At 44.9% G+C, this 1,076,621-nt stretch overlaps 6 protein-coding genes, 6 long non-coding RNA genes, 4 other non-coding genes and 1 pseudogene across 82 annotated transcripts, besides 56 other annotated features; 10 read left to right on the top strand and 7 right to left on the bottom strand.

The window, feature by feature from the left end:
• Positions 122,072 to 122,795: an enhancer, noted in NCBI's record as "NANOG hESC enhancer chr15:88369377-88370100 (GRCh37/hg19 assembly coordinates)". NCBI's record gives its function as "activates a minimal SCP1, AML or CMV promoter by ChIP-STARR-seq in naive H9 embryonic stem cells {active_cell/tissue: H9 hESC(naive)}" and the evidence as "EXISTENCE:reporter gene assay evidence [ECO:0000049][PMID:30033119]".
• Positions 126,954 to 127,520: an enhancer, noted in NCBI's record as "NANOG hESC enhancer chr15:88374259-88374825 (GRCh37/hg19 assembly coordinates)". NCBI's record gives its function as "activates a minimal SCP1, AML or CMV promoter by ChIP-STARR-seq in naive H9 embryonic stem cells {active_cell/tissue: H9 hESC(naive)}" and the evidence as "EXISTENCE:reporter gene assay evidence [ECO:0000049][PMID:30033119]".
• Positions 155,677 to 552,665, bottom strand: NTRK3 (neurotrophic receptor tyrosine kinase 3). Of its 34 annotated transcripts, NM_001012338.3 has the most exons (20): positions 552,570 to 552,665; positions 552,210 to 552,412; positions 551,832 to 552,094; positions 480,151 to 480,225; positions 479,344 to 479,415; positions 443,261 to 443,329; positions 433,330 to 433,487; positions 432,393 to 432,535; positions 431,825 to 431,966; positions 431,027 to 431,323; positions 424,637 to 424,660; positions 423,088 to 423,152; positions 422,197 to 422,299; positions 328,783 to 328,971; positions 236,549 to 236,679; positions 228,938 to 229,110; positions 225,117 to 225,360; positions 181,620 to 181,661; positions 176,196 to 176,354; positions 155,677 to 173,046 (listed from the first exon to the last, which is right to left on the bottom strand). In NM_001012338.3, the coding sequence occupies exons 3-20, from the start codon at positions 552,077 to 552,079 to the stop codon at positions 172,861 to 172,863; spliced, it is 2,520 nt and encodes an 839-aa protein (NP_001012338.1). In that variant the 5' UTR covers positions 552,080 to 552,094; positions 552,210 to 552,412; positions 552,570 to 552,665; the 3' UTR covers positions 155,677 to 172,860.
• Positions 159,191 to 159,391: a silencer, noted in NCBI's record as "peak2413 fragment used in MPRA reporter construct". NCBI's record gives its function as "represses an SCP1 promoter by STARR-seq MPRAs in K562 erythroleukemia cells {active_cell/tissue: K562}" and the evidence as "EXISTENCE:reporter gene assay evidence [ECO:0000049][PMID:32103011]".
• Positions 170,767 to 171,267: an enhancer, noted in NCBI's record as "H3K4me1 hESC enhancer chr15:88418072-88418572 (GRCh37/hg19 assembly coordinates)". NCBI's record gives its function as "activates a minimal SCP1, AML or CMV promoter by ChIP-STARR-seq in primed H9 embryonic stem cells {active_cell/tissue: H9 hESC(primed)}" and the evidence as "EXISTENCE:reporter gene assay evidence [ECO:0000049][PMID:30033119]".
• Positions 242,132 to 242,194, bottom strand: MIR11181 (microRNA 11181). Its single transcript, NR_162119.1, has one exon. It is a non-coding gene; the product is annotated as a microRNA 11181 (primary transcript).
• Positions 317,264 to 318,463: an enhancer, noted in NCBI's record as "CDK7 strongly-dependent group 2 enhancer chr15:88564569-88565768 (GRCh37/hg19 assembly coordinates)". NCBI's record gives its function as "activates an origin of replication core promoter dependent on BRD2, BRD4, P300/CBP, MED14 and CDK7 cofactors, with strong dependence on CDK7, by STARR-seq in HCT116 cells {active_cell/tissue: HCT116}" and the evidence as "EXISTENCE:reporter gene assay evidence [ECO:0000049][PMID:35650434]".
• Positions 331,858 to 332,669: an enhancer, noted in NCBI's record as "OCT4-NANOG-H3K4me1 hESC enhancer chr15:88579163-88579974 (GRCh37/hg19 assembly coordinates)". NCBI's record gives its function as "activates a minimal SCP1, AML or CMV promoter by ChIP-STARR-seq in naive H9 embryonic stem cells {active_cell/tissue: H9 hESC(naive)}" and the evidence as "EXISTENCE:reporter gene assay evidence [ECO:0000049][PMID:30033119]".
• Positions 332,670 to 333,479: an enhancer, noted in NCBI's record as "NANOG-H3K4me1 hESC enhancer chr15:88579975-88580784 (GRCh37/hg19 assembly coordinates)". NCBI's record gives its function as "activates a minimal SCP1, AML or CMV promoter by ChIP-STARR-seq in primed H9 embryonic stem cells {active_cell/tissue: H9 hESC(primed)}" and the evidence as "EXISTENCE:reporter gene assay evidence [ECO:0000049][PMID:30033119]".
• Positions 368,931 to 369,526: an enhancer, noted in NCBI's record as "OCT4-NANOG hESC enhancer chr15:88616236-88616831 (GRCh37/hg19 assembly coordinates)". NCBI's record gives its function as "activates a minimal SCP1, AML or CMV promoter by ChIP-STARR-seq in naive H9 embryonic stem cells {active_cell/tissue: H9 hESC(naive)}" and the evidence as "EXISTENCE:reporter gene assay evidence [ECO:0000049][PMID:30033119]".
• MED28P6 (mediator complex subunit 28 pseudogene 6) lies at positions 439,861 to 440,091 on the bottom strand (annotated as a pseudogene).
• Positions 537,028 to 537,529: an enhancer, noted in NCBI's record as "H3K4me1 hESC enhancer chr15:88784333-88784834 (GRCh37/hg19 assembly coordinates)". NCBI's record gives its function as "activates a minimal SCP1, AML or CMV promoter by ChIP-STARR-seq in primed H9 embryonic stem cells {active_cell/tissue: H9 hESC(primed)}" and the evidence as "EXISTENCE:reporter gene assay evidence [ECO:0000049][PMID:30033119]".
• On the top strand, positions 548,656 to 566,992 carry NTRK3-AS1 (NTRK3 antisense RNA 1). Its single transcript, NR_038229.1, has 4 exons — positions 548,656 to 549,404; positions 562,707 to 562,798; positions 563,793 to 564,012; positions 565,391 to 566,992. It is a non-coding gene; the product is annotated as an NTRK3 antisense RNA 1 (long non-coding RNA).
• Positions 550,809 to 551,346: an enhancer, noted in NCBI's record as "H3K4me1 hESC enhancer chr15:88798114-88798651 (GRCh37/hg19 assembly coordinates)". NCBI's record gives its function as "activates a minimal SCP1, AML or CMV promoter by ChIP-STARR-seq in primed H9 embryonic stem cells {active_cell/tissue: H9 hESC(primed)}" and the evidence as "EXISTENCE:reporter gene assay evidence [ECO:0000049][PMID:30033119]".
• Positions 551,347 to 551,883: an enhancer, noted in NCBI's record as "H3K4me1 hESC enhancer chr15:88798652-88799188 (GRCh37/hg19 assembly coordinates)". NCBI's record gives its function as "activates a minimal SCP1, AML or CMV promoter by ChIP-STARR-seq in primed H9 embryonic stem cells {active_cell/tissue: H9 hESC(primed)}" and the evidence as "EXISTENCE:reporter gene assay evidence [ECO:0000049][PMID:30033119]".
• Positions 554,224 to 554,518: an enhancer, noted in NCBI's record as "tiled region #8091; HepG2 Activating non-DNase unmatched - State 13:Ctcf, and K562 Activating non-DNase unmatched - State 13:Ctcf". NCBI's record gives its function as "activates a minimal TATA promoter and a strong SV40 promoter by Sharpr-MPRA in HepG2 and K562 cells {active_cell/tissue: HepG2 | K562}" and the evidence as "EXISTENCE:reporter gene assay evidence [ECO:0000049][PMID:27701403]".
• Positions 570,477 to 570,977: an enhancer, noted in NCBI's record as "H3K4me1 hESC enhancer chr15:88817782-88818282 (GRCh37/hg19 assembly coordinates)". NCBI's record gives its function as "activates a minimal SCP1, AML or CMV promoter by ChIP-STARR-seq in naive H9 embryonic stem cells {active_cell/tissue: H9 hESC(naive)}" and the evidence as "EXISTENCE:reporter gene assay evidence [ECO:0000049][PMID:30033119]".
• Positions 570,978 to 571,478: an enhancer, noted in NCBI's record as "H3K4me1 hESC enhancer chr15:88818283-88818783 (GRCh37/hg19 assembly coordinates)". NCBI's record gives its function as "activates a minimal SCP1, AML or CMV promoter by ChIP-STARR-seq in naive H9 embryonic stem cells {active_cell/tissue: H9 hESC(naive)}" and the evidence as "EXISTENCE:reporter gene assay evidence [ECO:0000049][PMID:30033119]".
• LOC105370957 (uncharacterized) lies at positions 573,097 to 575,909 on the top strand. Of its 2 annotated transcripts, XR_932588.2 has the most exons (4): positions 573,097 to 573,177; positions 574,105 to 574,135; positions 574,774 to 574,843; positions 575,450 to 575,909. It is a non-coding gene; the product is annotated as an uncharacterized LOC105370957 (long non-coding RNA). The 2 variants fall into 2 exon arrangements; XR_932587.2 differs by lacking the exon at positions 575,450 to 575,909 and having other exon boundaries at positions 574,774 to 574,857.
• A 10,911-nt stretch (positions 575,910 to 586,820) lies between these two features.
• Positions 586,821 to 618,203, top strand: LOC105370958 (uncharacterized). Its single transcript, XR_932589.2, has 3 exons — positions 586,821 to 587,876; positions 614,730 to 614,842; positions 618,120 to 618,203. It is a non-coding gene; the product is annotated as an uncharacterized LOC105370958 (long non-coding RNA).
• A 22,664-nt stretch (positions 618,204 to 640,867) lies between these two features.
• On the top strand, positions 640,868 to 660,582 carry LOC105370959 (uncharacterized). Its single transcript, XR_932590.1, has 3 exons — positions 640,868 to 641,124; positions 642,066 to 642,176; positions 660,281 to 660,582. It is a non-coding gene; the product is annotated as an uncharacterized LOC105370959 (long non-coding RNA).
• Positions 696,098 to 699,186: an enhancer, noted in NCBI's record as "VISTA enhancer hs2510". NCBI's record gives its function as "enhancer in: eye[3/6]" and the evidence as "EXISTENCE:transgenic organism evidence [ECO:0001131][PMID:17130149]".
• Positions 746,124 to 746,193: an enhancer, noted in NCBI's record as "active region_10026". NCBI's record gives its function as "activates an Ori minimal core promoter by ATAC-STARR-seq in GM12878 lymphoblastoid cells {active_cell/tissue: GM12878}" and the evidence as "EXISTENCE:reporter gene assay evidence [ECO:0000049][PMID:35858748]".
• MRPL46 (mitochondrial ribosomal protein L46) lies at positions 755,404 to 763,314 on the bottom strand. Its single transcript, NM_022163.4, has 4 exons — positions 763,076 to 763,314; positions 761,513 to 761,699; positions 760,629 to 760,802; positions 755,404 to 755,789 (listed from the first exon to the last, which is right to left on the bottom strand). Exons 1-4 carry the CDS (start codon positions 763,301 to 763,303, stop codon positions 755,539 to 755,541), a joined length of 840 nt encoding a protein of 279 aa, NP_071446.2. The 5' UTR covers positions 763,304 to 763,314; the 3' UTR covers positions 755,404 to 755,538.
• Positions 761,649 to 762,848: an enhancer, noted in NCBI's record as "CDK7 strongly-dependent group 2 enhancer chr15:89008954-89010153 (GRCh37/hg19 assembly coordinates)". NCBI's record gives its function as "activates an origin of replication core promoter dependent on BRD2, BRD4, P300/CBP, MED14 and CDK7 cofactors, with strong dependence on CDK7, by STARR-seq in HCT116 cells {active_cell/tissue: HCT116}" and the evidence as "EXISTENCE:reporter gene assay evidence [ECO:0000049][PMID:35650434]".
• Positions 763,315 to 763,484: an enhancer, noted in NCBI's record as "active region_10027". NCBI's record gives its function as "activates an Ori minimal core promoter by ATAC-STARR-seq in GM12878 lymphoblastoid cells {active_cell/tissue: GM12878}" and the evidence as "EXISTENCE:reporter gene assay evidence [ECO:0000049][PMID:35858748]".
• Positions 763,634 to 776,702, top strand: MRPS11 (mitochondrial ribosomal protein S11). 10 transcript variants are annotated; one of them, NR_135918.2, is made up of 6 exons: positions 763,634 to 763,708; positions 763,834 to 763,950; positions 768,553 to 768,651; positions 771,098 to 771,165; positions 772,915 to 772,980; positions 773,798 to 776,702. NR_135918.2 is itself a non-coding variant. In NM_001321972.2 (6 exons), the coding sequence occupies exons 2-6, from the start codon at positions 764,995 to 764,997 to the stop codon at positions 773,903 to 773,905; spliced, it is 480 nt and encodes a 159-aa protein (NP_001308901.1). In that variant the 5' UTR covers positions 763,634 to 763,708; positions 763,834 to 764,994; the 3' UTR covers positions 773,906 to 776,702. The 10 variants fall into 10 exon arrangements, 7 of the variants coding, with proteins under 7 accessions (NP_001308901.1, NP_073750.2, NP_001308899.1 ...); NR_135917.2 differs by having other exon boundaries at positions 768,573 to 768,651; positions 771,036 to 771,165; NM_001321972.2 differs by having other exon boundaries at positions 763,834 to 765,071; positions 771,036 to 771,165.
• Positions 780,428 to 781,217: an enhancer, noted in NCBI's record as "NANOG-H3K27ac-H3K4me1 hESC enhancer chr15:89027733-89028522 (GRCh37/hg19 assembly coordinates)". NCBI's record gives its function as "activates a minimal SCP1, AML or CMV promoter by ChIP-STARR-seq in naive H9 embryonic stem cells {active_cell/tissue: H9 hESC(naive)}" and the evidence as "EXISTENCE:reporter gene assay evidence [ECO:0000049][PMID:30033119]".
• Positions 783,769 to 784,286: an enhancer, noted in NCBI's record as "H3K4me1 hESC enhancer chr15:89031074-89031591 (GRCh37/hg19 assembly coordinates)". NCBI's record gives its function as "activates a minimal SCP1, AML or CMV promoter by ChIP-STARR-seq in primed H9 embryonic stem cells {active_cell/tissue: H9 hESC(primed)}" and the evidence as "EXISTENCE:reporter gene assay evidence [ECO:0000049][PMID:30033119]".
• Positions 784,287 to 784,803: an enhancer, noted in NCBI's record as "H3K4me1 hESC enhancer chr15:89031592-89032108 (GRCh37/hg19 assembly coordinates)". NCBI's record gives its function as "activates a minimal SCP1, AML or CMV promoter by ChIP-STARR-seq in primed H9 embryonic stem cells {active_cell/tissue: H9 hESC(primed)}" and the evidence as "EXISTENCE:reporter gene assay evidence [ECO:0000049][PMID:30033119]".
• Positions 787,126 to 787,625: an enhancer, noted in NCBI's record as "H3K4me1 hESC enhancer chr15:89034431-89034930 (GRCh37/hg19 assembly coordinates)". NCBI's record gives its function as "activates a minimal SCP1, AML or CMV promoter by ChIP-STARR-seq in naive H9 embryonic stem cells {active_cell/tissue: H9 hESC(naive)}" and the evidence as "EXISTENCE:reporter gene assay evidence [ECO:0000049][PMID:30033119]".
• Positions 792,605 to 793,105: an enhancer, noted in NCBI's record as "H3K4me1 hESC enhancer chr15:89039910-89040410 (GRCh37/hg19 assembly coordinates)". NCBI's record gives its function as "activates a minimal SCP1, AML or CMV promoter by ChIP-STARR-seq in primed H9 embryonic stem cells {active_cell/tissue: H9 hESC(primed)}" and the evidence as "EXISTENCE:reporter gene assay evidence [ECO:0000049][PMID:30033119]".
• Positions 797,845 to 842,629, bottom strand: DET1 (DET1 partner of COP1 E3 ubiquitin ligase). 11 transcript variants are annotated; one of them, NR_135743.1, is made up of 8 exons: positions 842,190 to 842,301; positions 840,537 to 840,620; positions 832,238 to 832,307; positions 827,539 to 827,641; positions 826,549 to 827,399; positions 823,525 to 823,712; positions 812,708 to 812,899; positions 808,406 to 809,066 (listed from the first exon to the last, which is right to left on the bottom strand). NR_135743.1 is itself a non-coding variant. In NM_001321594.2 (7 exons), the coding sequence occupies exons 2-7, from the start codon at positions 832,258 to 832,260 to the stop codon at positions 808,877 to 808,879; spliced, it is 1,551 nt and encodes a 516-aa protein (NP_001308523.1). In that variant the 5' UTR covers positions 832,261 to 832,307; positions 842,466 to 842,607; the 3' UTR covers positions 808,406 to 808,876. The 11 variants fall into 11 exon arrangements, 4 of the variants coding, with proteins under 4 accessions (NP_001308523.1, NP_060466.2, NP_001308525.1 ...); NR_135742.2 differs by lacking the exons at positions 832,238 to 832,307; positions 840,537 to 840,620; positions 842,190 to 842,301 and adding exons at positions 797,845 to 798,735; positions 807,358 to 807,512; positions 842,466 to 842,607 and having other exon boundaries at positions 808,277 to 809,066; positions 826,549 to 827,641; NR_135739.2 differs by lacking the exons at positions 832,238 to 832,307; positions 840,537 to 840,620; positions 842,190 to 842,301 and adding exons at positions 807,478 to 807,512; positions 842,466 to 842,607 and having other exon boundaries at positions 808,277 to 809,066.
• Positions 798,357 to 798,887: an enhancer, noted in NCBI's record as "NANOG hESC enhancer chr15:89045662-89046192 (GRCh37/hg19 assembly coordinates)". NCBI's record gives its function as "activates a minimal SCP1, AML or CMV promoter by ChIP-STARR-seq in primed H9 embryonic stem cells {active_cell/tissue: H9 hESC(primed)}" and the evidence as "EXISTENCE:reporter gene assay evidence [ECO:0000049][PMID:30033119]".
• Positions 800,046 to 800,820: an enhancer, noted in NCBI's record as "OCT4-NANOG-H3K27ac hESC enhancer chr15:89047351-89048125 (GRCh37/hg19 assembly coordinates)". NCBI's record gives its function as "activates a minimal SCP1, AML or CMV promoter by ChIP-STARR-seq in primed H9 embryonic stem cells {active_cell/tissue: H9 hESC(primed)}" and the evidence as "EXISTENCE:reporter gene assay evidence [ECO:0000049][PMID:30033119]".
• Positions 834,620 to 835,199: an enhancer, noted in NCBI's record as "H3K27ac-H3K4me1 hESC enhancer chr15:89081925-89082504 (GRCh37/hg19 assembly coordinates)". NCBI's record gives its function as "activates a minimal SCP1, AML or CMV promoter by ChIP-STARR-seq in primed H9 embryonic stem cells {active_cell/tissue: H9 hESC(primed)}" and the evidence as "EXISTENCE:reporter gene assay evidence [ECO:0000049][PMID:30033119]".
• Positions 836,934 to 837,512: an enhancer, noted in NCBI's record as "OCT4-NANOG-H3K27ac-H3K4me1 hESC enhancer chr15:89084239-89084817 (GRCh37/hg19 assembly coordinates)". NCBI's record gives its function as "activates a minimal SCP1, AML or CMV promoter by ChIP-STARR-seq in primed H9 embryonic stem cells {active_cell/tissue: H9 hESC(primed)}" and the evidence as "EXISTENCE:reporter gene assay evidence [ECO:0000049][PMID:30033119]".
• Positions 837,024 to 837,318: a silencer, noted in NCBI's record as "tiled region #9209; HepG2 Repressive non-DNase unmatched - State 23:Low". NCBI's record gives its function as "represses a minimal TATA promoter and a strong SV40 promoter by Sharpr-MPRA in HepG2 cells {active_cell/tissue: HepG2}" and the evidence as "EXISTENCE:reporter gene assay evidence [ECO:0000049][PMID:27701403]".
• Positions 837,513 to 838,090: an enhancer, noted in NCBI's record as "H3K27ac-H3K4me1 hESC enhancer chr15:89084818-89085395 (GRCh37/hg19 assembly coordinates)". NCBI's record gives its function as "activates a minimal SCP1, AML or CMV promoter by ChIP-STARR-seq in primed H9 embryonic stem cells {active_cell/tissue: H9 hESC(primed)}" and the evidence as "EXISTENCE:reporter gene assay evidence [ECO:0000049][PMID:30033119]".
• Positions 838,111 to 838,312: a silencer, noted in NCBI's record as "fragment chr15:89085416-89085617 (GRCh37/hg19 assembly coordinates)". NCBI's record gives its function as "represses an EF-1alpha promoter that drives an FKBP-Casp9 reporter gene in an ReSE screen in K562 erythroleukemia cells {active_cell/tissue: K562}" and the evidence as "EXISTENCE:reporter gene assay evidence [ECO:0000049][PMID:32094911]".
• Positions 842,411 to 842,770: a silencer, noted in NCBI's record as "silent region_6789". NCBI's record gives its function as "represses an Ori minimal core promoter by ATAC-STARR-seq in GM12878 lymphoblastoid cells {active_cell/tissue: GM12878}" and the evidence as "EXISTENCE:reporter gene assay evidence [ECO:0000049][PMID:35858748]".
• LOC124903547 (uncharacterized) lies at positions 842,511 to 843,259 on the top strand. Its single transcript, XR_007064748.1, has 2 exons — positions 842,511 to 842,767; positions 842,886 to 843,259. It is a non-coding gene; the product is annotated as an uncharacterized LOC124903547 (long non-coding RNA).
• Positions 843,337 to 844,211: an enhancer, noted in NCBI's record as "NANOG-H3K27ac hESC enhancer chr15:89090642-89091516 (GRCh37/hg19 assembly coordinates)". NCBI's record gives its function as "activates a minimal SCP1, AML or CMV promoter by ChIP-STARR-seq in naive and primed H9 embryonic stem cells {active_cell/tissue: H9 hESC(naive and primed)}" and the evidence as "EXISTENCE:reporter gene assay evidence [ECO:0000049][PMID:30033119]".
• Positions 857,670 to 858,290: an enhancer, noted in NCBI's record as "OCT4-NANOG hESC enhancer chr15:89104975-89105595 (GRCh37/hg19 assembly coordinates)". NCBI's record gives its function as "activates a minimal SCP1, AML or CMV promoter by ChIP-STARR-seq in naive H9 embryonic stem cells {active_cell/tissue: H9 hESC(naive)}" and the evidence as "EXISTENCE:reporter gene assay evidence [ECO:0000049][PMID:30033119]".
• Positions 864,356 to 864,855: an enhancer, noted in NCBI's record as "H3K4me1 hESC enhancer chr15:89111661-89112160 (GRCh37/hg19 assembly coordinates)". NCBI's record gives its function as "activates a minimal SCP1, AML or CMV promoter by ChIP-STARR-seq in primed H9 embryonic stem cells {active_cell/tissue: H9 hESC(primed)}" and the evidence as "EXISTENCE:reporter gene assay evidence [ECO:0000049][PMID:30033119]".
• Positions 881,497 to 901,036, bottom strand: LINC01586 (long intergenic non-protein coding RNA 1586). 2 transcript variants are annotated; one of them, NR_120370.1, is made up of 3 exons: positions 900,790 to 901,036; positions 899,323 to 899,408; positions 881,497 to 882,988 (listed from the first exon to the last, which is right to left on the bottom strand). It is a non-coding gene; the product is annotated as a long intergenic non-protein coding RNA 1586 (long non-coding RNA). The 2 variants fall into 2 exon arrangements; NR_120369.1 differs by lacking the exon at positions 900,790 to 901,036 and adding an exon at positions 900,273 to 900,529.
• Positions 900,296 to 901,002: an enhancer, noted in NCBI's record as "H3K4me1 hESC enhancer chr15:89147601-89148307 (GRCh37/hg19 assembly coordinates)". NCBI's record gives its function as "activates a minimal SCP1, AML or CMV promoter by ChIP-STARR-seq in primed H9 embryonic stem cells {active_cell/tissue: H9 hESC(primed)}" and the evidence as "EXISTENCE:reporter gene assay evidence [ECO:0000049][PMID:30033119]".
• AEN (apoptosis enhancing nuclease) lies at positions 900,609 to 928,207 on the top strand. Of its 7 annotated transcripts, XM_047432947.1 has the most exons (6): positions 900,609 to 901,082; positions 901,307 to 901,465; positions 904,651 to 904,768; positions 922,072 to 922,675; positions 925,152 to 925,352; positions 925,984 to 928,207. In XM_047432947.1, the coding sequence occupies exons 4-6, from the start codon at positions 922,136 to 922,138 to the stop codon at positions 926,218 to 926,220; spliced, it is 978 nt and encodes a 325-aa protein (XP_047288903.1). In that variant the 5' UTR covers positions 900,609 to 901,082; positions 901,307 to 901,465; positions 904,651 to 904,768; positions 922,072 to 922,135; the 3' UTR covers positions 926,221 to 928,207. The 7 variants fall into 7 exon arrangements, with proteins under 7 accessions (XP_047288903.1, XP_016877978.1, XP_047288902.1 ...); XM_017022489.2 differs by having other exon boundaries at positions 901,387 to 904,768; XM_047432946.1 differs by lacking the exon at positions 901,307 to 901,465.
• Positions 901,716 to 902,153: a silencer, noted in NCBI's record as "fragment chr15:89149021-89149458 (GRCh37/hg19 assembly coordinates)". NCBI's record gives its function as "represses an EF-1alpha promoter that drives an FKBP-Casp9 reporter gene in an ReSE screen in HepG2 liver carcinoma cells {active_cell/tissue: HepG2}" and the evidence as "EXISTENCE:reporter gene assay evidence [ECO:0000049][PMID:32094911]".
• MIR1179 (microRNA 1179) lies at positions 904,033 to 904,123 on the top strand. Its single transcript, NR_031590.1, has one exon. It is a non-coding gene; the product is annotated as a microRNA 1179 (primary transcript).
• Positions 907,751 to 907,860, top strand: MIR7-2 (microRNA 7-2). The gene has a single exon (NR_029606.1). It is a non-coding gene; the product is annotated as a microRNA 7-2 (primary transcript).
• On the bottom strand, positions 907,773 to 907,850 carry MIR3529 (microRNA 3529). Its single transcript, NR_039867.1, has one exon. It is a non-coding gene; the product is annotated as a microRNA 3529 (primary transcript).
• Positions 908,960 to 909,644: an enhancer, noted in NCBI's record as "OCT4-NANOG hESC enhancer chr15:89156265-89156949 (GRCh37/hg19 assembly coordinates)". NCBI's record gives its function as "activates a minimal SCP1, AML or CMV promoter by ChIP-STARR-seq in naive H9 embryonic stem cells {active_cell/tissue: H9 hESC(naive)}" and the evidence as "EXISTENCE:reporter gene assay evidence [ECO:0000049][PMID:30033119]".
• Positions 916,474 to 917,147: an enhancer, noted in NCBI's record as "NANOG-H3K27ac-H3K4me1 hESC enhancer chr15:89163779-89164452 (GRCh37/hg19 assembly coordinates)". NCBI's record gives its function as "activates a minimal SCP1, AML or CMV promoter by ChIP-STARR-seq in primed H9 embryonic stem cells {active_cell/tissue: H9 hESC(primed)}" and the evidence as "EXISTENCE:reporter gene assay evidence [ECO:0000049][PMID:30033119]".
• Positions 917,148 to 917,821: an enhancer, noted in NCBI's record as "NANOG-H3K27ac-H3K4me1 hESC enhancer chr15:89164453-89165126 (GRCh37/hg19 assembly coordinates)". NCBI's record gives its function as "activates a minimal SCP1, AML or CMV promoter by ChIP-STARR-seq in primed H9 embryonic stem cells {active_cell/tissue: H9 hESC(primed)}" and the evidence as "EXISTENCE:reporter gene assay evidence [ECO:0000049][PMID:30033119]".
• Positions 917,151 to 917,310: an enhancer, noted in NCBI's record as "active region_10028". NCBI's record gives its function as "activates an Ori minimal core promoter by ATAC-STARR-seq in GM12878 lymphoblastoid cells {active_cell/tissue: GM12878}" and the evidence as "EXISTENCE:reporter gene assay evidence [ECO:0000049][PMID:35858748]".
• Positions 917,331 to 917,520: a silencer, noted in NCBI's record as "silent region_6790". NCBI's record gives its function as "represses an Ori minimal core promoter by ATAC-STARR-seq in GM12878 lymphoblastoid cells {active_cell/tissue: GM12878}" and the evidence as "EXISTENCE:reporter gene assay evidence [ECO:0000049][PMID:35858748]".
• Positions 918,797 to 919,996: an enhancer, noted in NCBI's record as "CDK7 strongly-dependent group 2 enhancer chr15:89166102-89167301 (GRCh37/hg19 assembly coordinates)". NCBI's record gives its function as "activates an origin of replication core promoter dependent on BRD2, BRD4, P300/CBP, MED14 and CDK7 cofactors, with strong dependence on CDK7, by STARR-seq in HCT116 cells {active_cell/tissue: HCT116}" and the evidence as "EXISTENCE:reporter gene assay evidence [ECO:0000049][PMID:35650434]".
• Positions 922,466 to 923,009: an enhancer, noted in NCBI's record as "H3K4me1 hESC enhancer chr15:89169771-89170314 (GRCh37/hg19 assembly coordinates)". NCBI's record gives its function as "activates a minimal SCP1, AML or CMV promoter by ChIP-STARR-seq in primed H9 embryonic stem cells {active_cell/tissue: H9 hESC(primed)}" and the evidence as "EXISTENCE:reporter gene assay evidence [ECO:0000049][PMID:30033119]".
• Positions 923,403 to 923,462: an enhancer, noted in NCBI's record as "active region_10029". NCBI's record gives its function as "activates an Ori minimal core promoter by ATAC-STARR-seq in GM12878 lymphoblastoid cells {active_cell/tissue: GM12878}" and the evidence as "EXISTENCE:reporter gene assay evidence [ECO:0000049][PMID:35858748]".
• A 3,350-nt stretch (positions 928,208 to 931,557) lies between the features above and the next one.
• On the top strand, positions 931,558 to 952,409 carry ISG20 (interferon stimulated exonuclease gene 20). 7 transcript variants are annotated; one of them, NM_001303234.2, is made up of 5 exons: positions 931,558 to 931,626; positions 932,093 to 932,218; positions 935,269 to 935,520; positions 948,036 to 948,236; positions 951,341 to 952,409. In NM_001303234.2, exons 3-5 carry the CDS (start codon positions 935,293 to 935,295, stop codon positions 951,455 to 951,457), a joined length of 546 nt encoding a protein of 181 aa, NP_001290163.1. In that variant the 5' UTR covers positions 931,558 to 931,626; positions 932,093 to 932,218; positions 935,269 to 935,292; the 3' UTR covers positions 951,458 to 952,409. The 7 variants fall into 7 exon arrangements, 6 of the variants coding, with proteins under 6 accessions (NP_001290163.1, NP_001290162.1, NP_001290164.1 ...); NM_001303233.2 differs by lacking the exon at positions 932,093 to 932,218; NM_001303236.2 differs by lacking the exons at positions 931,558 to 931,626; positions 932,093 to 932,218 and adding an exon at positions 934,942 to 935,104 and having other exon boundaries at positions 946,161 to 948,236.
• Positions 932,044 to 932,338: an enhancer, noted in NCBI's record as "tiled region #1748; HepG2 Activating non-DNase unmatched - State 17:Gen3'". NCBI's record gives its function as "activates a minimal TATA promoter and a strong SV40 promoter by Sharpr-MPRA in HepG2 cells {active_cell/tissue: HepG2}" and the evidence as "EXISTENCE:reporter gene assay evidence [ECO:0000049][PMID:27701403]".
• Positions 933,879 to 934,857: an enhancer, noted in NCBI's record as "H3K27ac-H3K4me1 hESC enhancer chr15:89181184-89182162 (GRCh37/hg19 assembly coordinates)". NCBI's record gives its function as "activates a minimal SCP1, AML or CMV promoter by ChIP-STARR-seq in primed H9 embryonic stem cells {active_cell/tissue: H9 hESC(primed)}" and the evidence as "EXISTENCE:reporter gene assay evidence [ECO:0000049][PMID:30033119]".
• Positions 933,879 to 934,865: a biological region, named in NCBI's record as "H3K27ac-H3K4me1 hESC enhancer GRCh37_chr15:89181184-89182162".
• Positions 934,376 to 934,495: an enhancer, noted in NCBI's record as "active region_10030". NCBI's record gives its function as "activates an Ori minimal core promoter by ATAC-STARR-seq in GM12878 lymphoblastoid cells {active_cell/tissue: GM12878}" and the evidence as "EXISTENCE:reporter gene assay evidence [ECO:0000049][PMID:35858748]".
• Positions 934,526 to 934,865: an enhancer, noted in NCBI's record as "active region_10031". NCBI's record gives its function as "activates an Ori minimal core promoter by ATAC-STARR-seq in GM12878 lymphoblastoid cells {active_cell/tissue: GM12878}" and the evidence as "EXISTENCE:reporter gene assay evidence [ECO:0000049][PMID:35858748]".
• Positions 934,858 to 935,836: an enhancer, noted in NCBI's record as "H3K27ac-H3K4me1 hESC enhancer chr15:89182163-89183141 (GRCh37/hg19 assembly coordinates)". NCBI's record gives its function as "activates a minimal SCP1, AML or CMV promoter by ChIP-STARR-seq in primed H9 embryonic stem cells {active_cell/tissue: H9 hESC(primed)}" and the evidence as "EXISTENCE:reporter gene assay evidence [ECO:0000049][PMID:30033119]".
• Positions 935,076 to 935,165: a silencer, noted in NCBI's record as "silent region_6791". NCBI's record gives its function as "represses an Ori minimal core promoter by ATAC-STARR-seq in GM12878 lymphoblastoid cells {active_cell/tissue: GM12878}" and the evidence as "EXISTENCE:reporter gene assay evidence [ECO:0000049][PMID:35858748]".
• Positions 935,486 to 935,565: an enhancer, noted in NCBI's record as "active region_10032". NCBI's record gives its function as "activates an Ori minimal core promoter by ATAC-STARR-seq in GM12878 lymphoblastoid cells {active_cell/tissue: GM12878}" and the evidence as "EXISTENCE:reporter gene assay evidence [ECO:0000049][PMID:35858748]".
• Positions 935,876 to 936,265: an enhancer, noted in NCBI's record as "active region_10033". NCBI's record gives its function as "activates an Ori minimal core promoter by ATAC-STARR-seq in GM12878 lymphoblastoid cells {active_cell/tissue: GM12878}" and the evidence as "EXISTENCE:reporter gene assay evidence [ECO:0000049][PMID:35858748]".
• Positions 943,920 to 944,681: an enhancer, noted in NCBI's record as "H3K4me1 hESC enhancer chr15:89191225-89191986 (GRCh37/hg19 assembly coordinates)". NCBI's record gives its function as "activates a minimal SCP1, AML or CMV promoter by ChIP-STARR-seq in naive H9 embryonic stem cells {active_cell/tissue: H9 hESC(naive)}" and the evidence as "EXISTENCE:reporter gene assay evidence [ECO:0000049][PMID:30033119]".
• Positions 952,903 to 952,952: an enhancer, noted in NCBI's record as "active region_10034". NCBI's record gives its function as "activates an Ori minimal core promoter by ATAC-STARR-seq in GM12878 lymphoblastoid cells {active_cell/tissue: GM12878}" and the evidence as "EXISTENCE:reporter gene assay evidence [ECO:0000049][PMID:35858748]".
• Positions 979,292 to 979,351: an enhancer, noted in NCBI's record as "active region_10035". NCBI's record gives its function as "activates an Ori minimal core promoter by ATAC-STARR-seq in GM12878 lymphoblastoid cells {active_cell/tissue: GM12878}" and the evidence as "EXISTENCE:reporter gene assay evidence [ECO:0000049][PMID:35858748]".

Here is a 1,076,621-nt window from a genome sequence, read left to right on the forward strand (position 1 = left end):
AGTTCGTTGAGAAATTATTTACATCTGAAAAGGACTCCGAACCAGAGAACACTCTGCAAAAGAAGTAACTGGGCTACCCTGAGCTCTGGACGACCCTCACTTCCTTCTTCACTGATTTCCTCCCATAGCAATTGTATGTCCCACATGCAAATAATCTGCTGTCTCTCACATCTGATCTTACTTAAAAACTCAAGGGGCTCTCATCCTAATTAAAATCCATAATTATTTATGCAGCCTCTTCAATGGTCCTCATTCTCAGCTCAGACCCCATTCACTGCCCACTGTTTGCATTCAGGCAAAGTTAAGAGGTTCCTGAACACTGCAGAGGCACAGAGCCCTCCAACATTGGCCTCCTTCACATTCTTCTCTCTTCAGCCCAGCTCAGACCACGTCATTTCCCTGTGCTGACATGCGCATTGGCTCCCCCTTGCCTGCAGAAAAGTACGCGTGCTTCAGTGTGATCTTCAAAATCCTCTCCTGCCTGGCTCTCCTTTGCAAATTTTTCTCTCATGATGCATTACCTGATCCCCCGCAAAACTAGCATTTTCCACCTTTATGCTGCCTGGAATCCCCAGTACTCCTCTCTTCAATCTTCTTACCTACCCAAATTGGGCCAACCCCCAAAGCAGCTCAAATGCCATGTCTTCCATTAAAATCTTCCTGTATCCTCTGGGTGAAAATTACTTATCCCCGCCTGGTCTGAGTTTGCTCAGCCCTTTGTACCTTCTTTAGGGCTCTCCTCCAATTTGGCCATTTTAATTTAACATTTGAGTGTCCGTGTGTGTTACCTTCTCTAGTAGTTAACAAGCTACTCCAAGATGAGAGCCAGATTTTGGCCATCTTTGTGGAGCCAGGTGTGATGGTGGTGACCAGCAGAAGAATGTGGATAGACTTTGGAATCCAACAGATCAGGATTTGAATCCTACTTCCACCAGTCACTTGTTTTGGGAATTTTGAGAGGTTGTTTACCTCTCTGAGCCTACTCCCTTATCAGCAAAATGACAATATTAATGTCTAATTCCCTGTGTAGTTTTTTGGTTAAAATCCATGCTGGGCATAAAGCATATATTTAATCATTGCCCGTTTCCCCCTTCTTCTCTGATACTTTCCACTTAGTATGTATTCTGTAAGTGTTCTTTTTGTTCTGATGAAATTGCCTGCTGTTTATGCAGACACCCTGCTTCCCTTGACACCAAGAGTAGTGTTCTCTGTCTTCTCCTGAAGACCTCCCCTCTCACCTTGAATCTCTTCGACTTGGTCCAGACAATTAGCTTTTCAGGGGTTTGATGAATGGGCATTAGTAGGAGAATGTCCATCCAGAGGAAATCTTTATTTTTAAAAATTTGCTATACAGAATCAGATGATAATTTTACTTTTAGAGAAAAACAAAAGAGCAAAATTGAGGATAGGACTTGTGATTACACGTCCCTCCTGCAGCCCACATCTTTCCCGGCTCACCTTTGCTGACCTACGTGCAAATTCTTCAGCCTGGCATTTACGGCTGTCCTCCATGGGGCCTCTACACACCTTTCCGCCATGATCTCTATAGTTACCCTACACTTAAGCCAGACTGGTCTAAGTGTTTCCATTACAAATGCCCTGTTAGTTTAAGCTGGTAGCATTTCAATAAGCCAAGAAAAAGAATAAGGTATAAGCTGGGCGCTGTGGCTCACGCCTGTAATCCCAGCACTTTGGGAGCCCGAGGCGGGCAGATCACGAGGTCAGGAGATCGAGACCATCTTGGCTAACATGATGAAACCCTGTTTCTACTAAAAATACAAAAAATTAGCTGGGTGCGGTGGCGGGCGCCTGTAGTCCCAGCTACTCGGGAGGCTAAGGCAGGAGAATGGCATGAACCTGGGAGGCAGAGCTTGCAGTGAGCCGAGATCATGCCACTGCACTCCAGCCTGGGAGACAGAGGGAGCCTTTGTCTCAAAAAAAAAAAAAAAAAAAAAAAAAAAAAGAATAAGGTATATACTAAGGATAACAACATGAACAAAGACATGGGGCTGGGTATTTGCTCTCTGATTTCTTTTCCTCTTTCTGCTAAGCACAACCATCTGCTGGACTCAGAAAGGTCAGCCAGCTACCTGGCAGCAGAATAAACTAGAAAGACTTGCTTGTTCTTGTATTTAGCTGACAGGTCATGAGGATATACTTTGGAGCAGGTGCTACATCCGCACTGGGGATTCAGAGAGAAAGAATGACTTTACCTAGAACTTGGCCCTTATTCCTGAAGGCAACCAGTGTAGCAGAGAAGACCAACATAGACAGCATCCTGAGTAGATGATGGATGAAACACTGGGGTGCTGCAACCAGGCTCTGTAGAGCCAGAAACAGAACTCCCCAGCCTGTGCTCCGTGATCTTCCAGCCAGAAGACGTCCAGGCAGCAGTTTCTCCAACTGCTGCCTGAGAGAGCGCATTTACTATTGCTACTGGGCAGCTGAGAATTTCCTGCTCTGTTCACCTTGTCTGTATCTTCCTATTTAATGGGTGATCAGGGTCCATAAATACTTTCCTTCATTTACCATATTCTAGGGCTGAGTACATCTTCTAGGTCAGTGGTTTGTGGACCAGCAGCATCCGAATCACCTGGGAACTTGTTAAAAATGTAAATACTAAGGCTGACTGCAGACCTACTGAATCAGAAATTCTGAGCCTTCTGGGAAGGCCCTGCAATCTGGGTTTTAACAAGCCCTCCAGGTCAGGTTGATGCATGCTAGAGTTTGAGAATGACAGTTCTAGATAGACAGTAACCTCTCAGAGGGGCACTGGTGTCAGAGATGTAGGTTGGTGGCTTTTGCTGCCTTGTTTCTGTGGGGACTCTCCAAAGAGGTCATAGAGGTCCTGTCATCTTTCAACTCTCCACGTAGATTCCCTAACACCATCTCCTCATCAGTGAATTGCAACATTGGATTAGGCACAATGTCTTACATTTTCTCAAATGTATTTGACAACTTTATTGTTTGTGTGTGTGTATGCCTGTGTGTGGGTGGATTCAGGCAGGGAAAAGGGGTAGGGAGGTTGGTAGAAGTGACAGGAAAAGGATTCTCCTCCCCATGGGAACACTCCAGCAAGTTCTCAGACATGTCACAGGCTGAAGCGCCAGAGGACAACAGCATGGAGCCGTCCATAAGTAAGAATTGCCAAACGTGTGACATCCAGCCATCTGTGAGCCTGTTTATGTGTCTAGAGCCCTCATTATCCTCCTGTGCACAGGAAGGGATAGGGATTAGCGTGCTCTGAGAACAAGGCTAGGATCACTTTATTGCCGTACAGGAGTCAGTTTCAAAAGTGATCTCTGCCAGCCCCCTTGCCATTACCAGAGTCTAGCCTGGCAGCCTTTCCATGGTTCCTACCCAAAGGGCATTTATATAACCATATAGCACATAGGAGCACCAGGTTGGGATGGGGATGGGTTGATAATATCCCCCTGTGGGCAGTGCAGGGGAAACGACATCTGACAAGGCTTAACTGAGAAAGCCTGGCTTAGAATATTGTATGCCAGATTCTGTTTGTGCAGAACACAGCAACTTGACTTTCCTTGGAGGGAGCAGGGAGACTAGAGAGGTGTAAATGAGGCTGTAATGAAACAGCTTCCTCCCTACCTTTTAGCAGCTTACAGAGAGAGAAACAGGAGACGCGTGAATTGAAGGCTGAGTGAGCAGTCTGCTCTGCTCAGGACCCACTTGCTGACAAGAGGCAAATGGAATACTAAGTACTCTGTGCCTGAATGCCTGGGAGCCTCCGGAAGCTGCCTCACTGCGTAGGTGGCAGCGCTAAAGCCCTGGTACAGAAAACATGCACTTGGGAGAGGGGGATAATGATAGCAAAAATGATGATGATGATGATGATGATGATGATGATGATGATGAAGACAATGATGACAATAAAGTTGGATGCCTGCCCTAAGTATTGTATGCTAAAAGCTTCAAAAGCATTCACTCATTTGATATTTGCAAAAGCCCCCAAGAGAAATAGTTACTACTCTTGTTTCTATTTGACAGGCAAGCCTGCTAAGGCTCACAGAGCTTGAGTAACTTGTCCAACATTTGTGTTAGAGCTGGATTTGAACTTACATAGTGCCTAGTATCTCAATAAATAATTACTGAATAAGAAAATGAATGAATGAATAAATAAATACACACATAATCAGCTGTATCTGACAACTATACGCTATCTTAACCCTGACATTGATTTGCGCTGTGGCCTTAGACAAATTACCTGCCTTCTTTATTTTTACCTCCATAGTATTTTTTCACCTTACTCACCTTGAAAGGCTATTCTACCCTGAAAGAAACGAAGAATGCATTGGGCAGCCAGCTGGTCCTATTAAATAGCTGCCTGCAGTGGTTAATTTTATGTGTCAACTTGACTGGCTTAAGGGGTGCCCAGACAGCTGGTAAAACATTATTCCTGAGTGTGTTTGTGTGGGTGTTTCTGGAAGAGATGAGCACTTGTATTGGTAGACTGAGTAAAGAAGACCAACCAATCACCAAGATGGATGGGCCTCATGTAATTCATTAAGAGCACCAATACAACAAAAAAGCAGAGGAAGGGAGAATTTGCTGTCTCTTGTGGAACTAGGATATCCATCTTCTCTTGCCCTGGGACATCAGAGCTTAAGGTTCTCGGACCGTCAGATTCTAGACTTACACAAACCACAAGCACCCCTGCTCCTAACTCTCTGGGTCTCAGGCCTTCAGACTCAGACTAAATGATACCACTGGCTTTCCTGGTTCTCCAGCTCAGTGGTGGTCTATAGTGGAACTTCTCAGCCTCTGTAAGCATGTGAGCCAACTCCATAGTAAATCCCCTTTATGTGTATGTATATATCCTATGGGATCTGTTTCTCTGGAGAAGGCTGATTGCAATACTGCCCTTTCATAGCCCATGCTTTCCTACGGCTGCTTCAGTCTTTTGCCCTATTACACTGGGCCACCACTAAGTATACATTAAGACTCGGCTCAGATTTTGCCTTTTATAGGAAGTACCTCCCGGCTTTCACTCTGACAACAATGCTCCTCCTCTTGCATGTCTACTCTGCCATGTCTCATTGTACAACAATCTTTAGATTACTTGCTGGCTCCCGCACTAGTCTCTTTGGTGGCAGAGACTGTGTTGATCACTTTTGTATACCCAGAGCCTTGTCTTCCTCTTAGTACAGGTAGGTTCTCTCAAAATGTTTGCTGAGTTAATGTATGTATGTACGTATGTATGTATGTGTGTATGTGTGTGTGCCAGGGAAATTCCTTGGTACAATGTAAAGGTCTTAGGGAACAGAGTCCAAAGTGAGCTAAAGGACATCTCAGTGAAGTCTATCAGCACCTGTAGACTTACCATGGACTAATAATGTTCAGTGGAATAAATAGAAAATAAAGTGAGTTGAGCCTGAAGGGGAAAAAATCCTTTCTGTTGAGCGGTGTATCTATTACTTTCACCTGATTTTCCTTTAGGTCAGGGTTTCTCAACCTCAGCACTACTGAGATTACAGACAATTTGTTGTTGTGGGGTCCATCCGGTGCACTATGGGATGGTTATTATTATCTATCTCTGGTCTTTATTTACTAGATGCCACCAGCAATTTTCTCCCCAGTCCCAAAAAACAAAAATGTCCATACTCAGCCAAATGTCTCCTGTGGGGGTTTGGGCAGGTGGGAGGTGTGGCAAAATTATCCTTACTTGATAATTTTTCTTTAGACATTATTGCTGAATTTGCATCATACTTGGGTCATTCCATCTTTGCATTTTGAACTGTGGGGTGGTAGGGACAGGATTAAGAGGTGATATGCAAACCATCATACAGCAGGCCTCTCCCTGAGATCTAGGCTGACCTGGAAGACTGGATAAATGTTACAGACCCTGAACACTAGGTTATTAATGGTTTAATTGAGGGACAACAAATTCAGATTTCACATGAGAAGAGGCCCCACCAGAAATGATCCTAGGCCAAAGGAACAAATATAGACCAAGGATCAAAAATTTGACCTTGCAGTCTTGGGTAAGGTGATGCAGCAGACAGAGAAGCCCAATCTTAAAGATCAGGCTCCAAGGGGTATTGAATGAGATTCAAAGGCAGAAATCAAGCCCAAGAAGACACAGGGGCCTCAGGCAAGGATTCAATTGGCAAAGAGAAGGAAGGACCAGTGTGGCTGAGGAAATGGGACCCAGGGCCTCCACGACTGGCTGCCAACATAACCATTGACCCCTATTCATCAGCCCAAGACACAGAGCTCAGTCCCCAGAGGTGAGAAAGTGGCCCCAGTTTGGAAAAGCTCTTGGACTGTCTCCTATAGATCTCCCATCATGAGACATCATCCCTTCCTTCAATAACTCTTTCTTAAAATTGTAGCACTGACTTTCCCAGAAATTAAGGATGTTTTACTTTTGTCATTTTTATTTGCAACCATGTAAAACAAATCATCCGGCAACTGTCCTACCCTGGAAACAAGGGTTTGTTTCATAACATGGTCTGGGGTTCGTCCAACAACTCTCCACCGAGGCCCATGACGTTCTTTTCAGGCTAACTTCAGTAACACGTCTGAACCACAAGGCTCAGTTTACGAGAGTAACCACAAGGCGATGTCTACACTGATGCCAAGCACAAGGACAAAAACCAGAAGGAAAAAAGGCAGTGTGAGGATCCAGGAGTTCTGTTCACCAATTTCAAACCTCCAGATGTTAGGAACTTTCTGCTTGGATTGGCCAAAATGATTGCTAGTTTCATGCACATGTGGGTAACAGGTAGCATAGGTTTGAGTTACCAGTTAGACACACAAACACACACACACACACACACACACACACACACACACACAGAGTGAAGGCAAACATTTCCAGAAATACCTGATTACCACATGGAGACAATGTCTTAATCTACTACACAATAACCACCTCTGAACAGACAGTGAAGAGGATTTTAAGTGTTCCTGGAACTAAAAAATCAACCCAAATCTAAGAAAGCATTTCTTTACCACCTCCATTTTTGAGATTCTGCTCTGCAAAGTAGAGGAGGATAGAGCTTGAAGGCTCACTTTCAGCAAAACAAAAGAGAAACAAAAAAACCCGTAGGGTTGAAAACAAGGTTATTTGGAAGCTAGGTCCGAAAGTGCCTTACAAGATTTGTGGTGTGTTTGGAATTTAGCTTTCTCTTATCAGCTCTGACCGCTGAACATTAAACTAATGGAGCAAGAGAGGGAAAGGATCTACAAGCAGCTTGTGGGAGAAATATATGAGAGGATGGAAAGTTTTTAAAAATGCGCTTTTCTGTCCTAAACTCTTTAGCAAAAATAAAAGTCTAAAAGGCAGAAACAAGCTTTCTCTGCCTCCAAAAGGAAACGAACGAGTGAATTAGCTCTCCGAGACACCTCAGCTCAGGTAATAAGGAAGGAAGGAACAGAGGATGAAGGGCAGGATTAAAGCTGCTGAAATAGGGAACTCATTCTAAATTAGTCATTAACGAGAGGAAATAAAGAAAAGAAATCGGAGCAATTAGGAAGTAATGAAATCCTTACCCAAATTGCTATTGTCAAAACCTAGATAAGAAAAGGCCTAGGAAATACGAATGTATACAAATCAGTAGATTCTGATGACCTGGCCCCTAGAATATTAAGGAAATTGGCTAACATACTAAATCACTTAGAGTAATCTGAGTTACAAATTGTTAAAAAAAACCATGGAAAATTGGGAAGCTAGCTGGAGGCAGGGGTAGAGGGGTGACAGAGAATAAAAGAGCTAAAAAATCCCACCAAAATGTTAAAGGGGCCACTGCTGAAATCACTTGCCAGGGTTTCTCACAGCCATATTTCAGTTTTATGTCATCATTTTGTGAAAAGAGAATTCAGCCTAAAGTAGCTAGGAAAATGACATGCAAATATATATTATCATAGGAATTTTAACAATTAATCGCAGGAAATTCTATTTTTTTTCCAACTATATTATTTCGGGAACTTTTAAAATAGGCCAGTGAGAATTTTGTTTGGAACTTTACAGGCAATTGCTATAAGTTTACCAAATGGATATGACCTCCAAAGATTTGGAGAAAAATGCATTAGTGGACATGAAATGGCAAAATATATTCTTGAGGACACAGCTTCTCAGAACGTACATCTAGAATCGTGAGCTCTGAATCAGGCCACCTCATTTCTTAAAAGATAGAGGTTTTATCATAGTCACAATTCAAATAAGACAAGTAGAAGGAGATTTGGCCAATATCCAGAGACAGTAAAGTGCTTAAAAAAGGTGCTCAGATTTCATGGGAATCCAAAACGCACTGCAAGGTCAGCCTTACAGTGGTAGTGCAGGCCCCCAGGGCACTTGGCTGACAGCTCACTGACAGCCTGTGTGTGGCACAATTTGTGTGGCTTTAGTGGTGACAGGACCACTGCATTGGTCTGCTCCGGGGCTGTGCATTGCAGCATTTCATCAGGGATATTTTGGAGCACTCAGAGAAACAGAATGGTTACATGCACTTTGGAGCAAAATTCACTTATGATGAAATCCTAGCTCCCCCTCATAAGCTAACTTCTCTGTGCCTCAAACTTTTCACCTATGAAATGGCATTGCTAACTCCTATCCTGCAGGAGAGTTGGAAGAATTGATCATATAGTGAATGCAGTTGATAGGTAACCAATAAAAATGTGGTTTTCTGAATTACCTTGCTGATTTACTAGAAGTTTGATTTGGTGAATTACTCCTTATAGCTGTCAGTAGAGATCTAGGGTGAGGTAACATTGATACTGATTTGTAATATTGATCTGCTTGGGGTAGTACAATGATTCTGGAGAAGCAGATAAATGGAAATAAACCCTTTATAGTCTTCTTGCAGGTAGACATTCAAAAATCTCTCATTTGCCACCAACGGTTCTTAACCAGAGGAGATTCTGTTCCCCTACCACAAGGTGACATTTGGCAATTTCTGGAGACATTTTTTTTGCCACAATTAGGAGGAGGTTGCTACTGGCATCTAGTGCATAGAGGCCAGGAGTGATGGTGAAAGCACATAGACCTTTTTCATTCTAAGGATTCCCTATGCTCAACAGGCAGCCAAATATGAGTCTCAGAACCCGGTAGGAGAAACGAATGGAGGAGTCCCCATCATGGGGAGTCTTAATACTCAAGACTTCTGAAAGTCTAGACCAGGCTCAGGTCCCTCATGTGAAATGAGAGAAAGCAGTTAATTCCAAGACTTTGGGGGCTGAAATCATTCCTAGATAGATCTGTCATGAAGAGGAGAGGGAACATTCTGGGCACTGGTCTGACATTAATTACCTGGCCATCCTCCTTCCTATCCACGATTCTTCCTTCCAAGGCTCAACTAAAAGCACTGAAACTTCTGAGGTGTGATATCCACAAAGGATGCAAACTCAGAAGCCTGCACTCTACTGTCCTTCTGTGCATGTGCTATAGCCAGTGACAGAAATGATGGCTTTAAGTTTCAGCACCACCATGCTTCCCATGGTTAATGTACAGGAGTGATGAGTCATTTGGCCCTAGAGACTAGAATCTATACAGAGCAGAGCTGTACAGGCTATCCTGTCTTTTCTCATTAGAGTAGGAACCTAGAATGTAAGGCTTTCTTTCCTGGGAACCATTTCCAACCACTGCCTTTGGTGTCTGCTTGAGAAGGTCATGTAGACAGATTTTGAGCTTTTGATCCACGCCCAGGTCATATCATCAGTGGGAGCTAATTTCAGCTCTGATACCAGCTCTGGTTTTTGTTTTAGTGTTTCTTTGAAGGGATGATGTCCTCTAGTACCATGATGACTCATGTCAGCAAGCTCAACCTCAACAGAGTTATAAACCTTCCTGCAATGAAATTCTCAGAGAGTTTACTCCACCCTAGGTAATCTATAAACCCTATCATCTACAGAGTGAAGTCCTTGTGCAAAATTTGGATCTATCCAGTGGTCCAGAGGAGGGATCCCCCTAACTAAGGACAGCTCCATTGTTCTCCAGGAATGGAAAGACTTGGAGACAACTTCAGGGAAATTGGAAGTTTGGGTGCTATTAGGAAGTATTTGGTAGGAAAAGACAGTGAATATTTACATTTTATTCTTTTATTCCTGACATGCTAAAATATGTAGAGACATAAAACTAAGTATATATTCTTTATGCTTATAATTCTTATACAGCTATAAAATCAAAACAAAGTCACAAATCAAATACAAACAAAACCAATAACATTTAAATTAACAACATTAATTTAATGTGATGGATATGGTTCTTTTGCTAAAACTAAATTTCAGCTCACAATGTGAATATGATACTGACTGCTGGAATAAATTATTTTGAATTTAGCATGCTAATACTAATGTGGGATCTGTGATGATTCAATTTTTTCATTACTTTTTTTCCTTTGCAAACTACTGCAGAGCTATCCCTGGTGCAGGATGAAGTGACATCACTTAGAAAACATATTTGATGCTTTAGTCTACCTCTATTCTTTCCTCCTTTGCTCAGATAATTAGAATAGTACTAGTTGGCTTTGATGTGATCATAAACTATAAATGTGGTCACTGAAATGGTGGCAGTATTTTCTTAAATAATGGTCATATTAAGGCTTTAGAAAATGCCTGTAAGATTATATAATTGGCATACATATAAAATAAAAAAATTTTTAAATCATCATGGAAAAGTCATAGAACTCTCAGAAATGTGTAATGGACCGCTACTCCACCACATCAACTTTCTTAAATATCTATTTGTAAAACAACAATGCAGGTAATGCAAGAATCAAGAAACCATGGTATATTAATATAAAACCACCTGTTGGTTGTGTATTTCAATGGTTCTCATCTCAGGTTCCTGGTTTAAAGAAGGACTCTTAAAGATTATCACAGCAAAGCATGGGTTATAAGGGACAGAATGGGTCAAGATAGGGAGGTCTAGGATCTAGAAGAGCAGAAGTGCTTAATTAGATGGTCCACTTCTAGATGGAATTAAGATTAGATGATCAGTTCATTTATGCAAAAGCAAAGGAAACAATAGATCCAATGGGAAAGAACGAATCTAGGCTTTCAGCACCTGCCAAAACTGGGGAGTGGTGAGTGGGGAAAAGAAACTCACCTGACCAATATGTTTTAAAATGATAAATACACAAATGATTGATAAGTAATATAACTCATCCATTCACCTGTTCATCTATTCATTTATTTCTGCATATGAATATATTGAATACTTATTAACTCCTATATTAGCTGGGTAGTCAGTAAACAAAACACATTTCTTTTGACTAACAGAAGCACTGACCAAATTTTTACCACCAAGCCAAGGAAAGAGGCAATATGCTTCCTGCCCTATTTGGAGCCTTCTTGTTTGACACCTGTTCTGCAGCCAGATGCTTCCAGGGAGACTGGGCCTTCAGGCAGAGGCTTTGTTCCTGCTCCCCGACCAGGGACCTGACAGGAACACATAATCCCTATCAACTTTTGGTCAGAGACTTCTGCTATGGACTATTGCTTTATTTATAGCCCTGTGATCTCATTAACCCCCAAAAGGTAAAAGTATTCAGGTAGTGTTACAGATGGACATGTTTGTCTTTTCAAGATTCAGAAATATCATTAACAAAATACAGCCATGATTTTATTTAAAGCTATTCATTAGATATAAGTGAAACCAACTTGCTGCAGCAGCCTCTAGCTGCAAGTACAGTGGGGGCTCTCATAGTTCTCCTAGTTCATGTTGGAAGGCATCCTGGAGGCAGGATGGAGGAGAGAGAGGTAGGGGAGAAAGAGAGGCAGACAAGCTGGGCATGAGCCTACCCAGCTATGGGCATCTTCTGAAGACTTTAGACAATAGTCAAAAATGCAATGTAGGCTGCACTGACCTTTAAGAAATCCATTATGATGGGCATGTGCAGAGTTCTGGCATCTCTGGATGCTAGTCCTAAAAGTCCAGGTATCTTCTGAATTGAAACAGGATTGAATCTAATAACTAGAAGATAGAGTCTGGTCGACCAAGGGAGAGGGCTTTTTATTTCCCCAGCACAGAGTCTGGCAATGGTACATGAAGAGGAATGAACAGATGAATCTATGGAATCTAAGACATAGTCATCTGAGGCATAAGTTTCCAGGCTTAGGAAGGCAAGAAGATTCCAGGCTCAACCTACTGGTAAAGTGGGCCCCTGAGAGAAGGTGTTGTCAGGCTTCGGGTTCATAGGCTCAGGGACTGGGAAGAGCTGGTTCTGGGCCCAAGGATCTTCTTTACAGGAGGAAGAAGTGATGGAGCAGGCAGAACAGAACAAGCTCAGCCTCGTTCGGTGAAGCAGCACACTTAGCTCTCATCTCTCATTTCTGTGAATGGAACACACTCTGGTAGGTAGAATTCTAAGATGATCCTCAATTAGTGACACCCTTGTATTATCCTGTTTTCTTGAGGACAAGTGGAATTTGTGACTTGCTTTTAGACAAGAGAAGATGGTAAAGGTGATGGGATAATCACTCCCATGGCTACATTACATTATATAAGACTCCCTTGTAGCAGAGGGGAGGGAGATATTCTCCTGCCGGTCTTGAAGAAGCTGCCATGCTTTGAGATGGACGATAGAGGGGGCCACATGGAAATGACCTGAGGGTGGTCTCTGGGAGCTGAGAGTGGGAACTGACTGATAGCCAGTAAGAAAGTGGGGAACACTGTCATACAGCTACAAGGAGATTAATTCTATCAACAACCTGAATGAATTTGGATTCCTCCTCAGTCAAGCCTCCAGATGAGAATGTGGTCCAGCCAACACCTCGATGACAACCTCTGTGGGACCATGAGCAAAGGATCTGTGAATCCCAACCCATAAGGCTATGAGATAATAAATGTATATTGTTTTACATTTCTGAGTTTCTGGTAATTTATTATGCAGTAATAGATAGCTAATACATGGTTAAGATATGAATCCCAGCTTCTGTCTCTCCAATTGTGTGTTAAAAAGTTACCTAAGCAGTTTGTGCCTCAGTTTCCTCATCTGCAATATGGAAAAAATAATAAAGGTTGTATTAGGTTGGTGCAAAATAATTGCAGCTTTTGCCATGAAAAGTAATGGCAAAAACCGCAATAACTCTTGCACCAACCTAATACCTGCCTCTTAGAATTTTATGAGAATTAAATTGGTAACAGAACACAAATATCTTTATAACTAAAAATATAACGTTCCACCCCTATGCTGAGGACAGAATAACTACTATTATTTTTGATCTCCTATACCAAGACAGGTCCTATCACCGGGGAAGCTTTTGCTTGAGATCCAAAGCCCACATTCAGGTCACGTTACAGATGGACATATTTGTCTTTTCCAGAATCAGAGGCATCATTTCTGATCTCTCTTTCTAGATGTTATTCTCTGTCTGATCCTTTTCGCAATTTCAGCTTTCCTTCCTGTATGCTCAACTGCCTTCACATGCTGCCAGGCCTCTGATTGCAAGCCCCAGCCTAGTAATCAGAGCCCATATAAACATTTCCCCACTGTTCAGTCCAGTTCAGTTTCTGCCATTGGCTCTGCTTCCTTTGCACAGTATCTGCAAACTTTTATGCCTCCTCGTTCTTCTGCCCAGACCTTCCAGATGCAATCTGCTTCCCCAAGACGATAGAGTTAATCAAGTCCTGGACCTTCCTGAATCATCCTGGTACTTATATATATGAATATAAAGTCAAGAACTGGACACTTTGGCTTATTACACCTGCAGACCACTGAGAACACTCCAATAAGCCAAACCCGAGACTCTAGTTCCAATTCTATTCAATTTCCTTGTCCTCATAATTGATCCCCATGAAAAAGAAAGGCAAAAGATGAAATAATGAAAGTGACTGAAAATCCCGTAATCCTGACACTGAGAAACTTCAAAAAGAGTCACATAGTGTCAGGGAAAGAGTAATTTAGAGGGAGGGGAACCTGGGGAACTTAGGTTTCTATCAGATCTGTCATGACTGGTAACTCTTCAGACCTGGGACCCCAAGTGCCTGGAACACCGTAGAGCGTACAGTGGGCGCTCAGTAAATGTTGACTTGAACAAAATAAGTCCATCAGGTAACAAGTCCTCTCATAGTCCAAGTTCTTCATTCATGAAATGAGGCTGGTAATTCCTAGATTGTAGGGCTGCCACAATAATGTACAAGTAGCTAAAATAGGGGCATGCCCATGGTAGGTGCATCATGTTAAGTTACCAGTAAAAAATAGCAGTTATTTTATTAAAGGGAACTGAACACTACCATCAATTGAAATTTAAGTCTATCTAATACAAAGATACTGTAACCCCAAGTGTAAGCCACATATGTAATTTAAAATTTTCCAGTAGCCACATTATAAAGGTAAAAAGAAACAGGTGCCAATTTTAATAATGTATTTAATTTAATACACTATATCCAAAGTATTATCTTTCAATGTATAATCAATATAAAAATTATTAATGAAATATTTTACATTCTTTTTACATATTAAGGCTTTGAAACACAGTGTACATTTTAAACTTATAGTACATCTCAATTCAGAGAAGCCACATTTCAAGGGGCTACCATATTGGTCAGTTCAGGTCTACAAAGTGAATCACCAACAAGCCAGTGAATTGAATGAAGTGGTCTGTTGGCATGTTAACAGCTGTACCAGTCTCTGTTCAACATACGCACTATGAAGTGGAAGTAAAGAATAGATGATTAGGCCCGGCATGGTGGCTCACACCTATACCCCAGTACTTTCAGAGGCCGAGGCGGAAAGATCACCTGAGGTCAAGAGTTCGAGACCAGCCTGAGCAACATAGTGAAACATCATCTCTACTAAAAATACAAAAATTAACCAGGTATGGTGGCAGGCACCTGTAATCCCAGCTACTTGGGAGGCTGAGGCACAAGAATTTCTTGAACCCAGGAGGCAGAATTTGCAGTGAACCGAGATCACGCAATTGCACTCCAGCCTGGGCAACAGAGTAAGACTGTCTCAAAAGAAAAAAGAAAAGAAAAGAAAAGAAAAATAATAGATGGTTGCAAGCCATAAAAGAAAGAGAACTTTGGGGGATGGTCAGACTTGTTGGTAGTGACAGTTCCCAAACATTTGGAGCACCTACCCCTCTTTGTCACCAAAAAGGGAAATGGTGCCCAAGCCAGAATAGCCTATGGTTAAGGAAAAGAACCTTAATTCTGGTTCCTTCCCTCCTTGATAAGATGCAAACATGAAATCATTCTGGGACTCACCCTCTTCTATGCTGAAGAGAGTGGAGAGGCAAGCCTGCTGATTACATCCCTGTATTCACTCTGCAGAAACGTTCCTTCTCCTAAGTTCTTTTCCAGCACTTCTTCATTGTCTTCAACAGAACGGCTTGCAGCAGGCTCTTTTATCACCCTTTTCTGCTCTCCCTTCTCCCTGTACTGGCCAACCAGAGTTCTTTTAAGATGGACAAAGGTGATGGGAAAGCACTTCTGCCTGCAAGGAATAGAGATGCAAGAAGGGACACCTTGGTGGAGTGCCATTTGAACGAATATTAATTAGCTCAGCAGCTAGTTCTGGACAATTGATTTCAAACTCCAGATGTTCTCATTCTAACTAAGAGTCATGTGGAAAAAAAATGAATTGATTAGTATCTTGTTCATTTTTGGTGTCATGTAGTGAAATAATCCAGGACTGCTGAGCTGATGGGATTTTGCTTTGTTCCTCTCTATTTTCAATAACATTTTAATGCACTTGCTCATTCCATCTCTCTTTTGCCTGGGGGGTATATTTTTCCTCTGTGTCCTTCAGATGCAACTGTGCTCTATTTTCTTCAATATAAGGCCCATCCTAACAGAGGAAAAGGTGGAAAATATGGTAGAATGAAAGGACATCATGTGTGTGTTTCCCTTAATGAGGTAAGAAATGGAGGGGGTCTTCATTTGGATCATGAAGGAAGGTCTTCATTTGGACCATTTATGGGATTTTTCTGAAGTTAAGTTTTCTGTAAATAGTGGGGAACAAAGCCCAGGCCTATGCTTAGAGTTTCCCAGGATAGGGTTTATTATATATCCAGTATTTGACATTTTGTAAGGGCTTGGCAATCATTATCAATGATTCAATTATGACAGGTAGCACCAATTATTCACAAAGACGAAAAGAGAAGATATAGAAATGGTGCTCACAGGTCATCCAGAAAACATACCTTCATGCAATTTTGACAATAGCCTCATGATTGGAGTTTCATAACTTTTCCCTGTTTTTAATGAAGTAAGCCTTGGGATGGCCAGGACCTTGACCCAAAGAGCAAAAAGGGTAAGAAGCCAGAAATTTAAGTGTATAATAAACCTTAGATCTTTGACTGTTTTTATATGCACACAGGTTACAGCTTGGGGTCCAGCCACACCTAATGCACAAGCCAAGAGTCACAATGAGCTCAGCACATCCCACGCAAAAGATGCTGGGAGGTCAGGACTATTTATACTCCTGGGAAAAGAACAAAAAAGAGCCAGGAAGGAGTCACAGCTGGATTGCTCAGCACGGGTTGCAGATATTCATTGAGGTGGTACAGAAGGATGTCCAACAGAAAAGGAAAAAGCAAGGAAGCTATCGGTTCTGAGTATAAATGACCATAGGTCTCAACATCAGGAAATTTAGAAGTGTAGGAATTAATGGTATCAGAGACAGTGGGACCCAATACTTTTGCATGAGACCCATCTTATCTTCCCAAGGAAGGACCAGTGAGGACAGTAATAACACACCAGTGAGAACTCTTATTGGTGCAGCCAAGTTAGAAAATTTGGTGTCTGCAGGGAGCAACAGGTGATAACACAACTCAATATGACTTAAACAAAACTCTTCCTCTTACCGCAGTCCTTCCTCCTCCAGAACTTCTCATATCAGTAAAGATCACCTCCATACCCTGAGTTCATTATGGAAATCTTCAGCCAATCAGTCATGGAGTTCTGTCTATTGCTCCTCTCACACTTGTGTTGAATCTTTTCCACCTTCACCACCCTCCTCGAAAATACTGCCAGCTGTACTGAAGTACCCTCCGAACTATCCCCACTGGAAGCTCTCTGTTTCAATCTCTACATGGCAGTCAGAGACATCCTTGAAAAATGAAAATCCAGTCATATCACTCTCTCAAATAAAACTCCTCAATGGCTTCCAATTGCTCTGAGCTTAAACATCATATTTTTTTTTTTTACCTTGGGTGAGGTATTTTACCTCCCTATTCTTCCAGCTCACTCAACTCCAGACCCCTGGCTTCTTTTCAATTCCTAAGTGCAGGATGCTCTTGCCTGTTCTGTTTTCTCCATGAGGTGCATGCTGAGCCTCCAAAAGTTCATCAAAGGTAACAATATAATAATGGTGGGGGTATGGGGAGGGTATGTGACAGTGAATTCTGTACATGCTAAAGGAGTGAAAGAGCTTCTGGTGTAAACCCTCACGTTTTTCTTGAGGAAACTGAGGCTGAGATAAGTAAAGTGGCTTTCTTAGGGCCTCACTCTAGGTCAGTGAACCAGAAAGAGAATGCAGTTTCCCTGACAAGTTTTGTGCCTTTTTTCATGAAAACTTGCTGGATCCAGTCCTCTCTCCATGACCAAATGCTGCCAAAGTGTCAGACTTGTTTTTAACATAGTGCTTGATCTTGCCAAAGGTTTAGATCAGGGGTCAGCAAACTATGGCCCGTGGGTCATGCCCAGCTTGCCACCTGTTTTTGTAAGTTAATTTTTACTGGAACCCAGCTATGCTCATTTGTTTGTTTTGTATTGTGTATGCCTAATTTTGTGCTACAAAGGCAGAGTTGAGTAGCTGCAACAGAGACCTTCTGGCCTACAAAGCTGAAAATATTTACTATCTGAGTCTTTACAGAAAAAGTTTGCTGTCTCCTGGTTTAAATTCTCAGGTAATTATGTTCCTTCCTCATCCCTGTAATTTTTAATGTCATCAAAGGACTTCGGCAGAGAGGGGAACATCAGTACGACTGTGGGTATATGTGTTATCATAAGACAATAATGCTCATTCACTCACTTAACCAGTCCCGATGACGCTCCTGCCATGTTCAGGTTGTCACCCCACAGATGGAGGTGGTTTCGTGCACTGTGAGCACATCAAACATTACTTCATATAATGTAAGCACAAATCTATATTCCAGTGTCACATGTAAATGAAATATACATGAAGCTCAAAACAGTGGTTTTATCATTTTCTTAAATTGTCTTTTTTCTTCCCATCCATTGGCAATCAAAATAGGGTTGTTTGCAATTGTATAAACTGCCCTGGGTTTCGCATGTAAAAATGATGTAAATACCAGATCTTGTTACTTTTTCACTGGCCAAAATCTGTGCATTTTCCCATCCTTAGGTGACTGACAATAGCAATTTGCCAAGTCTATCCCTCCCTCCTTCCCCTGCTCCCCACCCAACACCACACACACATACCCCAGAGTTATGCTCCATGAGTGAAGAAGTTGGCATTAGATTTCACTGACTGTGAGGGAAGAGGAAGCCAGGTAGGAACCAGGTAGGATTTTCATCACTTAGTTACTCAGGAAGCAGGCAGTGGAGTCAGAAGTTAAGAATAAGATCTCATCTCCCACTTGCCACCCACATTCCCTCCTCTCAATACTACCTCTTTGGACAGAAGCTTATCACAACCATTTGCTTTGTCAGATTGTCCCACAAAAAGGGAGGCAAGTCCCCGGCTACTGGGATACTTAGACAGGACAGACACTGGGAGCATTTGGTCTCAATGAGCTTTCTTCTTCCCATACAGTTTTCTCTTTTGACAAATGATGGAATCCAAACTCCAGCGGCAGATTCAAACTGTGGGGAAAGTTAATGAGGTAGGAGGCATCAGGTGAGTTACTCTGAGACAGGGTGAGGAGGATGGAAATTTCTACAGCCTGAAAGAAGCCCAGGGAGCCAGCATGCTTGTGCCTTTTTCCTGAGGAGTACGAACCAGTGCAGTGGCCATGGTGGCTCTGTGCAGGAAAGTGGGGGGATGGTGTTTCTTCTGCTGTGCACAGAAAATTGACCCTTTCTTTGCCCTTGGCAGACCATGTATAATAAGATTACTGTGTAATCCTTGTTGCTTGTCCTAGGAGCAGCCTTATCAGAAGGACAGAGAGGCATTTTACATTTGGATCTACTGTATGTATTATCTCCCAGCTGCTCCTTTTAATTTTATTTTCAGAGACAGGGATTTGCACTGCCTGAAGAGAATAGAAACACAGGGCTAGCCCCTGCCAGCCCCATCAGCCCTCAGGGCTTCTGGGCACCCATATTAATGCACAGGACCTGCCAAACACTGAGACATCCCCCTCCCCCAACCCTCACCTGTTGTCACAGCCTCTGCAGAGCATTGAGGCCCCCAGAGGCAGAGGACAAAGAGGTCACTGCTGCTGCTGCCTGCCAGTCTCCTCTCAGCCTGCTCAGTGGCAGCCCTGGTCTTTCCTGGCACCATTTGATGTGCCCCTGAGGGATGAATGCTGGAAGAACAAGGCCAGGGCTTAGCCACTATCCTGGCTTTGCAGGGCCAGTGTCAGGTTACCTTTTCAGGCCTGATGCCCTCATGAGTAAATGAGGGATGAAAGGCAGTGAGACTGAGTTCTGGGGCTGCCAGGCACCCTGTACCACATGAGCTCACCTCTCTTAACCACAATTTACACAAAACACTGAGACTATGATACCAGCATGTATAACAGAGACAATGGAAAGGGATAAGAGGAGAGATGATAAAGAGAGGGGATCTCTCTCAAAACATGCAACTGGAAGGCAAGGATTGTCTCTGGGCCTGTTTCTCTGGCTCTGGCCATCTGGAGAGAGGCCCAGATGGAACCCTGGAGTCCAGCCCTATACAACAGCTATCACAGCCTGAACCCACAACTCATGAGGGGTGATGGCCAGAGAGGAGGGATGCAGAACCCTACAGTGGGTTCAGTGTCAGTGCCAGTGTGCATGCCATATAGATGGGCTGCCATCCACAGGCTTGGCCTCCATGAAGAGAGCTCTGACCTAGAAATAATGGGTTCAAATCCCACTCTTGGCACTTGTGCTTTTTGGTGTCATTGGCAGAGTCACTTCTTAGATTTCCCATACATATATTAAGGAGTTAATTAGATTAGAAATTGCAAATTCACGGGTGCGGTGGCTCACACCTGTAATCCCAGCACTTTAGGAGGCCAAGGCAGGCAGATCACCTGAGGTCAGGAGTTTGAGACCAGCCTGCCCAACATGGCAAAACCCCATCTCTACTAAAAATACAAAAAAAAAAAAAAAATTAGCCGGGTGTGGTGGCGCTTGCCTATAGTCCTAGCTACTCAGGAGGCTGAGGCATGAGAATAGCTTGAACCCCGGTGGCGGAGGTTGCAGTGAGCTGGGATCACACCACTGCACTCCAACCTGGTCAATTGAGCAAGACTGGTCTCAATTAAAAAAAAAAAAAAAAAAGAAGTTGCAAATTCAAATGTCAGTTGGGGCCACGCACATAAGGAAATGAATGAAAGGGGTTGAGTATAACACAATAGGAAGTTATGAGGACTGTGGTGGGTGGAGGCTCACGCACAGTGCCAAGGGGCAGCCACTTCCCCATCCATCCAATTTTTGACGTGTTGTTGCAAGCAAAGGTTGCCAGATTGATGACTGCAAGGGAAACTGCGCATCCAGAAGGAACTCTCAGGTTTTCAAAGTTGGCATATCCGTCATTTTATTTTATTTTATTTCATTTCATTTCTGAGATAGAGTTTCGTTCTTGTCACCCAGAGTGGAGTGCAGTGGCAAGACCTTAGTTCACTGCAGCCTCCGCCTGCCGAGTTCAAGCGATTCTCCTGCCTCAGCCTCCTAAGTAGCTGGGATTACAGGTGCCCACCACTACACTCAGCTAATTTTTGTATTTTTAGTAGAGACGGGGTTTCACCATGTTGCCCATGCTGGTCTTGAACTCCTGACCTCATGTGATACACCCACCTCAGCCTCCCGAAGTGCTAGGATTACATGCATGAGCCACTGCCTCCAGCCACGTTTTTTAAAAAAGAAACATCTGTATGAACAAAATAAAATGTGCCTGTGGGTCAGATTTGCCATGGGCTGCAATTTTGTAATCTCTGGAAATGATTCCCGAGGTGCCTTTCTGCCCTGACAGTCTGTGATTCTCATTCTGTTCCAAGAAACTCTTGGAAAATAAAAGAATCCTAACACCTTCTGAAATAAAAGATGAGATGGATCTAAGAGGGTGCAAAGTAAGGCACTTTGAGCCTTCGGGAGCCAGGGCGGCTGAGGGCAGTGCCAGGCAGAGCTCCTGGGTCCGTCCTGCCATAGACGCTGGATACCTCCAGGGTTCATTTATTTATTTATTTTGCTACATGAGGTGCAAATTTGTTTGTTGGCTTGAGAAGGCACACAGCATGCCAAGAACGAGTCCAGGGGGGCAGTAGAGAGAATAAATTCCAGCTCCCTGCTTAAGCAGCACCCACAGAAAGAAGGCCTATTGACGGATTCTGCAGATATTCTGCAGAGCCTTCCATCCAATTCAGCTACTTCCCAGCTCTCTCTCCCAGTCCTGGGTCCCCTTCTGGCAGGAGCTGACTTCTGGACCATTCAAACTGTACGTAGAGGGAAACAGATGGACTGGCAACCTCAGATCTTAAAGGGGTCCAACTTTGTTTCTCCAGCCCTCTGCCCACCATGGACCCTCGGTTGGCTACTCTGAAGACCCATCATGCAAGGCTAGACCAGTTATAACCCCTCTACCATTTGCTGAGCCAGTTACTCCACAGGCAACTCTCTGAGGAATGCTCTGTTGTCTTTCCACTTTCACAGTCGAGAAAACTGAAGTTGAGAGATGCTAAATAACTTGGCCAGAGTTCACAGCCAGAAGCAAAAGAACAAGGTTCTGAGCCCAGGTTGGAAGCCACAATTTCTGGACTCTTGAGCACTGAGCTTGTCCCAGGCTGAGAATGAGGCAGAGGTTTGGGTCTTCTCCACTGGAAACCCTGTTCCCACCTGCACCCACCCACACAGACACACATGTTCTCAGTTGCTGCACTCCTTATCTGGAACTTGATTAGGGAGATGGTGGAGGGCTTGCCAAGAACAGAGAAAAATGTATGGGGGTATCCCTGCCATGGAGGGGGGACAGAGTTGAAGGTTGCCAGGTGAAAATTCAGACAACCTCCTCATCCAGAAAACTGTCACAGGTCTGGGGTATGCAGCCTTTTCCAACAGACAGCATAGCTAAAAGTCAATAGTTAACGGCCCAGGGCTGGACTTGAAGCCAAGGATCTGGCTTAGGGTGAGGCCACCCTTCTTTCGAAGTAATTAGATAAAATAATTTTCAAGGGATTAAAGCAACTTTTTTGTTTGAATGTTATTTATTTGTTTCCCTCTGCTAGGCACAAAATTTCCACACCAAGAGCCTGGGTTTATTGAAGGTCTACCCTGTGCCAGTCCCTTACAGATGTTTCATCTCATTCCTTCTCACAGCAATCCTACAGAAAAATGGCATTGTTATCCCCATTACACTGATAAGGAAACTGACCTTAGAGAGGAGAAGTGACTTTGAAAATGGCGCAACAATCAAACAGCAGACCAGGGGGATTCAAACTCAGGCTGTCTGCCCCCAGAGGACATGACCTCACCTACAACCCCGTTCTGTCTCTCCAAAATAACGAAGCTAATATTAAATGCTTATTATATGCAAACACAGTGTTAAGTTCTTTACTTTCAGTGTGTTATTTAACCTGCCCTGTAACCTTTGAGATAGATGCAACTATTAGCCTTAGTTCACAAACCTGCAAAAAGGGGCTTCAAAGGTTAAAGCGGCTTGCCCAGAGGCACATGTTTGGAAAGTGGCAGAGCACAGAATAGAAAGCAGATAATTTGATTTCAAGCATCCCATTCCTCTGGTCTTGTCTACTTCACTGAATGTGGCACTCCCCAAACCAGGTGAGTCAGAGGAGGGAAGATGGAAAGACAGTTGGATGAAAAGGAAGGAAAAGTAGGGAATGGAAGAGAGGGGAGTAGAGGGGATGGGAGGGGAAGGTACCAGTGGAAAAGGGGCATGGGAGGGGAATATTACAGCTGATAACGGATGAGCCAAAGAAATGTGCAGGGTGATTGAGGAACAATTTCCATATGCCTGTATTCTTCCCATGACCCAGATTAAGACCCTTCAATCCCGAAGACAGTACCCCCATCACAGTGGGGAGAGAAATTCAATGAGGACTATGCTGGGAGGGGAAGAGGGATGAGTGCCTGCCTAGAACCTTTTCTGAATCCCTTTGCATTTTTTAATAAGATTCAAAACCATAAATTATGTAAAGCCAGAGAGCTAAAAGGGCAGACCCTTTCTGGAGTTCATTTCAACTCTGAAGTTCAGAACACTTTTAATGGCATAATTGCAAAAGGCAAAAATCTATTTGAGTGAAAACTTCTCTTTGAACAAAGAATGCATTCGCAGACAGTGGTGCAGTGTTCCTCTCTCTGTCACCAGGGCCTGGGGAGCTGGGGGGAGGAGCAGAAAAAGAAACCATGACTTGAGAGGGGACAAGGATTTTGCCGAGAGCCTTCAGGCTCCTTTTGCTGTCCTAGAAATTAGTCAAGCTGATTTTTCTTTTGGATTGGGAGTCAGCCTGTCCTGAAGACTGGAGACATGATGTTAAAATTAAGACAATCTGCTAATATATTTGCTCTTTTAAAAATAATCTATTTATGTTTTGAAATACATGATATCTGCACATGGTTAAAATATAAAATTAGGAAGTCCTAAAGGGCATATGTTGAAATTCAAATCTTCTTCCCAACCTTGTCCTCAACTTTTCAGTTCTCCTGCCCAAAGACACCTATTCCTTCCAGATTCTTGTGTTCCTTCCCACAAAAATTCTCTGCATAAATAAGCATTCCCATTTATGGACTATTGTGAGTTACTAGAAGTGTAAACCCTAAATCCTGAAGCCTGGGTTTGGCAAGTTTCTGTCTGTCCTTTCGATTGGTGATCAAGTGGGGATAATGTTGGGTATACCTTACAGGGCTGTTGTGAAGATTGAGTTAATAATTGTAAATCTTTAAAATACCAAATGGTACATTCACCCAATATATGTTAGCTGCTGTTACATAAGTTTACCCTTTTCACATATGAATGGTCAAATACTATGATACTGTACTGAGTCTTGCATTTGACACCTAACAGTGTACTTTATAGAGCTCCCTCATAATCCCAGAATCATATTTCACCTTATGAGTGTGCTGTAACTAATTGAACCAGCTTACTGCGAGTGGATATTTAGGCAATTTCCCATCTCTTGCTGTCAAAATGCTATGGCAATGATGATCCTTGCATATGCCTCTCTGGTTACAGGTGCAAGTATATCTGAAGGATGCCATTAGTCAGCCTAGGAGAAACTAGACTGCAGCAATAAATAAGTTCTAATTGCACTGTGGCTTAATACAACAGAAGGTTTAGTTCTCACTTACATTCTAGTCTATCGCAAATCATCTCATGGTCCTTGGCGCTCTCCTCCTTAAATGTTGACTCAGGTATCCCAGATCCCAGCTACTTCTAAACTACAACTCTACATTTTGGAGATTTTTGCTGCCAGCCTTGTGAACTGTGGATAGAGAGAGCATGAGCACACATACCTGCTTATACAGCTCAGGTAGGAAGTAGCACATCACATCTGCTCACAGTCCCACTGCTGAGAACTCAATCTCGTGGTTCCACCCTAACCATTAGTGTGACTGGGGAAACATAATCTTCTAGGGTCTCCAGGAAGAGGAGACAGTGTAGTGAGGGCATAGTGTTCTTTGAGTCAGGATGAAATCTAGCAATTAACTCACTTACTCATTTTGTAGATTCCATACCAATTAAAGAATTCATTTAATATAACTGTGAAACACATAATGACAGAAAGTTCTATGAATTAAATAATGCATTTTAAACAGTACATGCATTCTATCAATTATAATTCTATTTATACTGAAAAATAATATAAATAATATTAAAATGAGCCATGTTACTTATTCTATCAATAATGATTGGTACACATATAAACCCCAAGACTTCTTGAAATAATTCTGCTGTCTCCAGGAGTTAGTGGGTCGAAGATCAGATGTTTGTTTCTGTGTCAAGGTGCTCAAAATTTAGCCATAGTCATTGTTGTGGTACTGCATGAACAGGTGTATTCAAGTCTATTCTAATTCTACAGGGCTGAAACTGCTGAGGAGCTCAGAATTATCTTCCTCTTTGCAGTCACACGCCTCTCCACAATCCATTTTCAGTACAGTGGTCAGTGATCTTTTACAAATGTAGACCAGATCATGTCACTCCCTTCAGGGGCTCCCATTACTCTTAGAATACACTAATCTTAACCATGGCCTCCAATGCCTGGAATAATCTGGCCCCTTCCCACTGGCCCCATTTCCTTCATTTCACAGGAATGCCCCCTTTACTCACTTTGATCAGATTGACTTTTTTTCTTTTTTCTTTTACTTGCCATGACCTTTTCCTTTGACTGTTCTATTTCCCCTGCCCAGAACACTTATCACCCCCTGTCCACATACCAAGCTTAGTGTCACTGCCAGTTGAGACTCAGCTCAGAAGGTGTGCTTCCTTCCCTCCTCAAAGGGGCCTCTCCAAGCTACTCTCTGTCATATCACCCCACCTAGTTCCTTTAGATATTTTTTCCAAAGTAAATATCAAATTTATTTGTTATTTGTAGGTTTACTGTGCTGTTTCTGTCACCAGAATACAAGTTCCACGAGGGCAAGGTTAATGTCGGTATCGTTTACTGCCATATGTGCAGCATCCAGAAACGCACAGACTGTATATAGTCTGTATACTCAGCAGGGCCATGGTGACAAGTCACTTAATCACTTCAGAGGGCAGTATGCATCTTACATTCTGTTAAATGGCTTAGTAAAACCAGGTTTTCCCAGTTAGAGGTTTTTTGTTGCTGTTTTTGTTTGTTTGTTTGTTTGTTTGTTTGTTTTGACTTAAGACTTTACTTCTATTACCCAGCTTACCCTGGGAATAGTAGTAATATGAATTATTTTATCTTTCACTTGAAGTGTTTTGGTGAAAGAAAGTGTGGAGAGGAAAAAGAGAGAGGATGTTGTTCGGAAGTGAAGAGCACGTGATAAAATAAACAGGACTGGAGGAAAAGAAAAGCGTAACACTGAGTGACTTGGAGAGTTTATTTTCTGAACTTGCACAAGGCTAGTAGCAGGTGATGAAAGCAAAACATGAGACTTCTCAGGAAGGGGCCTGAGGAGGACAGGGTGGATACTATATTATCTGCACTGGGGCACCACTTGTTCCTAATACAGCAACTAGAAGCAGTGGAAATAAATGGTTTAACATGTCTGGAATGCTGACATTACCATTAACAGTGAATAACTGTTGTCTTAATTGAGGCTGGGGTTGAAGAGACATGGGGTCAAAATTGAATACGATTTGGACTCCAAGGTCCTCTTAGTTCAGTTGGGGAACAAGAGAAGATGACTTTGGTTATAGCTCAGCAAAAACAATCACAGGTACTTTGGGAGAACAGAGGATGAACATCAATTTAAGCTGGAACGTGGGTAATGGGAGGCTTCCTGGAGGAGACAGTACCTAAACTGAGTCTTGAGGAGTCTGAGTTGGGCAAATAAAGAACATTGACAACATCCCACTAGGGAAGGTGACCTCCAACTCCAGGGAGATGGAACCAGGCCTACATTGCGCTACTAGCATTCCCAGGAGTAGAAGTATCTCCCTGCTTCCAAGCCAAGGTGTCTCTCTAGCGCACCATTTGGAGAGATGACTTGACGTGAACTTTTCTAAGGCTTTCATTCACCTGCTTGGTGAAAATGTTACAAAAACCATCATAAAATCAAGGGTAGAGCTGATCAAGAGACTGCCTGAAGGAAATTCCTAAACTACTACTCATAGTCCCTGCTACCATTTTTGAGGGTTTATTCTGTCTTTGGGCATTGTTCTTAGCCTTCACATGCCATTTATCATTCAGAAAAGGGAAGGAAAACAATCAAGATTTACCTATCACCTTGTCTACTAGGTGTTGTTATAGTTGTTTTATTAACATTAATCTATTCAATATTAATCTGGTTTATTTTATCTTATACTATATCTTAACTATAACAACAAGTAGTAGATGAGGTGTTATTATAGTTGTTTAATTGGCATTAGCCTCTTCCATAGGCATCGAAAACTACAAGTGGGTAAGTAATAGTAACTTCTTAAAAATAGTAACCATTTTATAAGTCAAAAACCTGATAGAGAAAACCCACCTATTGCTGAGGGCCCAAGAGGGTGTAGGCTCTGGGTTAGACCCTTTGCATATATGAGTTCATTTAGCTTTTCAGCTACCATGTAGAGGAAGTTTCATCTTCAATCTCAATTTTTACAGGTCAAAATAGTGAAGTTGTGAAAGCAGGTTGCCTAACCTATATCACCCTATAAAATGCTATACACAGTGCCCACTTTTTTCCACCACACTTCTTTTAGGTTTTAGAGCAGCATATCTCAAAGTTAAATGTGCATTTGAGTCACCTGATGACTTGTTAAAATGTAGATTCCCATTCGGTAAGTCTGCAGTGTAGCCTGAGACACTCTTCTGGGTGAGGCCCAGGCTGTTGGCCCAAGGATCACACTTGGAGCAGTGAGGTTCTAATCTAGATAAATGTCTGTTTGCCAGGTAGGAAGTTCTGCCTTAAGGCTAATGTACTTCCTTAGTGAGGAAAACTAGGGCTTAGAGAGTTTGGATTTCTTATCTGTACTAATTGACCTTTGCCAACGACAAATGCCAGACTGTGAGCTAGAGAGCCATGCCGTGTCCTGCTGTGTCATGAACTAACTCCTATGAATGTTCTCCTCTCAAATCTGCAAGAGGGCCTCTTCCAAAAGGCTGCAGTGGTATGAGATAAGGTTTAATGGAGACAGGAGCTTAATCTGTTGACTCGGATACTGGATGGCAGGAGTTAGGTCTGGAGGTTTATAGGACTCAGATCAGATGTTCTACCTTCAGGAAAGAGAAACACAGTGTGTTTTATTACTTTCTCAGAGATAATTTGGTGGCGATCCCCATACTACATAAACTCTATATTAGTGTCTTTTTGAAATACAACTACAAATAGCAAGAACACTGAAAATATTTCACTATGTTTTTTTTCCAGGAGTTGCAAACATTGGAAAATTTAGTAGGAACACAGAGAAGAAAAGCCAAGTCATATTAAGGTTGTCTGCAAGACTTCTACCTTCAAAGATGTTTAAGCACTTGTTCTATGGTTGTTTGGGAGGGTATAGCATGTAGTTTGTTTGGGAGAGTCTAGCATGGAGTTTCCATACTACAGAGAGGAAACAAAATAGACACACCTGTTTCACGTATCCAAGGAATATTCAAGCAAGATGAACAGTCAAGCATAAGACCCAACAGTATTTGCCCATGCTCTAAACCTCCAGCCACGAGATCATTTTCCATGAGAGGAGGTAGGAAGATCATTCTCGCCTGAGAAATGAAATGGAGATGTGGTAGGAAATGTCATGCCTTGGGTGCATGAGCCTTATTTCAATAATCAATCACCCAAATTGAATCGCTTATTTATACATCTGATTGTCTTTGCATTATTTAGAAGGTATTTAATGACAGCCAGCCTGACAGCATGCATCTAACACATGCCAGATAGATTTAGAAGACTTGGAAACATCTCTTTCTAATTGTTTGGACAGGCATATTGATTGCTATTTCCTCTTTCAGGGTTCTGTAAAGCACTTTATGTCATTTGCATGCTGCACACACATACATACACAGACACACATGTAGAGAATAAGCAATGCCCCATGCAAAGTAGGAACCTGCAGGAGGCATCTCTCTTAAATGGGGAATGGTGTATCTAAAGCCAAGAAGTCAGGTGACAAGGGCCTGATTTCTACGTAGCTGGTAGGCCCAGATCCCATGCAGGAGGTGAAGAGAGCTGAACTCTCCAGGGTGGGTAAAAAGCCTGACATTATTTTGTGTGTTCTCCAGGTCTGGAAAGCATGACAGCCTTTGCAGACAGGCTGTGTTCTGCTGTGTTCTGATTATCTGACACTCTCCCCAGGACACTGAAGGAAATGGCCCAGAGTTAGGGCAGGGGGTGAGATTGGTTCTTGCTTTTTTCATTTCTGCAGAACAGCCCACAGGGCCTGAAGAGACGCTGCCCTTTGGAGTGTATCAATGACTGGGAGGCAGAGCTCAGCAGACTGTGTGACTCAGAAGCTCTGCTCCTCCCTGTCCTCACCTCGCACTGGTGTTTCCATAGAGTGGCTTTATTACACTGCCGGGTTTCCTTGGATATTAAATATAAGAAATGAAAAAGTAACGACATTAATATCCTGGTAGATGATGGCTTTTTGAGCTTATGTCTGTCTCTTGGGGGAAAAAGTAACTTTGATGTGCTGTGTATCTTCTGCTTACGGGGGATTCTTTTTTCTTCTTTCTCCCTATCAAAGTTTATTCTGCAGTCCTCTTTTCTCTCCCAGCCTGCCCTTAAGGGGAATTTGTGTGACAAGAGAGTGCCTTAACTGCAGCACTCCCAGAGGCCGAGGCTTCAGGGAGCTGCCTCTGCATCCAGGATTCCAAGCCCCCAACACAGACTCCACTCCCCCAGAATCCCTGCTTGTTTGTGTTTGGCAGAGGGTGACCTCCTGCTCAGAGCAAGGGAACTTGGAGAGACTCGCAGCTAGCAAATAACTTTTGCAGAATGACATCTTGATGAGTAAATTAATCTAAAAGGCACCGAGTTTCTTCTCTTGATGTTTCCAAGGTAAAGCTCAGGATAGGAGGGTGACAGCCATTTTTCAAGCCAGGAAGTCCTTTGTCAATGGTCACTGACACTTTGATGAATTCACAGGGCTCTTTGGTTTCAGGCCACCCATGGCTAAACCAACATGCAAACCCGACTTGACACACATGCTTCCCACCTTCTCCCCTCAGACACTCCATCTGCTGGTTTCTCTGCCTCTGGCTCAGCATTGGAGTTCCACTCAGGACCATGACCCGAGTGCTGAGCAGAGCAAGGTGAGGAGGCGTGCGGCTGAGTAGGGAGGTAAGCAAGAAGGCAAAGCACCCAACAGTGAGAGTGGGGACTGAATTAGCAAAAGACAGATAGATCCACTTTGCCTTGGGAGTGGATGAAGAGGGATGGAGGAAGTGACATGGGTGTAAGGTTTTGAAGGAGGAATAGGAGCCCTGCAGTGGGAGAGCAGCCTGTGCTGTGAAGGGGTGAGATAGCAGAGCACGAACTCTGATTGACAGGAAAGTCCTTCTGTAGGCTCCACATTTCACCTGGATGAGCCTCGCTGAGGGACTCTTCAAAGGCATCCACATGTCTTTTGCCAGTTGACCCTACACAGGGGATATTGCAGCTCCTCAGAGGAGGAGAGTGGGTGTCCTGGTGGTGCAAGGTCTGGAGTGTACTGGGAAAAGTAGGAGCTATAAAGCATTACCCCTGCAGGACCACTGCCTGAGCCTTTGCTCTATGCGTAAGTTTTCTGTTTAGAGATTATTCTGCTCTTAGATAGAGGAAGAGAATGGGGAGTGGGTGCTAGATGAGAGGTTGAAGGAGGAAATTGAAGATCTACACTCCTCACCATGAACAAAGAACTCGTCTTCCTACAGGCTTCTGCAAACCCAAAGAGGGAACAGTCCCCTCACCTCTAAAGTGGGATTGTTTGTTATCATAGAAACCTCCCCAGGCCCCCAGGAGATGTCAGCTGTTCTCTGAGATCTTTCACAATGTAAAAGGTCTTTAAATATCAGCTCGGCATCCAAGGATCCAAAGCCCCAAGTCCCTCTTGGCCCCACCCGCCTCCCCGCTCCCCTCTCTTCCATCCTCTCTTCCCCTGCCCTGTTTATTTTTAGTGACGATAAACCCAGCTCTTGATCTGGAGAGTTGATCTTTTTGAGTAAATTTAATTAACTACATTTTTAACTCCACTCTCCTCGGCCTTGGCAGGAATGAGCCATTGGTCTTACAGATGACTGGCCTGATGGGAAGGGTAAAAGAAGAGAGTAGAGACGATGCCATAGCCAGCAGCCCCCTCTTTCCTCTCTTTTTTGAAAGACGTCAGCTAATGATACCATTCTGGACCATTGAAGTCACTGAAGACGCAGGATTGGAGACAGAGGAAGGTGGGGAGGGAAGGGAGGAGGAGGTTCTAAGCCTGACATTGGCCATGTGATGAATGAAGTGCCACTTCAGGAACAGGTGTGTGTGTATGTGTGTGAATGTGAGTGTATGCGTGCATGTGCACATGTGTGCACATGCCTCTGTGTCCCTGGCATGGAGCTAACCACTCTGCTGTTACTGCTGTTGTTGGCATCGTCTGTGGCCTCCTGCCAGGGTGATAAATGACAAAGGAGAAAAGCAGTCTGTTTTTTCTGCCTGTATTTTCCCCCTTTGTTTTTATTAAACAATGATTATTAATATTAGAAATGGAACACTGCTACAAAAAGCCATTTTCAGTTAATAAGGCTGTCGCTGCTGCCTGGGGAGTTAATAGAAGGCCAAGGAAGCCATGTGAGGACCATTTAATAGCTGCATTATCAAAGCGGGTCAGAAGTGTGAGATGCAGCCGGCACAGGCAAGGCTGGCCAGTTCCAGTTGGGGTGCACTGGCCAGGTCCCCCACTCCTCACAGGGACCGGGGTCATGCCTGGGTGTGCACAGCTGTTGGGTCACAGGCCAACTGTGTGCAAGGAGCTTGGGGAGCAGCCCTCCCAGCCCACAGCTGTGAAAACATTGGCTGGGCCTCCAGGCAGGCCAGGCAGGTCTGTCCCAGAACAGGGAGGCTACGGCCCCCAGACGAGGCCTCGCCACTTTCCTGCAGATGGTGAGGATCAGGGCGTTTTTTCTCTACCTCACCCTGGGTCGTGACCAGCCTTAGGATGGGAAGCTTGGCAAAAGGAAAATTACTGGGGGCGGGTCTTTGAAATTGTGGAGCTGCTTGATATTTAGAGAAAAAGGAAATTAGGAAGCCAATTCCTGGTATGTTTGCGTCCTGACTTCAGAAGGGTGAGAGCTAGGAGGTGAGATGAGTACCTACCTGCTGTGGGTCCTGGTGAAAGTGATTCCCTCCTGCCATAAAGAAAAGAGGGAGGATGACTGAGCCCTGGGTGTCTGTTTGTCTTCTGGGTTGGTACGGCTGAGAAACAATATCTACCATTCACATAGGAATCCTGATGTCTAAATGAGATGCACTTTTTCCTCTAAAATAAGAACAGCAGTCACCCACCACAAAATGTTAATAATAAGCAGCCACCTTCTTACCAACCTTAAGAATATTGGAAGACACAATGAACAAGAGCAATTGGGTGCAGATGACATATTGCAAAAATGTGTTTGTATGTGATTGGCTGTGGGTGTAATGCATATGTATGTCCATGTATGCATCATCCTAGGGGTCTGAGGGTTTATTTGTTTGTCTTTGCTTGTGTTTAGACAGTGTGTGTCCATGCAGGTCTCCAGGCATGTGCATGAACACATCTGGGTATTGGTGTGAGTGTGCTCCGATGGAGAGGAAGGAACATCATCATCACCCCTTTTCCCAGTTCATTCCCCCACTCCCTTGGATGAAAATGCAGCCTGAAACCTTCTGTGGTGGAATCTGTGGGGTGTACTGCATAGCTTAAGAGCTATGCAGGGTGAGGGGGAGAAAAGGGAATCAGATCTGAGGAATGCGAATGAAATAATCATCATCCTGACAAAAATAGCACTTTGAAAGCGCCAGGGAAAGCAAGGTCCAGGATGTTTTTTTCTCTCATTTGAGCCTGGTTTACCCATCCTGGGGCATACAGTTGGTTCACCTTCGCCCCTAAACAGGAATAAGCTCTGCCTGCCCCATGTATCATTAGGAATCCATTAAACACCTATTACTTGCAAATGCTTCAGACATCCCAAGGAAGTGGTTGAGTGTCAAAGATCCTGCCCTTTGAAATGTGGCAGCACTTTGTAGTGTCCATACATATCTATTGAATGACAGGATGAAGAGACTGCATGAACAGACTACTAAGTACATCCTGCCTTCTTTGTCTTTCTGCCCAGTGAGGCAGCACATGCTATTTAACATGCAGAGTTCAGAAACCATCCCTACCATTCTCTAGATCCGAGCCTTTGCACATGGCCATCTGGCCAATCCCCTGTGACACTGTCCATCTGTGAAATGGCAACAGTCATAGAGAATACGGTATTTTAGAAGATGCTTTGAAATATTACATGTTAAAAAAACAAAGGGGATGTGGTTAACTTGGGTTTTCTTTCTTGTTCTGTCACTAGAAAATGAAACCAAGGGCAAATTTTTTTTAATATACTTTAAGTTCTGGGGTACATATGCAGAAAGTGCAGGTTTGTTACGTAGGTATACAGACGCCATGGTGGTTTGCTGCACCCATCAACCTGTCATCTACATTAGGTATTTCTCCTAATGCTATCCTCCCCAGTCCCCCAAACCCCGAAAGGCCCAGGTGTGTGATGTTCCCCTCCGTCTGTCTATGTGTTCTCATTTTTCAACTCCCGCTTATGAGTGAGAACATAGGGTGTTTGGTTTTCTGTTCTTTTGTTAGTTTGCTGAGAATGATGTTTCCAGCTTCATCCATGTCCCTGAAAAGGACATGAACTTATCCTTTGTTATGGCTGCATAGTATTCCACAGCATATATGTGCCACATTTTCTTTATCTGGTCTAAAATTTATGGGCATTTGGGTTGGTTCCAAGTCTTTGCTATTGTGAACAGTGCCACAATAAATATATGTGTGCATGTGTAATGATAGTAGAATGATTTATAATCCTTTGGGATTGCTGGGTCAAATTCCAAGGGCAACTTTTTTTTTTTTTTTTTTGAGACGGAGTCTCGCTCTGTCACCCAGGCCGGACTGCGGACTGCAGTGGCGCAATCTCGGCTCACTGCAAGCTCCGCTTCCCAAGGGCAACTTTTAAAGATAGAGCAAGTTTGTATGGTGGTTCCAAAAATGGGCTCAAGGATCTGAGATTCAAATCTGCCACTGTTAAGCTCTGTGACCTTCGGAAAGTGACTATATCACTCTGTAGCTCAGTCCCTTCATTCATAAAATAGAAATTTCTGATAGCTTGTTATGAGAGTCTCACAAAATAATGCATATTAACAGAGCCTGGCACATATTGAATTCTTGATAAAGAATAGCTATTGTTGTGACTATGTCTGGTAAAGGTGGAAGGTTTCTGGAAAGGAATAACCAAGGTTTCCCTTGAACCTCTTAAGCAAGTGGAATAAGAGTGGATAGAGTTGTTTTCCTACAGAGAATCTATGCCCTTCGTAATGAGCAGAAATAGATCACTCTGCTCTGATGAGAAAGGGTCTGCTATACTCTGTAGTTCAGACTCAGGAGAAAGACTGACCCTGCCAATGTCAGGATGAATGGCTGTAGATCTTCTTTGTGTTATCTCAGCTGTGGAGCCCCCAACACTCTCAGAACCCACTCATGCCAGCATTTGCTGAGAGACACTTAGAATGAGAAAGCTTTGAGTAGGATCTTCTGGAGGGAAAAGGCAGGTGACCACTGACCTTCAGAATTCAAAGATCTTTTCAAATGACCTGTGCTAGAGGCACAATTTGGATACTTGAAAGGGAGTCCTTAGCCACATTAAGTACCATTTGGAAAAGGGCAGCCTGAGGTTTTAAGTGCCGGTGCCAGTAGCTGACTAGCTTAATATCTGCGGTGGCTCATCCACCAATCAAAATGTGTTACCGTGGGCCAAGAAAAAATGAGAAGCATTGTCCGCACTTGTCCAGATAGCTCATTTGACTCACATGTTTTACTTTCCTTCCTGAATTGACATTCTTTGTTCCATGCACAAGTCTTGGACTTCCCAGAAAGACGTTGACCATGTATTGCCTATTGGTAATGTAATTTGGAGAAGGCATGAAAAGGCTTGATGCCAGATAGGTGCTAAATAAAAAAGACTGGGAAACAGAACCAGATTCTCCTCATCTAGGGCGGGCAAACTGTATGCTCAAGTCGCCCAGGTAGAGCATTGTGCCCTGGAAGCCAGCCAAAGTCTATGGGCAAGCTCAACAAGTTATCTTATAAGGAAGAAAAAAACATCGAGATCTCAAGAAATAATGGTTTTCAGCATAAGCATATAAATTTCTTGAACAATCAGAAGAGAAAGCCATGTTCTCCAGTTTTGTAATACCTGTTTCCAGTTAGCATCCAGGGCTTGGGAAGTAAGTCATTGTGGATACTTGGATTAAGAGACCACGAATGACAGGAATATGACAGGAATTAGAAAATTCTCTTAGGGTTTAGGTCTAAATTCCTAGACCATGAATGACAGCTCCGTAGGCTAATTGCTACAATCCTCAATACAGTGGTGGAATATGAGACAGAGTATCTGCACTACCTCAGAGTTGGGCAGGGTTGATCTTGGAGGTGAGTGTCCTCTTTATACACACCTATGACCTGGCTAGGGCTGGCAATCGTCTTCACTCAGGGCCTATCATAACTTCCGTAACCAGAAAAGTCACAGTGACTGAATGTGATCAGTTACCTCTGCTTCTGAAACATGATGGGGACCTTGTCCTCCCAGCCCTAGCCCCAGTCCAAAAAGGCAAGGCTGGACATTGTCCAGTCTCAAGAAGAAGAGAGCACTTGGAGGAATTTCCACACTCACTCTGGTTCAAAGCTCATCTGAGCATGGTCTCTGGTTTCAGAAAGCAAACAGTCTCGGGAAATGATTCTTAAATATATTCAACTGCAAAGCACCTGGAAAGTGCTTTCTGGAACATTTTTAAACACTAATGTATTAAACTTGTAATAACCAAATAGATATTTTTGTGGTAAATTAAATTATAACCTTTTCATACCAGCTACTAGTTTAAACAGATGATAAAGGTAGATATCAAAGCTTTAAGATAAAATGTAGGTACTTAAAATTTAAAAAATGATTTTTCCCAATCAACGCCTTTTTTCTCTCCTAATTGGAAAGCATGCATGATCACTTGGTTTCAGTTGTGGAACTCCTCAGCTTGGCTCCCAGCATGACAACTCACATAGCTGTGGTTTGAGACTACTACCCTAAGATAACTCACATAAATGGCAAGAACTCGATCATTGTCAAGGGCAGGATCAGGGGAAAGCAGAGAGTGAAGAAGACAAGAGCCCTCTGGTCTGTCAGGGAAGCATCTGAAGCCAGAACTCAGAGGGCATCTTCTTGGAGACACTGCAGGAGTCATTCTTCTCCAGTAAGGCTAGAAAAATGGGCCAAAAAAAATCTGTTCTAAGAAATGGGGATTTACAATTATAAATGATAGATCACAGGAAGAAAGTGATAGAAGGGGCCATCAGTGATTCAGGCAAGAGGTGGGAAACTAGTTTCAACTTGTGCCAGGTCTATTGATTGGTAGTGGCTTCCTGGTGTTCTGGGATGTGAAAGATGCTAAGACCATTTGGGGCACAGCAGAAAAGCAAGTAGTGACCCACGACATCTACTCAGGCAAACCTTGATCTAACTTCAGCACCCCATGGAGGAAGTGAACTCCAGAAAGAAATCAGACCATTTAGATGTAGGGCAGCACTACAACTCTGGCTTTTTGAATCCTGATTTACATATTAGAATCCAATTCAAATCAATGCATATCATGTTACTAAGTGTCCTGCTATATGCTAGGCTCTGGGCATACAAAAATCTCATCATATCTAAGTCACTTATATCCTGGGTTAACCATTTTTCTATGGTTAGAATAAGTTCTTCAACTGTTTTTCCATTTCTGGTTATCATTTTAAACCTGGGCAACTAGAAGAAGATATAAGAAAATTCCAACCGTCTTGCCTATGTGTTGCAATCTCTGTCAGGAATCTCGTGTGACCCAGGCTGCTTTCAGAAGATTTCAGTGTTATTCCCTTTATATTGCAGCCTAGAGTTACCACACTCTATGCAACACACTTAACCCCCCAAAATCACATGGGATCCTCATTTATAAACAGAGTTTGCTATCAAATATCTGATGGACATCAAAAGAGTCAAAATACCATTGAATGAATTAGTGGAACATTTTCTGGACCTATAGAGAGATGTTTGGATTTTGATAAACAAGAACATCTGCATTCTCTACCTGACCGCAGACGGTGTGGGGCTGTGCCTAACATCACCCCCAGCTCTGCCACAGAATTCTAGAAATGGCATCATCAAATCTCACAGTGGACCTGAGAAGGCTTAGCTGATTATTTCTCAGCTGACAACGCTGTTTTCCTTCCCTATTTACCCTGGAAAGAGCATGCCTTATTCACAAAGTGGATTATTAATGACAAATATGAATATGGAAATTCTTAACATAAATGAATATGTTATAAAGTCCAAAGGGAGCAGAGGCAAACAAGTGACTTTGGAGAGACTTGAGTCTGAGAAAATGCAGAAGAAAGAATGCCTGTGTGGAATGGGCTTGGATTGGAATAGAAAACTTATCTTGAAGGCCATTAGAGTTCCTGAAAGCCCTATCGGTCTCTTTGAGGCCAGATTGAATGAAGATTAAGCCTTTTTATCTGTAATAGCTTTTCAGTATGTCATGAGTGCAGCTGAGGAGGCTTGCACAGAGCACTGCCTCTGGGAACCGCACTGAGGGTGAGTCAAAGAGGCAGGATCATCCTTAAAGGCAGACAGCTCTCCCAGATCCAACATCGGAACTCTCTCAAACTCATGCATCAGCATCATCAAACCCTGAGTTTGATGCTTGAGCTGCATTAAGGGGCTGGAATAAGCTAGGGCAGAGCCATACTGTGGAATACTACACAGCCATTCAAAATGGATTTTTCAAAAATGTTTCAAGATAGCAAAAATTCTTATGGCATACTGTACTGTTAAATGAAAAAAAATGGAATTACACAAATCAATATGTGCTATGAGATTCTGTAGAAAGAAAGTGTGTGTATTGGCTAAAAAAAAGTCTATTGCAGTAGAATTTCATGCATTCTGTTCAAATTTTCTATATTTTTCCAAATTTCAAGTAAACATGTAAATTTTATAACTGAAAGAAATTTAAACAGATTGTTTTCTACCCTACCCTTGACTCAAACAATCAGAGATCTGAAGTGTTAAGATTCCCATTTACAGATTCCATAAGTTTTTTAAATTTCCAGTTAGAGATCCTAGATGCTACATTCTAGCATTTAATTTAATGATTCAAAAGTTCATTCTTTGGCCTAATTAAACTCACTGTTGCTACAATTTAAATTATGCATTATTCTATCTATGTTTAGGTGAAATACAAGCCTTTCAGGAATCCCTAAATCTGTCCTAAGTCTTTTCTTCTTCAAACTCAGTAAACTCTTTTTGGTTTCCATTTATAAGGGGTCTTATTTTCCATATCAAATTATTTCTGTTGTTCTTCCTGAATCGCTTTTCTTCGCTGTTTTTTTTTTTTTCTCTATTTTCATTTACAGAAAACTGAGGCCAGACTTGAAGGCAGGTTCTTAAAAAGGAGTTTATTTGCAAACACACACACATGCACACCTGCAAAAACCTGCACACTTTCCATTTATGTACAGATAAATCTTTAGGCAGTTTTCTCAACAGGAAGTTCACAGACCTTAGCAATGTTTCTTTATCTACTTAGCATCTACTAATTTCCATTATTATAATACTTACTCTCCTGCAAATTCTCTATATGCAAAATTCTAGTACACGTGATTTTAATTCTATGTACTTTTTACACATTAATGAGAATTGCAGTTTGAGTACATAAAAGTCACAAGTCATTCTGAGTTATCAAATTGAAATGCACTGGAATATATATAGAAAAATCACATCTAATAATATGGGAAGATGTCACAATATATTGTTAAGTTAGGTTAAATAAAAGACTACCAAACAATATATAAAAAAACAAGTTTTGGTAAAACTGTGAATACGCCTACAAGGGAAAAAACAGAAGGGCATGAATCAAAATGAATAACATTAGGTATCTCTGAATGGTGGCAATATAAACCGGTTCCTTATTTTTCCATGTTTGTAGTTTCTATTGATTTCCATGGAATATATATTTTAATATCCACAAGAATAAAGTAAATTTCAAGCAAAAAAAATATTTTGAAAATTTGTGTATAGGTCAAGCACATGAAAAAATATCCCTTACCCTGCATAATATCTAAAAATGGTTTTAAAAAAAGATAGGCACCTCATTACATCTGCAAAGAATGGGGGTGCTATGCTATGATCCGAATGTCTGTGCCTCCCCAAAATTCGTATGTTGAAACCTAATGGCATATGGGATAGTATTAGGAGGTGGGCCTTTGGGAGAGGCGATTGGGTCATGAGGGTGGAACCCTTTTGAGTGGGGTTAATGGTCTTATAAAAGAGCCTCCAGAGAGCTGTCTTGCCACTTCCACCATGTGAGGACACAGCAAGAAGTCACAATCTATAAATCAAAAATCAGGCTCCTACCAGAAACTGAATTTGCCAGCACTTTGATCTTGGACTGCCCAGCCTCCAAACTGTTTCTGTTACAAGTACATTTCTGTTGTTTTTAAGCCAACCGGCTTATGAAATTTCATTTTAGCAGACTGAATGGACTAAGACACGAGACCTTGAAGAGTTTCTGAACAACAAAAGAGAATAAAAGAAAATTGCCTGTTTTCTATTACCTGTTAATAGTATAAACTGTACTGATTATCTGTTTACTTAGTGCATTGACTTTATTGCTTTGTTTTCATGGAATGCAAAAGTATTTGTGTCCTATTAATAGTTCACTCAGGATTATTTCCTTGAAGAGGCTTTAAAGTCCTTAAACACGAATCATCTTACCACAAATTCTCCTTATATATACAAGATTTTGACGTGAATATGGCATTCATGACCAAGTAAACTGTACTATTAAAATTCTAATTCTTTTTGCATTTGTTCTTATTGTCAACAAATTTTAAGTAAAATAAAATTAGATTTACATCCCATATCAACATTAGTTTTAAATAAATTTAAGATTTAATTGTAGTAAAACTATAATAATTCTAGGAAAAATGCATAGGTTATTATTTATATAATATTGAAAATAGGTTGTCAAAAGCTAAAGCCAAAAATGAAATGAGGCTGAGCATGGTGGCTCACGCCTGTAATCCCAGCACTCTGGGAGGCCGAGACAAGTGGACCACCTGAGGTCAGGAGTTTGAGACCAGCCTGGCCAACATAGCGAAACCCCATCTCTACTAAAACTACCAAAAAAAAAAAAAATTACCCAGGCATGCTGGTGGTTGCTTGTAATCCCAGCTACTTGAGAGGCTGAGGCAGGAGAATGGCTTGAACCCAGGAGGCGGAGGTTGCAGTGAGCCAAGATTACGCCACTGCACTCCAACCTGGATAAAAGATAGATCAAGACTCTGTCAAAAAAAAAAAAAAAGAATATTTGCCGGTAATATACATAACTGACCAAATCAGTATGAAGTGCTCTTCCAAATTAATACACACAAAAAAATTTGGGGGGAGCAAGTCTAAAGTAAGAGCATTTCAGTAGATGATCCAAATGTAGAGCCACTTTCCCAAGTGGCCTGTGCTGTGTGAATCCTCAAACTCCTATAGAAACCAGAAGATAAGAGTAACCTCAAGGAAAATGAGTAGAACTATATTTCTTTTCAAACTTGGAATATGGAGAAAGAACCTGTTAGATTTCGTTTTTAAAAGGAATGAGATGTGACATTTCTTACACCTAAATGTCTTTCAACAGTACGTATATTTCCTTGCCTACATTTTCTGAAAAGCAAAGATTGCACCTTAAGGAAAAATGCTATTTTATGCTCTAAGGGAATCTTGCTAAAGCATAGTGCACGTTTTGAAAAATAAACAAAAACAAAATAAAACTAAAGTGGGGAGAGGTTTTAGTGAGATTAAAAGATATATGAAGTGCTTGGGGTGGCTCCAGAATGTCTCACTATGGGGCCTGCACTTGCTCTTCCCTGGTGTGGAACACACTCCTTCCATATCTGCCATGGACTTGCTCCCTCATCTTATTCAAATTTCAGCCTAATCATCACCTCACCAGAGAGGCCTTCCTTGATCCCTTATCTAAGTAGCCATACGTTCTTTCTCATCATTCTCTGAGCTATGTCCTATTTCATCTGTGGCTGAAGTTATAGTAAGCATTTCTTCATTTAACTATTTATTTTCTGTCCTCTACGCTAGTTTCCCCAACCCCACAAGGTCAGGAACTTTGTTTTATCATTATTTATCCTCAGGGCCCAGAGGGGGTTCCTGGTATAGAGTAAGCGCCCAATAAAACATTTGTTGATGGAATATACAGTAAGTATTAAGTGGTGCTCATTATAGCTAGAGGAAGAGCAATCCATCCTTTTACTCGTGGTTCAGATCTTCAGTGTGGACCTTGTGCACCTTAGAGTAGAGGTGAAGAAGTGGAGCTGGGGAGTCATCCAGACAGAGGTATTTGCCACCAACTTCTAAACTTGTGAAAAAAAAATGAATCTACTGAAAGGTTGCAGGAATAGTGCAGAAAACACTTATATACCTTTCAACTAAATTTATCAATTATTAAAATTTCTTTTCTCTCTCTCTGTCACCACACAAATATACATATAGATAGATAGACACATACAGACATACATATATACATGCATATACATACGGATGTGTACACACACATACACACACACACTTTTTAACTAAACTATTGGAGAGGCAGTTATGGGCATCATCACATTCAACTCCTAAATACTTCAGCAGGCTATCTTTAAAGACCAAGGACATTCCCTTATAAAACCACAATACAGCTATTGTACTCAAGGAAATCTAACACTAACACAATACAATTGTCTAAAAAATTATTAGTACTCAAATCTCCCCAACTGCCCTAATACTGTCCTTTGTAGATGATGTATTTTAACACAGATGCAGTACAAAATCCACATCCCAACCAGCTAATGTGTATCTTCAGTTTTTTAATTCCCCATCTTTGTTTGCCTTTCATGACATTGATGCTGTTGAGTACGGTCCAGTCATTTTGCTTAACGCCACTCAGTGAGGACTGGTTTGATTGTCTCCGCATACTTAGATTTCAGTTATGTATTTTTGGCCAGAATGAGAGAGAAATGACAGTGTGGTGTCTTCCATGTACCACATTACGGGGTAACACAGATGCAATTTTGACTCCTGGCTTGTATTTACCATGTGACCTCAGGTAATTTGCATTACATCTCTGAACCTTGATCCCCAAATGTATAAAATGAAGATACAAATACTAACTTTCTGATGAGATATTTGAATAAGAGAATGTATAAAAAGCTTTTACACTGAGTCTGATTCTGGCTCTGTCATTTATCAGCTGTGTAACCTTGGACAAGTTTCTTAACTTCCCTGAACCTCAATTTCTTGACCTATAAAATGGAATTATAGTAACTAACTCTTAGCAATTCTGTGAAGATTAACAGAGACTACATGTCCAAAGTCCTGGAAAGAGTGGCTGGCATAGAATAAGTATCTAATAAATGTCAACAAGTCTCCTTGTTACTAATAAATGACATGTGAAGTCATAAAATGATGTCATCACAGCTTTTGAAGTCTAAAACTGCTTGTTTCTCCTCCATATCCCTGGGGTGCTTTGTAGAAACATGTGTCTTCCTTTTACAGCTTTTCTCTCTTCTCTGTCAAATTAACAGCATGCACTTTTGTTATGATCATAGGACAACCTAGCCTCACTTTTCAAATTTGTGGCTAATAGCCAGCCCTTGGTAGTGGAATCTAAGTGATTATGTTTGATAAAACTCAGTATAAATAGGTAAAAACCTGATCCTATGTTACTTCCTTCTTGCCTCCTTTTATTTTTCTCATTTAATTTAATGTTAAGCAGCTGAGTAAATACTCATTCAAAATGCAGTGAACTGAAGTACCTGTCATCTAGTTTAAATAGCATAATGCCCCATGGAGTGACCCTATAGGGTCAGTACGATTTAATATCTTTATCACGGGCTTGGTGAAGAATTAAGAACATTTCCATCAGTCTGCCCAGGCACCAAGCAGTGTCTTTCTATCCAAAGCCTGACTTTGCATATGGTCATCAAGAGGAAGTTGGGGGCCCTAGGATCAGTCACAGGAGAAGCCCTAGTCCCTTGTGGGTCCCCTGTACCATGCTCCTCAGCCCAACTCCATTCCTGACCTGTGCCCTGGAAGTTGACTGCAGATCTGATTCTCTGGTTTATCCCTCAGTGGTCCTCTGTGGGCATGATTCTGTACTCAGCCTCTGCAGTTCATCTGCATTTGGTCACCTCATGTTACAGCCTTGCTTCATCCATCCCTCATGGCAGTTCACTGAGCCAGCGAGCAACCTCTCCAGCCTCTCTGGCCTTCCAAGAAGGGTAATTAACCAACAACAAGTTCAAGCCAGCTTCCTCTGGTTGAACTCCATAACAGATGTCAGGCTCAATCCAATATTCAGCCCAACTGTTCCTTGGCACTAGATGAAGATGAAAATCATTTTATTTATCTATTTTAAACCAACCTGCATTATCATATTTAGAGACACCTCTAATGCCAATGAACATCTTAAAGTGTAGATATTGCTAAGCCTTTCACTTCCATTTTCCCCAAAGCCTGCAGATGTGATAATGCAGTATTTAAAGTGACTGTGTCAGGAGTAACTGATTAGAAACTTTCCTAATTAAGAAATGCTCAAGAAAATGTCTTTTTCTATGTCGCATGTAGCTCTTCACTTCTGTAACTTGAACAAAGCTGAACTCCTTCACAAAAGCAAAAGTTAAAAACAAACAAACAAAAGTTTTCCTAGGAGAGTATAATCGGTTGCCCTCCCTGCTGCGGGCAGACATTTTATTTGATTTTCCTATCTGGCCTTTCTAATGCATGAATTTTGTCTCCCTCATGCTACAAAAATAATACAAAATTTTCTGGCTCATTCTTCCTTATGGGCTAGAACCAACAGTTCAGAAGCCAACAAGTGAAAAGCAAAGAACAATGCTAAAAACAACATCAATCAGATAAGGGGGCTATAGAAGAATAACAAAACATAGCAAAACATGGTGGGTTTCAATCAGGATAACTAACTCTAGGAAGGAAATACCACGTGCATATAATAGGCAACTGGGGGCCAGGCGTGGTGGCTCATGCCTGTAATTTCAGCACTTTGGGAGGCTGAGGTGCGTGGATCACCTGAGGTCAGGAGTTTGAGACCAGCCTGGCCAACATGGTGAAACCCCATCTCTACTAAAAAATACAAAAATTAGCTAGGCGTGGTGGTTGGCACCTGTAATCCCAGCTCTTGGGAGGCCGAGGCAAGAGAATCACTTGAACCTGGGAGGTGGAGGTTGCAGTGAGCCAAGATCACACCACGGCACTCTAGCCTGGGTGACAAGAGCGAGGCTCCATCTCAAATAATAGTAAAAATAATAATAGGCAACTGGAATATCCTTCTGAATTATAAAAGCTCAAATTCAATTTCAGTCTGCCTTGTATGTGCCAATTGGCTAAATGATGAAAGATAGATAAGAAAGACTCTGTTTTTGCACCCTGGTTAGGACGGGAGACAAATATGTTCATGTCATAGAAAACTGTATTGTCATATACTAATCATTGCTTCCTTTAGCATTGGGGGCCTGGAAAACTATTGAGCAGGACATTGAAGGGTGAGTAGGAGTTTGCAGCATGAATGTGAGCAGGAAAGACAAGGAATAGCACGAGGCACAGTGTGGCCTATTCATAGACGAAATGGCGGGAGATGAGAGCAGAGTGAAGACGGCAGACAACCTAGAGGAAAGCATGCACCATGCAACTGGGATTTGAGTCATACGTCCTACATCCAGCCGTGCCAAACTACTTCCAATCCCCTTACTGTATCTGCCTTTTTCATGCTTTTGTGTTTCTGCGCATGTCTTCTGCCTGAAATGAACTCGGACTGTTCATCTTGGCAATATTTAAACCTTCTTCCAACACTTATTTCTAGCCTTTCCTACTAGGTGAGGGCTTCATCAGAGCCCCCACCCTCCACTACTGTATGGTAGTATAAAAGAGATTCAGATATACAGCTCAGGAGTAATTAATAAAACTATGACAAGCTAAAGGATAGCCAGATTTGAAATCTAATTATATCCCACCAACCACTGGAGAATCAATTTAAAAGCTCTTATAATTTATTCGAGATCAGTAAATGGCTACATGCAATGTAAAAGAATGTGAAAATGTGAAAAAAAATCAGATTTCCTGTATGCCACTTTAAAAGACAAAGTGGAAGTAAAATTAATTTTACAGAAATAAGCAGAAAATATCAACTACCTACAAAAAAAAAAAAAAAAACTAAAACTATATGCAAGGACTCTCTGTAAGGTAAACTACAAAATTGAAGATAAAAATATTTGAGTAAATTATGTTTCCAGATGGGAAGACTAAATTTTTCCAGCAAGTTAGCATTTTATAAAAGTAAAGCATAAGAATAATACAATCTAGATAAAAATTCCATTTAAATATTTTGAATATTAGCCAAAATATTCTAAAGTTCTTCAGGAAATAAACGTTGAAGCAATATAGCTATATTTGGGACGAAAGGTTAATGAAGTATTCACTTACCTTTACAGAGACTAAGTTATCTTATAAAGCTGTGATCATTTAATAAGCATAACATTGGCCAAATAACCAAAAGGCAGCCTAGTGAAACTGAATGGATAGTCCACAAATAAGCAATAAATTACTAATTGTTACAGGGGGCACCACAAGGCAATGTGGAAGAGTTCTCTTTGTGTACAAAAGATGTTGCAAAAATATTAAACCATTTGTAAGACAAATGAAAACATTAGTATACATGCACATTAAAACAAATTCCAATTAAAGAATTAAATGTAAAACCAATTAGAAGAAAATACAGATAAATATTTTAAACCTCTCTGAGTGTGGAAAGTGTTTTCTTAAAAAAAAAAGCAATAGAGGAAACTGCAGTAGAAACACTAATAAAAGTAACTTTATAAAAATGCAAATTTGCATACACCAAAAATAATAATAGATCAAATAAAAACATATGTGAACAACTAGAGAGAAATATTTGCAACAAATTGAATAAGAAAAAGGCTAATGACATTACTATATAAATAACTCATGAAAACCAATAAGAAAATATTAAAGATAAAAAGGAAAGTTAAAAAAATGATAAACAGTTCCTTTGCTGGTGACATTGTCATCATCTACTATATAAAAGACTGTGATAGGCAAGAATAGGAGAATGGATTTTGGCTAGAAAACTTGCAGGTTTGCCTCAGAAGTCATTAAATAATACAGAAAAATGAAGAATCTAAAAAGCAATGCATAAACGTTATTTTTAAATATGGAGGCAGAAACAACCATAGTGTGAAAGGTTTTGTCTTCCGAGAAAGAAACAACAGAAAAAGGAAAGAATCAGAGGGCTGATACTTTCTTTTTGTTATAACTCTTTGAGCACCTGAGCTTTTTGTACTATAGGCATGTACCCAAATTATTTATCTATTTATATATTTATTTATTTATTTATTTTTGAGATGGAGTCTCGCTCTGTTGCCCAGGCTGGAGCACAGTGGTGTCATCTCGGCTCACTGCAACCTCCGCCTCCCAGGTTCAAGCAATTCTCCCATCTCAGCCTCCAGAGTAGCTGGGATTATAGGCGCACACCAGCATGCCAAGCTAATTTTTGTATTTTCAGTAGAGATGGGGTTTCACCACGTTGCCCAGGCTGGTCTTGAACTCCTGGACTCAAGTGATCCACCCACCTCGGCCCCCAAAGTGCTGGGATTACAGGCATGAGCCACCGTGCCCAGCCCTCATTTTATATTATAGGCATGATCAATGAGATCATGGCAAATGCAAAGTTGCTCAATTAGCAACCCAGTTAAAAGGCAAATTAAAAGCGTGAGATATCACTTTCACTCATTAGTTTATAAACTATTAAAATAATATGAATAGCAAACATTGGCTCAGGTGTACGGAAACAGGTTCTTAAATACTGCTGATGAGAGTGTAAACTGGTACATTTTTAGAGATAAGCTTGGCAGTTTCTATTAAAATTTAAAATATGCATATCCTTCAACCCAGAAATTTCACTTCTAGGTACCTACCCTGGAAAACTACTTGTCACAGATGCAAAATGACACATTCAAGGATTTTCATTGTATAATTATACTAGGAAATAGTTTAAAGCATCGTAAGTGTCCATCAATAAGAAAATGACTTGGTACACTATGGTACATTTATACCATGGAACTCAATATAGTGTTTCTCAAAGAGGACATGTTTTATCATGGAACAATTTCTTACAATTATATCATTAAGTGAAAAAAGTAAGTTGTAGAATAGGTACAGGTGAAAAAAACACACATACACACACAACAGGTTTAATATTTATAAGCCTGTTAAAAAATTTGGATGGGTCTGGCACAAAGGCTCAAGTCTGTAGTCCCAGCGCTTTGGGAGACCAAGGCTGGCAGATCAGTTGAGCCCAGGAGTTCAAGACTAGCCCGAGCAACATAGCCAAACCCAGTCTCCACAAAAAATGCAAAAAATAAAAAAAAATAAAAAATTAGCTAGGCATGGTTGCACGTACCTGTAGTACCAGCTACTTGAGAGGCTGAGGTGGGAGGATCACTTGAATCTGGGAGGTCAAGGCTGCAGTGAGCTGTGTTCACACCACTGCACTGCAGCCTGGGTGACTGAGTATGACCCTGTGTCAAGAAAACAAAAAAAAGAAAAAAAAGTTTGGGTGGATAGTCTTTCAATTGATCATGATGGTTACCTTTATTGAAAGGAATCTGATTGGAGAAGAAAGAGGAGGAATAGAAATAAGGCACATTAGAGGCTCCATCTATTAGTACAACTTTATTCTTAAAATATTTTTATTTATGAAAATATTGCAAACTTAAGAGTAACATCAGAGAGACTGTCTCCTAAAAATTAAAATGCCCCTAGTACTGAATCATCTGTGGACCAAAGAGCCACAGATGGAGTGCGACTTGTCTGTGCTTCTTCTGATTCTGGGAAATCTTTTATGATCTGGAAAGAGCAAGTTTGTTTAAAGGAGGTCACCAGCGTTATTCACTCAAACAATCTATCCTAGTAATACAAACAATCTATGTTTTACTTTACCTATTTTTGAAATGCATGTTTTAATTGGGTGATTAGCCAGTTTTGTTAAGCATGTTATTACAGACATAAAATATTTTATGAAAGGACTACTTGAAAAAATATACAAATGTAAACAAAACCAAACAGAAAAAAACAATCCAAATCTAACTGTGCAATTATTTTAAGAACAAGATGCATTCAGCCAAATGCAAGCACAGCTAACCCTTTATTTAGCTGGATTCTACCTCTCTCTTTTTCCAGACCTGTTGGTATTCGACTTTAGAAATTGAGACTGTTATAGCTGGACAAGTTGCACTGTTGACATGTTCATTGGGTCCTGATTCCCAGCCTGTGTTTCAGGCATGCAAGTCTGCTTTTATGTCAACAGGGTTTTGTCAATTTGCTACAATGCAATTTGTTAAGTTCAGAGCACACTTAACATCAGACACAGCAGATGTCCTAAATACTCACACAATACAGAAGACAGACATTGTTAGGGCAGAAAGCAGTCACTTTAGCCAGGGGTAGGTAGACAAAATGAAACATCTCTTTCCATATAGCACAAGGCCCCCAGTCAGAAGGAAACGCATAGCATTATCCATGCAAAGTGCAGGGGTAGGGTAAATTTCATGAGGTCAGAATATAATTATGTGGTCAGGAATTTCCCTTCTCCAAGCCCTGGGGGAATAAAACACCCCACTCATATTATGTCATAACCACATATTTGAAATATCTTGGACACGATCCAGGAGCCAGTTTGGGATTTTCTTTATTCTTTCTTTCTGAGCTGGGAAGGCAATTACATGAGATGAACTTAATGTGTGTAGAATTCTAGAGCACGGTATCTGCAGTGTTTGCACATCGAACTGGAGTTACTTTTTGCTACCTATGCAGAGTTTGCAGATGAGAGAAAAGTCATGGCTTCCTTTTTTTTAATAAAATGTTCATCCATTTTTGTAAGTTGCCCCCAAAACATCACAAGAGGAAAAAAATAACTACCTCCTCATTTGTATTGTCCTTGGCAACAAGTTCAACTGCTCAAAATTAATTTTGCCAATCATTGCACCTTGTAAAGGGCTTCTCTGTAAGTCAAGAGATATAACTTCCAGCATACAGCAAAGAAAACTCCTAAGTGAGCAATAAAGATAACTCTTGGGTACCTTCCTGATAATAACAGAGCCCAGCTTCACTGCTGGTTCTGTTCATTCTATGAGAGTTTCTTACACCCTTGTTTTTGATCCTGTCAATTAAAATAAAAAGACTTTTTTTTCTTTTTATTCCCATAACTCCATTAAAAAATCTACAGAACATGAGAGCAGGAAGTAACGTTCATGCAACATTTTTTAATGTGTGTTTGTGTTTTATCTAATTTAATCATTACAGCAAATGCTGTGACATAATTTGTGGCAGAAAGGGAAACTAAGTCTCAGGATCAGACATCTGCAAAAGGCAGAAACCAGATACAAAACCCGGATCTTGGGGACCCAGTTGGAATCCCATTTACCAGGGTCGGGTCTCCAACGCCCTAGTCGTTTCAAGCTAGTGAGAGTGCCCGTCAGGTGTGAATCCAGGATAGCAGGGACAGGGAGGAGCTGCCACCGATATGAGAGGCAGAGATCCCGGAAATGGTGCTTCCCTTCTTCCAGCAGCCCAGGAAGATGACAAGCTGAAAGTCCTCAGTAGAGATGCACTTTGCCTGCCCCCTGGTTGTGACACCTATACTTCCCACTTCCAGCAATTTTTTTTTAAATGGAGTCTGGCTCTGTCACCCAGGCTGGAGTGCAGTGACGGGATCTCGGCTCACCACAACCTCCGCCTCCCGGGTTCCAGTGATTCTCCTGCCTCAGCCTCTTGAGTAGCTGGGATTACAGGTGTGCACCACTGCACCAAGCTTTTTTTTTTTTTTTTTTTAAATAGAGACAGGGTTCCACTTGAACTCCTGACCTCAGGTGATTCTCCCGCCTCAGCCTCCCAAAGTGCTGGGATTATACCCACTTCCAGCAATTCTTTATAACAACAAGCCCAGTACTTCTCACTCAACTTTCAAAGCTAGTTCAAAGCCAGTTTCAAAGATATCCATCCAGTTTTTTCTCATCCCACTAGTTGGGATTCAGCTCTTTCTGAACTCTCTCATTACTCTTTGTCTATGTCACTATTGTGTCACCCGACCACCGAGGATCATAGTTAGCTGTGACTGTATCTATATCTCTCCCCCTTGCCAACAAATGTTAAGCATCTTACAGGGAGGACCTGGTTTTTCTCAACAAGTATGTTTCACTTAAGTAAACACAATGATCTGCTCGTGTAGTGCCCTTAATAAACGTTGATGCTTCCTACATAAAACTGCATTCTGCAAACTTTCTATTTGAGAAAGGAACTGGAGTCCAAGGGGCACCTCCCACCAAAACAACAGGTGCATTGGTAGCACCTGCCACTGCTGCTGCTGCTGGTGCCTTAGTGGAAGGAAACTTAAATAATGGCAATTTTATATGTTTATAATATTTATAAAATATATAGTAAGCTACGTATGTAGTCCGAGAAAAATGTCGCATATCATATATCATTTAATCCTCACAACTCCCTTATAACATAGGTGTGAATGCTGTATCATGTTGCTGTGTAGATGGAAAAACCAGGACTCAAAGAATTTTAGCTCTGGACTAAGTGCTCAGTGAGTTAGTGATAGAGGCCAGATTCAATCCCAGGTCTGCTAACTCATAATCCAAGGCTGGCTCTTTTTAGCTGCACTTCAGTGTTTTCAAAGAAACAGACAATTGGCTTTCAGCATTCTCTCCACCCTGTCCCCTTCCACCTTCCCTCTGTGCATGGCCTCTCGTGGGCACATCCAGAGCTAGCATGCTGGGGTCTCTCATTCCGCTCCCACCTCCCTGTGCTTCCCTGTATATTTTCCTGGAAATGCCACGAGCCAGATCAACCACTCATTCAGGACCTAGTTCATCTTGTTCATCTTGCCGCTGTTGTTTACTCATTCGGGGGGGCGGGGGGGGGAAATGATAATATATATAAATATAAAATATGTCAGGAATAATATCTTCTTCTCTCCTTCATATCACAGTCTCAATATCTAAATACTGTCTTGTCCTGAGAGTTTCTGGGCTTTCTCATCTTGCCAGTTCCTCTGGAACATGTATGTTACCCCTTCCTCAAACTTTCCTGCCTTTCTCTGTCTCTATTTTTGTCTCTCTCTCCTTCCAGTCAGGCAGGAAAGTGACAATTCTGGAAAATGACTAAAGAAAGCCTGACTCATCACCTAAGTCCCAGGGCCTGCAGGGTGGAGACCTCCTTGCCCATTCTGTCCAGCTGAGGTCCAGCAAAGCCAGCCTGTGCCAAGACGCCAGGCACCTGCAGCAGCAGCAGTGACAGGTGCCGCCAATGCACCTGTTGTTTCGGTGGGAGGTGCCTCTTGTACGCCAGCTCCTTTTTCAAATAGAAAACTTGTTCTTGATATAATTACAGTGATAAGGCTGTGTAGCATGACAGATAACCCAAACCTGCTGCTGTTGCTGCTGCTGAATCCACTACCATTTGTTGCTTCAGTGATCACTCATGGCCAGAGAGCATGTATTGTAACTTTTCCCTTTCTTTCTTTCTTTTTTCTTTTATTTATTTATTTATTTATTTTTGAGATGGAGTCTCCATGTGTCGCCCAGGCTGGAGTGCAGTGGCATGATCTCGGTTCACTGCAACCTCCGCTTCCTGGGTTCAAGTGATTCTCCTGCCTCAGCCTCCCAAGTAGCTAAGACTACAAAGTGCCTACCACCACGCCCGGCTAATTTTTGTATCTTTAGTAGAGACAGAGTTTCACCATATTGGTCAGGCTGGTCTCAAACTCCTGACCTCAAGTGATCTGCATGCCTCGGCCTCCCAAAATGCTGGGATTACAAGCTACAATATGGCCACTGCGTCCAGCCATATTGTAGTTTTCTATCCCTTTGCAGGGTGAAGAAAAGCAGAGCAGATGGTTAGCTGGTCATCTGTATCTTCTTCTCTACCAGACCTCAAATTCTGCTGGGCTCCAGAAATTTTCCATTTACTTGAAACACTTTTCCCGAAGGTTCAGAATGGGACAACAGGTCAGAAAAGAAGGTCCACAGTCTCTCTGATCTGACTGTCTCAATGAGAGCATATCAGCCCCTTCTTCCAACTCCTTAATAACGAACTGGGAGATATCATGTGACACAGGACCAAAGAATGATTCAGCACTGACCCTGCCACCACTCATAATGTGAATTGAGGCAAATCGTTCTGTTTTCCTGGGTCTCAGTGTTCCCATCTATACAATGAGAGGTTTGTAATAACTGAGATCTTCAGATCCTAGCCAGCCCCACTCTGCAAGTTGTAGTAAGTGACCATTTTCTGACTCCTGATTATCCCACTTGCAAAATTGGAATCTATCATGGGACCTCTTCTTAGGCCCCATGTTCCAATGCTGTGGCATTGGGGATTAAGTTTCCAACACATAAACTTTGAGGGACACATTCAAACCATAGCACTAAGTGCTGAATCCTGTTCAAATTCCTGCATGCTTCCTCAGTACCCATGAGTATTCCTTTATTCTCCAGGATATTTGACAGGATGACCTGTGATAAAAGTCATCTGTTGCGGGGAAGTGTTGTCTCGCAGAGCTGGAGAAGCTACCAGCATTTCTCCCAGCAGCCAGGGATGCCGCCATCGTTAGCTTTGCCCCTTGTGAAAGCTCTTAGAGAGAGAATTGGTCCCTCTTTGGGATCCCTGTGCCTTCCTTGCCTGGATCATTTCTTACCATGAAGGTGTATCCTTACTGAGAAGTGAGTCACATTTGAGTAGAGCTAAAAAAATAAATTTGCAGTAAATTTGGCCTACGAGAGGTCTCCCAGACCATCTAGTACAACCCAGTAGTATAAAGTATCTCTTCCAAAATATTCAGCCTCAGTTTGAACACCTCTGATGGCAGAGAACTCACTATTTCACAAAGTAGCCCATCTAATGTTTGGCTAACTGAAATTATTAATAAGTCTTCCTTTCATGCTGAAACATGCCTGAAATATGCCTTTCTGAAATATCTAAACATTGATCCTAATTTTGCCCTGTGTAGCTTCACAGACGAATTAATCCCACCAATCTCTCCACCCTGACCTACATCTACCACACGAGGCCCTTCATGCCCGTGGTCCCTTTGCCCGCAGTTGCTGCTAGTCCTTATACTGCACCGGGGACCGCCCTCCACACATCCTCTCACTTGACCATATCTCTTGTGAAAGAGGTGAAAGCAACAGTTTCAAAGCTGTTGCTTCCGGGAATCAAAACACCATTCTTTATAGAATAGTGAGCTCTGCCTGACTTGGCCTTGCCTCTGTTTGAGAAAGAGCTTGAAAGTCAGAACTCCCTAAGTTCTATCCATTCTGACCAGCATGGGACAGTATGTCACCACCTCCCACACTGAATACCATTAAGAGAAGCAATTTTAGGGCATGGGGTAGACATACCAGAAATAATCTTTGCACGGTTTTTACCAATCAGTAAAGCACTATCATATCAGTTAGCTCACTTAAACTTCACCTCTGCCATATGCTATAAGAAAATATTATTAACATCTTTAATCAATTAAAACAAGAATCTGAGGCTCAGGAAGATGGGTCACCTGTTTATGGGGATCCTACTTGTCTTCATTCATTTTGTGTTGCTATATGAGAATACTACAGACAGAGTAATTTATACAGAAAATAAATTGGCTGGGTATGGTGGTTCATATTTGTAATCCCAGCACGTTGGGATGCCAAGGTAGGTGGATCACTTGAGCTCAGAAGTTCAAGACTAGCCTGGGCAACATTGCAAAACCTCATTTCTATTAAAAGAAATACAAAATAGCCAGATGTGGTGATGTTCACCTGCAATCCCAGTTACCTGGAATGCTGAGGCAGGAGGATGACAACAGCCTAGGAGGTCGAGGCTGCAGTGAGCTGTGATCATGCCGTTGTACTCCAGCCTGGGCAACAGAGTGAGACCCTGTCTTAAAAGATGAAGGAAGGGAGGGAGGAAGGAAGGAAGGAAGGAAGAAAGGAAGAAAGGAGGAAAGGAGGAAAGGAGGACAGGAGGGGAGAAGGAAAGGAGGGAAGGAGGGAAGGAGGGAGGGAGGGAGAGAAAGAGACAGACAGAAAGAAAGAAAGAAAGAGAAAGAAAGAAAGAAAGAAAGAAAGAAAGAAAGAAAGAAAGAAAGAAAGAAAGAGAAAGAGAGAGGAAGGAAGGAAGGAAGGAAGGAAGGAAGGAAGGAAGGAAGGAAGGAAGGAAAGAATTTCTTAGTTCTGGATGCTGGGGAAGTCCAATATCAAGATGTCCACATCTGGCAAGGGCCTTCATGCTGTGTCAACCCATGGTGGAGAATGGAAGGGCAAGAGATAGTGAGAGAGCAAGAGAGAGATGTGGCCAAACTCATTTTCATAACAAGCCCATTCTCCTGATGACTAACCCATTCCTGAGACAACAACATGAATCTGTACCTAAGGGCAGAGCTCTCATGAGCTAACCACCTCTTCTTAGGCCCCAAGTTCTAATGCTGTGGCATTGGGGATTAAGTTTCCAACACACAAACTTTGAGGGACACATTCAAACCATAGCACTAAGTGGTGAATCCTCTTCAAATTCCTGGTACCCATGAGTATTCCTGGATGCTTGTTCCATGTCCATGCTAGTATATAACCCCTAAGTCCTCGTCCCAACAATGTTCTCTTTTAGTGTGAAGGGTACATGGGCAATGTACCCTGGGTTGTCTGGATTCCAGACAGCTGCCCTCTTGCTCCTTGTATTTACTTCCCAGACGATCAGCTGCTTGTCTGCTTGTTTTGTATCAGTCAGCATTTTTCCATTCCCATCCTGTCCTTCCCTGCCTTCACCTTCTGCCGCTTGCGTTCCAGCTCTTCGCTGTCATTGTCACCAGCCTTCCTTCTCTTCAGAGGGGGAAAAACAATCCACTTATCTCCCCACCTTATTTTTACTCTTGGCTCTAATGGCCTTACTCAGAAATTTCTTCCAAATAGCATTTGTATTATCTTATTTTCCCCAAGCACATTTACCAGCCAAGTGTGATTCTGTAAATAAGGAAATCTGGTTATAGGGGCCAAGAAGTGCATGATCCCAACAAGCTGCCAGGAAGAATAAGAAGCCGGAAGCCCCCTGAATGGGAGGGGATGGCAGGGAGGGGTGCTGCTTTCTAGGCGGACGCTTCTCGGAAGGTTTGAGGCCCGGTGGTTACTCCCTCCCCTAGTGTTTGCTGTTGCTGCTGCTTCCTGGCATTTTGAAGTGGTTGCTTCCAGAAATCAAAATGCCATTCCTTATAGAATGCTGAGCTCTAACTGACTTAGCCTTGCTTCTATTTGAGAAAGAGCTTTAAAGTCAAAACTCCCTGAGTTGAGTTGTATCCACTCCCTACAAATCCAGCTGTGACCCTTGGGCACATAGCTCCATCTTACTTACCTTATTTTCTTCATCTTTAAAATACAGGTATTTGTATCTTCCAAGTAGGGTTGCCAAAAGATAGAAGGGGCTATTGCATATAAACTGCTTGGCATATAGCAGGTGCTCAGGAACTATAGTTATTAATTGGAAGTCTCACACATTTGTTACAACTGAGAACCTGGAAGCTGCTTACCACATTAATCCAAATGTTAGGTGATAGTGGGTGAAAAGGTCTAAGAAACATCTTTCCACATCTGAGTCCCCTTTTCAGGCAGCCAGGTCATTGGAAAGCCGTGCTAGGATGGGACTCATAAAGGCTAGAGAGAGTATTTCCCAGCCTGCATGCGCCAGCCAGCTGCTTGCTTGCCCTCAGATCCTTCCCTATCCCGTCCCTTGCCTGCTTCGTATTGCAGCGGGGTGACTGCTGCAAACAGTGGATCCCAGACTCGCTTGCCCTCTGGCTGCCTTTAGTTTCTGAGATCATTTGGAGAAAGAAGGGCAAAAACAAGGCAAGCTATTTCTGCCCTGTGCTCTCTCTCTTTCTGCTCCGAGTGACACTCCTGGAAGTAGCGATGGTCCTAGCTGTCACTAGTCTGTCCCTCCCTTCCTTGTCCGATCTCCCCCTAGGAGTCCTAGATTTGGGATTTTGTGCTTTGACAAAACTATCTCCTTCTTTATCTTTACAACCCAAGGATGATACTGACTATCCGCTACTGCTAATCTCTGAGTTTCTTGTCTGTCCCGTTTGGCTTCATTTTGCTTCCAACATTTTGTAATGGGTACCTTGTATTAAACTATCCCTGCCGAGCTACCCAGCATTGGTTTCCTAACTATACCTTGACTGAGATACAACCCAGACTCAGGAGTATTCTGTTCTTCTGCATGCCATTGTAATTTTATAAAAAGATTCTTTAAGACCAGATTTTGAGTAAAAGCTATCATTAAATAATGACAGTCAAATATCAAAAACTTCTGTATCCTAGGAGTTGGCCTACCCTCAGAGATCACCTGGTCTAAATCCTTTTTTTCTGTTGATAAAATGAGGCTCTGAGAGTTTGAGGGACTCACCCTAGGTCATTTAGTAAGAGTCTCATTTTCCTAGTGGGTATTATTCCGCCATGATTTGAATATGAGCATCTCCTTAGCACAAAGACAAACACCATATATTTTTATTTCCCTTTAAGGGATTGGCCTATATTTACATATATATTTCTTGACAGGCATGATGCAACTTGGCATCTTTGCATTGCAAATAAGTGTCAAAATCTACTAGGTCAAACATACATAATGGACAATGGCATGGCAAAGCTCTACTGGACTACTAAATTCACATGATTGTATCTCTATATATTCAAATATAGATGTAGATATACAGATTTAGATAGAGAAAGGGACACAGGTACAGAGAAAGGAAAAGATACAGATATAGATGTACTGTTCTCCCCCAAGTCATTACTAAGTTTTAAAAGGAATAAAACAGCATGCTTTTCTACTCACCATGCATAAATCATCACTGAAAAGGAGCCCAGAAGCATCTCTGCAAACTCGTCTTAGAGATTTGAAATACACAGAAGGTCCATTTCTTGATGACCCAAGCAAAAAAGTTCAAGAGTGAACTTGGCTTTGGGCAGGGCTAGCAGGCAGTACGGCCTAGCTCACAAAGGTATGTGGGCACCCAGGAGGGGTTAATTAGAAAAAAGCTCTAAGTAAAAGGGTTATAGCTGGACTAGGATAGGACAACTAGCTTTGGTCAAGAACACTCCTTCCCAAAATACAAATTCTGAGGCTGAGGCCATTGTCTGGGGTCAGGAGCTGATGTCCAACAAGAAAATAGGGCCAGAGGATCACAGAAGGCCTCTTGTAATCAGGAGACCAAGTCAACTGTAGGGTAAAGAGAGATTGGTTTGAGAAATCAAACAGAAATCCAAGCAACTGAGGTGAAAATTAAAGCAAAAGTGAAAATGAACTGAGTAGACATCGAGAAGAACTGGCCAGCCATGCTGGAGGCCCCTGAGTCTGAGTGAGGACAGGATTAGCAAATGTGATTTCCACTCAAATCAGAATTATTGGGTCACCTTTTCTTGTCCTTGAAGGAGCCAAGGTCACATTCTGCAGTTAGAGCTGCATTATCTGAGCACAGCCCCAAGGGGGCCAAGACTTGGCATTTTAACTCCACTGGTGCCAGGTGATGCCATCTAACCTGTGATCACAGACAGGCCACCTCTCAAACGTGGAGAGCCTGTACATAATTACACATCTTGGGTATGAGGAAGGCCAGGTAGACTGGGTATGGGAATCACAGCAAACCCATATCAGTTTTCCCACAGACAGTTCCCAGGCAGGATGGCCTGGAGCCCAGGGAACATAGGTCCCGGTACTGAATTGGCCTAGAAAAGCCTTCTGATCTAGCCTTATTTCTGAGTCATGATTGTCAAACTCCCATGCTCCAGGAAGTAACAGTACTTTTTTTCATTTTCCTTGTCCCCTCCCTCTCTTTTAATCTTTGAGGACTACATCTCTGCTTATGGTGTTTACTAAATATTTTTGGGTTTGAATTTTGAATTCTAAGATGCTTATAACACTGGGCTCACCGTATCAGCCTTAAGCACTAAATGGAGTATGGTTCATCATATACAGGCCTCAATTTCGAGTCCTGGCTGTCCCCTATTCAACTGGCTTCCCAGCTGAGACCAGGGAGTTTGGCAAAAAGGGGAAGTAACTGTGGGCCTCATTTGAATTATAGAACAGGAAGGACATTAGGTCAGGGCTAAGGCACAGGAAGTGGAAATATGGTTGTCTCTGTTTATCAAAGACAAGCTAGAGTATCTTGTGCAATATAGTGAACATAGAACAAGACATGCTATGCCCATCACCCTCCTCAAGGGTAAAATCTTCAAGTGATATAAGATGTGAATCAACCAAGTGCATTGCAGGGGAAGGATCTGGGATGGGAGGAAAGAAGAGAGGAGAAAAGAAAACAGCATGACTTGGTGAAGATGAAAGGAGATGGAGCCCAACAGGCCTGAGTATCATTCTGGACCACCTCATGGCAGCTCTGGCTCTTTGGTAAGTTCCTCAACCTTCCTGTGCCTGTATCCACTGCTGTAAAAAAGAGATAATGATAGTACTTCTATCCTGGGATTATATCCAAAATTAAATATTTTTCAAAAAAAAAGTCTGGCTCATTTCTTCCTACTAGCCTCCAGTGAAATATATGATGTCTTATAAATGCCTTATTACTAATTAAAATAAAATGTTATTGCAACCTAAGGAGTGGGAGATCTCTTTTGGCTTCAAGATCAAGGGAGATAACTTAGAGAAAAAGCTAAAGGAGCTTTAAAGTACCAGATGGCTTTGGTAGGCAGAGAAAAGCAGGGACGAAGACAAGACACCAGACCTAGGGACAGATGTGCTCTTGGCATATGCTCTTTCTCTGCATGCTCCGTGATCCCAAACCTTCTCTTTTTCCTGAACACCATTTGTCCTCATTATTTTCCACATTCAGCCATTCAAATAACACCTTTTTTTTTAAACATCCTGCATTAATCAAGCCACTGGACATATAAACCACAAACAAGATAGGCATGATCCCTGCCCTCTGAGGTTGTCCTTCTACTCCCTAACATTATCTTTCTTAAAAGCTACTTGGGAGGCTGAGTCAGGGAGAGTTGCTTGAACCTGGGAGGCAGAGTTTGAAGTGAGCCAAGATCGCGCCACTGCACTCCAGCCTGGACAACAGAGCGAGACTTCGTCTCAGGGAAAAAAATAAATAAAAGCCAATTGGAGGCAGGCACTCTGGTTCATGCACCTTCTATATCCTATATCCCCATGGTGCTGTGCACAAAACAAGTGCTTAATAAAGAGAGTTGATGAATTGACTGACTTTGCTCCTCCTACTCTGCTATTCTCTGGCTTCAGATTCCATTTATAACCTCACTCATTTATCTTAAGAAATATCCACCTTTGATCTTGGGCCATGGTGGGCAAAGCAGAGTGTGGTCCACTCTCAAGACAAGGCAAGAGAAATCCAAAGTGTGGACCAGGTAATAATGAATAAGAAGTATATATATATATGGTCCATACGCAGAAAAAAAAATCATATCTTCAAATAAGCAGATTGGCTTCTGCTAGACATGCAAGGAGCTTGATTGAGGCTAAAAAAATAATTTTTTTTTAAACCAAGCTGATATTCAGAACATTCAAACTGGTGATTAATAAGATAGCCTCTTTGTGCTTCTTTAATTGATGAAACTTTGACAAAATATTGTTTTCATTCACTCATTATGACTCAATGAATACATTTTTGAATTAGCTTTATTGCCTTTAAAGCGCTGACTTCAGGCATTCTGGTGCACTGAGCATGGGTCCTTTTGCAGAATATATTCTTAATTAACAGTTTGCTACTGATCTGACACGGGTCTCACCTGCCTTTGTGAGGATGGAATTTAATTTTTTTCTTCTTGATTGGCCTTGCCATTCACAGAACGTGTCGTCGTTAGAGAAGGAATTCCATTTAAAATTCAGATCAGGTCCTCCTGCGTGTCAGCCAGCATTCCCTCTCCAAACATAAGTAAAGGAGGGAAGGCCTGCTACTCACAGGGCTGCTTTGCACTAGGAAAATACTTTATACAACCCCTTTCCCACATGGCAGCACTTTCCACAGTGAGTACTACAGAGACTCTGTATCGTGAACATCATGACCGGTGTCACGAGACCCAGGAACAGCCCGGGCTCCAGCACGCAGAATCTCTCTTGGAGACTCCCTGGGTCAAGTCTGTAGTCTATTCCCCACTGACTCATGCAATCAAGAACCTGAAATAATGGAGATAGGAGGAGACCTTGGGGGAAGGATGACCTGAAGAAACCAGGCCTTTACTCTACTATCCTTGAGGGATTGTTCAGTTCACTGTATCCTTTCACGAAAGTCTGGAGAGGCGGAAAGACTCAGAACTAGCTGGAGACAATGCTGGAAGAGGATCCCAGATGTCCTCAGTTTGAGCAGCCAAAGATACTGTGAGCTAGAGATATCAGCAGTTAAGGGAGTGCAAAACAACACAGGAAACCTGTCTTCTGTCTCCTCTCTCCCGTGCTTTCTTTAAGCACATATTACAAGGCAGAGGCTAAAAGCTGCCAGTCTCCCTTAGCGCAGCCTGTAATCCTATTAAAACGGATTATTTCATTGTCCTGGGCTATCAGATCTTGCTAAGAACTCATTTAGGTCAACCTTTTAGGATGTTTACACACATGGAAAAAAATAATGTTAAATAAGTCACTTGCCATGTTTCTCAAAAAGAGCTGAGCTGGGCAGGCTTGACTGTGTACAGCCCTGTGTCTTTTTCATGGTCTCCTTAAAGCCTCATGAAAGTTTGGGCTTTGACTCCTCAGCTCTAGCAGCAGACGCAGGGACCTGGCACAAGAGTCAGAGCCTAGTAATTTCCATGGAAATGACTGGAATGTTAAACCCACTTTAATCACCTCTGCTTGCTGGCAACCTCACTCTGAATTCCTTTAGTCAGTGCAAACTCTAAGGCACAGAGAGGAGTAAGAGAGAATAGAGCAGTATGACTGTGGGTGCCCAGTTGGAAGTCAAGAGTTCCTTTCTACTGGGCTTCTGAGTAGCCAGGGGCCCAGAATGATTCATGCTCAGTTTGACATTTAATGTCTCAAGGCTTAACTCACTTCCCCTGTCTCCTCACTTTGCCATGCTCATTTCAAATAATGGCATCAGCAATCATCCTTGCCCAAACTAAAGCTCTGGAAGCACTGTCTACTCCTTCTTTATCCCCATAATCCTCAGTCTTGTTCATGTCAGCTCAGGTTTCTCCACTTCTTCCAGATGCTCCTGTAGTAGGTGACTTCTGATATAGCTCCCAGTGGTCTCCCCTCTGGTGTCTGCACCCTAGTGCAGTCCCCTTGTGTAAGGTCCTGAGCATGGGCTGGACCTCGAGATTTCCAAGCAATAGACCACGGCAAACACAATGGGATGCCACTTCTGTTATCAGGTTACAAAATTCTGAGACTTCCATCTTGCTCCGATTCTCTTTCTGGCTCTGTTTGTTCTGATGGAGAGAGCTACCTGGTAAAGGACAGAGTGACTTCCAGCTAACAGCCAGTAAGAAACTGAGTCCTGCCAACAACCCCTGAGAGTCTTTGCAAAAGGATCCTGACCCAGTTGAACTTCCAGATAACAGGAGCCCTGGTCATCACCTTAACTACAGCTGGGGAGAAACCTCAAATCAGAGGACCCAGCTAAGCCATGCCCAGATTCCTGACCCACAGAAACTGAGATACTAAACATGTTGCTTAAAGCAACTAATTCTGGGGTAACTGTTATGCAGCTACAGAAAACTGATATACCTTCCTATCCCATCTTCTACTCCAGCCCTCATTTTTATTCTTCTTGGTCTAACGAACTCTAAAAAGTCACTCAGCTGGTCTCCTTTCTCCCTTGTACTTCCCTCCCCAAACTATCATCTCCAATGTTATCGTATTATCTTCCTAAAAAAGACAAAATCAAGCTGTCACTAAAGGGTGAAGCTCTAGGTTATCAACTCTCATTGCAACCAAATTAACTTCACTTCTACCTATTTAATATTGTATGCATCTCAATTAGATTTTATTTAGGGAGTAAAAAGAAAATGATCTTTCCACTGTAACACTAAAAATTAAGACAATTTAAGGGTGGGTTAATCATGGGAGCATTTATAAATATTTATTCTGATTGTCCAACTTTTGGACACACAGTAAGGCTGCTCTTTTTTACCTTCTTGAGGTTTAGGTGTGACCATGTGGCTGCTTTTGACCAATAAAATGTGAATGGTACATGTTACTTTAGGTGCAAGTATTTAGTTGCCAGCACTCAATTCCCACTTTCCTATTCCCTGCTATAGCTTCGTGAATCATGCATCATCAAATGGAGCCTGGGACCCTGAGTAGCTATAAGAGCAGTGCCCACCCTGCCCATCTATGTTAAATGTGTAGCATGAGTGAGAAATAAATCCTTGTTACGTGAAATCACTCAGATGTGGAGGGTATTCGTTACTGCAGCACAGACTATCACACTCTGACTAACCCACAGCAGCAGTAAATTAGACCAACCTCCAATTTCATACATTAGAAAACTAAGGAGAAAAGAAGTGCTTACTTAAGGTTACCTAGAAGGGCACCCAGTCCCAAGAACTCTGCAGGACACTAGGCTCACAACCCTGTGATGTCTATAAAAACTGATGATCCTTCTGAGCTTAGGACCAGAAAAGGGCACTCTCTTCCCACTGGGAAAGACCCCTCTCCAGGCCTACAGGCATTCCCCTGCGTGGGGTCACCTGCTAAGATCTAATAAGCAGCACAGGCCACCCTCTTCCTTAGTTCCTTCTCATCATGAGTATCAGCTCTTTCTGAGCCTTTCTGCACCTTCAAGGTAGATTAGGGGTGAGAAACTGGAGGCTAAAAACCTCTTGGCAGTTTACAGTAAGAGACATGTCATTCCCAATGAGTTTGCACAATTTGAGGCTTTTTGCTGTGCTCTCAAGGCATGAAACTGGCAAGAAGCAAGGGTAGACACTTCGCCTGACTTCCTCCAAGTAAGATATCCCTATAGAGAGATGGCTTTTAAAGAGCTCTGAAATAGGCCCTTTGTAGGCCTACATAGGCTTCTAGCAGAGTGGCCATATGCCCCAGCTTGCCCAGAAGAGTCCTAGTTTCACCTACTGCCCTGGAATCATTATTAATAGTGCTCCCTTTCACTCTCAAATGTGTCCCACTTTGGATGATAAATTATACAGTCACTGTAGCTCCAAGACTGGAGTCACCTGCCAAGCTTCATTTCTTAATTCACTCCCCACAGGCCACTGCCACTGGCTGACAGGAAAGAATTTCCACTAACCCAGAGCTACCAGAGAGAGTTAGCTTCAGGCAGCAGCAAGACCATGGGGATCATGGGTTCTGGTCTTCCCTCTAATTCTGTCTGGCTGTGTGATTTTGGAAAAGTTGCTTTCCCTCCTTTGACCTCTGTGCTATATAAAATAATGGAGCTGGATGGAAGGGTGCTTTGATTTCCTTCCAGTCTTTGATTCCATAAAGCTGTCTATAGGAAAGATTTCCCACAATGGAGGAATCCACATGGACACCAAGCTCTGAATGCAGATGGAATCCATCATGCAGCCCACAGATACATTTTTTAAACTTTTCCTTTCAATCTCTGTAGATGCTGTGATTAATAAAATGCCAAATATTTCAGAAGCATTACAAATTTCAGAATAGCTGCGTGTCATTAGGTATTTTCTTAGTCAATAGGATGAGAAGCGCCACTTCTGTAAGGTAGGGGGAGTGGAGTGGAAGGCAAAATATATTGTCTTTAAAAAAGGATATTCGATTGTGCAGGGCCAGGATGGCTGACTAGAAGCAGTGGTGATGGGAGGCTGCCATTGAAGAGAACCATAACAGCATGCCAATCCTGCACTGGCAAATGAGGTATCCAGGTTCTGTCATCAGAACTGACTAGGTGGCTATCGTGACTCACGGAGGGAAAGGAAGAGCAGTGTGGTGCGGCAACCCACCTGAGAGACACACGGGGCAGGGGAGCCCCACACACACACACAGCCAAGGGAGGCGTTCTGGGGAATCCAGGCAGCTCAGATGAGTGGGTTTCCCCCCAGCAAAGCACACCCCCTCCACCAAGGACAGTCAAAGTGCTTCGTTAAAACGGGTCCTGCTCCTTGTGCCACCCAACTGGGTGAGACCCTCCAACAGGGTTTGTCAGACACCCTATACAGGAGCATTCCTACAGGCATCAGGTCAGTGCCCCTCAAGGTCAGAGATCCCAGAGGAAGAAGCAGGCACCCATCTGTGCTGTTCTCCAGCCTCCTTAACTGACATCTCCAGGCGTGGGAGCAAACCAGATGAATAGGGCCTGAAGTGAACCACCAGCAAATCACAGCATCCCTACAGAAGAGAGGCTTGACCCTTGCAAGAAAAATAAACAAACAGAAAGCAATAATAGCATCAACAACAACAAAAAAAAACCCCACAAAAACCCTATCCAAGTGTCAGCAGCCTCAAAGATCACTACTAGACAAACTCAGGAAGATGAGAAAGAATCAACAAAAAAAGTGCTGAAAACCCGAAAGGCCAGAATATCTCTTCTCCTCCAAATGATTGCAACACCTCTCCAGCATGGGCACAGAACTGGATGGAGGATGAAATTAACAAATTGACAGAAGTAGGTTTCAGAAGATGGGTAATAACAAACTCCAGTGAGCTAAAGGAGCTTGTTTTAACCCAATGCAAAGAAGCTAAGAACCTTGATAAAAGGTCATAGGAGCTGCTAACTAGAATAACCAGTTTAGAGAGGAACATAAATGACCTGATGGAGCTGAAAAACACAACACAAGAACTTTGCGAAGCATACACAAGTATCAGTAGCCGAACTGACCAAGCAAAAGAAAGGATATCAGAGTTTGAAGACCATTTTGCTGAAATAAAGTATGCAGGCAAGATTAGAGAAAAAAGAATGAAAAGAAATTAATAAAACCTCCGAGAAATATGGGACTCTGTAAAAAGACTGAACCTACGATTGACTAGAGTACATGAAAGAGATAGAGAGAATGGAACCTAGTTGGAACACACTCTTCAGGATATTATCCAGGAGAACTTCCCCAACCTAGCAAGACAGGCCGACATTCAAATTCAGGAAATACAGAGAACACCACTAAGATACTCCACAAGAAGATCAACCCCAAGACATATAATCTTCAGATTCTTGAAGGTCAAAATGAAGGAAAAAATGTTAATGGCAGCCAGAGAGAAAGGCCAGGTCACCTACAAAGGGAAGCCCATCAGACTAACAGCAGACCTCTCAGCAGAAACCCTACAAGCCAGAAGAGAGTGGGGGCCAGTATTCAACATTTCTAAAGAAAATAATTTTCAACCCAGAATTTCATATCCAGCCAAAGTAAGCCTCATAAGCAAAGGAGGAATAAGATCCTTTCCAGAAAAGCAAATGCTGAGGGATTTCACCTCACCAGGCCTGCCTTACAAGAGCTCCTGAAGGAAGCACTAAATATAGAAAAGAAAAACTGGTACCAGCCACTGCAAAAACACACCAAAATATAAAGACCAATGACACTATGAAGAAACTGCATCAACTAGTGTGCAAAATAACCAGCTAGCATCATGATGACAGGATCAAATTTATACATAACAATATTAACCTTAAATGTAAATGGGCTAAATGCTCCAATTAAAGGTCACGGAACGGCAAATTGGATAAAGAGTCAAGACCCATTGGTGTGCTGTGTTCAGAAGACCCATCTCATGTGCAAAGACACACATAGGCTCAAAATAAAGGGATGGAGGAGTATTCACCAAGCAAATGGAAAGCAAAAAAAAAGTAGGGGTTGCAATCCTACTCTTTGACAAAGCAGACTTTAAACCCACAAAGATCAGAAAAGACAAAGAAGGGCATTACATAATGGTAAAGGGATCAATTCAACAAGAAGAGCTAATTATCTTAAATATATACGCACCCAGTACAAGAGCACCTAGATTCATAAAACAAGTTCTTAGAGACCTACAAAGAGACTTAGGCTCCCACATGATAATAGTCAGAGACTTTAACACCCCACTGTCAATATTAGACAGATCGACAAGACAGAAAATTAACAAGGATATTAAAGACTTGAACTCAGCTCTGGATCAAGTGGACTTAAGAGACATCTACAGAACTCTCCACCACAAATCAACTGAATATATATTCTTCTGAGTGCCACATGGCACGTATTCTAAAATCGACCACATTATTGGAAGTAAAATACTCCAGAGCAAATGCGAAAGAATGAAATCACAACAAACAGTGTCTCAGACCATGGTACAATCAAATTAGAACTCAGGATAAAGAAACTCACTCAAGGGCCGGGCACGGTGGCTCACATCTGTAATCCCAGCACTTTGGGATGCCAAGGCGGGTGGATCATGAGGTCAGGAGATCGAGACCATCTTGGCTAACACGGTGAAACCCTGTCTCAACTAAAAGTACAAAAAATTAGCCAGGCATGGTGGCAGGAGAATGACATGAACCCAGGAGGCGGAGCTTGCAGTGAGCCGAAATAGCGCCACTGCACTCCATCCAGCCTGGATGATAGAGCGAGACTCCTTCTCAACAAAAAAAAAAAAAAAGAAAAAAAAAAAAAAAGAAACTCACTCAAAACCACACAACCACATGGACATTGAAAAACCTGCTCATGCATGACTCCTGGGTAAATAATGAAATTAAGGCAGACATCAAGAAGTTCTTCGAAAAAATAAGAAGAGACAATGAGTCGCTGGGACACAGCTAAAGCAGTGTTAAGAGGGAAATGTATAGTACTAAATGCCCACATCAGAAAGCTAGAAAGATCTCAAATCTACACTGTAACATCACAATTAAAAGAGCTAGAGAAGCAAGAGCAAACAAATCCAAAAGCTAGCAGAAGACAAGAAATAACTAAGATCAGAGCAGAACTAAAGGAGATAGAGACATGAAAAACCCTTCAAAAAAATCAATGAATCCAAGAACTCGTTTTTTGAAAAAATTAACCAAATTTTTTGTTAATTTTTTGTTTATTAGCTAGACTAATAAACAAGAAAAGAGAGAAGAATCAAATAGATTCAATAAAAAATTATAAAGGGGGTATCACCACTGACCCCACAGAAATACAAGCTACCATCAGAGAAGGTGCAAATAAACTAGGAAAAACTAGAAGAGATAGATAAATTCCTGGACACATACACACTCCTGAGACTAAATTAGGTAGAAGCCGAATCCCTGAATAGACCAATAACAAGTTCTGAAATTGAGGCAGTAATTAACAGCCTACCAACTAAAAAAATCCCAGGACCAGACAGATTCCTAGCCAAATTCTACCAGAGACACAAAAAGGAGTTGGTACCCTTCCTTTTGAAACTATTCCAAACAACTAAAAAGGAGGGATTCCTCCCTAACCCATTTTATGAGGCCAGCATTATCGTGACACCAAAACCTGGCAGAGACACAACAAAAACAGAAAACTTCAGGGCAATATCCCTGATGAACATTGATGCAAAAATCCTCAATAAAATACTGCAAACTGGATCCAGCAGAATATCAAAAAGCTTATCCACCATGATCAAGTCAGCTTCATCCCTGGGATGCAAGGCTGATTCAACATACACAAATCAATAAATGTAATTCATCACATAAACAGAGCCAATGACAAAAACCACATGATCATCTCAATAGATTCAGAAAATGCCTTCGATAAAACTCAACATCCTTTCATGTTAAAAACTCTCAATAAACTAGGTACTGATACAACATATCTCAAAATAATAAGAGCTATTTATGGCAAACCCACAGCCAATGTCATACTGAATGCATAAAATCTAGAAGCATTCCCTTTGAAAACTGGCACAAGACAAAGATGCCCTCTCTCATCACTCCTGTTCAACATAGTATTGGAAGTTCTGACCAGGGCAACCAGGCAAGAGAAAGAAATAAAGAGTATTCAAAGAGAAAGAGAGGAATTCCAATTGTCTCAGTTTGCAGACAACATGATTTTATATTTAGAATACCCCATCGTCTCAGCCCAAAACCTCCTTAAGCTGATAAGCAACTTCAGCAAAGTCTCAGGATGCAAAACCAATGTGCAAGAATCATAGGCATTCCTATATACGAACAATAGACAAGCAGAGAGCCAAATCATGAATAAACTCCCACTCACAATCACTAGAAAGAGAACAAAATACCTAGGAATACAGCTAACAAGGCTTGTGAAGGACCTCTTCAAGGAGAACTACAAACCACTGCTCAAGGAAATAAGAGAAGACACAAACAAATAGAAAAACATTCCATTCTCATGATGGGAAGAATCAATATCATGAAAACTGCCAAACTGCCCAAAGAAATTTATAGATTCAATGCTGTTCCCATCAAAATACCATTGACATTCTTCACAGAATTAGAAAAAAAACACTTTAATTTTATGTGGAACCAAAAAGGAGAACACATAGCCAAGACAATCCTAAGCAAAAAAAAAAAAAAAAAAAAATACAAAGCTGTAGGCATCACGCTACCTGACTTCAAACTATACTACAAGAGCACACTAACCGAAACAGCATGGTACTTGTACCAAAACAGACACATAGACCAATGGAACACAACAGAAACCTCAGAAATAACACCACACATCTACAACCATCTGATCTTCAACAAACCTGACAAAAACAATAAATGGGGAAAGGATTCCCTATTTAATTGATGGTGCTGGGAAAACTGGCTAGCCATATGCAGAAAACGGAAACTGGACCCCTTCCTTACACTTTATACAAAAATTAACTCAAGATGGATTAAAGACTTAAATGTAAAACCCAAAACCACAAAAACCCTAGAAGAAAACCTAGGCAATACCATTCAGGACATGGGCACGGGCAAAGACTTCATGACAAAAACACCAAAAGCAATGGCAACAAAAGCCAGAACTAACAAATGGCATCTAATTAAACTAAAGAGCTTGCACACAGCAAAACAAACTATCATCAGAGTGAACAGGCAACCTACAGAATGGGAGAAAATTTTTGCAATCTACCCATCTGACAAAGGCCTAGTATCCAGAATCTACAAGGCACTTAAACAAATTTACAAGAGAAAAAACAAACAACCTCATCAAAAAGTGGGCAAAGGATGTGGACAGACACTTCTCAAAAGAAGATATTTATGCAGCCAATAAACATATGAAAAAAAAGCTCAACATCATTGATCATTAGAGAAATGCAAATCAAAACCACAATGAGATACCATATCATGCCAGTCAGAATGGCGATTATTAAAAAGTCAAAAAACAATAGATGTTAGTGAGGCTGTGGAGAAATAGGAAGGCCTTTACATTGTTGGTGGGAATGTAAATTAGTTCAAAGACTGTGGAAGACAGTGTGGAGATTCCTCAAGGATCTAGAACCAGAAATACCATTTGACCCAGCAATCCCATTACTGGGTATACACCCAAAGGAATATAAATCATTCTACTATAAAGACACATGCACACATTTGTTTATTGCAGCAGTATTTACAATAGCAAAGACATGGAACCAACCCAAATGCCCATCAATGATAGACTGGATAAAGAAAATATGGTACATATACACCATGGAATTCTATGCAGCCATAAAGTGGGATTAGATCATGTCCTTTGCTGGGACTTGGATGAATCTGGAAGCCATCATTCTCAGCAAACTAACACAGGAACAGAAAACCAAACACCGTGTGTTTTCAATCATAAGTGGGAGTTGAACAATGAGAACACATGGACACAGGGAGGGGAACAACATACACCAGGGCCAGTCAAGGGCTAGGGGGCAAGGGGAGGGAGAGTATTAGGACAAATAGCTAATGCATGCGGGGTCCAAAACTTAGATGATGAGTTGATAGGTGCAGCAAATCACCATGACACATGTATACTTATGTAACAAACCTACACGTTCTGCACTTGTATCCCAGAACTTAAAGTAAAATTTTTTAAAAAAAGGATATTCATAGTCCAACCAGTTGAGAAGTACTGAAGTAGAGTAGGCAACATGATAAAAGTATATACAAAATGTTGTGTCACCTGCATAGTTCCTTTTTCTCTGGAAGGGTACCAGGGCATTCCTCAGACTCTTGAATGAGTCTGTGACCCAGATGAGATCCAAAACCATTCTTCTGGAAATATGAGAAAGTCAACAATTTCCAGAGGCTCTGTTAAGCCCATCTCCACCTCTAAACAAAGGTAGAATTATCTTCTATTTTTTGCATTCCTACTATGCAACCCAGATAATGCTAAATGCTTTGCATAGGCATCATAGTCCCTGAAGGAGATGAGAGGAGAAAATGAAGGCATAAAGGAATGAAGTTACTTACCTTAGGCCTATAGTGGACAGAGTCAGGGCTCAAACTTAGGTCCATGTGACTGATGCCTACATTCTTTCCACTATGCCCTGTTGCCCACTAAACTCACCACCAGTGGAAGGCCAAAAGCAAGAGTCTGCTTCAAACTGTGATTTTTTTTTTTTTCAAGAAAAAAAAAAAAAGCAGGCATGAGGAGGCAGCATGGAGTGGAGGGAGACAGGAATGAGGACAATGCCTTTAAAATACCATGTCAAATCCAAGTGCAAGAGGAAGAACACAGTCCTCCTCCTCAGCCAGAGACATGAGTAGCCACGGTGAGACAGAATTCAACTTCTCTCTAAGAGAGAGAGAGAGAGAGAAACCTAGATAAATGGGAGAGATTCTTCATGTGAATTTTTAAAAGCACCCTTAAAAATTTTCAGAAATAAAATCAGCTGCTGAGCTAAATCTTTCTCTCATTTTTCACTTAAACTGGAATTAAAGAGAAATGTTCTTTAGTATTAGGTGAGTGCAAATGTAGTTGCAGTTTGTGCATTGTTGGAATTTGCCGTTTGATGTTGGAATACATTCTTAAATAAATACGGTTATGTTATACATCATTTTAATGGGCATTTCTTGCTTTATGTTTTTTTGCTAATGATATTACTTGCTGTTTATTTTATGTTTGTTTTTAGACTATGGAAATTACGTTAGACCAAAAGCAAATTTGAGTGATTTTCTTATTCGATTTCAAAATGGGTCATAAAACAGCAGAGACAACTCACAACATCAACAACGCATTTGGCCCAGGAACTGCTAAGGAACATACTGTGCAGTGGTGGTTCAAGAAGTTTGGCAAAGGAGACGAGAGCCTTGACGATGAGCTAGTGGCTGGCCATCAGAAATTGACAATGGCCAATTGAGAGCCATCATCAAAGCTGATCCTCTTACAACTGTACCAGAATTTGAAGAACTCATCATCAGCCATCATAGGGTCGTTCAGCATTTGAGGTAAATTGGAGAGGTGAAAAAGCTCAATAAGTGGTTGCCTCATGAGCTGAGAGAAAATTTTTTAAAAATTGTCATTTTGAAGTGTCTTCTCTTATTCTGCACAATTAAGATGAACTATTTCTCCATCGGATTGTGGTGTGCCATGAAAAGTGGATTTTATATGACAATCAGTGATGTCCAGCTCAGTGGTTCAACTGAGAAGAAGCTCCAAAGCACTTCCCAAAGCCAAACTTGCACCAAAAATGGTCATGTTCACTGTCCAGCAGTCTGCTGCTGGTCTCATCCACTATAGCTTTCTGAATCCCAGCGGAAGCATTACATCTGAGAAGTATGCTCAGCAAATAGATGACATGCACTGAAAACTGCAATGCCTGCAGCTGGCATTGGTCAACAGAAGGGGCCCAATTCTTCTCCATGACAACATCTGACCATGCATCTCACAACCAACTCTTCAAAAGTTGAATGATTTGGGCTACAAAGTTTTGCCACATCCGCCATATCACCTGATGTCTTGCCAACCGACTAACACTTCTTCAAGCATCTCAACAACTTTTTTCAGGGAAAACTCTAACACAACCAGCAGGATGAAAAAAAAATAAAAGCTTTCCAAGACTTCATTAAATCCCAAAGCATGGGTTTTACACTACAGGAATAAACTTATTTCTCACTGGCAAAAATGTGGTGTTGATTGTAATAGTTTCTATTTTGATTAATAAAGATGTGCTTGAGCCTAGTTATAATGATTTAAAATTCATGGTCCAAAACCACAATTACTTTTGCCCAAACTTAATAGTTTTCTGCCTTCACATCTTCTGCAGCAAGAACCACAATACTTTAAGGCCCTGTGTAAAGGAAATCTTCAAGAAAGGAAACACAGCGCTTGCCTCTGAATTCCTAAGGCACTGTGCCATGGGCTTTAGAGAGATGACACTGGTTTCATAATGGATGTCTTGCAATTCTAAGGATACTCAGGGGGCTTGCTGGAAAGGGGTTAGGCCGCAGGGGCTGAAGAATCTGATTCTCTAAACCTCCTCCACAATTTCTTTCCTTTCTTAGTCACCAGCTAGGAAATCTTCTCCTAGTGTTTCCATGTATTTCCTGGCCACAGCAGGGTCACAGCAGGTTCCCCCATCCATCCATCCCCAGTCTTTCCAAACTACTCCTCGCCCCAATACTCTCCCTGCATACCTCACCCTCCTGTCCTACAGTTCCTGCCTCCTCTCCCACTTGAAGTTCTGACAGCTACCTGGTGATTCAAGACACTCCCTCCTGGGTCTACAGAAGCAGATAGGCAATTTTTCTTAAAAAACAGCCTGCAACCCGTTTTCACACAGTGCCCCAATCTCAGCTCTATGGATTGGGAAACTGCAGGGGTTCAGTCGACCCATCTTTTGAGTGACCAGAAGGATAAGGAAGGGATACTAGTGGTCACCTTTGCTAAAGCATATTTGAATTCATTCAATATAATATCTTTAACCTTGTCTCTAGCCTCACTCTAAAGATTCTGTTGGCCTTAAAATATTTATGTCAAGAAGCACTCTCATCACATGAAAATTTTGGCATTTTAGAGAACAGCTTCTTTTTCCTTTTTCCTCATCTTCCAAAATATTATATGAGGCGGACAGAAGTCATGCTCACTGAATAGTCATGTATTCCTCTGTGGTTCCCCAGGGGAGGGCGGTTCATGACCTGTCTGGTAAATGAAATGGGAGCTCTAGTGACATGTGACACTTTACTGTGACCTTTCTGAGCCACTGCGGTGAACAGCTGATGCATTTCCTCCCCCATCTTGCCCTGCTGAAGCAATTTTGAACACTCCTTCCAGCTGGCATGTCCACCAATGGAAACCACCAAAATCTGAGTCACTGCCTAGAGGAGATCAGCTCTACAGAGCCACCCAACCATCATGCAATGGATAAGCAACAAATAAACTTCTTGTCTTGTCTGTTTGTTAGTGAAGCATGGTTCACTGTAGTACAGCATCTCCACTGTTTAGTAGAGCTTAGTGAGAGTGCTTTCCCCTCTGCCAGCCCAGCACATGAGCCCACAGCTGCAGCAGCTGCTATGATAGTAGGAATTTACAATGAAACTTCCTTCTCCAGTGCTGTCATTCGGATGCCTCAGCTCCACTCTCAGATTCTCTGTTCCAAGTTTCATGGTCCCAAGGCAGGGATAATCTGATTGGCCCCATCAGAGAAATCAGCTGTGGTATGGAACAGGGTCATGGAATATGGCCATGGCCATGAGGGGCCAGTCCCTAAGTACCAGGGCTTTCCAAGAGAAGAGCAAAAGACTGTGAGATGGACAGCTGCCCCATCCTTGTTAACAGCGGCCCTACATAACCATAACCCACTCTCCTAATGTGCCCTGAAAACCAACTGTGACAACAAACCAAACCCAAACAAAACAGTTTTAGTGCGCCTCGGGGGAAGGAGGAAGGGGTTGTGCAGGAGAGGGAAGAAAAGGAGAAATAAGATGGGGAAGAAAGGGACATTTGAAAAAAGGGAGTTATGGCTGGGATGGAAGAGTAGCCACTTAACAGAGTCAAGAATGACATGCAAAATGTAAGCAATTCAGACCAGAGCACAAAAAAGAAGTGTGTTTTTCTGACCGGGCACGATGGTTCATGCCTGTAATCCCAGCACTTTGGGAGGCTAAGGTGGGCAGATCACCCGAGGTCAGGAGTTCAAGACCAACCTGGCCAACACAGTGAAACCCATCTCTACTAAAAATACAAAAATTAGCCAGGTGTGGTGCCCAGCACCTGTAATCCCAGCTACTGGGAGGCTGAGTCAGGAGAATGAATTACTTGAGCGTGGGAGGCAGACGTTGCAGTGAGCCAAGATCAAGCCACTGCACTCCAGTCTGCATGACAGAGCAAGACTCCATCTTAAAATAAAATAAAATTAAATTAAAAAAGCAGTGTGCTTTTCTGTGAAAACTGTTTTTATTTCCTGTCTTAGGTTTGCGACACTTAAGAATGAAATTATTTTATTATTAAAATTTGCAACACTTAAGAGTAAAATAAAAGAATAATGCTGCCTGTGTGCACGCGCGCGCGCGCACACACACACACACGCACCCACACACACACCCACAGTGACCTCCTTCAGGAAGAAGTGTCCCAGGCCCAGCCCCTCAGCTCTGACCCCTCCTGGCTGCCCCTGAAAGTTGCCCGTGCAGGGTAGACAGCAGCACCTCAGCTGCAGCAGGCACTCCTGCGGGCAAAGCCATCCACAGACCCCACCTCTGCTTCCTCCCTGACCGATGCACTGGTCCTCTTTGGGACTCCAGCTTTTCTGGTTTTGGTCATTACAAGTGGTAGGGATATTCAGTCTCTGGCCAGCTTATCACGTCACTGTGGGAGATACATTTGCATTAGTGCTCAAACTCCAGTGGTTCCAAGTTCTCATTTTCCTGCCCAAACAGGGACATGCCACCCATCAGAGTATCTTCTGTCCCCAAAAGATTCCACATGTGTCCACAAAGGCATCTATAGCTATTGTGATTGCAGACCTACCTTCCTGTTCTTCTCCTTCTTCACCTCCCACTTGTCAATTTCCACTGCCTAAAAACTACATGTGGCACCAGCCTCTCTGCCAAGGAGAACCCCAATGTCCCCGTTCTCCCCAAATTAAGAATCCTCAGGGAGTCAGGACTGCCCTGGCTTACAAGTCCCTGCAGGGAAATTGCAGCCTCAGCCCAAACCAACCCAGCTATTCTGAGGACCCTCAGCTCTAAAGCATCTACTGAGCCTCAGATCCTTGCATGGCTCCTCCAGACCGAGTCCATCAACTTTTGGCTTACACCCCTTCGACACGGGGGTTCAAATCATCCAAAGGGTCAGATAGGAAAGACAATCCCTCAACCCCGATCTCTCTTCCCCATCTTCTTGCCCTTTAACTCTCAATCAAAATGCATTTTGGGAGGCCGAGGCAGGAGTTGGAGGCCGAGGTCAGGAGTTCAAGACCAGCGTGGCCAACATGGTGAAACCCCGTCTCTACTAAAAGTACAAAAATTAGCCGGGTGTCATGGCATGTGCCTGTAATTCCAGCTACTTAGGAGGCTGGAGCAAGAGAATCACTTGAATTCGGGAAGCAGAGGTTGCAGTGAGCTGAGATGGCATCACTGCACTCCAGCCTGGGCAACAGAGGGAGACTCCATCACAAAACAAACAAACAAACAAACAAAACACCACCAGTCTTCTTCCTGCTTTGCTGCCAATTACCTCCTTGTCCATCAGCAGGCCATCAGTAGGCTGGGGTAGAGGGAACACTGTCAGCCTCAGAATCCCAGTTCAGTCAAACCAAAATGCTGGGATTGAAATGCCCAGAGCCCCAGAAAGGACCTAGAAGCTACACTAGGTGAAGATGACCCAAGCTGACGGCAAAAGAGTTAAGGATTCTGCAAAGTTCATTACCACCAATAAGAAGAGGGGATAGAAAAGGCAGGAGTCAGATCCATGAGGTAGAGGCTGAACTCTCCTCATTCAGAAACTCCTTTGACTCCTCATCTCACACTCACACCCACACGTGTACACATATATATACACATGTGTACTCATACATATACACACATGTACATAGCAGCCAAGGGTGCACGGGCAGCCACTAAAGAATAGCCCAATGCACTGGATAATTATGAAGGGGTGATGAGCGCCTCCCTTTCTTAGAGTTGACCACCCTTTCGGGTCCTCAGCCCAACCTGACCTGAAAGGCCCAGAAAAGAGTATGTACCACAGAGCAGGAGGTGAGAGGTTGCAGTGGGTCTGTTTCTTGCTGCCTGTTTTTTTTTTTTTCGAAAGGAAGCAGAGAGAGCAAGAGGTTGTGCAGACTTCATTCAGCCATTACCTTTGAGGTCTCCAGGAGCCCAACTCCCTCTTCGGGGGTATGGATGTGAGAGAGGCTCTGTCATAATCCAGGAGCAGGGGAGGCCCCCAGTTCACCACAAGAAGCCTAGAGCAGAGCCCTGCCCCCATTTCTGCCTCGAGATTTGTCACGCCTCTACAACCAGTTTCAGTTACCTCCATGTTTTTCCAACTTCCCTGCATGGCCCCTCATTTCAGAGCTTCTGAATAGTCCTCACGCTTATTTTTTCCAAGAAAAAAAGAAAAGAACATACCTAATGGGCTCCAAGTGAGTAAAAATCAATGGCTGAGAAAAGAAGCAAAGACGTTGGTGGAGTGTTTGCAACCAGGCTGAAATGAAAGCAAATTATTTTGTATCCCAAGAGCAGCCAATCCTTAATAAGAAGCTGTGGCCTTTTGGGTTGGCCCTCAAGCTGATGCTAAGCACTCTGCCCTTGAACCGCTGGATGGTTCCCCTCCTTTTTCACTGACTGGGTAATGACAGCTTCTCTGCCAAGGGCTGCAATTTTACTTCCAAACTGCTTTGTATATTTTTCTGAAACACAGAAGATGGGTGTCCAGAGTGCTTGCTGAAACAAGGAGCGGTTCACACTCAGCTCAGCAGCACTAAAACACACGAGTAAGGACAGCAGAGCAGCAGAGGCCATGCCTTTTCTGGACCCAGGGTAAGTCTTGAGCCATGGGGCCTTGCGTTGGATGGGAGACACAGAGCCAATTCCCAGTGTCAGGGGTGGAGAACTGAGACACCCCTGCTGTTGATCCCAGATGCACAGCCCCTCTGGCCAGGGCGCTTGACTGAGCATCCTTTCCAGGTGCAGATGAGCCCTGCTCTCTTCTGGAACACCCCTGACAAGTCTCCTGTCCACCTTGGCTAAAGGGAAGCCTACCTGCAAAACATGAAGGTCATCTGTTGAGTTAGATTCAAAGTGAGGGCTAAGCCAGGGCGCTCCAGCCAGGGGAGATGATGTGGCAGTTTATGGTGCTAAAAAGAAAGTTGCTTCCTAGCCCAGCATGAGGCAGGCAAGGTCCCAAAGTGATCCTTGGGACCCTTTATCCACGCCCAAGAGATGAGTATGGAAGGCTACCTCCTGCAAGGCCCAGCAAGGGTCTGTTTCAAAAGTAATTTAAAGGACCAAAGTAATTGACTTTCTATTAGCTTCCTTGAGGGACTGTTTCATTCCATCGACCTTCAGTCATATGCAGACGTAATGTCTAACTCAGCGAGGCAAGAACAATTAGCAAGGTCTCGAATTATGTTTCTCTTGTGCCGTCTATTATAGTGACCCATGTTAGAAGCTAGGACAACCGCTTCACAAGAGCTGTTAACAAGGCCCTGAACGTTAAAACCTTAAATCACCCAAGGGAGACAAGCTCTGCAAACACACTTTTGGGTGCTAACAGCTCTAATTAAGAAGGTGCTGCCTTGTGCAATGGACTTTTAAAAAGGAGGTCACCTGAAAATATAAATCAGGATTCTTAAGCAATTCTAGACAACTTTTCAGCCCCTGTTCTGGGTGCAGTGATGGAATCAAAGATACATTAGACAATATCCATGACTCTAGAGCTCATACTCTGCGAACAAAAGAAGACAGGAGGCAAGTGATTACAATATATGGCAGGTTACAGTAGGCATCATTATAGTAAAAATCAGAGCCCTATAGCCTTGTGGTTCAGATGGTTTCAAGAGGGGGCCACCTGGACTAGGCCTTAGACAAGACAATTCTCAGGTGAATTGATCTGAGGACCACACTTTGAGGATCACTGTATTACAGAATACCCTGCAAGTGAGAGGAACTCACCACAAACTGACTTAAGCAAAGAAACTTGTGAGCAAGTCGTTGGCTTGTAACTGAAAATTTCAGAGTAAGCGTAACTGAAAATTTCAGAGTAAGTGTTGGCTTCAGGCACAGCTGGAACCAGGGGTGTAAACAATGTCATCAGCACTTAGTCACTTTCTCCATTGCCAAGCTTCGTTTTCTTCTCAGTTGTTGTATCCTCAGGAGAGCTGTTTGTGTCTAGTGTCCCTGGGATTTCAAACTGACAATATTAGTATTATTAGTATTTAGTAGAGATGGGGATTCTCTACTTTAATACTAATACTTTAGTATTACCAGTAATCCCCCCCCCAAAAAAAGGGAAATTTGCTGTCTCAGCAGTTTCAAAGGAATTCCAGAACTGTGTTTCTAACGATCTGACATCAACCAAATGCCCCTATCTGGCCCAGCTGAGAAGACTGAATGTTATCACTGGCCAATACATCGATGGCCTGCCACCTACTGAACTCCCTCTAAAAACCAGGGTGTGAGTGGGTTTCCCCACTAAAACAGTAAAAGACAGAATGGATTTGTGGCAGGTAAAAACAACAGAGGTACTCCAGGTGGATAGCAACCTAGTCCCAAAAGATGGCAAACAAAGAAATTTGGATATCTTGGATATCATCAACAGGATCAAGAAACAGTTTTAAGGCCTTCTCTTCTTTTAGGTACTATTCAAAGGCCCAAGGATACAGACATAGAAGGCACTCAGAGAGGTGAGTTTATTACTGATTCATCACGGAGCAGCTACACTCTGCTAGACACTTTTTTAAGGAGGGGAATTTTTGATGAATAAAATGGACAAAGATCCCTGCCCTTAAGAAACTTACATCCTAATGGTTATAAAAACAGCAATCAGCCAGGCACGGTGGCTCAAGCCTGTAATCCCAGCACTTTGGGAGGCCGAGGTGGGTGGATCACCTGAGGTTGGGAGTTCAAGACCGGCCTGACCAACATAGAGAAACCCCATCTCTACTAAAAATAAAAAATTCGCAGGGCGTGGTGGCACATGCCTGTAATCCCAGCTACTCGGGAGGTTGAGGCAGGAGAATCGCTTGAACCTGGGAGTCAGATGTTGCAGTGAGCCGAGATAGTGCCATTGCACTCCAGCCTGGGCAACAAGAGCAAAACTCCATCTAAACAAACAAACAAACAAACAAAAAGCCAAAAAACAAAACCCAGCAATCACTAGTACAACTTCTACCAAGCACTTACTAAGCATTAGGAATTGTTATTATTTCATTATACCCTTTACAGCAATTCTTCCAGGTGTATTTTTTTTCATTAGTTTTACACACAGAGAAACTGAGATTTAGAAGAGGTAAGAGTCCTACTGCAACCTGAGATCAAACTCAGAGCCAGGACTGTCACAGTCTAAAGCCTAGGTACCTAACCAGTACACAATATGGCCTCGCTTCAGAGACCTGGTTGGGTAATTAGAAGAAACTCCAGGGAAAAGACAGAACAACACATTACACATATAGGAAATATAAGATGAAGAAAAGAGGCAATCTTCAGACACTGGGGCCATCTGGGAATTTCTTGCATAGGAGATAGCACTTAAGCTGTCTAGGAAGAAAAAGTATTATTCAGAAAAAAACGGACATAGAAGAAAGCAATTCGCATAGGGGAGTAGCATAACGGGAAGGCGGGAAGATACTGTGCGGTGGTGTTTAGTAGGGAGAGAGAGGAAGAAAGAGACTGGGGTTTTGCATGTGGTCAGAGCCAAGAACCAACTTCAGAATTCCTTTTATGTGTCAATGGTTCTAAACCAGATGTCTATCAAAATCACCTTGGGAGATTTTCTGAATATATAAGTGCTGGGCCCTAATCACCAACTATCTGATGACATAGGTCTGAGGTGGAGCTCAGGCATGGATATTTTAAAATAAAGCTTTCAAGGTAATTTGACATGTGTCCAAATTTGGGAGCCACTACTGCAGAAAACAGGGCTCACTGATGGTCTCAACAGAGAGGTGATGTGATATTTATAATATTGTTTTCCAAAATCCATTCTCAAAAGCAATAAAATTACAAAGTTTTAAGACATTTCTGTAACAAAGATGGGATACATCACTGGTCTCTCTCATTGTTACTGCAGGATACCAGATGAAGGCAAGACTGCTCAAGGGCCTTTTCAATGCTAATGAGCATTGTAAATCCTTAAGAGTGGGATATGATTTGCAGCATTTCCCAACAGAAGCTCCCCCCTCCTTTATTTCAAGAATTCACTGTTGGGATTTATGTTTTACAGAACACACTTTGGAAAATCTGCCATTAGGTTGAGTCATCTGGTGATTAAAAAGGGGCTTGGATTAGAAATAAGAATTGGAAAAGAAAGGACACTGTGCCCTGGTTTTCCTGGACTCTTGCTTTGCAGAATCAGCATGCGCCTCATAAGCTGTTCCCCTCTCTCCAACATACAAACACACACACATTGCCTGAGCCCAAAGGGATCAGGACAGGATCAATACTGACAGCAGCTCCGTGAGTCCCACTTTCCTTCCATGGGCACAGATTAGGTCCAGCATTCCCATTGAGGTGCTGTTTGTGTTTCCCTGCCTGGCACCCCAGGTTCCTGAAGCTGTGTCCTGCACCGCAGCCTGCTGAGCTGGGGCCTTATTTCCAGGTGGGGATGCCGCCAGTCCTACCCCACGGGGATGAGTTCTATAGCTTGTGTTCCTACCCATGAAGAAAAGGGTACACATTTGTTTCTAATCCTAGTCTACCTTGACAGAAAGGAGAAAGTGAGCCAGGATCAGCAGAGACAGAACCTGGGGAAACTGACTCCAAGCCCAGGGGAGTGCGGAATGAGTGGGGAAAATCGCGTGAGCTTTGGAACCAGGCAGACCTGGTGCTTCACATTCCTGAGTGTCTGTGTACCCATATATATCAATATGGCTGGTCATCCAAGGGGACTTATTTTTTTTTAAGAAAATAGTTTTCTAGATCCCACATGAGACCTCCTGAATTAGAACCCCTAGGAGAGGGGCGTGGTTCAGGGGAATGGGCACATGCTGACCTATGTGTTTCAGAAGGGCAAACAGTAGCTTCAGGTTTCTCAAACTTGCCTGACCATAAGGGTATTTTAAGCACTTAATAAAAATTCTAATATTCTGGAGTCTCTCTTAGAGGTTTTGATTTTGTGGATCTGGGATGAGGCCTGGGAAGCTGCATTTTTAATAGCCTCTGGTAATTCTTCTAATCAAGTGGAATTTGGGAAACATATTTATAAGCTATTTCAGGGATTCTTACACCTAGCTGCATATTAAAATTACTGGAGGTGCTTTAAAAACTCCCAATGCCCAGGTTTCACCAGAATAATCTGTAAGAATGGGGTCCAGGTATCAGTCTTTTTTAAGATCTCCAGGTGGTTCGAATGAGCTGCTCGCCTACCTCATAATGTTGGATGAAGGCTTACATGAGATCACATAAATAAAATAATTAGTGCTGTGTCTGCCAAATACTAAACACCCAATAAATATGTGATCACTATTTCAGGTGAAGTAAAATGAAATAAAAGCATCTTAAATTTTTTAAATTTAAAAGCTTTGGGTTTTCTTTAATAATTCAAATATACAGTAAAGTAGGGAGAGTAATATAACCAGTATCCATATGACCAATAGTCAGAATTTTAAAATATGAATGTTGTGTTATATTTTCTTCAGGTATTTTTTAATGAAAAAAATTGAGATGTCTTATATCTCTCTTTCTCATCCCAGAGGCAATCGCTCTATTGAAATTTGTTTTCATTGTTATTGTCCTTTTTACAAATACCTCTATACTTTCCCACAATCCACACACAGTATTGTTTTACATGTTTTGTAAATGTGCATAAATGACATGTCCTTGGTGTCAATTCAGATTTCCTTTTGGGTCAGTACTTTTGTGAAATTCATACATATCGAGGCTTATAGATCAATTTCATATACTATCATTACTGTTAAATCCAGCATCTGCATATACCACCCTTGATTTAGCCATTTTCCGTCTGATGAAAATTGTTTCCAATTGTCACTACTGAAAACACCACAACAATGGAAATCCTGATACACATTCTACTGTGTACCCGAGTAAGAAATTCTATTCAGTATGATTCCAGGAGTAAAAAGTTGGGGTCCTAGGATATGTGTATCTTCATCTTCACGTGTATTAATGAGTTGCTTTAAAAAGTGTCTGTAACAAACGTCCTAGCCCCTCTAGAGTGTATGTGACAGATCCCATTATCCCACATCCTCACCAACATTTGGTGTTAGTGGATGTTACATTCAATAGAAACAAACTCTGGTTGATTCAAGGAGGGAAAAAAATATGTAAAGGACTTTGGAAGATTTATAGAACCATTACACAGGGGGACTGAGGCACTAGATTTAGCGCTACACAGTCAGGTATGACATGCAAAATCCAGTCCAGTGAGGATACCAATACTAGGCTGCCATCAACTCCAGATCACTGCCGCTATACCACCGACACTCTCAACAGTGCATGTCCTGTTCGTGACCTTGCTGTGGGTCCAGCACCATCATTACCCCTTGGAAGAGTTATTCACAGTCAGCAGCCTCTGACTGGTGCAGTCCAGGTCACATGCCCATGCCCTAAGCTTCAAGAGAAGCTGGAACCACTAGCATCTGGCATTTCAGCTTTTTAGAAGAAGGCTGGTTTTATCTCCAAGCGAGGGAATTCCCCAATCATAAGAAGTGGGTTTAGATGCTACGTGGACAAGTTTGACAAATATCCACTATAATGACACTCTGATGAGCATGAAAAAAAATATGCTGCTCTTGGTTTAGTTTGCATTTTCTTATTATTATGGAGGTTAAACATCTTTTTTCAAATTTTTGTTGGCCATTTGGGTTTCCTCTTCTAGATATCATTTCTCATATATTTTGTCCATATTTTTTACTGAATTTTTTGCTATTTCATATTGATTTGTAGTTGCTTGTATATTTTCGGTAATTATCTTTTGTCAGTTATATAGGTAGCAATTATATTCTTTTGTTGTGTGGCTTGTATTCTCACTCTATTTTACAGCATTTTCTGTTGTGCGGAAGATTTGAATTTTAATATTGCTGAATTTATCAATTCTTGCCTTTAAGATTTGCACTTTTTGGTCCTGCTCAAGAAGTTGTTTCATACATCAAAATCTGAAAGGCATTCTCCTATATTGTCTCTAACAATTTTATAAAAGTTTTGATTTTTAAATTTAGGTCTTTATCTGGAATTTATTTGTGCAGATGGGATAAGATGGGGATTTAAATTTGTGCATATATATTTTTCCCCACATACAGTCAATTTCTTTTCCCCTAATGATTTGGAAAACCTCAGTTAACACTGTGCTACTAAATTTCTTTTTGTCAGCTTGTAAAGCCTCTATTGCAGAGCTATGCTACCAAATATGATAGGTAGCCATGAGTCACATGTGGCTATTTAATCTTAAATTAATTAATATTAAATAATATCAAACATTTTATTTTTTAGATACACAAGCCACATTTCAAGTTCTTAGTAGCCCCATGTAGGCAATGGTTTCCATACTGGACATCTTTACATATGAGATTGAGAATTCTTGTCATTGCAAAAAGTTCTACTCAATGATTCTATAGTATTAGCCACTTTGCTCAACTCTGGTCTTATTATAAACTTAAAAATATTGCCATGGCTTTGTAAGTATTGATACTAGATAGGGAAAATCCTTTTTACAAGTCCCTCTTCCTTATTAGACTTCAAAATTGGCTTAGTTACCCCTAAACATATATACTTCAAAATGAATTTTACAATCAATTTGTAATGTTCTGTGAAAAGTACTATATAAATGTTTTAAATAATTTTATTGAATTCATAGATTGTGATCCGATGAAGTCACATATTTATGATATTAGGCCTTCCCATTCATGACCATGGTATATTTCTGGGTTTACTCGGGCTTTTATGCCCTTTTAATAAAGTTTTATAATTTTCTCCATATTTTTCTCTGCATATATTTTATGATGTTTACTCCTTGTTATCTTATAGTTCTTGTGGTTGTTATGAATTTATTTTTTAAATAAAATACATTATCTAATTGGTGTAGAATTCTTTACTGTTTGATCTTATATCCATCACTTTTATACCTACTCTAATTTTTCAGTAGATTCTCATATTTTCATACAATCATTTGAGATATCTGTAAATAATACAATTTTTCTTTCTAACCCTTATATCTCGTTTCTTTATTTTGTCTTTGAGCATTGGCCATGCCCTTCAGTATATATTGCATAGTAACAGTAAGGAAAGAACACCCTGGAATTTATCTCTGAGTTTAATGGGCTCACTTCTAAGTACCATTAGTAAATATATTTTAGACAGACACTCTTTATCATGTTAAAGAAGATTCCTTTCTTTCTTAGTGTGCTATGATATATTTTAGTCATCAATAGATTTTCAAATTTCTTAAAAACTCTATTTCAGCACCCCTTGAGACAACTGTGTGATATTTCAAATTCAAATCTGTAATATGGTTAATTAGATTATTAGTTTCCATTGCTAAGCCAACTTTGGACCCTTAGGAAAAACCTGATTTTTATTTCATTTTTTATATTTTCAAAATTATTTGTGACTGTATTTAAGACTTTTTCATCTGGGTTCTTGAATGAGATTGGGTAATAACTTTCTTATACTATCGTTGTCAGATTTTCGCTCTCTAAAAATGTTAAAAATTATTTGGGAGTTTAAAGTAGATTTTTCCAATTCTGTGAAGAAAGTCATTGGTAGCTTGATGGGGATGGCATTGAATCTATAAATTACCTTGGGCAATATGGCCATTTTCATGATATTGATTCTTCCTACCCATGAGCATGGAATGTTCTTCCATTTGTTTGTATCCTCTTTTATTTCATTCAGCAGTAGTTTGTAGTTCATTGCAGAAGTCAGTGTGGCGATTCCTCAGGGATCTAGAACTAGAAATACCATTTGACCCAGCCATCCCATTACTGGGTATATACCCAAAGGACTATAAATCATGCTGCTATAAAGACACATGCACAAGTATGTTTATTGCGGCACTATTCACAATAGCAAAGACTTGGAACCAACCCAAATGTCCAACAATGATAGACTGGATTAAGAAAATGTGGCACATATACACCATGGAATACTATGCAGCCATAAAAAAGCATGAGTTCATGTCCTTTGTAGGGACATGGATGAAGCTGGAAACCATCATTCTCAGCAAACTATCACAAGGACAAAAAACCAAACACTGCATGTTCTCACTCATAGGTGGGAATTGAACAATGAGAACACATGGACACAGGAAGGGGAACATCACACACTGGGACCTGTTGTGAGTGGGGGGAGGGGGGAGGGATAGCATTAGGAGATATAACTAATGTTAAATGATGAGTTAATGGGTGCAGCACACCAACATGACACATGTATACATAAGTAACTAACCTGCATGTTGTGTACATGTACCCTAAAACTTAAAGTGTAATAAAAAAAATTATTTGGGAGTTTTCCTCCTTTTTTCACCCAAAGATATTTGGATGATATGAGAATTATCTCTTCCTTGATAATCTTTGATGATTATTTGTTCATGTCAGATTTTCTTTTGTCCTCTAGAGAGTACATTTTGAAAACTCAAATCAATTTTTCAAAGATGAGGTAGTTTGTCCATAAGTTTGTAGACCAAGGAGACACAGTTTGTATTACCTATGCCTAAACAGACACAGATGGAAACACTAGAAAGAGGGAACTAAGTAAAGGAGCAAGGTAGGAGTAGAATTTGGGAACGAAACCCACCAGTCAAGAGATTGGCCTTTGCAGAGAGGGTGCCTCTCTGGGCAAAGAGAAGGACATCAGCTGACCCAGCCCTCAGCTAGCTAGGTCAGGTCTTCTTTGGAGTATGGGAAAGAGAATAGGGAATGATCAGAGAAAGAAGGATCTAGGATTTGCAGATATATAAAGGGTTTAAAGTAAATTCTAGCAAGAAAAAGCATCAAGGCCCAATTTAGGTCAAACAGCCACACCTATGAAAGCTCCGAATCGCTCTTTCCTAGATACGGCAGGATTCTGTGATTTCAGAACTAAATGACAGAAGTTTTGAAAAATGTTTTAAAGGCCAAATATTTGAAATCCCCAAATTCCAGTAGCCTTATGTGTCAAAAGTAGAAACTACTCTGATATAGCAGCTTGATGTAGGGCCAAATAAGATATAGAAATGAGTGCAAACCCCAACTTTGTCACTCCCTAGCTGGGCAACCTTGGGCTAATCAATTAACCTCTTTGGATCTTAGTTTCTTCATAAATGAAGTATAGTAACCACTTTATCAGGCTATAGAGAGAACTAAATGAGTGAACATATGCAAGGTATTTAGCTGTTGTCAGGTACAAGGTAAGCACTGAATAAATGGCTCTCATTATTATTATAAGTCAGGGTTTAAGCCACCTGTATTTTCCCTCTGAGCCCTAATTTGTATATGAAACAGGTGTCCTGATAAGGTTCAAGAGGAACAGTGAGTAATTCAATGTTTTTGCAGTTTTGCCCGTTGAGTAAAACTTGGAAAGCTTCATTTCCCCAGGAGACTCACGGGAGCCTGCTGGATCTTGCCAATGGTTAAAGGGCTGTCACAAGAAGGAAGGAGAACATTGATTCTCAGTGGCTGGAATGGATGAATAACAGCTTCAGGGAAGCAGACAGAGCTCCATACATCCTTCTGCTATGTGGGCCTGTTTCCTGGACTCCCATCCCTGCTTTTGCATTGTCCCCAGGGCTTTCATTCTTGTCTTTCTTCTCCAGGGTCACAGTGAACTCTTCTGGAGCTTCTCAGCCTGACCTTGGGGCTGACCACAGAATGGGATGAGGTAGCTTCAGTTCTCTACTTCTTGATTTTCCTCAAAGACATGGCTATGAATCCTTTCTTTTTTAAGAGTTCAATAAATAATTTCAGAAATTTACAGGGGAAGAGAATAAGTTCCTGGAATCGTATAAATTTGGTAGAGACCTGGCCCTTTATCTGTTAAGTCCTGACTTTCTATGAAAGATGGTAACTAGTGGCCATGCTGGCTTCCTATTCACTACTTTTATTCCTGAGAATAGATTTTATGAGATCATCTGCTTCTTCCTCCATGAAAAGCCATCTTCCTAGATAGTAAGCTTTAAAAGGCCATCAGGGAAGAGCAATGTATGTCCTCTTGTGTTTAGGTGGATAATTTGCCTTGCTGAGCCCTCCAAGCTGAATCACCACTTCTCTCTGGCCCTCTGCACTTTTTGAGCATTTTCTCAGACCTCCCTGGCATGTTAAAGAGTCCTCCTTGCCAGTTTTCTTGAGAAATGAAGAAGCAATGAGCCACCCATATGGAGTTAGACTGAAATTTTTTTCAGGGTTGAAATAAAGGGAATTCAAATGAAGAAAGACTGCTGACTGCTCATGTTCCTAAGCCATAGGGCTCTATCCCAGCCCTCTACCCAATAGGGTATAGAGGAGCTAGAGAAAGTCTCCCCTGAAAACACACAGCAGCCATCCAGTTTCATCAAGGGCCCTGCACAGGCATATCATCAAATAATTAGAAACATTGCTTTTCTGCATAAAATTGTATTCTTGACAGGAAAGTGTTGGGGTCTCCAGTGCTAAAGTCTCACCTCCTAGGCTTTGTCACCATGGATCTGACTGCTTTGGTGGGAATGTGGGGTCGCACCAAACTGCTTTCTCAGAGAAGTGTAAATTGGACCCAGTCATGGGCCTTGGGCTCTTGCATCTCAAAGGATAGTTTGAGTTTGCCCTTGAGCTCAGAATGTCTTCTTGGTTTTAAACTAAACTTGTTTTGGATCTTCAATCTCGATTCCTCACTGTCTAGGAATACTGTTTTCTACATTCTTTGGGTCTGACCCCAAAAGTTCAGGAATGCCTGCCTTTTGACATATTCACTTGGACAACTACCTCATGGGCACAGGGTCTGAGGCAAATCTAGTCTTCCTTATAGAAGACAAACATGTCTACGTTACTTCTGGTGAAACGCCAGCCTTGCTCCCTTCAGGGTTACTTTTGAAAGAGGTATAAATCACCCAGATCTATAGAAAATGTCTGTAGTTCTGAACATCCCTAGCTGGTCCTATATTTTAACTACCAAAAACAATCTCAATTGTCCCTTGGGAGATGTAGCTTCTCGACTAATGGGCAATGAATGAAGCAGTCCTTGCATATGGTGTCTGGCAAATGTATCTAGAAAGATATGCCCCCCCATTTGGAAAACACCCATCCACAATGAAGTGAGAAATAAAAATAAAGGGCATCTTATAAAATGATTACCTTGTCATTTAAGTCAGCAGCGGTGATGCCACGATAGAAACCAGCAGTTGTGCCACATTGTTTTATCACTCTAATTACATCAAGAACACACTAACTGTCTGGTAGAGATAAGATTAAGGGAAGCAGAGCCCTTATGAAATTTCCAATAGACAGCACCTGGATTTATGGACTGGTTTTGTGTTTGGACATTAAGTTCAATTACTTTTCTTTAGCTCTGAAGAGTTCTGTCGCCAAAGAAATATCAGCTGGTTGATCCTTCATCACCCAGCCCAGCACCCACCCTCTCATCAGGCCGGTGCTCATCTGCCCAGACAAGGCAGGGTCTCCCTCTAGGGAACAGAGACTGTTTGTTTTCCTTTCCTCTGCCGCCTCCTCCTTTTTTTTTTTTTTTTTTCTCCTATCTTCCTGGAGTCTGAGCAGAAGAGTCACAGCCCTTCTTGCTGACTGAGAGGCTCAGGATCAAAGGATAATGAAATCATGAATGTCAGTGATAAAAGGGCTCTTTGAGATCATCTAATCTGGCCTCTTCACTCTACACTGGTGGAGACTAAGATTCATAGGTGATTGCCCAAATCCCACGGCTGGAGCTGCAACCAGAACTTAGGTTTCTAGGCTCCTGCAGAAATATTAAATTCACTTTTGTCTCTCACACCAAACCTCTGCCCTTCCTTGGCTCATCCCCTGTGTGGGTTCAGCCACCCCTGCCCCAGAATCTGTGCCTGCCTTTAAAAGCTGATAACAACAGGTGAAAAGGGAAGTATAGGTCTTGAACTTCCATTCTCTGCTTCCTTTACCTCCTCCATGTGGCTTTCTCAGTTCCTCTCTTCTCCTCCTTTTACTTCCTCTGAGATGAAGGGAAAGATGGAAAATTTTGGCTGCTGTGGCTCCTTCCTCTCTCCCTCCCTTTCTTCCTTTTTGCTGAAGTTGGAGAGACCAAAAATAATTTGGGAACAGCCCAGGTAGCCAAACACAGATCTTCTCCAATCAGACTGCACAACTGAATCAGCCTGACAACTTTTAAAATCACAGATTCTTGGGTCCCTCCTCGGTCTACTAATAAGAAATCACTGGGAATTAATGTATATGTAGTTTGTTTCCTATGAGCCTCTTGTGTGGCCAGCCCAACACCAGTGAATTGATCACAGTTTGGAAATTGTGGAGACTGGAGTGTATAATATAGAAGTTGGCAATAAAAAAAAATCCCAGCTGCAGCTCATGTGCTTCATTGTGGCCATGAACAAGTAACTTAACCTTCCTGAGACTTAGTTACTCTATGGGAAAAATGGGCTTTTGGGCAAGGATAAATCACAATATGTATACATACTTATGTACACATAATTGTTACATAATATGTATACAATAGTCTTACCTGTGCTATACCACACATAACAATACATGGCCAACAAATGGCAGCTGTTTGTATCCAGGACACTCTAGATCTTCCGGTTACCACCCCATAGCTAAGTCCCTCCCAGGATGTCTCCTTCCTGTCCTCTTTGTGTAGGCCCTGGGTATTGAAGGACCATCTTCCAGTGTCTGTTGTCAGTGAAAATCATAAATCAGTAAGATAACGGTGTTTCTGACCTTGAAAGCAGAATCCTTGTGACTTGCCTGTGAAGTATGTTCAATTTCTTGTTCTAGTCCGTAAACACATGAGCTAATATATACAAACAAGATCCTGGACATTGTGGCTGGATTCTACCCTTACCCGGTCCTGGACTGGGATACCCCCAAAGGGGTTTTATTCATTTGGAAAGCCAGGCAAATAGAAAAGGGATCTAAAAGGAAGAAAAATCCTTAGTTCCAACAGGAGAACCACTATAGGAGCCTCTGCGACCTCTCAGTGATTTAGATCTTCTGCTTTTTCTTTCCTTTCCCTACCAGCCATTCAATGTGTAATATATAAAAGGGGCCTCTATTGTTTATGATTCTTTCCTTCTTAACTCATTGCAATTTGCCTCTGCAATGCATTAAGGTCACCAATGACCTTCTAGTCACAAATTCAATAGCTTTACTATGATTTCATGGATATAAATTTGTTTCCTAAGAGATAGCACATTTTTTTCCCTAAATTAATTTAACAAACACTTATATAGGGCTTACAATGTGTCAGGCAATGTTCTGAGTACTTTTCAAATATGAATTTATTTGTTTTATACCACAACCCTATGAGACAGTCTCTTTTTATGGAGGACACCGAAGTGCAGAGAGATTAGGTAACTTGCCCAAGGTTATATAGCTAGTAAAGTGGCAGAGCTGGAATTTAATCCGATATTAAATGGTGTCGTATTGACTCTCAGAGCAAAGCCAACTCTGAACCCACACTTGATAAGGCTGGAGAGACTAGCCAGCTAACTATAAAGTTGTTGAACTTTTTCTTCCTGAGCTCAGGTATCTCTAAGAAGTGAGAAAGAAGCCCAATTCTTGCTCCATGGTGGTCACTGACATTATATTTGCTTCCTCTGCTGCACAATGCCATTGTCAACACTACTCCTCCCCCATATACGAGGTTGTCAGTCAGTCCTATTTTGAGCAGGCTTCAAAGGTGACCTCCACAAATCTCTTCTCTACTGACCACAAAAGAATCCCTTTGCAGGATTCAAGTCTACAGCATGTGGTGTAGAGTCTGCACAAGCATCTCAGAAGCATACCGCATCTCTAGTGCTGTAGATGAGCGGAGATTGGGTAACTGCCACTCACAGAATCTCCTCCTCCTCTGTCCCTTCAACCATAAGGAATCAAAGTCTCCCAAGTAACCTGGGCTGGTGGCACATGCCTGTAATCCCAACACTTTGGGAGGCTGAGGTGGGTGGATTGCTTGAGGTCAGGAGTTTGGGACCAGCCTGGCAAACATGGCAAAACCCCGCCTCTACTAAAAACACAAAAATTAGTCAGGTGTGGTGGCACATGCCTGTAATCCCAGCTACTCGGGAGGCTGAGGCAGGAGAATCACTTGAAACTGGGATGCGGAGGTTGCAGTGAGCCCAGATCGCACCACTGTACTCCAGCCTGGGTGAAAGAACGAGACTTCATCTCAAAACAAAAACAAAAACAGAAACAGAAACAGAAACAGAAACAAACAAACAAACAAAAAAAAAGTAGAGTGATCAACTCATCCCAGTTTACCCAGTGCTTTTCTGGCTTTAATCCTGAAAGTCCTGCATTTTAGGAACCCCCTCAGTTCTGGGGAAACTGGGATAAGCATTAATTAAAAATGCAAATTCAGAACTCTACCCCAGATCTCCTAAATATAAAGTCTGGTAATTATTACTGTAGTGGACTGTTTTTTTAGGGGTTTAGCCTGACATGTCTGGATTCTCATTCAAACTACCAGTGACCATCTGTATGACTTGGAGCCTATTAATCTCTTTAAGCTTTAGTCTCCTATCTGAAAGATAATAAAATGTCATAGTATTGTCATGAGGAATAATATTATGACATGGATAAAGAGCTTACACATAGTACTTGGAAAATTACAGGGAATCAATAAATATTACTCACATATCCATATAACCCATAGACATATTTCTCCTTCATTTGAGGCAGTATCAAGTTTCCATATAGCTGTGTATTAAATGAAATTTAAACACTCTGGAATCATCAAGGCGCAGGTGGTCTCCATAGATTCTTCCGAAACGCCTCACCAAAAAGCAATTTATTAGAACAGCACGCTATGTGCATTTTTTGTTGGCTTTTCTCAGTATCTGTCCTATGGTGCCATGCACTCTTTAAAGAAAAAAATCTAAGTAGAATTGAAACTCCTGGTCAACAGGAATCACCAAAGAGAAAGAATCTGTACTTCAAATACTAAACAATTGTAGACATAGAGAATGAGAGTACTCAGCTATTAGTATGTCAGTTCTGTCATCAAAAGAATTTTTAAAAGAAGAAGTTAAACACAGAATAGTCTAAGAGATCAATCAATGAGTGAGAAAGAAATAACGGAAAGAAGAAAGAGGAGGATGAATAGTAGGATGAGGAGGATTCAGGTGAGAATCAGAAAACATTATCCTGGGTAAAGGCTTCCTCACTGAGGTAGTAAGAACGATATCTGTAATGAACGCCAGAGCTACATTTGTGTTGTTTTGTTTTGAAACAGAGTCTAGCTCTGTTGCCCAGGCTGGAGTGCAGTGACGTGATCATAGCTCACTGAAGGCTTGAATTTCTAGGCTGAAGCGATCCTCCTGTCTTGCTATGTTGCCCAGGTTGGTCTCAAATTCCTGGCCTCAAGCGATCCTCCCTCCTCAGCCTCCCAAAGCACTGGGATTACTGACGTCAGCCACTGTGCCAGCCCCAGAGATACATTTTAAGTATATTTGTACATTGCACATTGTTTGCTGTCCGTATTTCTTGTATATAACTATAACTGTTAACTGTTAATACATTTTTCTGATTCATACCATATCATAGAGATTTTCTCAATTACTCTTCATGTTGTTATAAAGGCCATAGTTAAAATAATTGCTTTCTAAAAAATCACATTATGTATGTTTCTATTTATTCACTCTTCTCACACTGTTATTTATATACAGAGCTATGACCAACTTGGGAAAATCCTTGAAGGCAAGGTTTCATTTGCTTTTGTGCTTCCTGAGCTCAGCACAGGCTTTGGCATGTAGTAGGTACTTAATAATCCTAATGTATTCGATTTACTTGAGTTGAAAAGGAAGTCTGAATATTCTCTTCTAGTACCCAGAGTTGACAGACGGGTGCAGTGGGGAGGGGGTGATCTCATTTGCAATGGACGATCTGAACAGTCACCCCTTTCAGAAGATGCCAGAAAGACAAGAGAGATCGAAAACATTGACTGAAGGTAAATGTAAGTCCTCTGTGCAATTCTAACTGTGTGATTCAGGCATTCTTAGAACGTACACCCTCACACTGAAAAAAACAAATTAGATGACCTTTACTAAATGTGAGTTTGTAGTGTGCAGCCTTTCTGTCAGTTAATTTCTTGAACACACCATCTTCATTCATTATTTTAAAAGTCACAGAACTGAAATTCCCATGAATCTCAGAGAAAATGTGTGACTCTTACTAGTTTTGCAACTCTAGGCAAGTTTGGTGGTGTTTTCCTCATCTCCTGAAAAGGGATTATACTTATACCTACTCATGGGGTTATTGTGAGAATCAAGCAATATCAAGAATGTAAATATTTTAGCAAATAGCCTGGCCCACAGTGAGTGTTCAAACAATTGAAGAAGATGGAGGAGGAGGCTAGAGTGGGGAGGAGAAGGAGAAACTAGTGTCTAGAAAGATTAAATGAAGCATTTATATCACCCTGTTTGGATCTGGCACATAGTAGGTCCTCAATAAACGTTCGTTTCCTTCCACACCCTGTGGGTGTTCGGTGAGGTATTGCTGAACTGCTGAATAGTGATCCCTCAATCAATCAATAGCTGAATTAATGAATATTTGACTTGGAATTAAGCAGTTCTATTTTAGACAGTTTTCTGAGTAAGCAAGTTCTTTGGTGATTTTTTGACCTTACTATGTGAAACCTCCTCCAGACTGAAGGTTTCCAAATTTCTCTCTTCAAACTTCCCTGCAAGTTTTTCTATATGACACTTTAGGTTATAAATTTAATAAGTGATGCTGATATCTTGCATTGCCAGGTGATTAGAAGATTCTCTGAATAGACAGTACCAGTCCCTTTTCAGTGTTGCAGAGTGGGGCAAATATTCAGGAGCAGGGCCAGTCACTTGATAAAGCTCCAGGTGAGCCAAAGCTGAAAGGAATGGACAATCTTGAGGCTGGATATAATCCATGCAAGTGATGTTCAGAAAGCAAGCCTGAAGATGAAGGTGGCCACGTTCTGCCCACATGCAGCCTAAAAAGGAAGGTCCTTCCCAAATCCCTGCCCACCTTCCTTCTTCCCTGTATTCAATGAATATTTATTCCTGATATGCATGGCCCTCAGGATACAGTAGTGATAAGACATAGCTCCTGTCCTCATGCAGATCTCTAGTCTAGCTGTGCCTGCATCCTCAAGCCAAATGTATCTGTCACTGCCTCTAAACTCAGCTCTGAGCAGATGCTGTTCAGCTCATCTTCATGTCTTTTAAAAACATCTTTATATTTTGAAATAATTTTAGATTGACAGAAGCACTACAAAAACACTGCAAATAATTGACGTATACTTTTCACTCAAATTCCCCCAATTTTAAAATTTTACTACCGTGGCTTTATCATGTACATACAACATATTCTAAAGCCTTTGGGAGTAATTTGCAGACATGAGGCTCCTTTACATTTAAGTACTTCTGTATGTATTTTATCAATGCAAAGGCATTCTCTTATATAACCGTCGTACCATTCTCAAAACCAGCGAACTAATGTTAATGGAGTATTATCTAATTTACAGACCATAGCCAAATTTAGTCAATTATCCCACTAGTGTCCTTTGTAGCAAAAGAAAAAAAAATGGATCCAGAATCCAAACTAGGGACCCACATTGCTTTTAGTTGTTATGTCTTTTTAGTCTTCTTTAACCTGAAAGAGTTCCTCGATCTTTCTTTGTCTTTCATGACCTTCATATCTTTAAGAGCACAGGCCAGTTGTTTGGTAGATAGTCCCTCAATGCAGGGTTGTCTAATGTTTCTTTATGATTTGGTTCAAGTTGTGCATTTTTGGTGAAGTAGCATAGAAATGATGCTGTGTTCTCAGGACATCATATCAGGAGGCATGTAATAGACTATTGTCCCAGGATTGTGATGTTAACTTTGATCACTTGGCTAAGGTGGTATCTCTTAGCTGTCTCTACTACGAAGGTATGATTTTTCTTCTTGTAATTTTTAAATGCTTGGTAAAGAGGTACTCTGAGACTATGTAGACATTCTATTTCTCATCAAAATTTCACTAATTAAATTTAGCACCCATTAATGAGTCTTGCCTGAAAAAATTATTTCTCTAGGTGGTTGCCAAATGGTAATTTTCTAATTTCATCATTCTCTATTTATTACCTGGAATTCTACTGTAAGAAAAGAGCTTTCTGTTCTTCATTATTTATGTATACAGCAGGTCCTCGAATACCATCGTTTTGTTCAACATTGTTTTATTGTAACATTGATGAGAAAAAAACGATCGCTTCCCAGTGGGGCCACTGTGTGTGTGGAGTTTGCATTTTCTCCCCACATCTGCATGGGTTTTCTCTGGGTACTCTGGTTTCCTCCCACATCCTGAAGATGTACACATGAAGTTAGTTTGTCTATCTACACCATCCCAGTCTGAGAGAGTCTGGGTGTGGGTGTGAGTGTACCCTATGATGAGTCAGGAGGCCACCCCATCACAGGGTGCTCAAGGTTCCTTCCTTGCACTCTGAGCTGCTGGGATAGGGTCTGGTCATCCACAACCCTGAACCGGAATAATCAGGTAAATCATTATCTTACTTGTTTTTTATTAGTCTTTCTTAAATGCATGTATGGCTCACATTCACTCCAATGTTTAATATTACTTGTGTTTGGGGTCTTTAGAAGTTTGACAATGTTTCTGTGACTAGAAACATGCCATAAAAAATTAACTCTTGTTTATATCAATTAGCCTATAGTAAAATTGGTTTCATTACATGACGTTTTACCTAAAGTCACAATATCCAAGAATCTGTTGACATTGTTAAATGAGGGCTTAACATCGGTATGTGGGTGTGTCTAATACAATGTATAAATATACTGATACACATAAAAACATGCATATGCACACATACACACACACACACATCAGCACAAATCACCAAAAACATAGTGATTAAAACCACACAAATGGATTATCTTAAAGTTCTAGAAGTCAAAAGTACAGAGTCTTATTGGGCTAAACTCAAGGCATCAGCAGGCCTGCATGCCTTCTGCAGGCTCTAGGGAGAAGCCATTTCTTGCCTTTTTCAGCTCCCAGAGGCTGTCTACAGTCCTTGGCCCATGGCTCCCTTCGGGAAGTCACATCTCTCCAACCTTTGTCTTCATCATCACTTCTCCTTCTCTGACTCTCCTCCCTCCCTCTTTCACTTACAAGGACTCTTGTGAGTACATTGTTCCTGCCTGGATAATCCAGAAAAATCTCTTACTCAAAATCCTTAAATTGATCGTGTCTGCAAAGTCCCTTTTACCAGGTCAACATATTCACAAGTTCTAGGGATTAGGACATGGACAATTTGGGGGACCTTTATTCTGTCTCCTACAATCAGTACAGACTCATGAAGTCTTATTTTATTCAATGAATTTTAATCGGCTGCATTATTTATTTTGCCTCTCAAATTGTCCGAGATGTGGTCACTGGCAACTCTAATTTGGCCCCCTGCTCCTTTGTTCTTTTGACCTGCCCCATCATTCTTTGAGCACTTCCATGCTTTTTGGCACAAGATGTTCTAGATTCCACTTGTACCTTCCCTGCCCAGTCCTGGAATGAGCCATTTCCTGAGAAGCTCTGCTTTCTTTTATTGAAGAATAATACTTAGATGCAAAGATCTAGACATTTGGTATGTTCATTGCTACAGGGGTCTCTCATTGGACAAGGCTAGGAAATGTGTATATATATGTGCATGTTTTGTGAATATATATGTATATATACACACATGTGTATATGTATATGTAGATGTAAATATCCATATCTATTAACACACAGTTATACCCCCTGTGTTTATCTGTGTGTCTGTGTGTAGTTTGCATTTTCTCCCCTTGTCTGCATGGGGTTTCTCTGGGTACTCCGGTTTCCTCTCACATCCTGAAGATGTACACATGAAGTTAGTTGGCGTGTCTACATCATCTACTTATTTCTAAGTATATCTCTGTATATAAAAAGTTGTGAGTTCATGCTGATACTGCCAATTCCAATCCAACACCACAGGATTTATTCTAGCCTTCTCCATTTCCATATTTGTAACTCCCTTCTCTGACATTGAGAACTCTAGCTCTCATTATCCATAATATATTTTACATCTTTGTTCAACCTTAAAAATATTTACAGTAGTTTTTGCAATTGCTAGCCCATACTCCCGTGTAAACAGATCTTTTAAACTACAGTTCAGTATTTGTTTATGGTTCTTTATGTCATTAGCTGGAAGGTGTACAGTCAAAATATGGAATTCAAAGTTTCCTTGGGGTTAATTCTCCATCTCTGCATTCACTGCCATTGGGTCTCCATGCTCCTTTGATCTTGTTTTCCACAACATGAACGACCATTTCACTTCACCAAGCAAATGTTGATCCAAAACTACAAATCAATTGGAAAACCTTCCTGTTGGAGTCAGTCTGTGTGATAGCTTCCTTGCAGCCATTTTTATCTTAAATTGTTTTCTTTTCTCTGGGTCCCTCCAATCAAAATAAATGGAGCATAAGGGTATGACGGTGACCTCTCATCATTCTAAACTTCCATGGAGCCTTCCAGATAAAGCATGTAAAGCTTTGTAAAGTCAATGAAAACAACCCTCTGGTTAGAGAAACGTGGCAGACCATTAAAAGGATGAGCAAAGAGAAGCTGAAGCCGAAGCCATGCAATCACGTTCCTTGCAATTCTACCATTTTGGGTTCTCCCAATAGCAGTAATATTTTGTTTACATATGTATAATGTCTAGGATTTCTGCTTGATCTTTGCAACATCCATTGAGCATAAGGAGGTGGATATTACTTTTCCCTTCTTATCAAAGAGAAAATTGAGGTTCAGGTAGATTAAATAACTTACCGGGGCACCCTGCTTACTCTGTGGTCAGGACCCGAACAGAAATCTCCTGCGGAGAAATTTGTTTTTAATTTAAAAAGTTCTATTACAAAAGCACATTTTTTACTGTAACAAATTAAATAATTCAGAGTTCATAAATAAAAGTTAATAGTCTTTCCCCCCTCTCCCCACATGTCGCCAATGTTCACCGTGTAGGGTGAGTCCTTCTACACATTTAGCTTTCAAGAAATGTGTGAAGTCTTGAGACCCTCACAAACTCCAAGATTCCAAGAGTATCTGGTCCCTGTGAGATGAGGGAACCGAAACAAAAGATGCAATTCACGATGCCAATCTAATGCTCTGATGCATTGACTGTCTTTAGACCTGCTAGGGATGGATGCTCAAATTATAACTGTTGAAGAGAGAGGAGGTTCTACTCCCTGGAGTCCCCGTGGCCCTTGGGGACCATGATGGTTAACTTTATGTGTCAACTAGAGTGGGCTATGGGGGTGCCTCAATTAAACAATGTGTATGGGTGTGTATGTGGGTGAGGTTGTTTTTAGCATTTACATTGGTGGGCTTCCCTCCCCAGTGGGGTGGGCATCATCCAATCTGTTAAAAGCATGAATACAACAAAAGGTAGAGGTGGAAGAAGAAGGAATTGGCCTCTTTTCCTGCCTCACTGCTTGAGCTGGGACATTCTATCTCATCTTCTCTGGCTCTTGGGCTGGAACTTACATGATCAGCTCCTCTGGTTTTCAGACTTTTGGACTCATACTGAATTACAACACCAGGTTTCTTGGGTCTCCAGATCATGTCATGGGACTTCTCAGCCTCCATAATCATGTGCTTGCTCTCTCTCTCTCTCTGTCTTCCTCTGCATAACACTAACTAACATGGAAACATACAAATGTCTTCTCAGTTACTTCTGAGTCTCATTTTTACTGTTTCTAAAGTGGGAATCATGACCCAGTTGCACTCTAAATTCTTGTTAGCCGGATAAACCCATGATAAATAACCCACTAGCTATGTCCTTCTCAGGAAAATTTTACCTTCTTAATATATTCCCATACTGGGGAGGCCATGAATTGTTAGCAGTGTGCAAGAAGATGTGAAAGGCTTCCTCTTCCTCTTGGGGAGTATTCACCTTATTTGGGGAGCTGAACAGCATTGCCAACAACATCTGACTCTCAACTCACCATCCTTCCCCAGGAATCCTCATCTTGTTTTCTATCTGCACCTTCTTCAGCAGCCAGGACTCTCTTGGAGGGCTAGTGATATCCAGTTCTAGCCCTGGGTAACTCTGCTGGACTGTTCTGTCTCCAGGGAAGGTCCAGGCTCTTTCAACCTCTTTTAGGTTCCCATATTTAAAAGAAGCATGAATCAAGCACCATAGCTGCAGAAACTGATGTCTGTAATTCACTGTAGGGAATGAAGAACTGTCCAAGGACTTTTCTTCAGAAATTCATACAAAGCCTAGCAGTGGATATCAAATTCCTGCCCTCATCTCCCTTCAGTGGGTGTTTTCCAAGAATCAAGGAATCCATAGATTTGGGTTCTAGCCATCTCTGGCATGATTCCTTGAACAATTTGCTTCAGTCTCTGAGTCTCACTTTACCCATTTGTGACAGGGATCATTTTGACTGGATGAGATTTTCCTCTCTTCCAGTCCACACATGCCACACTTCCAAACTGAGACTCAGCCACTATTCAGATTTCACACAGCCTTTTCTCTCCCCACATGCCTTGACTAGAACTCAGGTCTTGAGCTCAGCCCCCATGCTCTTACTCATTAATAGTAGGGTTTCTCTTTGCTAATGGCCAGCCAGACCCTGGACCACCCTTCTTTGCTCACAAGAGGTCAGGCAATCTATTCTCCTCCTCTAATTAGAATGAAGCAAGGTTCACAAACCCAGTGTTGTAGTAGAGCCTGGTGAATAAATTCCCATTCACTGTGGAGGCATTAGAATTTACAAGAAAAATCCAGCACAGATTTTTCAGCCAGCCTACCTACCTCCCAGAAGGCTCATAGGTTCTAAAATTAATCACATCCTTTTATTTTTCCCCATTCCTATTCCGATTTTACATTGTTACTCACCCCAGAAGATGGTCAAAGATTTAGTTCAGCAGTTTCCAACCTGGGGTCTCCAGATCTGTGGGGAATCCATGAAGGGAATCGTGGAAGTCTTTGAGCTATTTTCAATATTTCCAAAAGCCTGGCAGAAATTGTATATTATTCTAGATAAGGCTGCATAGGCTAACTAAAATGTCAAGTTGCTTAGCTTTTTGGCCAAATCCTATCCATTTATTGTGTAGCTTTAGTTATTAGGCATTGATCTAAAATTGGAAGTGGATGACGTGTGTCTTTGATGAATAAGAAAGGAGAAACACTATTAGTTATACATGCGGGTGGCTCATTAGACAAAATACTTTAAGGTATGGGGTCTATGTGGAAAAAATAATAAAAGGTGCCCTTGACAATGAAGAAATTGCCTAGCTGCCTACAGGCTTAACCCACAAATTGTCTTCACATTACCATTTCAGTCTTGCTTAGGGAGAGGCTTGAATAAAGTTGTGAACAGCAGTGATTCCTTTTCCTTGGCATATATGGATCTGCTGTGGAGGAAAGCCAGGTGTCTGCCTAGACAAACATTTTCCAAATTGAGAAACCTTTAAAGAAATTCTAAGGGAGTTGTGGAAATAAGAGCTACAGCAGGGGGAAATGATGAGTTCCTAAAATTTGCTGGTGTGCCAGAGCTGGTATGTGTGTTTTGGAGTATATATGAGTGTGTGTTTGTGTGTGTGTGTGTGTGTGTTGGGGGCTGATAGGTTGGAAAGAATCTAGATGTATGTTTGTATGATTGATGGATGGGTGTAGAGTGGAAGTGAGTGACAATTTGTGTGAGTGAGTCTATAGTTGTGTTTGGATGATGGCTGGTAAAAAAATGTGCCTATGAAGTTATATGCAGTGTGTGTATGTGTATGTGTATGTGTGTGTGTGTTCATGGGTGAGGAGCTGGATATGGATAGGTGGGGAGGCAAGCGGACAGTCAGGGCTATGTGCACACTTGTGTGTGGATATGCCGGGAGTGAAGTAGAGCCCTGGAGTCTCCTGATATAAACATTTGAGAGAATCTCTCCCTTAAGCACCTGCAGAGTGCAAATACAATAGACAGAGTTTATGATTTCATAGATTCTAAATAAATGGAGGGTTAAATCAAGTTCACCTGAAACAAAACAGCCTGTAATAAAGTGGCTGGTGAGACAGAATCTGGCAGAGGGCTGCTGATCATATCTTCCCGACCTATCCACAAAGGTTGGCTGCTTTCTCTCCCCAGCTCTTCAGCCCTGTCTGTTAGGGAGCAAGAGAACCTTGGTGGGGATTGCTGGGAAGAAGAAATGAATTCCGTCCTGGCCAGACAAACAAGGGGTCTGGGGATCCTTTCTATGGATATGAGAGGGTAAAACAGTCAAGAGGTAGTGGGATCCCCTCACAGTAGCCTCTGGGGAGTTCAGTTGTGAGGCTCCCAGCTGGCTGGAATCTTGAGAGCTTGTGGTTGTGGAGAGTATGAGAGGAGGAAGGGGAAGAATACCGTGGACTCTGTTTTATGATGGAAGTCTAAATCACCCCTGGCTGCTTTTATCGCAGAGGCCTGGATCTGCTGTTTGCCCTCAGTCATCCCTGCCTGTCTTATCCAGACTTCAGCAGAGTCTCTCAAGAACATGGGTCTCCTGGTCTCAAAGCTGTGGCTTCACAACAGAGCTCCCATTCTCAGCATGGGAAGGTTTTCTGTTGGTGGTTGTTTTGCTCTGCTTTTCGCCTGTAAGATCCGTTCCACAACATACAGGGAATTTCTTTTGATGGTATCTCTACATCCAATCAGTCATATCTCAGTGCATGTTTATAGGCCTCACAATGCCTGGGCTAAAGCCAGAATGTCTAAAGCCAGCCAGTATGTGAGGAATGGGGGCTTTGATGTGCAACCGTTGCATCTTGGGTGAGTCCAACAGGCCAGGCTCAGGTCCCTGGAGACTTGGGTGCCCCATACATCTCTCTTCCCTCTTTGTCACCATCTTAAGGTAGACTGGCCACTTCAGGCCTTGTTCCCTTTAATCAAATGCACTTTCAAAAGCCCAGATCTGATCATCTTACTCTGGCTCAAACTTTTTTCTCTGCAACAAAAACTCTAAAATCCTTTACTTGATATTTCAAGTCTTGATTGGGCCTTTAAAATGATATTCTGTTGCTGTCAACATCATTGTTGTTGTTGTTTTGTTTTTGTTTTTTAAATTTTTTTTTATTTCCTTAAGTTACTGGGGAACAGGTGGTGTTTGGTTACATGAGTAAGTTCTTTGGTGGTGATTTGTGAGATTTTGGTGCACCCATCACCCGAACAGTATACACTGCACCCTATTTGTAGTCTTTTATCCCTCACTCCCTTCCCATCCTTTCCGCCTGAGTCCCCAAAGTCTATTGTGTCATTCTTATACCTTGGCATCCTCATAGCTTAGCTCTCACATATCGGTGAGAACATACGATGTTTGGTTTTCCATTCCTGAATTTCTTCACTTTGAATAGTAGTCTCCAGTCTCACCCAGGTGGCTTTGAATGCCATTATTTCATTCCTTTTTATGGCTTAGTAGTATTCCATCATATATATATATATGCGCCACAGTTTCTCTATCCACTCGTTGATCGATGGGCATTTGGGTTGGTTCCACATTTTTGCAATTGTACATTTTGCTGCTATAAACATGTGTGTGCAAGTATCTTTTCCATATAATGACTTCTTTTTTTCTGGGTAGATACCCAGTAGTGGGATTGCTAGATCAAAAAGTAGTTCCACTTTTAGTTCTTTAAGGAATCTCCACACTGTTTTCCATAGTGGTTGTACTAATTTACATTCCCACCAGCAGAGTAGAAGCGTTCCCTGATTACCACATCCACACCAACATCTACTGTTTTTTGATTTTTTAATTATGGCCATTCTTGTAGAGGTAAGGTGGTTTTGATTTGCATTTCCCTGACCATAAGTGATGTTGAGCATTTTTTTCATGTTTGTTGGCCATTTGCATGTCTTCTTTTGAGAATTGTCTATTCATGTCCTTGGCCCATTTTTTGATGGAATTGTTTTTTTTTTTTTTTCTTGTTGATTTGTTTGAGTTCATTGTAGATTCTGGGTATTAGTCCTTTGTCAGATTCATATATTGTGAAGATTTTTTTCCACTCTGTGAGTTGTCTGTTTACTCTACTGACTGTTCCTTTTTTCATGCAAAAGCTCTTTAGTTAAGTCCCAGAAATAAATCTTTGTTTTTATTGCATTTGCATTTGGGTTCTAGGTCATGAAATCCTTGCCTAAGCCAATGTCTGGAAGGGTTTTTCCAATGTTATCTTCTAGAATTTTTAGAGTTTCAGGTCTTAGATTTAAGTCCTTAATCCATCTTGAGTTGATTTTTGTATAAGGTGAGAGATAAGGATCCAGTTTCATTCTCCTACATGTGACTAGTCAATTATCCCAGCACCATTTGTTGAAAAGGGTGCCCTTTCCCCACTTTATGTTTTTGTTTGCTTTGTTAAAGATCAGTTGTCTATAAGTATTTGGGTTTATTTCTGGGTTCTCTATTCCATTCCATTGGTCTATGTGCCTATTTTTTATACCAGAACCATGCTGTTTTGATGACTATGGCCTTAGAGTATAGCTTGAAATCAGGTAATGTGATGCCTCCAGATTTGTTCCTTTTGCTTAGTCTTGCTTTGGCTATGCAGGCTCCTTTTGGTTCCATGTGAATTTTAGAATTGTTTTTTCTAATTCTGTGAAGAATGATAGTGGTATTTTGATGGGAATTGCAGTGAAATTGTAGATTGCTCTTGACAGTACAGTCATTTTCACAATATTGATTCTACCCATCCATGAGCATGGGATGTGTTTCCATTTGTTTGTGTCATCTATGATTTCTTTCATTAGTGTTTTGTAGTTTTCCTCGTAGAAGTCTTTTACCTCCTTGGTTAGGTATATTCCTAAGCATTTTATTTATTTTTGCAGCTATTTTAAAAGGGGTTGAGTTCTTGGTTAGATTCTAAGCTTGGTCACTGTTGGTGTATAGAAGATCATTATTGTTTTTAACTACATTTACAGCCTCTCCTTTTGCACTGTTCAAACAAGTTTTTGCCTAAGGCTGTCGAGCACAGGCTAAGGAAAGAGAAAACAGAAAATTACACAGTAGAGGGAAGAACCTGTCCGTCTACATTTCCTTCTAATATTTTTAAAACTGTGTTGTTAAATTTTCAATCAATCTGTAATTTACCTTTATGAAGGATTTTTGTTTCAACATGGATAGCCAAATCTCTCTACCCTATTACAGTATTCATCCTTTTCCCATTGATTGAAAACTCTTAATCTATAATTCAAAAAAAATCCATATAGTCTTTTACAAGAATTACTATTTTATTCTTCTGATACCTTTATCTGTTCAAGTGGTGAGCAAATTAAAATCCACTGGTCAAATTTGGCCCACCATCCATTTTTTATACAGCCCATGAGCTAAGAATGATTTTACATTTTTTAATTGTTTAAATAAATCAAAAGAAGAATATTTCCTGAAACATAAAAATATATGAAATCAAAATTTCAGTGTCCATAAATAAAGTTTTACTGGAACACAGAACCTTCATTTGTTACATACTGTGTTTGGCAGTGTTTACACACCTGAGCTTAGCAGTTGTAACAGAAACCGCGTGACCCACAAAGTTGAAAATATCTACTCTCCTTACAGAAAAAGTTGGATCATCCCTGATTTATTCCAAAACCAATATAGCATTGCTCGAATACTCTAATTGATAAATGGTTCAATACCTACTAGGCCACAGAGGACTCAAGTTTCATGGGACCTAGAGCTGATATAATTTGCAGGTCATCTTAAAAAAGAATACCGAATTACAGTAACACAATTAAGTATAAAAGTAAATACTTATTTAGAATAAGAAAAAGATCACAATAAATTACACATTCTTAAAGGTTTTTATGAAACACTTTTTTAATTTTTTTGAAGTTTTAAAAAACTTTTTAAACATTTTTTGTTTAAAATACTACAAACATCATACAATTCAGAAAAAATAATATACTATCCATATTAACTAACTGCCGGACACACTTCTGCTATACTTTTTTGTCCTTCCATTTTTAGGCTAAACAGAACTTGTCACTTCCCTCAACATGATAATGATTTTGTAATATCGTCTACAGGGAGAATAAAAAGTTGGTCTAACTTTCCTTTAACATAGTTAATTAAAATGTACGTTTTTGTTTTACTATAGATAGCTTTATAAAGTTTCTTTTAGCATCATACATAGCTATTGGTATTGCCATGTAATGTTTTAAGATTTTTGCCAAATTTGGAAAAGCCTCTAGCCAATTTCACTTATACCTGAACTGTAAGGTTTTGGAGCCTTCCAAGTTTTCTCGTGCTGTAATTAATCTGATACACTCTGAACTGACAACACTCGTTAAGCATTTTCATGTCAATACTCTTGTTCTAGTGGTAAATTATAAGTGTAAGTTATTTTTGTTGACAGTGACATCTTGTGTCAAATGGGCAATAAATGTCAATATTTTCCCAGTGTGTTTCTGTGATCCACTCATCTTCATTATTTGGCTTATCAAACGATCTATGTGCTTATTCATAACTTCTATTTAAAACATCTCTCTCTCTCATAGATAATTACCACTTTTGATGTAACCAGTGTTTTTTTTTTTACTATTTTCTCCTCCATGTCTGCATAATTTATGTTAATTTTATAACTCATCTTTATCATTTTGGTTTCCCATTTCATTTATTCTTTGACTTATTTCTCTACTCTTTAATAATAAATTTTAAAATGACAAAAGAAGCTACTCTTTGCATCCATCTAAATCAGGAGTCTATTATTTATGTCTTATTGAACTGTTCCAACACTCCTTCCAAATTACAGTTAAAAGAGTGTATTTGAGCTTTATCAACTTTACAAATAAATTTTTCATCCACTTGCTTTCTGGTTTCTCTCTTTAAAATGAATTTTGAGTTCTGGAAATATCATTGTAAGCCTATAGCACGGCTTTAGCAATGTGTTTAGGTCCTGGCCAAGGGGAAGTTGAGTTTGGGATAGATGTATGGAGTTTCCATCATTTCTGTGTATGACTTGGTTAATACTAAGCCATCCAACGTAGCCAAAGCCCCCAGCAACCGCCATGGTGCCACCACCCATCCTGAACCCATTCTGCCACTACTCCAGCATGGGACCAAGTTCAAGTGTGATTGCATGGAAGGCTGAGCCAAAAAATAAATGTGCTTGGGAAATCTTATTTTGGCAACTTTTACAAAAACATAAGACCATAACATGTCAGCACATAGCCACATGCCTCCCTGGTCCTAGAGAGGGGCCAAGCAAGTGAAGAGTCCTGATATTCAAGTTTGTTAGTTCCATGAGAAATCCAGCTCTGCTAGTGGGGCATGTTTCCCTTCATTGTCTATTCTCAAAGTTGCCTTGGGTCTACATTTTCCCTCTTTTCTATATACTTGATTGTCAATGTGTCAAGTTCCATGAAAAACCTTTAGGATTTTATTGGGATTGCATTGACATTATGGATAAATTTGGGTTCTGTTCTCATCCTTCCAACACCACATCTCATCAAGAATGAGTTATATTTGTTCACTCCTTCAGGCCTTTTTTACATCTTTCAATAAAGTTTTGCATTTCTCACAATATATGATTTTCACTTACTTGCTCTCTAACTATCTATTTTTGTTTGTGGATCTTAAATCATATTACTAAATTTCTTGTTAGTTCTAATATTTGCCAGTAGCCTAGGCAGAGGATTATATTGTCTGCTCATAAAAAGGATATTTTTGTCTCTGCTTCCCTGATATTTATAACCTTTCTTCTTTCCTGTCTTCATCATATAGGGCTTGAAGTACAGTGCTAATGTTTCCAGCAGATTCCTTAATCTTGTGAAGGGAGTTGCTCTCTATTTCTGGTTTCCTAAGAGGCTTCTTTTGATTAGTGAGTTTTTTATTTGTTTGAAATGGATGTTGAATGAAAACACATATTTGTTTTTTATGTGCATTGGCTTAAGCAAATAACTTTTCCTTTGTCTATTAGTGCAGTTATTTACGTGAGTAATTTTTCTAATACTTCTTTGACTTTTAATTTTTTCTTAGTAAAGGTAGATTTTCCTTTTAACATTTCAGTGGAATAAATTTGATAATATATCATTTAATATATTTGTGTTTATTTTTACAAATAAGACTGAATTACTATTTCTTTCCCACATGCTATCATTATCAAGTTTTGGTATTGGAATGAAGTGAGCCTCTTAAATGAGCTATCTGCCTTTCTATATCTTTATATTCTCTAGAAAAATTTGTGTAATACAGGAATTACCTTTCTTTTAAATGTTTTCTAGGACTAATTTACAAAGTTGCCTAGGCCTAGTGTGATTTTTAGAGATAAATCTCTGACTACCTTTAAACTTTCTTCTATATTTATTCTATACTTGGATTTCTTATTTCATAAGCCAATGTGGTAAGGAATATTTTCTTGAAAAATCATATGTATTGTATCTATATTTGCAACACAATTAGTATTTGCTTATAATTTTCAATTCATCTGCAGCTTTGTCTCCTTTTTAAATGCAATTGTTTATTTATGTCATAACTCATCTTTCATTAAGTAAATGCCAAAATTTGTGTATTTCATCGGTCCTTTTAAGAAACAACTTTAGGTTTTTTGACCAAATTTACTTATTGTGTTGCTTGACTTTCTTTTAATTAATTTATTACTCCATGGAGGAGGTAGAGTCGTTAGTATTCTTTTCTTAGCTTCTTGAGGGAGAAACTTTGTTTACTAAGATTTGATTTCTTGCTAACTAATAAATGCACTTAAGCTACAGATTTTCCTCTGGAACTTATCTGGCCACATCTCACAGGTTTTCTACTTAATGTTCCTGTTGTGGCTTTATTCTAGTCTTGGAAATGCAAAAATATTTTCTAAACATGATACAAATCATTTAAGCATTAAGAGGAAAAATTGATAAATTTTACTACATCAGGCACAGTGGCTCACACCCTCAAACCCAGCACTTTGGGAGGCCAAGGCAGGTGGATCACCTGAGTTCAGGAGTTCAAGATCAGCCTGGGCAATATGGGGAAACCCCGTCTCTACTAAAAAGGCAAAAAATTAGCCAGGCATGGTGGTGTGCCCCTGTAATCCCAGCTACTTGGAAGGGTGAGGTGGGAGAATCGCTTGAACCTGGCAGGTGGAGGCTGCAGTGAGCCGAGATCACATGACTGCACTCCAGCCTGGGCAACAGAGCGAGACTGTGTCTCAAAAAAAGAAAATTAATTAACTAAAAAACAGTTTTACTACATCAATATTAAAATATTCTACAGTTTAAAAGACAAAAACAGACTTGAAAATAATATTTTCTTTATATAGAATAATTAAATATCTATATTAATTTAAATAAAAATAAATAGTAATTTCAATACGTCAGTAAAAAACAAACCAATATAATACTGGACAGAATTTTACAGAAAAGGAGATAAAATAAGTATTCAGTAAATACCCCAAGTAACCAGCTAAATGAAAACAAAAGCAACAGAATGAAACTGTTTCTCATTCAATAGATTTGCAAAGGGGGAATCCCAGGAAGGAGAGAATAAGAGAGGTAGAGCCTGAAAGTTTGTGTGTAAAGAAAATTCAACAGCCATTCAGTATAAAAACTCTCAGCAATCTTGGACTAGAAGTGAGCTTTTTCATCTGATAAGGGGCATTACGAAACAACCAAAAATTAACATCATCTTAACAATGAAATAGTGAATGCTTCCACCTTAAGATCAGGAAAAAAGGCCCATTCAGATTACCTCTAGTCAACACTATACTAGGTGTCTTAGCCTTTGGACTAAAGTAAGAAAATAAACTAAAAGCATAAAAGCAAAAAATAAGTAAAAGTGCCTCTATTTCTATATGGCAATACATATAAAGCCTCAAGCGATCCATAAACTAACTAGTTAAACTGAATGAATTCAGTAAGATCACAAAATAAAGGTAATATACAAAAGTCAATTGTAGATTTATATTCCAGCTGCAAACACTTAGAATACAAAATCCAAACTTTAAATTACAAGTACAGCAAACTGTGTAAAACACTTAATAATAGATTTTAAGAAGATGTGCAAGATTGTACATTAAAAACTAAAAAATAGAAAAATTAAAGATTTAAATAAATGAAAAGGTATAATATGTTTATGTATTAGAAGACTCAATATTATTAAGATGTCAGTTCTTCACAAATTAATCTATAAATATAATTCTCAATCAAAAATCCCAGCAGGCTATTTTTGTAAGAATTAACCAGCTGTCTTTAAAATTTAAATGGAAATGCAAAAGACATAGAACATCCAAAGCAATCTTGAAAAACACAAACTTTGAAATTCTTATACTACTGATTTCAAGACTTATTATAAAGCTTCAGTAATGAAGAGAGTGTGGAATTAGTGAAAGATGGACATATAGACCACTGATCAGAATAGGAAGTCCAGAAATGGACCCAAATGTATATGGTCAATTGATTTTTGACAGATTTACTACGGGAATTCAATGGAGAAAGAATGGTCTTTTTCCCAAATGGTGCTAGAGCATTTGGATACATATATTCAAAACAAAAATGAACCTCAATCTTAATCAATAGAACAAAACAGAGAGCCCAGAAATAAATTCACATTTTATAGTCACTTAATTTTTGACAAGGGAGACAAAGAAATTAAATAGTAAGAGAAATGTCTTTTTAACAAATGATACCAGAATAACTAGATGTCCATATAGGAAAAAATGGATCTCAACCCCTGCCTCACAACAAACGCAAAAATTAATTCAAGATTTATCATAGACACAAATGTAAAAGATAAAATCATAAATATTTTAGAGGAAAACATAAAAGATTTGAGAATAGGCTAAAGTTCCTTAATTCACAAAAAACAATTGCCATTAAAAATTGATTTCATCGAAATTAACAACTGCTTATCATAAGACACTATTAAGGAAATGCTTTGACAAGCTTCAGATTGGAAGTAAATATTTCTAAATCATTTATCTGACAAAGAACAGGTATCCTGAATATAAATATACTCTACAACCAATAATAAGAAGACAAGTCATTAAAAATGGAGGAAATATTTTAATACTTCACAAAATAAGATGTATGTATGACCAAAAAGCAGATAAAAAAGTGCTTAACATCATTAGTCATCAGAAAAATGTGAATTAAAATCATAATTAGACACCTGTACATACTTGTCAGAATGATTACTGTTAAAAATGACTGACAACACCAAATATTGGCAAGACTGTGGAACAATGGAAACTCTTATACAATGTTAGTGAGAATATAAAATGGTACAATAACTTTGGTAAAGGTCTTTCAGTTTCTTATAAACATGCACCTACTTTATGACCCAGTAATTCCACTACTAGGTATTTACATAACAGATGTTAAAATAATATACAGAACAAGACTTGTACAATGACAGTCACAGCAGCTTTATTCATAATAACCCCAAACTGGAAGGAGCCCAGGTGTCCATCAATGGGAGAATGGATAAATACACAAGGATATATTCATACATCGGTGCAATACCCCACAATAAGAAGGAGTGGATTACTGATGCCCACAACATCCTGGATAAATCTCCAAGACATTATTCTGAGTGGCAGAAGTCTCTAACAAAAGAGACCATACTCTGAGATTCCATTGATGTAAAGTTCAAGAACAGGCAAAATTAAGCCATGGTGGAAAGTAACTAAAACAGTCATTAACTCTGGAGGACAGTAAAAATGGTGGACTGAGAAGGGAAATTTCTGAGATGACAGCGAAGTTCAGAACCTTTATAGAAATCTGGGCATCATAAAATAGATACAGGTTTATAAAAAACTGACAGACTTTGTTCCAAAGATGTTGTACCATTTTTACTTCCACTAGCATTGTACGAGAATTTCAGTTGTTCCAAAATCTTGCCAAGTTTGTTGTTTTCAGTCATCTTAAATTATAACCATTCTGGCCAGTATGGGCAAGTAACTAATTTTGGTTTTGTATATGCATTAGTCAAAATTCATGTGCCCTCAAGATTCGTGCATTTCATTGTATGTAAATTTTATTTCAAAGGAAGACTATACCGTAAAGAAATGTTGAACTGGAATTGACAATATAAATGCTGAAATATTGATGCGAGAGTATACTGATACTGTACTTGACTTTGCAATGCACCAGAAATGAGATGAATTAATAGATGGATAGAGAGATGGACAACTAGGCAGAGATCTGATAAAGTGAATATACAGATTGTAATAGTAGAAGCTGAATGGTGGGTATAAGGGTATTCTTTCAATTTTGAGATTCTTTCAGCTTTGCTAAGTGTTTGAAATTCTTTCACAGTAAAATACTAGAAAAAATGAAGAAGCTTCCAACTCTTTAAATGTCTTAAGCTTGAATCTTACAGGAGCCCTCACTGCACCAACCCAGTCAGGAGTCCCCCTACAAATGAGGGAGTAGAGCCCCACGTGTCTCCCAAAGCTGTTATAAATTCAGGCAAAATGGTTTCTTCCTTTCCGTGGCCCTATTCCTTTTTAAAATGAGTCAGAATACAATGCTTTCCTTTAATGCTTAAGTGTTCACTTATGCCTTCCAAGTCATAAGAATAGTAAAGCTGAGACACAAACAAATTTGGAACTTGACAAATGCCTTTCTGTCAACAAAAAGGGAGAAGCTAGAGCCTGAGATATTATGTGCTTTGACAGAACTAGTCAATTATAGTTTTCAGAAGTAATAACCTGTAGTCGTCAAAAAAATATATCGGATGTACATGGAGAGCCAGAGTTTACCTCCAATCCATCTATTAATGCTGTCAGGCTGAACAATCTGCTTCTGGGAGTTAAAAGTCTTTGTAAAGGGATTGTCTGTAGCATGGGATCTGGAGATGGCTGACAGGAGAGCTGCAGGTAGGAGCTTGAGTTAGAGAGAAACATAGTACTGAGAGAGGAGTTGAGAGCCAGTGTGATTAAGGTCACCACAAAATTGGCTTCAAAGCCTCTCTAACATGATCTTTGGTTGGCTTGCTTTGGAGTCCACAAGCCCCAGATTTTTCTGTTCAGTGTCAATGTCAGGCACTTGTCTTGTTTGGTTAAAGGCAGCACAAAAATGCATAACTAAACATGAGTTCCTCTGGATGTGTTTGCTAAAAGTCTGTCACAGTGAGAAATTACTACATCAGAAAAAAAAGTTGTTGAACAAGCATCACACTAATTTTCTTGTTTGAAAAGCAATCATCGGAGTAGCAATAATGGTATTAGGAACTCCTATGTATTGGGTCCCATGGGACCCAGTGGGATGTGCTGCATCATGCACTTTGCCTACACTACCTCCAAACCTCAAAACTTACCATGGATGTCAGCTTCACACATTGGAAAACCAAAGCTCAAAGTGGGTTAGCACTCCACATCACCCAGCAGGTAAGCAGTGGGGCCAGTTTGAATCAAATCTGCCTGTCTCCAAAATCCATATTCTTTCTATTTCGCACCCTTCGTGCATCCTTTGACCATTCTACTTCCATACTATATTTGTGTCCACCCCACTGAAGACCGGGGATTCGGGTGGTCTCATTATTTAAATAGTACCACCAGCCATGTCATTCACCATTGTCTTGAAGGCAACCTCAGGCCCCAATATACCAGGCTTGTACCCAGAAAGCCAAATTGAGACAGGGCCTCCCTGGACTGCAGGGCAGAACTCAGCCCTCCTATCTCTAGAAAATGCAAGATGTGTCTTTTACCTTGAAGGCTTGGGGTGAGAGCTGGCGCAAGAGCTTCCTGGGTATAATGGGCATGTTCCAGGAGTTTCATACCAGTGAAGTGAATCGCTCTGTGAAGCATCCCACTCTTACACTACCCACAGTCCCATGAATTAAACACACAGCGATATGCAGGTCAAGGTCGTGGTCATCTACGATGGCTGGATATGACTCCCAAGTGAGTCAGTCATTAGCTCAGGAAATTCCCCAAGTCCTGTAACCTAACTTGACTTAACCAACTACATTTTCTTGGAGTTTTGCTCCATTATTAAGACTCCATGAGATTAGCAGTCTTCAGTTTCACTTTGAAGTAATGATCTTCAGCAATCAGTTTTTCCTAATTATATTAGCAAATTTCTAGAAATATGCACTCTTTAAATAAGCTTCAGCCAGCACAATATTGAGGACAAGGATGGTGACATGCAACACATCGAGTGGGATGAATCCAGTTCTGAATTCAGTTTTCACTGGGTGCCTGCTCTGTGCCAGGCATAGTGCTAGATGCTTTACCTCTAGTATTTTATTTAACCTTCATAACAGCTATGCAAGGCGAATGTTATTACCCACATTTTACAGTAGAGATGGAAACTGAGAGGATGTCACTTACCTAGCTAATATATGGCAGAATCTAGATTCAAGTCCAGGTTTTACTTCCTCCAAGTGCAATGCTCTTTCCAACACATGCTTTGTTTTTAGATCGGCTAACCCTGGAAATTAAAAACTCTTATTTAAAGGGTTTAGTTTTTATGGCTTACATCAAGCAAGTGGTTATAGAAGGCCAATCCACTATGGCAGTGGTTCCTAACTGGGGGGAGTTTTGCTTTCCAGGGGACATTTCACAAGGTCTTGAAACATTTTTGGTTGTCACTACTGGGAAGGTGCTACTGGCATCTAGTGGGAGAGCCCAGGGATGCTGTTAAACATCCTATAATGCACAGGACAGCACCCAGCACCCCAACAACAAAGAACTATATGACTTAAATGTTAAGAGAATCAGTATGGAGAAACCCAGACTATGGTATAAAGAGATAGGCCATGAGGGAGGGAAGAGTTGGAGAGAATTAGGAATGTATCTGAATTAATACTTACAAATATTCACTATAGCATGAGAGAAGATGTTATCTGTATCTATTCGTCTAACACTGTTTCTTTTCTAGATTCAGAAGTATTATGAAGAATCAAAGTTTGAGAACAATGATATATCATTAATGTTACAAAGCATAAACAACACAACCAGTCACTTAACTTTTTAGGTCCCACAACCCACTTACTGTTTGGGGATTTTCAGAGCTGAACCCCACCATGGAGTTCTCAACCTGCAGGCTATGAGACCTGAGGGTGAACAATGAAGCGAGACAGTCACACAGAGGACTTACTGCCAAAAATCTGCAAACCTGTACCTGTGTATACACGTGCTGCAGTTTTCCAAATGTTTTTGGTTGATGTCGTGATCAATAAAAGACAGACTCATTTGAAAACACTACTGAATAGGTTCACATTACTTATCTTTTATGATAAATGTATTAAAGAATAAAAGTACTGGCCTGGCGTAGTGGCTCACGCCTGTAATCCTAGCACTCTGGGAGGCCGAGGCGGGTGGAGCACTAGGTCAGGAGATCGAGACCATGCTGGCTAACACAGTGAAACCCCGTCTCTACTAAAAATATAGAAAATTAGCTGGGTGTGGTGGCGGGTGCCTGTAGTCCCAGCTACTTGGGAGTCTGAGGCAGGAGAATGGCATGAATCTGGGAGGCGGAGCTTGCAGTGAGCGAAGATTGCACCACTGTACTCCAGCCTGGGCAACAGAGCAAGACTCCGTCTCAAAAAAAAAAAAAAAAGAGTTTAATTACTATTCTAGTGAATGGACAGCATTGTGACTATGGAACTAAAAGCCCTTTGTAGAAGTCTATAAACCAAAGTAGAGCATGAGATTTCACTGGACCCAATATGGAAACTACCACTGGTGCTGGATAGCTGGATAGCTGTCAGCCTTGCGGGAGAGCATGCAGAGTTGATATAAGTTGGTGAAGCAATTTTTCTGATTAATTCTGATGTCAATCAGACTTTAACATGATAACCAGATCTGGACATTCCAAGCAGTTGCCCTTCCAAATTCCCAAAAGGACTCCATGCCTGGTCTGTAGGACAGAGGGTGGGGCTGCACTACACCTCCATTAATGGGCTCAGCCCTGGACCCCAGTCAACACAAGTCACATCATTCCCCCATAGAAAAAGGGTCCTCCTAACCATTTCCTGGTGGGAGCTTTATTTCCTGAGAATAAATTTGCCTGCCCCCCAATTGTATGAAGGTGAGAATGTAATTTAGAGATAGAAGAAAAGAAAGAAACTAGACTTGGAGATAATATCCTCACATAAACTTCACAGTAAAAACCAATCTGGTGGTTTCATAAGACACGTGAAACTTTAATCCTACCTAACATGTTCCTACAAAATTTTGCTAATTATCTGCCAAACGTGCAAGTGGTTTGGAAACTTACCACTGACATACAGAACGCTGCTCAAAGCCAGTGTCTGTGTGAAGCCCTATGTGAAAACACATGTACACATCCCCCAGTGCCACTGGGGCCATATTGGGATAATGGACAGCTCAGGCTCTGCAGTTAGATAGACCTGGATCAACTTCCAGCTCTAACTTGGGCTGGCTGTGTGATCACCAACCTACTACTCCACCCTACTACTACTCCAAGCCTCAGTCTTTCTCCACTCTAAAATAGGGCTGATAAACCTATGCACAGGGCTTTTGTGAAGGTAAGAAAAAGACAATGTGTATTAAAGCCAGTGTCCTCAACCTTTAAAAGTTGTTCAGGAGTCAAACTTTCCATACAGAAAAAATACAAGGAGCTCACCCATGCTACAAGAAGGATGAAGTCCAGCTCGATATCCTTGGTTCCCAGGGTTCTTGGAGCCAAGGGAGGGGCCACTTAGGTTGCACTGTCATTTATTTTCTTTTCTTTCTTTTTTTTTTTCTTTTTTGAGGTGGAGTTTCACTCTTGTTGCCCAGGCTGGAGTACAATGGCGCGATCTCAGCTCACTGTAACCTCTGCTCCCCGGGCTCAAGTGATTCTCCTGCCTCAACCTCCAGAATAGCTGGGATTACAGGTGCCCGCTTTTTTTTTTTTTTTGTATTTTCAGTAGAGATGGGGTTTCACCATGTTGGCCAGGCAGGTCTCGAACTCCTGACCCCAGGTGATCCACCCACCTTGGCCTCCCGGAGTGCTGGGATTACAGGCATGAGCCACCGCGCCTAGCTCACACTGTCACTTCTTACACCATATTCATATTTCTGCTTCTTCTATGCTCTCCTTTGTGGTGGATTCCCAGTCATCCTGCCAGATGGCTCAAACTTATAGCTGTCCTCCTCTCACTGCCCAACTCTGCCTCAGTCTGAAACAGCCTTTTCTCCTTATTCCTTAAGGGGTTCTCAACATTGGCACTGCTGATATTTGGGGCTGCATAATTGTTTGTTGTGAGGCTGTCCTGTGCAATGTAGGATGTTTGGAAACATCTCTGGTCTCCATCCATTAGATGGGAGTAGCATCCCTCACCCAAATCATGACAACCAAAAATGTCTTCAGACATTACCTAATGGAGGACACAATTGTGGAACTCCTTCCCCCACCCCTTCCACTGATAACCATCAAGGTAACATTGCAAACGTGTTAGACTATGGCATAAAGGCAACCACAGGTACATATCACAAGGCCTTCTGTCTCCTGTGTCCGTGACTACTTCTACTGAGCCATTCTCCATCTTTCCTCTTAGGCAGACACTATCCCCCATTCACTCCTCTTAGGCCTGTTGCTTTATTCAGCAGTAATTTCACTCTTTCTTAATCTCAGCCCACACTTACCTACCCAAGCCCATAATTCCTGACCATCAACCCCAACGAAGTGCTTTCCTCAAAAAAAAAAAAATAAGGCTCCTTTTTTCTCTTTAACAGAATGTTTGCACAGTTGGGAGCAGCAAACTCATGTTGCCTCCAGCTTAAAAATAGCCACCTCCCTCAACAAGTGTAAACCACCTAGCACACTGCTTGGTACAGAGTAGATGATGGCTGTATGTATGAGGGCTGTTAACGTCGTGACTGCTGTCACTGTTCCTAATAGCGGGAATGCATGTCCCTTAGGATTCTCAGTTATCCCACTATATGTCCTTAGACGAGGAACTTACTCAGTTCTTCTTGACTCTGGAATTAGCTTGTGGCCGTTAATTAAAAGCAGGCCTCTTTCTATCCCTGTATCATTGAGAATCACAGGGAATGATAGCGTCCAATAATAAAAACGTCTTCTGCTCAATACCTAAAGTCATATACTCCGTAATTCCTACTGAGGGTCAAGGAAGTATGGTGGGGGAGTCGTAGGGGGAAGAGAGTGATGGATTAGAGTGCAGGGAGGTCACCTCGTGGGACCATATCCTGGCAATTGAATGAGGAAGGGGTTTAGCACCCCTTGCACCTCCAAAGTCCCATTTCCCTCTTTTGTCGAAGCTCGCTGAAGCCAGCCAAGTGCAGACTGCTGATGCTATTGCTTGATTTTAAGGCCTCATTGTCCTTGCCTTATAGTTTCCAGTTGCACGAGTTTAAGTGTCTCCCTTTGCCAATAACATTTCCCCTGATGCTTATGTCCTTTTCCATCTGACTTGTATTGATCGTTTCCTCCCAGTCTCAAGTTGAAAAAGCCACAGTAGCTTGTGTCCCCATCCTGGCCAGCAGCCTCAATATCAGCCCTATCTAAGCCTTGCCAAGACAGATCCAGATTCAGCCTCCAACCAGGCTGTTCTGTGTGAAGATCTTTGACCTCACACCTGCCTGGTCACTGATCAAAAAATATCAGAGCTGGGAGGGGTAAGAAGAAGCATCTAATTCTATCTGCTCATTTAACAGGTGAGAGAAGAAAGATCAAGAAAGGTATAAGGGCTTGCCCAGTGCCATTCAGATAGCACAGAGCAAGGACTTGAACTTGGGGCTTTTTTTTATTCCTGATTCACATCAGAATAGTTTCTTCTACTCTTTATTTCACTTTAGAAGCAAAGAACCATCCTTACTCTAGAATAATCCTATTTGAGGCTTCCCCAGTGCATACTGCCTTCTTGAGGTAATTTGGTTGTCTGTTCCAAAGGCCTCACATGTGTTTGGGGTCCTTAGGGTTTTGACCATACTGGTGGCAAGCCCAACATGCCACCAGTTCCAACCAAGGCCCCTTTTTGGCTAACACAACCGCCAGAGCCAAGGCACCTCTGTATGATGCCAGAGGCTTGTGGATGGTTGCTGTTTGTGAATGGCTGGGATGCTCTGCCTCACTTTGCACCAAAGGCGTGTTTCTGAATAATTGTATCTATTCAACTGTTGCACATTTTACATACTTTGGATCCAAATTTCCTTTAAACAAGTTCACACTAAGGGGTAGCCCTGGTGGCACCCAGGGTGGAGGAGGCCTCCACAGTTAACATAGATGTTTTTTAATGAAATCACATTTTCTGGCTGAGTGCGGTGGCTAATGCCTGTAATCTCAGCACTTCAGGAGGCCGAGGCGGGTGGATCACTTGAGGTCAGGAGTTTGAGCCCAGCGTGGCCAACATAGTGAAACCCCATCTCTACTAAAAATACAAAAATTAGCTGGGCATGGTGGCCACTGTCTGTAATCCCAGCTACTCAGGAGATCGAGGCAGGAGAATTGCTTGAAGCTGGGAAGCGGAGGTTGCAGTGAGCCAAGATCATGCCACTGAACTCCAGCCTCAGCAACAGAGCAAGACTCCATCTCAAAAAAAAAAAAAAAAAGGAAAAGAAATCACATTTTCTTGTTGACTTTGGTCATAATTCCCTTGAAGCACTAATACTGCTTCAATTCTAGTTAGCCTTTCATTGGTGGTGGGTTTTAACACTTTGTTGATAGTTTTCTATTACTCTCTTTTCCTAAAATAAGCAAGTTGTGATCTATCAGGGCACATTTAAATACCTGAGAAGGAACGTTGTTGAAGGGCAGACTGTTATTAGGGGGCTGCTAGTCAAACATAACACGGTGGCAAATCCCCAGGTAAGGCAGAGACTCATGGTGTAATAAAAATAATTGCCTTTTAATTGGCTTGTTTGATAACTGTGGGTTCTTTTTTTTCCATATCAGTCTTCCTTGCAACGCAGTGTAGAACACTGGGAACAATCCATAGAGGAAATTCAGTCATTGAGGTTTGACCCTCTGCCATTTATTTGCTTGTCATTTAGGGAAAACCATTTAACCTCTCTGTACCTCAGTATTCCAATCTGTAAAATGAGAGTGTCATGACAACAAAATGACCACACAGCTTCCCTCCCTCTTTTCTTCTTGTCTTGTCTTTTCTTTTTCAGGGTCAACTGGCCAGGCAAATGGTGCCAAAAGCAACCAGTTTGAGGACGGCTAGCCCCAACTGCTGCCCTGTCTCCTGTTAAGGCTTATTGGTGCCACTGTATGACCCATTGCTGGGCTTCAGGGCAATCACACCTCCCATAGCGTGTCTTTTTCTCCCTGTGAGAGGGTCCTATATCCCTGCTGTAACTAGCATCAGCCTCAAAGCACCTGCAGAACTCCCAAACATAAGAGGCAGCTTCAAGGTCCCCAGCCTTTGCACACACTGTGCCCGCCACCTAGAGCACCTTCCCCTTTGTCCCTCCTGCAAACCCCTTTGATGATTTCAAGAAAATTCAACACAAGCACCATCTGTTCTATGAAGCCTACCCTGACCAGTGGTCTTTCGTGTCAGACTTGACTCCTTCCCCACCTAGGCCTTAGGAACAGGGTCCAGTCATTGGTTCTATAAACCTGTATTAAACTTTCCCGTCAACACATCTGTTTCTTTAATTAGTTAGTGAGATCCTTATGGAGAAGGACCTTGCATTATTCAACATGTATCTCCAGCATCTAACACAATGCCTGAAAGAGAGTAGATGTTCAGAAAATTTTGTTAAATAAATTAATGAATGAATAAATTAGTATTACACAGACATTAATGACTAGGAGGGTGTACTGAGTGGAATAGCATCCCCTTAAAATTCATGTCCACCCAGAACCTATAAATGTTTCTTTATTTAGAAATAGAATCTTTACAGATGTAATTTTTTAAAATTTAATTTAATTTAATTTTAAGCTCCAGGATACATGTGCAGGATGTGCAGGTTTGTTACATAAGTAAACGTGTGCCATGGTGGTTTGCTTCACCTATCAACCCATCACCTAGGTATTAAGCCCAGCATGCATTAGCTATTTATTCTGATGCTCTCCCTCCTACAGATGTAATTAAGTTAAAATGAAATCATACTGGATTGGGGCGAGCTCTAATCCAGTGACAGGAGTCCTTGTAAGAGAAGGCAAATCTGAACACAGACAGGGAGGAGAGCCACATGAGGGCAGAGGCTGAGATTGGAGTTATGTCATCACAAGCTAAGAAGTGCCAATGGTTGCTGGCAGTCACCAGAAGCTAGGAGAGGCAAGGAAGGAGTCTGCACTAGAGCTTTTAGAGGGAGCGTGGCCCTGCCGACAACTTGATTTTGGAATTGTGGCTCCAAAACTATGAAAGAATAAATTCCTCTTTTTTTTTAATGTTTTGTTTTGTTTTGTTTAAATGGAGTCTATTCTGTAATCCAGGCTGGAATGCATTGGTGCAATCTCTGCTGACTGCAACCTCTGCCTCCTGGGTTCAAGCAATTCTCTTGCCTCAGCCTCCCAAGTAGCCGGGATTACAGGCGCACGACACCACACCTGACTAATTTTTGTATTTTTAGTAGAGCCAGGGTTTCACCACATTGGTCAGGCTGGTCTTGAACTCCTGACCTCAAGTGATCTGCCCGCCTCAGCCTCCCAAAGTGCTGGGATTACAAGCATGAGCCACTGAGCCTGGCCCAATTCCTGTTGTTTGTAGCTACCCAGTTCGTGATAATATGTTACTCCAGCCGCAGGAAACTAACACATAGGGAAAGGGCATGTGGATGTGTGGAAAGAAATTCTCCTCCAATATAGTTCCCCCTGATTGGATGGACTCCTGACCACATCTTTTCTCTGAGTTCCACTCTCACTCACTTCCTCTCATTTGCTTTTCCATTTTTCCTCTTCATTAATAACTCGCAACACCTTTCCACATTCCCCACACCATACATATCTTCCCAATCTCTCCTTAATACCCAGTCATTCAATAAAGACTTATACAGCCCAGATAGCTACTGGGCCCTTAACAATGGGTCACACAGACATGAATAAGATTGACCTTTCCTGGAGAGTTTCTAGTTTAGGAAGATTTTATTTCATGGATGTCTCCCAACATCCCCATAAAGTATTTATATTTATGTTTATGTTTACATTTATAAATAGCCCCATTTTAAAGCTGAGAAACTTGAAACTTACATTAGTCCGTTTGATTTTCTCAGATCACAGGAGTAATAAAAAATAAAAAACAGAGCTGGTATTCAAACCCACGTCTATCTCACATCTAAAGGCCACTCTTTCCCTCTTTCCACTGCAGCACTCAACCTGGACTGTCCCACCAGCCCAGCAGGGAAACGTCCAGGGAGAAGACGAGATGTTCAAGAATACCTCTCTGTTATTCAAAGTTCCTCCTTCTATGTTAAAGCTTAGGAGACAGCACAGACTTCAGGACGCATCTGCCTGGACCAAATTCTGGCATCCTTGTAGGTGATCTTGGACATCTAACTTAATCTTCTTGGACTTTTAATTCTCCCTTTGGACAGTAACTACCTCCTGTAGATATTGTGAGAATTCAATGAGTTATGACATGCAAAACTTGTATTATGGAATGTAGTAAGAACTCAATAAATGTTAGCTCTATTACTATGACTAGCTAGCTCTCTAATATCATCATTATTATTTTTCTCAACTTCCAATTCCAGTTCCTCTTCTCCACCCTCATGTTGCTCTAGCCAGTGCATTGTACACACCATCCTGAGAAAACCCAGCATTCTGAGTTCCAGTCCATCCAATGCCCAGCTCCAGGCAGTTATATTATTCGGAACTATGTGATATCACATATATAAAATTGTTTCTGACCTACAAAAATGGGACTTTCATATAGTTTGATCTAATAGACTCCAACTCCTTTTGTCCTTAAAATGGAAAGACATAAACAAAGGTATCTTGCTAGCCTCATAGAAGAGAAAGTTTAAAGTGATTTTTTTAAAACTTTAAATCCAGCTGGAAAAAGCTATGGAAGTGTATGCCTTTTGTAGTTTCTCTGACAAGTAAGAAGCAGGAGCCCAGGAAATGGATTCCCTCTGGGAGGCAATAGGCCCCGGAGCCCACCTCTGTGATGTGAGGCAAGATGGGGAGTGACGAGTGAGCCCGCCTTCCACCTCTGTGTGCAGACAAAGAGTCTCTGATGGAATTTGGCCCTGAACACAATAGTGAGCACTTTGGCTTCTAAAGAACAAGGAGGAGGATTCTTGAAAGATCGTGAGACAGAGAACAAGAGGAACTGTTCTCAGAACATCCAGACTGTCCTCTTCAGCTCCCTTAAAGAGAGCCTTCAGATTGACTTAGGGCAGGTGGGCAGGGCGGCTGTCTCAGGCTCCTAACTCACCTCCTTTGAAGCCTTGCTTAGATCTGCTCCTTCTTCCAGAAAGCCCCGCCTGCCTCCCTCCCCTGTGTTAACACCTCATTAGCACCCTGCCAGCAAGGAAATCTATTTAAACAGCTCTTGCTGACACAGCATGCCTCCCCTTCGCATGGAGGATTCTCTTTCAATCCCCTTCTGATGGCACAGTTGAGCATGGGCCCTGCCCAGCTCGGCTCCAAGATGCCTGCTCTCTGATCTCACTCTGCCCAAGCCCTGTCAGTGCCACTGTCTCTCATGCCTTCCAGCTCTTGTTGGGGGTAGGATCCTCCTAGGATCAGGCTGCATGTGATTCTAGCAATCTTAGTCTCCTTCTTGGATTTTTGTCTGTACACATAGATGCAGAAGGACCACCTTCTCAACATGCTACTAAAGGACTTCAGGGATGTCCATTCCATCAGCAAAACCCATTCTCCTCGATTTGGGTAACTATATTTCTAAGAGTTGCTGAAATACAGTACATATGGTAAATATGGTCACAGGAGCATTAGCAGCCATTGACTCTTTGCCTTTCTTTGGTCTGTTCGTCCAAATGACTTCCATAAATGTGACTCTATTTTGGGTTTGCTCCAGTCTCAGTTTCTTTTGCTGTGGGAGGTATTAGGACAGTGGGGTTGGATGGGAATTGGCAACCATTGATCCGGACAGGGAATATCTGCAATGGTGACTCTCAGAAGCATGTGACTTTAAGAGAACAACCCTGTAATCTTAGAGTAGCTGAAAAGTATGAAGTATTTGTGCGTATACTGGAGGATGGCAAAAAAAGGTATACAACCAGTACTACTGGAGCTTGCTGAAATATTTCCAATCTTTGGTCCTGTGAGTCATCCCTCAGCAATGTTAGAGTTTAGACCATGTAGTAGACTTTTGGAGCCTGCATAGCCATGGTGCCTTCTAAGTGAAATGCCAGCACCCACTCAAAGGTCAGGCTTAGGCAGCCATATTCTGTGGCACATGTCCCTTTTCCTTAACCCAGCTGACAGTACCAGAGTGAGCACCTAACCAGGGTGGTCCTTCCATAGACGTGTCATGAAAAGATAACATGAGACTATTATTAGGTGAATGCAAAACTAATTACGGTTTTTACATTGTTGGACTTTGCCATTTGATATTGGATACACCATATTAATGGGCATTTCTTGCTTTATGGTTTTTTGCTGACTTACTACCTACCATTTATTTTATGTATATTTTAGACTATGGAAATGATGTTAGACAAAAAGCAAATTCAAGCGATTTTCTTATTAGAGTTCAAAATGGGTCGTTCAAAATCAAAGCAGCTGAGACAACTCACAACATCAGCAACGCATTTGGCTCAGGTACTGCTAACAAATGTACAGTGCAATAGTGGTTCAAGAAGTTTTGCAAAGGAGATGAGAGCCTTGAAGATGAGGAGCTAGTGGCCAGCCATCAGAAATTGACAATGACCAATGGAGAGCAATCATCAAAGATGATGCTCTTACAACTACACAAGAAGTTTCCGAAGAACTCAAGTCAACCATTCTACAATTGTTCCACATTTGAAGCAAATTGGACAAGTAAAAAGCTCAATAAGTGGATACCTCATGAGCTGAGTGAAAATTAAAAAAAAATTGTCATTTTGAAGTGTCATCTTCTCTTATTCTACACAACAATCAACCATTTCTTGATCAGATTGTGATGTGTGACAAAAAGCAGATTTTATAGATAACCAATGATGACCAGCTCAGTGGTTGGACTGAGAAGATGCTCCAAAGCACTTCCCAAAGCCAAACTTGCATCAAAAAAAGGTCATGCTCCCTGTTTGGTGGCCCTGCTGCCTGTCTCATCCACCACAGCTTTTTGAATCCCAAAGAAACCATTACATCTGAGAAGTATGCTCAGCAAATTGACGAGATGCACCAAAAACTGCAATGCCTGCAGCTGGCATTGGACAACAGACAGGGCCCAATTCTTCTCCCTGACAACGCCCAACCACAGGTTATTCAACCAATGCTTCAAAAGTTGAACGAATTGGACTACGACGTTTTGCCTCCTCTATCATATTCACCTGACCTCTCGCCAACCTAGTACCACTTCTTCAAGCATCTCGACAACTTTTTGCAGGGGAAATGCTTCCACAACCAGCAGGATGCAGAAAATGCTTTCCAACAGTTTTTCAAATCCCAAAGCACGAATTTTTACGCTACAGAAATAAACAAACTTATTTCTCATTGGCAAAAATGTGTTGATTGTAGTGGTTTCTATTTTGGTTAATAAAGATGTGTTTGAGCCTAGTTATAATGATTTAAAAATCATGATCCAAAACCGCAATTACTTTTGCACCAATCATTTTCTTTGTCCAATTGAGACACACAGAAACATGGAGTGAACAGTGGCAAAAAGTATGAGTAAGTAAGCCATGGAAATACAGCTGGATACAGACAAGCTGTGTATAAGCCAAATTTATGAGCAACTGGAATGATGAGTACACAGGGGAGGTTGTGCAGAGAATGAAGCAGATGCCCAGAGAGGAGGAGAGGTACTATGAGAAGAGGAGAAGCGAGAAGGAGAGAAAGAAGGCAATGAGGGAAGGGACACCATGCAACAATCTTATGGGAGAGAAAGATGAAAGAAAAGAGCAAGAGTGAGACTGAAAGACAGAGAGAGAGAGAGAGAGAGAGAGAGAGAGAGAATGTAAAGCTGCTCCCAACAATGGCAACTCCTTAACTCCTTTAGTTCTCACTAATATGAGAAGTTTGACAGCAAGAGGGGCTTTGACAGCAAAGTCCCTTTTCCGAAGTTACCTGAACATCTTCTGTCCTTGCCACCAGAAGACATCAGCTAAAGCAGACTGCTAGAAGATGAACATGCCACTCCTCAATACAGATGTATAAATGGAAAATTACGGGAAGTATTCAGTCCTGTCACACAGCCCCTCCTTTGACACCCTAGGGGCCAGCGATGTTTGAGGATGCAGACCTTTCCAGGCTTTAGGAAGGGCAAGCATCCTTATATATATTGCACATTCCACAGCACCCCCGTAGGGTCTAGGGCAGCACCCGTAATCAAACACATAAATATTCCTACAGTGCAATGTGTGAATATTCACACTAAACAGATAACCTCACATCAGATAAGGTCAAGTTTTGCAGCCAAATGCATTCAGCTCAGGTCAGGTTTTTCTGCCAATTAAGTTATAAGAAAAGTTTCCATTTTCTGAGCTCTTTGGATTTCAGAATTGTAGATAAGGTATTCTGGGCCTGTTCTGTCTGCCAGGAAAGTATCAAACTCACTGTCTGTGGCCTTCTTTCAAACAAAAACAAGGAAGCTCTGTTGATGCCTTCTTGGGCAGTTGAAATGATGTCCACACAGGAAGCAGCCAGAGGGCCTTGGGGTGTGGCCAACACCCCTGCTGGCAGCACAGTTCCTGCTTGGAGAGCTCTGGGTTCTGACAACTGGCTGCCTATCCATGTGTACTCATTCACCTTGACCTTCCTGCAGAAAATTGATTCCTTTCACAAGACTCAAAAAATCTGCTCCTGATCCCCAAGAGGGAACTGGCCAGAGTTGTAGGTCCTGTGCCAAAGGACCTCATTAGCCCGGCCCACTGTGGGAACTTAAGCTCTCCTGGGGCTGCCTCAGCCTCCGTGGCCCCCACTGCAATTGCTTTATTAGGTGTACTCACCTGCATGCATTTGCTAAGAGTGAAGGGCCTCATGGGGTAAAGAGCCCTTCCCCAGGGGCTCTGTCTTTCTGAACCTCTTTAGGGGAGAAGACTGACATCCACTTGGTTTGTTCTGATGGGGGAGGGGTGCTTCAGCCAGTGGGGTCTGTGGATTCACCTTAATTCACCACACCTTTAGTGAGCACTTCTATGTGCTCACTAAAGAGAGACCCTGGTCTAGACACTTTAGGGAGCCCACAGACAAATAAGAAATAAGACACAGCCACTGTCCCGAAGGGAGGGGAAGGGAAGTAATACAACTCCTTGTGGCATGCTGTTTGCATACATTCACACACATGGCACTCTTGGAGCTCTGGAGAGCTTGGTGGGTGAATCTGACATCATAGGGGCTACTTGGGCAATGGAAGATCTCCCTTCCTTGAGACCAGATCTGTGGAGCTAGAAGCACAACCTCAAAACCAAGAGCCCCACCATGCACAGGTAGAATTCTCCTATGGTTTTCTCTTTTTTAAAATGTCCCCATACCTCAGACCTGAAACCATGAAACTCTTAGAAGAAAACATACAGAAAATCTCCTTCACACGGACCTTGGCAATGATTTGTTTTTTGGATGAGACAACCAAAAGCACAGGTAACAAAGCAAAACTAAACAAGTGGGACCACATCAAACTAAAATGCTTCTATACAGCAAAGGAAACAATCAACAGAGTGAAAAGGCAGCCAAAGAATGGGAGGGTATATTTGTGGGCCATGTATCTGATAAGAGGTTAATATCCAAAATATATAAGGAACTCACAGAACTCAATAGTAAACACACGGGGGAGAAGACAAGATGGCCGAATAGGAACAGCTCCAGTCTACAGCTCCCAGCGTGAGCAACGCAGAAGACGGGTGATTTCTGCATTTCCATCTAGGTACTGGGTTTATCTCACTAGGGAGTGCCAGACAGTGGGCGCTGTCAGGCCTCTGAGCCCAAGCCAAGCCATCGCATCCCCTGTGACTTGCACGTATACGCCCAGATGGCCTGAAGTAACTGAAGAATCACAAAGGAAGTGAATATGCCCTGCCCTACCTTAACTGATGACGTTCCACCACAAAAGAAGTGTAAATGGCCAGTCCTTGCCTTAAGTGATGACATTACCTTGTGAAAGTCCTTTTCCTGGCTCATCCTGGCTCAAAAAGCACTCCCACTGAGCACCTTGCGACCCCCACTCCTGCCAGCCAGAGAACAAACCCCCTTTGACTGTAATTTTCCTTTACCTACCCAAATCCTATAAAACGGCCCCACCCTTATCTCCCTTCGCTGACTCTTTTCGGACTCAGCCCGCCTGCACCCATGTGAAATAAACAGCCATGTTGCTCACACAAAGCCTGTTTGGTGGTCTCTTCACACAGACGCGCATGAAATTTGGTGCTGTGACTCGGATCGGGGGACCTCCCTTGGGAGATCAATCCCCTGTCCTCCTGTTCTTTGCTCCATGAGAAAGATCCACCTATGACCTCAGGTCCTCAGACCGACCAGCCCCAGGAACATCTCACCAATTTTAAATCAGGTAAGCGGCCTCTTCTTACTCTCTTCTCCAACCTCTCTCACTGTCCCTCAACCACTTTCTCCTTTCCACTCTTCAATCTCTCCCTTCTCTTAATTTCAATTCCTTTCATTTTCTGGGAGAGACAAAGGAGACACGTTTTATCCGTGGACCCAAAACTTCAGCACCGGTCAAGGACTGGGAAGGCAGACTTCTCTTGGTGTTTAATCATTGCAGGGACGCCTCTCTGATTATACACCCATGTTTCAAGGGTGTCAGACCACACAGGGATGCCTGCCTTGGTCCTTCACCCTTAGTGGCAAGTCCCACTTTTCTGGGGAAGGGGCAAGTACCTCAACCCCTTCTCTCCTTGTCTCTACCCCTTCTCTGCTTTTCCGGCAACAGGGCAAGTACCTCAACCCCTTCTCTCCTTGCCTCTACCCCTTCTCTGCTTTTCTGGGAGAGGGACAAGTACCCCTCAACCCCTTCTCCCTCACTCTTAGCGGCAAGTCCTGCTTTTCTAGAGGAGGGGCAAGTACCCCAACCTCATATCTCTGCACCCCAATCCCTTATTTCCACACCCTGACCTCTTATCTCTGTGCCCCAATCCCTTATTTCCATGCCCCGACCCCTTATTTCCGTGCCCTGACCCCTTATTTCCATGCCCCGACCCCTTATTTCCATTCCCTGACCCCTTATTTCTGTGCCCCATCCCTTATTTCCATGCCCCGACCTCTTATCTCTGTGCCCCAACCCCTTTTCCCACTTTTCTGGAAGGTAAGAACCCCCAAACCCCTTCCCTCCATTTCTCTACTCTCTCTTTTCCCTAGGCTTGCTTCCTTCACTATGGGCAACCTTCCACCCTCCATTCCTCCTTCTACTCCCTTGGCCTATGTTCTCAAAAACTTAAAACCTCTTCAACTCACACCTGACCTAAAACCTAAATGCCTTATTTTCTTCTGCAATGCCGCTTGACCCCAATACAAACTCAACAGTACTTCCAAATAGCCAGAAAATGGCACTTTGAATTTTTCCATCCTGCAAGATCTAAATAATTCTTGTTGTAAAATAGGCAAACGGTCTGAGGTGCCTGATGTCCAGGCATTCTTTTACACATCATTCCCTTCCTAGTCTCTGTGCCCAGTGCAACTCGTCCCAAATCTTCCTTCTTTCCCTCCCACCTGTCCCCTCAGTACCAAGCCCAAGCATCGCTGAGTCTTTCTAATCTTCCTTTTCTACAGACCCATCTGACCTCTCCCTTCCTTCCCAGGCTGCTCCTCGCCAGGCTGAGCTAGGTCCCAATTCTTCCTCAGCCTCTGCTCCTCCAACCTATAATCTTTTTATCACCTCCCCTCCTCACACCTGGTCCGGCTTAAGGTTTCCTTCCGTGACTAGCCCTCCCCGTCCTGCCCTGCAATTTACTCTTAAAAAGGTGGCTGGAGCTAAAGGCATAGTCAAGGTTAATGCTCCTTTTTATCCCAAATCAGATAGTGTTTAGGCTCTTTTTCATCAAATATAAAAATCCTGCCCAGTTCATGGCTTTTTGGCAGCAACCCTGAGACACTTTACAGCCCTAGACCCTAAAAGGTCAAAAGGCCGCCTTATTCTCAATATACATTTTATTATCCAATCTGCTCCTGACATTAAATAAAACTCCAAAAATTAAATTCCAGCCCTCAAACCCCACAACAGGATTTAATTAAACTTGCCTTCAAGGTGTACAATAATAGAAAAAAGTTGCAATTCCTTCCCTCCACTGTGAGACAAACCCCAGCCACATCTCCAGCACACAAGAACTTCCAAAGCCTGAACCGCAGCGGCCAGGCATTCCTCCAGAACCTCCTCCCACAGGAGCTTGCTACACGTGCAGGAAATCTGGTCACTGGGCCAAAGAATGCCCACAGCCCAGGATTCCTCCTAAGCCGCGTCCCATTTGTGTGGGACCCCACTGAAAATCAGACTGTTCAACTCACCTGGCAGCCACTCCCAGAGCCCTTGGAACTCTGGCCCAAGGCTCTCTGACTGACTCCTTCCCAGATCTTCTTGGCTTAGCGGCTGAAGACTGACACTGCCCGATCGCCTCAGAAGCCCCCTAGACCATCATGGACAGCAAGCTTCGGGTAACTCTCACAGTGGAAGTTAAGCCCGTCCCCTTCTTAATCAATACGGAGGCTACCCACTCCACATTACCTTCTTTTCAAGGGCCTGTTTCCCTGGCCTCTATAACTGTTGTGGGTATTGATGGCCAGGCTTCTAAACCTCTTAAAACTCCAACTCTGGTGCCAACTTAGACAATACTCTTTTAAGCACTCCTTTTTAGTTATCCTCACCTGCCCAGTTCCCTTATTAGGCTGAGATACTTTAACTAAATTATCTGCTTCCCTGACTATTCCTGGCCTACAGCTATATCTCATTGCCTCCCTTCTTCCCAATCCAAAGCCTCCTTTGCGTCCTCCTCTTGTATCCCCCAATGTTAACCCACAAGTATAAGATACCTCTACTCCCTCCTTGGCAACCGATCATGCACCACTTACCATCTCATTAAAACCTAATCACCCTTACCCCACTCAACGCCAATATCCCATCCCGCAGCATGCTTTAAAAAGATTAAAGCCTGTTATCACTCGCCTGCTACAGCATGGCCTTTTAAAGCCTATAAACTCTCCTTACAATTCCCCCATTTTACCTTTCCTAAAACCAGACAAGCCTTACAAGTTAGTTCAGGATCTGCACCTTATCAACCAAATTGTTTTGCCTATCCACCCCATGGTGCCAAACCCATATACTCTCCTATCCTCAATACCTGCCTCTACAACCCATTATTCTGTTCTAGATCTCAAACATGCTTTCTTTACTATCCCTTTGCACCCTTCATCCCAGCCTCTCTTCGCTTTCACTTGGACTGACCCTGACACCCATCAGGCTCAGCAAATTACCTAGGCTGTACTGCCGCAAAACTTCACAGACAGCCCCCATTACTTCAATCAAGCCCAAATTTCTTCCTCATCTGTCACCTATCTCGGCATAATTCTCATAAAAACACACGTGCTCTCCCTGTCAATCATGTCCGACTGATCTCTCAAACCCCAGCATCTTCTACAAAACAACAACTCCTTTCCTTCCTAGGCATGGTTAGCACGGTCAGAATTCTTACACAAGAGCCAGGACCGCACCCTGTAGCCTTTCTGTCCAAAGAACTTGACCTTACTGTTTTAGCCTAGCCCTCATGTCTGCGTGCAGTGGCTGCCACTGCTTTAATACTTTTAGAGGCCCTCAAAATCACAAACTATGCTCAACTCACTCTCTACAGTTCTCATAACTTCCAAAATCTATTTTATTCCTCATACCTGACGCATATACTTTCTGCTCCCCTGCTCCTTCAGCTGTACTCACTCTTTAAGTCCCACAATTACCATTGTTCCTGGCCGGGACTTCAATCTGGCCTCCCACATTATTCCTGATACCACACCTGACCCCCATGACTGTATCTCTCTGATCCACCTGATATTCACCCCATTTCCCCATATTTCCTTCTTTCCTGTTCCTCACCCTGATCACGCTTGATTTATTGATGGCGGTTCCACCAGGCCTAATCGACACACACCAGCAAAGGCAGGTTATGCTATAGTACAAGCCACTAGCCCACCTCTTAGAACCTCTCATTTCCTTTCCATCCTGGAAATCTATCCTCAAGGAAATAACTTCTCAGTGTTCCATCTGCTATTCTACTACTCCTCAGGGATTATTCAGGCCCCCTCCCTTCCCTACACATCAAGCTCGAGGATTTGCCCCACCCAGGACTGGCAAATTAGCTTTACTCAACATGCCCTGAGTCAGATAACTAAAATAACTCTTAGTCTAGGTAAATACTTTCTCTGGATAGGTAGAGGCCTTTCCTACAGGGTCTGAGAAGGCCACTGCAGTCATTTCTTCTGTTCTGTCAGACATAATTCCTCAGTTTAGCCTTCCCACCTCAATACAGTCTGATAACTGATGAGCCTTTATTAGTCAAATCAGCCAAGCAGTTTTTCAGGCTCTTAGTATTCAGTGAAACCTTTATATCCCTTACAGTCCTCCGTCTTCAAGAAAAGTAGAATGGACTAAAGGTCTTTTAAAAACACACCTCACCAAGCTCAGCCACCAAAAAGGACTGGACAATACTTTTACCACTTTCCCTTCTCAGAATTCAGGCCTGTCCTCAGAATGCTACAGGGTACAGCCCATTTAAGCTCCTATATAGACGCTCCTTTTTATTAGGCCCCAGTCTCATTCCAGACAACAGACCAACTTAGACTGTGCCCCCCCCCTCCACAAAAAAAAACTTGTCATCCCTACTATTTTCTGTCTAGTCATACTCCTATTCACTGTTCTCAACTACTCATACATGTCCTGCTCTTGTTTACACTGCCGGTTTACACTGTTTTTCCAAGCCATCACAGCTGATATCTCCTGGTGCTATCCCCAAACTGCCACTCTTAACTCTTGAAGTAAATAAGTAATTTTTGCTGGCAGGACTATGCTGAATCTCCTTAGGCACACTCTAATGAGATATCCTGAGTCGTCCCAATTCTTAGACCTTTTATACCCGTTTTTCTCCTTCTGTTATTCCATTTAGTTTCTCAATTCATCCAAAACCGTATCCAGGCCATCACCAATCATTCTATATGACAAATGTTTCTTCTAACATCCCCACAATATCACCCCTTATCACAAGACCTCCCTTCAGCTTAATCTCTCCCACTCTAGGTTCCCACGCCACCCCTAATCCCGCTTGAAGCAGCCCTGAGAAACATCGCCCATTCTCTCTCCATACCACCCCCCAAAAATTTTCGCCGCCCCAACATTTCAACACTATTTTGTTTTATTTTTCTTATTAATATAAGAAAGCAGGAATGTCAGGCATCTGAGCCCAAGCCAAGCCATCGCATCCCCTGTGACTTGCACGTATATGCCCAGATGGCCTGAAGTAACTGAAGAATCACAAAAGTAGTGAATATGCCCTACCCCACCTTAAATGATGACATTCCACCACAAAAGAAGCGTAAATGGCCGGTCCTTGCCTTAAGTGATGACATTACTTTGTGAAAGTCCTTTTCCTGGCTCATCCTGGCTCAAAAACACCCCCACTGAGCACCTTGCGACCCCCCACACCAGCCTACGAGAGAACAAACCCCCTTTGACTGTAATTTTCCTTTACCTACCCAAATCCTATAAAACGGCCCCACCTTATCTCCCTTCACTGACTCTCTTTTCGGACTCAGCCCACCTGCACCCATGTGAAATAAACAGCCATGTTGCTCACACAAAGCCTGTTTGGTGGTCTCTTCACACGGATGCACATGAAAGGCGCAGGATAGTGGGTACAGGGCACCGTGCACAAGCCAAAGCAGGGCGAGGCATTGCCTCACTTGGGAAGTGCAAGGGGTCAGGGAGTTCCCTTTCCTAGTCAAAAAAAGGGGTGACAGACGGCACCGGAAAATCAAGTCACTCCCACCCGAACACTGCGATTTTCCAACGGGCTTTAAAAACGGCGCGCCAGGAGATTATATCCCGCACATGGCTTGGAGGGTCCTACGTCCACAGAGTCTTGCTGATTGCTAGCACAGCAGTCTGAGATCAAACTGCAAGGCAGCAGCGAGGCTGGGGGAGGGGCGCCCACCTGATGAACATCGATGCAAAAATCCTCAATAAAATACTGGCAAACCGAATCCAGCAGCACATCAAAAAGCTTATCCACCATGATCAAGTGGGCTTCATCCCTGGGATGCAAGGCTGGTTCAACATATGCAAATCAATAAATGTAATCCAGCATATAAACAGAACCAATGACAAAAACCACATGATTATCTCAATAGATGCAGAAAAGGCCTTTGACAAAATTCAACAACCCTTCATGCTAAAAACTCTCAATAAATTAGGTATTGATGGGACGTATCTCAAAATAATAAGAGCTATCTATGACAAACCCACAGCCAATATCATACTGAATGGGCAAAAACTGGGAGCATTCCCTTTGAAAACTGGCACAAGACAGGGATGCCCTCTCTCACCACTCTTATTCAACATAGTGTTGGAAGTTCTGGCCAGGGCAATTAGGCAGGAGAAGGAAATAAAGGGTATTCAATTAGGAAAAGAGGAAGTCAAATTGTCCCTGTTTGCAGATGACATGATTGTATATCTAGAAAACCCCATTGTCTCAGCCCAAAATCTCCTTAAGCTGATAAGCAACTTCAGCAAACTCTCAGTATACAAAATCAACGTACAAAAATCACAAGCATTCCTATACACCAATAACAGACAAACAGAGAGCCAAATCATGAGTGAACTCCCATTCACAATTGCTTCAAAGAGAATAAAATGCCTAGGAATCCAACTTACAAGGGATGTGAAGGACCTCTTCAAGGAGAACTACAAACCACTGCTCAATGAAATAAAAGAGGATACAAAGAAATGGAAGAATATTCCATGCTCATAGGTAGGAAGAATCAATATTATGAAAATGGCTATACTGCCCAAGGTAATTTATAGATTCAATGCCATCCCCATCAAGCTACCAATGACTTTCTTCACAGAATTGGAAAAAACTACTTTAAAGTTCATATGGAACCAAAAAAGAGCCCGCATCGCCAAGTCAATCCTAAGCCAAAAGAACAAAGCTGGAGGCATCACACTACCTAACTTCAAACTATACTACAAGGCTACAGTAACCAAAACAGCATGGTACTGGTACCACAACAGAGATATAGATCAATGGAACAGAACAGAGCCCTCAGAAATAACGCCGCATATCTACAACCATCTGATCTTTGACAAACCTGAGAAAAACAAGCAATAGGGAAAGGATTCCCTATTTAATAAATGGTGCTGGGAAAATTGGCTAGCCATATGCAGAAAGCTGAAACTGGATCCCTTCCTTACACCTTATACAAAAATTAATTCAAGATGGATTAAAGACTTAAACGTTAGACCTAAAACCATAAAAACCCTAGAAGAAAACCTAGGCATTACCATTCAGGACATAGGCATGGGTAAGGACTTCATGTCTAAAACACCAAAAGCAATGGCAACAAAAGCCAAAATTGACAAATGGGATCTAATTAAACTAAAGAGCTTCTGCACAGCAAAAGAAACTACCATCAGAGTGAACAGGCAACCTACAAAATGGGAGAAAATTTTCGCAACCTACTCATCAGACAAAGGGCTAATATCCAGAATCTACAATGAACTCACACAAATTTACAAGAAAAAAACAAACAACCCCATCAAAAAGTAGGTGAAGGACATGAACAGACACTTCTCAAAAGAATACATTTATGCAGCCAAAAAACACATGAAAAAATGCTCATCATCACTAGCCACCAGAGAAATGCAAATCAAAACCACAATGAGATACCATCTCACACCAGTTAAAATGGCAATCATTAAAAAGTCAGGAAACAACAGGTGCTGGAGAGGATGTGGAGAAATAGGAACACTTTTACACTGTTGGTGGGACTGTAAACTAGTTCAACCATTGTGGAAGTCAGTGTGGCGATTCCTCAGGGATCTAGAACTAGAAATACCATTTGACCCAGCCATCCCATTACTGGGTATATACCCAAAGGACTATAAATCATGCTGCTATGAAGACACATGCACTCGTATGTTTATCGCGGCACTATTCACAATAGCAAAGACTTAGAACCAATCCAAATGTCCAACAACGATAGACTGGATTAAGAAAATGTGGCATATATACACCATGGAATACTATGCAGCCATAAAAAATGATGAGATCATGTCCTTTGTAGGGACATGGATGAAATTGGAAATCATCATTCTCAATAAACTATTGCAAGAACAAAAAACCAAACACCGCATGTTCTCACTCATAGGTGGGAACTGAACAATGAGAGCACATGGACACAGGAAGGGGAACATCACACTCTGGGGACTGTTGTGGGGTGGGGGGAGGGGGGAGGGATAGCATTAGGAGATATACCTAATGCTAAATGACGAGTTAATGGGTGCAGCACACCAGCATGGCACATGTATACATATGTAACTAACCTGCACATTGTGCACATGTACCCTAAAACTTAAAGTATAATAATAATAATAATAAAAAGCAAACATACACACAATGCATAACATGATTAAAAATAGGCAAAGAACCTGAATAGACATCTATCCAAAGAAGATACATGAATGGCCAATACATATATGAAAAGGTGCTTAACGTCATTAATCATCAGGGACATGGAAACCACAACTACAATGAGATATGACCTCACACCTGTTAGGATGGCTACTTTCAAAAAGACAAGACATAACAAGCATTGACAAGGGTATAGAGCGAATCCTTGTACACCGTTGGTGGGAATGTAGTTTGGTGCAGCCACTGGGGAAAACCAAACGGAGGTTCCTAAAGAAATTAAAGATAGTACTACCATATGCTCCAGCAATTTCTCCACAGAATAGAAAATTCAAAGGAAATTGAAAATTCAAACACCCAAAGGAAATAAAACCACCACCTCTTAAAGATACCTATACTTCCTTGTCCATTGTAGCATTAGTGACAATAACCAAAATATAGAAACAACTGAAGTGTCAGTTGATGGATAAATGTATGAAGAATTTGCAGTGTGTGTGTGTGTGTGTGTGTGTAAATACACACATGTATATATAATAAAGTATTATTCAGCCTTTAAAAAGAAGTAAACCCTGCTATTTGCAACAACGTGGATGAACCTAGAGGACATTATGCTGAGTGAAATAAGCCAGACACAGAAAGAAAAATAGTGCATTATTTTACTTACATGCAGAATCACAAAAAAAAAAAAAACCCTAATAGAGAAGTGTGGTTACCAGGGGTGGGTGGGGGTTGGTGGATGAAGAAAATTGAAAGATGTAGGTCGAAGGTTACAAAGCTGCAGTTATATAGGACAAGTAGGTTTAGAGATCTAATGTACAGCACAAGGACAATTGTTAATAATATTGTATACTGGAAGTTTGCTATGAGCCTAGATGTTAGGGGAAAGGCAAGGCAAGGCAAGGAAGGAGGGAGGGAGGGAGGGGAGGAAGAAAGGAAGGAGGGAAGGAAGGAAGGAAGGAAAGAAGGAAGGATGGAAGGAAGGAAGGAAAGAAGGAAGGAAGGAAGGGAGGGAGGGAGGAAAAGAGAAATAGAGAAAGTGAGGGAGGAAGGAAGGAAAGAAGGAAGGAAGGAAGGGAGGGGGAGAGGGAGGAGGGAGGAGGAGAGGGAGGGGAGCAGGAAGAAAACTATTTGAGATGATGAACACTTTAGTTTGCTTGACGGTAGTAATCACTTCCCTATGTATATGTTTTAAGGGATCTTTGGGATGTTGCTTTTTCTGGTTGGAAACCTCTGTGGCTGAGGGCACCTTTGCCCAAGTTCTTGTCCTGCATCCAGGAAGAATGAGGTATGCAGACAAGTGGAGGGTGAGCAAGACAAAGAGGAGCTTTATTAAGTGTTAGAACAGCTCAGAGGAGACCCACAGTGGGTAGCTCCTCTCTGTAGGCAGGTTGTCCCTTTGAGTGTTACAGCTCTCAGCAGAGAGGCCCTGGATGGGTACCTCCTCTCTGCAGGTGGGTTATCCTGGCAAGTGTTCAGCATTCAGTAGAGAGCTGAATTCAGTAAGGAGAGATTCTCTTTGCAGCTGGTCATCCCATCATCTTCCCAACAGAGAGGATATCTTCTTTCTGCAGCTGGTTGTCCAGTTGACTCTCTGTCCTCTCCATCCTCTGGCTGAGCCCAGGGCTTTTATGGACCTCAGAGGAGAGGAAGTGCATGCCAATTGGTCCATAGGCAGCCATGGATGGGCCCAGAAGAGGCACCACAAGTTCCCACTCCAGTCCACGGGACTGGCAGCCCAGCCCCCAGCCTTCAGGCCCTCCCTGGCCTCAAGATGGGGCCTTACCAGGGACCTGCCCCCTCCACCCAGGAACCTGTCCACCTCCTGTGGCAATCCATGGCACCCAGGCTGCTGGCACCAAAGGGCACCCACAGTCTGGTGCCCAGCTGCCCTCAGCCCTTGCCCTCAGCTTCCCCTCCCATGTTCCTTTTGGAGGTGGCCAAGGTGGCAGGAAGCTGGCATGGTCAGCACTGCCCTGAGCATGTGCACACCTGATCAGCCTGTGACAGTGCCAAGACCAGAGCAGGTGCCAGGAGCAGAAAGAAGCCAGGCAGCAGGAACAGGCACCAGAATTATTCTAGTGACCCAGTTTTCAGGGTGTGTATTGTATGTGAGTATGTGTTAGATAAGGCTGGGGGACAGGATGGGATAATGCATTAAACCTTGATTGGAAATTAGAATAAGATTGATCAAGGTGGGGCTATGAAGTAAAGGGCTTCAACTAAATAAACTGTTTATATTTTAGTAAACATTCACTAACATTTTTGTGTGCCTGGTTGTCAGAAATATAATTATTATTAAGACCCCAATGATGGCCTCAAGGAGCTTGAAATACAGCAGTTAGGAGGACTCATATCTGAGACCCTGTAGAATAGAATAGTTTGATCCTGTCATACTATAAACCCCTGTGGCTGCATCAAGCCACAAGAAAGGTTAGCACAAACCCAGCACAGAGGAAAGGTGATCGGTAAGTCTTGGGGGAATGAATGAATGAATGAACAGAAGTGTAGCCGGATCCTCTCAGTCCCTGGTCAAGCCCCACAGGATGCCCAGCTTCTGACTTCATGTCTCCTCCAGTTGGTGACACCTGAGCTCTATTAAAAGGCTCAGTGCCATCTGAGCCTTAGTTCCAACTTGACTTCAGATAGGAAGGGTCTAAACATCTCCAAGGAAGCCCATTCTAATAACCTGACCTTTCCTGAAATACCACATTTCTACCTCATCTTTTATAGTTTAGGTATGAACATTTCATTTCTGCCTGGCAGCCTTACCTCCTAGGCCTACACTTACCCTGTTCTTACCAGCTGACCACCAGGACCAGAATTTTGCCATTAACCTCAGTCTGGGTGATGGAGTCAAGCTCCTAGATTTCGGTGTTTCTGAGGTGCTGGCTTCCTGAACAGCTTTGAATTGGTTGGGTCAGGGCCCTTCAGAGAAATAAAACCAATAGGAGATTACATAGGTAGATAGATAGATGATTTGTTGATAGATAGATAGATGATAGATAGATGATTGATGGAGAGATAGATGATAGATAGATAGATAATAGATAGATAGACAGACAGGATCTATTAGGGGAATTGGCTCACATGATTATGAAGGCTGAGAAGTCCAGTGACAGGCTGCTGTCTGCAAGCTTGAGAACAAGGTGAGCCAGGAGTATGCTCAGTGCATGTCCAAAAGCCTCAGAACCATGGAAGCAGACATGTCTAATACTGAAGGCCTGAGGACCTTGGAAGGGAGGTGGGGGCATACATCTCAGTGTCCACAGGCTGGGGAATCTGGGATTCTGATGTCAAAAGGCAGGAGAAGAGGAATATCCCAGTTATGGGAGGGAGTGAATTTGCCTTTCCTTTGCCTTTTTTGTTCTATCAGGACCTTCAGCCAATTGGCTAGTGCCCACCCACATTGGATGTGGGCAGATCTTCCTTGTTTAATCCACCGGTTCAAATGCCAGCCTCTTCTAGAAACATCCCCACAGACATATCCAGAAATCTTGCTTTATCAGCTGTCTGGGCATCCTTTAATCCAGTCAAGTAGACACCTGAAATTAACCATCACGATGAGTTTCCTCACAGTGCATGCTGCCCTTCTTCTGGGCTGCTCTCACCCTCCGCTGGCCAGCCATTTGCCCTGTACCACCTGTTTCCCATCACTGGGCCTTTGAGGGAGCTCTGCTGGTGGGCTGGCCTTCCCCCAGTACCTGCATCTGTGCCTGCCCTGCTTGGTGGCTTGGCCTGCGTTCAGGTCTCAGTCCATCCCAAGGCACCTATCCCATTGCACCTGGCCTGGCCATGCCTGGCCTCCTTACTAGATACAGCAGCCAGCATGGCCCAGGCCTCCAAACTGGGGAGTTACTAAGCACTGAGAAGGCTTTAAGGGAAGCATCACCAGGAAGGGATGGGATTACAGGCGTGAGCCACCGCGCCTGGCCGGTGACAGTCTCTTAACACTGGATTCCTTTTGCGTTTCTTCTAGCAATTCTTTTCCAGTCCATCCATCCATCCATCCATCCATCCATCCATCCATCCACCCATCCATCCATCCATCCATGCATCCAAGACGCTTTTATTAAACAGGTGTTTGCTAACTGCCGGTGACCCCTCCGGGTGAAAAGATACAGCCTCTGCTTGGCAAAGAGAACTACCAGGCAGGATGAGAGGAAGGAGGCGGCAGAACTTCAGGGTCAGAAGATGCAGGAGCTTTTGCAAAGAAGCCCGGGCCACCTTTTGTTAACTGTTTAACAATCCCTTGGTTGCTGGCCGGCTCCCATGCTCTTGCTTGGTCTGTCAAAGCAGCGGTATTGTTCTGAGCTCTTAGGAGCCACTTGGAGAATGTGTCATTTTACTTTCCCTTCCTCCCACCTCTTCTGCCTCTGTTTTGCCTACCATCATTAAATGCTCTGGCTCTTTATCATGGCTTTGAAATCGAGAAGGACACTTTGGAATTCAATTAGCCACATCGTTGCCACAGCAACAAAAATATAAACTTAAATGATTTATACGCACAGACAACACTTCAGAAACGAGTAAATTTAATCCCACAGCTGAAAATGAAATGGATGGGGCAATGAGAAAATTGTATTATTCTCTCCCCAATGAGAAGCCTCCAGGTCTTCTTGTGATGTGGGTGTACATCGAGATGGGAGAAAGTTAGGTGGCCTGAGAGCAGCTCTTGCACACACCAGAGGTCAGGGTTCTTGTTGGGGTTCATGGCTAATACTCAGCCTGCTCTGCAACTGCTGAGGCAATGCAGGCCAACAAAGCCAAATAAAAGGGCGAACATCATTCCATGAACCATAAGCATGTCTGCTCGTAAGGGGTCATGCTCCTCTCTTTGTAATACTATGTATGCATATCCATACCCATAAATCCAGAGAATGTCTTTCCATTAAAGTGAGATCTTTCACAGAGCCACAGAATGGGAGGGGTTGTGCTTAAAAAACAAAAACAAAGCCAAACCTACAAATCAGGTATTTCCCAACAGTTGCTACCTGATTCCTGCACTCTCCGCTTGTAGACTGCTGAATTAATGCAGCCGTCAGTGGTCTTGGACTCAGGATACTTTCTAGGGTGGCTTAATAACTAATCAGATGTGTCAGGAGTTATAGTACTTTATTTCTGCTATAAAATATTGTTGTCTTCATGGGACATAAGTATAAAAATAAATGAAATCAGACATTATTTTGAAATATTTATCTTTTATTCTTCATTTCTTTTCCACATTTTACATATATTGACCTTTTGCAATCACTAAGAATAGGAATTTCTGGTTTTCTTATACTGCACATTCCTATTAGTGTCACAGATATATGTGTAGTACATTACTGCCAATCCATATATATTCAAAACCAATAAAGTATAATTTTTTAATTTTTGAAAGAAATATATTGAAGTTTTAATTTTTTCTGTCATACCCAAATGAATCATCTTGCGTCCCACTTTGGAAACCACTGTGAGTTGGAGGTACCCTCACTGTTTCAAGAAGAATTGGGGTGGTTAAAACGGGAGTTATAGAGAAAAATCACTTCACTTAAATTTCTAATACAAGATCTGGAGGATCAAAATGGAAGGTCATGAGAGGACTGGGCACAGTGTGTTTAATAACAATAGGCTGGAAAAGGACAGAATGAGGGTAGAGAAGATACTAATCCTGATGTCCTCCTGGAGGACTTCAGAAGGGGTGGGGAGAGGAGAGACGTGGAAAAGAGCCCTGTGGGTGGCTGGGTCTAGGGAGTGAGTTGGACACAAAGGCAATGTCCCATCCACTCTCCATTAATTGGGTGCTCACTGTGACACAGAGACTGAGAAGCTGCTCTTCAGTGGGTCCAGTGAAGGCTGTCCATTGACAGTGACTGCAGGTGGCCACTGAGTCCTCCAACTGATGGACACTACCCAATGCTTCTCTCAATATATCCAAATTGCTGAGCCCATCAATCACCTATGCCATGTAAAGTTACCCCTCTTCACACATGTGAAAAACAGCACAGGGGCTTCCTGGCACTCATGGGATGAGATTAGCTGCATGTAAGGATAAGATGAGCACCACTCCTTGATGGGACTGCTCAGTGATGAAACCTTCCCACGGTTTCATGGGAAACCACTCACATCACTCAAACCTCACCAAATGACCTCCACTAATTTTGCATTGTTGACTTTCCATACAGTGGTGAATCCTGAAGTCATTTTTTCCTATGAAAATGATTTTTCTTTTTCAGCAGTGAACATTTATACCACAAATCAGCACATAGGAGCTCAAATTCCAAATAAAATCTTATCAATTTATATGTAATGTTTCATATTTAGGAGCTCCTATTAAGAAATAGCCTGCTCACCAGGTTTAGTTAATGTATCAGGGAAAAAGAATAAAACTGCAATAATTTATTTATATTCTGCAAGCTAGGATTTTCTTTATTTCAGACACTTCTTGTCTGGATATGCATGAACTTGGAAGTTGGAAATGGTTTGGATTCCTGCTCTACTACATGTCATCTCTGTAGTTTCAGGCAAATCACAACTTCTGAAGGTCTCCATTTCCTAATCAGGGCATGATAATATCACCCCTGCTGAAATGTCATTAGATATTTATCATCAGATCACCTTGCATCATGCCCAGCACACAGTGACCACTCAAATTGTATTTGCTCTTATTATGGTAATTAGTGTGAATGAATGAAGTTTCCCTCCACATCACCTATACCTTCATTCATGTTTTCGTGTATTCATATAGGAAACATGGAAACCATACATCTGCATGTGTGTGTGAAGGGTGGTTGGGTTTTAAAAAGACAATTGTCACCACTTTCCATTCATTAGTGTTGGGTTATTCTAGGCCTGAAGGAGAATTTTGAGCAGAGCTAGTGATTGAGGGGTGCAGAGTTGAGGAGGGGCTATGGATGCCCGGAAGTGCTGTCCCCCTGCCCCAGCAAGGCAACAGTGGATTATATTTTTTACCTTTTCACTGTGGTAAAATACACATAACATTTACCATTTTAACCACTTTAAAGTGTACAGTTTGGTGGCATTAAGTACATTCACAATGTTGTGCAAACATCACCACTGTCTAGTTCCAGAACTCTTTGAATCACCCCAAACAGAAACCGCATGCCCATTAGCAGTCATTCCTCACTTCTCCCTCCTCCAGGCCCTGGCTGCGACTACTCTTTCTGTCTCTGTGGATTTGCCTATTCTGGACACTTCATATAAATGGAATCGTGCAATATGTAGTCTTTTGTGTTTGGCTTCCTTCACTTAGCATAATGTTTCCAAGGTTTAATCATTTTGTAGCATGTGCCAGTTCTTCCATTTTTTTATGTCTAATACTATTCCACTGTATGGATATACTACATTTTCTTTATACTGTATTTGGTTTTTAATCCCATCATCACAGGTAGGAATGATGACACAGTGAAGAGGACGCTGAGTTAGGCAGGCCTCAGTTCAGCAAAAAGGTGTCAGGCACTCACCACTTTTGAGACATTATACAAGTGTCTTAACTTCTTTGGGCTGTGGCTGTTTCATGTGTGAAATAAAGGTAATAGTTATTGTTAAATGACTATTATCATTAATGTCAATTAAATGAGATGCACAGAATATAAACATACCTGGCACACGAAAGATGATTTAATCCATTTTTGTTTTTCTTTAAATTCCTTAACTTCATAAATATTATTGATAAAACAACTGTCACGGAAACCAAGTGCACCTAGGGTCAGGTGGGATGGACCCTTGCTCAGCACTGGCTCTGCACCTCACACCAGCTGCTGGGGCGGAACTGGGCCCCTTGCCCAGCCCCTGAAAGCTGCCCCTGTCTCCATCAGTCTAACAGGCTATGCTTGTTTTTGTTCTGCATGCTGCTTCTGGAAGCTCTCACCAAGCGGAAATACCTGGGACCAGCACTTTGGGTGGATCACGAGGTCAGGAGATCGAGACCATCCTGGCTAACACGGTGAAATCTTGTCTCTACTAAAAAATTCAAAAAAATTAGCCGGCTGTGGTGGCGGGCACCTGTAGTCCCAGCTACTCGGAGGCTGAGGCAGGAGAATGGCGTGAACCCAGGAGGTGGAGCTTGCAGTGAGCCGAGATCTTGCCACTGCACTCCAGCCTGGGTGACAGAGCGAGACTCCGTCTCAAAAAAAAAAAACAAAAAAAACTCTGACCAATGCTAGGCACGGTGTTGGACATGACATCACAAACTCAAAGCAACCCTGCTAAGTAGGTGTGGTTATTCCCTTGTTACAGATAAGGAAACTTTAGACTTAGATTTTGGGACCTTGTCTAATGAACCTCTAGTCAAGTGTCAGATGCAAGGTGCATCCAGATCTGTAAAACTCCAAAGGCCACACACATTTTATGTTTCAGTTGCATCTCTCTATGTCTCCAAATCAGAGACATAAAAAGTATTGCACAATAATGCCTAAAAGTTAATACATTGTTGATATAAAAGATTATGTAAAACATGAAAATGTCAGAGTCAGTTTTATATGTCTCCTGTGTCTTTTTAAAATTTATTAAATTTTAATTGCCAAATAATAATTACGTACATTTATAGGGTTTATTGTGATATTTTGCCATATGTATACATTGTGGGATGATTACATCAAGCTAATTAACATATTCATCACCTCAAATGCTTATTTTTTGTAATGAAAACATTTAAACCCTTTTTTAGCAATTTTGAAATATTTAACACAGTATTATTAACTAGGGTCACCTTGCTGTGCAATAGATCTTGAAAACTTATTCCTTTGTCTAAATGGAACTCTGTGCCCTTTGGTCAACTTCTCTCCATTGCCCACCCCATCCCCTACCTCAGCTTCTGGTCACCGTCATTCTACTCTCTACTCCTACGAGTCTGACATTTTTAGATTTCAAATATAAGTGAGATCATGGGATATCTCTCTTTCTGTGCCTAGCTTAGGCACAGAAATAAACCAATAGGTTTATTTTTTAAATGCTCAACATCACTAATTATCGGGGAAAGCAAATTGAAATCACAATGAGACATCATCTCACACCTGTGAAAATGGCTATTATCACAGAGGCAACAGAAAATAAGCATTGGTGAGGATGTGGAGGAAGTGGAATCCTTCTACACTATTGGTGGGAAGGTAAATTAGTGCAGACATTGTAGAGAAAGTATGCAGTCCCTCAAAAGGCAAATATAATTATCATATGATCCAGCAAATCCATTTCTGGATATATCTACAAATGAATTGAAATCAGCATGTGGAAAAGATATCTGCACTATAATTACAACACTTTTCACATTAGCCAAGACATCAATGGATGAATAGATAAAGAAAATATGGAGTCACTTTCAAATTACTTGTTTCGCCTTAGATACTATTAACTAACACCCTGCTAGGAGAAATGAAGAAATGTTTATGTTGTCTCTTACCGATTTTTGTTAATTACAGTATAATTTTATATTGTCAATTTTCATATTCTTTTGATTTTAAACCATTATTTCTAAAATAATCTAAATAACCATGACTTGGATTGTATTCAATATTTAAAAGTATTTATGACTAATCCCCACATGTTCTCCTATCTTGGAGCTGTTTTCATGGTTTTGGTGGGGGCAGTGGGAAGAGGCGGAGAGAGAAGGGGTCACACAGTGACCCTGTCTGTCCTTTAACTTTGTATCCAATTTGCCTGGACTTATAAAATTCTCAAGGCATGCATTTTTTGTTTGTTTGCTTGTAAATCCAGTAGCAATTGTTTAACAGTCTTCTAACACAGGGGTTTAAGTGGCAAGTCCTTTTTTTTTTTTTTTTTTAGATGGAGTTTCACTCTTTTTGCCCATGCTAGAGTGCAATGGCCTGCTCACTGCAACCTCCACCTCCTGGGCTCAAGTGATTCTCCTGCCTCAGCCTCCTGAGAAGCTGGGATTGGGTCATCATGCCCTGCTAATTTTTATACTTTTAGTAGAGACAGGGTTTTGCCATGTTGGCCGAGCTAGTCTCAAACTCCTGACCTCGGGCGATCCACCCTCCTCAACCTCCCAAAGTGCTGGGATTACAGGTATGAGCCACCACGGCCAGCCTCGCATGTCCATTTTTAATGATAGTTATAGGTTTAACTTTGGGATTAACAGATCTCATTTCAAAGAGTTTCTAAGTAGAGTCTATTAGGCAACTTGATGGTGACATGAATTTGAATTTCAGCAAAGCTGCTTATGATATCCTTGTGGCATATTTTCTTTCCCATTGATCACTGTAGACAGTCTCATTGTCCCTATCCATTGATTTTGCTGTGAAAAAATACAAAACCAGACTAATTTTTACCCTGGGAGGGAGACCGGCTGCCTCAAATTCTTTCTTTATTATACACAATTTAATAACTTAGGCAGAAAATGTCTTTGTGTTCCTCTGGAATACACTTTAATCTTTGCATATGTAAATTCAGTTCTTCTGAAATTTGAGGATAATTTTCTTCTATTGCATTTTCAAATACTACCTCCATTCCATTTGTTGGATTATCTTCTTAAAGGACATCAATTAACCTGGGTTGAATTACCTGTGGCACCTATATCCATTCTCCTATCTGTAGCTGATTTAAACTCCTTTTCTTTGTGTGCATGGTAAGCTCTTCAAGCTCCTTCTCTGAGTCAGTAATTTCATTTTTGACCATGTCTCTTATTTTTTTTGCTGTTTTTTATTTATTTGTTAGTCAGGAAAGGATACTGTCATTGGTCTTTAATTTGCTTTCTTAATTTCTTGTGATTTTTTTCTTTCTCAGTCGGCTGGTTATAACCTGATTATAAAGCTCATTTTATTAAATTTCTATCGTTATTTTGTTCTATACCTTCAAGGACTCAGGAGGATTTCCTTCTTGTTTTCTATTCCAGATTCTGTTCTGTAAATATGTTTTGAATGCTCTATTCCTTCCTTCCACCCAACTATCTATTTATCCATCATTTCTCCATTTCTCTTTATTGTATAATCTATATTATATATAACAAAATTATATATAATATGATATATATATTCATTATTACATTTCTTTTACTAGCTCTTTCTTAACATGAGCAATTGGATCCATATTTTCTATTTATCCTGATCCATAGTGGGTGAATTCTCTTTGACATTCTTCCCACCTTAACTGAAACATTTATGTCTCAGCAGAAGTTTGAGGGTTGAGTATTGTGTGCTATCAGTTTTTCTGTGGTCTGAGAAAATCTGGGAAGGAAAGAGGGACAGCCCAGTGGGGGCCGGAATTCTGGAGGACTTGGCTTGATGCAAATGTCCTTTGACGGACTGTTTGGCTGATATCCCAGCCATGAACTGGATATGCTAGAGGTGTGCTTGGATCTGTCCCCAGACAGATTGGAGCCATGAGACCGAGGGGAGCTCTAACCAACATTGCTGCCTTTGATGAGAGCCTCACAAAGTCAGCAGGGCCCTCTGCACTAGAGGATTTGCCCACAGCTTTCCTGAGCTCCCTCAAGCCACTTCTCTGCGAATCTCAGCATTTTTTTTCCAATTGACATTCTTTCTCCAGCATTACTTCTAAGGGCTGAGGGGAGGGACAGAGACCATAGCAACTCCGCCAGAATTTATAGTTTTATAACCACCACTCTGAGAGTTTATAACATAAAGTTATACCCCAGCCCTTACTTTTTTCCTGCTAGTAAGTTGTTTTCAGATTCTTTCTCTTTTTAGAGGGAGATTCCTTACCTGTGCTTAATCGCACTATTTTTGTGCATAAATTCTGTCTTAGTTTATGACTCCTTTAAGCAGCATAATGACCTTGGATTAGAAAGTCTGTAGACCTGGGCATGAAACCCAACTCCATCTCTTAACAGCAGTGGTTCTCAACTCAACTGGGGCCAATTTTGACAATGTCCAGTGACATTTTAATCATCATGACTGGCAGGTGCTACTGACATCTAGGGGGTACAGGCCAGGGATGCTGTGCCATTTTACAATGGCACAGTCTGGTGCCAAACCACGTACTCACAGGACAGCTTCCCAGAACAAAGAATTATCTTATGCTAAGTGTCAATAATGCCAAGATTGAGAGACTCCACCTTAGTAGCTGAGTAGATTTGGGCAATTCTTTTAATCTCCTTAAGCTTTAGTGACTTTGTCTTTAAAATGAGCATAATAATGTCTGTCTTAGTCAATAGACGGTAGAGTTTTAATGTTAATATAGTCATAATAACATAATGATAATACTTCTATTATTATCCCTGGAACTATTATTAGTAGTAAAATGGTAATTTTTTGAACCGCTGTGTGAATGCAAGCAATTTCCTCATCTATTCTAACCTCAAATTATTGCAAAGTTAAATTTATTTGGGGGGCAACCTTGTCTTTCACTGACTCTTACTGTTTCATCTGTTTTCGTTTGTTTGTTGTTGACATTGCCCTGTTCACCTTTTTTTTTAAACGAATCCTTGACACTTCCTGGGAAAAGCAGCATCCTGTCATTTTTTTTAATTGCAAGTATGTATTTTGCTTGCCTTCTTTTATGCCTCATATTAACATGTCCTCCAAACACAGTGCCAAGATAAAAGTGTGAGAGAAGGCCAACTTCCACCTCCAGGGCCAGAGAATTTGATGTGGGCATTGGATTAGAGCATCCCCTGGTAATGAGTATGCCCTTCATGGTGTGAAATGAAAGGCTTTGCTATTTTGTCTTGTTTTATTGGTAAAGAGTGGCCATAGTTCAAATACACCCAATGTGGGTTGTCTGCTGTCCATTCGTCCATTCAGGTTAGTAGTACAGAATATCATCTTGCTATGCTCTTATCTTAAGATCAGTAAAGTGAATGGTGTAAGACATTTGCCAAGGGATAGGAATAAGATGGAAATCATACTTTCCAGACTCTTTATCCTTGCTCTCAAGGTCTCAGGGCATAATGACCATGACTCCAGGCTTGGGGAAAAGTTTCTGTTTCTGGCCTATAAAGACACCACACGGGAGGGGAATGGTGGCCCTGGCCTTGGAGTCTCTTGCTTTGCAAGTTCATCTAACTAACCCTGACCCGACTGCCCTGAGAAGTCTTCGGAGAAACTATAATGTGTATATGAACATGTGTCGTTGTATATGTATCTGTAAGTCCTTGTGAGTTTACAAAAGCAGCAGAACATTGTCAAAATAGCATGGGCTTCGGAGTCAGATGAACCTAGGTTCATATTTCACCTCTGCCATTTATGAGCTGGTGTCATTAGACGAGTCAATTAACCTCTTTGAAGTTCAGTTTTCTCAATTGGAAAATGGGATTAATAAAGTCCACCTAAGCAACGAGCAGATGACCCTAAAATGGCAGATGCCACTCTTCAATGTCTCTTTCTATTGCTCAAATATTAACAGCAGGACAAATTTTTACTTTTGTGAAATGTATTCTAGTTTTAAAGCTCAGTGGGCTGCTATTATTCCTGGATCTATTTAGTGGCTGTTAATGACCTTCTCCTTGTGTGACAGTTAGAGACAAATAACCATGACCAGGCTGGGGGAAGCTGGGGAGAGATGGATTGAATTTGATCCATGATTGGAAAAGTGTGGAAGCTGGGATTTTTATTGTTTGATTTAACGAATCTTAATAGGGCTTGGCCTTGGGAGACACAAATCAATAATGTAATCTTAGTGCTCTCATTGGCTCACCAGTTCTGTTTCATTCAGAAAAAGCCTCCCAGAACCCCATCAGGGACACATTTAATTCTCAGTAAAAGGATAGGCCACTCTCAAGAAGATAAAAGAATCATGATGATTATAATATTGATGATGACATGATGATGACGAGGAGGAGGATGAAGACAACTGGTAATGATAATAATGATGGTGATGGTGATGATGATGGCAAATGATTATTACCATTTACTCAGGGACTATCAAGTGCAAGACCCTGCACTAAACACTTAGTGCATGTCTTCACATGACCTGGTACTATAACAACAGGCTGTAGGTATGACAATCTTTTTTATAAATGAGAAAACTGAGACGCACAGAAGCTAACTGACTTGCCCAAGGTCCCCAGTGGATGAGGAGGATGTTGGGATAATGAGAGTTATATTTTTTCCTAGTGGTTTGGGGAATAAGGTGATGCTGTAGAAGTCATCACCTTCTTTAAACACCTTTCCTTTAAACATTCTCACAGGGAATACCAAGTAGAAACAAAATTTGCTTGTGGTCAGAGAGACATAAGGTTAAATTTTGTCCCTGACTCAAACTTGCTTTGTGTCCTTTGGGAAGGAAGTTAATCTTTCTAAGACTTAGGTTCTCCAAACCCCAGTTTTCTCACCTGGCAAAGTAAAGACAAAAATATGTAACTCATGAGGAGTGGTTATGATGAAGGTTTATTGACCTGCCCAACTGGTGCATGGGAGGTGCTTAATGAATGTCATTTTCTTCCTCTAGGACTGATAAGGGGCCAGAGCAGGTAAAGCCAGAGGCTGGGCCATATCAGTCCTGCAGTACTGGACTATAGGAGTTGGTGCAGACAAAGCTGACTCAGAGTGAGACAGAGGGGGGTCTTAACAGTGGTTGATGGCACTGGAAAAAAAAAATCACAAACAATATTATCACCTCATTTCTCTAGAGAAAATGTAAAATTCCTGTGAGCAATATACATCCAGTGTTTTTAAAAATCACCGTTTTTCTCAAAACATTTTATGATCAATCCAATCATTCCTGGATGAAAGGCCCTACATTTATAGGGTGAGAAAAAACACCTTCAGAACTCTCCTGGGGTCTTTTGTCCAACCTTTGACTAAGTGGTCATTTTGCTTCACCTACGGACTAGAACAGAAGTAATAAGGAAAAGGACATGGTAGCCATCATCTATCTAGGCAAAAACTGGTGTGCCATACTCTCCCCTCCAGCCCTCTTCTAAATAGTCACACACCACTTTGACTCTGAGTTGCTCTTTGCCGATTACTTCTGCTGGTTCTGAATCACAAGTTATCCATCATAGGTGACCATCATATCTCTAATATATAGAGGACTGTCTATCAAAAGGCACAAGAGGATTTTTACAACAGTAAAATATCCCTCTCTAGGGGTGACAGGGCCCTAGCCTCACCCTCACAGGCACAACCAAGAGCTCAGAGTCCAGCTCATCCCAAAAAAAAGACTGAGTCCCTGATTAGCATGCCATCACTAAATACTGGAGCAGATGGCGTGAAATTCCAATCAGAAGAATTTATAATGTGAAGTCAGATATTATATAGTGAGAAATAAATAAACAGAAATTGTCAGTCAAACTCGTGGCAGCTGGGGCCAGCATCAGAGGCAGTAAATGAACTAACTCCATAAACCATATTTATGATCGGCCCTATTGAGCATAACTCTGCCAGTGGGGCTTTCTGCTATGTATCAGGACACACTGGCTTGTTGCATCTCACAGAGGTAGAAAATGAGCAGGGCCAGTATGTCTCTGGAGCAGTGACTTAAGGGTGTCAGACCATGATTGAGACATTTCCCTGCTCTCTAAGTCAATGTGTGCATACGGCTTGGGAGAAGAGTCTGGCTTCCCACCTAGCATGAAATTCAGCAGAAGGCAAAGACTCCTACTGAACTCTGATTAGGTGTTATCTCAAAACCCTAGCACTTGCTATGCATAGCCCAAGGTCACAGTGGGTGAGAACTTGGCTCTGTTCTGGGAGAAGCCCAGGGGATTCTCTTTACCCAACACTCTTCCCTTAGCCAACATCCAAGTCATGGACAGAAATACTGCCCCTCCATTTGATCTTATACTCTTGCTCTTAGCACCCTACTCCTTCTTCTGTTCACTGTGGGATTCCCAGTACGAGGCAGGGAAGATGGTGTGGAGACAGGGGATCTTAAATGCTTTTACATCTTCAGGCTTCAGCACATTGTGCCACATCTACCTTAAAAGCACTCCTAAACTGATTGATTACACAAATGAATTAATGGATAAATGAGTGAATGAATAAGTAGATAAATGAATAATTATCCCAAAAAAGATATGTCTTCCAAACTGCATCTCTGCTCTGTTTTCCTCAGCCTAAAACCCTCCACTGTTGTTTTAGACAGGAGCTTCTATCCATGTAAGAGAGCTATAGAGTGGTAATTAAGACCATGTGTACTAAACCCAATTGCAGGGTTTAAGCCCTGGCTCTGCCTCAAGAAACTGGGTGGCCTTGGGCAAATTATATAAACCTCTAAGGCATGATTAGCACATTTATACAACAGTAATATTGTTAGTACCTGACCCCATTAAGAGTATTAACTCATGTTGAGCCCTTAGCAGAGAGCTTGGCAAATAGTGATGTTTGATTTGAATATGGATGCTCGTGATCATGTTCTGCACCTTCTTCCTTCCACTGCCTCTTTCCATTATATCTTAGCATTTGTCAGCTAAGACTGCTTGAGCTTGAGTGACAAGAGGGGTGGTGAATGTTCTCAAGATTCTGATGAGGAAAGGACTGTGACTAGGACATTCATAAAGATCGCCTTATTTAATTCAAAGCAGGGCTTTCTCCTGAGCCTTGAGTATCTGGCAATGATGTGTAGTTAGAAGACGGCCTTATCCAGCAAACTCTCTCAGACTATACCATCCAGCTTCCCTTAGTAAGACTGAGACTCCTGTAGAATTTTTAAAGAAGCTGCCTCTTGATATTTAACTGTTTTAAAGTCATTCCCTGGCTCTTGAAGCTAATCAGCAAGTGGCAAGCAGGGCAGTAATTAGATCCTCTGCTGAGCCCTGCATCGGAGATTTGAACAATTCAGAACATGGGGGAAAAGAGAGGTTAAAATAGAACATCTCCCTAGTTAATAGCTAAGTAATTTTGAGCATCCCAATAGGAGCAAAGAATAGGTCATGGCCCAGCACAAGAAGCCCACCATGCCTTGAAATACTAAGGAAATGTGTCCTGAGAAGATTAAGCAAGGCAGTATTTTTGGGAGCTCACTCCTATATCTATCTAAAGTCCATAACAAGATTTACCACAGACAGGAAGATAGCTTGAGGCCAGGAGTTTGAGGCCAACCTGGGTAACATAGTGAGACTTCATCTCTACAAAAAGTACAAATAAAATGAAATAAAACAAAAATTAGCCCAGGTGTGATGACATGCACCTGTGATACTAGCTGCTCAGGAGGCTGAAGCAGGCAGGAGGATCACTTGAGCCCAGGAGTTGGAGGCTGCAGTGAACTATCACTGTGCCACTGCACTCCAGCCTGGGCAATACAGTGGAGACCCTGTTTCTTAAAAAGTAAATTTTAGGCCAGGCGTGGTGGCTCATGCCTGTAATCCCAGCACTTTGGGAGGCTGAGGTGGGTGGATCACGAGGTCAGGAGATCGAGACCATCCTGTGAATGGTGAAACCCCGTCTCTACTAAAAACACAAAAAATTAGCCGGGCATGGTGGCGAGTACCTGTAGTCCCAGCTACTCCGGAGGCTGAGGCGGGAGAATGGCATGAAACCGGGAGATGGAGCTTGCAGTGAGCCGAGATCGCACCACCGCACTCCAGCCTGGGTGACAGAGTGAGATTCTGTCTCAAAAAAAAAAAAAAAAAAAGTAAATTTTAATTTAACTTAATTACTTATTTTTTTTTTAAAGAGCGACCCCTACCTTGGACATCAACTTTCAGATTAATTTCCACCTCTGCCCTGTGTCAAATGAGCACCTTCTTGGCATTTCTGCTCTCAGTGTCATTATGAACAGCCTCCAGGTTCACTCTCAGCAATGGCTAGTTGCTATTTCTAAAGTATCTTCCTTAAACCCCAGCTTTTTTGTGTCACCACTGAGATGCTGATATTTTAGGACCAAGTGATCTTTATAAGACTATTTTACCAGCCATGCCCTCCAGCACTGGAAGATGCCTTTATTTGGGAGATTCTCCCAGTTCTTATGCACCTGAGAACCCTGGCCACAGGCAGGTAGTTGAATGAGATTATCAATCAAGGACCTTCCAGACCTAGGAGGCCATAATTTATTCCAGTCCTTGGATTGTCATCTCAAATTAAATGTCAAATCATGAGTCACAAGGGCATGAGGACAGTCTAAAGTGAAGCTGCACACCTCCACAGCCTCCTTGGCCTTTGTGTGGCATTGGAAGGACTTCCTGAAGAAAGATGGGTTTGAGGCTATGTAGGATGGAACCAGAAGTCTCTCACAGTGCTTTGGTCTCAAGCCATCACTGGAGTAGACTATACAAAGGTCAAGACTTAGGCCTAGATTTCAGGGGACATCCAAAATCCTACCTTGAGAAACACCTATTTTTGCCTTCAAGCAGCCTAATTCTGCTCTCGCTGGCTGTCATAGGAAGCCACTGATGCAAAGGTAGCCACATTCTGGGGAGAAGAGATATTTCCTTCATAATGAACATGCTGTCAGGTTTTTCAGAATTTTGGATCCTGAGTGTTTCCATGAGTGAGTTGAAGAGGTGGCATAATGATGGTACTTTGAGTGTTGTACAAATAATCTGGGGCTTGGAGAATGAGAAATCCAGTGCAATGCAGCAAACGTCCATTAAATGTGTACTGTGTTCATAGCATTGTACAGAGAACATTGACTTTTGCCTGGACCAAGTTAATGCAAGTTCTACTTACTCATCGAAAGGAGTTTCTATACTGGAGACTTATATCCCAGGCCTACACAAGGTCTACTTATGACCCTATAATTTATGTAACTTTCTGCGGCAGGTGGAAAATACGTTGGAACCATTGAAAACCAAAGGTTTCTCTCTCTTAGGTCTGCCAGCATCTTTCACAGGGACATCATCTTTAAAAAGAGTGTTTGAGTTTCTTCTCACACAGACCCAAAGGACTTAACCACACAAAAATTACACATTTTTAAGTGATATGAACAAATATTCTAGGGATGAAGACATTTTTGATCCATGTAGATGAAGAAGTTATTTCTATCACTGTCTAAACCCCAAATGTAGTATTGTAACTTGATTCTCAGCAATGGGCTTTGAAGAGAAGTGTGCTTAAAGAAAAGCAGCAGCAAGTTTACCATATGGCACAGCCAAGCGGCTGGTCTGGAAAGGGCTGGAGCATGACCAGGGGCTCTTATATTTCCTGAATTTGATTCGTCTTTTAATACTGTGTGGCAAGATGTAAAAGCTTAAGCAAGTGTTTCTCAAGTGCAGCAATTTTTCCCCCCAGGAAGCACCTGGCAATGTCTGGAGGCATTTTTGGTCTTCACACCCTAGTAGGGTGGGGGTGGAGGAGGCAGAGAAGGACTGCTAATGCACTAATAAAAATGCTGATGAACATCATAGAATGCACAGAAAAGCCCCCTACAACAAAGAATTATTTAGTCTAAAATGTCAACAGTGCCATAATGGAAAAACTCTGTTTAAACCTTTCTACATCTCTGTTGAACTCCTGTTAGTGGAATTGCAATCTGTGCTTCCTGTCTCTCTTCCACATTTTATCCTAGAACCCATCGATCTTTTTGAAATAAATTAACGAAAATAAGCAGTGAAATGTTATTAAGGAAAACACATTATATGACATAAAGCAGAAAATATGTAGACAAAGAGAGAGAAATTGGAATGAAAAGAGAAGAGAGGGAAAGAGTTTTAAATTAATTATGCTAAAGGATAATAAAATCTTTGGGGTAAATGGATATTCAAAAGAACATATTTTATCCTACTTTGAGAGCTTACTCAAATGATTATAACTGGGAAGTTGAATATCAACATATCAGGAGTAACAGGATATCACAAAGACACAGAGCTGGAGATATTCAATCTTTTCCTTGGGACTCAGTCTCAAATAATAATTGCATGTATGTTCCCCTTACAACACTCATTTCCATCCAATGTTTAACTTATAGGCTACCTTAAAAATTGTGCAATCTCCTTTTCCTCTCAGAAAAGCAAGGTTCAGTCTCTCGAGTTGATACTGGATCTCATGATCTTTGCACACATTCGAACTTTCCCAAACTTTCAAACTACATTTAAATTCAACATACTTCCCTATTACATAATGAATCCAAATAAAACAAGGACATTGTTGTTTTATACTTTATTTGAGAAGAGACCCTACATAAACTATGTCAGGAGGATACAGGTCTACACACGATTTCATCAATCAATAAATGGAGTTGTTAACATAACATTGAAGATATGATACTATGAGAAAGACAGACATATGACCAAGGAGTATTTACAACTCTCACTTATGATATATTTATATTGAAGATGGATATATACATATATACATGTACATGTGCATATACATACCTATGTCCATACATACACACACATATATACATATATATGTATAAAATGTTTTTAAACAAAAACCAAGAAAAGAGTTCGCCTTCCTGTAGTGATTAACCATTTGAAAGTGAAGAATGGTTGATTTGTATTAGTGTCATGGTGTTAAATCTCTGCCCCCACATTTAACTTCAACACCCATAGATTCCGATGAAGACACATGTTTGCCTTGGGATGGAAGCATGAGGGTGAAGAATGGGGTGATGGGTATGGGGCCGAGACTGAAGGACATGCACAATGGGAGAAACAACCTTTGGTGATACCATTAAATCATCCTTTTGTATTAAACATAAATTACTAATACAATTTAAAAAAATAATTTTTTGTTTTCTTTTGAGGTTGGGGAGAAAGGAAGGGTGAGATGAAGAATAGAGGGTGGGCACTTGCCTTTTCAACATATCCCTTAATATCAACTGAGAACACACCCCTCTAACCTGTGGCCATCTTATCAAGTTAGAATTTTTTTTTTTTTTTACATAAATGACACCTTCACATAAGAGTTTTACTTAGACAATAAACCTCTTCTCCAAAGGCAAATGCAGTCATCATTTTAACGAGATTGATTCTCCAAGACTCGCCAGGATGCAAATAAAATCAGCATAGCCAATGCATTCACCTGTCATAAAGGAAAGGAATGAAGGGAACAGCACCTCAAGGAGGAGATACGATTAGTAAAACCCAGTTCTACTAAAACCTCAGTCACTTATGTTAAGTTATCAACTTTGGGATCCAAATGATAGGAAGCAATCATGATCAGCACTTTCCAGAAGCCTGGGAGAAAAACAAACGAGCATCACGTAGGAGTATTTCTAAGTCATAAAATACAAATGAGGAACTATCAATTGGGATTAAAATAAAGGGCATAAGATCCAGTTGAAAGCACCTCAACTGCTGTGGTCAACGTCTCCACCCATAAATGATGACTTGGCAATACTGTATTCATTGTTAAACTTTCCTTAATTCAAGCCACACTGTTGTTGTTGCTGCTGTTTTTTCTTTTCCAAAATCTGTAAAATTAGCTTGGCCTCAGAACAGGTGTGCCCAGGTATCAGGTGTCCCACATGCCAAACATACCATTGTTCAGCAGTTGCCATAAGCCAGCTAACCCTTCAGATTGCCAATATATTTATGCAAACATTGGGAAACACACATGAACACATGGGATCAGACAAGATATAATAGCTTTACATATACTTAGTACAGAAGCTTAGGGAGGGGGGATGGAAATCAGTTACAACAGTACCTAAACTTCATTGGCAAAATTCCTCTCAGGGAACGTAATATCCTAATAATGCACTGAAGTAGGTACCAGCTGATTTTCCAGATATTGAAAGTTTGCTGCACAACATCAGCCTAGAGATAAAGGGACATGTAATGTCCAGTAGGAAACAAATCAGTGTATATCATTTACACGACAATAAATCCTTCATTTCCCTTGAAATAAGATATGTAAAGTAGCACTTAGTTTAATACAAGTTTTGTTCTGCTGTAGACCTAGCTGTAAAAAGCCATTCATGCAAAAAATTACTTCCAGTTTTAGCTGGATGTTTAAAGGACACTTCTCCTGAAAACAAGTCCCTTTCACTTAGGGAAGGGAAAAAAAAAATCCCACTTAGCCAGTGCCGGCTGAGAGTGGAAAATACAAGACTTTGGTGTTTGTAGGGCATTTGCCTTAAGAACCCAGAAGTAGCACTGAGCTCACCTCTAAAGAGGCAGAGGGCTAGACGCGCCCTTGAAAATTTTAGGAATTTTTTCAGAAAAAGTACTGAGAATCTTTATAAAATTGTATTCGCTGGCCAGTTCCCTCCTGGGGCTTCTATTGGCATCATCTCTCCTTCTAGAGATGCCTGCTCTGCATCTCTAGTCTCAGGCCACATTTCCCCCAGCCAGCAGATCGTTCCTCCATTAGCAGTCACTTTGCAGCTCCTTCCCCTCTGTTCTAAGGGAAAATAACTTGTATTATTAAGCTTTCCTATCCCCATAGGTCCTTTCTGTACATATTATTTCTAAACTTTTTAAATATGGGAAGGTTCCTGGATTAAAATATAAGACAAAACTCCTCTATTCTAAAGAACTCTAACAGAGGTGTTGGATGCTGCTCACCTCCAGTCTTCATACAAATAATCTAGAGAATCTTGTGCCATGGCCTTTTTTGCAGGGCAAGTGTGAGCACTGGAATGAGATTCACTCAAGAGGACAAGGAATGGAAGGAATGGATGGCTACATCTTAGACCCACTCCCAAGTTAGAAATCATCGTTCCACTGAACTTGCTCCTCTGAGATCTGGCTCTGTCCTACTTTTTCCACCTCATTTATTCCTAAAAGAAACCCCTTATTTTCTTACACCACTAAATGTTATGGATGTTATGATAAGCAACATGGAAAGGGAATGGAAAGAAAGGGATAAGATATAGGGGAAATTCAGAGCCTTGGATGGTACAGAGGCATTCAAAATGGAGGTTTTCTAACATCTGTCAGATAGAAGGCAATATTTATGATGAAACCTGCAGTGACTGACTTGCCTTCCCAACACAGGATTCATCCTGACATGAGTGGAGAAGATGCTGACAATTAGTTAAGAGTAGACAATGATGACTCTAAGATGATATCTGTGTGTCATTGTGCTATATAAAAACTGGCCAATCACAAAGCAATGTGACAACATGTGCTTCTGCTACCCTTGTTTTCTCAGTACACCCTTCAGTCTGGCCTGAAGAATGCCACAAGGAGTCATTTGCATTCTTATTGTGATTGTTTAAGGCAAAAACAGCTGTTAAAGAGCACTCAGGGTTGAAGGGTGGATGCTGAGAATCAGAGAAGTGCCCCCAATGAGTCTCCAAAATGAATAACAGCAGCATCACTGGGACCTTTTCTGTCCCCAAACTTCATAGCTTCTGCTCAACTGCTGTGAAACATTGCCTCCAGATGCACACTGAGTCAAACATAGACTTGTACATTGTGAGAAATGTGCAGAAATGTTAAAAGGAAAATGATTGTGTATAAGCAGTCCTTCATTTAGGGGTTTACAAGTCAGTGGTATGTTATAAAGACTTGTGTAGGGGGAGCCTACTCTAAAGCATGCCCTTCAAATGAAGTCTAGTGTGTTTCTTTCTACTTCTCTGAGCCAGGAGAGCTGGGAGTGTTACTCCAAACCCATTTGTTAGGAGGTCAAGAATGTGACAGAGACAGCTAAGCTAGGCTTGGTAATAAATGAAAGATGTAAGAACCTTAAGAATAAAGTCTTCCAAGTTGAGGCTCCGGTAGATAGGAAATAAAGGAAAACAAAACAACTGCCCTTCCTAGTCTGGGAGGTCAATCAGGATAGCGGGCCCCTTCAATTCAGGGGGTTGTTTGCTGTCCCTGGTGCTGAAAACATACACCCAGGCTTCGCTGCAGAATTTACACTCTGGGATGCGAGAAGCAAGAAATCCCGCTTATCAAACTAAATACTCTTTCAGCAAAGGCTGATTTCAGGTGACAGGCCTCAAAACATGTTCCAAAAGTCTTTTTTTTTTTTTGTATGTGTGTCATTTCAAACAAAAATAGCCCTGAAGCAACCCTAGTTTTCCTGTGGAACAGTTAATGCGTGCCAAAGTACTGATGTGGTAGCTCTCCCAAAATTCCCTCATGTTATTCATGAACCTTAAAACCTTGGAAAAGAAAGATTGTAAACAGATGCACCATTGGGGTCTACAGTCCCCACCTACTGATTTCTTTTTCTGATACCAGTTGCAGACAATAATTTATATGGCTTGCTATGACTAAATGTTTCTGAAGGAAATATTTGGGTAAAACTTTGCCATGAACTGCAACATGGGCCTCTGAATTCCTCTCCTTTCCTAATTTTATTGTCACATTCTGAGAAAATAAACAGGGCATCTATTATGCTAAAGAGAAAGTATAAACTCATAAACAACTACATTCTATCTGCCTTTAACCCCCCACCAGGCAAAATACACACACACACACACACATACACACACACACACACACACACACACAGAATCTCAAAAAGTAAAGTCTACCTGAGAAATAACATGAATCTTCCCCCAACAGTACACAAATCTTTGCCAGAGAGAAGAACACTGCTATTTTCTTTCACATTCAGAGTGAGAATTTTCTTGCCCCAACTTGCTTTCCTTTCATTTTAATTTGACAGTTCCTCAAGCTAATCCACCATGGCCCCCACATAAACAAGAAGAGTTCTTGATGCTGTGAAGTGAGAGAAAAATAACATGAGTCATTTTCTGTTGCCTCCACATCTGATAGAATTGGAGGAGCCTTTACTTTGGGATATGAATACAATCAATCTTTTCTAGCCTGGAAAAGGAAGTATCCTAAGAAAGGCTAAACTCTCAGAGAAGGGGCAGATGGTGAGAAAGCATTGAAATAAGTTCTTGTTGTGCCTGTTAACATATCAGGTCAAACTTTCTCTACCTGGTGAGTTATTCCCCAAATGATATCTCTGAAATCCTTAAATAATCAGCCTTGTCTTTAGGAAGTTATATAGTGAAATGAGCTTGTTCAAGGAAGGCTTTAACAGTACTGTGAAGGAGGTCATCCCCTCCAGATTATCAGAATAAATTATGAAACTTCACCCTGAACCAGTGACTAAGCCAAATAGATAAAGCATCCCCCTGTCTCCTTGTATTTTTTAGAGCATTCTCCATGGCTAGATACTCAAAGTGAAAAATGCTAATGGCAAAACTTCTAAAAAACAGACACCAGCAAAAATTTAAGGAAGATATGCCTCAAAACACGTCTCAAAAGCGGCTCTCAGTCTCTCAGCTCAGCACCCAGCAAGACTGCATGCAACTGCCCAGAGAGTGGGCTCTATTATTTGTCTGGCCCTGTACAGTTCACCTTCTCCAATTTCACATCATAATTTAAAATCTCAGTGGTAACCCAATTTGGACTCTCATTTCGAAAGCTGGGATGCTTTTTGTCTACTGAACAGTAGTCCGAAACAGAGGTGTTGCTTTTCTACACAAGAAAAACAAAAATTGAGCCCAATCTTTTGTCATCAAGATTGCCTCTGTATGAGGCAAAAGTTAAAGAGAAAAGAGAAGCTGAGAGAGCCTGAACTTGAGCAAAATATTTGTGAATTTTCTAGGATTTGGGGTATGCAGCTTTATTCTGATTTCTTTCTGGAGTGATCAAAATACTTTTAGAAAATCATGTATAGCATTTTGTCAGATACACTGCAAGTGATTGTTGCTTGGAGATCTATGAAAAATAACATTTGAGAAAATTTTACTTGCCAAGTAGTCACTAATACAGAGTACTTATAATAGTGGCTTGTCATCACAAACACCTGGGATTTTTTAGGGGCTGTAAATGACAGAATACTGTGACTTTGGCATTCTGGCCTCAGGATTCATTATCAAGGGTTTCATTTTCATTCAGAAACATTTCTCCGTGGGAATCCCACTCACACGTATTTTTGTTGGCACTTGGGCCTATTAAAGGTGTGGTCTAGCATTTGCTCTTCACTCATCTTAAGATTATTTTCCCATGTACAAATGCTGGTCCTGGCATGAACAGGGTACCACTTAAAAATCATTATCCCTTCAGATGCTCCCTGAAAAATTAGTTATACCACCAAATTTATAGAGAAAGTTTCACAGAGTCCTATTTTTACAAAGCATTATGTTGAAATTGACAGAACCTTATGAAAGCAAGAGTTGATGGCAAGGAATTAAATGCAGCAGAAGATGCCATTTTGCTACAAAATGTCAGAGTTCCAAGCCTGAAAACAAACTCTAATTGTCCCTTTCCAGTGACTAAGCCAAATAGATAAAGAATCCCCCTGTCTCCTTGTATTTTTTAGAGCATTCTCCATCACTAGATACTCAAAGCAAAAAATGCTAATGGCAAAACTTCTAAAAAACAGACACCAGCAAAAATTTAGGGAAGATATGCCTCAAAATGTGTCTCAAAAGCGGCTCTCAGTCACTCAGCTCAGCACCCAGCAAGACTGTATGCAACTGCCCAGAGAGTGGGCTCTATTTGTCTGGCCCTGTACAGTTCACAGAGTATGTTAACAGTTATGATCTCATTTAGGGCTCAAATAACCCTCTGTGGCATGCAGGGGGTTGATAGTAGTTCTATTTTGTATGTTAAGAAACTGAGGTAAAGGGCAGACAATGTTTTTCCAAGATCTCTCAGCAGGAAATAGAAATGTGCAAGTTCTCTGCCTCCTATTCCCATTATCCTCCCTCTACCACACTTTCCATCTGTTTTGCCATTTTATCCTAGAAAGCATTCATAATAGACCCCAACTCTTTCCTAAAGAAATAAAAGTGAAAAAAATTATAAATCTCATTGAATATATTAGAAGGAATCAAGAAAAGAAACAATATGGAACTATCCCCAGCATTAAAAAGTATACATTTACATATATATGTAAATATATATATATATATACACACACACCCCTATATATATGTAAACTATATATATCCCATATAATAATAATCATATATACATGGGATTATTTTAATATGTATATATATTAAAATAAGGGATTGGGTTAGACATTATGAATTTGTTTTTAATAGTAAATATGGTTATTTGTGTTTTTCAGAGCCATTTAAGGAACAGAGTTGAAGTATCTATTGATACATAATGATTTGGGGAATAGATGGTTTGGTCTTCCAGCTCCTTCAGCAATTTCTTCTATCTCTTTGTTTCTAGAAAGGAAGCATATTATCAGGTTCAGTTCTGTGCTTAAGATATAAACCTCTCTGGTGCCATCACAGAAAAGGTTTCATTTGATTGAAAAAGGCTTTTTTTTCCCCCTCAAGATTTGGATGCTGCTGCAAATCTGTGTGTCAATATTATAGTCACTTCACTAAATAAATAAATGCTTTGCTGACATGTGGAACTCCTCATCTATAGAAATATAGCATATCCACTCTCATAGGGGCCTAGAAAAAATGAAAATTATGTTTTACCATTTATCCATATAGTTAACAGCCAGAAAACAACAGAGGAAATTAAAAGAAAACGTGTTTGGAGAAAGGCTCCCCTTTCCTAACCAAGCCAGAAGGATGGTTTGACTTCAAAAAGACAGACTGAGGCATTATAATAGGCTTGTTGTCCCAGAGTCTCTTGTGCAAAAGCAACTGATGAGGCGCTAATGAGGCACTAATCACTTGGTCCAGGGGGCTGGAAAGATACTGATGGCTGGGAGAACGCACTTGTTTTCCTCTCTGAAAACCTAGGCTAAATCCCAAGCTTGGTTGATGTGCAGGCTAGGAAAGAGGGAGATGAGCCAATAGGGCTTTCCCTGGCTTTTCCCTGGCCTTAAAGGGTGGGGTGGGGAGCAGGGAATGGACAGCAAGTGTTCAGAGTTTGGACAGCTTCCAAAGGAGGGTCACAAGAGATAAACTGCCATAAAACAAAAATGGGACTGACTCCTCAGTGTGGGGGGGATGTTTGCAAACTTGTTCAGGGCAGGATCTTGAGATGGTATATAATATTTCAGTGATAACCAACTTGAGCAATGGATGAGAAACAGATTGGCTTGCCCCATCTCTGGAATTAGAGGGGCACAGGACTGCAACTAGTTGTCAGATGCCCACATTAAGCTAAGGACACTCAAGTGACAATCTAGCAGGCTTGCTCCTAGCCCAGTGCTCTTCTCCTGCCCCATGCTAACCGTTTTGGTTCACGTTCTAATTCAATTTGAGTGTCTGAGCTTCATATCTGACTACTTGTTTCAGCCACAAGATAGGTTCAATAACCTGCTTAAACTACTTCACATTTATATTTGCACTTACTACTATTTGTTACTCAGGAACAAATTCAGTACCATTTCCCCCAGAAAATTAATTAATTAAATAAAATCTGAATCAAGTTTTTGTTTCTCGAAGAAAACCAGTCCTATCTTTAAATATGAAGGTTTAAAGAAACTCAAGATGTAGTCTCCCTTGAAAAAGCCTTAATTTCATGAGCTCCAAAGTGCAGAAAGTCAAAGGGTATGTGTCGATAATAAGAGGAAAGATGAGCTATAGATGACTTTAAGAAATCACACATGTGATGCACACTTCATTGCAAATGCATGCACACAAAGATCAACGGAAGCGACACAAATGGGGCATATGGATTTGTATACCAGTAGGATTGTGGAGGCTTTTGTGTGTGTGTGTGCGCATATATGTACACACGAATAAGTATCATAACATAAATAATTAAAAACGTGAATGTAGTTTGCACTATGAGCACGAGCACCTAGAATAAAACACAATGCTGATAATTGCTTTTAAATAAAGTCATCAAGATTGCCTCCGTATGATTTTTACCTTTTTCAGCCCAGAAAGATATCTTTCCAATTCATAAACACAGTGTCCTTGGCTGGAAACTTCCAATTCTCCTAAAGAAATACCTAAGAATATGCAAGGAGATTCTTATTATTTAAATGAAAGACAAGAGGCAAGTAGGAAAAACAATTTCAAAGGGAATTAGAATCAGTAAAATCTCAGAGAAAATTGTTATCCAGACTTCAGGGTAACGTATTCTAAAACCCTGAGGTAAGTTTCCAAAGACGCCTGCAACCATGCTGAGCAACTCTGTGGAGTCTGAAGGTGACTGAATCTAACCTGAAGGCCTTTTCTCAAAACTTTGGATGTAATCAATGGCCCTATTTTGCAGAAAAGTTGCAATTTCAGCTTTGAGGTTCTATGTGGCTGTTGTGCCACAATGTGGAATTATAGAGTGAGTCTGGCTCATTCTGGAGCCAACCACTCCTTAAAGAGATGACAAACCAGTGCTTAGAAAACAGCTACATCTTTTGTCCCAGTTGGGAGAAACAGGAGCTGTGGCTGCCTCTCTTGTAAGGACCATAGGAAAGACCTGCACAAAAGACAAACACCTTGTCCTTCAGAATCCGTCTGTCCGGCCTAGACGCAGTCATGACCTTGTTGCAATGGGATCTTGAATCCCTAGAGGATTGCAGAGCCCAGAGCAGGGCTCAATGACTTAGGACACACTAATTCCTTTTAAACCATTTCACTTTGTGCAGCATTAAGATATGCTGTGAAACTGTCATCAGCAGAGTGTTTTTCATGCCTTAATTTGCAGTTCCCTCAGGGGAAACCCAATACAATGACAATCTCTGTCACTCTAAGCAGAAAGCCTGGCTCAGCATCATGGTCAGAGAAGGCCCAAACTCCCTCTCCTAGGGTCAGATCTCAGCCACGGCTCCTCTGCTCCTGGAGGCTAAAAGTTTATGGACAGAGAAAGCAGAGTCAGTGGGGAGAGGAGGGTTGCTGAGGGTGGGCCACCACGGGTTCCAGATGGGATTTGTGGAGACACATCACATGCATCTCAATGAGCTTTGCAGTAAAATTCACTGCACAGAGGTTAATCTAGATGTCAACATCGTCTGACAGCACTGAAATTACTCCAGGGCAGGGCTTCTTCAGAAGTCTTAATATAACAGTCAATTCCATCCTGCCTACAGGAAATGAAAGTTTTCTGCTTTGTGTGCCGAATCATTCGGTCCAATTTTCTCACTGTTTGAAGTCCAAACTGTTTGTGGCTCTGGGATTCACCTTGTATTAAGACTTTCGTGGAGTTTGAGAAGCTGGATTGTCAGTCCCATGGAAGCAGGAGGATAGAAGCCAAAAGAAAAAGAAAAAAGAAGAAATATGAAAAAAAATCTTCTTCACTGAGATTTACTTCTCCACTACAAATGGCAGAAATCAAATCACCTGGACCACGTTTATTTATTCACTCCAGAGGTAGGCTCAGAGGCATCAGTTACATGCCAGGTAGCTATTAAATTGAGACAGAACATGGACAGATCTCCAATGAGGAAAAAAAATTGAATGTGTCCTACCATTTAACATATTACAAAATTAGTTTTTAAAAATAATATGTGAAACTCCCATGTGTTCTTCTTAAATGAAAGAATAATTATCAGACTTGGACTTCAGTGTTTACACGTCTTGTTGGGTTTTAGGGATGTTGCATGTAAAAGAATGTCAGTAATCCCGCAGCCCTATTACTGGGTATCTGCCCAGAGGAAAAGAAGTCATTATACATAAGAGATAGAGATACTTGCACACATATGTTTATAGCAGCACAATTTGCAATTGCAAAAAGTGGAATCAACCCAAATGCCCATCAATCAATGAGCAGATAAAGAAACTGTGGTACACACACACACACACACACACACACACACACACACAAACATATATATGTATGATGGAATACTACTCATCCATAAAAAGGAATGAATTAATGGCATTCGAAGCGGCCTGGGTGAGATTGGAGACCACTATTCTAAGTGAAGCAATTCAGGAATAGAAAACCAAACATCGTACGTTCTCACTGATATGTGGGAGCTAAGCTGTGAGGATGTCAAGGTATAAGAATGACACAATGGACTCTGCGGACTCAGGGGGAAAGTGTGGGAAGGGAGTGAGGGATAAAAGACTACAAATATGGTGCATACTGCCTGGGTGATGGGTGTGCCAAAATCTCACAAATCACCACCAAAGAACTTACTCATGTAACCAAACACTACCTGTTCCCCAATAACCTATGGAAATAAAAAATATGTATATATAAAATAAGTCTTGAAAAATAGAATAAAAGACTGTCAGAGTACACCGTAAGTATTTGAGCTCTCAATCTACCTTTGGCCTTTCAAAAAAGATGTCTAAATTTATCATTGCTAAAATGAGAAGAAACCAACTCCTTTTGTAAGATACTAAACTGAAAAGCAAGACCTGAGTGCCTCAATGATTCTCAGAAGTAGATGTTCAACAGGCCTTTCCTCACCTCTGTTATCTTGATACATCTTCTATTAGAAACTTCCAGCTTTGTCAGCTAGAAGTATCCCCTGCAAGCTATGAATGTGGGTCACGACACTGAACAAAAAGCAATATTTGCCTGGGTGATTAGGAAAAATTAATACAACTTACTGCCCTGCCTCCCTATGATGAAAGAAAGATAGCCAAGCTCACTGGTTCAAGACATTATCTCCTACTGCAAATGTCAAACTGGGTCTTGTTTTAAATTTGGAACTTAGAAGTAAACTAGAAAGAAGAGAATCTGAGTTTTATTTCTTTGATAAAGAATTCCAAGTACTTTGAAGGAACACCCCCCACCCCAATCCAACCTCCACAGGTCTCACAGAAAAGCATCTATTCTAGTACACTGACACTTGAACCAAAGACAGTTCTTGTTGCAAACTATAGATACTTTCATAGGAAAATAAGGAAAATATGCTTGAGGAGAATGAGTCATGCAGAGCTTCTGTCAGAAGCCAAGATTCAGCTCTTCAGGGTAGGGCAGCCCATGCTCAGAGCAAAAGTTCTAATACCCAATGCAGTGACACAAACATTCACCACACCTACTATGGTCAGCAGTGCCTTTCAGAAAGAGCAATCAATGATCAAAATCTCACATTCTCTCTGTCTCACCCCTCCTAGGGGGTGGTTTTCCCTGCAGTGCTGGTGGCGTCTATACCAACCCCCAAATAAGATGTGATAGAAATGACTCCTGTGTGGTCATCTATCAGGCAACCAGGAAGAATGATTTTCAGATGCTCAGAATGTTAGTCAGCATAATTTAGTTCAGAGAGCACCAAATGATCCAACTTTACAAGATGACAGATTTCCCATCGTAATCTTCCTGAATGTTTCTGAGGCCAGTTCATCTCCAGATTTCTTATCCCCAAGAACGGTAAGGCTAAAAGAGAATCCCAAATTGAAATCAATTTGCTGACTTCAAACAGGCCTTCTTTGAAGCCATTCCAATCCAATATATAGAAATAAACACACAACGTACATATATGTATACTTTCTTTAGAAGACACTCCCAGTATTATTAAGCAACACCAAAACATTTTCCCAAGCCCATATTGATGTCTTAATAATGATGCATAAACTTGGAATTTTCCTTCAAAACCTTAAATATTTAAATCCTTAAATATTGGCCAAAACAATTTATTTGGTATGAAAAAAGAAAGTGGAGCTTCAGGAGCCAAAAACACAGTGACTTCAGCACCCAAGCCCGGAACTAAATGTGCCATTTTTTTTTCTCTCTAAGGCAAATGCCCTTGAGTCTTCTAGCAGGTTGGCTCCCTACCAAAGCAGACAATAGACATCTCAGGGGCCTTTGGGACAGCTCTCTGGACTGCTGGCAGGTGGGTTCATTCAACAAACATCCCTAGACATTTCCTTGCTCCAGATTCCGAGCAAAGCACTAAAAAGACCCTTAATCTCAAGACTGTCCATTGCAATCACTGTACTTTGGAGTCAAGGTAATACTGCTGCTGTTTGGTTTGGAAAAGGGGAACAAAGAAAGTCATTAGTCATTCCTGAATAGAAAAGGACTTTGGTGAATAGTCTGCAACTTAAGACGCTGCCCTCTTTCAAACATCCCGGCCTCTTACAATAAGCATTAAAAGATAAAAATCTTGTCGGTTTTGACCCAGAGTTGATTTCCAGTGGCCTGCATGAGAGATGGGCAGGCCTCTCTCCATATCTTGGAATAGTTTCTGCCAAGTGTTAGCATGTTGGTTTTGAACAGGGAAGGTTGACTAGCTGAGGGGAACAGCCTGGTGAAACGCAGGCAAGTGGCTAGGCCAGTGACCTCCTGTGAAGAGCATAAAAATGAAGTCTCTGGCTTGTCTGCCTGGCTCCCTGTACAATATTCCTCAAATCTACCAGTCACCAGGCCTTCTTTCATTGTCTTCTATAATCAATCCTTTGCCATTGGTAACTTTTCTTCGTCTCCTTCCTTATCTTTCACTTCATCTCTTATTTTTAACAAGCAAGTACATATATATCAGGTGGGACCAGAACCTAGCTTTAAAAAAATGAAAAGGACTCTAAAAATATCTATACAAACCTCTTAAACGTCTCAAATGAGAAATAAGCTGATTTGGCCAAGGCCACGTGGATAACTAATAGCAAAATCAGAAATTTTGCTGGTCTTTTCACCCTGCCACTTTTCTACTTAACTTCCAATGCACCCTGTACTCTCCCGGCATGGCTGACTCACTTCTACTTCTGAGTTGAGTCTCGTGCAGCCCCAGAAGCTGGCTGACAGCTCTCCCGTTGGTGTTGGTTTCTGCAGTATTTAGCACCAAAATGACTTGCACTAGTGTATTCCGCAAAGTAGGCATCACTAGAGAAGAACATTAATGTTCAACCTGAACCCAGAAGGACCAAAGATCCTTTGCCTCAAGTGGGAAGCCTCTGTCTAGGAGTAATTTGTGCATGATCTGCTGAATGGAGGAAGCAGCACCTCCTTTTTCTTGTCTCTTGACTAGAGGAGGTTCAGTGATGCCCAAGGTCCCCTCAGAGTTCAGGGATATCATTAGAGGGCAGAGTTAGGTTCACATCCAAAGAAAGAAGAATTGGGAGGTCCCATGGCCACAACACCCTACTCCAAGGTGGACACCCAACAGCAGGTCACTCTCACTCAGTCCAGGAGAGGATCCGGTGAGGTTGGCATGGCAGAGAGACCAGCCTGGGTGCCCTGGAGCGTTCATCAAAAGACACAAAAGAGCTCACTTCAAAGCTAAGCTCTCAGAGGCGATGTGACATGGTCTTCTAAAAGGTGGACTTTGGTATGGGAAAATGAGGGTGAAATGAACTGGAGTGGCCATATTGGCTAATAGGATGTCATTTCACAACACATTTCATCACATTAGGCTCTTCATAAATAAATAAATAAATGGACCGTCGACAGTGCTTTTCTGGTATGTAGGAATGCCAGGATGGGAAGCCGACCAAATGCTCCCCTCCTGGCTTACAGTCGTCTCAGACACTTCAGACTCCGAAATGTTGAGACAAGGGGCAAAGAAGGAGAGGAGTGTCTTATTGGAACTCAGCCTTGCCCAGGCCCAGTGAGCCTTCAGCGGCAACTGCCCCCCACCTATGCAAGGCTGTCCTGCCATTCCAGAATGGTATTGAGAAAAATGGCACAGTGACACAACGTTGTCAGAATCTAAGAACTCAGAGCTAGAAGGGGCCAGAGATTAGCAGGTGTACCCCTTATTCTGCAGATGGGGAAATTAAGATACAGTGTACTAAGCCTTATCAGTCCTGTCCCAATATAGGAGGGACAGGTGTGTCCCAGTACATGCCACACTCCCCAGAGCCATAGTGTACCCTGCAATTTCCATGGCCCTATTTTCTGCCTCCTTTACTCTCCAAAATAAATCTTTTTTTTTTAATCTGCCAAGGCTAATATATCAAAGTAATATATCTTCCCTCGCTACCCTTCCCTGCTCTGCCCCTCTCTCTCTGGCACTCTTCCACAGCCAGCTGCTTACAATGGACACAGTAAGAACATGACCCCAAGATCAGCGTGAAAGCCCGTGGGCCTAAGGTGGCAGCAATCTGACAACTGCGGTCTCCTTCAGTGCTTCTTGTTCCCCCAAGGAATCACCTTCTTTCATTAGGCCATGATGAATCAGTGCCCTGAAGATAAAACCATAGCATGGTCCTTATTCCCAGTTTTCCACCCATCTCCAACCCAGTTCTTCTCCTGCTTCTTCCCAGCCCATCAGTGACTATCAGTTTTGAAACACACAGCCAAGAAGACAGAAGCCACACAGTGTTTGTTCAGGAGAGGATATGGGAGAAGGGAAGCAACAGGAGCATTGGTGCTTCACTTCTAACCAGAAGATACTTTTCCCTCAGGCGCCTCCAGACCATGCCCTCCCTGAACACCTGTTCTTAGCTACCCAGATCAAAGCCAGATTGTGCAGCTTCAGCCAGAACTCACAGCCCCGGCATAACGGTCCTCTAGGTGGAAAGACAAGAGGAGTAATTGTCATAGGACAGCAAAGGAGTTCCTTGAGGTGGTCAATCCAAACAGCTTTCCTGCAAAGTCCTCAGGGGCTAGGAGCACAGCACAGTGAGAAAACCAACACCAAATTCCCATCTCACCTGCCTCCCCTCCCAGTCCAGCTAACCAGCCTCGTTGATCCCAAATCCCAACCATGGCTACAATCTGAGCACAGCTCTTTACTATTCAAATAAAAATATTTGTGGGTCTACAAAAAGAAGCAAAACCACAAACACATAATTCAGTACTAAACCCCACATAGGGAGGCCCACATTTCAGCTGCCTTCAGCTAACCAGGACGTCCAGGCTGCCGGCAGTCTCTTCAGCTGGCAGGGAAAAGGGTAGGCCAGAGGCCCCCGGGAGGTGAGCTCCAGTGTGGCAAAGGTCAGTCCCTTAGGTAGCTCTGTGCTTGGGGCAAGGCAGAGGGGCCCCGTGGCCTGGGAGGAACACATCCTCTCCTCTCCAGCAGAGGAGATCTGTGGGGCCAGGCTGTTGGCTTCCATGTTTCATGTGACAGGGAGGCCCAGAGGTCGGCCCCACTGTGGTATGTGGCAGCAGCCAGGAAGGCAGTGATTCCCCAGTGCTGGGGCAGAGGGAGCAGGCCCCAGCACAGATGTTTCCTTCCCTCTCTCCGGTCAGGGCTCAGGCCTCATTAAGATTCCAAGCCTGCAGCACTGGCCGCTCATTGGACATCTCCCAGAGAAGCCTCAGCCCTTCCCCCTACCCCAGCCCACAAAAGTGATTTCTCAGCCCCTGCGTTTTCACAACAGCTCAAAGGCAGATGCATCAATCCTCCCAGGGGCTGGAAACGTGAGGAGAATGCCAAGGGGCCTGGCACAGGTGCCAAGTAGATTCTCCCCTGCTGGCTCTCACCCACTCCACTGCTTGCTTTCCTGAAACACTCACTGCTGCAGCCTCTCACTAGACCTGGCTCCCTTCCTTGGCAGTGGGGTTTACCTGGGACTCAGTAGAGACCCAGGAAGTGGGGTCTAGGATCTAGGGAAGCAGGATGAGAAACTGAGAGGACCAGGGGGCATTCGTTATAATGACCTACAAGCAACCAAGTCTCTTGCTATTGCAACCCTAAAGCGTGCTGTGTCTACATTCAAAGATAACATGGGGACCTGTTTCCTAACCCCCTAAGCTTCCCAGGGGCCTGAAAGTGGGAGGTGAGGCCAAGGAATCTTTGCAATGATGGAAAAGACAGGTGGCAGTGTCTTGGCAGGGTTCAGGTTTCAGCTATTTTTTCTTCTGTGGTTCTTTTACTCCAGAAAGTCCAGTTCTTTAAGTTCTGAGAATAGAAAGACACATCCTTTGCAACTCCAGCAAGAAGCTTACACCCAGGATGGATGCTGTCAGCTCTTGTCATGGTTTTGTGTTGTGGGGTTGTCTGTTCTGTGTTTACCCGTAGGTGCCATCATTGATTCCCAAAAGCATCAAGATTACACTTTTTAGAATGGACAAATTAGAACATTGTCCTGAAGTGGAGGAAATGGGGAAGAAGTGGAGGCAAGGACCCTGCTCAGGCATCATTTCTTTGCTGAGCACAGCCATGCAGTCCCCACATGTGCCTGTGGTGAGCTTCCGGGGTAACAGACACACACAGCAGCGACTGAGCACCACCTTAACTCCTCCCGTCCCAGAGCTCTCATCCCAAAGATTGTCTCTCTGCATGGTCCAGGTCTTCTGCTCCAAAGAGCCGTAGCATTAGAAGCATGGGCCACAGCTTAAGTCAAAGGGAATTTTCCTTTGTATTATTAATATTTTAGAGTTTCTGAGTTGTTAAAGTCTTGTGGTTTTCTGTATCAGCAGCTTCTCTGTGTACTAGAGAAGGTAACTCTCTGTAGATATAGATTGATAGATAGTTAGATATATAAATATATATATATATATATATATTTGCCAAACTGCCTTACAGGGTTTTTTTTTCTTTCTTTTTTTTTCCTTTTTTCAGTGTTGTATGTGTAGCAGGCACTTGAGTTTATATGAAGATGTTCGCTTCAGTCAAGGATGGAAGGAGTTGTGAGGTGGAAGGGAGATGTGAGGCAGGGAGAGAGGAGGCAACAGAGTATGAATTCATGACCACCAGCCACCACTAGCCAAGAATGTCCAGGTAGATTGGGGTGGCCTTCCCCAAAGCATGGAGGATTTTGTAGATCTCCTTGATGTTCAACCGCTGCTGTGGTTCCCTCTGCCAGCACCCCAGCATGACATCGTACACCTCTTTGGGGCAGACTCGGGGCCGCTCCAAAACACGACCTTGGGTAATGCACTCAATGACCTGAAAGAGTGAGAAGAACAAGGAAGTTACACCCAAAGCTCAGCCTTGGTCCTGTGGCTCAGACTCGGCAAAAAGCAACAACTTCCCGGATTAGTTTCTATGCAGAGCCGAGGCTCTCACAAGCACAAGCTAAAGGCTAGGCTGTATACAGCACTGGTATATTTGTCTGTCTGGTGCACAGTGCAGTGAGCAGCAGTGGCTGGTGGAGTCCTCTGCTGCCCTTCATACTCCACTTCTTGGGCCAGGCCCACATTGACCATTGACTCCCCATACTCTCTTCTCTTTTACCTCACTTTTCTTCTCTAGTCCTGAATCTCATCAGGATGACTGAGCTGCATTCATTTTTCACTTGATAGTGGACATGGGCTTCTGACCTGTCCCTCCCCCTTTCATGAGCCTGCCTCACTTTGAAACTGCCATGAAGGAGCTCTGCACCCTCTGGCCCCTGCATGCCTATCTCCTCTTATCTCTCATTCCTGGCAGGCTCCCAGTTGCAGACTCTGTGCACGTCACCACACTTGCCTCTGAGTCATTACATAGGACCCTTTTGCAGCAAGACCCATCCTTCCCTGCTGCTTGCACTAAACCATGCTTCCAGTTTCTCTTAAAGTCCTTAACAATAGGACTAACTGCTTGATTCACCACTGCCTTCTGGGTGGCCAGTTCAAGTCTGTTAACCTCAGGATCTCAGCATGTCCATCTGTAAGATGGAATCAAATGTCTGCCTTAACCACCCCCAGGAGTGTTGTAAGGATGAAATGAGACCACGAAAAGGGACTGTATGGCCCAACATACTGAAGGAGAAGCCATAAGGAGGAGTAGGAAGAAAACAAGTAATGCATGCCTGGCCAACCCCAGCAGGCCACTTGAGACCCAAGTGTATAATTTGCAATGCATTTCCAATTCCTCAAAGATAATTCTTTACTGACACTGAATATATGCATTTTCAAGGCTTCATTGTCTAGTTTTTAGGTTGGTTTTCACTTCTCCCTAACTCTACCACTGCATAACTTTGGTCAAGTCACTGACCCCGAACTTCAGTTTCTGCATTTAAAGATTGGTCATAATGATAAAAATACAAAGAATAATCTCTAGCTCAGCAGCTGAACAAATATTATTTCCCTTCTCTGCCACCATTAGTCTGTATCTAATTAGGTAAAAGCACTGTCTTTTTTCTCCTTTGCATGTCCCTACACTGCTCAACAGTGCCTTGTTTCCAGTATTGTCTCATGTCACGCTGACTTTGGGAGGGCTGGTCAAACCATCACTGTGTCAGCATCCGCCTGGTTATATTCACCCTGGAGTTTACGATGGCCCCTTGGCTCATTTCTTTACCAGCCTGATAAGTCTCCAGCTGCTTATATTCCCCATTCATATTAGAGACCCATTTCCACCCTCCATTACCTTCACCTCCAGGAAAAGGGATTCAGTTCGAACTACAGTAGCAGCTGCTAATGCCAAGATCAAAGGCACCTGGGAGTGTCTCTTCTAATGTTGGACTATCCAGGTTTGTTGATTTCCATGGAGAAACCGATGATCAGAGACTGTCAGTATGTGGCTGCTATGGTGGGTGGAGTGGGGGAAGTGGCTGAGGGCAGAAAGCCTGCCTTTAAGGCCAATGCCTCTGTGAGTCTTAGAAGAAACTGCAAACACCCTGTTAGCTGCTATGAGCCAGCTCAAGAACAGATGCTGAGTCTTCTGTTAAGACCAATAGCAACCTCAGCCCAGAACCTCTGTTTACTGGGGCCACCAAACTACAAGGAGGCAGTGTTCAGGTGCATGCATGGTGTGTGTGTGTGTGTGTGTGTGTGTGTGTGTGTGTGTGTGTGTGTGTTCCTAACCCTTCCTCCCCTGCGAAAACAGTAACAATTTCTTAAACACCATAACAAATGGGTTCTAGTATATATACTTTCATTATTTTAAAAGATTGTTAAAATATTTTGTTCTACTTTGGGAAATGTGGTCAGGCCCCACTGAGCTTGTGAATCATGAGATAGTACACGTTTTAAAAAATAATTTCTTTTCAGTCTTTGTAATTCACTTAATCAAGTGGTCAAGACATAGGAGAGCAGAGACAAACATAGCTTCCAAGAAGAAAGACACTCTGTTGAATATTCAAATAAGATTTCAATACCAAAAGGGTCTTGTGTTTACATTTTCCCAGCAAACAGAAGACCATAAAAAGAATTGCGATGTTTCATAGGGATGTTTCATAGGTCGACTGGGTTGAAAGACTGAGCTCCTTACTGCCTACAAACTGCACTGAATTCCCTGGGGCAACATGGCATGGTCCATGCATCACTGAGAAGCATCTTGATGGGCTTTGGAGGCAGAGGAGTCCTAGGATTACAGCCCAGGCTTTGTCCCTGCTTTGGAGGCTCTTACCTGTGAGACCCTGGCCAGCCCATTTCAGTACCTCAAGCAGACCCCCTTCCTTTAACCTGAATCTCAACAGGTGTTTTTGCAAAAATTACTGAATTAATAGAGCTAACATGCTTAGAAAAGTGCCTACCACTAAATGTCAGCTACTATTAATTTATGTTTACTAGCATTTTTTATTATTGCAAATTACAATTATAAAAAATATAATGGCTATTTATTACTAAGTTTAACAGTAAACATACTAATAAACATAGTAAAAACATAGTAATAAAATAAACACGGTTTATTTTATTCCTAGACGTTCACACATGACTCTACCAGTTATAAAACTGGTCTTCCCAAATTGACCATCTGGTACATCCCTGGGCTTGGCATACCTAAAACCTTTGTGCACCCAGATTATGTGGGCATACTAAGTAGTGGGTGTTTCCACAAGATGGCACAATTGAAAAACTCATAGCTGTTCTGTTTTCCTTTTTTGTCATAGTGAAACATTTGTGATTTTTAAGGGTAGCAGATTTAACAGAGGCATGACTTGAGTCTCAATTTAGACCTCTGATTTCATGCTCTTTTGACAATTACACCACATTTCCTACAGTTCCATTTTTTTTTTCCTACTAAGAAGCTCTCTGCTCCCACTAATGCCTGCATTCACTCTGCTGGCTCTAAATCCCACCTAATGTCTTGTTCAGTAGGTCCAAGTTCTGGGCTGAGATAGCTCTTATGAGCCCTCCCCCAATCAAGATTCCTACGCACCCCCTTTTTACCTCCGTGTTTGAGAGTTGGAACCATGGCTGCTTTCCATAGGTGAAGATCTCCCAGAGGATCACCCCGAAGCTCCATACATCACTCTCTGTAGTGAACTTCCGGTACATGATGCTTTCAGGAGGCATCCAGCGAATGGGGAGCATGGTGTGTCCTCCCACCTAAAAGGGGTTGAGATAGAGGCACACAGAGTGACCAGATGGCCAGAATGAGTGTTATCTGTCTGCACTCTTCACACATAGATGCACTCTTGATGCATCCTATTCTAAGATAGTCACAGCTTTATGCAACTTCTATCAGAGGTGTGTGAAGATGCTGACTTTGGAGACCTACGATAAAGGAGACAGCTAGACTAGCAACTAGAGGTAACACCTGAGGGAAGGTAGGTTCCTTGGCACTCAGTGTGTAGAAAGATCAAGGTAATCTGAAGTGAGAGAGAAGGTTTCAGAATCTAGCACTACAGAAAAATCTAACCTTAAGAGCAAGTCCAGCAAGAAGTCAGCAGAATGACTAAGCCAGTCACCAAGGATCAGTATCTGCAAACATCAGGTTAGATTCTTGGCTGCAGTGGCACAGTATATTCCATGTGCATCTGATCTGCAGAACTTTAGCTTCTAACTGACAATCTCGAATCTCTCACCACAATTTAGGACTCAGTGTTTCAAGTGAAGGAGACAGAGACATTCCAAAAGCGTGGAAGACCACGTGCTAATAAGGTAGGAGATGGACAGAAAGAGAATTCACCACAGTTCTTAGTAAGATCTCAAAGGACAGTAGGGAGAGTCTTTAAAAATAGCCTAAGGAGGATATCAACCACCTGTGAATCTGCCAAACTGAAAGCCAAGGGGAAAAGGAAGTGACTGACAAGGATAAACACCCAGGGTACCCTTTACTGAGAAAAACATTAGGGAACTCCTCTTTGCCCAGCAGGCTAGAGATGTTAGCATAAGTGGGAGAAAATTCACAGCATGTGTGAAAACTCAGGAACTAACTGCATCATTAGTAAATAGATTTTCAGGAACTGAAACTTTTGCCTAATACATGGAACTCATTGTTAAAAAAACTACTTAATATTGAAAAAAGAGTTGTCTATTTATGTCCGGATGAGGTATTACTTAAAGTTCTCATTTCCTTCTTTCTTATTTATTTATTTATTTATTTATTTATTTTGAGACGGAGTCTCGCTTTGTCACCCAAGCTGGAGTGCAGTGGCGCGATCTCGGCTTACTGCCAGCTCCACCTCCCGGGTTCACGCCATTCTCCTGCCTCAGCCTCCCGAGTAGCTGGGACTACAGGTGCCCGCTGCCACACCCGGCTAATTTTTTGTATTTTTAGTAGAGACGGGGTTTCACTGTGTTAGTCAGGATGGTCTCGATCTTCTGACCTCGTGATCCGCCTGCCTCGGCCTCCCAAAGTGCTGGGATTACAGGCTTGAGCCACCGCGCCCGGCCTAAAGTTCTTATTTCTATGGGGGGTCAGTTAGAGAAATAATAACAATGAATAATTAAGAACGAATAAGTTGGGAGATGGGCAATCTTGTTTCCAAAAAGGGAAATCATGTTTGCCTTAACCACTTGAAGAATTTTAGGAGGTAAATTATAATACAAGTTTGCAGAGCAGTTCTTTTCTTTTCTTTCTTTTTTCTGAGACAGAGTTTCACTCCTGCTGCCCAGGCTGGAGTGCAGTGGCGCGATCTCCGCTCACTGCAACCTCCGCTTCCTGGGTTCAAGCGATTCCCCTGCCTTAGCCTCCTGAGTAGCTGGGATTATAGGCATGAAACACCATGCCTGGCTAATTTTTGTATTTTCAGTAGAGACGGGGTTTCACCGCATTGGTCAGGCTGGTCTCAAACTCCTGACCACAAGTTATACACCCACCTTGGCCTCCCAAAGTGCTGGGATTACAGGCGTGAGCCACTTTGCCTAGCCAGAAAAGTTATTTTCAACCTGGGACTTTCTAATCAGGATAGTTTTGTATCCAGTGTAAAGAAAACTGAAGATACTTCTTTCAGACAAGCAAAGACTCAGAAAGCTTACCACTCACATCCTTTCAGAAAATATAGGAGCCAAGCTAATTGAATACATATTCTAGAAAAACAGTAAAAATAACCCAAGCTATGCAATTATTGGAACATAACAAAAAATGCAGAGCAAATAAGCCACAAAAATGCAATTTAAATTTGAATAATGGTTGTTAATTTGGTAGTAAAAGTAATACAATTACTAATAAAGGCTTCCTGTAAAATAGAGACATAAAGTAAATAATAATACTAATAATGCTATTAGTACTACCACTGATACAACTAACATACTTATCTGGAATGAAACTTTCCAATAATTTCAACCATAAATGCATAGAAGAGTAGATATAGAAATAATTAAAAGCCTGATAAAGGCTGTATGTTATAGAAAGGAAAAAAGAAGCTTACAGTGATTAATTGTTGAGATTAACACTTTAAATTTAAATATGCTTACTAAAATTTTAAAGTAGCTTCTAGAATAGAAATAGTACATATAGCTTTCAAACCGTTTTTTAAATAAAGCCAAAATCTTTAACTAATACCAAAAAGACTACAGAAAGGCGGAGTAGGATAATGATGACTAAAAAGCACAAAATGAAAATGAAGCTTAGAAAACACCACTAGAGACAATAAGTACAAATGAGTTATATCACCTCTTAAATGAGAGAGAAATTTAGGTTAGAAAAATCAAGTTGCATGTTATTTAAAATAGACATGTCTAAAACAAAATGGCAGAAAACATTGAAAATGGAAGAGTGCTAAAAATACAACTATACATAAAAGAAAAATATAATTGGCTACATATATGCATATATGTGCATATACATGTATATATATATATGCATATACAGATATATATAGCCAATTACATTTCTTTTATTGTGATTTACACGTTGTCTGTTGTTTCATATATATGTGAAAAAAAGGATTCAAAATGTCAAAAACTAAAGTAAGACTAAATAATTTATATTAAATTTATATCATAATTAATATTATATTTAAAGCTGGTAAAATTCACCATTACGATGATGAAGTTTATGCTCCAATTAATATAGCAACAATATATAAAAATTTATAAAAATATATAGAAATAATACATATATATGTATATGTGTGTGTATATATATATATAAAGAGTAAAAACAAGTTATAAATAAAAGAAAACTGACAAAGCTATCATTATAATGGAAAACTAAAATGCTTCACAAATTGAAAGATCAAGAAGACAACATAAATGAAGATACACTTTAAAAATACAAATAATGGGTTTCAATAAGTAGATATGAGTGTTGTGATTGTGTGCATCTTTCAGCTTCCTTAAAAAATTGCACATTATTTTCAATTACCTAAAAAAAGTATCAAAACCAATCACATATTAAATCTCAAAGGAAAACTGGAATTCCAAGATAAAAAATAAATATGAAGTAAAAATAAGAAACATTTTCTGTATCAAATATAATAAAATAAAAGTTAACAAGAAAGAATAATTTTTTAAAAGTTGTCTTTGGGCAATTAAATTATTTGGTAAAGAAAAAACTGAAAATAAAATGTAAAAGTATTTATTGTAACAATAACTAAAGTCCTATTTCTTGAAATCTATGAAATATAACTGAAGTAATTTTTGAAAAAAAAATTACAGCATTTAAGCATTTATTTTTAAAATAGTGAAAATATAATTAAATTAATAAGGATTCAGCAAGAAAAAAAAAAAGGCAGTAAAGATCCACTAAACAAATGCAAGAAAAGTAAGAAGAAATAAACAATAAAATAAAATAAATACTGATTAATCAGTGTAAAACAAACAAAGCAAAACAGCCAGCCAAAAGGAAAATAAAAATCAGAATTGATCTACACAATCAATTGTTAGTTCTCTCAAAAGTTACATAAACTTTTGGCAAGATTAATAAGGGATGTAGAGGAGACAAATGTAAAATGTTAAGACTATTACATCCATAAATTTGAAAGTATACATGCATTATTGGTTTACTAAAAATATTAATTTTTTAAAAGTTAAATAGAAAAGTTGAATACAAAAACCATAATTGTAAAAAAAATCTATACATTAAAAAACTAGAAGGTTCAGATAGTTTTCTGGTTGAGTTCTATTAAAGTTTTCTGTCTTATTTATACTTTTTCAAAGCAAAAAAAGATAGAAACTTTCCCAAACCATTCTATGTGGTTTAAACGTCCCTGAAGACAAAATCAGTCAAATTTAACATACAGCCTTACATGTATATTTACATAATAAATATCAACATACATAGTTATCTATATGTGTGTAAAACTATGTTATGAATATACTCTCCAAATACAAATAAAATATTTATCAAATCAGCACTATATTACAAGAATTCCATATTATATATAGCTCAATAAGGTTTACCCTAGAAATGTAAGAATGTCTCAACCTTGGGGAACCTACTGTTAAATTTACTAAATTAAAAGATAAAAGAAGAAAAACCATATTTTCAAAAATGCCAAAAATTTCCAACATCTTTTTCTGATTAAAAGTCTAATTCATAGAAGGTAACTTCCTTTATTAAATATACTAAATATCATATTTACTGACAAAACGTTAGGAAAATACAAAGTATCTTCTATCACGAATTTTATGTGACATTTTTCAAGAGGTCCTAACCAATGCAATAAAGCAAGAATTTTTTAAATGAGGTAGAAATATTGAAAACAAAACGTCAAACTGCCTGTTGTATGGATATGATATGACTATTCAAGACAATTAACGAAAAAGCAGTTAGAACCATTATATGATTTAGCAGCCTACCCAGAAATAAGAGAAACACACAAAAATCAAACTATTCTCACATGCCGGTGGCAATGACTTCAAAATACAATGGAAAATAAGATTATTTGTACAATAACAACAGAAGTGTTTAAAACACCTCAGCATAAACCTTAGCAGAAAATGTCCAAGGTTATTTAAATAAATGCATTGAAAAACATAAAAGAGGATCTGAACAAATGAAAAGTTGTGTCATTTCCTTGAATAGGAAGACTCAATGTTATACATATTTCATTTCTTCTTTAGATTAATCTGAAAAGTTAACACAATATATATGAAAACCCAAATGAAATGGTGTATGGAAATTGACAAGATGAACCCAAAATTGATCTAAAGTAGTAATTATTTGATAAAAACTAAGATATACTTGAAATAGAACAATACGGGAGAGTTACTCTATCAGATAGCAAAGCATTTTATCAAACTATGTAATGAACACATTGCATTTTGGCATAGGGTAGACAAATTTATTAATGGAACAAACTAGAGAGTCCAGAGGCAGACCCATGTATAAATATTGGAATTTAATATATGAAACAATGGCTTAGTAATTAAAGTGTTGGGACAATGAACTATTCATTAAAAAAAATACGCTTAGATACCTACCTCACACCATATACAAAAATCATTTCCAGATGGATTAAAGAGCTAAACATAAAAAACAAAACAATAATAATATTAGAAGAAAACTTAGAAAAGTATTCTTTATCCTCAGAAAAGGAAGGCCTTCCTAAATAAGACACATGTTCAAGAAGCCATCAAGAATAAGATTTAGAGATACAACTTACAAAAATTAAATTCTTTTGCATGGCAAAAGACAACATAAGCATAGCTAAAAGACAAATGGCCAAAAAAGTACAATATATGTAACAGACAAAGAATTAAAATCCATATAATACAAAGTGCTCCTTCAAATTAGTTAGGAAAAGCAACCCAGCAGAAAAATGAATACAGGGTAAGAACAGATGATCCACAAAAGGACTAGAAATGGCCACAAACATATGAAAAGATGCCAATTAAAACAACAGAAACACATTTCTGAATGTCAATTGGGAAAGACTGAAAAAAATTGTTGCTATCTTGTGTTTGAGAGGGGTGAGGAAAGAGTTATTCTCAAATGCCACTGGTGAGAAATGTTTCTGCTTTTTCTGAGGGCAGCTTGGTAGAATCTGTCAACATTAAAGGTGCAAGTGACTTTGAACCCAGCAATTTCACCTCTAGGAGTCTTAGAAAGATAATTCACTCAGGTAAGCAAAAATACTGAGTTAAAGGTGTTTATTTCATTCATTCTAAAGGCAAAAATTTGTTCACCATTAAAGTTATAGGCAGCAGTTAAAAAGAATATAGTAGAGCTATGTGTACTGATATGTAAATATATCTAAGATATATTAAGTGACAACACAAGGCATTGAAAAATATATTGTAGTATTCTTATTCATGTAAAAATGTATATGTGGATACAGATGCAAATATATAGTGATACCATGTAACCTTGAAAATGCATAGAAAAATGTTCGGAAAACCAACAAACCAGTGGCTTCCTCTATAGTATGTGAGTAATGACCAAAGAGAAAAATCCCACTTTTTGCTATATATATATATATATATATATACATATATACACACACACACATACACACACACACATAAACACACACACACACATATATATATATATTTCTATGCTGTTTGAAATTTTGTGATAATCATGTATCACACTTGAAAATTTAAAAATAGTAAAAAAAAAAGTGCGAATATAAGGAAACCAGTGGACCTAATTTAAGTTCTATTTATCAAAAAATTAATATTTTTAAAAGAAAAATTATGTTTGTGATAGAATATCATAGACTGGTTTATTGCACTTGGTTTGTTGATGTAAAAAAAATAGAAGTCAGGAATATAGGAACATTTCTCTTGATGAAAATTTTTCAATAACAGAGTCCTAAAAATTGATGCTGGTGTGTATCTCATTTCATAATTTTAAACACAACCCAGAAGAGGTATTCCAGTTTGAAAGCCTCAATTTTACAGACAGAAATTCAAGTGTCCTGGGTGTAAACTGTAATGCACTTAAGTATTTGAGCAAAAAAGTGTCAGAAGGATATTAATTGGTCATGGAGACTCCCCTGAGAAGAATCTTCAAAATTCTAACCAAGCAGCACAACCAATGTGGATGAAGTTTATACTGCATTCTTCCAGGAATGGACTATTAATAAAATATTTCAAGAAGCCTGTGATACAACAAAGAGCATGATGTTGGAAGTCAGAAGCCCTGGGTTCTAAATGTCACTTTTGACAAGCACTTAACACCCTGTGCACTTCAGTTTCCTTATCTTCAAAATAAGAGTGAAGCAACAGCCTGCCTAAAATGAGATTATGTATGTAAAAACCCATTGAGCATCGTTAAGTGCAAAAGTATATACACAAAGTACAGTAACTGTTCATTGTGTGTGTCTTTATATGCTACTGTGCAGCATAACAAACCTAATTTCCTCAAATTTCCTTATTTCCCATAAAAATCCATGCTGATCTTCCTCCAAGGTGACCAATACCATTCTCTGGAGAGACCCTGTCTGGGAAAGGTAGTGGTCAAAGCCTTCCCCGGTAAAAAATTATTGACAAATACGTCCCATGGTAAAACTTAGCCAGACATAAACTAGCCAGAAACAGTAATATGAACAATAAGAATAGTGCTAATTAATTAATAATGAGTGCTGGCCACAGCATGTTACATACATCCCTTATTTAAGCTCTCTCCATTCCTGTGTGATAGAAGCCTCTATCATCCCCAAGTCACAGATGAAGATAGGGTACCTTGCCCAAGCACTGCATAAGAAATATTAGCTACTGACCCAAGCTCTCAATGAGATAATTAAGGATTTTAAGGCTGAACCCTGAAAAAAGAGATGTAAGTAATAAGGCACAGGAAATATTCCAAGGAATGATTCTAGAAATAAAAATAAGTACTTGGAGGGAAACAGATCTTTGGATTGCACTGGGGAAGAGCCCACGGCTACCTTGGTACCTTCCACCGATCATTGCCTTTCCCTGACCTATCACACATGCTCACAAAGAGGATGAGAGTTTGAAAAATTTGGGAGGCTGAAAGTGCTCACGGGGAATGAGCACTAATTAAAGAATGCAATCCTGGTTGCATTATTAAGACCGTTTCTCAGAAAAATGACCACTCCTGGTACACTACGGATCAAGCTGGAGCAGAACGAGAATGTCACTATCTCCATAAAATTCCTTTTATACCCAGAGACCAGATGGGTTCTGAATGATTCCAGATTTTGTGTAGAGAGACAAGAGGTACCTGATCAACTCAGGCTTTAGGATATCCATGTCAAGGTCAACTACAAACCAAGAACTTACAGGAGAGCATCAAGTGCCTATTCCCAAATCTGGCCAAGCCAGAGAAGCTCAGTCTCTGTGAACTCTGAACCTTCCCTGTAAGCAGCTTCCTGATGATTCCCATAGTCCCTTGGCAGGGGGTGACCTTGACCCCTTTCCCACCAATATTTTGTTAAATGCTTTTACTAATTTGCTTCACACGTTAGCAGGGCTGCCAGATTAAACACAGGATGCCCAGTTAAATTTGACTTTCAGTTGAACAACATTTTAAAAAATTATACTTATGTCCCAGATATTGCATAGAACATACTCATACTAAAAATATGTTGGCTTTTTTTTTTGTCTAAAATTCAAATTTAGCAAGGTGTCCTGTATTTTTATTTGCAAAGTCTGGCAACTCTGGATTGCAGACCTGGTGAGGAAGTTGACATTATGCTCCAGAACATCCTCCTTTTATCCGCTGGGCTTTCTGCACGTGTGCAGGCTCTATCTCACTCCTTTTGGCTCTGCCTCATCCTAAAGAAGACTGATGAGTTAGGGATACAATGCACAGAAAAACTTTCTTCTCTCTCCTCCTGTGCTCTTCCCAGCCTTCTCCCCCTGTTTCTCCTTAGCATCCTCCAGTGGGGTGAATGTGGCAGAGAGGGGACATGGCAGCCAGGATTTTCCCCTATAAACACAGCTCTGCTACCTTCTAGCTGTGGATCCCTGGGCAAGTCATTTTTCCTACTTAAGCCTGTTTTCTGGTGTGAAAATGGAAGGGATAACTATATTCACCTCCCAGGGCTGTTTGCCTGATCATAAGCACCTGGCATGCTTGTTAAAAATATAGATTCCTAGGCTTGACAGCAAACCCAATGAATTAGACCAGAGGTCAACAAATTATAGCTTGTCATTTGTTACTGGAAACAGAGTTTTACTGGCATAAAACCATGCTCGTTAGTTTATTAGTTCCTTTTTTTTTTTTTTTTTTTTTTTTTGAGACGAAGTCTCACTCTTGTTGCCCAGGCTGGAGTGCAGTGGCAGGATCTCAGCTCACTGCAACCTCCACCTCCCGGGTTCAAGCAATTCTCCTCCTTCTGCCTCCTGAGTTGCTGGGATTACAGGCACATGGCACCATGACTGGCTCATTAGTTTCCATATTGTCTATGATTGCTTTCATAATGCATGGGCTGAGTTGAATAGTTACAGAAGAGATCACCTTAAAGTTGCAACAGGGGCCACCTGCAAAGCCTAAAATATTTACTATGTGATCTTTTACAGAGTTGGGTGGCCCCTGACTTAGACTCAAAGGGTAGGAGAACCAGAGACATATGGTTTTGTTGTAGTGTTATCAAAATACTAATAATGCCTTAACACCAAATACCATTCAGTGTCAAAAGTTCCCAAATGTTTTCAAGTGATTTTTGAAAGTTGGATCCAGAAAAGATCCACACATCACATTTAGTAATGTCTCCTATGGTCTTAATCTATAGGATTCCCCTACCTTCTGCCCCAACTTTCCATTTATTTATTTATTTATTTATTTATTTATTTATTTATTTATTGTTGATGATCCCGGGTCACTTGTCCCAAAAATTTCTCAAAGTCTGTTTATTTCACTGTATCCCCATGGGTTATTTCACCTGTTCCTCTACCTGCCGCATTTCCTATAATCAGGAACACTTGATGATACCTGACCAGGTATCCAGAGCCCTGATTAGATCTAGGTTCATAAATGGTGCTGTTTGCTTCCTTCTGTAACACAACACCAGGCAAACTTCTTTGTGATGTTAAGACTGATCAGTGGATTCAATCTGATATTATAAAGTTCCCTTTCACCTAGCAATTTTAGCAGTCACTGATGATCACTGCCCAGGTCCATTATTTCTTTAGTGGCTGCAAAAGGGAGACATTGTAATTATAGTATTCCTTCTGCATATATTAGCTGGAAATCTTTTATAAATAAAAAGTTCCTTTCATCAGCTATTTGGCTACACTGGAAACTGTTTATACAGGACCGGTAAGATAAATTCATTCTCTTTATTTGCTAGTTATTAGAATAATGAATTCATCCCATAGCATCCTCCAGAGGTGACCAATGAGAGGTTTGTTTTGGTTTTGGAAAGCATTACCAATGCTTGTTCTTTACACACACACACACACACACACACACACACACACACACTTGAAGTGTTTCATTCTATTGTAGTTAGTAGTTATTATTTCTGATGCCTGGTGTTTCATCTTTGGGAAATGAAATCCTATGCCTGTGTCTTCTCACATAACGCCAATAAATAGTCTTCATAGCATCCTTGCTTTCTGACATAAAATAATACTCTAGGCTCATCTTGTATATTTCCCACTCCAGCCTTTGAATCAGCCATATCTCCAGGGATTCCTGGATCCTTTTGGAGGGCAATGGAATTTAAAGACCACAACATGGATCGTTGGAGTGCTCATCTCTACTGGGGTGGTTATTATTTCTAGGTCTTTGTTATAAAAATAGCTAGGAAAAAAATTTCTTAAGAGAAAAAATATCATGACTTCTTATTGATTTTTCTCATATCAAATTTACAGAGCTTTTACTTCTTTAATTTTATGTTTGTGTTCTTTCTCATGCAGAAAATCTTGATTCCTATTAACACTCATAATATTATCTGCTTTATCCTAATTTGTTTAAATAATATACAGTATATTAGAGAGAGTTTCAAAATAACAGTTCAAATATTATTACTAATAATATGATTACTGAAAACAACCTTCAACCTACAATCTTTGCAGCTCTTTCTGTCCTTAGAATCTACCTACTAGGGGCATGTAGAAAACATAGCTATGTTTTAAAGTCATTTGTAGTAGCTCCTTTCTGTGTGGTGAAGCCACCAGTGTAATACACAATTAGGCTTATTTGTTTCATGTTTGCTTTTAATTTTTAGGACTTGCTTTGTTTTTTATTTTGCATTTGATTTAATGTTGCTTTATAATGATGTAAAAACTGAGACACTGTTTCAAAGTCAAAACCACAAAACAAGGTACATTCAAGCAAAATTTTGTCCCATCTCTGCTCAGTCTCCTCACCCTGTTCTCTTCCTCCTACAGATAACCATTTCTGTTTGGTTTTAGTTTATCTTTCCATTGTTTCTTACATAAGCAAATATGGATTTACATTCACTTCATCCCTATCTTAGATAAAATGTAACATACCATATCTGTTCTGTTCTTGGGTTTTTTCACTGAAGTTCACTCATTCTTTTTATAGCTGTAGAGGATTCCACTGTGCTTAAAGATGCCACAGTTTCTCCCACTAACCTCCTATTAATAGGCACTTTGATTGTTTCCAGTCTTTTGTTATTGTCCATGGGGAAGTGCACTTTTTATATATACCTCATGTTATCCATACACACCCTGAAGAGCAACAGCCACTGTCCCATGGGATGAGGTCTAGAATTTCCGTGCCATGTAATAGGCAGAGATACAGTACAGTGTCCATGCAAGAGGTTTCAAACCAGAATATGCAGAACATGAAGTCTATCCAGCGTGTACTCAGGCAAGGATAGTTTTGAGGGACTTTGCAGATGCACAACTCTCACATGGATTTTTTCTAAAATTAAATGCAGAGCCCCTGTGAGCCATCAATCCCTTGTCCAGTTGCCCCCATCCCCAACACACACACACACACACACACACACACACGCACGCACACACCACTCTCCAAAAGGAAGGACAAACTTCTCACCCATTCTAAATCTCAGGAGTGAAACCCTACAGAGTACAATGGAAGGAACTGTATAAAATACTGGTACAGGTGTTGAAAATGAATCTCTAATGATTGGGGAAATATCTGTTTGCAAGTTGGATAGTTTTCAATTATTTTCAAACGACTGGAGAGGGACAAACTTAAAAGAATTATCAGCTGAGAGAAGATTGAAAGTAATTTTTGATAAGAGTCCAATATGTGATTTTAGGAGTATAACTAGATAATAGTTCAAAGAATTGAGTTACATTTCAATAACAAAATGTCTTTCTTTTCCATCAATTTATCTTTCTTAGTTTAAAACAATATTCATTAATGAATACATGAACTAATTGAAAATATGAGATGCATTTCCATTAATATTTTACATTTTATCTTTTATATTCCTCAAAAATTGATATGTATATTATTTTGTCGACGACTTTTTTGTGCATCACTAATAATTATACCTTAATTTCCAATTTCTGTGTATTACTAGTAATCATAATGATAACTCAAACCAAAAACACTTAACATCTAGAAATGTATGATCATTGGCCATTAAAAGTTAAATTTAAATCTTCATACATATTTTTGTCACAGTAAATTATGATAGAGTGGCCAATAAAAGGATTTCATGCATAAAAATATATAAAGATAAAATTCAGTGGGGTAACTGCAATGAAAATATAAATTCAAGGAACAGGAGCCATGTAAAACTGACTGTTTAAGAACTTGTTCATGTGTTTAATAGATGATGTACCAAATTGCTCTGGTACTTAAAGTTCATCAGATGTGTTAAAGGAATGATGTATTTTTAATGTCAATATTTACAATATTCTGGAAATGACATTGAATGCAACTATTCAAAATTACTTTGAAGATTTTTGATGGCAACTTAAGATGTGCAACGGACATATATATTTTTTCAACATTCTTATAGGAGCATAAACATTTCAAGACCACAGGTACAGAGACTGAGCATTTAATGGTGCAAAGTTCAGAGTCCTGCTCCTCTTGTCTTTCCCCAAGGCTGTATCGTACCCCTCCTCAAGCCATCAGCTCTATATACTGGGAGAATGGGACAGGAGGGGAGCAAGAGCAGCAGTTCCACCTCCAGCCCTGGGATGCCTAGCTGAAACCCCCAAACCCCATCTTTTTCATTCAAGTCCTTAGGGCTCACACTTTGCCCCACTCCTCAGGGCCAGAAATAAGTGGTGCAGAAGGTGTTCGAAGTCTAGTGGCTACAAATTCTCAGGCTCCAGGTTCTACTTGGGGCAGAATGCCCCGCATGGCAGTGTTCCACTCTGGGGAATCTCCTACCTCCCAACTCACCCAACCACAGCTGTCCCTCCTCTTCTAAGCCAGCCTTTCCTGAAAAGAGAATTGTCTTGCTCATTTCCATTGAGTGACTGCAACTTTTCTTCAGTTAGAGGGAACCCACCGCTTTGGGTTAAATAGAAACTCAGCTAAGTTCTACAAGGTTCTCAGGCTTCCGCATCTAATTACAGAAGGAGCCAGCTGGTGGATTCCAAAAATCACAGAGAAGCCTGCTTCTCACTGAGAGGTTCAAAACATCTATACTCACACAACTCCGATGAGGCATACAGGACACGAAGTAACCCATATTCCAGATAAAGAAACCGAGACCCAGCAAAGATGAGCAAGCGTGGATTCACAGGGCATAATATTTCTGGAACCAATGGAGGGATTCAAGCTTCCTCTGTATTCCCTAATCTGCATGGGCTGAGTCATGAAGTACATGAGAAAGCAACTCATCTACTTTGGAGGAGACAACTCTGAAGAGTGGTAAAACCTTGGCAACATATGTTAATGATAAATGGTCTATCAGGAGATTGTCATAAAGGGTGTCATTTATGGTAAGTGCCATTTTTTTATTTATTAAAATTTAATCTTTCTTGATTCCATGTCTATTCACATAGAAAAGTGGTTATGTGCATTAAGAAAACATGAAAAACTAAATCTATGCCTTCGTCATTCCCTGGGAAGTCTGGTTTCCCACATGCCCCAGTGGCCTTGGCCTGTTCCACCTTGCTTGGCTGTCTGAGGACGGCATCAGCTATGGCTAGCAGTCACCTTGAACATGATCCCACTAGCAGTCCCAGCAGCCACCATAACAGTCTTTAAAATCATCGGCACTCTTGGTCCAGAGGGTTTGGGAATTCACTTGCATGGCTGCACATAATGGGTTAGCTACATGTAATATACATACACACATCCATACACTGTGGGGAGGTGGTTTAGATGGACATGTGTGTGTGACAATGCATGTGCATCGTGTGTACAGTCATAGATACAGACCTGGGCCTGTCGGTCCTGCCCTGATCATTCCCTGATGGTATGGGGTTGGTGAAACTTCCCTTGGACATTTCCAGAAATAAATGGCCTAAATGGAGGAGGAAAGACCCAAAGTCTTCCTCTAATGTGTTCTGTCTCCAAGCAGTGAAGAGAATGCTTTGGTTTTAAACTAGTTAATCAGAATGATATAGCCCTCCTTCCTGGAATGAACCTTTCTCACTGCCCCCCTTCTCCAACTGTTGGTATGTCTCAATAGTTCCTTCCCCACATATGCAAGAGGCTGCCAGAATCTTAGAAATAGCAGCCTGGTCTTCAGAAACTCTCCCCTAGTTCCTACCTTTCCTCCTCCTCCCCTGCTCTACTCTCTCCTCACTGTCTAAGACTATTCTGAGTTGTGGATACTGGACACTGTATTTTGAACCAGTTCTTTGGCTCTCTTCTCAGCCACCTGATCATTTATTAGGCATATCTCTTTGGTGGTTCATCCTACTTTCTCTCCAGATATCATCTGGATTCCTGGTATATCTTTGTGGGGGTGGGGAGCAGCCCTACCCTGTAACTGTACCTTGTCCAGCTCCTCAAATCCAAGTTTCTCAGAACCCAGGGCTTGAAAGGAAAGATTCAACACTAAAGCTGTAGCTAATAAACACACAGGGTTGGAAGTTACCCAGCCTACTTGTAGACATAGAAACCTTGGCCAGAAAAGCAATGACTTGTCCAAGTCACTAAGAATAGTAAATGAAACAGAACTGAAGTCCCACAGTGTCTGGTTATTGTTTTTAATGTAAATGTACTACTGTACTATAGCATACATACACAAAGGCAAACAAATCAGAAATATACAGATTGAGTCTCTGAATGAAGTTTACATTTTGGTTCTGAGGATGAAGCTCGGAATTTTTTATCTTGCCCAAATTCCTATCTAAGGGGTCTGGGGAGTATGCCCTAGAAACCACAAATTCTCATCACATGGGTTTTATTTAACCTTGTATATCATGACTTATTTTCCAATCTGACTTTGGCATAACAAGGAAAAAAATCAAAATGTTTTACCCCAAAATATATTTCCTTGCCATACCTTGAAATTGCCCTGCAAAGTCTCTCGTGGGAAAAATCCACATTATATGGAGAATCTCCTTCCCCCTTTGTTTTCCTTCCTCTCTTTCCAGATCTGGGAGATAATCAGCTAAGAGCCAGGCACCCTTTTAGGTCTGATAAGAAACATTTTACAACCTGCTCGCTCTCTGAAGTCTGCTTTCTGAGAGATTCCTCTGCACAATACAACTTGGTCTCCACAATCCTTTATCTTTTTTTTTTCATTTTATTTTATTTTATTTATTTATTTATTTATTTTTATTATACTTTAAGTTTTAGGGTACATGTGCACAATCCTTTATCTTAACCTGAACATTCCTTCCCATTGATCCAGATCTTCAGATAAATTCAACCAATTGTCAACCAGAAAATGTTTAAATATACCTATAGCCTGGAACCCACCCTCACCTCCCCACGTTGACTTGTCCTGCCTTTCTGAACCAAACAAATATATTTCCTAAATGTATTTGATTGATGTCTCATGCCTCCCTAAAAGTATATAAAACCAAGAGGTACCCCGACCACATTGGGCACATGTTCTCAGGACCTCATGAGGGCTGTGTCTGGCCATGGCCATGGTCACTCATATTTGGCTCAGAATAAATCTCTTAAAATATTTTACAGGCCAGGTGCAGTGGCTCACGCCTGTAATCCCAGCACTTTGGGAGGCCGAGGCACGCAAATCATGAGGTCAAGACATAGAGATCATCCCGGCCAATATGGTGAAACCCTGTCTCTACTAAAAATACAAAAATTAGCTGGGCGTGGTGGCGCACACCTGTAGTCCCAACTACTCAGGAGGCTGAGGCAGGAGAATTGCTTGAACCTGAGAGGCAGAGGTTGCAGTGAGCCAAGATCGCACCACTGCACTCCAGCCTGGTGACAGGGTGAGATTCTGTCTCAAAGAAAAAAAAAAAAAAGAAAGAAAGGAAAGAAAAAAATATATACATGTATATATATTACAGAGTTTGACTCCATTCATCGACAGTTCTATAGTTTTCCTTCTTTTTATCCTGGTGTATATAGACTTTGAGTCACCTGGTAGAACTCTGTGTTCTCCCCAGTTTGTGTGGGTGCATGCCTTAGGGATATATTAGTTTGGATATCCTTTTGATTTCTGATCTACAATACATGAGTGTGCACTCACAGATACATGTCCATCTGTGGCCTCGCCCCAGTTATGGAAACCCCACAGATGAAAGCTTTATACAAGAGGTTATGACTTTTCTACAGTGACATCAGACTTCTGACTTATTAAGTCAGAATTGCTTGCCTTCTTTTTGCCTCTCCTCTTCCCAGTAAAGCAGGACAGACTATTATCTAGCTTCTTAGAGACAAACTGAATATCTCAGCCCCGGGTCTAGTAGGTGCTTGAGATTCTTTGGAGGGAAAATGCAGCGAAAACTCACAAAGACATCATTATAGTATTGCTCCCTCAGAGCAGGGCTTTCTGACAGTTTACGCAAACAGCATCCATTTAGCAGAATCTCAGTGGAACGGCTGTCTCAGTCTGAGCCTCTAGCCCCAGGATTAGGAAAAACCCTTGGAGTCTTCCAAAAATACAAGGAGTTGAGAGCCAAGCCGTTTAGCAGTGTGAGCCTAGAGGATAAATAGGCCCATTGTGATTCTCCCCAGTTCTCTTACCTAGAGCTGCATCTGCCAGGAGCAAAGTTCTGAGGGAAGCCCCAGGAACACATGCCTTTTATAACTTATTTTGTTTTCCTCTTTCTTAATCCTGCCTAAATTCTAGCACTCTTTCTGACACCTCATTGTCCTTTACTGCCCCCAAGCAATGTATTTTTTAATAGAGCAGACATTTCAACTCCAAAGATGTGAGTTGAAAAATAATTTGGCCCTTATTTCCTTTTGCAAATGGCTCCACTGAGGCCTCCTGGCTGCACTAATATCTTCTAGTGGAAACAAATTTTAAGATGATGTTAAAAGAGCTCAAGTCACTCAACAAAGCTGGAGGTCTCAACCAAGCTCAGATCCATGGATCACACTAGATTCAAAGGGATCCACTCAGCCCCCAAATGCAGGTTATAATACCATATTCGTAAGTAAACAATGGTAGAATACATCCTTTTAATGATCCTAGATTTTGAAAAATCTGACCCTGCATAGCTCAGGTACTGAGAGTTAGGTTCTAGTTTAGATTCAGACTTATTTAGCCAAAATAAGATAATTTCTTTCAAATAAGATTGACTTTACTAAATAGTTAGAGGCCAAAAAATATAAAAATTATAACATATCAGAATTATATACATATCCTGTGTATACAGGATAAGGAAATAGAGGATCCAAAAGAACGAAGGAAATAATGTATAACTCAGCCAATGCTCTTTGCTAGCTAAGCAACCATAGAGAATTTATTTAACCTCTGGAAGACTTGACTTCCTTGTGCATAAAAATGGGAATAATAACACACTCAGAACATGTGCAGAAATTAAATGAGATAGTAAGTGAAACAGAGGCATGGCAAGGCTTCAAGACACCTGCACATACATAATACTTTGAATCTAAATCTTCCTTGAAAGATGCTAATTTCTCAATGATTATGATCATGTGTGTTACACAGCACTTCCTATTTTTTCTAAGGACTTAGACATTCTGCCCAATTACCCTTACAATGAGACAATAATCCCAAATGTATGGATGAGAAACCACTTCAGGGATGATATGCCAGCCAGTCAGCATGGTAAAGCCAGAGATAGAAGTTAATCTATTGCCGCACTCCAAGTCTTTCTTTTTGTGGGTTTTGTAGGTTCAAGGCAGTTCCACCTAAGTTCTGGAAGCAGTTTAAAGGAGCTGCCAGATCTGTGTGACTGCCAGTCTGGATCCTTGGATTCAGGCTGTTTACAAAAGCGGGGCTTAGACACTCAGGAGGAGCAGCTAAAGTGAATTTTGAAGACAAGGGTGGGCTGGTTAGAATGTGCAGTTTTCTACGGTGGACTAGGCTCAGAGACTGCATATTCTGTGTGTGAAGCTTCTTTTTACTTTTTTCCACAAAAGGCAAACTTAGCTAGGAATGGGCTCACTGAGTCATCCTTTAAGCGACATTAATAATATCTCTTATTGATTGAATATCCCACCAGCTTTAAGATGATGGCATTGGATCCTTGAATCAGGGATTCTAGGCTGGGTGCTGTGGCTCACGCCTGTAATCCCAGCACTTCAGGAGGCCAAGGCAGGTGAATCACCTGAGGTCTGGAGTTCAAGACCAGCCTGGCCAACACAGTGAAACTCTGTCTCTACTAAAAAAAAAAAAAAAAAAAAAATACAAAAATTAGCCAGGTGTGGTGGCACGCACCTGTAGTCCCAGCTACTTGGGAGGCTGACACACATAGACATTTTCAATCCAGTCCCTCATCTTATTTAAATCCTGGACCCAGAGCACGCTTCTTGCAAATATTTATAAGCGAACAATACTACTAACACCATAACAACTCTAATTGCAACTGTTACTTACTAACATATCTTGGGGCTTACCAAGTGCCAGCCCAGTCATTGGGATGAATAAGAGTTGTAATGGTGTCAGTAGTGTTGTATAAATATCTTATAAATATTTGCAAGAGGTATTCTCTGGGTCCAGGATTTAAATAAGGTAAGGGATTGGATTTGGAACTTCTATGAGTGCAGGTAGATGGGCATAATTAGTGGTAAGGGATGGTAAAGATTTAGGCTGGATTAGGGAGTAATTTTCAAGTGTCTTGGACTGTAGCTCTTTCAACGTAAGGCTGTCTTGAGGAAAGATAAGTCTTTGCTGGTTTGTGCTGCTATAATAAGCAAAAGGAGACCCACCCCTCCTTTCTCCTTCCCCCACCCCCTCAATTTCTGTGCCCTTAATCCCCTGCCCCTTTCATGAAGCATTCGAACTCCATCAGTCAGGACACACATTGCAGGTTGGACAGATCAGCCAGAAAGGCACAACTGTAGCTAGAGGTAATATCTACTACTTCCAAACCACTCCAAATTAACCATTCTAGCTGGAGGGAGACCCGAGCCTTTGGGCCCCCCTTTTGTTTTATTAACTGCCAACAGAAAATGCCAGAAGGAGCTGGAGAGGGAGCCCAAAAAGGGGGACCAGGAACACTTTGCATATTTTAATTTCTTCAGTAAACAATACATAGCACAGCAGAAACCTACTACTGATGGCCACATCCCCAGGCAAAGGGTAGTCGGATGCACATCATGGGAGAGGACATAAAGAATATACAAGTCCTTCGCAGGCTACAGGCTGCCTTATCTAGCTTCTCTGAGCTGGAGCTGAATTTCCCATCTGTTCACTGACTGGCTGCTGGAGGAGCTTTGATAAGGGCAAGGAGAAGGTGGAAACAATTAGCCTTCTCACACACCTAAAGCTTTCTTGGGAGTTGAATGTACTCTTCATCCAATGGAAAATGGGATTTGTCTTTGAGTCATGAAAAAAGACCCTTTAATTCTAAAGGAAGGATGCTTGCTGCTGAGAGGAGAGAGCTCATAGATCACTTGCAGGACCACAGACATGAAACAGTTGATAAAGTCCTTTATCTTCATTTAAAAGTGGGGATTCAACTTGGAAAAAATAACAGCGTTAAATTCTCAAGGAAGTCTGAGGTTGGGTGGTAACAGCAGTCAAAGCACTCTGGGAACTGCAAGGTGATTCATCAAAAAAAGAAGTACCACCACTCTTTTTAAGCACCATAGGTTTCTAGTTGGGCCTTTCCCTGGGAAATGCCAGGAAAGGGGCATCTATTAACCCAGCCACACAGCCCTGGCAAGGCCTAGAGGCATCTTTAGCATCCTGGAATGGGGACAGGCAGAGGGAAGGTCTGGCACCAAGATAAACCAGGAACCTTAGTGAAAAGAGCACTGGATTCAGACTCAGGTCATCTGGGTTCTTGTCCCAGTTCTACTAGTGTGCCATCCTGTGGTCTTGGCAGCCCATGTTTTCTTTTGGTCTCAATGTTCATACTTGGAATAATGACATAGTTGGACCAGAGTTTTGCTAAGATTCCTCTCTGCTCAAAAATTGCATGAGCATAATTTTCTCATCTGAATCAGGACATCAAGAACACTGAACGAAAGCTCAACTCAAGGCCCTTCCTAACACCTGCAGCATCAGCAGCCTGACTTTACAGAGGGTGTGTGTGTGTGTGTGTGTGTGTGTGTGTGTGTGTGTGTGCTGTAGGCAGTGAAGGAGAGCATGGGCCAGAATTCAGGAGCTCCACGGCCCTGCCTTAGTTTGCATCATACCTCCTGGCTCACCCCTGGCCTTCTGTGTTCTCATCTGCATAATTGGTAGGGTGAGGGAAAGACTTCGACTAGTTGACCTTTAGGGATCATCCAGTTCCAAAAGGGGATGATTTGGTCAAGTAGAGACTGGATAATCTTTGGATGCCCCTCCTGGCCCTGTGAGAAGGTTAGAGCTCTGAGGTCCACTTCGTTCCACACAGCCTGCTACTCTACAACTGGGTCCTGGGGTGCCTCTTGGCAGTGAAGGGTGTAGGCCAAGGGCAGGTTCAGATGAAAGAGATGGAGGAGCTGTACCTCCATGCAGCATCTGGGATTCCAGGCCATAATCTGAGGCCTGCAGCTGTGGGCTGCTCCATCTCTCTTTATAAACAAGCCCTGCCTCTTGGCTTCTCCTTCAAGGTCAAAAGGCAGGAGAGGACTGCTCTGAGGATGAACCTACAAGAAAGTCTTAAATGTGAAGCCAGAAATCACAGTTGGAGAGTTGTTATTCAAAGGCATTCCTCCTCTGTTAACACACATTCCTGTTTCCAAAAAATATAGAAGGGGAATTTGAGCAGGTGGACTTCTTGTTTGTAGGCTAACGAAACTGGGATGAAGTATCTTTCTCAGGGTCACCTAGTGGGTCCCCAAAAGGTCAAGCCAGGCTGAGTGCTGGGGTAGGTAATCCCCAAGGGTAGAGCCCTCATCTTAATTTATCTGAAGCTCTGGCCTCCACCATAACAGAGGTAGAAAGAGATGCTTTCAGCATTCCAAGTTTGGGAGTTGAGTTGGGCTAAGTTCTTGTCCCAGTGAACATGGATATAGAACAACTTATTGCATGTTTATACTGTGCTAGGATATATGCTAAATGAATTAAAATGCACTGCTTCGCTCAATCCTCCTAAAACGCATTGGCTATGAAAACTACTATTATCGACAGCATTGTATTGAGAAAGGAAGAAAGGAAGGAGGAAAGTTGGGGAGGGGGGGAGAGGGGGAGAAAGGGAGAGAGGAAGGGAAAAAGGAGAGGAAGAGGTTAAGCATCTTATTCAAAAATGCTTGAGATAGAAAAATCCAAGTCTTGTACCCAAATTATTCTGATTCCAAAACCAAAGTTCTTATTCACCACCAAGTTAAAGTTCTTATACATTCTAAATTAAAAAAAGACTCATTAGTAAAAATGTTTTAAGGCATGTAAATTGATAGGTTAGGGTGGCACATTTTGGACAATGTGATAGAAATCCTATAAATGTGATTTATATAAAACACTCAGAAAAGCTGAAGGGGAATTTTCATTCAGAAATATCTAAATCAGCAGATTCAATGAAGTAAGATGGGAACCTACACCAGCCCAGAGAGCACTCATAAAGATGACATCAGAAAATATCTATGTTCCTCCATAGACAGATTGGAAAAAAGAAGCCAGTCATGGACTTTGCTTCCTGTGTCTTTCTCTTGGAGCTTTTCTCTGCATAATGTCCCGTCCCACTCTTGTAGAAATGGCACTGATAATTTCTCACCTCATCAGCTAGGCTCCTGATGGCAAGGCCTCCCTGACGAGGACAAGCCTTCACTACTGAACATCTAGGTCCCAGATAATGTGTTCAACTGTGGCAGCATTTGTCATCATAATTTTCAAAATACATTAGCCTTGATTGTTTGGAAATCTATTTCCCGTTAACATCTCTTTCTCTAAGATCATGGTCTTGGGCAGACAAAGAGAGAGGCAGAGAATGATGATGAAATTATGGAAAGAAGTCAGAGTAGAGATGAGAAGGAAGAAGGGAGAGAGGAAGCAACAGGCTCTACATGGTGACATTATTTAGGTCTTAGAATGAAGCCAACACTAGAAATAATTCCTAAACCTGGAAAACAAAAATTTTATTATAAAGACAGTACATTGCCTTTTTGCTTAAGGTAGAGAGTTTTCTGTCACAGCTGAAAAAATCCTGAGAAAACACTAGAAAATTCGACTCTCAAGTTAGTTTCTATTTCTAGAAATACAATGTCTATTTCTAGAAATGAACCAAAGAAAAAAGATTCAGAGAGATCCCAGAGGCCCATGTAAAAACCGACATGCCCAGCTAGGATGAAACTACGATAAGCCTCCTCTCACCCCGACTCCCCCTTGCTCCTTCCCCACCCTACATGTCTGCACCCAAATGCCAGAGCTTCACTGGCCATAAAGCCTCACAGGACACAGTTCACATTGTGGGCTCTGAGACCGGTGTCTGAACTAAAAGCTTTCCTTGGAGGGCTGCATTTGCCCCGGTGCCAGGATTCTTCAGCCGGATGCATCTGCCTGGAGATCTACTTTCCATTAGGGCTAGCCACAAGTGGCAGGAAGAGAGGAGGCAGCACTAATCAGAGGAACCAGCTAAGGCTCAAGAGAGGTGGGCACCAGTCTAGAAATAGCAGAACCCACATCATCGCCAGACAGGAGGCGGTGTCACAATTCTTGTAGTCATATGAATTTCTCATGAGTCATTTGTCCCAAAAGAATTGCGGAAGCAAAGGGACTTGACCAGCTTTGAAGATAAGATGCAGACCAAGAAGTCCCATCACGAGACTAGGGCAACATTCTCAGTGAGTGGTCCTGGATGGCACAACCAGAAAGATTCCCTCCCCTCCTCCATCATCTTCCCTGTAGCTCCTACAACCCCTTCCCTTGAAGACCTGAGCCCCACTGCATTCCAGGCCCCTTTTATCATCCTGTTCTAGGGGCTTGCTCTGCTCTGAGACACTATATTTCTTCAGATCATCAGAAAGCAAAATGCTAAGGCAACTGAGAGTTCAAAGATTAATTACTATTTAATGGGCAGATTTCTTATCTCTGGATAAATCTCCAGTTAAGAACTCAGAGGACTGGGACTAAGAACAGACAACCAAACTCCCTAAACTAATGAGGACATGCGATACCCTGTACATTCACAGGCATCTTACACAGGGGACTGTATTGGTTTTCCCCAGAAGGCCAGTCTTAATGATCTTGGATCACAAGACTTGGGATAGCAATGAAAAGGGGGGAAACCACATTCCACAATTTCAAAACCATTAAACTACATTGGTGTTTGACTTTGGGAAAGTCCTAGTGGGTTTTAGAATAATCTCTAGCTTATAGACATCTTCACTGCAACCAGACCCTCTCCACAACCTCAGTGATGGCTGGAAAACACTCGCATGCCAAGAGGGGTGAACAAAGCTTGTCTTATGCTCTCCTTGTGTACCCTGGACATGGAAATAAACAGGTGTGTGTCCTTAGGTTCCTTAGAAATACTAAGTTTGTTTGGGTGGGGAGATATCCCAGCATGCTACTTTAAAGGACCTGTCTATGACCAAGACATGCCCTGCTAGAATGAAACTACAATAAGCATTTTTTTTTTTTTTTGAGACGGAGTCTTGCCCTGTTGCCAGGCTGGAGTGCAGTGGCGCAATCTCAGCTCGCTGCAACCTCAGTTTCCGGGGTTCAAGTGCTTCTCCTGCCTCAGCCTCCCAAGTAGCTGGGATTACAGGCACATGCCACCACGCCCGGCTAATTTTTTTTTTATTTTATTTTAGTAGAGACGGGGTTTCACCATGTTGGACAAGATGGTCTTGATCTCCTGACCTCATGATCCATCCGCCTCGGCCTCCCAAAGTGCTGGGATTACAGGCGTGAGCCACCACGCCCAGCCACAATAAGCCTTTTAATATGGGCCTTTGGGATCTCTCTGAATCTTTTTTCTTAGGTTCATCTCACCCCTGAAATCCCGGCGTACTGCTGTAAAGGATGCATCTATGACCAAGTCTCTAAGCAGATTCCCAGACCGAGGCACACTCATGACCAGGTGCCCTTGCAGACTTGTGTCTAAGGCATGGGTATTATTCTTTTAAGCTTCAGCTAAGCCCTTCTGGAATTAAGACATATCTTGTATGTGTGAGTGGCAGGGCGGCCCATATGTAACCAGAAAAAGAATGACTATCCTTGTCAGTTTGAAATATAACCAGACACTTCTCATCTTTACCCTGATTCCCAGCTGGGACTCCACAGAGCACACATATGCAGAAGAGAGAAGCCAACTGTGTTGAGATGCGTTAATATTTTAGAAGAAAAGCTAATTTGCTTGCTTATTTGTTTCTACCAGAGGGAGAACTCAGATAAGTGAAAGTGGAGTATCCTATGGAGGAAGATGAATGATGCTTTCCTCCTCAGCCCTCAAGTATCAAAATGACGGGGGAAACTAGACAAGGGTCCCTAAAAGCAGTAAAGAACCAAAACTTGATGAGGTAACCCTACCCAATAGTTAGAAGACCACAGCGAGGGACATCCCAGTGCTTGGAGTATATTTCTGTGATGGTAACAATGTAATGAAAAAGAAAATCCTTGCCAAATGACAAGAGTATGGCTTCTCTCTACCCCTATGACACATGTTGTGAAACTAAGAAACATTGTCTTGACATGCATAGAGACCCTGGGATAAATATGCTCTAAAACTCCAAGGAAAGTATAGCATCACAGGTAGAAAATCTTCTACTTTATCACAAAAAGAAAACTGGAGAGGGTTATTGGCATCCCAAAGTAATTCTTTACTTTGTTGTAGCAGGTCTCTCTTCCGCATCTAAATGGTGATTTGCTTGAAACATAACCTTATCAGGAGGTTACCATATTATGCGTAAAACAACAGGTTACCTATTTGTTTTCTGGGAAATATATGAAAGTATACCACAAATAAATGCAACATTACACAGTGATATTTAGGTTAAATATAACCATCATATCTGAGATGTGGTCCAGAGACATCCTGTTTCTTGCTAATAGCATCCTAAGACTGGATGAGGTCAGTCTGTGGATTCCATTCACAAAAGACAGACAGGAAATTTAGGATTATCTTCAAACTCAACTCTTCGCTCAAACCCCTGTCGAAAAACCTTTGTTCAGTCTCAGCACTCTGCATGCATTCTCCCCACCTCTATTATCTATACATAGACACCATGCATGGTCCCTCCTTCCAACGTGCGTGAGCCCCAGGAACACTGACTCACTGAAGTTAAGCCTCCACCTCAGCCGAGGATGGAAGCCACACAGGAAGATTTACTCTCATGCCCCCAAAATTTCCCATGCCCATCCCCATTTCCAGTGACAACACTCAAAAAACAAAGCAGCAGAAGTTGCTGTGCCTTCATGCGCAATCAGCAAAGACATGGACAACCACCCCAACACATCTACTGCTCCTGATCCAGCCATGCAAATCAGCCCACACATGGGACATTCGGGTCACCCAGTGAGTCCTTTTCTTACTTCCACTTCCTGCCAACTGGTATCTGTGGAAAGATGCTGAGGCTAACTGATAAAGGCAGAATTTCAGACATAATTCAACCTGGATTTAAATCCTGGCTCCACTATTTTCTATTTCTGAGCTTAAACATCAGTGTTCTCATCCTCAAAGTGGAACTATAATAATGTCTTCATGAGAACAGAATAAATTAAACAAATTAATTTACTCAAAGCCCCTATCAAGGTGCCTGGCTAGAGCAGGTGTTCAGCAGCTGTAAGCTGCCCTTCCGTTACCCCACAGAAAGGCAGATGGGAGAAGGAAGGGCCTTAAGATGCTCTGAATGGCCAGCACAAGTCAGAGATTAAGGGACTTTCTACAAAGATGCTCCCCAAATAGATGAATCCACAGCCATGTTCACTTTCTGATGCCGTCTCAGTGGTGTCAGAGGGAGATGAAACCCGTGCTGACCATCAAGCAGACAAGGTATCCTTCCAGTGCCACAGCCACCTGGTTTTCTCTCTTTGCTTTCTGTCATTATGAAGTTTGTGAGTATTTCTTTATTTGGACTCAGAATTTTCAGATACGATTTCATCCATACAGTAAGTTTTAGCTGAGTCATGAAAGCCCTCCTTGGAGAAACTAAATAAACTAAAATATTTCGTATTCTTTAAGCAATGCGATTGCTTTGACGTCCCTACCTAAACTACACACACACACAACACTAACTACCACCACCAACACCACCACTATTACTACCACCAAGTACTTCTTTTTCTCCTCTCTGCTTTCCTTCTCTCTTAAGAACCTATCACTCTTAATTTGCTATATACTTTACTTTATCTTTATTTTTTTATCTCCCTCAGTAAGGGCAGCGATTTTTGTCTGTTTTACTCACAGTTGTATCACTGGCACCAACAATAACTCAGGATACATGGATAAAATGACTGTATGCCCCAATTTACCAAGAAAGGTCTAAATTTATGCCTGTAGCTCCTATTTAATTATTAATAACTTCCCTTTTCATTCTCAGAAGGGTCCAACTTTAGACAATCAAACATACACAGTTGATTAATATTAAATGTTTGTTGAAATTAATTAATAAATTTGACCAATTTGATATTTTAATGCAACCTGTCAGTTCCTAAAACCAAGAGTTTGAACCCGATGCGACTGAAATACATACAATATTTTAAAAGCATGAGAAGAGATTGATTAATCTTCTATAATGGTTCTGCTTGCAAAATTCTCATAAGGCTGCCAAGCATGTTTGTTCTGAAATACCCTAGCTATACACACTTGTTAGTACTGAAAATCTTAAACTTTCATGCTGTTATTAGGAGCAGTGTCAAGAAGAGAAACCTATAAAACTGATCCTGAGAGAACCTGGGAGGTTATGCTTAATTTACCTCCCTAACCAAATTATGAGAGAAATGAATGAAACTGTAAAAGCCTTCCTTCCCATGCACCTGCCCATAAGACTGCAGTATCAGGATAATACTGTATATTAGAAACCAGAAGCTTCTCACTTCAAAACTGACTTAACTACCGCACGCCCTGTCAGTGTTAGGAAGCAGCCTCTGGCCTGTGGAAAGCCTCTCAAGATGGCAAGCAGAACTTGTGTCTTCTTAGTCTGGGATGGATCTTTAAGGCTGAGTAGGTGAATTCTGTGGTTCTGTTTTCCCAAGTGAACTGTTTCCCAAATAGAAGAAAAAAGCCCCCAAGCAAAAAGTGGAAGGAAGTCATCCAATACAGTCTGATGATCAAGGTAAGACAGATGGAACTTCGACTGACTCTGCAGTATGTCCATCTCCCTGCCAGAAATTACCATAGAAATTAAAATGGGGAGGGCAAAAGCCTCCCTGCAAGCACTGGGGGATCTGACTCAGTCACAGAGGATCTGTAGTGACCATCCTGAGCATCAGGTCTGTTAGACCACGCTTCATCTGAGGTCAATGGGGAGACCTCCAGTTCTTAGACCCTCTACTCTGTGCAATTAGGGCATTCTTATTTCCTTACAGGGAGTCTCCTATGGAGTGTAAGCACCCAAAGTGTACTCAAAACTCAAGGTCACACCTCCTGAAATGCAAGAAAGCAGCCAAACCACTCGTCCATGCAGAGCCTTCAGCCTCCACCACACGCACAGGTCTGGACAGAAGCCCTGGCAGCCATGTGAACTCCAGCGGCTCTCCCGGCTGTGCACCTAATTTTAGCAGATTATGGCCCGCCACCCCCCACCATGCTGTCTCCCCATGAGACATCCCAAGCACATCAATGGCTTTGGCAGGAAACTTCCATGGAAGTTAAATGATGCTCCACGGTGGGAGGCAAGGAAAAAGAGGTTGGAAGCAGGCCCCAGCCCATGGAAGTGCCTCTCCAAAGCCTGCAAGCTGTCTGTCTGTGTGTGGACTGCCCTGCCCAGCCCCCTGGCCCCAGAAATCAAATCCAGACTCACTGTGGAAGCTGCCGTTGCTGCTAGCCTCTGCCGCTGCCACACCACACTGAACGGGCCCTTCTGGCATGGCCCTTCCTGACAGTGAATGAGGGGAGAGAGTGGGAAGGGGGAGAGAGAAGAAAAGGGATGAAGGGAGAGGAAGGAAGCATGGAAGGATGAAAGGAGGAGCATGAGGAAAGCAGGGGGATCTTTAACTGAATGGCGTGTCTCTCCTGGGCAGGGCCTCAAACATTTGTCCTGCATCATTAGGGAGGACAGCGGAAGACCGCAGCAACCCACCTTCAAGGCCCTTACTCTGGAGTCCGCCCAGAAACACAAGGCACTCGGGGCTCCACCAGCACATCATGACACCACTCCCAGCACATGACACCCAGCTGTCTTCCTCTGTGGGACATGAAGACGCAATGGGCTTCCCTCCACGAGCTTGGTTCTACTCCCAGCAGGAGCCTCCCAGCCAACCTACTGCTTGGAGAGGAAGTGGGTTCTATCTAGAATTTTCAGCCCCTTAGGTCAAAGAAACAGCGCTTTCTCCAAAGCTTCTGAGAGAATTATTGCTCTTAGTGTGTCCCGCAGAAAATCCCTGAATTCACCACTGCTTTTAGGGCTACCCAGATTCCCTCTCCTTTCCTTCCTGATTTAGAAAGGTTAACTCACTGAATGTCACCACCATGGAGCCTCAGCCCTCCTCCTCCTTGCTGTCCATGGAGTTAACATTTGTGTTCCCCCTCACCACTCAGGAAAAAAGCTCCTAAGCAAGGCCTTTCCCTTGAAAGGGCTCCTGAGAAGTGAGAGGAGGGGGGTGCATGAGGAGGGACTCACAGTAACTTAGCAATGGCATTTCTCAAGTGCTTCCAAGTCAAGGGCTGTGTGCAAGAGACAAGAGACACAGTCTCTGCTCTCAATTGAGTCAGAGGCAGAGAAGCAGCACTGGAATGACCTGGAGGAGAGGCAGATTCATGAAGTAACATGTCCCTGTGCACAAACTCATAGGGTGAGGCTGAAAAGACCATCCAGTGAAGACAATGAAATGGGGATTGCTGAGTGCTGATGGCAGGGAGGGACGAACAGAAAGAAAGAAGACGGAGATGAAAGAAAGGACAGATGGGCAGTTGGGAAGAGAAGGTGTGATGGACTGAACTGTGTGCCCCCCAACACATGCTCATTATGGGGAAGTCCTAACCCCAAGTTCTTCAGAATATGACTGTATTTGGAGAGAGAGCCTTAAATGAGGTAACTAAGGTTCAATGGGGTCTGTAGGGTGGGCCCTAATCCAATAGGACTGGGGTCCTTATAAGAAGAGATTAGGACACAAACCACACAGACGGATGACCATGTGGGGACACAGTGAGCAGGCAGCCATGTGCAAGACAAAGAGCGAGGCCTCTGAATGAATGAACCCTGTTGGCACCTTGGTCTTGAACTTCCAGCCTCCAGAGCAGTGAGAAAATCAGATTCTGTTGTTGAAGCCCCCAGTCTGTGGAGCACTGCTATGGCAGCCCGAACAAATGAACACAGAGGGCCTCATGCAAAGGTGGAAATAAGCAACTGGCGCTGGGCCACCGGGGACAGACTGGCTGGGATGGAGCCAAGGGGGCTTCTTGTGGAAGGTCAGGAAGGAGACTGGCAGGGGCTTCAGGACCCAGTAGGCCAGGGCAAGAAATTTATATTTTGGTGAAATGAAGATTTACTCACACAAGGCTCCAAAAACACAGGAGGGATGAGGAAGTTCGAGGAGCCCTGGGGGAAGAGCTCCAAGCCTGAAGGTGTGTGCGTGGATTCAGGTTTTGGACTGACCAGGCATGGACCCGGGCAGCTCCTGCCAACGTGCAAAGAAAAAGTGGCACTGAGGTGCTATAAGGAAAGACATAGCAGGCTGGTGATAAAGAGACAGGTTCAGAAATGGCTCCCCTTTGGGAAGCTCCCAAGAGAGTTTTCACGGATGCTAACGGTTGCTGAGGTGCTAGCACTCAGAGAAGCAGGAGGAGGCCATGGTGAGTTTTATTTAAAACATGCCGTGTTTCAGTCTCCAGTGAACTCTCCAGGGGAGGCTTACAGATTAAGCAATCAAAGAGAGAAGAAGTGGAGGCTGCAAATGTAAATTTCAAACAGATTCTGTGTAAAAGTAAAAAGGGGTTATAACCATGTGAGTGCATGAGGTTTGCAAAGCAGATGTCTAAAATAGCAGCACCCAAACTTAAAATGAGAGGAAGGAGAGAAACCAATGGAGCAGGGAAAGAATGACCAGGAATGGTTATAACTTGTGGAACAAAGCATAACTGAGGCATTCAACAAGAATACTATGCATCACTGGCAGTTGCAGGGGGTGCAGGGGAAAGGGTAAATTATTAATAATGTCATTCAACAATAGTTCAGGAAGGGTTAGACTTGAAGTAAGAAATTTAAATTTGGTCGTGAGAGATAATTAGTGACCCCAAAACTGCAGATTCAATTCAGTGGTAAGATCAGAAGCCCAAAAAATTAAGACAGAAGATGAAAAGTACTTATTTCAATATTCAGGCAAAGTTAGAAGGGATAGAAAGGTCAAATGAAGATTTTTCTTTAATGTAGGATAGATTGTGGATTTTTAGAGTTGAAAGGAGGGAGAAATGCCTCAAGAAAGCCTTCAGAGCAAGATAAACACAGTCACAGGGAGAGACAAGAGACAGGGCAAGTGACAGGTATTGAGGTATGAGCGAAGTGGGAAAGGATTCAGGCTGTGAATGTGTAGATATGCAGAGGGTGAATTTGGCTTAATATTTGATAGCATCATGAAAATATATACTTGACACAGTTCCTTGCACGTACATAATTATGAGTCCTTAAATTGCTCTACCACTTTGCACTTATCTAAGCAATCTCTGTTGTAGAGTTGGCTTTTAGGATCTCAGAATTAGAGAAAAGCAAAACTTTGAGATCATCTTCTGAAACCTCATGTCCAGCACAGGCATCTGTATAATGTGGTTCTAAGGATTTTCTAGAAACCCAATGGGGATGGAGAACCCACTATCTTGTAGGACGGTCTGTTCCATTTTCACACAATAAGGGTAACTTCCTGCAGCACTGTGCTTCACCACCCTCAGGTGTCAACTATCTCTAGCGTTTTCCAATCTTGCCACCCCTGTGGGTGAGGAACACATTGCAGAGCCCACTCATTGCACCAAAATAATGGAGGACAACCCTTGCATACATCTCTGTACTGAAACCTGGCTTTGTGATCTCTGATTGTTCCAAATTAGGGTCCTTAAGCATCATCCCAGATCAGTCATTCGCTGAGAAGAACACCTGTCTCCTGGTTTATGTCATTTAATGAACATTTATGAAATGTCTACCATATATCATGTATAGTCCTAGGTACAAGGGTTATATAATCAGTGAAATAAGGCATGAATACTGCCCTTAAAGAACTTCTAAGCTACTGTGAATGATTATGTGTCAATCAAAGTTCTTGAGAATACATTTTCACAATAAACATTAAAACAATTACTTCTTGCAACACATTTCAAGGCAATAGGACAATACTCCTCAACTCTGAGCACCACCTCCCTTGCTTCTAATATTCCTTCCTCGCCCTTCAGTTTCACTGAATCTGTGTTACATTTTACAGACTACAATCACCTCAAATCACGTTGCTGCTGGTTGCTTTAAGATTACATTGGAGAGCCGAAAATCTCTAAATTAAATCATCTTTGCTTGCTGCGTTGACTAGGCTTGGGTCATCCTGTTTTCCTCCTTTGCCTTGAATGGCCTTGCCACAAAGCCTTATTAGAAAAATAGATCATGGAACTCAATTATTACAAGCTCACACTTCTACTTAACCTCATGGAGACTGTGCTGTATTGGTGTGCTCTTTAAACATTCTATTCACAAGTAAACTCTCATCCCTTGAAAAACCTAACTTAACCAGAACACCAAACCCAATTCCACCCCTCATTTATTGTACAGTCTGGGGATTGATCACTAATCTCTCTGAGCTTTAATTTACTTGTCTGTAAATAGGGAGAATCATGCCAGCCCATTGACCTCATAGCACTTTGATGGTGGTTAGAGAGGAGCACTGAATTCACAGGAAGGGAGAAGAATGTCCTTGTCTTCACTCTACCACTAACTAGGTGTGTGATCTTGAGGGACATCTGCTCTCTCTCTCTCTCTCTGGCTGGCATTCAATGTATTCACCTGTCAAATAAGTGGGTTTGAAAGATGACCTCCAACTTCATTTCTAGTCAGGATTTCACAAGATTGCCAGTGTAGATGCTTACCCAAATTTCATCCAGACGTTTATCAAGGTCTCTCATAGAATACTTACAAAACAGTTGGGTGGAGTAATAAAAATGCATAGACCATATCCAGAGAATGTTGATAATTGAATCAATGTCTGCTTGGGAGCAGAACTCTAGCGGCAAACCCTGATCTTGGGCTGTTCAACTTTTCAAAAAGTAAAAAAAAATATATATATATATATATATATATATATATATATATATATATGCTTCAAGATCCTGCTGCTACATTGATAAAAGTTGGCTCAGAGATGATGGCATAGAGCTGGCAGGGAAAGCTGTATCTAGACTACTAAACACCTTGGCAGTGTGTAAAGGGGAATCAAATCTACCCAGAAACAAGGCACTTTTGCTATATACAAGTTGTAAGAAAAGAAGAAAAAATCCAACTATTTAGTTGAAATGTGAGGGAAAGGCCAGTAGAAGAGAATTCAGAATTTGGGGATGCTAGTCTCATTTATGTGATGGGGAAATTAGCCCCAGTAAAGCAGATCCGCCTGGCAAACCCCTTTCTCTGAATATGATCCTTCAACACAGGTGCACTCAATAAACTCAATATCTATGTCACATTAGAATCCCTCCACTTGTGTGAATCCAAGGTTAGAGCATGCCTAACAGGGTCCAGCAGAATCCCTGAATTGAGAGCACTGCTCAGGATGACATGTGTCAGAACAGGACACAAGTGCCACCAATCCTCTTTTCTACTTTCATGGCAGATGTCACCAGCTGATCACCACTTTTTCACTGATCCTAGATGCAACCACCAAATTCTTCTCATCACTCCACTCTGGGCAATCACCAGTCAATCAGAACAGGCACTTGAAATCTATTAATATGTACCCTCCCTGGGGCATGTAATACTAGGTATCAAGGCAATAAGATTTGCAAGCAACAAAAGGACTCATTTTTAGGTGTGAAAGCAATTCAGTGACATGGGAAGCATTAGGGGCTGTAATAAAGTGGCTCCCAAACATTTGAAAATGAAGAAAATACAATTGGCCTCTTTACGATCAGCAGAAAATGAATGAAAACATGGATGTATATCCAAGGTTGTCTGAAAAATCTTGAGTGGCTCTTAGGCTATCATGGCTGCATTGTGCCCTGATTGATACAGATGAAGAAATAATGTATCTCTCAGATGGGGCACTGGCTGATCCTGGAGGCCTGGGAAAGAATGAGCCTTGGAACTGGATGGTGGAGATGTTCATCCCTTCCTGGCTCTGGACAAGGGAGAGAGGAGGATTTAGGCAAAAGACATGGAGTATTTCTGAACCTGCTGAGAAGCCAGGAACCCTGTTGTTAGGCTTTCTTAGCTGGATGTCGTTGATTATTTGACTCTTCTAACATCCTTGCCCTGATTTCTTCCTCTTTAAGCAACTTTCACATTATGATCCAGCTTCCCACATGGACTAGCTCACTGAGAACAAATGCTTTGATGCTATGGCCTTTGAATAATGTGATTCTCTGTGTGCAATAATAAATTTCCTTTTGGTGCTAACTCCATTCTTATGGGTATTTTAATTATTGTGAGACCTTCTCCAGTCCTCTGCACTGATAAGCAGATGTCAGATGTCAGGGCCATTGGCAGGGAATCAGATCCAGCTGGCTTTCCCTTGGTGATACCAGTGCATCTTTCAAATACGCATACTCAGAGTCCCCACATACTGACCACTGGTGCCCAGTGAGTGGGAACCAATGAGGATTCATGTAAGAAGATTTAGGCAAGTGGGGACATTACTCTTTTCCCATTACAAACATCTAATATAGTATTATGTATTTTTTAATTAAGTAACTTTTATTAAGCATTTTTAATGTAGAAATCACTGTGCTAAACGTGGGTGAGCTCCTTTGCCTTCAAGGGAACTTATGCTTTATTGAGGTATGGAACAAACATGTACCCAAGTGTCTCAGGATGTGAAAAAATAAATACAAAGATCAGGAAGTTGGGGATTGACCCACTGGGTAAGGAAATGACCAACTACAAGAACAAACCGGGCTGCAAATCAAAGTTCCAAGCTGGCTGAAGAGGCTGGAAAGCATGACTCAATGGAGGAAGGCAACCAAGATTGTCGTGATGATTGGCAGAGTTGGAGAGCTGGAGTACAGACCACCACCTACCAGTCAACTTTGGAACATTGATGGATTCAATTTATTTTTCCAGGGTGTACATGGTTATTTACTAAGCACAGACTATAATGGTGATAACAGCGGTGGCTATGGTGTTGGTGATGGTGTTGGTGGTGTTGGTAATGATGTTGGTGATGGTGGCGTTGGTGATGGTGATGATGGTGATGGTGGTGGTGGTGATGGTGTTGGTGATGATGCTGGTGATGGGGGTGGTGATGGTGGTGGTGGTGGTGACAAAACCACCAGCACTCAAACCAACAGTTTACAAAGAACTTGCACATCCATTATGCATATGCATATACACTTGCATATTTCATGCTATGCATAATAATAAGCAGTAACCATCATATAGCCAATGAAAGGAGAAAGGAGGTAGAGCTGGACTTAAGCCAGTCTTTTCTCTATCCCCAAGGCTCCAGGACAGGTGCATCACCCTAAGCTCTCCCTCTGGGATGATGAGGGACAGCACACACTAAGGACATCTGGAGAAGGAGGTTTTAATTCTGAAGACCTTTGTCTACTGCAGAATTCATGGTCCACAGTTACAAAAATTAGCTCCTGGTTGTAGCTACTAACTCCACAATAGAAAAGCTCTTCCTGCAGATGCCTAAAAGTGTTTTCTCTTTCCTCCTGGGCTTCCAACAGATCAACTCAAATGTCTAAACCAGTCCTGGAGGAGTGGGTGGCTTTTTTTATTTTAAATTTCCCTAAATTCTCTTGAGTAGGTTCTTCTCCTCTCTAAATTTAGTATCCAGCAATAAAGATCCATCATAGGGAAAACCTTGGCTTGTAACTTAAAATGGTTTAAAATTTCTGATATATAATTTCTACCTTATTCTTTTACATAGAATAATAGCCATCTATTGGGTGCCTAATGGGTACTGGCAATTTGAATACTTATCTTATTTAATGTGCACAAAAGAAGAAATTGTTTTTTTTTCAGATGAGGAATCTAAGTCTTAGTGAATTTAAGTAAATTTCCTAAGGCCAAATAGCTCTCAGCAGAAGCTCAGTGATTCAATTGAATATCTGCCTGACTGCAATGTCAGTGGGTGCTCGGCCCATCTGCTCTTGGGCTATCAACTTTCCTACCTCCAACTTTGCTCTTTGGGATTAGCAAAGCCTAGAAAAAAACAACCGAGAGTAAAAACTGTGTTTGAAGTTCTGAATTTCAGATGCTTTGTATTGACCCAGTCTTCTGATTCCTCCTCCTCCTCCTCCTTCCGTTTAGACACTGACAGATCACAAAATCTTGGGCTATGAGGATTATGAGAGAAATACAATTCCCTACCAGGAGGAAGTCAAGGGAACACAACATTCTCTTTACTTGCAAATATCTTAATTACAGCTAGTAAAGAAGATATCTGTATGGAAATTTATGTATCTTTTTATGTTATATATTCAGTTTGTCTCAGGAAAAAAAAAAAAAAGGCCTTTTGCACTTGAGGAAGGAAAAGGAGATCCTGTTATGACACATCCGTAAGGGCCCTCCACAGGAGTAGAGAGACGTGAATGACTCAACACCAGATTCAATGGTCTCCTTCAGCCTTTTCCTCTCCTTTCCCGAGGACAGAATCCAATATAAGCATGCTTCAACGTCTCAGAATTTTCTTATGGGGCATCTTCCCCGTCTTTTTTCCCCAGTATCAGTCCTCATGCCTGCACAACCTTCAATGAGAGAAGAAAACAACTGGATTTCTAAACTGCAGAGAGAAGAGACTAAGTTTAGGAGATAACTAGAAACCACCCTCAGAAATAGGTTATTATTTTTTGGCAGGATTAGGGGGCTAAATATTTTTATTCCACTGGTTTCCCACCAGTCAAGATACAAACAATGCATAAAATATAACCAATTACCTATGAAAAGCACAAGGCTTTTTTTTTTTTTAGACAGAGTCTCACTCTATCACTCAGGGTGGAGTGCGGTGGTGTGATCTCGGCTCACTGCAACCTCTGCCTTCTGGGTTCAAGTGATTCTCCTGCCTCAGCCTCCCCAAGCATGTGGGACTACAGGTATGCACCACCATGCCCAGCTAATTTTTCATATTTTCAGTAGAGACAAGGTTTTGCCATGTTGGCCAAGCTGGTCTCGAGCTCCTAACCTCAAGTGATCCCCCCGCCTGGGCCACCCAAAGTGCTGGGATTACAGATACAAACCACCGCACCTGGCCACAGGGCCATTTTGGTCACATTGAGGTTCTTCTTAGTTTTTCTGAGTCTTATAATGTCTGTTTTATAACATAAACCACATTTATCTCCACTAAGGACATAGGATGAAACATACTTACCTTGTAGCAGGTAGGATTCTCGCTAGACACAACTGAGAACTTCCCACTTCTAAAGAATGTTAATAATTAGAAAGAAAAAGACAAATCTCTCACTGAAAATAGCTTCCCTCTCCCACAGCTGAAAGGAATAAGGAAGGAAACCTGTGGAATCCCAGAAGATGCACTGGAATAGAGTGAGCAAACCATCTGTCTGGGATGATTTTGATGCTATTCTGCCTGGTCCCTCAAGGGTGAAATAGATGACATTTAAGGCTCCTTCCAGCTATATATTTCTTTAAAATTGAATGATTTGGCATCTGCTCCGTTGTTTCTAACACTTTAAGGATGCAGAATGGACTTGGTGGCCTAAAAGATGCAATTTAAAAATCCATCCTGGTTTATTTAGGTATTTGTCACCTCCAAATCTCATGTGGAAATCTGATCCCCAGTGTTGGAGGTGGGGCCTGGTGAGAGGCGTTTGAATCATGGGGGTGGATCCCTGAGGGAATGGCCTGGTGCCATTCTCCAGGTAGTAAGTGAGTTATTCATCTTAGTTCCCATGAGATCTAGTCATTAAAGAGTCTGGCACCACTCCTTCCTCTCTCTCTTGCTCCCTCCCTCACCATGTGACACTCCTGCTCCTCCTTTGCCATGATTGGAAGCTTCCTGAGGTCCTTACCAGAAGCAGATGCTGGCACCATGCTTCTTGCACAGTCTTCAGAGATATGAGCCAATCAAATCTCTTTTCTTTATAAATTACATAGCCACAAGTGTTTTTTATAGCACCTCAAAATGGATGAAGACACATCCTGACCCTCCATTTCACTGTTTTTTTGTGTTTTTTTTTTGTTTTGTATTTGTTTGTTTGTTTTCATAGTTGCCCCTTACAAACTGCAAGTGGCTTTGAGCCTGTGGGACCAGCCAGTCTCCAGTTCGTAGTCCTGAGCCCATGGATTCTAATGGCTTCTCTTCCATACTCTATGGCTACCACTGTGGCACAGGATCTCACTGCCTCTTTCCTGGGCCAGTGCAATGGCCTGCCTTTATGGTCTTAGTTTCCAGCAATCTATCCCACATGCCACTGCCTTATGAATTGTCCTTACACATGACCTGATTCACACCTCAACAGATGACAAATCCTCTGTGACTGTCCATTGACTACCTAAGCCAAAATAGTTGGCCTTTCAAAAGCTGCCATGGTGGTCTTTCCTTTACCAACATTTCTTTCCATGCATCTTCCATAGATCCTTAGTTTCGGCCAGTTGAATCACACACCGTTCTAGATCATTCTTCTGGTTTCCTTACCTCCAAGCTTCCTCCATGACTTTGCTCATGCTAACCTCTCTGATGGAGATATCTTCCTAAAATTTAATCCAGACTGCCAACCAACCCCTCAAGACCCATGCCATTCCTCTACTTAGATAAGCTTTAGACATTCTTAACTGCCTTTTATACAATTTGCCTCCCTTTGGCTTATGATAGAGCAACACATTTTTATCTGTTCTTATATTCCCTATGAGATTTTTATTTCCTTGTGTTCTATTCATCTTAGCACATGGACAAGGAATTGAATTGAATCCCATCCCTCACACATGGATCTTGCGAATGGCTAGGGAATGTGGTATGAGGGTAGGAAATAAACCAACATGGACAGGGTTAGCAAATGTGCAAATGTGTTTGGAAACTAAGCATCTAATTTAACCTCATGAGAGGGAAGTGTTAACTAGAGTTGAGGTTAAGAACACTGATCTAAAGACAATGTCATCAAAGAAACCGAGTGACTGAACTGGGACTCAGTTCTTTCAGTCCCAGTCCAGGAAAAAAAGCAGTAAAGCCATGGATGTATCTAAAAAGGAAACTTGAGTACATCCCACAAACTCTCAACCTAGTTTCCATGCAGTGGCAGACAATAATGCTATTGGTGTGGCCAGTACTTGTGAAAAGATGAAAAGCCTCACACAGTGTAGAAGAAAGATGAGAAATGTCCACTTTACAAATGAGAAACTCAGGTCCTGGGCAAGAAAGGGATCTGTTCCATGTCAGGAGTCATGGCAGAGAGACTGAATCTAGGCTTCTTGGCTTCTACTCCTGCATTCTAGTTCCCACATTTGTCACTGGCTGCCAAGAGCCCAAAAACAAAAATGGGAGGGCACTTCCCAGGACTAATATCCTCAGGCCACTGCAGGGAGAATTCACAAAATAACTTCATCACTTCATTGTTAGAGCCCGGTTCTTTGCACCTCAACCTCCTGGTCATCATGCCCTCTCCACGTCATCTTCTCTCCAGATTGCCGGAGTGTCCCAGGGTGGAAAATACCAGATTCTTTTCTGTATTCAGTTCTATACTTTTCAGAATACCTGAGTTGCAGGTAGATGTCCCCAACATTACCACCATATTGAAATAAAGTATAAAATGCTCTAGAAAGGGTGGAGGTATAGGAGTGCAAAGATGATAGCAATAATTAGATAATCCTCATCCTTGGAAAAATACAAAGAAATTCTGTTCAGGTAATTCTTCTACCCACCAGGGTGAATCTTGGACAATTATCCTCAATATCTCAAAGAAGAAGAAGAGGGTGGAGCAGAAATTAAACTTCAGTCACTAAACTAGATCCAGGTAATGTAGAAGAGTCTGCTTCAAAACTGGAGTTTGTTTTTTTATTTTATCAGGAAGGAAAAAACGGGGCTGAGATGTGGAAGAGCTATGGTCTAGGGTCAAAGCAACAGTACAGACTGGTTAAGACAACTTTGACGTTATTATTCTACCTTTGGCCATGTCCCCCTCCTATCCTAAAAAAATCAAGTCTTCTTCTCACTTATTATTACACACAGAACTTAGTTCAACAGAAGGCAAAACCCCAAAGAGATCATATGGCTGGAATCCAAACTCCAGATTTTAGAGATGAAAGTGAAATCTCTGATTTGGAACCTGGACACAGAACTGACACTGAGACCAAGATGTCCTAAATCTCAGCCCTGTCCCTCAACAGACTTTTGTATTCCAAAGTGACTGATATTTTGTAGATAATTAGTGTGCAGATCCACTGGCTTTAATCAAGGAAATAAGGTTGTAATACTTATAATTAGCATAAATGTATCCCACACACCTCCTTCTGTGTTCATTCCCTCAGCAGCTCTGTACAACTTAATAGGTCTTAGCATTTAAGTTGTTTTTCAAAATTCACCTGAGATGTGCATATCACGACACCCAGTCCTACAGCAGATGCTCAGGTAACTAAAGCTCTGAGCCCCACTTGGAAGTCTCTCCAGTCTGTGGCCACGTCTCCTGATTAGCACAAAGCACCCTCTCCCAAAGCTGAAGAAGAGAACAAACGCATGGTTTAGGGCTGGGAATTTAAGAAGATCCCATACCTTCCTCTAGACTCCTAAACTCCAGCAGAGAACAGTAACTCCAGCCCTGTCCACTTGCTATATGAAGATGGCTGCCCCAGACTGCACAGTTCTAAAAGATTCTTGTAAGAATCTGGAGTTATAATTTGCTCACAAAATAGGGTTTCTCAGCACCTCTGGGACTGGTTTTGCAGGAGGGGGTCTTATAGCCCACCTATCTCTGTTGCAGAAAATTGAACCATGGAATCCTGGAGGCTCCTAAGGGTGCATCGAGGGCATAGGGTATCAAAGGAGAGACTGTGGGCAATGGGGGATCCATCCCCTCACCCCTGCTTTGACCACGGTAGTTCCACTGCCCTTAAGTAAGACTGGTTTGGTATCGCAGAGTGAATCCTGAGACAGTAAAATGTGCATTAGTGGAAAAGCTGGTAAAATCCAAACAAAGTCTGTAGTTTAGTTAATAATTTGTGTCACTGTTAATTTCTTATTTTTTGCCAAGGTACCCTGGTTCCATACGATGCCAACAGGAGGAAAAACTGAGTGAAGGATATATGGGAATTCTCTACACTATTTTTGCAACTTTTCTGTACATCTAAAATTACTCTCAAATAAAATTTTATTATAAAAATTTGGGAAAACCACTTCCTCGGGAATGGAATACAACGCTCCTCCATTGTTCTCCTCTATATAAATAGGACGATGGTTAAAGAATGATTACGATATTTCAAAAACAGCAAAGGAAGAATCAAACACAATAAACAGAGTCTGGTCACTGGACAACCAGTACAAGAACCTCATCTCCTGACAGCCAGCATCACTTCTTCATTGGTGCCTGGGTCTACTTAGGAGTACCTAATGGCTAAAACCAAAGGGACAAATCTGGATAAGCCCTCTCCAAACAGGGTCAGCATCCCTCAAGAACCAGTATGCCTAGCTGCTAATCCTTTATCACCAGTTAAGCTAGGGGTCAAGCCTCCCTACTCCTGGTCTCAGAGGAAGGAACTATATGATTCTGAGTGTAGCTGGCAACTGCTTGCCTATGTGGACATGAATAGACTTGTGATGGACCCCTTCCTCTTTGCACTGTTTCAGGCTTCCAACTACAGGGACACCTTATTGGAGTAACAGGTCTAATGCAGAGAGCTCTCCAGTCTTAATCTCACCTCTTGGGAGAAAAAGCTTGTCTGATTTTGGGGACTGCGCATGGGGCCACAACCCCTTCCCTTTTCTGATGAGTATCTTCTCCCTACAAAGAGGAGCAATGAGCAGCAAAACTTCTGCCTCTGCAGAGCAAAGTCTGCAATATTTCCAGGCTGCTATGACTGAGCTGGAATGCCTAATCTTGCTATAAAGATTAGGGGACTTGGTATTAAAAAAAAAAAAAACTATTGTTGCTGCACACTGAAATCACCATCAGTAAGAATTCTATCATTATTCAAGTGTACTTTATAATCTTCATCTGCCTGGCTTCTCAGCCTCAGTGGGCTCAAACACATCATCTGGGCAGAGAAGAGAGGTACCACTTATTAAATGAGATTCCCAAAGTTCCAACGAAGAGCAGAAAGCATGGTGGAACCCTGTGATCCTAAAAGTCAATTGCCTCAAATTACCATCATTAGCTTTTGTTTTTACCTTTAAAATTACCTAAAACCAAGTTATCTCACAGACCACTGGCTCTCTTCAGTACACTGCCAACCACTTGACTTTCATCTGAGAGTTTCTCCCGACTTGAAGGCAAGAACTCACTGGTCAAAAAGACTTAGAGGAGCCTCAGGCTCTCAGCTCTGGTGACTGAGTAATCAGTCAATGTTCTTGTTGATCATAAAACTGGAAGGCACCTTAGAGAGCATCTGATAAAGCCTCAGCTTTGCTGCACCTCAGGTCCTCCCATTAAACTAATGAGGGGGCTGCCCTCCAGAGCTCTCATATTGTTACAGTCCCTGGATCTCTGTCTTGTTCTCTCAGGACTGACATGCTGGGAAATTCATTTCAGTAAAGTCAATGGGCCATAAATATCTTTAGGATCCTCTTAAAAGCCCTGAACCTTCAAAAAACAAAAAATGAAATACAACACCCCACTCAATATTACTCATATAATTTTAGGAAGTCTTAGAGTTTCTGAAGCCCATCCTTTGACCTGCTGATGGAAAACAATACAGGCTTTTAGTCAAGGATGTAACCCTTCTTTAGAAAATACTGGACGGCTTCAGTTAGAATTTCGACATATTCTGGATTCCTCCTTTACTACCATGGATTTGGAATAGAAGTTGCTCTAATTTGTATTTCTTCCCTGTTTTTCTTCTAGATGTGTTTTCTTATCTATTAACTTACATTCCCTTTGATTTGGAACATTGTTTCTTTCCTCCACCCAATTCATAGGATGTAGTTTCTTGAATTTACTCTTCTGCTTTCCTGGAGGATGAATCAAAGCACCAAGATGGCAGGTGGGACCAAGCTCTTCCATTGCTTACAAAAGCATGGGACACCAAGAGTTTGCAAGGAGAATAGAAAAGGGGATCTTGCAAAATAACTCTCTCCACATTCAGAGTAGCAATACAAAGTAAGAATGGCTTGGCCTATCTTTCCTGATAAATCAGTGGATATGGGATGATTTCCTGCTGGGATGGAATGTGGAAAAACAATGTAGTTTTTCTTCATCCTTAACTCTGGCAGAGATTGCCAGCTATGAAGTACAATTCATGTTTTTTCTCTTCTATGTGGGACACAGCTATGTTCCATTTCTCAGCCACCTTTTTAAATAGGAAGGTCATATAACTGGGTTCTTGCCATGAAAGAAAGTGATTAGTCCCCACTTTCAGGCCAGGTCTATTAACAACATCCCACACACATTCCTTCATGCCAGTTTCTCCTTTTAGCTGGTTGGGACATAGATAGATGCCTAGCATGACCAAGGAAGGACCCCACACAAGGAAAAGGGTAGAGCTCCATGAGCCTGAATGATGGTGTAGCAGAGGACTACTCCTCCAGTGAATTCACCTACTCATACTGTTAGATGACCTAGAAATGAGCTTCTATTTGTGTTGGAACCATTATATATCTGAGTATCTATTTGATACAGCAGTTGGCCTACCTTAACTAATATATCTAGGTAAGCCTTGTCCATTTTGGAATTGGAGAAAGCATTCATATTTTAGCTCCAATAATTGCTAGGGTTTGAAAGTGTCCTCCAAAGATCCTCTGTTGAAAACTTAACCCCAATGCAACAGTGTTGAGAGGTGAGACCTCTAACAGGTGATTAATCATGAGAGCTCTGCTCTCATGAATGGATTAATGTTGTTATCATGAGAGTGGGTTTGTTATCACAAGAGCGGGTTTACTATAAAAGCAAGTTTGGCCCATTCTTGGTCTTTTGCCATGTGATGTCTTCTGCCATGTTATGACACAGCAAGAAGGCCCTCACCAGATGAGGCCCCTCGATCTTGAACTGCCTAGCCTCCAGAACCATAAGAAATAAATCTCTTTCTTTAATAAATTACCCATTCTGTGGTATTCTGTTGTAGCAACACAGAACAGACTAAGACAATAATTAATATTTATTATTTATCATCCTAAGAGCTTTATATTTCTTAACTCTTAGTCCTTACAGAAAATGCGTGTGATAGGGGATGTTGGCTCCATTTTACAGTTGAAGACACAGAAAGGGCAAGTAACTTGCCGAAGGTCATACAGTCAGGAATTATAGGAGCAGAGATCAAACCAAGGCAGTGTGGGTCCAAGAGCTTACAACTTTTCATCTGCTATGGGGACACCAAGACATCCATAAAATCAAATATTCTTCCAGTAAGGTTGGCTTGTTCTAAATGATTCCCACTTCCTAAGGATTACTGTTACTGTCTTTCTAGGAGTTTCTGGGAACCCTGACCCAGAATCTCCAGCTTAGAATCCAGTGCCTTACTACCTGCTGCCAGACCTGTTTATGACCCACACCTGTGTGTCATAAACACACAGGATTTTAGCATACTTACCCCATCATGTCCTAGACACTCTGTTCTGTCTCCTACCAGAACCTGAAGTGGGTCATCCTTGACTCAGACTATCACTCGTTTGCCTCTTCTGAACATTCTCCCAGGATAATGCACTGCTTGATTAGATAAGACTTGCTCCTGCTGCCTGCAGCTGCATTCCACATCATCTCCAAAGGCTCACCTCCCCTAAGTGAGCATCTGGTTATCTGTCTAGGTTTCTCTTGGTCTGGAATGACCTATTTCCTAATTCTAAATTCCCTTTCTGACTTCACTCATTCATACTTTTATTAGGTGCCTAACAAGTGCCAGGTACTGTCACACAGGACAGCACACAGGCACACAGGACAGCAGGATGAACAGAAAGGAACACTCCTGGAGCTCTACATTAGTAGGATCCCATTCCCCCCTCATTCCATTCCTCCCTGATCTCAGTGTATTGACTCCTCTCCCCAAATCAAAACATCTGAAAACATCTGTATTCTGAAATCTCAACCTTCTCCCCTTCAGGACATTCAAAACTTTAATACTAGATTTGACTATCAATCTCTTAGTGTTCTCTGATGTTCTTAGAAAGATATAATGGTACCCAAAGCCTACCCTTGTCAAAGCCAGTGTAAAGGTAATCTTGGAAGCATTGAGTCAGTGATTCACAGAAGGAAAAGGTGTTTGTCATTGTGAATGTCTTAAGAAGAGAGAACAAATCGCTCTGGTGTTCTGGTGTGGGAACATTTGTTTTCTCTCTCTAAATGTGTAACAGGAAATTAGGCAGTTCACCTTTGTAAATCGTCTGTATACCACTTATGTATGAGCCAGATGGTGCCTCTTCGTTTTAACAAATTAAAAATGAAAAAGAAAGACTATAAGGAGGAGTTTATCTCCATCTCTCCCCATGCCCTTATATGCACATTCTGGAATCTGCACTGGGCAGGCAAGCACACGTGTATGCACACACACACACACACACACACACACAGGCCTGGATTATCTGCACTTAGTGGTGTTAGGCATAAGAAGCCAACAAACTCTTAGGCCCAAATGAGTTCAGTAATCAGTGATAGCAGAGAGGTACAAACCTGTCCGGGGGTATCAGCTCATAGAGAGAATCCTTCACAGTATTCTCGCGATCTGACAAATCAGAGCATTCCTCCAAGGCCTTAGCCGATGTATACTGAACAAAAAAGTTTTACACAAATCACCCAAATGTGGACTTAGCTCTAGGATTCATGAGCAGTATTTCCATACATGTTGAAACCTTAAGAAAGACATTTTCCTGAGGTGGTCAATGTAAAGATTCTACTCCTTTGGAGCAGCTGCATGATCCAGTTTATCTTCTAGTGGTCACGGAGTCCCTCTCTCTGTCCCAGGAATTGCATATGGAAATAAAATTATCCACAGAGTTGTCTTGGCTTGGATGTGAGGGGGACTAGTAAGATAATATAAACAGGAGTTTATCCAGTAAGTATTGTACTACAAGCTCTTTATACAAATTAACTTGCTTAACATCAACACAACTCTGTTGAGTGAATATTTTTGTTCTCACTTTAACAATAGAAAAATTGAACAGAGGTTAGAGGAAAATGCATTCAGGTTACATGGTTGCTAATGGTGGTTGCACATTAGGATGTGAACACAGGTAAGATTAGGCCTAAATCCAAGAATTCCATTGTCATTCCAATGTCTTCCAATATGGATAATAAGACTTCAGGGTTCATTTTGATGTGACTTCAGGCAAATCTACTTCTGCCTTTCATTTTACAGAAAAGTAGGGAATGAGGAGTGGTGTATACATTAGGACACTGTGAGTAAGTGAACATGAAGATATGCCACAAGCTGGTCTTTAAATGTCTCATCAGTAGAATACACAGATTTCCAATGGTGTGCTGTGTATTTACTGTAAGAGTTATCCTTTTTTGTTCAAACTTCCTTGGGACCAAAAACATACATTTCGAGCTAGCTGGCCTTGGCTAACATCGCCCTTAGAACTCATGAAGAAGGAATTGAGGTTACCTGTAGTGTGTACATTTTCCCACCTCACTCTCCCTTCCTTAAATTCTAATCTACCCTGGCACCTACAGAAATTAGATAGATGTATTCCTTGTAGCCCTTTTAGGCATAAAGAGCAACAGTTCACAGTTATTAAGGCAAGGACAAAGAAATATCAATTGGGGATGTGATCTTTTTATTTTTTGTTTTTCCTCTTTTAAACTAGTTTCAATAAATATTAACAGCACATCTAGAAGCAAGTTTGAAGGGCCAGTTAGCACATTCTGGTCAGACATAGTTTCCTGAGACTCCAGTGAAGTCAGTAGTTATCAGCTTGGCATAATCAAACATCTGCCTTTCACAGAGAAAAACAATGAGCCATCCCTTGTTTTCATCAACACCTACATAGATCTGAGCACAGTCAGACAGACCAGCAAACCCCATTAAACAAAGTGGAAAGGCAATTAAATGATGCCAGCTCCAGCCCCACTCTAAGAAATCTATGACCCATCCCCCTCTTAGTAACCACACCAATGCCTCTCTTGGAAATGAATAAAAAATATGGTCTAGACACTAAAGAAAGACTCCTCTTTGATATTTTCTGGCAGGTCTGCCCTGGCCATCGGTCTATGACTACTGCCACATCATGTCTCCTTTTCCATACCTGGGAATACTGGATAGGACAGGTGGCTAGTGAGGCTACCCAGCTTGCTGTGGACACTGTATGCTTTGTCTTATATTCTCTCACAACGGTACATCATCTGCCATTCTTTGGTTGCACAACAAACAAGTCATTTTCTAACAACCAAGGTCATTTCTCAAACATTCCATTTTTCTCCAACCTATTGCTAAAATGAAGTATCTTGACTGATCTGTTTTAACGTCTGAGTGATCTCATTTAGGCCATCAGGAACATCAAGATAGAACTGACCTGCACACACCTCAAATTCCCAGCCTCTGGTCCACTATGCTCAGGTCAACAGGACAATCATATCTATTTGACTCACGGTATGATCACTCATTTCTCCAAAGATGAGACAATTGGCTGCCATGATCCTGGCAATACACTGAATGTTTGTGTACCCCCCAAATTCATATGTTGAAACAGCCCCAAGGTAATGGTGTTAGGACGTGAGGCCTTTGGGAAGTTACTAGGTTATGAGGGCAATGCATTCATATGGAAGAGATGCCAGAGAGATCTGTTAACCCTTCTGCCATATGGAGAAGACACAGCAAGCAGATGGCCATCTATAAATGAGGAAGCAGACCTTTACCAGACAATTAATTTGTTTGCACCTTGATCTTGGAATTCCCATCCTCCAGAACCATGAGAAATAAACTTCAGTTTTTTGTAACCTATCCCATCTGCGGTATTTGTTATAACAGCTGAAAAGGAATATGACATCCCTTGACCTCCAAAACATTGTCCCACACTCTCCTTATAATGTCTATCCAAACTCCTCTTTCCTTTGATGTCCCAAAAATAGATTTTTTGTTTTTTTGTTTTTTTGGTTTTTTTTGACAGAGTCTCGCTCTGTCGCCCAGGCTGGAGTGCAGTGGTGTGATCTTGGCTCACTGCAATCTCCACCTCCCAGGTTCAAGAAATTCTCCTGCTTCAACCTCCCGAGTAGCTGGGACTACAGGCACATGCCACCACACCCAGCTAATTTTTGTATTTTTTAGTACAGACAGGGTTTCAGCATGTTGGCTAGGCTGATCTTGAACTCCTGACCTCGTGATCCATCCACCTCAGCCTCCCAAAGTGCTGGGATTACAGGCATGAGCCACCACTCCCAGCCTTGGATCTTCTGTATTTTTTAGCAATCTGCCCTCACTCAGTTTGCAGAAGTTATCTCTGTGTCTCAGGTTGCACTCATACTTCCCCTTGCTGAGATAAGTGACACTCATGGCCATTCATCCTTTCCCTGGAAATAATAACACTATCAGAATCAGTCAATAATCCATGGAAAAAAAGATTCCCAAAGACTTAGGGAAAAAAAAAGATTCTAGGAGCAAAATAAGACTCTTGTTAATGTAAAGCAGATGACTATATGAAGGTAAAACTGAGCAGGATGGATCTTCTCACAATCAGAAAGCTTTTCTAAGATCTAACCTGTCCTCTCTCCAAAGTTGGCAACAGATAACATGCTTCCTTTCCTCATCTGTTCCAGCCCATTTGGATAATGCTCAGCAATATATTAGCCATCTTTGTTACTTTACTTAGGTTTCCTCTTCTCATCAAGATCTACTTTTGGAAACAAGATAATTCTTACATAATCACAAGATAATTTCAGAGAATAAAATGTGTCATGGGTGAGGCTAGATCTGGGACTGGGTAGGGAGACATTAAATGTAGTATCAAGTTGGGTGTGTCTGTGTGTGTGTTTGGGCACATACATATACATGTATGAGTATGTTTACATGAAGAATGAGTATTGAAGCACGTAAGAACACAATGCATATGTTATTGCAATGTACAGATTACAGTTCAGTTAAATGTCCAAGAAGAAAGAAGGAGTGGGCAATTGAGAACATAATAAACAGGTATGTCAAGATGCAAGAGAGGCCAAAAGATAACTGTTGAGTGCATGTCTGGGCATGGGTGTGTATATGTGTGTGCCAGAGTGACAGGGTTAATGGACAATGAAAAAGACATGTAAGCAAGGCGCTAGCTCTGTGGCTGAGTCCTGCAGCTGGGAAAGTCACTTTACCCTGTAATAATCCGTGCTGTAGACATCTCTGGACATGCCGAAGTCCCCAATCTTCACTAGCAGATTCGCTCCAACCAGGCAGTTCCTGGTGGCCAGGTCTCGGTGCACAAAGTGCTGGGAGGCCAGGTACACCATACCCGAGGCGATCTGACTGGCAATGTGGAGCATTTGGGAGAGCCCCAGCTCACCCTTGGCCTGGCGTGGCTGTCCATCCACAAGGATCATTGCATCTGGCCCATGGGCCCTGCAAGAGCATGGGGAGAAGAGAGGGGGCAGAGAGAAATCAGGAGATCAAGGAGAAAGGCCTTCCTGGGTCCCTGCCCTCTGGAATGCCCCACAGAAATAAATAAAATTTCCCTTTCCATCCTGCCTATGGCTTATTTTTATCTGCCCCAAATTAGATTATGTACGTGTGGGTAAGGGTGAAACTCCACAACCAGATTCTGGCTAAGATGAGAGCAGACATACTCAAATGGAAGAGGGAATAAACCTACTCTTTTTAATATTTCACTGCTTCCTAGGATTTTCACAGGTGCTAGATGTCTATTATAGAATAATTAGCAAAACAACAAATAACTCTGCCATAGCCCTTACTATATGCTCTGATTGTTTTAAATATTGTAATTCACTCAATTTTCCCACCCCAATTTTGAAATAAAGAAATTGAGGCACAAAATGATGAGATTGCTCAGCCAAAGTCCCAGAGGTCCAGAATGGCCATATGGGAAATCAGGAAGTAGGATCTGAAACCAGACATGTGACTGTAAAAAGTGAGCTTCTAAAAGGAACATTGGGAGTGCTTGTTCCAAGATTCCCTGGCCCTGCCCCCTAGGATTCTGATTGGCTAGGTGAGCTTGCTCATTTGCATCTCCCACTAGCTCCCAGGGCTGATGCTGGCAGTCCACGCTCAGTGGCCCTGGGACACTCCTAACCACTCCACCACACCGCTTAGCACTGGGTAACTTATGGCCATAGCAGTGCACAGTGGAGAGAGCCTCTGACCTTGAAGCATGGGTCTGGGGTACCCCCAGAACCCATTCCATCCCAAATCAAGCCCGGATTTGTTATTCTAACACCTTGCCTGATCATATCAGTCACTTTTAGCATTCACTCTTTTCTCTAGAAAGCCCAGTGAGCCGTAACCACACCCAGGGCCCTTATTTATGAAGTTGTGGACCAAGGAGCCCTGGTGTACAGCAAGGCCTCTGCCTGCTTTACTGCTTCTCTGATTTCCTCTGAAAAGCACCATTAAGTAGGAGCACATCCCTTTTACTATCTCCGGTGGGCTCTGCCTACCTCACTCCTCAGAAGGAGGAAGGCTGCATCAGCTCACAAGGAAGAGGGGTCAGCAGAGAAGCCCTCCCTTCTGTCTGCCTGGAGAGTGCACTCCAGCCTGCCTCTCAACACCACCAATATGGAGATGTGAGAGCAGGCAGGGTTGGCCTGCGGGTTATGGAGGCTGTGTTTGTGAGAACAGCCGACAGGATGCCTCCCAGGAAGGGTTGGTGCGGCCTGTTGCTAAGAGCTTCTGGTCTCAGAGAATTCTTTAGAAGGTCACCCTCGACTGATAGAGCCTAGGAAGACAGATTAATGGAACCTACTGGGAATCTGGTCAGTAGTGGAGGCTAAAGTTCAGATTTTGCTGCAAAATTGCCCCAGGAAGACTGTCGAGCCTTGATTTAGAGAGACTCCCCCATGCTGTCTTCAGGAAGGGATCCCATAGAGACACAGAGGTCTTCAGAGTGTCAGCAAGTCCTTGTAGAACTGTACTCACAGGCATGCATTCCCCATGCTGTCTGCCATGGAGAAGGCAAGGCACTGGCACTGCCCCTCACCTTATACACTTCTTTCTGTTTCTTCTGTACTCCTTTTTCTTTTCTTCTTACTTTCTGCTTCTTCCACTCCTTATCTTTACTCTAGGCTCTCACTCTTTATTTCCCTCCTACTATCTTCTTTCTCTTCCCTTTTATCATGTATGACAGTAGTGCAGAGGCACCTAGGAGCTTTCTTTAACCCTGCTGGTGGCTCTTGGGGCTGGAGATACTGCTGAATGTAAGGATAGGATGTGGTGAAAAGTAGGGCATGCCCTTTGGGCCCCAGGGGAACAAAAGGACAAAGTGAGGGCTATCCCGAATATTGAGAAAGAGTGTTGCCTAGATTAGAAGCTACCATGGTTCACAATTCTCACAAAATAGTAATAGTAATAACTTCAATAGCAGCTACCATTGGCTGATCACTGAACTACTTGCAAAACTTGTCTAAGCATTATACATATAGTCATTTAATACTCATAGCAACAACCCCGTGAAGCAGTTATTAATAGTCGTGTTTTCTAGGAGAGAAAATTAAGATTTAATAACTTGCTCCAATTTGCAACTAAGATGTGACAAATCCAAGATATGAACCCAAATCTGTCTTATGCTAAAGACAAAGTTCTCCAGGAAAGGAATCCATTTCATTGTGAATCCAGGTTTAGAAGGCTTAGAACATCCCACAGATGCTTTCATTTCCTTTAGGGCCATCTTTATAGAAACCTGACTCATAAGCAGAGCTCCAGAGAGTCCTCCATTCCATTGCCTGGTACTAACTCATTTCTTTGCCCCTCAAAACCACGACACCCTATTGAATGTCCCACTTCAAGAGGATGCTTAGCAGTTTTTGGTGAGTGGGCTAGAGCCTTCTATAATTTACATTTGAACTTTGGAAATCTTATCCTCAGCCACAGAGTTCAATGAGATTCAAATTGTGGTGGTCGCAGAGGCCACACCCTAAGTATACAGGGCCTGTGTGTTTAACCTGCTTCCTGGGGCCTTGGGTTCCAAAGACCTTCACATGGCTGTCCCTTCCACATCTGGGCACTGTTTGGAAGTGGCATCTGCAGAAGGCAGAGGAGTCCTAACTCTGCAATAGATGCTGTCTTCTCTTGGGAAGGGAAAGCCACCCTTGAAACTTCATCCAGAACTTCTGGCTGGCGTTCCAGTCTCTTACCAGTTACATTAAGAGCCCTCGAAGTCCAGATGGTCTTGTTCTAGGCTCGGAGAAACCCTTCTTACAACAAATCCTTTCTTTTTAGAATAGTACTATCCAATAGAACTTTCTATTGATGGAAACATTTATACTGTGCTTCCCTGTATGGTAAAAACTAGCCACATGTGACTAACAAGTAGTTGAAATATGGCTACTGCAACCAAGGAACTAGTGCGACTGAATTTTTAAACCTTATTGAACTTTAATTAATGTAAATCTAAATTTAAGTGGCCATAGGTGGACACTGTACTGTACAGTTCTAGAATTAGCCTGAAGAAAATCGGTCCCCTTTTTGTTTCAACCATCTCTGCCACCTGATGAATTGTAACCTTGGACCTTCTTACTCATCATCAAAAAGTCTCTAGCAGGAAGGTTTCCAGGAGGGGTGTAAGATACTAGCCTCACTTTGCAAGTGAGAAACTTAAGGCACAAAGGGAGAAAGCTATTTGCAACATCAGAGAAGGGTGGCCCTAGAATCTTGGAGTTGTAAGCCACAGGCTGTGGGGCTTCCAGACTCCTTCTGGACCTATTCCAGACCCTGTCCATTTTGGAATGAGGAAGAATAGTATAGGATACTTATCATAGTATCCTCAACTTGTTTTCCCTACAAACCGGGGACAAAGGCCTGAATCTGGCTGCTAAGGAGATCATGTATAAGAATGAATGTGTTCATCTAATTTCTCATCCTGAGAGGAAAGTGTTTAGAGGGGGTAGTATAATTTCTGGCTCCAGGGAAAACCCCAAGGGTTCGGTGGGACTGGGGTCAGGTGCAGGGGAAGACAATCCTTGCTTACCTGAGGAACTTATTCAGGTCTCCATGCTTCATGTATTCAAAGACCATGATGAGGGGGTCCCCATCGCCGCACACTCCATAGAACTTGACAATGTGCTCATGCTGCAGGTTGGTGAGCAGCTCGGCCTCCCTCTGGAAATCCTTCCGGGCAGCCAGGGTGGGATCCTTCAGGGCCTAGGAACAATGCAGGACACAGGTGTTTAACAACTACAGGGCAGGGGGCTGTCTTTTCTACTCCTGGAAAGAAACTGGCCCCACACACCACTGGGTTACCAATAAATATGAATCTAAATGGAATTTAAAGACAATGAAGCTCAATCTCAACTATAAGGCCTGACTCCTTCCTTCTCCAGCATTTTCATCCCTGCAGAAATAGAAACCCACTTTCTGACATCCACATCCCGTGCACTCTCCAGTGATTTCAAGCTCTGTTCTTCACAGAGCCCTGGGCTTCCGCAGGTGAGTGTACATGGCAGCTGGAGGGGCTGTGAGGAGGAAAGCCTGGCAAAAGCCCCTGCTCCTAAGGTTTTCTTTGAGGAAACTGTCCCACAGCTGGAATAAACAGTGTGAAAACCACTGCCCCAATACTTTAGCTTTGTGAATTAGTCACATGCTCATAGCCTATTGGAAACTGGGCAGGCAACACAATAAAATATCCTTGTCTTTTGGAGTCCTTGCTTTTAGATTGTGAAGGTATCTACATTTGCAGAGGAGAGTGAGCACTTTGACCTCTGGAAGACACCTGTGTTCTCCCAATAGGGGTTTGGAGGAAGCAATAGGGTGGGAAGAGTGGGGCGGCAGCTACGGGAATGGCAGTTAGTGGACAGAAATCTCAGATACACTCAGGGCCAGGCAGAGTCCTTCAAAGTCCTAGTGCAGGATGGAAAGGAGCATCTGGGGGCCACCAGAATGCCACCATTCAGCCTCTGTCAGGGTGAAAACTCAAGTGTGAGAAAGAGGTGCAAACCAGGCCACTTCCTGTAGGGCCCAGGAAGATGAATATACCCAGGTAGAGTGTAAGTTGTGCATGTGGATTTCCCAGCACCAGAAGGGGACTACAAGGCCAAAGATGAAGCCTTTGAGCACATCTGAAGGACCTTGGTTAGGGCACTGCCATGGGCCCAGCAATGCTGGCCAGATGGAAAATGGTCTGTGAAGAGGAGAGGCCCTTTCTGCATGAGGAGCAGCTTATGCAGGTGGGCGCCCCGATTTCTCCAGCCTCTCCACCCTCCCTATGAGGCCAGAAGGCAAATGGGGCCCAACATTGAGTTGTTTCAACTGACACACTTTAGCAATCTCAATAGACACAACACAAGGTAATGAGGAAGTGAGTGTAATATTGGCTCACCATTTTCAGGGGAGTGACAATCTAGACAGACTAGAGATTGGTTTGCATTCTCTCTGCTAGGCATCTGGCTTTTTCAGGATGACTGACCTCTCCTATAGATCATGCAAGTGCCAAAATGTCTCCCTCACCAGAGATCTTTCTCCTGTCCCTGCAGCCCCATTATCTGAAATCTGTAGGGCTTCCTTGGTTCTAGAACTGCAGTAGTGTGAATATGCCAAAAGAGGTGTATCTGGGGGGGTCCATCAAACCTCTCAGCCCTTAGCACACACCAGAAATGATGGACTTTTAGTATGAAAAGGGCCCTAGACATCATCTACTCCTACCTGCTCATTTCTGGAGTTGGAGAAACTGAGGCTGAGCCTGTCCAGGAATCAGCTCACATTCACACTAATTAAATGACAGACACTTAGAGTTTGACTGGACCTCAGTACTCTCCTGGTGGGCCTCACAGTGCCCCAAAGTTCAGTAGCAATGCCTCTAAGGTCATCAAGTGGAGGTGTGGTCTTCCAGCCAGAGATCAAGCCCCCTTCAACTTCAACCAGCACCACCTTCTATTCTTTTTAAAATTTGGAGGCTTCATAAAAATACTGCTTGATTAAATTAATCTACGGCTGACAAAAAAGTCGAAAGTTATCTAGTGTAACTTTCCCATTTTACAGATGAGATAACTGGGGTTCAGGATGGGGAAGTAACTTGCCAAAGATCACGTAACAAGTAACAGCTTGAGTCTGGAGCCCAGGACACTTTCCTGCCCAGCACACCTGCCTGAATTAATTTATGGGATAAATTAGTCACTAGGCAGGTCCCCAAGACAATGGTGGGCAGAGGAATAAAAGGACATGGAAGTATAGAAGAGAGGGTCAGGAAAGGGGTGGGATGTTGGCTGCCAACAGAGTGGCTGAGCCCAGCAAAGGTGCCAGGCTTGAGGATAGGGCAAGGACATGTGATCAGCCCAATGTTGATTTTTACCAGACCTCATTCTATGTGTTCTCCACTTCAAATCTGGCTGCTTGCTCTGGGAAGCTACCTAACAATAAACGAATAGGATGTAATGTCTACCTATAGCCAGAACAAAGACATTTGAGAAGTCAGAGAGTCATGGTGAAAGACAGTCTCTTCTGGGGACCCAGCTCCCAGCAGCAGCCTTGAGCTGTATGGGCTGGGTCATGGGTATTGAATGATGCAGAGTGGTTTATTTATTTTCATGCAGAAGAAGAAGAAGAAGGGGAAAAAACTGAACCCAGCATGGGTGGGATGGGAGAATACAAAGATTTATGTGAATGCTGGATTTATGAGAGGGAAAAGTAGGTCAAATTTGGGGCCAGCCAAATGGCCTCTCTCCATCTCTTTAAATCATTCTCTCCCACAGTCTGGACGTCAATGACAGCCCTGGGATATTTCTGTTCTCAGCTCTTGAGCAGCACCAGCAAGCATCCCCCAGGCTGGCACCCTGCACTGTGAGGCAGAGATGGGTTCTTCATTTGGGAGATGGGCACAAAGCAACCACCATTACTTTCAGTCTTCTACATCCCTTCTCTGTGCTTTCAAAGTGGGCTTTCCAGCTCTTGAGTCAAACCTGAAGTTCTTACCTAATTGGCCAAACGTAGGGTATGGCAACTAGGGTTGGGAGCTGCCAGTGGCCCTGTCCCCAGGGACTGATGCAATTAGAACAGAGGTGACAGGAGGAGAATAATGAGGAGGAAAATAGGGCCGGTGACTCTCTGGCCCCTCTCCGTGGGGTCCACATTTAACATCTTCATGTCTGGGAAACCTCAAAATGGGTCACCAGTCAGTGGCATGGGAAAGAACCGATTTATCATAGTTACCAACTATCAGTGTAGAGACATGCATCTTGCCAAGAGGTCTCTGAAGCTGGGGAGGCTCCTGGCTCAGGCGTTTGTATAGTATCTTTAGTACAAAAAGGAGAGCTAGAATTTGCCCTTCTTCTCTCCCTCTCTTTCTTCCAAAGTTTGGGGACATTTCCCTTTCTTATCTTCCCCTCTACGTGCATCAGCTGTCATGTCCACTCTGCCTTGGGGAGAGGGTTCAGTAAGGCTGTTTATTTGGATGGAAGGAAAATAGGCTAGATGGCAAGAACACAACTTCTCGACAGCTCCCAACTCTTCCTGGGTCATTCAGCATCTTCATGTCATCCAAACCCTGCTGCCCTCCATCTTACTTTCTTTTTTTTTTTTTTTAGGGGGAGATATTTCAAAGAATGTTCAGTTTCAGATTTCATTAATATCCTGAAATTCATTTTTATGATATACACATGATATACACACATTCCTAAATGTTCAAAGTCCTAAGTGGTAAAACACACACACGCACGCACACATGCACACCTATCAACCTCCTTTCATTATAAAATCATCTTTCTTTTAGTGACTCAAAATCCACTGCCACTTCCTCTGGGTGAGAGTCTCACACAACTTTACCAGGAAAGAAGATGGGTAGTTATTACATACAGGGGTGCCCCTCTCTTATCTGTCTTCCTGGCTTAAAACTGGCCATTGGCTTCCCAGTGTTTGTAGTATAAAATCCAAACTCCTTAACATAGTCATGGACTCTATAAGGTCTGGTCTCCCCATCTCTCTTTGCGTCCTGTCCTCGCACACACTCCTCCTGCCTCATTTATTACACTTCAGTCTCATGGCCTTTCCGTACTCTCCAAGATTTTCTCTGCCCCAGGGCCTTTGCTCCTCCTTTTGCCAGAAAACTCTCCACTGAGCTGTGTCTACATGACAGCCCAGATTAGCTGGCACTCCTTATGACCTCTACAGAACATGAGATCCTGAACACTCCCTGCAAGTTGGATACCCAGGGAGATACTACTTTCCCACAGAGGGGCTTACCAAGAGTCATCAGTGATTGTTCCCAAACTCATTCATGACAACTAAACCTGCTAATGTAATTACTTAATGTAATGAAATGTTCTAGAAACCAATGAAATATGAATGTAGATTGGAGAGTTTTTATGGAAGCTAGGATGAATGCTTTTAAAAAACCTGCTAAAGGTCAGTGGTTAAAAATACTGTTAAGAGTGGAAGGAAAAAGCATAAAAACATTGGGAAAATAGTAAAAATCCGAGATTCTGCACTCAGATTGTTTCACAAATGTTTTAAGCTCCTGCTTCAATTTAAAGTAATTGAAACTAGAAATTGTGACTACTCAAAACAAAAACCAAAACACCCTTCAAGCCAAAAGGAACCCAAAAGCTGCCCAGGGGTGCTGGGCAGGAAGAAATATAATGCTAAATCCAAATGACTAATATTATCAAAAATCAGGACATAAATTTCCTGAAGATAAATCAATTTTATTAGAATGGCTCAAAAAGATTTTTAAATAAGTAAATGCTCAAAAGGAGTGAAGAAATACATTTTCTAAAGAAAACAAGAAGGCATGCCACAAGAAGGGGGAGAAATAAAATTAAGGTAACAAAATTAAGAACCGATTAGATATCTTGGAAATAAAAGATATGGTCTTTGAAGTGAAAGCAAAAACCTCCACAGACAGGAAAAGCTTTAGACCAGATAAAACCACATGAAGAATTCATGAATCAGAAGACCACTGAGGTTCACCCGGGACAGAGTATGAAATGACAGAGACGAAAAAAAAAAAGGAAAAATGGGGAGAAGGATCTCATTCCCTCCTCTGCAAAGGAAGGGGGTTGACTGGGTTTGAATGCTGTGTAAATGTTCTATTTGTCTAATGATGATTTCAGAGTGGCACCACTTATTTAAGAGTCGCACACATGAGGTTATTTTAATGTCACACTTATACTACACATATGTGCAGATTATGTCCTGTGCAATCCTGCTCCCTCTCCCCAGCAGGCTGTAAGCACCTTAAAAATAGGCTGTGGTTTCTGCTTCTTTGTTTGTACCATAGCAACTGCTGGGCAAAACATTTTTGCCAATTGATTTGGGAAAACTTTATTGTGGGTTATACTTGTATGTGTTCTTTAGAGGTATAAAATTACTCTGCATCAACATGAGAACTAACTCAAAAGGAAGGGTCTTGCAAAAAGAAGTGGAATCTAAGGAGGGGAGGAAGCAGGAAACACCACTTCCAAGACGTTGTCTGGAGGAGATAGGCATCTTTTCCAGGCTGACCACTAGGCAGATCCACTGAGTGACACGTGTAAAATCCCAGACGGTTCATCTCCTCCAGATCCAAGGAAAGAAGGAAATCCTTTTAAAAGGATGGAAACAGAAACACATTTTCTGCATTACTCGGTCTGGGTACTGCCCCTTAATGCCAGACCACTCGGGGAAACATTTCCTAGGGTTTTCAGCCATCATTTCATTCTCTGCTGAAAGTGCAAAAATGTTCAGTTCATTCTCCAGTCCCCAGATGGATGCCGGAACACCCCGTGGATTAGTGTCATCCTATATATTAAAAATGCCAGGGCAGTGCAGATCCTAAGTTTAGGGTCAACATTAGAAACCTTTCTACATCCCTGCTCCAAGCTGTTTAAAGACACCCTTGTCCATCTGACCATCTCATGTCTATGCAGGCACACTGAGCAAGTTTATTTACAGGATGTACAGCAATAATAATCATTAGCCTTTTAGGATGCAGGACTCTTGTTTATTTTCTAGAGCAGAGGTCAGCAAACTATGCTTATTTTGGTAATAAAAAAAGTTATTGGAAAATACCCGCCCTCATTAGTGAATGTATTGTTATGCTGCTTTCCAACAACACAGGAAGAGTTGCAATGGAGAGTTATAAGGCCCTCAAAGTCTAAAATATTTACCTTTAGAGAAAAAGTTTGGTGACTCCTATTCTAGATAGTCATTGCAAGCTTGGCAGATCATATGTCATGTATCTAAGCACATTCAGTAATATCAACATCAATGACAATGATAATGATAGAAACAAATGCCAACTACTTTTTATTGAGTCTTTACTCAATAAAAAGCCCTAAGAAGTGCATTAAGAATTTTAGACACATTATGTAATTTAATCCCCAACATTCTAAGGAGAGGATATTATTATTGCTATTATACAGATAAGGAAATTGAGGCCCAAAGAAGTTGAGTGTTTTGTGAAATGTCCCAAAGCTTATCAGTGGTAGAACTGGGATTTGCACCCAGGCTCTTTGATGCCCATGCTATGCCTGCACTGTATTGCCTTCATTCTTCGAGGCTATTTGCCCTCTGTGGACAGAAACAATCTGTAGATACACAAGACTATGAATACAGAGACCCAAAAGTTGAAGAAACAGGAACTGCATTTGTGATCCCTCAATGCTAAGGATGGGACCATTGTGAGGTCTGGGTGAATGTCTTCACGGGGAGCCATATCTCTGGCATCGGTCAGCCCACATCTCAGGACATTGCAGGCTCTACACTGGCCTCAGAAGCCTGCTCACTGCACCCAATGAAGCCACTCCAGACTCCAGAGAAGGGCTCCAGAGATCTGTGCGTGCCTCCATGAGGCTACTTGACTCTTTTTATGTTAACCATGTTCAAAAATTTGTCCAATATTGGTTTACAAAGAGAAGCTGTTGACTGCTGGGTGGAAGAGTCTGGAAGGACAACTAGTAGTAGCAAAGTCCCTTCTCTCCTACCCCAAGCAATTCAGCTCCTGCTGCAAATCTGCCACGTGTCTTGGCAATACAGAAGCCCTGTGGTTAAGGGAGCCCTTCAGCAGCTGCCAGGAGGAAGTTTCTCCCAGGCATGCTGCCCCTTGGGGTCTGAACCTGAAACCCATGGGAAGTACCTAAGAATTTCTCCAACCTCACTCACTATTCTCCCAGTGCTAACCCCCTACCTCCCTGCTGCACCCCCCTCCCTCAACATCTATTCTCAGTGACTTCTGTGCCCTTGGGAAGTGGTTACCCAGTCCTCCTTAATCAGCCTGCTCTACAACAGCTCAGCTACTGAGAAATGGCCATGTGACTTTCCAGGCACAGACAGCACGTCCTGTAAAGCCACTACATGGTGAAGGGTGGAGTGTGGAGGGCCAGGCCTGGGACAGAGGTAACCACAGGGCCACTAAAAAAGGACCAGGGTCATTTACAAGAATAAACTTGCTCCCCTGGCATAGCCCCCTTAAGTGCTGCAGCCCTTGACCTTGGAAGCCAAAGGAAGTTGTTTTGGTCCCTAGGAAACTTCATTGACCTCGGAGCAAAGTCCTTTGATTGCATCTGAGAAAGCCAATTGAGCACTATCTTCTCAAATGGAGGGAGCCTCTTCCTTCCCTCCCTGGGCCCTCAGCCAGCCCTCCTCCTGGTGCCGGCATGCCTCTGGGGTTTACCTTCACAGCCACAAGCATCTTGTCCTTGGTCGGGCTGAGGTTGTAGCACTCGGCCAGGAAGACCTTTCCAAAGGCTCCCTCACCCAGTTCTCGCTTCAGCACGATGTCTCTCCTCTTAATGTGCTGCACATCTGTAGGATGGGGACAAAGAGGAGGGCAGCAAATCAGTCCTCGTTTGGTGACACAGGGAGACAGAAGAGTACAGAGGTCTAGCGTGGAGAACTTGGTTCTGAGCCTACAGCAGGCAAAGGCAAACTCTAGCACACCAGCTTTAGCATAAAAACTGACATCCCTCTGTGGTTTGAGAGTATGGGCCAGAATCAAATCTCAATGCTGTCCCTGAACAACTCCTAACCCCTCTAAACCACAACATCCTCTGCTGGCAAATGGAGTTAGTAGTTAATGCACAGGATTCTGGTATTCATTAGCCAGAGTTGTTGGAGATAGCACAAAGCAGTCTCCACAGTTTTGTGCACATGAATCCCCTGGGAATCTTGTCAAAATGAAGATTCTAATCCAGTGGGTCTGAGAATCTACATTTCTAACAAACTCCCAGGTCATGTCCCTCTGCTGTTGGTCATACTTTGAAAAGCAAATTTTCCAGGGTACGATTGAGAATCAGGTTGGAATCCTGGGTCCACGCCATTACTAGTTTTTTGAGCTTGGGAAAGTTATTTAGCTCCAGAGCCTCAACTTCCTCATCTGTAAAATGGGATTAACAAGAACAACTTCCTTGCTGAATTCTTGTGAAGATTAAATGAGATAATCCATATAAAGAGCTTGGCCCAGTGATGAGGACAAAGTAAAGACGTAGAAGACAAGACACACGCATGCACACACACATACACATACACACACACACACACACACACACAAAGACACATTGGTTTTTGTGGTAACATAAAGGCTGTAGTGACCCCATCACAGTGCCTGGTTCATGACAGAGACTACTAACGGGTAGCTAAGATTATCTGGGGGAAACCCCTACTTGGCCAACCCTTCTCTGAAAGAGAGAAAGACCAATGAGATCACAAAAGGAAAGTTCACTGTCCATCCAAGAACGAGGGTGTGTGCAGAGAGAAGGGTTGCCCCTGCCTCTGCTAATTTAGCAACCTAATTAAGGTCTGTGTGCCTGGAGAAAGCAGAGCTGTGACCTCAGCCCTCCCACCTATTTGGAAAGAATGCTACGAAGGAGTTGTACAAGCAGTGGGCTGGCGATGAAAAGAGCAAACAGGAGATTACTCACTGACCTTTACATTAATTGTTCAACAGGCAGAAGCCCATTAAATACCTGTATTCACATTTTGAAGAGCATTGCTGAGCCAAAAAGTGGATTATCCCAAGCGACTTTGTCGAGAAATGAAAGCTGCAGATCCTGGGCCATGGCAGACCATCCCCATAAATGAGGAGACGTAATAGGGACAGAGGGGCATGGCTGGAAGCCTTGGGGTAGTGTTTTTTTGGTTTGGGGATTCCTTTAAGAATAAACTACAGGAATCTTTTTCCTCCCTTCAGAGTCCTTGGTATCCCCACAGTGTCGCAGATGATCTGCCTAGTAAGGATTTGCGAGAGGAAGCATTTACAGACTATTATTTTCTCCTCCCCCTAGGACAGACCTGCACGTTAACAGCTGCTGACGACCGCTCCTCCCAAGCCACAGGCTGCAATGCGGCTGCTACACACTGCAGGGCTATGCCCCAGTCTTTACAGGGAGGGGATTAAAACTGGTTCCCTTCTTCACACTTTCTGTCTCTGTTTCTCAGCCTCTGAGGAATGGTATTTGTTGACCTTGGAGGGCAAGGCTAAAGAGTCTCCCACTGCGAGAAAATAGGAAGTCAGGCCCTCTCTCGGGAGGCCACCTGCTCCTGCTACCTAATCATTCCCAGGTGACTAGGGATGACACATAGGTTCTGCAAGGTGAGTGTCCTGGCACGGCCTGGGAGTGAAGACAGGGCTCACGATGGCAGCTGTACAATGTCAAGCCCACATCTCTGAACACGCCGGGATTGGGAAGGCCTGGGAAGCCACAGGTGCTTGCTTCAAGACCTGGATCCTCCAAGAGCTTATGCACCTCACAGAAAAACAACAACCATGAAATCTTGGGTCTCAGATTTCTCACCTGTAAAATGGGTATGGGGAGAATAGTACGAGTTTAACTTACCTATTACCTGAGCATGGAAGTTTGTAAACCTTTAAGTCCTCCAAAATGTAGGCTGTGTTTTGGCATTTTCATTATTATTGATATTATTTTACAAAAAGGAGAAATGAGGGCCAAATCAGGCATCCGCACCTGGTGACTGAGCTGGGCATGGGATTCAGAGCATCAGGACATGGCAGGGTTGCCAAGTTACTTGGGGAAGAGCACCGTTTGGCCCCAGACTCCACCCCAATCCCACCTTTCCTCTGCATTGTAATAGGAGAACTTGAGAATGCGTCAAAATCACCTAGACGGCTTGTTACAACAGATTGCTGGGCTCCTCCACCAGGGATTCCAATCTAGTAGGTCCAGGTTGAGGCCTGAAAATATGCATTTCTAAGTTCCCAGGTGCTGCTGGTGCAGGAACCACACTTTGAGAATCACCAGAACACGGCTTCTTTGGTGGGGTGGGAAATTAGCCAGCTGAAGAAGTTTACCTTTACAACTTGGCCTAAACAAGTACCATGCTCACAAACAGTTTAGCCATGCCTCACTTCCAGAAGCCCAGGAGAAGGTGAGACGTCCTGGGCTTAGCTCAAAGGTCCTCCTTCCCTCCTTAGCTGTGTGGCCTAGATTGAGTCAAGTCCCTTCTCAGAGGCCCAACTACCCATCCATGCAGTGCAGATCATGCCTCTCTTGCCTTCTTATGTTCTAGAAACATCTCTACAAAAGGCAAAACAATATAGATTTTCCTGGGTCCCTAAGTACAACTCTGGGCTGGGAGACCTCACCAGCTCCACTCAGAACACTCACTCCCAGCTACAATTAGTGCAAAATGGGAATGGAGGAACTTTAAAGAGAACCAGACTCTGTTTTTCAGCTGCTGTGCCTCGGTCACATCTTGGAATCCATCCTTCTCCTCTCCTTCCCTCGGCAGCAAGAATCACAACCCCTGAGAGATTCAGACAAGCCAAGTGGGAGCAGCATCCAGGGAGTGGTTTCTCAGCCCTCCCTCAACATCCCAGAAGAGCCTGGCAGCAGCTGCAAACCCCTGGTTGCAGGAGTGGGGAAGCTGTGACAGCTGTGAGCCTTGAAGGTAGCAGAGGGCAAGTGACCATATTACTGGAAGCTCATCTGCTCTCTGTGAGCACATGAAAAAGCCCAAGCAGAAGCCTCCGTGGGCCAAAGTGTCTTCCCCAAATGTGCAAATGGAACTTTTTCCAGAATGTGGAAATACTCAGGTGCTCAGAAGAAAATAGCCTTGGCTCATTCTTGTTGTCTTCAGGGTGAAAGAATTCTGACACCAATACCTGTCCTTAGCCCTGGGTAGGGTGGTGAGTGCTGGGAAGGAGCTGAAGGAGGAATGGGAAATAAGCACAGATTTTATTCGACCATAAATTCTCCTCCAGGAAAGGACTGGTTCCTCATCATGAGGATAAGAAGCTCCACAAGGTAACCAGGGAGCTTTGGCAGAGACTGGCTGGATTTGGGCCAAACACATAAGGCAAATCACTTCCATGTGGACAACCCCATGCATCAACAAGACTGGAGACTCCAGAATACCATATGAGCAGCTTCTTTCACTGAACTTACCGAGGAAACAGTAGGGCAAAGGGAATTAACTTGCACGCTATGTATTCAACACCTACTGTGTGTTCAACACTTGATTCTCATCATAATCCTGAGAGACTGAGAGATAAGTGTTATTACACCCCTTTCACAGGTGAGAAAACAGAGGCAGGGGGTAACTTGCCAAATTCACAGAGGTAAAATGAGGCCAAAGAAGGACTCTCTTGTTTATGACTCCGAAACCCGTGTTCTTTCCTTTACCTTAGGCTGCCTTCGCTCTGTCTTCCCAGCTTTACGGCCACTAAAATGATCCAGTTCACAGAGGCTTAACCCTCCATCTTCCACTACTCAACTTTCCCTCACTCTGCTCATCCTGGAATTCTATGACAGCATCTTCCCAAGGGCGAGGGCAGGAGCCCCCGCTGGAAGCCTTACAGAACAGACAAAGCCCTGGGGAGAAGAGTGTATCTGGGGACAGAGTGCGGGAGGAAGAGCCTCTGCTCAGGCCCTGGGGAATGACTGGAGTGAGCCGTTTCACTTCTGACGTCCACGCGTCTATTTGGGTCCCTGCTTCTGCATGCTTTTAGCTCACACAGTGCTGTTCAGAGCTGCCTCTGGTGAAGCTATCTGAACTACAGGCCAAAAAGTGATGGATTTTCCTAAGAGGAGAGGGCATCAATCTCCTTTTACTGCCTGGCTGGCTGGCCCAGCAGAGTCTGGGTCACAAGGCTCAGACATGGAGACACTGGAAGGGGAGGCAGGGAGGGGGATGAATACCCCAGGCCGTGGGAAGACCTCCCAATCTCCAACAAAAAAGGGGCTGCTGGAGAAAGCAGGAGGCTGCTATGTAATGGGAAGGGTTCTTTGGAAAATTAAAAGAGTTCCTGGGACCTTCTGGCCTGGCTTTTCCCTAATTCCTTTTTGTGAGACAGCCACCAACTGGGTTCCACCAGAGGAAGCCACCTGTAGATCTTCTTGTTCCCACAGGACAACCGGTTCATCTGACACAAGAACAGAAACAAGATTTCTGTGTTTTAGTGGCTGCTCCAAGAATTCTTTCTCTGTAGTGGGGACCAAGATAACTATTCCATATGTGTGGGATTCACTTCTGGGAGGTCTTCCAGCCTGCAGCAAGCGTGACCTAGAGCAGAATCTCTAATCCATTGAGGTAACTGGTCACCTCTGGACAGAAAATCTCAGAGCCCTGAGAGGTCAGTGGGCAGGCAGGGGTTATCCCTCATCCTACCTCTGTTCCCCTTGGCTGCCCTGTGGGGCAGGAGGGGAGGTATACACAGAGCCGCTGGATACACTGACATCGCTGGACACAGAGGTGACCACTGTCAGCTTCACCTCCCTGTTCTGGGAGAATGAGGGCAGGGAGGTGGCAGGCATAAACTGCTCAGCCCTGCGACCAGGGAGGAAGAGGGAACAAAAAATCTGCCCCAAATGGCACTGCTGAAAGAGTGAAGACTGGGAAAAAAAAAAAAAAAAAAAAAAAAAACAGATCTCTATTGAAATCCTGACCCTCTTACTTACTAATTGAATCCTATCCTCTCCACACCTCTAGTTCCTTATCTGTAGAATGGGAACATGGATGTTGACTTGGCAGAACTGTTCAGAGGATGATTTAAAATTTTTAGATAATAAAGATGATATAAAATATCTAAAATATATTAGACATTTAACAGATGTTTTTCTTTCCTTTCCAATTTTCATTTCAACTAGGAGCTCAATACCTATCTTGCAAATAAAATCGTGGCTTGAAAAGAAATGTGGAGAAGGATGATGATTTTCTCCTAAAATAAAATGGCACGAGCTTGCCCAGGAGTAAGCTGGCCCTGGCTCAGAGGTCACCAGCTCTGTCTACGGCTGCCACCACCATGCCTGACCTCCTCCTCCTTCAGAGGCCAAAACAGTTTGCGGGAGGAGGTTGGTCAGACAGTGGAATAAAGACATCAAAAGGCAGAGACAGCCACCAACTCAAGATTGGCATTGATCAGTAGAGAGAAACCCGATTTCCCAGGGTCGGTGGTTATAAATAACAGTTATCCTGCTGTATGCCAAGCAGCAAATTCGGTCCCCAAAGGTGAGTGTGTGCACTCAGTCACACTCAGATTGCCTTAAAAGAAACTTGTTTGCTACCTCGGTGCTTTGGCTAATTATTGTCTTGGGGACCACGTGTGTGGACAGGACTGAGACAGTCCTTCTCTGAAGGTGTTGACTTAAGAGGCTCAGAAGCAGTCCCCTGCCACCACCAGCAGCCCTGAGGGCTGGCCCCTGGTGGCAGCTCCTAACCATCCTGCCCTCCCCTCTTCCCTGGCTCATGTTGATACTCAGTTCCTAACTAGTTCCTGTCCTCATCACTGAGACCTCACAGATCTTTCCCTTGTGGATTCCATCTCGCTCTGCACTGCTCCTTTAGCTCGTTGTTATCCCTCTGTGCCCTTATTAATAATAAAAATAACTGCCATCAATTGAGCACTTATCCTGAGCCAGATACCAGGCTGAGCACATGATACCTTTACAGCTCTGTCTTTCGTGGGTTCTTTTTTTTTTTTTTTTTTTTTTTTTGAGATGGAATCTCGCTCTATCGCCCAGGCTGGAGTGCAATGGCGCAATCTGGGCTCACTGCAACCTCCGCCACACAAGTTCAAGCAATTCTGCCTCAGACTCCCGAGTATCTGGGATTTCAGGTGCGTGCCACCACACCTGGTGAATTTTTGTACTTTTAGTAGAGATGGCATTTCACCATGTTGGCCAGGCTGGTCTCAAACTCCCGACCTCAGGTAATTCACCTGCCTCAGCCTCCCAAAGTGCTAGGATTACAGGCATCAGCCACCGTGCCCGGCCCTACAAGTCTCTTAAACACAATATGTTGCTGTCCCCGTGCTACAGATGAGGGGGCTGAAGCTCCAGGTGGTTACGTAACTTGCCCAAGATCCCCTAGCTGTTAGAGGTGTCCTGTGGGACTCTAAAGGCTGGGCTGAGCAGACTGTGCCACCTTGACATCCTTTAATCATGACAGCCCCCTTCAACCCCTGCAACCCCTACTTCAGAGAGAGGCTCTGCTTTCTGCACTGGCATCAGTACTTGGTAGAAACCAATAACATCTGTAAAGAGAGAGTGTGTCACTTTATCCTGGAACCTATTCTTCCTACCCTTGATTGCCACCACCTAAGCTCAATGTGAGCCACCAGGATGACATTTGAAGATAAAGCCAGCACCAGAATGCAGAAACCCAAGACCTTGCTGCCCCACCCAGAAACAGAGTTTCCAGGACCTCAGGCTCACCCATTACAAGGTGAGTCCTGAGCGTGACTACACGCAGGAGGGAGGAGGGAGGAGGGAGATTCTTGGCAGGAGAGAAGGGGGAAGAGAAAACAGGGAGAGGAAGGGAGGATCTGTGAGAAGCGTGTGTTTTCTCTGCACTAACCAGACCCTAGGGTCTCTGGCTGCCAAAAAGGCTCAGAAGAAAACATTAATTCAATACCACATATTTAATTACACATGAAATGGAATGTCTTTAAATGGAAAAGAATAACATTCTGGGAGCTCCAACTCTGGGTGTTTGAAGTGGCAGGAGGGAGAAAGAGGGCCAGCTTTGAACCTTTGAGGGGGAAGGAGACCACCAAGAGGGCAGGGCCCTGCCTGGGCTCAAGATATAAATTTCTGCCAGCCCTCAAAGAACTGCCCTCACACTTTCTCCTGGCCTCCTGGCTGGGTCTCACCTCACGCCTTCTATGAATGGCAAGCAAGAGGAGCTAATTGCATAAGGTATTGCATAAGAGCATAGCCAGACAAACATGTGCCCTGGCCAGCTACAGGCCCTTTGTAGGGGTCTCCAGCCAACCCAGTCAGTTCTCCACCTGGACAGAAGAGTAGAGCATGGCTAAACTATTCAAACCACCACTCCTGCAGAGCCATCCCTGGATGATTTATAGACTAGGAGAAAAAAGAGGATCTCCTGGTTTCCTGTAAAGGACCTTTCTAAGAGAAGACATTTTGAAGGCTGGAGATCTAAGACAAAAACTCTGCAGAATTTTTTTAGAGGTCTAGAATTTAAAAATTAGTAATCAAGGCCAGGTGCGGTGGCTCACGCCTGTAATCCCAGCACTTTGGGAGGCCGAGGTGGGTGGATCACTTGAGGTCAGGAGTTCAAGACCAGCCTGGCCAACATGGCGAAACCCCATCTCTGCTAAAAATACAAAAATTATCCGCACTCAGTGCCATGTGCTTATAATCCCAGCTACTTGGGAAGCTGAAGCAGGAGAATCGCTTGAACCTGGGAGGCGGAGATTGTGGTGAGCTGATATTGCGCCACTGCACTCCAGCCTGGGCGACAGAGCAAGACTCTGTCTCAAAAATAAATAAATAAAATAAAAAATAAAAATGATTAGTCAAATGGGGTAACAATGACTTGGGAATGGATTCCAGGTTGAATGACCACCAGCCCTGATTGTTCCTGTTGCTGCCCTGGGACCAGGTTGGCTCAGGATTTTTTACCTAAGAATAAGAACCTGGATCTTTCTGCTGGCCAGTCCATGCCTCGTCCCTAGGCCTTCTCTGGATTAGGGCTTCCCTCACACATTCTTTTCAGAGTTTGACATTTTTACAAAGAGGCTTTGAAGGGTGCTGGCAGTTGCACAAGTCAAAAGGCCAAAAGTCAAAAGGCATGTGTTGCTCAAGTTCGTAGGCTGGGCCTAGCACAGGGCCTGAGACCAAGTAGGTACCCACTAACTATATGATGAATGGGCAAATAAATTAAAACTCCCCCTGAAGCACTGCTAGAGACTTTAGCAGGGAAAACACTGCAAAGAGGGAGGAAGAAGGGAATCTGGGGGAGTGGCAAAAAGAAAGGAAAGATGAGTGAGAATGGGAAAAGAGCCAGGAAGTTCCTAAGAACAGACTTATTTATGTCCTGGCTCCGAGAATGGCCCGAGGAACCAAGATCGTATTGAACCAGGAAAGTACTGAGACCCACATCCTAACCCTCAGTCTCCGGCTCCCCAGACTTCTAAACAAAGTGCCTCCGTGGTCAGCTCTGAAGAAGCTCAGCAAACAGCAGGTCCCACTCTGGGGCACGTGTGCACCCTTAGGCTAGAGGTAGCAGTCTAGGACACCGAGACACTGTGTTCCCACCAAGATGAACATATAAATAAGACACCCTGCTGTTTCTGGAAGCAGTGAAGAGAGAGGATCAGCAGAGGACTGTCTGTTCTGGGGCAATTTCCAGTTCACATTTCCTGACACAAGAAGTTCAGAAGCTGAGGCTGAAGTTCAGAAGTGTCCCTGCTCCCCAGTGCTACCCCACCATGCTCCACCGCCATGAGCTCAGACACCAACCAACACCCAGGCTCCCAACATCAGCCTCCCTACCACAGTACGCCTGCCCTTTCATACCCACTTCCTGGTCTCTATATTCTGTTGGCCTTTCCCGTGGCAAGAGTGCCTCTGGCTCTCATTAAGCAGTGACTGCTTGAGCCAAGAATAAAGAGAAAAAGAACTCCCCAAGGAGAGCCATCTGGAATTGTGAAGTTAGGTGCTGAAAGATGAATCTCAGGCTCCGACTGAGAATGTGTCCCTCTGACAACTTGCTGGGCCCCCTCCTTCCTCTGCCTCTTCTGGCCTGACAGTGACAAACCCTCTTCAAAGTGCCCATATGAGGGTCACATCCCACCTCTCAATCTCCCCAGAGGCCCTTCCTTTCCAGCTACTACCCAGGAATGCTGCCTTGGCCTCTCATTCCTGGCATCTGGCTCTGTCCCCCAAGCCGTCCCTGTGATGTCATGTTCTCACCAGAACACGCAGAGCACAATGTGCTAAAGGCTGTCCCTTCCAGCACCAGAATTCTGGGCCAAGACATAGGTTGCAGGGCACTGGAGCCATGAGATGCAGCTCCATGATGAAAGTCTTGAGGTCAGGAAGAGAAACACCTGTGAGGACCACAGGGTGAACCGTAGAAGGGGAGACCAGAGGATCCCAGTCACCCATTTGCAGGACACACCATTGACCTTGACAGCTACCTACAACCATGGGTCCAAGATAAAACTGAGCTGCTTCAGGCAGAATAAGGAGAAAGAGCATCATTTGGTCTATAAAAGAGAGGCAGCAGCACCCCCCAAAATACAACAGACACGAAGAAAAGAAGAAAGGACAGGAAGGGGACCTTGGGAGCAAACACCAGGATCAGAGTAAGGGGACTGAGAAAGAACATGGCTTTGGAATGAGACAGAACTGGGTATAAATTCACACTCAAGGACACATCCTCAGAGGCCGCATTTGGCAATTTACTAAACCAGTCTCAAATGTTGTTTTCATGAGCGAAATTAAGAAAATATCCACCTCATTGACTTGCCATGAGGATTCAGTGAAATCATGTGTACAGTCGTACATTTGGAGCGTGTCGAAGGAGCTAATGCCCATAAAAGTTCGGGAAGGAATATGCCAATTTCTTCCTCTCACCTGCTCTCTGCTCAAACCTGCAAGGATTCTCCCTTATTATTGTTACGGTTATTATTAAAGTGCTTACTGCATGGAGTTTTGATATCTTTAAATGAAGAGATTAAGTGTTTAAAACAGTTGGGAGGCACACAGTAGGTGCTCAATAGGCCTTAACATAGAGTATCCATGTCTTCAGGACAGTTTTTAGTCTGATATTTGAGAATTCTGATAACCTGGCCCAAATCCCCAGGCTTTATCCTCATAAATGCATTAAATAGATCCAACAGATGGACAGGCTGGCCATCCACTGTCCTCTGAGCAACCATGTGAGCTCGTGCTGTGCATCTGTGTCCTAGCTTTCCTCCATCTGGGGTACCCGTCCCCACTTCCACTAGTAGAAATCAACCCAATCCCCAACACGGGAAATAATCCTGTGTTATCCGTAAGATCATTTCCTGATCTTCTCTTTCTCTCCTCAGAATGTCTATTCCTTATGCAAAAATAGGTGTCCTAGGACCATCTCTGCTTATTTTGTTGCCCCCTACATAAGCTCACCTCCTGGGCAGCTCAGAGGAAACCAGTTCAAAACAACCTTGCTGCCTGACTAGAGAGAGTAAGTGGTGTTGGCAAAGACCAGCATTCAATTTTTATGTGATAGGATTTAGTTATACTAAGGCATAAAATTCCAGTTCATTTGTGGACATGGGCCGAGCCCTTAGACTTCCTACATTCACCAGGTTCCAGAAGAAAAGCTTGCTGGCCTGAAGAAGTCTGCTTACCCTCATTCTTTCCCCCAGCAATGAACTTACTGATGGAAAGGATTTTAGTTAATGCACAAAGGACCCTAGGAAATGAACAGGTCACCCAGTGAGTCCTTCCACAGAGACTTGGGAGGCCTTTCTGTGGAAAAGCCTAACTTTACTCTTGCTTAAAGCAGAAGGCTCAGACACCAGAGAGAAGGTGATGCCCTGCTTCTGAAGGAAATGGAAGGCAGGCCCGAAGTCCACGGAAATGTAGAAACTAGAATCCCCATGTGGGGTCCTTAACCCTAAGGGTCTTTCTTCAAGAAAGACTTGGCCGGGTGTGGTGGCTCACACCTGTAATCCCAGCACTTTGGGAGGCTGAGGCAGATAGATCACCTGAGGTCAGGAGTTTGAGACCAGCCTGGCCAATATAGTGAAAGCAAGTTTCCACTAAAAAAACAAAAATTAGCCAGGCGTGATGGCACGCACCTGTAATCCTAGCTACTCGGGAAGCTGAGGTGGGAGAATCGCTTGAACTTGGGAGGCAGAGGTTGCAGTCAGCCGAGATGGCGCCACCGCACTCCAGGCTGGGCAACAGAGCAAGATTCCATTTCAAAAGAAAGAAAAGAAAAGAAAAGAAGGAGAAAGAAAGAAGAAAGAAAAGAAGGAGAAAGAAAGAAGAAAGGAAAGAAAGAAAGAAGAAAAGAAAAGAGAAAGAAAAGAAAAGAAAAAGAAAGAAAGAGAAAGAAAAGAAGGAAGGAAAGAAAGAAAGAAAAGAAAGACTCCTCTTTCCTCTTCTTCCTAACGTGCTTAAAATCCAGTCTAGTCGTGAGCTCCTAGGACACACACGTGCCCCCCATGAAAGGGCTCTTGCCCTTGCACAGCAGGGAAGCTCTGTTGGGCTGCTCTGGTTGCCCCATTGGGGCTTCCTGTCTTCCCTCAGGTGTGCAGTGGAGCGCTGGTGATCAGCCTCTCTGCGAACCCCCACCTCCTCTCCCTGCCCCGGGGACAGACAGCTCCCCGTCCCTCCGTAACTCAGCCCAGCTCCCACAGGCTTCCTCTGGAGCCCTTGGTGACACAAAGTTATCTTGGCCGCCGGCTCACCCTGTGCGCACTCCATTATTCCCGGCACCATCTCCTTCCGCGTGACCTCTGCATTTGGACACCGTTTCCATCAGACTCTTTTGGAAGTCTCTGAAGCCCACCCTCCGCAGACTGAGGAGACTGTCCGGGAGTCCCGAGAGGTCACGCTGGGCCCCTTTCAAGGTATATGTTCCCATTCCCCACTCCCACTCCCGGAGCCAGGGCTTCTGCCAGGCACCCCCGCCTTTCCTGCCCTACCCCCGCCGCCCCCTCTAAGCCTCTCGCTCTGGCCCTCACCCTGTATCTGATGGGGAACAAGGTCGGAGGCCAGGGCCTGCGAGTCCCAGCCACGCCGGCCCTCCGCGTGGGCAGCCACAGCTCAGCGCAGCCAGCAGATTCGTTCCGCAAGGCCTCCGCGATCCTGGATCCATGCTTCCCCCTGTCGAAGCCCACTCACTCTGCCAGGTGTTTTCCCACCACATCCTCTGAGCTGACTTCCAAGAGTTTCCCCCACACCAGATGTTAAACGCACTGGCCGGTGGTTTTCTGGCCTGTCTCCTGAACCTCTCCCACCCTACAATTCTATAGAAAACAACAAAAGAAAACCAAAGAAAAAGAACTGGTGGAATTACAAGCGCCCCTATCTGACCCCTGGAATCCCTCCCCTGGCTTGGGGGTCTTGGATCAGGTCCATGTGTGTTCACCAAGCTCCGAGTTTGCTGCCTCTCGGGCACTAGCTAAAGTCATCAGCAAACACTTACATGGATGGTGCTTTGGACCAGAAGACGATTCTTTATCGTTTTCCTGGTACTGACAGAAACTGAGTCACATAGAGAAGTGTGAGGTTTCAATGATGTCAATGTTATTTGTTCTTACTAGTCTCTGGGAAGATCCCAGACATTGGAGGTCAAGTGGTTTCTGGGACTGACGGTCAGTGGAAAATAGAGAAGGGAGAAATCTTCACTGAATATCACTAGACCTGTGCAGCTAATGAATGGCCACCTCTTATTGATAGGCCTGGACCTCTTTGGGTGGCCCCAGAAGAACCAAGGTGAGGTCTCTGGGGCATCAGCCTCAGGAACCCACATCAAACACACTCAGGAGCCCCAAAAGGAGCCATCCTTCTATGCTCTGCAGAAGGACCCCAACTCCCCTTTCTTATCAGCCTGGCGGACATTTCCTCTCTGCTTTTTCAGAAGAGATTGCTGCTTCATATGGTGACATCTACACATTGTCTGCAGGCTGTGGCCTCCTTGGGAATAGACCACTCCACTTTCTCTGCTTTCCCTGGGAACGAGTTCTTTCTAGCCCCCTTGCCCATCTGCCCCTCCTCCGTGCGGGTTATCGACCTCCATTGCCAGCCTGTTCTTTGCTGCCTTCTGCAGCTGCTCTGCTCCTGCCAGACCTTTTCAGTGTGTGTGTGTGTGTGTGTGTGTGTGTGTGTGTGTGTGTGTGTGTGTGTGTATGCTTTTTTTCTCTGAAATAGATCTTTATTGTAGGCTCTGTGGGCAGATGTGAATGACTCCTTGAGCCTCCACTGTGCAGGGTTCAGGCAAGGCCCACGGCCTGGGTTGCCATCCCTCTCCTGCCAGCTCTCCGAGAGGCCAGCCCTTGGGCTCTCTTTGTACAGTCCTACAAATTCCAACTAGGGGATATATGTGAGATGAGATGTTTCCCACACCAGCTCTTTACCCTAGAAACTAGCCCTTTCCCTCTATGTCTCCTCTCTAAGTACTTACTCATTTTCCCACTTTCAGTACAAAAAGTATGGAGGCTGAATGACCAGACAGCTATACCTCCTGCCTCCTGCAGATGTGTTTTGTGTCAATTACACATGGATATTCTCCTGTATAATTTCCCCTTATCTGTGAGATTTTGGAGCAAACATATATGAATCTCCGATTACTCCAGGTCATGACTTAGGCAGAATGAGTTAGGAAATCCAAGTTATAAAATCAGGAAGGAATTAAATATTTGGATGGAAGACCAGTCATAGGAAAAAAAAATATTATCTGCAACAGAGCAAAACCACTTGATAAATGTTTCATTGAAGAGACTTCCCCCAGAAAAGTTTCTAGCTGGCCAGGGTTTGGGAAATGGAATTTGCTGTTCAGTGCCCATGGTTACTAATTTAACATGTGTGAAAAACCATGTCATCTTTTCACCTGCTGTGCTGTCTACACTGTTTTCATCTAGTGGATGCTAAAAATAAACAGATCAATAAATAAAATCATCTATAAGTGCACCCATAAATTCCCTGACAGCCACAGCGTCTGTCTTTTTTAGTAAGTCCTTTCATTTCTCATGCACAAGTAGCACAATTCTTTGGCCATAGATTTCCCAGGAGTGTGGTAAGGAGGAGTGTGAACTATGAGACTGGGCATTCCCAGCTCTGCTACTAACTAGCTATGTGACACCAGACATCTTACTCAACCTCTCTGACATGACATTGCATTTGGGAAGTGTGATCTACTGCTAACATTTGTAAGCAAATGAGTTAATATTCATCTGTAAATCCCTTAGCATAGTATCAGGCATGGAGTGCATGCTAAAAATAAGATTCATTTCTGCTCTGTTACCCGAGGCTGCTCAGTTTGAGCTGCCTTGTGCCCGTGGACACAGAGACGAGTATAAATTCAAAGGTCCTCCCTCCTTTAATAACACACCTACTCCACCTGCCCACCTGAAGCAGGAATTTGTCTGCAGAAGTTCTGCCTGCCACTTTGAGCTATAGAGAACTCTGACTGCCCTAGGCCATAGGTGTTTAACTGGGGCCTTTGCTCAGCTTACAGAGGCTGTTTGTTATCTGCTGCACGCTACAGAGGGTCAGGAGATTTGGGGACACGGCATGGCTCAGGGAACCTGGAGGGCAGCCGACAACAAATGATAAACTCACAGCAGGTGGAAGGCACACAGAGTGACCTTGCTGAGTGCCGTTCACATTGGCATAGAGAACCCTACGAGGGGTTGAATGGGACTGCAGCGAGTTAGTAGCTCTGTGCTTGGGTCTTAACTGAGAAGAGGATGAAGAGAGCTGGAAATGTTCACCTACACCAACGCCTCTGAGTAACCCTTGCTCCAAACTTGCCAACAGGCACGACCATTGGCCCCATTCCAGCCCCCTGCCTAGTGGTACTGGGCAGAAAAGAGGCCAGTTCAACAAAGGAGATCGTTGTTGACGGTGATGGAAACCAAGGTGCCAACCAGGGCTCTCCCACTTATTTGCTGAGGGGTCACATGTTGGTTCAATCCTTTTCATATTCAACAAATATGCATTAAACTTTATAGTGTGTGTCAGGAACTGGGCTAGGGTCTCCAGCAGGGAATAAGAGACTCTTCTCGTCCTCCTGGAGCTCATCGGTATAGAGAAGAGGATAGATGAGTCACCCAGGAAATTTGAATACATTGTAATAAGCCCCGTGGTGGGACAAGGAGAGGACCCTGGGGTACTGGGAAGGTGTGTGTATCTAGATCTGGAGGGGTCAGGATAGACTACCTACTCTCCCTGGGCCTCCATTTCTTTGTGTATAAATGGGAGAATATATGGAAAAATGACTTGCAAGCAACAGTCAGATGGAAACTGATTTTTCATCTTCCAACAATAGCCATAAAAATTTAAAAGTGCCCAAATAACATACTGCAAGTTACTCCAGGTACGTACAAAGTGGGCTGTTCTGGTTTTTGTTGTTGTTGTTGTTTGAGACAGAGTCACTCTGTCACCCAGGCTGGAATGCAATGGCACAATCTCGGCTCACTGAACCTTTGCCTCCCAGGTTCAAGCGTTTCTCCTGCCTCAGCCTCCTGAGTAGCTGAGATTACAGGCACGTGCCACCACGCTCAGCTAATGTTTGTATTTTTAGTAGAGACGGGGTTTTGCCATGTTGGCCAGGCTGGTCTCAAACTCCTGACCTCAGGTGATCCACCCGCCTAAGCCTCCCGAAGTGCTAGGATTACAGGCGTGAGCCACAATGCCCGGCCTTTTTTCTTTTTTTGAGATGGAGTCTTGCTGTGCTGCCCAGGCTGGAGTGCAGTGGTGCAATCTTGGCTCACAACAACCCCCGCCTCCTGGGTTCAAGCAATTCTCCCCGCTTCAGCCTCCAGAATAGTTGGGACTACAGGCGCCCACCAACATGCCTGGCTAATTTTTGTATTTTTTAGTAGAGATGGGGTTTCGCCATGTTGGCCAGGCTGGTCTGGAACTCCTGACCTCAGGTGATCCACCCGCCTCAGCCTCCCAAAGTGCTGGGATTACAGGTGTGAGCCACGCTGCTCTGTTTTTTAGGGCAGGGGTGGGGTAGTCATTTAGGGAAACACTGTCCAGAAAAGCCCACCTTGTTCTGGTTATCGTTTATCAATTCTCAGGGCCGTGACTAAGACATCTCTGCACTGGGGGCGGAGCAGTGGGTTGTATTGCCTCCTCACCCAATCCTCTTAGCTCCAGCCAACCCCACTCAACGTGACCCATGGAGCCAGACTGTCTGGGATCAAATCCAGCCTACACCAATCATTTCACTCTGAGATCTTAGAAAAGTTACCTAACATTTCTGGTCCTCAGTTTCCTTAGCTGTAAAATGGTATAATAATACTAGAGCGAGCCTGCCTCATACAATTGTTTTGCATACAAATGTGTTAGCATGTGTAAAACACTTAGAAAAAATACCTATTAGGTAAGCATCAAGTCTCAGCTATCATCACCATGGCAATTGTCTTCATATAATTATCACCAAGAAGTACATTATTATGACGCCTACAGTCCCACAGCGGGAGCATCTACACACTACATCCCTGTGGGACATTGTGTGGCTTCATTAAGAGATTGGGCTGGACTCCCACCCAGGTTCCACTGCCCCTGGCTGTATAACCTCTTTGAGCCTCAATCTCCTCATCTGCAAAATGGACTCATAAGATGTCCTATAGCACAGTGTTGTGGTAGGATTGCATAAGATCCTATATGGAAATCATTTGGCACAGTGCATAGGGAAAAAAAGGAGCTCTTGGAAAATAGAGTGGCTACACTATAATTACGTTAACACAGAGGAAACAAATGTGCACTGTGAATCCAACTGTAGTCACTTCTGTAAGGTGGGGTGACAGACTTCACAGAAGTGAGAAATAAGTCTTTTTACTGCTGCCTCTGCTTCTCAGAGACTATGAAAGAGGACTGAATCATTTTAAGCTTCTACCAGTTCTTTGTGCTGCTGGAAGTTACACCTGAAGTCGGTGGCCCATTGTTTAGCAGAGCACATTAATTAGTCTGTGTAAATTCAAAAGTAGGCTCAACCTGGGAAAGGAAAGAACTAAATTGCTCTGGACCTTAGAGTGTAGTGGCTGAATTCCTCCGAGGAGAGGAACTCAGGTGACTTAGGAGAGAACAAAAGGGAGCCTATAAGCTTGGGGGTGGCCTGTTGGTGGGGTGGCTGGAGGTCTTTTAGAGCAGAAATGTCTACCATGTATTATATGGGAGTTCGTGTTGATTCATCATAAACTTCCCACGTAATGCTAAAATTACAGCAAAAGCCGCTCCACACACAATTCCACAAATTAGTGATTTCAGGGGCATAAAATACTGCATAAAAGGCGTGTTTCACATACAGGATGAAGATTCAGAAGGGCAGTGGCATATATAGGATGCTTAGTCTGTCTGTATTGACCCACCTCAACAAAAGCGAGAACTCTGATGATTTCAGGAGAAGAGTAAGATAACTTCAGCCCACCTCAACTCTGAGCATCCTTAGGACGGAATGTCTATTCAGGGTGGAGCTCCAGTGATTTCATCTGAAGGATGCTCAGATATCATCTGACTTGTGAAATCCAGCATCGTTGTCCAAACCCCTACTTGGCATCTCTGCTTGTGTGTCTAGTGGTCTTTCACGTGTAACACAGCCGAAAAGAACTCTTGCTTCTTCTCCTTGAATCTGACCTTCCCCAGGGCGTCCCTATGTGGTAAGCAGCATTCCCATTCACTCAACGGCTCAAGCCCCTAGCCCAGGAGTTTTCCTTGATGACTCTTTCCTGCAGTGCTCCCAAGCCCATCAATAAATCGTGTCCACTCAACACCCAAGCAATTCTCAAATCTGTCCACATCTGCAATAGACCCTCTGCCCCTTATCCTGCTGGCACCATCCTAGCTCAAGCCACGAGGCTCTCTCACCTGGGCAGGGGTCTCCCAAACTGAGCTTCCATTCTTCTCCCACCCCTCTCTTCCATCCCTCACCCCAACTCTGGGACATGGTCGGCTAACCCAAGTCATCTTTAAAAAACTGTAAAGTAGGAACCTTGATGTTCCTCCCCTGCTTCAAACCCAAGTTAAGAGTAACAGCCCAATGCACTCTATCATTGCTTACGGAAATTGATTCTGCCTAGCCCTCTGAGCACATCTTCACTGCCCCCACCCCCGCTCCCCGCCCCCCGCATTCCCTCTCCACTCTACCCAATGCCCTTCCTTCTCTTCTGAAACATTCCAAGCTCAGGGCCACCTTAGAGCCATGACAGCAGCCACTACCTGTCTGTGAACGCTTGCTCTCCAACCACTCAGTGGAAAGGAGTCACTTCTAGCCTAGCACACTGTTTCAGTTCTCATGGCTCGAACTGCCGCCGTCGGATAATTATCTTCCTGACTTATTTGTTTGTTTATCATCTGGTCCCCTAGTGGGCAGAGCTCTGGCTCCTTGCGTCTCCATCAGTGCTGTACCCAGCACCTCCGCCACCACCTGGTAGACAGTGGTGCTCAATAAGTATTCGTTAAATAGATGAGCGGCTGCCTTTCTGGGTTTTATTGTCATTACTCCACAGGCTCCTGTGACTCTCTGGAAACATCAAGCGAGAGCTGGAGATCCAGCACCAACTGAGATGGCTGCAGCTTCAGCAGATCCGAATTCTGAAACCAAGGCAGGCGTGCTAGTTATTAAATCAGGGCAGTGCCCAACAGGACATCAATCACAGCTCTGAGTTCATATCGAGCTTAAGACGACAGCCATCTAAGCATAGATTCTACCAGCAAATACCTAAACGTTTAAAGTTATTGAAAATCAGAAGCTCGGGTCTCGATCTTCATGGAACATCCCAGCTGCTCCTCAATCTGAGGCCCTACGCTCAAGCTAGAGCTCCATCACAGCATTAACTCATTAAAGGATTGACACCAACACAAAAGGGCCACGGAATCTACTGGAAAGCCCTCAAATATGTGGCAGTTTTGTAGGCTCTGTGACTCTCTTCATGGGAACGGCTAAGAGGGAGCCAAATGTGGAAGCTCCGTCAGTCTCTGGGACACTGTCCCAAGGCATCCTTGCATGGAGCCAGCATATCTTGGCATGGCCACCAAGTTGAATTCTCAGACATGTGGGAAACTGGAGATGAAGGAGGTTGCCTGCTGCCTTTCCCCAGCTGCATCCTACTAAAAAAGAAGTGGGGAGCAGACCCCAAATTTAGCTATGACAGCCAAAATTAAGTGTGTAGAGCAGTTGAGTTCAGCCAAAACTCATAATGGTGAAAATAGGAAGTGCTCTGCCTCCTTCATGAAAGACTATCTGTTCATCAGTACCTTGTTTGGGTCCCTCCTCGAACAAGACTAATCCAGGACCTCCTGTCAAAGGGACCAGAGCACAAATCTCCCAGTATAAATGGACTAACTCTCAGATGAGCTAGGGAAATAGGAAGAAATTCCCTTATTTCCCTCTGTCTTCAATTCTACTTACCTCATGTTTATTTTTCATCTTACATGAATTAATAACTCTTCTCTTTCTTCTAAGGTTGTAAAGCTTCCACTCAAGCTTTTATCTCCTTTTTTTTCCATCTACTTTTTGGATGTGGACCCATCTAGCACCCGTCTCTCTTCACTACTATAAACCCCTCTTGCCCACTGACTTCTCACCTACAGAATAAAGCTTCCCCCCATCCTTTTTTTTTTTGAGGCAGAGTTTCGCTCTCTCACCCAGGCTGGAGTGCAGTGGTGCCATCTCGGCTCACAGCAACCTCTGCCTCCCAGGTTCAAGGGATTCTCCTGCCTCAGCCTCCCTAGTAGCTGAGATCATGGGTGTGTGCCACTACACCTGGCTAATTTTTATATTTTTAGTGGAGATGGTGTTTTGCCATGTTGGCCAGGCTGGTCTTGAACTCCCGGCCTCAAAGAATCTGCCTGCCTTGGCCTCCAAAAGTGCTGGGATTTCAGGTGTGAGACACTATGCCTGGCCTCCCCCATCCTAATCAAAGTATTTCCTTGACCCGTCCTCCCCTAGAAATTACTCCTTTGTCTGCCTTCATCACCAGACTCTGATGGGTAGTCTAAGCGGCGTGCCATATCATTCTTCTGCTTCCCAATCATTTCTCAAGCCTCATTTCACTCTCACTTCTACCACTTCACCCCCCTGACTTTACCTGTTATAAAGTCACAGTGATCTCTGATGCCCAGGCCCAACTGCTTTTTCCTAGTCCTCATTCAACACAGGTGAAGTTTAAATCCTTCACAGTCTGACTAATGCCTACCTGGCCTCTCTGATCATTAGCAGCCTTGCATCTGATGAGATGGGGTACTCACTTATCTCGACAGACATAGGTATGATCAGGATTCTGAAATTCCAGGAAGCCCAGGGCATATGGGTACTTATCACAATGTGGTATATGACTTCCCTGTGCACAGCCATCTCCCTCTGAATCACAGACCAGGTTTGAATCCACCATGTAAACCTGATGCATAGCCTACACTTGGCATTAAGTTTAGAGACTATCATTAAACTGTTGACTGTCATTAAAAGAAGAACATATGCCACCGATCCCTAAAAAACTCAAGCTAGCTATGTGGGTAGATTTCCAAAGAATCTGGAGACACTCCTTCTAGGGAGATTTTTTAAAGTCGCATTTAATTGATGCCTTAGCTAATAACTTTCTTAAATGAACAAATATTTTTTGAGCACCCACTTTTCTGGGCACTGTAGTATTAGCAGGTTTGCCGATTGGCATACCAGCTACAGCAGGAGCTGGGGTGGGAGATGGGAAAGTTAATCAGGCAGGAAGTAAGTCAGGTCTGAAGTGGGCTGCAGTGGCAAGGCCAATTCCTGAGGGTGCAGTCTGTCCCCTAAAAGCTCCTGCTTTCTGAGCTGCAGCAGGTCCTGCCCAGGGCATGCCCAGATGGGCTAAGCAACAGATGGACATTGGTGTGTTGGTGAGAGCACCAGGCTTCCCTTTGGCCTAGCCATTAACCCCTGATTCAATCCACCTATAACTGCTTCTTCTCAACCCCATTGCAAGGAAAGCAATGAGCAGGTGCTCAGACTTCTTTCTGATGCTGTATTTCCTTGATTCCAACTACCCCTGCTTCCAGGAGCATACCAGAGAGGTGGGCCACACATGGCTGAGTGGACTTCCAGAGCTGGCATCCATTGTCCCTCTCTCGGCCTGGCAGATAGGAAGGGCCAGCACCCAGGGATCTTGGAATGCACATGGCATCTTGGCAGCCACCTCTAACAGATGACCAACAAACAGCTTGCTTGGGCTGTAGGAAGTGACACAAACCTAATTGCACTTATTGGTTTCAACTACAATGCTCCTCCCACACCCAGCTTTTTTCTCCCTTCCCTGTTGCCATTGGATCTTGATCCCTAATATCATCACTTTATGCTTGTCTTGCCCGTGCATATGTTTGGGCTCTTTCTGCATCATCTGCTCTGCTGTCTAAAGACCTTTCCTTCCCCCAGGACTTATCTTCAGCAGACAAGAGCTCAGGAACCCAGAAGAGGAGAGGAAGAGGATATATTTCTCCTGCCTGACCATCTTTGGCCCCATCCATGCTCACCCCTAGAAAGACACTAAAGACCCTGTTTGTTAGAAAAAGAGGAGGAGAGGTGTTGAAGCCACAGCATGGGCTTTGCTGTCACCGCTGAGGGCTGCTAGAGAGAAAACATGGCTATCACTTGGCCTCAAAAGCTGCAGATTTAGATAATCTCACTAGCAATCTCTCCACCCCTTCAGATTTCCTGTTGCTATTTCCTTGAATTCCTTCCAGCTGGTTGACTTCTCTCCAGTTTGTGCCCCTCCCTTGCCTGGAGCCCAGATCAGTGGGTTGGCTGGAAATGCCTCTCTCTGAATTGTCTGTGGCCTTTTACAGCCAGCTTCAATCTCTACTGCCATGCCCCACCCGATGTGTTCCAAGGACGCCGCCTGCTTAAAGGTCAGAGCAAGAGGTCAGGATACATGGGTACTACCTCCCAACCCTCACTCTGACCTTGAGAAAGTCATGGCATCACGCTTGGTTAACCCTCTGCAGGACATAGAGATTAGAGGCTTCATTCAGAATTCCATTAACATTTCTGGACTGTGCAGCTCAGAATCCCCAGCCCTAAAATGTGGCAAGGCTCTGGCCAGAAGAGCCCTTTGGGGAACAACATTATGTGAATGTTGGCAACATCTTGATGTTACCTGAAAAAAGATAATGACCTCTGCATTCAACGTGTTGCATCTTTGGGTCTGAAGCAATAATGTTTCAGAAGGAGATAGCTTTCCACAGTCAGCTCTCTGTTACAAGATAGCTGTCCCTCAGGAGAATCCACTGGATACCTGCTTGGGGGAATCCACTGGATACCTGCAGTCCTCATCAGAGGTAGCAATGCAGTGACAGACATACTATCTCTGATGAGGGCTGCCACTGAGCCATCTCCCTTGTTCAGCTTAACCACCAAGAGTACCTAAATACTTGTGCTGTTTTTCGTAAGAATGGAAAAATAAAACAATCCAAGTTTTCAAACACAGGGGACTAGACAAATAAATCTGGTATGTCCACACAGTGGAGCATGACACAGTCATTAAAAGTCAAGCCATGACCCTCTGTTTATTAAGACTGTGGGGAATCTCATTCTCATATATGGACAGTCCCCCACTGAACGATGGTTCGACTTGGGACTTTTCAATTTCACTATGGTGTGAAATTATTCTGCTTTTCACTTTCAGTATGGTATTCCATAAATTACATGAGATATTCAGTACTTTATTATAAAGTAAGCTTTGTGTTACATGATTTTGCCCAACTGTAGGCTAATGTCAGTGTTCTGAGCACATTTAAGGTAGGCTAGTCTAAGCGATGATGGTTGGTAAGTTAGGTGTTATTAAGTGCATTTTCAACCTGTGATATTTTCAACTTATCATGGGTTTATCAGGACATAGCCTCATGGTAAATTGAGGAGCATCTGTATTACTCTTGGGGTACACATTGGTATCACCCCATATGGCCAATATATACAAAACAGATATACCAAATAGCTTATAGGGGTCATACGGCTTTATGTTAATATTATATTTAGGTTCAACCACATTTATTTAGTTTCAATATATTTAGGATCAATCCATTTCCGTGTTTTATAAGAGCAAACTGTTGTGAAGAAATTAAATAAATTTGAGTACATCAATATAACAGGATAGTATGGATCTCTAAAACAACAATGAGGGAGTTCTCTAAGAGCTCCAAGAAACTGGGGTGGGGAAGGGATTATCCTAAAAAGTGCACAATAGTATGTATGACACAGCTGCAGTTGTACAAAATAGAGAAAAAATAAACAACATACATTTATATCTGTTTGTATATAATTGGCTTAGATATAATTCATAAGGACACTCAATAACAGAGGTTACTTATCTGGTAATGGTAGCGGTGCTAGGAACAACTTGCCAATGAGGAACAGGTGTAAAAAAGGGGAGTGCTCTCATTTTATAGACAGATAGATCAATCTGTAGCAGTAATTTGGATAAATAATGATAATACTTCAATAAAGTTTACATATATTATATATGTTTAGTTTATATATTATATATTTACTATGTATTATATACAAGCATCATTGAGTTCATACATGCAAACTTTATTTTACATATTTATTATATAACTTATTTTGTATATATATACAAACTTTATTGAGACATTATTTTACATACCATAAAATTCACCTATTTTAATGTAAAATTCAACAACTTTTAGTAAATCTACTGAATGGTATAATCACCAGCATAAACCAGTTTTCAAACATTCATCACCCCAACAAGAACCCTGGGTCCATTTATAGTTAATCCCTGCTTCCAACCCCAGCCTTAGGCAGCCACTAATATAATTTCTGTCTCTCCGTATTTGCCTCTTCTTGACATTGCACACAAATGGCATCATAGAAAATGGGATGTTTTGTGTCCAGCTACTTAGCATGTTTCTCTGAGATTCATTCATGTTGTAGCATGTGTAAGTGCTTCATTCCTTTTTATTGCTGAGTAGTAATCCATTCTATGGTTACACCACATTTTCTTTCTCCATTCACCAGTCAATAAACATTGCGTTTTTCTGCTCTTGACCATTATGAAAAATGCTGCTATGAACATTTCTGTGCAAGTTTGTGTGTGTGTATATGTGTGTATTTTTTTAACCATGTGGTGAATATATCACTTCCACAAAAATTTTTAACATTGCAAAAGATCAGTTAAATTGCAAATGCAATCTTATTTTTAAAAAAAGGTAGCAAAGTAATGTGTATGTGCATGTGCACGTGGAATGATTTGATTCTGACAAATAAGTACATAAAAAAGATTAGAAGGCAGAAAGCTGAAATGTTAACAGTGTTGTCTCTGGGTGATGGGATGGTGGATAATTTATGTGTTTGTGTGCTTTTCTGTATTTCACTGAATTTTCTACTGTGAATATAAATTACCTTTGTAATCAGAAAAAAGCACAATGTTATTAAAAGAAAAAAACTATCCTTCCTATTCAATTTCTCCAGGGTCTTTACCTTTCTGTGACAGAGAGATATTCTCACAATAGTCCACAGATGGGGAGCCGGGAAGGGGCAGCCCCTCTCTTTCCTTTATGATGCTGGTCACGGCATCCAGAAAGCTGCAGATCCCCAGTAAATACCAGTCAATTGTGGAGACCTCGAGATCAGTCTCTATGGCAACTGGGTGGGCCTGTAAGAGCATTGCCCCAGTGTGGAGACTGTCCAGCAGGAAGAACCTCCACAATTGTGTACCTCAGGCAGCCCGAGGTCACCAAAGGACCGTGGTGTTTATTCACCAGGCAGTGGAGTCAGGATTTCCAAGGCTTGAAGGCAGCTCTCTCTAAACAATGGAAACTTTAAAGTCTTAACTGATCATTTTGATTATGCCATTCTTTGAACTGCCATTTTTATTTAAACATCTGCAGATCAATATCATGATTCAGTATTTTTAAGAACTCCATTAGGCTGAGCAAGGTGGCTCATGTGTGTAATCCCAGCACTTTGGGAGGCCGAGGCAGGTGGATCACTTGAGATCAGGAGTTTGAGACCAGCCTGGCCAACGTGGTGAAACCCCATCTCTACTAAAAATACAAAAATCTGCCAGGTGTGGTGGCGGGCACCTGTAATCCCAGCTACTCGGGAGGCTGAGGCTTGAGAATCACTTAAGCCCAGGAGGTGGAAGTTGCAGTGAGCCGAGATCACACCACTGCATTCCAGCCTGGATGATAGAGCAAAACTGTCTCAAACAAACAAACAAACAAACAAACAAACAAACAAAAAACTCCACTTGGGAACTAGGTGTCTTTCCTCTATGTTTACCTCTCCCATAATTTCATCATATTGCTTCATAATTACTCACTTATCTATACCAGGCCTATTCCTTACATTTGAAGGACTTGGGACAAGGGAATAATTAGAAGCACACACACATGTCTAAAATTTGGAAGTTATAAATCAAGCTAACACACTAATAAATAAGGCATGTCTTATCCTCCTGCCCTGCGAAATTGATCTTCAGGATGACCTGAAGGACCAGGTGACTTCCGGTGTCTCTGGTTCCTCAGATTTGCGAGTGGAGACACATGGTGCTAAGGAGTTGGCCCCTGGCCTGTTCCCTTCTCTTCCACCCCCATCTTCCATCCCACAGTGAAAGGGGTCTCGCGTACATATGTGTGCACACTGAGCCTGCAACTCCATCTTCCTCTAACCGTCCCACCCTGACACTCTCGATGTTCCCACTGCCCCCACACAGTAATCCTTTGGCCAACTCTTGGGCTTAGCAGTACACGTACCTGCAGCGTAGCCCACCCTTAGAACAGATGAATGAAGAGACCCGCATGTGTCCTGGAGGCAAGCTGAGAGCTGTTTGGGTAAGGAATTCTGGTTTAGGAAATGAAACATTGTCTAGAAGGGAGGTGGGGTGCAGGCTCCAGATGGTCCCTTCTCATGGCCCTAGGACTTTTGGCAGCTAAAGGAGGGCCCTAAAAAGTGGGGAGGTCCCCTCTTACCCAAGACTAGTGAATACTGGACTGTATTGTCTCTAGACTGGGGTTTCTCAACGTTAATACTGTTAGCATTTGGGGCTGGATCATTCTTTCTTGTGGGGAGCTGTCAGAAGCACCCACCCTCAGTTGTCACAACCAAAAATGTCTCCACACATGTCCCTTAGGGGACAAGATCACCCCCAATTGAAAACCAGTGCAGGAGACAATAAAGCTCTTGATGACAGGAAATACAACTGACTCACTTAGTAGCAGAGTGTGTGGCACAGAGTGGATGCCCCAAATATGTTTGAAGAATGAGTCAATTAAGCAACATTTGCTCATGATCTCAGAGGTATTCCTTGAAAGACCCTATTCCGGTGGGTTTGTGAAATAATCCCACAGAAGGGCAGTTCTTGCTCCCCGGGGTATAAATGATGAACAGGAAGAGGCATGAACACTGTCACCCACTTAGGACCTCATGATGAGACAGGTCCCTCTGCTGGGTGGTGTGCTGGGTGCTATACAGAGTTAACCTAAGGAAGCTCCCTAGACATTAAAGCATTTCATAGTCCAATCTTCCTATACCGAAGCTGCCCAGCTTAGGAGAAAGAGGAAGGAGGTGCCAGAGTGTCTAAACTTAAATAGGCACTCCCATAGGTCCTGGCTAGAGCACTGCGAGCCTCACATGTTCCTTAAACAAGTCCAAATGTGATGCACAATGAGAGCTACAGTGCAATGAAGGGATGCCCAACCAGCAAGGTGCTGCTTATAAATTCTCTCATCCCATGCCATTCATGCCTCCTGCTCTCACCAATGGGATTTTGTAAATCCTGTTCGTGCTGAGTCTCTTCAATCAACCAATAATGTTTACTGTGACATCAAGCCCATGTTCTTCTCCAGAGCAAGCAAACAGCCCCCACTCTGTTTTCTTATAATAGGTGAAGTCTTTCTTGTATATTTTCCACATTCCTAGCAACTGAACATGCATGGTTGTAGCCAGTTTGCTTTAAGTCAACACCCATGGGGCAGTCAGTGATGTCTGAGTAAAGAAATGGAATTCTGATGGACTTCTACACTTGGATCAAAGTGCATGACTGGTAGATTTCCCTGGCTCCAAAGGGACTCAGGTTTGATTTCAGAATCTGCTTGTGCCTGTTTTCCTAGAACAGCAGGTCTCAAAATGGTCCAAAGGTCCCTGGTGGGCTCAAGACCCTTTCAGGAGATTCATGTGTCAAAACTATTTTCCCAGCAATAGTAAGATAGTGTATGCCTTTTTTACTCTCGTGTCTCGCAGGTATTATTCATGAAGTTGTCCAGTGGTTTCCAGACATGTGATGATGTCATCATCCTGACAGCTACATGGAATGTGTGTGTATACTTGAGCTTTTAAATTATACTCAGTTTTAATTTCAAATGCAGTGAATATGATGGATATAACCCACAGAAACAAACATCATTTGGGGTTTCTATGACTTTTAAGTGAAAAGAAGTCCCAAGACCAAAAACTTTGAGAACCACTGCCCTAGAGCAATGGTGCTAGCCTAACTTCTACATCACAGCAAGTAGGGAGTGGAGGCAAAACACTTCAAAGACTTCTGGGAGGTAGAGTAAGTTAGTGAGGGTAAAAATATGTACACGTTCAGAGTTTTATAACAGGAGTGTCACTGTGACATTTTAACTGCAAAATGTTCTCCAGGTTCTTCAAGGTAGAAAAAAAAACAGGTCTAGGAAAGAAACGAAAGTATTGATATCTTCAACAAAAGCAACACCTCCTAAATACAATATTGCTTGTTTGGAGCTCTACTGATGATCTAATTTGCAGTTTGACTAACCTCACCTCACCACCCCTAAACTGACCAAAAGTTGACTCCATGTGTTTGCATCTCCCAGAGTATTGTCAAGGGTATGCAAAAACAATTAGGAGAGTGACTAAGAGCGTGTTTGTACCATGTGTAGAGATGGAAGAGAGAGCATGTGAAGCTTGTGATTCTAACTGCAATTTGGGGATTATTGGTGAATTTCAATTACCCATGCTATAGAATCAGGATATGATTATCAACATGAAGCATTCATTTTATCACTGACCAAAATAAACAGATGAAAGAACTCATTCCCCCCAGCTTTACCACCAATCCTTCAATCAGTTTTTATTTAACCTTTTAACATTTCTTTACTTCTTTTATCTCCTCACATAACATAGATGCTATCCCCCCACCCCCTGCCAGGTACCAAGGTATTTTGAACACAATGGAATTATCCTTCCTATGCCCAGCATACTCAGAAGAGGCATAGGACAATTGCCTTCATCTTTCAGAGGGAACGAATGAGAGATGAAATTCACCTTCCCAGATTGACATGGCCAATTGGTGCCCAGGCCCAAACGGAGATGCTTCCCACTCATATCAGAGCAGGGGCCTTCCGAATCCCTGCTTGAAGAGGCACAGGCTGGAAACACCCACAGGGGTGGAAAGAGTTACTGACGCGTGTGCCAGAGTCCCTTTAAGGGAAAGAGGTAACTCCTGCTTTGTGCAAATATCATTTCCAGAAATTGCGTCCCCCAACTCATATATTGAAGGACATGAATTTTCTTGATTAAAATAATGATAATAGCAATAATAAGAAGAATAGATAGATAGATAGCTCAAGTAGAGCTCAACAGCATGTGACTAATGAGAAAAGTTTTACCAGTTCAAGGCTGGGGCAGCTAAATAATGGCCATAAACTATCATGTGAAGCCAGGCTACTTCTCTACAGCCTGCTTACATCTTCTGTGCTATAAATAATTCAGAGTTTTCTTTTTTCTTAAATATCACAAAACCAAGTCAGAATCTTTATGTGAAGGATTCTGCTGTGTCCCTCTCTCCCTCCTCCTCTCCCTCCCTAGCCAGCCCAGGCAACTCCCTGGAGAATGACCCCTCAAGCTTTAACATTTATACTTTGACATTTCAGACTATTTGTTAGGCAGAGCTGCCTTCTTGAGATCAATTTCAGAAAATCTTGCCGAGAACTCCCGCTTGGCCTTGTCCAGCTGTGACAGAGAGGGTCTATTAACCCCCAAGCATCTGCTTCCACCCTCATCCAGAGAAATCCACTGATCCTCACCCAAAGGGGCAGCCATCTCTCTCACTCAGTTTGCCTTATACACAACATATTCAGAGAGAGAGAAGGACCAGGAACCAAGAGATGTCCTCCACTAAGAGACAACAGTGACTCATGGGGACATGGTATTTGGGGCATCTGTCCAGGCAGGGTCTTTTACATGAGGATCAGCAAACTCTACTAGCTACTCAGAGACAAATATGGAACAAGGAAAGGTAACTTACCCCATGTCATTTTGCTAGTGGTAGAGTTGAGACTGGGATCCGGGTCTTCATTGCTGTATGCTACCACTAGATGATGTCACCTCCACCAGCCTGGGCGGATGGCCAGGTTTAATGCTGAGGTCTCAAGCTCTTATGTGAAATGACTTACCATTTTCTTCTGAGATATCACAGCGAAGGTTTCCTGATCTTCACAAGAGTGTCTATCCATCAGCAACCAGAATTTTTTCTGACTCTACGTAGAAGGCAGAAGTGAGGGCTGAGCCTAGAGCTGGGTAGCGTGCTGGGTGTGGTGGTTTCTTGATATAAGAAGTGGGTGGTTGACGAACACATCCTGCTTGATTCTTCTTTAAAAGCTTCTGATCACACTATAACCCAGTGTTTTCTAACATGTGTGTGCTGAGTCTATTAATAGATATTAAATGAAGAATGTTTTGTGTTTAATTAGAATTGGAAAGAGGTAGAATAAGGTTTGTTTACAGCAGGACTTCTTGGAGCCTTTGATATCCTAATGCAAACTGTGAAACTCTAAGAGCTGGCCATATTGTGCAACATTCTCCAAAGTTCTCTGATGGATCCTTGGCATATCATGAGACTAAGGAGAAACATTGCTGCAATCAATAAAAAGGGGAGCACTTGATCCTTACAACATCATTTGTCTAGTAACTGGAGGAAGAGAAAAAGATTTTTCTGCAAGTTGGGGATTTCAAATTAAGGGAGAACCATATTGCAGGCCCTGAAGCTCTGCCCAGAAAACAGACCAATTTATGCAGGATAACAGTTGGTCAAGTGATTGACCCAATAAAATTATTAAGATGGCCAAAGACACCATCCTGAAAATGCACAGTGGGGTTATTCTGGTCTTCTTAACGACTAGGTTGGCCATTTGGTATCAGAGGTACTGTGTAGCAATCTCCTGTTATGGTAGCAAGAAATGCCAAATTGACAGCCATAAAGATTGAACGATTCTGTGAGTCATTTAAACATGAACTTAGAATTTAAATTCTCCCAAGAAGGACATTCTCAGAATATGTTCTATATTGGTGGTGCCTCCCCTGCTGCCCACTGACAGTGGGAGGAAACAGACTCAAGTTCTCCCTGGCCAGCTCTATATCTGGCTCCCTCTGAAGCAAAAGGCCTCAGTGAGGAGCTATGGTCGCCGGTTGGGGGCAACCAGAGAGCATCACAGATCCTGGCTGTGCCCTCCTGGCCAGGGTGAGCTGTCAGGAACTAGCAGTCTTGACAGAAGTTGTTTGAGATTTACTCTCATGTTCTCTGCCATGTGAATTTTCTTTCAGAATTAATAGCAAGAGCATCCAGAGATTCTGACAGAATATAATTAATAGGCTAGATTTAGTTAGTATCTAGCCAGTACTCTGGAATGTTCCTTCTGTCACCCTTGCCTTGACTTTGGCAGCAAGAGGGCAGAGCTTGGAGACTGCTTGTCTGACCCAGTGCTGAGAAAGACTGGAAATTAGCCTTTGTAGGTGCAGGGGTCCCCTGCGTCACAGAGGCTAAACCCTTTCAGCTTAAAACTAGAGGACCCTCCATGTCATGAGCTCCCGACACGCTCAAGAACCTAGCTGTGAGAGGTAAATATTTCCCTAGGCCTGTGCAGCTGCCAAGGACCATGTCACAGGCTCTGTAGACCTGCCCCATCCCTAGAAGAGCACATGTGCTCCCCACAGCTCCACACCCTCTCTTTTTAAGAGAAGTGCGTTTTTGAAGGTCAGGATTTCATGACTTTTGACCAAAGGCTATTGCAAGCCTTGCAGAGCAAAGAATACCACAATGTGATTTTTAAACGACATTACGAGGTCCCAAACAGACTGAAGGTAGTGTGAGCTTTGGAGTGAGAAAGTAAGTGGTCTATCAGAACTCTGTAACAGAGGTATCACCAGGCCATATTAGACAGCAGTGAAGTCACTTTCCCCTTTGCCAAGGCTAAGTCCTTGTCCTTCTCACTGCAGAATGAACTTGAGGGCAAGGGAGGGGAGAATGTGTCTTTTTCAGGGAAATAGGCCACTTGCTCCAGTGAGGTCTCCAAAGGCAGAGCTAGGCTTCATTGAGCTGCCATGATAACAGCACACAGGTGGCAGAAACTGAGGCAAAGACAGCCATGAAGACAAGCTGGTCATCACTGCAATCCACAAAGGCTTCCAGCATTACTTACCAAAGCCAGGTTTGGTAGTGTTTTCTGAGGTGACATGATGTTCTGTCCCTCAAACTTGGAAGAAGACAAAAGTCAGGGACTGCCATACTGGAACGATGCCTTTGGGCAGCCTCACTCCTTGCTCTGCAAACCCTCTCCATAGCTGAGCAGGGGATTTTGACCACCCCTCCAAACTCAGACATTACTTGACATTACTCTTAGGGTGTGAAGTGAGAACTGCTCGAGGGTTTTGGCTCTCAGAAAAGCCAAGCTCCATTCTTCTTGACTTACGCCAAAGGCCCCAGTCCCCACCCATAGGTAAATCAAAGCCTTAAATCATCTATTTAAGAGAAGCTTTGAGAGGATCCTTTTGGTAGAGGGTCATGAGAAAATACCATGATCCTGAGAAAGCCAGGTGCCCATCTGGTCCCATATGGAAGGCTCATGTATCTTGGTTTGAAAGTCCCACCAGAGCCCTCAGCTAAGATTTCTCTACAGCTCAGTTCTCTGGGTAATTTGCAACCCTGCCGTTTTCCTCTACCTCAGAGTTCCAAGTTCCTTCCCAGATACAACCCACACAGACCTGGGCTGGAGGCCTTTGATACCAAATCTGAGCCATCAGTACCTTCTACGTCCCTGTGGGATCTGTGCTCCTCAGAAGTGCTCCTGTCTTTCTTGTTCCCTTCTCTCAAAGCAGAGCATGCCCCAGTCAAAGGTTTGCCTCTGATATCTTCCTTGTCCCCCTCGTTTTTGTCATTCCTCGCCATCCTGGCCCAGGAGCATACAGAACCTTTGAGCAATGCATTCACACCCACCCAGAAGTCAAGCATAATGAGGAGAGAAGATCTAGCTCTCTCAGGCACAAACACCCAGATATTTTGTGATAGAAGGAAAATGTGCCAAAATGAAAAGGGGCAAAAACACAGAGGGGTGTTAGACCTTATCACCCGTGCAGAAATCTCTTCCCTTATCAAGATTTAATTTCAAGGGAAACTGGGGTCACTCTATGCAAGTTTTATCCACTGAGTAGGAGAAACTGGAACAAAAGTCCTACCCAAGAGGGCCTCAGAATCCTGATGGAATTTCAGAACCACCCAAAAAAGCAGACAAGGGACTTATCTCTTGCCAGCATATCTCCTTCAACTCACTTTTGGGTTCAAGTAGGGTTGAAGAAGGAGTCTTATTTAGCTCTGGAAATATACTGTCAGATCTAGGCTGAGGTTTTCTTGGGAGGTGGGAAGTATAGGGGGTGGTAACAGTAGGATTTCTAAAGGCAAAATGCAGAACCAGAGCTATCCAAGGAATCTGGAGGCTGCAAGCAGTTTCGCCCACATCAGCCAGCATTAAAGATTGGCAATGTGGTGGGTGGGGGAGAGCTGGGAGAGAGGAGGAGGAGAGCTCCAGGCCCGTGCTGGACAGTCTAGATGGAAGCCAGACTCCCCATTGTTCTCCACCTTCCTCCCGTCTCTGCTGTCATGCTTAAGAGTTTTCCCTGGGCCCTTCACAGAGAAGACTCCAAGCAGCCAGCATCGCCCCTCTCCCCCTCCCTGTCTCTCCCTCCCTGCCACCTTCATTTTGCTCTTGCTTTCAGAGTCATGCTGGCAGCAATGTGCGAGTCTAGCCAGAGCACAGGAGTCAGTAAACCCTGAAGGAACAAAGGCTCCGGCTCTTTGCCTAATCCATGTCTGGCTCCGTGCAGAAAGCTACACAACAATGAAGTCGTCCTGCATTGATCTGCCCGCTCCTGAGCTTTCCCGCGGCATCCAACCCTCCCTTGCTGCCTCACCATTGTATCTGAGATGCTTGATCCTTTGCTCATGCCTGGTCTTGACCTGAGGGAACTGGGACGAGCCAGGGGATGTGTCACAGCCCAGTGCTGTGCTGCGGTCACACCTGTGGCTGGGGAGGTGGAGGTGAGGATGTGGCTGCTGGGAGCTTGGCTGCAGAAAGGGATTCCCGCACAAAAGAAGAGACAGAGGTGGCTAGAGGTCAGATTCTTGACTTCCAAATTGAGCCTGATTTGTGTTTGGTCTTTTTAGGGTGAGCATTGCATGGCTGAGCTTGGACATATCAGGAGGTCTTTGAGGTGCGTTGAAGAAAGGTTAAGTGACAGTGGGTAGTCAGACAAGGCCCTTTCTTCTACTACCTTCCTGTCTGAAGCTGCTCACCCTTGCCCAGACCTGGGCAGCCTAACCTGATATCCTAAGGATCAGGTTGGTCTCATCCTTTCTTCTACCACCTTCCTATCTGAAGCTTCTCACCCTTGCCCAGACCTGGGCAGCCTAACTGCTATCCTAAGGATCAGGTTGGTCTCATCCAACTGTATGATGAGTCCTCCCCAATATCAAAAAGGCCATCATTGCTTGGGAATCTCACCAACTGTAAGACATGTGATTAATCTCAGATCTAAGCCCAACCATGCTTTCATACACCCCCAAGTCACTAAATGCTACAATGAGAGGAAAGAACGTTGCAGATGTTCTTTTCCAGTCTTTAAAATCACCCTGTCCCAAAAGTTCCAGAAGGAAGTCAGGGATGGTGCTCATCCCTGAAGACCCCTGAAAGACTTCTCTGTCTTAGGAGTGGAGTGGGGTTGGAGGGGGGAGCACCTAGGTGGTGTTTCACAATCATAGCCTTCCAGGAGCAGAAGATGTGCTACTTTAGGGGGCTGCAGAGTGGCCAAAAGCATTTTGAGGTGTCAGGCAGTCCCCCTGTCAGTCCTGGTTCTGCCAGTTTCAAGCTGTGGAAACCTGAGCTAGTTATTCAATCTTTCTGAGCTTCAGCTTCCTTGTGGGTAAAATCTGACTGGTTCTGAGTAAGTGCTTCATAAGTTACATAGAATTATTACTATTAATGCCCCACAGTAAACCCATTCTTGGGAGGTTGGCAACCAGTTCCAGGACCTCATCATGTAATGCTAGTAAAAAAGTCCAGCCTCTCCAGGGCATGTCCCTGGAATGTGTTAGATCGAATTTCACCTTGTTTCTACAAGATCTTATTGGTACAGTTGAGTTTCTCATTCTCTGAGCTTCAGAACCAGCACCTGTCAACCAAGTCTCTAGAATGAAGATCCAGGGAGCGCCTGGCAAGCACCCTGGGTTCGTGAACTGAGTCAGCTGTCAATCTGTGCAGCAAAATCCCGCAGGATCAAAATGTAAGCTTAAGGTCTGACAAAGCTACTGTGAAATCCTGTTGGTGACATTCGAATGCAGGAGGTCAGGGAGCTGCAGGACTGGCTGGTTCCCTGAGCCACCCTAAGCTGAGGCCAGTCCAAACTGGCATCTTTCTGGGCTGAGTTCAGCTCTCCGCATCTGCCCTATACCAGCTCTGACTTCCCTAGAGGCACCAACCCTGGGGTAAATGCCATGAGACTTCAACACCTAGCAGTAAAACATGGAAAACGGAGGCCTAGACTCCAATCGCAGCTGGTTCCTCATTCTGCCCAGCAACCTTTCCATAGATCCCCATAGTCGTCCATAGTCTCTTCCCCGTCAATTCAGATGTTCCAACTCTCCTTGGGTCTTCTCACTAGCAGCACAAGGCCTTGCCTCATTCTTTATAGGAAAAATGGAAGCCACCAGACAAGAACTCCCTCACTTCCTTGCCCTATCACCTTGAAAAGACATTCCACATCCTTTCCTCTTTTTGCCTCCTGCTCTATGGGAAGAGCACTCCCTCCATGAGGCCAATGCTATCCCTTCCTCCTGAGCTGTGGATACTTTTCCTTCCCATATTCTCAGGGGCCATCTTTATCTATTATCTCTTCTCCCATACACTGATAGGCTCCAAGCATCAGAAAAAAAGAAAGCTCAAATCTCTCCTATATTAAAAATGAAAGTTCTCCCTCGAACCAGTGCATGTCCTCATGGTCCCCAGGACAGCCTCAACCCTTCAGGCATCCCTGTTCCAACTCTTTCTCCTTGGAACCCTCAAGAAGAGATAAATGCCGAGCTTGGTCTACCCCTCACCCAGGCCACTCTAGAGAGCAGGAGCTTCCATTTGGCATAAGGGGGTCTCAAACCAAACTAGACTTAAATAGAAGATAAAGCAACTGAGGGTATATAGAAAAGCACCAACCTAGCCTGATCAACTTCCTGTCAGACTGGAACGTGAGCTCTTCCACATTACTTTACTTGTCTCATCTCTACTGCCTCAATGACTGAGCTCCATCAGGGATTACTGGGGCCCAGTGAAGCATTCAGATCCACCCAGGAGCCTTTTCCCGGCCCGCATTCTCCACTCTTGCTCCATCTCTCCTGCATACAGGGCCTCACGGTGTCCTCTCCTCCTGAAAGGAAGAGGGCAAGTTACAGGGAGCATTTCAACTCTTCTAGCTGTGTCACTGCCAGGGTCCAAGGGTGCACAGATGTGCCAGTTCATCTAAGCATTTTACTCTTTGGCCTCTCCCTCCTGGCAGCCCACATGAAACTTGCCATGAGAGTGTGGCTCACCTGAGTGTGTGCATGAAAGGGAGTGTGTCTCTGAATGACAAGTGTGTTGACCTGTACGCCCAAAGCCCCGTCTTTCCTTGGGCAAGGTCACTTTCCCAACATCCACAGGGAACATACAAAACCACTCCATCCTAGGGACAGCCCCACTGGCTTTGCTGGTGCACCAAAGATAAAGGATCCCCAACCCCACTCTCAGACCCCCATATATCAGCTCTCAAGAGAAGATTTCTGTGAGCCTTGGCTGCTCAGACAACAGAACATTCCCCAGCTACCAAAGGAGTGAGGGTCTCAGTGGCCTGAGTAGTGTCTGTAGAAGTCAGATTTGAATCTTGCTTTCACCTCTCACACTGTGTGACCCTGGATGAACCATTCAACCTCTCTGAGCCTCTAATTCTTTCTCAATACGATGAAAAAGCACTTTACTGTATGAGCCTAAGCTATCTGGAAGACTCTCAATGAAAGCAACCAATGGAACAGATTGTGAACACCTTTGTAAACAAAGAACTTAACTAAGAAACTTCTTTAAAAGAGTAACAGGAAAACAGGAAAAAATGCAGGTAACCTGGAATTTCTGTATTTTGAATGTTTTTGCAAAATTTCCAAATAAGAGGTCTGATTCAGTCATTTCATTAGAAAATAAAGTGTTTATTAAGAAACTATACACTGAACACTCCTATAAGTCTCTGTGGAAACACAACGCCCCATTGTCATAGCACAAGGTGAGGAAAATGGCAGAATAAAAGATGCTGGGATGGATGGAGCCTGGGAGGCTGGAAATGAGGTAATGATTTACAATAATTAAAAAACATCATCCTCAAGCTTACTCCTTAAAGCCACACTTGGGAGGAGGCCCTGGACCCAAAGCATCAGCAGGGCACAATGGGGAACAGCCTGACATGGAGCAATGGGGAGCAGGATGAGGAGAGCTGGAGGGGGCGAGATAAACACACACCTGGAGCCCTGGAGAGAACCTGAACTCCCAGGTGATACTCTGGAGGCTGCCCCAGATACTGGGCAAGAACTTGGAAAGCCTCATGTTTTTAAACCCCATGGAGGCATTTGCAGAATCGGGCTGGGATCCTGACACGAAGAACCACCATCCACAGGACCCAAGAAGTAAAACCCTTAAGTGGGAATCCAAACTCCCAGTTAAATTTGCCAAAGGCATAGACTCTATTCTCTACTAGTGTGCAACACCACCCCAAAACAACGGTGGGTTAAAACAACCACCTTTTTCCCCCACAAGCCCCCCACAGGATGCTCCCAGTTTCATGCTCTCCACCATTAGGTGGGCAGCCTATGCTGACTTCATACAATGGAGGCCCCATGGGCCAGTGGAGCTGGGAGCCAGAAGTCTACTCCACCAATGAGTCAGCAAATACGGGAGAGTTTCAGGCCCTACAAATGTGCCTTTCCTACTGAAGAAGGGAAAGTCACCCCCTTCCCTCTCCTCAGTGGATCAAGTTGAAAATGGGGGAAGCGAGCCCCCTCTTTGGGAGAGGGTGGCCATGGAGTAAGGCATGAGTCAAAGCAAGCAAAGTAAACACACATATTGACCAGAGAACAGGAGGACACTTCCATTGGTGCCATGAGAGGGGCTGGAGGAGGCCAAGTTTTACTTCTCTTCCCCTTCAGTTCATCTTGACCTTGAAATGCTGATTCCATTGGGTTCCAAAAGTTCTCAGAGTCAAGAATAAGTGGAAGTAGGGGAAGAGAGCCAATCCCGGGATCATGGGCTGGCAGGAAGGGCCTTTGTCCCTGATTCCCTTGGTCCCTTGTGGTCCTAGTAGGATGGCCAGTTCATGGGTAAAACCTCCTGCAGCCAAAGCTTGTCGGAACTGCAGATCTAAGGGCCCAGGAAGAGCCTGGAGAAACTCTCCTCTGCAAGGAGTTTTCTAATGTCACACTCATTGTGAGCCGTTCCAGAGAGAAGAGGAAGTAGGGGGCAAGTATGTCCCAAAAAAGGATGATTTTTCCACCGAAAATAAAAATAAAAATGTAAAGTGATTGGTTTCCATTCTTTCCTCTGAGACCTAACTTGGTGCCAATACTTGAGCCTGGCTCCCCCTCCTCTTACCGCGCCGTCTCCACCTCTGCTTAGGTGCTCTCTGTGACTCTTCCCCACTGGAGGTTGCAGGGCGACGAGGTCACTAAGAGGACAGCATGGTATCCTGGGAGAGCCAGGGAGACCCCACGCTTCCAAGCAGGGAAAGTGAGGCTGGAGCACGGCTGGACTTCATCAGGCTTTCTTGTGATGGTTAGGTTGTTTTTGTAAAGCAAGAGAATGGCTAGTGTATTTAAAAGATGCTCCTGGTGCACAGGTTTTTAATTCTCTTTATTGGCTCTAAAGATAGTGGCAGGAGCTGCCTCGTAGGCCGGGAAAAAAGGAGCACAGTGATGATTGGAGGGAAGGGGCAACCCTGCCAGTGGTGGATGGGGGAAAACACCCATCTGGTGGTGTTAAAGGGTGCCGGGGCACTGGTGGCTCATGCAGTTTCTACTTAGCATCCCTGGATCCAAAGAGAACAATGCCTAGAGCTTCCAACCTCTCAGAGGGCCCAGCCTACCAAGGTGACATCAAAACAAGGAGGCTTAAAAGGAGTTTTTAAAAGCCATGACGTCCTTTGCTGAAATAAACATTGACATCCTCAACATAGATGCCATGGTTAAGAGGCTTGGAATGTCCGGGAAGGCTTATTGGATTCAACATAATTTCTCTGAAACCTATAAAAAACAAAAAGAAAAAAAAACAGAAAAAAGCAAAATAAAGTAAAAACCAAAACCCCCAAAGAAGATCAAAACTAGGAGGGGAAATAGAGAGGGAGCTTGAAAGGGGAAGAACTGTCAGCAAAAGGGAAGGATAGGAGGAGGGGATTAACTTAAAACCCTGCATGGTCAGAGAAACTGGAAACACTCCATTTTGCTGCAGCCTCCACTGAACTGAGGAAGGGAAGGGAGCAAAACCTTTGGGGGCTTGGCCTTGGATTGTCATGGAAGAGGAGGAGAGGTCTCATCTAAGTGGGTCTCAGTCTATAAGCATCTTTCTGAAAGGAGGAGACCCTGACGATGAGCTGAGGGGTGTGTCGGAGAAGGGGTATGCACTGTAGGGTCACTTAGGGGCTAAGGGATGGGAGGAGAAGGCTATGCTTTCCCAGAACTGACACTCTTTAAGGATACCAGAGGGGCATTTCTAATTCTAGGAGCTAAAATTACACAGACCACTTCTGACCACACCAGGAGGTGGGGGTGCTATACTCCCAAGCCTACAAGCTCTTTCTCATTGACCTTTTCGCCTCACACCACAGGTCTGTGGAAGGTTTAGAGAGTAACGGCTGATCTCTGAGCCTTGCCATCTTTCCAAATCTTACAGGGGAGGAAAATACCCTGGAGGAGTAACACTGGTGGCCCCGAGGCCACGTGCTGCCTCGAGCAAGGAGGACTTCCATGACAGCTCATTTCCTTTCTGGCCATACAGCCATGGACTGAGTTAGGATATCCTGAAAAGTGGGAGTTCCTAATAAAATTTCCAGAAAGATGTTGTTCAATCAACTACAGATTTTAAAAGTGTGTGTAAAGAGTGTGTGTGTGCATTTGCATGTGTGTGTGTTTGCATGTGTACATGTGTTTCCATGTGTGTATCTGTTTGCATGTGTGTTTGCATGTGTATTTGTGTGTTTGTGTGCATCTGTATGTTTGTGTTTGCATGTGTACACCTGTGTGTTTTCATGTGGATGTGTGTATGTGTTTCCATGTGTGTTTGCATGTATGTGCGAATATATGTGTGTGTACACATATGTGTGTGTTTGAATGTGTATGTGTGTGTGAATATGTGCACAGAGTAAGCCTATCTTTTTATGGAAGCTATGCTCAGGAATGTAGAGGTCATAAGGGGCCTCTGGACATTGGGAATATGATGGGAAAAACTTGAAACAAAATTTGATTGCATTGAGACTTTCCTGTCCTCCTGCCCAGGACATGCTATGGACAAAACAGTATTGAGTCATTTGGGGTGCTGGGACCCCTTCCTCTGAAGGAGGTGGGGTCAGATTTGTGAAGATAGAGGAAACCTTCCTTGCCTATGACATCATGTTTGGAGGGAGGCTGTTTCAAGGTGAGACATTTCTGAGACAGCATCCCTGCCCTGACCCCAGATAAAGGTTATCTGGGGTATGAAGGAAAAGGGAAGGAAGGCCATTGGTCTGGGTAGCCTGCTGAGAAAGTTTGTGACACCACTGTCTCTTTCCAGGCCATGGTCCTCTCCTGCTTCTCCCATAGCCCTTACCTAGGCCCTATGAAGCTTCCTCCCCTGGAAGACACTCCTTTAATTTAAGGGATTTTTTTAGTACCAAATCCCGTGCTGGGCACCTAGTCGTACCTCAGTCCACGAAATATATGGAGGCTTGATGAGTCTTAAGGTCTTAAGAACCAAAATTGGTTAGGGGAGGGATCTTTACTGCATACAAAGACGTCAAAGGAGGTAACTCACCATGTGACCTTGGGTAAGACACTTCCCCACTCTGGACCTCAGGTTCCTCATATATATAGTGAGTTGATGGGACTAGATGATCTCTATTGTCCTTCAAGTTTAATATCCCATGATTGTCTATGTTTGAAAAGACCCCTGGCAGAAGAGGCAGACATGGGGGAATTAATGGTCAGTATTAAACCCCAAGTGCAAAAAACATGGGAAAGTATTTTTCTTAAGTGCACAATGCCAGAAACAGAAATCCAGGTTTCTCAGCTCCTGTACCCACTCTGCTGTGCCTGTAGTGGCAGCTGGTTTATTTTACGCATAAAATCTAGATCCTAAGAATCTCACCCTGGCATTATAGAAATGGCACAAGTTAGAGTCAGAGAAGAAAGATTCACCATCACCATGAACTCTGTCCTGCACTTTTCCTAACATATTTGCCCCCCATTTTCCTTCTTGGACCAGAATGTCTCAAAATGGTGCCCATCATTGCCATTCAGAGTGTCATTCCTGGGCCTGGATGGATGTTTCTTCTGACTTGGGAGATAATCCTGGACCCAAGACCCTCTTTCTGGCTTCTAATATCCCATCAAAAAAATTCAGCTAATTTTCAAGAGGAAAGCAATGTGACAAGGCGGGGATGATGAGGAGATGAGAGGAGGTGGTGGTGTTTGGTTCCTTAAAATCTTCCTTGCCATTGTTAGGGCATAAACCATTGGAAAAACAAAAGCTGTTAGCTCACTGAAGACCTGAAGACTACAACTTCTATAAAGAGATATCATTGTAGCTTCTGAGGATGAAATCTCCTTTGGAGACCATGCAGCATTTGTGGGCCCTGGAAAGATCCGTGTCGGATCCATTAAAGACCAGGGCCAAGCCCGCCTAAGTCTCTGCCAATGTCCCCGAAGCTGCCTTCGTGAACATGAGCCCTTTCCCATATGAGCCGGGATCTGAAGTTTGTTTTCTCTGGAACTCTTTCCCAGGTGGAGTCTTTCCAAGATTCTAAAAGCTGAAGCCTGATAGCATAAGAGGCACTGCTCCAAAATCCTCCATTCCTCTCCCTCTGTCTCAGAACAACCCCTGAGCAGAAAGCAAAAGGCATTTACTGGGGGAAGAGCAGGGGAGCCCAGAACCACAGTGGACACTGGTAAAGGGGTAAATGGTGAAGAAAAGGCTGAAGAGGGGCAAATCAAAGGCATTTCCAAAGAAGGCCTTACCCACCAGGGGCCCACAGACCCCGCTACATCTGACCTTTTCCTCTGTCTGTCAACAGCTTTCCCCAAAACATTCAGCACAAAGGTACCTGTAGGCTCTCTGTAATTCAGAACAGAGCTGGGTCTTCAGGGATCTTCTAAGAATACTTTCCCTGAGAAGCAAGCCAGAGGCTCTGGGATCTTTTTGGGAAAGGGAGGGACACTGTAAATGGAGCTTAGGGGAGAAGGGGCATTGAGCACCCATACGATTGGATGAGAGGTTCTGGAGCCAATCCTATTGAGTCAAGAGCTGGTTGAATCTCTAAAGGCAAGTCCTTTATATTGACTGCAGCAAGGAAAGGTCAGTTCCCATGGTTTTGCCACATAAAAAGACATTCAAATCTGTTTTTCTGAGATTCTTGCAGATTCTAATTCTCTCTCCCTTGCTGGGGTTTCACCCCTGTGCTCTGGCCTTGGGATTCTGGAGCTACCAGCCCAGCACCTTCCAGGGAGAAGGTATTCCCTGCATCTTCTGCCTACACTCTTTCCACCTGACTGTGGATTCTCACAGACCTCTCCTTCTCCTTCTGTCTCTGCTTCTTCCTTTTGTTATCTGAGATGAGACTATTACCTAACTGCATAAAGTAGTTTAGGTTATGGTTTAGACAACAGTCCCAATACCAAATGCAGTTCTATAGAATTATTTTCAAACATCCCCTCTTCAAATGTATTCATTCATCATCTTCAAGTTGCTACATCACAGTAACCCTTAGCACTGACATAGCACTGGCTGTGGAAAAAAGCATTTTGTACCCTAGCATGGGCTGAAATACACAGGAGTGCTGGCGCTGGGGCCCTGGGTGGTAGACTAACAGGGAGCCAGAAGGCAATGCAGTGGGAAGGGCATCCCACCCCAGTCAGGGTGCCACACTTTCCACAACTTTCCCACCTTTCCCCCAAGAGGTAAGAAGAGGTGAGATGTTTTTCAACCCCATTGCAGGTAGGCATGGAATGGAGCAGGGAGCCCCGAGCAATACCCAACTATGCCAATCGTACCATCAGACATGTTGCTGATAGCCCTGGAATCCATAGATCTATATAAGGGAGTGCCAGTGACAGGTATCACCTACAGTTAGTTCTTTATACCTCAACATCCCCAAAAGGTGGATAGTATTAACTCCACTTTACAAGGGAGAAAACTGTGCCTTTATAATATGGAAAAACAGCCCCAAGTTCACTTTGTGGCAAAGTCTAAATTTGAATCCAGCTCTTCATACCTCCAAAGTCCTTGCAACTAACCACTTTGCAATACGGATCTCATTTGTGGAAAACCAATATCCAGGAAGGGGGTGAAATGGAGGTCAAGATAGTGATGGTAAGGACGTTCTCTTGGGGGAACAGGGCTCTCACTCTGGCCACTTCAACAAGTTCTAAACAGAGGGCAGGGCTTTCTTACCTTATTAACAGCTTCCTTAGTTAGGAAGGTAAGCAGCACCATACCCTGTCATTCCCTCCCCTGGCCAACCCTGGTTTAATTCTATCCCTGGTGGCTTCACCCCCACCCTCACAATGACACTTCGCATGCACTGGGACCTTCCAGATAAGGAAACCCAAACTCTGTCTGGTCACGGACCCCTTCATTTTGATGATGTTTCAGGGAGTTCAGCCTAGAGAGGATGAAAAATGACCACATGAACGTGAGGTAGTAATGAGTATGGAGAGATGGATAATTAAAATATAGTCATACCCTAACCAAGGGTTGTGGAATATCTGAGAATACCCTTGGTAAGCCAAGCATGGTACCCAGTGGAACTCTTTCCTGAGCACCCACCCCAGGCCACTGTGTAAACAAGCATGGACAGAAACGAGTGAATCTTGGTGAAGAAAGGATTCCTCATAGACACATGTCTCTTGCTTCTTTTCTTGCCTGTATGGTGGCCCTTCTAAGGTTGTGGGAAGGTGATCATCAAAGCATTCTAATGGTGCCTGGGCTATGGTTATGATTGATTTGTTCTGTATCTTTTCCTTGGGTGTAGTTATCGCTTTTTTGAGTCTAAGTTCTTTCTTCTCATGCCATCGGATTCAATAAAAGGATGGCGGCACTGGCCGAGGTGAGTGAGCCCCAAACGCCTAGGCTTGCTGGCCACAGTCTATGCTGCTTTAAACTTTCAGGTTATTTCTTTTATTACTCTGAGATTGCAAACCTAACCCACAGGCCGTATATGGCCTTATGATGTGCCTTTTATTTTATTTTTTAACACAAATGGTCTTTTTAAAAATTTGTTGCTTAGTTGCCAGCATTTAAAACTTGGGAGATCTCACATTTAAAATATCCCCATTTCTAGCTTCCCTTGAAAGTCCGAGAGTTCTGGCAACCCTGGGCCAGAATTACTGCACAGTGATAACCCACTGCGGTAGCCACTCAGTTTATACGAGGTGTGTGAGTGTGTGTTCTCCAGCTTGCCATATTCTCCACCAATTCCTATTATCCTTCACCCCTGCACTTATTTACAGTACCTACATGGCTTGTCTTTGCATTTGAGATTCAAACTGTACAATAAACATTATGTTTATTGTACTAGGTTATAGGCTGTGCATTAAGACCAGGAAATCCCATCTCTGCAAGCCTTGTTGAATGCCCCTAAAATACCAAACTTATGCTCCCTCTGGTCATGGCTAACAATGATAAAGAAGTGGCTGGAAACCTACAGCAGAGGGACAAACCTATCTCAGAAGGGGGAGACAGCTCAGAAACTGAACTATGTGAGTAAGGGAAGCAAGCATGGTCAGAAATCAGGTTCCCAACAGGACACCATGCTGAAGCATAATGCTGGAAAAAGCTACTGCTGGGAGAGAAGGTGGCACTCATGTCATCCACTGGCTGTGTCTTCCGCATTGCCTGACATGTATAAGGCACACGACAAAAGGTTGTTGAATGCCAACAAGCAGGACTTTTTAATATAGCTGTACATTTCATGGGGGAATAACTGGACCCAAAGTGTTCCTACATCCCTATAATAACAAACACATTTCAAAGGGTTCTATACAATATTGAAAGGTACTTAGAACCAAAATGTCCCTGTTGTATACTGTGTAGCTAAGAGTACTGAACTGAGACCCCCAACTTCAGTATGGGCCGCCTCTTCCTATAAAGTCACCTCAATGCTGCTGGGAAAATGAGTGACGAGATTGTCCTGGCCCGCATGCCACGGTTGCCAAGTCTGGTTCCAGCTGTGTGCAGATGCTCAGAGGGAGGGGGCTGAGGCTGAATGTACCCCGACTACAATTTAGCTCATGGCGTCATGCCCACAGGAAGTCACAGGGGGAGGACATCCATGCCTGGCTGAGATAAAGGGGCATGGACCACTGAGATTCTCAGACAAAAGCAAAAGACTCGCTCCTGAAGGGATCTTGAAGGCTCTCACAGCTTGTCCCTGATGAGTATTTCAAGGCTCTAACTCAAAAAAAGGGGGGAGGTGTGCTGGGGGGCCACCCACCACTTGGAATCACTAAGACTATTCCAATGATAAGCTGATCTTGGCTTAAAGGAGTGAAATGTTAGTCCCCAGAGAAAGTGAAAATCCTTCCACTCCATAACATGGGTGAAGTGACCTCTTAGAATCATAATACTTCATAAGCCATGGAGCAATACTAGTCATATGGAAAAAAAATTTCTTTACCATTCTCAGAATTCACTAAATAAGGAACAATTTGTAATAGCTGAGCATCTTCTTTTCTTGCTTAACTGAGAGTAGAGAGAATCTCGGGTATTAATAATCTATCTTCATTGCCTTCCTTGTACTTCAAAATATCTGTCTTTGTATTCAGTATATTTTTTCCTGAGTCTTTTGACTCTTTTCAAATGTTTGAAATATCTAAAATATCAGAAAAGTGTAGAAACTCTGTGCCTACCTCCAGCATTAACAATTTATAATATTTTGATATCTTCTTCTCAAATTTCTAAACAAATAATCCATTACTGCAATGGCTGAGAACCCATGTGAGTTCACATATAACCCTGTTTCTCCTCTACCCCATCACCAGAAGTAACCACTGCTCTGAAATAGCTGATTATCCTTTTCAGGAATCTTGAAATAATTTTGCTGCATATGCATATATCCATAACCAAATTATAGTTTTGTTCTGTGTAAGTTTAAGCTTTTAAAAAGTGGGTATTTTCTAGATTTATCCATGTTGATACATGTAGCTCCCGTTCATTAATTTTAGCTAACGAAGTCCATGATGTGAATATGCTACAAATTATCTGCCTATTCTGCCAACTGACACTTGTTTCTATCTTTTGATTATTCCAAAAAAAGTTGCGATCAATATTATTACACACATATCTGTATGCACATGTGGGAGAATTTCTCCAGAGCAGTAGTTGGCAAACTTATCCTATAAAGGACCAGATAGAAAATATTTTAGGCTTTGCAAACCATGCAGTCTCTGCTGCTACCACTAAACTCTGCCAGTATAGTCTGAAGGCAGCCACAGACAACACATAAACAAATGAGAGTGTTCCAGTAAAATTTCATTTGTAAAAATAGGCAAGAGCCAGATTTGGCCCTTGGCCAATGAGTGATAGTTTGCTGACCTCTACTCTAGAGCTTTTTTACTCAAAGTGCAGGCAAGTGGACAAGCAGCATCAGCATCAGCTGGTAGTTGGGTAAAAATGAAGATGCTCAGACCCCGCTGAATCAACATCTGTGGTTTAATAAGCTCCTCAGGTGATTTCTACGCACAAAAACATTTGAGAAGCACATCTTTGGAAGAGATCCCTAAATTTAGTGTAATTGAATCCTTAACATAATTCTATTGCTAAATGTTTACCCAAAGTATTACCAACTCATATTTCTATAATCACTAAATGGATGAACTTCCTACCCCATCTTCCCATATCAGATATTTTTTCTAACAAACTGATGGGTGGAAGATGTTATCTCCTTGTAGTTTTAAGATTCATTTCCCTAATTACTACTGAGGTTGTACATCATCTCAATAAGGGTTTCCCCAATTAAGGAACTGTGAACTGCCTATTTGTATCCTTTCCTCATTTTCTTGTGTGTGTCTTTCTCTCTCTATCTATATATCTAGACATAGATATATATAGATAGATAGATGTGTGTGTGTGTGTGTGTGTGTAGTTACTCTTTTCTTGATTTGTGGGAGTTTGTTATTTATTCTCTATGCAAATTCTTTGTTATATATATATGCATTGAAATGATGTCATCTCAAGATACTGTTTGTCTTTTAACTTTGTATACAGTACTCATAGATTTTTTTTTAAATTAATGTATTCAAATGTATTCACCTTTCCCTTTATGTTACTTAAATCTGTATGTTAAGAGATATTTTCCTCCTCAATGTCAGGATATTACCTTTTCCTTTAAAAGTACTACGTTTAGGGCTGGACGTGGCCGAGATCGTGACACTGCACTCCAGCCTGGGTGACACAGTGAGAATCTGTCTCAAAATAATAATAATAATAATAATAAATATAAGATAAAAGTACTACGTTTAATAAATCTCCCTTACAGAAGAATTACGAATACTTTACGCAGAGACTCCTCACTCAAGGACGTAGAGTTTCACTTCCCCCCACCCCTTGAGTGTACACTGTTATTGGCTTACTTCCAAAGTATACGGAAAGAGGGAGAATGTAGTTTTGCAGTGGAGAAAACTGACAAACACCATCTCAGCCAGGTAATGAGGGTTAGCATCATCAGTGTTAAGTCATGTGATAAGCATGCACTCTTTAAGTGAAGTGATGAGAATGGCCTTTCACCTCTGTGGTCTTCCTTCCCAATATCCCAACTGACAGCCAAAATTGAGAGATATTCTACATGAAACCTGACCATCAAGGTAATCAAGGACAAGGAAAGTCTAAGAAACTGTCAGAGATCATAGAAGGCTAAGAAGACATGATAACTAAATGTAAAGTGGTGTTCTGGATGTGGTCCAGGAATGGAGAAAGGACATTTGGGGGAAACTGATGAAATCAGAGTATAGTATTGAACTTAATTAAGAATAATGTACCTACACTCATTTCTTACTTGTGACAAATGTATCATGGTGATATAGAATGATTACAATAGGAGAAACTGGATGAGAGATATAAGGGAATGCTCGGTACCACTGTTATAACTTCTATATGTCTAAAGCTATTTTAAAATAAAAAGCTGATTTAAAATAGAAAGTTATACTTTAAATTTTCATTCAGAATTTATAATTTAATGGTGTTTAGGGAAGACGTTGATTTTTGTTTATTGATCCTATATTAGCAAATTTGCTGGACTCCCTAATTAGTTCTAATGATTATTTTATGAATACCCTTTGATGTTCTATGTAGGGTGATCAGAATCTTCACAATAAGGATAATCTGTCTTTCCAATTCTTTTATTTCTTTTATCTTATTGAAGTGGCTAGCATTACAAGAATATTACTGAATAAAAGTCATACATAATAACAAACATGCTTATCATTATATTTTTTTCATGTGTTTCATACTTTTTTTTATTTTTATTTTTTTTAGAGAGGGTCTGGCTCTGTCACCCAGGCTGGGGTGCAGTGGTGCAATCTTGGCTCACTGCAACTTTCACCTCCTGGGTCCAACAGTGGAGAAATAGGAATACTTTTACACTGTTGGTGGGACTATAAACTAGTTCAACCATTGTGGAAGACAGTGTGGCAATTCCTCAAGGATCTAGAACTAGAGATACCATTTGATCCAGCCATCCCATTACTGGGTATATACCCAAAGGATTATAAATCATGCTGCTATAAAGACACATGCACACGTATGTTTATTGTGTTACTATTCACAATAGTGAAGACTTGGAACCAACCCAAATGTCCATCAATGATAGACTGGATTAAGAAAATGCAGCACATATACACCATGGAATACTAAGCAGCCATAAAAAATGATGTGTTCATTTCCTTTGCAGGGACATGGATGAAGCTGGAAACCATCATTCTCAGCAAACTATCGCAAGGACAAAAAACCAAACACCACATGTTCTCACTCATAGGTGGGAATCGAACAATGAGAACACTTGGACACAGGAAGGGGAACATCACACACTGGGGCCTGTTGTGGAGTTGGGGGAGGGGGAGGAATAGCATTAGGAGATATACCTAATGTAAATGACGAGTTAATGGGTGCAGCACACCAACATGGCACATGTATACATATGTAACAAACCTGCACGTTGTGCACATGTACCCTAGAACTTAAAGTATAAAAAAAAAGTCCAAGAAAATAAATCATATAGATCTAGTGCTGACACGAAAAAAAAAAAGAGATTCTCATGCCTCAGCCACTTAAGTAGCTGGGATTACAGGTGCACACTACCACACTTGGCTAATTTTTGTATTTTTAGTAGAGATGTGGTTTCACCATGTTGGCCAGACTGGTCTATAACTCCTGACCTCAAGGGATGCGCCCACCTCAGCCTCCCAAAGCGCTGGGATTACAGGTGTGAGCCATCATGCCTGGGCTTGTTTCAAGATTTTTCACTTTAATTCATTTTGAGTGAAAATAATTTTTTCTGGTTTTCTTTGTTTTTTCCCTTTTCCTTTTCTTCTCACTCATATTGTCTAATTTGTTGCTGCTGTTGTTGTTACCTCCATCTAGCTTCCTGGGACTTCAATTATAAACCAAATCCTATAATAATGACTTGGAGTCCTCCTACAAGGGTAATACTGAGGGTAGAGTACAACAGTCTTCAGCTAGTTGAGCGGCTTAAGTCAGTTCATGGTCTCAAAGCTACAACTTTATCGTCTCTCTCCCACTTCCTCAGGCTCACAGGTTCCTATTAGGAACCCAGATAGGGGTCAGCCACATTATCTTTTCAGACTCTTTTCTTCACTATCCCCACCCCAAGACTTGAAGCAGTGAGTCTAGCTCTGATCCTCTGACAATGTGGAGCACATACCGTTCTGCAGATACCCTCCAGAGCTAAATTCCTGCCCTGACTTTTTGATTCTAGACTTGGAACCCAGCGTAACAATGAATGTAACTCTGCACATCACTTTTTATTTCTGTACCATTTCTTGTTCACAGATTATTTATCTTGTTTTGGGGCCCAGCCATGTCTTTTTATAATTTTTGTCATTGTTACATATTTGGAGCAGAGGAGGAAACTAAAGCACAAACTTATGGTACCATCCTGACCAGAGCCCAATTATTTGCCTTTCTATATTGGAGAAAAATTTATTTTGTTTCCAAAACTAACCCTTTAACTGATACCTTCAATATTATCTCCAACTTCCTTCTTCAATTATTTCCTGTCTCTTCAACATCTTCTGCCTTTGCTGTTATATTCCCTTTTGTACAGAAATCTATATATGTTTATCTCTATCTTTGGGTATGTGCACACATACCAAACAAATGTATGCCCACACTCTCAGTCTCTTACCTAGTAAATGATGGAGCAATGTCCCCCACTTTACCATACCATTTGTTTTCATCCCATTTTCTTAGTTCCTTTGGATACCAACAATTTGCATAACTTAATTCCAACCCTAACCTCCACTGTTTTGCAGATCATTCATGATTACATTCCCATAATCCAAGTTCTAATCCTTTTACAAAACTGACCTCTTGAAGGTCACCAATGGTTACCCCATGACTAGATTTTCTCCACTCTTTGATCATTTTACCTTGTTCATTCCACAGAATGTGGCACCTTGACCATCCCACACCCCCCATGACACCTAGAGTACTGTACCATCCTCATCATTTTCCTACCTTTCTGCTCCCTTTCTTTCTGTTGGCTTCTCTTCCTTCACTGGTCCCTATGCTAGTTTCTCAAGCATCAGTCTTTTCACCCCTGGCTACATAAGGTTTGGATCTCAGACTGACAGCAACAGGATCACCAGGAGTTTGTCAGAAATGCAGCATCTCAGGCTCCATCCAAAACCTACCGGATTGGGATCTGCATTTTAACAGAATCCTCAGATGATTTCTATGCAGAGTAAAATGTGGGAAATGCTGCTCTAGCCGTCTGCTCCTCTCTCCATCTCCCTGTACCCTCCATCATTAATGTCCATCTCCTGTGCGGTGACTTCTAGCCCTTTATCTCCAGCACAAACTTTCTTCTGAATTTTATTCTCACAATGGCAGCTGGCTTCTTGGCATTCCCATTATTGTGCATCATAACAACAAACTCAACATTTCTACAATCCCCATCCCAAACAATTTCCCTTTCTGACAGGCCAATTCTCTAAAGTCATATCATGCTTATAATTACCTAAGTTCAAACTCTTGGAGTCATCTTCATTTCTTGCCAGTGCCTTTCTAATTCCCCATATCAAACACCTGATTTCAATGATTTGTTTTGGAATATCTCATGAACACATTCTTTAATTTAGATCCCCACTTTAGCAAAGCATGGCAGAAAAGTTGAGAGATAGTAACTTTAAGTAAATTACTTAACTTCCCTAAGCCTCAGTTTCCCCTTCTGAGGATATCTGAGGATATCTTTGTCTATCTCCCAGATGCTGTTGTGATTTTTTTTTTTAATTTTAAAGGCACCCAGGTCAGTATCTGGCACATGGCACACACTAGATGATGAACAAATCTTGGCTTATGCTTCCTCATCACTCAACCCTATTTTAGGGCCACTGTTTGGGGGCTTCTTAACATGTTTCCCAGCTTCCAGTCCTTAAGTTAATCCATTTTATGTATTATTGTCCAATCATATCAATAAAAATTCCATTCACCAATCACTCAGAAGCCACCAGTGACTTGAAAGTGCCACTGTGTGATGCCCAAACAGCTTAGGCTGCCATCCTGATATTGACATACTCTATCTCCAGCCAACCATTTGGTCTCATCATCTACTCCTTCCCTACTCACACTCTCTTGTTCACATAAACTCTGACCACACTGTATGCCTTTCAGCTTCTGTCCTCACTTCCACAGTATTCCACTGTCCTGAATGCTTATCTTCTAATTTATTTTTCTCATCCAATTGCCGTTCAATCCTTTCACCCCCAGCTCAGACTCCACTCTCTGTATAAGCCACTTGGCAGTTAATTGTTCATTTCTGTTTGATAATTCTTCTCCTCTTACCTGGAACTGTTTCAGACGCATACACTACAATGAAATGGTTCATGGATTTATTTTTCATTTCTTAATAAGACTATTTGGAAAAAAAAACCAACAACCAATATCTATAAGCACTTTCACTTGCCCAGGCAATGAGCAAAGTGCTGTGCATGGATTTTCTAATCTGACCTTCTCAGCATCCCTATGAGGGGAGAACTGGTATGGACCCTGGTTTGTGGATGCAGAAATGAAGGGGCAGAGATGCTCAGTAATTCATGCCAAGTTGCCCTGTTAATGGGAGGCAGAGCCAGGACTTGAATCCAGGTTTTGCCATCTCAGCTCCCATGTTCTTAACCCCCTCTATATGTAGATGCCAAGGGCAGGAAACAAATCCAACAGCTCTCTCTATTTCCCATGTGATAGATACGGATTTCAGACAATTGAAGTCTTGTTTTTTCAGAACCATGTAATCTGACTTGTGTGTGTGTGATCTGTACAACAATATGCCACATTATCTTCAGGCTGCACTACAGTATCTTGGCACTTGCAAAGCATTTCTCCTTCTAAGGACTTTAAAAATGATTATGTTACTTTCAAAATAACTCTGAGGTAAGGAAAGAAAAAAAATATCTTAACATCAATGCCTCCTACCCTGACTTGGCCATATGGCTCCTGGAACCAACATCTTCAAGTCCCAACTGCTACCCCAGGGTGCTCAACTTCCCTTGGAGTCATGGCCGTACCATTTAGGATATGATGAGCAAAAGACAAAAGTCAGAATCTGGCAGGAAATGCAATCAGTAAAGTCCACATTCCAGGGTGGTATCAATTTTAAGCAGATTATCTAAGATCAAGATGTGGCTAATAGGATCAGATAGCTGGCTCATTCTAAATTTATGGCCCTAAAAAATCAAATAATATAAACCTCTGAGTTGGGATTTTTTGGCTCTGAATTCCAAGATTTGTGATGATGAAGAAGTTACTGAAGGTGATGAAGGGGAAAAGAAGACGGAGGAAAGGTGTCCCATTGTACATCAGTAGAGAAGAATAGTTCTTCACCTTTCTTTGGGTCCTTTTTAATTTGATGGAAGCATACTCATACACAGAGACACACACACAAAATACTCAGTTTAGGCAGTGCAGGTGTCATCACCTCCCCCAAAGGCCTAGAAAAAGAGTGGAAGATATATACTACACAGCTCCCAAGCATCAGCATTTTGCAGTGCCAGGCACTATAGCAGATACCAGCAAATGTATATCAAATCCCTGCTTGCACTGTCCTCCAAATCTCCAAATAACCAACACACATTGAGGGCCTCCTATGCTCATGGCCACTATGTTCAGAGCTGGATAAAGGGAGAGGCAATATCAAGATGAGTAAGAAGAGTAAAAAACAATGACTGCAAAGAGGAGCTAAAAACCCAGTGCCAAGAATGGGAGTCTATACCTCTGTAAGCTTACCTAAAAATAATTTTGCAAATACCTAAATATCAATCTTCCAGGAGCTGAGAAAGTAAAAAGGAAAAGAGAGCATGGGAAGTTTAGTCATGGGGTCCTAAAACAGATTATATTATGGTATTTCACTGGTGAGTGGCAAGAGAGAGGCATACACCCACAGCTGAGGGATTGTAGTGAGGGAGTGGTCATAAGATCACATGCGGGTGGGAAAGAGGCAGTGAGAAAAATGGTCACCAGGCAGAAATGCATGGGCTGGGGAGCGGGAGACATTCCATGTGGCGGGAGCAACAGACAAAGCATAGCAAATAGGGAACTGTTAGGGATTGAATTGTGCCCCTCAAACACCATCACCACAGTACCTCATATTGTCACCTTATTTGAAAACGGGATCTTTGCAGATGTTCAAGTTAAGATGAAGTCACTAGGATGGGCCCTAATCCAATATTACTACGTCCTTATACAAAGGAAAAATGTGAACACAGATAGATACACACGCACAGAACACCATGTGAACATGAAGGCAGAGATCTGCATAATGTGTCTACAAGCCAACAAATGTCCAAAATTGCCAGCAAACTACCAAAGCTAGAAGAGGGGCCTGGAACAGATCCTTCCCTAGTGCCTTCAGGGGGCTCACAGCCCTCCAGACACCTTGATCTTGGATTTCGGGCCTCCAGAACCGAGAAAATAAATTTCTGTTGTTCTAGGCCATCCAGTTTGTGGCACTTTGTTACAGCAGCCCTAGCAAACTAAAACAGGAATTGTTTCTTCCCTGAGAAGGAAAGTACATAATTTGGCAGGAACATAAGGCAGGAATATGGGAAAAATGGGAAGCAGCTCAGTAAGGGAGATTAGGAACACGATGTTGCAGGACTATCTGTGAGTAACTCCATAAAAATGGGACATCACCAATCAAGTGACAGTGCTAGAACTGCAGCTGTGGAATTTAGATGTGGGCACTGGTATGGATCAATAGATAGAGATGAAGACTGACAGATGGATAGATGGATAAATGAAGATGACAGATGTTGGGTCAATAGATATAGACATGGATAGATACTTAGATAAGAGATTTAGATTAAGTGATGTACCTTCAACTAATGATAATGGCTTTTCACATTAATGTTAAAAATCAATTTCCAAATGTTGAATTCTGTTTCCCACTTTCAAAACAATGTCACATAGGTTTAGGAGAACAAAAGTCCTGGAAATTCATAGGAATTACACACCTGGGAAAGCAGAGTGTCCCATGGAGCCCAGAGAGCACCTGCTCAGGTAGACACACCCAGCCTGCACTCACCAAATCTGTGCCTTAGCCCTCACAGATCTCACCCCTAGTAGAAACTGCACAACCTAGGCTGAAACAGTCAGACTGTGACAGAAAGAACCTCAAGGAATAAAAGCAGTACAGGGAGAGTGCTAGGGCATTCCTAAGAGGTAGCAATAGTAGGAGACTTAGCTTTCTTGGAGGAGACAGCTGTTGCCATGAGGCCTAAAGGAGACATAAGATTTTCTCCTAAGAAGATAGGAAGAGAAGTTATTCCTGGAATAAAGCACCACACTGACAGCCATAGTGGGGAAGTACAAGACACACTTGGGGAAGTGCAAGGAGTTCCTATTAATAAATGGAAATGATTAGCTTGGGGGCAGATCATGAAGGAACTTGAGAGTTTTGGGCAATGGGTGAGTCTTGAAGGATTTCAAAGAGGGGATGACCAGAGAAAAGATTAAAAGGAATGAAAGATGAGACAGAGAAAGGTCAGCAGTGGCTGGTCTAGCTAGGGCAGGGGCCAGCAAGCTTTCTCTGTCAAGAGACAGACAGTAAATATTATAGGCTTTTCAGGCCATACGGTCTCTGTTGCAGCTACTCAACTCTGCCGTTGCAGCACGAAGGCAGCCATAGACAATGTGCAATGAATGAACATGGCTGAGTCCCAATAAATTTATTTAGAGACATTGAAATTTGAATTTCATATAATTTTCACGTGTTACAAAAGATGATTCTTCTTTGAATTTTTCCAACCATTTAAAAACATAAAAACCGGCTGGGTGTGATGGTTCATGCTTGTAATCCCAGCACTTTGGAAGGCTGAGGCAGGTGGATCACCTGAGGTCAGGAGTTCAAGACCAGCCTGGCCAGCATGACGAAACCCCATCTCTACTAAAAATACAAAAATTAGCCGGGCATGGTGGCACGCACCTGTAATCCCAGCTACTTGGGAGGCTGAGGCAGAAGAATCACTTGAACCCGGGAGGCGGAGGTTGCAGTGAGGTGAGATCGCACCACTGCACTCCAGCCTGGGCGACAGAGAGAGACTCCGTCTCTAAAAATAAAATAAAATAAAATAAAATAAAACCATTCTTAGCTTAAGAGTTGTACAGAAACAGGCTGGATTGGGCTTGCAGGCTATAGTTTGTGGCCCCCTGGGTTAAACGGTGACAGTACCATCCTGGACACGTGATACATTAGGGCTGGGATCGCTGAAGGAGAACCAAGAGGATGGATGCCAGAGGGATGCAAAGGTAGAGCTTATGCAAATCAGAAACTTGGCATCAGATTAAACATAGGGGGTGGGAGAGGAGGCAGTGTCTGGGCTGCTCCAGGGTTCTCCAGTGTGATTATGACAAGACCATTAGCAACACAGGAGAGCAACGGAAAAGAAGTTGGTGATGTGTTCAGCACAAACTCAGGACAGCATGCCTGCAATGCTTAAAGAAGTGTGGCAATGCTTGAACTATGAATTAGAAACCTCATGCCCTTGACTTTATTTCATCAGACCTGAGGCAAGCCACTTGCTATTAAATAAGGCTCTTCCAGCCAGGCATGGCAGCACACAGAGGAGCTCTGAGTTCCAAGAACTGCGGTATACTCTACTCAGTTTAGAGCCACTTTAGACTTGCTAAGATCAGTGGAAGAACTGAGGTTAATGTTAGGTCAATTTATTTTATAAACTTTTAGTGTGTAGATGAATTCTTTTGGGACCTCACTGTGCCTATTATCCCCCAAATGCACTCACTGCCTTAAGAGGCAGGAGATACAACAACACATTCAATGCCTAGCAGCCCTGTTTCCTCTTCCTAAATGAGGAGCAAAGAGTAAGATGTAATTGCTGTGACTAACATGGCAGTGTAGTCAAGGGGAATGTAAGCAAATTCTAAGTTTCACTTCCAGTTCTGCCATTAGGCAGATGTGGATCAGGCACCAGTAACCTCCTGAGCTCAGTCTTCCCACCTGCATAATGGGGATAACTATACTTCCCTTGGAGACCCAAGGGATTATAGATATTTGGGTGAAGCATACAGTGCTTCATACAATTGTCTGGCAACAATTGGCATGAATTACATTCCAATTCCAAATGCGAGCTGTAAACAATATTCAACAAGACAGCCGTGAGTGTCCTAAGAAGAGAGAGAAGGCGATGAAGCATCAATGAGACATTTGCTATGCATTCTCTGTGGTAGAGTCTCCTCCTTCTATATATCCTTCAAAATTCTCAGGCAACGAGGATGTGAATACAACTGCATTCTTACCACCCTGCATGACCCTTCTCCCGCTTGTTATTCCACTAAATTGGCAGGGCCTGGAGGGAAATCTTACCTGCAAATATATCACAAACAGACACACAGATTTTGAGCAGTAAATATTTTTTTTATATGAGTTCTCTTTGGCAGATCATATACTCTTATTCTAAAAATCTCAAGTATCAAGTGTCAAATGTGATCAAGTGTTATCATTATACAATACTTTTGATGGATATGTGTTCTTTGATTCCTAGGGAAAAAATATGAAATTGAGGTACGTTTCTTACGTAAGAAACCTGGGGTCATAGTTTCTCCAGAGATGTGCCATAGGCACTTAGATAACACTTGTGCCCCTTTTGGACACTTGTAGAGACCCCAAAGCTCACACCATCCCACACAACGTGTGCAAATAGCTGTAGAATGAGAACCAGATGATGGTCTAGCCCTGTGGGACAGGGGAGAGTCACTGTCTTTCCAAGTTTCAGTTTTCCAATCTGTAAAAGGGAGATAAAACTTTTGTACCTTCTCCGTCACAAAAACATCATGAGCTCTAAAGAAGGTAATGTAGGAATTATCTTTGAATGTTAGTGCAATGACATTTTGGACCAGATAATTCTTGGTTTTGGGGGGCTGTCCTGAGCATTGTGGGATATTTAGCAGTATCCCTGGTCTCTCCTCACTGGATGTGAATAGCATCCTCCACCCCATTGTGATCATCGAAAGTGTCTCTAGACATTGTCAAAAATCCCCTAGGGACAGAATCACCCTGGTTGAGAACCACTGCTACAAGTAGGAAATTTTCACTGCAGCTTATGATTCAGGAACTGGGAGAATCAGGACCACTAATGCTAGCTGAGTTCCATGTTTAACCATAACATATACTGATGCTGCTCCTAAAAGCCCATAGACCATTAACAAGAGCTGAGAATGTCATAGCTGCCTGCTGTAGTTGTGTGCATCATGGCCACATGGCCAAGGACATGGTGGCTGTATGTGTTATGGGGCAGTGGCGATGCCAGCTTCAGATGTCTATACAGTGGCTGTTGTAGAGCTCTGGAAGTCCTGGGAGCTCTCGTGCAAACAAGTCACATTGGACTTTAAGCAGTGATGCTTTTATAACTATATGAATCCATATTCTGATGCATTTTTAATCCATGTAAACTCACAGCCAACCACCCCTTATTATACCACATTAGGGAGTTTAATTACTTATTTAATCAGAATCTTTCCTGGATGGCCAGAAACAGCAAATAGAGAAACTTCAATAGCCATTATGCCAACCAAGAGCAACACAGACTCCATTGAAACAATTGCCTGCACTGCAATCATGCTAATTAAAGGCCCCCAGAAGAGTCAAGATAAAAATGTCAAGTGAGATTTGTTCTGGACTGCAATGACTTACTGCCTCACATGATGAAGTTCCAATAACCCTGGAAAGAAATGCCTTGCTGGTAGGGAGTGTGGGGGGAGGAGGATTGCTGGCTGCAAAAGCCAACCAGTAAGGCCCCAGAGGTGATGTACTGCAATGGAGGAAGGCAATTCAATCAATCCTCAAAAATGGGGCTTCCCAAAGGATCCCCATTTCCAAGCAGTGCCTTAGTCTGCCCAGGGTATGAAAGGCTCCTGTGGGTGCTTCTCAAAGCTTCTCTCCCCCATGCCAACCCACCTACTTTATGAAGTGGGTTTGGACATGAAGCCACTGACTTGCATCACAGGATATTTTAACAAACACCCCTAAGAGGTGCACTGTTAGATCTACTGTCAGGAAGCTGGAAAGTATAATACTGCATCCCCACACTATTCCTCTGAACAATGGAAAAGATATTCTTCCTCTGAATGACAGCCTGTAACCTTTGATGCTTACCTTTGTTCCTTGGCCACTAGGATGCCCAGAGCCAGATCTCTAAGGTCCCTCTAGCAGCAGGTACTTAGTAGTCTAAACTTGCCACTAATTTTATTTTCTTACATGTATCCCCCACTATTACCAGATACTGTCACTCCCATTATTCATCTTTGTTGCATTACATTTGCATTTTTGCAAAGCACCTCAAACATTTTTTGCAATGAAATGGGATGTCACTGAATAAATAACATGTAGATGTCTTTTCTTCCTTCATGCAAATTTTATTTCCCATGCATCGAGCCATGTAGATATTTCCCTGGGAGGAATATGGCAGGCCCTATCACAAAAAGCTGCTGTGGATAGGGGCATGATAAGGAGCTGAGGACATGACTAAATTGGAAAAGTTTATCTTTAAGACTACATCTTTCAGACTTAGGATAGGCTCATGGAATTCTGAATTCAGATGAGGAAGATGGCACTGGGACAGACAATAGAGGCTTACTAAAGAATACAAATGATTCTTATCAAAGAGGGAGGGAGGAGGTATTTCTATTACATTGCAATATGATTCCATAGAACCAGACAAATTTCCACCATCCTCTATAAGGACCTACTCCAAAATATTAATTGAAATGCTGATTTAATCAGCTCCTGACCCACAGACTTAGGGATCTGAGAGTACAGGGCTTGGACTTCTTAGTGCTATGATAGTGATACTTATCAGACTTCTTAATGCTATGATGGTGATATTCAAGTATCAGACTTCTTAGTGCTATGATGGTGATATTCAAGAAATGTGTAGGGGTGTATATACACTTTCTGTTGCCCCCAGTGGGGTAATCCAGGAGTGGAAGTCTGAGGATTTAGACACAGGTAGGGACTAATAGTGGACAGGTAGCTGTATATTCACACTCTTTGTTAAAATGTCGACATATGTCCATACTAGTTAGTAAATAGCCCCTGCCTTGAGTACTCAGACCCTCAACACTGTCATGCTGGCCCCAGCCCCCTCCTCTGAGAATTCTCACAATCGAACAAGGAGCTCATGCAAGGTCAGGTGCAAGAATCTCTTCCAATAGGGCAGTGTATACCAGGCAGGGTTTTTTTCTCTTAGAATCATTTATGGAAATATAATTCACAAAACATAAAATTCACCCTTTAAAACTATACCACACACACATACACACATACACATGAATAAACCATATCCATTAGCAGTTATTCATCACCCTGTGTGCCTCTGACCCCTGGAAACAACCACTAATCTACTTGCTGGTATTATGGATTTGCTTATTCTGGACAAATCATAGAAATTGAATCATTAAATATGTAGTTACTTTGAATCTAGCTTCTTTCACTTGACATACTGTTTGCAAGCTTTAACCATGTTGTAGCAAGTACCAATACTCTATTCCTTTTTATGGTTCAATAATATTCCATGGATATATTATATTCTTAGTCCATTTTTAAGTTGGTGAACATTTACACTGTTTCTGCTTTTTAGCTATTATGAATAATCTTGCTGTGAATATTCATGTACAAGTTTTTGCATGAACACGTTTTCAATTCTCTATTATGCACCTAGAAGTGGAATTGGTAGGTCATATGGTAATTCAATGTTTAACTTTTTGAATATATGTCAAACTATTTCCCAAAGCAGCTGCATCATTTTATATTACCAACATTAAGGTGTAAAGGTTCTACTTTCTTCACATCCTCACCAATACTTTTTACTGTCCAACATTTTTTATTGTAACCATTCCAGTGGGTATAAAATGATATTACAATGTGGATTTGCATTTCCCTAATGACTAATTATAATGAGCAACTTTTCCTGTGCTTATTGGCTATTTGTATATCTTCTTTGAGAAATGTCTATTCAAACCATTTGCCCATTTTTTATTGGGTTGTCTTTTTATTGAGTTGTAAGTGTTCTTTATATATTCTGGATACTACTCCCTTATCAGATATGATTTACAAATATTTTCTACCATTCAGTGGGTTGCCTCTTCATTTTCTTGTTGGTGTCCACTGAAGCAAAAAAGTTTTCAATTTTGATGAAGTCTGATATATATATTTTTTCTTTTGTTACTTGTGTTTTTGGTGTCATATATAAGAAATCATTACCTAATCCAAGTCTACAGAAACTTGCACCTAAGTTTTCTTCTAAGAGTTTTATTGTTTCAATGCTTACATTTAGGTCTTAGATCCATTTTGAGTTAATTTTTGTATATGGTATGTGGTAGGGGTTCCAAGTTCACAATGAGCACGTGAATAGCTCATTGTCCCAGGACTATTTGTTTAAAAGACTATTATATCCTTTTTGAATTGTTTTGGCAACATTGTTGAAAAATCAGTTGACCGCAAAAGTACAAGTCTATTTCTGGACTCTCAATTCTACTCCATTGATCTATGTCTATCCTCATGGCAGTACCATATCGTCTCTATTACTGTAGCTTTGTAATAAGTTTTGGGATTGAGGAGTTAGAACCTCCAAATTTGTTCTTCTTTTTCAGGTTTGTTAGGCTATTTTGAATCTTCTGGATTTTCCTATAGGTTTTAGGATCAGCATGTCAATTTCTGCAAAAAAGAGGCCTGAATTTTGACAGACTGTGGTTAAATCTGCAGGTCAATTTAAGGAGTACTGGTATATTAATAATATTAATTCTTCCAATCAATATACATACATACATGCCAGTTGTTGAATGAAAATGATATTTGATTTAAAAATAGAGTAAAAATGAGTATAGATATCTATGCATTGATATAATAAAGTCCATGGGAGATTGTGAACTCTTCATCATTGGAATTATTCCCAGAGAAGGATGATAATGTTGGCCAGGTGTATTGTAAAGGGATTTTCTCTCTCTGAAGGATAGTGGTTGTTTTTTTTTTTTTTTTTTTTTTTTTTTCCAAACTGAAAATCTAAGAGTTGGACTATTTCGAGTTTTCTCAACTCCTCAAGCTATAAAGCATTCAGGCTCACACAGGAGAACTGTACCATCATAAAATCTCAAAAGAAAGACATAAGTTCAGCCAAGGATGGATAATGGAAGGCCTTGTTCAAAAAATTTCCACCAGCAAAGTGACCCTGCCCTCAAGGAAATGGTGAATCTGTGATAGTGTTTATGTGCCCCAGCCCTCATCCCTGATGACTAAGATTGCTAGGAACTACAGAGGGTAGGGAAGCCCTTCCCCAATTAATATATCTAACTAACACCAAACTAGAAGCTGACATTCAGAGAATCTGAGATCTCTGCTTTAATTCTTAGGATAGATTTTTGATCCTGGAATGGCAAACAAAGCAACAAACAAAGGTATACAATTTCACTGTAACTCTCACCTTGAAATAAAAAGAGACAGTTTTTTAAAAACTAAGACTCAACAGAAAACATGAGAAGCTATGCAAAAAAAAAAAAAAAACCTTGCTAGAAGCCCGGAGAAAACAAGATTCTTATGAATCAAAATATCCATCCTTTAAACCAACAGAAAATTAAAACAAGCATGACTAACCAGGTGAATCTCAGCCTATCACAACTACGGCCTATTGAAGGAAAAAAAACAAAAAGCAGACTCCCCAAGCCAGAGAAAGAGGAAGGAAGCCTGGGGAGTGGGGACCTTTGCCAGCAAGCTCAAATCAGATATTCAATGAGTCCCAGACCTCAAGTACCACTTTTCAAAAATCCGCCAAGATCAGAGAGAAGACTTTAAATCTATCAAAGGCAGCGTGCCAGCACATGAATCTTTGGTTCCACCCAATAATCACAGAGCAAAGGGCATGCTTAAGGTTGAGAAGAAGCAAGAAAGATTTAGAAAAAAAATCATTAAGTTATTTGACTAATTCTTTACAAGGCAATCAAATGCTAGCCACTCACTTGTCTTTTGAAGCACACAAGTGTGGCACACACACAGAATGGTCTAGATCTAACTGACAATTATATAGGAGATAAACTGGGAGGCGTAGAAGCAGCCAACTATGAGCTTTGAACAATACTATGAACCTGTAGACCTGCTGACCAAAATGTTAAGGTCCTTTCCAGCAGAGCCAAGGTCTCACAGGTAAACTGTATGCCAGTGTGCGTCAGAGCTCCCTAGAGAAAATTCTTGACTGGCATGATCTGAGAGCTAACTTTGCACCAGGCACTGTTTTGAGTCCTTGGCAGGTTTTATTTCCTTTAAACCTTAGAATCCCATGAAGTAGGTAACATATTGGTCTAATTTTACTGGTGAAAGAACTATGGCATAGAGAGAGGTTAAGTAACTTGCCAATGTTACATGGTTACCAGGATGCAGAGCTGAGATTTGAGCCCAGGTAGGATGCCTCCAACAATCACACAGCTAACTACTACAATGCACTGCTCCGCTGAGAAGAAAGAGGACTGTGGAACAAAGTTTCAACCAGGGAATCACTCATTGCTAAGCCAATATAACATATGGAGGAACAAACACTTTCTCCATAAGGAAAAGTCAAACCTCATGAAAATCTTCAAAAGAGTAAATAGGCACAAGGGTGTAAGGAACCAACTGTTATGATATATTTGGATTTTTTTTTTTTTTTTTTGCACTAAGATTCCACTCAATGGCTATTTTTAAGATGGAAGTCTCCATGGTAATTGAGATGTATTCTCATGGATGGAGAACTGGTCAAAGAGTCTCTTGAAAACCCTTTCCCATTCAAGAGCAGAATCTCCTGCTTCAGGGCCACGCACCCATAAGAAAGAAAAGACAGGACAATGAGCCTCTCTCTTGGTCTAACTGGCTTGCTTGGGGTACTTCTGTTTGCTGTGCCTCTGACTTGATTCTAGGCTTTCCCTTACCTCTCTTGTCTTTCAGCACCTGTGCCCTCCTCCACCTGGTGGAGCTTTAGAGCTTTACAATTTGTCCAGTATCACTCCTTCACTATTCACCTGATCTCTCCATCCTTAATGCCCCTCCTGGCATCCCTGATCTCCAAGAGGGACTATGCCAGAGTCCCTCTGAGATGATCCTAAGCTATTCCAGGTAATATAAAACTAAAACAAAAGTTATAAACTATAGGAAGAGCCCAAGAGACTTTTGCATGTGCTGTAAACAAGAGGAGAGAGATGATCAGAAAAACGGGCAGATAAACTCTCATGTGGGCAAGAAAAGGGGAATGTTTTTCATCAATGGAAAATCCAAACCATTCAGTCTAGAAAAGAGACTTGGGAGAGATCAAAAAGTATTCCTTGAGGATGTGGTCTCAATATGTGCTACTCGGGCCAAAAATACCAACATGTTGCCAAGCATCATCAAAACAGCTGTTGGAAAAAAGAACACATTGTCCTGCCCTTGTGCAAATTCAAGGCATATTTACACTAAGAAGAATGTGTACCCTACTGCCTTCCACAGGGCAAGAAACAAATAAGACAGTGAGGGAAGTTTGAGGGAAGAGAAGAAACATTTATAAGGATTTAGCAGGTGTGGGAGAGTGTGAGAGGCCAAACTTAAAAGCTCTGTGAGACTCACCCTTGAAAAAGTGGGGTAAAAGTGAACAGGATCAGAATCGTAGCACTAGGGGAAGGATTGGCTCAAGTGAATGATGGTCTCACTATCATTCAACTCCTCTTGATCTGTGGCAGCAGAATGAATGGATGGAATTTATCACAGTGCTGGAGTATTCCATGTGTGAAATCATTTCATCCTCCCAATGCCTAGCAAAGTGGTATTTATTATTCTCATCTTACAGATGAGAAAAATGAGGCCTAGAGAGCTTAAGTAATTTGTGCAAAGGTATGAAAGTAGAGCTGGGTTTTAACCCTATATTCGTGTTACTCCAAAGGTTTTCACCTGCATTTGTTTTCCCTCTATTGATTTGGGTCTCTTTGCTCACTGGGATCCATCCTCATTAGGCACTCACACTGTTCTTCCCTGATTGATGCTTTCTGGACACACCCTGGTGCTGCCAGAGAAGCCTAAGTACAGGCTGCCATGCTTTCCTGAGTAGGAGCCAGATGCTTCATGAGCTTGACCCCCAGTTCATTCAGGACTTCTGATGGCCCCAGAGAAGTCCATGGAGTAACAATATCACCACCTAGGATGCCTGTGTTAAGACAAGAGTCTTGTGGGGACAGGCTTTCCTAGGCAATTGTTCCAAACAGCTGTCAGTGACTTTGTCAATGGGTCCAGCAAAGGGCCTGCCCTTAAAGCCTAAAGTCTGTCCGCCCTAAAACACACTGTTCTGCATGGATTCCTTTACAAAGCCACCTGATCTTACCCTCTGCATGGCTCTCCCACTGCACTCTGTGTGATAACTGCCTTGACTTGTCTCAACTTTAGACTCCATGCATGGAACAGACCACCTCAAATCTCTCCAAAGGAGAGATTTCAACAAATCCTGGAATACCTGACATCTGTATATCCCACTGCCTAAGGGCCAGAGCACAGAAAAAGGTGCTAGGAGGCAGTCTCCCTCTCTTACCAAAATAAGCCTGAGACCCTCCCCCATCTACCCCAACAACTACACAGTCTACACTTCAATTTCCATAACATTCCATTCCCCTTCAACAAAGTTTTTACCCTTGAACATTATTAGCAACCTATCAGAGATAGGGCAATACATTTGAGGAAATCTATCTTCACATCAATATGGTAAATCCAAGGATAACCAGAGCATAAGAGGTTTCTGTAGGAAGGATCTCTCATCCCCTCAAATGCCGATGTGCACTGGGGCTCACTAGGAGGCAGATGGTATTTACAGCCCTTCCCAAACTTATTTAGTGGAACACTTTTTCAAGAGCTTCTCACAGGACCATATCAGAACACTTGTAATTTACAGCATCTGTAGCTGTCAAAATAGCCTCTGACTTTAAGGAGAAAGTAAAAATGTTCATTACCAAATCCAGCAAGCACCAGGGTGGATGATTAAACTAGAATATTTCAGTCATCCCCAAAAAAATTTTTCCCACAACCTCTCATAATTATTCTAGGCTTTTCTCTCCTTCTCTTCCACCCCCACCGTAAGAGTGTTCCTCGGGAAAGGGATTTAAATTACACAGGGATGAAACTTCTGCAGCTATTAATATCTTACACGTCTCAGGTGTCTTTCCAGGCAAAGTGCTTTTCAGATTAGCAGTGGAGGCAGCTTTTCTCCTGAAGCACCTGGTGCAATGCTATGCACTACCAGGAGCCTGGGGAAAAAGGATTGATAGAGATCATCATGCACAACTGCAGGTCACATGAAAAGGGATTGCTGGTGGCTGGTGGCAGCCTCAGCAGAGAGGCAGCTCTATCTGGGGGCAGCAGCCCTCCACAGGCACAGGACACATGTGGCTTCAGGTGGAAATAAGAGATGAACCAAAAAGCCCTGCCCCATGGGATGGCATGATTCTGGGATTTGAAGAAGCAGTGAGCATCTCCTTGATGTAAAAGAAAACGGGCTAGTACATCCGTAGCTTGAACACTGAGGTTTGTGGGAAAGCACACAGGAGCACAACACATGCACACAGGGAGAGAAGTACGCAGAGGCACACAGCTGGGCTTCCAAATGCACACATGACATACAGACTCACACATGCACAGCCCATGACGGCTAGTTTCCAAACTGTGGATTTCAGAACACAGCACCATCAGAGAGCCACTAAGATAACCCCACGAGTAATTTTAACGTTGCCTTCCTCATGCGTGAAAAAGCAACTGAGACCCATCTCAGGAGAGTCTGCTCAGCTGGGAGAGGCACAGGGAGCACTTGTGCCCACCTGTGTCAACTGACACCACATGAGGACAAATGGAGGCCATGGCAAGGTTTAGTACAAAAATGAAAAAACCTAGCGTGAGGAGAGACATGACCCCCGGCCTCCAAAATGTGGACAAGCCTGAACCAAGGGGTTGATGTGCTGGGATGTGCTCTAGGTATGATACAATGATAGCTTGAGTTATATTCATAATAACTATCCTATATGGGCATTCTGTTATCCTTATTTACAGACAAGGAAGCAAGGCTTAAAGAACTGAAGTGACTAGTCCAAGACACATAACCAGTAGTCGGCAGGGTGGAACCAAAACCCAGTTGTGCCCAGCATCAAATCCTGCTCACAATACCATACTGTTGGCTAAGTGGTTTCAGGCAGAACAATCAGGACCAGGGAATGGGTCCCCAAAAAGATGATTCTTGGGCCAGGATAGGACAACCTTTTTCACAATTAGAGCTGCCTGAAAGGAGACTGGACACTCTGGAAAGAGTGACTTTTGGTCACTAGAAAAACGATCTGAAATTGGATGGCCACCTATAAGGGATGGACAGGAGACTCACACCCACAAGGATCTGTTGTATCTTTTTCAATCCTAAGATTTTCTAACTTGGACTTGTTGAGAAACAAGAGAAGGTTTGTGCCTGGGAAGCCTGTTTTATCTTTTGTCTTAAGCCTGTTTCCAGGCATGTGAAATTCTACCACCAGAGATGTGCTCATTGAAATCAAGGCAATCACTGGGCAGAGGAATCTGAAGACCTGAGTTCTAATTCTTCCTGTCTTCTGCACACAAACCAGCTGTGTTTCTTGGGCAATCCACTTGATCTCTCTATGCCTCAGTAATCTCGTCTGTAAAATGGGTGGATGAATAGGACCCCTAACGTGCCTTATACCCTATGATGCTGCATTTCTAGACCTTTGTTACCAAGAAAATGCTCCTTTATGACTGTAGCTTCCTAGAATCATGGGCACAGAAGATTTGCCAAGGAATTATCTACTGGGATGACTTGGCCACATATCTCTAGAGATACAGAGATCTAAGGGAACAAAACTATTCCCATACACTAGAGAGAGGTTCCTATTCAGAAGAGAAGTGTCCCCTGAAGCAAAGTAACTAAAATTAATTTGGGTTGGATCTCTCCAGAAGAAGAAAAAGAGCAGAATCCTAAAACTCACAGAGAGCAAATACACTCCCAGAACCTTAGAGCATAACAGGGTTGGCTCTTGGAGAAGTTCCATGTGTTCAATGTTAGCTGGTAAATTTAAGGTGAAAAAGGAAAGTGGGGCACACCTGGTTCTATTTCTACCAATGCCACCAACTCACTAGGTCTCTTGGGGCAAGTATCTTAACCACTCAGGGCTTCAGTTTCCTCATCTGTAAAGCAACAAGAGTAGATGCAAGTGCCAAATTCACTTGTACATGTGAGCCCCGAGAGAAGCTGGCAGACCCCACACAAAGACCAAGAACCAGGATCTCCGAGGTTCTTGGACACAGTGGTCCAAGAACCCTAGGCCCTAGGACACAGTGGTTTCTAAAAGCTCCCGGTTGATTCCAATGCAGATTCCTGAGGACACATATTTACTATCCATGGAACTATATGACCTTTAAGTGCTTCACATTTTAAATTCTACTAAGTTCCCAGTTCTGAGTCCCAGTCTCCTGACACTCAAGGCTCTTGGTGGCAGTGCAGTTCTGATGAGGAGCAACCAGGGCTCGGCCCCCAGCGATTCTTCATATTAAACAGACGCTACAATTCTTTTGATCCACACTCCATTATTCATAAAGGCATATCAATTACTGAAATATTATCTTGACCACTAACGGAAATGGAATATATAAGATCCACCTCCATGTTTAGCACCTCCCTTCACTCTCCCTGCTGGAAGATTCCCTTTCCATTAGCAGTAGCTCAGATGTCCCAGACTTCACAGACCAGCCCCCCTCGGGCCTAGAGAAGAAAAAAATTAGGACTGAAGAAGGATTTCTACTCTCAGGTTAAAGAAGAACAGATTCCTGATTTTGTTTTCTTTCTGCCTCCAGGGGACCTCTAGTTGAGAAGGAAGAGATCCCCAGTTGAGTGGGAAGAGACTTGTCATTGTCTGCATGTTTTTGAGGCTTATAGCTAAAGAGGCAATGGAGAAACCCCTACCTCAGTGACATATCAGGGACATTAATTTCATATTGCTTAAAACTATGAAGATAATTTTGATGATGATGATATTAGCTAACATTGAATGTATGAAGCTATTACTATATGCAGAACACTTTGCATTTATTTCCTTTATTCCTTATTTTTTTAAAATGGAGAGAGAGAATCACAAACTAAAATGGCCACAAAAGCCAGGTGAGCAGTGTAGATGAGCAGAAAGAGTTGGGTGTAAGACAATAAGGAGAAAAGGAGACTCTGGCAAAAAGGGGAACACAAGCTCTGGAAAAAGGTCCACTGCTTCTACGTTCCACCTAATGGTTGCCATGCAGAAATGCAAGCCAATTTTGACAGATCCTTCTATCTTTCAAGAGAAACTGGAAATGCAGAGATTTTTTTGTGTGAACCTTGTCAAGTTTTACTTGCTAGCAACCAATTCAAAAAGAATGATACGCTCTGCATAGGCCACAGGACACACCCCTATAGGGTGCACATGACCCTCCTGCTGCTGTTTTGCAACCTGTCTATCTTCCAGGAGCCCTACAAGATGCTGCTTTGCAGATATGATGTTAAATGACCTGTGAAAGGATTTGCAGCTTGTAAGCACTGGAGCTGGAGTTGAAACTCAAATCCAGACTTTTCTACTAGGACAGGTAGCCTCTACCCTTCTCTCCACTGCAGTGTTACAGGAGGCACCTCTGCTCCTGTTCTCAGAATCTCCTCAGATCCAGTGAGAAAAAAGCACACTACAGACTGCTTTTCCTTCCAAACAATATAGTGGATTCCTTTGTCCTCAGATCCACCAAACTTATCCAAGCCAAAAAACATCATGGAGAAAGTAAAGTAGAATAAATCTTCTTCCAAATGATTAGATGTCGAGCTTGCCCCCAAATCTCTTTCAAATCTACAAAGCAAAAGCTCAGTGGCCATGTTGTCCATTTATTCTGTTCTCTGGCCTGTTTTGGCATGACCAGCCCCCTCTAGATCCCAGCAATCTAGGGATCTCCCTCACCCCTGTAGTCCAGGCTTCCAGGCCTCAGCTCCTAACCCAACTTGAGGGTCCAGTCTCTGTCTACTCCTTCAGCCTCCAACATCACCTCTCTTGTGAAAACTCTTTCCACCTTTGCCCGTTCTAATAGCCCTGCCATCTGCTTTTCTTTTCTTTCTCTAAAACACGGCTCCAGTCCAGGGTCCTGGCTTGGAACTTCGGGTCTTCTCTACAATTTCTCATTCTGGGTGAATTCATTCTCAAGGCTCCAACCACCGCCTCTATAATGATTTAAGATATGAGTATCCTGGGGAAAGGAGAACAATTTATGTAAAATAAACTGGTAGTTCTTTTTCCAAGCTTTTTAGTAATTTTTCCGGAAGAAAAGGAAAAGGATGGGAAGAATGAAACTATGCTTTTTTTTTGGCAAATGATGAATAACATGGTGAAGATATTTATATATTACTAACAGATTTTATTCCTAAAAGCAATGTAATAAACCTATTGAATAAGGAGAATTTTATTTTTAAAATATGCATTATATTTTTGTCCACTTAAGAGCCAATAACAGAACTTGCTAAATGTATTTTTACCTCTAGCACTGCTGGAATTTACACACACACCCACACACACACACACACACAAAATCAAAGTATTATCACACTAGAAGCAACCTGGGAAACAGCCGGGCTAATTGTACCACTCACAGACACATCTCCGTGTGCCTAACTCATTCACCTGCCACCACATCATGCATTCACAGCAGTTACCTGGATCTGGCTTGCATTCTAATTCACTCCCTACATGAATGACTTCCCAAAATGCAAATTTTCAGTTCAGGGTTTTGCCGTCACACCACACTACCCATGAAGGGATAAAAAAAAATCCATCCTTTTGGACATGTTTTTCTTTTCGTTCCTTCCTGGTCCATGGGTTGTTGAGGGATATTTTCTTATCCAGTATTATCTTCAAATGGCTTGGAATGAACAAGCATGCCACACAGGCCATCATGACTGGATCCCACCCACACACCTTCCACCCCACTCATCCAGAGCTCCTGAGTGTCCCCAGAAAACACCTCCACACCTTTGTATCTGTTGTTCCCTCCACCAGGTCAGCCTCTCGCTTCTTGCTGTCTAGAATTCCTATTCATCACCAACAGAAAGCTCAGTCTCCAGCTTGCTTTAAGAAATCAAAATAGACAGGATTTAAGAAAGTTTATCTGGGAATGAATGAGAATGTGACTCTACTAGTAAGTCTGTAAGGACTTACAAAATATGCACATTTCCATATTAAACAGGAAGAGGTTAGATGTCTCAACTCAACACACTATGGGGCATTTGCTACCTTCCTATAATTTCAGAACATTTGGAAATCATAATTAAAATCTCAGTAATCTGATATTTTCTGGCAAAATCTTCTCCTTGACTTTGGCAATGAGGTGAAGTTTGGGGTTGGGTCATGGTGAGTTGGGTCTATCCCTGAAAAGAAGCCGCAGCTGAAGATATACACATCCTGGCAGTGTATGCATGAGCAGGCCACTGAATTACGTCAGCACAATAGGACACCAGCTTCTACATGGGGAGACACTTCCCACCGCACATTACTCTATGGGAAAGTTGATTTATCAGTAATGTCAGGGAAAGTCTGCACAGCCAGATACTGCCCCTCCCTTCGCCTGCCACTGGGGTGACCCAGTAGTGCAGAAGTGAATTTCTTCTGTAGTATAACTAAGGCAGACTATGGTAATAGTGCTGACAGCCAGAAGTGAGCCATTTCTTCCTAAACACAGGCAGCTATTCCAAATCCCTTACGTACATTACCTCATTTAACACACACGAAGACCCAGTGAGGCAGATCCTCCCATTAGTCCCACCTTATGACAGACACACAGAAACATGGGGAGAGAGCACAGCAGCAAGTCTAGGCTCCAATGTTCAAGCCAACAGAGCTCACCCACCCTGTACCCTACGGCCTTGTGCAGCATGAAGGAGAGAGCATGCATTGTTCTTCACAGAATCCCACCTTCAGCTCTTTGGCTGCCATCCTGCCATCTCTACATCCTCCACGAACCTATAAGACAATGAGATCCTCGACGAACTGTGATATTTCAGTGCAGCCATTTTGACAGGGTGCTAGGAGTTGGTGGTTTTGACATAAGGGAAACGTATTAACACAACCTAAAACACAAACCTTCTCACTTCCTTCCTTATTATTCACAAATAAAATGCAGAGCTGGCAACATTCCCCCAGCCATGGCTCATTCTTGCGCCTTGCTTACATCCTCCTTCTCACTCAGGACACTCTGACCCCGAGCTTTGGCAAACTTGCCCATTTGGAGAGGCCCAGAAATAGCACGGAAATCACAGGCAGGGTGAGAATGAGGCTGAGAACCTCTTGTTTATATCACTGTCACAAAAAAGTATTTCTATATGTTCATACCAAAACAACCACAGCAGAATGAGCCATTTGCTGGTTTATTTGTGCTCCTAACACCCAATACAGAACCTAGAACTTAATGGATGCTCAATAAATGTTTACTAAATAAATAAATGTTTTATAATGCACTATTAGTAACTATATTGAAGCACTTCTCAGCTTCTTCAGATATTTTTGATCGGGGGAAAAAGGAAACTACACCAATATCTTATACTGTGCTTCTCATACTTTGATGTGCATCGGAATCACCCAGAGGGCTTATTGAAATGCAGACTGCTGAATCCCATGCCCAGAGTTTCGGATTCAGTGGGTCTGAAGTGAATCCTGAGAATTTGCATTTCTAACAAGTTTCCAGTTAATGCTGATGCTGCTGGTCTGCACACCACACTTGGATAACCCCTGACTTCGAAGAACAACGGTCTTCTGAAATTCCACTACCAGCAGCTGAAACCGTGCACTGGTAAAGACCCACTACCAGCAGCTGAAACCGTGCACTGGTAAAGACCCACTACCAGCAGCTGAAACCGTGCACTGGTAAAGACCCACTACCAGCAGCTGAAACCGTGCACTGGTAAAGACCCACTACCAGCAGCTGAAACCGTGCACTGGTAAAGACCCACTACCAGCAGCTGAAACCGTGCACTGGTAAAGACCCACTACCAGCAGGTGAAACCGTGCACTGGTAAAGACTGTTTAAAATCATACCCGCATCTTCCTCTAGGTCAGAGCGTAACCAGATAACAGAACTGTGGAAAAAAGGAACAGGGTTCCTTCTCTAACCCAGAGCTCTGTGCACAGTGGACCATCGCCAGTGTTGGTGGAAGAAATGCCTGAGGATAAGAAGCCATACACTTGGTGATGCTCTATCAACCAATTTTCCACAGAAACAATGAAATGCAAGAAGAGTCCCAGTGTGCTGTTTGTCAACTGTAAATCGTGTGAAGTTATTTAGAAGTTGAGGAATAGAAATGAATTCCCTTTATGATCTGACAGCATTAAGTAACATGAAAGCAGCCTGGGAATCAAACAGATGCCTAGCTTCAAGTTTCCTTCCTTTTCAATGCCAGTAGGAACTCAGACACCCTTCTAAGAGATCCTTCAAGTGCAGACAACATTTCAGATCATGTACAAAAAATCCTGTAGCAGGGCCTGACTTGGCCAGGCACTGTGGCTCATGCCTATAAATCTAGCACTTTGGGGGACTGAGGTAGGTGGATTGACTGAGCCCAGGTAGCAGGCGTGGTGGTGCGCCTGTAGTCTCAGCTAGTTGGGAGGCTGAGGTGGGAGGACAGATTGAGCCCAGGAGATTGAGGCTGCAGTGAGCCAATATCACACCACTGCACTCCATCCAACTTAGGCGATACAGTGAGACCCTGTCTCAATTTTTTTAAAAAAAGACTTAAGATAGTAACACTGTATCTCACTAGGAAGCCAGTGCAGCAAAGTGGCAGTGCCCCTTGAAAGTTTACTAAAATAACAAAATATCGCTCCAAAGGAAAACAGTGATATCTGAGGCTCTTAGAATTTGTAAAAGTGTTGGAACACGCTACTTGATAAGGATGCCTTCTGGGTTCAACTGCAGAATTCCCCAAAGACACCAAAACCAATTTCTGTGGCAATTACTGCACCTGAGTCAGACAGTTCACTTTTGTCAGACATTCCTTATTAAATGGCCCAAACAAAAAACATCAACTTTGGGGAAAATGAAAAGATTGCATTTCCACTTACAGTTTCAGGAGTGAGAAACATGAGACAACAGCCATTGGTCCTAGACCTGTTCCTTCTTCCAAATCCTTATGCAGTTTAATATCATTGAACTATGTGTTTGGCCCTCAGTTTCCTCATCTACTAAACGAAAAGATAAGTCTCACTGGATCTCTGAGATATTTTTCAGATTAAAAAAACTTCTATGTTCTACAAGGAAGTTAAGTGAATGAGAATTAAAGAGCAGGAAAGGAAAAACTTAGCTTTCAGCCAACTCCTATTGCTGGAATAATTTTGGGTCCAAGATTTGAAGGCAAAAATATAAGCGAGGATCATATTGCAACTGCAACTAACTGGTGATAAAACCAAGACCAGCTAGGACTTGATCTTGGGCTGCCACTTTTCCACCTGCCAAAAAAACAGGCTCTCTCAGGTGCTCAAGGAATAAATGCTTCTTGGATGCTTCCCCGCCTACCTCTCCGGCAACACCGGAGCAGGTTCTTTGCAGGAACACGGTCTCTGATTCCTCTTCTCACCAGCTCCGAGATTTTCTTTTTTATTTTTCCAAAAGCAAAAGTCATTGGTCGATCTATGTTTAGAAATATGCACAACAAATCAAGAAATAAATTCATATGTGAAAGGATAGAAATGTTAGTCTCCAAATCTAGGCAAACTTCCATTTTTATAAGCCTATGAAGACAATATAAATAAATCAGAGGGAGTGGAGCCTGCTGGCAGCAACTGCTAGATCGCTCTCATTTTCTACATAACGTTCCCTGTGCTGAAAGGTATATTCAGTGAGTGTTTCATTTCTCTTCTTTCTGGAACAGGGGTCTCTCTATGTCTGCCTGGAACTGTCCCTAAATTCAGAGAGAATAACTTGCTACTTTGTTTTACCTTTTTTATTACAGTGTTGATAGTTTCTTCACTCCTCTAGTCATCACCTACTTCTGAGAAACAGTGACAAGCGTGATAAACAAAGGCCTGGACTATGTAAGTGCAAATTCTACGAATAAATTCGTAATTATTGTGTCAATAAGCTATGCTATTTAATACATCAACAAGACCTGCTCCCTCCACCCCGGGAGGGAGTCCTTCTCTGGTCACTCACCTCCAGCCCTGCCCCCACCAAACCCTGCCCCCTGTCTGCCTCCTGCTACTGCTACGGTGGCCTGGAAGGCCCTTCCTGTCCATCTCTGCCAGTCCAAGTTTCCCCGCAGCGTCCTAGCTCAAACACTCTCCCCTCTGTGGAGCCTTTACCCAAGCCTCTGCTCCCCTAATTTAAACAAGCCACTGCTCTCTAAGCACACTGGGCCCTTTAGTTGCAGGGTCTCTGTGGCAGGCATCTCATTATGCTCATATCTCCAGAACTGTTTCCTGGCCTGTCTCCCCAGCTGGAGTGTGGACTCCCTCATGCGGGGATGATGCCACTCTGTTCATCTCTCAGCCTCACTGCATTGACTCTGCAGCATAGTAGTTGCTCCAAGATTAGGAGCTCTGTGCAAAAATCATCTTTGTACTCAGTTTTTCTCCTGCACTATGTTTATTCTGGAGTTGGCACTGTAATGAAGAACGAAGGAATGCATCTTGATTGACTGATCGCCAGCTCTACAGCGGCTCCAATGTGAATATAGCCTGGCCACGTATTATGTAGCCATTAAAAATAGTGGCATTGTGAAATAAAGGTCTATGATAGGCTACTAGATGACAAATTCAGATTATGAAACCGTATGCAGAATATGATCTCATTTGTGTGTGCTATACATGTCCATGTTGATGTGTACATGTCTGCGTATGTTATTAGCCTGTGCATATAAGGCAAAATGTCATGCATTCATCACTTGGGGTGGCATTAGGGATGATTCTTATTTTCTTCTTTTCACTTTTCTGGATTTTCCTCAAAATATTTTCAGTGATTGTATATTACTTTGAAACCAGAAACAAATGTTAGGTGTTCTGTCTGTTTTCTAAAGAGACATAGAGAGGCTAACCAGAGCTGTGACCACCATCAAAGGATGAACTACTGAACACATAATCCCAGAGATGCATGGGAAGCCAATGAGGAAGCCCTGAGGATATGTAAGGAGAAGCCATGGACAGTTTTGCTTAAACACCAGGAATTTAAATTTACATCATGAATTGTTCCTAAATGGCCCATCACCTTTTCTTATGAACTTTCTCCTGGACCGTAAGAGTTGCAGCTATTTGGATCACTTTGCTGAAAACAAGATGAAGGAATGGGCTAAGCTGTGTCAGAACTAAGCAGAATGCTATGGCAGGCTCTTCTCCAGCTGGGCACAGCAGGGCACACCCCCTCCCAGGGGCCTCTCATTCAATGCCTCTCACCATTTACATTCCAACACTGTAAGATGATGGATACTTTTAATACAAGAGACCTGTCATTTATTTATTAGCTGGGGACAGGCTTTGCAGCCGGGAAGGATGCATTATAAATCAACTCCTTTCTCAGCCATTAAAAATTAATACAGTTCATAATGTAGAACGTCAGTAATTTCTTTATTAGAGGAGAGTGTCATTTTTTTTTCTTTTCTTCCAGGTTTTGTTTTTACTTCCTCCCTTCTCTGGGGATATTTTTTTTTCTTTCATAAAGACTGGCTGAGTATAAATTATCCCAGGGAAGGGGAATATACCCTTTCAGACAGAGGTTAAAATGGAAGAGACGAAGCTTAAAAAAAAAAAAAAAAAAAAAAAAGCCCCTGACCAAATTCCCCATGGAAATATGGTCTAACTGCATCTTTCAAATTTGCCTCATTAAGCCTCACTTACAACATCCCTTGTTTCTTTCTGATCTACCTTGCACCAAAAATGGGAGGCATTTTAGGTTTCTGATAGACCAGAGGGAAAGAAATATAAGGTGAGTGATTTGGGGTGTGCTGGGAGGTCTCTGATTATTATTTTCTAATGATTGCTCCCTCACAGAGGGGCCTTCATTAGCTTTTCTATTGTCTCCAAGTTAACTTGGCATTCACCAAAAGAAGCATGGATGTTAGAAGCTCAGCCCAAGACCAGGAACCCTTCATACAGCTCCCCCTTTAGACCTAGGATACAAGGATGCAGAAGGAAAAGACGGCACCAGAATATGCCAAAAGGCTGATTAGCTAAGCATCCATGAAGGCTTCCCCTTTGGTTCTTCCCCAGAGTGGCAGCTCCAGGAAAAGTGAAAGCTTGGAGTTAGAAAGAAGACAACTTCTGCTCTTAACTTCAGAGGAAATAAAAGGGAGAATCCAGAACCTGTGATGTCTCCATCTCACCTTAGCAATATTGAGGGGTTTGCAGTGGTTGGTTCAACCAAGCTGACCTTCTCAAGACCTGAACAAAGGAATATATGTGAAGGGAGGGGGGACCATCCCACCCCTAGCCACCCCACCCAGCACATTTTCCTGACTTTGGGGAATAGGGGGAGAGGGGTCACCCAGAGATGAACATCACATCCCAGGCACAGGCTCCCTGTGTTGATGTCTCTGTCAAACCAGCCATGATTTAGTTAAAGCTCCTAAGTAACAAATCCCCACAAATCCCCAAGCACATATTTAAAATCTATTTTCAGAATTACACTGAGCATAATTCAACCAATCAATGAGCCATTAGGAGTTTAATCCCAACACTTCTTCATTACCAGTGGCATGAGGGCTGCTCGACTCAGCAGAATCCAATGCGAAGAGTTGCTATATCACCAGCAATTCTAGGTCTGGGGACAGAAGCTTATACATTGCCTGCTGAGAGGCCCAGCCACAATCTGGGTGACAAATCAAGCTACAGATCCACCAGCGACAGGATAAAAGGAGACTCGGCCAAAAATAGGTCAACTTGGATCCAAGGACTTCTGCTCTTCTCCTTCAAGGGTAGCTCTTGCATCACCACCAATGCCCATCTCTAGCTGGACCCTGCTTCTGGGAGGCCTGCCTCATGGGGATCTGAAGCTCCAAAGAGCCTCCTGGGGTGGACACACGGAGGGGGATGACTACATAGGAGCTAAAGTGCTAGAGAGGAATTGCCTTCTGCTGCCTCACTGGTGAGCACCATGGGTCACCCAAACTGGTATCTGTCTGAAAGTCTCCAAGATCTCCCAAAAGGTGGGGGTGTGGGTGAATTGGAAGTCAGCTGACGGTGGGAGGGGGTATCCCAGGTTAGTAGAAGTGGCATGCTCCTAAACTCTAGAGTTTGAATCCTGGCTCTACCTTTGACCAGTAAATGACCTTGGGCAAGTCCCTTAACTTCCTTGCTTCCCTAGGAAATGCCTAATCTGTAAAGTGGGGAACACTACACTTACATTAAAGCTTGATTTAATGTAGAAAGAATGACTTCATGAAAAGAAGAGGGGGTGGTGGGCTCTGTCATATCACAGTTTTGTCATTTTCTAGCTGCAAGACTTTAGCAAACATTTTAACCATTCCCTGTGCCTCAGTTTCCTCACCTACAAAATGGGGAAAGTAATAGAAGCTACCTCATAGGATTTTTATGAGGATTAAACAATTTATTATTATATTTAAACTGATTTTGGTGCCTAAGATATAAAAAGCACTACGCAGTGTATGATTTTATTATTATTTGAATGTACTTCAAGTTCAGAGCCTGGCCCTTGGTAAGTATTCAGTAAATGTTAATGCATTTCTTTATTTTTTTACTACTCCCCCTTTTCCCCTCTCTTCACCACCTACCTGCTCCCACCTACTCTCCAAAAGCTATGCTCCCAAAGGATCACATAGCAGCTCTGAGGAATTCACACAGCTTGCTCAACCAAGATAGTTGGATCCAGCTAAAACCACAAGCAGAAATGTTTCATCACCCAGGCATACAAGTCTAGCCTTGAACATTAGCAGGACAGTTTACCAGACCAGAACAGTGATGATGACAACAACAAATTACTAGGTTGCTCTCCCTAAGAGGAGAGATACAAGGAGTAAAATGTACACGGTATCAATGTTCTCATCTTCATTCTACCCCCTGTACCCCAAGAGGCACCTGCTTACTCCTAGAGGAGCAGGATGACAGTATTTGCAAGGCTGAAAGCCTAGGTGAGCATTTGCTTTACTCCTGGAGGAGACCTGGGTGGCAGGTACTGTCATTTCTAACAGCCACTTCCTGTTTCTTGCTAACAGAGCCCTGTGATTCTATGGAGACATATGCCCTCCAGGCAACCATATGCCTCAGGGAAAATGAGTTCCATTCCCAGCCCCAGGGGAGAATCTGGAGGAGCTTAAAGTGCTTGGGGGTAATTCCATTCCCCTTAAGAATGACTGGCTTGGGAATAAACATATGACATAATTCTGGCCAATGAAACAGGAAAGACTACTTAGGGGCTTTGGGAAAAGCTTTCTCAGTTTCAACCCACCCACAAGAAAAGACAACCCTGTGGGGCCCCTAGTCCATGTGTTTGGTTGTGATGCCTGGATCTGCTGCAACCATTTTGTAGCCATGAGAGAAGTTAACCTGGTGATATAGCAAAATACAGAAAGGCAGAGGCAGGAGAATCACAAAAAGTAGAGCTAGAGTCCTAATACACTTCATCAGGATCCTTCCCTAGCTGTTTAGCTGAGTTATGTGATGATCAACGTCTTAAGCCAAGTGAGTCAGGATTATCTTGTACTTTCAGTCAAAAGGATCTCAACTGATACAATCAGTGTCTAAAACATGAGAATATGAACAAGACTCAGACATATGTACATTTGTGTCTGAAGATCCTATGTGTAAGTTTGCTAAGAAAAAACAAAAGGGCTGTGCACTCATGTCTAAGGACAAGCAAAAACGAAGTCAAATAAGCAGACAGACATTGAAGCCCTAACTTCGGAGGGGACCGTGCAGGCACAAACATATGAGAACTCAGCGTAAAGCACATGGGCAGGCATACAGGGGAGAAGGGGAATTTGTTTCAACAAAATTAAGTTTGATGACAAAGGGAAGGGTGAAACAAAGAATCAATCAAACAAAAACACAAACAAAAGAATCTCGCCATGAATCTCTCTGCCACCTTCTAGTTGAGCCCACAGAGTTTCGGTCTCATTAACCCAAAAGGAAATTGGCCTGAGCCCTCTGCTCATCTACATCCATCATTTCCTGACAACCAACATATTACAGTTCCGACTCCTAAGAGCATCTTCATAGCTGTGGAGCCGGGTGATAAAATGCTGCTTCTTAGAGTTGGGGGAAAGAAGTCGCTGGAGGGGATTCTTTTTTCAGAAATAAATCCAAGCTTGGAAAATATATTTTTCAGTACCATCAAGCTGGTTTCCCCCAACAGCATATTTATATCAGAAATTGTAATGATAGTTGTAAAAATATTGCTGTCAAGGCAAGGATGATCACATATTGTCACTTATACAAGTTTACAGAGTATTTTCAAATTCTCCTACCGCTTCATCTCAAAAGATACCTGCCAAGGTGGTCACCTTTTCTTATCTCAAATTTAGAGAAGGCAGGTGTCTTGCCCACAGTCATGCAGTGGCTGAGTGGTAGGCTGGGACCTGGGTCTAAGGCCACCCACTCTCATGTCACTTTTGTTTCTAATGAAAAAGGATCCTCTGTAACCCCCTAGTTCAGCTCATTCTCTCAGCCGCTAGACCCTGCCTACTCCATGCCAAGACCATTATATTCTCTTCTTTAAATAAGATGTTTTGACCTTCCCAACAATTGTTTGGAAACAGTGACTTTGAGAAAGCTGCCTGCATCTTGATTTAAGCATTTCTCCTTGGAGCAGCTCCCTAAGATTCCATTCCTAAGAGGCAGCAGATCTGCCTGGAAACGAGGAATGCAGTGAAAATTTGGCCATGACCAGCATCTCCGGATCTGGGGTTTAGGAAGTGTTAGAAGCACCTGCAACAGCTTCTAGGAAGAGAACAACAGGCAAAGATCCCCTGATCCATTTAAGTGGAGGGCACTTAGTGCTCTGCCAGAAATCCTGAAGAATGTTACCACCCCAATTCGGGCTATTCCCACGGAATGCAGCTACGTCCTGTCCCTCCGAGGGGCTTGAGAGGAAATGTGACAGTGCCTGTGCCAAATGGGTTCAGGCCCATCTGGGCACTGTCACAGTGAGTGACCACACCTGCTGGGGAGGCAACAATGGAGCCCCCAAACCCCAGAACAGCCCTGAATGGGATCCATTGAAACATCTGTGTCTACAGAGATGCTAACAGGTATACCTCAAAATCAGGTTCAGTAGCTCAAGAAATTTGAGAAGTGCTGCAGACCAAAGGTCCTTCTTGGTAAGTCTCAGGGATCTCTAGAATTAAAGGCTCTCAGAATCCTACAGTACGAAAGTTACTTAATCCAGGTTTTCCCAAAATTATTTTACCATGAAACTTTTTTTTTTTAAGCAATGCCTATTCGTATCCTTCAGAGAACAATTTGCAAAACAATGAATTAAAGGCAGCTGGAGAGAAGATGGAAGAGCAGTTGTACTCTTGGCTTCTTGGCTAAGATGTAGGTAGAGCTTTGGTTTTTAGTTATTGACCATCAACAATATAGTGCAAGGGGAATGAGAACCGACAAATTCTTTGGGACATCTGTCATAAGGTATGACTCACGTGTTCACTCACAGCAAGATGGAGATGATGACTGCTTTCTCCTGGAAAAGGGCTTTTGGAAAGAGAACACTAATAGAGACCACCATCAACTACCGAGATTCCTGCTTGTAGGTGGGAGAAGGAGATCTTTTTCCCTTTCCCTGATTTTTAACTTCTGCCCTTAAAATAAGAATGTCTGACTCCTTGGAGACATGGGAAGTAACCCTAAGCCCTTCCCTTACCCTGCATTCCTGGCTTCTCCCTGTGAAAAGCAAGTGACTTATTTGATGGGTGATGAGGGCGGAGTCCATCATCCACCATCACATTTCTCTTCTGGGCAAAGTTCATGAAGGAAAGGGAGTCTCTCCCTGTGCATATGAGCTTCCTGGGGTGTTCTTAAGCTCTCTGGCTTCCAAAAGGTAAGGTAAACCATGACCTTCCATGCAACTGAATGAATAATATCTGCTCAGCAAACCCAAGTTCTATCTGTACATCCAAGTTCAAGACAGGAGAAGCACCAAAAAACCCATTTTGGCTTTACGCCCAAGCTGCCTTCTTGGGCGCAACAATAATGCTCATCTTTTGATTCCTATCTGACCCCTATGTATATGTTTTACCTGGTTCAGAATTATGACCCTTTAAAACTCCAATACAGACTGGATGCCTGAATCCAGTTGACGAAGAAAAAACATAAATTACTTATCTCTGGGAAATCTTGAGCTAGAAAGGATCTCTGGAGAAAAGTTAATCCTCTTACTCCTTGAAGACAAGACTGAAGCCAAAACATGCCAGGAAGACAAGTAGTCCTTCTGTTTCTAGGCCACTGAGCGAAACAGAAAGGACCCACTCCATATTCTGCCCACCTTCAGCTTTTGGGTGCAGCTTCCCCTGGGCTCCCATCCCACCGGGAAATGACATTACTCCAAGCTGGCTGGGGGTCTCATCATTCTTCCCCTCCTCGACCATGAAGTGAATGCTTATCCCTCAAGTACTTTTTTAAAGCCAATTACCTTGTATTTACAGTGAGCATAATTAGACCTAATTACTTAATTAGCATGACTGCATGCAGCTACTAACTTTGAGTATGTGATTATGGCAGTGAGGCACAGAGCAGATGAGGTCATGATAACCACAAGGATGGCAGGTGGTCTCGGCCCAGGGAGATGAATGCTAATCTGTCACTTTGAACTAGTTGGTTTTAGCTCCAAAGTGCATGCTAGGAAAGTCTAGTGTTTTCAATTAATTTCAGGGAAATGGCTTCATATGATTTTTTTCTTCCAGGAATGGGGGAAAAATGTCAAAGTGCTATGCTTGGATTGTACCAACATTTAGGGAACTCAGACATCAGCACCCAGCAGAGATTAATATCTTGAGGCTGAGACTCTGTGGACAAGCTTGTATGTATACTAAAGTTCAAGCCCATGGGCCCAGGACTTATTTGCTTGGCTCCCAAGATATCTCATTCTGGCAACATCCAGCTCTTTCTACAAAGAAAGAATACTAGTAATGTCTTCAGACTCATCCCTCCCTCCAGAGACCTTGGGCTTACCAAACCTAGCATCACAGAATTCCTGGGGGTCTCCTAGTTATTCTAACTGAATCTGAAGATAAGATTGAAGAAAAATCAGAGGGAGACAATACTAATTTATGTCCATTTAAAATGTTTTATGAAACACTGCCTACCAAGCAGGGCCTGGAGATACTGAACTGGTGAAAAAGGTTAAAGCTAAATGTTTCCATTATTAACCAAGAGTCACCAAGATTCATCTTATGGTTCCCCTAGAGTGGACTGTCAAGATCCAACCAGGAGAATAAAAGAGGGGACCCATCAGAATCCCCCACCCACCTTGGTCCTATTTCTCTCCCATGTCACATCTAGCAGAGCCTGCCTCCTAAAACAACCGCAGGAAGCTAACAGCAGCCCCTGGTATGCCAACCTACCCTCTTCAGCCGCACACCCCATGCTCCCAGCCCAGCCCTGTAACCAGATCTCCTTCTTTGCATCAGGCAAGTCCATCCCGGACTTCTTCTAGAGAAAGAACTAGAAAGACTTTTTCTGCAGGAGTAGCAGCTGCTGCTGTTGCCTCTGTTACTGGTTCCAGGAAGGGCCCCAGCCTCCTAGACAAAGGAGCCCATTTTCCGTATTTCATCTGCAAGTCCATTATGCTGAGTTAAGTGGCTGGGAATAAACACCCATCATTACCCTACGCTAAGCGATGTTTGTTAGCATAGAAGGTGACAGAAATCTATATCACGCTGATGCACTGTTAATACTGCATTATGCACACAGGCTCTGTGCTCCCCACCACAGCTGGAAACTGGCCTGGGCAATTCCTCTTCCAGAAAAAGCAAGCTTCATGGTTAATTGACCCAGAAGAAAAGGAGGAGATAAGCCGCTTGCACACTCTGATGTCCCAGCTAAAGAGACAGTGCACAGATCTAGCAGTTCCAGCTTTGGTTATCTGTGCAGATGTTCTTTGCCTTGTGGGCTGATATGTTAGAGGGGAATGCATCAAGCAGTTTTCCTAGGGAAAGAGAGTGAGGCCAGGAACTCCACACTACTGCTCTGTAGCTAAAGAGGGGTAAGAAAGGGTAGGTTGTCTGCTCTATCCCCAGGGCCTAACAGAGAGTGCCTGGTACTTAAGAAGGGATCAGTGGATGTTTGTTGACTGACTGAAGGAGTAAAAGAGAAAAGGAAGTTGAAGAGAACCAACAGAGATGGAGTTTTGGCAATGTCATGAGAGTGAGGGGCCAAGACGACGCCAAGACAGAGCTACCAGGTCAGCCAGGGAGGATGTAGGACAGATCTAGGAAAGAAATGGGAAGGGGTGACCAGCCAGGAGCAGCTGAATGCACATCTATAGTTTAAAATCTAGAAACTCATGTGGAAAAATGGATTCAGCATGGAAACCAGCTTGAAAGTGACATGTAGGGAAAGAGAAAGTGTCAACAAGACTTCTGGGAAAGTGAAAAGAATTAGGATGCCTGGAAAGGTGGGGTTCAGGGCTGACATCATGGAGAATCACCCTGACAAGCTGCCTTTGAAATGCTGTGAAGGCATGGACACATTGGTTGGTACCAAGAGGTGCCAGTCTTTTAGTAAACATGGCAATTGGTCTTTGACCGATGACAGCTTAGAAGTGAAGTATGCTCACTATTAGTCAATGTGAATATCCAATAAGAATTACACAGTCATCAGTTACCGGTATACTTTAGAGCAGAAGAGAGAAAGGTTGGTACAATCACACGTGTGTGGCCACACACACACACACACAACACATACACTTCACCAGGCACACCAAGAAGGACAGTGTGCATCCACAAGTGCCAGGAGACCCTCGGGCAGGAGCTGATTGGTGAAAGCCAGTCTAATGTGAAATGCAATGAACCTCACTTGGTATAACCATTCACTTTTGCTATTTCTTATGAAGCTAAACATATTCTTACCACATGACCAGGCAATCACGTGTCTAGATATTTATGCAAATGAGTTAAAAACTTATTTCCACACAAAACCTGCACATGAATGTTTATGCAGCTTTATTTATAATTGCCCAAAAGAGGAAGCAATGAAGTTGTCTGTTACAGGTTATGTCCCCCTCAAAAAAGCTAGGTCAAAGCCCTAACTCCCAGTGCCTTACAATGTAAACTTTATTTAGAAATGGAGTCACCGTGGATGTGATTACTTAAGTGAGGATAAGGATGGGCCCCTAAAACTATATGTCTGGTGTTCTTACAAAAAGGCAGTCTTATGAAGACAGAGGGTTGGAGTGATGCAGCTGCAAGCCAAGGGATGCCAAAGATTCCCAGCAACACCACCAGAAACTAGGAAGAGGAAAGGAAGGATTGATTCCCTTATAGGTTTCAGAGGGAGGATGGCCCTGTCAACACCTTGATTTCAGACTTTGGGCCTCCAGAGCTGTGAGATAAAAAATTTCTGTTGTTTGGGGCCACCCAACTTATGGTACTGTATTCCGGCATCCCTAAGAAACTAACACAATGCTTTTCACTAAGTGAGGAAATAAAAACTGTAATACAGCCATACAATGAAGTACTGCTCAGTGATAAAAATAAATGAGAATCGCTTGAACCCGAGAGGTGGAGGCTGCAGTGAGCTGGGATTGAGCCATCGCACTCCAGCATGGGGACAAGAAAGACTTTGTCTCAAAAAGAAATAAAATAAAATAACTGAGCTATCAGGCCAGGCACGGTGGCTCACGCCTGTAATCCCAGCACTTTGGAAGGCCGGGACGGGTAGATCACTAGGTCCAGAGATTGAGACCATCCTTGCTAACACGGTGAAACCCCTTCTCTACTAAAAATACAAAAAATTAGCCAGGCGTGGTGGCGGGTGCCTGTAGTCCCAGCTACTCAGGAGGCTGAGGCAGGAGAACGGTGTGAACCCAGGAGGTGGAGCTTGCAGTGAGCCAAGAATGCGCCACTGCACTCCAGCCTGGGCGACAGAGTGAAACTCCGTTTCAAAATAAATAAATAAGTAAATAAAATAAAAAATAAAAAAATAAATGAGCGATCAAGCCAGGAAAAGACATGGAGGACCTTAAACATATATTGCTAAGTGAAAGAAGCCAATCTGAAAAGGCTACACACTATGATTCCAACAATATGACATGTGGAAAAGACAACACTATAGAGACAGTAGAAAGATCAGTGGTCGCCAGGGATTGAAGGGTGTGAGGGGATAAACAGATGGAGGACAGCGGACATTTTGGACAGTGAAATTATTCTGTCTGACATTGTCATGGTGGATACATGACACTATGCTTTTGTCAAAACCCACAGAACTTGTCCAACACAAGCAGTGAACCCTTCTTAAATTGCGGCTTTAATTAATAAAAATGTATCAATAGTGGTTCACCAATTGCAACTAATATACCATAATTATGCAAAATGTTAATAATAGAGAAAACTGTAGTGACAGGTGGGGACTTAAAGGAAATATGTGGGTGCTCTCTGTACTTTCTGAAATTGTTGTGTAAATCTAAACCTATTCTAAAACTGTTCTTTAAAATAAATAAAAATTAACCCCAGGGCCAGGTATCACCTTATCTGAAGGCAGTCATGGCCCCTCAAGAACTTGATTCTATGGAGAATTCAGAGAGGGGTAATAAGTGCCAACAGCCAGACCCAGGTTGGCCCAGCCTCATGACTTCAGAGGCCTTCAGCCAACCCTGAACACCCTATACAGGGCTGTCCTTATCCTAGAAACAGAAGAATGAGCCTCTACAAAACAAAAGAACTGTCCTTAATAGGTTGCTTCCCTTACCTCCAGCCTTGCTGAGTATATGTCAATCACTAGAAGTCTAGGCAACGAGATTTGATAGGGGAGGGATGGATGCTGGAGGTAGCGGGTCTGAGTTTAAATCTCAGGCTCTCTCTTGTATGATCTGGAACAAGTAGCTTAAGCTCTCTGAGTCTCAGTTTCTTTAGCTATAAAATGGGAGTAGTAGCTCCCCCTCAGAGAGCTAGTTAAAGATCGCATAAGAAAAAAAACATAAAACACCAGCCCAGTGCTTGCTCTAAAGAGGCTGTTGATACAAATCAATAGTATTTTCCTTTTCCTCTCTGTGAGTTTCTTTTTCTTTTTCTTTTGAGACAGAGTCTCGCTCTGTCGCCCAGGCTGCAGTGCAGTGGCGCAACCTCGGCTCACTGCAAGCTCCGCCTCTCGGGTTCATGACATTCTCCTGCCTCAGCCTCCCGAGTAGCTGGGACTACAGGCACCTGCCACCATGCCCGGCTAATTTTTTGTATTTTTAGTAGAGACGGGGTTTCACCGTGTTAGCCAGGATGGTCTCGATCTCTGGACCTCGTGATCCCCCCGCCTCGGCCTCCCAAAGTGCTGGGATTACAGGCGTGAGCCACCGTGCCTGGCCCCTCTCTGAGTTTCTAGAGAGCCTGGGCGTGGAGTCATCTGACACATCTTAGTTAGCACCTTCTTTGACCCTAGTTCCATGCTGTGGTTTCTGTTGAAAATAAAGAATTATGACACTAGGAATAAACTCAAAGTCGGGTTTGGGAAACAGGACATGTATATTTGAGAAACGGCAGGCTGACCTATGATTTGGCTCAAAGTCATTCAAGACTGGGGCATGGCACTGACTAAGCTATGGGTTAGAAGGAAGGAAGGAAAGGTCCCATTGCGATAGCATGGGGCTAGGAAGAATTCACAAGAAGCGAGAAATGAAAGAGGTGTTAAAAGACGAACAGGGTGTGGAAGGAAAGGAGAGGGAGTGAGGGTGAGGAGGGAAAATGGGCATTTCAAGGTAGTGGCTGGAGGTGTGGGAATGATGATCTGGAAAGAAGGAATAAAGGCTGGTGAGTCATCAGCAGAAAGCTGAAGAAGAGAGCAAGACAGGAAGGGAGGGAGGGAGGGCACAAGGTGCTCTCAGTGGTCCTGCAGCAGGGGGCGCCATCCCATGTCTTGGTGTTCAGCTATGGTTGGACGTGAGCCCATGAGGGTGGAGACCATGTGTCTCTTGTTCCCCAGTGTTTCCAGTGCCTAAAAGAAAGGCTGACACAAACCCTCAATAAACATGGATTAAATAGACAAAAGGGGAAAAATCAGCACAGTGGAAAGTGACTCGGATGCTAAGGAGGAAAGGAAGCTCAAAGGAACATGGTCAGGTTTTGCAAAGTGATCTTGGATGGAGAGTGGAGGGGCTCCTGGGGAAAAGAAACAGATGGACCTTCAGGACAGAGACCTACAAGAGGTGTGGCGATGGGCAGAGGAGCAGACAGACACTACCTCAAGGGGGAGAAGAGAGGAAAGGGCGGGCCAACCAGGATGGAGACAGGCCATCTTTGCAGACCCAGACTGGGAAGGCTGGGAGGGGATGACTCTGGGAAGATGGAGACGCTGCTTCCTCTGAGACAGGGACAACATGGGAGCAAAGGCTGACAAGGACACCCAAGGACAGAAGGACGGGGCAGAGGCAGTTGCCTCTCCCCAGATGGTCTCTGTTTTCTCAACCAAGAGTATGGGTGTGGGGAGAAAAGGATGAACAGAGAACCCTGTTCATCCTTAAGATTAACCAAGAAGCCTTTCAACTGGCTTATGGGAAAAGGCCAATGTGTGACTCCTGAGAAAGCAGCAAGCAGTCCAGCCCTCATCCATGAACAACTTACTGCAGTCCAGAGCTGCCACATGGGTGACAAAGGTAACTGAGGGTCCAATGTTGCTACAAATAACTTTTAGCTTCTCCCAAGTGACCCATCTGGACTGGTCCCTTGACTTCTCATTCTATCGGACCTGGCCCAAAGTCTAGGGTCCTCAGCTGTGTGACCAGGAGGGCTGTATCCATTTCCTGATGCTCTCAAGAACCAGAGGGCTATACAAAAATAATGAGGGGGGCTTTATTAGGCTTTGGGTTCTGTATACATTGCAAACTAGGAGCATCTTTATTCCGCTCTTTCGGAATCCCTGGAAAGGCTAAATAAATGCAGAATAAAGACAATGTCAAATGCAGAGCCCTTGCTGGGAACATAGGTGTGGGGATGCAAGCATCTGATAAGGGATTGTACCAGGTGATCTCTAAATATCCTTGCAGCCTGACATGCTAGGAAAAATGCTATGGACCAGATTGAAAGCAGATAGAAAGTGAGAAGCAAGGAGAGGACCAGCATCCTAATCATTTCCATCAGAAAGATCCCACTGTTTATAATAAATACATAAGTACAGAAAGAAAAGCACATTTGTGCTTAATCCATCACTGGGGGGATGGGGAAATAAGGGGTGAAGTCAGGTAGCATTATGTTCATGCAATTCCACCCCACATTACACATTTTTAAATGGGACAAAGAAGGGAATCAGAATGAGGAGACCCCCTGGGGGATTCACAATGTGAGCATTTTTATTCTCTTAACCTTCCTGGTTCTTGCCATCCCCCTAAAGGAGTGACCCTGGCCTTATCTGCCACACCATAAATACTCTCCACTTATTTATATGCCAAGATGCATGTGGCTTTAATTATTTATGATAGTGGCTCATCGCACACAGGGATGTGTCTTGGAGTCTGTTCCCTCGACTGATGAAGGCTTGGTTAATCAGAGACCTGCTGCTGGCTCAGCCAGTAAATCTCTGCTGAGGACTGGCCTGGGTCCCCTTTCACCCTGTCTGTGTGAGTCACCAAAGGATTAGCAGAGGGAGGATTAGACAAATGCAGCTACAATGCTCCTGCTCATTGTCTGTCATGCCACTCATGTTTTCTGAAAACAATTAGGAGCCATTTGCTGTCTACTGATGGAACAGAAAGTCCCACTTCTTTAAAAGGGCTACTTTCCCCAGCATCAGAGGGTTCTGATGATCTGGAGTCATCTCATGATTTTCCTCTGATAAGGCATTGTTTGTTTTCCCCTGCTCCTTCAAGTCTCATCAGTAAACCTGCTGCCTTCCCATTTTCACCAACCTTTTCTTGTTTACACTGAAGAACCGTCTGGATCCTGAGAATAGCCACTTTGAATCACAAATCTAGAGGGCTCTAGAAGGAAGACTTCCTCCACATGGTTTGCCTAGTGGGATGAGTCCTTGGCTATGCTTTGTTTTGACACCAAAGGATGTTCACCAGGCCCCATAGCTCTCTCCATGGCTCCCAGGCTTCCATGGGGACACTTATTCTGAAGGCCCAGAGGAAACTTGCCTCCAACACACCAGAGAGTCATCCCATCTGGCAACTGTGCGGATAACCTGGTATCAGGAGCTTCTGTGAGCAGATATGATCACGAGATCATATTCTGCACCAGGAATCCAGAGCTTCCACTAAAGAGGACAGAGGGATCCTCATTATTCACAGATTCTGTATTTGGGAATTCACTTACTTTCTAAAATTTATGTGCAGTGCCAAAACCAAGACTCAAGGCACTTTCCTGGTCATTTAGGGCCATGTGTAGAGTGACAAAATGTGACCTTAGAGGCACGTTTCCAGCTGAGACTCAACAAGGAGATATCTGCCTTCTTCCTTTTTAAAAAAAAATCATTTATTTTAATTGGAAAAAAAAAACCTGTCATCTGTCATATTTATCATGTACATTGTTCTAAAATTCTTGTTTCAACTCTCATACTATAAACAACTACCTTTTTTGTGGTCTATTCCAGACCACATTTTTTTACACTTTTGTGCTTGTTGCTAGTGACTATGCAGTTTGGTAGGGCCCCCAAGCATCGTTCTGAAGTATTGGCTAGTGTTCCTTAGCTTAGGACAGCTGTGATGTGCCTCACAGAAAAAACACATGTGTTAGATAAGCTTTGCTCAGGAAGAGTGACAGTGGCCATGGCCATGAGTTCAATGTTAATGAATCAACAACATGTATTAAATAAGGTGTCTTTAAACAGAAACATATGACAAGGTTATGTATTGACTGGTTGATAAAATGTGACCCGAGGCTCACAGGAACCTAACCTCGTGTCTTCCCTAGGAGCAATGGTTCAGTGTTCACTAATTCAGTGTTCACGGCGACTTCACAGAACACAACTGATACAGATAATGAGAACCAACTGTATATTGAACATAGCAATGTCTAGGTCTCTGCTCAAATATCAACAGCACCCTAGGAAACTCAGTATCAACCCTAGACTGAGCTTGGACCCAGCTATCACCATAGAAGGTCCTTCCTCCCAGTCCTACCCAGGCCAGTCCTGGGGTGAGCCTGATCTGAGACAGGAAATTTAGCCAGAAGTGAACTAATCTTTGTTCTGTGCTTCCCATGGTTTATCTGAAAAACAGGTATCTCTCTTCCTTGCCCAGCCGTGGTTCAGAACCCAGATGTCCTTTTTCTGATACTGACAGGGAGCATCTGATACACACTGAGACAGATTCTGGAGAACACCCAAGGTTAGGAGGCAAACGATGACCTTATGCTGACTCAAGCCCACTCCCTCCCACTGTGGCAATGCTCTCCTAAAACTCAGAGCCAGGGAAATGAAGCAAAGGCTGATGGGGGTAGCCCAGTGCCCACTCTGCTGTAGGATGAACCAGCAGGAGCAGCAAGAGTTCTGTGAGCTACAAAGACTGTACTCCAAGTACAGAGAGCTCTGCCCAGGGGCTGAGCAAGACCAAAAAGCGCCTCTTCCTAGGCCCACCCTGCAACCCACTGAGACATGAAAAGAACCCACTGTCAGGAAGCCTGGGGCAGCCACCCAGAGCCTCGGTATTCCTGTCTGTAAGGTGAGGCCTCAACCTAGCCGATCACTTCTGTCCTTCCAGCTCTCAGGCAGGCATGGGTGTCCCTGTTCTCCAGGAGCTGCTGTGCTCTCTCTTGATGCAGTGGATCATTTCCTGGGGACAGGAAGAGTAGGAGGAGCGGGGGTCTGCTTGGGTGTTGCTGGGCCCAGATTGAACCTGGGCACACAGCAGGAGGAACCCTGCTGGATGGACAGACAAGTCATTGAGGCTCCAGGAGCTCAGAGGGGGCCTAGCAGGGCTCAGCAGAAGGACAAGGAGAGGGGTTGGAACCAACAGGAGAGGGGAGATGAGAGGGAAACAGGTGCCCTGAGCCCTCTGGTCTGAGTGAGACATCTGCAGTGGGGAGGTGAGAGTTCCTAGCGCTGGGGCTGTGATCTGATTCTCAGAAAGTGCACACTTCGGGGCACTGGAGGGGCAGCTAGAGAGATGTTTCCATTCAAAGGTACTCACTGCCCTTTATTCCCTTCCCCCTCATGGAGGCTTGGGTGGAGGTTCTGGTGAGCTCAGGGGCTGCTGTCTAAACAGAGTCAGGTTATGTTTCCTAGTTACATAGGCCAGGTCTAGAGAGAAGAACAGCCTCTCTGTGTCTCCTGCCTTATTGGGAGCACCCAGGGTCCTGCTGAGCCCAGGTGAAGAAAAAAGGGAAGCAGATTCAGACCCACAGGACCCCCTTCGCAGAGGACTCTGGTCCCGGGGACTCCTGGCTCAGGCTATTCTTCAAGTTTTGAAACAAACAGGGAGGGTCTCTTAGAAAGTGGGAGGTTGGCAGGTAGCAGGTCACCCTAGAAGGTTCCAGAACCCCAGGTACATGGTCTATCACCAACCACCCTCCCCTCCCCAGGAGGGAGAGCATTCCATCCCAGTACTTACACGTGTCCGGCTTGTGGCAGTTGTGTCCCTGACGGAAGTACTGGGGGTTCTCAATGACAGGGATGCGAGTCATGCCAATGACCACAGTGTCGGGCCCGGCATCCAGTGACGAGGGCGTGGTGATGCCGTGGTTGATGTGGTGCAGTGGGCTGGCTGAGTCCTCCTCACCACTGATGACAGCCACGGGACCTGCACACACCAAGAGAGACGCAGGACCTGGTGACGTCACATCCGGCCAGTTTCCAGCCCTGTCCACAGACAACCCCCAACTACTGTTCCCATCACAAACATTTTCTTTTTTTTACTTTTGGGGGGTGTGTTATATATATATATATATATATATATATATATATATATATAAATTCAGTTGTTTGGGTTTCTGGTGTATTTTAGATATTAACCCCTTATCAGATATACATGGCTTACAATTTTTTTTCCATTCTATAGGTTGCCTTTTTTTTTTCTTTTAAATGAAATAGAGTCTCTCTCCATCACCCAGGCTGGAGGGCAGTGGCGCCATCTTGGCTCACTGCAACCTCTACCTCCTGGACTCAAGCGATTCTCATGCCTCAGCCTCTCGAGTAGCTGGGATTACAGGTGCCTGCCACCATGCCTGGCTAATTTTTGTATTTTTCGTGGAGACAGGATTTTACCATGTTGGCCAGGATGGTCTCAAACTCCTGACCTCAAGTGATCCACCCACCTCAGCCTCCCAAAGTGCTAGGATTACAGGTGTGAGTCATCATGCCCGGCCCACATTTTCTTTATTAGCAAAATCCACTGGAAGCGTATTCCTCGAATGCTCTGTATTCTGAATTCAGAGAACCACCCTAAATTCTCTTTCTTGAGAATTACTCACCTATCAAACCATGGAAACAGCTGGAAAATCAAGGTAAATTTAAATGACCCTGGCATAAACTATTTTCACTTTCTCCCAAGTCCAAATTAGTTCAAAATAAGAGTTTTAAATACGTTTATTTTCTTATGTAGCAACAATAGGATTTTAAAAATGACCTAGCAGTAGTGTGCACCCTGTACCTCCTCTTCTAGGGAGCTTTAACAATGTCTGATGCTGGATTTCATCCCCAGAGGTTCTGATTCCATTGGTCTGGGGGTGCAAGCTGGACATCAGATTGTGAGAGCTCCCCAGGTGAGTCCCATTTACAATCAGGATCAAGAAACTCTGATGAGTGGCTCAAAGACCTAGAGCCTCTCCAGCTGGCCACCAGACTCCCAGGGGAGTATCCTCTATCTTTTACTGCACTCAGCCATCAACCCTCCCTTGTTCACAGGGAGGTAAGTCCACTGTGGGCCTGGACCTAAGCTGAGCCAAGTTTTACAAATGACAGTAACGAAGCTGCATCATGATCTCCATACCAGCAGCTGGGCCAGCTGCCCCACTCTTGAAATATCACATTGACCCAATGGCTTCAAAGAACATCATTTGTGTCTTCATCAACCCCAGTTCCACTCCCACTTCTTTCTAACCCAAAGAAGAAATCCAGTAAGGACATACAGTTACTCAAAAAGCCCAAGATGGCAAAGATAATTAACGCTGCAGTCTTGGTAGAAGAATGCTTCTGTTTGGTGCCGTGGTTCTCCCATACATACAAATAAAACTCCTGTAAAGTGAATTAGCTGTGACTGTTTGTGGCTTCATACAACTGGCGTTTTGAATGGCTGCTTTGCTAGACACACAGGCCCCAGACAAAGTGCCTGCTGTGATTTGGTTTTGCAGCTTGAACAATATTTCCACTGCAGAAATCCATTACATCTTACTGAAGTTTATGGAGAGAATATTTCCCATCAAATAGCGAGGTGAAGCACCAATGAGGCAGAACTAAATGGGAGACTGGTAAATGCAAATGGAGGACCCTGAATTCCACTCCATCAGCACAGACAGGCTTATTCCAATCCATGACAAATATCTGACTGTGTTTGGAGACCGTATGGAAAAGTAGCTGTAAGTGGTTGCCCAAATACTCACAATAATCACTTGCCTTGCAAAAAAGAAGCCAGTTCCTGAAAACACCTTGTAAACTTTTTGAAAAACTTTATAGCAAATTCCAGTTAAACAGGGAAAACTAAGCACTGGTTTTTATCCTCTTTCCCTCCTCAAACATACACTAACCATTCCCTCTACTAAAATACAAAAAAGGAAATTCAAAAAATATCTGTGCACAAAGAGAAAGAGGAAAAGTGGTGATAAGAGAAAATAAGATAGTTCAATAATATTTTGGAATTTAAAAAGTCAAAAGAAGAAAGAGGCAAGAGGAGGAAAGAGGAAAGAGTTGAAGAAGAGATGACCAACAGGACTGCAGGGGGAATATTTGCAGGCAGCCAGTTCTGCTGGAAAGGATCACTATGTGAAAGGACAAGAGAGCCAGGAAGGCTGAGGTGGAGTGAGGCTCCAGGCGGGAACAAGGTGCCCCGCCCCCACTATCACCTTGCTCCCTTCCCACAGGACTCTAGTGGTTTACCCAGAGACATTGAACTCAGAAGGCTCAGGAGAGGGCTGGGATGAAGCATGAAGCTCAGCCCCTTCTTCCTGCAACCCTGCCTCCCCATCACACCAATCTCATCTCATACCAGCACCCTGCAGGAGATTAGAGAATACATCTCTGGATGAATTCTCTCAAAAAATACCTCTCGGTATGGACATTTGGAGATCTACCAGTGGAAAGTCAAGCTCATTCTGTGATCATGCCACAGTGAAACCTGCCAGTTGGCAAGCCCTACCCACGCACACAAGGCAGAATCGCACTAGCTTTCTAGGGCTCAATTCCTAAATATGAAGAAGCAGTCAAGATCACCAGGCACTTCAGCAAAGCTCCGGCATGGGAGAGCACAAGACAAGTAGACAATCAGCGACCTGCAGGAAACAGAGGCAATGCAGGAAGCAGAAGAAGACTTTCTAAACAAAAAAAACTACTAATATCCTCAGAGATGTCAGTGAAAACACTGCATCTATACAAGCAAGGCAATATTTAAAACGTGAACAATTCAAGGGTAGTGAAGAGTCCTTGGAAATTACGATCGTCAAAATTTTAAAGTTAAAGGAGAGTGGAAGATAAAGCCAAGAAATCTTCCAGAAAATTAAACAAAGAGGAAAGAGGTGGTAAATAAAAAAGGAAAGATAAGAAAATCAAAGGTTTGATAAAGAGATCCACCATCTAATTAAAAGAAATCCCAGAGAGAGAGAGACAGGGAAAATGAATATGAACAGAAGAGATGAATGGAAAACTGAAAAACTTTTGGAAATTTCACCCAAATTACTTACCCAGTTTCCAGCACAATTAACACAAGTGCACAACTATGAATGTATGTGCACATACACGCACATACACACACACACGTATATCAAGGCACACAATTACAAAATGCCAGAGCCCTAGAGATAAAGAGAAGATGCTAAGAGCTTCCAGGCAAGAGGGATACATTTATAAAGGAACAGCAATCAGAAAGACAATGGAATCATTCTCTATAACAATACCACTATTGTTATTCTACAGAGCAATTCCTTCAACATTTGGATGGGGAACTTTTTAACCTGGAAATCTACACCTAAAAAAAAAAAAAATCAATCCACTCTAAGAACAAAATAAAAGTATTTGCAAATGTGTAAAAATTTGCCTTGCTTGTCCCCGTCTTAGCATGCATCAGGAAGAGGGATGTCAGCAAAACAAGGGGGCAAGCAAGGAAAAGAGGAAGCTGGGGATTTAGTATCATAGAGAGGCAGTCTCAAGCCGCAGGGCTGCGGGAAGGAGGTGTCTGGAGCGAGAGATTACAGAATACAATGATGAAGACAGGATCCATGCCCAGGCTGTCTTGTTTACTCCAAAGCTCACAAGCCTTCCTGCAACTACAGACTACTTGCTTTATTAGAATTGTAGACCACGGAATGCAGGAAGACACAAAGACCACACGCAACAGAAGTTCACCTCCAACCCCGCCCCTTTCTGTTCTCAGCATTATAGGATGTGGATGGTTAAAGTGACATGGAGGAAGGACACGGAAGAGGGAGAAGTTTGAGAAGATACCACATCGAGACTTAAACCTTTTGTGAAAGGCTGTTTCTTTGAATCTGCTCACATAAAGTCCATAGATAGCAAGTAGTCAATGAAATGTTCCAAGAGCCTGGGATCTAAAACAGTCTCCACCTTCTCTACCTTATTTGAGGATTTGAAAAAGCTGTGTTAAGGTGCATAGATGGAAGTGTTCTGCCACAGACTCCCAAGCCACAGGAAGGAATAAGATCACCCAGGAAGACCTGAGAGAGATAAAAGAATAAAGCCAGACATCAGAGCCCTGGGGACCCCAATACTTAAAATGTGGGCATTAGAAGGGGAGCAAGGAAAAAGAGAACTGCCAGAGATGTGAAAGGAAACCAGAAAAGGATACTGTCTTAGAATTCAAAGGAGGAGGCCAGGCGCAGTGGTTTATGCTTGTAATCCCAGCACTTTGGGAGGCCGAGGTGAGCAGATCATGTGAGGTCAGGCATTCGAGACCAGCCTGGCCAACAAGGTGAAACCCAGTCAATACTAAAAATACAAAAATTAGCTGGGTGTGTTGGTGCATGCCTGTGATCCCAGCTACTAGAGAGGCTGAGGCAGGAGAATCACTTGAACCTGGTAGTCGGAGATTGCAGTGAGCTGAGATGGCACCCACTGCACTCTAGCCTGGCAACAGAGCAAGACTCCCTCTCAAAAGAAAGAAAGAAAGAAAGCATTCAAAGAAGGAGAGTGTCTAGAAGTTCAAGAGACAAATACACTGAGGACAAACAGGATTAAGCTTGAAAATGAGCCAACGTGTTGGAAAATGTGTAGGCGACCTTAATGAGAGAAGTTTCCATGGAATGTTAAGGAAAAGTCAAATTATAGTGAGTTGAGGAGTTAGTTGGAGAAATGCTGATGATTGTAATAATTTTTATTATTGAATACTTCCTACACATCAGGCTCTGTAAAGGAGTTAATCTTATAATGCCTCTGTGACATTGGTACCATTATTTTCCCCATTTTAAAGACGGGGGCATTACAGCACAGAGCAGTGACCTGCCCAAGGACAGATGCCTAGCAAAGAAGTGGTGATGCTGGAATTTAAACTCACAGTCTGGCTCCGGAGCCTGTGCTCATAACCCTCCACCAGCACTGCCTCCCTGAAAGTGCAGACTGTGGGGGAAAGAATTTATGCAAAGGGATACTTGATCAATTCTGGTACATTATCTTCCTCATAAGCAGCTGCCTTCAATTGCAGCTCCCCAAGACCCTTTTTAAAGATGTTCCTCTTGACCCTTGAGAATTGGGATGGGAGTGAGTCACCTCATTAGACTCACCCAGATAGATTACAGATAATTCATCATGTCTTCTGATGTATGTCACTGCTGAATGTTCCTATTAAGCTATATCCACAGCGGAAAAGAGCATCGCACCATCAGACTCTTGCCCCATTCCCAAGGCCCTCTTACTCACCTTTGCTCTTCCATAAACTACATTCCTTAAAAGAAAACCCAATAAAAAGCACATAGGCCCATCACTTCAAAGGATGTAAGAGGAAGCCTCTGCAACTGGCCCCTGCCTGCTTGTGTCTGAGTCCAGCAGGGCTCCTTATAGGGCTACGGCTGGCACTGGGTCAAGACAAGTCTTCCTTGGACAGGGCTGTTCTAGGCATGTAGCAGCCCTAGACCTGGGCATGAAAAGCCAGTCTCAGCTTCATCAGCCATAACAAATGCACCACTCTGCGGAGGATGCTGATCATGAGGGAGGCTGTGCATGGGTAGGGGCATGGGGTAGATGGGAAATCTCTGTACCTTTTACTTGATTTTGCTGTGAACCTAAAATCACTCTAAAAATAAAGTCTAAAAGACAAAAATTTTAAAATGTAAAAAAAAAGTCCAGTCTCCCCACAAAACACACACACACATTTCCAAACATCCCCTGTGGTGACGGAGCTGTGCCAGGTTGAGAACCACTGAGAGAGACACCAACATGTTACTCCATGAAACTCTGGCCAGTTCTCACATCACTTGCCTCAGGGGAAAACTCAAAGACCTGTAGCCCCTCTAGGGGAGGAAGCATTTGTTCTCACTGAGATTGTTCTCACCTTAATAACCACAGTGAAGAATTTGTTAAGATAGTGAAGGAGGGAAAAGTAATAGGGGGAAAAATATCTCAACTGTCTGGGCAGCTTTCTTCTATTTTCTTGAAGCTGCTGAGGTGGATGGCAGGTCAAGAGGAGTCAAGCTTTGATGTCTATTGAGCCCTCAACACACACACACACACACACACACACACACACACACACACACACACGCACAGAAACACACAGCCCGCCTATTACCTGTTATCGGCCTCTCTGCTGTCACTAATCCATTCCAAATTACACAATTACTTTGTTATGCAACACTAATAATCAAAAAGAAGAGAAACATTCTCATAGCCTTTCTAGTAAATGCAAGCTTTGGAGAGAGACCCTCAAGGGAACAGAGGTCTGCACAGACTCTCAATATCATATTATTCTCTTCTAAAATTGGTGCCTTGTTTTTTTCTTCAGATCCACGGTGGATTTTATTCTTCCAACCATATCATAACAGAACCATTGGATAACTGGAGAAACTCGATGGCCCTGACAGGTGTCTTTCCCCACAGAATGGTCCATATTCTCTGTCCAGAGGCTTTTCCTCCCCTCCCTGTTCTTCCACAGGGGAAAAATGAGGGTGTAGAGCAAGGAATGGCTCCAATTCCATAAATGGTTTATTCCAAGTTGGGATTCAGGTTCCCAGATGTTTGAAATGCTTGTTCCCCAGTGCCGTAAAGAAATAGCACTTGAACATAAATTTAATTTCCTCAGCAAGGCCGTTTTTATACTTTCTGCAGAAAAGATACACCCACCAGCAGTTTTGCCACGACAATACATTGAACAAAGGAGACAGGGTCATTTATAACCTGACACGTCCACCCTACTGCTGTGTCCGGTTTCCATTGGCTGGAATGGGACCTCACATTCTATATTTGTCATGATTGGCTAGCAACTTAGAACTTTTTAAAAGAGGAAAAGCAGAGGAGAACCAAGGAAGGAGGAAGTAAATTGTGAAATGCTGAGAAAGGTAACAACACCTTCAAATAAGGAAGATGAACAGGCTATGACCTAATGCTTGCTTGGACCAGTATAAGCATGCCAGGGCAAATATTTAGGCTAAATTGTGGGAGCTAAGAACATAAAGTACATTGATTTCTTTATTATGGCTAGCAGATATTTAAGAATGTTAGCACAGGTCTTTGAATAAATTTTGCTTCTAAGAGAAGTTACTATTTATTCCTAATTAGATGGGGAGGAAAGTCTTTGAAGAGGAATCTCTATTTTACTTTTTACACAGAGAAAGCAAAACTTTCTGATGGCAACAGTGGAGAGGGAACTTCACTGCAGTAGCATGAACTTCCACCCAGGTGGGCTGAGCCCCAGTCCCAAGAGAGGAGCCTGGGACAACAAGTCACCATGAGGACCTGTGGGTACACCACCATTCTGCAGAAGCCTTTGGTGACTCCAGGGAAAGTTCTTCTCAGGGTTCATAATGCAGAAAGAGAGGGGGAAAGAGGTGGGTCACAAAAAATGAAGGAGGAAAAAGGAGCGGCCTCCCAGGGAATACACTGATACATCAATACTCACTCCCTCTTTCAGATCAGGGGAAAGACTGCCTTGGAATTATTTTCTCTAATGCCCTACTGTTGGCTCTAAAACTCCTTTCTCTTCCAGCAACTCTATGACTTACAGATCATTGACAATCCTCAGAAATGTGGCACCAAGAAAATCCAGCCACTGGCCCAACCCTAGGGCATTTGCCCAGCCAACGTGTAGAAGTGGTTCTTCTCCAAATTCCAAAGGAGTGACAGAACCCCAAGGATGCTGGGATCCCTGTGGTTTACAAGAAAAGGAAAGATGGAGGGAAAATAAAACTGACATTAATTAAATACCAACTACATGCCAGATATGTTGCTGGGCACTTTCTTCTCATCTCATTTGATCCTCAACAACTACCATTATTCTCATTTAATCAACAACAAAACCTATCCTCAAATAAGTTTAAGTCATTTTCAAAAATCACCTAGTCAGGAAGTGGTGGAACCTGTATTTCAAGCCATTTTGTTTGACTCCAAAGTTCTGCGTCTTCACACCAAACTACCCATTTTCTCAACAGTATGGCTGACACCAAGTATTTTTCACAAACAAAGAGTGCTTGGTGTGAATACATGAGCCTATATACAGAAGGCGATATGCCAGCTCCCCTGTGATTGGGGCTAAATCAGTGCATCTAGGGATGGACTGCCAAATATTTTCAGGGTTGGACCAGCCCACATAAAATAGCTCTGGGCTGACAAGTCCAACAGATAGACTTAAATTGTACAATTCCAACTCCAGAATCGATTCCTGTACTCCTTCCTTTACACTTGTACTTCCTTCCAAAGTAGGGTTGGGGGGCAGCAATCTCACTTCCCAACTCAGAAGCCCTCTTGGGAGCTGTGGTAAGCATGACTGCTATTTATTGAGTATATCTAGGCACTCACTAGGACTGCAGTTTTGTGGACCACCTTGAAGTTAAACAGTACCCCCATCACTTTCTTTGGAATGAAAAGTAAGCAGAAGTGAGGATGCATCACTCCCACGTGGAAGCTTGAAGATCCAGTGTGACTTGTCACATTCCCTTTTTCCTGGGTTGGCATTTGTGGAAGCATGAAACAGAACCCCACTCAGCCCCAGTCCCTCAGTGAGGCCAACTTAGACGCAAGGGCTCCCGCCAACACCTGGCGCAGCCATGGTGACGTGCAAAATGCAGCACCATTGTTTTAAGCAGTTGTGATTGGTGGGGGTGCTGTCTATCACATCTCCACATTTACCAATGGTACTTTAATTTCTTCATTCAGACACTTCGCGTGCATCACACCATCTTCAGCAAGTCTCCGCAGAAGTCCCTCATAAAAAAAAAAAAAAAAAAAAAAAAGGGCTTGTCGTCCTCAATGATATAATCCATTTTTAAAATGCCTCCTCCCCACTCTCTGTCCCAAAGTTGAGCTCAAATCTTCAATCTTCTGTTCCACAGAGTCAGATCATGACCACTTAGATCTGACTTGGGTAGCAGAAGCAAATAAGCCTGCATGGGTCTCATGCTTTTTTTAATGTGTCAGAATGAAGCAAACAAGCCAACCTTTGGATTAAGAAAATGATTTTTTTAAAACCTCAACCTTTTCCTACTGATAGAAATCAAACACTGACATGTCCCTGGTGGGCGAGAGCTTCGCATCAACAAATCTGGGAGCAGGAACTCATAAAACGGAATAAGTGGAAGCACAACAAACACAATTAAAAATCCAGCCATGCTCAGAGAGGGATTCCATTTACTGTCTCATAAAAAGAGGCTGGTCCTCAGAGGCAAACAAAAGAAAATCAATTTCTTAATTTTTATTGGCAGATGTGGGACAGAGGCCAAGTGAACACGGGCTGTGCTCAAGAACAGACCTGGGGACTAGTCATGGCCTTCTGTTCCTAGACTTGTTCCTCTGGGCCCTCCCCTCTCTGCCTCCTCCGGCTTCCAGACAGACTCTGCCCTCTGTGGTCTCCGGGGCACATGGGGTCCTGCAGGCAGCACAGCAAGGCCTGCCCTCCGCACTTCTCCGCTCCTCTCCCTGAATCATTTCCCAAAAGATAAGCTTTATTCTCTGGCTCGAATTCCCTCCCAGCCTCTTACAGGAACCAAAGGCGTTGTTCATGCCTCGCAGCATTCATAGCTTGGAGGTATCACTTGGTGATTGAAAATGATGTTGCTCATCAACCAGCCCAAGAACACGCACTTAAGGAAGGGGAAGGCAGGATGGGTATTTGGACTCAGCTTCCCTTACCTCCCTTAATCATCACCACAACCCTGGGGGTAGATCCTCTTATCCCCAGTGATGTAGTTGAGGAAATTCAAGCTCAAGGCTTCATAATTTGCCCAAGATCACACAGTTAATAAATGGTAAACAGATCCACGTCTATCTGACTTCAAAGTCTGGGCTCATTTCACTGCAGCACCTTGCTGCCCCACCCTCCAGTATTGTTTTTCTAACAACAGGACAAGTCAGCCACATTCTCCTTCCCACTCCCAACCTTTACTCTCTTGAAATTCATTTGTAAGAGAACTGGCTTTGTTTAGGAAAGAAGCCCATGACATTTCCAGTAAACTCCAAACCCACAACTGTGGCATAAGGATGTAGCTGTCAGGGGCAACCAGAAATTCATAGCACAGGAATGGCCGGCAGCAAGGGGTCTGAGAATGTCAAAACAAGCATCCTGGAGGGAAGGCAGATGCCATCAGACTTCTCCAAAGACTCTTTGTACAGACAGTATTTCAGACCATCCCAGGCATCAACAGGAAGTGAGTAGTTACCTTCTGATTGCACGTATAAGGTGACTGGAATACAAAATGCTGGGTTTTTGGCCCGAGGCCCCATGAAGAGATCATAGTTCAAATTTCAACATGTCTAAATTCAGTTCTAGCCACTATGGCTTGCTAGTGTTACCTCAAAATAGAGACATTTATTTTCCCTAAAGATTTATCTGTAACTTTCCCCCAACTTCCTGGGGACTTTTGAAGACTGGGAGGAAACATCACTTGAGGTCATGCAGTGCCAGGGGCTGCCATGTTGAACTGCTACAGTCCTCATGCCTCCACCCACTCACATCATGTCCCTTTTGGCACTTGCATGATCTGATTTCAACACCAAAGCCAAGAGAATGAGAACCCAAATTCCTGAGGGCTAAGCCCAAATGCCTCTGACTTTACGGAGGTCACAAGAGGGAAATCTAATATCTAAAACCCCACTAGGTGATCCTGGATGGCTTCAATATGAAGTTCTTTCAAATTAAAGTGAGGCACAATGAGTTAGAAGAGAAAGAGAGAGAGAACTGATGCAGAGAAGAAGAAAATCCTTTTCTGGAGGAACTTGGGGTCTTATAGGCACTGGCTGATATAAGACTTCCTAACTAGATATGTCACCCACAGTTGTATGGGTCTCATACACTGCAATAGGGTATCCAGGGTATGTCTCAAGAAAACCCTTTTCCCAGTATTTCTAAGTACACATGGAGTCATACCATGGCATATTGTCACCCCCAGAAAAGTCAGAGTGATGATCTGAAATACCTGTGTAGTAAAACAGATAATAATAGCTAAGGTCTGCTATCACTTGTTGACCAACACTGGTCACTTGTTGGCACTGTACTGGGCTCTGTGTGATCCTGTCCAACGCTCACAGTGGCTCAGTGAAGTGGGTCCTATAATTAGAGTCAGAGCAGTTAAGCAGTCTGCCTAAGGTCACACAGCTAGTAGGTAGCAGTGTCCTGGAGCTGTGGGATTCCCAAGTCTATGTTCTTTTTTTTTTTTTTTTTTTTTTTTGAGATGGAGTCTTGCTCTGTTGCCCAAGCTGGAGTGCAGTGACACGATCTCGGCTCACTGCAAGCTCTGCCTCCCGGGTTCACTCCATTCTCCTGCCTCAGCTTCCCGAGTAGCTGGGACTAAAGGCACCTGCCACCATACCCGGCTAATTTTTTTGTATTTTTAGTAGAGACAGGGTTTCACTGTGTTGGCCAGGATGGTCTTGATCTCCTGACCTCGTGATCTGCCCGCCTTGGCCTTCCAAAGTGCTGGGATTACAGGAGTGAGCCACCACGCCTGGCCCACCACACCCGCCCCCCCACCCCACCACCACCTCAACCTACATAATCATACGGCCAAAAGCACTAGGTCTAGAATGAACACACTTCTGAACTATAATGCACCTAAATCAAAGATGCTGAAATGAGGCCTGAATTTACAGTTAGCTAGAAACCATGAAAGTCCAATGTCTTCTTCCAGGCCATTCTGAGATTATGAACTCAATCCCATGCCCTAAGAATCCTGTGTGCTCACACTCAGCTCACCCTGGGCTTGACACAGACCCTATCATCTTATATCAGACAAAGAGGTACTTTCCCTTTTATTAGAAAATATTTGCTGTAGCACCATGCTGAGTTCCACAAGCCCTGAAGGTACTTCTGCTGGGGGCTGTGCATGCCCTGCGGGACCACAGGCCCTACCTTTGCATAGGGGATGGACTATTGCAGGTGCTTCTGGCCTCCTGTAGCCTCTTGCCTAGTGCTCACTGGACCAGGTGTTGGCACCTGCCCATCTTAGGTAGCACATCTCCCAGGCCCAGCTCTCTGTTGAGTCACAGTGTTGCCTCCAACTAGAATAGTACATCCAAGTCTCAGGACCTATAACAGGAGCCCACCACCCTGTGTCTGTGGCAAGGATATCTTGTGGACAAGTCACAGAGCAGTCCTATGGCATTTTACTTCTGGAAGTTGTGCCATTACCCAGTGTTATAATTTTCATCAGAAACATACACCCATAAAAAGCAGTAAGGAACCTGTCTGCATTTGAACCCATCCTGCTGTTGATTGTCCTGGGGTCAACACTGGCCCATTTCCTTACTTATCCCAATTCAAGCTTCTCAGCTGGTCCTAAAATTCTCTAGATCATAAATCCCTACAAGGCAAGGACTCTATCCTGGATATCTCTGAATTTCACTGCGTCCCTATTAAAGTCCCTTTAAGAGAACAGGCAATTACAAAATATACGTTGCCCCAAGTGCTACCCCAGACACTGGTAGGCATTGCCTCTCCAAAGCTGTGAACTTCCTAGAGCTGCCATAACAACCACAACAAAACACAAACTAGGTGACTTAAAACAACAGAGTTATGCACTACAGTTCTGGAGGCTAGCAGTTGGAAATCAAGGTACCAGCCAGGCCATGGTCCCTGAGACTCTGGATAGAATCCCTCCTTGCCTCCACCAAGCTTCTGTTGGTGGCTGCCAATCCTTGTCATTCCTTGGCATGTTAATGCATCACTCTGACCTCTGTCATCATGTAGCCTTCTCCGCTCATCGCATGGCATCTTCCTCTTTGTGTGTGTCCATTTCTGTGTCTCTTCTCCTCTTTTTATAAGGCCCTCAGTCAAATTAGATCAAGGGCGCACTCTATTCCTGTATCACTTCATCTTAACTTAAATCTTAATTCCATCTGCAAAGAGGCTATTTCCGAATAAGTTCACATTAACAGGTACTAGTGATTAAGACTTCAACATATCTTTTTGCAGGACACAATTCAACCCACAGCACCATGTCTCCCATATGCCTAATCTTCAGCACCCAGGCTGGAGCATCAGTGGCAGGCACAAGGGATAAACCAGCATTATAAGGATGGTGATAGATGTGGAGGAATCTCAGGCTCTGGGTGAACTGGGAGTTCAATCTATGGGCATTTAATCTCCCAAGAGCAGCTCCCCAGGAACTGTAGCAATATGTACCCTCTAGAATCCTTGAAAGTGACCTACAGACTATAGTTCATGATTCATGCCACACCTTCCAGACTGGCCTTTCCTGCCCATGTGCTCACCAAATACCTTCTCCTGTGCTGGGCTCTGAGCTAGGGACTAGAAAAGGGGAGAAAAAAGACACAACCTCAGCCTGAACAGGTCCCCAGGTCTACAGGTGGGACACACAAATAAACCAACAGAGATGACACATAGGAAGAGCACCATGTTACAGGTGCGCTCAGGACATGAGGCAGCACCTGAGACAGTCAACCAGGGGAGGACAGAGAGGAAGGCAGTGCAAGGAAGGACACCTCACCCAGCAAACACATTAGCCTGTAGCTCCATCTGCCCACATACTTCATCCTTGTCCCACCCCAGAGGACTTGTCTAGCCTCCTGTTCCACAGATCCTCTCCGTTTTCTCAGGGGGGGTCACCTTCATGGCACCTTGAACCTTGGCTGCTGTCTCTTCTCCCCACACACCTGGACAGCAGCCGGGCAAGGGCCCCAGCAGCCTCTATTAATCTCTTGGCTCACTCATCCCTTTCACAGACATGCCATAAAAATGATATAAGCATTTCATTCGAACAGCGCTGCAGCAGGAATGGCGAGGGTACAGAGGGTCGATTGATTTTCAGCATGTGCAGGTATAAATGCAACACCAAAATCAATTGAAATAACACCGCATCAGTTCTGTGATCTCTTCCCTTGTACGGCACGCTTTATATACTGTAGTACCTGCTCCTGTCTACGTGCCTGCCCTGACCGCCCTGCAGAGGCTCCATGGGCGAGGCTGACAGCTGACACCCACAGGGCCATGTACTCTAAGCCCCTTCAGTCACACAGGGAAAAGCAATGAGGTTCCACGCATGCCCACCAGCAGACCCTCATAAACATACCGGAAATCCCATGTGCACTCCCTGAACAAGAATGTGTATGAACACACATGAACTAGTAGCACGTGGCTGCTCATTGAACAGGTGTGTAAGGAGAATTACTGGTCTGCATTTCTTCACAATTTTACACCTTCTTCCATCTCACCAGATAAAATATTTCCATGAGTGATGTATATAATATACTTATGTGTAATATACCCAGGAATATTGAACACCCAAACAGAATACCCCAAAAAGGTGCGGTGAGGTAGATGGTGGGGAGATTCTATAGTAGTGAGTTAGCCCTGGTACCAAGGGAAAAAAAAAGTCCAGAGATCTCATCTGAAAATGTATAAATGCATATTATTTTGAAATTTTGTGACTTCTCACAATCAGTTTATAGTATTATTCTTGTACTGATGTCTAGATCAGGTTATATTATTAAACTAGCCAATTCATTAAAACTCCTCACCTTCACGGTACCTCCTCATCAAAAGTCTGTTTCTTCATGCATCCATTAACCTAACAATGGTTCAGGTAAGAAATTGAAGCCTGCCAAAAAGGGAGTATCTCCTCATTCAGTTCAGAGATGTCTGGTTCTATTAAAAGGAGGGCGACCACACATCCTGATCTGCCCTGGACAGTCTGTTTATCTGTTGTTCCAGCATCATCATTAATAGAGCCCCCTTTGGTCTGGATGAAAAATGGTGTAGTAAGCCTGATAAAAAGTAACTTAGGCCTCCTGTGTGTGGGAGTGGAAGGTGGAGAAAAGATAGTCATGGGTAGAATCAACTGCTGTTTTGAACTCCAGACACTAGTGATGCAATATCACAAGTAAAGCAGTGAACCACCCTAGCCAACATGTCTCCATCCTATCTCCTAAACTCCCTTTGAGGCAGTCTATAGAGGGGCCTAGCAAGTATCCTCAGAATATCCATATAGGACATTGTCCTTCTTAGGCAGTCAATAAATATCATTTGATGACAACGACGCAGCCATTGATTTTCCACTCCCTCTTCTCCCTCTGTTCACTTCTCCCTGCCTCCTTCCTCAGGGTATAGGTCAATCAATCTTAGGCCATCTTGATCTACTTGGAAAGCTTAACTGCCATGAAGCTAAACCACTTGTCCTCTGGCTCCAATCTCTTAGAGAAATTAGTGCCAATGGAAGTGTCAGTATCAATTTCATAACGTTATTGGATGAAGGCAAGGCTGGGCAAAGTCCCATATTCCTGACGGGCTATCAAAGTGATGAGGATTATGGGTAAGGAGACAGACAGCTCTGACAGGAGAGGCAATGACTCAAGAGCAATTAGACTGACAAGACTATCTTTGAGCCCCATCACTTAATGCTGACACAGGTACATTCCCCACAGAGATGTAGAATGTGGGATGCAGGTTTTTCCTGGTGTCTGCAGGGGTAACTGGAGAGCCTGGAGGCTTGCAAAGAAGCCTTTGGCCCCACACCTCTCTTAACAAAGGGTTCCAACACAATAGTAGGATTTTGCTCTCATGATGGGAAGACTGAATATCTGGCCCCTCCTTTTCCTGCATTCTAAAGAAAATGTCAAGATAAAATGTAGGCTATGTATTTAAATTTAACTCCTTTGCAGAGTCAGGGGAAGACTTGGGATTATTAAAATGAAAATCAAGATCTTGTAAAAGTCAAACCATCTTACCAGGAAAGGAGATTTATCCTGGAAGGCAAGAGCAACAGATGGATGCCACAAGGGTCCTGAGTTCTAATCCAAGCTCTTACCCCAGCACTGCTGTAAATACAACTGTGTGCAATCGGGAAGGTGTCACCTTATCTCTGTGAGGCTTCAAGTTCCTCCTGTAAGGTCAACCGTAACCTCCCACTACCCTACAACACTGACGAAATGAAATGCCAGCAGTGTCAAGGGCAAATGAGGAATCAGAGAAGGATATATTTTAAGATCTGGTGAGGTGTGTAGAAATTGCTTTTCCTCTGTGCCTGATAGAAGATGCACAGAAGCAACCCTGGAGCTGAGAATGCAGTGCAAGGTGGTGCTGAAGAGACAGAAAAGCAAGTCTTGTCTCCTGCTCAAATGGACCGCATGCAAGAGGCATGGAAGTGATGCTTCGAATACTTACATAGTATGCCTAGTCTATTTTAAGTCCTTAACAGTTTATTTCCCCTAGTTTTCAAGAGTTTATGTTCCCAGGGCAGCAGGCATAATTTTGACCCTGTGAGGTTACAGCTATTTAAGCAGGTTTGCTTTATTATTTTTTAATTGCTTAACAATATTGTTTGTTGGTGATCTATTAAAAACCCCACAGTGTTTTATAATGGAATTTAAAATTCATGTAATTTTAAAGTGTCCACTTCAGAATGGTGTGTGTGTTTATGGGGTTCACTAACAGCTAATATTAATTAGCTGATCCTGACACTGACCTAAGCATTTAAGCTAAGCAAAATGATATATGTAAAAGGTCAGTATGTAGCAAGCCTTATCTGAATAATGTCAACCCTGGCCAAGAGGCTGTTGTCAATATTATCTGAAACTGCTGAGTTCCCAAACACACTCAGAACATTGGCCTAATATGCAAATGTGTGAATCAGGGGATTCCTCCCAAGGTGCCTTTAAATAGCAGGCCCTTTAAAGACACTGTGGTGCAGCTGAGGGTATTTTAAGATCATTAACCAATTGAAAGAGAGGTTGGGAGCAGAGAAACTTGAAGTGTTAGAAGTTTCTGCTAATCGAAGATGGTTCAGAATCAATGATTATGCATCTCTGCATCTGCCAGAGAAAGCTATAGGAAAGCATTAGACAGTGAAGAAGTTTTGCTAGGCACACACTTGGCATTGTGCTCCTGACGCTCATAGATGCAAAACTTCACACTCAACAATTTTAGAAACATATCTGTTGGGAAACTCTGAATGGGCTATTGACTATTTTCACATAATAGTATCTTTGTTGAAGGCACAGGCATTCATTAAACCAACAATTTGCCCCTGAATTTTTTTTAATGCAGTTAAGCACCAAGAATATAAACAGGAGAACTTCCAAAGAGAAGTAAAGAAAGTGTCAATATAATATCAGGGTTTTCTTCACTGTCCTTCCCTATTGTTGGCATGAATTCAAAGGCACGTGTGTCCCAGGCTATAGGGGAAAACTAGACTTTTACAGGTGGGATTCCAACAAGATGCTTCTCAAAATCACCACATTACAATCCTTAAGCTAATAAATGACATCTATTTTAAAAATGGATGACTTCTAATGGGCCTAGGTACCATTCCCATCTTGGCCTGGGCTCACAGCATATTTATATATGGAATGTTTTCTACTTCAGATATTAGACATGTATCTTTTTAAAGTTTAGCTAGGTAGATTGAGTAATCAATATATACCGTGTGTGTGTGTGTGTGTGTGTGTGTGTGTATGTGTGTGTGTGTTTGTATAGAAAGCATAGCTGAGTAGTATACACACACTCACACACACAAATAAATCAGATAGTATTTGTGGAAAATCCACTCAGGGATCAGGCTATGCTTTCCTGTGCTTTCTAATTTAATAGAACTACTATTTGATGAGTATATACCATAGCCAAAATTGCCCCCAAGCAATTTATAAATAATTAGCTCATTTAATCTTTGCAAACTTGCAATGATCACTTCCATTTTACAGACAAAGAAATTGAGGCTCAGAACTATTTTATTAACCTGCCAACTGTCCCTCAGCTAATAAATGGTGAAATTGGAATTCCAATCCAAGACCATGTAATCCATCCCAAGGCCTGTACTCATCCTACAATATACTCCCTGCCACAAACTATAATTTTAAGAAAACTTAGGAAACAATATGATAAGAGAGCATATATAATATTTTCCATGGGTCTGTTGCAGAATTTTCATCAAATTTACTCTCTAATACCATTTAGGTGTGTCTTCATTCATAAACATGTACAAATTGGGTTTGACATTCAAAGACCGTGGTCATCTAATTATTTCACTAACCACATCTCCTACCAGCAATTGAGTAAAAGTACACGTCTGCTGTTCCCCAAATACACAATCTACATTTCCACCTCTGCCACACCTGTGCTCCAGCCCAAGACATTTGCTTTGATGCCGACAACCCACCTGCCCAACCCTACACCTCCCAGGAACCAGCTCAATCCCCACCACTCCCTTGAAGCATTTCTTGAACCTAACTCTCCCTCCTCTTTCTCCCCACTCCACCCACTCACAGTTATTTCTTCCTGTAGATTCGTGCAGCTCTTCTGAAGATCAAGGTTTGCCTATTGCCTCTCTGTCTCTCGCTAGTGATTCTCTGCAACCCAAGAATAAGGCTTAACAGGGAAGGAAGTTGTTGTGACTCCATGCTTTTATTCCTCTTGACTAAGAAAAGGCAACAGTGTTTATCACAATGAGGAGCATGTCTCAGTCAAAAGCATCATTTCTGCTGCTCTGTTAACTAATGCCATCTTGGTCATGCCTCTTAAACTAAGTATTTGTTTCCTTATCTATAAATAGGGTTAATAACAGTAACTCCCTCATCAGACTATTGTTGGGGTTAAATAAAATACTTACGTAAAGCCCTTGGCATGGTATAAGTTCTCAGTAAATGTTAACTAAAAATAATTCTAGTAAAGTAAAAAAGAAAAAAAACAGTGGTTAGCTAACTCAAGAACTTTGCTGTTAATACTTTTAACCCCCATGATAATTACTGATTTAAGTGACAGGTTCTTCTTTTAATATAGCCACTAATGACAGCATCTATATGCCCTAAAGTCTTCCATTCCATGCTAGGGGATCACAGTTAGCCAATGCTTCCCACTTCTCATCAAAGCAAGAGGACTTAATAATGCAAATAAGGAATGAGCTTTATTAGATGTAGAGAAGAGCACCATAATTGAAAGACTGGCTAACTCTTCTTGGTTACCATGGACTTTAGCCTGATTCTTCACCTATCCAGGCATTTAGTAAGGACCCAATAAATGTTAAAGGACAACCCTGTTAACTATGCTGGATGAACATAGTTCCCTAATTTCCATACATAAAGGGGAAATGTATTATAGAATAAGTGATGTCATAAATATTTCCAGGTGTACATCTAAAATAGCTCCAAGAATAGGACAGGAGGTAGCCTGCACTCAACACAGGGATCCATCACCCCCTATCACGTCCTGGAGAGAGGCTGGGTGAGACATCAGCATGGCTGCCATTTCTTAATTTCCCAGTAACATGGTGAAAATAGGAAGCTATGGCTCCAAGAGATGAGGTGACTTGCCTGAGCACACATGGCTAGAAAGGGGAAAAATTAGTTGGAACCCTGGTCAGTCAGACCGAAAAGCCAATTCTCTAGTTTGGAGTAAGCACGCTATGACTCTAACTCCAACATGCTAAAGCCCATGGGCGTCTTTCAAAGAGGTATCCAGACATCTGCTGTCAGAGGTGTCAGGGGCTGCCACATCCAAGAGTGGAGTCTTCCCTACAGCCATGCATTGTATGATACTTTAAAGTTAGATGTAATTAATGCTGATTGTAATCACTGGGAGTTAATAGATTTATTATAATAGTGAGCTAAAAATGGCTTATGCTAATAAATCAATGAGAAATGAGATGGAAAGTGAAAAATCTTTGGGTAATGGAGGTGGAGGGTGTCAGGGAGGGGAGTATAGGTGCAGAAGTTTGCTAGCACATATGACAGGCCAAGGAGGTGCAGCAACGGAAGCACTCACCCATCGAACAGGTTGTCACATTCCAGGTATTTTAGGAACAAGGAGCTGAAAATATTAAGAGAATTTGGGCCCAAGGGGTTATCTATCAGCTGATCAGTATGGAAGCCTTATTAGCTGTGTAACTTTAAATAAGTGGCTTAACTTCTTTGAGCCTTGGTTTCCTATCTGGAAAACTGGGAAAATGAGCCTCCCCTCAACAGTGTCCATTTATCAGATTCTCAAAACATTTATTAGGAACCTACTATGTGCCAGACACTGTTCTAGGAACTGGGGATACAAAACAAAGCCCTTGTTTGATGGCAATAACATTCTAAGGGGAGGGCAACAGAATGTGGATAACTAAACCAATAAATATATGTCATTTGTCTAGTGGTACTGGCAGCCACAAAGGAAGGTGCAGCAGGGTAAGGGGGCAGAGAGTAATGAGGCTAATTTTATATAGGTCACAAGGGTTATAGGAGTTCAGAGATTCAAAGGGCCTGTCCCACAGTCAGTGTGTGGAGGCTCCACTTAATAGCCAAGGCCGGAGACCTCATACCTACTAAATAGAAGGGTTTGGCTACAGTGGACTTAAGAGGGTTCCTGGGACTGACAGCCGGACCATGCAAAGGGTATTTGTCAAGAACAGTCCTTGAAACCAGCAACCCAACATGCCTGTACTTCACTCTGAATTTGACAAGAGCAATCTGACCATGGATCTGATGCCCAACATACAGTGAGGCCATAGGTACGTTGGTCAGGGGTATGGGCTATGGTGGGAGACCTCCCAAGTTCTTTGGGACCTCAGCTGGGCAAGTTATTTGCCCTCGCTCTGCCTCAGTATTCCCATATCAATAATAGGGAAAATAATAGCACCTACTTGACAAAGATTCTAAGGTTGTTATGAGATTTAAATGAAGAAATATGTGTAAAATACTTAGCACAGTGCCTGGCACATAGCCAGGGCTAGATAAATATTAGTAATTAATAGAGTTGTTAAGTTCAGACATGGGTACAAATACCTTATCAAAATGAAAGGCTATACTTAATGGAACTGGTAAAAATCAGAATTTCATGTCCTTTGGCAATTTGCCTCAAGTTCTCTTCCCTGAGACCAGGCTCTGAAAAAAGGTACTGATTAATATGACACTACAGGAAGCTGATAGAAAGGTTTGCTCTCTTCTGTGCCAAGGTAGATAGAATGTGCTGGGCTGCAAATCTAAGGGGAAAATAAAGCCGATAATTCAACAAGTGGTGTTATGACTGGTTCCATCACCATGAGCATTGAGCCCAGTTCAATATAAACCAGAGGCCGTTCTGGGCAAAAAGAAATGGGAATAATAAAACCTGCCTCATTTGTTTGTACTGCCAGTTTTAGGCAATCAGTCAATCCAAAAAATATATTGAATGCCTATTGCGAGCAAACCATTAAATAATAACATTAGTAACTACCATTTGTTGGAAAGTTAATATAAGGTAGACATAGTGTTCTATATATCTACTGACCCAGTTCACAGCCACTTCCTCTACAAATTCTGATCTAAGTGTCCTCTGCTTCTGCCCACCCCGGTCCCAGCCAGAACTCCTCATTCCTGGCATTCAGCCCCACACATGAGCAATCCACATTGACCTGCAGCTGGTTATAAGCTCTTGGGTGCCCTACCAGATGAGATGCAGGCTCCTTTATAGTAGAGACATCCTAGAGTTCATGTCTTGCAAAATGAGCAACTCAACAGGCATCCCATACAATTAGACAGTTAGAATTAATTAAAGAACAGAAATAGCAAAATATGACAGCATGGCACCTCCTATTTCAGTTCTGGAGTTTCTGCAAAGCACTTGGTAGCTAACATTATGAGGGCAACCCCAGAGATGAGGCCAAAATACTCCTGGATCTCAATTTCCCCCTGGGTCAGTGGGTTATATAGAAATGCTCCTAGCTTCTGAAAATATTGATGATGATGATGATGATGATAACAATAATAATAATAGCAGCAAACATTCAACAAGTGCTTACTATGTTTCAGGCATTGTGCTCTTTGCATGTATTTTTTTTTCCAAAGTGCAAGTGATTTTTGCACTTCCATGAGAAAGGTACTCTTAATATCACCATTTTGCAGATGAGAAAACTGAGGCTGAGAGAGATGTAGATCTTTGCCCACACCAAGCAGGTAGAAATTAACAGAGCTGGGATTTCAACTCCTATGTAGCTAACCTCAGAGCCCAAACACTTCCCTGTGCTTTACAAAGCCATGAACTGGCAGAGGGAAGGGGGAGGTGTTTTGTGTGAGGGTGTGGTGCATCCAGTGAGCTTAGATTCTGGTAATGAATGCCAATCCCAGGCCCTGTGGTAGACCCCCATGGCCTCAGCCTTCTGCAGAGGAACTCGAAGCTCTTTGCCAACAGTCTCTCTTCACCCTCCCCACCTCTCTATTGGAAAGAGATTAAAGAAGATCTGTGCCACTTAAAAAATTAAACTGGGAGGAGTAGACAGATGGGGACATGTGGCATCTTAATGACCACATCCAAACAGTGCCACTGGTGAATCATTGGCAGTTCTAGGAGAAAAAGCACTTCCCAATTTTTGGACTGGACTCAAACTCAGATTCTAATAATGCAATTTCATATGAACAATCAAATAACATATTTCCTGGAAATATGAAATATATTCATTCAATGACCCTTGAAAACATCATCATCATTATAATCTTCATCATCACAGCATCTCCTTAGATTTGCATAGCGCTTCATGGAACCAAGCACTTTCACATTCACTGGCTCATTGCTTCCCTCTCCCAATCACTCTCTGACATAGATAAGGTAGGTGACAAGCCGCCCTTTCAATCGGTGATGAAACTAAGACCCAGTGAATTGCCCAAGTTCACTCAATCAACCAAACAACATGAGAACCCAGGATTTCCAGTGTATTCACCCAATACTGAGGCACCAGCCCTCTCTGGTTCCATGCTGCAAAATACCTAGACTGGGAAAGGAGGCATTTAAACGGGGCAGCCTCAAGGTTTTTAAAATCCAAAGTCAACGTTTTCCTCCCCTAGCAGCTGGAACAGACTTAGAGTTCAGGTTGTTGCCTTGATAAAGGAGAATCAGACTGAAAGGGACTTCTATCTTATCGTTCCCATTGTCACTAAGATGAGCCAACCGAAGCCACTGGCAAAGAAAAGTGCCCCGGCAGCAGGATAGTACTGCATGTAGGTTAAGGCATGACTTGTGGGCAAACTGGAGAGAAAGCAGGCAGTAGAAAGAAACAAAGGAGCATGGCAGGCCCCTGGGTTCTGCTGGTTAAGCCTCCTGGAGCTCTCAACTGAACAAATCAGTTAGGACAACGTGGGTGAAGCATTACAAGCACAGACTGTTTTCATATATATATATATATATATATATATATTTTTTTTTTAATGTAGAACCTTGATCATATGGAAGAGTTAAAGAAATATGTGTATAAAATGGAAATAGAGCAAAATTTATGTCTTTTTATAGCCAATGATTCATGCAGAGTGATGGGCTTTAAATATTAATAATAAGAAAATTTTCAGGGCATAGGTTGGAGATGAAGGGAGATGATAAAATTTCTCTATTTTTTTGTTCATGGTCCAAATGTAGAAAATTAAGTACAGTAAATATTCTACCTATGGTTAACAGTACTTATGTAGTTTATTATCTGCCTCGGGGCCTTCGTTTCACTTGGGAACAAAGACACTGCTTCAATTTGATGCTGAGATCATAATTTAGAGCTGAGAAGAAACCTGTTTCAAGAATTAAAATAATCTCACATGAATTTCAAATATGACAAAAAGACTGCATTTTCACAGAAATGTGCTGCTCACTCGTTCCCTCCTTCCACAAAGCCTTAGCATGGTTCCGCATGGTCTGAGAATCTCTGAGGCAAGATAGCCTGTCCGGAAAACCCTTTGGCACTTTCTCAGTATCTCCCCATTGGGGTGACTCCACAGAGAGTCGACAACATGTTCTTCCTGGTTGGCTTAGGGTTGTGACAAAGTCCCTTCTGATGATCAGCCTCACTTAAGCAATAATCTCATTCATATGGTATCAAGAACACAAAGAAATGTGTCGGCCGGGCGCGGTGGCTCACGCCTGTAATCCCAGCACTTTGGGAGGCCGAGACGGGCGGATCACGAGGTCAGGAGATCGAGACCATCCTCGCTAACACGGTGAAACCCCGTCTCTACTAAAAATACAAAAATTAGCCGGGCATGGTGGCGCGCGCCTGTAGTCCCAGCTACACGGGAGGCTGAGGCAGGAGAATGGCGTGAACCCGGGAGGCGGAGCTTGCAGTGAGTCGAGATCGCGCCACTGCACTCCAGCCTGGGCGACAGAGCGAAACTCCGTCTCAAAAAAAAAAAAAAAGAAAAAAAGAAAAAAAGAAATGTGTCCTGAGGGCTGGGTGCAGTGGCTCACACCTGTAATCCTGGTGCTTTGGGAGGCCGAGGTGTGCGGATCACTTGAGGTCAGGAGTTTGAGACCAGCCTGGCCAACATGGCGAAACCCCGTTTCCACTAAAAATACAAAAAATTAGCCGGGCGTGGTGGCAGGTGCCTGTAATCCCAGCTACTCAGGAGGCTGAGGTGGGAGAAACGCTGGAATCTGGGAGGTGGAGGTTGCAGTGAGCTGAGATTGTGCCACTGCACTCCAGCCTGGGAGACAGAGCGAGACTCCCTCTAAAAAGAAAAAAAAAAAAGAAAGAAATGTGTCCTGAGCAAGGGCTGTTCTTTGAGTGTCTTGGCCAATTCCAGAAGGTGGAGCAACGGGAAGCTCCTGGTGACCTTCAAGGAGAGCAAAGGTCCTTCTACATTGCTATTGACTACAACCTCAGGGGAGCATCAGGGAAATATGATCAGTGCCTTCCAGTGCCCTGCTCTGCCCCTGGGGGCTGTGAGCTGCCGGGAAAACCCTGACTCCCACTTCCAGCCACCCAGGGCTGCACCCATAGCCTCTTGCAGAACACCTTTTGAGCTGTTCCTAGTCCTTTGTCAAGCCCATTCAAAATGACTCCCAATATCTTTCTGAGGGAGGCGGATTGCCCTCATTGCTCTCTTCTGTCTTTCTCTTCCTCTGTCTCTGATGATACGCTGGGAGATGCCTGCTGCCAGTATGGGGCTGACACACCACTGACACAGTGAATCACTTGCAAAGGAAAAGGGCGGGCCAGGGACGGAGAGCCGAGCAGATGCTCAGACCCCAGAAGCCACGGGGTGACAAAGCTCGCTCTCTCTGGGTGAGATCTCACTGGCTCTGCAAGCCAATCATTCTGCCTGGCAAGGGGAAGGCAAGAGCAGATGGCAGGAAGCACAGCTTGGGGCCTTGGACTTTGACAGGGTCAGGAGCAAGTGTGTAGGAACTTGGATCGCTTTGGCCAAAGGGGAAAGAGTCCAGAGTGGCAGGTAAGCACCAGGACTACGACGTCAGACAGTTCTTGAGTTCAAATCCCACTTTCTCCATTGACTAGATGAGAGGCCTTGGGGAGGTTACTTAACGTCTCTCAGTTTTTTCACCAATCAAATGGTAATGATATGATAGCCAACCTCATAGGATTGTTTTGAGGGTTAAATGAATATGTGAAAAGTGTTTGGTATTTATTAGGTTGTTATCATAAGTGGGACTGAACATCTTTCCTCCAAAGGTCAAAGGTTAGTGCAAGTCCTAGGTCAAACAGGGGAAGTTCTGTCTGTGGGTCTCTCTCCTTTCCAGAAAGACCCCTAGTATTGGCATTTTTTAACTTCTTTTCCCAAAATTCTGGCCCAAAGCACACCTAGCACCACTACCCTCCACCATGCCCCAATGCCCGTTCCTGAGAACAGAACTATCCGGCTAACCCAGCAGAAGGACTCTTGAATGCACAGATATATCCATCCCCATCTGTTGCATCCTCCCCTAACCTGCCCACAAGCCACATGGCTGGAAGAGTCTGAAGCAGGGTCATGTTCAGGAAAGCAATTTAAGAGCTACATGTCAGATTCCAGAAATCTCAATGTCATTGCACATGGGATGATGATGATGATAATTATCATGATGATGGAGGCAGTAAAGGGAGGACCTAGTTGTCAGCCAAGTGTCCACCTTCATTCTCCTCTGAGCCAGCAGAGAAAAATGTGGTACTCTAGCTTCTTCCAGAGATTTAGATGTTCACCATCAGCAGCAAGCTAATTGCAAAGCTGCAAGAAACATGGAAAGCCCACAGAAGGTGCATGGCCCCTTTATTTCACTCACACACAAACACACACACACACACACACACACACACACAGCCCTCTGGCTACAGCCATTTAGAGCTCTCCTGGAAAAGAGAAAATCTTCCAGCAGCAATGGCAAGCAGAGGGCAGGAAAGGGGCTTGTGCCACTCCAAGAATTTGATGAGCACCCGATATCAACAGCATAAATAAGCCCTTTAATAAATTAGAGAGCTATCCATTTAAATGGATTCTGCAGTCCCTTCGGTGCCAGCTAATCTGTAATTCAGATAGATCAGCGATGGCTCTGCTGGGAGACAAGAGTCCAGAACATACAATGATTTTGTACCCCAAGCCAGGAGTTCACTTGGTAAGCAGTACACACATCCTACATGTTCATTTCATTGTTGCTCCTCTATCACCTATAAACCCCTAGTTATAGGCACACACCTGAAACAAAATGCACATTATTCCAGGCCCATATAAATATTCTCCATGCATGCTTCACTCTGCACATGCTCCACTCATATTCCACTCTGTGCACAGCTCCAAACTCTCTGGCAAGCACCCCCAGGCACCTCAATCAACACAGGACAAGGAACATGCTGCCGGGAAGTTTGCACCATTTTCCATAACACCCATCGTGTGTGCAGTGAGACCTGCTTCTACCCAGAGCTATGGTCGGGGGATAAAGAGGACACTAGGTGTTACAAGCTAAATTGTGACCCCCCCTAAAATTTATATGTTAATGTTATAACACCCAGGGCCTCAAAATGTAACTGGATTTGGAGAAAAGGTCTTTAAGGGGATAACTAGGTTAAAATGAGGTCATTAGGGCAAGCCCTAACCCAATGTCACTGGTGTCCTTCTTAGAAGAACAGGAGTTTAGGACTAGACAGACACAAAGGGAAGGCCATGTGAAGATACAATGAGAAGAGCCCAGAAGAGAGGCATTCGAAGAAACCAACCCTACCACTACCTTGAGCTTGAACTCCAGAATAGATTTCTGTTGTTAAAGCCACCGAGTCTGGAAGGTCATGGAAGCCTCCTCACGGAGGTGACATCTTAGCAGAGGCCTGGTTGCCGTGAAGGAGGGCACCCTGTGGCTGGGTGAGGTGGCTCACGCCTGTAATTTGGGTGGCCAAGGCAGGAAGATTACTTGAGGTCAGGAGTTTGAGACCAGCCTGGCCAACATGGTGAAACTCCATCTCTACTAAAAAAAATACAAAAATTAGCCAGGCATGGTGGCAGTTGCCTGTAATCCCAGCTACTTGGGAGGCTGAGGCAGGAAACTCGCTTAAACCCAGGAGGTGGAGGTCGCAGTGATCCAAGATTGCACTATTGCACTCCAGCCTGGGTGACAGAATGAGACTCCATCTCAAAAAAAAAAAAAAAAAAAAGTAGGGGGCCCTGAGACCATCTCAGGGAAGCCTGTTCTCCATGGTGGGAAGCACACGTGCAAAGTCCCCAGGGAAACAGGAGGCTGCATGGTCAAGGAACAGTGAGGGGGCTAGCGTGACTGAGGGGAAGTGACCAGTGGCAAGATAAGGGGGAGACAGGGTAGAGAGGCAGCCCCAAGCCAGGCCGTGCATGACCATGGGGACCATCCAGAAGAGCAGGCACTTTGATGGGAAGCCCTTGGAACTGAGCACGGGGGAACAGCAGGAGCTAATTGTCCCTTACATCACATGGCTCAGGCTGCTGTGTGCAGAACAGACCATGGGTTGGGGTAGAAGTGGAAGCAAGAAGCCCCAGTCACAGGCTATTTTCATCACCCAGGAAAGAAAAGAAGGAGGCATAATCCAAGTGTAAGAAGTTATTTTTGCTCAAAAAATATTTACTTTTAGCCATTGGTATCATCTTAAATTTACTATCAATATATCCCCAAATTTCAAAGTGGGTTATTTTTGCACCTTGATATCAGACAAGGGTTGTCTGATGTTTCTCTCCTCTTTCCTCTTTCCCTTTTTTTTTCAACTATTAAAATAGTCTTCACTAAGAAAAAAAAGTTGTTTTTAATTTGTTCATCTACTTCCATTTTTTCAGGTACTTCATTGATTTTTATGTTGAAATATTTAATACTTCAAAAAGAGACCCCCTTGTTGAGCGGCTTTCAAATCTGGCATCAGGTAATAACTTGTTTGCCAAGAAAGTCAGCTTACCCCCAACCAACTAAAAGAAAAAAAACAATAATTCATTAGAGATGCTTTTAATAAAGGTAAAATAAATGAATAAATTTAACTTTCACCTGACCATGAAATCTGGACTTGCAACAGGAAAAGAGTACGGTCAAGTTTGAATGCTTATCCATCAAATGGAGCTCCGAGGAGGGAGCCCTGCCACGGCCTCACTCCCGCCACTAAATGAATTGTCTACTTGACCCCCAGTGGTCAGAAGGGACACGGAATGCTTGTGCTGCCCTCCACAAGGTGTGGGGTGGGTCAGCCCGTGGCTGCTAAGAGCATCTTGAATGCAGGCCCACAACAGGTTAGAATAGGCTGATAATACAGAGAAGCGGCACAGAGCAGGAGCAGGAGCAGAGTGGCAGCCGGAACCCATGTGGCATGCCTGGCTGGAGAGGATGGGCCCACGGACACTCACGCCCCCGCAGGGCGAGGGCTCACTAAGCCAGTCCTTCCCACTTCCTGCTTCTTCATCTGGTGCCTGGCAGGGTGGCGAACTCAGGCCAGAGCAGACGTCAGAGAGGCTGGGCTGGTTCCAGGGCCCGGAGGCTCCGTTCTGGAACCCTTTCTTAGAGTCCCCTGTGAGGCAGGAGAGCTTCATGGAGAAAATGCCAGTCTGTGGAGGCACTCAGAGCTGGGCTTGGGACTCAGCTCTGCCTCTTCCTCATGCTGTGGCCTCAGTTTCCTTTCTGAGCCTCAGGCCCCTTATCCATCAAACGGGGGTAATAATAGGACAATCGACCTTCGGTATCTGTGGGTTCCACATCTGCAGATTCAGCCAACCGCAGATCAAAAATATTTGGAAAAAAATAAAAATTAACAAAATAAAAAATCATACAAATTTTTTAAAAATACAAGATAACAACTATTTACGTAGCGCTTACATTGTATTAAGTTTTATACATAATCTAGAGATGATTTAAAGTCTCCGGGAGGATGTGTGTAGGTTATATGCAAATACTGTACCATTTTACATCAGGGACTTGAGCATCCATCATCCGCAGAACGGGGAGGTGGGTTCTGGAACCATTCCCTCATGAATACTGAGGGACAACTGTAGTATATCCCACAGAGGTGTGTTACAAGGATGAAAGTGTTTTGCGCAAGAAGTACTCCATAAATGATAACAGTTTCTGGCATTGACTAGCAGGTGCCTCCTACCCCTTTCCCATTGTTATTAGCTGAGCACATGTCTTCCCAACATAAAGACTACATTTCCCACCTCCCCTTGCAGCCAATGGGATATAAACAGAAGTCTTGGCTAGTAATTCCTAGGAAGTCTCCCTAAATAGGATGAAGTAGGCCTATCTCTGCCCTCCTTCCCTCCTGCACATGAAATGCTGATGCAATGGCTGGAGCCCTAGCTGCCAATTTAGCCAATGAAGCTACAAGGTAAAGATGGCAGAGCCCCTAGATAAAAGGACCCCGATGATCACCAAACCAAAATAAAAACCTTGGACTGCCTATTTCCAAACCTCTTTTTCACAAAACAGAAGTAAATGTCCATTTTCAAAAAGCCATTGTTATTTGGAGCTTCTCTGCTACTCACAGCCAAATGAATTCTATCTTTATTATCATTTCTGTCATTGCTTCCATTACTATTTTTGTTAGAAGGGTGAGAACATTGCTTTCCTTGGGCTACTGAGGGTCAGCCCTGGGTTTCTCTCTTCATATGCCCACTCTATCAGCTTCCCCTGTGCCAAAGGCCAAAGGCCCCCCATTCTAGAATCCTAGGCATTTGAACTTCTGATTATCTTGTTTCCTTCATGTAAAGATGTGTGGTGAGTAGGGGGGCTTCCCCATCCCCCTCACCCACACACACACTTTCAGTGCTTTGGGGATGGGGGTAACAGCCAAGTTCCTTATGCTGTGGTTCAACACTGGGCTCCATCCCTTGGACAGATTACTGAACTCAGCTCATCTATAAACCTGGGGTGCAACTCCCTTATTTGTTTGCTGTGAAGATTAATTCAGGTGAAGTGTTAAGAGTGCTTGGTGCTTCATAGGAGCACATAGTGAGTGCTCCATACCTGCCAGTGATGTCAACAATGACGATGACAAGGATGAAGATAAGCCCTGCCCGACATCATTTCTTGCTTTCCAGTCACCAACTCATGCAAGCATCAAGGCCAGACAGAGCTGTTGGTGGCTCTCTAAACTGTCCTGTTCTCTCAAGTCTCCCATTTTTACAAATTTCCAATCTGTCTGAAGACAGCTTCTCTCACTAATGGATTCTGTATGTCCCTGAACACTCAGCCCAGAAGCCACTTTTCTCAGGAGGCCTTTGTGGACAACCCGTGTTCCCCACTGGGTGTCTCTCTGCTGTGATCGCAGAGCCCTGGCTGGTGGCTGTCAGAACTCTTAGCACTGTAGCTGGTCCTCACCTCATGACCCGCCTGCCTTCTCCTGGAGACTGAGCTATCCTGGGACAGTGAGTGTGTCCATCACATCTGTAGCTAGAACTGAGCACTGAACCAGGCCTCTAGCAGGCACATATCTATTTTATCTTATGGCTCCAATGCCTGGCACCGTTTCCATCTCGCATGTGGTGGTGTTCAATGGATACGTGTTGAATAGGTGGAAGAATGAATGAACCACTCCCCACAACTTCTTTTCTCCTGTCATGAAAGGCCAAATAACCTGGAGCTCAGAAGAAACAGATGAATTGGATGAAAATAGAACTACTTTTGCTTCTGTCTTGGTCACTGTAGTGACTTGTACAGTGTCTTCTGCTCCCAAAAGACATATGTCCACCTCAAACCTCAGAATGTGACCTTATCTGGAAATAGAGTCTTTGTAGATATAATTAAAATAAGGATTGGGATGAGATCGTACAGGGTTAGATCAGGCCCTAAAGCCAACAACAGATGTCCTTATAAAAGACAGAAAAGGACACAGAGACACAGAGAAGAAGGTCAGGTGAGACAGAGGCAGAGAGTGGGGTGATACAGATATAAGCTAAGAAATGTCTGGGCCACTGGAAGCTGAAAGAGACAAAGACAGATTTCTCTTAAAAAGCCTTTGGCAGGAGCATGGCTCTGCTGATATCTTACTTTAAACTCCTAGCCTTCAAAACAGTAAGAGAATACATTTCCATTGTTTTAAGCCATGCTGTTTGCAGTAATTTGTTATGGCTGCCTTAAAAATCTAATACCATCACCTAGAGATGGACCAACTGATTTTATAGCTCGTCCTTCAAGGCCACACCCTTCCTTACTCCAGCTGCAAACTTCACATCGACAACCTCCACATTCTCTACTGTTGGTTCTTTTTTTTTCTCTAATGCACTGTCCCATTTTACACTCCCACAGCCTCATCAAGTAGGTTCTACAATTATCCCTTTTCACAGATCATGACACTAAGTCTCATGGAGGTTGGTGAATTTGCTCCATCATGCATGGCTAGGACTCTGGTCTAGGTCTGTCTGGTTTCTATGCCCATAGCTACCACATTGTAACTTCCAGTGCCCCCTCCACTGCAGTCCAGAGCGAGAGGGTGGACATGACAGAACCAAGGAGCTTTCAAGAAGAGCCTAAACTTAGCTCAAAAGAGGTTATGGGGGTCTCTGCTGCTGAGGTCCCAGTCCCATTCTAGACTCAGTGTCTGTTCTTCACTTTAGGGCTCCCTGCCTCCTTCACCCTTACCCACATGCAATGGGCTAAATGAACCTCAACACATAGTTTCCTGACAGTTGAGAGGGAGGAAGGAATTGTAAGTAAGAATAATACTTTCAGACTGAGGGCTTTCTAAGCACAGAGATCTCATCTTGCTTTTCTTCGTATCTCCAAAGCCTGGCTCATTTGCAGGTACATAACATATGCTTGATAACAAGTTTTTGTACTGAATCAAGATCTATGACAACTATGTGACGATAACTAACCCCAGTATGGCTCAGTAGTGTTCCCTGAATTTTACAGGCACCAATTCAAGCTCCAGGATTGTATTTCCTCTACCCATGATAGAAAGAGGGTAGAGGTCACCTTAGCACCTCACTGATAGGAGGCCAACCAAGCACTGAAAGTTCTGGCCCTATCCTCTGTCCACAGGATCATGGTCCTACCCACCACCAGGAGCATCCAACACCAGGGGAAGAAATCCATATAATCATAGCTTCTAGCTCTCTAGCAGAAAACGTTCTTCTTAGTCCTGTTTCCAGTTCAGAGCACTTTAAGACTAAAGTCAAAAGTAAGCAAGGTAGAACCTTGAAAAGCCCATATGGTCCCTGTCCCCAAATCAGGTGGTTTGAGGCTCTGCTTGGTGACCAGATGGTTGCTTAGGGCTACCCATTCTCTGGGACACCCTCCCTCCTGCCTGGAGTGGAGGGAGGGGTGTTCCACACAGCCAGGACTGGGCAGATACCCCAGAATATTGCTGGAGAAGAACCTATACCCCTACCAGATGCCATCTGGATGACTGTCCCCATGATTTTTGTTCTCATAAATCCTCTGGGTACAAGTCCAGCTAGAAACTTGATTAGCCAAGTTCCTATTAGAAAAGTTCTTTGGAACTGTTTCCGTCTTATTTATGGGAACCTCTCTTATGTACAAACAGGTAAGGAATTTTAACTCCACAGGAGATGTGTACCTAAAGTTCTCTGTTGAACTGGCTGATCTGAAACTCTCTAATAAGGTAGTGTTAGTACCTGTTGAGTTTCTCCAGTATACCCCTTGTCTGATCCTCTTCATGCCTCATGAATCACATCATCATAAGCCTTGTCAAACAAAGAAAGAGAGACCTTGATTTACAGAGGAAGTTGACTTTGCCAAAATGGCCTACTGTCAGGGCTAAGCCCTGAAAAGCACATCTGGGCCTTATGACATTTTAGAGAACGCCATAGTAACTAAATCATGTGTAGAAGGCAAAACTCCTGATACAAAAGCAGCAACTATCTGGGTTTTTTCTCCCCTATGGAGAGATAACTGTAGCTTGGCTTTTTAGCATAAACTATTTTAATGTCAATTCTCTGATGATAAAGACCTTGCTTTTTCTATTCTCCATAGTCCCTAACTCACCCCAGAACAAGGCTAGATATTCAATGGGCACGTCAGACATGTAGGGAGAATGATGGGTAGTTGGCCATTAAAGACAAGTTCCTCCTCCATGACAGTAGATATCTCTCCCTTTCATCTGGGAAAGGAGAGTAAGATACTGAGATGGGATCACCATCTGGATGTGAAGGTCACACTTAATGATTGCAGATCCCCTTCCTACTCAGTTGTTTCAATAAAGAGCTGAAAGCCCATAGAGAAATGGACACACAGCCCTGCCTTTCTGAATCACACCCACAGCTCTCTTCTGCCCATTTCGTAGGCCCTTGAATGAAAAATTCCACAGCCAAACAGTATAGGAACATTTGTCCAACAGAACTGCAAAGTCCTCCCAGCAGCCTCCTGGATGGACAGGGAAGAGAAGAACAGAGACAAGGGAGGGGAGAAGCACATATGAGTGAGTGCCTCTCCCAAGCTTATCCCAGCTGTCCATCACCCGCCCTGAGGACCTGCAGGCAGAGCCTTGGCCAATCCCATGTTCAATCACAGTAGAGCCATGATCGTCAAAGACAGGAACAGTGCCAGCCTGGGATGGACTTTCTTCTCTGTGGTTCTTACATTGGGCAGCAACCTCCTGACATATGCCCCCATTCCCCACTCTTGTACAGGCAGCCTGCCAAAATAATGATTCACCTACACAGGTCAGTTAGTAGGGTGGCTGGAAAGGCCTGATCCTTACTCCTCTTTCCAAGTAGTTCCTTTCTCCCAGGCTCCACTGGCCCTTCCACATTCCTGCATCAACTTAAAAGGCTCAACCTTGCCACATTCTCCCAGGTCTGCCTTCATCATCCCCCATCCCACTCCAGCCCTACTGACACAGTCCTCAATTAATCCCACTCACTCCTTCTACCCAGTGTACAGCATGGCTTCTGGAAGTATGCAAGCTGCCTGTGTATTTCAGACCTTCCCTTGGATCAGTTCCATGCAACACGTGGTGCTGAGGGCTCAGTCCCATTCAGCACAGCCCCTCAGAGTTGTACAGACTCCCACACGCCATTTTTTTTCACTTCCTCAATATTATTCTACTATCTGTGAAGTCTATATATTTATCCACAGAGTCTCCTATTGAGCATAACTCCCTACAATAATTATCTATGGTTTCCATGTATTTATCTCTGGTATCTATTTAGATAGAATATCTACCATCCCTCCTGGATCTATTTTCATGTCTCTCTCTGTCTATAGTATTTATCTCTATTTTAACATGACTGCCTATTTTTTTTAACCCTCAAACTGGGACAGTTCCCAGGGGGATGGGTTTTGCCTGCAGTTAAAAGCACGATGTGATTCTACACGTGCTCAGCAGCTAAATTTGTGGTGGGTCAGAGCAGCAGTGCTTGTTCAGCAGAAACATATGAACTTGGGAAAACCAAGAGGTCAGAGAGGACGTGGGAGGGGGCTGAAGGCTCTCTAGACCTGCCCTGGATGAGTCCACCCATTTGAAGGAAGGTGGGGAGAAAAGAGGCCAAAGTTGGTAGAATCTAAATGCACATTCTGGGTTCAAATCCCAGCTCTACCTCTTATTTGAGCTCTCAGTCTCAATTTTCTATAAAATGAGAATCCTGTAAGTCCCTAAGTCACAAGATTGAGGTCAAGATTAAGTGTAATATACATGAAAAGTCCTTGACACAGGACTTGATGGAGAGCAAGTGCTCATTAATGAAGACTACTGCTCTTCACATGTTGTTATTATCCTCATTATGTTGTTATACCTTTTACAGCAGTTTTTTACAGGATCCACATCTTACGGGCTGTGACTATCTTAGGAAAGAGAATTACCTACATGTATATTCCTACCTCAGGAATAGAGTGGATACTGGGCAAATGTTTAATGACTAAACATAACTACCTAGACTCTTTCTTTAAGTGATACAAGAAAGAAAAGGTGAGGATACAGAACACTATTAAGGTTTATGGCCAGGTGCAGTGGCTCACGTCTGTTACCCCAGCACTTTGGGAGGCTGAGGAGAGGGGATCACTTGAGGCCAGGAGTTCGAGACCAGCCTGGACAACATGGTGAAACCACATCTCTACTAAAAACATAAATATTAGCCAGGTGTGGTGGTGCTCACCTGTAATCCCAGCTACTCAGGAGGCTGAGGAAGAGAATTGCTTGAACCCGGGAGGTGGAGGCTGCAGTGAGCCAAGATTGTGCCATTGCACTCCAGCCTGGGCGAGAGAGGGAAACTCCATCTCAAAAAAACAAAACAAAACAAAACAAAACAAAAAAACACTATTAAGGTTTAGAAAAAGGAATACTTTGACTACCAGCACTGGGCAGCTTCATGTTCAACAAAGCATGCAAGATATTAACTGAGACTTTAAAAGCCAAGATATAGGGCTCAGAAAGGATAGACAAGGCAAGCAGCTGCTGTGAGGTCAACAAAAGCTGAATCAAAGGCCTGCCAAAAAGCAGCAAGGGGTCTTGCTGGGGTTTGCATGGCAGATCTGCACTGAACCCACTTAGCATGGGCCCGTGGCTATCCTGCTCAGCAACTCAGGACAGTAGGGTAGGGGTCGTCAAAGCAGGCAGAGCAAGAAGGGCAAGGAGGGAGCAGATTTTGGGGCTCCAGGGAGATGCCATTTACTGGCTAACAATGGGGTTTGTCTCGATGGGGAAGCAAATGGAGCCAAGAGGACCCAGGTATCAGAGGAGACCAAGAGATTAGAGGTCAAGGTAGGGTACAAAAAGGAAAGTAGAGCAGGAAGAAGGAAGAAAGAGAGGTAGGTACGTCTGGATTGAAGAGAAATTCCAAGCCACAAAGCAAGCCAAGAACTGGCTATTATGGGGCTGTAATGGAGTGTACATGAAGGTCACCGGCAAGGAAGGCTTAATCATGGGGAGATGAAGACTGCCAAAAGTTATCAACATTGCAGCCTCAGATCTTGAAACTTCAGTCCCACTCTCAAGTCCTACAGTAGAAGCATGAAACTTTAGGACAACCTTGCAGAAAGAGATCAATCATAACCACCTCTGGGCAAGTTCCTCTTGCCTTCTCAATCCAAAGTGGCATCACCATATAAAAGGTTGTCAGAAAGGAGGCTGTATGAGCTCATGGTAGAGCACCCCAAAGACCTATGATTATTATTTCAAGTCCTGGTTTGCTACCATCTTGATGAGTCACATTCAACAAGTTTTTCCAGAGTAGGGAAAGAATTAAAGGTATTAATTAAGACTACCAGAACTACACAGAAAACTGAGGTGGCATGCTAACACCTGGGATTCCAAGGATGATGCAGCGGTGTCAGGGGGAGCAATGGAAGTGTGGAGCCTGGGTGTAGGCAGAGCTACACCGGAACCTCCCGTGAAGAAGCATGCTTCTTGGAGAGGAATGCCAATGGAAGATGCTAAGGAGCAAGAAGCAGAACACTATCACTCAGGATCCAGAGATGCCCAGGCCTGTGTTAACAGGGCTGGAGGCAGATGGGGCCACGATATGAAGGAAATTGGCACAGAACACGTAGGATTTTGCTTCCAAACTGCCAGATGCCAGCTCCAGCTTTCCATCTGCCTCTTCTCATTCTCTCCTTTAGTGTTTCACTGTTTACATGGTACACGTCCAAATACATTTGCTGAACTCACAGAGGGAAGCTGGCTTGGTGAAAAGGCCAGGGATCTCAGGCCCCGAACAGCCCAGAAATACAAGGTGCCTCCTCTCTGGCACTTGGAAAGTCAGAACTCACAGGTCGCTGTTGAGAGTCTAGGGCGATCTCAGAAAGATCCAGGACACCACAGGAAGGGATACACTTGTTACTGCAGAACATGTTGCAACCTCAGCTGCCCCAAATCCATCTCACAGCTGTTTCTTTTTGCTCCCTTCTTCCTTCCTGCCAGCATCCTTCAGTGCTACCATGTGATTCAGGGTTATCAATAGAGAAATATGAGACGTCCTCTATGAATTTAACAGAAAACTGGCCTCTATGGGCAATGCTATTCTAAAAACGAATGAGAAGAGGAGAAAAGGTAAAGACTAGAAGGAGATCTAGGAAGTACCAAATGCCCTGAGATCTAGCAGCCTTGGGCAGTTTCCTTAGAGTTACCTCTGCCAGGTCTACCAGAGACAGCAAGAGCCCTCCTCTTTCCCTTCAAGCTCCTGCCTTGATCGTCCCCCAACTTGAGCCAGAAGGAAGGCAAGCAGGGGCGGGCTACCCACAGAGAGGGGCGCTGGGGTCTCTGTGGGCATTCTGGCCATTCACATACAGAGTCATCACAGGTCTGGATGTGGTGAAAGGAGCAGAGAAACATGACAAGGGATACAGAGGCAGAAATCAGCTTTGCTTCCTTCAATTAGAGAAGGTCATGTCAGGAGGACTCCTTAAATTCAAGTGGCCAAAAATCAGCCCTAGTCCAAACTCCCATTCCCAGATCCACTCCCCTCCTTCCTTCCTGATCTCCAGTAGCCTCTCCTCACTCCCCTCCACCCACTCCCCCAGCCCAGTGAAACTCAAGCCCAACCACCTGTCCACTCAACATCCACCTAGGTCTGCAGGGAAGCCTGGTAGTAAAAGCCTGAGCCAGCACCACAGCAAAATGTTTCTTCTTGTCTTGAACTAGAAATCAGTGAATGATGTTCTTGACAACAAGGGGCCTCAGGACCACATTTAACCAGCACCCAAAAAGAAAAGCCATAACCAAAACCCAAGGAGAGAGAAAAGGAAGGCAAGATAAAAAGGAGGAGGAGAAGGAAGATTCCTAGCCCTCTAGCAGAAAAACAGATAAATAAAGGCTATTAGGAAATAAATAAAAGATACAGAAAGAGACATCAGCCTGGGCCTGGAATGATTTTTTTCTCTTGCTGTAGTAATGATCTGATTAGGGTTCAATCCTACTGCATTCTTCATGTCCTAACTCATCTTCACTGAGTCTAAACTGCCCAGGGAAGAAGGATGGCAGTCATGCAGGAGGCAGCTCCGATTAAGTCCCAGGCCCGATGAACTGAGGATTGCACATACCTCCTTGCACCTGAGGCCCGAGGACTCACTGCATCCCAGCGATGAGGGCAGAAGCGGGTGCTACTTTCCTCCTGACTGACTCTGCAGGGAGCAGCCTGGCTGGGAGGCCTCTCTTCACCTTGCCTGCTTCCTTCCTGAGCACAAGCTGCAGGTGGAGGGAGCCACAGTGCCTGCTGCCGAGATTTCAACCTGTCACTTCTGTTTGGGTTTCTCTTCCAGTGTGTCAGTCTCACTTGGCCAAGGCCAGAATACCAGGGAAGTTATATGGGCTGGCACAAGCTAATGCATCCAAGAGCAGCACCTTTATCTCTGAACAGCTACATCAGTGCTTCTGATACAGCTGAGATAAGGAAAAAGGAACAGATATTTATTGTGCACCTATTATGGTTAGGCAGCATACTGCTTGATTTTATGAACATAATTTCAATCTGAGCAGTGGGCCTAAGAGGTAAGACGTTATTATTCCCATTTTATAGCTAGGATCGCTGAGGGAGACTAAATAACATACTCCAAGTTACATAGCTTGAAAGCGCTGATGCTCCTTATGGGAGAATACTAGAGAAAATGGATTGACTACCTATGCTATAAAGGACCACAACTGTGCCAGAAGTAGGAATTAGCAGGCAGAGAATTTTTGTTTTTGTGTTTGCTCTTCTGAGGCCCCATACTCCTTGCCTCTGTCCAGCTTTTGAGTCCTCTTTTGGTGCCTTGGCTCTTAGTAGTTCCTGCCCTGGCAGAGTAACACAGTCCATGGAGAATCCTGGAAAGATTTCCAGGGTTCCAGGGTTCTCACAGACCCCAGGCAAAATCAAACATCTTTTTTTTTTTTTTTTTTTGAGATGGAGTCTTGCACTGTTGCCCTGACTGGAGTGCAGTGGTGTGATCTCGGCTCCCTGTAACCTCCGCCTCCCGGGTTCAAGGAATTCTCCTGCCTCAGCCTCCTGAGTAGCTGGGATTACAGGCACCGCCACCATGCCTGGCTAATTTTTTGTATTTTCAGTAGAGATGGGGTTTCACTATGTTGGTCAGACTGGTCTCGAACTCCTGACCTCATGATCCGACTGCCTCAGCCTCCCAAAGTGCTGGGATTACAGGCATAAGCTACCGCGCCTGGCCCCAAACATCCTTTTCATACTCCCCTCAGGGGCTCTCGGGAGTCCCAGAGCAGAGTGACGCAGACCAGCTCAGCTCAGGGCTGATTTTGGTTTTCTTTGAATCAATTACAGTGCAAGACACTGAAAGGCAACTAGCAATTTATTCCGGAGAGGGAGAGGTCTCACTCTTCCAAGTCTTTCATCAGGCTGAGGTTGCCCTTTTCTTCTTTCCGTTGTTGTTTTTCATTTTATTTCCTTCTTTATTTTTTAACTGCTTTGAGTCACATTTAAGCAAGACAGCCAAAAGCTCCAGGCCATCTAGAAATAAACACAGTTTATTCTTATTGTAACACAGTTAATGCACAATTTGATGAGACACCCTTGGTTTGAAGAATTCAGGGAAGTTGTACCAAGAGGGCAGAGGTATGATGGGCACTTGAAGGCTGAGAGGTTTGGCAACCTGGCTTTTGGGGGAGAGGCTAATAAGGACTGCCAGGCTGAGGAGCAAGAGAGGGAAAGCGGGCAGTGCTGGCTGGGCCACAGCAGGAAGCCATCATGGGCCAATCCGGAGTTATGCGTGTTCTTTTTCCTGGCAGCCCAGCATCAGCCCAGTCAAGACAGCTCACCTTCAGAGGAGAGAAAAACCAAGCATTTATTAAGCATCAACCATTAGTTTATTCAATCCTCACAACAATCTTAGAAGCCCATAGTTCCCATTTGACAGATGGGAAAAATGGGGCTCAGGTAGCTTGAGGGTCACGGAGTGGTGAGACAGGCTTTGCTCTCATGCCTGACAGATCCCAGAGCTATTAATAACATTGGTGTAAAGACACCTGCGGTTCTCAAAGCCTGGTTCTCAGACCAGCAGCATCAGCCTCACCTGGGATCTTGTTAAAAATGCACATTCTTGGGTTCCATCCTTCTCCCACAATTGGAAGAGAAACTCTGGGGCAGGGGCCCAGCGATCTGCCTGTTAACAAGCCCTCTGTGTAATGCTAATGTAGATTGTTCAAGAGCATTCAGCTGACTGGGAAGCATGGCCTAAAACAGTGATTCCCATAGTGTGAGCCCCAGGTCAGCAGCAGCAGCATCACCTGGAAACTGGTGAGAAAGTCAAGCTCCCAGCTTGTTACTGATATACTGAATCCAAGAGTCAGGGGTGGGGCCCAGAGGCGGGTGTTGTCACAAGCCTTTCAGGTGGCTCATAAGCATGCTCAAGCTGGACAACCATGGGCCAGTTTACATCCTGCCGCCCCTTCTTCCAGGAAGGGAGGGCAGTATAAGCAAAGAAAACCCAGAGTGCTTTCCTGTGGGCCATTAACAGCCACCCTTAGGCTGCCCAGGTACAAAATAATGGAGATTCTATAACTCATTAACAAGCTCCAGGAGTTAAATAGTTGAACTTGTTATCTTTGCCTGAAGGACAAAGAGAGAAGAAGGCAAGAGAGAAAATCTAAGGATGCAAGCCCTGGGGGAGGGTCCAGAGTGCTGCAACACCCCCCCGCCCCACCCCGCAGGGAAGAGGAAATAGAGAGGCTTGGTAGGATGGCAAGACAGGGGTGTTCATGGGGGAAGACTGAGAAAAAAGCATGTGTCTCCAATGGTTTGTTTTCTGTTTTTATTTCTTTGTTTGTTTCTTTGTTTCTGGTATTATGTATTCCAGAAGCAACCAGGCAGGAAGATGTGTGGCCTCAGGTAACTCACCAAATGGAAACTGATCTGTAGAAGAAATATACCAGACCAAGGGGGCTTGTCTCTGTCTCTCCGGAATATGCAGGTGCTACCAGCCCCTGATGAACACCGACCATGTGCCAAGCGCCATGGAGCAAGCTTAATGTACACCATTGGGTTTAGTTCTCACTGTAGCCCCCACTTCCCACTTCACAGAAGAGGAGACAGAGACTCAGAGGACTAAGTATTATACTCAAAGTCATACAGCTTGGAAATAAAAGCAGTGTCCTCTCTTGTCTTGCTGCCGGAAAGAACCAGGTGGCCTCTGGTCCAGCTCCATCCATTAGAATGATGAAGTGCATGGCACTGCCCAAAATGGTGGCCACTGGCCACATGTGGTTACTGAGCTCTTGAAATGTGGCTACTTCTTCTGAGAAGCTGGTTTTTAAGTTTTATTTCATTTTAGTTAATTTAAATTGCCCACACACGGCTAGCAGCCATCGTATTGGAGAGTGCAGCTCTAGACCACTGGTGAGTCCCTGTCTCTGACATCAGGCTGATCCTGTCCCCTGGATGACTCAAGCTCCGAGAGAAGTGGAGACAGGATTCTCACCCAGGCCCTAATCATGGAAAGAGCAACAAACACCCTTTGGCTTGGGTCACTCCCACCCAGCATCCTCTTGCTAGTAAATGATGACATCAATAGCCGTATATGATGTGGTTTTCCTGTGGCTCTGCCAAAGAAAATCTCTCTTTTCCTGGACCATCCCATTTCTACCATCAAACTAGAGAAATTCATCTTGATATACAGGTTCCTTGGGATTCGAATTGACAGACCTAGTCAGAAAGCAACGCCGGTCCTTAAATCGTGCTATCTTTAAGGCACAGTGCCAGAGCTCTCAGAACCTCCATTTTCCCATCTGTAAAATGGGAATAAAATAATCACCTATGATAGTTATTGGAATCAAGTGAGCTGATGTATGATGTAAGGGACTTTCTACATCTCCCGGCACCCTTTTCCCCTTACACCCAATTCCACTCCACGATTCCTGTCTGACCTGTAAGCTCCAGGGGGTTGTTCTAACTATTAATGGACTATAAGGCACCTCACATTTCCACCTTAAACAATATCTCCCCAAACTCCTTCTAGAATTAGTGTTGGAACCTACATGTAAACTGTACAGTGACCCTGCAGTGTGCATCCCTCAGCTGCCTGGATCAGCTGGGCCTCCCTGCCATGAACTTGACCACCCTGGCTCCTGCATGCTGGGCCTGAGCCAAGCCCACCCGAGGGCCTGAGCCACCATCCACAGGGTCAACAACTCTATCTGCATGACGTCAGCCCCTGTCTAGCCGGGAACTCAGCGAGGATGTCAAAAATCAAATTAATTTTGCCTTCACCAGTATGACTGTCAATAAAAAGTTATTATTCAGTCAGTAGATGTTTTAATTACCCAAATGTCAAGCACTGTCACCCTCCATTAGCAGCTTAACGGTCCTAATAGACAACGCCCTGAAAGGAACCTCAGGAGAATCCTGAGCCCCACTGTGTCCCTAAAGAGGACCCCAGCAGAGCCACTTCACCCTAACCATTCACATTCCCTTCTTATAAGTCTCCAAAGGAGAAGTCTCCCTTTTTTCTTTATGTTTGTTGTTGTTGTTGTTGTTGTTGCTGTATTTCTAAAAGTCTCTCTCTCGAAGAGCATCCATGTACCTCAAAATTCCCTCCACCCAGCTGCAATTTCTCTTGCTTCGGTTCCATGATGGTTATTTGCAACAACAGTAGATACTGTTTTGTAGGCCACAAAGTAGAGGGACCCTGAGCACCACTTGGTGGGGGCAGGGGGTGTCACATGAGAGTCCCAATTCTACTACTTGCTGACCATGTGCCTGGGGACAAATTATTCAGCTTCCTTGGGCTTCAGTTTCCTCACCTGCGAAATAAGGATAGTCATACGTACTTTCTATGAGATCATGTATGTGAAGCACTAAACTCAGAGCCTGGCACACACTCAGCTTTCAGCTTAGGCTAGACACTGGTTTTGATGGTGGTGGTGCTATTGTTGTAGATTTAGGAAGCATCACAGAGCATGTATTAGTCTGTTCTCATGCTGCTAATAAAGACATACCTGAGACTGCGTAATTTATAAAGAAAAAGAGGTTTAATGGACTCATAGTTCCACTTTGCTGGGGAGGCCTCACAATTATGGCAGAAGGCTAAGGTGGAAGCAAGATATGTTTTACATGGTGGCAGGTAAGAGGATGTGTGCAGGGGAACTGCCCTTTATAAAACCATCAGATCTCATGAGACTTATTCACTATCATAAGACCAGCACTGGAAAACCCACTCCCATGATTCAGTTACCTCCCACTGAGTCCCTCCCACAACATATGGGAATTATAGGAGCCACAATTCAAGATGAGATTTGGGTGGGGAGACAGCCAAACCATATCAGAGCAGATTAAGTGGGATTTCCTCTTTCAAGTCCTCTCCTGACCCCTCACTACATCATCCTCTAATCCCCTAGTGCACCAGATGAGGCTTCTTTCACTGCCTTCATTGATGGTTTCATTTATTCAAATAATATTTCAATGTAAACACCTACCACATGCCAAAAACTGCTCTCAGACAGGGGATACAAGAAGAAAATAGACAGGGAACTTGTCTTCACAGAGCATTAGGAGGGAGCTGATGACTTATCAAGTAAGTATACATATGTAAAAAAAAAAAAAAAAAAAGCACTTAAAGCTGTGACGAATGCAATGAAGGAAAAGTACAGTGTACTATGAGAGAAAGCACAAAGGGGGCCTAACATTATCCAGCAAGCAGGGAACCACAGGTTTTAAAACACTTTTGAGGCTGGGTGCAGTGGCTCATGCCTGCAATCTCAACACTTTGGGAATCCGAGGTGGGTGGATCACCTGAGGTCAGGAGTTTGAGACCAGCCTGGTGAACATGGTGAAACCCCCACCTCTACCAAAAATACAAAAAATTAGCCGGGTGCAGTGCCATGTGCCTGTAGTCCCAGTACTCGGGAGGCTGAGGCATGAGAATCGCTTGAACCTAGGAGGCGGAGGTTGCAACGAGCCGAGATCATGCCACTGCACTCCAGCCAGGGTGACAGAGCTAGACTCCATCAAATAAATAAATAAATAAAACATTTTTGAGGATGAAACTGCATTTCTCCAAGCAGATAAATGAAGGAATGGACAGTTGGATGGATATAAATATTTCTGCTCTACCTTCAGTTGCTAAACTTTCCCCTGGCTTCTGGCCCCTTCCTCCCATTCCTGCTCCCTTCACTGGGTTTTTGCCTTCACTTTCTCTGTTCTCAGCAACATCTTGACCCCAGACCAATGTTTTATCTTGAGTCACGAACTGCATGGCTCAGAAATGCTGCCTGGAATGCCATTTCTTCTCAAAAACCCTTACGTAGCCAACATTTTCCAGTCTGCCTTCCCAGCCCTGCCTCCCCCACCCTCGCCCTCACCCCAGAGTTGTCTCCACGCCTCCCCATGGGAGTTTAAAAATGGAAAGCCACGTGCAAATCAAAACCTTGAGAAACCCGGCACTTTGGAGAAGTAAGCACCTTCCTGGGAAGGTGGTTTATGCCTGAGTCATTTGTCTGGCTACATTAGACTCCAAGGCCTCAGGCAGGGGAACAACGACGACGTTATATCTCCTAGCCTGCTGAACACAGTAGGGGTACTCAACAAATCATAAATAATGACAAGGATGAGGCAGCAAGTGGGAAGACTGAGTGAAACACTCTAAAAACCTCCCTCCTGTACTTGGAGCTGTCACGGAGTTGGGATGTGGCCCCGTTTCCTGCCTGAGCCTCTAGGCAAGGAACTTTACCCTGTTTGTAAAATAACAGGTGGGTCTCCTTCCCAGACACACAACTTAGAAACACTGGCACCAATAACCACACAACACAGCCAACTGAGGACAGAGCAGTGTGGGCTGCAAAGACAGAATCTCACAGGAAATCTCGGATCATGTCCTAACAGGCCCCACAGGCCTCCTGGGCTACAGGGATCCAGCCAGCAGCTCCCATTGGTTTGAGAATGGCAGCAAAGACAGCAACCCCCTGCCCAGGGGCCATGCCTCTAAGAATAGAGGACAAACACATTCAGAGTTGGACAGAAGCTTGAATCTATAAGGTGTATACATCATGTCCTTGAACAGATGGGTCTCTTGACATCTCGGCACCTCCTCAGCTCTGTCCTCTTAGCATGGGCTCAGGGTCTGTTGCAATGTACACCCTATTGTATGTTCTGGGGGTAGAGGTACAGCAATACAGAAAGTCCCTGCTCTCAGGGAGCTTTGTCCTTATTGGCGAAGAAGCACATACCTCACATGGCACGTCCCAACAGGTGCTTCGATAATAGTAAAGTGGGGTTAAAGAAAAGTGGGGTCAGGCCTGGTGCGGTGGCTCACGCCTGTAATCCCGGCACTTCGGGAGGCCTAGGATCACTTGAAGTCAGGAGTTCAAAGACCAGCCTGGCCAACATGGCGAAACCCTGTCTCTACTAAAAATACAAAAATTAGCTGGACATGGTGGTGCACGCCTGTAATCTCAGCTACTCAGGAGGCTGACGCAGGAGAATCACTTGAACCCGGGAGGTGGAGGTTGCAGTGAGCCAAGATCGCACCATTGCACTCCAGCCTGGGCAACAGAGTGAGACTCCATCTCAAAGTTAAAAACAACAACAACAACAAAAGAAAAGTGAGGTAAGTGAAGGCCTCTGCCACCTTGTGACCTCAGAACTGGGACCTAAGCTCAGCAGGGGATGAACCATAAGGAGTCCTGGGGAAGCGACACTCCAGGCAGAGGGAGACACAGGGCAAAGGTCCTAAGGGAAGATGTTCTTCTATATCTGGGCAACAGCAAAAAGGCTGATGTGGCCAGAGTGGACGAGCACGGGGGAAAGTGGCAGGGGCTTAGGTCAGGAGGTGTGGGGCCTTTGGCTTTCCGCTGCATGCGATGGGGCACCCCAGTGGGTCTGAAGGACTGGAGGGAGCCTCACAGTGTGTTCTCAAAGGACCCCTCTGGCTGCTGGGTAGAGATGGGAGTGCAGGGAGCACAGGTGAACAGGTGAACATGGGGAGCCCAGTCGGTGGATGTGGTGTTGGCGGAGGGGTGGCGTTTGCGGGCAGCCTTCACAGCTGTGGAGCAAGAAGGGATGGTGGCAGGAACTAGGTGGTACTTGTGGAGGTGCTGGGAAATGGTTAGACTCGTGACACAGTTTGAAGTCAGAACAAAGAGACTGGGATTAGATGTGAAGTAAGAGAGTCATCAAAGACGATCAGCGTTTTGACAAGAGCTAGGCCAGCAGCTAGCACAGAGCAGGTCCTCACACACATTAGAGCTTTTCTCCCTTCCCCAGCGCACCTGCCATCAGTCACAGGTGCCAAGAAAGCGGACGGATATACCAGGATGCCCCTGCTTCCAGAAGTTTAGGAGGCAGACAAGTACAGAGAGGAATTGGGAAAAATGGTGGCAGAGCCTACCTCCCTGACAAATTCTGTCTCCAGGGCACTGGCAGGCACGTGCTCTCAGCTCATAGCTTAAAGGGAGAGCAGACTTGAGCATACAGCCAGCTGATAGGGGTTGATTAGTGGCAAGAGAATTCTAGAACAAAACCCTAAAGGGATTTAATTTTGTTTTTAATTACAAAAGCAACATGGATTTAGTGGACATGCCATTTGACTCCAAAATTCCACTTACATGAACTGACAAAAGTCTATGCAATAATTTAAGTAAAGGACAGTCATCAATACATTATGAATAAAAAATGGGAAACAATTTAAAATTCAAAGAAGTTTGCATTAAATCCCTAACTTGAAGATGGCGAAAGAAAAGCACGAAGAAAATAAAAATAAAAATCACCCATCATCTCCAAACCTAGAAATAACCCCAATTAAATGGCTGGCATATATCTTTCCAACTCTTTTTTTTCTATGCACCAATATGGATTTTTTGTTGTCAATATAAAATTAGGATTATATTAAATACAATCTGACTTTTTCTATGTAACAAATACCGTAAATATTTTTCATGTCTTTACATATTGTTCTACAACATATTTTAATGGTTTCATGGTGTTTCATTATTTGAATGAACCATGATTTACATAACAGATTTTGTATTGTTGGACATTTCAATCATTTCCAATTTTCCATCATTACAAATAGCACTTCAATACACAACCTTGTATGTGAACTTTTGTGGCCATCTCTGATTATTTCCTTAAGGTAAGTAACATGCCAAAACATGGAATTGCTCAGTCAAAGAGAATATCTTTTTTAAGGTTTTTGAAAAATACTGTCAAACAAGCCCTCTGGTAAAGTTGTACCAATTTAATTCCCTATAGCAGGGGAATGAGAGCCCCCTTTTCTCTATATCTAAACCATCATGTATTATTTTTGCCAATTTAATGGGGGAGAACAGAATCTTGTAACTGATTTAATTAATGTTTCTTTGATCCCTACTTAAGCTGAACAAATTTCCATATGTTTATTAGCCATTTTACTTTCTAATTCTGGGAATTGCCTGTTCCTGCTTTTTGTTTATCTTCTTCATGCTGATTTTTGAGAGCCCAAAGGCAACTGGCAATTTACAAGGAAAAGTTACTCCAAAAGCCACCCTGGGCCTGAGGACCAAACATCACTTACAGGAAGTCCCAGTAGGTTTGGCTAAACCCCACAGTGACGTGGCTCTTCCAATCTCATGGCCAAAGAGCCCCAGATTGGAAGGCAGGAGCAAAGACCCAGAGTCCAAACAACTGAGGCTGGTTAGTCCCTGGCCTGGTTTCATCAGAGGTGGAGAGCAGCAGGCAGGGGAAGCAAGCATGGTGCCAATGACCTCCATATGGAAGCAGTTTGCCATCTCCATTGGGAAGGAAGGAAAGTGGGCACACAGGTGCAACTGGCAGTGTTGGTCCAACCAGTCAAGGCCAAAAAAAATGACTTATGCCTCGAGAATGAAAGTGCCACTACATGGCAGCTTAAGTCTCTGAGAGTCACCATGCTCAGTTCCCCTGTCCTTGCACTAAGCGGAGAGAGGCTGGGATGAATTAGCTGGAAGGGGAATTCTTAAACAGAGCTGTGTATAGTTCACTTCTAGCACAGATTGGCAAAGGGCAGCTGCTTGGGTTGGAAAGAAAACTGTTTCCCAAAGCTTGTTGAAATCTCCCTCCTGCGTGAGTGTGCCTGGCCAGGCTGAGATTGAGGCCTCCATATATGGACCCTAGAAATGAGACAGAAAGCCTTAGGGCCTGGATCCAATGACCAGTACCTAGGCTCAGAAGGTGACAGAAGGATGGGGTGGAGTGGGACAGGTGGGATGTGTCCCACACCTGCTGGACAACCAGGACACCCCAAGTGCGCCCCTGCCACCACTCCCATCCAGGCCTCAGAACTATGCAAACTGCCGTCACATTTTGTCCAGGCCACATTCCTCAATCCCACTGACCGACCATGTTTCCCAACCAGAGCCCAGACATGCTAGCCCAACAAGTCTCATTCCATCTCTTCAAGCAAACTTCCAACTGCCTATGACAGGCATGGGCCCTTTCTGGAATCCTAGTGGGCTGGTCGTGGACACTCCATCCTCTGTGTGCCTCCAACACGCCCAGTCCCTCTGAATCGGAAAGGGTAGGAGGCAAGGGCTGTGTGGGCAGTGCCCCCTTCCTTCTGAGCCCCCAGAATCCTCTTCATGTCAAAATGGCGCAGAGAGGGGCAAAAGTGGTCTCTCCATAAATGGGGCTGAAGTACCTGAGACAGGGCTGGTTCCCATGCCCGCTTGTTCCTCCATATGGTAACAGCCCCCAACCTCCAGGGCCCTGCCAAACCCTCCCCAACCACCTTACTGTGCATTTCTCATGAGGCTGAGGCCATTCGATCAGAGCCCATTCAGGTGCACTCAACTCTGCTGTGGCCCTCTGTGTCACCAAAACCCTGCTTTGCTTTTTCTTTCCAAGGGCAACCCTTCTTATGCCTTGCTCCCCCTGGGCTCTGCCCTCATTCCTACAACAATCTCCAAGCTCAGACTCTAAAAGGTTCACCTCCAGCACTTTGGGAGGCTGAGGCAGGCAGATCACGAGGCCAGGAGATGGAGACCATCCTGACTAACACGGTGAAACCCCGTCCCTACTGAAAATACAAAAAAAATTAGCCAGGCGTGGTGGCGCACACCTGTAGTCCCAGCTACTTGGGAGGCTGAGGCAGGAGAATGGAGTGAACCCGGGAGGTGGAGCTTGCAGTGAGCCGAGATCGTGCCACTGCACTCCAGCCTGGGTGACAAAGTGAGACTCTGTCTCAAAAAAAAAAAAAAAAAAGAGGTTCACCTGACCATGGTGCCCCCAGACTTCAGCAGCGGGGAAGAAGAGAGAATGAATTTTTTACTTTTTAATGAACAGATCACATACATGCAATGAGTGCTGATCTGAAGTGTACAGCTCAGGAAGTTTTTGCATGTGTGTACACCTGTATCACCACCACCCAGATGAAAATGCAGAACGTTTCCAGTGTCCCAAGAAAGTTCTCTCATGCTCTCACCCAATCATTATCAGAAACAACTGCTATCTGACTTCCATCCACATTGATTAGTTTTGCTTATTTCTGAACTTCATATAAATGGAATCACATTGCATGTTCTCTCTTATGTCTGGCTTCTTTCACTCAACATAATGTCCATGAGACACTTATTAATTTTGCTGCTGGAGCTAAGAGCCAAAGAATGTAGTGATTCCTACTCTAGAATACTAATAGGCTTGCAGAGTGTGTTCCCAAGAGACCTACAGGTCCCACTAAGCCGGGAAGGAAACGGAATCGGGGTCTAACTGGGGCCGGGAGATGTTTACCCCTGATTTATCTGATTCAGCTCTTTATCTCTTTTACACAGGGGCTTCCACAAAGACTTCTCTTGCCCAAAAGGCTCTCAGGCAAAACAACAACACAGAGAAGCTTACTCAGGGTTTCTCCAAATATACAGTGTTTCTCTGCTCCTTGGTCAAAAATTAAGAGGGAAGGATAAAAACTTCAAGGCCAACATACTTTGGAATGTCTGGATGACTGCGGGTGGGAAAAACCAATCATCCCTTTGGTGTCCTTATTCCTACCAGGAGACTAAAAGACTTTGCAGCTCCCACCTTCTCCTGATTTCAAGAATAGTATCACAGAGATCTGCAACAGAAGTTACCAACCCTCCTCTCCACCCCTGCACGGTCCTCTGTTCCTGGCCACAGGAGAGAGGGGAGTGGTATTTCTTTTTTGGGAGGGAGACAGAGTCTCCCTCTTGTCACCCAGGCTGGAGTGCAACGGCCCAATCTCGGCTCACTGCAACCTCTGCCTCCCAGGTTCAAGCAATTCTCCTGCCTCAGCCTCTCTGGAGTAGCTGGGATTATAGGCACCCACCACCATGCCCAGCTAATTTTTCTATTTTTAGTAGGGACAAGGTTTTACCATTTGGCCAGGTTGTTCTCAAACTCCTGACCTCAAGTGATCCACCTGCCTCAGTCTCCCAAAGTGCTGGGATTATAGGCATGAGCCACCGCGCCCGGCCAGGAGTTTTCTAATAGCGTGTCTGAACCACACCAGATTATTTGTGTTGCCTGGAAGGGTTAAGACAGTATGGGCCAAGATGGGACAGTTCATAGTCAAGAAGGAGTGGGCAGTAATATCTCACATGTCATTGTGGCTCACATCAATTGCCTTCACCCCGCTGGCTCAAAGTCACTGCAAGAGTTAGATGTTGGCCTGTTCCCCCATTTGAAGGCACAGGGGAGATATATGAGGAACAATTCAATTAAAAGCAATTAAAAGGGCTTTAGGCTTGAGGAGTAAACAAGAAGGAACCTAAGACTTGTAGTAACTTCCTTGGCTCCAAGCCCTATTATCACGGTAGGGAAAGTTGGGGAGGGGAGGGGTGTAAGGCTTCTCCAGCAATCCCACAGCCTCCAATTCTGTCCCAGACCCTGGCAGAGACACACACGTTTTAACAAACACTCTTCCCCTAATTTTAAAGCCCCTGTGGATTGCAAGGAAAATTTAATCCATATGTCTCTGATTCATTTATACTTAACTCATCAACATGCTGTTTTGTAAGAGCCATTTCATGTCCAAGTGCCTTTTTTTTTTTTTTTAAGGTCTTAAAACTCTGGGGTTTTTTTCTTCGAAACAGGAAATCATACTGTGCCAAGAGAAAAGGAACTTGAGCGCTCAGGGGTTCAAACTGCGTTCAAAGCTCCTGCTTCCCCAGAGACCCCAACCAACTAAAAGGATGTCCCACTGCCCCCTCACTCCCCTGCACCCCAATGGGAGACACAGATGCTAAAAGCAGCCAAATCTGACCAGGAGAAGACTGGAGAAAGAAGCAGGGTTAGGCTAGTTCAGGGTAAAATTGTTCTCCTGTTCACAGCCAAGACTGAGCTCCTCAGAGCCCACTTAGGCCTGCAGGCTGCAGGAGGGAGAGGAGGCAAGCCAGGAGTTCCATTCTGCTTCATTGGAAGCAGCGTCTTCACTCAAAACAGAATGCTGCAAGCAGGTTCCTCTGGAAATGGCCCGAAGTCCCTGGTCTGAGCTCAACTGTGGACTCTGGCAAGGTCTCTGGAATGGCAGTGAACTTGGAAGGTCCAAGCCAGAGAGCTGGAAGAATGACCACTGCTCCAGCCTCACGTCTCCTTTCCCCCAACCCTCTCACCTTGTGAGTCTCCTCTGCAGCTGCACTGCACAAAGACGTCCCCCTGCCCTCCAGCCCAGTAGAGCTGAAGGTTACCAAGGGGACAGTAAATGAGTGCTCCATTTTCTTAAACCTCAGGGAAGGCTTCTCATGCAGGCAACTCTACAATGGGTGCACAGCTGAGCAGGACACACTGAGAGCCACTGTAAGCTCTGGTCAGCCTCTGGACAGCCACATCCTCCCTTTGACAAGGGGCATGTAGAACCATAGTATGTACATGCGCCCGCATGGGTGTTCACACAATCTGCATGTGCTGCACAGCTGGGATAACCTATATATCAGGGACTGATTTGACTGGTCCCTCAAGAGCAAGAAGAGAGTTTAGCATGAATTCTTAGGTTAACCAATTCCCAGGGTCAAAAGAGTAGAAAACAAGATAGCCAATGTCAAATAAAACAGAAACAGCCTGGGTGCAGCCAAGCAACCATGGTTAATAAAATCCCTGACCCACCTTTCTTCCTACGTTGAGAAACAGGCTGAAGTCAATAACCACTTAGATAAGGGATGGGTTTTCAGAGGCAGGAACACCATCACCCTTAGCCAGGAAACCATATTTTAGAGTAATAGATGGGATGATTGTTCAACTCATATTCATGCCCCTCCATGTCTCTGCCCCACTGACTCTGGGCTTGGCCCAGTGACTTGCTTTGGGCAATGAAATGCAAGGGAGGTGACAGTGACTGTTCCAAGCCAAGGTTTTAAGAGGTACAGACTGTTTCTGCTCATCAGCTTGCATGCCTACCATCTGCCATGAGAAGAATATGCTCTGCCCCTTCAGCCGGCACCCCAGAATGAGAAACATGGGGCACACCAGCACCTTACCGACTGCCTGGAGCCAAACTCAGCCAAGCACATCAGGAATCAGCCAAACCCAGCCAACCCACAGGCCTGGGCACAAGAAATAAATGCTTGTCAGAAAAGACTGAGTGGGGGGTGGTTTGTTACCCAGCAGTATGCAGTAATCGCTAACTAAGATACATTGCTTACAATTTCTAATAACCAGACTACAAATATGCATTGAGCCAGCCCTGCCTTCCACCTAAGACCTGCGCTGGCCAGTCTTGCCCTATAAAACTGGGCTTGATGACAGTCAAATCTCCTCGCCATGTGATTGTTCGTTTATTACTTCATTCCACAAACATCTATTAAATGCTGGCCAATAGGGATACAGAGATTAATGAGGACATGGCTAGGGCCTTGAGGAGCTAATAGGATATATGAGAAGCAGACACATAAAGAGAAAATGATAGTATGTGATACAGATGATGACAATGACAGAATGAGCCTAGGGCATCGAGGCATCACAGTCTAAGAGGCATATGTCACCAATGCATGGAGCAGAGTGCAGGAGCAGGACAAAGCTGATGAAGACTTCATAGGTAGGAGAGGTGTCCGATGCCTGGATCCTAAGACATAACCAGAACCGTTCTCTAGAGAGGACTCTGCCAAGAAACCACACCTTCCTACCTTTGGAACAGTTACCCAGTCTCACGACTGCAGATATTGCACATGACGCCTCCATTATTTGTTCAAGTGTTCAAAAATTTTTCATTGAGCACTTACTATATGCCCGATCTGCAATGTCCAACTCAGTAGCCACTAGCTACATGCAATTACTGTGTATTTGAAAAGTGGCTGGTCTAAGCTGAGATGTGCTGTAATTATAAAAACATGCTGGATTTCAAGGACCTACCATGAGCAAAAAAAAGATTTAAAACATCTCATTAATTTTTAAAATAACATGGTCAAATGATAGTATTTTAGATATATTGGGCTAAAATACATAATTAGAATTAATTTCACCTGTTTATTTTATTTTTTAAAAACATGGCTACTAGAAAACATCAAAGTATGTATGGGGCTCTCTCGTATTCTGATTAGACAGCACTGTGCCAGACTCTAGACCTAAATTTGGTTGCACATTAGAATCCCCTGGGGATCTTTTAAAAATTCTAAAGCCCAGGCTGCATCCCAGACCAATAAAATCAGAATGTCTAGCGACGGGCCCCATGCTTCAGTGCAGTTTGGAGTACGCAGGTGGTTTCAATGGGCAGACAAGTTCAGGAACGATTATTGTAGCAAGAGGGATCCTCTCCTAGCCTGGGGCAGTTGTGTGGTGGATGACCCTAGTTTTTCTCTTCACCTGGAAGTATGCAGCTCTCCACCCTCCATGCCTGAAGGAGGGAGCTTTTCAGTGGGCCAAGCCTAATTGAATAAAAGTCATGGCCTCCTTCTAGGCTCTGCCCTTCCAGGCTCTGTGATTTGACATCAGTTACTTAACCTCTCCATACCCAAGGGGACCCAGCTCAAAAACGGGTGCATCACTGCATTGGGTCACAGAGAGGTTTCCAGCAGTGGAACACACACACAACCTAAAATCATTTTGCTCACACAGTTTATCTAAATATTAACTAAGCGTGATGTGAGGCGAATATAACAATTAACGGTACACAGCAAGCTCCCCAGAAGCAAAGTGGGTACCCCAGGGAGTCATGAAACGCATGCGTGTGTGAAAGTGAGAACAGTACTGCAGAGTAAATAAGGTTCACAAGCTAAAGAGTGGAAGGTGGAGGGGCTCCATGGAGGACAATCTCCACTAGGTCTTTCTCCCTGCCCTGTCTTCTGCAAGCGGCCCTGGGGGAGTGTCCGGCAGGTCTCTCGGGAGGGGCTGCTGTCTAGGTCCCATCTCCCTTGCATTTTGCCCCCACTGTGCCCCTCTTGCTAGAGGAACCATCCCAGTAATAAATTTCCACTGTCACTCAGCCTCATGAATTCCGGTCCTTAGCCACAGAAAGCACTGTTGCAAGTGGGGACAGGAGGAAGAGAGTGTAGGCAGGAACATTACCTGTGAGAAAGCTCAGCAGATGCTGAGACCTTCCTCTTGGGATCAATGGGATGGGTGAGAGAGCTGAAGGAGGCACCATACATGGACTTATGAGGGCTTCCCACAAAGGGTCATACCTGCATCAGCACCAGAGCCCCAGAGATGTCACCATCTCGACAGTGGTGGCGATTTCACTGGCATATGCAACGTCACAACCTCAAATCATACTTTAAATACTTCCAGCTGGCTGGGTGTGGTGGCTCATGCCTGTAATCCCAGCACTTTGGGAGGTCGAGGTGGGTGGATCACCTGAGGTCAGAAGTTCAAGACCAGCCTGGCCAACATGGTGAAACCTCATCTCTACTAAAAAGTGCAAAAAATAAGTCAGGCATGGTGGCATGCCCTATTAATCCCAGCTACTAGGGAGGCTGACGTGGAAGAATTGCTTGAACCCAGGAGGTAGAGGCTGCAGTGAGCCAAGATCACGCCACTCCACTCCAGCCTGGGAAACACAGCAAGTTCCCACCTTAAATAAATAAGTAAATGAATACTTCCAGCTGATTGTGTGTAAATCAAGCCTCAATAAAGCTGTTAAAAAATATGTCAGTGCCAAGCTGTGAGATCTTGAATAAGTCATGAAACCTTCTGGGCCTCAGTTTCCCCACCTGTAAAATGGGTGCAATAAAAGTATCTACCCCAAGGAGTTGTTGAGAGAAAAGCCAGCAAGACTGAGTGGAGCTGGCGTGGAACTATCAGCTCCTATGTTTAACATAGTAATCATAATAGTTGTTGTTGCTATGAGTATTAGAATAATGTCATGAGGCAATAACTTCAGAGGCATGAGATGTTTTTGCTCATCCTTTTGCCCCTGCACTCTGCTATGAGGAAAACGTGGTCTTGTCCCTTCCACCTGGACACCAGAATGAGCAACAAGGAGCATGGGAATGGTAATAATATAGTATTCATAGTAATGATGTACAGCAATAATAGTAGTAATTGTAATAACATGTTGTAACAGTAATGTAATATATATAAGGTTAGTGTATATAATACTATGCATATACCAGCATATATATTACCATTATCATATAATACATAGTCATAGAAGTAATATGGTAATAATAATGGTAACAATTATTTTTAAAGCTGCAAGAGTGCAGAAGCTGTCAGACCAAATGTGGACTGTGAAGTGAATCAGCAGCCTATATGAGCTAGTATTTATAATTCAAGGGACTAGTGGGCATAGTTCCTATCTTGGAAGGCCCTATAGCTGGGAATGGTTAAGAATGAAGGTATTACACAGGGCTCATTCCTGGCTTCCCCGTTCTCCAGCTGTGTGACCCTGGGTAGGCTGCTTAACCTCTCTGACCTTCAGTGTCCCCAGGTATAAAATGGAACTAAAAATATTACTGCTCTTAGGTTCCTCTGAGGGTCCAGTGGGAATATGCACAATCTGTACTGAATATAGTTCCTGACACAGAGCTGATTAAAGAAAGCTGACTAGTTTCAACTCCTCAGCCATCATCATCATCTTCATCAAGGCCACCAAATCTGAGGCTACCTGGCCTTTGGCTGAGTGTGAGTTGAGTGACATCTAAGCTGTCCTTAGTGTGGTATGACGGGGGCGGTGGGGGAGAAGATAGATCTCCAAATCTCAAAACCGACATGCCTGCATTCAAATCCTGCCCTACCACTTCCTGGCTTTGTGCCTGGAGGCCAGTTACTCACCCTTCTTAAGCCTCGGCTCAGTTATCTGCAAAGTAATTTAATAACCAAGAGGCTTAAAAATGCATCTTATTTAACCCAACCATTCCATTTCTAGAAATATTACCCAGGGAAATAATCAGAGATGTACGTGGAGATTTATGCACAATGACATCCATCAGCACATTTAAAAAATAGTGAATAACTGGGAATAAGTAAAATGTCTAACATGGCAGATTAATTACAGTATAGTACGTCCAAGTGATGTAATACTGCACAACTATTAAAAAGCATGTTGTCAAAGACTATTTGAAGACATGGGGGAAATGTCTATGACATATTAATAAGTAGCAAAAGTAGTTTACAAACTAGCTGAGTCCCATTAGCCTTAGGGCACCTTGGATGAATTCCAGAAAGATGCTCCCCTTGCATGGACACAGCCTCCTGACCCTCCTTCCAGCCTTGACTCTGTACTCTTGAGCAGGGCACAACCTGTGCTACTGGACCCAGCAGTCCTTCCTGCTTCCACCCTGGCCCCCTGTGGCTCATTTCCCATGAAGCAGCCAGAGTGGCCCCTTCTAAAATACAGGTCTGCTCATGCCCTCCCCTGCGTTACACCCTCCACAGTCTCCCCACCTGCTTAAATGGCTGCCAGGGTCTTTGCCATAGCCTAGAAGACCCTATGTGGCCTGGCCCTGCATAAACTCACTGGCTTAATCTGCTATTACCCCTGCACCACCGGTCCAGCCACACTGTCCTCCAGGCTGCTCTTTGAACATGCCAGCACAGTTCCATCTCAGGGCCTTTGCACTAGCAGCTCCCTCTGCCAGGAACTCTCTTCCCCGAGATGTCTGTGAAGCCCTCCCCTCTCTGCTCGGCTTGCACTCATTCAAGTAGATTTCCCATCCCAAAGACCTCCCAGCCCTCTCCACCAGCCTGTGCCCTCTTATCTTCAGTCTTCTCCATCTTAGCACTTATCACTACCTGCCATGTTATAGGTTCATTTGTTTGTTTATTGTTTGTCTCTCCTGCTCCCCACCTCGGTCCCCACCAGAATGTAAGCTTCACAAAAGCAGGGACTGTTTTATTTATTGCCAAATCCCGGTATGTAAGCCAGTACTTGGTGCCCAGTGCACGCTCAAAAATGCTGAAGAAAGGAAGGAAGGAGAAAAGGAATGAAGGAAGGGAGGAAGGGAGAAAGGACAGCGTGCCCTAGGCAACGTAGATAAGCATTCTCCTATAAATATATACAAAAAGGAGAAAGAGTGAGATCTCAGAATCTCCCTATGGGATAATCACTTGGCAACCCTGGTAGGAAATCCTTAATGCAAATTCAGCCAGAGTCATTCCTCCTCCAGAAATGACCGTGACAGCTGCTGTCTCTCCAGCCACTCCCTGGGGTGTCATGTCAAACAGATAACAAGTTCACAATGCCAACCTGCCAGTAACTTCTAAGACACAACTTTGCATTTCATCTTCACCTCCTCCTCCCTCAATCCTCCTTACCCCACAACCCCTGACCCACTCTTAATCTCACCATATCCTTCTGCCCAGGGGCCGAACCCTGGCTGCTCCTTCCTATTTCCCCCACCCAGGCAGCAAGCAACTGGCCTTCAGCCCTAAATGTGAAAAAAAAAGCACGGTTTCCAGGACAACTTGGATGCAGCCCTCTTGCCTGCGCCTCTGGGAACCTGGTGCACGGCCATGCGTGCTCAAGCCATCTGACCAAGACTCTCACCTTCAAAAAAAAGAACAGCCAATACTCATCTTAGGAGAGTTGCTGATTTCTAAATCTAATCCCTGTAACTCCTGTGTGAACCCTGGGCCCCAGAGGAAAGTCAGGGGCTAGGGGAGTGGAGCGGCTGACCTCTCCTTAGATGTCTGCCCTCTGAAAGAGGAGCCATGCTAAATTGGGAACCCGTTTTACTACCTGCAGCTTATCTTTACTGATGAAAGGGGAAAAAGGTTAGACCTTTTGTTAACGGATGCCAAAAGAAACTTGGGAAAGACCAGCAAAAATGCTGGGAATTAGGGCAGATTCTCTTAAAGCTGGGGAAGGAATTAGCAGGAATGGCAAATGTATGTCATGTCAAAGGTCAACCCTGATCAACTGGTAGTGGTAATACTGTTTCCCATATCCAATAACATAAAAATTAAATGACAGTTCAAAAATACAAAACTCATACTACTTTTACCTTCACTTATCGTTTCCTCTGCTCTCCTCTTACCCATTGATCAAATGGCAGTGGACAACCAAATGACTGTGTTGAGAAGTATTCTGTGCCTGATTTCAAGCCTAACAGTGCCATGATCAATTAGTGATGTCTGCTGTACGCACAAGGGTAGGGAGATCACACACATGAATTAGTGATATCTGCCATGGGCACAAGGGTAGGGAGATCACTCACATCAATTAGTGATGTCTGTCATGGGCACAAGAGTAGGGAGATCACACACATCAATTAGTGATGTCTGCCATGGACACAAGGGTGGGAGATGACACACATCTGACCCATATTTGTCGACCTGAGGGAAGCGGTAAATGTTCCTTGGTCATGGCTCTCAGACACTTTTTATCTCCATGACTCACCTGCCAGCCTAGTGTCCCCAAGATTATGAGCAATTCCTGTGTGCTATCTAAAACTCCACCCCTTTCTGCCCTACTCAAGAACACATATCAGAATGCAAGTTAGCAAAACCACCATGAATCTGCCCCAATCTATTAAAAGAAGTAAATCTTCTGCAAAAGGCAGCATTTTAATATTGGTAACAAATTACTTGCAACCCATCTCACAGTAGATCACACATCACAACAAGGCAAATGAGAACCATGGCTCTGAAGCCCACTTCTGCCTTACATAGGTGCAGCAGCACCAAAGCACAGGTTCTTGAGCAGCTTGTTTCTACTTTGCCTGCAGCTTAGTCTCAGCCTCAAGCTTCTCAACAACCTGGCAACTCCCCCAGCAATCAGAGCTGGCACATCAGATGAAATATGATGGCTATCTCAGCCGCTCAGTGTCATTCTTGGAGGGCTGGGCCACGTCTCTAGTCACTGAAGCTCCTTAACTTATATCATCATCAAGGCTCCGACTGCATGGCCACAAAAGTCAGGCCCTATTATCAGACCTGCTGCCTTTGATCATTAATCCTGAAACATACAAGCAACTGCTGCACCTTTGGCAGGTGAGAGCCCATACACAGGACCAGAGCTTGGTTAAATCTCTGGTAGGTTGCATTCCCACCCCCTGGCATCTATAGGTACCCATGGTGTTGACTCTCTCAGAAAAATGTGGCCACAAGCCAGACTGGCCAGAGGTTTGTCCCAATAGTATGAAGGTGTGTCCATTTCTTATGGCTGCTGTAACAAATTCCCACAAACTCAGTGGCTTATTCTCTCACAGTTCTGCAGGCACAAGGTTGGCAATCAGTATTGCTGTTCTGAAATCAAGGCATCAGTAGGGCTGCACTCCCTCTGGAGGCTCTGGGTAGAGTCTGCTCCTTGTCTGTTTCAGCTTCTTTCTAGCAGCTGATGGCATTCCTTGGCTTGTGGCTACATCACTCCAATCTTCAAGGCCAGCACCTTCAAATCCCTGCATCTCTGTCTCACTGCCTTCTCTGTGCATGTTCAAATCACCCTCTGCCTCTCCCTTACAAAAATGCACATTCTTGCCTTCAGGACCTACCTGGATAATCCAGGATAATCTCCCCAAATCAAGATCCTTAACTTAATCACATCTACAAAGACCCTTTCCCTGTACAAGATGACATATACAGGTTCAGGGATTAGGACCTGATTTTTTGTTTCTGGTTTTTTTTTTTTTGGCTTTGGGGTTTTTTTTGTTTTTTTTGTTTTTTTTTTTTTGTTGGGGAGACAACCTTATTCTGCCTACCACAGAAGGTAAAACCAAGTGTCATTTTTACCTCAACGTAAACATGAATTTTTTTCCCTTAATAAGGAATCTCAAACATATGGAGAAGTGTTTTCTGGCAAAGAGGAACTTCAATTTGGATCACAAAATCAAACATCTATTCTTCCTCTGGAAAATGCCAATTCTGTCTGCAGGGAGTGGGAAAAAAAGGGAGGGGGGAAGGAAGAAAGGAAGGGATGATATTCTCCTATAACCACCAGTTTCAATCTTAGGGTAGCATGATTAGAAAGCAGGAAGGGGAGGATTTGAAAGGAACATTTACAGTAGACCTGCTATGTGCCAGGCAGCCTTGCTCACTTACTCTTCTTCTCATGCTTATGGATGGGTGTCAGTTTCTCTCCTTAACAGATGAGGAAACCCATTCCAGACCACACAGCTCATAAATGGCAGTCAGGATTTAAATAGACAGGCTCTGTCTTCATCTCAAAGTCATGTTATTTCTGCCATAGCATACCTGTCTCCAATGATGCACCTGATCATTGTTATGAAGAACATGTGGTCTGATCCCTGAATCAGCAGTGCAAACCCAACAGCATGGGCATAATCTGCCATGAGCACTATGGACCAGAAGACAGGGTTCTTTCTTTGGACTCAGTAAGGATTCCTTTAACACTCTCTGTGGGCCTCAAGCAGGGGTTGTAACACTCTCTGTGGGCCTCAAGCGGGGGGGTTGCTATAAAGTTAATATTAATCATATTAGCTTTCTACTTATCTTGTACATGTTGTTATCAATTATTGACTGTCTCAACAGCACGAGGTGGTATTGCCTTCCCCAATCCTATGGGAAACTGAGGCTTGGGGAGGGCAAACAGCCTCAGCAAGGTCACCTGTGTGGTGGTGCCAGGATTTGACCTAAACCCTCCCTAATTCCAAATCCCATAATACAAACAGGGGATGCACTCTCACTCCTCCCCAAGCACACTGTGTGGCTCCTTGGCAAGTCTTTAAAAAGCCAGTGGAAGGGGCTCTTCTTGCTGCAGCCTTTGGAAGAAGTGGGCTGCAGGAAGGGGCTTAAGAATAAAAAGAAGTCGGCCGGGCGCGGTGGCTCACGCCTGTAATCCCAGCACTTTGGGAGGCTGAGGCGGGTGGATCATGAGGTCAGGAGATCGAGACCATCCTGGCTAACAAGGTGAAACCCCATCTCTACTAAAAATACAAAAAAAAATTAGCCGGGCGCGGTGGCGGGCGCCTGTAGTCCCAGCTACTCAGGAGGCTGAGGCAGGAGAATGGCGTGAACCCGGGAAGCGGAGCTTGCAGTGAGCCGAGATTGCGCCACTGCAGTCCGCAGTCCCGACTGGGCGACAGAGCGAGACTCCGTCTCAAAAAAAAAAAAAAAAAAAAAAAAAAAGAATAAAAAGAAGTCTGCCAGCAGCGTCCCCAAAGCAGACCCCTCCCACCCTCCAGAGACAGCTGAGAAGGAAGAATGAGATCATACTCATGAAACTCATGAAATACTCAGCCTTCTTGGGAAGAAGGATGACATGTAGAATGTGAGCCTGGGCTTTCTCCTAGGGCTGGGCCATGCACAGATTTGCAAGCCATGGCCTGGGGACCATCTGATGTCTACAGCCCTAGCTGACTGAGCAAGGCCCCAGTGCCCTGCAGACGTGAATGTCCCTCCTTAAACACTTGATTTACTCCCAGGGAATGACTTAGACAGTGGGAAGAATATGGCTCAGTGTTTCCTGTTGCTGTCAATTATTATTATTGCTTAAATTAAGCTGTTTTAACTCCATCGTAACAGACTGAATCTGATTGGCCAAATGTTTATTAGAGAATTATTAGTAGAAATTGAACAGCTAACTGAGGATGGAAGTCTCACAGATCTTGTTTAGACAAGCAATGGCTTCCAATACCCATTACCTGGGAGCTGTGGCTATGGCCAAATTGATGGCACTCTGGCGGACACCACAACACCTGTGATCGTGAGCCCAGACTCTGCCTTGGCAGCAATGACATTCAATCACTGCAAGAAGGAAGAGTGAGAACAGCTTGTGTTCTCTAGGGGTTGACTGCCTTCAAGTCAATGGTCCCATGTGAGAATTTAATAGTCTTCTCAGAATATGCCCTGGTTGGAAAGCCACATAAAGAAATGGCTGCTATTTGGAGAAAATGTCTCAACAAAGATGGCTTTAGCCCACTCTATTCTCACCAAGAGATATATCTGACCAAGTACATTGCAGAAATCAAAGGACTGAGCCAAAGCTTTCTGAACTGGATGACCCAACCCTTCCTAGAGTTTCTGGGGCTGATCAGCGATGAGTGGTCTCCATTGAACCATGGCTCACTTACAGGGTGTCAATGTTGTCAATGGCATTTTTGGGAAACCTGCTTGGAGTCAGAAGGAGGAAAGCAGGGTTTGTATAACTCTCAGTCCACTTTCAGACCTGCTTGCTATCCTCCACAATTAACTGCAGGTCAACATCAAATCTGCAAATATAAACTCCAAAAAATATAATAAATTAACCAGAGCAAGAAAACCAGTTGAATCCAAATAAATAGGTGCATAACCCTCCCCAGGTTTAGAAGGTTTGAGGAGTACCTTTAGGTCTAAAGATTGAGCACCAGTAATTTGGAGGATGAGGTAGGGCGTAAAGGTGAAGCTTGGATACTCCAATTGAAATGATTATACAGCCACAAGAAGTTGCAAAAATAGTACAGAAAGGTCCCATGTACCTATGCCCCAGCTTATCTGAGTGGTAACATCTTACATAACCATAACACATTATCAAAACCAGGAAATCAGCCCAATTTTACTCAGATTTCACCAGAAAGCCCAATCTCCTTCTGCAGTGGTCATTTGTCCATTTTTAGCAGCCCAGCATTCATTCCCTAACAGCGATTTGATTTTCTATCAAGGAATTATCTTTCTTCTATTGTGTGTAGTATAAATGGGAAAATAATTTTAGGTGGTGACCTCTAAAAGGAAGCCAAAGTGACTTTGCTCCCCATTTCCTTCCCCAGAACAAACAGAGGGAGGGAACACAGGGCATCCTAATCATGCTGTTCTCCGAGATGCTAACTGTCCTGCCAGTTTATTCCAGCATGGGACAAAATCTTATTCTCTCCCATCCCCAATCCTGACCAGCCCTCTCCTCCAGGCCTTATTACATCCAGAGAGCCCCCAGCATCCCTCCATCATTTACATTTTGCCTGGTTAGCCAGAATCAGTTTCTGTGGCTTATATAAAAGAATATGGACTGAATCACCCACGATGACTATCAACCAAGGATGACCTGGTTGGGAAAAGCCCCACTGGAGAAGACCCTACTTCACCATGACACAGGCCCAGAGGCAGGTGCTGCTGAGGCCCCACTCATATCCCTGGCCCACCTGAGTCTCCTGGCAAAGACAGCAGGCAGTTCAGCCCCCAAACTACACCCACCTCAAGAGCCTGCATCCTTTTTCTTTGCCTAAGGACTTTCTCCAGCACAGTAAGAGCAAGCTTGGCCTTAAGCAGGTACAACCCAGAAGTGTGGGGTAATTAATACCACTGGAACAACCCATAACTAATTAATGGAGGACAGGAGTCACTAAATACATGTTCCAGTCCCTGCATCTGCAGTGGAGAGCAACTTTGAGGCAGGTGCCACCCAGTTTCTCAGACGGTCCCCAGCAGGACTAAGCTCCAGTTACCCACTGCAGCAATCCACTCACTGTCACGCTCTTTCTTGACTTTATCATCTCCCTTTCATATTGCCCGCTTGCTCCCTAATGCATCCTGGAATCACCTCCCAAATAAATTACCTGCACATCAAGTCCTTATCTCAGAGTTGACTTTTGGAGAACCAAAACTAAGATTGAAAAGCAAAGAAGGATTTGACAGCCTTTCTAAACAAAAGAAGAGAGTCTGGTAGTGCTTTAGGCTTATGGCTCAAAGCTGTGCTATCCACAACAGTGGTCACTAACCACATGTGGCCACTGAGCACCTGAGACTTGGCTAGTGACACAGGCTGACATGATAGCATCTCTGATATATTGGGCTAAATAAAATATAGTATTACAATCAATTTCACCTATGTCTTTTTATTATTAACATGTCTACTAGAAAATTTAACGTTACATCCTTGGCTGGAATATATTTCTATTGAACAGTGCTGGTTAAAGAGGTGTGTCAGAGAACAGTTGGGATATTATTGCTACTATCATTAATGCTGTTAGCATGACAAATGTACCAGAGGACTATGAAGAGTGTGATTATGTATATGTCTACCTGAGTAACTCCTAGAGTGACAGGAACGCACTGATAAGAACTATTTTTACACAGTACAAGAAGAGGAATGGGAAGAGATAGTCTCATACACTGATAGAGGCTTTGTTGATTGGTCAAACTCTTCTCTAACACACTTTAGCAACATGTTTATCCTCACGCTTAATATAGTAATTCCACCACCAGGAATCTAAGGTATAGGATAATCCTAACTAAGGAAAACATACATACAAAGATGTTCACCTCATTGTTACTGATAATAGTATTTGTAACTTAAGTGACCAATAAACGGGGAATGATTAAATTTAAAAAGACAGATTTACTTGGATTGAAAAGCACGCAATCTTTAAAAACGATGGTTATAATGATTACATAATAATATGGAGACTATTTATGATATACTATGTGAAAGTAAAGACACAAAATTGCATCTACAGCATGATAAATATGTAACAAGGACTAGAAGGAAAGGTGCCAAGATGTAAACAGTGTTTATTTTGGGGTGCTAGCACAAGGGTGATTTACTGTTTTTCTCTATTTCCCAAGTTAGTTTCATGGACATTTGCTACTTCGGTAACAGAGAACCAAGAAAACGACTATCTTCTTTAAAAAATGTGAACTGCTAAAAGTGTGTACTTTTTGCAAAGGATGTTTTATTCTACAGTGTCCTTCCATTTTGCCAAATTTATGTTATAAAAATCTATCTTTTCCTCTGACAAAAAGAAACAAAGGTAAATCTAGTTCAAGCTGCTACTGAAAGGATAAGGCCAATAGGAAAAGCACTGTTTATAAGCAGCAAGTGGACTTTGAGCACGGAAGAGCAACCGGGGTTTATAAAGAGTAAATCACACCCCACCACGGAAGTGATATCTTTTCTTAATTGGCAAAAACGAGCGAGTGGCCAAGGAAAAGGGAGGCAAGGTGAGAGAGTGGGATTTCAGAGAATCTGTTGACGTAGCATCTACCAAAATCTCCCTTGGAAAATTAATCCAAATTGGCTGGACTACGCATGCCATCAGCTCCCAACATTAACAAGGATCATAAGCTTTATTTACAAGGGCTTATCTTTCAAGCCACTCGTGGAGCTTCAGCAAGCCTCGCGCATGAGACATTAAGGCGCTTGGACAAGGATAACAGCAACCTGGGTGGGATGGAAATACTCACCAGGAGACGGTAAACAACAGAACTTATGATAAAATGCAGTTTCTTTTCTTGAGCAGAGGGCCCCAGATAGCGGGCCAGCTATGGCGAGGTTGGAGTGAGGCCTAGAGAACGTGTTAACATCTTTATTAACAATCTGGAAGAAGATGTAAACAGAACATTAATTCACAAGGAATAAATCCGCAGGGGCCAGAAGACTAGAGGAATTACAGAAAAGGATGGGGAGGAGCAAAACCAAGAGGAAAGGAACATGGGAGAGATGGAGTGTGAAAGACAGGCATTCATCTTGGGCCCAAAATCAAGGGAGCTGCTCAGAAACTCAGTAATCAAGAGAGATAATACTGTAATGTGATATGCTATGAAAACAAAATTAATGCAAAAAATCTGTAGGTTTAAAAAAGTCTTGATTACTGGGGTTTTTAATTTGTGGCACCCTCTTAAATTTTTTGCCCAAAGCGAAGGGCTCATATACCTCACCTTAATCTTGCAAAGGTGGTAGGGGTGATGAACGACAAGATGTAACAGCCAAGGCCACCTGGAGAGCACAGGGCTGAAAGAGCATTGTAGTGGGTGGTGTGTAAGCCTTGGTTTTTCCAGAATAGAGGCTGAAGATCATCCAGGAGGCTGTGAGAGGCTCCAGGGAGGTGACCGGTACAGTGTATTGGGCAGCTTATTAGTAGAAAGATGGCAGCAACTTGGAAGGAATTCACAGAACCAGGGAAAGCCGTCAAAATGTGGAGCACGACTGACTTTGGAAGGGAAAAGGAAAACATGGTCCAGCTGATGAAAAGAAAAAAGATGATTTGGAGAAGGAACATGGAAGAGAGAAGGTGCTTTGGCTACAGTACCTGCTAAAAGCTAAAAAAGTCTCTCATCAAGAGAGGCTGGACAAGGGGAAATGACTGCAAAGACGTGTATTATGAACAGGAACATGGATTCAAAATTTAGATCCTTCATTTTACTGACTGATCTCATCCCTTAGTTGGCCAGGTATTCCCTGAAACTCTTAATGATTCATGAAACAAAGAGGCTAGAACTTAAGTCCATAAAAGTGCAAAATGCCACAGCAGTAGGAACATGGCATCGGGAGCTAAGAGCCTGGGTGCTAGCCGGGTCTGCCACAATCAAAACTGTCCTCAGAGAAGTCACTTGATCTCTCTGAGTCTCCAATTCTGCATCCAAAAGCAGGGGTGGGGGAAACTTAAAAGCAACTGTCTTTTATTCTATGACCACATTGACTTAATAGTTACTAAGTGCTCACATGAACAAAAAACAAACATTAAAACTGGAAATTGAACGCTATGGTGGGGCGGTTCACATAGTTAGAGATAACCGACAGCATGGACTAGCCCCACACACATCTACTGAAAAGGCTTCAGGATTTGGGGAGGGGGACATGGAGTTGACAAGGATACTTTGCACCTTCTCTGGCCTTTTGAGGACTCTACGGTTAAAAGTTAACTCCAAGGGCAGCAATGGACAGACAAAGCTTAAACTACAGATTGTTTAAGCTTGTTTAATTAAGCTTGAATTACTCTTCCAGTGATGAGGATAAAGGTTTCCCCATCAAATTCCTTGAAGCTCACTCCTCACTCCTGTGTTCCCTAAAACCCCCATGTGCTGGCCCCAGTGCTGGCCACCTTTCAGATATAAGCTTTCCTAAGATTCTGTTGTGAAAGGGAGACACACACAGCAAAGAAGCAAAATGAGAATCAAGCTCTGCTCCAAAGAACAATGCAAGAGGCTTCGGTGCTATTACAAGTGTGTTATAACCAAACAGCCAAAAGGACTGATCCTCCCAACACCCCTGTTCTCCACAGGGCTCCCATCTGGAGAGCCATATGCAGAAAATACTGGCTGGGGGGAACCAAGTATTACATAGTTAACAACTGAGCTGGCAGCCAGCAACTCCCAGTAGTGAGCTGGTAAACCTCAGATGGCGGAAACAGAGTTTACCATTCCATCTTCTGTGAATTCAAGCAAGCCTCAGCTAATTTACCCACCTGATAGCAGACAGCAGTGCAGAGAACAAAAAGAGACATGCAGCCAGGATGTCACAGAAGAAGGGCATAAGAAAAAGTATACTGCATGGGTACTGACCTTTCAGGCAAAGGAAACCTGCCCACTTGAAAACATGACCCTCTGAGTGAATGCCTGGGGCTCTGTCCCATCAAATTATAAACTCCTCCTACCTTAAAAATCTGATCTTTGACAAACCTGACAAAAACAAGAAATGGGGAAACGATTCCCTATTTAATAAATGGTGCTGGGAAAACTGGCTAGCCATATGTAGAAAGCTGAAACTGGATCCCTTCCTTACACCTTATACAAAAATTAATTCAAGTTGGATTAAAGACTTAAATGTTAGACCTAAAACCATTAAAACCCTAGAAAAAAACCTAGGCAATACCAGTCAGGACATAGGCACGGGCAAGGACTTCATGTCTAAAACACCAAAAGCAATTGCAACAAAAGCCAAAATTGACAAATGGGATCTAATTAAACTAAAGAGCTGCTGCACAGCAAAAGAAACTACCATCAGAGTGAACAGGCAACTTACAGAATGGGAGAAAATTTTTGCAATCTACTCATCTGACAAAGGGCTAATATCCAGAATCTATAATGAACTCAAACAAATTTACAAGAAAAAAACAAACAACCCCATCAAAAAGTGGGCGAAGGATATGAATAGACACTTCTCAAAAGAAGACATTTATGCAACCAAAAGACACATGAAAAAATGCTCATCATCACTGGCCATCAGAGAAATGCAAATCAAAACCACAATGAGATGCCATCTCACACCAGTTAGAATGGTGATCATTAAAAAGTCAGGAAACAACAGGTGCTGGAAAGGATGTGGAGAAATAGGAACACTTTTACACTGTTGGTGGGACTGTAAACTAGTTCAACCATTGTGGAAGTCAGTGTGGCGATTCCTCAGGAATCTAGAACTAGAAATACCATTTGACCCAGCCATCCCATTACTGGGTATATACCCAAAGGATTATAAATCATGCTGCTATAAAGACACATGCACTCGTATGTTTATCGCGGCACTATTCACAATAGCAAAGACTTGCAACCAACCCAAATGTCCAACAATGATAGACTGGATTAAGAAAATGTGGCACATATACATCATGGAATACTATGCAGCCATAAAAAATGATGAGTTCGTGTCCTTTGTAGGAACATGGATGAAACTGGAAACCATCATTCTCAGCAAACTATCACAAGGACAAAAAACCAAACACCACATGTTCTCACTCATAGGTGGGAATTGAACAATGAGAACACATGGACACAGGAAGGGAACATCACACACCAGGGACTGTTGTGGGGTGGGGGGAGTGGGGAAGGATAGCATTAGAAGATTTACCTAATGCTAAATGACGAGTTAATGGGTGCAGCACACCAAATGGCACATGTATACATATGTAACAAACCTGCACGTTGTACACATGTACCCTAAAACTTAAAGTATAATAATAATAAAATAAAATAAAAAAATAAAATAGGCTGAAAAGAGGAAGCGGAAATGGGGTATCCCCAACCACCAGAACCACAAGGACCTGCCCAGAACCACAGTGACCTCTGCCCCTGCTTCAGGCCAGCATCTCCCCTGGTCCTATGCAACAGCATTATAGATGGTACAGGAAGAAGATGCTGACAGAAGAAGCAAGAGATGGTTCTTGATGATGTCCCCAGCATAAGAGGCATTCTAGAAGGTGCTTCTAATTCTTCATGAATTGCTAGATTTGAATTAAGCATATTTTTGGTATATTTAGTTATACCAAAAAAACACAATCTTTCTATACTTAGGCCACCTGGAAAGGACAAAAGAAAAAGAAACTTGCAGGAATGGTTAATGTGTGCAAAAACATAGAAGGAATAAGACCTAGTGTTCAGTAGACACAATAGGATGTCTACAGTTAACAATAATTTATTACCTGTTTCAAAATCACTAAAAGAGTGGAACTGGAATGTTCCTAACACAAAGAAATGATAAATGGTTGAGTCGATGGATATCCCAGTTACCCTGATTTGATTATTACATATTACGTGCTTGTATCAAAATTTCACATGTACCCCATAAGTATGTACAACTATTATATATCCATGATAATTAAAAAAAGACACAGGGAAGGAAGAATTGGCTTGAAGATTCCCAAAAGAATGTGCCATCCCCCTCCGAAATCTCCCCAAGAAGATTCTACCATAGCTGAATTTCAATTAGCATCCTCTAATCAACTAAGAAATGCTCCAACTCTACCAAGAGGATCACCTTCCAGAATCCGACCACCCTTCAAGGCCTGTCTCTATTAGCTCAAAAGGCCTGTTGCACAAAGGTATAACCACCCTCCAGTCAGAGTTGATGAAGGCGTTTTGATGGTCCCTGCCATATGACTCACAGCCTTTGGTAGTAATACGAAAAACAGCCTAATAGAAAGTACCTACTGGGCACAGAATAAGAACTACATGGATGTCAATACATTAATCCTTACAATAACCTGTGTTACAGATATTATAACTCCATTTTATGCATGACGAACGTAGGCTCAAGGAGGTTAGGCAAGGATGGTTAGTTTTATGTGTCAACTTGGCTAGATGGTAGGACTTATTTCCTAAACCCTAATCTAGGTGTCCTTGTGAAGGTATTTTATACATGTGATTAGTACCCACAATCAGTTGGTTTTAAGTAAAGATTACCTTGATAATATAAATGGGCCTCATCCAATCACTTGAAGGTCTTAAGAACAAAAACTGAGGCATCCCAGAGAAGAAATCCTGCCTCAAGACCACAATATCAACTCCTGCCTGAGTTCCCAGAATGCCAGCCTGTCCTACAGATTTCAAACTTGCCAGGCTTCACTACTGCTTGAGCCAATTCCTTAAAATAAATCACACACACACAACGACGGACAGATATCTGATTGGTATGAGAGAGGCAGAGAAGAACATGATTTTTTCTGATTCACCAGAGTGGCGAAAGATGGGGCAGCTTCAATACTGCCCATAGGTTTAACAGTCAAAAAAGACCTTAGATTGTTCAAACATATAAACTTCTTTCCTTCTTTGGATCAAAATCCCATCTACCCGTGGTAGTCATCCACTCTCAGTAAGACTCTGGGAGGGGATTCATAGAAGACAGTGACCTTGAAAGGGCACAGTTCTTCAGTGCCATGCTATAAGCCATCCCCACATGAAAGCGAGGGGTTAAGGCATATGGAAACCCCTCCAATAGCCTCCCATTCCCCCACAGAGTCCCCACCTGAACCAGAGATAACAAGCTCCTTACATTTTGAGAGCCAAAGGGCAATAGGAGACTCTAGATATATCCTAGAGGTTGTGGCTGGAGCAGCACAACCAGGAATCCATTCCATGGGATGCCAATGGACAATTCTACACTAGAGACATTCTTCTGTATAACTGGCCACTGACTTAGGTTTTCTGTGCTACTAAACTTCCTTTTGAGTCTAGCATTCTTGCTATAAGGGACCTCCTCTTCCCCCAAATAGCCAGGCATCTGGAAGAAGACATCTGCTTTGCCTCCAAAAGCAGAGCTGATCCTGGGTCAGAGAATACCACTTTATAGAATATTTTACTACAAATAACACTAAGTTACTGGTTTCAATATGACAAGGTGGATGAGACGTCAGGGACACATCCACCTTTGACGTTGAAAGATGACGACTTTTCACTGCATGCAGGTATGTCTAGAACTGTTGCATGAGATTCCTTCCAGTTTGGACACGGGTAGATTATAGTTTTAAAGTAAAATACATTTATCAGCTTCCTTTTGAAATCCATTCTACTGTCTCTAATGAAGATGCACATTTCCTTAGAACAACGTTTATCTTTCCGACTGTAACCTGAGCTCATGTCTTGAAAATGTTTGGCCACTTTTTCCTTGCTGTGTGGGCTTCCTTAACAGTCTTTCACGAGGCTAAAGATTACAGCTGCTGGCTTCTCACTCTGTCATCAGCACAATGTTTTGACTTTCAGTGAGTTGCCCTTGACAGCCTCATGATGGTGGCACTTCCCAGCTATCAGCACTGAAGTTCAGTTACTTCAAATTGTGTGTGTGTCTGCCCCTTCCTGGCTGTCTGCCCTCTCCCAGTCCTTTCTGCAGCCTGAGCCATCACATCTTCATGCTCTCTTGTCTCTTCCTACTGCCAATCCTGTGTGCTGAGCTCAAGGAAACTATGACTTCAGGGGCAGTGAGGAGAAGGCATTCCTAAACATCTCATTGGCATCAGCAGGGAGATGGAAAGGAGAACAGAGGGGACAAGTTATACACCTGCAAGGGCTAAGAGGCCAGAGTCAAGGAGTTAATTCTCTACTGCCCTGTCCTTTTATGTTTAGAAGACAGAGCACCCTTACTCTGCTTCTGCGAGTTGGGCTGTCCCTTTGCTTGATGAGACTCTGCTGGCTGTGGCTCATCCTGGGGGCAAGCCCTGAAATTCTCTAGTCCTGACCCTCTTCATGGATTGATGTCTCAATTCACTTTAGTTAAGAGAGGCTGTGCATGGGCTCTGATTACTGAGACTTCATTCATCTTCCCAAATGACTAGAAAGTATCATCATAAATAATTCAAACTAAACTACACCTAGAGAGAGAAAGCACAACCCAGTGAGGCCATGGACCTGATTGTCAACCACGGCTCCTCGTCCCCAGCTTATTCTTAACGTTGCCAATTCCAGGCACCATCTGCAGCTCTCCTAGGTGCTGGAGAGTATTGGCCTGACTGTCTACATTTAACGTGTCAGAGATGACTCTCCAGATTTAGGGGAACATTCAAGGAAGGCCCAAGGACCTAGCCACTGCTACCTTAAAGAGTCATGGATGGTTGGGGTTAGAAGAGACCTTAGCAATGAGGTGTTCCAATCAGCTGGCTTATTCCAAGTAATGAGAAGAGAGGATCAGAAAGAACAAGTGACTAGCTAAGGCCACACAGCCATGCAGTCCCAGAGGCAGGAGAAGAACTGCATCTCCCTACTATTGGTGTAGTACACGCTCCACTAGTTCCACATACGCTGCTTCTCTGGGTCTGGATTTACCAGCAGGGCTATATCTTTTCCTTGTGCTTCACACAGACATTAAATAAAAACAACTCCATAAAGTATTATATGTTCATCAAAGGAAAGGTACCTCATGAGTGGAAATACACACACACACACACCCCCACACCAGAAGCACTGCCTTTCCCCCACCTCTGAGATCCCTAAAACTAAGCCAGTGGTGGCCACTTCCTGAGCATGGACCACGTGGAGTCCCTGTGCCAAATGCTTTCCATATGTAATCCCAGTCAAATCTCTCAATACCTTCTCACGTGAGCACCATTCACGTTTACAGATGAGGACAGCAGAAGTTCAGAAAGTTTAAGTGACTCACCCAAATCAAAAAGAAAGTCTCAAGTCTAGGACTCCAATTCCAGTCTTAGCCCAGAGTGTTCACCCGTAGTCACTGCTTTCCGCTGCCTCCATTGCACTCTGTGAGCATTTGTAGGTGTGTATGTGTGCGTATGTTCAAGGATTCTGTTGTCAAGATTACATATTTTCATTGGTCCATTCCGGCTTACCCAGTGGTTTCTGCTCATGGCAAAGCTGTGTCCCTCAGGCCTCTGAAATGCCCCACAGTGGATGACCCATAATTGCTAATGGATGCAGCGGCTGCTACAGCGGCCGGCAGGACAAGGTTGGCTTGGCTTCTGCCAAGTTCCCCTACCAGAGGCTCCCTGAACAAAGCCGAGCTGAAAACATGCACAGAGGGAGCTTTACTGGGCCAAGGAGCTGAGCAACCCTGGCCTGTGTCTTCCTTATGCTCATTCACATTTTATAAATGCATACTTTGCCCTTTTGCCATGCAGCCTTGGGGCAAATGGATTAGATTCTGAATTAACCAAGTGAAATGGTATAATACACAAGCAACGTGAAAAGAAAGAATGTAAGAAAGGAAAATGAGCTTTGCAGAGTAATGGAAAAGCTAGAGACAGGGTTACTGAATGACACGGAAGGATGCTTAAGAAAGAGTGTTGTGTGAAAAAAATAGGTCAAACACTGTTTGAATTGCTCAAGACCATTTTCACTTAAGTGTACATTTAAAATATGTATGAGAATGGGCCAGGCATGTGGCTCATGCCTGTAATCCCAGCACTTTGGGAGGCCAAGGGGGAACGGATCATGAGGTCAGGAGTTCGAGACCAGCCTGACCAACATGGTGAAACCCTGTCTCTACTAAAAATACAAAACAATTAGCTGGGCATGGTGGTGGGTGCCTGTAATCCCAGCTATTCAGGAGGCTGAGGCAGGAGAATCGCTTGAACCTGGGAGGTGGAGGTTGCAGTGAGCTGAGATCGCACCACTGCACTCCAACCTGGGAGACAGAGCAAGACTCTGTCTCAAAAAGTAAAAAAAAAAAAAAGTATGGGAATATAGATACTCAGGTACAGATCTACAGTTACATAGATATATGTGCATATGTACATATATACATTTACATATATGTATTCACACATATGATGCTAACAGTGGTCATTTCTGAATAATAAGATTACCACTAATTTTTTATACAATATTTTCTAGATTTTTATATAATGAATATATATTCCTTTTATAAAAATAAGTCCACAGGCCAGGTGCAGTGCTCACATGTGTAATCCCAGCTCTTTGGGAGGCTGAGGTGAGCAGATCGTTTGAGCTCAGGAGTTCAGGACCAGGCTGGGCAACATGGCAAAACCCTGTCTCTACAAAAACTACAAAAATTAGCCAGGCAGGGCAGCATGTGCCTGTAGTCCCAGCTACTCAGGAGACTAAAGTGAGAGGATCACTTGAGCCCAGGAGTTGGAGGCTACAAAGAGCTGTGATCACATTACTGCACTCCAGCCTGGGTGACAGAGTGAAACCACGTCTCAAAAAGAAAATCTATGAAGTGCAAAATAAAGGCATGTCCCTTCCTAGGCTCAATGCACAGTTTCAAGAGCTTCTGTTGGTCTAGAAGAACTGAAGAGGTCATGGTAGCACCCCCATCCACACCAGGACTCTGTCTCCAAACTTCACAGGCTCCCTGTTCTGAAAGCCCTCCCTGGCCCAATTGTGGCCCATTCCTGGTCTCTCAAGAGCAGTGAGAGACAGGAGCCCAAGGCCTATCCATTTGCACACAGATGTGTCTAATTGGGAAGAATGGATAAAGCCTGCCTGTGTGTGAAATCCTCTGCAGGGAATAGCAACATAAAAATATCACACGATCTCAGACCTGAACCCACCAAATAGAATGTACTATCATCACTAAGTCCCAGTCAGCAGTGGGAGAGCCAAACTGGAAGTGGTCACTACCTGGGCATCCAAGAGACCAACAAGCGGGAGAGGGGCAGAAAGCAGAGATATCCCAATGGCAGGCAAGTAGAGGACCCCAAGGTGGAGAGCAAGCGACATCCTAGAGATACACTGTTGGGCAGGTAGGGGCAGACCCAGAACCAACAGTCAGGACATCAGGAGACGCTGACAGTAGCCCATAGGCAAAGACCCCAGTTGCTGGACACACAGTATCAGGAAGAGCAATTCCAATCTGAAAGTAACAGCAAGACTCCAGGTTCTGAAAGATATGCCATTCTCTTAAGAAAACACTGTGCTCACCAAGGATGAAAAGTGTGCCTTGCTTGTATCTGTATCCCACAGTGCCTACCCTCCATGAAACCCACAGAATGGCTAACATCCCCAAATACACTCCTGCCATTTGGAGAAGCCAAGTATGTGAGTCAGGAAGTAAGAGTCACTGTCACTACCTGCCCGGAGTTCATAGTCTACGCTGGGATCTTGGACACACAGCACAAAAGGAAGTTCATTGCCTATTTTCCTCACTTCTGGCCTCTCAGGATTCAAACCTGGTGATCCTAAAAAGAATAGCCCATATATGCAATGGGTGCTCCTGACAACTCCCACCTCCCACTAGTTCCCATCCTCCTCACTCCATGCTCCCTGTGATCTACCCTCTCCAACTGACAGAATCATAGAATGTTACAACTGAAAGGGACCTTGGAAGCCCTTAATCCAAATCCCTCCAATTATAGAGGATAAAAGTAAAGCTCAAAAGATATCCAAAGATAAATCAGAGTGTAGCCTGGGCTAGAATCCAGATTTCTATAACATTCCATGACACTTTCCAAAATAAAAATTGCAGGGGCCAAAAAACAGACTTGAGTCTCCCTCACTTGGAAGCTATAGCTTTGCTAAGCCAAGTGTGGCTAGCAGACCAATAGGACCAGCCTCATATAAGGAGCTTGGCAGAAATGCAGAACCTCAGGCCCTACCCCAGACCTATCAAACCAGAATCTGCATCATAACAAGATCCCCAGGGCTCCACGTGCACCATAAAGTTCGAGGAGCTATGAAGGAGAGAATTCTCTCTCTAATCCACTTGCACAGTCAGACAAGAAAGAATCCCTCCCTCTCTCTGCCCATCCACCCCTCACTATTTTCCAACCCAACAGAGTGCCTGGAAATTTATGGCAATAACAAAACAACAACAATGCTCCCATTTCTAGTCAGCGGATGCTTCTCCCCCAATCCATGGGGAGTCTTTGCAAGGCACTTAAATTTCCCCGTTAAGCAAACAGCACCACCGCGCAAGGTAGAACAGGTGGCAGATCACTGGCGAGGGCCCGGTGAGCCGCAAGCAGGCTGGGTCATTAAATACTGCAGTGGACAGGTGCAGTAGCCAGGCCTCACGCAGAGGGTGGGGAAAATTGGGGCGTTCAGTCACCTCACCAAAGGAGCACTCTGCAGGAGGGAGAGAAGAGGGGACAGCGTCCTCACCCCAACCTCACCAACCTCGAATCGTGGTCCTTCATCCTTAAGCCACCTAATACCTGACATTAAGCAAGGAGCTCGTCCTTCCTGAAGCTCCTAAAAGAAGCAGGGACAATAATTTTTGTATCACAAGTCACAGTGAAAATCAAATGGAAACATGAAAGTGAAGCACCAAGCACAGTGCCAGAGACGTCGTGGGAGCCCAATAAAGAGAGCTTTTCCCGCCATGTTTTCAGCCCGCATCCCTCCTATTCCTTTAAAGTTCCAAGATATGTGCTCTGGCAGAAAGAGGTGGGGGGCTGGGCGGGGGGCGTTGGGAAAGCCCAGGCTGACAGCCTTAGCTTCCCACTGAAAATCACCTGAGCAGCTATAGAAACAACCAACACCAAGAGCCCATCCACTGAGATTCTGACCCACTGGCTGGGGGAGTAGCCTAGCTGTTGAAATTTTTTAAAGATCCCCATGCGATTCTACCATAAAACCAAGTGTATGAACCACAGCCATAATGGGACCTGCAGATTACTCACAGCTTTTCTGAGTGCAGCAAAAATCATGATTTCTCCCCTCAACACATTAACTGAGTGATTACTACACAGCTGGGGACTAAGCTAATTGCTTTATATACACAATTTCATTTAATTCTCATAAAACCCTGTATGATAAGAATTATCCCTCTCATTTGTCAGCTGAGGGTGTGGAGGCCCAGAATGGTCCATAAGTCACCTGAAGTCCCACAGCTCCCAAGCAGCAGAACTGAGATTCGACCTCAGCCTGTATAGCTCTAAATTTTAATGAGCCCCAGTAGGATGACTGGGGAAGAAATCTTAGTGTCATGGCATGGAAAAGAAGCCATAGCATTGGCCAGATACTGCACAAAGTGGTGGGTAAAGAAAGAGACAATAAGGAAGAAAGAAGATCAGGTAAACATGGAGGTGGGATCTTAGGAAAAGGCAGGTCAGACCTAGCGTCTTCCTGTCTGCAGGCACCGTGGGGTAGGCAGAAGGAAGAAATGCAAGGCAAGAGCTGTTGGATGGAGGAGAACATTCTCCCCCAGAATATCCCTGCCTCCATCTTACAGGCAATCCACAGGTACCAAAAGGAAAGATCCCAGATTATATCTTCACCACAGTAGTAACAAAACTAGGGGTGGTCAGAGGAGGAGCTCCAGGTCCAGCCCTTTGGGTGCAATGCCCAAGGGGCCCAGAGGACATTTATGCACCCTATGCCTTAAGTGGTCTGCTGACATGAGTGGTACTGCAGTGAGCAAACACAACAGTCTACTTGGAGAGGCAAAGCACTAATCAAATGTTCCTGTCAATAACTGTGCAAAGTGCTACAGAGGGAAGGTGCATGAGGAACCTCAGTCTTAGGGAGCATGGAACAAGGCTGGCAAGAGTGGAAACCCTATAGCTCGGTGAGACTGGGGACATGGCAGGAGCTAGACTCCTGGGCCCAATTTTCATTTCAGAACCAGGAGTCTACTACAGAACCCAATTTTCATTTCAAAGTCCTGAGTCTGCTACTGTGATTACAGAGCAGGGCACACACTGAAGGGGCCAGGTCCAGAGCCATGTGGGAGGAGCCCAGATGGAATGGTGGGGTGGCAGTGTGCAAAGAGAGAAGGGACAACTTCAGGAGATATTTAGGTCACAAAGACAAGACTGGGCTGTGCAAGAGCATGGAGGGGTAAAGAGATGGGGACTGGGCAAGAAGACATGTCAAGAATGACTCCTATGTCTCTAGTTTACAGGAAATTCACTGAGATACAGATGATGAGCGATGGGGTGGGGGTTCACCCCGGGCATGGTTTGGGGCTCAATGGCTGAGGCATCTATCCAGGCTGCTGCTTCACACCTGCCTAAGCTGCCTCCTTGAACCTGGATAGGGTCCTTCCAAGGCAAGTGGCTAGTCACGACCTCAGGTGCAATATGGAATTGAGGTTTCTACCAGGAGGTGTTATGTTGTTTCCCGAAGTACTAATACTTGCATCCTTGGAGAGAGAGAAAGACAGCAGAAAGGGGTGGGAGAGTGGATTAAAGGGCCAGGACCAGGGCCAAAAAAGGCCCCATTAACCCGCAGCCAAATGTCCACCTGAGGCTGGGTAAGCAGCTTATTAACTGATAAGAGGACAGTATGAAGCTGTTAGCTTAGGGAGTTTGACACTCACTGGTTTGTGGGAAGGCAGGAGGCTCTCAGGTGATTGAGGGAACTGAAGAATAATCTGTCAAGGGCTTTCTGCAGGTCCCTGGGATGGGGACTCCCTAAGGTTCCCAGCAGCCCTAGGTCTCCTTATATTCTGACTTTAAAATGTATGATAGTGACTAAGAGCATGTGGCTTGGAAGCCAGACAAACCTGTGACCCTCCTTAGAACTCTAGCAGGGTCTGTGAATCTCAGTTTTCTCATGTGTGAAAAACAGAATGATAATATCGATTTAAAGGGGCTGCTGTGTGGACTACTGATTGTCATAATATGGATGGTAACAATGATACAATTTGCTACTATTTGGTTGAGCAGTGTGTTCTGGGTTCTGGATTCCAAGTTCTGGTTTCTGGTTTTTTTTTTGTTTTTGTTTTTTTTTTTTGAGACAGACAGAGTCTCACTCTGTCACCCAGGCTGGAGTGCAGTGGCACGATCTCGGCTCACTGCAAGCTCCGCCTCCAAGGTACACGCCATTCTCCTGCCTCAGCCTCCTGAGTAGCTGGGACTACAGGCACCCGCCACCACGCCCAGCTAATTTTTTGTATTTTTAGTAGAGACAGGGTTTCACAATGTTAGCCAGGATGGTCTTGATCTCCTGACCTCGTGATCCGCCCGCCTTGGCCTCCCAAAGTGCTAGGATTACAGGCGTGAGCCACCATGCTCAGCCTCTGGTTTCTGTTTTATGTCCATTATTTCAGTTAATCCAATGAGCAGCCCAAGCCTTCAAGATTTTATGTAATAAACCAACATGTCAAGGCAAACTGGGCTGTCTATAAATGTAAAACACTAGTATCTTTATAACAGTTACCTCACAGGGGACTAGCATCACCCATGTTGCTACCTGGCAAAGCCATCAAGCTGAACCATGAGCCCCAGAGGCTGAATTCAGCCCAGAGGGTTTTTCTTTGCCCTAGAGTCGGGATGTGGTTGAAGGTCAGGAAGGCTGGGGTGGGGAGAAGACAGAAGGAAGCGAGGGACTGCCTTCTGCCTGCCACTGCCAGTCTCTCTTGGCCAGCCCTGTCTGCAGACAAGTAGGGCACTAACCTATCTCCATGGGCTTTAAGCAGGGTGAATGTTTAACACTGGCCATGTGGAAACTTGCATGGTCACTGGAGCAGGGACACAAAAAAGTCTCCTGTCAGGAGCCTGGCTCTAAGGGCTCTTGGTCCCAGTGATGGGAGACTCTGAGCAGCAGGGTTCAGAAAGGTCCAGCACAGTGACCTGAGCTATTTCTATAGCAACAGCACTCTCCCCCGCTTCAAGAAAGTGAACGGAGCCACATCAACCTGAGCATTGTCCAATGCACCTGGAAGACCCCACACCACTCACAACCCCAATTATTCGAGGCATCCGGGAGGTACAGAGTTACCCCAGGATCTGCACCACCACCAAGTGCGTGGCTGTGGCTATTCCTCCTTAGGCTGGGGGCTTAGAGGGACCTGTGTGTGCCCGATGCCCTGGGAAGAGATTTTGAAATCATTCTTTCCCAAAGACCAGAAAGTAACAGAACTGTGGCATTACCGCTTTCTTCCCCAAGTCTGCATTCAGACCAACCCAGTCATTACTGATCATGTAAGCTTGGGCTAATCACTTTGTTCTTTCAATGGCCTTGTTGGTATAGCTACTATGCAGGGCTGTATTAAGGTGTAGGTTTTGTCTGGAAACTGCCAGGCTTATAATAATCACTTAATTAATTGTAGCTATTAATATTATGACCTGCTTCTTCAAATAGAAGGAGCTCTTGGTAGACTCCCCCACCTGCTGATCAATTTCTTTTTTTTTTTTTTTTTTTTTTGAGACAGAGTCTCACTCCATTGCCCAGGCTGGAGTGCAGTGGCGTGATCTTGGCTCACTGCAACCTCTGCCTCCTGGGTTCAAGTGATTCTCCTGCCTCAGCCTCCTGAGTAGCTGGGATTAAAGGTGCACACGACCACGCCCGGCTAATTTTTATATTTTTAGTAGAGATGGAGTTTCGCCATGTTGGCCAGGCTGGTCTCAAACTCTTGACCTCAGGTGATCCAGCCGCCTCAGCCTCCCAAAGTGCTGGGATTATAGGCATGAGCCACCACAGCTGGTCTAACTTTTTTTTTAAGGGTAACATGAAACTATGGGGTCTGAAACTATGGCCTGCAGGCCAAATCTGGCCTGGCACCTGTTTTTTATAAATAAAGTTTTATTGGAACACAGCCATGCTCATTCATTTACATATTGGCTATGATTGTTTTCATGCTACAACAGCAGCCTTGAGTGATTGCAACAGAAACCATATGGCCAGCAAAGTCTAAAATATTTACTCTCTGCTCTTTTATGAAAAAGTTGGCAAATTCCTGATCTACACAATAGTTTCTCAAACTTTAATGGCAGTATGACCACCCAGCCTGTTTTTTAAGAATGCAAATTCCCAGGGCCTACTATCAAGGTATGAGATTCAGTAGATGTGACCCAGGAATCTGCACTTTAATCAGTACCCCCCCCACCACCAACAACAACCACACACACACACCACCATCAATGACTGTCAAGCATGTGGCATGAGGCAACATTATGGGAATCCTGCTCTGTGCAGTCAGCAATCCTAAGTGACACCAGAGCCGTGGCTTTCACCACAAAGGGGCAGATGGATCCTGGGTGGGGGAATGAGTCAGCCTCTGGATCCACTGAGGGAGGAACAGCTCCCCTGTCCTCATGGGTCTCACATCTGCTTTGCTTTGTTTTTAAGGTTCAATACAGAAACCTCAGAAGACATCAAAAAAGATGAAATTAAAAAAATCCCAAATCCCACCACCCAAAGATAACTACTGTTTACATTCTGACTTATAATTCCATATGATCCTAGTATTTTTCCTAGGTATGTGTATAAAAATATTTTCTCTTTATTTTACAACAACAAAAAAAAATGGCATTAGAGAAACTGCTTGGAGTCTTTTCTCACTTGGAAATATATTGTAAACATGTTCACATGTCAATACATATTGCTAAAATATCATTCTTGGTATGCAACTATAAAAATAGAATGCAGTAGATCTCTATGAACTGATACTAACTCATCTCAAAGACAGGCTGTTAGCAGAAATAATGTGGCACAGAACAATGTGAATACAAGCTTGCATTTGTGCAAAGGCAACAGGGAAACATATCCTTGCATAAGCCTTGACTATCTCTGAAAGGATATGCAAGAACCTCTAAGTAATGGTTATCCCAGTGGCAGGAAATTAGGAAGGGACTGAAACTAACATTTTTACTCCATTATCTTTTATACTATTAGGTTTTCTTACCATTTGCATATGTATCCTTTCAGAAACATTAAATACCTACTTTTAAAAGTTGTCATTTTTAAGGTCTGCATTGTATTTATCATATATATGGACCATAATGTATTAATATTTAACTAGTCATTTATTGTTAGATCTGTAAGTAATTATTTATTTATCAAGTTTACTCTGTAAGTCACACTGGGATAAATACCCATATCCACAAATACAGATAGCCATTTGTGAGTATTACCTTAGGTTAAATTCTCAGAAGTGGAGTCAGTAGGCATGGGCTTTTGTGATTTTAGGTTTTTAATAAATATTGTCAAGCCACTTTCCAGAAAGGCTACCCCATTCTACACACTGGGCAACAGCAAACAGTGTCCATTTTCCCAAGCTCTTGGATGGCCCCTGATTTCTGATAGCGCTTCTCCTCAGAAGGCAGCAAGCAGCACACACAGCTCCCTCAGGTTGGCATGCCCCTTGCAAAGCAGGCACAAAGCAGCGGGCTGGTGCTATGGCAGCCATTTTCACACATAATGGCTCATAACAGTACTCAAATCCTGCCTGCTTCCCCTAGAGCCCAGGCCAACAACAGGGTGCCCCTCTGCACCTCCTTCAACTGGTCCAAGGCTAACCCACTGAACTCCATTTATTTGGAAGGATTCACTTTTGAAAGGCAGTTCCTGGAACCACCCGGACGCCCTCCTTGGGGCTTCATGTCAAGGCCTGCTGGCAGATAGACAGATGCTGGCATTCTTCTGCCCCTGCCTGGGAACAGGTTTGCAGGGCTGCTCCAGCACAGAGGCCCCTTTGAATTCAAGATGCCTGTCAGGTAGAGAGGCTCGGCATTTCCAGGACTTATCAGTCCTGGAAACTGCTCTGGTCTTCTGCCAACTATGCAACTCTTATTCTGCAGTAAATTGGAGGGCAGGGCAGGCTTTCAGTGTGAATACCAACCGCCAGAGCAGCAAGACTGGGAAGAATGGGATTCCAGCCACCACCTAGGGCAGTGTCTCTGAGGCCGGCGGGCAGCCCGGGCAGCCCACCAACTTAACCCATGGGGCTTCCTCCGCCCACCGACAGACCCACTCCGAGCCACTCCGGGGCCTGCCAGCACAAGCTTTTCCGGTTTTTTATAGCCCTCAACATTTCATTCCAGATCAGGGGTGGGAGGGAGAGCAAACAGGATAAAGAAGTTTCTAAGGAAAGAGAGGAATGACTGTCACAGCAGCTCAAGGAGCTCTGAGCTGGGAATGCTGGCTACCCACTGCCTGCTAGCCTCTCTGAGCTTCTGCCCAGACTCCTTCAGTGGGGGCAACAGTGTTGATTGACCTGACAGTTTACTGAAATCAACTGGGGCAGCAGACCTTACAAGTCCCGTCATGTGGAAAGAGGTGGCAGTTTGGTTTCGAACCAAGGAAGCCACTATAGAAACAGTTTTAGGAAAGAAGAGAGGCATATTTACCCAAAGAGGATAGAACTGAAATGCCTTACAAGTAGTGGTTATAGAGGCCCGGTGTGGTGGCTCATGCCTATAATCCCAGCACTTTGGGAGGCCCAGATGGGTGCATCACCTCAGGTCAGGAGTTCGAGATCAGCCTGGCCAACATGGTGAAACCCCGTATCTACTAAAAGTACAAAAATTTAAAAAAAAAAAAATGGTGGTTATAGTTTGTAATCTTATAGTCACAAAATCCCAGCCTATAGACCTTTGAGGTAGGTTCATTTTGCAACTGGCACTCAGGAAAAAACAAAAAGCAGAGAGGTGATCTAAGTTCCCAGGTCGCAGGCCTGAAGTATTTACCAGTAACTTTACCCCTTATTACTTAAAGCATGGTCCACAGAGCAGCATTGTCTGGGACCTTGTAACAAATGTTGACTCGCAGCCTTCCCCAGACCTATTGAACCAGAATCCACATTTTTAACAAGATCCCCAGAATCTTCCAATATTCACTTGCATGTTCAAGTTTGAGAAGTACCGTTCATGTTATCAGCCATTGTCTCTCTACAGATATAGGATGGTGGTTCCTAAACCCCAGCAATCATTCAGGATCACTCAGAGAAATTGCTTGTACCCCAATCACCCCAAGTTTGATTCAGTGGGTATGGGGTAAACCCTAGGCAACTGCACATCGAACAAGCTCCCAGCATTATCAGATGAGCTGGTCTGCAGACTACATAAATGACTTGGAGAGCCAGTGAAATATGCGGACGTCTATTGGATTGAGACCATTGTTCCTCAACCTTAGCTGCACATAGAAATCACCAGAGGAAGTAAAAAAGAACACCCACCCCTGAATTAAGTGACCTGGAGTGTGGCCTAGGTTTGGGAAGTTATATAATCTTATCAGATGTTTAGAATGTGCAGCTAAGATTGAGAACCAACAATTTAGAATAAACTCATTTAAAATCTAGTTTTGATACTTACCAGGTACATGACCTTGAGTGATTTAACCATTCTGAGCAGTTTTCTCATCTTTAAAGTGGGAATAATAGCCACCTATGAAGTCTCTATATTTGAAGATATATTAGATGTCTGGCACACAGTAGGTACTCAATGAATGTTTGATGCCTGTCACTCTCTTCCCCTACTATGATTAGAAGTGAAAAACCAACTGATATTCTTGTCTTTCGCCCAAATCCCAGCTTCTCTCTAAAAGGAAGTACAGAAATACCTGTTTCATCACCATTCAGGATAGACAAAGGAGCTAGGATCTTAAGCCATGATGGATTTTGTATTCAGGAAGCAGAGCTAGCTTCGTGGACCTGTGACCTGACTCTGTGCTCAAAAGAACCTTAGCTTGGAATTTAATGCTGTGCTGTAGCTGTCTGGAAATTCTAATCTTTTTTGAACATTTTTCACTGGGCCACACAAATTAGGTAGCCGATCCCATTAGGGAGGAAGCCAGCAGCATGTTTCCCTCTGGCTTGTGGTAACAGAGTTCATCCAAGAGAAAACAATAAAGAAGCAGGCACCAGAGTTACTTGGTTGGTCTCTCTCTAAGTATGCTGGGATAGTGAGGAAGAGAGACAGGGAGTGTTATTAACCCTTCTGAGTGCAAGGGCCAGAGATAGACCAGCCTCAGGCTTCTGCTTCCTTCCCTGGAACAGGTGGCAGACACACCTGCTTGCTGGAAGCACAGCTGGCTGAAGGATGCTATTCCTCCACCTGCAGTGCACTCCTCTCTACTCCCCTGCCCAGCTTATCCTCCATGAGGAACCACAGCACAAAGGGCAGTGGGTGTCAAGGAGCTGGGGCCGGGGATTTGCAGCCGTTGGCTTGGTGGCTGCTGTTTTCAGCATGTGGTTTTTCTTCCCTAGTCCAAAAACATGTTTTCTGGTTAGCAGTTGTTTTGATCTCTCTGTTTTGCTGTCTTTGGTTTCCAGGGCTGCTCTTTGGCCATCCTAAAGCCCTCTGCAGAGTTCACAGGAGAATGAGCTGCATAAACGCGGGTCTTGGGTACTGCAGCCACATGACAGCTTCTCATTAGCCAAAGCCTATCATCATGCCTCTTCCGCGCAAGTGAAAGCTTCCAAGACCCAGAGGAGAATATGCAGAGAGAGAAAGAATGTTCCATGAGAAGAGAGGAGGGGGTCTGTTGGAGCAGTTTCCACAACTTGACTTTACAGGGGGTAAAAAACATTTGGAACAAAGAAGGATGCTAGAAAGTCAAAGCTGGCAACCCCAGCCCCTCTTGGTTTTCCATCCTGTACCATGATACTGTAGGATAACTGGATCAGTGAGGAAGTATGTCACCATGATTTTTGGTGAAAAATAAATTACTAAAGTTTGTGACTTTTTAAAAGCCAAAAATCAGTTTGAATTTACTATTATTCTTAGCTTTTAAAATCTCATTTACTAACTCATCTTCTGTTATAGTTTCCTAAGGTGTAAAATTACTGTGAGAGCCAGCACTTTTGGGAAAGCCCGGTGACATCCACAGTAGGGCATAAGGCATGTGATCTCACCTGTCACATGAGTAGCAAGGGACAAGAGGTGCAGAATGTCTAAACTGGGTAAGGTATCGCGGGGCTGTTAACCCTGTGGGAGCCATTTGCAACAACACGAGTCAGTAAGCACTGTGCTCTGCTGCCAACACTCAATGAATCTGAGATGCCATCACTTCGGCTATAGAGCCAAGCATAGTGGTCATCCTTGGCCCTGCTGAACAGGATAGAGAGGCCTGCCAAGAAGAGCCAGCTAGCAGGTAGCCACAGAGGAAAAATATTTTGCATCAGCCTCTATTTCAAGGGAATTCCCTTTGAATAGGAGAGTCGATGCAAGGGAACAGTTGGTTCCCTGGAGTCTTCAGAGCAAGTTCAGCCTCCACACGACCAATGGTGACCGTGTAGGGACTTCTATGATGATTCACTGCACCCCTGCAAAGCTCCCACAAAGGACAGGGCAGCAAAAGCATGCCAGAAAAACACACATGGCTTTACAGCCTTCTCAAAGCTCCAAGCACCACATTCTAGAACTCAGTCATCAAGTGGGGTGGGCCTTTGTCTGCAGTCAGAGCCTCCCATTGAAGTTCAAAGCAGAGAAGGAGACGCAGAAGACCCCTGGCTTCTATAAATTTATGTCCTGCCTGTGGATCTGCTACAAACCTAACCTCTTTAATTTAGAATTTGTCAAATACTAGGCATTTTTGAGGAAGCGGGGTGGTTGGAAGGTCTGTCAAATGTCAGAAAAGAGAGGGAGGGCATGCAAACATTTGTTAGGAGAATACGAGGACCCTGGGATCACAACACAGGAAAGAAGCCAGAAACCACTCTCAACATTATGTTCAAAGAGTCATCTTACACCAGGAATCCCAAGTACAGGATCATGGCAAGGGCCAAAGGTACCCTCCTCCCTTGCACATGTCAATTCAGAGGAGGAAATAGAAAAAGAAGTCAAGAAGGAAGAAAACGAGGAGGAGCAAAGAATGGACACATCTTGGGAAGCCAGGAAACCCAATTCCTTTACCCAGTTTCATTTCCGCCTTGCACTGCTCTTGGTTCCCGACCCCCTGCTAAATGTAGTCAAATAAGTGTATTGTGCAGGGTGAAAGAAACTATTTTACTCAACAATACCAATAGTGCTTTCATCCATGGTCCCAGCCCCCTTTCAGTCACCTCGGATATCTCCTATCACACACCACACTTCCAGTACCAATTCCCCTGCTCTGCACACATGGCTAAGACATAGGGACACTCTGTTCCAGCTGAGAAAGAAATGCCAACCTACAGCATCAAAACTCAGGAGTCCTAGATCCCTCCCACCCCTACCTCCCTCCACCTGGAAGAAACCCTTCTCAGTCCAATGCCCCAAGGTTAGGAGAGAAGGCAGAAATGACTCCTTCCCAACTCTAATCATTCCCTTAGACAACCGGTGAAACCAGAAGGATAACAAGAATGTTCAATGTGGCAGCAGCCCCTGAGATCTTTTGGCAGGAGCCAGTCCCTCCAAATCAAGACTCTGGCAGGATTCTACAATCCACTCAGAGGACAGTTACCATCTGTTTATGGAAAAAAATGTTAATAACCCCCAATCATAATCAAATAGGCAACCACTTTACTTTAAGTACCTATTAACTAACGCTAATTTACAATGGAACAGTCCTGCAAGTGCTCATCCGCAGGCCCATCAGAGGCACCAGCACACATCCAGCCATTAGGAAGAAAGGCAAGTGGTTGCTGATGAGGCACTTAAGGCATTGCCGGAAGCCCAAGCAGCAGTTCTTGATGCCCTTCCTTCCCGGCCTTCCCACTTCCGCTGTCCTGCCACGCGTGCAGTCTCTAGCATGTCTGAAAATAAATGAAGGAAGTTCTTGGAGCCTACTCCTCCATCAGCTCCTATCTTTCCCCAAGGCCAGGAGTGCCCCAGGTTGGAAAAAGTGGATTAATAAGAGAATTTTCGAAAGCCCCATTTAAGTGGCACAGCATTCAAAGTTAATTAATCAGAGCCTTGGAGGGATTGAGCTGATGTATTCATAATCCAGCTTCATTTCCCTGACCCTCCCAGGTTCTCTGCACAAGTCAAGTATGTGGAAAAGCAGGGCCAGAAGGCTCTCGCTAGCTGTGTGCTCTGGCACATCACTGCATCTCTCTGGGTCTCAGTTTCCTTAGCTGTACAATGGGCACATTAGCCTAATAAGCCTAAGGTCTGTTTCAGCTCTGATAAACTATTATTCTGTTTTCTTCATGGGAGTAAGAGGAAGCCAAGAAGTATGAAGTAATTCTCACAGTATCTCTGATCTAGAAGTATTTAAAGATACTTATGAGGTGGTCAAGAGGAAAAGAGGCCAAATAATGTATGTATTTTTTTTACAGACTGCAAAAGATCCACACACTTGCTTCTTTTTCTATTAAATAATTATGATGCTCACCTTATACTTTCTATTAAATAATTTTGATGCTCACCTTATATGAAAACTACAGAGCAAGTTTTATTATTGTTCAGACACACTAACACCTATTGCCTGGTTATTGTTCTAATGACGACGTGAAATGATGATGGTGCACTATGGATGTGGACAGTGTGCAGCCAAGACAAAGGAGTCAGGGCATTTGTGTTGCTGTGGAAAGAGGTTGGAGCTAAAACTCAGCCAAACCAAAGCAAGTCACTTCCTTGTCTGGGCCTCGGTTTCTTCACCTGGAAATACGGATACAGGAGAGCCCAGCCAGATCACTGTCATGATCTTTTAATGCCTAATTTAACAATATTTTATGAGAATGAATTTGTCCTAAATTCTGAACCATCTCACTTCCAGGCCCAGGATGCAAGGGTACACTCTAGTTAGTTGTTAAAATGCTGAAATATTTTTATATGTTTCTGTAGCTGCAGTAAATAGCCCATGCCCTGAACCCCACAAGTACACACCTCCCAACCACCCTGGCCACCCCATGATCTGACAATCAAAGAGTTAATGTCTAGCACAGTGGGGACCTCCAGGGCCCTGCTCCAGCAGGAGGGCTGGCTGATAGGGCAGTGCCCAGGACATGCCAAATACTTCACAAATCACCCCTGCCACTCTGAAGCATTAGACTTCATCAATAGCAAAAAGAAACCCCCACTGTACACTTAGCACCATCTTAAAACCTTTGTGATTCCAAAAGAAGATGAGCTTGTGTCCCAAGGTGACCCCTTCCCCAAGCCAAAATTTTGATCAACATGGCAGTTGGAGGGCTCTGAGACAAAGCATGTTCGGTTTGTTTCTAGGAGATCTGGTTAATATATTCATCTCCCATAAAATGGGCACCCATTGGAATTCCTACACATACCGACAGAGAGAGATCTCCAACATATGACAAGGAAATAAAGCAAGATGCAAGTTACTCAGAGTATAAGCATGAATATAAATTAAAACACTCACAGAGTAATGCATTTTGTAAGTATACTGATATATATGCATGTCTGTGTGTCTACATATGGATATACAGAGACATATGCATATATGTGTACATATACATATAGGTAGAAGTATGAAAATGAACTGTTTACCAGCCTTAGCCACTCATCTTTCATGTAGTAGAGGTGGTTGCTAATTTGGCAGTCTGGGAGGTGTGAGTTTATCTGGGAGACAGCCATGAGGGGAGAGACAGCTGACAGAGACACACAGAGACAGAGATACAGGGAAAGAAGCTTCAGTCAGTGAACTGGAGGATGCTGAACTTAGGCTAGTGGCTGCCTATGGAGATGGGGATGGGAATAGGACCAGGGGGATGACTAAAGGGGTTTTAGTTTTAGTCATATTTTATATCTTCCCAAACTAAAGCAGTAAATGCAAATATAAGACAAAACAGTAAGTCATTTATTCTAGGTGGAGGGAATATGGGTGTTTGTTATATTAATCTTTGTCTTTTTCTGTATTTTTTTTATTTCTCAGAAGGAAGTAAAGCTCCTATTAGTAGGCCCTCCCTATCGATACACCTGGCCCTCAGATGTGGATGGGGAATTGTTTATGAGTTTTCCCTATCATCATCTCTCTACTTCCCACTGCCCAGACATCTCAGATCTCCCAATTAACTCTAACTAGCCCATTGTTAATTTATAAGCTGTACTTTTTTTATTATTAAAATTAAAGTCATTCATTTCTAAATTCAACAAGCAATTGTCAAATGTTGCGTGGTGTTTTCAGGCATACTAGGCTGAGTGATCTGTGATTTCTGCCATAGGTCGCTCCTGGTCAAGTAGGACAGACATATGGTCTACCAGCAAAGAAATGACAATGTACTGGGATTAGCGTATAATAAAGGCATTTTACTAAATATTGTGCAGGACAAAAGAGGGCATGATTGCGTCTTGGATGGGCAGCCCTTTTTGGAAGGCAATAAAAGGAACCTATGAAGGTTTATACATAAAGAAAAGAAGGGAGAAATGTTCCCATGGAGCCTTTTTATATGCCAGTTACACATAGATCTTGACACTCACAGCAACCCAGTGAGGGAGGTAGTATTATTACCATTCTGGAGTTGAGGAAACAGAGGCACTGAGAAGGTAGTAACTTTGCTGAAGCCAATGAGCAATTAAGTGGTATCGTACATTCTCACCCAGACTTGAAAATTCAAAACTGAGACTGGGGTGGATGTGAAGAGACAAGGCTTTCCCTAAGTAAAAGGTAGGGAACTTCTGGTACCGGTGTCATCACTCTTTATCCAAGACTGTGATGCTCGCTGGCAATAAAAGATCAAAGGTTAATGCAGCTTGAGGCATTTGCTTATGTCAAAGAAAAGAGTCAAACTCGGTAAAATAATTGAAGAGATTTATTCCGAGCCAAATATGAGTGACCAATGGCCTGTGACACAGCCCTCAGGAGATCCTTAGAACATGTGCCTAAGGTGGCTGGGCCACAACTTGGTTTTATGCAGTTTAGGGAGACATAAGGCATCAATCAATACATGTAAGATGTACATTAGTTCCGACCAGAAAGGCAGGACAACTGGAAGCAGGGGCTTCCAAGTCATAGGCATATTCAAAGATTTTCTGATTGGCAATTGGTTGAAAGAGTTATTTTCAATAGGAAGGTTCAATAAGAGGTTATGGAGACCAAGGTTTTATGATGCAGATGAAGCCTCCAGGTAGCAGGCATCAGACAGAATAGATTGCAAATGTTTCTCATCAGACTTAACGAGTCTATTCTATCAGTAATTCCAAAAAGAAGGAGGGTTTAATGAGGCATGTATGGCTCCCTGCTTCCCATCATGGTCTGAACTAGTTTTTCAGGTTAACTTTGGGATGCCCTTGTTGAGAAGAGGGATGCATTCGGATGGTTGGGGGGCTTAGAATTTTATTTTTGTTTTGCACTTATTTATCCTAAAGTGAGACCCAAACATAATCTGGCTTCATAAAGATGAAAGAGATTCAGGCTTAATTCTAAACAAGGTGAGTCTTAGATACACCATCTCATCTTGCCTATAACTCCAGTATAACTTACTTTAAGTTGCCCGACTTTACAATAGAGGATATTTCACTTCCACCTACGTGGACATGTTCTCCTGACCCAACCAGGGCCAAGAAAGGAAGGTCTGCCTGGGAGAGGGGAGCAGGGGCTGGGAGAAGCTCTGAGGACAGCTGAGGGGAGGAACCACCCTGGGTGCTGCCTAATCCATCCGACATGGGGACATGCTGTTCCAGAAACAGGATGACAATTAATAGGAAAAATCTGCTCTTACAGCACTGCCAAGCATGTCGCAGGGTCTCAGCTGGTGGTGCGCCTCCTCAGGGGAAGAGCAACAATGCCCCATTCTTCCCTTTGGTCAAGGCCCTGATGTTTTCTCAGGTGGAAGGAGGAAGAGCTATAAAAGCTCCCTGCATGGTAGGAAAACTTTGCACAGGCAATAATAGTGCCAGTCCTCAAAACCAGGAGCCCAAGAATTATCCAAAGATTGAAAGCTGTGCGCTCACTCAGTGGTCGTCTCATCTTCTAGATCTAGAAAGCCTTGTTTGGCATGTTGTGTTTGCAGATAAGACATCTCCAATCTAGGTGCCTAAAAGTGGTCTGATTTTGTTTAAGTCATCTGGATTCCAGCCAAACTTCCATCCACCTTTATAATTTGCCTGCACATGTCTTTCTCTTGGTCAAAATATCTCAGATGACTTAAGAAAAACTAGCTTGCTTTGCTGTGAGTTGATCAGGTTCATCAAGAGCAGAGAGTGCAAAGGCAGAAATCTTCTGGAAACAGGGCACCCTGTACCCATTTTTTGTTTGTTGTTTGTTTTTGAGACAGGGTCTTTCTTTGTTGCCCAGACCGGAATGCAGTGGTGTGATGACAGCTCACTGCAGCCTTGACCTCCTGTGCTCAATCAATCTTCCCACCTCAGCCTCCTGAGTAGCTGGGTTTACAGGGTTTTCTACCCTTCTAATCCTCTCTGGGTATTTCCCTATATATCAGTGTTCTGAATTTTCAAGGAGTTACAGAGGTTTCTGAGAATATAGCGAAAGCTATGGACTAGTTCGGTTCCATGCGCAAACACTCCAACATTTGCATACAACTCAGAGGATCACCGTCCCTGTGAATGCCATTCATGTACTCTTCTTCAGTCCCTAAGCCCCAAGGTCCCCAACCACAGACACAAGCTCATGCAGAGAATCCATAGAAATTCATCTCTCTACACATCCCATAGTCTCACCAGATAACACCAACCTGAGTCCTGGCTCAGCAAACTGATAACTTATCAAACCTCGTATCATGCCTCCCTACCCACCCCCACCCAACATCGCCAAACATGGAAACCCCAGCTGGGAGTATATCTTGAAATTCAAGTTTCTGTTTTGGAACTGGTACCCAGCCTCTCTTGAACCATTTGGTCACATCCATCTCTGAGACCAGGCAGGTGGATGCTAATTCACCATGTTAACCCCTTTCATGCCAGTCCCCTTACCCGAGCCTTGGCAAAGAGCCATATCCCACCACCCCACCCTGCCACAGTGGAGTGGAGCACTGTATGTCATGGAAGCCAGCCAGCAGATTTAGAAATCATGTTGCTCTTGGCATCCACTCTGGGACTCTGTGTAGAGCTACGTGCTGAGATCCCATTGCATGGGCAGCTTTTCAATGCCGGAGTCTACCCTACATCTTGCTGTGCTGACGCCTTCCCAACACAACTTCAAAAACAAGAGGAAAACCGTGTCCTCAAACTAGGAGTCCCTTTACTCACCCGTAATGAAAATAAACCAAAGTCCGTCTTCATTTGCCCTGAAATCCAACTTCCTTTCCAAATTATCCTCATTGCATAAGCCCTTCTAAGCAATGTTTATCAGCAGTCAAAGCAAAACCATGTGGATCTACAGTTTGGTTCCCACAGATCCCAACACTGCCTTCAATCCATAATTACCAAGAACAAGCGGCAAACAGGAGTTTCCATCAGTACCAGTTAGACCCCATGACCGGAGGCCCTCTCAGAGAGCAATGGGAGATTAAAACAGTATCTTTTGATCAAAAGCAGTAATGTTTCCCCCCATGACGCCCTTGAAAATGAAACTCCCACCTTACCCTTCATTCCAAATTTGGACCGTCGACCATATTTGTTGATCATGACGAAGAGAACCACCAACAGGACACAGGCAAAAGCAGCAAGTCCAACTGCTATGGATACCTGTGAGGAACCAGAAACAGAGAGTCAGCAACAATCACAGAAAACCCAATTTCCTTGAAAATAATGTGTGTGCCCAGATAAGAACAGTCCTACTGCCATAGTAATTGTAGCCTTCTCAGAACTGCAATACTGAGTAAGGTCTTTAGAAGAAGAAATATATGAGACCCTTAGAACATTTAAAAGTATATAAATTACCCAATTTGATTAGAGAAAGTTCCACGATTCAATGTTCTGAGCCCCTTCTCACCTGGGGCCATTCTAACAGATGCAAAAACAAGCCTAGAGAGGCGTCTGATTTTGTTTTAATTAGCAAGTGAATTCTGCATCTTCATGTTAAAATTCCTTATATAACATTCTTATCCAGGAAAGTCGAAAAGATCTGGATTCTAAAAAGAATCCTTTCTCCTCCTCCCCAGAGTAATCTTAGGCTCTGAAATAGTAGGAGTGGGCGCTTGAAAACACACCCAAGGAGATGCCTTGAGCAACTTGGCCTTTTGTAGGAAACTTGTACAGTTAGCAGCCCCTGCAAATCAGGCCCAGCTGGGCTCCTAACAGACTGGGGATTTTCTGAACCCTAGGGCTTGGAGCAGATCGTCAAACATTTCCTCAAACAATGAACTATTTCCATCCAACAAGGAAGGTTTAAACTGCCTGAACGTAGTTCAATTCATTACTTTTTTTTTTCAAAGTTTCAAGTAAGATAATATTTGGAAAAGTTAGCAACACAAATGAAGTCTGAAAATGACTATGCCAGTCAACACACTCCTCTTGACCAAGAAGTGACTCACCCCAAAAGTGTCTTCTTCTGGTTTGTGGGTCACAGTGATAGGAGGTGTGGGACTCACTTCGTCAACTGAAAACCAAACACAAAAAGGAGGAGGACAGTTAGCTTCCCGGCTGGGGAGGCTCAGCCACAGTCCCTGCCCAACTCCCAAGCTCCCTTGAGACTTCCCCCTGCAGAACATCCTCTGAAAGCCAGGCTCTTGCAGTCTGCCTTCCCCAGGCTTTGCAGGACCCCCCACCCCCACAGACCAGGTTCCTATCTGACCATCTGGCTGGTGTTACAGTTCAAGCACAGGCTCCATAGGAATAAAGGACATTCAGTCCCATTCCCTGCCCCAACCCCAGAGAAAATAACATAACCTGGGCAACTTGGGCCATGAGCTATAGAACAGAAAAAAAGAAACATGGTTTGGGATCCTGGCCAGGGTCTGGATTAGGCAAATGTTACTGGTGGTGGCAGCTGTTGCTGACATTCTGCTACTCCTTGCCACAGGCATTCCTTTTCCTCTCCCTGCCTTTCCTGTGCCCTCCCTCTTTCCTTCTTTACTCCTCAGTGAGATCCAGGAGGCCTGGGGATCCATCAATCAGCCCACTATCCATTCCCCTAACACTGATTTCAGAACACAAGGGCAGCTTAAGTTAAAAAAATAGAACCATCTGACCGGGAAACACCACCTTTACCCAGCAAGGCCAGGATGGGAAGCTAAGTATCAATTTTCCCCTCACTCCACCATCTAGAATCACCTCCTTGACAAGAAATGGCCCCAATTCAGAATTCTCTGAAGGAATATTCTGCAAGATTACAAGTCCTCTAAGGCTGAAGACAACTAAAGAAATCACAGATATTGACATCAGTGCCAGAAAGCCGAGGGTGTTTCTAAACAGCACCTATTATCTCAAGCCAGACACGAGGCAAAAATGGCAGCAGTTGCTGCTATTATTCCCACCTCCCATGGAGAAAAAAAAGAAAAAGGAATAAACACAGGTTTCCCTACAGTCCATAAACAAAACCCCAAATTCTTTTAGGATTGTCTAGCCCTAGCCCCAAATCACTTATAAACTGAGCCTCAATAATTCCTTCTGAGGACACATGAGCCTATCAGGAAACCTTGTAAGTCAAGCTCTCATGAGGCGAGTCCTGGCCAAGTGCTCAGGCTCCTGAAGCAGGTGAGAAACACTAGCAGGTTTATAGGTTCCATATTCTCTCTGCAAGAACAACTAAGATGATCAATAGGGGTCTATTGAGGCACATGAAACCCATGTCCATCCTCACACAGCCCCTCTTTATCCAGGTAAAGAGATCCACAACATCATCAGACATTAGAAAACTCCCTGGGGGATAGTGAACCACAGAGTGATTACCCAAGAAAAGTGGGCTTGGAACTGCCTAAAAAGCATTGCTACCCTTCATTTCCCTTTCACAGTTCACTCAGATGCCCTCAGCTGCCATGGGCCAGGGATGATGTGGAATAGGAGAGAGGGCTATTTGAATTCAATAGTTACCGATAGTATCAGAATAAATCAGTTTCAAAGCAACAGGTAAAGCAGACTTACACAAGATAAAGTTATCCGTGCTCTCTGCAAAAAAAGGACAAAGAGATAATTAACAAATTTAATAAAAACCAGAACAGACACACTACTTGGTCCTAATAGCTATGATCTCTCCCATTCACCATGATTCCCTGTTCTCATGGCAACTGACAAACTAAAATGCATGGCACATCACCCGTCTCCCCATGCTACACTACCAGTTTAGGGGGTGGTCCTCCAAATGGAGAAGGAATGAGAGATAAAGTTCCTGGTTTCAAGGGAGGTGGCCCATCTAGGAACGAGAAACCAAACCAGGTTCATTATGAGATGATAGGGAATTAAAACTAGACCCTCTGTCTCATTCACAGCTCTGCTTTCTTAAGGACCCAAAGTGCTGGGAATGGGGCGACAGGGTGGGCTCCCCTAGACATTCTTTGAAAATGCCAGGTATGATCTCAAGATAAACTTATTCAAAGTAATATGCAGAGTTGATTCTAGCAGGTCACTGAGAAGTTCTTGAGAATCCCTCTAGAATCTGCCCGTCCTGCAGATGGTAACATGTTATTTGATCTTTGGTCTCTAGAAATAGCTCAACTAATAATGAAAGCTAATCCTTATTGCACATTGATTATAAGCGAGGGATGGTGTTAAATGCTTCATGTAGCACATCACTCAATCCTTATTACCATTCTAAGAGGTGGTAGCATTATCCCCACTTAACAGATAAGGAAACAGGCTTATACAGATTAAGTAACTAATTGGATGTCACTCATTTAAGAAGAAATTAGAGCTGAATTCAAATCTCCGTCCAGGCTCTTGCCCACTCTACCAGAAATGCTCAAACTTTAGCACACAACAGAAGCACCCAGATGGTGATTGCTACCAACATCCAATAAAAGGAGTGAGGATTCCTTGGAGAAATGGATGATTTCAGGGCCGGACCAGGGAAAGTACAACATGTGCCTGGAATGGCTTGTAATACTAAAAAGTAAGAAAGTGCTCAAAGATTAATGGAGGCCTGGAGACAGGGCACAGGAGCCAATGTACAGGGGATCTCAATAGCCAAATGTAGGATCATTTAAGCAACAAAACAATGATAGTCCTGGATTGTTATGGATTAGGATTATGTAGTCCCAAAATCCATATACAGAAACTGTAACCCCTAGTACTTCAGAATGTGACTATCTGGAGAAAAGGTCTTTAAAGATGTATTAAAGTTAAAATAAGGCCATTAGGGTGAGTCCTAATCAAATATGGTTGATGTCCTTATAAGAGGAAATTTGAACGTCAACACACACGCACAGAGGGAAAATCACATGACAACACAAAGAGAACACTGCCATCTGCAAGCCAAGCAGACAGGCCTCAGGAGAAACCATCCCTGCCAACACCTTTATCTCAGGCTTCCAGCCTCCAGAATTGTGAGGAAATAAATTTCTGTTGTTTAAGCCACCCAGTCTATGGTATTTCACTGCTGTGACATTCCTAGCAAACGAATACATGAATTACCAGCCATAGAACAAAATAAATATCCATGAGTCCATATTGATACAAATAAACAATTCAATAAATAAAAGGTGGAAGAATGAAATGCTCTTCCTTACAAGAGAATTCTGATTTTTAAATGTAGAAGGAATGATAAAAATAGAAAAATCACCATTTCACAAATATTACAGTAATAATTGTTTCAGGCAAGAATCATCAATGAATGTTAGAGTGTGAAAGAAGGATGAGAAACAAGCTATTTATGTAGTTTAAAAATATTATACTGATTTCTTACAAAGGGGAAAATCATCTGTTTGCAGCAGAGAAACCTGGCAGACACCACCTTGACCAAGTAATAAAGTCAACACCCCCAGTACCAAAACCTATCGACATCACGCGCCCCCGAAACGATGCACTGAGAGGGCAGAGCATCACTTCTGCAGAGTTCCTGCCAAAAATGCATAGCTAGAAATTAATCATTAAGAAAAAAATCAGAAAATTCCAAATGGAAAGACAGTCTACAAAAAAACTAGTATTCTTGCAAAGTTCCAAGATCATGAAAGACAAAGACTAGGGAACTGTCCCAGATTTAAAGAGAGTGAGATGACACAGGAACTCAACGCAGTGTGTAATTCTGAATTGGATCCTAGACAAGGAAAAAGCATCAATGGGACAAGTGATGAAATGTAATTCACATCTGTACACTAGATAATAGTGATGGACCAATGTTAACAACCTGGTTTCGATCATTGCATCGTGGTTAGGTAAGATGTTAACATCTGGGGAAGCTGGACAAAGGGTGGAAGGAAGTGCCTTGTATGATTTTGTAACTTTTTAAAATATGAATTCCAAACTATTTCAAAATGAAAAGTTAAAAATCTTTAAAAATTAAAAAGAAACACAGATTACTAGTCCTCACCTTAGAGTTTCTAATTCAGTAGACCTGGGGTGGGTATCAAGATTTTGCATTTCTAACAAGTTTTCAGCAGACGCTGATGCTGCTGTTCCCTTTGGAATGCACTATATCAATACTACACAGCCTCCTGCCTCAGCCCACCATGCCCTGAAAAGTAAAAGTGTATTCATTCATTCATTCACCCATTCATTCACTCATTGCGGGCCCTCACAGTCTTAGCTCTATTAAGTATGAACCAGCAGATATTCTCTAACTACTTGTGGGGAATCGGATACTTTCTGTGATGGAGTCCTTCAAAGAAAGCCTTACTTATGGTACACGCAGTTCGGTTGCTTGTTTGTTGTCTGTTCTGTATTGTTTTGGGGGATGGTCACAGAACTATCTTCACATTCCTGGGCATACCCTTCGTGCCAACACCCTCTTCTCAACAGCAGGTGACCAGAAGCCTGACTGGGGCAGGGGGAGGATGGAGGAAATGGAAGCTCTAGCCTGGGTTTCAGAGCCTGAGAGAAGAGAGGTGCCAGATCAATTCGCAGTTTACATTCATTTGCATATGTCTCATAAGGCTCCCATTTATTAGAGAATATTCTCACGTTAGCCAAATGTTTTGGTCAAGTCTGTGAACCCTGTTATCTCCAAATCAGCCTATGAGTGTTTAAGGCCTTTGCCAGGGCCTGGAAGCATTTATACATCCAGAAAGCACATAAGCTTTGGAAGAAGGAGACATCCTGACTCCTCTCTAACCTGTGGGAGGGTTCAGGCATTCAGCCTGGAAGAGGATGGTACCCAGGACTGGTCCTCACCTCTGACTGCACCAGCAGGCTGGGAGGAGCGCTTGTCCAGCACACCAAGGAACAATCTGGACATGAACTGGGGCTGTGCCATGAAGGGAATACACATGTCTCCTACAGTCCCAGACCATAACTCTTCAAGAAGCGCCCCTTCTGTAAATTAATCTTCACCACAACCTTTAAGGTAAAAGCAGGAAGGTGAAGCAATTTGCCTGACGTCACAGAGCTGACAAGTGATTGAGTCAGAGTCAGAGCCCTGGCAACGTGGTTCCATGACAACTAGCCTAGACTACCTTAACATTATCTGTTAGAACTTACTAGGTTGACCAGAAAATGACTACTGGTTCTAGAACTCTTGAATTCATCTCAGCTCTACATCCTAAGAATCTTAACAATGGCCCACAGCTAGTAAGCCTTTTCTCTGTCCAGACGCACTGCTATGCACTTGGCAGGCATAACTTCCTTTAAGTCTCATGGTAGCTTAGATGGGAGATATTATCATTCCCATTTCATGGATACAGAAATAGAGGCACAGAGAAGTGATTGTCCTCCATCTAGTACTGGCCTTGCACTAAGCCCCATGCTAGGAGCCCAGGCCACCAGATGGGAGGGCTATCTGGGAGGGGCCACAGATGGGACCTGCACCTAAGTCTGTCTGATTTCAGACTGCCTGCTCTTAGCCTCCATGCTTAGCTGCCTGGAAGCAAAAGAGAAACACACATGATAATCACGATGTCTCCACACTTTCACATCAAAAGAGAAGAGCAAGAATCACAGACCAGCTTTGCATCTAGGCTTAGCTGGGGTGAGTTCGGTTTAGAGGGCTATGACTCATCTCTTCCTGCACCCCCAGATAATTGACTCTCTTGAGCGTTTAAGCATCTTGTCACTTGGCATCGTTTCCCTGTCACTGCCTTTTCATCACCCATTGATCCCTTTAACCTAGACTCACAAAACAAGCAAATCTTCCCACAGGGTGACCCTAGCAGGATGGAGATGGGTCTGAGGAAATGACCTCAGGTGAGGTGCTTTCTCTTTGAGTTTCTCTGTGACTCTATCCTCCCTCCATCCTCCTGGGGCCAGATTCCCACTCAATTCCAGGGTAGTAGATTGCAAAGGAGGGAGTACTGGAGTCACCTGGGGGCTTGTTAAAACATAGCTGCTAGACCCCACCCTGGAATCTCTGATTCCGTAGATGTGAGTGGCGCTTGAGAACTTAAGTTTTAACACATTCTCAGGTGAGGTGGATGGGGCTGGTCCATGGACCAAAGGTCACTTTTGAGAACCACTGGCCTGAGGAGCACTGATAACTGACTATGGTGACAAGGGTATCCAGAGACTAACAGAAGGGGCTGCTGCATCTCGTGGGGGCAGAGGAGGTATCTCTGAGATAGCTCTGAGGGCTGAGAAGACGCAAAGTATTGCTTCCTCCTGAGACAAAGGAGAGAACGGAGAAGCTGTATCCACCACATCATCCAACTGCTGCTGCTACCCCACACCTCTCAGGATACCCCTGGCAGAAGGAGCCAGAGTGTCTTCTCCTCCCTCCTGAGCATTCTAGGGTTCCCCCCTCCCTAGGCCCCAGAAGCTTCTCTTTGGAAACAGAAACATTGCTTCAGGGTGCTTCATTTCCTCACCAATCAAGACTTTCCCTCAACAATGTATAGACTTTCCTCTTTAAAAACAGAATTTATTCTCTAATCAGGCCACAGGCAGGGCAACGTTTCAGTCTTTTATGTCAACAAGACCTAGCCTGCCCTTGTAGACCATAAGAGCAAAATATCTCTGCTCTAAAAGCCTCTTCTTCCACTGTGCAGGCCAGGACTCATCTACCTGCTGAAAGAGAGCACAGTGTGACCCAGGAGGGGAAGTGTCATGGGGGCTTTTACTGAGCATTCTGGGGATGATGGAAGTTTCAGACTACATGGGATTTCCAGGGCCTCAAACATCTGCACATTCTCAACTGCCTCCGAAAAGACGGCTCCATCATCCCTGGGACCTCAACGGCAAGAATTTAGCTTAATGCAGCCACATTTCTCCGACTTTACTCTCAGGGCCTCCAGTACGAGTTCCCTTGCACTGACATAAATAAAGCTTCCTGGAGCTGCCACACCCTGGTAATTTGTAGACTGTGAAGTTGACTTCATAAAAACAGATGCTACATACTGCTAGCTCTTTCTGCCTTTTCCCTTTGTGCACGTGTGTGAGCATGCATGTGCATGTGTGTATGTGTCTTATCAGTTTTTACACTGTATCCCATTAGAACTCCTGATTCCTAGGGATTGAAGACCAAAGGTCTCCTAGTCACTTCCCAAAATGAAGCACCAAGCTCAGCAAAGACACATGGCTTTATGGGCAAAACTTATCAATTGCGGAACCCACAAAAAGATGCTACAATCACTTTCACTAAACTCTTTTGGTGTTTTTTTCTCCTCCAACTTCAGGGAGATATTTAAAGCATCTTAGCCCAGACAGAGAAAGACAGAATCAACTCCCAAAATCAAATCAAGCAAAGTTCTTCAGTAATTTCAATAATTTTTCCTGGTCCACTTGACATTAGCACTATCATAAGCTGAGGGCATCAGGTATGACCCACAGTAGCTCACCATGGAACAAGAGAGGAATGAAGCCACAGACCTGGGGGCCTAGATCCAAGTCAAACCTTGTCACAGATCAGCAAGTAGAATGAGGATCAGGTCATTCATCCGTTAAATGGAGGGTTAAACTGGACACACTCTCAAGTCCTTTGCAATGGGAAATCCCGGAACCATCATCAGGTGTCAAACCCTGTGACGTGCTTTATATACCTTGACTCATTTAAAAGTCACAGGAGCAGTGTAATCATGACTATTTCATAGAAAAGGAAATTGATGCTTAGAAAAGCAAACTATCAGGCCCAGAGTCTCCCCACAAGTAAAGGGCTGGGTCAGAATTCTCTACCATTACTGTCTCTGCTTTCTCTACTATCATACAGTGTGCCCTAACATGCACAACTGTTATTTCTAAGAAGTCTTGGTTACCATGACTGCTATTGGAAAATGGAGACTCTATCCTTGTTTATACCAGATGCGGCTGGTGGTTGCACATGTTCCAGTGTGTGTTTTGTTGCCCATGATAACAGTATGAGTACTGATGCTGCTTCTCCTCTCAAGCTACCATGCCCCATCTCCCAAGCTTGTAGAAAGAATCCATACACCTCCGATCCAGCTACGCTGCCCTCACCTGGAAAGGGCTCCTTGAGGAAGTGGCCATTGATGGTCTGGTTGGCTGTGCCCAGTGGGTTTTTGGCAATGAGGGTATAGTTGCCATTGTTGTAGTGGGTGGGCTTGTTGAAGAGCAGGCAGCCCTCGGAAATCTCTCCCTCTTGGTAGTATTCCACATGGATGATCTTGGACTCCCGCAGAGGCTGCCCATTGTGCAGCCAGTGCAGCGTTGGTGGGGGGTTGCCACGCACCACAAACTCGATGCAGTGCTCCAGGCGCAGCTCAGGCTCCTCCAGGCTCACCACACGTGGGGGATCTGTCAAGGGAGAAGCCTGCTGAAATCCAGGACACAGAGTCTACCACCTCCTGCAGTAGCCTTCCAGCAACTAAAATGGGAATCCCGGTTCTTCCCCACCCACTCTGAAAAGGCTGAGGGAAGCAGAAGTCCCACCACAATCCCAGCAGAGGGGAAGAGATGTCTGTCTTTATGCAAGCTTCCTAGATCCACCTTAGCTGGAGGGCTCCCTCTTGGGACCTCTTAGGGGTTTCATAAAAGGCAGAATAGGCCAACTTAGAAGTGTCCTGAAGATGTAGTTGACTTGGAGCCACACCATCTTCTGAGGGACAAAGGTGCTCTTTCTGGGGTTTTTAGTCCAAGGACTTACTTCTCAGTCCTGCCCTACAAGAGTCCTTCTGTCCCTACTGGTAGATCAGCTCACTGCTCTAGCTCACCCCTGACAACACCTTGGCCCCTCTCCAGCCTCCTATGCCAGTTGCCCCTCACACACAGCCATCCCCCACAATAACATGCACTTACAGTAGACAGTGAGGGCAACACTGGCATTGCTCATGCCCACCACGTTCTCTGCAATGCACGTCAGGGTGAAGCCATTGTCCTCACTCGTCACATTCACCAGCGTCAAGTTGATGGCATGAACATTGGTCCAGTTCAGATTGGTCTGAAAACCCCAATAAAAAGATAACAATCAGATAGCTTCTACAAGGATGGCTCTGCTACCTAATCCCCAAATACCTTTAGGAATCAAAAGGAAAGCTGAGCGGAAGGCGAAGGAGATCTTTGTGTGAAAGCACACTGGCCAAATGCCAGGCTCCTCATAGGCAATAGTTCAGGCCATCCTCCTATTAACCCTATGAGGTGAACGGTAGTTCAGTACTATGGCCATTTTACAGAAGCAAAACCTAAGTTACAGAAAAGTTGAGTAGCATGTATAGAGCGAAATGGCTAGAAAATATTGCAGCTGCATGTAACCCAAGTCTATGTGTTTTTTCCTATAGTAACAAGACCGCAAATTTTCCCTCTTCTTCAAGACTACAGTGTGATCACTCCCTAGCCTCCTGATGGGGCTGAAGCCCAGGATGCCTACCTGGTGAGTGTTGATGGACTGCAGCCCAGTGACTATCCAGTCCACATCAGGAAGGGGTGATCCAGAGCCATTGCAAGTGATAACAGCGTTGTCACCCTCTCGTACGGTCAGGTTGACGTGGCTCACGCTGATCTCAGGAAGGTCTGGGAGCCAGACAAAGTGGGTGAAAAGACAGGCAAACACTTACTACCCAAAGGAAGCTCTGTCCATGGGGCTGATGGTGGCACTTCTTGCCTTGCCCAGTAATGACTCTAACACCACCTGCTTGAGTTCTTGGAAGACCCGCAAATCCAAGACGCTTTACATCACCTCCCCAGTAGACATCAGAACTCAGAATTGAAGCCCATGCAGTTGCAGTCTCCCACATTGCAGCGGCAGGTTGCGGGGTGGGGGCAGTGCTTAGGGAATGCATTTCTGGCAATTAAGCTCAATGGCATCATTACACTTTGGGCTCTGGTTATCTGAATAGTAGTGTTTCAGTCTCCCAATGGGGAGCTTGCTTAAAATTCAGATTTCTGGGACCCATCCCCAGACATTCTCAAAGTCTGTGTTTGGGCCCAGAAATCTGCTTTTTTAGAAACTCCTTAGAAGCTGCTGCCATAGGGAATCCAGAGACCACATTTTGAGATACACTCCTTCAGGTTTGGTTGACAGGTAACTCACAGGGAGAAAGGGAATCTGGTGTGATGAGAAGGAGCACATTTAACTCCTGTGTGAATTCCTGAAACCAGTCTTCCTATGGCTCGTGCACAAAGGGACAGGAATGACCAAGAAGGGGAATGATGAGTCAGGAGGTCTGCACACAACTGCAGAGTTCAAGGCTGGGAGGGCGTTTCGAAAGGAAGGCTCTGGCATCCCAAGGTAACGTCCAGCACCATCTCTGGTGTCTGAGGGATGCCTCCCTGGAGCCAGCTGGGCCAGGCGGCCACTCACTCACCACACTGACTGATGTTCATGCGGAAGAGAGGAAGCTGGGAGCCATCAGCGTTGATGCAGTAGAGGTTCTGGCTGTTGAGCTTGGCCTCCCCCTGCTCCTGCCAGAGCTGCATCCAGCGGATGTCACAGCTGCAGTTGAAAAAGTTCTGCTCCAACTGCCTGTCGGCAAAGAGAGAGGGGAAGGGAACCTCTGAACCGAAGATGGCCCAGGACCCTCCCAGGGCTATGAGGACAAGGGGGACCCGACCTGTTCAGGGATTAAGGGGAGAAGGGATTTAACAAGGTTACAAAAGAAGTGGAAAAATCCTTGTAAGTCCATAAATTGCAGTTTTAAAACAATAAACTCATTTTTTTAAAAAAAGAAATCCAGCCAGGTGCGGTGGCTCATGCCTGTAATCCCAGCACTTTGGGAGGTCAAGACAGGTAGATCATGAGGTCAAGAGATTGAGACCATCCTGACCAACATGGTGAAACCCCGTCTCTACTAAAAATACAAAAATTAGCCGTGCGTGGTGGCGCACGCCTGTAGTCCCAGCTACTCGGGAGGCTGAGGCAGGAGAATCGCTTGAACCCAGGAGATGGAGGTTGCAGTGAACTGAGATCACACCACTGCACTCCAGCCTGGCAACAGAGCGAGATTCCGTCTCAAAAATAAAAAATAAAGAAATCCACCTCACTTCATGCAACTGTCTAAGAGATCCTTTTAAAGAGATATCAGCGGCCGGGCGTGGTGGCTCACACCTGTAATCCCAGAACTTTGGGAGGCCGAGGTGGGAGGATCACAAGGTCAGGAGATCGAGACCATCCGGATTAACACTGTGAAACCCCCATCTCTACTAAAAATACAAAAACAAAAAATTAGCCGGGCGTGGTGGTGGGCACCTGCAGTCCCAGCTACTCAGGAGGCTGAGGCGGGAGAATGGCGTGAACCCAGGAGGCAGAGCTTGCAGTGAGCCGAGATTGCACCACTGCACTCCAGCCTGGGCGACAGAGCAAGACTCTGTCTCAAGAAAAAAGAAAAAAGAGAGAGATATCAGCTCGAGATGCTCCTCTTCTTAAAACCCTCCAATGGCCTTCCATCTCATTGAAAATCAAAGTCAAAGCCCTAAATAATCTGCACCATTCTCCATCATCTCTGACCTCATCTTCCCTCACTCCCTCCTCCTCTTCAGCCACACTGACCTTGGTGTCTGCAAGGTCACCTGTTGACTGGTTTGTTCCTACCCCAGGACCTTTGCACTTGCTGTTTCCACTGCCTGCCAAGCTCTTACCCAACATCTCTACAAGGCTGGCTCTCTCAGTCTAACACTGCCCAGTCCCTTGCCATGCTATATTTGTCTTTCTAGAATTTATCACTACTGGCATCACTTTAAATATTTATTTTTAATTAGTTTGTTTATCTGTCTCCCTGAATAAAAATTAAACTCCATTGAGGTCAGCAACATTGCCTGTTTTGTTCATTCCCTAACCTAGAACTGAGCCTGGCATATAAATTCTTGTTAAAGGAAAGAGAGAAAAAGAGAGAACGAGACTGACTGACTGTCCCTGGGGGAGTAGGTGGTTATCTATTTCCAAGATATGCTCAAAGCCCATCCTGGGACCAGCTTTATTCTTTCATAAATTCAATAAATTCTTAATAAGCACCTGCTCCATAATTGGCCATGGGCTGAGTGCTGCTGACACAGAGATGAAGAAGACAGTCCCTGTCCTCCAGGAGCACTCAGCCTGGTGAAGAAGAATGTTTGATAGGGGAAGAGTCACCTTCAAGGACTTCCTTCTCTACTGATTTTCCTTATGACTTGAAGCAAGTCACCTCCCCTCTCAATGGGATTATTAAGGAGACAATGAACAGCATTAATCAATCCAAAACTCAGAGTAAAGGGCACCGGATAAATCTGAATGCCTGGATCATTAGAGGAAACATGATTCTCTTTCTGGACCATCAAGGAGATGAATCTGTTGGAAACCAGAGGGAGGGGCACTTGGGCACACCGCACTAAGACCTAGGATATTTTTGACAACTGGAAAACTCCAAAATAGTTAAGCATGCATCAAAATTAATCAGCTTTCAGGAAAACGTGAGGCTCCTGGGGAAAAGAATCAGTGCTTTCTAGTTACTAGGACACCGGAGGCAGAATGTGCAAATACCCCTATGTGGTATCATCCTCTTAGCCTAAAAGTACTCTCTGCACATGGTACTCTGTCAGAAAGGTGAAGGGAAAGAACTAACCCTTACTGAGCATTTGCTTCTTACGACAACCCTGGGAGATGGTCAGAACTGCAAGGAGGGAGGGGCCCTCTCTGATGTTTGGAGGGGTTAAGTCACATGTGCAAGGTCTTTGGCTGGTGTGCAAGACAGCACAGTTTCAAACCTCAGTGTGCTGGACTTCAAAACTCATGCACTCTCCACCCCATCTGTCATGTGCAAGGCATTGCTGGGTGCAAGAGAGAAGCAGAGAGGAGCAAGCTAGGAGCCCTGACTTCAGGAGCTCATATAGGCAAAGACCATGTTGGGGTGGGAGGGGGGGAGTGTGGGGGGTGGGGGTAAGTAGAAGGAAGTAACAAAGGCAAAGGGAAGTTGTAGGTGAGGTGTGAAAACAGAAAAGAAAGGCTTAGCAGGACAGAAAATGTGTCAAGGAGTGCTGGGAAACAAAGCTGGAAGGGCGAGTGGAAGCCAGATAAGAGAGGACTTTTACTGCCACATCAGGAAATTTGGAATTCATCCAGGAGGCAGGGAAAACCATTGAGGCCTCTAGAACTGGAGAACAATGTGAACAAAGAGGTCTGTAAAAAGAGAAATCCAACAATAGTGTATAGGATAAGCTGGAGAGGAGGAAAACTAGAGATTGAGAAGCTGGTTAAGATTGCTTATAAACACAGGGTCAACACGTACAGTTGTGTAGTTTGAGCATTTCTCAAAGTACTCAACCAAAGGGATAGACAGAGGATAAAATCCACTCTGTACACTCTTGGCCAGACCCAGCTGTAACCCTGGCACGTGGCTACATGCACCCAGATGGGGCATCTTTTCTAACTCACACATAGGCACCATATAGACTGGCAGGGTCCAGGTCAATTCTCAAACTTTTGGTTTCAGAACTCCATTCACTCTCAAACAAAACTACTGACGGCCTCAAAGAGCTGTTGTTTATGTGAGTCATATCTATCAGTATCTACCAATTAGAAATTAACACTGAGAAAGATGTAAAACTCCAGAATACATTAGCACAAACTCCATGCATCATCAGAGCAATGATGTTATCACGTCCTGTGGCCTCTGGAAAACTCCACGGTATGCTCATGAGAGGATGAGAGTGAAAAAGGCAAATAATGGCTCAGTGTTACTATGAAAACAGATTCTATTTCATTGTCTCCTGAAAAGGTCTTAGGGCCCCCCCAGGACACCCTGGACCACCACTTGAGAACTGCTGCCTAGTTAATATGGGCCTAGAGTGGAGTGGGAAAAACTGGAGAGAGGGAAGAGAAGATCCAGTTAACATCACAAGGAAGGCAAAATGGTACGTGGTGCTTTGTAGGGGATAAAAGAAGAGGAAAAAGCAAAAGATGACCCCAAGATTTTAAGCTCCAAGAGACAGGAAATCAACGGCAGGGAGAACTGTCTTTGGTTGAAAACAGAAGAGAAAGAAAAGAACCAGCAGAAAGGAAGAGAGGACACATTACGAATGAGGTTGGGATGGGGGTGAGGCTGGGGAGGGACAGACCAAGGTCCTAGAAGGGGAAAGGGAAGGATCAAGTCAAGAAGCCTTGGAGGTGTTGCCTTGGGGTTATGTCAAGATGTCTGTGTAGCTGGACATGAGACACAGAAAAGAGAAAAGGTAGACAGGAAAAAATGAGACGAACATAATAGACATTATAGGATCATAATATTAGCATCGCACTTGCCGTAGTGCCAACACTAGACTAAATGTCTTCCACGCATTTCTTCACGTAACCCTCATGACAAGAAGAGCAGAAGGCCAGATGAGCTGCCCAGTGTATGCAGGAAAGATAGGCCAGAGGAGGTGGAGCAGTGTGGGCTCACACTGCAGGGGCTGCAAGGAGAGGCCTGGCCACCCTGCTAGAATGACAAGGAGGGTCCAGATGCTTGAATATATGTGAACTGAACCAGGTCAGCCTGGTTTTCCCAGCTGCTCACTTGACAAGATGCAGTCATTCATTATTAAGTAGGTGTAAAAATACAAATTATCCACCTGGGTGGAAAAGACTAGACAGGCGAGGGGCTTGGCTGCATTGCCGCAAGCCACACAGCACTTGATGCTGTGCTGCCTCCTGTCTGGTCCCTGCACTGCTGCACATCCCAGCATCTCATGGCCCCCCAAAGGCAGACAGCATGAGAATGTCCTGAGGCTGGCCAGAGAATTAGGTGAGATGTTTGGGATGTGCCAAGGATGCTGCCAGGCAAAGGCTTTGTACAAATTTTCTGCTTCCTTCCATCCTTTCCCCCCAGGGTCCTGCTTACAGGACCTGATCCAGCAGATGGGATGCACCTTGAAACCTGGTCCTTTGTTCCAACTGAGTTTATGGGAAACTGCAAAAGAACTGTGGGGTATTCCCCCCATCCTTCTGGACTTTCCTCCAAGAGAACAAGACACACACACAGCAGAAAACATTTTGAGTCTTAAAACAATGACACCCTAGACAGCCCACTGAGCAAATCCACAATCGTCTTTATATCCGGACAAGAGAGGATTCAAATGGTGAGGTGGGCAAGAAGCAAAGACCGGCACATCCTAAATCTAAATGATGCTGTCCATCCTGTGTCCCTCCTCCCATTGAACCAGATCTCAAGCAGGGGAGCCTTTAGCCAGGACTTTGGGGGCAGTCCTGCGGAACCTAAAGCATGGCTTTCCATGCTTCATGAATAATGCAGGCAGTCGCATTAATAATACAGCAGCAGCTGCTGCAAGGCAAAGCTTACCAACACCCGGCACTTGCCCCAAGATGGCCTGGGGCCTAATCGCAGGGCTCTGATGGCTCCCCACATATTAACTCAGCCCCATCTGAGTTTGTAAGGACAGGCACTTTGCAGCACAGCCAAGGCCACCACTGGATATTTAGAAAACACTGATTCCCTCCGGTCATCACTCTAGTGGTTTTCTTCTTCCCTGCACAGCATCAACACTTCCAGTGACAGTCCTGGGGCCAGGCAGTGGAAAATGAGGAGGGGACCCAGATCAGCCAGGACAGCCCTGCTGTCACCCAGAAAAGGATCCCCAAAGGATGGAGCCATCAGCACAGGCCTCCTTGAGATAACAACAGTCAGATGGTAGGAAAAGCACACAAACCAAAGATCTGAGTTGGGACAGCTGTATCATTTCAAGTGAATACACTGGGTTTAGTTGAGTCCTCCCAAAAGATATATCCAAGTCCAAACCCTAGTATCTGTGAATGTGACCTAATTTGGAAATAGAGTCTTGGCAGATGTAATCAAGTTAAGGATCAAGGGATAAGATCACTCTCGATTTCAGGTGGGCCTTAAATCCAATAACTGGTACCCTTAAAAAAGAAATACTAGGCGCAGTGGCTCATGTCTGTAATCTCAACATTTTGGGGGGCCAAGGCGGGCAGATCACTTGAGGCCAGGAGTTCGAGACCAGCTTAGCTAGCATGGTGAAACCCCATCTCTACTAAAAATACAAAAAAAAAAAAATTAACTGGGCATGGTGGTGCTCGCCTGTAATTCCAGCTACTTGGGAGGCTGAGGCAGGAGAATCACTTGGACCTGGGAGGCGGAGGTTGCAGTGAGCCAAGATCATGCCTCTGCACTCTAGCCTGGGCTACAGAGTGAGACTGTCTCAAAAATATAAAATGAAATAGAAAAAGAAAGAAGGTGGAGATTAAAGACAAAGAGACAGGGATGGCAGGCACGTGAGATGGAGTCAGAGGTTGAAGTGATGCTGCCACAAGCCAAGAAACACCAGGAGCCACCAGAAGCTGGAGGAGGCAAGGACGGGTTCTCCCGCAGAGCCTTTGAAGGGAGTGTGGCCCTGCCAACTCCCTTATTTCAAACTTCTGGCCTCCAGAATGGTGAAACAATAATGTTCTATTGTTTTAAGCCACCAAGTGTGTGGTAATTTGTTAACGCAGCCTAGGAAATGAATACAGCTAATAACTTAACTCTCTAAGGTTCTCTTTTAACACCAGCAAAATGGAGATCATTGTGCTTGACCTTCCTTCTTCACAAATTTATTAGGAGGATTCATGATAATATATGTTAGCATGATTTGGGAACAAAAAGAAGCTATTAAGAGGCCAGAAATGATCACTATAGTAATACTATTAGTAACATTATTGTTTAGTGACGTCTCCAAGAACGGTAGAAAGTCATCACGGCCAAGACTGGGAAGAGAAATGCACCAGGACCAGCCCAAACCCATCCCCGCTACTGAGTTAATATTTTACCAAGCTGATTAAATCTTCAAATGATACTAGAGGTAATTATCACTTTCCTTTAAAAGAAAATGAAATACTCCAATCTATTTTAATCATGTCTGCTCCATGCATGCAGGGTATTCAGAGAAGCCTGTTCAAGATACATTAAGGATCCTTAGGGCACTGCTGGAGTGTTTCTGTGCTGTAGGTCTACATCCTCTGAGACCTCTTCCCATTGCCTAAATTGTATCTTGAGATTCAGAATCTAAGCTTCTTTTCTTCCTACTTCATTCTTTATCTCTAAGACAATCTCTCTGATTCCTGCTCTGATTTTTGGACAGACAGGTCTCATCTTCTCTGCAAGGAAAAAAAAAATAATCTTGCCATAACCAGAAACTTCTGAGAGCACTGCACAATGCCACGTCAAATTTTTCCAACCTGTGCCATTGAAACTGTGCTGGTTACTCCAATGCAAGTCATGGAAGATGCGAAGATGCTTCAAATTCACTCAATAAGAGGTACGCCCCCCTGGACAGAGGGGAAGCTGTGAGTCAGGGGCTTGGCCAAGACCATCTCCCTCATCCCACAAAAATAAATGAGAGAAAGTAGAGGAAGGGTCTTGGTGCACTGCAGGAACTCTGAGATGGTAACTTGTTTGTTTTTTTTTCCTTTGATTCCACTCAAGGGACCCGACATCTTGAGAGGGGCTTCTGGAAGGAGAGGCCGAGCATGTAGGGTGTGTTGCTTGAGTCAGGTAAGAGAAACAGCCTGGTCTTTGGAAACAGCAGATCGGGGTAGTGATAATATTAAACATCATAACACTCATTCCCAGATATACCACTTACTAGCCATGTGATCTTGAACTACCTGTTTAACTTAGCCGAGCCTCAAATCCCTCATTTGTAACACTGGTCACACTGCTACCTCCCTGTAGGATTGTTCCAAGGATAAGACAGAACCTCACACACATTAGATGCTCAAGATGTGCCTCTTCCTTCTCCTTCTGCCCTACTGGAAAAGTCATGGACACTCAGCCCTTCCATTCTTACAGCAAGGATCCTCTACTGGGCGAGGGGCTGGTTGGGGTACAGCAGAGGTCCTTAGTGACAGAAAGAAACATGTTAAGGAATTGCTGCACACCCTCTGCCCCTTCTGTCCCTGCAGAGGGTCACTTAAACCTCACACTTCTGGCCTGTGGCTTTCCTGGCTCCACAACACACTGAGCCCTTTCTCCTCCAGGGCCAAAATTCTTTCTTCCTGGAAATACACAACCCATCCCCACGCCCCAGCCCACAGGCTCCATCGAGCAGACCCTGGCAGTCTAGATGGCTCATGGCAGATGGCGCCATGTGGACTAATAAGGAAGTCAGACAAGAAAATACTACCCCCTCTTCCATTTGCCAGGAACTGGGATTGTTTGGATTTTAATCATAACCACAGCTAAGAGCCAACACGCGGCCCCTCCAGCCAAAAGATGAATTTTCCTCTCCCAAGATTCAATTCTTCTTCAAAAAATAGACCCCTACCAGGGTGATTGCTCCTTAGAGGGGGGCTTCTTTATTCTCCAATATGATTTTTTTCTTAGTTAACAATATGACAGAAATAAAACACACCATGGACATGGTGGTACTCACACACTGACTCACACTGGAGGGAATGTCTTCATTCCTCCATAAGTCACATCTAACTCACTGGTGTATTGATCCCAGGCAAAGATGAATGCAGAATCCCATGATCCTCTGGGAGAAATCTGACATTTTCTTTAAATATATATCCACGGAACAACTGTTTCTAAAACTCCACGTAACAGGTCACCAGGGCAGCAGCACACCATTGATTTCACATCCAATAATTTTTTAGAAAGAGCACTGAACATTTTCTCAATAATTCAGCCAACAGCAGACCCCCTATGTCCCCTGGAGAGATGCCATCCCTGGCCTCCTGAGATGAAGGGACTACGGGTTCCAGAATAATTACATGCAAGACACCCAAGAAAGAGATCCCCCAAGGCCCTCAGTCAGTTCTAGGGTAACTTAAGAAAGACCACAATCATGTGTTTTTTTTAAAATTATGGTAGAATAGATCCTTGTGTTGGAAACAGACTGAAAACACTGGGAGATAGTTGAGCACAGTGGTCAAAGCTTTGGGTCCACACACTGCCACTATTCAGTGAGTGACCTTAAACAGTATACTTAACCTTGCTAAGCATCTCAGTGTCCTCCAAAGTGAAGTGATAGTAATAATTCCTACCTTAAGGAATTGCCATAAGGATTAAATTAAATTAAGTATACAACTTAAGAGATTGCTTGGCACAATGCCTGGCACAGAGGAAGAACTCAGAAATCAGTGTTAGTAGTAAATCGTAGTAGTCATGTTAATTTACCTTTTCCACCTACAGTACACAAGGTCATCATGGGGTGATAGGCTACTGGGATGCTTGATGTAAAGCATCAAGAGCTGGGTCTGAAAAGGTAAGGTTTTGATGCATCCATGAAGTCAGGTCTTGCTAGGTGAAGGGAAAACAAGTTGAAAGGCCAACAGCATAGGCAGAGGTCCAAGGTCATTGCCTCTTGGTAAAGAGAGTAAAGCAATCAGCATTCAGTGAATTTGGATCTGCGTCACCAAGTAAGAGGGAACACATGAGCGGTGTCTCTGGAACCCTGACTCCCTAACTTGATCCATGCCTCAATTCCTTTTCAATTTATTCCTTGATTTATACCCTCAACATAATATGATGTCCTTCATGCACAGAGATGACCCCGATGAATCACTCATCAACATGAGTTATTTTTTCCAGCAGTGGTCACGAATGTTCACTCATTTGGCCTTCCTTTGTTTGTGCAGAATGGCTGGCTGGGATAGGGGTGCCCTGATCAGCCTTGGACCACAGCAAAGCTAAGCAGTCCACATGCAGATTGAAAAAATATATGGCCTCCCCAAACCCCTTGACATGCCAGTACTCAAGTCAAATAAGCTGAAGAAGATTATGAGTGGTGAAAAGACATGTAACTTGAAGTCAAAAGGTGTGGGTTCAAGTCCCAGCTTGGCTAGGCCCTAGAAATGTGATCTTAGTTGAGTCTCACGTGTCTTTCTAAGCCTCAGAATCCTCACCCATAAAATGCAGAGAATAATAATATCTACCTCTTATGACTCTTATGATGATAAATCTAAAGTTATATAAATGAAAGCATGCCTAATAGTCTATAAAGTTATATATTATGAATGTGATTTATTATAAATTCTTTATTATAAGTATTTATACTATTATAACTAATTATCTACAGATCACAAAACTAAGTCATAATAAAAGAAGAGACTCCTGTCTTCTGAAATAGATTGTGCCCAGAAAGAGCATCCGAAGTCAAGCAAAAGGGTTAATTGCTCTCACTGAACATGGTACACTCTGTGTCAACCAACCCAAGTAGGCTCTTCGAGTAGATGTATGCTCAGCCTTCAGGTGGTTCCACTGCTTGACACTCCTCCCCATCCACCCATTACCAGCACTTCAGTACCTGGACAGTCTTCAAAACCAAACTTACAATTCCCGAAGACTCAGCGTCTGGAAGAGCTGCCACGAGAGTGTGGTGAGCCGGTTACTTGACAGGTTTCTGCAAGATTGACAAATAAAGGGAAATTTTAAAACAAGTCTGGCACAAATAATGCTCTAGGTAGTAAGCTTAATCATTTCACTGGAGCCTGGCTTTGTTTTCCTTCTTCTTCTTCTTCTTCTTCTTCTTCTTCTTCTTCTTCTTCTTCTTCATGCTGTTAGGCTAGCGATACATCTGCTAATAGCTGAGGGCATAGATCAGGTTTGGATAGGCTTTTGAGGCCTTTTAAAGGGCAAGATTTTACAAATCAAAGAAACCATGAAATTCTCATGGTCATTCTTCCATATCCCCTCCCCACAATAAAAGTTTACAGAGCCTTTATGAAGCCATCCTTCTCTAAGAGGACAGGGAGTTCTCAGAGTAGATAAGCCCACTAGCATTCTTAACACGCACACAGGTCAAAAAACTCTGCAGGTCACCTACAATTCCTTTTAGCCAGTGTCTCTCCCAGCAAACATGCCCACCAATGATCAAGACATCAGCCTTTTGTTCACACGTCTGTTCTCCTCCTAATGGCTATTTAATTGTTCTCATTAGGATGTACAGGGGAAAGGAGCAGCCATTAGTCTTCTGGATAAAAGAAGAAACACGCCCACGGTTATTACTTTGCCAGGCTCAACAAACAACTTTTGATGTGATAACAGCCCTTAAAGGCAGCAGTTAGACACTGCTAGAATTGAAGTGGCATCCCAGGAACAATGTACTCATCTACTGATGGGAACAAATGGCAGTGCTGATTCCATTTAGGTAAATATCTATCCACACAAACACGATGTGTGTATACTTGTGTCTATTAAACATGTAGGTACTAAAGGCAAACACAGACTCTTGTTTATACACACACATATGCTTACACACGCACCTATATTTGGATGACTTCTACAACAAATATTTATTGAGGCTACACTGACGAATGAGGGAGTTGACCATTGAGGGGGAAGGGAAGTTCCCTCTGGAATCTTATATTCAAGTTACAGATGAATAAGCAGAAGGAAGAGTATCAACACCGTGATGTAAGTAACTGATACAGGAGTGCGGAGGGCTCAGAGAGAGGTGCCTTCTGAGAAGGTAGCATCAGGCCTGAGCCAAGAAGAAGAAAGAGCTGAGTACCAAGGGAGGAGTGTTTCAGGCAGTGAAAGTAGCAAGTGTCAAGGCCTGAGAGATCCAGAGGACCAGGAAGGAAGCCAGTCAGGAAGTAGTGAGGAGTGCTTTGGGATAAGGGGGAGAGGCATTCACGCCACACTTGCTGGCCATGGGGAGGAGTTTGGATTTGATATTAAAGAGTGGTGGGAAGGCACTGGATGGTTCTCAGCAGAGAAGTGACCTAGTCTAATTACCATTTTAAAAAATAGAAGACCAAGACTGGAAGTTGGCAGGCCAGCTAGGAAGCTGCTACAGTCTTCCAACCAAGAGAAGGGAGTGGAGATAATCAAGTGGATGGATTCAAGATAGGTGTTAGAGGTAGAGCTGCCAGGATTTCTATTGGATTGGATTTTGGAGAGGAGAGAAAGAGAAGTGAGTGGCCAGGTAAATGGTGACATCATTGAGTAGAACGAGAAAGCCTGCCAAAGGATCACATGGAGGCGATGGGATAGAGACCTTCCCCTTGCAAATATGAAGTTTGACACACTGTTAGCTATCCAAAGAGATAAGTCAAATTGCCTGCTGGATTCCTGGGTCTAGAGCTCATGGGAGAGGTTGGGGCTGGGTAAGATCACATAGGGAGGGAGTCCACCCAGTTCATAACAGTACCAGACACTAAAATACAAGAACAACCAAAGGGACATGGCTTTCCCTTCTCATTGGACGCAGCCCTCTTTGGTGCAGTGGCTTGGTTCCACCCCAGCCTGAACTGGCTAGGTCCCTGAGATGGCCCATGACTGTGCAGAGGAGGCAGCCTCATGCTGGGGGTGCAGGGTACTGGAGGAGAAGGGAAAGAAACATAGGTAGATGTCTCCCAAGTTTACTGTTCTGCTGTCTTCCCTGTACCCAGTACCCTCTCTGTTCAGAGTTTTTAAGCCTCTAGGATAGTCCCCATGGCCCTACACTGTCACCAACCGCCTCTCTGCAAGGCTGAGACCTCTGGTATGACAGCACATGCTCACTAAAAGCCTATACACCTAAGCCATCCATCATGCTCAGCTCCACAAAACCCCTAATGACTATACAGCTTATTCCTACAAACTTCCACTGTTCCCCCACCGATCAGAAAGGTGTGATAAAAGAAGAACTGCAGTGATGACCACCTGAGGACACCACCTGGGGCAAAGCCCCATGCAGCAGCCCAGCTCCTGCTCAGAAGGGTGGAGCTGGAGACCAGACACACACTCCCACTGAGTCACTAACCACACCCTATTAGACCAGGAGTTCGAACTTGGGGTTCAGGACAACAGGATTTGGTACTGCTCTGAGTCTCCATTGCCACTGGCCTTTATGAGGTTTTATTAAATCTAAGTGTTTGATTCATCTAGGTAGAAATCTTCTGTTTTGCTCTATTTTGCCTGGTTTACTCTATGCACAACAGCATCACGGCAGCAAAAGCTGGACAAGCCCCCAGCTTCCAAATCCATGAGGTAATCCCTGCGGCACTTTGGGAAGATGTCCGTCCCCTGCCTTTAGCTCCCTACCCCTCTCCAGTGCCTCCCTGAACAAAACCCATGGTTCTGAAGCTGAGCAGCTGCATCCAATGGGCAGTTGGTAGCCAGAAAGCTCAGACTTATTGAGCCCTGAAGAACATGCCCCTGGTAAGGTACAAAAGCAACTGGTGGGAACTAGCAGGCCAGGAGACAGGAGCAGTCCAGGTGAAATGGGCAGCCCTGCCCATCTCAGAGGGAGGAGCAGGCAGGGAGCCTGCCAGGAGTCCTGGGGAACCCGAGGCAGAGAGCAGGCTGCCAGCGATGTCCTCTCACAAAGGTCATGCTTTGCTACATTAGGCAGAAATGTCAAAAGAAAATTGGATTCTGAAAGAAAGAAAATAACAGACATTCTGGGCAAATAAAGACTAAGAAATAGCATTATTGCCTTATTACAAGTCAGAGGAAGGAGGGGTCCTGGGACCCCTGTTAAGGGGGAAGTGGGCTCCTACTCTCCCAGGGCTGCCTTGGCTTCATCTCCCCCTTGCCCCTCCCCCACCCATCAAGCCCCACCTGGATTCCTCCCGCTCTTTGGGTGGATGGAATGGCTGAAGCACTCATGTGATCTGCCCACAGACACAGACAACCCAGTGCCTGTTTGCAGAGCCTGGAAACTGTATTGCACAAGTTCAGGGAGGGTTGCAGTGTGCACAACCCTTGCAACTGTACACAATGCCCTGCCAGACACACAGTAGAAGCACCAAGCCCCAGAAAAAAACTTATACAAAAAGACAAGAGATAAGGCAAACATATACACACCACAAAACAAGCAGAGCATGCCTCTGGCCACCCTGCCCTCACCGGCATTGATAAATTCTCATAGCGCAGGGTAAATAAACAAGCTTCTGTATGAGTTGCCACCCACTCGGAACTCATTGCCCCTGATTTTTCCTTCTAGCTGGGGCCTCACCTATATGCACCTGTCATCAATTATTGATGAGCTGGTTACCCTGCTCATCAGACAAGAGTTTAATTAAGAACACCCTGCCTCTGAGCCCCACGGCAGCCTTTTCTGTGGGCCTCCTCCCTAATAGATCCATTATCACCCGTCTCTGACTTTTGCTTGGGTCAATGGCCAGTTTCCAAGCCATCTGACCATTGAATTAATTTGGTGAGCAAGATTTTACGAGATGATGCATCAAACTCTTCCGCAAAATCAAGTTCCGTGACACTGCCCCTTCTATCTCTCGCCTGAGACTACCAAACAAAGCCATTAATTTTGTGCTGCAAAACTGGCCCTCTCACAGACCAGACTCTGGGGTCCAGAGGTAGTAAACAATGATGATGTGGCTACTGGGTGCTCCGGGAACAAGGAGCCAGACACACAGATGGCTGAACCCTGGGCCCTGAGGAACGACAGAGCTGAGATGTCACCTCTGGCATTAACCCCATAATGAACAGGGGTCCTCCCAGGCAACCTCTCCTCTGACCAGTAGAAACCTAAGCACAGTAAGCAGTCCTATGACCTTCCTAATGGTGGCACCCAAGTATGGCAGGAATAGAGCCCACAAATGGGGAGGATTTCATCTTCTACCCTGGGAAACCTACTGTTACAAAAGGGTCAATAAGACGGACCCTGTTGCCAAGAGAAACCAACCAGATGAGTCCCTCTGTTGCCCCTTTGGGGGTTGAGAGTTGAGGAGACATTAAGCCCCATCCAAAAAGTGGTCCTGAAGATGGAAGGATTTGTGGATTTCCTGGATTAAGAGTTGGGCTGACATTTGGAAGCACCTCCTCTTCTACTGGTAGAGGCAGGCTAATGGGCAGGTATGTCTTAGGATTTGCATGTGTAAGGGATTGCTGGTGGCAGGTCCTCTGCGTCTCTGAGCTATTAAACCAGACTGCCTCACCTGTGTACTCCCACTCCAGCTCCTGGATGCTCACTCCACCTCCACACCTCCTTGGTCCCTCTCACTTGAGTGTTTTCTGTTGTAATGTACTGAATTTCATTCCTTCAAAATTCGTTTTTAAAATCCTTACCCAGCCGGGCGCCGTGGCTCACACCTGTAATCCCAGCACTTTGGGAGGCTGAGGCAGGTGGATCACCTGATGTCAGCAGTTTGAGACCAGCCTGGCCAACATGGTGAAACCTCATCTCTACTAAAAATCCAAAAATTAGCTGGGTGTGGTGGTGGGCGCCTGTAATCCCAGCTACTTGGGAGACTGAGACAGGAGAATCGCTTGAACCCAGGAGGTGGAAGTTGCAGTGAGCTGAGATTGCGCCATTGCACTCCAGCCTGGGCAACAAGAGTGAAACTCCATCTCAAAACAAAACAAAACAAAACAAACAAACAAAATCCTAACCCCCATTGTGTCTGTATTTGGAGATGGGATTTTTAAAGACCTAATTAAAGTTAAGTAAGGACATATGGGTGGTCCTTAATCCAATATGACTAGTGTCCTTATAAGAAGAGAATTAGGACACAGACATAAAGAAAAGATGTAAAGTCACAGGGAGGAGAAAATGGCCATCTACAAGTCAAGGAGAGAAGCCTCAGAAGAAATGAGCCCTGCCAATGACACTTTGATCTTAGGCTTCTAGCCTCCAGAACTGTGAGGAAATAAATTTATGTTGTTTAACCCACCCAGACTGTGGCATTGAGTTCTAGCAGCAATTGCAAATTAATACACCTGTTCTCGGCCCCTCATTTGCCCTGAGGCCTTAACGGCCAAGTTGGCTGCCTCACTGTGATCCCTGAAAGCCTCCAAGTCATGGTTTTCTGTCACCCCCTTGCTCTGTCTATGCTTGGTGGCTCCAGGGAACCAGCCTCCCAATCAGGTTCCAGCCACTAAGATCTAATCTGGTATCTGCCCACTTGCCCACCCCCTGGGTGTACTCCAGCCTCCTCCTGCAAAAAGATTATTAAAAGAGATAACAGACAACCAGGGGCATACTCAGTTTGCATCCCAGACATAAATGCCACAGTCACTGACTCTTCCTGGAGGATTCATTCTGCTGCTTGCAGAAAGGCACTCTTTTGAGCACCGTTTGGTCTTGGTGCATCCAGCACAGCTAACCAGAAAACAATGAATGTCCAACCCCTCCCAATCCTGCAAGCTCCCAGGGTCTGTGACTTGCTGGCTGCAATCATTATGGTGCAAATCTTATTTCTTTCATCCACAAAGACAGCATTTTGAAAGGTGCAATTCCCTCTTTCTTAAGATCTAACATCATCAAGTATCTATCCCTTTTCTTCTTTATTTTTTGTTTTTTATTTTTTTTGAGATGGAGTTTCACTCTTGTTGCCCAGGCTGGAGTGCAATGGCATGATCTCGACTCACTGCAACCTCCGCCTCCCGGGTTGAAGCGATTCTTCTGCCTACGCCTCCCGAGTAGCTGGGATTAAAGGCATGTGCCACCACTCCCAGCTAATTTTTTGTATTTTTAGTAGACACTAAAAATACATGCGGTTTCTCCATGTTGGTCAGGCTGGTCTCAAACTCCTGACCTCAGGTGATCCACCTGCCTCGGCCTCCCAAAGTGCTGGGATTACAGGTGTAAGCCACTGTGCCCAGCCTCTTTTTTTTCACTATGAAAGAGATATCTCCTTGGTTTTTGCTGTAATCCATTCATGGTGCTATAACAAAATACCATATACTGGGTGGCTTATAAACAATAGGAATTTATTTCTTAGTTCTAGAGGTTAAGAGGTCCAAGATCAATGGGGCAGCAGATTCAAGGATCCACCTCCTCAGAGACAGATGTCTTCTCATTTAAATCTCACATGGTAGAAGGGGCTAGCTAGCTCTCGGGGGCCTCTTTTATAGAGCACTAATCTCATTCATGAGGGCTCTGCCCCCATGATCTAATCACCTCCCAAAGGCCCTGCCTCCTAATACCATCATCTGGAAGGGGAGGACTTCGATATACGAATTTTGGGGGCACATAAATATTCAGATCATAGCAATCATCTTGGAGACCATCAGGCCCTTCTCATGACACACCATACCAGGATTCTTTTGATTTTGCTGAAGAATCTGCAAGAAAAGAGTGCTGTTCTAGACCAGAACTAATTAAGAATCTGCAAGAAAAGAGAATTCCCTGATGCAGCACCAAGCCCACATAGACTTTGCAAAAAAAAAAAAAAAAAAGAACAAACCACAGAAGGATGAAACTAGCAGCCTACTGCCCACTTCTCCAAGAGCCAGGGAACCTACACCTCCTCAGTCTTGACCCTGTGACTACTTCTGTGCACCATCAGCTCCACACCAGAGGTATCTGCAGCCTACCACCAAAGGAGCTGTTAGGGGGCTGCCGCCAGCCTCCTTGGGTTGAAGCAGTGGGAAGGAAGGAGGCACCATATAATCTTGTCACCAAGGCCTGCTGCCAGCACCAAGGAGGGCCCATGAGCCAACCCCTTAAAATCTAATGCCTATGACAAGGAAGCAACTGCTGCCGCCCAACATTCTTCTTGAAGGCCAAGAAATATTTTCCTACATCATTGATATATTTGCTTTTCCCTCAATTAAATTGCTGTAAAATGGGGTGGGGTTTAAAGCCATCTGAGCCATTTTTATTCAGTTAAATTACACTGGATGGCTCATTTAATGAACTTTAATGAAGTCAAAATGCTTTCTCTAATCAAATCTCAACTGACGTGACTGGTGTCTTGACCTTAGCTCAGGAGACTGGAGGCAACTTTTTCTGTGCAGCCTGTTATGGGCTCTACCAGGGTTTCCCAGAGCGTGTTCCTGGAATCTGAGGTCTGCAATATGTTCATGGGTATTTCAAGGGGAAAAAGATCATATTGCTTGAAAATTGTATTAAAATTAAGCATGCTTATTTACTGCAGAACTTCTCAGAGCTTTTACTGTAAGAGAAGGACCTGGCAAACTGTGTCTCTCAAACTTACTGGAGCATAGAATCTTCTCCATGGAGTGTCTAGCCAAAAAATACCCACATAACATCCTTAGAGAAATGTTCTCTAAGCCAGGGGTCAGCAAGCTAGAGCCTGTAGGTCGGCAGTCTGTTTTTATAGTTCTACCAAAACACAGCCATGTCCATTTGATTATGTGTTGTCTACGGTCATGTTCCAGGCAGAATAATGGTATCCACATCCAAATCTCGAGAATCTGTGAATAGGTTAACTTACACCGCAGAGGTGATTAAGCATATAGACCTTGAGATCAGGAAGTTATCATGAATTATCCCATGGTCCCAAGGTAATCATAAGGGGCATTAAAGGTAGAAGAGGAAGGCAGAGAGAAAGTAGGGACCCATGTGACTAATGAAGGAAAGCACAAAGACATTCAATGTTGCTGGCTTTGAAGATGGAAGAGGGGGCCACAAGCCAAGAATGTGAGTGACCTCTAGAAGCTGGAAGAGGCAAGAAAACCCATTCATCCATTCTCCCTTAGAGCCTCCAGAAAGAAATGCTGACCTCCCTACACTTTGACTGTAGCCTGATGAGACCCATGTTGAATTTCTGGGTGTAAGGCAATAAATTTGTGTTGTATTACGTCACAAACTTTGTGTTAATTTGTTACAACAGCAATGAGCAACTAATAGGGCCACTTTCACATTACAAAAGCAGAGGTGAGCAATTGCAACAGAGACCAAAATATTTACTATGTGACCCTTTTCAGAAAAAGTGTGACAACCCCTTGTCTAGAACAGTACTCTCCAGTATAGATATAATAAAAGACACAAATACCACGTGAAATTTTCTGTTAGTCACATGTTAAAGAGTGAAAAGAGGTGAAAGTAATTGCAACAATATGTTACTTAACCCAATATATCCAAAACATCAATTCAACTTGTAATCTATCATCTATCTATCTATCTATCTATCTATCTATCTATCTATCTATATAAATGAGGTATTTCACATTCTTTTTTGTACTAAGTCTTTAAATCCATATGTGCTTCACTCTCAGAGCTCATCTCAATTTGAATTGGCCACATTGCAAGTGCTTGATAGCCATGAGTGGCCAAAGGCTACCATATTAGAAGACACGGCTCTGGACCATCTGAAAAATCCAGACATTGCCTGAAGTCCCCAGTAGAGAGAAGCAGTCAACAGGTAGAAAACTGTCATTATAAGTTCTCCAAAGGAATGTCAGGTTTTCTTTCCCCAGATGTCAATCCATCCCAGAATCCAGCAGTCACATAGTTTGTTTTATGAGAAGGAAATCACTCCAGTTGTCCCAGAGCACAGTGCAACATCACTGAGTAGCTGCCAGCATCCTCTCAGGCTGGAGCTCAGAGCAGGAAGGAAAAGAGAGGTGAGCACTTGCCATGTGCTGAGGAGGTGGAGAAGGACCGTGGCACATGGGAGACCAGATATGGACACAGAGAACTGGACTCTTCCAGAATGCTTGGCCCACCTAATCAAGTCCAAACTCCACCTCAGAATTCAAGTACTTCCACAAAATGACATCAGCCTCCTGTTTCCATATATTCTCTCACTACCCACCTCCTTCCCCCATCCTTCAGCCCCTCCCCCTAGCTAACCCTAAAAACCTACCTGGGACAAAATGGCATCGCCCTGTTGGCTGCACCCTTAGAGCTAGCTCCCTGGCACTTCTCCTGCTCCACACCACCGCACCTTTCATGCCCTTCTCCCCACCCTGCAAGCACAGTGTGAGTGGTTCTCTCTGCAGACGGCTAGCACCACCCACTCTAAAATCTTCTTTCCCTCCGCTTTCTCCCACTGCATTTTTCTTGGGCCTCGACTGTCACAGCCTGCGTCTCAGACTGCTGGCCTGGAGTGACAGCTGTGCCTGTGTTGGCCTCCCACCAGGTTGCTTTTCTTGAAGACAACCTTTTCTTTTTCAGTTTTATTTTCTTTATAGCACCTGGAACCCAGTAAGTGCTCAAAGAACGTATGGAAAGTTCAACGGAAGACCCACAAAACTCTTTCATCTGAAGGGACCTAAAACCAACCTGAGTTTCTAGGGACACTGGAAGGAAGCATTTCTTTCTACACAGCAACCACAGTGCACAAAGAGACTCTGCAGAGACCTCAGCAGAAAAAGGCCTAGGGACAAAGACAATCCTGTACCCTGCAGGGTGCGGCTTCTGCTCCTCCCACTGCCCTCCTCCACCCACCTGTCCTGGGACCTCTTTCTGTCCCTGTGAAGCCAACTTCTACACTGCTATGAACTCACACAGCCATTGCGCAGCCAAGCCAGACTCTCCCAGTGGGTGTCAAGAGGATGAAGGCGCTCTCGCTCCCTCTTCTTCCCTCTCTCACACACACACACCACACTACACACCATACCACGCACACATATTCAAACATACACACTTATCCCCACAGCTGTCTCCGTCTGGCTCCACCAAGAAACACACTGAGAACTCTTCTTAGGGGGTCTGAGGAGCTCTGCCTCTTTGACCCCTCCCTGCCTCTCAAGGACATTTGGGTTTCTGCCCTTCAGGATCCCCGTCCCTTCTGGTCTGTGCTGCCTCGGCAGGGCCCATCCTGCCCTGGCCTCTTGATGGGAACACGTGTGGAGCCGAGCAGGACCAGGAGCTGACTCTGTGAGCCCAGGTCCCAGAGCCAGCAGCCCTTCCCTGTTCCCTCCAGTAGGCATGCTTTTCTCGGTGTCAGCACAAACCTTCACGTCTCTGCGCTGAGGAGCACACTCAGAACCTCGCAGAACATGGGGGAACAGTGGGGAGCCCTCAGCCCACCTCCCTTGGCCTACACGAGGGACGCCGAGACTGTGAGATCCAGGAGGACTTGGGAGAGGAGATAACTTGTTTGTGTCACCAGGCAAGTCACTGTTGGAGCCAGGACCCGGAGTCCTGGATTCTGACTACGGGAGAGGAAAATGGGGATCCCAGAGGTTAAGCCAGTTCCCAAGATGACCCAGCTGGATGGTAGCAGAGGCTGGTAGCTGGCACCAGGGTTCCTGATACTCAAACCAGGGCAGCTGAGGGATCCTCCCCTCTTGGCCAATCTTGGCTACAGGAGTGACTTCTGATCCTTAGTGTTGCAGGATGGGTAAGGTCATGGCCTTTGGCACCTCACGGGCCCGGGTGCCGGTCCTACCACTGCTGCCTCCATGCCCTGTGACTCTGCGTGAGTTACTTCACCTCTCTGTACCTCAGTTTGCTCATCTGGAAGTTGGGAATAATAATAGGGCATGTCCACTTGAGCTGTGGTGAGGATTAAATGGGGTATGGACGGCAGCTGACACAGTGCCTCATCCTCAGTGGGCACTCAGTGAACATGCTCTGTCACTGTTTCTGCCCATTGCCAGTCACCACCGAAGCCACAACGCGCCCACGCCATTAAAACAAATACAGGAGGTCCAGGTGGTGACCCCTTGAATTCAGGCATCATTGTATTCAGTAAAGTCTGAGTTCACAAGGCAATATAGAGACCTGCTGTAACAAGACAGCAGGCAGCACCTGCTCCCCTAGGGTTGGGCTGGTGCTGGTGTGCTGCCTCCTGCAGCCCACCTAGCAGATGCCTGGGCAGGGCCTGAGGTCCAGGGAAAATGCGGTCCTCACCCTGAGGTCTATTGGCCACCTGCATCTGGGTCTCCGCTGCAGCACAAGGCCACCAAAGGCCTTAAAATCTGCTGTGTTTCTTCATGTTGTCTGCTTTGCACCAGACCTTGAGTGTTATTGAAACTATTCTGCGGGGTGGGTGGGCATTGCTCCTTGGGAGTTTCTTTTCAGATAAATTAACCTAAGGCTAATTACCCTGAAGCATGTGAGCTCTCTCTGGAGTCCCAGGTGGGCGCTGCCAGGCAGATGCTGGGCCTTTTCACCCGGGATCCACCACCCGGGGAGGTGGAGGCCAGGCCTGGCGTGGGAGCTGACTACCCCAGAGAGGCGCCAGCACATGATGTGCTGATGTGCCCAAGACATCACACTCATTTTTACTCAAGAGCTGTCATGACAAGAGAAAAAAAAAGACGCAGAAAGCATCTGTGGGAAAAATCAAGAACCCCTTGCAGCTACTGACTAAAAGCAAAGCAAGGGATAGAGAGGGAGAAGGGAACAGAGGTACAGCTGCAGGCCAAGCCCCCGGGCTGAGAGAGAGCTGCCCAGGGCGGGCACTGTCAGGGCTGGAGAAGCCAGGGTCCCCAAAGGCTGGTGGGAGCCTGCAGGGGCAAGAGTGCTAAGCTGCTCTGAGGAAGCACATTCCTGTTCATTACTTTTTAGCCAGGCCAGACAACAGTCCCCTTTCTAAGAGCTACTATTCAGATTAAAGGAAAATCTATGACTCTCTTAAAAACAACAAAACTGTGAACAGAAAGCTGCTCTGGGCCTTTTCATAAAGAAATCTGATTAGGCCAACGCTGCATCCAATCCCTCCTCCAAGATAAGAGGTTAGAGGGAACACAAGCCAAGTGTGGATTTGAGAAAGCATTGAGGGGAGAGGTTCTCCCATTCCGGGTATCAGAATCACCTGGAGGCTTGGAAAAACCAAATTACCAGGCCTCCTGAGTTTCTGATTCAGCAGGCCTGGAGAATTTGCTTTTCTAAGAGGTTCCCTGGGTGACATTGATGTTGCTGGTTTGGGAACCACACTTTAAGAACCACTGATCTGGTGAAATTTTGTTTTCCCCATGGGCAAGTTGACTTTGGCTCCAATCAAATCCCTCTGCCCTAAAGAAGTAGACAATCGTATATGCACATATAAGGAAATGAAAGAGTCATGTGAGCAGATGAAAAGAGATGCCCTGTCAGGGAGCCGAGGGATGCCTGTGCAGGCTCCTGGGAACAAATGCCATTGTTAATAACCACATAGGGGAATTCACAATCCCCTCCTGGAACTTGATGGAGAATCTCCAATGGGGACGTGCCCCTGGCTGGTCCAGGGCAGGGCCATCACAGCACTGCACATTGACTAAAGGGAGGTCCCTGCTGCCCAAAGTGCCTCCTACACCTGCTTCCTGCACTCAATTACAAGATGAATCTGTGCCTCCCCACCCCACCCAGCCTCCTACACACACACACACACACACACACACACACACACACACACACACACACACATTGCTTGAACTTCATGCCTGGTGAGCCTAGAGGACGACAGAGGCTAGAAACCAGAGAAAGTGAGAGGGGCAGTGAGGGTCCCGGGATGAGTGGAGATGGTCCCAAAAGAGAGCAGAGGAGAAAACAGGACTCGGACGAGAGCATCCAAACCAATGAGTGAGACCCAAAGCTGGAGCTGGGGAACCCAGAGGAAGGAGGGGCGCCCCAGCCATGGTCAAGGGGGTGCTGCTGAGCAGAGAGAGGGAAGAGACGAGCACGTAGCAACAGGCCAGCCAGAGCCACACTCAAGGAGTCACAGCTGTGCCTAGGCCCACTGAGGGACCCATACCCCTGGTTGCCTGAGGATGGGGAGCCCTTGAGGCTACAGGATGAGCTAAGAAGCAGAGACCTTAGCTTAGTGCCTGAGGTAGTGTCCTAGAGGCTTGGGGCAGAGTCAGCGGCTAGCGTCAAAGGGTTCACTAAGGCTGCTCTCTGGAGTGGCCAGCGCAGAAGAGTGGGGGCTTTGCTGACAGCTCAGACCTCCTGCCCTGCCCCTTTTCCAGAGTAGATCCTGCGCATGTAAAAAGCCATAGCTGGACTTCCTCTGCCCCACTTCTAGCAGGGTCCAGGAGGACATGTGAGCACACCATTGGCCTTTAGGGGCCTTCTCCCCTAGGGGTGTCCAGAAGACTCAACCCTGGGGATCACGTGAGGAACAAGGTAGCAGACCCACTTTTAGGACCAAGTCAATGGGCAACTGACAGTGGAGAAAGCCCCATCCAAGTGTATGATGGAGAAGCTCATTCTTTCCTTAGCACACTACTCTGGAAGGGAACAGTGGCTGTGTGGGTTTGGAAAAGCATTTAGGGGAGAGGTAGGCAATGGTTTTCGAAGATGGGCTAAGCTGTCAGCTCTGACCCTCCTGAGTTGTGGGACCTGCCCTGAGAAAGTTATTTAATCTCTCTGGACCTCAGATTCTTCATCTTGACCATGCAAGTCCTAATAATATCAGCCTTATGGGGCAATTCTAAAGATCAAGATAAATTAATGCATGTCAAATGCCCAACACAGTGCTTAGCACATAGCAGGTACTCAATGCATGGCTGCTGGGGTCACAGAGGTATTTGAGGTGGTAATAGTAATAGCAGCTAACAAACATGGTGATTGCTCTTGGCCAGCTATCTTTAAGGGTTTTGCATATAAGAGTTCACTTAAATATTGCAACAACCCTATGAGAGATATGCTACTATCATCATTATCATCATCTCTGTTTTACAGAGAGGAGATTACAGAGCAAGTGAGTTAGACAACTTGCCCTGGGTCAGTAGCTGCTGTGTGGGGGAAGCCAGGGATTGAACCCCAGCAGTCTGGATGCAGAGTCTGTGCCCTTTACTACCTGCTAGCATTAGCAGGAGGGGCTACGTTACTAGGGCCCTGTCTCCTGTGCTCCTAGCGATCACTGCCTGTCACCACCACTAGGACAGGATCCTACGATTCTTAGGTAAAATTTGGAAAGCCTTCCTCACCCCCAGGTCTGGAAAGACTTGAAGTTCTGGTCACTGAGAGGGGAATTGGAGTCCAATTTTTCACTGTGTTCCCTGGACTAACTGGGACCATGTGTGACAGCCATAAAAAATGGAGACCCATCCACTAGCATGGAGGAGAGCATAGGGAAAGGCATGGAGAGAGGTCAACCAGAAATGAGCTACATACTCCAGGCAGGGAGAGGTCTTGTAGAGTGATCACACAGTGACAAATCAGGGCTGGAGCATCCTAGAGCCCCTCTCCAGGAGGGATTTGGGCAGGAGATCCCAGCTGAACAAACATGCTGAGCTGCTCATGAGTCCCACAGAGGTCGGCCTTTTGGTGGGACTGCATCGTCCTGGGGGGCTGGGCATATTCAGGAGCTGGCAGGGATTTTTTACCACAAGCAATGCATTCCTGCTTCTAATCTGCCCTCCAGCTGCTGAGGAATCCCCTCTGTGTACATCAGAGCAAAATGGAAGAGCAAAATGGAAGCACAATAAAGAAAGATGGGGAAGACAGAGCTCCAGCTTCATATTTCAAGTGCTCACTCCTGTAATAAACCAGCAATGCCTGGGACTAAGAATTCTAAATAAAACCCTATCACAAGACCCAAGTCTCCTCTCCCAGATACTCTGAAGCACCAGCGCCACAGCAAATCAGGATATAAGGCTTCCAGAAGGTTCTGTTCTTACTCAGCCACACATTTTAGCTAGACAACTCATGAACAGCTCATTTCTCTAGGCTGAGTCTCACTCCTTTCTCTTCTGAAATGGGAGCAAAATCTCTACCACATGAGGTGGTGAGAATCAAGTGAAATAACACATACGGATGCCCCACACAGTGCCCACCACATGGTAGGCACTCAATGGAAATGAATTAATATTGCCAGTAAGGACTCACAAAGGAAAAAGCTAAAGAGAACACCTCCAAAGCCAACTGTGAATGAACGGGGGATCAGCCAGCAGAAGGAGAGGGGAGAAGGGGGCCCACTCTCAAGTTTCCAAATCCTTGAAAGAAAACAGGAGCATGGAGGGAACCATCACTGCAGGAGCAACAAAACAAGAAAACTCGCACCAGACAACGCACTCAGCATACGCGCTAAATGGTTTCCAATTAATTAACTGATTACATGATAGAACAGAAGGGGATTCGAAAGAGCGCTGTTGACCTTTAAGAATAATTAATATCATCAGGATAGCAAACTCATCCAAGGAAAATAATGAGGAACATTTTGCTTTGGATGGGGAGGCAGATGGGCTTTATCTATGCAACGCCCCAGCTTCCTCCTCTTTCTCCAGCTTCCTGTCTCTTTTTTCCAGTACCTCCCACCCAGCCTTTCCCTCCTCATTCTCAGACTTCCAGGAGGATCAGGGAGACCTCTAGACCTTCTAGGTCTGTACATGAGCAGTTGCTGCCTTGGTCCAGCACTGTGGCCACTCTGTTTGCCCAGGTAACATTAGCTGCAAAAGAGTGAGAGGCACCCCATACACTTGGTATAAGAAGGGCACACAAAACCTTCTCTTCCCAGTCCACCTGAGTATCTGGATGTCTCTCTCCCTACCTCCTATCTCTCCCTAGGGGCCAATGTCAGCACCTAGAAATGACACCACTCCATGTCGGGTAGGTGCCCCTCCTCCAGGCTCCCAACTCATACAGAAATTCCCCCAACACAGCCCCAATGGACTATATAATATCTGGTAGCAAGCAATTCATATTATCTATGAGGTCAACGGCTCATTTGTCTTAGTCACAACAATATTTCCCAGCATCCAGCAACCTGGTGTTGTTGAGCTGATCTATAATGAGCCCTGTGCCCTGGGCAGTTGTCCTTGACATTCAGTCTTCTCCCAGAATGCCTGGCAAATTCTTAATCATCTTCCATGACTTACTGATATATCCCTCCTCTGAGAAGCCTTCCCTGACCACCACCTCCAGACCACTGGTTTTCCCCACTCACATGCTCCCAGAGCATTTCATCCATCCATCAAGCTCAGCAATGTCAAATCATGTATCTCTCAAAAGTCTAGCTGCCTCTTGAATGGAGGGAATCCTGGAGTAAAACGACAGCTTTTCCCTCTAGTTGTCTTCTTGATGCCTAGCAAGATACCTAGTACAGAGTAGGTGCTTAGTAGATGTTTATTGAATGAGCCCAAGCATAAATGGAGGTAATGTGGCCAGAAGGAGGCAGGACCTTCATTCTTTTTGAGATAGTTCCAAGGATACAAGACTAATTCATTGTATTAATTACTAGTGACAGGTGACCACACATTCTGGTCTGCCCAAACAGTCCCAGCTCACATCTATTATCCTGGAATTTCATCAGGTCAGTTTCCCTTCCATTCTCCAAAGTGTCCCACTTTGGACAATGTGTTATTTACTGAGATCCTACTATATGCCGTGCATCTAGGTGTCACTTTACAGCAGTGAACAAAAGAGAGGAGCAAATGCTATAAACAGAGTCAGCTTTAGCATCATTTTGTTTTCTCTATCTTAAAAGTCATCTCTGCTCATGCAATCATTCAACACTAATTAGGTACCTATACTGTGCTGGGAAATGTGGGTGTACTGGGTGTATGGGGTGAACAAGGCAGCTCCCCATAGAAATTTGTTCATTTACTCCATTTCCAGAGGAATCCAGGGAAGAACTCTTGTCCAAAAAGGATTACTTCTGGCTTAGAATTTGAATTTTCCCCACGGTCTTGGCCCCTTGCTGGACCCACACGGTGGTGGGCTGCAGCCGGGCTGGCCACAGCCTTACCCATGCCACCTGGTCCAAGACAGGCACTCTTGCCCCAGATGTCTTGGTTTACTTCTCATTCCTACAAAGGATAAGTCAAAGAGTATTTGCAAGAAAGGCCAGCTGCAGATACAAGTGACACTGGAGAACAATCTTCAGAATGCTGTGACTCCAGGGAGATCCAGTTAACCCCTGATTTTACTCCTTATTCTCCAGGATCTCATCTGTCTTCATCAGAACTCTTCCATTCATCTTATTCTGTGTCTGCAGAGTACATCTGACAGCTATCTTTACTGCCAAAGCCCATGTTGTTTTGTTCCCACTAAGATTACCCCCATTGTCCCTCTCTCCTCCTTAGTTTCATAAGTACTGGCCTCATTTCTTACCTTCCTTGACTGCCAGCAATACCCATGTCCTCTCTTCTGAGCTGCCCTCTCTCCCCACCCTGCCCCCATCTCTGTCTTACTTCCAGTGTCAGCTAAAAACATCTCTTTTCTCCTTTTAATTACACTTCTCTGCCCCCTCTCTGTTACTGGCCTTATGATTCAGGGCTTTAATTTATTCACCAACAGTGTCATTACACCACCATTTTCTGTAATTTATACCATGCAGTCTTTTGGCCTCTCTTGTCCAATTCTGCAAAATGTTTGGGAAATGCAGTGTTCATGCCTACACCCCATGGCCTCTCTCCTGAAGAGATCTGGTAGTGTTCACATAGACTCACTCAAGGAAGAGACAAGATAAGAATTCTTACCTCATATTGAGTATATGGACCCTAGAGTCAACCCCCATCCCACTTGGTTCCATGTAGATTCTCAAGGAGCTGAGGATTGAATATGAACTGAGTTGAGGAGGCCATAGAGACAATGCAATCTGCATTGAGACTTAGAGAAACAAGCGGGAACAGAACAGAGTAAAAGGGCATGTGGATGCATGGGCCTGGCCAAAGGCTGGCACTCTCAGGAATAATCACTAACATTAGGACTTGTGAACTGTGTTTCTGCTTGTAGTTCTTTGTGCAAAGTGGAAGGAATGATTTACACCTTGATCACAATCATTGTTAAATAAAAGCATGCAGGTAAATTTCACTGAATGGCTCAATTTTCCTAAGTCTTGCATTGAACAGGGTGCCAAACTCAACTCATTATTTCTTAGACCTGCACTACTGCTATGGCTGACCTCAACTTAATTTAAAATCTTGAGATCTGAACATAAGTGCAAATAATTAATTAACTTGCTAATCATTTTTCCTTGCTATAAGGACTTTTCCATAGTCATTACCAATAATCATGAGAGTAAACTAAAGAAAATTGGGATACAGAAATCATTTCCTGAGAAATCAAAATAATAAGTAACGTTTACTCTGTGTTTGTTAGGAGCTAATCACTATACGCTTTAAAGATATTTGTCCACTGAATCTTCCCAACAACATTTTATGGTCTGTATTATTATAATGATTTGCTCTCATTGACAGATAAGCAATTCAATAATCCATGGCTCAGAGGTGAGATAGCTAGTTCAAGGTCACGAAGCTGGTAGTGTTATCACAGGGCCTGAGTCCACGTGTCTAATTCCAAAATCCACACCCTTGTCATGACACTTGGCATGTGTTCACCTGAGTGTGTGTGTGTGTGTGTATGTGCACATGCGCATGAGCAAGAAGTTGTCTTGATCTCCAGCTGGGGACTTGGTTCTATACTATGCAGGTGAAAACCTTCTAAGAATGAAAAAATCACATCATCCTAGGGGACAAACCCACCCACATCATAACTCAGCCAGCTCTGCTGTGCTTTTCTCACCATTTGGCCCACTTTATCTATTCCTGTGAGAAAGCACATGACAAATCTACTTGCTCCAGGCCCCATTCAACAGTAACAGAACAGACCTGACCCTGGGAGCTCTGGTCTGGAAGAAAGAATCCTGTTCCTGCTCAGGATCCTTTGGAATCCTACAGCCCTAGATAATTCCTCAATGCAGGGTAATCAAAGTCATAAATCACAATCCTCGTCCACTCTAGACTGGGCCTCTGGAAGGCAGAAGTGGAAGGGGCACTCCCTCTACTGTTTACATCTGGGTCTAGATCCCAGCAGGAGGGCTGGCAAACAGAGCGCAGGCCACCTGTCCACCACATGCACCTAACTCTTTGCTTGTGCCAAGGCAGTGGCATTCGCTTAAGGACATAGGTCAGCCCACTAGCAGCTGTGGCAATGCTAGGGGAAGGTGAGCCGGGGACTAGGGCCTGGGCGCTTCTCTCTGGGGAGCTGTTCATAGTTCACTGCCCAGGAGGAAAGGGAGGGCTCCCTGGGCTCTGGCCATGGTGCTGAACCCCCAGGGACGGAACCATGGAGGCTGGGAGTTGAGTAAGCAAAAATGGTAGTATCAGTTTCCCTCCCAAGAAGAAACAATTTTTAAATATTCATTTGGGAACGTTGGACTCCTGACCACCCTCAGAGAGGTGACCTGGTCTTTATATCAGTTACAACAGAAAGAACATGAGCTCTGGACCAGACATTTATAGATATGAATAAATCTCTTCAGTAGCTGTGTGACCTTGAGCACGTTACATAACCTCTCTGAGCCCCAGAGTCCTCATGTATAAAACAAGAAGATGGATTACTGTTGGAAGAACACCTAACACAGAGCTTAACACAATAAATATTTCGTCTCTTTTTCTCTTCACTTTGTTTCCTGCTTGCTTGTATGTGCACACATGTACATTCCATGAATTTTCTCCCCTCTTCCTATATAATACTGCAAAAATTCCTCCAAGGACAAACTTAAGACCCATGTCCTTCCTGAATCCTGTGGCCAGCATTTCCAAAGCACCTGTTACCTGCATTGAACAAGGCCCTTTATGGTATTATCCATATAATCACCTAATAGAGATTTTGAACCTAACCATCTTTCAGTGTTTCCAAACTACTTTCAAGTTAGTTTCTGGCAAAGACCCAACTACCATCATATCACATATCATATCACAAGTAAAGCCAGTGCTGCTGTGCATTTTCCATGTCACAGGAAAGGAAACTAAAAGAGACAGTAAGGTGGTGACTGACTGATTCACACTAAGTCTTGAAGCAGCATCACGACTCTGAGGTCCAGAAACCAGATGAGTCTCCTCCCAGGTGTTGGCAGCAGCATAGGAAACAGCCCAGTATAGCAAAAAAAGAGCTAGAACTTGAAAAAGTCTGAGACCTGGGTCCCGGCTCCTACTCTACTACTTCTAGCTGTGTGGTCTTGGACAATGCATTCTCTCAGATTCCTCACTAGTAAAACAGGGATGATGGTAATTGCTAGCTACTTCATCTTATTATAGCATATTAAATAAGATGGTATTTTGAGATGTGGTATGTAAAGCACTATAGCCACAATGGTTAAGATAGCATATTGCTCAGAGAACTGGTCATTAGTCGTGAGGGGAGGCATGTCAGTGGACCCTCAGAACAACACATCACATGGTATTACTGACCACCCCGACTCCATGTCCTCCTGCCAGGCCCCAAGCAGATGCATCCATTTCACTTCACAGACGCTTTGGGAGACCTAATACGTACCTGCAGGCTCTGGGCACATCAATAAATGTTTGAGTCCAGAAAAATGAAAGTAAGAAACTCCATAAAATTCTGATATGAGGTATGATCTAGAGCTATAGTAACTGAAAGGCCTAATATTTGTAAGAAACTTGCTGTGTGCCAAAACTTCAAATGCATTATGTCATCCAAGTCTTAAAACAAGCTTATGAGGGAGATGATTTTCTTACCAGAGGGAAGAGTCAGCTCAAAAAGATTAGATGACTTGACCAAGATCTCGCAGCTGGTCAGCAAACAAGGTAGGAACAGAGCCCAGTTCTGACTGATACAAAACTTGTGTCTTCAATCATAATATTATGCAACTTCTCATGGATTAACCAAAATAAGGGAGGTGGGGGCAGGACAAGAATATTCTAGCACAACCCCATGACTGTGAAATCACTTAATAAATGCCACTAGTGATATGTGAAAAGTCCAACAGGGACTAGTCACTGCTAAGGGGTCTTCCTAGTCACTGCTAGGGGGTCTTCCAGAGATTTCTGAGGGCCAAGCAGAGGTCTGCACCAATGAGGGAGCCGGGGGAGAAGAAGAGTGGAGATGGGTGGGAAGGGAAGGGAGGAGTACAAAGAAAGAAAGCTGCTGGGGATCAGGGCTGGGAAAGGCAATTATTAATATTCTAAGTGGAGTTTGACTGCTTAAGCTTTATTTAAGGCCATGTCTGACTGTATAATTACAAGAGCTTAATTTGTTTTCTTTTCCACACAATAAATAAGGAGCACACGGTTGCTCTTTGCAAACACCACCCTTGCTGGCATCAGCGAAGGTTTCTGAGCTGCAAATGGACAGCTGGCACAGGGAGGGGAGCCCCACTGCCTCCTGCAGGGAGTGAGCTGCCCACCTCAGGGACACAGCTGGACTTGCCAGATGTAGTAAGGACAAAAGAACCAAGGTGCCCTTTTACTCCTGGGGGAAGACTTGGGGGTCATCTCCCTTAATTCCTCTATGAAGCAGGTACCTGCTCCTGAGAGGCACCAGCACAGTATGGACTCAGTTTCGACAAGCATCAGGAGAGGCTGTTGTCACTCAAAGGCAGCAGCCTACTTTCTATTGTCATGTAGTTCAGGCCAACTCACTGGATGTCTTTGGCCTATGGATCTGTGCACATGACACTTGTGCTGAAACCTGAAAGAGGAATAGACATTAACTAAAGCGAGTCAGAGGCTGCATGAAAATATTCCAAGTCGAGGGAACGGCACAGGCAAAGGCCATGAGCTAGAGGTGGCATGGCACATGGGGGTATCGAGGGAAGCGCAATGTGGCTTGAGCGGAGAGCCCTGGAGGACATGCAGGGAGATGCTGGAACTGGTCTTGAGGCTGGTCCCACACCATACCACGCTGCCTCACCTAGGTTTCTGCATGGGCCTCACACTCACCCAGCAGACTAAGGCAGGGAGTTTGGTTCATATCCTAAGAACATCAGAGGCACATTTAAGAGGATGAGATTTCAATGTTTAATCAGCCTCCTTGCAGAGTGCATGGAACACATGTAGAATGGTTCAGAGTATGGCAGGTAGTTCAAGGGAGACCTCTTAGGATTCTGTGATCCTTAGGACACTTGTATGTAACAGAGGTTAGGGCCCTTGTGGAGGAAGCACCAAGATGCCCCTCTGGAAGGAGCCACAGAGGCATCAGATACCTGTAGTTGGCAGCAAATGAGGCACACAGGGAGGGGATCTTGTCTTTCTGCAGCCCTGATCCCCTCTTCTGCTCTAATATGAATCACTCTGCTGCCTCAGTGAGAGAGATCTCAGGTCACAGGGCCATACTGGGAGACAGGGTACCTGGAATCAAAGATTCCAACCCTTTAGTACACTGACTTTGGGGCCACAGGGAAGCATGGTGGGGAGTCACCTTGTCAGTCTGGTTCCAGGTCTAGTGGGTCCCACAGGCCTAGGCCCTGCAAATATACCAGGCTTTCTCTCTCACTGCCAGGCATCTGGACATGCAGCACATGGTTCCCTTTACCTGGCACAATCATCACCCATGTCCCCAGAAAGCCTCTTTCAGCTGCTGACTTGCACCCATCCTTAGGTTTCAGGTGGCCTGGAAGCCTTCCTTGCTAGAATCCTCCCTATCCCCAAAGATGCATCCCCCACCTGTGCTAAATGCTCCCAGGGAGCCCCAAGTCCTCATCACACTGTATAGTAAGCATCTCTACACGCTGTCTCCCTCTTCCACCCCTAGACTATCCCACTGAAGCCAAAGACCTAAACTTAATTCACCTTTGCACGAATTAAGAGAATTTGCATGAATTCTCCTGAGGCAGAGAAGGCCCTCAACAGATGTTCCTGGAGGGTATTAATGTATTAATGTCTCAGAAAAGCCCCACAGGACCCCAAGGGCCATTGTGAGTGGACTTTGTAGGACTCTAAAGCACAAAAAATCAATGATTACATGCCAGCTTCAAGGGCAGGGGGAATGCTTGTTTCAGGCAATGAGGTTGACATAATTTGCATCAGCAACATTTTTCACAAGATCTTCATAACTTGATCTTCAAACTGAGACCAGGTTGCATTTTTTTCCTGGTCTCTATTTTTAGTAAAACCCAAGAGGATAAAGTCCTTTCATCAAGTTTTCCTGCAGTCCAGTGCTTTGGTGAGGTTCCCTCACTACATCCCACAGCACCCTGTTGGGTACTCAGGTTCTATGTTTGTCAAAGTCCTTTCTCAACATTGTTCACTCTGTCCTCACAATAACCCTGTAGGGGGATGTACAGGCAACAGTTTTGTACCCATTTTATAGATGAGGAACAGAGAAAGAAGGAAGTCACCTGTGCACCATCTAAAGAGAACAGGTCTGCACTCTTTCTATGTTCCATAACAACATGTTGACCACGACCAGGGCAGCAGAAGAACCAGACCGCCACACCCTCAGGACGTAGGCTATGGATCAGGGTCCCAACAGGCCCACTGTAGGGTCCCTGAGGATTCCCTGGCCCTCATCACTCTGGAAAGTCAGTTCTAAAATGAACTGAACGACTCCCCTAAGCCCAACCCCAGGCAACTCTGATGATCAGCAAAGCCTCAGCTCTAGCAAGACAGATGCAGTCCCATCTAGCCAGGTCACCCTATCACAGAGACAGACAGGTAGCCCTCAGTGGTGCCTTCCACCCCAGGCCCTCTAGAGAATTCAACCCCTCTGTGTGTATAAACCAGCCCTCCAGATGCAAATGGGATGGGAGTTATCCTGGGTGGAGACTTCACAATCACGGAAAAAGCCAAAGGCAACCACATTAAAGAAATGCAGTTGTAAAACCTGAGGTGGACAGTTGACCAGATCCAAAGAGAAACAGCTGTCGGAGGAAGGGAGAGGGACTCAGGGCTGAAGTGGGCTGCAATGGAGGCTTAAGAACCAGCAAGCCATGCTCTAAATCCAGCTCTTAAATCTCCCCACAGGACTGGCTCCAGGTCACCACACCCCTTTTTTCTATCTCAATTTCCTCGTTGAGAATAACAGTAATACACTGACAAAGCTCCCTCTTGGTAATGGCAATACACTGATGAGCTGGCAAGGGTGCATGTGTGTTGAGGCTGCCATAGAAGACATGGAGGGTCTCTGCTGGGGGGCTCCAGCCAGATCCCCACCCCGGCTCTGTAACTCCCTTTCCCCTTTAGCTTCTGCTCTCCCCACATACAGGGGGCAGAATCCCAAAGACGCCTCAAACCCAGGGGCTTCGAGCTTGGGCTTCTGAGCACCCTTAATAAGGATCAAGGTTCTAAAATAGCTTCCAAGGTGTGGGACATGCCATTTACTGAGTACCTACCATGTGCAGCCACTGAGAAAGGTGCTTTATGTTCACTCCTTTAATCCTCACCCAAAGCCCTGCAGGGTAGGAATTATTTCCTTGTGTCCTAGGAAGGACACAGAAGCTCAGCTCCTTGGCCAAGAATGCAAAGTGAAAGAGTTGGCAAAGTCAAACTTGGGTTCACAGCCTAGTCTGCCCACCTTCAAAGTGTGTGGTGTTTTCCCTTCTTCTTTCTCCCCCTCCCTCAGTCATTCGTTCAGTCAGCCATTTGTTCTCCAAATACAAATTTTACATTGAGAAAACAGGATTTAGGGAGACTAGTCTTTGCCCCCATGGGGCGTACACATCATTGAGAGGGTCATACCTTTCCACAGGCATATTTCAGGCCTCGCCTGGACCCCTCAGATGGGTTTCAAGGTGCATCTTGGGAGACCCTGTCTGCAGTTTGCATGAAGTCGGCCAGAGGCAGTGCATGACTTACTCCATCTGGGAGACCCAGTACCCTTTAAACCCAGAACAATCGCAGTGGCTGCATCACCTAGAATACCACCCAGAAAGGGCAGAGGCCTCTTGGACCCAAGGCAAGCCCCAACAGGCAAAGGGGTTAACCCAGCAAGAAAAGAGACTTTCAAAGACCCATTAAGAGGAAACAAGGGAGAAAGAGACACAAACCTGTTAGCCTGCTAAGGAATGAAGAGGAACAGAAATTAATGATGACTCCAAAATAGCCAAGAGACTAAACTCATTTTCTAAATCTGTCTTTAACAAGAAAAATGGAGAAAAGAGATGTGAACAAATGGGAGGTAATGAAGCCTTAGGGAAGAGGGGGAAAAAAGAGAAGAAAATCTACTGAGAATAATCAAGGATGGAAAACATGAGCACAGTGTCTAATCCCCAAGACTAGGAGATGCACAGCCCAGAGGCCAGAATGTTTACTCAGCATTACACTGAGTTTTTGAAAGGCAACAGCTGACAGGGTTATAAGAAAATTCTTAAGGTTCAGTCCAGGGGATTCTAGAGAACTGAGATACCTGAAATCAGAAAGAACAGTCTCCAAGAAGAGGTTAGGGTTTTCGACTAAGAATTTCAAAGTACATATCACAAACATGCAGTGGGCCAGCAGGTGAGGCACGTGGCCATGTTATCTGGCCCTGGGTGAATCAGAATGTGGTCCACAAACAAAGTGAACAGAAAGAAATGATCGGGGGTTGGGGGGCATGAGTAATCTCAGGACCACAGGGCGTCTGGAGGACAGACACAAGCAGACAAGAAAAAGGAAATTCAATTTGGGAAGTTTGCCACCTGCCTCACAAGGGTACCAGGAGCAGTACCTTTACAGGGCCTCAGAAGAGGCAGGCACCCAGGAGACTAATGGTATGAGGGGACTGGGAATTTACTTTCTTTGGAGGCAGCAGATATGAGAGTAGAAACTAAGAAATATCCATTGAAAATCTGAAGCTTGGTGAATTCTGCGGTGCAAAACACATTTGGGGTTCAATAACACATTTGGAGTTCAATAAAAGCAGGAAGGATCCATTTAAAAGAGGACAATAAAGGCGCCACTCAGTGTTATCATGTGCCATAGGGGCTGGGATATGGAAAGAATGCGGGGACCCAGGCACACCTACAGAAATAGCATGGCTGGATTGTACTAGGAGGTGTCAGATGTTGAAGTTGCGCACATAGGCACAAAATTTTGGGATGTTAGAGCAGACAGAGCCTTGGAGCTTATCTACTCTGGCCCATATCCCCTTCTTTCCCATTCTATAACAGGGTGTGCCACCTACAGTCATAATCCTGCCCGAAATGGGCCAAAGACATCCAGGGCTGGTGTAGCCCCATGCTCCCTGGAAATGGGGAAAATAGAAATCTGCCACTCCTGCATCGACATATCACAGCATGATTCATCTCCACCTGCTCGATCATCAGGCTCCATTCTCTATGCTAAATACCCACTCTGTGTAATCATCTGTTAATGGCCCTCCCCAGTGCCAGCCAGTAGGCTAAGGGGCATTGCCCATTCACCCAGACCCTGCTAGCAACCAGGTGCAAAGCAGGACATGGTTTCAGGCACTCCCTTCGTGGTCTCCCATGGGCCTTCCCCTCCATCTGCCCTTCATTTTGAGGAGTGCTGCTCTGAAGCCTACTGCCTCCCTCTCTTCTCCAGCTGGGTTCCTGAATTGAAAACAGCCAAGGCTGACCAGAGTTGGCCTTGGCCAAGAGATGGTAGAGTGGAGGCTCTGGAGCTCTAGAGGCAAGCAACCTGGAGTTGGTTTCTGGCTCTGCCACTTAGCAGTTATGAAACCTTAGGCAAGTCACTCAACCTCTCTGTGCCTCAAATTCCCCATCTGTAAAATGGGGACAACAATGATGTCCACTTGCTATTATGAGCATGAAATGACATATAAAGTGCATAGAGGAATGCTTGGTCTATAGTCAGTGCTTCACTGATATTATGTCCCTGGAACTCACTGCATTGGAATGCCTGCCCCTCCAGGGAGGTGAGATGGGGGAGTAGAATAAAGTGGGTAAAACTAAAACAAATAGACAACAGATTTCCTCTGGTCCTGCCCCTCAGTGGCCCCAGCTGTGTCTCAGATGCAACCTTTCTTCCAGGAAGAATTTCCCAAAATGCTATGAGGTCAGGATTGGGCCACTTATAACACTGTCTCATGTTTGAGATGTGAAAACAGACCAAATGGGTTAAATAGCTTATCCAACGTCACAGCATAAGGCCAAGAAAGAGCCAAAGGGATGTGCAAGATGTGGCCACCTATCCCTGCTGCAGCCAAAAAATACCTCTAATGATTGACAGCCATCCCCACCAGCCCCTCCCATATACTCATATGGACCCAAAGCCCAGCATCTTCCCTCCTGGCCTCCACCCAGACACACCACTGCATATAGTCCTGACTCAAGCCTCCCACATCATTCACTCTGTGAAAATCCTATTCCGTGGACAAATGGCTCCATTTCCAAATGCTGTTCCCTTGGCAATTTTTTCAGTATACCTGATAAACAGGCTCAGTGGCCTGTACCCATCAGCACATGTCCAAACAGCTCTAGCAGAAAGTCCAGGGGGAAACAGCTGTGCACACCCCATGGTAAGCTGCAGCCCTGTGCCATAAGCAGGCTGTCTGCCAACCCAAGCCCACTCTCCTCCAAAGCCAGGCCAGCTGTCACCTGCTCCATAAGGCTGCCCAGCCATTCCCGCCCATCTCGGGTCAGCAGCCCTGCTCAGAGCCCTCCAGCGGCACCTCCACTGCCTTGTGCTGGAAGTCCCTGGAGAATGTCAGCCGTTTCTGCAATCTGTCAAAGGTGTGAGCTGTGTCACCAACAACCCATAGCCACTGATGAAGAACCACCACTCACCATTTACTTCCTTATACTTAAATTAGAGGAGGTTCAAAACTTTCCCTGTAATAACATCTCTCTCATTTGTGTTCTGAGACCCTGTCTTGAGTAGGACAGAAAAGAATTGGGTAATAGATTAGACACCAAGTTTCATGCACCCCCAGTAGCCTATCTACTGCATACACTGATTACAGCCTCTGTCATTCCTGGTTTATCTTTTCTTTCTTTTTCTTAGCCACAGTAAAAGTGTATTTCTCTCTCCCACTACATGTCAACAGAGGTCAGCTGTGGCTTTGCTCCCATCATCTTCCCAACAAGACGCCAGCTAATGGAGCAGCCTCCATCTGGAACAGTAACATCCTTTGCCCCACGGCAGAGGAAAAGAGACATAGTAGGCCCCACACAGGCTCTGAAAGCATCTTCTAAGAAGGAACACAGGATAGACACAGAGAGATAGAGAGAGAGAGAGAGAGACATAAAGAGATAGAGCAATAGATATACACAATTCACTTAAAATGTACAATTCAAAAGTTTTTCATATATTCACAGAGTTGTGAATCAATTTTAGAATACTGACGATCAATTTTAGAATATTTTCATCATGATAATGATCAATTTTAGAATCAAATTGATCCATTTTAGAATATCAATTTTAGATGATATTGATATTGATCATCTGCTATATGTACTATTTATATTTGTACGTTCCAATTTTCTAAAGAATAATAACAGCAATCTCCACTAACATATATTGGGTCATTGTTATGGGCCAGACATTCTCCTCAATTCTTCATATACATTAATTCATTTAATCTTGCTAACAACCATATTATTCCCATTTTCCAAATGAGGAGATTAAGGCATAGATATGTTAAGTAACTTGCCCAAGATATACAGATATATGTGATAAAGCCAGAATCGAATGTCAGGCCATGTGGTTCAAGAGCACATATTCTCAACTACTTATCGAAATAACCAAATTAGTGATGAGGGTGGGTTAGAGGCAATAGCTTAAGCAGGATGTTTGATGGAAGCTCTGAGCAAGAAGAACTGAATGAGAAGAAATCTCAAAGAGGCGACCTACCTTCACTGTACATTTTTGTATCACACCTCAGCAGGGTGATACTGCGATATGATTCTGTACTATTTATATTTGTACGTTCCAATAATATAAGTGATATGCATGTAATATTTGCCTATATGCCCCTTCTTTTTTTTTTTTTTTTTTTGAGACAGAGTCTCACTCTGTCACCAGGCTGGAGCCCAGTGGCATGATTTCAGCTCACTGCAACCTCCGCCTCCCAGGTTCAAGTGATTCTCCTGCCTCAACCTCCTGAGTAGTTGGGACTACAGGCAAGCGCCACCATGCCCAGCTAATTTTTGTATTTTTAGTAGAGACGGGGTTTCACCATGTTGGTCAGAATGGTCTCGATCTCTTGACCTCATCATCCACCTGTCTCGGCCTCCCAAAGTGCTAGAAGTATAGGCGTGAGCCACTGTGCCCGGCCCATATGTCCCTTCTTTTAAACAGGGCTGCAATAGTTTCTACCATACATAGAAGTGTGAGGATCCCTGGCTAGGTAAGACCCAAAGAAAGTAGACAGGATAAATATGATGGGAGGAATGTCACACAGAGCGTACCAAGGCCCACATTCTAGTCCTGGCTCAGCTCTTACCCATGGAGATCTTGGTCAGAATTCTTCCACTCAAGATATCCTTCTTGTCATCCAGAAAATGATCAAGTCAGACTAGAGTCACTTGTACATGCAACAAATCACTACCAATCACTTGGCATATAACAGGCATTGTTCTGAGTGCTGGAGATATAGCAGGGAAAATTTCTGCTCCACGGAAGTTTACATTCCAGTGCGGGAGATAGAGTATCAACTCTTAAATAGCTGAATGAGATACTTGCAGATGATCAATAGTAATAAAGGCGAAGGAAATTATTCAGCCACATGACGGAATAAAATGTGATCTATTTGTAAGGAGAAGGAAGGCCACAAAGTTTGAGTAGTCAAGGGAGGCCTTGCTAAGAAAGTAGCATTTGGGTGAATGATGAGAAGGGGCCAGCCATGCCAAGATCCAGGGCAGGGTATCTGTTTGGGTCAGATGGGCCAACAGGGACAAAAACTCCAATGTGGGAATGAGCTTGGCACATTTAAGGGACTGAAAAGGCTTGTAAGGCTGCGGCAGAGAGAACAAGGGGAAAAGTACAAGACAATTAGAGAGGGAGACAGAAACTATATCCATGTGAGTCCTGTGGCCATGGAAAGGGGCTTAGCTTTTATTGTAAGTAACGCAAGAAGTAATTGGAGGGCTTTAAGCAGCTAAGTGGCATGATCGGATTTATATGTTTAAAATATCACTCTGGCAGCTGTGTGGACAATGAAATGTAGCAGACAAAAGTGAAGGTGTGGAAAACCTAAGTTAGAAGGCTACTGTCACAGTGTCAGAGGAGGGGATGATGACTTGGACCAAGACAATAGATATGAGGATGGAAAGGGTAAACAAGCAGATGGATACAAAATATTTTATGAATTTATTAAACTGAATGTCAGAAGAAGGGAGTAGGCAGGTAAAGGAAAGAGAGGCATCAAGAATGTCTCCCAAGGTTTTGGCCTGAGCAATTTGATGGATGGTACCACTTACAAGAACAAGAAGCATTGAGGAAGAAGAGGTTAGGAGGAAGGGCTTGGTATGAAATCAAGAATCCTGTCTTGGCCAGCTTAAGGTTGACTCATGACTGGGGCATGCAAGTAGGCAGTTTGATATAGGAAACTAAAGGGCACGATAGGAATACAAATTTGGGAGTTGGTTCTAAGGACTCTTCCAGCTTTAACTATCTATGATTCTAAACAATTGGAGACCAACATGTGTTGGGAGGAAATCTTTAATAGCAAAAACATATATATTGAGTCTTTCATAGTACATTGTCTTAAGCACTTTCCAGACGTTGTCTTATTTAAGGCTAAGACCAATCCTATGAAGTAGGAACTCTTATTTTCCTTTCAAAGCTCAGAGAAGTTCAATAATTTGCCTAAGGTCAACAGCAGGAAGTGAAAGATCTAGGATTTGAACCCTGATCTTTCTATCTTCAAAGCCCATGCTCCTTACTGTCAGCTATCCAGCATTTCATGGCTAAGTCCTCCACAAAGAACAGAAGAAGGAGGATACTTGTGGAGAAGCAGTGAGGGAGACCAGTGTGCCAGTTGCCAATCCTTTTGGGACTTGGAGAAAAGTCTCAGTGCAGAGGTAAGGGGGAAGGCAGAAAAGCAAAAATTTACTGAGATACTGTCTACATGTCATCTTGAAACTCAGAATCTGGGGTTATTCCAAGGAGAAAGAACATTGAGTAATTTATAATACATAATAAATCCATGTCACCATTTTTTCACCTCAATAATCTCAAGAGAAATTTATTACCTATGCAGTCAGTGTCCTGAAAGGGTAGGGATCCTAGCCACCTCTTCTTTTCCTATCCGCACAGCATCACTGACTTCCTCTCTTTGCAAACATAACACAGTTGATACAATCATGCTCAAATCAGGACATTCTCCATCTTTTACCCCACTCTGATGGCTGACTCTCCCAGCTAAAGATTGAGTGCACGTTTGCTTCCAAAAGGAGAAATAACTTAGTCCGGCATCCAGAGCTTTTTGGAAAAGAGCAAGAAATGGAGCCCAAGAGAGATCCCACCACAATCAACTCTAGGGATTAAATAAATTCTCTTGGCTTGCTGGAATCTTACATTAAATATTCTTGGAAATAAGTAGGCCATAGGCTAATGCTAAGAAATCTTTCATAATAAAGATATTCAGGTTGTAATGTAACTGTCATTATAGGATTTGACCTGAATAGAAAGAGGAACTAAACAGAGCTTTCTCAACAGAGCTCTTTGAGGATGGAGCGTGCTGAATCCCCAGGGGGAAAGAGCAGCTCTTTCACGGAACTTTAAAGATGCCCACCTCTCCTATAAGAAGTTCTTGCTGTGAAAACCAGAGAGAAAAAACGCTCCTGGGACGTAAAAAAGTACACGGACTTCAGATTCAAAGGATTTAGAGTCCACATCCTGATTCTTCCACTAACTTACTGTATAACCTTAGGAGAACTCAGTTATAACTTCTGAGCTTCAATGTTTGCATCTATGAAATGGGAAGAGAGGACTCCTAACTTAGAGTTACTGTGGGGAGTAAGTGAGTTCATATTTGCAAATGCACCAGGCACAGTTCTTGGCACACAGGAAGTTCTCAACCAGATTAGCCTTTCCCTCTTCTTTTCTGATACCAGCAGTTTTATGTGGTTTTCTAAACATAGTAATGACTAGCAAAACATAGTAACTTTTTAAATTGCTTCTGTGAAAAAACATTGCCTCTTCTGGCCCATGAGCTATAGTGGAAAGATTCCTGGAAAGAGAATCAGAGGATTTAGGTACAGTTCTACTTCTGCTACTTAAAAGTCAGAGCCTCTCTGGGCCTATCTTCCGTGCTGTAAAACAAAGCCACCTACCATACCCCTGCCCCAAGGATGGTTATGAGAATTCAATGAGATAATGTATGGAAAAGCACTTTGAAAACCACGAAGAGCTCTACAGGTGAAAGGAAGTACCATTGTTTGAGTGCAGCTCAGACAGACGTCTACATTCTTCATGTATGGGGATCCCAGACTGTGGCGATCCAGTCTGTGTGAGCCATGCCAGAGAAAACACACCCCATAAAGGGAAAGAGGGGCCAGCTGCAGAAGCTGGGCTCAGAGGACTCTGAGAACAACCCAAGTTCAATAATGCTGGTGGAGGAGATCTCAACTCAGGTGGAAATAAAGAAAGTTGTCAGCTCATCAGTTTCAGTTCCTTAACTCCTTTCTGAAACTGACAGCATCTACAGAGAGGCCTACATACAGTCTAGAGCAAGGGGATAAAAGAGGAGAATAGAGAACTTATCCGAATTTATTCATCAGTGTACAATGAAGAAAGACGCTGGAGAATATGAGTATTCCAGTCACCAGAGAGGTGGGCTCCACTGTGAGACAGAAATTCAGCTTTTTCAGGACAAAGAAGTGGTCAGAATACCCATCAAGGTCACCTAACCCCTTCTCTTTGATTCTATCATCACCACCAGGAATAATAACAATAATTACTATCATTACTAGCAACTGTTCTCTCTGAACGCTCACTATTTCCTGGTCACTGGGCTGAGAGCTGTATGTGCCTCTTATCGTTTAATCTTGACCACATCCCATCCCTAGAATAGCCACTATTATTATGCCCACTTTTCAGATTGGCATACAGCTATTGCAATTATCAATCTCAGAAATCCTTATCCTTAAAAATCCTTAATCCAGAATTCTTAGGATCAGAGAAGGGATACAAGGGTGGAAAATATTCCCATCTCTCAAAAAAGGGTTTCCCTTGATATGTATTCATCCATATCTCATTTTCCGCAATCTACAAAAGGTAGAGAAAACTAAAGCAGTCAAGAGGAGATGGTCAGTCACTCATAAACCATGACGTAAGGCCCAAGAGTCCTAATCTCCAGCCTACTGTACAGCAGACAACTTGGCCAAAACTTTGTCAATTCATTTTCTGGCATGAGGAAGAATTACACTGATTAACGCAACAGTAGCTTAGGGGTGGGAGACAGTTCAACCAATCAGAACAACTTGACCAATCTGACATCAGTACTAGGGGCAATGATATCACTTCCTACTTCTTATTTTATACAGAGGAAAGAAGAAAAGACTTCTCAGCCATTACCCTAAAAAAAAAAAAAAAAAAAGCCACCAAGCCAGGGCTCGGCAATTAGTGTTGGAGTAAGTGATCATCTTGTGATTGCTCAGCTGGGGCCAGAAGACTTGTAAATGCATTTAGAGGACAGAAATAGAAGATGTTGTGAGACAGCAAAGAAACCTGGCCCATTTGCCAGGAGAAAATGTCCCAAAGCTGCCGGGAAATTTACTCAATTGGGAATTTGGTGTGTGTCTTCATAAATAAGAAAAGTTAATAAATAAAACCCGTGGATAAAGCCAGTGCTTCTGCCTCATCCTATTGACTCGTCTCTCTGCGACCCCCAGGCTCCTCTGGGCATCCCACTGTGCCTATGAGAGCCACTTGACTGGGTGCTGACTTTCTTGAACTAGGTTGAGCACCCTGACTTGCCCCTAATGCACAGACAGACTCAAATTGGGGGTAAACTAATGGTCATCCATCCTTCTCGGTAATCACCCTGTAGCCAATAACAAGTACTTTGGCAAGAGCTGGCCAATGTGTCCAGGAGAAAACAGGGCCCAAAGTCATGGGCAGGTTCAATGGTATCCTTGGGTCCTCCTCCAACTAGGTCCTCCTACCCACAAAGCCTTGGGAATCTTGCAAACCTCCACCAGCCTCTATCGCTGCCACCACTCAGCAGACCCCATATCATTCCAAAAGAGACAGTGGGTCACAGCCCTCTTCCAGGATCCTCAAGGGCAAGCCAAAGACATGCTCTGGTACAACCCACTTCAGAGCCACCTGCAGCCCAAGATGTAACCCTGCTCCCACTCCTGAGCCTGGGTCCTGAAGCCTCTCCATCTCCCTAAGAGCTGCAGGGACACCGTGCCCTAGAAGGTTCTGAGGCCTGAGCACCCAGCCCCTGTCCTCAAAGAGAACAGGGTTTGTCTCGCATCAACAGCATCCCTCCCCCAAATACGACCTCGCACCACAAGCTGGCACTCTGTGTGCCACATTCTGCTCATAGAAGTAGTTTCATTTGGCCCATGGAGTTGAAAGGTCTTGTTTTTAGTCGGCAGCATTTAAAACTTGAGTTGTTTCACGGAATCTCCAAGTCTTCTGGAAACAAGTCTGACCACACCAGGCCCCACCTCCACGTGGCATCACTCAGCTGGAACTGATGACTGGTTGCCTCTTTGGAGGGGACACGTGACCCCACCTGGTCCACCATGGGCATTTGGCTTTGTGACCCTTGTATGAATTACTATGAAAACGGAGACTTCTCAGATGTCAAAAGCTTTTTCCCTTAGGATGTTTTACAGTGAAACTCAAACCCCCAATAAAATAAACACCTGGAACATCTGGTCCAAGACCCTCCTCTGGTCCCAGCTATGCCTCCAGCTGCAAAGAACACACATCAGGAGACTCTCACCACAGAGGCTACCCTGGGGCAAGGGGCAACAGTTAATTAGGCAGCTGAAAGGGAGGTCTCAGTCCCCTGGGGCTGATACACCTGGCCCTGAACAGTGACCACAGAGCCTGTTCTTTCCAGAGAGAGAAAAGAAAGCTCCGCAGAAAGCAGAGGTGGCCATACTGATAAACAAATATTTATCAAGCACTCACTATGTGCTTGGGAAAACACAAAGAGCCTGGGGGTAAGGTCAGGATCCCCCAAAAAAGAAAAAACAACTCCTCCACCAGGATTCACTGTGATCTCTTCCCTTTCCCCACCTTCCCTACCCTCCACTTCCCACAGCTCCCCTGGATGTTCTGCCCCGGTGCATGCAATTTCTCTCCAGCCCAGCTGCCCTCCGTTACCAAATGCAAAGTGCTCAGTCAGTGAAACTTTTAAGTGGCCACAGGAAAGACTAGCCCATAGCACACCACTTCTCCACTTTCTCCCCAAAGGCAATAGACCCCTCCCCACCTGGTTCCTGCAGAGCCTCTGCTCTTTGGGAACATGCCCAAAGGGTGTCCGAGATGGCCACTATCCTTGGAGTTGACCCAGACAACAAATACCCCTCTACAGGTGCAGCAGGTTGGCACTTCCCCTAATCACTCACCCCAGGCTTCCTTTCATGCCCACTTTCTCCCCAGGAAATGGCAGTCCTCATTAAATCCCAAAGTTTATCAGCCCAGAACTCGGCTTAGAGAGGAAGCATCAACTCTTGTGATTCTATCCCCACTAGGGAAAGGGGAGAGACAGGATGAAGGAGGCACAGACAGGAACCCCCACCCATAACCACCTGACCTCTAGCTTGTCCCAAACAAAGCTGTGTGACATTACACAGGTGTTTCCACTTCTCTGAGCTTTTCCCCACTGAACCCAGATCTATTTAGACATAACACTGGCTATTAGCCATACTTTCTTTCTTCTTGCAACCCCCCCCCGCCCCCCGCCAGTCCTAACACACATACACACTCTTATGGGCCTACTTATGGTCTCAGAAGTATAGTATTCACATTACATATGAGTGGAATTCCCTATCATTTACGTTCCCATAAAATTGCAAGTTTCATCATGAAAGTGAACACACTTGGGTGTCAGGAGACTGACTCTCCCTCTCAGCCCCTGGTCCTAGATTTTTCCTTCTGACAGGAAACTTAGAGATCATCAAACCCAAAATAATCCTTTTAAGAGGCAAAATTGGAAGCCCAATAAAGTTCAAAACCTTGCCCAAGAGCCCCTGGAGGCAAAAAGCCAGGTCTAGACCTCAGGTCTCCGGTTTCACTGCCCCAAGAGTACCTGCCATGTGCCCCCAATCCCTGCAGCCCAGCTCTACTCACATATAACGCAAATGGGGGTTCTTGGCAAAGGCTCTGGGCTGAATGCTCCGAAGTCCTGAGTTCTTGATGGTCCTAGACAGAGAGAAAAAGAGGATCAGCAGAGCTCAAGTGGCAGAGGGATATCTGCTCTGGGCTGAGGCTGGCAGGGGGTGAGGCTAAGGCTGGCCCTGCAGCCGCCCTGTGGATTATCTACACCTCTTCATTGCCAGTTATCACAGGTGGCCTGCTGGGGTTGCTCAGTGGAGGCACCTGGGCTCACACGCCCCAGGGCCCCGTGAGGCTGGGAGGTCAGGGGTCATACTGGCAGCTGCCCTCCACCCATCCTGGCCAGTAGGTAAGGACCAGGGCTTCTGCTGGTCCAGTAATGGCAGGGCTGCAGCCCTCTTTGTTCCTTGTCCCTCTCCCCACTCCAGGTCCCCACAGTCACTAGTACCGACATCCAAGGGTGGAGGTAGCTGGGAAATCTCATACTCCATGGGGCTCATCAGTCAAGCATAAGGGTAGGGAAAGGACACTCACCCAGCATGCCTGGGTTCTAGGCCTGCCTTGAAACCCTACCTTCAAGATGGGAATTCACACAACCCCCTTGCCTCTCTAGACTAGGGTGAGACAAAGGGGTGTGAAGAGATGGCCTTTGAAGCCTCTGGTGTCCCCTAAGTGCATATTGCCAACTCTACCAAAAGAAGACCTGGGGGAGAAAGCACGGATGGCAGTCTTGCTGTGCCCCTCACGCCACCCCAGAAGGCAGACCAGGTGGCATCCACCCCTTCCACAGGGAAAGGCCTCTCTGTGGCCGGGTGTACTCACAGCTTTTGAAGTCCGGTGTAGAGCTCCATGTCCACGGCGTTGAGCGTGTGAAGACTGCGCCAGTTCTCTATGTGTCTGCAGGGGAGGAGGAAAGGTAACGGTCAGCCAGAAGCAACAGAAATGGGGCTGGCTTTGGAGCCACAGAGACCTGGCTTTGATCCCCGATGAGCTAATTGATTGCCAGGCCTTTTGCCAAGTCACCAAATAAATCTGAGCCTCAGTTTCTTCCTCTGCGTGGTGGGGTTCACACCGTCTGCCTGATTGGGTTGTTGCAAGAATTAACTGGATTCATTGGATCCAAGTTCCTGGCCCATGGATTGCATTGAATGTCTCCCCATCAGCTAGAAAAAGATGCTAAAGACGTGAAGTTCAATCTCCCTGCTTGTCTTCCTAACTCAGTTTTCCTCTGTTCCCCTTCTTTCTTTTTCCTATTCAGAATTTCCTAAGGACTGGCCTTTTTTTTCCCTTAGTTATTGCCCATAAAGACAATACAAATGACATGGCTTTAAAAAAGGACGGGGTGGCCGGCTGGCCAGTGGGCATAGCCAAGGAGGGACACACTCCTACTTCCAGCATCACCAGGGTCTAGACTCTGGAAGCCCCCTTTGGGTGACCCACAGCCCAATCCCTCCTGGAGCTCAAAAAACCAATGGCTTGATTTGGTGGAGCTGACTCCAGAGAGTGGGGGCCACCTAAGGATCCTGGAGCCACTAGAGTGTCATGGAAAGAATGGGAACCTGGCAGTGGAGGACACAAACCCTAGCTTCATCTGAGACTTCAGGACCCAGTGACTTTGAGCCAGTGCTTCCACCTCTCTGAGTCTCTCATGTCTTCATTTGTAAAAGAGGAGAGTTGCACTGGATCAGCAGTTTCTCCCCTTTTCATCATGAAGGTCTCCTTTTAGAACTTTGCCCCAAGAGATCCCATGTTTAAGGAGGTTTATATCTAGCAAGCACACTACATCTATTAACTACTAATTAATTCATCTTCTTGGATTTATTAATCAGCAATATAAATCACTATTAACCAGAGCTTTTTATCAACAGACACAAACCCGTGCTAACTCATCCACTGCATAAATTCCAGCCCAAAGCAAAGAAACTCAACATTCTGTCAGCATGAGAAGGCTTGTCATGGGTATGGATCTGATTTCTGGGTTTATTGTTTTTGTATTGACCAAATGCCAGAAACAAACACCCCTCATTACTGCTTTTGGGATCCCCAGGTTGAGAACCATTACACTATTAATTATCAAAGCCCTTTGCAGCTCTAAAGGTGTATGAATGTGCCCATTCATACACACCTGTGATCCCAAGAGGCACCAAAGGATCTCGGGAAAAGGCCTTCCACTGCCCACCCCATCCTCCCAGGATTTTACTCTGATCAGTGGCCATGAATTCTAAGTACTTCAATCTTAGTGAAGAGTGCAGAGAGGTGACAGCTCATCCTGGGACAGAACTAACCCAGGCACACTCTGTCCAGAAAAGTGACAGCCACCTTCCCCAGACATCTCCTCCCCAGCACCACCACACCCGTAGCTCTGCCATCTGCCACCAACTCGAGTCAGAGCCAGCAAGGCAGCAGGACTATGACTGCCAGGGCCTCTGGAAGCATTTCAGAGCCACACGGTGACAAGGTATGCTGAGAACCTGTTTTGTACCACATTCTCCCAAAGTCCCTGCTGAGCAGCCAGAGACACTGGCATCTGCTGGGGACATGGACCAGGTGGCCAGGTTGGTGTTGGATTCCAATGCCAAAGTTCTCCCTGGAAGCCTTACAGCCCCAGGGCAGTTTGGGTGGTCTGGTCTCACCATGGCAGAGAACCTGGCAACATTTCAGATGAAAAGAAAGCGCCAGAGGAGTAGAACTATCTGTGCCACCAGGTCCCCCAGTGTATTCCCCGGGTTTTGTAAATTACCAAGTAGATCACCATGATTGTACAGAATACTTCTCATTCACAGGACTCCAGCTTCCTACAAGGATCTGCTCCCAACAAGCAACTTTTATCCAATTGTTTAAATCACTGAAATCATTTTTCACAGCCCACATTAGAATTCCATAAATGTGTTGTTACGGTTGAGTTGTCAATCATTACCATGTTCTCAAGCCTTACCCTTCTCAGCCCTCATGTCCTTATGCCCACAAACGGACCCTTCCCTGACTTAGGCAAGCACTGAGATATGGCAGAGAAATGAATGAACTCCTTGCTGCAAAGAGTCCTCCGGTAAGTAGAATAATAGTCCCCACCTCCTCCGTTGAGTAGGTCTGAGTTTTCCTAAATCAGGGAATGGCATTTTTGTAGCCACAGTGCAACAGTGTGGGTAGGAGTCAGGGCTCTAAGGCAGTGGTCGTCAAGCTACAGCCCGCTGCCTGCTTTCCTGCAGCCCCAGAGCTAAAAATAGCATTTACATTTTTAAAAATCAAAAGAAGAATTATATTTTGTAACACATGAAAACTACATGAAATTCAAATTTCCATGTTCATACCTGTTCATTTACTGTCATCTATAGCTCTCTTCAAGCTACAATAACAGAGCTGAATAGTTGCTACAGAGGCCATATGGCCTGCAAAACCTGAAATATTTACTCTCTGGCCCTTTACAGAAAACAGTTGTCGACTCCTGCCCTAGGAGCTGATGGTCAAAATGCATATCCTGGCCCCACCAGTACCCCTATCTATATGACCCTGTCCAGGTTACTTCTCTGTCTGTGCCTCAGTTTTCTCATCTATTAAATGGGGATAATAAAATAACTGCCTCGTAAGAATGATGTGAAGATCAAAAGACTATGATAAAAAAGAAAACCCCTTTGCAGTGTGGGGCACATGTAAGTTCTCAGGCAGAGCTGGCTGTGCTGATTATTTTCCTCCTGTGCCTTACGGAAACTGAGCAGTCTTGTTCTCAGTTTTCAAGCTAAAAATGGTATCAGGCTTCTGCTGGAAGTTGTCATGTCTCAGCAATCATTGATAAAAACCCCATGTGGCAGAGTGTGGAGGGGAAGGAAACCTGTCATTCATGGCCTCCAGGAAAACTGTTCCAGCAGGAGTTTATACACAGGTTCAAGGAGTGCATAGATGCCACATCAGAGCAGGTTCCGAGGAAGAGCAAGAGGATGAAGATGAGGCCCTGACATTTCCGGATGGCATCAGCTGGGCACCTGCCAAGTTCTCCTATGACTCACCACTTGGTACCCAACCAGGAGGTCAGTGTTGTGACTCTGCCGGCTGGTGTGTGTGTGCTACTAGGGAGACCACCACTTTCAGTGAAAAAGGCAGGCTCTAGAAAATATTATATATATATAGTAAAAGAGCAGGTTTGGTTTGCCTTTGTCAATGGTGAGTATCTCAACCCAGAACGATTACACGTGGCTTCTCCTTTTTTGTGATTTTCTGGGCTGTACAGGTTGTTTTCATTGAGCATTTGTTTTGTCATTTGAAAATCAATCAATACTGCCTGCAAAACAGACTTTGCGAGGCTGAGGCGGGTGGATCATTCATGGTCAGGAGTTCGAGACCAGCCTGGCCAACATGGGGAAACCCTGTCTCTACTAAAAATACAAAAATTAGCCAGGTATGGTGGTGGGCGCCTGTAATCCCAACTACTCAGGAGGCTGAGGCAGGAGAATCGCTTGAATCTGGGAGGCCGAGGCTGCAGTGAGCCGAGATCACACCACTGCACTCCAGTGTGGACAACACAATGAGACACTGTCTCAAAAAAAAAAAAAAGAAAAAATCAATACCTATTAACTTCTAGAGGCAGGCCAGGCACCTAAACCCTGTGGGGGCGGTGACTGGTTTCCCTGTTCCAGGACCACAGGCTGGACCAGCTCATCCCTGCCCGGACATCTTACAAACCCACTCCCGCTGTGGAGGAAAAGAATTTATAGCAATGCCCAAGGGACTGTGCAATTCTGCAGAGTGCATGGTGATGGCCCCCACAGGAACCTGCAGCTCTGCTCTCAATCTGGGTGTCCTGGTTCAATCAGAAACAGAGAGTGGAGGGAGGAGAAAGAGGGCAAAGGGGTGGCACATCAGGTGCCCACTCCTACTTTAAATAAATTACCTCCACTTTAGTCTCATAATACATTGGTTCTCAAAGGGAGGCGATTTTGCCCCCCAGCAGACATTTGACAATATCTGGACACATTTTTGATTGTCACAGCTGGGGAAAGAGAGTAACAATGGCCTACAGTGGGTAGAGATTAGAGATGTTGCTAAACATCCTGCAATGCACAGGACAGCCCCCACCGCTAAGAATCATCAGCCCCAAATGTCCACAGCACCAGGATTGAGAAATCCTGCTTTATTATATAAAGCTTCTGCCTAAGAGGGCTATTAAAGCAAGAGTCTCATGGCTTAAAACAACATCAATTTTGAAAATGACTGCTTTGCAGCAAACACTACCAGGCTTCAGGCCAATACAAAAAAGTCTACCTCTAGGTCACTGAGTCCAGGTGAGAGGAAAAAATGGGCAAGCCACAGCTCCCAGGACCCTCTCAAGTCACAGGCATTTCTTGAGAGGAAATGAGGGGTGTGTTGGCCTGCTGGACCGTGGCCCAAGCCAGGCTACACATTCCAGATGCAACAGTGGTCTCTTCTCACCATCTCTGGCTGGAACCCACTGGCCAAGAGCCTTTTCTCTCCACTGAAAGTTCCTCTCCTGGATTTCTCATGCCTCTTCATTCCATAGAAATGTGAAATGCTCCATTCAGAAAATCAGCTCAATGCCCTGCTCCTACCCTCTCACCACTGCCCTTCCATTCCACAGAGCCACTACTCTGCCAAGAGCTAGTTGGGCACCACTTTTCCAGACGGAGGGAGACAGTGGGGCATAATACATGATGACATTGACCTCCAGAGTCAGAGTCGGGCTTAGGGCAGGAACTCAAAAACCTCAGTGATGTCAAGGTAGACCCCTGGGATCAAGATCTCATGATGCTGCCAGGTGGGCTTAGAAGGGAAATGGAGTCAGGGAATGGCCATGCAGAGTCTCTTTGGCAATTCTAAAAAATCAGTCTGAAACATACCCACTCTTAGTGACTCATAACAGCAACACCAGGTCCCAGAGACCTAGGACCACAGATAGCTGCTTCATAGCCATTTTTATAATGGGACATGGCATAAATTAAATATTAATTGATACATTCATGGGGACTACAAACATTCTTTGTGCTAGAATAAATTAGATTGCAATTCCTTTTTTTTTTTTCTTTTTTTTTGAGATGGAGTTTCACTCTTGCCACCCAGGCTGGAGTGCAATGGCTCACTGCAACCTCTGCAGTGGGGTGCAATGGCTCACTGCAACCTCTGCCTCCCAGGTTCAAGCAATTCTCCTGCCTTAGCCTCCCGAGTAGCTGGGATTACAGACATGTGCCACCACACCCAGCTAATTTTGTATTTTTAGTAGAGACAGGTTTTCACCATGTTGGCCAGGCTGGTCTCAAACTCCTTACCTCAGGTGATCCACCTGCCTCGGCCTCCCAAAGTGCTGGGATTACAGGCGTGAGCCACCATTGCCAACCAGATGGTACTTTTGTACCCCAGTTTTCTCTTCTTCCTTCTGTTTTGCTTGGGCCAGTATGATAAACGAATTGGCAATCTCCAAGCATTCCAAAATTGGATGGTACAGAATGTGTGGTCCATATTTTAATTAAAAATATGTCATGTGGATATGTTTAAGAGTTGTTTCTACCTTCAATATTTAATGTTTCATGTTTACTCCTCTCCTATGCAGAAAATTGTAGAACACAAAGACGCCCACCACCATCTAACCCCAGAGGACTAAGGTGATTGAGGAAGTCAACAGGGACAAGGCACCCTTTACCTGGCAGAACTTCCCTGGGCACTTGGCAAGACAGGAACTCGGTCGGTGGGACTTAGGAACATCCTTCCTTTCTCGACAGGTAGCAGGCCCAGTATTGCCTCATTTTTCTAAGCTTTTCCCGCTCCTCTCTGGCTGTCAGATTGCTGTTATCTTCACTGTGACTTCTCACTGCTATTAATGAGCTCTTCTTCATAACCAAATTTTCCAGACAACTAAATTTAAATGCAAAACCCTTTGCATTTTCAACTTCCCTGCTGGATGTTTCTTTTTTCCACCTAAAATGCATTACACACATCCTTGCCTTTTTAAACAGAGTAGACAGATCATGATTTACATTTTCTTGATGACCTTACATCAATACGACCAGCCTAATGAGCCTGCCAGGCTGTAGCACAGCAAAACCCTCAGAAGCTCTTGATGGATGCAGAATTTGTAGCCCTACTACAAATGGCCCTACCCTGATATGACTTCCTATTCCAACGGTTATCGCATCCATTTTAACTATTTTCTGGCTCTTTTTTTGATATTAGGCTGCAGGCCATCACCTCTTAAGCTGTCCCCAGGGCCCCTCCTCCCTCCCAAATGTGCTGTGCCCAGTATCCTCTGCAGCCTCTTGGAGCCCAATAGGTAAGAGCTGGCACCTGGAATTAGGCTGACCTGGAGATGACACGCTAGCACCGGAAGCCAGATGCCTTCAGGCCAGTTACTAGAGCTTCTCCAGCCATCAGATTTTCCATAGCAAAACTAGTTGTGGTGAGGGTTAGAGAAGGTAATGCCTAAGTCCTCAATTCACTGTGGATGCATGGCACTAGTGGAATAAATAGCTGATTCCATTTGTATTGTTAGAAATGCATGTAAAGTAAGCGTAAATAGGATCTAAGGGAATATGAAAACATTCACACACACATACATGCACATGCATACAGATAGGCAGATATTTGCCCTTGTTTTCATATGACTTTGTTTTGCTCCCCCTTTTGGATAACTGAAGTTGCCAGTTAAGTGAAGCTTTCCTGGAGGTGCAGTCACAATTCACATTTACATGGCGGTACCTAAGCGTACGACACTATCATTATGTTCAGAATACTGGCAGGAGGCAGCTGAAGCTGATGTTTCCCGTGTGTGTGTGTGTGTGTGTGTGTGTGTGTGTGTGTGTGTGTGTGTCTTAACACAGAGCCTCACTGTCACCCAGGCTGGAGTGCAGTGATCTCAGCTCACTGCAAACTCTGCCTCCCAGGTTCAAGCAATTCTCGTGCCTCAGCCTACCGAGTAGCTGGGACTATAGGCATGTGTCACCACGCCTGGCTGATTTTTGTATTTTTAGTAGAGACAGGGTTATACCATGTTGGCCAGGCTGGTTGCGAAATCCTGGCCTCAAGCAATCAGCCTGCCTAGGCCTCCGGATGTTTTTTATATGTGAGTACTCTACTCCTCCAACACAAAATTCAAAAGCTTCAAAAACAAGATTGCATACAGGTGTCCCTTCTCTCCAGCTAGTGCCTGCAGAAGCTAGTCTGGAATTCCATTTCCTAACAAGTCAGCATTGGAGCACACACACGCATGAATGCACGTGTGCACACACACGCACAATGTGCCGCGCTTTTGACTCCGAAGCCTTGTAGGGCAATGAGGAAATTGATTTGTTATCCAGGCGTATTATGTCTAGTGATCCAGACAGCAACATTAGCTTTCAATTATCTGATATGTTTAGCATCATAAACAAACCGTCTGGAGCAACAGCTCCATGGTGCTAAGGCATCAAGGGGGCTGGGAAGGAGCGCATGGGATCACGCTAGCCAAGTCACCTGGCTCTCCCTCCCTTGACAGCTGTTGTGGGGGACAGTGTGCTAGATGCCTGGGGAGCCAGACCTGAGAGCCCCAGGCAGCCAGGGGTTGGGACGGCTTGTGCCGGTGACCCCAGCATGCCAGCACGTTAGCACACAAGCCTACAAGCAGCTGTGCGCCAAGGACCACGGTGAACCAGCCCCGCATCTGGGGCCACCCCTGGGACCACAGAAAGGAACATTCAGATCATGCAGCAAACAGATGGAAGACGACAGCATCTGTGCTGGCTTCCTGATCAATTCCAAAGTATTGTGCCAGGAATGAAGAACGTTTGTGCACACACCTGTGTTCTGCAGGTGCAAAGATGCTGTGTCTCCTAACAGGAAAAGATCAAGGGCACATCTTCACTGCTACCCCACTAAGAAAAGGGCTAACTCCCAGGAGCGAGATTTCACCTGGGAGCCAGCCAGTTCACTGGGGAGTCCAGGCCATTGTGGCTGAACCCCAGCCTGTGGCCTCCTATCCTACCCCTCCCCAGCCTATCTGCTTCTATTTTTACTGCTGCTGCCTGGGCTGGCACAGGATGGCAACCCCAGCTTGCCTACACATCAATGCTCCCGGTAACCACCACCTATTCTAACCCGGAGAACAAGCATCCCCTCCTACCTGGCCTCCCTGCTTTCCCTCTTCAACAATCTACATTATTGCAACCACTCTCTCCTGCCTAAAACCCTCCAATGGCTTCCTTTGGCTATGACAATAAAATCCAGTGATGTCCAGACATCACTGGAAGCCACCCTCAAGGTCCTGCACAAGCTGGCCACCAGATGCCTCTAGGGCTCCTTCTCTGAACACACTCCCCTTGTTTTGTGGGCTCCAGTCACACTGTCCTGCTTCTGGTCTTTAAATATGCCAAGCTTATTCCCAACTGGACCTCCTACGTGAAACACTCATCCCTGGCTTCTTTCAATCCCTCAGATCTCCACTCAAAAATCACCTTCTCGGAGAAGCCTGCCCTGACCCCACTGTGTTAGCAGCCCCTGCATTTCCCCTCCAGTTGCTCTCTGGCACAAACGCCTGTTTATGTCCTTCACAGCCCTTAATAACCATCTGTAATTGTCTTATTAGATTATTTGATTATGTGTTTGTCATCAGTGTCTCTACATTAGAACCATAATGCATGAGAACAGAGATCATATCTGTCTTACTCACCATTTACTCACCCCCAGAATCTTAAATTGGGGCACCACCCCTGAGTAAGTATACACCTGGAAAGCCATCCAGGGCGGTACTATGTAGCCACCCAGCTGCCCCACCTCACTGCCAGAGGATCTCCACCCTCAGTACCTGCACGGCCCTCACCCTGGCCCCCTGAGCAGCCCAGGGCCCTGGTCTGACCCTACAGGCACCCTGAACTTGATCTCTGGGGAGAGCTGTGGCCCCGAGCACACCACTGAACATCCCACCCAGGGACAGGCATGCTGGAGGCATAACTGCAGGGCACAGCAGCAAGGGGAAGGTGATCTCAGAGGTCTCAAGGGCCCCATATCCAGAGCTCCCTCCCAGGCCCAGGTCTCAGCTTGATGTCCACTGTCAGGGTCAGCAGTGGGGAAGTAGGAGGGCCCTACACACCAAACGAAGAGGAAGCAGAAATGTCCTTGGCACCCAGGCACATCTTTTCCACCTTTCCTGTCCCTACATGACTATGGCCTTCACCAAAGCATGAGTTTTCTAAGGGCAAGGCCAGGAGGCTGTGGTTCCAGTGTTATGCAAATAGTGACCACTAGGCGAATAAATGAACGAATCCCCAAAGGGATCAATGTCAGACCTTAACCATTTAGCTATCAGCTTCCCATGTGGACTTTCTACCCGGCCTCAACCTTTCCCACCTTCTCAGGAACATATTCATTTTTTCTCTTCCTCTTCTCTACCCTCAACTGTCTCTCTGCTATGTTTTTCCATCAACATATAAACATGTTTTAGGAAAGCTCATCTACAAAAAGAAAAAAAACCTCCTTGACTCCATGTCCTCCTCCAGCTACCAACTCATGTGTCTACGCCTCTTTATGGCAAATGGTTTAAAAGAATCGTCTACACCTGCAGGCCCTTCTTCCTCGCCTCCCTTTGATTCTCCATCCTAGTTTGTCTTCGATCCTACTACTCTACTGAAACTGCACTGTCAAGGTCACCAGTGATTTTTATGTTTGCAAATCCAATCGACTCTTCTCTGTCACCCATTATTCAATCTCTGGGTAGCATTTTACCCTGTTAACCACTCTTTCTTCCTTGAAACATTCTTTCCTCTCTGGCTTCCTTGACTACACTCTCTCCTGGGTTTCTTTCTACTCTCTGGATATTCTTTCTTAGGCTCCTTCGCTGATGTCGTATTCTTTGCCTGATCCTTAAATGTTGGAGTCTCCCAGGGAGCCTGGGGCTCCTCTATTCACTTCCTCTCTCATGTGCCAAGGTGATCTCCCCCAAGTGCTCTGCTCTGAGCGCCGTCCTTGTGCTGATAGCACTCAAATGTGCATCTCTGGCAGAACTTTCCCTGAGCTCCAGATGTTTAGCTGACATCTTAGCAGATCCAATACCAGCCCCTGCTTTCCTCCCAGTGAGCTGTCTCCATATCAATAAATGACACTGGTATCATGGAGTTGTCCCAGACAAACCCTGTCATTGATTCTACCCTTCAACTCTATCTACTTCTTGCCACATCCACTATTATCACCTGCGTCCAGGCCACCATCACCTTTCATAAAGACCCCTGCCTCCAAAACATGACTACTGTTTCCACTGCGGCCCAATTAAAATCTGTCCTCCACACAGAAACCCCAATGAATTAGTTGGAATATAAATTTAATCATGCCCTCCACCAAAACAAACAAAAAACCTCTAGTGGCTTCTCCTGCACTTGGACTTGGGGGAAAATTCTGACTCCACCATGACCAGCAGGATCCTTCCTCATGTAACATATGCCATTCCCTCCTCAGCTGAAACCTCCCTCTCTCTTTATTCACTTGACTTCAGCCTCACTGGTCTCCTCTCAGGACCTTCGCATTTATTTTTCCCTCGGCCAAGACAGCAGCTTCAGGATTCTTTTGAAATGTCACTTCTCCAGAGAAGCCTTCCCTGACCAACCTAGCTAGGGTCATTCTCTGAACCTTCCTCTAGATCAATAGTGCTCATGCTCAAGTCAGGGGCGGACTGTGCCCCCCAGGCTTGGGTTGTCTGAAGACATCAGTTTTGATTGTCACTATTGGGGCGGTGCCACTGGTGTCTAGCGGGGTGAGGCCAGAGATGTTATTAATCTCCTACAATGCACAAGACAGCCCCCACCCCCAACAGAGAATTATCCATTCCAAAATATCAGTAGCGCTAAGGTTGAGAAATGATGCTCTAGATAACTCATTTATTATCACTTACCAAAACCTCTGATTATGTCACCTATGTGTTCACTTGTTTATTGTGTCTCTCTCCTAATGCATTGCAGGCTCCCTGAAGGCAGGCAACCTGTCTTATTCACTATTGTATCTGCAGCACTCATCCAAGTTCCCGGTACATAGTAGAAATTTTAAATAAACAAATTAATAAATGACTGTCCCTCCTCAGAACCCTGTGACCTCTCAACAAGTCATGAAAAATCTGTGGTTACCAAGGTCTTGATTGGGACAGCACTTTTTCCAACCACTTGAAGAGTCTAAAGCATAAAGGAGCAAGCTGTGCCCATGGGATTGGGGTCAGAGGGGTGGAACCCTTGTAGCCCCTTGGAGAAAGTCTCCTCCTGTCTACAAATGAGAATCAAATCATGTTGATTATAAAACCTCTGATCCTTACTAGGCATCTTAGCTTTGAACCAGGGGAGAAAATGGAGGCCTTTGATCAAGAGTAAAAACAGCCTCGGGCAGGGAGACAGACATTGATTTTGACCCTTACTCCCCAAGGGGTCTTGGGGGGAAAAGCCTGAGTGAGAAGGAGTTTGGTCCAGGCCTGAGCAGCTGGCTTGAAAGTAATCCAATAGTGCGAGCTCTGTGCCTAAAATCAGCTGGCCCCAGGGGTTCTGAGAATGCTGCCCTTTGGGTGGCCAATTTCCTTAGGAAAATATGAAATGGCCAGGCCACCCTTTACTGAATTATAAAGCACTTATCACTTCTTTAATAACTACCCGCATGGAGGACTTAATTCACTCAATATGGAAGTTATAAAGGCGAATTGGTGAGTGAGCATTAAGCTCAAGTGCATTGCATAAAGACTTATGAGGGCAATATTTTCGCCCATTAAAAGGGTAGATTTTCTCACTGCAACTCTGCCTCAGAGTTAATGCAGAAAAGTCGCTCCAAAGCTTGGGGCATTTTCATTGTTAGAGGGTAAGTTCAGGTCACTAGGAGGAAAGGGAGTCCTTGACTTTGCAGGAATAATTATCCCAGAACCTGAGGGTGTCAGTGTGATTAGTCAAGGTAAGCATCAGAAAGACAAGATCACATTTGTGATGCCTGGCCCTCTCTTTCGTGCACAGCAAGCCGGGATGCGACCGAGGCACAGTGAAGAAGAGAGAAGTCACAGGATGAAGAAGGAAGGGTGGGCTGGGATGGGGGCTGCAGAAGAATGTGGAGCAGGGGCTGCAGGAGGGAGGCAGGCCCCAGGGCCAGCTCCTGTAAGACCTGAGCACTGAGAGGAACACCTACTTACATCTGGGGCCTGAAAGGGAGGAAATGATATTCACCCTTGTTATCTGTAAGGAAACCAGCTCTGGAATTTCTGAAGGTTCCAGAGGGCTCCATTTAAGGAGCTGGAGCAGTAGCCTTCCTCACCCAAGTGAAGGAAATGCAGGTTTCTCTCTTGTTCGCTTTTCTCTCCCTTACTTCATCATTGCCACCCAATTCCTTTCCTCCAGCAATAAACCATCTGTTCTCTTCCTCATATACTCACCCTCTGGGAAGGCATCTCTCCATTCACATGACTTCAATTACTGCCTAATTAGAGATTGATTCTAGTTCTACAGCTCTACCCTTGATGCCTAACCTGTCTCCTGTCCTGAAGTTCTTGTTATCACAATATGCATTCCCCTGAACTCTAAAGAGCAAATATGGACAGAATGGCTCACTCTTCCCACCTGAACTTTCCCAAACTACCTTCAATGAGTACTCCTGACTTGAAACATGGCAGCAGAGATGGTCAGTCAATTTTAACTTATGTACAATACTAGTGGGTTGGCAAGAGCTAACACAGAGTGCTGTGATTAGAAGAGGTCTATGGTTGAGCAGGACAAAAAAAAAAAAAAAAAAAAAAAAAAAAAAAAACCTCTGTGATTGATTAGTGATGTCTGCCCTGGGCACAGTACATGGAAGGACCATGAAAGTATCATCCATTGACCACATCTACTCAAAAGGCTCTGTGAGGTCTTTTCTTTCTCAGATTCAAGTCCCATCAGTCCCTCCTTCCTGATATTGCAAGTAACTTCCCTTGTCTTTTTATTTCTACAGCTTCTATCTTAGACAGCCTCATGCCCAGAAGGATAGGAGGACCTCTTAGCAACCCTTTCAGCTTTCATTCTTTGAGTGCTAACTTGTTCTAGGCTCCATTTTTTACAAAGATGACATCGATCATGTCCCCTACAGGCCCAAGACATCCCAATGGCTATCAAACGCCTCACACCAAACCAAACTTCTATTAGGAAGCCTTAAGCCTGCAGGAAATCTGAAACTGAGGAGAAGGGACTATAAACAGAGCTACAGACCCTTTGAGGACAGAAGCAACTTTTTCTCTGTTTCCCGTGTCCAAACCATTGCACTACTGAGATGCTTTCCTGAGGCTTGAATCCAGCTGGAAGCTGAGAGGAAAGGGGGTTGCTAATGGGACCTGTGTAAATGGCTTTTGTGACTCTCATTCTTCCTGTCCCCATGTGTCCTCATCTTTTTCTCAAAGAAAATAAAACATCAAGCTACTCCAGGGAGGTGTGCTTACTTCTACAGAGAAATCCACCTGCCAGGCATCATCATGCCGTCTCCCCTCTGGTTCTTCCCTGTACTATTTTTGGAAGCGGTTTGTTATAATGAAAAAAAATAACAGCTTTGGGGTCAGCACTGAGCTTCACTTTCCAGTCTGTCACTGACAAGCTAGGTGATCTCCCATGGCCTCAGTTTCCTTATCTGTAAAATAGAGATAATGATGCTGAACTCATGGAGGCATCATAACAATGAACTAAAATAGTGTTTGTAAAAAGCCCTAGCACATTCCCTGAAATATGCTAGGGCTCAAAGAATGTTTATTTTCCTCTTCAAAAAGAAAAGCAATCCTCGGGTTGGGCAGGAATTGAGGTCAGGACTGGGGCCACCATGGCAGGGAGGGTAACCCTACTTGTAGCTTCAGTGGCTGAGGCTGTGACAGACGTGTAGTGTGAGACTCTTCCCAGCCACCCCCTTCCCATCCTTACCCACTGCTTCCTCCTCCTCTCATAACCCAGCCTGCACTTTACAAGTCAGCCAAACAAAGCCCTGGCTGCCCAGATATGGTTCCCTCCAGTGTCCTCTGAGCCATGGTGCCTCTCCCTGCCCACCTCTGGGTACTCAGAATGTCAGTGGAGCTGAATGTCTCCTCCTGGGGTTCCAAAGTGCCACATCTTCCTCTCCCCTAAGCTTTTAACAAACCATCGCCACCCAGTCACAGTCACTCAGTGATCCCAGCCTCACCCTCTAATTCCTGAGAAATTTTTCTAGGTGGCTGCTGATGTATGTATGTAATCCTGTCACCTGTGTGTCTAGGCATTATCTGCCTGGCTTCCCTTGTGAGAGCATAAATTCCTTGACAACAAAGTCTGCTGCATTCTATTTATTTTGTTCACCCTCCTCGTGCCCCATGCTCAGTTCTGCGCTCAGTAAGCATTCAGACCTTGCAGAAATTCCCAGAAGCTTCTCCTTGAAGCTGGGACCAGGTGGGCTCCAACCTGCAGTGGGAAAGAGCTGTCTAAGTAGCCTGGGACAGGGCTGAGGTCCAATGCCAAGGGCCCAAGAAGCACAAAACAGAGAGCTGAGGAGAGATGCTGACTGACACACACTCCTCAGAGTCTCATCCTGCACAACTCAGCCAGGATGTCCTCGCCTTTGGAAAGCCTTCCTTGGCCCCCTGTTTCTCAGTCACAAATTTCTCTGCTGTGCTGTCCATCATGGAACTAGGGCTGATATTTGAGACAAGTAACACTTCATAGAGCACAAACTCAGGACCAAATGGACATCACATCCTAAGCCAGGCACTGATCCTTAGTTCCTGGATCCAGGGACAGGGTGGGGTGGGGAGAAGGAGGTATCAGGCTGGAATGGCTGGTAGACTGGAATATTGGGCATCATCACTTGGGGGGCTCAGGGAGCAAATATTTACCCTTTATTATGGAAGTAGTTCACTACTTTCACAACTTCCAGGCTTTAACTGATGTGAGCTGGTGAGAGTCCACTCCAAACAGAGCCTGCACCTCTCCCAGGACACTCATCATGTCGTCCGGTACTCTTTGACAAGCCTATCTCCTCCACAAGACTCCATGATCCTTGGGGCAGGGACTATGTCTTTTATCTCTGCATCCCTGGTGCCAAATGGGGCTCCTGGCTCCTAAAAAGCCCTAGTAAATGTTGCATGGATGCAGCAGGAGTTCTCCTTCCCAGAGCTGTCAGCTTCACCCTTGGGCAAGAACATTTAATATCCTGAAAGGAATTGTCCAAATTAGTGAAGGGAGGCCCAAGGCACCATCCCAGGAGTCCCATAGTGGGGCAGGACAGGGGAATGCAACAAAGACTCTAACCGCCCCTCTTCTAGGGAGACTGGTGGAGCACATCTCCTGGGACTGACCTTCTGCGCTGCACAAAGTGGAAACCTCAAGGTCAAAGTGGTGTCTGTGCCCTTAACTCCAGCACCGGGGAAAGTGTCTGGGGAGACCCAGTCTTTGGCCCTCACCCCTGCAAGCATTCCTCCTCTCTAGGCCAGTAGCAGCAGAGTTTACTCAAAGATCCCAGGGGCTTGGGAATGTAGAACCTCACAGCTGGCTCCTGAAATGGAGTTCAGCAGGACAGCCTGGGCCACCACTTCCAAGAAAGGAAGTGGTGCTGGTGCCCACTGAGTAAAGAGAAGGAAAAACCTACAGGTGGGAGTCAGGGGAGTCAGAGCCAGAACACACCAGGATTCTCACGTCCAACCCCAATCAGCTCTCTTCTCACACTATGCACAAGGAAGAGGCACAGCCCATGGCAGTCCAGATAGTGGGTGACCGTGAATAAATTGGGAGCATGATTGAGCCCAGGCTCTGAGCCTCTGGTTACAGAGCTCACTCATGTCCCCCTGCATTCACCACAAAGAAGGACTCAATGGCCAGAAGCCACTCATCAGTTCCCACCTGCCCGGACTGGCCGCCAACCTAGAGCATCTTTACTCAGTGGGTTCAACTTCTCCCAAGCCTAGGTCAGGCTGATTTATCCAGGCCTAATCCCAACAGCAGGTATGGCCTGGAACTCCACTTCATTTATTTATAAGCACCTACTATGTGCCAGCTCCCTCTGCCTGGCATCTGGTGTTCCTGGAGAGATTTCCCCTCCTGCACCACTGATATGGTTTGGCTGTGCCCCCACCCAAATCTCATCTTGAGTTGTAGTTCCCATAATCCCCACGTGTCATGGAAGGGACCCTGTGGGAGGTAATTGAATCATGGGGCAATTACCTTCATGCTGTTCTCGTGATAATGGGTGAGTTCTCACAAGATCTGATGGTTTTATAAGGGGCTCTTCCCTCTTTGCTCAGCACTTCTCCTTCCTGCCACCATGTGAAGAAGGATGTTTTTGCTTCCCCTTCTGCCATGACTGTAAGTTTCCTGAAGCCTCCCCAGCCATGTGGAACTGTGGGTCAATTAAACCTCTTTCCTTTATAAATTACCCAGTCTCAGGCAGTTCTTTATAGCAGTGGGAGAACAGACTAATACAACCACCAAGCTGCAGCCCTCCCTCCAAGCCTACTGGAAGCGCCTTAGCAATATGACAGGGTCTCTATCACAGGCTCTGATTGCCACTTCAATGAGATGCTGAAAATCTGGGACAAGAGCTCTGCCCAAATCCCAGCTGCTCAGCTAGGCTCTAACAATGCAGCGAGCACACCATCATCTTTCCTTTTCCTGGCAGAGGGACTCAAGTCCTGCTCACACTTTCTCATCAGCATCTTGCTAATGGCTCATGGACCAATCTCAAACCATGTAGATCCCTGTCTACGCCGCATTATTAATTTTCGGTTAACAACAGGAGTGCTTCCCAGATCCACCACATTAGGCACCACGGTCAGCCAGACCAGTCCCAATCAGATTCAAGCCCTGATATCTTACCCACCATGATATGTTGGAATGGGAGTGCTGGCTAGACTCTGGGGACCAGCCCAGCAGCTGGTTAGTTTCCCTTTGACCTGAGCCCACCTATTGATAGTTTTATTCCTTTTCCTCACCAGCATGCCATTGGTAATTCAAAATGACTAAAAGCTGCATTTACAAGTGTGCAGACACCTACCACCCACGGGTCTCATGGGTGTTGTCCCTCGGTTCTAAGGGTGTGTGAAGCCACCATATCATGTGCAATTCAAGAATTCAAAACCTAGGCCAGCACAGGACTTGCATCTGAATTCTATAATGGTAATAAACTTCACAGTAGTCTTCAGCTCAGACTCTCAAGGAACCTGTGTGACAACAAACCCTCTCCTCCTGCACACCTCGTACATGCTACAGGAGTGCAGAGAGGTTAAGGTGCAAATGATCCCTGAGGAAAACACTCCCAATTCACGCCATCTGGACACAAAGGCCATTCCTCCCAGCAGAGAAGGTTGAGTCTCTGCTGTTCCCTGTACTTAAAACTGTGAGGTGCTAGCCCTGCCTGCAGATGTCTTGGGGTCCGAATACTTCAGAACACAGGGCCAGGCCACCATGATGTTGGGCTTTTTCTTAATGGAAACTGCCTGTTTGCCAAGGAGCCCCTGTCCACTGGGTCTGCTCATAAGGGGTTCTTTTCACACCCCTGGAATAAATGCTTGCATAGGGCATACAGAGCTCTTCTTACTGATAACAACTTTATAAAATACATTTGAATGATGTTCCAAGTCACTCTCTCTTCTATTTCCTCCCTCATTTCTTTGTCATAGATGGTGCCCTTCCAACAGGTCTGGATTCCTAAAAAAAAAAGACTACATCAAGGCCTAAATGTGAAGATCTATTTTCCTCTGAAGAAGGTCAGGGTTCCACAGATTAGGACCCCCAAACAGCTGTTAATAGCCATTCTCCAGCTGACTACTGCTGGCCAAAACCTGCAGGAGCCTTCCTCCTGGTCTTCGTTTCTTGCCTTCCAGGTCTTCTCCTAGCTAATCCAATCCTAAGCGGGGAGGCACGAGGGGCTTTTTTCTCCACCAGCCTGTATCTCAGCAGCCTTGCTCAGGCTCTTTCAACTTCACTTCCGTTCGACATCTCCCCCACTTCACTGACTTTCTCTCCTGGCCTTTCCCTTCAATCATTCATCTCCACATTTGGGAGACAGGGCTCCTCTCCCAGCCAGCTGCTCTGTGCAGTGTGAAGTCATAGTTGGCAGCAACAGGCAGAATGCCCCATTCTCTAAAGCAGAAACCTCAAAGAACCCAAAAAGTGAGTCAGTGTTTCTGAAAGCTGTCCCGTGCTCAGCTGTGTGCTCCAGACAGTCATTTGGGGGAGTTATGGAGATACAGATGCCCTTTTGACTAAGCGACCCATTCATGTCCATCTTCAGGGTGTGGCCAGTTGGGCCCCAGACCTGTTCCTGTCCTAGGATTCCTCAGAGGCTGCCTGCAAGTTTCCATTCAAGCCCATCTCCTCACCATGACCTGTGCAGCTGCACAGAGTGCTGTCCTGGAGAGAAGGATGTTGCCAAGGAGAGCATCCACACCTGTGTGTCCAAAGGCTGAGTGTGACCCATGAGTCTTGTTTCCCACAAACGTGAGATCCCAGAACTAACAAGACCAAAGACCAGAAGATAAAGAAGGAAAACTAGCATTGCTGATTCCCTAGGAAGTAAAATGCCACTGGCCAGCAGGAGAATCTGGTTGGGCAGGGGCTGGATGAGACACTGCAAATCTTGCCAAGCAAACACTCTGTGTGTCCCACTGATGTCCCTCAGACCTTCCCACTTTTTGATGCTAGCTGGCTCCCAGTGGCCAGCACCTGCTTCTCTCTTCCTGAGAGCTTTCTCTGGAGTGGGCCAAGTGTCTGCAGGGCTTAATACCCCAGGAGCAGCCCTCCTAGCAATGATGGCGGACAAATATCCCAGATCCAGTTTCCCACAGTGATTGCTAGCTCGGTACACACTCTTCCTGACTTCCCATCTCAGTTCCCCATTCCCCTACCTAGAAGTCCTGAGATTACTTCCCACATAAATCACTTGCCCTTGAATATTTCTCTCAGGATCTGCTTCTAGGGATTCCCAAACTAAGACACCTTTTTGTCTACCAGCTGCTACACATGGGAACCCATGTGTGTCTTTCCAGCTCTGTCTCCTACCGCATGACTCAGACCCCAATAATCCACTTAAAAGAATAAAGAGTTGCACTGTTTGAGCTTTTACTGTGTGTCAGTCTCTGCATTTACCCCCCTAATCTCATTTCAATCCCATAACCACCCTAACGAACAGGTTTTATCATTCTTGTTTATAAATGAAAGGCACCAAGAGGTTGAGCGACCTTCTCAAACCTCACACGGCTAAAAGAGGTTGATTATTGGGTATGGATATACAGTTAGATGGAAGAAATAAGACCTAATGTTCAATAGATCAGTAGGGTGACTATAGTTCACATTAATCTATTGTACATTTCCAAATAGCGAGAAGAAAGTAATTCAAATGTTCCTAGAATAAAGAAAAGATAAATATTTAAGGTGATGGCTATCCCAATAACCCTGATTTGATCTTTACACATTATACGAATGTATTAGATTATCACATGTACCCCAAAATATGTATGTCTATTATGTATCAATAAAAATAATTTTTTTAAAAAAAAGCAAAGATAATTTTTTTAAATGTTACTTTAAGTTCAGGGATACATGTGCAGAATGTGCAGGTTTGTTACACGGGTATACATATGCCATGGTGGTTTGCTGCACCTATCAACCCATCATCTACATTTTAAGCCTCACATGCATTAGGTATTTGTCCTAACGCTCTCCCTCCCCTTTCTCCCCACCTGCCAACAGGCCCCAGTGTGTGATGTTCCTCTCCTTGTGTCCGTGTGTTCTCATTGTTCAACTCCCACTTATGAGTGAGAACATGTGGTGTCTGGTTTTCTGTTCTTGTGTTAGTCAAGCAAAGGTAATTTTTTAAGTGAAGTCCAGATACAAACTCTCTCCTCCATTGGATTCCGCAGCAGTTGCTCTTAATCCCAACAATCTAATGCCTTTCAGACACCTGCTCTCGCCAGTCTTGGGATTTCTCTCCTTCTGGCATACTCTCTCCCCTATTACCTTCTAACTTGAAAAATTAAAAAAAAGTCTTGCCTATTTCACAGAGTTCTTGAGATGATTCAACAAGCCACTGTCTATAAAAAAATCACAATTAACGATAACACATTATAGAAATGTAGGGAAGCCAGATTTTGATCACTTCTACTCCTACAATCAGCCATTTCTAATGCTGCTCACTCTACAAACTCTTCCTTTGATGCCCTGATCCTTGGCCAGGTTCTCCTTCCAGCCTTATCACAGTCTGTTTTGGGATCAGAGTTTTTGTGGGTGTATCTTTTCTCCCCTCAGAAAGGCCCTTTCCTTTGCACCCTGCTTGCACCCTAGGAGGTGTTAAAAATTCTTTCTGGATGAACTAATCAGTTACATAAAGGTGTGAGAATGGGAGCCCGCCCAAGCCACAGACTCTCATTCCATACATCCAGACCTGCTGGTGAAGGGAAGCGAGGCTGCAGTCACTGGACAAATATTCACTGGGGGCGTGCCACCTGCTGGGCACAGTCTCTGGCTCAGGCACATTCATCAGGTGTCACCTCTCAGCAGAGCAGGGCTACCTGAGTGGTGAGGTACAAGCCCCTCTCCCATTGGATCAAACTCAGTTGGATCAAACCACTTTGACAGGAGGTGAGGGAAAAGGAAAGGAATATGATGGGAAAGATGATGCGTTTCTGAGATTCTTGTTACAGTCTGGGCAATATCCCACATCAGTCCTGCCCTTCCTACCAGGAAAATCAGCATTCTCAGGAGTGCTGAGAAATTGGAGAGAAAGAAGAAAACAATCCAGGGCTGACAGTGACGTTCATAAAAAGTGATTTTCTCCCCCTGCTGCTAAGCTTAGCATGTGGTTCTGTATATGGTGGGAAGACGAGGGATCTGGATTCAGGGTTTAAAATGCATTTCAGCTGGAGCCTTGATGCCTTAGTGTCCGTGTGGGGTGAGAAACACAAGGGATGACAGACTTCCCTGGTTCAAGAGAGCATGGGGAAACCGCAAGCCAGAATGTGTCCACCGCCCAGACTGGCCTACGTGGGCCTCGGCTCTCAGACCCTCCCATCTCACCAGCCAGGCCTTTGAGGCCTCTCCTGCAAGCATCTCCCCAAGGTCCCACAGAGGTCCAAGAGCCCAGCATGGCAGCGATGCTTACGTGAAATCACACTTATTACATGATCTGCCACAGATCTCTTCCTAGGAGGCTACAAACTTCTACAGACATGAGCTCTGGTATATCATCCTAGGGATACAGGAAGCCAGCCAGCCACAGCCCTCTATTTCCTGAGCACTGAAAGGTAACCCAACTGCACACAGCCCGCTTCTGAACAAGGGCTATCCTAAGCCCCCAAAACGGTGACTCCAGGGTCAGCCCTCTCACCCCGGTTTGGCCCCTACTCGTTCTCCAGGCCCTGAATAAATAAAATGGCGGGCCTGACTACAAGAGAAGGCTCCTAAGGACTTTGGGGATGGGAAGGCACACAGGCTGAACAGAGTCTCCCATAACCCTGACCTACCTACTGTAGTCGAACCGGCCCCTAGGTGTGTACAGGGGACAAGGGCGTCCCCTGAATCCCTCATGCTCCCTCCTGCAGACCTGGAGTGTGCCTTATGAATGTGGACAGCTTAATGAAGAGGGGTCCAGTTGCAACAGCTGCCGACCTCATCTTCCGGGATCTGCTCAGCCGCCTTTTCTAATCCATTCCCCACAGCAGCTAGAGATGCCTTGGAAGACACTTATTAAAACTCTCCAGAGGCCGGGCGCGGTGGCTCACGCCTGTCATCCCAGCACTTTGGGAGGCCGAGGCGGGCGGATCACGAGGTCAGGAGATGGAGACCATCCTGGCTAACACGGTGAAACCCCGTCTCTACTAAAAATACAAAAAAAAAAAATTAGCCGGGCGAGGTGGCGGGCACCTGTAGTCCCAGCTACTCAAGAGGCTGAGGCAGGAGAATAGCGCGAACCCCGGGGGGCGGAGCCTGCAGTGAGCCGAGATCGCGCCACTGCACTCCAGCCTGGGCGACAGCGAGACTCCATCTCAAAAAAAAAAACCAAAAAACAAACAAAAAAACAGGCCGGGCGCGGTGGCTCACGCCTGTAATCCCAGCACTTTGGAAGGCCGAGGCGGGCGGATCACGAGGTCAGGAGATGGAGACCATCCTGGCTAACACGGTGAAACCCCGTCTCTACTAAAAATACAAAAAATTAGCCGGGCGCGGTGGCGGGCGCCTGTAGTCCCAGCTACTCAGGAGGCTGAGGCAGGAGAATGGCGCGAACCCGGGAGGCGGAGCTTGCAGTGAGCCGAGATTGCGCCACTGCACTCCGGCCTGGGCGACAGAGCAAGACTCCGTCTCGAAAAAAAAAAAAAAAAAAACAAACCTCTCCAGAAACCTCAAAGAGTCCTGGTTCTGAGGAGAAACCCACACTCCTTACAGTGGCCAGGCGGGCGGGGCCGGGTCTTTCCTGGCTCACAGCTCCTTTCCCTGCTCCCACCTCGGCCATAGCCCTGCAGCCACAGCCATCTGTCTCTGCATCGGAGGCCCCACGCAGGGCCTTTGTTAGTGTCTGCTGGTGCTTCTCCCTGAGACTGTCCCCAGACACACCATTGCCCCTGGTCAACTCCTTCAAGTCTCAGGGGAAATGTGCTTCCTCAGGGACCCCCAGGCCCAGGCTTGGTCAGCGCCCCAGGTCTACATTACCCAGAACCTTCTGTTCCTCCTTCAGGGAATTCACAGTCAAACTCGGAGTCACTGGCTTAGCGTCTAGCTCCGCCCCGACATTGTGGGTCCATCAGGGCCTGTTTTATTCCTGGCTGCATCCCCAGCCCTCGGGCCAGGAGCTCAATGGTATTTGTCAGGTTGCTTGACCCTAACAGGCTGGTTTCATGAGAAGGTGATTGCTGGGACTATTATATTACCTGCCTCCAGCGAGTCCCCAGGCACCTGCCTCCAGGATGGCACTGCGGGGATAGTTGTCCCATGAGCTGGGTGGTGGAACTGTCTTCAGTGCTGAGGCAGTCAGGACAACTGAGCTACCCACAGATGTCACTCTTTCCCCCCAACACCTTCTGACTTCCTGCCCAGAGCCCAAACACACCCTTACTACATCGTTTCTCAAACACAATCCCAATTCCTCCAAAAGCTTCTGTTAAATCTATCTGAAGAGTTCAAGATGAAATACACACAGCTGTCCTGTTGAAGCAGGTTATGTGCTATCACTGTGGCCTCATCCAGTCACAGAGACTCAGGTGGCAAAGCAGTATATTAGGGGGACAAGAGCTTTTTTCTCTGGAGAAGGATATCCTGCCTCTTCTTTGTCTTCTCAAAGGTTTAGTACCAACCATGCGACAGTACATGGCAGAGGCCTCTGCTGCAGGCAAAAGAAGCAGGTCCCCAGATAAGGCTATTTTCCCCAGATAAGCCAAGGCCCCTCCTGGCTTCCCGGAGCTATCATCAGCATCACCCTCAAACACAGCCTCAACAGACCAGGGCCAGATGTGCTCAGCTCATGGGAGATGGCAGAGATGCAATCAGATGTGCAAAGATTCTCAGCCCCTTCCTGGCTGCCTTTAAAAGCCACTGCTCCTGTGGACACAAGTCATCATATTCCATTTTAACTTGAACAACAGGTAACCTTGTGGATTCTGGGAGGCCAGCCTGCAGAAACTTCCTACGGTGTGTGGATCCCAAAGGCATGAGGCAAGTAAGGCTACTTGGTTTGCATCGATGTCACCCCACTCCCTGCAATGGGATCTGTTGCAGTCCTCTAGCCACTATGGCCACAACATCCCTCCAGCATGCCTGGATCATAACCAAGGAAGTGGCAATGTCAGAAACAGGAGACATCCCTTCCAAACAGCCCATCCCCAAGGCCTCCCAAACACTGGCACTCTGTGTGCCCAGGAAGGCTTCCATCTCTCAAAGTCCATTTCTTCCCTCCCACATCCCTCCCACACTCAAGGGGATCCTTCATCTCATCTGACTCCTGCTTGGTCTCCACCCCCTTTGGATGTCCCATTTTAGCTGGAGAAAGGGATATAAAATGATACCCCTCTAAAGGGAATCAAAATAGAGTGGACACAAAGGAAATAAGATTCACAGTGAGAAAGCAATTTGACATTTGCATGATGCTACATCACTGTGTCTCAGGCTATAAAGTGCATGCAAACCACCTGGGCATGTTGTTAAAATGCAAATTCTGACTCATAGGTCAGAATGAGGCGGGGTCTGAGATTCTGCATTTTTAACAAGCTCCCAGGATGGCTGAGGCTGCTAGTCCATAGAACACACTTTGAGTAGCAAGAGTGTGCCTGCACAATGCCTGGCCACAGAGTAGGCACTCACAGTGATTTGCTACGTTGAATTAAACTGCAGGAAGAGCTGGGTTTGATGGCAGGACTCATTAATAAACAGCAAGTGGTAAGCTGAAGCAGTCAAATAAACCAATGGTTCCCAGTGCTGGCTGCACATCAAAATCACCTAGGGAACCTTTTGAAAATGCCAATGCCTGGAGCCCACCCTCAGAGATTGCAATTTCATTGGTCTGCAGTAGAGTCTGAGTATTTTTTAAAGGTTCCTTAGGGGATCAAGTTAGAGGGCCAACGAATTCAACAAAACGATGTCATTGCCTGCAATGTGCCAAGCATCGTGCCCTGAGTGAGGCATTGGACATACAGAGTTGAGTGGGACCAGGTACTGCCCACAGCAAACTTGAAGACTAATAAGGGAAATAAATCTATGTGTAATTATAATGGAAAAACTACTATTAGGCATAAGTTCTATAAACTGGTTTGGGAATACAGATGAAGAAACAACTGATCCAAGATAGAGGAAATGAGAGGAAAAAGAAGACAGTGACGAAGAGGTAGTGATATATGCACCTTAATGGATGCATAGGAGTTTTCTAGACAGACAAGAGAAGCAGCTGCCCCAAACCTCTGTTCTTCCCCATTATTGGTCATGGGGAGATGATGTTTGGCCAGCTGTCGGGGTCCTAAATTCTAGGCAGCTGCCTACTGCCGCCATGGGTTGATAAGGAAGGTGTATGCACAAAGAACAAGGTTAATCCAATGTGTGTTCTGTTACCAGCTGGTGCTATTTGGAAGACCACATGGGAGTGGCTAGGATGCCCTATCAGTCAGAGACCAGTCAGGAAAACGGAATTCACATCCTATACTTGAGAGAGGAAATTTAATGGGGAAACGGGTGACATCTTGGAGTTGCTAAAAAGCCAAACAGGTAGCCACAAGGCAACACAGAGATAAGCAACAGCAGAAAGACCCCAGGCTGAAGGGATAAAAGGAGGAAGTGGTGCTGTGAAGCCCAGGGTCAGAGCCGTCTGGCAGGAGCCAGGAACAGCAGGGACTGCCCAGCAGAAGCTGCAAATACTAAGAAACACAACCATTGCTAAAGATGCAAAGACCACTACCCAGAGAGTGAGGCAGGGAGCTTGCCCTCTCTGTTCCTGACCACAGACTCAAACAGTGCCTTCCATTGGCCAAACCCAGCCCCCAGCCAGTTGGCAAAGGGTCCTGGGAGATGTAATTTCCAGGGGTCAGGCCTGAAGGGCAGGGAATGGATCTGGGCACTGACAGGTAAATGACAGACTCATTCTGGGCTTCTGGCAAAAGCAGGCTAAACATATCCCTCATCCCCTTCCCTACCTTCAAACTCTATCTTGCCAGCCAATGCAGTACAGACACTGTCCACATAGGATCTGGGGAGGCCACCCGGCAGGTCACATCCAGCTGTAAATACCCTCTTCTATGTGTCCTCATGGTGCTACACAAATAACAAATATTATCAATTTCTCTGTGTGCAATGATGTACAAGTGTTTATGAAGCACTGCCCCAAGAAAAAGCTAAGAAAGAGGGAATGAAGGGAGCCCACACCTAGGAAGAAATGTTTTTCTTGAATAGGGAGGGCCTCTCAAAGGGAGGCAGCCTCAGACCCCTCTAACTGTGCTGGCCTCCTGGAAGCACCAGGAGAGAAGCAATTCGAAGAGCAGCCCGATTCCAAAACAGAGAGCAATGACCTGATCTATCTTCCTCGCGGAAGCCTGAAGATGGAAGAAATTCTTAAAATGAAACCCAAAAAAGCCCTAGCCTCAGGTTTTCAAAGAAATAAAGGAATGCTACAGAATGTCCTGTATCTCAAGCAGTTGTTCCTCTGCAATTCCTCAATTGGTTTCTTGCCTTTGCACCATGATGGTTTGGAACTGAACAAACTGGCCAGAGGGAAAGCTCAGATGCAGGAACAACTCTCCCAGGTGGTGCCTGTGAAGATGATGCTGCTGGGTCTTCCCCAAGGGCAGGAGAGAGCGAACACCTGGAGCAACTTGCCCCTGGTTTTATTTAGAAATTCCTCTAAGTTTACAGAGTCTTTAGAGAAAGCAGAAGCCTTCTCTCATACAGCTCATATCACTGAGTTCTTCTGATTTATTTGTAAATGGATCATGAAAACTCGTCCTAAAAAGCTAACCAAAGAGCATAACTTCTGCGTCAACTTCCATCAGAGAGCGGGCTCCTGGGACAGCTGCCACCTTGGATGGAAGGCAGCTTTGGGAGAGACAAACAGAGCAGTGAGCAGGGAGGGAAACACCCTGCCTGTGACCCAGAGCAGTGAGATGTTCCACTGAGAGCCCAGCACACCATTTTCATTCAAGTGGCATTTATATACTCCACTCATTAAAAAAATTAATGCACTATTGTTTTAATTGAGGGCAAATTTACATAACATAAAATTAGCCATCTTAACATGTATAATTTAGTGGCATTTAATACACTCACAATGTCATGCAAACATCACTTCTATTTAGTGCCAAAGCATTGTCATCACCCCCCAAAAAATATCCTGTATCTATTGAGCAGTCACACTCCCCTTTCTTCCCTTTCCCCAGTCCCTGGCAACTATGGATTTATCAATTCTGGACATTTGATATAAATGGAATCATAAAATATGCACATGCATTTGTATCTGGCTTATTTCACTTAACACATTTTTGAGGTTAGGTTCATCCATGTTGTAGCATGTATCAAAATGTCACTCTTTTATGGCTGAATAATAGGCCGTTATAGAGATAGACCACATGTTTATTCATTCATCAGATGATGGACATTTTGGAGTGTTTCCACCTTTTGGCTATTTTAAATAGTGCCACTACAGCCATTCATGTTTATGTTTTTTGTTGAAATATCTACTTTCAATTATTTTGGGTATACACCCAGAAGAATTGTCCATTTTTAAAGGATTTGAGAGAAGATGTAATATAAAATAGCATAATTAGGAATGTAAGCAAAATAGACTTATTAAAAGGGAACAAAGGAGTATGTGTTAACAGGAGTCCAAGGTGAACTAGTTCTCACAATCAGGCACTGAATGTGGCCACAGGTTTCCTGGCAGCTAAGGTGAAAAGGGAAACAAATCAAGTCACTACAAGTCAGCTGTAGAGATAAACATGTTTTCCCTGACACTAGATCCAGAAAAGAACCTGTAGCATAGATCCTTCTATAAAAGATTGTGTGTGACATTGCAGAGGACATGTTCTTATATTTCTACAAGAGACAGAAATGTTCTTCAAATGAGTGGTTTTGTTTTTTCTTTTCTAATCAACTCTATATGGCTCATGAACACATTTAAACTGTAATTCAATAAACCCAATTTTGTAGAATAAAGCAAATACAGCCCAGATACATTGCTTTCTAAATACCCAATTTATTACATGAATCAAATGTGAAGAATCCAAAGAAATAAAGGTGGAAGCATCCATTTAAAGTCTCTAACAGGCCGGGCACGGTGGCTCACACCTGTAATCCCAGCACTTTGGGAGGCCGAGGTGGGCACATCACGAGGTCAGGAGATCGAGACCATCCTGGCTAACACGGTGAAACCCCGTCTCTATTAAAAATACAAAAAAAATTAGCTGGGCATGGTGGCAGGCGCCTGTAGTCCCAGCTACTTGGGAGGCTGAGGCAGGAGAATGGAGTGAACCTGGGAGGCGGAGCTTGCAGTGAGCCGAGATCGCGCCACTGCACTCCAGCCTGGGTGACAGAGTGAGACTCCATCTCAAAAAATAAAAATAAAATAAAAAGTCTCTAACAGTTCATTTCTTCAGCATGTCTCTGAATTCTTTAACACGTGCCCATAGTGCAGACATTTTATGCTGGTGGTCAAAGTGATGGCCCTTAGCTTACATATGAGGCAAGGTGTGTAAAGGGTAAAGCTGCCATTTAGCTGTGGATGTTCACAAGACACTTCTCTGTTGATGGACCTCGTTCCTACCCAAAAATACAGTAACTGAGACTTGCACTTGGCTGACCTCTGACCCTCCCTTCTCCCAGCTCCTCCTACCTCTCCAACCTGGTAGATACTTCATGGAAGCTGTTTTGGCTGCTGCATCACACACACACACACACACACACACACACACACACACACACACACACACACACACACACATCCCAGGCCCCCATGGCCAGCAGTATGTCCCACTCTGTGGCTGCCATTGGCAGAGCAAAAATCCATCAGACATCCAAAGAAGACCCATGCCTGAAGGGGAAATGTCAGGGCCCCCACACTGAGTGGAGTCCAACTCCATCCTCACCCTATACTGAGTCAGAAACAGCCCCAGGAAAGCTGGTCACTGCACCGATGCCCACGCTGAGACATTGCAGGGCTGTGGGGTCCCATCGCCTGGGCACCTGACGCCAACAGCCCATGCAGAATGGCCCCGTATGTGTGAGGTTTAAGCCATAGTAAAAATGTGCTTCTTTCTATGCCTGACTGAGACTAGCACAAATGTCTTTCTGGTGTGGATTTTCTTGCATGGAACATTTATTGACAGCTGCTCCCTGGAGTCATGGTCTCACTTCCTGTCATCCTTAGGCAGCCGTCTGATGTTGGGGTGAGCCATCATTCCCGTTTCACACATGAGGAAACAGAGGCCCACCAGGATTGAGTAACTTGCTCAAAGCCCCCCAGCTGTTAGGTTCACAGCTCTTCTCCACTGGAGGAAACTCTACTTTTAAAGGTGTCTGGGTTCTCCCACTTTCTATCCTTGCAGCCTGAATAAAATAAAGGCGGGACAAGGACAATGAAAGAGGAACAGGGGGACAAGCTGCCCACACGTGTCCACTTGAGATGCTGTGAGGGTGTGCCCACAGCCCCTCTCTAGGAACAGTGGAGACTAAGGCCCAGACAGACAGACAGACAGACAGACAAGGCAGCTCGGCCTCACTCTGGGGTACGAGGAGAGCTCTGTGGTTCAGAAGCGGGAGTGTAGATGGACTTCAAATAATAATCACAAACACGCAGTGTTTTCTATGTGCTGGGCACTATTTTACATGCTCTGCCTTCATTAACTTATTACGGCCCTCACACAGTCCTGCGAGGTAAATGCTAATACTATCACCATTTTACAAAGAAGAAACCGAGGCACAGAGGAGTCAAGTCACTTACCTAAGGTCACACAGCTTAAGTAAGATTTGAAACGAGGCGGCCAAGTGCAGTGGCTCACACCTGTAATCCCAGCACTTTGGGAGGATAAGGCGGGTGGATCACCTGAGGTCAGGAGTTCGAGACCAGCCTGACAAACATTGTGAAACCCCGTCTCTACTAAAAATACAAAATTAGCCAGGCGTGGTGGCACATGTCTGTAGTCCCAGCTACTCAGGAGGCTGAGGCAGGATAACTGCTTGAACCTGGGAGGTGGAGGTTGCAGCAAGCCAAGATCATGCCACTGCACTCCAACCTGGGAGACAGAATGAGACTCTGTCTCAAAAAAGAAAAAAAAAACAAAAGAAATGAGGCCGTATGCCAGGATCTACGTGCTTAGCCACTGTAGAGTTTCCCGGGGCTCCCATAACAAAGTATCACAAACTGTGTGGCTTAAAACAAATGAAATTGTCTCACAGTCCTGGAGGCTGGAAGTCAGAAATCAAGGTGTCAGCAGGGCCATGCTCCCTCGAATGGCTGTAGAAGAGAATCCTCTCTTGCCTCTTCCTAGTTTCCAGGGGTTACTATCAATCCTTAACATTCCTTGGCTCATAGCTGCATCACTCCAATCTCTACTCCATCTTCACAAGGCCTTCCTCCCTCTGCGTGTGGCTGGGTCCACATGTCGAATTCTTATAAGAACACCAGTCACTGGGTTTAGGGCCCCTCTTAATGCTATATAACCTCATCTTAAGGAATTATGTCTGCAAAGACCCTATTTCCAACACAGCCACATTCTGAGCTGCAGAGTAGACATGAGCTTTACAAGGACACTACTGAACCTGGAACAGCCACTGGGCTGTACTGCTTCTTGAAGGGGAGGTCACTAGGGCTAGGACCATTTGAGCCAGGAAAAAATAAAGCAGAAAAAAAAAAAAAAACAGAGAGAATAAGGACAAAAAAAATGTGCCCCCAAATGAACACTCTTCCTATTTCCCAAGCAAGATGCAACCTCTCTGGAACGCCTTCCCATACGAGCCCAGCTTTGTCTGAATTTACCATTTTGTCCCATAACCGGCTGGGCACACATCTGCCCCTCCACTAGGAGGTGAGCCCCTGAAGTGCAGGGCTGTCGGGGCTCATCTTCATGCCCCAGTGCCTAGAGCAGTGGCTGGCAGGTGACAGGTGTTCAGCAAAGGGATGGGGAACTCATGACTTTCTGGGCCTTGCCCTGCTCCCCACTCCTCTGCCCGGTTTCCTCCCACATGAGGAAGTTGACAGCCCCAGGAAGATTCAGTGATTTGCTCAAAGCCCCTATAGGCCCATAGCCCTTCTTGGTCAGAGAAAGGTATCTGGGTTCCCTCACCTCCTACCCTATGTGTCTGGCACACCATAAGCACTGTGGGTTTGCCGTCTAGCATTTAGGCCCAGGAAGTAACTCCAAAATTTGGCAATGGCAATTCATCAGAGGAAAAACATCCCGGTTTGTTCACGGCTTCCTTGACAAATCCCAGTTCAAACGGAGCATCACGCTTGGGGGTTGGAGAAGGAAAGCAGCTGTCACCCGGGATGGACCTAAGCAGCATGCCCAGCTCCAGGGCAAACACGGCCCCCCACTGCCCCACCTGGCCCCAATAACTGTCTCCCTCGTGCAGATATTCACTCTGCGTGTAGGCATTCATTCCAGCGTTACATCTCCGTTGACGCAGAGCTCCCCGTGGCTCCCCTGAAACGTTCCGTGCTAGACACTGTGTCCTGCGATGCCAGGAGGGAGCCACTGAGAGAGAAATCAAAAGCATCAACAGGCAGCTCAGGGGAGCCAGGCTGGGGCTGGGAGGAAAGCTGGGGGAAGAGGCCCAAAGAATTCTAGAATGAGAGATCCAGAAATAGAGGGTCTAATGCTAGCAACACAATTGCATAACAAAGAGGGGCAAACTGCAAATTAAATGCAAAATTGGTCACCTCTGGTGAGAGAATTGCAAGTCCATTCTCTTGAGGGAGAGAATTGACACTGGGCAAAGCAGTACCAGGGTAACATCTATATATACTTTTAAAATATGGAACCACAGGAAGTTTCATATGCAAAGAATATGAAATTGAAAAATGCAAACATGAATGCAAAGATTTATAACTCTCTGTGCTGTTCTTTCCCTGGATCTAGGCTCCCCAGGTTCTCCCTGGAAAAAAACAATTCTGAAATTTGAACCCAGGCAGCTTGATTTGAGAGGGTCTCTGCTTTTAAACTCTATCCTATGCTGTCCCATTATAATTGGAGAAAGCAATTCTCACATTCATTAGGTTGTCATAAGACTTGAACAAAAAGATGTTCACAAAGCACCCAGTACAGTGTCTGGCCCAAGGTCATGGCTAGGGGATCTTAGTGCCCCCACTCAATAGTGCTCCCATTTAAGCCAGGATTAAATAAGGGGTGAGAGCGAGTTGTTATGTTGTAGCTCACTGGGGCAGGGAGGACAGGAGCAGTTGATCACTGACCTCAGAGGGACAGCCACTAGGATATCAAGTTTGGTCTGCATTAGGAAGGACTGTCTCCCGAAATCAGATGGAATATCTTGCCCCGGAGGCTCAGCATCCTGGCCATCCTGGGTACTGAAAAACTACACAGCAGCCCTAGGTACTTCTCCTGGCTCAGAAAGAGCTCACCCCTGTGGGCCTGGAGCTTGAGAAGGAGGGAAACTTAGCTACAGAATAAAATGTACTCAAATAGCTCTCCCTGGGGCTGACCAGCCCAGCCACGTGCTGGTCATGGCAGGGAGGCGATTCTGCACGACCCCAAATTAGCAGTGAGACCATCCCTTTTGGCAAAGGGCACACAGGAATGGCCAGTGGGAGAGCTGTCTCTGGATCCAAGTGGAGCAGCTGGAACTTCCTCCTGCCACCCAGCCATCCTTCCTAGAACAGGCCTCCATGAGGCACATCCCCTGTGGTGGGTCAAGATGGTGATGGTGACTGCCTGGGGAATGGTTATCACTCCTCTTAGGGGAGCCCAGCATCATCACAAATGCATGTCCTCCTCCCATGGCAAGAGCTCCAGAACTTATTATCCACCCTTCTCTTGAGGAACTGATCTCACCCTTCCTTGCTACAGTTGACTGTGGAATAGCCTCAGGCCCTACTTGTCTTAATCTGCAAGTCCCATTAGGATAAGAACTATATTTGGTGGTGACCCCAAAGTACCAGGGACTGAACTGAACTCAGTGGTTTGAAGTTTGACATTAACAGAGCTTCAAAAAAATGACTCTTATGGCCGATAAGCACATGAAGACATACTTGACATCACTAATCATTACGGAAATGCACATCAAAACCATGAGATGCCACCTCATAACCACTAGGGTGGACACTAAAAAAAACAAAAAATAACAAGAGTTGGTGAGGATGTGGAGACATTAGGCTGCTGGTGGTAATGTAAAATGGTACAACCACTAAGGAAAACAGTGTGGTAGTTCCCCAGTTAAACAAAGAATTGCCATGTAGTCCAACAACTCTACTTCTGGGTAAATGCCCAAAAAGATTAAAGGTCTCAAAGAGATAACTAACGGTATACCCGTGTTCTCAGCAGCCCTGTTCACAATAATCAAAGGGTTAAAGTAACCCGTGTATCCATCGCAGATGAATGGATAACAAAATGTGGTAAATACACACCATGGACTACTATCCAGCCTTAGAAAGGAAGAAAATTCTGACAAACTCTACAGTAGAGATGAACCTTGAGGACATTATGCTAAGTGAAACAAGCCAGTCACAAAAATACAAACGCTGTCCGATTCCACTTACATGAGGTACCTAGAACAGCCAGATTTCTAGAGACAGAAAGTGGTGGTTGCCAGGGGAGGGGGGAATGGGGAAATGAGGAAGAGTTGTTGTTTAATCGCATAGAGTTTCAGTTTTGCAAGATGAAAAGAGTTTGGGAGACCAGTTACACAGCAATGTGGATGTGCTTAACGTTGCTGAGCTGTACACTTAAAAATGGTTAGAATGGTAAATTTTATTATGTGTTTTGTAGCACAATTTTTTTTTTTTGAGGCGGAGTCTCACTCTGTCGCCCAGGCTGGAATGCAATGACACTATCTTGGCTCACTGCAAGCTCCGCCTCCCGGGTTCCCGCCATTCTCCTGCCTCAGCCTCCCGAGTAGCTGGGACTACAGGCGCCCGCCACCGCGTCCGGTTAATTTTTTTTGTATTTTTAATAGAGACGGGGTTTCACCGTTTTAGCACAATTTTTTAAGGCTCTTGTGCCCATTCTCCAGGCCGCCTCTGGGGGTCGCTGTCTTGGACGAACACCTGGACAACAGCAATCTCAACCCTCCCTAAAGACCCACTGTGGGGGCCCAGAACATCTCTGTTCCCCCGAGTTGAATGCAGGTGTGCTTCAAGAAACCATTTCTAGTCTAGCCTGACTACGTCCCTGGGCAAGTCACAGATTCTCTCGTCTGTGAAATGGGAGCATCTGCCTTTGCTATAAACAAGACCACTATGTTGAGGCCTCTGATGGACATTTCTATGCAGCCTCCATAGAAAACCTCCTAAAGAGAAATAAACAAGACTTCTCCATGCAGCTACGGTTGCTGGTGAAGACCCAGGCTATGGGGCCAGGCAGCCTGGGATGTCAACCTTGCCTCTACCACTTATCAGCTCTGTGATCCAGCACAGCTTACTGTGACCCAGCACAGCTTACTGGATCTCTCTGAGCTTACATTTCCTCCTCTGTAAAATGGGATAATAATGCTCATCAACTAGCCCTGTCCTGGGGATTCAAGACAATGCTTGCTAAGGGCTGGGGCACAGAAGGCACTCAATGTTCAATCATAGGACGTGATGATTCTGAGTTTTAACCACCATGCTGTCAGCTGGAGCCCTGTGCACCACTCTTGGGCTCACAGTCTGACTGCAGGGCCTGGGGACCTTGGGAAGCATTATCCCTAGGCACAAGTGACTCTGTTGCTTCTGTGCCCTGCACCATTTCCTGAGCTGCCCGAAAGCTCAATGATGTCATCACCAGGATCAGCACCTGCATCTGCTCCGGTCACAGGAGGCCCTGATGCCGCATTAACCCCTGTGAGAGGTGGAGCTTTAGAGTGCTCAGGAATCCCTTGCCCTAAGAGTTCTCTATTCTCATCCAAATCCACCTGTTTGTAAACCCAGCCAGTATTCCCTTTAAGGCCTTCCTCCATTCCAGTGCCAAGGACCGTCTGTACTGGAGGGGGCATGGCATCACCCACGTGGTCTCTCACAACACAGCCTGGATGACAGATGCCATAGCAACAGCCCTAGCAACAATGACAGGAGACGACCTCTTGGCCACAGACTGGTGGGAAATATGTAAACAACAATCTGCACGCATGAAGGAAAGGCTGTGGAAGGCCTGAGGCAGACCTACATGTGCAGGATGGCACCCGCCTGGGCAGAGAGAGAAGCCCATTAGCAGAGTCCAACTTCCCCCTTCAATATCAAAGCAAAATAATCAATGAAAAAAGACAGGAGGGGCCTAAAATCCTTTTGACCTGCAGCAAATTAAGTTTAATCCTCTCCAGCCAGCTGTGTGGCTGTTTGGGTACAACTGGGCTGTCTACTAGGAAACTGACAGCCCCCTGAAACCCACAGACGGGGGCCAAGAGGAGAAGTCCCAGCCAGCAGCTGGAATGCTGCAACTGATGAGGCATCCCAGAGTCCCTCACTGTGCAGGGCTGGACCCTTGGGGCAGAAGGCTGGCCTCCTGGCCTCAATGCCTATTGGCAATGGAACCAAGCAAAACCTTAGGAGACAGAACCAATCCTGTTTCCCTCACACTGAGCTAAATTCTGGAAGAAACAGTCATTCTCCCTGGATGAAGTCGACTAAACCCAAACTTCTACTAGCCCAGCTGTGAACCAGCACTTCCATTTCCAAAACAGTACATTCTGGTGGGAACTGAAGCTCCTGAAGTGGGTGACTTGTCCAGGCTTCCAGGGGTGGTGGAGGTCAAAATCAAGACTGGAAGAATCTTGATGGTGATGCCTAACACGCACTGAGCACTTCTGAGTGCCAGGCCCTGCACTGAGTGCATTACATCATCTCTCAGCCCATGCTCTCTGCACCCCTCTGAGATGGGCAGCATTATCCCCACTGCACACATGGTGAAGCAAAGGTCTGCAAAATGGCTTGCCCAAGGTCACACAGCTCTCACTGAAGAACTTGCATCCAAACCCAGAAATGCCCGCACCCCCTCCTCTCTTGCTTCTGCTAGCCCAGCCAAAGATGCAGCTATCGACTGCCAGGAGAGAGAGCTTCAAATGCCCAGAGAAAATCCCCAAGTAAATCAGACTACAATTTAATAAGCTTGGGTTTAAAAGAAGGCATAATCAGCAGACTAAAATATAATAAGATAAAATAAAATAAATGAAATAAAGAAATGAAAAAGAATGCCAGTAGCAGGGATGACAATGACCACCATGGCTTTGAGCCACATGTAGGAACCCTGAAAAAGCTCCCCCAAGCAAATCAACCGCTCATGCATTTCTTGGGGTTGTGGAGTCCCATGGCAGGGGTCCTACTGTAGGCACGGAGAGGGGTGATGGCCCACAGGAAAATCCTAGCCTCTCCTACTCAGAAGAATGACCGAAACCTCAAAGGCCACCAAGACAGAGACCTGTGGGTCAGCCCCCAATGGGGCCTGCTGGAGAGAAAACGCCATGGGCTTGCAGGTACAGATGGGAGTTCAAATCTAGGCTCTGCCACTCAGTAGCTGTGTGACGCCAGCAAGTCACTTAAATTTGGAAGCCTCGGATCTGAAAAATAGTGAGAGCAAGGTCCACTGTGTGAGTTGGTGAGAATGAAATGGGTCAGAGATGAGAAGAGGCCCAGCCCTGGAAGGCTCTTGGGAAATGTTGGCAAGAGGAAGGCCCCTTTCCAGGCAGTCACAGGAGCCCACACAGCTTTCAAGCCAGCCATTTCCTGCACATGGCCACAAACACCTGCAGCCAGCTTCTTCCCAGCGAGAGCGGGAACGTCCAAAAGATCTGTCCCTCAAGCCAGAGGAATGCTGGCCACAGGACTCCCCATTCCCACCCCACAGTCAAGCCACTTGAAATAGGACACATCCATAGGAAGTGATCATGGCAGAAAGGTCCCAAGAGATCAACCCGTCCAGAGATCTAAACCCTGGATGCCTCTGAACCTCCAGGGGATACGTCTCAAAAATGCTGATTCTTGGGCTTAACCCCAGAGTACAGGCTCAGAATTCCTGGAATGGGGCTCAGTTCTCTGCATTTTTAACAAACTCTCCTGGGGATTCTGAAACACAGCCAGGGTTGGGAATCTAGTCCAATGCTTTCATTTTAGAAAGAAAGAAACTCTATTGCTGGTGGACTTCATGCGGATTAATTTCAATTACTCTTTTCCTGGTTATAAAGTAATACAGACGTATTGTGGAAAGTCTGGAAAAACTGAAAACATATAAAGAAAAGTAAAGTCACTGGCAATTACGGCTCCCAGAGGTAACCATCTTCAGCCTGAAAGCATTTCCTCCCGTCTTCATTCTTAGAGGATGAGATGATGATGGATGGACAACTTGAATCCTAGCTTTTCTTCACTTAATATTTCACCTTAGGTATTTGCTGATGTCATTACAAATTCATAAGAAAAAAACATCAATAAAGATGAGAAAAATAACAGCAATTTTAACCATGTTACCAAAGTAAATAGCTAGTGAATACCAAGGGCAGAGCCACATAACCTGATCCTGATGCAATGCTTACTTTTTCAACAAGGAGTTTACCGTCAGGTGCGGTGGCTCACGCCTGTAATCCCAACACCTGGGAGGCTGAGGCAGGTGGATCCCTTGAGCCCAGGAGTTTGAGACCAGCCTGGGCAACATGGTGGAACCTCATCTCTATTTAAAAAAATAAAATGTTGAAAATTAAATAATAAAAATGAAATAAAATAAAACAAAGAATTTGCCACCCCTTAACAGAGAGTGCAGGCCAGGGAAAAGAGCACTGAGGCCAGTCCCGTAGTGACGGGTGAATGGGGAGGTGGGAGGGGGGCTTGTTCAATGGCTCACAAGGGCCTGACTAGATTACAACAAACATAAACTAATGACACAGCTGTTGAGACCGATTAGGCTGCACAATAGAAAAATTACAGGATTGTTTGGTCCCAACAATATAAGATTAATTTATCAATACAGCTTACGCGGCACTGCAGAGATAACTGCCAGAACCAGGGCTTCTTGCACACCTTACATGCAACTGGAATCTCTTGGCCACGTACCTGTCATACCTCAAAGCATACCTCAAAGCATGAGCTAGAAAGGCCTGTCATACCTCAAAGCATGAGCTAGAAAGCAGACTTTGCAGCCCATGTTGGGTGAGGCAGTACAGAGGGACTGTTTGCCAACTAACTGGAATGCACGTGGGTCAGAACTCAGAGATTCTCTGTGACACGGGCATAGGAACAGATCCCAGTGCCCAGCTGTAACACATACATGCAACTATATATGACTCTTATGCCAGCTTAGTTCTGAATCTGACACATCACCCACACTAAAACCTCACAACAAGGCTATGCAGCAGGTACTGTTATTATTCCCATTTTACAGAACAGGAAACTGAGACAGGTTCAATGGCTTAGCCAAGGTCACACGGCTGGCAAGAAAAGCAGCTCTAGTGTTCAAATTCAGGCAGGATCCACAGTTTACGTTCCTAACCCTGAAGCTGCCTTTCAATAATACAACAATCATATTTTTTAAAGATATATCATCCCTCATTTTAATCATCCATTTCAGTTTATGGAGCACATTTCTAGAACATTTCACACAGAACGCAGAACATTAATCTTGTGAAACAGCCTGTGATTTCCATTCATAGGTGGGGAAACTGAGGCACATAGAGCTCAAAGACTTGCCCAAGAAGTTTAGGTTGCCCAGTTGTGAGGTGAAAGTAGACAAAACTGCCACTTTCCTGGCACTTTGAGGTGATTGACTGCTTCCTGGAGGTCATGGCCATAATCTGTGACCAGAGTGCCCACTTCTGAAGTGTGGGGTGCCAGGCACTTGGAATTCTCACAATCACCCTAGGAGGCAAGTACCATTATTAACAGCAGATTAAGAAACCGAGGCCCAGGGAGGCTCAATGACTCACTGAACATCCCGCAGTCAGGCAGCGGCGAAGTGAGACCAAGGGGTCCCTGAGGAACCCGCAGGATTCTTTTGGGGTTCTGGACTGCCTCACACTGGGCTGAGAGCCCTCCAAGCTCAAACCAAGAAGTGGGGAGAGGAGGGAGAGGAAGGAGATGGGGCGATGGGGCTGGCAGGAGGGTGGGCGGCAGGGGAGAAAAGGTGCTTGCCTCCCTGCTCCCTCCAGCCAGAGCTGCGGGCTCGGGAGGCGGGTGGGATTGGGCAGAAGGCAGATGTCAGCCACTCCAGCTGGAACACCCCCAGCACACGGCCCCCAGGGCGGACAGTGACTGCTTCCAAATCAGCCGAGTGGAATGTCCTTGACCAGCCGGCCAGGGCAAAGCATCACACCAGGTCACCCGGGAGGACGCAGTGGCCTGTGTCACCAGGCGTGAGTGCTGGAGGAGGGGGCTGGCCGCTGGTCACAGCTGTGCCCCCTGCTGCCTCATTGCTCCCTTCCTCCCCAGAGCCCCTCTCTGCCCACACGCTCAGAGGCAGAAGGAGCAGCTGGCAGGCGAAGACTGCACCAGGGACAAGAAGGCAAAGGCCGTGGGCAACAAGGGTGGGCTTGTGGGGAGTTTTGCAAGGGCCAGAGACTGCGGAGCAGGGCCTGGGTATGCCCAGGGGCCAGAAGCAGGCCTGGGGCAGCCCTAGGTAAGGAGGCAGCATTCACATGTCAGAGAGCCCTGTCCAATGCAACGCCACCACTTCATCGCTCCATGGTCTTGGACAAAGTACTCAACCTTTTGGGGTCTTCCTCTGTGTTTCCTTATATATGTAATGGGCATAATAATACCGTCTACCTCCTTGGGCCACAGGAGGATTCAGTGGGCTACTGCACATTAAAAACCCTTCGCACAGTGCTGGCTGGCCAGGATTGTTATTCACAAGGTAGTAGCAGAAGACTTAGAAAGTTCGGCCCAGGGTAGAGGCTAGAAACCGAGGCAGTGCTCCAAAGGCAGAAGAACAAAGTGACAAGGGACAACCAGGCATGGGAGGTGTTATTAGGAGCAAGATGAGGGCAGTGAGATGGCATTCATTCTGTTGACCAGAGGGAGTTGCAGAGTTAACAGGACACAGAGTTGGCCTCCAGGCAACACTCAAGGTAGCACCCACATAGCTAGGAAGGCCCGGGGCCGGAGACCTATTGTCTGATCTGGTGTGATCTCAGATTCTGCATCTCAGAGCTGGTGCAGATAATGTAAGACAAGAGGCCTGGGCCTCTCGTCCTAAGGATGATACAGTGTCAGAAGGCCCCTTTGTGAGCATGGGGCTGAGAAAGATGAGGCCCCAAGTTCAGATCAGGATGCTCCCTGCAAGGTGAGGGGCCAGCCCTGCACCAGGCACCAGAACTCAGAACCTAGATCTGAAAGGCAGAGACTAGGACAGGCTGAACAGTTGGCCTGCAGAGTCTGAGGCCTGGAGAGCAAGTCGTGAGAACGCTATTTCCCAGCATGAGAAGAACATGCCCAGCAGGTGCAGACAAGTCCCACACAGTCTGCATTCCGGGGCCTCAACAAGCTGGGTCTAAATACTCTCTCCTTCACCTCCCAGCTGAGGGGACCTTGGGTACATTATGAACCGCTAAGCCTCAGTTTCCTCTTCTGTCCAATGAAGCTAATGACAGTATTAATTTGAATTTCAGATAAGCATTGTTATTCCTGAGATCATCTCTATAAAGTCCATAGCAGGGCCTGGAACCTATTAAGACTTCAGTCATCAGGTTCTATCACGACTGTCATTATTCTCACCCATGCTGTTATCTGGCCTGTGACACTGCTTCTACAGCAGAAACGCACTGCCCAGGTACCTACCAGGAGTGCTGCGACTCTGGGAAGGTAGGGTTGATAAGGCACAGCCTGCTGCTGACCTTGAGGTGTCCCTGTCTTGTTAGGGAGGCAGCTACATAAATTATCCTGGCACATGGAGGCAGGCAGAGTGGCAGAGGTGTGCACAAGGCCCTCACTCTTGGCACTGGAGCTGGAGAATCAAACCAACCCCTGGGGAGCAGGGTGTCACTAGTGCAGGACTGCAGTCCCTTGCCTTGCAAAGTGGGCTATTTTGATCCTGTTTGCCTTTTTATTTTCCTATAATGATCTCCACTTTATTTTCCCTTAGTAGTTAGTGAAGTTCTCTTCTTTTAAATGCCAGCCACTACCAAGAGGTTGCGGGAAAGATGATGTTTCTCACAGCGTGGTGGGTAGCGGAGTGTACCCCTGGGCCAGAGGGTGATGGCAGGAATAATGAAAGGGGAAGAAGCCCAAGATGAAACTAAAAGGGACGTGTCAAGGCACCCCAGTGGATCTCTACCCCTGTGCTGCTGGGTTTGCTTTCCAATGCAGGTCGGGGTTTTGCTTGAGTGAGAGAAGACATTTCTGCACAAATACTGGGCTTAAGCAGGTATGGGTTCTCTGCTGGGTGGAGGTGAGCAGGGGCTATACCCTCTGTACTACCCTGATCCTAAAAGAGACCAGCCAGTCAGAGCTGCAGAAGCCACCCATCCCACCTCCTTTCTGCAAACCCCAAAAACCCTCTGTTTTCTGTAGGAGGGACCCCTGGATGCTGTTCAGAGTGGAGAAGGCTCCCAAAGCAAGCTGCAGATGAATGAAGTGGGAGGATGAAGAGTCCAGGAGATGAAGAAGAGAGACAAGATGGGGGACAGGGCAGGGCTGCAGGGCGTGGGAAGCTTCTCTCTTGATATCTCTGTTTTAAGTCATCCACAGTTCCGATTCACAAAGCAGGGTCACAATTATCAGTACAAGCCAGGCACAGCCCACTTCCCCTCTTCTGACAGTGCTGATGTTTCCCAACCAGATCCATGCAGACCAGATCCAAAACCCTCTCCAGAAACTCAGGGAGCCGACAGCCCCGTACACCACACCTCACGGCAGGCAGGAGGAGGGATGGGAGGAGATTGAAGGAAGGGCCAGAACAACAAGGCACAGATCCCTTCCTGGGGGTCCGATAGGCTGCAGTCAGCAGTCACCCGCTACCTAGACATGCACAGCCTGCTGCTGCCTCTGGCCCTGATCTGCTCAGACCCCAGACCCTGGAGAGATGGCCCTTCTAAAGGGCCGAGGTGACAAGACAAGGGCGATCCCAGGAAGCAGTCTGGAAGTCGAGAGAACACTGGATGTGAAGTCAAAGGCATGGTAGGAGTCTTCACTCTGTGATGTCCCCACTGTGCAACACCAGGCAAGTCCTCTTCCTTTCAGGCCTCAGTTTCCTCATCTGTAGAATGCAGGGAGTGAGCCAGACCGTCTCTAAGTCCTTAGCTCTGGGACCAAGAGTCCTAAGCCCAGGGCAGCACCTGCCGGTTGCCCCCTGCAGACCCCTTCCATGGGTTCCTCTCCCTTCATCCCTGCCCTCCAATGCCCTCAGCACATGCTCTCTCCTCCACCCCAGAGGTTGCAGCCACCAGAGCATCCCTCAGGGTAGATCCCAGGAAGTGCCGACTGGATGGTGTGAGTGGATAAGAAACAGGCCACGAGCAGTCCACAAGGTGGCCCTGAGATGCCGGGGAAGGCCAGGCACTGAAGGGCAGTGAGATGACCCACAATGGGGGTGGGTCTCCAGTTCCAACACTCACTTCCTAGAGAACAGTCTGGCTTCTGAAATTTCAGACACAAATTATTCCAGAGGCCAGGGAAGTCCAGCCTCAAAAGTCCCTCCTCCTTGTCCTCAGGCCCCCACTGCCCTCCATCCTGACATACCAGGGGGAGCACTGAGCCATCTCTGGGCCGCACGGCCCCTATGGCTGATGCAAATCTCCATCAAACCCCCACCCCTGCCCCTGGGCCCACACTCACATGGTCTTGTGTCCCGTTCCATTATTAATAAAAGTAACAACAATAATCACACTCAACTTGTAGAGAGCCCTTAGCATTGTACCAGGCCAAGTGTTTTGCAGAAATTATCTTACTTAATCCTCTCAGTCACCCAGTGAAGGAGGGGTGATAGCCCCATTTTACAGAGCAGCAAACTGAGGCTCAGAGAGGTTAAGTATCACTGAGAAGATTTAGAACATCTGACCTGAGCTCTCATCTTCTTTCCACTTTATGTATGCATCTGCACATTCACCTTTTCCACTTTCCCTCCTTTTACAGAGATAGAGGATGCTCTTCTTTTATTTATCCAAAACCCAGCATAAAGTGAGGCTCTGTGGACAGAGATGAACGATGGTGCCCCAGCCTTCCAGGAAATCTCAGCTTCAGTTTGCACCTCTTATTCTCTCTCTCCCAAATCCTCCATGCCCTGCATCCTCCCCGTCGGGTCTCTCCTGCTCCTTCAGGCTCTCCCATCCACTGGCTCTTCCTTTGTGCCCACATTTCCCTTAAAAAGCTGCATTTCCCACCAACCTATCACCAGCTTTCCCTTGGTGTTAGGAGCTGACTGCTGTCCACTCCTCACCCCCAACATAAAATTCATTTGTTGAAGTCCTAGCCCCTACCTAGAGCCTCGGTGTGTGACTGTATTTGGAGATAGAACCTTTAAAGAGGTAATTAAGATACAATGAGGTCATTAGGATGGGCCTTAATCCAATGTGACTGGGTCCTTATAAGAGGAAATGTGGGCAGGTGAAAAGAGAGACACCGGGGACATGTGCACACAGAAGGATGACCAGGTGAAGGGGCAGCAAGAAGGCCGCCATCTGCAAGCCAAGGAGAGAGGCCCTAGAGGAACCCAGTCCTGCTGGCTCCTTGATGTTGGACTTCCAGCCTCTAGAACGGTGAGGAATCCACTTCTTCTGTTTAAGACACCCAGTCTGTGGGACTTCGTTATGGCAGCAGCAGCAGATTAACACACCTGGTAACCAAACCCTCAGGGGAACACTCACTGCCCGTTCCTCCCTCCCCCTTTACCCACCTCAGTTCTGGGCCACTGAGGTCGCTGACCACTACCCTCCCCCTAGAAGCTGCATGCCCCTCGCAGCAGTACCAAGCATTCCCCTTGCTAGCTCACTCCCGTGGGTCCTTTCTCCTTACTCCTGTATCCAGATGGAAACAGGGTTCTCACCTTGGCCCTCCTCCCTTCTTCATGTTCACTGGCATCCTTGGCTTCAGCCCTCACCTCTAGACACATAATTCACTAACCTGCAGGCCTGGTTTTTATGCCCAAGCCAGCCCAGAAACTCCAACTGCTGGCAGACATCTGCCTCTGGATTTCCAGGCCAAACCTAAACCCAATGTGTGAAACCAGAATCATGCTTTTCCTTCTCATATCCACTCCCTGCTGATCTTCCTCTATCTCTGGGCACGTCACTCCCCTCTCTCCTGGGCTCCCCACTGGAAATCCCAGCACTGAGAATCCATGCATGCCCCCTCAGCTCAAATCCTGCCACTCTGACCTCCATGCCATTTCTCTCTCCCACCCCCTCTTCCTATATCTGATTTTCATCCCTCCATCTGGAGAGATTCCACACCTCCCGCTGGATCTCCCCATCCTGGCTGTCTGCTACTTCCAATCCATGGCTGGCTGTTATGGCTCAATCTTCCTGAAACATGAGTCTCATCCTATCAGTCCCCTTGCCCCCATACTACCCTGTAGTGCATAAAGGATCTGTCTACACCTGCACTCAGAGCCTCTGGGAGCTGTGGTAATTGCTGCCCCTTCCAACTCCCTTCCTCTTGGTCAGTTGTGACCCACCACTCAGATCCCACCACAGCCTTCCTGATTCCCCTGGGCAGAAACAGACCCTCCTCCAGGAAAACCCACAGCACATGACCCCAGTACTCTTCACCTCTTCCCTTGTATTATAGTTGTCTATTGGGGTCATCACTGTGATCCTCAAAATAACTTCCACAAAGCCTCACACGCAGTAACAGAGGGGAACTGGAGGTCTGCAAGCCAACAAGCTCTCTAGATATGGCAGCACCCCCAGAAGCCCCTCCAGCTTCTGCCCCCTTCACCTCACCTTGCCATAGAGATTGAAAGCCACATGTTCATCTGCTCAGCCTCCCTGGCAACAAGGGATGGCCAGGTTTGAAGCCTGAGCCATATGCAGAAGTCTAAGGGTGGGAGTGTTGTGGGGGGACCTCTGGGGAGCTCCCTCCTTTGCTGGTGTGCTCACTCCTTACCCCTCCCTGACCCTATCTGCCCCTCACCAGGACATATTGGCTGCAGCCACCATGCAACCATGAGAGAAAGGCTAAGAGAATGGCAGAGACTCCACCCTTGACATAGCTGAGTGCTGGACCAACACCAGCCAATCTCCCATTGTCTAATTTTCATCAGAAAAATAAACCCCTATATGTTTAAGCCACCAAGCCAGTTTTCAGTTACTTGCAGCCAAACGCAAGCCTGTCTGATTACATACATAATGGTATTCAACTCTAACAACCACCCTGGGGGATGAGGTTCCAGGAGGAACTAAAGCTTGAAGAGGTTACATGACTTATCCAACATCCTAGAGCCCATGAGCAGGAGAACTAGGATCAAATCTGCCTGATCTTTACACTCAGGATCTTTCCAATCTGCTTCTCCATGTTACATCCCAAAGCTTGTTGAGTGACTCAATGACTGGAAAGACCATCCACTTTACTAAATCTTCCATATGAACCTTCAAAGATGTGAGGAGGGACTACATCCTCCTCAAGATGGATGCCTTCGTCACTCCCATCCAAAAGAAGATACCCTGGTCTGCAACTAACACAGTCTGTCACCAGAAGGGATCCTGAGAAGAGCCTGCCAGTTAACTCTTGTCAGAGTTAGATCTGGATGCAACAGGCAATGTCCCCAGGGGTACCAGCATCCCTGAGGTCCTGCCCTGGTCACTCTCTGCACACAGGTGGGTGCAGCCTCCCTCACCTGCTCATGGGCACTTGCTCACTCCCACCTTCCATCCACATGAGATAAAGCAATCAATGGTACAAATATTTTATCTACTTCCCCACATGGTTGTCTTATACAAGATGAATGGATCAGTGTAGCCCAGGGAACATGGAGCAGAATTTCTCACTGGACTGACATCAGGAACATTTGTTCCGGCTTGGAAAATCTAACCAAGTCACAATGCGGCCATTGTACAGAACTGGGTAGCACAGGGTGGTCCCACCACCTCCAGATGTAGGTTGGACAAAGAGTCCAGAGAGACCATAGACTGTCATCTGTAACTTGTAGGGGTGTGAGCGTGTGCTCTGGACTCCAATCTAGTTAGTGTTGCTAGCTGGATGACCTTGGCCATGTGACCTCAGTTCCATTGTCTCAGTTTCTTCATCTAAAAAGTGGGAATCATAACACCTACCTTGTTCAGCTGTGATTAAATTAAATTAAAGTCACTGAATGAAAAGTGCTCAGCACATAGCACCCAATTTGGGTGACGCTCTTCTTCCTATTGTTGTCAGTCATCATCATCACCATTATAAGTACTTCATCCACCAGGATAAGAGGATGCCTGAATTTTCTAGGATGGCTCAAAGTTCATATATGGAAACCTGTTGTTCCCACAAGTATCCTCACCTCTGCAGAGCACATGTTCTCATTTTGGATTCAGAGATCATGATCGCGGAAAGCTGACTATTGCAAGAAGGGCCCTGTTTGCCCCCTAACAGGCAGGTAGATCTTGGAAAAGTCATTGCCTTCTCTGTAAAATGGAACAAAAAAATCTGGCCAGCTTTCCTCAAAGAAGAGTAAAAAGTTATTTTGAAAAGCCATCAATTTTAATTTTAATCATTTTAATTTTTCTCATTATTATTAATAATCATGTACCAACCAATCTTCTTGCCTTCTCCTATTAGCTTGCAGTATACCTGTTCTGGGATACAGAGGCCCGATTCTACCTACAGACCTGGTGAGAAGAGTGGGGATGGGGAGAGGAAACATAAAAGACAAAACCACCCTGTAAATAAAGACAAAGGTAAAATGTCTTTTAAGCCAATATTAACAAAGCTCAGACAAAACCACCCTGTAAATAAAGACAAAGGTAAAATGTCTTTTAAGCCAATATTAATAAAGCTCTCACAAGAGAAAGCCCATTTCCTGAAGACATGCCAGTTGGTTGACGCCCATGGAGAAAACTGGCTGGTAGCCATGGCAGAATGGGCTCTCAGAACATGGCCAAGTCTTGACCCCCCTTCTTTAACAAGCTATTCTTGCTGGTTTCTTGTGTTGATAAACTTAACCAACATGGGTCTGCTGATTAGAGGGAGGATGTCTTGCTCCAGACCATTTCTAACCTGCATGCTATTCATCTCTCATAACCACCATCAACTCAACGTGTTCCAAACAGATGTCACAGACCTCTCCCCCTAACCATTTCCTGCTAAAGGCAGCATTGTTCCCCTTCTCACCCAAGTTCTGGGCATTTTATTCCACCTTAACACCTCCAACTCTCACACTCAACACATGAAAATCAGCATTGTTTAACATTTTTGTATAGGCTTTGAAATATATTTCCTCTCCGCTCCCCTTGCCCCCCACCCACATCACCCATCCAGAGCTATTGTAGTTGCCTCCTGTCTTCTTTCTCCACTATTTGCTTCTCCTCTTCCTCAATCTGTGTCACTTTCAGATTCTCTTTCTTGAAACGCAGATTAAAAATAATTGCCCAAGTATATGTAAATACACACACACACACACACACACAAATGCAATGGTCTTCTTTAGTCTACACACTGAGTCTATGCAAATTTAGCTTTATGCACCCAGGAAAAATGAGAAGAGAAATAACCAGGTTTCAAAGGCTGGTGTTTCTGCCTCGATTTCACTCAATGCGAGCATCCATCAACACCAGTGTAAGAGAGGTGCTGAACCCGCTGTACCCTAGCTGATCTCACTCCTGTGTTCTTCATAGTGAACACACTTGTGTCCACTCATGAGCGGTTTAAAGAGTTTTCAGAGATCACTTTTTGCCTTGTGACTCTAGTATCCACCTTACTATAGAATCAACCTACTGTAAGATTGAAAGGAAATCCATCAGAGTAGGGGGGATTTTTTCCTGGTTGCTGGAACTGAGTGATTTCTTATTCTATCTCCTACTTTTCACTATTTCAATTTTCCATTAACAAAGATACTTAAATTTTTTTTGAGCCATTTGAACTTTCTTTAAGATTGTCTTCCTAGATTTTCAGTGACTCCAGTCACTAACCGGATAAGGTACAGATGCCTCAGCCCAACATTCAAGACCCTCCCCGAGTGAATCCCACAGCTCATCTGTGGCCGCTCATGGCCCCTCCATGCTCCCTACCTCCAGGTGATGGGGGATCTTGCACTTCACCCACCCCACTGGGCACTCTGGCTGTGTGCTGCACCTTCCGCCTGAAATGTCCTGCCTCACCTCCCTCTCTATCCAGGTCCTACCTGTACAGCCAGGGACCCCCCTATATAGGCACCATCCTCAAAGTTTTCCTAAAACCCACCCCACCCCACCCCACTGCATCCTCTTCTATCGCCACCTCACTTGTCACATCCATCTTCCTTTACAGAACAGATGCACTTGTCTAATCTGCTCCCAGACCTAGTTTATTCCTCTGCTGTACCCTCTGCAATATCTGGCTATGCACAGCACAGATGCTCAAATAATGGAGGAAGTGAAGTGGATTGAATTGGATTGCACTGAATTGGACAGCCCTGGATTAGACTGGCTTAACTTGGCTTGATTCAATAATTATATTCCTTAAATCAAAGTTTTGGTAAATGTGGCTGTTTTTCTTTTGGCCATTTGCTCATTGGTCATTTGGGCAATTGGCCCTCTAGACACTTGGCTGGAAAGGAACCGGCTTCTGACAAGTTAATACCTCCATGAAGCAACCTCTGAGGAGCTGATTTGCAGTAAACTGAACCAAAGCAGGCAGTGAGCAGCCAGGAGTTGGGCAGTGGGATGTACCAAGAAAAGGCCCCAGAGGCCTACTGAGGACCCCAGAAAACTCAGCCTCCAGGCCTTCAGTGACAACATAACATTCTTGCCTTGTGAGAGCTGGGAGAAGCTGGGATCATTCAACCCTAAAGAGTTTTGTGGAGTGATGTCACTACCCCCACACACCCAGGAACCCATCCCCCAGCCTACAGCTTCCGTCTTGAGGGTCTTGGGCCCACTCATGGGCTGTATCCACAGCAGCAGGGCTGAGGGGGCACCTCCACCCAGACCCTCCCCCCAGCCCAGAGCGAAAGTTTGACTAAAGCTCAGTGTCTTCGCTTTTATAAATCTCTGCCTCTTAATGATGGCTTCAAGGCTGAGGGGAGAAGGGACCATTAAACTCACTGAATAAGTTAATGGGGCAGAGAGAATCTATTTCGGAGCCACCCCAGGCTATTTTCCTCTGGAGCTAAAGCCTGAATAAGCAAAAAGAAAAAATTAAAACCGTAGAGCACATTGCCAATAAATAACCCCCCCGCCCCCAGTGTAATCTCTCAGTATCCAGGACTTCATTTGCAGAGATATTATAATGCAGATCACTTGTGAAACACCTCTGGCTTCACACAGTTCCACCTGCAGTGGTGGCTGGGGGTCTTATTATCTGTCCATATCCTTCCCTCCCTGTGAAGGCAAGGGAATGGGCTGCTGCCATACAGCCTGCAGGCTCTTTAAGCATCCTGGGGAGAAGTGGCACCCCACGAAAGTTAGCACACTGAAACCACAGTTAGCATCCTCGAAAGAGCAAATCCCAAGACCCTCTAATCCCCCAGCTGCAGAGACTCCCCCAAGGACTTCCTAGTTGCCACAGGCCTCCTTAATTTGCAGGCTAGCCCTACTGTCCTGAAACTCCAAAACTCTCTTCCTTCCACAAAAACCAAATGCAGGGTCTTGGTTTCTTTTGCCTGGAGAGGTCCACCTCTTCAGAAAACTGCTCTCCTCTCCTCCCTCTCCTCCTGGTCCTCCTTACTCTCCCTTCCTTCCCTGCCCCCTTCCTCCCTACACCTTGCTCCTCCTCCCCTGACATCCAGTGCTCCCCCTCCCTGCCTTGTCCAAGAGAATCTCTACTCCCTCTGGCCTCCCTAGAACAAAGCCAGAAACATGGCTCTCAGGGCTGTGAAAACAAATCATTAAATAAGTGAGAACTGTTGGTAAATGTTGAGTCCCACTAGACATGCGTTGTTTCCTCTTTAATATTTAAACATGTTAATTAAATCTCCGAATAAACAAATATATTTTAGCAAGTGCCATTCCTGAGCTGGAGTCCCTTTCTGCCACCATGCACCTCGATGCCTCTCGGGTGGGACCAAGCCTTCTTCTCATGGCAAAGGAGGTCCACAGTCACCGTCCTGTGCCAGGCCAGCCTGCCAGGCAGCCTGGACCTTCAGTCAGGAGACGATGGACAGCACCCTAGTCCAATCACATCTGCCCCTCTCAGGATCCAAGGTTGTCTCTCATCGCCCCCCGCTCGACCTTCAAAAAGCTCCCATAGCCTACACATCTCCAGACTGCACTCTCTTCCTTCATTCATTCATTCTCCTTCATTGATTGATGCATGCATCAGCCCTGCATTTATATAGCAAGGCATATGCTAAACACTGGAAAGACAAAGATAAGCTGGACCAAACACCAGCCATCATTATAAGAAGCCCATATTCCTTGGGCCTGCACAGTCTCTCCCCTCTCGACTTCCCCAGCCAGAATGAACTTTCTTCAGCTTCTTAAAGACACCATTGCTTCAGGGGCCCTCCTCACGCTGCTCCCTCCTCTAGACTAGCTCTCCATCGCCTCTGCCCTCGCCATGTTGCTAGTGCCTGCTCATCCCTCCAGTTCCAGCTCAGTTGCCCCTTCCTCTGGGGAGCTTCTCTGCATGCCCAGCCTGGATTAAGCACCCCCTCACAGAAATCTGTACAACCTTGTGCTTCTTTCTCCAACACATTTATTACACCCATCACTTCAGCTGTAAGTCGAATCATCTCTTGTTTAAAAGGAAAACCCTCTGGGACTTCCTATTTTGCTAGGACTAAAATCTAACCCCTTCCCACAGCCTGCATGACCCTGCTTGATCTAGTCCCTGCAGACCTCTCCAACCTCCCACTCCCACCAGCGCACCCTACTCAGCCCTGCTCCCAGGGCCTCCTATCCAGCCCCCGACACACTTCCAGCCCCTTCCAACCTGAGAGGCGTTGCACTGGCTACGCCCTGGGCCTGGAAACTTCTGGCTCCAGTTCTCATGAAGCTCTGACTGTCTGTCACTGACAGATCGAAGCTGGACAATCCATTCTCCGAGAGCCCAGACGCCCTACCCTTACACAAAGGCAGCCTCCTCACCTCCCCATCATGCCTCATAACAGAGCACTCTGTTGAGTACCTTCACGGAACTTCTTACTCCTGATATGATTGTACTGATTTCTTTGCTTGCATATCAACGGATGGCCTCTATCCACTGAATTGTAAGGTCCCAGGCCAGAAACGTTGTGTCTTGCACATCACAGAATCACCAACATGAATGAGTAAGGCCTGTGTCGCTGTCTACCCTACCCACAATAGCCTCCAGGCTCTGAGCTGGCAGGCTGGGCTGGTCGCTGGACCCACGCAGTCAGTACCCTGCCGCAGACAGTGGACACTCACTGGTCTCGGCCTTCCCGGAACCCACATCTGAGCACTCAGCAAGCAGGACTCGCAGCTAAACCATTGTGGGAGAGAGACACAAGCCCAGGGGAGTTGCCTTTCTGGTGGGACCAGGCCCTCTTCGAGTGGCATTCATCTATCCCTTGCACATGAGACTCAGCCTGGGCCCCTGGGAGGAGCAGCACAACTGGGGTGGATGGAGAACCCCAAGGAAACGACCCAGCCCTGCTAAAGAGCACCAAATGCCCACCAGGCCCTGGCTTCCACAGTGTCACAGAGAAGAAGGGAGCTCTGAGAGGACCCTAGGGGGATGTCCTTGGGCTGAGGACCCCAGAAGGTGCCCTTGAGAAGTCAGTCATCTGTTTTCTGCCTGCTTCACTCCTCTGCAAAAAGCAGCAAGAAGCTGTGCACCACAACAGGAACCCCCCTGGGGCTTTGAGTCAAACAGGATCCCAGCTCTGCCACCTACCAGTTGGATGACCTTGAACAAGTGACGCCACCCTTCTTCCCCTCAATTTCTTCCTCTGCAAGGCAAAGATACAAGGTCCTGTTTCGATGAGTCACATAAATGTGTCTCTCCTAACCCAGATTAATCAAAAACAGTCCTAGAGTGTAAACTGTTACAACCACTTCGGAAAAAGGTCAGGCAGTATCTTATAAAGTTAAACATAAATTTATCAGACATCCCAGAAATTTCACTCCTGGGGAATGACCCAAGAGAAATGAAAGCCTACGTTCACAAAAAGGCTTGTACAAGAATGTTCATAGCAGATTTATCCATAATACTCCAAAACTAGAAACAACCAAAAACAAGAGAACAGATAAATTCAGGTTACCCATACAATGTAATATCACTTAGCAATAAAAAGGAACCAAACACTGATATCTGTAACAATGTGGATGAATCTCACAAACATTTTTGACAAACAGATATTATATGATTCCATTTCTATGAAGCTGTAGAAGAAGGAAAAGTCATCTATTGTGAAAAAGCCCAAAACAGGCTGGGCACTGTGGCTCATGCCTGTAATCCCAGCACTTTGGGAGACTGAGTCAGGAGGATCACTTAGGGCCAGGAGTTCAAGACCAGCCTGAGCAACAAAGTGAGACTCCAGCCTCTATTATTAAAAAAAAAAAAAAAAAAAAAAAAATTGTAAAAAAGAAAAGAGAAGAAAAATACCAACACGGGAGCTAAGCTATGAAGTTGCAAAGACATACAGAGGGATATAATGGACTTTGGAGACTCAGAAGGGGAAGGACGGAAGGGAGGAAGGGATTAAAAAAAAAAAACTACATATTGGGTACAAATCTCTACAAGTTCACACTATAAATTCGCCCATGAAACCAAAAACAACTTGTACTCCAAAAGCTACCAAAATTAAAAAAAAAAAAAAAAAAAAACACTACTCTCAAAAGTAGATAACAAAAAGAAAAGAAAAGAAAAATCTCCCAAACAGTGGCTCCCCCTGGGGAGGCAATGGCAGATGCTGACTGGGAAGAATGTGGGGAACTTTCTGGGGGATGGTAATGTTCTGTCTCTCACTGGGTTTGGGTCCCACAGGCGTGCGCATCTGTCAAAACTCAGAGAATGCACACTTAAGAGTAACGCATTTCATTAAATATAAATATTAGCTCAAAAAGTGAAAAAGAATCGAAGTCTAATTTTATGACATACATGCTGAAGTATGTAGAGGGAGCATGCCAACATCTAAAATTTACTCTGAAATGCATCAGAAAAATAGGATGGGTTAAGGAGTGGATAGAGGGCTGGACAGATGGATAGAGGATGTGATAAAGAAGTAGAGTGCCATATTAATTGCAGAGTCTAGGGCGTAGTTTTATGGATGTTCACAGCAAAATTTTCAACTTCTCTGTATGTTTGAGGATTTGCATAATAAAATGATGGGATGGGAGGGATCCTATGTATTTACATGTCCCAAAGAAAACAATTCCATAGCCCTATTTTGTGACCCATTGTTTTGGGAAGTTCTTTCTTACTGCTAAACCACATCCCCAGAGCTGAAGGTCCCAGCCCGTTGTCATTGTGTGGGGGTGGAGGGATGCCTAACATGGTTACTGACACAAGTGTGGTGCTCACTGGTAGCTGTTGAAATAATTAGTTAATTAATTCATAAGAGAGCTAGAAATCATGCACTTTATATATGAGTTGTTTTGCTTATTTACACCTGAGATCTAAATTTAAAACACAGAACTGTCCTGTGGACCCTTCTCAGATGTTGCACTTGCTTGCGTGTGTCCTTCCCTTTATCCACCTCTATTCCACCTAAGACCGTGCAACTTCTTCCACAGGGCTCTCTTGCTTACATGACCGACTAAGCAGACACTTTGGGCATTCGCAACAAGACACACCAAAATAAAATGAGAAAAAAAAAATCAGCCTTGATGAACTTCCACAGAATTCTGCACTCAGAAAATCTAAAAATGGTGCTTTAAATTTCATCAGGTATGCATTTTTTTGTTTTATGATTGTTATAATATTTTTGTGTTCCCCTCAAAATTCCTTTGTTGAAGTCCTAACCCCCAGTACCTCGGAATGTAACTGTATTTGGAGATAGGGTCTTTAAAGAAGTAATTAAGTTTAAATGAGGTGATTGGGGTAGCCCTAATTCAAAATGACTGGTGTCCTTATAAGAAGAGGAGATTAGGACACAGGCACACACACACAGAGAGAAGACCATGTAAAGATACAGTGAGAAGGCGACCGTCTGCAAGCCATGGAGGGAGGCCTCAGAAGAAACCAACCCTGCCAACACCTTCATCTTGGACTTCCAGCCTCCGGAACCATAAAAAACAAACATATGCTTTTTAAGCCACCCAGTCTGTGAGACCTTCTTATGGCAGCCCCAGCCAAGAAATATGAGGATTTTAATATTGTTTTTATTTTAAATCATAAATCTAGTGGGTATAATAATCTTTTTATCGCTTAGGGCTTCTAAAGTTTCATTATAATAAAGAAAAAACAAAGGATCTTGTATTGAATATTTTATCTACTCATCACCTGGAATTAATACACATTACCATTGGGTCAAATGCCAAGATCTTTAAAAAAAGACAGAATATAAACATTACAGGTAAAGTTAAGAGCCCTGTACATACCCTTCTTTTCCTCTCTCCCTCTCTCCCTAGAGGCCAAGACTGTCACGAAATTGGTTTGTATTCAGCCCACGATTTTATCTTTCTGTCTATAAACAACGTATTATATCGGTCATTGTGATGTTTAACGTGTATATATGGTATGTCACTCTGCAACTTATTATATTTTTCACCAGCATTATGTTTTCAAAATATAGCCATGTTACCACACAGAGAACAAGGTTTTCACTGAAACTGCTGTACAGGATTTCATCATCTCACTATGCCGTGATTCAGCTCTTGATTCAAATGCCTCCTGATAACATTTCAGCTTGTTTCCAGTTGTTTTGCTCTTGCACACACTTCTGCAATAAACATGGGAACATGGGCTCTGGAGTCAGCCTGGGCTGGAATCCTCACTGTTATTTACCGCTGTGGCCTTAGACAAGCTCTTGCATCTTTTGGTCTCCATTTCCTCATCTGTCAGACGAGAGCAGTTCTCCACTCAGACAGTGGCTGTGCGGATTAAATGAGTGACTATATACACTGCCAGGCCTGAATACAGTGCTTAACACACAGCAGCTGCTAGCACTATGAGCTCCAGGAAGTGGAAAGATAAAATAATCCACAAACATGGGTCTGGGCAACAAAGAACCTCTCAAAGGTGGGACTGGAGTGACAGGGAGGGCCCAGATAAGCAAACTGGAGGCCAGAAGCCCTCCAGGCAGGGGAAGTGGCCGGATCACGAGACTGAGAGTGAACAATGCTGAGAATGTTTGAGGAATGAACAGCAGATCAGCTCACTGGGGCAGAGGATTCCCATGGGGAATAACGAGAGGCAGGACTCCAAAGAGGAGCTGCAGCCTGAACATGAACAGCTCTGAGTGCCACAGAGAGAAGTCTCAACTACACCTTGGGGGCAAGTGGGAGCCAAGTAAGGTTCTTGAGGCGCAGTCACACAATGACTTACTCTACCTCCCAGATCATTTTTACAAATCCACTTGAGTCTGGAATGGCATTCTGTAACAAGTGTGTTTTCATCTCTCAACTACAGGTTGGATCACGCAGGTCAAGGCAGGTTCAGGTCAAGTCCAGCCCTTAGGGAAAGGTCAGCATGGGGCCAAAGTCAGGAGAGAACCAGGCACCACATCAGGGGTGCAGAGAGAAGAGGGGAGAGAGAAACAGACAGAGAACCAAGCACCAGGACAAGGCCTGGCAGAATGTGCTTGGGAGTGGGCTGGTATTCTTCAAGAATGGAAGGATGCAGGCTTTTTGCAGTCTAGGAAATCTTATTCATAAAAATGTTATGCAGAATACCACCCCGCCTCTGATCTCACTCCAGGGAGTACAGTGTGAAAGCCATCAATATCAACAGTCACTCTCAAAGTGTGGTCCTGGACTCGATGCGAATTCTCAGGCCTGACAGCCAAACTTCGGAATCAGAAACTCTGGGGTGGGGCCCAGCGGTCGGTGTTTTAACAGCCCTCGGTGATGCGCATGCACGCCAAAGCTTAATAACTCACAGGGTCTGGTCTCCAGAACACACATATACACACACAGCGACACACACAGACACACACACACACACACACAGGAACAAGGTTCCCACGCACCTGTGTGCAGGAGCACAGCCCCCCTCCCCTCCCCCACAGGATTGCCCCCAGAGAAACCCAGGGCTGCTGCATCTGTATGGCTCCCCTACTTTCCCATCCCGTCCCCAGCCACCGCCATAGAAACATCACAAGTCAGAGCTGGAAGGGATCTCAAAGATCACCTAGTCCAGCCCCCTGATTTTAAATATAAGAAAACTGAGACCTTAGAGACAACAATGCCCGATCCCGACACACCCGATAAACTGTGGCAGTGATGGGACACAGGCCAGCCCCATCCTGCCCTGACGCAGGGGACATTCTGTGAGGATGTGGCCAAAAACACCTGTGTCCATGAAACTCAAGGATCTCAAACTCCACTGAGTCCCAAGGGCCCCTTCTACCCCACCCTCCTTACCACCAAAACAGCACGTCATGTGTCCTGTCGGCCCAAGGGTGCCTGCTTACTGTGGAGGAGGCTGGGGCTGGCAGGAAATGGAAAGGGGTCTGTAATACAGGGCTGCCCCCCTGGCTCTGGAGACAAACCTCAGCTCTGCCACTTCCTAGCAGAACCACCTAGGGCAAGCTACTTAGCCACCCTGTGCCTCAGTTTTCTCCCCTGTAAAATGAGGATGATCGTGGGACCTGCCATGTCACTGTGCTGAGAATGGAAGCGGGTTAAAATAAAAGTCCCCTTAAAGGAGCCCCCAGAGCAGTCATCACACAGCATTTGCTGTCACTGTGATGAGCTCAGTTTTCTCTAGAAGATTCCTCCAACGGGCTGCCCTGCTAAGGGCAAAGCCCGAGGCCCACAAAGGTGTGGAGAGCAATGAGAATGGTGTGCCCAGCATTCTGCATGGAGGCATGTGTGCCCTCAGCAAGCTGGGAGGGTTGCTGTGGGCCTGGGGGACATTCTGGTGCAGGAAATGAGCCTGTTACAGTCCACAGGTCTTTACTGAACACCTACTAGGTGGGGGCTCTTGGGGACAGAGCTGAATAAGCCTCAATGCCAGCCTTCAGGAGCTCACCACACAGTGAGGAAACAGGAACATTAACAAGCTAATGCCATATAGGACACATCGTGGGGCTCCCGAGGGTGTCAGCTGGACTGAGACACTAGCTGTGCCGCCCTCTTCTGTTCAGTGACCTCCTGGGCAGGTAAGAACATAGAGGGCAGTAGAGGGCAGCAGGGTGGGGCCTCAAGGTCAGAGCATGCCTGCCCAGACAGCAGGCAACAGCAGTCCTGAGTGAGTGACAGAAGGAGGGCAGGGGGATGTCAGTCACCTGGATGGGAGACACAGCCTGCAGCTCAGGGATGGGGGTGATGGGCGCAGGGAAGAGCAACCAATCATTTCCAGGGAGACAGAACATGACCCCGGAAAATGAACCCTAGATGCAAATCAGGGAGTCATGAGGTCACTCTCCTGCCACTTCTGCTTCCCCAGGGCCCAGGGAGCTGCTCTGGGCTGGAAAGGAGGAGGGAGGGTGTGCCCTGGTCAGTCTCACCTAGGAGCAGGGGGCATGGGGCAGGTCAGCCGCTGGTTGGGCAGAATGCCAGCTGGGTGCTGGGAGCAGGAAGCGGGGCTACCCTTCAATACCACGTGGAGCTACTCTCTTCATCTGACCTGCACCTCGCCTCACCCAGGCTCACCTCCACCCAGCGCACTGGGGAGAAGGGCTGCCCTATATCCACAGCCCTCTGACTTTTCTGCCGAGAACATGGCCCCGGGAATGGACGGAATCTGCCGTGCACTCTCAGCAAAGCTTGGCCCACCTCCCCTCTCCAGAGGTCGATTTCCAGGTGCAGGGAGAGGCCAGGAGAGTTGCTGCTCGGCTGCACACATCCTAGAACGACAATGGAGACCTAGGGACAATGGAGACCTCAGGGGTCCTGCTCTCCACGGCTTTCCCAGCTCTCCCAAGTGGCTGGCCCATCAGAGACTCTCCAATAAACCCACGTTGGATAAATGCACAAATAGAGAAACGAATGAACGGTTGCCTGGGAAGAGCACGTAGCCACCTGCGCATGGACACACTGATGCGTGGCTTTCCTCCCTCCCTGTCTCACTTCCGCTCTCCCTCCCAGGCTTCCTGGGGTCACCTTCCAAATAAACTACCCACAGCCCAAATCTTCATCTCACACAGGCAGAGTGACAGGGAAAGAAATGAAACTCGCTTCTCTTGCCTTTCCGCGTGGGGCCTCTGTGAGCAACAGCAAGGCCAATGAATCAACTTCCCAGCCAGGGGGCACAGTCTTGACAACTCACTCTACTGTTATCACATTCAGTACACCTGGGAGCAGGTAAATCTAGAATTTTCAAAACTCCATTTAGGAAAATTGCACCCTCTCCACCTTAGGGAAGCCACATTTTCATATATATAAATTTTTCTTTAAACTTTACATTAGATCCGTTTTCTAAAATTCTGCCCCCGCTTCTCTTGAGATAACCCTTTGAGCTGTAGATCATTTGTCTAATACCTGCCTCCCTCCATTCACCTGTAGCTCCAAGAAGGAAGTATCACGGTCTTTTATTTTGTCAAGGCTGTGCCCCAGGGCTCAGCATGGGTCTGGCCCACAGCTGGTGCTAGGCGCTAGGATGAAAGGGGGTAGACTCTCCTCCTCTTTGGGTCCCACAGAAGGAAGAGCCAGGCTGGCCCTGCTAGCGCATCTGCTCATTCTTCCCCAACAGTCCAGATGCTAGGATGGGCTTTGGCAAACAGCAAGGCAGGCGGCCAGACACCTGGGCACCCCACAGCCTAGGTACAGATGCAGCTCAGCATTCACTGTGGGCTGCACACACCGCCAATGCCAGGCCCCCATTAGCTGTCTGTTATGCACTTGGAAGACAGTCCTTTGGAAAACAGAATATGAGGCCGCCCCTCCAACACCTGCCCTAGGGATGGGAGCCAGAAGTCCCCATAGGCCATAGGGCCCTCCCACGGAGGAGGAGGAGCTGCAGCTGCAGGCCCTAAAAATTAGGCCCTTCTTTCCACCCTCTTCCTTCAACACCAGGGACTTTGAGGAGCCCTGAGCTGAACTCCTCTTCCATTTCTTTCTTGCTCCTGAGTGCCTCAAAGACAAGGTTTCTGCCAAGAGAATAAAATTGCACCCCTCCTCCACGCCCTTGCCCCCTCCCCACTTCTTATGTTATTTCCCTCTCTGTGTCTTATCGCCACATTTGTTCAAATGACTGCCACTTAAGAGGTGGCAGGGAGTCAGAAACACAATCTGGAGCAAAGCTGATATTAAATAACTTCCTGAGCCTGGCCCGTCTGCCAACGCTCCCTCCTGGATCTCAGGTGGAGAAATGAAGAGGCTGCAAGGATGAGAGCCAGGGTCACCCCAAACCAGCCTCAGAGCTACTCCTCTGCTGAGAGGAGGCTGGAGTTTCTTCACCAGTAAAGCCCAAAGCTTAGCAGTGACCCCTACCCCTGCTTCTCACTTGATCCCATCCCCCATAGCATGCACACACACACACACACACACACACACACACACACACACACTGAGCAAAAGGTATTCAATCATGTCTGACACTCAAATTTAAGCTAAAAGAGGCTTTTTTGTCAACCAGACCAACCCCTACATTTCCCAGGTAAACAAACTGAGGTTCAGAGATCTGGAGTCTCTTGGCTAAGGCCAACCAGATAGACTGTATGAAAGCATGTCAAAAAGAGTGGTGCCCCAGGAAAACACCAGAAAGGCTCTGGTTTTTAGGTGCCAGGATTGTTTCATCACAATCAACTTAGTCAGTTGCCCATGTGGTTTCTCCAGTTGTGACTTCGTACTGTGGGCCCCAGCAAGAAACATCCCTAATAGCCATCATCACATGAATGCCCTCAGAAAAAAAATATCTTTAGCACCTAGCAGTTGAAGGGGAGAAATTCTGCTAATGAAACCTCTGAAGCCAATATCCACTAACCCTGACTCAGTCTGACCTGGCCTGGACAATCCCCACCACACCACCTGCAAGATCAGAATACACTTGCTGTTCTCCATGCCAGCCACTGGGTGTCACTGCTGCCCCCCCATGAATTGGAACCATAGAGCGTTCAGTAGGGGGTAAAATGACCCCAGCAGGCCAAGGGGATCTCATACATATCTCCTGGGTGTGACCTAACTTCATATTTCTCCCAGAAAGAGATAGATGGCCAACCATGTTCCAGATGCTGCTCCAGATGCTGTTCTATCATGTTCCAGATGCTGTCCCCACATCATGTATTTTAATCCTCACAACACCATCTCATAGCAACTCTCCCAATAACATCTTACTTTGCAGGGGAAGAAAATGAGGCAGAGAAAAATTAAATAACGTGCTCACAGTTTAAAAAAGCAAGCAAGGAGGAGGGCAAGGATTGGAACCTGAGACAGATGCCAAATTCCATGACCTTTTTACTACACAATTTAGCCTCCCTTGAGCTATCAGTCTCAGTGCTATGGGCTCTGGCTGAATCAAGCTGGTTTGCCATGACCCCAGAGAAGATGGCACCTGGGAAAAAACCAAGTGGGGCTCAGACTTTCATCAAAGGTACAAATCACATCAGGACAGGCTCAACAGCCCTTCCCTCCCTGCAGAAATCATGGTCTAGTGCCCTCTTGTGGCTTTATATGGAACTGGGATGAATGTCCATGGGAGGCTCTCATGAGTGGATTGAAAGGATTTTAGGTCATCCTATCCCATTGGATTCCTAAATTCTTTCTACCAGGGATGGTCCTGAAGCCCCCTCTTCAGACAGACTTATTGGATTACAATAGCCAAGAGGGAATCAGCTAGTGAATGGGAAGCTATGTAAGGCAAGAATAGCAATAAAACCACTTGGGACAACATCTGCAAGAAGCTAGATGCTACTAAATTACCCTAGATAGAGATTTCTGGCATCCAGATTTCTGGGGCTGCAGAGTGGGGAAGGCAGGTAGTTAAAGGCTTTGCCTGGGACACTCTGACACTTGGTATTCCAAAGGAGTCCCTTAGCAGGAGCCATAACAATCTCCCTGTCCCTGTGGAAGGCATGTACCTCAGCCACTGTGTCCCTTTTTCCAAATACATGCCATCTTAGTCCTTCTCTTGCCTCCGTCAGCTTTGTCCACATGCTAGTTCCCTCATGCAACTTCCTCTAATCCCATTCTTCAAGGACCTGGAAATGTCACTGCCCATCACCTCTTACAGACTCCTGTGGACTGCTCACCAGCTTGGCTTCTGTGGAGCCATCACATGCCAGGCACCTACCATAATCTCATTCAACCCTCACAACCTCTCTATTAGATGGGTATAGCTAACCAGATTTTTCAGATGAGGAAACTGAGGCTCAGAAAAGTTAAGTAATGTGCCTAAGCCTATACCAGGGCAGAGCCAGGATTTAAACTGAGTTTTTTGACCAAAGAAGCCTCTACTCTTCCCACTACACCATGCCACCTCTCAGACAAAGGGACCATGAAAAGTTCGGGATGCAGGAATTGGTCTAACCAAATACCCTGGATTAGAAGATTAATCTGTTAGGGTGTGGAAAATGAGCTAGAGGCGGAGAGACTGGAAGCAAGAAGAACAGATGAGGGCTATAAAAAGTATCTATGCTTGTGGGGATGAGGTTCTGGGGTGTAGTAATAGGAAGACAGAGAAAATAGTTTTACACACACACACACACACGTGCTCATTGAAATCTTATAATAGTCCTGCCTTATGTTTATTATTTTCATATGAGAAAACTGAGGATCAACAAGGTCAAGTAGCCAGCCCAGGGTCTCAGGATGTAAGAGGCAGAGTCATGATCTAAAGCTTCATTTAGTCGTTGCCATAAATAATTAGGGTTGTATATGTAAATGATCTCTGGCCCAGTAGAAGGGATAATGTCAGCTTCTTTCCTTCTCTTCAGTGGACCAGATTTGAAAAGCTATCAGAAATAAGGAAGTGGGGAAAGATGGACCACAACAGAGAGAACACTGCCTGCAGCCCCAGGTCAGGAAGCTGGGAGCAGACCCTCAAGAAAGAGTCACAGGCCCCAGACCAGAGAGCTCCACACCCACCCCAAAAGCAGCAGACCCTGTCTCTAAAGCTGATAACCTTGTTAGTAGGAGGACACTCATTTGTGCATGGAACAAGACAGCACCTGCTCAAATACAAGACTGCCTGGAACAGACAGACGAGCCAACGATACTCTCAGAAGCACTGTCAAAACCAGCCAGTCCAGGCAGGGCCCATGGCCCTGGTTTGCAAGGCACTTTCGTAGCCACCTCTGTGTATGGTTATCTCCTAAAGCAGACACGGGATCTGCAGAGGTTAAGAGAAGGCGCCAAGCTCTCATCTCTAGTCAATGCCAGGACCTGCTATTTTCTGAGCACTACTTGTCGTCCGGTAATTTCCAAGCTTGGGTTGGTGGGGGCAGGGAGAGGGGAGAGATTCCCCCACACTTCAGCCAGGGCATCAGACAGCCTGAGAGCCTGTATAAAGCTCGCTTCCTCCATGATACTAGCCCCACAGTGAAACTATCTGTCAACTTCTCTATTAAGCCTGTGGGTCTTCCTGGGCTACCTTCCATGCATTCACCCCATTACCCTCTGTGCAAATGTGCTGATCTCTCCTGCTGCTGCTGAGAGAAGGCTGGAAGGAGAGCACACCAGGTGGCTTTCCTCCATCCAATGCACTCGCCCAGCCACCTCCTTCCCAGGAAGCCAAAGGCTCATGAGTCAGAAAGTCCGGGTCCTGGAGTCTCACATCCCTGGACTGCAGAGATACAATGGAAGCAGGGTCATCTCGGCGGAGAGATGCCCCTCATAGAGGAGAGCTGACCTCTCTGCTCAGCCCTGGCTCAGGAAATGCTCTGAAAGCCAGGGCTGACAGTGCACTTCTCACCAGGCTAGCGCCACACGCCCGGCTCCCGCCCTGGGAAGCCATCAGCCCAGGACCGTCTCGTGCGCCACACTGCCCTCTGGTGGCCACCAGGAGTGTAGCCGCAGAGGGAAGCCAAAATCTTTTAAGGTCTGTTTACAGAGACCTCAGACACGATGTGCACAGAACACAGAAGAGACGCACTTGTGCCTGTGCCAAGACTCCCCCAGATACACGCACGCAGCCCTGTTTCCCGCGGCAGGTAGCCGGGTTTAGGACTTCGAAGCTACTATTGCTCCCTTCGTGTTCTCCTCTTCTCTGCAGCACTCTAAGAGCTCCTTTCCCCGCCTGCCTGTAAAAGCCCGAACCCCTCAGTCCCAGAGCAGACACCAACAGGCGGATGGAGACCCACACCAGCTAGCGAGGCAGGGCCCTTCGTTCTGGGCTGCCTTGTGCCAGGAACTCACTGGGCGATTGGGCCAAATCAATTCACCTCTCTTGATTCCTAAGTTCTTTCTCTGTAAAACAGTGTTTGGCCCCAACATTTTCTGAGGCCCTTTCCAGATCTAGTAATTTATGGTTCAAAGTCTTGATCTTCTCTCTAACTCAGAAATCTTCCCAGTAGTCTAGAAAAGGAAATAACCAACGTGGTGCCCAATTATTTACAGAGCCTAGCGAATACATCATTGCATAGGTCTGAACATGACAGTGACCCTACGGGGGTGCCGGGCTGGAGAGTTCCATGACCTCAGCTCTCAGAAGTGCGAGGCCAGTGGCTGAGCGATCATGAAGCAAGCTCACACAGCCAAGAAGCAGCAAACGTGGAAAATGCACCAAACCCTGCCCCACAGTTTCGGCTGTTTCACAGAAGAAAGTTGTATCTGTCTCCCACACTAAGAGCTCATCCCTATGGAGAGAGAGATGGAGCTTCCATGAGCAATGAAGGTAGAGAGGCGGGGTAAGGTCGCGGGGGGATAAAGGCTGCTTATTGTGGAGAGGACCAGGGAAGGACGCAGAAAGAAGCTCTAAACATCAGCTTCCAGCTCCAGCTGCCCAGCGCTTTAGACACCCCCCTTTTGCTCTGCACCCAGAAATGCTCCTGGCACCCCAAAGCTCTACCTGGGAGAAGCCACTCAGCCCTCTGCTCTCCCATCCAGGCTCTCGCTGGCCATGAGCACCAGGGGCATAGTCCTGCTGACCACGGCTCAGCCCAGAGAGGAGCTGGCTGGGACCCAGCCACCAGCTTTCTGAATCTCAGCCAGCCTCAGCTGGCACCTGTTCTGCTGCGGGCTGACCTGACCTCAGAGGCCAGGACATCATGGGGTGGATGAGGAGGCCTGGGAAGAGGGTGTGGCTGAGACACAACTTCAGGAGAAACTCCCTGTTGGGAACAGGTCAGAAGGAGAGACCAAAAGCCTCCCCCACTACTAAGAGGCCTGCCTGGGACAGTGTTGGCCACACTGTTTGGCCAATACTACACCCATAATTATCCTATGTGCCTTCCCCTTATATCCCAGCCAGGGTAACTCCCACCCAAGTAACTGAAATGTTGTAAACTAAATGATTCTCCTAGACTTTTACATCAACTCTTTTATTTATTTTTAACTTAATAGTAATATATTTGTGTGTGTGTGTGTGTGTGTGCATGTGTGCATATATATGTGTATGCTAGTATGCATAAGAGTATTGCAAAAGAGCATAGGCAGTATAGCTTAATATTTAAATGCCAGACTGCTTTCCCATTTACTGGCTGCATGAAATTAAGTGAGTTAAGTTCCTTCTCTGCACTCAGTTTCCCCATCTGGAAAATGAGGCTAATAATAGTACTTATCTTATTGGGGTTGATGTGAGGCTGCAATGAGGTATTAGCCTTAGAGTGCTTGGCACAGTGTCTAGAACATAGTAAGTGTTTCAGAAACGCTAACGATTGTTATCATGTACTCAGTAGATGCTAGCTGTCACTAGTTATGTATAGACAGATTTCTCTTAGCCAGACATGACCCAGGGCACTGAACTTCAACAGGGTGCTTACATAATGTAGTTGTTATTATTATCCATTTCTTATAGATAAGGAAATTGAGACCCAGAGGAGGAAAGGGATTTGTTCAAAGCTAGGGAGAGGCCATGCCTGGAGGAGCTGCTGGGAAAACTGGGCTTAGGAAAAGAGCAGCTGCCAGAGTCCTCCATGCTTGATGATGCGTGTCTGGGGAAGGAATCCTGAATCTCCCACCACCCAGACTCTGGGACACTTATGATGGGACAAGCCAGGCAGGAGGACTGGGGGCAGAGGTGAGGCCAGGGGAAAAGGACAGGCTCCCAAGTCTGCTGAGCCCCAGGTTCCCCAGCCCTGTATGTGAACAGAGCTCAGCAGAAGGCCTCATCGAGTTGATTTCTAATTGGTGTGGGCTGCAAGCTGCAAAGAGCTCTGGGGCTGCCAGTCTCACATAGTTGCTGCCTCTGGGGACCCTGAATTTGGAAACATTGCCTCAGAGGGAGACACAGTCATGGGGGAGGCTCTGGCTTTGACAAAGTGCCCAGAACAAGAGCCAGCACTGAGTAGAAGGCGGCCCCAGCACCTGGGAGTGTGCCCGGGAAGAGAAGTCTTCGAGCGACCCAGGGACCCCGGCTGAGTCCCTGCCCACTCTGGGCCCTTGGACCCTCATGGGTGACATGAGGGAGAAGATGACTGCAGTGGTCCTTTCCAGCTTTGAATTCTGGTAAGCCCTGCACTTAGAGGCGGCGGAAATGGGAAGAGCCTCCTTGGGGGTTCTCAGGACTCCACTGGGCCCTGAGCTTTGGTGTTAGCCTCACTGGAGTCTTCACTCCTTATGACCCAACCCATCAACGAGCAGCTTCCAACACACCGGGCCACCAGGAGGATTTGTGTTCCTCAAAGTTGAGGTCAACGAGGTTCATAGAATGACAAATGACATGAGCTGATCACTCAGTTCATCACCAGCATCTGAGTGACTGAGTCCAGCCTCTATCTGGGCCACTCTTTGACCAGTTGCTGAACACTCAGCCGCCCTTTGCAAGTCCCTCAAAGATGGGTCATTCCCGCAATGCTGCCCTTTGGGTGGAAAAAAACTTCCTAGATGAAAATGCTCTGCACCTTCCTTCCCAACAAGCCAAACCCCAGGGCCTCAGGAGACCAAGGTCCCCAGGTTTGATCCTGGAAGTATCTTTCTCTGGGGCCGTAAGTATTCCCGCTTCCAAATCTCATGTCAATAGCCCCTCACATTTCTGTCTTCCTCTCTCAGGCGTAGTCCTAATGTCTGGCTGAAAGGGCCACGCCCAAGAAAGAACAGAGCCAAGGGGACCCACAAGCTGGTAAGAGAAGCCCCAGAAGAACCACAGACTCCTGAGAGCCTCTGGACTTTTCCATTTGTGAGCTATGACAACATGACCACCTGGGACACTAGATTTGTTCTTTATTTTGTTTTCTTGATCTGTAAAATGGGACTGTTAAGCTCTGCTTTTATATGCCAAGCAACTGTCACAAAAATAAACTCAACAATTGTAAACTAAAAATAATGATATGACTGATGGGGGCATTCGTGGAGATGAAGAATTTGCTACACAAGGATAAGAAGGTAGGATCCCAGTAGGCACTAGACCATCGTTTCATAAGAGCTGGCCTGGCCCCTGCGAGGGGGCTTTTGGGCCTTGGGAACTCTGATCCGGAACTGAGATCCTCCACCCCACCCAGCTTATTCCCTCCTCACATTAACCATACCCCCCTATTAATCAACCGTTCCTTGGCCCAGCACCAAGAGAGAGCCAGGGGCTTCAGGACCACCTCTTCTGTCACCACCCTGTCTCCTTCTCAAGTGCCAACCCTCCCAATCACAAGAGCAGTGGGTACCAAGCTGTATTGATCATGCATGATTTAGCAATCAAAAAGTTTATTTTATAAACCCCAAACACTCATATTTATTACTTTATATGTTTATATATCTATTATCTATACATTAAATATGAAATATCCTCTTTTCTAGGCAAAAATAATTTGCAATAGAAGTTCCAGTGTTTTCTTCTCACACCCAGTGGAGAGCTGTGCTCCAGCAATGGGCTGAAAGCTTTGCAAAAGAACATCTTTTCCTGGCCCTGAGCCCAGGGTGCAGATGGGGAGTCACGAAGCTGGGTGTCCAGGCCCTAATGAGAGGCTGCAGGCCCCAGCACATTCTTGTTAAATATGCCATTTGGTCTGGGCAGTTGACTCTAAATAGTGTCATGTGTCACAAATGGTGTCAAATTCTGGGTGGCCTGAGTTTGCTAGAGGTGGGAAGGGAAGGAAGAGGAGAATAACCACTGTCCCAAGGTCAGTGAGGGAGTGCACCTCCTCCTGGCACCATCACAAGGATCACTGCCATCCCCAGGAGATGCCCTTAAAAGTGGCGTGGCCGAGCCTCCTGGGGGAAGTTCTCTGGGCCCTGAGATGACATATGTCCAAGTTGGAAGAAACACTCTGCCCTGCGGCCTCAATTCATAGTTGAATTTACAGGCTCTGAAAGTCTAGAGTGCCCTGATGGAGCTCACAGGGAGTTAGGGGCAGAGCCAAGGTGGGATTCACATGATCCATCCCTTTCTCTGCCACCAGCCAACTGGAGGCCCCGAGGGGAGGCTGGAGACCATGCCTATGACTTCTGTGCAAGCCACCCATGGGAGCACATGGGATGGGGACCCAGGCCACAGTGGAAATGCCGTGATATTGGCAAGGGCCATACCAAAGGAGGGCCTCAGGCTACCCACACCCACCCAAGAGCCAGCTGAGTTGGGGCCCTGGTCCTTCTACAGAGTTGGACAGAAGCAGCAGCTGGCAGGGACTGGCAAGGCAAGGACAGGCCCTCCCTTTCTCACAGCAGCACCTCCTGTTCAGCCAGGCAGGAGGGTAGTAGGAGCCTTCTAGGACCCTAAGGAACCTTCCAGGTTGCAGGCTTAGCCTTCCTGGGGCCAGTAGATGAGGACTTTCAAAGCAGTGGCCAGGTTGGGCTGGTTTTTGCCCAAAGCTGTCATGGCCTCAGGTCCCATGGAGGTGCAGAGCAGATGCCCTTGGCCCCAGGGTGTATGACAGAAGCTTGACCTGCTGGGCTTCCTGGGGCAGGGGGTCTTGGCTCTGGAGCCACCAATAGCCTTTCCTTGGTGGAAAACCCCAGGGCCTCAGGAGACCAAGGTCTCCAGGTTTGATCCTGGAAGTACCTTTCTCTGGGGCTGTAACTACTCCTGCTTCCAAATCTCATGTCAACAGCCCCTCACATTTCTGCCCACCTCTCTCAGACCTAGTCCTAATCCTGGGGTTCTGAGCACCAAACTGTGCCTACCGAGAGTGAGCCCCATGATGCCTTTGGGGCCTGGCTCATACCCTGCTGGGTCATTGTCAAGGCTGGGTCTCCCCTTGATCCTTAGAAAGAATGAGACTCAGGAGCCAACATGACGGCCAAAGCCCCGAATGATCCTTCAGCCAGCCAGAAGAGGGCCTTCAGGGAGGGCCATGGAAATGAAGGGACCAGAGAGCTGCCAAATGCCAGGGACCCTGTGGCGGCTCAGAGTGAGACCCAGCTGGCGACTCAGAGTCCCAGCTAAGAGCCCGTGGTCTTTGCAAGCCGAGGTAGCCAGCCCCAAGCATACCTGGTCCAGCCATGCCATCCTCTCCCACTTCATCTTCTTTCTAACAGCTAAAGACCATACCACTCCAACCCAGCCCCAGGTAGGCCTGGCCTAGCAAAGCGGCCCAGACAGTCCACCATGGCCACCACCCTCCTGCCTTTGTGACGTCACAGCCTGGTTGGGTGTGGCTGCGCATGGACCCTTCCAGGCTCCATGAGGTTCCTGTGTATCAACAGCTGCAAAGGCAAAGGGATTGGCCTCCTGGGCAGAAAGGGGCCAAAAGGGAGGGCCCTTTGGAGGAGCGTGGCTCTGGTGAGGGGTGGAGGTGAGACCCACACTTATGCTCTGATGCCTTGCAACTGATTTCCTCCAGATACAAACAGGGCAGCTGAATGGGGAGATGGCCTCCCCCATCAGAGGCAGTTCCCAGCCAGCTTCCTTGGATGGCCACACAGGAATCACTCCACACACCATCCCTGAGAAGCAGAACCACAGGGAAACCTCTTGTCCCTCTGGAAACTCAGTTACAATCAGTTCAGCACTTGAAGGAAGGATCTCGAAACATTACAGCCCGAAGAACAAGAGGGTGAAACTGTGGAGGCCTCAGCATCTTCTACCCAGAGTGTGCCCAAGCTATACCCTGGGGCAGCCACCAGCATCAAGAGCTTCAGGCCAGTAGGGAGCTAGGGGACCTCTTGGTCCCATTTCCTTGATAACATCAGAAATCTGAAGAACAACTCTCCAGCAAGGCACGGGCTTCAACTGAAGCCCTCTTCCCAAGTCATACTAAAACAAGAACTGACCCCAGCTGCGGGTGCTTCTCTCTGCCCGCACATCCCTCTTCCAGCCTGCTCCATATGCAGCCCCACACAGTGGGGGTTCCTGTTGGGATTGTGTGTCTGGGGCAAGTGACCTTACCACCCCAAGCCTCCATTTCCTCAGAAGTCAAACAGGGATGGGGATGCTGACTTTCCGGGGTAAGCGTGACTCTCCGCCCTCTCTCCAGCCCCCTGGCTCTGGAGTGGAAATCTGGGCTCTTCTCGAGCTCAGTCAATACCAGCCATAGATATAACAGGGCACTGGGGAAAAGATGGGGCAAGGAGAGGTCATTTGACCCATGACCTCTGACCCTCCCCCACCTGCCACTGGCACAGCTCCTGTGGGAATCCATTTCCCTTGTTCTTTGGTGTTGGGTGGATTTAGAGAAAGGAGTCCTGATGGCCTCTCAGAATCCAAGTCCTGAAACAAGAATGGGGACACACACAGAGGGGCTCCAGATCCACTCCCTGCTCACTATCCTCCCAGACGCCCTCCTGAGGCCCTCCAGTACCAAAGAGGGCAAGAGGCCACCCCAGTCCCCTCCCATCACAGACCTTTCTGGCAGCCTAGAAAGGCTAACCCAACTCTGCCCTATGAAACTGCTTCCCTGAGCATCATTTTCAGAGGAGCAACACCTCTGTGTGGCTATAAAGAGCCTACGTGATTGTGACCATCCCTGCCTCCCACTGGCTTTCTACAGACAGACACATCCTTGGAGCAGCACACTGGATGCAGCTCACCCATTCCCAGAGACCCAGGCTGGGTACCAGGGGCCCCTTCTTCCAACCCTTGGCCCACCCCTGGCAATCTCTAGGTCAGGCTTCTGAGCACCAAGACTGGCTGCTCAGCTCCCACCTTCACCAGCACCCTACTACCCACATCCACCCCCTACACACATACACATACAGCCCCAGCAATGCACTTCCAAGTCTGAGTTTCCCTAACAGTCTCACTCTGAACCCTTCTCCCTGCATCCTTGGGAATGCTGGAAGCCTGTGGCCTGCAGTGGGGGAGAGGCACAGTTGGGTCTGTCCTGTTCCTCCTGCCCTCCCTGCTGACCCCCGCCCCTTGGCTGTTTATCTTGTCATCTCTGGCCGGGTTGAAGAGGGTAAGGGGGTGAACAGCAGAGCTGAGATATGGGTCAAGCTTGTCTCCTGGGCCAGGAGTCAGAGACATCTCCTGGGCTATCCATTTCCCTCAAACTGTCAGCTGCGAGAGCGCAAGCAGAAGCTCCATTAAGCCGAGAGGGCTGGTGGGCTTTCCAAAGAGCAGGACTGCAATTCCTCCAGGCTTTGCAGCCCCATGGCCCTGGGCTGAAGCAAGGGGAGGTGCTCCCAGAGCAGCACCAAAGGCAGGTCCGGCCCCCTTAAGTCCGTCGAAGGGGTAAAGAGCCACCCAAAATGCCTTCCTCCAGACCTTGGCCAGGACCTCAGCACAAACCCTTCTCAGCTGCCTACCCATTGCTGAGGGTCCCCAAGGGCTGGAAGCCTTGGGGGAAAAGAGGTGAGAATTATCCTCTGAGCAATTCCAGTATGGTCCACACCCTTCTCCAGGGTGGTAGGTTAGGAAGGGGTCACCTGGCCGAGGTCAACGAAAGAAAAGAGGAGCAGACTCTCCAGTCCCCAGCCCTCGATCTGTCCTCTCCTTTGCGTCTGCTGCCATCCCCACCAAAGAAAAATAGCAAGGAGAAAAGAGCAGGCCACCACTGGTCTCCCTCGGAGGGGGCAGAACCAAGCAAAAGCCAGCCAGAGTTGAATGTTCCAAATGAACCGATCCGCACGATCACACAAGAAACCCCTCTCCTCAAAACACACGCCCTCTCCTCTCCCTGCGCCATCCTGACTCGGAATAGTTCCGAGCAGTTATCAAAGCCCAAACTGGGAAGGGATCTGTAGGCGCCCAGATGCAGATGAGGGTGGCAAAGGGGTGTCTCGGAAATGCCCAAAATGGGGCTGGAGAGGGCGGGCTGCAGGAGGGGAAGGGAAGAGGTAGGCGTCCATGACGGCCTCCACACGTCCAAAGTCTCCCCGCGAGCAGCCAGCTCGCAACTTGTTTACTTGTCAGCATGTTTTGCTGTTTCCAAATGGAAATAGTTAAACACCTCGGCTGGATCGCGAGCAGTCCCTATCTGTCACCTTCCCTGCCGGCTAAGCGCTGCCGCCGCTGCCACCGCCGCTGCCGCCTCTGCCAAAGAATCGAACCTCGTCTACTTTATTCCACTTGAGCGTGGCCAAACTGTTGCTATTTAGTGGGGAGCAAAAAAAAACAATTTGCACCATCGAAACGAGCCAGCAACTGGTTGGGAGGCGGGCGGTAGCTGGGCCCCGCGTGCCCTCGGCGGCCGGGGTCCTCTCCGGGGAGAGGCACACACACGCATAGCCGGATCGCGCCTCGCCAGGGCCGGAGTCACCTGGAATGCGCAGCCGGAGAGCATCTCCCGAGCCAGAGCGAGCCTGACGCGCGCCCAGCGGGCGGCGGGCAGCGGCGAGCTGGGGCGGGCGGAGGGCCGGCTCCCGGCCGCGGGTGGGCAGGAGGGAGACGCAGAGCGCGGGGGAGGCAGGCTGGGGAGCGGCCGCCTGACTTACATGGAAGTGATATTCCTTGAGATGTCCGTGATGTTGATACTGGCGTTCCCATTGCTGTTCCCTGAATCCTGCCCTTCCAGGAGGGGGAAGAGGTTCCCATCGTCCGGCCGCCGGCAATTGATCTCAGTCTTGCTGCAGACACAATTTGCAGGGCAAGCCAGCACGGAGCCCACATAGTCCAGCCAGACGCTTCCCAGCAAGAAAATCCGCCAGAAACTACACTTGGCTGGGCAAAGAGAGACATCCATCTCCGATCGCTGCTTCTAAAAAAGAGGAGGAGGAGAGGAGAGGGGGGTGGGGTGGGGGGAGTGGGGAGAGCAGGGGGGGAAGGAAACAAAGACGGCGAGGGAGGGGGGAAGGGGGAGGGGGGGCCTCTGCCTTTGAAACGCCGAGCGATCAGATGCAAAATCCTTCAGCGTCTGAAACCATCGCGGACGCCGCCGCCGCCGCCGCCGCCGCCGGGTGGGAGCCGCGAGGAGCGCCTAGTGGCGCGGTCTGCCGGGCATGGTGGCCGGCTCGGCGATCGCTGACTCGCCGGGTCCGGGGGCTCTGGAAGCGAGGCGCGCTCTCCGACTCCGAGACTTTGCAGGGTTGCAACAGACGGTGGGGAGGCAAAAAAAAAAAAGGAAAAGGAAAAAATGGTGCTAAAGTCACCAAGTCCCACCTACTGGGCAGAATTAAAACGGACACACCACGCACCTGCAAAACACACACACTCACTCTCACACATACACACACCCGGAGCCCGAGGAAAGGAAGAGAAGGAAGATGCAGTAGGAGCTGCAGCAGCCGCCGCGAATGGCTCGCCGCGCGGCTGCAGAAATGTACAAGTGCTCCGAGCCTTACGAAACGCACGGGTTATCGGAGCGTCTTCCTCGGCTCCCTCCCTCCCTTCCTCCCTCCCTCCTCCCCTCCCTCGTCGCGGCCTCCTCCCCCCGCCCCCCGCCCGGGCTGGGAGCGGCAGGAGAGCGGAATCTCCCCCTCCCTCCCCTCCCCACACCCGTCTCTCTCCCCGCCTGTCCTCTCCCTCCTCCCCACCCACCCACCCACCCACTCGCCGGCTCGCGGCTGTAGCCGGCACCGCCACCCGCAGCCTCGCGGCAGCCCGCCCGCTCCACGCCTCGCAGCGCGGCGCCCGCTAGCCGCAGCCCGGGGGAAACCGAGACCGAAGGGAAAAAGTTGCATTTGAGATTGCGAGGGTCGGGGCTGGGGAGGGAGAGTTGGCGAGCTGGCTGCACGACACGGAAAGGCGCTCTCCTTTCCACTTTTTGGCCCTCGCGCTACCCGGTTTTGCTGCAATCCGGACCGCGGTAGGAAGTGAAATGAACGTGGCGGAGGTGATTGGGGAGTGCTCCCAAGCCTTGGGTGGGGGGCGCTCCCAAGCCTGGGTGGGTGGGGGGCGCAGGCTCACGGACGGCGACGGGGGGTGCCGGAGCGCACAGACACCCCAGAGAAGCACCCAGAGCCGGGGACCGGGACCGCAGACGCGCAGTCCTTGGTCTGAATGACACTCATTTCCGTAATCTAGAGTCTGGGGCTCTGGTCTTGGCTGGGAGGGGACTGCGGGACATGGCACGCTAGGTGCCCCCCGTGCCCGCTGCGCTTTCTTGGAGGTGGGTTTTGCATTCGGCCTTGAGCAGGCATGGATCGGGGAAGGAAGAAACAGGGGTCGAAAGGGCTGCGCTGGAGAGCCGAGGTGGCCCCGGGCGAGCTGTGCGTGCAAGAGAAATGGCCGGGGGAAATTGAGATGCAAGGGGCATATTTTGGCAAGCGCCACGCCAGCACCGTCAGAGGCCGGCTTCTCGGGCTCAGCTCTCGGGTGAGCTGAGCTGGCTGCCGGGTGAGGGGGCGGGCGGGCTGCTTTCTCCGGATTCGGGGGCGCAGAACCTCCTCCTTCCCTCCCACACAAGCACCCCTTCCTGGTAGGGACGCAAAGCAGGTGCAGCTTTCGACGAGAGCTCAGATCTCATCCGGGAAAGAAGTGTGTGTGGGGGGGGCCCCGCTTTTGCGCTGGTAGGGATTTTTTTCTTAATAAAACATAAAGATGCCAAGTGTGAGCTGTTTGCTGAAAAAAAAAAAAACGAGCATTCGCTGTGGGAAAGGAGAAGAAAGGGTTAGGGGAGTCCGAGCAGGCAGACACACTACAGCATTCACACGCAGAAGAAAGCAGGGTTCTCCTTCCCGAGCTTGGAGGAGGGCAGGCGAGGAAGCAAAATACATTGAATTCAATTCAACTGCATCCAGTATCTGAAAGGAGTCTCCCCCGCCCCCCTGTGGATTCCGATGCAGGTCATGCAACTTGCAGGCAAGATGGGGGAAGGGGTATGCCGGTGTCACCGCCTGCCCCAGGCGCAACCACAAACAGGCCGGTCGCCTTCGGGTGGCACTGTCGCTTGGAGTAAAAACTTGGACGAAAAAAATGGAAGAAAAGAACATGCCTATACAAGGCAGTTTTCCCGACTTCCCGTCACGTTCCACCTTCCCTTGGCCCCAGGGAGATTTTTACCCCCGTCGCCATTATGGCCTTGTCTCCAGACTGGCATTTTGCCCTCCCACCAGCAGGCGGGGACAGAGTGTGAAGACCTCCTTGGACTCTCAAACCACTTGCTACTGGCCCTAGGCCAATCCTGGCTGTCCTTAGGCCACTGGGAATTTCCCTGTCACTTCAAGTGCCATTCTGGGATTGGCTTTAGAATATCTGAGAGTCAGGAAACTGAGGTGTAGTCAGATCCTAACACTTGGCCTCTCTTGGGAGGTGGCAGGTGGCAGCAGAGAAACACAGCCTCTCTCAGACCACTCCTGGGCAGGGAACGCCAAGTGGATTCAGCCCAGCATCAGTGCTCCAGCCTGGAACTGAAATGGTTGTGTCCAAAAGATGCCCAGCCCACTTTTTTGAGAGAGAGAGAGAGAGAGAAAGAAAGAGAGAGAGAGAGGATTTTTAACATGTCAAGCAGAGAAGAAGAGACATCCATAAGTTAGAACAACAAAAACAACAACAACAAAAAACCTTTAAAAACCCCTCTGGATTTGGTAAAAATGCAGATTGTGGAGCAAGGGGCCCTGATGGGCAAGAAGTCTTTCATCCTGACAGTAAAATGGGATTAAGATGGGGTGCTACGTTTATGCTCACACTCTGGGCCTGAGCAGGAAGCGACAGCTGAAAAAGAGGGAAGCCCTTTCAAAAGCAGGTGACGCATGGACACATAGAGGGGACAATGCACATGAGGGTCTACCAGAGGGTAGAAGGTGGGAGGAGGGAGAGGATCAGGAAAAATAACTCATGGATACCAGGCTTAATACCTGGGTGATGAAATAATCTGTACGACAAACCCCATGACACATGTCTACCTGTATAACAAAGCTGCACATCCTACACACGTACCCCTGAACTTAAAGGTTTAAAAAAAAAAAGCAGGTGATAGACTAGAGTGGGGAAGAGCAGAATTTCATTTCTAACCACAGGGAAATGACAAGCTTTCTGGGACTCCGCTTTCCCATCTGTAAAATGACCACGTTAAGACCAGATCCTCAAAACCCAAAGTGTGGCCCTCTGTCCAGTAGCATCCATATCACCTGGAAGCTTGCAAGAAGTGCAGCATCTGAGGCCCCATCACAGACCTCCCAAACCAGAATGTCCATCAGAACAAGCTCCCAGGTGATTCATAAGCACATCGCAGCCCCATAGTCATCCCTCCCAGCTTGAAGATTCTCTGATTCTACATGGATCTGGGCCAAAGGGACTGTTGAGGGAGAAAAAAAAAAAAAAGGTGGGGAATGATGGGGATGGGTCCTCATAATGTTATTCAGTTACAGTGAAGTTAGGGTGAAATAAACTGGGTATCTCAGAGGCAGGGGCCTTGTCAGAAAAAGACATTTGAAGTTTCATTCTAAGCTTAAGAAGATGAGAATGACCTGCTCATGCACTGCTCACAGAAATCATAGTGCAGGGTCAATAATAGTGCACACTCAGAGTTTGCTAGTTCTTAACCTCTGCAGTAGGCCAAATTTAAATGTGGGAGCAGAAGAAAGTCTCCAGCGTAGACACCCTCCCCTCAGTAAGAGTCCAGAGCATTTACAGTGTCTCACCTCTTGATAAGAATGTCCTGGTTGAAAAGGAAAAATGCCTGTCGCTTCATGGAGTCCTGGAGATATCATGACCAAGCTCAGCATCCAGCCAACCAGGGGTCACCCCCCAACCTCCTCATCTCCTTTGCTACCAGCTGGAGTCTTAGAAAGGAGGAAACTCACCCGTGTGCCCCTTGCTGATCAATAAGAGGCAGGAATAGGCAAAGTTTTTTGTTTTGTTTTGTTTTTTGAACAGAAAGTAAAGCTTTAGAAACCCTTTACAGGCGAGCAGACACCTTCCAGTACCAAGGGTTTGGAGAAGACAGAAATGTTCCCAAGATTCGAATGCAATCTTTCACCAGACAGGTCAGAGTGGGGACCACTTGCTGGAGCACAGTGGCCCAACTCCCCTGACACCTAGAGAAATTGAACACGTGTCTTTCTTAAAAGGCATGTTCCAGGCGTGCAAGCACCTGAGATTAATATCAACTGTTTATGGGAGATTTCCAGCAGCCCACATTCCCCTCCACCTAGCAAGGGAGAAAGGGAGTGGAAACTCAGAGCAGAGCCCTGCCAGTCTATTGGTCACCTGTCTGCCTTTCTAACCCAGCCACATCCCTTTTTCCAAAGGACCCATACTCCTGAGTCAGTGGCCACATTACCGGGATGTAGGCCACACACCAGGCAGGTCCATGGATTCACCCACCATGCCCTGCTCCTATGGTGTCATTCTGAATCCAAGAGCTGTGCTTCACAACTTTCAAGTTTGAGCAGAAATAGGATCTACTTCTGCAAGTCTCAGCTGGTCAAGAAACTGTGATACTGGGAGGTGACTGGGGAGCACAGCGGGCTACAAAGGGAATACTAGGTCCTGAAGGACTTGCTGTTCTAAAAGAGCTATCTGGAGCTGGCAGATCTGGGCTTGGGCTAGAGGAGGAGTTCTGTTTCTTGGGTGGCCCAAGCATAAGTTACAAGGGAAAGAGACAGGTCTGGGCCTGGTTGGAGGCTGGGGATGTATAATGCTATCCAGAAGCTCTGGGTCCAAGGAAAGAATTTTGACCATACATGGAAGATGAAAGCCCACCCACAAAAGGGGACAGTCAAGCACCAAAGTGGTCCAGGAAAGCAGAAGAATTCAACCATGGAAGAGCCAGCTCAGGGCTCCCACTCAAGTCCCAATATCTTGGACAAACACCTGCCAGGAGGTTGGGACTACCTGCTGGTGGTGTCCTGCTTGAACACCTTCAGTGGCAGGAAGCTCATTACCAGCCACTCCAGAGCCTTCGACTCTGTTCTCAGACAGCTCCATTCCTTGGGTATCCTTGACTTTGACATAGCGAAGCCAGCACCCTAAAGCTGCCACCCTCGTGCTAGTGCTGCCACCTAGACCCTCAGGGAAAAGTCTCACCTCTTTTCTGCAAGCCACCCAGGAGGCTACTCACTGCCCCTCTCTTCTCTGAGCAAAGCCTCAGTTCCTTCCCTATACTCCAAAAGCACAGCTTTCTGATCTTTCCCCACTACAGCTATTGGAAATGCATTCGGTTTGTCAAAGTGATCGGTTTAAATAAAGCATGGCTCCAGATCACACCGGCTTGAGGTGCTCTGACCTTGGGGAGCCAGGCGGTAAGCAGCTGTAATGGGACTAAAATGGTGTCATGTAGGGTTTACTACCCGCTAGTATCGAACCCTAGCAATGTACTTAAGGCTCTCCGCCTCAGTTTCCCCTTCTGCAAAATAGGATCTAACTCACAAGGTTGTCATGAGATAACACAGTAAGGCACTTTGAATAGTGCCTGGTGCACATAAGCATGGTATGTCAACTTTATTATGCCACTTTTGAGGTTCCCAGAGGGCTTTACCACCCAGCAGGGAGGCCCCAGCAGCCTTTATCCACTAACAGCCAAACACAATGCCGCCATGAAGCTCTTCCCACACACATTGCAGCACCCCCTGGCAAGTTGGTGCAATGGGTCGGGTGCAGCCACCGCCCACAGATACTCTCTGGCTCTGGTCCTAGACCCCAAAGTGGTGTGCTGCCAGAGAGGGTTCAGTGAATCTCGGGTCCCTGGGGAAGAAAGTACAGAGCGCAGGCCCAGGTACATCTCCCCTGAGATGCAACTCCTCAGCCCCGGAGCCCCTCGCTGCTGGTTCTCATGCCTTTGAGTTGCTCCTTCTGGGCTTTGGTCCCTTCCATAGGAAGGTAGACCCTGCTGAGTCACCACCGGCTCTGAGCAGTTGAGTTGGGCTGGGAATTTAATGCCGCACGTCCTAGGTCCTGCAGAGGCAGTGACTCACAAGGCCTCCCTGGCCTCTGAGTGTCCTGGTGGGGGCCCTGCAGGAGCAGATGCTAGAGCCCTTCCTTAGACAGCAGGATCCAGGGCAGGCAGCTGACTTCCTGCCAGCAGGTGAGCACTGCAGGCAGGTTAGGGGAGCCAGGGAAGAGGGATTCCCACTCCATGAGCCAACTTCCCCCAAGGTATGAAATCAGGAGTCAAGAGTCAGGACTCACACTTTTAGGAAGCCAGAAACCTGCAGGTGGTTGGCAGAGGCTAGTGCAGCACCACTGACAGGGACTGAGGGGAATGGAGAGGCTGGAGAATTGCACCTCCACACCCACCCTCCATTATAGACATAGCCCTCACGTGCCTTCCTAGATGAGCTCTCTCGGAGTAACTTACATTGTGCCTTCCTCTGCACAATACCCAGCCATTTGCCTATTTACTGATGAGAGAGCAGCCAGGGATCATCTCAGAGGGCAGCCGGGGATAATGGCCTTCATTTGGCAGATGAAGCAACTAAGATTGACAGGGTGGGGCAGAGAAGTCTGGGCACCTTCCTGACTTGCAAGGAGATATTCCTGTTACCAGGTTTTAAAATGTAACTTCCTTGAGGGCACAGACCTTGCTTATTTTATCTACTGATTTGCCAGCCCCGTAAACGGCATTGAGAACACAGAGGGGCTCTCTAGGTGGTTGTTGAATGAATGGCTGCCCCCAGCACACCTTGCCCTTTTGTACCACTCCACACACATGGAAGTAAGGGTTCAGTGTCTGCCTCCCCCTGGGCTGCAGGGACCAAGAGGGCCAGGAGCTGTCAGTGTTGTTCACTACATACCCCCCAGGGCCTACTTTGGTGCTAGCCCAAAAATGGACACCACATATTTTGGGGGAAGATTAAATGAATTATTTTGCTGCCTGAAACCCCATGTGTGTCCACAAGAGAAGTTTGGGACTTAACAGAAGTGAGGTGCTTTGAGCTGACCACTTCCTCTGTATCCCCAGAGTTATATGTGCCGCCACACACTTCTCCCCAACAAGGCAAATATCAAGGGGTTTCTAGAAGCAGAAAGATTAGCAGCTCCTGTTTTCAAGAGAAGGTTGGGAACAGCAATGTCCTACCACCTGGGCCTTTGGCAGCCTCCTCCCACTGAGTCTAGGGAAGAGCCCAGGTCCAGCAGCCCCATTACTGTGGCCTCTGCCCTGCAGAAAGCCAAAGAAAGACTTCTTCTGGGTTAGACATTCCCCCTTCGTTCCTCCCCATCTCCTAGGGCCCCCACTGTATCCTATTGCCCTTCTTGGTCAACCCAGCCCACTCCTGCTCGGCTCCCAGGCTCCCGCCTCTGCCTCACCACCTCCCACGGTTGCCCTTCTCTCCACCTGCTCCTCACCAAAGCAGCCCATGCCACACCTTCCAGCTGCCCTGGCCCTGAGCCTCTGGCTCAGATTATAGGACTATGGCTTTCAGACCCATCTTTGTACTAATGCATTCATTTAGCATCAAAGCATATTGGGCTGCATCACCTTGGGCATGCTACTGTCCTTCTCTTATCCTCCACTTCCTTCTCTGTCACGTGGGGATCCAATGATGCCAAGGACCAAGCAAGATAATGCACCTGAAAACACCTTGTGGACATTAACACTCACAAATGACAGCCACTGGTTTCCACTAAGAGTAGCGGACACCAGTACCTTTGCACACTTGATTAGCACTTCACCTCTGACCTGCCTGCATTTATCAACAACCAGATGATCTCAGAGTTGAGGAAAGCCAAGACAACAGCTTCCATTTACACCATGCATTACACTCTCGCCTCCAAGGGGCAGCTTTATGAAGTGTGAGTTTTAGCCCCAGGCAAATCTGGTTTGAACCCCAGCTCCAGCACTTTCTAGCTGGTGACCTGGGCTTATCATTTCACCTAGCAGAGCCTCATCCTCCTCTCCTGAAGGGCACTGCTCATGGATATTTCCCTTGCAATGCAGTTTGGAGAAGGCAATCATAAAACGTGCATAATGTGCCTAGCCCAGGATTTGATACATAGGAGTTCTCCCTTCCCTTATTTTTTCTTTCTACTATTCTTCCTTAGGGGGCCCGCTCCATACCAGATGGTTCGGCCTCCCTATTAGGGTGCTCACAACTCCACCCTCCTTGCTTGCTAGAAACTATCCTGGCTTCTGTTTCTTTAAACAGAACAGAACTCCAGGAGCATAGAGGGCCAAAGAGGTGATGCCCCAAACTCCTCAGGCCCAGAGAGGAGGAGACCAGATATTTGCCAGATACCTGGGACTCAAAACAAGAAATCACCAGATCAGCTCCAATTTCTTCTGGCACTGATTACTGAGAACAGCACACACACAACACACATTTAAGTAGGTATCAAGAGCAAATGGAAAACCAAAATTTAAAAAAAAAAGTGTTGTCTTATTTGCTGAGACACCAGTGTGGGAATTTGGGGGAAGCGATGCGTTGTGGGGAAGGGCATGGGAAGCCATGCTTGCCTTTGGAACTAAGAGATAGTTCCCTCCCACAGACTTTCTGCTGCGTCCTCCACCCCCTCCCCAGCCCACAGCACCAGCTGCACTGCCTGGGAACTGAGGGAACAGAAAGCCCAGCCCAGGGAGTTCTGGGATGGGGGTGGGAAAGGGAATGAAGGTGGCAGTGGGGGAAGGTGCAAACCAGCCCTGACAAAAGCTCAGGTCGGATGCTCAAAGCTGTGGGGTGAATGTGAGGCATGGGGAAGGGGTCCTAGAAACTCAGCCTGGAAGCACACCTGGAAGGCACCATGAGTTCATCCAACTGCTGGAAGCCAGATGACCCTCAAAGCACTGCGGACACTTGGAGTTCCCCTTGAACACCCTCTTCCTAGTGTCAAGTTCTAGAACTTCCCTCCAAGAAAGAGAGCCCAGGAGTCCAACCCCATGGATGGATGGCAGTGACATTTTCCCACTGTGCATGTGCCCTATGACAGACCTCTCCCCAGTGTTTCCCAGTGACAAGCCCCACACTCCCCTTGCCCAGCCTCATGCTGGAACGAACAAGGAGATGTCCATAGAACTGTGGTGTGAAGGATCTAACCTCTTTCCAGAAGAGTTTATGGTTGCCCCAGGGCTCAGTGTCCCTGACAGATTTAAATGTAGCAGAAGCCATCCAGAGGCCACACCCACATACCAAAAGGGAAGCATCCCCTGGACCAAAGAAAGCCATCTCTTACGATCGTGGGGCCCCAGAGATGAAGATGGGCAGAATGATGGTGATGATGATGATAATAACTTCAACCGCAACGTATTGACTGTTTTCTGTGTGTGACATTTTTCTATAGCCTTCACGTGTGTCATTTCATTGAATCCTCACAAATACTTGGTTTTACAGTTGAGAAATAGAATCAGAGAGGTTAAATCACATGTCCAAGGTCACCCAACTGGTACGTGGAATAAGCCAGGTTTTAAACCCTGGTCTCCTAAACACAGCATGGAACCAGGTGCCACTTTTTACACTAAATTGTCCCTAGTGAGGCAATGAGGAAAGGGGAGACTGCCACCTCTGCAGGGGACTTGGTGAGGTGCACTTCTGCCCCTCTGCATCCCCACACCCCTTTGCCAGGGTTTCCCTGGTTTTGAGACCGAAGGAAGGAGGGAGGACCCCAGCGGTGACCATCCAAGCCCTCATTAGCCATAGCCCTAGACCATCCTGGGCTAGGGCTAATGAGGGCTTCAGCAGGGAGCACAATATTTAGTCTATGACCTGTCCTGTGGCAGGACAGGTTTTATCTAACACTCAAATAGCTCCTTCCCAAAAGATCAATGGGCCAACTTTCTCCCAAAAAGGACAGGGATTCTAGAGTTAGGCCCTTGGCACAGTGGACACAATGAATGTCCTACCCAAGCATCTGTAATCAACAAATCAATAATTAAGGGAGGATGCACATTAACCTTTGAACAGGTTCCAGAGAGTTTATTTTTGATCTTAAACAGGGTGAACAAGTGTGTGCTCCAAGCCTGGGGAAGGCTGTGGGCAGCGACAGAGAGATGGGGAGTGGGCTCGGGGATGGGTGTGTGAACTCACCACATGTGGTCCCCAGGGGCATGTGCTGAGGGTGGCAGGAACCTCCAGCCTGCGAGGGGGTCTTCAGGGGCTGGACAGTGCAGGTGAGCACGGGGAGCAGGTGGCGGGGGGCGGGTGGGCTTTACTCGTGGGTGGGGTGCGGTGGGGTGTGGGTGAGGGGCACTCCCAATGGGCTGGGTATGCACATGTGGATGCAGGTCGGAGAGAGAGGTGGGAGCCAGAGGGGTGTGTGGGGAGGTTGCGTGTGTGGTGAGGGCAACTGCAGAGGCTGGGGGCAAAAGAAGGTGCTTAATGAAGGATGCTGATGGCAGGATCCTCATTCCCTTGTGCCAGATTGAATTAGAAGCCATACTTTTAATCTGTAAACTCTCTGATGCAAAGATGACAGAATAGAACTTTGTAAATATCACCGCACTTCCTGACCCCCACTCTTCTCTTCTGTCCCTCCCTGCCCTCATGGGCTGACCACAGAAGCCAGCTCACTTTGCTTTCAACTTCCAAGTCCACTGAAAGTTTCCAGTCCCGGGATTTTAGGAAGAAGAAAGAAGATACTAGACATTTCTGTGAGTTCAGTTTATCATTAACCCCAACTCCCTCACACATACCAAAAATAATAGCAATAATAATATCACTGATTTTATAATTATAAAATCATAATCTTTGAAAAGGCCTTAGAGATTAACCATTCCTGTGTTCCTCACATTTTCCCAACTAGAATTCCCAAACTTGGAGGAGAGAGAGCAGGGAGGGAGGGGATGAGGGGGAAGGGGGTGGAAGATTTGTGCCATGTTTGTTATTCCTGTGCCTTTGAAGACCCTGGGGTATTGCCACAGTCACAAAAGCCTCATGGAAACTTACCAATTTGGGAAACACCACATTTAGTACAATCCCCTGTCCCTGCTATTTTATAGGTAGACAAATTAGGCCCAAGATAACTAAGTTATGTCCCCAAAGCTGCATAGTTAGTTAGGACTACAGCCAAAGGCTTCTACTCCGAGGCATCCATTCTGCCCATTCAAAAAAATGAAAGAAAGAAAGAAAGAAAGAAAGAAAGAAAGAAAGAAAGAAAGAAAGAAAGAAGGAAGGAAGGAAGGAAGGAAGGAAGGAAGGAAGGAAGGGAAGGAAAGGAAGAAAGAAAGAAAGAAAGAAAAAGAAAGAAAGAAAGAAAGAAAGAAAGAAAGAAAGAAAGAAAGAAAGAAAGACAGACAGACAGAAAGAAAGAAAGAAAGAAAGACGGAAGGAAGGAAGGAAGGAAGGAAGGAAGGAAGGAAGGAAGGAAGGAAAGAAGGAAGGAAGGGAAGGAAAGGAAGAAAGAAAGAAAGAAAGAGAAAGAGAAAGAAAGAAAGAAAGAAAGAAAGAAAGAAAGAAAGACAGACAGACAGACAGAAAGAAAGAAAGAAAGAAAGAAAGAAAGAAAGAAAGAAAGAAAGAAAGAAAGACAAGTAACAGATTCTGGCTAGAGGTCTGAGAACCTCATGTCCCAAATGCTGCTGGCCCCTCCTGGACCACACACCTCTCTCTCAAGTGGAAAGCTACCCTTTTTTTTTCTTTTTTCAGCACAACAGCATTTTATGACACATTTTTATGACATCAGCTCTTTAAGCATCTCTCTCCAAGGAACACAAAATTCTCCAACATAACCTCACCCAGGCCTTACAACAGTCCCCCAGAATCCAGCAGAGTACAGCAATTTTTGGTGTTTATTGGATACCTATTTTTCCTGCCTCGTTTCCGAAATGGATTTACAGGCAAATATAATGACCTCTCCATCGTACAGGTAGGAGTAACATAGGAACGCGACTTTCTCATGGTCACATGATACATTTTGGCCAGTGAAGTAGATGAGACCGCCTATTGTATCATCTAAAGGAGATCAGGGTTTAGCCATGTGGCCTCGCTGAATGACTCTATCAGCTTCTGCTCAGTTACCTTCCCTTGCCTGAAGTAGGAGACAGTGAAGTGGGGTTAAACTGGGGTGATCAGGGGCTGGATGGGTGAAGGCTCTGAGTGCCTCCTGCTGAGCTCAGGCCCACAGGCTTGAAGAGCTTCTAAAAATACCAGGCACGTTTCTTGCAGGGGGGCTGATTTAGCTGACCTTTCCTAAAGAGGACCGATTTGCCTGCTTCTGCCGCCTGCTTCTCTCCAGCTGACTCTTGGGCTGAACTGAGGCAGGATAGGAATATCCTCTCAGTCCCTGCATCCCTTACCCCAGATGGATCCAGTGGAAATGAAAAAAAAAAAAAAAAGGTCTAGAGCATCCCAGAGCATTTAACAAGGGCAAGCCATGGGCGAGGCAAGAGACATCGAATTGGTCATTAGATTGGTCTCTGGTCTCAAGTAGCTCATGGTCTGTCGGCTCTGTTAGGGAAAACAGCAGAATATCATCTGTGACACGTGGCAAATGGCAGGGGCCAGGTGTCGGTGGGCAGTGAGCGCATAGAGAAGTTCATTTTCTTTTTCTTTCTTTCTTTTTTTTTTTTTTTTTTTTGAGATGGAATCTCTCTCTGTCACCTAGGCTGGAGTACAGTGGCACCATCTCAGCTCAATGCAACTTCTGTCTCCCGGGTTCAAGCGATTCTCCTGCCTTAGCCTGCCGAGTAGCTGGGATTACAGGTGTGTGGCACCACGCCCAGCTAATTTTTGTATTTTTAGTACAGACGGGGTTTCACCATGTTGGCCAGGCCAGTCTCGAACTCCTGACCTCAAGTGATTCACCCACCTCAGCCTCCCAAAGTGCTGGGATTACAGGCGTGAGCCACTGTGCCCAGCCGAGAGGTTCATTTTCATTGGGGAGAGTCAGAGGGGCTACAGCTCTCTTCTTTCATTCATTTTCATTCATACATCTGTTTACTTTCATTGATTCATTTGTTTGTTTGTTGGGTGCCTGTTCTGTGTTTATGAGATCCTGTGGCAGCTGCCTTGGGATTAAGACCCAGATAACCAAGTCTGGTCCTGCTGGGCCTCATTTTCCTCATCTGTAAAATGGCTGTGTTTAAATTGGAGCCCTTCAAAAACTCCTCCCAGCTGAGACACCCAAGCTTTCTAGGTCCTGGCTGCAGTTAAGGGCTCTATTGCTCAAGTCCTGAGGTTCTCTGCTACCTCTCATTCTCTTCACTGATTTTCTGAGAGCTGCTTTTGCTTCTGGCACCCTCCAGTCCCCTAGAAGCAGAAGGACAAGGAGCAACCACCCTTGTTGAAGTCTCTGCCCGAGGCTCCTGGCAGAAGGTTTTCCCTCTTCCATTCCTGGCACACACAGCCCCTGGCAACTGTTGGTCTCATCCTGGCAGCCTGACATTTCAGAGAGAAGATTCTAGGCCCCACTTGTCTGACAGCTTGTGGTTTCTGACCCAGGACTGATGTGGACCAGGAAGGACAGACCCACATGGGAGTGGCAGCGCATGCCGGCCCTTCCTCCTGCAGCTCTGGGGTTGGAACTGACCCCCTCAGCCCCAGCCCATCACCCTCCCTGGCTTTTAGGGAGCTGATCTTCTGCAGACATGCCTGGAGCCTGGTGAGGGCAGGACAACTGTCCACCCAAGGATGGAAATGAATGCTGACAGCTCCTGATTTATGCCCTTGTTATCCTGTAAGGAAGACAGCAAGGCAATTTAAAAGGCCAGCAGCTTTGGGAAGCCCAACAAGGAGCCCCACAGCACCTGGAGCTGCCCACTGTCTCCCCAGCCAACGCTAGCTAGCTGCTTCCTGGAAAGGCCAAGATACCCTCCTCCCATCCCCAGCCTGAAAGGGAGAAGAGGGAAAAGGAAGCACGTCCCTGAGTGCCCACGAGGGTCAGATGCCAGTGGACTCCTCCCCACCCAGTGGCGTCTCTCTCATCATCCATCTTTTGCAGGTGAAGAATCAGACACTTAAAGAGGTTAAGTCGCGTACCTGAAGTTACACTGGGGAGACCAGGAGCAAACTTGCATCTGTCTGACCTCAAAGCCCTGCTTCTAAGCAGCCAGGGAGCAGTGGGATCCAGTGCAGAGATGGGGAGGAGGGGCTCTGCCACTCCCAGCCTGGGAATGAAGTGGAGCCAATGGCAAGAGCTTCCCTAGGGCTGGGTCAAACCTCCCTGCTCCAGGCATGAAGAGAAAGGAAAAGGCTGCTCCAGGTGGGGGAAGTCTGGTCCAGCTCCTTGTTAAAGAAGAAACAGGAAAATACAGCAACAGGGGGAAGTCACAGGGGAACTGACATTTTGTCAAAAGATGATGGGTTTCTGGCTCTCTCCTGCTTTCCAACTTTCCCTGGATCCCCACTGCCTACAGGTCTCCACTTTAAGCTCCACCACCCAGCATCCAGCACTGTCCAGGACCCAGCCTCTCCTCCCACTTCAGCTGCTCTGCCACCAGACTGCCCCTTGTGCCCAGCACCTGGGCTCCAGCCCACTTCCAATCTCACCTTTTCCCACTGTTACCCATCTCTATATTTTGGCTCTTCAGCTCCAGCCTGTCAAAACTCTGTCTAGCTTTCAAAGCCCAGGCATCTCACCTCCCTAACAAGCCCCCCAATTTCTCCAAGCAATTTTGCCTCCTGTATGTTCAGAACGGGGCAGCTCAGCAACTATTACAGCATCATTGAGAGCCTTCCATTGGTCTTCCATCCGTCAGAGATGGCCATGCATACTTCTGCCTCTATCCTGAACTCTAGGTTCCTTGAAGCCAGGGCCATATATTTACACAGAGTCCAGTACCTAACAGGCATTCCATCAATGTGTGTTTATCTAGTACACATTGAATTAAACTAGAAAACCAAACCAGAAAATAATGCTTGCTATTCTTTCCCATCCCCTACTTTCCATCCCAGCAGGATATTTCTCTGGGTCCCAGGAAGAAATGTGCCAACGGAGCAGTGTGGTCTTTGGACAGGGTTTTAAATTGAAGGCAGGCAAGGCTAAGTCCACTGTCAGACTGTGTGGCCTTGGGGTTTGTGCTTCTATGGAAGGCCCTTCTTTAAATGGGCTGGAAGAGGTTGCAGCAATGTGGGATCCCATCCATGGTCATTGGGAAACTGGCCTTATGTCCCTGCAGGGCCTTTTCTCAACTTGAAAGGAAGTGAAAATATCTGAGAACAGCACCAGTCAATACGATGACTTTCTTGCCCTAGGAAAAGTCATGCACTGAGCCCAAATACATTTGTTTATCCTGGGAGACTGAAAAGAACCAGACCCAGGCACCTAGAGGCCTCATGAGCACCAGGGTCCTCAGCGATGAGGGGAATGAGAGCTGCTGTCCCTCTGCAGGCTGAGCCTGGGCACACAGCTGCTCCTCCTGTTCCTCCTCTGTCCAGCAATGGACAGCCCAAAGCACCAGGCTCCCCATGTGAGATAAGCAGGGAGAAAATGCCAGGTTAACTTCAAGATTCATTAGAAATTCCAGGGGGAAATGAACAGTTGCCAAGTGAGAAAGGAAAGGGCAAGCCCATTCTAAGTGAGAGGAGATGTTTCCTTTGCTGTGGCGCTCCAAGGGGTGACAAAGAGTGCTGAGATGAAGGGACAGAGCGTCAGTCCTCAATAGCTGCCCCGAGCCATCCTTCAGTGAATCTTTAACTGAGGGCTGACAGGAGGACAGCCACGTCGCAGAGGAAGATAAATGGATGGGGAGTCCAGCTAAGTTAACCAACTGGTCTTGGCTTGCCCAGATCATTCTAGGTTTTAGCATTCAAAGTCCCACATCCCAGGAATCCCCTCCACCCAGGGCAAAGGGGGAAGGTCATCCCCCTAATTCCAGCAAGTGGCTGTTGAAGGTGCTTCATGCTACAGTGTTCAAGGTGAGGCGGGTGGCTCCGAGAGATGGTCCACAGAAAGGATACCTGCCGTACCTGCCATAGGATACCTGGTTAATGTCAGGTTAATTTCAAGATTCATTAGAAGTTCCAGGGGGAAATGAACAGTTGCCAAGTGAGAAAGGAAAGGGCAAACCCATTCCAACTGAGATGAGATGTGCCCTTCGCTGTGGAGCTCCAGGGCAGATGACAAACAGTGCTGAGATGAAGGAATGGAGCATCCTGGGCTTGCAAATCCCGAGGGGAACTCACCCTCTTCAAACATGTCAAGTCTGCTCACCGGGTCATCTGAACACAAGTAGAGTCATTTCAAGATTAATGAATCTTGAAATTAACCCAGCAAGTGCCCATGCTGAGGCTCTGGGAGGTCATCTGACTTACCCAAGATCACACAGCTAGGATTTGAACCCCAAGTCTTTGCAGAGGAGGGAGCAAGAGGAGAGCAGCAGAAGCCTTCGAGCCTGAGCTGCCCCATCTCTGAGAGCCATAAGCACATCAGCTCTGCTACTCCTGGTTCTCTCCCAGAGACTCAAGAGGAGCCAGCTCAATCCACAGCCCCAGGCTCAGCAAGAGGCTTGAGTGCGGCACCACAGGGCCAACAGGAGAGGCAGAGCTGTGAGGCCACAGACCCTTACAGCTACTTGACATTATGGCTAAGCAGTCCCTGAGGAAGCTTAGAGGTGCAGAGAGATAGAGAGAGACTTGCTCTTGGTCTCAGAGGCCCAAAAGGAAACACAGGGGCTTCAAACTCGACCCCCATCCTGGGCTTGCAAATTCCCAGGGGAACTCATCTGCCGCAGACATGTCAAGTCTGCTCACCGAGTCATCTCAACACAAGTAGAATCACTCCTTTGAGTCTCACGTGCCCCATGCCTTGTTTTCTCCAGGGTAATGAGCTCTGGTTCCTTCAATGGTTTCTCTTATGAGCTGGTTTTGAGTCTTCGCCTTGCTGGGCTTGTTCCCTCAGTGTTTGCTTCAGTACATCATATGTATTAAAAGACAGCTCTTCTGGCTCTTCTTAGTTGGGAGATAGCAATAAGGATTGGAAAGAGACAAAGGGGGAAGGAACAGGCATCAGGGTTTCAACACAAACTGATGTTCATTGAATCCTTATAAAGTTCCCTAGAACTGAATGGAACCTTCCAAGAGTGGTTAACCAGAGCCGACTGCAGCTCAGACCCTTATTCTAAACACTCTTGCAACACTAATTTATTGTTGTGGCCCTCCCATTCCATGGCTAACTCGTATCATTAAGAAGCCCTAGAGTCTTCATAACTCTAAAGCCATGCCTCCTAAATCCAGTTGGCTTTTGGGGCAGAACTTTACTTTTATCCCTGTTACACGGTGCCTTGTTGACTCATCCCTCCATCCTTGTCTGTACAGATCTTTAGGGATCCTCAGAATTACCTAACCCTTCCCAATTCCATGTCAGCTGCACATCTGATTAGCCTGCTTATTCTCAATAAAACTGCACATTCTTTAGAGTTTGAGTCTTAGGCAGGGAAAAATAGTTTTAGAGGAACAAACGCCCCCCCCCACCCCCCGCCCCCGCCAACCAGGTTACTTCAATGCTTGTTCATTTCCCTGCCTAGATAACATCCCCTCTCTCTGCACACTGAGCCCAGCAGCCCAGGTCCTGCCCAACAGAGCTCCTTTTTTATTTTCTGACTGGTCAACCCCAAAAGTCCAACCATTTTCCCGAGCTCTGCATGCCTGGAAGCTAAGTCCAAAGTCCCTGAGCTCCAGTGTCCAGGCTATATGTCATTCCTCTTCTTTGTAGATATGGGAAGATTTCTTTGCAGACATGAGGAAGTTTCTTGACTTAGAAAGATGTACCTGGTCCACTGTGGGCATGCAGTGAATGTTCATCAAATGAAAGGAAAATAAGCACCTTCCATATATATGTGTGAAGTTCTGAATTCGGCATTGGCCTCAAGAAGGCTTCAATGTTCATCCTTTCCACTGGGCCATCCCTAAAATCCTTAAGCAGAGGGACTACCTCTGTACTTAAAGATCTCCAAACAGAAAGATAGCACATTCTCTTTACAGCCAGTAGAAACTATTGAGCTCATCTCTCCATTGACTCATTCACTTGCTAACTCATTTATTGAGCACATGCTATGCGCCAGGCCTTGAGTAGGCACTGGGGATACAGAAGTGATTATAAAATGACCTCCAGGAGCTGACAGTCTACTGAGGAAGGCAGCCATGGAAACAGTGCTTCTGTCACGTATAATGTGCCCCCAGTGTGGTGAAGCATTAATAAAACTTGTCATGAGCGCCCACAGGCAAGGGTCAACCCCTGCTTGGAAGAGATGATATTTGGGCAAAGGTGGAAACAAGTGCCTGTAATCCAGTTCCTCCAATCTCCTTGGGGAGGAAAAGGTAAGGTAGGTTCTCTTTTCAACCTGTTTCCAATTCCTAGTGGGGAACAAACCTATAAGGGCCACAAGCCTGAGTGAAGAGAAACTACTGAGTTCTCCCATCCCCTCCAGTGTCCTGAATCAGCGTGCAAGTCTGTGTTTCCTTACATCTCTCCCAAAAGAGCTGGGTGGCAAGCTGAGCCCTTTGCTGCAAGTGAGGGCTGCAGTTTGCACATCCAAGGCCCCAGATGGGCCTTGGCTGGCATCTAGCACCACCTACTGGCCACGGAAGGAAAAGCAAAGGTCCAGCTGCCACCTCTCCCCCAGGGCTCCTGCAGTCACGCCTTGCCTGGATGCTGCATCCCTTCACACCCTGATTATCACCCTGGAGCCCCATCTCGCCACCCAAGGGCAGAGGGCAAACTTCAAAGGTGACACAGACACTCTGAAGGAAACAAGAGGCCACAAAGCCAGCTGGAGCAGGCAGACACAGGGACAGAATCTGTGCCCTGGAGCCTGAGGGGCAGGCTGAGAGGGCGGAGCAGGATGGGGCCTGAGAAAGAGGTCAAAAAGGGACAGCAGCACAGTGAATGACAGTCAGAACCAAGCAGTGGAGACACGGAAGATGCTGGAGGGTTCTATGGAATCTTCCTGGAGAAGGACCTGAGGTCCCAGAAAGGAGTCACATTCCGGCCCCAGCAGGTCAGGTGCTGAGGCTGCCCTCATCCTAGACAATGTCACCCTTCTTGTACCCAGGTGCTTCCAGGCAGCTCCTCCCAGCCCTCTGACCTCCACGAGCGGCACTTGCCCAGGGCTGCTCCCAGCACTGCAGCTGGAGCCAGGACACACCCTTCTTGGTGCCCAGCTCAGCTCCAGCTCGTCTTAGTCGGGAGACAGCCATGAAGACTGGAAAGAGACAAAGGGAGAAGGAACAGAGGTGAGGGTTTCAGCATAAGCTGATATTACATGAATCACATATAGAGTTCCTGATGTAAGATTAAATTGCAATTAAGCATCCTTCAATTTTGAATCACTGGCTCAGGGATTTCTGCTTAAAAGATAGCTTCCTGGGCACTGGCAGAAGCTGACATCCCTGATAGTCCACGCTCCCTCCTTTTTCAGGGGCTACAAACAGGGGCCCATGGAGAAGCACATGGAGCTTCAGGTAAAATTTTGGGCTTTGGAATCAGACACACCAGCTGTTGACTTGGGCGAGTCACTTAACATCTCTGAGCCTTGCGCTCCTCTGAAAAATAAGGATGGCGAAACCACCTCATCGAACTGTTGTAAAGAGTAAGCACACAAACCACTTAGCCCAGTACCTGGAAGATAAGCTCAATAAATATTGGCTAGGAAAAAACAAAAACCAAGACCTTGACGGCTTCGTCGCTGAGCACGCTGCATCCCCTTGCTTGGAATAAATTCTAAGGCATGGCTCAGCAGCCTCCCCCAGCCAGCTCCCAGCCTCCGTGGGTGAGGGAGGAAAGGCGGGGGCAGGGGCCTGTTCTCACCCGGAGAAGATTGCTCTTGGGGTGGGTGATGACTGTGCACCCCACCCACTAGGGAAGGCGCTCAGTGAGTGAACGGAAAAAGCCAGCACCCCTCTCTGCAGCATTCATTATTCAGAACTTCCCACAGCCTGATGCCTGCTATGGGGGTGTGCGAGGAACACCAGCCAAGGCCAGTTTTGCCTTCTCTGCCTGAGAGGTGGACAGCAAGACTAGTGCAGAGACCCAGAAGGAAGTTGGGTCCATCTTCCAAAACCCTGGCTCTCCAAAGCTCCAGGTGATGGGGTTGGCAGGTATTAGAAAGGGAGCTGGGGCTTTCCAAGCATTCAGCCCTAAATTAGTGCTTCTCAAACTTCACTATGCATGAAAACCACCTGGAGGGCTTGTTAAAACACAGATTGCTGGGCCCCATCCCTAGACATGCTGATCCAGAAGGTCTGAAGGGAGGCCCCAGATTCTGCATTTCCAACAGTTCCCAGGTGCTATTGCTGCTGCTGTTGCTGCTGTGGGATTATGTAAATTTAAGTCGATTAAAATTATATTAAATTAGAATTTAAGTACAGTTGCTTGGTTGCACTGGCCACATTTCACAGACTCAGTAGACACATATGGCTAGTGGGTCCACATTGGACAGTGCAAATAGAGAACATTTCTATAGTTGTGGGAAGTTCTATCAAACAGCACTGCTCTAGAAAGTCTACCAGAATGATGGGTTTATCAAGGGCGATGGGCTAGGAGTGAAAGAGAGACTAATGGAAAGCCCCTGGGCTGTTGAAGCTTTGTGGGAGCTTGAAGAACCGGCAGGGGGGTAGGACAGGCCCCTTGAAGACTCTCTGGAAGGATCAGGGTGTGGCAGCCCCAGCTCCTTGCTGACCATGAGAGAGAAACACGAGGCACCATGGGAACACAGAGGAGGGGTATTTTTAAAAACCAGCCCGGGGGAGTCAGTGGAGTTGAGACATAAGCTGGAATCTGAGGGAAGGATGAGTAGGGAACCAGGCCTCCAGTATTTTTTGCTCAACTGCGATCCACTCGCCCACAGGCCTGCAAGTATCCTTGTCACTCAGGACGTGAGCAAGCGGTTGGGTTTTGTTGTGTGAGGCAGGGGCAGCCGTGAAGGACAGAGCCTGTGCCAGGGAAGGAGCCTGAATAATGTGATGTCTGCTCCGAGGAGAAGCATACATCCGAGTTCTGAACAGATGGCCCAGCAAAAGGGGTTAAGTAAAGAGATCGCTGCGAGGAGTCTTGTCACTTGCATTTGAGCGGAGACCTAGGAGGAACAGACTTTTGGTGGGTCCGAAATAGCAAGTGCCAGGGAGGAGAGCAAGCCGCCTTCCCTCCCCCCAACTCCTCCTCCCGCTGCACACACTCCCTCCCCCTGCCCATCTTCTCCCAGAGACAGATAGGGGCTTCTGACAACAGCTTTCCAAGGGAGGGAAGGGAAGCGCCTGTGGGTTCTGCCATGTGTGTCTTTGTCACACAGAAAAACAGTTCCATCCTTGAACACAAAGAAAGCCTCCTGGCGGGGCAAGAAGCTCCCAGTTCACACCCTCCCTACGCTCAGATTTCCAAGGGCTCAAACCTTCCTTCCAAGTATTCAGATCCTGACCCCACACCTTTGCTCTTTCCACCTTTACTTCCATTTGTGCCCTTTCTGTTAGGGGGCCTGCCAAGCAGACTACCCCCTGCCAGTCAGTCTGGGGCACAATGCTAATAGCTACTTGTAGAAAGACCTGGAGGACAGGAGATGCTGGAGCACCTAAGGAGCTCGGGTTTCCTCCGGCAGCCTCCATTCCTCCCTTCCATCCCCTTTGCTTCCTCTCCATTCCCAGGTGCTATTGCCCTTTCTATCTCTTCTTCCCCTCACATCCTTCCCTCTCATTCCTCTTTCTTTGCCTTTCTTTCTTCTTCTCAGATCCCCTGATTCCCAAGAAAGCCAAGTCCATTCCCAAGTTCTAGGTCTAAACTGAGTTTCACACCCCTTCCTCACCCACCTCTCCTCCCAATAAATCCAATAAATTTTAGGACCAATCTTCCCTCTTGTCTCCCCTTCTGGACACAGCCCAAGAACCACTCTGCCTGCCTTTCCCAGTCAACCAGTCTCCTTTCTGAAAGCCTCTGTCTTCCTAAACTTAACTTTCAGCCTCTTCTGACTGCTCATTTCTGACAATCCTTGTAACCAAAATCAATGACTCATTCCAGACTTTTTCTTTTCAGTTTCTCCAGACTCATCATCCCCGATCCCAAGGTGAGTAACCTGGACCCTGGTCTCACCATTCTTCTCCCTGTCGAGAAATCATACCTTTCTCATATATAAAGCTCACTTTTATATCGGATAACTTTTTTGGTCTATAAGGAAGGCAGATTTTATGATGCCTTAAAAACAAAAAAAAATTGTATGTAGCATATGCATGATTGCGAAAGGCAAAAAGAAATCACCCACAGACTCAAATTTAGTACTTTCAACCAACTTCGCCTGGCTGGACTTCCTTCTGGAATATGGTGAAAAAATAGTCACCACCTTGGAACACGAGTAGGGGATGCCATTCGGACAGCGGGAGTAAAAGGGGGCAAGTGTTTCTAAAATCTCCCTGAAAGATCTATTTCTTGTTGAGAACACCTAGACCAAGGTTTCATAACCCAGGCGCTATTGACACTTGGGGCTGGAGAGTTCCATGTTGTAGGGTTGTCCCATGCATTGTGGGATGTTTAGAAGCATTCCTGGCCTCTATTCTCTAAATGCCAAAGTAGCACCCTCCTTCCTTCCCAGTTGTGACATGAAAAATGTCACCAGATGTTGCTAAAAGTCCTCTGGGGTGAGGGGGAAAATCACCTCTCATTGAGAACCAATGACCTGGACATAATCAGGTTGCTTTCACATGACAGGGAAGAGATGAGTGATTCTGCACGACCTTCAGAGGCCCTGGGGGAAGGAATAGGAGTCTCTCTATCTCAGGTGAGGCCACTCTCCAGCTTGGGACTGACGCCTTAGTGCTTGGCCTAAAGAACAGTAACAATGGCTCGTGTGCATTGAGTTTCAGCATGTTTCGGGCACGGAGCTGTAGCGTGCATCCCATGAGGGCATCCCATGCGGGCATCCCATGCGTCATGTACCCTACATCATACAATCTCACCATGCCCGGGGAGTAACCTGAGACTTGGGGAGGCCTGAAGCCTGACTTAGAACTTCATCCTGCCTCCATGTTTACACATTTGTTCCTTATCTCCTTGGTTCCATCTTTGTAGAGATGAATGAATGCAGAACAAGTGCAAAGTTCACACCATAAGCTCCAAGTGTGCAAGATATTTTCAAACGTGCATTCCAAAACTCTACCTAATTTCTAATCTTGAGCCTCCTTTTGCCTGGTTGGCAGAAATGTGATCTTAGTCCTTCTTGAGGCTTTCCTGCCCTCCATACTCCCTGGGATTAGGTCAGGGTTCCTGGGTTCTAAGTTGTGCCAACACATGGTGGGGAGATAGACGGTGTGAGGAATGCTGCTGGCCATCTGTCCACTCAGATTACACTTGAAGCATTCACTGTTTCTCTGTATGGCTCATTCAGGCAGGTCTGATGGTTCACTACTTCTTCTGCACAGTACTTGAGACTAAGGACCGTTTTTCAAGGCTATCTATAATCCCATGTGGCATGCTGTATTTTCCAAAGAGGCCAGAATATCTTTCATCCCACATGCTCTTCTCACAATATAACTTTGAAACTTCATCCATCAAGAGATAGAGTCTTGTGCCTATAGCAGAAGTGACACTATGGGACTCTAAAGGGAGATACAGCTGTGCCTGGCTCTTTTGGGATGCTTGCTCTTGGAAATTAAGCCTCCATGCTATGAGGAAGCCCAAGCAGCCACATAAAGAATATGCATGCAGGGTTCCAGGTGACAGTCCCAACTGAGACCCCAGCTGACAGCCAGCAGCAACTGCCAGACATATGGGTGAATAAGCCTATGGGTGATTCCAGCCCCAGGCCAGCCAGCAAATCACTCCCTGCCTTTGACCCTTCCGAGAACTCAAGGAGTAGGGACAAGCCATTCCTAATGGCCTCTTTCTGCATTCCTGACCCACCAAGTCTGTAAGCATAATAAAATGATTGCTTTACAAAATTTGAAGTGGTTTGTTATGCATCAATTGTACGTGGAACATCCTGTCTGCCCAATGCATCAATATGCAGACACACCTGTCTGAGGTCTTGCCTCCTCCCTGGCATAAGTCCACACTGATTTGGAGGTTGCACGCATCTCTCCTCATCTCTCCTGCCTGGGGATCCTCTCTCCAGTCCACTGTGGAGAGTCGTTTTCCTTTTTGTTTTTCCATGACACTATATTTATACCCAAGCATCTCTTTCTTCTTCCTTTCACCTCCTCCATAATGCATCTAACTTTGCCTAATGGTTTAGGCTTTTGAGGCACAAAAGCCTATGAGATAGGCAGACTTTTCACAATTTCTACCATCTCTCCCCTAGGGCAAGGAGCAGAGTCAGGTAACCTACTTCAGTGGGAGAAGGAAAAGGGAAAAACACCCGCTGGGGGAAAAAGATGTGTAGCTTATTTTTGACAGTTTTATTGAAACATACTTCGCATACCATACAATTCACCCATTTAAAGTGTATAATTCAGCAACTTCTAGTATAATCACAGAGCTGTGCAACCATCACTAGAGTCAAGTTTAGAATATTTACATCACCCCCCCCAAAAAACTCCATATCTCTTAGCCATCATTCCCCAGTACTCCCATACCCCCAGTGCCTGGCAACCACTTTCTGTCTCTATGGATTTGCTTATTCTGACATTTCATCTAAATGGATTCATTCTACACGTGGTCCTTTGTGGCTGGCTTCTTTCACTGAGCATAATGTTCAAGGTTCACCCATGCCACAGCAGATGCACAGATTAATATAATATCTCAAGGCACCACCAAACAAAAAGACATCGTTTCCTTTTCCCCTGCCTCCATGCCAAGTTGTGAAGAATATGTTTTTGCTTTTAAATGGGGGTTCCTGTTCTCCACCCACACAGTCATTTCACATCCAGCCTTTGAAGTAGAATCAGCAACTGGACCCCAAACTGGGGGGGCCACAAATCCCAAGTAAAATGATAATGGAGCTCCAAACAACTCCTCTCCATGGCCCCTTTCTCTGTGTGATTAAGCTCCTGGTGGATGTCTTGAATAAACCATTTATTCTGTTGGACTATACCAGCTGCTATATGGACCCACCACCCAGTTTCTATGAGCTCAGACAGAAAGCCAGGAGCAGAGGAGAAGGCCAGCAAGGCCCTGGCCTTGCCAAGGGTCTTCAAAATACGGGACCTGGAGCAAGGGCACCCACCCTCAGGATTGCTGGCAGGCAGAGGGCCGTGAGCAGGCAGGATTTAGGACCCAGCGCCAAGTGAGGGCAGTGGTAGGGGCTGCCAGTGGAGAGTTTGCGGCTCGCCCAAGAAATGGATGAAGAATGGGATGGAGAGGAGCATGACCATCAATGAACCACAAAGCCTTTTAGCATCCATTTGCGACTGCTGCTGAACAAACAATTGCAAACACACCAGTCACTAGCTGGGGCTTGGCTCTCCTGGGACAGCCTTGAACTCCAGCCCAGAGCCCCATCCCCAAACAAAGGATAGAGGAGGTGCTCTCAGCAACCCCATCTCCATCTCTGCCGCTAAATCCAGACCTCGAACGTTGCAGCCCTCCAACTGTGTTCTGGTCCTTGGCAAGGAGGAGTCCTCAATATCTTTAGCTCAGTGAGCAGTGGTCCTGCTAAGGCGGTTCCATGAGAAATAGAGATGAGTTGCTGGGATCTGGTATTTTCATAACAACTGTTTAGATATCAGCTTTCAGAATCAGACTCTGTGGAATCCACCCATCCTTGGAGGAAGACACAGTTCCTCTGCGTTAAGGTTTATGCAACAGGTTCCATTCCCCTGAAACAAAGGACAGGAGGCTTGTAGAGCCCTTGATTTGGATAAGCAGAAGCAGGCTGTCCCTCTGGTGTTCCCCTTCTGTCCCCATTCATTCCATAGCATGACAGACCCAAACGTCTGATCAACTAGGCTTGGTGTGAGGGCTAAGAGCTATATGGAGTGCAAAAAGCCCCATGGGTCTCCCAAAGGGGATGTGAATTCCTTGGGAGGAACAAAAGATCACACCCACCCACCCAATGTGCCCTCTTTGATCCATAAATCAGCCTGATCCTCTGGCACATCTCCCAGATACAGGGGCCAGGCATGGATGGGAGCTCTCTTCTATGAGGTAGATAGGAACACTGGAGCACTGGGGAACCAGGTGTCAAGGCAGCCACCCCTTCCGCTAGCTGACTACTTTATCAACGGGAGGCAGAAAGAAGTTTTATTAAAATGGAAAACTCCTACTTAGAAACCAAAACACAGTGGACACTCATTGAGGTCTTATTCACTCTAAATTTGTCAACTCTACAGGACTTTAAGACCCAGTGGCAAAAGAGGGCAAAAAGGACAACCATGGAAGGTATATAAAAGGGCATAACACAAAAAAATCAACTAAGCCGGGCTCAGGGAGCACCCTCTCCCCAGACTTGGGTCCCAATGCCATCAGCTGGTAGGCAGAAGTGCCAACATTGCTACAAAGTTCTGCCCCCTCACCCACCTCCTCGCTGCCCTGCTGTCCTCCCCTCCCCTCCCCCTCCCCAGTGGCGTCTGCCTGTTTATTTGCTGAGCCCTGGTTTAACAATGCCCTGTTTTTATGAGTTGTGCCGTAGTTCTTGGTAAAGCACTTTAATCCACTTTAATGCCCCCACTCTGCTCCTCCGTGACAGCCTGGTGGTTACTCTAATGCATCCCTCTCACCTCAGGGTTACTAATGAGGTCAGAGGGAACGCAATATCCCAACTGAATAATTCACTAATCAGATGCTACAGACTCCAGTGGTAAAATTTATTTCTGACACCTAAACGGCAAATGGGTTTGTGGACACACTCCCTCCCTCTCTTTGCTCCAGAGCTATTTCTGCTAAATGGAGGGCTGCTGTGTTTGCTTAACAAAAGGGCTCTGGTCTGGCCACAAACACATCTCCTCATCTGGGGTCTTGCATGCCTTCAGGAAAGTGAAGTCAGGGTGGGGGGCACAGCAGGTGGAGGCCTGTTTAGAGGGGGCTCACAGCGGATGATGGTGCTGTCAGAGCCTCCTTTCCCTTCCCTTTTGAGGCTGGTAGCAGCTCACCTAACCCCCAGCCCCCCAAACCTCATTCCATCCTCGTGCCAGTGAACACACCTCCGTCCCGTGCTCCACTGTTAGGTGAGTCATTCTAACCAGCTCTGGTGTTGGGCACCTTGCAGATGTGTAGACACTCCCCAGAACCATTCTCCAGGAAAATGCACACGTTTGTGATAATTTTGCACTCTGTTTTAGGGGGCTCCCAGCTTCTCTCAGGACCTCAGTCTCAGGATAAGGTTCTTCTCTGCATTTAGCTTTCCTAGATTACCATCAGGTTATTTTCCATACTAGGCATCCATGTTCCCAGTTTATAAAATGGAGAGGAAGAGCCAGGTGTCTCCAAGCTCTCTGCCCACTCTGAGATTCTCTGCACCTCAAACAGAGACCACAAGGCCCAGTTCTTTATGCATCAGCCCAGCCACTAGAGCCAGGACCCTTACGCAGGCAGCTGCCTCAGAGGGAGGAATTGGCACTCAGCCTCGCACACCCACTCCCTCAGGGGCTGCACAGATACACAGAGCCATCTTCATATTCCAGGCAGATTCCATCCATCCATCCAGAGTCCAGAGAGTGTCCCCCATCTTCCAACAGATGGGGAGCTTCAAGTTTAGGCTGCAGCCAAAGTTTCCACAGGAACCTAGCAACCACCCCTGTTCTGGAAACTTCCAGGCTTCCTTGGATCGTGCCAGATTTCTTTTTACCCTCTTCAAGTGAGCAGTGGCCAGCATTTGCAAAGTCAACCAGTGTGCCTGTGCTCTAGGACTCAAGGGCACCCTGCCCAGCTTCACCTGCCTTCCAGGGTGCAGCCTGTCAGGGCACCAGCACCCCAGGCATAGGGCTCTATTAATATCATTTGTACTTAATTGACTAAACCATGATATATGCAGAGGGGTACAAGAGAACCTGAATATCCCTCAAAAATATGAGCTGTTTTTCAAAATTATCTTCAATTCTCCAACACGCCCTACCAATCAGATATGCATTGTCACGGAATTCAAACTGGAACCTCTGGGGCTTCCCTCCTTTCCTAATGTCCCTCCCACCATGCCTCAGGTTCTGGCCAAAGGGCTGGAGTCCACAAGCCTGTTTCTGACCCTAGGCAAGGAAACCGTTTCAAGAAAAGGGGCTGGAAGAGCCTTGGATATCTGAGATAGCTGGCTGAGTGGAAGTGGGCACAGCCTTCATCTTTGTGTGTTTTTATTAATCAGCTCCCATGCCACCTGAGGCTGGTTGCCCATCCCTGCCTCTCCAGGCCACACCGAGGTGCTAGAGATGGGGAGCAGCTTAGCAGCTAATGAAGGAAGGGGCCCTCTCTGCAGCGCAAGGGGGAGGGCGTGCATCAGCTCTGCTGGCAGCTCAGGCAGCCTTAATTGCCTGTCCCCCAGCCCAGCCCCTTGCAGCTCTCCTCCTTCACCCTGCCCCCCACCCCCTCTCTCTGCAAGAAGCTAAATGGGCCTCTGCTCCATGCCCCGAGGGCCCCACGGGAGTGAGGTTCCCCCACTGAGCCATGTGTCCGGGTCACAGGTCTCCAGTCTGCCTTCTGTAAACAGAGGCAAAGGTGGCGGCTCCTCACCAGCCTGTCAGAGCCGCCCCGGCGCGCCGACTGCAGCAGCTCCCCACTTGACCCTTGCTCTGAGGTGTGACCCCAGCTTTGCACTCCGATTCTAATTTAGGAACCCTCCTCCTTGCCTGGGTCCAGGGAGCCTTGCGCCTGGCATACGGGTCTGAGTCCTGCATTGCTGACTCAGGCAGATTAAGCCTGAAGCTCTGGCTACTGAGCCTGGTGGTGCTGGCAGAGTCTGTCACCAGCAGTTCTAGTCCCTGGCATCCAGCTCAGGCTCCCTGGTTCCAGCTCTGGGCAGTGTTCTTTGTGGCTGACCTTTCCAGAATCTGTCTCCGCACCCTTCCATCTCTTGGTGATCAGCCTTGAGCCCTGAGGCTTCTGTCTCCTTTTAATCCAGAATGAGACTGTCCTTGGCCTGACACCCCATGGCTCTGCGGCCCCAGTCTCTCAGTGGAATTGACATTCATTGAGTGGCTTCCACGTGCCAGACATTGTGTTGAGGAATTTAACCCTCAAGGCAACTCTAAGACTTTGCCAGTCCCTGGCCAGCCTGTCTTGAGCTTCAGTGGCAGAGGTAGGGCATGCTTTCCCAAGGAATAGCAGACTGGGAGTTAGAAAGCTGAGTTCCACACCTAATGACTTTGACTTGCACATTGTTCAATTTCCATTTTTAAAATGGGACCCCCAAAACCCCCTCCTAAAAAAGCCTGTCGGAACCCAATGTAAGAGCGATTTTTAAAGGAAGGAAACTTTTGGGTTCCCTCAGAATTCCAGACCCCTGGGATGTCCCCACCCCTCTAACTCAGTTTCTCCCTCCAGGTTGTCTAAATGAAGAGATAAGCACAGGAAAATGTGCCCTATTCTTCACTGACTTGTTCATATATTGTTCCATTTATCTTCATTCCAACCATGCATGCACCCATTCAAAAACTCCTTTCATCTTTTGAAAGGGTTAATTCACTCAGAAATTCACCCATTCACACACCTATACATCCATTTATCCCACCCACCCACTCGTCTACCCACCAACCTATTTATCTGTCTACTCATCCATCTATCCATTCACCCATTCATCTATTCTCCCATCCATTCATCAAACCACACACCTATCCATTCATGCATTCATTGACTCCGTCATAAATTTCACCCATCCTTCCATCCATCCCACCTATATTCATTCACTCACACACCCATCCACCACCTACTCACTCATCCATCTATTTATCCACTTACTCACCCATCTATCTACTCACCCACCCATTTATTTATCTACCCAGTCATTTCTCTATTGACCCATTCATCTGCCTATCCTCTCATTCATCCATCAAATCACACATCTATTCATTCCTCTACTTATTAATTTATTTGTAAATTCCATCCATCCTTCTACCCACCTTTCCATGCGATTGCTCTCCCATTTACCTTCCTACAAATTTATCTATCAACTCACCCATCCATCCACCCATTCATCAATCTATCTACCATTCATTAATCTTTCTAGCCTTCTACCCATCTTTCTCTTCATTATTTTGACCACCCACTGTATTCTACACCCTAGATTATGTATTAAAGATAAAGAGATGAGTAAATCACAAATTCTGCCTTTCAAGAGGTCAAATTATAATGCATAAGACAGTGACACAAAAATAGGCAATGGCAATGTGATTTGATGAAGAATGGCTGAGTGGGAAGCATGAAAACATGTGGGATTTAGAAGGGCCTCTGTGGGGATTAGAGAAGACTTCTCCCACTAACTGATATCTGGCCTGGGCTTCAACAGGTGATTAAGAGTTCACTAGGTGAGCAGGTGAAGTCAGTGCTCAGCAGAGGCAACTGCATGCAGAAAAGCATAAAATTCTAAGAGAAAAGCTCTGCAAAGCTCTACAATGGTGGCTCTCAACATGGTGTGATCTTGCCCTTCAGGAGACATTTGACAATATCTGGAGACATTTTTGGTTGTCACAACTTGGGGGTGCCACCGGCTAAACAGCCTACAATTCACAGGACAGCCTCCACTCCAAAATGTCAATAGTACCAATGTTGAGAAACTGTGAAACCTTCTCTAGAAAGATGACAGGCAGTTTCAGGATTGTTGGAGTAAAGAAAAGAGGAAGCAATGAGAGAAAGTCCCAGAGAGGTAGACAGGAGCTAGATCAGAGACTGCAAACCACATTTATCAAATGCTTAAGCATTGGGAACTCAGAGATACAATCGGATTCAGTCACTGTTCTCCAGAGCTTTGAACTCTCATTGAAGAAATGGCCCATGTCCACAAAGGGAGTGGAACCTCTAGTAATTGAGATCCTACTATGTGCCAGTCACAGTATTAGAATGTTTTTTTTTTTTTGAGACAGGATCTCACTCCATCGCCCAGACTGGAGTGCAGTGGCGCAATCTCTGCTCACTGCAGCCTTGACCTTCTGGGTTCAAGAAATCCTCCTGCCTCCGCCTCCCAAGTAGCTGGGACTACAGTCACATGCCACCACCAAAATTTAGATTGAGTAAGCTTGTGTATGTTTTGTAGAGACAGGGTTTTGTCATGTCTCTCAGGATGGTCTCAAACTCCTGAGCGCAAGCGATCCACCCACTTTGATCTCCCAAAGTGCTGGGATTACAAGTTCGAGCCACTAGAATTTGTATATATATTATATCATGGATTTTTTTTACAATAATTCTATGAGGTAGGTTCCATTTTCCCGATGAGAAAGCTGAGGCTCAGAAAAGTTTTCAAAAGCCTGGTTCTATATCACACAGTGAGTAAGTGGTAATGCATCGCAGTCCACACTGCCCAGCCTGACTGATCGAGGTGGCAGACTTGGCAAATTAATAGCAGAGACCTTGATAGAGGGGGCAGTCCACAGAGACCTCATGGGAAGAGCAGAATGTGGCCTGGAATAAAGAAAAGGGATGAGATAGGCGAGAGGGACAGGGTGGCAGGAGGATTGTCAGTAAAGGCACAGGTGAGAAAGAGTGGGGCAGGTTCTGGAAACCCTAGGCAGTCAGGGGATTGAAGGATGCACGAGAAGAGAAAAGGGTCCTATTGGAAGCTTACTGCAGGGCCCTGCAGGTCTAGGTATTCACTCAAGGCCATGGGAACAGAACGAAGGCCAAGGCAGAGGCATTAGAAAGACTTCAGCAGCAACCTCTGAGGAATGAACAGAGAGAGAGAGGAGGAGTTGGGGAAAATGTTATGTTTCGAACATGAGTTTTACCGAGAAATCTCTGTTCCTGGCCCTTCTACATGTAGAAGCTGCCTCTCCCTTCCCCCATCAGTTTCCAGGGGGAAGGGGCAGCTCACTCAGATGCCAAAGGAGAGCCTGCTGCTGTAGCCTGCTCTGGCCAGTCTTGGAAGGACAGAGCTGTTGTCTTTTGGGGCATCACATTCACCTCTGTTAAAAAAGCTGCATCCTCTCCCTGGATTCCTTCTCATTCACCACATTCATCTCACACACATGCACACACATGCATAGACATGCACACACATGCAAACACATACACAGGCATGCACACACATGCACAGACATGTATGCATGTGCACCCACACGGACATATACGCGCGCGCACACATGCACATACATGCAGACATGCACAAACATGCACATACATACACAAACATGCACCCACACATAGACAGGCATGCACACACATGAACGCACATGCACACGCATGCACATACACACATACAACATGCACATGCATGCACATACACGCACGTGGATGCACATGCACACACATGCACATACATGCATGCACAAACACCAGATCTGAGGGTTTCATGGGCACTGCTCATCAGACGAGAGAGATAGCCTGCTGGAGAAAAAAAATATTTGCTGACCCTTCTGCTCTGAGCTGCATTTGGGGTGAGAGTCTCAGAGAGAATCAATTTCATCCAAGAAATCTGAAAACAGAGAGAAAAGAGGAGGAGCCAGCTTCAGCAGCAGCCAGAGAGACAAGGTAAGGGAGCCATAGTTCAGGCCAGGGAAAATCTTTACAAATTAAATTTCTGGCTGTAGTGGAGAAGACCTAGGGCTGCAGGAGAGGCCTTACCTCTCTGGAGAAGTCCAGTGCTCCAGGGTCAAATAGCCACCCGTGGTGTCCTAGGGAGTCGTGTAGAAAGAACAAGAAAAACCTGCCCCGGGAGAGCAGTGGCTCCCTGCCAGCCTGCCCCACCCACTGGTATCTTGAGCCCCATTTCTCCTTTATTCTTTAGCATCTCAACTCTCCTCCTAGGAGGAAGAGGGTATGGGGAGGTCCAGAGACTGTGCCTCCAGGGTGAGGTCTTAGAGTTGGGGACAATCCAGGCAAGCTGAGGGGTCGTGTAGGGCTGAAACAAGGGTGTTACCTTCCACCTATAGAGACCCCAAGGAAGAGGCAGCTAAGGCCCTGGATCCAAAAGGAACCTTCAAAAGCTAGTCAACGGGGTTCTCTTTCTCTCTGGATCTGGCTGGCCCCTCTCTTTCACTCCTTGCTTGAAGGGCACCTGAGTGGGTCACATATGGCTGTGTTGTGAGGTCATGGTCAGTGCTACATCCACGGAAGAGCATCCTGGGGAAGGGAGGGCCTCACAGCAGATGGTGTGGGAAACAGTGTGTGTGTGTGTGTGTGTGTGTGTGTGTGTGTGTGTGTGTGTGTGTGTGTGTGTGTGCGTGCATGCAAGTGCATGTACCCAGGATGTTGGGCAGCAAGAGTCAACCTCAGCCCACCTCTTGGGGCAAAGACAGGCCGCCTAGCTATCAGCCTTCTCTGACTCTGGGCTGATGAATCACACACCATCATCTTCACCTGGACTGAGTTTGAAGAACGAGACTGCAAAGGCTTGTGGGAAGAGTCCTGAGGACAAAAGCTCAGGGAGTTCCAGGAAACCAGCCCCTCTAGTCAGCAAAGCAAAGACTCACCCTGAAGTGAGGGGGCAGGACTGCTCACCCTGCCCCACACCAGCTGGCAAGGCTTGTCCAGTCCAGACTCTGGGGCAGGTCTGCATCAGAGTCTCCAACAGCATTGGCAGCAATAGAAATCCTTCCAAAAGCCACGGCCCACTGTGTGGTACCATCAGGGCACCCCCCCCCCCTTCTCTTTGCCAAGGATTTTTATATGCATTGCTTGCATCCCATCCACTGGAACTGTTTCATGAGTGCAACGGAGTGCCTAGAACAGCACTTTGCAGGTATTAGGCATGCAGTAAATACTTAGTGAAGGAATCAATGTTTGCTTGATTTCATCCTCACAACAGTCCTGAAAAGAGGGCAATTCTATCAACCCACTTTGTCAGTGAGAAAGCTAAGGCTTACAGAAGCTGAGTGACTCACACCAGTCATTTAACTTGTGAGAGGTGCAGCCAGAACATGAATCCACGTCCACCTCACTCCAGAGCTCACGGCTGTCCTCTTTCCAACACGACTGGATCTTGCCTCATCATCAAAGAAGCATCACCTGACACTTGGGAGTGGTAACAGTTAAACGGGATACCATTGAATTCAAACAGTGAATTACTGTGGCCAGAACCAGCAAAGGAGGGAGGCCTTGTGGGAACTGGAAAAGAGGAGGAAGAACTGGAGTGGGTGGCTTCAAAGAGCCCCAAGGCCTTCTCTGTCCAGGGATGGTAGGCATGTGCCCCACCATGGAGGAATACCCTTCTCCAACAGCCACAGAAGGTGGCGTAAGGACACAGGACCCCACAGGGCAAGAAATCTCCTTCCAGCTGGATCTTGGAAGCACATGCCACCAGCACGGACATGGAACCACCTTCAAATGATGGAAGGATCCCTTGTACCTTGACACTGGCAAGGCAGGGGCTCACCTGTGTGCATTCTGATCTGGAGCCCCCTCATCCGGCCCCACCCCACCCTGCCCAGATCCTTCACGGCAAATCAGCCACCACCACTCTGGGGCTCCTGGAGAGTTTAGCCATCATGAGCAGGTTTCTTCAGGGCCTGATGCACTCAATGACCTCTAGTCTGCCTGGGTGGGACCTGGTGCTGCCACCCAGAGCAGCACCTCTGAGGCCCAGCCACCTACACCTGTGATATTCACCTCCACCCAGACACCTTCCAGCTCTGGCCCTCTGCACCCCCACAGGACATTCTCTTCTATCCCAGTGGGCTCATCCCAGCCCCTCCAGCACTGGGCCCCAAGCAAAACTCCTGGTCCCCTCCTGGAGACCAGAGCTGCTGAAACCACTGCAGAGGGGTCAGGCTCTCTTGGCCATGGGGAGCTCATTATTTTAGAATATGCCTGCACCTCTGGGAAGTGTCAGGGCACAAAACAGGGTGAAAATAACAAACCGACACCACTCAGCAGCAAATGCCACACATCACAACAGGGACCTGACAAACGAAGAAAATAACTTGGAAGGGGGAGAAAGAGTTTGAGGCTCTGAATCTTGGCAGGGTGAGGAAGGTGAAATTGAAGCCTCCCAAATGTGAGTTCCTCTAAACTAGGGCACCGTCCCTGTGGTCCTGCACTTCACCCCCATCCTTGTGTCGGGTGGTGGTGGGCTGGGGCAGGCCAGTGCAGTCACAGGGCAGACAATGGAAGTCCTATCATGAGGGAGGGTCAGTTACCAGCCACACCGAATCATCTGAACTGAGGTCACCAACCCCAGGGTTGGAGAGAGAGAGTAGAAGTCAAGGAGAAAAGCCAAAATGGGCCCAGACACCAGGGGAGACACTGAAGGCAGTGGGTCAGGGCAGGAGAAGCAGAGAGACAGGAGCTTAGAGAGTTCCTAAGCCCTGGGCAGCTTCTCATGCCCTTCTCACACCTGTCACAATGGGCTTGGAAAGGTGTGTCTCTCATCACTGCCTGACTGGTCTCTGCTTCCTGTTCTGGTCACTGTACCCACTTCCTCTCCAGGGACCAATTCCTCCCTCATGCTCCACCCATGGTTGGGGGTGGCACTGGCCTCACACCCTGGCTTCGGGTGGCAAGTGTCCCAGGCCTGGCCAATCAGAGTATTCCACTCGTGACCCCTGGCCATGCCAATAGCTAATGCATGAGCTGGAAAGTAAATCCTGTTGAGAAAAAGAAAACTTGGGACGGACTGCCAGGCAGAGGCATGACATGAGCCTCTTGCTGCCAACAGTCATCATGTGGAGAGGGTCTGCCAGAGAGAGAGGAAGATAAATGGAAAACAAACTGTGGAGTAAGCAAGCAAGATAAAGAAAGAAAGCGGACGGCATTATTTGAGCCCCTGGAGCCAGCTGTACCTGACATTTCAGTTACACACTGAACTGGTAAGTTTCAGTTACACACTGAATTGATAAGTTTTATTCGAGTTTAAGCCACTTTGGGTTTGGTTTCTGTCACTTGCAACCAAAAGAGTTCTTGATCCATCCAGATGCTTTAGGTCCATGAAAGGGGCCAATATAGGATGTCATCTCTGGCCAAGGCCAACTAGGTTCCTTATTTAGGAAGCAGAGATGATGCTGGCCTAGCAGAAGCTTTCCCAGATTATCCTTGGGGGTGATGCTACAGGGCATCCTGCAGGAGGGAATCCTGCAAAAGGGGCCGTGGACCAGGCTGCTGGGAGAGGGGGTAGGTTCCGCTGCATCATGGCCTTGCCTCCTTGTGGCCAGAGAGACACACTTGATGGAAGCCCGTACCTCACACCAAGGATAGAGACACGAAGCTCACACAGCTCTCTGGTGTCAAGCATCACATGGTGCCAGTGGCCTCTCCTTTTGCTACACCCACCTGCGACCCTAGGGTGGGACACGCATGCTGACCTCATCCCACTTTGTGCCACTGTGGCTTTTGTGCCTGGCTTCTCGCTCCACGAAGTTGTGATCTCTTCATTGTCTGCTTCATATAATGGAATTTGTGACAAAGTTTTGTTTTGTTTTGTTTTTCTTGGAGAGAAGAAGTCCACTGCTGTTTTTCACATTTAAGAACAGGTGGCCTAAAAGTCCATTGATGGCCATGGTGAGCCTGTCTAGAACAGGGGGCTGACCTGTGCACCTGTTCGAGGGCATGCCTCAGTCTTATAAACTGGGCTTCTTGACCTTATGGCCCTCTTGTAGACAATATAGCTTTTTTCTTTAGTTATGGTAGAATACACTTAATGTAAAATTTACCATTTTAATCATTTTTAAGTGTACGCATCAGTGGTACATTCACATGGTAGTGCAACCATCACCAGCATCCATCTCTAGAACTTTTTTCTAGAACTTTTAAGTGTACGCATCTCTAGAACTTTTAAGTGTATGCATCAGTGGTCCATTCACATGGTTGTGCAACCATCACCAGCATCCATCTCTAGAACTTTTTTCCTCTTCCCAAAAAACTCTGTCTCCATTCAGCAATAACTTCCCATCCCCCACTCTCTCCAGCCCCTGGAAGCCATCATTCTACTTTCTGTCTCTGTGATTCTGACTACTCTAGGTACCTCATATAAATAGAAACATAAGTATCTGGCCTTTTGTGATTGTTTTATTTCACTCAGTACAATGTCTTCAAGGTTCACCTATGCAACACAGCTTTTGAGACATTTTGTTGTCATAACTAATAACCAGTGCTTCAGCTCTTTACTGAGATGGCCAACTCGTCTGCTTCATTTCACACCTAGGGAAGGTGAAGTTCAGAGAAGGGAATCTGTGTTTTTAAATATAGGCCTCGCACCCTATCGCCAGACTTACATTAATACTGCAAGCACTGAGCTACTCATTCCTCGTACATCTGGTACACCTACCTCTTGAACTCCTTTTCTGACAAGTAACAGGAAAACTTTCCAAGAAAGAGGAGATGGATGCAGGACCCAAAGAATAACTTGGTTATCTATTGATTTGCTTCTCTCTCCTCACATTTCCAACCAATCTCATAAATTTGGAGAATAGTGATTTTAGAAGAAGGTTTCATCAGGGTAAGTTTGTGATGTCTTGCCCAGGCTCAAAAGATACAACCTTATTTGAGTGAATTCATGTGACCCTAAAAGGAATTGAGCTTTCATTTCAAAGACTCCCACCAAAAAAAAAAGAGTGATCCTGGTGTACCCATAGCCACACTCACACATAAACTCCATTACAGGGCACTGGATCTTGCTTCTAAAACTTTTCCAGCTCACCTGTTCTGACTGATGACTTCTTGCTCTGGTTGCTCCTGGCTTCTACCTGAGCTATCACTGCCATGTGGATCCCACTCTTTGTCCCAGGCCCCCAGCACTTTGTAGATGCTCCTCCAGCCGTCCAGTCTTGGCACCTGAGATGCACCTTCTGGCCCCATGCATGGCCCCCATCCAGTTTGCATCCCAGATGCTTCTATTCCCAGCCTTGAAAACAAATAAGCCAGAAAAGGGCAGTGGATACCACCCAAGAGAGCCAGTTCTTCTACCATAGGGGACAAAAGGAAACCTTGGCACAGTATTTGGATACAAATGAGCTGAGAGTCTCCATTCCTTTCTACTGAAATCTCTCGCCTACCACAAACCGGAGAATCTCTATACCCTATCTCTTGTCCCTACAGGAATACCCCTTGGCTTTGCCAGGAAGTTAAGGCCAACTGACATAGTATGCCTACACTTATCTGTTATGTAATAAACGCAATAGCTGGGTTCCCCCCGACAACTTTTTTTCTTTTTCTTTTTTTTTTTTTTTTTGAGATGGAGTCTTATTCTATCACCCAGGCTGGAGTGCAGTGGCGCAATCTCGGCTCACTGCAACCCCTGCCTCATGGATTCAAGCAATTTTCCTGCCTCGGCCTCCTGAGTAGCTGAGATTACATGCACACACTACCATGCCCAGCGAATTTTTGTATTTTTAGTAAAGATGGAGTTTCACCATGTTGGCCAGGCCAGCCTCTAACTCCTTGACCTCCCAAAGTGCTGAGATTACAGGTGTGAGCCACAGTGCCCAGACAGGCTTTCCCTTCTAACTTAGGTGAAGTCACCAGAGCCTCATATAGGCAGAGGCTAGGCTTGATACAACTAGAGACGCTATGAAACCTTTGAGACTCCCCTGATTGAATCGACAGGGAAATTTTACCCCATTGATGTAAAGAACAAGGGTCTGGATTAGAAGTACATTAAGAGCCTTGTGGTCGCATTATTCAACAAGCAAACACTTCTCACTTAAGGGGATACCTGAAAAATGGTAGGTGGAAAGAGATCTGGATGGGCCTGGGTCCAAATGCTGATTTTTAAAAAGATTCTATGTTAATTCCACTTCCATAAAATGAAGGTGATACATTTTGCCTCAAAGGGTTGAAGAATTAAGTGAAATAACGGGTATAAAAGTATTTGACATACTGCCTGACATATACTAGATTCTGAATGTCGCTTCTTTCTTTCCTCCTACCCTCCCTCCCTTCCTTCCTCCCTTCCCCCCTTTCATCAAATAAGCAATTACTTTTATTAAGAATTAGATTCCCTTGGCATCTTCCTTCCTGCTTACCTCACAACTACCCCATTCCACCGCAGGAAGAAATAGCCATCGAATCCATCCGGGTACAGAGCATTCACTAGGGTGCCTGAGGTTACTGTGTGTCTACACTCAGCTGTCTCTTCCCTCCAGTCTATACAGAGGATCCTCTTGGGACCTGGCTGTTTTTCTTTCAATGCCTTCTGTTCAGCTGGCCACAGTTAGTGAACACCTAAGATGTGCTTTCAGGCTTTAAGGCACTCTTTATCATAGAGTCCAGCAAAAGTGATTCTTTATTCCTATTTGGTTCTCTACTCCCACTCAATGTCTTAAAACCCTGCCAAAGCATCGTTGTTGGGTCAAGACATGAGCATTCCAAGGTCTCTGGCAGATATCCCTTTAAACTAACCTAATATGTGCCACCTACCACCAATGGGACAATTTCTGCCTTGACTGGCAGAGTTCCCTGAATGCTGGGAGGAATTCCTTCAGCTTGACCTTTGCCCAAGCCCCAGCAGACCTGTTCACCTTCCTCAGACAATCTCCCTTGGCCAAGACACCTGCCAGTCTCACTGGGGCTACCTTCATTCATTCCCTGCAGTGAGGAACTGAGGGAGGTGAAGAAGAGGCTGATGCCCACCCACCAGGAGACAGCTGGCTTGCAACACACAGTGCACTAGACAACCCTTCACTTGGAAATACTCACTGGAAGGAAAAGGCCTAACAGGATAATAGGTTGTTTTGTTTTTGTTTTTGTTTTTTTTTAAAAAAAAAGCTCTTGCTAAAGAGATGAAGAGTCTCCATCTCCAGCCCTAGATCGGCAGTCCAGTTCTCTCACCATCTGTTTTAGGGAGGTCAGGTTTTGTGGCTAAAAAAATTGATGCTGTCCCCATAAATATAGTTCATATTGCATTGCACATATTTATAAATATAAGTGCTGTAGCACTACCACATTGCCTGTGAAGAATGCAGGCAGGTTGTGATTAGAGGTGAGCCAGTTCCTGATTGTGGGTTAATAAGCTCTGCTAATAAACTGCCTGTAGCTTTACTTAAGAAAAATAATATATTTCATCTTAGATAGAACAATTACAGTGCATGTAAAATAGATATTTTTGCCTAATGAGCATTTGAAACGCTTTCTTTGGGGGGAAACACACACACACACACACACACACACACACACAGAGCACTCTTTTCTTTAAAAGAAAAAAAAATCAACCCTTACGTTCCCTCTGATTGGACTTTGCTGAGGACCAACTTCAAAAGGTTTGAGTGGTTTTCCAGTTTAAAAGCGGATCTTCCACTGATGGCCACTGGCAACAGAACAAATCTTAATGAAATCAGAGTTGGATCCCAAAGGGGGCCTGGGGGATGTGGGCTGAAGGGCAATGTGAGTCATTAAACAATAGGGCTCCGAAGAAATGCCTTAATTAGCAGTGAGAGGAAAGCTTGGAATGGGTACCCCAAGACTTCGTGTGCCAGCAAGGAGAGAGAGCAAATGAAAGGGAAGCAGCAGGAGACTGCAAGAGTGTGGGTGGTCCAAGGCAGCAGGGTAGAAATATTACTCCAGACAAGATACCAGGCAACATTTGGATCCTGGGTCTGCATGAACCTCTGATCAGCAAGGGTCTTAAAAACTTTGAGCTGGAAGAGACCTTAATTTAAGACTCTGATTCTGAGATGGCAGATACGTGATATATATGCTACCTTTCTCTCCTCCTGCATCCCTTTGCAGACATGGCTAATTGGTGGTAGCATTCTTTCCTGCTAGTCCCAGGCAACCACTCTGAATTAATTGGAACTGGCAAACCTCTTTGCCATCCCTGATCTAATCTTGCGTCTTTGTTTCAAGGTAAGACAAGTGAGATCCAAGATGAAATCATGTTGTTTTAAGTATTCTAAGTGACCCTCACAAAGGTCTTCAGACTCTCTCCACTACAAACCATATCCAGGAGACTTCCAGTTGTGGGTCGTTCTTGGTTTCATCAAGGACACCCTCAAATGAATCACAATAAACCTTCAAGAACTCAGAAAATAACCCACAAGAATTCAGACAAAGAAAGTGATGTTTGTTCCAAAGACTCACCTTTGAATGAAAGAAGATCCCAGAAAATAGATGGGAGGGAGGGGAAGGATCAACGGAGCCATTAGGTCACACGCCAGCAGTAAACTTTCTCCACGGGCACTGAGCCAGGTGAGATGGCAATGTTGCCTGAGATGAACACTGATCCTGTCTTCCAGCCTGGCTATCTTACTTGCTAGGGCTGCCATAACAAAATACCATACACTCAGTGGCTTCAACAACAGAAATTTATTTTTGCACGGTCTGAAGGTTAGAAGTCTAAGACTGAGGTGTCAATGGGGTTGGTTTCCTTGACTTGCAGATGGCCACCTCCTTGCTGTAGCCTCATGTGGCCTCTTCTCTGTGCACACTCATCCCTGGTGTCTCGTCGTCTTCTTACAAGGACATCGGTCATACTGGATTAGGGCCCACCCTTATGACCTCATGTAACCTAATGACCTCTTTTTTTTTTTTTGAGACGGAGTCTCACTCTGTCACCCAGGCTGGAGTGCAGTGGTGCGATCTCGGCTCACTGCAAGCTCCGCCTCCCGGGTTCACGCCATTCTCCTGCCTCAGCCTCCCGAGTAGCTGGGACTACAGGCGCCCGCCACCATGCCCGGCTAATTTTTTGTATTTTTAATACAGATGGGGTTTCACCGTGTTAGCCAGGATGGTCTCGATCTCCTGGCCTCGTGATCCGCCCACCTCGGCCTCCCAACTAATGACCTCTTTTAAAGACACTCTCTCCACGTATAATCACATTGGGAGTTAGGGCTTGAGTGTATGAATTTTGAGGAGGGCACAATTCAGTCCATAACACAGAGTCATCAAATCACAACCCTTGGAGTGGGAGGGATCTCAGAAGGCACCACCTCCCACCCAATACTCAGCACAGGGCTCCTTCTCCAGGACATGAAGGTGCTTTTCCATCCTCTGTCCAACCGTGCCAGGAGCCCTGCATCCCCACAAACACAGGTGCAGGAGGAACAGCTAGCAATGCTACCAAACAATAGTGAAGAACCCACTAAGCAGAATAACGGCAATATGGCTGTGGAAGAAAGGCCTGGAGCCATGCAACATTGCTGGCTTTGAAGATAGATGAAGAAATCACAAGCCAAGGAAAGCGTGTACCTCTAGAAGCTGAAAAAAGCAGGGGACAGATTCTCCCATGGAGCCTCCAGAAAGGAACACAGCCACGCAGACACCTTCATTCCAGTCCAGTGAGACCCATGTCAGACTTCTAACCTACAGAACTGTAATCAATGTGTGTTGTTTGAAGCCGCCAAGTTTATGGTTTTGCTATAACAGCCATAGGAAACTAATTCAACCACCTAGAAACTGATGAAGTTCTCCCAAATGCCGGCAAAGAGGAAAAGGACAAAAGCCCCAGAAGGAAAGCTGGCAGAAGTATGGGGAAAGGAGAGATAACAGGGTGCCTACCACTTGGAAGACAGGACCCCACTGCTGTCTGCTGATGGAGACTTCCACGCACAACCAGTGTGCTCAGCGTGATGAATTCCCAGGCCCAGCTCAGTGCTGGCACAGAGTAAATGCTCAATGAAATTCTTCAAGGATTCATGGAACCCCCATATCCACCTCCTCATGGGGCCTCTAGCCTTAGAGGACAATATTGGCTAACAGGAGTGTCTCCAGCAAGAGCCACCAGCTTCTCGTAAGGATTACAAAATCAATTTTAGAGGCAACCTTGGGTTTTCAATAACTATTTGAAAGGAAGGGCGATCCAGAATTCCTTTTTCTTCTATAGAAGTTAGTATCTATAAAAGTCCTGCTGTAAAGGCTTTTCTTTTCTTTTTTCTTTTCTTTCTTTCTTTCTTTTTTTGATGGAGTTTTGCTCTTGTTGCCCAGGCTGAAGTGCAGTGGCACAATCTTGGCTCACTGCAACCTCCACCTCCCAGGTTCAAGCGATTCTCCTGCCTCAGCCTCCCGAGTAGCTGAAATTACAGGTGCCCGCCACCATACCGAGATAATTTTTTGTATTTTTAGTGCAGACGGGGTTTCACTATGTTAGCCAGGCTGGTCTCGAACTCCTAACCTCAGGCAATCCACCCGCCTTGGCATCCCAAAGTGCTGGGATTGCAGGCGTGAGCCACCGCACCTGGCCAAAGGCTTTCCTTTTGATACATCACTCTTCTAGGTAGCAGTTTAACCCTTGAATGGCAGCCTTTTCTGTGACATCATTTATCTTCCGTCTGGACTGCTCCCTTCATCCCTGAGGCCCTTGGCCAACAGGTCAACAAGCCACAGGAAGAAAACCAGAAAGGAAGGAGGGTGAGGGGCTCCTTGGAAGCTATGGTTTCTGCCAGGCCATGGAGCCAAGCCAAAGGTCCACTGTCCAATCCTGGAGAGGCTGGCAGATGACAAGTGCAACCAGTTTTCCCTTCTCCCCCAGAGCCCAGAATCCAGGGACATGTGCAAGGCACGTCTGGTCTTCAGTGTAAAAATAAACCCAGGGCTGTTAAGCCCCAGCATATTAATGACAATTAATGATTCGCTCTAATCCTCCCCAGCTCTCCGTGGGCATCTGTGACATGCTTTGGGCTGGACACCCCTCCCCACTCCCCCGGCCTCCTGCAGATTCTGTCCATATGCTGAGCTGCTTGGGAATGCAGGTCTGGGAGGGGAGTTTCACAGGAAGAGATACTTGCTACAAAATGCCTGCTCAAGGGTAGCTGGAGAGCCCATCAGCCCTGGCTTAGGGGTCCCTTTCACCTGCTCTTCCCTGAAATCTGCAGGATGAGAGCAGCCAGTATCTCCCTACAAGACTCCCCCGGGCTGGGAGCTTTGGCCAAGGAAACGGCAGCTTCAAATATGTGCACCTGGAGGGTTACACCTTGGTGTTTCACATGCTCCAGCTCCTCAGCTTAGACCCTGCTCAAAGAGCAGCCCCATTTCACCCCTGCTGACCAGCCTCCCTGCTCAGAGTTCCAGATCCTAAAGGTGAATGGCAGCCACTGCCAGCCGTAGAAAGACTCCAACCTCTTTAACCTCTCTGCTGAGCTAGGAGTTTCTCAGAGGCAATAAGTCTCCTTCATGCGAACCCCATCCCCCACTGCAGCATGCATCCCTTCTCACGGCATGTGCCTGGTCACCCCATCTCCTCCCCTGCCCCATAACGTGGGCGGGCAGAGACCACATCTGCCGTGTGCCTCATTCAGTCCCAGTTGCCTGGCATGGGGCTAGGTGTCACAGGTGCAGAATAAATGTTGGATGCCCGCCTGGCCAACTGGCCCCACATGGAAAGTGCTTACAGCCATGCTTCCCACGTGCTGAGTGCCCTGTGAGTGTGAGCTCTTGTTCTTGCACATCCACTGTCACATTCAGTCCTCCCACCACCCTATGCCCTAGGTGCTATTATTACTCCCATTATTTAGAGGAAGAAAATAAAGTTTCCGCAGCTGAAATAACTTGCTCCAGGTCTCACAGCTCACAGATGCTAAAGCAAAGGTCACACCCAGCTTGTATCTGCCCCATTCCCTCACAGTCATTCAGAGCAGAGGGATGTCCAGCCTTGTCAGACCGCAGCTCCTGAAGTCATTTGGCCCAAATGGACCAATCTGGCCTTCACAGCAGCCCCAGGAACCGGATTTTTATTACAGACCCCCATTTTACAGATGAGGAAACTGAGGCTTAGAAGAGCTAAGCAAATTGTCAAAGTCACAGAGCAGAGCTGGGGTTTGAGTAAACCGTTTGTGGGTAAAGATGATTGGCACATTTCTGACTGGTCAATATGCTGAGGACTGGATGTAGGAAAGTGAAGAAAGGCCTTGCAAGAGGCGCTCTGTGGATGTTGGTGAGAATTTGCTCTGAGGTCTGGATTCCTCACTGTGAGCTCAGAAGCAGGATGGATGTTGCTAAAGCAGGCGGTAAATTTGCTTTGTTGATCATCAGGCCATGATTTCTCTACCAAACTAGGGGTAGGTGCCTGGCTGGCTCCAGCCCAGCCCATGCATTTGTAGCCCACTCACTCAGGAGAAGGGAGGGATTGATTGCTGGAGGCTCTGCCAGCTTCTCCCTGAGCGGAATGAGCAGGAGATAAACTTTGCTGAGATAACACGCTGCCTTTTCTTGCCAGTTTCATTTGGGATTAAAACCACAATGAAAAATGAAAACAGAATCAAAAAAGGCCCGAAAACCAAGTACCTTGAAGACTTTCTCCCTCTTTGAAACCTCTGTAATTGGGCACTTATGTAGGGCAAGAATGACAGACTCTTGTAGCTATTACGGAAATACACACAATGAGGAAATTGTTGCCTTCATAGTCCTATATGGAATGCCTATTACTCTGCTGCATTGGGTTTCCACACTGAATGTCTTCGGTAGAAAAGGAAATCTCCCTTTCCAAACCCCCAGCTGGCATTGGCAAAAAAGAATCAGGTTGCTGCCATAGACTCAAATTGACTCACCAAATTCCCCCTTAAAAAGCACAACCCCCTGCATAGGCAGGCCTGTAATGTAATGCAAAACATCCAATTCTATAATGTTTATGCTTCCATTTCAGGCATCCAGACAGCCAGGGGGAATTAACCTGCTCACCACTGTGCTTTCATCTGGCTCAGTGCCGTTGCCACCACTGCTGCTGTTTTGTTTTCCATCAGCCTCTATATTCACCTGTGTTCTCTTCTCCTTTAGCCTGGGTGTGGCTCCCATGGAGACCCAAGCTGAAAAGCACCTTCCATTCTTGCCCTTTCTTGATCTTCCAAGACACAGACTCACGGGACTTCCATCTGAGCTGCAGCCTCTCTCTCAGATTGAAGTTGCTGTTTCAGAAGAAATCAGCAGTATCCACCTCTTTACCTAAGCAAGCAGCACAGTCCTTGAGTTTTTCTTCTAGAAAAGGATGGTGATGTGTGAAATGCCCCCACTCTCTTGACCTGTCCACACAACCAAAAGCCAGGCATGTCCAAGCAAGCAGAGTAGACACAAAGACATATTTGTTGAGCTGTGAAACCAAATCCTGCATTAGAGTTTTTAATACCTAACCCCTTTCCCCACTTCCCCTGCACATGCACATGCATGCACACACAAATACACACAGACACACAACACACACAGCCCTCTCGATGGCCTCTGCCTGCACATGGGTCCAAGCTGTCCAGGACCCTCTCCAGTGCATTGCAAAAGCCTCCTACCATGTCTGTCACTATTTGGCCCTCTCTCCGATCCAGCCCTGCACATTTCCAGAGCTTGGTTATGCCACTGCCTTGCTCAGAATCCTTCAGCAGCCTCCACTAGTCCTAGAATAAAAGCTATCCCCTTCGCCTGGCATTCACCACCTTTCCTAACCTGGCCCCAGCAAATTTCTCCAGCTGTATCTTTCACTGCACCCACTCACCCTCTGCCCAACTGGTCTACTCTGGTCTCCTGTGCACACACCCACGCTTCTCCTCCCTGTGAGCTTGCTCATTCTACATCCTCTGCCTAGACTGCTCTCCCCTCCATCTCTACCTGTCAAATCCCACCTCTCCTTCAAAGCCCAGCTCAGGTGTCACCTCCTCCACAAAACTGCCCACACTTAGCACGGTGCCTGGCAAAAGCAGGACATGTTCACATGCAGTTTTGCAATGCAACTGATTCAGCTCAGCCATATCAGCATTTAAAATCCCTGTGTCCTACCTCACCCAACTCCCATCCCACCCCTGGTTCTCACCCTAGGGGTGAGAGTTGACCAGGGGATGCAGTTTGGGGATGGAGTGAAGATGTCTGGCTTGTACGTTTCTAATTTTAAAATAGCTGAGAGTATATGGTTTGGTTTTTAAGTGCATCCAAATGTCTCACTGTGGAAAAGACTGCACCAGAATCTCCTGTTCTCTACCTGTCCCGCAGTAGGTGCTCCACATGCTTGTTGAATCAGTGATTGAATCAATGAATGAATGACTCTCCCACAGCTCCTTGCAGCTTCTTCCCTCCTTAGTTCACTCTGCGATAACCAGCCTGACTCCCTGCAACACCTCCCACTACGCTTCTCCCCACTGCTAGACCCACCAAGCCCCTTCTGTTCTCTCAGCCCCTCCCCACCTTGGAGCTACAGCAAAGGGAAGGGAAATATCAGGAGCCCATGGCAGCCCTCCTATGCGCAGTGACTCAGTGACAGACATCTTGCCAAATAGCCTACTCTGTTCCTTGCCTCTCTGGGTGGCTTTTGCCTTGCTCCTGAGACCATGGCCTATCCTTCCTCCAGGTCTCAGAAGGAACTATACTTCCAGTTCTCCACTTTCTCCATGGTATAGCTTCCTTCTACTCAGAGGCTAATTCCCTCTCTGAACCTCAGCCACAGGACAACTCTGCCACTAGCAGCCCAGCCTCTCTGATGCCATCTGCCTATGCTATCACCCAGTGCCCACCCCAGACTGCTTATCACCAGATATTGCCACTCTCTTCTGCCAGATTTGTGGTGGCAGAGATTGGCTAGATTCTCACCAAACCCATCCCCCCTCTTCCTGGCACATACCTGGACTTCACTCTGTGGAATACAGTGCAGCCATATGACATTGTTCTGATGTGAGTACAATGGAATGCAAGAAAGTGAAGAACCTGTGTACTTCACCTCTAGGCCCAGCCCATAGACTTGTTCAGTCTTCCTCTCTCCTCCCTTTCTCCTTCCTCCCCCCAGCCTCTCTCTCTCTTTCTCTCATGTCCCCCTTTTCTCTATCGATCTCTATATCTATCTCAATGGATGATTGCAAATGAGACTGCACTAATACGGTAGCCACTAGCCACATGCAGTTATTTCAATTTAAACTACTTTAAATGAAAGAAAATTAAAAATTGGTCAAGCATGGTGGCTCATGCCTGTAATCCCAGCACTTTGGGAGGCTGAGGCGGGCGGGGGGGATCACCTAAGGTTGGGAGTTCGAGACCAGCCTGACCAACATGAAGAAACCCCACCCCTATTAAAAATACAAAATTAGCTGGGCGTGGTGGCGCATGCCTATAATCCCAGCTACTCAGGAGGCTGAGGCAGGAGAATCACTTGAACATGGAGGTGGAGGTTGCAGTGAGCCAATATCGTGCCATTGCACTCCAGCCTGGGCAACAAGAGCGAAACTCCATCTCAAAAAAGAAATAGGAAAGAAAATTAAAAATTCAGCTCCTCAGTTGCACCAACCACATTTCAAATGCTTGCTCACCACAGCACAGGTAGAGAACAAGTTCACAATTGCAGAAAGTGCTATGGGATGTGCTGTTCTGTGGAGCCCACACTAAGGGAAGTCTGGCCCTCAAATAATGCCATGGGGCAGAGTCATCCCCTCCCCTACTAACCTTTGAATAAACATAATGTGAGTGAATGGGAAATGACCTTTGATTGGGTGCAATTGCTGAGGTTTTGAGATTGTTTGTGACAGCAGTCAGTACACCCCAACACCAGCCACTCAGCTGCCTTAAACACTCCAGACACAGTACCCTGGCTTGTCATCTTTGCCTCCTTCACTGGGCCCCAGAGAGAAGCACAAGGGGTCAGGATTTCAGCCACTGCCTTTCTGACCCTTCCTTCTTCCTACGAAGCTCTGCAGCTCTTTGTATTCCTCTCCCAACCTCTGTATTTCCCAAACTCTTTTCAGCTTGATTGCCAAATCTATTACAACCTCTATTATCATTTACTTAATATCTTTTCAAAAACAAGCTCTCTTTTTAATTTGAATAAATATATTGACTAGAGACACTTTATGCAACTCTTTAAATGGAGGCAGACAAGTCCCAAGATCTTTAATCAGCCAGCTGGAGACCCAGGAGAATTGATGCTATAGTTTCAGTCTAAAGGGGAGGAAAAAAAACCCACTATGTCCCAGCTCAAGGCAGTCCCAAAGGAAATAATTCCCTCTTATTCTTGGGAGGGTCAACCTTTTTATTCTCTTAAGGTCTTCAACTGATTGGATGGGGCCCACACAACCTAGGCAGGGCCATCTGCTTTACTTAGTCTTCCGATGTAAATGTTAATCTCATCCAGAAACACTCTCACAGATACACCCAGAATAATGTGTGACCAAATATCTGGGCACTCTATAGCACAGTCAAGACAATGCATTAAATTGACCATATATTTACCACAATTAGAAGATACAATACAATGAAAACCTAACACTATGATTAAGTCCAGCTAGAATCTGTCGCCTATCAAAGGCTCTGGGTCTGAGGTCTGCTATTTTTTTGTCTATTTAAAAGGGAGATGAACAAGTACTGGGGAGGTGTTAAAGATGAACTAATACCATGATGAGACTTTCACCTTAAAACGATCAGCAGGATTGTTAAAGAATCTAAAAAAGAACACCTTTCCCACAGCGTGATCAGCCGTCCAATGTATATCCATATCTCATATCAGATGAGCCCCATTGCCCTCCGGAGGGATCCATGCCCACTTAGGGGCCACTATCCTAGACTATGGTCCCCTGAAGGCCAAGATCACATTTAAATGGCAGTTGTATATCTCTTGGTGCCTCACACGTAGGAGCCACTTAATAAACAGTAAATGAGTGAAGATATGGCCAGGAACAGTCTCTGACCTAGTTGGCAGTTTCTGTCAGAAGCAGAACATCATGACAAAGGAAATGGGACTAAAATGTTAAACCACACTAAAGGTTCCATCTACCAAATCGCTCCTGTGGCACACTGGGGCAGGGCTACGTCTAAAGGAATTAAGACATTCAATAGATCCAGGGCCAGATTAAGACATTCTGAGGCCCTAACACCAGAATGTATTTTTACAGACAGAACATTGAACATTCATATCTAAATACAAATTAAAGCGGCATATATACAAAATATAGTGTATTAAGAGAGAAGAAAGGGAGGGAGGGAGAGAGAGGAGAAGGAGAGAAGGCAAAGAAATGGAAAATGAAAGAGGAAGAAGTGAGGAGAAAGGGAAAAGGAAAATGCCCTATCTGATATTTGACCATAGCGTCTCCCCTGTGTGAAACTCTTCAGTAATTTTTTTCCCTTTATAATAGGGACAAGGCCACTCTCCTTTTTAGGTACACAAGGTTTTGGATCACTTATATCTAAATCTAGCCCCCCTAAGACCACCCAGTGTCTGCAGGTCCCCACAGGAAGAGTCATGCACACTTATGGACTACCCAGGGGCATCTTCAGCTGATGGGGCCTTAATGTCACCCAGGACTCCCTGTTCTGGGGGAATTCTCAAAGGTAGATGCAGGGCTCCAGGAGCTGTTTTCAAATTTTCTAAAAAACATAATAGGTATTAAAACCTAATAGGTATTATATATTTTCCTTCAACAAAGCCTAGTAGTAAAGCTCACAGCAGGGTCCTGTACTTATCTCTAATGTATCACGTCATTTTCTTGCTTGTCTCCCGCAAAGGGGTGTGAGCTCCTTGCAGTTGGAAACCATGCATTTGACTGATTTCACTTTTTAAAAAAATATCCTCAATGCCTGGCACATAATGATCCTTAAATGATGTCTGATGAATAAGTGGCCACTGGATGAATGAAACAAATAAATGTGATACTACACTGTTTCCATTGCATACGTCGCTGTATATATATATATACGTATATATATACATATATATGTATATATATATACGTATATATATGTGTGTATATATGTGTATATATATACACGTATATATGTGTGTATATATGTGTATATATATACACGTATATATGTGTGTATATATGTGTATATATACAAGTATATATGTGTATATATACACGTATATATGTGTGTATATATGTGTATATATATACACGTATATATGTGTGTATATATATATCTTAGATTAATCAAAATGTGAAGGCAAATTCATTGGTAGTAAACATAAATTATTTTGAAGGAAATATCACTCCAAACAAATGAAAAAAATAACGAAAATGGTGCTAGGGAAGAAAGAGGCTGGGATCCTTAGATAATGCACAGATATGTGTGTCCCCACACGTGGCCTAAGAAGCTCTAATCTCCCCCAGAGGAAGCTGGACCCTGGGGACACAGCCTGCTTCTAAGCCACCAGCTCCTAAGGCAGTATTTCTCAAAGTGAGGTTTGGAAGCCACCAGCATAAGAACTGTTGGGAGATCTGTCAAAACACTGATTCCTAAAACATGCCCCAGACCCAGAAAGTTGGAATATCTGACACCAGGATTTGAAACCCTACATTTGTAAGTTCTTTGGGTTACTCTTAAGCATCTTCAAGTTTGAGATATTGCCCCGAGAGTTCCTGGGCAAATCCCATTCAGGCCACCTGCCACCCAGGGCTGGGGGTAGGCTCAGAGCAGCTGTGTCATCCCCACATCCCAGCTGTGAGTGCTCATCCCTCACCTGGGACCCATAAATGTTGTGTTGGAGAGGAGATGTAGTGAGAACCAGGCATAAATCATGCTCCTCTGCCCCTCTTTCCACCCTCTGCCTTCCCTTAAGGAAGGCCCTGACCCCAGGGACTGCTCACCGGGTATTTCAATAAGCTCCAACTGGCCCTTTATCAGATGGTCCAGTCAATTAGAACTTCATCAGGAATCAATTTGTGAGGCCCAGCTGAGATGTAACTATAGATCAGGGCAGTGGCAACTGATTATCCCACTAATGGAATATTCCATTGATTAATTGAGTATTTAAATCTTTCCGAGGGTGGCTGTGCTTGCTGCCATTGTCGCTGGATGAAAGGGATAGGAGAGTGTCGTGCAGTCAAAGAGGAAGCTGATGGTTCTTCCTTCATTTAGCAGCTCTCAGCAAAATAACGGGTCAGCCTCACGTTCTCAGAAAGCAAGAACACTGCAAGGTCTTTGGCACAACGTAGAAACCTCCCACCAGCTGATTGAACCAATCAGGGGATGGTGGGTTTTAATTCGCTATTTTTCTGCAAAGCTGTGTGCTGAGGACCTCAAAGAAACATCCATTCCAGTGCTTCTTATAAGTTAGAATCCCCTGGAGATTTGCTAAAACACAGATCCCTGAGCCTGCCCCCCAAGTCTGATTCAGCAAATTTGGGGCGGGGCCTGAGAATCTGCATTCCTAGCAGGCTCCCTGGTGAAGCTGGGGCCACATTTTGAGTAGCACTTACCTACATTTTATAAACATATATTTTAGCAAACAGAAAGGACAGACATTATCTGATACCTACTTGGGTCGTGCTGGAGTCTGAAATTTTAAAATGCACATTATCCATGACAATGCAGTATTGACGACAATTATAAGATAGTCATAACGTGCTACATTCACACAAAGGCAGATGTATACCGTACATCTTGCTGGGGCCCTTGATCAAGAGTGAGGTTTGGTTTGGGATTTCTATCCTGAGTCCAGTTCTTCCTAGCTATGTGACCCTGCATAAGCAACTTAGCTTCTCCCTACCTGGGTTTCCTCAGTCTGAGGATGCTCATTCCTGCCACGTGGTAAGAACGCACATAAAGCGCTTAACGCGATGCTTGGCACATAGTAAAAACTCAATAAACGGAAGCTGTTACTATTATTACCCTGATACCCAATGCCTAAAAAGGTCTCAGAAGTCAGGTTCCCTTTGGGGAAGAGAGGGATGTGATTGCTTTCTGCCGAGAAGCAGATGCATCTGCTTAAGGGATGTGGAGAGCAGCAGGAAAGACCGTTGCTCCCAGCATCTTCACTGTGCTGGGTCTTTCCCACAGCGTGGCTGTGAAGTTTATGATGTACAGACTGCCAGGGGCCGGAACCAAATTTCCCAGAACAGCTGGCAGATGGTGAGGGAAAAGGAAAGAAGAAAGGGAACTGGCATTCATTGAGGCCCTACTGTATGCCATGCTCTTTTTAAATAAGGGATCTCACTTAATCTTTACTGAAACCTGAAGGGGTCAATATAATTATCCCTATTTTTCAGATTTGGAAACTGAGATACAGTGAGGGAAAGAGAATACTTCCAGACAATTGGCTGGTGGGCTGGAATTGGATCCCAAATTTGCTTCACTTTGAGATTTGCGGTTGTTTTTTTTTTTTTTTTTTTTCCGAGGCGGAGTCTCGCTCTGTCGCCCAGGCTGGAGTGCAGTGGCGCAATCTCTGCTCACTGCAAACTCCGCCTCCCAGGTTCACACCATCCTCCCGCCTCACCCTCCCGAGTAGCTGGGACTAGAGGCGTCTGCCACCAGGCCCGGCTAATTTTGTTTTTGTATTTTTAGTAGAGACGGGGTTTCACCGTGTTAGCCAGGATGGTCTCTATTCCCTGACTTCGTGATCCGCCCACCTCGGCCTCCCAAAGTGCTGGGATTACAGGCGTGAGAAACCGCAATCGGCCAGATTTGTGTACTTTCCACCACACCACACCATGGGTGTCGTTGCAGGTGGAGGGGTGACTTTGTGGGTGATGCTATGCCATCACACATGACTGAGTGAAGGTGTATATATACACATCATACAGGCAGATGCAAGCCATCTGTATTCAAAACACAACGGAGTAAGTTATTCTAGTCACTCAGAATTCAACCTGTTCCCCTGAGGACTTTCTTACCACTAGGGGCCACCTTCTGGAGTACGCTCCTTCCCTGACAAATACAGATTGCTTCACTAGTCCTTAAATTTTCATTTGAGTGACCTACAAAACACAAAGAATGACAGTGGTTCTTGAATTATTTTAGCCTGTAAACTACTTCAATGGGGGGGAAGATCTCATAAGCTACCTATCATACAGCTCCTCAGAAATAATGGTGTCACTGACACTGCTATTGATGAATCACCCTTGAGTGATGTCTAGTTTTCAAAAAATACAAGAGTTAAATTATTTATCCATGCCACACCAAATTGGGCCCACCGTCGTCTGATAAAAATTAGTCCTAAAAAAGATGTACCCATCAAAACCTGAGGGCCTCTCACACCTATGGCTGAGAATCCCAATGCTCTGATATCATCTTTTCCCCAATGACTTGAGTACAAGTCTTGGAAGGTAATAAAAAGTCAGAGGGTAAGAAGGATGAATTGGTCTGTCCTCAGCCCCAATTTTCAAGAACACGTTTGCCCATGTCATTATGGCCGTGTGGGGGCACCCATGAAATGAACCAGTGAATTATTTTTAGTGTCATATAGGATGCATCAAACTCAGCATCCAGAGTGTTGATTCTAAGCAGGCTCTTCCAGTAACCAGCTGGTGACCTTAGCAAATCGTCTGTCACTATCTGGGTCACAGTGTCTTCAGTCCTAATGTCCTGTGATTTTAAAAGATATTCCCCATCTGACAGATGGGATTTTAGGGGCCCTGCCTTGCAGTAAGGAGCAGCACCTGCCCTAGACAAGGATGTTTCCTCAAAGGGTAATTTGAGCCTAAGCAGTAAGTATGGCATAGGCCACTTTTTCATAGCCAAGGGGAGGGAAGACAGGAACAGCATGAAAAATTCAAAAAGCAAAGATCAAAATTTAGCCAAGGGTGTCAGGCCACACCTCAGCTAAGCCTTTTGCAGACTTCGCCCCATGTCCTGTGTGGGTTGTGAACCCTGCCAACTGCAAGCTCATCCTGGCCAGTCCCTGAGCCAACAAGAGCCAGCCAGCCATAGAGCTTGTTCAGACCTCCCCCTACTCATATGAGACAGGCTTTTAGAGGTGGTCTAAGACTGGAATACCATGTTCTAGGTGGGCACGGGGCTAGAATAACTCCCTGAATGCTTTTAAGAGGGTAATGCTGTAACCTCTTTGCCTAGCACACTTGGGGTGACCTTGTGTCCTGGCACCTGATTCCTTGAACCTACTCCAGTTCTCATCAAGAACTGAGCTCTAGCCTGACCTTCAAGGCTATTTCCTACCAGTCCCTGACTCACCACAAGAAGGTGGTAGACGAGCTGGACATAATAGCCAGGACTCCTTTTCCACCACTACAGAGTTCCACACACTGATGGTGGTAGTCGGGTTCTGAAGCCCAGTGATGAGGCTTTTGGCCGCATGTAACAAAATGTCCCATAAAAATTAATCAAGAAGGGCATTTAATTACCAAACCTAACAAGAAGTCACAGAACCAGCAGCATTCAAAGGTCTATCCAGTGGTTCAACAATGTCATCAAGGAACCAGGTTCTTTCTTTCCTTCTGCTGTCAGCATCAATTTTCTTAAGGTGTGTATCCTCATGGTGTCAAGATGACTGCTGCGGCTCCAGGTATCATATCCTCACACCCCATATTCTTAAGAATTAAAAATGGCATTTTATCCTCACATGTCTCTTTTTACCAGGGAGGAAAATCTTTCTTGGAGATCTCCCTGCACATTGCCCCATTGGTAAAGATTAGATCCCATTGTCCATGCTCTGGATGCAAAGGAGCCTAGTGAGGTGAGTAAGTGACTTTCTAACACTTAGAGTAGAAGGCCAACCCTAACAACAAGACGGGATTTGGGATACAGAGAGATCTATTATGTAGGCAACCAGCAGTGTCTACCCTACCTGGTAAGATGGGTGTTTGCCTGGATAAGGTCGAGCCATAGATATCTCTTAGACATGTGAAATTGCTTCTTGAATGAGTTTGGAGTTCTAGGATGGTATAAGTATTAGAGAGCCAGTTTTGATGCAGGATATGAAGGACCATTCCAGACATAAAGCATATGACAGGCAGGAGTGACAGACCCACAAAGCAATGCCTATTGCAGCTAGGGCTTGAACAGTGATGGGAATCAGGGCTGCCATGCTGCCCAACTCCAGGTGATGCTATGCACATAGGACACAATTGATACTGCACTGAGAAGGTACACATGGACCTCTGTGCTCATTGGTGAAGACAGTGTAAGAAGAAGGGCTTGATCTCTAGGACAATAAAAAGCCACCGTGGAACCTTTGACACTGCCCCAGGTCTCTGAGATCTCCCTGCAGATCCTCACACCTTAAGCATCTGCTCCCTAACCCCAAGTCTGCCGCCATGCTCAGCTCATTTACTTCAGGCAGGGAATGAAAATAATCCCAAATCTGGTGGATCAAACCTCATGAATAATCTCTGGTGAGCAAGAAGAAACAGTTACTTTTTGCATCCCTCCTCCCTCGCTCCACCTTCCTACTTTTAGTCCCATTAGGACATAGGTGGCAAATAAGTGAGTCCTAGAGAACAGCAGAAAAGAGATCAATGCGGATCACTGGGATTAAAGTGAGGGTATGGCCTCTCCAGTAAGATGTCTTTGCCAGCACTAAGGCCCAGGCTGGAAAATAACCATCCCTACTTGTGTCAAGATCTGTAGGAGTGCCAAAATGAGCTAAGGGCTCGCTCAGGGAAAAGCTCCCTGGCCTCTTGGAGGGCCTGCTCTGTTTCTTACACCAGGTGGCTGTTAGATTATGCATAGTAATGTAACTAGCAAAAATGAGCACGCCCTAGTACAGTCTAATGTGGCCCATGCTCTTCATGGTTTTCCCCTGCAAGTGATAAAAAGAGCTTCCCTGCTTTCTCCTATAAGAAGTGAAGTAGATTTGGAAAAGGAGTATGAGGTTCTGAGTGGTGAGATGGGGCTGAGGGCAAATGGTGTGGTGTGCGTGGTGTGTGTGTGTGTGCGTGTATGATTTGTGTATGTATGTTGTGGCTTTAACAGAGCCAAGCATGGACACTATGTGGCCATGCATGGGGTTTCCACTGCTCCAAGTGCTGTCACCAGAATGCCCAAGGCAGCTGCAGAATCGACTGGGCTGAGATGACAGCCCCTCTTATACCCACTGAGCTTGACTTTGTTCTCTCAAGTTACCAGCCCCTCCACTCCTGCAACCCACACTTCCACATGCTACTTTGGGGCTGAGCCTTGGGCTTCTAAACAAGCCATTGGTTACTCTGGTCCAGGGTGTATGCTGTTTCAGGGGCCCTCTGACCTCCAAGAAATAGGTGTTGTCGCCTGCATTCTGCAGAAGAGGCATCATGTAACCCTCCCAAGGCCACACAGCTAACGAGTGGCTGAAGCTGAATTTGATGTCTGATATTTTTCTCTTAAAAGCTCTTCCTTAGGGCCAGAGCCCCATTTTCCTTGGGATAAGAATGGAGGTTCTCTGGGCGCCTGAGGGTAATAGAAGACAGATGCTTTGCCCACATATGTCTGGTACATTTTTGCAGCGTGAGAAGCTCTCTTCTCCCATAGCAACCACTTGGGGTTTTCAGCTGCTAACCCTGTCCTCCAGGACAACAGCAGTCTAGGCTAGGCAGGACCACATTCCCACACCCCACTCCAAACTCTTTGTCTTAATAAACCCTGGATCCCACTTCTTTCTTCCCAGCTTCTCGTTTATGTTTCCAAAGAACACAATAAGCACAATTGATTTTAAAATAAAAATCTCTGGGTTATGCACAGAGGCATTATTCAGAAAGGTTAAAAATGATGAAGCAGCATTATTTCCCATTATCTTTACTTTGTAACCTTGCAGTTGAAACACCGCAAGACCAGGGTGGCCTTCCTTAATGGCGTCACGTGTGGGCAGCTGTTTCAGGTGGGCAATGCATAGGGCAGTGCCTAGTTGTCCTTGGCTCAGGACAAACCACAAAGGACAAAGGCTCATAAGTCAGCAGAGCTGGAGGAGGCCTTCAGCACTATTGGGTACAACTTCTCCCTTTGCTAGCCGGGAAATGTGAGGGTAGTTCCATCCAAGAGGAAAGGAGACCTCGGGAATTTGTGAGTCAGTGTGAGCAGAAAGCTACAAGGACCCAGAGAATTGCGCCAGAAGAGAAAAGTCGGCCTTCCCTTTGGGGCAAAGCAAATCTTTTCTGTATCAAAACGATCCACCCTGAATGAAGCTTGTGTTTTCCCCTCTTTCAAGTCAATGAGGTGGTGGAAAGCCTTGCTGGGAGGACTTAGAAAGTCAACCCTGGGAGGGTAAAATAGCTGTACAACAGGCAGAAAGAAAGCATCTTTGAGAGGGTGGGCAAAGTGGACCTTTGTGCTGTGTGTGTCTGAAGACAGTCTAAGGGAAGGGAATGTGATTAGGTTCTAAGCTCCAGGACCAGCAGGTGCCTGAACTAATCCCAATCCCATGCAGCTGTGCAGATGGAAAGCACCTCCAGAGGTACCATTTGAGGATACTATTAATACTTCCTTGGGCATGGAGTGTGAATGAGGGAACATGTAGTGAAAGGGAGATGATATGCAGGGTTGGCAAGAAGAATACCAAGTTGCACTGCAGAATTAATTACCTCCCCAACAGAGCCTGTTGCACCCTGCTGTGGGCTCCCATCATACTGTTTATACTTATGATGGTACATGTTGCAGTCCACCTTATATTATTCTAACTTGGTTTAACACTGCCTTGTCTCTCCACCTACAAGATGAGGGCAGGGTTCACAACTTATCAATGCTCAATGACCCACACACTTGGTGATCTCAAGGATCTGCTAGGAGTAACTGTGGCTTGCACTAGAAATTGGGAGGTGGTCCTGACTGGCCTAGATTGGGATGGTTAGAAGATTTAACAGATCTCTAGCAGGGAGATTAAGATGATGCCAGGCAGGGTTAGCAGAAGGCCAATGGGTCTCTGTATTAGTCCGTTTTTACACTGCTGATAAAGACATACCTGAGACTGAGTAATTTACAAAAGAAAGAGGTTTAATTGGACTCACAGTTCCACGTGGCTGGGGAAGCCTCACAATCGTGGTGGAAGGCAAGGAGGAGCAAGTCATGTCTTACATGGATGGCAGCAGGCAGGCAAAGAGAGAGAACTTGTGCAGGGGAGCTCCTCTTTTTAAAACCATCAGATCTCGTGAGACTTATTCACTATCACGAGAACAGCACGGGAAAGACTTGTCCCCATGATTTAATTACCTCCCATTGGGTCCCTCCCACAACATGTGGGAATTCAAGATGAGATTTGGGTGGGGACACAGCCAAACCATATCAGTCTCCCAAGGTAGCATATGCATCAGTGAATTCATTAGAGTCCAGGATCTGGTCCTCAAACTGAGAGGCTCAGAAACTTGAGGTGTTAACACAGAGAACTGATCTGTCAATTAGGGACAACTCAAATCAACTGAGTTCTTTAGATAGATATATAAACTGGACTCTAACTTATTAATTTACATTGAAAAATACTGTAAGCATAACGGTCATGCATACTAGAGTGCCTGGGTCTTGCCGACTAGGGCAATTTCTCTTGGTCAAAATCCTTCCATCAGCATTTAGACACACTGAAGTCTCTCACCTAAAAAAGAACAATGAACACAATCTAACGCCCCTGGGCCTCACATCCAGTTTCTATCCCCTCTCTCTCTCTCCTCCCTTTCAAAACAAAAGTTCTATAAAGAATTGTTCATTGTCATTGTCTCAGTTTCTCCACTTCCCATTGATTTCTCAATCCACTTCAATATGACATCCATCCAGCAGTGACATAAGTATCTAAGTAACCAAGATACTTAGTTACCAAGATGGCTTGGAAAGCAATCATCCAGCCATAGAGCTTGGCAAGGTCCTACATCCCCCTGCTGGTTGGGAGGTTGACTTTTGCTACTGAATCATGTTGAGGTCTGTAGGTGAGCCAGGGAGAGAGACAATGAACTGGGGCTATGGGGGATCATTCAGGGGGATTGGGGTGGTAGCTATTTACCAACCAATATATAAGTATTTCCACGTGTTCACACAGCATGGCTGTATCATTTGGTATGGTGTGAATACCAGCCTTGCTCCATCACTCCACATAAATAGCTCTTGCTAAGCTCATCAAAGACTTCCATGTTGCTAAATGTAGTAAGGATATTTTTCAGTCCTCATCTTACTTAATTTCTCAACTGCATCTGACTCTCTTAACCATTTCTTTCTTCTTGAAACACTCCTTTCTCTTGTCTTCTCTGGCCTCACACTTTCCTGGGTTTTCTCCTACAATGTGGGCAGCTCTTTTTTAATCTCCTTTTCTAGCACATCCCATTCGCCTGGCTATTGAATGTTGTAATTCCTAAATGCTTGGTCTGAAGCCACCTCTTCTTTCAAGGCTGTTCTTTCTCCCTGGACAATTGTACCCATGCCCATGTCTTCAATTCTAATTTACACACTAATTAAGTTGTATTTTATATTATCAGCCTAGAACTTTCCTCTGAGCGTCAGCTCTAACCACTTCAAAAGCACTTCAGGAGGAGATATTTATGAAACACATATTTGATACAGAACTTGTATCCAGAATACATATTTTAAAACACTCATAACTTGATAATAAGAAAACAAGCCTAGTTTTCTTCGTTTCTTTGTTTGTTTGTTTTTCTTGTTGTTATTGTTTTGAGACAGAGTCTTGCTCTGTCACCCAGACTGGAGTGCAGTGGCATGATTTTGACTCACTGCAACCTCTGCCTCCCGGGTTCAAGCAATTCTCCTGCTTCAGCCTCCCAACTAGCTGGGACTACAGGCATGCGCCACCACGCCTGGCTATAAACCTAGTTTTTAAATAGGCAAAAGATTTGAATAGACACTTTATGTAAGAAGATCTACAGATGGCAAACATGAAAAGATGCCCAACATCATTATTCTTTAGGGAAATGCAAAATAAAATCACAACGAGATACCACTTCACACCTATTGATACAGCTAAAATAAAAAAATATTGACAACACGCGGTGCTGGCAAGGACTTGGAGCAGCTGGAACCCTCATGAATTGCTTGCGGGAATGCAAAATGATACAGCCATTCTGTAAGGCAATTTGGCAGTTCCTTCTAAAGTTAAACATATACTTTCCATTTGACCCAGCAATCCCACTCTATTTGTTACTGCTATTTATCCAAGAGAAATAAGAACACGTGTTTACACAAAACTGTATGTATATGTTTATTGTGCCAAATATTGGAAACAATTCAAATGTGCTTCAACTGGTGAATAAACAAACAAACTGTGATACATCCATGCAGTGAAATAATATTTACCAATAGAAAGGAACAAACTACTAATACATAAAACAACAAGGATGAATTTCAGATGCGTTACCCTAAGTGAAGGGGAAATCTATCTTGAAAGGCTACATACGAGATGATTCCATTTATATGAAACCAGGAAAAAACAAAACTCAGGGATAGGAAACAGATAGTCAAAGAAAAGGGCACCAGGAAACTTTTTAGTGTGATGGGAAACGGGACTGGTTACATAATTCACAAGGTCCAGTGCAAAATGAAAATGTGGAGTCCCTTGTTTAAAAATTATTAAGAACTGAAAGACAGTGACAGGATACCAATACCATTCAACCAAGCGTGAGTTCTTCTATGTGTGGAGCGTGCACAGGTCCCATGCCCAGGAAAAATGCCCTGGATGAAAATGCTGTATATCTTGATGGTGGTATGACTACCTGGTGCTATGCATTTGTCAAAACCCATAAAAACACACTAGAAAGGATGAATGCTGCCATGTGTAAATTAAACCTCAATAAACCTGACATGTTTTTAAAAGACTCTTGTCACGAGGAAACCCCACATTAAAGTGGGCTGAGCTTCATCACACAGATATCACACACATCATCACACAGAAAGACAGGCCTGTACCCTTCAAACTGCACATGAAAGCCAGGGAAACAGTGAGAGAGTGTTTCAGACGCAAGGAGACCAAAATGACTTGGCAACCAAATGCAACGTGTGTTCTTGGACGGGATCTTGGGCCATAAGGAGAAAGGTTGTTGAGATGGTTGATGACATTTGAATGGGATTTGTGGCTTCTTTCCTGATTTGGGGCTTGTGTGGTGGTAATGAAGGACGGTGTCTTTAGGGGAGCATTTAAGGGCGTTGGAACAAATGTGATTAAATGCTAACTACCGGGGAAGCTGAGAAAAGGGAAGTCAAGAGATTTTTGTACAGTTCTTGCAGCTCTTAAGTTTGAAATTATTTCGAGATAAATTATTTCAAAATAAATTATTTTTTAAGTACTTCAAGATCGGCAGGTCAAATTCATGACTAGGAGGCCAAATTCATGACCTCCCTGAAATCTCCACCCCTAGAAGTGATTCTCTTCCAGTTTCCTTATCTCAGGAAGGCCCCACCTTCAAGGGGCTCTGGGAGCCAGAAACTCCCCTGATGCTTCCCTCTTCTTTCCTGACCCCTGCTTACCTTCCAGCCTCATCTGGCCTCCTCTCCCCATCCATTTCTTACCCCTAAGCAGACTGGCCTTCCATCCATCCCGGGGACCACACACAAGCTGTCCCATCCCCAAATGTCACATCCTCAGGAAAGCACCTACCACTACCATCCCAGGTCAGGTCCTGTGCTGGGCACCTTGGAGCCCTCGGACCTTCCCCACTATGGGTGCCTCGCAAGCATTGGTTTACCTGCACCATTCTACGATTCTTCAATCCACATGTGTCTCTCATCACCAGGTTGCATTTCCATGAGGCAGAGCCAGATCTGGTTCTGCTCACTGCCATCCTTGGCACTGTGTTTTACATGAGAGGTGCTCCATAAATATTCGCTGATGGAGCCATGAAGGAGTGAATGAATCCTGGCACATCTATTTGGAGGAAATTGTTCCAGTCAGGTTCAAGCCAGGGCCAAAGGAAGTGAGCTAGTTGTGAGATCAGAAGGCTAAGATACATTTCTGTTAGTTTGCTTTCTCTCTATCCTGGCCCCCGAAATTCTTCTAGGCAGTGCAGCCCCTTTCTGAGGGCTTCTCTTGCCACAGTTGTGCTCGTTTACCCAGCCCTCTAATGATCAAGCTTGACCTGTCCTGTGACCTATCATTTTTGCCTGTCTATTATCCACATTCATATATATATGTACATATATTCTCATGCATATGTGTCTTTTGTGGGGAGTTTAACTGTTACCAGGCCATTGAATTTTCCTTTATTAAATTCTAGGGCACCACATGGCAGGGCGTGAGTTCCAGTGGGAGGCCCCATGCCAGTGTTCCCCTTCTGTTCCCACTCCCAGCTCATTCTCACACCACAAGGAACCTGATGCACTCCAGCCTGTAAGTCCTGCAAAGCCCAACTCTGTCCACAGCCCCAGCACTTGCCCCCGGACACCACATGGGGCTGGACATGCACACACCAGTGAATCCATCAGGGAGAGGTGGGCCAGGAGTAGGAGGCCTACACAGGCCCTGGAAGTAGGCTTGGGAAGTGTGGTCAAGAGGAGAGTGTGGCAGGCAGATCACCTGAGCCCAGGAGTTCAAGACCAGCCTGGGCAACTGGGGTGGGAGGATTGATGGAGCCAGGAGGTCAAGGCTGCAGTGAGCCATGATTGTGCCACTGCACTCCAGCCTGGGAGAAAGAGCAAGACCCTGTCTCAGAATATAAGAGAGTGGGGGTTCTAGTAGGTGTGTCCAACCAGGTCTAAGGGCAGTACCACCATATGCCACTGTCTGTACTTCCTACTGTGGCAGTTTATGTGCTGGTATCTGGTACACTTATTTAGAGGGGAGCCAGGGATCCTGCACAGAAGGTAAGACTGACAGGGCTGGAACATCCATGCCTAATTGATACGGAATGTCGAGGCCCACCTTCATTAGCAGTGAGGTCTGACTATAAGGCATTTTTAAAGATATAAAAGAATTTTAAAAGCATAGGGGCCCAGTCCAACTCCTTTATTTTAAAGAAGAGTTGTAAACTGAGCCTTAAGAAGGCTTAGCTTAGCCTTAGAAGCCTTAAGTGACAAAGCCCCCAAGTTGAGCCTCTAAGTGACAACAATGTGACTGGAACCCAGGGTCCAGATTATCGCTGAGTCAAAACCAAAGTGCTCCTCCTACACCTTTGAATATTCCAAACATGCTCACCCGGGGGGAAGGTATACTGAGGGAGAGGCATCAGTTAAACTGTATGGGCACAGAAGGCCAGGAGTCATGTTGTCCCAGCGCAAATGCTGCCTCTCGAGAGAGGTGGGCGCATGGGGCAAATGAATCTGTCATGCTAAATTTGATGTTTCTCATCTGTAAAATGATGTCATACTTGGCCCGAATTCACCTGGTTCAATTTTGGGAGGATTAAAATAAAGTCTATGCATAGTAGTTAGCATAGCGTCTGACATATAGAAGAAAAGCTGGATAAATGTGAGTCGCTGTATTTTGTATGACGGAAAGGAGAATGATATTAACAAAATATTGCTGGTATCCTCAGGCTCCAGGGAACAGAAGGTTAAGCATGAACTGGAGTTGCCAGGTCCATTATCGGTATAGGAAGAGGCTCTTGAATCTCAAGTACTGTGTTTACAGTTTCCTCCCAAGCATCTTGCTGAGGCAATTAATTTATATCAGCTCTGTTTTCTCTCTTTAATATCTCCCCTCCCCTTAATCAGGCACTCAAGGCACGTTCATCTATTTTGCTAGTCTTCTGGTTTTATTTCTTTCTAACATACATTGTTTTATGTCTTATTAACCATCACTTTCATCTTTATTAATATTCTTTCCCCATTTTCTTTGGGTTTATTTAGTCATTCCTATTTTAATTTCTTCAGATGAGTGCTAAACACCACCCCTTTCTTCGAGGGAAGGTCTTTCTTCATTAGAAGTGAAGGCATTAGTAATGAAGGCGTTTAAGGCTATTAATTTTCCTCTGTAAACAGCTTTCACTGTCTCATAGATTTGGGGACTTGCACCCTGTCTGAAGAATTATTTCTGAACACAAGTAAACTTTTTAAAAAACTGATCACAAATTCAAAATTAATAATTCAAAATTAACAGCTGACATGTTAATGTGTGGCCTCTTGTCCTCAACACTTTCCTTCCTCTCCCCTTAACCTGCCTGCCAGTGTCCATGCCTACACTGTCTCTCCTTGGACTTGGACACTAACCCCTAATGATCTCTGCTTCCAGCTCCTGCTTCACGCAGTTGCTCCTGTGATCTTTCTAATTCAAAAATGCAGCCTCATGATTCCTCTACCTAAAACCCCTCAGCAGCTTTCTCATTACAGGATAATTGTTAGTGCCACACACACCATCCTGTGTCTGAACTCCTGCCCACCTCTAACCTCAATTGCCCTTCCTCCCAGACTCCACGTACCCTTATCCTTCATCCTCCAACAGAACCAAGCAATGCGTGGTGCCCTGTACTCCCAGCTTGGTGCATAGCTCCATCCCTTTGCCATCACAGGCTGCCTTTGCCCACTGTGCCCACTCATGTCTCCCCTGCCAGCCCCTGTGCTGCAACCATCTCATCTGAACTTAGGAGACCCCTGCTTCAGAAGCCTCCCCAGGCACCCTCCCTGCCCCCTGCCTGCTCCATGGCAAAGCGCCCCTCAGCTCCCACAGCCACGTGGACATGGCCCTTGCCTTTTCCTCACCACAGTGCATTGAGATAATCTATCTGCTTGCTTATCTGTTTAACTGTCACTTTACTAATGACCAAACACAATGTTTCCTTTTACCTGGGTCCCTAGTCCTTCACTCTGATGCTGACTCTGAACTCAACTGATAAACATCTCTGAGCCGTGGGCCTCGAGGGTTTTGCAGCTTGGGCTTTGGAAAGAAAACACTCACACGTGCCCAGAGCAGATGCAGATCCCTTTCAGACCTCACACTCTGCCTCTACAGCTGGGAAGGACAACAGGTGGCACTCTCTGGTCTCCAAACAACATCAGGTCCTCCATGACACTCAGACAAATCACTTTTTCATTGAGGCAGATGAGGTTGGTTAAGGCATCTAGATTTTATTGAGCACTCACTATTGGGCAAGAAGTTTTTAGGGGGTACCTTCTTTAATCCTACAAGGTATGATTCCCACTTTCTATAACAGGAAGATTGAGGTTTAGAGCAGTATTTCCCAAACGTTGGTATGCACAGGAATCACCTGGGATCCTATTAAAATGCAGATTCTGGGCAAGTGGCTCACACCTGTAATCCCAGCACTTTGGGAGCCTGAGGCAGGCTGATCACTTGAGGCCAAGAGTTCGAGACCAGCCTGGCCAACACGGTGGAACCCCATCTCTACTAAAAATACAAAAAAAAAAATTAGCCAAGCATGGTGATGGATGCCTGTAATCCCAGCTACTCGGGAGGCTGAGGCAGGAGAATTGCTTGAACCTGGGAGGCAGAGATTGCAGTGAGCCCAGATTGTGCCACTGCACTCCATCCTGGGTGACAGAGTGAGACTCTGTCTTAAAAAAAAAATGCAGATTCTGACTCAGTCAGTCTGGGTCAGGGCCTGAGAGTGTGCATTTCTAAGAGGCTCCCAGGTGATATGGATGCAAAGCCCATAGACCTCCCTTTGAGTAGCAAGGGGTTTTAAAACTGTGTGCCTCCCTCCTTGCCATAGACCTCTAGAGCAGCACTACAGAACTTTCTGCAGAGATGGAAATGTTCTATCTGGGGGTGATGGCTCACACCTACAATCCCAGCATTTTGGGAGGCTGAGGAAGAAGGATCGCTTGAAGCCAGGAGTTCAAGATCAGCCTGGGCAACAAAGTGAGACTCTGTCTTTACAAAAAAATAAAAAATTTAAAAAAGAATTAGGGTGTGGTGGCATACACCTATAGTACCAACTGCTCAGGAGGCTGAGGCAGGAGGGTCACTTGAGCCCAGGAATTTGAGGCTGCAGTGAGCTATGATCACACCACTGCATTCCAGCCCAGGTGACAGAGCAAGACCCTGTCTCTAGGGAAATAAAAAAAGAAAAAAGAAATGTTCTATAGTCTGCAGTGTCCAATGTGGTAGCCACATGTAGCTAGTGTGACTAAGGAATTGAATTTTTAGTTTTACTTTAATTTACTGAAATGTACTTAGTCACATGTGACTCGTGGTCGCCACCATATTGGGTCAGTGCAGCTCTAGACAAAGCCGAGAGGAGGAGGGATTACAGCAAAGAGCTGTGGGAGCTGAAGGACTAGCCTTCTCCCACAGCAGTCCAAAGCTCAGGCCTGGGAGGGCTCAGGGTGGCTAGATTTCAGCCTAGGTGCAGAAGCCACTCTGAGTTTCCAGCTAGCAACTGGGCCAGGGCTCAGGCTGAAGCTGCCCATCTGGACACTGAGAAAAGATGAAACGTGTTTTGCAGCGTGTTGTACTTCCATGAAGCCACCTCCTGCTCCTGAGTGGTACCTGAGAATACATGAGGGACAGAGAGATAAGGATGCAGTGCGGGTCCGTGGCCATCACAGCAGGATGGGGCTGGGAGCACTGTTACTGAACATGTAATAAGTGCCAGGCACTGTTGCAAGCACAGCACATATTGGGTTCATTTTACTCTCTACACCAACAATTTTACCTTTTGTATAGATAAGGCCCAGAGAGGTTAAGAAACTTGCCTGAAATCACATAGCTTGTGAGTGATAGAGCTGTGATTTAAATTCTAGAACTCTGGCTACAGAGCCTTCGCTCTTGACTAAATGCTAAAATTATCAAGGGGGTGGTCTGTCTGGCTTGGAAGTGGTTACAGAAGAAATGTCTAGGCCCTCTGGCATCCCAAGGGGCCAGCAGCTGCCTGAGCATTGTTAAGGGAAATCTCAAAAAGGTTAGGCGAGAGAACTTCTCTCTGCCCTGAGTCCTATGGTGTGTTGTTGGAGTGAAATGGAATCTCTCATCCCATGGTTATCTCCCTCCCCAACTCTCCACTGTTCTCCTCCGGGACCCTTTTCACAACTTGGAGATAGATGGTCAGGTGAGGCTGGAGTGGACTCGTGCCTAACAAGGGCTGGGGCCAGCGTACTGGAGAAGCACTCCACCACTAGTGGAGTGGACCCTTCAGCATGATTTTCAGAGTGCTTACGCCACTTGCTCTAATGAGATAGCAGATCCTGGTAGAGACTGGTTCAGGACCAAGGCCGTCATCACATCATTAGGGTAAGAGGCCTGAGAGGCTGAGCCAAGAGCTAGTGTAGCCTCTTCTCCTGCTCCTCCACTACAGTGGCTCCAGCCCTTGTTAGATACGAGTCCACGGCAGCCTCAGCCGACTCTCTCCAAGCTGCAAAAAGGATCAAGGAGGAGGAAGGTGGGTCAGACAGGGTGATAACTATGGGGCAGGAGATTCCATTTCTCCCCAACAGCACACCATAGGACACAGGGAAGAGAGAGGTTATCTTGCCTGGCCTCTTTGGACCTCCCTTAAGAGTGCTCAGGCAGCTGCTGGCCCTTTAAATGGAGCCAGCTCCCACTGGGCACTCTTAAAGCTCACTTCATTCATGAATTAAGTCCCTGACATCTCGTATCGGTATGATCAATATGTTTGTTTATTAGCAGCAGCTGCTGTGTTTTAGCGAAGGCGGTGAGCCCCCGTGAGAGGGCCGTCGGGTAACCACAGAGCAGGGCCTGGGACAAGGAGGAGAAAGTCCTCCTGCCGGCAAATGGGAGCTGGGGCTGGATAGGGTTTCATGGTAATGGTCCTTTAATCGAAATAACCGGTTCAGTAGGACTGTTTGGTAGGGAGCTGTGCTGATGGCTCCTGGCTGGGTCCCCACTTTAAGAGATCCATTAACTGGTGGCTGTGCTCCCAGCTGCTGGCCTATGCAACCACCAGCAGCGTGGGGGAAGCCGAGCTGCGAGGGTGGCCGCTGCAGGCCATGCTGAAGGGAGGGGGCCTTGAGTTGGCCGCTGTCAGGATGTTAAGACCACGTAGCCTTCTGGCCTGGTCCCAAACCCAAGCTCGGCCCTCCTGTCCCCATTCTGGGTTCATTTTGCCTCAGTGACTCAGGAACCTCATTCCTAGGCTGACTTATGTTTTCCAGAAGAGGAAAGGACTCATCACTTTCCAGTTCTGATATCTCCTCTGCATTGATGATTCAGGGTCTTGCCTCTCGTCCATTTGTCATGCTGGAGGTCCAGGGAATGATCCACAAAATCACTACTTCATTCATCCATGCATGCATGCATGCATTTGGGAAACATTTAATGAGTAACTTCTATATGCCAGGCTCCATGCTGGCTACTGGAAACACAAAGATAAAGGAATGCAGGCATGCCCTGGGGGGATTTCAAGTCTTGTGGGGATAAAACCATGCAAACATTGACAATACCAGAAAATAGTAGCTGGATTGGGAAAATGTGTGATGTACTACGGCAGGTGAAACTCCTAAGTTGGGATGATGGAATGCAGGGAGCTGGCACTGGACCTGAGAGACTCTCCAGTAAATCTACAGGGCCATAAGGCTATTCCATTTCTCCCAGGTCCCCCATTACAGGCTAGACTGGCAGATCTCTTCTGTATTCCATAACATGTGCTGTGTGCTGCAGCCGGGCAGACTATGCAGTGGTCTTCAGCCGGGGGTGATTTGCCCCCCAGGGACATTTAGTAATGTCTAGAGACATTTTTTTATTGTAACATTTTTATGGTGGAGCAGATACCACTGGCATCTAGTAGTAAGAGGCTAGACATCCAACAATGCACAGGACAGCCCCCAACAACAAAGAATGATCTGGACCAATATATCAACAATGCCAAAATTGAGGAACCTAGGCTACGGTTTTGTATTTTATCCTAAGTGAGATGCAAACACAAGCACCTTCACCACTTCCTGCCTTGCTTTAGAACTGCCCTCCTTAGTCCATCCATCACACTAATTTCATTATGCAACCAACCCACCCAATGGTTGGTCTTTCTATCTGGTCTGCCACTTACATTGTTACCTTGGCCTTTGGTGTTTGATGTCGGGTAACATTTTCTAGGACAGGACCCTGGCTATTTCCACATTAACCCCCAAATCCTCAAATCTTGGGGCTTCCCTCCTGGAAGATGTTCCAAATGGGCTCACCCTGTCTCCACAAACACATTCACCACTGATCCTGCCCTTGTTCTCCTGCCTCCATTCCATATTTAGCTTGAAGTGTGGACACATGGCTAAGTCCATCACTCCCACACTCTCACCAGAATCCCATTCTCCTCTCATCACTCAGCTCTGCTACTCATGAGGCATGAACACAGGTGCTTCTAGTGCACAGAAAAAGGTCAGATAAATGTCACCAATTTATGACTTCACATTTTCTAGCACCTGGCTTAGGGTATGCCTGAATCCAAAAGTTTTGAATAACTTCCAGTTGCTATCTGATTAAGATGTCATGATATCAAAGATGCTGAGATCCTGATTCTTTCTGCACAGGATGCTCAGTAGAGAATCCCAGGCTATCCACAGTCTTCATACTGTCCCCCAGCCAACTTCTAGGTAGTTCTAGAAAATGTCTGTTGTTGCCCTTGGACTTCCCAAACCAAAGATGACAAACAGCCGCCTTCAATAAGTTGATAGTTGATGCCTGAAGCAAGATATTGTGAATAATTCCTGGGTAGTGGGGCCATGGAAGTCCTAGAGAAGAAGGTCTTTGGGGGTTCTCACTCATCTCCGCTCTATTCTTTGACATACTTCAGCTTTGAGCCTACACCCTCACCCCTATTCCAACGAGACAGCTGGCCCCGGTCCCTCCTATTATAAAAATTCTAGAATCTGAACTATTTGAGGCCAAGGTTCAGGAAGAAAGACAGTCAAGATCAATTAGCAATTTTTTTCAAATACATAGAGGTGAGAGGAGTGGAGGCTTCTGTGGCAGATGTTTGCCATTCTTGGATACAAATGGAAGATGAATTATCATGCATTCCTCATGCTATGTTAGTAGGACAGTGACTATGGCTGACAGTCAGTGTCTGGGTCTTCATGAGAGACCCAGATGAGTACTGAGATGGATTGCATCTTAAGTGAAGTTGACAATGCATTCTCGCTGGTTTTCACCTGTGGATATGTGCACAAAATCTGTCTGGTGATATAATTAGAAAGTAGGACTGTCTTCAATCTGCATATTTCAATGACCCATTCATTGGAAAGGTGCCCAATCTGCGACTTTGTTTTCCTGAATGGCAACATGCACACGCTTTAGAACATCCCGATAAGCAGAGATTTTGAAAGCCCCTGAGGAATGAATCAACGACTTACCCAGTGTTGGAATACACTCTCCTGTATTTCTGCCAAGCTGCCCTAGCTTTTTCCTGAACAATCCACAGATAAGGATTCATAGCCTTTTGCCCCAGGCAGCCCATTCTGACTAGGCACAGCCAGAAGCTCTGGCCAATTAAACATCACCCTTAAAGGTAAGAAAATTTACGGATCTATAAATTCCAACCTTCAGCCTCACTTCTTCCCTTGAGGACCCTCAGAACAGCCCAGCCCTCCTTCAAACATTCTTTCAACCATCTCAAGGTAGGATCCTAAAGACCAAGGTTAAGCAACCCCAGGTCTTGGAACCAAATATGGCCTTCCACTTGTTTTTGTAAATAAAGTTTTATTGAAACACAGCCACATTCATTTGCCTATGGATGCTCTTACACTTCAACAGTAAAGCTGAGTAGTTGTGACAGAGACCATATGGCCTGCGAAGCCTAAAATATTTACTATCTAACCTTTTACAAAAATATTTGCCAACCCCTGCTGTAGACCAGCAGTCCCCAACCTTTTTGGCACCAGGGACCGGTTTCATGGAAGACAATTTTTCCATGGATGGGTTGAGGGGGTGGTTTCTGGATGAAACTTTTCCATTCAGATCATCAGGCATTAGTCAGATTCTCATAAGGATCACGCAACCTGGAGCGCGCAACCTAGATCCCTTGCAATGAGCAGTTCACAATAGCAGTTCACATTTCTCGCTCTCCTATGAGAATCTAATGCCACGGCTGATATGACAGAAGGTGGAGCTCAGGCAGTAATGGAGCTACCCCACTGCTGACCTCCTGCTGTGTGCCCCAGTTCCCAACAGGCCACGGACTGGTACTGGTCCACGGCCCAGGAGTTGGGGACTCCTGCTGTGGACTATAACTTCTTCGGTAGGTGCAGAACAAGCCAGATCTTGCTAGTGATCATCATGGGGCATGATTTTGAGTCTTTTCACCTTCACCATCCTGATCACTCTCCTCTTAACACCTCCTATTAATTTATGTTCATTTTTTAAAGAGCGATCCCAGAACCATGCTCTTGCAGGAACTGGACAAGACTCATCTCCTTCCTTTTTCTTAATACCAAGCCCTTCTTTCTGCAGAGAAAGATGACATTCACTTCCTCATGGTCAACAGTCACTGCTGATTTACAAGGTGTTCCCTGTTAACAACAAAATAGCACCAACATTCCTAGCTAGCATTCACTGAGCACTTGCTATGCACCAGGCCAGGGATAAGTACTACATATCACTGCTTTGATTGTTTCCACCAACTCTCCTATAAGGTAGAGCCTATCATTATCCCCATAAATGAAGAAATTGGAGGTTCAGAATGGTTAAGTATGATCCGAAGTCATACAGTTCACAAGTGACAAGGTTAGATTTCAAACCCAGGTCCTACTGATTCCCGAGCCCCATCTTACAGTAGCTTTCCCCTTCCCAGGTACTAGAACCCAGCTGCGTTACATTTGGTTATGGTTCCCACATCAAGAAATCGTGACTTTAACTTGATAATTTAGCTCACCTGCATTTATCCAACAAGCAGCTCACTGACTAAATGCATGAGCCAGGCCTTGTTCTAGGGTGCTGGAATAATGGCAGTGAGCAAAACAGACAAAAATATCTACCCTCCTGGACCCTGCCTTTTAGCAGGATAGAGGAAAGGGAGAGAGGCATAAATAAAACAAATAAGGAAAAGAATTAGGGCCAGGTGCCGTGGCTCACTCTTGTAATCCTAGCACTCTGGGAGGCTGAGGCGGGCAGATCACCTGAGGTCAGGGCTTTGAGACCAGCCTGGCCAACATCGCAAAACGTCAGCTAATACAAAAATTAGCTGGGTGTGGTGGCTCACACCTGCAATCCCAGCTACTCCAGAGGCTAAGGCAGGAGAATCACTTGAACCCAGGAGGCAGAGTTGTGGTGAGCTGAGCTCGCACCACTGCACTCTAGCTTGAACATGAGACTCTGTCTCAAAGAAAAAAAAAGAAAGAAAAAAGAAAAAGAAAATAAAATAAAAAATATTAAAAGTGGCAAGTGCTATGAAAAAAATAACCAGGCAGGGAAGAAATCACGTGCTGGAGGGGGCAGGGTTGCAGTTTTAAGTAGGGTGGTCAGAGTGGCCTTGCTGGGAAAGCAGCCTCTCGGAGGTGCAGGATTGAGCCATGTGGGCACCTGGAGGAAGAGGCTTTCAAGCAGAGGAAGAAAGACCCTGAGGCAGGGCTATGGCTGGCACAGTCAAGGAGTAGCAGAGAGACCAACTGGCTGGAGCAGAAGGACCAAGGGGAGAGTAGCAGGAGGTGAGGTCGAGGTTTAAAAGGGCCAGGCCCTGCAGTGCTTGAGGCCTCCGCAAGGCTTTGGGGTTCCACTCTGAGCAAGAAGGGAAGTCAGTGGAGGCATCGGAGCAGAGGAGGGAGGTCATCTCACTAAGGCGGTAAGTGGACCCCCTGGCTGCTGGGTTTAGAATGGACTTTAGTGGACAAGAGTGGAAGCAGGCAGAACAGTTTGAAAGCTTCTGAAATCAAACACAAGAGAGACAATGGGGATTCCGACCACAGTCCCAGCAGCAGAGGTGCAGAGAATCCCGCTGGACTCTGGATATATTTTCAAGGTCGAGCCAACAGGAATGCTGCATGGATGAGGGATGCAGCATGTGAGAGAAAGAGTAGAGTCAGGGATGTTATAACCAAGAGAGGAAGGAATCACTTGATGGATTTCTTGTCTGAGCAACTGCAAGTTCTGAGCAACATGACCTTGGACCACGCCTATGACCTTGGACACCTTAAGTCTGAGATGCCTCATCATTCAGTTCCCACTTGTAAGTGAGAACATGTGGTATTTGATTTTCTGTTCCTGCATTAGTTTTCTAAGGATTCAACCTCCAAGAGGAGGTGCTAAGTAAGCGGGTGGCTATAAGAGACTGAAAGTTCAGGGTGGACCCTTTTGTTCACTCGCTCCTTCATTTATTCATAGCCATTTACTGAGTGCCTACTTCAGTTCAGCAAGGAATCAAAATGTTCCTGGTGAAAAAAAATAAACTTGTATTTAGATCAATACTAAGTGGCACGTCCTACTATCTTAGACTGTTAATAGCCTTCACTTCTCTGTCAGCAGCACGAGCACCCCGTCTACACACACACACACAAACACAGAGGCTCACACACCAAAGAATCAGGCAGTCTTCACTGAGAAAATTCTGGGTGAAGAGAAAAGGCAAAGACGAGGCAGACGCCCTGCAGATGATGCAGAGAAGGCTCTCCCTTAAGGCTCCCCGCTTCTACTAGGAGCTCCTGCGCTCCAAAAACGCTTAGCTCCTGCAACTCCAAAAACACTCCCCAGCCACTGAACATCTGCCTCATTGCACACCCAGGCTGGCCACCCCCTCTACGAGGAATAGCCCAGAAGCACCTCTGTCCAAGGAAGGCATATGGCCTCATTTTAGGACTGCAGCAAGAGAAGATCCCTATGGTCTTAGATGACATCCTTTTTTTTTTCCAGCTTAATTATGGCTTCTGACAGACAGGGCTCAGCTAGTACAGAAATCTGCACCCCGAACTCACTGTCACAAAGATTCCAGCCAGACAGACCTGGGGACACATTTCCCTTGGACTGAGGCTGGAAGACAGAGACTTTTTAATTAGAATTTGTTATTAATGGGAAGTGCTGCAAATTAAAACTAGGCCTCCTCCCTCTCCCTCCTGCGTTCCCCACTATATTTATCTCTGATCTCAATTAGAAAGTTCAGGGACTCGCTGCTGAATAGAATGTGTGGATATGAAAGCTTCTGGAGACACCAGAAAGAGGGTGAAGGCGTGGAAGGAGAGAATGGAAAGTGGAGGCTGGGGAGGGGGCGATGGGTGTCGCTGAGACAGGGTGGGAAGGACCGGGATCACACCCCGTGCCTGAGCTGTGAAACGTGCCCTGGAACTGCCCCAGGAAAAGCCTCCTAGGGCTTTTCTCTAACACTGGTGACAAATGTCTCCACTCCTTGAAGAGGGAATAACTAGTCACTAACACAGATGAGACATCAGAGGTGGCTACACTCTGAAAGAGACTTTTTTCAGGGAGAGTTAGAGAGACATTCAGTTTGGTTTGGTTTATACATTTTCAAATGGAAACCAATCTGATTTTTCCCTATTGTAAAGATAAGACATGCTTTTTTATTTTTAAAACCCCCACATTACAGATAAGGTTAAAGTAAAAATCATTTGAAATCTCACCAACCTAAAGATCTACGCTGTTCATAGTTTTGGTGAACATCCGGCTTGCTATCTGTCTCTGTCTCTGTCTCACACAATTTAATATCTTTGGGATAATGCTATATATATGAAATGTCCCGAGGCATGCTTTTCCCTCGACAAAATACATTGTGAGATATCTTTCTATATCAACCAACATAAATCTATGTCAAAATTTTTAATGGCTACATGGCATTCCAATATATGGACGTATCATAATTTATTTAACCAGGCCCATCTTGGTGGTCATTTAGGCTGCTTCCAAGGTGCATTCTTACAAACAGATCTGTGCCTTCCCTTTAACAGAGCAGAGCTGGGACTGCACCACAACGCTACCTCCATCCCTCCGCAACTGGGCCGTGGGACTTCCCAGGGTCCAACAGCGCCATCTATGGGCCGGAAGACCCCCGAGCGATAGCATTTTCTCAGCGACCTCTTTGTCTACCCAAGAAACTAAATGTGGGCCCTCCCACCCCAATCCATTGGCCTAGAGCTGTGGAAAGCTGCATGATCAGCAGAATTAGAACAATAAACAAACTTCCCCTTGTGCCATAAATCCTTTTGGGGACCTTCAGATGGACAATAACCCTAGTTTAGCACACTCAATATGGTTTGCTATTATTATTCTTCCAGTCATGAGATGATATTTGGAAACATGATTATGATCATCCAATTCCACCTAAAAAAGAGAGAGAGGGAGAGAGCTTCAGAGCTGCCCAGCCTGGGAGAAAGTCGTGATGCCTCCCCTTCTAGCTGCAGCACAGAGGACAAGTGACTTGGCCTGAGTCTCACTTTACTCATTTGAAAATGGTAGTAATGATACCTCCCTTGCAGGTTTGCTTGAGATTACAAATAATGTATTGAAATACTCAGATCATAGTAAGTGTAATGGTAATTTTAACAATAATTACTAGCATTAGTAATAATAGCAAAATACTATGTTTGTATTAATAATAAATTTCTCTCTATCATGCCTCCTGCTAGTCTTACAGGGCATATGTACAAGACACATGCCCTGCCTTCAAGGTAGGCTCAGATCTCTCTACAGGCAACTCTCCTAGGAAGCAGATCCTTCAGGAGGCACAAGGTGGCTGTGAAAGAGGCGGCACAGAGCATAGAATGAAAGGAACCCACAGCACAATGAGGGAAATTTAGGAATCAGCATGGAAAGCAACTTAAAGCTCATGAGGTCCAACCGCCTGTTCCCACACTTGAATCAAAGCCAGCTCCAACAGGTCTGGTCTATTCACCTTACTCCAGGGATGAGTCCCAACCACACTAGTGAGGCCAACTTCCCCTCTGCCAATAGCTCAGTTAGAAAATGCTCCTGCTCAAACTTGAGGAAGTGCTTAGGGCAGGCTTTCTAGACTGTCAGGATGATTGAAGGCAGACCTCCCAGAGAAGAGAGATTGGGGGGTTATAATGCAGGGTAAGTGAACATGGTCTTGGGTGGTTTGGGTTGTCATCTGCCAAGGGCAAGGACTGGTCTTGATGACCAGATGACCTCCTGGCCACACCAGCTTTGTGTCCCACATTTTATGCACATGTAGTACATGACCTGTGTTTCCAACCCAGGCTGAGGTCCAACTACTGCTGAGGACCTCAGAGCACACTCATGACAGCCATCATGGTGCTGAGGGCAGAGTGAAGGATGGAGATGGACGGAGAGAGAAGGTTGTCTTCTGTCCATCTCACAGCCATTGCCCCATCCAGACACTTACTGCCTTTTCGGTAGGGTACTATGATAACTTCCAACTGGTTCCAGCAGTCATCCTATTTCTACTCCAGCCCTTTCTCCACACCACTGCCAAATTAATCATCTACTGCAGCTACTCCCCAGCTCAAAAACCATCCATAGATCCCCACTGCCTGCACAATGAGATTCAAACTCAATCTATCAGCAAAACTCTCTATTATCTGACCCCAACTCTTTCCCTAGTTCTTCCTACTCTCCAGACATATAGAAACATGTGATGTCTCCCAATACTTGTCTCATGCTTTCCCACCTCCCTGTCTTTGTTCAAATAATGCCCTCTGTTACCGTCTCTCTCTTCCAGATCCCCACATGCCCCAATTTTACCCATATTCAAGGTGACGCCTCTGCTGGCCACCCATTCAGAAGTAACCCTTCTCTCCTCTGGCTTTCACTTGTATCTTTCATGTGGAAGTTAGCATTTTAATCTTTTATAATTATTTGTGATTCTAGGGTATGAGCCTTGTAGACTCATCCTGGAAGACAAGAAGACATTGTCCTTCACATTTATCTGAACATCACCATAACAAGCAATGACTACTAGTTGATGTGTGTTCAGGACACACCTTGGGTCTTAGGTCACCTTCTGTCACTCATCAACTATGTTTCCTCAACTAAGTCCCAATTGAAGGTCTTAGTTTTCTCATCTGCAAACTGGAGCTAATAATACCTTCCCAGGGTTATATGTGCATCAAAAAGCTAAGGAACAGGATCCTACACTCCCTGCCAAAAGTGATGATTAAAGGTGAAATGAGGCCAGGCACGGTGGCTCACACCTGTAATCCCAGCACTTTGGGAGGCCGAGGTGGGTGGATCACTTGAGGCCAGGAATTTGTGACCAGCCTGGTCAACATGGTGAAACCTCATCTCTACTAAAAATACAAAAATTAGCTGGGTGTGGTTGCGCATGCTTGTAATTCCAGCTTCTCTGGAGGCTGAGGCATAAGAATTGCTTGAACTTGGGAGCCAGAGGTTGCAGTAAGCCAAGATCACACCACTGCACTCTAGCCTGGGCGACAGAGCGAGACTCCATCTCAAAAAAAAAAAAAAAAAAAGAAAGAAAAAGAAAAAAAAAGTGAAACGAACAGCGGGATCTCCAGGTTCAGTGAGTGGAACGGAATAGAAAAAACTGAAATGGGTAAAGTGGGGGTCTCTGCTCTCTCACTTGGGCTTTAGGTAAAGTTTTCTGCCTGTCCAAAGTTTGCATTCTGGATGGTGGGGTTAGAACAAATGCAAGGCTAGAAGCTTCATCTTATGTTCCTCCTGGGAATGCTGATCCTTCGGAAGGATGCTATGCCCTGCCTCCACTCCTGGAAGCCCAGGTCGGGTCTCCCCTGCCACTCTCACCTCACCTCATCTCACCCCCACAGTTTCCCCTCCCTGTGGGGCCCAAGCCTTGCCTGTCTCCTGCTGGGGGTCTTGGACTCCCCAGATGGCTGCACCAAGGTGCTCAGTCTCATAGCCAAGTGGGCCAGACCCTGAAACTACCCCTCTGTCTACCAATTGGTCGCTGCTATCTCTCCCTCTCTGTACGAATATTATTGCCAGCAATTAGCACAAAGATCCTTTCCCACTCTAGTTAAGATCCCAAGCTGCAGTTAAATGCTCCCAGATCCCATTTAAAGGATTTTCAATGCAATTCATTCTGACTCATTAAATAATCCCATGGACGACTTTCTTTGCTTTTACCACCTTAGAAGCCTCTTTCCAGAAAAGAAAACAATAAATGAGGGTGGGTTGGAAGTGAGGAGAACAGCCTGGTCTGGAAGAGGAAAGGAGAAGGCTTCTGTCCTGGCCTCACCAGCTCCTGGTTTTGCATTTTGCTCTCTCCCTCTGGCTCCCACCCATGCCCTCCTCCTGCTCTCTCCCTCCATCCTTTTCTCTCGGAAATGACTTCACCTGGCAGCTATGGATTTAGAGATTTTTTGCCAATTACTTATGCCCAGTGAGAAAATAGGTTTTTAATGTCTGCCCTTGTTCCGCCCAGCCTGGCTACCTCACTGTGAAGCGAGCCCACAGCTCTCACTCCCTGAGCAGCCGGTGCCCACTGCCCAGGCTGGGGAGGATGGGGTGAGGACAGCTGGAAGGGGCAGGAGAGGGGCAGAGGCTTCGGTCTCAAGGATAGCACCCTTGTTACAGAGTTGGTATAACAGCCTGTGAGATCTGTGTTCCCTCATCACCCAGCTCAACATACCCATTCATTCATTCTCCATTAATTATCAAGATTTACCAAGCATTTACTGTGTACCAGGCACCTGGCAACCATTTTCTATGTATTAATATACTAAATCCTTGAAATAATCCAGTAAAGTAGATGCTATTACAATGTCATTTTTACAGAGAGGGAAATTAAACCTCCAGAGTTTAATGTATCACCCAAAAATCACACAACTAGTAAATGCTTCTGAGAGTTGAGCAGAGGGATGAGCATGAACCCAGGCACTGTTGTTCCAGAACTTCTAGATATGCATAACCACTCCTGTGCACTGCCTTTTGCTTTATCATCTTATACCAATAGGAGGTGGTACAGGGCCCTGCCGCACCTGGAGAGGCCTCAGCCAGACAAGGTCCTTGCCACACCACAACTCACATTCTACCTGGGGACACAATTATTTCAACTGTTTTTGTATAACATGGCACATGGTCTGGTGAGGGCTGTGACTGAGGTTTGTGCAAAGTGCTGTGGGAACTCAGGGAGCAGGGCCATCCATTCTGCCTGGGGAAGAGAAGGCAGATTGGGAAAGGTGACAAGAGGAGATGGCATATCATCCAGGCCTTGAAGGCTACGGAGGAAATCATCAGATGAAGGAGGGAGGGGAAGGGCATTCCTGGGAGAGGGAACAGCATGAACAGAGGCTTGGAGGCTTAAAAGGGCCTGGTGCTTAGGTAGCATCCTCCTAAGCAAGATGCAAACCCCGAGTGTGGCAGGGGATTTATTGCATAATTTTTACTCTAGACCAGTTTTTGAGAGGAGGCAGTTCTGCCTCCCAGCACACTTAGGCCAATGTCTGCAGACATTGTTGGTTGTCACAACTGGGTGGAGGGGGTGCTACTGGCCTCTAGTAGGTAGAGGCCAGTGATGGTGCTAAACATCCTAAACAGTGCAGGACAGCTCCCCACAACCAGGAATTACCCAGCCCACAAATCTCAATAGAGCTGAGCTGGAGAAACCCTGATCCAAAGAAAGGATTGCAGTAAGGCATGCAGAGGAAAGCATGGTTAATTCCAGTTAAAGAAATCAGAAGAGGGTTCATGGAGAAGAGGTATTTAAGAAGATCACACAAATGGGGAGGATGTGGACGCATGAGGATGAGGGAGAAGAATTACCAGCACAGGAGAGAACTTAAGCAAGACCTAGAAGGTGCAAAGTAAGGGGTGTGTTCAAGGAACTGTGCGCTTCGTGTGTACAGCATTCATGAGGAGGAGTAAGAGAAAATGGCTGAAAAAGTCGTTTCAGGTTAGATGTTTATGAGCCTTAAAGCAAGTTAGAAAGAGTCAGTAAAGGCCAGGTGCAGTGGCTCACACCTGTAATCCTAGCACTTTGGGAGGCCAAGGCAGGTGGATCACGAGGTCAGGAGATTGAGACCATCCTGGCCAACATGGTGAAACCCCCCTCTCTATTAAAAATACAAAAATTAGCTGGATGTGGTGGCCCACGCCTGTAGTCCCAGCTACTTGGGAGGCTGAGGCAGGAGAAACACTTGAACCTGGGAGGCGGAGGTTGCAGTGAGCTGAGATTGTGCCACTGTGCTCCAGCCTGGTGACAGAGCAAGACTCTGTCTCAAAAAAAAAAAAAAAAGGAAAAGAAAAGAAAGAAAGAGTCAGTAAGGCAATGGGGAGCCACAGAAGGGCTTGGAGCATCAAGAGACAGGATCAGAAATGCACTTTAATTAATCAGGCTTGAATTAATTAATCAGCCAGTGCACGGAGAGGCTGGAGGAGGGGAGACCAGTTAGGAGGCCATTTCAGTGTTCCTGGCAGGAGTTCCAGCCAACCTGGACTTGCACAGTGGCAGCCTCGCTCCACTCGCTAAATTGAGAGTTTACCCTGTGCCAGGCCCAGTGCTAAGCATATAATACAAAACTGAGCCTCATTTTACCCAATAGACAGTTCCCTGGGAGATATGAAAAACAAGCTCCTGTCAATTAATTTAAAATTTAAATGTAATTTGATATTTTAGTATGTTAAAACATGCATTACTTTTATCATTAAAAATACAAGAAGTTTTTAAAAATGGAAACCAAGATTTATGCAAAAAGATTTTATTACACTATTTTCTAAAATAACAATGTGTTTGCCATCAGGGGATCACCAATGACATATCAGGCACTGCACGGGGTGATTTACATGAAAACAACCAAGTATTTTCTTTTCTTTTTTTTTTTTAAAAAAAAGGAGAGTTCGCTTTTAAAAGACTGGCATATAGTAGCTGTCCAATAAAATATGTTGAGTAGGCCAGGCATGGTGGCTCACACTGTAATCCCAGAACTTTGGGAGGTCGAGCTGGGCAGATCACCTGAGGTCAGGAGTTCAAGACCAGCCTGGTCTACATGGTGAAACCCCATCTGTACTAAAAATAGAAAAATTAGCTAGGCGTGGTGGTGCACACCTGTAATCCCAGCTACTCAGGAGGCTGAGACAGGAGAATCGCTTGAACCCAGGAGACAGAGGTTGCAGTGAGCTGAGATCACACCACCGCACTCCAGCCTGGGTGACAGAGCGAGACTCCATCTCAAAAAAAAAAAAAAAAAAAAAAAAAAAAAATATATATATATATATATATATAACAAATTATTTAATTCATGTGAATTAGAATGTTAGAATGGAAGGGCACCTGATTGATACTGGGCTCAGGTATAAGTAAGAAACACCACATTCATACTTGAGTGCTGATCATGCTGGACTGGCCTCCCAAGTGAATGGAGTTAGGCAATGGGAGGAGGGGCTGGAGCTGTTTCAATCCGTCCTGCCCCAGATCAGGCCCCGGGATCTAGGAGAGCTGTGACTGCAAGAGATGAACCACGTCCCAGCAGGGAGTCAGGAAAGGGGACACCAAGGTGAGAATCAAGAAAGGTAGGACAGATTAAAGCTTTTGTGAAGCCACCAGAGCTTTATTAAATGAATAGTGGAAAACTCAAATGCTTGCTCTGAAACAAAGAACCTCAAAGTCTCAGTGGCATACGGTAACAAGCATGTCAAATTCTCCCTCATGAGTTTGCAGGTGGCTAGGGATGGCTCTGCTCCATACAGCCCTCATCCACCAGGGACCAGTGAGCCAGCAGGCAGGTTTTTTTCAGGGCAATGACAGACGTTCAAGAGAGCAAGACCAACTGCACAAGGCCACCCAAGCTCCTGCTTGCATCACATCTACTAATATCTAGCCAGCTAAAGCAAGTCAGGTGGCTTAGCCAAAAGACAAGGAGCAGGGAAATACACTTGCCCTCTTGTGGAAGGAATTACAGAGATGCCCAGCAAAGGGCATGGATACAGGCAGGGGTAGAGGATTAAGGGCAATCATCAATCATGCAGTCTCAGCCCAGCAACTATTAACACTTGCAGTTTCCTATTTTCATATTACAAATTTGCTTAAAATGGGCCCTGTGGCAAACAAACAGGGGCTCTTTGCAATGGATGAATCCTCTCTCCCCTGAGATTCTGAATGGGATCACAGGAGAGAAGCAGAGGATAGGGAGAGAACATTGGCCTATAAGCTGGAAGCCTTGGATCTTATCAATGTTGTTGATGCTCAGCCTGCTGTGCTTCACCTTTATTTAACACTGACCTAACCCTAACCTAAACCTCAACCCTTTGACACTGTCAGCCTCCTCTTTCTCCTTAAAACTGTCTTCGCTCTTTCCAGAGCATCTTTCTCTTGCTGTTTTTATCCTGAGCCTGCCCCTCGAGCAGTTCCTTCTCTGTTCCCTTTGAAGGTTTCTTTTCTGCCACCTGCCCCTGAAATACCAGTGGTCTTCAGGTTTCTGTCTGGAGGCTACTATGTTAAGTGAAATAAACTGAACACAGAAAGACAAATATTGCATGTTCTCACTCATATGTGGGAATTAAAAAGTGAATCTCATTTAGATGAAGAGTAGATTGGTCGTTACCAGAAGCCAGGAATGTTAGGTGGGAGAGGGGTGAAGAGAAGCTGATTAATGGGTACAAATATATGGTTTGAGAGAAGGAATAAGACCTGGCGTTAGATCAGTTGGCTGACTATAATTTATAATAATCTATTGTACATTTCAAAATAGGTAGAAGAGAATAATTTGAACAGTTCCAGCATAAAGAAAAGATAAAAATATTTAAGGTGATGAATATCTCAAGTACAATTATTTGATCGTTACAAGTTATATCAATGTACTAAATTATCACATGTACCTGAAACTATGTACATCTATTATGCATCAATAAAGAAAACTTAATTTGGATAAAATGGAAAACTTCTATTTCAAAAAAAGAAAAGAAAAGGGGCAGACCCAAAGAGCTGATTCCTGGAGGCTGTTCTCACACAATAAGGTTTCAAGAAAGATATTTGTCTGCCCTGTGCTGACCCCACTGGCCCAGAGGAACTGAGCCTGCATTGCATTTTCCCACCACACTGCACAGAGTTCATTCCAGGCTTCCTGTTCATAGGTGTTCTCACTGCATGCACCTGGCTGCCTGACACTGCTTGAGCACAGTGGGAGGGATGGGGTGGGGTGGACTTGCTTCTGTAAAGGACTAAGAAGAGCCTGGAGGGACGCAATGAGCAATCCCTGAGGGCTGGGAGGCATTAGACACACTGCCAGTGAGAAGGACGCTGGGTTCTTCCCTTCTTTTTCCCTTTAAATAGCCTCCAGTTCCATTCACCTTGCTGAAAGTGACAGGAATTGATTCCCCTTTATTGCTGAATAGTATTCCATTGTGTATATGTACCACATTCCCTTTATGCATTCATCCTTTGATGAGCACTTAAGCTGACTCCATATTTTGGCAATTGTAAATAGTGGTGCAATAAACATGGACGTGCAGAGGTCATTTTGATACATTGATTCACTTTTAAAAATATATATACACAGAAGTGGAATTGCTGGATCATATGGAAGTTCTAGTTTTAGTTTTTTGAGGAACCTCCATACTGTTCTCCACAGTGGCTGTACTAATTTACATTCCCACTGACAGTGTACGAGGATTTCCTTTTCTCCACATTTTCATCAGCCTGGGACTGCCTATTTTCAAGGTCTCAACCCCTGTCCTTGCCTCACAAACCTCATTTAGAGTTGAAGAATCGCTAAATCAGAGATATTGTTCTGACCCTCGCTGCCTAGCTGGAGGGTCTTCCAAGAAACCTGCATTCTCATCCACTGCTGATGGAAGTAGAAAATGATACAATCTTGCCGTTGAGCCATTTGGCAAGAAGTGTTTGACCTTCATGTCCACCTCTAAGAATTCATTCAGGAATGTGGTTTGATGGTTAATTTTTTGCTTTTATTATTATTATTATTTTGACACAGGGTCCCACTCTATTGCCCAGGCTGGAGTGCAGTGGCATGATCTCAGCTCCCTGCAACCTCTGCCTCCTGGGCTCAGGTGATCCTCAGCCTCCCAAGTAGCTGAGAGTACAGGAGTTCATCACCACGCCCAGCTAATTTTTGTATTTTTTGTAGAGATGGATTTTTGCCATGTTGCCCAGACTGGTCTCGAACTCCTGGACTCAAGCGGTCTGCCCACCTCAGCCTCCCAAAGTGCTGGGATTATAGGCGTGAGCTACCTCGACCAGGCTTTTACTATTATTTTTAATTAATATAATAATTGTACATATTTATGGGGTACAGTGTGATATTTTGATACATGTATACAATGTGTAATGATCATCCTAGGGTAATTAGCATATCCATCACCTCACTTATCATATCTTTGTATCGGGAACATCCAAAATCCACCCTTAGAGCTATTTAAAAAGATACAGTAAATTATTGTCAATTATATTCACCCTATAGTGCTATCATGATGGTTAATATTATACATCAACTTGACTAGGCTAAGGGATGCCCAGATAGTGTATGAAACGTGATTTCTGGTTCTGTCTGTGAGAGCGTTTCTGGAAGAGATTAGCACTGGAATCAGCAGACTGAGTAAGAAGATCCACCCTCACACAATGTGGGAGGGCCTCAGCAGAACAAAAAGGCAGAGGAAGGGTGAATTTGCTCCCTCCTATGGAACTGGGACATCTTCTACTGCCTTGGGACATCACAGCCCCTGATTCTCAGGCCATCAGACTCCAGACATCAAAACCCCTCCCATGTAAACTGTTCTCAGGCCTTGGGACTCAGATTGAACTGCACCACTGGCTTTCCTGGTTCTCTAGCTTGCAGACGGCATGCCGTGGGACTTCTCAGCCTCCATAATCACGTGAGCCAACTCCTATAATAAATCTTTTCTTATCTATCTATCTATATATATCCTACTGGTTATGTTTCTCTGGAGAACCCCGACTAATACATGTGGTAAGAGATGAAACTCAAAGAATGTTCATCGAACACTATTCATAAAAATAAAAAATGAAAACAATGTAAATTCCAAAATAAGGATGAATTACATAAATTCTTACAGTATTATTAAATGGGTTACCATGCAACTGTTAAAATAACAAGGTTGGGGAATAGCTAATTACATGGAAAATATTTATGGAATGTTATTAAGTTTAAAAGCAGATCAAAAAAGTCTATACATACAATCCATTTTGCAGTATATATAAATGTATCCTAAATGTATCTATAAGCATAGAAAAGAGACTGATAGGATAAACAGAAAACTGTGAGTGGTTATTTCTGAGTAGTAAAATTTCAAGTGACTCTTTTCCTCTTTTGGCTCATTTCTATTTTCTACATTTTTTGCAATTAGTTTGGATCACTTTCGTAACAAGAAAAATTATTTTAAGAGTTATATTTTTGACAATCTTCCAGTTCCCTTGAGCCATGTTATTTCATAAGTTTCATGCTATGACTTGGACACCTTTTTTTAAAGTTCTACTAAGATCTACCTTCTTAAGGGTTGGGAAGCATGTCTGATTATGCCCAGCCTTATCCACCCTAAGATAGCATGGGAGTTTCCCAAAAACTCTAGTCATTTGTATGTTACCAAGCAATTTCTCCTTATCAGTATAAGGACTAGAGTAGTAAGAGCATATTTGCATCTCTCTCTCTCCCCCAGCAGATGAATTTAACAGTAAGGAAAGTCAAGGTATTAGACACTCATCTTCTAGGTGCATGGAATTTCTAGTTGGCTGGACGTCCTTACCCTAGACTGACATAATGCTTCTGCAGGTTGTCCACTACACGAAAAACTATCCAAGGGGGCAGGTGGAGACCAAAATCCAGTCCTCGTTCTGCTCACTGGCATGTGCCTGGTGCAGGGCCGAATGCTTCAAGGTGGAGGAGGTTCTGTTCATGCATTCGTTTATTCATTCATTTTTAGAGACAGGGTCCCATTCTGTCACCCAGGCTGGAGTGCAGTGGCCAGAAATCAAAGCTCACTGTAGCCTCGAACTCCTGGGCTTCCATAATCCTCCTGCCTCAGCTTCCTGAGCAGCTAGGACTATAGATATGTGCCATCACGTCTGGCTAATTTTTTTTAAATTTTTTGTAGAGACAGAGTCTCACTGTGTTGCCCAGGCAGATCTCAACCTCCTGACCTCAAGCGATTCTCCTGCCTTAGCCTCCCAAAGCATGGGTTCTTTTTTACATTCACAGCACAGTGACCATCCTCTTGCCAACCTTGGAAACTGCAGGGCTGAGTCTCCCTAGAGGAGATTTTTTTTTCTTTTTTTCTTTTTTTTTTTTTTGCACGAAAGCACTATGGGTTAGCAGTGGCCTTTTTCCCATCACGGTCTGCATTTAGAAACCAATATCCATTTCCTTCATTGGCCCAGTTGGCTTCCATAAAGATATCAGATCTATTCCTTTCTTCTGTAATCTCCTATAATCCTATAATCTTCTCCTATAATCCAGTTTGCTTCTAGTCCAGGTTCCTCTAACCTCACTTGGAGCTACCCATAGCCTTTCGTTTTACCTCATGGGTGGCTGTGGTTTTCAACAGTGACTGCACACCACAATACTTGAGGAGATTCTGAAAATCCAGATGCCTCAGCTATGCCTCAAACCAATTAAATCAGAACCCCTGGCATGGGACCCAGCCATGGTTGGGAAACACTGGCTTACTAGAAACAACTTGAACTTTAAGCCAATAAATAAAATTAAATGTCTGGGTTTAAGGGTCAGTTCCTCTGCTTATCACCATACAATCTTGGAGACGTTACTTTACTTTTTTCCTAGCCCAGTTCTTCAAATGCAAAACCCCCAGATCAATGCGTTCCCATCAAAATTGTTCTGCAAAACTGGTCAACCCTATAATCGTTCTACAACTGACCCCAGAATAAGAAAAAGAGACACAGCCACTGGGACCAAGGAGGATGGGGAATGGGGAGGAGAATAGGCATGAGGTGCTAAAAATCTGGCTTGCCAGCTAGGAAACACTGGTTGAGAATAATGTAGGACCAGTTGCTCCATGAGGTTCCTTTCATCTCTAAAAATTGGTATTCTATCCATGTGTGCAAAGCTGGCAAGAAGATAAATTTCTATGCTTCCACATGGATCAGAGGAGATTGTGAGTTGCCTAGATATGATGCCTTTTTTTTTTTTTTTTTTTTTTTTTTTTTTTTTTCAGATTCAGGTCATCAGGCTCAGAGAATTTGCTGTTATTGCCAGTCCGTCCTCACAATGTAGTAAGTCCTCACTTTCCACATGCTAGGCTAAACCTTTTAGTTATTACCACTCATGTCCAACCGGTTGGCTCCACTGAGAGACCAACAGGTGAAGCAAAGTCAACCACCCAAAGAATTTTAAAACCTTCAAGGATTTTTATCAAATCTCTTGCCTTGTCCCATTTTTTCAGCTACTTCTGCAAAGACAAGCCAGAGAGAGGAAGCAAACCTTCTCACATATCTTCTAATAAGGGCAATAATCTTGTTGTGAAGCCTCCACCTGATAACCTGATTATCTCCCTAAGGCCCCATCTCCAAATACCATCACATTGAGGTTTAGGGGTGTATTAGTCCATTCTCACACACTATAAATAAATAACTGAGACTGAGTAATTTATAAGGAAAAGAGGTTTGATTGGCTCATGATTCTGCAGGTTGTACAGAAGATACAGTGGCTTCTGCTTCTGGGGAGGCCTCCAGCAACTTACAATTATGAGGGAAGGGGAAGCAGGCACATCTTACATGGCCAGAGCAAGAGGAAGGTGGGGAGGAGGAGCCACCCACTTTTAAACAACCAGATCTCATGAGAACAGCAGCAGGAGATGGTGCTAAACCATTCATGGAGGACCACCCCCATGATCCAATCACTTCCTACCAGGCCCCACCTTTAACATTGGGGATTACTTCTTGACATGAGATTTGATAGGGACACAGATCCAAACCCTATCAAAGGGTTTGATGTACAGATCTTAGGGGCACATAAACATTAAACCCATAGCAGACACCCCTTGACATCAATCACAGACCTCAGTCAGCCATTGACCCAGGGACGGTCATGGTATTATTAACCCACCTGAGGAGGCATGCTTCAGGGAGGACTTCCATGTTGACACCTCCAACGGAAGGGGCCAATGAAGGCAGCCTACTCGATCCCTCAGAGCTTGTGCCTCCTCCCACTTGTCAGGAGTATACTTTAAAACCCCATGCGGAGACACTGGCATTGCCTACCCAGAGATGAAGGCAGCATGGGCTCTTCCTCCAAGGAACCCCGAAAGCACGTAGTTTTCAGTCTTATTATAAAGGCGAGGGATTATAAAAGAAAAAAACAGTGATGCTTCTTAACTGTAGTAATAATAAATACGTTTGCATCAGTGTGGCATAAGGCCTCTCTGTAGATAACCTGGCTCTTGAGTGGAAAGCAGACGGCCCTGTGTGATTTTGTGGCTGAGTGCGGCTGAGCATCTCGGGGGCAGTGGCACACTGAGCGAGGCCGAGTGATAAGGAAGAAAAGGTGCTATGCAGACCTGTCCCTTCTTGTGACTCTCTGGCAATTCCCTACTGGGTTGGCCTTCTGGCCCCGTCAGCAGACCTCGGCCTGGCTTTCTCACACTCTTCACCTCTAGTCTCCAGTCATGCTGGCATTCCTGTGGATCTCCAAACATATTGGTGCCAGCCAGCCTCAGAAACTTGAGCCTTGCTTAGTCCATTTTCTGGAATGTTCTTTTCCAGATCCTTATGTGGCTGTCTTCTGCTTATTCTCTCAGGAGATCTTATCTTGAAGCATTAAGAGCAAGAACACTGGAGCCAGCCTGCCTGGGCTCAAACCCCAGCTCTGTGTGCCTGAGTGGATGGACAGTTATGAAAATCAAATAAGCCAGTGCATGTAAAATCTTAGAATAATGCCTATTGCATGGTAAGTGTAAATAAGAGTTAACTATTATCATTCATCAATAATAACATGTCACCTCCTGTTAGAATAGTTTCCCCACCCATCCCAGTCATTCTCTCCCCTTACTCACTAACTGAAATTATGTTCTGAATTTGTTCGCTTGTTCATTCTTTCCCTCCCCACCACTAGAATACTTGCACCATGAGGACTTTGACTGTCTTGTTCTCTGCTGTATGCCCAGTGCCTAGCATCAGGCATATAGTAGGTGCTCAAGAAATAGATATTAAATAAAGTAATTCAGTGAATGATATTCTGCATGCCAATTATTATTTTTTGGAGGTCCATCTAAGTTTATTCAGGCTGCTATAACAAAACACCTTAGAGTGGGTAAGTTATAAACAACAGAGATGTAATGCTCACAGTTCTAGAGGCTGGGAAATCCAAGATCAAGGCACCAGCAGATTCTGTGCCTGTTGAGTCCCTGTTCCTCATCTTGGTGCATTCTGTGTGTCCTCACATGGTAAAGGAGGAAGGCAGCTCTCTCAAGCTTCTTTTAAAAGGTTACTAATCCCACTGAAGAGGGTGGAACCCTCATGACTTAATCACCCCCAAAAGGCTCCAGCTCTTAATACTGTCATATTAGGTATTGGATTTCAACATACAAACTCTAGGGGACAGCAGCATAGCAGGGTCATAAGTGAGTAAAGTGCTTCCAAGCTCATATATGTCATAATATGGCTCTTTCATAAAAATTAACCCTTTTCTTGCTCCCTTGCTCAAACTCTCTAAAAATATTAACACTTCAATCTGCAAGATAGTGAACATGAAGACGTTAAATGGTAACTGTATAAGCTGCTGCAATTTAGACAAATTCTAGTAGTACATAGGATGTCTTCCAGTGTCTGGGTTTTTGCCCAATGGGCAATTTTCAGCTCTGACAAAATCAAAATGTGTTTTCCCTCCAGAGGTGATAGAGATCTGGCTTCTCACAGACAGCAGAACTTCAAAAGGAATTGAGTTATGGATAATGATGATGAAGAGCTCAGCAGAGCCATGAAGACCGGAAGATAAAACCGGTAACAGATAACCTGTGGAGCTTGTTGGCTGAGGCAGCACTTCTTTCCACTTTTTTGTTTGTTTGTTTGTTTCAAACAGAGTCTCACTCGGTCACCCAGGCTGAAGTGCAGTAGCGTGATCTCAGCTCACTGCAACCTCTGCCTCCCAGGCTCAAGCAATCTGCCTACCTCAGCATCCCAAGTAGCTGGGACTACAAGCATGTGCCACCATGCTGGACTAATTTTTTGTAGTTTTTGTAGAAACGGGGTTTCAACATGTTGCCCAGGCTGATTTCGACCTCCTGGTCTCAAATGATCCTCCCACCTCAGCCTCCCAAAGTGCTAGGATTACAGGCGTGAGCCATTGCACCTGGCCCGTCTTTTTATTTTTGATAGAAAACAAATTCCCAACCTTCCTTGCAGCTGTGTGTAGGTAAGTGACTAGTCCTGGCCCAAAGGATGTAAGTGGAAGTGGTGAGTGCAGCTTCCAGGAAGTTTCCTTGAAAGGATTTTTCTCCCTTATCTTTTTCCTGCTGTCTGTGAATGCAGAACTGATGACTGGAGTTCAAGCAAGCCTGCTGGCTCATGAGGTAAACAGGAGTCATGCTTGGTGGAACCACAAGGGAGAAAGCTCCTGACTTCTTGAATATTTTGTGGAGCAGAGCTGCTGTACTTTCCCTGGACGACACATCTTCTAATTTTTATTTGAGAGAAAAATAACCTTCTATCTTTTAAAGCCATTGTTAATTTTGGATTCTTCTATTACTCATATCCCAACCCAATCTGAGTAAACACAGCCTTACAATGAGTAAATGCTGAATACATTTTGATCTATTAAATTATTAAATAAAGACAGGGTTGTCTGCAAAAGAAGGTTGTGACACAGAAAATGTAGACCAGTGTGGGCCAAGATCAGTGTAGGAAGAAGAGGCTCAGGAGACTCTTAGGTGCACAATATAAGGGAAAAAAAATCCAGATCAAGCCTGAGCAGACAATTCTCTTAGCTAAATCCAATTAAACATTTTCTCTGTTCTTTAATGATAAGAAATTAAAAACTAACACCAGACTCTTGCTAGGTAGCACGGAAGTTCCTCTACTTAAGAACAGTTATGTTCTTTGTAAGTCTATTTGTTTGTGAGTCTGGAGGGAACAAGGAGTATTTCCACTTAATCTGAGTGTAAGTCCCTTGAAACTTTAAAACCAGCAGATGCTGCTTCTTTATGCTAATAAATATTTTATGGGTCTTCTTTTCTCCAAAGTAGATCAGATCAGTGTAGCGGGGAAATCTGTGGAGCCAGGTAATTCCCTCCTGCCCCCACCCTCAGCCCATGGAGGGCCTCAGCTGCCACGATAGCTGCAATGTGCCATGCCCCCACCCACTCTGGCCTGTGCAGATTTGAAAGACCTGAAACCAAGAACCATCCTGACACCACCACCTACCAAACCTCTGCTTCAGTTGCTTCTATCACTGCCCTTGTCTCGTTTCTTTCATGGCACTTACCAGCGTTTACACTTCTATATTTCTGTTTGTTTGTTGTCTGCTCCCTCCATCCCCCATTCTTCCATAGACTATCAGTTCCTTACAGGCAGGGACTAGCTATATCTGTTTTAGTCACTAATGTGTTCCCCGTAGCCAGCACAATGTTTGGCTCATAGTGGACACTCAGTAAAATAGGTGGCTGAGCATGGTGGCTCCTGCCTGTAATCCCAGCACTGAGAGGCCGAGGCAGGTGCATAACCTGAGGTCAGGAGTTCAAGACCAGCCTGGCCACATGGCAAAACCCCATCGCTACTAAAAAAATACAAAAATTAGCTGGGTGAGGTGGTGGGTACCTGTAATCCCAGCTACTTGGGAGGTTGAGGCAGGGAGAACTGCTTGAACCCAGGAGGTGGAGGCTGCAGTGAGCTGAGATTGCGCCACTGCACTCCAGCCTGAACGACAGAGTGAGACTCTGTCCCAAAAAATAAAATAAAATAGGTGCTGAGTGAACGAATGAATGAACAGTTCAGCAACAGCACCTTCAGCATATTCTGCCGTTTAGGTCACTGAGCTATGTCCCAGATCTCTCCTGAATGAGTATCTGGCTGATAGGTAGCCCATCTGGATGCGGATCTTGCAGTGCTCTGCTCTAGTTTTTGTGTTTGTCCTTTTTCCTCCTCTCTTGCTGAGTATCATGGACGGTGTATGCACAGCGCATTGCAAGTTAAGTGCTTTGTCCTTCTGAACCACACCTCCTTTTGGAAAACTCACAGCACATAGAGCAACAGGCATTATTTTTCTCAGCACTTTCAATCTTTCAATTCCATACAATTCTCTTCTTTCAATTCCATAACAATTGCACACCTTTTATTTCAGCAATTTAAAACGTTCACTGCGTTTGTATTCACTGGATACAATGAAATTAATGTTTGCAAAATACCTTGGAACTAAATAGAACCCCAGCAAGATTGCCACTAAGAGTTATGTGTCACTTAACCACGGGGATACATTCTGAGAAATGTGTCATTGGGTGATTTTGTCATTGTGTGAACATCACAGAGTGCACTTACACAAACCTAAATGGTCTAGCCTATTACACACCTAGCCTACTACACACACAAGAGGCTGTATGGTATAGCCTGTTGCTCCTAGGCAACAAGCCTGCACCGCATGCTCCTATGCCAAATACTGTAGGCAACTGTCACACAGTGGTAGGTATTTGTGTACCTAAACATAGAAAAGGTACAGTAAAAATACAGTCTTATATCTTATGGGACACACCTGTTTCCTGTTGTTACATGAAACTCTGTTATCTGGTGCATGACTGTACAACAAAGGACTCTATGGTCCAGACTAAAAGAACCTCACACTGCAACTACCACCACCTTTGGTGGGAGGCTGAGTTAATGTGATCTTGTTTTGTAGCTTTGTGTTGTTTCTATCTATAAAAGTTTGCAACTTGGAAATTCATAAGCAGAGAAGCTGTTTGTTTTAAAAATGTGTAGTTTGTTAGGTTTAATTATACTTATAAATTCAGAGTATTATCTCTTTTAATCTCTTTCCATTGTGTGTGTTCGAACAGTCTCATTTATTCATTTGTATTGAATTCTCAAGGTCTGGGGATAAAAAATTCTACTGAATATTGCTATAATTTGATTTGTCCCACACTGTGCTCTGTAGAGTGTTAATAGATGTTCCCACCTAAAAAAAAAATCTGTGATAAAATAAATTTAGGAACCCTGTCATACCTTGCTCTGATATACTTACAATGTGCATTATCATTTATAAGGTTCTGCTTAACCAATGTGTATTATCGCCTAAACTTTTTTTTTAACCTAGTGTTTCTTAAACTTGCCTGACCATAGAACTCTTTCTTAAATGTAACATTCAGTGTTCCAGTATTTTTAGGGAAATGCTGAACTATACATTTATCTGGCAGATTATAAATGTTTCTTGGAATCAAGATACTGGTGCAAAAATAAGCCAAAACCATGATTATAGCACTCCTGACAGAATATTGTCTTTGCAAAGCTCATTTCAGTCCTGGTGTGCAACACTTCAAACCAGCACAGTGACAGAAGACAACACCTGCTTGACATTCTGGAAAGGGTCCTCATTCTGTCTTGTTCAGGGATAACGAACACCTTTTCCCAGCAGGTGAAGCAGCATCTCAGCAATTGTTGCATTTTGTGGAAGGGAAACATGAGAAAATTCCAGCAGGTACAGGAAGGCTGGAAGCACTTGTTTTATTTTTTGAGTAGGTTCATCTTGGCTTGTGCACGTCTTAATCTGAGTAAGACAAATATTATTCACAGTGTAGGCGTGGCAGCTCAGGAGGACAATAATGGAAGCTCCAGTTTCACATTTTTTTTTATTTGGTGTACATTCTATGCATCAAAACTATATAGGATGTTTCAATGTTCTTTTGAGAGTTCAAGCTGAGAAAACTCCCGTGGTTGGTGCATCCCTGAAATACTAATCACCACACCAAAATTTTACAGAAGAGAGAGGAAAAGAAAGAGGGTGGTGGTGGGAGGGTAGGGGTGAGTGGTTATAAAGTTACAAAGCATTAGAATATTTCCTGAGTGTCAGGAATTTAAAATTAAAGGACTCAAACTTAGAAAACCTCTGTGGAAATGATGATATGAATGGACATTTGCATGCTCAACCTTGATGACTGGCTATCAATAACCCTGAGCAACATCAGGGTTTGAAACTATTAGCCTCTAACTACCCTATAAGAACTGCAGAAAGTCAACTGACTGTGACTAGTGGCTGTGAATGTTCTTTAACTTCATCATTTCTAATGCTTTTACAGTGTCCCCTAACTCCACATAAGCGATAGGTGTCAGTCCTGTTAATATCACTAGAGCCAGGTGGCCACAGATGACCAGCTGAATGCTTTGATTGACTTGATGCTCAGTGTCTTCAACTTTCAAAATGCATTTTTAAGTTGAATTTCTGGCTTTCAAGTGAATTGATACAACTGATGAATCCAGAGGAATGACCCTTGTATGCACTTAATTCTATGAGGAATATTTTTGGGAATCGTTTGATAATTTCCTATCCTTGGGTTGTTTCACTGGCATAAATATCTTAGACATGGATTCCCAGGAGGAATGATCCAATTCATTCTCAAGAGGCTTTTGTGCTGCTATTATAATTATAATCATCATCAGCATCATTACCAATCCTTACATTTGTAAAGCTGTATTCATCAGGACTGTTGGTGGTGACTGATAGCACCACAATTCAATGAGGTTTTATTGGCTCATGAAGTTTAAAAAATCCAGAGGTAGAGGTGGATTCAGCCATTCCATCTAAATAACACCTCACCTCGGTCTTCCCCTATTCTGCTGTAAATTTTCTTCTTAGAATCTATTACTACCTGGCATTATATCATGCATTTATTTAGTGTTTGTGTATTGCCAGGGCTGCCCACTGGAATGCAAGCACCATGAGAGTAGGGTCTTTCTTTCATTTATCACCAAATGCCAAGAATCCAGAAATTGTTATGGACTATAAGAGGAACTTAATAACTAGTTGTGGAATGAAAAAATGAATTATTTGATGCAGATGCTGAAACGACATCATCAGAAATTTGTCTTTAAACATCTCTCTGCTTTTCTCTGTGTTGTTCTCATTCTCAAGACTGCCTATTCCCTGGAGACAAGATGGCTTCCAGGAGAAAGAGCACTTTTTTTCCCCCTCAATATAACCAGCAAAAGGCTTATTGGCCAGCTTAGGTCATATGACCATCCTTCAGCCAATGAGCATGGCCAAGGGGAAGGTGTTGGCCCCAGTGAACCAAAAAGTTTAAGGGCGGGAGGATGCAGGCCGAACAGACCTAACAAGAAACTGTGGCTAAAATAATAGAGTTTATTAATTGCTTTCAGTTGCATTATCTCAGCCGATCCTCACAAAAGCTTGTGAGGAGAGTAGAACAGATATTATTATCCCCATTTTAGAAATAACGAAATGGAGGCTCAAAAAAGGTATGCCTCTTCAAGCAATCAGGAAGTGGTGGAGCTCTGTCTCAATCTTAAAACCAGTAAGAGAACCCTTACCAGGAACCAGACCTGCTGAGCCTTGATCTTGGACTTCCCAGCCTCCAGAACTGTGAGAAGTAAATTTCTGTTGTTGAAGCCACCCATTCTATGCTAATTTGTTGTAGCAATCCAAGCTGATTAAGATAGGGTCTTTAGAGGGTCTGCCCGAAGAATTGAAGCCAGTAACACAGCCTGTCTGTCCATCTTGTATTGAAATGGACATCTTGTATTGAGAAATCACCCATCTGTTTATACCATGAGAGAAACATCACCTTCTGTCTCACTCTGCCACTTGAAAACCTTCAAAGGCTCCCATTCCTATAAAACAGAGCAAACTCCCATTGAGTGAATGGCTTTTTAGTGACCTGATTTCGGCCCCACTATTCAGCTTCATCTCTCACCATTTTCCATTATGCTTTGATGGGGACAAATAAACCATACCCAATCCACAGCAAGTATTCACCTCAGTAGCTCTAAATGCCATGCATATACTACTATTTCTTGATATTTTGTGTGTAGGAAATATGTATTAACTTCCCACTCAGGAAGATGAAGTGTTGACTCTTTCATCTCCCTTTCCCTGCCTCCCACCAACACACACGTACTTCCCACCTGTGTTAGGTTTGTAGGGATGCCATAACAAAGTGCCACAAACTAGGTGACAAACAACAGAAATGTATTGTCTCACAGTCCTGGGGACTAGAACTCTGAAGTCAGGGTGTCAGCAAGGTTGGTTCCTTCTGAAACTGTGAGGAAAAAACTGTCCTATGCCTCTCTCTTAGTTTCTGGTGGTTTGCTAGGAATCTTTGGCATTTCTTGGCCTATGGCAGCATAACTCCAATCTTCACAACAATGTTTTCACTGTGTCTCTGTCTCTATATATTCAGATTTCTCCTTTTTATAATGCACCAGTCATATTGAACTGGAGCTTACTCCAAAGGCCGCATCTTAACTTGATCATCTGCAGAGAACTTATTTTCAAATGAAGTCACATTCACAGGTATTGAGGATTAGGACGTCAACATATTTTATGGGAACACAATTCAACCTGTAATAACATCCTTTCAAAACTGTATAATTATGTCATCAATTTGGTTAGATTAATGTTCAGTATTTACACTGTAATAAACCCACAGTTATGCAGAGCTCAGCTATGTAGTAAACTATGGTTTTATTTTTTTCCTGAATAATTTTTTGTTGTATCTGAAGTTAATAATAGTTTTTCAATCACTTTAATTTTTATGTTCTTACCATCAGTTTAAACAAATCCTTCTGCCAGTTGTCTAAATCTTTTCTCATCCCATTCACTCATCTCAACTGTCTGTCAATTTCATCTTGATCCCCAGGGCTTCTAACCTGCTCTAATCTGTTCAGGTTGATCTTTGGAGGATGTACCTTCCCTGCTATGCTGAAGATTCTCTATTTCCTGTTTCTTGAATCAGATGTCTTCCTTTCATTAGTTACTACTTTGATTTATGGAACATAGTCTCCAGTAGCTTCTTGAGAAAGAATGTGTAGAAAGTAAATATTTGAGACGCTTTTTTTCAACAATATTCATATCCTGTTGTCATGCTCAATAGATAGTTTGGCTGGGTATAGAACTGTAGGTAGGAAATCCTTTCTCTTTGGAATTTTGATAGCACCACTCCATTGTCTTCTAGCTTCCAACACTGCTGTTGAGAAATCTGAACCATTCAACTGCCTGATCATTTATATTAACCTATTTATTTCCCTCTGAAAGCTTACAAGAGCTTCATTTGTCCCAATTATAGTAGGAAGAATTCTAAGATGACCCTCAATGGGTTACACTCATGTGTAATCTGAGGACAGAAACTGAGACTTACTTCTAGTGAATAGAATATACCAAAGGTGATGGGAAAGTCATTCCCTTGGTTAGGTTACATTCTATAACAAAGGTGATGGGATAGTCACTCATGTGATTATTTTATGTTATATAAAACTCCATCTTAGACTGGAGTGAGAGATTTTTCTGCAGACTTTGAAAAACTAAAACTAAGTTATCATGTTGCGAGATGGTCTATGAAAGCACAATATGGCAAGGGTACCTCTGAGAGATGAGAGTAGCTCCCAGCTGACAGCCAGCAAGGAAGCAAGGACCTCAGTCCTACAACCACAAGGAACTGAGTTTTGCCAACATTATCACATGAGATTGGAAGAGAACCCCAAACTCCAGATAGGAACAAAGCCTGGATTGCAGCCTCATGAGACCCTGAGTAGAGGACTCAGTTACACTATGTCTAAACCCCTGACCCATAGAAACCATGCTATGCTAAATGTATGTCCATTTGAACTACTTAAGTTTATGGTAATTTATTACACAGCAGTATAAAACTCATACTAATACAACAGCATTCTAAAATTTCAGAATATAAATGTTAGTGTTGGGTTTTCATGTTCTTAAGTTATAAACTTTTTAAAATTACTTCGTTGATGATTTTCTCTTGTTCACTGTCTTTGTTTTATCCTTCTGACACTCTTATTATTCAGATGTTGAGCATTTTAGATTGAAACTCTATATTTTTTTTCCTCTTCTACTTTGTGTTTTTCTTGTCTTCCTGGTATACTATCTGAGAAATTTGCCTAGCTTTATCTTCTAACCCTTCTATTGAGTTTTCCACTTCCACTACCATGATTTTAGTTTCTAAAAGTTTATTTTGTTCTCTAAATGTCCATTCTCTTTGGATAGCATCATGTTCTTGTTTCACAGATGCTATCCTACCTATTTCCTTTTTCCTGTCCTATTCTTGTTTCCTACCTGTTGCCTTTTTCTGTCTGCCTACTAGCTTGTTTGGTATTCAATCATTCACATTAGAGTCATTCTCACATTCTCAAATCTCTGATAATTATATTTAAGAGTGGGGACCTAAAGCATTGATTGAAAGTCCTGAGCTCATTGTGGCACTTGTTGATTGTGAACTACACTGTTAAGTGATACAGCTGGGCCATTTGCTAGGGAACCTCAATGTAAGTCTCTTCAGTCTTTCTTATTGAGCTACTCAGATTCCCCAGAAACATTTATTCTAATCTCCTGCTAGGAAGTTAAAGGGCTGTGTTCTGGGATTCAAAGAGGGCACAGAGTAGAGGAGAAAGCCTCGGAGTCTAAGCATCCAGTTTGCATTCAGTCATTTTGTCTCCCTATTTTCAGTATGGTACCCATAACATTGACTATGCCTGGTGTCCTCTATCTATGGACACTCTCTTTTACCTCTCCAGAAAATAAACCCCTTGTATCTTGGCCAGGATGTTAGGGCTTCCTAACCCATCAGCAAGGAATGAGGGAGAAAATGTAGGAGTCTAACTGCTTCTTTTTTATTGTGGTAAAACATATATGACATAACATTTGCTACTTTAATCGTAGTGTGAATTATATTCACAGTGTTGTGCAACCATCACTACTATTTACTTCCAGAATTTTTCATCACCCCAAACACAAACTCTGTACTCATTAGGCAATAATTCCCCATTCCTGTTTCTGAAACAGATTTCCACCAATCCTCTTTATTCCCACCTCTATCTCCAGTTCTGAGAGTTTCTGATGCCAGTAATCCCTGAGCCTTTGAGGATTCTGCAGTGTAAATTTGGTTGGTTGGTGGGTTTTTTCACTGCTGCTTTCAGAGTCTTCTTTCTCAGGTCAGCTACATATGTTATCACTTGTCCATCTCCTTTCTAGCTTCCAAAATGATACCATTGTCTCCACTCTCATTTTACCCAAACTTGTGGATTTGTAGCAAAAAAAGGAACCCTTTACTGGTGGTTTTAGTGGAGTTACAGGACAGTATGAATTTAGATGAGTGTACTCAGCTCTGCTCTCTGATCAACTTGCCAAACACTCTAACTTCCAACTGCTTTTTAGCTGATTTTCTTAAGTAGATGATCATATTATGTACAGATAGAGTTTTCAGACTTCTTGCAACATGTTCTGTTAAGTTGATGCAGCTCTTCCCTTCAGTTACAAACACATAGAAACACTTGATATTGTTTTTAAAATATGGCTGCACTTGAAAGAAAGAAAGGGAAATGTCATAGTGCCAGAAATCAAGAGATAAGACAGAGCCAAAAAGGTACAGGAAGGTCATGACCATCTGCAGAGGGTTTAGGGTCTATAAACCAGGGTTCTAAAACCCACACAAGTACAGGAGATGCTTCCTTGGCCCTTGAGATGGGGAAGCTGAAACCGAGCTGTAATAGGTGATTTTTGTGTCCAACATCATTTGCCCCTGGTCAGTCTCTGATTTCCCTAGAGATGAGTGTTTCACTTCTAGCATGCACCTGAGAAGAGGGACCAGAACACATGAGTCTAGTAGACCAAGGTAAGACGTTTGAAAGAATTTCACATGACAGAGTGATGTTATCTGATTCACATTTCCAAGAGATTCCTCTGGCTGCTGTGTGGAGAATAGATATTAGTGGAAGGAGGGAAATAAGTTGGGAGAGCATGCCAATAGTCAAGAGGAGCATTCTGGTTATCTATCACCATGTAACAAACTACCCCAAATTCAGAAGCATTAAAACTATAACTTTCTGGCATATAGAGAAAACTGTAAAAATTTTTAAATAAAAAAACAAAATATTATTTTATTATGGTCATTATCTATGAGTCAAGAATTCAGAAAGAGTGCAATCGACATGGTTTATCTATGCTCATGATGTCTGAAGCCTCAGGTTGGAAGTCTCAAATGGCTGAGATGATTTAAATGGGTGGGAACTGCACTAGCGGAGTTAAGCTGGAACTGTTAATTGGAATACCAACATGCCTGCCTCTTGGGCTTCCTCATAGCATGGCAGCTTAGTTACAATAGGGAGCATCCAAAGTGAGTGTTCCAAGAGAAGCAAAAAGAAGCTTTTTATGATCTATTCAGAGAAGTCACATAGCTTCACTTCCACCATATGCAATTAGTTAAAGTAGTCTTGGGCCCACCCAGGTTCAAGGGGGAAGGAACATCAACTCCACCTCTTGATGCCAAAAGTGTTAAAGAATTTGGGGACCATGTTTTAAAACTGCTAAGGGAGAGATTATTATGGCTACAAACAGAGTGATTAGCAGTGAAGATGGAGAGTGAAGACAGATTCAAGAGGCATTTAGGAGTCAAGTCAAGAAACTTGCTGTTGAATTATATGCTGGAGAAAGGGGATGATGGTGATGTAAAAAGAAGAATCATGAATGACTTCTAGGTTTTGGGGCCAAGCACTTGGGTAGATGGTAGTGCCATTTCTGGGCTGGGGAAGGAGTTACCCCAGGAGGTCCTATTTCATTCTAAATGAAGGGTTTAAAAATTATGTTTTTGCGGGGGGAGGAGCCAAGATGGCCGAATAGGAACAGCTCCAGTCTACAGCTCCCAGCGTGAGCGACACAGAAGACGGGTGATTTCTGCATTTCCAACTGAGGTACCGGGTTCATCTCACTGGGGAGTGCCAGACAGTAGGTGCAGAACAGTGGGTGCAGCGCACCGTGCACAAGCCGAAGCAGGGCGAGGCATCGCCTCACCCGGGAAGCACAAGGGGTCAGGGAATTCCCTTTCCTAGTCAAAGAAAGCGGTGACAGACGGCATCTGGAAAATTGGGTCACTCCCACCCTAATACTGAGCTTTTCCAACGGGCTTAAAAAATGGCACACCAGGAGATTATATCCTGCACATGGCTCAGAGGGTCCTACGCCCAGAGTCTCGCTCATTGCTAGCACAGCAGTCCGAGATCAAACTGCAAGGCGGCAGTGAGGCTAGGGGAGGGGTGCCCGCCATTGCCGAGCTAGTTGTTTGATTAGGTAAAAAAAGCGGCCAGGAAGCTCAAACTGGGTGGAGCCCACCACACCTCAAGGAGGCCTGCCTGCCTCTGTAGGCTCCACCTCTGGGGGCAGGGCACAGACAAACAAAAAGACAGCAGTAACCTCTGCAAACTTAAATGTCCCTCTCTGACAGCTTTGAAGAGAGTAGTGGTTCTCCCAGCACACAGCTTGAGATCTGAGAATGGGCAGACTGCCTCCTCAAGTGGGTCCCTGACTCCTGAGTAGCCTAACTGAGAGGCACCCCCCAGTAGGGGCAGACTGACACCTCACACAGCCAGGTACTCCTCTGAGACAAAACTTCCAGAGGAATGATCAGACAGCAGCATCTGCAGTTCACCAATATCCGCTGTTCTGCAGCCACCACTGCTGATACCCAGGCAAACAGGGTCTGGAGTGGACCTCTAGCAAACTCCAACAGACCTGCAGCTGAGGGTCCTGTCTGTTAGAAGGAAAGCTAACAAACAGAAAGGACATCCACACCAAAAACCCATCTGTACGTCACCATCATCAAAGACCAAAGGTAAATAAAACCACAAAGATGGGAAAAAAACAGAGCAGAAAAACTGGAAACTCTAAAAATCAGAGTGCCTCTCCTCCTCCAAAGGAACGCAGCTCCTCACCAGCAACGGAACAAAGCTGGACGGAGAATGACTTTGACGAGTTGAGAGAAGAAGGCTTCAGATAATCAAACTACTCCGAGCTACAGAAGGAAATTTGAACCAATGGCAAAGAAGTTAAAAGCTTTGAAAAAAAATTAGACGAATGGATAACTATAATAACCAAGGCAGAGAAGTCCTTAAAGGACCTGATGGAGCTGAAAACCAAGGCACGAGAGCTATGTGACAAACGCACAAGCCTCAGTAGCCAATGCGATCAACTGGAAGAAAGGGTATCAGTGATGGAAGACAAAATGAATGAAATGAAGCAAGAAGAGAAGTTTAGAGAAAAAAGAATAAAAAGAAATGAACAAAGCCTCCAAGAAATATGGGACTATGTGAAAAGACAAATCTACGTCTGATTGATGTACCTGAAGGTGACGGGGAGAATGGAACCAAGCTGGAAAACACTCTGCAGGATATTATCCAGGAGAACTTCTCCAATCTAGCAAGGAAGGCCAACATTCAAATTCAGGAAATACAGAGAATGCCACAAAGATACTCCTCGAGAAGAGCAACTCCAAGACACATAATTGTCAGATTCACCAAAGTTGAAGTGACGGAAAAAATGTCAAGGGCAGCCAGAGAGAAAGGTCGGGTTACCCTCAAAGGGAAGCCCATCAGACTAACAGCTGATCTCTCTGCAGAAACTCTACAAGCCAGAAAAGAGTGGGGACCAATATTCAACATTCTTAAAGAAAACAATTTTCAACCCAGAATCTCATATCCAGCCAAACTAAGCTTCATAAGTGAAGGAGAAATAAAATACTTTACAGACAAGCAAATGCTGAGAGATTTTGTCACCACCGGGCCTGCCCTAAAAGAGCTCCTGAAGGAAGCACTAAACATGGAAAGGAACAACCGGTACCAGCCACTGCAAAAACATGCCAAAATGTAAAGACCATCAAGGCTAGGAAGAAACTGCATGAACTAATGAGCAAAATAACCAGCTAACATCATAATGACAGGATCAAATTCACACATAACAATATTAACTTTAAATGTAAATGGGCTAAATGCTCCAATTAAAAGACACAGACTGGCAAATTGCATAAAGAGTCAAGACCCATCAGTGTGCTATATTCAGGAAACCCATCTCACATGCAGAGACACACATAGGCTCAAAATACAGGGATGGAAGAAGATCTACTAAGCAAATGGAAAACCAAAAAAGGCAGAGGTTGCAATCCTAGTCTCTGATAAAACAGACTTTAAACCAACAAAGATCAAAGGAGACAAAGAAGGCCATTACATAATGGTAAAGGGATCAATTCAACAAGAAGAGCTGACTATCCTAAATATATATGCACCCAATACAGGAGCACCCAGATTCATAAAGCAAGTCCTTAGAGACCTACAGAGAGACTTAGACTCCCACACAATAATAATGGGAGACTTTAACACCCCACTGTCAACATTAGACAGATCAACAAGACAGAAAGTTAACAAGGACACCCAGGAATTGAACTCAGCTCTGCACCAAGCGGACCTAATAGACATCTACAGAACTCTCCACCCCAAATCAACAGAATATACATTCTTTTCAGCACCACACCACACCTACTCCAAAACTGACCACATAATTGGAAGTAAAGCACTCCACAGCAAATGTAAAAGAACAGAAATTATAACCAACTGCCTCTCAGACCACAGTGCAATCAAACTAGAACTCAAGATTAAGAAGCTCACTCAAAACCGCTCAACTACATGGAAACTGAACAACCTGCTCCTGAATGACTACTGGGTACATAACGAAATGAAGGCAGAAATAAAGATGTTCTTTGAAACCAACGAGAACAAAGACACAACATACCAGAATCTCTGGGACACATTCAAAGCAGTGTGTAGAGGGAAATTTATAGCACTAAATACCCACAAGAGAAAGCAGGAAATATCTAAAATTGACACCCTAACATCACAATTAAAAGAGCTAGAAAAGCAAGAGCAAACACATTCAAAAGCTAGCAGAAGGCAAGAAATAACTAAGATCAGAGCAGAACTGAAGGCAATAGAGACACAAAAACCCTTCAAAAAATTAATGAATCCAGGAGCTGGTTTTTTGAAAAGATCAACAAAATTGATAGACTGCTAGCAAGACTAATAAAGAAGAAAAGAGAGAAGAATCAAATAGACACACTAAAAAATGATAAAGGGGATATCACCACCAATCCCATAGAAATACAAACTACCACCAGAGAATACTATAAACACCTCTATGCAAATAAACTAGAAAATCTAGAAAAAATTGATAAATTCCTCAACACATACATCCTCCCAAGACTAAACCAGGAAGAAGTTGAATCTCTGAATAGACCAATAACAGGCTCTGAAATTGAGGCCATAATCAATAGCTTACCAACCAAAAAAAGTCCAGGACCAGATGGATTCACAGCCGAATTCTACCAGAGGTACAAAGAGGAACTGGTACCATTCCTTCTGAAACTATTCCAATCAATAGAAAAAGAGGTAATCCTCCCTAACTCATTTTATGAGGCCAGCATCATCCTGATACCAAAGCTAGGCAGAGACACAACCAAGAAAGAGAATTTTAGACCAATATCCTTGATGAACATCGATGCAAAAATCCTCAATAAAATACTGGCAAACCGAATCCAGCAGCACATCAAAAAGCTTATCCACCATGATCAAGTGGGCTTCATCCCTGGGATCCAAGGCTGGTTCAACATACGCAAATCAATAAATGTAATCCAGCATATAAACAGAACCGAAGACAAAAACCACATGATTATCTCAATAGATATAGAAAAGGCCTTTGAAAAATTCAACAACCCTTCATGCTAAAAACTCTCAATAAATTAGGTATTGATGGGACGTATCTCAAAATAATAAGAGCTATCTATGACAAACCCACAGCCAATATCATACTGAATGGGCAAAAACTGGAAGCATTCCCTTTGAAAACGGGCACAAGACAGGGATGCCCTCTCTCACCACTCCTATTCAACATAGTGTTGGAAGTTCTGGCCAGGGCAATCAGGCAGGAGAAGGAAATAAAGGGTATTCAATTAGGAAAAGAGGAAGTCAAATTGTCCCTGTTTGCAGATGACATGATTGTATATCTAGAAAACCCCATTGTCTCAGCCCAAAATCTTCTCAAGCTGATAAGCAACTTCAGCAAGGTCTCAGGATACAAAATCAAAGTACAAAAATCACAAGCATTCTTATACACCAACAACAGACAAACAGCCAAATCATAAGTGAACTCCCATTCACAATTGCTTCAAAGAGAATAAAATACCTAGAAATCCAACTTACAAGGGATGTGAAGGACCTCTTCAAGGAGAACTACAAACCACTGCTCAATGAAATAAAAGAGGATACAAACAAATGGAAGAACATTCCATGCTCATGGGTAGGAAGAATCAATATCATGAAAATGGCCATACTGCCCAAGGTAATTTATAGATTCAATGCCATCCCCATCAAGCTACCAATGACTTTCTTCACAGAATTGGAAAAAACTACTTTAAAGTTCATATGGAACTTGGCATCGCCAAGTCAATCCTAAGCCAAAAGAACAAAGCTGGAGACATCACACTACCTGACTTCAAACTATACTACAAGGCTACAGTAACCAAAACAGCATGGTACTGACACCAAAACAGAGATATAGAAAAATGGAACAGAATAGAGCCCTCAGAAATAATGCCACGTATCTACAACCATCTGATCTTTGACAAACCTGAGAAAAACAAGCAATGGGGAAAGGATTCCCTATTTAATAAATGGTGCTGGGAAAACTGGCTAGCCATCTGTAGAAAGCTGAAACTGGATCCCTTCCTTACACCTTATACAAAAATTAATTCAAGATGGATTAAAGACTTAAACGTTAGACCTAAAACCATAAAAACCCTAGAAGAAAACCTAGGCAATACCATTCAGGACATAGGCATGGGCAAGGACTTCATGTCTAAAACACCAAAAGCAATGGCAACAAAAGCCAAAATTGACAAATGGGATCTAATTAAACTAAAGAGCTTCTGCACAGCAAAAGAAACTACCATCAGAGTGAACAGGCAACCTACAGAATGGAAGAAAATTTTTGCAACCTACTCATCTGACAAAGGGCTAATATCCAGAATCTACAATGAACTCAAACAAATTTACAAGAAAAAAACAAACAACCCCGTCAAAAAGTGGGCAAAGGATATGAACAGACACTTCTCAAAATAAGACATTTATGCAGCAAAAAAACACATAAAAAATGCTCCTCATCACTGGTCATCAGAGAAATGCAAATAAAAACCACAATGAGATACCATCTCACACCAGTTAGAATGGCGATCATTAAAAAGTCAGGAAACAACAGGTGCTGGAGAGGATGTGGAGAAATAGGAACACTTTTACACTGTTGGTGGGACTGTAAACTAGTTCAACCATTGTGGAAGTCAGTGTGGCGATTCCTCAGGGATCTAGAACTAGAAACATTTGACCCAGCCATCCCATTACTGGGTATATACCGGAAGGATTATAAATCATGCTGCTATAATGACACACACACACATATGTTTATTGCGGCACTATTCACAATAGCAAAGACTTGGAACTAACCTAAATGTCCAACAAGGATAGACTGGATTAAGAAAATGTGGCACATATACACCATGGAATACTGTGCAGCCATAAAAAATTATGAGTTCATGTCTTTTGTAGGGACATGGATGAAACTGGAAACCATCATTCTCAGCAAACTATCGCAAGGACAAAAAACCAAACACCGCATGTTCTCACTCATAGGTGGGAATTGAACAATGAGAACACACGGACACAGGAAGGGGAACATCACACACCGGGGACTGTTGTGGGGTGGGGGCAGGGGGGAGGGATAGCATTAGGAGATATACCTAATGCTAAATGACGAGTTAACGGGTGCAGCACACCAGCATGTCACATGTATACATATGTAACAAACCTGCACGTTGTGCACATGTACCCTAAAACTTAAAGTATAATAATAATAAAACTAAAAAAAAAAATTATGTTTTTGACCACGTAATATATACAGACTCTGTGATTGAAATGTATGATTTTTTATTTAATCTTTAAAACAATCCTGTGAAGCTGGTATTTATTTTTATGCTTATTTTTATTTTTTGTTTGTTTATTTTTTATTTCATTTTTTAGATGTAAAAACCAAGATCCCAAAAGTAAGCTATTTGCCTAAGGTTACACAACAAGTAAGTGGCAGAGCAAAAATTCAAACTTCAAAGACTCTGTGTTTTCTATTTAACTATTCTGTTTCCCAAAGAGTCACTGAAACTCATGAAGATTAAGTAATTTAGCTAAGATTGCACAGGAAATAACAGAACTAGATTTTAAAATAAGTTCTGGCCCTAAAGCCACTGTTTTATCCAGTACAGGTGATGATTGACAGCAACAGGTGTATTGCCGGCAGGTGTATCCCTGGGGCCCCCACAATTGGAAGAATATGAGCTCTCTGAGTGAGGATGCCAAGATACTCATGGCCTTTGAGGCTCTCTGGATGTCCCATGAACATGACGGTGCTCTTTGAATGGTAGATAGTTCTCAATTTAAAAAAAAAGAAAAGAAAAGAAATGCCCTGCCATTAGATGACTTGACCTAGAAGTTACTCCCTAAAAATTATCCACAGGTCATCCCATCTACCTGGGGCATGGTGTTATGGATGTTCCTTGAACACGTAGAGCTGTCTGAGTGTTTGCCCAAAGAGAACATTGGCATCACTCACCTTTGAAATACAAAAGAGAAGCCGTTTGCTTTACTTAAATCCTGAATCTTTGATCATCCACATCAGGTGTCTTTGATGTTGGCTGCAATCTGTAATTGCTACAAATTAACACAAAGGTAGGAAACAGGTTAAAGAGGCACGGAGAAATGAAATAAAAGTCTTACATCTGAACACAGGCACCTTTTTTTCTACCCCCTTTCTCCTCCAAAATGAGGCTTGTTCACTGTCTCTTCCTTCTGCTAGAAGTTTCTTGAACCTATGACTTATCTGCCACATACATTTAATCATTTTAGGGTCCATTTAGACTCTTAAAAGGAGTCTCGAGTATAGTAGGCCTTCAATAAGTATTTGTTGAATAGATGAGTTAGAGACCTAATTATTAAGTTGATAACCATTGGTTAAATTTCAGGTGCCAAGTCAGTTACAGACTTCCCATCCTGACTGCTCACCATGTGGACCAGGGTAACTTCAGCCGGAGAGCAGCATAGGGTGTCCTGATGTCTGGCATGCTGCCTGGTGGGCAATCCTCCATCCATTACCCTGTTGGTTCTTCCATTTGGCCATCGGTCCCCAGTCTAGGGAGTGCCAGAGGCCAAGGCAACCAGGAGCAGCTGGGGCACCTCCCAGGCCAGCCTGTCCCCTTCCTGCCCACACCAACCAGGCAGCCTCTTCCTCCTGCCCACTGCTTGCACCAGCTTCTCTACCCAGAGAGATGACTGCGTGGGCCCTTGGATTCCACAAGCAACTCAACTCAGGACATTTGATAACCTTAGCCACAGAAGTGAAAAGAGAAAGCAAGGAGAGAGGTGGCGAAGGAGAAAGAGAAAGAGGAAATGAAAAACAGACATCAGTTTATAAAGAAAAAGAGTTTCTGAAGAAGAAAAATCAAGGACAAAGTGAGAAACTCTTCCTTCTTACAATGGATACAATGGATTTTTCCCAAACATGTTAAATTCTTCTCCAGAAACTTGACTGAACTGTGACAAAGAGGTTTTCATGAACTTTGGAGGCAGACAGACCTGGTTTGGACTCCTGGTTCCAGCCTCTGCTTGCCCTGTGGCCTTCACAGCCTCTCTGAAGCCATTTCTTCCCGCCTGTAAAAGAGGAAAATAACCTGTAGAGCAGCTGTGAGAATTCAGTGAGAGATTGGGGCTGAAGAGTCACTCAATGAAATATTTTTTCCTCTCCTTGCTCTCCCACTAGCCCTTTCCCCTTCCTTTGGTTGGACTTGGTTGTTTCCATTGTGGATTTGTCTGTTTCCGCTACCTCTCGGAAGCACCTGACCCTGGACTGCAAGCTCAGGAAAGAAATCTACTGATGAGGCCCCCGGTGATTATAAGTGATCACAGCCTGAGCGAGCAGTCAGCTGAAGATGTTCCGGGCATACATCTGCCTTCAGTGCTGCAGCTCATCCCAGGAGTCTCGTGAGAGATAAATCAGAGGGAGGGCAGAGGGGTGGGGGGCCAGGGTCGGGCAAGCAACAGAGGTATGTGCAGCTTCAGAATACACAGCTCGTAAAGGAGGAAGACGGTGGGAATCCCTGCATCTTGCATGTGCTCATGACAAACGTCAAGGAGGAGGAAAGGGGAAGAATGAGATGGCACAGGCACACACATGTGTGTGAATGCAAGCCTCCAGGACACACTGGCCGAGGGTGTGGGCCCAAGGGATTTTCCCTGCAGTCCAAAGACTGGGCTCCATCCCACTTCCACTATCCTGAGGCTCTTTTCCCTCAGTGGACTTGGTCTCCTCATCTGTAAAGGAGGAAGTCAGAAAAAGGGGCTCTCGTGCCTCTTTGCGCTCTGAGAGTCTGCCACATAGAGACCCCTTCTGTCCAGGACCCCAGATCATGGTGCCGAGGTGACCTTGATAATGTGCTGGGTCTGACCCAGGAAAGCTGGAAGGGTAGGGGGCCAGAGTGCCCATAACACAAAGCATCAGTGAGCGATGGGCAAGACTGACCCAGTGCTGACAGCAGCAGATGTGAGGCTGCTGAAAACTTCGGTGCTTACACATCTGGTGCCAAATATCCTGAACTCCTTGCTTCCTTGTGCCAGAACCCATATTTTACTGAGAAGCCGAAGCATTCAAGGAAGTCAACCTCAGGCCTTCTGTGCCCATGCCTCAGAGATGGGAAAAGGCCCTGGATTAGACTCCAGAGCCCAGCAGGGAAAGCCAGCATCCTAGCAAGAGCAGAACAATAAAGTTAATCATAGCCACCTCCAGTCATTTGTGGGGAGCACAGGAGAGAGGCTTGCATTTCATTCTCCCCACAGCCCCGTGAGGGAGGTGCTATTGAGAGGTGAAGCCAGCTGGACTTCTGGGTCAGGTGCGGACTTGGAGAACTTTTCTGTCTTACAATCCTCTTACAAGAGGATTGTAAAATGCACCAATCAGCACTCTGTAGCTAGGATTATAAAACGCACCAGTCAGTGCTCTGTGGCTTGCTAGAGGTTTGTAAAATGTGCCAATCAGCACTCTGTAAAAACACACCAATCAGCTCTCTGTGGCTAGCTAGAGGTTTGTAAAATGGGCCAATCAGCACACTGTAAAATGGACCAATCAGTGCTCTGTAAAATGGACCAATCAGCACTCTGTAAAATGGACAGATCAGCAGGACATGGGCGGGGATAAATAAGGGAATAAAAGGTGCCCCCCCCACCCCCACCCAGACTCCTGCCGCCAGCCAGCCCCTGTGGAAGCTTCGTTCTTTTGTTCTCCACAATAAATTTTGCTGCTGCTCACTGTTTGGGTCCGCACCACCTCTAAGAGCTGTAACACTCCCCACAAAAGTCTGCAGCTTCATTCCTGAAGTCAGCAAGATCACGAACCCGCTGGAAGGAACCAACTCCGGACACACTATTACTATCCTTACTGTGCAGATGAAGAAACTGAGGCCCCTGCAGATGAAGAACCTCCGAGGCCCCAGATGAGGGCTGTGTGTGTGTTGTGGGGGCAGCAGTGATAGGCGTGGATTCCAGGAGAGGAAGTTAAGTGTCACCTTTTGCTTCTCCTGGTGCGAAGTGGGCTTCTGCCTCTCACCAAGATGCTCCAAGTGCATGAATCCTCCCAGGTAAAAAGAATGTCTGGATGCAGGGTTGCCAAACCAGGGCAAGACCCACATCAGGGCCCAGCCATTTGTTTGTCCCAGTTTGTCATGGCCACAGAGCTCACAAAGGGCTTGCTCAGATGGTCACGTCTTCAAGGTAGTCAGGGCAGGTGGCCACTACTTGGAGGTAGTCAGATAGGATTTCTGGCTCTGGATGGGGAAACTGAGGCTCAGGGGGTGGGGTGGCTTGCCCACAGTCACCTGGCTGGCAGGCTGGCTGGCGTGAAGCAGGGATGAGGACCCCTGGGTCCCAGCGCCAAGAGCAGCACCGTGGCCTCTGTTCTGCACCATGCCTCTCTTACAGCAGGTGCTGCCACACCACCTTTAATCCTGCGTCCCCCAGAACTCCCTGACACCGCCACAGAATGCCCCCTGGGCAACCTAACAACTCCCAGTCTTGGCAGACAGACAAACCAAAATGCAGCAAAGGTCAGAAAAAACTTTCTGCTCCCCTGTCTCTCTCTTCTCACAAGCTCAGCCTCCTTCCCTGACACCCTCTTTTTCACCGTCCCTAAATGTTGGGAAATGACATTGAGGTCATAAAGGGAAGTCACCTGCCACGTGACTTCACCCACTGAGATCTGTGGCTCATGCAGGCATTCTGTGCCAGACCGCCCAGAGATCAAATGTCCACTCCTCAGGAGCTGGGTGACCTTGGTGTGCCATTTAAGCCTCAGCCTCCGTTATGTTGAATGTGAAGCAGTAGAGTAAGTGTCCTCCTCACAGTGCTGTGGTGAGACTTCCGTGAGGTGAGGATGCCTCTTTAAGTATCACCTTGATATGGATGATAATTATTGAAGCCAGCTCATCAGATAAATCTCACTTGGTTTACAAACACGAACACCTTTGCTTTTTTTAAAATTCTCAACACTGATCTCCTCTCTGCCCATGATATAATATATATAGATACAATTATTTTCTTTGGTTACTTTTAGATATTAACAGTTTTTGTGTGTAGTAAAAATCTGGAAAAGTCAGGTAGAAAATGTTCAGTCTAGGTCAGGATCAGTGGCTCATGCCTGCAATCCCAGCACTTAGGGAGGCCGAGGCAGGTGGACCACCTGAGGTCAGAAGTTCAAGACCAGCCTGGCCAACATGGTGAAACTCCATCTCTACTAAAAATACCAAAAATTAGCCAAGCATGGTGGCGGGCTCCTGTAATCCCAGCTGCTCAGGAGGCTGAAGCAGGAGAATCTCTTGAACCTGGGAGGCGGAGACTGCAATGAGCGAAGATTGTGCCATTGCACTCCAGCCTGGGCAACAAGAGCAAAACTCCATCTTAAAATAAATAAATAAATAAATAAATAAATAAATAAATAAATAAATAAATAAATAAATAAAGTTCAGTCTCTTATTTGAGCTGAAGCTCCTCCCTTCCCTATTCCTGGAAACTGCACTGGAGAAGGAAGATGTGGTGGCTTTCCTCATTCTCCTTGTATCACCTTCTGCCCTGTTCACTCCTGCTGCACCTGGTTTGTCTAGGAATGGGACAGAGGATGGGAGAGAAGGAAAATAAGGGTCAAAGAAGTTATCAGCCGGGCGCAGTGGCTCACGCCTGTAATCCCAGCACTCTGGGAGGCCCAGGTGGGTGGATCACACAGTCACGAGACCGACACCATCCTGGTGATGGTGAAACCCCTTCTCTACTGAAAATACAAAAATTACCCGGGCATGGTGACACGTACCTGTAGTCCCAGCTACTCAGGAGGCTGAGGCAGGAGAATCGCTTGAACACGGGAGGCGGAGGTTGCAGTGAGCCGAGATCACACCACTACACTCCAGCCTGGGCAATAGAGAAAGACTCCATCTCAAAAAAAAAAAAAGTTATCATGAGTGGTATGGTTGCAGTCTGCCACTGGTGCCCTCTGTAGGGGTTTTGGACGCCCTGCCCTCTGGCTTTGGGGACCTCTCCGCATGATGTCCTTGTGCAGGGAAGTACTTTCAGGCAACTGCCTCACCCCTCCTTCCAGAGCTCACATCCAGTGGCACAATGCATGCAACTTCATTTTGTTGGGGTCCTTCTTGCATGGGCCCCTTTCCAAATGGCTTCAATCCCACCACCCTCTTAAGGCACGGAAAAATTCAACTGGAATCTGGAAGGTCCCCTCCCCCCGCCCTCCCTATTCTTACCAGACAGGCAGCTCTATTTACTTCCAGCCTTTAGATGCTTTTAGGCAAGGGTCGGTCCCTGCCCCTATGCCACGCAAATTCTGGAGGACACAGTGATCTCTCAGCACAGCTCTGTCACCTCATTCTATCCCGTGTCCTGGAGTCCACAGGTTCCTTTCCCTCAGCTGGAAGAGAGTGGTGAGCACCCCCTCCCCTCTCCTGATTAACATCCTGTTGCATTACTAATAGGCACATTGTCTAAGAAGCCATTTTATTAGCCCATCTTTCAACGGAGTCGGGCTGAGCTTACAGTCTCACGAACTCAGGAAGAACATTAGGAAGCTGCAAGCCTCTCAGAAACGTGTCCTCATAACTGCTCTGACACGTCCAGGAGCGTCTCTCCAGCCAGGATCCGTGGAATGAGTACAGCAGGCTGGGGGAGATAGATGAAGCTGGTCTCCTCCTCCTGACAGGTTGTGCTCCGTGTCTACAAGCAGAGACGGTCCTGGGCTCTGGCATGTGAGGATAGAGAGCCCAATGTCAGCAGCAAGACATGCTGGAAACTCTGTGAGGCTTCATCTGCCACAGCACACCTGGTGGTCCTCACAGAGGGACGAGGCCTATGCTTTCCTCCTGTGAAGCAAAGGAGAGAATGGGGACTAAAATGGCAAAATGATGATGATGATGATGATGATTGCAGCCACAGTTTGCTATACTCTTACCTTACATCAGCAGGGGTTACGTGTACTGCCTTATTTAATCTTTGCAGCAACACCCTGAAGTGGTGTGGCAGACAGAATAATGGCCCCCAAAGATGTTCACATCCTAATCTCCAGAACCTGTGAATATGTTATATTACATGGGATGGGGGAATGGTGGATGCAGGGAGGCGGTGGTTAAGGCTGCAGAGGGAATTAAGTTTGCTAATTAGCTGACTTTAAAATAGAAAAATTATCCTGGATTATCTGGATGGGTCCAATGTAATCATAAGGATCACTAAAAAGGAAAGAGAGAGAAGAATATCAGCATGAAGCAATGTGAGAAAAACCAGACCAGCCATTGCTCACCTTGAAGATGGAGGAGGCCATAAGGCAGGACACAAGGAAAGATGGAGAAGCCAAGGAAACGGCTTCTCTTCTGGAGTCTTCATAAAGGAAATCAGCCCTGCCAACACCTCGATTTTAGCCTGGTGAGACCCGTTGAGGACTTCTGACCTCTAGAACTGTAAGATAATTTGTTTTGTTTTGTTAGCCACTACATTTGTGATAATTTGTTGCAACAGCAATAGGAAACTGATACAAATGGGCACTGTTTTATCCAGTTTCAGATGAGAAAGCTGAGGCTCAGAGAGATTAAGTAACTTCCCTAAGGTCACACAGCTAGGAAGGGCAGTGCAAGAATGGGACCTAAGGCTGTCTGACTCCAAATCCGGGGCTTTCAGCACTAGACTGTACTACACTTTGATGAGGGCTGCAGTGTGCCCCCGCTGCACACCTGTCATCTCACTGAGTCCTCACAGCAAGCCCACAAAATCAATATCATGAACCGCTTTGCAGATGTCGAAGCTGGAGCCTCAGAGAAGTGAAGAGACTCAGTGACCTCTCACAGCCAGAACATGGGAAGAAGGGAAGCCCCTGTGATTTGGTTTGAATTTGTGTCGCCTCCCAAATCTCATGTTGAATTGTAATCCCAGTATTGAGGGAGGGGCCTGGTGGGAGATGATTGGATCAAGGGGGCTGACTTCACACTTGCTGTCCTCGTGATAGTGAGTTCTCATGAGATCCGGTTGTTTAAAAGTGTGTGGTACCTTCCGCCTCTCACTTCCTCCTGCTCCAGCCATGTAAAATGTGCCTCCTTCCTCTTTGCCTTTTGAAACGATTGTAAGTTTCCTGAGGCCTCCCTAACCACACGTCCTGTACAACCTACAGAACCGTGAGCCAATTAAACCCCTTTTCTTTATAAATTACGCAGTCTTAGGTAGTTCCTTATAGCAATGCAAGAACAAACTAATCCACCCTGCCTGTTGGGTTTGGGGGTACCCGTATCAGCCCCCCTCTGGCATTCTCCTCAAGCCAAGCCACTTGTTTCATCTGGGCAACATATACTAAATGGCCTACTATGTGCTGGCACCATGAGGGGTCCGAGACCACAGGCCCCGGGTTCTCCACAATCTAGGCTTTCCTACATTGCAAAGGAAATGTCTGCAGCCTTTTTCCATTCTCAGCCTCTGCATCTTGGCCCTAGTATCTGAATCACGGTATCCCACAACAGGTCATGGAGCAGGGCCTCTTATCCTTCTAGTTCAGTTTACATTAGCCCAAAATTCTGGCCCAGAAGGTAAGCTTCTCAGCTGCTGCCATGAGCCTGGTGGTCTCCGGACAGTGGGATCTGATTTTGTTGCATCTGTGTGTTTTTAGGTTCCCTCCCCACACCCTCATATGCAACTCCTTAAGACTTTCCAAGGAAAAAGGATCTGTGCTATTAGCCTCCATGCCCTTCACTGATGGAAAATCTGTCCCTGCGCTCTACCCCAAGGATAAGAGATGCCGGCAGCAGAGGCAGCAGTGCCAGAGAATAATGTCCCTGTAGTGGCTGGACATGAGATCACTACGACAGATGTAAGGTGGTCCTGGGTGGTTTTGGCTTTCCCAGTTGATGCACCCTGTGCAGGCTGTTTGTATTTGTACTCCTGAAAAGTGATAAGGAGGGTCATTCGTTGGCGGGAAGCCCACCTGGCAGATGCCTAACGGGTGGACACTCCTCCTGTTCATCATGGATCTTCAGACCCTCAAAGCTCCAGTGTCTGTGATCAACTGGAAAGAGGCTGTTACAATGACCAGGCCCTCTTGGTCTTCATATCTGGAAAATCTGACCCGGGAAAAGGATTGTTGACTTCCACTCAAAGATGTGGAATCTCCGGACCAAGGAGAGGTCAGAGAGAGGAACCTTACTTGTTCATGAAAAGAAATCCATTGTCATTTATCTGTCTACTGCTTGACGTGCCCCAAAGACCTAGTTTTTCCAGATAAGATAATGTGGTGGCCAGGACTCAGCATTCCATGCCTCTCCTTTTACCTACTTAATCTTAACATTTTGGTTCTAGATTTGGGTCCTAATTCTGGCAAAGAAAAGTAGGGAAGGGGTGGAGGTGCCCCATCTTTTTTTTTTTTTTTTTTTTTTTTGAGATGGAGGCTTGCTCTGTTGCCAGGCTGGAGTGCAGTGGCGCAATCTCGGCTCACTACAACCTCCACCTCCCAGGTTCGAGTGATTCTCCTGCCTCAGCCTCCCAAGTAGCTGGGATTACAGGCACCTGCCTGTAATTAGACACCGAGCTAATTTTTGTATTTTTAGTAGAGACGGGGTTTCACCATGTTGGCCTGGATGGTCTCAATCTCTTGACCTCGTGATCTCCCCGCCTCAGCCTCCCAAAGTGCTGGGATTACAGGCGGGAGCCACTGCGCCTGGCTGGTGCCCATCTTATATAACAGGAAAACTTAAAGAAATGCTGAAATAGGAGACACTAGAAATGGACCAACATTAGGAACAGCCTGGAGGGAGAATGAGAGGAGAGGGCAAGGTTGACAATCTCTTGCAGATGATGGACAGGTCAAAAAAGTGAAGATGGGAAAAGATTTTGACATCCACCCATCCATCCATCCACAGAAGTTTAACAAGATCCTCCACGGTCAATTCAAACAAACTTATGAAGGGTAAGGCGCCCTCCTTGGTGAAATACAAGTGCTCCTGCCATTTGAAGAGAAGAGCCTAATTACAAGCTTATTCTGGGGTGCACAGGAGAAAGTGCTATGATTTGCCTTCATTTTTACCTGAAAGCTTAAATAACATCAGTCTAATCCATAGTTTGGTAAACAGGTAAAATAGGCGCAAGTCTGAAAAGAATAAGAGTCCACCACTGAGGCAGTTCTCATGGTCTGGCCAGGGTCAGGGGATGATCTTCCTTCCAGCAAGGGGTTTGCTGTGCAGGCTGCTGGAGGTGAAGGCAAGAAGGAAATGGTTAGAGCTCATAGAAGAAGGCAGCATCTAAGGATTGAGGGATCCAAAAGAAGAAAGAAAAGAATTTGCTGAATGAGCAAAGGTCTTTGGAAGAAAAACAATAATAAAAGAGGACAAGCAAGAGAAAGGAAGAGTGATAAGGAATTTATTCAGTGGGGTGAAGCATCCACCCAAGAACCAAGTCACTAAAAAAGCCAGAGAAGCTTCCCAAATGGAGAGAACGCTGATGTAGGGAGAGCAGACCACATGCTTCAGCCTAAAGGAGTAGGTACTTGTCAAGGCCGTGGTTGCAGTAGCCCCTTTGGGAGTGGGTAAGCAGCCCAGCTCCTAAGGCAGTGGGATAAGGGAAATTACCTTTTTTTTTATTTTTTAGAGACAGGGTCTTTCTGTGTCTCTCAGGCTGGAGTGCAGTGGCATGAACATGGCTCACTGTAGCCTCAACCTCCTGGACTAAAGCAATCCTCCTGCCTCAGCCTCCTGAGTGACTGGGATTACAGGTGCTCATCACCATGCCCGGCCAATTTCTTTTTTAGTTTTTGTAGAGATGTGGGCCTCGCTATGTTGCCCAGGCTAGTCTCGAACTTCTGGCCTCAAGTGATCCTCCTTCCTTGGCTTCCCAGAGTGTTGGGATTACAGGCATGAGCCACTGCCCCAGGCTGAAACTACCATTTTACCAAATGGCACCAGAGAGGCTCTTAGGGAAGGAACCATCTTTATTTGTAAAAATACCATCAGAGTTTCTTAGGTGGTACAATGTGGGATTGTGATGGACTGGATTGGAAGGAGACAACAAAGAGAGAGGTAAGCTCCTTAGCTAATAAATGCATGGAAATGGAAATGTAGAGAAGAGGAAAAGGCAGGAAGGAGAGAGGAAGCCTAGAAACATCACCGGGGGCTTCAGTTGTTAGAAATGACTGAGGGACAGGAAAGGGGAATATTACATTTTAAATTATCGGTTTGCAGTTCTGTGACATTCCTCCCCTCAATGTGCCCTCAAATCACAAGGAAAAATCTATGATGTACCTCATGTGAGCTGCATCTGGGAGGCATGAAAGTGCAAAATGGTGGGTCAAGAAGAGCCTATGTTCCTTATCTGGGTTGTAACCAAGGTGCTATTAAAGGCCCAGGGTACTAAATAGATAAGAATTATCAGGTCCCACAAAAATCAAGGTGCTGAGCTAGACTGGCCTCAGCCTTACCCCAGGACAAGCCAGGATTTGTGACTATTTCACCCAGGCCTTAAGACAGTGCATCTCAAACTCTCATGACCCAGGAAATTATCTGGAATTCTTTTGAAAACCCAAATAGGAACCCACTCCCTGGGCATCTGATTCAGAAGGTCTAGGTGGAGCCCATGAACTCTCATTTCTAACAAGTTCCCAGAGGATGCAGTTGCTGCTGGTCTGGGGACTACTCTGTGAATGGCCATGCTTAAGAGACAGAATGACCCAGACTCTCCCAGTAAGCTCAGGATCCTTCTTTCCTGTATCTACCTCTCTTGCCACGTAGCCCACTGCCCTGTGAAGGTTCAGTACCTAGACTTTCTCATCGTGATTGATGGCTGCCCTACCCAGGAAAGGAAGGAGGGCCTGATGAGGGATGGTCATTGGGTCCACCCCTCAGTTCCATGGAAAGCAGCCACACTAGATCTTGAACAGATAAAAATGAGAAGTCACCAGCACTTTCCCCACCACTCAGCATCCTATTTGCCAATTGATTTCTCCATCCTTTTGACCTAAGCTGTGAGCTCCATGAGGGCAAGGTCTGGCACATAATAGGCGCTTAATAAATGCTTGGCAGGTGGGGTGGGGTGAGTGAATTACCCCCTCAAACTCCTGAACAGGTCAAACATTCCACCTGGGCCAAGGTGGGCAGGAAGATTGGGAGCTGGGGATGGAAGCAACAGGGCGGCCCCACGATCAAGGTCGTCCGCCCTTTAGACTTCAGATCCCCTGGTCTCCGGCTGCCTCCCTCCCACTGCAGAGCCTCCAGAGTCTCTGGGCTCCTCTCTCCAACTCTAGGCCTAAGAATGTGATTGTGTTGGCAAAGGTGGAAGGTGCCATCTCGTGGGAGAGAAAGAGGAGGAGTAAGATGGGGCCCTGACCCGCACAGGGAGATGAAAGGAAAGAAACAGCATCTCCCCAAGGAGACGGAGGCTGTCTTGGAGCAGATGAAGCAGAGTTTGTGAGGGAGGCTGCCCCCTAGCCCTTCACCATTCTCCCATTCTGCCTCCTCCCCCACTATCCACCTCCTACTCAGAACCAGTGACTAATTGCATCGCATTTCTCTTTGACTTGCGTCACCCAGCAGAGAGCGTGTGGTTGTTTTTACAGCTTATTCTTTCAGGGATTCTAAGTGACATTTTTTAAGTGCTCTTCCCCTGCCTTGGAGCAGCACACCCTTCTCTCCTCTCTCCCCCTCACTCTCTTTTCTCTCCCCCTCACTCATTTCCCTCTTCCAGCGGCTGCTGGCAAAAAGAACAGCTCAGGGGGCAGAGGGCAGGCCTCCCAAAAGCAGCTGAGAGATTTTCCTGCTCCCTGGCCCTTGGGAGACCTGATGGGGGAGAACCCCACAGGAGATACCCGTTCACCCTGCAAGAGAGGGCCCACGCTGAAAGCCATACTGGAAAGCTGTTCTTTCTTCCTTCCTTCTTTCCCTCCTTCCTCTAACCTTTCTTCATTTCTTCTTTCCCCCCTTCCTCCCTTTCTACAATCCTTCTTCCCCTCCTTCCTTCCTCCCTTCCTTCTGTTCCTCTTTATATCTCCTCCTTCTCTCCATCCCTCCTTCCTTCTCTTCCTCATTCCTTTTTATGATCATAGCACTGAGTACCTGCTAAGTGCCAGCCCCAAGTATGGAGTCACAGGCAAAACAAACCCAATTTCTCCTCTCCAAGTGATGAATGGAGTAGGAGGTGCATTGTTATCAATGAGTAAACTGTTACAATGCAATGAGTATATCCTATACTCTGGAAGGTTATAGGGGTCTCACATTGCATAAAGCAGGCACCAAACCTAACCTGGGGGAGAAAAGATGACCGGGGGGACTTCTTGGAGGTGATGTTATGAAATGAGGATGGAATTTTGTAGAAAAAGGGGTAGAGAATAGAGAGAAATAAAGCAACAAGTGCATCATCATGGTTCAAATACAGTAGGAAAAGCGTGAAGTGAGACCTCCGACAGCTCACTGTGAGCTGTGCCATCAGGCAAATCGCTCCCATCCATGGTTCTCAGGTTTCCTCCTTGGTAAAATGATGGATTTGGACCAGTTCACCTCTAAAATCCCCTCCAGCTTTAAAACTGATAGTCAGATCTTTCATCATCAAAGAAAGGTAAGCATCACACTATGAAGGACAGCTGTTAGTGAAAGGGTCAGTGGGCTTGAAATCTGAGGACGTACGTTTAAATCCAGGCCACTTGCTGCTTGTGTGACTTGGGCAAGTAGCCTCAATCTCCTTATCTGTAAAATGGGGATAAGAATGTTGCCTGTCATGCTGGATTATTCGTAGAATGGTATGAGATAATGCATTTGCAAGAGTATATTGCACACAGAGTGACTAAGTTCTGAGCTACTGTTGCCAGGGGTGTGTCTCTTGGCCCACGCAGATGTTAAGGACCTAGGCATCTCTTTTTGTTTGAATTTCAAGCAGGAATTCTTCCCATGAAAAGAGGAGAGATGCTTAAAACCCCAAATCCCAATAGTCAGAGAGCATGGGAAAAGAGCCACCAACAAAACATTGCTGATCCCAAAGGGCTTTTTTTTTTCCTGCCAGAAGAACCTCTGACAGGGACAGGAAATAGTAACATCACAAGACCCTCTCCAGATCAGAAAGACTTCCCACTCCAAATGCCTCAAAGAAAGAAGCAGACATCTCAGCGCAGAGCAGACTATGATGGACAAGAATGCAGAGGGGCATTTGGAATAAAATCCAAATCAGACCACAACTGTCTCAAATCCACTGAACTAAAAGACTTACCTGCCCCTTAGTAAGGAGGTGCAGAGACAGACGGACATCAGGACCACTGATGCTCTCTCTGCTTGTGGAGATCAGTAGTCAACAGTCACAAGGGTGAGCCCTTCCCAAGAAATACTTTGGGCAGCATCAAAAGTCTCCAATAGAAGAACTCTTGGTACCTGCACATACCTGGGCTAGTGGACCCTACCTGACAATTACAGTCAAGGTTCCAGTGCCAAGAGGGAGCAAAACTAGGCAAGCTATGCCCTTCCTGAACTCTGTCTGGGGATGCACTGCTGTTATGAATATCTGGCGTAGTGATTGGCACATGACTGCCCCCCAAATGTCACGTGTGCAATATCTTACTGTGAGCAATATCTATTATTTGCAAAGTGATTCTTCATCCATTATCTCCTTTAATCCTTACAATAACCCCACAAGGAAGTTGATATAACAGTGCTCATTGTGGTAGCCAGGAGTGCTATCCACCAAATATTTCCAGTTCTCCCCGCTTTCTGGGCACATGGTAAAACTGCACTTCCCTGCATCCTTAGAGGTGACCACATGACCTGCTCTGACCAGTGAAATGTGAGCAGGATCATGTGGTTACCTCCAGGTGGAAACTCTAAGAGCCCATGTACCTTCATTTTCCCCCACTCCCCCTGTCCCACTGCCACAGAAATTGGCAACATTTCTGATGGCAACTATTTTGTCAGTCTGAGTCCTTAGAATAAAGACAACATGTAGTGCAGCTTTTCGTGGCCCCAGGATGGACATGAAAAATAAATTAGAAATAAAACTTTGATGTGATAAGCAACTGAGATTTGGGGCTTGTTTGTTACCGCAGCATCAGCCCATGCTGATTGATACACTTACGTTACAAATAAGAAAACGAAGGCTGAGATAGGTTAAGTGAACTAACTTGTCTTAAGTAACACAGCAGGACAGTGGCAAACCAAGGATATAAAGGGTGTTCTTTCTGACTGTAAGTTCAATGTTGCAAACCCATCTTGAACTCAGCCCCTTTGGAACTAGAACTACAGAACGTCTTTTGTCTTCATCATTAATCCCTATTCGCAGCTTCAGGCTGAAAAAAAAAATCATACAAGATGAGTCAGTTCATGAGTATCCTCACTGGGTTGAAGCTTCTAAGAACCTTGAAACTTCTCAATTACAGTCAAAGCTCTTGCCATCAGCAAACAGGCAAGGCCCTATGCTATGCCTCCGTTTCTCTACTAAGGGCAGAATAGAGAAGATGGCTTGGGTCATCAGCCCTTTCTACTTTCCTATTTGAGGCTATGAGAGGAGAAAAGTACAGGCATACCAGAGCAATTAGGTGATGGCTTAAGCAGGGGAGGCCAAAAGTCCTGCCCACACAAAGAATTACACCCACATTAGCTGCAGGCCATGCTGCCAGGTGGTGGTAGAGAAGCCTCAGAGGTCTGGGAATTCTGGAAATAATTGTCAGTGGAGCTCAGTCATCGGTGAAAAGAAGTGAATGGGGCCTTAGAGGTACAGCCATGTCCAGCATAGAATTTCCTCTAAGAAAAAGAATAGATCCAGCTCCATCACCTGGAGGTAAAAATAGCTCAGAGTCACTGCTCCTGGCTCAGGCTGCTAGCCTAAGCCTTTTAATGGAGGTTTTGGGTGCACCACACAGCCAACCTCACCCTAGCCCAGGCTTGCATAATGGTCTCCTGGGCAGCCCGTCAGGCCTGTGGTCACTACACAATGTCCTTCATAGGTGCCTCTGAGTTGGCCCAGCCTTGTCCAGCAGTTTCAATGTGCTGGGCCTCAGGGCAGGTGTGGTTTCTTGTTTCATGGTGTCTCAGCTCCCCAAAAGGAGATCTAGGACGCCCAGGACAAGAAAGGGTTCCTGTAAATTGAGCATTTACCAGGTCACATGCGTTGCCCTGGACATTTTACTTAATCATTTAGACTTAAGTCATTTAGACTTCATAGTCCTTCTGTTGGACTGATCCTGTTCCATTCATTTTGCATCGAGGAAACTGAGACTCTGGAGAAAAGCACCATAGCACAGTGCCTGGCAAGTATTAAATACTCACATAAACAATAATTCTTATTATTACCAAGGTCATCAACAGTCATCATCATCATTGAGAAGATCCAGACTTTGAGATCATCTCAAAGATCCATCATTGAGAAGATCCAGACTTCAAATCATTCCATAGTGTCTCCAAACCCCTTCTCTTAGACATCAGAAAACTCTTTAGAGCAAAGTTTATCAAACTTTGATGCAAATCAGAATCACTTCAGAAGTTCTGAAAAAGAAAAAAACACAGATGCATGGGTTCTATCCTAGTCCAGATAAATAAGAGTAAACAGATTTGGGGCCCAAGTTTTGGTATGTTATTGTGGTTTCCCAATAATTCTAATATACCTCCTAAGTTTGAGAGCCCTTAACTTAAATAGAAGAAAGTTTCACTGTCACCCACATACCTACCCTCAGTCCCAATACCTCACTCACTCTCCTATGTACTGGGATGGAGTCTCTAAAGTCTGAGATCTCCTGCCTTAAATCCTGGATAACTAATCTTTGACCATTAGTTCCCTAAGAAAAGTGGTGTGGGTGGCGGCTCACACCTGTAATCCCAGCACTTTGGGAGGCCGAGGTGGGTGGATCACAAAGTCAGGAGATCGAGACCATCCTAGCTAACACAGTGAAACCCCAACTCTACTAAAAATACAAAAAATTAGCCGGGTGTGGTGGCGGGCACCTGTAGTCCCAGCTACTCGGGAGGCTGAGGCAGGAGAATGGCGTGAACCCTGGAGGCGGAGGTTGCAGTGAACTGAGATCAGGTCACTGCACTCCAGCCTGGGCGACACAGCAAGAGTCCATCTCAAAAAAAAAAAGAAAAAAGAAAAAAAAAGTGGTATGGGTGGTTGGTGTAAGCAGCCTCTAAGATGGCCCACAGATTTCATTGCCATATCTTGGTGTTCACACAGTGTAATCCCTTCTCCTCGAATGTAGGCTAGATTTACTGGCTTACTTCCAACAAATAGAATGTGGCAGAAGTCACGGAATGCCACTCCTAACACCGGGTTATGAAAAGACTGTGGCTCCCATCCTGAGTGCCCTCTCTTGCTCTCACACTTGCTCCTTCTGAAGGAAGCCTGCTGACACCACATGAGCTGCCCTGTGGAGAGGCCCTCGCAGTGAGGAATTGACATCTCCAGCCGACCTCCAACAGTGACCCCACGGCTGCCAACAGCCATGGGAGTGAGCTTCGAAGCGAATCCTCCTGCATCAAGCCTTGGGGTGGCCATAGCTCCTGTCGGCCTTGATGACAGCCTGTTAGCCTGAGCTAGAGAGACCTGGATTCCTCACCAACAGAAACTGTGAGATAGTAAGTGCTTGTTAGATATGTCACAGATTTTGGAGGAGATTTGTTAAAAAGGAATACATAACTAATACGATTATGCTTGTAGGTAAAGAATTAAGGTAGGTACAGCTGTTGCCCTCAAGGATGCCCATATCTGAATCCCTGGACCTCTAAATATGTTACAACGTGGCAAAGTGGACTTTGAAGATGTGATTGTGTTAAGGATTTTGAAATGAGATTTTCCCAGATTATCCTGGTAGGCTCAATGTCATTATAAGGATCCTTAAATAGGAAAGACAGGGACAGAAGAGTTTGAATCAGAGACACAGCAGCATGAGAAAGACTTGGCCCACCATTACTGACTTTGTAGTTGGAAGAAGAGACCATGACCAAGGAATGCAGTCTCTAGAAGCTGTTCTTCCCAGGGGCCTCCAGAAGGAACATGGGCTGTAATGAAATTTTGATTTTAGCTGAGTGAGATCTATCTCTATCTTCTGACCTCTAGATATGTAAGATAATTTGTTTTAAGCCACCAAGTCGGTAGCGATTAGTTATAGCAGCAATAGGAAACTAACACAGGCATGAACAGGACACTACTAGGAAGAGTTTTTTCTGCACAAATACAGTAGTGTTGACATCCCTGTAGGAAGCTAGGCTTTGACGAGGCAAGTACAGTTATTGGGATAAAGCAATGGGGTTCATGAGAATAAGGATGTCACTAGTTTGCCCCCTTAGGAGAACCCAATTGGAATAGTACAGTGTCTTAGCCCCGGAGCATTTCCCTAACATACCCACCAGCTGTCCCACAAAAGCATGCCACAGACTAACCCCTTTGGAGGGTTACTGAGAGGGTGAGATAATGCAGGACAGAGGCAATCCTGCTTGACATGTCTATAGCGTCATCTCCAGGGACTAGCGAGGCAGAGAGCTGCCTACACAATCCCCAGCTGGCCTTCCTACTGGTATCACACACTCCCATCTCCTTCCCACTCCTCAACTTCCAGAAGATAGAGGTTGAGTCAGGAGTGATGAGACAGCATTGGAGAGCCACTCTCCACAACCACCCCTGGACCTCAAAGCCACTAAAATGTCCATGGCCAAATCTGACTTTACTCAAACAAGTAACCTCCCCACCCTGACCCCAGACTACCCAAGAGTCTACCTACTGAATTTCTATTATAATTAAGACTTCTCACTCTACATAGTTCATCTAATTTTGTCCCTGGTGAATCAGTGTAGTAGCAACTGAGAAACCAAGGCTCAGAGAAGTTAACTGGTTGCAAAGCCAAGGCTGGAATCTAGATTTCCTGATTCCAGTCCTACATCCTGTCCACCAAACCACACTTTTCCCCACTTTTAGCAAAAGAACTCAAAATAAAATCTAATCGCCAGGGCTGTGAGACAGACAGAACTAAGTTCCAAGGCTGGCTCTGTCACAGAATTCCTGTCATTTCCCCGAGCCTCATTTACTCCATCCCTGAAATGAAGATCTAGTGGGAAAACATGAGACTGAGTCTGTGATAGTGTCAGAGAGCTGAGGAGAAACACAGAAATACCCAGAAAGTCAGTAGCCACCCCCACTCAAATTTCCAGACCCAAAGCAGGACACCGTGAGAAGAAGAAAAAAAAATTCTCCAAATTTTTTTTTTTCCACAACAAACTTCGAAAACTAGAATGTGGGTGTGAGCATTACTTTAAGGATTTTTTAAGTGACACGTGGATCACCTGTCAGGGAGCCAGGACCGGAATGCTGGTTTTAATTACACCGAATATTTCACTTTCTTATGCAGAGGCATAATCAATTATCTTATTTAAAGGCATTACGATAATGTGTGTGTAAAATGGAGCCATTCCCTGTATTGCATTAGATTCTGCTAATTATAGGAGAATGTTTGGAGCTAAAATGTCAACTTGTCATCCGGATGGCTTGTAATTCAGGATTTGCATTCATAGACGGGAAGGGAACTCTAACAAAAATTGCATTCAGCTCGAGCTCGTCTAGCCTCTACCTCACAGGCTCCAGCAGCAAGGAGGGAATTGATCTCTGCTCTGCCCCTGCTCCTATCCGCAGGATAGTGGGCTCTCCATCCTCAAGAGGGCAAGGGAGGGCTGTAGGAGTAGCGGCAGCAAACCACACCAGCTACAAAAATGGAAACACAAGATCCCTGCTGAAAACCTACCCACTCACCTCATTAGTTTTCTTCCTAGTAACAGAGATTCCAAACGCGGTTTGTAAAGAGATTAGGTTCCTAAGAACTGACGGTCTTTGGCTTTCTTGGGAATGTCAGTTGGATTTAATTCAATTCAACAAATATTTCACTGCCAAGTGAGTGCCTACTGTGGGCACCATGCCAGGTGTTTAGTGTAGAGGGCACTGGTTCATAGTGTGAGGTCTGGAGCAGACAGCCTGCATCAGCCTCTGGAACTTACTAGATGTGTGCACTGTGAGTCAAGCTAACTCTCTGTGCCTCTGATTCCTTGTTTGTAAAATGGGGACAGCAGGGTCATTATAAGGATGAGACAGATGATGTCTGTGAAGTGCTTAGAAGGAGACTGATGTCAGTTAAGCAGTCAACAGACCTACCTGACATTGTAGTCATGACCACGACATATGCCAGCTCCAGGGGAAACAGACATTGAACAAGTAGGAGGGATCCCCTACCCTTCCAGGGGTATTCACCCTAATACCCCACTTTCGCACAGCCACTGGCTTCATAATAAGCTATTTCACGTCCTGTATGTCACTGTATCCTCCCCAAACTCATATGATTATCCTCCCAAAACAACAAAAAGGACCTTTCAGAGCAATGAGGTGAGTGATTTCCCTCTTTCAAGATAACCCTTCTGCCAAGGGGAAGCAAGAATAACAGCCCCTCTGGACAGAGGAGGGAATCCATCCCCCGGTTGAATTCTCTTCTCTCCAGCCCATCTGCCCAACTCTTCCCAGCTACTGCACACTCAGCCCTGAGTACAGAGGACCAGGGCTGGGATACATCAGGGGCCCTTTTGCTGATAGCAACTACAGGATGAAAACAACCTGAATAAGCCAGCCAGTGTCAGCAGGACAGGGTCAGCTGGGGCCAGGGTGAGCTGAGGCCAGGGTGCCTATGGGAGAGGTTTTAAGATCCAGCCTCCCTCTCCACCACCTAGGCACCATTCCCAGGGCCACTCTAGGTCAGCTGGCTGATTCCTAGGCCACCTCACTTTGTCCTTTTCCTCTCCCCAACCCTTCCCAGGACCCCAGCCAGCTTTCTTCCAACTACATGCATCTCAGAACTCCCTGAGCAAAGCTTTGGACTTTTCTCCAACTGCCCAGTGCTTCCAGAAATCCTCCTTCCAGATCAGATTTCACACCTCCATGCCTGGCCTCAGGGCTCAGTGACTTGGACTGTGTCATTCTTCCTGGTTGGAGAGCCCAGCCATATGGCCTTGCCCACCTGAACTTGCTCTGCTACCCTCATGAGTGACCAACTCAAAACAAAGTACCCAAGACACCAGCTTTCCCAAACGCCTGTCAAGACCAGGTTACTTCACCCTCCCCACCACCATCTTTCTTCAACTGCCCTTAGATTTCCAGGAAACTTGTGAGGTTGGATCAGTCTCTGCAGCTCCCAAGGAGAGTGACCATATACCACGCCCCCATTCTATCTTCCTTGGACTTTGCTTTTTAGTGGGATCCTGGTGTCTAAGAGCAGAACCATATCTGGAGCACCCCTTTTTCCTGGGAGTTAGGCTCTTACTCTCCAGCTTTAAAGCTTCTTGTTTTCATTTGTTTTAATAAATGTTTCTCCTTTAAAAATCTTGCATGCCAAAAAAAGGATTGGATGTTTATTATAGAAAACTGGAATGTGCAAAAAAGTAGAAGGAAGGGGGAAAAATCATTCATTAATCCTCTGCCAGGAGGGCACTGCAGTTAGCATCTCCTTGTTGAGTTTCATAGATGGGCTTTTTGAAGTTGAACCAAATCATAGACTGAGAGTTGAAAGTAGTTGCAGCTCACAACACTGTGGAAGTGTGGGATCCAGTAATCTATGAGACCCACCGATGTTTCATATTTCCTTCCCAAATAGAGGATTTCTTGAAGGTCTAACCCCCTATACACTGAATAATAATTATTATTATTATTTATTATTATTATTATTATTATTTTTGAGATGGAGTCTCACTCTGTTGCCAGGCTGGAGTGCAGTGGCGTGATCTGGGCTCACTACAACCTCCGCCTCTAGGGTTCAAGCGATTCTCCTGCTTCAGCCTCCCGAGTAGCTGGTATTACAGGCGCATGCCACCATGCTCAGCTAATTTTTGTATTTTTAATAGAGACAAGGTTTCACCATGTTGGCCAGGATGGTCTCTATCTCTTGACCTCGTGATCCACCTGCCTTGGCCTCCCAGAGTGCTGGGATTACAGGCGTGAGCCACCTAGTGCCTGGCCTAGACTGAATCTTTATGAGGCCATGCAGGGTGGCCACTTGGACGTTATTTCAACTGTACTTCACTTTGGTCCCTGGAAAAACCCCTAATATCTATAGCCCTGTGTCCCTAACCTCTGGGTTTCAATGGTTCCCTGCTCCAGTGAGCTCCACATCTCCAGCTCCAGCCCTGGCCCCTATCCTAAGCTCAGAGCCACATACCCAACTACATCCCAGTGTCTCCTGCTCACACCAAGTGGCTCAAAACTGAACTCACTCATCTTTACCCTTCAGACTTGCTCTGCCACCCACCTCCTCAGCAGCATTATTTACTCACTCATCGAAGCTGGCAACCTCCAAGTCATCTCTGACTCATCTCTCTTGCTTGTACCAGTAATTCATCAAGTCCCTTTGTTTCATCTCTGAAATGTCTTGCACATCATTCCTCTCTCATCTCCACCACCACTGCTGAATAATTTCATGTCTTCTTACTGTGGCAACTGACCTTCCTAACCGACCTCACCCTCCTTTCTCAGCCTCATTGACAGTGCTTATCTTCCCAGGCACTTACTATGTCCCAGGCACTTTTCATTGATCACCTCCCAAGGACAAAGTACTTATTGTTGGCCCTGTGCTACATTTGAGAATCCAACACTAAGCATCTCAGTTATCTATTAACAAGTAGCAAAGAATCCCAAGACTCAAGGCCTTGAAACAAGGGTGATTTTTTATGTCTCACAGTCTGTAGGTTTACAATCTGGGTGGTTCTTCTGCAGGTCTTACCTGGGATCACTCATATGGCTGCAGTCATCTGACAGCTTGACTGGGGCTGGATGTTGAAGATGTCCTCATTCCATGTCTGGCAGTTGATGCTGGCTGTGAACAAGGCACCTTGGTCCTCCTCCATTTAGGTTCTCACCTTCCAGTAGGCTACACAGGCTTCCTTTCATGGTGGCCTCGGGGCAGCATTCCAAGAGAGTGGAAAGCAAAAGCTAAAAGGCCTCTTAAAGCCCAAGCTCCAGAACTCTCCTAATGACAATTCTGCTCTATTTTATTAGTCAGAGAAGCCATAGGCCAGCCCAGTACCAAGGAGATAGAGAGATGTACCTATTAATGGGAGAAGTGGCAACATCCTGTTGCAAAAGGGTGAGGACACAGGGAGGCCTGATTCACTGGGAACCATTGTAATAATGAGCTACCACACTACAGAACTTGTCCACAGTCATCCACTCAACTTGAAAATCCCAGGATATAAACCTGAGTCTTCTGATTCCAATGTTCTCCCATGTTCACTTTTGTTGCCAGACCTGATTCCCACCAAGAAGCAGTCAGCAGTGGATGGGTCACTGTGAGTAGTCACTTGATCTGTGCTGCCCACCGTCCTGGATGAAAGTTGCTGTCAACTGGATCAGCACCACCTTATCTTCCAGTAGTTCTGGCTTTGATAACAGCTGCTCATCCCACCTTCCCACTCACCATGTCCAGCTTGGCTCCGGCAAGCAGCATAATGCAGGACTCGAGAACTCCCCCAGGTCCCCAGACTCCATTAAGAAGCTGATTAAAATTTGATGCTCCCATTTAACACCTATTAGCAAACACAGTGCCCTCCTGCTAGGAGAGAGAAGTTGGGAGAGGGGCCCTCCCCAGGTCCCAGCAGCACCCTTTGTGCCAGGGTAGCAACCATTAGCTGGAAGAAAGATAAAGAAGAGGTGGACTGGGTGTGGAGGGAGGAAGAGTTGGGGGCTGTGTGTTATTTACAAAAGATCACCACTTCCTGAGCCCCAAATTGGGACTGTGAGCTTGAGTCCTCAGTGCAATTGTCCCACAGTGGACAGTGGAACCAGGCCAGACATGAGAAATTGGCATCCAAGAAACTGCAGCCCAAAGGGATCATGAGGGGCCACTGTCTCTCCCACCACCTTCCTACCAGGCAAAGTCTAAACTGTCCAAGACCATGAGAAGATGCATCACGGGAATGAATGTAATCAGGATATCAATGCTGTATTTGAAAGACTGAATCTCTGTTCCCAAGGTCAGCTGTGGGAATATGCCTCAAAAATCCCCAAGAGGAAGGAGATCCAAGGGAATCGATGGCAGTTTTCCATCCCTTCATTCCTAGGCAGAATGATTTAGAGGCTGAGCACATCCAATTTGGGGTAGGAGGGAAGAGATAATCAGACATATGTTGACTGAGCACTTACTATGTACCAGTCCCTGGCATGAAGGGGGTCTTACACAGAGCAGGAAACAGAGTCTCTACCCTCAAGGAGTGTATGATTTCACTAAGACCACAGGTGCACAGACACCTGCAGTTAAGTAACAATACAAGGTGTTCTTTATATATATTTTAGAGACAAGGTCTTGCTATATTGCCCAGGCTGGTCTCAAACTCCTGGGCTCAAGTGATCTTCCCACCTCAGCCTCCGAGTAGCTGGGATTACAGTCAGGAGCCACCAAGCCTGGCCAAGATGTTATTAGAAGGAGCACAGAACTAGAGTCTGAATCCCAGGATTGTCACTTACTAGCTCCATGAGAAACTTCGTAAAAAACAAATACAAATTTTACGCTCCTGGTGAATGCTTAGCAAACACAATGCCTTCCTGCTAGGACAGAGAACTCAAAAGAGGGCTTCCCTGGTAACTTTGAAGGTCAGGGTGGTGATCATTAGGAGGAGCCTAGCAAGTCATGTTTAATCTTAAGCCTCAGCATCCTTATCTGTAAAATGGGGATGGTGACACCCACCACACAGGGCTGTTAGGAAGACTGGGTGATACAATGCCCATGAAAGTACAGTGTCCAGTAGCTATTCAAAGTCAAGCCTTGTGATGACCATGACAAGTGTTAGGAGATGAAGCCACCCTTCCAGGTTATAGAGCTTCCTGAGGTCAGTGAAGTAACATGGAAATCAAGGCATCTTACCGTTTATCAGATTAGCTTTATTCCCCACAGGCCCCCTCCCTGAGATACAAAGCCCTTCTGGTCCCACCCTCTAACTATGGCCCTCAGCACATCCCATAACAGGCGTTTTCACAGCAGAGCCATGACAGCCCCCAGGGGAGCCAGGATGACCAGGGGCCCCCTAGGACCCTTGCCAGTCCTGCGGACATTCCCTCCACACACTCACCCCAGCCCCTCAGAGTCTTATGTTAATAAATGGCTCCCCTTATCTCTGGCTCCTCTGTGTCCTTTCCTCCATCCAGCAGTCTTTTGCTTTAGGACTCAATGCCCTTGGCTTCCCTTTGAAGCCCTGACTTTCCCCATTTACCTAGAACCAGCCCTCAGCACTAAGCTCCAGAGGGTACTGTGGACTTCACACTATCACAGGATGGTAGGGGAGGGGACAGGACAGCCAAGGAAGACTGGAGGGGGCAGGGCCCAACGGCACCTTGAAGACTGCACCTCCCCGGGGTTATAGAAAGGGTGGATGGTGGGGGGCTTCTCAGCAACTGTACCTCACTGAGGGCTAGGGCAGCAAAAGAGTTTTGAGGATGATATGAAGTAAACTTGAGAAAGAAGACTGGAAGCCAGGGTGGCTGGGCCCGCCCTGCCTGCTGGGACCCAGGTTGTGGTTGTGATCTGGAGACTCTGTTGACTCACAAAAAGTTGGGCACTTTTAAGCAGTAGAGGGATGGAATCGAATTAATGGTTTTGGGAAGGTGCCTTGGCAGGGGTCAAGGAGGTTCCTTTTGTGGGAGGACAGCTCTGTATGCAGGGTGACTGGAATCACTCCCAAGGCCCTGCTGCAACTTCCCAACTAGGCAGGGGTTTCAGAAAGAAAGACCACACAAAAGGCGGTGACATTGTTTGCTAGAGTCTCTGAGCCACACCCTTGATTCCTTGCTCTGGAGTCAAATCCAATTCCCACCCCTTTCCCTCCACCTCCCATGGCTTGCTGTGCCGTCCTCTGCAGCCTCCAGGTGGCCACAAGAATGTCCTTTCTGGCTTAGGGCCCCCCACACACACTGAAAAACTACCCCCAGCAGGGCATCAGGTTGAAAGAGATTAGAGTTGAGAATAATTAACCCAAGATCAGAGCTCCTCTTTGTCACTTACTAACGGTGCAGCCTGGGCAAATTGCTCAATCTTTCTGGGCCTTGGCTTTCTCATCTGTAAACTGAGAATCATAAACTCCCTTTGTAGGATAGTGGTGGGATTAAATGAGATAACGTATCTAAATGTATTCCCATTGAAGTCAAATAAAGTCTAGAGACAAATCTCTAAAGTATAAATGTTTTGTTTTGGGAAGCAAGAATTGCAATTTAGGGCTTACACACAGACCGGGTGGTCTCCAGTATGTCCAGAGAACAAAGAGAAGGTTGAGAGTTTTATTAGAAAGAGAAATGTTATGCATTGTTTTGAAAGAAAGCTCATTGGCTCTAGAGAAGCCTTTTGGGAGCTGGCAAGCTCTGATTGGTGGGTGATTGTGGTAAGTAAAACCAGTCTTAGAGTCACGGCAGGTTGTTTCAGCAGTTACTAGGTAAAACTGGCCTTGGGGTCTCAGCAGGCCATTTCAGCAGTGGCAATTGTGGAAAATTTAATTCTTGGAGCCGGTGTTCCGTGCCCCGAGTACTTTTTTCCCCTGGCTCCTGACTCTGATTTAGTAGAGTATGGCAAGAATGACCCAGTTTGTGTCATCAACTTTCACACTCCTAGCCCAGTGCCTGGAACACAGTGGGCCCTCTCCCCTCATTCAGATGCATCATTAGATACCCATTGGTCATCACAGAGAGAGCACATAATGGGGTGCCTAGTCCATAAACAGCACTCCATTGGGAATCTGTGGCCTTAGAGATGGCCTCTCCTCCTCTCTGCTGCCTGTATCTTCTGTCTCCTGTCCCCACTGCACTGCCTGCATCAGGCTCTCACATGTCATCCTTTCAATCTGTGGGGACAACCTCTCCCTGGTCCTCTTTGCCATGACCAGGTGAAGCCTCCTGAAAAGTCAAGAAACTGCCATTCCAGCCCCCAGAATGTGCTCAACTCCATCTCATGGCTTATAAAGGCTTCTCATTCCCACCCTAACCTGCTCTCCAGCCCAAACACCTTCCCACTTTGCACCTATAATCCAATCACTCCAAACTCCCCACCATCCCCCAGATACCCTGCTTATGCCTCCATGCCCAAGCAACTGCAATTCTATCTGCCTAGAAGACACATCCCTCCTTTCACCAGCACTGGCTCCAAGTGAAACCCTTGAATACTCGAGACCCAGATCCATGCCACCTCCTCAGCAAAGCCTTCCCTGGCACCCCTAGTAGATGCCATTGGTTTTTCTCTATGCCAGGGGCCTGCAATCTATGGCCCACAGGCCAAATCCAACCCACCATCTGTTTTTCTACAGACCGTGAGTCAAGAATGGTTTTGACATTTTCAGGTATTTGAAAAGAATCAAAATAATAATATGCCATGTCATGTGAAGATTATGTGAAATTCACGTTTTAGTGTCCATAAATAGTTTCATCAGAATACAGCCATGCATAATCCCTTAGGCATTGTCCACAGCTGCTTTTGCACTACTACAGAGTTGAATAGTTGCAACAGAGACTGCATGACCCACAAAGTTTAAAACATTTACTCTCTGGTCCTTGACATAAAAGAAAAGCTTGCTGATCTTGGCTCTAGGATGCTACAATTTTTATTTCAAATGCTCTTGTACCAGGATCTGTCTTTTCTGTGGATGATGAACAACTCAAGGGGAAGACTTGTTCAACACTGATCTTTGGGCCTATTCCAGCTCCTAGCAGTAGTAGACATTCAATATTCTGCTCCCAATGGTCCCAGCTCCCACAGGCAAGCCCCAGCGCCTGGGATCTGGTAACACCCACTTCTCTTTGTCCCTGCAGCCCTATTGGTAGGGCCTGCTGGAGACACTTCCTGAAGCATCATTCCCCCTCCAGAAATAGAAACTACAGCCTAACAGAGTAAGTTGACTTGCCTAAGGTCATGCAGTTAGAGATTCAAACCCAGATCGTTCCCTGCAAACTTAACACTACCCTCTCATCCTTCCCAAACAGCCTGCCACGCAGAGGCACCAGGATTGCCCCTGGGCTCTGAGGAGCTGAAATTATTTCAGTAGCAGAATCCCAGGACCAGAGGCAACTCCCCAGGAATGTTTGTTGCGTGGGGTTTATAAGCAGCATTGGTCTAATAAAATAACTTCTGAACATCTCACATCCCCTAATTACTTGTCACAATAATGTGAGGCATCTCCCCGTGTGCTTGTTTTTCCCTTTGCTGTCACAGCGCGGGAGCTCCTGGGCCCGGGAGGCGGAGATAAATATAGCCGCTCATTTACTCACCAGTTGGGTTGCCTGAATGCACAACAATACACGTCACCACCCCGACACGTGCAGAGCCCATGCACACGCACATGGAGAGTATTGCCGTTTGGACCACATGGCGTCACTGACACTTCCTGGATCAACCCTGAGAAAGGGGCATGAACTGGTCCAACATGATGCCAACTGGCCAGAACTGGGACCATTCTTTACTTTAGGAGTTACTGGGAGGCAAATTTGGGTGTGATAGAAGGAGGAGTTTTTCTAAGGATGAAGCACTATCAAGGGTACTTTTTCACTAGGATAGGACAAGTTGGCTTTTCAGGTCCCCACGGGTCTTTTTGTTGTTGTTGTTGAGACCCAGTCTTGCTTTGTTGCCCAGGCTGGAGTGCAGTGTCACGATCTAGGCTCACTGCAACCTCCGCCTTCCGGGTTCAAGCAATTCTCCTGCCTCAGCTTCCTGAGTAGCTGGGACTACAGGCGCATGCCATCATACCCAGCTATTTTTTGTATTTTTATTAGAGACGGGGATTCACCATGTTGGCCAGGATGGTCTCGAACTCCTGCCCTCGTGATCTGCCCACCTCATTCTCCAAAGTGCTGGGATTACAGGCATGAGCCACTGTGCTTGGCCAGTCCCCACAGGTTCTAAGTCTAAGACATTCTGTACTTAGGAATGTTCAACTCATTTCTCCTCAGCCTCCAGGAGCTCAGGTTGGAAGCACAGAAGAGCTGGGTGGGGCTGGGGTGTGGGAGGAAAGCAGAGCTCTTACACAACATTTCTGCAGTGTCCTCAAAGTCAACCTGCCACTTCCTCTTTAGGGTCTGATGCTGAGTTCAGTCCCCATCTCTGCCTCTCAGGAGGATCAGTAGCAGAACCATGAGGTGGTCTCAAATCTTTCCTTTTTGGGTCTACATTCTTATCCCTCCTCAGCTGCCCCTCCTGGTGCCCTGTGTCTGCCATGACTCTCTAACACCAGCACCCCCTACTAAGCCTTTTCCAGGGCATTTATTTCTCCATATTATGGTCTGGAGACCTCAGATAAAATGCTCAAAAATGTGTGTGTGTGTGTGTGTGTGTGTGTGTGTGTGTGTGTTCCCTCCCACCGTATGAGTATACTGACAGAGCTATTCCCAAATTTTCCAGAAAACAGTTCCACCCCAGTATCTTCTAGACCAGCAGAAAACTGCTTCCTGCAGGCAAATTCTCCTAATCCTCGTGGTCTTGTTCAGAGGGTCCCTCTCCTTTGCAAGGTTGCAGGTGGATACAGAACTGAAATATCTGGTCAGGTGGCTTTTGGCCAGCTCATCCCAATATGGGGGTTCATCCCTGGGGTCACAGGACTCCTCTGCTTTCTGAAGTCATTCTGGGAAGCACCAGGGCTTGTGTGTGTTCACAGCACTGACCTCAGAACCCCATTGTCTCAGGTGTGCTACAATGCCTTTGCCAGACATGAAGATTGATTGGAATAAGCCTTGGACAGGATAACAGTAAGTGTCCCTTGGAGCAGACAGAGAGGCCAGGTCTCTGCAGTGTAGATGTCTACCTTGGAGATTCTTTGATTCCCAGCACCTCTGCTCAGCCACTGGGGACCATTTGAGGTTCACTCACTCATTGGCTTTTCTCTCATTGGCTCTTTCTGAAAACTACTTTCTTTCTTGCCATTCCCTTTTCTGTCCCCTTCTATCCACTGACCAAGTTGAAGCTTGCTGCAGTGCCTTGGCAAGCCTGGAAACCAAATAGAATACAAAATGAGCCTAACATGGCTCATGCCTGTAATCTCAGCATTTTGGAAGGCTGAGGTAGGCAGATTACTTGAGGCCAGGAGTTTGAGACCAGCCTGGCCAACATAGCGAAACCCCGTCTCTACTAAAAATACAAAAAATAGCTGGGCGTGGTGGCGGGTTCCTGTAATCCCAGCTACTCGGGAGCTGTGGCAGGAGAATCATGTGAACCCAGGAGGCAGAGGTTGCAGTGAACCAAGATTGGGCCATTGCACTCCAGCCTGGGCAACAGAACAAGACTGTCTAAAACAAATAAAAAAAAATACAATGAGCCCAACTTGGGTAGAAATTGCATCTCTACTGAGTGTTATCTATGGAACCTGGTATGCACCAAACCTCTTCTAGGTTCAACTTCTTTATCTGTAATATGAGGATGGTAAGATCTATCTCTAATAGACAGCTGTCATTCTTGCCTACCCAGCAACGATGCTGCCATCATCTGGTGTCAACACCATGATTTTCCTTTGAGGAGCCCATGTCATTCTCCCACCCAGTCCATGTGATTTTCTAGGGCTGATGCCCTCATTGCCAAAAGTGGGCAGCTAGCCCTGGATTGGCCAGTGACAGTACTACAACCTTCTGGCCACAGTATTTGGTTCAGGAAAGGTCATTTGACCCAGGCCAAGCCAATGAGAGTCAGCTCTGGATTTTTGCTAAACCTCTGTTAGCTTGGGAATTTCTACAAAGGCAGAATATTAGTCTAGAGCTGCTGATGGCCACCTTTGTCCCCACATGAGTTATGCCCATCTGAGAATGAAGCCAATACAAAAGAAGACAGAAGTGAGAAACAGAGAAATTCCTCAGGACATTCTTTAAGGACCTGGATCTAGCCATGTCTGATGTTCATCCTTGAATGACTGAGCCAATAAACTTCCTCTTTAGTTTACGCTAGTTTGAGTCGGGTTTCTTTCAGTGGCAACTGAAACTCCTGACTAATACACTACCTCAAGGCTCTTGTCAGAATCAAATGAAACAGCATATACAATCACCTAGCAGACTGCTGGTACATAATAGGAGCTCATTAAATATTAGTCACCTTCCCAACAAGAGGAGGCAGGGAAAAGTGCCAGTGGACACAAGACTGAGAACACAAGAAAGATGTATAACCAACAGAGCAAGAGCCTGGAGGAGCCAAGAAGGGATGAGATCAAAGCACGGTGGCAAGTTTGGACTGAGCAGAGAAAGAGACACTTCTTCCTTGCAGGCAGCGAGAGGAAACCCTGGGAAATGAAGAAAGGCTGAGGAGGGGAGGAGGGATGTTGGGGGACTTCACAGCAGGCTGCTTATTCCCCTCGAGTTTGGAATTAGGGTGTCCTCTGCAGAGTCAGGTCCATGAGTAAACCCAGAGCCTTGAGGTTAGTAGAGAAGGGCTGAATCAGCAGCTGTCACTGTTTAGCAGGAGAAAATGGGAGGTTGCTGCATAGCAGACAGCCTGCTGCCACTTCTGGGGACCTAATCCAGACAGACTCATGCCTGTTTTCCTGTCATGTTTCTTTGGCCCTATTTCTATCTACTATTTGGGTCTTGAAAAGAGGATATTGTCGTGCTTCCCAGGAAACTAGCTCAGGGACCCAAACCCAGGAAGCTTCCACCCCCAAAACATACAACCCTTATTTTGGGGGGAGTCCTGTAGAGAGTCCAGCATCCCACCTGTCCTGATTCTGCTAGAGAAAGAGATTTCTTCACAATGGAAGCCATTCTTTCCCTTAAGTTCTTTGCTTCTGGGGCTCACTTTGCCTTCAGTAATCTCTCTCCACTCCATCCTACACACCAAAGACCTACACTAGTCCCAGCCTCTCCCTCTGAGGTGACTCATGGTAATCCTACCCAGCACCCAAGGCCAGACTCAAGGCAAATTGTACTCAATGCCCAGTTCAATCTCTCCTTTCTGCCTCTAAACCAAGCTTGGCAAACTTTTTCTGTAAAGGTCCACACAGTACATAATTTAGGCCTTCTGGGCCATATGGTCTCTGTCACAACTAACTTCTCAACTCTGCAGTTGTGGAACAAAATAAGCCATAGACCACATGTAAACAAATGAGCATGGTGTGTTCCAATAAAACTTTTATTTATGGACATGGAAATTTGAATTTCATACAATGCTCATGTGTCATGAAATAGTATTCTTCTTTTGTTTCTTTCTAAAACATTTTAAAATGCAGCAATCATTTTTAGCTCACAGGCTGTACAAAAACAAGCGGTGGAACAGATTTGGCCCAAGGGTCATATTTTGCCAACCCCTGCTCTAAATAACAACAGCAATGGCTGCTGTTGTTAAATTCCTACTCCACACAGGATCTTGTACTTCTGTTTCCTGATTTAGTCACCACTTGAGCTTTATTAGGTCAGTTGTGAAACGGGAAAAGTTTCCTTATCCCCCTCACAGGGCATGCCATCAGGGTTTGGCTCACTTCAGTGCCCCACTGCTCATATCTCCAGGGGGAGCAGGCAACCGGGCTGGTTGTGGGGAGCGTGGGCTTTGACCCCATAGCAGCATCTAGGGGTGAATATTTAAAGGTCCTGAGGCCGCAGTGGGCATGTGTTACAGTGTGCTCTTTCAGTTTAGCCATCCGCAGGCAGCTCGTGTTAATCAGCTCAATTAGATCCTCTGCCTTATTGCAAGGACAGAGGGCTTTCTGTATCCCAGGTTCTTGCCTTAGTGTAACGGAAAAATCAGATCACACATGGGCTTGGAGAATGAGTGCAAGGTTTTATTGAATGGAAGTAGCTCTCAGCAGACAGATAGGGAGTTAGAAGGGGGATGGAGTGGGAAGGTGGTTTTCCCCTTGAGTCAGGCTGCACAGCAGCCGGACTCTTTTATGACCGCCCCAGCCAAACTCCGCGTTGTTCCACCAGTCGATGGCCTACCTACATCTGCCAGTGCCTGTGGGTGTGCTTTTCCTCCGGAGTGTTCCTCTTGATGTCCAGCCAGTTGTGCCTCTGCCCACTAGGGTCTCAGGGTTTTTATAGGCACAGGATGGGGGTGTGGCAGGCCAGGGTGTTCTTGGAAAATGCAACATTTGACCACGAAAGCAGAAATGCCTGTCCTCACCTAGGTCCGTAGGCCCTGGCCCGGGAGTGGAGCCCTAGCCAGGGACCACACCCTTCTCCTCCCAGCACTTCCCTGCCTTCCTCCCATATCGGTAGGATTATCTCCATTTTCTAATGTAGAAAATTTAAGTTTCAGAGAGCTTCTGTGACTTGCCTCAGAATATCACACCCACTGGTAGGAATGCTGGGGTTCAGAGTCCATCTGCCCCTGAAGTCTATCTACTTCCCCACATACTTTCCAAAGCCTCTCACATCTCTCTAAGCCCTCCTCCCTGCCTTGCCTCCTACTGTTCTGATTTGTAGGCATTTGTAATCTTCACTTAATTCCCCTACAGAGGTATAAGGCACCCAAGGGCAGGAATATGTCTAATTTGTTCCCCCTTTTGCTGCCTAGCCCTGTGGCCAGCCCATGTTAGCTGTTCCTCCTCTCCCTCCTCCTTCTCCCCTTCCTTTTCCTGCTCCTCCTCCTCCCTCTGCTGCCCTAGCCTGCTTCTACAGAGCCTGCTGGCACCTGAGCTATTTCCGGGGCCTTGTAAACTTTCTTTAACTTGGGAAGCCCAGAGTGGTGCTAGAAACCAGCAGTGCAATTACAGTGCTTTTAAACTGCCAGGCTCCTTTGTGTTCATTCCCCCAAGGGGCCCCTCAAAGGCTGGGATTGTGTTAGGTTAAGGAGGGAGGAGGTGCGGTTGCTCATCTTCATCAGGGCAGAGGAGTTTCCAGCTAATGCAGCAGCTGCTCACTAGGGGCCTGAGAGGAGGGGCAGCCCAGGAGGACAGCTCTATCCTCCCACGATAAAGTATCCAGGATTCTATACCTCTAAAGTTGGAACCTGGAAGTGGCCAATTGGAGGTCTTCAAAGGACCAGGAACAGCTGGGTGTGGGGTGGGGAGGCACAGACCTCAAAGTTAAGTTCATCTCCTTGGCAGAGGAGCCTGGAATTGGTCCTGCCTCAGTCCCCAGCTGCATCTCCAGAAAGGTACCTGGAGCCCCAGGCGCGTATTTGTTCATTAGATAGCCTGTGATATTGCAAAGCTGCTCTTGACTCCTGTGTCTGTCTTCTTCCCCTCCAGCCTGTAGCTTCTTGAGGCTCATAGACTGTGACTTTTATGTCTCCAGAGTGGGTGCTTAACTAATGTTTGCTGAATGAAGAAATGGCGGCTGGGCTTGGTGGCTCACGCCTGTAATCCCAGCACTTTGGGAGGCCGAGGCGGGCGGATCACCTGAGGTCAAAAGTTGGAGACCAGCCTGGCCAACATGGCGAAACCCCGTCTCTACTAAAAGTACAAAAATTAGCCAGCATGGTGGTGGTGGGTGCCTGTAATCCCAGCTGCTCGGGAGGCTGAGGCAGGAGAATTCCTTGAACCCAGGAGGCGGAGGTTGCAGTGAGCCAAGATTGCACCACTACACTCCAGCCTGGGCGACATGAGCAAGACTCCGTCTCAATAAATAAATAAATAAATAAATAAGAAAAGAGAAGAAATGGCACAGGAGAAGCAGGTGCAGTCTGCAATGCATGGGGTAGAAAAGGGGTTCTTGACACGTCTACCTCACTTATGGCCTGGTATACCTTACTTAGGCTCAAAACTGCTCAGCAGCTCACCACGGTTTTCGGGGGTAGGCAGGGCAATGTATGGTGAGGAATAGGGAATTTGGCAAGGAGGTAGCTGAGCTCACATCTTGGCTCAAGCCCACCAGGCACATCCTGGAACTTTAGGGCTGCATGTGGCCACAGGGACGACCACTCTGCAGCTCTACCGTGCCCTCTAGGATTGGCAAATCTCCACCACCAAGAGCTCGGCCACCCCCAGGGCAGAGAGAAGAGGCTGCTCCTCCAGTTTCTGGAGCTCCTTTCCTGAAAGCACAGTATGTTAGAGCTGGAGGGGACTTCAGAGCCATTCTAGACCAACCTTCCCATCTAAATAAAAAGTGCAGGAAATGGATACCCAGAGCTCTGACGCATGGCCTCCTGCTATCCTGGCAAGATTGCCAAAAGTGGAGCAAGAAGACCTCCCAGGCCCTGTGTCATTGTGGAGGAAGGTGCGCTTTGTCCCTCAGGACTTGGCCTTCATCCTTCAAAGGGAGCAGGCCCTGCTTCCCCACAGAACTAACAAGATTGACAGCCAAACAGGCTTTTTAACCCTGTGGGGTCCACACAGAATAGGTGTGGGTAGGCAGATGCCCAGACAGCCTTTCCCAGGCCTGTCTGTGCATCAGAAGCAGCTAGGGATCTTTTTATAAGCCAATTTCTGGGCCTTTCCCCTGACAGTTCTGCTCCCATGGGTCTGGGGTAGGCCCCCACAATCAGTATTTTTACAAGCCACTCAGGAGATGCTGTGGCAGCCACTTTAGACCATTGTTTAGGAAGAGGAAGCTCTGGATTCACATCTTTACTGATAAGTGATTAACAGCCTAGAAATGCCAAGAGACGCAATGCTAAGAACCTGTCCTTCCTCAGCCCCTCTCCCAGCTTCGGGTACATCTGAATGCATCCAAGGTGTGAAGGGACAGGTAAGGAGATCCCTCCTTAAGCTCCCCCTAGCTGGGGAGGTGATGTCCTTCAGAAGGATAAAGCAGGAGCCCTCTGAAGTTGCACCCTCTGGGGTGACTGTGTGGCCCAGCTTCCACCCTTGAGGGCTCTGCCCCCATGGCAATTCATGCCCTCCATACAATGAGGGGGGCCTAATCCAGTGCAAGGCCAGGTGCTGGGCCAGGGAGAAAGGACAGAGGAAGCCCCTACTAAGCCTCTCTGAGTAAGTCTCAGTGAATACTCACAACCATCCTATTAGGGTTCTATTATTATCCCATTTTACAGGTGAAGAAACTGAGGTCCTGAGAGGCACAGTGGCTCTCTCGGGTCATCCAGTTGGTAGGCAGCAATGCCCATAGTCCATAGCTTCTGACCCAAGACCAGTATTCTCAGCATCCCACCATGGCCTGAGACGGTGGTCACCATTCTGACTGCAGGAGATGACAACAAACTAGATGCTCCCCTCCAAGGAAGACAGCCCAGTAGGCTCAGAGATAGCCAAGAGAGGAGAAAGGAGGCCTATGGGTTCTAATCCCAGTGGAGCTTAGAAGGATAGCATCTACATCACCCCACTCTGCCAAGTCCCAGCCACCAAGCCAAGAGGAAAATTTTGCTGATGTGGTGTACCTCCCCACATCCGGCCACGGACCAGGGGAACAGATCGAGCTCGCAGACCTAAAGTGCTAGATGAAAGCCCATTAATAAACCTTCTGGCAAGGCCCAACCTTATGTTCAAGGGTGCGCCATTCATAAATCTCTGCAGCGTGGTGCTCAAGCCTCTGCATCACAGCCTGCGGGAAGGGGAGGACCTGAGCAGCCTGCAGAGGAGGCCTAGAGAGGAGCCCCAGGACAGTGTTGAACCCTCCGAGGGTCCTTAGAGCCTGTCCACACCTAAGTGCTTCTCTCCAGACTCAGCAGCAGCAGGAACTGTGGAGGACACCTGGGCTATTCTTATCCAGGGCCCCCAGGTATTTTACACCTGGGAAGTTTCACAGCTCGGGGTTGAGAAATATCCCTGCCTGGAGCTCTGGAACCTCTGGCAGGTGCCAGGCTGGTCTTTTCATCTAGAAAATGGACCAGGTGACAGCCAAGATCCTTGCAACTCCACTATTTTAGGATGCCCATGAAATCCTAATTGTGAGACTCAGTTTCTCTTTTGGAAGGCTAAGGAACAAACATATATGGAATAACCACTGTGATTCAGGTACCCTACACACTCCACCTCAGTGAATCCCTCAATAACCAGCAAGATAAGTCTTGTCATGACTCCCATTTTGCAGAGGTGAAAACTGAGGTTCACAAAAGTAGAATTAACTTCCCCGTGGAGCTATTAAATAACAGACTTAACGGCTCACATCCTTTTGGAACGTGGCAGGATGGAAGTAAACAAAAGTAACACAGAGGTATGATTCAAACTCAGGCTGCCGGGCCAGTAAAGCCCTTTGTTGTCTCCTAACTTCTTCTACACTCATAGTTCTCAACAGGAGCAATGTTGTCCCCCAGGTGACATTTGACATTTTACGTTGTCCCAGCTCGGGAGGAAGAGATGCTACTGGCATCTAGTGCATAGGGGCCAGGAATGCTGGTAAGCATCCTACAGTGCACAGGACAGCCCCACCACAAAGAATTAATTGACCCAAAATGTCGATAGGGCCAAAGTGGACAAACCCTGCCCTAGAGCCCCTGTAGACCGAGCAGACTCGGCCCTGGGCTTCCTGCTGCGCAGCACCTCTCAGGAAGGGCCAGACAGCTGGGGCAGCAATCTCCAAGGTACCCTGTAGAATACTGGGTGGAAACAGCTGTTGTGGGGGATAGGGAATGGGGGTGGGGACTTGTTCAAACAACTTTGGGAAACAACAGATTCTGCGAAACCAAGATGTCTTTAGTGGAGGACTTCTCAGTGTGTTTATTTGTGTGACAGTCAGTTCTAGATGTCAACTTTATTTGTTTGTTTGTTTATTTTAGAGACAGGGTCTCGCCCTGTCACCCAGACTGGAGGCCTCAAACTCCTGGCCTCAAGCAATCCTCCTGCCTCTGCCTCCCAAAGTGCTCAGATTACAGCTGTGACCACCTCACCCAGCTAGATGTCAACTATAAACACAAATCTAGGTGTTGTCATGAAGGTATTTTGTACATGTGATTAAAATTCATAATCAGTTGACTTTACATAAGGGAGATTATCCTAGATAATCTGTCCCCCAGAGGGACTAAGAAGCCTTATCTTATTAGACACAGCTAATAAGCCCCAGTCCCCTGGGAAGGGTGACTTTACATAAGCGAGATTATCCTGGATCATCTGGGTTGGTTTGATTTAATCAGTCTGAAGGCCTTAGGAGCAGAGCTGAGGTTTCCCTGAAGAAGAAATTCTGCCTTCAGACAGCAGCTTCACCCCATGGTCTAGAATTCCAGCCTGACCTTGGGACTTCAGACTTGCCTGGCCAGCCCCCACAATTACATAAACCAATTCCTTGCAATAAATCTCTTAATATGTATTTCCTACTGTTTCTGTGGCTCTAGCTGATCTCTGCCTGATACAGTCTGAATCGTGACCTCCAAGAGTGGAGTATAGATAAGTTTATGACAATTCCCGAACTGATTTGGCCAGTGGGACTTTGAATTTGAGGAGCATCTCACAGGATTCACGTTCAGCAGATGCTTGCTTTCTCTCTCTCTCCAGCAAATACCGATGTAGGCAGACTGAGCAAGTCAATCGTAAAGGAACTTTAGCCCAGCTTTGGAGCCTCATGTCAGGAGTGCAACCATGTGCTCCCACTGTGGGCAGAGGGCCCTCAGTACTACCGTGTTGTCTGACAGTTACACAGTCTTGGATACTCACAAAACACACTCCTCGTATCAGTGCTGGGGTCATGCAGGACTCACTATGGTTGACACCTCTTGTGCCCAGACCTCTGCTCTTGGCCGCTGTCCTAGTCTGTAAAGCAGAGCTAATAAGCCCCAGCCCCTGGAGAAGGGTGTAACGACAAAACAAGATTTATGCAAAGTACCTGGCACACAATGGGTGTTCACCCAGTGCCAACGCCCTCCTCTCTCCTCCCCTTTGACGACAAGCTGTGCTAAAACAGGCCTCCTACTATATAAGGAATAAGCAATGTTTTAAAACCACTCAAAATGTTCAACTGTTGCCAAAAGATGCTACGGAGCTCTCCCTAAGCCCGTGGCCCACCCTAAATGTAACAGGCCCATGTTTACAAACCCAAATCCATGCATCTCAGAGGCTCCCACACATATCCTAGCTGTCCCTCCTCAGAACTCCGTTTGGACAGTCTCTGGCAGCATCACCGGCAGCTGCTGCCTCTCTGGGTGTTCCTGCCACTCAGCCTGGGCCCCCGGCAGCTACTCATGTGTGGGAGAGCAAGACGGAATCAGAAGACCCTTCTGCCACCTGAAGACCGCCAGGGCTCCTGGCTGGAGAGTTCAGGCCAGGGCTCTGGAACCAAGATGTAAGAAACTCCAGCAGCTAAGAGCTGGGGAGCTGAGCATAAGCCATAGCTCTGGCCCCGTCTTTATCTTTCTGTCCTTCACTCTTGTTCTGTGTGCACTCAGACTCACACAGCCGGCCTCTCATCTTCCTACAACTCAGATATCCTGAAACAATCCAATCACACTGAACACAGCCCAGAACCAGGAAGGAACACAGGCTCCTTGACTGGACAGAACATAGGCAGGGCTGATGCTCTAAAGCTCACGCAGCTTGCACAAAGGAGAGCAACACAGCCCTCGCTTGGACCCTATTTATCCTTCCTTACAGCACTGGTTCTCAAACTTTAGGGACATCTGAATCACCAGGACAGCTTGTTAAATACATGGTCCCACCCCCAGAGTTTCTGATTCAGCAGGTCCGGGACGGGGCCCAAGAACTGGCATTTCTGACAAGTTCCCAGGTGGAGCTGCTGCTGCTGGGGTAGGGGCTGCACTTTACAGAGCGCTGCTTTACAGCTTGGATAAGCCAAGCCAACTGAGTCAGTACCTGATTAGAATGGAATCGCTGAGCCTGTGAGTGTTGGGGGCGGGGCAGATGCTGATAGTGGTGAGGCCTGCCAATGCCAGGCTTACTGACAGCTGCAGGAAGTGACAGTTGACAGCCCGAGAGCACAGAAAGAGACAGCAAACTATAAAAAGCAGACATAAGAACTCAAAAAGCAAAGCAGTCTGAAGCCATCTCAGTGCAATAAAATTATTACATACCCCCAAATAAATCCTGAGGAAGCCCTCTCTCTAAGCATCCTACTGGCATGTCAGTCATAGCGAAAGACCCTGAAATATGACGAAAGCGATACTTACGCTGCTTAGGAGGGCAGGGAAATATATAATTAATTTTCTAAAAATCAACATCTAATTTGTTGGCAATAAAATCTTCTGGGTGTTTAATGGATGATAAACTTGGCAATATGGAAGTTTTTTCTCTGTGGACTAATTTATTTACTCAGTTACCTAGAATTTTACTTCGTGTGTACATCTGTCGCGTGCACCTGTGTGTACATGTGCACCCACATGTACACACAAGTATATATTTTGTATAAATGCATTCACTACCACTAATTATTGCTACCCATTCTCAGGTCTCATCTTAAGCACTCTTTAATCCTTAATCATTCTGGCCAAGTTAGGTCCCCAACTGAAGCTCTTTTAGATGGACTATTGCATCTTTAATTGCTCCAACTCTGTCTTCCTCGCCACACTGTGAGGAAATAGGGTCATGACTGCCTGTTTTCCAGCCATTTCCCTAATAGAGTAGAACATAGTAGGTGCTCAGTACATAGATGTGACTGCAGGATTATTCACATACTTGCTGATTTCATGCACTCACCCCCCCCACCCCGCCCCCAACACACACACACGATCTCCATTACAAAGACAAAGAAAATGTAGGTCGAGGAGCATAAGTGCATGCTTGGAGGCAGCCCCACTCTGCAAGCTAGTGTAAGTTGTGCTTATTCCTGTTAGCAAAGGATCTCAGCAGTCCTCTGGAGACAACACGGTCTCTCTCAGCTCCTGGTTTTCATCAGGATTTGCATATTCTGGGCAAGGCGGGGACATGAAGGAGGGTGCACACTCAATTAGATCCTTCCTCTCCAAGTCTCCACCCCTTGACTGTTCCTAATGAAGCCATCTTGTATCCCTCCGTCCCTCACACCCACCACCAATACACACACCCTCTTCATTTTCTCACCAGACTCATCACCCTGAGAAGGTCGGGGCGCTGCACTCTGCCCAGAACACCAGCAGATCGAAAATGAAGCACAAAACCGACTTAAGAAGAGAAAACCGTATTTTCCATAATTGATTCATCTGCCTGTAAATAAAGAGCATTAATGAGAATCAGCCTGAGCTAATCATTAGCAGGAACCCCCTGTGGGCTAGTGGGGGAAGGTGGGGAGAATCGGCTCCTGCCTCACATAGCTGATTGCATTAGTCAAGCAGGATTCAAGGACATTGGAAGACTCCCTGCCACACTCCCCTACCTGATGACCCCATCTTCCTCCCTCTCTGCTCCACTGCAGCCGGTAAGTATATGAATCCACTCCTTGAGAACTCAGCAGAACTTCCTAAGCCCGTGAAGAGCCCCACTAATATAGATGTGCAAGTGTGGAATAATTGAATAGCTGTTGTCACCCATGAAGGTAGCTTTCCTCATTTCTCTTTGGTCCAGATTAAAATGGACTATGATTCTCCCCAAAACTTCCATCCAGAGGTTTTTTTCAAAGGAGAATACAACTTTCTGAGGCAGTCATTTTTCTCATTTATCACTAATATTCCAAAGGCACATTTCCCAGACAGACTTCTTCTCCCTTATCTAAATCAGGATACACTAGATTATGCTGTGGTAACAAACTTCCCAAAATCTCTTGGACTTTCAGTGAAAAAGGATTATTCCCACTCAAGCTGAATATCTGTCATGGGTCAATTATGGTTCTGCCCCAAGAACAGAGCTGAAGGAGCAGCCTCCACAAGAGATGGCTGCCATCACAGCAGAAGAAAAGTGAATATGGCCAAAGCACACGCTGCTTTTACAGCTTTACTGGCTAAAGCAAGTCACATGGTCATGCTTCAGTTCAAAAGGATGGGGACATATAATCCTCCCCTAGGAAAGAGAACTACAGAGAAAAACACCAAATTTGAGTGAATATAATTGACCATAATCCTGGACTTCTCAGACTTTCACTGTCCTTATAAAACATTTATAAAGTCATTACCAACACCCTTCGTCTCGTTGTCACCTCAGTACCGTCATTCTCCATCACCACCACCACTTTCACCAACCTCATCACAACTCCATCGGCATCCTCATCAACGACACGATGTCATCCTTACCACCTGTCTTTACCCGGGTTTCCTGGAGGAGAGAGCCTGCCCAGGGGAGAGGCTCACAGGCTAACGCTTTATTGGAAAACGTTTATCAAGGGAAAAAGAGACTGAGGCAGGGAAAGAGGAAGAGAAAATAAAAGTGAGATGTTTAACAAAAAGGGGCTGTTTCAGAGCAAGTGCAACTGATTGTTCAGTCCTTCAGATCATCTTCTGATCTCAACAGTTCATCTGTTCCCTCTCTTAATAGTTCATTCATGAAGAGAAATGGAAAAATTATTATTTGCTGCCTCTTTACTGGTCCCAGCTCCCACTGATCAAAGTCGACTCTATAAAGTATGTACTCCACTGCTCTTCTATGACATGTCATTTGGTCTCTTCAAGCAACCTCAAGAGAAGCCCAAATTTCTGGGAGTCCAGGGCTCTGGCATAGCTTCCAATCTGGCCTGGTTATACAATACTACCTGCTAGGATCCTCCATCTGTAGCAGTGCTAACAGCAGTGACAACAGTCTGGCTTTAGTGCTGTGGGAACAATAGTGTGAGCTCTTGCTAAGGCTGCTCAACTGGAAAGCAAGGCAAGTGACCAAGACTGAGATAGAAGAATATGTGGCCACATGGACTTGGGGTGGCACACAAATTGAATCCAGTACAGTCCACCCCTTGGGCCTTTCACATCTACCCATAGCCATCTGTAATATATGGATCTCATATCAGAGAAAGACACCTTCCATTCCTCTCCAAGAGGGGAGATGCAAATCCAAGTATTCAAGGTGTTGTCATATGCATTCTCCTAAAAAGACTTAAAGAAGGTGGCTTTGTTCATTTTCTGTTGTTAGGACACTATAGACCAGATAATTTATAAAGAAAAGAAGTTATTTAACTCACAGTTCTGGAGGCTGGAAAGTCCAAGATCAAGGCATCAGCATCTGGTGAGGACCTTCTAGGTATGTCATAACATGGTGGAGGACATCACATGGTGAGAGGGCAAGAGCATGTCCACTCTTTCTCAGGTCTCTCTTTCTCTTCTTATAAAGCTGCCAGTCCTATCATGGGGGCCCCACCCTTATGGCCTTATCTAATCCTAATTACCTCCTAGAGGTCCCACCTCCAAATACCATCAACATATGAATTTGGAGATTGTTTCTGACATGAAATTTGGGAGACATATTCAAACCATAGCAGAGGGCTAGCAAGCCAAACTTGTTACATCTGTACCACTGCAACTGGTTCTGGGGTTGTTTTAGCTGCCATTCATCCATGCCCTCATCCGGCATCCATTTTGACTGGTCTGTGTTGCTTCTCTAGTGGGAAGACCTAGATTTTCATTCCCAAGGGGTCTAAATCCTTGGTTTCCTTGACCTTGTAGAATCATCATTGTTAGAACAGCCCACCAGTAAAGCAGCAGCAAAATGTGCCCCCAGTGAATCTTCTCAGTTCCTAACATACACTTTCCTGTTCCCGTTATGTACCAGCAAACCAAGTTTCTCATAGTAATGAGTCAGTTATCCCCTACCCAGTAGTTCCTTTCTTTTCCTCTTGGCTTCACTGGCGTTAAGAGCCCAACATTGCCAAATGGTAGCTGCAATTTCTAGCTAATTGGGAACCTTACTGTGCTCCCTGAAAATCACAATTCCCTTCAATCAGTGAGCTCTGGAACTATGAACTGATATAAATCTGGAAATTAAGTGAAGGGCCATGATTTTCCACTCTTGTGGATGACATCAACTGCCCAAGTTGGCAGCTCTGACTTTTTCTGCATCTATTGAGTTGTTCCTATGGTTTTTCTCCTTTTTTCTGTTCATGTGATGAATTAATTGACTGACTTTCAAGACAATCTTGCTTCCTCGAAATAAGCCTCTTTTGGTCTTGATATATTATTCTTTGTATATATTGCTGGGCTGAATTTGCTAATATTTTCCTCAGGATTTGATATTTTTAATATTTGATTCTATATTCATGACAGATATTGGTAATTTATTTCTTTTTAATGTCTTTGTTCATGTTGATATAAACAAGCTGGGAAGTGTTCCTTCCTCTTCTGTTGTCTGAAAGTGTTTTTGTTAGACTGCTATATTTCTTTCTTAAATACCTGTTAGAGTTCACCAGTGAAGCCATCTGGACCTGGAGTTTTCTTTGTGGGAAGGTTTGTACATTTACACAGACAGTTACCATTTCTAGTGCTTTTCATTTCTTCCTAAAGATTTGAATTTCCATCTGATGTCAATTCCCTTCACCCTAAAAGGGTGCCCTGAGCATTTCAAGGTTTACTGACAGTGAATTCCATTTTCTTTTATTTGAGAATGTTTTTATTTCACCTTCATTCTTGAAGAATGTTTTCACTGGAGAAAGAATTCTGAATTGACCTTTTTTCTCAATCAGGTTATTACAGATGTTTTCCCACTATCTTCTGGCCTCTATGGTTACTGATGAGAAGTCAGTAGGAATCTGAATCATTGTCACTATGCATGTAGTGGATCATTTCTCTGTGCCTGCTATCAAGATTTTCTCCTTATCTTTGGTTTTTAGAATTTTGACTGTAATTTTCCTAAATGTGATTTCTTTGTATTTATCCTTGGGATTCACTGATCTTGAATCTGTGCATTTACTCCTCTGCCATTATATTTTCAAACTTTTTTTTTCTGCTCTCTTTTCTCTCCTTGTGGGATGCCAATTCCACCAATGTTAGACCTTTTGATGTTGTCCCACAGGTCCCTGATCTCTATTCTCCTTTTCATTCAATCATTTTTGTATCTCTACTTCAGATTACAGAATTTCTATTCATTTGTATTCAGGTTCACTAACTCTTTCTTTTGTCATCTGCATTTTCTTTGACTATTTTCTAATTCATTGATTTCTGCTGTTATCTTTAATATTTCCTTTTCTTTTTTATTTAATACATATATTTTTTGAGACAGGGTCTCTCTCTGTCACTCGAGCTGGAGTACAGTGGCATGCATGATCACAGCTCACTGCAGCCTCAACTTCCTGGGCTCAAGTGCTCCTCCAGCCTCAGCCTCCTGAGTAGCTGGGATTACAGGCATGTGCCATCGCACCTAGCTCTATTTCATTTTCACTTCTAAGTTTAGGTCTAGTTTATGCCTTTTCTAGTTTCTTAAGGTGGAAGCCAGAGCATTGATTTTAAATCTTTTTTTATTAGTATGATCATTTCAAGTGATGATGCTTTATCTTCATCCCAGAAATTTTATATGCTATGTTTTCAATATCATTTAGTTTAAAGTACTTTCTAATTTCCTTTATGATTTCTTTCATGACCTATGGGTTACTTAGAAGTATATTGTTTAATTTCCAAATATTTGGGAATTTTCCAAATATCCTACCATTATTTATTTCTAATTTAATTTCATCATGCTCAGAGAACATACTCTGTATTATTTCATTCTCTTAAAATTAATCTAGATTAGTTTTATGGCCAAGTATATGTTTTAGCATAGTGAACATTCCATATCCATTGGACAAGAATGTGAATGTATAATTCTACAGATGGTGGGTCTTTTCTATAATTGTCAGCTAGGTCAATTTAGTTCATAGCATTGTTCAGGTTTTCTTTATACTTACTGATATTTTATTTACTGGTTCTAAGAATTACTGTTGAAATAATATTAAAATCTCCAACTATAACTGTAGATTTTTCATTTTCTCCCTTTAGTTCCTGTCTTAGTCTGTTTTCTGTTGCTATAACTGAATACCTGGGACTGGTATTTGTAAAGAAAAGGAATTTATTTCTTACAGTTCTGAAGGCTGAGATGTCCAAGGTCAAGGTGGGGCACATCTGGTGAGGGCCTTCTTGCTGGTGGGGACTCTCTGCAGAGTCTAGGCTGGCACAGGGCATCACATGGCAATGGGGCTAAGCCATGCTAGCTCAGGTCTCTCCTTCTGCTCCTATAAAGCCACTAATGGCCCACCATCTTGACCTTATCTAATCCTAATTGCCTCCCAAAGTTCTCACTTCTCAAATACCATAGTCAGATTTCCCACCTTCTTAGTATTGTTACAGTGGGGATAAAGTTTCAACCTGAGTTTTGGAGGAGACAAGCATTCAGACCATAGCAGTTCCATCAATTTTTGCTTCATGTATTTTTGCAGATTGTTATTAGATGCATAAGCATTTAGAATTGCTATATCTTCTTGTTAAATTGGTCCTTTTATTGTTACAAAATGACTCTCTTTTTCTCTGTAGTACCCTTTAATTTGTCTAATGTTAATTTATTCATATCAGTCTTGTTATACTAAATGTTTACAATTTATATATTTTTCCATCCTTTTACCTTCAATCTGTCTATGTCTTCAGATTTAAGGGGGTTTCCTGTAGATGGCATATAGTTGGGTCTTGTTTTTTTTTTTTTTGTTCCTCTGGTGATCTCTATCTTTTAATTGGAGTATTAATCCATGTACATTTAACAAATTTATTGATATGGTAGATTTAATTTTATCTTCTTGTTAGTTTTTGCTATTTGTGGCCTCTGCTTTTGCTTCTCTTTTCTTCCTTTCCGTACTCTCTTTTGAGTTAGTCAGATTTTTATAATATTCCATTCTATCTCCTCCATTGGCATTTAAGCCATTTATCTTGTTGCATTACTTTTCAGTGGTTTCCTTAGGACTACAATGCACTTCCTTAACATATCACAGTCTACCTTGAATTATGCTCTTTCATATATTAAAAACTTTTTAAGAGCAAAATTCCATTTACCCCTCCCAAACTTGGTACTATTGTTGTCATATATTTTTCTACACACTTATTCTTTCCTGTCTATATATTTCCTTTCCTCTACAATTTATGTTGTTATTATTTTCACTTTAAAGAATTGTTTTTAGGGTGAGTGCAGTGCCTCACACCTGTAATCCCAATACTTTGGGACGCCAAGGGGGCCAGATCACTTGAGGTCAGGAGTTTGAGACCAGCTTGGCCAACATGGTGAAACCCTGTCTCTACTAAAAGTACAAAAATTAGCCAGGCATGGTGGCATGCACCTGTAATCCCAGCTACTCGGGAAGCTGAGGCAGGAGAATCGCTTGAACTCAGGAGATGGAGGTTGCAGTGAGCCAAGATCGCGCCACTGCACTCCAGCCTGGGCGACAAGAGCGAGACTACTCCATCTCAAAATAATAATAATAATAATTGTCTTTTAAACACTTCTTAAAATAATTTTATATTTTCCAACATTTTAACCACTTCCAGCACTCTTCATTCCCTCTTATAAATCCAAATTTCCACCTGGTATCATTTCCCCTTAACTTCAAGAACTTCCTTTAGCGTTTCATACAGTGCAGGTCTCTTAGCCTTCGTCTATCTGCTATCTTTATTTTTGCCTCCATTTTTTTTCATTTATTTTGTCTTCATTTTTGAAAAATTTTCCCACAGGATATGGAATTCTCAATTGACAGATTTTTTTTTTCTTTCTGATTTTAAATATGTCATCTCATTCTCTTCTGGAATGTTTTCACAAGAAGTCTGCTGTTATTCCTACCCTTATGCCCTGGATGCTGCCTTTGCAGACTTTTTATCTGACTGCCTTTAATATGTTTTCTCTAATCTATTGATTTTATTAGATTGACCATGTATGACTTTCTTAGTATTTATCTTCCTTGAGGTTTGCTCTACTTTTTCGATCTGTAAATTGTTGTTTTTGATAAAATTTGGAAAATTGTGGTCAGTATTTGTTCAACTATTTTCCCTACCCCATGCTCCTTGTATTTCCATCATCCTTGTATTTCTGGGACACCAGTTACATATATTCTATATTCCTTAGTATTCCTTTCAAAGGTTATTGGAACCCTATTCTTTTTTTCCCCATTTTTTTTCCTCTCTCTCTGTTTAAATAATTTACATCAACCGGTCTTCAAGTTCACTCATCTTCTTTTCTATTCTGTCCAATCTGCAGTTAACTTGATGCAATAAAACTTCTATTTTGTATATTCCATTTTTTAGTATTGGGATTTCCATTTGGTTCTGATTCATAGTTTTTATGTCTCTCCTGAAATTTGCCTTCTCCTCATCCATCATGTCCATCTTTTCCTGCAGACTTTTCAATGTATTCATCACAATTATTTTAAAGTCCTCACCTTCTAAAACTGCCACCTGGACCAGCTGTGAGTATGCTTCCATTGACTGGTTTATCTCTTGTCTATAGGTCCCATTTTCCTGTGTCGTCTCATGTCATACTATATCTTGTACAGTGTGGATGACAGGTTGTAGAGACTCTGGATGCTGTTGTCTTCCTTAGAAGAGTATTGATTTTTATTCTAGCAAGAAGCTAAATTATAGGCAGATAACCACAATCTTGTGGAGTCTTGATTTTAAGTTTTGTTGGGGTAGGTCTTTTTGTTTTTCCCCTCATCCTAAGGAGTAGTCCTTAGTCCTTGCATATGATCCTTACTCCTAGGGTTTGGCCCTTCTGGCATTTTAACAGAAAGCTTTGCCGAGCCTCCCTAACTTGCCAAAACTTGAACTCTAAATTTTGTGTCCACAACCCTGGGGAGTTGCTATAACATCTGATTAGTAAGATCCCTGGGACTTTCTTCTGGGGTTCCTTGGAGTCTTGCCCCATGTCTTCACAGTGTAGGAGTCAGCTAAGGATTTGAGGGAAGGTCCATGTGGATTCTTGAGTGCCAGGTGAACCCCATTCTGTCTCAGATGACTCCCTCTTTTCCTGGACACCCACCCTCTCAATTTACAGCCATTCTAGTCACTCTGTCTACTCAGTCTATTAGGAATTCTGGATTCTCTTTTTTTTTTTTTTTTTGAGATGGAGTCTGACTCTGTCACCCAGACTGGAGTGCAGTGGCACGATCTTGGCTCACTGCAACCTCCGCCTCCTGGGTTCAAGTGATTCTCCTGCCTCAGCTGCCCAAGTAGCTAGGACTACAGGCATGTGCCACCACGCCCAGCTAATTTTCCTATTTTTTTTAGCAGAGATGGAATTTCACTATATGTTGGCCAGGCTGGTCTCGAACTCCTGACCTCAGGTGATCAGCCCGCCTTGGCCTCCTAAAGTGCTGGGATTACAGGCGTGAGCCACCGCACCTGACCAGGAATTCTGTATTCTGATTTAGCTCTACTCCCATACATTGCTTCGACGGGGAATGCCTTCAAGAAAACGTCAGACAAATGTGGGTTTTGCCTAGGGTATTTGCCTTATTTCATGGGTGGTAGCCCCTGGTTTTTCTCACTCTACTGTGCCTTCAAATAATTATTTTCAGTATTTTGCCAAGAATTTAATATTGTCGTCAGTGGGAAAGTTTATCTGGCATAAAGTCGTCTGCCATTACCTGAAGACAGAATTCTCTTGAAATATTTTTATTATATAAATCGAGCATCATCCTACTCAGTGGTCCATATATCTCACCACTCGAAACCCAGCTCTCCAGATTTCTGTCATTTATTTGCTGTACAAAGTGAAGTTAAATCCTTCCAGGTGAATCTATTTTGGTTCAAATTAGCCAGAGCAAGTCCTGTTGTTTACAGTCAAGGGCTATGACTAATATGTAGGGCTTATGTTGACCTAGATGCTGCTTAAGTCCTGACTACATGAATAGCTTCCAAGACCTCTCCACAACCACTGGCCATCCATGGCTCTCTGGGAAAATATCCCAGGTCACTGCCACCTTTAATATATATTTTTTAAATTAGCATCTTGGCTTTAAATATTTTACTTTCATGATGATTATATTTCTGAGCATGGCTAACTATATTCCTTCTTGATACCATTAGTCATTTTACCCCTGGTTTAGATACAGCTTCACTAGCCCCTTTACTCTGCACCCTTATTGGACAGAATTCCTCTCCTTTGCATCAGTTCTGAGGGTCTATAACATCATCACCAAACCATCTGCCTCACTCTCCACCCCCATACACACCATGCACATGCCCATGCCCACACACAGACACACACGTCTTCCATAGCCAATAAAGGCAGAAGTTCCAAACTTTCACACCCTTTCCTCCCAATGACAGGCAGAGAAGAATTCCAGACAATTGATAGAGGAGAAAAAGAGATGTATATTTGGAAAATGGTATATGACACCAGAGGCAGAAGTCAGGAAAGAGGGACTCTTATGAAAGCAAGGAAACTGATCTGGGGAATTTCAACAAGTCCTCATGAGTTCATGTGGTTGTGCATAGTCCGAGCATTTTCAAAATTCCAAACAAAATGCCACACTTATTAATGAGTATGTTATTGACCCTTTAGTTTACTCAGTGAGGACCAAATTCATAAAACATTCATGCTCCATTATGCAGGATTTCCTCTGCCTCTTTGAGGTGGATCTTTCTCTCCTGGGAGAGACTAAGAATGGAAAATTGGCACAGTTTCTTTCAAACTGAGTTTCTGGATCACTCTTTCTGCTAAAGTCAAGAAGGGATAAAAAGAAGAAGGGGGCCTGGCACAGTGGCTAATGCCTGTAATCCCAGCACTTTGGGAGGTCAAGGTGGGTGGACCACCTGAGGTCAGAAGTTCAAGACCAGCCTGACCAACACAGAGAAACCCTGTCTCTACTAAAAATACAAAATTAGCCAGGTGTGGTGGCGGGTGCCTATAATCCCAGCTACTCAGGAGGCTGTGGCAGAAGAATCACTTGAACCTGGGAGGCGGAGGTTGCAGTGAGCCGAGATCACGCCATTGCACTCCAACCTGGACAACAAGAGCGAAACTCTGTCTCAAAAAAAAAAAAAAGAAGAAGAATAGGTTTTGATAGTAGAAAGATGCAAAGTTAAGTCTCCACTGAGCTACCTACTAGTTTCATGGCCTTGGGAAAGTCCATCTTTAGTAATAATAACTAATACATACAGAACATCAAGAGCTGTATACTACTCGAATGCTTTACAAAGCTTTATTTTATTTCATCCTTATAACTACTTATTTATAATAATTATTTAGGTAAACACTATGGTTATTTTTCTTTCACAGATGAGAAAACAACATTGCGACATGTCCTCTGAGCCCTATTGAAATAGACAGCTCTTAGTCATGGTGTTTGATCCCTGGTTTGATGAATGGTGTGCTTCAGATGGAAGCAGCAACAGGGTTTCAGCTATAAGTCTCATTGTATGGTTGGACATATCTCCTACCTGTGTCAATTCCGGCTTTGTGGCTTTCGAACTTGGGTCCTGGAACTTCTAGAAATTCTGTAAGCTTGTTAGCATACTGTATTCATTTCTATTGCTGTGTAAAACATTGCCACAAACTTAGCAGCTTAAAACAACACACAGTTATGATCTCACACATTCCATGGATCAAGAGTTCAGCACACTTTAGCTACTTCCTCTGATCAGGGTCTCATTGAAATTAACATGTCACCTACCTGTATCCTCATCAGGGACTTGGCTAGGGAAAGACCCACTTCCAAGCTCTCTCAGGGTGTTGGCAGAATTAGTTTCCTTGTGGCCTTGTGACTAAGATCCCCATTTTCTTAACTATCAACCAGGGACCCCTACCAGTTCCTAGAGACCACCTTTAGGTGTTTGCCACATGGCCCTCTCTACAATATGACAGGTTGCTCCTTTACGGACCACAGAAGAGCATCTGCTATTTCTTCTTGTATCTTTTAAGGTATAGTGTGATTAGGTCAGACCCACCTGGAATAATCTCACTTTCGATTAATCAAAGTAAATTGATTAGGGATCTTAATTACTACAAAATTCCTATTTCCATATCATGTAACATAACCAAAGGATATTCGGTCATATTCAAAGTTCTGCCCACACTCCAAGAGAGGGATTAGACAACACATATATACTATGGGGGAAGAATCTTGGGAGCCATTTTAGAATTCTGACTTCCACATATACTATTTTAACTCCGTTTCTGCTTAAATTTGGCAAAATGGCTTCTGTTGTCTGCAATTGAACCCTGAGCAAAAACAGATGATACAAGGAGCAATAGACCTTTGAGGAAATGAGACTCCAGGACAGATAGGCTGTCTAACCTGAGAGGGCGAGGATCTAGTTCTCAATAAAGAACGTGATATTGCTACTCTAAAACACCTAGTGACAAATTTGTTTCTTATATAACCTGTGTCTACCAGAAATGAAGAACATAGAATGAAGACTTTGGTAGTCAGAGCGGCAGCTATGGTAGAACATTATCAAAGGCCTGAGGAATATAAGGACTGGGGAGTAAACTACTGATTTATAACTGCACTAGTAAGCTTAGAAGATAAAAATGAAAGGCTGGGGTTTTAAGTTTTCAGCTCAAAGTATGGTTAGAAAACCAAGGAGTTTCTACAACTACTGAGAAAGAATGAATCTCTTATCTCCAGCAGGGCTGATATAACTAAAATCAGACTCAGAATCTGGTGGTTTGTCAAATGGCATTAGTGTTTGAACCCAAAGCCCTATTGTGTCTTTTGAAAGGACAGTTGTTAGGAAAAAGAAGACCCCAAGAACTGGAATAATGATATTTTGGAAAATCCACATGGCCCTTACGACCCTAATCTCCAAAAGCCACTGAGCTTCCTCTTTCCCTGTGTCATGAAGCTGGTTCTACCCTGTGTAAGTACCCTGTAATTACCTTACCTGAGATAGTTACATTTTAAGGATTCTCTTTAGGACCTATGTCTATCCTCTCATTGCCTCCAGACCTATCATGAGGGTGAAATCACAGTATTCTCTAGGAGGCCAATTACAAAGTTATGCTTGGCAGAAGGTGGCCAATACATCAAAAGAAATGCAGGACTTTGCCATGTACATTGTCAAAAATATGCGGAGGGAATTTTGTTTCCAGGTAAGATGATGTAAGCACACTGTATTCTGTATCTCCCAGTGAATATACATATAAAACCTGGATCAAGTGCAGGGAGGTATCTGAGGTCTCCGAGAAGTAAATACTAGGCTGGGTGCAGTGGCCCATGCTTTGTAATCCCAGCACTTGGGGAGGCTGAGGCAGGAGGATCACGTGAGGTCAAGAGTTCAAGACCAGCCTGGGCAAAAAAGTGAGACCCCCATCTCTACAAAAAAATTTTAAAACAATAATTAGCTGGGCATGGTGGCCCATGACTGGAGCTCTAGCTACTTAGGAAGCTGAGGCTGGAGGATTGCTTGAGCCCAGGAGTTCAAGGCTGCAGTGAGCTATGATCACACTACTGCACTTCAGCCTGGGCAACAGAGCCAGGACCCTGTCTCTGAAAAAAAAAAAAACCATAAAAATAAAAAGTTGAAGGTGAGGAATTAGACTAGAACTCAAAGAACCACTGAACTGATGGTGAATATTCTCATTTTTCTCTGATATCCCCCAGCCTAGACTCAAGAGACTCAGAATCCTAAAAGTAGATACCAGGCGTGGACAGAGAGCTCTCAAGGAGGAGCCCTCTGGCTCTGGCTCAAGGAGCAAGAGAGAGAACTTCTAATGCTCAGAGAAAGTAGAAAAATTCTCCAGTTTTTTCTTCCTGTTTTTCCCTCTTCTGACCATTCTCTCAGGCTTCAACTTCCAGGCAATCTCATAGGGATAGAACAGGAAGTGATAGCAGGGTTTCTTCAGACTCTTAAACTTTGAGGAAGGGAATCTTCATCTCCAATTTGAGGAATCATAAACCCAAGAGAATGAGGCAAGCCCTGAAGGTTGTTTGTCTCTCTTTTTCCTTCCATGGCTTGGTTCCAGATGTAAGTATAGTTGCAGGAAGTACAAGACAGAGTGAGGGTGTCTATGGCCTCAGTTTTCTGGATAGAGGACCAAAAGGAGAAATACCCGGGACATGGAAAATCTCATAAAAATTACAGAGAGGGAAGAGCTCAGAAAAGTAATCCTATAAAGTTGTTTATAAACTATGGGCTCACCCTTGAGCCCCACATGTGTAGATCTGACGCTAAACAGCGTACCAAAAACTGAGTCACAAGACAGACCACCGCCCAGACCCCAGGCTGACCATGGGTGACACACAAAAACAGAATCAATGAGCACTACAAAGACTTTGAAAACCCAACTGGCATTGAAACTACAACTCACAGAAGGTTAACTGGAAGTTGCAGCCTGAACCCAACTAGGTCAGTTTACTGCTAAAAGTATCAACATTCTCCATAGGATTTAAATAAGACCCAGAGTCTCCCAACATCATATTTAAAATATTCAGAATAAAATTAAAAATTACTCGGCATAAGAAGAAGCAAAAAAAAATCCCAGTTCACATGGGAAAAGACAATCAACAGATGCCAATGTGGAGATGTCTCACGGATGTTGGAAATATCAAAGACTTTACAGCAGTTATTACAAAAATGTTTAAGAAGTAAGGATTTGCCAAAATAAAAAAGATAGAAAGCCTCAGCCAAGAAATAGAAACATAAAAAGGAGCCAGATAAAAAAATTTTAAAACTGAAAAACACAATTACACAAATTAAAACCTCACTGGATGGCTCAATTGAAAATAGGCAATTGAAAAGCAGAATTGAAAATAGGCAAGTTTATCTATAAACTTACCTATATGGATGTTTGGAGATCCAACAAGATAAAGCTATTGACTTATACTTTAATTTACTTCTGATCAAAATCTTATCAGGAACTTTTATAGATTTAGACAAACTAATTCTAAAATTGATATGGAAGGCAAAAGAATTAGAACAATCAAAACAATTTTATAAAGAATAAAGTTGTGGGAATTACAATAACCAATTTGAAGACTTGCTATAAAGCTACAGTAATCAAGACAGTACAGTATTGGTGAAGGGACAGGCTGATAGGTCAATGGAACAAAATAAAGAGACTAGAAGAATCAGCATGCATATAGGGAAAGCTGATTTTTGACAAAGGTGCAAAGCCAACTTACATGCGAAAAGATTTCTTTCAACAAATTGTGTTAGAACAACTGGATATCCAAGTGCAAAATAAAATGAATGTCATTCTAAACCTCACAGCTTATTTTTTTAACTTAAAATGGATCAGAGATTTAAATGTAAAACTTAACACTATAAAACTTTTAGAAGAAAATATAAGAAAAAATCTTTGTGATTTTTAGCAAAAAGTTTTTAGACATGACACCAAAAGCATAATCCTTAAAAAATAAAATAAAATAAAAAGTTGAGTTTATCTACATTACAACTTTTTGCTCTGTGAGAGGTATTGTTAAGAAAATGAAAAAACAAGATACAGATTGGGAAAAAATACATTCAAGTCACATATCTGACAAAGAACTTCTATCTAGAATGTATTTTTCTTAACTCTAAAAAACTCAACAGTAAGAAAGCAGACAACCCAACTTCAAAAATCACAAAATACTTAGATAAAGAGGATACGTAAGTGGCAAATTCACACCTGAAAAGATGTACATCATTAGCTATTAAGAAAACACAAATTAAAATCAGGACATGATACCACTACACACTTATTAGAATGGCTAACATAATTTAGAAAACTGACAGTACCAAATGCTGGCAAGAATGGCAAGCAACTGAAACTCTCATACGTCGTTAATGGGAATGCACAGTAATAAATTCACTTTGGGAAACAGTTTGACGGTTTCTTATAAAGCTAAACATACACCTACCGTATGACCCAGTAATCCCACTGCAAGTATTGAAATAAATCCCACTCTCTAAAGAAACGAAAACTTACATTCACACAAAAACCTGTACATGAATGTTTATATAGGAGTTCTATTCATAATCACCTAAAGTGAGAAACAACCAAATGTCCTTCAAAGAGGAACTGGATAAACAAATTGTTGTATAACCATTCAATGGAATATTCAGCAATAAAAAGGAAAGGATTACTGATACACACCAATAATATGCATGAATCTCAAATGCACTGTGCTGAACGAAAGAAGCCAGTCTCAAAAGGCTGCATACTATATGATTCCATTAATATGATATTCTCAAAATGGAAAAGCTATAGTGATAGGGGACAGGTCAATGGTTTCTGAAGGTTAGGAGTAGGACATGGGTGTAAATACAAAGAGACAGGTCAAGGGTGTTATTTGGGGTGATGGAATTATTCTGTATACTGATTGTGGTGGTAATTACACAAATCTATATGTGTGTTAAAACTCAGAATTATACACCCCAAAAAAGTCCGTTTTTCTGGTATGTTAACTTAAAAATTAAAACAATATTTATAATGAACTTGTGTGGGAATGAAGTCTCATAGGCCTGGAACAGGGAGAAAAGAATATAATTTTAAATCAGGTTGCATTTTCAATGTGTGAACACCTACCAGAGATTCTAGGTTCAAACTACTGACTCAAGCAACTGTGAAGTGTTCTATTTATTTACTTAGTTGGTGGATTGAAAACTAGAGTCAACAGTAACCTATATGAAGTTAAAATGTCAGAAAGAAGTTGATATAATATAGAGGAAAGAATTAAGCTGAAGAGAGAAGAATTTAAGAGCAGATTTATCATGTGTTCACAACCCCTACCCCAAAAATAACCTCCGAGAAGTTCAGATGACAGTCTCTTCACCATAAGATTGAGAAATATATAGATAACAGAAGCACCAGCATCCTTTAAAATCACATTCATAGCTAAATACTATAAGTAGAGTACAAGCATAGAAGGTGCTGCCATTATAATGAGCTCCTAGATTTAAGTGACTGATGGAAACTCAGAATGACAAAGGTCTAATGGATGTACTCAACTACCAGAGAAAATGTAGATGTGGTTACCAAAACAGGTAGCAGGGCCAGAATAACAAACAGAATGATCTTACCTCTATGGATCTTTGGAGATAATGAAGCTTCTATGATTGAAATAAATGTGCTACCCTCTAAGGTTCTACATGATGTGCCTATCAAAAAAAAAAAAAGTGCTGGACTTGGTAAGCAGAAGGTTGATCTGAACCACCATTATAGAGACTCACTACCTGTCACTCAATTCCCAGACATGAATCAGTTTAAAAAGTCAGAGCCTTTTCATTGGAGATTGGGTACTCTCGAAAAAGGATTATGTAACAACATCACAAGCATGTACTATAAATCTTTCATTGACTGTTACCAAAGGCACATGCAAATACTTTTCAGAATAATTGTACCCTGGGGAAAAAAAGGAATACCTAGAATTTGGGGGGATTACTTGACCCTGACTCTGAGCTAACACTAATTCCTGGCAACATAGAACATCACTATGCTCTACTGCTAAGATAGAGGCATTCTGAAGCAAGGGTTAAATGAAGTTGGCTATGAGTCCCACCATGTTTATTTCACCAGTTCATGACTGTGTAGTTGAAATGAGTAACACACGACCACAAAATCCCCATGCTTACTCACTCTATGACCCACTGAGTAAAAGCTAGTTTGGAATAAAGATCAAGTGAAAGTCCTTAGAACTCTCTTTACTTAAAAGGAAATGGCAAACATTCATTACTGCATTCGTGACGGCATTGCAAGGATTAATGCCATTATCAAATATTTGAAAGGTGGAAGTCCCATTTAATTCTCTTATTTGGCCTTTGTAGAAAACAGACAAATCTTAAACAGTAGGTTGTTGTAAGTTTAATGACCCCAAATGAAGTTGCCATTCCAGATGTATTATATTTACTGGGTAGCAATTAAGCATGGACCCTGGCAAATAGTATTTGAGCCATTGATCTCAAATACATATTTTTCTCTATCTCGACAAATAAAGAATTCCAGAAGTGCTTTGCTTTCACCTGGCAGAGCAATGTATCTTTACCTTCACTTTCTTATATCAGTGTTCTGCTGTGGACAGACCTATACAAACCCTCAAAGTCCAAGGAAGCTGAAAGGCTGAAGAAAGAGGCTGACAAATCTAGTTTCTTAGAAAGAAACATTTAACAGGGACTTATTAACAGAAGCCATGTCTGTGTCTCAGGCAGTAGGAAGATGGTGGATCCCTGCACCATTATTCCCCAGACCCAGGGCTTATATACCACAGGGAAAGTGTGACTCTGAAGGGATGTGTAAGACAATTGAAGTATCAAGGTTGTTTCGACCTGAGGGCAGGATTTATGGTAAGTAGGTGCTCTTGCACAAGGAACAATAGATAAACCAGAAATCTTAGAGGCTTTCCTGGAACTGGGGTTAATCAGATGTCAACATGGCAGATTAGTATCCAAGATGGAGTTGCTTTGGCCTCCACAATCAGGGATACAACAACTTCAGACTCTGTGCAACATTTAGTCCACAGGGACTTTGATAATCACATCTTTCCATAGAATATCATGCGGGACCACTACATTAATGACATCATACTGATAGCAGCTGGTGAACAAGACGTACCAAGTCGTCTGGTTGGATGGGAGAAACACATGCTTACCAGGTTATAAGAGATAAATTTCATAAAAATTCAGGAATGTGCTACTTCATGAAGTGTCTGGGGTCCAAAGTTTGGGTTATATCATGCCAAAATGAAAGTCACATTGTTGCACCTTGCTTGACAGTTCTTTTTTTTTTTTTTTTTTTTTTTTTTTTTTTGAGACAGAGTTTCACTCTTGTTGCCCAGGCTGGAGTGCAATGGCACGATCTCAGCTCACCGCAACCTTCACCTCCTGGGTTCAAGCGAGTCTCCTGCCTCAGCCTCTCGAGTAGCTGGGATTACAGGCATGCACCACCATGCCCAACTAATTTTGTATTTTTAGTAGAGACGGGGTTTCTCCATGTTGGTCAGGCTGGTCTCGAACTCCCGACCTCGGGAGATCTGCCCACTTTGGGCTCCCAAATTGCTGGGATTACAGGCATGAGCCACAACGCCCGGCCAACAGTTCTCTTTAGATTTGGAAGCAACATGACACATTTGACTGAACTTCCATGCTCATTTACCAAGTAACCCATAAGGCTGCCAGCTTTGTGTGAGACATAGAGCAAGAAAAGGCTCTGTCTGCAGTAGGCTGAGGATGCTGAGACTAGGCCTTCATGACTTCGTAGATCTGTGACTGACTGAAAGCCATGTAGAGCCTATGGCCAGCCCCAATACAAGAACGATAGTTAGGGCCTCTGGGGCTTCAAAACAAATCAGTGCCCTGTAGGTAGGCAAACGTACTCTTGAGAAACAGCTCCTGGCTTGTTATTGGCCCTGGAAGAAATGGAATGTCCAACCACAGTAAAACTAGTAGCCTTGCAATTGGCCTGCCCTTAGTAAATAGGGGATTGTCAACCACCATTAAGGTGTATCCAAGAGCACTTCATCATCACGTGAAAGTGATATGTAATGAATAAACTTAGCAGATCCAATAGATTGTAAAAATTGCATGGCTCACCTCCCAGGGTGTCTATTCTTTCCACATTTCTATCTATCTCTTCTTCAATTCATGCCTATATCCTTAAGAGGAATTCCACATGACCAGTTGACTAAAAAGGTAAAAACTAGCGTCTGATTTAAAAAAAAAAAAAAAAAAATTTACAGAGACAGGATCTCACTATGTTGCCCAGGCTGGTCTTGAACTCCACAGTTCAAGCAATCCTCCTGCCTTGGCCTCCCAAAGTGCTACAGTTACAGGTGTAAGCCACCATGCCCTGCCAAGCACCTGATTTTTAGATGGCTTTGCACAATATGGAAGCATCAGATTCAAATGGACTATAAGTCCACATAGAAGTAGTCCAAAAGAACAGGGAATAAAATAAATATCTCCCAGTGGGAAGACTTTTCAGGGGATATCTCATGCTCCAATTTGTTTGGAAAGATAAATTCCCTGCAGTGTGAATCCTCCAGGACTCATAAGCAATGGCTAATGGTTTGATCAGACTTGGAGGTACCAAGATTGGCAGACTGGTGACAAGGAGTATTGGAGAGAAGGAAATATGATGAACCTCTCAGAATAAACAGTAAGAGAATAATTTGTGTTTCCTGCAGAAAATGAAGTTCACAATATTTGGGCGAATAAAATAAGCTGTCCTATAAGTGTCAGGGAGTCTTTCCTCAACCATCTCTATGTTTGCTCTAAGGGCTCATGAAAAACATGGCCATAGTGACAAAGCTGGACCTTATGCATGGCCTCAACAACATGGACTTCCCATGACCAGGATACTGCCACTGCTGAGCACATAACTTGCCAGTAGCAATGACCACTTGGGATGCCTGGATAAGAGATATATCTCTGAGAAAACAGCCTACCACCATTGAGTAGACTGATCGCATTGGAGTCAGTCCTTCCCCAACAGACACTTAATCTAGATACGGATTTTTCTTCTGTTATGGGCTGAATTGTGTCTCCCCAAAATTTATCTGTTGAAGCCCTAAACCCCAGTACCTTAGGATGTCAGTAAAGTTGGAGATACAGACTTTATTTTTTAATTTTATTTTAATTATTTTATTTTATTTTTTTAGATGGAGTTTCACTCTTGTGGCCCAGGCTGGAGTGCAATGGCGCGATCTTGGCTTACTGCAATCTCTGCCTCCCAGGTTCAAGCAATTCTCCTGCCTCAGCCTCCCGAGTAGCTGGGATTACAGGCGCCTGCCACCATGCCCAGCTAATTTTTGTATTTTTAGTAGAGATGGGTTTTCGTCATGTTAGCCAGGCTGGTCTCAAACTCCTGACCTCAGGTGATCTGCCTGCCTCAGCCTCCCAAAGTGCTGAGATTGCAGGCGTGAGCCACTGCACCTGGCCAGACATAGACTTTAAACAGGTCTATATCTCCAAAGTAAGTTAAAACGAGGCCATCAGGGTGGGTCCTAATCCAATCTGACTGGTGGTCTTAGAAGAAGAGGAAACTTGGACATATGGAGACATCAGAGATACACAAGCACAGAGGACAGGCCACGTGAGGACACGGTGAGAAAGCAAGTGTCTGCAAGCCAAGCAGAGGCCTCAGAAGAAACGCATGTGCCAACACTGTCGTCTCGGACTTCCAGTCTCCACAGCTGTGAGAAAATAAATGTCCGTTGTTTAAGCCACCCAGTCTGTAGGATTTTATTATGGCAATCCAAGGCAAACTAATACATCTTCCTCTCCCACCATATTTCTGAAAGCCACAGAATTCATGGACTTACTGAATGCCTTATTCAAAATGTTGACATCTCTCACAACATTGCTTGTGACCAGGGAACAAATGTACAGGAAAAGAAGTATGGGGGTGGGCTGATGTGCATAACATGCACTGGTCTTCCCATGTATTCCATCATCCAAAAGCCACTGGCCTGAGAGAATGGAGTGACCCCTTGTCCAGCATGAAGACAGGACCTGATGAGGTTGAAGTGTTGCCCTACAAAATGTAGCATATGTCTTAAGTGAATGACTGCTGTTTCACCCCCTAAAAATAAGAGGTAAAAATGGGAGTATCCGGTGGCTCACGCCTGTAATCCTACCACTTTGGGAAGCTGAGGCAGGCGGATCACCTGAGGTCAGGAGTTCAAGACCAGCCTGGCCAACATGGTGAAACCCTGTCTCTATTAAAAATACAAAAATTATCCATGCATGGTGGCGTGTGCTTGTAATCCCAGCTACCAGGGAGGCTGAGGCAGGAGAATCTCTGGAATCCAGGAGGCAGACGCTGTAGTGAACCGAGATGGTGCTACTGGCACTTCAGCCTGGGCAACAGAGCAAGATTCTGGCTCAAAAAAAAAAAAAAAAAAAAAAGAGTATCTTCTCTCATAATGATACCTAATGAACAACTTGCTAAATTTTTGCTTTTTGTGACTTTTGGGCTCTGCTGGTTCAAAGACTTTGAACCCATGGGAGGGACACTTTTACCAGAGGACACAATAATGAGGCCACTGAATTGGAACCTGAGACTCCCGCCCGGACAGTTGAGATTTATCATCCCCTGTTGGACAAAATGACTGATCCAGATTATCCAAGTAGACTACTGTCACACATGTGGGCAGAAAGGACTATTTCTGTAAACCAAGAGATTCTCTGGGGCACCTCTAAAACTGCCATGTCTGGTGATAAAAGTTAATAGAAGGGGCCAGGTAGGGTGGCTCACACCTGTAATCCCAGCACTTTGGGAGGCCAAGGCGGGCAGATCACTTGAGGTCAGGAGTTTGAGACCAGCCTGGCCAACATAGTGAAACCCTGTCTCTACTAAAACTCCAAAAATTAGCCAGGTGTGGTGGTGGATGCCTGTAATCCCAGCTACTCAGGAGGTTGAGGCACAAGAGTAACTTGAACCCGGGAGGTGGAGGTTGCAGTAAGCTGGAGGTTGCAGTGAGCTGAGATCGCACCACTGCACTCCAGCCTGGGTGACAGAGCAAGACTCAGTCTCAAAAAAAAAAAAAAAAAAAGTTAATAGAAGGTAACTTTCAATCCCATAACGGCAGAGCAATTAAGTATTCAGATCCCCCAGGAATGAAGTTTGGGTCATCCCTCTAGATAAAGAATCATGCCCAGCTGGCTCACTTGCTGAGGACAAAGGGAACACGAATGGGTAGAAGAAGGACATTATAAATAACAACTGCAGCCTCGTGACCAGTTGCAGAAAAATAAGTTCTGCAGCATAGACATTGACTATCCACATTTTCTTCTTCGTTTGCTGTGTCATGTATGTATTTATGTCTATTTAATACATTTTACTATTTTATTTCTTTCTGCTTTTCTGCACTATTTTATGTAGTCTGTGTGGGTAGTACTTAATCTTACAACCTAGTCCATAGACTACAGAATACCAATGACAGTATGACTGAGATAGAGGAGAAATGAATATCACCCAGAAAACCTGAACTTGGATCTGGATGCCGCAGAAAAACAATGAAACTTGGAGTCCTTCCTTTGGGGTAGTGCATTTTCTTTTGTACGAGTGATCATTGTATTCTCTCAGGCTAGCACAGGTTACTGTTACTATTACAGCTGGTAATATAAGCATTAAAATGGGGCACATAAATGTTGACATTATGCAGCAAAGGGGTGGATTGTAGTGACATCTCAAATTTTTGAATACTTCCACATTGTAAGTCCTACCTTTGCAAGATATCATCTAAAAAAAAAAACTACATTTCTCAGCCTCCCTTTTCAGTAAGGTACAGACATAAAACTAGCTTCTTTCAATCAGAGGCATCAGCATAAAACTTAGAAAGCAGATGGGAGAATAGTGAGGTGAACGGTGAGACTAGTGGAATCATGCAAGTATGCAGTCTTAGGCAGTTCTGCAGGAGCTGTAACAGAAGTTCAGTGCAGTGAAGGTCCAGTTTGTGTTTTCACAGGAGTTGAGCAGTATGTCACAGCCTCTGCAGAATTTCCAGATGACAAAATAATGTCATCAGAATTTTGCTATATCCATTTCCATTTCTAGACCTAGCTTTTATCTGCACTGGATTCCTTCTCAAGTAGGTTCTTTCCCTTGTAGTGGCCCCTGGGAGCCCCAAACCCAGGGAAAGAGAGTTTCTCTTTCCAATCATCAAGAAAAAAAAAGTCCCTGGACTGAATCTCATTCACGCAGTTTGGGTCACATATCCATCACTGAATCGATTGCTGTGGCCAATGAGATTGAATATGCCAGGCCCAGGTAATACGCATCCCCTGAACAGTCAGATCAGGATGAGGTCTGAAAGGGAGACTAGATCCGTTTCAAGTAGTTCATCACCCAAAAGCAACTAGCCTTACAGTATGGAGGAACGAACTGGTGAGACTGAGGTACTGCCCTACAAAATGTAGCATATGCTTCAAGCTAGTGACCACTTACCAAGGGTAGTCCTCAAGCTAAAATCAGGATGTTACCAAAGAAAAGGAGGAGGAATGATGGGCAGGCAGAAGCAACAGTGGTCCACTACATGGCAAGTTCCGGCTCCTCCCCTGGGCTCTGGTAGGATGGTGACTAAGAGAGCCTGCAGCTGAGTCCCTGACTCTTCTTGCCTTGTGACCCTAGTGGCACTTTCAGTTTGCTGAACTAAAATTCTGAAGGTCTGGTTTTCAGGTGTGATGTCTGCGAACTGGACAATCTCCCTTAACTTTTTTGAACCTCCTTTGGGCCATTTTTTGCCAAATGAAGAACTAATAAAGCCTGCCTTGTGAAAATTCAACAAGATAAAACTCATAAAAACCACTTTGAAATCTGTAAAGTACTCCACAAATGTAATGGATCATCTTTATTGCTTCAAGGAAACCAGAGATGAACTGAGCCTAGCTCATCCTGGTTAGGAGGGGGAAACTATCCCATAGATAAAGGGCAAATATGGGAAACTGAGGTTGATGGACGGCCATAAGGCAAGTGGAGTGAGAACTAGGGCCACTGTCAAATGCTCTTCACCACACAGATAAGACCAATCCACCTCTTTCTGGGCTACTGAGCTCGTCTCCCCGCTTCCCTAGGTAAGAGTAAAAATATCTGCTGAGCTGTGACCAAAGGCTTAAACTGTAAATATGTTTGACATAGGATTCCTCACTGAGAAAATTTCTTCTAGGAAAATAAATAGTTAGGAAAGCAAAGATTCCTGTGAAAGAAAATGTATTGCAGCAATTACTGGGATAACAAAAGTTTGAAAGTAGCTGCCCTGCAATAAGAAATTGATTATATAATTACACAAATTATGGTATTATCTCTTCAGTGGCATGCTAAGAGTAAAATGATGATACAGATAGTACACAGAGGAAGAGCCAGGATATAATAAATGAAAAGAGCATGGACATTATGATCCCGTTTTTGTCAATCAAACCTATAGATGCATTCATGTGCATAAGGAAAGATTGAAAAGATACATAATAGTTACATCATGCATTCCTTTAACTTCTCTGAGTTAAACTGTGCAGTCCCCAAGATGTGTGGGGTGGTGGGGGGCAGCGGCAGGGAGACAGAGAAAGAGAGAATAATTTAAAGCGTGCAGGAGATCTGACCTGACACTCACTGAACACGTGAGTGAGATGAGGACACAAGAATGCTGAAATTTCAGTCCCTCTCAGTTCTCATTTGCCTTTCAGAATGTGAGCATCCTCCCATGCTGAGTATGATGCTAATGTTTCAAGATGTGTATTTTTTTATACAACCTGTCCCCTAAATGCAAGCCAGCTACGTTTTCTAGGGCTCAACCAATGAAGCAGTGATCAAGTTCAAGCCCAGAGGAAAATGGCTGACTTGTACGGATGGAAAGATGCCGCGTCCTCTCCTAATGCGGCCCCTTCCTGAGAAATTGTCCACTGTGGTTTTCCTCCTGACTTTAGATCCTGACCCCCACCTGTGGTTCCCAAGAAGCTCCTTCCCAGCAAAACGTATACAGTGGTGACCTCTGGGTGAAGCTGTTTCTTTTCTCTTTATGACAAGCTATATCTTCTAATTACCTAAAATGAACATGTATTAGGTAATGTATTTTTAAGGATAGCTAAGACCTCCTGCTCTAGTGGAGACTTAACAGAGTACCCTCTAGAATGTTCCATTTAGTTATCCCAGCTTTGCCAGCACACAAGAGCAGATTCCTGTGAAGACTGTGCAGAGGCCACTGTCCTTCCTCTGTGGCTGGCAAGGCTGCTCTCTCCTCTTCTCTCAACCCTTATCACAGAGAATCTCCGTGGCTGATAGCATTAGGCCGGGGCCGGGCAGCCCTGGATGGCTGCAGGCCCCAGGGTGCCAGGCAGCTCGGGGCCATCTCCGCCCATCGCTCCCAGGCTCCATCAACCCTTGTTAGTCCTCATTACCAGCCTGAGCCCAGACAGGCTGCCTCCACGCTGGGTCCTTGATTTTTCTATTTGGAGAGGGTTATTCGGGCCAAATCTCCAAATCAAGTTATGCCCCTGACATCTTAGATTTGCAGTGCTCTGACAGCGCCTCCTCCCCTGCAGCCCACCCTCAGTCCCCACAAGCTACAGATGGTCACCGGCAGTGTATAAACCTATCTTGATCCCCCTGCAGAATATAAACTCTCTCTCTTTCTCCCTCTTTCTCTCTCTCACACACAAACACAGAGACACACACACACATAAACACACACAAATCCTCATATACACACAAACACTTCCCCACAGCCCCACAAATGCACTCTATCACCCATACTCACTCAAATAAGCGTCCATGAACACCCACACCCTGGGGTCCTCAAAAGTCACGAGAGACCCAGATCACTTACAGTTTTGAGGTTTCCAGCATGTTCAAGCATGACAAATTGCTACAACCGCGTTTCAAAATTTGTAGCTCTTTTAAATGTTTACATTTAACAAATTACCATTGTGTGTTTTAAACGCGAGATAATTGTGTTATCCACAAAATAATTAAAGGATTTATGAACAATTAATTCTTAGGACATGGCAAGCAGCAGCAGGCTTCAGGAATGCATTGTGCTTAGGGCTGGATGATGAATGTCCTCCCCTCGCCATCTTGTCAGCTTATCTCTCGGACTGCATATGTAACCTCATTTGGGGACAATATCAAGAGCCCACATCTGAAGCCTTCTGTGAGTGTGAGGCCCAGCCAGTGGCTCCTGTCAACCCCTGAATGCACACTCACCATGCACGCTCACCAACAAGGCCCTGAGCCCCCACACACTACCACCACATACCCACCCTACCTGCAGGGGGAAAGCCAGAGTCCTGGGACTCACTGGTAACCTCAGTCATCCCTTGACAGTCATTGGAATGTCTCAGAGCTGGGAGGGACCCTCTGTGCCATCTGATCCAGCCCTTTCAAGGCAGAGGCTTCTCCTACAATGCCCCCGCGATGGTTGACCACCTGGCCCAGGCTCGAGCCCTTTCAGATCCTTCCTGACTCAGCAGCGTGGACTGGTCCTAATAGGAAGGAATGTGAAGTCGGCCATCCTAGAACTTCCACTCATTAGCATCCTCCTCCTCTTCTATAGAGTAACCCTAGGATTCAGGAAAAGCGCCATTCAGCCTGCTCTTCTCTGGGACAAAGGGCTTCTGTTCTGTCCACCTGCATCTGGAAAAGTATTGCCTATGTATGTGCATGCGCACACACACACATGCACATGATTACTAGCTCACATACACATATACACTCACATGCTCATACCCATACATGTACACACACACTTTCAAAGACTGCCTTTTAGGGCAAGACCCTGACCTTGAGAGGCAAACCACAGTCTGAAGCCCTCTTTCATTCCCTATTAGTGGTGGCTTGAAAAAGTCATCTGTCTTCTGTAAGCCTCAGTTTTCCCTGTATTTAAAGTGGATCCAAAAGACATCTGCCTCACAAGTCACTGGTCGGATCTACTTGAGATCTTTGTAAGAGCACCCAGCAAACCACCCGGCACATAGTTTCTTTCCTATCTTCCTGTGCTTTGGGGAAATCCTTACACTGACCACGCCCAGTCCACTCCCACCATCATGACCACCAACTCAAACATCCAAGCAGAACACGAGGGCTCTATCATCCTAAGTCGGACTAGATGCTAGAAAACACATTGCCACATTGAGCAAAGTGGGGTCCTGGATCCTGCCCACCTCACCTGCTTTCCATTTACCTCCACTTCTTCCTTATGGCCTACTTTCATGTCTCACTGAAACCCCTGCAGCTCTCAGTCCCCTGCTGCCTCCCTAGGCTTCACTTTTGCTCTCTCTCATTGGAATATCTTCCCTGTCATCTCCCAATTCCTCCCACCACCAGATCAGGGAAAGCTTCCTGGAGGAGGTGAGTCCAGGACTCAGTCTGGAAGAATGAGCTGCATCACTAAATATCTGCCTAACTCCTATTCATCCCTCCAAACTAGTGCCTGACCCCTCCCCCAGAAAACCTTCCCTGATCACCTCACCTCCAGCTAGTTTAGACCATGCATCAATTAGCACTTTTGTTTTCTGATTGCAATGAGTGTTTTTGTTTGGGGGTTGAGATACGTATCAGAAAATGAGTGGAACACTCAAACTAGATAGTTGACAAGAGTTTAACAAAGTGATTATTTTCAAAGGCAGGGTTTAGGGAACCCAAAAAGAGATCGCATCGTACATAGGACTAGAAACAGAGGGCAACCTTAACCCCCGATAGGCCTAACTGGGACAATGGGAGGAGCTGCTAGCAGAACCAGAAGATAATGACATGAAACGGCAGGGCTGGTGGTGGTGAATGTCAGTCAATGTCAGAATGATGTTAGGATCATAATGTTTGTTCAATGTTAACATTTTAATTAAAACTTTTAGTTGATTTTTCCACATTTGTACATATTTTGTATTTGAAAGGTATTAAGGTTTTAGTTTCACTGATTATTTTAAAATGAATTTTAAATACTTCATTTTTAAAAACCAGTATTGCCAGGCGTGGTGGCTCATGCCTGTAATCCCAGCACTTTGGGAGGCCGAGGCGGGTGCATCATGAGGTCACGAGTTCGAGACCAGCCTGACCAACATGGTGAAACCCCATCTCTACTAAAAATACAAAAATTAGCCGGGCATGGTAGCGTGCGCCTGTAATCCCACCTACTCAGGAGGCTGAGGCAGGAGAATTGCTTGAACCCAGGAGGCAGAGGTTGCAGTGAGCCGAGATCATACCACTGCACTCCAGCCTGGGCAACAGAGTGAGACTCCATCTCAAAAAACCAAAACAAAACAAAACAATAAAAACAGGATTAATGCTCGCATTTCAGCAACATATGAATAAATATTCCAACATAGTATTATCATTCTGTTCTGATGTTGAAACTCAGTACTCTTTTGGTTGTAAGGGATAGGAAACCCAGCCCCAAACTGGCTTGAGCAAAAAGGGAATCTGTTACTTCACATGTATGAAGATTCCAGTGTGTCAGCTAGCCTCAGGCCTAGCTCGGCGCAAGGGCAAGAACAATATCACCAGGACCTGGGTTGCTCAGTCTTTCAGTCAGACTCAGTTCTCCTCCATGGGTCCCCTTTATGCTTGGATAGGCCATCCCTCAGGGTCACCCAGAGACTGCAGCAGCTCCAGACCTCACGCCCATTCAACCACACATCGAGCTGGGAGGAGCTGCTTTCCCAGAAATCCGCAGGAGTCCTGCTGCCTCCCATCGGCTCCAGTGGGCTGTTGTGGCCATCGCTACAGCAACCCCTGAGTCCCGCATTATAAGCCGCATCACTGCAGAGCCTGGGGTAAGCTCAGCTTTCTGTGAAACATAGACTGAGGTGGGAAAGGGGCAGTTTCCCCAAAGCATAAGAAACTACCCCAAGAAGAGAGAGCTGATGCTGTGTGACGAAACAACACGTACTCACCTCAGATGCGCCCCTCTGTGCTTCCATAGAATTCCAGACTTCTCTCTTAAATGACTCCCTTCACACTATTAAAAAAAAAAAATCTGGTTGGCTCACACCTGTAATCCCAGCACTTTGGCAGGCCGAGGCAAGCAGATCACTTAGGGTCAGGAGTTCAAGACCAGGCTGGCCAACATGGTGAAACCCCATCTCTACTAAAAATACAAAAACTATCTGGGTGTAGTGGTGCATGCCTGTAATCCCAGCTACTCAGGAGGCTGAGGCAGGAGAATCGCTTGAGCCCGGGAAGCGGAGGTTGCAGTGAGCTGAGATCATGCCACTGCACTCTAGCCTGGGTGACAGAATGAGAGTCTGTCTCAAAAAAAAAAAAAGAAAAAAAAAGTTATTTGGCTAAACTCCTAGAGGACAGGGACTATCAGGTATTCCCAGTCCCAGGAAATGCCTGGCGTTCCATAGTTGCTCCATAACTGTTTGTAGAGTGAACGTCTGATTGGCAGTTCCAGATGATGGTGGCTTGCCTGGGGACCCTCTATCTGACAGGCTGATGGGACAAAGCATTGTAGATATCCTCTGGGTTCTGAATGCAGACCTTAGTGTGTCTAGGATTGCCTGGAGAGCTTAAAACATAGATTTTAAAACATAGATATCCTGGCCCCACCCCTAGAGATTCTGATTCAAAAGGCCTGGGATGGGGCCTGAGACTCTGCATTTCCAGCAAGCTCCTAACCACTGCTGATGTTACAGGCTCTGGACCACGCTTTGTGTAGCAGTGCTTGAGAGAACCCACAAAGGAAGCCCAGAGATTCGGGGAAGAGCCTTTTGCTGGCCAAGACTCAGGCTACCCTGCATGATCAAACAACCCTATTCAAAACCATGCTCTCGTGACTGCTCTATTAACCGAGCATGTTCAAACAGCCTTGCTGGATGGGGCTCGTAATGAAAGAAGTAGACTTTTCAGAACTATCTAGTAAAAGATTTATTCAATTAAAGTGATTCCATTTTTAAAGATATTTGTCCTTTTGTGAAGGCAAAGCCATGCTTTTCTAATTAAAGGCTAATTGTGGGCTAATATGCAGATCTCACTGCTTTCAGCACAGTGAGGCAGAGGGAGAGGGAGAGTCTGATGGCTGTGCTGGAAATCTCAAGAGTGAAGAAAAGATGCGCACTTCATCCCCATCCTTCAGAGGGCCTGCAGGATGAAGCTTACACCTAGTGTCTTCATTCATTCAACAAGCATCTTAAGCACTTTAAAAGAGGGGTATAAAAACACATATGTAAACCTGATCATGTCATTTCCCTGCCTAAGACCCTTCAAAGTCTCCTGCTTGCATAGGATGAAGAACACAATCTTTAATTAGCATGGCGCATAAGTCCTGACAGGCCCCCTCTTCACCTCTTCACCCTCATCTCCTATGACCTGCTCCCTGACTTGGAGGCCAGCCACACTGGACTTGTCCCTGTCAGTTCCTGTGATGCACCTAGTCTGACACAGACTGAACTGTGCCCGCCCCCCACCAAATTCCTAACTGTCAATATGACTGTATCTGGAGAAACAGTCTTTAGGAAGTACTAAGGTTAAATGAAGGGCCTTAAGCCAGTAGGACTGGTGCCCTTAGAAGAAGAGAAAAAGGAACCAGGCGTACCCACTTAAGAGAAAACACCACATGAGGACACAGGGAGAAGGTGGCCGTCTGCAAGCCCAGGAGAGAGGGCTTCACAAGAAAGCAACGCTAGCATTTCAGCACTGCATGAATAAATGCTCAGAGTGTTACCATTTTGTTCTGATACTGAAAATTAGTACTCTTTTGCTTGTAAGCGATAGGAAACCCAGCCCAAAACTGGCTTAGGATGCCATCCTATGGCACCTCGATCTTGGACTCCCAGCCTCAAGAACTGTGAAAAATCAAGTTCTGTTGCTTAAGCCACCTTGGCTGTGGTATTTGGTTATGTCAGCTCTTACAAAGCCCTCACACATGCTGTTCCCTCCTCCTGAAAGACCCTGCTACCCTGCTGCGCTCAGCCAGATTAATTCCTCTACTCAACCTTCAGACCTCAGCTGAAATGTCACCTCCTCACAGAGACCTTCTCTGATCACTCCCTGCTCTGTCTGTTCATCTCCTTTACAGAACCCACCAATTAAACAGATTTTAGATTCCAGAAACATACTCAAATACAAATGAAAAATAAAGCTCATGATCAACACAACCTTCCAAATCAGTAGAACAAAGGATGCAGGATTCAGTAAATGATGTTGGGATAAACTGAGTCTCTAGTTAGGAAAAAAAGAAAAGTTTCGTCACAACCTTATTCTTTACCCAAAAATAAATTCCTGATGGAAGCAAGGTTAATGAACCTTGGAAGTTCAGGAACTGAAGGAAGGTTTTACATTCTTGGAGTTGAAATAGGAAACCACACACCCACCCCCCGCCGCCTTTTTTTCTTTTCTTTTTTTTTTTTTTTAGATAAGGTCTCACTCTGTCACCCAGGCTGGAGTACAGTGGCACGATCTTGGCTCACTGTAGCCTCAACTGTCTATGCTCAAGTGATTCTCCCACCTCAGCCTCCTGAGTAGCTGGGACCACAGGCATGCGCCTCCATGCCCGGCTAATTTTTCTTTTTTTTTTTTTTTTTGTAGAGACAAGGTCTCACTATGTTGCCCAGGCTGGTCTTGAAACTCTTGGACTCAAGCAATCCTCCCATGTAAGCCTCCCAAAGTGCTGGGATTACAGGCATGAGCCACTGAGCCCAGTCAGAAAGGCCTTTTAAAAAATACAAAACAAACCCCGAAACTCTAATAGAAAAGATTGATTACACTACTAACTTCACAAAAATAAAAATGATAATTATAAGAACAGTAACAAATTAAGGGAAATATTTGCAACATATATTAAAGACAAAAGGCTAATTTCTATTATATATAAAGAGTGTCTACAAATCAATAAGATCAAGAGTCCAGTAGGAAAATGTGGATAAGATAAAATAGTTAACGGTAACTAAGATAAAAATGAATTTTTAAACACATAAAAAGATTTACAAATTAAAATGAGATACCTCTCATTTTTACCTATTATGTTAGCCAAGTTGACAAAGCTTAATAACAGATTATTAGCAAGAATATGAAGGAACTGACACTCTCACTCATATGCACTCTCAATGCATATGACCTTTATGGAGACAATAAAACATAATATTTAAAACGTGCAGAGTCTTTAATTTAGAAATTGCAATTCCAGAAAATTATCCTATGGATAGGCTTACACATACATGAAATGATATATGTATAAGAATATTCATTGTGGCATCGTTAAAAATCTAAAAGACTGGAAACAAACTATCCTTCAATATCAGGCTGGTTAAATATATTGTGATACAGTCCATACAACTGAATATCATACAGCCTTTAAAATGAATGAGGCAGTTCCCCTGAACTGATAAGAGTGTGTTCTAAGATATATTGTTATGTGGAAAGGCAAGTTATTGAAGAAGGTGTATATCATGCTAGAACATGTTTAAAAATTTAAAAATATGCGTGCATATACTTATATGTGCATTGATTAACTTTGGAAAGGAACGTAAGGGACTGGTAACCAAGGCCACCTTCCAGGAAGGGAGCTGCAAGGGGAGGCAGACTTCTTTTTCACTGCATAATCCTCTGTAACTTTTGAATTTTGTATACTATGTATCAAAATGAATTTCTGATTAAGAACAAATGAATTAAAAGCCATTTCACAGGAGGAAAATACCAAAAGGGGAAAAAAGCAAAAACAAAATGTTACCAATGATTGTGCGGTGGTTCTAGGAACGCCTTTACTTTTTCTTTGTATTTTTCTATATTTAACTCTATTTCTTTAGTGAACATGTACTGATTTCAAATGGGGAAAAGAATCATTTTTTAAAAGCACTGTCGGAGTCACTAATCAGCATCTTTCCTGTTGAGCCGCATGTGTTCCCAGCTGGAGATGGCATGAAATCCCCCGACCACATCTGTTAATCCTGAGCCATCCCTGTAAAGACCCTCCCAGCCCCTGCATGTGGCTTTAGGGAATCAAGTCATCGCAGCTGCTTCATTGGTCCTACTCCAAGCGTGCTGGAGGCGGGACCTGTGCCTGAATGACAGCAGAGCTCCAACTCCAAGAGGAAGGGAAGAAGCACAGCGACCCCTGGAAACTTGGAAAAACCACACACACACATACACACACACACACACACACACACACACACACACACCAGTTAACATTTGAGCAGCACTCTAGAGTTTGCCAGGAGCATCTTATACATTTTATTTGACTCTCACAACTGCCATGAGATGTAGCTCTGAGGATTCTCCCCCTTTTGAAAGCTAATGAAACTGATGTGCTGAGAGGGAAAGTGACTCATCCAGGCCTCCACAGCTACATGTTCTTGGGTCAGGAGTTCCATACAGATATTCTAGCTCCAAATGTTCAGCTCTCTCTTCTTCATTAAGTTGTTGTTGTGGACACTAAATAAGCTCACCAGAACTGAGTGTCTCTTTTTTTCCTGGGCACACAACTAGATAATATTTCCCTCCCCCTCTTGCAATTCAGTGTGGTCATTCAATTAGTCATGGTTTTTTTGTTTGTTGGTTTTGTTTTGTTTTTGCTTTTTTTTTTTTTTTTTTTTTTGAGATGGAGGCTTGCTCTGTTGCCCAGGCTGGAGTGCAGTGGTGCGATCTTGGCTCACTGCAAGCTCCGCCTCCCGGGTTCACGACATTCTCCTGCCTCAACCTCCCAAGTAGTCGGGACTAAAGGCGCCCACCACCATGCCCGGCTAATTTTTTGTATTTTTAGTAGAGACGGGGTTTTACCGTGTTAGCCAGGATGGTCTTGATCTCCTGACCTCATGATCCACCCGCCTCGGCCTCCCAAAGCGCTGAGATTACAGGCGTGAGCAACCGCACCCGGCCGGAATTAGTCATGATTTTTTAGTATGATGTTCTGACATCCAAGACCTGGGGAAACTGCCCCTCCCAGAGTTGGCACATTTCTAGAGATAGTGACCCTCCCAAGAGTACACCTTTCAAATGCAAATTACCCAATCCAAAGCCCACACCCACAACACCTGCCCTCATACTGTGGGACACTATTTCCCTGCCCTACTTACCCCAGGGTCAGCCATCAGACAACTAGGGGCAGCCCCTACCCCCCTGAGTCTCAAACTAACCAATTCTAAACCTGCTTACCCTGCCTTCCCCAGACAACCTCAGTGAAGGTTTCCCCACAGTTCCCCTCACTCCCTCTGCCTCCTCCCACATGTGGCCCTGCGTGGCATGGCATGCCCCCTTCTTATCGGGAACTGTCAGTAACAGATTCTCTTTTCAGTGGTAATTGCCTCCTGATCTGTTGGCCTCACTGTACATGAGCAATCATAAAACTTACATTTTAAAATAGTTATGAGGCTAAATTTCTAGCCAATGGAAGGTGAGCAGAATTTCAAGATGTCACCTCCAGGGCTGGCCCATGAAAGCCTCCCATGCAGGTTTCTCTCTCTCTCTCTCTCATACACACACACACACACACACACGTGTGCATGCACGCACACACACACACGTGTGCACACACAACTGGCTGGATGTACAGCATCCAGCGAAACGTTTGCAGGTCCTAGGGATGATGGAACTACAAAGGGAAAGGAACCTGAGTGCCCGAATTACCACATGGAAACCACCTGCCAAACACCCAAATCACACTCATACCTGAACAAAAAGTAAACTTCTATTGTTTTAAGATACTGCAATCTTGAGTTTCTCTGCTACACCAATGGCACTACCCTGACTAATTCAGTTGCCAAAACATGCCTTTGGTGACTTCCCCCTCTTCCCATAGCCCTCCTTGTCTCTCAGACTCCTTTTCTTCATTCTCCATTTCCCCAAGGCCTTGGGGCTCTACAGTTCCCCTAGACTGTCGAAGGCCCTCTAGAAGAGCATCCTATTCTATCAAGTATATTCCTCCAAATTCAAGGAATTCCACAAATGTCTCCGAAGTGCCTACCTTGTTGCAGGGCACCGAACAGGATATGAGATGAAAGTACCAGGCCTGTGGGTGGGCTGGGTACCAGCTACTGGAGGTGAGGAGCTAGGCTGGCTCCGGGGACACAGGGATGAATCCGAGTATTTGCCACTTGTATTACAGACTCTCCCCATTGCTAGGTATGCAGATTTCAACATCAAAGAAAAGAAGGGGAAGGAGGAGAGACAGAATGAGATTGCAGTTAACTGAGACTCAAAGAACCAGGACAAGACCGATTAGGGGCCCCAAGGGGAACCACGGAGTATCTTGAGAACCTGGGGTCAAAGGGGAGGCATAGGGACTCAAAAAGCGTAGGTAAGAATGCTGAAGACAGGGAGCACTCATGTTCCACAGGGTTTTGAAGAAGACCCTAGAGCTATTAGCCTTCTGTTTCTGAAACTAAGCCTCCACTGTAAACACCCCAGAAACACCCACCAGTGGCTCACCTCTTCCCATTGTCCCTCATCAGGTGAGAGAGCATTTGTGTCTACAGCTCTGGGCCTGGGCCCTGGGCTCACTGGACTGCTGAATGCACCTCCATCAGTCACGCAGCCCCGAGGGGCACACGTACACATTCAGCAAATGTGCAGAGCTTGCTGCAAGGACCTGGGGAGGCAGCATGTGTGAGACACTGCCTTAGTCAAGCATCACTTGGCTGCAAGAAACAGGGACCCCCCCCCCCACCACACCTCTTCAAATTAGCTCAACTAATAAAGAGTTTTATTGAAGGGCTACCAGAAAAACTCGAGAAGATAGCACGAAGTGAAAGTAATTCTCACAGCAGCTGGAAAGTCATCTGTGCTTCCCTCTCCCTCCCTCCCGCCTCTTTCTGGGAAGCGCCATCATGTTTCCAGTTCTCTCTGTAGAAGGGCGTCATCTAGGTGCTGTCATTCTGGTTCATCCATAACTTAGGCTTTCCATGGCTTCCATGAGCCAGGCTCACTTGGCCTCAACTCCACAGGGCGCCATAGCGCAGCCTCCCAGCTCACCAACTCATTCTCTCTCATAGTCTTAATTTCAAATTCTTAAAAGAATTGATCTGATTAAGGAACTTATCAAACCAGATCATATGTCCACTCCCGGTATCATCAGCATGGAAGAGAGAGCTGCCCTTCCAGCTGCTGGGAGCCCTGTCAGATGAATAAGCAGAGTGTGTAGGCAGAGATACAAACTCCCTCACAGAGCCACTGCAGACCAGCTCTGGCTCTCTGAAACCTCACGGTCCAAGCTCTGGGAGAGAGTGTCTTCCAGCAAACTCCAACAGGGAATGAAAATGAGACATCAATCCTATTTCCCAGGGAGGAACCATGAATCCAAGGCAGAATGACCTATGGCAGGTCAGGAACTCAACTGGGTCACCATGGGAGCAATTGTCCTGGCTTCACACAGATCCATCCCATCCTGTGTCTCCCACTGACCCAGACCATATAGCAGCATCCTTGCTCCCTAGGCACTTATACGCCAACATACACCATGCTGGTCTAAGAGGATCTCACGTATTGCAATGCAGAAATACAGAATGTAAACAAACCTTGTCCCATGGTGGCAAAAGAAACGCAGAGACCTGGTTGCTTATCCTGATCCTGAAACTAGCTTGCCAAGTGAAGGCAGACAAGCCACTTCCTCCTCCTGCACTAGATGACCTCGATTGTCTACCCTTCCAGCTCTGACCTTCCTTGGCTGAGGGACATCTCAGGCAGGGCTAGTGGCGTAGTATGTGAAAAGGAAGATGGTTCGTGCTTTTTTCTGCTTAGTTAGAAAAGATTCTCTGGATGAGGCCAGTTCCCAGAATTGCTTAAAAGAGGGAAGGGAGAGGGCAGTAGACTACAATGGAAAGAGTTTTCAGGCCTGGTGCCACTTGGGAGAAAGGGCTGGGTCATTGTCATAAGACAGGTACATCTGACTGGGCAGAAGATTGGTTTCCTGTTGAAAGATGTTGGTCCTCATGGTCTTCAGCAGGTGTGAGTATGCATATGGAGGAGCTGGAGCAGTGTGGGGGCAGCCAGAAGGTAAAATACTTGCTTTCCGTGGTCTTCTCTACAGGGTCTCCAAGGAGGCTCTTGGGGGATTCTTCAGGGCATCCTGGGGTGAGTTATAAGCATTTCTGTCATAAGGCACAGAAACCCCACCGAAATTATCATAGTCAAATGATAATTCAGTGCCACATGTAGCTGAAAAGTTCAGAGGTAGGTCTGGCTTCAGGCATGGCTGGATACAGGTGCTCAAAGAGAATCACCAAAACCTGGTTCTTTATCTCTAAGGCCCATTTTCTCTGGATAGCATTCATTCTCAGAAAGACTCTCCTGGTATAACCACAAGATGACTGCAGCAGCTCCACCACATACCTCCAGGTTTAAGTCCTATGAGGAAGTGTGAGTCAGCTTTCCTAGCAATCCAACAAACAAAAAACCCAGAACTGAATTTCACTGGCTCTGACTGGTCTCCCTTGAATTATGTGCTAGTTCCTGAACCAATCACTGTCAGCAGGGGAATGGAACGCTCTGGTTTTGTAAGTCTGAGCCTTACTGTATAACCCATGGGCCAGGGGTGGATCCTGCTCAACCACATGGGCTGAGAGAGAGAGAGAGATGGATTCTCAGATGCTATTACCAGGAAAATCAGGAATGGGTGTTTGGAAAGCAAATTACCCATGATCACTATAGCAGGTTATCCTAAACTGGGACTATTGCTAACAGTACATTTTCATTGCAGATGTAAATTCAGGTGGAAAAGACCTCCATTTCAGCTATATACTGACATATCTTATCCTCCTAGCAGGGGAGGATTTTTTTTTTAAGTTCTGGGATACATGTACAGAATGTGCAGGTTCATTACATAGGTAAATGTGTGCTATGGTGGTTTGCTGCACCAATCAACCCATCACCTAGGGATTAAGCCCAGCATGCATTAGCTATTTTTCCTGATCCCCTCTCTCCTCTGCCACCCCTCGGCAGGCCCCAATGTGTGCTGTTCCCCTCCCTATGTCCATCTGTTCTCATTGTTCATCATTCTACCCCATGAAATGCTAATACAGGGCCTGTCTGGTACACAGTAAGTGCTTAGTACCTGCTTCTTGAATTGAATATCTGCAATGGAAAAAATCAAAATGAGCACTGCATGCAGCATCTTATATAATTTGCCAAGAACTTTTGTATCCATTTTCTAATTTCATCTTCCCAAAGCCCTATCAGAAAGGCATTATTAGCCTTACTTTACAGGTTTGAAGATGGAAGATCAGTCAGCTGGTAAGTGACTTGTCCAGCTGGTGAGTGTTGGAGCAGGGTCTCAAACCCAGGACTTTTCAACCTAAAGTATGGGTTCTTTCCTCTCCACTGTACAACCAACCAGTCAAGAAAGGAGAGGACACCAGCACCAGGGTTTGGGTCCCTGCTACCCTAGCCCAGAGAGATTCAGCCACAAGAAACTACTTCCCATCCACTAAGATGGCCAACGGGGTCTCTTTTCCTATGGATCTGGAGATAGTCCTGTTCCCATATCATGTGTCCTGGGGACACAGAGCCTTAGGGGCAGGAATAAATGCTGAGATGAGCACTGTGGTGCCAGGCAACCTGATTGATCCTCTGCCAGAGCCCCCAGCCCCTGACACCCTCCAGTCCTCTACTAAGGCTGGGGCCAGGGCTGAGCTGAGTTCTGAACATCATTTATTGACACATAAAATCCAAAGGTTTGTTTCTCCAAGGTTCCGCTGAGCCTGCATTTTTTAAATAACTACTCCAACCACTGAAAACATGCCTGTCCTTTTGGTTACTGCCTTTGAAAGACTTGATATATTTTGGAGCATTTGTATACTTAATATTTTTAAATTGAATTTAGAATTTTTACAGCATTGCTATTAAATATGTGTCACCTATTTTGAACTGTATATAAAAGTGTTTATAAGAGTGGTGTGCATGTCCCAACATTTATTTAATCCTCTAAATTAACCTTTGAATGTCTTGCAAAGTGCCTTGTTAAGCATGTCACTTTTTTCTCTTAACACAGTGCATAAAAATATTCATAAAATTGCATTGTTTTTGAGCATTAATCCACTTATCAAAAATAGGTATGTGGTTGTGTTCATTTATTTAATTAATTGAGGACTTTAAATTTTCAAAAAGGGTAAAAATGGCCAACCAAATGTAAGATATCTGAGAAGCCACAAAGGAACTGCTTATCCAACCTTAGAGAAACAATCAAACTCTAACGCTGACATGAAACAGACACACTAAACATGGACAGAGGCTGAAGGGTGGAGAAAAAAGACTAGGAGTTGGAGTAAAGAAAATGCTGCAACTAACTGGACAAAGAGAAGTTCCAGATATGCAGCACCAATGAGCTATAATGAGCATGATCTGGCTCAATGCAGGAAATATGTAACCAATACAATCATCACAGTGAACTGGAATACTATTCACCTCTCACTCCCCACGTTGCCCTCCGTACTCAGAGGAACACGTTCTTGTTTTTTTAGTGATCAGCTACAAGCCCCAGGGGAAATCTTTTGACAGAACTTCAAATCCTAGAGAATGATATGCTCTGTCAAGAGTTTGATTATTGGGCTCATTACAGGTTTTATGTGAGAAGAATAAGATTAACTGTTCACAACAAAATGGATGAGAAAATCCAATTTTATTAATAGCAGGTAAGATCTGTTGAAATGAAGTGTGTTGCACTACGTATACCTCATTTCCCATCAGGTCCTGCTGATTTGCTGCCTTTTAGGTACTTTTTCGAGCTGTTTAGTACCTATTGGGTTATGTGACATCATGATTGACGCCTCAGGCTCTCACTAGACTTGGAGAAAGGGCAGCTTGGCATAACACCCAGAGCACTGGGGTTATGTACTACATTGACCTTGGTAATTTGGACTCCTGGAATGATTAGTTTCTTTAAGTTCATGTACACACACACACACACACACACACACACACACACCTGGCAACCTCAGGATTCTTTCTCTTCTGTCCACCAGGAGATCCCATTCTCTTTGTACTCAAGGTAAGACTTGCTAAGATCCAAAGACTGGACTTAAGTAGTTAGAGGGCTGTCAACTATGAGCACCAATGGCCTTATCAAGCAGCTTGTTTGTTTGATTGTTTGGTTGTTTGTAGAGATGGAGTCTCACTATGTTGCCCAGGCTGCCTTGAACTCCTGGGCTCAAGCAATCCGCCTGCCTCAGCCTTCCAAGTAGCTGGGACTCGCACCCGACTTATCCAGCAGATTCTTAACATTTTCCCCTATCACAACACTTGTGAAAGATGTGAAAAACTCAAGCATGGCATACTCTCTTCATACAAACAGATCTTAACAAAAACTACTAATCATTTTCCAAGGAAGAAAAATATTACAATAATTATCAATAATACTAAGGGCCACAAACTTATGGCCAATGGGCTAAAAGCAGCCTATCCCACAGAAGCATTTCCTTTGGTCTGCATAATATTTCTTAAATATTTGACTTTTTTTGCTATCTTGAAAATGGGATGGTTTTACACTAAAAGAACAGTGATCTGGGCTTCTAGTTAGTATACACAAGGTCATGAAAGACAGTTACTCCCACCATAACACTGAGAAAACATCAGATAAACTGTAAAATCATGTTTTGTAAACCCACCAGAGAGCTGAGGATGCAGAGAAATCTAAATAAACTAAATCTTAGAGAAAGAGAACCCTTTCATAATGGAACAGAGACCTATGGCTGCTTTTATTCTTGGGGATATGGGCAGACAGAGACACACACCTGCAACAGACTGGGGTGCTCTGCTGAATTAAAGAGAGCTGAGAATGACAGACTGGAGTTTGATTGAGCCCTCAAAGTAGATGGTGCTCACTAGCCACCAGTTCTCCCCCATGGGACTTCAATTGAGTATGCAGTAACTTATGGACCTGGGCTGGAAACCAGAGCAAGAGTTCTCCCACAGAATGGAAATCTGGGGGCAGGCAGGAAGTCAAAGAGGGAGAGAGAGAGGTCGTATAATCAGTTTAGATCCCAAGGGTGAGACCTGATCCCATCCACAAGACATTTTTGAAAACAATGAAACCACTGAATGAAACCATTGTTTTTGCTGCTAAAAGAAGAAAAGACATCACTTTTCTGGGGGTAAATATTACCTACTTCAGCTTCTACCCTGCTTTTGTATACAATGTCTAGCTTGTGATCCAAAGTTCTAATAAATGCAAAGAATTACAACTGTAATCAAGAGAAAAATAGTCAATAGAAGCATACCTACAGATGACCCAGATAATGAAATTAACAGGCAAGAAATTTAAAAGAGCAGTTACAAATATTTTAAGTTACTGGGAAGTATGAATATAATGAGTAAAAAGATAATATCATCAGAGAAGCAGAAACTTTGAAGAAGAATCAAATGGAAATTTCAGACCTAAAAAGGTAAATATCTGAAATGAAGAAGTAACTTAATAATGAGCTGGACAAAGCAAGGATCAGTAAGCTCAAAACCAGACCAATTAAAAAAATAGCAAAACTGAAGCACAAAGAGAAAAAAAAAATTCTTAAAAACCCAGAACATGCCATCAGAGTACTGTGGGGAAAAAAATCAAATGGTATAATATAAACACAACTGAAGTCCAAAAAGAAGAGAAAGATAATTGAAGCAAGATAAATATTTAAAAGGATAATGACCCAGAATTTTCTAAATTTTATGAAACATATCAACCCACAGATTCAAGAAGCTCAGTGAATCTCAAGTCAGATAAATACATCTAAGCATATTTTAGCTAAACCACTAAAAACCAAAGATGATGAAAAAAAATCTTCAAAGCAGAGGAAAAAGAAACATTAAATCTAGAGGAATAACCATGAGATTTACAGATTTATAGCAAACTTCTCAACAGAATCAATGGAATTCAGAAAATAATAGAGTTATATTGTTGAGATCCTAAAAGGGAAAAAACTGTCACTCTATAATTCTATATAGTGTGAAAACATAATTCAAAAATAAAGCAAAATAAAGACATTTTCAGAAAAACAAAAGAAGAGAATAATCATCACCAGTAGACTAAACTAAAATAAATACTGAAAGAAGCTCCTCAGGCTGATGAACATTATGGAGGCCAAAACTTTCAGGAAGGAATAAAGAGCACAGGAAAGGGGTATTTGCAAATATATATACATAAACCTACTATTTAAAGCAAAAATTAACATTGAAGTGTTAAGCTAATATCATGTCTAGAAGTAAAATATATGAAAAGTAGCACAAATGGTAGGAGAGGAAATAAAAGGAATCATATTTTGTCAGATTCATACATTGTTAAATTGTATTATGGTAATTAATACTAATTACATGATTTATTAAATGTGAAAAGTTAAGATGAATATTATAATTTCTAGAATACACATTTAAAATAATATACAAAAGTACAGCTTCAAAGCCAACAAAGGAATAAAGTATAATAATAAAAAATGCCTGGTTAATTCAAAAGAAGGCCAGAAACGAGGAACAAATATATAAAAAGAGATGGGACACATAGTAAGAGGGCAAACTTAAACCCAACCATATCCTTAATTATACTCACCAGACACTTAAATTTTTTTAAAAAGAGGTTGCCTGTTTGGATAAAGAAACAAGCTCAAATTATGCTGCTTGCAAGAGACATACTTGAAATATAAGGACACAGTTTGAAAGTAAACAGATTGAGAAAAGATGTCCCGTATAAATGCTAATCAGAAGAAAGCTGATGTGGCTATATTCATTTATATAAGAGACAAATAGACTTCGAGATAAGGAGTGTTAGCAGAAACAACAGGGACATGTTATAATGATAAAAGGATCAATTCATCAGGAAGACCTAACACTCATAAATGCGTACGCACATAACAACAGAGCTTCAAAGTACATGAAGCAAAAACTAACATAAGGGAGAACTAAACAAATCCACAATCACCGCTGAGGATTTTAACACAGCAATGAATAGAACAAGTAATCAAAAAACAAGTATACAGAAGATTTGAACACTATCAACTACCTTGAGCTAATTGATATTCATAGAAAACAATATTCAACAACTTCAAAGCATACTTGTTGTTAAATTCACATGGAACAGTCACCAACATAGTCTATATGCTAGGACATAAAGCAAGTCTTCATAAATCTCAAAAGAGTATGTTCTCTGACTACAATGGATTAAAACAGAAATCATCAACAAAACATAACCCAAATAAAACATATATATAATACATAGATAAAAAATACAAAATAATAAAAGACACTTCAATTAAAAAGGAAAAAGAAAGGCAAGGAATTTAAAAGGAACTTTATAAAAGAAGATACTGAATGGCCAATAAATATCAGGAAAGATGCTCAATCTTAGTATTCATCAGTGATATGCAAATTAAAACCACAGTGAGGTACCACTACATACACACTAGAATGGCCAAAAGTGCTCATGAGGATGTGGAGGCACTAGAACTCTCATATATTGCTAGTGAGAGTATAAACTGATACAACCTTTATGAAAAATTGTCAGTTTCTAATCAAGTTTCATATACGTATCCTATAGCCCAGCAATACTAGTCATATATATGTATCCAAGAGGAGTGAGTGCACATATCCACAAAAAAGGATCATATATGATGGTTCGTAACAGCTTTATTTCCAATAGCCCAAAAGTGAAAACAATCCAAATATTCTTCAATAAGAGCATAGATCAACAAACTGTGATATTTGCTATTACTCAGCAATAAAAGGGAATAAACTGCGAATACATGCAACATGGAAAACTCTCAAAAGTATACTGAACAAGGGAAACGAGACACAAAAGAACACAGACTGTAAGATTTTATTAATAGGAATCTGAAGATCAGACAAAGCTTATTTATGGCTATAGAAATCAGTGGTTACATGGCCAGGCACGGAGGCTCATGCCTGTAATCCCAGCACTTTGGAAGGCCAAGATGGCCAGGTCACTTGAGGTCAGGAGTTCAAGACCAGCTTGGCCAACATGGTGAAACACTGTCTCTACCAAAAATACAAAAAAATAGCCAGGAATCATGATGCATGCCTGTAATCCCAGTGACTCCGGAGGCTGAGGCAGGAGAATTGCTTGAACCCAGCAGGCAGAAGCTGCAGTGAGCTGAGATCACACCACTGCACTCCAGCCTGGGTGACAGAGCGAGACTCCATCTCAAAAAAAGAAAAAAAAATCAGTGGTTACCTTTGGGGGAGGGGGCTAGCTGTTGACTGGGAAAGAAGCACAAAGGAACTTTGTGGGTGGTGGAAATGTTCCATCTCTTTATGACGGATGGTGGTTACACATGTAAAATGTATACATGTGTAAAGACGCATTAAGATTTGTATGCTTTATTGTATACAAATTATGCCTCAAAAATAATACCCTATACATATCTGGTTTCTTTGGAAAACATGAGAAAATCAGCCAACACAGGGCTCACACTCTCACATGGTGACAGTTGGCTGGAGGAAGGTACATATCACTTCAACACAGACCCCACCACTCTCTATTGCCCACTCCCAGCCCATCACACTCATTTCTACCCCCTGCCTGGCTCCATACTGCCCAGGTCCAACCACCCTGGCACATTGGTCAGGCTGGGAGTCCTGAATGAGAGTACCACAGCAGCCACCCAGCTCAGACTGCCAGCTAGTGGACTAATCAGACTCTTGTTTTCTGGCTCACATTTGGAAATTGTTCTTCCTTTATTCTAAGCCAACGATAATTCAGTGGGGCAGAAGCCTCAAAAGAGAGAGCTTGAACTTCTGAATCATAAAGACTACTCAAGCAATTAATTGGAAAAACTAAAAGAAACGAGATGGTATTTGCATTCCAAGCTGGTGAAGTAGGTCATATTGATTACATTTTTTTAATCATTTGAGTAAATCATGTGCAAACTCTATTTTAAAAGTGATAGACACCTTTTTGCCTCAGTTCAGAGTACAGTTACAGGGCTTTACCTTTGTCTAGTGGCTGAGCTGGGTGACAATACAGGGAGGGAATCTCACAGAGTAGCTGACAGTAGTATGCCAGGCATCACACCCACAAACAAGGGCCACTCAGCTTCCTGACCTGGAACCTTTGGGGCTGCAGACTTGTGATACTCACACAACTTATCTGCTGGTCTGGCACAGCCTTGACCTATCAGAACTGATACTGGCCAAATTATGGAGCAGAGTCCTCATAACTCTCTCAGTTAATGGACCAGTGGGAAGTCTGGGAAGATCACAAGGGGAGAAACCATGACTAACAGAGTAGTAGGAGGACTCTTAAGGCATTGACCAGCCAGAATGAACATTTTTAATATTGATTATACGGCCTCATCACACCAGTGGGTGCTGGGCCAGAGCTCTGTTGGAATCAGCTCACCCCAACTCTCGAGAGTCAATTGTGCACACCTCTTCCCAATTCTGCATTTAGTGACACCATAATGATGGCTCAAAAATCAGCCATGGTGGGAATATTTGCAACATGGAGATGGACAAGTAAGTGCCACAAAACAACACATCATTCCCACCCCCACACTTCCAAAAGCCTGTTTACCTGTACACAGCTAGTAAAGACTCAATATCAGCTGCAACCCCACTCACACTCAGGACAGTCTCTGCACTCAGGAACCCTGGTGACAGGCAATCCTCTAAGGGCTTTAAATATAAACACTCATTTAACCTTTACAGCAACCCCACAAGGTACATCCTATTAGTATTCTCATTTTACTGATGAGGAATTGAGGTACAGAAAGATCAACTGACTTGCCCAAAGTCACACAGCTACTAAGTGGAAGAGCTGAATCCAAACCTGACAGCCTGGAGCCCGAATCCACGTGCTTCACCCTACACAGCACTGCCTTTCTTTCTTCTTCCCTTTTCAAAAGCTTCAGTGGGTCATGAATACAGAACCCAAATCACCAGCTACAGAAAACCTGATTTCCCTTTTCTCAGAACCAGGGAAGGCCCATTGCTCAGGCCTCACTTCTTCAAGAGAATGGGAGACGTGTGCATCTAATCTTGAGAAAAATTCCCCTCCCAACACCCCCACCCCAGAAATGTGCCTAATGATGTCTTTTAAAACGCAAGGTGGTTTTCATTAACAAAACAGGTGGACCGTCCACACGCAGTATTATTGGTAACGGATGGTTTTCTGCCTCCTGGCTCTAGCTGCCTGGCCCTGCCCTGCCGTCTGCTCCCGGATACTGGGGGTATAAACCCTCCTGGCCTTCTAGGCCTGTTGGAAAATGCTGGCCTGGCTCCAGGCATCAAAAGCACATCCGGCCCTTGCCCAAGCCCTGCACGGGGGCCTGAGCAGGCCTCTGGGAGATCCTGGCTAGAGGCATCAAGACCAGATGGCCAGGGAGATTACTACAATTTGATTTCCACATAATCCATGAACTTGGATAAGCAAATGTCTCTTCATATGCATTATCTTGTAATCCCAGGGAGGGCTGTGCAAAGCAAAGAGCCTGGTTCTTCCGCCTCCACAGGCCCAGCATGCTGGGTAATCCCTGCTCTACTGGACAGGGCTTCTGAAAGCCAAGCAGCTCTGCCAGGAGGCTAAGGAGATGCTGCCTCCAGGGCAGCGCTGGCTCCTCGGAAGCCTGGTATTTGAGCACAGGGAGGAGACCCTGGGCTCCCAGTGGCTCCCAGAAAGCATCAGGGATTTGAAATGCTGCAGCCAGGCAAACCCCACATGGCATGTGGGCAAAAGCCCAGGCTGGGATTCAGGACTCCTGGAATCTCCTGCCTTTGCCTCCACTCTTTGTGAGGTCTAAGACAGGTGACTTCTTGTCTCTAAGCCTGGTTATCCCCAAATGTAAAGCAAGAAGGTGGAGGCAGGTTATTTAAAGAGTCCACCTTGCTTTGCATTGCATGTAGCCATGCGTGAGCACAGGCCTGGATTGCCTCCCTGTCACATGTCAGGAGCTGCTAACCCAAGACCATCCTGAGGCAGGCGCCCCACCCTACTGGCTGTCTCCAGAACCCCAAAGTGCCCTTCATGAACCTGGTCCCTGGATCACGAGGACTAGATTTAAGTCCCAGCTCTGCCACTCACGAGACTGAGGCGGGGCCACGCACATCACTTCCACAGCTCCACGCTGCCCTTACTCCTAGTGAGGTTTATACAACCCTGCTTTCCTCCGGCATCTTGTGAGGGTCACAAAAATTAGGATGCCAGACTACAGAGAGAATCTAGCCTCTCAGTCTACTCAAAGCAAAAGTACGTTAAACTGAATCAAATACATGGGAAAACAATAGGATGTTGCTGTTATTACCTTTTTTCCTGGCTCTGTCTACCCTTTCACATTTCACCTGTCTTGAATTCCCACACCCTCTTCATGACTCTGCTTAATCCCATCAACTCACCCTAATGTGTTAATGACTTGGTTGGTGACTTCTGCCTCCCAATACAGCTGCATGTTTGCAGTGGCCTTCAATGCCTTCACTCAATTTGTAATAGGCAGATGGTCACTCCGTGATGCTCACATGCCAGGAGGTGTGAGGGAAGAGGGAACGTGGGCTTCCGGACCGGCAGCACAGCTTTCGACTTGGAGCGTCTGGGACGTGTATACGTTTGTGTGTGGCGCCTCCCTGTGGACACCACAGGTATTGCCTGGGACCGACCCTGATTGCCAACATCTATCTCAGCCTCTGGCAGTCCCCACCAGGATTGTGGAGGCAACTTTCTTATGTTGTCAGTGAAAAACCCGAAGCCCACATGGGGGTGGATAACTTGTTCAAGATCAAACAGTTCCTTAGGCATTCTGCAAAAAGGAAGAAGTGATCTGTAATAGCACCTCATAATTCTATAAGCATGAATGCTGAGGCAGAGAGCAGCTTGCCCAAGTCAGTTTCAAAGCTAGAAATTTAGATTTGAGGACCAATCCTCATACAATACATGCACCTAAATCTTTGGGGAGAGAGACGACCTCATTCTTTCCTGTTTATCTCAGGTAGTGATAGTCCCCCTGCTTCTGAAGCCACATCTGGTCTACTATTGCAAAATCTGCTTATGCCTGATGCCCCTTGAAGTTTCCACAAGGGCCTGACTCGACTGAGGGTTCACCCTCCACTCTCCAAATGGGCTCTGCCCAAGACGACCAGTGTCGTCACTGTTGTCATTTGTAATCCATCTGGAGAGGGATGAAGACGTCCCGGAGCCACTCAGTTCATGGGCTCAGGGATGCAACAAGCTCTATCCAGAAAAATTCTAGAACAGTGGGGACTGGTGGTAGGGGGGACAGGGGTTGTCACTGTACTCATTCATTCAACAAATACTGAAAACTCTGTACCAGGATTTGGTCCAACAGCAATCTGATCACAGTCGGAGGAAAGGTTGTAGGTCAGAGTTGAGACAATTATTAAGGTGAGCTGTGGGCGTTGGCTGAGCATCAGTCAGGGTCCAATCAGGAAAAACTCAGCCATGCCAGGTAGTTCAGAAGAATGAGTTTAATATAAGGAACTAGTTACAAACGTGTTGGAAAGACTGAAAAATGAAAACAGAGGATGGTGGAACACCCCAGAGATTAGCAAGTTAGAAGTCACTGCCACTCCCAGGGCTGGGGGGACAGAGGAAGGACGTGGTGCTCCCAGGAGCCTCGACTACCTGCAGAAATTTGAATCATGAAGGCAGCTGCCAGCAGAGCTGGGCCCAGAGTAGATGCTGGATTGCCACACACAAAAAGAATGAGGAGAAGTACCTGGCTGCTCCTCCTTTCAGTCTCTTGTTGGTACCTCTTATGGCCAAATCCAGCTGGAATCCAGTTGGCAAAAAAGTTTAAGAAATGTAATTTGCAGGCCGGGCGCGGTAGCTCACGCCTGTAATCCCAGCACTTTGGGAGGCCAACGCGGGCAGATCACGAGGTCAGGAGATTGAGACCATCCTGGCGAACACGGTGAAACCCCGTCTCTACTAAAAATACAAAAAAATTAGCCAGGCGTGGCAGTGGGCGCCTGTAATCCCAGCTACTCGGGAGGCTGAGGCAGGAGAATGGCATGAACCTGGGAGGCAGAGATTGCAGTGAGCCGAGATCCCACCACTGCACTCCAGCCTGGGCGACAGAGTGAGACTCTGTCTCAAAAAAAAAAAAAAAAGAAAGAAATGTAATTTGCAGTGGTTAACACCCTCCCCAACATGCACACACATACATATGCATTACAAAACACAGCAGGGAAAGACTAGGGAATGGGTCTGAGAGCAACAGGCAAATGCCCCAGTGTGTGAGGTGCATGTTCAAGCCTACACGTGACGTGAACGTTCAAGAATACGCGTGTGTATTATATCAGCTTCAAAGGTGTGTCGGCAGAGTGTGCATGTGTGTGTTTTAGTGTGACCGTTCAAGGGTATGCATGTATCAGACGGAGAACAAGCTTTATACCTGTGTGTGATAGGAACAAACACCCAAGTGTTTGTGTGTGATGCGAACATTCAAGACTATGTGTATGTGTGATGAGAATATTTAAAGCTCTTGGGGGACATGTGTGTGTGTGCTGTGAATGTTCAGGAGGTGTATATGTGATGTGAATGTTCACAGCTGTGTGATGTGATGTTCATCCAAGGTGTGTGTGTGTGTGACAGAGAGTGTGTGACAGAGTGTGTGACAGAGAGAGAGAGAGTGTGTGTGTGTATGTGTGTGTGTGAGAGAGAAACTGGTGCGAAGACATAGGGATGGAAGAACAGAGTGTACAGAAATGTTCCCTATATCCATAGAAGGAAATGTGGCCATTTGTCTTCGCTGGGGACAGAAATGCATACTAAACTTTTCAGGCTCACACGTGCATAAAGAATGGCTAAGAGAATGGTGTTCAAAGACAGCTGTGCGTGAGGTGGGACGATAAGACACATAAAGTTTGCCCTAATAAACAGACTTTTTCATCCAAATGAGTTTCAAAGTAGCCACCTTAAAAAGTTAAATTTTTACTGTATGGATGCAGCCATGGCCCAGTAAAATTCTGGGGTCTGCTTTCACAGTCCATCTTGCGCCCAACAAATAGTCTACAATCATTACTCATCATCACATATTCTTATTGGCTGAGGCTAGAATGACCCAACTTAATCACTTAATCATTCATCATTCCCATTGTTGGCTTAAGAACTTCTCCAAAACCCAAATCTCTCTCTTTAAAAAAAAAAAAAAAAAAAAAAGGGAATTTGTCCCCCTTGAGGCTAAGCTTCCCTTGCATGTACGCATTAAAATACAAGCTTCATTGCTTGATAATTAGCTGTTGTGGATGGCAGTGTGCAGGGAGCTACAGAAACTACTGGGAACCAAAGGAATACTGTGGAGTCTACAGAATTCCATCATACACACATTTGACTTTTATAAATTCGAACTATTACAGCAAGAATTTTAAAGGTGAGACAAATAATACTGTAAACAGTGCAGGCATTTTCATCCACTATTTTCTTCCATGGGCTCCTGCTCTGGAGTTAGCCTCGGATGGATGAGGTGACTCCATCTAGGACCTCGAATGTCTGTCTTTGTGCAAACATCTCATATTTGGTGTAATTCAGAATCCTCTTCATATTCTCCCAGCCCGCTCCATTCAAGCCTCTAAGGGATGGGGCACAGACCTGCAGTCAACAGCCCTTCAAGGACAGGGATAGGAATCTTAGTATTTTATACATCATGGCCCCGAAACACAAGCCAACTGGTTAATCTTGTGCTCCTCCAAATAAATCATGATTGGTTCCACCTCTAGAAGAAACACTGGCCATGTTAGATTCCCGGAGAGACCTGGCCAGTCACCAATGTGTTACCTTTCTAAAGGATATTTCCATGGTAACTTTAGTCATAGATTATTTGTGACCTATACAGTGACTTTAGAATCCAGCCCTCAGGTTAGATGTGATTCTGCACAAGGCATCATGGAACTCATTCTCTTGCCTTCAGACAAAACTACTCTTAAGCTGTCTTGGACAGTTAAGAACCTAAAACACTGTAAAATAATTCCCATATGCACTGCCCTCCAGCCCCACAGAGCTTCTTCCAGGCCTCTCTGGGCTTTGTGCACGTGATTCCTACTCTCTTCTATTCCCTGGCTCTCTCCCCTCTATTCTGAGGCCTGCTCTGAGGCCCTCACAGGGTTGGTGCACAGCACAGCTCCCTTTGGCTTGTTGACAGGCAGGGTTCCCCCACCACCCTCAGCACTAAACTGAGGATGTTGGCCAAGAGTATTTTGGTCTCCATTTTATTCCCAGTGCTTGGCTGTAAAGCAACCTCCTCCACAAATATTTGTTGAAGGGTTAACTGGGATGTTTCAAGAATTCTCTTTATTTGAGGTTTTTCCTTGTCATCAAGATTTACCGTCTTGTAGAAAATGTGGTGAGGTGATTGACAAACTGAAAAAGACTAATCTATTGGACTACTCAGAACTGACCTTATTTTTAATGGCATTTGTTCTTGTTTTATTTTTAATACTCATGGAGATTCTTACCCACTGTTACCAATTAGCTTTCCCAAATTGTGCTTTAACTGTTGATTTTTGTACTAAGAAGTAGCATCTTCAAATAAAAACTCACTTTAATATTTAATAATCCTAAATGTCAAGGAACTCTTCCCATGTGTAACTTCTCAAAATTCCTACTGTTGCATTTTAACGCTTGCTTACTTCCTCTAATTCAGACCAAGATGACTAATGGACATCCTCTGTGTAAGTAATATACACACTCAAAAACCATGACTCTCACCATTCCCTTCTCCAAGTTCAAATAATTCCAATCCCTTCAGCCTCACTGTTCTCCATGTCAATCCTCTTCATATTCTCACAAATCACCCCAGTTCAGGCTTTCCAAGGGGTCCATGAGCCTGCAGTAGATTGCTCCTCCATGACCAGTTCAGGAATTCCATGATACAAAGGCAGGGGTCCAGGCAGCATGGGACAATGGATGGCTTTAGAATCACATAGCTCTGGGTTCAAATCCTGGCTCTACCAAGCATTGACTGAGACCTTCACAGGGTCTCCTCCCCTCTCCAAGCTTGTCTATGGATCTAAAAATGCCACACAAGACCAACGTAATTCTTAGGTGAGTCAGATTATGTTGTGGACATGCAGGCCTAGCACAAGGCTACATGAAGTGGTCCTAACACATGGCAGTCTGGGTGCCCTCCCCTCCCAAGGGCATGGCGTCCATCTGTGACACTCCCTGGAGCTGATGCATGGGGGTGGATGGCCATGAGTGCCCCACATCTGTCCTGGTTGGCTGCCAGCAAGCTTCTGGCTGCTGCTTAACCCCAGGAGACTGGGTGCTGGGGACTCTGCTCAGCCTGAGATACGAAGCTTCTCCAAGGGCAGCAGCCTAAGGCCAGGCAGGTTTCCAGAAGGTTTCCAGGTTTCGTGAAGGTTTCCAGAGACAGCCTACTTCTGGAAGAGCAGATGCCAGGCAAACCCTGCCACCTTGTGGTGCTCATGCGTATGAGCCCGCTCCAGCTGTCATAAAGCCCCGCCTTCCACTCTGGGCTGCCATCTGGTTTCTCGGTCTGGGGATATCCTCTCTCTCCTTTTCTCAGCCTGATCTACCCCAAGGCTTTCTGACCTGGAGGTGTGTCCCAATCCCCTTAGGCCCAGGGTGTTCTCAACTTTGTCTATTAGCCCTGTCATTCCCAAAAGCCCTAGCCTCAGTGCCCTCATCTGACTACATTAGGACAGTTTTCCCCTACTGGGCCAAAGGAGAACCTGGGAGTCTCTCTCCCCCACCCACCTTAGCCACTCAGCAGCTACTTGGGGCCTGGTATCTGACACTTGGGCAATCAATGCTCTGTTTGTACTGCCAAAGCCTCTGAATAAAACCTGGGGCCGGCTTCTCAGGCCCACTTCAGAGTGGCTTAGTAGGGTAGCTGGGATGTATGCGTGCACATGTGCACCTATGTCTTGCTCTAGGCTAGTAAGACCCTCCCTGGCAGTGCCTATCTCCTGACTTGCAGGGGACCTTCCAGCCCCAGCCCCTCAGCTACAGCAGTGATTCAGCTATCTGGACCTATTCCTGAGCCTTTAACAGCACCTATTCTGACCACAGAGAGAACACTTTCCTCCTTCGCTTCCTGTTTTAAGCACCAAAATGCCAAGACAGGTGAAAGGCGACTGATAGCCTAAAGTAACTGGCCATAATCCAGGCTCGATGTGCTTCTAGAAAATAAAGCGGAGAAGGGTAGGGGCTGAGGCTACCCTGAGATTTCAGGCAAACAGGCTTTATCTTGCTATGTGTGTTTGAAGCTTAGCGATCTGTGAGCTTTCAATAATTGGGTTGCTGACCTTTCAGCGGCACTCCTTTTCCCCTGTTGGGGTAATAGAACGGGTCAGCAAATCCTTTCTGTTTTTAGTGCCCATAAGCCTGTGCCTAACAGTGGCTCTGGATTTCCTGGCCCAGGGTGGGACAGAGCTAACATGCCCAACCAGCTGGATGAGGCTGGCTATGGGACTTACCTGCCATACATCCATTGTGTGTGGCATTAATGGATGGAAACCATTAATGTCCAAGTTACTCACATCCCTTTCCAAATAGGTCAGAAATGCTTGGTTGCCACAATGTATAACTTAGAAAAGGTGAGAATGGGAGTTGTAAAAGCTAAAGATGTTACAGCTAAATGAAGGAGCAGAATTCAGGAGCCTAAGTATGTTGGAAGGAGGGAAACATTTGCTGAGTGTTTATAACAAGCCACACATGGTGCTAAGTACTCTCGCATAACTTACCACATTACCTGAGAAGAAGTATCATCTTCATTTTATAGATGAGAAAGGTAAAGTTAAGAAAAGTTAAGAACTACCTTTGTATACAGGTCTAGGTTCGAATTCTGGCCCCACTTCTTACTAGGAAGTAACTCTAAGTAAGCTAACTAACTTGAGTTTATTTCTCATGTATAAAATAGGGATAAAGATGCCTGCCCTGCTGGTTTAAATAACAACGTAGCTTGTAAGTAAGGGCACTCACAAGGCTCTTGGCACTCAGGAGTCACTACGCTGTCATCAACAGTAACAGTAACTTAACTGAGGTCATAAAAACTCAAATCCAGGTTTTCTGACCCCAAGTCCAGTGCTCATGGGGAAAGGAGCTAATCTGCACACAGTTTCTGAAGCCCAGTAGGTACGGATGAACATTCCTAACCCCAAAATCCAAAAGGCTCCAAACTCCAAAACTTTTTGAGGGCCTCAATGACACCACAGGTGGAAAACTCCACACATCAAGTACTTAACACAAATTTTGTTTCATGCACAAAATTATTTAAAATATTGTATAAAATTACCTTCGGGTAATCTGTGTATAAGATGTATATAAAACATAAATGAATTTCATGTTTAGATTTGGGTCCCATTCCCAAGATATCTCATTATGTATAATGCAAATATCCCAAAATCCAAAAAAACCTGAAATCTGAAAACACTTCTGCTCCCAAGCATTTCAGATAAGGGATATTTGACCTGTATAGGAGCCAGATTAACAACTAATTATCCTATAAAGTGTTAAGTGTAGAAGCACATACAAGGCATAGAAATGGCCCAGCAGGAAGTAACCCTTGAAAATAAGTTACCAGGAAAACAAGTTTGTAAGCAGGGCAGTATTTTCTCTGTAGAACCAGCAAAGGTGAAAACAAGGAGACCAGAAATCATTTGGGAAAACAATGACCAAGAGGCGAAGGCTAAACCTTAACAACTGAAGGATCCTTTCAGTGAACTGGGTGGTCTGTTGTACATGTTACACACACACACACACACACACACACACACACACACACAGAGGCATTTCTCTTCTTAGGTTGTACAAACACACTTCAAACTGGAACTCCTAATCCCCACAGCACCACACACATTACGCTGTCCTCCCACACTGAGAACATAGCATCTTATTTTGTTCCCTGGCAATCTTCCCCCAAAGGATACACTAGAAACAATTTTTTGGTCATGTTTGCCAGCCGGTAGAAGATTCAAGCTGGCACTCAGCAAATATAGTTATTTATACTATAATGCTAAAAATCTTGCATTCTGCAATATCACACTCCAAAAATAACAGAAAAGGGGGTTGGGGCAGACCACTCAAAACCTATGGAATTCTGTAACCAGAGCAATAACAAAAGAGAATGAAGCCTAATGATGATGCTAATGCAGTACCCCCACCACCTGTACACCAGTCCCCAGCAGCCTTAAATCCTGGGGCTTATACTGCTTCCTGAGATGTAGGTTCTTTGATATGTAATCTTAGCAGAGATGCATTCCATCAAAATTAAAACTGTGATCCAGGACAGGGCCTTCTTCATCAATTTTTTAAAACAAGGTGGGTGAGGTGTCTTCACAGCTTCTTCCATTCCACTCACAGTTTCCCCTGAGAGCTGAACATCATGGAAAGGCTAGCAGTGCTTCTAGAAGTTACTAAACCAGCCCCTACTTGCAATAAAGGAAGGTGCTTCTAGAAAATTTTCAGCTTTTTTCTTAAGCTATTCAATCTTGTCCCTGATCATTTAAAAACATTAATGTTCTGCAGAAAAATCTAACTTAACTTTGGGTCATTCTGACACCATTTCTCTATTTCCCAATTGCACATATGCTATTTCTCACCAAAAAAACAATGTTGTTACAGACATGCACGGTCACGAAAATAGTCACTTCACTCTGGTGATTCCTTCCCTTCTAGGTCAGAGGTGCCCGTGGCCCTAAGAATATGCAATACAGTTCACACACAAGTCACTCCAAAACCCAGAAAGTGCATCCTGGCCCTGTGGCTGTGCCCAGGCTTCACTACAAAGGCGCCACTACAGCTCACCATCAGCAAGCCTATGCCAGGAGACATCTCCCCTCAGTCATGCAGGGGAGAGCACACATGCAGGAGGAAAAAGGTTAGCAGAGGAGTATCAGGCCTAGGCCCCTCAATTTTGATTAAGAAAGCAATTTCCCTGACCCTGGGCAAGAACACAAGGCTGCAGCTGATGCAGAAACAGAAATCCCATCTCATGTGCTCACAGCCTGTTTAACCCAGGCCGTCTGAGACGAAACCAGGAAGCATCTGATGGGAATCCAGGACTGCAGACTAAAACCACTATTCTGGGCAGACAAAGGTATGCCTGAGTTCCCCATGCTCTGCCACTCACTTAACAAATGTTTACTGAGTGCCTCGTATGTGCCAGGCACTGGGGACCAGTGAGGACCCAAACAACACACTGAAGAGCCAAGAGCCCCAGAGGTGAGGGGCATTGGGGTCAGCATTCTCCTCTAGCACCAACAGGCACATGCAGTATGACTCTGGGCTAAGTCACAACCTGGCCGTGATTCCTCCATCTGTAGAATGGAGATAAACTAACTGCACATTTCACATGACTGTTTCAAAAAAGGTTAAGACATAACTCAATTCTTTTTAAAATAAAATGCTTTTAGGAAGGGGGGGAAAGAAGGAAGGATTATTTCCCAGGCTAGATTAAAACACCTTCATATCAAGTGCAGAGGGAAGGAAAAACAAACTGGAAATGGCTAAGAAACTATATAGAACTAGTTTTTTCCCAAGGGCCTAGAGAAGCTTTCACAGAATTCAAGGCTTTCGGGAAGTCAATTCATTTCCTTCTGTCCTTTCTTCCTGGGCCCAGTAACTCAGTGACGCACTGTAATATAATCCAGTACTCAGTGATCACCTTGGGAAAAAAATGGAAAGACACCCTAAGAGATGGCTCTCTTCACTGGGCCATCAAAGGGCAAATCAGCTGAGACCAACACAGTAATAGACTCGTTTATTTCTCAGAATTTAGTTTGCTGCTTGATATTACCTGCAAATGTGAGGCAATCACACAATGTCCTTGAGGCTCTAATCCCAGACTTGTCTGAGCACCGTCCACAGGCAGCTCGGCCCATCAGAGGTCTGAAACAAACCTCCTAACTTGGGCCAGGTATTTTGGTTTCAAATAGTCACCCAGCTCATCCTTAGTGACCCACACATGATGGCCCTTATTCCCAGCCTGGGAAAAGTCTCCAGTTAATAGCAGTGCTTTGAAGAAGAACACCTTGGCTCCGAGGTTACTCTCTGTCCGCATTGCCTGGGGGAACTTGAATGTGTAGTGCCCACAGGGTGCATTTCCTAGGAACTTGGCTTCCATGTTGTTTTCTGAAGAGGGAGGAAAGAAAAATCACAATTGGAAGGTAAGGATACAGCCATCTGTTTACTCTGGCTCCCAAAATTATAGGGGGTCCCTGCAAGATCTGGCCCTGAGGTAAAATCAATCCCTAGGAATAGGACTAGAGCCATTCCTGAAAAGAGGCTCCTCCCCTCTCAATCCAAATGCCTCCTGGCCCATGGAGTCCAGATTCACCAGGCTCACTCCCATGTGCCAAGCTACTGTTTTTAGACTGAAAGTCAGCAACACAGTTACAATCACACCTGGGAGTCAGAGCACCTAGTTCCTACATTCAGCCCAGTCGCTATCTGCTGGCGAATCAGCCCAGTCGCTATGCTGGCGAATCAGCCCAGTCGCTATCTGCTGGCGAATCAGCCCAGTCGCTATCTGTTGGCGAATCAGCCCAGTCGCTAACTGTTGGTGAATCAGCCCAGTCGCTATCTGCTGGTGAAGGACGAGGACATTTGGTCTGTAAAACAAAGTTCATCCACCTTTAAAATGGGTGTCACCTGGAAAGCATTAAAAAGGACCCCAGTTTTAACTCCTACCTAGTGAAAAAAGGCATAAACCAAGTTAAAGACAAAAACAGATGAGTAGACAGTATCTGTAATCTATAACTAAGGGTTAACAACCCCAATTCAGCATTTCAAATGATGGGGAAATGATGGACTAATTACTAAACGGCATCTGAAGAACTGATTAGCCAGATGGGAAAAACCAAGCTGGATTCCATACTCAGTCCTCACAATAAAATTGATACCATATAGATCAAAGATTTAACAATAGACATTTTAACTTTTCATAAAAAATTTATTCATTCTGGATGGTTGTTTCATGGACATTTAATATTTTCCAATCTTCTCTGTATTTTTTTTTTCCCAAGACAGAGTCTCGCTTTGTCACCCAGGCTGGAGTGCAGTCGTGCAATCTTGGTTCACTACCACCTCAGGCTCCTGGGTTCAAAGGATTCTCATGCCTCAGCCTCCTGAGTAGCTGGGATTACAGGCATGTGCCACCACACTCAGCTAATTTTTTTTCTGTATTTTTAGTACAGACGGGGTTTTGCCATGTTGGTCAGGCTGGTCTTGAACTTGTGGCCTCAAGTGATCCGCCTACCTCGGCCTCCCAAAGTGCAGGGCATATTTTCTAATTACAATAAAAACACATGAGCATTAGAAGAAAATGCAGGATGCTTTCTTAAACCTTAAGATATTATTTGAGAGGGCAAGGCCTTTCTAAGCAAGAAACAAAATTTTTAAGCCCAAAAAACAAAAGATTTATATTTGTCTACATAAAAATTAAATCTTTCTGCAAGGAAAAATGAAGCACAAAAAAAGTCAAAGACAAAATGACAAACTAGGAAAAATATTTTCAACACGTTCAACAAAGGAATATCTTAAGGTATAAGAAGCACTTAAAAATCAATGCAGATACTCAGGAAGCTGAGGCAGGAGTACTGCTTGAGAATAGGAGTTTAAGGCCAGCCTGGGCAACATAGCAAGATTCCATCTCTAAAGGAAAAAAAATCAATGAGGAAAAAAAACAACAAATTAAAAAGAAAAATGAACCAAGCACATGAACAGTTAAGCTCACATGAAAATAAATATCACTGGCCCATAAATACATTAAAAGGTGTTCAAACTTATTAATAATTTAAAGAAATAAAGTTAAACAACAACATATATCATTATTGAAGTTCAAAAACTTAACTGTACTCTGCTTATGAAGGATAAGGAAAAAACCTGTACTTTCACACATATTTTGGAGGGGTTATAAATTAGTATAAGTGCTATTAATTGGCAAGAGGTGTCAACTTAATTGCACATGCCCTTTGACCTAGCAACTCCAGTTCTAGACTTTTATCCTACCAGATATACTAATTTGCCCATGTGAGCAAAGATGAGCATACAAGGATATTCACTGCAGCTTTGTTTGTAAAAACAGACTGGCTAAACAAACTGCAGTACATACATATTATAAAATAGTATGCTGGTGTTAAAAAAAGCTTAAGATAGGTCTTAATAGGCTGACCTGAAAAGATGTTTAAAAGCGTATATGAGAAAAAAGGAAGGCACACAACAGTGTATAAACATGTTCCCGTTATATGCAAAAAAAGAAAACAAAACATTTATGCATCTGTATATGCATAGAGAATTTCTGAAGAGATACAGAAAAACACTATTAATAGAGGTTGCTTCTGAAAAAGGAAAATTACATCTTACACTACATTTACGAGACACCGATAATTTTTTTACCACATACGTGAATGGCTTTTCTCATACTAAAAAAAAAAAACACTACCTAGCATTAGATGAAAAATTTATAGATAGTGTGAGCTCACATAAAGTAAAAAACGTTAGCAGTGGGTATCTGTGAGTGGTGGAATTGTATTGGCATATTTCTTTACACTTTCCTGAATTTTCTAAACTTAATCCCATAAATGCATGTTACTTTTCTATAATCTGGAAAAGATGGATTAAAAATATAAACAAATTAAAAAGAAAAAACAGCTTATTACAAAGATGAGCGAACGATCTAAATAGGCAGTTCACAAAAGAAGAAGTACAAACAGCCAATAAACACATGAAGATACTGAATCTCACTAGCAAACAGGAAAATGCTAATCTGAAAGAGATCATCTGACTCACTAGACGAGCAAAATTTTAAAAGCAACTATTTCATGTGTCAGTGAGGTTTAGACAAAGAGGCACTCTCAGACACCACTCCTGGAAAACGTCAATTGTTATATACATTCTGGAGGGCAACTGGGCTGCACTTACCAAAAACTGAAGTGTGCACATCTTTGACCCATTAATTCTACCGCTAGAAATTCCATCTTGCAGAAATACTGGCAGTGTGGAGCCAGAGGGGAGGAAAGGAGCGCACTTTCACTTTTTAAATATACAGTATATACTCTTACATTGCTTGAGTTTTTCTTTGCCATTTTATATTATTTGTCAGTTTAGTAAATTTGTAATAAGTCAATACACTATTTTATATGCATCTATTAAACATAAATATGTGTTTTAATATATTTGATATATTTCCTTTTACATTTACTTATTACAATGGCAATGTTTAAAGGAAAGCATAGTGCTTGGGTAGAACCCCTTTCCTCACTGCAAACAGAAAGGGGAGCTGAGCAAGGATCAGTTGTGAATGTTTGACGTTAAGAGACGTTGAGCATCTGGACACAATGATCCTCGCAAGAAACTCAGCTGCTGACTCCTATGTGATGGCTGAGGAGACTGAGAAAGCAGCAACCTCCTCTCCTACCATATTCCATTCTGTCTTGATGTCTCTCCTGCAGGCCACACAGGCCCCTTGGGAGAGTCAAGGGAACACACACTGGCTACCGACATTTCGTTAGCAGGTACTTGTGCTGATGGGAGGGCAGGTAAAGTGGCTGTGCACCACCAAATCCATTTAGTCAACATTCAACAAATGCCTATGTGCCAGGTACTTTGCTGAAAGCTAGGATCAGAGAGAGGAACAGATACTGCCCACATGTTTAAGGAAGTCAAAATTCTGACTAGGGAGAAAAATGTGTTAGTAAACAATTATAGTGCAATGGCATAAGTGAAAGAATGTATTCTCCACTAGAACACAAGCTCCTAGGGAGTAGGGTAGTGTCCTGTTCATCACTGAGACCCTATATGTCTGTTGCATAAATGGAATAAGGACACACACCAGTGCTACGGGAGCCTAGAGAGAGGAGTAGCTCTGTCTTCCTGAAGGCTCAGGAAAGGTTTCACCACATACGGTATAATGTATAAACTGTCTTAAAAACTGAGCAGTCAGGCCAGGAAGGAGTAAAGTATTTCATCAGGGACCAGCAGGCCCCAAAGCAGAGACACATGAAAGACCATACTATTCAAGGAATGCAAAAGGTTTGTTAAGTTAGAACTTGAATTTTACATTAATGAACAGCAAGACGGCAGACTGATGAGACTGGGATCAGGGCAAATAAGATTTGCAGGCCATGCTTGACAGTTAGAATTTTTATTGGAAACCTTTTAAGAATTCCATGCAGAGAAGTGACAAGGGATGTGTGTTTCAGAAAGCTCATTTTGGCAGCACTGAAGGGCACTCCACAAAACCAAGGTTAAACTTACTGGGCATCTAATTCAATAGCTCAGTATAGTACTTCTCAACCACTGTAATTTGCTCCCTGGGAAATATCTGGCCATGTCTAGAGATATTTTTGGTTACTGCACTGGGGGTGGGGTCAGGGGATGAGGTAGTGCTACTGGCATCTAGTAGGTACAGGCCAGAGATACTGCTAAACATCCTATAACACAAAGAATAGCTCCCCACACTTATCCGACCCCAAACACCAATAATGCCAGAGATGGGAAACCCTAGTCTAGTGAGAAGTGAAGAGGGTCACAGCTAAAGCTGTTAGAACAAAGAGGGGACTATTTAGAACAGATCACGAGGGACTCAAGGACTTATGGATGTGGGAATGAGGTCAAGGACAATTCTGAGGTTTCAAGTTGAGTGAACAGATAAGCAGTGATGGCAATAAGCAGTGCTGCAAAGATAAGAAGACAAGCAGGCTGAGAAAATGGTAGAAATATCAATTTTGAATGTACTAAATTTTAAAATCTCAGTGGAACAAAGGATTCTCACCTGGTCTAAAAATAAAAATAAAAAAAAAATAAAAAAAATCCTTACCTGGGTTTTTCTGGCTGAAATTTTTATAAACTTCAAAATTTCCATTAACCTTCCCACCCCCACCCTTAATCCAATTCCCCAGTCAGCCTAAAAATCCTCTGGCTGAGTCTGAAGTGAATTTTGTGGAATTTAGAGGAAGGCAGAAAACCCACCTGAGAGTGTGGCCAGGGTTCGTTCAGCTGTTCCTCGAAGGGTCTCCCCAGGCTGCCACTCTGCCTGGGGCAGTATCCAAACATCCTGGTCTCCAAACTTCTCTCTGACTAACAGGACAAGGTTCCTGTCTAGCTTCCTGTTCAGGGATGTTCGGTCATTCTTTTCATCAGCTTCTACAGCAAAGGGGGTCAGAGGAGGTAAGAAGACTGTGATCTGCCAGAACCAAGAAACCTGGAGTTTTACAATCTTCCTTTAAGATCCACAATCCTTGCCCTCAAAGAGCTTAGAACCAAATTACACCTCGACCCATCTCTCTAACTCTGACCTCTTCCAGGGAAGAGTCTCACAATCTTGAGGAAACTAAAAGGTAAGAAATCAAGAGGTAAGCTTCTTTGAACAGCAAACCATATTTTGAGTCTTCAAAAAAGAAACAATGATCATACTAATTCAAACACAACTACTTCATTGGTTTTGATACTATTACTGACTTAACTAGCCCCTACTTTCTCTGTTCTTCAGTCTTCATCTGTGAAACAAGGAAAACAGAACTCAATCTCCCGCTTTAAGAGGGATTTCACATAAAACACAGGAATTAGTGGAAAAAGGCTTCATTTGCCCCACTCTCAGTCTCAAACTTGGAGTTAAACACAGATAACATTCACAAAGTTTAACTGAGAGAAAAGGCTATTCCAATACCCTTACCTCTCACCCGAAAATAAGACAGACTTTTTAAGTCGTATTATGGTAGATGTGAGCAACAAAGAAAAGAATATGAAATTATTTGTTACTTAAAACACAAAGCAGGGGCCAAGCAACTGTCTTTTATTTGGGAATCCAAATACCCCTTTTCCCTTCCTTCTGGCTGGCCTAAAAGGATCACAACCTGTTATGCGAGCTCCAAGTTTGAACTGTAGAAATTTCTGCTCCCACATATCTTCCAAATCTTGCGCCAGCAATATATCCTGTTCATCTTCTTCATCATGAAGGTCAGCTTTCTTCTTTGCCAGTCGCTGGTTTTCATCCAGAGCACGAAGCTCGTGGTCTGAATACAGGCTTCTCTCTATCTCAATCTGGGAAAATTCAAAGGGCAAAAAACTACCTTAATCTGGCAAAATTAAAAGGAAAAAAAAAACAGGAAGAATAAAACAGAGACATGGCACACTTGGCAAGCTCAGAAGTTTATCACCCAACATAACCAGATACACAGTCAAAACACCATGCAGAAAGGAAATGGAGGGAAAAAAAGGTCCTCTGAACTTTGGGCTTGAGTTACATTTGCCAAAAATGTTACAATGTCACTGGGGGTCAAGAGTGCTACAAAAACAGAGAGCTGGGTTGGGCAATGCCTGCTGACTCACCACAATCCAGTCATGTCAGTCTTTGATCAGAATCTCACTCACCAAGGACTTTCCTGTTCAGGGACTTTCAAGAGGTTGTTCCTTCTTCCTAGAATGTTTTTCCTCACATTCTTTCTTCTGGGAGAGTCCTACTCATCTTTCTGATTTCAATTTAAATATGACTGTCTCAGAGAGACATTTCTCATAAAGAGAAAAACCTGTATTCAGAAAGTCTGAGGCATTCCTTGACACTCACCATAAAATCAAAATGTGATGTATTTGTTAAACACTCTTATAGTGCCTTGTGTTTTCCTTAACAACACTTATCAGGGTCTGCATTTAGTTGTATGATTATTTGGTTACTGACTGATCCCCTCACTCAACTAGACTGAAGTACTCTGAGAACCAGAGCTACTTCTGCCTTATTCATTACAGCATCTCTATCACTTAACATACTCTCTGATGCATAGTATGGGCACAATGAACATCTGTAGGTTGAGTAACAAATATTTGTCAAGCGAGCGAGTAAATGAATAAATCAAGCAAAAAGCACAGAAGAGAAGTTTATAGTTCTCAACAGACCAAGACAAAAACATCTCGGATTCTGAGGAAACATATCACCCTTCAAACACTTTCTGTAGCGACCTCACACCTTCACAGCCACTACACTGTTTTTGCCCATGCTTCCTCACTTGCCCCTCACACAGATAGCCCCATGAGATAAAACAGAGTAGGCTTATCATAGGCATCTGACAGATGTGCCCACCGCCTCTTGTATTTCCTTCTTAACATTCATCACATCACAAAGACTTTCTCCCTCCAGACTTGTAAGCTCCTAGTGACACGGACCGATTCTTGTTCACCACAGGATCCCTATTGTGTTGCATGAACAAGAAGTAGAGTATCTCCAAAGAGTTGTCTAAGGTGACAATAAACACGGCCAATGAAAAGAAACCACTTTTTGTTGAACATCTATGTACCAAACCAAGTCAGTAAGGTAGGTACCATTCTGCGGATAAGTACCGTATACTTAAGTTCAGAGAGGTGAAATTACTCGCTCAAAGTCACGCAGAATAAACGTCACTCTGAACCCTGCATCTCAGTCCCACCTGCTGCAGTAGAGACGCCATCTCTTCCTGCAATGGGGTCAACGGCTTGGAGACTACAGGTGGCCGCTGCAGGCACAACGCGCCCAACAAGCGCCATGGGGATCCGTTGCTTGAGGGTGCGGCTGCAAGAGCCAGGCTGCGAGAGCTTAGACTGCCGGCCCAGAGCCTCTCGAACCGCCGCCAACCCCCCGCCACCCCTAACAGCGTCCGCCTTACGGGCGCCGCCATCTTTCGTTCTCCCACAATGCACCGCGGCTCCCAGGGATCCCTCAGCCGCGGGAGCGGCAAACTAGGGGAAAGCTCAGTCCCGGAACTGCTAGAACGAACCATTCGCATATGGAGGGGGTGACCCACCATCTCAGAACATTAAAAAAGGGAAAGAATCCCCTGGTGAACTACAGTGAAAGTCTTATTGAGCATTTAAATGGAAATAAAAATATTCAGTGGACCTAATGAAGAGTAGATGACTTTCCCTTCTGTCCCCTCCCCGACAGGCACTCATGGTACCGGCGCCGGCGCAGCTGTGACTGTCGCTGCAGACGGAAACTGACTGGGGTCAATTCAAGTCATGCAGGCTGTGAGAAACGCGGGGTCGCGGTTCCTGCGGTCCTGGACTTGGCCCCAGACAGCCGGGTAACAAATGACTGCCCCCTCGAGCCCACCGCCACCTCCAGGACTATGCTCCTACTCGTGTCCCTTGAGCCACCCGGGCCCCAGTGACCGTTAGGCCGTGGCCCTCACCGAGCTTTTCTTCCCAGCAGGGTCGTGGCCAGAACGCCGGCCGGGACCATCTGCACAGGCGCTCGACAGCTCCAAGACGCTGCGGCCAAGCAGAAAGTTGAACAGAACGCGGCTCCCAGCCACACCAAGTTCAGGTGAGCCCCACTTGGACCAGCCCTCTGGAGACCCGCAACCCCTGACTCTTGCCCGACACCCTCCAGAGTCAGAACCAGTGAATTTTCAGCTATGTCACTTGCTATCCGTGGGACCTTATGCAAATAAATCTGAGCCTCAGCCTTCTCATCTAAAAATGCGGATAATGCTGAGAGAGGTTGTGAGAATCAGATGAGCCGTGGTACAGAGTAAATGTTCAGTGAACATTCGTTAAATCAATGAGTGAATGTGAGATATCCATAACATGTATCAGCGTTCTTTTCTTCTGAGATGGAGATCTTTTCAGACCAATAACCTTCCCTGCCTCCAAAACAAAATGGGGAGGTAGAGGGCGCTAGCGATGGAACAGATGTTCCTGCACGTCTTACGGATGGTCCAGGGTGGGTTTTGTGCTCAGCCCTAGGAACTGGCATCTTGCTTCCCACCAGTGCCACCACCTCTGTATGCTGTATACACATCCACTTAACTTCACATCCATTTAACAAACATTTACCAAGAATCTACTATGAGTGAGACACCATGCTAGGTGCCGTGAATACAGATACAAAAGATCATTCCTCCCCACAAGTAGTTCACAGTCTTTGAGGGAAGACAAACATGCAAACATTTTAACCATAATCTGCTCAATAATATAATGGAGGTAAGCATTGGTTGGAAGTATGAAATCATAAGTGTCTAACTCCTGGCCGGGTGCAGTAGCTCATGCCTTTAATCCCAGCACTTTAGGCGGCCAAGGTGGGCGAATTACTTGAGGTCAGGAGATCGAGACCAGCCTGGCCAACATGGCGAAACCCCGTCTCCACTAAAAGCACAAAAACTAGCCAGGCGTGATGTCTGGCACCTGTAATCCCAGCCACTCAGGAGGCTGAAGTAGAAGAATCGCATGAACCCAGGGAGCGGAGGTTGCAGTGAGCCAAGATCACGCCACTGTACTCCAGCCTGGGTGACAGATTGAGACTCTGTCTCAAAGAAAAAAAAAAAAAAAAAGAATAAGTGTCTCATTCCTGAGGAAATCAGGCAAGACCATGGAGAAAAGAACATGGAGCTCAGAAGTGAATGGGAGTTCATCTGGACAAGTTGAAGTGGGTCATTGGAGACAAAGGTAACCATCTGTGTAAAGGCATGTGGTATGAAAAAACATGGTGTGTTCAGGTGTGTATGTGATGGCAGATGAGGCCAACAAGACAAGAAGGCATCAGAATGCCAGGGGTCTTGTCTGTCACACTGGAGCTTTTACGCTGTCCCCACTGAAGGCAGTGAGGAGCTGCTGAAAGCATCTAAACCAAGATTCTGTTGTAGTCATTTCTTCAACAATGCCAGGCACTGTTCAGAGTGTTGGGGATATATCCCTGACCAAACAGACAAAAAGCCCTGCCCTCATAGAACTTAAATTCCAGTGGGTAGAAGACAGTAAATAGAAAACAAGTAAAATGTAGGAGTATAACGGTTGGAAAGGGGAAGTGGGGGTCAAGCAGGCCTGCATAGCCACATTCTGTAGGACTTTGTAGGCCGTTGTGAGGACTTCAGCTTTTACTGTGAATGAAATGGGAGGCCAATGGAAATTGCTGAATAAAGGGTTGACATGATCTTGCTGACAAGATCTTGTAAGCTCTTTGGCTGCTGTGTTGATATTAAACCATTGGAGAGCAAGAATGGAAGCTGGGAAAAGTCCTCTAAGCAGTTAGAAGACTATTGAAATAATCCAGACAAGAAACAATGGTGGCTTGGACCATGGTTATTGCCATGGAGGTATTATGAATGGTCTGACATATTTTGAAGGTAGAACAAGCAGGATTTGTTAATATACAGTGTGAGAAAAAGGAGCGAAGGAAGACCCCAAATTTTGTTGGCCTAAACAACTGGAAAGACGGAGTTGTCATTGATTAAGATGGGGAAGACTGCAGGAGTTTGGATGGGAGTTGTTAAGGTTGAGATTCTTAATAAACATTCAAGTGGAGACACAATGTAGACCATTAGAAATGGAGCTCAAGGGCCGGGCGCGGTGGCTCACACCTGTAATCCCAGCACTTTGGGAGGCCGAGGCAGGCGGATCACCGGGTCAGGCATTTTAGACCAACCTGACCAACATGGTGAAACCCCGTCTCTACTAAAAATACAAAAATTAGCCAGGTGTGGTGGCGTGGGTCTATAATCCCAGCTACCCAGGACGCTGAGGCAGGAGAATCACTTGAACCCCGGAGACGGAGGTTGCAGTGAGCCAAGATCGTGCCACTGCAGTCCAGCCTGGACGAGACTCCATCTCAAAAAAACAAACAAGCAAAAAAAGAAATGGAGTTCAAGAGTCAGACTTCAGACTTTAGCTAGAGATATACAGTTGGGAGACATCATAGAGATGATATTTAAAACCATGAGATGACAAAATCATTAATACCATAAATGTAGATGAAGAGAAGAGGTCCAAGGACTGAACCCTGGGGCGCTTTCACATTTAGAGATTTGGGAGACTAGGAAGAACCATCAGAAGAGACAAGGAACTTCCAGAGAGGTAATAGGAAAACCAGGAGAGAACATTTGTTTTTTAATTTGGCTCAAGGTGGGGAGATCAGCTGTGTCAAATGCTGCTGATGTGATAGGTTGCTAGATCAATAACAGAATTGCCTATTATATTTAGTAATGTGGAGTTAGTTGGATTAAAGCATTTTTGGTGGAGTGGTAGAGGCTAATATCTGATTGAAATGGGTTCAAGGAGAATAGAAGCAGAGGATAGGAAGAAACAGCAAGTATAGTCAGTACCTTAAAGTTCCTTAAGAGGGCTCTGCTATAAGGGAATAGAGAAATGGACAATAGCTCCCAGGAGGTGGGTTCAAGAGGTTTTCGAGGGTTGTTCTGTTATTTTTTCAGTTTGGAACATAACAATATGTTTTGCCATTGGGAGCAGTGCAGTATAGAGGGGAAAAAACAAGTGATACTGGAGTGGGAACATTGCGGGAACAGTGTCCTTCAGGGGCTAATACACAAGTGGAGCACTGTAACAGGAGAGAGCGCAAAGGCTGTGGGCACAGATGTTCAGTAGTGGGAGCTGGGAGAAAGTCTGATTGCTTCTATTCCCCTGTGGAGGTCATCCGCTCAGCAATGAGGAAGCAGGGAGTTGGAGGTTAGAGGAGACAAAAGAAGCTATAAAAGAGTCATCTAGGAGAATGGAAGGATAATTGAACAGGGTATGTGCTGTATGATTGCGAGGCAGTTCTAATCACTTCTAAGGTCAAACCCACAGGAAAGAATATAGTTGTAAACTTTGAATACCAATGTGTTTTTGATTTGCCTTTTAAAATACCTCTAGAAAAGCAGGTAGGGCTGGGGCGAGAGTAGTCCTTAGATTATAATATAATTTCTAAAATGGAGTCTATTGTATTTCAAGTGGCTGTGGTGGGTACAAACATGAATCTGATATATGTGTGTAGGCCTAGAGGAACAGCAAGTTTATTTCCAGCTCCATTGCTGAAGGATGATTGTGTGTGTTCAAATTTTAAAAAGCACAGCTTGGTGAGCAAAGCTCTAGACTGAGACAGATCTACTAGGTCCAAGGCTTGGCTTCTCTTGCTAACCCTATTTCCCTATTGGTACCTAATTTTCACCATCTGAAAATAAAAATCCTTATTTTCCTTAAGGATTTCTTAAGGCATTCTTAATTGTATTAATAAGTTAACTTATTAGAGATGATAAGTTAGATGATAACTTAGCTAGAAATAGCCAGAAGACAGCTTGGACTAAGACAGTGGAAGATCTTGAACGCAACACAATGTGTTCACATCTGATTCTATTGGGACATTTGCAACATTGATTTCCATACCCCATCCAGAAGTCCAGGGTGAAGCTTAAACATCTGTATGCTTCACAGCTGACTGATGTTCAGCCTGCATTGAAAACCACTGGTCTAGGGTAGAGGTTGGCAAACTATGGTCGACTGGGCAAATCTGGCCAATTGCCTGTTTTTGTAAGTAAAGTTTTATTGGAACACAGCCTATTAATTTACTGTTGTCTGTACCTGTTGTTGGGATATAGTGGAAGAGTTTAGTAATTGGGACAGAGACCTGTTGGCCCGCAAAGCCCAGTATATTTACTATCTGGCCCTTTACAGAAAAAGTTTGCTGTCCTTTATTCTAGGGGATTCTGGGTTTTTTTTAATGGTAATGATATGAGTATTATTTTTGTCTCATTTTTTGCAATGTAGAGTCCAGATATTGTCTATGGTTGATGAAATAAGAAACAGAGGTTTGACTGTATTTTTTAAATTGTGGGAAGAGGAACCTACAAAGGATCTGAAAATAATGAACACGGGTATACCTGCAGGGACAAGGAAGATGGGGAGTATGCATGAAAATCCCTTCTCATAGCGGAAAGTCCCCAGATGTGTCTGAAGTCAGCAAGTCAAGAAACAGCATCATAAGCACAGCAGTCACACATGCGGTGGTGGCACCAGAAGGACTGAAAAGGAATGGTGGGGGCAGCCACTTAAGAAGCAGCAGGGGGCACAGAGCTGTTATTTTTTAACCATGTGTTGTATTTCTTTGATTTTTAAAAAGTCGAGACAATTTTAAATAAAATCTTTCTTCTAATTGCAGCATTTACCCTCCCATTCCAGGAGAGGAGAGCTCTCTGAGGTGGGCAGGAAAGAAATTTGAGGAGATCCCAATTGCACACATTAAAGCATCCCACAACAAGTAAGTGGGAAGGGAAACACTGGGCAGGTCTAGCGTGAGATTCTTTCCACTTCACAGGGAAAGTCAGGCTTGGCCCTGAATACCCCGGGGTAGAAGTGAGGGTGCTAAGTGCTGCATGATGGCGCTAATGTAGGGCACCGTCTTCCTCCTCACTTGAGGAACCACCTGCCATCTTACACAAGTTTCATAAAAATGTGAAATAGGGTGGGCATATCCTAGTTATAAGAATTCTTTGCTTTCCTTGAGAATAGTGTTTCCTGGTTTTGCTCAAGAGTTGGAAGGAGTGTATGAGGGGCATATGGTCCCACCATGAAGGTGTTTATTAAGTGTTGCTGGTAGGGAATGGATGATATATAAATTAAAAGATATGATTCAAGATATTAATATGATTTATTAATACACTAACCAGAATCTAGACCTCTAAATAGATATTGTCCCTTTAAAGTACTCACCACTCTGGGCCACTGTGCACTGGCCTCCACCTTGTAGAGCTAAATGTGGATGGTGAGTTTAAAGTGACAAGACTAGTGTTCTTGTGTGGCTTACAGACGGGGACAGTGCCAAGGGAATTCCCAAACATATGCTGCCAACAGAAGCATTGCTGGTATTAGTGACAACTTTACAGGTTGGCCCCCACTTGGAAATGAGATCAGTATTTGGTCACAGCCAACCCACCCAGCAATTTAGAGACCAGCACAAGAGACTACAGTCATGGGCTAAAGTGTGTGGCACAGATGAAATGCTATAGGATTCATTTCAGCATTTGTCAGATAAATGTAAAGTGACAGCAATTGGATTTCTTTTTCTTCCCCTCAGACTAATAAGGACATAGGCTAACTGCATTTAAGTGTCTATGGTCTACTCTATACAGCACTGTTTAGGCTGTCACAGAGACAAGCAATTACGCATCTATTCAATATGGAAAACCCTAGAAGCTCTGGTAGGGGGAATGTCAGAGCCATAGCCAGGATAACAAGTGGATGGCCCAAGCCCGGGGCTGACTCCAGCAGGCCTCCCCTTCAGTCACTTCTCCTGCCTCCTTCTGTGAGCTCTCAGAGCTCTCCAGACCAGAAATAGGATGATGATGACTAAAGGGGAAATCAAAGCATATCTGAGGATTTCTTAAGGCATTCTTAATTGTATTAATAAGTAACTTATTAGAGATGATTAAGAAAAAGTTGTGGGTGGATGCAGTGGCTCACACCTATAATCCCAGCACTTTGGGAGGATCACTTGAGGCCAGGAATTTAAGACCAGCCTGGGCAACATAGTGAGACCCAGTCTCTAAAGAAATACAAAAATTAGCCAGGCGTGGTGGCATGCACCTGTAGTCCCAGCTACTTGGGAGGCTGAGGTGGGAGGATGGCTTGAGCCCAGGAGTTGGAGGCTGCAGTGAGCTATGATTGTGCCACTGCACTTCCAGCCTGGGCAACAGAGTGAGACCCTGTCTCACAAAAAAATAAAAAAGAAAAAAAGAGAAAAGTTTTACTTGTTTAAAATAATTTTTGATCATGGAATATAGTGTCATAAGCATCAAAAGTATCCAATATGAGGCCGGGCGAGGTGGCTCATGCCTGTAATCCCAACACTTTGGGAGGCCAAGGCGGGCAGATCACCTGAGGTCGGGAGTTCAAGACCGGCCTGCCCAACATGGAGAAACCCCGTCTTTACTAAAAATACAAAATTAGCCAGGCATGGTGGTGCACGCCTGTAATCCCAGCTACTCTGAAGGCTGAGGCAGAAGAATCACTTGAACCCGGGAGGCGGAGGTTACTGTGAGCCAAGATCGTGCCATTGCACTCCAGCCTGGGCAACAAGAGCAAAACTCCATCTCAAAAAAAAAAAAGTAGCCAATATGGTAATATTGCTAATATTTTTTTAAGAGTCCTTCTTTTAGAGCTATGTACTGAAATATTTACAGACAAAATGATAGGTCTGGGATTTGCTTCAAAATAATCCATTGGTGAGGGGAGTGGGGTGGGAACAAGGTTTATAGATGAAACTGAATTGGATATGAGTTGATAATTGTTGAAGCTGGTTGATGAGTCCATCAGATTTCTTATGTTATTCTCTTCACTTTTGTGTATATTTAAAACTTTCCCCAATACAGTCATTTTCTGGGTGATACTTAACTAACTACTCTCAGATTATGGAGCGCTCTTTAAATTATGTGACTTACCAGTTTTCAGTCAGGTTTAGGGGAGAATTCTGACCTTTCCTGATACTTCCTGTAGGAGTTCAAAACATGTTCATCTGAGAAGCTCAAAGTAGAAGCAACTGAATTCCTTTTTCTTTCTCACCCAGGCTTCTAGGGGCATAGATTAGCTCTCTCTTATTTCCCTGAAGAAGAGTTGTATCCTATGTGCTTCTTCTACTTTTCTCAGCACACAGATCCAGGTAGTCTCTGCTAGTAATGAGCCCCTTGCCTTTGCTTCCTGTGGCACAGAGGGATTTCGGAATGCCAAGAAGGGCACAGGCATCGCAGCACAGACAGCAGGCATAGCCGCAGCGGCGGTAAGTGTGTGTTCCTTCTGCTTCCTTCTAGTGTGTGTTTGCTTTCTGCATGGCTCATCACTGAGTGGAGAATCCTCATTATACTACCCATTCAGAAGCAAGGGTTTGTCATGGCAGCTTTGATGCCCTGATTGGAGCATTGGTTTGAAAAGGTTTAGTGAAAGGCTCCTCTTTTTTCTTTCTCTCAGCTTCATTAGAGGTGAAGCCCTTGTTGGTTCATTCTAGGATGTAAGAGCCAAGATACCAAAGGCTTGAGAACCAAAGACCCCTCAATTTAAAAACCGTTAGCCAGGTCTGGTGGCACCTGCCTGTAGTTCCAGCTACTTGGGAGGCTGAGGCTGGATGGCTTGAGCCCAAGAGTTTGAGGCTGCAGTGAACTATGATCTCACCACTGCACTAAAGCCTGGGCAACAGAGAGAGACCCTGTCTCCAAAATAAATTAAAAATAGGCCAGGCGCGATGGCTCACAGTTGTAATCCCAGCACTTTGGGAGGCCAAGGCAGGCGTAAGAGATCGAGACCATCCTGGCCAACATGGTGAAACCCCATCTCTACTAAAAATAGAAAAATTAGCTGGGCGTGGTGGTGCGCGCCTGTAGTCCCAGGTACTCGGGAGGCTGAGGCAGGAGAATCACTTGAACCCAGGAGGTGGAGGTTGCAGTGACTCGAGATCACACCACTGCACTCCAGCCTGGTGACAGAGCGAGACTCCATCTCAAGAAAAAAAATAAAAATAAAGACCAGTGGTTTGGGGTTGGGAGAGATATGATAGTCTATTTGGAGAGGACATAGTATCGTGGGGACTCATGCAATAGCAATACCAGTTCCAGTGTGAACTGTCGTAGACCTTTTTTAGAAGCAAATTGGCAAGGTGCTGCTATTGGTATAGTTATTGAGCATCTACATGTGCCAGACACTTTACATTCATTATCTTGAATCTTCAGAGACCCTCAGTATTATCCACATTTTCATAAGCCAATTGAGATTCAGAGTGTGTGACTTGCCCAGAGCCATGCACCGATTCAGTTCACTGATCGGAACCCAGATTGGTCTGGGACCAAAGCCTGCACAATTTCTACTATAGTACAGGCCTTACAAATGTTCAGACTCTGCCAAACCAGATGTATTTCCTGAAGGAAAACCTTGACCTTCAAACAAGGGAAGGCACCCCAAAATATTGATTGCATGTACTATCATCAGAAATCAAAATGCTGTAAATGCCCAACCATGGACAGATCATATACTATGAAAAGAAGTATGTCACTGTTCACAGTGGCTTCTGCATGGTGAGTCATGAATGATTTCTGTATATTTTCCCATTTTTATAATGAACTGCCTTTATTATCAAGAAAGTAAATTTTAACTCTAACTGCTTAGAGATTTTAAATGATAATACTTTTAAAGTGGGTATTTAGGTTCAGCCTTGAAGCCTAGGGTGGCGCCTCATGGTCTGAAATTCTGCATTTGCCCCCCTGAGAAAAACCTGAGCAATATTTAGAAATTTCCATTAGGTGGCGGTGCTGTCCTAGGCTAAACAGATCACAGTCACGTGAATTCTGCAACCTGCCAAATTCTGTGGTCTCTGCTGGCGCCTGTCCTCCACTATAGCCATCTGCCCTTTGCCTCCCTGTTTACTTCTCTGGATGCCCTTTCCCTGAGCTCACACACCCCTTGCTCTAGGAGGCAGTAGCAAGAGATTTGGATGCAGTAGTTCTCTCTCCGGGGCACTAACCACTCTGCTTCTCTCCAGAGAGCTAAACAAAAGGGCGTGATCCACATCCGAGTTGTGGTGAAAGGCCTGGGGCCAGGACGCTTGGTAAGTTACAGTGATTTCCATAGTGTACTTGCCTCCTAGTAAGTGTGAGAATTTGGGGCTTGAGAGCAGAGTACAGGGAGAGTAGAAAACACCTTTTAGTGGATTTCCATGTTTGCTTGAAGTTCCCGTCTGTTGTTTCTATAATTGACCAAGCCCCTCAGAGCAAGCCTAGATCACTTAGTATAATTCATCAGACACTGAGTGCCTGCTGCGTGCCACGCACTGGGAATGGGAAGGTGGTTCCTGGGGGAACTGTCACAAACAAATCCCTTAGGACAGACTGGTGAGCGCTGTGGTAAAGCATGTGCCCAGATCGCTGGGAGCCCATCAGGGGATCCCGAACCTAGCAGGGATAATCTTTCCTGATGATCATTAGCACAGATAATCTTTAGCTTCTTCAAAGAGGTGACATCTCTCTGACTTTGCAGGAATAATGAGGTATCAGGGAGGTGGAGGCACAGCAGGTACGGGGGGACATTGCAGGCAGAGAAAACTGCCTGAGTAAGCTACAGAAGTATGATACCCAAGGTGTGCCAAGGTCTACAAGAAGTCTTTGTTCGCAGATCGTAAAGTGCAAAGTGGAAAGTGGTGGGTACAGTTTGAGAGGGGAACAGTGTGAAAACCTGGTTAAAGGGTTTGGGTGGAGACCTTTGTGAGAGTAGAATAGGATTGGGATTATAGGTATCAAAGCCAGTGAGCATCTCACCCCTCCGTTCCCTTCTCTACGCCACCCTGTCCCTCTCCGAACCCTGCCTGGAGACACTGGATCATCATTTCTGGGACCATGTCATTCTACTTTTCCTTCTGTTCCTTCCAGTCTGCCATGCACGGACTGATCATGGGCGGCCTGGAAGTGATCTCAATCACAGACAACACCCCAATCCCACACAACGGCTGCCGCCCCAGGAAGGCTCGGAAGCTGTGATGGGAAGGAGGCCTGCACTTGGACCTGACCTCAAGCCTCAGCTCCAGTGGGACCTTGTAAAATGCTCCCTGTCAGAGCTCTCCAGAATATGCTTGTTGGAGATCCTTCAGGCAGTAAGGGAGAGTTTTGCCTCCTTACACAGTGGCCTTTGCTTGCACCTCCAGCTGGAGATGGGTGTGCCCCAGAAGTAAGCTTTGCATCTCTTACAAGAGGGGAGCTACAGGGGCAGCCGTGGCCTAGGCCCAAACTCTGCTCTGAGAAAATAAATATCTGTACCACCTGTCATAATTTTGAGATTTTTTGCTTTCAGAGTTACGTAATTCCTAATTCCTCTTGAAAAAGAGAGTGTGAAATGAGGTGAGGCCTCAGATGAAAGTAAAATATAAATGTGAGTTGCTATTTACCAGACACTTCTGGTTTCAGATATTTCTTTTCTAGCCCCTTACCCAAGATTTCTAGAGCTAATCCTAGTAACTTTTCTTATTAATGACTTATAATTTGGCCCCAAATTGGAGCTTTTTGCCACCTACCTCTGGATTCTGATGGATTTCGCCATTATGGGCATGTTTAAAGTTAGCCCTAAACACAGGATTTTCTACAAGTGGACAGTCAAACTCCCCACACTAAAGTGGCAGTCATCGTTTACACTCCATGGGCTTCAGCAGTCCCAGCACTAACGAGAGAGTGCCCTAAAAGCGGGGAGGGTAGAGTTGTACAAAACATGATTCTTGGCCAGGCACGGTGGCTCACACCTGTAACCCTGGCACTTTGGGAGGCCAAGGCGGGTGGATCACTTGAGTCCAGTTAGAGACCAGCCTGGGCAACATGGTGAAACCCCCTCTCTACTAAAAATACAAAAATTAACCAGGCATGGTGGTGTGCGCCTGTAATCCCAGCTACTCTGGAGGCTGAGGCATGAAAATCGCTTGAACCCAGGAGGTGGAGGCTGCAGTGAGCTGAGATCATCCTACTGCACTCCAGCCCAGGTGACAGCGAGACTGTCTCAAAAAAATAAATAAATATAAATAAAAATTTAAAAAAATTAAAAAAAAAAACCTGATGATTCTCTAGAAAATAGGGTGGATGGCAGGATGGGCTTGAGTAGAGTCCAAATCTAGAAGTGCAGAAAGCAAGTTGATAAGGAACCTGGGTAGTGCTGGCAGTGGGGCACAACTCAGGACCCCCAGGCAGGACTGACTGCTCCTCTGTTGGGGCTCTAGGGTTCCTGGATACGGCACAGAGGCCAAAGGTGGGGGCTCTAGAGACACGACCAGAGAGTCCCCTCTTCCACAGGCAAAGACTAAGGGTGAGAGTATCACCAGAAGCTGAGAAGGAGTGGTCAAGTACACAAAAGCACTGTTCCTCCCAGATGAGTGCAGGAAGGGCTGCTGACCAGAAGGGGAAGGCACTGTGGAGTTTTACTTCTGTGTCCAGCCAGCTAAGTACTGTGATCTGCCTGAACTCAGTATAGGAAAAGACACAGATGCCCCCTTAAATAGGCAAGAGGCTGTGTTAGGACAAAGAAAGGAGGAAGATCACGAACCAAGACATGAATTTAGAGGAAAAATGCCTCCCTACTGCCTTCTCTTTAGTCCTTAGCAGGTCCTATGAAGGCCATCTTGTGACAGTGACCAAAGAAGCCCAACCGGAGGCTTCTTGGATCAAAGCCACTGTCGGAAGGAATTAGACTGTTTCACCGCAAAACTACATATAAACACAATGCATTAAAACATGGTGCACTTGAAAATTGCACTTCGCGATTTGATATGGTTTGGTGGACAGAGGGCCCGTAGCCATCAGACAGTTCAATCAGGGTCTGAGCAGGAAACAGCTCACAAGGTTTAAGAGAAAAGCTCAATGAAAGCTCTTTGCAGAGGCATGGGTAAGATTAAGGAAATAAAGAAGGTGGACTACAAAGCAGCTGCCACCCTAGGCTAGAAGAGGCAGGGAAGAACAGTTCCTAGAACCTGGCAGGAGCTGCCACAGCAGCAGAGTGCACCTCTGCCAAAACCATGGCCTGAGGGAGAGGGAAGAAATGCCTGGCTGTTCCCGGCCTGTAGTCCCTTGCTGGGGTCCCCCTTGGCTGATCCCAAAAGGAAGCAAAAAGGAAGGGAACTCAGTGTTGTGGTACTTGGAGGCTCAGCCTCCCAGGCTGCAGAGTGGATCTGGAGGGGCACGTAGAGGATAGTAAACACAGGAGGCTTCTGTGGCTTCTGTAAGTCCTCCATACACCATAGGTTTTTATTTTGGTTTTGGTTTTTGAGTCTCGTTGTCACCCAGGCTGGATTGCAGTGGTACGACCATGGTTCACTGCAGCCTCAAACTCCTGGGCTCAAGTGATCCTCCAGCTTCAGCCTCCTGTGAGCATCTGGGACTACAGGCGCATGCCACCACACATGGATAATTTTTGTATTTTTTGTATTGAGACCAGGTCTTGAACTCCTGGTCTCAAGCAGTCCCCCCACCTCGGCCTCCCAAAGTGCTGGGATAACAGGCGTGAGCCACTGCGCCTGATCCACACACCATAGTTTTTAAAATGTTATTTTACTCACAAGAGGGCTTTGGAAAGGAAGATCCTGCCCAGCAGAGCCTACATGCGCAGACAGGACAGAGGACCCTTAAGGATCAATGGTCTTGTTGCCGGAAATGGATGTCTGGCGCAACCCCCGGAGCTAGTTTTGGGGAGGCCGCCTTGTTGACTGTGCACTGGAAAATGCACATTGCTTTATCGTGAGCTCTCGGTGCACAGTGTGGTTTCCAGGCTCTGAGTGGCCAATAAAGCTGGTGCTGTCTTAAACTGTACTGTCTCTTAATCATTTGTCTTGGCCTCTCAGAGACTGACCTTCCCACCCCCATGAGAGACCAAGGTACCTTCACTGAAGGCTGACCAATCTAGGCGGTGATTATTTACCTAAAATGCTGGACTGCCCTGTCCCTGCTGCCACAGCCCATCTCAAACAGCAGGTCTCTCCTTCCTGAGAAAACAGGTGGAATGTGTGCTTGCACTTCCCACAGGCGGAAAGATGCAAGCCCAGCATGTGGGTCCCAAGTATTTGCACAAGCAGGGTGTTGGCATCAGCTTGTGTGACACACTTTGTTGTCTTCTGGCAGCAGAGCCTCAGATTATTTCTACGGATGCATCTGCAGCTTTGCTTCTAAGGCTGGCTGCACAGGACTGGCTACATAAGGAAAGCCTGTCCTCCTACACTAGCAAAAAAACAGATGCAATTTCTTTCCTTTCAGCATAGACGCGACGTTTTCACATCTTTCTGCCAAGGCTATCACCTGACACCGAGATGTACGGTCACTGCCAAAATAAGCCTGTTTACCACTAGAGTCCCTGAATGCTAGCAGAATTTCACGGGCACCTTGGGAGAAAGCATTTACCAACTCTATTTGCCTGTAACCAGGCTCTGACATGTCTCTTTAAAAAAAAAAAAAATGCATATATACCTTCCTGCTGGACTTTATTCTTTTTCTCTACTCATTTTTCTCCTATTCTGGAAAGACACATTGCTTTTGAAACCTGGGTACTATCAGCCTAAGGTGATGAAGCTGTCACTTGCCAAAGCAGAAATTATCCATTCACCAAATTAAGCCAACATGGGCTAGTCCACAAACATGGAGGCCAGGCACTGGGGGAACAGGGCTGGAGCTGTCCCTACTCTGGAGTTCACGCTCTGAGGAGGCAGGACAGGTATGTGGCTGAGTTAGAATGGAATTCCATAAAAGAGGCACAAGTGATATTGGCGTTGGAGTGAAAGACCCGTCCCCTCAGCTTCAGGGCCGGAAGGGAAGTCTTTGTGGAGGAGAAGGCATGCAAGAGGAACCATGGGTGAATGAGCATCCTCAGGAGCTCAAAACAGCATGCAAGGCTGAGGGGTGAGAGGTCATCAGGTTCCTGGTTCCCACTGAGTTGACATGGTGGGTCACACGGTTCGGACTGGATAGGGAGACTGGATGGAGAGAATAGCTTACCAGAGGATTCAAGAGAAAGGAAGGGGTCATAAAACTTGCAATCAGGCCAGGTGCAGTGGCTCACACCTGTAATCCCAACACTTTGGGAGGCCGAGGCAGGCGGATCACCTGAGGTCAGGAGTTCGAGACCAGCCTGACCAACATGGAGAAACCCCGTCTCTACTAAAAATACAAAAAATTAGCCCATCGTGGTTGGCGCATGCCTGTAATCCCAGCTACTTGGGAGGCTGAGGCAGGAGAATCGCTTGAACCCAGGAGGTGGAGGTTGCGGTAAGCCGAGATCACGCCATTGTACTCCAGCCTGGGCAACAAGAGTGAAACTCCTTCTCAAAAAAAAAAACAACAAAAACAAAAACAAAAAAAAACTTGCAGTCACACCAAGGTTAAAGAGCAGTCTCCACAAATGGGATGGACAAAAGGAGGTGGGTGTGTAGACAGCTGCAGTCAACAGGAACTTCAGAGTTAGAGATTCAAGAGAGAGCTCATTCACAGGAGAGGAAGTGAGGCACATGGGTGTCTAAAATACAGTCGAAATACAAGTCACTGAGGTTTAAGTCAAGTAATTATGTGGACAAAGAAACTTACCTTGATGCTGAAGCCTGGAAGTAGATGTCAGGGAAAAGGATAGAGAAGTCTATGAGGTTCAAAGTCCCTAAACAAAGTGGAGTGGCCCATAGTGTAGGAAGCAGACCAAGAATTCAGGAAGGCAGAAGTAATAGATCGTATGCACTTCAAAAGAGAACGGCTGTCAAGTAGGGGTGGTGGAACAATATCCCTGGAAGGGCTGAGGAGAGGGGAGCATGCTGACGCCTATCCCTGTCCACTGGGTGGGAGGTGGGGGTGGCGTGCACAGTGCTGGGGAAATGATGGTGATGAGGCTGTCTCTCCTCAGTAGACTGAAGGTGTAGGGACCGTGGTGGGAAGGCAGCGGCTGTGGACGCAGATGCCCAGAGCATGGAGAATCAGAAGAGCCTCTGGGGGCCTGGAGGTGTGGGGCCAGAGCCCCTCAGGAGCCAGGAACTGGATTGGAATCTATATCTAATACCCAACATCTACTCTGCTTCCACCCTGACTTTATAACAGAAGAATTTCAAAAGCTCAAAAGCTGTGAAATGATGTTTAATCTTACTAGTAATCAAGGACATAGAAGCTAAATGCCTAAGCATCATTCCCCAAATGTAGAGATGCCAATCAACGCCATAGTGGGATGAGACAGACCAGGAAAACTACAGAGTAGGGAAAAGAAGATGGCCAAGATTGTAAATGCAAGGAAGAGAGACTGTGAAGGAGGTGGGACAGAGGGCTTAGTCGGAGTGCAGGTTGCTGTCCAGAAGTCTGATAGGAACTCTACAAGATGAGGTGCCCCTTAGGTTTAGCCATGTGGAGGTCATGATTCACCAAAGGGAGAGAGGGTCAGAGACAGTGGGAGGTGAAGAAATAGAGGTTGGGCCAAGAGTGCTGAGTTTTCTAGTAAAGTCTGTCTCGTGGTGATGGAGAATAAATGGGATCAGCAGTTTCCCCTGCACCATGATGGACCAAGAGTCGGGGTGTGCAGAGGAGACGAGAAGAGGCTTAGAGCTGTGGAGAAGCAGACCTCAGCCAGGTGGCTGTCTCCCCTCTGAGGGAGATAGCGGTGTGGGACCCCAGGGACAGGCATGCCCATTGTAAATTGGGAACAGCAGTGTCTGATGTGAGCAACGTGGGCACCAACAATGGAAACAAAATGTCCTTGGAATCAGTACACACAGGGAATGTTTCGTGTTCTTTCCGACATTCTACACCGATTGTTCTGAAACAAAAAGTGTGTGCTCTCTCTCAGCTCTTACTGGGGGAAGGTAAATACCTAGAGCCTCTTCAGAGGGAAATTTGGCAATATCTGTCAACACAAGATGCAAAGACCTGTGGCTTCATAATTCCCTTCTAGGAATGTATCACATAGAGACAGCATCGCTGTCCACTAGAACTCCTTGCACAACAGAAATGCCCTATATCTTCCCTGCCAGAATGGAAGCCACTAGCCCCACATGGCTCTTAAAATGTGACTAGGAACTGCGTTTTAAATTCTATTTAATATGAATTAATTAACTTTGAAATAGCCACAGGTGACCAGCGAGTGTGGGACCACAAAGCTATAGATATTCTTTCCCATGTGTACCAAGTATGCAAAGATATTTTTGAAGGTACTGTAAAAGATTGGAACCTAAATGTCCATCAATAGGGGGCTAGTTAAATTACAATACAGTACATCCAGATAATGGAATGTTGGCCCTGAAACACACCAAGATGCTTTGCTAAGTGAAAAATAAACGAGTGGGGGCAGAACGTTGTGCACAGTGTAGTTGCTAATTTTTGTAGAAAAGGAGAAAAGGTGTGTACATACATGTTTGTGTATGCATTCAGTATCTGGAAAGACATATCCCAAACTGGCAGTGTGCTCAGCTCCAGGGAGGGAAACTGGGTGACAGAGTAGCAGGTGGAAAGCAGACTCAACTCTTTACCTTCTTCACCTTTAGAAGTAGGTGCTATATTGATGTTACTTATTCATATTAATTAATGAACCAATTAAAATAAAAATAAAGAACTTTTTAAAAAAATGTATAGATGCTGCAGTCAGGCATTACATAAATCATCTGCTGAAATGTGCACATAACATTTTTTTAGTATATATTTGGACACACACGGACCCTGTAACACTCCCCATCTCCACTGTTGGTCCAGTATTTGGGGGAAGACATCTGATTTGGCTCTGAAATTTGTTCTCGTAATTAATCTGGCTTCTCTCTGCTGCCCACCCAGGTTCAAATAAAACTATGCACATGCTCCCAAATTAGCATAACAAGTCTTGCCAGAAAAGTCAGCCTCGGTGTCATTATTGCTTGGCTGGGAGGAGGAGGCAGAGAGAGCAGGGCGATCTGTTTCCATAGTGCCCTGCGGCAGCTTAACCGCCTAGGATTTGCGTAATCCCCTTGAACTAAAAAGAAATGTCAACTGAGGGGCAGCATGGTGTCACAGGGGGCCCTGGCTGGGAGGACACCTGTTGTCTAGACCCAGCTTGAGCCCAGACTCAGCATGCAGGCTGTCAGGCCACACTCCCTCCCCAACACAAGACTTCAGTTTCTCAGGACCATGAGGGGGTTGAGTGGGACGCAGCTCCAGCATCTAAGGAGCCTACAGGTCCTTCGTGGCTGGGAAGAAAGCCTGGATCCTGACTCACTAAGCTGCTCTGAGGGAGAGCCTCAGGGATGTTACACAAGCCAGATTCTATGCCCCAGGGAATCCAATTAGTTCTCCCCTAGACTCTAGGCCAGGCCCGCTCCCTGCCGATGCCCCCCACCTGCCACCCTGCTCAGTTGCCCATTCCTTCTAGCCTGCTGGGCTGAGAAGAGCTTAGGCTTTGGAGTCACAAAGACCAGGGTTTGAATCTCAGCTCTACTGTGTGACCTTGGAGGAATGGCTGCATCTCTCTGAGCCTCAGCTACTCCCACTTTCACAGGACTGGCAGGGGGATTTGTAAGGCAACTGTGTACTCTGCTCAGGCACAGCGAGTGTCATCCAGGCTGGCCCTGCCTTTCCTGCCCTGCCCTCCCAATCCTCACACTGCTAAGGTGGCAGCTTCCATCCTCGCAGGGCCTTGGCTGATTCTGTGGGGCCCTGGCGGGGAGCACAGTGGTGAATGCAGATGCATGCCCATCTTGTTGCTGCTGTTACAATTATTAATTATTTTCAAATATTTTTCCTGTAATTTTAATCAGAAAAGTCCTGTGGGAGCCAATCACCCATCTTCCTAATTCCTTAAATTCATCCAACTGTAGATAAAGCCAGATCGTTTAAAAAAAAAAATTGCAGCCAAAAATGAAATGAAATGAAAACGCCAAATGATTGGAAAGTCTATCCCTCAAGAGTCTTTCTTCCCTCCCTCATTCCTCAAGCATCTATCAACACTCAGATTCAGGATGTCTAAGCCCTAGTAACTGGCCTGAGCAGCCTAGGAGGCTAGCTGGGGAGACAAATTCAGAAAAAGTCCATTGTGACACCACTGAGTGCTACCACAGAATGGGGACACCTGTGAGTGAGACAGCGCGTGCCCTAGAGTCTGTGTGTGTTATGGTGGGGATGAGAAGATGAATCAAGGAACACTTCCTAGAGGAGGTGACACAAGCTCAAAATCAGAGTAAGAGTTAGGAGGCAACTATGGGTGATGAGGGGTGATGGGGGGAGTTTGCAGCAAAGAAGATGGCATGAACAAAGGGTAGAATGCAAGGGATCCTCCTTCCTCGACCTCCAAAAGTACTGGGATTACAGGTGTGAGTCACCATGCCCAGCCTTAAATTAAAGATCTTGAAAGCCAGGCACAGTGGTGCATGCTTGTAGTCCCAGCTGCTCAGGAGGCCAAGACAGGAGAATCACTTGCACCCAGAACTTCGAGTCCAGCCTGGGCAACATAGCAAGACCCCCATCTCTTAAAAAAAAGAAAAAGAAATATGAGTGCTCTTGAGATGGGGAGATTATCCTGGATGATCTAGTGGATCCTAAATGGAGTCACAGGTATTCTTATAAAATGGAGCCAGAAGATTTGACTACATAAACAGAAGAGGAAAGGCCATGTGACCACAGAGGCAGAGACTGGAGAGATTCAGCCATAGGCCAAGAAATGCCAAAATCCACCAGAAGCTGGAAGGGGCAAGAACAGATTGTTCCTGAAACTGTGATGTTTCATTGCCCGGTGTGCACAGCAAGTCAATATGCCGAAACACCAGGCTGCAGTAGAGAAAGGAGTTTAATCACAGGGTCACCGAATGAGGAGATAAGAGGAAACCTTAAATCCATCTCCCCAGTGAGTTTGGGGCTAGGGTTTTTAAGAGTTTTGGAGTGGGCCGAAGTGTGGAGATCACTGATGGGTGGAAGAGTGCAGGGTGAAGTCACGGGACAAGGAGATGAAACAGCTGAATTCTCATGCCGATCCCATTCCTGTGTGGGGGTCTTCAAACTCATTCCTGGAATTCATGGCCTGGAAAATATCTTAAGCCATCCTTCCACAAAAGCTCTATGATTCTAATGTCAGAGATCCTGTCTATAGGAACAACGTGGATGAAATCAATTCTTAGTCTCAGAATCCTAATGTCAGAAATCCTATCTGTAGAAACGATGGGGATGCAAATGGTCAGTAACCAGCGCTACATGACTTTTAGCAACAAAGAAGAGGGCCAAAGAGCAGCCTGATCAATGCTTAATTCTAACTATATTTCTATCCAGAGCTGGGCAGGCAATTCTTATCAACCCTGTAGAGATGGTTTCATTCCCTAGAGCCTCTGAAGGAAGCATAGCCCTGCTGCCAACTTGATTTTGGCCCAATGATACTGATTTGGGACTTCTGGCCTCCAGAACTGTGACAGAACAAATGTCTGTGGTTTTAGGCACCCAGGGTGTGGTCATTTGTCACAGCAGCCACAGGAATCTAATAGAGGCAGGAGAGAATGCTGGAGAAGTCAGTGGGGATGGAGAGAAGTTGGGGGTGGTGGATATAGAAGAGGAAAATGGGCAAGGCTGGGGTGGACTGCAGGTGGGATAAGAGAGGGAGGGACAGCCAGGCATCTGGTGGCCTCATAACATCAGAAGGGCCCTATGCTACTGGGGCACCAGCAGGGCCCTCTGCAGGCTGTAAGCAGCATGAGCCTCTGAAAGGTTTTAACAGGGCTGTGCCATGGTCAGAGATGTGTTTTAGAAAGAGCAGACTGGGGTCTGGGGCGCTGGATGGACGAACTAAAGGCACCTGGAGTCAGGGAGACCCACAGGAGGTCATGGCTGGGATCCAGGTGAGAGATGAGTCTGGCAGAAAACAGCCACAAGCAGGATTGCAGGCAGGGCAGATTCTAGGGAGGTTTAGGAGGCTGTCTTAGTCCCTTTTGTGCTGCTATAATGGAATACCACAGACTGGGTAACTTATTTCTTACAGTTCTAAAGGCTGTGAATTCAAGGTTGAGGGACCAAATCTCATGAGGGCCTTTGTGCTGTGTCATCCCATGGAGGAAGGCAGAAGGGCAAGAAAGGGGATATGAGAGAGAGAGAGAGAGAAAGAGATCATGAGAAAGAGAAAGGGCATGTGAGAGAGAGAGAGAGAGAGAGAGAGAGAGCATAAGAAAAAAAGAGAGAAAGAATGCAAAGGCCAAACTGGATTTTCTAACAATCCGCTCCATGACCTAATCACCTCTTACTGCCCCCCCCCCGTTAATACTGTCACAATGGCAATTAAATCTCAACATGGGTTTTGGAGGGGACATCCAATCCATGGCAGAGGCAAAGGTGCCATTTCCGGGTGGAGGAGAGGGGAGATGTACAGAAGCGGCTGCAGGGGCGCCACCAGCAGAGCCTGTGTGGGCCCCGGCTCAGGGATGGGACTCGCCTGGGCCTGATCCTGAGCCCTCTGAAAGGGCGGGGGAGCTTCCGTGCATTGTAAGGACCCCTCTCCAGCCCCCTCAGCTGTGCCAGCCGGGCTGCATCTGGGAGAGGACACACAGGGGATCCTGGTGGTCTCGTCCCTGGGAGCAGGCAAAAGCACATTTTTTGTCCTGTTGGGATTGGGATAATTGGGGCATTAACGGAAATGCATTTCTCACCTATTTTCTGTCTGATTGAAAACTTTGCAGTCATTTAGAGCTCTCACACCTCCTCTAATCAGAGCTCACTTCGCTCAGAGGCAGAAAACTGGGTCACATGTGGACTCCAAAGCCTCCCAGGATGCGACAAGCCAAAAGTGCAGCATCCCCCACCTCCTCTGCTCCCTGCCACCCCAGGACAGAACCACCCTACCCCAGCCCCTCAGTGAGCACACACTCTGTAGCGGGCTGAACTTGGAGTACCGACAGGATACCCTTTATTTTTCTCCCATCACTGCCTCCAATCAGCTTCCTCACATCTCCCTTTCTAGACTCCTAAAGCTCCATCTCAGGGAGACTCTGTGGCTTTCTGGTTACTTTTTCTTCTTTTAATAGAGACGGGGTTTTTCCATGTTGGCCAGGCTGGTCTCGAACTCCTGACCTCAAGTGATCCACCTGCCTTGGCCTCCCAAAGTGCTGGGATTACAGGGGTGAGCCACCACTGCACCTGGCCTGGTTACTTTTAATTCCAAGAATAAATCCCATTTGATAGTTATGACTCTTCTTCAGAGACCTAAAAGTCCAGTCAAGTCTATAATAAAACCTCAATCTCACAACCCACGTGCAGCTTCCCCTCCTCATCTTCAGGCTTTTCCAGGTCTGGGATCGCAGAAGATGGAACTCGGGGAGAGTCAGGTTGTTTTGCTCAGCAGGTGCTATATGTGAGGCTCTCTTGGCCAACCCTGGCAGTTACACCTCCTTTACTCCGGGGGGATTCTTTCATGGGCCCTAGAGTGAGCTCTCTGGAGACTTGCCCCACCCATCCATCCATGCAGAGACCTCTGCCCCAGGCCTTTCTGAGGGGGATATGGAGTTGTACTGCCCAGACCTCCTCATGGAAGCACCTATCGCCCAGCTACTGGGAGCACTGTCAGCACCAGGGACAGCCCAGGCCACACCCTTCCAATGGCATGACCACCAACAGGGGGCATCCCTGACAGGCAGTTTCAGCTCCAACTGAACCCCCCAGGGGCCTGCAGCACAACTCACCTTCTTCCTCCGCCTGATCCCGCTTCCTCCTCTTCCTCCCACAGGCATTGATCCTGGGGTACTCCCCTAATCTCCAACACAGAGCTGTCTCCAGGTCGCCTCCAAACACAGCCCCTTCCCTGACAAGCCTGAGCACTCTGCGCTGCCTCTCCTCACCTGCCTCAGCTCCTGCCCTGTGGCCCACCCCATCCAGCCTCCTACTGGGGGGACCCCTGAGCCCCATTAGGTGAGAGGGGTACCAGCAATGTTGGCTCAAGCCCAGCTCCCTTCACAGTGCCCACTGAGCCGCAGGAGCCTTGGGGGCCACCAGTTGCTAGCAGCATAACTTACCCAGCCATTGCCGCTCTCTCTTTGCCCTACCATACAGGCTGCTCCTCCAGCCTTCCACTTCCAGGCTTCTCCTGGAAGAAGCATGCTCCATTATCTACCTGCATGGTGATGCCCCAACCAAGTCACATGAGGCACCATCAGTGCTTTGCTCCCAAGAACTCTCTTGTTAAAGTCTGCTTTAGAGGTGGCACGGAGTAGGCTCACAGGTTTTCTGCAGCTCAGCAAGCCTTCAGCCAGATCATGAGACATCACCCTGCACCTGTGATAGGCTCCACACTCTACAAGCCAGCTGCCCTTCGCTTGACTTCCAAGCAGGGGAAAGCAGCTGTGGCTGTATATGATGTCTCACGAGTTGTGCCTGCACAAGAATTGGAAGAAGAGTGGCAGAGACCAGCCTCATGCCCCACCCCCACCCCCTGCCCTTGGTCATCTTGGGTTTTTTTACTTTTTAGTAAAGCATTTGCTTACTCCCCACTCTTTTGTTGGGGAGATGGTGGATTTTTCCATAGCAGCTTTGTGGGTGTTGAGAGGTGGCTGTGACAGTGGCCATGAGAGCCCCTCCATTGGGGTCAAGAAGCTGAAGGTCGCCCGCCCCCACAATCCCCCCGGAAGCCCTGTCTTCCTGATGGGGACCAAGGTAGCAGCAACCTAGGGCATCTGCAGGGACACTCTGGACCCTTCCAAGGATATGTAAACACCTAATATCCAGTAACAAATCCTTTTCCACCTAAAATAGCCAGAGTGGTTTCTGTTTCCTGCAACCAAGAGTCTGACTGGTGCAATACACCTTTTCAAAGTCTCTTACTTGGCCTGGAATGGGTGGCCACTGTTGGATTCATTTTGCTGTCCTTTATTAAGTCCTGTCTGGAGGTGACTAGCCCTTCTCTTACCAGCCCTTCTCATCCTCGGCTGTTCACATGCATTCCTAGGGACCCTTGTGAAAATGCAGGTGCTGATTCAGTAGACCCTGGGTGCGGCCTGAAAGTCTGCACCTCTAGCAAGTTCCAGGAAAGGCCTTTGCAGTAACCCTACCCTGGACCTGCCGAAAAGCACAGCATTAGACTGTGGACCCTGTCTCAGCCTCCAGGAGCTCACAGTGAGTTGGCTCCCTAACTGCACGCAGAGCTGGCTGGGCAGCGAGAACACGGGCCACCTGCCTTCTCTGCACCTTGTGACTGAAGGAGAAGTCCAGCCTCCCAGGCACAGGGCAGCAGTGCTTCCTGGGTGGGCTTGTGATTTCTCGAAGGACCAGCACCTCAGGAGCACCGAGGAGCATGGCAGTCACTGTGCTGGGGGCAGAGATGGGCAGGGACCAGGGAAGGAAGTCCTCTGAGGGTGGCAGCTGCTGGGCTAGGCCTTCTGTGGCAACAAGTGGGCGGAAGGCATGGCATGAATGATGCGCAGAAGGCCAAGAAACGCATTGGCTGTGTTCCAGGAGCCAGGAAACAGCCCTCCTGAGTGATCCGGGCAGGATGGGGCGGAGTCAGTGCAGGTGCGGGCTGAGGGGAAGGACTGGAAACAGGGCTGAGGCCAGGCAGTGAAGGGCCTGCAGAGGAGGCTGGGGCGTGCCTAAGGGTCCCGAGCAGGGCTGTGATCAGAGGCATGGCAACACTTGGAGAATGGAGAGTGGACAGCAGTGAGGAGTTGGTGGCCTGCAGAGAGTGGCCTGAGGGACAGAGGCACAGAATAAAAGGGCTCTGAGTTCATGTGTCCTCCCACCAGCCTAGCAATGGCAGCCAGGACTCATGGGCCTTATTAACTATATTTTATAAACTGATCCATTCACTCAGCCAGCTTTTGTGTTTTTTCAAAAGTTAGGGCACTAAATATGACAACAGAAAAGAATATGTTATCCATCCATTTAGATTATACCATAAACTTGTGCCTTTGCAGGGCACATTGAAAATATCCAGCGTGGCACTCAATATATGTGTTGAATGTGTCAAATGAATGAGTGAATTTATAAAACTAGAGCAAGTTGCCATGGGTGGGGGTCTTCCGGGTTGCCCTGGTCATAGGCTGTGGGGCTGGCTGGCAGCCTGTTCCTGTGGGACCACCCTCTCTACTCCAACACACCCAGCCCAGGTTTAGCAGAGTGGTCACTGATCACTAGAAATATATAGATCTTCTTACTGAATGTCTAATAAACAGCTCAACCCAACATGGCTAAATTGCAACTCTTGGTTTTCATCCCATCCCCAGAAAATCCTTCCTCTAACCCAGTCTGACCTAAGGTAACCACTTACTGTCAGGCCAACAGACTTTGCAGTCATTGACTCCTTTTCCTTACCCCTGTGCTGAGCTCATTGACTTGTCCAGTTGGCCCAACCTCCAATATATATCCCAATCTGACTGCTTCTCACCGTTTCTCCTTGTACCACCCTACTCTTGCCTGGCCCTTTGCCTTGGCCTCCTAACCACCTTATCCTCCAAGCACAGCTCCATTTTGCCCCCAACATCCAGAGTAATTTTTTTTTTTTTTTTTTTTGAGACAGAGTCTCCCTCCGTCACCCAGGCTGGAGTGCAGTGGCGTGATCTCGGCTCACTGCAACCTCTGCCTCCCAGGTTCAAGACATTCTCATGCCTCAGCCTGCCGAGTAGCTGGGATTACAGGCGCATGCCACCACGCCTGGCTAGGCTTTTTTGTATTTTTAGTAGAGACGAGGTTTTACCATGTTGGCCAGGCTGGTATCAAACTCCTGACTCAAGTGATCCGCCCACCTCACAGTATTATTTTTAAAGCACAAGTCAGATCATGTCACTCGTTAGTTTTCTTGTTTATGTTCTGTGTCTTTGGCTAGAATGTAACTCTATGAAGGCAGGATTTGTGGCTTTGTTGTAGCTGGAGCCTAGGAAAGTGCTGGGTAGGTGCTAAATGTGTGTTGATGGCCTCACTGAACAGGAGAGCCTATGGCGGTGGCTGGAGTGGGGGCCTCACCTCTAACCATGTCAGCTGCCCAGAGCTGTCCTGACCTGCCCCACAATGCAGAGGAGCAAAAGCCCAGCTCCAGATTCAGCCGTGTTCCAGAAAACGGCATGGCAACACTGGCATGCATTACAAAATGTGACTTTTAAGATGGTTTTCTAGACTGTTTCTGGAGAAACATCCCAAAACAGTAAGTGAACTCTGGATTAACAACAAGATGAATGACTAAAATGATACATGGGGTGGATTCTACAGTGTTATCTAGAACCCAAAACATTAACCGGGGTCTGATTGTGAAAGGACCATAGTTATATCTCCAAAATGTGACAAAATAATTTAGAAAAGTAGAGATATTTTTTCTTTTCAAAACATAGGTGCTTTAATAAACATGCATTGAATAAATTGCTTATATAACATAAAAAAAAAGATAATATGTCCCACATGTCATTCTGAGACACACTAGAATGGTTCCAGAAGCAGTATTCTGAAAAGGGGTCACTAAGAAATCCCGGCATTTCATCCACCTCAGGGTGTTACCATATATTCCTCTGGCTCCAAATTACTCAAATATTTACTTTATGGTTGTATTATTTTGAATGTATTGTTGAGAGCAGCATCTAATTCTTTGTGAAATGAGGCAGGAAACAGAAGGCAGACATAACAAATGAAATCAGCAGACTCAAATCACGGGGGATGTAGAAAACACGGAAGAAGGAGAATTTAGAGGAGGGGAGGAGAGAGATCACTGACTTCAGGTGCCAGCTACAGGCCCATTGTCCTGGTTTACATCTTCCTTTCTAGAAGGGAGGTTACAGGGGGTTCTCTGATAACTTATAAAATCTTTCGCTCTCCCAGCTCTTCAGATTAGGAGACACTTGCTGGGTGAACCGCCTGGCCATCGAGAGGTGGGAGATTCCATGGCCTTAGTAATGGTTGTGTCGCATCCCGCTGCCGTGGGGATGGAGATTAGCAAGCCCCAAGCATCCAGGACTCAGAGTTGCGGGAAGGGCCAGGCAGAAGGGCCCGCCGTGCGTCTCCTCCACCCAGTGGTCCCTGAGGTTGCTGGGTACACTTAATCCCACTGTCACCACGCACTCACCACAGGGGCACACAGGCAGCTCTCCCCTGCAAACAGCAGCTGGTCAGGGCTGGGCTCCACGGCTGCCCATCTGCCGCCCCCTCTCCTAGATGCGAGGATGTCTCTAAGACAGGCCTTATCCCTCGGAGCATCTCATTCAGTTCCTTCTGGTTTGGATCTGTGGCTCAGATGGGGATTTTCCCTCCTTCCCACATGGCTGGCCACCTGCATGCAGTGTGAGTTCCAGATAAACCGTCTGTCCTTCCCTACCCCATACCCTTCCCCAGTGCCTCATGTAGCAGGGTAAAGATGACTGAGCTGCAGACCTAAGTCTTTTTTTTTTTTTTTTTTTTTTGAGACGGAGTCTCGCTCTGTTGCCCAGGCAGGAGTGCAGTGGCGGGATCTCCACTCACTGTAAGCTCCACCTCCCGGGTTCATGCCATTCTCCTGCCTCAGCCTCCTGAGTAGCTGGGACTACAGGCACCTGCCACCACACCCGGCTAATTTTTTTTTTTTTTTTTTTGTATTTTTAGTAGAGACGAGGTTTCACCATGTTTGCCAGGATGGTCTCGATCTCCTGACCTCATGATCCGCCCACCTCAGCCTCCCAAAGTGCTGGGATTACAGGCATGAGCCACCACGCCTGGCCTGAAGTCTAAGTTTGAATTCTGGCTCCAGCTTTGTGACTTTCAGAAGATTACTTACTTTCTCTGTGCCTGAATTCCTTATCTGTAAGATGAAGACAGTAACAATAGGCATTTCAGAGAGTTGAGTGGATCATAATTGACACACACAAAGAATTTTAGCACAGTGTCTGGTTCAAGTGCCCAAGAAGTGCTCACTGTTTTTAGCTCCCCTGCACTCCCCCTGGATGGGGCTTATAGATGCCTGCTTTAACTCAGGGCCTTCAGCTCCTCTGTTTGCACTCTAAGGAGGCCCAAAGGAATAGCTTTAGAACCCTCTTCAGAAAGTGTCCTGAAAACTATGAACGGACCTTAAGGATCTAGCGGCAAGACTATAAAATGAAAGGCCTGCACGCTAACTGTGACCCTGTCAGTGACTCCCTTGTCCTTGTTCTCTTACTGGTTTCCCAGTCTATGCAGTGGGAATCCTTTTGCCTAACCCTCATCACTCCAGCAGTAGAATAATTTTTTATGCTGTTTCCAGATGTGATCTGGAAAACTCAACCTTGGTACTAAAATACTAGTATCTGGGGGCTGCTGCCCTACAAAGGGAGCTCCCCCAGGATATCTGTGTTGCACAGCTGGCTCCAGAAGTCTGGCACAGGTGGGCTGATTGGCAGAGCCTCAGCAGCAATGCCCCTGTGAGGGAGGCTGGCCTTTGCTTCCAGTTAGAACTCAGAAAGTGTAGGACCACACAAACCCAGAAAGAGGTTCAAATGCTATGGGAACCAATCAAATGACAACGTCACTCAAAGGGTCTGAAAAATAGAACCATGGGGGTGAGCCCACTGAAGTCACTGTATGGGTGAACCAAGGCCCTGGACTGGAAACTGCTGGGAGCCTGTGAATTAGGTGGCCTCGGAGACCTTGCAAGCACTACTTCAGTGTGAGGTTGCAGTGTAAGTCTGCCTGCAGTTCTGTGCTACCTGCAGCACTGAGTGGCCACAGCCCAGCCACTCTTTTGTATTTTCTGAGGAAGGTGTGGAGAGAACACAGCCCTCCACCGTCTTCCTCTGCACTTCCACCCCCAAGCCAGAATCCTGTTGTCCTGTGGCTCACACAATATAAAAAACACACACCTAGAAGGTGTCTGCAGGCTGAGACAGGCCGATGTTGCCAGCACAGCAGGAGAATTGAGAGGTGGTAGCTTCCTATTTTCACTTCATCAATAAGCAGCAGCTGGAATGGAAGCCAGACCAAAGGCTGTCATCTCCTATAGTCTCTCCAGAAATGGAAAAAGCTAGTACTTTCTCACCATGGGTAGAATGACTTGAAAATGCCAAATTAACCCTTCAAACATGCACTTGTGCCCAGCCTGACTGAAGGAGAGGCTCTCTGGAGAGGGCAGCCTAGCCTGGCACTTGACAAGTGCTTTCTGTTGTGGATGGCTCACTACATATTAGACCCTGGCCAGACATGAAGTCTCTCATTTCATCCTCAAAACCACACTCAGCAGTCAGTATTATTATGCCTGTTTACAGATGAAGAAACTGAGGCTGAGACAATACAGCAGGGTCAGAGAGCTGAGGAAGCATGGAGTCAGAATTCTAGAGACCAAATCTTAGGCAACTCACCAGCCTCCCTCCCTTGGTGAGTGTGATGAATTCTGTCCCTCCGGCACTCTCCCTCTCTCGCTCCTACTCCCCTCCCCTCTGCTTCATCTGGGCATTGGGTCACAGAACTCCTCTGCCTCAGGTTTGCAGGGGTCCTCGCCTCCTTCACTATCCAACCTGGCCCCAAAGACAGCATGTGCTCATGACAACAGCTCAGGCTTCAGAATCAGACTCGATTCAAATCCTGATTTTACATCCACCATGTGTGTTATTTAGGGCAAGTCTCTGAGCCTCAATGTTCTCATCTGAAAACAGGAATATTATTGTCTCCTTCACAGAGCTGTCGTTTAGATTGACGGAAATGTCTGACGACTCCCTAGGACAGGTGCCCAGAGAGGGCAGCAATGCAGGCACGTGACAGTTCTCAACAGAAGCTTCGGAAGCAGAGACCACGCAAGCTCAAATCCTAACTCTTCCACTCAGTAACTGAGGGCTGGTAACTGAGCGGTCCGGAAACACCTCTTGATTTACTTCATGGGGTTGCTGTGAGGATTTCAGCAGTTAATACAGTGAGAACACCATGCTTGGCACACAGTTACTGCTCAAAACACTCCCCTGGGTGACTCGGTGGCTCTCATGATACCAGTTGCATGCTCTGCCTCTGGCTCCTCAAGCTTGATCTCCAGTCTCAAGGTCTGGCTCTCCAGGTTCATTACCTGCCTCTCCCATGCATGTTCCCACTGGCTATCTTCTCATGAGCACCACAAACCGTGTCCGGCATCTCTCCTTCCCAACTGGCCTCTTCGTGGCTCCCCAGTCTTGGCTGGGCACCATCTTCCCCCACCTGCTGACTCATCCCTGACTTTGTCCTTCCCTTGGTCGCCCGTGTACAACTGCTCACTCTCTATATCATGCCCATCCATCGCATCCTCCCCATCCCTTGACCACTGCCAACCCACCAGCACTCCTGACCATCCACCCTGGGGCACAGGGCACTGAGGCCTGGTCAGGTGTAGAGGGGACGGTACCCTAGGCTGGGACAGGCCACGTGCGATAGTGCCCAGCACACTGAGAGCTCCGTCTGAGAGGCAGCAGCTTGGACGGAAGCTGAGATCTCTGCCAGCCAGGTTGTCCAACAATAGCTGTCCCTGATTGAGCACTGACTGTGCCAGCACTGTGCCAAGCCTCCGCTGATATTATCAAGTCCAGCTGCCAGTTATAAGAAGCTAGTGAGGGTGGGAGAAGCAGGAACAAAGTGGGCAGAGGAAGCAGTAAGAACGCAGGCTGAATGCAAACAGCAGAGGCCGAACTTAGGGCAGTTTCTGCACCTCTGAAAGTCTGTTCCTCCCTTTCATCAGGTCTCCCTTGCCTACAGGGTGGGAGGGAGGAGTTCAGGAGTCTCCTACGCATAGATGATTTACTTCCTATGTGACTGTAAAGGCCTCTTTTCTAGACCTCCCTGCTTCCTGCATCAAATCCATTCTGTAGCCAGGGTAATCTGAAAACACAAATCTGACAAATGGCTTCACCAATTAAACTCTTCAAGGACTCTCTAAACGCAAAAGCTCAGAAGGCTGACAAGGCTCTTCACGATCTGCTCCCCACTGCCTCCCTGGCCACCCCAATGGGGGCACTTAGCTTTAAGCAAGGTTTTGTTTGCTGGTCCCCAAGCATGCCAAACTCTGTCGTGCCTCCATGCGTCTGTACCTCACTGCCTCTGGCTGGAACACCCTTCTCTTCCCATTCCTCCACCTCTCCCCTGTTGTCATCAGGCTAACTCCTCTCATCCTTCAGAATTTTCACCTCAGGTGATATCTTTGCCAGAAGCCTTCCTCAACCCCCCAGTCTAGGTCAGATACCCAAGGTCTCTGTGCTCCCCCAAACCTTGTGCAACTGTCACCTAATTTCAGTGAATCCCCCCAGCCCATTTACTTGTCTGTCTCTGAACCTGGTCCATAAGCTCAGGGAGTCCAAAGACCACACTGTATTGATCTTTTTAGCCTAGTGCCTAGCTCAGGGCCAGATACTCAAAAGAAACTCAATAAATGTTTGTGGAATGAATGAATAAATACGAGGTGGCCCCTGCAGACACAGCCATGCTCACCATTGTGGCTAGAGAAGGACACAGGAATCTCACACTCAAACAGGGTTGAAGGAGTGAGGAGGGGACTGTGTAAGCTGGAGAGCACACATGCTCAGTCTAAAGGGGGCCCCGATTATTGGCATGTGGGACTGTTAGGCTTCCTGACAGCAACATGAAAAAGCAGGATATTCTTTAAAACTTCAAAACTGCAAACATACCAAATAAAGCATGTCAGTGTGCAGCACCTCATCTCAAGGCCTCCAGTTTGCAACCTCTGCAGAAGCACTTGGGAGGAACCAGCCTGGTCTGAAGTCTAGTCTCTGAGCAGCCATCTCTCAAACCTGGTGAGGAAGGCAAGTTCAGACTCACAGTGGTGGCTGCTTTGGATATCTGCCATCACACTCTCTCTTTCCAAGGGCCCTAGTTAGCCAGTTAGCCAGTCACCTAGGATGAGGCTGAAGCTCCCCTTGCTCCTCTTGCACAAGGTGGTGTGGTGTCAGGGCCTCCGATACCCGCCCTCCCTAGTCCATCCTGAAAGGCAGGCCTCCCAACTGGGGCTGAGGTCATTCCCTCTTCCTCAAAGTCTCTCAGCTGTACCTTAAAATCCCAGTGGACTTTTCCAGGCCATGTTGCTCTGTCTGTGTTATAGCTGGTCACATTCTGTCTGCTCTAATCATGAACCTGAAGGAGAGGAGTGGTGGAGCTCCTGAACCGCTAGTAGGCAGTTCAAGGATCAAGAGGTTCAGTACCACAGCTGGCAGGAATAACAAGTTCAGACCACCCTCTTCTGAAGAATTAGCCCCAGACCCAAGGACACCCCTGCCTCCACCCCAGGCTATGACAGCAGGTGAACTGGCCACCCCCTCGTCTGGAGAGAAAGGGCCCTAGAGCAATCATGTGAGTACTTCATGTTGCTAGGGAGCAACAGGCAGCAGCTGGCTGAGAAATAAGTCGTGTCCTTGGGAAAGCATGTTCCTGGCCACTAATTAAATGCTGCTGCACCATCTCCTCCTTCAGGGAGCTATAGAAATGTGCTGAATTAATGCAGATGGGAGCAGCTGGTTCACAAGCCTGCTAAGCCTCCTCCTGTCTCTGCGCAAAGGAAAGGCTCAGGGGGCAGGAATGAAATTGCTAAACCCCTGGGAGGCTGGTAAAGAAAATCTGGCCTCAGACTACTCAGTTCAACTAGCCCACAGAGTGTCTACCTAATACCACCTCTACTGCTGCAGGTGAATTCATCTGTTAAATACTTTTAAGAAAATCTCATTAAATGCCACTTCTGGGTATATGCCCAAAATAATTGAAAGCAGGCTCTCCAAGAGATAGTTACACATCTATTGTTCATCACAGCACTATTCACAAGAGCCAAGAGGTGGAAGCAACCCAAGTGTCTATTGATGGGTGAATGGATAAACAAAAGGTGGTATCTACCCACAATGGAGTATTATTCAGCCTTAAAAAGGAAGGAAATTCTGACACACGCTACAACATGCATGAACTTTGAAGACATGATGCTAAGTGAAATAAGCCAGTCACAAAAGGACAGATACTAGTGTTCCACTTATATGATTACTAGAGTAATCAAATTCATAGAGACAGAAAGTAGAATGGCGGCTGCCAGGGTCTGTGGGGAGGGAGAACAGGGAGTTGTTGTTTAATGCGTATGGAGTTTCAGCTTCGCAAGATGAAAGTTCTGGAGACTGGTTGCATAACCACCTGAATGTACTTAGCACTACTGAACTCGCAGTGGTATTACACTTGGAAATAGTTACAATGATAAATTTTATGTTTTTTTACTGCAATGAAAAAGATTTTCTTAATTCATGTTCACAGTGAAAAAAAATTACAAAGATAAAGGGAAATGTCTATCTTCCCTCACTTCCATGCCCACTTCCCAGAGAAAACCATTAATAGTCTTCTGCATCCTTTCAAAAGCATTCTATGACTCTACAAGCATGTATGTATTTATATGCAGACTGACTTTAAGTTCAGCACGGTTTAGTTTTTTCTTTACACGAAAAATAGCATCATGCTAAACACAGTTCAACTAATGTCTCAGAGAGCTTTCCAAATCAGTATGTACAAATTTGCCTCATTACTTCTAACAGCTCTATCAGATCCCATTGTATGGCTGTCTGACGATGTATGTAGTCTGTTTTCTACCGATGCACATTTAACAGTTCCCACTTTTTCATAAAAAGTTGCAATGAACATATGTCTTGTTCACATACACAAATGTTTTGCCCTGACACATTTATCATTTTTTTCTTCTGATACCTTTGGTATTGACACATAGAGTTAGAATTTAACTGGGTTAAAAGTTATATGCATTTTTTAACATATTGCTTTTTTGTCTTTCAAGAAATCTGAACCAACTTACTCTCCCACCAACAGTGGGTGAGCACCCTACATCCTTGTCAATACTAGGTCATCAAACATCTTTAACCCTTGCTAATCTGATGGGTGAAAAATAAATATTATAAACAATTGTCATGTGGTTGTTGACCATGTTTATTTATTTTTTTCTGGGAACACTCTGCTAATAACATAGTCCATTTTTTCTTTTGTAGTGTTCATATTTTTATTAGATATTTATAGGATGTTTTGTAGTAAGGAAATCAATCCTTTGCTAAAGGTGTTGTCGTTTGACTTTGTTTTGTTTTTGCTTTTTTGCCACGCATAAATTTTCATTTGTGGGATTTTTATGGGACTTTTCCCCCCTAGAAGGGGCTTTCTCACTGCAAAATTATAAACAGAAACCCAGAAGACAATGGCACCCCGGCTATCACAAGTCCATTTTGCATACTTGTTTTTCTCTGACCTTGGTCCCTGTTGCTTGCCTCTCCCTGAGTCCTTCCAGCATGAGAGACACAGAAATGTTCCTGCATCTGGCTCCAGATTTCTCCATTCTGCCTTTTTAGGAAACTCAATATTTTTCTAACATGTTTCTTAACCTTCTAAAATGTATCCCCTCATTTGATAACTAGGTAAACCTCATGTTCTTCTAAGATTTTGAGGGGATGTACCCCAGTTATGAATCACTGCCTTCTGCATAACCTCATCAGACAAGATTGCTTTTCAAACTCTCTGAGGTTTGTAATATGAAAATGTATGCATTTTGCATTTTCCCAATAAAATTCCCAATAAAAAATGTACTGAGGTTTTTTTGTTTGTTTGTTTGTTTGTTTTTTTGAGACAGAGTTTCACTTTTGTTGCCCAAGCTGGAGTGCAATGGCGCGATCTCAGCTCACTGCAACCTCTGCCTCCCAGGTTCAAGCAATTCTCCTGCCTTAGCCTCCCAAGTAGCTGGGATTATAGGCGTGTGCCACCACGCCCAGCTAATTTTTTGTACTTTTAGTACAAACGGGATTTCACCATGTTAGCCAGACTGGTCTTGAACTCCTGACCTCAGGTGATCTGCCCACCATGGCCTCCTAAAGTGCTAGGATTACAGGCATGAGCCACCACACCTGGCCTATTTTTTTTTTTTTTTCCCGAAGTATATCCCTTTCAGGATTCTGACATGGCTACTATATCAATCTCATGCTGAACCTACCCTGAGGGTTGACAATCACTTTTCAGATAAACATTTTTAAAAAATTGTTTTAGCCAGAATGACATTTAAAAGAGAAGATCTGAAAGGAAAACAAGCTAGAGTCCATTTGTTTTTGTTGTTGTTGCTTTTTATTTCAGCAGCTTTTGGGGTAGCAGTGGTTTTGGTTACATGCATGAACTGTGGTGAAGGCTGAGATTTTAGTGCATCTATCACTGGAGTAGTATACACTGTACACAATATGTAGATTTTTATCCCTCACCTCCTCTAATCCTGCCCCTTCCAAGTCCATCATATCACACTGAATGATAGAGGCAATTTATTTTGAGTAATACATCCCTCCTTAAGACAGATTTCAAACTTTGTAACCCCCAACAGAAACTTTTAAAGACTAGGGCAAATAACCCCCAACAGAAACTTTTAAAGACTAGGGCAAAGAGACTGAATCTAAAGATTACCTTTCATTCACTTTTTCATTCCGGTTCAGAATATTCCCATTCCCCAACTTCTCCTTTCTTTCAGTAGAAATATGGCCCCTCTCTATTCTTTCAACAATTAATTAAAACTAAGAGACAGTCTGTCTCTCTTTTTTTTTAGTCTCTTCTTCTCACTCTGGGAAGTTAATGACTACACTTAGAAGAGAAACAGTACTTGGAGACCAGATCTGGGGTCCCAGGAAGCAGAACAGGCTGGGCCAGGAAGAGCAGCTCAAGGTGCAGCAGTGTGGGGAGCCTTCGAGCTCCACTTCTGCTCACTAGAGTTAATGTGTGCTACTGCCAGGCAGCAACTGCTGACAACTCGCCTGGGGTGCTGCAAATGCTCCCTGCAGGAGGTGAAACTTCAGCATCAAAGAATTAATGAAACATTACATGGATAAGCAGTGAGCTTCCACAAAAAAGCCGCCCAACACTCAGCTTTCTTGTTAACTCCATACTCAAAGACTGGTTTCCTGGTTCCCTTACTGATGGTGGGACAGTTGAGAGAGAGGACAAGGCACCTCTTTCTAAGAGAGAGAGAGATCGGCATTCAGAGACATTACCAGACTAGAAAGGCAAAGGTTAGAGCTGTGATTTACACATTCTTCTATTCCTAGTCCCTGGCCCTTAGCAGGTCCTCAATAAATGTATAACATATGAATAAACACACAAGTCAACTAACACACTAGTGTTAAGAAGGAGAAAGAGGCCAGGGTCACACCTGTAATCCCAGCACTTTGGGAGGCCAAGGCAGGTGGATCACTTGAGGCTAGGAGTTGGAGACCAGCCTGGCCAGCATGGCAAAACCCAGTATCTACTAAAAATATAAAAATTAGCTGGGAGTGGTGGCACATGCCTGTAATCCCAGCTACTTGGGAGACTGGGGCATGAGAATCGCTTAAGTCTGGGAGGCGGCGGTTGCAAGAGCTGAGATCTCACCACTACACTCCAGCCTGGGCAACAAACTGAGACTCTGTCTCAAAAAAATAAAAAATAAAATAAAATAAATTTAAAGAAAAAAACAGGAGAAAGAGAAATTATGTGGGATATATTGTCAACCTTTAATAAAAAATACTTTGCTAAGCCATCCACCTACAAGGAAGAAGATGGATACAAAGACACAAAAATATCAAATTTCCCTATTAATATTTTTAGAAATCAGTAAAATAACCAGTTTAGACCTAAATAAATTCAGAGATTTAAATGAATTCTGACATAGGCCAGGTTAAAGTTTACTTGACATTAACCAGTAATGTTACTTTTAGCAAATTGCTTGATCTCTCTAAGGTCAGTTTCCTTATCTACAAAATAGGAATACTGCATTTTTCAGAGGATGCCATATTGCAAAAAGACACCTTTATTTATGTATGTGTTGGCTATATATTGCTACACAACAAATTACCTCCAAAATTCAGCAGCTTAAAGCATTTATTGGCCAGGCGCAGTGGCTCATGCTTGTAATCTCAGCACTTTGGAAGGCCAAGGTAGGAGAATCGCTTGAACCTAGGAGTTTGAGACCAGCCTGGACAACATAGGAAGGCCCTGTTTCTACAAAAAATTAAAAACAATTAGCCAGGCATGGTGACATGTACCTGTGGTCCCAACCACTCAGGAGGCTGAGACGGGAGGATCGTTTGAGCCCAGGAGGTCTACAGTGAGCCATGATCATGCCACCACACTCCAGCCTGGGCAACAGAAGGAGACCCTGTCTTAAAAAAAAAAAAATCATTTATTATCTTACACAATTTCTGAGAATCAATAATCTGGGAGTGGCTTAGCTGGGCAGTTCTGGCTCAGAGTTTCTCATGAGGTTGCTGTCATCTATAGGCTTGAATGAAGCGGGAGGACTGGATTCCAGGATATTTCATTCACATGGCTATCAGCAGGAAGCCTCAGTTCCTCAGCAAGGAGATCTCTCCAGGAGCTTGCCTGTGTGTTCTTGTGATATGGCGGCTGAATGATTCCAGGGGTGCGGGCGGGGTGCAAAAGCCTAGCCTTGAAATGTCTTTTATAAATAAGCCTTGAAAGTGGCACATCATCACTTCTACTGTGTTTTATTGGTCATGCCAATCAACCATGATACGATGTGGGAGGGCATGAATATAGAAGGTAGGGTCACTGTAGGCCATCTTAGAGGCTGACTACCACAATCTGTCACTCTAAGAACAAATTAAACCATGACAATGCTTATTGCTTGGAATCATTTTTATATTATATTAACCATGCCTTTTGTTTTCTGATGACTTGACATCTTGGGGCTGTACTGACCCTGGACTGCCCCTCCCAGAGTTTGCTAATTCCTGGAGATAGCAAACAACTTGCCTGAGAACACGTCTTTCATATGCAAACCAACCAATCCAGAGCCCACACCTCAAGCACCTTTTTATAGGGCTCTCACACTCAGCCCTAATCACCCCAGGGCCAGGTACCAGACAACCAGGGATAGCACCTAGACCCCAGGGCCCATCAAAATTCAAATTAGTCAATCCCAAACCTGCTTACCTGCTGTCTGGCACATTAATTTCTGCAGAAACCACAACACAGGCTCTTATCCATGTTTTCGCCTGTTCCCTCTGCCTCCTGACCAATCCAGGTGCTTACCCATGGCCCTGCATGCATACCACGCCTTCAATTTCTAGGGACCTATGCGTATAACAAATTTCTTTCTTCATGACAGTCATTTCGCGTGTGCCTTCCCATAGTTGATTAAGACAAATGCCAGTACCTTTAAGATATACGTATTCAAAAAGCGCTTTTGGCCTTTTTCAGATTTTGTTTCTTATTCGACTTAACCTCTAGTTTCACTTCTTTCTATATTGAATCACATGTCCCTGGAAATTAATCAGCTCCTGTTCAAAGTCAGCAGGAAGCATCTAACAAATCGATTCACATCTCAATGATTAGTCCTGTGCTCTGCATGAATTGGTGTCTCTCACTACATTAAAACTTCTTCCATTTATTCCAAAGGATGGGTCAACTTCTCCTTTAGTTGCGCCTTGTTTGCTGTTTGATAGGCAATCCTTTCGCATGAATCTCAGCATGTCAGTAAAACTTCATTTACTAGTGGGTATCTTTCTTTCTTAGTTCCAAAAAAACACCTCCTGCTTTGTAAAAAATCATGTTCATTCCTCCAATGGCAAATCTGTGCTTTACTAATATCAAATTAACCCCACTGCTCTGCCTTTCTGAGTATAAAACCACCTTTTATTATAATACCAAATCACAGTATAATGTTTTTGAAGGCATCTTAAAAAGCGCTTACACTGAACACATGTGGTTATCAACAATGCACATTACTCAACAAAAATGATGACAATGGGAAGAGCACACCCAGTTTGCACATCCACAGGCGACGAGAACAGCAATGTTGCAACTGCTGCCTTGCTGACACTGAGAAGACACCAACTTTAAGATACACTCCAGTTTCAAAAACTGCATCTCAAAATTCATGAAATGCAAATACTTTCCTATATAAGGTGCTTGGCATAGCATCTGGCCCATAGTAAGTAAGCTTTTAATAAATGTTAGCCATCAACAACACACCAATAACAAACCTTCAGCAAACAAAGCTCCCTTTAACCAATGTGTTTGGTGGCAAAGCAGGTTAGAGGTGTTCTGGTCTCCTCAGCCTTAGGTATGCATAGGTGATGCATGGCAAAAGAATGGCACCACCTCAACTGACATGGGTGGGCAGGGGTTGGGCCTAGAGAAGCGGCAAGCTTATGTCAGGTGGTCACTAGGAAATGAAGAGGTACAACCTGGGCTGGGAGCAGACTGTGACACTAAAGAGGCGGGAGACCCTCCCACACAGGCCAAGAGATTTACAGAGAGGGGAGAAGGCAGGGTGCATTTACTGGGCACTTATTGTATCAAGAGCTTTAATTAGTACTCACTTAGTGCTCACATCGACCCTGAAAAGTAGAAATTACCCCCGTTTTACAGAGGAGAAACAGACGTGCTAAAATTCTTATCATCATGCCCAGGGGTACATCATAGGTGACACAGCCAGGGTTTGCACCAGGCTTCACATGAAACTTATTCCCATAATTCTATCAGGCACCATGGATAAAGAATCCAAGTCCTACTAAGTATCTCCCTGCCTCCTACACTAGTAATCAAACATTGCCTGATAGGCAAAGACTTCAGAATTTTTTTTTTTTCAAGCAGAGGGTTATAGCTATAAAGGGTATATACTGAGCAGATAAATGCTGTAAACAAAATTGCCCTGTGGAACATCAAAATCACTTAATATGCTCAATTGCTTTCAAAGCATGCATTGCAGAGAACCGTTTATGCTGATTACCAATAATTATAATCTACTCATTAAGGAAAGTCCCTAAGGGCTTCTACAAAGGAACACTTCATGACTGAGTTTAAGTTACTCTGTGTACTTGAAAATAATGAAGCTACCATTCTTTTAAAAATTATCTAATTTAGGTTTTTCACTCATTTATACTGTGCTTCTCTGCAAGGGCTCCAAATGAAAGAGGTTTTGCTATCCTTAAATGGAGCCCTTCTCTCAAGGTCCAGAGCAGCTTGGCACTGATAGCTGACATGTCAGCTCCCTGCCAAGCAGGGATGGGAGGAGAGAGGTTCAGGGAAGAATCTGGATCTGAAAGTCTGTCCCTGCTTTTCTTATAATTTTGGTTCCAAAGAACTTGTTTCTCCAGATTCTTGAGATCCATCAGACATTTGTGGAGAGAAGACACTAGAATTGACTAAGAACTGCCTTAAATCCTTTAGGAATAAAACTAATATACAAAAAAACAAAGGCATTGATAACTTAATATAAGCCAAAGTACTCAATGAAGTGAGTGCTTCCCCTCTGCTCTCCTTCAGCTGTTGGAGTGCCCCAGTGCCTTGGATCCTCACCTCTTTTACTCTATATAGTCCATTCCCATGGCTTTAAATTCTAGCTATATGCTAATGTCTTTTAACATTATAAATCCAGACCTGACTCCTTTCTTGAGCTCTAAATTCATGCATCCCATGACTTAAAACATCCTCATCTGGATATCTAATAGGCATTTCAAAACTAGCATGTCTAAAACTACACTGATTTACACCCACCACCCACCCCACTAACGGGTCTTTCCTCCAAGACTTCTCATATAGCTTCAATATCTATCCATTTATTTGACTCCAAAACTTAGGAATTATTCTCAATTTCTCTTTTTTCCATCCCCCTCTGTTCTGTCCATCTCCCACACATCCGACTTCACTCTAGGGATGTCCCCTGAGCAGTCTAAACCAATCACGATAGTCCCATACTCTTTGCTAGTGATCAGAATCCTTGGCCAAAACTAGTCTGCATGGAATGTCATGTGTCTTAATTCAGGTCAATGGTACAATGAGGTAAAGATTTCTGGGAACATTTCTTTTTTGAGGATGTCAGTGAAGTAACATGTATCCCACATTTCCACTATCCAGTGCCCTATGAGCGTACTCAAAAAGAATCCACCTTAGGATGAAGCTGATTTTCTGGATGCAGGGAAGAGGAGGAAAGAACTTGGCTCATAGATGACATGGCTGATTACCTAGAACAGGGGTCCCTGATCCCTGGGCCATGGACCAATACCTGTCCACGGACTGTTAGGAACCAGGCCGCACAGCAGGAGGTGAGTGGTGGGCAAGTGAGCGAAGCTTCATCTCTATTTACAGCTGCTTGCATTACTACCTGAGCTCCACCTCCCGTCAGATTAGCGGCGGCATTAGATTCTCATAAGAGCGCAAACCGTATTGTGAACTGTGTATGCAAGGGATCTAGGTTGTGCGCTCCTTATGAGAATCTAATGCCTGATGATCTGTCACTGTTTCCCAACACCCCCAGATGGGAATGTCTAGTTGCAGGAAAACAAGCTCAGGGCTCCCACTGATTCTACATTATGGTGAGCTGTATAATTATTTCATTATATATTACAGTGTAATAATAATAGAAATATGGTGCAGAATAAATGTAATGCACTTGAATCAGCCCAAGCCATTCCCCTGTGCCCAACCTGTGGAAAAATTGTCTTCCATAAAACCAGTTCCTTGTGCCAAAAATGTTGGGGACTGCTGACCTAGAGCATATAACCCTGAAATTCACTCTACATCTGGATTTCCAATTCTGTGAGACAATAAATTTCCTTATTGTTTAAGCCAGAAATTTTGGGTCTTCTGTTTTTGCAGCTGAAAGCAACTTAATAGATGCAAACAAGGGGAAGCCAACAAAGAGGACCAAGAAGCAACAATCATTAAGGCAGGAAAAAAAACATATACTGTCCTAGAAACAAGAGAACCAAGTATTTCTTGGTATAGAGACAAATCAGCTATGTCCAATATTGGGAGGTTGAGGAAAAGAAGGACTAGAGGTGACCACTGTATTGGCAACATGAAATCACTGGTGACCTGGACAACTGCAGTTTCAGAGGAGGGGTGGAGACAGAGACTTCTTTGGAGTGGGTTGAGGAAATGGGCCACAGGGAAGTGAAATCATTTAATTTAGACAACTCTTTTGAGAAGTTTTGCTATGAAGGGTAGCAGAGAAATGAGCAGTAATAAAAGAGAATAAGGGGTCAAAGCAGGACTTTTTAAAGACCAAAGATCTTCTAGCAACAAAAATGATTTATCAAGAGAAATATGATGCAAGATAGATAAAATAATTGCAGGAACAAAGACCAGGGTCTTTTGAAAAGCCACAAGGAGACAGGATCCAGTGGACAGGTAGAGGGGCTTGCCTTTTAGAGAAGCAGGGATTATTCCATTTGCTGCAATAGGAGGTAAGGCAGGGAACAAGTACAGATGCAAGTCATAGCTAACATGGTAAAGAAAGGCGAGTTCCCACCTGATTCTATTTCTGCCAAGTGGCAAGATGACCAGCTGAGATACTGGAGGAGTTTTTTAATGTGTTTTTAATAAAAAGGGTGTCGCTCTGTTGCCCAGGCTGGAGTAGTGAGGCTCACTGGAACCTTGAATTCCTGGGTTCAAGCAATCCTCCCACCTTGGCCTCCCAAAGCACTGAGATTATAGGTCTGAGCCACCAAGCCTGGCCTACTGAAGGAGGGGTTTTGAAGTGAGAGGCAAAGGTGCAAAACAGCAATTTCAGAGAGTTGGAAAGTAAACAAATAAGGAAAGTCTTACAATGTTGAAAGGATTGCTCAGCGATCTTGAGTGCCCATTTTAAGTCTGTGGTCATGAATTTAAGAATAGACATGGTTTTTCTGCAGCTATTTTCAGCTGTTCAGAGACAGACATGTACAGAGTTGAGAGTTTTCCAAATTTGCATGAAGGAGGCAGAACAGCAAGGAAGTTAAGGGAGTGATTATCGTGTTAGATCATGCAACCTAGGCTGAATAACGAAAGACGAGAGGATCTGAGGGTAGGTGACAGCTATGAAGATGCTGGTATCCCAGCAAAGGCTAGTGGTCCACCAAAACTCATTCTCTTTTCTTCTGAATGCAAGAGTACACAGGACACAGCTGGCCAGGCACACTACATTTCCCAAGCTCCCTTGCTTGTTAAGTGGCCATATGGTGAGGACCTCTCCAACGGAACATGAAGGGGAGTGATGTGTGATCCTAATGGAGAGTCTCCTCCACACTCATCCTCTCCCTATCTCAATCCAAGACAATACCACAGTGAATGGCAAAGAAACAAGATGGAAGACACTTGGGTCCTTCAGGCTGTGTGTGGCAGAACCACTCACTGATGCTGAACATCTGCCTTGCACTGTGACCTGAGAGAGAAAAAAACTCCTCTCTTGTTTAATCACTGCATGTGGGGTCTTTTAGCTATAGCAGTTTATCCTTATCCTAACCTGAGTCAGGGATTGGAGGCTTCAGTGGGGTCTAAGATCCTCTGTAGTGGAGGTAGTAAAGAGAGTGAGGTGAAAGGCTAAAAGGTAGTGGTCAGAGTGGGGTGTATGGATTATGAAATTGAAACTTCAGAGGTGGGCAGTTTGAGGTGATAAAAAGATCTAAGATAGGATCAATGGAATGTATGACTAAGGTGGAGGAAAGTGCAAATTAAGTTTCAGAAAAGATAGAAGATTGGCCTAGGATCACACATGAATGAGCAGAAGGGCCCAGATTCCCATTGGGACCTGAGTGACTTCACACTCCATGCTCTTTCCACTCTGCCAGGTCCTCAGGTTCAATCAAACCACCTGGTTCAAAGAAAAAGCTGCAGATAAAGTGTTTCTATGAAGAAAGGTTAGTTCAGCCCCACGAACATGTAACACAACTTCTCCTGGGTAATGGGTAGTACACTACAAGAACACAATTATACCCAGTATCTGACTTAATAATGGCTCAACTCAGGATTTACTGACTTACAAGACTGCAAAAGCAATACATATTGAGTAAAGTCCTTAAGATGGGATTATGCCCAGGTAAACCCGTCATCAGATATCTTCAACTTACAATGGGTTTATCTGGCCGTAACTCCCTCGTAAGTTGAGAAGCAACTGTATTGTTTGTTTGGTTGTTGTTGTTTTGTTTTTTTTTTTGTTTTTTTTTTTTTGAGACAGAGTCTGGCTCTGTCCCCCAGGCTGGCTGGAGTGCAGTGGCGCAATCTCGGCTCACTCACTCAAGCCCCACCTCCCGGGTTCACGCCATTCTCCTGCCTCAGCCTCCAAAGTAGCTGGGACTACTGGCGCCCGCCACCACGTCCCGCTAATTTTTTTATTTATAGTAGAGACAGGGTTTCACCGTGTTAGCCAGGAAGGTCTTGATCTCCTGATCTCGTGATCCGCCCGCCTCAGCCTCCCAAAGTGCTGGGATTACAGGCATGAGCCACCACGCCTGGCTGAGCATTTGTATTGTTAATACATAATTAGAATCATCATGCTTTGCAACCCTACATTTTTCATGATCTACTAAGTATTTCATCCATCCAGGGGCCCAGTGGCAGCATTCACACCCTCCTGTTCTCCTTTGGATGACCACCACGGACTCACCTGGCCTCTCCCTCTACTCTCTATTCCCTCCAAGCCATCTTCTAGACTGCTGAAAGTTACCTTGTGAAATTCGTATTATGTCTTCTACTACATAAAACCCTAGCAACCTGCACAAGACCTCTCTTCCCAATATCCCCTCAGTCTACCTGTTCAGTCACATTTCCCATCTCCCTCACCCCAGTGTATGCTGCAGCTGTATTTGCTTATTTACCATTTTCATACTTCCATGCCTTTGTATATGCTGGGCCTCTCCTTGAAACATCTTCAACTCTTGGTCATACAACACATTCCCATTGATCCAACTCCAGTGCTCTTCCACAGTATATTTTTCTTTTTCTGCCCTTCCTTCATCTGTCTCCACTGTCCCTAGAGAGACACAATGAGAGCTGTTATTGTACTGTATTATAATAATCTGTCTATTTCTCTCCTCATCCTTGGCATCCTGACATAGTTTCCACTTGACTCATAGCAGGTGCTCAAATCCTGCACTGAATGCTGAAGGAGACTGAATTTAGCTACTCCATTTTGATCACACTGAAATTAGATGAACTGTTTTTGGTGGGACTCAGGATTTCATATCACATTTCTTATTTTCCCAAAGAAAGTCAGTCTGGATGGCAGAGGAAATACAGGGTCCAGCTGTTTGCATCCATGGCCCCTTTCACAGTCTGCTCTGGAACCCAACATTTCAAAGCTACCTTCAAAGTCAGATGTTACTAAACAAGCCTACTACACTACTGGCGGATACATTATGCAGATGAAACATAAACAGGCTGGCAAGAGTTGAGAATGTGACAGAGGATGTGGCTGGGGCCACCAGGTATTTGCGGGATGGCTGTGATGGCTCAGCCATCCAGGAACAGCCAGTCTGGTCTCTGTAGGGACACCTGCGGCTTGCCAGCTCCCACTACCCAAATTACAGTACGTGCTACACAGTATTTGTTTCTGCTGTGGCCAAGGAGAGCTGCTCACTCTTCCACCTGCATGACACAGATGGTACAGATGGGAGCATGCTTCCACATGAGGATGTGCAATTACACCCAGTTCCTCCAGCTGTGACAATTACCAAGCAAAAACCCGAGGGAAGGAAACAATCCTGGCAGATAACTGTCTTCCCTGTTGGCACTTACCACTTAGTTCTCCCAGGAACAGCTGCTGCATCCATGGCCTCTCATCTCTTTCACAGTCCTTCCTGGAACCCAAGTACTTGAAAGCATTGAGTATGATAGGAACATAAAGCAGTCATCCAACCACATATATTTAAGTATGAAAATACCATGGCTTTATTTTTCTCTTAAAAAGATAGCCGTGCTTATGAGCTAAATGGAAAGGATGTATGTCATTCTCATCAGTAAACAAGATTTAACTGCTTTCAGATGCAAACCATAATGCCGAAGAAGTGACATGAAGGGGATAAAAGTCTAATGCTTTCATCTTCACAGCAATCAAATGCAAAGTAAAGCAAAAATGAAATGGACTTAATTAATGCTGGGCATTCCCACAGGGAAAACGCAAGAGGATATTATAACAATCAGTAGCAGTATTGTATACAATTTAAAAATTCCATTAGGTTGAGCCACCCTCACTCCTCTCTCTGGCTCTCTCCCATCTGAGGTATAGCAGGCTGGAACTAACAGAGCTAGTAGTCGGGAGCTTTTGCTTTGGAGTCCACTGAGATAAGTGAGTGGCAAAGTCTTGGAAGACCAGATAATCTGGCTCTGGTGAGGCACCTACGTGCAGCAGTGTCGCATATGGAAGTTGACAACATACTCAGCATTAGTCCTCTGCACAGAAATAGCGAAAGGCTCAAAAGGGTGAAAGGTGAAGGCAACAAGGCGTCGCACTGTGTGGTTGATGGGGCGGCCCAATAACCCCGCCTGGATCTCAAACTTGAGCAGGCCCGAGTCCCGGGCATAGAACCTAAAAAGAACAAGGACAGAGACAGAGAAAGAGGGGACAGGATTGATATTCACCATCGAACTGAAATCTAGACAGCAGGGGAATGTGGCAACTCATTATTTTACCTTATTAATGAAATCGCCTCTTATATCAGCCCCAGGTTATCAGAAGTATAAAATCACCCTGGAATGACCAGCTCATTTAGTGAAGAGTGATTATAAATTTTACTATGTTGCACTGAGTCACTGGTCATTTCTCTTTCCTGAGATGACTCAGTTTTACAGCCTTAATTATAGCCTCTCCGCTTCCAGACGTTCCTGCCTCAAGGTTGTCTAGGCCAGGGCTAAAAATGAAATGCAAGCCACGTGTGTAATTTTAAATTTTCAGGTAGCCATATTAAAAAAATAAAAATAAAAAGGGGAAATTTTAATAATACATTTCATTTACTCCAATATATCTAAAATATTATTTCAACCTATAATCAATATCAAACTATTAGTGAGTTTTTTTTTTTTTTTTTTTGGAAATCTGTTATGTATTTGACACTTGAGCACATCTCAACTTGAACTAGCCACATTTTAAGTACCCAATTGCCACATGTGGCTAGTGTCTACCATATTGGACAGTGTGGATCTAGGCTCACCTTTGAGTTTTTCATATTTAAGAATAAATTCTTTTTTTTTTTTTTTTTTTTTTTTGAGACGGAGTCTCGCTCTGTCGCCCAGGCTGGAGTGCAGTGGCGCGATCTCGGCTCACTGCAAGCTCCGCCTCCCGGGTTCACGCCATTCTCCTGCCTCAGCCTCCCGAGTAGCTGGGACTACAGGCGCCCGCTACCACGCCCGGCTAATTTTTTGTATTTTTAGTAGAGACGGGGTTTCACCGTGTTAGCCAGGATGGTCTCGATCTCCTGACCTCGTGATCCGCCCGCCTCGGCCTCCCAAAGTGCTGGGATTACAGGCGTGAGCCACCGCGCCCGGCCAGAATAAATTCTTTTAAAAGGTTCTTTTTCATGCACAGAAACAAAATACTAAGTAGTGTTTAATTTTTCTTCTAATATGTGAGACTAAAGATGCTTCCATCCCTCCTAGTATTTAAATGCCTTTGCCATATGCAAAATAAATGTCCTGTGGTTTGGGGAACTACAGATGATTAGTGAGTGGAGGCTGAATGGCTGAGGCAGGTCGGGGTGGGGTGGCAGGGAGGATTCCAGAAAATAAAAAGCCCTGAATTAAAAAGTCCTATAATCTCCTTTTGGAAATTCAATATATAAGCAGACCTAAAGATATTTATACCTTTTGACTCAATAATCTCATATCCAAGAATTTATATCCTCAGAATTTGATTTAAGTGAAATAACTAGTACATGAATAAAGATGACTACTATGGCATTTGTTTTAATGTAAAAATGTAGAAAGAGAATAAATGCTCAGTGATGGGGGAATAGTTAAATAAATCATGGTACATCTATTTGATAGAATAATACGCCTTCATTAGGACTGTAATTGTGAGGACTATGTATAATAACATGAAATAACGTTTATAAAATAAAAACAGACTACAAAAAATGATGCTAACCGTGATTACAACTGTGTAAATGTAAATATGCATATTGACAAAGACTAGACTGGATTATACAATACAGATATTGCAGGAATGGCATTCTCTCTTCAAATGCTGTTAATATCCTTATATTTCTCATTTTAAATTAAAAATATAAAGAAGAATTATAAGAGAAACCCCTTTATTCAGGAGCAATACCATTTCCAAATTTTAGATTCATCTTCTCCAATTAGAAAGGTAGGAAAGTCAGAAAGGAGAGAGAAATGTATCTCATGGTACTTGACTCATATCAGATAAGGCCCATCTTTTTTATGTATAAAAAACACATAGCCTTACTCCCACAATCCCCAAACACAAAGGGATTATAATTTAAAATGGGTTGTTTGACCTTCTAAATCTCATTCCCGCTTTACAGGACATATGGGTAAATAAGAAATACAGTAAATACTATCCCAGGGATGTAACAAGCAAAGTCTAGAATTTGGAGAATGCTAGAGGAAAAACAACCTGGTTTCCTCAATAATTTCATTGCAAAGAAAATAAAAGGGGAAAGAAGAACCTACAGAATAAAAATGACTGGCCAGGCACGGTGGCTCAAGCCTGTAATCCCAGCACTTTGGGAGGCTGAGGTGGGTGGATCACCTGAGGTCAAGATTTCGAGGCCAGCCTGGCCAACATGGTGAAACCCCGTCTCTACAAAAATACAAAAATTAGCCAGGTGTGGTGGTGGGCGCCTGTAATCCCAGCTACTTGGGAAGCTGAGGCAGGAGAATTGCTTGATCCTGGGAGGCAGAGGTTGCAGTGAGTCGAGATCGTGCCATTGCACTCGAGCCTGGGCAACAGACAGAGACTCCGTCTTATAAAAAAAAAAAAAAAAAAAAAAAAAAAAGACCGAAGGGACCAAATGCAATGCATGAACCTTGTTTGAATCTGATGCAAACAAATTAACTATAAAAAGAATATTTATAAGACAACAGGGATACATAAAAACTGACTAGATATTTGAAGATATTAAAGATTTTTTGTTAATTTTTTAAAGATGGGGTAATGGTGTTACTTGTTTTGCTAGGATAGCTTGGATTTCCTTTAAAATAACCCAGGACAGTGGTGGGAAGGGGAGGGAGTAGGGGTCGTGATGGAAATAGCTGAAACAGGAGTGGCCACGAGCTGGTAACTGTTGAAGTGGGTGATGGGTACATGAAGGTTTATTATGCTCTTCTACTTTTTGTATACGTTTAAAACTTTCCATAATAAAAAAAATATTAACTAGTTTTTGGAACTTGACTCTAATTTCCCAAAGGAAATATTATAAATGGTGATTAATTATACAGACTATGTCACACAGGCACATTTAATACACAATGAGACTGGATGATGAAATATATCTATCATAAAGATCTAACTACCACTGTTTCTGTGTGAAAAAGACCTTCCAAGCTCCAGCCTATAGCCTCAGGAACACACCCCCCTTGAGATAACTCCACTAGTGACAATAATTCCAGCTCCTCCCCCTAATATTATTACAGCACACAGAACAGGCTCCATATATGTAGTGACAGTTGGGTCTGTGAACTAGACTTCTGTGAGGAAAGAATTTCTTGTAAGACGTCAGTTTCAAACTTCTAACAATAACACAGTAGTCTACATTCCAAAATTCCTCCAAGTGAGGAAGCATGAGTTTCTTCTAAATCTGTCAGCAGGTCCCCAAATTGTCTCTGCTATTTTTTCTATGAGGTAACATGGCGGGATAAAATAATTTGTGTTAGATACATAATTATAAAGTCTCAATGTCAAAAACTATTATGGAATGGTATTAGATTATTAAATGGGAAAGTACAGCTTCCTCCCCTGGATACCTTTAAAAGAGGACAACACTTATCTGAATTAGATGTTCTGATGAGAAGCAAAGAGTAGGAATAATTTAGGAGACTAGCACCTAAATGATCACAGCTCTCACTGCATTATAGAAATAGCCTGCCTTTTCAACCTTACCCATGAGTACGAGTCACAGTCACAATCAAATGATGTCCAGAAAAAGAGAAAAAGAAAGCAGGCCATCTTCAGCCCTTGAGCAGTTTGTAGCTATAGCAGTGACACTGTACCTGATTGGGTGATCTCCACAAGTCTTGGGCCGCTCCATGACAGATACCCACTTGTCATCATAACTGAAGAGAGACAAATCCAGATAGGGGCTACCGCTGTAAGACTGAGCACTGATGGGGAGCTGACCCAGCAGCCGGCGTACTGCCTCTGTGTGCCCTCCATACTTGGCATTTATAATAGTGTCTTTGAACCTAAATGAAAGGACCGGTGAGGAAGGCTTTGTTAGTGAGTACACAAAGCTGTCTTGAATTTTAAATTGACAAATATATGTCTAAGAACAACTCATTCTTTAAATACAAATTAAAACCTAGGTAATGAATTAAGATAGAACTGTCTCTCACACATTACAAGTCTGGCCAGCTACAAATACTTTTAAAAAGCAAAACATATAACTAAAAATGGAAAACAACAAATTACTTTAGAAATGTGTTTGGGTTTTGGGTTTTTTTTTTTTTTTTTTTGAGACAGGGTCTCGCTTTGTTGCCCAGGCTGGAGTACAGTGGTGTGATCTCAGCTCACTGCAGCCTTGACCTCCCAGGCTCAAGTGTTCCTCCCACCTCAGCCCCCAGAGTAGGTGGGACTACAGGCACGTGCCACCACACCCAGCTAATTTTTGTATTTTTTATAGAGATGGGATTTTGCCATGTTGCTCAGGCTGGTCTTGAACTCCTGGGTTCAACTGATCTGCCCGCCTTGGCCTCCCAAAATGCTAGGATTACAGATATGAGCCACCACACCCGGCCCTACTTTAGAAAAGTTAACAAAGACTCTACAAACAAGTTTAAAATGAGTATAACTAGTTTATGGCAACTATTTCTACTCTTTTCTAATAACAGCTCAACTGGGGAAAAAGGTCAAGAACTTATTTTCCCCAAATAATTGCCTTAGACTGAATTAGGAAGGAGTTACAGAGAACCCTGAACAGAAGCAGCCTCTGACTCTTCTTGGGATCACCAACTTCTAGCAAGCCTTTCACAAATAAATTACGCATTCTTTGTTTGTTTAAATAAAATTTGGAAACTAGCTACCTATATTCCTGCAGAGACACCAGTATCTAGAAGAATAGTAACATACATAGAGTCATATATCTGACTTATCTTTGAAAATAATAACAGAACAGTTATTTCTCATCACTGTCACAAATGCTAAATTTTATTTTATTTTTATTTTTTGAGACAGGGTCTCACTGTGTTGCCCAGGCTGGAGGGCAGTGGCACAACCCCAGCTTACTGCAACCTCCACCTCTCCTGGGCTCAAGCAATCCTCCTACCTCAGCTTCCCAAGTAGCCAGGACGACAGGTGCGTGCCACCACACCCAGCTAATTTTTTTTTTTTTTTTTGTAGAGACAGGGTCTCGCCATGTTGCCCAGACTGGTCTTCAACTCCTGGCCTCAAGCGATCCACCCACCTCAGCCTTCCAAAGTGCTGGGATTACAGGCATGAGACACAGTGCCTGGCCACAAAACTAAATTTAATACTCTTTGACAAGTACTTCTATTCTTCTGGAAATTTACCCTAAGGAATCACTCCTACATGCAGAAAAATCTCTGTGTACATTCATACAGCATTGTTTATAGAGGAAGAAAAAATTAAAAAGCTAATGGAAAACTACCATTTTCAAAGATTATATGGTAACAGGGGAAATGTTTATCACATTTACAAATAAAAGAAGTAGGATACAATACTGTCTATATAATATGGCTAAAAACACAAAGAAAACAAAAACTCACACTTAAAGCAAAGACTGGCAGAAACACATTAAAATGTTAATAGTTGTATAATGACATTTTGAATTTTTTCCTTATTTTTCACTATCCTACAGCTTCTTAGAAAGAATGTCAACTGTCTATCAGTATATATTTTTTAAACCTCTATATTCAAGCATATCATATGGTTCAACAATCAAGGGGATATCAATTTTTTTTAGTCTGGGAGAAAAGTATAATATCTCATCCCTGAAACAAATGGAATAAAAAACTTCAGTGTTCCTAACTTTCATGAGACCACAAAGATTAATTAGTTGGGGGTAATTTTTATTTTCACTATTAACCTATGGTATTAGATGGACATGAACACTTTTCTGCTCCCCCTAAAGAAAGCCTAGCAAGCAACACTGCTTTTCCATTACTCCTACTGACAGTAATTTTCACAGCCTCAGTATAAATCATAAAAATAAATCTTGGGCCAAATAGAGCTTATTTTTTCCCTTTCATTTGAGCTGAAATAAAAGATCCTGGGCACTTCGGTTTTCAGCAAGACCTGGCACCATCTCATCTACACCTTAGCCCTGCCTGACTCACCGACTCCCTGGCTTTCAAAGGTAAAATGATGGGGGCTGGCTCACAGCTTTGTGATGACCACAAATCAAAGCATCTGTGATAATCTACAAGTTGAAACAGTTCCTCTTCCTCCACAGCACCTACCACCTCCACTCTCCATGCTCCCCACTGATTAAAAGCAGTCACTCTCTTCGATGTCTTCACACTTTAGTTCCTGCCCCAGTGTCACTCTGTCCAGCTATACCTCTCTTAGTTCTCGGTAATTTCAAAATCCTCAGAAAGGTTCTTTACAGCACCATAGCCTCCTGCTAGTTCCTTGACCTCCTCTCAACCTCAACTGCTTATTCCACAGTCACACCCTCAACCTCACCATTACCAACGACTGCAAACCCTCTCTAGTCACAGGGTAGACCGTCACGCTCTCCAACCATCTTCTCTCCCATCTTTCCAGCTCACTCCCTCTATTCATCCCAACTTCAGCAATCCTTTAACCCCCACAGGACCTATAATCCACTGATTCTACCAACTTCTTCCCATCCTACACTCATCATATCCTCTCTTCCTTCCTTCCACATAGATGAAATTACTAAATCACTCCGTTGCACACATCCTCAACAATCTTAAATTCTCTTGCTTTGTGGTACTTGCTTAGAAAAACTACAGCCTCCAGTTAAGCTCAACTCTTCCTATTCCGTGCCTGTACTACTTGGTTTTCTCCATGGCTGTAGAAAAAACATACAATGCTCACTTTAAACTTATGGCCATGAACTTTATGTGGGCCCTTAATGCTGCAGGGCACTCATGCTGCATTTCCATAGTCCTTCCAGACTCCCATGCTCTTTCATGACTATTTCATCTCCCCTCCTCCATGCTCACTCTTAGCCAATGGCATCGCTTACTTTGTTACTAACAAATGGAAGTTAGCAGAAGATAACTTTTTTAAAGCCCCCATCAGCACATCTACCCAACATTTGTACATATATAACTTTCTGCGCTCCCATGCAAGGCAAATCCCTCTGCCAGTGCACTAGCACCCAACCCCTCTCATACACTTAAGCAGTTCTTCCACTTTCCTAAACTGTTTCCCCTTCTCTACAGGATCAGTCCCATCTGTATGCAAACATGCCATTTTTTCCCTCTCATCTAAAAAATAACAAAAACAAAATCTAACACTACCTACCCCTCCAGCTAATGCACCACTTTTCAGCTCCCATTGTAATAAAACTCCTCAAAACTCTTTTCCATACTGTCCAACTTTTCTCCTCCCATTCTTTCTTAAACCCACCCTAAAGAGGCTTTCACCCCTACTATCTCACTCAAACTACTCTTGTCAAGGTCACCAATGACCTGCACATTGCTAACTCCAATAAGTTAATTTTCAGTCCCTATTGTACTTGACTCGTCAGGTGGCTGTGACACAGCTAACACTCCTTTGAGAAACTATGAGATATCTCTACTTACAGAACTTTTGATCTTCTCCCCTAAACCTGCTCTACCCACAGGTTTACAGTTTAATGGCAACTCTCTCTTGCAAGCTGTTCAATCCAGAAACATTAGAATTATCTTTGACTTTGTTCTTTCATGGCCCATAGACCATCCTCCATTAATCAATTGGGCTCTAACCTGCAAAATACATTGAAAATATAATTACTTACTATTCCCAATGCTACCACTCTGATCCAAGCCACCACTGTTAAACAACAAATAATCAATCACAGAGGACTTGGTATGTGCCAGACACTCTTCTAGGTGCTTAGGATACATCAGTTGACAGTAAAGAACTTAAATCCTAGTGGCAGGAAACAGAATGCCATAGCTATTACTTACTGGATCACTGCAATAGTCTCTTAACTGGTATCCCTGCTGCCACCCTACCTGCCTACATTCTACTCTTAACAGAACAGCCAGAGTGACTCTGTTAAAACATAAGTGAGACTACATCACTCCTCTGCTCAAACATGACACAATCTACCTCATCTATAGTTAAAGCCAAAGCCATAGAATGGCCTTATGTATCTGCCTACCTCCCCACCCCAAATCAGGTCTCTGACCCTATTTCCAAGTACTCTGCCCCTCGCTCACTCCAGTCCAGCCACCCTGGCCTTCTTGTTGTCCCTCAAATGCATCAGATCTACCTCAGGGCCTTTAGATATGCTATTCCTTTTGCTGGGTATATTCTTCTTCCTGCTATCCACATGGCTTGCTCCCTGACTTCCTTCAAAAGCTTTCTCAACCACCACCTCCTCAGTGAAGCCTATGCTGACAACTCTACTAGGAAAACTGGCAATCTCTTCTTAATATACTCAAACCTACCAGTATTCTAACAATTTTGTTTTTTCCTTGGACACACTTTTCTTGGACTCCTCCACTTTCGTGCTTCCAAATGGTCTGACAGGTGGACAGTCATTCTGCAAATTCCCTTTATCATTATCCTCAAGACTCTCTTTGCCTCTCTCCAGTGTCAGACTATTTCCTACATACCATTCTTTTGTGGTCTATTGAAGTACATCTCCATAGGCTTCCTTAGAAAAGGTACATGAGAGGTAATCTTTTCAGACTTCACAGGTTTGAAAATGTCTCCATTCCACCCTATTATTTGGATATAGAATTCTAAATTGCAAATCACCCTTTTCATAGAATTCTGAGGGCATGATTTTAATGACTTCAAGCTTTCAGTATTATTGATGTCTGATGTCATTATGATGACTTATTGTTTTTACATGTGAAATGTATGTTCTTTCTCAAAGTTTTCACAATGTTCTCTTTATCACCAATGTTCCAAAATTTCATGATGATATGCCTCTGTGTGTGGGTCTTTTTCATTGACTGTACTGGATACTAGATGAATCCAGTGGTGCGCTGATAAAGGTTTAATTTTTCTTGGGGGAAAAAAGCCATGATTTGTAGTGCTTCCTGCTTTCTGTGGTGTAAATCTTCCTGCCAAGGTACCAATGTGACATTACTCAATGTGCAGTTGCCAAGAGAAGAGCTGTAGCACCTTATTATATAGTATTTACACCATATAGATAAAATAGATGCAAAAACCACAAGAGCCTAAGTAACAGTAAAATCGGAAATAATTTGGAAATAAGTTTTAATAACGACTTTGTTTAACAATCAGCTTGCAAAAATTCCTGAAAGTTTAACAGTCAGATCTCATGAGCCAGGACAAGCCAGCTCCAGAACTGGATGGTCCTGCCAATCTAAAAATTCATGTTCTTCAGTCCTGGGAATCTATCCCATTATTTCTCCACTTTGTGTTCTCCACTGCTTCTTCAGGAATTAGACAGATATTTGGCCTCCTAGGCAGGTACTCTATTTTTTTTTTAAATGTTTCTCTTCTAGGTCCCTTCTCTTATCTATTTACTCTACTTTTTTGGAGAGTTCCTCCACTACATCTAACACATTTTAAATTTCCAAAAGTTTCTCATTGTTCTAGGAATGTTCCTGGTTTTTTTTTTTTTTTGAGTTGGAGTCTCGTTCTGTACCCAGGCTGCAGTGCAGTGGCGCAAATTCGGCTCACTGCAAGCTCCGCCTCCTGGGTTCACGCCATTCTCCTGTCTCAGCCTCCCGAGTAGCTGGGACTACAGGCGCCCGCCATCACACACGGCTAATTTTTTTTGTATTTTTTTTTATTTAGAAGAGACGGGGTTTCACCATGGTAGCCAGGATGGTCTCCATCTCCTGACCTCATGATCCGCCTGCCTCAGCTTCCCAAAGTGCTGGGATTACAGGCATGAGCCACCGCGCACCCGGCTGGAATGTTCCTGTTTTTATACTTTCAATTGATTCAGCGAATGTAACATTGTTTTTTTTTTCTTCTTCTTTTTTTTTTTTTGAGATAGGGTCTTACTTTGTCACCTACTCTGGAATGCAGTAGCTTGATCTCGGTTCACTGCAACCTCCGCCTTCCAGGCTCAAGCAATCTTCCTGCCTCAGCCCCTCCAAGTAGCTGAGCCGACAGGCGCATGCCACCACACCCAGCTAATTTTTTTGTTTTTTCGGAGACCAGCCATGTTACCCAGGCTGGTCTTGAACTCCTGAGCTCAAGCGATCAGTCCACGCCAACCTCCCAAAGTGCTGGGATAAAAGGCATAAGCCACCATGCCAGACCTGTTTCCTTACTCTTTATTCTTTATTCTGTTTGTTTTGTGTTGGTCACTTTTAGGATAAAGGCTTTCCTGAAATGACTCATGATCCTTGGTGACCATTTTTATTCTTGAACATTTATTTTGACCTATAAGGGTCCCAATTTCATTGATTTTTACCAAAAGATTGCTGGGAAAAGATTACTATAAAATTTAGCATTTAGAACCATGTGTTCACAAGAATTAAAAAAAAATTTCAGCTCCCTCTCACTCTTGTCTCCCCTTTCCACGGTCTCCCTCTCCCTCTTCTCCCCTTTACACAGTCTCCCTCTGATGCCAAGCCGAGGCTGAACTGTACTGCCGCCATCTCGGCTCACTGCAACCTCCCTGCCTGATTCTCCTGCCTCAGTCTACCGAGTGCCTGGGATTGCAGGCGCGCACCGCCACGCCTGACTGGTTTTTGTATTTTTTGGCAGAGACGGGGTTTTGCTGTGTTGGCCGGGCTGGTCTCCAGCTCCTGACCGCGAGTGATCTGCCCGCCTCGGCCTCCCGAGGTGCTGGGATTGCAGACAGAGTCTCGCTCACTCAGTGCTCAATCTTGCCCAGGCTGGAGTGCAGTGGCGTGATCTCCGCTCGCTACAACCTCCACCTCCCAGCCGCCTGCCTTGGCCTCCCAAAGTGCCGAGATTGCAGCCTCTGCCCGGCCGCCACCCCGTCTGGGAAGTGAGGAGCGTCTCTGCCTGGCCGCCCATCGTCTGGGATGTGAGGAGCCCCTCTGCCCGGCTGCCCAGTCTGGAAAGTGAGGAGCGTCTCCACCCGGCCGCCATCCCATCTAGGAAGTGAGGAGCGCCTCTTCCCAGCCGCCATCACATCTAGGAAGTGAGGAGCGTCTCTGCCCGGCCGCCCATCGTCTGAGATGTGGGGAGCGCTTCTGCCCCGCCGCCCCATCTGGGATGTGAGGAGTGCCTCTGCCCGGCCGCCCCGTCGGGGATGTAAGGAGCGCCTCTGTCCGGCCGCGACCCCGTCTGGGAACTGAGGAGTGTCTCTGCCCCACCGCCAGCCCGTCTGGGAGGTGAGGAGCATCTCTGCCTGGCCGCCCCATCTGAGAAGTGAGGAGCCCCTCCGCCTGGCAGCCGCCCCATCTGGGAAGTGAGGAGCGTCTCCGCCCAGCAGCTGCCCAGTCCAAGAGGTGGGGGGCAGCCCCTGCCTGGCCACCGCCCCGTCCGGGAGGTGGGGGGCGCCTCTGCCCGGCTGCCCCGTCTGGGAAGTGAGGAGCCCCTCTGCCCAGCCGCCACCCCATCTGGGAGGAGTACCCAACAGCTCATTGAGAATGGGCCATGATGACGATGGCGGTTTTGTCGAATAGAAAAGGGGGAAATGTGGGGAAAAGAAAGAGAGATCAGATTGTTACTGTGTCTGTGTGGAAAGAGGTAGACATGGGAGACTCCATTTTGTTCTGTACTAAGAAAAATTCTTATCCTGTTGATCTGTGACCTTACCCCCAACCCTGTGCTCTCTGAATCATGTGCTGTGTCCACTCAGGGTTAAATGGATTAAGGGCGGTGCAAGATGTGCTTTGTTAAACAGATGCTTGAAGGCAGCATGCTCCTTAAGAGTCATCACCACTCCCTAATCTCAAGTACCCAGGGACACAAACACTGCGGAAGGCCACAGGGTCCTCTGCCTAGGAAAACCAGAGACCCTTGTTCACATGTTTATCTGCTGACCTTCCCTCCACTATTGTCCTATGACCCTGCCAAATCCCCCTCTCCAAGAAACACCCAAGAATGATCAATAAATACTATTAAAAAAAAATTTTTCAATGTATATATACATTATATTTTCAATGTAGCAAAGTATGATTAGTGGTCAACAAAATATGTTAGCATACAATTCTGTTGGGGAGACAGAAGAGACATATAAATTTGAGAATCAGAAGAAACAATGTAAAATTCCCAATTATGGGTATAATTTGCTGTGAATTTTTCATATAAAATACTTGAATACCAAATTACTACGGTAATTAGCATCCTTTTGTTATATTTTAAAGTGTTGGAATAACTTTAAGTATCAATGTTTAATATCCACTGAAAATAGCATCCTCTGCAACTGCTTAAATTTAGTAGTAACAGGAAAAAAAAATTTAAAAATCGACTTAAAAATATGTGAGGGTACCCCCAATTTTTCAAAATCTTTTGGTGGTACAGTAAAATTCTGAAGATCACTGAGCTGGAATATACAACCTTTCTCCTCAGTTTTTTCTGGAGCTTTCTGTAATTTTGTTTAATTCCAGATGTATTCTGAAATAATTTTTGGAAAACAGAGTTCCTTCTAATTCCTGGATAACTTCATTCATTCAGCAAATACCTACAGAGCTCCTCCCACAGGGCAGACACTGGCCTTGGTGTTGTGGATATGGCAGTAGACATAACAGACAAAATCCCTGCCCTCATGGAGCTTATCATCTAGTGACTTCTTTGATGTTTTGAGTGAGTGTACCCATCTTTTGTTCTTTTTGTTTTTTGTTTTTGAGGCAGGGTCTTGCTCTGTCACCCAGGCTGGAGTGCAGTGGCATGCTCATGGCTCATTACAACCTTTGCCTCCCAGGCTCAAGTGATCCTCCCACCTCAGCCTCCCTAGTAGCTGGGACTACAGGCATGCACCACCACACTCGGCTATTTTTTTTTTTTTTTTTTTTTGCATTTTTTGTAAAGATAGGGTTTTGTCATGTTTCCTAGGCTGGTCTTGAAACTTGGACTCAAGCAATCCACCTGGCTTGGACTTCCAAAGTGTTGGGATTACAGGCATGAGCCACCACACTCAGACTGTTACTTGTTAATTATCTGCTTAATTTTGAAGCAAATTTTAAAAGAAAATTCATCCCAAAATGAAAAAAAGCAAAATCTGACCCATGTTCTGCATCTAAAAATTCTTCTATACTGAAGAGATACTAAGGCAGAAGATTTGTGTGAACCAAAGAAAAAGGAAAACGCAAGACAGTTGTCTGAATTCAATAGCCATCTATCTGTAATTGAGTACTATCTTTTTATATAAACATGATGCCACTGCATTAAGAGATATGTTTTTCCCAGTGGCAGTAATGCTTATTCTGATTCATCCACTCACTGTGGTCTGATCTATCTTTGGACCTAAAACAGGTATTTTCCATTACTGTCTAAAGTAAGGGAAACAATTTAAGGATGTGAAATATGATGAGGCACTGTCTAACTAAAGTAGGATTTAATTTAGGCCCTTGGCCCAAAGGAACCATTTGTTTCATAATAATGCACTATGGCAATTATCAGAAGCTCTGGCTCATAGGAGGGCCTTGCTGACTGTGGGGTATATATTTAGGGTGACCTAAGTGATTTGTAAAGGGACTCCAGGTGTCAATATATGTAAATCTCCTCTTTGTGTTGGTCAGTTTTCCTAGGGAAGAATCTCTAACCTCCTGCCTGGAGAGTACAAGCCTGGATGCCATATCTGGGAAGGGGGATAGGACTCCTACCCTTCAGTATGTCAACTTTCACCTAATTCCTGTTTTTAGCATAACATGTCTCATCCCTACTTTTAGATATACCTCATGAACTTGAGACCAGAGCCCATCTGGTTCAATCTGTTCAGAGAATAAACTTCCAGCCTTTTGCAGAGGTAAAAGAAGAGATAGTCACTTGGCTATGTAGACCTAGAAAAGGGATCTAGAGGGTCTGACTGCTCCTTTTAAGAACTTTACCAATCCTCCTCATTTCAGCCTACCTCACAGATACCTTCAGAAGTATTTTCAGAGGCACCTGGGACCTCCAACTTCCTGACCCTTTCCCAAGTTATCTGGTGTAAGGCAGCTTGTTTCTTGATGACTTAGCTCTGCAGCCTTGAGTTTCTGCTCTCTGAGGTATGCTAAGTCAGTTCTCATTCATTCACTGGCTTTTCAGCTTTTAAAACTTTGTTAATATGTCCTATCTCCCATCATCTCCTCTCCTATTCTCTTTGTTCTTACAGAACAAAGAGTTCTATACTTTGTTTATACCTCTAATGTTTATACCTCTTATTCCTTTATTGTCATTTGAGTGGGACTTAGGGATGGAGCAAAGATAAATACATGTGTTCAACATATCATGTTTAACCAAAAGTTTCTAAAATGATTTTCTTATTCATTCAATAAACATAAGTGCTTGACAGTGTACCACTGAAGATATAGCAATACATGAAGACACAGCCTCTGTCTTTCTGCAGCTCACATGCAGTCTAGAAAGAATCACAGACAATGCACAAATAATTCTACAGGTGCTGAGACAGAAAGAAGTTCAGGAAGAAACAAGGGGTTATAATAAGCAGAATAACCAAAGCTATGTGGACAGACAGAATAAGAGGTTTCCTAGAGACAACAGCTATTGGCCTAACACCAATTTTTCTAAAGAAAAGACTGTTGAGTCTGGTGGAACAGCTTACCGGCGCTGGATCTGCCTTGCAAAATTGTTGCTAGAAGCTGAGCAGGGAAACTGAACTTCACTGTGCAGGGTAGCATTACGAAAAAGGTCACAGAAGTTCTCAAAGAGCTCCAAAAGCTCATCTGATGTATTCTCAAACACAGCAATCACCTCTGTCGTCACCATATTGTACACCACAAAGAAAGATGCCTGCAGAAGAAAAGAGAGAGAGGTATGGGACAGCTGAGTATAATGCCATGCGTAGGAAACTTAGCACTTATTACTTGGCTGAAAATTCAAGGCATGAATTTTCCAAAAACAACAACAACAACAACAACAACAACAAGCAAACACCTCGGCTTTACCACTAAGGTGGAAACATGGCTCCAAGTGGTTCTGGGAAAATAGGAAGCAACAGTGGGATTTATCAACTGAGAGCCTCAATGTTGCCAGATTTTCCACTGTATCTGTGCTGCTAGAATTACTGAGATGGCCAGCATATAAGTATAAAAAGGTTTTAAATTTTCATTTCAAACTGTGCAAATTCAATATTTTTCCTTCCAAGTGTTTATTCCCTACTCGCTCCCCAACCCACCCTGAAATAAAAAGCACTTCTTAAAATGCCAGATTTAATTTTCTTTCCTGCTGAAAAAGTGATTTGCAGCCTGGAGCTGCCTGTTGGCAAATTATTTTCTCTTGTAAGTGTACAGTTGAAAGTTCAATTTAGGGGTATTTATTTTTCCCTCTTAATATTTCTAACATGCAGAGAGACACCTTAAGTACATCGAGTTCTAAACTGCCCTGGCAAGTTGTATACAAGCAGGGTACTGCTGAACAAATGAAAAATCAGATAGGCGTTTTCCACTTTTTTCCTCATAAATGTTCTTTCAGCCAAGAGCATTTGTAAAACACATTTGAGATTTGTAGCAATTAAGATCAGAGGGTGAACCTGAAAAGCATTCAAATGCCATAGGTGGCAGAGTTACTGCTTTTTCTAAATGGGCCCCTTGGTGGCTAGCCCTCTTCCTTTAAACCTCCAGTGATCTGCTCTGCCTAACAAGGAAGCTCCAAGAACCCCTAATTTTTGTTACAGTGAATGTAGCAGTGTGAATCAACTACTTCTGACAGGACTCTAGAAGTTCTCAGACCACTAGGATTAGTACTCCAGCCTCCTATGATTGAGTTTAAATCTCCATTACCAATTTCTGGAGCCATTCGACCCACCTGTTTTACTAGTAATTAGTCCTTCTCAGAGCTTATATTACATGGCTTTTGCAGTCACCTGCAAATTAAATTTGGCTGTAAATTAAAGAGGCTAGAGGGTAACCTGAGAATAGTACTCATAATATTACCGAGGCCTTGTGTTTGGATGTACTTTTTACTTATTAATCTTATTGGAACCTATCAAATTAAACTGGAGGAGGAGAGCAAAGGACAACTGGGGCAGAAAGATTGGGTTTAGAGTTACAAACTGTGTAAGCAAAGCATAGAACCCAGTTATGTCATTAGCTACAACTTATTGTACCTACCAGAAAAAACTAGGCCACCTTTTAGCAAAGAAGAAAAGGATAATCTCAAAGGCAGCAGTCACAGACAACTTATTCCCTCCAAAATAAAAAGGTAATTATAGCTCAAACCTAAACAAAAGATTGATTCATGTCCTTTCTATGGCCCTGGACAACACTTTGATCCTATCAGGGTTTCACCAGAATCTCTCATAATTACATGGATATAGAATTACTCAAACATTTACTAGCCTTCCCTCCAAGGCAGACTGGGAAATAAAGAACAGGAGAGTAGAGAAGTCAAGGACTTGACTGCAGGATCCCATGATGCATAAGATGAACCAGATGCTCACCCATGATTGCTCAATGGGTGACTTCATCATTGATAGGGAAGAAAAAAAATCCACAACAAATGATCTCTAACCATATTACTCCCCTACTTCTTTTTAGAACACATAAACTACAATTCAGAAGGAAAATGTTAGAAGATATTTTACCACAGGTAGCTGGTGAGGTTTTAGGACACGATACCCTGTACAGAATCTGTTAATGGTAGAATCAGCTACAGGTCAATAAGAGATACCAAACTCAGTTGACTTCGTGGTTTACTGATTTGCTGGTTGTTCTGAATTTCCAAACTAGTGTCTAAGGAGACAATCTGCAAACAGGAGAATGGGGAGACATAGGTGTAGAAAGGTAGTTGTCTAACTTGGTCAACACTGAAGTGGAGAGGTTTTCAAAGACAAATGCCCAAATTACCCTTAATTTCAACATAGTTTTTCAATCCCCAAATCTTAGCAGTTCTGTGCTCTTTATATCACCTTATTCCCTTTTGGGAAATGCTTCTTCCCCCTACTGAAAGAAAGGCATTCTTCCCCCAAACTGAAAAACCTTTAAGATTTGCTGTCCTGATGACTCTCCTCACGGATCATAAATTTCAGCTTCCTTTTGACCTCTTCACTGCTCTACAACCTATGTCCCAGCATGTGGGCAAGGTCAGGGTAAAGTCACAAAACTTAATTCTGCCAAATGAATGCACTTATTAGTTACCTTATAAATAGGACTTTATAGTACTTTACAGAGAAGTAAATTGACATTAACCATTTAAGGATGAAAGTGGGGTTACTTAGAGAATTTTCTTTTTGGTATGGTGTACTCATTCTCATTGCCAGAACTAAAACAGCCAGACCAATAATACAGTCTTACAAAATCAAGGGAGGTTATCCATAAGTAGTCCAAACCTTGACCTTGTAGCATTTGGGCTTCCATCTCATGAGTACTGAAAATACTCTGCAGAAGAGTTAGGGTAGTAATCAGAGGTGACTATCTTCCTGTCAATGACTTGAACTTTAGCTTCCATTTGTCCAGATAAATACATATGACCAGAGAAAAATGGAGCTGATTTTAAGTTTGGGCCCTAGGATATCAATTCAGACTACGTGAAATGTCTATTTCTGAGGGGTGGGCTATAAACAAACAGAGAAACCTTCCCATTTTGCCAAGGAGATTAGACAAGTAAAAGGCAGGAGTGTACCTCATACCTGTGATGGATCTGTGACTCGCAGTGTTACTACATCCTCACTAGTGTACTTGATAAACAGGTGGTTTTCATCCAGAAGCTGCATTTTCCACATTCGCAGCTGCCGCAGTTGGTCAAAATACTGGAAGAAGCGCCTCTTGGCCATTGCACTACCATCCTGTTCTGCCCGGCGCCACAAATATACCAGCAACCGGTGTTTGAGGGAATTGATGAAAGGATCCCTAAAGGGATTGGCCATGCCTGTCTGACTGTCCCGCTGTACCTCAGGGAAAACAGCTGACACAGTGAGCAGGTCATCCTCATAGCAAAAGCGGCCAATGGTCCGCACATCAATGAAAGTGCCTTCAGGAGTCACCTGGAAGACATGGATGGTCTGTTGTTGCACAGACAAGATGGCCAGGATGTTTTTGTACAAGTACAGCCCTTGGTTGTGTGACAAGACCACCTTGTCACACTTGAACGTGCGTGTATCACATAAGCGGCCGGTGTGAAGGTCAATGATATGGAGGGAATAGTCTTCTAGAGGGGACCGTGGGTTGGGGGTCACTGATTCACTGTTCCGATATACCTCAAAAAATGGAGGGTGAGGCTCATCTGGGAGGTAGGCAGCTGAGCCCACGATGACACAGCGGCAGTCATCAGTGAAGAGACTACACTCCCGGTTCAGGTGCTCACCATTGGCCGCAACATTGGTAATGTGCAGCAGGACAAAAAAGCGTTCAAAGAGCCGGCCCCGGATATTCACTGACCGCTGGTCATTGCCATTGGACAGGATTTCTCCTTCGTATCCCTGCAGTAGGTCCTCTGCTGCCTGGCAGCCCTGGTACTCATAGATTTCAAGAGATGTCTGGTCTGAAGAAAAAGCAATAAAGTAGCGTCCATCAGGTGAGAATTTACGCAAGAAACAAGGAGGCTTTTCAACGTTGACAACTGTGAAGTTGGGGAAGACATTCTGATGGAACACTCGGACTTGGTGCCAGTGGGTACCTGCCTTGCCTGAACTGATCCGCCGGCGTTCCAAGCGGTGAATGACATTTTGGTTTTGGATTCTTCGAGGCTTGATGGTAGAAACATGATGATCCATTATCACATCTCTAAACAGAAAAGTAAAGCAGAAGTCAAGAAAGTGAAACAGAATTTACCAAAATATAAATATATACAAGTGAAACAGATTTCTCTTCTTATATCCTGAACCTAGGAGCTCCCAAGATGACAGTGACTGGCATTACTACTTCCCAGATTATACTGAGTAAGTGGTCCTAACATTTCTAAGTCTAGAAACAGGTCTAAGGGAAGGATCTAGTTCACTAGGAATACCTTCCAAGTATGCTCAGCTGTTGGGAAAGTTCAACAGAAAAAAACCTACAACTACAAATTTGAACAGTATAAGACACATTCGGCTGGGCGCAGTGGCTCACACCTGTAATCCCAACACTTTGGGAGGCCGAAGCAAGTGGATCACCTGAGCTCACTAGTTCAAGCCCAGCCTGGAAAACATGGCAAAACCCTGTCTCTACAAAAAAATATAAAAATTAGCTAGGCATGGTGGCACATGACTGTAGTTCCAGCTACTTGAGAGGCTGAAGTGGAAGGATTGTTTAAGCTTGGATCATCGAAGCTGCAATAAGCCGTGGTCACAACACTGCACTCCAGCCTGGGCAACAGAGTGAGACTCTATCTCAAACAAACAAACAAAAAAATCATATTCAATGTGCATTCATTCCAGCAAAAAATATTTATTGGGCTGTTAAGATATCCATATTACCCAAAATAATCTACAGATTCAATACAAACCCTATCAAAATCCTAATAGCACTTTTCACAAAGATAAAAAATTCATCCTAAAATTCATATGGTATCTCAAGGGCCTCCAAATACACAAAATAATTTTGAAAAAGAACAAAGAGGATTCAAGCCTCTTGATTTCAAAATATATTACAAACCACAGTAATCAAAAAATTGTGGTACTGGATAAAGACAGACACAGACCAATGAAATGGCCCACAGATAAACTCTGGCATATATGGTTAAACAATCTTTGATAAGGTCCTACTACTACTCAATAGAAAAAGGACAGTCACTTCAACAAATGGTGTTGGGAAAACTGAATAGCCACATGCAAAAGAATGAAGTCAGACCCTATCTTACACCCTATACAAAAATTAACCCAAAATAGGAAAAGAATCTAAATATAAGACCCATAACTATAAAACTACTAGAAGAAAATACAGGAGGAAAGCTTCATGACATCAGATCTGGCAGTGATTTCTTGGATAAGACACAAAAGGCATAGGCGACCAAGACAAAAATAGACAAATGGGAATACATCAAACTTAAAACTTCTGTGATCAAAGGACACAATCAACCGAGTGAAAGGGCTTTCTACAGAATGGAAGAAAATATTTGCAAATCATATATTGGATAAAGGGTTAATATCTAGAACATATAAAGAACTCCTATAACTCAATAACAAAAAATCATATACCCAATTTTAAAATGGTCAAAGTACTGGAACAGACATTTCTCCTATACAAATGGCCACAAAGCATATGAAAAGATAGATGCTCAACATCACTAATCATCAGAGAAATGTAAATCAAAACTACAATGGGATATCACCTCACACCCATTAGAACGACTGCTTTTTTTAAAAAAAGAAAATGACAAGTTTCATTGAGGACATAGAGGAAGTTGAACCCTTGTGCATTGTTGGTGGAACTGAAAAATAGTACAGCTACTAAGGAAAACAGTATGAAGGTTCCTTGAAGAAAATTAGAACTACCATAAGATCCAACAATTCTACTTCTGGGTATAAATCCAAAATAACTGAAAGCAGGATTTCTAAGAGATATTTGCACACCCATGTTCATATCAGCGCTATTCATAGTAGTCAAGAGATGGAAGCAACCCAAAAGTTCACTGATGGATGAGTGGATAAACAAAATATGGTATATACACACAAAGGAATATTACTCGGCCTTCAAAAGGAAGAAAATTCTGACATATGCTACATCACTGAAACTTGAGGACATTATGTGAAGTCAAATAAGCCAATCACAAACAGACAAATACTGTATGATTCCACTTAAATGAAGTATCAAACGTAATCAAATTTAACAGCCAGGTGCCATAGCACACACCTGTAATCCCAGCTACTTGGGAGGCTGAGGTGGACCACTTGAGCCCAGGAGTTTGAGTCTAGCTTGGGCAACAGAGCAAGACCCAATCTCTAAAAAAAAAAAAAAAAAAAAAAAATTAATGTAAAATACTTATCATTAAAAAAAGAAAAAGGAATCAAATTCACAGAAACAAAGAAGAATGGTGGTCACCAGGGACTAGCAGGAGGGGAAAGAGAAGGTGCTGTTGAATGGGTTAGACTTTTCAGATTTTCAAGATGAAAAACTTCTCGAGATCAATTTCACAATGTGAATATACTTAATACTACTGAACTGTACACTTACAATCAGTTAAGACGGTAAATGTTAGGCTATTTTAAAATCACAATAAAAATATGTTTTAATATTTATGGGGCATCTATTATATGGCAAAGTCTTCTAATTGTTTTATTATACCTTGATTCAAATCAAAGTTAAATCACAGGCCATAAAAGTCAACGGCATTTAGTGAAAAACTTAAGTTATAAAGCTGTTGCCAGATAAGATGGAATAATCAAACACCACCTTCTCTCTCCCACTAAAAATGCAGCTATAAAACCTAGACAGAATGCATAAGACAGGCATATGAGAAAAACCAATTGGCTAACAATAAAGTACCACTGAATGGGCAGTGAGGTTAACATTGTCTCCCCTGGTTCTCCTGCTGCTTGAAGAGCAAGTGTGTTGCAAGGAAGGATAATTAAAGCCCCAATTTTGTCATCAGAGGATCAAAAGGGAGACCCCAGTGGAACCAGAAGGTACTGGGGAGATATCAGATGGGGAGGAGCTCAGAAAAGTAACATCATGAAGTTGTTCATGAACTCCCAAGCTGCACACGTGTGGATCTGGTCCAAATCATACTAAAGGCTTTGAGAACTGAAATAATCAACACCCAGATTGCAGACTGGCCACTGAATGTCACATACATGGGACAGATCCAAATAGCACTGCAAAGACTTTCTGAAAATTCATCTGCCATTAGAACCATAGCCTAAAGAGAGTTACAAATTGCAAATTCCCTGAAGCTAATTAGGTAGATTGCCTACCAAGCCAAAAATCACCAACATCCTCTTAGGATTTAAACAAGCCCTATCATCTTATAATATTCAAAATGTCTAGGAAACAATCCAAAATCATTCAGCATATGAAGTACTAGGAAAAAACTCAATCTAGAAAAGACAATTGACAGACACCAATGTTGAGATGCTACAAAAGTTGGAATTCTCTGAGACAGATTTTGAAGTACCTATTATAAAAATGTTCCAATAAGTAATCACAAACACTCTTGAAATGATGGAAAAACAAAGTCTCAGCTAAGAAACAGAAGATATTTCTTAAAGATCCAGATAAGAAGTTTAGAGCTGAAAAAGCAATAACCAGCATACAAAACTCTTCTAGCTTCCATAGACTCTAGTAAAATATCTTTTAAAAATTTAAAAACAATTCTGAAAAAGAATAAAAAACTCACTGATGGGCTCAAGGGCAGAATGAAGTCATCAGAGAAATGAGTCAGTCACCCTGAAGATAGATTAGTATACATTACCCAATGTGAACAAAAGAGGGAAAAAATAAAAAGACTGAAAAAAAGTCAGTAAAGCCTCAGGGCCCTAGGGAAAATATCAAAAGTTGTAACACCCTGATCTTGAGGAGTAGAATGCTAAGAAAAAAAAAAAAAATTAAGAAATAATGGCTGTAATAGTTGGTGGTGGTGGCACACATCCATAATCCCAGAACTTTGGGAGGCTGAGATGGGCAAATTGCTTGAGCCCAGGAGTTCAAGACCAGCCTGGGCATCATGGCAAAACCCCATCTCTACTAAAAATACAAAAAGTAGCCGGGCACAGTGGTGTGCACTTGTAGTCACAGCTACTCAGGAGGCTGAGGTGGGAGGATCACTTGAGCCTGGGAAGCAGAGGCTGAAGTGAGCTGAGATCATGCCACTGCACTCCAGCCTGGGCAATGCAGTGAGACTCTGTCAAAAGAAAGAAAAAAAGAAAGAAAGAAAGGAAGGAAGGGGAAAAAAAGAAAGATGAAAGAAAGGAAGGAAAGAAGAAAGGAAGGGAGAGAGGAAGGAAGCAAGGGAAGGAGGAAGGAAATTTCCCAAATTTGGCTAAAGATATAAACTCCAATTCAAAAGGTTCAGAGACCCCCCAAATTCAGGAAGTTCAGAGACCCTCAAATATGATAAATCCAAAGAAATCCATGCCCAGGCACATCATAGCTAAAATGGAAAAAACTAAAAGATATACAGTAAAAACCTCTAAAGTAACCAGATAGAAACCACGTATCACCTATAGAGGTGCAACAATTCAAATGTCTGTAGATTTCTCATCAGAAACCATGGAAGTTAGAAAGAAGTGGAACAACATTATTTAAGTGCTGAAAGATCTGCCTCTGTTTCATCATTCAAGTCTCAGCTAAAATAGTACCTCCTCAGAAATCTTCCCCAGGCACCTTACGTCTGCCCACATGAATTTACTGATACACCCTATATTATTAATGGTCTTTATCTCTTCCTGAAATTAAGTTGTTTACCTTTTTAGTATCTGTCCCACCATACCAGAGAGCAGGGAACTGGTCTAATTCCTTGCTGTATTCCCAGCACCTAGGAGAAGGGACAGTTAAGCGCTCATAAATATGTTAAAATAATTAATGGAGCAACAATTGGTATGAGCCTTGAAGAATAAGAATACACTAAACAAAGTAAAAGAGGAACAAACTGGCCGGGTGCAGTGGCTCACGCCTGTAATACCAGCACTTTGGGAGGCTGAGGCAGGGAGGTCACAAGGTCAGGAGTTCGAGACCAGCCTGGCCAACATAGTGAAACTCCATCTCTACTAAAAATACAAAAATTAGCTGGGCATGGTGGCGGGGACTCCAGCTACACAGGAGGCTGAGGCAGGAGAACTGCTTGAACCCGGGAGGCAGAGGTTGCAGTGAGTCAAGATTGTACCACTGCACTCCAGCCTGGGCAACAGAGCAAGACTCCATCTCAAAAAAAAAAAAAAAAAAAGGAACAAACTAGATAAAAAGGTACCTAAAAGGCTAAAAGACACATTTTTAAAAAGCATGACATGGCACATTTGGGAAACAGAGCAATTTCAAGTGGTTAGAGCACAGGAAGCACAGAGTGAGTGATAAGAGAGGCCTAGAAAAAGACTGGAAAGCAGGGGAGCGATTGGATCCAATCTGTATTTTAAAACGTACACACAATGAGGTATTTATTCATATTCTGTCTCCTTCTGAAAAGGTTCCAAATGCCTTATATAAGTATATATAATACCCAGTCAAGTTAAAAATGTACATACCTCCATGACTGAGCAAGTTTCTCAAACTGCTAGTCACACCTCATGAATAGAGCCTTGGATCAATTTAGTGAATAGTATTACGGACATTTTAAAAAATGAAATAGAAAGTATCAAGCTATCATATATTGCAATGGTAAGCACTGTTTTGTAAAACGTTTATTTCAATTATATTGGAGTTACATGCACTGAGTAAAGACATAAAATGTATACTGATCTAGACTAGAGCAAGAGTCTGCAAACTACCGCCCTCAGCCCAAATCTAGCCCATCTCTCACCTCCTGGATTTTTTGGGGTCTCACTCTGTCGCCCAGGCTGGAGTACAGTGGTACCACCATGGACCTCCCTGGCTCAAGTGATCTTTCTGCCTTGATCTCCCAAAGTGCTAGGATTACAGGCATGAGCTACCACACCTGACCCCTACCTCCCAGTTTTTGTAAATGAAATTTCACTGGAACCCTCCCATACCCAGTCATTTACATATTGCTTTTGCCCTACATAGGCAGAGTTGAGCAGCTGAGATGAAGATCTTACTTATGTTTATGGCCCTCATTAGATGGTGATGTCCCACCGACCAGTACGCAAACACTATATTCTGTATGCTCATCACAGTGTTTGACACATGGTAAGCCTCCCTTCTTGAACACTGGACCTGTCTAACGGGAAGTTCTGTGTCAACTCAGGCATCCACAGGGACTATTCCCTCTGCCTGGAATGCATTTCCCCTGCCCCTTGCTGTAACTTCTCAAGTTGCAGCTTAAGTGCAGTCTCCTTTAGGAAGTGTTCCCTGACCATCCTATCTAAAACAGGACTCCCGTTATTATTACATTTTGTCTTCTCCATAGTAATCACTGCAAGTTGTATTTACACTTTCACTTGCATGCTTGTGTTTAATGTCTGATTCCCTTGCTACCCTGTACTCTCCAGACAGGAAGTAACCAGGTCTACCTCGGTCATGCGGTATTTTCAGAGCCTAGCACTGGGACTGGCACATGGTAGGCATTTGGTACTTTATGGAACGAAAGAAGAAAGCCTGACTGAATTGGGACACTTGTAATGCCCAAACTGGTTTTTACTAACTCTGTTTTTAGACTCTCCCTTAGCTAAGAGAGCCAGACAGACTCCATCTTGGCTCTTTCACTGGCAGCCCCTTCCTCAAGGACTTAACTTGTGCAAGCTGACTCCCAGCACATCCAAGAATGCAATTAACTGATAAGATACTGTGGCAAGCTATATCCACAGTCCCCAAGAATTCATCTGATTGATAACACCCAAAGCCCCACGTCTATCACCTTGTAATAGTCATAAAGCCCCTGCACCTGGAACTGTTTACTTTCCTGTAACCATTTATCCTTTTAACTTTTTGACTACCTAACTTCTGTAAAATTGTTTTAACTAGACCCCCCCTCCCCTTCCTAAACCAAGGTATAAAAGTTAATCAAGCCCCTTCCTCAGGGCTGAGAGAATTTTGAGCATTAGCCGTCTCTCGGTCACCGGCTAGTAAAGGACTCTTAATTAGTCTCAAAGTGTGGCGTTTTCTCTAACACCCCGGGTACAACATAATGGAGGCCCCAGCGAGAAATTAATGCCACTGGGTGAGAGTTGGTCTTGCTCCGGGCTCCCCCGGAAGGACGGCCGGCTCAGAGGGGGTTACCACCTGAGGAAAGAATTTTCAGGTCCCCAAACAGTGACCACCTTCCGGAGGAGAGTGGATCGACTACCATGTCAGTGCCTTAAAATTCAACATCTGAGTCCTCAGCTTCTCACCCCGGGGTCAGGTAGGTCAGATTTGACTTTGTTCTGGTTCTGGTAAGAGGGAAGTGGCCCTGACGAGGGCATCCCTCTTTTGACTCAGCCCGTTACTCTAGGACGCTACTGGGTTGAGCCTTGGTTTTCTGGTAGGCGCCTCTGTGTCTTGGTTTAGGTGGGAAGTGGTCCTGATCAGGCCCCTCCCTTGGACTTAGCTGAAGACCCAGGATGCTGGGGAGCTGAGCCTTGGTTTCTGGCAGACCGCTCTCTCTCTCTCTCTCTCTCTTTCTCTTATTCAAGTTTCTTGGAGAATCTCCAGGAAAGAAAAAAAAAACTGTTATAAACTCTGTGAATGGTGAGTGACTGTGGGAGGACAAAGGCTTGCATTTGTCTTCCAGTTTGTAGCTCCACGGCGAAAGCTACACAGTTTGAGTGGGCCCTCACCTGCAGTTCTGGGGCGACCTCACAAGGCTTAAGGCAGCATCGGACATAGCTCGATCCAAGCCGGGGGTTTATACCGGCCTGCCAATGCTAAGAGGAGCCCAAGTCCCCTCAGGGGAAGTGACCAGGTGGGCATCTGACTGATCCCATCACGGGAGGGCCCCCCCTTGTCTGTCTAAAAAAAAAAAAAAAAAAAAAAAGGAAAAAACTGTCAAAACTGTTTACCTGCCCTAGGGTCAAATTGTTTGTTTTATGTTTATTTTTCTGCTTAGTGTTTATTGTCTTGTTTAGTGGTTGTCAAGGTTTTGCATGTCAGGACGTCGGTATTGCCCAAGACGTCTGGGTAAAAACTTCTTCAAGGTCCTTAGTGCTGATTTTTTTGTCACAAGAGGTTAAATTTCTCATCGGTTGTTCAGGCTGGCCACCACAGTCCTGTCTTTTCTGCCAGAGGCAAGTAAGGTGTTGTTACAGGAATGAGTGTGAAGAACATTCATCTGATTGAAATCTCTGGCACCATGGAAGTTGTGGGCATTTAGATTGCCATACCCCACATCCAAGTGATTGGACCTCCTCTAGATTAAACCGGTGGTGGGTTCAAAACAGCCACCCTGCAGATTTCCTTGCTCACCTTTTTTGTCATTCTGTAACTTTTCCTGTGCCCTTAAACAGAACACTGTGTAGGGAAACCTACACCTGTCATGCTTTACTTCGTTTAGACTCCTACTCTGTTCCCCTGTGGCTACTCTCTCATCTTAAAAATGACCTGAGTGGTCCCTTTCCCCCTCGTCCCTGCCCCCTACTCTGCACATTTCGGTTTCCACTGCGACAGCAAGTTCAGTGTCTCCAGGACTTGGCTCTGCTCTCGCTCCTTGAACCCTTGAAAGAAAGAGCTAAATTTAAGCTATTTGCCTTTGAGTCATGGAGACACCAAAGGTATTTAGGGTACAGATCTAGAAGAAGAGGGAGAACGCCTAGATCCAACTGACCCAGGAGACCTCAGGCTGGCCTCTAGTCCCCCTCCCTCAATCTTAAAGCTACAGCAATGTGGCAAGTGGTATTAGCTGTTGTGATTTTTCTGTTCTTTCTGGTTATGTTAATTCTGTTTTTCTGATACTCCAGCCCCCCAGGGAGTGAGTTTCTCTGTCCATGTTGGATCTGATACCTCTGCTCAAATTCTGTTAAATTGCCTTCTAAAAAAAAAAAAAAATGGGAAACACTTCCTCCCAGCCTTGCAAGTGTTGGAGCCCCCTCCAATGTATGCTGGAAAATTTTTCTCTTGGTGTGGGGAAAAGCAAGAGAGATCAGATTGTTACTGTGTCTGTGTAGAAAGAAGTAGACATAGGAGACTCCATTTTGTTATGTACTAAGAAAAATTCTTCTGCCTTGAGATTCTGTTAATCTATGACCTTAGCCCCAACCCCGTGCTCTCTGAAACATGTGCTGTGTCAACTCAGAGTTGAATGGATTAAGGGCGGTGCAAGATGTGCTTTGTTAAACAGATGCTTGAGGGCAGCATGCTCCTTAAGAGTCATCACCACTCCCTAATCTCAAGTACCCAGGGACACAAAAACTGTGGAAGGCCGCAGGGACCTCTGCCTAGGAAAGCCAGGTATTGTCCAAGGTTTCTCCCCATGTGATAGTCTGAAATATGGCCTCGTGGGAAGGGAAAGACCTGACCGTCCCCCAGCCCGACACCCATAAAGGGTCTGTGCTGAGGAGGATTAGTAAAAGGGGAAGGAATGCCTCTTGCAGTTGAGACAAGAGGAAGGCATCTGTCTCCTGCCTGTCCCTGGGCAATGGAATGTCTCGGTATAAAACCCGATTGTATGCTCCATCTACTGAGATAGGGAAAAACCGCCTTAGGGCTGGAGGTGGGACCTGCGGGCAGCAATACTGCTTTGTAAAGCATTGAGATGTTTATGTGTATGCATATCTAAAAGCACAGCACTTAATCCTTTACATTGTCTATGATGCAAAGACCTTTGTTCACGTGTTTGTCTGCTGACCCTCTCCGCACAATTGTCTTGTGACCCTGACACATCCTCCTCTTTGAGAAACACCCACAGATGATCAATAAATACTAAGGGAACTCAGAGGCTGGCGGGATCCTCCATATGCTGAACGCTGGTTCCCCGGGTCCCCTTATTTCTTTCTCTATACTTTGTCTCTGTGTCTTTTTCTTTTCCAAATCTCTCGTCCCACCTTACGAGAAACACCCACAGGTGTGTAGGGGCAACCCACCCCTACATCTTGGTTTTTCAGAGAATTACGGAGTCTGCCTTTAAAAAGGCAAGCTCCGGACACTCTGTGAAGTAGAATGGCCAAGGTTTGGAGTTGGGTGGCCCTCTAAAGGATCATTGAATCCTACAATTGTTCAAGCCGTGTGGCGGGTTGTTACTGGAACTCCTGGCCACCCTGATCAGTTTCCCTATATCAATCAATGGTTAAGTTTGATTAGAAATCCTCCTCCATGGCTCCGTTCATGTGCCATTCACAATTCCACCTCCAAAGTCCTCCTGAACCAGGCCGTGTTTTCACCTCGACCCTCAGCCAGTTCGGCTCCCCCTGTTTTGCCTCCCTCTGAAGAAGGGAGGACATGTCTCTTCGAGGAGACGTCCCCTGTGGGCTCACCGCCCAATTGCCTCCCGGCTGTGACCGCGCTGGGAGGAAGCAGCCCCTCTACTACCACTGAGAGAGGCACAAGTTCCTCCAGGTGATGAGCGCTCAGCCCCCTTCCTGTTTTATGTCCCTTTTTCTACTTCTGACTTGTATAACTGGAAAACCCATAATCCTCCCTTCTCTGAAAAGCCTCAGGCTTTGACCTCACTGATGGAGTCCATGCTCCAGACCCATCGACCCACCTAGGATGACAGCCAACAGCTCCTTTTAACTCTCTTTACCTCTGAGGAGAGGGAGCGCATCTGAAGAGAGGCCAGAAAACACTTCCTTGCATTAACCGGTAGGCCTGAGGAGGAAGCTAGAGACCTCCTGGAGGAGGTCATTCCCTCCACCCGGCCTAATTGGGACCCAAATTCCTCAGGTGGAAGGAGAGCCTTGGACGATTTTCACTGGTATCTCCTCACGGATATTAAAGGAGCCACTCAGAAGCCCATAAACTTGTCTAAGACAACTGAAGTTGTCCAGGGGCCTGATGAGTCACCAGGAGCGTTTTTAGAATGTCTCCAGGAGGCTTATCGCATTTATACTCCTTTTGACCCGGTGGCTCCCGAAAATAGCCACGCTCTTAATTTGGCATTTGAGGCTCAGGCAGCCCTGGACATTAAGAGAAAGCTCCAGAAACTGAAAGGATTTACTGGGATAAATAACAGTCAGCTTTTAGAAATAGCCCAGAAGGTTTTTGACAATCGAGAGTATGAAAACAGAAACAAGCAACACAGGCAGCTGAAAAGGCCGCTGATAAAGCCTATAAAAGACAAGCAAAAATCTTACTAATGGCTATCCAAGAGGGCAGAAAGGAAAGGCCCCCATTCCAGAAAAAATGGCCAAGGAACCTTGGGTTCCCACCAGAAAAGTAAAAGAGGTGAACAGGCCTCTCTAGGAAAAGACCAATGTGCCTATTGCAAGCAGACTAGGCACTGGAAAAAGGAATGCCCACTACTGCCACAAGAAAAGTCAGAAAACAAAAAGTTCTCACCCTGCCTGCAACAGAAGAGCCTGAATGACAGGGCCGTGAGATACTGTCATCTCTGGATATTGGGGTTTGCGGAGATTGCAAAGCCCTTGTATACTGCTATAAGAGGTAATGGCCCATTGATTTGGACAGACACCGAAGAACAGGCTTTTCAAAATCTGAAAAAGACTTTAACTGAAGCCCCTGCTTTAGGCCTCCCAGATACCTCAAAGCCTTTTCATCTGTTTGTCCATGAGAGCCAGGGAATTGCTAAGGGGGTGCTTACTCAGACTTTAAGACCTTGGAGACACCCAATGGCTTATTTATCTAAGAGGCTGGATCCTGTGGCCTCTGGATGGCCAAGTAGCAGCTAGAGCAAGCCTAGTCCAAGAAACTGATAAGTTAATTCTGGGCCAGGATTTAACCCTTACAGCTCCTCATGCTGTAGAGACTTTACTACAAAGTGCTTCAGGTAAATGGATGTCAGATGCTTGCATTTTACAATATCAGAGTTGTTGAATCAGCCTCGTTTGACTTTCTCTCCCACATGGTGTTTAAATCCAGCTACTATCCAAGACTGTAAGGAACTGTTAGAAACTACCGAAACTGGCCGACCTGATCTTCAAGATGTGGCCCTAGAGAAGGCGGACGCCGCTGTGTTCACAGATGGTAGCAGCTTTCTCAAGCAGCGAGTATGAAAGGCCGGTGCAGCTGTTACCACGGAGACAGATGTGTTGTGGGCTCAGGCTTTACCAGCAAACACCTCAGTGCAAAAAGCTAAATTGATCGCCCTCACTCAGGCTCTCCGATGGGGTAAGGATAAACGTATTAACATTTACACTGACAGCAGGTACGCCTTTGCTACTGTGCATGTACATGGAGCCATCTACCAGAAGCGTGGGCTACTCACCTCAGCAGGAAAGGCTATCAAAAACAGATCAAGCAGCTCTCCAGTGCACAACCTGCGCCCAGGTAAATGCCAAGCAAGGTTCTAAACCCAGCCTAGGCCACCGTCTCTGAGAAAACTCGCCAGAAGAAAAGTGGGAAATTGACTTTACAGAAGTAAAACCACACCGGGCTAGGTACAAATAGCTTCTAGTACTAGTAGACACCTTCTCCAGATAGACTGAAGCATTTGCTACCAAAAATGAAACTGCCAATACGGTAGTTAAGTTCCTACTCAATAAAATCATCCCTCAATATGGGCTGCCTGCTGCCGCAGGGTGATAATACACCTGCCTTCACCTCGTCCATAGCTCAGTGGGTCAGTTAGGCGTTAAACATTCAGTGGAAGCTCCATTGTGCCTATCGACCCCAGAGCTCTGGGCAGGTAGAACACATGAACCGCACCCTAAAAAGACACTCTTACAAAATTAATTTTAAAAACCGGTAAAAATTGGGTAAGTCTCCTTCCTTTAGCCCTACTTAGAGTAAGGTGCACCCTTTATCAGGCTAGGTTCTCACCTTTTAAAATCATGTATGGGAGGGCGCCGCCTATCTTGCTTAAGCTAAGAGATGCCCAACTGGCAGAAATATCACAAGCTAATTTATTACAGTACCTACAATCTCCCCAACAGGTACAAGATATCACCCTGCCACTTGTTCAAGGAAACCATCCCAATCCAATTCCTAACCAGACGGGGTCCTGCCATTCGTTCCAGCCAGGAGAACTAGTGTTTGTTAAAAAGTTTCAGAAACAAGGACTCACTCCTGCTTTGAAAAGACTTCACACCGTCATCCTCACGCCAATGGCTCTGAAGGTGGATGGCATTCCTGCTTAGATTCATCACTCCTGCATCAAAAAGGCCAACAGAGCCCTACTAAAAACAGGGGTCCCCAGGCCTCGGTCAGGCCCCTTCTAAAACTGTGCCTAAGTCAGGACGTGTATTTGCAAACACCACTTGGAGGGCCGGTACCTCTAAGGAAGTCTCCTTTGCAGTTGATTTTATGTATACTGTTCCCAAAGCCAGCCTGTACCCACGAAGAGCAACACAATCTGCTTGTCCCAAAAGCAGGAAGTGTCGACCTTGTAGCAGGATTTGGGTGCTCTGGGAGCCAAACTGGATGTGTGGAAGTGCCAAAGGTGCAGAAAAAGAACTCCAAAATGTTGACTTTTACCTCTGTCCTGGGAATCACCCTGACGCTAGCTGTCGAGATACTTATCAGTTTTTCTGCCCTGATTGGACATGTGTAAACTTAGCCACCTACTCTGGGGGATCAACCAGATCTTCATTCGGTAACTCGTGCTTCTCATCCTAAATTATGTACTAAAAAAAAAATTGTAATCCTCTTACAATAATATTACGGCATGTCATGGAAATTAACATTTTATATTCCAGGATTTGATGTTGGGACTATGTTCACCATCCAAAATAAATAAATAAATAATAGAAATAAAAATCCTGGTCTCATGGAGCCCACCCAAGCCAATCGGGCCTTTAACTGCTCTAGGTGACCCTATGTTCCAGAAACCCCCTGACAAAGTTGATTTAACTGTTCCTCCACCATTCTTAGTCATAAAAGATACCCTCCAAAAAGTTCGAGAATATCTAGATAGGCAACAACAGGAACGAGAAAATAACATCCCCTGGTATCAAAACATGTTCCACTGGAACCCCTGGCTAACTACTTTAATCACTGGGTTAGCTGGACCTCTCCTCATCATACTATTAAGTTTAATTTTTAGGCCTTGTATATTAAATTGGTTTCTTAATTTTGTAAAACAATGCATAGCTTCTGTCAAACTTATGTATCTTAAGACTCCCCTTGTTAAAACTGAGGAATCAATGATTTGATTCCCCAAAAACACAAGTGGGGAATGTAATGCCCAACCTGGTTTTTACTAACTCTGTTTTTAGACTCTCCCTTAGCTAAGAGAGCCAGACAGACTCCATCTTGGCTCTTTCACTGGCAGCCCCTTCCTCAAGGACTTAACTTGTGCAAGCTGACTCCCAGCACATCCAAGAATGCAATTAACTGATAAGATACTGTGGCAAGCTATATCCACAGTCCCCAAGAATTCATCTGATTGATAACACCCAAAGCCCCACGTCTATCACCTTGTAATAGTCATAAAGCCCCTGCACCTGGAACTGTTTACTTTCCTGTAACCATTTATCCTTTTAACTTTTTGACTACCTAACTTCTGTAAAATTGTTTTAACTAGACCCCCCCTCCCCTTCCTAAACCAAGGTATAAAAGTTAATCAAGCCCCTTCCTCAGGGCCGAGAGAATTTTGAGCGTTAGCGGTCTCTCGGTCACCGGCTAATAAAGGACTCTTAATTCGTCTCAAAGTGTGGCGTTTTCTCTAACACCCCTGGGTACAACACACTAACTCACTGTGTGGTACTAAGTCCTTTACCCTTGCTGGGTCTCAGTTTCCCTATGGGAGAAGGTGCACATGTCCCTCAATTCCTTGCGACGGCCTCTAAACCAGAAGGGGATGCCAAGGGGCGGGCACACATACCCAAAAGGGCGCCCCCGGAAAGAAAAGCCTGGGGCGGGGCCTCAAAGGGAAGAGAATGCTGAGGGAGGGCGGGGGCCGCGGGGCCTCTGGGCATCAGCGTCATGCAGGGAGGAGCCTGCCGGGGAGGGTCTGACGGGCTTGGAGGCTGGGCCAAAAATGGTAAGTCCTCACCTGTCTGGTCCGGGCTCAAAGAGCCAGGGCGAGGGATGCCCCAGCCTGTTCTGTGCGCGCCTCCCCCTGCCCCGCCCCCGCCATGCCCCAGGACTCCTGCACCCGCGGCTGCACGTTCCCGTTTCCGCCAGCCACCGGAACTGCGGCCCAGCAAAAAGGGAAGTAGGGGAGAGCACGGCACTGTTCAGCCAACACTAAGAGACAGGTACAGCGCACCCTTGTGCCCGGAGGAAGGATCGAAGCCGTAGAGGCTCCATGGCTCCGAAGGAAAAATTAAAATGGCACCTAACCTGGCAATCTCTGTGAGTCCCAATGGCAGTGTCTCTGCACCTGCTGGGCACATTTGAAAAAATATGAATAGAATTAATTTTTCACCTATTGATTAGATGCTGAGAAACTTCCTACTCTGTTATCTTCTAGATGGCGAGCACCTTGAAGACTGAGATTGTATTGATCATCTCTGACTAACAGGGAATTTGCCTTGCTAGTTTTAAGATGGAGTTGATTTTAAAATGATGTCACTCTGGCTCTCGTAGGCTCCTGCTTCCCTAACAAAAAGACCTTCAACATCATTAATTATCAGAGAAATGCAAATCAAAACAATGAGATACTACTTCATACCCCTTAGGATGGCTATAATATCTTTAAAAGGAAGATATCACATACTGGTGAGGAGGTGGAGAAATCAAAAGCCTCATACACTGCTGCTGGGATGGGTGCAGTCACTTTCATGGGCGTCCGTGTGAAGAGACCACCAAACAGGCTTTGTGTGAGCAATAAAGCTGTTTATTTCACCTGGGTGCAGGTGGGCTGAGTCCGAAAAGAGAGTCAGCGAAGGGAGATAAGGGTGGGGCTGTTTTATAGGATTTGGGTAGGTAAAGGAAAATTACAGTCAAAGGGGGCTTGTTCTCTCACGGGCAGGAGTGGGGGTCGCAAGGTGCTCAGTGGGGGTGCTTTTTGAGCCAGAATGAGCTAGGAAAAGGACTTTTACAAGGTAATGTCATCACTTAAGGCAAGGACCGGTCATTTACACTTCTTTTGTGGTGGAATGTCATCAGTTAAGGTGGGGCAGGGCATACTCACTTCTTTTGTGATTCTTCACTTATTTCAGGCCATCTGGGCTTATATGTGCAAGTCACAAGGGATGCGATGGCTTGGCTTGGGCTCAAAGGCCTGACATTCCTGCCTTCTTATATTAATAAGAAAAATAAAAATAGTGTTGAAGTGTTGGGGCGGCAAAAATTTTTGGGGGGTGGTATGGAGAGAGAATGAGCGATGTTTCTCAGGGCTGCCTCAAGCGGGATTAGGGGTGGCGTGGGAACCTAGAGTGGGAGAGATTAAGCTGAAGGGAGGTCTTGTGGTAAGGGGTGATATTGTGGGGATGTTAGAAGAAACATTTGTCATATAGAATGATTGGTGATGGCCTGGATATGGTTTTGGATGAATTGAGAAACCAAATGGAATAACAAAAGGAGAAAAACAGGTATAAAAGGTCTAAGAATTGGGATGACTCAGGATATCTGATTAGAGAGTGCCTAAGGAGATTCAGCATAGTCCTGCCAGCAAAGATTATTTATTTACTTCAAGAGTTAAGAGTGGCAGTTTGTGGATAGCACCTGGAGATATCAGCTGTGATGGCTTAGAAAAACAATGTAAACAAGAGCAGGGCAGTGTAAACAAGAGCAGGGCATGTATGAGTAGTTGAGAACGGTGAATAGGAGTATGACTAGACAGAAGATAGCAGGGATGACAAGTTTTTTTGGGGCACAGTCTAAGTTGGTCTGGTGTCTGGAATAAGACTGGGGCCTAATAAAAAGGAGCATCTATACAGGAGCTTAAATGGGCTGTACCCTGTAGCATTCTGAGGACAGGCCTGAATTCTGAGAAGGGAAAGTGGTAAAAGTATTGTCCAGTCCTTTTTAAGTTGGTGGCTGAGCTTGGAGAGGTGTGTTTTTAAAAGACCTTTAGTCCATTCTACTTTTCTTGAAGACGGAGGACTGTAAGGGATATAAAGGTTTCACTGAATACTAAGAGCCTGAAAAACTGCTTGGCTGATTTGACTAATAAAGGCTCGTCTGTTATCAGACTGTATTGAGGTGGGAAGGCTAAACTGAGGAATTATGTCTGACAGAAGGGAAGAAATGACTGCGGTGGCCTTCTCGGACCCTGTAGGAAATGCCTCTACCTATCCAGTGAAAGTGTCTACCTGAACTAAGAGGTATTTTAGTTATCTGACTCAGGGCATGTTGAGTAAAGCTAAGTTGCCAGTCCTGGGTGGGGCAAATCCTCGAGCTTGATGTGTAGGGAAGGGAGGGGGCCTGAATAATCACTGAGGAGTAGTAGAAAAGCAGATGGAACACTGAGAAATTATTTCCTTGAGGATAGATTTCCACGATGGAAATGAAATGAGAGGTTCTAAGAGGTGGGCTAGTGGCTTGTACTATAGCATAACCTGCCTTTGCTGGTGTGTGGCGATTAGGCCTGGTGGAACCACCTTCAATAAATCAAGCGTGATCAGGGTGAGGAACAGGAAAGAAGGAAATTTGGGGAAATGGGGTGAATGTCAGGTGGATCAGAGAGATACAGTCATGGGGGTCAGGTGTGGTATCAGGAATAATGTGGGAGGCCGGATTGAAGTCTGGGCCAGGAACAATGGTAATTGTGGGAGACTCAACAAAGAGTGAGTACAGCTGAAGGAGCCAGGAAGCAGAAAGCATATGCGTCAGGTATGAGGAAGAAAATAGATTTTGGAAGTTACGAGAACTGTAGAGAGTGAGTTGAGCATAGTTTTTGATTTTGAGGGCTTCTAAAAGTATTAGGGCAGCAGCAGTGGCTGCATGGAGACATCATGGCCAGCCTAAAACAGTAAGGTCAAGTTGTTTGGACAAAAAGGCTACAGGATGCGATCCTGGTCCTTATGTAAGAATTCCAACTGCACAGCCCTGCACTTCAGCTGTGTGGAATGAAAAGGGTTGGGATGAGTCAGGGAGAGCTAGAGTGGGGCAGTTTCTAAAGCTGTCTTCAAGGAACGGAAAGAGGAGTGGGGAAAGGATTTAGGATCTATGGGGTCAGCTAGGTTTCCTTTTGTGAGCTTATATAATGGTTTTGTTAGGATGGCAAAACCAGGTATCCAAAGGTGAAAGTATCCAACCATGCCCAGGAAGGAAAGGAGTTGTTGTTTTGTAGAAGGGGTTGGGGTTTGAGAGATCAGTCGGACATGATTGGCAGGGAGAGCACGTGTGTTTTTATGAGAATTATGCCAAGATAGGTAACAGATGAGGAAGAAATTTGGGCTTGATTGAAGTAATGGGGGCTGTCTGTGAAGCTTTGCGGCAGTACAGCCTAGGTAATTTGCTGAGCTTGATGGGTGTCAGGGTCAGTCCAAGTGAAAGCGAAGAGAGGCTGGGATTAAGGATGCAAAGGAATAGTAAAGAAAGCATGTTTGAGATCTAGAACAGAATAATGGGTTGTAGAGGCAGGTACTGAGGATAGGAGAGTATATGGGTTTGGCACCATGGGGTGGATAGGCAAAACAATTTTGTTGATAAGGTGCAGATCCTGAACTAACTTGTAAGGCTTGTCTGGTTTTAGGACAGGTAAAATGGGGGAATTGTAAGGAGAGTTTATAGGTTCTAAAAGGCTATGTTGTAGCAGGCGAGTGATAACAGGCTTTAATCTTTTTAAAGCATGCTTCGGGGTGGAATATTGGCACTGAGTGGGGTAAGGGTGATTAGGTTTTAATGAGATGGTAAGGGGTGCATGATCGGTTGCCAAGGAGGGAGTAGTCGTATCTTATACTTGTGGGTTAAGGTGGGGGATACAAGAGGAGGATGCAAAGGAGGCTTTGGATTGGGAAGAAGGGAGGCAATGAGATATAGCTGTAGTCCAGGAATAGTCAGGGAAGCAGATAATTTAGTTAAAGTGTCTCAGCCTAATAAGGGAACTGGGCAGGTGGGGATAACTAAAAAGGAGTGCTTAAAAGAGTATTGTCTAAGTTGGCACCAGAGTTGGGGAGTTTTAAGAGGTTTAGAAGCCTGGCCGTCAATACCCACAACAGTTATGGAGGCAAAGGAAACAGGCCCTTGAAAAGAAGGTAATGTGTAGTGGGTAGCCTCCATATTGATTAAGAAGGGGACGGGCTTACCTTCCACTGTGAGAGTTACCCAAAGCTCGGCATCCATGATGGTCTAGGGGGCTTCTGAGGCGATCGGACACTGTCAGTCTTCAGCCGCTAAGCCGAGAAGATCTGGGAAGGAGTCAGTCAGAGAGCCTTGGGCCAGAGTTCCAGGGGCTCTGGGAGTGGCTGCCAGGTAAGTTGAACAGTCCGATTTTCAGTGGGGTCCCACACAGGTGGGACGCAGCTTAGGAGGAATCCCAGGCTGCGGGCATTCCTTGGCCCAGTGGCCAGATTTCCAGCACGTGTAGCAAGCTCCTGTGGGAGGAGGTTCTGGAGGAATGCCTGGCCGCTGCACTTCAGGTGTTTGGAAGTTCTTATGTGCTGGAGATGTGGCTGGGGTTTGTCTCGCAGTGGAGGCAAGGAATTGCAACTTTTTTCTATTATTGTACACCTTGAAGGCGAGGTTAATTAAATCCTCTTGTGGGGTTTCAGGGCCGGAATTTAATTTTTGGAGCTTTATTTAATGACGGGAGCAGATTGGGTAATAAAATGTATTTTGAGAATAAGACGGCCTTTTGACCTTTTAGGGTCTAGGGCTGTAAAGTGTCTCAGGATTGCTGCCAAACAAGTCATGAACTGTACTGGATTTTTTTTTTTTTATTTTATTATTATACTTTAAGTTTTAGGGTACATGTGCACAATGTGCAGGTTAGTTACATATGTATACATGTGCCATGCTGGTGCGCTGCACCCACTAACTCGTCATCTAGCATTAGGTATATCTCCCAATGCTATCTCTCCCCCCTCCCCTCACCCCACAACAGTCCCCAGAGTGTGATGTTCCCCTTCCTGTGTCCATGTGATCTCATTGTTCAATTCACACCTATGAGTGAGAATATGCGGAGTTTGGTTTTTTGTTCTTGCGATAGTTTACTGAGAATGATGATTTCCAATTTCATCCATGTCCCTACAAAGGACATGAACTCATCATTTTTTATGGCTGCATAGTATTCCATGGTGTATATGTGCCACATTTTCTTTTATTTATTTATTTATTTATTTATTTATTTATTTTTTTTTTTTTTAATTGATAATTCTTGGGTGTTTCTCACAGAGGGGGATTTGGCAGGGTCATGGGACAATAGTGGAGGGAAGGTCAGCAGATAAACAAGTGAACAAAGGTCTCTGGTTTTCCTAGGCAGAGGACCCTGCGGCCTTCCGCAGTGTTTGTGTCCCTGGTTACTTGAGATTAGGGATTGGTGATGACTCTTAACGAGCATGCTGCCTTCAAGCATCTGTTTAACAAAGCACATCTTGCACCGCCCTTAATCCATTTAACTCTGAGTGGACGCAGCACATGTTTCAGAGAGCACAGGGTTGGGGGTAAGGTCACAGATCAACAGGATCCCAAGGCAGAGGAATTTTTCTTAGTGCAGAACAAAATGAAAAGTCTCCCATGTCTACTTCCTTCCACACAGACACAGCAACCATCCGATCTCTCAATCTTTTCCCCACCTTTCCCGCCTTTCTATTCCACAAAGCCGCCATTGTCATCCTGGCCCGTTCTCAATGAGCTATTGGGCACACCTCCCAGACGGGGTGGTGGCCGGGCAGAGGGGCTCCTCACTTCCCAGTAGGGGCGGCCGGGCAGAGGCGCCCCTCACCTCCTGGACGGGGCGGCTGGCCGGGCAGGGGGGCTGACCCCCCCCACCTCCCTCCCGGACGGGGCGGCTGGCCGGGCGGGGGGCTGAACCCCCCACCTCCCTCCCGGACGGGGCGGCTGGCCGGGCAGAGGGGCTCCTCACTTCCCAGTAGGGGCGGCTGGGCAGAGGCGCCCCTCACCTCCCGGACGGGGCGGCTGGCCGGGCGGGGGGCTGACCCCCCCACCTCCCTCCCGGACGGGGCGGCTGGCCGGGCGGGGGGCTGACCCCCCCCACCTCCCTCCCGGACGGGGCGGCTGGCGGGCAGAGGGGCTCCTCACTTCCCAGTAGGGGCGGCCGGGCAGAGGCGCCCCTCACCTCCCGGACGGGGTGGCTGGCCGGGCAGGGGGGCTGACCCCCCCCACCTCCCTCCCGGACGGGGCGGCTGGCCGGGTGGGGCGCTGACCCCCCCACCTCCCTCCCGGACGGGGCGGCTGGCCGGGCGGGGGGCCGACCCCCCCACCTCCCTCCCGGACGGGGCGGCTGGCCGGGCAGAGGGGCTCCTCACTTCCCAGTAGGGGCGGCCGGGCAGAGGCGCCCCTCACCTCCCAGACAGGGCGGCTGGCGGGCGGAGGGCTGACCCCCCCACCTCCCTCCCGGACGGGGCGGCTGGCAGGCGGGGGGCTGACTCCCCCACCTCCCTCCCGGACGGGGTGGCTGGCTGGGTGGGGGGGCTGACCCCCCCATCTCCCTCCCGGACGGGGTGGCTGGCCGGGCTGAGGGGCTCCTCACTTCCCAGTAGGGGCGGCCAGGCAGAGGCGCCCCTCACCTCCTGGACGGGGCAGCTGGCCGGGCAGGGGGGCTGACCCCCCAACCTCCCTCCCGGACGGGGCGGCTGGCCGGGCGGGGGCCGACCCCCCACCTCCCTCCAGATGGGGCGGCTGGCCGGGCGGGGGGCCGACCCCCCCACCTCCCTCCCGGACGGGGTGGCTGGCCAGGCGGGGCTGACCCCCCCACCTCCCTCCCGGACGGGGCGGCTGGCCGGGTGGGGGGGCTGACCCCCCCATCTCCCTCCCGGACGGGGTGGCTGGCCAGGCTGAGGGGCTCCTCACTTCCCAGTAGGGGCGGCCGGGCAGAGGCGCCCCTCACCTCCCGGACGGGGCGGCTGGCCGGGCGGGGGGCTGACCCCCCCACCTCCCTCCCGGACGGGGCGGCTGGCCGGGCGGGGGGCCGACCCCCCACCTCCCTCCCGGATGGGGCGGCTGGCCGGGCGGGGGGCTGACCCCCCCCCCACCTCCCTCCCGGACGGGGTGGCTGCCGGGCGGAGACGCTCCTCACTTCCCAGATGGGGTGGCTGCCGGGCGGAGAGGCTCCTCACTTCTCAGACGGGGCAGCTGCCGGGCGGAGGGGCTCCTCACTTCTCAGACGGGGTGGTTGCCAGGCAGAGGGTCTCCTCACTTCTCAGACGGGGCAGCCGGGCAGAGACGCTCCTCACCTCCCACACGGGGTCTCGCCGGGCAGAGGCGCTCCTCACATCCCAGATGGGGCGGCGGGGCAGAGGCGCTCCCCACATCTCAGACGATGGGCGGCCGGGCAGAGACGCTCCTCACTTCCTAGATGTGATGGCGGCTGGGAAGAGGCGCTCCTCACTTCCTAGATGGGATGGCGGCTGGGCGGAGACGCTCCTCACTTTCCAGACTGGGCAGCCAGGCAGAGGGGCTCCTCACATCCCAGACGATGGGTGGCCAGGCAGAGACACTCCTCACTTCCCAGACGGGGTGGTGGCCGGGCAGAGGCTGCAATCTCGGCACTTTGGGAGGCCAAGGCAGGCGGCTGGGAGGTGTAGGTTGTAGTGAGCCGAGATCACGCCACTGCACTCCAGCCTGGGCACCATTGAGCACTGAGTGAACGAGACTCCGTCTGCAATCCCGGCACCTCGGGAGGCCGAGGTTGGCGGATCACTCGCGGTTAGGGGCTGGAGAACGGCCCGGCCAACACAGCGAAACCCCGTCTCCACCAAAACCAGTCAGGCGTGGCGGCGCATGCCTGCAATCGCAGGCATTCGGCAGACTGAGGCAGGAGAATCAGGCAGGGAGGTTGCAGTGAGCCGAGATGGCAGCAGTACAGTCCAGCTTCGGCTCCGCATGAGAGGGAGACCATGGGGAGACGGAGAGGGAGACGGAGAGGGAGACGGAGAGGGAGACGGAGAGGGAGACGGAGAGGGAGAGGGAGAGGGAGAGGGAGAGGGAGAGGGAGAGGGAGAGGGAGAGAATGAATACTCTTCCTTTATAAACACACAGTCGTGCCACATTTTCTTAATCCAGTCTATCATTGTTGGACATTTGGCAACCCAAATGTCCAAGTCTTTACTATTGTGAATAATGCCACAATAAACATACGTGTGCATGTGTCTTTATAGCAGCATGATTTATAGTCCTTTGGGTATATACCCAGTAATGGGATGGCTCGGTCAAATGGTATTTCTAGTTCTAGAGCCCTGAGGAATCGCCACACTGACTTCCACAATGGTTGAACTAGTTTACAGTCCCACCAACAGTGTAAAAGTGTTCCTATTTCTCCACATCCTCTCCAGCACCTGTTGTTTCCTGACTTTTTAATGAATGCCATTCTAACTGGTGTGAGATGGTATCTCATAGTGGTTTTGATTTGCATTTCTCTGATGGCCAGTGATGGTGAGCATTTTTTCATGTGTTTTTTGGCTGCATAAATGTCTTCTTTTGAGAAGTGTCTGTTCATGTCCTTTGCCCACTTTTTGATGGGGTTGTTTGTTTTTTTCTTGTAAATTTGTTTGAGTTCATTGTAGATTCTGGATATTAGCCCCTTGTCAGATGAGTAGGTTGTGAAAATTTTCTCCCATTTTGTAGGTTGCCTGTTCACTCTGATGGTAGTTTATTTTGCTGTGTAGAAGGTCTTTAGTTTAATTAGATCCCATTTGTCAATTTTGCCTTTTGTTGCCATTGCTTTTGGTGTTTTAGACATGAAGTCCTTGCCCATGCCTATGTCCTGAATGGTAATGCCTAGGTTTTCTTCTAGGGTTTTTATGGTTTTAGGTCTAACGTTTAAGTCTTTAATCCATCTTGAATTGATTTTTGTATAAGGTGTAAGGAAGGGATCCAGTTTCAGCTTTCTACGTATGGCTAGCCAATTTTCCCAGCACCATTTATTAAATAGGGAATCCTTTCCCCATTGCTTGTTTTTCTCAGGTTTGTCAAAGATCAGATGGTTGTAGATATGCGGCGTTATTTCTGAGGGCTCTGTTCTGTTCCATTGATCTATATCTCTGTTTTGGTACCAGTACCATGCTGTTTTGGTTACTGTAGCCTTGTAGTATAGTTTGAAGTCAGGTAGTGTGATGCCTCCAGCTTTGTTGTTTTGGCTTAGGACTGACTTGGTGATGTGGGCTCTTTTTTGGTTCCATATGAATTTTAAAGTAGTTTTTTCCAATTTTGTGAAGAAAGTCATTGGTAGCTTGATGGGGATGGCATTGAATCTGTAAATTACCTTGGGCAGTATGGCCATTTTCACGATATTGATTCTTCCTACCCATGAGCATGGAATGTTCTTCCATTTGTTTGTATCCTCTTTTATTTCATTGAGCAGTGGTTTGTAGTTCTCCTTGAAGAGGTCCTTCATATCCCTTGTAAGTTGGATTCCTAGGTATTTTATTCTCTTTGAAGCAATTGTGAATGGGAGTTCACTCATGATTTGGCTCTCTGTTTGTCTGTTGTTGGTGTATAAGAATGCTTGTGATTTTTGCACATTGATTTTGTATCCTGAGACTTTGCTGAAGTTGCTTATCAGCTTAAGGAGATTTTGGGCTGAGACAATGGGGTTTTCTAGATATACAATCATGTCATCTGCAAACAGGGACAATTTGACTTCCTCTTTTCCTAATTGAATACCCTTTATTTCCTTCTCCTGCCTGATTGCCCTGGCCAGAACTTCCAACACTATGTTGAATAGGAGTGGTGAGAGAGGGCATCCCTCTCTTGTGCCAGTTTTCAAAGGGAATGAATGTTTCCAGTTTTTGCCCATTCAGTATGATATTGGCTGTGGGTTTGTCATAGATAGCTCTTATTATTTTGAGATATGTCCCATCAATACCTAATTTATTGAGAGTTTTTAGCATGAAGGGTTGTTGAATTTTGTCAAAGGTCTTTTCTGCAGCTATTGAGATAATCATGTGGTTTTTGTCTTTGGTTCTGTTTATATGCTGGATTACGTTTATTGATTTGCGTATATTGAACCAGCCTTGCATCCCAGGGATGAAGTCCACTTGATCATGGTGGATAAGCTTTTCGATGTGCTGCTGGATTCGGTTTGCCAGTATTTTATTGAGGATTTTTGCATCCATGTTCATCAAGGATATTGGTCTAAAATTCTCTTTTTTGGTTGTGTCTCTGCCAGGCTTTGATATCAGGATGATGCTGGCCTCATAAAATGAGTTAGGGAGGATTCCCTCTTTTTCTATTGATTGGAATAGTTTCAGAAGGAATGGTACCAGTTCCTCCTTGTACCTCTGGTAGAATTCAGCTGTGAATCCATCTGGTCCTGGACTCTTTTTGGTTGGTAAGCTATTGATTATTGCCACAATTTCAGCTCCTGTTATTGGTCTATTCAGAGATTCAACTTCTTCCTGGTTTAGTCTTGGGAGAGTGTATGTGTTGAGGAATTTATCCATTTCTTCTAGATTTTCTAGTTTATTTGCATAGAGGTGTTTGTAGTATTCTCTTATGGTAGTTTGTATTTCTGTGGGATCGGTGGTGATATCCCCTTTATCATTTTTTATTGCATCTATTTGATTCTTCTCTTTTTTTCTCTTTATTAGTCTTGCTAGTGGTCTATCAATTTTGTTGATCCTTTCAAAAAACCAGCTCCTGGATTCATTAATTTTTTGAAGGGTTTTTTGTGTCTCTATTTCCTTCAGTTCAGCTCTGATTTTAGTTATTTCTTGCCTTCTGCTAGCTTTTGAATGTGTTTGCTCTTGCCTTTCTAGCTCTTTTAATTGTGATGTTAGGGTGTCAATTTTGGATCTTTCCTGCTTTCTCTTGTGGGCATTTGTTGCTATAAATTTACCTCTACACACTGCTTTGAATGCATCCCGGAGATTCTGGTATGTTGTGTCTTTGTTCTCATTGGTTTCAAAGAACATCTTTATTTCTGCCTTCATTTTGTTATGTACCCAGTAGTCATTCAGGAGCAGGTTGTTCAGTTTCCATGTAGTTGAGTGGTTTTGAGTGAGATTCTTAATCCTGAGTTCTAGTTTGATTGCACTGTGGTCTGAGAGATAGTTTATTATAATTTCTGTTCTTTTACATTTGCTGAGGAGAGCTTTACTTCCAAGTATGTGGTCAATTTTGGAATAGGTGTGGGGTGGTGCTGAAAAAAATGTATATTCTGTTGATTTGGGGTGGAGAGTTCTGTAGATGTCTATTAGGTCCACTTGGTGCAGAGCTGAGTTCAATTCCTGGGTGTCCTTGTTGACTTTCTGTCTCATTGATCTGTCTAATGTTGACAGTGGGGTGTTAAAGTCTCCCATTATTAATGTGTGGGAGTCTAAGTCTCTTTGTAGGTCACTGAGGACTTGCTTTATGAATCTGGGTGCTCCTGTATTGGGTGCATATATATTTAGGATAGTCAGCTCTTCTTGTTGAATTGATCCCTTTACCATTATGTAATGGCCTTCTTTGTCTCTTTTGATCTTTGTTGGTTTAAAGTCTGTTTTATCAGAGCCTAGGATTGCAACCCCTGCCTTTTTTTGTTTTCCATTTGCTTGGTAGATCTTCCTCCATCCTTTTATTTTGAGCCTATGTGTGTCTCTGCCCAGGAGTTGGGTTTCCTGAATACAGCACACTGATGGGTCTTGACTCATTATCCAATTTGCCAGTCTGTGCCTTTTAATTGGAGCATTTAGTCCATTTACATTTAAAGTTAACATTGTTATGTGTGAATTTGATCCTGTCATTATGATGTTAGCTGGTGATTTTGCTCATTAGTTCATGCAGTTTCTTCCTAGCCTTGATGGTCTTTACATTTTGGCATGATTTTGAAGCAGCTGGTATCGGTTTTTCCTTTCCATGTTTAGCACTTCCTTCAGGAGCTCTTTTAGGGCAGGCCTGGTGGTGACAAAATCTCTCAGCATTTGCTTGTCTGTAAAGTATTTTATTTCTCCTTCATTTATGAAGCTTAGTTTGGCTGGATATGAAATTCTGGGTTGCAAATTCTTTTCTTTAAGAATGTTGAATATTGTCCCCCACTCTCTTCTGGCTTGTAGAGTTTCTGCCGAGAGATCCACTCTTAGTCTGATGGGCTTCCCTTTGTGGGTAACCCGACCTTTCTCTCTGGCTGCCCTTAACATTTTTTCCTTCATTTCAACTTTGGTGAATCTGACAATTATGTGTCTTGGAGTTGCTCTTCTCAAGGAGTATCTTTGTGGCGTTCTCTGTATTTCCTGAATCTGAATGTTGGCCTGCCTTGCTAGATTTGGGAAGTTCTCCTGGATAATATCCTGCAGAGTGTTTTCCAACTTGGTTGCATTCTCCCCATCACTTTCAGATACACCAATCAGACGTAGATTTGGTTTTTTCACATAGTCATATATTTCTTGGAGGCTTTGCTCGTTTCTTTTTATTCTTTTTTCTCTAAACTTCCCTTCTTACTTCATTTCATTCACTTCATCTTCCATCGCTGATACCCTTTCTTCCAGTTGATTGCATCGGCTCCTGAGGCTTCTGCATTCTTCAGGTAGTTCTCGAGGCTTGGTTTTCAGCTCCATCAGCTCCTTTAAGCACTTCTCTGTATTGGTTATTCTAGTTATACATTCTTCTAAACTTTTTTCAAAGTTTTCAACTTCTTTGCCTTTGATTTGAATTTCCTCCCATAGCTCAGAGTAATTTGATCGTCTGAAGCCTTCTTCTCTCAGCTCGTCAAAGTCATTCTCTGTCCAGCTTTGTTCCATTGCTGGTGAGGAACTGCGTTCCTTTGGAGGAGGAGAGGCGCTCTGCTTTTTAGAGTTTCCAGTTTTTCTGCTCTGTTTTTTCCCCATCTTTGTGGTTTTATCTACTTTTGGTCTTCGATGATGGTGATGTACAGATGGGTTTTTGGTGTGGATGTCCTTTCTGTTTGTTAGTTTTCCTTCTAACAGACAGGACCCTCAGCTGCGTCTGTTGGAGTACCCGGCCATGTGAGGTGTCAGTCTGCCCCTGCTGGGGGGTGCCTCCCAGTTAAGCTGCTTGGGGGTCAGGGGTCAGGGACCCACTTGAGGAGGCAGTCTGCCCGTTCTCAGATCTCCAGCTGCATGCTGGGAGAACCACTGCTCTCTTCAAAGCTGTCAGACTGGGACATTTAAGTCTGCAGAGGTTACTGCTGTCTTTTTGTTTGTCTGCGCCCTGCCACCAGAGGTGGAGCCTACAGAAGCAGGCAGGCCTCCTTGAGCTGTGGTGAGCTCCACCCAGTTCAAGCTTGTGGGCTGCTTTGTTTACCTAAGCAAGCCTGGGCAATGGTGGGCACCCCTCCCCCAGTCTCGCTGCCGCCTTGCAGTTTGATCTCAGACTGCTGTGCTAGCAATCAGTGAGACTCCGTGGGCGTAGGACCCTCCGAGCCAGGTGCAGGATATAATCTCCTGGTGCGCCATTTTTTAAGCCCGTGGGAAAAGCGCAGTATTCGGGTGGAAGTGACCCGATTTTCCAGGTGCCGTCTGTCACCCCTTTCTTTGACTAGGAAAGGGAACTCCCCGACCCCTTGTGCTTCCCGAGTGAGGCAATGCCTCGCCCTGCTTCGGCTCGCGCATGGTGCGTGCACCCACTGACTTGCACCCACTGTCTGGCACTCCCTAGTGAGATGAACCCGGTACCTCAGTTGGAAATGCAGAAATCACCCATCTTCTGCATTGCTCACGCTGGGAGCTGTAGACCAGAGCTGTTCCTATTCAGCCATCTTGGCTCCTCTAAAATCTGGATTTTTATATTTGATGAGAAAGAGCCTAAATGCTATCTGATTTGGGATAAAGAAAAAGGAGCATTAACCTTGACTATGCATTTAGCTCCAGCCACCTTTTTAAGAGTAAATTGCTGGGCAGGACAGGGAGGGCTAGTCATGGAAGGAAACCTTAAGCCGGACCAGGTGTGAGGAGGGGAGGTGATAAAAAGATTATAGGGTGGAGGAGCAGAGGCTGAGGAAGAATTGGGACCTAGCTTGGCCTGGCGAGGAGCAGCCTGGGGAGGAAGGGAGAGGGTCAGATGGGTCTGTAGAAAAGGAATATTAGAAAGACTCAGTGATGCTTGGGGTTGGTACTGAGAGGACAGGCAGGAGGGAAAGAAGGAAGATTTGGGACGAGTTGCACTGGGCACAGAGACTAGGAAGGGACTGATGTGTAAAAGAATGCCTGGACATCAGGCACCTCAGACCGTTTGCCTATTTTACGACAAGAATTATTTAGATCTTGCGGGATGGAAAAATTCAAAGTGCCGTTTTCTGGCTATTTGTAACTACTGTCGAGTTTGTATTGGGGTCAAGCGGCATTGCAGAAGAAAATAAGGCATTTAGGTTTTAGGCCAGGTGTGAGTTGAAGAGGTTTTAAGTTTTTGAGAACACAGGCCAAGGGAGTAGAAGGAGGAATGGAGGGTGGAAGGTTGCCCATAGTGAAGGAAGCAAGCCTAGAGAAAAGAGAGAGTAGAGAAACAGAGGGAAGGGGTTCGGGGGTTCTTACCTTCCAGAAAAGTGGGAAAAGGGGTTGGGGTGCAGACATAAGAGGTCAGGGCATGGAAATAAGGGATGGGGTGCGGAAATAAGGGATTGGGGCGCAGAGATATAAGAGGTTGGGGCGCAGAAATAAGGGATTGGGGCACAGAGATAAGAGGTTCGGGCGTGGAAATAAGGGATTGGGGGTTCTTGCCCCATAGAAAAGCAGGACTTGCCGCTAGGGGTGAAGGAGAAGGGGTTGAGGGGTACTTGCCCCTCCCTCAGAAAAGCAGAGAAGGGGTAGAGACAAGGAGAGAAGGGGTTGGGGTACTTGCCCCTTCCCCAGAAAAGCGAGACTTGCCGCTAAGAGTGAAGGACCAAAGCAGGCATCCCTCTGTGGTCTGACACCTTTGAAACGTGGGTGAATAATCAGAGAGGTGTCCCTGCAATGATTAAACACCAAGGGAAGGCTGCCTTCCCAGTCCGTGACCAGCGCCGGAGTTTTGGGTCCACGGATAAAACGTGTCTCCTTTGTCTCTACCAGAAAATGAAAGGAATTGAAATTAAGAGAAGGGAGAGATTGAAGTGTGGCACCAAGATTGAAAGGAGAAAGAGGTTGAGGGATAGTGAGGGAGGTTGGAGAAGAGAGTAAAAAGAGGCCGCTTACCAGATTTGAAATTGGTGAGATGTTTCTTGGGCTGGTCAGTCTGAGTACCTGAGGTTGTAAGTGGATCTTTCTCATGGAGCAAAGAACAGGAGGACAAGGGATTGATCTCCCAAGGGAGGTCCCCTGATCCGAGTCACGGCACCAAATTTCATGCGCGTCCGTGTGAAGAGACCACCAAACAGGCTTTGTGTGAGCAATAAAGCTGTTTATTTCACCTGGGTGCAGGTGGGCTGAGTCTGAAAAGAGAGTCAGTGAAGGGAGATAAGGGTGGGGCCATTTTATAGGATTTGGGTAGGTAAAGGAAAATTACAGTCAAAGGGGGTTTGTTCTCTGGCGGGCAGGAGTGGGGGGTCACAAGGTGCTCAGTGGGGGTGCTTTTTGAGCCAGGATGAGCTAGGAAAAGGACTTTTACAAGGTAATGTCATCACTTAAGGCAAGGACTGGCCATTTACACTTCTTTTGTGTTGGAATGTCATCAGTTAAGGTGGGGCAGGGCATATTCACTTCTTTTGTGATTCTTCAGTTACTTCAGGCCATCTGGGCTTATACGTGCAGGTCACAGGGGATGCAATGGCTTGGCTTGGCCTCAGAGGCCTGACAGTCACTGTGGAAAACAGTTTAGCCATTCCTCAAAAAGTTAAACATGAAGTTACCATTTGACCCAGAAGTACCTCTCAGTATATAACCAAGAGAAATTAAAACGTGTCCACACAAAAACTTGGACACAAATGTTCATAGCAGTATTATTTATAATAGATAACGTATGGAAAAAACCTAAGTGTCTACCAGTAGATGAATGGATAAACAAAAGGTGGTATATCCATACAATAGAATATTATTCAGTATTAAAAAAGGATGAAGTACTGATACTTGCCACAACAAGATGGACCTTGAAAACCTTCTGCTGAGTGAAAGAAGCCAGTCACAAGAGGTCACATATTGTATTACTCCATTTATATGAAACATCCAGAATAGACAAATCTGTAGAGACAGAAAGTAGATGAGTGGTTTCTGGGGGTAAGGGAAAAGGGGAATAAGGAGTTACTGCTAGTGGGTATGACGTTTCTTTTTGGGATGATGAAAAATGTACTGAATTAGATAATGGTAATGGTTACACACCTGTTAATATATTAAAACCTTCTGAATTGTACATTTTTAAATGGTGAATTGTGTAGAGTATGTCTCAATTTAAAAAAAAAAAAAAAAAAGGAACAGTTCTAATTTTCGGATTGTCCCCAGCTTTGTGGCTCCGATGGTCTGTAGAGCCAGCCCTGAGTGGGCTGCAATCCTCCCATTTCTCCATTCAGCCTGTCAGATGCTGCTCCTCTTCAAGGTTCATCCCAACACCCTGTCACCCCTCCACAGCCCACCCTTCCCCACCTCTGCCCACCATGGGGAAGCCTTCTGATTTCTTGCAGGGGAGCCTTCCCTTGAGGAGTGTAGTGGTTTAAGCCAAAAGCATTCTGGGACACTGAGTTCATCGTACTTTTCTCTCTACTTTTGTATACATTTGAAACTTTCCATAATAACAGCAAAAAGGACTCTCCCCTCCAGCCTGCCCGGCACTCAAGCAGCTTGTGTATATCTTCGTAGATAAATGTACATTAATGATTGACCTACATGAAGATAAAACAATAAGAAGAATTCCCTCTGCTGGAGTGTAGACCCACACTGCCCTTTTCCCAGCATGGTGGTATCAGGAGAATAGAACAGGGCCTATGCCTTCTCTTCTCTAATGATCCTTGGTTTGTAAGTTTTTTCCCCAAGAGACCGTTCCTTTTATATTTTTATTTTTTTAAAGGTAGGTGAGTTGCCTTTGCAAATCCTTTGCCCATTTTTCCACTGGGATTATTTTTCTTAAAGATTTACAGGAGCTATTTATATATTCTGGATATTGATCTTTTGTTGGGACTGCAAATATATTTTTCCCTGTGTGAGGCTTATCTTTAATTTTTAACCATATTTCTAGTGATGTCTTTAAAATGCTCTGACCTTCCGTTACTGTTCTTGTTATCTGTCAGTTTAAGGCAGGGTCCCATGTAAGAGTCCATCACTGCGCTTCCTGGAAAATCTGCTAGTGATAAAGGAGGCCGAAGTTTGTCTTCCCTCTTTGCCTTTTCCAGGAAGTGGATTTCATTTCATTCTTCCAGCTCTTATTGCTACCATAGTACAACGGAGTTAAAGGGGCAATCAGAGGCAAGATGACGACTGCATTGTGAGTCACTGCAAGGACTTTCCCTTCAATTCAGAGTAAGATAAGGAGCCAGGGAGGGCATTGAGCAGAGGAGTAGCTACAGCAGTGGTCTAGGCAAGAGATGGCAGTGGCTTGGATTGGGGTGATAGAGGTGGAGGTGGTGAGAAATGGTCAGATTTGGGGTGCATATTGAGGATACAGCCAATAGGCCTTGCCAGTGGATTAGATCAGCAGTGTGAGAGAAAGAAAAGAGACAAGGATATCCCAAGGTTTTTGGCCTAAGTAACTGTGTCTACTTTTGCTCAAAAAGTAATCAAGTATTTGGGCTTAAAGTTAAGTCAGCTCCACAAATACAGAGACCATCTCTGTTTTGTGACTACTGATCTCCAAGCTACCACAGTGACAGGTACATACGCACTCAGTAAATATTCGTGGAATACTAAATAACAATCTTTTTACAAATGGGCGGCATCGGTGGTATAGGCTTCAAGCACACCAGAGGACCCATTTTATTTCCACAGCCCTTTGGCATCCATCTCAACTGTCCCAACTTCTCATTCCTGGCCCTCCCTTCCATTGTCATCTCACCCTAGGAAGAGCGCTAAGTCCCCCACTGTATCCCCATGCTTCTGCCTCCTCCATCCTTCTCATGCAGGGTGCCCCAGGGAGTGGGAAGATGGAGTGACAGGCAGCAGGGCCTGAAGGACTGGAGAGCTTTCTCTCCACTCATTTCAGTCCTCCTGTGGTTCTTCTGCCAAGGCTTTTAGCAACTCTGCTCACTATCTGCATTAGCCGCAAGAGGAGTGGATGGGAACAAAAGCAGGATGAGAGGCTCTTGTTCTTTCTCTCTTTCTAGAAGAGGCTAGCAGAGCTCTTCTCACCTTGACATTTAGTGGCAGATATTCATTACCCTAAATATTACACCACCAGCAACAACACCCCCATCATCATCATCATCATCACCAACCTGTTAATCAAAATAATTGCAATCACCATTTAGTAAATGTTTACCATATGCCAGATGCTACTCATTTCACCTATATTATTGAATTTCATCTGTGAGGACTCCGTGAGGTGGGTAGTATCATCCCCATTTTACAGATACACAAACTGAGACAGTTTCACTTGACCCTTTTTTGGATCCCCTACCCTATTCTTGCTTTGCAAGGCTCACTTCCTCATGCTAAATCCTTTATTGCTGTTTGCAAAACATGCTCAGTTTCTGCTTGCATTTCCGCAGCCTTCGGATTTCAAATCCAAATTTTTTAGAGTCAGGCATGTTCTCACTATATTGCCCGGGCTGGAGTGCTGTAGCTATTCACAGGCATGATCATAGTGCACTGCTGTCTTGAACTCCAGCGTTTGAAGACATACCTTCCCCTCATGCCCTCGACTAAATGCTTACTGCCCAGGAGGGGCTTTTCTTTATCTTTGGTGACCCTGCAGCCTTCAGTCTTTCCCAGATACTCTCTTCCCACTGCCTCTGGCACCTATTTGTGCTCAGGCAAAGGGATGAGTATTGTTCTGCTTGATTTGGGGGAAAAGAATAACTTGTGGATTGAGCTCATAGGAACATGGCACCGGCTGTTTGGGGCTTTTGCTGTTTTACCAAAAATAGCAAAATCTCTTGCCAAAAATCAATCTCTCTCTCTCTCTCTCTCTCTCTCACACACACACACACACACACACACACACACACACACACACACACACAGCTTTCTCTTGGCTTGAAAATATTTTGAGGGCACATTGCTCTTGTTCACATGGCAAAGAAAAGTGTGGGTTTCAGTATCAGGCTGACTTGGGTTCAAACAGGCTATACCTGAGCTGGGTCATCATGCCCAAGAAGCATGAGTCAGGGCTGAAATCTACTCGCTGGCTCAGCCAAGCCCCAAGACCTGGCCCAGGGCTGCATCAGCCAAGGAAGGAGTGCCTTTTCCCAGCTGGTCTTCCCAGAAGACTTGCCTTTTTGCAGTGCACCCACTCAGAGGGGGAGTCTTTTCCTAATGCACACAAAGGTGCCTTATGTGAGGGGCAACCATGGTTCAAAGCCTATTTTGCCTCATGCTAGCTGTGCTGCTTAAGACAGGTGACTGTACATATTTATTGTCTTCAGCCAATAATTTGAGAACCCTGACTCTGCAGCAGGCACTGGGCCAAGTGTGGCAGGACCAGTGTGACAAAGTCACGATTCCTGCCTCAGAGAAGCCTGCAGTCTAGTTGAGAGATCCTCACCAACAGTTGGATGGGCACTTAACCTAGCACTCCCAGAATAGATGCTATAGAAGATGCTGAAGGAATGGTGTTCCAGGCAATAGGAACTGCACAGGAAAAGGTAGTGAGATGTAAAACAGCATAGTATCTGCAGAGAACAAAGCACAGTTTGGCATTCCTGAAGCACAGAGAGTCAGGTGGGCTACAGCAGGAGAAAGGGAGAGAGCCTCTGAGGCCCATTTCTCTTATCTCTAAAGCAAGGATGACTATTACCTCCATCAGTGCGGGACCTGATTAGGTATTCAATGCATGATTGCTTCTATGCCCAGGTAGTTTTGAAACTCTGTTGCCCAGATTGGAGTGCAATGGCATGATCTCAGGTCACTGCAATCTCTGCCTCCTAGGCTCAAGCGATTCCCCTGCCTCAGCCTCCCGAGTAGCTGGGACCACAGGCACGCACCACCACGCCTGGCTAATTTTTTGATTTTTTCAGTAGAGATAGGGTTTTGCCATGTTGCCCAGGCTGGTCTCAAACTCCTGAGCTCAGGCGATCTGCCTGCCTCGGCCTCCCAAAGTGCCAGGATTACAGGAGGGAGCCACTGTGCCCAGCCCTAGTTTTGAAACTTCTCAAAGGCAGGTACCGTGTCTGCAGCTATACCCTATCATAGCACACTGCAGCTTTGAGCACCACTGTTTGAAGACATACCTTCCCCTCATGCCCTCGACTAAATGCTCACTAACCAGGAGGGTCTTTTCTTTATCTTTGGTGACCCTGCAGCCTTCAGTCTTTCTCAGATACTCTCTTCCCACTGCCTCTGGTACCTATTCATTCTCAGGGAAGGGGATGAGTATCAGACACTGTGCTGAGAATAAAATCTGTGTTAAATAAGTAGTTTTTGATTGTCTAGTGCTAGCACATATTAAAGACCTAACAAGTATTTGTTGGATGAATGAAATAAGCCAGTCCTGAAACCTGGTCCTTACCTCCTAGATCTGCCTGAGATATGGGGTTGGAGGAGGGTCTTTGGAGAGGAACGAGAAGGAGGAAGCACATCAAAACCTTCTTTCCAGAGGGAGTAGCTGCTTGGACCATAGAGCAAAGCCCTGTGAAGCATTTTCCTTAAACTGGAGGCCCCTGGGTTGCCATAGGGCCTCCACTCTCTGGTTTCTGCTCTCAGGGGCAGGACAGGGGAGCACGGCTGAGGTGTGAGTGGCCAGGGCAGGGGTGCAGGCAGAGCTCCAGTCCCAGAAAATGACTGCTCATGTCGTTCGCTGGGAGTGTAAAGAAGAGGCTGGGGGCTGAAGAGGCAAAGCCCAGGGAATATAAGAAAATCTTAGCTGCAGGGAAAAGCGCTCTTCTTCGCAATGAAGGCAATGAAATTAGAGGTAATTGCAAGACACGGAGATTCGATAAAACCTAGGGAGGCGATCAGGTAAGGGGGGCTGGAACTAGCTTGGGAGATGGAACAGCTGTTCCTCCCCTCCAGCGCCACTGGTAATAGCCCCTGTGTTGTTAGAATTGAACAAACAGTCCTTCCTGGCCCCAACCAGCGATGCCCTGTAATGGGGGCAGCTGGAGCAGCCAGAGGAGTGGGGGTAGCTTGCCCACCTATGAGACACAAGCTTTCCCCCGAGACACCACACTGTGCTGGGGTCTGGAAGCCCAAGAATGGTAGAGCTTGGACCTGCTGTAAGGGCAGAAGGCTAATGGGGATGACTACCATAGGACTGACCTCCCTTTCACCTGCAGGCCACAGGCCACCAGAGGCCCTAGGAGGAGCTAGGGCATGCCCTCCTTCCCTGTCCCCCTGTGTCCTTCCTTTCACTTGCTGAGGATACAGTGGTGAGTAATTCACACCATGAAACAGAATGAAATGTGGAAAGTGCTGGTTAGGAAGCACAAGGCCACGTGGACGCATACAGCAGGTGACAGCCCAGCCCAGGTGCTCCTCAGTTTGGGAAAGTCTTTAAGAAGAAGGGGTCTTTAGTGGGGCCTGATGCATGGCTCTGGGGAGAGGAGTCAGTAGGAGGGGATGGTAGCTGAGAAAGCACAAGCACCTTCTGGAAGATGCATTGCACTTCAGAGGCAAGATTTTCTTTCTTTTCTATTTTTTTAAAATTTCTTACTCTAATCTCATGACAGATTAGGGAGGCAGGTTTTGAAGAAGGTTGCTGATGAGATAGAAAAGCAACCTGAGGAGATGCGGTGCGAAGAGTGACCATGATGAAATTAGCACAATGGCTTTGGGAACTGGTGATCCTGGGCTCTACCTGGTTGGCCCTGACCATGGGAGCCCTGGGCCTGGAGCTGCCCTTGTCCTGCTGGGAGGTCCTGTGGTGACTGCCCGCCTACTTGCTGGTATCCTCCAGGTGCTATGCCCTGGGCACTGTGGGTTATGGAGCGGCCACGTTGCCTGATAGCAAGGACACCATACATGAGCTGCATAATCAGAACCAGGAGCCCAAAGCTGACTCAGCCCACAGACACCCTACCCTCATTCCTGCGCAGACAGCCCTCTCTCCCATTCCCCATTAAAGAGCAAGTTTATTTTCTAATAAAAGAGAGAAACGAAAAGAAGAAAAGAAAAGAAAAGCAACTTTGGGGGGAAGGACTATTACACTGAAAGGAATTACAGTGTCAATGCTTAGGACTATTACACTATTACGCTTAGGGGAAGGACTATTACACTGAAAGGAATTACAGTGTCATGCCATCGCAATTAACATGTCCCACAGCGAGGAATAGCTCAGAAACTCCACGAAGGCCCTCAGGGGACATTAAGCAGCAGCCAAAGCCAATGGTGATGAAAACCAAGGCATAATATTTTATAAGTTTATGATGAAATAAGTGCCAGAGTAGAACCCAAACTGGACAGATACCAAAAGAACAAGACTGTGTCCTTTGCAAGAACGTGGATGGAGTTGGAGGCCACGATCCTCAGCAAACTAACGCAGGAACAGAAAACCAACCGCATGTTCTCACTTATAAGTGGGAGCTAAATAATGAGAACCGATGGGCACAAAGAGGGGAACAGCAGACACTTGGGCCTACTTGGAGGTGCAGGGTGAGAGGAGGGAGAGGATCAGGAAAAATAACAATCAGGTACTATGCTTAGTGCCTGGGAGAGGGAATAATCTGTACAATACAGCCCTGTGACACAAGTTTACCTACATAACGAACCTGCACATGTATCCCTGAACCTAAAATAAAAATTGAAAACAATAAATAAATAAATACAATATGTCAACAAGAACATATGGGAAGAACCATGCCCAAAATGAAATAGTACAAAATGGTCATGCTTGGGTAAGGGATTGTGGCTGATGTTTCTTTTGTTGCTTGTTTAAACAAATTGTTTTTCTTTGTTTGTTTGTTTGTTTTTCTTTGAGACGGTCTCACTCCGTTGCCTAGGCTGGAGTGCAGTGGCGCAATCTTGGCTCACTGCAACCTCTGCCTCCTGGGTTCAAGCAATTCTCCTGCCCCAGCCTACTGAGTAGCTAGGACTATGGGTACCCACCACCATGCCTGGCTAATTTTTGTATTTTTTAGTAGAGACGAGTTATGATCTCACCACTGTACTCTAGCCTGGGTAACAGAGCAAGACCCTGTCTTTAAAAAATAAATTTAAAAATTAAAAAAAATGTAAAATTTAAAACATGAATAACAGCAAAAAATGGTAGGTTTAGAAAAATGTTGTTTTCAAGCTGCTTGTTATTTCCCTTCTCCCTCAAAACAAGGTCATTCATGGCCGTTGTCAGTGAAAACAAATTATGTTTCCTTCATTCTGCAGCCCAGAGACATTGTGTTCTGCTCAACTCAATCCAGCTCAGTAAGGTCTTTATGTGAACATCTTCCCTGCGAAGGTCACCTGCCTAAATGCTAGGGCTGTGGGGTGAGGGAAGGAGACACAAGCAAAAACAAGGGGAGCCCTTGTCTTCAGATTGACTGGAATATAAGGATGAGGAAGGGAATTAGGTTAGAAAGAAAGATGTAGGAATCTTTAGAAGAGTCTCTATGCTAGGACTTGCTCTGCAGGTAGTGAAAAGTGAGGGTGTGATAGGATTAGAGTTGGTTCTTAGGAAGATCATTCCAGGAGCAGTGGGAGGACAGGCAAGAAGAGTGGAGTCAGGAAGGTGAGAGAGCCCACAGACTGGCCCATGCTTCCAGGGGAGGAGAGCAAGGCTGGGGAAGGACAGCAGTAAGTGCAGCCAAGGAGCCCCCTCTTATTGGCCAGCAGGCTTCTCTTAAGTGTGGCAGGCAGGGAACAGGCTAACTCACCCTGTCTTCATGCCTGAAAGAAGAATGCACCCTAGGGCAGTGGTTCCCAACCTTGGCTGCCCAGTGGGCTCAACTGAGGAGCTTTAAAAATACTAGGTCCTGGGTCCCATCCCCAGATAGTCTAATTTAATAGATTTGGGGTATTTTGGAGCTTTCAGAGGATTCTAATGTGTGATCAAGTTTGAGAGCCACTGCTTTAGAGCACCATCAAACACACGAGGAGTCCACGCTCCTGGTCCCCAGGCAAGATCTCATGCTTCTGCCTAGAAGAGATGCTGAGCAGCTGGTCACTCTTTTTATTGGGCTCTGAATTTGAAGCTTTTCTGGGGATGTGACAACTATGTCCTCTGCAGCATTGAGAGCACTCAGCTACTTTGGCTCAGTACTACTGATGGCGTTCTGCCTTCTGATCTCTCCTCCTGTGTTCCTCATCACTATGTGTCCACTTCCTTCTGTATGTCCATGCCTTTACCATGCAATTTTGGGAGGGGCAGGAAGAAACCACATGTGTTCAGGGTAACATCTTGACCTGGAAACTCCTTTCTGTCTTTTATGGGAACAGGGGTGCCGGGGAGATTCTGGGCCTTGGGGACATCCAGTCTTCCTAGTCCTCAATGGCTGAATACAGGAAAAAGACATCATTTTAGGTATATTTATAAAGCAGCTGAGCTCTGTCTCAAGATGGCTAGGATGAGCATTTGGAATAAAAAGTTGATATTTGCGATATGTAACCAATACCCGCAGTAATTAGGCATGAAGTTTGGCCACCTCTTCTATGGGTGAGGCCACCCAGAGTTATTCTTGTCTTTCCTCCACCCCATTGAGCATCTCCGATGTGACAAAACTAAAATGCTAGAGGCCTGGGTCCAGCACATGAGGCCAGAAAAGAGTGTAGGTACCTGGGAATGTCAGTGCCATTCAGTGTGACCACAGTAAGGGCAATCACCCGGGCAGCTCTCCCAGGAATCTGTCCTTGTGGCCAGCCAGTGGGGTGACTTTCCAGAGTCCATTCCCCTGCCAGTCTATAAGTGGCAAGCTTGGGAGACAGACAGCCAAGGTCCTTTTAGGGATGTGGCTAGCAACCTCTGCCAGAAACCTAGCATGGGTCAGAGGGATAGTCAGCTGCTGTGAACCACTAGATGCCCTGTCACCAACATGGGGCAAGTTGAAGAGGTAGGAAGAGGGAAGGGAGCAGTGGGGACGCCTTCCCCTGCCACTTTCACAAATCATTACTATCTGCTGGGGGCTGGGCCCCACAGTGCATCTGATAAGGTTGTTAAGTCAGCCGGAACACCTGCCCGGCCATCTGGCACTTTTATCCTCTAGACCGGGCCACACAGGCCTCTTTGCCCACCTCCTCAAAGGCAGTGGGCTGCAGGGGTCCCAGGACACCTGCTGGGGAGAATGAGTGTCCCCCAGCCACCCCACCGCCAAGCCCCAGGTGCTGCAAGGCAGCATTCTGGGTCCTCAGGTAACACTTCAGAAATCCTTCTTTATTTTTTTGAGAGATGGCTCCCTAGCAGCAATGTAGCAGGGGTGGGGGCCCCCGCTAAGGCTGCCTGGAGTTTAAACACAGGTTGATTCTGACCTCACTGAGATAACAGAGCAATGTAGTAGTGAGGCTGGAACAGGGAGAATTTAACCACGGCTTTTTCTTCTCTTCATATCAGACTAAATTGGAGCAGCAGCCCAGGGATCATTAATCATCTCAAATGCTGGGCTTCAGAATCTTATCTCCAGTATAATCACCTCATCCCCTCTTCTGGGCTCTGGAAACCATAGCATTTGAGGAGAAAGCACAGTACCTATGTTAGCAGATCTTGTTAGGCGCTATCTAGCAGCACGTGACCCGTTAATGTATATGTTTAGCTGTTCCAATTGAGTTCTGATTTGTGTTAAGAAAAACACAACTGGGGTTGCTGGAAATGTTCTGTATCCTGGCCCAGATGATGGTTATACATTTATAAAACACCATCAAGCTCTACACTTAAGTGTCCTTTATCCATGTTCTCTCTGTCTCTCTCGCTATCTCTTCCTTATCCTTCTATTAATAAGTTTTTTGAAGAAAAATAGGCCGTGTGCAGTGGCTCACGCCTGTAATCACAGCACTTTGGGAGGCCGAGGCAGGTGGATCTCCTGATGTCAGGAGTTTGAGACTAGGCTGGCCAACATGGTGAAACCCCGTCTCTACTAAAAATACAAAAAATTAGCCAAGTGTGGTGGAGCATGCCTGTAATCTCAGCTACTTCGGAGGCTGAGGCAGGAGAATTGCTTGAACCCGGCAGGTAGAGGTTGCAGTTAGCCGAGATCGTGCCATTGCACTCCAGCCTGGGCAACAGAGCGAGACTCTGTCTCAAAAATAAATAAATAAATCTATTTTTTAAAAACAAAAGGCACAATTGAGTGATACTAAACTCTCAAAAGTAGCAACACCACCCTTGCAACCAAGGGGCCTAGGCTGTGTGTGCGTCACTGTAACCTTAGTGGCTGGATCTCTGGCTGCTCAGGGCAAGGCAGTAGAAGGGGGAAAAGAGGTGGAATTTGGAGGAAAGCACATCTGTATTTGCATCTTGACCCTGCCATTTTCTATGTCACTGTGGACGAGTCATTTGGCCTCTCTGCTCCCCAGTTTCCTCACCTGCAAAGTGGGGATGATATTGCCTGTCTTACTGGTTGTTGCGATTAAGATGATTAAATGGCAACATCTGGCACATTGAAGGCACACACCAAATGGCAGTGCTCATTACCATGTAATAGCTGGCTTCTCCTGCTTCCCCTGTCCTCACCTTACCCTGTCACACCTAGCACCTGAAATAAACTTTGATGTTGCCTGGCACCCTGTCCTCTCCCTTCACCTCCCCTCACCCACCCCAGGATTTCCGCTCCTCATTTCTTTTTATTTTTTTTGAGACAGAGTCTTGCTCTGTCACCCAGGCTGGGGTGCGGTGGTGCAACCTCAGCTCACTGCAACCTCCGCCTCCTGGGTTCAAGCGATTCTCCTGCCTCAGCCTCCCGAGTAGCTGGGATTACAGGTGCCCACCACCATGCCTGGCTAATTTTTTGTATTTTTAGTAGAGATGGGGTTTCACCATGTTGGCCAGGCTGACCTCAAACTCCTGACCTCAGGTGATCCGCCCGCCTTGGCCTCCCAAAGTGCTGGGATTACAGGCGTGAGATACCACACCCGGCCAGCCTTGGCTCCTCATTTCAACTGCAGAAGTCCTGCTTATATGACTTGGCCTGACCCATGCAGGTGCTGCCACCCACTGCAGCAAGAGTAGGTCACTCCTTTCTAACATCCATCCTTTGAGATCATCCCAACCCTGACTCTGTGGTCAGTGCCCTCAGCAGCAGCATGGCCCCAACTGTACCTGTGGGCTCAGGAGACACTGGGTTGGAATTCCCATGGTGCATGCAAAGGACATCAACAGCTACTCAACACTTGCCACTGGGGACCAGGGAGTGGTGGTTCCTTAGAGCAGAGGGTATGGGTGGGTGCTATGGTCTGAATGTTTGTGTCCCCTCCAAAATGTATGTGTTGAAATCTAATCCCCAATGTGAAGGTAGGAGGTGAAGCCTTTGGGAGGTGATTAGGTCATGGAGGTGGAGCCCTCATGAATGAGATTAGTGCCCTTATAACGGAGGCCTCAGAGAGCTGCTATGCCTCTTCCACCATGTGAGGACACAGCTAGAAGGCTCCATTTATGAACCAGAAATTGAGCCCTCACCAGACACTGGATCTGCCAACACCTTGACTTTGGACTTCCAGCCTCCAGAACTGTGAGAAATCAGTTTCTATTATGTATAAGCTACCCAGCTTATGGTGTTTTGTTATAGCAGCCTGAACTATGACAGTGGGGCAGACCCAGTGCTATTTGTGTCCACTCAGGAATGCAGACCAGTCCAAGGTGAGGTGTTCCAGAGCCTGTCTGTGCTGGGTGGACACATCAGAGGCATGAGACTCACCCATGCACACCCTTTTCCAGCATGCATGCCTGTACTGCAGTGAATTTACTTTCCTTTATGAACCACCTACATTTGCAAAATCACTCCTTCCTAATGAGCCCACGTTTGCTTCCCTCTCATGCCAACCAGAAGCAGTCTAATCCCTTTTCTACACTCTCAGCATCCAAATATTTGAAGATATTCGTGTCCCTTGTCCTCGAAGGGAGCCTCGTGCAGGTTAAAGATCCCCTGTTCCTTCAATGGTAGCTCAGACATCAGCCTGAAAAGCAGCTCCTTGCTGTGGGCCCTGCACCATTTTCATCACGGAGGTGGCAAGAGATGAAATGACGATTTTGTCAGTGGGCGATTTTCAGACACAGACCCTTAGGAAAGCATGGCTATTATCACAGCAGCTCCCAAGTGCCCACAACAGGCCCTCCTCTGTGCACTTCACACCCTTTTACCATCCTGCACCAGCCCCCACTCCCCTCTCCGATTGATTCCCGGTTCACACTAATTAGGCTTTGCTTGGACTGTAACAGGAACGAGAGCTTTGCCATTTTCTTTAAGGAAGCCATGTGAAAGGCTGACCTGCTGGTGGTTGCCAGGCAACCCTGATGATCCTACAGGAGAGACAAACTCGAGAGCGACAGGGCAAGAAAGCCTAGTTAGCAGCTATTGAATATGATCTCTGCTGCACCAAGAGGTGTGAGAAAGTTCTAGTCAGATGTCTTTTTAAAGGGAGTGCGCATGTGTGTGCATTCGTGTGTGTGTGTCTGTGTGTTGGAGAGGCATAGTCAAAGGGAGCTGGGAAAGAATAAAGTAGTGTTATTATTTCAGGTAGAATAATAATAACATACTGTGGCAGGAAAATATATTGAAATATTATACTTTATCTGTTTGCCTTTAGTTTTCCCTCCTGCCCCCTCAATTCTAGTTGCTGGGCAGAAGTTGCCCTTCCTCACTTTGGAACAAGACAGAAAGCAGAAGCAGACAGTAGGCAAGGCCCTTCCCCTCTTTTGTAAAATGTTAAGCCACAGAACAAGGAATTGTGTGAGGAGTCTTGGAAGGTGGAGCAAGAGAAGTGTGAAGTTGGAGAAGCAGGATTTTCTGGGGACAATAAGGAGACAGAGGTCTCTGAGTCTCCATTGCTCAAAGACCTGGACATGGCCAGGCACAGTGGCTCACACCTGTAATCCCAGCACTTTGGGAGGCCAAGGCGGGTGGATCACCTGAGGTCGGGAGTTTGAGACCAGCCTGACCAACATGGAGAAACCCCATCTCTACCAAAAATACAAAATTAGCCAGGCGTGGTGGTGCATGCATGTAATCCCAGCTACTCGGGAGGCTGAGGCAGGAGAATTGCTTGAACCCGGGAGGCAGGGATTGCGATGAGTCGAGATCATGCCATTGCACTCCAGCCTGGGCAACAGGAGCGAAACTCTGTCACAAAAGAAAAAAGACCTGAACTGCCCAGCAGTGCTCCTAAGGGGATGGTGACATGTCAGATGGGTCTAAGCACCTAGGCTCCCAACCTCACCAAGTGTTCCTTAACCCACACACGACACAGTCCCCTGGTGAGAAGGAACTATGCAGAGGGCACAGTGCATAGTCCAGGGAAGTCTGTGGAGCTGGGGAGCTACAGAGGGGCCAGCCTGGTAGGTTGGCATCTGAAACAACCCAGAACATTTGCACAGCCCTGATGGCTGGGAGAGGAAACAATGACTTAGATTGCACTTCCTTCACATGGAGGCAAAACAGGGACACAGAATGGATTTCATGTAGAGCAACTCAAGCTTTTTAGGTGAACACTTTGCTAGTCTCTACCAAACTTTCAATGTCACCTCCCAATAATTTCATTTGTGTTAAGAGGTAACATTTATTGCACTTTTACCATATGCCAGCAGTGTTCTAAGAACTCCACTCTAACAACACAGGAGAGTATCTACTTCTCCTGCACGCTTACCATCACAGACTATTTTCAATCTTTAAAAATGTTGCCAATCCAACCGTTGTGAAAAATGGCATCTTATTGTTCTTTTAATGTACATAGCACTGAGTAATAAGTTTTCACTTGCATTTCTGTATCATTTGCATTTTAACAATGAGAATAAGTTCATGTATTAACTTGTATATAAAATTAAAGTATATCAAAATAATGGATCCATATGCACTTAAGAATACGGTCTTGAAATATGCGAAGCAAAAATCCATAGAAAAACAAAGTGAAATTAATAAATCCACAGTGGAAGATTTTTACCATATACATAAGATATCAATCAAGTAAGCAAAAATAAGTAAAGATTTGATAACACAATTAAACTTAATCATGTACAAAATATATTGCAATTGCATTATATATGTACTTATACATATATGTATATGTATACACACACAACGTATACATATAGACACATACATATATACATATATATTGCTATAGTCTGAATGTTTGCATCATCCCCAAATTTACATGTTGAAACTCCAACCCCCAATGTGACGATATTAGGAGGTGAAGTCTTTTGGAAGGCAAAACACTTATTACTGGGACTGGTGTTCTTAAAAAGAGGCCCCAAAAAGCCCCCAAAAAGCCCCCTTGCCCCTTCCACCATATGAGGACACAGTGAGAAGGCACCATCTATTCACTAGGAAGAGGGCCTTCACCAGACTCTGAATTTGTCAGCACCTTGATGTTGGACTTCCAGGCTCCAGAACTATGAGAAATAGATTTCTGTTGTTTTTAAGCTACCTAGTTTATGGTATTTTTAATAATAGCAGCCTGAATGGGCCATGACATAGACACAAAAAACCACGCATAAATCCAATAAAACTACGTGTATACACACAAACAGTATACAGAGAACACTCTCAAAAAGTTGATTGTACCATCTGCTACAAAGAAAAACTGGATAAATTATAAAAATCAAAAGTCATAAAGAGCTACAATCTCTGAACACCGTGAAATTTTTTTTTTTTTTTGAGACAGAGTCTCTTCCGTCACCCAGGCTGGAGTGCAGTGGCACCATCTGGGCTCACCGCAACCTCCGCCTCCTGGGTCCAAGCGATTCTGCTGCCTCGGCCTCCCAAGTAGCTGGGACTACAGGCACCCGCCACCATGCCCGGCTAATTTTTTGTAGTTTTAGTAGAGACAGGATTTCACCATGTTAGCCAGGATGGTCTTGATCTCCTGACCTCATGATCTAACCGCCTTGGCCTCCCAAAGTGCTGGGATTACAGGTGTGAGCCACCGCACCCACCAGAAATAATATTTAAGATTAGTAATTGTTTTAAAAGGATAACCAAATTATCACCTGCTTAGAAAAATAAAATATTTTCCTAAATAACTATTAGGTTAAAAGAAAATTTAAAAATAAAATTACACTTTACTTAGAAATGAAAGACAGTCATCTTTTCTGGTTTTCTTAGAGGGTAAAAGAAAGAAATGAAAGACAACCAATTTGTTTGAAGATGTAAGTGTAAACCAAACTAGGTAAATTATAGGTAGTTAAAAAAATAATCTTGGCACAGGAAAAGCCTTATTAAATATGACACAAACCTCAAAAATCCCAAACAACTGATACATTCAACCACCTAGGAATTTTTTCTTAATGTGGCAAAAACCACCATGGGTAAAGGCAAATGATAAACTAGGAAAAAATATTTACAACTTATATGACAGACAAAAGACTAATTTCCTAATATATAAAGATCTCCTATAAATCAATAAGAATATAGACTACCAGCCCAAGAGAAAACATGGCCAAAGGATATGAATAGAGAGTTCACAGAAAAGAGAATTTAGGGAAATGGCTCTTGGCTGAGTGTGGTGGCTCATGCCTATAATCCCAGCACAGTGGGAGGCCAAAACGAGAGGATCCCTTGAGCTCAGGAGTTTGAGAACAACCTGGGCAATATGATGAGACCCCATCTCTGTAAAAAAACAACAAAAACCATAGTGGCACATGCCTGGAGTCCCAACTACCCGGGAGGCTGAGGCAGGAGAATGTCTTGAACTCAGGAGTTTGAGGCTGCAGTGAGCTGTGATCTCACCACTGTACTCCAGCTTGGGAGACAAAGCGAGACCCTGTCTCTCAAAAAAGAAATGGCTCTTAAAACATATGACATGATATTCTATTGCACTCATAATAAAATTAATTGTAAAATAAAACTCACTGAGATATTGAGTGAAAGAAGAGGACACATGGATGATTATATTCATATAAAGTTTGGAATTTTAGCCAAACTAATTGAAGGTGTTAAAGGTTAGATGAGTGGTTATCTTGAGGGCCAGGGAGTGGGAGGATAAGGGAAAACTTCTGGGTGCTGGTAAATTCTATTTCTTTCTTTTTTTTTTTTTTTTGAGACAGAGCTTCACTCTTGTTGCCCAGGCTGGAATGCAATGGCACAATCTCCGCTCACTGCAACCTCCGCCTCCCAGGTTCAAGTGATTCTCCTGCCTCAGCCTCCTGAGCAGCTGGGATTACAGGCGCCTGCCACCACACCGGGCTAGGTAAATTCTATTTCTTGATTTGGGTGCTGTTATAGATTAATTTACTTTGTGAAAATGAATGGAGCTGTACACTTATTGGTCCATATTTCTTTCTTTCTTTTCTTTTTTTTTTTTTTTTTTTGAGATGGAGTCTCGCTCTGTCACCCAGGCTGGAGTGCAGTGGCATGATTTTGGCTCATGGCTGCAAGCTCCACCTCCCCAGGTTCATGCCATTCTCCCGCCTTAGCCTCCCGAGTAGCTGGGACTACAGGTGCCCGCCACCATGCCCAGCTAATTTTTTGTGTTTTTAGTAGAGATGGGGTTTCACTGTGTTAGCCAGGATGGTCTTGATCTCCTGACCTCGTGATCCGCCCGCCTCAGCCTCCCAAAGTACTGGGATTATAGGCATGAGCCCTGTGCCCGGCTGGTCCATATTTCTTTATGCTACATGTCAATAAAAATTACTTTAATATACTGCATTGAGATATTATTTTTCACTGATTAGGTTGGCAAGGAGCAAATCATCTGGTGGTGAATTTTGTTAATAAGGGGAAAAGGCTTTCCTCATGTATTACTGATGAGAGTGCAGATTAATAAAGCTTCAATAAGGAGATGACATTAACATCTGTAGAAATTACTAATGCACATACCCTCTGGCTGCATTTTCATCTCCAGGAACTTACCCTACAATAATACTTGCACCTTTACAATGACATAATGCATGCCCACGTCATTGAGAGACAAAACAATGGAAAGCTAATTAAACATCCATCAACAGGGAACTAATTAAATAGTGAGAGCAGTGGCTCATGCCTGTAATTAATCCCAGCAATTTAGGAGGCCAAGGTGGGAAGATCGCTTGAGCCCAGGAGTTCAAGACCAGACTCAGCAATATAGTGAGACCCCGTGTCTATTTCTGAAAAAAAAAAAAATTGACCTATGGTTTTGTATAGAGTTGGCATTAGAGGAAACTGAAAAACACACACATCAATTATCTCTACTATTCTTGCAACTTTCCATAACTCTAAAATTATTTAAGAATAAAAAGTGAAAGAGATTCGAAGCGGTGGCTCATGCCTGTAATCTCAGCACTTTGGCATGCCGAGGCGGGCAGATCACCTAAGGTCAGGAGTTCGAGACCAGCCTGGCCAACATGGTTAAACCCCGTTTATACTACAAATACAAAACATAGCCCAGCGCGGTGCCATGTGCCTGTAATCCCAGCGACTCGGGAGACTGAGACAGGAGAATCACTTGAACCCAGGAGGCGGAGGTTGCAGTGAGCCAAGATCATGCCACTGCACTCCAGCCTGGGCAACAGAGCGAGACTTCATCTAAAAAAATTAAAATAAAATAAAGCAAAAGAAGAGTTAACAGAAGGAAGGTTGGTGACACATTTAAAAAAGAGAGAGAGAGGAAAAGAGTCAGAAAAGCAAAATTAAACAATGCCTTAGGTACCTGTGTCTGGTGAACAATGTCCTACCTCCAGGAAATGACAGCCTACTAGGAGTTTTATCCAATTGTGGAGATGAGTGTTCAGGCTTCTTAATGTTGACTTCTTTATGGAAAGCTCCATGTCTTACACAAAATTTGCCAACCAACTATATAAACCATATACAGAGAGAAAATGTATTGAACTAAAAGATCTCTGTGCCTGGTCTCCTTGGAAGTTATATTTCTCATAAATCCATACATTTTCATCAGCTTCTAGGAGTTCAGCTAATGCGTGATCAAATCTGAGGTATGATCTGCTTGCCACCTGCCAAGAAATCAGGATTCTGAACCTACAATCACTGCAGTAATGACTATGAGGCTCGGGAAGCCTTTGGAGAGTCCCTTGCCCCATTCTTTCGGTATCCAACAAACATTTATCAGTGCATCCTGTGTGCCAGGCACAACTATGTGCTGAGAATATGACATTGAAAAAACATAAAATCCCTGACGTCATGCTGGCTTCAGGCCAGCTAGGAACACAGACAAGTAAACAGGGAAATTAAGCACCATATGACCCATTTTGAGGAAAATCCCACAGTGCTGTAGAAATATATGACAGGAAAACTGAACTCAGACCTAGAGGTGAGGGAGGGCAAAACCATCCCCCACCAAAGGCCTTTCCATTTGAGCCGCAACAGTTCTCCATTCCAAGAGTGGGAAAAAGGAATGGAGCTTGGAACAGGAATAAAAAATCCCAGCCTTTGTGAGATGTAAGGCCCAAAGCACTTTCCTCTAGAGAGCTAGATCCAACAACATTTCTGGGGGAGACACGATGTCAGGGCAGACTGGTTGTCTACAGGCAGGTCCAATAGAGACTGTAATGGTGGGAGGCTTTAGGAGTAGAGAATATACAATTCACCTCTACCAAGAAGAAATTGAAGGGGACGGTGGATAACAGAGCATGTCCTGTGGCTTCCAGATTGATTACCATTTTCCTCCACTACACCTCTAAGCACCGTCCTCCACCACTTAACTGACCTGCTTTGGTCTTTCCAACCCTCGACAGCACCTACATATTAGTCCCAAAGCTTTTGGATGTAGCACTGCTCTCCATGAATATTCCACAGGCAGAAGTTCCCCTGAGCTTTTGCAGGCACAATCTTCAGCATGTTGCCTTGGCCTGGGTATGGGCTTAAAACTCAGAAAATTCTTTTTGTTGTTGTTGTTGAGACGGAGTCTCGCTCTGTCGCCCAGGCTGGAGTGCAGTGGCGCGATCTGGGCTCACTGCAAGCTCTGCCTCCCGGGTTCATGCCATTCTCCTGCCTCAGCCTCCGGAGTAGCTGGGACTACAGGCGCCCGCCACCACGCCCGACTAATTTTTTGTGTTTTTAGTAGAGGCGGGGTTTCACCGTGTTAGCCAGGATGGTCTCGATCTCCTGACCTCGGGATCCTCCCGCCTCAGCCTCCCAAAGTGCTGGGATTACAGGCGTGAGCCACCACGCCTGGCCAAGACTCAGAAAATTCTGATTTGAATTGTCACTCTGCTGGTACCTAGCCTTGTGCTTTAGGCACACTTTCTTACCTCTCCAAGCCTCAGATGCTGGATCAGTAAAATTGGGGAAATAGTATGCACCTCATAGAGTGGTTGTGAGAATTCACTGGGATTTATTTAATAAACACTCATTAAACACCTATTATGACAATGTGCCAGGCACAGTAAATGCTCAATAAATGCTAGTTCCTTCCTAAGTTCAAAAGGACTTCCCATCCCTGTTAGGCTTCACTTTCTGGGCCCTACAGTCAGGGTTGGCTTCAAGGCATTTGACTTTTATAGACATACAGGGCCCATGCTTAGAAGGGCCCTACATTTGATTTAATTCTCTATTATTGCCATCTTGAAATTCTTAATATTTTTTAAACAAAGGGCCCCATTTTCATTTTGCTCCAGGTCTCACAAATCATGTAGCCTGTTTTTCCCATAACCACTCTGATAGTGGGTTATAAAGTACTATTACTTTATACAGTTATAAGGGACTATTACTATTAAACAAAGCTGGTAGCAATGATATTAGTCAAAATGAATTAAAAATAAATTAATAAAAAATTAATAGCCAAGAGGGGGTCACTGAAGTGTCTACCAGACACTTAAGGAAGAAATTATATAAATTCTCTAAAATCTCTCTCAGAAAATACAATCAGCAGGAGTACTTCCTAACTCATCTTTTGAGGCCAACATTACTCTGATACCAAAACCAGACATTATAAGAAAGAAAACTACATACCAATATCTCTTATGAACATAGATGCAAAAATCTTCAACAAATTGTTAACAAACTGAATCCAGCAATATATAATAAGAATTATACACCAAGACCAAATGGGATTTATCTCAGTTATGTAAGGCTAGTTCAACATTCAAAAATCAATTAATATAATCCACTTAATCAACAGGCTAAAGAAGGAAAACCACACAACCTTATCAACAGATGTAGAAAACACATTTGGCAAAATCCAACACCTATTTACATTAGCACCCCCGAAATGAAATATTTTGGTAAAATACTTTGATAAAATCTTTGGTAAAAACTCTCAGAAAAGTAGGAATAGAGGAGAAACTACCTCTACTGGTAAAGAACATCTACCAAAAAAACCTACAGCTGACATTCTACTTAATGAGAAGCAGAAACTTTCCCACTAACATTAGGAACAAGACAAGGATGTCAAGGATATGTAATCTATGTAAAGAAAACTGCAAAATGCTGAAAACATTAATTTTTAAAAAACTAAATTAATGGAGGCCAGGCACAGTGGTTCATGACTCTAATCCCATCACTTTGGTAGACCGAGATGGGCAGGCTTGAGCTCAGGAGTTCAAGAGCAGCCTGGGCAACATGTCGAAACCCCATCTCTACAAAAAATACAAAAATTAGCTGGGCGTGGTGGCATATGCCTATAGCCTCAGCTACTCGGGAGGCTGAGGTGGGAGGTTGGCTTGAGCCTGGGAGGCAGAGGTTACAGCGAGCCAAGATTGCAGTAGTGCACTGCAGCCTGGGTGACAGAGCCAGACCCTGGCTCAAAACAAACAAACAAAGCAAAACAAAACAACTAAATTGATGGAAAGATATTCCATGTTCATGGATAGGAAGACTCAATATTGCCAAGATTTTAATTCTTTCCAAGTAGATCTATAAATTCAATGCAATACCAATCAAAATCCCAGCAAGTTATTTTGTGCATATCAACAAACTAATTCTAAAATTTATATGAGGCCAGGTGCAGTGGCTCACACCTGTAATCCCAGCACTTTGGGAGGCCAAGGCAGGTGGATCATCTGAGGTCAGGAGTTCGAGACCAGCCTGGCCAACATGGCAAAACCTTGTCTCTACTGAAAATACAGAAATTAGCTGGGCTTGGTGGCAGGCACCTGTAATCCCAGCTACTCAAGAGGCTGAGGCAGGAGAATCGCTTCAACCCAGGAGGTGGAGGTTGCAGTGAGCTGAGATTATGCCATTGCACTCCAGCCTGGGCGACAAGAGCAAAACTCCATCTCAAAAAAATATTAAGTATTAAGTATTATAAGAAAAACCCCAAATCATATTTTTAAAAACCTTCCCCTGAACTGGTAGACAGCCAGGAGACCAAAGAATGGGTTGGAAAAGTCCAGCTTGGTGAGTAGAATGAGTTTATTAGGACTTACATGTGAGACATTCCTGGATGGCAGCAGGGCAGCTTCAGAGATTCATGCTGAATTCCCATCCCTAAGCTGCTTTTAAGCTAATTTTCTGGCTCTTTTCCTACTATGTGTGTGGGATGGGACTATTTTCCTTGGTAGGCTCTCAAACACTCTCCAAGATGTTTGGGTTCTCAGGCATACCTGCTCCTCAGCTGGGCACCATGGCCTTGGCTTATCACCTGGTCTTCAGGATTCAGGCAGCAGACATACACCCTTAAGTAACCTGGCCATAGTGGGGAAACTGTCACACTACATGGAGAAGCCAAAAACCCAGAATAACCAACAGAATCTCAAAGAATAAAGTTGGAGGACTGATACTGCCCAACTTCAAGACTTACTCTAACCCTGCAATAGTCGAGACAGTGTGGTGTGAGAGAAAGAATAAACAAATAGAACAATGGAACAGCATAGAGAGCCCCAAAATAGACCCACATATATTTAGTCAGCCGACCTTTGACAAAGGGGCAAAGGCAATACAGTGGAACAAAGATAGGCTTTTTGACAAATGGTGATGGAAAAAATGGGCATCCACTGCAAGAAAAAAAAAAAAGTGAATTTAGACACAGATCTTATACCCTTCACAAAAATTAACTCAAAATATATCACAGACCTAAATATAAAATGCAAAACTATAAAACTCCTAGAAGATAACATAGTAGAAAACCTTTATGACCTTGGACATGGTGAGGTCGTGGTGATGACTTTTTAGATACAACACCAAAGGCACAATTCATAAAATAATTCACTGTGGCCGGGCACAGTGGCTCACACCTGTAATCCCAGAACTTTGGGAGGCCAGGGCAGGTGGATCACGAGGTCAGGGATTTGAGGCCAGCCCAGCCAACATGGTGAAACTCCGTCTCCACCAAAGATATAAAAAATTAGCTGAGCATGGTGGCATGTGCCTATAATCCTGGCTACTCAGGAGGCTGAGGCAGAAGAATTGCTTGAACCCGGGAGCCAGAGGTTGCAGTGAGGTGAGATCGCACCATTGCACTCCAGCCTGGGCAACAGGGCGAGACTCCGTCTCAACAAAAAAAAAAAAGAAAAAGGAAAAGAAATAATTGATAAGCCAGGCTTCATTAAAATCAGACATTTCTCCTCTGTCTAAAACACTGTTAGAAAATGGGAAGACAAGCCACAGGCTGGGAGAAAATATTTTTAAAAGACACATCTGATAATGGACTGTTACTCAAAATAGACAAAGAACTCTTAAAACTCAACAACAAGAAAGCAAACTGATTAAAAAATGGGCCGAAGATCTGAACAGACAATTCACCAAAGCAGACATACAGATGCCCAATACGCACATGAAAAGATTCTCCATATCCTATGTCATTGGGAAAGTACCAGTTAACACAGCGAGATACCACTGCATGTCTACGAGAATGACCAAAATCCATAACATGGAAAAAACAAATGCTGGTGAGGACATGGAGCAACATGAACTCTCATTCATTACTGGTGGTAATACAAAATGGTACAGGCACTTTGGAAGATGGTTTGGCAGTTTCTTACAAAACTAAACATATTCTTACCATATATCCAGCAATCATTTTCCTTACTATTTACCCAAAGGAGTTGAAAACTGATGAACAGACAAAAACCGGCACTCAGATGTTTATAGCAGCTTTATTCATAATTGACAAAACTTGGAAGCAACCAAGATGTCCTTCAGTAGGTGAAAGGATAAATAAACTGTGGTAGATCCAGACAAGGGAATATTATTTTGTACCAAATAATCAGGTGCTAAGAGGTGAGATATCAAGCTATGAAAAGACACAGAGAAACTTTAAATGTGTTTTACTAAGTGAAAGAAGCCAATCTGGAAAGGCTGTAGCCTTTGTATGTAGCCTATTGTAAGATTCCAACTGTATGACATTCTAGAAAAAGCAAAAATAGGAAGACAGCAAAAAGATCAGTGGTTGCCAGGAGTTAGGAAGGGAGGGGGGATGAATAGGTGGAGTACAGATTTTTAAGGCCAAGAAACTACTCTGTAGGGTACTATGATGGTGGATATATGCCACTATACATTTGTCCAAATCCATAAAATGTATAACATCGAGAGTGAACCCTAATGCAAACTGTGGACTTTGGGTGATAATGATGTGTCCATGTAGGTTCATCAATGTAACAAATGTATCACTCTGGTGTACGATGTTGACAATGGGGGAAGGCTGTGCATGTGTTGGAGTAGGGAGTGTAATGGAAACTCTACTTTCTGCTCAAGTTTGCTGTGAACCTAAAACTGTTCTAAGAAAAAAATAAAGTCTATTTAAAAGGAAAAAAACAAATTTACTGTACATCTACTGCTAATTCTGAATTGTTGAATGGGGGTACTGTCAGGATAGTCACAGCAGGAGTCATCATCTCATCTTCTAAAAAAGAGGAAGCAGAAGGGACAGATCCAACTGTGTGTCCCTGTGTGCATATTTGACATAAATTGCAAACCTCCATTTCACCCCTTGGCCTCCTGCAGTCAAAAACTCATGAGGGTCACTCAGCCCCAGAGCCTGGAGCAACAAGACATTTTTTACAGAGAGGAAATGTTATTTTAGAATGAAATCCTAGCCAAGGCTGCTGGGGGCTGTAAAAACAAACCCATAAAACCAAGGGTCCTTGGAGCACTTAACAAGATTTCCACCTGATGATAGGAAAACAATTTTATTGAGACTTCCCCCAGGAAATTGGTTTCTCCCAGTCAAGTTGAAAGGCTGAGATCATCTTAGTAATGACAGTGAGGACTAGAAGCAGTCCATCTTCTTTTGACAGTGCTGCATCTCCTGTGCATATTAACTAACTCATCAATTACCTTACCCAGGGTAGGAGAAGCTGAGCCGCTCACAGGCGAGCCTCACAGGGCAGGTCTTCTTGTCCCAGGAATGTCAAGAGCTCGTCTTTATCTTCTCTCAAATGATTTGCTTCAGTGACTAACTGATGACTCCTACAAGCTGTTTTCAGTTGCTGCCTCTGGCATTTTCCTCTGAAAGGCTAGTCTGATGGATAGTATGGTAGACTGCCAAAACAGTGATTTATGTTCACGGTGAAACCAGGACCTTCTTGCTCCCCCTTCCTGGGCAAGTGGCCTTTATCTACATGGTTTAGAACACCCTGGGGAAATATGAAGAGGAAATTGAGTACCTTTTCTTTATCTATAACCTAATTCAAAATTAGTGTGAGCTGTAGTTGTAAATCTCAGAATGATCTGTTCTTAGCTCATTATTTCTTTTTTTTTGCCATTTCATTTTACATGATAACAAAAGTATCATGCATTAAGAAGAATTTATAGTTTGCAAAGTGCTCTCTTGTGTATGAGTATATTTGATTCTCACCAAAACCCTATCAGATAGAAAAAGAAGGGTCACCATTCCCCTTTGAGTAAGGAGAACCTACGCGACAGAGGTTAAAGGACTCCCCAGTATCAAACATCAATTTCTACTGTCAAACAAAACAAAGATTGTATTTACTTTTTAGAATAAATTATTAAATATTTCAAAGATATATAAAATACAGAAAATATGAAAAGAGAGCCACATGTCTACTTCTCAGTTTTAACAACTATTAATGTATTTGCTTCAGATGCTTTTTAGCAAGAGATAAAACAATACAAATACAGTTGTCAGTCCAGGCGCAGTAGTTCACATCTGTAATCCCAGCCCTTTGGAGGCTGAGGTGGGCGGATCACTTGAAGTCAGGAATTCGAGACCAGCCTGGCCAACATGAGGAAACCCTGTCTCTACTAAAAATACAAAAATTAGCCGGGTGTTGTGGTGCATGCCTGTAATCCCAGCTACTCAGGAGGCTGAAGCAGGAGAATCGCTTGAATCCAGGAGGCAGAGATTGCAGTGACCTGAGATCGTGCCACTGCACTCCAGCCTGGGTGACAGAGTGAGACTCCATCTCAAAATAAATAAATAAATATAAAAAAATAAAACAATACAAATACAGTTGTCACCATCCCATTTCTTCCCTTCCCTGCCAGAGGTGATTACTTTCCTGAAGTTGATACATATCCTTCAATCCATGTTATTAAACATTTATTTCAGGCTGGGTGAAGTGGCTCACGTCTATAATCCTACGACTTTGGGAGGCTGAGGGAGGAGGATTGCTTGAGCCCCGCAGTTCCAGACCAGCCTGGGTAACATAGCAAGACCTTGTCTCTACAAAAAAATAAAAAAATTGAGGTGGAGGATCGCTTGATTCTAGGAGGTTGAGGCTGCAATGAGCCATTATCGAGTCACTGCACTCCCTCCTGGATGACAGAGAGACTCTGCCTCAAAACAACAACCACAACAACAAAAAGCCAAACAAAAATAACAACAAATTTACTTCATCTGTATTTACCTATAACAATCTGTATTAGTATCATGCTTTACTTTGTTTTACTTTTGTGTATTCACATGATAGTTTGTGAATCTTTTTATAACTTTTTTTTTCTCACCGAACATAAGTTTCTAGATGTCCAACTGGATACATGTAGAGCTGCAAGTTAATTGATCAATATATTTTTTCACTGAATTATAGTATTTTATTACATAAATAGACCACAGTTTATTTATCCATTTTCTTATCAATGGATATTTAAGCTGTTTCTACATCTTACTATTTCCAAGTAGTGCTGCAGTGAACATTCTTGTTCATGGCAAATTATTCGTGGTGACAATGTCTAAAAACTTCTTTAGGGTATGTACCTAGAAAAAGAGTTGTTGGGTCGGTTGAAGGGTATGCACACCTTGAAATTTATTAGATATTACCAAATTATTCTCCAAAGTGATGGTAGCAATTTATACTTCCAATAGGGATGTCTAAGAATTCCTGTTTCCTCACGTTTTTACTAACAACTGGTGAAAATTCAACACTTGGTGAATTATTAGTCCTGTTAATTTTCCCAACTTGATGGGTGTGATTGGTTGTTATAATTGTTATAATTTGCATTGCTCAGAATGGCCATAATTAAAAAATAAAAAAACAGAAGATGTTGGTGTGGATGTACTGATCAGGGAATACTTCTACACTGCTGGTGGGAATGTAAATTAGTACAGTCACTATGGAAACCGTGTGGAGATTCCTTAAAGAACTAAAAGTAGAACTACCATTTGATCCAGCAATCCCACTGCTGGGTATCTACCCAGAGGAAAAGAAGTCATTATACAAAAAAGATACTTGCACACGCATGTTTATAGCAGCACAATTCACAATTGCATAATCATGGAACCAACCCAAATGCCCATCAATCAACAAATGGATAAAGAAACTGTGAGATTTATATATATATATATATATATATATATATATATATATATAAATGGAATACTACTCAGCCATAAAAAGGAATGAATTAACAGCATTTGCAGTGACCTGGATGAGATTGGAAACTATTATTCTAAGTGAAGTCACTCAGGAATGGAAAACCAAACATCGTATATTCTCACTGATATGTGAGAGCTTAGCTATGAGGATGCAAAGGCATAAGGATACAATGGACTATGGGGACTTGTGGGGGAAGGGTGGGAGGGGGCAAGGGATAAAAGACTACAAATAGGGGGCCAGGTGTGGTGGCTCACGCTTGTAATCCCAACACTTTGGGAGGCCAAGGCAGGAGGATCACCTGAGGATGGGAGTTCAAGACCAGCCTGACCAACATGGAGAAACCCCATCCCTACTAAAAATACAAAATTAGCCAGGTGTGTTAGAATATGCCTGTAATCCCAGCTACTCAGGAGGCTGAGGCAGGAGAATCGCTTGAACCCGGGAGGCAGATGTTGCGGTGAGCCGAGAAGGCGCCGTTGCACTCCAGCCTGGGCAACGAGCAAAACTCTGTCTCAAAAAAAAAAAAAAAATAGGGTGCAGTGTATACTGATTGGGTGATGGGTGCACCAAAATCTCACAAATCACCACTAAAGAACTTACTCATGTAACCAAACACCACCTATACTCCAATAACCTATGAAAAAAAGGTTAAAAATAATAATAATTTGCATTGTCCTCATGATTAGTCAAATTGCGCTTCAATCACTAGTTTATTGGCCGCTTGAGTGTCCTTTTCTGTGGATTTCTTGGTCACAACCTTTCAATTTTCAATATTTTTTGTCTTTTTCTTATTAATTTATATAAGTGCTTTAAGTATTCTAGATATTAATTCTTCATTGATCGTATGCTTGTAAATATCTTTTCCATCCTAAACTTGATTTTACTTAATTTATGTCTTTTGCCTCTGCTTAAATTTTTAAGTTTAATGTTAATTAAATTTATCTTTTTATTTGTACTTTTTGTGTCGTGTTTAAGAAATAATTCATTGTCCTGAGGTCATAAAAATATTCTCCTATATATTTTCCTGTTCTAAAAGTTTTTTACATTTTGTCTTTACTCCAAAATGTGAATTTATTTTTGAGTATGGTATGAGGTTAGAAACTTACTTTATTTTCCATGTAAATGTTTCAATTGCCAAACGTCCATAGACCAGTTTTCCACCAGACATGGGTCTGTTTCTGGGCTTTTCATTGTACTGTGTTAGTCTATTTTACTATCTCTATGGCTATTCTACACAGTATTAATTGCTATAGTTTTATGATAAACCTTGTTATTTGGTAGGGAGATCTCTCTACTTCCTTCTCATGATTCTCTTGGCTATTCTTAGCTCTTTGTCCTCATATAATGTTTAAAATCAATTTGTCAAGTTCACATACACAATAAAAGCCCTGGCTTTCTATTAGAATTGCAATAAATTTATAAATTCATTTAGGACAATTAACATTGTAATGTAATTGCCATCATCCACAAATATGCAATTCCTCTCCATTTATGTAGATCTTCTTTTACGGCCTTCAATAAAATTTTAGAATCTCCTCAATCAGTAGCAAATCATTGTTAGATTTATTCCTAGTTACCTAAGAGTTCTTTTCTTTTCTTTTTTTCTTTTTTTTTTTTTTTTTTTGACAGAGCCTCACTCTGTCGCCCAGGCTGGAGTGCAGCTGTGCCACCTCAACCTCCCAAGTAACTGGAACCAAAGGCATTCATCACCATGCCCAGCTAATTTTTTTGTTTGTTTGTTCGTGGTTTTTTTCTTTTTTTTTTTTTCCATGGAAACGGGGTCCCACCATGTTGCCCAGGCTAATCATAAACTCCTGAGCTCAAGCAATCTTCCTGCCTCGGCCTCCCAAACAGCTGGGATTATAGGCATGAGCCACTACCCTCGGCCTTTTTCTTGATATTTTAAGTTAATTTATTAAGTTATCTTTTTAATTAGGTGTTGCTCAGGAACGCTATTGATTTTTTCAAATTGAGAAATAATTCACATAGTATAAAATTCACCCTTTTAAATTATACAATTTAGTGGTTTTTAATATATTCACAAGGTTGGCCAACCACCACTGCTAATTCTAGTACATTTTTATCATCCCGAAAAGAAATCCTGTAACCCGGAGCTGTCACTGCCCATGTGCTCTTCATCCTGGTCCCTGAAAACCACTTGTCTTCTTCCTATAGATTTGACTATTCTGATAAATAATTTCACATAAATGAAACCATACAGTATGTGGCCTTTTGCATCTGGCTTCTTTCTCTTAGTATAATACTTTCAGGTTTCATCCATGTTGCAGCATGTATCAGAACTTCATTCCTTTTCATGGCTGAGTAATATTTCATTATCAGGATAAATATTTGCTTGTCCATGTATTAGCTGAGGGACATTTGAATTGTTTCCACTTTGGGCTATTATAAATAATGTTGCTATGAACATTTGTGTACAAATTTTTGTATAATATATATTTTCAGTTATCTTGGGTGTGTACCTAAGGTGGAATAGTTGGGTCATATGGCAACTCTAGTTAACATTTCCAAAGTGGCTACACCATTTTACATTCTCACCAGTAATAACTGAGGGTTCCAGTTTCTCCACAACTTCACCCACACTTGTTATTGTCCTTTTTAAAAAACTATAGCCATTCCAGTGGGTTTATCTCACTGTGGATTTGATTTGCATTCCCTAATTAATAGTGATGTTGACCATCTTTTCATGTACTTGTTGGCCATTTGTGTATCTTATTTGGAGAACTGTATATTCAAATCCTTTGCCCATTTTAATTGGATTGTCTTTGTGTTATTGAGTTGTAAGAGTTCTTTTTTAGTCCTGGATCCTAGGCCCTCATCAGATATATGATTTTCAAATATTTTTTCCCATTCTGTAAGTTATCTATTCATTTTTCTTGGTAGTGTCCTCAAAACACGAAAGTTTTTAATTTTTATTAATTCCAATATTTTCTTCGGTTGCTTGAGCTTTGAAAGTTATGTTTAAGAAACCATTGCATAACCCAAGTTTACAAGGACTTACACCTATGTTTTATTCTAAGAGTTCTGTGATTTTAGCTCTTATATTTAGGTCTTTGATCCATTTTGAGTAAATTTGTGTATATGTGTGAACTACGGGTCCAAGTTTATTCTTTTGCATATGAATGTCCAGTTGTCCAGCACTATTTGTTGAAGAGACTCGTCTTCTCCCACCAGATTGAATTGGTATCCTTGTTGAAAATCAATTAACTATAGATGTATGAGTTTATCTCAGGGCCCTCAATTTTATTCTATTGATCTATATGTTTACCCTCCTGCCAGTACCACACAGTCTTGATTACTCTAGTTTTGCGTTAAGTTTTGAAATTATGAAGTTTGAGTCCTTCAACTTTATTTTTCATTTTAGATAGTGTTTTGGCTACTCTGGGTCTCTTGCATTTCTATATGAATTTTAGGACCAGCATGTCAATTTGTGCAACAACAAAACAAGAAGCAGCAGGAATTTTGATATTGTGTTGGGATTTAGGATTGTATCCACTCTACATGTCAATCTAGGGAGTATTGTCATCTTAACAATAAGTTTGCCAATACATGAACATGGGATATGTTTCCATTTATTTAGATCTTTTGCTGAGACACTAACGACATCTAAAAGGAAGAAAGAATTTATTTCAGCAATGCTTTGTAGTTTTCAATGTACAAGTCTTGCATGCGCTGCTTTCATTAAATTTGTTCCTAAGTATTTTATTCTTTTGATGCTATTACAAATGGAATTGTTTTCTTGATTTCACTTTCAGATTATCCATTGCTAGTGTATAGAACTAGAACTGATTTGTATATTTTGTATGTCCTGCAAACATGCTGAATTTATTAGCTCTAATAGTTTCTTTTGTGGATTCCTTAGTATTTTCTATATACAAAACCATGTCATCTGCAAACAGAAATTTTACTTTTTCCTTTCAAATCCTTTTCTTTCTTTTCCTTGACTAACAACCCTGGACAGAACCTCCACTACAATATTGAATAGAAGTGATGAGAATGTACATTCTCTTCTTGTTCCTGATCTAAGGGGAAACTTTTCCTTTCACCATTGGAAATATGTTGTTAGTTATGGATTTTTTATAGATGCCTTATATCAGGTTTAGGAAGTGCCTTTCTATTCCTACATTGTTGAGGGTTTTTTATTTTTCTTTTTCTTTTCTTTCTTTTTTCTCGAGACAAAGTCTGACTCTGTCACCCAGGCTGGAGTGCAGTGGTGTAAGCATGGTTCATTGCAGCCTGGACCTCCTGGGCTCAAAAAATCCTCCTGCCTCAGCTTCCAGAGTTGCTGGAACTACAGGCATGTGCCACCACACATGGCTAATTTTTTAAATTTTTTACAGAGGCAGGATCTCGTCATGTTGCCCAGGCTGGTCTTTAACTCCTGGGCTCAAGCAATACTCCCACCTCACCCTCCCAAAGTGCTAGGATTACAGGTGTGAGTCACCACTTCCTGCCTATTGAGTGTTTTTATCATGAAAAGGTGTTAGATTTTGTCAAAAGCTGTTTCTTGTCTGGATTGAGTTGATTGTCTGGATTTTGTCATTTATTCTATTAATATGAAGTGTTATTTTGATTGATTTCCAGATTTTAAAACAACCTTTCATTCCTGGGATAAATCGCTTTTGATCATGATGTATAATCCTTTTGATATATTTATGGATTTAGTTTTCTAATGTTTCAGTAAGGACTTTTTCATTTATATTCATAAAGGCTGTTGGTCTGTAGTATTCTCCTCTTGTGATATCTTTGTCTGGTTTTGATATCAGGGTAATACTCAACTCAGAGAAAGAGTTTGGAAATGTTTCCTACTGTTTTATTTTTTGGAAGAGTTCATGAAAGATTGGTGTTAATTCTTTTTGAAATGTTTGGTACAATGCAACAGCGAAAACATCTGGCCTTGTGCGTTTCTTTGTGGGAAGTTTTTTGATTACTGATTCAATCTCTTTACTTGTTATGATCTGTTCAGATTTTCTATTTCTTCTTGAGTCAGTTTCAGTAATTTTTGTGTTTCTAGGAATCTGCCAATTGTATGTAAGTTATCTGTCAGTGTTCGATTATTCATATTCATATTCTCCTATAATGTTATTTACTTTGTAAGATTGGTAGTAATGTTTCCTCTTTCACTCCTGATTCTTAAGTCATTTGAATCTTCTGTTTTTTTCTTCATCAATCTAACTAGAAGGCTTAATTTCAGTGTCATTGATTTTCTCAATTGTGCTATTGATTTTTGAACACTGATACTGTCAAAAAACTTATTACCTTATAGCATTTATCTGTAGGTTTTCTTACATTTTCTAGTAAAAGCACATTATCTGAAATGACAACTTGGTATCTTCATAGTCACATCCAGTAGCATGTTGATTACAGTTACATTCCTGACTTCAAAGAGAATGTTTCTCATATTCCAATGTTAAGTGTGATACTAACTGTGAATAGATATCTTTTATTAAGGAGAGGCAATTTCCTTTCATTCCAGATTGGCCAAAGGTTTTATCTTAAATCAATATTGAATCTTAGCAAATGCTTTCTAGATTTATTTAGTGCTTTTATTTTTTCTTTTAATCTATTAAAGTCAAGCTAATTTACATGAATAGATTTCTTTTTTCTCTTTTTCTTTTTCTTTTTTTGAGATGGAGTTTCGCTCTTGTTGACCAGGCTGGAGTGCAATGGCATGATCTCAGCTCACCGCAACCTCCCCCTCCCGGGTTCAAGCAATTCTCCTGCCTCAGCCTCCGAGTAACTGGGATTACAGGTGCCTGCCACCATGCCTGGCTAGTTTTTGGTTTTTAGTAGAGATGGGGTTTCTCCATGTTGGTCAGGCTGGTCTCGAACTCCTGACCTCAGGTGATCCACCTGCCTCGACCTCCCAAAGCTGGGATTACAGGCGTGAGCCACCATGCCCGGCCGAATAGATTTCTAAATGTTAAAAAGTCTTAGAATCCTGGCCGGGCGCGGTGGCTCACCCCTATAATCCCAGCACTTTTGGAGGCTGAGGCAGGTGGATCACGAGGTCAGGAGATGGAGACCATCCTGGCTAACGCGGTGAAACCCCGTTTCTACTAAAAATACAAAAAAATTAGCCGGGCGTGGTGGCTGGCGCCTGTAGTCCCAGCTACTCTGGAGGCTGAGGCAGGAGAATGGCGTGAACCCAGGAGGCGGAGCTTACAGTGAGCCGAGATCGCGCCACTGCAGTCCAGCCTGGGCGACAGAGCAAGACTCCATCCCCAAAAAAAAAAAAAAAAATTCTTAGAATCCTAGGATAAGGCTTATTTGCTTATCATGTGAATTTAGCTTACTAAAAACTTATTTAGGATGATTTACATTTATATTTATAAATAGATTGGCCTATACATTTCTCTCCAGTATTTGTTGTGGTTTGTTGTTACCGTTTCTTTTTTCTTCTTCGTTTTCTTTTTTCTTTTCTTTTTTTTTTTTTTTTTTTGCATTGTAACATAAAGATAATCTGTTCCTCAAAGTTATGGTAGAATTTGTGTATAAAACAATCTGAAACGACGATTTGTGTATTTTAGGACAGAGGGTGCTACATTTTTATTAAGATTTACCAATTTAATTGTTATAGGTCTATTAAGCTTGTCTATATCTGCCAGGTGCAGTGGCTCACGCTTATAATTCCAACACTTTGGGAAGTCGAGGCGGGCAGATTGCTTGAGCCCAGCAGTTCAAGACAAGCCTTGACAACATGGGGAAACTCCATCTCTACTAAACATTAGCCTGGTGTGGTGGCCTGCACCTGCAGTCCCAGCTACTCGGAAGGCTAAGGTGGAAAGATTGCTTGAACCCGGGAGGCAGAGGTTGCAGTCAGCTGAGATAGTGCAACTCTTTCTTTCTTTCTCCCTTCCCTTCCTTTCCCTTCCTTTCCCTTCCCTTTCCTTCCGTTCCCTCCCCTCCCCTCTCCTCCCCTCCCCTCCTTTCCCCTCCCCCCTCCCTCCCCTCCTCTTCCCTTCCCTCCTTCCCTCCCTCCTCCCTTCCTTCCTTCTTTCAGAGATTGGGTGGGGCGGGGGGGGTGGTTCTCACTATGTTCCCCAGGCTGGTCTTGAACTCCTGGCCTCAAGCAGTCCTCCCTTCTAGGCCTCCCAAAGTGCTGGGATTACAGGTGTGAGCCACTGTGCCTCTGGCCTTTGTTGGCTCTTTGTTTTCTATTTTGTTAATCTTTATTGCTAACATTATTATATCTTCTTTTCTACTTTCTTGGAGTTTATGTTGTCTTTTTAGAAATTAACTGAATGATTAGCTTTGTCCTTACTTAAAGTCTTTCTTTTCTAATATATACATTTAACACTACAAATTTATCTCAAAGTACTATTTTTGCTGTATTCTGCAAGTTTGGGTAAATAGTGTTTTCATTGTTTTTTAGTTTGAACTATTTTTACATTTCCATTTTCAATTTTGTTTTATTCTTAAGTATTTAGAAAGGTGGGGTTTTATTTTGTTTGTTAGTTTTTCCTTAGTCATTTCTTTGTTTTATTTGTGGTTTGTATTTTAGCTTTCAAATATATGGGTTCCTTTGGTTATTTTTTTAATTTAATTTTTATTTTTTTTGTTTCCCACACAACACTGATGTACCTTTGGTTATATTTTCAGTCTTGAGTTCTGCTTTTAATATTGATTTCTGATTTTATCTAAATGATATTGATTCTTCGGTATTTTTTGAGATTTTCTTTATGAGGTAGTATTTAACAATTTTTATAAATATTCCACATGTGCCTGAAAAGGATATGCATTCTTTATTTGTTGAGTGCAGATGCACACACATACACACACAGATAGAGGGATGGGGAATCAATTTACTGATTGTATAGTTAAAATTGTCTGTATTCATACAGATACTCAAAATATCTTAATGCTTCATCCGTCAGTTTCTGATACAGGTGTACTAAAATATCTCAATATAATTAATTGTAGGTAGTTTTGGTTTATTTCTCTATACAAACCTGCCTTTTTTTCTTTTTCTTTCTTTCTGTCTTTCTTTTTTTTTCTTTTTTTTTTTTTTTTGGTAGAGATGGGGTCTCACTATGTTGCCCAGGCTGGTTTTGAACTCCTGGTCTCAAGCAATCCTCCCACCTAAACCTTCCAAAGTGTAGGAATTACAGGTACAAGGCATTGCACCCAGCCTTGTTTTTTATATTTTGATGCTGTGTTGTTCAATGTATTCAGGCTCAGAATTGTTATACCTTCCTGGCCAATTACTCTCTTTATCATTAATATCATTATAACATGTTCCTATTTAATGCTTTTCACTTTAAATTCTACATTAACTATTATACAAGGTTGGTTTGGGGTAGTATTGTCTAGAATATTTTTTCTTAACTCTTGACGTTCAAGGTCTGTGTCCATTTGATTATGTATATCTTTCACAATTGGGGTATAGCTGAATTTTTAAATGTCCAAAAATCTCTGTCTTTTGACTGAAACATAGTACATTTAAATTTATTATGATTAGTAATATTAAAATTATTTCTGCCATTGCATTTGTTTTCTATTTACCTTGGGCTTTTTCTTCTTCTTTTCTTTTTCCTTTCCAAACTTCTACTTGATTAATCTCATTTTCTTCATTCTTTTTCTCTACTAATTTGGAAGTTAAACTTATAATTTTTATCATTTTAGCTGTTTTCTTAGCATATTAACATGTACACCTGATTAAGCACAATATAGTTAATATTTGTAAAACATACTGGAATAAAACAAACAAAATTTAGAACTGAAGCTCTACAAGCTATTTTTAATGTGGTCTATACAATATTGGTTCACCAAAATGTATTGATATTTATTGTCTCATTTTTGACTCCACCTTCCAAATTAGACATCAGTATTATTGTATTTTATAGTCGGTGCTCTTGGGATTTATCAACATATTTTCCCATTTCTATTCTCACTGTTGCTCCTTTTATCTCATTATTTCCTTTCGAGTTCAATTTCATTGCTATCAAAGCCCATCCTTTTGTGTCTTACAATGAAAAAGAGTGTTGAACTTCCTATAGTTTTAGGTCATTTAAAATAGTCTATATTTCAAATTCACTCTGAATAGTAGTTCAATTAGGTACGGAGTTCTGTGTTGACATTTCACAGCAGCATTTTGAAGATGTCATCTTGATCTTAATTTTAGCTAGTGAAAACCAGTAACAATTCATCTATTGTTTCTTATTAGGAAATATTAAATGAGATAGTCGATATCTCATAAGACTGGAATCATACAGCATTTGTCTTTTTGTGACTGGCTTATTTCAGTTAGCATAATGTCCACAATGTTCATTCTTATTTTTACCTGTGTCAGAATTTCCTTCCTTTATAAGGCTGAGTAATATTCCATTATATATGCATACCACATTTTGCTTATTCATTCAGCCATCAGTAGACACTTGAGCTGCTGCCCTCTTTTTTCTTTCTCTCTTTCTTTCCTTCCTTTCTTTCTTTCTTCCTTCCTTTCTTTCTTCCCTTCTTTCTATTTATTTATTTATTTATATATTTTATTTATTTATATTTTGTCAGGGTCTCACTCTGTTGCCCAGGCTGGAGCACAGTGACATCATCTTGGCTCACTGCAACCTCTGCCTCCTAGATTCAAGTGATCCTCCCACCTCAGCCTCCTAAGTAGCTGGGACTACAGGCACATCCCACCACACCCAGCTAATTTTTATATTTTTTTGGTAGAGGCAGGGTTCCTCCATGTTGCCCAGGCTGGTCTCAAACTCCTGGGCTCAAGCAATCTGCCTGCCTGGGCCTCCCAAAGTGCTGAGATTAGAGGTGTGAGCTGTCGTACCTGGCCTCCATCTTTTGGCTATTGTGAATGGTGGTATATAAACCTGGGTCTACAAACATAGAATCACCTCCTTTCTAACTTTAAAGGCCGGGCGCGGTGGCTCACGCCTGTAATACCAGCACTGTGGGAGGCCGAGGCAGGTGGATCACAAGGGCAGGAGATCAAGACCATCCTGGCTAACATGGTGAAACCCCGTCTCTACTAAAAATACAAAAAAAAATTAGCCGGGCATGGTGGCGGGCGCCTGTAGTCCCAGCTATTCGGGAGGCTGAGGCAGGAGAATGGCATGAACCCGGGAGGCGGAGCTGGCAGTGAGCCGAGATCGTGCCACTGCACTCCAGCCTGGAGGACAGAGCGAGACTCTGTCTCAAAAAAAAAAAAAAAAGAATAGCTCTGTGTCACTTATAGAATTGCCCGGGTTACTTTGGCCATTAAAAGTATCACAGTAACCAAGATATTTATAATTCTCTATTATTGGATTTTAATTTCCTAGAGGTAAGCAGAGTCAAAATTCTAAAAGAACTTCTTTCTGAACTGGTGTCACTATATATTCACTATTGCCAAAATTATGTTTTCTTTTTCAAGAACAGCCTTCTCTGGTCTTCAGATATGACAAAATCCATCAGGTACTTGGTTGGTCCTTGAAATTAAATTTTAAAACTCTCTTGGTAATCTGGCAAAGGTTTAGAAATATTTGCTACACAATTGGGATGAAAGATGAGAGATCCAAGGTTTCTTAGAATGCCCGACGTGTGTGGGAGGTGAGTGTGATGACTTCATTCACTACACTGTTCTCTAATTCCACATTTGAGGTGTGTGGTTGTTGGCACAAGACAGGTGCCTCCTTAGCCATCCATAGCAAGCAAGTCTTTTAGCACCTGTAATCCAGTCTCCTTTCCAGAAAAGCTTCATTCTAAAATGTCAACCCATCTAGAAACTCAGTAATGTCTCCAAGATGCCTGACCCTCACAGAATCTTTTGACCTCTGGTCCATGGTTTGTCAATTCCAAGAAATGAATGCATGAGAATATTGAGGAAACTGGCAGTGTCAAGGTTTATCTTTATTTGGCTAATGGCGATGACAGTAAGGTCGGCTGAGCTGCCAATCTGTCCTCCAATTAAGTTCTAATCTGAAGAAGAATTGTTGTCCATGATTAAACTCCCACTGTCCTATGAAAAGGGAGTGTCTAGAAGTCAAATTCAAGATGGATCCACCACTTATCAGCTGTGTGGCTTCTGGCACGGCACCTAAAGAATAAACAAACCTGGAGAAAATAACACCTATCTCACAGAGCTGTGATAATTAAATTTAAGGGGGGTTTTTTGGTAGTAGTTGCTATAAAGTTATGTAAAACATTGTGTTGGAGAGCATTGAAAAATGTGAAGTACTATTAAAAATGTAAAAGAAATATTATTATTGTTTTGATTATTATTTGAGGTGTGGAAGGAAGTGGCCAGAAAGTAGATACCAGGAACAGAAGCAAGCTTATTGAGGAGGAGGACAAGGGCAGCTGGGCTGATGATGTATCTGAGTTGAGTAAAAACCAAATGCCTCTTATCAGCTCTTTACAGATAAGGTCAAACTCTCTCATGGTCACCTAATACCCCAGGCAAGATCTGCAGCAACCTGCACAGGTCTGAGACCCAGGCTCCACACCTGCTCTGATTATGCCCATCTGGAACAGTGCCAGATAAGGAATAGATGCCTAATAAATACCATCTACTCCCATATTTGTATCATACTATATTTTAATTATAGAAACTACCTAATCATGTTTCAGAAAATTTGGAAAACATGATAAAAAGAAAACATTTAAAAGCCACCTGTGATCTCTTTAACAGAAACTTTATCATACTTTGATGTACTTCTGTTCTATTTTTTCTATATATGTGCTTTCTAAAGACCTTACTTTAATGATATCTGTAAAGACAGTTCTATGTTCTGCTAATTTCCTTCCTTAACATTATGAGTATTTTCTTGGCTCATGTTTCAGCAAAAACATTAATTTTAGAGTTGGTAGAATATTCTATCCATTCAACAGATGATGTGCCAGTCTCCTATTGTTGGATATTATGTTGCTTCCATTTTAAAAAATATTAAACAATGTGACAATGGACACCTTTATGTATCTAACATTTTCTGTATTGAATATTATTTTATTTATTTGAGACAGAGTTTCCCTCTTGTTGCCCAGGCTGGAGTACAATGGTGCCATCTTGGCTCACTGCAACCTCTGCCTCTCGGGTTCAAGTGATTCTCCTGCCTCAGCCTCCCAAGTAGCTGGGATTACAGGCATGTGCCACCACGCCCTGCTAATTTTGTATTTTTAGTAGAGACGGGGTTTCTCCATGTTGGTCAGGCTGGTCTTGAACTCCCGACCTCAGGTGATCCATCTGTCTCGGCCTTCCAAAGTGCTGTGATTACAGGCGTGAGCCACTGCAGCAGCCCAAGATTATTTTATTAAGATATCCCAAAGAAAAACTGGTCCAAAGGGTGTGAACGTATTTGTGTTTATGACTTTTTTTTTTTTTTTTTTTTTTTGTAGAGACAGGGTCCTGCTGTATTGCCCAGGCTGGTCACTATGACCCTTGATACAACTTGCAAAATTGCTTTCCAGTGAATTTAACCAACTTGCAACCTCCACAGGGTATGAGTACTTATTTCACCATACCCTCTCCAACACTGGGAAGTAGGTTTTTAAATTTTTTGTTAATTCAGTATGTGGAAAATGGTACTCCACATTTTATAATTTACATTTCTATTTTAAATAAAGCAGAAAAATTCCAATTGTTTGTTTAACTTTGTTAAATTTTCTGTTTAACTGTTCATTTATTTTTTGTTTTCGGGGTGCGTGTGTGTGTGTGTGTGTGTGTGTGTGTGTGTGTGTGTAAAAATAAGTTCTTTGTTGCCCAGGCTGGAGTGTAGTGGCACAATCATAGCTCACTACAGCCTTGAACTCCTTGGCCCAAGTGATCCTCCCACCTCAGCCTTCTGAGTAGCTGGGACTACAGGTGCATACCACCATACCCAGCTAACTCTCTTAACTATTTACTAAATAATTTTGATGACTCATATAAGGGAGACAGTGGGTCTTTCCAGCAGAAGGAGCACTGGGAACTCAAGGTGAATTAAACAGTCTGAGCTCTGCTTCTTTATCTATAAAATGGTCAGCTTCTAGAATCAAATGAGATACATCATGTAAAATACTCAGTGAAAAATTAGAAGTGCTTTATAAAGATAACGAATAGAGCATTAATAGTATTACTTACACTCCCTCTAGGGCCTAGAGCGCTAAGATTCACAAATGGAACGGTTGCAAGAAAAATGTCCTGTGTTAAGGAGCCAGTCAGGCCAAAGACCAAACAGATTTTCACCAAGAGATAAATGCAGAATCTTTTCTCTGCCCTAATTTTTCTGAACAGGCTAAAACAATCCATGTTGGCCAAGATTTGGAGTTGATCTAGTACAAAGTTACCCTGGCTTTCAACCAAAATTTTTCAGACACTTGGCTAAGAGAGCAAGTGCATATAAATAAGAACCTGTTTTTCCTTAGGGGGAAATCTACTGCTAATGGAAAAAGAAGATACCCCACTTCTGGCCGTGCGCAGTGGCTCATGCCTGTAATCCCAGCACTTTTGGGAGGCCGAAGCAGGCGGATCACAAAGTCAGGAGATCAAGACCATCCTGGGTAACACAGTGAAGCCCTATCTATACTAAAAATACAAAAAATTAGCCGGGCGTGGTGGCGGGCGCCTGTAGTCCCAGCTACTCTGGAGGCTGAGGCAGGAGAATCTCGTGAACCCGGGAGGCGGAGCTTGCAATGAGCCGAGATCGCACCACTGCACTCCAGCCTGGGCGACAGAGTGAGACTCCGTCTCAAAAAAAAAAAAAAAAAAAAGGATAACCCCGCCTTCCATATTTTTGCATGTACAGTATTCAAAATGCACATTTAATGAATGAACTCGTAAATGTGACTGTGTGACAGAGTATGCATAAGACTCAACTATATGTCCCTGTTGGTGGTGCTTTTTACTTGTATGTTGGTTGGCTCGTTGCATTCACAAGAATGTATTTTACAGCTGTATTCAGACTGCCAACCAGAAAATGCAAAACAGTGTTATGTTTACATAATAATGGGTGAGTCTGAGAGTAATTAAAATGTTTTCTTCTGTTATTTTTCCACATATTTATGAATAAGATATTATTCCTTACATTTAAAAATGTAAAGAAAGTTCCATGTGATCCAATATCTGAGTGATAAATGAAAAATATGATTTTTAAAATGTTTCTCAAATACCTGCATATTTTGAAATATGAAAATGAAAAATAAAAACTCACCAGTCTGACTAGGAGGAAATATCCTGCTGCCTGTGTTGGCTGGATGTGGGCAGCACAGATATTTGTGTGTCCGTCCAGGGTTGGGCCTGCAGGGAACCAACCGGAGACAAAAAACAATTTTACTTTCCTTTTTTTTTTTTTTTTTTTTGAGATGGGGGTCTCACTGTGTTGCCTAGGCTGGTCTTGAACTCCTGGGCTCAAATGATCTTCCCACCTCCACCTCTTAAAATGCCTGGATTACAGGCGTGAGACACTGCTCTTGGCCACACTTTCCTCTTTACTATAGGAAAACAACGTAAAAGGATAAGATTGATGATAAATGGGCTTGGTGATATTGACAAAAAGGGGAAGAGGGGCTACTTTTGCCTGGACCCCAGCCCTGTGTACACTGGTCAGGGCTTCTCCCTGCATGCAGAATGCCAGCCCCTATTCAAGAGACATGGAAAGGCCATGACATGGATATTGTTTTAGAGAGAGGGAGAGAGAGATGGAAAACCCAGATTTCTCTGTGAACTCTTCCAATCTTTTTGACAAGTACTTCAAATTTTTAAAATACTGTGGGAGCCTCACAAACATTTTTGTGTCCTGTCTGGTTCGTTGGTCACCAGTTTGCGCCCCCTAGATGCGCACTGGATCAGTAGTGGGTTTGTCATGTTCTGAAGCTCTCAAGGCTGCTTTGAAGCCTCAGTTTGTCGTGTGTGCAGGCGAGGACCCGGGCAGGTGGGTGAGTCCCGCTTGGGCGCTGCCTGGGTGTGCTCTGCTCCAGCATGCGTCGGTCGAGAGTGAGTGAGAATACGTCTGTGAGCGGTCAGGTGAACCGGGTCTGACCTGCCCAGGTAAGGTGGTGGAAGAATAGGAAATGGCCCTGTGAAAAAAAAATTTCTGCTAATTGGTCTCCAGACGCCTGCAGTCTCCCCCAGCCTCTTCTCTGGGACCAGGCAGCCACCCACCTGCTATGACCAGCCCGGGGAGGGGACGGGACTGGCTCTGGTGTCTCTTCTGGTCCGGGCACAACTGGATTCAGCACTAATGACGGACTCTACCCCAGCGGAGCGCTGGACCCTGGCAGGAGTCGCAGGCTGCCCGCTGCTGGCCCGCGGACCGGCACCCCCTCCCCCAAAGCTGTTGCCATGGCCACAGGGGACATTTGATGTGAAGCGCGGCTCCCCCCTCTCCACTCGCTTTCTCCGCTCGCCTTCAGGATGACGTCATGAACATCCGTGGCCCTGACAGGCCACCCGTGGGTTGGTCTCAGCTTTAAAGCAGCTGTTCTCCTCTGGCCCGGCAGCCGCGGCGACTGTGTTTGCACCCGGCGGACCATGCCAGGACTACGGACCCGGACAGGACTGATGGCCTCAGAGAGGCAAGTATTCAAGGGGCACTTCACAAACAGCTTCCTCAAACCCCACCCCCTCCCCCGCACTGCGCTGCTACTTGCACTGCGGCTCCTGGGGGGAAGCAAAGTACCGGCAGCTGGGTGGTGAGGGGCTTTCTTCCAGAAAGAAACGGAGAGCAAGTGGTCTTCCTCCCTAGCCGCGGCGACCCATGCCAGGTAAAAATCCCAGCCGAGGTCCCCGGTCCCGTCCCCTCCTCCAGGTCAAGGGCTCGGGACTGGAGAAGCAGCCAACTGGAGCTGATATTCGGGAAGCTAAGCCTGAGGCTGCTCTGGAGGGCCGGAGAAGCGAGCGGCCAGGCTTGGCACCCGCCAAATGTGCCTTGCCAAAATGAAGAGGAAGGAAGGCGACTCCGGAGCCCAGCAGGTGAGCGCTCCTACGGGATGCTGGGCAGGCTAGAGGTGTGGGGGCGTCTGGTTCCAGTACCTGCCCGGGGCGACGCGGAAACCCAGCTTGCAGTTTGTTTCGCTCGGTCCCGCGCCCAGTAGGAGAAAGACGGCCCCACAGCCTCGCGGGAGCCGGCTCTCGCAACCCAGCCGCCCCAAGCCCGCCGTCGCCCCTCCTCCCGCGCTTCTCGCCCCTGATTCTAGATGCAGCTGACTTGTTGCATGCAGAAGAGCAGCTGGGTTCGGCGTTCCAAGCCTCTCCTCTTTGCTTTGCCTGCCACCAGATCTGAGCGCCAGGCTGGCCAGCACCCAGAGAGCCCAGAGCCGCAGGAAAAAATGTGAAAAGTACCAGGAGACCACTGGGTAATCGCCCCAGTGCAAAGGGCCTTTCTTCCTACCCACCGCAATTGCAGCAAATAACTCCAGGGAGGGGAATCAGAGGCGCCGGGGATTGCGCCCTGGGAGAGCCCTATCTGCTGAAAGAGAGCGCCTAATGCCGTTACTTCCCAGTGTAGCCTTTCCACTCGGCAGACCAAGCGCCTCTCCTTCGAGTCGCTACCCGCTTGGAGTCGGCTCAGAATCAGGCTGCTAAAGGTCCCTGGAGCCCCTCCCCCAGCGAATCCGAGCCTGCAGCTTCAGCACCAGAGGCTGGACAGCGCCCCGGCCCTAGGGTGCCCATGGTCGGTGCCTGCGCACGGCTCGGCCTCCCAGCCCACGCCACTTGCGCTCGCGGCCCCTCAGACCCCACGCGGAGGAGGTCAGGAGGTGACACAGGTTCGCGGAAGAAAGCGGGACTCATCTTCCTCATTTCTCCAGGGATTTAGGTGTGGGATTCTAGGAGAGCATTCTCTCTCGCTCTGGCCACGACCAGTGGAAAAACTTGGCGCCAAATTTAGGCAGTGGTGCGGGGAGCAGAGGCACGATTGCAGGCGGTGAGCAAAGGGGCAAGCGGGACAGAGGATCTACTGTGAGCCCCAGGCTCTGGTGTTCCGTGAAAAATCGCCACATTTAAATCCTGCGCTCCCCCGTGCTCCCTCTCGCTCTCTCCCCCTTCCTTTTTCCCTTCCTTCCTTCCTCCCCGCGCTCTCTGTATGCCTTAATAGGAGTGAGTGAAAGGGAAAGAGTGGGGTGGAGGGAGAAGATATTGAAGCCGAGGTAAGAAGCACATTTTATCTAGGTCTCAAAACTCAAGCGTGGATGAAATCTGTTCAAAAAGAACATCAAGGTACGCGTTTTTTTACCCAAAGGAGCCCAAAGTGACCTTTGTATGAGGAGCAAAGATTATTGTTTGGCCAAGAAGGGGAAAGATAGCGGAGGGAGAGGCGCTATCACAAAAGGGCTAACGGAGGTGGAGAAGGAAGGGAAAGGACTTGGCACTAGCATGCTTACCAGGCAACCAGTCGCAGCACCTGCCTCCTGTTGCCTTGGTTACGGTGGGTGGCGGGGCTTTGGCCACTGATAATCAGTGAGCACCTTGACTATTTAAAATATCTCCTGGGGAGCCCCTGCCTTGTCTGGGCTAGGTGAGAGGCACATCGATCCCGCGTAAGGCCCCGTCTGGGGAAATCCTGGAAGATGTTTGTTTTTTGTTTGTTTGTTTTTATTTTAAGTAAAGGCGCATAGCAGAGCAACTTACCTTTCCACCACTACAGTCATCCCCTCCCCCCTCCACCCCATGGCTTCATTTCTCCAGGATTTACAATTTGGGCTTTTATATTTTTCATTTAGTCCTTTATACTGAAGGAGCTGAGTTCCTATCCCCACCCTCTCTTTTTCCCCCTTAAAATGAGAAAAAAAAATTGCTTTTCCTGGATGTACAGGAGGGAGACAAGGAAATTGTCCAGGGGTGTCTACTGTAGAGAGAAACTTTCTCCCTGGTTTGATAGTCATCCCTGCCCCACTAAACCACTCCCCTCAGGGGAGAGAGGGCTGAATTCTGGATTACCCCCACTTCTCACCTTGCCCCATAGACCACATAGAAAGCACAGGTAGAGGGAAACGTGTCTCCCTTAGCAGATGGACACTAGCATCACTCTCATTTGATTCCTCAAGATTCTCTTCTCTTCTTCCTCCCCAGCATCGCCTTCATAATTAGCAAATACAGCACCTAAAGCTTCTAATCCTCTGAGTTTTTCTGTTTCCCTTGATTGACAAACATTGACTCCACTTTCACCTGTCAGCCTTGCCCTGCCTATGTCCATTAGAAACATCTGGGTAGGAAATTATTTTACTCATAATTTTCCAAAGGCAGCTGTAACATTCTCAGAATGATTTGAGAGGAAATCGCTAGCAAGTTACCAGAACAGCCTGTGCTCTGTGCACTGTTTCATCTCAAATAAGTCTAAGTGCCATGAACGTTCTCTTTCCCGAAAAACAGCAACAATAACAACAACAAAAAGAAGTTTGTTTTAAACTGAGATATTACTTGACAACACGGGGTTGGAGAACATTTCTGTTTCAGGCAGGAACTGTGATATCTTTATCTGTGATGCCCTGAACCATAAACACACAGGTCTTTTCTTTTCTCCTCTTGTTCTCTTCTTTTCTCTCCATTTCCTTCATTTATTATTAATATAAGAATTTTTATTCATTATAATTTCAGCATAAGTTTAAAAGGTCAAAAATTCGCTCGGTGAACTGACTTGATAGTTTTGCGGGTATTTACATTAAAATGCTTTTAAAATGCTTTTCTCTCCCATGTTACTATAGAAACTTCCCTTTAGACCAGACCAGACAGCTGGTCTGCTTTTTGTACTTTTCTTCCCAAAGAAGTGCTTTCCTTTATGAATTGTCCGGGGCAGCTATCATTGATCACATCAGTAATGTCCCATAGCAACAGTTGTGTGGTTTTTTTTAATTATTATTCACTTTCTGCTTATTTTCTTTATGGACAAAGGGTCTACTTTCAAGAAGATAACTGAGCTCTTATTGGCTGGAAAGGAAGAAGCATTCTTTCATTGGTTGGTGTGTATTGCCTTGTCAACCAATAAGAGGATGCCATTTATCCTTTTCTGACTAGCTGAGTGAGCAGGGTACACAGAAGGATTGAATCTGCCTTAGTTCCATCCAGTAGCAAAGGACAGAACTCAGAGTCCTGGACTCAGGATCTGGAATTGACTTTGGCTAATCCAGATTGCACTGACTTGCAAGGATGACATTTTTTACCTACCTATTCGCAGCTTACTTCAACATACCTGCCTTATACATTGTCCTATGGCTTTTTTCCCCCTTCATTTTAGGAGATACTGTGATCATCTTTCCAAGTCAGTGCAGGTTATTGTTACCAGCACACTGAGGGTCCAGAGAATTTTGTGATTTCCCCTAAAAATAGATAATTGGTCCTCATTATTAGAGATTTGGTGAAAACTTTTGGAGATGAAGATGGAAAGCTAGAAGTCGGAAGAACTGCATTGCTTGTGATGCAGAATGGATATCTCAGCTTGTGGATTCACTCTACTCAGCTCTCAGCTTTGGTGTTTTGTGTTTGGTGTTTGGTGTCCTCTTCACTTTGATTTTTATTTGTCTGTTTTTCCACTTTCATTCTTCAGAGCTGCGCTTTTGGCCTGAATTTTCAGTGACAAATAGAAAAGCTGAATGGATGGAGACAATGACTCTTTAATTCAATGTAAGAGCTGACTCATCGCTTCCCAGGAAGACTTGTTGCAGGTAGGTGATGGTTATCCTGGAACTGGAGATTATCCCAGTCCTTTGTTGCACTGGCAATGGGCAGGTCTGTTTATTTTTCTCTTTTTTCCTGCACCAAATAGTCCTACTCAGGGATGCTGGCATTGGTCCCCACTTCCCTAAAAGAGGGGAAGTCAAAGTTCTTTCCCTTTCAGGACAGAAACTCTCTGATAACAGCCCGGAAGAAGTCTTAATGTGAGTACAGACCACTTCAGTCAGTCTTTTTTTGGTTCTTGGCAGGAGGGGATACTGGGAATGGATAGATGCCTGATCATCACGGTGCTATCAAGAGCCATATTCTTTATTGGCCCCATCTGTGCCAGAGTTCAGCGGTACCATGAGCCCTAGTGCTAGACTATTAGCCCTTCAATATTAGGAGCTATGTCTTGTACCCCTTTGATTCCCTCAAACTCAGTTGTGCTTAAAGTAGGGCTGAACAAATGTTTGAACTAAATCCTACTGGCTAGTATTAAGACAAATAGCTTATCTTCTTCTTTATGAGAATGGTAGCTCTAGACCTGGACCCTCCCCCTCCAAATCAAAAGCTTCATATTCCCTAGCCCTCTTCACAAAAGATAAATTAAGGCTCAGTTAATTGTTACCATGGTAACATGGAGTGGCCACATTGAGGATCCCCATCATCCATTACTGTCATGAGGTAAAAGAGAGGAGGGGTTTGGGATCATTGTCATGGAGGAAACCATGGAAACAAGCGTTGCTAAGGGAACAGCTCTAAATTCAGAGGAAAGAAATTAGAAGTGGGGAGTGGAAGTTGGTGGGCTCAAGGGCAGGTCATTTTTTCAAAATATATTTCTTTGAGACTACAGCAGCCTCTTTTATTGCTTGCATCTTCTCCCAATTCAGATAGAGCCCAGAATTAAAGAATTTTGAAAACTAGGGCCACAATCAGTTCAAATTCATCTTCATTGGATCTGTAAGGAAAAAGCCAATGAAAATGGATTTACCCTGTTCACACCTCACAATCCTACTCTGTCTCTGAACTCTGCTTCTTTGCCAACCAGTTTCATTTATCACGGGCCAGGCTGTGCGCGAGGCACTTGGAAGAATAATGAGTGAGAGTCCCTGCTCTCATAGTGAGCTTCTAGCAGGGCAGTGGTTTGGGTGGTGGCTTTAGGGCCAGGGTTGCTCATGTAAGCTAGATCAGTCAGTCCTGCAAGCTGACATCCAGAGAGATGCTGTGGTTCTCTCCAAACTCTCTTTGTGGTGCATTTTAGCTTGTCTATTACTTCTCAAAGTTTATTTGCCAGGTCCCTAAGAAAGGCCTGTTTTTCCTAGAAATACCTAGGGTGCTAAGCTCTCCTATTAACCAAGGGGTTACCTTAGTTAGCATTGTTCTCTAATGGTACCCTCAGGTCCTTGTCTCTAAAACAATTCAAGGTTGAAGGACTAACCCTCCTCTCAACAGTGGCAAAGAGGCACGGGGCTATTTTTTTTTTTTTTTTGTAAAAGAAATTAAAGACCACACATCCATCTCTGTTTCTTGATAGATTAAAGGATGGGGAAAGGAGGTCTCAGTTTTCTACAGCTGGGAATTTCAGAGCCAGCACCTCACTGCGGGGTAGACTGAAGAGGGTCATAAAGAGCCTCTGGGGGAGGAACACCTCTCCCTTACATCTTCCACAAAAGAACTTCTTGGTTTTTCTCAGACCCATGGCAGAGATGTGCCCTGTCTCAGGCTGACAGCTGGAAGGGGCTGGGACTCAGAGCTAGGTATTGCCAGTCTTCTCCATGACTCCCCCCACTCCTCCTGCTCCTGAGCGTCTCCATCACCAGGCAAGCCCCCACCCCCATTCTGGATAGAGAGAATAAACCCAAGGATGGAAGGGTGGGCTAAAGAGGAAGTGCTCACAATTAAAAAGAGAAAGAATTAAAAGCAGCACCAATAGGGAAGGGTAATTATCCTTCAGTTGCTGCAGAAATACAATTAGGGCCATGCTCTCTGAGCCGCCAGGATATTGTGGCTTTTGCTAATTAAGGAGCGGATGTGTCCTGCCAGCGCAATTAGAGGCTGGCCCAGGCAGCAGGGGCTTTGCCTCTCCTCCACCAGTGCCACACTGCAAGGGAAATTAACCAGGGAGCCCAGCGCTGTGCCTGCAGGGAGGGGATGACTGGGCCAGGATTCCACCAGCCTCCTGTCCACAACCATTTCCCCTTTTCCTCTTCCTGCTCTGCTTACCCCAGCACCACCACTCTGACTTCATTCTGAAGCTTCCAGGGCTCAGTAACCACAGGAAGAATTTTCACCATGGGCCATGCCCATAGGCTTCCAGAAGGGGGAGGCACCAGTAGAGAGGGGTCACCATTTCCAAGCTCTAGTTTCTCTTCTGCATGGTGGTTCAATGCTTTATGATTAGTAAAGGAAAGAGAGAAATGAGCCACTTGCCTGCTTCTCTTTAAAAATAATTCCCCTGTTTGTAAAGGAAATATGCTCAAATTGGGTGCAGTGGCTCACGTCTATAATCCCAGCACTTTGAGAGGCTGAGGCAGGAGGATCACTTGAGCCCAGGAGTTCAAGACCAGCCTGGGCAATATACTGAGACCTTGTCTTTACTAAAAAAAAAAAAAAAAAAAAAAAAATTAGCTGTAGTCTCAGCTACTAGGGAGGCTGAGGTGGAAGAATCACTTGAACACTCGAGTCTGGAAGGTTGAAGCTGGAGTGAGCTGTGATTGCACCACTGCACTACAGCCTGGGTGACAGAGCAAGACCCTGTCTCACCAAAACAAAACAAAACAACTGTGTCCATTATAGAAAGTAGAACACTCCAGAAAAAAGGGAAAAGTAAGAAAAAATAATTTCTCCAGGGAATTCTGAGGTGAGGAGAGGTGTTCAAAGATGAACTTAGTAATAGGAGCGGAGACAACGCCTCGCCTGAAGGAGCATCCAGACCGCTGACCTGGTGGCGAGGGGAGGGGGGTGGTCCTCGAACGCCTTGCAGAACTGGCCTGGATACAGAGTGGACCGGCTGGCCCCATCTGGAAGACTAGTGATTTTGTTGTTGTCTTACTGCGCTCAACAACAAATCCCAGTCTACCTAATGGTGCCAGCCATCGCAGCGGGGTGCAGGAAATGGGGGCAGCCCCCCTTTTTGGCTATCCTTCCACGTGTTCTTTTTTGTATCTTTTGTGTTTCCTAGAAAACATCTCAGGTCACCACCCTAAACACCCATCGGCAGACTCTTCCAGAAACATGGACAAACTATGGTGTGAGCAGGGAAGTGGGGCAGGGTCTCTGTTTTCAGGGAGCAGTGGACTGCTTCCATACCACTACCTGAAGGGCAGGGGGAGAAAAACCCTCCTTAATTACTAATTCCCCCAACAATCACTTTGGGGCACCTATAATGGAGGCACCTTGTGACTCCACATCCTGGGGCTCAGGGCCTCATTGTCTGTGGCCCGACAGCCACAGTGTATGCGGGCACCGAGAGGTATGCACTGGAGACCGAGGTTCCCGGATGTTCAGTGTACCTGGCAGCAGGGGGGACACACCTGACCTCGGAGCTTGTCTGGTGCCTGCTCCACAGCTGAGGGAGTGGACTTGTGTGTATGGAATTTCTTGGTCCCAGTACCTGCCTCTGTGCTGCTACATCCAGAGGTGTGGCCAAGGGAAAAAAGCCCAGTGCTTGGGGACCATCCCCCACTGTGGCAGGAATACAATTAGAATTAGTGATCAGAAAAAGCATTTCCCAGCCTTTTATTTATTTATTTATTTATTTATTTATTTATTTATTTATTTATTTTTGAGACAGAGTCTCACTCTGTCCCAGGCTGGAGTGCAGTGGTACAGTCCTGACTCACTGCAACCTCCACCTCCTGGGTTCAAGTGATTCTTGTGCCTCAGCCTCCCGACTAGCTGGGATTACAGGTGAATGCCACCAACTCAGCTAATTTTTTGTATTTTTGGTAGAGAGAGGGGTTTGCTATGTTGGTCAGGCTGGTCTCGAACTCGTGACGTCAGGGGATCTGCCCACCTCGGTCTCCCAAAGTGCTGGGAGTATAGGCATCAGCCACCTTGCCTGGCCTCCCAGCCTTTCTGCCTGGGATCCCTCTGCCTGGGGGGTACCTTGCCCTAAGGTGAGCACCAAGTTACAGTGATGACACTTTCAGTGGAGATTAATTTTCAAGCAACAAATCCAAATGCCCTCCCTATTCCTAAGTATATTCCCACCCTCCTCCATCCATACAGCAGAGGAGACTAAAGCATATTACAAACTAAAGTTGGGGGTTGGGGATCGTACTCATTTAGGGAATGCTAAAAATGCAACCATTAGCTGAGCTCATTCTACCTCTTCCGGTTGCTAGCTGTGTGACCTCTGGCAAGGCACTTGACCTCTCTGAACCAAGTCAGCCCTTCACTTCTACCCAGAGACTTTGGCTGCCTCTGCTTCTGCTGCTCCCTATCCTACAAACTGGCTCTCTTCTTCTGCACTTCCAGTCTTAAATTTCCCTTTACTCCTAACCCTGCCTGAAGCCAGTGGGAAGCCAGTCCTATTAGAAATCTCATTTACACTTCAGAAGTCTGCAAATTGGTGTCACTCAGCAGGTATCTGTCCTTCACAGCGGGAGAGAAGCCCAGATTGGGCAGGAAGGGCAGAGCTGGAGAACAGGAGAGGAGGGGAGTTGAGTCTCTCCTGGGCAGCCCTCAGCCTCTGGGGCTGGTTTGGAGATGGAACGGGGAGAGATTGTGTCTCAGTGAAACAAGCATCTCGGGGGGGGATGTGGGGTGCATTCCTGATTTGAGGGATGGATATGACAGCCTTTGTTAAGTGGTGGGGGGAGTCCTGGCTCTGAAGTCAAACATGTGCCAGTTTCAATCTTGGCTCCACTGCTTACGAGCTGTGTGACTTTGAGTCAGTCACTTAACATCTCTGAGTCTCAGATTCCTCAACTGTGAAACAGAATTGATCACATCTACCTTGCTAGGTTATTACGATAAGTAGGCAAGTGAAGTGTCATAATATAAAATAGCATGGGTATATACCCAATATTGGTCTCTTCTGCCTTTTCTTTCATAGTTTTCATGGTTGTCCTCTTCACCAGCCTTGTGCACCCACAAATCTGCCATCCTGAAATAGGAAAAAATGGAAACCACCATCTTTCTATTAGTCTCCCCTATCATGTAGGAATTTAATCCTATTTAAATATGTATCCTTCCCCTTCCAGATCAGTATCTTGCCCATTTCAGGGGACTCAATATATATTGAAAGAATGAATATAGACCAAGTCCCTCCCCACTTTAAAAATGCTGAAATCAGGGCCTGCAGAGGTTGTGACTTATCTCTTGGTCACTCAGCAAAATAGACAATTTACTACTGTTTTTATTTATTTATTTATTTATTGAAATGGGGTCTGGCTTTGTCACCCAGTCTAGAGTGCAGTGGTGTGATCTCGGCTCAATGCAACCCCAACCTCCTGGGCTCAAGCAATTCTCCTCCCTCAGCCTCCCGATCAGATGAGACTACAGACACCCACCACCACACCCTGGCTAATTACAGTATTTTTTGTAGAGACGGAGTCTCCCTGTGTTGCTCAGGCTGGTCTTAAACTCCTGGGCTCAGGTGATCCTACCACCTTGGCTTCCCCAAATGCTGAAATTACAGCGTAAGTCACAGCGCCTGGCCCTAACTTACTACTTTTTAAGGTAACTTTATTGGAGTCTCAACACAAAAACCTCGGCGATACAAGGGTCACGGCATCTGGCCCGTCGCCTTAACTGCATCAACCGGGTTTACGAAACAGCCTGATTTCCAGCCCCACCCATCGCAACTGCAGCTGTCAGGTTTCCCGGCTCACGTTTCCCTGGATGAGCAGAGAGGCAGCGTCCTCTGCTGGAAGCTTTAGGTAACTCCACTTTAGCGGCAATTGTCAGTCTCAGCGACAAACTACTAACACCTGGGGAGATTTAAAAACCTTCCTGTTCAGGCCCCACCCCAGACCAGTTAAATCAGAATCTTGGGGTGGGGTGTGACCCAAGCGTCTGTGGTGCTTTTTTGTTGTTGTTGTTGTTGTTGTTTTGTTTTGTTTTGTGAGATGGAGTCTCGCTCTGTCGCCCAGGCTGGAGTGCAGTGGCGCGATCTCGGGTTCACGCCATTCTACCGCCTCAGCCTCCCGAACAGCTGGGACTACAGGCGCCCGCCACCACGCCCGGCCAAATTTTTTTGTATTTTTAGTAGAGAAAGGGTTTCACTGTGCTAGCCAGATGGTCTCGATCTGCTGACCTCGTGATCCGCCCACCTCGGCCTCCCAAAGTGCTGGGATTACAGGCGTGAGCCACCGCGCCCGGCCTCGTCTGTGTTTTTTCAAGTTCAGCATGTTGAGTCAAGGCTGGGGACCACTGAATGAAGGATTAATTTTATATGTGAGGGAACTCTAGTCTAGAATGGAGCAAGGAACGGCAGAGAATAAAACTCCCCTCGATCAAATCCCTCCAGTCTTCCATTAAAAAATTAGCCGTGTGACACTTAGCCTGGGCCTGAGAATCCCGGACATTCTCAGGAGTTGGGGGAGGGTACAAAGGTACCTTAATTGTCTTGGTGCCAGGCTGTGTCCTGGTAGGTCCAAAGTCCAGCTGCTGCTGGATCAAGAGAGCTAAGAGGCGGGGAGCTGCGTGCATAAAACAAGTACCTTATTCACATTTAGCACTGGGAATGTCGTCAGCTTCATACTCTCCAACACAATGGATCCTAAACTTCGGCATGCCTCAGGATTAGCTATTTCATCAGCTTGTTAAAATGCTGGGCCCCACCCCCTAATTTTCTTAATCCTACCCCTTGACTTTCTGGGCCTCATCCCCTGACTTTCTGGGCCCCACAGCCTGATTTTCTGATTCAGTAGGTCCAACAAACTCCCAGGTAAATGCCCATGCTGCTGGGCTAGGACGACACGTGGAGAACAATTGCTCTAAAAATTGAGCAGATCAACACTCTCTTTCAAGTCTGCACCTGGCCCAGCACCATGGGGATCCCCACAGTACCCCCAAAAAGTCCTCAGAATGAGTACACAGGGCAGGCAGAATGGCACTCTGACTGTAGCATAATGATTTGTAAATGCAAAACAGGTCAAGTCCTGTCTCAAGTGTTTTCAGATTGAAAATGCGGAGGGGGAAATGATGGGGTCCTTGAAGTCAGAGCTTGGATCATGGGTTTTTCCCCACCAGGCCCCAGCCTAAACAAGCTCTGTTATAAAGGAGCCCTCGTCTTTGTGGAAGGAGGCGTTTTTTGTTTTTTTTTCTTCAAGATGGAGCCTTGCTCTGTCATCCAGGCTGAAGTGCAGTGGCGCCATCTCGGCTCACTGCAACCTCTGCCTCCCGGGTTCAAATGATTCTCCTTCCTCAGCCTTCTGAGTAGCTAGGATTACAGGCAAGTGTCACCATGCCCGTCTAATTTTTGTATTTTTAGTAGAGATGGAGTTTCACCGTGTTGGTCAGGGTGGTCTTCAACTTCTGAACTTGTGATCCACCAGCCTCTGCTTCCCAAAGTGTTGGGATTACAGGCGTGAGCCACCGCACCTGGCCTAGGAGGGAATATTTTTATTCAATCCAGGGGCAGCCTCTGGGTAGAAGGGAAGGGCTGACTTGGTTCAGCAAGGTCAAGAGCCTTGCCAAAAGTCACACAGCTAGCAGAAGTTGGAGGGTGAGTTTAGTGGTTTCCCTAAGAAAGAAGGGGTATGGGTATTACCATCCACAGTCAAGATGACAGTGTGAGACCACCCTTACTGAATACCTGGGACATCAAGTTTTTTTACTTAGCAATTTTTTTATGATAAATGTAAGTATAGATGGTCCCTGACCTACAATGGCTCAATTTAACATTTTTCAACTTTACAATAGTGCAAAAGCAATACACATTTAGTAGAAACCTTACTTCAAGTGTCCATACATTCTGTTTTTTATTTTCAGTACAGTCGTGAATAAATTATGTGACATGTTCAGTACTTTATTATAACATTTGTGTTAGATGATTTTGCCCAACTGTAGGCCAATGTAAATGTTGTAAGTACATCTAAGGTATGTCAGGCTAAGCTATAGACGTTTGGTAGGTTAGATGTATTAAGTGCATTTTCAACTTGTGAATTATAGTGGGTTTATCCGGACATGGCCTCATTGTTAAGTCACAGAGCATCTGTTAATATGGACATCTTAAAAAGACGTCATTAAATGAACGCAATGGAGTCTAAATATCATAATGATTTGATACAAATATTATTCATTTTCATTTATTTATTTTTTGTAGAGGTGGGGTCTCACTATGTTGCCCAGGCTGGAGGGTAACACAATCATAGTGCACTGTGGTCTCAAACTCCTGCCCTTCTCAAGTGATCCTCCCACCTCAGCCTCCAAAGTAGCTGGGACTACAGGCATGTGCCACCTTGCCTAGCTTCTTTATTTATTTATTGAGACAGAGTCTTGCACTGTTGCCCAGGCTGGAGGGCAGTGGTGCAATCTTGGCTCGCTGCAACCTCTATCTCCGGGGTGCAGGAGATTCTCATGCCTCAGCCTCCTGAGTAGCTGGGATTATAGGTGCCCACGACCATACCTAGGTAATTTTTGTGTTTTAGTAGAGACAGGATTTCACCATGTTGGCCAGGCTGGTCTCAAACTTGAGACCTCAGGTGATTCACCCGCCTTGGCCTCCCAAAGTGTTGGAATTACAGGCGTGAGCCACAGCGCCCGGCCTTCATTTTTAAAGTACATGAAAAAACTATTTATGACAATGTTGAGTTTTACCTAAGCACTGTGCTCCTAGAGAACAGCAATGATTAACCCCTTACCCCCTAACCCCACCTCAACCCCGTCTCTCGGGTTCTGGAAATGGCTCACTGCAATGACTGAGATAAAACTCATGGATTCCCCTCTATGGCGATTCCCCACTATACCCTGTTACTAGACCGGATACAGATAGCCCCAATTCCCATTTGCCTCATAAGTGACTAGCTGAAATGCTTGGCCCATTGATCAGCTGGAAAAAAATGCTCATTAATGAAACTTTGGTTAAGCTTTTGTCCTTCCCCAAGGCCTCTGAATTTTGGCCCACCCTCAGCCTAAACCAGCATGAAATCCCTCTGTAACAGCCCCCTTGAGAACAGGCTGGCCTCAGGATAAAGCAATCTCTGATCTACTGCCCCACCCTGTCACTCTCGTTCATCCCACTTACCTACACCAGGTTCTTTCTAGACTGGTTTACTCCTTCCTATAAAAGAAAATCCCTTTTTGCCTACCCCTTGAGAGTTTGTAGATTTATGGCCTGAGTGTTCTCCCTGTTTACAGAGTCTTACCACCCTCACCCCACCCCAAAATCATCCTTTTAAATAAAATCTCTCTTTATCAAATCTGGGTCTGTTTTTTTATTTGACATAATATGCAACATTCTTTTTTTCTTCTTCAGCTTCTGCTACGGAGTTTTATCCAAGCATAATATATTTTCATGCTTGGTAATATTTTATGAAGCACCCTATTGTACATTTCTGTCACACAATTATGCAGATAAATTTGAACTTGTTAACTCTAAAAAATTTTCTGTGACCATGAGGTTCTAAGGGTTAATTTTTTTTCCTTCTAGATTGAAATGTTGTTGTAATTATTAGTAGTACATATGATTAAAATACATGCATAGCATTTCATTATATGAGAGAATCTTTAAACATACAAGTTAATTAATCTTCATTAAAATGTCATGGAAAATATATCTTTGAAGGAGATGGATTGAGCCAGTTATTTTTCCATAAATTTGTGAGTCCAGAGATGAGTATCACTTTTTGTAAGAATGAGACAGAGGTGAGTCTGTTGTTTTGATTTTATAGTTGTAAGCCTGATAAACATTGTTTACATTAAAACCATAGAGAAATGGGAAGGGTTTTAGTCTGGCAATTCTCCCACTTCTTTTAAATTCCTGATAATTATCTATACTCATGTATTTATTTATTTATTCATTTATTTGTTTACTGGAGACAGGGTCTGTCTGGCTCTGTCACCCAGGCTGGAGTGCAGTGGCTCAATCATAGCTCACTGTAACCTCTAACTCCTGGACTCAAGGGATCCTCCCACTTCAGCCTCCCCAGTAGTTGGGACTGTAGGCACACACCTCCACATTTATTTATTTTTGTGAAGACAGGATCTTGCTATGTTGCCCATGCTGGTCTCAAACTCCTGGCCTCAAGCAGTCCTCCAGCCTTGGTCTCAAGAAAATGTTTTTAATGACCTAACAACATGATTAGATCCTCCTTGGATCTTGGTGAAAGCAAAGAATGAGAAACCACCTGACTTGTAGAAGGATTTCTTGCCCCGTCCTCAACAATAATTAATACATTATTTAGAATTGCCCTATTGTTTCTCCTGGAGACTTTTATTTCCCAAGGTAATGCAGCAGAGCAAGATTTAGAACAGGTGCAGTGTGAATTGCCTTTGAAAAGTGGGAGACAGCTGGTTACACATGAGGAGAGGGAAGCTGAACCCCAAAGACCCCAGGCATATTCTGAGGCCCAGCACCATGGAAGCAGAGGATCTGGATATTGACTCTCTTAAAACTCTCCTTGGTTGGGTGTGGTGGCTCACGCCTGTAATCCCAGCACTTTGAGAGGCCAAGGTGGGTGGATCACGAGGTCGGGAGTTCGAGACCAGCCTGACCAACATGGTGAAACCCCATCTCTACTAAAAATACAAAAATTAGCTGGGCATGGTGGCACGTGCCTGTAATCCCAGCTGTTCCTGAGGCTGAGGCAGGAAAATTACTTGAACCCGGGAGGCACATGTTGCAGTGAGCCGAGATTGTGCCACTGCATTCCAGCCTGGGTGACAGAGTGAGACTCCATCTCAAAAACAAAAACAAACAAAACAAAAAAAACTCTCCTTGCCCCAGATTTACCTCCCACAGTCCCCATGCCTGAAGACCGCTGTCCTATAACCCCTTCCCCTCTGCTCTCTGATCAACGCTGCCTCCTAAGTAGCATTTGAATCTGTCATTTCAAATGCTACTTAGGTGGGGAGCTCTTTATCCTCCACACCACTCTGGACATCATGATCTTCCAAATTTCCACAAACACTCCCCCACTCCTTTCTCCAGTCCTCATCCATTCCTCTCTATGCTGCAGCCAGAACAAGTTTTTTCAAATGCAGATTCACTGGTAAACTATCTATGGCTTAAATCCCTCTGCCTCCCCAAAGCCTTCAGGGGCCTGGGTAAAAGGATTGATCTCTCTTGTGACCTCATCCCTTGTCCTGCTTCCCTCAAATTTGTACTCCCATCAGAAAGAGCTCCTAGCTTATTTCTCATCACAGGTACGTTTCCAAATCACTTCTGCTTGCAAAATGTGAACTAAGAGAAGTCAGACTGCTTAGGTAAGGATCTTTGGATTCTAGGTGTTTCTCCTTAATTTAAGTGTCAATTTCCTTAACTGTAAAACTGAAATAATAGTAAGGTCATTGTACAAATTAACTGAGTATTTTGCCTGGCACATCATTCGTGCTCACATAATACGTGTGAACTGTTTATTATTGTTCTTGTTATTACTCATGTTACACTGAATTTTCTTTCTTTCTTTCTTTCTTTTTTTTTGAGACGGAGTTTTGCTCTTGGTGCCCAGGCTGGATGGAGTGCAATGGCGCGATCTCGGCTCACTGCAACCTCCGCCTTCTGGGCTCAAGCGATTCTCCTGCCTCAGCCTCCCGAGTAGCTGGGATTACAGGCTCCCGTCAACGCCCGGCTAATTTTTGTATTTTTGGAGAGATGGGGTTTCATGTTGGTCAGGCTGGTCTCAAACTCCTGACTTCAGGTGATCACCTGCCTCGGCCTCCCAAAGTGCTGGGATTACAGTCGTGAGCCACCGCGCCCCGGCCTCATGTTGCACTGAATTTTCTGTTAACCTTGCTGTTTCCCTGCTGTTAGATAAACAACTCAGGATGCTTATGTGTTTATTGTGTGCATCCCACTGCCAAGCCCACGTAGGAACTTAATACTTAGGAGTCAAGTGTTGCAAAAGAATAAATGAAAAAGCAGCGCTGACGGAGGAAACCTGACTTTCAAAGTCTCTCTTTAGTGCCTACTGTGTATATTATTTCCTTGAATCCCAGAACACCCGAGGAGGTAAGGGCCGATGTTCCCAATCTGCAGATGTGGGTGTACTCAGTAAGTCATTCGGCCTTTGGTGGTACCAGGCTTACAGGAGCCCACATCCCGACCCAGGTAGAGGAGTGGATTGGAGCCGGGGAACACTGATGGGACCGGGCAGGGACGACAGGAGGTCAGTCTCCCTTCCCTTCTCTTTAAAATTTCCCGCCAGTATGGCCGGCTCGCAGCACGAGTTACGCCCTCTTCAGGAGTCCCTCCCCTTCTGCTCTCGCCCGCCTCCCCGCTGCCAGGCAGGCTCGACCAATCAGAAGAGGTCTTGGGCGGGCGCTGCCGTCCAGCGAGCCAATAGGCGGGCAGTCGGAGCCGGGCTTGCCCGGGCATGTGGGAGCTGCCGGCTTTCCGGACGCCACGTGCAGACCGGAAGAGACACGCGGGGCTTCAGGTGAGATCCAGGACCCTGCACCGGGGCGGCGGGGTCGGGCGGGCTGAGGCCGCGTGTCCCGGGTCGCAGGTCCCCGCGCGTTGTTTCCGCCCCGGCCTGCGGCGGGGACGCCTGAACTGGGCTGACCCTGCCCTACCGGCCCGCAGAAAAGCAGGCCGGGCGCCGCCTGTCTCCAGCCCTCGCTCTGCTCGGGGGTCCAGGGCCAGAGGGGGCGGCGCTGGTCGTTGGGACTCGGCCCAGCTGCCGCGGCCAGCAAGTGACCAACGCCCGAGTCCTTCCCGGTGAGATCAGGCCTCCCACGCGTCACGCCTGGGAGAACGCCAGCCGGCGGGGAGGTCGTGCCAGGATAGCAGACTTTAGTTGTTGTCGTTGTTCCGTGGACTTTTTAGCAGCACAGGGGACCTTATCGAGCCAGGTTTTTTCAGGTTTGGGCGATTATCAGAATTGTGGCTTGAGGGTAGGGGTCGTCCGCGCTCTTTTTAAAAATCTAGATTCTCAGGCCCCTTTCCCCAAAATAGCAATTAGGACGGTGTGGGAGTGGGCCTGAAAATCAGCCTTTCATCAGATGTCATATGGTAATTAACTACATTTGGGAAGCCCTTATCTAATTCACAGCCCTCGGTTGATGGTGAAGAGACGTGACTTGCCCCAGATCATCTAGCTACTTAGTGCCAGAGGAGGGTCTAGAACTGCCCTCTGCCCTCTTGATCAGCCAGCAGGTTGGTGGCTCTCATGCCACCGAGGATTCTGACTTCTTGGTTCCTTTGGGGCCTTTGCTCCATTGACTCTGCAGCTGGGACCCTTTCTTTAGGCCAGACCCCCTCCCTGCCTGAAGGCCGGGTGTCTGACCCCCAGAGCGCTGGGTCCAGGCTAGAGAAAGGCTTGTGTTTGTCCTTGTTGAAAGGGTTGTTTTATCTGAGCGGAACTTCTCTCCAGCTTCACTGAGCTACATTTGGGTCCCCAAAGAGGTGTGTCCTTGATGACTGTTGGTTTTGACGTGTCAGCATGTAGCAGGAGGAGCCGCGGACAAAACCCCACAGAGGTAGTGAAGGAATTGGCTTTTAATCAGCTGGAAGCATCGGCAGACTAGCATCTCAAAATCCGAGCTTGTTGAGTGCACAGTTTCTGTCCCTTTTAAGGACTCACAACACTAAAGATTTTACAAGAAAGGGCCATGATTGATTGAGCAATCTAGGGGGTATGTGACAGGGACTGCATGCACCGGTAGTCAGAGTGAAACAGAACAGAACAGAACAAGAGATTTCACAGTGTCCTTCTATACAATGTCTGAAATCTATGGATAACATCGGTTGCTAGGTCATGGGTTTAATTTTAACTATCAGGCTAAGGTCAGGCAGGCCCAGGCCTGGTTTTGGGTCTGGTTTTGGGTCTGGTGCGTGGCGCCGGGCTGCCTGCCTTTGGTTTTGCTTCCTTGTTTCTTCTTAAAACAGGTACTGAGTATAAAATAATACAGAACAATATGAGGGGGAGGTCTCTTTCTCTCTTCTCTTAAGCAAGGTCAGGGTGTTTGGAAAAGGACTACTTTCCTCTCTTGAAATAGGAGGCTACAGAGACCTTTTCTCAGATAACTTAATTTCTGGCTTCTTTAAAACCTTGCCAGTAGGATCAGGAAAGCCACCCACCCTACTCCTAGCCTCAGCCCCTCACAGAGAAAGGAGGGGACTATCCGCCAGCCCCCTTTCCCAAATTAGTTATTAGCAGGGTGGGCATTGGGCTTCTTAGGCTTTTTTCTCCCATTGCTGGGCTGAGGCAGATTAAGGTTCTGAATTTGTCAGTTCTAAGATGTGACTGTCAATATGAGGAAGTTGGTTACAGTTAAGACCTTTTTAAAAGAGAGACCTTTTCTCCTGGAAAGGATGGGATGAGCAAGCAGGGTGGATGAGTCAGGATGGGTCAGGTCTGGATGAGTCAAGTCAGGATGCGGTGCCCTGCCCTAGAGTGTGGGGATTCTTTATGCAAATGCTGGCATCATCAAACCTGGCATTTCACCTCACCTCCCATCCCCTTCCCATTTCTCTTAATCTCTGCTGCTACTGCTCAGGTTTTCATCTTCTCCAGACCTCTTTCTACACCCTTCTGAAGAGGACCTGCCACATGCTAGCTTCTAGGCTGGCTGTTGGGGAAGGTACAATCAAGGCTCTAACCTGCCTTCTTACAGCTCTGAGGTAGACTGTGTGTACCAATGGACTTTGAAGGGTGTAATAATTCTCAAATTGTGCTATAAGAGCTCAGCACAGAGGGATGAATTTCTTTGCTCCCCAGCTAGACTTAGTGTCCTGAGTCAGGGCTACTGTGGGATATTTCAGTGACCTCCATAGGTGCCTCTGGGGCTCCCCCACTCACTTGGCCAGTAGAGACCAATTCAGGGGACACCAGATTGCGGTAGGGGTGGCTTGTGGAAGGGCCACCAGAGTAGGAAACAGAAGATGAAATGGTGCAAAGGAGAGAGGAGCGAGGAGCAGTGCCTCCAGCATGACCCGCCTTATGCTCTACACCCCAGTGACTTGAGGCTGCTGGTGGGCCCTCTTCCTCCACCCTGGGTTAGTCCTTTTTAAGGCCTTTGCCCCTAACATGGCCACTGATTCTTCTCCCTTCTACCTGGAAGGTTACTGTTGTACATGCACACAGATGTAGCCTCTTCCAGGAAGCCTCCAGAGAATTGTCCTCCAGCCTGTTTTGCCTCCCTAGCACCTCTGCTTCAGCCCTTAACACACTTTATGCTTGGTTTCTGTCTCCACCATGAAACTAAACTTCTTGGAGTCCAGGATCCACCTGTGCAGCCGCCCAGCATCTGGCACAGTGGAGACCCGAGAGAGCCTCAGTATGGCATTGGCCTGTGCAACCCAGTGGGACAGAGTTTCTTCCAGAAGGGCTTCTGGGTGGTGGCGGAACAGTAGCTGAGTCTGAAAGAGCAGGAGGGCTGTGAGTGGGAAGGGAGGCTGTGGCTTGGGAAAGGGCAGTGAGTCCAGGCGGAGGCTGCTCTGGCCTGAGAAGAGCTGGCTGCCAACCACGGGCTAGAGTCTAACCTCTCTGGGAGAAGGAGCAGTGGTTATTGAGCCCCTACTGTTCAGAATACAGGAAGACCCCAGCATACATTGTGTCGTTTCCTCTTCACACAGTAGAGGGGGTGGTAGGATCATTTTACATGCCTGAAAACTGAAACTTAGCAGTTTAGGTCATTTACAAAGAGCTGAGTTAGGCCGAATATGGTGGCCCACGCCTGTAATCCCAGCACTTTCGGAGGCCAAGGCAGGTGGATCACCTGAGGTCAGGAGTTTGAGACCAGCCTGTCCAACATGGCAAAACGCCACCTCTATTAAAAATACAAAAATTAGCCAGGCGTGGTGGTGCATGCCTGTAATCCAGCTACACAGGAGGCTGAGGCAGGAGAATCGCTTGAAGCCGGGAGGCGGAGGTTGCAGTGAGCCGAGATCACGGCACTGCACTCTAGCCTGGGTAACGAGAACGAAACTCCGCCTCAAAAAATGCCAAGTTAAACCCTGCTCTGCCTGACTTCAAAGCCCTAGTTTGTTTGATCTGTTAAAAATGTACTGACTGACTTGGCATAACAAATGAGACAGGCTTTCCAAGTTATGGCCTCAGCTGTTGGGAAGATGCTGGGTTTTGCAAACTCACATGAACATCAGACATTTCCTGTAGCAGCAATGAACGACAGCACCTCTTATCCTAGCATTCAGTGACGAGGGCTTAAAGTCCGCTGGGTGGGAGCCCATCACAGAAATCTGCAAGCACTTCAGATCAGGACTTTTAAATGTTTCTAGATGCTGTGGCGATTAATGAATTACAACGTCAGGTAAAGAAATTACACTTAAAGGCTGGACACGGTGGCTCATACTTATAATCCCAGTACTTTGGGAGGCCGAAGTGGGCGGATCACTTGAGCCCAGTTTAAGACCAGCAGGGCAACATGATGAAACCCCATCTCTACTAAAAATACAAAAAAAGTAGCCAGGTGTGGTTGTGTGTACCTGTAGTCCCAGCTACCCAGGAGGCTGAGGTGGGAGGATCACTTGAGCCCTGCAGTGAGCTGTGATCACGCCACTGCACTTCAGCCTGGGTGACAGAGCAAGAACTTATCTCAAAATAAATAAATTAATTAAATAAATAAATTACAGTTGGTTATCATATTACAAAAAAATACAACTATTCAGTTACTGCGGGCTTCCTATGAAATTCTTTCTCCAGGTTGTGCTGAGGATCTGTGCCTTCATATTTCAAAAAAGTATTTCTTAAAAAAGGCTATACAGTTTCTATAACCTTTATTTTCCTATAACCATACCTCTGTCAAAGTCTGATGCTTCTTAGCTAAAAATCACAGCAGAAAAAAAGTCCACTGCTAACAATATTGGACTCAGCCATGGTTTGAGGTTGAGGGTGTGGATTCTGGGTTCCTACCAGCCTTTGGCTTTTACTAATGGGGCAAGTTTCTTCACCTCTGTGCCTCAGTTTCTTACCTGTAAAATGAAGATGATAATACTTTGTTCAGGTCATTGAGCAGACTGAGTGATTCCATGTAGTATTTACAACAGTGATTCACCTGTGTTTACAGTATGAATGCTTTTATTAGTGAAATGGGTCCTCAACTCAATCTGGGAGCCACGAGCTACGGTGCAGGGCTCTCGGGCATCCCCACCGTGGTGCACTGCAGGGAGGGAGGGAGGGTGGGTGGGCTGCCTGGCACACTCTCACCCAGCCCCTCTGCCTGTGTGTTCTCTCTTCAGGCTGCTGCCCCATTGGAAGATTACTCCCCAGGCTTCCCTTGCCCCAAGCAGTGAGCTGACTGGAATGGTACCCCGGGAGGCCCCTGAGTCTGCTCAGTGCCTGTGCCCTTCCCTCACCATCCCAAATGCCAAGGATGTGCTTCGGAAGAGGCACAAGAGAAGGAGCCGACAGCACCAGCGGTTCATGGCCCGGAAGGCCTTGCTGCAGGAGCAGGGGCTGCTGAGCATGCCTCCAGAACCAGGGTCCTCCCCACTGCCCACCCCTTTCGGGGCAGCGACAGCAACTGAAGCTGCCAGCAGTGGGAAGCAGTGTCTGAGGGCTGGATCTGGCAGTGCCCCATGCAGCAGAAGGCCTGCTCCCGGGAAAGCCTCAGGGCCCTTGCCCAGCAAGTGTGTGGCTATCGACTGTGAGATGGTGGGCACGGGACCCCGAGGGCGGGTAAGCGAGCTGGCCCGCTGTTCCATTGTGAGCTACCATGGCAATGTCCTCTATGACAAGTACATCAGGCCTGAGATGCCCATCGCTGACTACCGTACCCGCTGGAGTGGCATCACTCGGCAGCACATGCGCAAGGCTGTCCCCTTCCAGGTGGCCCAGAAAGAGGTAAGGGCAGGGATGGGGACTTGTTTGGGAGGTGTGGTGGGCTGGAAAGAGCCACCCTGGGTTTGAATCACCACTTTGCTTCACTGGGGGCAAGAAACCTTGGGAAAGTCACCTAACTGCTCCAAACAGTAGGTTCCTTCTCCATAGAACAGGGGAAATAAAAATAAAATCCTGACCTTGCCTCCAGATAAGGATTGCTGGCCTGTTGCACAGGACAATGTAGAAAGGCTACACCAACTGTAAGGTGATAAATAGCTTACATTTTAGAGTTTGCTTTCTGTTATAAAAGTTGTACGCATTGATATAAAATTTGTAAAGCCCACAGTGGCATCACGTTCAGGTATGGATGTTTTGGCATATTTCCTTATGTTAGTTTCTTAGTGCTTAGAAAAAATTAATTAGTGGTTGGGACCACACTGATGCACCAGGAATTCCCAAACATGCTTGACCTTAGAAACACCTAAGTCCTTTTTAACAATCTAGGATCCTTGTCCCCAGTTCCCTCCATAGAGTTCCTGATCCATTAGGCTTGGGGAGGGCTCTGACCCATGTTCCAAAAAATCATCACACTGTGTAGACTTGCACCATAAAGCCACAGGGCTTAAGGGGAAATGGAGAAAGGGAACAGTATTAAAAAGGCCATCAGTGACACCCCAAAAATAAGATAGAAACCTAATAAAAAGGTAGTCCAGTTTTACGCATCTTGTTTCTTTTTTTTTTTTTTTTTATTCCACACATCTTAAATGGTTAAGAAATGCACAATACACCAATAAGTATGGCACTTTACCTTGAAAAAGACCTGAACTTGCTTGTGGAAAGAGGAGTCAGAAAGGTTGCAGCTTGAGTTTCTGTGAAGTGGTTGAAGGAGAGTTCTTTGAAGTCAGACAGGAAGTGTGACACCAGCTGTGGATGGGTGTGGCTCATCACACAGGTGAACTAGGGTTGCTGGGAGATGTTTGGGCTGTGTGCATATTGTGTATGCCCTCTTGGCTTAGTTCAGTTGGATGCAGTTTTCTGCGTTCATTCAGTGTTTCTCAAGGATGAAATTATGCACAAGCAAAGGTGAAATTTGCATTGTTCTCAAAATGTGTCATACATCAATTGCATTGAGACAAATCTGCATTTTCTAAACAAGCCTTGTAACAGAACCACTTTTTAACACTTCTGGGTTATTCTTGGGATTAGGCAAGGTTGGGAAATACTGGTGTACACTATCTCGTGTCCTACTTTTTCACATAACATTGTGGCCCGAGCATTCCTTTGAAATGATCGGAGGTTATTTTATGTATCAAGCAGGCCAATCAGTAAGAGTAGCAACAAGAGGGGAGGTGTGTGGTGAACCCTCCAGCTCCTTGGTCCCTTCCATTGACCTGGTTGGTGGTGGTCCCAAGAGCAGGACCACTTTTTGTCTGCCCAGACTCCGAGCCACTGTGGGTTGTGCTTCATCTCTTTCCACTTCATGGCTGACTTGGGGGGAGGGGCAGTGTGGTGAGTGACCAGCATGGTGGCATGTCCCTACTATAAAGTCTCAATGCATCTTATCCATCTGCCATGAAAGCTGGGTTTGGGGATAAACATATGTTGCCAGCAGAGGTAGGCTGTGGAGGCCCGCAGCTGGTGATAAGGAGAGCCCAAGCCCAGCTAAGAGGGCTAGAGGGGGTTGCTGGCCCATGGCCCTGGGCGTGGCCTCCCTGGTGTATGAGGAGGGCCACCCAGCAGGGAAGGGAGGTACACATTGTGCAGGCAGCCAGAGCTGAGCAAGAGAGCAGGTTAAGAGGATGAGGAGGAGTTGGTACACAGCAGGGCAAGGGGGCAGAGTCCTGAAGACAGGGATTATGGCCCTTAATGCTCATAAGAGCTGCTGCTATGGTGTGTCTACCAGTGACAGGCACGGTTCTGTTGACTTCACCCAGCTGGTCTTTATTGATCACCTCCTGTGATAAGTAAATAATCAATAAATGTAATGCTTTCTACTACAGGAAAAAGATAGGCATTAAAAAAAAAGAATAAATGTGACGCTTTCCTTGGAGCATCACTAAGAAGTCCAACATGGTCCCTGCACTCACAGACCTTACAGTGCGGTGGGGGAGAGTTGGGTGGAGTGGGAGGCCTGGTGACGTCTTCCAGGCTGAGAGGAGAGCCAACACCAGCAATAGAGTTGCTTGTATCTGGTAACAGGAAGACTTCCATCCATGACCTCGTTTAGTCCTTAGAGCCACCCCACGGAATGCTGCTGGCAGTGTTTCCCTTTGACAGGTGCAGAAGACATAGGTATGCCCCTGGGTATAGACAGTAGAAGGGTCTGGGTTCAGACTTGGGGCAGCATGGTTGACTGTGGAGCTCGTGATCTCCCCACTCGGTGCTGCCTCCCCCCACAGGGATCCATGCATCTATTGGCCAGGGGTTCTCAGGGCGTGTCTCCTGCCAACCTGATGGGGTGTGGGGTGACCTCCCTGACTCCTCTTTCTGCTCACAGATCCTTAAGCTCCTGAAGGGCAAGGTGGTGGTGGGGCACGCGCTGCACAACGACTTCCAGGCGCTCAAGTATGTCCACCCTCGGAGCCAGACCCGGGATACGACCTATGTCCCAAACTTCCTCAGCGAGCCCGGCCTCCACACCCGGGCCCGGGTCTCTCTAAAGGACCTGGCCCTGCAGCTGCTGCACAAGAAGATCCAGGTGCGTGGTGGGAGAGTGGCTGGAAGGGAGGGAGGCCCGCCTGGCCTCCATGCCACCTGAGCCACAGACAAGGCTTTGGGCTGTGTCTCCAGCCTCCTTGTCATTCTCTTCCCTAGTCCAGGTCCAGGGACCTTGCTTAAATGGGTCTCCCTCCTGTACACGCAGCTCCAGGTGTTTCTCTCCATGATCCTTCTTCCCCAGTGTGTACTGCGATTCTCCCAGAACACATTCTCCTAGGCCGATCTCTTCCAGATCTGTCCCCTCCCTAACTCTTGGTTCTTGCATCCCTGAAGCATGGTCTCCCATCCCCTACTAGCAGACATAGAGCCTTAGATCAGGAGGAGCCAGTACCTCTTGCTCCTGTTGGGCTTCACATTTATTATTCATCTGATCTGCAAGCCTTTGAAGCAAGAGATTTTTAGCATGCCTTATATTTGAGGAAAACAGGCTTGGAGAAGCTGCATGGCTTATGGTGTACAGTTGAGGTTCCATCCCTTTTCTGTGAACCTCCATTCTGAGCATACGTATTCTTGGGCCTGCACAAAGAGCCCTGGGAAACTGGCCTTGCTTCTTGGGGTAACAGGCCTCTCACTAGGCCTGCAGGCAGTGATGTGTTGGCTCTCGTCAGTAGGTGGGCCAGCACGGGCACTCATCAGTAGAAGATGCCACGACAGCCATGGAGCTCTACCGGCTGGTGGAGGTGCAGTGGGAACAGCAGGAGGCCCGCAGCCTCTGGACCTGCCCCGAGGACAGAGAACCTGACAGCAGCACAGACATGGAACAGTACATGGAGGACCAGTACTGGCCCGATGACCTGGCCCACGGCAGCAGAGGAGGAGCCAGGGAGGCACAGGACAGAAGGAATTGAGAAGGGGGCGGGGCTCCCTGGCTGGGCTTCCGGTGTGGCCGGTAGGAAGTGGGGGCCAGGAGAGCAGCGGGCACTCCTTCCTGGGCAGGGTGGGGCAGGATGCAGTGAGCCAGCCCCAGGGCCAGAGGAGTAGGGGTCATCTGTTACCTTGACACCCTCTGCACACAGCATAGCCCTCTCTCTCTCCAGGGCTGTTGGTTCTTTCTTCTGACTCCTGTGGTTTTGCTAATGGCACTTTACAGACTCCATGGAGATGTCAGGTGGACCATCTTCTAGGGCCCAGCAGGAGTAGGGAATGTGCCAACAGACTGCCCAGGTTGCCGTGGCCTTCCCCACCCCCCAGATCTCCTGAGTCATCATGCTGTGCTAATGAAAGGGATCATATCATCCTCTCTGGGGATGGTGGGTGGGGGTGTCAATATCCTGGAGCTCCCTTACCCCAACTCAATGACTTGGGGGTAAAGTTCTCTTCCTTTTGTTGCCTACCTCTTCCTCCACTCATTTGGGTTCAGAATAAACATGTCCTGAAGTTAAAGAGGAGTTAAGTCCTAAAGGAGGCATTTCTTCCCCACCTCCCTGACCTGGAACTCTGGCTACAGCCATTGTAGGAACTCCGTGCCTGGCCTGTCAGCTCCCTGCTAGGCTACAGTGGAATAGCAGAGCCCACAGGCTTCTCGTGGGGAGTTGGCTCCTTAACATTTCTTGGCAACAGAAAGCCCCAGGCACAGCTCAGGGAGGAGGGAAGGCAGGTAAGCTTTGGACGAGAACTGGCATATTTATTTTGACCCAAATCAGGGATTTCCCCAGTCCACCCAGTACTGGGCTCTTAAGCAAAAGTCTGAGAAACAAGACAGTGGTTTGAATTCTGGGGCCTTTGTGTAGGATTGTGCCTGACCTTTATTTATTTATTAACAGCAGGGCCACTCGTCTAGGGCAGTGGAGTCTGCGTGTCTCCTGGGGCTGGGGCAGGGCATTGGCAGTTACGCAGTGGCCCTGAACCTGGTCTGGTGCCCCCGAACCTGGTCTGATGCCCCCTCAGCTCTTTGACAATCACTGTGGCTGTTGGGTTTTCTCCTATTTCTAAAAATGTTCTCTTCTTTCCTAAGTGACAGTTTTGAAGTATTGGATAACCAAGAGCTCAGGTCACACAGACCTTGGAGCCCCATCTTTGCTTGCAGCTTAGCTTTGAGATACTAAGCAAGCGAGGGACTTCACTCTTGAGGCTGTTTTTTCCTCATCTGTAAAGTGGGGATAGTGGTACGGCCTACCTCATAGGGTTGTAATGAGCACTAAATGTGAAGTGCTTGGCACAGTGCCTGGCACATGGTGAGCCACAGCTACTGTGAGTTTCTGTTTATCCCCCTTTTTTTTTTTTAAGCCCATTGTTTATTCTTTGAGAATTTGTTGTAACTTCTTCAGGATAACACCTGAGTCCACAGGCTGAGCAGCTGTGGCCCAGACAGAACTGCTCCGGCTTGGCTGTTCCAGCAGGTGGGGCGCTGGCCTCGGTGAGGGCACAGCAGCAAGGTTCACGGATATCCGTGTGTCTTGTCTGTGGCCACCAGGCACAGGTTTGGCTTCCGGTCAGTGTCCCGACACTGTGCGGGAGGTGACAACAGAGCAAAGCAGCGCAGGGGTCAGGGAGGTACAGACACTGCTGAAATCACACTACCCCACCCTCAGCTGAAGCCCCACGTTCCACAAACTTGGGGTCATAGATTGTCCAGTCACTGGCTCCCTCCCTGTCAGCACAGCACAGAGGAAGGGGCTAACTGAATCTTTTACCACTTCTGGCCTGGCTCCAGAACTTTGTTCTAGATTCCTTAAAAGTCGGTAGCTGATGTCAAACTCAATTGAGCAGTAGCTTTGATCCCTTGGTCTGGGGGTCGAAGGAAGATGGTGCTGTTATCAGCGGGGAAATGTACTATTTAAGATCAGCTTTGTTGTAAAACCATTTGTTCTAGAATAAAACTCAATTGGAAACGTGGGTGAAGTGGCCCTTCCTGTGAATTCTCAAGCTGGGATTGGAGGGTGGCTCATTGGGGGTTTGGGAGGGGGACTGGGGCACTAAGCCTTGCTGGGTGCTTTGGACTTCGAGAAGGCAGTTTTCAAGAGGATGCAGTGGGCTCCAGCAAGAAACTAGCAGAGCTACAGAATTTAGATAATTTATTTCTTATTGCCCTATTACAGAGCACAAGTTTTGTGTTTTGTTTTTTGTTTGAGACAGGGTCTTACTCCTGTTGCCTGGGCTAGAGTGCAGGGTGCAATCATGGCTCACTGCAGCCTCGACTTCCCAGGCTCAGGAGATCCTCCCACGTTGGCCTCCCAAGTAGCTGGGATGACAGGCATGCGCCACCCCGCCCAGCTAATTTTTTTGGTATTTTTAGTAGAGACGGGGTTTCACCATGTTAGCCAGGCTGGTCTCAAACTCCTGGACTCAAGGAATCCACTCACCTCGGTCTCCCAAAGTGCTGGGATTACAAACAGGAGCCATCGCACCTGGCCATATTTGTTTTAACTTTTTTGTTTCTCCCTGAAGCTATGTACTCACTTAAAAAAAGTTTTTAATTGTAGTAGAATACACATAGAAAATTTACTATGTTAACTACTTTTAGTGTACAGTTCAATAGTGTTATGTCTGTATCCACATTGCTGTGCAACAGATCTCGAACTCTTTCATCTTGTGAAACTGACACTTTCCATTTCCCCCTTTTTTCTTTTATTCCTTTTTTTTCTTGAGACAGAGTTTCACTCTTGTTGCCCAGGCTGGAGTGCAATGGCGTGATCTTGGCTTACCACAACCTCCACTTGCCGAGTTCAAGCAATTCTCCTGCCTCAGCCTCTCGAGTAGCTGGGATTACAGGCATGCGCCACCACGGCCGGCTAATTTTGTATTTTTAGTAGAGACAGGGTTTCTCCATGTTGGTCAGGCTGGTCTCGAACTCCCGACCTCAGGTGATCCCCCTGCCTCAGCCTCCCAAAGTGCTGGGATTACAAGTGTGAGCCACCGCGCCCAGCAATTTCCCCCTTTTTTCAACCCCTGGCAACTACCATTCTACTTTCTACTTCTATGAATTTGACTAGATAGCTGATACAGGTGGAATCATACAGTATTTGTCACTTTGTGACGAGCTTATTTCACTTAGCACAGTGTCGTCATCCATGTTGTGGCATGTGTCAGAATTTTATTTTTTAAGAGACTCTTGCCCAGGCTGGACTCAAACTCCTGGGCTCAAGTTATCCTCTTGTCTCGGCCTCCTAAGTAGCTGGGACTACAGGCATGTGCCCCCATGCCTGGCAACTATTTTTTTTATTTTTTTTTTTAGAGACGGGGTCTCATTATGTTGCCCGGGCTGGTCTTGAATTCCTGGCCTCAAGTGATCCTCCTGCTTTGGCCTCCCAGCATGCTGGGATTACAGGAGTGAGCCACTGCACCTGGCTAGAATTTTCTTTTTAAGGCTGAATGATCTTTTGTATGTATATACCATGCTTTGTTTATCCATTCATCTGTCAGTCAACAATACTTAGGTTACTTCCCCCCTTGGCTGTTGTGAATAATGCAGCTATGAACATGCTGAAAGTGCTCCCAAGTGTACAAATACCTCTCCAAGACCCTCCTTTCAATTTATTTGAATATATACCCAGCAGGGGAATTGCTGGATTATATGGTAATTTTTTTTTTTTTTTTTTTTTTTTTTTTTTTGAGACAGAGTCTCACTCTTGTCATCTAGGCTGGAGTGCAATGGCGCGATCTTGGCTCACTGCAACATCTGCCTACTGGGTTCAAGCTATTCCCCTGTCTCAGCCTTCCAAGTAGATGGAATTACAGGCGCATGCCACCACGCCTGGCTAATTTTTATATTTTTAGTAGAGACGGGGTTTCACCATGTTGGCCAGGCTGGTCTGGAACTCCTGACCTCAGGTGATCCACCCGCCTCGGCCTTCCGAAGTGCTGGGATTACAGGCGTGAGCCACCGCGCCTGGCCTATAGTTTTTTTTGAGGAACTGCTGTGCTGTTTTCTTTAGTAGCTGTACCATTTTACATTCCCACCAACAGTGAACAAGGGTTTCAGTTTCTCCACGTCCTTGCCAACATTTTTTTCTGTTTTTCCATAGCAGCCATCCTAATGGGTATGAGATGATGTGGTTTGGATTTGCATTTCCCTAATCATTAGTAATATTGAGCATCTTCTTACATGCTTTTTGGTATACAGTTCCTTTTTAACTAATTTTCTTAACATGTGTTTTGTAATATGTATCAGCATAGTTTTACATGTATTAAACCACATGAAATTGCTAATATTCTAGTTTTTTGCTTTTCGTTTTTGTTTTTGAGACAGGGTTTCACTTGTCACCCAAGCTGGAGTACAGTGGTACAGTCTTGGCTCACTGCAACCTCAACCTCCCAGGCTCAAGTGATCCTCCAGCCTAAGCCTCCCAAGTATAATAGCTGGGACTACAGGTGCATGTCACCATACCTGGCTGATTTTTTACATTTTTAGTAGAGACGAGGTCTTCTATGTTGCCCAGGCTGGTCTTGAACCCTTGGGCTCATGGGATCTGCCCACCTTGGCCTCCCAAAGTGCTGGGATTACAGGCGTGAGCCACCGTGCCCGGCCACACTGTTTCTTATGGTTCAACCTTTAGTATATACAGTTGACCCTTGAACAACATAGGGATTGGGTGTTGACTCCCCACACAGTCAAAAATGTGCATGTAACTTGATTCCCCAAAAATTCAACTAATAGCCTACTTTTGATTGGAAGCCTTACTGATAACAGGTAGCCAAATAACACATATTTTATATGTCATATGTATTATATACTGTATTCTTATAATCAAGTAAGTGAGAGAAAAAATGATAAGGAAGATAAAATATATTTACTGTATTTATCGGTATTGTAAGGTTTTTACTGTATTTACATATGAGATGAAACATCTGTCTGAAATGGCAGCAACCACAGCTGTGGACTTCAATCTGTGGTACATATCAAGCAATTCAGCTTTTTCTTGTAATGTCACGACTTGTTTTCTGCTTCTTGGGAGCACTTCCAGCATCAGTAGTGGCACTTCATATGGGTCCCATGGTGGGATTCAAGGTTTACAGTATTGCACTAAGCATGATGAAAAATACCACAAAAACTGCAAGAAATCACTTTTTCCATCTTACTGGGATACCAGATGTCCTGGATATGAACTGCTGAAGCGGGGATGGGTAGTGTCACACACGTTTTAAGCAGATACTTGCAGCGCTTGAGCTCACTACAGTAACAACAGGAAGTGGCTACATTAACAGCACACTGTGTACTATAGTTAATTTTATGCAGTTACGGTTTCAGACTGCATCCCGACATTGGTTTACATTTCTCTTGACTGAGAATGGTGCCACGTGTGGTCTGTAAGTAGGTAAGTTTTGTTAAGTTTTACCTTTTAATAATAGATGTGCATATTTTATGGTAGTAAGTGATAAAATAGACTAGTATTTACATGTATTTTATACATTCATGACATAAGTAGCTTCTTAATTTCTTTGATATTTCTAGGCTGTGCAATTCATCTGAGTTTTTTCAAATTGTTGAAAAATCTCTCCCAAAATTTCCAATATATTTATTGAAAAAAAATCTGCATGTAAGTGGACCTGTGCAGTTCAAGCCCATGTTGTTCAAGGGCCAACCACAATTTAGGAATACACATACACATTTTAGGCGTACATGCCCAGCAGGACTGGAGATGGCTGGACTGGGAGAGCGTGTCCCTTGTGGGGAGAGGGGCCTCTCGCCCTCCAGTGTGAGTTGTCTCAGCCTGAGGCCAGTGCTGTGGATCCAGAGAGGGCCACAGAGTGGCCGACTTGTACCTGTTATGGTCATTACAGGTGGTCAGCTGTAGCTGGATGTGTGCCTTGAAAGGCTGACAAGTTTGCCCTGAGTGACTCACCTACTGTCACCTGATCCAACAAGATTTGTGGGCGTAGCCTGCCGATGGGTGACGCCAGTTAAAGGTAGAGCGTCGGCACCGGGAAACCCTGGCTGGGGTCGGGCTTCTCTCTGGGTACTGGGCCACCGGTGCCTGGCGTCCAACATCAGAGCACACAATACACTTGAAAAACAGTTCAGCTGGACCCAGGCAGGGTTCTAGGTGCTGGGGCCCCAGTTTTGAACTAAACAGATGGCAGGGGGAACAGTAAATGAACAAGTAAAATACAGTTTCAGAGGGTGCTAATTCCTATGGGAAAAGGCCAGAGAAGGGGATAGGAAGTAAACTTTTAGTTTTTAAAGACAAGGTCTCCCTATGCTGTCCAGGCTGGAGTGTATTGGCACTGTCATAGCCTCAAACTCCTGGGTGCAATTGATCCTCCCAGCTTAGTCTCTGGAGAAGCTAGCACTACAGGTGTGATTCACCACAATGGATTATTTTTTAATTTTAGAGATGAGATCTCCCTGTGTTGCTCAGGCTGGTCTCGAATTCCTGGCCTCAAGCAAATCCGCCTCAGCCTGGAGTAACTGGGATTATAGACACTAGCCATCGCCCTGGCAGGAAGTGCGGTTTTAAATAGAGAGGTCAGGGACAGCTTCATGGAAAGACGTCATGGAATGGGAGCAATGTGACCCCCCAGGCCACATTGGAAGACCTTTCAAGAGTAAGGGGACAGCAAATGCCTGGGCCTTGAGACAGGAGCATGACCAGAATGTTGGAGGAAGACAGAAAGAGCCAGTGTGGTTGGAAGTGTGGGAGGTGGGAATGGTAAGGGCATGGGAGAGGGGCTTACCTTTGTAGCACTTCCTGTCTCTTCCACCTGAAGCAGAGACCTGATCTTACTGGTCCCTCTGGCCATCAGACCTAGTCCTTGGGAGATGCAGGGGGTTTCAGAACAACCTGCTGATGGTTTGGCAGAAGTCACCATGTGCATAAACCAAAGCCCTGGATGTGGGTTTAAACCTAAAAGAAAGGCCTTAAATTGGATAGTGATGCAAGATGAGGTTGGGAAGGCTGGTGGACTGATGGAAGAGGGTCTGGAAACTGCCTGGAGTTGAGGTTTGATTTTTTTTTTTTTTTTTTTTGGACATCAGGAAATCACAAAATTTCTTGAGCAGAGAAGTGCCTCGGTGATGAACAGTACAAGAGATTAGATTTTGGGAAATGTAACATGGTAGGACTCAAAGGACCCTTTTGAGCAGGGCATGAAGATGGAGGTGGGAGACCCGGGAGCGACTCCTGCGGCCGCACAGGCCAGGCAGGTGAGGACTAGGGTAGGACTTCCACAGGAAAGGGGAAACGGTAAGAATTAGAGGCAGCTCAGGTGAGACAGAGCAGGCACAGAACCATGGGGAAAATATTGGAGGAGTGGGATGTGTTCTGACTGAGACCCGAGGAGGTGAGCAGAGGTGGAGGTATGAGGGGTTGCAGCAAACATGTTCCTGTCTGAGGAGCACCACGGGGCACTGGGGGGTCCTATGGGGATTGTAGAATCAAACCTATGATTGGATCTTTAGGGGGTTACTTTTTAAGTGCATGTTTCCATAAAGTAACAGGAATGTTACTTCATTTCCTCCTAAATCAGGGTAACCTTTATGCATTTGAAAAGCATAAAGTCCCCACACAGTCTGAATTAAAGCAAAAGTTGCTTATTCAGGATGGGAATCAAAAACTCTCACACCTCAAATTTGCATCCAGTGAACAGTAAGCAGGAGCAGGGCTTTCTCATGAAGACGTATTTCAGTCTTTGGTTTTATTTTTGAGGTTTGTTAAAGTTGGGCATCCAAATCCCACTTGGTGAAAATACTACAGACCTGGGGAAGTTACTTTTCAAACCACAGATCTTCATGACACTGGGAGGCAGTCAGATTGGAGGGATCAGTGTGGATTCTGCACAGATCTGGGGTAGGAGGCAAGCGTGGGTAACGCTCAGCTTATTGTTGGATCTCACCACAGTGAAAGACAAGCACTTCCCTCATTGAAAGTTGATTTTCTTTTTGCCCCAGTTGTAACTCATTTGACATTCACTAAATACCAAGCCCTCCCTATCTGGCAGGCACTGTTCTAAGAGCTCAAAGTCCTAGCCTGGGAGAGTGTGGACCCAAGGAAGTGTGGCCGGGCTGGTGGGGCCTCCCCGAAGGCCTGCTTCTCCTTCACCCTCACAGAGTCAGCCCCACTGGAGGCAGAGCTCATTGAGGCATCTGGAACCCACGGAGGCCTGTAAGGGCTCCCTCGCTGCTCCTTGCCTTCCCTGGGTTGGAAGTGGGGGCTAGCCACTCCCACCACAAGTTTCTCCTGCCCATTCCAATAAAAGCCTGTATGTCCCAAGAGCCAGCTTCCCTACCCCATAAGAGACCACTGAGTATCAGACTGGTAGCAGGCTCCAGAAGTTAGTTGTGGGACATTCCCTGAGCTCCAGTCCTGGGGATGTTTATTCTCTGGGCGGAGGGTGAGAAAGGAAACAAAGATGTTGCAATCCACTCCACGAACGTCAAATGCGTCATCTGAGGAGGGGGAGGGCCGGGGCAAAGGAGGGGCACCCTGACATGGAGCCTGCCAGCTCCGTCAGCCCTGACTCGGCCCGGAGCTGAGCTCCCCACCTGCCGGTAGCCCAGGAGATGGAGCAGCCCAGCCCACGTGCCCGGCCTTCCGCCCCTGACTTCACTTGATAACAAACTAGAAACTGAAACAGGGTCGGGATGCCGATGCCGGCTTGGAGTTAGAGATGAGTCACCGCTGAGAGCAGCTGCAGTAGCTGAGCAGTGGCAGCAGAGAGGCAGACGTGAGCTGAGGGCGCAGAGGCAGGCAGGTGAGAGCGGGAGCTGGAGCAGCAGCTGGGGAGGCAGCGGGAGGGGCCTTCCCGGTCCCCAGGCTGCGGGGCAGGCCAGAGGCCCTGGGACACACGGGCAGGGTAAGGCAGGGGATGGGGGAGGCAAGAGGCCAGCTTCCACTGTGGCCAGGTGGTGTCGGAAACAAAGGGCAGGGCGGAGGGTAAGGCCAGCTGGGGTTGGCTGAGGACACCTGGAGGCTTGGTTTGCCCAAGCGTGAGACCGCCCCCCATACCCCTCTCTCCAGCATCTCTGAGGGTCCCCAAGGAACATGGCTGGGAGCCGTGAGGTGGTGGCCATGGACTGCGAGATGGTGGGGCTGGGGCCCCACCGGGAGAGTGGCCTGGCTCGTTGCAGCCTCGTGAACGTCCACGGTGCTGTGCTGTACGACAAGTTCATCCGGCCTGAGGGAGAGATCACCGATTACAGAACCCGGGTCAGCGGGGTCACCCCTCAGCACATGGTGGGGGCCACACCATTTGCCGTGGCCAGGCTAGAGGTGAGTGAAGGCCCGGCCAGCAGGGGCTTTGGAAATAACCCCTCTCCCACTTCCCTGGCCCCTCTTCCCTGGTGCCCATCTGTGACCTGTGACCCCACTTGTAAGATTTCCCACACTGCTGTTGGGAGAAAGCCGGTGGTGTCTCCATCACATCCTGGAGAAGGCTTCCTGTCTTCAGAGAACCATAGACTCACATCTGGAAGCCGCCTTTGGGGCATCTATCTGGATCTGGTCCAACTTGCCGGTCTTAAAATGGGGAAACTGAGTTCCCCCACACAGTGACTTGGGGTCTACATTCCCCATTCTTCCCTCTACCCCAGGCTGCCACTGGTGAGACCTGTGGGGAAATGAGAGGATTCTTGGCTGAGGCTCTGGCAAGAGGCTTTGGCCCTCCCAGTCCTGGAGAACAGGCTGAGCCTCGGGCTGAGGACCTTGCTCTCAGGCTAGCATTCTGACCCAGAGTAGGCTGTCTGCTCAGTTTGAATCCTGAGTTCGTGGTCCAGGGATTTCCTGCACTCTTGCTCTTAGCTGATTGTGAGGTCATCTCCCCGTCTCACTTTCTGTTTCTCTGAATTACTAAGTGGAAAGCAAAACTTAAAGGTGTCAACACGGTTAGCCACCCCTGGGAAATCTCAGAAGGGCAGGCGAGCTCGTCAGTTTCTAGACACCATGGTAGGGTTTGAGGAAGTCCAAGAAGAACACAGGTTCCTCAGCAGCACACACCCAATCCGTGCCAGGCTCCAGGTGCTGGGGATGAAATGACAACAATAGCTACTATTGACTGAGCACTCACTATGCACTGGCCGCTCCCCTAAGCACTGGCCATTCCTGAGCTCATTCACTCCTCACAAACAGCCCTGCCAGGCAGGTCCTCAGGAACTGTTAACGCAGAGTTAAGAGGGTCAGTTTCAATCTCAGTTCCCATTACTTAACAGCTAAGGTACCTTGGACAAGTTACTCAACCTCTTTGTACCCAGTAAAAGAAAAGAAGGATAATAGTAGTAGCAACTTTGTTGGGTTATTGCGAGGATTGAGAAAGGGTCTAGATAGAGTGCCTAAATAGGTACTCAAAAAAATGTTAGCTATTGGCTGGGTGCAGTGGCTCACATCTATAATCCCAGCACGGTGGGAGGCGGAGGCAGATGGGTGGCTTGAGCTCAGGAGTTCAAGACCATCCTGGGCAACATGGAGAAACCCCATCTCTACAAAAAAAAGTACAAAAATTAGCCGGGCATGGTGGCACATGCCCATGGTCACAGCTACTCCAGCAGCTGGGATCACTTGAGCTCAGAAGGTCAAGGCTGCAGTGAGCCAAGATGGCACCCACTCCAGCCTGGGCAACAGAGCCAGGAAAAAAAAAAAAGTTAACTGTTTTGATTGTTTTTTTGTATGTCTGTTTTATTATTATTTTTTTTTTAACCGGAGTCTCTCTCTGTCACCCAGGCTGGAGTGCAGTGACATGATCTTGGCTCTCTGCAACCTCTGCCTCCAGGATTCAAGTGGTTCTCTGGCCTCAGCCTCCCAAGTAACTGGGACTACAGGCACCCGCCACCATGCCCGGCTAATTTTTTTTGCATTTTTGGTAGAGATGGGGCTTCACCATGTTGGCCAGGCTGGTCTCGCTCGAACTCCTGACCTCAGGTGATCCGCCCACCTCGGCCTCCCAAAGTCCCAGGCATGAGCCACCGCATCTGGCCATGGTTGTTTACCTTATTATCCCCATATTACAGATGAGGAAACTGGGGCTCGCTTGATTATTTGTTAGGGCTGCCATAACAAAGCACCACACACTGGTGGCTTAAACAACAGGAATGTCCTGTCTCGGGGTTCTGGAGGCTGCAGTCTGAGATCCAGGTGTCGCCCAGGTTGGTTCCTTTTGAGGGTTGTGAGTGGGAATCTGTTCCCTGCCCCTCTCCCAGATTCTAGGGGTTGTTGTCAAAGCTTTGGGGTACCTTGGCTTATAGATGCCTCACTCAGATCTCTGCCTTCATGTTCACATGGCATTCTCTCTGTGTGTGTCCAAACTTCCTCTTTTTATTTTTATTTTTTATTTTTGAGATGGAGTCTTGCTCTGTCGCCCAGGCTGGAGTGCAGTGGCAGGATCTGGGCTCACTGCAACCTCTGCCTCCCAGGCTCAAGTGATTCTCCTGCCTCAGCCTTCTGAGTAGTTGGGACTACAGGCACGAGCCACCACACCCAGCTAATTTTTGTATTTTTAGTAGAGATGGGGTTTTACCATGTTGGCCAGGCTAGACTCAAGCGATCCGCCTGCCTTGGCCTCCCAAAGTGCTGGGATGACAGGCATGAGCCACTGCACCTGGTTAGCTTCCTCTTTTTTTTTTTTTTTTTTTTTTTTTTTGAGACAGAGTCACTCTGTTGTCTAGGCTGGACTGCAGTGGCACGATCTCGGCTCACTGCAATCTCCACCTCTTGGGTTCAAGCGATTTTCCCGCCTCAGCCTCCCAAGTTGTAGTATAGGTGTCCGCCACCACGCCTGGCTAATTTTTTATTTTTAGTAGAGACGGGGTTTCGCCCTGTTGCCCAGGCTGGTCTTGAATGCCTGACCTCAGGTGATCTGCCCTCCTTGGCCTCCCAAATTGCTGGGATTACAGGTGTGAATCACTGTGCCCAGCCAACTTCCTCTTTTTCAAAGGACACCAATCATATTGGATTATGAGCCCACCCTACTACTCCAGTGTGACTTCATCCTACCTTAACTAATTCTATCTGCAACGACCTTATTTCCAAATAAATCACGTTCTGAGGTATTGGGGGTTAGGATTTTAACATATGAATTTGAGAGAGCGGGACACAGTTCAACCCATAAACTGAGTAACTTACGCTGTTAAGATAGATGGAATATGGGACAACTGCTCAGGAATCCAAACTCAGGCTTACAGTCTCTAGAACTATGCTGTCCAGTGGGGTCCCCAGCAGCCATATGCTGCTAGTAGACTGAATTCAGACCTGGAGTGTAGCTGGTTTGAACTGAGATGTGCTGAAAGTGTAAAGTCCACACTGGATTTTTTGTTGTTGTTTTGAGACGAAGTCTCGCTCTATCGCCCAGGCTGGAGTGTGGCGGCGCGATCTCGGCTCACTACAACCTCCATCTCCCAGGTTCAAGGGAGTCTCCCGCCTTGACCTCCCAAGTAGCCTCCCAAGTAGCTGTGCACCACCACGCCTGGCTAATTTTTGTATTTTCAGTAGAGACGGGGTTTCACCATGTTGCCAGGCTGGTCTCGAATGCCTCACCTCAAGTGATCCACCCACCTCAGCCTCCCAGAGTGCTGGGATTACAGCCATGAGCCACTGCATCTGGCTGAAGCCTTGTATTTAAAAAAGAGACAGGCCAGATGCAGTTGTTCATGGCTGTAATCCCAACACTTTGGGAGGCCAGTGCAGAAGGATGGCTTGAGCCCAGGAGTTTGAGACCAGCCTGGGCAAGATGGTGAGATCTCCTCTACAAAAAAAATAAATAAATAAAATAAAAATTAGCCAGACATGGTGGTGCATACCTGTAGTCCCAGCTACTCGAGGAGGCTGAGGTGAAGTATTGCTTGAGCCCAGGAGTTTGAGGCTGTACTGAGCTATGATCATGCCACTGCACTGCAGCCTGGGTAAGAGAGACCCTGTCTCTATTAAAAAATAATAATAATTAAAATATTAAAAAGAGCCATAAAATGTCTCAATAACTTTTATATTGATTACCTGTTGAAATGATAGTATTTTGGATATGTTAGGTTAAATAAAACGTTAAAATTAATTTCACCTATTTACTTTTTACGTTTTGAAACATGGCTGTTGGGTGATATAAAATTACATTTGTGGGCCAGGTGCAGTGGTTCACACCTGTAATCTCAGCACTTTGGGAGGCTGAGGCAGGTGGATCACTTGGGGTCAGGAGTTCAAGACCAGCCTGGCCAACATGGTGAAAACCCATCTCTACTGAAAATGCAAAAATTAGCCGGGTGTGGTGGTGGGTGCCTGTAATCCAAGCTACTCAGGAGGCTGACGCAGGAGAATCGCTTAAACCCAGGAGGCGGAAGTTGCAGTGAGCCAAGATCGTGCCACTGCCACTCCAGCCTGGGCGACAGAGCAAGACCCCATCTCAAAAAAAGAAAAAATTACATCTGTGGCTTGCATTATATTTCTATTGGACAACACTGTTCTAGAAGTACAGATTGAGTAGCCCTTATCTGAAATGCTGGGGACCAGAAGGGTTTTGGATTTTGGATTTGGGATTTTTTTGGATTTTGGAATATTTGCATTATACTTACTGGTTGAGCATCCCAAATTTGAAAATCTGAAATTTGAAATGTTCCAATGAGCATTTCCTTTGAGCGTCATGTTGGCACTCAGAAAGTTTAGGATTCTGGAGCATTTGTATTTGGGATGCTGTACCTGTATCAACAGTACAGTGTGGGAACCCTGGAGATGGTCACAGTACATCATCTTGGTTCTGGAAAGACTCCGTGAAGCTGGTGGTATTTGAAAGGGGTGGAGGAGAGTCTATGTAGGGAATTAAGTGGGCCATAGGGAGCCATTGAAGATTCTTGAGCAATGCATGGGAGGATAAAAACCAGTTTCAAGAAAACTAGAATGGGAATACCATGCAGGATAGATGGGAGCGAGAAAAGAGATGACGGTAAGAGTCAGAGGCTGGGCATGGTGGCTCACACCTGTAATCCCAGCACTTTGGGAGGCCGAGGTGGGCAGATCACCAGAGGTCGGGAGTTTGAGATCAGCCTGGCTAACATGGTGAAACCCCGTCTCTACTAAATATACAAAATTAGCTGGGCATGGTGGCATGTGCCTGTAATGTAGCTACTTGGGAGGCTGAGGCAGGAGAATTGCTTGAACCCGGGAGGCGGAGGTTGCTGTGAGCTGGGATCGTGCCACTGCACTCCAGCCTGGGCGACAAAGTGAGACTTAGTCTCCAAAAAAAAAAAAAAAGAAAAGACAAAAAAAAAAAGAGTCAGAGGCCCTAGGGAGCAGTTACAAGGGCCTGCATCATCTTTGGCAGACAGAGAATTGGAGTGAAGAAAACGTTAGGAAAGGAAGAAAACGTTTGGAGAGTCACCAGAAAGGTGAGGGCAACATGAAGAAGAGGTGGGAGTCTGTTCAGGTGCTGATGGGAGGCCCAGGGACACCACAAGGAGCTCCCCGCCCTCAGATTCCCACTGAGCAGTCAGGGTGGGCAGTATGTCCCTCTCCTTCCTCCTTGTCCCCAATTTCCCTCCCCATCAGACAGACAGAAAGGGGCAGAGGAGCCCAGAGCAGGGAGAAAGGAGGCAGTAGAGCAGTACCTCTCCGAGTCCCTGTACATCCAGACCTGGAAAACCGCAATTCCCTGGGCGCCCTTGAGCATTGGCCTCGGGGCCTGGACGCCTCAGTCTTCATCCACATTTGGTGCAGAAATGCTTTTGTTTCTCAGTTAGAGGATATGCCAACTCCACTCTTTAAGCGTGTGACACGGAACCCTGCTCAGACTGGGCACTTGATAGCCACTGAACGATGAGGCAGGGGTTCAAAGACCAGGCAGGTCTTTGGAACCACATCCGGGCTTCTCAGTTCCTGCTCCATCACCTATAGGTTTGTACAATTGTCAGCAAGTTATTGAACCTTTCTGAGGCTCCATTTCCTAATCATAAAAGAGAACTCCTAGTGCCTCCTCCCTGGTCTCATGCGGGTCAGATGCCGTGACATGGACTGTGGCCCTAAGCGCGGTGCCTGGTTCACAGCTGATGTTTGCTAATTGCACCCATGAAGAGAGAAGGGCAGAAACCCAGTCCCCTCTCCGACTTCTCTTGGGAACTGCGGTCTTCGATGCTGACCCTCGTTTTCTGCCGGCTGTATCTTGTGTGCATGCTGCTCTCTCCCACTCTGCTGCCAGAGAACTTCCCTAAACCTGGCTCAGATCATCGCCGCCTCCCCTATTAAAATATCTCCCATGGCTCCCTATTGCCTAAGGTTCCCCCAGCTCAGCACCTAGCAGTCAGGCTCTCCAAACCCCTATCTATCTGCCTTTCTTGCTTTCTCTCATAGCTCAGCCATTGCCTACCATGCATTTCAGCCAACTCCTAGTCTCTCCTATCCCCCATCCCTCTCCCTAGAAATACCATCATTCTGGCAGCCCCAGGCCAGAAGAGACCTTTATGATGCACTTACCCACTCCTGCCCACCATCGCTGCCCCACTGGTCCCTAGCCTCTGGCCCTCCTTGCTGTTGCTGATGCACATCATAGCTCGTCCATTCATTCACACCATCTGTCTATTTCCACAGCTCTTACTATACACTTTATCTGCCCCCAGACTGGAACCTGTGTTTTGCACACAGGTGACTTGAGAATGTTTGTGGGATTGAAGTTGAACTGATTTTCATAAATACAAAAGAGTTCTGGCAGCTGCGTGGAGTAAAATTGTCTCTGCCCTGTGTTGGCCTTTGCTGTTGAGATGTGGTGATGCATAGCCCTGATGGGCAGGGAGCAAGCACACTGTCTTTAGATTGGGCTGCATGTGGATCCAATCCCAACTTTGCCTCTGGATTGCTCTGTGTCCTCTAGCTTGTTGCTCAACCTCTCTGTGCTCCCCTAAGTAGGATCCTCTGTAACACAGAGATGATTAAATAGTACAGGTGTATCCAGCCCTGTGGCCCAGGTGCTATTCTGAGCACGTTTCATACTCCCCACCACAACCCTGAACTAGTACCATCACTCCCATTTTACAGATGAGGAAACTGAGGTATGAGACTGAGTAAGCTGTCCAAGGAAGGGATAGAGCAGAGACTCAGATTCTGGCTCCTGAGCTGGAGCTGTGGTGTTCAGATCCCATGCTCAGTGTGTGTGAATGCACTCTATAAATGCTAAGTGTCCAATGTATGTAAGGGGCGAGGTCCTGCATAGCACATGGGTGGAAATGTGGCCCAGTAATGGTCATTATTTGTCTCTGTGGATGAGGACACTGAGTGTCAATTTGTTGGAGGCTCCGGAGGCAGTTTGATCCCATTTATCATCCATAATGTTTTAATCCCAAAGACAGATCAGGCTCACGGGCCCCCAAATGTGCTGAGGGCCCCCAAAGGGCAGAAGCCTAACAGCCCTTTTATGAGATCCCACAAGGCCAGGTGACACCTCTCAGGTGAGTCTAGGGTTGGCCAGCCTTTGGTTTCATGCAGGCATTATTTTCTTTCTTTTTTGAGACAGAGTCTTGCTCTGTCACCCAGGCTGGAGTGCAGTGGCGCAGTCTTGGCTCACTGCAACCTCCGCCTCCCAGGCTTAAGCAGTTCTCGTGTCTCAGCCTCCTGAGTAGCTGGGATTACAGGCATGTGCCACCATGCCCAGCTCATTTTTGTATTTTTAGTAGAGATGGGGTTTCATCATGTTGGCCGTGCTGGTCTTGAACTCCTGGCCTCAAGCAATCCTCCTGCCTTGGCCTCCCATAGTGTTGGGATTATAGGCATGAGCCACTGCGCCTGGCTATGCAGGCATTTTTCAAAGGCCCCTCACCTCTCCGTCTCCTCCCAGTAAGGAGTAGTGAGTGTGCCCAGCCAGCAGCCAGCAATCAAGTAGCCCATGGTGGCCAGGAGGCTCCGGGGAGTCCCAAGTCCACCCAGGAGTGCTTTAGGCCACTGATGTGAGTGGGACCCCCCCCCCACTCCACCCCTTTTTATTTATTGTAATGTGGCGACATTACTTTTATAATGTAAGTGCTTATGATCTTCTGACATCTCTGTGTCTGACCATTATATAGAGGGGATATTTAGCAATGTTGGGAGACATTTCTGGTTGTCACAGTGGCCGGTATCTAGTGGGTAGAGACCAGAGAGCTCCCAAACATCTCACAATGCCCAGGGCAGCTCCCTCCCCTGCCACGCACACATAACAAAGAAGTATCTGGCCCCACATGGCAACAGTGCTAAGGCTAAGAAACCCTGGTCTATAAGAGAGCGCCACAAATCAGACTGTCAGCACAGGAGGGAATCCATGCACTGGAGACTGGCGTCCAGAGAGGGGCAGTGATTTGCCTAAGGACATACAGGAAGCTATGATACAAATCACTGCTCAGATTCATGGGTCCCACCTGGCGAGTTAATGTTTTTCTTCTTCCTTTTTAAAAAATCTAACAGTAATTTTTAGTAACTTGTAAATCAGTTTTGTGAGTGAATTCTCTTTTAACGTCAACCCAGCATAAGGAGGGGCATCCACCCTGAGAAGCACCGTGGTCGCGGGCACAGATGCAGACAGAAGGGAAGTCATGGTAGCTTGTGAACAGGGAGAGGTTTCAGCTGTAGCCAGCCTGGTAGCCCTTGCACAGGTGGGAGTGTCCTGTTGGGGCCCTGCCACCTGGCAGGTCCCTCTGGGTCTCAGCCAGATGAAGGAGGAAGGCTTCAATATCCAGATTTGCCCCAGGGTAAGTGGCCTTGTGGGAACCAGGCACTAGCCGGGGGGCGGGGACACCAGGGGAGCTTGGCAGGGGACAAGAGCAAAGAATGGGGCTGGAGCCACTCCAGAAGGTGATAGTAAGGGACCTGTCCTCTGTAAGAACAAGATTCTTCAGGGCCCCTTACTCATAGCCTCCTCTCCTGGCAGCCAAGAATGAATGAATGGGTACGTGAACTAGTGTATAATGGATGAATGAATGCATGGTAGAGGCAGCAGGCTCTGGACTGCTCAGCGGGATTCAGTGCAGAGATGTGCAGACTTGTTAGATGGGAAGAATCCCCTGAAACAGTTGCTGACACCCCTCCCTGGATATTTCAATTCAGTAGGTCTGTGTAGGGCCTGGCCCTCCTGGATTTTTGGATCAGGCACATCTGGGAAATACTTGGAGTAGAGTGGAAACACAGTGGAAGGTGTGTGCAGGCAGACAGCCGCACCTGGTCTGGCACTCCCCTGCTTGTGACCTGGGTGCACACCGCCCTGCGCCCCGCTTTGCTGGCGGGTCAGATGGTATGGAAGTCACCGCCTTGCACCGTTATCATTGTGTGCCTGGTAGTGCCCTGTCCCTTGGTCCTTGTGCTAATAATAACAACTACAGTAACAATGATGGGGTCAGGTGGATCCAGACACGGCACTGCAGCTTTCAGCTGACTAGCTGTGTGACTTGGGCAAGCCCCTTAATCTCTCTGATCTCGGGCTCCCTCCTCTGTAAAATGGAATTAAGAATAACCTCATTGAGGAGCTTCCTGAGGAGGTAAGGAAAGTGCCTGGCACAGTGCCAGGCTGCTAAGAGATCAATAAATGTCCCATCCCCCAGCCCCACCCCAGTTCTTTCCAGGAATTTGAGAGACTCCTCCCCCTGTGTTTGAAAGTGGCAAAGTCTGGCACACTTGCCTCATGACACTGACTCAGGGCAGGTCCTGTGGCCAGCAGGTCACACAGCCCCGAGGCCAGCCTGCCAGTGCCTTTCTCCGACTCCTGGGCTCCAGCAGGTGCCCGACTCCTTCCCTTTTCAGACCTGCCTCAGTCTGTGGAGCCCTGGCTGCTAAAGGGCCACTCAAGCCTCACCAGTCTGGGCCCTCACCTTACAAATGGGAAAACTGAAGCCCAGAGAGGGTCTTTGACATCCCTGAGGTCACACAGCAAGTTCCAGCATCTCTTCCTTCCCAGAATCTTTGTCCCAAAGAGTGGTGTCTCTTTGCTAAATAGATGGTTCTGTTCTTTCCCTTCTTCCTCTTCTTTCCTCGGCTTGTCCTCTCCCTCTTATTCTATTTGTCTCGTGGTGAGTCACATAGTGCCTCATGTAGACCCCCACTTCCCCTCTCCAGACTCTCAGGCTCGGGAAGTGATGGGTTTCCTGGGAATCCACACCATGATGACTCGTACCTTCTACGTCTGTGCCCAGCTGTGGCTGCCTCTGGGATGGTGGATGAGTTCCTTCAGGGCTTTGTGTGAACTGGGCCTGAGCCAAGCCCCTAGATGGGGAAAACAGGCCACATTGTTCAGGAGCACAAAGGATGTTAGCAAGAAAAGACACATGACCCATGGCCGCCCACACACCCACATCTCTCCACGCCCCGTGCCATTTCTGCCCGCCGCTGCGTGCTGGGTGGTTTCCTCTGCACAGAGTTTCCCTTGAGCTGCTACTCTGAGGTCGTGTGCCTGTTGTCATCTTTTAAAGCCTCAGTTTTGTCGCCATTTCCCAGGTGACCTCTAGCACACTCAAGTTTGAGAAGCGCTGGTGTGGTTCAGGAGCAGCGCCCCTTCATTCTCCAGCACACTCTCCCCAGTCCTCTAAGTCGAGCGTGAGCTCTGTCCAGAGAAGGCCTCCAACCAGACCATGTGGACCGCGGGGCAGGCTGGTGACACTGCCTGTTGACAGTGGATGGACAGACTGCTTCCCGCATAGTGACCCTGGGCAAGTCACATCTCCTCTCTGAGCCTCAGTCTCCTGTGGTTGCCAGGGGAGAACATGTAAAAGGGAACACATGATGTTCCAGGAGGCCGCTGGCTATCTAGAAGGAGAAGCAGGCTACGGGGAAGGTGTTAGGCACCAGAAGGCTCTTTCCTGGTGTACAGGCTAAGGTCGTGGGCTACATGCAGAGAAGGAGACGAAGGCTGTCCTAGAGCTGTCCAAAGTGGGCCTGGACTAGCCACGAGCCGCCCCTTTCCCTAATAGAGCTCACATCTGTTCTATTTTCAGGTCCCCTTCCCATCCTCTCCAACGGCAGCTGAGTGAAAGCAAGCTGACTGGCCTGTGTGACCAGAGCAGGGCAGGCTGTCCATGTGGGAGGCGAGGCGAGGAACGCGGGGCTGGGGCAGTCACAGCTGGGCGCCTGGGCTGCTGGAGGCCTGGAGTGGTCGTTCACTCTTCTGGCTCAGTGTGGCAGTGGCAGGCGGGCTCTGGATTCATCCCACTGGCTTCAAGGCCTGGCTTTGCCACTAACTAGCCGTGTGACTGTCCCAGTTATCAAATGGTGCTTGGCAAATCACACCAAAACTTACCGGTTCAAACAATGTCAATACTTATTTCGCTCGGCCACCTGCAGTTTGGGCAGGTGCTCTGCAGCAGGACAGGCCGTCAGTTAAGGCACCTTGAAGGCTGGGGGCTGGAACCATTGGAAGGTTTGCTCACCCACCTGTCTGGTGGCTGGTGCTGGCCTGCCTTGGACACATCACTATCTCGGTGGCTTTTCCCCGTGGTCTTTCCAGCATGGTGGCTTTGGGGTGGCCAGACATTTATTTATTTATTTATTTATTGAGACGGAGTCGTGCTCAGTCGCCCAAGCTGTAGTGCAGTGGCACGATCTCAGCTCACTTGCAATCTCCCTCCCAGGCTCAAGCAATTCTCCTGCCTCAGCCTCCCGAGTAACTGGGAATAGCCACGGCGCATGGGTAATTTTTGCATTTTTAGTAGAGACAGAGTCTCACCATGTTGGCCAGGCTGGTCTCAAACTCCTGGCCTCAGGTGATCCACCTGCCTCACCTCCCAAAGTGCTGGGATTACAGACGTGAGACACCGTGCCTGGCTGGTGGCCGGACTTCTTATAGAATTGCGGTCCCAGAGAGAAGTCAGAAGTCATACAGGCCAGCCCATATGCAATGGGAGGGGAGTTTGATTCCATCTTTTTTAAGAAGAGTGTCAAGGAATTTGCAAACTTGTTTTAAAATCATCAGAGTAAGCCTGGGCATGTCACTCCTCTGCATTTCAGATATTTCCTTTGTAAAACTCAGTTAAATGCAGTGCTCCCTCCTCACTGTTAGTTTTCTGTGGCTGCCGTAAGGAAGCCATCAACTTAGTGATTCACAGCAACACAGATGTCTTCTCTTACAGTTCTGTAGTTTCGAAGTTCAGCGTGGGTCTCACTGGTCTAAAATCAAAGTGTCAGTGGGGCTAGGTTCCTTCTGGATGCTCTGGGGAAGAATCCATTTCCTCGCCCTTTCTGGCTTCTAGAGGCTGCCTGAATACCTTAACTCACGGCCCCTCCCTCCATCTTCAAAGCCAGCAACAGCCTGTTTTCCTCATGTGGATTCACTCTGACCTCCACATGTAAGGAGGCTTGTGATTATGTTGGGACCACATGGGTAGGCCAGGTGATCTCCCCATTTGAAGGTCGACTGATTAGCAATCTAAGTTCTGCCCGGAACTTTAATTCCTCTTTGCCAGGTAATGCATTCACAGATCCTGGGGACTAGGGTGTGGACATCTTTGGGAGGTCATTATTCTGCCTGCCATAATAGAATTGTTGGGAAGATTAAACAACATAATATACATGACGTATGTTGAGGCACGCTTGGCACCTGGGAAATACTCAGGATGTACTAACCATTGCTCCTACACAGTTCAGCTCCTGAAGGAGTCCAGGTGGGCTTTTGGCACAGAATGAAACTATCAGGTGTGAGGAGGGTCCTAGTGCAATCTCTTCTTTTCAAAGATGATACATTTGAAGCCCAGGGAGGACTGATAATTTGCCCAAGGTCACACAGCCAGTCAAGGAGGGATTGCTCCCTTGCCAGCCCCAGCCCCACCCAGAAGATGCTGGGTCATGTAGGGGTGGGCACATGTCTTCCTGGCCAGATCCTGCAGCTCCTGAAAGGCAAGCTGGTGGTGGGTCATGACCTGAAGCACGACTTCCAGGCACTGAAAGAGGACATGAGCGGCTACACAATCTACGACACGTCCACTGACAGGCTGTTGTGGCGTGAGGCCAAGCTGGACCACTGCAGGCGTGTCTCCCTGCGGGTGCTGAGTGAGCGCCTCCTACACAAGAGCATCCAGGTGAGAACCTCCTCGTCCTTCTCCTCCTCCCCCCTCCTCCCCCTCCTCCCCCTCCTCCTCACCCATCTCCATTTCCTCCCCCTCCTCCCCCTCCTCCTCCCCCTCCTCCTCCCCCTCCTCCTTCTCCTCCTCCTTCTCCTCCCTCCTCCCCCTCCTCCTCCCCCTCCTCCTCCCCCTCCTCCTTCCCCTCCTCCTTCCCCTCCTCCTTCCCCTCCTCCCCCTTCCCCTCCCCCTTTGCCCTCCTCCCCTTCCTCCTCCCCCTCCCCCTCCCCCACCTCCTCGCTCTTCTCCCCTTCTTCCCCTTCCTCCTCCCCTGTCCCCTCCCTTTCCTCCTCCTCCCTCATGCCCTCGCACACCTCAGGGCAGCTTGCCTGAGGCATTGATGGTAGGTCCTGCTGTGCCTGGTCCCTGGCTGGTAGAGTGAGGATGAGGGCAGGGAAGGGAAAACACCCAACAAAGGTTTGCTTTTGTTGTTGAAATCAAGCCAGTTACCCTGTGGGAAGTGAAGCTTGCTCCCACCATAGAACTCTGGGCAATGATGTAAAGCACACACCTCACCTCAGATATGTCTCACAGCAGGGGCCGGGGAACTGGGATATTTGTACACCAGTTCCCATCAGCCACCAGCTGCTGCTGCTCCTGGGCACTGATTCCGCAGCACTTCTGGCTGGTGGGCAAAGCAGGCAGGAAAAGGCATACGGATATGGGGGGTTGGGAGTTCACCCTGTGGGAAGGGCAGAGGGAGAGGCGCCAGACACTAAGAGCCAGGGCTGTACACAGGGACCCTTCAGGTCAACAGCTCTTTATTAAACACCTGCTGCCTGCTCTAGGCCAGATCCTAGAGACGCAGGGTGAGCAAGACCCGTCTCTGTCCCTGAGCTCTTGGTTGGTTGGGAGGTGGCCCTTAACCAGATCATCAGCACACATGGTAAGGAGTGTGTGACGGAGGGAAGGGCAGTGCCCTGGGAGCAGGATGAAGGATGGGGCTGGCAGGGCAGGAGACCAGATCTGAACAGAGCCTGGAGGGTCTTAGTCAAGGAGGGCAGAAGAAGGCATACAGAGTGGGGCCAGGTGAGTCAAAGCCTGAGGCTCGGGGAGGGGCTGGGGAGCACGGAGCCCGCCCCTAGCCTGCTGGCAAGAGCTGTAGGAATCATGTCCGGAGTAGGGAACAGGGCTGAGTCTGGGCCTGTTAGCCTCAAGGCACATAAGGCACATAAGGGCCAGGCTGGGCTTTTCCTGGAGCCCTTGCCGCTCTGTGGCTCTCAGTCTGGGGCCTTAAGCCTGACCCAGGGCCTTCTCCCAGGCTCTGTCCCTGGGCTCATTAAGCCTGGTTGTTCCAGAAGCTCAGTACCCCACCAGGCAGCTCCTGCCTGCACTGATGCCCCTAGAAACCAGCCCTCCCGCCCGCCCCCGCTCACATGGACAGTGGTGCTACTGATCACTGTGACCAGAACTGACCCACAGGACACAAGGAGCTAACATGGTAGAGCTGTCACAGTTGGGCAGTGGTGTTACTGCCCCTCGAGGGAGTGAAATAGCAGGCCTGTGGCTCCCTGCCAAGCTGCGCGCATGGTAGACTGGGCTGCACAGGAAAGGAAAGACCCTGCCATTTATGAAGCCCTGTGGAGGGTGCTGGGCACAGTTCTCTCATTCCATCCTTTAAGGCAGGTATAATCAGGCCCATTTCACAGAAGAGGAAACAGAGGCCCAGAGAGGAAAAGTGACTTGCCCACGGTCACAGAGCTCATAAGCAGGGGAGCTGGGAATTGCAGCCTGGGGTTTGTCTGATTCCAAATCCGGGGCTCTTTACCTCCCCACTTGGTAATAAAGGGTGCTGGTGCTGCATTCTGCTTCTGTTCTTGGCTTCCTTCTCCATAGAGCAGAGTGGTAGAACACATAACCTCCCTGTGCCTCAGTTTCCTCATCTGTCAAGGATGGTGACAGGGGCAGGTATGCAGAGGCACAGCGCAGACGACGCCACCATGCTACCTGCTTGCTGATTAATGATAGGGTGTCCAAGCCAAAAAATAAAACTAAACATTAAAAAATAAAACAATACAGCGTAATAACGGCAACAAGAAAAAGCCTTTTTGAGCTGGGCCGTCTAACCAGGTGTCCCCAACACCCTGTCTGGAGTGCCTGGAAAAGGAGCCCCTGTGAGAACAGGAAGTCCTCTCTCGACAGAGGGACACCAAGAAAACGCAGCCAGGTCCAACAGCCCGCTGGCTCCCATGCTGGGTACCGGCCAGGACACCAGGGCTGAGCGGGGCATGCGAAGGGAGATGAAAGGTGACTGCACTGAGGATTTGCCCTGTGTACTCGCCTCTGCAAGATCCACATCTCAGCTGCACAACTGGCTGGCTTGTGTGTGAGCCTCAGTTTTATCATCAGTAAAATGGGGGAATAATCATATCCAGCTCAGAGGTTTAACTTCAGCCTAGTGCACGGAAGACATGGTAAATGGTCATCGCTTCTCCCTTGAATGGACCGAGGGCCCCCGACTCCCATAGCACTACCCCATAAAGTCTAGGCTCCCGACTTCGGCATTCAAGGCCTTCAGTGATAAATCCAGGCCCACCATCCGTCCCCACACCACCTTTCACACACCCCCTGCCCCCACCCTCGCAGGCCTCTTATTTTAGCTGCACATGCTCTCCCTGCCTCCGAAATGCTTGCGGCCTTTCCTTTCCATTTATTGACGCCCTTGTGTTCTCTCTGAGCAGCCCTTCCCTGTGTCCCTAGCTGGAGTTCCTCACTCCCTCCTCAGTGTCCTGAAGCTTCTTGTTAGAGCTGCTGCAGCCACTGCGTGTGTCTGACAGCAAGTCTGCAGCCTCTGCCTCCCTTGCGGGACTGCAGGTGACTTGAAGGCACAGCCTGGTTCCCAGGAGGCTGGCTTTCGTGCCACTGGCCCCAGGGCTGAAGGCAGGCCAGCTCCAGCCACCTGCTGAGTCTCCTAAGTCCAGAGTGTCAGAGACCTCAAGAGACTCTCACCCACTGACCCACCTGGGGACTCTGGAAATCGGGATGTGACCAGGGAAGACCCTGTCACGGGGCCTCTGAATTCAGCCTCATCCCAAGTCCCCACTCTATACTTGTGTCTGCAGAACAGCCTGCTTGGACACAGCTCGGTGGAAGATGCGAGGGCAACGATGGAGCTCTATCAAATCTCCCAGAGAATCCGAGCCCGCCGAGGGCTGCCCCGCCTGGCTGTGTCAGACTGAAGCCCCATCCAGCCCGTTCCGCAGGGACTAGAGGCTTTCGGCTTTTTGGGACAGCAACTACCTTGCTTTTGGAAAATACATTTTTAATAGTAAAGTGGCTCTATATTTTCTCTACGCCATCACTGGGTCCTCTTCTTATTCTTCTCTCCAAGCTGGGTTAACAGTAGACAGGACCCATTTCTGTGTGATGTTAGGAGGGAATGAAGTCTTATGCTGGGGAGGTGGGCAAGTATCAATTTCCTTAATATCTTGAATCCTGTGGGTCCAAAATGTGGCTTGGAAATCTAAGTAGCATGTGGCTTAATTACTAATCCCACCCTTTGCTGTTGCATCCCAGCCCTATTCCTGGTGCATTTATGCCCAGAGAGGTGGCATTATTTCCTGGGGTGGCATTCAGCTCCTCTTGAGTTGGTGCCACAGCATTTGTGGGCTTTGAAGCAAAGGTACAGGAAATGTCAAGGGTGCCACCCCGGCAACCTTGAGCAAGTCACCCCTCCTATTTGTAAAATGAGGAAGGAAAGGTAACAAACTGTGGAGTCAGAGAGAAGTAGGTTGGAATCCTCTTTGTCATTTAGTAGCTGTTTGACCTAAGGTGGTTTACTGAACTTCTCAGTTTCTCCATCTGTAAAATGAGAATTCTAGCAACTCGTAGGGTATTTGTGAGATGTTGCAGGCAAAGCCCCCAGCACCATGCCTGTCCTAGCTTAAGCACCCACCAGGTGTCGATAAGTAATTGTTCTTCCCTGGACTGCCTGCACATCTAGGGCACCCCAGGAAGAGTCACCGCACTCTGTTTCGGGGCTCGGCTCTCTGAGGGGAGGGCATCCTGTATGGGGAGGAGGGTCTGGACCAGAGCTGTCCCTGATCGCTAGAATCAACGGCAGAATTCTTGTTATTTTAATAATAATTAATAATTTAGTGCTTCCACTAAATAAAAATCATTGGAATGGTGTCCAAGCAATTTTTTTTTTTGAGATGGAGTCTCACTCTGTCACCCAGGCTAGAGTGCAGTGACTGGATCTCAGCTCACTGCAATCTCCACCTCCTGGGTCCAAGCGATTCTCCTGCCTCAGCTTCTCAAGTAGCTAGGATTACAGTCATGTGCCATCACACCTGGCTAATTTTTGCATTTTCAGTAAAGATGAGGTTTCGCCATGTTGGCCAGGCTGGTCTCAAACTCCTGACCTCAAGTGATCCACCCCACCTCGGCCTCCCAAAGTGCTGGGATTACAGGCGTGAGCCACCACCGCACCTGGCCAAGCTGTTCCTTTTTTTAACCTCCACAGGTGATTCTGGTCCTAGGGTTTTTGAGTCACCTGCAGTGCTTTCTCAACCATCCCAGCACCTGAACACGGTGCTGTCACACTACAGTGAGCAACTGCATCACCTGGCAGGTGCTGGGTCCACCCCCAGAGTTTCAGATGCAGTGGGTTGCGGTGGAGCTCGAGAATGTGCAAGTTCCCCATTCTAACAAGTTCCCCGCTGCTGCTGGCCCGGGGGCCATGCTATGAGAGAAGCACTGCCTAAGCATCAGGTGTTAGGATGTGCAGCCACAGTTGAGAGCTGGCCCCAGGGCTGGGCGCCACCAAGGTGCACTCAGTCACAGGTCCAGCCTCTCCCCATGCCGCCTCCCTTGGCTGCCTGTTCATGCAGAGAGGTCCACAGCCCGGCAAGATGGGTCCCAAATGGCCCACTGCACAGATGAGGGACTCGACCAAGGTTAAGAACCCAAGAGATTTCAATCCAGACCTGCCTGATCCCCAAACTCAAGTGTTTTTTTCCCCTCAGCTGTCCTAGGATGGCAATGCCTCCCATCTGAGCCACTGACCTCTGGGAAGCTGGAGGGCCCCCTCCCGTGTCTGGAAGAGGTGGGAGATGCAATCTACTCTCACAGGGTTCTCTCCCACCCTGTCCACAGGGTTTCAAGGTGATGACCCAGCCCCCTGCAGTTTTATGATTTCTTACGTGCCTTCAAGGCTGCTGGGTGCGTCGGCCTTGTCTGGCTATGACTGGCCACCAGGTGGTGGCCGTGGGCCGTCTGTCCTCCTGAAAGCTTCGAGGGCAGAACCTGCATAATGAACATTTTGGGATGAGGTGTGAGGGACAGTGTCTTCAAAAATGCCTAGGGGGCTGCTCCAGGGATGCTCTAGGCAGTCTTCACTCAGCCACAGATGCTAAGGCTCAGAGAGGGGTTGGAGCATGATGCAGCCTGGCCTGGGAGGTGAGCCCAGGCTTTCTGACTCCCAGCCCAAGGTTCTGTCCATGGCTTCAGGCTTCCTTGAGAGGAGAGACAAACCAGGTTTCCTGAAGTCAGAGCAGTTCAAAGGGAATTTCCAGCCCGACTTGCTTAGATGCCCTGAGGGGAGAGAAAACCGGGGAGGTGCCCACCACCCCCACTCCCAGGCAGGCAGGACCCCGGAGAGCAGCAGGTGCGGCAGTCATGTAAAACACAGGCAACGAGAGCTCTAGAAAGAGCACCAGCTTTAGAGTCAGCTGACCTGGGCTGAGGCTCTGGCTTGAGTCATGGCGGGCAAGTGTCTTACTTCTGTGACACTCAGTATCCGCAGCCACCATATGGGCTTTCCTGCCACGCAGGGCTGAAAAGAAGATTGAGAGTCTGTATGCAGGGTGCCCAGCACTGGGCGGGGGGCCGGGGCAGGAGGGGCAGGGGCTGATAAACAGCATCCATCACTACTGATCTAAAAATCAAGAGCTGCCTTGGGGCTGCCCCTCTAGACTCCTCAACACAATTGGAGTCGATGCCAGCAAATGCGGGGTTTATTCTGATGAGGTTTGAGGATGGGAGAAGGAAAGGCGATGTTTATTGAGGTGGTAATGTCTAGCCCACGGGGAGCCCTATCTGGGGTCCCAGTCAGGGCAGGCAGCTCAGGCTATCTGGTGTCCCCTGAGCCGATGGGAGGGCCTGCGTCTTAGCAGGTACTACTTCCTCCTCCTGCAGCTGCCCCAGCTGAGCCTACAGGGTACACCTAGAGAGAGAGAAAGGTGGGTGTATTCCAGGCATCTATTCCAAGGGTCACAGATGAAAATGTCTCAAGGGCCTGTCCTGAAAAATAAATGACTGAAACAGACCAGCTGTGCTGTGGGGAACAGGGAGTGTACGTCTTGCTGGAGCAGGCAGTTACCACTCAGCCCCAGCTTGCTGCGGCCATGCACAAGTGCTGGCCATTGTGCACATTGTCAGGGCTGTGTCTGGCCCACAGGCCACCAGTCTGAAACCTAAACTCCAGTCCACCTCCCAGCTGATACCTGACTCTTTCTGACTGGGAGTCATCTACCCTTGGCCTGGATGTGTCCAAGGACAGAAAATCAACTTCTCAAAAGCACTTCTCAGAGGGTGGGGGCCCTGGATTTAGGCATAGCAAGGTTTGTCCCCCTCAAGCTCACGCCCACAAGAAATTCAATCCCACTTTAATGAGGTGACCTGTGACACATCTTCAAATGGTTTTCATGTCACCATCCTCTCCCGTGAGTCTTTGACTTTCCAGGTTAAATGTACTCATTTTCTCAATGTTTTCCTTTTATGTGAAACCCCTCCCGATTTCTCCTCTACCCCCCGCCAGCTGCCCCCCTACCCATTCCTACAACCTGGCTTCCTTGTCCCTTCTCTCCCCACACTCCCCAAGCCCCGCTCTCAGTGGGTCCTTAACAAACGGGGAAAAGGTGGAGAGAGAAGCAGGACCCAGGTGAGCTGAGGGAAAGAGCAGCATCCACCATCCAGCTGAGGCTGGTGGAAAGACCTGCGACACTGGCAGGATGAACTAAGGTGTCAGGGACAAGAGTCACTGCCTGCCACCTAACCGTGCAGGCATCAAAGAGACTTTTTGGGTAGCTGGAAATAACAGTCTAAAACACGGCCCCACCTTTCTGAGCACACCTGAGTCACCTCTGACTCAGACCCAGACTCCTGGGCTGACCCAGTGAGGGGATTGGAAAGGCTGCCCCGCCCCTCTCAGTCCCCTTTTCCGTCCCCTCTTCCAGCCCATCTCAGCCAGAATAGAGAAAAGTGCGGCTTCTATTCAGGGGTGTACTCACGTTCCTCCTACCCTGAACCACTGAATGTCTCCAGGCACATCCCAGCCCCTGCTTCCCCACTGTCCCCCAGCCCCATCCGAAGGCCCATTGTTGTCTCCAAGGGTGTCAGCCAGCCCTGTCCCAGTTCCAGGAGTGGTAACCAGCACAGCCCAGCTTCCTGTCCAGTGTTCTGCGGGCTGGGCCAGGCTCTGCAGCCAAGAGGCTTACTCACTGGTGGAACAATTTCTCCTCTATATGGAAAGAACATATGCTTTTCCTGCTGGGGGATGAGAGACTTTCGAGTAGCTTTGCCGAGACGTGGAGGAAAAGGCAAACGCTGGCCTAGCCCCAGCACCCAGATTTCCAGCAATGTTTGTCTTGTGGCAGAAGCTGCAGGCCTCTGTTCCCAGGCACATGGGGAGGCCCAGGGAACACTGCTTGGAACCCTTGGTTTTAGGGCACTGACCGGGTCCCCTCTTTCAGGGATGGATGTCCTGCCCTCCTCATTCTCCTATTCCATTCTCCCAATTTTAGGGCTAGAACAGAGCAGAAAGACCTGAACTTAGTTCTGCCAGAGCCCCTCTCCAGCCTTGAGGTCCCTCCAGAATGGAAATGTCAGTGCCCACCTCAGAGGGTGCTTGTAGGTTTATAGGGACACACAACAAGTACTTAAAAGACAATAACCACTGTGTTGTTATTAATGTTGTTCTCCTCCCAATGCATGTTTACTCAGCATCTCCTGTGTGCTGGGGGCTGTACTCGGCCCTGGGAATGAAGGTAGAGGAAGAGCTGGCTATTGCCCCCAAGCTGCTACCTGCCCCCGCTCCACCCCCTTAAACATGTTCATGTGCATACACCTGCAGGGCATAAGGCACAAATAATACAACACTTATGTTTAAAAAAAAAAACTAGTTTTTGAAATAACTTGGGATGGCCAGGTGCAGTGGCTCATACCTGTAATCCCAGAGCTTTGCGAGACCAAGGTGGGAGGATCACTTAAGGCCAGGAGTTTGAGACCAACCTGGGCAACATAGACCCTGTCTCTACAAAAAAAATACAAAAATGAGCCAGACATGGTGGTGCATGCCTGTGGTTCTAGATACTTGGGAGGCTGAGAATGGAGGATCACTTGAGCCCGGAGTTCAGTGCTGCAGTGAGCTATGATTGCATTACTGCACTCCAGTGGCATAGGCTAAATAGCAGAGAGAATACAGCTAAATGAGAAATTACTGAGCTAAATGACTTGGTTGAGAACCTCATCCAAAAGACATCAGGAAGGGATAAAGAAATGAGAATGAAAGACAAGTCAGGAGATAGAAAAGAAGAAATGTTCTGATCTATAGTAGCCAGCTTCAAAGACAGCCCTCAGTGATCTCTATCTCCTGATATTCACTTCCTTGTGTAGAAGTCAACCCACCTCCTCACAACATTGACTAGGTCAGACCTGTGTAACTGGTAGAATATTAAGGAACTAACAGATTGTAGTTTCCAAGTCCAGACCATAAATGTCAATGTGGCTTTCTTCTTACTCTCTCTGAAATCCCTTGCTCAGGGGTATGCCAACTGCCATGTTGGGGGGATACCCAATCAATCCTACAAAGAGGTCCACATTTGCAGGAACTGAGGGCCACTGCCAACATCAACTTGCCAGTCATGTGAGTGAGCCATCCTGGAATCAGATTCTCTAACACCAGCCAAGTCTTCAGATGATTGCAGCCTTGACCAACATCTTGACTCCAACTTTGAGAGACTCTGAGCCAGAATCACCCAGCTAAGTCACCCCAGATTCCTGACCTCAAGAAATTGCACAAGATAATAAAGGCTTAATACTGTTTTAAGCCATTAAGTTTTAGGGTAGTTTTTAATGCAACAATAGATCTATATACTAGAAACCCCAAAAGACTAAACAGAGTAGAGAAAATATTTGAAAAAATAATAACCAAGAATTTCCCATAATACAAAAGAATGCATGTTAATATGGAAAGAATCCACTGCATTCCCAACTAAGTCTGTAAGTATAAATTCACATCTAGATACATTTCAGTGGAATCTTAAAAGTCTGAAAGTCAAAAATGAAATTCTTTTGTCCTTAATGTAGAGCCTGGAAAAAAAATTTTAAGTAAAGTTCTATAAGCTTCCAGAGAGGAAAAGATCACCTACAAAGAAGTAAGAGTGAGATTGATATCTAACTTCTCAACAGCAACATTCAATGCAGGGAAATGGAATAACATCTTCAAAGAGTAGAAGGAAAAGAACTTTGAACATACACTTCCATGTTTAACTAAGTTTTTATTTAAAACGCAGAAACAGTCATACTGGAAAATGGGAGTTTCATAAAAAACTAAACATGCAACTACCATACAACCCAGCAATTGCATTCCTGGGCATTTATCCAAGAGAAACAAAAACATATGTTCACACAAAAATCTGTACATGGATGTTTATAGCTGCTTTACCCATAATAGTAAAAAACTGGAGACAACCCAGACGTCCTTCAATGGGTGAGTGGTTAAATAAACTGTGATGTGTCCATACCATGTAATGCTACTATAATAAAGGGAAACTATTTATACACTTAACAACTTAGATCAATCTCCAGAGAATTATGTTGAGTGTAAAAGTCAATCCCAAAAGGTGTATACTGCATGATTCCACTTAAAAAAATTTCTGTAAGTGACAAAATTATAAACATGGAGAACTGTTTCATAGTTCCCAGAAGTTGCAGGTGGGAAGAGGAGATTGTGGTGGCAGGTACGGCATTCTGAATAGTGAGACCTCTCACATCTGTACAGCTTCCCACACTGTGCCTCCAAAATGCTTCTGTTAATCTCTAACCTCCTGGCGTGAGACAAAAGAATTTCTCTCTGAGGAAACTGACCAAGCCAATGGCAAAAACCTATAGATATTGCTATCTGGGGTTCCCAGTGAACCAGCTGGACTTCTGCTCCATCACCCTACAGTGAGGCCCACAGTCAATGAGCCCTTTCCACACAAAGACAGATCCCCTAATCAGGCTTTTAGTGCCTCACTCTTCAATATGAATAGCCAGCAAAGGATCACCAGGCTTTTGAGGAAAGTTTCTACCTGAAAGTTACCCCAACAAAGAGTAGGTGAAAACTGAGAAGGAATAAATACAAAGCAGGGAGGACACTTTAAAGAAAGAAAGGGGGAAAAAGAGCATAATTAATATTATCAGAAAACAAATCAAATATATTACATCCAAAAAGTAAATATCACTACTTAAAAAGGAATATTTAAAGAACAAAAAATGTTCTTCACAAGTAAAAATAGTACAGCATAGATTTTAAATGCAATAAAATATTAAAATATCAAGTTGTGTAAAACTTCCAGAAAATAGACCAAAAAGTTAAAGAGAAAAGAAGACAGATGGAGGCGGAGCAAGATGGCTGAGTAGAAGCCTTCACTGATCATCCTCCCAAAGGAACACCAAAGTGAACAAAAAAGCACCTTCATAAAAACCAAAAATCAGGTGAGCGATCACAGTACCTGGTTTTAACTTCATATCACTGAAATAGGCACTGAAGAGGGTAGGAAAGATAGTCCTGAGTTGCTGGTGCCATCCCCTCCTCGTTTCCCCGTCAGCAGCCTGTGGTGCAGACAGATAATCTGCACTTGTGGGTGGGAGAGAAACAGTGACTGTGGGACTTTGTGTTAGAACTCAATGCTGCCTGGTCACAGTGGAAAGCAACACCAGGCAGAACTCAGCTGGCACCCATGGAGGGAGCATGTAGACCAGCCCTAGCCAGAGGGGAATCACCCATCCCAGCAGTTGGAACTTGAGTTCCAGCAAGTCCCGCCATCGTGGGCTAAAGTGCTCTAGGGTTCTAAGTAAACTTGAGAGACAACCTAGACCACAAGAACTGCAGTTCCTGGGCAAGTCTTGGTGCTGTGCTGGGCTTGGAGCCAGTGGATTTGCCGGGCAAATGACCTAGTGAGACACCAGCCAGGGAAGCCAAGAAAGTGCTTGCACCACTCCCCCACCCGCCCCAGCCCCAGGCAGTGCAGCAAGCAGCTCTGGAAGAGATTCTTTTCCTCCACTTAAGGAGAAGAGGGGGAAGAGTAAAGAGGACTTTGTCTTGCAACTTGGGTACTAGCTTGGCCAAAGTAGGATAGGGCACCAGGCAGAGTCCTGAGGCCTCCATTCTAGGCCCTAGCTCCCAGACAACATTTCTAGATACACCTTGGGCCAGAAGGGAAACTGCCGTTTTGAAGGGAAGGACCCAGTCCTGTCAGGATCCATCACCTGCTTACTAAAGAGCCCTTGGGCCCTGAATAATCCACAATGATACCCAGGCAATACTTGCTATGGGTCTTGACATTTCTGGACCTGCCCTGGGCCAGAGGATAGCCCACTGCCCTGATGGGAAAATCTCAGGCTTGGTATCATTCACCACAAGCTGACTGAAGAGCTCTCAGGCCTTAAGTGAATATCAGTGGTAGCCAAGTTGTACTCACCACAGGCCTGGGATGATGGCAGCCATGGGGGGAGACTCCTCTACTTGTGGAATGGGAAGGGAAGGGTGGGAAGGACTTTGTCTTGTGGCTTGGATGCTAGCTCAGCTGCAGTGGAATAGAGCATCAGGTAGATTCCTAAGGTTTCCAACTCCAGGCCCTGGCTCCCAGAGAGCATCTCTAGACCTGCCCAGGGCCAAGAGGAGCTCACCATCCTGAAGGAAAGGACGCAAGCCTGGCTGGCTTTACCACCTGCTGATTGTAGAGCACTAGGGCCTTGGACGAACATAGGCAGTGATTACCACAGGCTTAGGCGAGACCCAGTGCTGTGCTGGCTTCGGATCTGTCCCAGTGCAGTCTCAGTGGTAGTAGCTACACAGGTGCTGTGTCACACCTCCCCCAGCTCCAGGCAGCGTGGCACAGACAAAGAGGCTCTATTTGTTTGGGAGAAAGTAAGAGAAGAGAACAAGAGCCTCTGCCTGGTAATCCAGAGAACTCTTCCAGATCTTATTCAAGACTGCCAAGGCAGTACCTCTGTGAGTCTGTATGAGCCACAGCATTACTGGGTTTGGGGTGCCCCCTAATGCGTATATGGATGCAGTGACCAAAAACTTAGATCACAACACTCAAGTTCCTTCAAATGCCTGGGAAGCCTTCCCAAGAAAGATGGGTAAAAACAAGCTCAGACTGCAAAAACTACAATAAATACTTAACTCTTCAATGCCCGTATGCCAGTGAGCATCTACAAGCATCAAGACCATCCCGGAAAACATGACCTCACCAAACGAACTAAATAAGTCACCAGTGACCAATCTGGAGAGACAGAGATATGTGACCTTTCAGACAGATAATTCAAAATAGCTGCTTTGAGGAAACTCAGTGAAATTCAAGAAAACACAGAGAAGGAATTCAGAATCCTATCAGATAAATTTAACAAAGATACTAAAGTAATTAAAAGGACTCCAGCAGACATTCCGGAGTAGGAAAATGCAATTGGCTACTGAAGAATGCACCAGCGTCTCTCACCATCAGAACTGATCAAGCAGAAGAAAGAATTAGTGAGCTTGAAGACAGGCTACTTGAAAATACACAGTCAGAGGAGACAAAAGAATAAAGAATAAAAAACAATGAAACATGTCTACAGGATCTAGAAAATAGCCTCAAAAAGACAAATCTAAGAGTTATTGGCCTTTAAAGAGGATGTAAAGAGAGATAGGGATAGAAAGTTTATTCAAAGTTTATTCAAAGGAATGATAACTGACAACTTCCCAAATCTAGGGGAAGAGATATCAATATTCAAGTATAAGAAAGTTCTAGCATACCAAACAGACTTAACCCAAATAAGACTACCTTGAGACATTTAATAATCAAACTCTCAAAGGTCAAGGATCAAGAAAGGATCCCAAAAGCAAGAGAAAAGAAACAAATAACATACAACGGAGCTCCAACACATGTGGCAGCAGACTTTTCAGTGAAAACTTTATAGGCCAGGAGAGAGTGGCATGACATATTTACAGTGATGAAGGAAAAAAACTTTTATCCTAGAAAAGTATATGCATTGAAAATACCCTTCAAAAATGAAGCAGAAACAAAGAAAGTTGAAGTGTAGCATTTTATTAGTTTTCTCTTTGTTTGTTAGTTTGTTTATACAATCAGTGTTAAGTTGTCATCAGTTTAAAATAATGAGTTGTAAGATATTATTTGCAAGCCTCATGGTAATCTCAAATCAAAAAACCTACAACGGGCCTGGCATGGTGGCTCATGCCTGTAATCCCAACACTTTGGAAGGCCAGGATGGGAGGGTTGCTTGAACCCAGGAGCTCAAGATCAGCCTAGTCAACATAGTGAGACCCCGCCTCTACAAAAAAAACAGAAAAAAATTAGCCAGGTATGATGGTGCATGCCTGTAGTCCCTGCCACTTGAAAGGCTGAGGTGGGAGGATTGCCTGAGCCCAGGAAGTAGAGGCTTCAGTGAGTTATGATTGTTCCACTGCACTCCAGTCTGGGTGACAGTGAGAACCTGTCTCAAAACAGAAAAACAAAACAAACAAACAAAAAACCTACAACAGGGGCTGGGCACGGTGGCTCACGCCTGTAATCCCAGCACTTTGGGAGGCCGAGGTGGGCGGATCACGAGGTCAGGAGACCAAGACCACCTTGGCTAACACGGTGAAACCCCATCTCTACTAAAAATACCAAAAAATTAGCCGGGCGTGGTGGCAGGCGCCTGTAGGCCCAGCTACTCGGGAGGCTGAGGCAGGAGAATGGCATGAACCCGGGAGGTGGAGCTTGCAGTGAGCCGAGATCACGCCACTGCACTCCAGCCTGGGCGACAGAGCAAGACTCCGTCTCAAAAAAAAAAAAAAAAAAAAAAAAAAAAAAAAAAACCCTACAACCTACAACAGACACACAGAAAATAAAAAGCAAGAAATTAAAACATATCACCAGAGAAAATCACCTTCACTAAAAGGAAGAAAGCAAGGAAGAAAATAAAGAAGACCACAAAACAACCAGAAAATAAATAACAAAATGGGAAGAGTAAGTACTTACTTATTGATAATAACATTGGGCTGGGCACAGTGACTCACGCCTGTAATTCCAGCACATTGGGAGGCCAAGGTGAGAGGATTGCTTGAGCCCAGGAGTTTGAGACCAACCCAGACAACATAGTAAGTCCTAGTGTCTATTAAAAAAAATTTATTTATTTATATGTATTTTTTTATTTTTATTTCTCACCTGTCTTAAGTTGCTGTTCTATAATTTTTTTTTTTTTTTGAGGTGGAGTTTCACTCTTGTCTCCCAGGCTGGAGTGCAGTGACACAATCTTGGCTCACTGCAGCCTCCACCTCCCAGGTTTAAGTGATTCTCATGCCTCAGCCTCCTGAGTAGCTGGGATTACAGGTGCTTGCCAGCATGCCCAGCTAATTTTTATTTTTTTAGTAGAGATGGGGTTTCACCATGTTGGCCAGGCTGGTCTTGATCTCCTGATCTCAGGTGATCCACCTGCCTCGGCCTCCCAAAGTGTTGCCATTACAGGGATGAGCCACCGCACCCAGCCAAAACATTCTTTTAATTAGCTAGGCATGGTGGTACACACCTGTGGTCCCAGCTACTCAGGAGGCTGAGGTAGGAGGAGCGCTTAAGCCCAGGAGGTCAAGACTTCAGTGAACCATGACCATGCCACTGCATCCCAGCCTAGCTGACAGAGCAAGACCCTGTCTCAATAACAACAACAACAACAATGGCAAGAAACAACATTGAATGTAAATGGACTAAACTCTGCAATCAAGAGACAGAGAGTGGCTGAATAGATTAAAAAAAAAAACAAAAAACCCAGTGATCTGTTGCCTATAAGAAACACACTTCACCTATAAAGACACACATAGACTAGAAATAAAGAGATGGAAAAATATATTCCATGCAAATGGAAACCAAAAAAGGGCAGGAGTAGCTATACTTACATCAGACAAAATAAATTCCAAGACAAAAACCAAAAGTCATTATACAATGATAAAAGAGTTAATTCACTAAGAGGATATAACAATTGTAAATATATATGCACCCAACATTGGAACACCCAGATATATAAAGCGAACATTATTAGAGCTAAAGAGAGACATACACCCCAATACAATAATAACTGGAGACTTCAACACTTTGCTTTCAGCATTGGACAGATCATCCAGACAGAAAATCAACAAAGAAACACTGGACTTAATCTGCACTACAGACCAAATGGACCTAAAAGATATTTACAGAACATTTTATCCAATGGCTGCAGAATACACATTCTTCTCAGCACATGGAACATTCTCAAGGACAGACCATATGTTAAGACAAAACAAGTCTTAAAAAATTCAAAAAAAATTGAGATGATATCATGTATCTTCTGTGATCACAATGGAATAAAACTAGAAATCAATAACAAGAGGTATTTTGGAAACTATACAAACACATGGAAATTAAACAATATGCTCCTGAATGACCAGTGGGTCAATGAGAAATTAGGAGGGAAATTTTTAAATTCCTTTATTTTATGTTATTTTTTGCTCATGCTGCCTTGTCTCAGAAAAAAAAATCTTGAAACAAATGATAATGGAAACACAACATACCAAAACCTATTGGCTGTAGTGAAAGAAATACTAAGAGGAATATTTAATTATAGCTGTAAGCACCTACATCAAAAAAGTAGAACAATTCCAGGCCAGGTATGGTGGCTCACACCTATAATCCCAGCACTTTGGGAGGCCAAGGTGGGCAGATCACTTGAGCCAGGAGTTCAAGACCAGCCTGGCCAACATGATGAATCCCATCTCTACTAAAAATGCCCAGAATTAGCCAGGTGTGGTGGTGCATGCCTGTAGTCTCAGCTACTCAGGTGGCTGAAGCACAAGAATCACTTGAACCTGGGAGGCAGAGGTTGCAGTAAGCCGAAATGGCACCACTGCACTCCAGCCTGGGTGACAGAATGAGACTCTGTCTCAAAAAAAAAAGTAGAAAGGTAGAAAAATTTTAAGTAAACAACCTAATGATGCATCTCTGTGTGTGTGTGTGTGTGTATGTGTGTGTGTGTGTGAGAGAGAGAGAGAGAGAGAGAGAGTGAGTGAGACTGACTCTCACTCTGTCTCCCAGGCTGGAGTACAGCGGCATGATCTTAGCTCACTGCAACCTCCGCCTCTCCGGCTCAAGTGATCCTCCCACCTCAGCCTCCCAAGTATCTGGGACTTCAGGTGTGAGCCACAGCACCCAGGTGATGCATCTTAAAGAACTAGGAAAGCAAGAGCAAACAAAATCCAAAATTAGTAGAAGAAAGGAAATAATAAAGATCAGATGAGAAATATATGAAATGGAAGTGAAGAAAAAATACAAAAGATCAATGAAAAGAAAAGTTAGTTTTTTGAAAAGATAAAATCAACAAACCTTTAGCCAGACTAAGAAAAGAAGACAAGACCAAAATAAATAAAATCAGAGATGAAAAAGGAGCTATTACAACTGGTACCACAAAAATTCAAAGGATGATCAGAGGCTACTATAAGCAATATGCCAATAAATTGGAAAACCTAGAAGAAATTAATACATTCCTAGACACACACAACCTACCAAGATTGAACCATGAAGAAATCCAAAACCGGAATAGACCAACAACAAGTAAGGAGATTGAAGCTGTAATAACAAGACTTCCAGCAAAGAAAAGCCTGGGACCAAATGGCTTCAGTGCTGAATTTTACCAAACATTTTTTTTTTTTTTTTTTTTTTTTTGAGACGGAGTCTCGGTCTGTCGCCCAGGCTGGAGTGCAGTGGCGGGATCTCGGCTCACTGCAAGCTCCGCCTCCCGGGTTCACGCCATTCTCCTGCCTCAGCCTCCCAAGTAGCTGGGACTACAGGCGCCCGCCACTACGCCCGGCTAATTTTTTGTATTTTTAGTAGAGGCGGGGTTTCACCGTTTTAGCCGGGATGGTCTCGATCTCCTGACCTCGTGATCCGCCCGCCTCGGCCTCCCAAAGTGCTGGGATTACAGGCGTGAGCCACCGCGCCCGGCCTTTACCAAACATTTGAAGAAGAACAAATACGAAGCTTACTCAAAGTATTCCAAAAAATAGAGGAGGAGGGAATACTTCCAAACTCATTTTACAAGGTCAGTGTTACTCTAATACAAAGACACAATAAAAAAAAGAAAAGAAAGAAAACTACAAGCAAATATCCCTGATGAACATTTATGCAAAAATCTTCTACAAATTACTAGCAAACTGAATTCAGCATTAAAAAGATCATTCATCATGACCAAGTGGGATTTATCCCAGGGATGCAAGGATAATTCAACATATGCAAATCAATCAATGTGATACATCTTATCAACAGAATAAGGACAAAAAAATGATAATTTCAATTGATGCTGAGAAAGCATTTGATAAAATTCAACATCCCTTCATGATAAAAACCGCCAAAAAACGGGATATACCAGGAACATATCTCAATACAATAAAAGCCATATTTGACAGACCCATAGCTAATATTACACTAAATGGAGGAAAACTGGAAGCCTTTCATCTAACGTCTAGAACAACAAGGATGCCCACTTTCACCACTGTTATTCAATACAGTACTGGAAGTCCTAGCTAGAGCAATCAGACAAGAGAAAGAAATAAAGTGCATCCAAATTGAAAAGGAAGAACTCAAATTATCCTTGTTTGTAGATGATATGATCTTATATTTGGAAAAACCTAAAAACTCTGCCAAAAAATTATTAGAACTGATAAGTTCAGCAAAGTTGCAGGATACAAAATCAACATACAAAAATCAATGGCGTTTCTATATGCCAAGAGTGAACACTCTAAAAAAGAAACCAAGAAAGTAATCCCATTTACAATAGCTACAAATAAAATATCTAGGAATTAACAGAAGAAGTAAAATATCTTTACAGTGAAAATTATGAAACAATGAACGAAATTGAAGAGGACACCAAAATATGGAAAGATATTCCATGTTCATGAATTGGAAGAATCAATATTGTTAAAATGTCCATACTACCCAATGAATCTACAGATTCAAAACAATCCTTAACAAAATACCAATGAGAGTCTGTATAGAAATAGAAAAAATAATCCTAAAATTTATATGGAACAACTAAAGACCCAGAATAGCCAAAGTTATCCTGAGAAAAAGATCAAAACTAATGGAATCACATTACCTGATTTCAAATTATACTACAAAGCTACAGTAACCAAAACATCATGGTACTGGCATAAAGACAGACGTGTAGACCAATGGAACAGAATAGAGAACCCAGAAACCAATCCATACATCTACAATAAACTCATTTTCTTTGTTTTTTATTTTATTTATTTTTTGTTACAATAAGCTCATTTTCAACAAACATTCTAAGAACATCCATTGGAGAAAGGAGAGTCTCTTCAATTAATGGTGCTAGCAAAACTGGATATCAATATGCAGAAAAATTAAACTAGACTATCTCTTGCCATGTATAAAAATGAATTCAAAATGGATTAAAGATTTAAATCTAAGACCTCACACTATGAAACTACTAAAAGAAAACATTGGGGAAACTCTCTAGAACACTGTATTAGGCAAAGATTTCCTGAGTAATACCAACACACACAGGCAACCAAAGCAAAAATGGAGAAATGGGATCATATCAAGTTAAAAAGCATCTGCACAACAAAGGAAGCAATCAAAAAAGTGAAGAGGCAACCCACAGAATGAGAAAAAATACTTGCAAACTATCCATCTGACAAGGGATTATTAACCAGAATATATAAGGAATCAAACAACTCTATAGGAAAAAAAATCTAATAATATGATTTTAAAATGGGCAAAAGAGCTGAATAGGCATCTCTCAAAAGAAGACATCCAAATGGCAAACAGGTATACGAAAAGGTGCTCATTATCATTGACCATCAGAGAAATGCAAATCAAAACTACAATGAGATATCATCTCACCACAGTTAAAATGGCTTTTATTTAAAAGACAGGTAATAACAAATGCTGGCAAGGATGTGGAGAAAGGGGAACCTTTGTACACTGTTGTTGGAATGTAAATTAGTACAACCACTATGTAGAACCATTTGGAGATTCTTTTAAAAAACTAAAAATAGAACTATGAGATGATCCAGCAATCTCACTGCTAGGTATATACCCAAAAGAAAGGAAAGCAATATATTGAAGAGATAGTCACGCTTCCATGTTTATTGCAGCACTATTCACAACAGCCAAGATTTGGAAGCAACCTAAATGTCCATCAACAGACAAATGGAAAAAGAAAATGTGGTACATATACACAATAGAGTACTATTCAGTCATCAAAAGAATGAGATCCTCTCATTTGCAACAACATGGATGGAACTGGAGGCCATTATGTTAAGTGAAATAAGTGAGGTACGGAAAGACAAATTCCACTTATTTTCATGTCCTCACTTATTTGTGGGAGTTAAAAATTAAAACAACCAAACTCATGAGAGATAGAGAGTAGAAGGTTGGTTACCAGAGGCTGGGAAGTGTTGTGGGGAGTGGGGAGGAAGGAAAGATGGTTGACGGGTATAAAAATATAGTTAGATAGGATGAATAGTATTTGATAGTACAACAGAGTGGCTACAGTCAACAATAATTTATTGTACATTTTAAAATAAGTAAAAGAGTATAACTGGATTGTTTGCAACACAAAGGATAAATGCTTGAGGTGGCAGATACCCCATTACCCTGACATGCATTGTGTGCCTGTATCAAAATATCCCATGTACCCCATAAAAATATATGCCTACTATGTACCCACAGAAATTAAAAACAAAAAAGAAAATGGGACAGAACAGATAAGAAAACTAGAGGCTTCACTTAGAAATTTAATATCTGATGAATAGGAATTCTAGAAAGAGAAGAGAGAAAACAGGGAGGAGGAAAATTTATCAGAACAGAAGTGTATGGATCATCTAAGACAAAGGGCTCCCTAGAGGCTCAACAAGATGACTAAAGGAAGACCCACACCAAGGGACATCACTATGGAAATTAAGTCACTGAGGATAAAAGGAAGACCCTAGAAGCCTCCAGAGAAGAGTAATGGGGCATGCACTAAGGTCCAGGAGTCAGAAAGGCACCAGACTTCTTTAGAAGACCGAAGACAGTGATGTAATGCCTCAAACTTCTGAGGGAAAGTGATTTCTTTTTTTAAACAAAATTATTTTTACATCATCAAAAAGCATCAAGTGAGGAACATAACTTGTAACCTAAAATTCTATACCCAAGCAAAGTACAGATCAAATATGAAAACAAAATAAAGTGATGCTTTAAGAAATCTACACCTTCAAGTACTTATCTTCCACATCTCTTTTTAAAGAAGCTATTGGAAGATATGCTCCACCCAAATGGAGGAGGAAACTGAAAAAGAGGAACTCCAGTAGAAGAGAAAGGTGTAAGATATTCCCGGGAAGATGAGGATAGGATGTCTCCAGATGACAGCGGTGTATTGAGCCCAGAGAGGAGCCAACCTAGAGTGCAGAGGGGGGTCCTGAATATCTGTCAATAACAAAAGGGAATCATACCAAAAGGAGGTTCTATTAGTTTGAGATGAGTTAATACTAGGCACATAGAAAACTAAGTTAAAAAGAGAGACAATTACTAGTGCCAAGAATGAGAAAATGTACAAAAGTAGTAGGTATGTTGCCCTTTTGTCATAATTTACATAATAATAACAATAGAAGCATTGAATATTGATTTAATTCCCCCAAATCATGAGGTAACTATTTTGGAAGGGTCAGGAGAGATGTGTGTTATATCTTCTTCTTGTTCTTTTTTTTTTTTTTTTTTTTGAGGTGGAGTTTCGCTCTTGTTGCCCAGGCTGGAGTACAATGGCGCTATCTTGGCTCATTGCAACCTCCGCCTCCCCAGTTCAAGCGATTCTCCTGCCTCAGCCTCCTAAGTAGCTGAGATTACAGGCACCCGCCACCACACCTGGCTAATTTATATATTTTTAGTACAGATGGGATTTCACCATGTTAGCCAGGCTGGTCTCAAACTCCTGACGTCAGGTGTTTGTTTTTTTTGAGACTGAGTTTTGCTTTTTGGCCCAGGCTGGAGTGAAGTGGTGTGATCTTGGCTCACTGCAACCTCCGCCCCCTAGGTTCAAGTGATTCTCCTGCCTCAGCCTCCTGAGTAGCTGGGACTACAGGCGCACACCACCATGACCAGCTAATTTTTGTATTTTTAATAGAGACAGGGTTTCACCATGTTGGCCGGGCTGGTCTTGAACTCCTGACCTCAGATGATCCACCCACCTTGGTCTCCCAAAGTGCTAGGATTACAGGTGTGAGCCACCTCGCCCGGCCATATCTTCATATTTCATAGGAAGAAGTCAGTACGTAATATTCCAAATAGGATGGCAAAGAAATATCAACATACGGGTACTGTTTAGAAATTAGAACTAACTACAGGAAGAAAAAGCTAAATGGTTGGAAAATGCTTACCTTTGGGTAGCAGTTATGTGTGATGTGGAGCATTTGGCCAGGAGGCCACTGTTTTTTATTATAATCTTTGTGATATTTAATTTTTAGAAGAATTATTTAGGTATTATTTTTATAGAAAAATCAAATCAAATAAAATGCAGTGGGGGAGATGGGTGAATGGTATTGAGGGCTTCAACTATATTAATAATGGTTTATTTCTTAGGTGATAGGTATACAGGTGTTTGGTATGTTATTTATATGCATCTCACGTATCCAATATATAATTATTTTTAAACAGCAACAACAAAGCAGTGCTATTCAGAGAGGGTGACTGAAGGCCCAGGGTCATGGAATATAAAAGATGGGACAGAGCTTGAATGCAGACGTTAGCCTGGGGAAAAGGAAGGAAGAATAGTTCTGACCATACCAATGGGAGAGGGGTTAGAAAAGGTGGCTAGAGAGATATTTTGAATTGTAGTTGGAAAAAGTTGAGAAATTACAAGTTGAGAAATTTCTCAACTTCTTGTTGGCGGAAAATAGAGTTGGAGTTCTGGCTGAAGATAGGGAAGTTATAGGAGTGTATTTTTCCCTAGGGCTGTTGTAACAAATATCACAACCTTGAGGGCTTAAAACAACAGAAATATATTCTCTCACAGTTCTGGAGGCCAGATCTAAAATCAAGGTGTTGGCGAGGCCAGCCCCCCTCTGCAGGCTCTGCGGTGAATCCATTCCTTGTCTCTTCTAGCTTCTGGTGGCTGCTGGCATTCCATGGTGTTCTTTGGCTTACAGCAGCATCATTCCAACGCCTGCCTCCATCTTCACATAGCCCTTTCTGCATGTGGTGACGTATAATCTCCTTCTGCCTCTCTTTCATGGGGAGACTTGCAATAGCATTCAGGACCCACCCAGATAATCCAGGATTAGCTCCTCATTTCAAGGTGCTTAATTTAATAACATTGACAAAGTTCTTTCTTCCAAGTAAGGCAACATTCATAGATTCCAGGGATTTGATGTGGATATCTTTTGGTGGACCATTTTTCAGCTTGCCACAGAAAGTGATTGGATTTAAGGAAACAAATTATTTTTTATTGCTTCCCAGGAGAAATTCAGTAAGAAGTCAATAAAAGCAGAAAAATGGTTGCTGAATATCAATGAGATAGATCTGAATCAACCAACATGAATTTTTTTAATGTGATTTTTTTTTCAACAAGCTCAAATGTCTATTTTCTGTGATTTTGTATCAATTTTGTATCAAATGTCTTTTTATTTTCTGTGATTGCTTTATCACTTTGATCAGCAAGAAAACAGAAACATTTTATTAACAAATTTGTAGATTTTAGGTGTGGCAGGTAAAAAGAGATATGGAGAAAAATGTGTTGAATAAATATAAACCAATTAAAGCTTGGGTTGCAAATTTAAATTCTTAGAAATAGAATTTCAAGTAACAAACATCATAAGGGACAAAGAGGCATTTTATGGATTAATAAAAGGAACACAGACCAAGAAGACATAAACATAAACATATATGCATCTAGCAATATAGCCCAGGATTATATAATGCCAGGCAGTCCAAAAGAACTTTCTGCAGTGACAGAAATGTTCTATATCTGCATTGTTCAATACAGTAACCACTAACAACATGTGGCTGCTGAACACTTGAAATGTGGCTACTGTGACTCAGGAATTGAAGATTTAACTTTAATTAATTCAGACTTATTTATTTATTTTTTGAGACAGGGTCTTCCTCTATTGCCCAGTGGCAGGATCATGGCTCATTGTAGCCTCCACCTCCTGGACTCAAGCAATTCTCCTGCCTCAGCCTCTCAAGTAGTTGGGACTATAGGCGTGCATCATCATACCCGACTAATTTTTTTTAAATTGTTTGCAGGTCTCACTATGTTACCCAGGCTGGTCTCAAACTCCTGGGATCAAGTGATTCTCCTATGTTGGACTCCCAAAGTGCTGGGAATACAGGCATGAGCCACTGTGCCCTGCCAATTAAAATGTAAATAGCCACATGTGTCTACTACCTACTACACTGGACAGTCTTGATGAAACAACAGCTGGAAGAATCATGAACAGAACTAAATAAAGCAACAATAATAGTTGAAGATAGTAATATACTCCTCTCAGAAGTGAACAGACTAAGCAAACCAGAAAGATAACTCTGAGTTGGTATTGGCAGATTCCTCCACAATAATAACCTTTATTGTCTTTGCTTTTATTTCCTATTTTCACCCCCAAATTTGCACTGTTTATTGTTTAATAACAAATAGACATATTCCTTTTTTTTTTTTTTTTTTTTTTTGAGACAGTATTGCTCTCTCGCCCAGGCTGCAGTGTGGTGGCACAATCTTGGCTCACTGCAACCTCTGCCTCCCAGGTTCAAGCAATTCTCCTGCCTCAGCCTCCCAAGTAGCTGGAATTACAGGCTTGTGCCACCACGCCCGGCTAATTTCTGTATTTTTAGTAGAGATGGGGTTTCACCATGTTGGTCGGGCTGGTCTTGAACTCCTGACCTCAGGTGATCCCCCACCTTGGCCTCCCAAAATGCTAGGATTAACAGGTGTAAGCCACCGCGCCCGGCCAGACACAACTGATTTCATTCACTGTCATCATGACTCACGTTTTATCATGTTTTAGGGATTTAAAAATATTTTTCCCCTTTAAGACCCTGAGTCAATATTTGGATGTTCCATTGGATTGAGGTCAAGAAACAGTAAGTTCCACCCTCAGCACACTCTTCACTTTCATATGTTCCCATCACTCCAGCTCCTCTCCAGCTACTGCCATATCTCCCCTTCCCCTCACAGTCAAGCTTTACCCCAGGGCAGCCTGTATTTACTGTATTGTCTTTTCTTCTCCTTCTGAATTTCCTGGTGTCTGTCCTCAAGACTTCACTGAAACTGCTCTAACCTGCATTCTCAATGACCTTCCAATACTCAAATCCAATGGACACTTTCCAGTGCTTATCCTGTGTGATTTCTCCGCAGCATATATTAATGTCAACCACAATCTCCTGGAACTCTCTTTTATTATTATTATTTTTTTGTATAACCAGCCTCTCCTTCTTTCCAGCTCACTCTCTACCCCTTTGTAGATCCCTCTTCTGCCTGCCACTTAAATGTCAGCATTTTCTTCTTAGCACTTCCTTCTCAGTCATCTCTGTTTCTCACTCTGCCTTGTCTCACTGGGAAATTTTACTTAAGTCTATAACTACAATCACTCCTTTAGCTGATGATCCACCAGTGTCTTTCTTAAGTTCTAATCTTTTCAACTGGACAATCTGCAGGCATTTCAAACTCAACATGTCCCATACTCTTACACAGCCTCACCGTTCCCATTTTACCTTTCTCATGTATTTCTATCTTGACTTCAGGACTTTCTCATCCACCCAAGTCATTCAAGCCAGAAACAAGAGCTTTCTTTGGCTCTTGTCTCTTTCACCTCCCACATCTAATTATCCTCCTAATCCTAAAGCTTCCATTTCCCAGGTATCTCCTGCATTCACTCTGCTCTCATCTTCACTGCCTTAGCTCATGACCTCATCATTGCTCTCCTGGATTATTGAAGTTTTCTTCCACTGGCCCTCTACCCACAATCTTGCCTTCCCTCATTGTTTATTTTAAACTGCTTTCTTAGAAGTCAAAAAATTGTCATTCCTTTGTTAAGCATATCTTTCATGATAAAGTCTGTTGGCTATTTGTTGCACAGTATTAATTTCTCTTTCTTTGGAAATAACACTTCAATATATCTTTGAGATCTGCTTCTTCTCTATAGTGTGCAGACATGATGGAATCATAAATCAAGAACTCTGGCCTTCTTACACTAAACCAACTGGTCTCTGTCTCCAAAGACTTTGAGTCTTGTGAAGGTTGAGTCAAGGATGCAAAAATTTTGCTCTTATTGCAGCAGCAGCACATCGACAAACCAGCAGTCCTCATTCCCTAAATGGTTGTTGCTTTCCTGGTTCCTGTTCTTTTCTAAGCCCAATTTATTAGCCTTTTTGTTTTGTTTTGTTTTGTTTTCCAGTTCTGTGAGTTCCCAGATACTCTTCAGATAGAAGCCTTTTCTGATGATATTAGCCAAAATCTATTTTTGTTGCTTACAACTAGGAAGCTTGGTTGCAAAATGTACATCCATTCATAAGGTAGGCAAAGCCCCTCAGTAACTGGCCTCCACCCTCTCCTCCAGCATCATCTGTGGTCATGGTCCCCCTGCACCATTCACTCCAGCCTCTAAAATAACATGCTATACCCCTAACATAGCATGTTAAGAAGATTCTCGGCTGGGCGTGGTGGCTTACGCCTATAATCCCAGCACTTTGGGAGGCCGAGCTGGGCGCATCATGAGGTCAGGGGTTCGAGACCAGCCTGGCCAAAATGGTGAAACCCCGTCTCTACTAAAAATATAAAAATTAGCCGGGTGTGGTGGTGGCCGCCTGTAACCCCAGCTTCTCGGGAGGCTGAGGCAGGAGAATCGATTGAACCTGGGAGGCAGAGGTTGCAGTGAGCCGAGATCACGCCAAGCCGAGATCACGCCACTGAGACAGAGCAAGACTCCGTCTCAAAAAAAAAGAAAAGAAAAGAAAAGAAAATTCTCTCCTTTCCTCCTTCCTCCTCCTTCCTTTTTTTTGATAAGGTCTCACTGTGTCGCCCAGGCTGGCTGGAGTGCAGTGGCACAATCTTGGCTCACTGCAACCTCCGCCTCCTGGGTTCAAGCGATTCTCCTGCCTCAGCCTCCCGAGTAGCTGGGATTACAGGCATGTGCCACCAGGTCTGGCTACTTTTTATATTTTTAGTAGAGACAGGGTTTGCCATGTTGGCCAGGCTGGTCTTGAACTCCTGACCTCAAGTGATCCACCTGCCTCGGCCTCCCAAAATGCTAGGATTATAGGCGTGGGCCACCGCACATGGTCTCCTCCTCCTTAAAGTCTCAACTTGTGCCACTTTCTCCATGAAGCCTCCCCTGCCACCCGCAGGCACTCCAGCTTCCATGGCCTCTTGTACACCCCTCTATCATGTTGTACTGAAACTGCCTCTTCACGTATCTAACCCTCCACAGCCTGGCAAACAGTAGGTGCTCAATAAGTGCCACCCTAAGCCTCAGTTTCTTCATCTAGAAAATAGAATAATAGCATCTACTTTTAGACGTCAAGGTTCTTCCTTATGACCTATAGAAAACATCTCTACCAACCTAAGCAGAAAGCAACTCTACTGGAAGAATGCTGGTTGGCTTGGAGAATTGTCTGTCAGGCTGGGGCCAGGCTCAGAATACAGGCAGGAAGGAGAAGCACTGAGCAGCCCCGTTCAGGCACCACACCACTGGCAGTGCACATTGGATATCACTGTGGGTCCCAGCAGAATGAACTCTGACCCAAGCTTGTATCTGTGTGTCACTTGCTCCTTGGTGTGTGTTTAGGCCCTCCTTGCAGGGAGCAGGCCAAATATTTATCTGGTCTTGCAGGTCGGGCATGGTGTAATCCCAGCACTTTGGGAGGCCAAGCTGGGTGGATTACCTAAGGTCAGGAGTTCAAGACCAGCCCCACCAACATAGTGAAACCCTGTCTCTACTAAAAATACAAAAATTAGCCAGGTGTGGTGGCAGGCACCTGTAGTCCCAGCTACTTGGGAGGCTGAGGCAGGAGAATCGCTTGAATCAGGGAGGCAGAGGTTGCAGTGAGCTGAGATCACACCACTGCACTCCAGCCTGGGTGACAGAGCAAGAGCGAGACTCTGTCTTAAAAAAAATTATCTGGTCTTTTAAGCTTCTGTACTGAAAGTGAGGCCCAGTCTCTCACCAAGACTCACAAGATGGGGACGTTCTCAATATCGAGGGGTGGGGGTGAGTTCAGGTGCTCAATAGTAACCCTCCATGAAGATGTCCCTCACACAGCACTGTTGGTTTGGTAGGAGGATTAAATGAGATGATGTATGGCCAAGTGATTCTCAGACATTTCTCCTAAAGGCAGAGAAATAGAATGTATCCTCATCTGGATGTCCAGCCTGCAGCCTTAAGTTGCAAGCTTGTGTTACATTTATTTGACAAACATTTATGAAGCTCCTGCCATGTGGCAAGTCCTCTTCTCAGCACTGGGAATACATCAGTCAGCAAAACAGACATAACTCCTACTGTGGTGGATTTCTATTCTATCATTTATCTTTGGAGTCTTATGTTTTGCTTGGAAATGCGTGCAGACGATTGCATTCTATTCCCTAATAGGACCATAACAATATACTCATAACATATGAGGTCTTGTTTTAATACAAAAGTAATGGCTTCCTACCAAAATTTTGGCGACTCAGTGAGCTGGCGGTTGCCTTGCCTCATTTGTTTGAAGAAATGGAAGACTATTTTTTTATGTACCTATATTTGAGCAAGTTTTCATTGACACCGAAAACAAATCTTGAACTGAGTTTATGGAAGGAACGAAGAGAAAGCTCATGGGAAGGGGCAGGATAATGGGAAGATGGGGCCCTGCCAGCCTCTGTCAGGGGCCAGGAGCGGAATACCCTGGAAGTCCGTCCTTCTGCCTGAGGCACTAGGAAGGCTCACATGCTCTTTCTTTTAAGGGGTTCTCTTGAAGAGCGGTCCCAGGCTGGCACTGAGAGTGCCACTGGGTGGCAGCAGTTCTGGGTTGGGGGGCCACTGGCTCTGAGCTCAGCATGGACTTGAGGGCCACAGTCATCAGGCAGCCTAGGAGATGGCATGCAGCTGGCAGCAGTGGCCAGCCAGGAGACGGAGGGGCAGGCAGGCTGTGGCCTGGACAAGGGAAGCAACGTCTCTTGGCAGAGGTGCGAGAGGTGGCGATGGCCCTAGGGTTTGCAGGTCCAGATGCAGAGTGGGAAGGAGGCCCAGCAGGATCCGCCCATCCCATGATGGGTGGTTTTGGAGGGCTTTGTTGCCTAAGGAAATTCACTCTCCTTCCCAGGCATAAGACTGAAGGGGTTTATGAAAAACAGATGCTGGTTGAAGTGCGGGTGAGGGGAATTGTGGTCCCCACCCTGAGGGGGATGGGGTTGAACTGAGCTTTCCCCACCCCCTTCCCAATCCCTGTTCAGAAGCCGACTCAGAAAAGGCCAACTGGTGAACGAACCCTCAGCAGACCAGCGTGGCGACAGAAAAGGCCCTGGGATTCCAGCTCACACAAGGACCTACAAGGATATGGGTTAAAGTGGGCAGTTGTTGACATAACAATGATAAAAAGAAGTAATATATAACACTCACTGCATGCCAAGCACCACTCTCAATTCCTTCGTTCCTCCCAGCAGTCTTGTGAATTAGGTGCCCTAGGCAGAGCTAGGATCCTGGCAGTTGGCTTCAGGGTCTTAAACCCTGTCTGGCATTGACCTTGTATCTTATACCCCAGAGGGGAAGAATAGGCAATATTTTTTCAGCAGCAACTCTCTGATTAGGTGATTTATTACCCCTATTTCATTTTACCTTCCCCCATTTTATAGATGATGAAACTGAGGCTCAGAGAGTACACTACATAACTTGCTTAAAGTCGCAGTTACTCCGTGGCAGAACCTGGATTTGAATGCAAGTCTGTCTCACTGCAAAGCTTGGCAACATCACAGTATCGCAATAAACACAGAGCCCCTTCTCCCTCCTCCTGGACTCATGTCAGTCCTGGTCTGGCTGCAATGTCCCACTCAGGGGTCCTGCAGCAGCTGCCCTTCGTCTTAGCCAGACCACTTCCTGTTGGTGAGCCACCCAGAAAAAGCCAGAGAGAGCATGAAGAACTTTAGACAGGGCTGATGGAAGCCTCTGCCGCCCTCTCTCTCTCCAGCCGGCCTGCCTCCCTTCAGTGACCTTCGGACAGGAGCCAGCCACACAGACAAGGGCCGCATGGATCAGCAGCCTGTGGCCGGCCCCCGAGGGCGGGCAGCCAGGTGCCAGTGGCTGCAGGAGAGAAGGGCCCCTCTTCTCTCCACTCAAAGGTGGATTGAGGAAGGCTGGCTCCATGATTTTTCCAAGAAGCTCATCCAGAGCCAGAGAATGGGAACATCTGTGCCCTGGGCTCTGTCCTGGACGCGGCTCAGGCCACAGTCTGGGGCTGGCGTCAGCTGGAGACAGCCCTGCGTGGAGGAGGCTCTGTCCCACTGGCCAGTGGTGGGGCCACTCCCAGCTGGCAGGCTGATGAGGGGTAGCCGTTGGCCTCCACTCCTGGGAGAGAGGGAGCCCAGGCCAGTCAGGGGAGGGAGCACAGGGCCTGAGGCTTGGGCACCAGGGGCCATCTGCATGGGCTGTTTATGCAGCAGGACTGGCAGAAGCCCCAGAGAACCCGCACATGGACCTGGGGGCACAGCTTCTCCTCCCCAGTTCCTGGACCCAAGGCCTCTCCCTTCCCCATCTGCCTTTGGTGACAGGCATGTGTGGGCATTCCTTACCTCCCCCACCAGCCTGATCATCAAAGCAACAAGGGAACTTAGAGATCATCTGGCCAGCTTATTTTCCCCTGTCCCTTTTTTTCACTTGGTATATTTTTTAAATTTAAGTTTTAGTTTTTTGAAAAGGTAATATATGTGCGTGATTCAAATATCAAAGTGCTATGAGAAGGTATACATTGAGAAATGTCATTTCCACCTGCAGCTTCATCTACTCTCCCCCTGGCCACCCCCACCCCACCTGATACCACAGGACGGTACACATTAGCTTCGTATGCATCCTTCCAGGGCTTCTGTATGCAAATCAAACATATAGATATTTATTTTTAATTCTCCCCTTTAATTATATAAAAATTAGCATACTAGGCCTGGTGCAATGGCTCATGCCTGTAATCCAAGCACTTTGAGAGGCCGAGGTGGGCGGATCACCTGAGGTTGGGAGCTCGAGATCAGCCTGACCAACATGGAGAAACCCTGTCTCTACTAAAAATACAAAACTAGCTGGGCATGGTGGTGCATTCCTGTAATCCCAGCTACTCAGGAGGCTGAGCAGGAGAATCGCTTGAACCTGGGAGGCGGAGGTTGTGGTGAGCCGAAATCATGCCATTGCACTCCAGCCTGGGCAACAAGAGTGAAACTCTGTCTCAAAAACAAACAACAAACAGACAAACAAAAACAAAAACAAAAACAAAAAAAAATTTAGCACACTAGACATCCTTCCATATCTTGCTTTTTAAATTTGCTATATCCTGGAGACATTTTTTTTAAATCATTTTGAGAGCACCTTCATTTTCCCAACTGTATTGTATTCTATTTTGTGGCTGTATGATAATTTACTAGCCAGATTTTAGAGATGAACACATGGTTGGTTTCCAGTCTTTCCAATCTTATTTTTAATTTCCAATCTTATTTTTAAACGAAGTCTTGTGAGGGAGCTTGATTGATGCCAAGCTGTTCTGGTTAGAGGAGATGATGGGTGAAGCCAACCTCCAACTTGCAACCTCCACCATCCCTGCCAGGTCTTGGAAGAACTTCATCAGAACCCTAGGCCTCCATGAAACACAGTAAAAACTATGATCTTGTCCTCATTGGCTCATTGTATAAATGTGAAACCGAGACTCAGAACAGGAACAAGACTGATCTGAGACCACAAGGTTAGCCTGCGGCAGAACTGGAGCTACAAACAAGATCACCTGGGCTCTACTCACTACACTATACATATTTCATCCTCAGGAGTCCCAGGCCAGGGCTCTGGGGCCAGTTGACTAGAGTCGAAGGCAGGTCTTTCTGTGGACCCAGCCATGGACCTAGCCACAGACTCAGCCATAGACTCACCCATGGACCCAGCCATATACCCAGTTATAGACCCAGCCATACACTCACTCATAGATCCAGCCATGGACCCAGCTATAGGCCCAGCTATAGACTCACTCATAGACCCAGCCACACTCCCAGCCATAGACCCAGCCACGGACTCAGCTGTGGACCCATCCATAGACCTAGGCATGGACTGAGCCATAGACCCAGCCATGGATCTAGCCATATACTCACCTATAGACCCATCCATGAATCCAGCTGTGGACCCAGCCACATAAGCCATAGACACCTATAGCTCTTGAGTCATAGACACCCATAGGTCTAGCCATGAACCTAGCCATAGACTCACCCATAGACCCAGTTGTGGACCCAGAAGTCAACCCAGCCATAGACCCAGCCATGCACCCAGTCACAGATTTAATTAATTAATTAATTTATTTATTAATTTATTTATTTTTGAGACAGAGTTTTGCTCTTGTCACCTAGGCTGGAGTGCAATGGCATGATCTTGGCTCACTGCAACCTCCGCCTCCTGGGTTCAAGCCATTCTCTTGACTCAGCCTCCTGAGTAGCTGGGATTATAGGCACGTGCCACCATGCCCAGCTAATTTTTGTATTTTTAGTAGAGACGGGGTTTCACCATGTTGGCAAGGCTGGTCTGGAACTCCTCACCTCAGGTGATACACCCTCCTTGGCCTCCCAAAGTGCGGGATGACAAGTGTGAGCCACTGTGCCTGGCCCCCAGACACAGATTTAAGTGTAGATCCAGCCATGCACCCAGCTGAAGATCCTGGATCTGCCTCTCTCCCACTCTGTGCTTTCATTTCCTCTTCCACTGCTTAGATTCAGTGGCTTCACACTCCCAAAAGAAAGGGCTTTGAGTTTGCAAAAGGAAAGATGAGCTACCCAAACTGGGTGAGACAATGAGGGCTGCTGCTGCTGAGCTGGACTCTTAAGAAATGGAAAGTCAAGAGTGTGTAGGGATAATAATGTCTGGGAGACCTCAGACTTTGGAGACACGTGTAAGCGATCTGTGTTTTTGAAAAGAATCGCTGGAGACCCTGAACATATACACACCTATTATGTATCAATAAAAAAATAAAAAAAAAGAATCACTGGGGAGTTTTACAACTGGTAAGTGACTAAGTTACTTAGGAAATACATTTTATGAAAGAGAAATATGTTTTCCACCAGGCAAAGGATGGGGCAGAGAGAGAGCCTAATTTGGAAGGATTTAACCAATAAACAGGATCTCAGTAGGCCAAGAAGTAGACAAGCAGAGAGAAGTGGGGCCAATTTACATCTGAAAGACAGAATCTCCAAGACTGGCACAATCCAGGAACACAAGGAAGAGATGGGGTTTGGGGGAACTAGGGGTCTCTGCCACCACCTATCCCCAAATCGTAGATGAGGAATCTGACTCACCAGTGGTAAAGCCACCTCCTTGGGGTAACGAGGCAGGTTTGCAGTAGATTCAGGATGGATATGGTGTAATCCCAGCCCCAAGGTTGCTGATTCCAACCTTGTAATAAGCAGGGGTCCGCAGCGGAAGCACAGCCAGCCTGGGAGCCAGGAAACCTGGGTCCCGTCTTTGACTCTGCTGCACACAGGGTGACTCTGGACAAGGCATGCCACCTTCCTGGCATCCAGCTTCACCTTCTTCATGGTGAGACGGCTGGACTCAGTGAGGCTTTTAAACGTTCTTTTGAGCTCCAAAGTGAGGGGCCTGGACCTGGGCCTTGGATTTGTGACAAATAACCCTTAATCCCTCTTGGGCAGGGAGAGAGGGAGCAGCCACCTCCACGAACCCCAATTTGGCCTTAACACATGACCCTACTTCATTTGGGAAGGGAGACACGGACCCAGCCTTGCTCCAAGATACAGCATCATGGACAGTCCACAGAATAAAATCAGAATAAAGTTTGGCTTTTAAGTTTCAAAGCTGTTATCCTAGTGCAAGTCTGGAAAGATCTAGGAGCGGTGCTGCTACCTGGGTGGGGATTTTTCTGGGCAGCGTGAGTGGTTAGTAGCTTTCGGGCTGGGGAGGTAAAGGAAGTTGGAAATGAACAACGGAGCTGTGGCTGGATGCTGATGTGGGAAACTATCTTTGCATCCCAGGGGAGGGGTCATGGAGGGATGAGGATGATGGGCCCCCTTTTAAGGGCAGGAAATGAAAGAGGAGGGCACCTATAGCAGGACCTCTGAGAAGCAGCAACCCTGAGGATGTGCTCAGGATTGGGGTGGGGTCAGAGGCAGCAGAGTGGAGATGGCTGGGGGGGAATCAGTCACAGAGGCCCCAAGGCAGCCCACCAGCATCTTGGGATCCAGGAGGGATGTGGGAGTGTAGCCATGCTATGAGGAGGGCCTGGAATGTAACAGAGAGGAAGAACCAGGATCCTGAAGGGGTTTCGAAGTCGTAGCAGAGGACATCACAACAAGACTCACAGAGACCATTCCTTTGGAACTCACAGAATATCCCAGGTCCCTTGCCCAAGATAGTTCACCATTGAGGGGTACAGTTAGGGTCAGACCTCCCCAGGGGGTCCCAAAAGTGGGGGTGGAGGACAACAGCACCTCCCCTAGCCTGCTCCCTCCTCAGGTAGATCTGGCCTGTTCAAAGGAACTGTTTGTGGAGAGGTGCCCGCAGGGCTTAAGGGCCAGCTTCCTGAGCATGGGCAAGCCTCCAGTCATTAAGGGCTTTGTCCCTTTTGCTAATAATAACCTTGAGGAGAAGTGTGGCTGGAAAGAGAAACACACAGCAAGCCCCAAGGCCAGGAACTCGTAAGGCTCCATCAGCTTCCCATTGTGGGTGCAGCCCTGGAGCTGCCTGGCCTCCCAGTGGCCACTGCCAGGGCATGGGGTGCAGGGCACCGGTTATGACAGAGGTTTGGGGGTGTCACACTGTCCATCTCCCAGTTTGTTCCCTACAACTTCCCTGACCTCACCCTGTGATTTCCAGATAAGGCTAAAAGACAACTTGGGATACACTTAATGACACAGAGAGGGGATCTGGAGAAGGAGAGGCATGGGAATTTCAGCTGTGTGATTCTGGGCAAGGCGTGTACACTCTCTGGGCCTCCACTTCTTTTTTTTTTTTTTTTTTTTTTGACAGTCTTGCTCTGTTGTCCAGGCTGGAATGCAGTGGTAGCCAATCTTGGCTCACTGCAACCTCCGCCACCTAGGTTCAAGTGATTCTCGTGCCTCAGCCTCCCGAGTAGCTGGGATTACAGGCTTATGCCACCACACCCAGCTAACTTTTGTATTTTTATTGATAGTAGAGACAAGGTTTCACCATGATGATCAGACTGGTCTTGAACTCCTGACTTCAAGTGATCTGCCTGTCTCAGCCTCTGAAAGTGCTGGGATTACAGGCATGAGCCACCACTCCCAGCCTCTGCGCCCATATTTCCTAACTGAAAAGCAGGACGGTTCCCTGGGCTTCCCTAACAGTCCCTTTTCCATTCTAATCTGTGAGCATATAAATGATACTCTCATTAAAGTACATCCCAGATGTGGATGAGTCCTACCTGTCCAGCAACTACACATGTTGGACTCAGGATACGCGAGCCAAACGATAAAGGAGGGGAAAAGAAAGGAGGGAAGAGGTGCAAGATGGGCAGAGAAGGAGGAGGTGAGGTGGAAAGCTCAGTGTTACAAGGAAGCCAGGGGCATGGAGGAAAGCTGTGAAGGGAGGCAGCTCTGCGTTTGATCCAGCTCCATCACTTACTAGCTGGGTGACCCCAGAAGATCACTTGAGTCCGGGAGGTCAAGGCTACAATGAGCTACAATTTCGCCACTGCACTCCAGCCTGGGTGACAGAGAAAGACCCTATCTCAAAATAAAAAATAAAAAAGACTATACTTTTCACTTCTAGAAATTCATCTTGGTTTCCTAGGGATGCTGCAACAGAAATTTATGGCCAGGCACGGTGGCTCATGCCTGTAATCTCTGCACTTTGGGAGGCCGAGGTGGGTGGATCACTTGAGGTCAGGAGTTCGAGACCAGCCTGGCCAACATAGTGAAACCCCCATCTCTAGTTAAAAAAGAAAAAAAAAATAGAAAAATTAGCAGGGCATGGTGACACACACCTGTAATTCCAGCTACTTGGGAGGCTGAGGCAGGAGAATCACTTGAACCTGGGAGGCAGAGGTTGCAGTGAGCCGAGATTGCACCACTGCACTCCAGCCTGGGTGACAAAGCAAGACTCTTTGTCTAAAAACAAAACAGAAATTTGTTCTCTCATAATTCTGGAGGCCAGAAGTCTGAAATCAAGGTGTTGGCAGGACCATGCTCTCTCTCTCTCAGGGTCTAGGGGAGAATTCTTTCTTGCCTCTTTTAGCTTCTAGAAGCTCTTGGTCCTGTGGCTGTGTAATTCTAGTCTCTGCCTCCTTCTTCATGTGGCCTTCTTTTCTTCATCTCTGTGTGTCCAAATATCTCAATCTCTCTGTCTTTTCTTTTACAAAGACATTGGTTCTTGAATTTAGGGTGGACCTTAAATCCAGGATGACTTCATCTTGAGATCCTTAACATATGACATCTGCAAAGACGTTAATAAGGCCACATTCTGAGTTTCTCAGTAGACGTGAATTTTGGGGGCACACTCTTCAACCCACTATAGTTTCCCCTTTCAAATCTGTTTTTTTTTCGTGGTGTCTTATTCTAGTATGTTTAATCATATTAAGTTTTTTTTTGGCTTTGGTTTTGCTGTCTCTCAGAGATTGGCGTTCTGTTCATTGGAGGTCTTCAGCTCTCGTCCCTCTGACCCTCACTCAGTGGACCGCTTCCTCATGGGTAGTGTCATTCAGTTTTAGCAGGACTCCTCTTTCCCATGAGAATTCCTTGCTGCCTGGGTTTTTGGAGCAACCATCCAGAGTACGTTTGCATCTCCTCCTATTACAGGGCACTCCAGTCCAATCACCTGTTGGGTACTCATTTTGTTAGTTGCCGGGTCCATCTCGCAGATCCTGGCCGAGCAACAGATGAAAGGAGTACTCAGACACAGGTATGCAGTGTAAGAGCAGCTAGGGGACGGCCAAAGAGTGAGCAGTCCTGATAAGCTGGAGCTGCTTGCTTTTATTCAGTATAGATATAATGCCAAAGCCTGGAGCCAACACAATCTTATGTTAATGTGGGTAATTAATATTATTGTTTCCCCTTATAGGGAGCAGTCACACACAGATGATCAAAAGTGAGTTTCTAGACAACATGAGTAAACAAGCCTATTTAGATAAATTCCCCCACTCCCTTGTACCTACTCCTCGCCCTCTGCCTCAGGGTAAGAGAACAGCTGCCTTCAGCTTCTTCTCCCCTGAAACTTTGCAGAACCTTCCGACCTTTCAGAAGTCCTGCTCCTTTCCCTATAGCTTCTTCTACCACTCTATCCACTCCTCCACATCAGGCTGGGGATTGTTGGACCTTAGATTTTATGTACATTTTGAAAGAGCAGTCCTAGGATTTTGATTTCTCCTGTGGAGACTTGCTTTTTTTTTTTTTTAATCCAAAGATCATGTGAGGATGAATATGCAGCCCTGTCGTCTCCTATTGCTGATAGGCGGGATTTTTCCTTATCTAGCTTTGCTCTGAGGCTGCAGACTCCTGTGGTCCTGGCTTTACAGAAGTGTCTCTGGTCCAGCTTCTTGCCTCATGCCATCCTGAAGCTTCATTTCCTGACCCATGTGGCCATAAAGACCTCACCTCTAGAATGCCAGGCTCAGTTCTCCCTTCTACGTCTTACCCAAGCATCAGTAACATCAACTCTGCCATTTATGATCTATGGGATCCTTGAGTAAATCATTTAATCCAAAAGCTCCTTCTCCTCTTTTTTGCCTTGTTAACTCTAACTTTTCCTTTAAGGTGATAACTCCAATATCACCTCCTTCAGGAAGCCTTCCCAGATTCCACCAGCTCCATCTCCCATGGCTTCCAGACTCACACTTCTGATCCTTCACCCTACTGTGGAGTGGCATGGTGTGGCCAGGACACCACAAGCTCCTCGATCTTCCCAAGAATAACAGTGAGGCAAAGAGAAAGGGAGGTAATGAAGGAGCAGCAGATAGGGCCAGCTTGGAGGGCCTGAATGCCAGGGAAGAAGTCAAATTTTTGCTGTCGGTGATGCTACTTCATTGAAGTTATTTAAGATTGGGATGTGGAGGGTCATTCCATCAGATGTCCACTTTTGAACTGTTATTCTGCCTGCTGGAAAACAGGAAAACAGCCAAGAAGCTGGGTGGCCAGTTTGGGGGTAATTTTACAGTCCAGGTGTGTGATGGTGGGCCTTGAGCAATGGCAGCTTGGGGATGGAGGGTGGGGGCAGATTTGTGAAATACTCAGGGAGCAAACATCCAAAAGTCTTGATGGTGTGGAGGGGCCAAGAATGCCAGACATTCGAACCTCCCAAGAGCAACTGCAGCCTTACTTCTCTCTCCTGCTCCCTTAACCATCCTCAGGGCCCCTCCTGGGTGCTCCCAGCACCCTCAGAGCACCAATACACCGAGTGTTTTGGGTAGGAAGTCTAAGAAAGGCTACACAAGCTGAGGCTTCAGAGAGGAGGACTTGGCTCCTGCCTCTGTGGTCTCCTGGAGGGGCCTCCTCGAATAAATGTATTCATCCTTCTCCTACCTGTGCCTGGGTGCTTGGCTTGTATGTTTCAAGATGGTTTGAATTTTTTCAAAAAATTAAAATTCTCTGACAGGCGAGCCAATCCCGGTGAATGACCACACAGTGAAAGGTGACAAGGGCTTCTTTCACGGGCCCCAGCTGCACTGAGCAGGCTGGGCGGCTGGAGGGAGCTCTCCATGAATCAGCCTATGTTAGAAGGTCAGTCTCTTGAAGCTTTGCTCTGCCCCAGGGCGTCTGATTGAACAGAGGCAGCAGCATATATGATGACACGTGGCAGGGGAATCTGTGTTGTCTTGAGTGACAGACTCTCCCTTCCGTGATTACTGATTTAAGTTATACATTCAACCAACTCTGTTGTGTCCATGTTCTGCCAGGGACTGTTCTAGCCCTAGAGACCCAGTGGTGAGAGCAGAAACCAGGTGCCAGATGACAAATACATCAACAAGCACCATAACAAGGTAACTGTGGGTGGTGATAAGCACTACAAGCGAAACAAAACAGGGTCTTGGGATGGACAGTGGTGGGAGGATGTTACTTTGGGAAGGGTCCCTCTGTAGAGGTGACATTTCAGCTGAGAGCAGAAGGGCGAGAAAGAGGTGGCCATTTCCCAAGCAGAAGGAACAGCTTGTGCAAAAGCTTTGAGGAGGGAACAAGCTGGCCACGCAGAAGAGAGCTGTGGGATTCGGAGAGCTAAGTGTGTCCATGGAAACAATGAGCATCGGCGATCGAATGCGACAGGAAGTGAGTGAGCCCAATACGTGTGGCTCCATGGTTCCCCAGTGATAGGCAACCAAGACAGCAAAAGGTCTGGAGATGGAGGCAAATTTGAGGTATGAACTGAGGGAGGCTTTATTTATTCATTGATTAAACAACCATTTACCAAGTGCTTACTGTGTGCCAAGCATTAGAGACTTAACAAGCCAAGCCCAGCTCCTGCTCTTAAAGGGAGCACCTAGCTTAATGCAGAGACACTTAGGCTAGAGAATGTGATAGGAGGAGACCCAAGCTCTGCAGAGGACTCTCCAGTATAAAACAGATTGGGTTTGCTTCTGTGCCACTCCAGAGAGGACGAGCACCCCCCAGGGATGAAAGTTGCCTGAAAACGAGATGGGCTGCCATGCAAGATAATGTTGTTGGAGCCTTCCAAGCCAATGCTGGTGACTACTCATGAGGGATGTTGTGGATTGATGGTTCTCAAATGTTGTTCCATGGAACACTGGTCTCTCAAGAGGCTCCATGAAGAAAGAGTTCCCTGATCATATAAGTTTGAGAAACACATCCTGCTATATTCTCCTTTCGGTAATTTGATAATGCATTTGAGATCCCAGGGAGTCCTGCAATATAAAAACCTGCTTAACTTTTTAGCCCAATGTTTCTCAGAAGTATTTTTCTCTGGAATTCCTTTATACTTAATGCTTGTTAATATCGAAATATCCTGCAGGCCTGGTAGGATACAGAGCAGAGCTTCTCAAACTGTCTGTGGTGAAGGATCAGGGTTTTGCTTGTTTTTCGTCTGTCATAAACCTATACTTTCTTAAAATAACACAAAAACGAATTACTAGAAAAAATAAAGACATGAAATACAAATCTAGATTTTTATTAGATTTAATTAACATAAGAAATACATTTCTGGCTGGGTACGGTGGCACACGCCTGATATCCCAGCACTTTGGGAGGCTGAGGAGGGCAGATTTCTTGGGCCCAGGAATTTGAGACCAGCCTGAGCAACATGGTGAAACCCTGTTTCTACAAAAAGTACAAAAATTAGCCAGGTATGGTGGCACCCATCTGTAGTCCCAGCTACTAGGGAGGGTGAAGTGGGAGGATCCCTGAGCCTGGGAGGTTGAGGCTGCAGTGAGCTATGATCATGCCACTGCACTCCAGCTGGGTGACAGAGTGAGACCCTGTCTCAAAAAAAATTACATTTCAATAAATAAAACCAGAACAAAAATAACACGAACAAAGAAAATAATTACAAAACTGTACATGTTGTCCATTGAAAGTGTGTGTTTAGACAGTTTCTATAGAGAATTGCTATTACAGTCATATCTTTCCGTCATTCTGCAATCATAATGAAACAGTATTGGACAGGACTCACACTTATGTAGTCAATTGATTTTCAACAAAGTTGTCCATGCAATCCAGTGAGGAAAGACGAGTCTTTTCAACAAATGTTGCTGGAACTGAATATCCATGTGGCGAAAAAATAAACCTTGACCCATACCACATACCATGCACACAAATTAGTTCAAGACGGATTACAGTCCTAAATGTAAATGTTAAAATTATAAAATTTCCAGAAGAAATACACAAGAATATATTCATGATTTGAGAGTAGGCAGAGGACACAGACAGCAATAACCCTAACAGAAAAAAAAGATACATTATATTTCATTAAAATTAAAAGCTTCTGCTCACAAAAAGATACTTTTTTTTAAATTAAGACAGAGTCTCACTCTATTGCCCAGGCTGGAGTACAGTGGTGTGATCTAAGCTCACTGCAACCTCTGCCTCCTGGCTCAAGCGATCCTCCCACCTCAGCCTCTTGAGTAGCTGGGATTACAGGTGCGTGCCACCACGCCCGGATAATTTTTGTATGTTTAGTAGAGACAGGGTTTTGCCATGCTGGTCAGGCTGGTCTTGAACTCCTGACCTCAAGTGATCTGACCGCCTCGGCCTCCAAAGGCGCTGGGATTATAGGCATGAGCCACAGCGCCCGGGCAAAAGACACTTCTAAGAAGATGAATAAGTGAGCCAGAGACCGGATAAAATTATCTGCAAAACATATATCTTAGGTGTAGGTAAACAGGTGAGTAAACTTATCTCACTCTCAGGGCTCACATTTGCAGTACTGCCCCAGTGCCAGAGGCTTCCAAATAGGCAACAGCATCCCCTTGGGGCACGGCTGACACGTCTGAGTCCTAACAGTGACACCCGATATTCATCATCATGGTCCCCTTTTGTTTATATGACTGAAGTAGTTTGGGAACCCCATTGTATGACCCTACATGGAAAGTGACTATTGAAACCTTTGGGAAGGTGGATTGCTATTGCATTCTCCAACATGCAGACTAAAACCCTTTCTAGAGAGTTGACTGTGGTCTGGGGAGTGCACCCTGAACAAGTGAGAGTTTCCTTCCTGACCCAGGGCCTGCTGGAGGGTCGGGGGTAACTTGCCACAACAAGCAGCAAGGGGCAGGGAGAAGTGAGTCTTGTCTGTGTAGACAAAGAGAGGGAGCCATCAAGACAAAGAATCTGTCAGGGACAGGGCATCCCGGCCTGATATACTGCAGTAAGCATCTGGGACTTAGTGGGAAGCCATTATGGAGTTGTAATCAGGAAAGTAACAAGAGTTTCTCCCAGTATTGGAAAGTGGCAGATTCCAATCAGGGATGTTCCAGAAAGTGAGAAGGGGACCTTGAGCTCCAACACTCTCTTTTTTTTCTTTTTATAATTTTTTATCTCTAGTCACTCACTGTGGTAGCAAACACACTTTTACTGTAACCAGGTCATATGTCTGTTGTCAGTAGGTCCAACCTAAGAACTGAGTTGCCCATTTTAACTTCACAATGACCGTGAGGCAGAAGAGATGAGGGGCCACAATCCTTGTGTGAGGTGGAGAAATGGCCCCTGTAGATGGGTGAGAAACATGGAGTTTCCTGCAGAATAAGGACCAGCAAACAGGGAGTGCCTTTTCCCTCTTCTGTGACCCCAATTGTCTTTGCACATTTGTTGTAGTAGTTTGAACAGAACAGAGGGGCTAAATGCTAACCAACGATGTGACAGCTGCATTTATTAAGCACCCACTACATGCTAGGCACTGTTTTAAGCACTCAGCATACATTATCTCTTTTAATCCTCACTCACAATAGCCCTGTGAGACAGGGAATATCTTATCCTCATTTTACAGATGAGGAAATGGAAGCCCAGGTAAGTTTAATAACTTACACAAAGTCACATAGCTGGTGAGTGAAGGAGGAATCTTCAAACAGGAATAGTGAAGCCAGAGGGGGGTGACAGTGCCGCCACTACTGGTACCAGTCTGGTGCCCCACCTAAGAAGAATGTTAACATGCTCACATTTTCCAGAGAAGGTGGAGATCCTAGAAACCATCCAGTATCCTTGAGGGACACATGAGAAACTGGAAAAGAAACATTCCAAGACGGCATGTGAAGAAGGAGAGGGGGTCAATATAGTCTGTGTTTCTCAAAATGGTGGCACCAGGGTGGATGTTACGGGCAGTGGATGAGCTATCTATTGCAGTGTAACAAATTACTCTAAAACTCAATGGCGGGATTAGGTGACTTGCTCAAGAGCATACAGCCAAGCAAAGCCCGGACCAGAACCTGACCCCCAGAACTCAGCCAACTTCTCCTCCTACTTTCGCACCTCTGACAACTCTGGAAAAGATCTTTCCCTCTGCTAGGGTAGGGAAGAGGTGCCTGAGCAAATCACAGTTGACAGTGTACAGTCAAGATACAATGGGCAGAATAAATACGCAGGGATCCTGTAAGCAACCAGCATCCAGCTCAGCCCTGGGAAATTTAATGCAAGGTGAGAGTGCCCCCAAATAATGACCTGTGTAGCCTCTTTATATGCACTGAGATCTGATGGGGTAATAAGATAGGTCAGGCATTTGTACGGCAGAGAATCCACGCCTCAGAGGACACCCCATGGAAAGCCTCTATATCTCTGTAAGTCCATGAGCATGCACCTTGACAGTGAAATGCCATCTTCACCACCTTGCCTTATGGCCCAATGTTTTGTTCCTTTGCCTCACTGTAGAGTGTCCCCAGAATATGGTGCACCCTGGGGTATCCCTTGCAGACATGACAGAGCCAGCCTGGCCTCCAGGACAAAGTGTGGTATAAAGGGTTCATGCCAGAGCTATTACTCAAACAAACCGCCAATCTGAGGGCCGGAATAGCAGCAATTATTTAAGTATTCTTGGAAACCCTGAAATTTTCTTTCTCTTACTTAGGTCTGTACTAACTTTTTCCTCTGGGCTCCAGAACAGACTTGCAATTGTCAGCACAACTTCCCTCATTCCCCACCCCCGCCCTTCCTCTAACACCATGCGCGCGCACGCACAAACACACACACACACACACACACACGGAAAAGAAACCTGTGTGGGTAAGGGCTTCTATGGGTTTATAGAGAGCCCAGGATCCCAGGGAATTTGAGCCCTTCCTCTTGACACTTATTCCGTGTGGTAGGTTCCAGTTTCCCTACAAGATGCAGCCGGTGGTGGAGCCAGTGTTGTTGGAGTTGGGGATGTGGCTGGAGAAGAGATTCCTCTTCAAAGGGCTCAAGCCCCTGGAAAAGTGGCCCCCCAAATTCTGCTAGACATAGTTCTTTGCCCACATTGGATCCGGAGAGCATCCTTGGACTCCAGGGCCAGTAGGCGGTGCCCTTGTGTCTGTCACCCAACGTGGTGGAGACACGCTCCTATGTCTACCTGAGCCCCAACACCAAGGTGCCTCTTTGGAGTAGCCCCTGATGGCTGTGGCTGCCACCTAGAACCAGCGACTCCAGAAGAAGCCGCCCCATTTCTCCCTCCAACATCTGCCTAAGCAAGAGAGGGCTCTGCTGGTGACTGTCATCATGTCCCACGGCTTTTACCTGGGGTCTCCAGTGACATCACTCCCCACCCCCACCGCCCCTGGCTCACCCGCTTTCCAGTAATCATGCCCAGAGCACCCGTGCTAATTCAAACAAGACGTGGACTTTCATGTTAAAGCAGCCTTCAGCTGAGAGGCGACGCCTGCTTCTGGAAAATGTTAACGCTTTCCTGTTGGACGCCAAGCCCGCTTGGAACTGAGCTTCAAACGAAACCTCATCTGTAAAATGAGGGGGTTGGACGATCCCAGAGAGCCATTCTGGCTCTGACGGTTTATGCCACTGTGAAAAGAAAACCCGATGGAGCCCCGTGTGTGGGAGTCGAGGGCTACTTCTGGTTGGCAATGGTGTGGTCACAAATAAAGTGGTTGTGAATCAGTTTTTATTTTAAGCCTTGCAGCTGATAGATTAATTTCTATTTTATGGGCCATACTTTCTGCATAATTCCAAGAAAATCACTGCATCAGAGGCTCCACTGACATCACCAACCACCAGATAGGAGGCCCCAGCCATGCAACCCTCAGGCCCAGTCGCTATGGGAAGACTTGGCTCCAGGTATACGGGAGGTTCTTATGCTGGGGGCCCCTGGTTGCTGTGGAGATGATGTTTCTCCCTCTCCATCCACCTTCAGGAGGTGTGAGCTTCAGAGGGTTTCCCACCTACCCTGCCCCCAGATTTAAATTTAATGGGTCCAGTCATGGGTGAGGCAAATCCATCATCCCTGAAGAGATCTTAGAGGCAGACAAAGCTCTATTTTCTGGACAGCCAGGCAAACGGAATCTTGAGGGTTTGATTTTTACGGCCGTATAATTTTTGCTTGGAGGCTTGTTTGTTTGTTTGTTTCTTATGGAATTTCTCCATTTGGGGACAGTCTTCCTGAGACCTCCTAAGCTCTTTATTTGGAAAAAAAGAATTAAAAATATATTTTTTGTTAAACACGTAGAGGAGAGAGGCTTATAGTCATTTCAATTGGGAGGCCAAAACCACTGAATAGAGGAATGTGTTTAGAGGAGACCAGCCAGGAATTAGATGAACCACAGTGAAGACCAGCAGACGATTTCTAAATTGACAAAGCAAGGAGCTCTCTCTTTGTACTAACGGGCTCAATTATTTAGAGTTCTGGAGGCTCCACATTGCAAGAGCTCTGAAAATTCACCTAGACCAACTACCCATTTGATGAGATCTCCTTTCCTTCAGTCCTGGCAATGCTCATGCATTCTCTCCTTCAATTCTATGTTGTTATAACTCAGTTGAAAAAAATCTTCTTAAGTTCTTAGACTGAGCTGAAATTGGCCTCTCTGTAACTTATATCTGCCACTGGCAGGTCTGTTCTCAGGAGGCCCACGTAGGGAAAAAGCCAAACCCTAGTCCAGGTTAGCTTGGACACACCTTTTGTTACAACCCTTCAAGTCTTTGCAGGCAGCTATCATGTGTCTCTCTCTTCTGGCGAATTCCCTCGGTTCTTTTCCCATTCATCGCCTGTGACATTTCCAGACCCTTCACCATCCTGGCCACTTGCCTCTGGGCATGTTCCAAATTGTCAGCTTCTCTCTTACACTGTGGCAGGGGCCCAGACATGATGCTTCCGAGTGCTGTGTTGATGGCCTCATGGACGTAAGGACACGCCCAAGCCCAAAGCTGCAAAGCCACATTCAGATGTCACACCAGAAACTGGCTATGGGAGTACATCCTGCCCCGTTGTGTAGGATAATCTTCAAACAGCTGGCAAACACTGTAGAGCGTGTTGTCTACCATGAGACCCACATGCCATAGATCCTTAAATGTGTCAGGTTATAATTGGAAATGATTTCTTTTTCATTCAACAAATACTTAGTATTAATCTTCTAAGATCCTCTCACCGATCATAAAGGAAAGGCCGTGGAGATGTGACAATGGCTCAGAAGGATATTACATTGAATGATCTACAAAAGCCTGATTGGCCCAGGTGTGCAGGTTCTAAGCAACTTTGGAAGAACTCTGCTTAGATCAAAACAGCATAGCCACAGATGATTTGAGGTGTGAGGAAATGTATGGAAGCTTGACTTCATATCCCTTGGTTTACAGATAGGCAACTGAACTCCAGAACCTGTCATTCATCCACTTAGCCATTCATCTGTCCATCCTTTCAGCAAATGTATTTATTGAGCAGCTACTATGTATAAGATAATGTTGAGTTAGGGAGAGTGCAATGGAAACAGCAGTACAAGATAAGGAGTGATAAGTAACTCACTAATGTTGGATAAAGAGCTCTGGTTGAGTGATCTGGCTGGTTAGCACCAGAGCAAGAACCAGAAACTAGATCTTCTAACATATAGCACAGAATTCTTTCTTACTATCACTAGCAAGTGATACATGATGCATGATAGAGCCCGTGCTCTATTTCCAGGGACCCTGTCCTGAGACAATCCTATTTAGACATTTCAGGCTATATGACTGTAAGTGGCAAATGTGATGGCTGGATACAATCAGTGTTTCACCCGTGCAAAGCAAGATGCCTCAACAATCTAGAGGGAACATAGACAATCCTTCCTTAGTCCCTTCAATCATGACTTCCCCTTGTCAACAGTTTACCAAAATTCTCTCCTGGGATTCACCAGACAGCAAGTCCAGTTTGTTTTTTTCCATTTTCCTTCCCTTTGAGCGCCACAAGAGTTGAGGGTAATGCCCTTCTCCACGGGTTCTCCGGAGGCTTCATGCTTCCCTTTCCACTGCCCTCATGTCCCTTATCAGCTCCTAAACCGTGAACACCCTCAAGGATCTACCTGCCTTCATTCCCCTTCTTTTGCTTTAATATCTCTCCTTTGAGGACTGACACATTCGTAGAACCTTCACTATCATCTCTATGTATTGAAATTTCCAAATCTATATGCACATCTAGACAAGGGTCCCTCTCCCAATCTCTAGCTGCAAGCCAGATGTTTCCCCAGCTTTCCTTCCCTGGCTTCAAACTCAACAGGTCTCAAACCAAGTCATCGTTGCCTGATCTCCACTCCCCTCCATCTCCTTCCCCAACCCGCAACTGGCAGCTATCCCTTTCAGGCTCGTTCTCTTAGTTCATCAGGCTCAAAACACGGACATAAAGCTTAGTTTCTCTCTCTTGTTTATATAAGTTATTCATCTAGAAAAAGTCACTAGGGATTCTTCCCTCAGATCAGTTTAATTTTATCCCTCCATCCATCCTTCCATCCTTTCCAGAACACTCCACTTTACTCTGGGATGAGTAGGTCACGTTCCAGGGAAGCCAGAGCCCTGTTCTCAAGCCCAGAACAAGATCTTATCTCAGCTAAGCTTGCTGGCACAGGCAGCTGTGCCCAGCCTGGGTGTTCCAGGCCTCTCACAGACCACCCCCAACCCCTTGCCCACCCTTCTTTCACCGGTGAGTACAAGACCATCACCAACAGCAAGTGCTGGGCCATGCTGGCACACAAAGAGCTCTCCCCTTGCTGGGGAGCAGACGGCACTCTTTCTCCTCCGGATGGGTCCTCTCTCTCCTGTGACACATTGAGCCATAAGCTGAAATCAGATCCAGTTTTACAATGGACAGCTGGGAGCTCAGCGCTCTCCAGAGCTCAGCACCCTCCAGCCCCTGCCCATGCAGTCCATTCCCAACCCCTTCCTCTGTAGCCTCACCTCCCCACCCTCTACCTCTACCCCAAATGTCGGCACCAAGACCTCCTCTACGGTTCTTTTCAAAGAGGGGAAGGGATGAGGGGGCTATAGATCAGCCCAACATCGTTCACCTCCCCAGGAGGATGGATGCAAATGCCCAGGAGAAAACTCTTTTTAGACAGCATGGGGGCACATGGAGCGACCAGCATCCCAGCATAATCAGGTGCCTGTGTTAGGTTTGTCAGTCTGAACCCAGTTATATGAATATCTGCATCCAGGTTCCTGGATTTTCCAGAAAGTCTGAACTGAGAAGACCCTCAAAAACCAACCAATGCAATCCACCATTGTGCAGATGGGAGAGCCAAGGTTCAGTGATTTCTCAAGGTGACTCAGGGAGACAGACGCAGAGCTGAACTAGAAGGCAGAGGGCCAGCCAAGGGCTGGGATAGCTGCAGTGAGCTCACTCCCACTGAGATCAAGACCCCATGGCAGCCAGGGTTTCTGGGGCTTCCCAGCACCTCCAAATTGGGGTCAGAGAAGCTCTGCTCTGGAGGTGAGGAAGGAAGGGCTGAGGGAGTATGGAAAATCCAGTGAGAGGCAGCCCATGCTTGGCCCTGGGGGCCTGACACACAGGAGAGGCAAGGAATAGCCCAGCAAGAACTTGAAATTCATGTTCCCTACCAGGGACCTGATCATCTGGGAAGCCAGCCAATTTTGAGGAAGGACCCCTTCCAGGCCTCTCTGCTGACTCCAGGGATGCCTGGCCAGGATGTAGCCCTCCCCTGCCCATGGCTACCAGGGACACAGCCCCCCTGTCTGCTTGCCTACACCTCTTGGGCCCAGACATGCTCAGGATGCAGGCATCCTTTGCCAAGGGCCCTTGGAGGTCCAGAAAATCCCAGAGCACTGACAAATAAAGAAAAGTCAAAACAGGGTTACAAAAATCAGGGTGCCTTTAAAATATTTCCCATGAAATATTTTAATACTCTGCACACACACAAATGCACACGCTCATACTCACTCACACAAAACCTAAGGAAACATAACTGTGTTATTCACAAAATAATCATAGGGATTGTATAAATATTAATTCAGAGGTCCCGTAGGCGATGTGGCCTAGCAATGAACATGAATTTAAAGTTGTCTGATGAAGGTTTCCTTCAGCCGGTCTCCGTGGCTGGATGTGAAACCTCCCTCAGAGGTAACATCACGGTTTAAATGTGAGGCCCTTTGAGAATGAGAGGCTGGGACAAAGTGGCTCTCTTGTGTCCCATGCCCACCCCCTTGGCTGGTTCCTCTCTTGAGTGTGCAGCCTGAGGGATCCTACTTGAAGGTGAGCAGGGACCCTCAGAGAATAGGTCTCAAACAGCTGTCCCTGCGCCCCCCACCCCAAGAGGTATAGGCAAGTATAGGTATAGTCCCCCACACACAGCCCCAGGCCCTGTGCCTCAGGGAGATGGGGGGAGCCAGGCTCCTCTAAGGGATGGTACAGGAGCCTAGGGCTGCCTGTGGGCCTCCAGGCCAGTGCTGAATGGGGCCTTTTTATATCATACCACCTGGGAGGGGATGTAATCCCTCCCCAGCCACATGGAGCCCACTGAATCCAGGCGGCACCACACACTGTTCACACAGCTCAGGAAACAAAATAAATATATTCTCCCTCAAAGACCCTACAATGTGGCTTTTTCATGGGCGGGCATCAGGAACAACCCCCTCCCTCCACCTGGCCCAGGGGTGCCTGTCCCTGGCTGGCTCCTTCCTGGGACTCAGGGTCCACTTGACCCAGTCCAGCCCTCCCTGCCCACTTTCTGGTCATGGCTCGGTATGGACAGTGGCCCTGTGGGTGGGTATTGGGCAGAGCCTGTAAGTGTCCTGGGAAAGGTGGAGGCAAGAGATAAATCTAATATCAGCCTCCTACTATGTGTCAGGCAAGCCAAGAGACCACTGAGGACAAACCTTAATGGATTAAAGCCATCTGCAGATTAGATTTGGCAAGGCTAAGACTTTAGGTCAACTGCATAGTTGGGGGAGCTTCTCAGTGCTCTCTGACTCCTCTATCACCCCTGTCCTAAAATGTCCTATGCCCATGTGTCATCTAGGAAGTTTCAGGAGAATGTCAACCATCCCTGACAGGACTCACCCTGTACTTTGCCCCACTCCCATCACAGCCAAGCCAAAGCATCTGTGGCTCTCCACCATGCCCCCTTGCCTTTGATGGTACAGCTCCCTCTGGCGGGAACACCTGGTTCCTTTCCACTCTTCTCTCTCTAATATTGTGGGCGCACAGTTATAATAAACAGATAAAATTTAGGGAGGGCTTGCTCTGGGCCAAACACATGTGTGAAGTTGTGCATCCCTTCTTACAGGAAGCCTTCCCTGATTTCACCCAGCCTTGTGACTATCTGTCCAGGTGTCTCTCTTCAAGACTGAATGCAGAGGGCCTAGAGAGATATTGCCTCCTCCCCACCAATCTCTGAGTCCCTGGTGCATTTTCCAGAGACAGCCCCTAAGGAGTAGGTGAATGTGGCCATCTCTGCCCCCACTAAGTACAGGTCATTTCTCTCATGTTGTTGCCTGTAATGCACCTTAAACTAATGCAAGCCCTGAGTCTTGCAGAGGCTCCTAGAGCCACACTCTAGAAGCCAGTATCTCAGCTGTGAAGCCTGGGCAAGTCACTTTACCATCTAAGCCTTGTTTTTTGCTTTATTTGCTTGGGCTTTTTTTTGTTTTTGGTTAGTTATTAATTTTCAGGTACAGAAAGTTAATTATATCCTTTTGATAGAATTATATGCTATCCTTAGAAAGGGTTCATTATACCCTTCAATTCAGGTATGTTATAATCATTAGTTAATGCAAAGCCCTCCTCTTATTTTCTTTTTTTATGGCTTTACCTAACATAAAATAAATAAACTGCACATATTTAAAGTCTGCAGTTTGATGAGTTTTACACTTGAGAAATCATCACCATAATCAAGATAATGAAGGTGTCATTCATATAAAGGTTTCCTCCTGCTCCTTGATAATTCCTCCCTTCTGCCCCTCCCTACTCCAGAGGTAACTACTCATCTGCTTTCTGTCATTACAGATTAGTTTGCATTTCCTACAGGTTTCTATAAATGAAATCATACAGTCTAGATTCTTCATTCAACAGTAATTACTTGGAAAGTTATCTATATCGTTGCATGTATCGGTAGTTTTTCCTTTTCATTACTGAGTGGCACTCTGTGGTATGGTTTTACTATACTTCGTTCATCCATTTATCTGTTGAGGGACATTTGAGTTGTTTCCAGTTTTTAGCCATTAAAAATGAAACTGCTTTGAACATCCAAATACAAATCTAGGTATAGACATATATTTTCATTTCTCTCTTGAAGTAGAATGATGGGATCATATTTTGTTTTACTTTGTTTTTCTCCTTCATCTCCTATCTCCCTCTCTTAAGCACACACTCAGACATTTAATGTATGCCTTTGCATATACACATATCTTTAAAAAATGTACAGAGCTGGTGTGTGTATGTGATGGGCGTAACTTACATACATGGTACTAGGCTGTCAATTTAGTTCTGTTACTTACTTGTTCCACGTTTCTACGTTGGTGCTGGTGGTGGTGGTGTGTGTGTGTGTGTGTGTGTAACAGCGTCTCGTGCTGTCATGCAGGCTGTAGTGCAGTGATGCAATCACAGCTCACTGCAGCCTTGACCTCCCAGGTTCAAGTGATTCTCTTGCTTCAGCCTTCTGAGTAGCTGGGACTACAGGCACATCACCATGCTCACCTAATTTTAAAAAACATTTTTTCTTTTTGTAGAGATGGGGGTCTCACCATATTTCCTAGGCTGGTCACCAATTCCTGGGCTCAAGCAATCCTCCCGCCTTGGCCTCCTAGAGTGCTGGGATTATAGGCATGAGCCACTAAGTCCAGCCATGTCTCTATGTTTTAGAGATCCATCTATGCACATATGTCATTAGAAATTTGTTGCTTCTGACTGCTGCACAGTATCCCATAGTGTGACCCTACCACATTTTACTGAATCCTCCCCGGATTAACATCAAGGTTGTCTTCAACTCAGCACTCCCATAAATAATACCACATGAACATGTCCTTGTACCGGTCCCCTTGCTCGCCAGTACAAACACGGAGAGTTGGAACTGAGTCCCAAGGTGTGCGCTCACTTTATCACCAAGGGCAGCTAGCCCAACTGCTTCCAGCACCCATCTGTGCTCCAGTCCCCATCTCCCACATCCCCTGGCCAACACATGGTACCATCTGCTTTACTAATCTGATGGATGTCAAGTAGTATCTTGTTCAATATATATTTGCCTAGTTACTAATGAGATTGGGGATCTTTTCAAATACCTGCTACCTATTAGGACTTTTCTTTCTATAAATTGCCAACGGGTGTCCTTTGCCCATTACACATTTGTATTTCCTATCATTTCCTTGTTGATTGGAAGAAGCTCTTGGTTTTGCTTTGTTTGAGTTAAGGTATAGTCTACACATGTTGCACAAGATATTAACTGTGGAGCTTGATTTATTTTTACACATGGACACACCTGTGTAATCTCCACCCAGGTTAAGATTTAGAGCTTTTCAGCCCCTCAAAGGCTCTTGTGTCCCCTCCATTTACCTTTCAAGGCAACTACTACTTTGACCTCTACACCTTAGATTGGTTTCGCTTTCAAAAACCTGTATATAAACAGAATCATGCAGTAAGTTCTCTTTCATATCTGGCATCTTTCAGATTTATCTAGGTGGTTGTGTGCTAGGTCATTCTTTTCCACTGCTGTGTAATATTCCATTGTATGCCTATGCGGAATTTATTTACCCTTTTTCTTGTTGATGGACATTTGGGTTGTTTCCAGTTTGGCGTTATTATGAATAAAGTTTCTATGAACATGTTTGAACGTGTCTTTTGGTGGCTATAAGCACTCAATTCTGTTGGTAGTGGAATTGGTTCATCACGGGAATTTTGAATGTTTGGCTTTAATCTCCACTACTGAACGTTTTTCTAAAGTGGCTGTACCAATTTACACTCCTACCAGCAGCGTATGAAAATTCCAGTTGCTCCTCATCCTCATTAATATTTCATACTTTCAGTCTTTTAAATTGTAGCCATTTGGTGGGTTTATAGGAATCCTTGTGTATTTTAAGATAGTCACCTCTTGTGGGTTTTACATATTGTGAATATAAATTTCATCCATCTATTATCTTAGTCCATGGCGAATAGTCTTTGTCTCCTCACCTGTAAAATGGAGATACTACTACTTGAGGCTTTAGCATAAGGATTATAGATAATGTGTTTCAAAGATCTGGCAAACAGTGGGTGCTTATTTCATGCCCCTATATATGTATCTCCACCACTAGACTGGGTGCTCTTCCAGGACAGGAACAGGGTCCGAACTGGTGTCGTCCCCAGGGCCCACCCCGTATAGGGCCAGCGAGGAGCAGTTTTTCAATAAAGTTTGTTGATTAAATAACGAAACCTCTCGGAGGCCCTCGCTGGTCTGCCATTTCAGGGAGGTCAGCATGGATTGAGGGTCGGTGGGAGTGAAGAGGGAAAAAGCATTTTCCCTGCAGGGGGCCAACAGGTGTCCAGTGGGTGTGGGGAGCCCCCTCCACCGGGCGTCGGGGCCCTGGACCCCACAGCAGGGGCGGGGAGGCTGACGGGGGCGCAGCTTTTCCTCCTGAGTGTTCGCTGCCCGGGCTGGCGGCGCGGAGCCGGCCCGCCGCCGTCTGCCCCTCTGCCCGGCCCTTTTTTCCAGCAGTTCTGCCAAGAGGAGCGGGGTGCGGGGCAGGAGATGAGGAAGGAGGAGGAGAAGAAAAGGGAGAGGAGAGGAGGAGACGCAAAGGGAAGGGAGGGGTGGGAAGGGAAGAGGAGGCAAAGGGTGGGGAGAGGAGGGGAGGGGAGGAGAGGAGAGGGGAGGGGAGGGACTGGATCGGGCGCCAATCCCGCCCGCCGCGCGCCGCCCGGGCTCCCTCGGGCTCTCATTTACCCCGGCCGCTGGCAGCGGGACCCAGGCGCCTTGCCGCCTCGCTGCGGCCGCTTGGTCCCCACGCCGCCCCCTCCGCAGGCGACGAGGCCTGCAGACCGGACTGGGCAGCCACTCGGGCGCCCGCGGCGGTGGGCATCATCATGCTTCCCGGGCAAACAGCACTTCCAGCCAGAGGGTTCGCGGGGCCTGCACTGAACTCTCTCGACTCTCACTGTGGGAGCTTAGTCCAAGCCTTCCTTTTACCCACTAGAGCCTGAGAACCTGAGACAGGGAGCGATTGAGCCTAGGGCCCGTGGTGAATTAGTAACAGAGTCAGCAGTAGACACTAACCCCAAATACCCGTCCTCCGTTGCCTGTGTCCAATACATAGGTACTTCACTCAGTTTACACCTCCAAGGTCCCTCTTGGCCCCGAAGGATCCTCTCCCTGCCCTGCGTCGAAGATCGCATCCTATGTGTATGCCCTGGAGGCCTGCAGTAGCTCCCAAGGGTCTCCTGCCTCCCTTCTTGTCCCCCTAACATCCCATTCTCCATCCAGCAGCCACAGTGATGGTTTAGAATACGAATCTGCTCACCACCCTGCCCCGATGGCGTGGTAAGCAGATCTGTAAGCAGATTTGAAAGCCTTGTTGGTGTTCAGCACACTGGGAATATAGACTAGAGCCATCCCCAAAGCACAAGCACCGCAGGACCTAGCCTCTGCTTCACTCGCTCCACGCATTGAGCATCTTTTCCCCCAACCTGCCGAATTCACCCAACCCAGGGACTTCACACTTACCATTCCCTCTTCCTCAAATACTCTTTTCCCAGGTTTTTTTTGTTTTTGTTTTTGTTTTTTAACCAGGGGTTCCATGGGTTGAGCTGGGTTTCAAGATAATGATTTTCCTGTGTAACCCCATGTATATTAATTTAATGCAATTACAAACATCCTTCTGGGAAGGGATGCATAGGCTTCACCAGACTGCCCTAGCACCCCAGGCCCAGAAGAGTTTAGGAACTCCTAGACTTTGCACAGCTGGCTCCTTCTTGTCGTTCAGGTCGGAGCTGAATGTTGCCTCCTCAGGGAGGCCGTTTCTGGCTATGTTAGCTGCAGCTGTCCCTGCCTCATCCGGTCGTACCTACACATGGGTCTCAGAGTGCAGTTACTTGAACCAGCAGCATCTGCATCTCCTGGGGATTTAGTAGAAATTCAGATTCTTAGGCCCCAGGCCAGGCTTACCAAGTCAGAAACTATGGGGGTGGAGCCCTTTTATTTATTTATTTACTTACTTACTTATATTTATTTATTTTTTAGATGGAGTTTTGCTCTTGTCACCCAGGCTGTAGTGCAGTGGTGTGATCTCGGCTCATTGCAACCTCCGCCTCTCGGGTTCAAACCATTCTCCTGCCTCAGCCTCCTGAGTAGCTGGGATTACAGGCATGCGCCACCATGCCCAGCTAATTTTGTATTTTTAGTACAGACAGGGTTTCACCATGTTGGCCAGGCCGGTCTCAAACTCCTGATCTCAGATGATCTGCCCGCCTCAGCCTCCCAAAGTGCTAGGATTACAGGTGTGAGCCACTGCACCCAGCCTATTTTTATTTTTTAATTTAAAAAAATGTCAATAGCATTTGGGGTCCATGTGGTTTTTGTTACATGGATGGACTTCTTAGTGGTGAAGTCTGAGATTTTAGTGCACCCCTCACCCAAATAGTATACGTTGTACCCAATATGTAGTTTTTTAAAAAATTATTTTGTACAACACACCCAAAATGGACAGTATATAGTTTTTTAATCCCACGTCCCCTACCACGCTCCCTCTTCTGAATCTCTAAAGTCCATTATACCATTCTGTATGCCTTTGCATACCCATAGCTCCGTTCCCACCTGTGAGAACACATGGTGTTCAGTTTTCCGTTCCTGAATTACCTCACTTAGAATAATGGCCTCCAGTTCCATCCGAGTTGCTGCAAAAGACACTATTTCATTCCTTTTTGTGGCTGAATAGTATTCCATAGTGTATATGTGTATACCCACTTATTGGTTGATGGGCACTTAGGTTGGTTCCATATATTTGCAATTGCGAATTGTGCTGCAATAAACATATGTGTGCAGGTGTCTTTTTGATATAATGACTTCTTTTCCTTTGGGTAGGTACCCAGTGGTGGGATTGCTGGATCAAATGGTAGGTCCACTTTTATTTCTTTAAGAATCCTCCATACTATTTTTCAAAGGTTTTGTACTGATTTAATTCGCACCTGCAGTGTATAGATGTTCCCTTTTCAGCACATCCATGCCAATATCTATTGTTTTCTGACTTTTTAATATTGACCATTCTGGCTGGGATAAGACGATATCTCATTGTGGTTTTAATTTGCATTTCCCTGATGATTCATGATGTTGAGCATTTTTTCATGTTAGTTGGCCATTTTAAAAGCCATCCGGGTGATTCTGATGTTGGATTCTCAAGACGGAAAACTTCTGGCCCAGCATATTATCCCTGAGCTGTCAAGTTATCACCACCCAGCCTAGAAAATTTGATCCCCAAAGGTCCCCAAAGGACAACTGGGGCAAAGGTGGAAGGAGAGCTGGCTGAGTAATGAGGTGGCCTGCATGAGACATAAGTCCACAGAGGGCCAGGCTCTCCATGGACAGGGGCACAGCTTGACTGCAGGCAGGGTAGGGCTTGAGGCTTGGAGCACCACGCATTCTGTCCCTTGCTGGTTGACCTGGATCAGCATCGAGCTGGGGGGGAGATGGTCCACATTCTTGCCTTTCACATGTGGCAGGAGAGGAGTCTGCATTCCCCTGGGCACTTCTACCTCTGCCCTGGTCTGAACATTAACCAATGTCCCTGAGGTTTCATTTGGAATCAGCCACAGTCACTCCCGACTCATACCAGCCTGGTCCTCTGGCCTCTGCCCCTTTGCCCACAGGAAGTTCCAGGGCAATCCCAGGACCCTCCCATCCTGAGCTGTTTCCTGTGCTTTCTCCAGGAGAGCCAGATGTTTCTGCAATCTGAGTCTGAGCCCGTTCTTCACACTGGAGAGCTGGCTTCTTGTCACCAGTCCCAGGGAGCCACCTAATGCTGCCTGCAGACCAGAAAGTGCAGCCGGCAGCCTCTGATTTTGGGGGAGTTATGAATGGGAAACCAAAGCCCTGTTTCTGTTGTCCACTGTTCTCTGGGCTTTGTGCGATTCTCAGGCCCCTGGGGGAAAGCCAGATACTTAATTGACTTCCTCAATCTGATGATAGAGTATTGGGTATCAATAGACCGCAGGCAAGCTATTTTCATCCATGATTTCAGACGGGAGCCGAAGCCCTGGCTGCCACCACGTTCCTGCCACGCCGCCTCAGGGGATGAGCTCACCCCTGTCTGCTAGCACAGCAGCATTTGCTGCAGCCAGGCAGTCTGACTGAAGACCTCCCGGGCAAAGTTCTAGGAAGTGGAGATGTATGCAGTAACAGCATTGTGCCTGAACCAGAGCCTCCCAGTTACTAGACTGGAGTCAGGAGACCTGGGCACTCTCTTAGCTTAGCCTCTTCCTTGCTGAGGAACCCTGGGCAACTGACTTGAACAAGCTATGCCTTAGTTTCCTTGCCTGCCAAGAGGAGGTTGAAATAGACAATGATGTTGGCACTAGAATTCTACAATAAGGCCCAAGTGCTTTTCTCACCCCATCTTATTTTAGAGCCCCGAGCCTCACTAACTTTGTGTGCTGTTCTCAAGGTAAGAATCACCAGCTCGATAACACTTAAGGTCCCTGGGTTTGGTTCCGGTTTCCCCACTTTGCTTGCTCTTCATGACCTTGGCTGACTGATCTTAGCACAGGATTCAACAGATCATCTCTAAAGTGCTTAAGGCACCTCCCAGAGATATGCCTATACTCTGGGTCCAGAGTGAGTGAGCGTCAGTTGAGGAGCATCAGATGTCGTGGAAACTTCTTGTCCTCATGGCCCCCTGCTGGACCACTGCCCTAGACCTTAGCACTCAGCACTCTCCTGTTTAATCTACAGGCTGCGCTCCCATTCTAGTCCGTGAGTTCAAGGGCATGGAAGGGATCCCACCACTTCCGTGTCTACAGGACCTAGTGGGTGCTCAATGAATATTCATGGAACAAATGAGTATATAAGTGAATGAATGGACAGGTGGATGAATGGGTGGGCGGATGAATGAAAGAAAGAGGGAAACCCAGATGCTTGTTTGATACCCTGTGTGTATGTGTGTGCCATTGCTGGGCTGGGGAGAGGACAGGATTAGTCAGTCACAGCCAGCTAGGAGGGGTCCTGATGGCTCTGCCCGGAAACCTTTCCCCTCAGCCATGGTCTGCAGCCTCAACAACAAGGAGAAGCTCTCCTCCAACCATAGAATCATGGAATGTTGGCTCCAAGTGAAAACCACAGGTCACTTAATCCTCACCCATCCAATGGGGAAGCGAAGGCCCAGACAGGTTCCGTTTCTGCCTCACTACTGAGCTCATCATGGAAACTGTTGTTTTTCCATGAATAAAGGACCCAGGGGTGGGGGGGAAGGGGCACAGGGAGAAGCAGGTATTAACTAGATGAAGGTTAAACACAGCGAAAGCCAGTGCCTTGCCAGGGGCCTGACCAGCTTAGAGCAAGGGGCTTGTACAGTAAAGGGGGCTTGTGAGCTCCAGGGTGTCAGCTCGCCTGGGCTGGGCCATCAGGCATTATGTAACCAAGCAGAGGCTCCAAGAAACACCTAAGCTGGCCTGGTGTTCATCCCAGAAAGTGGTTTTCTGCTATTTCCTATAGAGGGAGGTTTTGCTGAGCACAGGGTTTTTAGCATTTTCCGTCGTTTGCTATTAAGAAAAGCAGGAGACAGAATATAAAATCCTTCCCTGAGATTGCCAGAATCTTCGAGTTTTGGAGAAGAAAGAGCTTAAGCTTGGTCCCGTGGGTCCCTAGAGGCCTGGGGCTTCTGAGGCAACAGGAGCTGGTCCCACGTTGAAATCTTTTCCTAAATCAGGCAGCTCCCCTAGGGCCAGGCATGGAAGGGGGTGCTGAGACCTTGGAACGTGGCTGCCACATCAGCCCGAGCCAATGCCGCTCCAGCAGGAAAATGGTGAGAGAACCAGGAGACCAGCACAGAAACATTAAGAGCCCTGGAGGACACAGCTCTATTTAGGTGCTCTAAATTGGCTTGGGGAGGAGGGCAGGGTTGGAAAAAGACCCCACTAAAATTTTACTTCCACCAAAAAGATTCAAAATTAACATTCTCATCTCTGTCTTTTTTTTAAAGACAGGGTCTCACTATGTTCTCACTATGTTTCTTAGGCTGGTTTCAAACTCCTGGGCTCAAGCAATCCTCCCAGCCCCTTGGCCTTTGAAAGTGCTGGGATTACAGGTGTGAGCTACCATGCCCAACCTTATCTCTGTCTTTTTTTTTTTTTTGAGTCGGAGTCTCACTCCATCACCCATGCTGGAGTGCAGTGGCATGATCTCAGTTCACTGCAACCTCCACCTCCTGGGTTCAAGCAATTCTCCTGCCTCAGCCTCCCAAGTAGCTATTGCAGGTACCTGCCACCATGCTCATCTAATTTTTGTACCTTTAGTAGAGGTAGGGTTTCGCCATATTGGCCAGACTGGTCTCAAACTCCTGACCTCAAATGATCTGCCTGCCTCAGCCTCCCAGAGTGTTGGGATTACAGGCGTGAGCCACCATGCCCGGCCCTCATCTCTGTCTTAATGCAACATTTTTGTAAGCCCCAACCTAAGGAAGAAGAATAGATGTCTTGAATACATTACTGTGGTGTGAGGACCTTGGGGAACCGGAGAATTCCCGGCAGTTTGGAAGAGGTGGAGGATGGTTCAAGAAAGGTCTGGAGCATGGGCCAGATGGTTAGAAGGAAAACCTGATGGAAATCAGTTTGATGGAGGGACCCGGGAGAGCTGGGAGCAAGGGGGCAGGGTTGGTGCGAGGGGCCTGCCTGTACCCCCACCCAAGGATGGGAGCAGAAAGACCCCACAGGCACGTGCCCACACTCTGGTTCCAGAGCGAACATAAGTTGAAGTAGTGGAGACATGGCTAGGATGTCCTCATGTCTGCCCCTCCCAAGTCCCATCCTCACACCCCCAGGGCCCTCTTGGGCTCATATGAGAGAGTGTAGCCGGCCTGGCTGATCCAGAGTCAACTGTCTGCCATCAAGTTCTAGTGTCCCTTGCAATCTGTGTGACTCAGGCAAGTTGCTAATTTCTCTGCCTCTGCGACTTCATCTGTAAAATGGAAATAACGCCAGCACCTGCATGCTCAGAGAGATGTGAGGATTGAGATAGAGCAGCAAAGTGCTTAGCACAGCGTGGGCATGGGTCCAGTGCTCAGTGAATGTTAGCTGTTAGGAAATTCACCAATCCTTCTGGGGTTGAATAAGGACAAACACAGCCTATCCAGCTGAAATCTTGGGAGCATCCTCATCTGAAGGCAGTGCGTGGGGCACAGTGCTGGGGTGAGGTGGGGCTCTACAGGGGTGGGTAACGTAGGGCCTACCCCACGGGGTGCACAGTCCAGTAGGGCCTGGAGACTTGAGACTGAGCCTAGTGGAGGGACAGCTGAGTTAAGGCAGAAAAGGTGGTGGAATTCAGGGAAGGCTGGCTGGAGGTGGTGCCAGTTTCCCAGAAGGCTGTCATGCAGTCAACATCATCCCACACCATGTGATCCTACAGGATCCCCATCAGAGGTGAGTAGCCCTGTGCCCCCTCGTAGCATCCCCACCCCCATCCAGACACAGCCTTCCTCAGGAGGAGACCTCGTCAACCCTCAGTCCTTGCCAGGGCTGCTGAAAGCTGGTTGCCAAATGGACAAACCTCAGGGACCATGAATAGTGGGAAGACCTTGTTCAAATGTCCCCTCCCTCTTCTGGGTGACTTCGCTGAAGCATTGTGTGGACTCCAAACCCTTGTGTTCCCCACATGCCTTGTCCTTAAGCTCACCAGTCTGGTGGGTGCTGAGTTCTGGTGTTTTCTATCACTCACCAGTCTGGTGGGTGCTGAGTTCTGGTGTTTTCTATTGGACTGTGCTCCTGGAGGACAGGGACTGTGTCTTCTCTGTGCCCAGCTCAGCCTGTGACACACAGCAACCCTTCCAACAGTGTTGAATCACATTCGCTTCTTGTGCACAAACCTGGATCACCCAATAGGCAGCTGAGCTTGTGCTTGGCACATCAGTACAGCAGGACCCATACACACAAATGTCTTTTAAAACATGTTATCTTCTTTTCTTTTGTTTTGTTTTATATACAGACAGCATCTCACCCTGTTGCTCAGACTGGAGTGCACTGGCATCATCATGGCTCACTAAAGCCTGAACCTCCTGTTCTCAAGCGATCCTCCCGCCTCAGCCTCTCAAGTAGCTGGAACCACAGACACACGCTGCCAAACCTGGTTAATTTTTATTTTACTTTTTGTAGAGATAGGGTCTTGCTATGTTGCCCAGACTTGTCTCGAACTCCTGGGCTCAAGCAATCCTTTGGCCTCAGCCTCCTAAAGGGCTGGCATTACAGGCACAAGTCACTGCACCTGGCCAAAATGTTGGAATTTTGATTATTTCTAAGGAAAGCATCAAAGTCCCCATCATGGGAAAAATCAGAATTTTATTGGACGCCCTTATGCTTTTACTGGTTTAGTGTGGCTTTCATATTGATTTCCATATGGGGGCACATTCCTTTAGGTCCATAGCAACTTTCAAAATTTCCACTCAGCCCTTCTTATGAAACATTTGCTGCTGCTTTTTGGTTTCTCAAAAGGGCACCTGGAAAGTTCAGCTTCAGCAAAGCATGATTAAGTGGAGCATTTGGAGTCAAATCTGAGCTTGAGTCCCTGACCTATCACTCAACCAAATGAACATTTGAACAAATTAACGAACAAACTTAATACAACTCAACCCCTATGAACGCTCTGCCTCTTCATCTAGTGAGTCATTCATTCAGTATGTATTGAGTGCCTACTGTTTGCAGATGTAATTCTAGGCGCCTGGGACATATCAGTGCACCAAAGAAGCTGCTTTCTCCTGGTGCTTACATTCATTAAGGGCAGGAGAAGACAGTCAATAAGAGACACAATAAGTAATGAATATGGCAAGTTGGAGAGTGACAAATTCTGTAGACAAAATAAAAAGTGATGAAGAATGAAGGGAATGAAGAATGAAGGGTGCTGAGGAACAAGTTGCAGTGTGAAGTGTGTGTGCATATGATGGAAATAGCATGGATGTCAGAGCCAGACATGCGTTCGAATCCCAGCATGCACTAGCCATGTGGCTTCGGGCAAGTTATTTAACCTCTCTGTGCCTCAGTTTCCTCATCTGTAAAAAGGGGATTATAATAATAGTAGCCAACTCACAGGGGATTATTACAGGAATTAAATGAGTGAATGCACATAAGGTGCTTGGAGCAGTGCCGGCACATACTGAAAGCTGTATAAGCATTGAATATTAGCAGGAGGAAGTGTGACTAAATGCCAGCTATTGTGATAATCCCATCCACATACTCAGGCTCCCAGAATTCTAGGACCCACATTATTTCTCTGGGCCCCCTCACTGTGTAAGTGAGGGAAAGGGAGGCAAGGTGCCCCTCAACCCCTTCAGCTCCAGAGCTCACCAGCTCTGGATGAGGCTGACCCAGACCTGAATCCCGTTTCCACCACTGACTTGCTGTGTGACCTTGGGCAAGTCTCTGAGCCTCAGTTCCTCATCTCTAAAGTGGGAACAATAATAAGTGATGATCTACTGTGACTCAGGCACTGCTCTGACTGATTTGCAAGTGTCACCTCATTTAATCCTTGCCACAACCCTATGAGTTGGTTTTTGCAGGTGGGAAACTGAGGCACAGGCAGGTAAGAAGCCCACCCTCCCCACCACCTGCCCCTGACATTGCCGGTTCCTTCCCCATGAGTGGCTGGAGAGGAAGGGGGTAGTTTTGACCCAGGAGTCATTTTTCTCTCTTTGCACTCTCAAAAATTATTTTCAGCCAGCCAGAGAGCAACAGTTGTGGGTTCCAAGTTTGCAGGTGCCCCATATTTCACCTGGTGCTCCTCACCCCGCCAAAACCCTGGTTTCTTTGCTACTTGGTCACATCAAAATAATTACATTTCAAACATCCATGTTTGGCCAACGCTCAGCCCTCTAAGAGGGACCTGGGTGAACCGCGTTTCAGAAAAGGAGAAAAATAAGAGACCTAATAGACTAGGTTGTTTGTTTGTTTGAATGACAAGACCCAGAATGACAAAAATGTCTTGGGATGGTGGGGAGAGGTTATTTTGGGTCAATAAGGAAGTGAGGTCACTCTTCCGAGAGAATCACAGAGGGCCACGTGGACAATTAGAAATAAATGTACCTGTGCTAATCCCAGTGTGTGGGTCTTTAAATAGAGCCTGGTGCGTGTCTGTCAATGTGGAACACGGTGTCCCTTCTGCAGGCTGTTTACCAGCCTTCAATGGGCTGCTTTGTTGTGTGTCTGCTTGCACAGCCCTAGCTGGACAACGAGTGGCTCCAGTGCACGTGCACCTCCCGCCACTTTCCTTCAACAAACTCCAGGAGCAGTGGTCAGCCTGGAGCGAGGCTGCTGTAAGAGTGAATGGGGCCCAGGCTTTGGCACCAGGGACACTTCCCAACAAGGGGGAGCCAGTGACCACCCTCCTGGGCCTCTGCTGAAGGATCCTAGAACAGCCCTGGCTCCTTGGTTTCTCTCAGTTCCCTGACACTGAGGGTCTCACCTTTCTTCTTGACTCCTGGCAGTGCCATTTTCAGCACATGGAGACCAGTCCCTGGGGCCCACAAAAAGTCATTATGAGTCCAGCTTTGCCAGCCAGGGACCGGCAAACATCTATTTGTTCAGTTTTTCCTCCATCTGCCAGTCACCCAGACTTTAGCTCCTGCTGTGTGTTAGGCCCTAGCTCTGTCATAGTCACAATGGCTAAATCTACTGGACATTTACTGGGTCCCTGACCCCATGCTAAGCACTCCACATACAGTGTTTATTTCTTTAATCCTCACAACAACTCTGAATGTTCTTAGCCCCACTTTAGGATCCCCCATTAAATAGATGATAAAGCTGAGACTCTGGGAGACCAAGTTCCTACACTTCGCCAAGAGCAGACTGGGAGTTTAACACAGGGGTGCTCAATTCCAAAGCACACGCCCTTTACAGTTAAGCTATCCCGCCATGGTGATGCATTAAACGCCATCCCTGCCTCTAGGACCCCACCCTGGTGGAAACAATAAGCAAGAAAACAAGCAGTAATGGAAGTGCTATGGTAAATACTGGCTCAGGCAAGAAGAGGCACCTAGTCTAGCCCAAATAGAGCGAGTAGAGGATAAAGAACTTAGAAGAGATGATCTTTGAATTCAGTCTTTAAAAAGAAAAAGTGCAAGTTACAGATGGAGGAGGCAGACCTACTGCCCAACTAAACGAAAAGACTCTTTAGGGAAGGGAGAAAGTGTGTGTGTGTGTGTGTGTGTGTGTGTGTGTGTGTGTGGAGTCTGTCTGTTGATAGAGGAAATAATGAGGCGTGGCTTGAGGTGGAGACTTGTGGGCCTTCAGGAGATAGTGGGGTCTTGACTTTGGCACCTTCAATTACTGATCTTGATGATTTAATGGCCACATATATTTACTGAGAACTTCTGCTGGCCACATGTCACATGTCACTACAGTTTTGAGGGTTTCAAAGCTCATTTGGGCTTCACCGTGACATGCTCTAGAAAAGGGTAAGCAGCAACATTTCCATTTTTCAGACGGGGAAACTGATATTCAATGAGATTAGGGCATTTGCCACCATGCATGCTACACAATTTCTAGAACTTAAAGACTCTCGGGATAGGGCGGGCCCTTTAAGGATGTGTCGCAGCCATCCATTTAATTTGTGACTCCCGTCCTAAGTGGCTACCATACCTTTTTTTTGAATGCTTTTAATGGCAGATAACTCATTTTAACTCATTAGCTTCTAAAACACATCATCTGTCCTCAGAGAGACTTCCCAATTCCTAAAAAGTTCTCCCTTATTAGAGTCTAATTCTGTCTCCAGGTTCTGTGATCCATTGTTCCAGCTCCCTGCTGGGGCCATATACCACATCATTCCTCTCTTCAGAGGGTGGCCCTCCACAAATTTGGAAAGATACTCGGGGTCTTGGCCAGGAGGCCTCGGATACACGGCGTGTCGCCCATGGAGGCTCCTGTCCCACTGTTCTGCCCGCTCTGGGCCTGCCCTGTGTGTCTGCCTTGGCATTAGGCCAACATGTGTCTGGTTCCAGCACTTTAGGGGAGTCTCAGTTTGCAGACCCCAAAGCCTCTGCCTAGTGACCCAGCTCCATGGGCATTTGCCCAACCAGGTCCGAGGACTGGCTCTAGCCCCATGTGGTCCTCCCTCTCGCGCCAACTTTGCAGCAAGTTCTGCTCTCTCTCTCTCTCTCTCTCTCGCTCTCTCTCTGTGCTGGTGAAGAGTGAGGCAGCAGCAAAATGCCCTTACTGTTTATGCTTGCGACCCGCCGGCAGGCACTCTCTCCCAGGACGAGTGCCCCCCTGACTCACTGGGGCCCGCCCTGGGTAAACGTCCCGTGCTGGGAGACCATGGCTGTCCTTTCGGAGGGTACATTTCCATGAGGCCCAGGTTTGATTCCCAGAACAGCAATAAAGGATGAAACCACACATTCCCCCAGCCCCCCTCACTCAGGCTAGTGTTGACAGAGGGCAGCATGGCAGAAGAGTGAGTGAGGCGGGGGCCTGGGAGTGGGACAGAGAGCAGGAGGGCAGAGTCCCTTAGCTGGTCTTCAACTGGGACAAAGCCTGGTGTTGTCCACATGCCCCCGCCCCAGCTGACTATGGTGGGCCCTTGGATTTCCAGCCAAGCTTCAGTTGTGTTATCTCCTCCTTGCGCCACCGCTCCCCCTCCCCCCACCTCAATCATGGCCTGTCCTCAGGAAAACGTCTCTTGCCCGGGCTCAGAAGGCAGCAGGTAAAGAGGCCCCTGCCCTGAGCACTTTCCCTCCCCCGTGTCGCCCTGCCCAGCCCCTTGATCAGACGATGGCAATGGAGGGAGGCCTCTGCATCTGGAATCTTCCAGCCCTCCTGCTCCCTTGGCTGGGTATATTTGTCTTGGCTGCCTTCACCTGGGCTTTTTTAAAACAGATTTTCTTTCCTTTGCTTTCTCCCAGCAGCTGGCCTCAGCAGCACAGCACACAGAGCAGGGCTTGTTTAGGACAAGTCACAGGACCCTACTCCGGCCAGCAGCCCACCCCTGCCTGCGCCCCGGACGCTGGTTCCCTCCTGGAGCCACAGAGAACAGCTGTGAACAGAGGGTTACAAACAGAGAGGGTTTGGGACAGAGGGCACAAGGGACACAGGGTGACCAAAGCAAGCAGGAGCAGGAAGAGACGGATTGATTCAGAGCTGACATGTGGCCTCCTTACACTGGGACTTCCTGGAGGGAAACAGGGGCCGAAGGAGGGAAATTCAGGTCCAAAACCAGGTGGGAGAAGAAAAGAGAACCAGTGTAGGGGAAACCTTTATCAGGAGGAGAGACCTGTGTCCAAGCCCCCATCTTCCCCTTCTGCCGCGTCGGCTTGGGGGCCCTGGGCCCTGTTCCTCAACTGCAGCACGGGGATGATAATATTTTACTTGCTTCTAGCTAAGAAACTAGACATCTTTAGGTACTTTCCACTTTGAAAATCGATGACTTAATAGTTTTCTTAAACAACACCAATAAAAGGTTATTTGTGTGAAAACATAACATTGGCATAACAAGGTGTGCCTGGGGTGGGATGGGGTGGGCAGCAGTTTCCTCCCTGGTGACTTTCAGGCTCGTGGCAAGGATTAACACAGTTCTAAATCAGCCAGTCTTACTTGGGCAGGGGCAGGGAGGGGGTGCTTCCCTGGGGAGGGGTCTCTACGGTTCCACGTCCACTGCGCCTCTCAGGAACGTAAGGGATGGGGCAAATATCCCCAGTGAATGCCCTGGCCTTCTTCCCCTCTCCCTGCTCTATAAGGCACCCCCTGACCCTGACCTCACCCATGGCCAGCTGGCCTGAGAGCCAAGCCTGGTGCCCAGCACAGCGCTCCTCTGCTCTGGGGGCAATTCAGGGCACACTGATGGCTTGTGCCCTCACAAGCGCCCAAAACTGAGGCTCAGGAAGCCCAGTGCAGGCTGAGAGGTCGTGTCCACTCTGTCTCCCACACCATGGAGGAAAGAGACAGCCCCTATCCTCAAGGCTCAGTTGCCCACTGTACCCAGGAGTGCTCTTCTGGTCACAGAGCTTCCCTTCCAGGTGTGCTCAACCCTCCAACCTGCCCTGCATCCCAGCTGGGTCACCTTTTCTCACCTCCCCTTGGGTGCCCAGGGGGCTCAGGTCCTTAGCTGTGAGGTTCCCTGCTCTGTGCTGTGGCCTCTGCCTGAAAGCACTGACATCCCAGCTGTCCTACTCACAGCTGCTGGCCCTGACATGGCCCAAAGAAATCCCAGCGCCTGGCCACTTCCCACCCGCCCTCCAGCAGCCACATCATTTCATGCTGCCCCTCTCCTCTCTCAGTTAATTCTAACGGACCTGGTCTGTTCCACACCACTTACTTGATCTACAGTCAATTCTCTTTCTTTGGGGTGGGTGAGGTGGCTCAAACCTGTAATCCCAGAGATCTGGGAGGCCAAAGCAGGAGGATCACTTGAACCCAGGAGTTGGAGACCAGCCTGGGCAATATGGTTAAACGGCTTCTCTGTAAAAATTTTTCTAAAAAATTATCTGGGCATTGTGGCATGCACCTTAGTCCCAGCTACTGGGGAGGCTGAGGTAGGAGGATCTCTTGAGCCCGGGAGGTCGAAGCTGCAGTGAGCCATGATTGTGCCACTGCACTCTAGCCCTGGTGACAGAGCCAGATCCTGCCTCGAAAAAAAAAAAAAATTCTCCTTATTCATGGTAGTTATGTTCTACAAAGTTGCCTTGAACACTGAATTAGTAAATCCAGAACCCTGTTTCTAGAGGAAATAGAGGGTTAGTTGCATGAAAGCCGCCGGTCACACCATCTTCCTCAACCAACCAATACATAACCTTGTATTATGTATGTTTCTGTTTAAAGACAGTATACTTAATACATGTCATTGACTCATTAACATGGAACTCACAGCCAACAGCGCTATAACTCACGCCTGAACAAAGCCTATCTAACACACGTATTTTCTCCATAAGGCACATCACAGTCTTGAACCCAGGAACACTAGGCTGCATTTCAGCACGACACCTGGAGGCCATGTCAAACAGCAAAACCACCACCGTAAAGCACAAAACTGCAAAATAGCGTGGCACTAAACAGACCGTGAAAAGGACACTTGTTTATAGACAAGCACTGAAAGAAGGCAGAATGTACCCTTGTTCAGCCTCAGTGGGAGCATGTGCATTTGGTGACTCAACTTTTTCACCGCTCTGCACTTACCTGTGAATGACTGTAACAGGGCCACAAGTGCTGATTTGGAGATTACAAATAAATCTCAGCAGGGAGGCAAATTCACAAAGAAGAATTGACCCTAAGTCCCTCATCTTCTCCCTTCCTTCTTTTTTTCCTTCTGGCTCCTCTCCGCTATACCCCATCGTCAGTCCAGCTCATCCTCACATTTGCTCATACAGCAAACACTTACCAAGCAGCAAGTGCATGCCAGGCTCTGTGCTATGGACTTTGTGGGCTCCAAAAAATGCATTGGATGGGGATCCCGTCCTCAAGTAGTCTGTAGCCTAGATCAGGGTCTGCACACTTTAGGGCCAAATAGTAAATAGGTTAGGTTTTGCGGCTACACGGTGTCTGTCACAATTACTTAACTCTGCCTGTCTCCCTACCACGGCTCTTTCTCCCTGGGCTAATCTCTCTCCTCTCCCTGAGTATCATCAGTTCTCATCTAGATCCACTGGAAACCTTCCCCCGCAAATGAAAGAGCAAAGAGCAGGAATCATGACTGTGTTCTCATCACTATATCAGACCTAGCACAGTAGGGACTCTGTAGATTTGTTGGCTGGAACAGTAAGTGCACAGACCAGTGTCCTATATTTATGATTGTACAGGACCCAACTTTTGGCCCCAATATACTCTGAAAACATTTTTTTTTTTTTTGAGACGGAGTTTCATTCTTGTTGCCCAGACTGGAGTGCAACGGCACAACCTCAGCTCACCGCAACCTCTGCCTCCCGGGTTCAAGTGATTCTCTTGCCTCAGCCTCCAAAGTAGCTGGGACTACAGGCACCCACCACCACGCCCGACTAATTTTTTGTATTTTTAGTAGAGACGGGGTTTCACCATGTTGGCCAGGCTGGTCTCAAACTCCTGACCTCAGGTGATCCACCCACCTCAGCCTCCCAAAATACTGGGATTACAGGCATGAGCCATCACGCCTGGCCTGAAAACATTTGAAGCCAACTCTGTGATTATATTTAAAAACAGACACCTCTGGTGCCCTGCCTGGAAACAACCCCTAAGTCACTTCTTTAGGGATGAACACCTGCTGGTCCCCCACCCTGACATTTTCCTCAGGGAAGGGATCCAAAAGGGCATGATGGGTGCACGGTTGAGAAAGTGAAAGGGGCTCCTCCTCCTTTTTTTCCTTCTTATTCCTCTCTTTTCTGTCCCTCACTTTCCCTTCCTCTCCCCAGGGAAAATGGGGTAGCCAGGAGGCTGCTGAGGGTTGTCTCTGGTTCCTGAGAGCAGAGGGGCAAAGGTCCCTGATCTCTGAGTTGTCCATCCCAGCTCTCTCATGCCCATGGCAGATGTCCCAGTGGACACAACATCCCACTGCAGTTGGCTGAGACCCCCCAGGGTTATTTCTCCTGGTCTCAGTGCAGCTGCAGGCAGCTGGATTTAGATCTAGTGGACAGGGAATCCCAGCAGGGTCCCATCACCTACACAAAAGGAAGGGGACACTAGGTAGTGGTCAGATGAGTCAAGAAGAAAGTAAACGTCCAGCACCCACCCTTAAATCCTGCTGCACAGATCTGCCTCTCCAGTTAAAGACAGCCCCAATCTGGAAGCCCATGGCTCTGACCCCCGTGAAGGTGTGTGTGCGTGCATACATGCACGTACGTACATGACCTTATGGTTTACAAGGTGGGAAAGAAATCTGAAGTTGGTTTAGGGTTTCTTCTCTGTGTGTCACTTCTATCTGTAAAGTCCCCACCCAACAGGGAAAGACTGAGGAAATCTGGGACTCCAGGGTTGAGGGGGAACTGTGGGTTTGTGTGAAGATTAATCATCCATCATTCACACTTGCTCATGAATCTTCTACAAGCCCATACAAAAAGGCGCCTCACACTACCCCTCAAGGCTGGGTTCATAAGGGAAGCCCAAATGGGATTGGCCCAACACCATGCTGACAAAGCCAAGAAGAGAGAGAAGATGCAAGCTGCCTCAATGGAACCAGCTCTGAGTGAGGCCCACCACACCTGCACTTGCAGAGGAAACTCCTCTATGAATGCAGCCTCAGGGCTAGAGCAGACAGGGGAGGACCCATGAGGGTGCCATGAGTGGCTCCAGACCATCCCAGAACAGAGGGCCAGGACCACTCAAAACCATGTAATCATTGGGTCTACAGAAACCACGTGCTTGAGAAATGGAAGCCCTGGAGGGGCCCAGAGAGGCAGGTGACATAGACTCAACGCAGCCTGAGGCTAGCAGGCATGGCCATGGGAGCTAGGAAGTGGGCCTCTTCAAGCTCCAAACTTCTCCTCTATACTGAGAGCTAACACTGACACTCCTCACAGGCTTGTTGGGAGAATTAATCAGAAGCCTTAGCACAGTGCTTGGCATGTCGTAAGTCATTGTAAGTCTTCAAAATCTTAGTAGCCATGAGGACAAAGATCATGATGATGATGGAATTCTTTTAGCTCCTAGAAATGTTCCCTTTCTTGCCAGAGTCTTCAAAATCTTAGTAGCCATGAGGACAAAGATCGTGATGATGATGGAATTCTTTTAGCTCCTAGAAATGTTCCCTTTCTTGTCAGCTCCAGGTGTCTTATCTACAAAAATGAGAAGGCTCAGCCCAATAAGTCTTAAAATGGCTTTTAGACCTAATGATTAGGACTCTAGGAGTTTGCACATTCTGGCATTCTACAGAAAGGAACTAATGCCCTGACACAGTCCTGGAAAGGTCCAATTGCCCGCAAGGCTGCTCAGAGCAGAACTGGTAATAACCCAGCAGAGATGTAAACAGGCAGCATTACTCTGCATTCTTAACAGCCTCCAAACTGATGCCGCCTTCTCTCTTGACCTTCACAGCCAGGTGATAGGGCCTGGCACAGGAACAGTGCCTTGAAAATGCCCTACCTAGTCAACATCCTCCCTGCCCCTCCCCGTGGTGACCCACTGTTCTGACTTTTTTTTTTTTTTTTTTTGAGACGGAATCTCTCTGTCGTCAGACTGGAGTGCAGTGGCGCAATCTCGGCTCATTGCAACCTCCGCCTCCCAGTTTCAAGAAATTCTCCTGCCTCAGCCTCCCAAGTAGCTGGGATTACAGGTGCATGTCACCATGCCTGGCTAATTTTTTTTGTATTTTTAGTGGAGACAGGGTTTCACCATATTGGCCAGGCTGGTCTCGAACTCCTGACTTTGTGATCTGCCCTCCTCAGCCTCCCAAAGTGATGGGATTACAGGCATGAGCCACCTGCCTGGCCTGTTCTGACTTTTATCAACACACATTAGTTTTTCCTCATATAAATGGACCAACGAGTATGCATTCTTTTATCTCTGTCAACCTTTCTTCAACATAATGTTTTTGAGATTCTTTCGTATTGTTGTGCATCAATAATCTATTCATTCTTCATTCAAGAATAATTCGTTCTTCTGATTGCTGAGAAGTATTCCATTATGCGGATGTGCCACAATTTGTTTATCCATTCAGGGACATTGGGTTGTTTTCAGTTTGGGGCTATTATGAATAAAGCTGCTATGTTTTTCAACAAACGTTCCATTGCTATTCATGAGGGAAAATTGTCTTGCAATAAATGATACTAGAGCAATTGGATATCTATTTGGAAAAAATTAACTTTTACCCCTAACTTATACTTCATGCAAAAATTAATTCAAAATGGATTATAGGCCTTAAGTTGGGAGGGTAAAACAGTCAGTCTTCCATAAGAAAACATAAAAAAAGTCTTCATGACCTTGGGGAGAGCAAGAATTTATAAACAGGGCATAAACGCATTAATCACTAAAGAAAAAAAAAGAACTTTATTAATGTCCTTTATCCAAAGACATCACTAAGAAAATGAATAGATAAGCCAAAGACTGGGAGATGTTTGTAATACATATATATAACTGACAAAGTAGTCCTGTTAAAAATATTTATTTTTGAAACTCCACAAGTCAATAAAAAGAAATAACAAAAAAATAGGCAAAAGATTTGAATATTAACAAACGCTATCCAAATGTCTATTAAACTTGTAAAAAAAAAAAAATACCCAGTATCGGGCCAGGTGCGGTGGCTCACGCCTGTAATCCCAGCAGTTTGGGAGGCTGAGGTGGGCGGATCATGAGGTCAGGAGATCGAGACCATCTTGGCTAACACGGTGAAACCCTGTCTCTACTAAAAGTACAAAAATTAGTCGGGCATGGTGGCAGGCGCCTGTAGTCCCAACTACTTGTAAGGCTGAGGCAGGAGAATGACATGAACCCAGGAGGCAGAGCTTGCAGTGAGCAGATTGCGCCACTGCACTCCAGCCTGGGGGACAGAGTGAGACTCCGTCTCAGAAAAAAATATATATATATCATTCATCAGTGCAAACTGAAGCCATAATGAGACATTACTACAAACCCACCAGAAAAAGTGAAATCAAAGACTGACAAGGGCTCGGAGCAACTGGAACTCTCATCTATGGTTGGTGGGAGGGTAAATTGGTTCAAGCACTTTGGAAAAATGTTTGGTCGGGTCTACTAAAGGTAAACAGCACTGTATGACCCAGAAATTCCACCTCTGGGTACAGAGCCAACAGAAAGGAGTCCAAATATTCACCAAAGAGACATGCACAAATATGTCTATAGAAGCTTTATTCATAATACTCAGCATACTTTAGTCCAGATAAAATAATAACGTAATCTTCTTCTTTTTTCTTTTTTTTTTTGAGACAGAGTCTCACTCTGTCACCCAGGCTGGAGTCCAGTGGTGCAATCTTGGCTCACTGCAACCACCGCCTCCTGGGTTCAAGGACTCTCCTGCCTCAGCCTCCAAAGTAGCTGGGACCACAGGCACCCATCACCATGCCCAGCTAATTTTTGTATTTTTAGTAGAGACAGGGTTTCACCACGTTGGGCAGGCTGGTCTCGAACTCCTGACCTCAAGTGATCCACCCACCTTGGCCTCCCAAAGTGCTGTGATTGCAGATGTGAGCCACTGCACCCAGCCTGTAATCTTCTAAGAAGAGTTCAGCCATAGATTTGAAAGGAGAAGGGCACCGAAAGGGCCACGCAGAGGGCTACCCGCCTCAGTTCAGGATGGAGACAGATAAAAGTGAAACAAAAGCAGGTGGTCCCTGGAAGGGCACTGCTTATCTGATTAACCTGGAGGTGAAGGTGGGAGGTCCTGGTCCAAGCTACCTAAGTAAGTCTTCTCAAGTTACATTTGAGTGTGAGAGCAATGGTCTACTAACGGTGCTCTGCAATTACCTCTTGCATGTGTAAACAGAGTGGATGTGCCCTGTTGGAAAGGACAAGGGATCTACCAGAGAAGCCAGGGAGAGCAAGGTCTCTGAGGGGAACATCTCCCTATTTAGGGTCCCAAGTGGGCACCTACTATTCAGTGAGACCCTTGCACACTGGCTGTAGCTCGCTGGTCCCAAACCACAGTGGAGCCAATTCTGCTTCCAGAGAACTGGATCTTTAGCTGCCCACTGCTCAACCATGCTGCAGCTCTTCTCCTCCCACAAATACTGCCAGGGAAGGACTGTGCTGATGGGGTTCTGGACAGGCAGCTCCATGTCTACCCACATTGGTCGTGCATGACACTGCATGCCCAATATGAAAGCAGCAAGAACCACATTCAAACACAGAATGGAAGGGCTGTTTGACAAGAAGATAAACAAGCAAGGCCCAGTGCAGGCACTGTGGTTTAGAACCCACAGGGAAGGGACACACATGAAACTTGGTCCTGTGTAGTGACCTGGGTCTTCCACAGGAGATATTTGGACAAACCTCCCACCTCAACACACCACAACTTCACTAAACTTTACCTCCTGGTGATAGGGGAAGAACCAAAAAAAAAAAAAAAAAATCTGTCATTTTTAGTAAGAGGAACTATAGAAAAATACTGTTCGGAAAAAATAGAAATTAATATAATGTGTTCCTGTTTTACAAGTAAACAGTTCACAGGAAGCCACAAGACTATTTTAAAATCCCATATTGAAAGTCCAGGAAAGATGTGAGCTATGGCTCCAAAGAAGTGGCTGCTAAAAAATGAACCTGTGTGGCTCAGCTGATGAAACTACAAGTCATCGTAAAAGAAAAGGTATCTTTTCAAAATTGGGAAGTGGGTCCAAGCAAGCACAGGAACCAAGGGGCCCCAGCTGAGAGGTAGCTGGTAGCCTCCAGCTCAGCCAGGGAGTTAAGCCTGGCCCTGCTGTAAGCATTGCTGGGCAGGGCCACCCCAGTGTACCTCCACCACCACCTGGTCGTCCAAATTCCCAACATTTTTCTTCTGTGTGTATTCTGAAACAGAAGTTCCTCTCGTAGAAGCACTGAATTCTCCCACCCTTATGCCTTTTCTTTAATGGCCCTTCTTGACATGGTTTATAGGTAAAAAACATGATTCCAGGAACTTTTTACACAAGACATCCCAAACCAATAATACAAGCTATTTCAAGTCAGCAATGATGCCACAGTCCCTCCACTGTGAAGATCACAGAGGAGGGTGAGGGCAGCGGGGAAATGATGTAGCCTGATGGGGAATCCTAAACGGACAGTGACAGGCAAGTGGGTGAAATGCTCTGAATGAGGGGATACGGGGGCATTGGGAGCCTCAGGGAAGGTTTCTAGGGACCTCAGCTGGGTCTAGAACCAGATGAAAAGGAAGGACATTCCAGGTGGTGGAAGCCCCATGTCCAAAGGTACAGAGAACAGTGCCTTGAAAACTTAGTTGAGGGCTTAGCAGATGGCAGGGGGCATGGGGGAGGGAAGCAGGGTACCAAGAGAGAGGCCAGAGCAGAAGGCAGATGACAGATCTAAAGGAGACTTTCATGCCATACTCTTCTTTGAATCCTACTCTGAAGGCATAACTGATGGCATGGTTTTCATGTTGTCATGACTTATGTCCCATTCACCATGAGAAAGACATTGCTACACAAAGGGAGGTTTGGGAAAGAGCAATTACACCTAGCAAAGCATAGAGGGATTTACACTGACCATAGATTTAAATGTTTGTCTTATTCATTTTCTAGAGGGAAAGAAGAGAGAAGGTGCGCCAAGTGTGATGGCATGAAGAGTATGGAGAACGTTCAGCAGTTGAACCTTGTGGTGGAAACAAAGTACCCCCAAGAAGTTTAGAAAAGGATGCTTTGGGGCCAGGCATGGTGGCTCACGCCTGTAATTCCAGCACTTTGGGAGGCCGAGGTGGGCGGATCACAAGGTCAGGAGATCGAGACCATCCTGGCTAACACGGTGAAACCCCATCTCTACTAAAAATACAAAAAATTAGCTGGGCATAGTGGTGGGCGTCTGTAGTCCCAGCTACTTAGAAGGCTGAGGCAGGAGAATGGCGTGAACCCAGGAGGCGGAGCTTGCAAGATCGCACCACTGTACTCCAGCCTGGGCGACAGAGCGAGACTCCGTCTCAAAAAAAAAAAAAAAAAAAAAAAAAGGATGCCTTTGGAGAAATAATAGGAAGCAATGCTTTACTCAGGAAGCTGCAAACATCTGGAATTAATCCATCCTAGAGATGGTAGGGAGGCAAACAAAAATAGGCTCAAGGAGCGTTTTGATTATTTTGGGGGTGGGAGAGTCAGAGTGATGATTAAGGGAAGCTGGGGCTGTTTGGGACAGGTGCCCGACCATTTGAGGTTGGAGTCCTGTAGAGCAGCGTGCTTTCCCACCAAGGCTTGCAGACAGGGCAGACCAAGGGCTGGGCTGGAATGACTACTCGTCCAGCCCAGCTGGGCACCACTAGAGCTTCCTGTGGCGCTGGCCTCAAGCCCAGGTGAGCCCAGTTGTGATAAGGATGAGGAAGCAGGACTCAGAGCTGGGAGCTGTCCAGCCTGTAGAGCCACTCTATAGCCAGGCCCTATCTTCTCTTCACCCACCATGCTCAGGTGTACCAATCACTTTGGTGCCTGAGAAAGGTTGCAAATGCTCTCACCTATGGGCTCTGTGCAGTATCTGAGATTACTTTCTTCATTCAGGTGCCTTATCTCATTTTTACACGGATGTCACCTATAGGCAAGGACTAGACGTAAAGTTACTATGCTCAGTGTCAGGGACATGAAGACAGGAAAATCTGATAATAATGAGGGGAAAGAGGAGGATAAGGATAGAGGACAAATAAATAGCAATAGTGACAATGGCACAAGTCATGGTGGTAATGATGGTGGAGTTGATAGCTGAGATTAAGACAGGGAAATAAAGGTAGCAAAGATGGGGTAGGGTGATAAGGATGAAGGTGGTGATGGTGTATGTGGTAGGGAAGATCATGGTGGAGAGGTGGAGGTGAGGAAGGAGACAGAGTGGGCTCACCAGTGGAGGTAACATTGGAAGTGATGGAGATGGTGATTAAGAAAGTAACAAGGAAGGTCATGGAGCAGTGATGGTAGAAGTGACGAGGCCGGCTGGGCACGGCAGCTCACGCCTGTAACCCCAGCACTTTGGAAGGCCAAGACAGGCAGATAGCTTGAACTCAGGAGTTTGAGACCAGCCTGGGCAACATGGCAAAACCCCATCTCTACATAAAATATAAAAATTAGCCAGGCATAGTGGCACACACCTGTAGTCCCAGCTACATGGGAGGCTGAGGTAGGAGGATGGCTTGAGCCCAGAAGGTGGAGGCTGCAGTGAGCTATGATCAGGCCACCACACTCCAGCCTCAGCAACAGAGTGAGATCCTGTCTCAAAAACAAAAAAGAAGGAGAAGTAATGATGCAAGTGGTGGTGGAAGCAGTGGACCAGTCATGGTGGTGGTGATGTAGGAGATGAAACGAATGGAGGAAAGCTGGAGGGGCCGACCGTGGTGGTGGCGGGAGTGATGGCTGTAATGAAGGTAAAGAAACAGTGATGGGGCCGGGCATGGTGCCTCATGCCTGTCATTCCAGCACCTTGGGAGGCCAAGGTGGGCAGATCACCTGAGGTCAGGAGTTCAAGACCCGCCTGGCCAACATGGTGAAACCCCATCTCTACTAAAAATACAAAAATTAGCCAGGCGTGGTGGCGGCTGTCTGTAATTCCAGCTACTTGGGAGGCTGAGGTGGGAGAATCACTTGAACCTGGGAGGCAGAGGTTGCAGTGAGCTGAAATCAGGCCATTGCACTGTAGCCTGGGCAACAGAGCAAGACTCCATCTCAAACAAACAAACAAACAAAAAACCAAAACCAAAACAAAAACAAAACAAAAAAAGAACAGTGATGGTGGAGGTGATGAAGGAGATGATGGCACTGGAGGTTAGTAGTGGTGAAGGAGATGATAAAAGAGGCAGTGGTTGCAGTGGAGGCAGTGAGTAAAGAAAAAGAAGTCAGTTGTGAGCTAGAGCAGGCAGGGAGGGATTGCTGGAATGTTTGAGCTTTGAACCAGAATTGATAAACTCAGAGTTTAGGTAAAGGGGATAAGAGCAGGTCATTGCAGCTACGGAAATGTTAGTGAGAATTTGGGGGGCAGAATAAGTTGGCTGTATTTGTGGGCAGCAAGGAGAGCAACCTGGCTGGAGGGGAGGATGAACATGGACTGGCGTGGGAAATGAGGAGGAAGAAGAAGAGTAAGTCCAAGCAGATAAGTTCAGATTCCGGGTACAATGGAGACACCCTTTGGAGTCTCAAGCCAGAATGGGCTTTTAGGAAAGTGGTATTGTGAGCAGTCTGGAAGTGGTGAGCAGCCTGCTGGGAGGTGGGGGGCATTCAGCTCAGAGACTGACTGTGGAGTCCCCTGGGAGTGCACTAATAAGAGCCAGGTTTCTGCAGTGAAGGTGGCTGGCTCACACTGAGAGGCTCCCTTAACCCTAAGTCTGAGCTTATTTGCCCCTCCTTTCCTGGGGTCCAGGTTCCAAACACCACCCTAACCCCAATTCAGTGGCTCCTGAGGAATCAGGATTCATTTGGTCTGATCTAACCCTTTGTCAGGCTGGATCACAGTCATTTGCTGTGGCCAACTCTAGTGAGCCTGTGAGAGCCAATTGTGTAAATGTCTGCTCAGCTTCGACTAGAGTGACATCACGGAGATAGTCTGAAATCAGCCATGATGGGAGTATTTACACCATGGAGACTGGCAAATGCTACACATTGGCTTTGCTATTTCTGGAGATCCAGCTGTTAAACATGTAGCAACACACTGGGTACCCCGGGAGCCCCACCATGAGAAGTACGGACAGTCCTGATGCTGGGCTCAGGCACAAAGCATCTCCTTGCATACTAACGTCATTTATGGCATAATTAAAATCTAACCTGGCCAAGCGCAGTGGCTCACACCTGTAATCCCAGCACTTTGGGAGGCCAAGGCGGGCAGATCACTTGAGGTCAGGAGTTCGAGACCAGCCTGGCCAACATGATGAAACTCTATCTCTACTCAAAATACAAAAAGTAGCCGGGGGTGGTGGCACATGCCTGTAATCCTAGCTACTTGGAAGGCTGAGGCACGAGAATCACTTGAACCTAGGAGGCAGAGGTTGCAGTAAGCCGAGATCATGCTACTGCCCTCCAGCCTGGGCAAAGAGTAAGACTCAGTCTCAAAAAAAAAAAGTCTAATCTGTATGACAATAATTGCAAAATTCATTAGGCCTGAGTTTTGCAATTATTTTCCCGACTTTTTTATTATGAAAAATTCATATGTGCAGAAAAGTTGAAAGAATAGTGCAATGAACATGTGTATCTTCACCAATTACATATTCATATTTCCCCCAATTGCCCCAAGCATGGTTTTATAGTGGATTTCTCTCCCCAACAAAGATTCAAAGGATCCAATCAAAGTTCTCTCATTGCATTTCATTGTTTTGCTCTTTAGTCTCTCAATTTCTCTCTTTTTTCTTCTTTAGTCTCTTTTAATCTAGAACAGGGATCAACAAACTTATTCCATAAAGCGTCAGATAGTACACAGTAAATATTTTAGATTTTGCAGGCCAACAAGCAAAATAAGTTAGGTACTTACATTAACAACCATTTAAAAACATAAAAACCATTCTTAGCTGGCAACTGTACAAAAAAGAAAAAAAGTGGCGGGTGAGCTGGATCCGTCCCATGGGTCATATTTGCCCACCTCTGATCTAGCACACTCTCTGCACATACCCCCTGCAACAGGACCAGCGCTGCTTCATGGACATGTGACCTGTGCAAAGGCCCTGTGTGTTCTGAAGGACCCAGTGCTTGGTTTGATGTTCTGCCATCACTCTCCTGAAATTCTTCATAATTTTATCTTTGAACTTGGGTTTTATAAATGAAGTCTGATGGGACAATGGATTGTGTGCCTGATCAGAGGGGATACACCCAATATCTGTGTCCACAGCCATTCCTTGCCACACCATCTGTGGATAGCGTTCCTGATATTCCATAAGCATGGAATTCTAGTGAACCCATAATGCGTGTTACATCTGTGACTGGGTAAGTGGGACACTTTTATTCAAACCAGAAGCTTTCTGTCAAACCAGAACTGGCTTCAAATGCAGACAGAAGGCAATGGTGGTCTAAGAAACACAAATGACCAACGAACCCTATCATATCCTTTTTTTTTTTTTTTTGAGTTGGAGTCTCGCTCTGCCATCCAGGCTGGAGTGCAGTGGTGCCATCTCGGCTCACTGCAACCCCCGCCTCCCAGGTTCAAGTGATTCTCCTGCTTCAGCCTCCTAAGTAGCTGGGATTACAAGTGCGCACCACCATGCCTGGCTAATTTTTGTATTTTTAATAGAGATGGGGTTTCACCATGTTGGTCAGGCTGGTCTTAAACTCTTGACCTCATGGTCTGCCCACCTCGGCCTCCCAAAGTGCTGGAATTACAGGCATGAGCCACCACACTTAGCCATCATATCCTTCCTTACTCACCTCTTAATTCTCTGTAAAGTGAGTGATATGTTCTCTGTAACATGCTTCCCTGTTAACTTACACTGAAAATGATGACATATAAGGAAAGCAAATGATAGAACAATTTTTTTTTCTTTTCAGTACTTCTTTATTTATAAGTATGTGAAGGTAGAGAGCAGGTAGAATGTGTATCAAGTAGAGAAATAGGCCAGGCCCGGTGGCTTACATCTGTAATCCCAACACTTTGGGAGGTCAAGGCGGAAGAATTGCTTGAGCCCAGTTCATGATCAGCCTAGACAACATAGTGTGATCCTGTCTCTACAAAAAATAAAGAAATTATCTGGGCATGGTGGTGTGCATCTGTGATCCCAGCTACTCAGGAAGCTGAGGTTGGAAGATCACTTGAGCCTAGGAGCTCAAGGCTGCAGTAAGCCACATTTGTGCCACTGCATTCCAGCCTGGACTACATAGTGAGACCCTGTCTCAAAAAATATATATATAGTGAACCCATAATGCATGTTACGTCTCTTGTTTGTATATATATATACACACACATGTATTAATAGAAGTGAAATAGGCCGAGCACGGTGGTTCACGCCTGTAATCCCAGCACTTTGGGAGGCCAAGGTGGGCGGATCACGAGGTCAGGCGATCGAAAACATCCTGGCTAACACGGTGAAACCCCATCTCTACTAAAAATACAAAAAATTATCTGGGCATGGTGGTGGGTGCCTGTAGTCCCAGCTACTCGGGAGGCTGAGGCAGGAGAATCGTGTGAACCCGGGAGGCGAAGCTTGCAGTGAGCCGAGATCGCGCCACTGCACTCCAGCCTGGGCGACGGAGCAAGACTCCGTCTCAAAAAAAAAAAAAAAAAAAAAAGTGAAATAAAAACAGCTGTGTTAATTTTGTGCAGCATTTTCACTGCTCTGATAAGAACAAAATATATATGCATGTATGAACTATGAAATAACAAATTGTGTAATTTTGGCCATTCCACCATGAGTTAAATGCTCTTACATTTGCATTTAAAAGCGGTGTTGTATAATATAAAGATAACTGTAAATTTTATGCTAATAACTTAAAATTTTAATTTATTTTTATCTAAAATGACATCAAATAGCAAATAACATCAAATAGCAAATAGGAAACACCAGGATCAAACAAGAGAGAATAATCATGGAAGAAAGGTTTGTCTTTTAGTATCTTTAACAGCACTTTTTTCTTGCTTTTTGAACATGGGACCTCACTTTTTTCCTTTTCACTAGGCTGCAAAAAATCTGTAGCCAGCCCTGGCTGTGATATTGGCTCTTAGAAGAGTGTAGGCAGTGTGGAATGTCCTACATTCTGAATTTGTCTGATTGTTTCCACATTGTGTTTAGTCACTTGTTCCTCAATCCCTATTTGTCTTATAAATGAGAAGTTAGGTTTAGATGCTGATATGTTTTGGCTGCGTCCCTACCCAAATCTCAACTTGAATTATAGTCCCCATAATCCCCATGTGTCATGGGAGGGACCCGGTGGGAGGTAATTGAATCATGGTGGTGGTTACCCCCATGCTGTTCTCATGTTAGTGAGTAAATCTCAGGAGATCTGATGGTTTTATAAAGGGCAGTTCCCTGGCACACACCCTCTTGCCTGCCACCACGTAAGACATACATTTGCTCTTCCTTCACCTTCCATCATGATTGTGAAGTCTCCCCAGCCATGTGGAACTGTGATTCCATTAAACCTCTTTCCTTTATAAATTACCCAGTCTCAGGTATGTCCTTATAGCAGCCTGAGAACAGACTAGGAGAGATGCTTGAGTAGATTCAGGGTAAACCAATTTTGGTAACAGTATTTCATACATGAGTTTGCATCTTTCACATTGCATCACACCAGGAGGTGTCTGCTATTAGGTTGCCTCACTCTGAGTGATGCTATTTGATCTTCTGGTTAAGGTGACGACCTGCAAGCTTCTCTATGGCAAAGGTATAATTAGTAAGTAATTTTGTGGAGTGTTACTTGGTGCAGTTCCCCAGGAATCTTTCACCTAATGATTTTAGCATCTGTTGATGATCTTTTCCTAAATTAATTATTACACTGGAGGTTGTGAAATATTTTTCTCATGCTATTATTCCCTTTACGTGTATAAGCTGACCTTTTTCAATGAAAAAAACTTTCCTTTACCCCCTTCTTTCTCTGTCTCACTCTGTCTTTTTCTCTCTCTCCATCACTTTGTTTATTTTGGGGGACATGTCTAGGGACTCTTATTAATCACATTACAATTAAATATCATCATTGTTCTTTGTGATTTGTCTCCAGTTAGACCACGTTTGTTTACACGAAGCCCCTTCAAGCTGGCTCCTGTCTTCTTTTGACATGGCTTCCATTCATCTTTGAGCACCTCCGTGTTTCTTGACACAAAAGGTGTTTAGGCTCATCTTGTGCTTTTCCTGCTCCAGATCTGGCATCAGCCATTGCTCCAAAGACCATAGTGTTTAGAAACCACCATTTGGGCTCTAGGTGTGCTAATTGCTGCTGAGGTGTCACTGCCTCTAATGCTTTTCAGAGGACATGGATGGGAAATAAACTTTTAAAAAATATGTGTTTACATTAAATTTTAAGTTCAAATTTAGTATCATGTTTTGTTTTCAAGTTTTATATCTCTTTTCTTTTATACTGAAAATCTTAGTTCCTAATATAATTAATACATTTACTTATTTGCTTTATTCTACAAAAATAAAGTAGTTTCAAAATTACATTACTAAGACTACTTCTAACAATAAACCTACTAAATGAATTTAAAATTTCTTTGCAGTTGTTTCTCTCCTTAGAACACATTCCTCTTTAGTCAGAATACTATGTTAAAAATTGTTTGGGGCCGGGTGCAGTGGCTCACGCCTGTAATCCTAGCAGTTCAGGAGGCTGAGGTGGGCAGATCACTTGAGGTCAGGAGTTCAAGACCAGCCTGGCCAATGTGGTGAAACCCCATCTGTACTAAAAATATAAAAATTAGCCAGGCATGGTTGCGCATGCCTGTAGTCCCAGCTACTCAGTAGGCTGAGGCAGGAGAATTGCTTGAAACTGGGAGGCAGGGGTTGCAGTGAGCTGAGATCACGCCACTGCACTCCAGCCTGGGCGACAGAGCAAGACTCCATCTAAAAAAAAAAAAAAATAGAAAGAAAACAAAAGAAAAAAGTTGTTTAAAATAATTATTTCCTTCATGAGGTAATATTTTTGGTTTAACATAGAGTTAGGTTCATTTATTTCTGTTTGTATTCAATTTAAGGGTTTGCTTTTTTACCTCTTATATTAATTTTATTTTCAAATATTTAAAACATCTACATAGCTCAAAAGTTAGAATTAGCCTACAATCCTAGCACTTTGGGAGGTGGAGATGGGTAGATCACTTGAGGTCAGGAGTTTGAGACCAACCTGGCTAACACAGTGAAACCCCGTCTCTACTAAAAATAGAAAAATTAGCCAGAAGTTGTGGCCCACCCCTGTAATCCTAGCTATTCCAGAGGCTGAGAATCACTTAAACCCAGGAGGGAGAGGTTGCAGTGAACTGAGATAGTGCCACTGCACTCCAACATGGGCTATAGAGCAAGATTCTGTCTCAAAAAGAAAAAAAGGTAGAATTATATGAAATGTGCACTCAGAAAAGTTTTCCTTCATCTTTATCTTCTCCACTCTACTCATCAGAACCCCATCCCCACTGAACATGCAATTATTTTCCTTAGTTTCTATTTTGCAAACTAAGCAAATATATAAATATTATTATTTGTATTTGTTTCTTACACAAAAGATAACCATATACACCCTGCTTTGCATCTTGCTTTTTCATTTAACAGTGCATCCCAGAGACCACTGTACAAGTACGTGTTCATAGAGACTTTCCTCATTCTTTTATCAGCCTGCCTAGTACTCAGTATGCAAATGAACCACAATATATTCAACCAGTACCCCTGTTGAGGGGCATTTGAGTTGCTTTCCATCTTTTGCTTTAACAAATAATGCCACGATGAATAACCATGCACTTATTGGTGGAGTAATATCTTCAGGATAGATTCCTGGAATGAGATAGCTGGGTCAAGGGTAATTGTATATGCCTTTTGGTTAGACATTGCCAAATTCTCCATTTTGCATTCCAACCAGTAATGTGTGTGACAGCAGATACACAGAGTGAATGTCAAGCTTTTGGATTTTTATCAGTTTGGTAGGTGAGAAATGGTAGTTCAATGACATTTTAATATGCATTTCTCTAATTGTGGGACTGAACAGAGTTTTGAGTGTTGAAGAGCCACGTGCCTTTCTTTTTGTTATGAAATGTCTGCTCATGTCTTTTACTCATTTTTTTCTTAGGTTTTTGCCCTCTTTTTCTTCTCTATTTCCAAGAGCTCTTTATATGTGAACCCTTTCTCTGTGATACAGATTGCAAACGTTTCCCTGCAATGTGCCAATTGTCTTTGACTTTGTTTTTGGTGTGTTCTGTATCGGGGTTTATCTTTGGAAAAGGAGGAAGGTAAGAGACAAAAGCTGCTAGAGCTTCCTTAGCAGGATTTCAGGCCAAGAAAGCAGCCCAAATCACATGTGTAAACATCCAGGAATCTGGAGACAGGAGCCATGGAGACTGTTGTGAGCCATCATGGCCATAACCCTCCTCCTCCCACTGAGCTCAGGGGATCCAGCAGACAAGGTGAGCAGTCCTCAGAGAGAGGCCAGGGGTCAGGTCCCTTGATGGGCTGGGTCTGTACAGAGGCTGTGAAATTCCTCCTGAGCTCAGCAGGACGTGGCATTTGACTCTAGGAGAGCAGAGCATTCCAGACCCCACCCAGAACAGGGCATGAGGTAAGCCAGTCATGGGAGGAGAAGGGCAGGACCTGGGGTCAGTCCTGAGTGGGACCCTTGCTGACTCACCCCAGGCCATGGGGCCTTCCCACACCTATAAAGAAAGGGAAACACCAGAGATCCCAATTCTAGTACTAGAGGGAAGTTAGAGCTCCCAGCTGCCTCGGTGGACTCTGTATGTGCAAAACATGAAAACTAATATTAGAACTGCTAATAAATGTTGATATATATTGGCACTTACAGAGTTTATAGTTTGAACTATATGGAATTTCTGTTTTACGAGGCAGAAATGGTTAAATATTAGCAATTTCATATGGCTCCATCCAAAATGTACCAGGAGTGTTCTAAATGCTTTCTATGTATCATCCCATTGTATTCTCACAACAACCTTACAAGATAGATGCTTATCTGAGGAAATTGAGGCTCAGAGAAATGAGGCTCACCTTCAGCCTCCTCTCTCTTCTTCTCTGTCTGGCAATTTCTCCCAGACCAGAGCTCACTTACTGCCAGATGTTAACAAGAACCAGGAGGACGGGCATGAGGGCTCAAGTCTGTAATCCCAGCACTTTGGGAGGCTGAGCCCTGGAGTTCAAGACCAGCCTGAGAACATGGCAAGACCCCACCTCTACAGAAAATACAAAAAATGAGCCAGGTATGGTGGCGTGCACCTGTAGTCCCAGCTTCTTGGGAGGTTGAGCAGGGAAGATGGCTTGAGCCCAGGAGGTAGAGGCTGCAGTGAGCCAAGATTTTGCCACTGCACTCCAACAAAGGAGACAGAACAAGACCCTGTCTCAAAAACACAAAAACAAAAACAAAAATAAAAAAAACAAAATGAAGAGCTCCAGATAACTTTGTTAAGAAGAGAAAGGGAAATTGATATTCACTGAGTGGTTACTCTACCTAATGCTTTACATAAAATATCCTTTTTAGTCCTTGTTATGGACTGAATGCTTATGTCCCCCAAAATTCGGAGGTTGAAATCCTAACCCCAAGTGTGATGACGTTAGGAGGTGGGGCCTTTGGGAGGTGATGAGATCATGAGGTTGGAGCCCTCACAAGTGGGATTAGTGCCCTTGTAAGGAAGAGATAGGATAGAAATGATTTCTCTCTTGTTCATGTGAAGATACAAAGAGGAGACCACTATCTGCAAACCAGAATGCAAGCCTTCACCAGACACTGGATCTGTTAGCACCTTGATCTTGGACTTCCAGCCTCCAGAACTGTGAGAAGTAAATGTTGTTAAGTTGCGCAGTCCATGGTATTCTGTAATAGCAGACTGAACAGTCCTCATAAGAACACTGCCAGTCAGGCGTGGTGGCTCACACCTGTAATCCTAGCACTTTGAGAGGCCAAGGTGGGCAGATTGCTTGAGCAACAGAGTTCAAGACCTGCCTGGACAACATGGTGAAATCCCATCTCTACAAAAAACACAAAAATTAGTTGGGTGTGGTGGCACACACCTATAGTCCCAGCTACTTGGGAGGCTGAGGTGGGAGGATCACTTAAGCCTGGGAGATTGAAGCTGCAGTGAGCCAAGATTGAGTCACTGTACTCCAGTCTGAGGGACAGAGTGAGACCCTGACTAAAAGAAAGAAAAAAAAAAGAATGCTGCCAAATTAGTGTCAATAGCTCCACTTTAGAGATGAGAAAATAAATGCTCAGAGTTTAAGGAACTTGCCTGAGGTCCCTCAGCAAGAAATTTAAGAGCCAAGATGCAAACTCACGTTTGTCTGTCTCCAAAAGCTGGGTTCCTCCAAGATTCTGTACACACTCCATCTAGTGACATTGCTATGGCTCACAGACCTCTTTGGGAACTGTCTTCAGAACCAAAAAACTAGTCTCAACAATATGAGTTGTCCTTTACTGATGAGCCCTTTGCCTTCTCCCCTTCCTTCTGGAAGCAGCAGTGTGGCTGTTAAACAGGGAGACTTGGGTGTCAGATCAGCTGGGTTTGAATCTGCTTCCCTGCTGTGTGATCTTGGACAAGTTACTTAACCTTGCTATGCCTCAGTTTCCTCACAGGTAAAATGTGGACAAGGGGAGTTTATTGTATCTCCCTTGAAAGGCTGCAATGATAGAGCAAGATAATTAATCCACTTAGAGCACTTAGCACCATGCCTAGTATATAAAGAGTGCTCAGTAAGCATTGGCAATTGTGATCCTCTCCAGGCAAGCCCTGGCTGATTTACTGTGCCCTCCATGTGAGGTGAGGGTCCCCTCCTCTCTGCTCCCCCAGCATCTCAGGATGCCTGCCATGCACTTACCTCCTGGGCATTGGCATTACCTGCCTGCTGCTTTATACCTGGCATGAGCCATGTTCTTGCACTCTCAAGGCCTGGGGTCACTCTCACAGCAGATGAGCCAGGGGCCGCTTGGAGGGGATCACTGTCAAGCCCAGCTGGTCACTGGCCTGGCTGACCTGCTGATTACCCCTGGCAGACTGAACACTGTCAGGATATTCTCATCTCCAAGCAGCAAGAACAAAGATGGCTCATAGGCAAAGAATGAATAAGCTAATGACTATTAGCTATTTTTAATCTTAAAACATCAACCATCTCCACTGAGAAAACTCAAAATAGTTTGGAGCAGGGATGGGCAGGGGTTGGTTCCTCGAACAGTGGCGGGCTCACTGGATCTACGAGTATCCAGCCTCCCTAGGGAGCAAGCTCATTTGCATGGATAAATTCTGATCTGTGGTTTTCAAGTCAGTGCTTCTTTGTGTTCCCTACAGTGCCCTGCACACAGTAGGAGCTCAATAAATAGGTGTTTATTTTTTGAAGTATTCCAGAGCCCCTGAATTCACAAACAGAAACCAGAACCTGCGTCTCCTCCCTGGCAGGCCAGGCCTCGGTCCATCTGGGCAGACAGATGACCATTCACCGACCTGGCCCTCTGGGAATACTGTCCTGGCTCCAAGTGGGGCTGCTGAAAGGGGGCCATTCTCTCATCTGAGTAGGGCCACAGACACTTCACAATGAGGATTTTTTTCTCAACTGCCTCACTTGACCTGTGGGTCTAACAGGCAGTGGGCAAAGCCCAGGAAAGGCCTGTGACAAATGGCCTTCCAGCAGCCCACGACCTACTCTACTCTCTTGGACTTCCCAAGACCTTGAAAAAACCAAGAAGGCTGCAACCTTTCCCTCTTTCCAGCTGCATGGGGAACGAGTGTCCCCAAGAAGGTGGGGGGCTTCTTCCTGTGGCCACAACATCTGGGCCATCACCCTTCTCTCCCTCTCCCTCTATCACTGCAAGGGGTCAAGAAGAGTCAGTTATCTTAAATTGTAACAGAAGTACTGCTTGACCAATGCGAGGATTTCTGCAGAGCCCGAGAGAGCACAGTACACCTTCCCCCTGAATCATGGCTCTGTCTCTGCAAAATGGGGCGCTTGGGAAGGGAAGGTCCAGAACCTTGTGGTCTATTGAGCCAGCTGTGTGTGGCTAGTGGAGAAGGTGAGGCATAATGGAGAAGAATGGGGATGGATGGGGGTTATGAGCCTGTGTTGAGGAGAAGGGAAGGTCTAACAGGAGAGTCTGGGATCTCCTGAGAGATCCAGACCAACTGGTCTCATCTCTTGCTTTCGGCACCTTGCCCCAAACTTCTAGAATTTTCGTAAAGCCATTTAATAGAGACAGCACAGGACCCAGCACCATGATTCCACCAAAGGTCTACATCATAGTCAAGGGTTTAGGTTGTGGGGACAGAGAGGCCTGTATTCCAATTCCCATTGGACAGGTCAGGAACTCTTCTGAGGAACGCGTCTGTAAAAAAGCAGGTAACACTATGTCCTTTCTTGTAGGATTGGGATAAGGGAAGCTCAGGACCTAGCACAGTGAGCACTGAGCAAGTATTGGCCACCATGATTATCAAGTGCAAAAGCAGAAGGGTGCACAGGCAGCAAATCTACGAGTTATCATCTTTGGCTGGAGCCACAGGTGTGAAACATCATGCAAACTGAAAAGATAGATTGGAGATCATGCTGTGGAGGGCTGTGGGATGTTTATACTTAATTCAGTGGTCATGGGGAGCCATTGAAGGTTTGTGACCAAGGGAGAAATGTGAACTGAGACAGAATCAGGGAACAAGATGAGAATGGAGTTTGTGGACAGAGAATTCAGCCTGCGGTCTTGTCACCCATGTCCTTGTGCTCAGATTACCCCAACCCTAATGTCGTCTCCCCTCCACCCTCCAACCCCAGCCTACTCAGCAAACAGCTTCAGCCTTGCCCTTGAGAATCACAATTTTCTTCTTTCCTGCCCTCTGATGGGAATGTGAAATCTTGCTTGAATTTGCTGAGTTAAAATAACAGGACTTAGCGAGAAATAGCAGGTCTGCACTGGTTTCTAAGCAGGCCCCAGTTTGATTTAATGCTAATTTAGTGTGAGTGCCATTTTCACATGTGTTTCTTCTCACTTTACTAGGATTTCAATTTTTTTTCTTTTCCTCTGCAGTGCTCTTTGCCAATCTCCGATAAGAGGATCCTTGGAAAATCCAGACACGAGTCTGGCAGTCTGTTGGCGTACCTGTTATGTTTGAATCTGTAAGGAGAGATGTGCCAAAAGCAGTGTCACTCTGGAGCTGGGCCATGGTGTGTGTAAGGGTAGGGACTGGTCTGCCTTGCTCTCTGATGGACTCCGCACACTTGGAAATGTGCCTGGCATGCAGCAGGCGCTCAGTAAATGGATGCTAGTGGAGAAACTGTGGAAGGATGGATTTGCCCACCATTGTAAGCCTGTGAAAGTCTAAGAAACACCACACAGGGCTGCGGACCTCCCCCTCAGGAGTGAGTGGATGGCATCTGCCCTGCTCTGGAATGTGGCACAGGACTCCTTCTGGTGAAAGGGGAGGTGGTGGGGGGTGGTTAATGAGCAGGTATTGGAGGGAGGAACACGTAGGAAGGTGTGGTTGGCCAATCTAATATCCACCCGGACTAAAACCCCTGGCATCTACAGCCTCCGTCTGAGAATGAGTCTGGCCGGCATGCCCAGCGGCGGCCCAGATGGGGCATGACATCAAAACAGCACACGGGAAGGGGCGAGGCTCCCACGGCCACCTCAGCCCCACCCTGGCACCCTGGCATGCCCCTCACGCTTCCCCCGGCACCCACTGCAGAGTGACCATGACAAAGGCAACACCTTTACTGCCTTCTCAGGTGGCGGACGCCCGTGACCCTCAGCTCGAGAAACCCATCTGTGGGGGTCAAGCAGTCAGGGTCTAGGCCTGGCCTTCCATGCCCGAGCAGAGCCCAAGGCAGGGCCCCAAGCCCTGGGCAGAGCGTGCCCCTCCCGCGGTCCAGGGGTCCGCGGCGGGCAGCACATACCTTCCCGGCGTGGTCAGGACACGCGGCCCCACGCGCGGGCCACACAGGACACTGGGAGGTCTGAACCCAGGGCAAGCATCCGAGGCAGCCAAACAAGGGCGGGCTTTGTGCGCGGGCGACGGCAGGACTGCGAGTCCCCCGCACCCCTCCCGGCCCAGATCCCAGCCCCTGCCCAGCAGATTCCTGCGGGCCGTATCTTGGCAGCGCGGCAGCCCCTGACCCGGCCCTCGCTTTCCCCTCTCTCTCCAGGAGAAGAGCCCCAGATGGAAGAGAAGAGCCTGGACCTCCGAAGGATGCAAATCACCCACTGAATCAGCAGATAGTGGCAGAACAGACACAAACTTGCTTTTTGGGAAGACAAACACAAGGGCCCACTTTGCTGCTCCCCGCCCACCACTGAAGGGGCGGAATGTGCTTCTAATACAGGGGTTGAAGGTCCTCCCCAAGGGTCCCAGCACCCAGTCTCCCTATGGCCCCCAGGAGTGAGGGGCCTGCACAGCTGAGACATCTTTGCTTCTCCTCCTCTCTGAGCTATGCCTGTCTGGCTATAGCAGGGAGCCCGTGTGCTGAGCTCACTGCAGGGACAAGCTGATGGGAACCTGAGGAGAGTCTCCGGGGTTCTCACCCTAAGATCTCAGTCCCAAGCCACCCAGTGCTCCCAAGACCCATGGCCACAACAGACCAGACCCCCTGCCTCTCTCCCAGGACCTGGCCAGGGCTCTACCAGAAGACTGATCCTGCTGGAGTCGATTTGATCTTGGGAAGGGAGCTATTGGACTGTTCTCTGGCCATCCTCACACTCTGCTGGAGAATGTCCACACAAAGGCATGACCTTTCAGGAGGGCAACTTAGAAACACCTGGCAAGGTCTTTAAAATGGTTCTTCCTTCTGATGAGTTATTTCAAGGAATTTATCCTAAGAAAGGAATTGTAAAAGTGCACAAAGCATTACAGATAATAACAAAGCAATGGGAACAAGTTCATGGCCACCGATAGACTATGACATAGACATTGCAAATAACGGATATGGGAAAAATTGTCGTAATAGATCATTAAGTGGAAAAAATGTAAGATAAAAACCGTATGGGGCCGGGCACAGTGGCTCACACCTGTAATCCCAGCACTTTGGGAGGCTGAGGTGGGCGAATCACTTGAGGTCAGGAGTTTGAGACCAGCCTGACCAACATGGTGAAATCCCGTCTCTACTAAAAATACAAAAATTAGCTGGGCATGGTGGCATGGGCCTGTAATCCCAGCTATTCAGGAGACTGAAGCAGGAGAATCACTTGAAACTGGGAGGCGGAGGTTGCAGTGAGCTGAGATCACACCACTGCACTCTAGCCTGGGCGACAAAGTTAGACTCCATCTCAAAAAAAAAAAAAAAAAAAAAATGTGTATTTTCAGTTTCGGAGCTTTAATAGATCTTAAGGAAGCCGGTATTCTGAGTAAGAAGAAGCTGAGAACTAAACTAAAGAGCAACAAGGATTTCCCATGCCTAGTAATAAATGCCACAGGGTTTTCTTGATAATCAAATGAAATAATGCTAGCTAGCTAATATCAGAACTGCTAATAGTTAAACGCTGATATATATTGGCACTTACAGAGTTTATAGTTTGAACTATATGGAATTTCTGTTTTATGAGGCAAAAATGGTCAAATATTAGCAATTTCATATGGCTCCATTATTTCATCTGCTTAAGATGTAGAGGGAAATTTAAAAAAAAAACTATATTAAGACAATGGAAGGCAGGAAAGAAAGTAAAAGAGGAAGAGGAAAAGCAAGATAAAGAAAGCCTATCATAAGATGGCAAAAACAATAATGACATCAGTAATGAATCCAAATATTAAAAGTCTAAACTCAATACCTAAAATGTTTGCCAGACTTGGTTTAAAAAATACGTACATAAAGCAAAAAGTGATAGAATTATAAGAAATTTATAAATTCACATCGATAGTGTGTGATAGTTATAAGAGAAATAGTCAAAACAAGAAAGAGAAACCTTAAAAATAAAAGACTGGAAAAGATATACCTAGAAATATTAACCTCTCACCCCCCAAAAAGCTGCTGTATCTGTATTAAACTTGAAGATAAAAAGCATTATTGCAAATATGAAGAAGTACCTAATTATAAAAGGAGTGGCTCACCAGGAAGCTATAAGAATTATAAGTTTGTAGGCATATAATAAATTTGGTATCCAAATTTATAAAACAAAAAGCAATAGAGTTACAAGAAGAAATTTCTAAATCCTCAATCATGATGGAAGATTTTTATTACACTTCTCTCAGTAACTGATATATTAAGCAGACAAAAATTTAGTAAGGACATAGACTATTTGAAGAATGCAATTACGCTTAATCTATGGACATATATAGAACTATGTACCCAACACATAGAGAAATACTTTTCAAGAACACATAAAATATTTGCTAACACTTATTATGTACTAGGCATAAAGAAAATCATAATAAAAACCATAATCGGTATCATATAAACCCTGTATTTGAAAACAGGGCAATTAAAATAGACATCAAGAACAGAGAGATAACTAAATTTAATGCCATACATTTTGAAACGCTTTTAAAACAAACTTCTAGATAATTCATGAGTTAAAGAAAAAATCAAAAGTTGGAAAATATTTAAAATTGGATGACAGTGAAAATCCTGTGTATCAAAACTTATGGCATGGGTGCCTTTTCCCTTCTCTTCCTTCCTGATCCACTCAGTGCTAAGCTATTGGATGGACAGAGCAAGGTAACTGACACATACCCACTCGGAGGGGTGGCCTGGAACCAGCACCACATCCTCAGAGGAGGGAGAAGCACATCCATGCAGGGGGGCGGCTCAGCATGGGGAGTCAGAGCCCAAGCTGGGGGAGAGGGCAGCTGTGCGAGCAAGCAGCCCAGTGTGTGGTGTAGAAGCCCAAATGTGGTGAGGATGGCATTCATATACGGGGCATACCTGACAGGAGGTGTCACTCTGGGTGAAGAGGACACCCATGAATGCCACACCAATACAATTCCAATCTTACACCCAGGGTTCATTCACGTATTTCCCTTTCCATATGTGGACTTCCCTTCTCCAACAGCAAGAAGCCTGGCTCTCCTTGTCCTTAGTCTACGGTTGCATTCCATTCATTCCCCCTTGTCAATACCGCTCACCACTGTTACTGCCTCTCCTCCAAAAGAGACAGACACCTTTCTTACTCTAGTTAGTCTCTGGCACTCCATCCGAAATACTCTGCACTTTACGTTGAACTTTTCTATAAGTTAGAGACTGCATTTAAAAATTCATTTAAAAACAAAGTGAAACTTACAGGATGCTGCTAAATCAGTAAAGGCACATTTATAGCCTTAAATGCTTATATTAGAAAAAAAGACTGAAAATTAGTCAGCAAAGTACCCAAGACAATTGAGAAAGAAAAACAGAGTAAACTTAATGAAAGCAGAAGGAAGGAAATAATAAAGATAAGTGCTGGCAACTACATAAGGTCATGTAAACGCCTCCACATTTCTGGAGAGAGTGAAACTTGATATACTAATTTGGAAAACAATTTTCCTCACCTAGTAAAGTTTAAAATGCACACCTATTGGGAAGCTGAGGCAGGCAGATCACCTGAGGTCAGGAGTTCAAGACCAGCCTGGCCAAAATGGTGAAACCCCATCTCTACTAAAAATACAAAAAATTAGCCAGGCGTAGTGGCGCACACCTGTAATCCCAGCTACTTGGGAGGCTGAAGCAGGAGAATCACTTGAACCCAGGAGGCAGAGGTTGCAGTGAGCTGAGATGGCACCATTGCACTCCAACCTGGGCAACAAGAGCAAAATTCCATCTCAAAAATAAATAAATAAAATAAAATGCACACCTATGACCCAACAATTCCACCCTCAGAAACTTCTGCACATGCCCCAAGAGACAGTAGAAGAATGCTGTTAGCAGCATTGTTATAGTAGCCAAAAAAAAAATCAAATCAAATAAAAACAAATGAAATGTCTATTGATAGAATGGATAAATAAATCATGATCTATTCATACGATGGAATACTGTGGGTTAGTAAAAATGATTAACCACAGCTACACTCATGACCACAAACGAATTTCAAAATCATGATGAGCTAGTGACAGAAGAATGCACATTGCTAAAAATATGCAAGAAAATATAGGATAAAGTATTTATGACCTTGGGAATAGGAAGAATGTCTTTAAAAAGACATGCAAAGTATAATGGGAAAGATTGATAAAACTGACAATATTAAAATTAAAACATCCTGCATCATAAGCTACTATAAACAAAAGAGAAAGACAAGCCACAGGCTGGGAGAAGATAGTTGCAACACATTTAACTGATGAGGGATTAGTCTCCAGAATTCATAAAAGAATTATTAAACAACAGCAAAAAGACAAGCTCAAGAGTAAAAAATGGGCAAAGGGTATGTGAAAGGAAAATAAATCTTTATATATATATATATATATATTTTATTATACTTTAAGTTCTAAGGTACATGTGCACAACATGCAGGTTTGTTACATATGTATCCATATGCCATGTTGGTGTGCTGCATCCATTACCTCATCATTTACATTAGGTATATCTCCTAATGCTATCCCTCCCCCCAGAAAATAAATCTTGAGACCCCAAAATCGTTAAGCTAAAGGGAAAAGTCCACCTGGGAAGTGCTTAGGGCACACTTGCCTCCCATTCTTTTCAAAGTCATCCTTCTGCTCACTGAGATAAATGTATATCTGATTGCTTCCTTTGGAAAGGCTAATCAGAAACTCAAAAGAATGCAACTATTTTTCTCCTATCTACCTATGACCCAGAAGCCCCCTCCCCGCTTGGAGTTCTCCTGCCTTTCCAGACGTAACAAATCTTACATATATTGATTGTAAGATTGTTCATCTTATATATATTGACTGATGGCTCAGGTCTCCCTAAAATGTATAAAACCAAGCTGTGCCCTGACCACGTTGGGCACATGTCATCAGGACCTCCTGAGGCTCAGGGCACGTCCTTAACCTTAACAAAAGAAACTTTCTAAATGGACTGAGACCTGTCTTGGGTATTTTGGGTTAACAGGTATGAAGATGCAATTTACAGAAAAGGAAAGTGGAATGGCTAGCAAATTCACTGGAGATGGGAATATGCAAATAAAATCTCTGGTGCTTACACCCTAGGTTCCCACCCCAGGTTTTCAACACCAAGCTCATGACCCTGCCACTGTCACCACTCACTCTGTCCACCCATCTTCAGGCCCATTGGCTGCTGACCACACCACAGTGCTCAGCCTGACCTTTCTACTGTTCCTCTAGGTGCCAGTGCTCACCTGTCTCTTGAAGAATGGTGCACTCTGCTAGAGCTGTTCCAGTTCCCAGGAGGTAGACACATACAGCCCCTTCTTTCCCAAGTCACATACATACTTCCAGGGTAGCCAGGCTCAGGCAGGTTCAAGTCAAAGGAAAATCCTGTGGTTAATAAGATGATGGTCCCTTTCAACCCTCAACCCTGTTGCTGAGTCAGTCTCACCACGGCTGAGTCCTCCTTTCCCCATGGTGGACTCTTTTCCAATTTCTCAAATATCCATTTCCTTTGCCATTAAGTGTCTGTTGGCTTCCCCCCCCATCTTCCTGTATGTCTGAACCCCCAAGTATAAATACAATTTGAGATCATTTCCAACAGGCTATCCAGCCCCCATAAATGTCAATGAATGCCAAACATAATTCATGATTCTAAATTTTTTTCTGGGATAGGTAAAAATTGCCAATTTTTTTCATCAAGATAGAAAGCGAAAACAAAGAACTTTCGAAGAACCAAGCTAGGATGACATGTCAGTCATGGCATCCTGCTGAGAGGCCTACTGCTTTAACTTGGCCATGGTACGCCTATAGCATGTCTGCCTCAACTCCATTATTCCTCAAGTAAGAAATTCAGGAGTAAGAATAAAACCAGTCAAGATATACATGCTTCTTTCTCATCTGGCTGTAAACAAAGCCATGCCTTGGGATTAGCAAAAACTGCCATGTCACAGAATCACAGCTGTCTGATTTAAGTTCCCACCCATAGCAAGAATGCCCTCTAAAATTTTGCAGACCTGGTGACAATGAACTCTATTTAAATCCCTCCAGAAAAAAAAAAGGGGTGTAAAGTCTAACAATACCAAGCATAGGTATCCCCAGCTCACATCGTGGGACACAGTCAACCACTGTTCTCCATCAATATCTACTGAGTAATTTTTCATTCACTAAAATATTTATTAAAAGCTCTATTTGAATGTGGTCTTTGACCCATAAGCTTTATTTTGTGACTTGGAACATTTCTATATTTTTGCATGAAGGTTACATTTCGAAATCTAACCACCCTCAGAAAATAGCTTTTTGTGAATCTAAAAATTCTCAAGCTTGTTGTTTCAATGACTGGAAATGACATTTCTCTAAATGCTTTCTTTAAAAGCATACATAAATCAGCACCACTCACTGGCTACAAAAATACTGATGTAACTAACGGATTAAAAGTTATTTGCAGATCGTAGCATGCTAAATTTATCCTTAAGATCCACTCATGTCACCAAATATGGGTTTCTCAATAGTACTGAAAAATAAAGTTATTTTTAAATATAATGTAATCCAAATGTGGTCCCCTTGTCCCTCCTCATTCTTTCCTCTTTTCTATGTCCTCTTTAGCGGTGGCCAGATAATAAAATTTCTTCACATAGCTGCATTAATATTGCATAAAAATTGGAAAACAAAAGGAAATTTTCCAAACAAATGTAAGCATTTTTGTGTCTTTCTTCCTTTCTTTCATTCTTTCTTTCTGTTATTGTTGTTCATTTGCAAATATATTTGTTTATATACATTTTTGTGCCCCCTTATTTACTTTGTAGCAAATCCCCCCATCAACCCCCTCATCTCTGTGCTATGTGCAGCACCTTCCCTCTTGTCTCTCCATTGTCCTCTTGTGGACAGGGATCACATCTTTGTCCCTCTATAATTCCCTGGAGGGCACAGCAACTGGCACATTGCTGTGTGCTCTCAATACTATTCACTGAAATTCCAAGTCATCAACGAGCAAAGAACACACCAAGTCTTTAGAATTGTGACTTACCATGCTATGCCTAGATTGCATAATGAGAGAGATTGTGTTATTTTTCTCCCTTGATAAGAAAAATATTCAGGTTCAGAAAGCTTTCATAACCTGTCCCAGGTCACAGAGATGACAAGTGGCCCAGCGAGGATTCAAAGTTCCACTGAATCCAAACCCCAGACTCCTAACCAACCTGTATGACAAATCTCTTTTTGAATACAGAGGACTCTGTCTTTAATGATGCCCCTATTTCAAAGCTGGAGAGCTTCCACTGTTAGAAAAATGCACAGTCTGGGTCGGGCGTGGTGGCTCACGCCTATAGTCCTAGCACTTTGGGAGGCCAAGGCAGGCAGATCATTTGAGGTCAGGAGTTCAAGACCAGCCTGACCAACATGGTGAAACCCCCGTCTTTACTAAAAATACAAAAAATTAGCCATGCATGGTGGTGCACGCCTGTAATCCCAGCTACTTGGGAGGCTGAGATAGGAGAATGGTTTGAACCTGGGAAGCGGAAGCTGCAGTGAGCAGAGATCGCACCATTGCACTCTAGCCTGGGCGACAGAGCGAGATTCTGTCAAGAAAAGAAAAGAGCCCAGTGTGCCTTTGCGTAGTGATAGGCTTTGTAGTCAGTGATCATGCCTGCCCTGGTCTTCTCTACTCCAAGCTAGTCACCATCACCTTCCTCACACTTTCCCTCCTATAGCAAGGCCTCCAGTCTTCCCACCAGTATCAATCTCTTCCAGAGGCTTTTAGTCTGTGCACATATTGCTTCAAATATTGTGCCAACAGTTTGGCAATATTGCCCTTTGACTTGAAAATTAAAAGTCCCTCTTTTCTAAGAAAAGGCTATTTGTTCTCCAGCCATAGTAACAACTAAGCAGCACAAAGGATTTAAAACCTGACGTGCTACCTTGTCTTCAGTCTCACTGAAATCCATGCTCCTGAATCAGCCAATCATAAATGGCACATGATTCTGAAAGTCAGCCAATCAAAGATAGCTATATGCTTCTGCCATCCAATCAGCAATAGCTGCACTCTAATAACCACACCTCCTCAATTTAAGGTCAGCCAATCCCTTAATTCTCACTCTTGAAATTCTATTAATCCTTGAATTCCGTGCTTCCTCCAAACTTTGTTCAGAAAGACTGTCTCAAAGCACAATTTTCTCTTACTTTACAAACAGTAAATCCTGCTTTTTGTTTCAAGTTTTCACTATTGCCTTCTTCCTTTGATATCCCTAACAATTGTCTTTTCTAGGAGTTTATCCTAAGAAAATAACCAAGCATATGTGCAAAGATTTAGCATTAGAGATGACTTCGTTTATGATGGAGAAGCAGCATGTGTCCAACAGTAGCCTATTAGGTATAAATTTTGATATTTCCATCAAATGGAATAAATGCTAAAATAACCATGAAAAATCAAGTTGTGGCAGATTATTTTATTTTATTGATATGGGAAAATGTCCAAGACATGTTAGTGGAAAAAGCAGATTGTAATGTAGTATTTATAATATGATTCCAATTTTATGAAGTATTTAAGTATATATGTATAGGAAAAAAGACTAGAAGGATATATAGGAAGCCATCAATAGTTATTATAGGAGCTAGGATTACAGGCAATTTTCCTTCTTTCAATTTTCAGCATTTTCTTAATTTTCTGCAATGATACACATATTGCTTCTGTAATTTAAGAGAAAAGAGCATTTTTTAAAAGTAATATCCAGAATAGAACACAATCCACTGATGAGTGCAGAGAGCAAGACCGAGTACAGACAAATGCCTCCTTGATAATGCAGATACCGAATCTGATCATGTATCACATGCAGCTCCGTAATGCTGTAGGCACATATTGAGTTCAAGGTTAATTACATCCTCCTTGTTCTTTCCTCTTGTATACTCCCAGTCATGACCTCTCAAGTGCAATTTGTTAAAATTGAACTCATTTTCCTCTGGTTCCCTGCCTGCTCTGTCTACATATCCCCTCCCAACACAAACACACACACACACACACACACACACACACACACACACACACACCTTTCACCAAAGCAAGCTCTCCACAATCCTAAGTCCTCCCAGGCCTTCAGGCTCTTCTTCCCTTTGCATCCTGTCCCTTAACAAGCCCTCCAGATATTCTTCCAGAATGCCCTGTGCATTCGCCCCCTTCTGCCAAAACTCTACTTCAACTTTTCCTACCCGATAAGGTATATCAGACTGGCAACCTGAGAACCAAACATTGCCCCAAACTAGTTTTTCTTGACCCACATACTATTGAATTATAGACCAACAATTATGGATTAAGAGGCTTCACATAAAAATACAAAATTCTGGCCTCTTACTAAAATAAAACAAAACAAAATGCTATGTTGAAGTTGAGAAGTGACTTCCCCTTTAGACACAGCTAATCCCTTCCAGTTTTCCACAGTCTCCAGCACTCCCTATTGCACCTCTAATACCAAGAGTTCCAGAGGTCATTTAATGTCAAACTTGCTCAGTTGTTTTTCTTGCACAGTCCCCGTGGGCATTTGAGTGTGTGACCCTGACCTAGATTCAATGAATTTTAGTCGCAAGCAGCCTTCAAAATCCTTTTAGAGTAGAAATATCTTCTATATATTTTTAAAATAGCATTTTATCTTTGTTCTAATTAATTACAAAATGATAAATTGCCTAAGAATTGATAAGGTAGAAAATGCATCTCAGCTTTCCCTTTTTATCTCTGAACAAACAAGAAAAGGAAGACTGAGGCTGGGCACAGTGGCTCACACTTGTAATCCCAGCACTTTAGGAGGCCAAGGCAGGAGGATTGCATGAGGTCAGGAATCTGAGACCATGCCTATGGTCCAAGCTACTCAGGAGGCTGAGGCAGGAGGATCATTGAGCCCAGGAGATTAAGGCTGCAGTGAGCCATCATGCCACTGCTCTCTAGCCTGGGTGACAGAGCAAGACCTTGTCACAAAGAGAAAAAGAAAAGGAAGACTAAGTTGACCACATAATACAATATTTTGTTTCTTAAGTTGCACTAGCTGAAATGGTCTTTTATTTTTAAAAACCATACATTTCAGCTTTCATCTACATGTTGTTATTAAGAAAGAATCATGAGCTTTTTATGGAAGAAAATAAAAGACACGTGATGCTTTCATTGAAGAAGTTCACATGTCTTATTTTTGGCTGGTGTCCTAAAAAGGAAATTGTGGTAAAAAAAGAGATAGATAGATAGATGATAGATAGATAGATAGATAGATAGATAGATAGATAGATAGATAGAGAACTTACAGGTAAACCCCTATTTCTTACCTCTTGGCAACTGCCTTAGCAGACACTTATGGAGAAAGAAGATATTCTTTAGTTTTTTGATGCAGATGCAAAAATGAAGGTGAAAAACTATCAAAACAAATCACTGCTTAACATTCCCAGGTATTTCACTTCTAATATGAGGTTACAGGAAAAAAAAAATCCCTGGTATATCTTCCGAATGTGAAGCCTATCTGCCTTTTACACTGTAGGGTGGAGAACATCACAATGAGCAAGTATGCCCTTTGAGTAGGGAAAAAAAGATTGAAACGAGCCCTCCTGAAGAGAGATTTCTGTTGTAGTTCAAGTTACCTTTATCGGCTTTGAATCAATATAACCTTGGAAATCATGGTGTGTTCTAATCAAATCAAGGGATGAGCATCTCTTAAATCTAACAATAAAATAATAGAATTATTATAATTCTGTGACCTCGACAATGGGTTGGCCCAGAAGAGAGCAAATGACCCAGCAGAGACAACTGTGTGGACTTGTGCCCCAAAGGGCAGGCAGCAAGACAGAATACGATGCTGCTGCGTGCAGCCCTGTGAACTCCTCCTCCCACAGGGAACTGATGTAACTGGAAGGTGCCAAATCCTCCTTAGACCACCCCTGCTCTCTACCAGTCCCCACCTTGAAATAAGTCTAAATAGCACCCCTCCGCCCCCACCCCCCAAAAAATCCCAACTACAAAAGCATTGAAGAGTAATTATAAATTTACTACAGGTCCCTAAGGGAAGTAGAAGGAAGTCACATCATATCCCACCCAACATAACATTCTCAAGTCCCTCTTAATCATGTCTGTTTTCTCTCTCCAGCCCCTTTTTAGAGCTGCCTAGCCTCTTCTCTCATCTCCCTCCCATCACCCTGGCTTCCTCCCACCTCTCAGATCTTTTTTTTTTCTGAATCCTACTACACCAGCTGTTCTCAACACTGGCTGCATCTCATGATCCCCTGGGGAGCTTACAAAGTAAACCAGTGCAGAGTCTCACCCTCAGAGACACTGATTCAACTATCCTGGGGTAGGATCTGGGCCTATTATTGTTTCCAAGCTACCCAGGACTTCTAAGGTGCCACCAGAACCACAGTTCTCCAAATTTCCTTGTGTAGAACATCTTAATTTCTCTGACATGCATCCTTACTCTTCACCCAACCCTCTAAAGAAGGCCGTGATTGTCTTCTTCTGTCACATTGATAAGTTGGCATGTAGTTGACAAGTTAGTCTCTTGTAAAGTTTAAAGCATAGGAATTCATTTCATCAGAGCTGTAATTTAAAAAAAATTCTTTTCTTTCTGCACAATAAGTTTAACACAGGAAACAATTATGAATGCATGCTAAGGTTTCATTACAAGGATGTTCACAGTTCATAAAAGTAAAAATCTGTAATCTAGCAATAGATTCGGTTAAATAAATCTATAGCTAATAAATAATTTGTTAAATAATTTGTAGCACATTTTTATGGTAGAATAATATGCATCATTATAATAACCATATCTTAAAATAAAACTATCATAATAATTTCCCTTTTTAGTATTAATAAACAACCTCAAACTGAGAGGAAAGTTGAATCATATATATATGAATACCAATATATCCTTCCCCTAGATTCACTTATTGTTAACATTTGCTACGTGCTTGCTTGCTCCCCTCTCATTGATATTTGAATGTATGTTCTGTTGTTGCTGGGTTTTGTTTTGTTTTCGCAGAATCATTTGAAAGTAAACTGCAGACACTGTGTTACTTCACCTCTAAGCACTGCAAACATCTCATTTCCTAAGAATGAACACCTTAGCCTACATGAACTGTATTACCATACCACACCCCAGACATCAATATTGATGTAATAATATAATCTAATATGAAGTCCATATTCAACTTCCTCCAGTTATCCCCAAAATGTTTATGTAGCTTTTTCCTTTTTAAAACAAGAAATCCAGCGTCCATTCAAGGATGATGTATTGCATTTGGTTGTCATGTCTATTTAGTCACGTTAATCTAGAGTAGTCCCCAGTCTTTTTTTTTTTTGAGTTCAGGCTCATTTTGCCAAAAGTCTCACAATCTGGGTATCTGATTGTTTCTTTATAACTATGTTTGGGCTAAACGTTTTTAGCAAAAAGACCACCTAGACAATGTTTGTTCTTTCTCTTGTATTACATGAAGACATTCATAATGTCAAGTTGTTCCATTATTCATGATGATATATTGGATCCCTCACATAAAGTGACTTTTTCCAGACCTCTCCAATGTAAAGCACTTTTAACTCGTTGAAATTCACAACTTAGCTGTAGGATGACACTTTGAAATGGTGTGAATATCTTTTCCCCAACAACTTTCCCCCAGTGCATCCATTGATGATCCTTTCCTGAATCAATTATTACAACGATGGTTGCAAAACAGCTTATAACATAATATTAAATGAAAAAAACTAGGGCACAAAGCTACAGACCATACAGTCTCAACCATTGGTGTTTGGAGCTGATTCTTACTGGCCCTCAAAAGCCAATTGCTAATTCTTGAGAAATTTTGAAAGTCAGTTGTTAAACTGTTGGTTGCCTGAAATTCACCATGGTGAGAGTATGTACAACACAGATCCCAGCAAGTGCTATAAACCAGGGACTTTTTAAAAAGAGCTGATTTAACAGCACACTACTGATATATATAAAATGTATATACACATATGTGCTACATTACTCCATTCTTACATTGCTATAAAGAAATACCTGAGACTGGGTAATTTATAAAGAAAAGGGGTTTAATTGGCTCACAGTTCCATAGGCTGTACAGAAAGCATGATGCTGGCATCTTGCTCAGCTTCTAGGGTGGGCTCAGGAAACTTACAATCGTGGCAGAAGGTGAAGGAGGAGCAGACACGTCTTACATGGCAGGAGCAGGAGCAAGAGAGAGAAGGGGAGGTGCTACACACTTTTTTTCCCTCCAGAGACAGAGTCTTGCTCTATTGCCCAGGCTGGAGTGCAGTGGTGTGATCTCGGCTCGCTGCAACCTCTGCCTCCTGGGTTCAAGCAATTCTCCTGACTCATCCTCCCGAGTAGCTGGGACTACAGGCACGTGCCACCACACACAGTTAATTTTTGTATTCTTAGCAGAGATGGAGTTTCACCATGTTGGCCAGGCTGGTCTCAAACTCTTGACCTCATGATCCACCTGCCTTGGCCTCCCAAAGTGCTGGGATTACAGGCATGAGCTACTCTACCCAGCCCGGTGCTACACACTTTTAAACAGCCAGATCTTACAATAACTCACTCACTATTAGGAGAACAGTACCAAGAGATGGTGCTAAACCATTCATGAAGGACCACCCCCATGATCCAACCACCTCCTACCAGGCCCCACCTCCAACACTGGGGATTACAATTCAGCATGAGATTTGGGCAGGGACACAGATCCAAACCATATCACATGCTTTAAACATAAAGGAACTCTAAGAAAATATAAGAAAGTGATGATCTGTGTGAGACTATGGATGATTTCTACTTTTCGGCTTTGTCCTTTCCTGTATTTTTCAAGATTCTCATAATGAACATGTATTAGTCAAGGTTCTCTAGAGAGACAGGGCTAATAGGATAGATGTATATATGAAAGGGGGTTTATTGAGTATTGACTCGCATTATTACAAGGTGAAGTCCCACAATAGGCCATCTGCAAGCTGAGGAGCAAGGAAGCCAGTCCGAGTCCCAAAACCTCAAAAGTAGGGAAGCTGACAGTGCAGCCTTCAGTCTGTGGCGGAAGGCCCAAGGGCTCCGGGCAAACCACTGGTATAGGTCAAAGAGTCCAAAAGCCGAAGAGCTTGGAGTCTAATGTTTGAGGGCAGAAAGCATCCAGCACAGGAGAAAGATGAAGGCTGGAAGACTCAGCCAGTCTAGTCTTTCCATGGTCCTCTGCCTGCTTTTATCCTAGCCTTGCTAGCAGCTGATTAAATGATGCCCAACCAGATTGAGGGTGGGTCTGCCTCTCCCAGTCCACTGACTCAAATGTTAATCTCCTTTGGCAACACCCTCACAGACACACCCAGAAACAATACTTTGCATCCTTCAATCCAACCACGTTGACACTCAATATTAACCATCACAGGGCATCTGTTACTTCTGTGTTTTTAACGCCTTTTTTAATGAGTGCCAATACCTACACCCACAACGAGCCCCCAGTTATAACCAGCATCACTCTCTCTATAGTGACACCTTAGACTCAGAAGTTCGGGGGACTTCAAGGTTACCCTTGAGGAAATGCTTGAACCTACTACCATGCTGTAATTTCATAGCCCCAAACTCTAAACAAGAAACTGAAATACAATTTGGAGGTCAGTCTAATGGAGAGAGAGGCAGTTGCAGCTTGAAGTTCTCTTTGAGAGTGCTGGCCTTGTGGGCCTGAGGGGACCAAGAAGAGGTATTCAAAAATAGCACATAGATCTTTAGAAACAAGGAGCCAGGGCCCACTTCCAAAGAGACTAACTAGAAACCTTCTGGATAGGATCCATCCCTCGTTTCGTGGTCACCAGTTAAGAGACACTGATATTGAAGCACGCAATTGGGCAGGAACACTCTGGAAGGCAGAGTTGTGCAGAGGCCCCCAAAGCGTGATCTTTGTTTGGTTACAGCCATCAATTGCTCTTCCAACAAAGGCAGAAACTGTGGATTTAGTGATTTGGGTGTCCCAGATATATGTCCTCAAGGCTGTTATAACAGGCTCCAGCTGTCCTGGTATATATTGATTGCTACAGTCTCAAATGCATGGCAGAGACAAACTATCGGAGGGAGGGTTCAAACCATTCTGCTTCTTATTTAGGTCCATTTAAATGCCAGACACTTTGGCATACATTATCACATTCTGATCCTCACTACACTTTGAAGTCAGCAGGTCAGGTTGCATTATGCATTTTCAAAAAGGAAATGATTTAATGCTTAGAGAAGTTGAGTGAGTTGCCCCAGGGTCCACGGTCACTGTGTTCTGCTGAGACTGGCATAGGCTCTGAGAGAGTGAGGAACATTACTAGGCCTTGGAGTTTCTTCACACCTAGTTTGTCAGAAGAAGGAAGCACCAAGAGATTCAGAAGAAATGGCATACCCAAGAAGAGGGCATGCCTTTGCTGATGTGTTCTGGAGAACCAGCGTGGCCAGTAGAAGGCAGAACCATAACTGGGAGTTAGTACCATGTGCCGATTTTATGGATGAAGGACCCTGAAGCTTAGACCATGTGATCTTTAGAAAGAGATCACCTGGTTCTAGATCCAGTTCTGCTGACCACCAGGGTAATGCTGGGCATGCTCCTCCCCTTCCCCCATGGGAGACTCAGATTCTCCAAAACAGAAAGAAGTGAGGAGATCACCTCCAAGGCATAGTCCAGCTCTAGGATACGGATGCTTTCTGTTCATCTTCATTCTATTCGGTATTCTACGGTTAATGCATTTGGCTAGCAAACCAATTTGATTTCTTATTATAAATACTTCATCTTCTTTCATATAAATGCTGGTAAATATGAAGTTATATGTCCCCAGAGGGACCTTGTTTTCCATGCCAAACCACAATGCCTGTTACGACCAAAAAAAGTGGCAGCTTTAATCTCCTGCTGACCGCCATTAGAGATTAATGCAGAGTGCAGAGCAGGCAATACTCCAGACAGTGTCAGGACATCGTCCCAAACCTTGACCAAGCTTTTAATCATGTTCCTGAGTAGATTTCCAAGGTTTTATCTGAGCCCAAAGACCTCACTAATATCCCAGCACTTTGGGAGGCCGAGGTGGGTGGATCACGAGGTCAGGAGATCGAGACCATCCTCGTGAACATGGTGAAACGCTGTCTCTACTAAAAACACACACACACACACACACACATAAAAAATTAGCCAGGCATGGTGGTGGGTGCCTGTAGTCCCAACTACTCGGGAGGCTAAGGCAGGAGAATGGCGTGAACCCAGGAGATGGAGCTTGCAGTGAGCCGAGATCGTGCCACTGCACTCTGGCCTGGGCAACAGAGCAAAACTCCATCTCAAAATAAATAAATAAATAAATAAATAAATAAAATAATGCTTAATGTGTATTGAGAATTTATTATGTGCCATGTGCTGCTCCCTGTGCTTTCCATATCTTTTTTGTTTAGCCCTCATAACAACTCTCTGAAGTTGTTACTATATCCATTTCACACATAAGGAAGGTGAAGCACAGAAAGGGCAGGTAACTTGTACAATGTCACACAGCGAGTAAGTGGTGGAGCCAGGATTCAAACCCACACTTTTTGCCTCCAGCCTGGTTTATCCAATGCATGCTGGAGCTATTTGTCCTCGATAAGATCAAGGAATTTTTGGGCATCTACTATGGGATGAACATATCACCACTGTGCTGAGATGATTATTTTGAAATGTTAACTTGGGTTTTGTTGTGTATCCTGTGGCCCTTTCTGCATTCCAGCAGATCTGGCATGTGGCATCTTTTGCCTCAGAGGAGGGGTAATGAGGCAGAATGACAGAAAAAAAAAATGAGACTTCTCCTGGCTTCTGAGTTGAAGCCCTAGAGGTAATGAGAAGACTTTAGCAAAGGTTTGCAAAGAATGTGCAGTGAAAGAACAGGCTTGGAGCCCAGAGGCCAGACAAGAGGCCCCTGATTATGGGTAAGAGACCCGGAGAGTGGAGATGCTGGTGTGTCCAGGGGAAGTGGAGCCTCTTTCTGTCCCCACCTCTGGTCAGGATGGAGGTAATGAAAAGGTTCATAAAATCTGAGATCTGAGAGTAATGAGGAGATGGCAACAAGCCCAGGTAGAGATGTCTGAGTGGGGTATCCAGGCAGAAGACAGGCCTAAGCACCTTCACTAAGCTCCCATGTCCCAGCAGAGCAGGGAGGCACCCGTGTGTGCAAGGGTGGCCCTGGAGGACAAGGAGAGTTATCCAACCTGAAGGACCCTCTCCTATGGAGACAAGAATGGTATAGGAGTAACCCACAGCCCCAGCCCCAACCCCTTGGCACAACTCTAGGAGAAAGAAGGAGGAACGATGGGTTGACTGAGATATTAATATTTCCCACCGTGCAATGGAAACAGGACTTGGAGCAGAGGTAAGTCACCATAAGATAAAGTAACATTTTTTTTGTACACTGGATTTTGTGAACTGAAATTTGTACTAATTATTTTGAACAACAGGATTTTGAAAGCATGAAATATGATCCTGTTTTTAAGTAACTCTCAACCCAAGCAGGAGATAACTGTGCTATAATGGACAGAACCCAGGATGCATAAGGTCACGACGTCTGGTCTCAAGTTCAGCTCCCCCACTTACCAGCTGAGAGACTTTGCCCAGGTCTCTCAAATGGTCTAAGCTTCAGGGTCCTTCATCTGTAGAATGCACATGGCACTAACTCACTGGTTGTAGGGTGTATTAAATGAAAGGCATATAAAGGAATTGTATGAGACTTTAGCATGCTATAAAACTGAAAGAAATTATTATTATTATTATTATTACTATCATTACCAAGACACATCAAACAATTGGGGAACTCAAGATAGAAATCACTTGGTACTGCATAGTGCATGCAAGAGGTCCAGAAAGGACTAGAATATATCACAGATATAAAGTGGGAATTCAAATGCCCTCCCTTCCAAATGATCATGATTGTCTTTCCTTGTGGTGAAAAAGTTGCAACAGGTTTTTTAAGTCCTAACCACGGGACTCAGCACACTTCTCACTTAGCTGGCCCTAGCTTGCTCCTCCATGTTCTCCACCCAAACCAATTCATTACTGCCCATGGGCCTCACCTAGTGTAGGTCCCTCAGCCAACCTCATGCCTCCCTGCATTCATCCACGTCCAGGTGCCCACCACCACCATGCCAAGACCTCCAGGGCCCATGTTCTGCAGGAGACAGAGCCCACTTGGGAGAATGTCTGTGACAAGAAGCACAGCACCAGCCCAAGCTCCCACACTCACCATCAGCCATGGAGGATTAGGGATGCCTCAGAGCACATATTTATTTGCAAACAGCTCTCACTGCCCAAGGTGGAAATCTCCTGAGTGTTGAGCATCAACCACCAGGAAAGAGCCTTTCTTCTGTGTTTTCTCCTAAGACCCTTCACCAAGGTTGCTGGGGTGAAGGGCCTTAGGAGACAGATCACACTGTCACCCAGAAGCTACTGCTGAATGCAGAGCTGACAGGCCAGCCTGGTCCTTTCGCTGAAAAAGGTACTGGGTCTATCAACAACTATTTATTGAGGACCTATTATGGGCCAAATAGTGATCTAGGCACTAGGCATACAGTGGTGGACAAAACAGACAAGTATTTCTGCCCTCATGGAGCTTACATTCTACTGTGTATAGCAGGAGAAGGAAGAGGAAGACCAATAGTTCACAAAACGAGTAAGTAAAATATGTAGCATGTCAAGTGTCAGTAGTGCAATGGAGGAAAATAGAGGAAAGGAGAGGAAATGCCAGCTTGTGGAAAGGGCTGCAGTTTTACATGAGGAGGTCAGAGAAGGCCCCACTGAGAAGGTAACAGATGAGCAAGGACTTCTGGAGAGTGAAAGAGTGAGGCATGCATGTATTCAGTGGAAGGGGGATCCAAGAAGCAGATCTAGCAGGTGCAGAGGTTCTGAAGTGAGAGCATGGCTAGGAAGAAACAGATTTGTATTCGCAGAATCTGGTCCCAGACAGACCTGCTCTTAAACCAGACCGAAGACAAGAAGTTGTTTTCATTTTTTTAAATTTTTCTTTAGTGACTTGCCTTTACTGTGTTTTCCCCAAAGCAATCAATTTAATTTTCAGAAACAACTGTATTTACTTTCTTATTTGTATTTCATTGTATCATATAATGTTTGTTTAAATTATTTCATTACAATAAGTATGACTGGCATAAATAAATTTGGGAAATGACCACAATTGACTCTTGTTCAACAACAAGAACAACAAGAAAACTCAATAGATGACAGCAGAAGTAGACAGGCGTTCTAGACAGTAGCTGAGAGCATTTCAGATTGCTAGGACCTCCGTCAATATGTTTTGCAGAGGGAATAAGAAGGTCTATAAATGTAGCCAGTCATTTAAACAGAATAAGAATAAGATGGCTTTCCCAATGGCTTACGATTGACCCCAATAGCATGCCTTCAGTTGTGATCCTCAGATACATGGGACTTCTGTGTTTCTCCTTCCTCACTATTACCACAACTGGAGGAGCTCTTTGGATTATTTAGTGCACCACTATGTAATGAATTTAATTAAGGCATATCTGTGACATATAGGAGCATTGCTTTGATGCTTGTAACTCTAGGTGACACATTTTTTTTTTTTTTTTGAGATGGAGTCGCGCTCTGTCGCCCAGGCTGCAGTGCAGTGGCACCATCTCGGCTCACTGCAAGCTCCGCCTCCCGGGTTCAAGCCATTCTCCTGTCTCGGCCTCCCGAGTAGCTGGGACTACAGGCGTCCGCTACCATGCCCGGCTAATTTTTTTTTTGTATTTTTAGTAGAGACAGGGTTTCACTGTGTTAGCCAGGATGGTCTTGATCTCCTGACCTCATGATCCACCCACCTCGGCCTCCCAAAGTGCTGGGATTACAGGTGTGAGCCACCGCGCCCAGCCAGTGACACAAATTTTTAAGAACTGGTGGCTCAGTGGCATTTGAGCTTCTGTTTCTCCCTGTTAAATAAGCCAAGTTCTTTAGCTTTTCTTCCTGAACTTAATTTTCTATTCTTTCCTCATGTTCTAAAGGCAAATTATGATTTAAGTTATAAAGCCCAGGAGTAACAACAAGTTGTTTTAAATGAAAGCAGCTCCTGTTTTCAGACTGATCGATTATTCCCTTTCCTGGGTTGTCTGGCTTTGTATACAGTGGGAATGTCCTTGCTGTCCAGATCCCACCTCAGTGCATTCTTGTCATAGTCTCTCCTGATATCTGCCTTACAGAGGTTAGTGGTGGCAGCTGTTCTCTGAAGCTCCCGACTTTGGCCTCAGGTTTACCCCCAAGGACACTGCCTTGGGCAGTGGACACACTGGAACCTAGTCCCCATCCCAGGTACCAGCAAGGACCCACAAAGGAGAGGGTTCCTGTTCCCAGAGCCATCTGGCTTCCCTATCCCATGTACTCTCCATTTAACGTCAGCCTTTGCAGCCTCAGCCAAAGCCAGCCAGGGTGACTTTAGAAGGGAAGCCAGGTCTGTGGAAGCAAGGCTTGCTTGCCTCCAACTTCCCCTCACCTCATCCTCATTCTCAGCCCTTCAGGACCCTGCTGTCATGCCACCCCCTCCAGGAGTTGGTGGAACTTCTCACATCTTTGGATTTACATAGCAATTGTTCTCTCTCCTAAAAGCAGAAGCCACAGCCTATCAGATTCCAGATGGTTGAATCTGTTTCTCCACTAAACTGAAGGCTTCTTAAGGCAGGCATTGGACCTAACCTTGCCTCCCCACCGCACCCAGAATGGGCCCTTGCACTGGAGTACAGCTCAATAAAGCCTTGTTAGATTGAACTGAAGATGTTTCTTATAAGAGGCTGCTTAAGTCCCTTCTTCCTGAGCTCCTCAGGCCCAATATCCAACCTCTTCCAGTAGGGCGAGGCTGCAGGGTGGCCTGGGGTACAGTAACCCCACTTCCCCTTGGGTAAGCTACAGAAGACTTGCAGCTCAGCGGCCCAGGGCACTGAGAGTCAGAGAGTGAGACCACAATGTTAAAAATGGGATAGGCTATAATAATAATATTAAACATTTATGTTTTTTCTCAAAACACAAGACCTAGGTCATCTTTGACATCAAAGGCAATCTGAGCTCTTCTCTGGTGTTCACTGAACACCAGAGAACCTTAGCTTAGCTCAAGAGGGACAACACGGATTTTTGTTTGTTTGTTTTTTGAGACGGAATCTCATTCTGTTGCCCAGGCTGGAGTGCAATGGTGCAATCTCGGCTCACTGAAACCTCTCTGCCCACTGGGTTCAAGCGATTCTCCCACCTCAGCTTCCGAAGTAGTAGGCACTCACCTCCACACCCTGCTAATTTTTGTATTTTTAGCAGAGACGGGAGTTTTGCCATGCTGGCCAGGCTGGTCTCAAACTCCTGACTCAGGTGATACACACGCCTCGGCCTCCCAAAATACTGGGATTACAGCATGAGCCACCGTACCCGGCCAGGAGGAACAACATGTTTTACAACTGTTTACAGAAAAAAAGGGAATTGCAAAGGAGCCAGAGAAAGATACATTGTTGGAGGTGAGATGGACTGAGGTGCCTAGCAGAAGGTCAGCCTCTCTGTCTCTGGTCAGCTCCAGGTCAAGGCAACAAGGTTATGGGGGCAGCTTGTTCTTGAACAATATGAGGCATCTGCAGTAGAAGTACTTTTGTAACCAATGCTATTCAAATGCTAGCCTGTTAACAGGTAGTGCTGGAATTGGGCAAAGGGGTGCAGCACAGAAGGGTATTTGCCTTAGACTTTGCATTCACAAAGTGCTTCAAACTCACACTCTTGAAATTCTCCCCAGTGAGCCCTTCCTACAGTCACAGATTCCTACTGCCAGGATGGATAGAAGAGAACAACCTTTACTCAGCTTCAATATCCCAGCACAGAACAACTGTGCACTATGAAATAATATGGTTTTATAAATCCCATCATTCTCTTGCAAATAGCACCATTCTACAATGTTCTTTTTTTTTCCTTGAGACACAGTTTCACTCTGTCACCCAAGCTGGAGTGCAGTGGCATGATCTCAGTTCACTGCAACCTCCAACCCCCGGGTTCAAGCTATTCTCCTGCCTCAGCCTCCCGAGTAGCTGGGACTACAGGCACGTGCCACAGCGCCCAGCTAACTTTTTTTTTTTTTGTATTATTAGTAGAGACAGGGTTTCGCCATGTTGGCCAGGCTGGTCTCAAATACCTGACCTCAAGTGATCCACGCATCTTAGCCTTCCAAAGTGCTGGGATTACAGGCTTGAGCCACGGCGCCCGGCCCTATGTTGTATTTTTATAAAACCATTAATGTATATCAGTGTTTTAAATCCACCACAATTCCAAGAAGCAAAGCCACTCCAATAGTAGTATTATTACTCCTGCCCATATCTTAGTCTCTAATATCTTATGTCCCTTTAGTCTATATGTCCTTTTAGTGGAGTCTAATGTCTCCACTAAAAGGAACCAAGTCTCCTCAAAAAAATTATTAGTTTTAGGAAGAGTTGGTACAAAATAAGCCTGGAACATTTTGTTATGCTAGAAAGTAAGTGCTGAAAGAAATGATGGGAACATCATAAGGATGTGGGCCCCAGCTTGAAGGGATGCTTACTGATGAAAACTAGGGCAATATAAGCACCAAAATAATTAAGTGCAGCAATGAGTTATAAACAATTGAAAAAATAAGAACTCATGAGTCCATAGTAATAATAAATAGATGAATAAATAAACAGGAGACAGGAAGAGTTGGTTATGTACAATACTGAGGGAAACTGGAATGGTAAAATCATCATTTTCATCATCATTGGAATTGCAAAATCATCATTTTGCAACTATCACAGTAAAGATCGGATCAGACAAGGAGCATCAGTGGATGCTAAATCCAGGAGGAAATTTTGATGAAGACAAGATATTTACATAATATTAAGGTATGTCCTCATAGATTGTTTATTATTGCAAGGGAGAAAATAATGACTATACAATGAAAAAAGTTGAACAACACCTAGACCAAGTGATCAAAATTCCTATCAATGAGAGACAGATGAGCATCCAGTGCCTCCAGATGTGAGACCCTGAGAATCACACGGTGTCACCTTCGCAGTATTCCAGCAAGAATATAACCTCAATGTGATCACAAGGAAACACCCAACAAGCACAAATGAAGACCCTTCTGTTAGGAAAGAGGAGAGGGCTGTATTCCTTCAAAAATGTCAATGCCATACGACACCAAGAAAGCTGTGGAATGTTCCAGATTAAAGAAAGCTAAAAGGACATGACATTTAAACCTTGACCCTAGGCTGAATCCTACATAGTAGAGGGGAAAAGCTATAAAAAAAATAATAATTGGGTCTATTGACAAAACTGGAATACAAATGGTAGATTTGAGAAAAAGCACTGTATCAATGTTAAATTTAGTGAAGTTGATAACTGTACTATGATTATGTATAAGAACCTCCTTATTTTTAGGAAATACACACTGAAATACTTAAGGGTAAAGGACCATGAGGTATGTAACTTACCCTCAAATAGCTCAGAAATGAAATTAGACAACAGATAGAGATACATTAGATAGATAGATAGATAGATAGATAGATAGATAGATAGATAGATAGATGATAGTAGATAGATGAAGATAGAAAGACAGATGAACAGAGAGGGCGAGTGAATGGTAAGGCATGTTGGTAAAACGTTGACAGTAGGTGAGTTTGGGTAAAGGGTTACAGGTGTGTTTGTACTAGTTTTGTTTTTGCATGTTGTCTATAAATTTGAAATTATTTCCAAATTTAAAAGTTTTTTAATGTTTGTCACTATTTCTATAAGCATGTTTTGGAATTTATTCATTTTTAACCTGGGAGAATTCTCCAAACTTGGCAGAGGCTCAGACCTGTCTTGATCTTCCAGTCCCCAGCGGCTCTCACCTCTCACCAAGAGACTCTTACCTTACACCGTCTCCTCTCTCTCCATAGAAGGGAGGGGCAGAGATGCCCTAGAGGAGGTTGGTTCATGCTCTCACATGGCACCAGCTAGATGACCAGAGACTCAACTGGTTCCATTCAGATTTCGTAATTGGGCTACACCCACAATTTTGTTAAGGCTCTTAAACTGAGAGCGTTCACTTAGAATTCTCACACATCACCAGGCACCTCCTCACAACCAGGTCCCGTTCTGCTCTCCCTGTCCACAGTCCCTGGGCAAGATCACCCTGTCCACGTCTTTCACTGACCATTTACAGGATGCTGACTCACATGGTTATTTCTCGAGCCTAAGCCTCTTCTGTGAATTCCAACCCTGATATCCAACTACCTCCTTGACAATTACATCTCAGAGGTAGCTCAAAGTCACGATTCCCTGAACCAAACTCTTCATCTTCTCATCCTAAACTGGAAACTTCTCCAGGATTCTCTCTGACAGAGAAAGCATCACATAGCCACCAAAGCCAAGCCCTGCTCCCTAAATATCTGTCTGAGCCATCCACTTCTTCCCATCTCTATATCCACTCTGAAGTAAGCTCCCAGTTGTCCACATCACCCTCACATCCATTCTCTAGCAACAGCCAGAGGGGGCTTTCCAAAATGAAACTTGTCCTCAAGTCTCCTCTGTCTCAAAAACCTCCTTCTGCTTATTCAGGATAAAATCCAAAAGCTTCACGATCTACGAGACTTCGGACAGCCTACCTCAAGAGCCTCATCTCACATCTTCATCACCATTCTCCATACCCTAACCACAAACAGGGCTCCAATGCCTTCGGTTTGTCCTATCCCTCACCACATCAGCGTCTTTCCACACGAGGTTCCTCACATCCGGAACATTCTCCTCCCTACCTCACCCCATTGCCTAGGTAACCTCCATTCACCCTTCAACTCTAAGCTGACTTCTCTTCCTGTGTGTGCCGTGCTCTTTCTTCAATAACTGGCATAAATTGCCCTGGTCACTACTACTGTGTCTAGTTTGGATGATTCAAAAGACAGTTCCGTGAGAAAGAACATGGATTCAGAAGTGGGGAAAACTGGACAAGGAATATAGGGCGGCATGAGCCATTTTTATCCACAATACTTTTTTTTTTTTTTTTTTTGAGATGGAGTCTTGCTCTGTTGCCCAGGCTGGAGTTCAGTGGCGTGATCTCGGCTCACTGCAACCTCCGTTTCCCGCCTCAACCTCCTGCGTAGCTGGGATTACAGGCATCCACCACCATGCCCGGCTAATTGCTATACTTGTAGTAGAGACGGGGTTTTGCCATGTTGACCAGGCTGGTCTCAAACTCCTGATCTCAGGTGATCTGCCCACCTTGGCCTCCCAAAGTGCTGGGATTACAGGTGTGAGCTACTGCACCCGGCCCACAATACTTCTGATACCAAATGTGTGGGTTCTTTCCTCAGAACAGCCAATACTCCAACTCTCTGGACACCAACTGGGTGTCCTGCAATTCAATTCAATTCTGACACCCAGAGTTAGCACAGAGTTAGAGGTGACTCTATTACCCAGAATTAATGCACACCCCACATGTTAAGGGCACAGTACCACAAGACTGCCCCCAAATTCAGACACCAATCCCAAGTCCCAGGCCACCTGTATTTCTGACTGACAAACTAAAGTTCCTATGATCCCCTCCTTAGGTTCAAAGATTTGCAGGAATGGTTCTCAGAACTCAGAAAAGCACCTAACTTACTAGTATAAGTTTATTATAAAGGATATTATAAAGGTTACAAACGAACAGCCAGGATAAGAGGTGCATAGGGAGAGGTCTGGGAGGGTCCTGAACACAGAAGCTTCTGTCCCTAGGGAGTTGGGGTGAGGTCCACCATTCTCCCAGCTTGTAAATGCATTCACCAACTAGAAAGCTCTCCAAATCTCATTGTTTATGGGTTTTCATGGTTGTTTCACTACATAAGCATGATTGATTAAATCACTGGCCATTGGTGATTGGATTCAATCTTCAGCTCCTCTCCCCTCCCTAGATGAGAGGCTAGGGGTGATAGGGCTGAAAGTTCCAACCAGAGAACCATGCCTTGGGCTTTCTGGCAACCAGCCCCGATCCTGAAGCTATCTTGGAGCCCCTCAGCCAAAAGTCATCTCATTAGTATACCAAAGGTACTCTTGTGACTTGGGGAATTACAAGGGTTTTAGGAGTTCTGTGCCAGGACAAAGATGAAATATGTATTCATTATTACAGATGGTCAAGGAGAAATGGCCTCCCCAAACCAGGCATGAGAAGGACTTTTCAGCAGGGGTTGGTGAATCCTTCCCTGCCCAAATCTTCCCAACCAAACCTCTCTTGGAAGAAATGAACAGCCAACTCCAAAGGATTTTAGAACCAGGGCAACAAGTACACTGTGGGTCTTACTGGCCTGGGTGAAATCATACCTCCTGGTGGGCTTCCTATAGCCACATGGGTGCTGCATGGCAGGGGAGGGGCTGCATGGCAGGGGAGGGGCTGCATGGGGGCCTGGAACTGGCTATTTGAACCTGAGTGTGCAAGATGGATTAAGGGTCAAGACCTAGGGGACAGAGTCCTGGTGGAATTTCAGATTTCAAAAGGTTCTTAGCGGTCCTTAGAGCTTTAGCCCATCATTTCTCAGAGTGTGGCAGACTGTATTTTCCAAGGATGGCCGTGACAATCTCTTCCATCCTGCATACTTTTCTTAAAGTGGCTTTGACACTTCCAGCCAACTCATAAAAGGCAATAGAGCTTCTGCCTGGGTCTCTTGGAACACTCACCTTGGAGCCCCGACCCATGTAAAATGTCTGACCACCCCTGGGGCTGCTGAGCCTGAGGGCCACTGGACAGGCCACGTGTAGGTGTTTCAGCTCACAGCCTTGGCTGAGGTCCCACCCACAGCCAGAACGCGAATAAAGACAGCCCCAGCCATCAAGTCACCCCCAGTCTTCAAGATGAGGCCCCAAACATCAAGGAGTAGAGAAAAGTCATCCCCTTCATATCCTGTCTGAATTTCTGATCCACAGGATTTATGGACATAATAAAATGGTTGCTTTATGCCACTAAATTTTGGGATGGTTTATTATGCAGCAATACTAACTGGAACACACAAGACGTTAATAGATATTATGTAAAAATAGAGGGGTGGAGAGCTCTGTAATTAAATGTTTTGGAAGGTGCTTGGCAACACAAATTCCAACTAAAACAGGGTTCTATTTTACCATGGACGCCTCACAGCCTTTAGTGTACAATATGCACCGTGAATCTCCGAGAGGGAGATATGGTATTTGGTGTTCCTTAACAGATTTTTTTTTCATGGGCTATCATTCTGCAAAAAAAAAAAAGCTGATGGTCCAGCCCTAGTCTCATGAAGAAGATATTTGAGGCCGGAAAAGTCCCGAGACCTGCCGGACACATCTGGAGGCAAAGCTAGAACTCACGTTGCCTGACCCCTGGGGTAGGGCTGTTCCCAAGGGCCCCCTCCTGGGGGGCTGTGCAGATTCACAGGACGTGCCCAGGCTTTCTCCTGGGGTATCTCTTTTCCCATCCTTCAGCCTCTCCTGTGGCCTGGGCCCTGGTCCCTGCCTCCCTCTTCACCCTTTACCTGCTCCCTCACTTTTTCTTCCTATGGAGACCCCTCTTTTTCCTCCACAGGCCTTAGGAGAGATGGGGGAAGGGGTAGGGGTTAGAAGAGCCCTCCCCACTCTCCCCACCCACCAACACAGCACAGGCGCGTGCCCACACTCACACTCACACACACATCGCACGCGCTGCCCGCCCCCACGTCCAGCCTGGCTCCGCGCAGCCGGGCCTGTCCCGAGCCTCCTGTAAGCTGCTTCTGCGCCCTGAACGCTGCCTGTTGTCCCCTCCAGAGCGCCTCGCGGCTCCTCCTCCTCCTCCCCGCCCGGCTGGAAGAGGAACACAGCCCTCCCTTGTCCCTCCTCTTGATATTTCCAGTAAAAGCACCTCGAACACAATCTCGCTGCCACAACCCTAATTATGTGTGAAATCATTTTTTTTTAGCTTGAAACCAAAGCAAACAAGCGCGCACAGAGAAGCCCATTCTCCGCGGCCGGCGCGGCAGCCTGGCCGCTGTGGGTAGCTCAGGGACGCACAGAGGCCCGGCTGTTTCGCAAGCTGCCCGCCTGGCCAAGGTGCCTCCCAGGCCTGCCCGGGGAGGTCGCCCACCCCCTCGGAGGAAAGAGTGGGTTTCAGTTTGTCCTGCACTTTCCACGCAGGTTGACGGGAGCCTCACACAGGCCTGGCACACTCTGAGGCCACAGGAAAACGTGTTTAGAAAGAAGTGGAGGTTCTCAGGAGTAGCGTGGGCACTGGGCTTTCCCGGAAGATCGTTTTCACCTCTGCGCTACTTTTTTAGTTTATCATTGTATTGTATTGAACTGTGCTGTATCATATTGCATTGCATTGCATTGTATTTGAGAGCTTCAAGTATCCAAGAGTAGGGAAGATTTTACACACTATCATTCACACAGCCATTTTCTCCTGTTTCCACTTCCCCTGTCTTCACTTCACTTCACTCTCATTCCCTCTCCACTGACAACCTCGTTCTAATATATTTAATAAGCATTCTTTTTTCCCTATGCAACTTCAAAAAGACAGTGCTTTGGTGAGTATATGTGATTTTAATTTATGTAAGTGGTATTGCTAGAGATTCATCCTATTTCCAACTTTTTACTTTGGGCCCTGTGTTTGGAGGACGGGTAAGAATTGATCATATTATCTATAAATAATGGCAATTTTGCCTATTCCTTTCTAATTGGTCTGCCTTTATTTATTTTTCTTATCTTATTGCATTGACCACACCCTAAATTCTATGTTGAATACTAAGCATCTTTGCATTATTCCTTATATTAAAAGGAATGCCTCTAAAGTTTCTCTTTAAGTATGAGATTTTTGCTGGATAAGCTTTATCAAGGGTGTTCCCATCTATTCTTAATCTTCTAAGAATTTTTAAAATGATAAATAGGTGTGCACTTTATCAAAAGCCATTTCTATATACAATAGAATTGTCTCTGTCATCTTTGGTATGCTTTTTCTCCTTTATTCCATTAATATGGTGAATTAGATTGACTTTTTTTCTGATGTTGAACCATCCTGGCTTTCTTAGAATAAACCCTACTTGATCATGATGTTTTTTTAATACAGATTTGATAAATTTAATTGATCTCTCATTTGCGATTTTCACATCTATGTTTATAAGTGAAACTAATCGAAAATTTTCTTTTCTTGTGAGTTCTTTTATCAGTTTTGGACTCAAGATTATACCAGCCTTATGAGGTCATTTTATTTACTTCATTCCTATATTCTGGAAAATTTGTATAAAAGAGGGATTGTCTATCCCTTAAAAGTTTGCTGTAATCATCTGGTCCTAGAGCTTTTACATGGAAGGAAGCCTTTGAATACAATTTTGATTTTTTAAAAATGCTTACTGACCTATACAAGTGTTCTATTGCTTTTTCTGCCAATTTGGTCAAGCAGACTTCCATTTATGTCTCATGGGCCAGTACTGGGTCCCATGGCCACCCCAACTGTGATACATACTAAGGAAGTAACAATTTAAGGTTTTAACCTCTATAGAGAAAAGCCATAAGGAAGAAAGGACTGGGAATAGTACCAGCATCTGCCACAGTCCTTAGAAGACAACATATTGTTTGATCTTATTTTGGTTTTGCTCCACCTGCAGTCTAATCCAATCAGGGAACTTAACTCATTTATGTTTATTTTAATTACTAATATATTCACATTTATTTCATCCTTGTGTTTACTGTATTTATTATATCAATTTCTCTCTCTTTTCTAATCTCCATTGCATGAATCAGATTTTCTTCTGCTGAATTGAAAGTTGTATATTCTGTTTTTATTCTTCTACTTGTTTCCCCTTTTTAAGAACCATACTTATGTTTATGTTTCATTATCAATTTCTTTTCCTGTAGGACTCACTTACTTCTTTCTGGTATGTATATCTCCTCAACATTATCCCCACCCTGCCATATTGGTATCACCCAGAATTGGTTTTTGACTGTTACAAGCAATTTTTCACCTTTATTTAAAACTTATTTTTTAGAGCATGACAAATCTAAGTAGTTTACAAGACCTTATTTTCCATGTCTCATTGCTTCCTCCACTTGAAAAGTCTGATGTCAATGTGATTATTATATTTGTATACGATCTACTTTTTTTTTCTATAAACTTTCGGAATCTTCTTCTCCTGTGTTTGGTGTTCTGAGATTTCTCTGCAATGCATCTAGCTTGAGTATTTGTTTTGAGTCACTCTGCCCCATTTGGTCCTCTATGAACTTTTAAAATCCAAGTTCTTCCCTCTTTCTTTAATTCTATGAAAATTTTAGTCACAATTTTCTCTTTTCCATATACTTCTTTTTCTGTTCTGGAATCCTTATTTAATGAGCTCTACTAACTGCTGAACACTTTTCCAGGTAACGGGGTTATAGCACTCAGCAAAACAAAGCCCTCATGGAACTTGCATTATGATGGGGGCGGGGGGGAGATAGGCAATAAACAAATAACTATATAATATGTCAAAGATAAAAATGCCATGGAGGGGGGCTGGGCGCGGTGGCTCACGCCTGTAATCCCAGCACTTTGGGAGGCCGAGGCGGGCGGATCACAAGGTCAGGAGATCAAGACCACGGTGAAACCCCATCTCTACGAAAAATACAAAAAAAATTAGCTGGGCGCAGTGGCAGGTGCCTGTAGTCCCAGCTACTCGGGAGGCTGAGGCCGGAGAATGGCGTGAACCCGGGAGGTGGAGCTTGCAGTGAGCTGAGACCATGCCACTGCACTCCAGCCTGGGCGACAGAGCGAGAATCCGTCTCAAAAAAAAAAAAAAAAAATGCCATGGAGGAAAATAAAGCAGGGCAACAGGGATAAGGAGTCCCAGGTGGGGCTGAGGGTTGGTGGGAAGACATCTGAGCAAAAGCCTAAATGAACTAAGGGAAAAAACCATGCACATATGTAGGGGCAGAGAACTGCAGACAGAGAGAAATGCAAGGGCAAAGGCCTTGAGACCGAACAGAAGGAGACCAGGGAATGAGTAAGGAAGGGGGAGAACAGCAGAGAGAGGTCGCTGGGAGCCAGGTCAGGTGGGTCCTTGTGGTCATGACAAGACCTTGGGCCTTTTTTTTTTTGAGATGGAGTCTCACTCTGTCACCCAGGCTGGAGTGCAGTGGCGCGATCTCGGCTCACTGCAACCTTTGCCTCCTAGATTCAAGCTATTCTCCTGCCTCAGCCTCTCGAGTAACTGGGACTACAGGCACACTGCCACACCCAGCTAATTTTTTTTTTTTTTTTTTTTGGATTTTAGTAGAAACAGGGTTTCACCGTGTTGCCCAGGCTGTTCTCGAACTCCTGAGCTCAGGCAATCTGCCCGCCTCGGCCTCCCAAAGTGCTAGGATTACAGGCGTGAGCCATCGCGGCTGGCCAAGAACTTGGGCCTTTATCCTGAGAGAGGGAAAGCTTTGAAACGGAAGAGTGACATGACTAGGTTTCTTTTTAAAAGACTCATCCTGGCTACCCTATGGATAATATAGGGAGCAAGAGGAGCAGAAAAATTACTTAGGAAAATCTTGCAATAAACCAAGTGATAAATGATAGTAGCTTGGACTGGGTAGGGGTTGTGGGGGTGGTGGAAGGTAGTCAGATGCTGGATATATGTTCACAGTAGAGCTAATGGTGTTTGCTAGCACACTGGCTGTGGGATGGGAAAGGAAGACAGGAATCAAGGGTAATGCAAGATCATGAGGTGGCTGAAACAGTTCTAGGCATCACATCCAGTTCCAACAATGTCCTGTAGAAGAAGAGATTATCTCTTGTATTTCTCTCTTAAGGGCTAGGAAACCTTCCAGAAACTACCCAGCAGAATTCTCCTTGTGTTTCATTGTCAGAACTGTGTCACATGATTATACCTAAACCAATCACTGGCAAGGAGACTAATGATCTTAGACCACTGGTTCTCAAAGTGTGATCCAGGGACCCCTTCCAGTGGGGCTATAAATCAAAACTCTTTCTATAATAATATCAAGACACCTTACAAGATCCTTTTGGGCTTGCCAAAAAATAAAAATATCAGGACATCATTTGCCTTTTTTGTGCTCTTTCTCTCATGAGTGGACAATGGAGTTTCCAGAAGGTACAGGAGGTGCTGATGTCACTGCATGGACAGCTCATAGCATGTGCACTTTTATCTGCCTATGTTTTCTCAGGAAACTAAGCTCAGGGTATAAATACATGCATTTCCAGAGATTCACTCCATTTATTCTCAGGATTTCTACTGTGTTCTGATTAGCTGTCTTTAATTACCCTTGCTAAAATCAAAAATCTCATTGTTATCTAATAAATCATTATTTGAAACCCCCAGTTTTCCTTGCACCAATGTAGAAACACGGGAAGCACAATCTGTTGTCTTATTTTGAAATACTATTTGTTAAATATTCTGAAGCTTTTCTGAATTCTTAAGTTTAATCTATACCTATTATTTTTGGACTAATAATATTTTATTCTGAAATAAAATAAATTGTACTTATTTTTTTTTACATTTAAGGATGGATCATTAGCTTTCAAAAGAGTTCTTAGAAGACTTGCTTTCTCTATCACCAAACCACCTAAATCCAAAGATTCTGAAAAAGATGAAAGTGATATGTCACAGAATTTGCCGACTAGTGGTGAGGAGGGATCTACTCCAAAGAAACTGGAAGAAACTGTAAAGAAGCAGCAAAACTATGATAAAAGCAATCTCTCTCTCAACCTGATAGATATTGACTATTTACCTCATTCTGCCTGATGCGACAGAGTATTTCTCAAGAGCCTCACGGTGCTCAGGGCCAGGCCTAGAGTGAGGCAAGTAAGGTGCGTAGGGTGCAGAACTTAAGGAGGCGTCAGTCTCGGCTTTGCCCAAGTGCAGGGTCAGTAGGGCGAGTGTCTCCTTAGACCCTGTGCACTAAGCACCTTGCTACTGCACCCTAGGCCCAGACCCGATGGGGCCATTTAAGTTGGGGTATTATTTTAAGACCAGAGTTTAAACAAAAAGGAATTAAATCTGGCCAGGTACAGTGGCTCACACCTGTAACCCCAGCACTTTGGGAGGCCAAGGCGGGCAGATTGCTTCAGCCTACAAGTTCGAGACCAACCTGGGCAACATAGCGAAACTACCTCTCAGCAACAACAATAAAATGCAAAAATTAGCTAGGCATGGTGGCATGCACCTGTAGTCCTAGCTACTGGAGAGGTTGAGGTGAGAAGATCACTTGAATCTGGCTGGTTGAGGTTGCAGTGAGCCGTAATTGTGCCACTGAACTCCAGCCTGGGTGACAGAATGAGAACATGTCTCAGTAAATAAATAAATAAATAAATAAATAAATAAATATCCATTATTATAAAAAAGGAATTAAATGTTTTAAACTTAGATGTTATGAGCCCTTAAAAAGCCAAAAGTTTTTTACATCTTTTCAAGCTAGAAATGAAAAAGTCACAGAAGCATAAGCAATCAAATTACATTAACTAATAAAATCTCTCATACAGATGACACTGCTGAATGCCTGCTGAGTACAAACTCAGTAAAATAAATAACAGCACTACCACTTCCCAATGCTAACGCAACTTGCCAAATCAAAGATTTATCTGTGAACATGAAGACTGAGTTAATCTCTCATTGGCAGAATTGTACTTTTGCCTTAACAACTGGATGAGTGTACAGATGTGGCTGGACTGACTGTTTTGCTTGTATTTGTCCCATATCAGCACTAATTAATCATTGAAGACCTTCTTTTATGTAACACTTGGCAACAAACACAAGTGGTGCTGAAATAGGCAAAGTATTGAGGAACGTTTTTGAATCTTATGGTTTATCCTAGATCAACTGTGTTGATATGCGCACAAAGGCTGTAAAAGCAATGGTGGATGACACTGCTGAGGCCTTAGCATCAAGGCAGTGGTAGCTGTCCTCATAGTCATTGGATAGTTCGCTGCCATGCACTCACAGTAAACAGACAAATAAATAAATAAATATAAAAAGCCAGTTCCATTTTAGAATGCCCTTGATGAAGCAGTAAGAATTATTCATTTAACTAGATCTCAACACTTAAAAACATATGTCTTCTTTCAACATTACTTTGGAATGTCTTGTGCGATGAAAAGAAAAATGCATGAAAGCATAAAACACATCCGCTGTATCAAAGTACAAGAGTTATCGAGAGCAAAGGCATTGGAACAATTAAGTTACCAACTAAACTAGCCACTTTTTTCAGAAAACATCATTTTTACATGAAAGAACAATTGACCAACTGTAGTTATTTAAACCTGAGTATTTGGCAGACGTTTTCTTGAAAATGAACAAAGTGACCCTGTTGTTTCAAGGAACAACTGACAGGCTGGGTGCAGTGGCTCATACCTGTAATCCCAGCACTTTGGGAGGCTGAGGTGGGAGGATCATGAGGTCAAGAGATCAAGACCATCCTGGCCAACATGATGAAACCTTGTCTCTACTAAAAATACAAAAATTAGCTAGGCGTGGTGGCGCAGGCCTGTAGTCCCAGCTACTTGGGAGGCTGAGGCAGGAGAATCACTTGAAGCCAGGCATGGTGGCATGCACCTGTAATCCCAGCTACTTGGGAGGCTGAGGCAGAAGAATCAGTTGAACCTGGGAGGTGGAGGTTGCAGTAAGCCGTGACCGTGCCATTGCACTCCAGCCTGGGTGACAAGAGCAAAACTATATCTCAAAAAAAAAAAAAAAATAGTCAGAGACCAAAAAGGTTTGAGAACCACTGGCTTAAAATCCAATCAGGATTCACCCTCTAGGGCCAGAGGTGGGTCCGGCCCCCACCATACATGGGAAGCACATGGCTGCCTTAATGTGAGGGATGCCTGAAAACTCTCAGGCTCCCTGAGGAAGGAGGAATGAATGTGGGTAGGTACTAAGAGGTCTGCTACAGTGGTTGCAGAGTGAATCCTGACCTGGACCAAGGACTTCTGGGACAACACTGGCCAACAGCTGCAGTGTTAATTAAGGCCCATACATGCTGTGGCAGATGGTGAGAGTGACGGACAGGGGACCTTTCTCTTGAAGAACAAGGAAGCTTTGTGAGGCATGAGGCATCTGCTCTGCAGTGCTTAACAGCCTCTTCTGCAAATGGGCAACCCACGGTTGTTGAGGCTTTTCTCTATGAAGTACAACTATTTTGACTCCCATCCCATTTTTTTTCACCATATTTGCAAATTGAAAAGCCACGGCCAACAATTTAGTTCTCTTGCCTAAACATACAATCATATCACTTATCTATTCAAAACTCTGAAAAATCCAGTGTGTACAGAATAAAGCCCAAAATTTTGACATGCATTTAAAGATTTCTACCTTATGACCTCAGCCTGTCTTTCCGGACTTCCAGAATAAGTTTAACCTAATGGTTAAGAGCATGCATTCAGACGCTAGGTTTAACTGGTCCAAAACCCACTTCTACCAAGAGCTTATCAACTGAGGGATCTGAGCAGTAATACGCTGGTGAGTGTATTTTTGTTTTGTTTTGTTTTGTGAAGGAGTCTCACTCTATCGCCCAGACTGCAGTGGAGTGGCACAATTTCAGCTCACTGCAACCTCTGCCTCCCGGTTCAAGAGATTCTCCTGCCTCAGCCTCCCGAGTAGCTGGGATTACAGGCATGCACGCCACCACACCCAGCTAAATTTTGTATTTTTAGTAGAGACGGGGTTTCACCACGTTGACCAGGCTGGTCTCTGGTCTCAAACTCCTGGCCTCAGGTGATCTGCCCGCCTTGGCCTCCCAAAGTGCTGGGATTACAGACGTGAGCCACTGCACCCGGCCACTGGTGAGTGTTTAATAGGCTCTCAGGGTGGACGTGAAGTTCTGATTTTGCCAATCAGTCCTAGCATTTGCCAAGTTCTATGATATAAATATTTCCACCATGGCCGATTTTAGGCTACCAATGTGATATCACTATATTCAGAGTTGGGAAGAGAAGCTCACAACTGGCTCTCAAGGGCCATTGCAAGCTGGCTCCAGCACCCCACTGGACCTTGTGCAAGTTACCTACTCACTCTGAGACAGCTTCCTCACCTATCAAGTGGGGGTATGAGTGTCTAGCTATGACACTGTTTTAAAGATCAAATTGTACAGTGCTATGGTTCTCAAAGTTTAGTATGCATCAGAATCATCTTCAGGATGTGTTAAAACACAGATTGCTGGGCCCCACTCCCAGAGTTTGTGATTCAGCATGTCTGGGTAGGGCTCAAGGATCTGAAGTTCTAACAAGTTCCCAGGTGATGACATTTTGAGAGCCACTCGTGCAGTGCCTATGAAAGGCTAAGCTCACTGCCTAGCATAGAGATACCCAATACATATTAGCTCTTATTTTTATGATGCATCCGCACACATCCCATACTGTGCCTATGCTGAGCCTGTTGCCTTTCCCTGAACCCATACTGTATTTCCTTATCTCTGTATCGCTGCTTCTTCCTTCTTTCTGCACCAACAATCCTCCCACGGAAATCTTAATTCAGCTTACACACCAGAACCACCTTGAGTCCTCTAACTAGAATTTACTTTCCTAATCTGTCTCTCTTAAATTTGCAGTCTCTCCTATGGTTCTTATCAAACTTTGCCTCATATTGGAATGATGGCCTCAACATCTGTCACTCGATTATAAGTCCCAGTATATGGAATAATGTCATATATATTCCTGTCACCCTAGCCCAGCACCTTACATGTAGAAAGAGCTCCATCAGCGATGTTACTTTCAGTCACCTCCCTGTGACCAAGTTTTCTCCCAGAGAAGGAAGCTGCCCTGTTCAGGACATATGACCCATCTCCAAACCACAGGCTTCCTCATGGCCTGCAGGGTTGAGCCAAGAGGGCTCACCAGGCACCCTCTGGGGTTAAATTAATGATACTTACACAGAAAACAAATAAAAATACTGTTAAGGCCAGGTTGGGTGGCTCACGCTTGTAATCCCAGCACTTTGGGAGGCCAAGGCAGGCAGATCACCTGAGGTCAGGAGTTCGAGACCAGCCTGGCCAACATGGCAAAACCCCATCTCTACTAAAAATACAAAAATTAGCCAGGTGTGGTGGTGAGTACCTGTAGTCTCAGCTATTTGGGGAGGCTGAGGCAGGAGAATTGCTTGAACCCAGGAGATGGAGGTTTCAGTGAACCGAGATCGTGCCACTACACTCCAGCCTGGGCGACAGAGTGAGACTTCATCTCAAAAAACAAAAACAAAAGAACTGTTAAGTTGAAGGGGGAAAGTTCTGCAAGAAATGTAAATATATGATAGTGTACTACATGGCTCAGCTGTGACACACACTTACATAGTCATAGTGATGCTGGACACTGACCTATCCACAATTATGGTTTAACTTTATCAGGAGAAGAAAGAGGACAGAAAGTGTGCACATACTGAAGGCCTTTGGTGAAAGAGAGCTGAATCTTCTACTTTAACACAGTGAGAAGAGAAAATGCGTAAAACCTAAAAACCAAAAAGCATCACTATGTACATATTATATAAATATATGGATATGAATTTAAATGAAAAAGATGGAAGAGTTGAACTAGTTGCCTCTGGGGAGCAAAAAAATGGAGGGGGGCAAGATCTGATTTGGGAGGAAGGATATTAAGGCCTTCTTTATTGTTATTGTTATTATTAAAAATAATGAACTCCTTAAAGTTTATTCACACACAGATACATACAAACACACACACGTCTGTGAAAACAACAAAAACCGAAATTTTTTGAAAAGGACAAGGAGGAACTTATCACAAGTCTGTAGTAATCAGAACTGTGTGGAACTGGCTAAAGACAGACATATAGAGGCCAGGCACGGTGGCTCACACCTGTAATCCTAGCACTTTGGGAGGCCAAGGAGGGTGGCTCACTTGAGGTCAGGAGTTTGAAACCAGCCTGGCAAACATGGTGAAACCTCGTCTCTAGTAATAATACAAAAAAATTAGCTGGGTGTGATGGTGGGTGCCTGTAATCTCAGCTACTTGGGAGGCTGAGGCAGAAGAATCTCTTGAACCCAGGAGGTGGAGGTTGCAATGAGCCGAGATCGCGCCATTGCACTCCAGCCTGGGCCACAGAGCAAGACTCCATGTCAAAAAAAAAAAAAAAAAAAAAAAGACAGACATATAGAACCAATGGAATAGAATAAAGAGCCCAGAAACAAACCCTCAAAAATATGGTCAAATGATTTTTGACAAGGGCACCAAGACCATTCAAAAGGATAGTCTCTTCAACACACAGTGTTGTAAAAACTGGATATCCACATACAAAGGAATGAAGTTGTATTTGTAATTACAAACAAATATTTGTAATTATAAACAAAATATTTGTTTATTATTATAAAATAATTATTTTATAATAGTTTATAATTATTAAATTATTAAAATAATTATATATTTCTAATTATAAACAAAAATTAACTCAATATAGATCAAAGACCTATACCTAAGACCTGAAACTATAAAACTCTTAGAAGAAAAAGTAGGGAAAAATAACCTCATGACACTGGACTTGGAAAGGATTCCCTGGATGCGACACCAAAAGTATTGGCAACAAAAGTAAAAATAGACAAATCAGACTATATCAGAATTGAACACTTCTGAACATCAAAGGATACAATTAGCAGAGTGAAAAGACAACCTATGGAATGGGAGAAAACGTTTGCAACTCATATATCTGATAAGGGATTAATATCCAGAGTAAATAAAGAACTCCTACAACTCAACAACAACAAAAAACAGATAATCTAATTTTTTTAGTGGGCAAAGACTTGAATGGGTATTTCTCCAAAACAGATAAACAAATGGCCAACAAGCATATGAAAAGATGCTCGATGTCACTAATCACTAGCGAAATGCAAATCAAAATTACATTAAGACGTCACCTCACACCCAT

The sequence above is a fragment of the Homo sapiens genome, chromosome 15 (genome assembly GCF_000001405.40).
Source record: "Homo sapiens chromosome 15, GRCh38.p14 Primary Assembly".
Classification (NCBI taxonomy): Eukaryota; Metazoa; Chordata; class Mammalia; order Primates; family Hominidae; genus Homo; species Homo sapiens.

Excerpts from the sequence above, each read along its gene's own strand:
- NTRK3 (XM_017022254.3), bottom strand. The coding sequence starts at position 552,079 with ATGGATGTCTCTCTTTGCCCAGCCAAGTGTAGTTTCTGGCGGATTTTC. Across the intron at positions 432,536-433,329 it reads CATGAACATCAGTCAGTGTG|ACCTTCCTGAGATCAGCGTG; the intron begins GTGAGTGAGTGG and ends TCTGGCTCCCAG. Across the intron at positions 229,111-236,548 it reads AGATGCTTGTGGCTGTGAAG|GCCCTGAAGGATCCCACCCT; the intron begins GTAAACCCCAGA and ends CATTGTTCCTAG.
- MRPL46 (NM_022163.4), bottom strand. The coding sequence starts at position 763,303 with ATGGCGGCGCCCGTAAGGCGGACGCTGTTAGGGGTGGCGGGGGGTTGG. Across the intron at positions 761,700-763,075 it reads TGGCGTCTCTACTGCAGCAG|ATTGAGATAGAGAGAAGCCT; the intron begins GTGGGACTGAGA and ends GAATTTTCCCAG. Across the intron at positions 760,803-761,512 it reads ACTTGGAGCTCGCATAACAG|AAGCTGATGAAAAGAATGAC; the intron begins GTTGTGATCCTT and ends CCTTTGCTGTAG.
- MRPS11 (NM_022839.5), top strand. The coding sequence starts at position 763,644 with ATGCAGGCTGTGAGAAACGCGGGGTCGCGGTTCCTGCGGTCCTGGACT. Across the intron at positions 763,709-763,833 it reads ACTTGGCCCCAGACAGCCGG|CAGGGTCGTGGCCAGAACGC; the intron begins GTAACAAATGAC and ends TTTTCTTCCCAG. Across the intron at positions 768,652-771,035 it reads ATTAAAGCATCCCACAACAA|CACACAGATCCAGGTAGTCT; the intron begins GTAAGTGGGAAG and ends TACTTTTCTCAG.
- DET1 (NM_017996.5), bottom strand. The coding sequence starts at position 832,260 with ATGGTGGGACAGATACTAAAAAG. Across the intron at positions 827,642-832,237 it reads GTGGGACAGATACTAAAAAG|AGATGTGATAATGGATCATC; the intron begins GTAAACAACTTA and ends TTTTCTGTTTAG. Across the intron at positions 823,713-826,548 it reads GAGTCACAGATCCATCACAG|GCATCTTTCTTTGTGGTGTA; the intron begins GTATGAGGTACA and ends TTTCTTCTGCAG.
- AEN (XM_047432947.1), top strand. The coding sequence starts at position 922,136 with ATGGTACCCCGGGAGGCCCCTGAGTCTGCTCAGTGCCTGTGCCCTTCC. Across the intron at positions 922,676-925,151 it reads TCCAGGTGGCCCAGAAAGAG|ATCCTTAAGCTCCTGAAGGG; the intron begins GTAAGGGCAGGG and ends TTCTGCTCACAG. Across the intron at positions 925,353-925,983 it reads TGCTGCACAAGAAGATCCAG|GTGGGCCAGCACGGGCACTC; the intron begins GTGCGTGGTGGG and ends TCTCGTCAGTAG.
- ISG20 (NM_001303234.2), top strand. The coding sequence starts at position 935,293 with ATGGCTGGGAGCCGTGAGGTGGTGGCCATGGACTGCGAGATGGTGGGG. Across the intron at positions 935,521-948,035 it reads TTGCCGTGGCCAGGCTAGAG|ATCCTGCAGCTCCTGAAAGG; the intron begins GTGAGTGAAGGC and ends CTTCCTGGCCAG. Across the intron at positions 948,237-951,340 it reads TCCTACACAAGAGCATCCAG|AACAGCCTGCTTGGACACAG; the intron begins GTGAGAACCTCC and ends TTGTGTCTGCAG.